Raw genomic sequence first — 1,153,433 nt, forward strand, 5'->3', positions numbered from 1 at the left:
CTACATCTGTTGCTCTATTTATGCCTTGCAAAATGGTTAACCTGTACAGTTTTTCTAGGTTCCACATATATGCATGAATATACAAGATTTGTTTTTCTCTTTCTGACTTACTTCACTCTGTATGACAGTCTCTAGATCCATCGACGTCTCTACAAATGACCCAATTTCATTCCTTTTCATGGCTTAGTAATATTCCATTTTATATATGTACCACAGCTTTATGCATTCGTCTGTCTGTGGGCATTTAGGTTGCTTCCATTACCTCGATATTGTAAATAGTGATGCAATGAACATTGCGGTGAATGACACTTTTTGATTTATGGTTTTGTCTGGGTATATGTCCAGTACTGGGATTGCTGTATCATATGGTAATTCTATTGTTAGTTTCTTAAGAAATTCGATATTGTTCTCCATAATGACTGTATCAATTTAATTTCCCAACAATAGTGGAAGAGGGTTCCTTTTCTCCACACACTTTCCAGCATTTTTTGTTTGTAGATTTTCAATGATGTCTATTCTACCAGGTGTGAGGTGATACCTCATTGTTGAATCCATTTCGTTGAGCAAGGGGTAGCTCTTGTCTATTACATATTTGGCTTATGGAACGGTATCTGTGCTAATTTCAAACTCTGCTTTTATGCAGCACCCCAACTCACCTTCCCCCTTAAGCAGGCATAAGTTGGTTTTCTAAACTTGAGACCCTGTTCTGTTTTGTAATTCAGTTCATGTGTAGCCAAGTTCACATTCCGTGTATTAGTGATACCTTATGATGTTTCTTTTTCTGTGTGACTTATTTCACTTAGAATCATCGTGCCTCAATCCACTCATTATGCTGGTATAGGCCTGGTGACATAGATTTCATTGCTGAGTGGTATTCTGTTGTACATAAGTACCGCAACTTCTTTATCCATTATTTGCTCTCTGGGATATTTAACTTGTGCCGTAGAAGAGATTTCTGTAAAAAGAGCCGTCCCAAATTTTGGGGTTGCTGTGTCTTTTTGATATTAATTTCCCTAAGCTATAGGACCATAAGTGGAAGTGCCCTAGGCTCTGTTGCTTTGTTTTTTAGATGTTTCAGGAAACACCATACACTTCTCCCGAGTGTCTGTTGGCAATTTACATCCCGCCCATCAGCATAACAAGGCTCCCAGTTCTCCATGGCCTGTCCTGCCTTTCTGGGTTTTACACTTTTTTCAGATGGCCCTTTTGACCGGGGGGAAGTGAGACTTCATTGTAGTGCAGATTTCCTTTGCAAGCTTGCTTGGTTGGCCAAAAAGGGCGTATGCGTTTTTTCCTGAATATATTCAGGAAAAAACGCATACGCCCTTTTGGCAAAGTGCATCATTGTGGACGTTCTGCCTCTTTTCCTATGCTTTCAATGCAATTCCAGTCTACCTCCTGAAATCGGTATCCTGCAATTCTGCCCCGCTTTCAAGTCCTCTTGGCAGCCTTACTTCAGTATATTTTTGGACGATAGCTGTCATTTATAACTCTGCAGGTTTGTGAATTACAGAGCCCCTGAGCTCCTTTCTTCAACTCACTTTCTTGTGAGCTGGTCGCAACACCGCAGGATGGCTTCAGGCCCTAATCTGTTTCCGGAACGGCACGCTGAGCCTTTGGTTAATTCCTCTTCCTAGTGGGAAATGAGAGTTAAATTTTCCCGTTCAGACACCTCCAGCTAGTCTCTCATTGGTTCTCCCTATTCCTGTTCATCTTCCGCAGAAATTGCAAACTGGGCCAAACAGGAGGTTAAGGGGCTGACTGTCCAAGTCGGGAGAGTGTTAGTAAAGCGTCTGGAATGTTGCACCCGAGTACCAGGGTATGAAAACTGAGACATATTTGAACACGTCTCCCGATCACACGGTTGATCATACTCTGGGTTCCACATGCATGTTTTAGCTGAAGGAAGAATACCTTAAACCTGGAGAGTTGAGACCCGTGGAATGGGTACCATGCAATATGACTTCAAAGGGTCTTCATTTGCTCACCGAACCTCTCCAATCCTATCACTGCTGCATTTATGCCCCAGTACGCACGGTTGATTCACTTTCGGAGAAATAGCAATCCCAAGGTTTTAAGATACTTACTAGTCAGGTACATTCTTAGGCGTTTAATATGCGGTGTTGAGTCCATTTCGTTGAGCAAGGAGTAGCTCTTGTCTGTTCCATATTTGGCTTAAGGAACTTTATCTGTGCTCATTTCAATCTCTGGTTTTATGCAGCACCCCAACTCACCTTTTCCCTTAAGCAAGCATAAGTTGGTTTTCTAAATTTGAGACCCTGTTCTGTTTTGGAATTCAGTTCCTGTGTAGCCAAGTTTACATTCCGTGTATTAGTGATATCTTTTGATGTTTCTTTTTCTGTGTGACTTATTTCAGTTAGAATCATCGTACCTGAATCCACTCATTATGCTGTCACGGGCATGATGACATAGATTTCATTGCTGAGTGATACTGCATTGTACGTAAGTACCACAAGTTCTTTATCCATTTTTCACTTTCTGTGATATTGAACTTGTACAGTAAACAAGGTTCTTGTAAATAGAGGTGTCCCAAACCTTGGGGTGGCTGTGTCTTTTTGATTTTAATTTCCCTAAGCTATAGGACCATAAGTGGAAGTGCCCTAGGCTCTGTTGCTTTGTTTTTTAGATGTTTCAGGAAACACCATACACTTCTCCCGAGTGTCTGTTGGCAATTTACATCCCGCCCATCAGCATAACAAGGCTCCCAGTTCTCCATGGCCTGTCCTGCCTTTCTGGATTTTACACTTTTTTCAGATGGCCCTTTTGACCGGGGGGAAGTGAGACTTCATTGTAGTGCAGATTTCCTTTGCAAGCTTGCTTGGTTGGCCAAAAAGGGCGTATGCGTTTTTTCCTGAATATATTCAGGAAAAAACGCATACGCCCTTTTTGGCCAAGTGCATCATTGTGGACGTTCTGCCTCTTTTCCTATGCTTTCAATGCAATTCCAGTCTACCTCCTGAAATCGGTTTCCTGCAATTCTGCCCCGCTTTCAAGTCCTCTTGGCAGCCTTACTTCAGTATATTTTTGGACGATAGCTGCCATTTATAACTCTGCAGGTTTGTGAATTACAGTGCCCCTGAGCTCCTTTCTTCAACTCGCTTTCTTTTGAGCTGGCCGCAACACCGCAGGATGGCTTCAGGCCCTAATCTGGTTCCGGTACGGCACGCTGAGCCTTTGGTTATTTCCTCTTCCTGGTGGGAAATGAGAGTTAAATTTGCCCGTCCAGACACCTCCAGCTAGTCTCTCATTGGTTCTCGCTATTCCTGTTCATCTTCCGCAGAAATTGCAAACTGGGCCAAACAGGAGGTTAAAGGGGCTGACTCTCCAAGTGGGAAGAGTGTTAGTAAAGCGTCTGGAATGTTGCACCCGAGTACCAGGGTACGAAAACTGAGACATATTTGAACACGTCTCCCGATCACATGGTTGATCATAATCTGGGTTCCACATGCATGTTTTAGCTGAAGGAAGAATACCTTAAACCTGGGTAGTTGAAACCCGTGGAATGGGTACCATGCAATATGACTTCAAAGGGTCTTCATTTGCTCACCGAACCTCTCCAATCCTATCACTGCTGTGTTTATGCCCCTGTACACATGCTTGATTCTCTTTCGGAGACATAGCAATCCATAGGTTTTAAGATACTTACTAGTCAGGTACATTCTTAGGCGTTTAATATGGGGTGTTGAGTCCATTTCGTTGAGCAAGGAGTAGCTCTTGTCTATTCCATATTTGGCTTAAGGAACTTTATCTGTGCTCATTTCAATCTCTGGTTTTATGCAGCACCCCAACTCACCTTTACCCTTAAGCAAGCATAAGTTGGTTTTCTAAATTTGAGACCCTGTTCTGTTCTGAAATTCAGTTCCTGTGTAGCCAAGTTTACATTCCGTGTATTAGTGATATCTTATGATGTTTCTTTTTCTGTGTGACTTATTTCAGGTAGAATCATCATACCTGAATCCACTCATTGTGCTGCTAAGGGCCTGATGACACAGATTTCATTGCTGAGTGATATTGCTTTGTAAGTGAATACCACAACTTCTTTATCCATTTTTCACTTTCTGCGATGTTGAACTTGTACTGTAAACGAGGTTCTTGTAAACAGAGCCGTTCCAAACTTTGGGGTGGATGTGTCTTTTTGATTTTAATTTCCCTAAGCTATAGGACCATAAGTGGAAGTGCCCTAGGCTCTGTTGCTTTGTTTTTTAGATGTTTCAGGAAACACCATACACTTCTCCTGAGTGTCTGTTGGCAATTTACATCCCGCCCATCAGCATAACAAGGCTCCCAGTTCTCCATGGCCTCTCCTGCCTTTCTGGATTTTACACTTTTTTCAGATGGCCCTTTTGACCGGGGGGAAGTGAGACTTCATTGTAGTGCAGATTTCCTTTGCAAGTTTGCTTGGTTGGCCAAAAAGGGCGTATGCGTTTTTTCCTGAATATATTCAGGAAAAAACGCATACGCCCTTTTTGGCCAAGTGCATCATTGTGGACGTTCTGCCTCTTTTCCTATGCTTTCAATGCAATTCCAGTCTACCTCCTGAAATCGGTTTCCTGCAATTCTGCCCCGCATTCAAGTCCTCTTGGCAGCCTTACTTCAGTCTATTTTTGGACGATAGCTGTCATTTATAACTCTGCAGGTTTGTGAATTACAGTGTCCCTGAGCTCCTTTCCTCAACTCGCTTTCTTTTGAGCTGGCCGCAACACCGCAGGATGGCTTCAGGCCCTAATCTGGTTCCGGCACGGCACGTTGAGCCTTTGGTTATTTCCTCTTCCTGGTGGGAAATGAGAGTTAAATTTGCCCGTCCAGACACCTCCAGCTAGTCTCTCATTGGTTCTCGCTATTCCTGTTCATCTTCCGCAGAAATTGCAAACTGGGCCAAACAGGAGGTTAAAGGCGCTGACTCTCCAAGTGGGGAGAGTGTTAGTGAAGCATCTGGAATGTTGCACCCGAGTACCAGGGGAGGAAAACTGAGACATATTTGAACACGTCTCCCGTTCACATGGTTGATCATACTCTGGGTTCCACATGCATGTTTTAGCTGAAGGAAGAATACCTTAAACCTGGAGAGTTGAGACCTGTGTAATGGGTACCATGCAATATGACTTCAAAGGGTCTTCATTTGCTCACCGAACCTCTCCAATCCTATCACTGCTGCGTTTCTGCCCCTGTACACATGCTTGATTCTCTTTTGGAGACATAGCAATCCATAGGTTTTAAGATACTTACTAGTCAGGTACATTCTTAGGCGTTTAATATGGGATGTTGAGTCCATTTCGTTGAGCAAGGAGTAGCTCTTGTCTATTCCATATTTGGCTTAAGGAACTTTATCTGTGCTCATTTCGATCTCTGGTTTTATGCAGCACCCCAACTCACCTTTCTCCTTAAGCAAGCATAAGTTGGTTTTCTAAATTTGAGACCCTGTTCTGTTTTGGAATTCAGTTCCTGTGTAGCCAAGTTTACATTCCGTGTATTACTGATATCTTATGATGTTTCTTTTTCTGTGTGACTTATTTCAGTTAGAATCATCATACCTGAATCCACTCATTGTGCTGCTAAGGGCCTGATGACATAGATTTCAATGCTGAGTGATATTGCTTTGTAAGTAAATACCACAACTTCTTTATCCATTTTTCACATTCTGCGATGTTGAACTTGTACTGTAAACGAGGTTCTTGTAAACAGAGGCGTCCCAAACTTTGGGGTGGCTGTGTCTTTTTGATTTTAATTTCCCTAAGCTATAGGACCATAAGTGGAAGTACCCTAGGCTCTGTTGCTTTGTTTTTTAGATGTTTCAGGAAACACCATACACTTCTCCCGAGTGTCTGTTAGCAATTTACATCCTGCCCATCAGCATAACAAGGCTCCCAGTTCTCCATGGCCTGTCCTGCCTTTCTGGATTTTACACTTTTTTCAGATGGCCCTTTTGACCGGGGGGAAGTGAGACTTCATTGTAGTGCAGATTTCCTTTGCAAGCTTGCTTGGTTGGCCAAAAAGGGAGTATGCGTTTTTTCCTGAATATATTCAGGAAAAAACGCATACGCCCTTTTTGGCCAAGTGCATCATTGTGGACGTTCTGCCTCTTTTCCTATGCTTTCAATGCAATTCCAGTCTACCTCCTGAAATCGGTTTCCTGCAATTCTGCCCCGCTTTCAAGTCCTCTTGGCAGACTTACTTCAGTATATTTTTGGACGATAGCTGTCATTTATAACTCTGCAGGTTTGTGAATTACAGTGCCCCTGAGCTCCTTTCCTCAACTCACTTTCTTTTGATCTGGCCGCAACACCGCAGGATGGCTTCAGGCCCTAATCTGGTTCCGGCACGGCACGCTGAGCCTTTGGTTATTTCCTCTTCCTGGTGGGAAATGAGAGTTAAATTTGCCCGTCCAGACACCTCCAGCTAGTCTCTCATTGGTTCTCGCTATTCCTGTTCATCTTCCGCAGAAATTGCAAACTGGGCCAAACAGGAGGTTAAAGGCGCTGACTCTCCAAGTGGGGAGAGTGTTAGTAAAGCGTCTGGAATGTTGCACCCGAGTACCAGGGGAGGAAAACTGAGACATATTTGAACACGTCTCCCGTTCCCACGGTTGATCATACTCTAGGTTCCACATGCATGTTTTAGCTGAAGGAAGAACACCTTAAACCTGGAGAGTTGAGACCTGTGTAAAGGGTACCATGCAATATGACTTCAAAGGGTCTTCATTTGCTCACCGAACCTCTCCAATCCTATCTCTGCTGCGTTTATGCCCCTGTACACACGCTTGATTCTCTTTTGGAGACATAGCAATCCATAGGTTTTAAGATACTTACTAGTCAGGTACATTCTTAGGCGTTTAATATGGGGTGTTGTGTCCATTTCGTTGAGCAAGGAGTAGCTCTTGTCTATTCCATATTTGGCTTAAGGAACTTTATCTGTGCTCATTTCAATCTCTGGTTTTATACAGCACCCCAACTCACCTTTCCCCTTAAGCAAGCATAAGTTGGTTTTCTGAATTTGAGACCCTGTTCTGTTTTGGAATTCAGTTCCTGTGTAGCCAAGTTTACATTCCGTGTATTACTGATATCTTATGATGTTTCTTTTTCTGTGTGACTTATTTCAGTTAGAATCATCGTACCGGAATCCACTCATTATGCTGCTACGGGCCTGATGACATAGATTTCATTGCTGAGTGATACTGCATTGTACGTAAGTACCACATGTTCTTTATCTATTTTGCACTTTCTGTGATATTGAACTTGTACGGTAAATGAGGTGCTTGTAAACAGAGGTGTCCCAAACTTTGGGGTGGCTGTGTCTTTTTGATTTTAATTTCCCTAAGCTATAGGACCATAAGTGGAAGTGCCCTAGGCTCTGTTGATTTTTTTTTAGATGTTTCAGGAAACACCATACACTTCTCCCAAGTGTCTGTTGGCAATTTACATCCCGCCCATCAGCATAACAAGGCTCACAGTTCTCCATGGCCTGTCCTGCCTTTCTGGATTTTACACTTTTTTCAGATGGCCCTTTTGACCGGGGGGAAGTGAGACTTCATTGTAGTGCAGATTTCCTTTGCAAGCTTGCTTGGTTGGCCAAAAAGGGCGTATGCGTTTTTTCCTGAATATATTCAGGAAAAAACGCATACGCCCTTTTTGGCCAAGTGCATCATTGTGGACGTTCTGCCTCTTTTCCTATGCTTTCAATGCAATTCCAGTCTACCTCCTGAAATCGGTTTCCTGCAATTCTGCCCCGCTTTCAAGTCCTCTTGGCAGCCTTACTTCAGTCTATTTTTGGACGATAGCTGTCATTTATAACTCTGCAGGTTTGTGAATTACAGTGTCCCTGAGCTCCTTTCCTCAACTCGCTTTCTTTTGAGCTGGCCGCAACACCGCAGGATGGCTTCAGGCCCTAATCTGGTTCCGGCACGGCACGCTGAGCCTTTGGTTATTTCCTCTTCCTGGTGGAAATGAGAGTTAAATTTGCCCGTCCAGACACCTCCAGCTAGTCTCTCATTGGTTCTCGCTATTCCTGTTCATCTTCCGCAGAAATTGCAAACTGGGCCAAACAGGAGGTTAAAGGCGCTGACTCTCCAAGTGGGGAGAGTGTTAGTAAAGCATCTGGAATGTTGCACCCGAGTACCAGGGGAGGAAAACTGAGACATATTTGAACACGTCTCCCGTTCACATGGTTGATCATACTCTGGGTTCCACATGCATGTTTTAGCTGAAGGAAGAATACCTTAAACCTGGAGAGTTGAGACCTGTGTAATGGGTACCATGCAATATGACTTCAAAGGGTCTTCATTTGCTCACCGAACCTCTCCAATCCTATCACTGCTGCGTTTCTGCCCCTGTACACATGCTTGATTCTCTTTTGGAGACATAGCAATCCATAGGTTTTAAGATACTTACTAGTCAGGTACATTCTTAGGCGTTTAATATGGGATGTTGAGTCCATTTCGTTGAGCAAGGAGTAGCTCTTGTCTATTCCATATTTGGCTTAAGGAACTTTATCTGTGCTCATTTCGATCTCTGGTTTTATGCAGCACCCCAACTCACCTTTCCCCTTAAGCAAGCATAAGTTGGTTTTCTAAATTTGAGACCCTGTTCTGTTCTGTAATTCAGTTCCTGTGTAGCCAAGTTTACATTCCGTGTATTACTGATATCTTATGATGTTTCTATTTCTGTGTGACTTATTTCAGTTAGAATCATCGTACCTGAATCCACTCATTATGCTGCTACGGGCCTGATGACATAGATTTCATTGCTGAGTGATACTGCATTGTACGTAAGTACCACAAGTTCTTTATCCATTTTTCACTTTCTGTGATATTGAACTTGTACGGTAAATGAGGTTCTTGTAAACAGAGGCGTCCCAAACTTTGGGGTGGCTGTGTCTTTTTGATTTTAATTTCCCTAAGCTATAGGACCATAAGTGGAAGTGCCCTAGGTTCTGTTGCTTTGTTTTTTAGATGTTTCAGGAAACACCATACACTTCTCCCGAGTGTCTGTTGGCAATTTACATCCCGCCCATCAGCATAACAATGCTCCCAGTTCTCCATGGCCTGTCCTGCCTTTCTGGATTTTACACTTTTTTCAGATGGCCCCTTTGACCGGGGGGAAGTGAGACTTCATTGTAGTGCAGATTTCCTTTGCAAGCTTGCTTGGTTGGCCAAAAAGGGCGTATGCGTTTTTTCCTGAATATATTCAGGAAAAAACGCATACGCCCTTTTTGGCCAAGTGCATCATTGTGGACGTTCTGCCTCTTTTCCTATGCTTTCAATGCAATTCCAGTCTACCTCCTGAAATCGGTTTCCTGCAATTCTGCCCCGCTTTCAAGTCCTCTTGGCAGCCTTACGTCAGTATATTTTTGGACGATAGCTGTCATTTATAACTCTGCAGGTTTGTGAATTACAGTGCCCCTGAGCTCCTTTCTTCAACTCGCTTTCTTGTGAGCTGGCCGCAACACCGCAGGATGGCTTCAGGCCCTAATCTGGTTCCGGCACGGCACGCTGAGCCTTTGGTTATTTCCTCTTCCTGGTGGGAAATGAGAGTTAAATTTGCCCGTCCAGACACCTCCAGCTAGCCTCTCATTGGTTCTCGCTATTCCTGTTCATCTTCCGCAGAAATTGCAAACTGGGCCAAACAGGAGGTTAAAGGCGCTGACTCTCCAAGTGGGGAGAGTGTTAGTAAAGCATCTGGAATGTTGCACCCGAGTACCAGGGGAGGAAAACTGAGACATATTTGAACACGTCTCCCGTTCACACGGTTGATCATACTCTGTGTTCCACATGCATGTTCTAGCTGAAGGAAGAATACCTTAAACCTGGAGAGTTGAGACCCGTGGAATGGGTACCATGCAATATGTCTTCAAAGGGTCTTCATTTGCTCACCGAACCTCTCCAATCCTATCACTGCTGCGTTTATGTCCCTGTACACACGCTTGATTCTCTTTTGGAGACATAGCAATCCATAGGTTTTAAGATACTTACTAGTCAGGTACATTCTTAGGTGTTTAATATGGGGTGTTGAGTCCATTTCATTGAGCAAGGAGTAGCTCTTGTCTATTCCATATTTGGCTTAAGGAACTTTATCTGTGCTCATTTCAATCTCTGGTTTTATGCAGCACCCCAACTCACCTTTCCCCTTAAGCAAGCATAAGTTGGTTTTCTAAATTTGAGACCCTGTTCTGTTTCGGAATTCAGTTCCTCTGTAGCCAAGTTTACATTCCGTGTATTAGTGATATCTTATGATGTTTCTTTTTCTGTGTGACTTATTTCAGTTAGAATCATCGTACCTGAATCCACTCATTATGCTGCTACGGACCTGATGACATAGATTTTATTGCTGAGTGATACTGCATTGTACGTAAGTACCACAAGTTCTTTATCCATTTTTCACTTTCTGTGATATTGAACTTGTACGGTAAACGAGGTTCTTGTAAACAGAGGCGTCCCAAACTTTGGGGTGGCTGTGTCTTTTTGATTGTAATTTCCCTAAGCTATAGGACCATAAGTGGAAGTGCCCTAGGCTCTGTTGCTTTGTTTTTTAGATGTTTCAGGAAACACCATACACTTCTCCCGAGTGTCTGTTGGCAATTTAAATCCCGCCCATCAGCATAACAAGGCTCCCAGTTCTCCATGGCCTGTCCTGCCTTTCTGGATTTTACACTTTTTTCAGATGGCCCTTTTGACCGGGGGGAAGTGAGACTTCATTGTAGTGCAGATTTCCTTTGCAAGCTTGCTTGGTTGGCCAAAAAGGGCGTATGCGTGTTTTCCTGAATATATTCAGGAAAAAACGCATACGCCCTTTTTGGCCAAGTGCATCATTGTGGACGTTCTGCCTCTTTTCCTATGCTTTCAATGCAATTCCAGTCTACCTCCTGAAATCGGTTTCCTGCAATTCTGCCCCGCTTTCAAGTCCTCTTGGCAGCCTTACTTCAGTATATTTTTGGACGATAGCTGTGATTTATAACTCTGCAGGTTTGTGAATTACAGGGCCCCTGAGCTCATTTCCTCAACTCGCTTTCTTTTGAGCTGGCCGCAACACCGCAGGATGGCTTCAGACCCTAATCTGGTTCCGGCACGGCACGCTGAGCCTTTGGTTATTTCCTCTTCCTGGTGGGAAATGAGAGTTAAATTTGCCCGTCCAGACACCTCCAGCTAGCCTCTCATTGGTTCTCGCTATTCCTGTTCATCTTCCGCAGAAATTGCAAACTGGGCCAAACAGGAGGTTAAAGGCGCTGACTCTCCAAGTGGGGAGAGTGTTAGTAAAGCATCTGGAATGTTGCACCCGAGTACCAGGGGAGGAAAACTGAGACATATTTGAACACGTCTCCCGTTCACACGGTTGATCATACTCTGTGTTCCACATGCATGTTTTAGCTGAAGGAAGAATACCTTAAACCTGGAGAGTTGAGACCCGTGGAATGGGTACCATGCAATATGTCTTCAAAGGGTCTTCATTTGCTCACCGAACCTCTCCAATCCTATCACTGCTGCGTTTATGTCCCTGTACACACGCTTGATTCTGTTTTGGAGACATAGCAATCCATAGGTTTTAAGATACTTACTAGTCAGGTACATTCTTAGGTGTTTAATATGGGATGTTGAGTCCATTTCATTGAGCAAGGAGTAGCTCTTGTCTATTCCATATTTGGCTTAAGGAACTTTATCTGTGCTCATTTCAATCTCTGGTTTTATGCAGCACCCCAACTCACCTTTCCCCTTAAGCAAGCATAAGTTGGTTTTCTAAATTTGAGACCCTGTTCTGTTTCTGAATTCAGTTCCTCTGTAGCCAAGTTTACATTCCGTGTATTAGTGATATCTTATGATGTTTCTTTTTCTGTGTGACTTATTTCTGTTAGAATCATCGTACCTGAATCCACTCATTATGCTGCTACGGGCCTGATGACATAGATTTTATTGCTGAGTGATACTGCATTGTACGTAAGTACCACAAGTTCTTTATCCATTTTTCACTTTCTGTGATATTGAACTTGTACGGTAAACGAGGTTCTTGTAAACAGAGGCGTCCCAAACTTTGGGGTGGCTGTGTCTTTTTGATTGTAATTTCCCTAAGCTATAGGACCATAAGTGGAAGTGCCCTAGGCTCTGTTGCTTTGTTTTTTAGATGTTTCAGGAAACACCATACACTTCTCCCGAGTGTCTGTTGGCAATTTAAATCCCGCCCATCAGCATAACAAGGCTCCCAGTTCTCCATGGCCTGTCCTGCCTTTCTGGATTTTACACTTTTTTCAGATGGCCCTTTTGACCGGGGGGAAGTGAGACTTCATTGTAGTGCAGATTTCCTTTGCAAGCTTGCTTGGTTGGCCAAAAAGGGCGTATGCGTGTTTTCCTGAATATATTCAGGAAAAAACGCATACGCCCTTTTTGGCCAAGTGCATCATTGTGGACGTTCTGCCTCTTTTCCTATGCTTTCAATGCAATTCCAGTCTACCTCCTGAAATCGGTTTCCTGCAATTCTGCCCCGCTTTCAAGTCCTCTTGGCAGCCTTACTTCAGTATATTTTTGGACGATAGCTGTGATTTATAACTCTGCAGGTTTGTGAATTACAGGGCCCCTGAGCTCCTTTCCTCAACTCGCTTTCTTTTGAGCTGGCCGCAACACCGCAGGATGGCTTCAGACCCTAATCTGGTTCCGGCACGGCACGCTGAGCCTTTGGTTATTTCCTCTTCCTGGTGGGAAATGAGAGTTAAATTTGCCCGTCCAGACACCTCCAGCTAGCCTCTCATTGGTTCTCGCTATTCCTGTTCATCTTCTGCAGAAATTGCAAACTGGGCCAAACAGGAGGTTAAAGGCGCTGACTCTCCAAGTTGGGAGAGTGTTAGTAAAGCGTCTGGAATGTTGCACCCGAGTACCAGGGGAGGAAAACTGAGACATATTTGAACACGTCTCCCGTTCACACGGTTGATCATACTCTGGGTTCCACATGCATGTTTTAGCTGAAGGAAGAATGCCTTAAACCTGGAGAGTTGAAACCCGTGGAATGGGTACCATGCAATATGTCTTCAAAGGGTCTTCATTTGCTCACCGAACCTCTCCAATCCTATCACTGCTGCGTTTATGCCCCTGTACACACGCTTGATTCTCTTTTGGAGACATAACAATCCATAGGTTTTAAGATACTTACTAGTCAGGTACATTCTTAGGCGTTTAATATGGGGTGTTGAGTCCATTTCGTTGAGCAAGGAGTAGCTCTTGTCTATTCCATATTTGGCTTAAGGAACTTTATCTGTGCTCATTTCAATCTCTGGTTTTATGCAGCACCACAACTCACCTTTCCCCTTAAGCAAGCATAAGTTGGTTTTCTAAATTTGAGACCCTATTCTGTTTTGGAATTCAGTTCCTCTGTAGCCAAGTTTACATTCCGTGTATTAGTGATATCTTATGATGTTTCTTTTTCTGTGTGACTTATTTCAGTTAGAATCATCGTACCTGAATCCACTCATTATGCTGCTACGGGCCTGATGACATAGATTTCATTGCTGAGTGATACTGCATTGTACGTAAGTACCACAAGTTCTTTATCCATTTTTCACTTTCTGTGATATTGAACTTGTACGGTAAACGAGGTTCTTGTAAACAGAGGCGTCCCAAACTTTGGGGTGGCTGTGTCTTTTTGATTTTAATTTCCCTAACCTATAGGACCATAAGTGGAAGTGCCCTAGGCTCTGTTGCTTTGTTTTTTAGATGTTTCAGGAAACACCATACACTTCTCCCGAGTGTCTGTTGGCAATTTACATCCCGCCCATCAGCATAACAAGGCTCCCAGTTCTCCATGGCCTGTCCTGCCTTTCTGGATTTTACACTTTTTTCAGATGGCCCTTTTGACCGGGGGGAAGTGAGACTTCATTGTAGTGCAGATTTCCTTTGCAAGCTTGCTTGGTTGGCCAAAAAGGGCGTATGCGTTTTTTCCTGAATATATTCAGGAAAAAACGCATACGCCCTTTTTGGCCAAGTGCATCATTGTGGACGTTCTGCCTCTTTTCCTATGCTTTCAATGCAATTCCAGTCTACCTCCTGAAATCGGTTTCCTGCAATTCTGCCCCGCTTTCAAGTCCTCTTGGCAGCCTTACTTCAGTATATTTTTGGACGATAGCTGTGATTTATAACTCTGCAGGTTTGTGAATTACAGGGCCCCTGAGCTCCTTTCCTCAACTCGCTTTCTTTTGAGCTGGCCGCAACACCGCAGAATGGCTTCAGACCCTAATCTGGTTCCGGCACGGCACGCTGAGCCTTTGGTTATTTCCTCTTCCTGGTGGGAAATGAGAGTTAAATTTGCCCGTCCAGACACCTCCAGCTAGCCTCTCATTGGTTCTCGCTATTCCTGTTCATCTTCTGCAGAAATTGCAAACTGGGCCAAACAGGAGGTTAAAGGCGCTGACTCTCCAAGTTGGGAGAGTGTTAGTAAAGCGTCTGGAATGTTGCACCCGAGTACCAGGGGAGGAAAACTGAGACATATTTGAACACGTCTCCCGTTCACACGGTTGATCATACTCTGGGTTCCACATGCATGTTTTAGCTGAAGGAAGAATGCCTTAAACCTGGAGAGTTGAAACCCGTGGAATGGGTACCATGCAATATGTCTTCAAAGGGTCTTCATTTGCTCACCGAACCTCTCCAATCCTATCACTGCTGCGTTTATGCCCCTGTACACACGCTTGATTCTCTTTTGGAGACATAACAATCCATAGGTTTTAAGATACTTACTAGTCAGGTACATTCTTAGGCGTTTAATATGGGGTGTTGAGTCCATTTCGTTGAGCAAGGAGTAGCTCTTGTCTATTCCATATTTGGCTTAAGGAACTTTATCTGTGCTCATTTCAATCTCTGGTTTTATGCAGCACCACAACTCACCTTTCCCCTTAAGCAAGCATAAGTTGGTTTTCTAAATTTGAGACCCTATTCTGTTTTGGAATTCAGTTCCTCTGTAGCCAAGTTTACATTCCGTGTATTAGTGATATCTTATGATGTTTCTTTTTCTGTGTGACTTATTTCAGTTAGAATCATCGTACCTGAATCCACTCATTATGCTGCTACGGGCCTGATGACATAGATTTCATTGCTGAGTGATACTGCATTGTACGTAAGTACCACAAGTTCTTTATCCATTTTTCACTTTCTGTGATATTGAACTTGTACGGTAAACGAGGTTCTTGTAAACAGAGGCGTCCCAAACTTTGGGGTGGCTGTGTCTTTTTGATTTTAATTTCCCTAACCTATAGGACCATAAGTGGAAGTGCCCTAGGCTCTGTTGCTTTGTTTTTTAGATGTTTCAGGAAACACCATACACTTCTCCCGAGTGTCTGTTGGCAATTTACATCCCGCCCATCAGCATAACAAGGCTCCCAGTTCTCCATGGCCTGTCCTGCCTTTCTGGATTTTACACTTTTTTCAGATGGCCCTTTTGACCGGGGGGAAGTGAGACTTCATTGTAGTGCAGATTTCCTTTGCAAGCTTGCTTGGTTGGCCAAAAAGGGCGTATGCGTTTTTTCCTGAATATATTCAGGAAAAAACGCATACGCCCTTTTTGGCCAAGTGCATCATTGTGGACGTTCTGCCTCTTTTCCTATGCTTTCAATGCAATTCCAGTCTACCTCCTGAAATCGGTTTCCTGCAATTCTGCCCCGCTTTCAAGTCCTCTTGGCAGCCTTACTTCAGTCTATTTTTGGACGATAGCTGTCATTTATAACTCTGCAGGTTTGTGAATTACAGGGCCCCTGAGCTCCTTTCCTCAACTCGCTTTCTTCTGAGCTGGCCGCAACACCGCAGGATGGCTTCAGGCCCTAATCTGGTTCCGGCACGGCACGCTGAGCTTTTGGTTATTTCCTCTTCCTGGTGGGAAATGAGAGTTAAATTTGCCCGTCCAGACACCTCCAGCTAGCCTCTCATTGGTTCTCGCTATTCCTGTTCATCTTCCGCAGAAATTGCAAACTGGGCCAAACAGGAGGTTAAAAGCGCTGACTCTCCAAGTGGGGAGAGTGTTAGTAAAGCGTCTGGAATGTTGCACCCGAGTACCAGGGGAGGAAAACTGAGACATATTTGAACACGTCTCCCGTTCACACGGTTGATCATACTCTGGGTTCCACATGCATGTTTTAGCTGAAGGAAGAATACCTTAAACCTGGAGAGTTGAGACCCGTGGAATGGGTACCATGCAATATGTCTTCAAAGGGTCTTCATTTGCTCACCGAACCTCTCCAATCCTATCACTGCTGCGTTTATGCCCCTGTACACACGCTTGATTCTCTTTTGGAGACATAGCAATCCATAGGTTTTAAGATACTTACTAGTCAGGTACATTCTTAGGTGTTTAATATGGGGTGTTGAGTCCATTTCATTGAGCAAGGAGTAGCTCTTGTCTATTCCATATTTGGCTTAAGGAACTTTATCTGTGCTCATTTCAATCTCTGGTTTTATGCAGCACCCCAACTCACCTTTCCCCTTAAGCAAGCATAAGTTGGTTTTCTAAATTTGAGACCCTGTTCTGTTTTGGAATTCAGTTCCTCTGTAGCCAAGTTTACATTCCGTGTATTAGTGATATCTTATGATGTTTCTTTTTCTGTGTGACTTATTTCAGTTAGAATCATCATACCTGAATCCACTCATTGTGCTGCTAAGGGCCTGATGACATAGATTTCATTGCTGAGTGATACTGCATTGTACGTAAGTACCACAAGTTCTTTATCCATTTTTCACTTTCTGTGATATTGAACTTGTACGGTAAATGAGATGCTTGTAAATAGAGGCGTCCCAAACTTTGGGGTGGCTGTGTCTTTTTGATTTTAATTTCCCTAAGTTATAGGACCATAAGTGGAAGTGCCCTAGGCTCTGTTGATTTGTTTTTTAGATGTTTCAGGAAACACCATACACTTCTCCCAAGTGTCTGTTGCCAATTTACATCCCGCCCATCAGCATAACAAGGCTCCCAGTTCTCCATGGCCTGTCCTGCCTTTCTGGATTTTACACTTTTTTCAGATGGCCCTTTTGATCGGGGGGAAGTGAGACTTCATTGTAGTGCAGATTTCCTTTGCAAGCTTGCTTGGTTGGCCAAAAAGTGCGTATGCGTGTTTTCCTGAATATATTCAGGAAAACACGCATACGCCCTTTTTGGCCAAGTGCATCATTGTGGACGTTCTGCCTCTTTTCCTATGCTTTCAATGCAATTCCAGTCTACCTCCTGAAATCGGTTTCCTGCAATTCTGCCCCGCTTTCAAGTCCTCTTGGCAGCCTTACTTCAGTATATTTTTGGACGATAGCTGTGATTTATAACTCTGCAGGTTTGTGAATTACAGGGCCCCTGAGCTCCTTTCCTCAACTCGCTTTCTTTTGAGCTGGCCGCAACACCGCAGGATGGCTTCAGACCCTAATCTGGTTCCGGCACGGCACGCTGAGCCTTTGGTTATTTCCTCTTCCTGGTGGGAAATGAGAGTAAAATTTGCCCGTCCAGACACCTCCAGCTAGCCTCTCATTGGTTCTCGCTATTCCTGTTCATCTTCCGCAGAAATTGCAAACTGGGCCAAACAGGAGGTTAAAGGCGCTGACTCTCCATGTGGGGAGAGTGTTAGTAAAGCGTCTGGAATGTTGCACCCGAGTACCAGTGGAGGAAAAGTGAGACATATTTGAACACGTCTCCTGTTCACACGGTTGAAAATACTCTGGGTTCCACATGCATGTTTTAGCTGAAGGAAGAATGCCTTAAACCTGGAGAGTTGAGACCCGTGGAATGGGTACCATGCAATATGTCTTCAAAGGGTCTTCATTTGCTCACCGAACCTCTCCAATCCTATCACTGCTGCGTTTATGCCCCTGTACACACGCTTGATTCTCTTTTGGAGACATAGCAATCCATAGGTTTTAAGATACTTACTAGTCAGGTACATTCTTAGGCGTTTAATATGGGGTGTTGAGTCCATTTCGTTGAGCAAGGAGTAGCTCTTGTCTATTCCATATTTGGCTTAAGGAACTTTATCTGTGCTCATTTCAATCTCTGGTTTTATGCAGCACCACAACTCACCTTTCCCCTTAAGCAAGCATAAGTTGGTTTTCTAAATTTGAGACCCTGTTCTGTTTTGGAATTCAGTTCCTCTGTAGCCAAGTTTACATTCCGTGTATTAGTGATATCTTATGATGTTTCTTTTTCTGTGTGACTTATTTCAGTTAGAATCATCGTACCTGAATCCACTCATTATGCTGCTACGGGCCTGATGACATAGATTTCATTGCTGAGTGATACTGCATTGTACGTAAGTACCACAAGTTCTTTATCCATTTTTCACTTTCTGTGATATTGAACTTGTACGGTAAACGAGGTTCTTGTAAACAGAGGCGTCCCAAACTTTGGGGTGGCTGTGTCTTTTTGATTGTAATTTCCCTAAGCTATAGGACCATAAGTGGAAGTGCCCTAGGCTCTGTTGCTTTGTTTTTTAGATGTTTCAGGAAACACCATACACTTCTCCCGAGTGTCTGTTGGCAATTTACATCCCGCCCATCAGCATAACAAGGCTCCCAGTTCTCCATGGCCTGTCCTGCCTTTCTGGATTTTACACTTTTTTCAGATGGCCCTTTTGACCGGGGGGAAGTGAGACTTCATTGTAGTGCAGATTTCCTTTGCAAGCTTGCTTGGTTGGCCAAAAAGGGCGTATGCGTGTTTTCCTGAATATATTCAGGAAAAAACGCATACGCCCTTTTTGGCCAAGTGCATCATTGTGGACGTTCTGCCTCTTTTCCTATGCTTTCAATGCAATTCCAGTCTACCTCCTGAAATCGGTTTCCTACAATTCTGCCCCGCTTTCAAGTCCTCTTGGCAGCCTTACTTCAGTCTATTTTTGGACGATAGCTGTGATTTATAACTCTGCAGGTTTGTGAATTACAGGGCCCCTGAGCTCCTTTCCTCAACTCGCTTTCTTTTGAGCTTGCCGCAACACCGAAGGATGGCTTCAGACCCTAATCTGGTTCCAGCACGGCACGCTGAGCCTTTGGTTATTTCCTCTTCCTGGTGGGAAATGAGAGTTAAATTTGCCCGTCCAGACACCTCCAGCTAGCCTCTCATTGGTTCTCGCTATTCCTGTTCATCTTCTGCAGAAATTGCAAACTGGGCCAAACAGGAGGTTAAAGGCGCTGACTCTCCAAGTTGGGAGAGTGTTAGTAAAGCGTCTGGAATGTTGCACCCGAGTACCAGGGGAGGAAAACTGAGACATATTTGAACACGTCTCCCGTTCACACGGTTGATCATACTCTGGGTTCCACATGCATGTTTTAGCTGAAGGAAGAATGCCTTAAACCTGGAGAGTTGAGACCCGTGGAATGGGTACCATGCAATATGTCTTCAAAGGGTCTTCATTTGCTCACCAAACCTCTCCAATCCTATCACTGCTGCGTTTATGCCCCTGTACACACGCTTGATTCTCTTTTGGAGACATAACAATCCATAGGTTTTAAGATACTTACTAGTCAGGTACATTCTTAGGCGTTTAATATGGGGTGTTGAGTCCATTTCGTTGAGCAAGGAGTAGCTCTTGTCTATTCCATATTTGGCTTAAGGAACTTTATCTGTGCTCATTTCAATCTCTGGTTTTATGCAGCACCACAACTCACCTTTCCCCTTAAGCAAGCATAAGTTGGTTTTCTAAATTTGAGACCCTATTCTGTTTTGGAATTCAGTTCCTCTGTAGCCAAGTTTACATTCCGTGTATTAGTGATATCTTATGATGTTTCTTTTTCTGTGTGACTTATTTCAGTTAGAATCATCGTACCTGAATCCGCTCATTATGCTGCTACGGGCCTGATGACATAGATTTCATTGCTGAGTGATACTGCATTGTACGTAAGTACCACAAGTTCTTTATCCATTTTTCACTTTCTGTGATATTGAACTTGTACGGTAAACGAGGTTCTTGTAAACAGAGGCGTCCCAAACTTTGGGGTGGCTGTGTCTTTTTGATTTTAATTTCCCTAAGCTATAGGACCATAAGTGGAAGTGCCCTAGGCTCTGTTGCTTTGTTTTTTAGATGTTTCAGGAAACACCATACACTTCTCCCGAGTGTCTGTTGGCAATTTACATCCCGCCCATCAGCATAACAAGGCTCCCAGTTCTCCATGGCCTGTCCTGCCTTTCTGGATTTTACACTTTTTTCAGATGGCCCTTTTGACCGGGGGGAAGTGAGACTTCATTGTAGTGCAGATTTCCTTTGCAAGCTTGCTTGGTTGGCCAAAAAGGGCGTATGCGTTTTTTCCTGAATATATTCAGGAAAAAACGCATACGCCCTTTTTGGCCAAGTGCATCATTGTGGACGTTCTGCCTCTTTTCCTATGCTTTCAATGCAATTCCAGTCTACCTCCTGAAATCGGTTTCCTGCAATTCTGCCCCGCTTTCAAGTCCTCTTGGCAGCCTTACTTCAGTCTATTTTTGGACGATAGCTGTCATTTATAACTCTGCAGGTTTGTGAATTACAGGGCCCCTGAGCTCCTTTCCTCAACTCGCTTTCTTTTGAGCTGGCCGCAACACCGCAGGATGGCTTCAGGCCCTAATCTGGTTCCGGCACGGCACGCTGAGCCTTTGGTTATTTCCTCTTCCTGGTGGGAAATGAGAGTGAAATTTGCCCGTTCAGACACCTCCAGCTAGCCTCTCATTGGTTCTCGCTATTCCTGTTCATCTTCCGCAGAAATTGCAAACTGGGCCAAACAGGAGGTTAAAGGCGCTGACTCTCCAAGTGGGGAGAGTGTTAGTAAAGCGTCTGGAATGTTGCACCCGAGTACCAGGGGAGGAAAACTGAGACATATTTGAACACGTCTCCCGTTCACACGGTTGATCATACTCTGGGTTCCACATGCATGTTTTAGCTGAAGGAAGAATACCTTAAACCTGGAGAGTTGAGACCCGTGGAATGGGTACCATGCAATATGTCTTCAAAGGGTCTTCATTTGCTCACCGAACCTCTCCAATCCTATCACTGCTGCGTTTATGCCCCTGTACACACGCTTGATTCTCTTTTGGAGACATAGCAATCCATAGGTTTTAAGATACTTACTAGTCAGGTACATTCTTAGGCGTTTAATATGGGGTGTTGAGTCCATTTCATTGAGCAAGGAGTAGCTCTTGTCTATTCCATATTTGGCTTAAGGAACTTTATCTGTGCTCATTTCAATCTCTGGTTTTATGCAGCACCACAACTCACCTTTCCCCTTAAGCAAGCATAAGTTGGTTTTCTAAATTTGAGACCCTGTTCTGTTTTGGAATTCAGTTCCTCTGTAGCCAAGTTTACATTCCGTGTATTAGTGATATCTTATGATGTTTCTTTTTCTGTGTGACTTATTTCAGTTAGAATCATCGTACCTGAATCCACTCATTATGCTGCTACGGGCCTGATGACATAGATTTCATTGCTGAGTGATACTGCATTGTACGTAAGTACCACAAGTTCTTTATCCATTTTTCACTTTCTGTGATATTGAACTTGTACGGTAAACGAGGTTCTTGTAAACAGAGGCGTCCCAAACTTTGGGGTGGCTGTGTCTTTTTGATTTTAATTTCCCTAAGCTATAGGACCATAAGTGGAAGTGCCCTAGGCTCTGTTGCTTTGTTTTTTAGATGTTTCAGGAAACACCATACACTTCTCCCGAGTGTCTGTTGGCAATTTACATCCCGCCCATCAGCATAACAAGGCTCCCAGTTCTCCATGGCCTGTCCTGCCTTTCTGGATTTTACACTTTTTTCAGATGGCCCTTTTGACCAGGGGGAAGTGAGACTTCATTGTAGTGCAGATTTCCTTTGCAAGCTTGCTTGGTTGGCCAAAAAGGGCGTATGCGTGTTTTCCTGAATATATTCAGGAAAACACGCATACGCCCTTTTTGGCCAAGTGCATCATTGTGGACGTTCTGCCTCTTTTCCTATGCTTTCAATGCAATTCCAGTCTACCTCCTGAAATCGGTTTCCTGCAATTCTGCCCCGCTTTCAAGTCCTCTTGGCAGCCTTACTTCAGTATATTTTTGGACGATAGCTGTGATTTATAACTCTGCAGGTTTGTGAGTTACAGGGCCCCTGAGCTCCTTTCCTCAACTCGCTTTCTTTTGAGCTGGCCGCAACACCGCAGGATGGCTTCAGACCCTAATCTGGTTCCGGCACGGCACGCTGAGCCTTTGGTTATTTCCTCTTCCTGGTGGGAAATGAGAGTTAAATTTGCCCGTCCAGACACCTCCAGCTAGCCTCTCATTGGTTCTCGCTATTCCTGTTCATCTTCTGCAGAAATTGCAAACTGGGCCAAACAGGAGGTTAAAGGCGCTGACTCTCCAAGTTGGGAGAGTGTTAGTAAAGCGTCTGGAATGTTGCACCCGAGTACCAGGGGAGGAAAACTGAGACATATTTGAACACGTCTCCCGTTCACACGGTTGATCATACTCTGGGTTCCACATGCATGTTTTAGCTGAAGGAAGAATGCCTTAAACCTGGAGAGTTGAGACCCGTGGAATGGGTACCATGCAATATGTCTTCAAAGGGTCTTCATTTGCTCACCGAACCTCTCCAATCCTATCACTGCTGCGTTTATGCCCCTGTACACACGCTTGATTCTCTTTTGGAGACATAACAATCCATAGGTTTTAAGATACTTACTAGTCAGGTACATTCTTAGGCGTTTAATATGGGGTGTTGAGTCCATTTCGTTGAGCAAGGAGTAGCTCTTGTCTATTCCATATTTGGCTTAAGGAACTTTATCTGTGCTCATTTCAATCTCTGGTTTTATGCAGCACCACAACTCACCTTTCCCCTTAAGCAAGCATAAGTTGGTTTTCTAAATTTGAGACCCTATTCTGTTTTGGAATTCAGTTCCTCTGTAGCCAAGTTTACATTCCGTGTATTAGTGATATCTTATGATGTTTCTTTTTCTGTGTGACTTATTTCAGTTAGAATCATCGTACCTGAATCCGCTCATTATGCTGCTACGGGCCTGATGACATAGATTTCATTGCTGAGTGATACTGCATTGTACGTAAGTACCACAAGTTCTTTATCCATTTTTCACTTTCTGTGATATTGAACTTGTACGGTAAACGAGGTTCTTGTAAACAGAGGCGTCCCAAACTTTGGGGTGGCTGTGTCTTTTTGATTTTAATTTCCCTAAGCTATAGGACCATAAGTGGAAGTGCCCTAGGCTCTGTTGCTTTGTTTTTTAGATGTTTCAGGAAACACCATACACTTCTCCCGAGTGTCTGTTGGCAATTTACATCCCGCCCATCAGCATAACAAGGCTCCCAGTTCTCCATGGCCTGTCCTGCCTTTCTGGATTTTACACTTTTTTCAGATGGCCCTTTTGACCGGGGGGAAGTGAGACTTCATTGTAGTGCAGATTTCCTTTGCAAGCTTGCTTGGTTGGCCAAAAAGGGCGTATGCGTTTTTTCCTGAATATATTCAGGAAAAAACGCATACGCCCTTTTTGGCCAAGTGCATCATTGTGGACGTTCTGCCTCTTTTCCTATGCTTTCAATGCAATTCCAGTCTACCTCCTGAAATCGGTTTCCTGCAATTCTGCCCCGCTTTCAAGTCCTCTTGGCAGCCTTACTTCAGTCTATTTTTGGACGATAGCTGTCATTTATAACTCTGCAGGTTTGTGAATTACAGGGCCCCTGAGCTCCTTTCCTCAACTCGCTTTCTTTTGAGCTGGCCGCAACACCGCAGGATGGCTTCAGGCCCTAATCTGGTTCCGGCACGGCACGCTGAGCCTTTGGTTATTTCCTCTTCCTGGTGGGAAATGAGAGTGAAATTTGCCCGTTCAGACACCTCCAGCTAGCCTCTCATTGGTTCTCGCTATTCCTGTTCATCTTCCGCAGAAATTGCAAACTGGGCCAAACAGGAGGTTAAAGGCGCTGACTCTCCAAGTGGGGAGAGTGTTAGTAAAGCGTCTGGAATGTTGCACCCGAGTACCAGGGGAGGAAAACTGAGACATATTTGAACACGTCTCCCGTTCACACGGTTGATCATACTCTGGGTTCCACATGCATGTTTTAGCTGAAGGAAGAATACCTTAAACCTGGAGAGTTGAGACCCGTGGAATGGGTACCATGCAATATGTCTTCAAAGGGTCTTCATTTGCTCACCGAACCTCTCCAATCCTATCACTGCTGCGTTTATGCCCCTGTACACACGCTTGATTCTCTTTTGGAGACATAGCAATCCATAGGTTTTAAGATACTTACTAGTCAGGTACATTCTTAGGCGTTTAATATGGGGTGTTGAGTCCATTTCATTGAGCAAGGAGTAGCTCTTGTCTATTCCATATTTGGCTTAAGGAACTTTATCTGTGCTCATTTCAATCTCTGGTTTTATGCAGCACCACAACTCACCTTTCCCCTTAAGCAAGCATAAGTTGGTTTTCTAAATTTGAGACCCTGTTCTGTTTTGGAATTCAGTTCCTCTGTAGCCAAGTTTACATTCCGTGTATTAGTGATATCTTATGATGTTTCTTTTTCTGTGTGACTTATTTCAGTTAGAATCATCGTACCTGAATCCACTCATTATGCTGCTACGGGCCTGATGACATAGATTTCATTGCTGAGTGATACTGCATTGTACGTAAGTACCACAAGTTCTTTATCCATTTTTCACTTTCTGTGATATTGAACTTGTACGGTAAACGAGGTTCTTGTAAACAGAGGCGTCCCAAACTTTGGGGTGGCTGTGTCTTTTTGATTGTAATTTCCCTAAGCTATAGGACCATAAGTGGAAGTGCCCTAGGCTCTGTTGCTTTGTTTTTTAGATGTTTCAGGAAACACCATACACTTCTCCCGAGTGTCTGTTGGCAATTTACATCCCGCCCATCAGCATAACAAGGCTCCCAGTTCTCCATGGCCTGTCCTGCCTTTCTGGATTTTACACTTTTTTCAGATGGCCCTTTTGACCAGGGGGAAGTGAGACTTCATTGTAGTGCAGATTTCCTTTGCAAGCTTGCTTGGTTGGCCAAAAAGGGCGTATGCGTGTTTTCCTGAATATATTCAGGAAAACACGCATACGCCCTTTTTGGCCAAGTGCATCATTGTGGACGTTCTGCCTCTTTTCCTATGCTTTCAATGCAATTCCAGTCTACCTCCTGAAATCGGTTTCCTGCAATTCTGCCCCGCTTTCAAGTCCTCTTGGCAGCCTTACTTCAGTATATTTTTGGACGATAGCTGTGATTTATAACTCTGCAGGTTTGTGAGTTACAGGGCCCCTGAGCTCCTTTCCTCAACTCGCTTTCTTTTGAGCTGGCCGCAACACCGCAGGATGGCTTCAGACCCTAATCTGGTTCCGGCACGGCACGCTGAGCCTTTGGTTATTTCCTCTTCCTGGTGGGAAATGAGAGTTAAATTTGCCCGTCCAGACACCTCCAGCTAGCCTCTCATTGGTTCTCGCTATTCCTGTTCATCTTCTGCAGAAATTGCAAACTGGGCCAAACAGGAGGTTAAAGGCGCTGACTCTCCAAGTTGGGAGAGTGTTAGTAAAGCGTCTGGAATGTTGCACCCGAGTACCAGGGGAGGAAAACTGAGACATATTTGAACACGTCTCCCGTTCACACGGTTGATCATACTCTGGGTTCCACATGCATGTTTTAGCTGAAGGAAGAATGCCTTAAACCTGGAGAGTTGAGACCCGTGGAATGGGTACCATGCAATATGTCTTCAAAGGGTCTTCATTTGCTCACCGAACCTCTCCAATCCTATCACTGCTGCGTTTATGCCCCTGTACACACGCTTGATTCTCTTTTGGAGACATAACAATCCATAGGTTTTAAGATACTTACTAGTCAGGTACATTCTTAGGCGTTTAATATGGGGTGTTGAGTCCATTTCGTTGAGCAAGGAGTAGCTCTTGTCTATTCCATATTTGGCTTAAGGAACTTTATCTGTGCTCATTTCAATCTCTGGTTTTATGCAGCACCACAACTCACCTTTCCCCTTAAGCAAGCATAAGTTGGTTTTCTAAATTTGAGACCCTATTCTGTTTTGGAATTCAGTTCCTCTGTAGCCAAGTTTACATTCCGTGTATTAGTGATATCTTATGATGTTTCTTTTTCTGTGTGACTTATTTCAGTTAGAATCATCGTACCTGAATCCGCTCATTATGCTGCTACGGGCCTGATGACATAGATTTCATTGCTGAGTGATACTGCATTGTACGTAAGTACCACAAGTTCTTTATACATTTTTCACTTTCTGTGATATTGAACTTGTACGGTAAACGAGGTTCTTGTAAACAGAGGCGTCCCAAACTTTGGGGTGGCTGTGTCTTTTTGATTTTAATTTCCCTAAGCTATAGGACCATAAGTGGAAGTGCCCTAGGCTCTGTTGCTTTGTTTTTTAGATGTTTCAGGAAACACCATACACTTCTCCCGAGTGTCTGTTGGCAATTTACATCCCGCCCATCAGCATAACAAGGCTCCCAGTTCTCCATGGCCTGTCCTGCCTTTCTGCATTTTACACTTTTTTCAGATGGCCCTTTTGACCGGGGGGAAGTGAGACTTCATTGTAGTGCAGATTTCCTTTGCAAGTTTGCTTGGTTGGCCAAAAAGGGCGTATGCGTTTTTTCCTGAATATATACAGGAAATAACGCATACGCCCTTTTTGGCCAAGTGCATCATTGTGGACGTTCTGCCTCTTTTCCTATGCTTTCAATGCAATTCCAGTCTACCTCCTGAAATCGGTTTCCTGCAATTCTGCCCCGCTTTCAAGTCCTCTTGGCAGCCTTACTTCAGTCTATTTTTGGACGATAGCTGTCATTTATAACTCTACAGGTTTGTGAATTACAGTGCCCCTGAGCTCCTTTCTTCAACTCGCTTTCTTGTGACCTGGCCGCAACACCGCAGGATGGCTTCAGGCCCTAATCTGGTTCTGGCACGGCACGCTGAGCCTTTGGTTAATTCCTCTTCCTGGTGGGAAATGAGAGTTAAATTTGCCCATCCAGACACCTCCAGCTAGCCTCTCATTGGTTCTCGCTATTCCTGTTCATCTTCCGCAGAAATTGCAAACTGGGCCAAACAGGAGGTTAAAGGGACTGACTCTCCAAGTCGGGAGAGTGTTAGTAAGCGTCTGGAATGTTGCACCCGAGTACCAGGGTACGAAAACTGAGACATATTTGAACACGTCTCCCGATCACATGGTTGATCATACTCTAGGTTCCACATGCATGTTTTAGCTGAAGGAAGAATACCTTAAACCTGGGTAGTTGAAACCCGTGGAATGGGTACCATGCAATATGACTTCAAAGGGTCTTCATTTGCTCACCGAACCTCTCCAATCCTATCACTGCTGCGTTTATGCCCCTGTACACATGCTTGATTCTCTTTCGGAGACATAGCAATCCATAGGTTTTAAGATACTTACTAGTCAGGTACATTCTTAGGCGTTTAATATGCGGTGTTGAGTCCATTTCGTTGAGCAAGGAGTAGCTCTTGTCTATTCCATATTTGGCTTAAGGAACTTTATCTGTGCTCATTTCAATCTCTGGTTTTATGCAGCACCCCAACTCACCTTTACCCTTAAGCAAGCATAAGTTGGTTTTCTAAGTTTGTGACCCTGTTCTGTTCTGTAATTCAGTTCCTGTGTAGCCAAGTTTCCATTCCGTGTATTACTGATATCTCATGATGTTTCTTTTTCTGTGTGACTTATTTCAGTTAGAATCATCGTACCCTAATCCACTCATTATGCTGTTACGGGCCTGATGACATAGATTTCATTGCAGAGTGATATTGCTTTGTAAGTAAATACCACAACTTCTTTATCCATTTTTCACTTTCTGCGATGTTGAACTTGTACAGTAAACGGGGTTCTTGTAAACAGAGGCGTCCCAAACTTTGGGGTGGCTGTGTCTTTTTGATTTTAATTTCCCTAAGCTATAGGACCATAAGTGGAAGTGCCCTAGGCTCTGTTGCTTTGTTTTTTAGATGTTTCAGGAAACACCATACACTTCTCCGGAGTGGTTGTTGGCAATTTACATCCCGCCCATCAGCATAACAAGGCTCCCAGTTCTCCATGGCCTGTCCTGCCTTTCTGCATTTTACACTTTTTTCAGATGGCCCTTTTGACCGGGGGGAAGTGAGACTTCATTGTAGTGCAGATTTCCTTTGCAAGTTTGCTTGGTTGGCCAAAAAGGGCGTATGCGTTTTTTCCTGAATATATTCAGGAAAAAACGCATACGCCCTTTTTGGCCAAGTGCATCATTGTGGACGTTCTGCCTCTTTTCCTATGCTTTCAATGCAATTCCAGTCTACCTCCTGAAATCGGTTTCCTGCAATTCTGCCCCGCTTTCAAGTCCTCTTGGCAGCCTTACTTCAGTCTATTTTTGGACGATAGCTGTCATTTATAACTCTACAGGTTTGTGAATTACAGTGCCCCTGAGCTCCTTTCTTCAACTCGCTTTCTTGTGACCTGGCCGCAACACCGCAGGATGGCTTCAGGCCCTAATCTGGTTCTGGCACGGCACGCTGAGCCTTTGGTTAATTCCTCTTCCTGGTGGGAAATGAGAGTTAAATTTGCCCATCCAGACACCTCAGCTAGTCTCTCATTGGATCTCGCTATTCCTGTTCATCTTCCACAGAAATTGCAAACTGGGCCAAACAGGAGGTTAAAGGGACTGACTCTCCAAGTGGGGAGAGTGTTAGTAAAGCGTCTGGAATGTTGCACCCGAGTACCAGGGTACGAAAACTGAGACATATTTGAACACGTCTCCCGATCACATGGTTGATCATACTCTAGGTTCCACATGCATGTTTTAGCTGAAGGAAGAATACCTTAAACCTGGGTAGTTGAAACCCGTGGAATGGGTACCATGCAATATGACTTCAAAGGGTCTTCATTTGCTCACGAACCTCTCCAATCCTATCACTGCTGCGTTTATGCCCCTGTACACATGCTTGATTCTCTTTCGGAGACATAGCAATCTATAGGTTTTAAGATACTTACTACTCAGGTACATTCTTAGGCGTTTAATATGCGGTGTTGAGTCCATTTCGTTGAGCAAGGAGTAGCTCTTGTCTATTCCATATTTGGCTTAAGGAACTTTATCTGTGCTCATTTCAATCTCTGGTTTTATGCAGCACCCCAACTCACCTTTACCCTTAAGCAAGCATAAGTTGGTTTTCTAAGTTTGTGACCCTGTTCTGTTCTGTAATTCAGTTCCTGTGTAGCCAAGTTTCCATTCCATGTATTACTGATATCTTATGATGTTTCTTTTTCTGTGTGACTTATTTCAGTTAGAATCATCGTACCTGAATCCACTCATTATGCTGTTACGGGCCTGATGACATAGATTTCATTGCAGAGTGATATTGCTTTGTAAGTAAATACCACAACATCTTTATCCATTTTTCACTTTCTGCGATGTTGAACTTGTACTGTAAACGAGGTTCTTGTAAACAGAGGCGTCCCAAACTTTGGGATGGCTGTGTCTTTTTGATTTTAATTTCCCTAAGCTATAGGACCATAAGTGGCAGTGCCCTAGGCTCTGTTGCTTTGTTTTTTAGATGTTTCAGGAAACACCATACACTTCTCCCGAGTGTCTGTTGGCAATTTACATCCCGCCCATCAGCATAACAAGGCTCCCAGTTCTCCATGGCCTGTCCTGCCTTTCTGGATTTTACACTTTTTTCAGATGGCCCTTTTGACCGGGGGGAAGTGAGACTTCATTGTAGTGCAGATTTCCTTTGCAAGCTTGCTTGGTTGGCCAAAAAGGGCGTATGCGTTTTTTCCTGAATATATTCAGGAAAAAACGCATACGCCCTTTTTGGCCAAGTGCATCATTGTGGACGTTCTGCCTCTTTTCCTATGCTTTCAATGCAATTCCAGTCTACCTCCTGAAATCGGTTTCCTGCAATTCTGCCCCGCTTTCAAGTCCTCTTGGCAGCCTTACTTCAGTCTATTTTTGGACGATAGCTGTCATTTATAACTCTGCAGGTTTGTGAATTACAGTGCCCCTGAGCTCCTTTCTTCAACTCGCTTTCTTTTGAGCTGGCCGCAACACCGCAGGATGACTTCAGGCCCTAATCTGGTTCCGGCACGGCACGCTGAGCCTTTGGTTAATTCCTCTTCCTGGTGGGAAATGAGAGTTAAATTTGCCCGTCCAGACACCTCCAGCTAGCCTCTCATTGGTTCTCGCTAATCCTGTTCATCTTCCGCAGAAATTGCAAACTGGGCCAAACAGGAGGTTAAAGGGACTGACTCTCCAAGTCGGGAGAGTGTTAGTAAAGCGTCTGGAATGTTGCACCCGAGTACCAGGGTACGAAAACTGAGACATATTTGAACACGTCTCCCGATCACATGGTTGATCATACTCTAGGTTCCACATGCATGTTTTAGCTGAAGGAAGAATACCTTAAACCTGGGTAGTTGAAACCCGTGGAATGGGTACCATGCAATATGACTTCAAAGGGTCTTCATTTGCTCACCGAACCTCTCCAATCCTATCACTGCTGCGTTTATGCCCCTGTACACATGCTTGATTCTCTTTCGGAGACATAGCAATCCATAGGTTTGAAGATACTTACTAGTCAGGTACATTCTTAGGCGTTTAATATGCGGTGTTGAGTCCATTTCGTTGAGCAAGGAGTAGATCTTGTCTATTCCATATTTGGCTTAAGAAACTTTATCTGTGCTCATTTCAATCTCTGGTTTTATGCAGCACCCCAACTCACCTTTCCCCTTAAGCAAGCATAAGTTGGTTTTCTAAATTTGAGAACCTGTTCTGTTTTGGAATTCAGTTCCTGTGTAGCCAAGTTTCCATTCCGTGTATTACTGATATCTTATGATGTTTCTTTTTCTGTGTGACTTATTTCAGTTAGAATCATCATACCTGAATCCACTCATTGTGCTGCTAAGGGCCTGATGACACAGATTTCATTGCTGAGTGATATTGCTTTGTAAGTAAATACCACAACTTCTTTATCCATTTTTCACTTTCTGCGATGTTGAACTTGTACTGTAAACGAGGTTCTTGTAAACAGAGCCGTTCGAAACTTTGGGGTGGCTGTGTCTTTTTGATTTTAATTTCCCTAAGCTATAGGACCATAAGTGGAAGTGCCCTAGGTTCTGTTGCTTTGTTTTTTAGATGTTTCAGGAAACACCATACACTTCTCCCGAGTGGTTGTTGGCAATTTACATCCCGCTCATCAGCATAACAAGGCTCCCAGTTCTCCATGGCCTGTCCTGCCTTTCTGGATTTTACACTTTTTTCAGATGGCCCTCTTGACCGGGGGGAAGTGAGACTTCATTGTAGTGCAGATTTCCTTTGCAAGCTTGCTTGGTTGGCCAAAAAGGGCGTATGCGTTTTTTCCTGAATATATTCAGGAAAAAACGCATACGCCCTTTTTGGCCAAGTGCATCATTGTGGACGTTCTGCCTCTTTTCCTATGCTTTCAATGCAATTCCAGTCTACCTCCTGAAATCGGTTTCCTGCAATTCTGCCCCGCTTTCAAGTCCTCTTGGCAGCCTTACTTCAGTCTATTTTTGGACAATAGCTGTCATTTATAACTCTGCAGGTTTGTGAATTACAGTGCCCCTGAGCTCCTTTCTTCAACTCGCTTTCTTGACCTGGCCGCAACACCGCAGGATGGCTTCAGGCCGTAATCTGGTTCTGGCACGGCACGCTGAGCCTTTGGTTAATTCCTCTTCCTGGTGGGAAATGAGAGTTAAATTTGCCCATCCAGACACCTCCAGCTAGTCTCTTTGGTTCTCGCTATTCCTGTTCATCTTCCACAGAAATTGCAAACTGGGCCAAACAGGAGGTTGAAGGGGCTGACTCTCCAAGTGGGGAGAGTGTTAGTAAAGCGTCTGGAATGTTGCACCCGAGTACCAGGGTACGAAAACTGAGACATATTTGAACACGTCTCCCGATCACATGGTTGATCATACTCTAGGTTCCACATGCATGTTTTAGCTGAAGGAAGAATACCTTAAACCTGGGTAGTTGAAACCCGTGGAATGGGTACCATGCAATATGACTTCAAAGGGTCTTCATTTGCTCACGAACCTCTCCAATCCTATCACTGCTGCGTTTATGCCCCTGTACACATGCTTGATTCTCTTTCGGAGACATAGCAATCCATAGGTTTTAAGATACTTACTAGTCAGGTACATTCTTAGGCGTTTAAAATGCGGTGTTGAGTCCATTTCATTGAGCAAGGAGTAGATCTTGTCTATTCCATATTTGGCTTAAGGAACTTTATCTGTGCTCATTTCAATCTCTGGTTTTATGCAGCACCCCAACTCACCTTTCCCCTTAAGCAAGCATAAGTTGGTTTTCTAAATTTGAGAACCTGTTCTGTTTTGGAATTCAGTTCCTGTGTAGCCAAGTTTACATTCCGTGTATTAGTGATATCTTATGATGTTTCTTTTTCTGTGTGACTTATTTCAGTTAGAATCATCATACCTGAATCCACTCATTGTGCTGCTAAGGGCCTGATGACACAGATTTCATTGCTGACTGATATTGCTTTGTAAGTAAATACCACAACTTCTTTATCCATTTTTCACTTTCTGCGATGTTGAACTTGTACGGTAAACGAGGTTCTTGTAAACAGAGGCGTCCCAAACTTTGGGGTGGCTGTGTCTTTTTGATTTTAATTTCCCTAAGCTATAGGACCATAAGTGGCAGTGCCCTAGGCTCTGTTGCTTTGTTTTTTAGATGTTTCAGGAAACACCATACACTTCTCCCGAGTGGTTGTTGGCAATTTACATCCCGCCCATCAGCATAACAAGGCTCCCAGTTCTCCATGGCCTGTCCTGCCTTTCTGGATTTTACACTTTTTTCAGATGGCCCTTTTGACCAGGTGGAAGTGAGACTTCATTGTAGTGCACATTTCTTTGCAAGTTTGCTTGGTTGGCCAAAAAGGGCGTATACGTTTTTTCCTGAATATATTCAGGAAAAAACGCATACGCCCTTTTTGGCCAAGTGCATCATTGTGGACGTTCTGCCTCTTTTCCTATGCTTTCAATGCAATTCCAGTCTACCTCCTGAAATTGGTTTCCTGCAATTCTGCCCCACTTTCAAGTCCTCTTGGCAGCCTTACTTCAGTCTATTTTTGGACGATAGCTGTCATTTATAACTCTGCAGGTTTGTGAATTACAGTGCCCCTGAGCTCCTTTCTTCAACTCGCTTTCTTTTGAGCTGGCCGCAACACCGCAGGATGGCTTCAGGCCCTAATGTGCTTCCGGCACGGCACGCTGAACCTTTGGTTAATTCCTCTTCCTGGTGGGAAATGAGAGTTAAATTTGCCCGTTTAGACATCTCCAGCTAGTCTCTCATTGGTTCTCGCTATTCCTGTTCATCTTCCACAGAAATTGCAAACTGGGCCAAGCAGGACGTTAAAGGGACTGACTCTCCAAGTGGGGAGAGTGTTAGTAAAGCGTCTGGCATGTTGCACCCGAGTACCAAGGTACGAAAACTGAGACATATTTGAACACGTCTTCCGATCACATAGTTGATCATACTCTAGGTTCCACATGAATGTTTTAGCTGAAGGAAGAATACCGTAAACCTGGGTAGTTGAAACCCGTGGAATGGGTACCATGCAATATGAATTCAAAGGGTCTTCATTTGCTCACTGAACCTCTCCAATCCTATCACTGCTGCGTTTATGCCCCTGTACACATGCTTGATTCTCTTTCGGAGACATAGCAATCCATAGGTTTTAAGATACTTACTAGTCAGGTACATTCTTAGGCGTTTAATATGCGGTGTTGAGTCCATTTTGTTGAGCAAGGAGTAGCTCTTGTCTATTCCATATTTGGCTTAAGGAACTTTATCTGTGCTCATTTCAATCTCTGGTTTTATGCAGCACCCCAACTCACCTTTACCCTTAAGAAAGCATAAGTTGGTTTTCTAAATTTGAGACCCTGTTCTGTTCTGTAATTCAGTTCCTGTGTAGCCAAGTTTCCATTCCGTGTATTAGTGATATCTTATGATGTTTCTTTTTCTGTGTGACTTATTTCAGTTAGAATCATCATACCTGAATCCACTCATTGTGCTGCTAACGGCCTGATGACATAGATTTCATTGCTGAGTGATATTGCTTTGTAAGTGAATACCACAACTTCTTTATCCATTTTTCACTTTCTGCGATGTTGAACTTGTACTGTAAACGAGGTTCTTGTAAACAGAGCCGTTCCAAACTTTGGGGTGGCTGTGTCTTTTTGATTTTAAATTCCCTAAGCTATAGGACCATAAGTGGCAGTGCCCTAGGCTCTGTTGATTTGTTTTTTAGATGTTTCAGGAAACACCATACACTTCTCCCGAGTGTCTGTTGGCAATTTACATCCCGCCCATCAGCATAACAAGGCTCCCAGTTCTCCATGGCCTGTCCTGCCTTTCTGGATTTTACACTTTTTTCAGATGGCCCTTTTGACCGGGGGGAAGTGAGACTTCATTGTAGTGCAGATTTCCTTTGCAAGCTTGCTTGGTTGGCCAAAAAGTGCGTATGCGTTTTTTCCTGAATATATTCAGGAAAAAACACATACGCCCTTTTTGGCCAAGCGCATCATTGTGGACGTTCTGCCTCTTTTCCTATGCTTTCAATGCAATTCCAGTCTACCTCCTGAAATCGGTTTCCTGCAATTCTGCCCCGCTTTCAAGTCCTCTTGGCAGCCTTACTTCAGTATATTTCTGGACGATAGCTGTCATTTATAACTCTGCAGGTTTGTGAATTACAGTGCCCCTGAGCTCCTTTCTTCAACTCGCTTTCTTTTGAGTTGGCCGCAACACCGCAGGATGGCTTCAGGCCCTAATCTGGTTCTGGCACGGCACGCTGAGCCTTTGGTTATTTCCTCTTCCTGGTGGGAAATGAGAGTTAAATTTGCCCGTCCAGACACTTCCAGCTAGTCTCTCATTGGTTCTCGCTATTCCTGTTCATCTTCCGCAGAAATTGCAAACTGGGCCAAAAAGGAGGTTAAAGGCGCTGACTCTCCTAGTGGGGAGAGTGTTAGTAAAGCATCTGGAATGTTGCACCCGAGTACCAGGGTATGAAAACTGAGACATATTTGAACACGTCTCCCGTTCACATGGTTGATCATACTTGGGTTCCACATGCATGTTTTAGCTGAAGGAAGAATACCTTAAACGTGGGTATTTGAAACCCGTGGAATGGGTACCATGCAATATGACTTCAAAGGGTCTTCATTTGCTCACCGAACCTCTCCAATCCTATCACTGCTGCGTTTATGCCCCTGTACACATGCTTGATTCTCTTTCGGAGACATAGCAATCCATAGGTTTTAAGATACTTACTAGTCAGGTACATTCTTAGGCGTTTAATATGGGGTGTTGAGTCCATTTAGTTGAGCAAGGAGTAGCTCTTGTGTATTCCATATTTGGCTTAAGGAACTTTATCTGTGCTCATTTCAATCTCTGGTTTTATGCAGCACCCCAACTCACCTTTCCCCTTAAGCAAGCATAAGTTGGGTTTCTAAATTTGAGACCCTGTTCTGTTTTGGAATGCAGTTCCTCTGTAGCCAAGTTTACATTCCGTGTATTAGTGATATCTTATGATGTTTCTTTTTCTGTGTCACTTATTTCAGTTAGAATCATCGTACCTGAATCGACTCATTATGCTGCTACGGGCCTGATGACATAGATTTCATTGCTGAGTGATACTGCATTGTACGTGAGTACCACAAGTTCTTTATCCATTTTTCACTTTCTGTGATATTGAACTTGTATGGTAAACGAGGTTCTTGTAAACAGAGGCATCCCAAACTTTGGTGTGGCTGTGTCTTTTTGATTTTAATTTCCCTAAGCTATAGGACCATAAGTGGCAGTGCCCTAGGCTCTGTTGCTTTGTTTTTTAGATGTTTCAGGAAACACCATACACTTCTCCCCAGTGGTTGTCGGCAATTTACATCCCGCCCATCAGCATAACAAGGCTCCCAGTTCTCCATGGCCTGTCCTGCCTTTCTGGATTTTACACTTTTTTCAGATGGCCCTTTTGACCGGGGGGAAGTGAGACTTCATTGTAGTGCAGATTTCCTTTGCAAGCTTGCTTGGTTGGCCAAAAAGGGCGTATGCGTTTTTTCCTGAATATATTCAGGAAAAAACGCATACGCCCTTTTTGGCCAAGTGCATCATTGTGGACGTTCTGCCTCTTTTCCTATGCTTTCAATGCAATTCCAGTCTACCTCCTGAAATCGGTTTCCTGCAATTCTGCCCCGCTTTCAAGTCCTCTTGGCAGCCTTACTTCAGTCTATTTTTGGACGATAGCTGTGATTTATAACTCTGCAGGTTTGTGAATTACAGTGCCCCTGAGCTCCTTTCTTCAACTCGCTTTCTTTTGAGCTGGCCGCAACACTGCAGGATGGCTTCAGGCCTTAATCTGGTTCCAGTACGGCACGCTGAGCCTTTGGTTATTTCCTCTTCCTGGTGGGAAATGAGAGTTAAATTTGCCCGTCCAGACACCTCCAGCTAGCCTCTCATTGGTTCTCGCTATTCCTGTTCATCTTCCGCAGAAATTGCAAACTGGGCCAAACAGGAGGTTAAAGGCGCTGACTCTCCAAGTCGGGAGAGTGTGAGTAAAGCGTCTGGAATGTTGCACCCGAGTACCAGGGGAGGAAAACTGAGTCATATTTGAACACGTCTCCCGATCAGATGGTTGATCATACTCTGGGTTGCACATGCATGTTTTAGCTGAAGGAAGAATACCTTAAACCTGGGTATTTGAAACCCGTGGAATGGGTACCATGCAATATGAGTTCAAAGGGTCTTCATTTGCTCACCGAACCTCTCCAATCCTATCACTGCTGCGTTTATGACCCTGTACACATGCTTGATTCTCTTTCAGAGACATAGCAATCCATAGGTTTTAAGATACTTACTAGTCAGGTACATTCTTAGGCGTTTAATATGGGGTGTTGAGTCCATTTCGTTGAGCAAGGAGTAGCTGTTGTCTATTCCATATTTGGCTTAAGGAACTTTATCTGTGCTCATTTCAATCTCTGGTTTTATGCAGCACCCCAACTCACCTTTACCCTTAAGCAAGCATAAGTTGGTTTTCTAAATTTGAGACCCTCTTCTGTTCTGTAATTCAGTTCCTGTGTAGCCAAGTTTCCATTCCGTGTATTACTGATATCTTATGATGTTTCTTTTTCTGTGTGACTTATTTCAGTTAGAATCATCATACCTGAATCCACTCATTGTGCTGCTAAGGGCCTGATGACATAGATTTCATTGCTGGGTGATATTGCTTTGTAAGTGAATACCACAACTTCTTTATCCATTTTTCACTTTCTGCGATGTTGAACTTGTACTGTAAACGAGGTTCTTGTATACAGAGCCGTTCCAAACTTTGGGGTGGCTGTGTCTTTTTGATTTTAATTTCCCTAAGCTATAGGACCATAAGTGGAAGTGCCCAAGGTTCTGTTGCTTTGGTTTTTAGATGTTTCAGGAAACACCATACACTTCTCCCGAGTGGTTGTTGGCAATTTACATCCCGCCCATCAGCATAACAAGGCTCCTAGTTCTCCATGGCCTGTCCTGCCTTTCTGGATTTTACACTTTTTTCAGATGGCCGTTCTGACCGGGGGGAAGTGAGACTTCATTGTAGTGCAGATTTCCTTTGCAAGCTTGCTTGGTTGGCCAAAAAGGGCGTATGCGTTTTTTCCTGAATATATTCAGGAAAAAACGCATACGCCCTTTTTGGCCAAGTGCATCATTGTGGACGTTCTGCCTCTTTTCCTATGCTTTCAATGCAATTCCAGTCTACCTCCTGAAATCGGTTTCCTGCAATTCTGCCCCGCTTTCAAGTCCTCTTGGCAGCCTTACTTCAGTCTATTTTTGGACGATAGCTGTCATTTATAACTCTGCAGGTTTGTGAATTACAGTGCCCCTGAGCTCCTTTCTTCAACTCACTTTATTTTGAGCTGGCCGCAACACCGCAGGATGGCTTCAGGCCCTAATCTGGTTCTGGTACGGCATGCTGAGCCTTTGGTTATTTCCTCTTCCTGGTGGGAAATGAGAGTTAAATTTGACCGTCCAGACACCTCCAGCTAGCCTCTCATTGGTTCTCGCTATTCCTGTTCATCTTCCGCAGAAATTGCAAACTGGGCCAAACAGGAGGTTAAAGGCGCTGACTCTCCAAGTGGGGAGAGTGTTAGTAAAGCGTCTGGAATGTTGCACCTGAGTACCAGGGGAGGAAAATTGAGACATATTTGAACACGTCTCCCGATCACATGGTTGATCATACTCTGGGTTCCACATGCATGTTTTAGCTGAAGGAAGAATACCTAAAACCTGGGTATTTGAAACCCGTGGAATGGGTACCATGCAATATGACTTCAAAGGGTCTTCATTTGCTCACCGAACCTCTCCAATCCTATCACTGCTGCGTTTATGCCCCTGTACACATGCTTGATTCTCTTTCGGAGACATAGCAATCCATAGGTTTTAAGATACTTACTAGTCAGGTACATTCTTAGGCGTTTAATATGCGGTGTTGAGTCCATTTCGTTGAGCAAGGAGTATCTCTTGTCTATTCCATATTTGGCTTAAGGAACTTTATCTGTGCTCATTTCAATCTCTGGTTTTATGCAGCACCCCAACTCACCTTTCCCCTTAAGCAAGCATAAGTTGGTTTTCTAAATTTGAGACCCTGTTCTGTTCTGTAATTCAGTTCCTGTGTAGCCAAGTTTACATTCCGTGTATTACTGATATCTTATGATGTTTCTTTTTCTGTGTGACTTATTTCAGTTAGAATCATCATAACTGAATCCACTCATTGTGCTGCTAAGGGCCTGATGACACAGATTTCATTGCTGAGTGATATTGCTTTGTAAGTAAATACCACAACTTCTTTATCCATTTTTCACTTTCTGCGATGTTGAACTTGTACTGTAAACGAGGTTCTTGTAAACAGAGCCGTTCCAAACTTTGGGGTGGCTGTGTCTTTTTGATTTTAATTTCCCTAAGCTATAGGACCATAAGTGGAAGTGCCCTAGGTTCTGTTGCTTTGTTTTTTAGATGTTTCAGGAAACACCATACACTTCTCCCGAGTGGTTGTTGGCAATTTACATCCCGCCCATCAGCATAACAAGGCTCCCAGTTCTCCATGGCCTGTCCTGCCTTTCTGGATTTTACACTTTTTTCAGATGGCCCTTTTGACCGGGGAGAAGTGAGACTTCATTGTAGTGCAGATTTCCTTTTCAAGCTTGCTTGTTTGGCCAAAAAGGGCGTATGCGTTTTTTCCTGAATATATTCAGGAAAAAACGCATACGCCCTTTTTGGCCAAGTGCATCATTGTGGACGTTCTGCCTCTTTTCCTATGCTTTCAATGCAATTCCAGTCTACCTCATAAAATCAGTTTCCTGCAATTCTGCCCCGCTTTCAAGTCCTCTTGGCAGCCTTACTTCAGTCTATTTTTGGACGATAGCTGTCATTTATAACTCTGCAGGTTTGTGAATTACAGTGCCCCTGAGCTCCTTTCTTCAACTCGCTTTCTTGTGACCTGGCCGCAACACCGCAGGATGGCTTCAGGCCCTAATCTCGTTCCGGCCCGGCATGCTGAGCCTTTGGTTAATTCCTCTTCCTGGTGGGAAATGAGAGTTAAATTTGCCCGTTCACACACCTCCAGGTAGTCTCTCATTGGTTCTCGCTATTCCTGTTCATCTTCCGCAGAAATTGCAAACTGGGCCAAACAGGAGGTTAAAGGCGCTGACTCTCCAAGTGGGGAGAGTGTTAGTAAAGCGTCTGAAATGTTGCACCCGAGTACCAGGGGAGGAAAACTGAGACATATTTGAACACGTCTCCCGTTCACATGGTTGATCATACTCTAGGATCCACATGCATGTTTTAGCTGAAGGAAGAATACCTTAAAACTGGGTAGTTGAAACCCGTGGAATGGGTACCATGCAATATGACTTCAAAGGGTCTTCATTTGCTCACGAACCTCTCCAATCCTATCACTGCTGCGTTTATGCCCCTGTACACATGCTTGATTCTCTTTCGGAGACATAGCAATCCATAGGTTTTAAGATACTTACTAGTCAGGTACATTCTTAGGCGTTTAATATGCGGTGTTGAGTCCATTTCGTTGAGCAAGGAGTAGCTCTTGTCTATTCCATATTTGGCTTAAGGAACTTTATCTGTGCTCATTTCAATCTCTGGTTTTATGCAGCACCCCAACTCACCTTTCCCCTTAAGCAAGCATAAGTTAGTTTTCTAAATTTGAGACCCTGTTCTGTTCTGTAATTCAGTTCCTGTGTAGCCAAGTTTACATTCCGTGTATTACTGATATCTTATGATGTTTCTTTTTCTGTGTGACTTAGTTCAGTTAGAATCATCATACCTGAATCCACTCATTGTGCTGCTAAGGGCCTGATGACACAGATTTCATTGCTGAGTGATACTGCTTTGTAAGTAAATACCACAACTTCTTTATCCATTTTTCACTTTCTGCGATGTTGAACTTGTACTGTAAACGAGGTTCTTGTAAACAGAGCCGTTCCAAACTTTGGGGTGGCTGTGTCTTTTTGATTTTAATTTCCCTAAGCTATAGGACCATAAGTGGAAGTGCCCTAGGTTCTGTTGCTTTGTTTTTTAGATGTTTCAGGAAACACCATACACTTCTCCCGAGTGGTTGTTGGCAATTTACATCCCGCCCATCAGCATAACAAGGCTCCCAGTTCTCCATGGCCTGTCCTGCCTTTCTGGATTTTACACTTTTTTCAGATGGCCCTTTTGACCGGGGGGAAGTGAGACTTCATTGTAGTGCAGATTTCCTTTGCAAGCTTGCTTGGTTGGCCAAAAAGGGCGTATGCGTTTTTTCCTGAATATATTCAGGAAAAAACGCATACGCCCTTTTTGGCCAAGTGCATCATTGTGGACGTTCTGCCTCTTTTCCTATGCTTTCAATGCAATTCCAGTCTACCTCCTGAAATCGGTTTCCTGCAATTCTGCCCCACTTTCAAGTCCTCTTGGCAGCCTTACTTCAGTCTATTTTTGGACGATAGCTGTCATTTATAACTCTGCAGGTTTGTGAATTACAGTGCCCCTGAGCTCCTTTCTTCAACTCGCTTTCTTTTGAGCTGGCCGCAACACCGCAGGATGGCTTCAGGCCCTAATCTGGTTCCGGTACGGCACGCTGAGCCTTTGGTTATTTCCTCTTCCTGGTGGGAAATGAGAGTTAAATTTGCCCGTCCAGACACCTCCAGCTAGCCTCTCATTGGTTCTCGCTATTCCTGTTCATCTTCCGCAGAAATTGCAAACTGGGCCAAACAGGAGGTTAAAGGCGCTGACTCTCCAAGTGGGGAGAGTGTTAGTAAAGCGTCTGGAATGTTGCACCCGAGTACCAGGGTACGAAAACTGAGACATATTTGAACACGTCTCCCGTTCACATGGTTGATCATACTTGGGTTCCACATGCATGTTTTAGCTGAAGGAAGAATACCGTAAACCTGGAGAGTTGAGACCCGTGTAATGGGTACCATGCAATATGACTTCAAAGGGTCTTCATTTGCTCACCGAACCTCTCCAATCCTATCACTGCTGCGTTTATGCTCCTGTACACATGCTTGATTCTCTTTTGGAGACATAGCAATCCATAGGTTTTACGATACTTACTAGTCAGGTACATTCTTAGGCGTTTAATATGCGGTGTTGAGTCCATTTCGTTGAGCAAGGAGTAGCTCTTGTCTATTCCATATTTGACTTAAGGAACTTTATCTGTGCTCATTTCAATCTCTGGTTTTATGCAGCACCCCAACTCACCTTTACCCTTAAGCAAGCATAAGTTGGTTTTCTAAATTTGAGACCCTGTTCTGTTCTGTAATTCAGTTCCTGTGTAGCCAAGTTTACATTCCGTGTATTACTGATATCTTATGATGTTTCTTTTTCTGTGTGACTTACTTCAGTTAGGATCATCATACCTGAATCCACTCATTGTGCTGCTGAGGGCCTGATGACACTGATTTCATTGCTGAGTGATATTGCTTTGTAAGTAAATACCACAACTTCTTTATCCATTTTTCACTTTCTGCGATGTTGAACTTGTACTGTAAACGAGGTTCTTGTAAACAGAGCCGTTCCAAACTTTGGGGTGGCTGTGTCTTTTTGATTTTAATTTCCCTAAGCTATAGGACCATAAGTGGAAGTGCCCTAGGTTCTGTTGCTTTGTTTTTTAGATGTTTCAGGAAACACCATACACTTCTCCCGAGTGGTTGTTGGCAATTTACATCCCGCCCATCAGCATAACAAGGCTCCCAGTTCTCCATGGCCTGTCCTGCCTTTCTGGATTTTACACTTTTTTCAGATGGCCCTTTTGACCGGGGGGAAGTGAGACTTCATTGTAGTGCAGATTTCCTTTGCAAGCTTGCTTGGTTGGCCAAAAAGGGCGTATGCGTTTTTTCCTGAATATATTCAGGAAAAAACGCATACGCCCTTTTTGGCCAAGTGCATCATTGTGGACGTTCTGCCTCTTTTCCTATGCTTTCAATGCAATTCCAGTCTACCTCCTGAAATCGGTTTCCTGCAATTCTGCCCCACTTTCAAGTCCTCTTGGCAGCCTTACTTCAGTCTATTTTTGGACGATAGCTGTCATTTATAACTCTGCAGGTTTGTGAATTACAGTGCCCCTGAGCTCCTTTCTTCAACTCGCTTTCTTTTGAGCTGGCCGCAACACCGCAGGATGGCTTCAGGCCCTAATCTGGTTCCGGTACGGCACGCTGAGCCTTTGGTTATTTCCTCTTCCTGGTGGGAAATGAGAGTTAAATTTGCCCGTCCAGACACCTCCAGCTAGCCTCTCATTGGTTCTCGCTATTCCTGTTCATCTTCCGCAGAAATTGCAAACTGGGCCAAACAGGAGGTTAAAGGCGCTGACTCTCCAAGTGGGGAGAGTGTTAGTAAAGCGTCTGGAATGTTGCACCCGAGTACCAGGGTACGAAAACTGAGACATATTTGAACACGTCTCCCGTTCACATGGTTGATCATACTTGGGTTCCACATGCATGTTTTAGCTGAAGGAAGAATACCTTAAACCTGGAGAGTTGAGACCCGTGTAATGGGTACCATGCAATATGACTTCAAAGGGTCTTCATTTGCTCACCGAACCTCTCCAATCCTATCACTGCTGCGTTTATGCTCCTGTACACATGCTTGATTCTCTTTTGGAGACATAGCAATCCATAGGTTTTACGATACTTACTAGTCAGGTACATTCTTAGGCGTTTAATATGCGGTGTTGAGTCCATTTCGTTGAGCAAGGAGTAGCTCTTGTCTATTCCATATTTGACTTAAGGAACTTTATCTGTGCTCATTTCAATCTCTGGTTTTATGCAGCACCCCAACTCACCTTTACCCTTAAGCAAGCATAAGTTGGTTTTCTAAATTTGAGACCCTGTTCTGTTCTGTAATTCAGTTCCTGTGTAGCCAAGTTTACATTCCGTGTATTACTGATATCTTATGATGTTTCTTTTTCTGTGTGACTTACTTCAGTTAGGATCATCATACCTGAATCCACTCATTGTGCTGCTGAGGGCCTGATGACACTGATTTCATTGCTGAGTGATATTGCTTTGTAAGTAAATACCACAACTTCTTTATCCATTTTTCACTTTCTGCGATGTTGAACTTGTACTGTAAACGAGGTTCTTGTAAACAGAGCCGTTCCAAACTTTGGGGTGGCTGTGTCTTTTTGATTTTAATTTCCCTAAGCTATAGGACCATAAGTGGAAGTGCCCTAGGTTCTGTTGCTTTGTTTTTTAGATGTTTCAGGAAACACCATACACTTCTCCCGAGTGGTTGTTGGCAATTTACATCCCGCCCATCAGCATAACAAGGCTCCCAGTTCTCCATGGCCTGTCCTGCCTTTCTGGATTTTACACTTTTTTCAGATGGCCCTTTTGACCGGGGGGAAGTGAGACTTCATTGTAGTGCAGATTTCCTTTGCAAGCTTGCTTGGTTGGCCAAAAAGGGCGTATGCGTTTTTTCCTGAATATATTCAGGAAAAAACGCATACGCCCTTTTTGGCCAAGTGCATCATTGTGGACGTTCTGCCTCTTTTCCTATGCTTTCAATGCAATTCCAGTCTACCTCCTGAAATCGGTTTCCTGCAATTCTGCCCCGCTTTCAAGTCCTCTTGGCAGCCTTACTTCAGTCTATTTTTGGACGATAGCTGTCATTTATAACTCTGCAGTTTTGTGAATTACAGTGCCCCTGATCTCCTTTCTTCAACTCGCTTTCTTTTGAGCTGGCCGCAACACCGCAGGATGGCTTCAGGCCTTAATCTGGTTCCGGTACGGCACGCTGAGCCTTTGGTTATTTCCTCTTCCTGGTGGGAAATGAGAGTTAAATTTGCCCGTCCAGACACCTCCAGCGAGCCTCTCATTGGTTCTCGCTATTCCTGTTCATCTTCCGCAGAAATTGCAAACTGGGCCAAACAGGAGGTTAAAGGCGCTGACTCTCCAAGTCGGGAGAGTGTTAGTAAAGCGTCTGGAATGTTGCACCCGAGTACCAGGGGAGGAAAACTGAGACATATTTGAACACGTCTCCCGTTCACATGGTTGATCATACTTGGGTTCCACATGCATGTTTTAGCTGAAGGAAGAATACCTTAAACCTGGAGAGTTGAGACCCGTGTAATGGGTACCATGAAATATGACTTCAAAGGGTCTTCATTTGCTCACCGAACCTCTCCAATCCTATCACTGCTGCGTTTATGCCCCTGTACACATGCTTGATTCTCTTTTGCAGACATAGCAATCCATAGGTTTTACGATACTTACTAGTCAGGTACATTCTTAGGCGTTTAATATGCGGTGTTGAGTCCATTTCGTTGAGCAAGGAGTAGCTCTTGTCTATTCCATATTTGACTTAAGGAACTTTATCTGTGCTCATTTCAATCTCTGGTTTTATGCAGCACCCCAACTCAGCTTTCCCCTTAAGCAAGCATAAGTTGGTTTTCTAAATTTGAGACCCTGTTCTGTTCTGTAATTCAGTTCCTGTGTAGCCAAGTTTACATTCCGTGTATTACTGATATCTTATGATGTTTCTTTTTCTGTGTGACTTATTTCAGTTAGAATCATCATACCTGAATCCACTCATTGTGATGCTAAGGGCCTGATGACATAGATTTCATTGGTGAGTGATATTGCTTTGTAAGTAAATACCACAACTTCTTTATCCATTTTTCACTTTCTGCGATGTTGAACTTGTACTGTAAACGAGGTTCTTGTAAACAGAGGCGTCCCAAACTTTGGGGTGGCTGTGTCTTTTTGATTTTAATTTCCCTAACCTATAGGAACATAAGTGGCAGTGCCCTAGGCTCTGTTGCTTTGTTTTTTAGATGTTTCAGGAAACACCATACACTTCTCCCGAGTGTCTGTTGGCAATTTACATCCCGCCCATCAGCATAACAAGGCTCCCAGTTCTCCATGGCCAGTCCTGCCTTTCTGGATTTTACACTTTTTTCAGATGGCCCTTTTGACCAGGGGGAAGTGAGACTTCATTGTAGTGCAGATTTCCTTTGCAAGCTTGCTTGGTTGGCCAAAAAGGGCGTATGCGTTTTTTCCTGAATATATTCAGGAAAAAACGCATACACACTTTTTGGCCAAGTGCATCATTGTGGACGTTCTGCCTCTTTTCCTATGCTTTCAATGCAATTCCAGTCTACCTCCTGAAATCGGTTTCCTGCAATTCTGCCCCGCTTTCAAGTCCTCTTGGCAGACTTACTTCAGTCTATTTTTGGACGATAGCTGTCATTTATAACTCTGCAGGTTTGTGAATTACAGTGCCCCTGAGCTCCTTTCTTCAACTCGCTTTCTTGTGTCCTGGCCGCAACACCGCAGGATGGCTTCAGGCCCTAATCTGGTTCCGACCCGGCATGCTGAGCATTTGGTTAATTCCTCTTCCTGGTGGGAAATGAGAGTTAAATTTGCCCGTCCAGACACCTCCAGCTAGCCTCTCATTGGTTCTCGCTATTCCTGTTCATCTTCCGCAGAAATTGCAAACTGGGCCAAACAGGAGGTTAAAGGGACTGACTCTCCAAGTGGGGAGAGTGTTAGTAAAGCGTCTGGAATGTTGCACCCGAGTACCAGGGGAGGAAAACTGAGACATATTTGAACATTTCTCCCGTTCACATGGTTGATCATACTCTGGGTTCCACATGCATGTTTTAGCTGAAGGAAGAATACCTAAAACCTGGGTAGTTGAAACCCGTGGAATGGGTACCATGCAATATGACTTCAAAGGGTCTTCATTTGCTCACCGAACCTCTCCAATCCTATCACTGCTGCGTTTATGCCCCTGTACACATGCTTGATTCTCTTTCGGAGACATAGCCATCTATAGGTTTTAAGATACTTACTAGTCAGGTACATTCTTAGGCGTTTAATATGCGGTGTTGAGTCCATTTCGTTGAGCAAGGAGTAGCTCTTGTCTATTCCATATTTGGCTTAAGGAACTTTATCTGTGCTCATTTCAATCTCTGGTTTTATGCAGCACCCCAACTCACCTTTACCCTTAAGCAAGCATAAGTTGGTTTTCTAAATTTGAGACCCTGTTCTGTTCTGTAATTCAGTTCCTGTGTAGCCAAGTTTCCATTCCGTGTATTACTGATATCTTATGATGTTTCTTTTTCTGTGTGACTTATTTCAGTTAGAATCATCATACCTGAATCCACTCATTGTGATGCTAAGGGCCTGATGACACAGATTTCATTGCTGAGTGATATTGCTTTGTAAGTAAATACCACAACTTCTTTATCCATTTTTCACTTTCTGCGATGTTGAACTTGTACTGTAAACGAGGTTCTTGTAAACAGAGCCGTTCCAAACTTTGGGGTGACTGTGTCTTTTTGATTTTAATTTCCCTAAGCTATAGGACCATAAGTGGCAGTGCCCTAGGCTCTGTTGCTTTGATATTTAGATGTTTCAGGAAACACCATACACTTCTCCCGAGTGTCTGTTGGCAATTTACATCCCGCCCATCAGCATAACAAGGCTCCCAGTTCTCCATGGCCTGTCCTGCCTTTCTGGATTTTACACTTTTTTCAGATGGCCCTTTTGACCGGGGGGAAGTGAGACTTCATTGTAGTGCAGATTTCCTTTGCAAGCTTGCTTGGTTGGTCAAAAAGGGCGTATGCGTTTTTTCCTGAATATATTCAGGAAAAAACGCATACGCCCTTTTTGGCCAAGTGCATCATTGTGGACGTTCTGCCTCTTTTCCTATGCTTTCAATGCAATTCCAGTCTACCTCCTGAAATCGGTTTCCTGCAATTCTGCCCCGCTTTCAAGTCCTCTTGGCAGCCTTACTTCAGTCTATTTTTGGACGATAGCTGTCATTTATAACTCTGCAGGTTTGTGAATTACAGTGCCCCTGAGCTCCTTTCTTCAACTCGCTTTCTTTTGAGCTGGCCGCAACACCGCAGGATGGCTTCAAGCCCTAATCTGATTCCGGCACGGCACGCTGAGCCTTTGGTTATTTCCTCTTCCTGTTGGGAAATGAGAGTTAAATTTGCCCGTCCAGACACCTCCAGCTAGCCTCTCATTGGTTCTCGCTATTCCTGTTCATCTTCCGCAGAAATTGCAAACTGTGCCAAACAGGAGGTTAAAGGCGCTGACTCTCCAAGTGGGGAGAGTGTTAGTAAAGCGTCTGGAATGTTGCACCCGAGTACCAGGGGAGGAAAACTGAGACATATTTGAACACGTCTCCCGATCACATGGTTGATCATACTCTGGGTTCCACATGCATGTTTTAGCTGAAGGAAGAATACCTAAAACCTGGGTAGTTGAAACCCGTGGAATGGGTACCATGCAATATGACTTCAAAGGGTCTTCATTTGCTCACCGAACCTCTCCAATCCTATCACTGCTGCGTTTATGCCCCTGTACACATGCTTGATTCTCTTTCGGAGACATAGCAATCCATAGGTTTTAAGATACTTACTAGTCAGGTACATTCTTAGGCGTTTAATATGGGGTTTTGAGTCCATTTCGTTGAGCAAGGAGTAGCTCTTGTCTATTCCATATTTGGCTTAAGGAACTTTATCTGTGCTCATTTCAATCTCTGGTTTTATGCAGCACCCCAACTCACCTTTCCCCTTAAGCAAGCATAAGTTGGTTTTCTAAATTTGAGACCCTGTTCTGTTTTAGAATGCAGTTCCTGTGTAGCCAAGTTTACATTCCGTGTATTAGTGATATCTTATGATGTTTCTTATTCTGTGTGACTTATTTCAGTTAGAATCATCGTACCTGAATCCACTCATTATGCTGCTACGGGCCTGATGACATAGATTTCATTGCTGAGTGATACTGCATTGTACGTAAGTACCACAAGTTCTTTATCCATTTTTCACTTTCTCTGATATTGAACTTGTACGGTAAACGAGGTTCTTGTAAACAGAGGCGTCCCAAACATTTGGGTGGCTGTGTCTTTTTGATTTTAATTTCCCTAAGCTATAGGACCATAAGTGGCAGTGCCCTAGGCTCTGTTGCTTTGATTTTTAGATGTTTCAGGAAACACCATACACTTCTCCCGAGTGTCTGTTGGCAATTTACATCCCGCCCATCAGCATAACAAGGCTCCCAGTTCTCCATGGCCTGTCCTGCCTTTCTGGATTTTACACTTTTTTCAGATGGCCCTTTTGACCGGGGGGAAGTGAGACTTCATTGTAGTGCAGATTTCCTTTGCAAGCATGCTTGGTTGGCCAAAAAGGGCGTATGCGTTTTTTCCTGAATATATTCAGGAAAAAACGCATACGCCCTTTTTGGCCAAGTGCATCATTGTGGACGTTCTGCCTCTTTTCCTATGCTTTCAATGCAATTCCAGTCTACCTCCTGAAATCGGTTTCCTGCAATTCTGCCCCGCTTTCAAGTCCTCTTGGCAGCCTTACTTCAGTCTATTTTTGGACGATAGCTGTCATTTATAACTCTGCAGGTTTGTGAATTACAGTGCCCCTGAGCTCCTTTCTTCAACTCGCTTTCTTTTGAGCTGGCCGCAACACCGCAGGATGGCTTCAGGCCCTAATCTGGTTCCGGTACGGCACGCTGAGCCTTTGGTTATTTCATCTTCCTGGTGGGAAATGAGAGTTAAATTTGCCCGTCCAGACACCTCCAGCTAGCCTCTCATTGGTTCTCACTATTCCTGTTCATCTTCCGCAGAAATTGCAAACTGGGCCAAACAGGAGGTTAAAGGCGCTGACTCTCCAAGTGGGGAGAGTGTTAGTAAAGCGTCTGGAATGTTGCACCCGAGTACCAGGGGAGGAAAACTGAGACATATTTGAACACGTCTCCCGTTCACATGGTTGATCATACTTGGGTTCCACATGCATGTTTTAGCTGAAGGAAGAATACCTTAAACCTGGAGAGTTGAGACCCGTGTAATGGGTACCATGCAATATGACTTCAAAAGGTCTTCATTTGCTCACCAAACCTCTCCAATCCTATCACTGCTGCGTTTATGCCCCTGTACACATGCTTGATTCTCTTTTGGAGACATAGCAATCCATTGGTTTTAAGATACTTACTAGTCAGGTACATTCTTAGGCGTTTAATATGCGGTGTTGAGTCCATTTCGTTGAGCAAGGAGTAGCTCTTGTCTATTCCATATTTGACTTAAGGAACTTTATCTGTGCTCATTTCAATCTCTGGTTTTATGAAGCACCCCAACTCACCTTTACCCTTAAGCAAGCATAAGTTGGTTTTCTAAATTTGACACCCTGTTCTGTTCTGTAATTCAGTTCCTGTGTAGCCAAGTTTACATTCCGCGTATTACTGATATCTTATGATGTTTCTTTTTCTGTGTGACTTATTTCAGTTAGAATCATCATACCTGAATCCACTCATTGTGATGCTAAGGGCCTGATGACATAGATTTCATTGCTGAGTGATATTGCTTTGTAAGTAAATACCACAACTTCTTTATCCATTTTTCACTTTCTGCGATGTTGAACTTGTACTGTAAACGAGGTTCTTGTAAACAGAGGCGTCCCAAACTTTGGGGTGGCTGTGTCTTTTTGATTTTAATTTCCCTAAGCTATAGGACCATAAGTGGCAGTGCCCTAGGCTCTGTTGCTTTGTTTTTTAGATGTTTCAGGAAACACCATACACTTCTCCCGAGTGTCTGTTGGCAATTTACATCCCGCCCATCAGCATAACAAGGCTCCCAGTTCTCCATGGCCTGTCCTGCCTTTCTGGATTTTACACTTTTTTCAGATGGCCCTTTTGACCGGGGGGAAGTGAGACTTCATTGTAGTGCAGATTTCCTTTGCAAGCTTGCTTGGTTGGCCAAAAAGGGCGTATGCGTTTTTTCCTGAATATATTCAGGAAAAAACGCATACGCCCTTTTTGGCCAAGTGCATCATTGTGGACGTTCTGCCTCTTTTCCTATGCTTTCAATGCAATTCCAGTCTACCTCCTGAAATCGGTTTCCTGCAATTCTGCCCCGCTTTCAAGTCCTCTTGGCAGCCTTACTTCAGTCTATTTTTGGACGATAGCTGTCATTTATAACTCTGCAGGTTTGTGAATTACAGTGCCCCTGAGCTCCTTTCTTCAACTTGCTTTCTTTTGACCTGGCCACAACACCGCAGGATGGCTTCAGGCCCTAATCTGGTTCCGGCACGGCACGCTGAGCCTTTGGTTATTTCCTCTTCCTGGTGGGAAATGAGAGTTAAATTTGCCCGTCCAGACACCTCCAGCTAGTCTCTCATTGGTTCTCGCTATTCCTGTTCATCTTCCGCAGAAATTGCAAACTGGGCCAAACAGGAGGTTAAAGGCGCTGACTCTCCAAGAGGGGAGAGTGTTAGTAAAGCGTCTGGAATGTTGCACCCGAGTACCAGGGGAGGAAAACTGAGACATATTTGAACACGTCTCCCGTTCACATGGTTGATCATACTTGGGTTCCACATGCATGTTTTAGCTGAAGGAAGAATACCTAAAACCTGGGTAGTTGAAACCCGTGGAATGGGTACCATGCAATATGACTTCAAAGGGTCTTCATTTGCTCACCGAACCTCTCCAATCCTATCACTGCTGCATTTATGCCCCTGTACACATGCTTGATTCTCTTTCGGAGACATAGCAATCCATAGGTTTTAAGATACTTACTAGTCAGGTACATTCTTAGGCGTTTAATATGGGGTGTTGAGTCCATTTCGTTGAGCTAGGAGTAGCTCTTGTCTATTCCATATTTAGCTTAAGGAACTTTATCTGTGCTCATTTCAATCTCTGGTTTTATGCAGCACCCCAACTCACCTTTCCCCTTAAGCAAGAATAAGTTGGTTTTCTAAATTTGAGACCCTGTTCTGTTCTGTAATTCAGTTCCTGTGTAGCCAAGTTTACATTCCGCGTATTACTGATATCTTATGATGTTTCTTTTTCTGTGTGACTTATTTCAGTTAGAATCATCATACCTGAATCCACTCATTGTGATGCTAAGGGCCTGATGACATAGATTTCATTGCTGAGTGATATTGCTTTGTAAGTAAATACCACAACTTCTTTATCCATTTTTCACTTTCTGCGATGTTGAAATTGTACTGTAAACGAGGTTCTTGTAAACAGAGGCGTCCCAAACTTTGGGGTGGCTGTGTCTTTTTGATTTTAATTTCCCTAAGCTATAGGACCATAAGTGGCAGTGCCCTAGGCTCTGTTGCTTTGTTTTTTAGATGTTTCAGGAAACACCATACACTTCTCCCGAGTGTCTGTTGGCAATTTACATCCCGCCCATCAGCATAACAAGGCTCCCAGTTCTCCATGGCCTGTCCTGCCTTTCTGGATTTTACACTTTTTTCAGATGGCCCTTTTGACCGGGGGGAAGTGAGACTTCATTGTAGTGCAGATTTCCTTTGCAAGCTTGCTTGGTTGGCCAAAAAGGGCGTATGCGTTTTTTCCTGAATATATTCAGGAAAAAACGCATACGCCCTTTTTGGCCAAGTGCATCATTGTGGACGTTCTGCCTCTTTTCCTATGCTTTCAATGCAATTCCAGTCTACCTCCTGAAATCGGTTTCCTGCAATTCTGCCCTGCTTTCAAGTCCTCTTGGCGGCCTTACTTCAGTCTATTTTTGGAGGATAGCTGTCATTTATAACTCTGCAGGTTTGTGAATTACAGTGCCCCTGAGCTCCTTTCTTCAACTCGCTTTCTTGTGACCTAGCCGCAACACCGCAGGATGGCTTCAGGCCCTAATCTGGTTCCGGCCCGGCATGCTGAGCCTTTGGTTAATTCCTCTTCCTGGTGGGAAATGAGAGTTAAATTTGCCCGTCCAGACACCTCCAGCTAGCCTCTCATTGGTTCTCGCTATTCCTGTTCATCTTCCGCATAAATTGCAAACTGGGCCAAACAGGAGGTTAAAGGGACTGACTCTCCAAGTGGGGAGAGTGTTAGTAAAGCGTCTGGAATGTTGCACCCGAGTACCAGGGGAGGAAAACTGAGACATATTTGAACATGTCTCCCGATCACATGGTTGATCATACTCTAGGTTCCACATGCATGTTTTAGCTGAAGGAAGAATACCTTAAACCTGGGTAGTTGAAACCCGTGGAATGGGTACCATGCAATATGACTTCAAAGGGTCTTCATTTGCTCACCGAACCTCTCCAATCCTATCACTGCTGCGTTTATGCCCCTGTACACATGCTTGATTCTCTTTCGGAGACATAGCAATCCATAGGTTTTAAGTTACTTACTAGTCAGGTACATTCTTAGGCGTTTAATATGGGGTGTTGAGTCCATTTCGTTGAGCAAGGAGTAGCTCTTGTCTATTCCGTATTTGGCTTAAGGAACTTTATCTGTGCTCATTTCAATCTCTGGTTTTATGCAGCACCCCAACTCACCTTTACCCTTAAGCAAGAATAAGTTGGTTTTCTAAATTTGAGACCCTGTTCTGTTCTGTAATTCAGTTCCTGTGTAGCCAAGTTTACATTCCGTGTATTACTGATATCTTATGATGTTTCTTTTTCTGTGTGACTTATTTCAGTTAGAATCATCATACCTGAATCCACTCATTGTGCTGCTAAGGGCCTGATGACACAGATTTCATTGCTGAGTGATATTGCTTTGTAAGTAAATACCACAACTTCTTTATCCATTTTTCACTTTCTGCGATGTTGAACTTGTACTGTAAACGAGGTTCTTGTAAACAGAGCAGTTCCAAACTTTAGGGTGGCTGTGTCTTTTTGATTTTAATTTCCCTAAGCTATAGGACCATAAGTGGAAGTGCCCTAGGTTCTGTTGCTTTGTTTTTTAGATGTTTCAGGAAACACCATACACTTCTCCCGAGTGATTGTTGGCAATTTACATCCCGCCCATCAGCATAACAAGGCTCCCAGTTCTCCATGGCCTGTCCTGCCTTTCTGGATTTTACACTTTTTTCAGATGGCCCTTTTGACCGGGGGGAAGTGAGACTTCATTGTAGTGCAGATTTCCTTTGCAAGCTTGCTTGGTTGGCCAAAAAGGGCGTATGCGTTTTTTCCTGAATATATTCAGGAAAAAACGCATACGCCCTTTTTGGCCAAGTGCATCATTGTGGACGTTCTGCCTCTTTTCCTATGCTTTCAATGCAATTCCAGTCTACCTCCTGAAATCGGTTTCCTGCAATTCTGCCCTGCTTTCAAGTCCTCTTGGCAGCCTTACTTCAGTCTATTTTTGGACGATAGCTGTCATTTATAACTCTGCAGGTTTGTGAATTACAGTGCCCCTGAGCTCCTTTCTTCAACTCGCTTTCTTTTGAGCTGGCCGCAACACCGCAGGATGGCTTCAGGCCCTAAACTGGTTCCGGCCCGGCATGCTGAGCCTTTGGTTAATTCCTCTTCCTGGTGGGAAATGAGAGTTAAATTTGCCCGTCCAGACACCTCCAGCTAGCCTCTCATTGGTTCTCGCTATTCCTGTTCATCTTCCGCAGAAATTGCAAACTGGGCCAAACAGGAGGTTAAAGGGACTGACTCTCCAAGTGGGGAGAGTGTTAGTAAAGCGTCTGGAATGTTGCACCCGAGTACCAGGGGAGGAAAACTGAGACATATTTGAACACGTCTCCCATTCACATGGTTGATCATACTCTGGGTTCCACATGCATGTTTTAGCTGAAGGAAGAATACCTTAAACATGGAGAGTTGAGACCCGTGGAATGGGTACCATGCAATATGACTTCAAAGGGTCTTCATTTGCTCACCGAACCTCTCCAATCCTATCACTGCTGCGTTTATTCCCCTGTACACACGCTTGATTCTCTTTTGGAGACATAGCAATCCATAGGTTTTTAGATACTTACTAGTCAGGTACATACTTAGGCGTTTAATATGGGGTGTTGAGTCCATTTCGTTGAGCAAGGAGTAGCTCTTGTCTATTCCATATTTGGCTTAAGGAACTTTATCTGTGCTCATTTCAATCTCTGGTTTTATGCAGCACCCCAACTCACCTTTCCCCTTAAGCAAGCATAAGTTGGTTTTCTAAATTTGAGACCCTGTTCTGTTTTGGAATGCAGTTCCTGTGTAGCCAAGTTTACATTCCGTGTATTAGTGATATCTTATGATGTTTCTTTTTCTGTGTGACTTATTTCAGTTAGAATCATCGTACCTGAATCCACTCATTATGCTGCTACGGGCCTGATGACATAGATTTCATTGCTGAGTGATACTGCATTGTACGTAAGTACCACAAGTTCTTTGTCCATTTTTCACTTTCTCTGATATTGAACTTGTTCGGTAAACGAGGTTCTTGTAAACAGAGGCGTCCCAAACTTTGGGGTGGCTGTGTCTTTTTGATTTTAATTTCCCTAAGCTATAGGACCATAAGTGGAAGTGCCCTAGGCTCTGTTGCTTTGTTTTTTAGATGTTTCAGGAAACACCATACACTTCTCCCGAGTGGTTGTTGGCAATTTACATCCCGCCCATCAGCATAACAAGGCTCCCAGTTCTCCATGGCCTGTCCTGCCTTTCTGGATTTTACACTTTTTTCAGATGGCCCTTTTGACCGGGGGGAAGTGAGACTTCATTGTAGTGCAGATTTCCTTTGCAAGCTTGCTTGGTTGGCCAAAAAGGGCGTATGCGTTTTTTCCTGAATATATTCAGGAAAAAACGCATACGCCCTTTTTGGCCAAGTGCATCATTGTGGACGTTCTGCCTCTTTTCCTATGCTTTCAATGCAATTCCAGTCTACCTCCTGAAATCGGTTTCCTGCAATTCTGCCCTGCTTTCAAGTCCTCTTGGCGGCCTTACTTCAGTCTATTTTTGGACGATAGCTGTCATTTATAACTCTGCAGGTTTGTGAATTACAGTGCCCCTGAGCTCCTTTCTTCAACTCGCTTTCTTGTGACCTAGTCGCAACACCGCAGGATGGCTTCAGGCCCTAATCTGGTTCCGGCCCGGCATGCTGAGCCTTTGGTTAATTCCTCTTCCTGGTGGGAAATGAGAGTTAAATTTGCCCGTCCAGACACCTCCAGGTAGCCTCTCATTGGTTCTCGCTATTCCTGTTCATCTTCCACAGAAATTGCAAACTGGGCCAAACAGGAGGTTAAAGGGACTGACTCTCCAAGTGGGGAGAGTGTTAGTAAAGCGTCTGGAATGTTGCACCCGAGTACCAGGGGAGGAAAACTGAGACATATTTGAACACGTCTCCCGATCACATGGTTGATCATACTCTAGGTTCCACATGCATGTTTTAGCTGAAGGAAGAATACCTTAAACCTGGGTAGTTGAAACCCGTGGAATGGGTACCATGCAATATGACTTCAAAGGTTCTTCATTTGCTCACCGAACCTCTCCAATCCTATCACTGCTGCGTTTATGCCCCTGTACACATGCTTGATTCTCTTTCGGAGACATAGCAATCCATAGGTTTTAAGATACTTACTAGTTAGGTACATTCTTAGGCGTTTAATATGGGGTGTTGTGTCCATTTCGTTGAGCAAGGAGTAGCTCTTGTCTATTCCATATTTGGCTTAAGGAACTTTATCTGTGCTCATTTCAATCTCTGGTTTTATGCAGCACCCCAACTCACCTTTACCCTTAAGCAAGCATAAGTTGGTTTTCTAAATTTGAGACCCTGTTCTGTTCTGTAATTCAGTTCCTGTGTAGCCAAGTTTACATTCCGTGTATTACTGATATCTTATGATGTTTCTTTTTCTGTGTGACTTATTTCAGTTAGAATCATCATACCTGAATCCACTCATTGTGCTGCTAAGGGCCTGATGACACAGATTTCATTGCTGAGTGATATTGCTTTGTAAGTAAATACCACAACTTCTTTATCCATTTTTCACTTTCTGCGATGTTGAACTTGTACTGTAAACGAGGTTCTTGTAAACAGAGCAGTTCCAAACTTTGGGGTGGCTGTGTCTTTTTGATTTTAATTTCCCTAAGCTATAGGACCATAAGTGGAAGTGCCCTAGGTTCTGTTGCTTTGTTTTTTAGATGTTTCAGGAAACACCATACACTTCTCCCGAGTGATTGTTGGCAATTTACATCCCGCCCATCAGCATAACAAGGCTCCCAGTTCTCCATGGCCTGTCCTGCCTTTCTGGATTTTACACTTTTTTCAGATGGCCCTTTTGACCGGGGGGAAGTGAGACTTCATTGTAGTGCAGATTTCCTTTGCAAGCTTGCTTGGTTGGCCAAAAAGGGCGTATGCGTTTTTTCCTGAATATATTCAGGAAAAAACGCATACGCCCTTTTTGGCCAAGTGCATCATTGTGGACGTTCTGCCTCTTTTCCTATGCTTTCAATGCAATTCCAGTCTACCTCCTGAAATCGGTTTCCTGCAATTCTGCCCCGCTTTCAAGTCCTCTTGGCAGCCTTACTTCAGTCTATTTTTGGACGATAGCTGTCATTTATAACTCTGCAGGTTTGTGAATTACAGTGCCCCTGAGCTCCTTTCTTCAACTCGCTTTCTTTTGAGCTGGCCGCAACACCGCAGGATGGCTTCAGGCCCTAATCTGGTTCCGGCCCGGCATGCTGAGCCTTTGGTTAATTCCTCTTCCTGGTGGGAAATGAGAGTTAAATTTGCCCGTCCAGACACCTCCAGCTAGACTCTCATTGGTTCTCGCTATTCCTGTTCATCTTCCGCAGAAATTGCAAACTGGGCCAAACAGGAGGTTAAAGGGACTGACTCTCCAAGTCGGGAGAGTGTTAGTAAAGCGTCTGGAATGTTGCACCCGAGTACCAGGGTACGAAAACTGAGACATATTTGAACACGTCTCCCGATCACATGGTTGATCATACTCTGGGTTCCACATGCATGTTTTAGCTGAAGGAAGAATACCTAAAAACTGGTTAGTTGAAACCCGTGGAATGGGTACCATGCAATATGACTTCAAAGGGTCTTCATTTGCTCACCGAACATCTCCAATCCTATCACTGCTGTGTTTATGCCCCTGTACACATGCTTGATTCTCTTTCGGAGACATAGCAATCCATAGGTTTTAAGATACTTACTAGTCAGGTACATTCTTAGGCGTTTAATATGCGGTGTTGAGTCCATTTCGTTGAGCAAGGAGTAGCTCTTGTCTATTCCATATTTGGCTTAAGGAACTTTATCTGTGCTCATTTCAATCTCTGGTTTTATGCAGCACCCCAACTCACCTTTACCCTTAAGCAAGCATAAGTTGGTTTTCTAAATTTGAGAACCTGTTCTGTTCTGTAATTCAGTTCCTGTGTAGCCAAGTTTACATTCCGTGTATTAGTGATATCTTATGATGTTTCTTTTTCTGTGTGACTTATTTCAGTTAGAATCATCGTACCTGAATCCACTCATTATGCTGCTACGGGCCTGATGACATAGATTTCATTGCTGAGTGATACTGCATTGTACGTAAGTACCACAAGTTCTTTATCCATTTTTCACTTTCTGTGATATTGAACTTGTACGGTAAACGAGGTTCTTGTAAACAGAGGCGTCCCAAACTTTGGGGTGGCTGTGTCTTTTTGATTTTAATTTCCCTAAGCTATAGGACCATAAGTGGAAGTGCCCTAGGCTCTGTTGCTTTGTTTTTTAGATGTTTCAGGAAACACCATACACTTCTCCCAAGTGTCTGTTGGCAATTTACTTCCCGCCCATCAGCATAACAAGGCTCCCAGTTCTCCATGGCCTGTCCTGCCTTTCTGGATTTTACACTTTTTTCAGATGGCCCTTTTGACCAGGGGGAAGTGAGACTTCATTGTAGTGCAGATTTCCTTTGCAAGCTTGCTTGGTTGGCCAAAAAGGGCGTATGCGTTTTTTCCTGAATATATTCAGGAAAAAACGCATACGCCCTTTTTGGCCAAGTGCATCATTGTGGACGTTCTGCCTCTTTGCCTATGCTTTCAATGCAATTCCAGTCTACCTCCTGAAATTGGTTTCCTGCAATTCTGCCCCGCTTTCAAGTCCTCTTGGCAGCCTTACTTCAGTATATTTTTGGACGATAGCTGTCATTTATAACTCTGCAGGTTTGTGAATTACAGTGCCCCTGAGCTCCATTCTTCAACTCGCTTTCTTTTGAGCTGGCCGCAACACCGCAGGATGGCTTCAGGCCCTAATCTTGTTCCGGCCCGGCACGCTGAGCCTTTGGTTAATTCCTCTTCCTGGTGGGAAATGAGAGTTAAATTTGCCCGTTCCGACACCTCCAGCTAGTCTCTCATTGGTTCTCGCTATTCCTGTTCATCTTCCGCAGAAATTGCAAACTGGGCCAAACAGGAGGTTAAAGGGACTGACTCTCCAAGTCGGGAGAGTGTTAGTAAAGTGTCTGGAATGTTGCACCCGAGTACCAGGGTAGGAAAACTGAGACATATTTGAACACGTCTCCCGATCACATGGTTGATCATACTCTAGGTTCCACATGCATGTTTTAGCTGAAGGCAGAATACCTTAAACCTGGGTAGTTGAAACCCGTGGAATGGGTACCATGCAATATGACTTCAAAGGGTCTTCATTTGCTCACCGAACCTCTCCAATCCTATCACTGCTGCGTTTATGCCCCTGTACACATGCTTGATTCTCTTTCGGAGACATAGCAATCCATAGGTTTTAAGATACTTACTAGTCAGGTACATTCTTAGGCGTTTAATATGCAGTGTTGAGTCCATTTCGTTGAGCAAGGAGTAGCTCTTGTCTATTCCATATTTGGCTTAAGGAACTTTATCTGTGCTCATTTCAATCTCTGGTTTTATGCAGCACCCCAACTAACCTTTACCCTTAAGCAAGCATAAGTTGGTTTTCTAAATTTGAGACCCTGTTCTGTTCTGTAATTCAGTTCCTGTGTAGCCAAGTTTCCATTCCGTGTATTACTGATATCTTATGATGTTTCTTTTTCTGTGTGACTTATTTCAGTTAGAATCATTATACCTGAATCCACTCATTGTGCTGCTAAGGGCCTGATGACACAGATTTCATTGCTGAGTGATATTGCTTTGTAAGTAAATACCACAACTTCTTTATCCATTTTTCACTTTCTGCGATGTTGAACTTGTACTGTAAACGAGGTTCTTGTAACCAGAGCTGTTCCAAACTTTGGGGTGGCTGTGTCTTTTTGATTTTAATTTCCCTAAGCTATAGGACCATAAGTGGAAGAGCCCTAGGTTCTGTTGCTTTGTTTTTTAGATGTTTCAGGAAACACCATATACTTCTCCCAAGTGGTTGTTGGCAATTTACATCCCGACCATCAGCATAACAAGGCTCCCAGTTCTCCATGGCCTGTCCTGCCTTTCTGGATTTTACACTTTTTTCAGATGGCCCTTTTGACCGGGGGGAAGTGAGACTTCATTGTAGTGCAGATTTCCTTTGCAAGCTTGCTTGGTTGGCCAAAAAGAGCGTATGCGTTTTTTCCTGAATATATTCAGGAAAAAACGCATACGCCCTTTTTGGCCAAGTGCATCATTGTGGACGTTCTGCCTCTTTTCCTATGCTTTCAATGCAATTCCAGTCTACCTCCTGAAATCGGTTTCCTGCAATTCTGCCCCGCTTTCAAGTCCTCTTGGCAGCCTTACTTCAGTCTATTTTTGGACGACAGCTGTCATTTATAACTCTGCAGGTTTGTGAATTACAGTGCCCCTGAGCTCCTTTCTTCAACTCGCTTTCTTGTGACCTGGCCGCAACACCGCAGGATGGCTTCAGGCCCTAATCTGGTTCCGGCATGGCACGCTGAGCCTTTGGTTAATTCCTCTTCCTGGTGGGAAATGAGAGTTAAATTTGCCCGTCCAGACACCTCCAGCTAGCCTCTCATTGGTTCTCGCTATTCCTGTTCATCTTCCGCAGAAATTGCAAACTGGGCCAAACAGGAGGTTAAAGGGACTGACTCTCCAAGTCGGGAGAGTGTTAGTAAAGCGTCTGGAATGTTGCACCCGAGTACCAGGGTACGAAAACTGAGACATATTTGAACACGTCTCCCGATCACATGGTTGATCATACTTGGGTTCCACATGCATGTTTTAGCTGAAGGAAGAATACCTTAAACCTGGAGAGTTGAGACCCGTGTAAAGGGTACCATGCAATATGACTTCAAAGGGTCTTCATTTGCTCACCGAACCTCTCCAATCCTATCACTGCTGCATTTATGCCCCTGTACACATGCTTGATTCTCTTTTGGAGACATAGCAATCCATAGGTTTTACGATACTTACTAGTCAGGTACATTCTTAGGCGTTTAATATGCGGTGTTGAGTCCATTTCGTTGAGCAAGGAGTAGCTCTTGTCTATTCCATATTTGACTTAAGGAACTTTATCTGTGCTCATTTCAATCTCTGGTTTTATGCAGCACCCCAACTCACCTTTACCCTTAAGCAAGCATAAGTTGGTTTTCTAAATTTGAGACCCTGTTCTGCTCTGTAATTCAGTTCCTGTGTAGCCAAGTTTACATTCCGTGTATTACTGATATCTTATGATGTTTCTTTTTCTGTGTGACTTATTTCAGTTAGAATCATCATACCTGAATCCACTGATTGTGATGCTAAGGGCCTGATGACATAGATTTCATTGCTGAGTGATATTGCTTTGTAAGTAAATACCACAACTTCTTTATCCATTTTTCACTTTCTGCAATGTTGAACTTGTACTGTAAACGAGGTTCTTGTAAACAGAGGCTTCCCAAACTTTGGGGTGGCTGTGTCTTTTTGATTTTAATTTCCCTAAGCTATATGACCATAAGTGGAAGGGCCCTAGGCTCTGTTGCTTTGTTTTTTAGATGTTTCAGGAAACACCATACACTTCTCCCGAGTGTCTGTTGGCAATTTACATCCCGCCCATCAGCATAACAAGGCTCCCAGTTCTCCATGGCCTGTCCTGCCTTTCTGGATTTTACACTTTTTTCAGATGGCCCTTTTGACCGGGGGGAAGTGAGACTTCATTGTAGTGCAGATTTCCTTTGCAAGCTTGCTTGGTTGGCCAAAAAGGGCGTATGCGTTTTTTCCTGAATATATTCAGGAAAAAACGCATACGCCCTTTTTGGCCAAGTGCATCATTGTGGACGTTCTGCCTCTTTTCCTATGCTTTCAATGCAATTCCAGTCTACCTCGTGAAATCGGTTTCCTGCAATTCTGCCCCGCTTTCAAGTCCTCTTGGCAGCCTTACTTCAGTCTATTTTTGGACGATAGCTGTCATTTATAACTCTGCAGGTTTGTGAATTACAGTGCCCCTGAGCTCCTTTCTTCAACTCGCTTTCTTGTGACCTGGCCGCAACACCGCAGGATGGCTTCAGGCCCAAATCTGGTTTCGGCACGGCACACTGAGCCTTTGGTTATTTACTCTTCCTGGTGGGAAATGAGAGTTAAATTTGCCCGTCCAGACACCTCCAGCTAGCCTCTCATTGGTTCTCACTATTCCTGTTCATCTTCCGCAGAAATTGCAAACTGGGCCAAACAGGAGGTTAAAGGCGCTGACTCTCCAAGTGGGGAGAGTGTTAGTAAAGCGTCTGGAATGTTGCACCCGAATACCAGGGTACGAAAACTGAGACATATTTGAACACGTCTCCTGATCACATGGTTGATCATACTCTAGGTTCCACATGCATGATTTAGCTGAAGGAAGAATACCTTAAACCTGGGTAGTTGAAACCCGTGGAATGGGTACCATGCAATATGACTTCAAAGGGTCTTCATTTGCTCACCGAACCTCTCCAATCCTATCACTGCTGCGTTTATGCCCCTGTACACATGCTTGATTCTCTTTCGGAGACATAGCAATCCATAGGTTTTAAGATACTTACTAGTCAGGTACATTCTTAGGCGTTTAATATGCGGTGTTGAGTGCATTTCGTTGAGCAAGGAGTAGCTCTTGCCTATTCCATATTTGGCTTAAGGAACTTTATCTGTGCTCATTTCAATCTCTGGTTTTATGCAGCACCCCAACTCACCTTTACCCTTAAGCAAGCATAAGTTGTTTTTCTAAATTTGAAACCCTGTTCTGTTTTGTAATTCAGTTCCTGTGTAGCCAAGTTTACATTCCGTGTATTACTGATATCTTATGATGTTTCTTTTTCTGTGTGACTTATTTCAGTTAGAATCATCATACCTGAATCCACTCATTGTGCTGCTAAGGGCCTGATGACACAGATTTCATTGCTGAGTGATATTGCTTTGTAAGTAAATACCACAACTTTTTTATCCATTTTTCAGTTTCTGCGATGTTGAACTTGTACTGTAAACGAGGTTCTTGTAAACAGAGGCGTCCCAAACTTTCGGGTGGCTGTGTCTTTTTGATTTTAATTTCCCTAAGCTATAGGACCATAAGTGGAAGTGCCCTAGGCTCTGTTGCTTTGTTTTTTAGATGTTTCAGGAAACACCATACACTTCTCCTGAGTGTCTGTTGGCAATTTACATCCCGCCCATCATCATAACAAGGCTCCCAGTTCTCCATGGCCTGTCCTGCCTTTCTGGATTTTACACTTTTTACAGATGGCCCTTTTGACCGGGGGGGAAGTGAGACTTCATTGTAGTGCAGATTTCCTTTGCAAGCTTGCTTGGTTGGCCAAAAAGGGCGTATGCGTTTTTTCCTGAATATATTCATGTAAAAACTCATACGCCCTTTTTGGCCAAGTGCATCATTGTGGACGTTCTGCCTCTTTTCCTATGCTTTCAATGCAATTTCAGTCTACCTCCTGAAATCGGTTTCCTGCAATTCTGCCCCGCTTTCAAGTCCTCTTGGCAGCCTTACTTCAGTCTATTTTTGGACGATAGCTGTCATTTATAACTCTGCAGGTTTGTGAATTACAGTGCCCCTGAGCTCCTTTCTTCAACTCGCTTTCTTGTGAGCTGGCCGCAACACCGCAGGATGGCTTCAGGCCCTAATCTGGTTCCGGCACGGCACGCTGAGCCTTTGGTTAATTCCTCTTCCTGGTGGGAAATGAGAGTTAAATTTGCCCGTCCAGACACCTCCAGCTAGTCTCTCATTGGTTCTCGCTATTCCTGTTCATCTTCCGCAGAAATTACAAACTGGGCCAAACAGGAGGTTAAAGGGACTGACTCTCCAAGTCGGGAGAGTGTCAGTAAAGCGTCTGGAATGTTACACCCGAGTACCAGGGTACGAAAACTGAGACATATTTGAACACGTCTCCCGATCACATGGTTGATCATACTCTGGGGTCCACATGCATGTTTTAGCTGAAGGAAGAATACCTTAAACCTGGGTAGTTGAAACCCGTGGCATGGGTACCATGCAATATGACTTCAAAGGGTCTTCATTTGCTCACCGAACCTCTCCAATCCTATCACTGCTGCGTTTATGCCCCTGTACACATGCTTGATTCTCTTTCGGAGACATAGCAATCCATAGGTTTTAAGATACTTACAAGTCAGGTACATTCTTAGGCGTTTAATATGCGGTGTTGAGTCCATTTCGTTGAGCAAGGTGTAGCTCTTGTCTATTCCATATTTGGCTTAAGGAACTTTATCTGTGCTCATTTCAATCTCTGGTTTTATGCAGCACCCCAACTCACCTTTACCCTTAAGCAAGCATAAGTTGGTTTTCTAAATTTGAGACCCTGTTCTGTTCTGTAATTCAGTTCCTGTGTAGCCAAGTTTCCATTCCGTGTATTACTGATATCTTATGATGTTTCTTTTTCTGTGTGACTTATTTCAGTTAGAATCATCATACCTGAATCCACTCATTGTGCTGCTAAGGGCCTGATGACACAGATTTCATTGCTGAGTGATATTGCTTTGTAAGTAAATACCACAACTTCTTTATCCATTTTTCACTTTCTGCGATGTTGAACTTGTACTGTAAACGAGGTTCTTGTAAACAGAGCCTTTGCAAACTTTGGGGTGGCTGTGTCTTTTTGATTTTAATTTCCCTAAGCTATAGGACCATAAGTGGAATTGCCCTAGGCTCTGTTGCTTTGTTTTTTAGATGTTTCAGGAAACACCATACACTTCTCCTGAGTGTCTGTTGGCAATTTACATCCCGCCCATCAGCATAACAAGGCTCCCAGTTCTCCATGGCCTGTCCTGCCTTTCTGGATTTTACACTTTTTTCAGATGGCCCTTTTGACTGGGGGGAAGTGAGACTTCATTGTAGTGCAGATTTCCTTTGCAAGCTTGCTTGGTTGGCCAAAAAGGGCGTATGCGTTTTTTACTGAATATATTCAGGAAAAAACGCATACGCCCTTTTTGGCCAAGTGCATCATTGTGGACGTTCTGCCTCTTTTCCTATGCTTTCAGTGCAATTCCAGTCTACCTCCTGAAATCGGTTTCCTGCAATTCTGCCCCGCTTTCAAGTCCTCTTGGCAGCCTTACTTCAGTATATTTTTGGACGATAGCTGTCATTTATAACTCTGCAGGTTTGTGAATTACAGTGCCCCTGAGCTCCTTTCTTCAACTCGCTTTCTTGTGAGCTGGCCGCAACACCGCAGGATGGCTACAGGCCCTAATCTGGTTCCGGCCCGGCATACTGAGCCTTTGGTTAATTCCTCTTCCTGGTGGGAAATGAGAGTTAAATTTGCCCGTCCAGACACCTCCAGCTAGCCTCTCATTGGTTCTCGCTATTCCTGTTCATCTTCCGCAGAAATTGCAAACTGGGCCAAACAGGAGGTTAAAGGGACTGACTCTCCAAGTCGGGAGAGTGTTAGTAAAGCGTCTGGAATGTTGCACCCGAGTACCAGGGTACGAAAACTGAGACATATTTGAACACGTCTCCCGTTCACATGGTTGATCATACTCTGAGTTCCACATGCATGTTTTAGCTGAAGGAAGAATACCTTAAACCTGGAGAGTTGAGACCCGTGTAATGGGTACCATGCAATATGACTTCAAAGGGTCTTCATTTGCTCACCGAACCTCTCCAATCCTATCACTGCTGCGTTTATGCCCCTGTACACACGCTTGATTCTCTTTTGGAGACATAGCAATCCATAGGTTTTAAGATACTTACTAGTCAGGTACATTCTTAGGGGTTTAATATGGGGTTTTGAGTCCATTTCGTTGAGCAAGGAGTAGCTCTTGTCTATTCCATATTTGGCTTAAAGAACTTTATCTGTGCTCATTTCAATATCTGGTTTTATGCAGCACCCCAACTCACCTTTCCCCTTAAGCAAGCATAAGTTGGTTTTCTAAATTTGAGACCCTGTTCTGTTTTGGAATGCAGTTCCTGTGTAGCCAAGTTTTCATTCCGTGTATTAGTGATATCTTATGATGTTTCTTTTTCTGTGTGACTTATTTCAGTTAGATTCATCGTACCTGAATCCACTCATTATGCTGCTACGGGCCTGATGACATAGATTTCATTGCTGAGTGATACTGCATTGTACGTAAGTACCACAAGTTCTTTATCCATTTTTCAATTTCTGTGATATTGAACTTGTACGGTAAACGAGGTTCTTGTAAACGGAGGCGTCCCAAACTTTTGGGTGGCTGTGTCTTTTTGATTTTAATTTCCCTAATCTATAGGACCATAAGTGGAAGTGCCCTAGGCTCTGTTGCTATGTTTTTTAGATGTTTCAGGAAACACCATACACTTCTCCTGAGTGTCTGTTGGCAATTTACATCCCGCCCATCAGCATAACAATGCTCCCAGTTCTCCATGGCCTGTCCTGCCTTTCTGGATTTTACCCTTTTTTCAGATGGCCCTTTTGACCGGGGGGGAAGTGAGACTTCATTGTAGTGCAGATTTCCTTTGCAAGCTTGCTTGGTTGGCCAAAAAGGGCGTATGCGTTTTTTCCTGAATATATTCAGATAAAAACTCATACGCCCTTTTTGGCCAAGTGCATCATTGTGGACGTTCTGCCTCTTTTCCTATGCTTTCAATGCAATTTCAGTCTACCTCCTGAAATCGGTTTCCTGCAATTCTGCCCCGCTTTCAAGTCCTCTTGGCAGCCTTACTTCAGTCTATTTTTGGACGATAGCTGTCATTTATAACTCTGCAGGTTTGTGAATTACAGTGCCCCTGAGCTCCTTTCTTCAACTCGCTTTCTTTTGAGCTGGCCGCAACACCGCAGGATGGCTTCAGGCCCTAATCTGGTTCCGGGACGGCACGCTGAGCCTTTGGTTAATTCCTCTTCCTGGTGGGAAATGAGAGTTAAATTTGCCCGTCCAGACACCTCCAGCTAGTCTCTCATTGGTTCTCGCTATTCCTGTTCATCTTCCGCAGAAATTGCAAACTGGGCCAAACAGGAGGTTAAAGGGACTGACTCTCCAAGTCGGGAGAGTGTTAGTAAAGCGTCTGGAATGTTGCACCCGAGTACCAGGGTACGAAAACTGAGACATATTTGAACACGTCTCCCGATCACATGGTTGATCATACTCTGGGTTCCACATGCATGTTTTAGCTGAAGGAAGAATACCTAAAACCTGGGTAGTTGAAACCCGTGGAATGGGTACCATGCAATATGACTTCAAAGGGTCTTCATTTGCTCACCGAACCTCTCCAATCCTATCACTGCTGCGTTTATGCCCCTGTACACATGCTTGATTCTCTTTCGGAGACATAGCAATCCATAGGTGTTAAGATACTTACTAGTCTGGTACATTCTTAGGCGTTTAATATGCGGTGTTGAGTCCATTTCGTTGAGCAAGGAGTAGCTCTTGTCTATTCCATATTTGGCTTAAGGAACTTTATCTCTGCTCATTTCAATCTCTGGTTTTATGCAGCACCCCAACTCACCTTTCCCCTTAAGCAAGCATAAGTTGGTTTTCTAAATTTGAGACCCTGTTCTGTTCTGTAATTCAGTTCCTGTGTAGCCAAGTTTACATTCCGTGTATTACTGATATCTTATGATGTTTCTTTTTCTGTGTGACTTATTTCAGTTAGAATCATCATACCTGAATCCACTCATTGTGCTGCTAAGGGCCTGATGACACAGATTTCATTGCTGAGTGATATTGCTTTGTAAGTAAATACCACAACTTCTTTCTCCATTTTTCACTTTCTGTGATATTGAACTTGTACTGTAAACGAGGTTCTTGTAAACAGAGCCGTTCCAAACTTTGGGGTGGCTGTGTCTTTTTGATTTTAATTTCCCTAAGCTATAGGACCATAAGTGGAAGTGCCCTAGATTCTGTTGCTTTGTTTTTTAGATGTTTCAGGAAACACCATACACTTCTCCCGAGTGGTTGTTGGCAATTTACATCCAGCCCATCAGCATAACAAGGCTCCCAGTTCTCCATGGCCTGTCCTGCCTTTCTGGATTTTACACTTTTTTCAGATGGCCCTTTTGACCGGGGGGAAGTGAGACTTCATTGTAGTGCAGATTTCCTTTGCAAGCTTGCTTGGTTGGCCAAAAAGGGCGTATGCGTTTTTTCCTGAATATATTCAGGAAAAAACGCATACGCCCTTTTTGGCCAAGTGCATCATTGTGGACGTTCTGCCTCTTTTCCTGTGCTTTCAATGCAATTCCAATCTACCTCCTGAAATCGGTTTCCTGCAATTCTGCCCCGCTTTCAAGTCCTCTTGGCAGCCTTACTTCAGTATATTTTTGGACGATAGCTGTCATTTATAACTCTGCAGGTTTGTGAATTACAGTGCCCCTGAGCTCCTTTCTTCAACTCGCTTTCTTGTGACCTGGCCACAACACCGCAGGATGGCTTCAGGCCCTAATCTGGTTCCGGCACGGCACGCTGAGCCTTTGGTTAATTCCTCTTCCTGGTGGGAAATGAGAGTTAAATTTGCCCGTCCAGACACCTCCAGCTAGCCTCTCATTGGTTCTCGCTATTCCTGTTCATCTTCCGCAGAAATTGCAAACTGGGCCAAACAGGAGGTTAAAGGGACTGACTCTCCAAGTGGGGAGAGTGTTAGTAAAGCGTCTGGAATGTTGCACCCGAGTACCAGGGTAGGAAAACTGAGACATATTTGAACACGTCTCCCGTTCACATGGTTGATCATACTCTGGGTTCCACATGCATGTTTTAGCTGAAGGAAGAATACCTTAAACCTGGAGAGTTGAGACCCGTGTAATGGGTACCATGCAATATGACTTCAAAGGGTATTCATTTGCTCACCGAACCTCTCCAATCCTATCACTGCTGCGTTTATGCCCCTGTACACACGCTTGATTCTCTTTTGGAGACATAGCAATCCATAGGTTTTAAGATACTTACTAGTCAGGTACATTCCTAGGCGTTTAATATGGGGTTTTGAGTCCATTTCGTTGAGCAAGGAGTAGCTCTTGTCTATTCCATATTTGGCTTAAGGAACTTTATCTGTGCTCATTTCAATCTCTGGTTTTATGCAGCACCCCAACTCACCTTTACCCTTAAGCAAGCATAAGTTGGTTTTCTAAATTTGAGACCCTGTTCTGTTTTGGAATGCAGTTCCTGTGTAGCCAAGTTTACATTCCGTGTATTAGTGATATCTTATGATGTTTCTTTTTCTGTGTGACTTATTTCAGTTAGATTCATCGTACCTGAATCCACTCATTATGCTGCTACGGGCCTGATGACATAGATTTCATTGCTGAGTGATACTGCATTGTACGTAAGTACCACAAGTTCTTTATCCATTTTTCAATTTCTGTGATATTGAACTTGTACGGTAAACGAGGTTCTTGTAAACGGAGGCGTCCCAAACTTTGGGGTGGCTGTGTCTTTTTGATTTTAATTTCCCTAAGCTATAGGACCATAAGTGGAAGTGCCCTAGGCTCTGTTGCTTTGTTTTTTAGATGTTTCAGGAAACACCATACACTTCTCCCGAGTGGTTGTTGGCAATTTACATCCCGCCCTTCAGCATAACAAGGCTCCCAGTTCTCCATGGCCTGTCCTGCCTTTCTGGATTTTACACTTTTTTCAGATGGCCCTTTTGACCGGGGGGAAGTGAGACTTCATTGTAGTGCAGATTTCCTTTGCAAGCTTGCTTGGTTGGCCAAAAAGGGCATATGCGTTTTTTCCTGAATATATTCAGGAAAAAACGCATACGCCCTTTTTGGCCAAGTGCATCATTGTGGACGTTCTGCCTCTTTTCCTATGCTTTCAATGCAATTCCAGTCTACCTCCTGAAATCGGTTTCCTGCAATTCTGCTCCGCTTTCAAGTCGTCTTGGCAGCCTTACTTCAGTCTATTTTTGGACGATAGCTGTCATTTATAACTCTGCAGGTTTGTGAATTACAGTGCCCCTGAGCTCCTTTCTTCAACTCGCTTTCTTGTGACCTGGCCGCAACACCGCAGTATGTCTTCAGGCCCTAATCTTGTTCTGGCACGGCACGCTGAGCCTTTCGTTAATTCCTCTTCCTGGTGGGAAATGAGAGTTAAATTTGCCCATCCAGACACCTCCAGCTAGTCTCTCATTGGTTCTCGCTATTCCTGTTCATCTTCCACAGAAATTGCAAACTGGGCCAAACAGGAGGTTAAAGGGACTGACTCTCCAAGTGGGGAGAGTGTTAGTAAAGCGTCTGGAATGTTGCACCCGAGTACCAGGGTACGAAAACTGAGACATATTTGAACACGTCTCCCGATCACATGGTTGATCATACTCTAGGTTCCACATGCATGTTTTAGCTGAAGGAAGAATACCTTAAACCTGGGTAGTTGAAACCCGTGGAATGGGTACCATGCAATATGACTTCAAAGGGTCTTCATTTGCTCACCGAACCTTTCCAATCCTATCACTGCTGCGTTTATGCCCCTGTACTCATGCTTGATTCTCTTTCGGAGACATAGCAATCCATAGGTTTTAAGATACTTACTAGTCAGGTACATTCTTAGGCGTTTAATATGCGGTGTTGAGTCCATTTCGTTGAGCAAGGAGTAGCTCTTGTCTATTCCATATTTGGCTTAAGGAACTTTATCTGTGCTCATTTCAATCTCTGGTTTTATGCAGCACCCCAACTCACCTTTCCCCTTAAGCAAGCATAAGTTGGTTTTCTAAATTTGAGACCCTGTTCTGTTCTGTAATTCAGTTCCTGTGTAGCCAAGTTTACATTCCGTGTATTACTGATATCTTATGATGTTTCTTTTTCTGTGTGACTTATTTCAGTTAGAATCATCATACCTGAATCCACTCATTGTGCTGCTAAGGGCCTGATGACATAGATTTCATTGTTGAGTGATATTGCTTTGTAAGTGAATACCACAACTTCTTTATCTATTTTTCACTTTCTGCGATGTTGAACTTGTACTGTAAACGAGGTTCTTGTAAACAGAGGCGTCCCAAACTTTGGGGTGGCTGTGTCTATTTGATTTTCATTTTCCTAAGCTATAGGACCATAAGTGGAAGTGCCCTAGGCTCTGTTGCTTTGTTTTTTCGATGTTTCAGGAAACACCATACACTTCTCCCAAGTGTCTGTTGGCAATTTACATCCCGCCCATCAGCATAACAAGGCTCCCAGTTCTCCATGGCCTGTCCTGCCTTTATGGATTTTACACTTTTTTCAGATGGCCCTTTTGACCAGGGGGCAGTGAGACTTCATTGTACTGCAGATTTCCTTTGCAAGTTTGCTTGGTTGGCCAAAAAGGGCATATGCGTTTTTTCCTGAATATATTCAGGAAAAAACGCATATGCCCTTTTTGGCCAAGTGCATGATTGTGGACGTTCTGCCTCTTTTCCTATGCTTTCAATGCAATTCCAGTCTACCTCCTGAAATCGGTTTCCTGCAATTCTGCCTTGCTTTCAATGCCTCTTCATAGCCTTACCTCAATATATTTTTTAAAAATAGTTGGCCTTTATAACTCTGCAGGTTTTTGAATTGCAGTGGCCCTTAGCTCCATTTTTTAGCTCTTATTTTCGTGGTCTTGCCCCGTAACCACAGGATTCCTTGAAGCCCTATTTTTCTTCTGGGGCACCTTGCTGTGCCTTTGGTTAATTCTTCTTACTGATGTGATATTAGAGTGACATGTGCCCATTGAAACCGCTACAGCTAGTTTCTCACTGGTTCCCCCTATTCCCATTCATCCTCTGCACTAACTGCAGACTGTGCGATACCAGAACTTAAAGGCATTGACTCCATGTGGGGATGTTGTTAGTAAAGCGGCTGGAATGTCGATCCGGAGCCCCAGGAGAGGAAAAATGAGGTGCGTTTTAGAAACCTTTCCCGATCATATGGTATACCAGTCGCTGGGTTTCCCAAGCATGGTTTAGCTGTAGGAAGATTCCCTTCAACCTGGAGTGTTGGGACCCTTGGACTGAGTAGCATGAAGTATTGCATTAAACTTTCGGCAGTTGCTCACCAAAGCTCACCAATCCTGTCAGCCTCAAGTGTCCAGCCTTATGTCTTATCCAGCTGTGGGTTTATATGTGGTCAATCCAGGTTGCATCACAGCCCCTGAGCGAATTTTGTAAGAATTTTTCTCTCTTTCATTGTTTCAGCGTTTTGTTTTTAAAATTTATTTCTATAATGGGGTTTAGCTCCTTTTCACTGCTGTGTTTGTGCCGCTCTGCACACACTTGATTCCCTTATGGAGATATATCAATACATGGGTTTTAAGATTCTTATTCCTCAGATATATTTCTCTGCGGTGTATAGGGTGTGTTGAGGCCTGTTCATTGAGCAAGGTGTAGATCTTGTCGAATACCTATTTGGTTTATTGAACGGTATCTGTGCTAATTTCAAACTCTGGTTTTATGCATCACCCCACCTCTCCTTTCCCCTTAAGCTGACATAAGTGTGTTTTCTAAATGTGAGACACTGTTCTGTTCTGTAATTCATTTCTTGTGCAGCCATATTTACCCTCCCTCTATGAGTGATATCTTATGATATGTTTCTTTTTCTGTTTGACTTATTTCAAGTAGTATTATCGGACCTAAATCCACTCTTTATCCTTCTACTAGCCTTATTACATTGATTTCATGGTGAAGAGATATTCCATTGTACATAAGTACCACATCTTCTTTATCCATTGTTCTCTTTCCTGGGATATTTAAGGTGTACTGAAGTTGAGGTTCTTGTAAACAGAGTAGCCCTAAACTGTGGTGTGCTTGTGTCTTGTTGATTTTTAGACTTCCCTAGATATACTCCCATGATTGGAAGGGTCCTATGCTCTGTAGCTCTGTTTTTTAGATGATTTAGGAACCACCATACACTTCTCCAGAGTGGCTCTCGGCAGTTCACACACTGCCCATCAGCGTATAAAGGCTCCCTGTTCTCCATGGCCTGTCCTGCATTTCTGGTTTTTACAATTTTTTAGGATGGCCCTTTTGACTGGTGGGAAGTGAGACTTCTTTGTTGTGCACATTTGCATTGCTTGCTTGCTTCGTTGCCCATAAAGTGCGTATGCGTTTTTTCCTGGATATAATCAGGAAAAAACGCATACGCCCTTTTGGGCCAACTGCATCATTGTCGAAATTCTGCCGCTTTTCATGTGCGTTAAAGACGAGTCCAATCTATCTCTTGAAATCTGTTTCTTGCAATTCTGTCTTGCATTCAGATCCTCTTCTTTGCCTTACCTCAACATATTTTTGGACGTTAGTTTTCATTTATAACTCTGCAGGTTTGTGAATTGCAGTGACCCTGAGCTCCATTTTTTAAGTTGCTCTTTTGTGAGCTGGCCTCAAACCCGCAGGATTGCTTCAGGCCCTATTTTGGCTCCGGCGAGGCAGGCTGAGCCTTTCTTTAATTCTTATTCTTAATGGGAAATTAGAGTGATATGTGCCCGTCCAAACCCCTACAACTCTTCTCTCATTGGTTCCCCCTCTTCCCGTTCATCCTCCTCACAATTTGCAAAATGTGTGAAACAGAAGTTTAAATGTGCTGATTCTCCAAGTGGGGAGATTCTAAGTAGCGTGGCTGGAATGGTGAACAGGAGCACCAGGAGAGGATAAATGAGGTGCATTTTAGACACATCTCCCGATCACATGGTGTACAGCCCTCTGGGCTTTCCATGCATGTTTTAGCTGTAGGAAGATCCCTTGAACCTGCAGATTTGGGACCCATTGAATGGGTACCAGGTAGTATTACTTTAAAGGGTGTGCATTTCCTCACCCAACCTCACATTTCTCTTAGCGCAAACAGTTTCCAGCCTTATGTCTCATCCTGCTGTGGGTCTAGATGTGTTCAATCCATGTTGCATCACCGTCCCTGAGGAAAAGTTGTAAGAGGTTTTCTCTGTCTCTCTGTCGTTTATTTTTTTCAATTTATTACTATATTGGTTACAGCTGATTTTCAAAGCTCTGTTTCTTGCTGCTGTACATCCACTTGATTCACGTACAGAGAGACATCAATAAATTCTTTTTCAGATTCTTACCAGTCATATATATTCTTTTCCGGTGACTTGAGTGTGCTGAGTGCAGTTCTTTTAGCTACCGTGTAGGCCTTGTTGATTATCAGTTTGGTATTTGGAATGGTATCTTTGCTAATTTCAACCTCCTGGATGATGCCTCACCCCTCCCCACCTTTCCCGTTTAGCAGCCTTATGCGTGTTTTCTACATATTTGACTATGTTTTTGTTTTGTAATTTATTTCATGTGTAGCCATTTTGGATTCCACCTTTAAGTGATATCTTATGATATGTGTCTTTTTCTTTTTGAATTCTGTCACTTAGAATGATCATACGTAACTCCTCCGGAGTTGTTACAACTGGCCATATTTCATTGATTTCCAGGCTGAATAATATTCCACTCTACCTAAGTACCACATCTCTATCCATTTTTTCCCTCCAGAGACATTTAAGTTATATCCTAGTCGAGGATCTTTTAAACAGAGAGGGGGTAAACATTGGGGTGCCTGTGTCCTCTCGATTTTTGTTTTTCCCAAGATATACGCCCATGAGTGCAAGTGCCCTATGCTCTGTAGCTCATTTTGTAGATGCTTTAGTAAACACAATACACTTCTCCAGAATGGCCGTTGGCAATATACATTTCCACTATAAGTCTCACAGGGCTCCCTCTTCTCGTTGCCCTGTCCTGCATTTCTGTTGTTTACGCTTTATGAGGATGGCTCTTCTGACTGATGCGAAGTGATATCTTTTGTGGTATTGACTTCCAGTGCCCACCTGTTTGGTTGGCTAAAAAAGTGTATGCCCTTTTCTTGAATATATACAGAAAAGAACGCATACACCCTTTTTGGCCAACTGCAATGTTGGCAATGTTCAGCTCCTTTTCTTGTGCTTAATGGCGAGTCCTTTCTACCTCCTCAAATCCCTTTCCTGCCATTCTCCCTTGCTTACAAGTCCTTTTCTCTGACTTTCCTCAAGACATTTTTCAGTGATGGATATTTTCAACTCTGCAGTTTTGTGAATTTTACTGCCCCTGAGTTCCATTGTTCAACTCGTGTTTATGGGAACTGGCCACAAAGCAGCGGGATTTCCTCAAGCCCTATACTGTTTCCATGGGCAACCCTAGCCTTTGGTCAATTCGTCTTCCTGATTGGAAATTAGAGTGACATGTGCCTGTCTGAACACCTAGGACTTGTCTCTCATTGTTCCTCATCCTTCCGCTTCATCCTCTGGACAAATTCCAAACTGTACGCAACAGGATGTTGACAGTGCTGACATCTCCAAGTGGGGAGACTGTTAGTAAAGATGCTGGAGGGGTGAACCCGAGCACCAGGAGATGAGGAGATGAGATGCCTTTTCCAAACTCTTCCCGATCAGACGGTATACCATCCTCTGGGTGTGACAGACATGTTTTAGCAGTAGGAAGAGTCCCATTCATGTAAGGAGAACACCAGGGCTTTTTCAAAATCAGTGTCTCCCCGAAACCCAAACTGGGGAATTTTTTAAGCTACGGCTACACATATGTTCATTAAGGGCCTTGGGAAGTAGGCAGAGTCCAAACTTTAGATGATTGAAGTCTTCAGGGTCAGAAGCACTCACCACCAGCTTCCCTTAGGCTACACTTTAACTGTCATTGATAGATGATGTCAATAAAAATATCTATTCTTTTTCAGATTATTTCCCCTTATAGGTTATTGCAAAATGTTGAGTGTAGTTCCCTGTGCTATACAGTAGTTCCTTGTTGATGATCTATTTTATACATAGCAGTGTGTATGTGTTAATTCCAAACTGTTAATTTATCCCTCCTCCCACCTTTCCCCTTTGGTAATAATAAATTATAAGATTTTATACTTCTCAGAAATGGGGGAGCTGAAAGAGAGGTATCATTTTCAATGGAAAAGCATTTAAAACAAGATTGAAGGTTTAACCAAGATTATTAGATGTACATCCTTGGAAAGAAATCACTTCGTTTCTCCAATATTGACCTGACAAATAAGACAAACCTTTTCACTGAACTTGCTTATAAAAAGTGATGGAAATATCAAATGGAAGTGTTAAAAACATCTTATTTTACCCGAGCCTTATACACTGTTCTATGTTAACTACAATTTGGCTCACACATCTGTTCATTGAGGTTACAATAGTCTCAATTTCTGTTACTGATCCTCCAGAGTGGACCCCAACAAGTGTCCCCCTGCCCAGTGTCATTGGGGCCAACAGATCGAGACTGAGTTTGGTTCACAAGCAAAGCAAACTTTATATTTTGATCAGAGAATGGAGAGGTGAGAGCATGCACTACCCCGTGGGCTGTGGGCTGGGCTGCTGTGTAGAGATCCTGTCAGAGTCAGTGGGAGGGAGGGAGGCGGCGGAGCTCTCGAGGGCCGGGTTGGCTGTAGCTCAGGCTCTATATTGTGGAGTCTGCACTGGGCCCCAGGAGCTGAGGTGTCGACCCAGCCATTCTGCACTAGGAAATCTGGTCTGAAGTGCCGGGTGTGGAACCTCTGCATGCGGGACCCTAGGAGCACGTGAAATTAGACAAAGCACAAAGGATAAAAAAGGTTAGACTTGACTTTATTGCCCAGATTCTATTTTTATCTCCCAGGGATTTTTAATGGGCTTTGCTGGGGACAAACCCCTCCTCTGCCTTTTGTCCCGTTCCTCATTCTTGGAGTGCTGAGGGTGCAGACCCTTCTTCTGTAACTGCTGAGTGCTGAGTTGGGAGCCCTCATACCCTGGGGCGAGGGTCAGAGCTTCTCCCCAGCAGCCTCCCGGTGACGTTGATTGTCCCCAGGACCCCTGCCTCCCTGCTCGTCCACCTGAGCACCAGCATTGGAAGTGTTATAGATTCTAATGACCTTTAAGGGTCCAGGAAAGAGATGTGCAGAGACGCTGTGGGGGCCGGTTTCACCCCGCCTCACATTTGTTCGGCCACCTTAGGCTGACCGTCTCTGCCAGCCTAGATGCTCTGACCAGTAGTCTGCGCTTTCTTCAATTAGGCCCCTGAATTAACGTACAAACAGCACCAGGTGTCAGAGCCCTGCCCGCTCAACTCCCAGACAGTCCAGGGTCAGTGGTGACCAAGGACCATGATGGCTACTGAGTCAACAGCCTTTTGAAGTAAACAGGAGTCCAGCCGGTCTTATTGGCCACCATCATCATGGTGTCTGTAGGCTTTTCTATGGTGACAGTGTGGTATACTGTTCCCCCGCCAAGATTATTAGCTCCCCTCTGGGTGCAGTAAGTCCTGCAAGCAGTAGTCTACTCTTTTGGGACACACTCTTGTTGTTTTATGAGAGAAACTCCAGGTCAAGTGATGTTCACACGAGTCGTCATGGTGCCCTGTTGCCCCCGGTTATCTCTCTGGATGTTGGAGTTGGAGGGCCTCCTCACTCGAGGTCGGTGTGCCCACGGAGCGAACCCTGCAACTTCAGGGCATGGTTGGTGGTTAGGATCACCACGTGGGGTCCTTTTCCCTTAGGAGGGAGGTGGCCTTTTGGGCTGCTGATTTCCAGGTTTTTAGATACCGCCAGTATCTTGGCCAGATGTGGCAGTGGGCCAAGCCCCTTAGTGACCGTAGTTTATCCTACCTGGATGGCATTCTTGCATTGTTCCATTTCAAGTGGTCCCAGTTTTTGCACTAATTCTCCAATGGCGATTCACCTTTCACCGGGAATGTAAAGGTCAAAGGGTTTAGCTAAATTAGGGAGTTCCAGGGCAAGGGTCTGAATTGACTGCTCTTTCCATTCTTGAAAGGCCACTTCTGGATTCTATTCAAAAGGATCATCATCTTTTCCTTTCAGTGTTTCATATAGAGGCCCAGCTAGTAGACTGTAGCTAGGGATCCAGAAGCAGCAAACCCTGGCCTCCCCAGGAACCCCTAAGCTGTCTTCTAGTTTTAGAAAGGGGTAAGGCTGAAAATGGTTTCTTCCCTTTCCTGGGATGGGCTTCTCTGACCTTCTGTGAGAATGAAGCCCAGGCAGGTCACCGCAGTCTGTGATATTTGAGCTTTTTCTTGGACAACTTCTATCCTTTATTGGCTTGGTAGTTCAGAGGCCTCCTTAGTAGGGCTGGTGATCAGAATGTCGTCTGCATATTGAAGGAGGGTTTCCTTTTCCAGAGGTAGAACTTTTAGGTCTTTAGCTAAGCTTTCCCCAAAGATGGTGTGGGAATTTTTGCACCCTTGGGGCCAGACGGCCCGGAAGTATTGTTTTAGTTGTATGTTGAGTCCTGCCACTCACAAGCCAAAATTTCTTGTGACTCTGGGACTAATGGAATACAAAAGAAGGCATCATTGAAGACTAATACAGAATACCATGTCCTGGTGGTTGGTAGAATGACCAGCAGGGTGTAGGAATTAGGAGCAACTGGAGGTATATCCTCGGTGGCTTCACTGACTGTCCTGACATCCTTTACCAGGTCCCCAGCAGCCCATGGGGCTCTCGTGGTCAGACCAATCCCAGAATATGGAGCTCACCTGGGCAGGTACCCCACCCCCACCCCAGCCCACGGGGCTCTCGTGGTCAGGCCCCTCCCAGGATACAGAGCTACCCTTGCAGGTACCGTGGCAGGGCTGGGCACACAGGAACCGTGCACATAGCCCTCATTGCAGAGCACCCCCAGCTCACCTGTCGCTCAGACCTGACACAGAGCACCTCAGAGCAGGACTTGAACTAACAAACAGCAGCTGCGACAGGTCTGTGACCCTGGGCATCACTCCGTGAGGCCTCCCTCCACCTGGTCTTCCAGAGACTTCCACTGCACCCGGGGCACCAGGCCTCTGTCTCCAACCACCACCCACCCCTCCTCTCCCTGACTCCTGGGTTCCTCTCATTAGGAGAGGGTTTTCTTGAAGTTGTCTCCCACTCATGGGTCAGATAAAATGATTAGAAAACAAGCCAAAGCTGCAGCCCCTTGTCTATCCTGACTCTCAGGAGCCCACACCTGTTCCTTGGACCTGGCCGGTTCAGCAAGTTCCATTTTCTGCAACTGTGAGCCCCTGAGGGGTGATGATTGGCTGACCTGGGCAGCCTTACCGTGCCGGCCAGCCCTCCCCAGGTGTGCCTGGGTTGAGATCAATATAAATACCACTCCAGGCAGCAAGAGCCCCTGCAGCCGTGCCTGACGCCATTTTCTCTGCCCTGTCAGCAGTCTCGGGGCTGGGCTGGTGGGAGGGAGTGAGAGGCCACGGCTTTGTGGGTGGCCCAGTGTGAGTGGGGCTCTGCTGGACTTTCTGCAGCAGTTGCCAGGCTGCCACCTGCTAAAGAAGAGGATGTGTCACCCATACCTGCTGCTGGAATTTCTCCCTGGGCAGAGGTGAGGAAGGAAAAAAGCAGTGGGGGCAGGGACAGGACGGGTATCTCAGGCAGGGAAATGGAAATCTTCCAGAAGAGCACCCAGGGCCAGGACCATCCTGGCTGGCCTGCAGGCACCAAGTCGGCCGGCATGCTGTCACTCGTGTGGCTCTATGGCCCTTCCTCTAGGCTTTCAAGTCCTTGTATATATTCAGGTGTTTTACCTGGGACGGGTGGGAATAGTTCAGCAGCAACTGGCCTGGGGCTCAGCTCACGTTTACTCACAGATGCCTCGGCACGGTGCCCCAGCTTTGCAATGAGGACGCTTGTTGCGTGGGGGCTGCTGGCTGAATGGGAGACGATTCCCCACCACTGACCAACTTCAGAATTGTTTACAACTGGAGCAAGTGCCCTGATACGGTTTTCCTCTGTGTAACTGGTGGGTTCTGTGTTTTTTTTCTCTTTTTCGTTTTTGGTTCAAGGTAGATTTTATTCCTCTTTTTTGTATTTACAGATATAAGCATGGAAATAATTTATTCATATAAATACATGTATGTGCAGGGAATAATTGTTTTTTCTGTTTTATTTTTTAAATTTTACTTCTTTTTAATTTTGAATTTTATTTTATATTTTTATACAGCAGGTTCTTATTGGTTATCTATTTTATACATATAAATGTATACATGCCAATCCCAGTCTCTCAACTCCTCCCACTACCACCCCCCCAACAGCTTTCCCCCCTTGTTGTCCATACGTTTGTTGTCTACATCTGTTGCTCTATTTATGTCTTGCAAAATGGTTAATCTGTACAGTTTTTCTAGGTTCCACATATATGCATGAATATACAAGATTTGTTTTTCTCTTTCTGACTTACTTCACTCTGTATGACAGTCTCTAGATCCATCGACGTCTCTACAAATGACCCAATTTCATTCCTTTTCATGGCTTAGTAATATTCCATTTTATATATGTACCACAGCTTTATGCATTCGTCTGTCTGTGGGCATTTAGGTTGCTTCCATTACCTCGATATTGTAAATAGTGATGCAATGAACATTGCGGTGAATGACTCTTCTTGATTTATGGTTTTGTCTGGGTATATGTCCAGTACTGGGATTCCTGTATCATATGGTAATTCTATTGTTAGTTTCTTAAGAAATTCCATATTGTTCTCCATAATGACTGTATCAATTTATATTCCCAACAATAGTGGAAGAGGGTTCCTTTTCTCTACACCCTTTCCAGCATTTTTTGTTTGTAGATTTTCAATGATGCCTATTCTACCAGGTGTGAGGTGATACCTCATTGTTGAATCCATTTCCTTGAGCAAGGGGTAGCTCTTGTCTATTACATATTTGGCTTATGGAACGGTATCTGTGCTAATTTCAAACTCTGCTTTTATGCAGCACCCCAACTCACCTTCCCCCTTAAGCAGGCATAAGTTGGTTTTCTAAACTTGAGACCCTGTTCTGTTTTGTAATTCAGTTCATGTGTAGCCAAGTTCACATTCCGTGTATTAGTGATACCTTATGATGTTTCATTTTCTGTGTGACTTATTTCACTTAGAATCATCGTGCCTCAATCCACTCATTATGCTGGTACGGGCCTGGTGACATAGATTTCATTGCTGAGTGGTATTCTGTTGTACAGAAGTACCGCAACTTCTTTATCCATTATTTGCTCTCTGGGATATTTAACTTGTGCCGTAGAAGAGATTCCTGTAAAAAGAGCCGTCCCAAATTTTGGGGTTGCTGTGTCTTTTTGATATTAATTTCCCTAAGCTATAGGACCATAAGTGGAAGTGCCCTAGGCTCTGTTGCTTTGTTTTTTAGATGTTTCAGGAAACACCATACACTTCTCCCGAGTGTCTGTTGGCAATTTACATCCCGCCCATCAGCATAACAAGGCTCCCAGTTCTCCATGGCCTGTCCTGCCTTTATGGATTTTACACTTTATTCTGATGGCCCTGTTGACCGGGGGGAAGTGAGACTTCATTGTAGTGCAGATTTCCTTTGCAAGCTTGCTTGGTTGGCCAAAAAGGGCGTATGCGTTTTTTCCTGAATATATTCAGGAAAAAACGCATATGCCCTTTTGGCCAAGTGCATCATTGTGGACGTTCTGCCTCTTTTCCTACGCTTTCAATGCAATTCCAGTCTACCTCCTGAAATCGGTATCCTGCAATTCTGCCCCGTTTTCAAGTCCTCTTGGAAGCCTTACTTCAGTATATTTTTGGACGATAGCTGTCATTTATAACTCTGCAGGTTTGTGAATTACAGAGACCCTGAGCTCCTTTCTTCAACTCGCTTCCTTTTGAGCTGGCCGCAACACCGCAGGATGGCTTCAGGCCCTAATCTGGTTCCGGCACGGCACGCTGAGCCTTTGGTTAATTCCTCTTCCTGGTGGGAAATGAGAGTTAAATTTGCCCGTCCAGACACCTCCAGCTAGTCTCTCATTGGTTCTCCCTATTCCTGTTCATCTTCCGCAGAAATTGCAAACTGGGCCAAACAGGAGGTTAAAGGCGCTGACTCTCCAAGTTGGGAGAGTGTTAGTAAAGGGTCTGGAATGTTGCACCAGAGTACCAGGGGAGGAAAACTGAGACATATTTGAAAACGTCTCCCGTTCACACGGTTGATCAACTCGGGGTTCCACATGCATGTTTTAGCTGAAGGAAGAATACCTTAAACCTGGAGAGTTGAGACCCGTGGAATGGGTACCATGCAATATGACTTCAAAGGGTCTTCATTTGCTCACCGAACCTCTCCAATCCTATCACTGCTGCGTTTATGCCCCTGTACACACGCTTGATTCTCTTTCAGAGACATAGCAATTCATAGGTTTTAAGATACTTACTAGTCAGGTACATTCTTAGGCGTTTAATATGTGGTGTTGAGTCCATATCGTTGAGCAAGGAGTAGCTCTTGTCTATTCCATATTTGGCTTAAGGAACTTTATCTGTGCTCATTTCAATCTCTGGTTTTATGCAGCACCCCAACTCACCTTTCCCCTTAAGCAAGCATAAGTTGGTTTTCTAAATTTGAGACCCTGTTCTGTTCTGTAATTCAGTTCCTGTGTAGCCAAGATTCCATTCCGTGTATTACTGATATCTTATGATGTTTGTTTTTCTGTGTGACTTATTTCAGTTAGAATCATCATACCTGAATCCACTCATTGTGCTGCTAAGGGCCTGATGACACAGATTTCATTGCTGAGTGATATTGCTTTGTAAGTAAATACCACAACTTCTTTACCCATTTTTCACTTTCTGCGATGTTGAACTTGTACTATAAACGAGGTTCTTGTAAACAGAGCCGTTCCAAACTTTGGGGTGGCTGTGTCTTTTTGATTTTAATTTCCCTAAGCTATAGGACCATAAGTGGAAGTGCCCTAGGTTCTGTTGCTTTGTTTTTTAGATGTTTCAGGAAACACCATACACTTCTCCCAAGTGGTTGTTGGCAATTTACATCCCGCCCATCAGCATAACAAGGCTCCCAGTTCTCCATGGCCTGTCCTGCCTTTCTGGATTTTACACTTTTTTCAGATGGCCCTTTTGACCGGGGGGAAGTGAGACTTCATTGTAGTGCAGATTTCCTTTGCAAGCTTGCTTGGTTGGCCAAAAAGGGCGTATGCGTTTTTTCCTGAATATATTCAGGAAAAAACGCATATGCCCTTTTTGGCCAAGTGCATCATTGTGGACGTTCTGCCTCTTTTCCTATGCTTTCAATGCAATTCCAGTCTACCTCCTGAATTCGTTTTCCTGCAATTCTGCCCCGCTTTCAAGTCCTCTTGGCAGCCTTACTTCAGTCTATTTTTGGACGATAGCTGTCATTTATAACTCTGCAGGTTTGTGAATTACAGTGCCCCTGAGCTCCTTTCTTCAACTAGCTTTCTTGTGACCTGGCCGCAACACCGCAGGATGGCTTCAGGCCCTATTCTGGTTCCGGTACGGCACGCTGACCCTTTGGTTATTTCCTCTTCCTGGTGGGAAATGAGAGTTAAATTTGCCCGTCCAGACACCTCCAGCTAGTCTCTCATTGGTTCTCGCTATTCCTGTTCATCTTCCGCAGAAATTGCAAACTGGGCCAAACAGGAGGTTAAAGGCGCTGACTCTCCAAGTGGGGAGAGTGTTAGTAAAGCGTCTGGAATGTTGCACCCGAGTACCAGGGGAGGAAAACTGAGACATATTTGAACACGTCTCCCGTTCACATGGTTGATCATACTTGGGTTCCACATGCATGTTTTAGCTGAAGGAAGAATACCTTAAACCTGGAGAGTTAAGACCCGTGTAATGGGTACCATGCAATATGACTTCAAAGGGTCTTCATTTGCTCACCGAACCTCTCCAATCCTATCACTGCTGCGTTTATGCCCCTGTACACATGCTTGATTCTCTTTCGGAGACATAGCAATCCATAGGTTTTAAGATACTTACTAGTCAGGTACATTCTTAGGCGTTTAATATGCGGTGTTGAGTCCATTTCGTTGAGCAAGGAGTAGCTCTTGTCTATTCCATATTTGACTTAAGGAACTTTATCTGTGCTCATTTCAATCTCTGGTTTTATGCAGCACCCCAACTCACCTTTACCCTTAAGCAAGCATAAGTTGGTTTTCTAAATTTGAGACCCTGTTCTGTTCTGTAATTCAGTTCCTGTGTAGCCAAGTTTACATTCCGTGTATTACTGATATCTTATGATGTTTCTTTTTCTGTGTGACTTACTTCAGTTAGAATCATCATACCTGAATCCACTCATTGTGCTGCTAAGGGCCTGATGACACAGATTTCATTGCTGAGTGATATTGCTTTGTAAGTAAATACCACAACTTCTTTATGCATTTTTCACTTTCTGCGATGTTGAACTTGTACTGTAAACGAGGATCTTGTAAACAGAGCCGTTCCAAACTTTGGGGTGGCTGTGTCTTTTTGATTTTAATTTCCCTAAGCTATAGGACCATAAGTGGAAGTGCCCTAGGTTCTGTTGCTTTGTTTTTTAGATGTTTCAGGAAACACCATACACTTCTCCCGAGTGGTTGTTGGCAATTTACATCCCGCCCATCAGCATAACAAGGCTCCCAGTTCTCCATGGCCTGTCCTGCCTTTCTGGATTTTACACTTTTTTCAGATGGCCCTTTTGACCGGGGGGAAGTGAGACTTCATTGTAGTGCAGATTTCCTTTGCAAGCTTGCTTGGTTGGCCAAAAAGGGCGTATGCGTTTTTTCCTGAATATATTCAGGAAAAAACGCATACGCCCTTTTTGGCCAAGTGCATCATTGTGGACGTTCTGCCTCTTTTCCTATGCTTTCAATGCAATTCCAGTCTACCTCCTGAAATCGGTTTCCTGCAATTCTGCTCCGCTTTCAAGTCGTCTTGGCAGCCTTACTTCAGTCTATTTTTGGACGATAGCTGTCATTTATAACTCTGCAGGTTTGTGAATTACAGTGCCCCTGAGCTCCTTTCTTCAACTCGCTTTCTTGTGACCTGGCCGCAACACCGCAGGATGTCTTCAGGCCCTAATCTTGTTCTGGCACGGCACGCTGAGCCTTTCGTTAATTCCTCTTCCTGGTGGGAAATGAGAGTTAAATTTGCCCATCCAGACACCTCCAGCTAGTCTCTCATTGGTTCTCGCTATTCCTGTTCATCTTCCACAGAAATTGCAAACTGGGCCAAACAGGAGGTTAAAGGGACTGACTCTCCAAGTGGGGAGAGTGTTAGTAAAGCGTCTGGAATGTTGCACCCGAGTACCAGGGTACGAAAACTGAGACATATTTGAACACGTCTCCCGATCACATGGTTGATCATACTCTAGGTTCCACATGCATGTTTTAGCTGAAGGAAGAATACCTTAAACCTGGGTAGTTGAAACCCGTGGAATGGGTACCATGCAATATGACTTCAAAGGGTCTTCATTTGCTCACCGAACCTTTCCAATCCTATCACTGCTGCGTTTATGCCCCTGTACTCATGCTTGATTCTCTTTCGGAGACATAGCAATCCATAGGTTTTAAGATACTTACTAGTCAGGTACATTCTTAGGCGTTTAATATGCGGTGTTGAGTCCATTTCGTTGAGCAAGGAGTAGCTCTTGTCTATTCCATATTTGGCTTAAGGAACTTTATCTGTGCTCATTTCAATCTCTGGTTTTATGCAGCACCCCAACTCACCTTTCCCCTTAAGCAAGCATAAGTTGGTTTTCTAAATTTGAGACCCTGTTCTGTTCTGTAATTCAGTTCCTGTGTAGCCAAGTTTACATTCCGTGTATTACTGATATCTTATGATGTTTCTTTTTCTGTGTGACTTATTTCAGTTAGAATCATCATACCTGAATCCACTCATTGTGCTGCTAAGGGCCTGATGACATAGATTTCATTGTTGAGTGATATTGCTTTGTAAGTGAATACCACAACTTCTTTATCTATTTTTCACTTTCTGCGATGTTGAACTTGTACTGTAAACGAGGTTCTTGTAAACAGAGGCGTCCCAAACTTTGGGGTGGCTGCGTCTATTTGATTTTCATTTTCCTAAGCTATAGGACCATAAGTGGAAGTGCCCTAGGCTCTGTTGCTTTGTTTTTTCGATGTTTCAGGAAACACCATACACTTCTCCCAAGTGTCTGTTGGCAATTTACATCCCGCCCATCAGCATAACAAGGCTCCCAGTTCTCCATGGCCTGTCCTGCCTTTATGGATTTTACACTTTTTTCAGATGGCCCTTTAGACCAGGGGGCAGTGAGACTTCATTGTACTGCAGATTTCCTTTGCAAGTTTGCTTGGTTGGCCAAAAAGGGCATATGCGTTTTTTCCTGAATATATTCAGGAAAAAACGCATACGCCCTTTTTGGCCAAGTGCATGATTGTGGACGTTCTGCCTCTTTTCCTATGCTTTCAATGCAATTCCAGTCTACCTCCTGAAATCGGTTTCCTGCAATTCTGCCTTGCTTTCAATGCCTCTTCATAGCCTTACCTCAATATATTTTTTAAAAATAGTTGGCCTTTATAACTCTGCAGGTTTTTGAATTGCAGTGGCCCTTAGCTCCATTTTTTAGCTCTTATTTTCGTGGTCTTGCCCCGTAACCACAGGATTCCTTGAAGCCCTATTTTTCTTCTGGGGCACCTTGCTGTGCCTTTGGTTAATTCTTCTTACTGATGTGATATTAGAGTGACATGTGCCCATTGAAACCGCTACAGCTAGTTTCTCACTGGTTCCCCCTATTCCCATTCATCCTCTGCACTAACTGCAGACTGTGCGATACCAGAACTTAAAGGCATTGACTCCATGTGGGGATGTTGTTAGTAAAGCGGCTGGAATGTCGATCCGGAGCCCCAGGAGAGGAAAAATGAGGTGCGTTTTAGAAACCTTTCCCGATCATATGGTATACCAGTCGCTGGGTTTCCCAAGCATGGTTTAGCTGTAGGAAGATTCCCTTCAACCTGGAGTGTTGGGACCCTTGGACTGAGTAGCATGAAGTATTGCATTAAACTTTCGGCAGTTGCTCACCAAAGCTCACCAATCCTGTCAGCCCCAAGTGTCCAGCCTTATGTCTTATCCAGCTGTGGGTTTATATGTGGTCAATCCAGGTTGCATCACAGCCCCTGAGCGAATTTTGTAAGAATTTTTCTCTCTTTCATTGTTTCAGCGTTTTGTTTTTAAAATTTATTTCTATAATGGGGTTTAGCTCCTTTTCACTGCTGTGTTTGTGCCGCTCTGCACACACTTGATTCCCTTATGGAGATATATCAATACATGGGTTTTAAGATTCTTATTCCTCAGATATATTTCTCTGCGGTGTATAGGGTGTGTTGAGGCCTGTTCATTGAGCAAGGTGTAGATCTTGTCGAATACCTATTTGGTTTATTGAACGGTATCTGTGCTAATTTCAAACTCTGGTTTTATGCATCACCCCACCTCTCCTTTCCCCTTAAGCTGACATAAGTGTGTTTTCTAAATGTGAGACACTGTTCTGTTCTGTAATTCATTTCTTGTGCAGCCATATTTACCCTCCCTCTATAAGTGATATCTTATGATATGTTTCTTTTTCTGTTTGACTTATTTCAAGTAGTATTATCGGACCTAAATCCACTCTTTATCCTTCTACTAGCCTTATTACATTGATTTCATGGTGAAGAGATATTCCATTGTACATAAGTACCACATCTTCTTTATCCATTGTTCTCTTTCCTGGGATATTTAAGGTGTACTGAAGTTGAGGTTCTTGTAAACAGAGTAGCCCTAAACTGTGGTGTGCTTGTGTCTTGTTGATTTTTAGACTTCCCTAGATATACTCCCATGATTGGAAGGGTCCTATGCTCTGTAGCTCTGTTTTTTAGATGATTTAGGAACCACCATACACTTCTCCAGAGTGGCTCTCGGCAGTTCACACACTGCCCATCAGCGTATAAAGGCTCCCTGTTCTCCATGGCCTGTCCTGCATTTCTGGTTTTTACAATTTTTTAGGATGGCCCTTTTGACCGGTGGGAAGTGAGACTTCTTTGTTGTGCACATTTGCATTGCTTGCTTGCTTCGTTGCCCATAAAGTGCGTATGCGTTTTTTCCTGGATATAATCAGGAAAAAACGCATACGCCCTTTTGGGCCAACTGCATCATTGTCGAAATTCTGCCGCTTTTCATGTGCGTTAAAGACGAGTCCAATCTATCTCTTGAAATCTGTTTCTTGCAATTCTGTCTTGCATTCAGATCCTCTTCTTTGCCTTACCTCAACATATTTTTGGACGTTAGTTTTCATTTATAACTCTGCAGGTTTGTGAATTGCAGTGACCCTGAGCTCCATTTTTTAAGTTGCTCTTTTGTGAGCTGGCCTCAAACCCGCAGGATTGCTTCAGGCCCTATTTTGGCTCCGGCGAGGCAGGCTGAGCCTTTCTTTAATTCTTATTCTTAATGGGAAATTAGAGTGATATGTGCCCGTCCAAACCCCTACAACTCTTCTCTCATTGGTTCCCCCTCTTCCCGTTCATCCTCCTCACAATTTGCAAAATGTGTGAAACAGAAGTTTAAATGTGCTGATTCTCCAAGTGGGGAGATTCTAAGTAGCGTGGCTGGAATGGTGAACAGGAGCACCAGGAGAGGATAAATGAGGTGCATTTTAGACACATCTCCCGATCACATGGTGTACAGCCCTCTGGGCTTTCCATGCATGTTTTAGCTGTAGGAAGATCCCTTGAACCTGCAGATTTGGGACCCATTGAATGGGTACCAGGTAGTATTACTTTAAAGGGTGTGCATTTCCTCACCCAACCTCACATTTCTCTTAGCGCAAACAGTTTCCAGCCTTATGTCTCATCCTGCTGTGGGTCTAGATGTGTTCAATCCATGTTGCATCACCGTCCCTGAGGAAAAGTTGTAAGAGGTTTTCTCTGTCTCTCTGTCGTTTATTTTTTTCAATTTATTACTATATTGGTTACAGCTGATTTTCAAAGCTCTGTTTCTTGCTGCTGTACATCCACTTGATTCACGTACAGAGAGACATCAATAAATTCTTTTTCAGATTCTTACCAGTCATATATATTCTTTTCCGGTGACTTGAGTGTGCTGAGTGCAGTTCTTTTAGCTACCGTGTAGGCCTTGTTGATTATCAGTTTGGTATTTGGAATGGTATCTTTGCTAATTTCAACCTCCTGGATGATGCCTCACCCCTCCCCACCTTTCCCGTTTAGCAGCCTTATGCGTGTTTTCTACATATTTGACTATGTTTTTGTTTTGTAATTTATTTCATGTGTAGCCATTTTGGATTCCACCTTTAAGTGATATCTTATGATATGTGTCTTTTTCTTTTTGAATTCTGTCACTTAGAATGATCATACGTAACTCCTCCGGAGTTGTTACAACTGGCCATATTTCATTGATTTCCAGGCTGAATAATATTCCACTCTACCTAAGTACCACATCTCTATCCATTTTTTCCCTCCAGAGACATTTAAGTTATATCCTAGTCGAGGATCTTTTAAACAGAGAGGGGGTAAACATTGGGGTGCCTGTGTCCTCTCGATTTTTGTTTTTCCCAAGATATACGCCCATGAGTGCAAGTGCCCTATGCTCTGTAGCTCATTTTGTAGATGCTTTAGTAAACACAATACACTTCTCCAGAATGGCCGTTGGCAATATACATTTCCACTATAAGTCTCACAGGGCTCCCTCTTCTCGTTGCCCTGTCCTGCATTTCTGTTGTTTACGCTTTATGAGGATGGCTCTTCTGACTGATGCGAAGTGATATCTTTTGTGGTATTGACTTCCAGTGCCCACCTGTTTGGTTGGCTAAAAAAGTGTATGCCCTTTTCTTGAATATATACAGAAAAGAACGCATACACCCTTTTTGGCCAACTGCAATGTTGGCAATGTTCAGCTCCTTTTCTTGTGCTTAATGGCGAGTCCTTTCTACCTCCTCAAATCCCTTTCCTGCCATTCTCCCTTGCTTACAAGTCCTTTTCTCTGACTTTCCTCAAGACATTTTTCAGTGATGGATATTTTCAACTCTGCAGTTTTGTGAATTTTACTGCCCCTGAGTTCCATTGTTCAACTCGTGTTTATGGGAACTGGCCACAAAGCAGCGGGATTTCCTCAAGCCCTATACTGTTTCCATGGGCAACCCTAGCCTTTGGTCAATTCGTCTTCCTGATTGGAAATTAGAGTGACATGTGCCTGTCTGAACACCTAGGACTTGTCTCTCATTGTTCCTCATCCTTCCGCTTCATCCTCTGGACAAATTCCAAACTGTACGCAACAGGATGTTGACAGTGCTGACATCTCCAAGTGGGGAGACTGTTAGTAAAGATGCTGGAGGGGTGAACCCGAGCACCAGGAGATGAGGAGATGAGATGCCTTTTCCAAACTCTTCCCGATCAGACGGTATACCATCCTCTGGGTGTGACAGACATGTTTTAGCAGTAGGAAGAGTCCCATTCATGTAAGGAGAACACCAGGGCTTTTTCAAAATCAGTGTCTCCCCGAAACCCAAACTGGGGAATTTTTTAAGCTACGGCTACACATATGTTCATTAAGGGCCTTGGGAAGTAGGCAGAGTCCAAACTTTAGATGATTGAAGTCTTCAGGGTCAGAAGCACTCACCACCAGCTTCCCTTAGGCTACACTTTAACTGTCATTGATAGATGATGTCAATAAAAATATCTATTCTTTTTCAGATTATTTCCCCTTATAGGTTATTGCAAAATGTTGAGTGTAGTTCCCTGTGCTATACAGTAGTTCCTTGTTGATGATCTATTTTATACATAGCAGTGTGTATGTGTTAATTCCAAACTGTTAATTTATCCCTCCTCCCACCTTTCCCCTTTGGTAATAATAAATTATAAGATTTTATACTTCTCAGAAATGGGGGAGCTGAAAGAGAGGTATCATTTTCAATGGAAAAGCATTTAAAACAAGATTGAAGGTTTAACCAAGATTATTAGATGTACATCCTTGGAAAGAAATCACTTCGTTTCTCCAATATTGACCTGACAAATAAGACAAACCTTTTCACTGAACTTGCTTATAAAAAGTGATGGAAATATCAAATGGAAGTGTTAAAAACATCTTATTTTACCCGAGCCTTATACACTGTTCTATGTTAACTACAATTTGGCTCACACATCTGTTCATTGAGGTTACAATAGTCTCAATTTCTGTTACTGATCCTCCAGAGTGGACCCCAACAAGTGTCCCCCTGCCCAGTGTCATTGGGGCCAACAGATCGAGACTGAGTTTGGTTCACAAGCAAAGGAAACTTTATATTTTGATCAGAGAATGGAGAGGTGAGAGCATGCACTACCCCGTGGGCTGTGGGCTGGGCTGCTGTGTAGAGATCCTGTCAGAGTCAGTGGGAGGGAGGGAGGCGGCGGAGCTCTCGAGGGCCGGGTTGGCTGTAGCTCAGGCTCTATATTGTGGAGTCTGCACTGGGCCCCAGGAGCTGAGGTGTCGACCCAGCCATTCTGCACTAGGAAATCTGGTCTGAAGTGCCGGGTGTGGAACCTCTGCATGCGGGACCCTAGGAGCACGTGAAATTAGACAAAGCACAAAGGATAAAAAAGGTTAGACTTGACTTTATTGCCCAGATTCTATTTTTATCTCCCAGGGATTTTTAATGGGCTTTGCTGGGGACAAACCCCTCCTCTGCCTTTTGTCCCGTTCCTCATTCTTGGAGTGCTGAGGGTGCAGACCCTTCTTCTGTAACTGCTGAGTGCTGAGTTGGGAGCCCTCATACCCTGGGGCGAGGGTCAGAGCTTCTCCCCAGCAGCCTCCCGGTGACGTTGATTGTCCCCAGGACCCCTGCCTCCCTGCTCGTCCACCTGAGCACCAGCATTGGAAGTGTTATAGATTCTAATGACCTTTAAGGGTCCAGGAAAGAGATGTGCAGAGACGCTGTGGGGGCCGGTTTCACCCCGCCTCACATTTGTTCGGCCACCTTAGGCTGACCGTCTCTGCCAGCCTAGATGCTCTGACCAGTAGTCTGCGCTTTCTTCAATTAGGCCCCTGAATTAACGTACAAACAGCACCAGGTGTCAGAGCCCTGCCCGCTCAACTCCCAGACAGTCCAGGGTCAGTGGTGACCAAGGACCATGATGGCTACTGAGTCAACAGCCTTTTGAAGTAAACAGGAGTCCAGCCGGTCTTATTGGCCACCATCATCATGGTGTCTGTAGGCTTTTCTATGGTGACAGTGTGGTATACTGTTCCCCCGCCAAGATTATTAGCTCCCCTCTGGGTGCAGTAAGTCCTGCAAGCAGTAGTCTACTCTTTTGGGACACACTCTTGTTGTTTTATGAGAGAAACTCCAGGTCAAGTGATGTTCACACGAGTCGTCATGGTGCCCTGTTGCCCCCGGTTATCTCTCTGGATGTTGGAGTTGGAGGGCCTCCTCACTCGAGGTCGGTGTGCCCACGGAGCGAACCCTGCAACTTCAGGGCATGGTTGGTGGTTAGGATCACCACGTGGGGTCCTTTTCCCTTAGGAGGGAGGTGGCCTTTTGGGCTGCTGATTTCCAGGTTTTTAGATACCGCCAGTATCTTGGCCAGATGTGGCAGTGGGCCAAGCCCCTTAGTGACCGTAGTTTATCCTACCTGGATGGCATTCTTGCATTGTTCCATTTCAAGTGGTCCCAGTTTTTGCACTAATTCTCCAATGGCGATTCACCTTTCACCGGGAATGTAAAGGTCAAAGGGTTTAGCTAAATTAGGGAGTTCCAGGGCAAGGGTCTGAATTGACTGCTCTTTCCATTCTTGAAAGGCCACTTCTGGATTCTATTCAAAAGGATCATCATCTTTTCCTTTCAGTGTTTCATATAGAGGCCCAGCTAGTAGACTGTAGCTAGGGATCCAGAAGCAGCAAACCCTGGCCTCCCCAGGAACCCCTAAGCTGTCTTCTAGTTTTAGAAAGGGGTAAGGCTGAAAATGGTTTCTTCCCTTTCCTGGGATGGGCTTCTCTGACCTTCTGTGAGAATGAAGCCCAGGCAGGTCACCGCAGTCTGTGATATTTGAGCTTTTTCTTGGACAACTTCTATCCTTTATTGGCTTGGTAGTTCAGAGGCCTCCTTAGTAGGGCTGGTGATCAGAATGTCGTCTGCATATTGAAGGAGGGTTTCCTTTTCCAGAGGTAGAACTTTTAGGTCTTTAGCTAAGCTTTCCCCAAAGATGGTGTGGGAATTTTTGCACCCTTGGGGCCAGACGGCCCGGAAGTATTGTTTTAGTTGTATGTTGAGTCCTGCCACTCACAAGCCAAAATTTCTTGTGACTCTGGGACTAATGGAATACAAAAGAAGGCATCATTGAAGACTAATACAGAATACCATGTCCTGGTGGTTGGTAGAATGACCAGCAGGGTGTAGGAATTAGGAGCAACTGGAGGTATATCCTCGGTGGCTTCACTGACTGTCCTGACATCCTTTACCAGGTCCCCAGCAGCCCATGGGGCTCTCGTGGTCAGACCAATCCCAGAATATGGAGCTCACCTGGGCAGGTACCCCACCCCCACCCCAGCCCACGGGGCTCTCGTGGTCAGGCCCCTCCCAGGATACAGAGCTACCCTTGCAGGTACCGTGGCAGGGCTGGGCACACAGGAACCGTGCACATAGCCCTCATTGCAGAGCACCCCCAGCTCACCTGTCGCTCAGACCTGACACAGAGCACCTCAGAGCAGGACTTGAACTAACAAACAGCAGCTGCGACAGGTCTGTGACCCTGGGCATCACTCCGTGAGGCCTCCCTCCACCTGGTCTTCCAGAGACTTCCACTGCACCCGGGGCACCAGGCCTCTGTCTCCAACCACCACCCACCCCTCCTCTCCCTGACTCCTGGGTTCCTCTCATTAGGAGAGGGTTTTCTTGAAGTTGTCTCCCACTCATGGGTCAGATAAAATGATTAGAAAACAAGCCAAAGCTGCAGCCCCTTGTCTATCCTGACTCTCAGGAGCCCACACCTGTTCCTTGGACCTGGCCGGTTCAGCAAGTTCCATTTTCTGCAACTGTGAGCCCCTGAGGGGTGATGATTGGCTGACCTGGGCAGCCTTACCGTGCCGGCCAGCCCTCCCCAGGTGTGCCTGGGTTGAGATCAATATAAATACCACTCCAGGCAGCAAGAGCCCCTGCAGCCGTGCCTGACGCCATTTTCTCTGCCCTGTCAGCAGTCTCGGGGCTGGGCTGGTGGGAGGGAGTGAGAGGCCACGGCTTTGTGGGTGGCCCAGTGTGAGTGGGGCTCTGCTGGACTTTCTGCAGCAGTTGCCAGGCTGCCACCTGCTAAAGAAGAGGATGTGTCACCCATACCTGCTGCTGGAATTTCTCCCTGGGTAGAGGTGAGGAAGGAAAAAAGCAGTGGGGGCAGGGACAGGACGGGTATCTCAGGCAGGGAAATGGAAATCTTCCAGAAGAGCACCCAGGGCCAGGACCATCCTGGCTGGCCTGCAGGCACCAAGTCGGCCGGCATGCTGTCACTCGTGTGGCTCTATGGCCCTTCCTCTAGGCTTTCAAGTCCTTGTATATATTCAGGTGTTTTACCTGGGACGGGTGGGAATAGTTCAGCAGCAACTGGCCTGGGGCTCAGCTCACGTTTACTCACAGATGCCTCGGCACGGTGCCCCAGCTTTGCAATGAGGACGCTTGTTGCGTGGGGGCTGCTGGCTGAATGGGAGACGATTCCCCACCACTGACCAACTTCAGAATTGTTTACAACTGGAGCAAGTGCCCTGATACGGTTTTCCTCTGTGTAACTGGTGGGTTCTGTGTTTTTTTTCTCTTTTTCGTTTTTGGTTCAAGGTAGATTTTATTCCTCTTTTTTGTATTTACAGATATAAGCATGGAAATAATTTATTCATATAAATACATGTATGTGCAGGGAATAATTGTTTTTTCTGTTTTATTTTTTAAATTTTACTTCTTTTTAATTTTGAATTTTATTTTATATTTTTATACAGCAGGTTCTTATTGGTTATCTATTTTATACATATAAATGTATACATGCCAATCCCAGTCTCTCAACTCCTCCCACTACCACCCCCCCAACAGCTTTCCCCCCTTGTTGTCCATACGTTTGTTGTCTACATCTGTTGCTCTATTTATGTCTTGCAAAATGGTTAATCTGTACAGTTTTTCTAGGTTCCACATATATGCATGAATATACAAGATTTGTTTTTCTCTTTCTGACTTACTTCACTCTGTATGACAGTCTCTAGATCCATCGACGTCTCTACAAATGACCCAATTTCATTCCTTTTCATGGCTTAGTAATATTCCATTTTATATATGTACCACAGCTTTATGCATTCGTCTGTCTGTGGGCATTTAGGTTGCTTCCATTACCTCGATATTGTAAATAGTGATGCAATGAACATTGCGGTGAATGACTCTTCTTGATTTATGGTTTTGTCTGGGTATATGTCCAGTACTGGGATTCCTGTATCATATGGTAATTCTATTGTTAGTTTCTTAAGAAATTCCATATTGTTCTCCATAATGACTGTATCAATTTAATTTCCCAACAATAGTGGAAGAGGGTTCCTTTTCTCCACACCCTTTCCAGCATTTTTTGTTTGTAGATTTTCAATGATGCCTATTCTACCAGGTGTGAGGTGATACCTCATTGTTGAATCCATTTCCTTGAGCAAGGGGTAGCTCTTGTCTATTACATATTTGGCTTATGGAACGGTATCTGTGCTAATTTCAAACTCTGCTTTTATGCAGCACCCCAACTCACCTTCCCCCTTAAGCAGGCATAAGTTGGTTTTCTAAACTTGAGACCCTGTTCTGTTTTGTAATTCAGTTCATGTGTAGCCAAGTTCACATTCCGTGTATTAGTGATACCTTATGATGTTTCATTTTCTGTGTGACTTATTTCACTTAGAATCATCGTGCCTCAATCCACTCATTATGCTGGTACGGGCCTGGTGACATAGATTTCATTGCTGAGTGGTATTCTGTTGTACAGAAGTACCGCAACTTCTTTATCCATTATTTGCTCTCTGGGATATTTAACTTGTGCCGTAGAAGAGATTCCTGTAAAAAGAGCCGTCCCAAATTTTGGGGTTGCTGTGTCTTTTTGATATTAATTTCCCTAAGCTATAGGACCATAAGTGGAAGTGCCCTAGGCTCTGTTGCTTTGTTTTTTAGATGTTTCAGGAAACACCATACACTTCTCCCGAGTGTCTGTTGGCAATTTACATCCCGCCCATCAGCATAACAAGGCTCCCAGTTCTCCATGGCCTGTCCTGCCTTTATGGATTTTACACTTTATTCTGATGGCCCTTTTGACCGGGGGGAAGTGAGACTTCATTGTAGTGCAGATTTCCTTTGCAAGCTTGCTTGGTTGGCCAAAAAGGGCGTATGCGTTTTTTCCTGAATATATTCAGGAAAAAACGCATATGCCCTTTTGGCCAAGTGCATCATTGTGGACGTTCTGCCTCTTTTCCTACGCTTTCAATGCAATTCCAGTCTACCTCCTGAAATCGGTATCCTGCAATTCTGCCCCGCTTTCAAGTCCTCTTGGAAGCCTTACTTCAGTATATTTTTGGACGATAGCTGTCATTTATAACTCTGCAGGTTTGTGAATTACAGAGACCCTGAGCTCCTTTCTTCAACTCGCTTCCTTTTGAGCTGGCTGCAACACCGCAGGATGGCTTCAGGCCCTAATCTGGTTCCGGCACGGCACGCTGAGCCTTTGGTTATTTCCTCTTCCTGGTGGGAAATGAGAGTTAAATTTGCCCGTCCAGACACCTCCAGCTAGTCTCTCATTGGTTCTCCCTATTCCTGTTCATCTTCCGCAGAAATTGCAAACTGGGCCAAACAGGAGGTTAAAGGCGCTGACTCTCCAAGTTGGGAGAGTGTTAGTAAAGGGTCTGGAATGTTGCACCAGAGTACCAGGGGAGGAAAACTGAGACATATTTGAAAACGTCTCCCGTTCACACGGTTGATCAACTCGGGGTTCCACATGCATGTTTTAGCTGAAGGAAGAATACCTTAAACCTGGAGAGTTGAGACCCGTGGAATGGGTACCATGCAATATGACTTCAAAGGGTCTTCATTTGCTCACCGAACCTCTCCAATCCTATCACTGCTGCGTTTATGCCCCTGTACACACGCTTGATTCTCTTTCAGAGACATAGCAATTCATAGGTTTTAAGATACTTACTAGTCAGGTACATTCTTAGGCGTTTAATATGTGGTGTTGAGTCCATATCGTTGAGCAAGGAGTAGCTCTTGTCTATTCCATATTTGGCTTAAGGAACTTTATCTGTGCTCATTTCAATCTCTGGTTTTATGCAGCACCCCAACTCACCTTTCCCCTTAAGCAAGCATAAGTTGGTTTTCTAAATTTGAGACCCTGTTCTGTTCTGTAATTCAGTTCCTGTGTAGCCAAGATTCCATTCCGTGTATTACTGATATCTTATGATGTTTGTTTTTCTGTGTGACTTATTTCAGTTAGAATCATCATACCTGAATCCACTCATTGTGCTGCTAAGGGCCTGATGACACAGATTTCATTGCTGAGTGATATTGCTTTGTAAGTAAATACCACAACTTCTTTACCCATTTTTCACTTTCTGCGATGTTGAACTTGTACTATAAACGAGGTTCTTGTAAACAGAGCCGTTCCAAACTTTGGGGTGGCTGTGTCTTTTTGATTTTAATTTCCCTAAGCTATAGGACCATAAGTGGAAGTGCCCTAGGTTCTGTTGCTTTGTTTTTTAGATGTTTCAGGAAACACCATACACTTCTCCCAAGTGGTTGTTGGCAATTTACATCCCGCCCATCAGCATAACAAGGCTCCCAGTTCTCCATGGCCTGTCCTGCCTTTCTGGATTTTACACTTTTTTCAGATGGCCCTTTTGACCGGGGGGAAGTGAGACTTCATTGTAGTGCAGATTTCCTTTGCAAGCTTGCTTGGTTGGCCAAAAAGGGCGTATGCGTTTTTTCCTGAATATATTCAGGAAAAAACGCATATGCCCTTTTTGGCCAAGTGCATCATTGTGGACGTTCTGCCTCTTTTCCTATGCTTTCAATGCAATTCCAGTCTACCTCCTGAATTCGTTTTCCTGCAATTCTGCCCCGCTTTCAAGTCCTCTTGGCAGCCTTACTTCAGTCTATTTTTGGACGATAGCTGTCATTTATAACTCTGCAGGTTTGTGAATTACAGTGCCCCTGAGCTCCTTTCTTCAACTAGCTTTCTTGTGACCTGGCCGCAACACCGCAGGATGGCTTCAGGCCCTATTCTGGTTCCGGTACGGCACGCTGAGCCTTTGGTTATTTCCTCTTCCTGGTGGGAAATGAGAGTTAAATTTGCCCGTCCAGACACCTCCAGCTAGTCTCTCATTGGTTCTCGCTATTCCTGTTCATCTTCCGCAGAAATTGCAAACTGGGCCAAACAGGAGGTTAAAGGCGCTGACTCTCCAAGTGGGGAGAGTGTTAGTAAAGCGTCTGGAATGTTGCACCCGAGTACCAGGGGAGGAAAACTGAGACATATTTGAACACGTCTCCCGTTCACATGGTTGATCATACTTGGGTTCCACATGCATGTTTTAGCTGAAGGAAGAATACCTTAAACCTGGAGAGTTAAGACCCGTGTAATGGGTACCATGCAATATGACTTCAAAGGGTCTTCATTTGCTCACCGAACCTCTCCAATCCTATCACTGCTGCGTTTATGCCCCTGTACACATGCTTGATTCTCTTTCGGAGACATAGCAATCCATAGGTTTTAAGATACTTACTAGTCAGGTACATTCTTAGGCGTTTAATATGCGGTGTTGAGTCCATTTCGTTGAGCAAGGAGTAGCTCTTGTCTATTCCATATTTGACTTAAGGAACTTTATCTGTGCTCATTTCAATCTCTGGTTTTATGCAGCACCCCAACTCACCTTTACCCTTAAGCAAGCATAAGTTGGTTTTCTAAATTTGAGACCCTGTTCTGTTCTGTAATTCAGTTCCTGTGTAGCCAAGTTTACATTCCGTGTATTACTGATATCTTATGATGTTTCTTTTTCTGTGTGACTTACTTCAGTTAGAATCATCATACCTGAATCCACTCATTGTGCTGCTAAGGGCCTGATGACACAGATTTCATTGCTGAGTGATATTGCTTTGTAAGTAAATACCACAACTTCTTTATCCATTTTTCACTTTCTGCGATGTTGAACTTGTACTGTAAACGAGGATCTTGTAAACAGAGCCGTTCCAAACTTTGGGGTGGCTGTGTCTTTTTGATTTTAATTTCCCTAAGCTATAGGACCATAAGTGGAAGTGCCCTAGGTTCTGTTGCTTTGTTTTTTAGATGTTTCAGGAAACACCATACACTTCTCCCGAGTGGTTGTTGGCAATTTACATCCCGCCCATCAGCATAACAAGGCTCCCAGTTCTCCATGGCCTGTCCTGCCTTTCTGGATTTTACACTTTTTTCAGATGGCCCTTTTGACCGGGGGGAAGTGAGACTTCATTGTAGTGCAGATTTCCTTTGCAAGCTTGCTTGGTTGGCCAAAAAGGGCGTATGCGTTTTTTCCTGAATATATTCAGGAAAAAACGCATACGCCCTTTTTGGCCAAGTGCATCATTGTGGACGTTCTGCCTCTTTTCCTATGCTTTCAATGCAATTCCAGTCTACCTCCTGAAATCGGTTTCCTGCAATTCTGCCCCGCTTTCAAGTCCTCTTGGCAGCCTTACTTCAGTCTATTTTTGGACGATAGCTGTCATTTATAACTCTGCAGGTTTGTGAATTACAGTGCCCCTGAGCTCCTTTCTTCAACTCGCTTTCTTTTGAGCTGGCCGCAACACCGCAGGATGGCTTCAGGCCCTAATCTGGTTCCGGCACGGCACGCTGAGCCTTTGGTTATTTCCTCTTCCTGGTGGGAAATGAGAGTTAAATTTGCCCGTCCAGACACCTCCAGCTAGCCTCTCATTGGTTCTCGCTATTCCTGTTCATCTTCCGCAGAAATTGCAAACTGGGCCAAACAGGAGGTTAAAGGGACTGACTCTCCAAGTGGGGAGAGTGTTAGTAAAGCGTCTGGAATGTTGCACCCGAGTACCAGGGGAGGAAAACTGAGACATATTTGAACACGTCTCCCGATCACATGGTTGATCATACTCTAGGTTCCACATGCATGTTTTAGCTGAAGGAAGAATACCTTAAACCTGGGTAGTTGAAACCCGTGGAATGGGTACCATGCAATATGACTTCAAAGGGTCTTCATTTGCTCACCGAACCTCTCCAATCCTATCACTGCTGCATTTATGCCCCTGTACACATGCTTGATTCTCTTTCGGAGACATAGCAATCCATATGTTTTAAGATACTTACTAGTCAGGTACATTCTTAGGCGTTTAATATGCGGTGTTGAGTCCATTTCGTTGAGCAAGGAGTAGCTCTTGTCTATTCCATATTTGGCTTAAGGAACTTTATCTGTGCTCATTTCAATCTCTGGTTTTATGCAGCACCCCAACTCACCTTTACCCTTAAGCAAGAATAAGTTGGTTTTCTAAATTTGAGACCCTGTTCTGTTCTGTAATTCAGTTCCTGTGTAGCCAAGTTTACATTCCGTGTATTACTGATATCTTATGATGTTTCTTTTTCTGTGTGACTTACTTCAGTTAGAATCATCATACCTGAATCCACTCATTGTGCTGCTAAGGGCCTGATGACACAGATTTCATTGCTGAGTGATATTGCTTTGTAAGTAAATACCACAACTTCTTTATGCATTTTTCACTTTCTGCGATGTTGAACTTGTACTGTAAACGAGGTTCTTGTAAACAGAGGCGTCCCAAACTTTGGGGTGGCTGTGTCTTTTTGATTTTAATTTCACTAAGCTATAGGACCATAAGTGGAAGTGCCCTAGGTTCTGTTGCTTTGTTTTTTAGATGTTTCAGGAAACACCATACACTTCTCCCCAGTTGTTGTTGGCAATTTACATCCCGCCCATCAGCATAACAAGGCTCCCAGTTCTCTATGGCCTGTCCTGCCTTTCTGGATTTTACACTTTTTTCAGATGGCCCTTTTGACCGGGGGGAAGTGAGACTTCATTGTAGTGCAGATTTCCTTTGCAAGCTTGCTTGGTTGGCCAAAAAGGGCGTATGCGTTTTTTCCTGAATATATTCAGGAAAAAACGCATACGCCCTTTTTGGCCAAGTGCATCATTGTGGACGTTCTGCCTCTTTTCCTATGCTTTCAATGCAATTCCAGTCTACCTCCTGAAATCGGTTTCCTGCAATTCTGCCCCGCTTTCAAGTCCTCTTGGCAGCCTTACTTCAGTCTATTTTTGGACGATAGCTGTCATTTATAACTCTGCAGGTTTGTGAATTACAGTGCCCCTGAGCTCCTTTCTTCAACTCGCTTTCTTTTGAGCTGGCCGCAACACCGCAGGATGGCTTCAGGCCCTAATCTGGTTCCGGTACGGCACGCTGAGCCTTTGGTTATTTCCTCTTCCTGGTGGGAAATGAGAGTTAAATTTGCCCGTCCAGACACCTCCAGCTAGCCTCTCATTGGTTCTCGCTATTCCTGTTCATCTTCCGCAGAAATTGCAAACTGGGCCAAACAGGAGGTTAAAGGCGCTGACTCTCCAAGTCGGGAGAGTGTTAGTAAAGCATCTGGAATATTGCACCCGTGTACCAGGGGAGGAAAACTGAGACATATTTGAACACGTCTCCCGTTCACATGGTTGATCATACTTGGGTTCCACATGCATGTTTTAGCTGAAGGAAGAATACCTTAAACCTGGAGAGTTGAGACCCGTGTAATGGGTACCATGCAATATGACTTCAAAGGGTCTTCATTTGCTCACCGAACCTCTCCAATCCTATCACTGCTGCGTTTATGCCCCTGTACACATGCTTGATTCTCTTTTGGAGACATAGCAATCCATAGGTTTTACGATACTTACTAGTCAGGTACATTCTTAGGCGTTTAATATGCGGTGTTGAGTCCATTTCGTTGAGCAAGGAGTAGCTCTTGTCTATTCCATATTTGACTTAAGGAACTTTATCTGTGCTCATTTCAATCTCTGGTTTTATGCAGCACCCCAACTCACCTTTACCCTTAAGCAAGCATAAGTTGGTTTTCTAAATTTGAGACCCTGTTCTGTTCTGTAATTCAGTTCCTGTGTAGCCAAGTTTACATTCCGTGTATTACTGATATCTTATGATGTTTCTTTTTCTGTGTGACTTATTTCAGTTAGAATCATCATACCTGAATCCACTCATTGTGATGCTAAGGGCCTGATGACATAGATTTCATTGCTGAGTGATATTGCTTTGTAAGTAAATACCACAACTTCTTTATCCATTTTTCACTTTCTGCGATGTTGAACTTGTACTGTAAACGAGGTTCTTGTAAACAGAGGCGTCCCAAACTTTGGGGTGGCTGTGTCTTTTTGATTTTAATTTCCCTAAGCTATAGGACCATAAGTGGCAGTGCCCTAGGCTCTGTTGCTTTGTTTTTTAGATGTTTCAGGAAACACCATACACTTCTCCCGAGTGTCTGTTGGCAATTTACATCCCGCCCATCAGCATAACAAGGCTCCCTGTTCTCCATGGCCTGTCCTGCCTTTCTGGATTTTACACATTTTTCAGATGGCCCTTTTGACCGGGGGGAAGTGAGACTTCATTGTAGTGCAGATTTCCTTTGCAAGCTTGCTTGGTTGGCCAAAAAGGGCGTATGCGTTTTTTCCTGAATATATTCAGGAAAAAACGCATACGCCCTTTTTGGCCAAGTGCATCATTGTGGACGTTCTGCCTCTTTTCCTATGCTTTCAATGCAATTCCAGTCTACCTCCTGAAATCGGTTTCCTGCAATTCTGCCCCGATTTCAAGTCCTCTTGGAAGCCTTACTTCAGTCTATTTTTGGACGATAGCTGTCATTTATAACTCTGCAGGTTTGTGAATTACAGTGCCCCTGAGCTCCTTTCTTCAACTCGCTTTCTTGTGACCTGGCCGCAACACCGCAGGATGGCTTCAGGCCCTAATCTGGTTCCGGTACGGCACACTGAGCCTTTGGTTATTTCCTCTTCCTGGTGGGAAATGAGAGTTAAATTTGCCCGTCCAGACACCTCCAGCTAGTCTCTCATTGGTTCTCGCTATTCCTGTTCATCTTCCGCAGAAATTGCAAACTGGGCCAAACAGGACGTTAAAGGCGCTGACTCTCCAAGTGGGGAGAGTGTTAGTAAAGCGTCTGGAATGTTGCACCCGAGTACCAGGGGAGGAAAACTGAGACATATTTGAACACGTCTCCCGTTCACATGGTTGATCATACTTGGGTTCCACATGCATGTTTTAGCTGAAGGAAGAATACCTTAAACCTGGAGAGTTGAGACCCGTGTAATGGGTACCATGCAATATGACTTCAAAGGGTCTTCATTTGCTCACCGAACCTCTCCAATCCTATCACTGCTGCGTTTATGCCCCTGTACACATGCTTGATTCTCTTTTGGAGACATAGCAATCCATAGGTTTTACGATACTTACTAGTCAGGTACATTCTTAGGCGTTTAATATGCGGTGTTGAGTCCATTTCGTTGAGCAAGGAGTAGCTCTTGTCTATTCCATATTTGACTTAAGGAACTTTATCTGTGCTCATTTCAATCTCTGGTTTTATGCAGCACCCCAACTCACCTTTACCCTTAAGCAAGCATAAGTTGGTTTTCTAAATTTGAGACCCTGTTCTGTTCTGTAATTCAGTTCCTGTGTAGCCAAGTTTACATTCCGTGTATTACTGATATCTTATGATGTTTCTTTTTCTGTGTGACTTATTTCAGTTAGAATCATCATACCTGAATCCACTCATTGTGATGCTAAGGGCCTGATGACATAGATTTCATTGCTGAGTGATATTGCTTTGTAAGTAAATACCACAACTTCTTTATCCATTTTTCACTTTCTGCGATGTTGAACTTGTACTGTAAACGAGGTTCTTGTAAACAGAGCCGTTCCAAACTTTGGGGTGGCTGTGTCTTTTTGATTTTAATTTCCCTAAGCTATAGGACCATAAGTGGAAGTGCCCTAGGTTCTGTTGCTTTGTTTTTTAGATGTTTCAGGAAACACCATACACTTCTCCCGAGTGGTTGTTGGCAATTTACATCCCGCCCATCAGCATAACAAGGCTCCCAGTTCTCCATGGCCTGTCCTGCCTTTCTGGATTTTACACTTTTTTCAGATGGCCCTTTTGACCGGGGGGAAGTGAGACTTCATTGTAGTGCAGATTTCCTTTGCAAGCTTGCTTGGTTGGCCAAAAAGGGCGTATGCGTTTTTTCCTGAATATATTCAGGAAAAAACGCATACGCCCTTTTTGGCCAAGTGCATCATTGTGGACGTTCTGCCTCTTTTCCTATGCTTTCAATGCAATTCCAGTCTACCTCCTGAAATCGGTTTCCTGCAATTCTGCCCCGCTTTCAAGTCCTCTTGGCAGCCTTACTTCAGTCTATTTTTGGACGATAGCTGTCATTTATAACTCTGCAGGTTTGTGAATTACAGTGCCCCTGAGCTCCTTTCTTCAACTTGCTTTCTTGTGACCTGGCCGCAAAACTGCAGGATGGCTTCAGGCCCTAATCTGGTTCCGGCACGGCACGCTGAGCCTTTGGTTATTTCCTCTTCCTGGTGGGAAATGAGAGTTAAATTTGCCCGTCCAGACACCTCCAGCTAGTCTCTCATTCGTTCTCGCTATTCCTGTTCATCTTCCGCAGAAATTGCAAACTGGGCCAAACAGGAGGTTAAAGGCGCTGACTCTCCAAGTGGGGAGAGTGTTAGTAAAGCGTCTGGAATGTTGCACCCGAGTACCAGGGGAGAAAAACTGAGACATATTTGAACACATCTCCCATTCACATGGTTGATCATACTTGCGTTCCACATGCATGTTTTAGCTGAAGGAAGAATACCTTAAACCTGGAGAGTTAAGACCCGTGTAATGGGTACCATGCAATATGACTTCAAAGGGTCTTCATTTGCTCACCGAACCTCTCCAATCCTATCACTGCTGCGTTTATGCCCCTGTACACATGCTTGATTCTCTTTCGGAGACATAGCAATCCATAGGTTTTAAGATACTTACTAGTCAGGTACATTCTTAGGCGTTTAATATGCGGTGTTGAGTCCATTTCGTTGAGCAAGGAGTAGCTCTTGTCTATTCCATATTTGGCTTAAGGAACTTTATCTGTGCTCATTTCAATCTCTGGTTTTATGCAGCACCCCAACTCACCTTTACCCTTAAGCAAGAATAAGTTGGTTTTCTAAATTTGAGACCCTGTTCTGTTCTGTAATTCAGTTCCTGTGTAGCCAAGTTTACATTCCGTGTATTACTGATATCTTATGATGTTTCTTTTTCTGTGTGACTTATTTCAGTTAGAATCATCATACCTGAATCCACGCATTGTGCTGCTAAGGGCCTGATGACACAGATTTCATTGCTGAGTGATATTGCTTTGTAAGTAAATACCACAACTTCTTTATCCATTTTTCACTTTCTGCGATGTTGAACTTGTACTGTAAACGAGGTTCTTGTAAACAGAGCCGTTCCAAACTTTGGGGTGGCTGTGTCTTTTTCATTTTAACTTCCCTAAGCTATAGGACCATAAGTGGAAGTGCCCTAGGTTCTGTTGCTTTGTTTTTTAGATGTTTCAGGAAACACCATACACTTCTCCCGAGTGGTTGTTGGCAATTTACATCCCGCCCATCAGCATAACAAGGCTCCCAGTTCTCCATGGCCTGTCCTGCCTTTCTGGATTTTACACTTTTTTCAGATGGCCCTTTTGACCGGGGGGAAGTGAGACTTCATTGTAGTGCAGATTTCCTTTGCAAGCTTGCTTGGTTGGCCAAAAAGGGCGTATGCGTTTTTTCCTGAATATATTCAGGAAAAAACGCATACGCCCTTTTTGGCCAAGTGCATCATTGTGGACGTTCTGCCTCTTTTCCTATGCTTTCAATGCAATTCCAGTCTACCTCCTGAAATCGGTTTCCTGCAATTCTGCCCCGCTTTCAAGTCCTCTTGGCAGCCTTACTTCAGTCTATTTTTGGACGATAGCTGTCATTTATAACTCTGCAGGTTTGTGAATTACAGTGCCCCTGAGCTCCTTTCTTCAACTTGCTTTCTTGTGACCTGGCCGCAACACCGCAGGATGGCTTCAGGCCCTAATCTGGTTCCGGCCCGGCATGCTGAGCCTTTGGTTAATTCCTCTTCCTGGTGGGAAATGAGAGTTAAATTTGCCCGTCCAGACACCTCCAGCTAGCCTCTCATTGGTTCTCGCTATTCCTGTTCATCTTCCGCAGAAATTGCAAACTGGGCCAAACAGGAGGTTAAAGGGACTGACTCTCCAAGTGGGGAGAGTGTTAGTAAAGCGTCTGGAATGTTGCACCCGAGTACCAGGGTACGAAAACTGAGACATATTTGAACACGTCTCCCGATCACATGGTTGATCATACTCTAGGTTCCACATGCATGTTTTAGCTGAAGGAAGAATACCTTAAACCTGGGTAGTTGAAACCCGTGGAATGGGTACCATGCAATATGACTTCAAAGGGTCTTCATTTGCTCACCGAACCTCTCCAATCCTATCACTGCTGCGTTTATTCCCCTGTACACACGCTTGCTTCTCTTTTGGAGACATAGCAATCCATAAGTTTTAAGATACTTACTAGTCAGGTACATTCTTAGGGGTTTAATATGGGGTTTTGAGTCCATTTCGTTGAGCAAGGAGTAGCTCTTGTCTATTCCATATTTGGCTTAAGGAACTTTATCTGTGCTCATTTCAATCTCTGGTTTTATGCAGCACCCCAACTCACCTTTCCCCTTAAGCAAGCATAAGTTGGTTTTCTAAATTTGAGACCCTGTTCTGTTTTGGAATGCAGTTCCTGTGTAGCCAAGTTTACATTCCGTGTATTAGTGATATCTTATGATGTTTCTTTTTCTGTGTGACTTATTTCAGTTAGAATCATCGTACCTGAATCCACTCATTATGCTGCTACGGGCCTGATGACATAGATTTCATTGCTGAGTGATACTGCATTGTACGTAAGTACCACAAGTTCTTTATCCATTTTTCACTTTCTGCGATGTTGAACTTGTACTGTAAACGAGGTTCTTGTAAACAGAGGCGTCCCAAACTTTGGGGTGGCTGTGTCTTTTTGATTTTAATTTCCCTAAGTAATAGGACCATAAGTGGCAGTGCCCTAGGCTCTGTTGCTTTGTTTTTTAGATGTTTCAGGAAACACCATACACTTCTCCCGAGTGTCTGTTGGCAATTTACATCCCGCCCATCAGCATAACAAGGCTCCCAGTTCTCAATGGCCTGTTACCTTTCTGGATTTTACACTTTTTTCAGATGGCCCTTTTGACCGGGGGGAAGTGAGACTTCATTGTAGTGCAGATTTCCTTTGCAAGCTTGCTTGGTTGGCCAAAAAGGGCGTATGCGTTTTTTCCTGAATATATTCAGGAAAAAACGCATACGCCCTTTTTGGCCAAGTGCATCATTGTGGACGTTCTGCCTCTTTTCCTATGCTTTCAATGCAATTCCTGTCTACCTCCTGAAATCGGTTTCCTGCAATTCTGCCCCGCTTTCAAGTCCTCTTGGCAGCCTTACTTCAGTCTATTTTTGGACGATAGCTGTCATTTATAACTCTGCAGGTTTGTGAATTACAGTGCCCCTGAGCTCCTTTCTTCAACTCGCTTTCTTGTGACCTGGCCGCAACACCGCAGGATGGCTTCAGGCCCTAATCTGGTTCCGGCACGGCACGCTGAGCCTTTAGTTAATTCCTCTTCCTGGTGGGAAATGAGAGTTAAATTTGCCCGTCCAGACACCTCCAGCTAGCCTCTCATTGGTTCTCGCTATTCCTGTTCATCTTCCGCAGAAATTGCAAACTGGGCCAAACAGGAGGTTAAAGGGACTGACGCTCCAAGTGGGGAGAGTGTTAGTAAAGCGTCTGGAATGTTGCACCCGAGTACCAGGGGAGGAAAACTGAGACATATTTGAACACATCTCCCGATCACATGGTTGATCATACTCTAGGTTCCACATGCATGTTTTAGCTGAAGGAAGAATACCTTAAACCTGGGAAGTTGAAACCCGTGGAATGGGTACCATGCAATATGACTTCAAAGGGTCTTCATTTGCTCACCGAACCTCTCCAATCCTATCACTGCTGCGTTTATGCCCCTGTACACATGCTTGATTCTCTTTCGGAGACATAGCAATCCATAGGTTTTAAAATACTTACTAGTCAGGTACATTCTTAGGCGTTTAATATGCGGTGTTGAGTCCATTTCGTTGAGCAAGGAGTAGCTCTTGTCTATTCCATATTTGACTTAAGGAACTTTATCTGTGCTCATTTCAATCTCTGGTTTTATGCAGCACCCCAACTCACCTTTACCCTTAAGCAAGCATAAGTTGGTTTTCTAAATTTGAGACCCTGTTCTGTTCTGTAATTCAGTTCCTGTGTAGCCAAGTTTACATTCCGTGTATTACTGATATCTTATGATGTTTCTTTTTCTGTGTGACTTATTTCAGTTAGAATCATCATACCTGAATCCACTCATTGTGCTGCTAAGGGCCTGATGACACAGATTTCATTGCTGAGTGATATTGCTTTGTAAGTAAATACCACAACTTCTTTATGCATTTTTCACTTTCTTCGATGTTGAACTTGTACTGTAAACGAGGTTCTTGTAAACAGAGGCGTCCCAAATTTGGGGTGGCTGTGTCTTTTTGATTTTAATTTCCCTAAGCTATAGGACCATAAGTGGAAGTGCCCTAGGCTCTGTTGCTTTGTTTTTTAGATGTTTCAGGAAACACCATACACTTCTCCTGAGTGGTTGTTGGCAATTTACATCCCGCCCATCAGCATAACAAGGCTCCCAGTTCTCCATGGCCTGTCCTGCCTTTCTGGATTTTACACTTTTTTCAGATGGCCCTTTTGACCCGGGGGAAGTGAGACTTCATTGTAGTGCAGATTTCCTTTGCAAGCTTGCTTGGTTGGCCAAAAAGGGCGTATGCGTTTTTTCCTGAAGATATTCAGGAAAAAACGCATACGCCCTTTTTGGCCAAGTGCATCATTGTGGACGTTCTGCCTCTTTTCCTATGCTTGCAATGCAATTCCAGTCTACCTCCTGAAATCGGTTTCCTGCAATTCTGCCCCGCTTTCAAGTCCTCTTGGCAGCCTTACTTCAGTCTATTTTTGGACGATAGCTGTCATTTATAACTCTGCAGGTTTGTGAATTACAGTGCCCCTGAGCTCCTTTCTTCAACTTGCTTTCTTGTGACCTGGCCGCAACACCGCAGGATGGCTTCAGGCCCTAATCTGGTTCCGGCACGGCACGCTGAGCCTTTGGTTATTTCCTCTTCCTGGTGGGAAATGAGAGTTAAATTTGCCCGTCCAGACACCTCCAGCTAGTCTCTCATTGGTTCTCGCTATTCCTGTTCATCTTCCGCAGAAATTGCAAACTGGGCCAAACAGGAGGTTAAAGGCGCTGACTCTCCAAGTGGGGAGAGTGTTAGTAAAGCGTCTGGAATGTTGCACCCGAGTACCAGGGGAGAAAAACTGAGACATATTTGAACACATCTCCCATTCACATGGTTGATCATACTTGCGTTCCACATGCATGTTTTAGCTGAAGAAAGAATACCTTAAACCTGGAGAGTTAAGACCCGTGTAATGGGTACCATGCAATATGACTTCAAAGGGTCTTCATTTGCTCACCGAACCTCTCCAATCCTATCACTGCTGCGTTTATGCCCCTGTACACATGCTTGATTCTCTTTCGGAAACAGCAATCCATAGGTTTTAAGATACTTACTAGTCAGGTACATTCTTAGGCGTTTAATATGGGGTGTTGAGTCCATTTCGTTGAGCAAGGAGTAGCTCTTGTCTATTCCATATTTGGCTTAAGGAACTTTATCTGTGCTCATTTCAATCTCTGGTTTTATGCAGCACCCCAACTCACCTTTACCCTTAAGCAAGAATAAGTTGGTTTTCTAAATTTGAGACCCTGTTCTGTTCTGTAATTCAGTTCCTGTGTAGCCAAGTTTACATTCCGTGTATTACTGATATCTTATGATGTTTCTTTTTCTGTGTGACTTATTTCAGTTAGAATCATCATACCTGAATCCACGCATTGTGCTGCTAAAGGCCTGATGACACAGATTTCATTGCTGAGTGATATTGCTTTGTAAGTAAATACCACAACTTCTTTATCCATTTTTCACTTTCTGCGATGTTGAACTTGTACTGTAAACGAGGTTCTTGTAAACAGAGCCGTTCCAAACTTTGGGGTGGCTTTGTCTTTTTGATTTTAATTTCCCTAAGCTATAGGACCATAAGTGGAAGTGCCCTAGGCTCTGTTGCTTTGTTTTTTAGATGTTTCAGGAAACACCATACACTTCTCCTGAGTGGTTGTTGGCAATTTACATCCCGCCCATCAGCATAACAAGGCTCCCAGTTCTCCATGGCCTGTCCTGCCTTTCTGGATTTTACACTTTTTTCAGATGGCCCTTTTGACTGGGGGGAAGTGAGACTTCATTGTAGTGCAGATTTCCTTTGCAAGCTTGCTTGGTTGGCCAAAAAGGGCGTATGCGTTTTTTCCTGAATATATTCAGGAAAAAACGCATACGCCCTTTTTGGCCAAGTGCATCATTGTGGACGTTCTGCCTCTTTTCCTATGCTTTCAGTGCAATTCCAGTCTACCTCCTGAAATCGGTTTCCTGCAATTCTGCCCCGCTTTCAAGTCCTCTTGGCAGCCTTACTTCAGTCTATTTTTGGACGATAGCTGTCATTTATAACTCTGCAGGTTTGTGAATTACAGTGCCCCTGAGCTCCTTTCTTCAACTTGCTTTCTTGTGACCTGGCCGCAACACCGCAGGATGGCTTCAGGCCCTAATCTGGTTCCGGCACGGCACGCTGAGCCTTTGGTTATTTCCTCTTCCTGGTGGGAAATGAGAGTTAAATTTGCCCGTCCAGACACCTCCAGCTAGTCTCTCATTGGTTCTCGCTATTCCTGTTCATCTTCCGCAGAAATTGCAAACTGGGCCAAACAGGAGGTTAAAGGCGCTGACTCTCCAAGTGGGGAGAGTGTTAGTAAAGCGTCTGGAATGTTGCACCCGAGTACCAGGGGAGGAAAACTGAGACATATTTGAAACGTCTCCCGTTCACATGGTTGATCATACTTGGGTTCCACATGCATGTTTTAGCTGAAGGAAGAATACCTTAAAACTGGAGAGTTAAGACCCGTGTAATGGGTACCATGCAATATGACTTCAAAGGGTCTTCATTTGCTCACCGAACCTCTCCAATCCTATCACTGCTGCGTTTATGCCCCTGTACACATGCTTGATTCTCTTTCGGAGACATAGCAATCCATAGGTTTTAAGATACTTACTAGTCAGGTACATTCTTAGGCGTTTAATATGGGGTGTTGAGTCCATTTCGTTGAGCAAGGAGTAGCTCTTGTCTATTCCATATTTGGCTTAAGGAACTTTATCTGTGCTCATTTCAATCTCTGGTTTTATGCAGCACCCCAACTCACCTTTACCCTTAAGCAAGAATAAGTTGGTTTTCTAAATTTGAGACCCTGTTCTGTTCTGTAATTCAGTTCCTGTGTAGCCAAGTTTACATTCCGTGTATTACTGATATCTTATGATGTTTCTTTTTCTGTGTGACTTATTTCAGTTAGAATCATCATACCTGAATCCACGCATTGTGCTGCTAAGGGCCTGATGACACAGATTTCATTGCTGAGTGATATTGCTTTGTAAGTAAATACCACAACTTCTTTATCCATTTTTCACGTTCTGTGATGTTGAACTTGTACTGTAAACGAGGTTCTTGTAAACAGAGCCGTTCCAAACTTTGGGGTGGCTGTGTCTTTTTGATTTTAATTTCTCTAAGCTATAGGACCATAAGTGGAAGTGCCCTAGGCTCTGTTGCTTTGTTTTTTAGATGTTTCAGGAAACACCATACACTTCTCCCGAGTGGTTGTTGGCAATTTACATCCCGCCCATCAGCATAACAAGGCTCCCAGTTCTCCATGGCCTGTCCTGCCTTTCTGGATTTTACACTTTTTTCAGATGGCCCTTTTGACTGGGGGGAAGTGAGACTTCATTGTAGTGCAGATTTCCTTTGCAAGCTTGCTTGGTTGGCCAAAAAGGGCGTATGCGTTTTTTCCTGAATATATTCAGGAAAAAACGCATACGCCCTTCTTGGCCAAGTGCATCATTGTGGACGTTCTGCCTCTTTTCCTATGCTTTCAGTGCAATTCCAGTCTACCTCCTGAAATCGGTTTGCTGCAATTCTGCCCCGCTTTCAAGTCCTCTTGGCAGCCTTACTTCAGTCTATTTTTGGACGATAGCTGTCATTTATAACTCTGCAGGTTTGTGAATTACAGTGCCCCTGAGCTCCTTTCTTCAACTTGCTTTCTTGTGACCTGGCCGCAACACCGCAGGATGGCTTCAGGCCCTAATCTGGTTCCGGCACGGCACGCTGAGCCTTTGGTTATTTCCTCTTCCTGGTGGGAAATGAGAGTTAAATTTGCCCGTCCAGACACCTCCAGCTAGTCTCTCATTGGTTCTCGCTATTCCTGTTCATCTTCCGCAGAAATTGCAAACTGGGCCAAACAGGAGGTTAAAGGCGCTGACTCTCCAAGTGGGGAGAGTGTTAGTAAAGCGTCTGGAATGTTGCACCCGAGTACCAGGGGAGGAAAACTGAGACATATTTGAAACGTCTCCCGTTCACATGGTTGATCATACTTGGGTTCCACATGCATGTTTTAGCTGAAGGAAGAATACCTTAAACCTGGAGAGTTAAGACCCGTGTAATGGGTACCATGCAATATGACTTCAAAGGGTCTTCATTTGCTCACCGAACCTCTCCAATCCTATCACTGCTGCGTTTATGCCCCTGTACACATGCTTTATTCTCTTTCGGAGACATAGCAATCCATAGGTTTTAAGATACTTACTAGTCAGGTACATTCTTAGGCGTTTAATATGCGGTGTTGAGTCCATTTCGTTGAGCAAGGAGTAGCTCTTGTCTATTCCATATTTGACTTAAGGAACTTTATCTGTGCTCATTTCAATCTCTGGTTTTATGCAGCACCCCAACTCACCTTTACCCTTAAGCAAGCATAAGTTGGTTTTCTAAATTTGAGACCCTGTTCTGTTCTGTAATTCAGTTCCTGTGTAGCCAAGTTTACATTCCGTGTATTACTGATATCTTATGATGTTTCTTTTTCTGTGTGACTTACTTCAGTTAGAATCATCATACCTGAATCCACTCATTGTGCTGCTAAGGGCCTGATGACACAGATTTCATTGCTGAGTGATATTGCTTTGTAAGTAAATACCACAACTTCTTTATCCATTTTTCACTTTCTGCGATGTTGAACTTGTACTGTAAACGAGGTTCTTGTAAACAGAGCCGTTCCAAACTTTGGGGTGGCTGTGTCTCTTTGATTTTAATTTCCCTAAGCTATAGGACCATAAGTGGAAGTGCCCTAGGTTCTGTTGCTTTGTTTTTTAGATGTTTCAGGAAACACCATACACTTCTCCCGAGTGGTTGTTGGCAATTTACATCCCGCCCATCAGCATAACAAGGCTCCCAGTTCTCCATGGCCTGTCCTGCCTTTCTGGATTTTACACTTTTTTCAGATGGCCCTTTTGACCGGGGGGAAGTGAGACTTCATTGTAGTGCAGATTTCCTTTGCAAGCTTGCTTGGTTGGCCAAAAAGGGCGTATGTGTTTTTTCCTGAAGATATTCAGGAAAAAACGCATACGCCCTTTTTGGCCAAGTGCATCATTGTGGACGTTCTGCCTCTTTTCCTATGCTTTCAATGCAATTCCAGTCTACCTCCTGAAATCGGTTTCCTGCAATTCTGCCCCGCTTTCAAGTCCTCTTGGCAGCCTTACTTCAGTCTATTTTTGGACGATAGCTGTCATTTATAACTCTGCAGGTTTGTGAATTACAGTGCCCCTGAGCTCCTTTCTTCAACTCGCTTTCTTTTGAGCTGGCCGCAACACCGCAGGATGGCTTCAGGCCCTAATCTGGTTCCGGTACGGCACGCTGAGCCTTTGGTTATTTCCTCTTCCTGGTGGGAAATGAGAGTTAAATTTGCCCGTCCAGACACCTCCAGCTAGCCTCTCATTGGTTCTCGCTATTCCTGTTCATCTTCCGCAGAAATTGCAAACTGGGCCAAACAGGAGGTTAAAGGCGCTGACTCTCCAAGTGGGGAGAGTGTTAGTAAAGCGTCTGGAATGTTGCACCCGAGTACCAGGGGAGGAAAACTGAGACATATTTGAACACGTCTCCCGATCACATGGTTGATCATACTCTAGGTTCCACATGCATGTTTTAGCTGAAGGAAGAATACCTTAAACCTGGAGAGTTGAGACCCGTGTAATGGGTACCATGCAATATGACTTCAAAGGGTCTTCATTTGCTCACCGAACCTCTCCAATCCTATCACTGCTGCGTTTATGCCCCTGTACACATGCTTGATTCTCTTTTGGAGACATAGCAATCCATAGGTTTTACGATACTTACTAGTCAGGTACATTCTTAGGCGTTTAATATGCGGTGTTGAGTCCATTTCGTTGAGCAAGGAGTAGCTCTTGTCTATTCCATATTTGACTTAAGGAACTTTATCTGTGCTCATTTCAATCTCTGGTTTTATGCAGCACCCCAACTCACCTTTACCCTTAAGCAAGCATAAGTTGGTTTTCTAAATTTGAGACCCTGTTCTGTTCTGTAATTCAGTTCCTGTGTAGCCAAGTTTACATTCCGTGTATTACTGATATCTTATGATGTTTCTTTTTCTGTGTGACTTATTTCAGTTAGAATCATCATACCTGAATCCACTCATTGTGATGCTAAGGGCCTGATGACATAGATTTCATTGCTGAGTGATATTGCTTTGTAAGTAAATACCACAACTTCTTTATCCATTTTTCACTTTCTGCGATGTTGAACTTGTACTGTAAACGAGGTTCTTGTAAACAGAGGCGTCCCAAACTTTGGGGTGGCTGTGTCTTTTTGATTTTAATTTCCCTAAGCTATAGGACCATAAGTGGCAGAGCCCTAGGCTCTGTTGCTTTGTTTTTTAGATGTTTCAGGAAACACCATACACTTCTCCCGAGTGGTTGTTGGCAATTTACATCCCGCCCATCAGCATAACAAGGCTTCCAGTTCTCCATGGCCTGTCCTGCCTTTCTGGATTTTACACTTTTTTCAGATGGCCCTTTTGACCAGGGGGAAGTGAGACTTCATTGTAGTGCAGATTTCCTTTGCAAGCTTCCTTGGTTGGCCAAAAAGGGCGTATGCGTTTTTTCCTGAATATATTCAGGAAAAAACGCATACGCCCTTTTTGGCCAAGTGCATCATTGTGGACGTTCTGCCTCTTTTCCTATGCTTTCAATGCAATTCCAGTCTACCTCCTGAAATCGGTTTCCTGCAATTCTGCCCCGCTTTCAAGTCCTCTTGGCAGCCTTACTTCAGTCTATTTTTGGACGATAGCTGTCATTTATAACTCTGCAGGTTTGTGAATTACAGTGCCCCTGAGCTCCTTTCTTCAACTCGCTTTCTTTTGAGCTGGCCGCAACACCGCAGGATGGCTTCAGGCCCTAATCTGGTTCCGGTACGGCATGCTGAGCCTTTGGTTAATTCCTCTTCCTGGTGGGAAATGAGAGTTAAATTTGCCCGTCCAGACACCTCCAGCTAGCCTCTCATTGGTTCTCGCTATTCCTGTTCATCTTCCGCAGAAATTGCAAACTGGGCCAAACAGGAGGTTAAAGGCGCTGACTCTCCAAGTGGGGAGAGTGTTAGTAAAGCGTCTGGAATGTTGCACCTGAGTACCAGGGGAGGAAAACTGAGACATATTTGAACACGTCTCCCGTTCACATGGTTGATCATACTTGGGTTCCACATGCATGTTTTAGCTGAAGGAAGAATACCTTAAACCTGGAGAGTTAAGACCCGTGTAATGGGTACCATGCAATATGACTTCCAAGGGTCTTCATTTGCTCACCGAACCTCTCCAATCCTATCACTGCTGCGTTTATGCCCCTGTACACATGCTTGATTCTCTTTCGGAGACATAGCAATCCATAGGTTTTAAGATAATTACTAGTCAGGTACATTCTTAGGCGTTTAATATGCGGTGTTGAGTCCATTTCGTTGAGCAAGGAGTAGCTCTTGTCTATTCCATATTTGACTTAAGGAACTTTATCTGTGCTCATTTCAATCTCTGGTTTTATGCAGCACCCCAACTCACCTTTACCCTTAAGCAAGAATAAGTTGGTTTTCTAAATTTGAGACACTGTTCTGTTCTGTAATTCAGTTCCTGTGTAGCCAAGTTTACATTCCGTGTATTACTGATATCTTATGATGTTTCTTTTTCTGTGTGACTTACTTCAGTTAGAATCATCATACCTGAATCCACTCATTGTGCTGCTAAGGGCCTGATGACACAGATTTCATTGCTGAGTGATATTGCTTTGTAAGTAAATACCACAACTTCTTTATCCATTTTTCACTTTCTGCGATGTTGAACTTGTACTGTAAACGAGGTTCTTGTAAACAGAGCCGTTCCAAACTTTGGGGTGGCTGTGTCTTTTTGATTTTAATTTCCCTAATCTATAGGACCATAAGTGGAAGTGCCCTAGGTTCTGTTGCTTTGTTTTTTAGATGTTTCAGGAAACACCATACACTTCTCCCGAGTGGTTGTTGGCAATTTACATCCCGCCCATCAGCATAACAAGGCTCCCAGTTCTCCATGGCCTGTCCTGCCTTTCTGGATTTTACACTTTTTTCAGATGGCCCTTTTGACCGGGGGGAAGTGAGACTTCATTGTAGTGCAGATTTCCTTTGCAAGCTTGCTTGGTTGGCCAAAAAGGGCGTATGCGTTTTTTCCTGAATATATTCAGGAAAAAACGCATACGCCCTTTTTGGCCAAGTGCATCATTGTGGACGTTCTGCCTCTTTTCCTATGCTTTCAATGCAATTCCAGTCTACCTCCTGAAATCGGTTTCCTGCAATTCTGCCCCGCTTTCAAGTCCTCTTGGCAGCCTTACTTCAGTCTATTTTTGGACGATAGCTGTCATTTATAACTCTGCAGGTTTGTGAATTACAGTGCCCCTGAGCTCCTTTCTTCAACTCGCTTTCTTTTGAGCTGGCCGCAACACCGCAGGATGGCTTCAAGCCCTAATCTGGTTCCGGTACGGCACGCTGAGCCTTTGGTTATTTCCTCTTCCTGGTGGGAAATGAGAGTTAAATTTGCCCGTCCAGACACCTCCAGCTAGCCTCTCATTGGTTCTCGCTATTCCTCTTCATCTTCCGCAGAAATTGCAAACTGGGCCAAACAGGAGGTTAAAGGCGCTGACTCTCCAAGTCGGGAGAGTGTTAGTAAAGCGTCTGGAATATTGCACCCATGTACCAGGGGAGGAAAACTGAGACATATTTGAACACGTCTCCCGTTCACATGGTTGATCATACTTGGGTTCCACATGCATGTTTTAGCTGAAGGAAGAATACCTTAAACCTGGAGAGTTGAGACCCGTGTAATGGGTACCATGCAATATGACTTCAAAGGGTCTTCATTTGCTCACCGAACCTCTCCAATCCTATCACTGCTGTGTTTATGCCCCTGTACACATGCTTGATTCTCTTTTGGAGACATAGCAATCCATAGGTTTTACGATACTTACTAGTCAGGTACATTCTTAGGCGTTTAATATGCGGTGTTGAGTCCATTTCGTTGAGCAAGGAGTAGCTCTTGTCTATTCCATATTTGACTTAAGGAACTTTATCTGTGCTCATTTCAATCTCTGGTTTTATGCAGCACCCCAACTCACCTTTACCCTTAAGCAAGCATAAGTTGGTTTTCTAAATTTGAGACCCTGTTCTGTTCTGTAATTCAGTTCCTGTGTAGCCAAGTTTACATTCCGTGTATTACTGATATCTTATGATGTTTCTTTTTCTGTGTGACTTATTTCAGTTAGAATCATCATACCTGAATCCACTCATTGTGATGCTAAGGGCCTGATGACATAGATTTCATTGCTGAGTGATATTGCTTTGTAAGTAAATACCACAACTTCTTTATCCATTTTTCACTTTCTGCGATGTTGAACTTGTACTGTAAACGAGGTTCTTGTAAACAGAGGCGTCCCAAACTTTGGGGTGGCTGTGTCTTTTTGATTTTAATTTCCCTAAGCTATAGGACCATAAGTGGCAGTGCCCTAGGCTCTGTTGCTTTGTTTTTTAGATGTTTCAGGAAACACCATACACTTCTCCCGAGTGTCTGTTGGCAATTTACATCCCGCCCATCAGCATAACAAGGCTCCCAGTTCTCCATGGCCTGTCCTGCCTTTCTGGATTTTACACTTTTTTCAGATGGCCCTTTTGACCGGGGGGAAGTGAGACTTCATTGTAGTGCAGATTTCCTTTGCAAGCTTGCTTTGTTGGCCAAAAAGGGCGTATGCGTTTTTTCCTGAATATATTCAGGAAAAAACGCATACGCCCTTTTTGGCCAAGTGCATCATTGTGGACGTTCTGCCTCTTTTCCTATGCTTTCAATGCAATTCCAGTCTACCTCCTGAAATCGGTTTCCTGCAATTCTGCCCCGCTTTCAAGTCCTCTTGGCAGCCTTACTTCAGTCTATTTTTGGACGATAGCTGTCATTTATAACTCTGCAGGTTTGTGAATTACAGTGCCCCTGAGCTCCTTTCTTCAACTCGCTTTCTTTTGAGCTGGCCGCAACACCGCAGGATGGCTTCAGGCCCTAATCTGGTTCCGGTACGGCATGCTGAGCCTTTGGTTAATTCCTCTTCCTGGTGGGAAATGAGAGTTAAATTTGCCCGTCCAGACACCTCCAGCTAGCCTCTCATTGGTTCTCGCTATTCCTGTTCATCTTCCGCAGAAATTGCAAACTGGGCCAAACAGGAGGTTAAAGGCGCTGACTCTCCAAGTGGGGAGAGTGTTAGTAAAGCGTCTGGAATGTTGCACCTGAGTACCAGGGGAGGAAAACTGAGACATATTTGAACACGTCTCCCGTTCACATGGTTGATCATACTTGGGTTCCACATGCATGTTTTAGCTGAAGGAAGAATACCTTAAACCTGGAGAGTTAAGACCCGTGTAATGGGTACCATGCAATATGACTTCCAAGGGTCTTCATTTGCTCACCGAACCTCTCCAATCCTATCACTGCTGCGTTTATGCCCCTGTACACATGCTTGATTCTCTTTCGGAGACATAGCAATCCATAGGTTTTAAGATAATTACTAGTCAGGTACATTCTTAGGCGTTTAATATGCGGTGTTGAGTCCATTTCGTTGAGCAAGGAGTAGCTCTTGTCTATTCCATATTTGACTTAAGGAACTTTATCTGTGCTCATTTCAATCTCTGGTTTTATGCAGCACCCCAACTCACCTTTACCCTTAAGCAAGAATAAGTTGGTTTTCTAAATTTGAGACACTGTTCTGTTCTGTAATTCAGTTCCTGTGTAGCCAAGTTTACATTCCGTGTATTACTGATATCTTATGATGTTTCTTTTTCTGTGTGACTTACTTCAGTTAGAATCATCATACCTGAATCCACTCATTGTGCTGCTAAGGGCCTGATGACACAGATTTCATTGCTGAGTGATATTGCTTTGTAAGTAAATACCACAACTTCTTTATCCATTTTTCACTTTCTGCGATGTTGAACTTGTACTGTAAACGAGGTTCTTGTAAACAGAGCCGTTCCAAACTTTGGGGTGGCTGTGTCTTTTTGATTTTAATTTCCCTAATCTATAGGACCATAAGTGGAAGTGCCCTAGGTTCTGTTGCTTTGTTTTTTAGATGTTTCAGGAAACACCATACACTTCTCCCGAGTGGTTGTTGGCAATTTACATCCCGCCCATCAGCATAACAAGGCTCCCAGTTCTCCATGGCCTGTCCTGCCTTTCTGGATTTTACACTTTTTTCAGATGGCCCTTTTGACCGGGGGGAAGTGAGACTTCATTGTAGTGCAGATTTCCTTTGCAAGCTTGCTTGGTTGGCCAAAAAGGGCGTATGCGTTTTTTCCTGAATATATTCAGGAAAAAACGCATACGCCCTTTTTGGCCAAGTGCATCATTGTGGACGTTCTGCCTCTTTTCCTATGCTTTCAATGCAATTCCAGTCTACCTCCTGAAATCGGTTTCCTGCAATTCTGCCCCGCTTTCAAGTCCTCTTGGCAGCCTTACTTCAGTCTATTTTTGGACGATAGCTGTCATTTATAACTCTGCAGGTTTGTGAATTACAGTGCCCCTGAGCTCCTTTCTTCAACTCGCTTTCTTTTGAGCTGGCCGCAACACCGCAGGATGGCTTCAAGCCCTAATCTGGTTCCGGTACGGCACGCTGAGCCTTTGGTTATTTCCTCTTCCTGGTGGGAAATGAGAGTTAAATTTGCCCGTCCAGACACCTCCAGCTAGCCTCTCATTGGTTCTCGCTATTCCTCTTCATCTTCCGCAGAAATTGCAAACTGGGCCAAACAGGAGGTTAAAGGCGCTGACTCTCCAAGTCGGGAGAGTGTTAGTAAAGCGTCTGGAATATTGCACCCATGTACCAGGGGAGGAAAACTGAGACATATTTGAACACGTCTCCCGTTCACATGGTTGATCATACTTGGGTTCCACATGCATGTTTTAGCTGAAGGAAGAATACCTTAAACCTGGAGAGTTGAGACCCGTGTAATGGGTACCATGCAATATGACTTCAAAGGGTCTTCATTTGCTCACCGAACCTCTCCAATCCTATCACTGCTGTGTTTATGCCCCTGTACACATGCTTGATTCTCTTTTGGAGACATAGCAATCCATAGGTTTTACGATACTTACTAGTCAGGTACATTCTTAGGCGTTTAATATGCGGTGTTGAGTCCATTTCGTTGAGCAAGGAGTAGCTCTTGTCTATTCCATATTTGACTTAAGGAACTTTATCTGTGCTCATTTCAATCTCTGGTTTTATGCAGCACCCCAACTCACCTTTACCCTTAAGCAAGCATAAGTTGGTTTTCTAAATTTGAGACCCTGTTCTGTTCTGTAATTCAGTTCCTGTGTAGCCAAGTTTACATTCCGTGTATTACTGATATCTTATGATGTTTCTTTTTCTGTGTGACTTATTTCAGTTAGAATCATCATACCTGAATCCACTCATTGTGATGCTAAGGGCCTGATGACATAGATTTCATTGCTGAGTGATATTGCTTTGTAAGTAAATACCACAACTTCTTTATCCATTTTTCACTTTCTGCGATGTTGAACTTGTACTGTAAACGAGGTTCTTGTAAACAGAGGCGTCCCAAACTTTGGGGTGGCTGTGTCTTTTTGATTTTAATTTCCCTAAGCTATAGGACCATAAGTGGCAGTGCCCTAGGCTCTGTTGCTTTGTTTTTTAGATGTTTCAGGAAACACCATACACTTCTCCCGAGTGTCTGTTGGCAATTTACATCCTGCCCATCAGCATAACAAGGCTCCCAGTTCTCCATGGCCTGTCCTGCCTTTCTGGATTTTACACTTTTTTCAGATGGCCCTTTTGACCGGGGGGAAGTGAGACTTCATTGTAGTGCAGATTTCCTTTGCAAGCTTGCTTTGTTGGCCAAAAAGGGCGTATGCGTTTTTTCCTGAATATATTCAGGAAAAAACGCATACGCCCTTTTTGGCCAAGTGCATCATTGTGGACGTTCTGCCTCTTTTCCTATGCTTTCAATGCAATTCCAGTCTACCTCCTGAAATCGGTTTCCTGCAATTCTGCCCCGATTTCAAGTCCTCTTGGCAGCCTTTCTTCAGTCTATTTTTGGACGATAGCTGTCATTTATAACTCTGCAGGTTTGTGAATTACAGTGCCCCTGAGCTCCTTTCTTCAACTCGCTTTCTTTTGACCTGGCCGCAACACTGCAGGATGGCTTCAGGCCCTAATCTGGTTCCGGTACGGCACGCTGAGCCTTTGGTTATTTCCTCTTCCTGGTGGGAAATGAGAGTTAAATTTGCCCGTCCAGACACCTCCAGCTAGTCTCTCATTGGTTCTCGCTATTCCTGTTCATCTTCCGCAGAAATTGCAAACTGGGCCAAACAGGAGGTTAAAGGCGCTGACTCTCCAAGTGGGGAGAGTGTTAGTAAAGCGTCTGGAATGTTGCACCCGAGTACCAGGGGAGGAAAACTGAGACATATTTGAACACGTCTCCCGTTCACATGGTTGATCATACTCTGGGTTCCACATGCATGTTTTAGCTGAAGGAAGAATACCTTAAACCTGGAGAGTTGAGACCCGTGGAATGGGTGCCATGCAATATGACTTCAAAGGGTCTTCATTTGCTCACCGAACCTCTCCAATCCTATCACTGCTGCGTTTATGCCCCTGTACACATGCTTGATTCTCTTTTGGAGACATAGCAATCCATAGGTTTTAAGATACTTACTAGTCAGGTACATTCTTAGGCGTTTAATATGGGGTGTTGAGTCCATTTCGTTGAGCAAGGAGTAGCTCTTGTCTATTCCATATTTGGCTTAAGGAACTTTATCTGTGCTCATTTCAATCTCTGGTTTTATGCAGCACCCCAACTCACCTTTCCCCTTAAGCAAGCATAAGTTGGTTTTCTAAATTTGAGACCCTGTTCTGTTCTGTAATTCAGTTCCTGTGTAGCCAAGTTTACATTCCATGTATTACTGATATCTTATGATGTTTCTTTTTCTGTGTGACTTACTTCAGTTAGAATCATCATACCTGAATCCACTCATTGTGATGCTAAGGGCCTGATGACATAGATTTCATTGCTGAGTGATATTGCTTTGTAAGTAAATACCACAACTTCTTTATCCATTTTTCACTTTCGGCGATGTTGAACTTGTACTGTAAACGAGGTTCTTGTAAACAGAGGCGTCCCAAACTTTTGGGTGGCTGTGTCTTTTTGATTTTAATTTCCCTAAGCTATAGGACCATAAGTGGCAGTGCCCTAGGCTCTGTTGCTTTGTTTTTTAGATGTTTCAGGAAACACCATATACTTCTCCTGAGTGTCTGTTGGCAATTTACATCCCGCCCATCAGCATAACAAGGCTCCCAGTTCTCCATGGCCTGTCCTGCCTTTCTGGATTTTACACTTTTTTCAGATGGCCCTTTTGACCGGGGGGAAGTGAGACTTCATTGTAGTGCAGATTTCCTTTGCAAGCTTGCTTGGTTGGCCAAAAAGGGCGTATGCGTTTTTTCCTGAATATATTCAGGAAAAAACGCATACGCCCTTTTTGGCCAAGTGCATCATTGTGGACGTTCTGCCTCTTTTCCTATGCTTTCAATGCAATTCCAGTCTACCTCCTGAAATCGGTTTCCTGCAATTCTGGCCCGCTTTCAAGTCCTCTTGGCAGCCTTACTTCAGTCTATTTTTGGACGATAGCTGTCATTTATAACTCTGCAGGTTTGTGAATTACAGTGCCCCTGAGCTCCTTTCTTCAACTCGCTTTCTTGTGACCTGGCCGCAACACCGCACGATGGCTTCAGGCCCTAATCTGGTTCCGGTACGGCACGCTGAGCCTTTGGTTATTTCCTCTTCCTGGTGGGAAATGAGAGTTAAATTTGCCCGTCCAGACACCTCCAGCTAGTCTCTCATTGGTTCTCGCTATTCCTGTTCATCTTCCGCAGAAATTGCAAACTGGGCCAAACAGGAGGTTAAAGGCGCTGACTCTCCAAGTCGGGAGAGTGTTAGTAAAGCGTCTGGAATATTGCACCCGAGTACCAGGGGAGGAAAACTGAGACATATTTGAACACGTCTCCCGTTCACATGGTTGATCATACTTGGGTTCCACATGCATGTTTTAGCTGAAGGAAGAATACCTTAAACCTGGAGAGTTGAGACCCGTGTAATGGGTACCATGCAATATGACTTCAAAGGGTCTTCATTTGCTCACCGAACCTCTCCAATCCTATCACTGCTGCGTTTATGCCCCTGTACACATGCTTGATTCTCTTTTGGAGACATAGCAATCCATAGGTTTTACGATACTTACTAGTCAGGTACATTCTTAGACGTTTAATATGCGGTGTGGAGTCCATTTCGTTGAGCAAGGAGTAGCTCTTGTCTATTCCATATTTGACTTAAGGAACTTTATCTGTGCTCATTTCAATCTCTGGTTTTATGCAGCACCCCAACTCACCTTTACCCTTAAGCAAGCATAAGTTGGTTTTCTAAATTTGAGACCCTGTTCTGTTCTGTAATTCAGTTCCTGTGTAGCCAAGTTTACATTCCGTGTATTACTGATACCTTATGATGTTTGTTTTTCTGTGTGACTTATTTCAGTTAGAATCATCATTCCTGAATCCACTCATTGTGCTGCTAAGGGCCTGATGACACAGATTTCATTGCTGAGTGATATTGCTTTGTAAGTAAATACCACAACTTCTTTATGCATTTTTCACTTTCTGCGATGTTGAACTTGTACTGTAAACGAGGTTCTTGTAAACAGAGCCGTTCCAAACTTTGGGGTGGCTGTGTCTTTTTGATTTTAATTTCCCTAAGCTATAGGACCATAAGTGGAAGTGCCCTAGGCTCTGTTGCTTTGTTTTTTAGATGTTTCAGGAAACACCATACACTTCTCCCGAGTGGTTGTTGGCAATTTACATCCCGCCCATCAGCATAACAAGGCTCCCAGTTCTCCATGGCCTGTCCTGCCTTTCTGGATTTTACACTTTTTTCAGATGGCCCTTTTGACCCGGGGGAATTGAGACTTCATTGTAGTGCAGATTTCCTTTGCAAGCTTGCTTGGTTGGCCAAAAAGGGCGTATGCGTTTTTTCCTGAATATATTCAGGAAAAAACGTATACGCCCTTTTTGGCCAAGTGCATCATTGTGGACGTTCTGCCTCTTTTCCTATGCTTTCAATGCAATTCCAGTCTACCTCCTGAAATCGGTTTCCTGCAATTCTGCCCCGCTTTCAAGTCCTCTTGGCAGCCTTACTTCAGTCTATTTTTGGACGATAGCTGTCATTTATAACTCTGCAGGTTTGTGAATTACAGTGCCCCTGAGCTCCTTTCTTCAACTTGCTTTCTTGTGACCTGGCCGCAACACCGCAGGATGGCTTCAGGCCCTAATCTGGTTCCGGCACGGCACGCTGAGCCTTTGGTTATTTCCTCTTCCTGGTGGGAAATGAGAGTTAAATTTGCCCGTCCAGACACCTCCAGCTAGTCTCTCATTGGTTCTCGCTATTCCTGTTCATCTTCCGCAGAAATTGCAAACTGGGCCAAACAGGAGGTTAAAGGCGCTGACTCTCCAAGTGGGGTGAGTGTTAGTAAAGCGTGTGGAATGTTGCACCCGAGTACCAGGGGAGGAAAACTGAGACATATTTGAACACATCTCCCATTCACATGGTTGATCATACTTGCATTCCACATGCATGTTTTAGCTGAAGGAAGAATACCTTAAACCTGGAGAGTTAAGACCCGTGTAATGGGTACCATGCAATATGACTTCAAAGGGTCTTCATTTGCTCACCGAACCTCTCCAATCCTATCACTGCTGCGTTTATGCCCCTGTACACATGCTTGATTCTCTTTCGGAGACATAGCAATCCATAGGTTTTAAGATACTTACTAGTCAGGTACATTCTTAGGCGTTTAATATGCGGTGTTGAGTCCATTTCGTTGAGCAAGGAGTAGCTCTTGTCTATTCCATATTTGACTTAAGGAACTTTATCTGTGCTCATTTCAATCTCTGGTTTTATGCAGCACCCCAACTCACCTTTACCCTTAAGCAAGCATAAGTTGGTTTTCTAAATTTGAGACCCTGTTCTGTTCTGTAATTCAGTTCCTGTGTAGCCAAGTTTACATTCCGTGTATTACTGATATCTTATGATGTTTCTTTTTCTGTGTGACTTATTTCAGTTAGAATCATCATACCTGAATCCACTCATTGTGATGCTAAGGGCCTGATGACATAGATTTCATTGCTGAGTGATATTGCTTTGTAAGTAAATACCACAACTTCTTTATCCATTTTTCACTTTCTGCGATGTTGAACTTGTACTGTAAACGAGGTTCTTGTAAACAGAGGCGTCCCAAACTTTGGGGTGGCTGTGTCTTTTTGATTTTAATTTCCCTAAGCTATAGGACCATAAGTGGCAGTGCCCTAGGCTCTGTTGCTTTGTTTTTTAGATGTTTCAGGAAACACCATACACTTCTCCCGAGTGTCTGTTGGCAATTTACATCCCGCCCATCAGCATAACAAGGCTCCCAGTTCTCCATGGCCTGTCCTGCCTTTCTGGATTTTACACTTTTTTCAGATGGCCCTTTTGACCGGGGGGAAGTGAGACTTCATTGTAGTGCAGATTTCCTTTGCAAGCTTGCTTTGTTGGCCAAAAAGGGCGTATGCGTTTTTTCCTGAATATATTCAGGAAAAAACGCATACGCCCTTTTTGGCCAAGTGCATCATTGTGGACGTTCTGCCTCTTTTCCTATGCTTTCAATGCAATTCCAGTCTACCTCCTGAAATCGGTTTCCTGCAATTCTGCCCCGATTTCAAGTCCTCTTGGCAGCCTTTCTTCAGTCTATTTTTGGACGATAGCTGTCATTTATAACTCTGCAGGTTTGTGAATTACAGTGCCCCTGAGCTCCTTTCTTCAACTCGCTTTCTTTTGACCTGGCCGCAACACTGCAGGATGGCTTCAGGCCCTAATCTGGTTCCGGTACGGCACGCTGAGCCTTTGGTTATTTCCTCTTCCTGGTGGGAAATGAGAGTTAAATTTGCCCGTCCAGACACCTCCAGCTAGTCTCTCATTGGTTCTCGCTATTCCTGTTCATCTTCCGCAGAAATTGCAAACTGGGCCAAACAGGAGGTTAAAGGCGCTGACTCTCCAAGTGGGGAGAGTGTTAGTAAAGCGTCTGGAATGTTGCACCCGAGTACCAGGGGAGGAAAACTGAGACATATTTGAACACGTCTCCCGTTCACATGGTTGATCATACTCTGGGTTCCACATGCATGTTTTAGCTGAAGGAAGAATACCTTAAACCTGGAGAGTTGAGACCCGTGGAATGGGTGCCATGCAATATGACTTCAAAGGGTCTTCATTTGCTCACCGAACCTCTCCAATCCTATCACTGCTGCGTTTATGCCCCTGTACACATGCTTGATTCTCTTTTGGAGACATAGCAATCCATAGGTTTTAAGATACTTACTAGTCAGGTACATTCTTAGGCGTTTAATATGGGGTGTTGAGTCCATTTCGTTGAGCAAGGAGTAGCTCTTGTCTATTCCATATTTGGCTTAAGGAACTTTATCTGTGCTCATTTCAATCTCTGGTTTTATGCAGCACCCCAACTCACCTTTCCCCTTAAGCAAGCATAAGTTGGTTTTCTAAATTTGAGACCCTGTTCTGTTCTGTAATTCAGTTCCTGTGTAGCCAAGTTTACATTCCATGTATTACTGATATCTTATGATGTTTCTTTTTCTGTGTGACTTACTTCAGTTAGAATCATCATACCTGAATCCACTCATTGTGATGCTAAGGGCCTGATGACATAGATTTCATTGCTGAGTGATATTGCTTTGTAAGTAAATACCACAACTTCTTTATCCATTTTTCACTTTCGGCGATGTTGAACTTGTACTGTAAACGAGGTTCTTGTAAACAGAGGCGTCCCAAACTTTTGGGTGGCTGTGTCTTTTTGATTTTAATTTCCCTAAGCTATAGGACCATAAGTGGCAGTGCCCTAGGCTCTGTTGCTTTGTTTTTTAGATGTTTCAGGAAACACCATATACTTCTCCTGAGTGTCTGTTGGCAATTTACATCCCGCCCATCAGCATAACAAGGCTCCCAGTTCTCCATGGCCTGTCCTGCCTTTCTGGATTTTACACTTTTTTCAGATGGCCCTTTTGACCGGGGGGAAGTGAGACTTCATTGTAGTGCAGATTTCCTTTGCAAGCTTGCTTGGTTGGCCAAAAAGGGCGTATGCGTTTTTTCCTGAATATATTCAGGAAAAAACGCATACGCCCTTTTTGGCCAAGTGCATCATTGTGGACGTTCTGCCTCTTTTCCTATGCTTTCAATGCAATTCCAGTCTACCTCCTGAAATCGGTTTCCTGCAATTCTGGCCCGCTTTCAAGTCCTCTTGGCAGCCTTACTTCAGTCTATTTTTGGACGATAGCTGTCATTTATAACTCTGCAGGTTTGTGAATTACAGTGCCCCTGAGCTCCTTTCTTCAACTCGCTTTCTTGTGACCTGGCCGCAACACCGCACGATGGCTTCAGGCCCTAATCTGGTTCCGGTACGGCACGCTGAGCCTTTGGTTATTTCCTCTTCCTGGTGGGAAATGAGAGTTAAATTTGCCCGTCCAGACACCTCCAGCTAGTCTCTCATTGGTTCTCGCTATTCCTGTTCATCTTCCGCAGAAATTGCAAACTGGGCCAAACAGGAGGTTAAAGGCGCTGACTCTCCAAGTCGGGAGAGTGTTAGTAAAGCGTCTGGAATATTGCACCCGAGTACCAGGGGAGGAAAACTGAGACATATTTGAACACGTCTCCCGTTCACATGGTTGATCATACTTGGGTTCCACATGCATGTTTTAGCTGAAGGAAGAATACCTTAAACCTGGAGAGTTGAGACCCGTGTAATGGGTACCATGCAATATGACTTCAAAGGGTCTTCATTTGCTCACCGAACCTCTCCAATCCTATCACTGCTGCGTTTATGCCCCTGTACACATGCTTGATTCTCTTTTGGAGACATAGCAATCCATAGGTTTTACGATACTTACTAGTCAGGTACATTCTTAGACGTTTAATATGCGGTGTGGAGTCCATTTCGTTGAGCAAGGAGTAGCTCTTGTCTATTCCATATTTGACTTAAGGAACTTTATCTGTGCTCATTTCAATCTCTGGTTTTATGCAGCACCCCAACTCACCTTTACCCTTAAGCAAGCATAAGTTGGTTTTCTAAATTTGAGACCCTGTTCTGTTCTGTAATTCAGTTCCTGTGTAGCCAAGTTTACATTCCGTGTATTACTGATACCTTATGATGTTTGTTTTTCTGTGTGACTTATTTCAGTTAGAATCATCATTCCTGAATCCACTCATTGTGCTGCTAAGGGCCTGATGACACAGATTTCATTGCTGAGTGATATTGCTTTGTAAGTAAATACCACAACTTCTTTATCCATTTTTCACTTTCTGCGATGTTGAACTTGTACTGTAAACGAGGTTCTTGTAAACAGAGGCGTCCCAAACTTTGGGGTGGCTGTGTCTTTTTGATTTTAATTTCCCTAAGCTATAGGACCATAAGTGGAAGTGCCCTAGGCTCTGTTGCTTTGTTTTTTAGATGTTTCAGGAAACACCATACACTTCTCCCGAGTGGTTGTTGGCAATTTACATCCCGCCCATCAGCATAACAAGGCTCCCAGTTCTCCATGGCCTGTCCTGCCTTTCTGGATTTTACACTTTTTTCAGATGGCCCTTTTGACCCGGGGGAAGTGAGACTTCATTGTAGTGCAGATTTCCTTTGCAAGCTTGCTTGGTTGGCCAAAAAGGGCGTATGCGTTTTTTCCTGAATATATTCAGGAAAAAACGTATACGCCATTTTTGGCCAAGTGCATCATTGTGGACGTTCTGCCTCTTTTCCTATGCTTTCAATGCAATTCCAGTCTACCTCCTGAAATCGGTTTCCTGCAATTCTGCCCCGCTTTCAAGTCCTCTTGGCAGCCTTACTTCAGTCTATTTTTGGACGATAGCTGTCATTTATAACTCTGCAGGTTTGTGAATTACAGTGCCCCTGAGCTCCTTTCTTCAACTTGCTTTCTTGTGACCTGGCCGCAACACCGCAGGATGGCTTCAGGCCCTAATCTGGTTCCGGCACGGCACGCTCAGCCTTTGGTTATTTCCTCTTCCTGGTGGGAAATGAGAGTTAAATTTGCCCGTCCAGACACCTCCAGCTAGTCTCTCATTGGTTCTCGCTATTCCTGTTCATCTTCCGCAGAAATTGCAAACTGGGCCAAACAGGAGGTTAAAGGCGCTGACTCTCCAAGTGGGGTGAGTGTTAGTAAAGCGTCTGGAATGTTGCACCCGAGTACCAGGGGAGGAAAACTGAGACATATTTGAACACATCTCCCATTCACATGGTTGATCATACTTGCATTCCACATGCATGTTTTAGCTGAAGGAAGAATACCTTAAACCTGGAGAGTTAAGACCCGTGTAATGGGTACCATGCAATATGACTTCAAAGGGTCTTCATTTGCTCACCGAACCTCTCCAATCCTATCACTGCTGCGTTTATGCCCCTGTACACATGCTTGATTCTCTTTCGGAGACATAGCAATCCATTGGTTTTAAGATACTTACTAGTCAGGTACATTCTTAGGCGTTTAATATGCGGTGTTGAGTCCATTTCGTTGAGCAAGGAGTAGCTCTTGTCTATTCCATATTTGGCTTAAGGAATTTTATCTGTGCTCATTTCAATCTCTGGTTTTATGCAGCACCCCAACTCACCTTTACCCTTAAGCAAGAATAAGTTGGTTTTCTAAATTTGAGACCCTGTTCTGTTCTGTAATTCAGTTCCTGTGTAGCCAAGTTTACATTCCGTGTATTACTGATATCTTATGATGTTTCTTTTTCTGTGTGACTTATTTCAGTTAGAATCATCATACCTGAATCCACGCATTGTGCTGCTAAGGGCCTGATGACATAGATTTCATTGCTGAGTGATATTGCTTTGTAAGTAAATACCACAACTTCTTTATCCATTTTTCACTTTCTGCGATGTTGAACTTGTACTGTAAACGAGGTTCTTGTAAACAGAGCCGTTCCAAACTTTGGGGTGGCTGTGTCTTTTTCATTTTAACTTCCCTAAGCTATAGGACCATAAGTGGAAGTGCCCTAGGTTCTGTTGCTTTGTTTTTTAGATGTTTCAGGAAACACCATACACTTCTCCCGAGTGGTTGTTGGCAATTTACATCCCGCCCATCAGCATAACAAGGCTCCCAGTTCTCCATGGCCTGTCCTGCCTTTCTGGATTTTACACTTTTTTCAGATGGCCCTTTTGACCGGGGGGAAGTGAGACTTCATTGTAGTGCAGATTTCCTTTGCAAGCTTGCTTGGTTGGCCAAAAAGGGCGTATGCGTTTTTTCCTGAATATATTCAGGAAAAAACGCATACGCCCTTTTTGGCCAAGTGCATCATTGTGGACGTTCTGCCTCTTTTCCTATGCTTTCAATGCAATTCCAGTCTACCTCCTGAAATCGGTTTCCTGCAATTCTGCCCCGCTTTCAAGTCCTCTTGGCAGCCTTACTTCAGTCTATTTTTGGACGATAGCTGTCATTTATAACTCTGCAGGTTTGTGAATTACAGTGCCCCTGAGCTCCTTTCTTCAACTCGCTTTCTTGTGACCTGGCCGCAACACCGCAGGATGGCTTCAGGCCCTAATCTGGTTCCGGCACGGCACGCTGAGCCTTTGGTTATTTCCTCTTCCTGGTGGGAAATGAGAGTTAAATTTGCCCGTCCAGACACCTCCAGCTAGTCTCTCATTGGTTCTCGCTATTCCTGTTCATCTTCCGCAGAAATTGCAAACTGGGCCAAACAGGAGGTTAAAGGCGCTGACTCTCCAAGTCGGGAGAGTGTTAGTAAAGCGTCTGGAATGTTGCACCCGAGTACCAGGGGAGGAAAACTGAGACATATTTGAACACGTCTCCCGTTCACATGGTTGATCATACTTGGGTTCCACATGCATGTTTTAGCTGAAGGAAGAATACCTTAAACCTGGAGAGTTAAGACCCGTGTAATGGGTACCATGCAATATGACTTCCAAGGGTCTTCATTTGCTCACCGAACCTCTCCAATCCTATCACTGCTGCGTTTATGCCCCTGTACACATGCTTGATTCTCTTTCGGAGACATAGCAATCCATAGGTTTTAAGATACTTACTAGTCAGGTACATTCTTAGGCGTTTAATATGCGGTGTTGAGTCCATTTCGTTGAGCAAGGAGTAGCTCTTGTCTATTCCATATTTGACTTAAGGAACTTTATCTGTGCTCATTTCAATCTCTGGTTTTATGCAGCACCCCAACTCACCTTTACCCTTAAGCAAGCATAAGTTGGTTTTCTAAATTTGAGACCCTGTTCTGTTCTGTAATTCAGTTCCTGTGTAGCCAAGTTTACATTCCGTGTATTACTGATATCTTATGATGTTTCTTTTTCTGTGTGACTTACTTCAGTTAGAATCATCATACCTGAATCCACTCATTGTGCTGCTAAGGGCCTGATGACACAGATTTCATTGCTGAGTGATATTGCTTTGTAAGTAAATACCACAACTTCTTTATCCATTTTTCACTTTCTATGATGTTGAACTTGTACTGTAAACGAGGTTCTTGTAAACAGAGGCGTCCCAAACTTTGGGGTGGCTGTGTCTTTTTGATTTTAATTTCCCTAAGCTATAGGACCATAAGTGGCAGTGCCCTAGGCTCTGTTGCTTTGTTTTTTAGATGTTTCAGGAAACACCATACACTTCTCCCGAGTGGTTGTTGGCAATTTACATCCCGCCCATCAGCATAACAAGGCTCCCAGTTCTCCATGGCCTGTCCTGCCTTTCTGGATTTTACACTTTTTTCAGATGGCCCTTTTGACCAGGGGGAAGTGAGACTTCATTGTAGTGCAGATTTCCTTTGCAAGCTTGCTTGGTTGGCCAAAAAGGGCGTATGCGTTTTTTCCTGAATATATTCAGGAAAAAACGCATACGCCCTTTTTGGCCAAGTGCATCATTGTGGACGTTCTGCCTCTTTTCCTATGCTTTCAATGCAATTCCAGTCTACCTCCTGAAATCGGTTTCCTGCAATTCTGCCCCGCTTTCAAGTCCTCTTGGCAGCCTTACTTCAGTCTATTTTTGGACGATAGCTGTCATTTATAACTCTGCAGGTTTGTGAATTACAGTTCCCCTGAGCTCCTTTCTTCAACTCGCTTTCTTGTGACCTGGCCGCAACACCGCAGGATGGCTTCAGGCCCTAATCTGGTTCCGGTACGGCACGCTGAGCCTTTGGTTATTTCCTCTTCCTGGTGGGAAATGAGAGTTAAATTTGCCCGTCCAGACACCTCCAGCTAGCCTCTCATTGGTTCTCGCTATTCCTGTTCATCTTCCGCAGAAATTGCAAACTGGGCCAAACAGGAGGTTAAAGGCGCTGACTCTCCAAGTCGGGAGAGTGTTAGTAAAGCGTCTGGAATGTTGCACCCGAGTACCAGGGGAGGAAAACTGAGACATATTTGAACACGTCTCCCGTTCACATGGTTGATCATACTTGGGTTCCACATGCATGTTTTAGCTGAAGGAAGAATACCTAAAACCTGGGTAGTTGAAACCCGTGGAATGGGTACCATGCAATATGACTTCAAAGGGTCTTCATTTGCTCACCGAACCTCTCCAATCCTATCACTGCTGCGTTTATGCCCCTGTACACATGCTTGATTCTCTTTTGGAGACATAGCAATCCATAGGTTTTAGGATACTTACTAGTCAGGTACATTCTTAGGCGTTTAATATGCGGTGTTGAGTCCATTTCGTTGAGCAAGGAGTAGCTCTTGTCTATTCCATATTTGACTTAAGGAACTTTATCTGTGCTCATTTCAATCTCTGGTTTTATGCAGCACCCCAACTCACCTTTACCCTTAAGCAAGCATAAGTTGGTTTTCTAAATTTGAGACCCTGTTCTGTTCTGTAATTCAGTTCCTGTGTAGCCAAGTTTACATTCCGTGTATTACTGATATCTTATGATGTTTCTTTTTCTGTGTGACTTACTTCAGTTAGAATCATCATACCTGAATCCACTCATTGTGCTGCTAAGGGCCTGATGACACAGATTTCATTGCTGAGTGATATTGCTTTGTAAGTAAATACCACAACTTCTTTATCCATTTTTCACTTTCTACGATGTTGAACTTATACTGTAAACGAGGTTCTTGTAAACAGAGGCGTCCCAAACTTTGGGGTGGCTGTGTCTTTTTGATTTTAATTTCCCTAAGCTATAGGACCATAAGTGGCAGTGCCCTAGGCTCTGTTGCTTTGTTTTTTAGATGTTTCAGGAAACACCATACACTTCTCCCGAGTGGTTGTTGGCAATTTACATCCCGCCCATCAGCATAACAAGGCTCCCAGTTCTCCATGGCCTGTCCTGCCTTTCTGGATTTTACACTTTTTTCAGATGGCCCTTTTGACCGGGGGGAAGTGAGACTTCATTGTAGTGCAGATTTCCTTTGCAAGCTTGCTTGGTTGGCCAAAAAGGGCGTATGCGTTTTTTCCTGAATATATTCAGGAAAAAACGCATACGCCCTTTTTGGCCAAGTGCATCATTGTGGACGTTCTGCCTCTTTTCCTATGCTTTCAATGCAATTCCAGTCTACCTCCTGAAATCGGTTTCCTGCAATTCTGCCCCGATTTCAAGTCCTGTTGGCAGCCTTACTTCAGTCTATTTTTGGACGATAGCTGTCATTTATAACTCTGCAGGTTTGTGAATTACAGTGCCCCTGAGCTCCTTTCTTCAACTCGCTTTCTTGTGACCTGGCCGCAACACCGCAGGATGGCTTCAGGCCCTAATCTGGTTCCGGCACGGCACGCTGAGCCTTTGGTTATTTCCTCTTCCTGGTGGGAAATGAGAGTTAAATTTGCCCGTCCAGACACCTCCAGCTAGTCTCTCATTGGTTCTCGCTATTCCTGTTCATCTTCCGCAGAAATTGCAAACTGGGCCAAACAGGAGGTTAAAGGCGCTGACTCTCCAAGTGGGGAGAGTGTTAGTAAAGCGTCTGGAATGTTGCACCCGAGTACCAGGGGAGGAAAACTGAGACATATTTGAACACGTCTCCCGTTCACATGGTTGATCATACTTGGGTTCCACATGCATGTTTTAGCTGAAGGAAGAATACCTTAAACCTGGAGAGTTAAGATCCGTGTAATGGGTACCATGCAATATGACTTCAAAGGGTCTTCATTTGCTCACCGAACCTCTCCAATCCTATCACTGCTGCGTTTATGCCCCTGTACACATGCTTGATTCTCTTTTGGAGACATAGCAATCCATAGGTTTTAAGATACTTACTAGTCAGGTACATTCTTAGGTGTTTAATATGTGGTGTTGAGTCCATTTCGTTGAGCAAGGAGTAGCTCTTGTCTATTCCATATTTGACTTAAGGAACTTTATCTGTGCTCATTTCAATCTCTGGTTTTATGCAGCACCCCAACTCACCTTTACCCTTAAGCAAGCATAAGTTGGTTTTCTAAATTTGAGACCCTGTTCTGTTCTGTAATTCAGTTCCTGTGTAGCCAAGTTTACATTCCATGTATTACTGATATCTTATGATGTTTCTTTTTCTGTGTGACTTATTTCAGTTAGAATCATCATACCTAAATCCACTCATTGTGCTGCTAAGGGCCTGATGACATAGATTTCATTGGTGAGTGATATTGCTTTGTAAGTAAATACCACAACTTCTTTATCCATTTTTCACTTTCTGCGATGTTGAACTTGTACTGTAAACGAGGTTCTTGTAAACAGAGGCGTCCCAAACTTTGGGGTGGCTGTGTCTTTTTGATTTTAATTTCCCTACTCTATGGGACCATAAGTGGCAGTGCCCTAGGCTCTGTTGCTTTGTTTTTTAGATGTTTCAGGAAACACCATACACTTCTCCCAAGTGGTTGTTGGCAATTTACATCCCGCCCATCAGCATAAGAAGGCTCCCAGTTCTCCATGGCCTGTCCTGCCTTTCTGGATTTTACACTTTTTTCAGATGGCCCTTTTGACCAGGGGGAAGTGAGACTTCATTGTAGTGCAGATTTCCTTTGCAAGCTTGCTTGGTTGGCCAAAAAGGGCGTATGCGTTTTTTCCTGAATATATTCAGGAAAAAACGCATACGCCCTTTTTGGCCAAGTGCATCATTGTGGACGTTCTGCCTCTTTTCCTATGCTTTCAATGCAATTCCAGTCTACCTCCTGAAATCGGTTTCCTGCAATTCTGCCCCGCTTTCAAGTCCTCTTGGCAGCCTTACTTCAGTCTATTTTTGGACGATAGCTGTCATTTATAACTCTGCAGGTTTGTGAATTACAGTGCCCCTGAGCTCCTTTCTTCAACTCGCTTTCTTGTGACCTGGCCGCAACACCGCAGGATGGCTTCAGGCCCTAATCTGGTTCCGGTACGGCACGCTGAGCCTTCGGTTATTTCCTCTTCCTGGTGGGAAATGAGAGTTAAATTTGCCCGTCCAGACACCTCCAGCTAGCCTCTCATTGGTTCTCGCTATTCCTGTTCATCTTCTGCAGAAATTGCAAACTGGGCCAAACAGGAGGTTAAAGGCGCTGACTCTCCAAGTCGGGAGAGTGTTAGTAAAGCGTCTGGAATATTGCACCCGAGTACCAGGGGAGGAAAACTGAGACATATTTGAACACGTCTCCCGTTCACATGGTTGATCATACTTGGGTTCCACATGCATGTTTTAGCTGAAGGAAGAATACCTTAAACCTGGAGAGTTGAGACCCGTGTAATGGGTACCATGCAATATGACTTCAAAGGGTCTTCATTTGCTCACCGAACCTCTCCAATCCTATCACTGCTGCGTTTATGCCCCTGTACACATGCTTGATTCTCTTTTGGAGACATAGCAATCCATAGGTTTTACGATACTTACTAGTCAGGTACATTCTTAGGCGTTTAATATGCGGTGTTGAGTCCATTTCGTTGAGCAAGGAGTAGCTCTTGTCTATTCCATATTTGACTTAAGGAACTTTATCTGTGCTCATTTCAATCTCTGGTTTTATGCAGCACCCCAACTCACCTTTACCCTTAAGCAAGCATAAGTTGGTTTTCTAAATTTGAGACCCTGTTCTGTTCTGTAATTCAGTTCCTGTGTAGCCAAGTTTACATTCCGTGTATTACTGATATCTTATGATGTTTCTTTTTCTGTGTGACTTACTTCAGTTAGAATCATCATACCTGAATCCACTCATTGTGCTGCTAAGGGCCTGATGACACAGATTTCATTGCTGAGTGATATTGCTTTGTAAGTAAATACCACAACTTCTTTATCCATTTTTCACTTTCTGCGATGTTGAACTTGTACTGTAAATGAGGTTCTTGTAAACAGAGCCGTTCCAAACTTTGGGGTGGCTGTGTCTTTTTGATTTTAATTTCCCTAAGCTATAGGACCATAAGTGGAAGTGCCCTAGGCTCTGTTGATTTGTTTTTTAGATGTTTCAGGAAACACCATACACTTCTCCCGAGTGGTTGTTGGCAATTTACATCCCGCCCATCAGCATAACAAGGCTCCCAGTTCTCCATGGCTTGTCCTGCCTTTCTGAATTTTACACTTTTTTCAGATGGCCCTTTTGACCGGGGGGAAGTGAGACTTCATTGTAGTGCAGATTTCCTTTGCAAGCTTGCTTGGTTGGCCAAAAAGGGCGTATGCGTTTTTTCCTGAATATATTCAGGAATAAACGCATACGCCCTTTTTGGCCAAGTGCATCATTGTGGACGTTCTGCCTCTTTTCCTATGCTTTCAATGCAATTCCAGTCTACCTCCTGAAATCGGTTTCCTGCAATTCTGCCCCGCTTTCAAGTCCTCTTGGCAGCCTTACTTCAGTCTATTTTTGGACGATAGCTGTCATTTATAACTCTGCAGGTTTGTGAATTACAGTGCCCCTGAGCTCCTTTCTTCAACTCGCTTTCTTGTGAGCTGGCCGCAACACCGCAGGATGGATTCAGGCCCTAATCTGGTTCCGGCACGGCACGCTGAGCCTTTGGTTAATTCCTCTTCCTGGTGGGAAATGAGAGTTAAATTTGCCCGTCCAGACACCTCCAGCTAGTCTCTCATTGGTTCTCGCTATTCCTGTTCATCTTCCGCAGAAATTGCAAACTGGGCCAAACAGGAGGTTAAAGGCGCTGACTCTCCAAGTGGGGAGAGTGTTAGTAAAGCGTCTGGAATGTTGCACCCGAGTACCAGGGGAGGAAAACTGAGACATATTTGAACACGTCTCCCGTTCACATGGTTGATCATACTCTGGGTTCCACATGCATGTTTTAGCTGAAGGAAGAATACCTTAAACCTGGAGAGTTGAGACCCGTGTAATGGGTACCATGCAATATGACTTCAAAGGGTCTTCATTTGCTCACCGAACCTCTCCAATCCTATCACTGCTGCGTTTATGCCCCTGTACACACGCTTGATTCTCTTTTGGAGACATAGCAATTCATAGGTTTTAAGATACTTAATAGTCAGGTACATTCTTAGGCGTTTAATATGGGGTGTTGAGTCCATTTCGTTGAGCAAGGAGTAGCTCTTGTCTATTCCATATTTGGCTTAAGGAACTTTATCTGTGCTCATTTCAATCTCTGGTTTTATGCAGCACCCCAACTCACCTTTCCCCTTAAGCAAGCATAAGTTGGTTTTCTAAATTTGAGACCCTATTCTGTTTTGGAATTCAGTTCCTGTGTAGCCAAGTTTACATTCCGTGTATTAGTGATATCTTATGATGTTGCTTTTTCTGTGTGACTTATTTCAGTTAGAATCATCGTACCTGAATCCACTCATTATGCTGCTACGGGCCTGATGACATAGATTTCATTGCTGAGTGATACTGCATTGTACGTAAGTACCACAAGTTCTTTATCCATTTTTCACTTTCTGTGATATTGAACTTGTACGGTAAACGAGGTTCTTGTAAACAGAGGCGTCCCAAACTTTGGGGTGGCTGTGTCTTTTTGATTTTAATTTCCCTAAGCTATAGGACCATAAGTGGAAGTGCCCTAGGCTCTGCTGCTTTGTTTTTTAGATGTTTCAGGAAACACCATACACTTCTCCCGAGTGTCTGTTGGCAATTTACATCCCGCCCATCAGCATAACAAGGCTCCCAGTTCTCCGTGGCCTGTCCTGCCTTTCTGGATTTTACACTTTTTTCAGATGGCCCTTTTGACCGGGGGGAAGTGAGACTTCATTGTAGTGCAGATTTCCTTTGCAAGCTTGCTTGGTTGGCCAAAAAGGGCGTATGCGTTTTTTCCTGAATATATTCAGGAAAAAACGCATACGCCCTTTTTGGCCAAGTGCATCATTGTGGACGTTCTACCTCTTTTCCTATGCTTTCAATGCAATTCCAGTCTACCTCCTGAAATCGGTTTCCTGCAATTCTGCCCCGCTTTCAAGTCCTCTTGGCAGCCTTACTTCAGTCTATTTTTGGACGATAGCTGTCATTTATAACTCTGCAGGTTTGTGAATTACAGTGCCCCTGAGCTCCTTTCTTCAACTCACTTTCTTGTGACCTGGCCGCAACACTGCAGGATGGCTTCAGGCCCTAATCTGGTTCTGGCACGGCACGCTGAGCCTTTGGTTAATTCCTCTTCCTGGTGGGAAATGAGAGTTAAATTTGCCCGTCCAGACACCTCCAGCTAGCCTCTCATTGGTTCTCCCTATTCCTGTTCATCTTCCGCAGAAATTGCAAACTGGGCCAAACAGGAGGTTAAAGGGACTGACTCTCCAAGTCGGGAGAGTGTTAGTAAAGCGTCTGTATGTTGCACCCGAGTACCAGGGGAGGAAAACTGAGACATATTTGAACACGTCTCCCGATCACATGGTTGATCATACTCTAGGTTCCACATGCATGTTTTAGCTGAAGGAAGAATACCTTAAACCTGGGTAGTTGAAACCCGTGGAATGGGTACCATGCAATATGACTTCAAAGGGTCTTCATTTGCTCACCGAACCTCTCCAATCCTATCACTGCTGCGTTTATGCCCCTGTACACATGCTTGATTCTCTTTCGGAGACATAGCAATCCATAGGTTTTAAGATACTTACTAGTCAGGTACATTCTTAGGCGTTTAATATGCGGTGTTGAGTCCATTTCGTTGAGCAAGGAGTAGCTCTTGTCTATTCCATATTTGGCTTAAGGAACTTTATCTGTGCTCATTTCGATCTCTGGTTATGCAGCACCCCAATTCACCTTTACCCTTAAGCAAGCATAAGTTGGTTTTCTAAATTTGAGACCCTGTTCTGTTCTGTAATTCAGTTCCTGTGTAGCCAAGTTTACATTCCGTGTATTACGGATATATTATGATGTTTCTTTTTCTGTGTGACTTATTTCAGTTAGAATCATCATACCTGAATCCACTCATTGTGCTGCTAAGGGCCTGATGACATAGATTTCATTGCTGAGTGATATTGCTTTGTAAGTAAATACCACAACTTCTTTATCCATTTTTCACTTTCTGCGATGTTGAACTTGTACTGTAAACGAGGTTCTTGTAAACAGAGCCGTTCCAAACTTTGGGGTGGCTGTTTCTTTTTTATTTTAATTTTCCTAAGCTATAGGACCATAAGTGGAAGTGCCCTAGGCTCTGTTGATTTGTTTTTTAGATGTTTCAGGAAACACCATACACTTCTCCCGAGTGGTTGTTGGCAATTTACATCCCGCCCATCAGCATAACAAGGCTTCCAGTTCTCCATGGCCTGTCCTGCCTTTCTGGATTTTACACTATTTTCAGATGGCCCTTTTGACCGGGGGGAAGTGAGACTTCATTGTAGTGCAGATTTCCTTTGCAAGCTTGCTTGGTTGGCCAAAAAGGGCGTATGCGTTTTTTCCTGAATATATTCAGGAAAAAACGCATACGCCCTTTTTGGCCAAGTGCATCATTGTGGACGTTCTGCCTCTTTTCCTATGCTTTCAATGCAATTCCAGTCTACCTCCTGAAATCGGTTTCCTGCAATTCTGCCCCGCTTTCAAGTCCTCTTGGCAGTCTTACTTCAGTCTATTTTTGGACGATAGCTGTCATTTATAACTCTGCAGGTTTGTGAATTACAGTGCCCCTGAGCTCCTTTCTTCAACTCGCTTTCTTGTGAGTTGGCCGCAACACCGCAGGATGGCTTCGGGCCCTAATCTGGTTCCGGCACGGCACGCTGAGCCTTTGGTTAATTCCTCTTCCTGGTGGGAAATGAGAGTTAAATTTGCCCGTCCAGACACCTCCAGCTAGTCTCTCATTGGTTCTCGCTATTCCTGTTCATCTTCCGCAGAAATTGCAAACTGGGCCAAACAGGAGGTTAAAGGGACTGACTCTCCAAGTCGGGAGAGTGTTAGTAAAGCGTCTGGAATGTTGCACCCGAGTACCAGGGGAGGAAAACTGAGACATATTTGAACACGTCTCCCGTTCACACGGTTGATCATACTCTGGGTTCCACATGCATGTTTTAGCTGAAGGAAGAATACCTTAAACCTGGAGAGTTGAGACCCGTGGAATGGGTACCATGCAATATGTCTTCAAAGGGTCTTCATTTGCTCACCGAACCTCTCCAATCCTATCACTGCTGCGTTTATGCCCCTGTACACACGCTTGATTCTCTTTTGGAGACACAGCAATTCATAGGTTTTAAGATACTTACTAGTCAGGTACATTCTTAGGCGTTTAATATGCGGTGTTGAGTCCATTTCGTTGAGCAAGGAGTAGCTCTTGTCTATTCCATATTTGGCTTAAGGAACTTTATCTGTGCTCATTTCAATCTCTGGTTTTATGCAGCACCCCAACTCACCTTTCCCCTTAAGCAAGCATAAGTTGGTTTTCTAAATTTGAGACCCTGTTCTGTTCTGTAATTCAGTTCCTGTGTAGCCAAGTTTGCATTCCGTGTATTACTGATATCTTATGATGTTTCTTTTTCTGTGTGACTTATTTCAGTTAGAATCATCATACCTGAATCCACTCATTGTGATGCTAAGGGCCTGATGACATAGATTTCATTGATGAGTGATATTGCTTTGTAAGTAAATACCACAACTTCTTTATCCATTTTTCACTTTCTGCGATGTTGAACTTGTACTGTAAACGAGGTTCTTGTAAACAGAGGCGTCCCAAACTTTGGGGTGGCTGTGTCTTTTTGATTTTAATTTCCCTAAGCTATAGGACCATAAGTGGCAGTGCCCTAGGCTCTGTTGCTTTGTTTTTTAGATGTTTCAGGAAACACCATACACTTCTCCCGAGTGGTTGTTGGCAATTTACATCCCGCCCATCAGCATAACAAGGCTCCCAGTTCTCCATGGCCTGTCCTGCCTTTCTGGATTTTACACTTTTTTCAGATGGCCCTTTTGACCGGGGGGAAGTGAGACTTCATTGTAGTGCAGATTTCCTTTGCAAGCTTGCTTGCTTGGCCAAAAAGGGCGTATGCGTATTTTCCTGAATATATTCAGGAAAAAACGCATACGCCCTTTTTGGCCAACTGCATCATTGTGGACGTTCTGCCTCTTTTCCTATGCTTTCAATGCAATTTCAGTCTACCTCCTGAAATCGGTTTCCTGCCATTCTGCCCCGCTTTCAAGTCCTCATGGCAGCCTTACTTCAGTCTATTTTTGGACGATAGCTGTCATTTATAACTCTGCAGGTTTGTGAATTACAGTGCCCCTGAGCTCCTTTCTTCAACTCGCTTTCTTTTGAGCTGGCCGCAACACCGCAGGATGGCTTCAGGCCCTAATCTGGTTCCGGTACGGCATGCTGAGCCTTTGGTTATTTCCTCTTCCTGGTGGGAAATGAGAGTTAAATTTGCCCGTCCAGACACCTCCAGCTAGCCTCTCATTGGTTCTCGCTATTCCTGTTCATCTTCCGCAGAAATTGCAAACTGGGCCAAACAGGAGGTTAAAGGCGCTGACTCTCCAAGTGGGGAGAGTGTTAGTAAAGCGTCTGGAATGTTGCACCCGAGTACCAGGGGAGGAAAACTGAGACATATTTGAACACGTCTCCCGATCACATGGTTGATCATACTCTGGGGTCCACATGCATGTTTTAGCTGAAGGAAGAATACCTAAAACCTGGGTAGTTGAAACCCGTGGAATGGGTACCATGCAATATGACTTCAAAGGGTCTTCATTTGCTCACCGAACCTCTCCAATCCTATCACTGCTGCGTTTATGCCCCTGTACACATGCTTGATTCTCTTTCGGAGACATAGCAATCCATAGGTTTTACGATACTTACTAGTCAGGTACATTCTTAGGCGTTTAATATGCGGTGTTGAGTCCATTTCGTTGAGCAAGGAGTAGCTCTTGTCTATTCCATATTTGGCTTAAGGAACTTTATCTGTGCTCATTTCAATCTCTGGTTTATGCAGCAACCCAACTCACCTTTCCCCTTAAGCAAGCATAAGTTGTTTTTCTAAATTTGAGAACCTGTTCTGTTTTGGAATTCAGTTCCTGTGTAGCCAAGTTTACATTCCGTGTATTAGTGATATCTTATGATGTTTCTTTTTCTGTGTGACTTATTTCAGTTAGAATCATCGTACCTGAATCTACTCATTATGCTGCTACGGGCCTGATGACATAGATTTCATTGCTGAGTGATACTGCATTGTACGTAAGTACCACAAGTTCTTTATCCATTTTTCACTTTGTGCGATGTTGAACTTGTACTGTAAACGAGGTTCTTGTAAACAGAGGCGTCCCAAACTTTGGGGTGGCTGTGTCTTTTTGATTTCAAATTCCCTAAGCTATAGGACCATAAGTGGAAGTGCCCTAGGCTCTGTTGCTTTGTTTTTTAGATGTTTCAGGAAACACCATACACTTCTCCCGAGTGGTTGTTGGCAATTTACATCCCGCCCATCAGCATAACAAGGCTCCCAGTTCTCCATGGCCTGTCCTGCCTTTCTGGATTTTACACTTTTTTCAGATGGCCCTTTTGACCGGGGGGAAGTGAGACTTCATTGTAGTGCAGATTTCCTTTGCAAGCTTGCTTGGTTGGCCAAAAAGGGCGTATGCGTTTTTTCCTGAATATATTCAGGAAAAAACGCATACGCCCTTTTTGGCCAAGTGCATCACTGTGGACGTTCTGCCTCTTTTCCTATGCTTGCAATGCAATTCCAGTCTACCTCCTGAAATCGGTTTCCTGCAATTCTGCCCCGCTTTCAAGTCCTCTTGGCAGCCTTACTTCAGTCTATTTTTGGACGATAGCTGTCATTTATAACTCTGCAGGTTTGTGAATTACAGTGCCCCTGAGCTCCTTTCTTCAACTCGTTTTCTTGTGACCTGGCCGCAACACCGCAGGATGGCTTCAGGCTCTAATCTGGTTCCGGCCCGGCATGCTGAGCCTTTGGTTAATTCCTCTTCCTGGTGGGAAATGAGAGTTAAATTTGCCCGTCCAGACACCTCCAGCTAGCCTCTCATTGGTTCTCGCTATTCCTGTTCATCTTCCGCAGAAATTGCAAACTGGGCCTAACAGGAGGTTAAAGGGACTCACTCTCCAAGTCGGGAGAGTGTTAGTAAAGCGTCTGTATGTTGCACCCGAGTACCAGGGGAGGAAAACTGAGACATATTTGAACACGTCTCCCGATCACATGGTTGATCATACTCTAGGTTCCACATGCATGTTTTAGCTGAAGGAAGAATACCTTAAACCTGGGTAGTTGAAACCCGTGGAATGGGTACCATGCAATATGACTTCAAAGGGTCTTCATTTGCTCACCGAACCTCTCCAATCCTATCACTGCTGCGTTTATGCCCCTGTACACATGCTTGATTCTCTTTCGGAGACATAGCAATCCATAGGTTTTAAGATACTTACTAGTCAGGTACATTCTTAGGCGTTTAATATGCGGTGTTGAGTCCATTTCATTGAGCAAGGAGTAGCTCTTGTCTATTGCATATTTGGCTTAAGGAACTTTATCTGTGCTCATTTCAATCTCTGGTTTTATGCAGCACCCCAACTCACCTTTACCCTTAAGCAAGAATAAGTTGGTTTTCTAAATTTGAGACCCTGTTCTGTTCTGTAATTCTGTTCCTGTGTAGCCAAGTTTACATTCCGTGTATTACTGATATCTTATGATGTTTCTTTTTCTGTGTGACTTATTTCAGTTAGAATCATCATACCTGAATCCACTCATTGTGCTGCTAAGGGCCTGATGACACAGATTTCATTGCTGAGTGATATTGCTTTGTAAGTAAATACCACAACTTCTTTATCCATTTTTCACTTTCTGCGATGTTGAACTTGTACTGTAAACGAGGTTCTTGTAAACAGAGGCGTCCCAAACTTTGGGGTGGCTGTGTCTTTTTGATTTTAATTTCCCTAAGCTATAGGACCATAAGTGGCAGTGCCCTAGGCTCTGTTGCTTTGTTTTTTAGATGTTTCAGGAAACACCATACACTTCTCCCAAGTGTCTGTTGGCAATTTACATCCCGCCCATCAGCATAACAAGGCTCCCAGTTCTCCATGGCCTGTCCTGCCTTTCTGGATTTTACACTTTTTTCAGATGGCCCTTTTGACCGGGGGGAAGTGAGACTTCATTGTAGTGCAGATTTCCTTTGCAAGCTTGCTTGGTTGGCCAAAAAGGGCGTATGCGTTTTTTCCTGAATATATTCAGGAAAAAACGCATACGCCCTTTTTGGCCAAGTGCATCATTGTGGACGTTCTGCCTCTTTTCCTATGCTTTCAATGCAATTCCAGTCTACCTCCTGAAATCGGTTTCCTGCAATTCTGCCCCGCTTTCAAGTCCTCTTGGCAGCCTTACTTCAGTCTATTTTTGGACGATAGCTGTCATTTATAACTCTGCAGGTTTGTGAATTACAGTGCCCCTGAGCTCCTTTCTTCAACTCGCTTTCTTTTGAGCTGGCCGCAACACCGCAGGATGGCTTCAGGCCCTAATCTGGTTCCGGCACAGCACGCTGAGCCTTTGGTTAATTCCTCTTCCTGGTGGGAAATGAGAGTTAAATTTGCCCGTCCAGACACCTCCAGCTAACCTCTCATTGGTTCTCGCTATTCCTGTTCATCTTCCGCAGAAATTGCAAACCGGGCCGAACAGGAGGTTAAAGGCGCTCACTCTCCAAGTGCGGAGAGTGTTAGTAAAGCGTCTGGAATGTTGCACCCGAGTACCAGGGTACGAAAACTGAGACATATTTGAACACGTCTCCCGTTCACATGGTTGATCATACTTGGGTTCCACATGCATGTTTTAGCTGAAGGAAGAATACCTTAAACCTGGAGAGTTGAGACCCGTGTAATGGGTACCATGCAATATGACTTCAAAGGGTCTTCATTTGCTCACCGAACGTCTCCAATCCTATCACTGCTGCGTTTATGCCCCTGTACACATGCTTGATTCTCTTTCGGAGACATAGCAATCCATAGGTTTTAAGATACTTCCTAGTCAGGTACATTCTTAGGCGTTTAATATGGGGTGTTGAATCCATTTCGTTGAGCAAGGAGTAGCTCTTGTCTATTCCATATTTGGCTTAAGGAACTTTATCTGTGCTCATTTCAATCTCTGGTTTTATGCAGCACCCCAACTCACCTTTACCCTTAAGCAAGCATAAGTTGGTTTTCTAAATTTGAGACCCTGTTGTGTTCTGTAATTCAGTTCCTGTGTAGCCAAGTTTAAATTCCGTGTATTACTGATATCTTATGATGTTTCTTTTTCTGTGTGACTTATTTCAGTTAGAATCATCATACCTGAATCCACTCATTGTGCTGCTAAGGGCCTGATGACACAGATTTCATTGCTGAGTGATATTGCTTTGTTAGTAAATACCACAAGATCTTTATCCATTTTTCACTTTCTGCGATGTTGAACTTGTACTGTAAACGAGGTTCTTGTAAACAGAGCCGTTCCAAACTTTGGGGTGGCTGTGTCTTTTTGATTTTAATTTCCCTAAGCTATAGGACCATAAGTGGAAGTGCCCTAGGTTCTGTTGCTTTGTTTTTTAGATGATTCAGGAAACACCATACACTTCTCCGGAGTGGTTGTTGTTAATTTACATCCCGCCCATCAGCATAACAAGGCTCCCAGTTCTCCATGGCCTGTCCTGCCTTTCTGGATTTTACACTTTTTTCAGATGGCCCTTTTGACCGGGGGGAAGTGAGACTTCATTGTAGTGCAGATTTCCTTTGCAAGCTTGCTTGGTTGGCCAAAAAGGGCATATGCGTTTTTTCCTGAATATATTGAGGAAAAAACGCATACGCCCTTTTTGGCCAAGTGCATCATTGTGGACGTTCTGCCTCTTTTCCTATGCTTTCAATGCAATTCCAGTCTACCTCCTGAAATCGGTTTCCTGCAATTCTGCCCCGCTTTCAAGTCCTCTTGGCAGCCTTACTTCAGTCTATTTTTGAACGATAGCTGTCATTTATAACTCTGCAGGTTTGTGAATTACAGTGCCCCTGAGCTCCTTTCTTCAACTCGCTTTCTTTTGAGCTGGCCGCAACCCCGCAGGATGGCTTCAGGCCCTAATCTGGTTCCGGCACGGCACGCTGAGCCTTTGGTTATTTCCTCTTAATGTTGGGAAATGAGAGTTAAATTTGCCCGTCCAGACACCTCCAGCTTGTCTCTCATTGGTTCTCGCTATTCCTGTTCATCTTCCGCAGAAATTGCAAACTGGGCCAAACAGGAGGTTAAAGGCGCTGACTCTCCAAGTCGGGAGAGTGTTAGTAAAGCGTCTGGAATGTTGCACCCGAGTACCAGGGGAGGAAAACTGAGACATAGTTGAACACGGCTCCCGTTCACACGGATGATCATACTCTAGGTTCCACATGCATGTTTTAGCTGAAGGAAGAATACCTTAAACCTGGGTAGTTGAAACCCATGGAATGGGTACCATGCAATAAGACTTCAAAGGGTCTTCATTTGCTCACCGAACCTCTCCAATCCTATCACTGCTGCGTTTATGCCCCTGTACACATGCTTGATTCTCTTTCGGAGACATAGCAATCCATAGGTTTTAAGATACTTACTAGTCAGGTACATTCTTAGGCGTTTAATATGCGGTGTTGAGTCCATTTCGTTGAGCAAGGAGTAGCTCTTGTCTATTCCATATTTGACTTAAGGAACTTTATCTGTGCTCATTTCAATCTCTGGTTTTATGCAGCACCCCAACTCACCTTTACCCTTAAGCAAGCATAAGTTGGTTTTCTAAATTTGAGACCCTGTTCTGTTCTGTAATTCAGTTCCTGTGTAGCCAAGTTTACATTCCGTGTATTACTGATATCTTATGATGTTTCTTTTTCTGTGTGACTTATTTCAGTTAGAATCATCATACCTGAATCCACTCATTGTGCTGCTAAGGGCCTGATGACATAGATTTCATTGCTGAGTGATATTGCTTTGTAAGTGAATACCACAACTTCTTTATCCATTTTTCACTTTCTGCGATGTTGAACTTGTACTGTAAACGAGGTTCTTGTAAACAGAGCCTTTGCAAACTTTGGGGTGGCTGTGTCTTTTTGATTTTAATTTCCCTAAGCTATAGGACCATAAGTGGAACTGCCCTAGGCTCTGTTGCTTTGTTTTTTAGATGTTTCAGGAAACACCATACACTTCTCCCGAGTGTCTGTTGGCAATTTACATCCCGCCCATCAGCATAACAAGGCTCCCAGTTCTCCATGGCCTGTCCTGTCTTTCTGGATTTTACACTTTTTTCAGATGGCCCTTTTGACCGGGGGGAAGTGAGACTTCATTGTAGTGCAGATTTCCTTTGCAAGCTTGCTGGGTTGGCCAAAAAGGGCGTATGCGTTTTTTCCTGAATATATTCAGGAAAAAACGCATACGCCCTTTTTGGCCAAGTGCATCATTGTGGACGTTCTGCCTCTTTTCCTATGCTTTCAATGCAATTCCAGTCTAGCTCCTGAAATCGGTTTCCTGCAATTCTGCCCCGCTTTCAAGTCCTCTTGGCAGCCTTACTTCAGTCTATTTTTGGACGATAGCTGTCATTTATAACTCTGCAGGTTTGTGAATTACAGTGCCCCTGAGCTCCTTTCTTCAACTTGCTTTCTTCTGACCTGGCCGCAACACCACAGGATGGCTTCAGGCCCTAATCTGGTTCCGGCAGGGCACGCTGAGCCTTTGGTTAATTCCTCTTCATGGTGGAAAATGAGAGTTAAATTTGCCCGTCCAGACACCTCCAGCTAGCCTCTCATTGGTTCTCGCTATTCCTGTTCATCTTCCGCAGAAATTGCAAACTGGGCCAAACAGGAGGTTAAAGGGACTGACTCTCCAAGTCGGGAGAGTGTTAGTAAAGTGTCTGGAATGTTGCACCCGAGTACCAGGGTACGAAAACTGAGACATATTTGAACACGGCTCCCGTTCACACGGATGATCATACTCTAGGTTCCACATGCATGTTTTAGCTGAAGGAAGAATACCTTAAACCTGGGTAGTTGAAGCCCGTGGAATGGGTACCATGCAATATGACTTCAAAGGGTCTTCATTTGCTCACCGAACCTCTCCAATCCTATCACTGCTGCGTTTATGCCCCTGTACACATGCTTGATTCTCTTTCGGAGACATAGCAATCCATAGGTTTTAAGATACTTACTAGTCAGGTACATTCTTAGACGTTTAATATGGGGTGTTGAGTCCATTTCATTGAGCAAGGAGTAGCTCTTGTCTATTCCATATTTGGCTTAAGGAACTTTATCTGTGCTCATTTCAATCTCTGGTTTTATGCAGCACCCCAACTCACCTTTACCCTTAAGCAAGAATAAGTTGGTTTTCTAAATTTGAGACCCTGTTCTGTTCTGTAATTCAGTTCCTGTGTAGCCAAGTTTACATTCCGTGTATTACTGATATCTTATGATGTTTCTTTTTCTGTGTGACTTATTTCAGTTAGAATCATCATACCTGAATCCACTCATTGTGCTGCTAAGGGCCTGATGACACAGATTTCATTGCTGAGTGATATTGCTTTGTAAGTAAATACCACAAGTTCTTTATCCATTTTTCACTTTCTGCGATGTTGAACTTGTACTGTAAACGAGGTTCTTGTAAACAGAGCCTTTCCAAACTTTGGGGTGGCTGTGTCTTTTTGATTTTAATTTCCCTAAGCTATAGGACCATAAGTGGAATTGCCCTAGGCTCTGTTGCTTTGTTTTTTAGATGTTTCAGGAAACACCATACACTTCTCCCCAGTGTCTGTTGGCAATTTACATCCCGCCCATCAGCATAACAAGGCTCCCAGTTCTCCATGGCCTGTCCTGCCTTTCTGGATTTTACACTTTTTTCAGATGGCCCTTTTGACCGGGGGGAAGTGAGACTTCATTGTAGTGCAGATTTCCTTTGCAAGCTTGCTTGGTTGGCCAAAAAGGGCGTATGCGTTTTTTCCTGAATATATTCAGGAAAAAACGCATACGCCCTTTTTGGCCAAGTGCATCATTGTGGACGTTCTGCCTCTTTTCCTATGCTTTCAATGCAATTCCAGTCTAGCTCCTGAAATCGGTTTCCTGCAATTCTGCCCCGCTTTCAAGTCCTCTTGGCAGCCTTACTTCAGTCTATTTTTGGACGATAGCTGTCATTTATAACTCTGCAGGTTTGTGAATTACAGTGCCCCTGAGCTCCTTTCTTCAACTCGCTTTCTTTTGAGCTGGCCGCAACACCGCAGGATGGCTTCAGGCCCTAATCTGGTTCTGGCACGGCACGCTGAGCCTTTGGTTAATTCCTCTTCCTGGTGGGAAATGAGAGTTAAAATTGCCCGTCCAGACACCTCCAGCTAGCCTCTCATTGGTTCTCGCTATTCCTGTTCATCTTCCGCAGAAATTGCAAACTGGGCCAAACAGGAGGTTAAAGGGACTGACTCTCCAAGTCGGGAGAGTGTTAGTAAAGCGTCTGGAATGTTGCACCCGAGTACCAGGGTACGAAAACTGAGACATATTTGAACACGTCTCCCGATCACATGGTTGATCATACTCTAGGTTCCACATGCATGTTTTAGCTGAAGGAAGAATACCTTAAACCTGGAGAGTTAAGACCCGTGGAATGGGTACCATGCAATATGACTTCAAAGGGTCTTCATTTGCTCACCGAACCTCTCCAATCCTATCACTGCTGCGTTGATGCCCCTGTACACATGCTTGATTCTCTTTCGGAGACATAGCGATCCATAGGTTTTAAGATACTTACTAGTCAGGTACATTCTTAGGCGTTTAATATGCGGTGTTGAGTCCATTTCGTTGAGCAAGGAGTAGCTCTTGTCTATTCCATATTTGACTTAAGGAACTTTATCTGTGCTCATTTCAATCTCTGGTTTTATGCAGCACCCCAACTCACCTTTACCCTTAAGCAAGCATAAGTTGGTTTTCTAAATTTGAGACCCTGTTCTGTTCTGTAATTCAGTTCCTGTGTAGCCAAGTTTACATTCCGTGTATTACTGATATCTTATGATGTTTCTTTTTCTGTGTGACTTATTTCAGTTAGAATCATCATACCTGAATCCACTCATTGTGCTTCTAAGGGCCTGATGACATAGATTTCATTGCTGAGTGATATTGCTTTGTAAGTGAATACCACAACTTCTTTATCCATTTTTCACTTTCTGCGATGTTGAACTTGTACTGTAAACGAGGTTCTTGTAAACAGAGCCTTTGCAAACTTTGGGGTGGCTGTGTCTTTTTGATTTTAATTTCCCTAAGCTATAGGACCATAAGTGGAATTGCCCTAGGCTCTGTTGCTTTGTTTTTTAGATGTTTCAGGAAACACCATACACTTCTCCCGAGTGTCTGTTGGCAATTTACATCCCGCCCATCAGCATAACAAGGCTCCCAGTTCTCCATGGCCTGTCCTGTCTTTCTGGATTTTACACTTTTTTCAGATGGCCCTTTTGACCGGGGGGAAGTGAGACTTCATTGTAGTGCAGATTTCCTTTGCAAGCTTGCTGGGTTGGCCAAAAAGGGCGTATGCGTTTTTTCCTGAATATATTCAGGAAAAAACGCATACGCCCTTTTTGGCCAAGTGCATCATTGTGGATGTTCTGCCTCTTTTCCTATGCTTTCAATGCAATTCCAGTCTAGCTCCTGAAATCGGTTTCCTGCAATTCTGCCCCGCTTTCAAGTCCTCTTGGCAGCCTTACTTCAGTCTATTTTTGGACGATAGCTGTCATTTATAACTCTGCAGGTTTGTGAATTACAGTGCCCCTGAGCTCCTTTCTTCAACTTGCTTTCTTGTGACCTGGCCGCAACACCACAGGATGGCTTCAGGCCCTAATCTGGTTCCGGCAGGGCACGCTGAGCCTTTGGTTAATTCCTCTTCCTGGTGGAAAATGAGAGTTAAATTTGCCCGTAGAGACACCTCCAGCTAGCCTCTCATTGGTTCTCGCTATTCCTGTTCATCTTCCGCAGAAATTGCAAACTGGGCCAAACAGGAGGTTAAAGGGACTGACTCTCCAAGTCGGGAGAGTGTTAGTAAAGCGTCTGGAATGTTGCACCCGAGTACCAGGGTACGAAAACTGAGACATATTTGAACACGTCTCCCGATCACATGTTTGATCATACTCTAGGTTCCACATGCATGTTTTAGCTGAAGGAAGAATACCTTAAACCTGGAGAGTTAAGAGCCGTGGAATGGGTACCATGCAATATGACTTCAAAGGGTCTTCATTTGCTCACCGAACCTCTCCAATCCTATCACTGCTGCGTTGATGCCCCTGTACACATGCTTGATTCTCTTTCGGTGACATAGCGATCCATAGGTTTTAAGATACTTACTAGTCAGGTACATTCTTAGGCGTTTAATATGCGGTGTTGAGTCCATTTCGTTGAGCAAGGAGTAGCTCTTGTCTATTCCATATTTGACTTAAGGAACTTTATCTGTGCTCATTTCTATCTCTGGTTTTATGCAGCACCCCAACTCACCTTTACCCTTAAGCAAGCATAAGTTGGTTTTCTAAATTTGAAACCCTGTTCTGTTCTGTAATTAAGTTCCTGTGTAGCCAAGTTTACATTCCGTGTATTACTGATATCTTATGATGTTTCTTTTTCTGTGTGACTTATTTCAGTTAGAATCATCATACCTGAATCCACTCATTGTGCTGCTAAGGGCCTGATGACATAGATTTCATTGCTGAGTGATATTGCTTTGTAAGTGAATACCACAACTTCTTTATCCATTTTTCACTTTCTGCGATGTTGAACTTGTACTGTAAACGAGGTTCTTGTAAACAGAGCCTTTCCAAACTTTGGGGTGGCTGTGTCTTTTTGATTTTAATTTCCCTAAGCTATAGGACCATAAGTGGAATTGCCCTAGGCTCTGTTGCTTTGTTTTTTAGATGTTTCAGGAAACACCATACACTTCTCCCGAGTGTCTGTTGGCAATTTACATCCCGCCCATCAGCATAACAAGGCTCCCAGTTCTCCATGGCCTGTCCTGCCTTTCTGGATTTTACACTTTTTTCAGATGGCCCTTTTGACCGGGGGGAAGTGAGACTTCATTGTAGTGCAGATTTCCTTTGCAAGCTTGCTTGGTTGGCCAAAAAGGGCGTATGCGTTTTTTCCTGAATATATTCAGGAAAAAACGCATACGCCCTTTTTGGCCAAGTGCATCATTGTGGACGTTCTGCCTCTTTTCCTATGCTTTCAATGCAATTCCAGTCTACCTCCTGAAATCGGTTTCCTGCAATTCTGCCCCACTTTCAAGTCCTCTTGGCAGCCTTACTTCAGTCTATTTTTGGACGATAGCTGTCATTTATAACTCTGCAGGTTTGTGAATTACAGTGCCCCTGAGCTCCTTTCTTCAACTCGCTTTCTTTTGAGCTGGCCGCAACACCGCAGGATGGCTTCAGGCCCTAATCTGGTTCTGGCACGGCATGCTGAGCCTTTGGTTAATTCCTCTTCCTGGTGGGAAATGAGAGTTAAAATTGCCCGTCCAGACACCTCCAGCTAGCCTCTCATTGGTTCTCGCTATTCCTGTTCATCTTCTGCAGAAATTGCAAACTGGGCCAAACAGGAGGTTAAAGGGACTGACTCTCCAAGTCGGGAGAGTGTTAGTAAAGCGTCTGGAATGTTGCACCCGAGTACCAGGGTACGAAAACTGAGACATATTTGAACACGTCTCCCGATCACATGTTTGATCATACTCTAGGTTCCACATGCATGTTTTAGCTGAAGGAAGAATACCTTAAACCTGGAGAGTTAAGAGCCGTGGAATGGGTACCATGCAATATGACTTCAAAGGGTCTTCATTTGCTCACCGAACCTCTCCAATCCTATCACTGCTGTGTTGATGCCCCTGTACACATGCTTGATTCTCTTTCGGTGACATAGCGATCCATAGGTTTTAAGATACTTACTAGTCAGGTACATTCTTAGGCGTTTAATATGCGGTGTTGAGTCCATTTCGTTGAGCAAGGAGTAGCTCTTGTCTATTCCATATTTGACTTAAGGAACTTTATCTGTGCTCATTTCTATCTCTGGTTTTATGCAGCACCCCAACTCACCTTTACCCTTAAGCAAGCATAAGTTGGTTTTCTAAATTTGAAACCCTGTTCTGTTCTGTAATTAAGTTCCTGTGTAGCCAAGTTTACATTCCGTGTATTACTGATATCTTATGATGTTTCTTTTTCTGTGTGACTTATTTCAGTTAGAATCATCATACCTGAATCCACTCATTGTGCTGCTAAGGGCCTGATGACATAGATTTCATTGCTGAGTGATATTGCTTTGTAAGTGAATACCACAACTTCTTTATCCATTTTTCACTTTCTGCGATGTTGAACTTGTACTGTAAACGAGGTTCTTGTAAACAGAGCCTTTGCAAACTTTGGGGTGGCTGTGTCTTTTTGATTTTAATTTCCCTAAGCTATAGGACCATAAGTGGAATTGCCCTAGGCTCTGTTGCTTTGTTTTTTAGATGTTTCAGGAAACACCATACACTTCTCCCGAGTGTCTGTTGGCAATTTACATCCCGCCCATCAGCATAACAAGGCTCCCAGTTCTCCATGGCCTGTCCTGCCTTTCTGGATTTTACACTTTTTTCAGATGGCCCTTTTGACCGGGGGGAAGTGAGACTTCATTGTAGTGCAGATTTCCTTTGCAAGCTTGCTTGGTTGGCCAAAAAGGGCGTATGCGTTTTTTCCTGAATATATTCAGGAAAAAACGCATACGCCCTTTTTGGCCAAGTGCATCATTGTGGACGTTCTGCCTCTTTTCCTATGCTTTCAATGCAATTCCAGTCTACCTCCTGAAATCGGTTTCCTGCAATTCTGCCCCACTTTCAAGTCCTCTTGGCAGCCTTACTTCAGTCTATTTTTGGACGATAGCTGTCATTTATAACTCTGCAGGTTTGTGAATTACAGTGCCCCTGAGCTCCTTTCTTCAACTCGCTTTCTTTTGAGCTGGCCGCAACACCGCAGGATGGCTTCAGGCCCTAATCTGGTTCTGGCACGGCATGCTGAGCCTTTGGTTAATTCCTCTTCCTGGTGGGAAATGAGAGTTAAAATTGCCCGTCCAGACACCTCCAGCTAGCCTCTCATTGGTTCTCGCTATTCCTGTTCATCTTCCGCAGAAATTGCAAACTGGGCCAAACAGGAGGTTAAAGGGACTGACTCTCCAAGTCGGGAGAGTGTTAGTAAAGTGTCTGGAATGTTGCACCCGAGTACCAGGGTACGAAAACTGAGACATATTTGAACACGGCTCCCGTTCACACGGATGATCATACTCTAGGTTCCACATGCATGTTTTAGCTGAAGGAAGAATACCTTAAACCTGGGTAGTTGAAACCCGTGGAATGGGTACCATGCAATATGACTTCAAAGGGTCTTCATTTGCTCACCGAACCTCTCCAATCCTATCACTGCTGCGTTTATGCCCCTGTACACATGCTTGATTCTCTTTCGGAGACATAGCAATCCATAGGTTTTAAGATACTTACTAGTCAGGTACATTCTTAGACGTTTAATATGGGGTGTTGAGTCCATTTCATTGAGCAAGGAGTAGCTCTTTTCTATTCCATATTTGGCTTAAGGAACTTTATCTGTGCTCATTTCAATCTCTGGTTTTATGCAGCACCCCAACTCACCTTTACCCTTAAGCAAGAATAAGTTGGTTTTCTAAATTTGAGACCCTGTTCTGTTCTGTAATTCAGTTCCTGTGTAGCCAAGTTTACATTCCGTGTATTACTGATATCTTATGATGTTTCTTTTTCTGTGTGACTTATTTCAGTTAGAATCATCATACCTGAATCCACTCATTGTGCTGCTAAGGGCCTGATGACACAGATTTCATTGCTGAGTGATATTGCTTTGTAAGTAAATACCACAAGTTCTTTATCCATTTTTCACTTTCTGCGATGTTGAACTTGTACTGTAAACGAGGTTCTTGTAAACAGAGCCTTTCCAAACTTTGGGGTGGCTGTGTCTTTTTGATTTTAATTTCCCTAAGCTATAGGACCATAAGTGGAATTGCCCTAGGCTCTGTTGCTTTGTTTTTTAGATGTTTCAGGAAACACCATACACTTCTCCCGAGTGTCTGTTGGCAATTTACATCCCGCCCATCAGCATAACAAGGCTCCCAGTTCTCCATGGCCTGTCCTGCCTTTCTGGATTTTACACTTTTTTCAGATGGCCCTTTTGACCGGGGGGAAGTGAGACTTCATTGTAGTGCAGATTTCCTTTGCAAGCTTGCTTGGTTGGCCAAAAAGGGCGTATGCGTTTTTTCCTGAATATATTCAGGAAAAAACGCATACGCCCTTTTTGGCCAAGTGCATCATTGTGGACGTTCTGCCTCTTTTCCTATGCTTTCAATGCAATTCCAGTCTACCTCCTGAAATCGGTTTCCTGCAATTCTGCCCCACTTTCAAGTCCTCTTGGCAGCCTTACTTCAGTCTATTTTTGGACGATAGCTGTCATTTATAACTCTGCAGGTTTGTGAATTACAGTGCCCCTGAGCTCCTTTCTTCAACTCGCTTTCTTTTGAGCTGGCCGCAACACCGCAGGATGGCTTCAGGCCCTAATCTGGTTCTGGCACGGCATGCTGAGCCTTTGGTTAATTCCTCTTCCTGGTGGGAAATGAGAGTTAAAATTGCCCGTCCAGACACCTCCAGCTAGCCTCTCATTGGTTCTCGCTATTCCTGTTCATCTTCCGCAGAAATTGCAAACTGGGCCAAACAGGAGGTTAAAGGGACTGACTCTCCAAGTCGGGAGAGTGTTAGTAAAGTGTCTGGAATGTTGCACCCGAGTACCAGGGTACGAAAACTGAGACATATTTGAACACGGCTCCCGTTCACACGGATGATCATACTCTAGGTTCCACATGCATGTTTTAGCTGAAGGAAGAATACCTTAAACCTGGGTAGTTGAAACCCGTGGAATGGGTACCATGCAATATGACTTCAAAGGGTCTTCATTTGCTCACCGAACCTCTCCAATCCTATCACTGCTGCGTTTATGCCCCTGTACACATGCTTGATTCTCTTTCGGAGACATAGCAATCCATAGGTTTTAAGATACTTACTAGTCAGGTACATTCTTAGACGTTTAATATGGGGTGTTGAGTCCATTTCATTGAGCAAGGAGTAGCTCTTTTCTATTCCATATTTGGCTTAAGGAACTTTATCTGTGCTCATTTCAATCTCTGGTTTTATGCAGCACCCCAACTCACCTTTACCCTTAAGCAAGAATAAGTTGGTTTTCTAAATTTGAGACCCTGTTCTGTTCTGTAATTCAGTTCCTGTGTAGCCAAGTTTACATTCCGTGTATTACTGATATCTTATGATGTTTCTTTTTCTGTGTGACTTATTTCAGTTAGAATCATTATACCTGAATCCACTCATTGTGCTGCTAAGGGCCTGATGACACAGATTTCATTGCTGAGTGATATTGCTTTGTAAGTAAATACCACAAGTTCTTTATCCATTTTTCACTTTCTGCGATGTTGAACTTGTACTGTAAACGAGGTTCTTGTAAACAGAGCCTTTCCAAACTTTGGGGTGGCTGTGTCTTTTTGATTTTAATTTCCCTAAGCTATAGGACCATAAGTGGAATTGCCCTAGGCTCTGTTGCTTTGTTTTTTAGATGTTTCAGGAAACACCATACACTTCTCCCGAGTGTCTGTTGGCAATTTACATCCCGCCCATCAGCATAACAAGGCTCCCAGTTCTCCATGGCCTGTCCTGCCTTTCTGGATTTTACACTTTTTTCAGATGGCCCTTTTGACCGGGGGGAAGTGAGACTTCATTGTAGTGCAGATTTCCTTTGCAAGCTTGCTTGGTTGGCCAAAAAGGGCGTATGCGTTTTTTCCTGAATATATTCAGGAAAAAACGCATACGCCCTTTTTGGCCAAGTGCATCATTGTGGACGTTCTGCCTCTTTTCCTATGCTTTCAATGCAATTCCAGTCTACCTCCTGAAATCGGTTTCCTGCAATTCTGCCCCACTTTCAAGTCCTCTTGGCAGCCTTACTTCAGTCTATTTTTGGACGATAGCTGTCATTTATAACTCTGCAGGTTTGTGAATTACAGTGCCCCTGAGCTCCTTTCTTCAACTCGCTTTCTTTTGAGCTGGCCGCAACACCGCAGGATGGCTTCAGGCCCTAATCTGGTTCTGGCACGGCATGCTGAGCCTTTGGTTAATTCCTCTTCCTGGTGGGAAATGAGAGTTAAAATTGCCCGTCCAGACACCTCCAGCTAGCCTCTCATTGGTTCTCGCTATTCCTGTTCATCTTCCGCAGAAATTGCAAACTGGGCCAAACAGGAGGTTAAAGGGACTGACTCTCCAAGTCGGGAGAGTGTTAGTAAAGCGTCTGGAATGTTGCACCCGAGTACCAGGGTACGAAAACTGAGACATATTTGAACACGTCTCCCGATCACATGTTTGATCATACTCTAGGTTCCACATGCATGTTTTAGCTGAAGGAAGAATACCTTAAACCTGGAGAGTTAAGAGCCGTGGAATGGGTACCATGCAATATGACTTCAAAGGGTCTTCATTTGCTCACCGAACCTCTCCAATCCTATCACTGCTGCGTTGATGCCCCTGTACACATGCTTGATTCTCTTTCGGTGACATAGCGATCCATAGGTTTTAAGATACTTACTAGTCAGGTACATTCTTAGGCGTTTAATATGCGGTGTTGAGTCCATTTCGTTGAGCAAGGAGTAGCTCTTGTCTATTCCATATTTGACTTAAGGAACTTTATCTGTGCTCATTTCTATCTCTGGTTTTATGCAGCACCCCAACTCACCTTTACCCTTAAGCAAGCATAAGTTGGTTTTCTAAATTTGAAACCCTGTTCTGTTCTGTAATTAAGTTCCTGTGTAGCCAAGTTTACATTCCGTGTATTACTGATATCTTATGATGTTTCTTTTTCTGTGTGACTTATTTCAGTTAGAATCATCATACCTGAATCCACTCATTGTGCTGCTAAGGGCCTGATGACATAGATTTCATTGCTGAGTGATATTGCTTTGTAAGTGAATACCACAACTTCTTTATCCATTTTTCACTTTCTGCGATGTTGAACTTGTACTGTAAACGAGGTTCTTGTAAACAGAGCCTTTGCAAACTTTGGGGTGGCTGTGTCTTTTTGATTTTAATTTCCCTAAGCTATAGGACCATAAGTGGAATTGCCCTAGGCTCTGTTGCTTTGTTTTTTAGATGTTTCAGGAAACACCATACACTTCTCCCGAGTGTCTGTTGGCAATTTACATCCCGCCCATCAGCATAACAAGGCTCCCAGTTCTCCATGGCCTGTCCTGCCTTTCTGGATTTTACACTTTTTTCAGATGGCCCTTTTGACCGGGGGGAAGTGAGACATCATTGTAGTGCAGATTTCCTTTGCAAGCTTGCTTGGTTGGCCAAAAAGGGCGTATGCGTTTTTTCCTGAATATATTCAGGAAAAAACGCATATGCCCTTTTGGCCAAGTGCATCATTGTGGACGTTCTGCCTCTTTTCCTATGCTTTCAATGCAATTCCAGTCTACCTCCTGAAATCGGTTTCCTGCAATTCTGCCCCGCTTTCAAGTCCTCTTGGCAGCCTTACTTCAGTCTATTTTTGGACGATAGCTGTCATTTATAACTCTGCAGGTTTGTGAATTACAGTGCCCCTGAGCTCCTTTCTTCAACTTGCTTTCTTGTGACCTGGCCGCAACACCACAGGATGGCTTCAGGCCCTAATCTGGTTCCGGCAGGGCACGCTGAGCCTTTGGTTAATTCCTCTTCCTGGTGGAAAATGAGAGTTAAATTTGCCCGTCCAGACACCTCCAGCTAGCCTCTCATTGGTTCTCGCTATTCCTGTTCATCTTCCGCAGAAATTGCAAACTGGGCCAAACAGGAGGTTAAAGGGACTGACTCTCCAAGTCGGGAGAGTGTTAGTAAAGTGTCTGGAATGTTGCACCCGAGTACCAGGGTACGAAAACTGAGACATATTTGAACACGGCTCCCGTTCACACGGATGATCATACTCTAGGTTCCACATGCATGTTTTAGCTGAAGGAAGAATACCTTAAACCTGGGTAGTTGAAACCCGTGGAATGGGTACCATGCAATATGACTTCAAAGGGTCTTCATTTGCTCACCGAACCTCTCCAATCCTATCACTGCTGCGTTTATGCCCCTGTACACATGCTTGATTCTCTTTCGGAGACATAGCAATCCATAGGTTTTAAGATACTTACTAGTCAGGTACATTCTTAGACGTTTAATATGGGGTGTTGAGTCCATTTCATTGAGCAAGGAGTAGCTCTTTTCTATTCCATATTTGGCTTAAGGAACTTTATCTGTGCTCATTTCAATCTCTGGTTTTATGCAGCACCCCAACTCACCTTTACCCTTAAGCAAGAATAAGTTGGTTTTCTAAATTTGAGACCCTGTTCTGTTCTGTAATTCAGTTCCTGTGTAGCCAAGTTTACATTCCGTGTATTACTGATATCTTATGATGTTTCTTTTTCTGTGTGACTTATTTCAGTTAGAATCATCATACCTGAATCCACTCATTGTGCTGCTAAGGGCCTGATGACACAGATTTCATTGCTGAGTGATATTGCTTTGTAAGTAAATACCACAAGTTCTTTATCCATTTTTCACTTTCTGCGATGTTGAACTTGTACTGTAAACGAGGTTCTTGTAAACAGAGCCTTTCCAAACTTTGGGGTGGCTGTGTCTTTTTGATTTTAATTTCCCTAAGCTATAGGACCATAAGTGGAATTGCCCTAGGCTCTGTTGCTTTGTTTTTTAGATGTTTCAGGAAACACCATACACTTCTCCCGAGTGTCTGTTGGCAATTTACATCCCGCCCATCAGCATAACAAGGCTCCCAGTTCTCCATGGCCTGTCCTGCCTTTCTGGATTTTACACTTTTTTCAGATGGCCCTTTTGACCGGGGGGAAGTGAGACTTCATTGTAGTGCAGATTTCCTTTGCAAGCTTGCTTGGTTGGCCAAAAAGGGCGTATGCGTTTTTTCCTGAATATATTCAGGAAAAAACGCATACGCCCTTTTTGGCCAAGTGCATCATTGTGGACGTTCTGCCTCTTTTCCTATGCTTTCAATGCAATTCCAGTCTACCTCCTGAAATCGGTTTCCTGCAATTCTGCCCCACTTTCAAGTCCTCTTGGCAGCCTTACTTCAGTCTATTTTTGGACGATAGCTGTCATTTATAACTCTGCAGGTTTGTGAATTACAGTGCCCCTGAGCTCCTTTCTTCAACTCGCTTTCTTTTGAGCTGGCCGCAACACCGCAGGATGGCTTCAGGCCCTAATCTGGTTCTGGCACGGCATGCTGAGCCTTTGGTTAATTCCTCTTCCTGGTGGGAAATGAGAGTTAAAATTGCCCGTCCAGACACCTCCAGCTAGCCTCTCATTGGTTCTCGCTATTCCTGTTCATCTTCCGCAGAAATTGCAAACTGGGCCAAACAGGAGGTTAAAGGGACTGACTCTCCAAGTCGGGAGAGTGTTAGTAAAGTGTCTGGAATGTTGCACCCGAGTACCAGGGTACGAAAACTGAGACATATTTGAACACGGCTCCCGTTCACACGGATGATCATACTCTAGGTTCCACATGCATGTTTTAGCTGAAGGAAGAATACCTTAAACCTGGGTAGTTGAAACCCGTGGAATGGGTACCATGCAATATGACTTCAAAGGGTCTTCATTTGCTCACCGAACCTCTCCAATCCTATCACTGCTGCGTTTATGCCCCTGTACACATGCTTGATTCTCTTTCGGAGACATAGCAATCCATAGGTTTTAAGATACTTACTAGTCAGGTACATTCTTAGACGTTTAATATGGGGTGTTGAGTCCATTTCATTGAGCAAGGAGTAGCTCTTTTCTATTCCATATTTGGCTTAAGGAACTTTATCTGTGCTCATTTCAATCTCTGGTTTTATGCAGCACCCCAACTCACCTTTACCCTTAAGCAAGAATAAGTTGGTTTTCTAAATTTGAGACCCTGTTCTGTTCTGTAATTCAGTTCCTGTGTAGCCAAGTTTACATTCCGTGTATTACTGATATCTTATGATGTTTCTTTTTCTGTGTGACTTATTTCAGTTAGAATCATTATACCTGAATCCACTCATTGTGCTGCTAAGGGCCTGATGACACAGATTTCATTGCTGAGTGATATTGCTTTGTAAGTAAATACCACAAGTTCTTTATCCATTTTTCACTTTCTGCGATGTTGAACTTGTACTGTAAACGAGGTTCTTGTAAACAGAGCCTTTCCAAACTTTGGGGTGGCTGTGTCTTTTTGATTTTAATTTCCCTAAGCTATAGGACCATAAGTGGAATTGCCCTAGGTTCTGTTGCTTTGTTTTTTAGATGTTTCAGGAAACACCATACACTTCTCCCGAGTGTCTGTTGGCAATTTACATCCCGCCCATCAGCATAACAAGGCTCCCAGTTCTCCATGGCCTGTCCTGCCTTTCTGGATTTTACACTTTTTTCAGATGGCCCTTTTGACCGGGGGGAAGTGAGACATCATTGTAGTGCAGATTTCCTTTGCAAGCTTGCTTGGTTGGCCAAAAAGGGCGTATGCGTTTTTTCCTGAATATATTCAGGAAAAAACGCATACGCCCTTTTTGGCCAAGTGCATCATTGTGGACGTTCTGCCTCTTTTCCTATGCTTTCAATGCAATTCCAGTCTACCTCCTGAAATCGGTTTCCTGCAATTCTGCCCCGCTTTCAAGTCCTCTTGGCAGCCTTACTTCAGTCTATTTTTGGACGATAGCTGTCATTTATAACTCTGCAGGTTTGTGAATTACAGTGCCCCTGAGCTCCTTTCTTCAACTCGCTTTCTTTTGAGCTGGCCGCAACACCGCAGGATGGCTTCAGGCCCTAATCTGGTTCCGGCACGGCACACTGAGCCTTTGGTTAATTCCTCTTCCTGGTGGGAAATGAGAGTTAATTTTGCCCGTCCAGACACCTCCAGCTAGCCTCTCATTGTTTCTCGCTATTCCTGTTCATCTTCCGCAGAAATTGCAAACTGTGCGAAACAGGAGGTTAAAGGCGCTGACTCTCCACGTGGGGAGAGTGTTAGTAAAGCGTCTGGAATGTTGCACCCGAGTACCAGGGGAGGAAAACTGAGACATATTTGAACACGTCTCCCGTTCACATTGTTGATCATAATTGGGTTCCACATGCATGTTTTAGCTGAAGGAAGAATACCTTAAACCTGGAGAGTTGAGACCCGTGTAATGGGTACCATGCAATATGACTTCAAAGGGTCTTCATTTGCTCACCGAACCTCTCCAATCCTATCACTGCTGCGTTTATGCCCCTGTAGACATGCTTGATTCTCTTTCAGAGACATGGCATTCCATAGGTTTTACGATACTTACTAGTCAGGTACATTCTTAGGCGTTTAATATGCGGTGTTGAGTCCATTTCGTTGAGCAAGGAGTAGCTCTTGTCTATTCCATATTTGACTTAAGGAACTTTATCTGTGTTCATTTCAGTCTCTGGTTTTATGCAGCACCCCAAGGCACCTTTACCCTTAAGCAAGAATAAGTTGGTTTTCTAAATTTGAGACCCTGTTCTGTTCTGTAATTCAGTTCCTGTGTAGCCAAGTTTACATTCCGTGTATTACTGATATCTTATGATGTTTCTTTTTCTGTGTGACTTATTTCAGTTAGAATCATCATACCTGAATCCACTCATTGTGATGCTAAGGGCCTGATGACATAGATTTCATTGCTGAGTGATATTGCTTTGTAAGTAAATACCACAACTTCTTTATCCATTTTTCACTTTCTGCGATGTTGAACTTGTACTGTAAACGAGGTTCTTGTAAACAGAGGCTTCCCAAATTTTGGGGTGGCTGTGTCTTTTTGATTTTAATTTCCCTAAGCTATAGGACCATAAGTGGAAGTGCCCTAGGCACTGTTGCTTTGTTTTTTAGATGTTTCAGGAAACACCATATACTTCTCCTGAGTGGTTGTTGGCAATTTACATCCCGCCCATCAGCATAACAAGGCTCCCAGTTCTCCATGGCCTGTACTGCCTTTCTGGATTTTACACTTTTTTTAGATGGCCCTTTTGACCGGGGGGAAGTGAGACTTCATTGTAGTGCAGATTTCCTTTGCAAGCTTGCTTGGTTGGCCAAAAAGGGCGTATGCGTTTTTTCCTGAATATATTCAGGAAAAAACGCATACGCCCTTTTTGGCCAAGTGCATCATTGTGGACGTTCTGCCTCTTTTCCTATGCTTTCAATGCAATTCCAGTCTACCTCCTGAAATCGGTTTCCTGCAATTCTGCCCCGCTTTCAAGTCCTCTTGGCAGCCTTACTTCAGTGTATTTTTGGACGATAGCTGTCATTTATAACTCTGCAGGTTTGTGAATTACAGTGCCCCTGAGCTCCTTTCTTCAACTCGCTTTCTTGTGAGCTGGCCGCAACACCGCAGGATGGCTTCAGGCCCTAATCTGGTTCCGGCACGGCACGCTGAGCCTTTGGTTAATTCCTTTTCCTGGTGGGAAATGAGAGTTAAATTTGCCCGTCCAGACACCTCCAGCTAGTCTCTCATTGGTTCTCGCTATTCCTGTTCATCTTCCGCAGAAATTGCAAACTGGGCCAAACAGGAGGTTAAAGGCACTGACTCTCCAAGTCGGGAGAGTGTTAGTAAAGCGTCTGGAATGTTGCACCCGAGTACCAGGGTACGAAAACTGAGACATATTTGAACACGTCTCCCGATCACATGGTTCATCATACTCTGGGTTCCACATGCATGTTTTAGCTGAAGGAAGAATACCTAAAACCTGGGTAGTTGAAACCCGTGGAATGGGTACCATGCAATATGACTTCAAAGGGTCTTCATTTGCTCACCGAACCTCTCCAATCCTATCACTGCTGCGTTTATGCCCCTGTACACATGCTTGATTCTCTTTCGGAGACATAGCAATCCATAGGTTTGAAGATACTTACTAGTCAGGTACATTCTTAGGCGTTTAATATGCGGTGTTGAGTCCATTTCGTTGAGCAAGGAGTAGCTCTTGTCTATTCCATATTTGGCTTAAGGAACTTTATCTGTGCTCATTTCAATCTCTGGTTTTATGCAGCACCCCAACTCACCTTTACCCTTAAGCAAGCATAAGTTGGTTTTCTAAATTTGAGACCCTGTTCTGTTCTGTAATTCAGTTCCTGTGTAGCCAAGTTTACATTCCATGTATTACTGATATCTTATGATGTTTCTTTTTCTGTGTGACTTATTTCAGTTAGAATCATCATACCTGAATCCACTCATTGTGCTGCTAAGGGCCTGATGACACAGATTTCATTGCTGAGTGATATTGCTTTGTAAGTAAATACCACAACTTCTTTATCCATTTTTCACTTTCTGCGATGTTGAACTTGTACTGTAAACGAGGTTCCTGTAAACAGAGCCGTTCCAAACTTTGGGGTGGCTGTGTCTTTTTGATTTTAATTTCCCTAAGCTATAGGACCATAAGTGGAAGTGCCCTAGGTTCTGTTGCTTTGTTTTTAGATGTTTCAGGAAACACCATACACTTCTCCGGAGTGGTTGTTGGCAATTTACATCCCGCCCATCAGCATAACAAGGCTCCCAGTTCTCCATGGCCTGTCCTGCCTTTCTGGATTTTACACTTTTTTCAGATGGCCCTTTTGACCGGGGAGAAGTGAGACTTCATTGTAGTGCAGATTTCCTTTGCAAGTTTGCTTGGTTGGCCAAAAAGGGCGTATGCGTTTTTTCCTGAATATATTCAGGAAAAAACGCATACGCCCTTTTTGGCCAAGTGCATGATTGTGGACGTTCTGCCTCTTTTCCTATGCTTTCAATGCAATTCCAGTCTACCTCCTGAAATCGGTTTCCTGCAATTCTGCCTTGCTTTCAATGCCTCTTCATAGCCTTACCTCAATATATTTTTTAAAAATAGTTGGCCTTTATAACTCTGCAGGTTTTTGAATTGCAGTGGCCCTTAGCTCCATTTTTTAGCTCTTATTTTCGTGGTCTTGCCCCGTAACCACAGGATTCCTTGAAGCCCTATTTTTCTTCTGGGGCACCTTGCTGTGCCTTTGGTTAATTCTTCTTACTGATGTGATATTAGAGTGACATGTGCCCATTGAAACCGCTACAGCTAGTTTCTCACTGGTTCCCCCTATTCCCATTCATCCTCTGCACTAACTGCAGACTGTGCGATACCAGAACTTAAAGGCATTGACTCCATGTGGGGATGTTGTTAGTAAAGCGGCTGGAATGTCGATCCGGAGCCCCAGGAGAGGAAAAATGAGGTGCGTTTTAGAAACCTTTCCCGATCATATGGTATACCAGTCGCTGGGTTTCCCAAGCATGGTTTAGCTGTAGGAAGATTCCCTTCAACCTGGAGTGTTGGGACCCTTGGAATGAGTAGCATGAAGTATTGCATTAAACTTTCGGCAGTTGCTCACCAAAGCTCACCAATCCTGTCAGCCCCAAGTGTCCAGCCTTATGTCTTATCCAGCTGTGGGTTTATATGTGGTCAATCCAGGTTGCATCACAGCCCCTGAGCGAATTTTGTAAGAATTTTTCTCTCTTTCATTGTTTCAGCGTTTTGTTTTTAAAATTTATTTCTATAATGGGGTTTAGCTCATTTTCACTGCTGTGTTTGTGCCGCTCTGCACACACTTGATTCCCTTATGGAGATATATCAATACATGGGTTTTAAGATTCTTATTCCTCAGATATATTTCTCTGCGGTGTATAGGGTGTGTTGAGGCCTGTTCATTGAGCAAGGTGTAGATCTTGTCTAATACCTATTTGGTTTATTGAACGGTATCTGTGCTAATTTCAAACTCTGGTTTTATGCATCACCCCACCTCTCCTTTCCCCTTAAGCTGACATAAGTGTGTTTTCTAAATGTGAGACACTGTTCTGTTCTGTAATTCATTTCTTGTGCAGCCATATTTACCCTCCCTCTATAAGTGATATCTTATGATATGTTTCTTTTTCTGTTTGACTTATTTCAAGTAGTATTATCGGACCTAAATCCACTCTTTATCCTTCTACTAGCCTTATTACATTGATTTCATGGTGAAGAGATATTCCATTGTACATAAGTACCACATCTTCTTTATCCATTGTTCTCTTTCCTGGGATATTTAAGGTGTACTGAAGTTGAGGTTCTTGTAAACAGAGTAGCCCTAAACTGTGGTGTGCTTGTGTCTTGTTGATTTTTAGACTTCCCTAGATATACTCCCATGATTGGAAGTGTCCTATGCTCTGTAGCTCTGTTTTTTAGATGATTTAGGAACCACCATACACTTCTCCAGAGTGGCTCTCGGCAGTTCACACACTGCCCATCAGCGTATAAAGGCTCCCTGTTCTCCATGGCCTGTCCTGCATTTCTGGTTTTTACAATTTTTTAGGATGGCCCTTTTGACCGGTGGGAAGTGAGACTTCTTTGTTGTGCACATTTGCATTGCTTGCTTGCTTCGTTGCCCATAAAGTGCGTATGCGTTTTTTCCTGGATATAATCAGGAAAAAACGCATACGCCCTTTTGGGCCAACTGCATCATTGTCGAAATTCTGCCGCTTTTCATGTGCGTTAAAGACGAGTCCAATCTATCTCTTGAAATCTGTTTCTTGCAATTCTGTCTTGCATTCAGATCCTCTTATTTGCCTTACCTCAACATATTTTTGGACGTTAGTTTTCATTTATAACTCTGCAGGTTTGTGAATTGCAGTGACCCTGAGCTCCATTTTTTAAGTTGCTCTTTTGTGAGCTGGCCTCAAACCCGCAGGATTGCTTCAGGCCCTATTTTGGCTCCGGCGAGGCAGGCTGAGCCTTTCTTTAATTCTTATTCTTAATGGGAAATTAGAGTGATATGTGCCCGTCCAAACCCCTACAACTCTTCTCTCATTGGTTCCCCCTCTTCCCGTTCATCCTCCTCACAATTTGCAAAATGTGTGAAACAGAAGTTTAAATGTGCTGATTCTCCAAGTGGGGAGATTCTAAGTAGCATGGCTGGAATGGTGAACAGGAGCACCAGGAGAGGATAAATGAGGTGCATTTTAGACACATCTCCCGATCACATGGTGTACAGCCCTCTGGGCTTTCCATGCATGTTTTAGCTGTAGGAAGATCCCTTGAACCTGCAGATTTGGGACCCATTGAATGGGTATCAGGTAGTATTACTTTAAAGGGTGTGCATTTCCTCACCCAACCTCACATTTCTCTTAGCGCAAACAGTTTCCAGCCTTATGTCTCATCCTGCTGTGGGTCTAGATGTGTTCAATCCATGTTGCATCACCGTCCCTGAGGAAAAGTTGTAAGAGGTTTTCTCTGTCTCTCTGTCGTTTATTTTTTTCAATTTATTACTATATTGGTTACAGCTGATTTTCAAAGCTCTGTTTCTTGCTGCTGTACATCCACTTGATTCACGTACAGAGAGACATCAATAAATTCTTTTTCAGATTCTTACCAGTCATATATATTCTTTTCCGGTGACTTGAGTGTGCTGAGTGCAGTTCTTTTAGCTACCGTGTAGGCCTTGTTGATTATCAGTTTGGTATTTGGAATGGTATCTTTGCTAATTTCAACCTCCTGGATGATGCCTCACCCCTCCCCACCTTTCCCGTTTAGCAGCCTTATGCGTGTTTTCTACATATTTGACTATGTTTTTGTTTTGTAATTTATTTCATGTGTAGCCATTTTGGATTCCACCTTTAAGTGATATCTTATGATATGTGTCTTTTTCTTTTTGAATTCTGTCACTTAGAATGATCATACGTAACTCCTCCGGAGTTGTTACAACTGGCCATATTTCATTGATTTCCAGGCTGAATAATATTCCACTCTACCTAAGTACCACATCTCTATCCATTTTTTCCCTCCAGAGACATTTAAGTTATATCCTAGTCGAGGATCTTTTAAACAGAGAGGGGGTAAACATTGGGGTGCCTGTGTCCTCTCGATTTTTGTTTTTCCCAAGATATACGCCCGTGAGTGCAAGTGCCCTATGCTCTGTAGCTCATTTTGTAGATGCTTTAGTAAACACAATACACTTCTCCAGAATGGCCGTTGGCAATATACATTTCCACTATAAGTCTCACAGGGCTCCCTCTTCTCGTTGCCCTGTCCTGCATTTCTGTTGTTTACGCTTTATGAGGATGGCTCTTCTGACTGATGCGAAGTGATATCTTTTGTGGTATTGACTTCCAGTGCCCACCTGTTTGGTTGGCTAAAAAAGTGTATGCCCTTTTCTTGAATATATACAGAAAAGAACGCATACACCCTTTTTGGCCAACTGCAATGTTGGCAATGTTCAGCTCCTTTTCTTGTGCTTAATGGCGAGTCCTTTCTACCTCCTCAAATCCCTTTCCTGCCATTCTCCCTTGCTTACAAGTCCTTTTCTCTGACTTTCCTCAAGACATTTTTCAGTGATGGATATTTTCAACTCTGCAGTTTTGTGAATTTTACTGCCCCTGAGTTCCATTGTTCAACTCGTGTTTATGGGAACTGGCCACAAAGCAGCGGGATTTCCTCAAGCCCTATACTGTTTCCATGGGCAACCCTAGCCTTTGGTCAATTCGTCTTCCTGATTGGAAATTAGAGTGACATGTGCCTGTCTGAACACCTAGGACTTGTCTCTCATTGTTCCTCATCCTTCCGCTTCATCCTCTGGACAAATTCCAAACTGTACGCAACAGGATGTTGACAGTGCTGACATCTCCAAGTGGGGAGACTGTTAGTAAAGATGCTGGAGGGGTGAACCCGAGCACCAGGAGATGAGGAGATGAGATGCCTTTTCCAAACTCTTCCCGATCAGACGGTATACCATCCTCTGGGTGTGACAGACATGTTTTAGCAGTAGGAAGAGTCCCATTCATGTAAGGAGAACACCAGGGCTTTTTCAAAATCAGTGTCTCCCCGAAACCCAAACTGGGGAATTTTTTAAGCTACGGCTACACATATGTTCATTAAGGGCCTTGGGAAGTAGGCAGAGTCCAAACTTTAGATGATTGAAGTCTTCAGGGTCAGAAGCACTCACCACCAGCTTCCCTTAGGCTACACTTTAACTGTCATTGATAGATGATGTCAATAAAAATATCTATTCTTTTTCAGATTATTTCCCCTTATAGGTTATTGCAAAATGTTGAGTGTAGTTCCCTGTGCTATACAGTAGTTCCTTGTTGATGATCTATTTTATACATAGCAGTGTGTATGTGTTAATTCCAAACTGTTAATTTATCCCTCCTCCCACCTTTCCCCTTTGGTAATAATAAATTATAAGATTTTATACTTCTCAGAAATGGGGGAGCTGAAAGAGAGGTATCATTTTCAATGGAAAAGCATTTAAAACAAGATTGAAGGTTTAACCAAGATTATTAGATGTACATCCTTGGAAAGAAATCACTTCGTTTCTCCAATATTGACCTGACAAATAAGACAAACCTTTTCACTGAACTTGCTTATAAAAAGTGATGGAAATATCAAATGGAAGTGTTAAAAACATCTTATTTTACCCGAGCCTTATACACTGTTCTATGTTAACTACAATTTGGCTCACACATCTGTTCATTGAGGTTACAATAGTCTCAATTTCTGTTACTGATCCTCCAGAGTGGACCCCAACAAGTGTCCCCCTGCCCAGTGTCATTGGGGCCAACAGATCGAGACTGAGTTTGGTTCACAAGCAAAGGAAACTTTATATTTTGATCAGAGAATGGAGAGGTGAGAGCATGCACTACCCCGTGGGCTGTGGGCTGGGCTGCTGTGTAGAGATCCTGTCAGAGTCAGTGGGAGGGAGGGAGGCGGCGGAGCTCTCGAGGGCCGGGTTGGCTGTAGCTCAGGCTCTATATTGTGGAGTCTGCACTGGGCCCCAGGAGCTGAGGTGTCGACCCAGCCATTCTGCACTAGGAAATCTGGTCTGAAGTGCCGGGTGTGGAACCTCTGCATGCGGGACCCTAGGAGCACGTGAAATTAGACAAAGCACAAAGGATAAAAAAGGTTAGACTTGACTTTATTGCCCAGATTCTATTTTTATCTCCCAGGGATTTTTAATGGGCTTTGCTGGGGACAAACCCCTCCTCTGCCTTTTGTCCCGTTCCTCATTCTTGGAGTGCTGAGGGTGCAGACCCTTCTTCTGTAACTGCTGAGTGCTGAGTTGGGAGCCCTCATACCCTGGGGCGAGGGTCAGAGCTTCTCCCCAGCAGCCTCCCGGTGACGTTGATTGTCCCCAGGACCCCTGCCTCCCTGCTCGTCCACCTGAGCACCAGCATTGGAAGTGTTATAGATTCTAATGACCTTTAAGGGTCCAGGAAAGAGATGTGCAGAGACGCTGTGGGGGCCGGTTTCACCCCGCCTCACATTTGTTCGGCCACCTTAGGCTGACCGTCTCTGCCAGCCTAGATGCTCTGACCAGTAGTCTGCGCTTTCTTCAATTAGGCCCCTGAATTAACGTACAAACAGCACCAGGTGTCAGAGCCCTGCCCGCTCAACTCCCAGACAGTCCAGGGTCAATGGTGACCAAGGACCATGATGGCTACTGAGTCAACAGCCTTTTGAAGTAAACAGGAGTCCAGCCGGTCTTATTGGCCACCATCATCATGGTGTCTGTAGGCTTTTCTATGGTGACAGTGTGGTATACTGTTCCCCCGCCAAGATTATTAGCTCCCCTCTGGGTGCAGTAAGTCCTGCAAGCAGTAGTCTACTCTTTTGGGACACACTCTTGTTGTTTTATGAGAGAAACTCCAGGTCAAGTGATGTTCACACAAGTCGTCATGGTGCCCTGTTGCCCCCGGTTATCTCTCTGGATGTTGGAGTTGGAGGGCCTCCTCACTCGAGGTCGGTGTGCCCACGGAGCGAACCCTGCAACTTCAGGGCATGGTTGGTGGTTAGGATCACCACGTGGGGTCCTTTTCCCTTAGGAGGGAGGTGGCCTTTTGGGCTGCTGATTTCCAGGTTTTTAGATACCGCCAGTATCTTGGCCAGATGTGGCAGTGGGCCAAGCCCCTTAGTGACCGTAGTTTATCCTACCTGGATGGCATTCTTGCATTGTTCCATTTCAAGTGGTCCCAGTTTTTGCACTAATTCTCCAATGGCGATTCACCTTTCACCGGGAATGTAAAGGTCAAAGGGTTTAGCTAAATTAGGGAGTTCCAGGGCAAGGGTCTGAATTGACTGCTCTTTCCATTCTTGAAAGGCCACTTCTGGATTCTATTCAAAAGGATCATCATCTTTTCCTTTCAGTGTTTCATATAGAGGCCCAGCTAGTAGACTGTAGCTAGGGATCCAGAAGCAGCAAACCCTGGCCTCCCCAGGAACCCCTAAGCTGTCTTCTAGTTTTAGAAAGGGGTAAGGCTGAAAATGGTTTCTTCCCTTTCCTGGGATGGGCTTCTCTGACCTTCTGTGAGAATGAAGCCCAGGCAGGTCACCGCAGTCTGTGATATTTGAGCTTTTTCTTGGACAACTTCTATCCTTTATTGGCTTGGTAGTTCAGAGGCCTCCTTAGTAGGGCTGGTGATCAGAATGTCGTCTGCATATTGAAGGAGGGTTTCCTTTTCCAGAGGTAGAACTTTTAGGTCTTTAGCTAAGCTTTCCCCAAAGATGGTGTGGGAATTTTTGCACCCTTGGGGCCAGACGGCCCGGAAGTATTGTTTTAGTTGTATGTTGAGTCCTGCCACTCACAAGCCAAAATTTCTTGTGACTCTGGGACTAATGGAATACAAAAGAAGGCATCATTGAAGACTAATACAGAATACCATGTCCTGGTGGTTGGTAGAATGACCAGCAGGGTGTAGGAATTAGGAGCAACTGGAGGTATATCCTCGGTGGCTTCACTGACTGTCCTGACATCCTTTACCAGGTCCCCAGCAGCCCATGGGGCTCTCGTGGTCAGACCAATCCCAGAATATGGAGCTCACCTGGGCAGGTACCCCACCCCCACCCCAGCCCACGGGGCTCTCGTGGTCAGGCCCCTCCCAGGATACAGAGCTACCCTTGCAGGTACCGTGGCAGGGCTGGGCACACAGGAACCGTGCACATAGCCCTCATTGCAGAGCACCCCCAGCTCACCTGTCGCTCAGACCTGACACAGAGCACCTCAGAGCAGGACTTGAACTAACAAACAGCAGCTGCGACAGGTCTGTGACCCTGGGCATCACTCCGTGAGGCCTCCCTCCACCTGGTCTTCCAGAGACTTCCACTGCACCCGGGGCACCAGGCCTCTGTCTCCAACCACCACCCACCCCTCCTCTCCCTGACTCCTGGGTTCCTCTCATTAGGAGAGGGTTTTCTTGAAGTTGTCTCCCACTCATGGGTCAGATAAAATGATTAGAAAACAAGCCAAAGCTGCAGCCCCTTGTCTATCCTGACTCTCAGGAGCCCACACCTGTTCCTTGGACCTGGCCGGTTCAGCAAGTTCCATTTTCTGCAACTGTGAGCCCCTGAGGGGTGATGATTGGCTGACCTGGGCAGCCTTACCGTGCCGGCCAGCCCTCCCCAGGTGTGCCTGGGTTGAGATCAATATAAATACCACTCCAGGCAGCAAGAGCCCCTGCAGCCGTGCCTGACGCCATTTTCTCTGCCCTGTCAGCAGTCTCGGGGCTGGGCTGGTGGGAGGGAGTGAGAGGCCACGGCTTTGTGGGTGGCCCAGTGTGAGTGGGGCTCTGCTGGACTTTCTGCAGCAGTTGCCAGGCTGCCACCTGCTAAAGAAGAGGATGTGTCACCCATACCTGCTGCTGGAATTTCTCCCTGGGCAGAGGTGAGGAAGGAAAAAAGCAGTGGGGGCAGGGACAGGACGGGTATCTCAGGCAGGGAAATGGAAATCTTCCAGAAGAGCACCCAGGGCCAGGACCATCCTGGCTGGCCTGCAGGCACCAAGTCGGCCGGCATGCTGTCACTCGTGTGGCTCTATGGCCCTTCCTCTAGGCTTTCAAGTCCTTGTATATATTCAGGTGTTTTACCTGGGACGGGTGGGAATAGTTCAGCAGCAACTGGCCTGGGGCTCAGCTCACGTTTACTCACAGATGCCTCGGCACGGTGCCCCAGCTTTGCAATGAGGACGCTTGTTGCGTGGGGGCTGCTGGCTGAATGGGAGACGATTCCCCACCACTGACCAACTTCAGAATTGTTTACAACTGGAGCAAGTGCCCTGATACGGTTTTCCTCTGTGTAACTGGTGGGTTCTGTGTTTTTTTTCTCTTTTTCGTTTTTGGTTCAAGGTAGATTTTATTCCTCTTTTTTGTATTTACAGATATAAGCATGGAAATAATTTATTCATATAAATACATGTATGTGCAGGGAATAATTGTTTTTTCTGTTTTATTTTTTAAATTTTACTTCTTTTTAATTTTGAATTTTATTTTATATTTTTATACAGCAGGTTCTTATTGGTTATCTATTTTATACATATAAATGTATACATGCCAATCCCAGTCTCTCAACTCCTCCCACTACCACCCCCCCAACAGCTTTCCCCCCTTGTTGTCCATACGTTTGTTGTCTACATCTGTTGCTCTATTTATGTCTTGCAAAATGGTTAATCTGTACAGTTTTTCTAGGTTCCACATATATGCATGAATATACAAGATTTGTTTTTCTCTTTCTGACTTACTTCACTCTGTATGACAGTCTCTAGATCCATCGACGTCTCTACAAATGACCCAATTTCATTCCTTTTCATGGCTTAGTAATATTCCATTTTATATATGTACCACAGCTTTATGCATTCGTCTGTCTGTGGGCATTTAGGTTGCTTCCATTACCTCGATATTGTAAATAGTGATGCAATGAACATTGCGGTGAATGACTCTTCTTGATTTATGGTTTTGTCTGGGTATATGTCCAGTACTGGGATTCCTGTATCATATGGTAATTCTATTGTTAGTTTCTTAAGAAATTCCATATTGTTCTCCATAATGACTGTATCAATTTATATTCCCAACAATAGTGGAAGAGGGTTCCTTTTCTCTACACCCTTTCCAGCATTTTTTGTTTGTAGATTTTCAATGATGCCTATTCTACCAGGTGTGAGGTGATACCTCATTGTTGAATCCATTTCCTTGAGCAAGGGGTAGCTCTTGTCTATTACATATTTGGCTTATGGAACGGTATCTGTGCTAATTTCAAACTCTGCTTTTATGCAGCACCCCAACTCACCTTCCCCCTTAAGCAGGCATAAGTTGGTTTTCTAAACTTGAGACCCTGTTCTGTTTTGTAATTCAGTTCATGTGTAGCCAAGTTCACATTCCGTGTATTAGTGATACCTTATGATGTTTCATTTTCTGTGTGACTTATTTCACTTAGAATCATCGTGCCTCAATCCACTCATTATGCTGGTACGGGCCTGGTGACATAGATTTCATTGCTGAGTGGTATTCTGTTGTACAGAAGTACCGCAACTTCTTTATCCATTATTTGCTCTCTGGGATATTTAACTTGTGCCGTAGAAGAGATTCCTGTAAAAAGAGCCGTCCCAAATTTTGGGGTTGCTGTGTCTTTTTGATATTAATTTCCCTAAGCTATAGGACCATAAGTGGAAGTGCCCTAGGCTCTGTTGCTTTGTTTTTTAGATGTTTCAGGAAACACCATACACTTCTCCCGAGTGTCTGTTGGCAATTTACATCCCGCCCATCAGCATAACAAGGCTCCCAGTTCTCCATGGCCTGTCCTGCCTTTATGGATTTTACACTTTATTCTGATGGCCCTGTTGACCGGGGGGAAGTGAGACTTCATTGTAGTGCAGATTTCCTTTGCAAGCTTGCTTGGTTGGCCAAAAAGGGCGTATGCGTTTTTTCCTGAATATATTCAGGAAAAAACGCATATGCCCTTTTGGCCAAGTGCATCATTGTGGACGTTCTGCCTCTTTTCCTACGCTTTCAATGCAATTCCAGTCTACCTCCTGAAATCGGTATCCTGCAATTCTGCCCCGTTTTCAAGTCCTCTTGGAAGCCTTACTTCAGTATATTTTTGGACGATAGCTGTCATTTATAACTCTGCAGGTTTGTGAATTACAGAGACCCTGAGCTCCTTTCTTCAACTCGCTTCCTTTTGAGCTGGCCGCAACACCGCAGGATGGCTTCAGGCCCTAATCTGGTTCCGGCACGGCACGCTGAGCCTTTGGTTAATTCCTCTTCCTGGTGGGAAATGAGAGTTAAATTTGCCCGTCCAGACACCTCCAGCTAGTCTCTCATTGGTTCTCCCTATTCCTGTTCATCTTCCGCAGAAATTGCAAACTGGGCCAAACAGGAGGTTAAAGGCGCTGACTCTCCAAGTTGGGAGAGTGTTAGTAAAGGGTCTGGAATGTTGCACCAGAGTACCAGGGGAGGAAAACTGAGACATATTTGAAAACGTCTCCCGTTCACACGGTTGATCAACTCGGGGTTCCACATGCATGTTTTAGCTGAAGGAAGAATACCTTAAACCTGGAGAGTTGAGACCCGTGGAATGGGTACCATGCAATATGACTTCAAAGGGTCTTCATTTGCTCACCGAACCTCTCCAATCCTATCACTGCTGCGTTTATGCCCCTGTACACACGCTTGATTCTCTTTCAGAGACATAGCAATTCATAGGTTTTAAGATACTTACTAGTCAGGTACATTCTTAGGCGTTTAATATGTGGTGTTGAGTCCATATCGTTGAGCAAGGAGTAGCTCTTGTCTATTCCATATTTGGCTTAAGGAACTTTATCTGTGCTCATTTCAATCTCTGGTTTTATGCAGCACCCCAACTCACCTTTCCCCTTAAGCAAGCATAAGTTGGTTTTCTAAATTTGAGACCCTGTTCTGTTCTGTAATTCAGTTCCTGTGTAGCCAAGATTCCATTCCGTGTATTACTGATATCTTATGATGTTTGTTTTTCTGTGTGACTTATTTCAGTTAGAATCATCATACCTGAATCCACTCATTGTGCTGCTAAGGGCCTGATGACACAGATTTCATTGCTGAGTGATATTGCTTTGTAAGTAAATACCACAACTTCTTTACCCATTTTTCACTTTCTGCGATGTTGAACTTGTACTATAAACGAGGTTCTTGTAAACAGAGCCGTTCCAAACTTTGGGGTGGCTGTGTCTTTTTGATTTTAATTTCCCTAAGCTATAGGACCATAAGTGGAAGTGCCCTAGGTTCTGTTGCTTTGTTTTTTAGATGTTTCAGGAAACACCATACACTTCTCCCAAGTGGTTGTTGGCAATTTACATCCCGCCCATCAGCATAACAAGGCTCCCAGTTCTCCATGGCCTGTCCTGCCTTTCTGGATTTTACACTTTTTTCAGATGGCCCTTTTGACCGGGGGGAAGTGAGACTTCATTGTAGTGCAGATTTCCTTTGCAAGCTTGCTTGGTTGGCCAAAAAGGGCGTATGCGTTTTTTCCTGAATATATTCAGGAAAAAACGCATATGCCCTTTTTGGCCAAGTGCATCATTGTGGACGTTCTGCCTCTTTTCCTATGCTTTCAATGCAATTCCAGTCTACCTCCTGAAATCGGTTTCCTGCAATTCTGCCCCGCTTTCAAGTCCTCTTGGCAGCCTTACTTCAGTCTATTTTTGGACGATAGCTGTCATTTATAACTCTGCAGGTTTGTGAATTACAGTGCCCCTGAGCTCCTTTCTTCAACTAGCTTTCTTGTGACCTGGCCGCAACACCGCAGGATGGCTTCAGGCCCTATTCTGGTTCCGGTACGGCACGCTGACCCTTTGGTTATTTCCTCTTCCTGGTGGGAAATGAGAGTTAAATTTGCCCGTCCAGACACCTCCAGCTAGTCTCTCATTGGTTCTCGCTATTCCTGTTCATCTTCCGCAGAAATTGCAAACTGGGCCAAACAGGAGGTTAAAGGCGCTGACTCTCCAAGTGGGGAGAGTGTTAGTAAAGCGTCTGGAATGTTGCACCCGAGTACCAGGGGAGGAAAACTGAGACATATTTGAACACGTCTCCCGTTCACATGGTTGATCATACTTGGGTTCCACATGCATGTTTTAGCTGAAGGAAGAATACCTTAAACCTGGAGAGTTAAGACCCGTGTAATGGGTACCATGCAATATGACTTCAAAGGGTCTTCATTTGCTCACCGAACCTCTCCAATCCTATCACTGCTGCGTTTATGCCCCTGTACACATGCTTGATTCTCTTTCGGAGACATAGCAATCCATAGGTTTTAAGATACTTACTAGTCAGGTACATTCTTAGGCGTTTAATATGCGGTGTTGAGTCCATTTCGTTGAGCAAGGAGTAGCTCTTGTCTATTCCATATTTGACTTAAGGAACTTTATCTGTGCTCATTTCAATCTCTGGTTTTATGCAGCACCCCAACTCACCTTTACCCTTAAGCAAGCATAAGTTGGTTTTCTAAATTTGAGACCCTGTTCTGTTCTGTAATTCAGTTCCTGTGTAGCCAAGTTTACATTCCGTGTATTACTGATATCTTATGATGTTTCTTTTTCTGTGTGACTTACTTCAGTTAGAATCATCATACCTGAATCCACTCATTGTGCTGCTAAGGGCCTGATGACACAGATTTCATTGCTGAGTGATATTGCTTTGTAAGTAAATACCACAACTTCTTTATGCATTTTTCACTTTCTGCGATGTTGAACTTGTACTGTAAACGAGGATCTTGTAAACAGAGCCGTTCCAAACTTTGGGGTGGCTGTGTCTTTTTGATTTTAATTTCCCTAAGCTATAGGACCATAAGTGGAAGTGCCCTAGGTTCTGTTGCTTTGTTTTTTAGATGTTTCAGGAAACACCATACACTTCTCCCGAGTGGTTGTTGGCAATTTACATCCCGCCCATCAGCATAACAAGGCTCCCAGTTCTCCATGGCCTGTCCTGCCTTTCTGGATTTTACACTTTTTTCAGATGGCCCTTTTGACCGGGGGGAAGTGAGACTTCATTGTAGTGCAGATTTCCTTTGCAAGCTTGCTTGGTTGGCCAAAAAGGGCGTATGCGTTTTTTCCTGAATATATTCAGGAAAAAACGCATACGCCCTTTTTGGCCAAGTGCATCATTGTGGACGTTCTGCCTCTTTTCCTATGCTTTCAATGCAATTCCAGTCTACCTCCTGAAATCGGTTTCCTGCAATTCTGCTCCGCTTTCAAGTCGTCTTGGCAGCCTTACTTCAGTCTATTTTTGGACGATAGCTGTCATTTATAACTCTGCAGGTTTGTGAATTACAGTGCCCCTGAGCTCCTTTCTTCAACTCGCTTTCTTGTGACCTGGCCGCAACACCGCAGGATGTCTTCAGGCCCTAATCTTGTTCTGGCACGGCACGCTGAGCCTTTCGTTAATTCCTCTTCCTGGTGGGAAATGAGAGTTAAATTTGCCCATCCAGACACCTCCAGCTAGTCTCTCATTGGTTCTCGCTATTCCTGTTCATCTTCCACAGAAATTGCAAACTGGGCCAAACAGGAGGTTAAAGGGACTGACTCTCCAAGTGGGGAGAGTGTTAGTAAAGCGTCTGGAATGTTGCACCCGAGTACCAGGGTACGAAAACTGAGACATATTTGAACACGTCTCCCGATCACATGGTTGATCATACTCTAGGTTCCACATGCATGTTTTAGCTGAAGGAAGAATACCTTAAACCTGGGTAGTTGAAACCCGTGGAATGGGTACCATGCAATATGACTTCAAAGGGTCTTCATTTGCTCACCGAACCTTTCCAATCCTATCACTGCTGCGTTTATGCCCCTGTACTCATGCTTGATTCTCTTTCGGAGACATAGCAATCCATAGGTTTTAAGATACTTACTAGTCAGGTACATTCTTAGGCGTTTAATATGCGGTGTTGAGTCCATTTCGTTGAGCAAGGAGTAGCTCTTGTCTATTCCATATTTGGCTTAAGGAACTTTATCTGTGCTCATTTCAATCTCTGGTTTTATGCAGCACCCCAACTCACCTTTCCCCTTAAGCAAGCATAAGTTGGTTTTCTAAATTTGAGACCCTGTTCTGTTCTGTAATTCAGTTCCTGTGTAGCCAAGTTTACATTCCGTGTATTACTGATATCTTATGATGTTTCTTTTTCTGTGTGACTTATTTCAGTTAGAATCATCATACCTGAATCCACTCATTGTGCTGCTAAGGGCCTGATGACATAGATTTCATTGTTGAGTGATATTGCTTTGTAAGTGAATACCACAACTTCTTTATCTATTTTTCACTTTCTGCGATGTTGAACTTGTACTGTAAACGAGGTTCTTGTAAACAGAGGCGTCCCAAACTTTGGGGTGGCTGCGTCTATTTGATTTTCATTTTCCTAAGCTATAGGACCATAAGTGGAAGTGCCCTAGGCTCTGTTGCTTTGTTTTTTCGATGTTTCAGGAAACACCATACACTTCTCCCAAGTGTCTGTTGGCAATTTACATCCCGCCCATCAGCATAACAAGGCTCCCAGTTCTCCATGGCCTGTCCTGCCTTTATGGATTTTACACTTTTTTCAGATGGCCCTTTTGACCAGGGGGCAGTGAGACTTCATTGTACTGCAGATTTCCTTTGCAAGTTTGCTTGGTTGGCCAAAAAGGGCATATGCGTTTTTTCCTGAATATATTCAGGAAAAAACGCATACGCCCTTTTTGGCCAAGTGCATGATTGTGGACGTTCTGCCTCTTTTCCTATGCTTTCAATGCAATTCCAGTCTACCTCCTGAAATCGGTTTCCTGCAATTCTGCCTTGCTTTCAATGCCTCTTCATAGCCTTACCTCAATATATTTTTTAAAAATAGTTGGCCTTTATAACTCTGCAGGTTTTTGAATTGCAGTGGCCCTTAGCTCCATTTTTTAGCTCTTATTTTCGTGGTCTTGCCCCGTAACCACAGGATTCCTTGAAGCCCTATTTTTCTTCTGGGGCACCTTGCTGTGCCTTTGGTTAATTCTTCTTACTGATGTGATATTAGAGTGACATGTGCCCATTGAAACCGCTACAGCTAGTTTCTCACTGGTTCCCCCTATTCCCATTCATCCTCTGCACTAACTGCAGACTGTGCGATACCAGAACTTAAAGGCATTGACTCCATGTGGGGATGTTGTTAGTAAAGCGGCTGGAATGTCGATCCGGAGCCCCAGGAGAGGAAAAATGAGGTGCGTTTTAGAAACCTTTCCCGATCATATGGTATACCAGTCGCTGGGTTTCCCAAGCATGGTTTAGCTGTAGGAAGATTCCCTTCAACCTGGAGTGTTGGGACCCTTGGACTGAGTAGCATGAAGTATTGCATTAAACTTTCGGCAGTTGCTCACCAAAGCTCACCAATCCTGTCAGCCCCAAGTGTCCAGCCTTATGTCTTATCCAGCTGTGGGTTTATATGTGGTCAATCCAGGTTGCATCACAGCCCCTGAGCGAATTTTGTAAGAATTTTTCTCTCTTTCATTGTTTCAGCGTTTTGTTTTTAAAATTTATTTCTATAATGGGGTTTAGCTCCTTTTCACTGCTGTGTTTGTGCCGCTCTGCACACACTTGATTCCCTTATGGAGATATATCAATACATGGGTTTTAAGATTCTTATTCCTCAGATATATTTCTCTGCGGTGTATAGGGTGTGTTGAGGCCTGTTCATTGAGCAAGGTGTAGATCTTGTCTAATACCTATTTGGTTTATTGAACGGTATCTGTGCTAATTTCAAACTCTGGTTTTATGCATCACCCCACCTCTCCTTTCCCCTTAAGCTGACATAAGTGTGTTTTCTAAATGTGAGACACTGTTCTGTTCTGTAATTCATTTCTTGTGCAGCCATATTTACCCTCCCTCTATAAGTGATATCTTATGATATGTTTCTTTTTCTGTTTGACTTATTTCAAGTAGTATTATCGGACCTAAATCCACTCTTTATCCTTCTACTAGCCTTATTACATTGATTTCATGGTGAAGAGATATTCCATTGTACATAAGTACCACATCTTCTTTATCCATTGTTCTCTTTCCTGGGATATTTAAGGTGTACTGAAGTTGAGGTTCTTGTAAACAGAGTAGCCCTAAACTGTGGTGTGCTTGTGTCTTGTTGATTTTTAGACTTCCCTAGATATACTCCCATGATTGGAAGGGTCCTATGCTCTGTAGCTCTGTTTTTTAGATGATTTAGGAACCACCATACACTTCTCCAGAGTGGCTCTCGGCAGTTCACACACTGCCCATCAGCGTATAAAGGCTCCCTGTTCTCCATGGCCTGTCCTGCATTTCTGGTTTTTACAATTTTTTAGGATGGCCCTTTTGACTGGTGGGAAGTGAGACTTCTTTGTTGTGCACATTTGCATTGCTTGCTTGCTTCGTTGCCCATAAAGTGCGTATGCGTTTTTTCCTGGATATAATCAGGAAAAAACGCATACGCCCTTTTGGGCCAACTGCATCATTGTCGAAATTCTGCCGCTTTTCATGTGCGTTAAAGACGAGTCCAATCTATCTCTTGAAATCTGTTTCTTGCAATTCTGTCTTGCATTCAGATCCTCTTCTTTGCCTTACCTCAACATATTTTTGGACGTTAGTTTTCATTTATAACTCTGCAGGTTTGTGAATTGCAGTGACCCTGAGCTCCATTTTTTAAGTTGCTCTTTTGTGAGCTGGCCTCAAACCCGCAGGATTGCTTCAGGCCCTATTTTGGCTCCGGCGAGGCAGGCTGAGCCTTTCTTTAATTCTTATTCTTAATGGGAAATTAGAGTGATATGTGCCCGTCCAAACCCCTACAACTCTTCTCTCATTGGTTCCCCCTCTTCCCGTTCATCCTCCTCACAATTTGCAAAATGTGTGAAACAGAAGTTTAAATGTGCTGATTCTCCAAGTGGGGAGATTCTAAGTAGCGTGGCTGGAATGGTGAACAGGAGCACCAGGAGAGGATAAATGAGGTGCATTTTAGACACATCTCCCGATCACATGGTGTACAGCCCTCTGGGCTTTCCATGCATGTTTTAGCTGTAGGAAGATCCCTTGAACCTGCAGATTTGGGACCCATTGAATGGGTACCAGGTAGTATTACTTTAAAGGGTGTGCATTTCCTCACCCAACCTCACATTTCTCTTAGCGCAAACAGTTTCCAGCCTTATGTCTCATCCTGCTGTGGGTCTAGATGTGTTCAATCCATGTTGCATCACCGTCCCTGAGGAAAAGTTGTAAGAGGTTTTCTCTGTCTCTCTGTCGTTTATTTTTTTCAATTTATTACTATATTGGTTACAGCTGATTTTCAAAGCTCTGTTTCTTGCTGCTGTACATCCACTTGATTCACGTACAGAGAGACATCAATAAATTCTTTTTCAGATTCTTACCAGTCATATATATTCTTTTCCGGTGACTTGAGTGTGCTGAGTGCAGTTCTTTTAGCTACCGTGTAGGCCTTGTTGATTATCAGTTTGGTATTTGGAATGGTATCTTTGCTAATTTCAACCTCCTGGATGATGCCTCACCCCTCCCCACCTTTCCCGTTTAGCAGCCTTATGCGTGTTTTCTACATATTTGACTATGTTTTTGTTTTGTAATTTATTTCATGTGTAGCCATTTTGGATTCCACCTTTAAGTGATATCTTATGATATGTGTCTTTTTCTTTTTGAATTCTGTCACTTAGAATGATCATACGTAACTCCTCCGGAGTTGTTACAACTGGCCATATTTCATTGATTTCCAGGCTGAATAATATTCCACTCTACCTAAGTACCACATCTCTATCCATTTTTTCCCTCCAGAGACATTTAAGTTATATCCTAGTCGAGGATCTTTTAAACAGAGAGGGGGTAAACATTGGGGTGCCTGTGTCCTCTCGATTTTTGTTTTTCCCAAGATATACGCCCATGAGTGCAAGTGCCCTATGCTCTGTAGCTCATTTTGTAGATGCTTTAGTAAACACAATACACTTCTCCAGAATGGCCGTTGGCAATATACATTTCCACTATAAGTCTCACAGGGCTCCCTCTTCTCGTTGCCCTGTCCTGCATTTCTGTTGTTTACGCTTTATGAGGATGGCTCTTCTGACTGATGCGAAGTGATATCTTTTGTGGTATTGACTTCCAGTGCCCACCTGTTTGGTTGGCTAAAAAAGTGTATGCCCTTTTCTTGAATATATACAGAAAAGAACGCATACACCCTTTTTGGCCAACTGCAATGTTGGCAATGTTCAGCTCCTTTTCTTGTGCTTAATGGCGAGTCCTTTCTACCTCCTCAAATCCCTTTCCTGCCATTCTCCCTTGCTTACAAGTCCTTTTCTCTGACTTTCCTCAAGACATTTTTCAGTGATGGATATTTTCAACTCTGCAGTTTTGTGAATTTTACTGCCCCTGAGTTCCATTGTTCAACTCGTGTTTATGGGAACTGGCCACAAAGCAGCGGGATTTCCTCAAGCCCTATACTGTTTCCATGGGCAACCCTAGCCTTTGGTCAATTCGTCTTCCTGATTGGAAATTAGAGTGACATGTGCCTGTCTGAACACCTAGGACTTGTCTCTCATTGTTCCTCATCCTTCCGCTTCATCCTCTGGACAAATTCCAAACTGTACGCAACAGGATGTTGACAGTGCTGACATCTCCAAGTGGGGAGACTGTTAGTAAAGATGCTGGAGGGGTGAACCCGAGCACCAGGAGATGAGGAGATGAGATGCCTTTTCCAAACTCTTCCCGATCAGACGGTATACCATCCTCTGGGTGTGACAGACATGTTTTAGCAGTAGGAAGAGTCCCATTCATGTAAGGAGAACACCAGGGCTTTTTCAAAATCAGTGTCTCCCCGAAACCCAAACTGGGGAATTTTTTAAGCTACGGCTACACATATGTTCATTAAGGGCCTTGGGAAGTAGGCAGAGTCCAAACTTTAGATGATTGAAGTCTTCAGGGTCAGAAGCACTCACCACCAGCTTCCCTTAGGCTACACTTTAACTGTCATTGATAGATGATGTCAATAAAAATATCTATTCTTTTTCAGATTATTTCCCCTTATAGGTTATTGCAAAATGTTGAGTGTAGTTCCCTGTGCTATACAGTAGTTCCTTGTTGATGATCTATTTTATACATAGCAGTGTGTATGTGTTAATTCCAAACTGTTAATTTATCCCTCCTCCCACCTTTCCCCTTTGGTAATAATAAATTATAAGATTTTATACTTCTCAGAAATGGGGGAGCTGAAAGAGAGGTATCATTTTCAATGGAAAAGCATTTAAAACAAGATTGAAGGTTTAACCAAGATTATTAGATGTACATCCTTGGAAAGAAATCACTTCGTTTCTCCAATATTGACCTGACAAATAAGACAAACCTTTTCACTGAACTTGCTTATAAAAAGTGATGGAAATATCAAATGGAAGTGTTAAAAACATCTTATTTTACCCGAGCCTTATACACTGTTCTATGTTAACTACAATTTGGCTCACACATCTGTTCATTGAGGTTACAATAGTCTCAATTTCTGTTACTGATCCTCCAGAGTGGACCCCAACAAGTGTCCCCCTGCCCAGTGTCATTGGGGCCAACAGATCGAGACTGAGTTTGGTTCACAAGCAAAGGAAACTTTATATTTTGATCAGAGAATGGAGAGGTGAGAGCATGCACTACCCCGTGGGCTGTGGGCTGGGCTGCTGTGTAGAGATCCTGTCAGAGTCAGTGGGAGGGAGGGAGGCGGCGGAGCTCTCGAGGGCCGGGTTGGCTGTAGCTCAGGCTCTATATTGTGGAGTCTGCACTGGGCCCCAGGAGCTGAGGTGTCGACCCAGCCATTCTGCACTAGGAAATCTGGTCTGAAGTGCCGGGTGTGGAACCTCTGCATGCGGGACCCTAGGAGCACGTGAAATTAGACAAAGCACAAAGGATAAAAAAGGTTAGACTTGACTTTATTGCCCAGATTCTATTTTTATCTCCCAGGGATTTTTAATGGGCTTTGCTGGGGACAAACCCCTCCTCTGCCTTTTGTCCCGTTCCTCATTCTTGGAGTGCTGAGGGTGCAGACCCTTCTTCTGTAACTGCTGAGTGCTGAGTTGGGAGCCCTCATACCCTGGGGCGAGGGTCAGAGCTTCTCCCCAGCAGCCTCCCGGTGACGTTGATTGTCCCCAGGACCCCTGCCTCCCTGCTCGTCCACCTGAGCACCAGCATTGGAAGTGTTATAGATTCTAATGACCTTTAAGGGTCCAGGAAAGAGATGTGCAGAGACGCTGTGGGGGCCGGTTTCACCCCGCCTCACATTTGTTCGGCCACCTTAGGCTGACCGTCTCTGCCAGCCTAGATGCTCTGACCAGTAGTCTGCGCTTTCTTCAATTAGGCCCCTGAATTAACGTACAAACAGCACCAGGTGTCAGAGCCCTGCCCGCTCAACTCCCAGACAGTCCAGGGTCAGTGGTGACCAAGGACCATGATGGCTACTGAGTCAACAGCCTTTTGAAGTAAACAGGAGTCCAGCCGGTCTTATTGGCCACCATCATCATGGTGTCTGTAGGCTTTTCTATGGTGACAGTGTGGTATACTGTTCCCCCGCCAAGATTATTAGCTCCCCTCTGGGTGCAGTAAGTCCTGCAAGCAGTAGTCTACTCTTTTGGGACACACTCTTGTTGTTTTATGAGAGAAACTCCAGGTCAAGTGATGTTCACACGAGTCGTCATGGTGCCCTGTTGCCCCCGGTTATCTCTCTGGATGTTGGAGTTGGAGGGCCTCCTCACTCGAGGTCGGTGTGCCCACGGAGCGAACCCTGCAACTTCAGGGCATGGTTGGTGGTTAGGATCACCACGTGGGGTCCTTTTCCCTTAGGAGGGAGGTGGCCTTTTGGGCTGCTGATTTCCAGGTTTTTAGATACCGCCAGTATCTTGGCCAGATGTGGCAGTGGGCCAAGCCCCTTAGTGACCGTAGTTTATCCTACCTGGATGGCATTCTTGCATTGTTCCATTTCAAGTGGTCCCAGTTTTTGCACTAATTCTCCAATGGCGATTCACCTTTCACCGGGAATGTAAAGGTCAAAGGGTTTAGCTAAATTAGGGAGTTCCAGGGCAAGGGTCTGAATTGACTGCTCTTTCCATTCTTGAAAGGCCACTTCTGGATTCTATTCAAAAGGATCATCATCTTTTCCTTTCAGTGTTTCATATAGAGGCCCAGCTAGTAGACTGTAGCTAGGGATCCAGAAGCAGCAAACCCTGGCCTCCCCAGGAACCCCTAAGCTGTCTTCTAGTTTTAGAAAGGGGTAAGGCTGAAAATGGTTTCTTCCCTTTCCTGGGATGGGCTTCTCTGACCTTCTGTGAGAATGAAGCCCAGGCAGGTCACCGCAGTCTGTGATATTTGAGCTTTTTCTTGGACAACTTCTATCCTTTATTGGCTTGGTAGTTCAGAGGCCTCCTTAGTAGGGCTGGTGATCAGAATGTCGTCTGCATATTGAAGGAGGGTTTCCTTTTCCAGAGGTAGAACTTTTAGGTCTTTAGCTAAGCTTTCCCCAAAGATGGTGTGGGAATTTTTGCACCCTTGGGGCCAGACGGCCCGGAAGTATTGTTTTAGTTGTATGTTGAGTCCTGCCACTCACAAGCCAAAATTTCTTGTGACTCTGGGACTAATGGAATACAAAAGAAGGCATCATTGAAGACTAATACAGAATACCATGTCCTGGTGGTTGGTAGAATGACCAGCAGGGTGTAGGAATTAGGAGCAACTGGAGGTATATCCTCGGTGGCTTCACTGACTGTCCTGACATCCTTTACCAGGTCCCCAGCAGCCCATGGGGCTCTCGTGGTCAGACCAATCCCAGAATATGGAGCTCACCTGGGCAGGTACCCCACCCCCACCCCAGCCCACGGGGCTCTCGTGGTCAGGCCCCTCCCAGGATACAGAGCTACCCTTGCAGGTACCGTGGCAGGGCTGGGCACACAGGAACCGTGCACATAGCCCTCATTGCAGAGCACCCCCAGCTCACCTGTCGCTCAGACCTGACACAGAGCACCTCAGAGCAGGACTTGAACTAACAAACAGCAGCTGCGACAGGTCTGTGACCCTGGGCATCACTCCGTGAGGCCTCCCTCCACCTGGTCTTCCAGAGACTTCCACTGCACCCGGGGCACCAGGCCTCTGTCTCCAACCACCACCCACCCCTCCTCTCCCTGACTCCTGGGTTCCTCTCATTAGGAGAGGGTTTTCTTGAAGTTGTCTCCCACTCATGGGTCAGATAAAATGATTAGAAAACAAGCCAAAGCTGCAGCCCCTTGTCTATCCTGACTCTCAGGAGCCCACACCTGTTCCTTGGACCTGGCCGGTTCAGCAAGTTCCATTTTCTGCAACTGTGAGCCCCTGAGGGGTGATGATTGGCTGACCTGGGCAGCCTTACCGTGCCGGCCAGCCCTCCCCAGGTGTGCCTGGGTTGAGATCAATATAAATACCACTCCAGGCAGCAAGAGCCCCTGCAGCCGTGCCTGACGCCATTTTCTCTGCCCTGTCAGCAGTCTCGGGGCTGGGCTGGTGGGAGGGAGTGAGAGGCCACGGCTTTGTGGGTGGCCCAGTGTGAGTGGGGCTCTGCTGGACTTTCTGCAGCAGTTGCCAGGCTGCCACCTGCTAAAGAAGAGGATGTGTCACCCATACCTGCTGCTGGAATTTCTCCCTGGGCAGAGGTGAGGAAGGAAAAAAGCAGTGGGGGCAGGGACAGGACGGGTATCTCAGGCAGGGAAATGGAAATCTTCCAGAAGAGCACCCAGGGCCAGGACCATCCTGGCTGGCCTGCAGGCACCAAGTCGGCCGGCATGCTGTCACTCGTGTGGCTCTATGGCCCTTCCTCTAGGCTTTCAAGTCCTTGTATATATTCAGGTGTTTTACCTGGGACGGGTGGGAATAGTTCAGCAGCAACTGGCCTGGGGCTCAGCTCACGTTTACTCACAGATGCCTCGGCACGGTGCCCCAGCTTTGCAATGAGGACGCTTGTTGCGTGGGGGCTGCTGGCTGAATGGGAGACGATTCCCCACCACTGACCAACTTCAGAATTGTTTACAACTGGAGCAAGTGCCCTGATACGGTTTTCCTCTGTGTAACTGGTGGGTTCTGTGTTTTTTTTCTCTTTTTCGTTTTTGGTTCAAGGTAGATTTTATTCCTCTTTTTTGTATTTACAGATATAAGCATGGAAATAATTTATTCATATAAATACATGTATGTGCAGGGAATAATTGTTTTTTCTGTTTTATTTTTTAAATTTTACTTCTTTTTAATTTTGAATTTTATTTTATATTTTTATACAGCAGGTTCTTATTGGTTATCTATTTTATACATATAAATGTATACATGCCAATCCCAGTCTCTCAACTCCTCCCACTACCACCCCCCCAACAGCTTTCCCCCCTTGTTGTCCATACGTTTGTTGTCTACATCTGTTGCTCTATTTATGTCTTGCAAAATGGTTAATCTGTACAGTTTTTCTAGGTTCCACATATATGCATGAATATACAAGATTTGTTTTTCTCTTTCTGACTTACTTCACTCTGTATGACAGTCTCTAGATCCATCGACGTCTCTACAAATGACCCAATTTCATTCCTTTTCATGGCTTAGTAATATTCCATTTTATATATGTACCACAGCTTTATGCATTCGTCTGTCTGTGGGCATTTAGGTTGCTTCCATTACCTCGATATTGTAAATAGTGATGCAATGAACATTGCGGTGAATGACTCTTCTTGATTTATGGTTTTGTCTGGGTATATGTCCAGTACTGGGATTCCTGTATCATATGGTAATTCTATTGTTAGTTTCTTAAGAAATTCCATATTGTTCTCCATAATGACTGTATCAATTTATATTCCCAACAATAGTGGAAGAGGGTTCCTTTTCTCTACACCCTTTCCAGCATTTTTTGTTTGTAGATTTTCAATGATGCCTATTCTACCAGGTGTGAGGTGATACCTCATTGTTGAATCCATTTCCTTGAGCAAGGGGTAGCTCTTGTCTATTACATATTTGGCTTATGGAACGGTATCTGTGCTAATTTCAAACTCTGCTTTTATGCAGCACCCCAACTCACCTTCCCCCTTAAGCAGGCATAAGTTGGTTTTCTAAACTTGAGACCCTGTTCTGTTTTGTAATTCAGTTCATGTGTAGCCAAGTTCACATTCCGTGTATTAGTGATACCTTATGATGTTTCATTTTCTGTGTGACTTATTTCACTTAGAATCATCGTGCCTCAATCCACTCATTATGCTGGTACGGGCCTGGTGACATAGATTTCATTGCTGAGTGGTATTCTGTTGTACATAAGTACCGCAACTTCTTTATCCATTATTTGCTCTCTGGGATATTTAACTTGTGCCGTAGAAGAGATTCCTGTAAAAAGAGCCGTCCCAAATTTTGGGGTTGCTGTGTCTTTTTGATATTAATTTCCCTAAGCTATAGGACCATAAGTGGAAGTGCCCTAGGCTCTGTTGCTTTGTTTTTTAGATGTTTCAGGAAACACCATACACTTCTCCCGAGTGTCTGTTGGCAATTTACATCCCGCCCATCAGCATAACAAGGCTCCCAGTTCTCCATGGCCTGTCCTGCCTTTATGGATTTTACACTTTATTCTGATGGCCCTGTTGACCGGGGGGAAGTGAGACTTCATTGTAGTGCAGATTTCCTTTGCAAGCTTGCTTGGTTGGCCAAAAAGGGCGTATGCGTTTTTTCCTGAATATATTCAGGAAAAAACGCATATGCCCTTTTGGCCAAGTGCATCATTGTGGACGTTCTGCCTCTTTTCCTACGCTTTCAATGCAATTCCAGTCTACCTCCTGAAATCGGTATCCTGCAATTCTGCCCCGTTTTCAAGTCCTCTTGGAAGCCTTACTTCAGTATATTTTTGGACGATAGCTGTCATTTATAACTCTGCAGGTTTGTGAATTACAGAGACCCTGAGCTCCTTTCTTCAACTCGCTTCCTTTTGAGCTGGCCGCAACACCGCAGGATGGCTTCAGGCCCTAATCTGGTTCCGGCACGGCACGCTGAGCCTTTGGTTAATTCCTCTTCCTGGTGGGAAATGAGAGTTAAATTTGCCCGTCCAGACACCTCCAGCTAGTCTCTCATTGGTTCTCCCTATTCCTGTTCATCTTCCGCAGAAATTGCAAACTGGGCCAAACAGGAGGTTAAAGGCGCTGACTCTCCAAGTTGGGAGAGTGTTAGTAAAGGGTCTGGAATGTTGCACCAGAGTACCAGGGGAGGAAAACTGAGACATATTTGAAAACGTCTCCCGTTCACACGGTTGATCAACTCGGGGTTCCACATGCATGTTTTAGCTGAAGGAAGAATACCTTAAACCTGGAGAGTTGAGACCCGTGGAATGGATACCATGCAATATGACTTCAAAGGGTCTTCATTTGCTCACCGAACCTCTCCAATCCTATCACTGCTGCGTTTATGCCCCTGTACACACGCTTGATTCTCTTTCAGAGACATAGCAATTCATAGGTTTTAAGATACTTACTAGTCAGGTACATTCTTAGGCGTTTAATATGTGGTGTTGAGTCCATATCGTTGAGCAAGGAGTAGCTCTTGTCTATTCCATATTTGGCTTAAGGAACTTTATCTGTGCTCATTTCAATCTCTGGTTTTATGCAGCACCCCAACTCACCTTTCCCCTTAAGCAAGCATAAGTTGGTTTTCTAAATTTGAGACCCTGTTCTGTTCTGTAATTCAGTTCCTGTGTAGCCAAGATTCCATTCCGTGTATTACTGATATCTTATGATGTTTGTTTTTCTGTGTGACTTATTTCAGTTAGAATCATCATACCTGAATCCACTCATTGTGCTGCTAAGGGCCTGATGACACAGATTTCATTGCTGAGTGATATTGCTTTGTAAGTAAATACCACAACTTCTTTACCCATTTTTCACTTTCTGCGATGTTGAACTTGTACTATAAACGAGGTTCTTGTAAACAGAGCCGTTCCAAACTTTGGGGTGGCTGTGTCTTTTTGATTTTAATTTCCCTAAGCTATAGGACCATAAGTGGAAGTGCCCTAGGTTCTGTTGCTTTGTTTTTTAGATGTTTCAGGAAACACCATACACTTCTCCCAAGTGGTTGTTGGCAATTTACATCCCGCCCATCAGCATAACAAGGCTCCCAGTTCTCCATGGCCTGTCCTGCCTTTCTGGATTTTACACTTTTTTCAGATGGCCCTTTTGACCGGGGGGAAGTGAGACTTCATTGTAGTGCAGATTTCCTTTGCAAGCTTGCTTGGTTGGCCAAAAAGGGCGTATGCGTTTTTTCCTGAATATATTCAGGAAAAAACGCATATGCCCTTTTTGGCCAAGTGCATCATTGTGGACGTTCTGCCTCTTTTCCTATGCTTTCAATGCAATTCCAGTCTACCTCCTGAAATCGGTTTCCTGCAATTCTGCCCCGCTTTCAAGTCCTCTTGGCAGCCTTACTTCAGTCTATTTTTGGACGATAGCTGTCATTTATAACTCTGCAGGTTTGTGAATTACAGTGCCCCTGAGCTCCTTTCTTCAACTAGCTTTCTTGTGACCTGGCCGCAACACCGCAGGATGGCTTCAGGCCCTATTCTGGTTCCGGTACGGCACGCTGACCCTTTGGTTATTTCCTCTTCCTGGTGGGAAATGAGAGTTAAATTTGCCCGTCCAGACACCTCCAGCTAGTCTCTCATTGGTTCTCGCTATTCCTGTTCATCTTCCGCAGAAATTGCAAACTGGGCCAAACAGGAGGTTAAAGGCGCTGACTCTCCAAGTGGGGAGAGTGTTAGTAAAGCGTCTGGAATGTTGCACCCGAGTACCAGGGGAGGAAAACTGAGACATATTTGAACACGTCTCCCGTTCACATGGTTGATCATACTTGGGTTCCACATGCATGTTTTAGCTGAAGGAAGAATACCTTAAACCTGGAGAGTTAAGACCCGTGTAATGGGTACCATGCAATATGACTTCAAAGGGTCTTCATTTGCTCACCGAACCTCTCCAATCCTATCACTGCTGCGTTTATGCCCCTGTACACATGCTTGATTCTCTTTCGGAGACATAGCAATCCATAGGTTTTAAGATACTTACTAGTCAGGTACATTCTTAGGCGTTTAATATGCGGTGTTGAGTCCATTTCGTTGAGCAAGGAGTAGCTCTTGTCTATTCCATATTTGACTTAAGGAACTTTATCTGTGCTCATTTCAATCTCTGGTTTTATGCAGCACCCCAACTCACCTTTACCCTTAAGCAAGCATAAGTTGGTTTTCTAAATTTGAGACCCTGTTCTGTTCTGTAATTCAGTTCCTGTGTAGCCAAGTTTACATTCCGTGTATTACTGATATCTTATGATGTTTCTTTTTCTGTGTGACTTACTTCAGTTAGAATCATCATACCTGAATCCACTCATTGTGCTGCTAAGGGCCTGATGACACAGATTTCATTGCTGAGTGATATTGCTTTGTAAGTAAATACCACAACTTCTTTATGCATTTTTCACTTTCTGCGATGTTGAACTTGTACTGTAAACGAGGATCTTGTAAACAGAGCCGTTCCAAACTTTGGGGTGGCTGTGTCTTTTTGATTTTAATTTCCCTAAGCTATAGGACCATAAGTGGAAGTGCCCTAGGTTCTGTTGCTTTGTTTTTTAGATGTTTCAGGAAACACCATACACTTCTCCCGAGTGGTTGTTGGCAATTTACATCCCGCCCATCAGCATAACAAGGCTCCCAGTTCTCCATGGCCTGTCCTGCCTTTCTGGATTTTACACTTTTTTCAGATGGCCCTTTTGACCGGGGGGAAGTGAGACTTCATTGTAGTGCAGATTTCCTTTGCAAGCTTGCTTGGTTGGCCAAAAAGGGCGTATGCGTTTTTTCCTGAATATATTCAGGAAAAAACGCATACGCCCTTTTTGGCCAAGTGCATCATTGTGGACGTTCTGCCTCTTTTCCTATGCTTTCAATGCAATTCCAGTCTACCTCCTGAAATCGGTTTCCTGCAATTCTGCTCCGCTTTCAAGTCGTCTTGGCAGCCTTACTTCAGTCTATTTTTGGACGATAGCTGTCATTTATAACTCTGCAGGTTTGTGAATTACAGTGCCCCTGAGCTCCTTTCTTCAACTCGCTTTCTTGTGACCTGGCCGCAACACCGCAGGATGTCTTCAGGCCCTAATCTTGTTCTGGCACGGCACGCTGAGCCTTTCGTTAATTCCTCTTCCTGGTGGGAAATGAGAGTTAAATTTGCCCATCCAGACACCTCCAGCTAGTCTCTCATTGGTTCTCGCTATTCCTGTTCATCTTCCACAGAAATTGCAAACTGGGTCAAACAGGAGGTTAAAGGGACTGACTCTCCAAGTGGGGAGAGTGTTAGTAAAGCGTCTGGAATGTTGCACCCGAGTACCAGGGTACGAAAACTGAGACATATTTGAACACGTCTCCCGATCACATGGTTGATCATACTCTAGGTTCCACATGCATGTTTTAGCTGAAGGAAGAATACCTTAAACCTGGGTAGTTGAAACCCGTGGAATGGGTACCATGCAATATGACTTCAAAGGGTCTTCATTTGCTCACCGAACCTTTCCAATCCTATCACTGCTGCGTTTATGCCCCTGTACTCATGCTTGATTCTCTTTCGGAGACATAGCAATCCATAGGTTTTAAGATACTTACTAGTCAGGTACATTCTTAGGCGTTTAATATGCGGTGTTGAGTCCATTTCGTTGAGCAAGGAGTAGCTCTTGTCTATTCCATATTTGGCTTAAGGAACTTTATCTGTGCTCATTTCAATCTCTGGTTTTATGCAGCACCCCAACTCACCTTTCCCCTTAAGCAAGCATAAGTTGGTTTTCTAAATTTGAGACCCTGTTCTGTTCTGTAATTCAGTTCCTGTGTAGCCAAGTTTACATTCCGTGTATTACTGATATCTTATGATGTTTCTTTTTCTGTGTGACTTATTTCAGTTAGAATCATCATACCTGAATCCACTCATTGTGCTGCTAAGGGCCTGATGACATAGATTTCATTGTTGAGTGATATTGCTTTGTAAGTGAATACCACAACTTCTTTATCTATTTTTCACTTTCTGCGATGTTGAACTTGTACTGTAAACGAGGTTCTTGTAAACAGAGGCGTCCCAAACTTTGGGGTGGCTGCGTCTATTTGATTTTCATTTTCCTAAGCTATAGGACCATAAGTGGAAGTGCCCTAGGCTCTGTTGCTTTGTTTTTTCGATGTTTCAGGAAACACCATACACTTCTCCCAAGTGTCTGTTGGCAATTTACATCCCGCCCATCAGCATAACAAGGCTCCCAGTTCTCCATGGCCTGTCCTGCCTTTATGGATTTTACACTTTTTTCAGATGGCCCTTTTGACCAGGGGGCAGTGAGACTTCATTGTACTGCAGATTTCCTTTGCAAGTTTGCTTGGTTGGCCAAAAAGGGCATATGCGTTTTTTCCTGAATATATTCAGGAAAAAACGCATACGCCCTTTTTGGCCAAGTGCATGATTGTGGACGTTCTGCCTCTTTTCCTATGCTTTCAATGCAATTCCAGTCTACCTCCTGAAATCGGTTTCCTGCAATTCTGCCTTGCTTTCAATGCCTCTTCATAGCCTTACCTCAATATATTTTTTAAAAATAGTTGGCCTTTATAACTCTGCAGGTTTTTGAATTGCAGTGGCCCTTAGCTCCATTTTTTAGCTCTTATTTTCGTGGTCTTGCCCCGTAACCACAGGATTCCTTGAAGCCCTATTTTTCTTCTGGGGCACCTTGCTGTGCCTTTGGTTAATTCTTCTTACTGATGTGATATTAGAGTGACATGTGCCCATTGAAACCGCTACAGCTAGTTTCTCACTGGTTCCCCCTATTCCCATTCATCCTCTGCACTAACTGCAGACTGTGCGATACCAGAACTTAAAGGCATTGACTCCATGTGGGGATGTTGTTAGTAAAGCGGCTGGAATGTCGATCCGGAGCCCCAGGAGAGGAAAAATGAGGTGCGTTTTAGAAACCTTTCCCGATCATATGGTATACCAGTCGCTGGGTTTCCCAAGCATGGTTTAGCTGTAGGAAGATTCCCTTCAACCTGGAGTGTTGGGACCCTTGGACTGAGTAGCATGAAGTATTGCATTAAACTTTCGGCAGTTGCTCACCAAAGCTCACCAATCCTGTCAGCCCCAAGTGTCCAGCCTTATGTCTTATCCAGCTGTGGGTTTATATGTGGTCAATCCAGGTTGCATCACAGCCCCTGAGCGAATTTTGTAAGAATTTTTCTCTCTTTCATTGTTTCAGCGTTTTGTTTTTAAAATTTATTTCTATAATGGGGTTTAGCTCCTTTTCACTGCTGTGTTTGTGCCGCTCTGCACACACTTGATTCCCTTATGGAGATATATCAATACATGGGTTTTAAGATTCTTATTCCTCAGATATATTTCTCTGCGGTGTATAGGGTGTGTTGAGGCCTGTTCATTGAGCAAGGTGTAGATCTTGTCTAATACCTATTTGGTTTATTGAACGGTATCTGTGCTAATTTCAAACTCTGGTTTTATGCATCACCCCACCTCTCCTTTCCCCTTAAGCTGACATAAGTGTGTTTTCTAAATGTGAGACACTGTTCTGTTCTGTAATTCATTTCTTGTGCAGCCATATTTACCCTCCCTCTATAAGTGATATCTTATGATATGTTTCTTTTTCTGTTTGACTTATTTCAAGTAGTATTATCGGACCTAAATCCACTCTTTATCCTTCTACTAGCCTTATTACATTGATTTCATGGTGAAGAGATATTCCATTGTACATAAGTACCACATCTTCTTTATCCATTGTTCTCTTTCCTGGGATATTTAAGGTGTACTGAAGTTGAGGTTCTTGTAAACAGAGTAGCCCTAAACTGTGGTGTGCTTGTGTCTTGTTGATTTTTAGACTTCCCTAGATATACTCCCATGATTGGAAGGGTCCTATGCTCTGTAGCTCTGTTTTTTAGATGATTTAGGAACCACCATACACTTCTCCAGAGTGGCTCTCGGCAGTTCACACACTGCCCATCAGCGTATAAAGGCTCCCTGTTCTCCATGGCCTGTCCTGCATTTCTGGTTTTTACAATTTTTTAGGATGGCCCTTTTGACTGGTGGGAAGTGAGACTTCTTTGTTGTGCACATTTGCATTGCTTGCTTGCTTCGTTGCCCATAAAGTGCGTATGCGTTTTTTCCTGGATATAATCAGGAAAAAACGCATACGCCCTTTTGGGCCAACTGCATCATTGTCGAAATTCTGCCGCTTTTCATGTGCGTTAAAGACGAGTCCAATCTATCTCTTGAAATCTGTTTCTTGCAATTCTGTCTTGCATTCAGATCCTCTTCTTTGCCTTACCTCAACATATTTTTGGACGTTAGTTTTCATTTATAACTCTGCAGGTTTGTGAATTGCAGTGACCCTGAGCTCCATTTTTTAAGTTGCTCTTTTGTGAGCTGGCCTCAAACCCGCAGGATTGCTTCAGGCCCTATTTTGGCTCCGGCGAGGCAGGCTGAGCCTTTCTTTAATTCTTATTCTTAATGGGAAATTAGAGTGATATGTGCCCGTCCAAACCCCTACAACTCTTCTCTCATTGGTTCCCCCTCTTCCCGTTCATCCTCCTCACAATTTGCAAAATGTGTGAAACAGAAGTTTAAATGTGCTGATTCTCCAAGTGGGGAGATTCTAAGTAGCGTGGCTGGAATGGTGAACAGGAGCACCAGGAGAGGATAAATGAGGTGCATTTTAGACACATCTCCCGATCACATGGTGTACAGCCCTCTGGGCTTTCCATGCATGTTTTAGCTGTAGGAAGATCCCTTGAACCTGCAGATTTGGGACCCATTGAATGGGTACCAGGTAGTATTACTTTAAAGGGTGTGCATTTCCTCACCCAACCTCACATTTCTCTTAGCGCAAACAGTTTCCAGCCTTATGTCTCATCCTGCTGTGGGTCTAGATGTGTTCAATCCATGTTGCATCACCGTCCCTGAGGAAAAGTTGTAAGAGGTTTTCTCTGTCTCTCTGTCGTTTATTTTTTTCAATTTATTACTATATTGGTTACAGCTGATTTTCAAAGCTCTGTTTCTTGCTGCTGTACATCCACTTGATTCACGTACAGAGAGACATCAATAAATTCTTTTTCAGATTCTTACCAGTCATATATATTCTTTTCCGGTGACTTGAGTGTGCTGAGTGCAGTTCTTTTAGCTACCGTGTAGGCCTTGTTGATTATCAGTTTGGTATTTGGAATGGTATCTTTGCTAATTTCAACCTCCTGGATGATGCCTCACCCCTCCCCACCTTTCCCGTTTAGCAGCCTTATGCGTGTTTTCTACATATTTGACTATGTTTTTGTTTTGTAATTTATTTCATGTGTAGCCATTTTGGATTCCACCTTTAAGTGATATCTTATGATATGTGTCTTTTTCTTTTTGAATTCTGTCACTTAGAATGATCATACGTAACTCCTCCGGAGTTGTTACAACTGGCCATATTTCATTGATTTCCAGGCTGAATAATATTCCACTCTACCTAAGTACCACATCTCTATCCATTTTTTCCCTCCAGAGACATTTAAGTTATATCCTAGTCGAGGATCTTTTAAACAGAGAGGGGGTAAACATTGGGGTGCCTGTGTCCTCTCGATTTTTGTTTTTCCCAAGATATACGCCCATGAGTGCAAGTGCCCTATGCTCTGTAGCTCATTTTGTAGATGCTTTAGTAAACACAATACACTTCTCCAGAATGGCCGTTGGCAATATACATTTCCACTATAAGTCTCACAGGGCTCCCTCTTCTCGTTGCCCTGTCCTGCATTTCTGTTGTTTACGCTTTATGAGGATGGCTCTTCTGACTGATGCGAAGTGATATCTTTTGTGGTATTGACTTCCAGTGCCCACCTGTTTGGTTGGCTAAAAAAGTGTATGCCCTTTTCTTGAATATATACAGAAAAGAACGCATACACCCTTTTTGGCCAACTGCAATGTTGGCAATGTTCAGCTCCTTTTCTTGTGCTTAATGGCGAGTCCTTTCTACCTCCTCAAATCCCTTTCCTGCCATTCTCCCTTGCTTACAAGTCCTTTTCTCTGACTTTCCTCAAGACATTTTTCAGTGATGGATATTTTCAACTCTGCAGTTTTGTGAATTTTACTGCCCCTGAGTTCCATTGTTCAACTCGTGTTTATGGGAACTGGCCACAAAGCAGCGGGATTTCCTCAAGCCCTATACTGTTTCCATGGGCAACCCTAGCCTTTGGTCAATTCGTCTTCCTGATTGGAAATTAGAGTGACATGTGCCTGTCTGAACACCTAGGACTTGTCTCTCATTGTTCCTCATCCTTCCGCTTCATCCTCTGGACAAATTCCAAACTGTACGCAACAGGATGTTGACAGTGCTGACATCTCCAAGTGGGGAGACTGTTAGTAAAGATGCTGGAGGGGTGAACCCGAGCACCAGGAGATGAGGAGATGAGATGCCTTTTCCAAACTCTTCCCGATCAGACGGTATACCATCCTCTGGGTGTGACAGACATGTTTTAGCAGTAGGAAGAGTCCCATTCATGTAAGGAGAACACCAGGGCTTTTTCAAAATCAGTGTCTCCCCGAAACCCAAACTGGGGAATTTTTTAAGCTACGGCTACACATATGTTCATTAAGGGCCTTGGGAAGTAGGCAGAGTCCAAACTTTAGATGATTGAAGTCTTCAGGGTCAGAAGCACTCACCACCAGCTTCCCTTAGGCTACACTTTAACTGTCATTGATAGATGATGTCAATAAAAATATCTATTCTTTTTCAGATTATTTCCCCTTATAGGTTATTGCAAAATGTTGAGTGTAGTTCCCTGTGCTATACAGTAGTTCCTTGTTGATGATCTATTTTATACATAGCAGTGTGTATGTGTTAATTCCAAACTGTTAATTTATCCCTCCTCCCACCTTTCCCCTTTGGTAATAATAAATTATAAGATTTTATACTTCTCAGAAATGGGGGAGCTGAAAGAGAGGTATCATTTTCAATGGAAAAGCATTTAAAACAAGATTGAAGGTTTAACCAAGATTATTAGATGTACATCCTTGGAAAGAAATCACTTCGTTTCTCCAATATTGACCTGACAAATAAGACAAACCTTTTCACTGAACTTGCTTATAAAAAGTGATGGAAATATCAAATGGAAGTGTTAAAAACATCTTATTTTACCCGAGCCTTATACACTGTTCTATGTTAACTACAATTTGGCTCACACATCTGTTCATTGAGGTTACAATAGTCTCAATTTCTGTTACTGATCCTCCAGAGTGGACCCCAACAAGTGTCCCCCTGCCCAGTGTCATTGGGGCCAACAGATCGAGACTGAGTTTGGTTCACAAGCAAAGGAAACTTTATATTTTGATCAGAGAATGGAGAGGTGAGAGCATGCACTACCCCGTGGGCTGTGGGCTGGGCTGCTGTGTAGAGATCCTGTCAGAGTCAGTGGGAGGGAGGGAGGCGGCGGAGCTCTCGAGGGCCGGGTTGGCTGTAGCTCAGGCTCTATATTGTGGAGTCTGCACTGGGCCCCAGGAGCTGAGGTGTCGACCCAGCCATTCTGCACTAGGAAATCTGGTCTGAAGTGCCGGGTGTGGAACCTCTGCATGCGGGACCCTAGGAGCACGTGAAATTAGACAAAGCACAAAGGATAAAAAAGGTTAGACTTGACTTTATTGCCCAGATTCTATTTTTATCTCCCAGGGATTTTTAATGGGCTTTGCTGGGGACAAACCCCTCCTCTGCCTTTTGTCCCGTTCCTCATTCTTGGAGTGCTGAGGGTGCAGACCCTTCTTCTGTAACTGCTGAGTGCTGAGTTGGGAGCCCTCATACCCTGGGGCGAGGGTCAGAGCTTCTCCCCAGCAGCCTCCCGGTGACGTTGATTGTCCCCAGGACCCCTGCCTCCCTGCTCGTCCACCTGAGCACCAGCATTGGAAGTGTTATAGATTCTAATGACCTTTAAGGGTCCAGGAAAGAGATGTGCAGAGACGCTGTGGGGGCCGGTTTCACCCCGCCTCACATTTGTTCGGCCACCTTAGGCTGACCGTCTCTGCCAGCCTAGATGCTCTGACCAGTAGTCTGCGCTTTCTTCAATTAGGCCCCTGAATTAACGTACAAACAGCACCAGGTGTCAGAGCCCTGCCCGCTCAACTCCCAGACAGTCCAGGGTCAGTGGTGACCAAGGACCATGATGGCTACTGAGTCAACAGCCTTTTGAAGTAAACAGGAGTCCAGCCGGTCTTATTGGCCACCATCATCATGGTGTCTGTAGGCTTTTCTATGGTGACAGTGTGGTATACTGTTCCCCCGCCAAGATTATTAGCTCCCCTCTGGGTGCAGTAAGTCCTGCAAGCAGTAGTCTACTCTTTTGGGACACACTCTTGTTGTTTTATGAGAGAAACTCCAGGTCAAGTGATGTTCACACGAGTCGTCATGGTGCCCTGTTGCCCCCGGTTATCTCTCTGGATGTTGGAGTTGGAGGGCCTCCTCACTCGAGGTCGGTGTGCCCACGGAGCGAACCCTGCAACTTCAGGGCATGGTTGGTGGTTAGGATCACCACGTGGGGTCCTTTTCCCTTAGGAGGGAGGTGGCCTTTTGGGCTGCTGATTTCCAGGTTTTTAGATACCGCCAGTATCTTGGCCAGATGTGGCAGTGGGCCAAGCCCCTTAGTGACCGTAGTTTATCCTACCTGGATGGCATTCTTGCATTGTTCCATTTCAAGTGGTCCCAGTTTTTGCACTAATTCTCCAATGGCGATTCACCTTTCACCGGGAATGTAAAGGTCAAAGGGTTTAGCTAAATTAGGGAGTTCCAGGGCAAGGGTCTGAATTGACTGCTCTTTCCATTCTTGAAAGGCCACTTCTGGATTCTATTCAAAAGGATCATCATCTTTTCCTTTCAGTGTTTCATATAGAGGCCCAGCTAGTAGACTGTAGCTAGGGATCCAGAAGCAGCAAACCCTGGCCTCCCCAGGAACCCCTAAGCTGTCTTCTAGTTTTAGAAAGGGGTAAGGCTGAAAATGGTTTCTTCCCTTTCCTGGGATGGGCTTCTCTGACCTTCTGTCAGAATGAAGCCCAGGCAGGTCACCGCAGTCTGTGATATTTGAGCTTTTTCTTGGACAACTTCTATCCTTTATTGGCTTGGTAGTTCAGAGGCCTCCTTAGTAGGGCTGGTGATCAGAATGTCGTCTGCATATTGAAGGAGGGTTTCCTTTTCCAGAGGTAGAACTTTTAGGTCTTTAGCTAAGCTTTCCCCAAAGATGGTGTGGGAATTTTTGCACCCTTGGGGCCAGACGGCCCGGAAGTATTGTTTTAGTTGTATGTTGAGTCCTGCCACTCACAAGCCAAAATTTCTTGTGACTCTGGGACTAATGGAATACAAAAGAAGGCATCATTGAAGACTAATACAGAATACCATGTCCTGGTGGTTGGTAGAATGACCAGCAGGGTGTAGGAATTAGGAGCAACTGGAGGTATATCCTCGGTGGCTTCACTGACTGTCCTGACATCCTTTACCAGGTCCCCAGCAGCCCATGGGGCTCTCGTGGTCAGACCAATCCCAGAATATGGAGCTCACCTGGGCAGGTACCCCACCCCCACCCCAGCCCACGGGGCTCTCGTGGTCAGGCCCCTCCCAGGATACAGAGCTACCCTTGCAGGTACCGTGGCAGGGCTGGGCACACAGGAACCGTGCACATAGCCCTCATTGCAGAGCACCCCCAGCTCACCTGTCGCTCAGACCTGACACAGAGCACCTCAGAGCAGGACTTGAACTAACAAACAGCAGCTGCGACAGGTCTGTGACCCTGGGCATCACTCCGTGAGGCCTCCCTCCACCTGGTCTTCCAGAGACTTCCACTGCACCCGGGGCACCAGGCCTCTGTCTCCAACCACCACCCACCCCTCCTCTCCCTGACTCCTGGGTTCCTCTCATTAGGAGAGGGTTTTCTTGAAGTTGTCTCCCACTCATGGGTCAGATAAAATGATTAGAAAACAAGCCAAAGCTGCAGCCCCTTGTCTATCCTGACTCTCAGGAGCCCACACCTGTTCCTTGGACCTGGCCGGTTCAGCAAGTTCCATTTTCTGCAACTGTGAGCCCCTGAGGGGTGATGATTGGCTGACCTGGGCAGCCTTACCGTGCCGGCCAGCCCTCCCCAGGTGTGCCTGGGTTGAGATCAATATAAATACCACTCCAGGCAGCAAGAGCCCCTGCAGCCGTGCCTGACGCCATTTTCTCTGCCCTGTCAGCAGTCTCGGGGCTGGGCTGGTGGGAGGGAGTGAGAGGCCACGGCTTTGTGGGTGGCCCAGTGTGAGTGGGGCTCTGCTGGACTTTCTGCAGCAGTTGCCAGGCTGCCACCTGCTAAAGAAGAGGATGTGTCACCCATACCTGCTGCTGGAATTTCTCCCTGGGCAGAGGTGAGGAAGGAAAAAAGCAGTGGGGGCAGGGACAGGACGGGTATCTCAGGCAGGGAAATGGAAATCTTCCAGAAGAGCACCCAGGGCCAGGACCATCCTGGCTGGCCTGCAGGCACCAAGTCGGCCGGCATGCTGTCACTCGTGTGGCTCTATGGCCCTTCCTCTAGGCTTTCAAGTCCTTGTATATATTCAGGTGTTTTACCTGGGACGGGTGGGAATAGTTCAGCAGCAACTGGCCTGGGGCTCAGCTCACGTTTACTCACAGATGCCTCGGCACGGTGCCCCAGCTTTGCAATGAGGACGCTTGTTGCGTGGGGGCTGCTGGCTGAATGGGAGACGATTCCCCACCACTGACCAACTTCAGAATTGTTTACAACTGGAGCAAGTGCCCTGATACGGTTTTCCTCTGTGTAACTGGTGGGTTCTGTGTTTTTTTTCTCTTTTTCGTTTTTGGTTCAAGGTAGATTTTATTCCTCTTTTTTGTATTTACAGATATAAGCATGGAAATAATTTATTCATATAAATACATGTATGTGCAGGGAATAATTGTTTTTTCTGTTTTATTTTTTAAATTTTACTTCTTTTTAATTTTGAATTTTATTTTATATTTTTATACAGCAGGTTCTTATTGGTTATCTATTTTATACATATAAATGTATACATGCCAATCCCAGTCTCTCAACTCCTCCCACTACCACCCCCCCAACAGCTTTCCCCCCTTGTTGTCCATACGTTTGTTGTCTACATCTGTTGCTCTATTTATGTCTTGCAAAATGGTTAATCTGTACAGTTTTTCTAGGTTCCACATATATGCATGAATATACAAGATTTGTTTTTCTCTTTCTGACTTACTTCACTCTGTATGACAGTCTCTAGATCCATCGACGTCTCTACAAATGACCCAATTTCATTCCTTTTCATGGCTTAGTAATATTCCATTTTATATATGTACCACAGCTTTATGCATTCGTCTGTCTGTGGGCATTTAGGTTGCTTCCATTACCTCGATATTGTAAATAGTGATGCAATGAACATTGCGGTGAATGACTCTTCTTGATTTATGGTTTTGTCTGGGTATATGTCCAGTACTGGGATTCCTGTATCATATGGTAATTCTATTGTTAGTTTCTTAAGAAATTCCATATTGTTCTCCATAATGACTGTATCAATTTATATTCCCAACAATAGTGGAAGAGGGTTCCTTTTCTCCACACCCTTTCCAGCATTTTTTGTTTGTAGATTTTCAATGATGCCTATTCTACCAGGTGTGAGGTGATACCTCATTGTTGAATCCATTTCCTTGAGCAAGGGGTAGCTCTTGTCTATTACATATTTGGCTTATGGAACGGTATCTGTGCTAATTTCAAACTCTGCTTTTATGCAGCACCCCAACTCACCTTCCCCCTTAAGCAGGCATAAGTTGGTTTTCTAAACTTGAGACCCTGTTCTGTTTTGTAATTCAGTTCATGTGTAGCCAAGTTCACATTCCGTGTATTAGTGATACCTTATGATGTTTCATTTTCTGTGTGACTTATTTCACTTAGAATCATCGTGCCTCAATCCACTCATTATGCTGGTACGGGCCTGGTGACATAGATTTCATTGCTGAGTGGTATTCTGTTGTACAGAAGTACCGCAACTTCTTTATCCATTATTTGCTCTCTGGGATATTTAACTTGTGCCGTAGAAGAGATTCCTGTAAAAAGAGCCGTCCCAAATTTTGGGGTTGCTGTGTCTTTTTGATATTAATTTCCCTAAGCTATAGGACCATAAGTGGAAGTGCCCTAGGCTCTGTTGCTTTGTTTTTTAGATGTTTCAGGAAACACCATACACTTCTCCCGAGTGTCTGTTGGCAATTTACATCCCGCCCATCAGCATAACAAGGCTCCCAGTTCTCCATGGCCTGTCCTGCCTTTATGGATTTTACACTTTATTCTGATGGCCCTTTTGACCGGGGGGAAGTGAGACTTCATTGTAGTGCAGATTTCCTTTGCAAGCTTGCTTGGTTGGCCAAAAAGGGCGTATGCGTTTTTTCCTGAATATATTCAGGAAAAAACGCATATGCCCTTTTGGCCAAGTGCATCATTGTGGACGTTCTGCCTCTTTTCCTACGCTTTCAATGCAATTCCAGTCTACCTCCTGAAATCGGTATCCTGCAATTCTGCCCCGCTTTCAAGTCCTCTTGGAAGCCTTACTTCAGTATATTTTTGGACGATAGCTGTCATTTATAACTCTGCAGGTTTGTGAATTACAGAGACCCTGAGCTCCTTTCTTCAACTCGCTTCCTTTTGAGCTGGCCGCAACACCGCAGGATGGCTTCAGGCCCTAATCTGGTTCCGGCACGGCACGCTGAGCCTTTGGTTATTTCCTCTTCCTGGTGGGAAATGAGAGTTAAATTTGCCCGTCCAGACACCTCCAGCTAGTCTCTCATTGGTTCTCCCTATTCCTGTTCATCTTCCGCAGAAATTGCAAACTGGGCCAAACAGGAGGTTAAAGGCGCTGACTCTCCAAGTTGGGAGAGTGTTAGTAAAGGGTCTGGAATGTTGCACCAGAGTACCAGGGGAGGAAAACTGAGACATATTTGAAAACGTCTCCCGTTCACACGGTTGATCAACTCGGGGTTCCACATGCATGTTTTAGCTGAAGGAAGAATACCTTAAACCTGGAGAGTTGAGACCCGTGGAATGGGTACCATGCAATATGACTTCAAAGGGTCTTCATTTGCTCACCGAACCTCTCCAATCCTATCACTGCTGCGTTTATGCCCCTGTACACACGCTTGATTCTCTTTCAGAGACATAGCAATTCATAGGTTTTAAGATACTTACTAGTCAGGTACATTCTTAGGCGTTTAATATGTGGTGTTGAGTCCATATCGTTGAGCAAGGAGTAGCTCTTGTCTATTCCATATTTGGCTTAAGGAACTTTATCTGTGCTCATTTCAATCTCTGGTTTTATGCAGCACCCCAACTCACCTTTCCCCTTAAGCAAGCATAAGTTGGTTTTCTAAATTTGAGACCCTGTTCTGTTCTGTAATTCAGTTCCTGTGTAGCCAAGATTCCATTCCGTGTATTACTGATATCTTATGATGTTTGTTTTTCTGTGTGACTTATTTCAGTTAGAATCATCATACCTGAATCCACTCATTGTGCTGCTAAGGGCCTGATGACACAGATTTCATTGCTGAGTGATATTGCTTTGTAAGTAAATACCACAACTTCTTTACCCATTTTTCACTTTCTGCGATGTTGAACTTGTACTATAAACGAGGTTCTTGTAAACAGAGCCGTTCCAAACTTTGGGGTGGCTGTGTCTTTTTGATTTTAATTTCCCTAAGCTATAGGACCATAAGTGGAAGTGCCCTAGGTTCTGTTGCTTTGTTTTTTAGATGTTTCAGGAAACACCATACACTTCTCCCAAGTGGTTGTTGGCAATTTACATCCCGCCCATCAGCATAACAAGGCTCCCAGTTCTCCATGGCCTGTCCTGCCTTTCTGGATTTTACACTTTTTTCAGATGGCCCTTTTGACCGGGGGGAAGTGAGACTTCATTGTAGTGCAGATTTCCTTTGCAAGCTTGCTTGGTTGGCCAAAAAGGGCGTATGCGTTTTTTCCTGAATATATTCAGGAAAAAACGCATATGCCCTTTTTGGCCAAGTGCATCATTGTGGACGTTCTGCCTCTTTTCCTATGCTTTCAATGCAATTCCAGTCTACCTCCTGAATTCGTTTTCCTGCAATTCTGCCCCGCTTTCAAGTCCTCTTGGCAGCCTTACTTCAGTCTATTTTTGGACGATAGCTGTCATTTATAACTCTGCAGGTTTGTGAATTACAGTGCCCCTGAGCTCCTTTCTTCAACTAGCTTTCTTGTGACCTGGCCGCAACACCGCAGGATGGCTTCAGGCCCTATTCTGGTTCCGGTACGGCACGCTGAGCCTTTGGTTATTTCCTCTTCCTGGTGGGAAATGAGAGTTAAATTTGCCCGTCCAGACACCTCCAGCTAGTCTCTCATTGGTTCTCGCTATTCCTGTTCATCTTCCGCAGAAATTGCAAACTGGGCCAAACAGGAGGTTAAAGGCGCTGACTCTCCAAGTGGGGAGAGTGTTAGTAAAGCGTCTGGAATGTTGCACCCGAGTACCAGGGGAGGAAAACTGAGACATATTTGAACACGTCTCCCGTTCACATGGTTGATCATACTTGGGTTCCACATGCATGTTTTAGCTGAAGGAAGAATACCTTAAACCTGGAGAGTTAAGACCCGTGTAATGGGTACCATGCAATATGACTTCAAAGGGTCTTCATTTGCTCACCGAACCTCTCCAATCCTATCACTGCTGCGTTTATGCCCCTGTACACATGCTTGATTCTCTTTCGGAGACATAGCAATCCATAGGTTTTAAGATACTTACTAGTCAGGTACATTCTTAGGCGTTTAATATGCGGTGTTGAGTCCATTTCGTTGAGCAAGGAGTAGCTCTTGTCTATTCCATATTTGACTTAAGGAACTTTATCTGTGCTCATTTCAATCTCTGGTTTTATGCAGCACCCCAACTCACCTTTACCCTTAAGCAAGCATAAGTTGGTTTTCTAAATTTGAGACCCTGTTCTGTTCTGTAATTCAGTTCCTGTGTAGCCAAGTTTACATTCCGTGTATTACTGATATCTTATGATGTTTCTTTTTCTGTGTGACTTACTTCAGTTAGAATCATCATACCTGAATCCACTCATTGTGCTGCTAAGGGCCTGATGACACAGATTTCATTGCTGAGTGATATTGCTTTGTAAGTAAATACCACAACTTCTTTATCCATTTTTCACTTTCTGCGATGTTGAACTTGTACTGTAAACGAGGATCTTGTAAACAGAGCCGTTCCAAACTTTGGGGTGGCTGTGTCTTTTTGATTTTAATTTCCCTAAGCTATAGGACCATAAGTGGAAGTGCCCTAGGTTCTGTTGCTTTGTTTTTTAGATGTTTCAGGAAACACCATACACTTCTCCCGAGTGGTTGTTGGCAATTTACATCCCGCCCATCAGCATAACAAGGCTCCCAGTTCTCCATGGCCTGTCCTGCCTTTCTGGATTTTACACTTTTTTCAGATGGCCCTTTTGACCGGGGGGAAGTGAGACTTCATTGTAGTGCAGATTTCCTTTGCAAGCTTGCTTGGTTGGCCAAAAAGGGCGTATGCGTTTTTTCCTGAATATATTCAGGAAAAAACGCATACGCCCTTTTTGGCCAAGTGCATCATTGTGGACGTTCTGCCTCTTTTCCTATGCTTTCAATGCAATTCCAGTCTACCTGCTGAATTCGTTTTCCTGCAATTCTGCCCCGCTTTCAAGTCCTCTTGGCAGCCTTACTTCAGTCTATTTTTGGACGATAGCTGTCATTTATAACTCTGCAGGTTTGTGAATTACAGTGCCCCTGAGCTCCTTTCTTCAACTAGCTTTCTTGTGACCTGGCCGCAACACCGCAGGATGGCTTCAGGCCCTAATCTGGTTCCGGCACGGCATGCTGAGCCTTTGGTTAATTCCTCTTCCTAGTGGGAAATGAGAGTTAAATTTGCCCGTTCAGACACCTCCAGCTAGTCTCTCATTGGTTCTCGCTATTCCTGTTCATCTTCCGCAGAAATTGCAAACTGGGCCAAACAGGAGGTTAAAGGGACTGACTCTCCAAGTCGGGAGAGTGTTAGTAAAGCGTCTGGAATGTTGCACCCGAGTACCAGGGTACGAAAACTGAGACATATTTGAACACGTCTCCCGATCACATGGTTGATCATACTCTGGGGTCCACATGCATGTTTTAGCTGAAGGAAGAATACCTAAAACCTGGTTAGTTGAAACCCGTGGAATGGGTACCATGCAATATGACTTCAAAGGGTCTTCATTTGCTCACCGAACATCTCCAATCCTATCACTGCTGTGTTTATGCCCCTGTACACATGCTTGATTCTCTTTCGGAGACATAGCAATCCATAGGTTTTAAGATACTTACTAGTCAGGTACATTCGTAGGCGTTTAATATGCGGTGTTGAGTCCATTTCGTTGAGCAAGGAGTAGCTCTTGTCTATTCCATATTTGGCTTAAGGAACTTTATCTGTGCTCATTTCAATCTCTGGTTTTATGCAGCACCCCAACTCACCTTTACCCTTAAGCAAGCATAAGTTGGTTTTCTAAATTTGAGAACCTGTTCTGTTCTGTAATTCAGTTCCTGTGTAGCCAAGTTTACATTCCGTGTATTAGTGATATCTTATGATGTTTCTTTTTCTGTGTGACTTATTTCAGTTAGAATCATCGTACCTGAATCCACTCATTATGCTGCTACGGGCCTGATGACATAGATTTCATTGCTGAGTGATACTGCATTGTACGTAAGTACCACAAGTTCTTTATCCATTTTTCACTTTCTGTGATATTGAACTTGTACGGTAAACGAGGTTCTTGTAAACAGAGGCGTCCCAAACTTTGGGGTGGCTGTGTCTTTTTTATTTTAATTTCCCTAAGCTATAGGACCATAAGTGGAAGTGCCCTAGGCTCTGTTGCTTTGTTTTTTAGATGTTTCAGGAAACACCATACACTTCTCCCAAGTGTCTGTTGGCAATTTACTTCCCGCCCATCAGCATAACAAGGCTCCCAGTTCTCCATGGCCTGTCCTGCCTTTCTGGATTTTACACTTTTTTCAGATGGCCCTTTTGACCAGGGGGAAGTGAGACTTCATTGTAGTGCAGATTTCCTTTGCAAGCTTGCTTGGTTGGCCAAAAAGGGCGTATGCGTTTTTTCCTGAATATATTCAGGAAAAAACGCATACGCCCTTTTTGGCCAAGTGCATCATTGTGGACGTTCTGCCTCTTTGCCTATGCTTTCAATGCAATTCCAGTCTACCTCCTGAAATCGGTTTCCTGCAATTCTGCCCCGCTTTCAAGTCCTCTTGGCAGCCTTACTTCAGTATATTTTTGGACGATAGCTGTCATTTATAACTCTGCAGGTTTGTGAATTACAGTGCCCCTGAGCTCCATTCTTCAACTCGCTTTCTTTTGAGCTGGCCGCAACACCGCAGGATGGCTTCAGGCCCTAATCTGGTTCCGGCCCGGCACGCTGAGCCTTTGGTTAATTCCTCTTCCTGGTGGGAAATGAGAGTTAAATTTGCCCGTTCCGACACCTCCAGCTAGTCTCTCATTGGTTCTCGCTATTCCTGTTCATCTTCCGCAGAAATTGCAAACTGGGCCAAACAGGAGGTTAAAGGGACTGACTCTCCAAGTCGGGAGAGTGTTAGTAAAGCGTCTGGAATGTTGCACCCGAGTACCAGGGTAGGAAAACTGAGACATATTTGAACACGTCTCCCGATCACATGGTTGATCATACTCTAGGTTCCACATGCATGTTTTAGCTGAAGGCAGAATACCTTAAACCTGGGTAGTTGAAACCCGTGGAATGGGTACCATGCAATATGACTTCAAAGGGTCTTCATTTGCTCACCGAACCTCTCCAATCCTATCACTGCTGCGTTTATGCCCCTGTACACATGCTTGATTCTCTTTCGGAGACATAGCAATCCATAGGTTTTAAGATACTTACTAGTCAGGTACATTCTTAGGCTTTAATATGCAGTGTAGAGTCCATTTCGTTGAGCAAGGAGTAGCTCTTGTCTATTCCATATTTGGCTTAAGGAACTTTATCTGTGCTCATTTCAATCTCTGGTTTTATGCAGCACCCCAACTAACCTTTACCCTTAAGCAAGCATAAGTTGGTTTTCTAAATTTGAGACCCTGTTCTGTTCTGTAATTCAGTTCCTGTGTAGCCAAGTTTCCATTCCGTGTATTACTGATATCTTATGATGTTTCTTTTTCTGTGTGACTTATTTCAGTTAGAATCATCATACCTGAATCCACTCATTGTGCTGCTAAGGGCCTGATGACACAGATTTCATTGCTGAGTGATATTGCTTTGTAAGTAAATACCACAACTTCTTTATCCATTTTTCACTTTCTGCGATGTTGAACTTGTACTGTAAACGAGGTTCTTGTAACCAGAGCTGTTCCAAACTTTGGGGTGGCTGTGTCTTTTTGATTTTAATTTCCCTAAGCTATAGGACCATAAGTGGAAGTGCCCTAGGTTCTGTTGCTTTGTTTTCTAGATGTTTCAGGAAACACCATATACTTCTCCCAAGTGGTTGTTGGCAATTTACATCCCGCCCATCAGCATAACAAGGCTCCCAGTTCTCCATGGCCTGTCCTGCCTTTCTGGATTTTACACTTTTTTCAGATGGCCCTTTTGACCGGGGGGAAGTGAGACTTCATTGTAGTGCAGATTTCCTTTGCAAGCTTGCTTGGTTGGCCAAAAAGGGCGTATGCGTTTTTTCCTGAATATATTCAGGAAAAAACGCATAGGCCCTTTTTGGCCAAGTGCATCATTGTGGACGTTCTGCCTCTTTTCCTATGCTTTCAATGCAATTCCAGTCTACCTCCTGAAATCGGTTTCCTGCAATTCTGCCCCGCTTTCAAGTCCTCTTGGCAGCCTTACTTCAGTCTATTTTTGGACGATAGCTGTCATTTATAACTCTGCAGGTTTGTGAATTACAGTGCCCCTGAGCTCCTTTCTTCAACTCGCTTTCTTGTGACCTGGCCGCAACACCGCAGGATGGCTTCAGGCCCTAATCTGGTTCCGGCATGGCACGCTGAGCCTTTGGTTAATTCCTCTTCCTGGTGGGAAATGAGAGTTAAATTTGCCCGTCCAGACACCTCCAGCTAGCCTCTCATTGGTTCTCGCTATTCCTGTTCATCTTCCGCAGAAATTGCAAACTGGGCCAAACAGGAGGTTAAAGGGACTGACTCTCCAAGTCGGGAGAGTGTTAGTAAAGCGTCTGGAATGTTGCACCCGAGTACCAGGGTACGAAAACTGAGACATATTTGAACACGTCTCCCGATCACATGGTTGATCATACTTGGGTTCCACATGCATGTTTTAGCTGAAGGAAGAATACCTTAAACCTGGAGAGTTGAGACCCGTGTAAAGGGTACCATGCAATATGACTTCAAAGGGTCTTCATTTGCTCACCGAACCTCTCCAATCCTATCACTGCTGCATTTATGCCCCTGTACACATGCTTGATTCTCTTTTGGAGACATAGCAATCCATAGGTTTTACGATACTTACTAGTCAGGTACATTCTTAGGCGTTTAATATGCGGTGTTGAGTCCATTTCGTTGAGCAAGGAGTAGCTCTTGTCTATTCCATATTTGACTTAAGGAACTTTATCTGTGCTCATTTCAATCTCTGGTTTTATGCAGCACCCCAACTCACCTTTACCCTTAAGCAAGCATAAGTTGGTTTTCTAAATTTGAGACCCTGTTCTGCTCTGTAATTCAGTTCCTGTGTAGCCAAGTTTACATTCCGTGTATTACTGATATCTTATGATGTTTCTTTTTCTGTGTGACTTATTTCAGTTAGAATCATCATACCTGAATCCACTCATTGTGATGCTAAGGGCCTGATGACATAGATTTCATTGCTGAGTGATATTGCTTTGTAAGTAAATACCACAACTTCTTTATCCATTTTTCACTTTCTGCAATGTTGAACTTGTACTGTAATCGAGGTTCTTGTAAACAGAGGCTTCCCAAACTTTGGGGTGGCTGTGTCTTTTTGATTTTAATTTCCCTAAGCTATATGACCATAAGTGGAAGTGCCCTAGGCTCTGTTGCTTTGTTTTTTAGATGTTTCAGGAAACACCATACACTTCTCCCAAGTGTCTGTTGGCAATTTACATCCCGCCCATCAGCATAACAAGGCTCCCAGTTCTCCATGGCCTGTCCTGCCTTTCTGGATTTTACACTTTTTTCAGATGGCCCTTTTGACCGGGGGGAAGTGAGACTTCATTGTAGTGCAGATTTCCTTTGCAAGCTTGCTTGGTTGGCCAAAAAGGGCGTATGCGTTTTTTCCTGAATATATTCAGGAAAAAACGCATACGCCCTTTTTGGCCAAGTGCATCATTGTGGACGTTCTGCCTCTTTTCCTATGCTTTCAATGCAATTCCAGTCTACCTCCTGAAATCGGTTTCCTGCAATTCTGCCCCGCTTTCAAGTCCTCTTGGCAGCCTTACTTCAGTCTATTTTTGGACGATAGCTGTCATTTATAACTCTGCAGGTTTGTGAATTACAGTGCCCCTGAGCTCCTTTCTTCAACTCGCTTTCTTGTGACCTGGCCGCAACACCGCAGGATGGCTTCAGGCCCAAATCTGGTTTCGGCACGGCACACTGAGCCTTTGGTTATTTACTCTTCCTGGTGGGAAATGAGAGTTAAATTTGCCCGTCCAGACACCTCCAGCTAGCCTCTCATTGGTTCTCACTATTCCTGTTCATCTTCCGCAGAAATTGCAAACTGGGCCAAACAGGAGGTTAAAGGCGCTGACTCTCCAAGTGGGGAGAGTGTTAGTAAAGCGTCTGGAATGTTGCACCCGAATACCAGGGTACGAAAACTGAGACATATTTGAACACGTCTCCCGATCACATGGTTGATCATACTCTAGGTTCCACATGCATGATTTAGCTGAAGGAAGAATACCTTAAACCTGGGTAGTTGAAACCCGTGGAATGGGTACCATGCAATATGACTTCAAAGGGTCTTCATTTGCTCACCGAACCTCTCCAATCCTATCACTGCTGCGTTTATGCCCCTGTACACATGCTTGATTCTCTTTCGGAGACATAGCAATCCATAGGTTTTAAGATACTTACTAGTCAGGTACATTCTTAGGCGTTTAATATGCGGTGTTGAGTGCATTTCGTTGAGCAAGGAGTAGCTCTTGCCTATTCCATATTTGGCTTAAGGAACTTTATCTGTGCTCATTTCAATCTCTGGTTTTATGCAGCACCCCAACTCACCTTTACCCTTAAGCAAGCATAAGTTGTTTTTCTAAATTTGAAACCCTGTTCTGTTTTGTAATTCAGTTCCTGTGTAGCCAAGTTTACATTCCGTGTATTACTGATATCTTATGATGTTTCTTTTTCTGTGTGACTTATTTCAGTTAGAATCATCATACCTGAATCCACTCATTGTGCTGCTAAGGGCCTGATGACACAGATTTCATTGCTGAGTGATATTGCTTTGTAAGTAAATACCACAACTTTTTTATCCATTTTTCAGTTTCTGCGATGTTGAACTTGTACTGTAAACGAGGTTCTTGTAAACAGAGGCGTCCCAAACTTTCGGGTGGCTGTGTCTTTTTGATTTTAATTTCCCTAAGCTATAGGACCATAAGTGGAAGTGCCCTAGGCTCTGTTGCTTTGTTTTTTAGATGTTTCAGGAAACACCATACACTTCTCCTGAGTGTCTGTTGGCAATTTACATCCCGCCCATCATCATAACAAGGCTCCCAGTTCTCCATGGCCTATCCTGCCTTTCTGGATTTTACACTTTTTACAGATGGCCCTTTTGACCGGGGGGGAAGTGAGACTTCATTGTAGTGCAGATTTCCTTTGCAAGCTTGCTTGGTTGGCCAAAAAGGGCGTATGCGTTTTTTCCTGAATATATTCATGTAAAAACTCATACGCCCTTTTTGGCCAAGTGCATCATTGTGGACGTTCTGCCTCTTTTCCTATGCTTTCAATGCAATTTCAGTCTACCTCCTGAAATCGGTTTCCTGCAATTCTGCCCCGCTTTCAAGTCCTCTTGGCAGCCTTACTTCAGTCTATTTTTGGACGATAGCTGTCATTTATAACTCTGCAGGTTTGTGAATTACAGTGCCCCTGAGCTCCTTTCTTCAACTCGCTTTCTTGTGAGCTGGCCGCAACACCGCAGGATGGCTTCAGGCCCTAATCTGGTTCCGGCACGGCACGCTGAGCCTTTGGTTAATTCCTCTTCCTGGTGGGAAATGAGAGTTAAATTTGCCCGTCCAGACACCTCCAGCTAGTCTCTCATTGGTTCTCGCTATTCCTGTTCATCTTCCGCAGAAATTACAAACTGGGCCAAACAGGAGGTTAAAGGGACTGACTCTCCAAGTCGGGAGAGTGTTACTAAAGCGTCTGGAATGTTGCACCCGAGTACCAGGGTACGAAAACTGAGACATATTTGAACACGTCTCCCGATCACATGGTTGATCATACTCTGGGGTCCACATGCATGTTTTAGCTGAAGGCAGAATACCTTAAACCTGGGTAGTTGAAACCCGTGGCATGGGTACCATGCAATATGACTTCAAAGGGTCTTCATTTGCTCACCGAACCTCTCCAATCCTATCACTGCTGCGTTTATGCCCCTGTACACATGCTTGATTCTCTTTCGGAGACATAGCAATCCATAGGTTTTAAGATACTTACAAGTGAGGTACATTCTTAGGCGTTTAATATGCGGTGTTGAGTCCATTTCGTTGAGCAAGGAGTAGCTCTTGTCTATTCCATATTTGGCTTAAGGAACTTTATCTGTGCTCATTTCAATCTCTGGTTTTATGCAGCACCCCAACTCACCTTTACCCTTAAGCAAGCATAAGTTGTTTTTCTAACTTTGAGACCCTGTTCTGTTCTGTAATTCAGTTCCTGTGTAGCCAAGTTTACATTCCGTGTATTACTGATATCTTATGATGTTTCTTTTTCTGTGTGACTTATTTCAGTTAGAATCATCATACCTGAATCCACTCATTGTGCTGCTAAGGGCCTGATGACACAGATTTCATTGCTGAGTGATATTGCTTTGTAAGTAAATACCACAACTTCTTTATCCATTTTTCACTTTCTGCGATGTTGAACTTGTACTGTAAACGAGGTTCTTGTAAACAGAGGCGTCCCAAACTTTCGGGTGGCTGTGTCTTTTTGATTTTAATTTCCCTAAGCTATAGGACCATAAGTGGAAGTGCCCTAGGCTCTGTTGCTTTGTTTTTTAGATGTTTCAGGAAACACCATACACTTCTCCTGAGTGTCTGTTGGCAATTTACATCCCGCCCATCAGCATAACAAGGCTCCCAGTTCTCCATGGCCTGTCCTGCCTTTCTGGATTTTACACTTTTTACAGATGGCCCTTTTGACCGGGGGGGAAGTGAGACTTCATTGTAGTGCAGATTTCCTTTGCAAGCTTGCTTGGTTGGCCAAAAAGGGCGTATGCGTTTTTTCCTGAATATATTCATGTAAAAACTCATACGCCCTTTTTGGCCAAGTGCATCATTGTGGACGTTCTGCCTCTTTTCCTATGCTTTCAATGCAATTTCAGTCTACCTCCTGAAATCGGTTTCCTGCAATTCTGCCCCGCTTTCAAGTCCTCTTGGCAGCCTTACTTCAGTCTATTTTTGGACGATAGCTGTCATTTATAACTCTGCAGGTTTGTGAATTACAGTGCCCCTGAGCTCCTTTCTTCAACTCGCTTTCTTGTGAGCTGGCCGCAACACCGCAGGATGGCTTCAGGCCCTAATCTGGTTCCGGCACGGCACGCTGAGCCTTTGGTTAATTCCTCTTCCTGGTGGGAAATGAGAGTTAAATTTGCCCGTCCAGACACCTCCAGCTAGTCTCTCATTGGTTCTCGCTATTCCTGTTCATCTTCCGCAGAAATTACAAACTGGGCCAAACAGGAGGTTAAAGGGACTGACTCTCCAAGTCGGGAGAGTGTTACTAAAGCGTCTGGAATGTTGCACCCGAGTACCAGGGTACGAAAACTGAGACATATTTGAACACGTCTCCCGATCACATGGTTGATCATACTCTGGGGTCCACATGCATGTTTTAGCTGAAGGCAGAATACCTTAAACCTGGGTAGTTGAAACCCGTGGCATGGGTACCATGCAATATGACTTCAAAGGGTCTTCATTTGCTCACCGAACCTCTCCAATCCTATCACTGCTGCGTTTATGCCCCTGTACACATGCTTGATTCTCTTTCGGAGACATAGTAATCCATAGGTTTTAAGATACTTACAAGTGAGGTACATTCTTAGGCGTTTAATATGCGGTGTTGAGTCCATTTCGTTGAGCAAGGAGTAGCTCTTGTCTATTCCATATTTGGCTTAAGGAACTTTATCTGTGCTCATTTCAATCTCTGGTTTTATGCAGCACCCCAACTCACCTTTACCCTTAAGCAAGCATAAGTTGTTTTTCTAACTTTGAGACCCTGTTCTGTTCTGTAATTCAGTTCCTGTGTAGCCAAGTTTACATTCCGTGTATTACTGATATCTTATGATGTTTCTTTTTCTGTGTGACTTATTTCAGTTAGAATCATCATACCTGAATCCACTCATTGTGCTGCTAAGGGCCTGATGACACAGATTTCATTGCTGAGTGATATTGCTTTGTAAGTAAATACCACAACTTCTTTATCCATTTTTCACTTTCTGCGATGTTGAACTTGTACTGTAAACGAGGTTCTTGTAAACAGAGGCGTCCCAAACTTTCGGGTGGCTGTGTCTTTTTGATTTTAATTTCCCTAAGCTATAGGACCATAAGTGGAAGTGCCCTAGGCTCTGTTGCTTTGTTTTTTAGATGTTTCAGGAAACACCATACACTTCTCCTGAGTGTCTGTTGGCAATTTACATCCCGCCCATCAGCATAACAAGGCTCCCAGTTCTCCATGGCCTGTCCTGCCTTTCTGGATTTTACACTTTTTTCAGATGGCCCTTTTGACCGGGGGGAAGTGAGACTTCATTGTAGTGCAGATTTCCTTTGCAAGCTTGCTTGGTTGGCCAAAAAGGGCGTATGCGTTTTTTACTGAATATATTCAGGAAAAAACGCATACGCCCTTTTTGGCCAAGTGCATCATTGTGGACGTTCTGCCTCTTTTCCTATGCTTTCAGTGCAATTCCAGTCTACCTCCTGAAATCGGTTTCCTGCAATTCTGCCCCGCTTTCAAGTCCTCTTGGCAGCCTTACTTCAGTATATTTTTGGACGATAGCTGTCATTTATAACTCTGCAGGTTTGTGAATTACAGTGCCCCTGAGCTCCTTTCTTCAACTCGCTTTCTTTTGAGCTGGCCGCAACACCGCAGGATGGCTTCAGGCCCTAATCTGGTTCCGGCCCGGCATACTGAGCCTTTGGTTAATTCCTCTTCCTGGTGGGAAATGAGAGTTAAATTTGCCCGTCCAGACACCTCCAGCTAGCCTCTCATTGGTTCTCGCTATTCCTGTTCATCTTCCGCAGAAATTGCAAACTGGGCCAAACAGGAGGTTAAAGGGACTGACTCTCCAAGTCGGGAGAGTGTTAGTAAAGCGTCTGGAATGTTGCACCCGAGTACCAGGGTACGAAAACTGAGACATATTTGAACACGTCTCCCGTTCACATGGTTGATCATACTCTGAGTTCCACATGCATGTTTTAGCTGAAGGAAGAATACCTTAAACCTGGAGAGTTGAGACCCGTGGAATGGGTACCATGCAATATGACTTCAAAGGGTCTTCATTTGCTCACTGAACCTCTCCAATCCTATCACTGCTGCGTTTATGCCCCTGTACACACGCTTGATTCTCTTTTGGAGACATAGCAATCCATAGGTTTTAAGATACTTACTAGTCAGGTACATTCTTAGGGGTTTAATATGGGGTTTTGAGTCCATTTCGTTGAGCAAGGAGTAGCTCTTGTCTATTCCATATTTGGCTTAAGGAACTTTATCTGTGCTCATTTCAATATCTGGTTTTATGCAGCACCCCAACTCACCTTTCCCCTTAAGCAAGCATAAGTTGGTTTTCTAAATTTGAGACCCTGTTCTGTTTTGGAATGCAGTTCCTGTGTAGCCAAGTTTACATTCCGTGTATTAGTGATATCTTATGATGTTTCTTTTTCTGTGTGACTTATTTCAGTTAGATTCATCGTACCTGAATCCACTCATTATGCTGCTACGGGCCTGATGACATAGATTTCATTGCTGAGTGATACTGCATTGTACGTAAGTACCACAAGTTCTTTATCCATTTTTCAATTTCTGTGATATTGAACTTGTACGGTAAACGAGGTTCTTGTAAACGGAGGCGTCCCAAACTTTTGGGTGGCTGTGTCTTTTTGATTTTAATTTCCCTAAGCTATAGGACCATAAGTGGAAGTGCCCTAGGCTCTGTTGCTATGTTTTTTAGATGTTTCAGGAAACACCATACACTTCTCCTGAGTGTCTGTTGGCAATTTACATCCCGCCCATCAGCATAACAATGCTGCCAGTTCTCCATGGCCTGTCCTGCCTTTCTGGATTTTACACTTTTTTCAGATGGCCCTTTTGACCGGGGGGGAAGTGAGACTTCATTGTAGTGCAGATTTCCTTTGCAAGCTTGCTTGGTTGGCCAAAAAGGGCGTATGCGTTTTTTCCTGAATATATTCAGATAAAAACTCATACGCCCTTTTTGGCCAAGTGCATCATTGTGTACGTTCTGCCTCTTTTCCTATGCTTTCAATGCAATTTCAGTCTACCTCCTGAAATCGGTTTCCTGCAATTCTGCCCCGCTTTCAAGTCCTCTTGGCAGCCTTACTTCAGTCTATTTTTGGACGATAGCTGTCATTTATAACTCTGCAGGTTTGTGAATTACAGTGCCCCTGAGCTCCTTTCTTCAACTCGCTTTCTTTTGAGCTGGCCGCAACACCGCAGGATGGCTTCAGGCCCTAATCTGGTTCCGGGACGGCACGCTGAGCCTTTGGTTAATTCCTCTTCCTGGTGGGAAATGAGAGTTAAATTTGCCCGTCCAGACACCTCCAGCTAGTCTCTCATTGGTTCTCGCTATTCCTGTTCATCTTCCGCAGAAATTGCAAACTGGGCCAAACAGGAGGTTAAAGGGACTGACTCTCCAAGTCGGGAGAGTGTTAGTAAAGCGTCTGGAATGTTGCACCCGAGTACCAGGGTACGAAAACTGAGACATATTTGAACACGTCTCCCGATCACATGGTTGATCATACTCTGGGTTCCACATGCATGTTTTAGCTGAAGGAAGAATACCTAAAACCTGGGTAGTTGAAACCCGTGGAATGGGTACCATGCAATATGACTTCAAAGGGTCTTCATTTGCTCACCGAACCTCTCCAATCCTATCACTGCTGCGTTTATGCCCCTGTTCACATGCTTGATTCTCTTTCGGAGACATAGCAATCCATAGGTTTTAAGATACTTACTAGTCAGGTACATTCTTAGGCGTTTAATATGCGGTGTTGAGTCCATTTCGTTGAGCAAGGAGTAGCTCTTGTCTATTCCATATTTGGCTTAAGGAACTTTATCTGTGCTCATTTCAATCTCTGGTTTTATGCAGCACCCCAACTCACCTTTCCCCTTAAGCAAGCATAAGTTGGTTTTCTAAATTTGAGACCCTGTTCTGTTCTGTAATTCAGTTCCTGTGTAGCCAAGTTTACATTCCGTGTATTACTGATATCTTATGATGTTTCTTTTTCTGTGTGACTTATTTCAGTTAGAATCATCATACCTGAATCCACTCATTGTGCTGCTAAGGGCCTGATGACACAGATTTCATTGCTGAGTGATATTGCTTTGTAAGTAAATACCACAACTTCTTTCTCCATTTTTCACTTTCTGTGATATTGAACTTGTACTGTAAACGAGGTTCTTGTAAACAGAGCCGTTCCAAACTTTGGGGTGGCTGTGTCTTTTTGATTTTAATTTCCCTAAGCTATAGAACCATAAGTGGAAGTGCCCTAGGTTTTGTTGCTTTGTTTTTTAGATGTTTCAGGAAACACCATACACTTCTCCCGAGTGGTTGTTGGCAATTTACATCCAGCCCATCAGCATAACAAGGCTCCCAGTTCTCCATGGCCTGTCCTGCCTTTCTGGATTTTACACTTTTTTCAGATGGCCCTTTTGACCGGGGGGAAGTGAGACTTCATTGTAGTGCAGATTTCCTTTGCAAGCTTGCTTGGTTGGCCAAAAAGGGCGTATGCGTTTTTTCCTGAATATATTCAGGAAAAAACGCATACGCCCTTTTTGGCCAAGTGCATCATTGTGGACGTTCTGCCTCTTTTCGTATGCTTTCAATGCAATTCCAGTCTACCTCCTGAAATCGGTTTCCTGCAATTCTGCCCCGCTTTCAAGTCCTCTTGGCAGCCTTACTTCAGTCTATTTTTGGACGATAGCTGTCATTTATAACTCTGCAGGTTTGTGAATTACAGTGCCCCTGAGCTCCATTCTTCAACTCGCTTTCTTTTGAGCTGGCCGCAACACCGCAGGATGGCTTCAGGCCCTAATCTGGTTCCGGCCCGGCACGCTGAGCCTTTGGTTAATTCCTCTTCTTGGTGGGAAATGAGAGTTAAATTTGCCCGTCCAGACACCTCCAGCTAGTCTCTCATTGGTTCTCGCTATTCCTGTTCATCTTCCGCAGAAATTGCAAACTGGGCCAAACAGGAGGTTAAAGGGACTGACTCTCCAAGTCGGGAGAGTGTTAGTAAAGCGTCTGGAATGTTGCACCCGAGTACCAGGGTACGAAAACTGAGACATATTTGAACACGTCTCCCGATCACATGGTTGATCATACTCTAGGTTCCACATGCATGTTTTAGCTGAAGGCAGAATACCTTAAACCTGGGTAGTTGAAACCCGTGGAATGGGTACCATGCAATATGACTTCAAAGGGTCTTCATTTGCTCACCGAACCTCTCCAATCCTATCACTGCTGCGTTTATGCCCCTGTACACATGCTTGATTCTCTTTCGGAGACATAGCAATCCATAGGTTTTAAGATACTTACTAGTCAGGTACATTCTTAGGCTTTAATATGCAGTGTTGAGTCCATTTCGTTGAGCAAGGAGTAGCTCTTGTCTATTCCATATTTGGCTTAAGGAACTTTATCTGTGCTCATTTCAATCTCTGGTTTTATGCAGCACCCCAACTAACCTTTACCCTTAAGCAAGCATAAGTTGGTTTTCTAAATTTGAGACCCTGTTCTGTTCTGTAATTCAGTTCCTGTGTAGCCAAGTTTCCATTCCGTGTATTACTGATATCTTATGATGTTTCTTTTTCTGTGTGACTTATTTCAGTTAGAATCATCATACCTGAATCCACTCATTGTGCTGCTAAGGGCCTGATGACACAGATTTCATTGCTGAGTGATATTGCTTTGTAAGTAAATACCACAACTTCTTTATCCATTTTTCACTTTCTGCGATGTTGAACTTGTACTGTAAACGAGGTTCTTGTAACCAGAGCTGTTCCAAACTTTGGGGTGGCTGTGTCTTTTTGATTTTAATTTCCCTAAGCTATAGGACCATAAGTGGAAGTGCCCTAGGTTCTGTTGCTTTGTTTTTTAGATGTTTCAGGAAACACCATATACTTCTCCCAAGTGGTTGTTGGCAATTTACATCCCGACCATCAGCATAACAAGGCTCCCAGTTCTCCATGGCCTGTCCTGCCTTTCTGGATTTTACACTTTTTTCAGATGGCCCTTTTGACCGGGGGGAAGTTAGACTTCATTGTAGTGCAGATTTCCTTTGCAAGCTTGCTTGGTTGGCCAAAAAGGGCGTATGCGTTTTTTCCTGAATATATTCAGGAAAAAACGCATACGCCCTTTTTGGCCAAGTGCATCATTGTGGACGTTCTGCCTCTTTTCCTATGCTTTCAATGCAATTCCAGTCTACCTCCTGAAATCGGTTTCCTGCAATTCTGCCCCGCTTTCAAGTCCTCTTGGCAGCCTTACTTCAGTCTATTTTTGGACGATAGCTGTCATTCATAACTCTGCAGGTTTGTGAATTACAGTGCCCCTGAGCTCCTTTCTTCAACTCGCTTTCTTTTGAGCTGCCCGCAACACCGCAGGATGGCTTCAGGCCCTAATCTGGTTCCGGCATGGCACACTGAGCCTTTGGTTATTTCCTTTTCCTGGTGGGAAATGAGAGTTAAATTTGCCCGTCCAGAAACCTCCAGCTAGCCTCTCATTGGTTCTCGCTATTCCTGTTCATCTTCCGCAGAAATTGCAAACTGGGCCAAACAGGAGGTTAAAGGCTCTGACTCTCCAAGTGGGGAGAGTGTTAGTAAGGCGTCTGGAATGTTGCACCCGAGTACCAGGGGAAGAAAACTGAGACATATTTGAACACATCTCCCGATCACATGGTTGATCATACTCTGGGTTCCACATGCATGTTTTAGCTGAAGGAAGAATACCTTAAACCTGGGTAGTTGAAACCCGTGGAATGGGTACCATGCAATATGACTTCAAAGGGTCTTCATTTGCTCACCGAACCTCTCCAATCCTATCACTGCTGCGTTTATGCCCCTGTACACACGCTTGATTCTCTTTTGGAGACATAGCAATCCATAGGTTTTAAGATACTTACTAGTCAGGTACATTCTTAGGCGTTTAATATGGGGTTTTGAGTCCATTTCGTTGAGCAAGGAGTAGCTCTTGTCTATTGCATATTTGGCTTAAGGAACTTTATCTGTGCTCATTTCAATCTCTGGTTTTATGCAGCACCCCAACTCACCTTTCCCCTTAAGCAAGCATAAGTTGGTTTTCTAAATTTGAGACCCTGTTCTGTTTTGGAATGCAGTTCCTGTGTAGCCAAGTTTACATTCCGTGTATTAGTGATATCTTATGATGTTTCTTTTTCTGTGTGACTTATTTCAGTTAGAATCATCGTACCTGAATCCACTCATTATGCTGCTACGGGCCTGATGACATAGATTTCATTGCTGAGTGATACTGCATTGTACGTAAGTACCACAAGTTCTTTATCCATTTTTCACTTTCTGTGATTTTGAACTTGTACGGTAAACGAGGTTCTTGTAATCGGAGGAGTCCCAAACTTTGGGGTGGCTGTGTCTTTTTGATTTTAATTTCCCTAAGCTATAGGACCATAAGTGGAAGTGCCCTAGGCTCTGTTGCTTTGTTTTTTAGATGTTTCAGGAAACACCATACACTTCTCCTGAGTGTCTGTTGTCAATTTACATCCCGCCCATCAGCATAACAAGGCTCCCAGTTCTCCATGGCCTGTCCTGCCTTTCTGGATTTTACACTTTTTTCAGATGGCCCTTTTGACCGGGGAGAAGTGAGACTACATTGTAGTGCAGATTTCCTTTGCAAGTTTGCTTGGTTGGCCAAAAAGTGCGTATGCGTTTTTTCTTGAATATATTCAGGAAAAAACGCATATGCCCTTTTTGGCCAAGTTCATCATTGTGGACGTTCTGCCTCTTTTCCTATGCTTTCAATGCAATTCCAGTCTACCTCCTGAAATCGGTTTCCTGCAATTCTGCCCCGCTTTCAAGTCCTCTTGGCAGCCTAACTTCAGTATATTTTTGGACGATAGCTGTCATTTATAACTCTGCAGGTTTGTGAATTACAGTGCCCCTGAGCTCCTTTCTTCAACTCGCTTTCTTGTGACCTGGCCGCAACACCGCAGGATGTCTTCAGGCCCTAATCTTGTTCTGGCACGGCATGCTGAGCCTTTGGTTAATTCCTCTTCCTGGTGGGAAATGAGAGTTAAATTTGCCCATCCAGACACCTCCAGCTAGTCTCTCATTGGTTCTCGCTATTCCTGTTCATCTTCCACAGAAATTGCAAACTGGGCCAAACAGGAGGTTAAAGGGACTGACTCTCAAAGCGGGGAGAGTGTTAGTAAAGCGTCTGGAATGTTGCACCCGAGTACCAGGGTACGAAAACTGAGACATATTTGAACACGTCTCCCGATCACATGGTTGATCATACTCTAGGTTCCACATGCATGTTTTAGCTGAAGGAAGAATACCTTAAACCTTGGTAGTTGAAACCTGTGGAATGGGTACCATGCAATATGACTTCAAAGGGTCTTCATTTGCTCACGAACCTCTCCAATCCTATCACTGCTGCATTTATGCCCCTGTACACATGCTTGATTCTCTTTCGGAGACATAGCAATCCATAGGTTTTAAGATACTTACTAGTCAGGTACATTCTTAGGCGTTTAATATGCGGTGTTGAGTCCATTTCGTTGAGCAAGGAGTAGCTCTTGTCTATTCCATATTTGGCTTAAGGAACTTTATCTGTGCTCATTTCAATCTCTGGTTTTATGCAGCACCCCAACTCACCTTTTCCCTTAAGCAAGCATAAGTTGGTTTTCTAAATTTGAGACCCTGTTCTGTTCTGTAATTCAGTTCCTGTGTAGCCAAGTTTCCATTCCGTGTATTACTGATATCTTATGATGTTTCTTTTTCTGTGTGACTTATTTCAGTTAGAATCATCATACCTGAATCCACTCATTGTGCTGCTAAGGGCCTGATGACACAGATTTCATTGCTGAGTGATATTGCTTTGTAAGTAAATACCACAACTTCTTTACCCATTTTTCACTTTCTGCGATGTTGAACTTGTACTATAAACGAGGTTCTTGTAAACAGAGCCGTTCCAAACTTTGGGGTGGCTGTGTCTTTTTGATTTTAATTTCCCTAAGATATAGGAGCATAAGTGGAAGTGCCCTAGGTTCTGTTGCTTTGTTTTTTAGATGTTTCAGGAAACACCATACACTTCTCCCAAGTGGTTGTTGGCAATTTACATCCCGACCATCAGCATAACAAGGCTCCCAGTTCTCCATGGCCTGTCCTGACTTTCTGGATTTTACACTTTTTTCAGATGGCCCTTTTGACCGGGGGGAAGTGAGACTTCATTGTAGTGCAGATTTCCTTTGCAAGCTTGCTTGGTTGGCCAAAAAGGGCGTATGCGTTTTTTCCTGAATATATTCAGGAAAAAATGCATACGCCATTTTTGGCCAAGTGCATCATTGTGGACGTTCTGCCTCTTTTCCTATGATTTCAATGCAATTCCAGTCTACCTCCTGAATTCGGTTTCCTGCAATTCTGCCCCGCTTTCAAGTCCTCTTGGCAGCCTTACTTCAGTCTATTTTTGGACGATAGCTGTCATTTATAACTCTGCAGGTTTGTGAATTACAGTGCCCCTGAGCTCCTTTCTTCAACTCGCTTTCTTGTGACCTGGCCGCAACATCGCAGGATGGTTTCAGGCCCTAATCTTGTTCCGGCACGGCATGCTGAGCCTTTGGTTAATTCCTCTTCCTGGTGAGAAATGAGAGTTAAATTTGTCCGTTCAGACACCTCCAGCTAGTCTCTCATTGGTTCTCGCTATTCCTGTTCATCTTCCGCAGAAATTGCAAACTGGGCCAAACAGGAGGTTAAAGGGACTGACTCTCCAAGTCGGGAGAGTGTTAGTAAAGCCTCTGGAATGTGGCACCCGAGTACCAGGGTACGAAAACTGAGACATATTTGAACACGTCTCCCGATCAAATTGTTGATCATACTCGAGGTTCCACATGCATGTTTTAGCTGAAGGAAGAATACCTTAAACCTGGGTAGTTGAAAACCGTGGAATGGGTACCATGCAATATGACTTCAAAGGGTCTTCATTTGCTCACCGAACCTCTCCAATCCTATCACTGCTGCATTTATGCCCCTGTACACATGCTTGATTCTCTTTCGGAGACATAGCAATCCATAGGTTTTAAGATACTTACTAGTCAGGTACATTCTTAGGCGTTTAATATGCGGTGTTGAGTCCATTTCGTTGAGCAAGGAGTAGCTCTTGTCTATTCCATATTTGGCTTAAGGAACTTTATCTGTGCTCATTTCAATCTCTGGTTTTATGCAGCACCCCAACTCACCTTTACCCTTAAGCAAGCATAAGTTGGTTTTCTAAATTTGAGACCCTGTTCTGTTCTGTAATTCAGTTCCTGTGTAGCCAAGTTTCCATTCCGTGTATTACTGATATCTTATGATGTTTCTTTTTCTGTGTGACTTATTTCAGTTAGAATCATCATACCTGAATCCAGTCATTGTGCTGCTAAGGGCCTGATGACATAGATTTCATTGCTGAGTGATATTGCTTTGTAAGTGAATACCACAACTTCTTTATCCATTTTTCACTTTCTGCGATGTTGAACTTGTACTGTAAACGAGGTTCTTGTAAACAGAACCGTTCCAAACTTTGAGGTGGCTGTGTCTTTTTGATTTTAATTTCCCTAATCTATGGGACCATAAGTGGCAGTGCCCTAGGCTCTGTTGCTTTGTTTTTTAGATGTTTCAGGAAACACCATACACTTCTCCCAAGTGTCTGTTGGCAATTTACCTCCCGCCCATCAACATAACAAGGCTCCCAGTTCTCCATGGCCTGTCCTGCCTTTCTGGATTTTACACTTTTTTCAGATGGCCCTTTTGACCGGGGAGAAGTGAGACTTCATTGTAGTTCAGATTTCCTTTGCAAGTTTGCTTGGTTGGCCAAAAAGGGCGTATGCGTTTTTTCCTGAATATATTCAGGAAAAAACGCATACGCCCTTTTTGGCCAAGTGCATCATTGTGGACGTTCTGCCTCTTTTCCTATGCTTTCAATGCAATTCCAGTCTACCTCCTGAAATCGGTTTCCTGCAATTCTGCCCCGCTTTCAAGTCCTCTTGGCAGCCTTACTTCAGTCTATTTTTGGACGATAGCTGTCATTTATAACTCTGCAGGTTTGTGAATTACAGTGCCCCTGAGCTCCTTTCTTCAACTCGCTTTCTTGTGACCTGGCCGCAACACCGCAGGATGGCTTCAGGCCCTAATCTGGTTCTGGCATGGCAAGCTGAGCCTTTGGTTAATTCCTCTTCCTGGTAGGAAATGAGAGTTAAATTTGCCCGTACAGACACCTCCAGCTAGTCTCCATTGGTTCTCGCTATTCCTGTTCATCTTCCGCAGAAATTGCAAACTCGGCCAAACAGGAGGTTAAAAGCGCTGACTCTCCAAGTGGGGAGAGTGTTAGTAAAGCGTCTGGAATGTTGCACCCGAGTACCAGGGGAGGAAACCTGAGACATATTTGAACACGTCTCCCGTTCACATGGTTGATCATACTCCGGGTTCCACATGCATGTTTTAGCTGAAGGAAGAATACCTTAAACCTGGAGAGTTGAGACCCGTGGAATGGGTACCATGCAATATGACTTCAAAGGGTCTTCATTTGCTCACTGAACCTCTCCAATCCTATCACTGCTGCGTTTATGCCCCTGTACACACGCTTGATTCTCTTTCGGAGACATAGCAATCCATAGGTTTTAAGATAATTACTAGTCAGGTACATTCTTAGGCGTTTAATATGGGGTTTTGAGTCCATTTCGTTGAGCAAGGAGTAGCGCTTGTCTATTCCATATTTGGCTTAAGGAACTTTATTTGTGCTCATTTCAATCTCTGGTTTTATGCAGCACCCCAACTCACCTTTCCCCTTAAGCAAGCATAAGGTGGTTTTCTAAATTTGAGACCCTGTTCTGTTTTGGAATGCAGTTCCTGTGTAGCCAAGTTTACATTCCGTGTATTAGTGATATCTTATGATGTTTCTTTTTCTGTGTGACTTATTTCAGTTAGAATCATCGTACCTGAATCCACTCATTGTGCTGCTAAGGGCCTGATGACATAGATTTCATTGCTGAGTGATACTGCATTGTACGTAAGTACCACAAGTTCTTTATCCATTTTTCACTTTCTGTGATATTGAACTTGTACGGTAAACGAGGTTCTTGTAAACGGAGGCGTCCCAAACTTTGGGGTGGCTGTGTCTTTTTGATTTTAATTTCCCTAAGCTATAGGACCATAAGTGGCAGTGCCCTAGGCTCTGTTGCTTTGTTTTTTAGATGTTTCAGGAAACACCATACACTTCTCCCGAGTGTCTGTTGGCAATTTACATCCCGCCCATCAGCATAACAAGGCTCCCAGTTCTCCATGGCCTGTCCTGCCTTTCTGGATTTTACACTTTTTTCAGATGGCCCTTTTGACCGGGGGGAAGTGAGACTTCATTGTAGTGCAGATTTCCTTTGCAAGCTTGCTTGGTTGGCCAAAAAGGGCGTATGCGTTTTTTCCTGAATATATTCAGGAAAAAACGCATACGCCCTTTTTGGCCAAGTGCATCATTGTGGACGTTCTGCCTCTTTTCCTATGCTTTCAATGCAATTCCAGTCTACCTCCTGAAATCGGTTTCCTGCAATTCTGCCCCGATTTCAAGTCCTCTTGGCAGCCTTACTTCAGTCTATTTTTGGACGATAGCTGTCATTTATAACTCTGCAGGTTTGTGAATTACAGTGCCCCTGAGCTCCTTTCTTCAACTCGCTTTCTTGTGACCTGGCCGCAACACCGCAGGATGGCTTCAGGCCCTAATCTGGTTCCGGCACGGCACGCTGAGCCTTTGGTTAATTCCTCTTCCTGGTGGGAAATGAGAGTTAAATTTGCCCGTCCAGACACCTCCAGCTAGGCTCTCATTGGTTCTCGCTATTCCTGTTCATCTTCCGCAGAAATTGCAAACGGGGCCAAACAGGAGGTTAAAGGGACTGACTCTCCAAGTCGGGAGAGTGTTAGTAAAGCGTCTGGAATGTTGCACCCGAGTTCCAGGGGAGGAAAACTGAGACATATTTGAACACGTCTCCCGATCACATGGTTGATCATACTCTAGGTTCCACATGCATGTTTTAGCTGAAGGAAGAATACCTTAAACCTGGGTAGTTGAAACCCGTGGAATGGGTACCATGCAATATGACTTCAAAGGGTCTTCATTTGCTCACGAACCTCTCCAATCCTATCACTGCTGCGTTTATGCCCCTGTACACATGCTTGATTCTCTTTCGGAGACATAGCAATCCATAGGTTTTAAGATACTTACTAGTCAGGTACATTCTTAGACGTTTAATATGCGGTGTTGAGTCCATTTCGTTGAGCAAGGAGTAGCTCTTGTCTATTCCATATTTGGCTTAAGGAACTTTATCTGTGCTCATTTCAATCTCTGGTTTTATGCAGCACCCCAACTCACCTTTACCCTTAAGCAAGCATAAGTTGGTTTTCTAAATTTGAGACCCTGTTCTGTTCTGTAATTCAGTTCCTGTGTAGCCAAGTTTACATTCCGTTTATTACTGATATCTTATGATGTTTCTTTTTCTGTGTGACTTATTTCAGTTAGAATCATCATACCTGAATCCACTCATTGTGCTGCTAAGGGCCTGATGACACAGATTTCATTGCTGAGTGATATTGCTTTGTAAGTAAATACCACAACTTCTTTATCCATTTTTCACTTTCTGCAATGTTGAACTTGTACTGTAAACGAGGTTCTTGTAAACAGAGGCGTCCCAAACATTGGGGTGGCTGTGTCTTTTTGATTTTAATTTCCCTAAGCTATAGGACCATAAGTGGAAGTGCCCTGGGCTCTGTTGCTTTGTTTTTTAGATGTTTCAGGAAACACCATACACTTCTCCCGAGTGGTTGTTGGCAATTTACATCCCGCCCATCAGCATAACAAGGCTCCCAGTTCTCCATGGCCTGTCCTGCCTTTCTGGATTTTACACTTTTTTCAGATGGCCCTTTTGACCGGGGGGAAGTGAGACTTCATTGTAGTGCAGATTTCCTTTAAAGCTTGCTTGGTTGGCCAAAAAGGGCGTATGCGTTTTTTCCTGAATATGTTCAGGAAAAATCGCATACGCCCTTTTTGGCCAAGTGCATCATTGTGTACGTTCTGCCTCTTTTCCTATGCTTTCAATGCAATTCCAGTCTACCTCCTGAAATCGGTTTCCTGCAATTCTGCCCCACTTTCAAGTCCTCTTGGCAGCCTTACTTCAGTCTATTTTTGGACGATAGCTGTCATTTATAACTCTGCAGGTTTGTGAATTACAGTGCCCCTGAGCTCCTTTCTTCAACTCGCTTTCTTGTGACCTGGCCCCAACACCACAGGATGGCTTCAGGCCCTAATCTGGTTCCGGCACGGCACGCTGAGCCTTTGGTTAATTCCTCTTCCTGGTGGGAAATGAGAGTTAAATTTGCCTGTCCAGACACCTCCAGCTAGTCTCTCATTGGTTCTCGCTATTCCTGTTCATCTTCCGCAGAAATTGCAAACTGGGCCAAATAGGAGGTTAAAGGGACTGACTCTCCAAGTCGGGAGAGTGTTAGTAAAGCGTCTGGAATGTTGCACCCGAGTACCAGGGTACGAAAACTGAGACATATTTGAACACGTCTCCCGATCACATGGTTGATCATACTCTGGGGTCCACATGCATGTTTTAGCTGAAGGAAGAATACCTTAAACCTGGGTAGTTGAAACCCGTGGAATGGGTACCATGCAATATGACTTCAAAGGGTCTTCATTTGCTCACCGAACCTCTCCAATCCTATCACTGCTGCGTTTATGCCCCTGTACACATGCTTGATTCTCTTTCGGAGACATAGCAATCCATAGGTTTTAAGATACTTACTAGTCAGGTACATTCTTAGGCGTTTAATATGCGGTGTTGAGTCCATTTCGTTGAGCAAGGAGTAGCTCTTGTCTATTCCATATTTGACTTAAGGAACTTTATCTGTGCTCATTTCAATCTCTGGTTTTATGCAGCACCCCAACTCACCTTTACCCTTAAGCAAGCATAAGTTGGTTTTCTAAATTTGAGACACTGTTCTGTTCTGTGATTCAGTTCCTGTGTAGCCAAGTTTACATTCCGTGTATTACTGATATCTTATGATGTTTCTTTTTCTGGGTGAGTTATTTCAGTTAGAATCATCATACCTGAATCCACTCATTGTGCTGCTAAGGGCCTGATGACACAGATTTCATTGCTGAGTGATATTGCTTTGTAAGTAAATACCACAACTTCTTTCTCCATTTTCACTTTCTGCGATGTTGAACTTGTACTGTAAACGAGGTTCTTGTAAACAAAGCCGTTCGAAACTTTGGGGTGGCTGTGTCTTTTTGATTTTAAATTCCCTAAGCTATAGGACCATAAGTGGAAGTGCCCTAGGCTCTGTTGCTTTGTTTTTTAGATGTTTCAGGAAACACCATACACTTCTCCCGAGTGGTTGTTGGCAATTTACATCCCGCCCTTCAGCATAACAAGGCTCCCAGTTCTCCATGGCCTGTCCTGCCTTTCTGGATTTTACACTTTTTTCAGATGGCCCTTTTGACCGGGGGGAAGTGAGACTTCATTGTAGTGCAGATTTCCTTTGCAAGCTTGCTTGGTTGGCCAAAAAGGGCGTATGCGTTTTTTCCTGAATATATTCAGGAAAAAACGCATACGCCCTTTTTGGCCAAGTGCATCATTGTGGACGTTCTGCCTCTTTTCCTATGCTTTCAATGCAATTCCAGTCTACCTCCTGAAATCGGTTTCCTGCAATTCTGCCCCGCTTTCAAGTCCTCTTGGCAGCCTTACTTCAGTCTATTTTTGGACGATAGCTGTCATTTATAACTCTGCAGGTTTGTGAATTACAGTGCCCCTGAGCTCCTTTCTTCAACTCGCTTTCTTGTGAGCTGGTCGCAACACCGCAGGATGGCTTCAGGCCCTAATCTGGTTTCGGCACGGCACACTGAGCCTTTGGTTAATTCCTCTTCCTGGTGGGAAATGAGAGTTAAATTTGCCCGTCCAGACACCTCCAGCTAGTCTCTCATTGGTTCTCGCTATTCCTGTTCATCTTCCGCAGAAATTGCAAACTGGGCCAAACAGGAAGTTAAAGGGACTGACTCTCCAAGTCGGGAGAGTGTTAGTAAAGCGTCTGGAATGTTGCACCCGAGTACCAGGGTACGAAAACTGAGACATATTTGAACACGTATCCCGATCACATGGTTGATCATACTCTAGGTACCACATGCATGTTTTAGCTGAAGGAAGAATACCTTAAACCTGGGTAGTTGAAACCCGTGGAATGGGTACCATGCAATATGACTTCAAAGGGTCTTCATTTGCTCACCGAACCTCTCCAATCCTATCACTGCTGCGTTTATGCCCCTGTACACATGCTTGATTCTCTTTTGGAGACATAGCAATCCATAGGTTTTAAGATACTTACAAGTCAGGTACATTCTTAGGCGTTTAATATGCGGTGTTGAGTCCATTTCGTTGAGCAAGGAGTAGCTCTTGTCTATTCCATATTTGGCTTAAGGAACTTTATCTGTGCTCATTTCAATCTCTGGTTTTATGCAGCACCCCAACTCACCTTTCCCCTTAAGCAAGCATAAGTTGTTTTTCTAAATTTGAGACCCTGTTCTGTTCTGTAATTCAGTTCCTGTGTAGCCAAGTTTACATTCCGTGTATTACTGATATCTTATGATGTTTCTTTTTCTGGGTGACTTATTTCAGTTAGAATCATCATACCTGAATCCACTCATTGTGCTGCTAAGGGCCTGATGACACAGATTTCATTGCTGAGTGATATTGCTTTGTAAGTAAATACCACAAGTTCTTTATCCATTTTTCACTTTCTGCGATGTTGAACTTGTACTGTAAACGAGGTTCTTGTAAACAGAACCGTTCTAAACTTTGAGGTGGCTGTGTTTTTGATTTTAATTTCCCTAATCTATGGGACCATAAGTGGCAGTGCCCTAGGCTCTGTTGCTTTGTTTTTTAGATGTTTCAGGAAACACCATACACTTCTCCCAAGTGTCTGTTGGCAATTTACCTCCCGCCCATCAGCATAACAAGGCTCCCAGTTCTCCATGGCCTGTCCTGCCTTTCTGGATTTTACACTTTTTTCAGATGGCCCTTTTGACCGGGGGGAAGTGAGACTTCATTGTAGTGCAGATTTCCTTTGCAAGCTTGCTTGGTTGGCCAAAAAGGGCGTATGCGTTTTTTCCTGAATATATTCAGGGAAAAACGCATACGCCCTTTTTGGCCAAGTGCATCATTGTGGACGTTCTGCCTCTTTTCCTATGCTTTCAATGCAATTCCAGTCTACCTCCTGAAATCGGTTTCCTGCAATTCTGCCCCACTTTCAAGTCCTCTTGGCAGCCTTACTTCAGTCTATTTTTGGACGATAGCTGTCATTTATAACTCTGCAGGTTTGTGAATTACAGTGCCCCTGAGCTCCTTTCTTCAACTCGCTTTCTTGTGACCTGGCCCCAACACCACAGGATGGCTTCAGGCCCTAATCTGGTTCCGGCACGGCACGCTGAGCCTTTGGTTAATTCCTCTTCCTGGTGGGAAATGAGAGTTAAATTTGCCTGTCCAGACACCTCCAGCTAGTCTCTCATTGGTTCTCGCTATTCCTGTTCATCTTCCGCAGAAATTGCAAACTGGGCCAAATAGGAGGTTAAAGGGACTGACTCTCCAAGTCGGGAGAGTGTTAGTAAAGCGTCTGGAATGTTGCACCCGAGTACCAGGGTACGAAAACTGAGACATATTTGAACACGTCTCCCGATCACATGGTTGATCATACTCTGGGGTCCACATGCATGTTTTAGCTGAAGGAAGAATACCTTAAACCTGGGTAGTTGAAACCCGTGGAATGGGTACCATGCAATATGACTTCAAAGGGTCTTCATTTGCTCACCGAACCTCTCCAATCCTATCACTGCTGCGTTTATGCCCCTGTACACATGCTTGATTCTCTTTCGGAGACATAGCAATCCATAGGTTTTAAGATACTTACTAGTCAGGTACATTCTTAGGCGTTTAATATGCGGTGTTGAGTCCATTTCGTTGAGCAAGGAGTAGCTCTTGTCTATTCCATATTTGACTTAAGGAACTTTATCTGTGCTCATTTCAATCTCTGGTTTTATGCAGCACCCCAACTCACCTTTACCCTTAAGCAAGCATAAGTTGGTTTTCTAAATTTGAGACCCTGTTCTGTTCTGTGATTCAGTTCCTGTGTAGCCAAGTTTACATTCCGTGTATTACTGATATCTTATGATGTTTCTTTTTCTGGGTGAGTTATTTCAGTTAGAATCATCATACCTGAATCCACTCATTGTGCTGCTAAGGGCCTGATGACACAGATTTCATTGCTGAGTGATATTGCTTTGTAAGTAAATACCACAACTTCTTTCTCCATTTTCACTTTCTGCGATGTTGAACTTGTACTGTAAACGAGGTTCTTGTAAACAAAGCCGTTCGAAACTTTGGGGTGGCTGTGTCTTTTTGATTTTAAATTCCCTAAGCTATAGGACCATAAGTGGAAGTGCCCTAGGCTCTGTTGCTTTGTTTTTTAGATGTTTCAGGAAACACCATACACTTCTCCCGAGTGGTTGTTGGCAATTTACATCCCGCCCTTCAGCATAACAAGGCTCCCAGTTCTCCATGGCCTGTCCTGCCTTTCTGGATTTTACACTTTTTTCAGATGGCCCTTTTGACCGGGGGGAAGTGAGACTTCATTGTAGTGCAGATTTCCTTTGCAAGCTTGCTTGGTTGGCCAAAAAGGGCGTATGCGTTTTTTCCTGAATATATTCAGGAAAAAACGCATACGCCCTTTTTGGCCAAGTGCATCATTGTGGACGTTCTGCCTCTTTTCCTATGCTTTCAATGCAATTCCAGTCTACCTCCTGAAATCGGTTTCCTGCAATTCTGCCCCGCTTTCAAGTCCTCTTGGCAGCCTTACTTCAGTCTATTTTTGGACGATAGCTGTCATTTATAACTCTGCAGGTTTGTGAATTACAGTGCCCCTGAGCTCCTTTCTTCAACTCGCTTTCTTGTGAGCTGGTCGCAACACCGCAGGATGGCTTCAGGCCCTAATCTGGTTTCGGCACGGCACACTGAGCCTTTGGTTAATTCCTCTTCCTGGTGGGAAATGAGAGTTAAATTTGCCCGTCCAGACACCTCCAGCTAGTCTCTCATTGGTTCTCGCTATTCCTGTTCATCTTCCGCAGAAATTGCAAACTGGGCCAAACAGGAAGTTAAAGGGACTGACTCTCCAAGTCGGGAGAGTGTTAGTAAAGCGTCTGGAATGTTGCACCCGAGTACCAGGGTACGAAAACTGAGACATATTTGAACACGTATCCCGATCACATGGTTGATCATACTCTAGGTACCACATGCATGTTTTAGCTGAAGGAAGAATACCTTAAACCTGGGTAGTTGAAACCCGTGGAATGGGTACCATGCAATATGACTTCAAAGGGTCTTCATTTGCTCACCGAACCTCTCCAATCCTATCACTGCTGCGTTTATGCCCCTGTACACATGCTTGATTCTCTTTTGGAGACATAGCAATCCATAGGTTTTAAGATACTTACAAGTCAGGTACATTCTTAGGCGTTTAATATGCGGTGTTGAGTCCATTTCGTTGAGCAAGGAGTAGCTCTTGTCTATTCCATATTTGGCTTAAGGAACTTTATCTGTGCTCATTTCAATCTCTGGTTTTATGCAGCACCCCAACTCACCTTTCCCCTTAAGCAAGCATAAGTTGTTTTTCTAAATTTGAGACCCTGTTCTGTTCTGTAATTCAGTTCCTGTGTAGCCAAGTTTACATTCCGTGTATTACTGATATCTTATGATGTTTCTTTTTCTGGGTGACTTATTTCAGTTAGAATCATCATACCTGAATCCACTCATTGTGCTGCTAAGGGCCTGATGACACAGATTTCATTGCTGAGTGATATTGCTTTGTAAGTAAATACCACAAGTTCTTTATCCATTTTTCACTTTCTGCGATGTTGAACTTGTACTGTAAACGAGGTTCTTGTAAACAGAACCGTTCTAAACTTTGAGGTGGCTGTGTTTTTGATTTTAATTTCCCTAATCTATGGGACCATAAGTGGCAGTGCCCTAGGCTCTGTTGCTTTGTTTTTTAGATGTTTCAGGAAACACCATACACTTCTCCCAAGTGTCTGTTGGCAATTTACCTCCCGCCCATCAGCATAACAAGGCTCCCAGTTCTCCATGGCCTGTCCTGCCTTTCTGGATTTTACACTTTTTTCAGATGGCCCTTTTGACCGGGGGGAAGTGAGACTTCATTGTAGTGCAGATTTCCTTTGCAAGCTTGCTTGGTTGGCCAAAAAGGGCGTATGCGTTTTTTCCTGAATATATTCAGGGAAAAACGCATACGCCCTTTTTGGCCAAGTGCATCATTGTGGACGTTCTGCCTCTTTTCCTATGCTTTCAATGCAATTCCAGTCTACCTCCTGAAATCGGTTTCCTGCAATTCTGCCCCGCTTTCAAGTCCTCTTGGCAGCCTTACTTCAGTATATTTTTGGACGATAGCTGTCACTTATAACTCTGCAGGTTTGTGAATTACAGTGCCCCTGAGCTCCTTTCTTCAACACGCTTTCTTTTGAGCTGGCCGCAACACCGCAGGATGGCTTCAGGCCCTAATCTCGTTCCGTTACGGCATGCTGAGCCTTTGGTTAATTCCTCTTCCTGGTGGGAAATGAGAGTTAAATTTGCCCGTCCAGACACCTCCAGCTAGCCTCTAATTGGTTCTCGCTATTCCTGTTCATCTTCCGCAGAAATTGCAAACTGGGCCAAACAGGAGGTTAAAGGGACTGACTCTCCAAGTCGGGAGAGTGTTAGTAAAGCGTCTGGAATGTTGCACCCGAGTTCCAGGGGAGGAAAACTGAGACATATTTGAACACGTCTCCCGATCACATGGTTGATCATACTCTAGGTTCCACATGCATGTTTTAGCTGAAGGAAGAATACCTTAAACCTGGGTAGTTGAAACCCTTGGAATGCGTACCATGCAATATGACTTCAAAGGGTCTTCATTTGCTCACGAACCTCTCCAATCCTATCACTGCTGCGTTTATGCCCCTGTACACATGCTTGATTCTCTTTCGGAGACATAGCAATCCATAGGTTTTAAGATACTTACTAGTCAGGTACATTCTTAGACGTTTAATATGCGGTGTTGAGTCCATTTCGTTGAGCGAGGAGTAGCTCTTGTCTATTCCATATTTGGCTTAAGGAACTTTATCTGTGCTCATTTCAATCTCTGGTTTTATGCAGCACCCCAACTCACCTTTACCCTTAAGCAAGCATAAGTTGGTTTTCTGAATTTGAGACCCTGTTCTGTTCTGTAATTCAGTTCCTGTGTAGCCAAGTTTACATTCCGTGTATTACTGATATCTTATGATGTTTCTTTTTCTGTGTGACTTATTTCAGTTAGAATCATCATACCTGAATCCACTCATTGTGCTGCCAAAGGCCTGATGACACAGATTTCATTGCTGAGTGATATTGCTTTGTAAGTAAATACCACAACTTTTTTATCCATTTTTCACTTTCTGCGATGTTGAACTTGTACTGTAATCGAGGTTCTTGTAAACAGAGCCGTTCCAAACTTTGGGGTGGCTGTGTCTTTTTGATTTTAAATTCCCTAAGCTATAGGACCATAAGTGGAAGTGCCCTAGGCTCTGTTGCTTTGTTTTTTAGATGTTTCAGGAAACACCATACACTTCTCCCGAGTGGTTGTTGGCAATTTACATCCCGCCCTTCAGCATAACAAGGCTCCCAGTTCTCCATGGCCTGTCCTGCCTTTCTGGATTTTACACTTTTTTCAGATGGCCCTTTTGACCGGGGGGAAGTGAGACTTCTTTGTAGTGCAGATTTCCTTTGCAAGCTTGCTTGGTTGGCCAAAAAGGGCGTATGCGTTTTTTCCTGAATATATTCAGGAAAAAACGCATATGCCCTTTTTGGCCAAGTGCATCATTGTGGACGTTCTGCCTCTTTTCGTATGCTTTCAATGCAATTCCAGTCTACCTCCTGAAATCGGTTTCCTGCAATTCTGCCCCGCTTTCAAGTCCTCTTGGCAGCCTTACTTCAGTCTATTTTTGGACGATAGCTGTCATTTATAACTCTGCAGGTTTGTGAATTACAGTGCCCCTGAGCTCCTTTCTTCAACTCGCTTTCTTGTGACCTGGCCGCAACACCGCAGGATGGCTTCAGGCCCTAATCTAGTTCCGGCACGGCATGCTGAGCCTTTGGTTAATTCCTCTTCCTGGTGGGAAATGAGAGTTAAATTTGCCCGTCCAGACACCTCCAGCTAGCGTCTCATTGGTTCTCGCTATTCCTGTTCATCTTCCGCAGAAATTGCAAACTGGGCCAAACAGGAGGTTAAAGGGACTGACTTTCCAAGTGGGGAGAGTGTTAGTAAAGCGTCTGGAATGTTGCACCCGAGTACCAGGGGAGGAAAACTGAGACATATTTGAACACGTCTCCCGTTCACATGGTTGATCATACTCTGGGTTCCACATGCATGTTTTAGCTGAAGGAAGAATACCTTAAACCTGGAGAGTTGAGACCCGTGGAATGGGTACCATGCAATATGATTTCAAAGGGTCTTCATTTGCTCACCGAACCTCTCCAATCCTATCACTGCTGCGTTTATGCCCCTGTACACATGCTTGATTCTCTTTCGGAGACATAGCAATCCATAGGTTTTAAGATACTTACTAGTCAGGTACATTCTTAGGCATTTAATATGCGGTGTTGAGTCCATTTCATTGAGCAAGGAGTAGCTCTTGTCTATTCCATATTTGGCTTAAGGAACTTTATCTGTGCTCATTTCAATCTCTGGTTTTATGCAGCTCCCCAACTCACCTTTACACTTAAACAAGCATAAGTTGGTTTTCTAAATTTGAGACCCTGTTCTGTTCTGTAATTCAGTTCCTGTGTAGCCAAGTTTCCATTCCGTGTATTACTGATATCTTATGATGTTTCTTTTTCTGTGTGACTTATTTCAGTTAGAATCATCATACCTGAATCCACTCATTGTGCTGCTAAGGGCCTGATGACACAGATTTCATTGCTGAGTGATATTGCTTTGTAAGTAAATACCACAACTTCTTTATCCATTTTTCACTTTCTGCGATGTTTAACTTGTACTGTAAATGAGGTTCTTGTAAACAGAGCCGTTCCAAACTTTGGGGTGGCTGTATCTTTTTGATTTTAATTTCCCTAAGCTATAGGACCATAAGTGGAAGTGCCCTAGGTTCTGTTGCTTTGTTTTTTAGATGTTTCAGGAAACACCATACACTTCTCCCGAGTGGTTGTTGGCAATTTACATCCCACCCATCAGCATAACAAGGCTCCCAGTTCTCCATGGCCTGTCCTGCCTTTCTGGATTTTACACTTTTTTCAGATGGCCCTTTTGACCGGGGGGAAGTGAGACTTCATTGTAGTGCAGATTTCCTTTGCAAGCTTGCTTGGTTGGCCAAAAAGGGCGTATGCGTTTTTTCCTGAATATATTCAGGAAAAAACGCATACGCCCTTTTTGGCCAAGTGCATCATTGTGGACGTTCTGCCTCTTTTCCTATGCTTTCAATGCAATTCCAGTCTACCTCCTGAAATCGGGTTCCTGCAATTCTGCCCCGCTTTCAAGTCCTCTTGGCAGCCTTACTTCAGTCTATTTTTGGACGATAGCTGTCATTTATAACTCTGCAGGTTTGTGAATTACAGTGCCCCTGAGCTCCTTTCTTCAACTCGCTTTCTTTTGAGCTGGCCGCAACACCGCAGGATGGCTTCAGGCCCTAATCTGGTTCCGGTACGGCACGCTGAGCCTTTGGTTATTTCCTCTTCCTGGTGGGAAATGAGAGTTAAATTTGCCCGTCCAGACACCTCCAGCTAGCCTCTCATTGGTTCTCGCTATTCCTGTTCATCTTCCGCAGAAATTGCAAACTGTGCCAAAAAGGAGGTTAAAGACGCTGACTCTCCAAGTGGGGAGAGTGTTAGTAAGGCGTCTGGAATGTTGCACCCGAGTACCAGGGGAGGAAAACTGAGACATATTTGAACACGTCTCCCTATCACATGGTTGATCATACTCTGGGTTCCACATGCATGTTTTAGCTGAAGGAAGAATACCTAAAACCTGGGTAGTTGAACCCCGTGGAATGGGTACCATGCAATATGACTTCAAAGGGTCTTCATTTGCTCACCGAACCTCTCCAATCCTATCACTGCTGCGTTTATGCCCCTGTACACATGCTTGATTCTCTTTCGGAGACATAGCAATCCATAGGTTTTAAGATACTTACTAGTCAGGTACATTCTTAGGCGTTTAATATGGGGTTTTGAGTCCATTTCGTTGAGCAAGGAGTAGCTCTTCTCTATTCCATATTTGGCTTAAGGAACTTTATCTGTGCTCATTTCAATCTCTGGTTTTATGCAGCACCCCAACTCACCTTTCCCCTTAAGCAAGCATAAGTTGGTTTTCTAAATTTGAGACCCTGTTCTGTTTTGGAATGCAGTTCCTGTGTAGCCAAGTTTACATTCCGTGTATTAGTGATATCTTATGACATTTCTTTTTCTGTGTGACTTATTTCAGTTAGAATCATCGTACCTAAATCCACTCATTATGCTGCTCCGGGCCTGATGACATACATTTCATTGCTGAGTGATACTGCATTGTACGTAAGTACCACAAGTTCTTTATCCATTTTTCACTTTCTGTGATATTGAACTTGTACGGTAAACGAGGTTCTTGTAAACGGAGGCGTCCCAAACTTTGGGGTGGCTGTGTCTTTTTGATTTTAATTTCCCTAAGCTATAGGACCATAAGTGGAAGTGCCCTAGGCTCTGTTGCTTTGTTTTTTAGATGTTTCAGGAAACACCATACACTTCTCCTGAGTGTCTGTTGGCAACTTACATCCCGCCCATCAGCATAACAAGGCTCCCAGTTCTCCATGGCCTGTCCTGCCTTTCTGGATTTTACACTTTTTTCAGATGGCCCTTTTGACCGGGGAGAAGTGAGACTTCATTGTAGTGCAGATTTCCTTTGCAAGTTTGCTTGGTTGGCCAAAAAGGGCGTATGCGTTTTTTCCTGAATATATTCAGGAAAAAACGCATACGCCCTTTTTGGCCAAGTGCATCATTGTGGACGTTCTGCCTCTTTTCCTATGCTTTCAATGCAATTCCAGTCTACCTCCTGAAATCGGTTTCCTGCAATTCTGCCCCGCTTTCAAGTCCTCTTGGCAGCCTTACTTCAGTCTATTTTTGGACGATAGCTGTCATTTATAACTCTGCAGGTTTGTGAATTACAGTGCCCCTGAGCTCCTTTCTTCAACTCGCTTTCTTGTGACCTGGCCGCAACACCGCAGGATGTCTTCAGGCCCTAATCTGGTTCTGGCACGGCACGCTGAGCCTTTGGTTAATTCCTCTTCCTGGTCAGAAATGAGAGTTAAATTTGCCCATCCAGACACCTCCAGCTAGTCTCTCATTGGTTCTCGCTATTCCTGTTCATCTTCCGCAGAAATTGCAAATTGGGCCAAACAGGAGGTTAAAGGGACTGACTCTCCAAGTGGGGAGAGTGTTAGTAAAGCGTCTGGAATGTTGCACCCGAGTACCAGGGTACGAAAACTGAGACATATTTGAACACGTCTCCCGATCACATGGTTGATCATACTCTAGGTTCCACATGCATGTTTTAGCTGAAGGAAGAATACCTTAAACCTGGGTAGTTGAAACCTGTGGAATGGGTACCATGCAATATGACTTCAAAGGGTCTTCATTTGCTCACGAACCTCTCCAATCCTATCACTGCTGCGTTTATGCCCCAGTACACATGCTTGATTCTCTTTCGGAGACATAGCAATCCATAGGTTTTAAGATACTTACTAGTCAGGTACATTCTTAGGCGTTTAATATGCGGTGTTGAGTCCATTTCGTTGAGCAAGGAGTAGCTCTTGTCTATTCCATATTTGGCTTAAGGAACTTTATCTGTGCTCATTTCAATCTCTGGTTTTATGCAGCACCCCAACTCACCTTTACCCTTAAGCAAGCATAAGTTGGTTTTCTAAATTTGAGACCCTGTTCTGTTCTGTAATTCAGTTCCTGTGTAGCCAAGTTTACATTCCGTGTATTACTGATATCTTATGATGTTTCTTTTTCTGTGTGACTTATTTCAGTTAGAATCATCATACCTGAATCCACTCATTGTGCTGCTAAGGGCCTGATGACATAGATTTCATTGCTGAGTGATATTGCTTTGTAAGTAAATACCACAACTTCTTTATCCATTTTTCACTTTCTGCTATGTTGAACTTGTATTGTAAAAGAGGTTTTTGTAAACAGAGCCGTTCCAAACTTTCGGGTGGCTGTGTCTTTTTGATTTTAATTTCCCTACTCTATGGGACCATAAGTGGAAGTGCCCTAGGCTCTGTTGCTTTGTTTTTTAGATGTTTCAGGAAACACCATACACTTCTCCCAAGTGTCTGTTGGCAATTTACCTCCCGCCCATCAGCATAACAAGGCTCCCAGTTCTCCATGGCCTGTCCTGCCTTTCTGGATTTTACACTTTTTTCAGATGGCCCTTTTGACCGGGGAGAAGTGAGACTTCATTGTAGTGCAGATTTCCTTTGCAAGTTTGCTTGGTTGGCCAAAAAGGGCGTATGCGTTTTTTCCTGAATATATTCAGGAAAAAACGCATACGCCCTTTTTGTCCAAGTGCATCATTGTGGACGTTCTGCCTCTTTTCCTATGCTTTCAATGCAATTCCAGTCTACCTCCTGAAATCGGTTTCCTGCAATTCTGCCTCGCTTTCAAGTCCTCTTGGCAGCCTTACTTCAGTCTATTTTTGGACGATAGCTGTCATTTATAACTCTGCAGGTTTGTGAATTACAGTGCCCCTGAGCTCCTTTCTTCAACTCGCTTTCTTGTGACCTGGCCGCAACACCGCAGGATGTCTTCAGGCCCTAATCTGGTTCCGGTACGGCATGCTGAGCCTTTGGTTAATTCCTCTTCCTGGTGGGAAATGAGAGTTAAATTTGCCCGTCCAGACACCTCCAGCTAGCCTCTCATTGGTTCTCGCTATTCCTGTTCATCTTCCGCAGAAATTGCAAACTGGGCCAAACAGGAGGTTAAAGGGACTGACTCTCCAAGTCGGGAGAGTGTTAGTAAAGCGTCTGGAATGTTGCACCCGAGTACCAGGGGAAGAAAACTGAGACATATTTGAACACGTCTCCCGTTCACATGGTTGATCATACTCTGGGTTCCACATGCATGTTTTAGCTGAAGGAAGAATACCTTAAAGCTGGAGAGTTGAGACCCGTGGAATGGGTACCATGCAATATGACTTCAAAGGGTCTTCATTTGCTCACCGAACCTCTCCAATCCTATCACTGCTGCGTTTATGCCCCTGTACACATGCTTGATTCTCTTTCGGAGACATAGCAATCCATAGGTTTTAAGATACTTACTAGTCAGGTACATTCTTAGGCATTTAATATGCGGTGTTGAGTCCATTTCGTTGAGCAAAGAGTAGCTCTTGTCTATTCCATATTTGGCTTATGGAACTTTATCTGTGCTCATTTCAATCTCTGGTTTTATGCAGCACCCCAAATCACCTTTCCCCTTAAGCAAGCATAAGTTGGTTTTCTAAATTTGAGACCCTGTTCTGTTCTGTAATTCAGTTCCTGTGTAGCCAAGTTTACATTCCGTGTATTACTGATATCTTATGATGTTTCTTTTTCTGTGTGACTTATTTCAGTTAGAATCATCATACCTGAATCCACTCATTGTGCTGCTAAGGGCCTGATGACACAGATTTCATTGCTGAGTGATATTGCTTTGTAAGTAAATACCAAAACTTTTTTATCCATTTTTCACTTTCTGCGATGTTGAACTTGTACTGTAATCGAGGTTCTTGTAAACAGAGCCGTTCCAAACTTTGGGGTGGCTGTGTCTTTTTGATTTTAAATTCCCTAAGCTATAGGACCATAAGTGGAAGTGCCCTAGGCTCTGTTGCTTTGTTTTTTAGATGTTTCAGGAAACACCATACACTTCTCCCGAGTGGTTGTTGGCAATTTACATCCCGCCCTTCAGCATAACAAGGCTCCCAGTTCTCCATGGCCTGTCCTGCCTTTCTGGATTTTACACTTTTTTCAGATGGCCCTTTTGACCGGGGGGAAGTGAGACTTCATTGTAGTGCAGATTTCCTTTGCAAGCTTGCTTGGTTGGCCAAAAAGGGCATATGCGTTTTTTCCTGAATATATTCAGGAAAAAACGCATACGCCCTTTTTGGCCAAGTGCATCATTGTGGACGTTCTGCCTCTTTTCCTATGCTTTCAATGCAATTCCAGTCTACCTCCTGAAATCGGTTTCCTGCAATTCTGCCCCGCTTTCAAGTCCTCTTGGCAGCCTTACTTCAGTCTATCTTTGGACGATAGCTGTCATTTATAACTCTGCAGGTTTGTGAATTACAGTGCCCCTGAGCTCCTTTCTTCAACTCGCTTTCTTGTGACCTGGCCGCAACACCGCAGGATGGCTTCAGGCCCTAATCTGGTTCCGGCCCGGCATGCTGAGCCTTTGGTTAATTCCTCTTCCTGGTGGGAAATGAGAGTTAAATTTGCCCGTCCAGACACCTCCAGCTAGCCTCTCATTGGTTCTCGCTATTCCTGTTCATCTTCCGCAGAAAATGCAAACTGGGCCAAACAGGAGGTTAAAGGGACTGACTCTCCAAGTCGGGAGAGTGTTAGTAAAGCGTCTGGTATGTTGCACCCGAGTACCAGGGGAGGAAAACTGAGACATATTTGAACACGACTCCCGTTCACATGGTTGATCATACTCTGGGTTCCACATGCATGTTTTAGCTGAAGGAAGAATACCTTAAACCTGGAAAGTTGAGACCCGTGTAATGGGTACCATGCAATATGACTTCAAAGGGTCTTCATTTGCTCACCGAACCTCTCCAATCCTATCACTGCTGCGTTTATGCCCCTGTACACAGGCTTGATTGTCTTTTGGAGACATAGCAATCCATAGGTTTTAAGATACTTACTAGTCAGGTACATTCTTAGGCGTTTAATATGGGGTTTTGAGTCCATTTCGTTGAGCAAGGAGTAACTCTTGTCTATTCCATATTTGGCTTAAGGAACTTTATCTGTGCTCATTTCAATCTCTGGTTTTATGCAGCACCCCAACTCACCTTTCCCCTTAAGCAAGCATAAGTTGGTTTTCTAAATTTGAGACCCTGTTCTGTTTTGGAATGCAGTTCCTGTGTAGCCAAGTTTACATTCCGTGTATTAGTGATATCTTATGATGTTTCTTTTTCTGTGTGACTTATTTCAGTTAGAATCATCGTACCTGAATCCACTCATTATTCTGCTACGGGCCTGATTACATAGATTTCATTGCTGAGTGATACTGCATTGTACGTAAGTACCACAAGTTCTTTATCCATTTTTCACTTTCTGTGATATTGAACTTGTACGGTAAACGATGTTCTTGTAAACGGAGGCGTCCCAAACTTTGGGGTGGCTGTGTCTTTTTGATTTTAATTTCCCTAAGCTATAGGACCATAAGTGGAAGTGCCCTAGGCTCTGTTGCTTTGTTTTTTAGATGTTTCAGGAAACACCATACACTTCTCCCGAGTGGTTGTTGGCAATTTACATCCCGCCCATCAGCATAACAAGGCTCCCAGTTCTCCATGGCCTGTCCTGACTTTCTGGATTTTACACTTTTTTCAGATGGCCCTTTTGACCGGGGGGAAGTGAGACTTCATTGTAGTGCAGATTTCCTTTGCAAGCTTGCTTGGTTGGCCAAAAAGGGCGTATGCGTTTTTTCCTGAATATATTCAGGAAAAAACACATACGCCCTTTTTGGCCAAGTGCATCATTGTGGACGTTCTGCCTCTTTTCCTATGCTTTCAATGCAATTCCAGTCTACCTCCTGAAATCGGTTTCCTGCAATTCTGCCCCGCTTTCAAGTCCTCTTGGCAGCCTTACTTCAGTATATTTTTGGACGATAGCTGTCATTTATAACTCTGCAGGTTTGTGAATTACAGTGCCCCTGAGCTCCTTTCTTCAACTCGCTTTGTTTTGAGCTGGCCGCAACACCGCAGGATGGCTTCAGGCCCTAATCTGGTTCCCGTACGGCACGCTGAGCCTTTGGTTATTTCCTCTTCCTGGTGGGAAATGAGAGTTAAATTTGCCCGTCCAGACACCTCCAGCTAGCCTCTCATTGGTTCTCGCTATTCCTGTTCATCTTCCGCAGAAATTGCAAACTGGGCCAAACAGGAGGTTAAAGGCGCTGACTCTCCAAGTGGGGAGAGTGTTAGTAAAGCGTCTGGAATGTTGCACCCGAGTTCCAGGGGAGGAAAACTGAGACATATTTGAACACGTCTCCCGATGACATGGTTGATCATACTCTGGGTTCCTCATGCATGTTTTAGCTGAAGGAAGAATACCTAAAACCTGGGTAGTTGAAACCCGTGGAATGGGTACCATGCAATATGACTTCAAAGGGTCTTCATTTGCTCACCGAACCTCTCCAATCCTATCACTGCTGCGTTTATGCCCCTGTACACATGCTTGATTCTCTTTCGGAGACATAGCAATCCATAGGTTTTAAGATACTTACTAGTCAGGTACATTCTTAGGCATTTAATATGCGGTGTTGAGTCCATTTTGTTGAGCAAAGAGTAGCTCTTGTCTATTCCATATTTGGCTTATGGAACTTTATCTGTGCTCATTTCAATCTCTGGTTTTATGCAGCACCCCAAATCACCTTTCCCCTTAAGCAAGCATAAGTTGGTTTTCTAAATTTGAGACCCTGTTCTGTTCTGTAATTCAGTTCCTGTGTAGCCAAGTTTACATTCCGTGTATTACTGATATCTTATGATGTTTCTTTTTCTGTGTGACTTATTTCAGTTAGAATCATCATACCTGAATCCACTCATTGTGCTGCTAAGGGCCTGATGACATAGATTTCATTGCTGAGTGATATTGCTTTGTAAGTGAATACCACAACTTCTTTTTCCATTTTTCACTTTCTGCGATGTTGAACTTGTACTGTAAACGAGGTTCTTGTAAACAGAGCCGTTCCAAACTTTGGGGTGGCTGTGTCTTTTTGATTTTAATTTCCCTAAGCTATAGGACCATAAGTGGAAGTGCCCTAGGTTCTGTTGCTTTGTTTTTTAGATGTTCCAGGAAACACCATACACTTCTCCGGAGTGGTTGTTGGCAATTTACATCCCGCCCATCAGCATAACAAGGCTCCCAGTTCTCCATGGCCTGTCCTGCCTTTCTGGATTTTACACTTTTTTCAGATGGCCCTTGTGACAGGGGGGATGTGAGACTTCATTGTAGTGCAGATTTCCTTTGCAAGCTTGCTTGGTTGGCCAAAAAGGGCGTATACGTTTTTTCCTGAATATATTCAGGAAAAAACGCATACGCCCTTTTTGGCCAAGTGCATCATTGTGGACGTTCTGCCTCTTTTCCTATGCTTTCAATGCAATTCCAGTCTACCTCCTGAAATCGGTTTCCTGCAATTCTGCCCCGCGTTCAAGTCCTCTTGGCAGCCTTACTTCAGTATATTTTTGGACGATAGCTGTCATTTATAACTCTGCAGGTTTGTGAATTACAGTGCCCCTGAGCTCCTTTCTTCAACTCGCTTTCTTTTGAGCTGGCCGCAACACCGCAGGATGGCTTCAGGCCCTAATCTGGTTCCGGTACGGCACGCTGAGCCTTTCGTTATTTTCTCTTCCTGGTGGGAAATGAGAGTTAAATTTGCCCGTCCAGACACCTCCAGCTAGCCTCTCATTGGTTCTCGCTATTCCTGTTCATCTTCCGCAGAATTTGCAAACTGGGCCAAACAGGAGGTTAAAGGCGCTGACTCTCCAAGTGGGGAGAGTGTTAGTAAAGCGTCTGGAATGTTGCACCCGAGTACCAGGGGAGGAAAACTGAGACATATTTGAACACGTCTCCCGTTCACATGGTTGATCATACTTGGGTTCCACATGCATGTTTTAGCTGAAGGAAGAATACCTTAAACCTGGAGAGTTGAGACCCGTGTAATGGGTACCATGCAATATGACTTCAAAGGGTCTTCATTTGCTCACCGAACCTCTCCAATCCTATCACTGCTGCGTTTATGCCCCTGTACACATGCTTGATTCTCTTTTGGAGACATAGCAATCCATAGGTTTTACGATACTTACTAGTCAGGTACATTGTTAGGCGTTTAATATGCGGTGTTGAGTCCATTTCGTTGAGCAAGGAGTAGCTCTTGTCTATTCCATATTTGGCTTAAGGAACTTTATCTGTGCTCATTTCAATCTCTGGTTTTATGAAGCACCCCAACTCACCTTTCACCTTAAGCAAGCATAAGTTGGTTTTCTAAATTTGAGACCCTGTTCTGTTCTGTAATTCAGTTCCTGTGTAGCCAAGTTTACATTCCGTGTATTACTGATATCTTATGATGTTTCTTTTTCTGTGTGACTTATTTCAGTTAGAATCATCATACCTGAATCCACTCATTGTGCTGCTAAGGGCCTGATGACACAGATTTCATTGCTGAGTGATATTGCTTTGTAAGTAAATACCACAACTTTTTTATCCATTTTTCACTTTCTGCGATGTTGAACATGTACTGTAATCGAGGTTCTTGTAAACAGAGCCGTTCCAAACTTTGGGGTGGCTGTGTCTTTTTGATTTTAAATTCCCTAATCTATAGGACCATAAGTGGAAGTGCCCTAGGTTCTGTTGCTTTGTTTTTTAGATGTTTCAGGAAACACCATACACTTCTCCTGAGTGGTTGTTGGCAATTTACATCCCGCCCATCAGCATAACAAGGCTCCCAGTTCTCAATGGCCTGTCCTGCCTTTCTGGATTTTACACTTTTTTCAGATGGCCCTTTTGACAGGGGGGATGTGAGACTTCATTGTAGTGCAGATTTCCTTTGCAAGCTTGCTTGGTTGGCCAAAAAGGGCGTATGCGTTTTTTCCTGAATATATTCAGGAAAAAACGCATACGCCCTTTTTGGCCAAGTGCATCATTGTGGACGTTCTGCCTCTTTTCCTATGCTTTCAATGCAATTCCAGTCTACCTCCTGAAATCGGTTTCCTGCAATTCTGCCCCGCGTTCAAGTCCTCTTGGCAGCCTTACTTCAGTCTATTTTTGGACGATAGCTGTCATTTATAACTCTGCAGGTTTGTGAATTACAGTGCCCCTGAGCTCCTTTCTTCAACTCGCTTTCTTTTGAGCTGGCCGCAACACCGCAGGATGGCTTCAGGCCCTAATCTGGTTCCTGTACGGCACGCTGAGCCTTTGGTTATTTCCTCTTCCTGGTGGGAAATGAGAGTTAAATTTGCCCGTCCAGACACCTCCAGCTAGCCTCTCATTGGTTCTCGCTATTCCTGTTCATCTTCCGCAGAAATTGCAAACTGGGCCAAACAGGAGTTTAAAGGCGCTGACTCTCCAAGTGGGGAGAGTGTTAGTAAAGCGTCTGGAATGTTGCACCCGAGTACCAGGGGAGGAAAACTGAGACATATTTGAACACGTCTCCCGATGACATGGTTGATCATACTCTGGGTTCCTCATGCATGTTTTAGCTGAAGGAAGAATACCTAAAACCTGGGTAGTTGAAACCCGTGGAATGGGTACCATGCAATATGACTTCAAAGGGTCTTCATTTGCTCACCGAACCTCTCCAATCCTATCACTGCTGCGTTTATGCCCCTGTACACATGCTTGATTCTCTTTCGGAGACATAGCAATCTATAGGTTTTAAGATACTTACTAGTCAGGTACATTCTTAGGCGTTTAATATGCGGTGTTGAGTCCATTTCGTTGAGCAAGGAGTAGCTCTTGTCTATTCCATATTTGGCTTAAGGAACATTATCTGTGCTCATTTCAATCTCTGGTTTTATGCAGCACCCCAACTCACCTTTCCCCTTAAGCAAGCATAAGTTGGTTTTCTAAATTTGAGACCCTGTTCTGTTCTGTAATTCAGTTCCTGTGTAGCCAAGTTTCCATTCCGTGTATTACTGATATCTTATGATGTTTCTTTTTCTGTGTGACTTATTTCAGTTAGAATCATCATACCTGAATCCACTCATTGTGCTGCTAAGGGCCTGATGACACAGATTTCATTGCTGAGTGATATTGCTTTGTAAGTAAATACCACAACTTTTTTATCCATTTTTCACTTTCTGCGATGTTGAACTTGTACTGTAATCGAGGTTCTTGTAAACAGAGCCGTTCCAAACTTTGGGGTGGCTGTGTCTTTTTGATTTTAAATTCCCTAAGCTATAGGACCATAAGTGGAAGTGCCCTAGGCTCTGTTGCTTTGTTTTTTAGATGTTTCAGGAAACACCATACACTTCTCCCGAGTGGTTGTTGGCAATTTACATCCCGCCCTTCAGCATAACAAGGCTCCCAGTTCTCCATGGCCTGTCCTGCCTTTCTGGATTTTACACTTTTTTCAGATGGCCCTTTTGACTGGGGAGAAGTGAGACTTCATTGTAGTGCAGATTTCATTTGCAAGCTTGCTTGGTTGGCCAAAAAGTGCGTATGCGTTTTTTCCTGAATATATTCAGGAAAAAACGCATACGCCCTTTTTGGCCAAATGCATCATTGTGGACGTTCTGCCTCTTTTCCTATGCTTGAAATGCATTTCCAGTCTACCTCCTGACATCGGTTTCCTGCAATTCTGCCCCACTTTCAAGTCCTCTTGGCAGCCTTACTTCAGTCTATTTTTGGACGATAGCTGTCATTTATAACTCTGCAGGTTTGTGAATTACAGGGTCCCTGAGCTCCTTTCTTCAACTGGCTTTCTTGTGACCTGGCTGTAACACCGCAGGATGGCTTCAGGCCCTAATCTGGTTCCGGCCCGGCATGCTGAGCCTTTGGTTAATTCCTCTTCCTGGTGGGAAATGAGAGTTAAATTTGCCCGTCCAGACACCTCCAGCTAGTCTCTCATTGGTTCTCGCTATTCCTGTTCATCTTCCGCAGAAATTGGAAACTGGGCCAAACAGGAGGTTAAAGGGACTGACTCTCCAAGTCGGGAGAGTGTTAGTAAAGCGTCTGGAATGTTGCACCCGAGTACCAGGGGAGGAAAACTGAGACATATTTGAACACGACTCCCGTTCACATGGTTGATCATACTCTGGGTTCCACATGCATGTTTTAGCTGAAGGAAGAATACCTTAAACCTGGAGAGTTGAGACCCGTGTAATGGGTACCATGCAATATGACTTCAAAGGGTCTTCATTTGCTCACCGAACCTCTCCAATCCTATCACTGCTGCGTTTATGCCCCTGTACACACGCTTGATTCTCTTTTGGAGACATAGCAATCCATAGGTTTTAAGATACTTACTAGTCAGGTACATTCTTAGGCGTTTAATATGGGGTTTTGAGTCCATTTCGTTGAGCAAGGAGTAGCTCTTGTCTATTCCATATTTGGCTTAAGGAACTTTATCTGTGCTCATTTCAATCTCTGGTTTTATGCAGCACCCCAACTCACCTTTCCCCTTAAGCAAGCATAAGTTGGTTTTCTAAATTTGAGACCCTGTTCTGTTTTGGAATGCAGTTCCTGTGTAGCCAAGTTTACATTCCGTGTATTAGAGATATCTTATGATGTTTCTTTTTCTGTGTGACTTATTTCAGTTAGAATCATCGTACCTGAATCCACTCATTATGCTGCTACGGGCCTGATGACATAGATTTCATTGCTGAGTGATACTGCATTGTACGTAAGTACCACAAGTTCTTTATCCATTTTTCACTTTCTGTGATATTGAACTTGTACGGTAAACGAGGTTCTTGTAAACGGAGGCGTCCCAAACTTTGGGGTGGCTGTGTCTTTTAGATTTTAATTTCCCTAAGCTATAGGACCATAAGTGGAAGTGCCCTAGGCTCTGTTGCTTTGTTTTTTAGATGTTTCAGGAAACACCATACACTTCTCCTGAGTGTCTGTTGGCAATTTACATCCCGCCCATCAGCATAACAAGGCTCCCAGTTCTCCATGGCCTGTCCTGCCTTTCTGGATTTTACACTTTTTTCAGATGGCCCTTTTGACCGGGGAGAAGTGAGACTTCATTGTAGTGCAGATTTCCTTGCAAGTTTGCTTGGTTGGCCAAAAAGGGCGTATGCGTTTTTTCCTGAATATATTCAGGAAAAAACGCATACGCCCTTTTTGGCCAAGTGCATCATTGTGGACGTTCTGCCTCTTTTCCTATGCTTTCAATGCAATTCCAGTCTACCTCCTGAAATCGGTTTCCTGCAATTCTGCCCCGCTTTCAAGTCCTCTTGGCAGCCTTACTTCAGTCTATTTTTGGACGATAGCTGTCATTTATAACTCTGCAGGTTTGTGAATTACAGTGCCCCTGAGCTCCTTTCTTCAACTCGCTTTCTTTTGAGCTGGCCGCAACACTGCAGGATGGCTTCAGGCCCTAATCTGCTTCTGGCACGGCACGCTGAGCCTTTGGTTAATTCCTCTTCCTGGTGGGAAATGAGAGTGAAATTTGCCCGTCCTAACACCTCCAGCTAGTCTCTCATTGGTTCTCGCTATTCCTGTTCATCTTCCGCAGAAATTGCAAACTGGGCCAAACAGGAGGTTAAAGGGAGTGACTCTCCAAGTCGGGAGAGTGTTAGTAAAGCGTCTGGAATGTTGCACCCGAGTACCAGGGTACGAAAACTGAGACGTATTTGAACACGTCTCCCGATCACATGGCTGATCATACTCTGGGTTCCACATGCATGTTTTAGCTGAAGGAAGAATACCTAAAACCTGGGTAGTTGAAACCCGTGGAATGGGTACCATGCAATATGACTTCAAAGGGTCTTCATTTGCTCACCGAACCTCTCCAATCCTATCACTGCTGCGTTTATGCCCCTGTACACATGCTTGATTCTCTTTCAGAGACATAGCAATCCATAGGTTTTAAGATACTTACTAGTCAGGTACATTCTTAGGCGTTTAATATGCGGTGTTGAGTCCATTTCGTTGAGCAAGGAGTAGCTCTTGTCTATTCCATATTTGGCTTAAGGAACTTTATCTGTGCTCATTTCAATCTCTGGTTTTATGCAGCACCCCAACTCACCTTTACCCTTAAGCAAGCATAAGTTGGTTTTCTAAATTTGAGACCCTGTTCTGTTCTGTAATTCAGTTCCTGGGTAGCCAAGTTTACATTCCGTGTATTACTGATATCTTATGATGTTTCTTTTTCTGTGTGACTTATTTCAGTTAGAATCATCATACCTGAATCCACTCATTGTGCTGCTAAGGGCCTGATGACATAGATTTCATTGCTGAGTGATATTGCTTTGTAAGTAAATATCACAACTTCTTTATCCATTTTTCACTTTCTGCGATGTTGAACTTGTACTGTAAACGAGGTTCTTGTAAACAGAGGCGTCCCAAACTTTGGGGTGGCTGTGTCTTTTTGATTTTAATTTCCCTAAGCTATAGGACCATAAGTGGCAGTGCCCTAAGCTCTGTTGCTTTGTTTTTTAGATGTTTCAGGAAACACCATACACTTCTCCAGAGTGTCTGTTGGCAATTTACATCCCGCCCATCAGCATAACAAGGCTCCCAGTTCTCCATGGCCTGTCCTGCCTTTCTGGATTTTACACTTTTTTCAGATGGCCCTTTTGACCGGGGGGAAGTGAGACTTCATTGTAGTGCAGATTTCCTTTGCAAGCTTGCTTGGTTGGCCAAAAAGGGCGTATGCGTTTTTTCCTGAATATATTCAGGAAAAAACGCATACGCCCTTTTTGGCCAAGTGCATCATTGTGGACGTTCTGCCTCTTTTCCTATGCTTTCAATGCAATTCCAGTCTACCTCCTGAAATCGGTTTCCTGCAATTCTGCCCCGCTTTCAAGTCCTCTTGGCAGCCTTACTTCAGTCTATTTTTGGACGATAGCTGTCATTTATAACTCTGCAGGTTTGTGAATTACAGTGCCCCTGAGCTCCTTTCTTCAACTCGCTTTATTTTGAGCTGGCCGCAACACCGCAGGATGGCTTCAGGCCATAATCTGGTTCCGGCACGGCACGCTGAGCCTTTGGTTAATTCCTCTTCCTGGTGGGAAATGAGAGTTAAATTTGCCCGTCCAGACACCTCCAGCTAGCCTCTAATTGGTTCTCGCTATTCCTGTTCATCTTCCGCAGAAATTGCAAACTGGGCTAAACAGGAGGTTAAAGGGACTGACTCTCCAAGTCGGGAGAGTGTTAGTAAAGCGTCTGGAATGTTGCACCCGAGTACCAGGGGAGGAAAACTGAGACATATTTGAACACGTCTCCCGATCACATGGTTGATCATACTCTAGGTTCCACATGCATGTTTTAGCTGAAGGAAGAATACCTAAAACCTGGGTAGTTGAAACCCGTGGAATGGGTACCATGCAATATGACTTCAAAGGGTCTTCATTTGCTCACGAACCTCTCCAATCCTATCACTGCTGCGTTTATGCCCCTGTACACATGCTTGATTCTCTTTCGGAGACATAGCAATCCATAGGTTTTAAGATACTTACTAGTCAGGTACATTCTTAGGCGTTTAATATGCGGTGTTGAGTCCATTTCGTTGAGCAAGGAGTAGCTCTTGTCTATTCCATATTTGGCTTAAGGAACTTTATCTGTGCTCATTTCAATCTCTGGTTTTATGCAGCACCCCAACTCACCTTTACACTTAAGCAAGCATAAGTTGGTTTTCTAAATTTGAGACCCTGTTCTGTTCTGTAATTCAGTTCCTGTGTAGCCAAGTTTCCATTCCGTGTATTAGTGATATCTTATGATGTTTCTTTTTCTGTGTGACTTCTTTCAGTTAGAATCATCGTACCTGAATCCACTCATTATGCTGCTACGGCCCTGATGACATAGATTTCATTGCTGAGTGATACTGCATTGTACGTAAGTACCACAAGTTCTTTATCCATTTTTCACTTTCTGTGATATTGAACTTGTACGGTAAACGAGGTTCTTGTAAACGGAGGCGTCCCAAATTTTGGGGTGGCTGTGTCTTTTTGATTTTAATTTCCCTAAGCTATAGGACCATAAGTGGAAGTGCCCTAGGCTCTGTTATTTTGTTTTTTAGATGTTTCAGGAAACACCATACACTTCTCCTGAGTGTCTCTTGGCAATTTACATCCCGCCCATCAGCATAACAAGGCTCCCAGTTCTCCATGGCCTGTCCTGCCTTTCTGGATTTTACACTTTTTTCAGATGGCCCTTTTGACCCGGGAGAAGTGAGACTTCATTGTAGTGCAGATTTCCTTTGCAAGCTTGCTTGATTGGCCAAAAAGTGCGTATGCGTTTTTTCCTGAATATATTCAGGAAAATATGCATACGCCCTTTTTGGCCAAGTGCATCATTGTGGACGTTCTGCCTCTTTTCCTATGCTTTCAATGCAATTCCAGTCTACCTCCTGAAATCGGTTTCCTGCAATTCTGCCCCACATTCAAGTCCTCTTGGCAGCCTTACTTCAGTATATTTTTGGACGATAGCTTTCATTTATAACTCTGCAGGTTTGTGAATTACAGTGCCCCTGAGCTCCTTTCTTCAACTCGCTTTCTTGTGACCTGGCCGCAACACCGCAGGATGTCTTCAGGCCCTAATCTGGTTCTGGAACGGCACGCTGAGCCTTTGGTTAATTCCTCTTCCTGGTGGGAAATGAGAGTTAAATTTACCCAGCCAGACACCTCCAGCTAGTCTCTCATTGGTTCTCGCTATTTCTGTTCATCTTCCACAGCAATTGCAAACTGAGCCAATCAGGAGGTTAAAGGGACTGACTCTCCAAGTGGGGAGAGTGTTAGTAAAGCGTCTGGAATGTTGCACCCGAATACCAGGGTATGAAAACTGAGACATATTTGAACACGTCTCCCGATCACATGGTTGATCATACTCTAGGTTCCACATGCATGTTTTAGCTGAAGGAAGAATACCTTAAACCTGGGTAGTTGAAACCCGTGGAATGGGTACCATGCAATATGACTTCAAAGGGTCTTCATTTGCTCACCGAACCTCTCCAATCTTATCACTGCTGCGTTTATGCCCCTGTACACATGCTTGATTCTCTTTCGGAGACATAGCAATCCATAGGTTTTAAGATACTTACAAGTCAGGTACATTCTTAGGCGTTTAATATGGGTTGTTTAGTCCATTTCGTTGAGCAAGGAGTAGCTCTTGTCTATTCCATATTTGGCTTAAGGAACTTTATCTGTGCTCATTTCAATCTCTGGTTTTATGCAGCACCCCAACTCACCTTTACCCTTAAGCAAGCATAAGTTGTTTTTCTAAATTTGAAACCCTGTTCTGTTCTGTAAGTCAGTTCCTGTGTAGCCAAGTTTCCATTCCGTGTATTACTGATACCTTATGATGTTTCTTTTTCTGTGTGACTTATTTCAGTTAGAATCATCATACCTGAATCCACTCATTGTGCTGCTAAGGGCCTGATGACACAGATTTCATTGCTGAGTGATATTGCTTTGTAAGTAAATACCACAACTTCTTTATCCATTTTTCACTTTCTGCGATGTTGAACTTGTACTGTAAACGAGGTTCTTGTAAACAAAGCCGTTCGAAACTTTGGGGTGGCTGTGTCTTTATGATTTTAATTTCCCTAAGCTATAGGACCATAAGTGGAAGTGCCCTAGGCTCTGTTGCTTTGTTTTTTAGATGTTTCAGGAAACACCATACACTTCTCCCGAGTGTCTGTTGGCAATTTACATCCCGCCCATCAGCATAACAAGGCTCCCAGTTCTCCATGGCCTGTCCTGCCTTTCTGGATTTTACACTTTTTTCAGATGGCCCTTTTGACCGGGGGGAAGTGAGACTTCATTGTAGTGCAGATTTCCTTTGCAAGCTTGCTTGGTTGGCCAAAAAGGGCGTATGCGTTTTTTCCTGAATATATTCAGGAAAAAACGCATACGCCCTTTTTGGCCAAGTGCATCATTGTGGACGTTCTGCCTCTTTTCGTATGCTTTCAATGTAATTCCAGTCTACCTCCTGAAATCGGTTTCCTGCAATTCTGCCCCGCTTTCAAGTCCTCTTGGCAGCCTTACTTCAGTTTATTTTTGGACGATAGCTGTCATTTATAACTCTGCAGGTTTGTGAATTACAGTGACCCTGAGCTCCTTTCTTCAACTTGCTTTCTTGTGAGCTGGCCGCAACACCGCAGGATGACTTCAGGCCCTAATCTGGTTCAGGCACGGCACGCTGAGCCTTTGGTTAATTCCTCTTCCTGGTGGGAAATGAGAGTTTAATTTGCCCGTCCAGACACCTCCAGCTAGCTTCTCATTGGTTCTCGCTATTCCTGTTCATCTTCCGCAGAAATTGGAAACTGGGCCAAACAGGACGTTAAAGGGACTGACTCTCCAAGTCGGGAGAGTGTTAGTAAAGCGTCTGGAATGTTGCACCCGAGTACCAGGGTACGAAAACTGAGACATATTTGAACACGTCTCCCGATCACATGGTTGATCATACTCTAGGTTCCACATGCATGTTTTAGCTGAAGGAAGAATACCTTAAACCTCGGTAGTTGAAACCCGTGGAATGGGTACCATGCAATATGACTTCAAAGGGTCTTCATTTGCTCACCGAACCTCTCCAATCCTATCACTGCTGCGTTTATGCCCCTGTACACATGCTTGATTCTCTTTCGGAGACATAGCAATCCATAGGTTTTAAGATACTTACTAGTCAGGTACATTCTTAGGCGTTTAATATGCGGTGTTGAGTCCATTTCGTTGAGCAAGGAGTAGCTCTTGTCTATTCCATATTTGGCTTAAGGAACTTTATCTGTGCTCATTTCAATCTCTGGTTTTATGCAGCACCCCAACTCACCTTTACCCTTAAGCAAGCATAAGTTGGTTTTCTAAATTTGAGACCCTGTTCTGTTCTGTAATTCAGTTCCTGTGTAGCCAAGTTTCCATTCCGTGTATTACTGATATCTTATGATGTTTCTTTTTCTGTGTGACTTATTTCAGTTAGAATCATCGTACCTGAATCCACTCATTATGCTGCTACGGGCCTGATTACATAGATTTCATTGCTGAGTGATACTGTATTGTACGTAAATTCCACAAGTTCTTTATCCATTTTTCACTCTCTGTGATATTGAACTTGTATGGTAAACGAGGTTCTTGTAAACAGAGGCGTCCCAAACTTTGGGGTGGCTGTGTCTTGTTGATTTTAATTTCCCTAAGCTATAGGACCATAAGTGGAAGTGCCCTAGGCTCTGTTGCTTTGTTTTTTAGATGTTTCAGGAAACACCATACACTTCTCCTGAGTGTCTGTTGGCAATTTACATCCCGCCCATCAGCATAACAAGGCTCCCAGTTCTCCATGGCCTGTCCTGCCTTTCTGGATTTTACACTTTTTTCAGATGGCCCTTTTGACCGGGGAGAAGTGAGACTTCATTGTAGTGCAGATTTCCTTTGCAAGTTTGCTTGGTTGGCCAAAAAGGGCGTATGCGTTTTTTCCTGAATATATTCAGGAAAAACGCATACGCCCTTGTTGGCCAAGTGCATCATTGTGGACGTTCTGCCTCTTTTCCTATGCTTTCAATGCAATTCCAGTCTACCTCCTGAAATCGGTTTCCTGCAATTCTGCCCCGCTTTCAAGTCCTCTTGGCAGCCTTACTTCAGTCTATTTTTGGGCGATAGCTGTCATTTATAACTCTGCAGGTTTGTGAATTACAGTGCCCCTGAGCTCCTTTCTTCAACTCGCTTTCTTTTGAGCTGGCCGCAACACCGCAGGATGGCTTCAGGCCCTAATCTGGTTCCGGCACGGCACAATGAGCCTTTGGTTATTTCCTCTTCCTGGTGGGAAATGAGAGTTAAATTTGCCTGTCCAGACACCTCCAGCTAGTCTCTCATTGGTTCTCGCTATTCCTGTTCATCTTCCGCAGAAATTGCAAACTGGGCCAAACAGGAGGTTAAAGGTGCTGACTCTCCAAGTGGGGAGAGTGTTAGTAAAGCGTCTGGAATGTTGCACCCGAGTACCAGGGTACGAAAACTGAGACATATTTGAACACGTCTCCCGATCACATGGTCGATCATACTCTGGGTTCCACATGCATGTTTTAGCTGAAGGAAGAATACCTAAAACCTGGGTAGTTGAAACCCGTGGAATGGGTACCATGCAATATGACTTCAAAGGGTCTTCATTTGCTCACCGAACCTCTCCAATCCTATCACTGCTGCGTTTATGCCCCTGTACACATGCTTGATCCTCTTTCGGAGACATAGCAATCCATAGGTTTTAAGATACTTACTAGTCAGGTACATTCTTAGGCGTTTAATATGCGGTGTTGAGTCCATTTCGTTGAGCAAGGAGTAGCTCTTGTCTATTCCATATTTGGCTTAAGGAACTTAATCAGTGCTCATTTCAATCTCTGGTTTTATGCAGCACCCCAACTCACCTTTCCCCTTAAGCAAGCATAAGTTGGTTTTCTAAATTTGAGACCCTGTTCTGTTCTGTAATTCAGTTCCTGTGTAGCCAAGTTTCCATTCCGTGTATTACTGATATCTTATGATGTTTCCTTTTCTGTGTGCCTTATTTCAGTTAGAATCATCATACCTGAATCCACTCATTGTGCTGCTAAGGGCCTGATGACACAGTTTTCATTGCTGAGTGATATTGCTTTGTAAGTAAATACCACAACTTCTTTATCCATTTTTCACTTTCTGCGATGTTGAACTTGTACTGTAAACGAGGTTCTTGTAAACAGAGCCGTTCCAAACTTGGGGTGGCTGTGTCTTTTTGATTTTAATTTCCCTAAGCTATAGGACCATAAGTGGAAGTGCCCTAGGTTCTGTTGTTTTGTTTTTTAGATGTTTCAGGAAACACCATACACTTCTCCCGAGTGGTTGTTGGCAATTTACATCCCGCCCGTCAGCATAACAAGGCTCCCAGTTCTCCATGGCCTGTCCTGCCTTTCTGGATTTTACACTTTTTTCAGATGGCCCTTTTGACCGGGGGGAAGTGAGACTTCATTGTAGTGCAGATTTCCTTTGCAAGCTTGCTTGGTTGGCCAAAAAGGGCGTATGCGTTTTTTCCTGAATATATTCAGGAAAAAACGCATACGCCCTTTTTGGCCAAGTGCATCATTGTGGACGTTCTGCCTCTTTTCCTATGCTTTCAATGCAATTCCAGTCTACCTCCTGAAATCGGTTTCCTGCAATTCTGCCCCGCTTTCAAGTCCTCTTGGCAGCCTTACTTCAGTATATTTTTGGACGATAGCTGTCATTTATAACTCTGCAGGTTTGTGAATTACACTGCCCCTGAGCTCCTTTCTTCAACTCGCTTTCTTGTGAGCTGGCCGCAACACCGCAGGATGTCTTAAGGCCCTAATCTCGTTCCGGCACGGCACGCTGAGCCTTTGGTTAATTCCTCTTCCTGGTGGGAAATGAGGGTTAAATTTGCCCGTCCAGACACCTCCAGCTAGTCTCTCATTGGTTCTCGATATTCCTGTTCATCTTCCGCAGAAATTGCAAACTGGGCCAAACAGGAGGTTAAAGGGACTGACTCTCCAAGTCGGGAGAGTGTTAGTAAAGCATCTGGAATGTTGCAATCGAATACCAGGGTACGAAAACTGAGACATATTTGAACACGTCTCCCGATCACATGGTTGATCATACTCTAGGTTCCACATGCATGTTTTAGCTGAAGGAAGAATACCTTAAACCTGGGTAGTTGAAACCCGTGGAATGGATACCATGCAATATGACTTCAAAGGGTCTTCATTTGCTCACCGAACCTCTCCAATCCTATCACTGCTGCGTTTATGCCCCTGTACACATGCTTGATTCTCTTTCGGAGACATAGCAATCCATAGGTTTTAAGATACTTACAAGTCAGGTACATTCTTAGGCGTTTAATATGCGGTGTTGAGTCCATTTCGTTGAGCAAGGAGTAGCTCTTGTCTATTCCATATTCGGCTTAAGGAACTTTATCTGTGCTCATTTCAATCTCTGGTTTTATGCAGCACCCCAACTCACTTTTCCCCTTAAGCAAGCATAAGTTGTTTTTATAATTTGAAACCCTGTTCTGTTCTGTAATTCAGTTCCTGTGTAGCCAAGTTTCCATTCCGTGTATTACTGATATCTTATGATGTTTCTTTTTCTGTGTGACTTATTTCAGTTAGAATCATCATACCTGAATCCACTCATTGGGCTGCTAAGGGCCTGATGACACAGATTTCATTGCTGAGTGATATTGCTTTGTAAGTAAATACCACAACTTCTTTATCCATTTTTCACTTTCTGCGATGTTGAACTTGTACGGTAAACGAGGTTCTTGTAAACGGAGCCTTTCGAAACTTTGGGGTGGCTGTGTCTTTTTGATTTTAAATTCCCTAAGCTATAGGACCATAAGTGGAAGTGCCCTAGGCTCTGTTGCTTTGTTTTTTGGATGTTTCTTGAAACACCATACACTTCTCCCGGGTGGTTGTTGGCAATTTACATCCCGCCCTTCAGCATAACAAGGCTCCCAGTTCTCCATGGCCTGTCCTGCCTTTCTGGATTTTACACTTTTTTCAGATGGCCCTTTTGACCGGGGGGAAGTGAGACTTCATTGTAGTGCAGATTTCCTTTGCAGGTTTGCTTGGTTGGCCAAAAAGGGCGTATGCGTTTTTTCCTGAATATATTCAGGAAAAAACGCATACGCCCTTTTTGGCCAAGTGCATCATTGTGGACGTTCTGCCTCTTTTCCTATGCTTTCAATGCAATTCCAGTCTACCTCCTGAAATCGGTTTCCTGCAATTCTGCCCCGCTTTCAAGTCCTCTTGGCAGCCTTACTTCAGTCTATTTTTGGACGATAGCTGTCATTTATAACTCTGCAGGTTTGGGAATTACAGTGCCCCTGAGCTCCTTTCTTCAACTCGCTTACTTTTGAGCTGGCCCCAACACCGCAGGATGTCTTCAGGCCCTAATCTGGTTCTGGCACGGCACAGTGAGCCTTTGGTTAATTCCTCTTCCTGGTGGGAAATGAGAGTTAAATTTGCCCATCCAGACACCTCCAGCTAGTCTCTCATTGGTTCTCGCTATTCCTGTTCATCTTCCGCAGAAATTGCAAAGTGGGCCAAACAGGAGGTTAAAGGGACTGACTCTCCAAGTGGGGAGAGTGTTAGTAAAGCGTCTGGAATGTTGCACCCGAGTACCAGGGTACGAAAACTGAGACATATTTGAACACGTCTCCCGATCACATGGTTGATCATACTCTAGGTTCCACATGCATGTTTTAGCTGAAGGAAGAATACCTAAAACCTGGGTATTGAAACCCGTGGAATGGGTACCATGCAATATGACTTCAAAGGGTCTTCATTTGCTCACGAACCTCTCCAATCCTATCACTGCTGCGTTTATGCCCCTGTACACATGCTTGATTCTCTTTCGGAGACATAGCAATCCATAGGTTTTAAGATACTTACTAGTCAGGTACATTCTTAGGCGTTTAATATGCGGTGTTGAGTCCATTTCGTTGAGCAAGGAGTAGCTCTTGTCTATTCCATATTTGGCTTAAGGAACTTTATCTGTGCTCATTTCAATCTCTGGTTTTATGCAGCACCCCAACTCACCTTTACACTTAAGCAAGCATAAGTTGGTTTTCTAAATTTGAGACCCTGTTCTGTTCTGTAATTCAGTTCCTGTGTAGCCAAGTTTCCATTCCGTGTATTAGTGATATCTTATGATGTTTCTTTTTCTGTGTGACTTCTTTCAGTTAGAATCATCGTACCTGAATCCACTCATTATGCTGCTACGGCCCTGATGACATAGATTTCATTGCTGAGTGATACTGCATTGTACGTAAGTACCACAAGTTCTTTATCCATTTTTCACTTTCTGTGATATTGAACTTGTACGGTAAACGAGGTTCTTGTAAACGGAGGCGTCCCAAATTTTGGGGTGGCTGTGTCTTTTTGATTTTAATTTCCCTAAGCTATAGGACCATAAGTGGAAGTGCCCTAGGCTCTGTTATTTTGTTTTTTAGATGTTTCAGGAAACACCATACACTTCTCCTGAGTGTCTCTTGGCAATTTACATCCCGCCCATCAGCATAACAAGGCTCCCAGTTCTCCATGGCCTGTCCTGCCTTTCTGGATTTTACACTTTTTTCAGATGGCCCTTTTGACCCGGGAGAAGTGAGACTTCATTGTAGTGCAGATTTCCTTTGCAAGCTTGCTTGATTGGCCAAAAAGTGCGTATGCGTTTTTTCCTGAATATATTCAGGAAAATATGCATACGCCCTTTTTGGCCAAGTGCATCATTGTGGACGTTCTGCCTCTTTTCCTATGCTTTCAATGCAATTCCAGTCTACCTCCTGAAATCGGTTTCCTGCAATTCTGCCCCACATTCAAGTCCTCTTGGCAGCCTTACTTCAGTATATTTTTGGACGATAGCTTTCATTTATAACTCTGCAGGTTTGTGAATTACAGTGCCCCTGAGCTCCTTTCTTCAACTCGCTTTCTTGTGACCTGGCCGCAACACCGCAGGATGTCTTCAGGCCCTAATCTGGTTCTGGAACGGCACGCTGAGCCTTTGGTTAATTCCTCTTCCTGGTGGGAAATGAGAGTTAAATTTGCCCATCCAGACACCTCCAGCTAGTCTCTCATTGGTTCTCGCTATTTCTGTTCATCTTCCACAGCAATTGCAAACTGAGCCAATCAGGAGGTTAAAGGCGCTGACTCTCCAAGTGGGGAGAGTGTTAGTAAAGTGTCTGGAATGTTGCACCCGAATACCAGGGTATGAAAACTGAGACATATTTGAACACGTCTCCCGATCACATGGTTGATCATACTCTAGGTTCCACATGCATGTTTTAGCTGAAGGAAGAATACCTTAAACCTGGGTAGTTGAAACCCGTGGAATGGGTACCATGCAATATGACTTCAAAGGGTCTTCATTTGCTCACCGAACCTCTCCAATCCTATCACTGCTGCGTTTATGCCCCTGTACACATGCTTGATTCTCTTTCGGAGACATAGCAATCCATAGGTTTTAAGATACTTACAAGTCAGGTACATTCTTAGGCGTTTAATATGGGTTGTTTAGTCCATTTCGTTGAGCAAGGAGTAGCTCTTGTCTATTCCATATTTGGCTTAAGGAACTTTATCTGTGCTCATTTCAATCTCTGGTTTTATGCAGCACCCCAACTCACCTTTACCCTTAAGCAAGCATAAGTTGTTTTTCTAAATTTGAAACCCTGTTCTGTTCTGTAAGTCAGTTACTGTGTAGCCAAGTTTACATTCCGTGTATTACTGATATCTTATGATGTTTCTTTTTCTGTGTGACTTATTTCAGTTAGAATCATCATACCTGAATCCACTCATTGTGCTGCTAAGGGCCTGATGACACAGATTTCATTGCTGAGTGATATTGCTTTGTAAGTAAATACCACAACTTTTTTATCCATTTTTCACTTTCTGCGATGTTGAACTTGTACGGTAATCGAGGTTCTTGTAAACAGAGCCTTTCGAAACTTTGGGGTGGCTGTGTCTTTTTGATTTCAAATTCCCTAAGCTATAGGACCATAAGTGGAAGTGCCCTAGGCTCTGTTGCTTTGTTTTTCAGATGTTTCAGGAAACACCATACACTGCTCCAGAGTGTCTGTTGGCAATTTACATCCCGCCCATCAGCATAACAAGGCTCCCAGTTCTCCATGGCCTGTCCTGCCTTTCTGGATTTTACACTTTTTTCAGATGGCCCTTTTGACCGGGGGGAAGTGAGACTTCATTGTAGTGCAGATTTCCTTTGCAAGCTTGCTTGGTTGGCCAAAAAGGGCGTATGCGTTTTTTCCTGAATATATTCAGGAAAAAACGCATACGCCCTTTTTGGCCAAGTACATCATTGTGGACGTTCTGCCTCTTTTCGTATGCTTTCAATGCAATTCCAGTCTACCTCCTGAAATCGGTTTCCTGCAATTCTGCCCCGCTTTCAAGTCCTCTTGGCAGCCTTACTTCAGTCTATTTTTGGACGATAGCTGTCATTTATAACTCTGCAGGTTTGTGAATTACAGTGCCCCTGAGCTCCTTTCTTCAACTTGTTTCTTGTGACCTGGCCGCAACACCGCAGGATGGCTTCAGGCCCTAATCTGGTTCCGGCACGGCACGCTGAGCCTTTGGTTATTTCTTCTTCCTGGTGGGAAATGAGAGTTAAATTTGCCCGTCCAGACACCTCCAGCTAGCCTCTCATTGTTTCTCGCTATTCCTGTTCATCTTCCGCAGAAACTGCAAACTGGGCCAAACAAGCGGTTAAAGGGACTGACTCTCCAAGTCGGGAGAGGGTTAGTAAAGCATCTGGAATGTTGCACCCGAGTACCAGGGTACGAAAACTGAGACATATTTGAACACGTCTCCCGATTACATTGTTGATCATACTCTAGGTTCCACATGCATGTTTTAGCTGAAGGAAGAATACCTTAAACCTGGGTAGTTGAAACCCGTGGAATGGGTACCATGCAATATGACTTCAAAGGGTTTTCATTTGCTCACCGAACCTCTCCAATCCTATCACTGCTGCGTTTATGCCCCTGTACACATGCTTGATTCTCTTTCGGAGACATAGCAATCCATAGGTTTTAAGATACTTACTAGTCAGGTACATTCTTAGGCGTTTAATATGGGGTTTTGAGTCCATTTCGTTGAGCAAGGAGTAGCTCTTGTCTATTCCATATTTGGCTTAAGGAACTTTATCTGTGCTCATTTCAATCTCTGGTTTTATGCAGCACCCCAACTCACCTTTCCCCTTAAGCAAGCATAAGTTGGTTTTCTAAATTTGAGACCCTGTTCTGTTTTGGAATGCAGTTCCTGTGTAGCCAAGTTTACATTCCGTGTATTAGTGATATCTTATGATGTTTCATTTTCTGTGTGACTTATTTCAGTTAGAATCATCGTACCTGAATCTACTCATTATGCTGCTACGGGCCTGATGACATAGATTTCATTGCTGAGTGATACTGCATTGTACGTAAGTACCACAAGTTCTTTATCCATTTTTCACTTTTTGTGATATTGCACTTGTACGGTAAATGAGGTTCTTGTAAATGGAGGCGTCCCAAACTTTGAGGTGGCTGTGTCTTTTTGATTTTAATTTCCCTAAGCTATAGGACCATAAGTGGAAGTGCCGTAGGCTCTGTTGCTTTTTTTTTTAAATGTTTCAGGAAACACCATACACTTCTCCCGAGTGGTTGTTGGCAATTTACATCCCGCCCGTCAGCATAACAAGGCTCCCAGTTCTCCATGGCGAGTCCTGCCTTTCTGGATTTTACACTTTTTTCAGATGGCCCTTTTGACCGGCGGGAAGTGAGACTTCATTGTAGTGCAGATTTCCTTTGCAAGCTTGCTTGGTTGGCCAAAAAGGGCGTATGCGTTTTTTCCTGAATATATTCAGGAAAAAACGCATACGCCCTTTTTGGCCAATTGCATCATTGTGGACGTTCTGTCTCTTTTCCTATGCTTTCAATGCAATTCCAGTCTACCTCCTGAAATCGGTTTCCTGCAATTCTGCCCCGCTTTCAAGTCCTCTTGGCAGCCTTACTTCAGTCTATTTTTGGACGATAGCTGTCATTTATAACTCTGCAGGTTTGTGAATTACAGTGCCCCTGAGCTCCTTTCTTCAACTCGCTTTCTTGTGACCTGGCCGCAACACCGCAGGATGGCTTCAGGCCCTAATCTGGTTCCGGCACGACACACTGAGCCTTTGGTTATTTCCTCTTCCTGGTGGGAAATGAGAGTTAAATTTGCCCGTCCAGACACCTCCAGCTAGTCTCTCATTCATTCTCGCTATTCCTGTTCATCTTCCGCAGAAATTGCAAACTGGGCCAAACAGGACGTTAAAGGCGCTGACTCTCCAAGTGGGGAGAGTGTTAGTAAAGCGTCTGGAATGTTGCACCCGAGTACCAGGGTACGAAAACTGAGACATATTTGAACACGTCTCCCGATCACATGGTTGATCATACTCTAGGTTCCACATACATGTTTTAGCTGAAGGAAGAATACCTTAAACCTGGGTAGTTGAAACCCGTGGAATGGGTACCATGCAATATGACTTCAAAGGGTCTTCATTTGCTCACCGAACCTCTCCAATCCTATCCCTGCTGCGTTTATGCCCCTGTACACATGCTTGATTCTCTTTCGGAGACATAGCAATCCATAGGTTTTAAGATACTTATTAGTCAGGTACATTCTTAGGCGTTTAATATGCGGTGTTGAGTCCATTTCATTGAGCAAGGAGTAGCTCTTGTCTATTCCATATTTGGCTTAAGGAACTTTATCTGTTCTCATTTCAATCTCTGATTTTATGCAGCACCCCAACTCACCTTTACCCTTAAGCAAGCATAAGTTGGTTTTCTAAATTTGAGACCCTGTTCTGTTCTGTAATTCAGTTCCTGTGTAGCCAAGTTTACATTCCGTGTATTACTGATATCTTATGATGTTTCTTTTTCTGTGTGACTTATTTCAGTTAGAATCATCATACCTGAATCCACTCATTGTGATGCTAAGGGCCTGATGACATAGATTTCATTGCTGAGTGATATTGCTTTGTAAGTAAATACCACAACTTCTTTCTCCATTTTTCACTTTCTGCGATGTTGAACTTGTACTGTAATCGAGGTTCTTGTAAACAGAGCCTTTCGAAACTTTGGGGTGGCTGTGTCTTTTTGATTTTAAATTCCCTAAGCTATAGGACCATAAGTGGAAGTGCCCTAGGCTCTGTTGCTTTGTTTTTTAGATGTTTCAGGAAACACCATACACTTCTCCCGAGTGGTTGTTGGCAATTTACATCCCGCCCTTCAGCATAACAAGGCTCCCAGTTCTCCATGGCCTGTCCTGCCTTTCTGGATTTTACACTTTTTTCAGATGGCCCTTTTGACCGGGGGGAAGTGAGACTTCATTGTAGTGCAGATTTCCTTTGCAAGCTTGCTTGGTTGGCCAAAAAGGGCGTATGCGTCTTTTCCTGAATATATTCAGGAAAAAACGCATACGCCCTTTTTGGCCAAGTGCATCATTGTGGACGTTCTGCCTCTTTTCCTATGCTTTCAATGCAATTCCAGTCTACCTCCTGAAATCGGTTTCCTGCAATTCTGCCCCGCTTTCAAGTCCTCTTGGCAGCCTCACTTCAGTCTATTTTTGGACGATAGCTGTCATTTATAACTCTGCAGGTTTGTGAATTACAGTGCCCCTGAGCTCCTTTCTTCAACTCGCTTTCTTGTGACCTGGCCGCAACACCGCAAGATGGCTTCAGGCCCTAATGTGGTTCCGGCACTGCACACTGAGCCTTTGGTTATTTCCTCTTCCTGGTGGGAAATGAGAGTTAAATTTGCCCGTCCAGACACCTCCAGCTAGCCTCTCATTGGTTCTCGCTATTCCTGTTCATCTTTCGCAGAAATTGCAAACTGGGCCAAACAGGAGTTTAAAGGCGCTGACTCTCCAAGTCGGGAGAGTGTTAGTAAAGCGTCTGGAATGTTGCACCCGAGTACCAGGGGAGGAAAACTGAGACATATTTGAACACGTCTCCCGTTCACATGGTTGATCATACTCTGGGTTCCACATGCATGTTTTAGCTGAAGGAAGAATACCTTAAACCTGGGTAGTTGAAACCCGTGGAATGGGTACCATGCAATATGACTTCAAAGGGTCTTCATTTGCTCACCGAACCTCTCCAATCCTATCACTGCTGCGTTTATGCCCCTGTACACATGCTTGATTCTCTTTTGGAGACATAGAAATCCATAGGTTTTACGATACTTACTAGTCAGGTACATTCTTAGGCGTTTAATATGCGGTGTTGAGTCCATTTCGTTGAGCAAGGAGTAGCTCTTATCTATTCCATATTTGACTTAAGGAACTTTATCTGTGCTCATTTCAATCTCTGGTTTTATGCAGCACCACAACTGACCTTTACCCTTAAGCAAGCATAAGTTGGTTTTCTAAATTTGAGACGCTGTTCTGTTCTGTAATTCAGTTCCTGTGTAGCCAAGTTTACATTCCGTGTATTACTGATATCTTATGATGTTTCTTTTTCTGTGTGACTTATTTCAGTTAGAATCATCATACCTGAACCCACTCATTGTGATGCTAAGGGCCTGATGACACAGATTTCATTGCTGAGTGATATTGCTTTGTAAGTAAATACCACAACTTCTTTATCCATTTTTCACTTTCTGCGATGTTGAACTTGTACTGTAAACGAGGTTCTTGTAAACAGAGGCGTCCCAAACTTTAGGGTGGCTGTGTCTTTTTGATTTTAATTTCCCTAAGCTATAGGACCATAAGTGGAAGTGCCCTAGGCTCTGTTGCTTTGTTTTTTAGATGTTTCAGGAAACACCATACACTTCTCCCGAGTGGTTGTTGGCAATTTACATCCCGCCCATCAGCATAACAAGGCTCCCAGTTCTCCATGGCCTGTCCTGCCTTTCTGGATTTTACACTTTTTTCAGATGGCCCTTTTGACCGGGGGGAAGTGAGACTTCATTGTAGTGCAGATTTCCTTTGCAAGCTTGCTTGGTTGGCCAAAAAGGGCGTATGCGTTTTTTCCTGAATATATTCAGGAAAAAACGCATACGCCCTTTTTGGCCAAGTGCATCATTGTGGACGTTCTGCCTCTTTTCCTATGCTTTCAATGCAATTCCAGTCTACCTCCTGAAATCGGATTCCTGGAATTCTGCCCCGCTTTCAAGTCCTCTTGGCAGCCTTACTTCAGTCTATTTTTGGACGATAGCTGTCATTTATAACTCTGCAGGTTTGTGAATTACAGTGCCCCTGAGCTCCTTTCTTCAACTCGCTTTCTTGTGAGCTGGCCGCAACACCGCAGGAGGTCTTCAGGCCCTAATCTGGTTCTGGCATGGCACGATGAGCCTTTGGTTAATTCCTCTTCCTGGTGGGAAATGAGAGTTAAATTTGCCCATCCAGACACCTCCAGCTAGTCTCTCATTGGTTCTCGCTATTCCTGTTCATCTTCCGCAGAAATTGCAAACTGGGCCAAACAGGAGGTTAAAGGGACTGACTCTCCAAGTCGGGAGGGTGTTAGTAAAGCGTCTGGAATGTTGCACCCGAGTACCAGGGGAGGAAAACTGAGACATATTTGAACACGTCTCCCGATCACATGGTTGATCATACTCTAGGTTCCACATGCATGTTTTAGCTGAAGGAAGAATACCTTAAACCTGGGTAGTTGAAACCCGTGGAATGGGTACCATGCAATATGACTTCAAAGGGTCTTCATTTGCTCACCGAACCTCTCCAATCCTATCACTGCTGCGTTTATGCCCCTGTACACATGCTTGATTCTCTTTCGGAGACATAGCAATCCATAGGTTTTAAGATACTTACTAGTCAGGTACATTCTTAGGCGTTTAATATGCGGTGTTGAGTCCATTTCGTTGAGCAAGGAGTAGCTCTTGTCTATTCCATATTTGGCTTAAGGAACTTTATCTGTGCTCATTTCAATCTCTGGTTTTATGCAGCACCCCAACTCACCTTTCCCCTTAAGCAAGCATAAGTTGGTTTTCTAAATTTGAGACCCTGTTCTGTTTTGGAATGCAGTTCCTGTGTAGCCAAGTTTACATTCCGTGTATTAGTGATATCTTATGATGTTTCTTTTTCTGTGTGACTTATTTCAGTTAGAATCATCGTACCTGAATCCACTCATTATGCTGCTACAGGCCTGATGACATAGATTTCATTGCTGAGTGATACTGCATTGTACGTAAGTACCACAAGTTCTTTATCCATTTTTCACTTTCTGCGATGTTGAACTTGTACGGTAAACGAGGTTCTTGTAAACGGAGGCGTCCCAAACTTTGGGGTGGCTGTGTCTTTTTGATTTTAATTTCCCTAAGCTATAGGACCATAAGTGGAAGTGCCCTAGGCTCTGTTGCTTTGTTTTTTAGATGTTTCAGGAAACACCATACACTTCTCCCGAGTGGTTGTTGGCAATTTACATCCCGCCCTTCAGCATAACAAGGCTCCCAGTTCTCCATGGCCTGTCCTGCCTTTCTGGATTTTACACTTTTTTCAGATGGCCCTTTTGACCGGCGGGAAGTGAGACTTCATTGTAGTGCAGATTTCCTTTGCAAGCTTGCTTGGTTGGCCAAAAAGGGCGTATGCGTTTTTTCCTGAATATATTCAGGAAAAAACGCATACGCCCTTTTTGGCCAAGTGCATCATTGTGGACGTTCTGTCTCTTTTCCTATGCTTTCAATGCAATTCCAGTCTACCTCCTGAAATCGGTTTCCTGCAATTCTGCCCCGCTTTCAAGTCCTCTTGGCAGCCTTACTTCAGTCTATTTTTGGACGATAGCTGTCATTTATAACTCTGCAGGTTTGTGAATTACAGTGCCCCTGAGCTCCTTTCTTCAACTCGCTTTCTTGTGACCTGGCCGCAACACCGCAGGATGGCTTCAGGCCCTAATCTGGTTCCGGCACGACACACTGAGCCTTTGGTTATTTCCTCTTCCTGGTGGGAAATGAGAGTTAAATTTGCCCGTCCAGACACCTCCAGCTAGTCTCTCATTCATTCTCGCTATTCCTGTTCATCTTCCGCAGAAATTGCAAACTGGGCCAAACAGGAGGTTAAAGGCGCTGACTCTCCAAGTGGGGAGAGTGTTAGTAAAGCGTCTGGAATGTTGCACCCGAGTACCAGGGTACGAAAACTGAGACATATTTGAACACGTCTCCCGATCACATGGTTGATCATACTCTAGGTTCCACATACATGTTTTAGCTGAAGGAAGAATACCTTAAACCTGGGTAGTTGAAACCCGTGGAATGGGTACCATGCAATATGACTTCAAAGGGTCTTCATTTGCTCACCGAACCTCTCCAATCCTATCACTGCTGCGTTTATGCCCCTGTACACATGCTTGATTCTCTTTCGGAGACATAGCAATCCATAGGTTTTAAGATACTTATTAGTCAGGTACATTCTTAGGCGTTTAATATGCGGTGTTGAGTCCATTTCATTGAGCAAGGAGTAGCTCTTGTCTATTCCATATTTGGCTTAAGGAACTTTATCTGTTCTCATTTCAATCTCTGATTTTATGCAGCACCCCAACTCACCTTTACCCTTAAGCAAGCATAAGTTGGTTTTCTAAATTTGAGACCCTGTTCTGTTCTGTAATTCAGTTCCTGGGTAGCCAAGTTTACATTCCGTGTATTACTGATATCTTATGATGTTTCTTTTTCTGTGTGACTTATTTCAGTTAGAATCATCATACCTGAATCCACTCATTGTGATGCTAAGGGCCTGATGACATAGATTTCATTGCTGAGTGATATTGCTTTGTAAGTAAATACCACAACTTCTTTCTCCATTTTTCACTTTCTGCGATGTTGAACTTGTACTGTAATCGAGGTTCTTGTAAACAGAGCCTTTCGAAACTTTGGGGTGGCTGTGTCTTTTTGATTTTAAATTCCCTAAGCTATAGGACCATAAGTGGAAGTGCCCTAGGCTCTGTTGCTTTGTTTTTTAGATGTTTCAGGAAACACCATACACTTCTCCCGAGTGGTTGTTGGCAATTTACATCCCGCCCTTCAGCATAACAAGGCTCCCAGTTCTCCATGGCCTGTCCTGCCTTTCTGGATTTTACACTTTTTTCAGATGGCCCTTTTGACCGGGGGGAAGTGAGACTTCATTGTAGTGCAGATTTCCTTTGCAAGCTTGCTTGGTTGGCCAAAAAGGGCGTATGCGTCTTTTCCTGAATATATTCAGGAAAAAACGCATACGCCCTTTTTGGCCAAGTGCATCATTGTGGACGTTCTGCCTCTTTTCCTATGCTTTCAATGCAATTCCAGTCTACCTCCTGAAATCGGTTTCCTGCAATTCTGCCCCGCTTTCAAGTCCTCTTGGCAGCCTCACTTCAGTCTATTTTTGGACGATAGCTGTCATTTATAACTCTGCAGGTTTGTGAATTACAGTGCCCCTGAGCTCCTTTCTTCAACTCGCTTTCTTGTGAGCTGGCCGCAACACCGCAGGATGGCTTCAGGCCCTAATGTGGTTCCGGCACGGCACACTGAGCCTTTGGTTATTTCCACTTCCTGGTGGGAAATGAGAGTTAAATTTGCCCGTCCAGACACCTCCAGCTAGCCTCTCATTGGTTCTCGCTATTCCTGTTCATCTTTCGCAGAAATTGCAAACTGGGCCAAACAGGAGTTTAAAGGCGCTGACTCTCCAAGTCGGGAGAGTGTTAGTAAAGCGTCTGGAATGTTGCACCCGAGTACCAGGGGAGGAAAACTGAGACATATTTGAACACGTCTCCCGTTCACATGGTTGATCATACTCTGGGTTCCACATGCATGTTTTAGCTGAAGGAAGAATACCTTAAACCTGGGTAGTTGAAACCCGTGGAATGGGTACCATGCAATATGACTTCAAAGGGTCTTCATTTGCTCACCGAACCTCTCCAATCCTATCACTGCTGCGTTTATGCCCCTGTACACATGCTTGATTCTCTTTTGGAGACATAGAAATCCATAGGTTTTACGATACTTACTAGTCAGGTACATTCTTAGGCGTTTAATATGCGGTGTTGAGTCCATTTCGTTGAGCAAGGAGTAGCTCTTATCTATTCCATATTTGACTTAAGGAACTTTATCTGTGCTCATTTCAATCTCTGGTTTTATGCAGCACCCCAACTGACCTTTACCCTTAAGCAAGCATAAGTTGGTTTTCTAAATTTGAGACGCTGTTCTGTTCTGTAATTCAGTTCCTGTGTAGCCAAGTTTACATTCCGTGTATTACTGATATCTTATGATGTTTCTTTTTCTGTGTGACTTATTTCAGTTAGAATCATCATACCTGAACCCACTCATTGTGATGCTAAGGGCCTGATGACACAGATTTCATTGCTGAGTGATATTGCTTTGTAAGTAAATACCACAACTTCTTTATCCATTTTTCACTTTCTGCGATGTTGAACTTGTACTGTAAACGAGGTTCTTGTAAACAGAGGCGTCCCAAACTTTGGGGTGGCTGTGTCTTTTTGATTTTAATTTCCCTAAGCTATAGGACCATAAGTGGAAGTGCCCTAGGCTCTGTTGCTTTGTTTTTTAGATGTTTCAGGAAACACCATACACTTCTCCCGAGTGTCTGTTGGCAATTTACATCCCGCCCATCAGCATAACAAGGCTCCCAGTTCTCCATGGCCTGTCCTGCCTTTCTGGATTTTACACTTTTTTCAGATGGCCCTTTTGACCGGGGGGAAGTGAGACTTCATTGTAGTGCAGATTTCCTTTGCAAGCTTGCTTGGTTGGCCAAAAAGGGCGTATGCGTTTTTTCCTGAATATATTCAGGAAAAAACGCATACGCCCTTTTTGGCCAAGTGCATCATTGTGGACGTTCTGCCTCTTTTCCTATGCTTTCAATGCAATTCCAGTCTACCTCCTGAAATCGGATTCCTGCAATTCTGCCCCGCTTTCAAGTCCTCTTGGCAGCCTTACTTCAGTCTATTTTTGGACGATAGCTGTCATTTATAACTCTGCAGGTTTGTGAATTACAGTGCCCCTGAGCTCCTTTCTTCAACTCGCTTTCTTGTGAGCTGGCCGCAACACCGCAGGAGGTCTTCAGTCCCTAATCTGGTTCTGGCATGGCACGATGAGCCTTTGGTTAATTCCTCTTCCTGGTGGGAAATGAGAGTTAAATTTGCCCATCCAGACACCTCCAGCTAGTCTCTCATTGGTTCTCGCTATTCCTGTTCATCTTCCGCAGAAATTGCAAACTGGGCCAAACAGGAGGTTAAAGGGACTGACTCTCCAAGTCGGGAGAGTGTTAGTAAAGCGTCTGGAATGTTGCACCCGAGTACCAGGGGAGGAAAACTGAGACATATTTGAACACGTCTCCCGATCACATGGTTGATCATACTCTAGGTTCCACATGCATGTTTTAGCTGAAGGAAGAATACCTTAAACCTGGGTAGTTGAAACCCGTGGAATGGGTACCATGCAATATGACTTCAAAGGGTCTTCATTTGCTCACCGAACCTCTCCAATCCTATCACTGCTGCGTTTATGCCCCTGTACACATGCTTGATTCTCTTTCGGAGACATAGCAATCCATAGGTTTTAAGATACTTACTAGTCAGGTACATTCTTAGGCGTTTAATATGCGGTGTTGAGTCCATTTCGTTGAGCAAGGAGTAGCTCTTGTCTATTCCATATTTGGCTTAAGGAACTTTATCTGTGCTCATTTCAATCTCTGGTTTTATGCAGCACCCCAACTCACCTTTCCCCTTAAGCAAGCATAAGTTGGTTTTCTAAATTTGAGACCCTGTTCTGTTTTGGAATGCAGTTCCTGTGTAGCCAAGTTTACATTCCGTGTATTAGTGATATCTTATGATGTTTCTTTTTCTGTGTGACTTATTTCAGTTAGAATCATCGTACCTGAATCCACTCATTATGCTGCTACAGGCCTGATGACATAGATTTCATTGCTGAGTGATACTGCATTGTACGTAAGTACCACAAGTTCTTTACCCATTTTTCACTTTCTGCAATATTGAACTTGTACGGTAAACGAGGTTCTTGTAAACAGAGGCGTCCCAAACTTTGGGGTGGCTGTGTCTTTTTGATTTTAATTTCCCTAAGCTATAGGACCATAAGTGGAAGTGCCCTAGGCTCTGTTGCTTTGTTTTTTAGATGTTTCAGGAAACACCATACACTTCTCCAGAGTGGCTGTTGGCAATTTACATCCCGCCCATCAGCATAAGAAGGCTCCCAGTTCTCCATGGCCTGTCGTGCCTTTATGGATTTTACACTTTTTTCAGATGGCCCTTTTGACCAGGTGGAAGTGAGACTTTATTGTAGTGCAGATTTCCTTTGCAAGCTTGCTTGGTTGGCCAAAAAGGGCGTATGCGTTTTTTCCTGAATATATTCAGGAAAAAACGCATACGCCCTTTTTGGCCAAGTGCATCATTGTCGAGTTTCTGACTCTCTTCATATGCTTTCAATGCAATTCCAGTCTACCTCCTGAAATCGGTTTCCTGCAATTCTGCCTTGCTTTCAATGCCTCTTCATAGCCTTACCTCAATATATTTTTTAAAAATAGTTGGCCTTTATAACTCTGCAGGTTTTTGAATTGCAGTGGCCCTTAGCTCCATTTTTTAGCTCTTATTTTTGTGGTCTTGCCCCGTAACCACAGGATTCCTTGAAGCCCTATTTTTCTTCTGGGGCACCTTGCTGTGCCTTTGGTTAATTCTTCTTACTGATGTGATATTAGAGTGACATGTGCCCATTGAAACCGCTACAGCTAGTTTCTCACTGGTTCCCCCTATTCCCATTCATCCTCTGCACTAACTGCAGACTGTGCGATACCAGAACTTAAAGGCATTGACTCCATGTGGGGATGTTGTTAGTAAAGCGGCTGGAATGTCGATCCGGAGCCCCAGGAGAGGAAAAATGAGGTGCGTTTTAGAAACCTTTCCCGATCATATGGTATACCAGTCGCTGGGTTTCCCAAGCATGGTTTAGCTGTAGGAAGATTCCCTTCAACCTGGAGTGTTGGGACCCTTGGACTGAGTAGCATGAAGTATTGCATTAAACTTTCGGCAGTTGCTCACCAAAGCTCACCAATCCTGTCAGCCCCAAGTGTCCAGCCTTATGTCTTATCCAGCTTTGGGTTTATATGTGGTCAATCCAGGTTGCATCACAGCCCCTGAGCGAATTTTGTAAGAATTTTTCTCTCTTTCATTGTTTCAGCGTTTTGTTTTTAAAATTTATTTCTATAATGGGGTTTAGCTCCTTTTCACTGCTGTGTTTGTGCCGCTCTGCACACACTTGATTCCCTTATGGAGATATATCAATACATGGGTTTTAAGATTCTTATTCCTCAGATATATTTCTCTGCGGTGTATAGGGTGTGTTGAGGCCTGTTCATTGAGCAAGGTGTAGATCTTGTCTAATACCTATTTGGTTTATTGAACGGTATCTGTGCTAATTTCAAACTCTGGTTTTATGCATCACCCCACCTCTCCTTTCCCCTTAAGCTGACATAAGTGTGTTTTCTAAATGTGAGACACTGTTCTGTTCTGTAATTCATTTCTTGTGCAGCCATATTTACCCTCCCTCTATAAGTGATATCTTATGATATGTTTCTTTTTCTGTTTGACTTATTTCAAGTAGTATTATCGGACCTAAATCCACTCTTTATCCTTCTACTAGCCTTATTACATTGATTTCATGGTGAAGAGATATTCCATTGTACATAAGTACCACATCTTCTTTATCCATTGTTCTCTTTCCTGGGATATTTAAGGTGTACTGAAGTTGAGGTTCTTGTAAACAGAGTAGCCCTAAACTGTGGTGTGCTTGTGTCTTGTTGATTTTTAGACTTCCCTAGATATACTCCCATGATTGGAAGTGTCCTATGCTCTGTAGCTCTGTTTTTTAGATGATTTAGGAACCACCATACACTTCTCCAGAGTGGCTCTCGGCAGTTCACACACTGCCCATCAGCGTATAAAGGCTCCCTGTTCTCCATGGCCTGTCCTGCATTTCTGGTTTTTACAATTTTTTAGGATGGCCCTTTTGACCGGTGGGAAGTGAGACTTCTTTGTTGTGCACATTTGCATTGCTTGCTTGCTTCGTTGCCCATAAAGTGCGTATGCGTTTTTTCCTGGATATAATCAGGAAAAAACGCATACGCCCTTTTGGGCCAACTGCATCATTGTCGAAATTCTGCCGCTTTTCATGTGCGTTAAAGACGAGTCCAATCTATCTCTTGAAATCTGTTTCTTGCAATTCTGTCTTGCATTCAGATCCTCTTCTTTGCCTTACCTCAACATATTTTTGGACGTTAGTTTTCATTTATAACTCTGCAGGTTTGTGAATTGCAGTGACCCTGAGCTCCATTTTTTAAGTTGCTCTTTTGTGAGCTGGCCTCAAACCCGCAGGATTGCTTCAGGCCCTATTTTGGCTCCGGCGAGGCAGGCTGAGCCTTTCTTTAATTCTTATTCTTAATGGGAAATTAGAGTGATATGTGCCCGTCCAAACCCCTACAACTCTTCTCTCATTGGTTCCCCCTCTTCCCGTTTATCCTCCTCACAATTTGCAAAATGTGTGAAACAGAAGTTTAAATGTGCTGATTCTCCAAGTGGGGAGATTCTAAGTAGCATGGCTGGAATGGTGAACAGGAGCACCAGGAGAGGATAAATGAGGTGCATTTTAGACACATCTCCCGATCACATGGTGTACAGTCCTCTGGGTTTTCCATGCATGTTTTAGCTGTAGGAAGATCCCTTGAACCTGCAGATTTGGGACCCATTGAATGGGTACCAGGTAGTATTACTTTAAAGGGTGTGCATTTCCTCACCCAACCTCACATTTCTCTTAGCGCAAACAGTTTCCAGCCTTATGTCTCATCCTGCTGTGGGTCTAGATGTGTTCAATCCATGTTGCATCACCGTCCCTGAGGAAAAGTTGTAAGAGGTTTTCTCTGTCTCTCTGTCGTTTATTTTTTTCAATTTATTACTATATTGGTTACAGCTGATTTTCAAAGCTCTGTTTCTTGCTGCTGTACATCCACTTGATTCACGTACAGAGAGACATCAATAAATTCTTTTTCAGATTCTTACCAGTCGTATATATTCTTTTCCGGTGACTTGAGTGTGCTGAGTGCAGTTCTTTTAGCTACCGTGTAGGCCTTGTTGATTATCAGTTTGGTATTTGGAATGGTATCTTTGCTAATTTCAACCTCCTGGATGATGCCTCACCCCTCCCCACCTTTCCCGTTTAGCAGCCTTATGCGTGTTTTCTACATATTTGACTATGTTTTTGTTTTGTAATTTATTTCATGTGTAGCCATTTTGGATTCCACCTTTAAGTGATATCTTATGATATGTGTCTTTTTCTTTTTGAATTCTGTCACTTAGAATGATCATACGTAACTCCTCCGGAGTTGTTACAACTGGCCATATTTCATTGATTTCCAGGCTGAATAATATTCCACTCTACCTAAGTACCACATCTCTATCCATTTTTTCCCTCCAGAGACATTTAAGTTATATCCTAGTCGAGGATCTTTTAAACAGAGAGGGGGTAAACATTGGGGTGCCTGTGTCCTCTCGATTTTTGTTTTTCCCAAGATATACGCCCATGAGTGCAAGTGCCCTATGCTCTGTAGCTCATTTTGTAGATGCTTTAGTAAACACAATACACTTCTCCAGAATGGCCGTTGGCAATATACATTTCCACTATAAGTCTCACAGGGCTCCCTCTTCTCGTTGCCCTGTCCTGCATTTCTGTTGTTTACGCTTTATGAGGATGGCTCTTCTGACTGATGCGAAGTGATATCTTTTGTGGTATTGACTTCCAGTGCCCACCTGTTTGGTTGGCTAAAAAAGTGTATGCCCTTTTCTTGAATATATACAGAAAAGAACGCATACACCCTTTTTGGCCAACTGCAATGTTGGCAATGTTCAGCTCCTTTTCTTGTGCTTAATGGCGAGTCCTTTCTACCTCCTCAAATCCCTTTCCTGCCATTCTCCCTTGCTTACAAGTCCTTTTCTCTGACTTTCCTCAAGACATTTTTCAGTGATGGATATTTTCAACTCTGCAGTTTTGTGAATTTTACTGCCCGAGTTCCATTGTTCAACTCGTGTTTATGGGAACTGGCCACAAAGCAGCGGGATTTCCTCAAGCCCTATACTGTTTCCATGGGCAACCCTAGCCTTTGGTCAATTCGTCTTCCTGATTGGAAATTAGAGTGACATGTGCCTGTCTGAACACCTAGGACTTGTCTCTCATTGTTCCTCATCCTTCCGCTTCATCCTCTGGACAAATTCCAAACTGTACGCAACAGGATGTTGACAGTGCTGACATCTCCAAGTGGGGAGACTGTTAGTAAAGATGCTGGAGGGGTGAACCCGAGCACCAGGAGATGAGGAGATGAGATGCCTTTTCCAAACTCTTCCCGATCAGACGGTATACCATCCTCTGGGTGTGACAGACATGTTTTAGCAGTAGGAAGAGTCCCATTCATGTAAGGAGAACACCAGGGCTTTTTCAAAATCAGTGTCTCCCCGAAACCCAAACTGGGGAATTTTTTAAGCTACGGCTACACATATGTTCATTAAGGGCCTTGGGAAGTAGGCAGAGTCCAAACTTTAGATGATTGAAGTCTTCAGGGTCAGAAGCACTCACCACCAGCTTCCCTTAGGCTACACTTTAACTGTCATTGATAGATGATGTCAATAAAAATATCTATTCTTTTTCAGATTATTTCCCCTTATAGGTTATTGCAAAATGTTGAGTGTAGTTCCCTGTGCTATACAGTAGTTCCTTGTTGATGATCTATTTTATACATAGCAGTGTGTATGTGTTCATTCCAAACTGTTAATTTATCCCTCCTCCCACCTTTCCCCTTTGGTAATAATAAATTATAAGATTTTATACTTCTCAGAAATGGGGGAGCTGAAAGAGAGGTATCATTTTCAATGGAAAAGCATTTAAAACAAGATTGAAGGTTTAACCAAGATTATTAGATGTACATCCTTGGAAAGAAATCACTTCGTTTCTCTAATATTGACCTGACAAATAAGACAAACCTTTTCACTGAACTTGCTTATAAAAAGTGATGGAAATATCAAATGGAAGTGTTAAAAACATCTTATTTTACCCGAGCCTTATACACTGTTCTATGTTAACTACAGTTTGGCTCACACATCTGTTCATTGAGGTTACAATAGTCTCAATTTCTGTTACTGATCCTCCAGAGTGGACCCCAACAAGTGTCCCCCTGCCCAGTGTCATTGGGGCCAACAGATCGAGACTGAGTTTGGTTCACAAGCAAAGGAAACTTTATATTTTGATCAGAGAATGGAGAGGTGAGAGCATGCACTACCCCGTGGGCTGTGGGCTGGGCTGCTGTGTAGAGATCCTGTCAGAGTCAGTGGGAGGGAGGGAGGCGGCGGAGCTCTCGAGGGCCGGGTTGGCTGTAGCTCAGGCTCTATATCGTGGAGTCTGCACTGGGCCCCAGGAGCTGAGGTGTCGACCCAGCCATTCTGCACTAGGAAATCTGGTCTGAAGTGCCGGGTGTGGAACCTCTGCATGCGGGACCCTAGGAGCACGTGAAATTAGACAAAGCACAAAGGATAAAAAAGGTTAGACTTGCCTTTATTGCCCAGATTCTACTTTTATCTCCCAGGGATTTTTAATGGGCTTTGCTGGGGACAAACCCCTCCTCTGCCTTTTGTCCCGTTCCTCATTCTTGGAGTGCTGAGGGTGCAGACCCTTCTTCTGTAACTGCTGAGTGCTGAGTTGGGAGCCCTCATACCCTGGGGCGAGGGTCAGAGCTTCTCCCCAGCAGCCTCCCGGTGACGTTGATTGTCCCCAGGACCCCTGCCTCCCTGCTCGTCCACCTGAGCACCAGCATTGGAAGTGTTATAGATTCTAATGACCTTTAAGGGTCCAGGAAAGAGATGTGCAGAGACGCTGTGGGGGCCGGTTTCACCCCACCCCACATTTGTTCGGCCACCTTAGGCTGACCGTCTCTGCCAGCCTAGATGCTCTGACCAGTAGTCTGCGCTTTCTTCAATTAGGCCCCTGAATTAACGTACAAACAGCACCAGGTGTCAGAGCCCTGCCCGCTCAACTCCCAGACAGTCCAGGGTCAGTGGTGATCAAGGACCATGATGGCTACTGAGTCAACAGCCTTTTGAAGTAAACAGGAGTCCAGCCGGTCTTATTGGCCACCATCATCACGGTGTCTGTAGGCTTTTCTATGGTGACAGTGTGGTATACTGTTCCCCCGCCAAGATTATTAGCTCCCCTCTGGGTGCAGTAAGTCCTGCAAGCAGTAGTCTACTCTTTTGGGACACACTCTTGTTGTTTTATGAGAGAAACTCCAGGTCAAGTGATGTTCACACGAGTCGTCATGGTGCCCTGTTGCCCCCGGTTATCTCTCTGGATGTTGGAGTTGGAGGGCCTCCTCACTCGAGGTCGGTGTGCCCACGGAGCGAACCCTGCAACTTCAGGGCATGGTTGGTGGTTAGGATCACCACGTGGGGTCCTTTTCCCTTAGGAGGGAGGTGGCCTTTTGGGCTGCTGATTTCCAGGTTTTTAGATACCGCCAGTATCTTGGCCAGATGTGGCAGTGGGCCAAGCCCCTTAGTGACCGTAGTTTATCCTACCTGGATGGCATTCTTGCATTGTTCCATTTCAAGTGGTCCCAGTTTTTGCACTAATTCTCCAATGGCGATTCACCTTTCACCGGGAATGTAAAGGTCAAAGGGTTTAGCTAAATTAGGGAGTTCCAGGGCAAGGGTCTGAATTGACTGCTCTTTCCATTCTTGAAAGGCCACTTCTGGATTCTATTCAAAAGGATCATCATCTTTTCCTTTCAGTGTTTCATATAGAGGCCCAGCTAGTAGACTGTAGTTAGGGATCCAGAAGCAGCAAACCCTGGCCTCCCCAGGAACCCCTAAGCTGTCTTCTAGTTTTAGAAAGGGGTAAGGCTGAAAATGGTTTCTTCCCTTTCCTGGGATGGGCTTCTCTGACCTTCTGTGAGAATGAAGCCCAGGCAGGTCACCGCAGTCTGTGATATTTGAGCTTTTTCTTGGACAACTTCTATCCTTTATTGGCTTGGTAGTTCAGAGGCCTCCTTAGTAGGGCTGGTGATCAGAATGTCGTCTGCATATTGAAGGAGGGTTTCCTTTTCCAGAGGTAGAACTTTTAGGTCTTTAGCTAAGCTTTCCCCAAAGATGGTGTGGGAATTTTTGCACCCTTGGGGCCAGACGGCCCGGAAGTATTGTTTTAGTTGTATGTTGAGTCCTGCCACTCACAAGCCAAAATTTCTTGTGACTCTGGGACTAATGGAATACAAAAGAAGGCATCATTGAAGACTAATACAGAATACCATGTCCTGGTGGTTGGTAGAATGACCAGCAGGGTGTAGGAATTAGGAGCAACTGGAGGTATATCCTCGGTGGCTTCACTGACTGTCCTGACATCCTTTACCAGGTCCCCAGCGGCCCATGGGGCTCTCGTGGTCAGACCAATCCCAGAATATGGAGCTCACCTGGGCAGGTACCCCACCCCCACCCCAGCCCACGGGGCTCTCGTGGTCAGGCCCCTCCCAGGATACAGAGCTACCCTTGCAGGTACCGTGGCAGGGCTGGGCACACAGGAACCGTGCACATAGCCCTCATTGCAGAGCACCCCCAGCTCACCTGTCGCTCAGAGCTGACACAGAGCACCTCAGAGCAGGACTTGAACTAACAAACAGCAGCTGCGACAGGTCTGTGACCCTGGGCATCACTCCGTGAGGCCTCCCTCCACCTGGTCTTCCAGAGACTTCCACTGCACCCGGGGCACCAGGCCTCTGTCTCCAACCACCACCCACCCCTCCTCTCCCTGACTCCTGGGTTCCTCTCATTAGGAGAGGGTTTTCTTGAAGTTGTCTCCCACTCATGGGCCAGACAAAATGATTAGAAAACAAGCCAAAGCTGCAGCCCCTTGTCTATCCTGACTCTCAGGAGCCCACACCTGTTCCTTGGACCTGGCCGGTTCAGCAAGTTCCATTTTCTGCAACTGTGAGCCCCTGAGGGGTGATGATTGGCTGACCTGGGCAGCCTTACCGTGCCGGCCAGCCCTCCCCAGGTGTGCCTGGGTTGAGATCAATATAAATACCACTCCAGGCAGCAAGAGCCCCTGCAGCCGTGCCTGACGCCATTTTCTCTGCCCTGTCAGCAGTCTCCGGGCTGGGCTGGTGGGAGGGAGTGAGAGGCCACGGCTTTGTGGGTGGCCCAGTGTGAGTGGGGCTCTGCTGGACTTTCTGCAGCAGTTGCCAGGCTGCCACCTGCTAAAGAAGAGGGTGTGTCACCCATACCTGCTGCTGGAATTTCTCCCTGGGCAGAGGTGAGGAAGGAAAAAAGCAGTGGGGGCAGGGACAGGACGGGTATCTCAGGCAGGGAAATGGAAATCTTCCAGAAGAGCACCCAGGGCCAGGACCATCCTGGCTGGCCTGCAGGCACCAAGTCGGCCGGCATGCTGTCACTCGTGTGGCTCTATGGCCCTTCCTCTAGGCTTTCAAGTCCTTGTATATATTCAGGTGTTTTACCTGGGACGGGTGGGAATAGTTCAGCAGCAACTGGCCTGGGGCTCAGCTCACGTTTACTCACAGATGCCTCGGCACGGTGCCCCAGCTTTGCAATGAGGACGCTTGTTGCGTGGGGGCTGCTGGCTGAATGGGAGACGATTCCCCACCACTGACCCACTTCAGAATTGTTTACAACTGGAGCAAGTGCCCTGATACGGTTTTCCTCTGTGTAACTGGTGGGTTCTGTGTTTTTTTTCTCTTTTTCGTTTTTGGTTCAAGGTAGATTTTATTCCTCTTTTTTGTATTTACAGATATAAGCATGGAAATAATTTATTCATATAAATACATGTATGTGCAGGGAATAATTGTTTTTTCTGTTTTATTTTTTAAATTTTATTTCTTTTTAATTTTGAATTTTATTTTATATTTTTATACAGCAGGTTCTTATTGGTTATCTATTTTATACATATAAATGTATACATGCCAATCCCAGTCTCTCAACTCCTCCCACCACCACCCCCCCAACAGCTTTCCCCCCTTGTTGTCCATACGTTTGTTGTCTACATCTGTTGCTCTATTTATGCCTTGCAAAATGGTTAACCTGTACAGTTTTTCTAGGTTCCACATATATGCATGAATATACAAGATTTGTTTTTCTCTTTCTGACTTACTTCACTCTGTATGACAGTCTCTAGATCCATCGACGTCTCTACAAATGACCCAATTTCATTCCTTTTCATGGCTTAGTAATATTCCATTTTATATATGTACCACAGCTTTATGCATTCGTCTGTCTGTGGGCATTTAGGTTGCTTCCATTACCTCGATATTGTAAATAGTGATGCAATGAACATTGCGGTGAATGACTCTTTTTGATTTATGGTTTTGTCTGGGTATATGTCCAGTACTGGGATTGCTGTATCATATGGTAATTCTATTGTTAGTTTCTTAAGAAATTCCATATTGTTCTCCATAATGACTGTATCAATTTATATTCCCAAAAATAGTGGAAGAGGGTTCCTTTTCTCCACACCCTTTCCAGCATTTTTTGTTTGTAGATTTTCAATGATGCCTATTCTACCAGGTGTGAGGTGATACCTCATTGTTGAATCCATTTCGTTGAGCAAGGGGTAGCTCTTGTCTATTACATATTTGGCTTATGGAACGGTATCTGTGCTAATTTCAAACTCTGCTTTTATGCAGCAACCCAACTCACCTTCCCCCTTAAGCAGGCATAAGTTGGTTTTCTAAACTTGAGACCCTGTTCTGTTTTGTAATTCAGTTCATGTTTAGCCAAGTTCACATTCCGTGTATTAGTGATACCTTATGATGTTTCTTTTTCTGTGTGACTTATTTCACTTAGAATCATCGTGCCTCAATCCACTCATTATGCTGGTACAGGCCTGGTGACATAGATTTCATTGCTGAGTGGTATTCTGTTGTACATAAGTACCGCAACTTCTTTATCATTATTTGCTCTCTGGGATATTTAACTTGTGCCGTAGAAGAGATTTCTGTAAAAAGAGCCGTCCCAAATTTTGGGGTTGCTGTGTCTTTTTGATATTAATTTCCCTAAGCTATAGGACCATAAGTGGAAGTGCCCTAGGCTCTGTTGCTTTGTTTTTTAGATGTTTCAGGAAACACCATACACTTCTCCTGAGTGGTTGTTGGCAATTTACATCCCGCCCATCAGCATAACAAGGCTCCCAGTTCTCCATGGCCTGTCCTGCCTTTCTGGATTTTACACTTTTTTCAGATGGCCCTTTTGACCGGGGGGAAGTGAGACTTCATTGTAGTGCAGATTTCCTTTGCAAGCTTGCTTGGTTGGCCAAAAAGGGCGTATGCGTTTTTTCCTGAATATATTCAGGAAAAAACGCATACGCCCTTTTGGCAAAGTGCATCATTGTGGACGTTCTGCCTCTTTTCCTACGCTTTCAATGCAATTCCAGTCTACCTCCTGAAATCGGTATCCTGCAATTCAGCCCCGCTTTCAAGTCCTCTTGGCAGCCTTACTTCAGTCTATTTTTGGCCGATAGCTGTCATTTATAACTCTGCAGGTTTGTGAATTACAGAGCCCCGGAGCTCCTTTCTTCAACTCGCTTTCTTGTGACCTGGCCGCAACACCGCAGGATGTCTTCAGGCCCTAATGTGGTTCCGGCATGGCATGCTGAGCCTTTGGTTAATTCCTCTTCCTGGTGGGAAATGAGAGTTAAATTTGCCCGTCCAGACACCTCCAGCTAGCCTCTCATTGGTTCTCGCTATTCCTGTTCATCTTCCGCAGAAATTGCAAACTGGGCCAAACAGGAGGTTAAAGGGACTGACTCTCCAAGTCGGGAGAGTGTTAGTAAAGCGTCTGGAATGTTGCACCCGAGTACCAGGGGACGAAAACTGAGACATATTTGAACACGTCTCCCGTTCACATGGTTGATCATACTCTGGGTTCCACATGCATGTTTTAGCTGAAGGAAGAATACCTAAAACCTTGGTAGTTGAAACCCGTGGAATGGGTACCATGCAATATGACTTCAAACGGTCTTCATTTGTTTACCGAACCTCTCCAATCCTATCACTGCTGCGTTTATGCCCCTGTACATATGCTTGATTCTCTTTCGGAGACATAGCAATCCATAGGTTTGAAGATACTTACTAGTCAGGTACATTCTTAGGCGTTTAATATGCGGTGTTGAGTCCATTTCGTTGAGCAAGGAGTAGCTCTTGTCTATTCCATATTTGGCTTAAGGAATTTTATCTGTGCTCATTTCAATCTCTGGTTTTATGCAGCACCCCAACTCACCTTTCCCCTTAAGCAAGCATAAGTTGGTTTTCTAAATTTGAGACCCTGTTCTGTTCTGTAATTCAGTTCCTGTGTAGCCAAGTTTCCATTCCGTGTATTAGTGATATCTTATGATGTTTCTTTTTCTGTGTGACTTATTTCTGTTAGAATCATCATACCTGAATCCACTCATTGTGCTGCTAAGGGCCTGATGACATAGATTTCATTGCTGAGTGATATTGCTTTGTAAGTAAATACCACAGCTTCTTTATCCATTTTTCATTTTCTGCGATGTTGAACTTGTACTGTAAACGAGGTTCTTGTAAACAGAGGCGTCCCAAACTTTGGGGTGGCTGTGTCTTTTTGATTTTAATTTTCCTAAGCTATAGGACCATAAGTGGAAGTGCCCTAGGCTCTGTTGCTTTGTTTTTTAGATGTTTCAGGAAACACCATACACTTCTCCCGAGTGTCTGTTGGCAATTTACATCCCGCCCATCAGCATAACAAGGCTCCCAGTTCTCCATGGCCTGTCCTGCCTTTCTGGATTTTACACTTTTTTCAGATGGCCCTTTTGACCGGGGGGAAGTGAGACTTCATTGTAGTGCAGATTTCCTTTGCAAGCTTGCTTGGTTGGCCAAAAAGTGCGTATGCGTTTTTTCCTGAATATATTCAGGAAAAAACGCATACGCCCCTTTTGGCCAAGTGCATCATTGTCGAGTTTCTGACTCTCTTCATATGCTTTCAATGCAATTCCAGTCTACCTCCTGAAATCGGTTTCCTGCAATTCTGCCTTGCTTTCAATGCCTCTTCATAGCCTTCCCTCAATATATTTTTTAAAATAGTTGGCCTTTATAACTCTGCAGGTTTTTGAATTGCAGTGGCCCTTAGCTCCATTTTTTAGCTCCTATATTTTTGGTCTTGCCCCATAACCACAGGATTCCTTGAGCCCTATTTTTCTTCTGGGACACCTTGCTGTGCCTTTGGTTAATTCTTCTTACTGATGTGATATTAGAGTGACATGTGCCCATTGAAACCGCTACAGCTAGTTTCTCACTGGTTCCCCCTATTCCCATTCATCCTCTGCACTAACTGCAGACTGTGCGATACCAGAACTTAAAGGCATTGACTCCATGTGGGGATGTTGTTAGTAAAGCGGCTGGAATGTCGATCCGGAGCCCCAGGAGAGGAAAAATGAGGTGCGTTTTAGAAACCTTTCCCGATCATATGGTATACCAGTCGCTGGGTTTCCCAAGCATGGTTTAGCTGTAGGAAGATTCCCTTCAACCTGGAGTGTTGGGACCCTTGGAATGAGTAGCATGAAGTATTGCATTAAACTTTCGGCAGTTGCTCACCAAAGCTCACCAATCCTGTCAGCCCCAAGTGTCCAGCCTTATGTCTTATCCAGCTGTGGGTTTATATGTGGTCAATCCAGGTTGCATCACAGCCCCTGAGCGAATTTTGTAAGAATTTTTCTCTCTTTCATTGTTTCAGCGTTTTGTTTTTAAAATTTATTTCTATAATGGGGTTTAGCTCCTTTTCACTGCTGTGTTTGTGCCGCTCTGCACACACTTGATTCCCTTATGGAGATATATCAATACATGGGTTTTAAGATTCTTATTCCTCAGATATATTTCTCTGCGGTGTATAGGGTGTGTTGAGGCCTGTTCATTGAGCAAGGTGTAGATCTTGTCTAATACCTATTTGGTTTATTGAACGGTATCTGTGCTAATTTCAAACTCTGGTTTTATGCATCACCCCACCTCTCCTTTCCCCTTAAGCTGACATAAGTGTGTTTTCTAAATGTGAGACACTGTTCTGTTCTGTAATTCATTTCTTGTGCAGCCATATTTACCCTCCCTCTATAAGTGATATCTTATGATATGTTTCTTTTTCTGTTTGACTTATTTCAAGTAGTATTATCGGACCTAAATCCACTCTTTATCCTTCTACTAGCCTTATTACATTGATTTCATGGTGAAGAGATATTCCATTGTACATAAGTACCACATCTTCTTTATCCATTGTTCTCTTTCCTGGGATATTTAAGGTGTACTGAAGTTGAGGTTCTTGTAAACAGAGTAGCCCTAAACTGTGGTGTGCTTGTGTCTTGTTGATTTTTAGACTTCCCTAGATATACTCCCATGATTGGAAGTGTCCTATGCTCTGTAGCTCTGTTTTTTAGATGATTTAGGAACCACCATACACTTCTCCAGAGTGGCTCTCGGCAGTTCACACACTGCCCATCAGCGTATAAAGGCTCCCTGTTCTCCATGGCCTGTCCTGCATTTCTGGTTTTTACAATTTTTTAGGATGGCCCTTTTGACCGGTGGGAAGTGAGACTTCTTTGTTGTGCACATTTGCATTGCTTGCTTGCTTCGTTGCCCATAAAGTGCGTATGCGTTTTTTCCAGGATATAGTCAGGAAAAAACGCATACGCCCTTTTGGGCCAACTGCATCATTGTCGAAATTCTGCCGCTTTTCATGTGCGTTAAAGACGAGTCCAATCTATCTCTTGAAATCTGTTTCTTGCAATTCTGTCTTGCATTCAGATCCTCTTCTTTGCCTTACCTCAACATATTTTTGGACGTTAGTTTTCATTTATAACTCTGCAGGTTTGTGAATTGCAGTGACCCTGAGCTCCATTTTTTAAGTTGCTCTTTTGTGAGCTGGCCTCAAACCCGCAGGATTGCTTCAGGCCCTATTTTGGCTCCGGCGAGGCAGGCTGAGCCTTTCTTTAATTCTTATTCTTAATGGGAAATTAGAGTGATATGTGCCCGTCCAAACCCCTACAACTCTTCTCTCATTGGTTCCCCCTCTTCCCGTTCATCCTCCTCACAATTTGCAAAATGTGTGAAACAGAAGTTTAAATGTGCTGATTCTCCAAGTGGGGAGATTCTAAGTAGCATGGCTGGAATGGTGAACAGGAGCACCAGGAGAGGATAAATGAGGTGCATTTTAGACACATCTCCCGATCACATGGTGTACAGTCCTCTGGGTTTTCCATGCATGTTTTAGCTGTAGGAAGATCCCTTGAACCTGCAGATTTGGGACCCATTGAATGGGTACCAGGTAGTATTACTTTAAAGGGTGTGCATTTCCTCACCCAACCTCACATTTCTCTTAGCGCAAACAGTTTCCAGCCTTATGTCTCATCCTGCTGTGGGTCTAGATGTGTTCAATCCATGTTGCATCACCGTCCCTGAGGAAAAGTTGTAAGAGGTTTTCTCTGTCTCTCTGTCGTTTATTTTTTTCAATTTATTACTATATTGGTTACAGCTGATTTTCAAAGCTCTGTTTCTTGCTGCTGTACATCCACTTGATTCACGTACAGAGAGACATCAATAAATTCTTTTTCAGATTCTTACCAGTCGTATATATTCTTTTCCGGTGACTTGAGTGTGCTGAGTGCAGTTCTTTTAGCTACCGTGTAGGCCTTGTTGATTATCAGTTTGGTATTTGGAATGGTATCTTTGCTAATTTCAACCTCCTGGATGATGCCTCACCCCTCCCCACCTTTCCCGTTTAGCAGCCTTATGCGTGTTTTCTACATATTTGACTATGTTTTTGTTTTGTAATTTATTTCATGTGTAGCCATTTTGGATTCCACCTTTAAGTGATATCTTATGATATGTGTCTTTTTCTTTTTGAATTCTGTCACTTAGAATGATCATACGTAACTCCTCCGGAGTTGTTACAACTGGCCATATTTCATTGATTTCCAGGCTGAATAATATTCCACTCTACCTAAGTACCACATCTCTATCCATTTTTTCCCTCCAGAGACATTTAAGTTATATCCTAGTCGAGGATCTTTTAAACAGAGAGGGGGTAAACATTGGGGTGCCTGTGTCCTCTCGATTTTTGTTTTTCCCAAGATATACGCCCGTGAGTGCAAGTGCCCTATGCTCTGTAGCTCATTTTGTAGATGCTTTAGTAAACACAATACACTTCTCCAGAATGGCCGTTGGCAATATACATTTCCACTATAAGTCTCACAGGGCTCCCTCTTCTCGTTGCCCTGTCCTGCATTTCTGTTGTTTACGCTTTATGAGGATGGCTCTTCTGACTGATGCGAAGTGATATCTTTTGTGGTATTGACTTCCAGTGCCCACCTGTTTGGTTGGCTAAAAAAGTGTATGCCCTTTTCTTGAATATATACAGAAAAGAACGCATACACCCTTTTTGGCCAACTGCAATGTTGGCAATGTTCAGCTCCTTTTCTTGTGCTTAATGGCGAGTCCTTTCTACCTCCTCAAATCCCTTTCCTGCCATTCTCCCTTGCTTACAAGTCCTTTTCTCTGACTTTCCTCAAGACATTTTTCAGTGATGGATATTTTCAACTCTGCAGTTTTGTGAATTTTACTGCCCCTGAGTTCCATTGTTCAACTCGTGTTTATGGGAACTGGCCACAAAGCAGCGGGATTTCCTCAAGCCCTATACTGTTTCCATGGGCAACCCTAGCCTTTGGTCAATTCGTCTTCCTGATTGGAAATTAGAGTGACATGTGCCTGTCTGAACACCTAGGACTTGTCTCTCATTGTTCCTCATCCTTCCGCTTCATCCTCTGGACAAATTCCAAACTGTACGCAACAGGATGTTGACAGTGCTGACATCTCCAAGTGGGGAGACTGTTAGTAAAGATGCTGGAGGGGTGAACCCGAGCACCAGGAGATGAGGAGATGAGATGCCTTTTCCAAACTCTTCCCGATCAGACGGTATACCATCCTCTGGGTGTGACAGACATGTTTTAGCAGTAGGAAGAGTCCCATTCATGTAAGGAGAACACCAGGGCTTTTTCAAAATCAGTGTCTCCCCGAAACCCAAACTGGGGAATTTTTTAAGCTACGGCTACACATATGTTCATTAAGGGCCTTGGGAAGTAGGCAGAGTCCAAACTTTAGATGATTGAAGTCTTCAGGGTCAGAAGCACTCACCACCAGCTTCCCTTAGGCTACACTTTAACTGTCATTGATAGATGATGTCAATAAAAATATCTATTCTTTTTCAGATTATTTCCCCTTATAGGTTATTGCAAAATGTTGAGTGTAGTTCCCTGTGCTATACAGTAGTTCCTTGTTGATGATCTATTTTATACATAGCAGTGTGTATGTGTTAATTCCAAACTTAATTTATCCCTCCTCCCACCTTTCCCCTTTGGTAATAATAAATTATAAGATTTTATACTTCTCAGAAATGGGGGAGCTGAAAGAGAGGTATCATTTTCAATGGAAAAGCATTTAAAACAAGATTGAAGGTTTAACCAAGATTATTAGATGTACATCCTTGGAAAGAAATCACTTCGTTTCTCCAATATTGACCTGACAAATAAGACAAACCTTTTCACTGAACTTGCTTATAAAAAGTGATGGAAATATCAAATGGAAGTGTTAAAAACATCTTATTTTACCCGAGCCTTATACACTGTTCTATGTTAACTACAATTTGGCTCACACATCTGTTCATTGAGGTTACAATAGTCTCAATTTCTGTTACTGATCCTCCAGAGTGGACCCCAACAAGTGTCCCCCTGCCCAGTGTCATTGGGGCCAACAGATCGAGACTGAGTTTGGTTCACAAGCAAAGGAAACTTTATATTTTGATCAGAGAATGGAGAGGTGAGAGCATGCACTACCCCGTGGGCTGTGGGCTGGGCTGCTGTGTAGAGATCCTGTCAGAGTCAGTGGGAGGGAGGGAGGCGGCGGAGCTCTCGAGGGCTGGGTTGGCTGTAGCTCAGGCTCTATATCGTGGAGTCTGCACTGGGCCCCAGGAGCTGAGGTGTCGACCCAGCCATTCTGCACTAGGAAATCTGGTCTGAAGTGCCGGGTGTGGAACCTCCGCATGCGGGACCCTAGGAGCACGTGAAATTAGACAAAGCACAAAGGATAAAAAAGGTTAGACTTGACTTTATTGCCCAGATTCTATTTTTATCTCCCAGGGATTTTTAATGGGCTTTGCTGGGGACAAACCCCTCCTCTGCCTTTTGTCCCGTTCCTCATTCTTGGAGTGCTGAGGGTGCAGACCCTTCTTCTGTAACTGCTGAGTGCTGAGTTGGGAGCCCTCATACCCTGGGGCGAGGGTCAGAGCTTCTCCCCAGCAGCCTCCCGGTGACGTTGATTGTCCCCAGGACCCCTGCCTCCCTGCTCGTCCACCTGAGCACCAGCATTGGAAGTGTTATAGATTCTAATGACCTTTAAGGGTCCAGGAAAGAGATGTGCAGAGACGCTGTGGGGGCCGGTTTCACCCCACCCCACATTTGTTCGGCCACCTTAGGCTGACCGTCTCTGCCAGCCTAGATGCTCTGACCAGTAGTCTGCGCTTTCTTCAATTAGGCCCCTGAATTAACGTACAAACAGCACCAGGTGTCAGAGCCCTGCCCGCTCAACTCCCAGACAGTCCAGGGTCAGTGGTGATCAAGGACCATGATGGCTACTGAGTCAACAGCCTTTTGAAGTAAACAGGAGTCCAGCCGGTCTTATTGGCCACCATCATCACGGTGTCTGTAGGCTTTTCTATGGTGACAGTGTGGTATACTGTTCCCCCGCCAAGATTATTAGCTCCCCTCTGGGTGCAGTAAGTCCTGCAAGCAGTAGTCTACTCTTTTGGGACACACTCTTGTTGTTTTATGAGAGAAACTCCAGGTCAAGTGATGTTCACACGAGTCGTCATGGTGCCCTGTTGCCCCCGGTTATCTCTCTGGATGTTGGAGTTGGAGGGCCTCCTCACTCGAGGTCGGTGTGCCCACGGAGCGAACCCTGCAACTTCAGGGCATGGTTGGTGGTTAGGATCACCACGTGGGGTCCTTTTCCCTTAGGAGGGAGGTGGCCTTTTGGGCTGCTGATTTCCAGGTTTTTAGATACCGCCAGTATCTTGGCCAGATGTGGCAGTGGGCCAAGCCCCTTAGTGACCGTAGTTTATCCTACCTGGATGGCATTCTTGCATTGTTCCATTTCAAGTGGTCCCAGTTTTTGCACTAATTCTCCAATGGCGATTCACCTTTCACCAGGAATGTAAAGGTCAAAGGGTTTAGCTAAATTAGGGAGTTCCAGGGCAAGGGTCTGAATTGACTGCTCTTTCCATTCTTGAAAGGCCACTTCTGGATTCTATTCAAAAGGATCATCATCTTTTCCTTTCAGTGTTTCATATAGAGGCCCAGCTAGTAGACTGTAGCTAGGGATCCAGAAGCAGCAAACCCTGGCCTCCCCAGGAACCCCTAAGCTGTCTTCTAGTTTTAGAAAGGGGTAAGGCTGAAAATGGTTTCTTCCCTTTCCTGGGATGGGCTTCTCTGACCTTCTGTGAGAATGAAGCCCAGGCAGGTCACCACAGTCTGTGATATTTGAGCTTTTTCTTGGACAACTTCTATCCTTTATTGGCTTGGTAGTTCAGAGGCCTCCTTAGTAGGGCTGGTGATCAGAATGTCGTCTGCATATTGAAGGAGGGTTTCCTTTTCCAGAGGTAGAACTTTTAGGTCTTTAGCTAAGCTTTCCCCAAAGATGGTGTGGGAATTTTTGCACCCTTGGGGCCAGACGGCCCGGAAGTATTGTTTTAGTTGTATGTTGAGTCCTGCCACTCACAAGCCAAAATTTCTTGTGACTCTGGGACTAATGGAATACAAAAGAAGGCATCATTGAAGACTAATACAGAATACCATGTCCTGGTGGTTGGTAGAATGACCAGCAGGGTGTAGGAATTAGGAGCAACTGGAGGTATATCCTCGGTGGCTTCACTGACTGTCCTGACATCCTTTACCAGGTCCCCAGCGGCCCATGGGGCTCTCGTGGTCAGACCAATCCCAGAATATGGAGCTCACCTGGGCAGGTACCCCACCCCCACCCCAGCCCACGGGGCTCTCGTGGTCAGGCCCCTCCCAGGATACAGAGCTACCCTTGCAGGTACCGTGGCAGGGCTGGGCACACAGGAACCGTGCACATAGCCCTCATTGCAGAGCACCCCCAGCTCACCTGTCGCTCAGAGCTGACACAGAGCACCTCAGAGCAGGACTTGAACTAACAAACAGCAGCTGCGACAGGTCTGTGACCCTGGGCATCACTCCGTGAGGCCTCCCTCCACCTGGTCTTCCAGAGACTTCCACTGCACCCGGGGCACCAGGCCTCTGTCTCCAACCACCACCCACCCCTCCTCTCCCTGACTCCTGGGTTCCTCTCATTAGGAGAGGGTTTTCTTGAAGTTGTCTCCCACTCATGGGCCAGACAAAATGATTAGAAAACAAGCCAAAGCTGCAGCCCCTTGTCTATCCTGACTCTCAGGAGCCCACACCTGTTCCTTGGACCTGGCCGGTTCAGCAAGTTCCATTTTCTGCAACTGTGAGCCCCTGAGGGGTGATGATTGGCTGACCTGGGCAGCCTTACCGTGCCGGCCAGCCCTCCCCAGGTGTGCCTGGGTTGAGATCAATATAAATACCACTCCAGGCAGCAAGAGCCCCTGCAGCCGTGCCTGACGCCATTTTCTCTGCCCTGTCAGCAGTCTCCGGGCTGGGCTGGTGGGAGGGAGTGAGAGGCCACGGCTTTGTGGGTGGCCCAGTGTGAGTGGGGCTCTGCTGGACTTTCTGCAGCAGTTGCCAGGCTGCCACCTGCTAAAGAAGAGGGTGTGTCACCCATACCTGCTGCTGGAATTTCTCCCTGGGCAGAGGTGAGGAAGGAAAAAAGCAGTGGGGGCAGGGACAGGACGGGTATCTCAGGCAGGGAAATGGAAATCTTCCAGAAGAGCACCCAGGGCCAGGACCATCCTGGCTGGCCTGCAGGCACCAAGTCGGCCGGCATGCTGTCACTCGTGTGGCTCTATGGCCCTTCCTCTAGGCTTTCAAGTCCTTGTATATATTCAGGTGTTTTACCTGGGACGGGTGGGAATAGTTCAGCAGCAACTGGCCTGGGGCTCAGCTCACGTTTACTCACAGATGCCTCGGCACGGTGCCCCAGCTTTGCAATGAGGACGCTTGTTGCGTGGGGGCTGCTGGCTGAATGGGAGACGATTCCCCACCACTGACCAACTTCAGAATTGTTTACAACTGGAGCAAGTGCCCTGATACGGTTTTCCTCTGTGTAACTGGTGGGTTCTGTGTTTTTTTTCTCTTTTTCGTTTTTGGTTCAAGGTAGATTTTATTCCTCTTTTTTGTATTTACAGATATAAGCATGGAAATAATTTATTCATATAAATACATGTATGTGCAGGGAATAATTGTTTTTTCTGTTTTATTTTTTAAATTTTATTTCTTTTTAATTTTGAATTTTATTTTATATTTTTATACAGCAGGTTCTTATTGGTTATCTATTTTATACATATAAATGTATACATGCCAATCCCAGTCTCTCAACTCCTCCCACCACCACCCCCCCAACAGCTTTCCCCCCTTGTTGTCCATACGTTTGTTGTCTACATCTGTTGCTCTATTTATGCCTTGCAAAATGGTTAACCTGTACAGTTTTTCTAGGTTCCACATATATGCATGAATATACAAGATTTGTTTTTCTCTTTCTGACTTACTTCACTCTGTATGACAGTCTCTAGATCCATCGACGTCTCTACAAATGACCCAATTTCATTCCTTTTCATGGCTTAGTAATATTCCATTTTATATATGTACCACAGCTTTATGCATTCGTCTGTCTGTGGGCATTTAGGTTGCTTCCATTACCTCGATATTGTAAATAGTGATGCAATGAACATTGCGGTGAATGACTCTTTTTGATTTATGGTTTTGTCTGGGTATATGTCCAGTACTGGGATTGCTGTATCATATGGTAATTCTATTGTTAGTTTCTTAAGAAATTCCATATTGTTCTCCATAATGACTGTATCAATTTATATTCCCAACAATAGTGGAAGAGGGTTCCTTTTCTCCACACCCTTTCCAGCATTTTTTGTTTGTAGATTTTCAATGATGCCTATTCTACCAGGTGTGAGGTGATACCTCATTGTTGAATCCATTTCGTTGAGCAAGGGGTAGCTCTTGTCTATTACATATTTGGCTTATGGAACGGTATCTGTGCTAATTTCAAACTCTGCTTTTATGCAGCAACCCAACTCACCTTCCCCCTTAAGCAGGCATAAGTTGGTTTTCTAAACTTGAGACCCTGTTCTGTTTTGTAATTCAGTTCATGTGTAGCCAAGTTCACATTCCGTGTATTAGTGATACCTTATGATGTTTCTTTTTCTGTGTGACTTATTTCACTTAGAATCATCGTGCCTCAATCCACTCATTATGCTGGTACAGGCCTGGTGACATAGATTTCATTGCTGAGTGGTATTCTGTTGTACATAAGTACCGCAACTTCTTTATCATTATTTGCTCTCTGGGATATTTAACTTGTGCCGTAGAAGAGATTTCTGTAAAAAGAGCCGTCCCAAATTTTGGGGTTGCTGTGTCTTTTTGATATTAATTTCCCTAAGCTATAGGACCATAAGTGGAAGTGCCCTAGGCTCTGTTGCTTTGTTTTTTAGATGTTTCAGGAAACACCATACACTTCTCCTGAGTGGTTGTTGGCAATTTACATCCCGCCCATCAGCATAACAAGGCTCCCAGTTCTCCATGGCCTGTCCTGCCTTTCTGGATTTTACACTTTTTTCAGATGGCCCTTTTGACTGGGGGGAAGTGAGACTTCACTGTAGTGCAGATTTCCTTTGCAAGCTTGCTTGGTTGGCCAAAAAGGGCGTATGCGTTTTTTCCTGAATATATTCAGGAAAAAACGCATACGCCCTTTTGGCAAAGTGCATCATTGTGGACGTTCTGCCTCTTTTCCTACGCTTTCAATGCAATTCCAGTCTACCTCCTGAAATCGGTATCCTGCAATTCAGCCCCGCTTTCAAGTCCTCTTGGCAGCCTTACTTCAGTGTATTTTTGGCCGATAGCTGTCATTTATAACTCTGCAGGTTTGTGAATTACAGAGCCCCGGAGCTCCTTTCTTCAACTCGCTTTCTTGTGACCTGGCCGCAACACCGCAGGATGTCTTCAGGCCCTAATGTGGTTCCGGCATGGCATGCTGAGCCTTTGGTTAATTCCTCTTCCTGGTGGGAAATGAGAGTTAAATTTGCCCGTCCAGACACCTCCAGCTAGCCTCTCATTGGTTCTCGCTATTCCTGTTCATCTTCCGCAGAAATTGCAAACTGGGCCAAACAGGAGGTTAAAGGGACTGACTCTCCAAGTCGGGAGAGTGTTAGTAAAGCGTCTGGAATGTTGCACCCGAGTACCAGGGGACGAAAACTGAGACATATTTGAACACGTCTCCCGTTCACATGGTTGATCATACTCTGGGTTCCACATGCATGTTTTAGCTGAAGGAAGAATACCTTAAACCTGGGTAGTTGAAACCCGTGGAATGGGTACCATGCAATATGACTTCAAAGGGTCTTCATTTGCTCACCGAACCTCTCCAATCCTATCACTGCTGCGTTTATGCCCCTGTACACATGCTTGATTCTCTTTCGGAGACATAGCAATCCATAGGTTTTAAGATACTTACTAGTCAGGTACATTCTTAGGCGTTTAATATACAGTGTTGAGTCCATTTCGTTGAGCAAGGAGTAGCTCTTGTCTATTCCATATTTGGCTTAAGGAACTTTATCTGTGCTCATTTCAATCTCTGGTTTTATGCAGCACTCCAACTCACCTTTACCCTTAAGCAAGAATAAGTTGGTTTTCTAAATTTGAGACCCTGTTCTGTTCTGTAATTCAGTTCCTGTGTAGCCAAGTTTACATTCTGTGTATTACTGATACCTTATGAAGTTTCTTTTTCTGTGTGACTTATTTCAGTTAGAATCATCATACCTGAATCCACTCATTGTGCTGCTAAGGGCCTGATGACACAGATTTCATTGCTGAGTTATATTGCTTTGTAAGTAAATACCACAACTTTTTTATCCATTTTTCACTTTCTGCGATGTTGAACTTGTACTGTAAACGAGGTTCTTGTAAACAGAGCCGTTCCAAACTTTGGGGTGGCTGTGTCTATTTGATTTTAAATTCCCTAAGCTATAGGACCATAAGTGGAAGTGCCCTAGGCTCTGTTGCTTTGTTTTTTAGATGTTTCAGGAAACACCATACACTTCTCCTGAGTGGTTGTTGGCAATTTACATCCCGCCCTTCAGCATAACAAGGCTCCCAGTTCTCCATGGCCTGTCCTGCCTTTCTGGATTTTACACTGTTTTCAGATGGCCCTTTTGACCGGGGGGAAGTGAGACTTCATTGTAGTGCAGATTTCCTTTGCAAGCTTGCTTGGTTGGCCAAAAAGGGCGTATGCGTTTTTTCCTGAATATATTCAGGAAAAAACGCATACGCCCTTTTTGGCCAAGTGCATCATTGTGGACGTTCTGCCTCTTTTCCTATGCTTTCAATGCAATTCCAGTCTACCTCCTGAAATCGGTTTCCTGCAATTCTGCCCCGCTTTCAAGTCCTCTTGGCAGCCTTACTTCAGTCTATTTTTGGACGATAGCTGTCATTTATAACTCTGCAGGTTTGTGAATTACAGTGCCCCTGAGCTCCTTTCTTCAACTCGCTTTCTTGTGAGCTGGCCGCAACACCGCATGATGGCTTCAGGCCCTAATCTGGTTCCGGCACGGCATGCTGAGTCTTTGGTTAATTCCTCTTCCTGGTGGGAAATGAGAGATAAATTTGCCCATCCAGACACCTCCAGCTAGCCTCTCATTGGTTCTCGCTATTCCTGTTCATCTTCCGCAGAAATTGCAAACTGAGCCATACAGGAGGTTAAAGGCGCTGACTCTCCAAGTGGGGAGAGTGTTAGTAAAGCGTCTGGAATGTTGCACCCGAGTACCAGGGGAGGAAAACTGAGACATATTTGAAAACGTCTCCCGTTCACATGGTTGATCATACTTGGGTTCCACATGCATGTTTTAGCTGAAGGAAGAATACCTTAAACCTGGAGAGTTGAGACCCGTGTAATGGGTACCATGCAATATGACTTCAAAGGGTCTTCATTTGCTCACCGAACCTCTCCAATCCTATCACTGCTGCGTTTATGCCCCTGTACACACGCTTGATTCTCTTTTGGAGACATAGCAATCCATAGGTTTTACGATACTTACTAGTCAGGTACATTCTTAGGCGTTTAATATGCGGTGTTGAGTCCATTTCGTTGAGCAAGGAGTAGCTCTTGTCTATTCCATATTTGACTTAAGGAACTTTATCTGTGCTCATTTCAATCTCTGGTTTTATGCAGCACCCCAACTCACCTTTACCCTTAAGCAAGCATAAGTTGGTTTTCTAAATTTGAGACCCTGTTCTGTTTTGGAATGCAGTTCCTGTGTAGCCAAGTTTACATTCCGTGTATTAGTGATATCTTATGATGTTTCTTTTTCTGTGTGACTTATTTCAGTTAGAATCATCGTACCTGAATCCACTCATTATGCTGCTACGGGCCTGATGACATAGATTTCATTGCTGAGTGATACTACATTGTAAGTAAATACCACAAGTTCTTTATCCATTTTTCACTTTCTGCGATGTTGAACTTGTACTGTAAACGAGGTTCTTGTAAACAGAGGCGTCCCAAACTTTAGGGTGGCTGTGTCTTTTTGATTTTAATTTCCCTAAGCTATAGGACCATAAGTGGAAGTGCCCTAGGCTCTGTTGCTTTGTTTTTTAGATGTTTCAGGAAACACCATACACTTCTCCCGAGTGTCTGTTGGCAATTTACATCCCGCCCATCAGCATAACAAGGCTCCCAATTCTCCATGGCCTGTCCTCCCTTTCTGGATTTTACACTTTTTTCAGGTGGCCCTTTTGACCGGGGGGAAGTGAGACTTCATTGTAGTGCAGATTTCCTTTGCAAGTTTGCTTGGTTGGCCAAAAAGGGCGTATGCGTTTTTTCCTGAATATATTCAGGAAAAAACGCATACGCCCTTTTTGGCCAAGTGCATCATTGTGGACGTTCTGCCTCTTTTCCTATGCTTTCAATGCAATTTCAGTCTACCTCCTGAAATCGGTTTCCTGCAATTCTGCCCCGCTTTCAAGTCCTCTTGGCAGCCTTACTTCAGTCTATTTTTGGACGATAGCTGTCATTTATAACTCTGCAGGTTTGTGAATTACAGTGCCCCTGAGCTCCTTTCTTCAACTCGCTTTCTTGTGAGCTGGCCACAACACCGCAGGGTGGCTTCAGGCCCTAATCTGGTTCTGGCACGGCACGCTGAGCCTTTGGTTAATTCCTCTTCCTGGTGGGAAATGAGAGTTAAATTTGCCCGTCCAGACACCTCCAGCTAGTGTCTCAGTTGTTCTCGCTATTCCTGTTCATCTTCCGCAGAAATTGCAAACTGGGCCAAACAGGAGGTTAAAGGACTGACTCTCCAAGTCGGGAGAGTGTTAGTAAAGCGTCTGGCATGTTGCACCCGAGTACCAGGGTACGAAAACTGAGACATATTTTAACACGTCTCCCGATCACATGGTTGATCATACTCTAGGTTCCACATGAATGTTTTAGCTGAAGGAAGAATACCTTAAACCTGGGTAGTTGAAACCCGTGGAATGGGTACCATGCAATATGACTTCAAAGGGTCTTCATTTGCTCACCGAACCTCTCCAATCCTATCACTGCTGCGTTTATGCCCCTGTACACATGCTTGATTCTCTTTCGGAGACATAACAATCCATAAGTTTTAAGATACTTACTAGTCAGGTACATTCTTAGGCGTTTAATATGGGGTGTTGAGTCCATTTCGTTGAGCAAGGAGTAGCTCTTGTCTATTCCATATTTGGCTTAAGGAACTTTATCTGTGCTCATTTCAATCTCTGGTTTTATGCAGCACCCCAACTCACCTTTACCCTTAAGCAAGCATAAGTTGGTTTTCTAAATTTGAGACCGTGTTCTGTTCTGTAATTCAGTTCCTGTGTAGCCAAGTTTCCATTCCGTGTATTACTGATATCTTATGATGTTTCTTTGTCTGTGTGACTTATTTCAGTTAGAATCATCATACCTGAATCCACTCATTGTGCTGCTAACGGCCCGATGACATAGATTTCATTGCTTAGTGATATTGCTTTGTAAGTGAATACCACAACTTCTTTATCCATTTTTCACTTTCTGCGATGTTGAACTTGTACTGTAAACGAGGTTCTTGTAAACAGAGCCGTTCCAACCTTTGGGGTGGCTGTGTCTTTTTGATTTTAAATTCCCTAAGCTATAGGACCATAAGGGGAAGTGCCCTAGGCTCTGTTGCTTTGTTTTTTAGATGTTTCAGGAAACACCATACACTTCTCCCAAGTGTCTGTTGGCAATTTACATCCCGCCCATCATCATAACAAGGCTCCCAGTTCTCAATGGCCTGTTGCCTTTCTGGATTTTACACTGTTTTCAGATGGCCCTTTTGACCAGGGGGAAGTGAGACTTCATTGTAGTGCAGATTTCCTTTGCAAGCTTGCTTTGTTGGCCAAAAAGTGCGTATGCATTTTTTCCTGAATATATTCAGGAAAAAACGCATACGCCCTTTTTGGCCAAGTGCATCATTGTGGACGTTCTGCCTCTTTTCCTATGCTTTCAATGCAATTCCAGTCTACCTCCTGAAATCGGTTTCCTGCAATTCTGCCCCGCTTTCAAGTCCTCTTGGCAGCCTTACTTCAGTCTATTTTTGGACGATAGCTGTCTTTTATAACTCTGCAGGTTTGTGAATTACAGTGCCCCTGAGCTCCTTTCTTCAACTCGCTTTCTTGTGACCTGGCCGCAACACCGCAGGATGTCTTCAGGCCCTAATTTGGTTCTGGCATGGCATGCTGAGCCTTTGGTTATTTCCTCTTCCTGGTGGGAAATGAGAGTTAAATTTGCCCGTCCAGACACCTCCAGCTAGTCTCTCATTGGTTCTCGCTATTCCTGTTCATCTTCCGCAGAAATTGCAAACTGTGCCAAGCAGGAGGTTAAAGGCGCTGACTCTCCAAGTGGAGAGAGTGTTAGTAAAGTGTCTGGAATGTTGCAGCCGAGTACCAGGGGAGGAAAACTGAGACATATTTGAACACGTCTCCCGTTCACATGGTTGATCATACTTGGGTTCCACATGCATGTTTTAGCTGAAGGAAGAATACCTTAAACCTGGGTAGTTGAGACCCGTGTAATGGGTACCATGCAATATGACTTCAAAGGGTCTTCATTTGCTCACCGAACCTCTCCAATCCTATCACTGCTGCGTTTATGCCCCTGTACACATGCTTGATTCTCTTTTGGAGACATAGCAATCCATAGGTTTTACGATACTTACTAGTTAGGTACATTCTTAGGCGTTTAATATGCGGTGTTGAGTCCATTTCGTTGAGCAAGGAGTAGCTCTTGTCTATTCCATATTTGACTTAAGGAACTTTATCTGTGCTCATTTCAATCTCTGGTTTTATGCAGCACTCCAACTCACCTTTACCCTTAAGCAAGCATAAGTTGGTTTTCTAAATTTGAGACCCTGTTCTTTTCTGTAAATCAGTTCCTGTGTAGCCCAGTTTACATTCCGTATATTAGTGATATCTTATGATGTTTCTTTTTCTGTGTGACTTATTTCAGTTAGAATCATCGTACCTGAATCCACTCATTATGCTGCTACGGGCCTGATGACATAGATTTCATTGCTGAGTGATACTGCATTGTACATAAATACCACAAGTTCTTTATCCATTTTTCACTTTCTGTGATATTGAACTTGTACGGTAAACGAGGTTGTTGTAAATGGAGGCGTCCCAAACTTTGGGGTGGCTGTGTCTTTTTGATTTTAATTTCCCTAAGCTATAGGACCATAAGTGGAAGTGCCCTAGGTTCTGTTGCTTTGTTTTTTAGATGTTTCAGGAAACACCATACACTTCTCCTGAGTGTCTGTTGGCAATTTACATCCCGCCCATCAGCATAACAAGGCCCCCAGTTCTCCATGGCCTCTCCTGCCTTTCTGGATTTTACACTTTTTTCAGATGGCCCTTTTGACCGGGGAGAAGTGAGACTTCATTGTAGTGCAGATTTCCTTTGCAAGCTTGCTTGGTTGGCCAAAAAGGGCGTATGCGTTTTTTCCTGAATATATTCAGGAAAAAACGCATACGCACTTTTTGGCCAAGTGCATCATTGTGGACGTTCTGCCTCTTTTCCTATGCTTTCAATGCAATTCCAGTCTACCTCCTGAAATCGGTTTCCTGCAATTCTGCCCCACTTTCAAGTCCTCTTGGCAGCCTTTCTTCAGTATATTTTTGGACGATAGCTGTCATTTATAACGCTGCAGGTTTGTGAATTACAGTGCCCCTGAGCTCCTTTCTTCAACTCGCTTTCTTGTGAGCTGGCCGCAACACCGCAGGATGGCTTCAGGCCCTAATCTGGTTCCGGCCCGGCACGCTGAGCCTTTGGTTAATTCCTCTTCCTGGTGGGAAATGAGAGTTAAATTTGCCCGTCCAGACACCTCCAGCTAGTCTCTCATTGGTTATCGCTATTCCTGTTCATCTTCCGCAGAAATTGCAAACTGGGCCAAACAGGAGGTTAAAGGCGCTTACTCTCCAAGTCGGGAGAGCGTTAGTAAAGCGTCTGGAATGTTGCACCCGAGTACCAGGGTACGAAAACTGAGACATATTTTAACACGTCTCCCGTTCACACGGTTGATCATACTCTGTGTTCCACATGCATGTTTTAGCTGAAGGAAGAATACCTTAAACCTGGAGAGTTGAGACCCGTGTAATGGGTACCATGCAATATGACTTCAAAGGGTCTTCATTTGCTCACCGAACCTCTCCAATCCTATCACTGCTGCGTTTATGCCCCTGTACACATGCTTGATTCTCTTTCGGAGACATAGCAATCCATAGGTTTTAAAATACTTACTAGTCAGGTACATTCTTAGGCGTTTAATATGCGGTGTTGAGTCCATTTCGTTGAGCAAGGAGTAGCTCTTGTCTATTCCATATTTGGTTTAAGGAACTTTATCTGTGCTCATTTCAATCTCTGGTTTTATGCAGCACCCCAACTCACCTTTACCCTTAAGCAAGCATAAGTTGGTTTTCTAAATTTTAGACCCTGTTCAGTTCTGTAATTCAGTTCCTGTGTAGCCAAGTTTACATTCCGTGTATTACTGATATCTTATGATGTTTCTTTTTCTGTGTGACTTATTTCAGTTAGAATCATCATACCTGAATCCACTCATTGTGCTGCTACGGGCCTGATGACACAGATTTCATTGCTGAGTGATATTGCTTTGTAAGTAAATACCACAACTTCTTTATCCATTTTTCACTTTCTGCGATGTTGAACTTGTACTGTAAACAAGGTTCTTGTAAACAGAGCCATTCTGAACTTTGGGGTGGCTGTGTCTTTTTGATTTTAAATTCCCTAAGCTATAGGACCATAAGTGGAAGTGCCCTAGGTTCTGTTGCTTTTTTTATTAGATGTTTCAGGAAACACCATACACTTCTCCCGACTGTCTGTTGGCAATTTACATCCCGCCCATCAGCATAACAAGGCTCCCAGTTCTCCATGGCCTGTCCTGCCTTTCTGGATTTTACACTTTTTTCAGATGGCCCTTTTGACCGGGGGGAAGTGAGACTTCATTGTAGTGCAGATTTCCTTTGCAAGTTTGCTTGGTTGGCCAAAAAGGGCGTATGCATTTTTTCCTGAATATATTCAGGAAAAAACGCATACGCCCTTTTTGGCCAAGCGCATCATTGTGGACGTTCTGCCTCTTTTCCTATGCTTTCAATGCAATTCCAGTCTACCTCCTGAAATCGGTTTCCTGCAATTCTGCCCCGCTTTCAAGTCCTCTTGGCAGCCTTACTTCAGTCTATTTTTGGACGATAGCTGTCATTTATAACTCTGCAGGTTTGTGAATTACAGTGCCCCTGAGCTCCTTTCTTCAACTCGCTTTCTTGTGAGCTGGCCACAACACCGCAGGGTGGCTTCAGGCCCTAATCTGGTTCTGGCACGGCACGCTGAGCCTTTGGTTATTTCCTCTTCCTGGTGGGAAATGAGAGTAAAATTTGCCCGTCCAGACACCTCCAGCTAGCCTCTCATTGGTTCTCGCTATTCCTGTTCATCTTTCGCAGAAATTGCAAACTGGGCCAAACAGGAGGTAAAAGGGACTGACTCTCCAAGTCGGGAGAGTGTTAGTAAAGCGTCTGGAATGCTGCACCCGAGTACCAGGGTACGAAAACTGAGACATATTTGAACACGTCTCCCGATCACATGGTTGATCATACTCTGGGTTCCACATGCATGTTTTAGCAGAAGGAAGAATACCTTAAACCTGGAGAGTTGAGACCCGTGTAATGGGTACCATGCAATATGACTTCAAAGGGTCTTCATTTGCTCACCGAACCTCTCCAATCCTATCACTGCTGCGTTTATGCCCCTGTACACATGCTTGATTCTCTTTCGGAGACATAGCAATCCATAGGTTTTAAGATACTTACAAGTCAGGTACATTCTTAGGCGTTTAATATGCGGTGTTGAGTCCATTTCGTTGAGCAAGGAGTAGCTCTTGTCTATTCCATATTTGGCTTAAGGAACTTTATCTGTGCTCATTTCAATCTCTGGTTTTATGCAGCACCCCAACTCACCTTTCCCCTTAAGCAAGCATAAGTTGGTTTTCTAAATTTGAGACCCTGTTCTGTTCTCTAATTCAGTTCCTGTGTAGCCAAGTTTCCATTCCGTGTATTACTGATATCTTATGATGTTTCTTTTTCTGTGTGACTTATTTCAGTTAGAATCATCATACCTCAATCCACTCATTGTGCTGCTAAGGGCCTGATGACACAGATTTCATTGCTGAGTGATATTGCTTTGTAAGTAAATACCACAACTTCTTTATCCATTTTTCACTTTCTGTGATATTGAACTTGTACGGTAAACGAGGTTCTTGTAAACAGAGGCGTCCCAAACTTTGGGGTGGCTGTGTGTTTTTGATTATAATTTCCCTAAGCTATAGGACCATAAGTGGAAGTGCCCTAGGCTCTGTTGCTTTGTTTTTTAGATGTTTCAGGAAACACCATACACTTCTCCCCAGTGGTTGTTGGCAATTTACATCCTGCCCATCAACATAACAAGGCTCCCAGTTCTCCATGGCCTGTCCTCCCTTTCTGGATTTTACACTTTTTTCAGATGGCCCTTTTGACCGGGGGAAGTGAGACTTCATTGTAGTGCAGAATTCCTTTGCAAGTTTGCTTGGTTGGCCAAAAAGGGCGTATGCGTTTTTTCCTGAATATATTCAGGAAAAAACGCATACGCCCTTTTTGGCCAAGTGCATCATTGTGGACGTTCTGCCTCTTTTCCTATGCTTTCAATGCAATTTCAGTCTACCTCCTGAAATCGGTTTCCTGCAATTCTGCCCCGATTTCAAGTCCTCTTGGCAGCCTTACTTCAGTATATTTTTGGACGATAGCTGTCATTTATAACTCTGCAGGTTTGTGAATTACAGTGCCCCTGAGCTCCTTTCTTCAACTCGCTTTCTTGTGACCTGGCCGCAACACAGCAGGATGGCTTCAGGCCCTAATCTGGTTCTGGCACGGCACGCTGAGCCTTTGGTTAATTCCTCTTCCTGGTGGGAAATGAGAGTTAAATTTGCCCGTCCAGACACCTCCAGCTAGTGTCTCATTGGTTCTCGCTATTCCTGTTCATCTTCCACAGAAATTGCAAACTGGGCCAAACAGGAGGTAAAAGGGACTCACTGTCCAAGTCGGAAGAGTGTTAGTAAAGCGTCTGGAATGTTGCACCCGAGTACCAGGGTACGAAAACTGAGACATATTTGAACACGTCTCCCGATCACATGGTTGATCATACTCCAGGTTCCACATGCATGTTTTAGCTGAAGGAAGAATACCTTAAACCTGGAGAGTTGAGACCCATGTAATGGGTACCATGCAATATGACTTCAAAGGGTCTTCATTTGCTCACCGAACCTCTCCAATCCTATCACTGCTGCGTTTATGACCCTGCACACAGGCTTGATTCTCTTTCGGAGACATAGCAATCCATAGGTTTTAAGATACTTACTAGTCAGGTACATTCTTAGGCGTTTAATATGGGGTGTTGAGTCCATTTCGTTGAGCAAGGAGTAGCTCTTGTCTATTCCATATTTGGCTTAAGGAACTTTATCTGTGCTCATTTCAATCTCTGGTTTTATGCAGCACCCCAACTCACCTTTCCCCTTAAGCAAGCATAAGTTGGTTTTCTAAATTTGAGACCCTGTTCTGTTCTGTAATTCAGTTCCTGTGTAGCCAAGTTTACATTCCGTGTATTACTGATATCTTATGATGTTTCTTTTTCTTTGTGACTTATTTCAGTTAGAATCATCATACCTCAATCCACTCATTGTGCTGCTAAGGGCCTGATGACATAGATTTCATTGCTGAGTGATATTGCTTTGTAAGTAAATACCACAACTTCTTTATCCATTTTTCACTTTCTGCGAAGTTGAACTTGTACTGTAAACGAGGTTCTTGTAAACAGAGCCATTCCAAACTTTGGGGTGGCTGTGTCTTTTTGATTTTAATTTCCCTAAGCTATAGGACCATAAGTGGCAGTGCCCTAGACTCTGTTGCTTTGTTTTTTAGATGTTTCAGGAAACACCATACACTTCTCCCGAGTGGTTGTTGGCAATTTACATCCCGCCCACCAGCATAACAAGGCTCCCAGTTCTCCATGGCCTGTCCTGCCTTTCTGGATTTTACACTTTTTTCAGATGGCCCTTTTGACCAGGGGGAAGTGAGACTTCATTGTAGTGCAGATTTCCTTTGCAAGCTTGCTTGGTTGGCCAAAAAGGGCGTATGCGTTTTTTCCTGAATATATTCAGGAAAAAACGCATACGCCCTTTTTGGCCAAGTGCATCATTGTGGACGTTCTGCCTCTTTTCCTATGCTTTCAATGCAATTCCAGTCTACCTCCTGAAATCGGTTTCCTGCAATTCTGCCCCGCTTTCAAGTCCTCTTGGCAGCCTTACTTCAGTCTATTTTTGGACGATAGCTGTCATTTATAACTCTGCAGGTTTGTGAATTACAGTGCCCCTGAGCTCCTTTCTTCAACTCGCTTTCTTTTGAGCAGGCCGCAACACCGCAGGATGGCTTCAGGCCCTAATCTGGTTCCGGCACGGCACGCTGAGCCTTTGGTTATTTCCTCTTCCTGGTGGGAAATGAGAGTTAAATTTGCCCATCCAGACACCTCCAGCTAGTCTCTCATTGGTTCTCGCTATTCCTGTTCATCTTCCACGCAAATTGCAAACTGGGCCAAACAGGAGGTTAAAGGGACTGACTCTCCAAGTGGGGAGAGTGTTAGTAAAGCATCTGGAATGTTGCACCCGAGTACCAGGGTACGAAAACTGAGACATATTTGAACACGTCTCCCGATCACATGGTTGATCATACTCTAGGTTCCACATGCATGTTTTAGCTGAAGGAAGAATACCTTAAACCTGGGTAGTTGAAACCCGTGGAATGGGTACCATGCAATATGACTTCAAAGGGTCTTCATTTGCTCACCGAACCTCTCCAATCCTATCACTGCTGCGTTTATGCCCCTGTACACATCCTTGATTCTCTTTCGGAGACATAGCAATCCATAGGTTTTAAGATACTTACAAGTCAGGTACATTCTTAGGCGTTTAATATGCGGTGTTGAGTCCATTTCGTTGAGCAAGGAGTAGCTCTTGTCTATTCCATATTTGGCTTAAGGAACTTTATCTGTGCTCATTTCAATCTCTGGTTTTATGCAGCACCCCAACTCTCCTTTACCCTTAAGCAAGCATAAGTTGGTTTTCTAAATTTGAGACCCTGTTCTGTTCTGTAATTCAGTTCCTGTGTAGCCAAGTTTATATTCCGTGTATTACTGATATCTTATGATGTTTCTTTTTCTGTGTGACTTATTTCAGTTAGAATCATCATACCTGAATCCACTCATTGTGCTGCTAAGGGCCTGATGACATAGATTTCATTGCTGAGTGATATTGCTTTGTAAGTGAATACCACAACTTCTTTATCCATTTTTCACTTTCTGCGATGTTGAACTTGTACTGTAAACGAGGTTCTTGTAAACAGAGGCGTCCCAAACTTTGGGGTTTCTGTGTCTTTTTGATTTTAATTTCCCTAAGCTATAGGACCATAAGTGGCAGTGCCCTAGGCTCTGTTGCTTTGTTTTTTAGATGTTTCAGGAAACACCATACAGTTCTCCCGAGTGTCTGTTGGCAATTTACATCCCGCCAATCAGCATAACAAGGCTCCCAGTTCTCCATGGCCTGTCCTGCCTTTCTGGATTTTACACTTTTTTCAGATGGCCCTTTTGACTGGGGGGAAGTGAGACTTCATTGTAGTGCAGATTTCCTTTGCAAGCTTGCTTGGTTGGCCAAAAAGGGCGTATGCGTTTTTTCCTGAATATATTCAGGAAAAAACGCATACGCCCTTTTTGGCCAAGTGCATCATTGTGGACGTTCTGCCTCTTTTCCTATGCTTTCAATGCAATTCCAGTCTACCTCCTGAAATCGGTTTCCTGCAATTCTGCCCCGCTTTCAAGTCCTCTTGGCAGCCTTACTTCAGTATATTTTTGGACGATAGCTGTCATTTATAACTCTGCAGGTTTGTGAATTACAGTGCCCCTGAGCTCCTTTCTTCAACTCGCTATCTTGTGACCTGGCCGCAACACCGCAGCATGGCTTCAGGCCCTAATCTGGTTCCGGCACGGCACGCTGAGCCTTTGGTTATTTCCTCTTCCTGGTGGGAAATGAGAGTTAAATTTGCCCGTCCAGACACCTCAGCTAGTCTCTCATTGGTTCTCCCTATTCCTGTTCATCTTCCGCAGAAATTGCAAACTGGTCCAAACAGGAGGTTAAAGGCGCTGACTCTCCAAGTGGGGAGAGTGTTAGTAAAGCGTCTGGAATGTTGCAGCCGAGTACCAGGGGAGGAAAACTGAGACATATTTGAACACGTCTCCCGTTCACACGGTTCATCATACTCTGGGTTCCACATGCATGTTTTATCTGAAGGAAGAATACCTTAAACCTGGAGAGTTGAGACCCGTGGAATGGGTACCATGCAATATGTCTTCAAAGGGTCTTCATTTGCTCACCGAACCTCTCCAATCCTATCACTGCTGCGTTTATGCCCCTGTACACATGCTTGATTCTCTTTTGGAGACATAGCAATCCATAGGTTTTAAGATACTTACTAGTCAGGTACATTCTTAGGCGTTTAATATGGGGTGTTGAGTCCATTTCGTTGAGCAAGGAGTAGCTCTTGTCTATTCCATATTTGGCTTAAGGAACTTTATCTGTGCTCATTTCAATCTCTGGTTTTATGCAGCACCCCAACTCACCTTTCCCCTTAAGCAAGCATAAGTTGGTTTTCTAAATTTGAGACCCTGTTCTGTTCTGTAATTCAGTTCCTGTGTAGCCAAGTTTCCATTCCGTGTATTACTGATATCTTATGATGTTTCTTTTTCTGTGTGACTTATTTCAGTTAGAATCATCATACCTGAATCCACTCATTGTGCTGCTAAGGGCCTGATGACACAGATTTCATTGCTGAGTGATATTGCTTTGTAAGTAAATACCACAACTTCTTTATCCATTTTTCACTTTCTGCGATGTTGAACTTGTACTGTAAACGAGGTTCTTGTAAACAGAGGCGTCCCAAACTTTTGGGTGGCTGTGTCTTTTTGACTTTAATTTCCCTAAGCTATAGGACCATAAGTGGCAGTGCCCTAGGCTCTGTTGCTTTGTTTTTTAGATGTTTCAGGAAACACCATACACTTCTCCCGAGTGGTTGTTGGCAATTTACATCCCGCCCATCAGCATAACAAGGCTCCCAGTTCTCCATGGCGAGTCCTGCCTTTCTGGATTTTACACTTTTTTCAGATGGCCCTTTTGACCGGGGGGAAGTGAGACTTCATTGTAGTGCAGATTTCCTTTGCAAGCTTGCTTGGTTGGCCAAAAAGGGCGTATGCGTTTTTTCCTGAATATATTCAGGAAAAAACGCATACGCCCTTTTTGGCCAAGTGCATCATTGTGGACATTCTGCCTCTTTTTCTATGCTTTCAATGCAATTCCAGTCTACCTCCTGAAATTGGTTTCCTGCAATTCTGCTCCGCTTTCAAGTCCTCTTGGCAGCCTTACTTCAGTATATTTTTGGACGATAGCTGTCATTTATAACTCTGCAGGTTTGTGAATTACAGTGCCCCTGAGCTCCTTTCTTCAACTCGCTTTCTTGTGACCTGGCCGCAACACCGCAGGATGGCTTCAGGCCCTAATCTGGTTCCGGCACGGCACGCTGAGCCTTTGGTTATTTCCTCTTCCTGGTGGGAAATGAGAGTTAAATTTGCCCGTCCAGACACCTCCAGCTAGTCTCTCATTGGTTCTCGCTATTCCTGTTCACCTTCCGCAGAAATTGCAACCTGGGCCAAATAGGAGGTTAAAGGCGCTGACTCTCCAAGTCGGGAGAGTGTTAGTAAAGCGTCTGGAATGTTGCACCCGAGTACCAGGGGAGGAAAACTGAGACATATTTGAACATGTCTCCCGTTCACATGGTTGATCATATTCTGGGTTCCACATGCAGGTTTTAGCTGAAGGAAGAATACCTTAAACCTGGAGAGTTAAGACCCGTGTAATGGGTACCATGCAATATGACTTCAAAGGGTCTTCATTTGCTCACCGAACCTCTCCAATCCTATCACTGCTGCGTTTATGCCCCGGTACACATGCTTGATTCTCTTTCGGAGACATAACAATCCATAGGTTTTAAGATACTTACTAGTCAGGTACATTCTTAGGCGTTTAATATGGGGTGTTGAGTCCATTTCGTTGAGCAAGGAGTAGCTCTTGTCTATTCCATATTTGGCTTAAGGAACTTTATCTGTGCTCATTTCAATCTCTGGTTTTATGCAGCACCCCAACTCACCTTTCCCCTTAAGCAAGCATAAGTTGGTTTTCTAAATTTGAGAACCTGTTCTGTTTTGGAATTCAGTTCCTGTGTAGCCAAGTTTACATTCCGTGTATTAGTGATATGTTATGATGTTTCTTTTTCTGTGTGACTTATTTCAGTTAGAATCATCGTACCTGAATCCACTCATTATGCTGCTACAGGCCTGATGACATAGATTTCATTGCTGAGTGATACTGCATTGTACGTAAGTACCACATGTTCTTTATCCATTTTTCACTTTCTGTGATATTGAATTTGTAAGGTAAACGAGGTTCTTGTAAACAGAGGCGTCCCAAACTTTAGGGTGGCTGTGTCTTTTTGATTTTAATTTCCCTAAGCTATAGGACCATAAGTGGCAGTTCCCTAGGCTCTGTTGCTTTGTTTTTTAGATGTTTCAGGAAACACCATACACTTCTCCCAAGTGTCTGTTGGCAATTTACATCCCGCCCATCAGCATAACAAGGCTCCCAGTTCTCCATGGCCTGTCCTGCCTTTCTGGATTTTACACTTTTTTCAGATGGCCCTTTTGACCGGGGAAAGTGAGACTTCATTGTAGTGCACATTTCTTTGCAAGTTTGCTTTGTTGGTCAAAAAGGGCGTATGCGTTTTTTCCTGAATATATTCAGGAAAAAACGCATACGCCCTTTTTGGCCAAGTGCATCATTGTGGACATTCTGCCTCTTTTCCTATGCTTTCAATGCAATTCCAGTCTACCTCCTGAAATTGGTTTCCTGCAACTCTGCCCCGCTTTCAAGTCCTCTTGGCAGCCTTACTTCAGTCTATTTTTGGACGATAGCTGTCATTTATAACTCTGCAGGTTTGTGAATTACAGTGCCCCTGAGCTCCTTTCTTCAACTCGCTTTCTTGTGACCTGGCCGCAACACCGCAGGATGGCTTCAGGCCCTAATGTGGTTCCGGCACGGCACGCTAAGCCTTTGGTTAATTCCTCTTCCTGGTGGGAAATGAGAGTTAAATTTGCCCCTTTAGACACCTCCAGCTAGTCTCTCATTGGTTCTCGCTATTCCTGTTCATCTTCCGCAGAAATTGCAAACTGGGCCAAACAGGAGGTTAAAGGACTGACTCTCCAAGTCGGGAGAGTGTTAGTAAAGCGTCTGGCATGTTGCACCCGAGTACCAGGGTACGAAAACTGAGACATATTTTAACACATCTCCCGATCACATGGTTGATCATACTCTAGGTTCCACATGAATGTTTTAGCTGAAGGAAGAATACCTTAAACCTGGGTAGTTGAAACCCGTGGAATGGGTACCATGCAATATGACTTCAAAGGGTCTTCATTTGCTCACCGAACCTCTCCAATCCTATCACTGCTGCGTTTATGCCCCTGTACACATGCTTGATTCTCTTTCGGAGACATAACAATCCATAAGTTTTAAGATACTTACTAGTCAGGTACATTCTTAGGCGTTTAATATGGGGTGTTGAGTCCATTTCGTTGAGCAAGGAGTAGCTCTTGTCTATTCCATATTTGGCTTAAGGAACTTTATCTGTGCTCATTTCAATCTCTGGTTTTATGCAGCACCCCAACTCACCTTTACCCTTAAGCAAGCATAAGTTGGTTTTCTAAATTTGAGACCGTGTTCTGTTCTGTAATTCAGTTCCTGTGTAGCCAAGTTTCCATTCCGTGTATTACTGATATCTTATGATGTTTCTTTGTCTGTGTGACTTATTTCAGTTAGAATCATCATACCTGAATCCACTCATTGTGCTGCTAACGGCCCGATGACATAGATTTCATTGCTTAGTGATATTGCTTTGTAAGTGAATACCACAACTTCTTTATCCATTTTTCACTTTCTGCGATGTTGAACTTGTACTGTAAACGAGGTTCTTGTAAACAGAGCCGTTCCAAACTTTGGGGTGGCTGTGTCTTTTTGATTTTAAATTCCCTAAGCTATAGGACCATAAGGGGAAGTGCCCTAGGCTCTGTTGCTTTGTTTTTTAGATGTTTCAGGAAACACCATACACTTCTCGCAAGTGTCTGTTGGCAATTTACATCCCGCCCATCATCATAACAAGGCTCCCAGTTCTCAATGGCCTGTTGCCTTTCTGGATTTTACACTGTTTTCAGATGGCCCTTTTGACCAGGGGGAAGTGAGACTTCATTGTAGTGCAGATTTCCTTTGCAAGCTTGCCTTGTTGGCCAAAAAGTGCGTATGCATTTTTTCCTGAATATATTCAGGAAAAAACGCATACGCCCTTTTTGGCCAAGTGCATCATTGTGGACGTTCTGCCTCTTTTCCTATGCTTTCAATGCAATTCCAGTCTACCTCCTGAAATCGGTTTCCTGCAATTCTGCCCCGCTTTCAAGTCCTCTTGGCAGCCTTACTTCAGTCTATTTTTGGACGATAGCTGTCTTTTATAACTCTGCAGGTTTGTGAATTACAGTGCCCCTGAGCTCCTTTCTTCAACTCGCTTTCTTGTGACCTGGCCGCAACACCGCAGGATGTCTTCAGGCCCTAATTTGGTTCTGGCATGGCATGCTGAGCCTTTGGTTATTTCCTCTTCCTGGTGGGAAATGAGAGTTAAATTTGCCCGTCCAGACACCTCCAGCTAGTCTCTCATTGGTTCTCGCTATTCCTGTTCATCTTCCGCAGAAATTGCAAACTGTGGCAAACAGGAGGTTAAAGGCGCTGACTCTCCAAGTGGGGAGAGTGTTAGTAAAGTGTCTGGAATGTTGCACCCGAGTACCAGGGGAGGAAAACTGAGACATATTTGAACACGTCTCCCGTTCACATGGTTGATCATACTTGGGTTCCACATGCATGTTTTAGCTGAAGGAAGAATACCTTAAACCTGGGTAGTTGAGACCCGTGTAATGGGTACCATGCAATATGACTTCAAAGGGTCTTCATTTGCTCACCGAACCACTCCAATCCTATCACTGCTGCGTTTATGCCCCTGTACACATGCTTGATTCTCTTTTGGAGACATAGCAATCCATAGGTTTTACGATACTTACTAGTTAGGTACATTCTTAGGCGTTTAATATGCGGTGTTGAGTCCATTTCGTTGAGCAAGGAGTAGCTCTTGTCTATTCCATATTTGACTTAAGGAACTTTATCTGTGCTCATTTCAATCTCTGGTTTTATGCAGCACTCCAACTCACCTTTACCCTTAAGCAAGCATAAGTGGGTTTTCTAAATTTGAGACCCTGTTCTTTTCTGTAAATCAGTTCCTGTGTAGCCCAGTTTACATTCCGTATATTAGTGATATCTTATGATGTTTCTTTTTCTGTGTGACTTATTTCAGTTAGAATCATCGTACCTGAATCCACTCATTATGCTGCTACGGGCCTGATGACATAGATTTCATTGCTGAGTGATACTGCATTGTACATAAGTACCACAAGTTCTTTATCCATTTTTCACTTTCTGTGATATTGAACTTGTACGGTAAACGAGGTTGTTGTAAATGGAGGCGTCCCAAACTTTGGGGTGGCTGTGTCTTTTTGATTTTAATTTCCCTAAGCTATAGGACCATAAGTGGAAGTGCCCTAGGTTCTGTTGCTTTGTTTTTTAGATGTTTCAGGAAACACCATACACTTCTCCTGAGTGTCTGTTGGCAATTTACATCCCGCCCATCAGCATAACAAGGCCCCCAGTTCTCCATGGCCTCTCCTGCCTTTCTGGATTTTACACTTTTTTCAGATGGCCCTTTTGACCGGGGAGAAGTGAGACTTCATTGTAGTGCAGATTTCCTTTGCAAGCTTGCTTGGTTGGCCAAAAAGGGCGTATGCGTTTTTTCCTGAATATATTCAGGAAAAAACGCATACGCCCTTTTTGGCCAAGTGCATCATTGTGGACGTTCTGCCTCTTTTCCTATGCTTTCAATGCAATTCCAGTCTACCTCCTGAAATCGGTTTCCTGCAATTCTGCCCCACTTTCAAGTCCTCTTGGCAGCCTTTCTTCAGTATATTTTTGGACGATAGCTGTCATTTATAACGCTGCAGGTTTGTGAATTACAGTGCCCCTGAGCTCCTTTCTTCAACTCGCTTTCTTGTGAGCTGGCCGCAACACCGCAGGATGGCTTCAGGCCCTAATCTGGTTCCGGCCCGGCACGCTGAGCCTTTGGTTAATTCCTCTTCCTGGTGGGAAATGAGAGTTAAATTTGCCCATCCAGACACCTCCAGCTAGTCTCTCATTGGTTATCGCTATTCCTGTTCATCTTCCGCAGAAATTGCAAACTGGGCCAAACAGGAGGTTAAAGGCGCTTACTCTCCAAGTCGGGAGAGCGTTAGTAAAGCGTCTGGAATGTTGCACCCGAGTACCAGGGTACGAAAACTGAGACATATTTTAACACGTCTCCCGTTCACACGGTTGATCATACTCTGTGTTCCACATGCATGTTTTAGCTGAAGGAAGAATACCTTAAACCTGGAGAGTTGAGACCCGTGTAATGGGTACCATGCAATATGACTTCAAAGGGTCTTCATTTGCTCACCGAACCTCTCCAATCCTATCACTGCTGCGTTTATGCCCCTGTACACATGCTTGATTCTCTTTCGGAGACATAGCAATCCATAGGTTTTAAAATACTTACTAGTCAGGTACATTCTTAGGCGTTTAATATGCGGTGTTGAGTCCATTTCGTTGAGCAAGGAGTAGCTCTTGTCTATTCCATATTTGGTTTAAGGAACTTTATCTGTGCTCATTTCAATCTCTGGTTTTATGCAGCACCCCAACTCACCTTTACCCTTAAGCAAGCATAAGTTGGTTTTCTAAATTTTAGACCCTGTTCAGTTCTGTAATTCAGTTCCTGTGTAGCCAAGTTTACATTCCGTGTATTAGTGATATCTTATGATGTTTCTTTTTCTGTGTGACTTATTTCAGTTAGAATCATCATACCTGAATCCACTCATTGTGCTGCTACGGGCCTGATGACACAGATTTCATTGCTGAGTGATATTGCTTTGTAAGTAAATACCACAACTTCTTTATCCATTTTTCACTTTCTGCGATGTTGAACTTGTACTGTAAACAAGGTTCTTGTAAACAGAGCCATTCCGAACTTTGGGGTGGCTGTGTCTTTTTGATTTTAAATTCCCTAAGCTATAGGACCATAAGTGGAAGTGCCCTAGGTTCTGTTGCTTTTTTTATTAGATGTTTCAGGAAACACCATACACTTCTCCCGAATGTCTGTTGGCAATTTACATCCCGCCCATCAGCATAACAAGGCTCCCAGTTCTCCATGGCCTGTCCTGCCTTTCTGGATTTTACACTTTTTTCAGATGGCCCTTTTGACCGGGGGGAAGTGAGACTTCATTGTAGTGCAGATTTCCTTTGCAAGTTTGCTTGGTTGGCCAAAAAGGGCGTATGCATTTTTTCCTGAATATATTCAGGAAAAAACGCATACGCCCTTTTTGGCCAAGTGCATCATTGTGGACGTTCTGCCTCTTTTCCTATGCTTTCAATGCAATTCCAGTCTACCTCCTGAAATCGGTTTCCTGCAATTCTGCCCCGCTTTCAAGTCCTCTTGGCAGCCTTACTTCAGTCTATTTTTGGACGATAGCTGTCATTTATAACTCTGCAGGTTTGTGAATTACAGTGCCCCTGAGCTCCTTTCTTCAACTCGCTTTCTTGTGACCTGGCCGCAACACCACAGGATGGCTTCAGGCCCTAATCTGCTTCCGGCATGGCACGCTGAGCCTTTGGTTATTTCCTCTTCCTGGTGGGAAATGAGAGTTAAATTTGCCCGTCCAGACACCTCCAGCTAGTCTCTCATTGGTTCTCGCTATTCCTGTTCACCTTCCGCAGAAATTGCAAACAGGGCCAAATAGGAGGTTAAAGGCGCTGACTCTCCCAGTCGGGAGAGTGTTAGTAAAGCGTCTGGAATGTTGCACCCGAGTACCAGGGGAGGAAAACTGAGACATATTTGAACACGTCTCCCGATCACATGGTTGATCATACTCTAGGTTCCACATGCATGTTTTAGCTGAAGGAAGAATACCTTAAACCTGGGTAGTTGAAACCCGTGGAATGGGTACCATGCAATATGACTTCAAAGGGTCTTCATTTGCTCACGAACCTCTCCAATCCTATCACTGCTGCGTTTATGCCCCTGTACACATGCTTGATTCTCTTTCGGAGACACAGCAATCCATAGGTTTTAAGATACTTACTAGTCAGGTACATTCTTAGGCGTTTAATATGCGGTGTTGAGTCCATTTCGTTGAGCAAGGAGTAGCTCTTGTCTATTCCATATTTGGCTTAAGGAACTTTATCTGTGCTCATTTCAATCTCTGGTTTTATGCAGCACCCCAACTCACCTTTACCCTTAAGCAAGCATAAGTTGGTTTCCTAAATTTGAGACCCTGTTCTGTTCTGTAATTCAGTTCCTGTGTAGCCAAGTTTATATTCCGTGTATTACTGATATCTTATGATGTTTCTTTTTCTGTGTGACTTATTTCAGTTAGAATCATCATACCTGAATCCACTCATTGTGCTGCTAAGGGCCTGATGACATAGATTTCATTGCTGAGTGATATTGCTTTGTAAGTAAATACCACAACTTCTTTATCCATTTTTCACTTTCTGCGATGTTGAACTTGTACTGTAAACGAGGTTCTTGTAAACAGAGGCGTCCCAAACTTTGGGGTGGCTGTGTCTTTTTGATTTTAATTTCCCTAAGCTATAGGACCATAAGTGGCAGTGCCCTAGGCTCTGTTGCTTTGTTTTTTAGATGTTTCAGGAAACACCCTACACTTCTCCAGAGTGTCTGTTGGCAATTTACATCCCGCCCATCAGCATAACAAGGCTCCCAGTTCTCCATGGCCTGTCCTGCCTTTCTGGATTTTACACTTTTTTCAGATGGCCCTTTTGACTGGGGGGAAGTGAGACTTCATTGTAGTGCAGATTTCCTTTGCAAGCTTGCTTGGTTGACCAAAAAGGGCGTATGCGTTTTTTCCTGAATATATTCAGGAAAAAACGCATACGCCCTTTTTGGCCAAGTGCATCATTGTGGACGTTCTGCCTCTTTTCCTATGCTTTCAATGCAATTCCAGTCTACCTCCTGAAATCGGTTTCCTGCAATTCTGCCCCACTTTCAAGTCCTCTTGGCAGCCTTACTTCAGTGTATTTTTGGACGATAGCTGTCATTTATAACTCTGCAGGTTTGTGAATTACAGTGCCCCTGAGCTCCTTTCTTCAACTCGCTTTCTTTTGAGCTGGCCGCAACACCGCAGGATGGCTTCAGGCCCTAATCTGGTTCTGGCACGGCACGCTGAGCCTTTGGTTAATTCCTCTTCCTGGTAGGAAATGAGAGTTAAATTTGCCGTCCAGACACCTCCAGCTAGCCTCTCATTGGTTCTCGCTATTCCTGTTCATCTTCCGCAGAAATTGCAAAGTGGGCCAAACAGGAGGTTAAAGGGACTGACTCTCCAAGTGGGGAGAGTGTTAGTAAAGCGTCTGGAATGTTGCACCCGAGTACCAGGGTACGAAAACTGAGACATATTTGAACACGTCTCCCGATCACATGGTTGATCATACTCTAGGTTCCACATGCATGTTTTAGCTGAAGGAAGAATACCTTAAACCTGGGTAGTTGAAACCCGTGGAATGGGTACCATGCAATATGACTTCAAAGGGTCTTCATTTGCTCACCGAACCTCTCCAATCCTATCACTGCTGTGTTTATGCCCCTGTACACATGCTTGATTCTCTTTCGGAGACATAGCAATCCATAGGTTTTAAGATACTTACTAGTCAGGTACATTCTTAGGCGTTTAATATGCGGTGTTGAGTCCATTTCGTTGAGCAAGGAGTAGCTCTTGTCTATTCCATATTTGGCTTAAGGAACTTTATCTGTGCTCATTTCAATCTCTGGTTTTATGCAGCACCCCAACTCACCTTTCCCTTTAAGCAAGCATAAGTTGGGTTTCTAAATTTGAGACCCTGTTCTGTTCTGTAATTCAGTTCCTGTGTAGCCAAGTTTCCATTCCGTGTATTAGTGATATCTTATGATGTTTCTTTTTCTGTGTGATTTATTTCAGTTAGAATCATCATACCTGAATCCACTCATTGTGCTGCTAAGGGCCTGATGACATAGATTTCATTGCTGAGTGATATTGCTTTGTAAGTGAATACCACAACTTCTTTATCCATTTTTCACTTTCTGCGATGTTGAACTTGTACTGTAAACGAGGTTCTTGTAAACAGAGCGGTTCCAAACTTTGGTGTGGCTGTGTCTTTTTGATTTTAATTTCCCTAAGCTATAGGACCATAAGTGGAAGTGCCCTAGGCTCTGTTGCTTTGTTTTTTAGATGTTTCAGGAAACACCATACACTTCTCCTGAGTGTCTGTTGGCAATTTACATCCCGCCCATCAGCATAACAAGGCTCCCAGTTCTCCATGGCCTGTCCTGACTTTCTGGATTTTACACTTTTTTCAGATGGCCCTTTTGACCGGGGGGAAGTGAGACTTCATTGTAGTGCAGATTTCCTTTGCAAGCTTGCTTGGTTGGCCAAAAAGTGCGTATGCGTTTTTTCCTGAATATATTCAGGAAAAAACGCATACGCCCTTTTTGGCCAAGTGCATCATTGTGGACGTTCTGCCTCTTTTCCTATGCTTTCAATGCAATTCCAGTCTACCTCCTGAAATCGGTTTCCTGCAATTCTGCCCCGCTTTCAAGTCCTCTTGGCAGCCTTACTTCACTATATTTTTGGACGATAGCTGTCATTTATAACTCTGCAGGTTTGTGAATTACAGTGCCCCTGAGCTCCTTTCTTCAACTCGCTTTCTTTTGAGCTGCCCGCAACACCGCAGGATGGCTTCAGGCCCTAATCTTGTTCCGGCACGGCACGCTGAGCCTTTGGTTATTTCCTCTTCCTGGTGGGAAATGAGAGTTTAATTTGCCCGTTCAGTCATCTCCAGCTAGTCTCTCATTGGTTCTCGCTATTCCTGTTCATCTTCCGCAGAAATTGCAAACTGGGCCAAACAGGAGGTTAAAGGGACTGACTCTCCAAGTTGGGAGAGTGTTAGTAAAGCGTCTGGCATGTTGTACCCGAGTACCAGGGTACGAAAACTGAGACATATTTGAACAAGTCTCCCGTTCACATGGTTGATCATACTCTGGGTTCCACATGCATGTTTTAGCTGAAGGAAGAATACCTTAAACCTGGAGAGTTGAGACCCGTGGAATGGGTACCATGCAATATGACTTCAAAGGGTCTTCATTTGCTCACCGAACCTCTCCAATCCTATCACTGCTGCGTTTATGCCCCTGTACACATGCTTGATTCTCTTTCGGAGACATAGCAATCTATAGGTTTTAAGGTACTTACTAGTCAGGTACATTCTTAGGCGTTTAATATGCGGTGTTGAGTCCATTTCGTTGAGCAAGGAGTAGCTCTTGTCTATTCCATATTTGGTTTAAGGAACTTTATCTGTGCTCATTTCAATCTCTGGTTTTATGCAGCACCCCAACTCACCTTTCCCCTTAAGCAAGCATAAGTTGGTTTTCTAAATTTGAGACCCTGTTCTGTTCTGTAATTCAGTTCCTGTGTAGCCAAGTTTTCATTCCGTGTATTACTGATATCTTATGATGTTTCTTTTTCTGTGTGACTTATTTCAGTTATAATCATCATACCTGAATCCACTCACTGTGCTGCTAAGGGCCTGATGACACAGATTTCATTGCTGAGTGATACTGCATTGTTCGTAAGTACCACAAGTTCTTTATCCATTTTTCACTTTCTGTGATATTTAACTTGTACGGTAAATGAGGTTCTTTAAAACAGAGGCGTCGCAGATTTTGGGGTGGCTGTGTCTTTTTGATTTTAATTTCCCTAAGCTATAGGACCATAAGTGGCAGTGCCCTAGGCTCTGTTGCTTTGTTTTTTAGATGTTTCAGGAAACACCATACACTTCTCCTGAGTGTCTGTTGGCAATTTACATCCCGCCCATCAGCATAACAAGGCTCCCAGTTCTCCATGGCCTGTCCTGCCTTTCTGGATTTTACACTTTTTTCAGATGGCCCTTTTGACTGGGGGGAAGTGAGACTTCATTGTAGTGCAGATTTCCTTTGCAAGCTTGCTTGGTTGGCCAATAAGGGCGTATGCGTTTTTACTTGAATATATTCAGGAAAAAATGCATACACCCTTTTTGGCCAAGTACATCATTGTGGACGTTCTGCCTCTTTTCCTATGCTTTCAATGCAATTCCAGTCTACCTCCTGAAATCGGTTTCCTGCAATTCTGCCCCGCTTTCAAGTCCTCTTGGCAGCCTTACTTCAGTCTATTTTTGGACGATAGCTGTCATTTATAACTCTGCAGGTTTGTGAATTACAGTGCCCCTGAGCTCCTTTCTTCAACTCGCTTTCTTGTGACCTGGCCGCAACACCGCAGGATGTCTTCAGGCCCTAATCTGGTTCTGGCACGGCACACTGAGCCTTTGGTTAATTCCTCTTCCTGGTGGGAAATGAGAGTTAAATTTGCCCATCCAGACACCTCCAGCTAGTCTCTCATTGGTTCTCGCTATTCCTGTTCATCTTCCACAGAAATTGCAAACTGGGCCAAACAGGAGGTTAAAGGGACTGACTCTCCAAGTGGGGAGAGTGTTAGTAAAGCGTCTGGAATGTTGCACCCGAGTACCAGGGGAGGAAAACTGAGACATATTTGAACACGTCTCCCGATCACATGGTTGATCATACTCTGGGTTCCACATGCATGTTTTAGCTGAAGGAAGAATACCTTAAACCTGGGTAGTTGAAACCCGTGGAATGGGTACCGTGCAGAATGACTTCAAAGGGTCTTCATTTGCTCACGAACCTCTCGAATCCTATCACTGCTGCGTTTATGCCCCTGTACACATGCTTGATTCTCTTTCGGAGACATAGCAATCCATAGGTTTTAAGATACTTACTAGTCAGGTACATTCTTAGGCGTTTAATATGCGGTGTTGAGTCCATTTCGTTGAGCAAGGAGTAGCTCTTGTCTATTCCATATTTGGCTTAAGGAACTTTATCTGTGCTCATTTCAATCTCTGGTTTTATGCAGCACCCCAACTCACCTTTCCCCTTAAGCAAGCATAAGTTGGTTTTCTAAATTTGAGACCCTGTTCTGTTCTGTAATTCAGTTCCTGTGTAGCCAAGTTTACATTCCGTGTATTACTGATATCTTATGATGTTTCTTTTTCTGTGTGACTTACTTCAGTTAGAATCATCATACCTGAATCCACTCATTGTGCTGCTAAGGGCCTGATGACACAGATTTCATTACTGAGTGATATTGCTTTGTAAGTAAATACCACAACTTCTTTATCCATTTTTCACTTTCTGTGATGTTGAACTTGTACTGTAAACGAGGTTCTTGTAAACAGAGGCGTCCCAAACTTTGGGGTGGCTGTGTCTTTTTGATTTTAATTTCCCTAAGCTATAGGACCATAAGTGGAAGTGCCCTAGGCTCTGTTGCTTTGTTTTTTAGATGTTTCAGGAAACACCATACACTTCTCCTGAGTGTCTGTTGGCAATTTACATCCCGCCCATCAGCATAACAAGGCTCCCAGTTCTCCATGGCCTGTCCTGCCTTTCTGGATTTTACACTTTTTTCAGATGGCCCTTTTGACCGGGGGGAAGTGAGACTTCATTGTAGTGCAGATTTCCTTTGCAAGCTTGCTTGGTTGGCCAAAAAGGGCGTATGCGTTTTTTCCTGAATATATTCAGGAAAAAACGCATACGCCCTTTTTGGCCAAGTGCATCATTGTGGACATTCTGCCTCTTTTCCTATGCTTTCAATGCAATTCCAGTCTACCTCCTGAAATCGGTTTCCTGCAATTCTGCCCCGCTTTCAAGTCCTCTTGGCAACCTTACTTCAGTATATTTTTGGACGATAGCTGTCATTTATAACTCTGCAGGTTTGTGAATTACAGTGCCTCTGAGCTCCTTTCTTCAACTCGCTTTCTTTTGAGCTGGCCGCAACACCGCAGGATGGCTTCAGGCCCTAATCTGGTTCTGGCACGGCACGCTGAGCCTTTGGTTAATTCCTCTTCCTGGTGGGAAATGAGAGTTAAATTTGCCCGTCCAGACACCTCCAGCTAGTCTCTCATTGGTTTTCGCTATTCCTGTTCATCTTCCGCAGAAATTGCAAACTGGGCCAAACAGGAGGTTAAAGGCGCTGACTCTCCAAGTGGGGAGAGTGTTAGTAAAGCGTCTGGAATGTTGCACCCGAGTGCCAGGGTACGAAAACTGAGACATATTTGAACACGTCTCCCGATCACATGGTTGATCATACTCTAGGTTCCACATGCATGTTTTAGCTGAAGGAAGAATACCTTAAACCTGGGTAGTTGAAACCCGTTTAATGGGTACCATGCAATATGACTTCAAAGGGTCTTCATTTGCTCACCGAACCTCTCCAATCCTATCACTGCTGCGTTTATGCCCCTGTACACACGCTTGATTCTCTTTTGGAGACATAGCAATCCATAGGTTTTAAGATACTTACTAGTCAGGTACATTCTTAGGCGTTTAATATGGGGTTTTGAGTCCATTTCGTTGAGCAAGGAGTAGCTCTTGTCTATTCCATATTTGGCTTAAGGAACTTTATCTGTGCTCATTTCAATCTTTGGTTTTATGAAGCACCCCATCTCACCTTTGCCTTAAGCAAGCATAAGTTGGTTTTCTAAATTTAAGACACTGTTCTGTTTTGGAGTGCAGTTCCTGTGTAGCCAAGTTTACATTCCGTGTATTAGTGATATCTTATGATGTTTCTTTTTCTGTGTGACTTATTTCAGTTAGAATCATCGTACCTGAATCCACTCATTATGCTGCTACGGGACTGATGACATAGATTTCATTGCTGAGTGATACTGCATTGTACGTAAGTACCACAAGTTCTTTATCCATTTTTCACTTTCTGTGATATTGAACTTGTACGGTAAACGAGGTTCTTGTAAACGGAGGCGTCCCAAACTTTGGGGTGGCTGTGTCTTTTTGATTTTAATTTCCCTAAGCTATAGGACCATAAGTGGAAGTGACCTAGGCTCTGTTGCTTTGTTTTTTAGATGTTTCAGGAAACACCATACACTTCTCCCGAGTGGTTGTTGGCAATTTACATCCCGCCCATCAGCATAACAAGGCTCCCAGTTCTCCATGGCCTGTCCTGCCTTTCTGGATTTTACACTTTTTTCAGATGGCCCTTTTGACCGGGGGGAAGTGAGACTTCATTGTAGTGCAGATTTCCTTTGCAAGCTTGCTTGGTTGGCCAAAAAGGGCGTATGCGTTTTTTCCTGAATATATTCAGGAAAAAACGCATACGCCCTTTTTGGCCAAGTGCATCATTGTGGACGTTCTGCCTCTTTTCCTATGCTTGAAATGCAATTCCAGTCTACCTCCTGAAATCGGTTTCCTGCAATTCTGCCCCGCTTTCAAGTCCTCTTGGCAGCCTTACTTCAGTCTATTTTTGGACGATAGCTGTCATTTATAACTCTGCAGGTTTGTGAATTACAGTGCCCCTGAGCTCCTTTCTTCAACTCGCTTTCTTTTGAGCTGGCCGCAACACCGCAGGATGGCTTCAGGCCCTAATCTGGTTCCGGTACGGCACGCTGAGCCTTTGGTTATTTCCTCTTCCTGGTGAGAAATGAGAGTTAAATTTGCCCGTCCAGACACCTCCAGCTAGCCTCTCATTGGTTCTCGCTATTCCTGTTCATCTTCCGCAGAAATTGCAAACTGGGCCAAACAGGAGGTTAAAGGCACTGACTCTCCAAGTCGGGAGAGTGTTAGTAAAGCGTCTGGAATGTTGCACCCGAGTACCAGGGGAGGAAAACTGAGACATATTTGAACACGTCTCCCGTTCACATGGTTGATCATACTTGGGTTCCACATGCATGTTTTAGCTGAAGGAAGAATACCTTAAACCTGGAGAGATAAGACCCGTGTAATGGGTACCATGCAATATGACTTCAAAGGGTCTTCATTTGCTCACCGAACCTCTCCAATCCTATCACTGCTGCTTTTATGCCCCTGTACACATGCTTGATTTTCTTTCGGAGACATAGGAATCCATAGGCTTTAAGATACTTACTAGTCAGGTACATTCTTAGGCGTTTAATATGCGGTGTTGAGTCCATTTCGTTGAGCAAGGAGTAGCTCTTGTCTATTCCATATTTGGCTTAAGGATCTTTATCTGTGCTCATTTCAATCTCTGGTTTTATGCAGCACCCCAACTCACCTTTCCCCTTAAGCAAGCATAAGTTGGTTTTCTAAATTTGAGACCCTGTTCTGTTCTGTAATTCAGTTCCTGTGTAACCAAGTTTACATTCCGTGTATTACTGATATCTTATGATGTTTCTTTTTCTGTGTGACTTATTTCAGTTAGAATCATCATACCTGAATCCACTCATTGTGCTGCTAAGGGCCTGATGACACAGATTTCATTGCTGAGTGATATTGCTTTGTAAGTAAATACCACAACTTTTTTATACATTTTTCACTTTCTGCGATGTTGAACTTGTACTGTAAACGAGGTTCTTGTAACAGAGGCGTCCCAAACTTTGGGGTGGCTGTGTCTTTTTGATTTCAAATTCCCTAAGCTATAGGACCATAAGTGGAAGTGCCCTAGGCTCTGTTGCTTTGTTTTTTAGATGTTTCAGGAAACACCATACACTTCTGCCCAGTGGTTGTTGGCAATTTACATCCCGCCCTTCAGCATAACAAGGCTCCCAGTTCTCCATGGCCTGTCCTGCCTTTCTGGATTTTACACTTTTTTCAGATGGCCCTTTTGACCGGGGGGAAGTGAGACTTCATTGTAGTGCAGATTTCCTTTGCAAGCTTGCTTGGTTGGCCAAAAAGGGCGTATGCGTTTTTTCCTGAATATATTCAGGAAAAAACGCATACGCCCTTTTTGGCCAAGTGCATCATTGTGGACGTTCTGCCTCTTTTCCTATGCTTTCAATGCAATTCCAGTCTACCTCCTGAAATCGGTTTCGTGCAATTCTGCCCCGCTTTCAAGTCCTCTTGGCAGCCTTACTTCAGTCTATTTTTGGACGATAGCTGTCATTTATAACTCTGCAGGTTTGTGAATTACAGTGCCCCTGAGCTCCTTTCTTCAACTCGCTTTCTTTTGAGCTGGCCGCAACACCGCAGGATGGCTTCAGGCCCTAATCTGGTTCCGGTACGGCACGCTGAGCCTTTGGTTATTTCCTCTTCCTGGTGGGAAATGAGAGTTAAATTTGCCCGTCCAGACACCTCCAGCTAGCCTCTCATTGGTTCTCGCTATTCCTGTTCATCTTCCGCAGAAATTGCAAACTGGGCCAAACAGGAGGTTAAAGGGACTGACTCTCCAAGTCGGGAGAGTGTTAGTAAAGCGTCTGGAATGTTGCACCCGAGTACCAGGGGAGGAAAACTGAGACATATTTGAACACGTCTCCCGTTCACATGGTTGATCATACTTGGGTTCCACATGCATGTTTTAGCTGAAGGAAGAATACCTTAAACCTGGAGAGATAAGACCCGTGTAATGGGTACCATGCAATATGACTTCAAAGGGTCTTCATTTGCTCACCGAACCTCTCCAATCCTATCACTGCTGCTTTTATGCCCCTGTACACATGCTTGATTCTCTTTTGGAGACATAGGAATCCATAGGCTTTAAGATACTTACTAGTCAGGTACATTCTTAGGCGTTTAATATGCGGTGTTGAGTCCATTTCGTTGAGCAAGGAGTAGCTCTTGTCTATTCCATATTTGACTTAAGGAACTTTATCTGTGCTCATTTCAATCTCTGGTTTTATGCAGCACCCCAACTCACCTTTCCCCTTAAGCAAGCATAAGTTGGTTTTCTAAATTTGAGACCCTGTTCTGTTCTGTAATTCAGTTCCTGTGTAGCCAAGTTTACATTCCGTGTATTACTGATATCTTATGATGTTTCTTTTTCTGTGTGACTTATTTCAGTTAGAATCATCATACCTGAATCCACTCATTGTGCTGCTAAGGGCCTGATGACACAGATATCATTGCTGAGTGATATTGCTTTGTAAGTAAATACCACAACTTCTTTCTCCATTTTTCACTTTCTGCGATGTTGAACTTGTACTGTAAACGAGGTTCTTGTAAACAGAGCCGTTCGAAACTTTGGGGTGGCTGTGTCTTTTTGATTTTAATTTCCCTAAGCTATAGGACCATAAGTGGAAGTGCCCTAGGTTCTGTTGCTTTGTTTTTTAGATGTTTCAGGAAACACCATACACTTCTCCCGAGTGGTTGTTGGCAATTTACATCCCGCCCATCAGCATAACAAGGCTCCCAGTTCTCCATGGCCTGTCCTGCCTTTCTGGATTTTACACTTTTTTCAGATGGCCCTTTTGACCGGGGGGAAGTGAGACTTCATTGTAGTGCAGATTTCCTTTGCAAGCTTGCTTGGTTGGCCAAAAAGGGCGTATGCGTTTTTTCCTGAATATATTCAGGAAAAAACGCATACGCCCTTTTTGGCCAAGTGCATCATTGTGGACGTTCTGCCTCTTTTCCTATGCTTTCAATGCAATTCCAGTCTACCTCCTGAAATCGGTTTCCTGCAATTCTGCCCCGCTTTCAAGTCCTCTTGGCAGCCTTACTTCAGTCTATTTTTGGACGATAGCTGTCATTTATAACTCTGCAGGTTTGTGAATTACAGTGCCCCTGAGCTCCTTTCTTCAACTCGCTTTCTTTTGAGCTGGCCGCAACACCGCAGGATGGCTTCAGGCCCTAATCTGGTTCCGGTACGGCACGCTGAGCCTTTGGTTATTTCCTCTTCCTGGTGGGAAATGAGAGTTAAATTTGCCCGTCCAGACACCTCCAGCTAGCCTCTCATTGGTTCTCGCTATTCCTGTTCATCTTCCGCAGAAATTGGAAACTGGGCCAAACAGGAGGTTAAAGGCACTGACTCTCCAAGTGGGGAGAGTGTTAGTAAAGCGTCTGGAATGTTGCACCCGAGTACCAGGGGAGGAAAACTTAGACATATTTGAACACGTCTACCGATCACATGGTTGATCATACTCTGGGTTCCACATGCATGTTTTAGCTGAAGGAAGAATACCTAAAACCTGGGTAGTTGAAACCCGTGGAATGGGTACAATGCAATATGACTTCAAAGGGTCTTCATTTGCTCACCGAACCTCTCCAATCCTATCACTGCTGCGTTTATGGCCCTGTACACATGCTTGATTCTCTTTCGGAGACATAGCAATCTATAGGTTTTAAGATACTTACAAGTCAGGTACATTCTTAGGCGTTTAATATGCGGTGTTGAGTCCATTTCGTTGAGCAAGGAGTAGCTCTTGTCTATTCCATATTTGGCTTAAGGAACTTTATCTGTGCTCATTTCAATCTCTGGTTTTATGCAGCACCCCAACTCACATTTCCCCTTAAGCAAGCATAAGTTGGTTTTCTAAATTTGAGACCCTGTTCTGTTCTGTAATTCAGTTCCTGTGTAGCCAAGTTTACATTCCGTGTATTACTGATATCTTATGATGTTTCTTTTTCTGTGTGACTTATTTCAGTTAGAATCATCATACCTGAATCCACTCATTGTGCTGCTAAGGGCCTGATGACACAGATTTCATTACTGAGTGATATTGCTTTGTAAGTAAATACCACAACTTCTTTATCCATTTTTCACTTTCTGCGATGTTGAACTTGTACTGTAAACGAGGTTCTTGTAAAGAGAGCCGTTCCAAACTTTGGGGTGGCTGTGTCTTTTTGATTTTAATTTCCCTAAGCTATAGGACCATAAGTGGAAGTGCCCTAGGTTCTGTTGCTTTGTTTTTTAGATGTTTCAGGAAACACCATACACTTCTCCAGAGTGGCTGTTGGCAATTTACATACCGCCCATCAGCATAACAAGGCTCCCAGTTCTCCGTGGACTGTCCTGCCTTTCTGGATTTTACACTTTTTTCAGATGGCCCTTTTGACCGGGGGGAAGTGAGACTTCATTGTAGTGCAGATTTCCTTTGCAAGCTTGCTTGGTTGGCCAAAAAGGGCGTATGCGTTTTTTCCTGAATATATTCAGGAAAAAACGCATACGCCCTTTTTGGTCAAGTGCATCATTGTGGACGTTCTGCCTCTTTTCCTATGCTTTCAATGCAATTCCAGTCTACCTCCTGAAATCGGTTTCCTGCAATTCTGCCCCGCTTTCAAGTCCTCTTGGCAGCCTTACTTCAGTCTATTTTTGGACGATAGCTGTCATTTATAACTCTGCAGGTTTGTGAATTACAGTGCCCCTGAGCTCCTTTCTTCAACTCGCTTTTTTGTGACCTGGCCGTAACACCGCAGGATGGCTTCAGGCCCTAATCTGGTTCCGGCCTGGCATGCTGAGCCTTTGGTTAATTCCTCTTCCTGGTGGGAAATGAGAGTTAAATTTGCCCGTCCAGACACCTCCAGCTAGCCTCTCATTGGTTCTCGCTATTCCTGTTCATCTTCCGCAGAAATTGCAAACTGGGCCAAACAGGAGGTTAAAGGGACTGACTCTCCAAGTCGGGAGAGTGTTAGTAAAGCGTCTGGAATGTTGCACCCGAGTACCAGGGGAGGAAAACTGAGACATATTTGAACACGTCTCCCGTTCACATGGTTGATCATACTTGGGTTCCACATGCATGTTTTAGCTGAAGGAAGAATACCTTAAACCTGGAGAGATAAGACCCGTGTAATGGGTACCATGCAATATGACTTCAAAGGGTCTTCATTTGCTCACCGAACCTCTGCAATCCTATCACTGCTGCTTTTATGCCCCTGTACACATGCTTGATTCTCTTTTGGAGACATAGGAATCCATAGGCTTTAAGATACTTACTAGTCAGGTACATTCTTAGGCGTTTAATATGGGGTTTTGATTTTCCTGAATATATTCAGGAAAATCTGGAGAGTTAAGACCCGTGTAAAGGGTACCATGCAATATGACTTCAAAGGGTCTTCATTTGCTCACCGAACCTCTCCAATCCTATCACTGCTGCGTTTATGCCCCTGTACACATGCTTGATTCTCTTTCGGAGACATAGCAATCCATAGGTTTTAAGATACTTACTAGTCAGGTACATTCTTAGGCGTTTAATATGGGGTGTTGAGTCCATTTCGTTGAGCAAGGAGTAGCTCTTGTCTATTCCATATTTGGCTTAAGGAACTTTATCTGTGCTCATTTCAATCTCTGGTTTTATGCAGCACCCCAACTCACCTTTCCCCTTAAGCAAGCATAAGTTGGTTTTCTAAATTTGAGACCCTGTTCTGTTCTGTAATTCAGTTCCTGTGTAGCCAAGTTTACATTCCGTGTATTACTGATATCTTATGATGTTTCTTTTTCTGTGTGACTTACTTCAGTTAGAATCATCATACCTGAATCCACTCATTGTGCTGCTAAGGGCCTGATGACACAGATTTCATTGCTGAGTGATATTGCTTTGTAAGTAAATACCACAACTTCTTTATGCATTTTTCACTTTCTGCGATGTTGAACTTGTACTGTAAACGAGGTTCTTGTAAACAGAGCCATTCCAAACTTTGGGGTGGCTGTGTCTTTTTGATTTTAATTTCCCTAAGCTATAGGACCATAAGTGGAAGTGCCCTAGGTTCTGTTGCTTTGTTTTTTAGATGTTTCAGGAAACACCATACACTTCTCCCGAGTGGTTGTTGGCAATTTACATCCCGCCCATCAGCATAACAAGGCTCCCAGTTCTCCATGGCCTGTCCTGCCTTTCTGGATTTTACACTTTTTTCAGATGGCCCTTTTGACCGGGGGGAAGTGAGACTTCATTGTAGTGCAGATTTCCTTTGCAAGCTTGCTTGGTTGGCCAAAAAGGGCGTATGCGTTTTTTCCTGAATATATTCAGGAAAAAACGCATACGCCCTTTTTGGCCAAGTGCATCATTGTGGACGTTCTGCCTCTTTTCCTATGCTTTCAATGCAATTCCAGTCTACCTCCTGAAATCGGTTTCCTGCAATTCTGCCCCGCTTTCAAGTCCTCTTGGCAGCCTTACTTCAGTCTATTTTTGGACGATAGCTGTCATTTATAACTCTGCAGGTTTGTGAATTACAGTGCCCCTGAGCTCCTTTCTTCAACTCGCTTTCTTGTGAGCTGGCTGAAACACCGCAGGATGGCTTCAGGCCCTAATATGGTTCTGGCACGGCACGCTGAGCCTTTGGTTAATTCCTCTTCCTGGTAGGAAATGAGAGTTAAATTTGCCCGTCCAGACACCTCCAGCTAGTCTCCATTGGTTCTCGCTATTCCTGTTCATCTTCCGCAGAAATTGCAAACTGGGCCAAACAGGAGGTTAAAGGCGCTGACTCTCCAAGTGGGGAGAGTGTTATTAAAGCGTCTGGAATGTTGCACCCGAGTACCAGGGTACGAAAACTGAGACATATTTGAACACGTCTCCCGATCACACCGTTGATCATACTCTGGGTTCCACATGCATGTTTTAGCTGAAGGAAGAATACCTTAAACCTGGGTAGTTGAAACCCGTGGAATGGGTACCATGCAATATGACTTCAAAGGGTCTTCATTTGCTCACCGAACCTCTCCAATCCTATCACTGCTGCGTTTATGCCCCTGTACACACGCTTGATTCTCTTTTGGAGACATAGCAATCCATAGGTTTTAAGATACTTACTAGTCAGGTACATTCTTAGGCGTTTAATATGCGGTGTTGAGTCCATTTCGTTGAGCAAGGAGTAGCTCTTGTCTATTCCATATTTGGCTTAAGGAACTTTATCTGTGCTCATTTCAATCTCTGGTTTTATGCAGCACCCCAACTCACCTTTCCCCTTAAGCAAGCATAAGTTGGTTTTCTAAATTTGAGACCCTGTTCTGTTTTGGAATTCAGTTCCTGTGTAGCCAAGTTTACATTCCGTGTATTAGTGATATCTTATGATGTTTCTTTTTCTGTGTGACTTATTTCAGTTAGAATCATCGTACCTGAATCCACTCATTATGCTGCTACGGTCCTGATGACATAGATTTCATTGCTGAGAGATACTGCGTTGTACGTAAGTACCACAAGTTCTTTATCCATTTTTCACTTTCTGTGATATTGAACTTGTACGGTAAATGAGGTTCTTGTAAACAGAGGCATCCCAAACTTTGGGGTGGCTGTGTCTTTTTGATTTTAATTTCCCTAAGCTATAGGACCATAAGTGGCAGTGTCCTAGGCTCTGTTGCTTTGTTTTTTAGATGTTTCAGGAAACACCATACACTTCTCCCGAGTGTCTGTTGGCAATTTACATCCCGTCCATCAGCATAACAAGGCTCCCAGTTCTCCATGGCCTGTCCTGCCTTTCTGGATTTTACACTTTTTTCAGATGGCCCTTTTGACCGGGGGGAAGTGAGACTTCATTGTAGTGCAGATTTCCTTTGCAAGCTTGCTTGGTTGGCCAAAAAGGGCGTATGCGTTTTTTCCTGAATATATTCAGGAAAAAACGCATACGCCCTTTTTGGCCAAGTGCATCATTGTGGACGTTCTGCCTCTTTTCCTATGCTTTCAATGCAATTCCAGTCTACCTCCTGAAATCGGTTTCCTGCAATTCTGCCCCACTTTCAAGTCCTCTTGGCAGCCATACTTCAGTCTATTTTTGGACGATAGCTGTCATTTATAACTCTGCAGGTTTGTGAATTACAGTGCCCCTGAGCTCCTTTCTTCAACTCGCTTTCTTGTGAGCTGGCCGCAACACCGCAGGATGGCTTCAGGCCCTTATCTGGTTCCGGCACGGCACGCTGAGCCTTTGGTTATTTCCTCTTCCTGGTGGGAAATGAGAGTTAAATTTGCCCGTCCAGACACCTCCAGCTAGTCTCTCATTGGTTCTCCCTATTCCTGTTTATCTTCCGCAGAAATTGCAAACTGGGCCAAACAGGAGATTAAAGGCGCTGACTCTCCAAGTAGGGAGAGTGTTAGTAAAGCGTCTGGAATGTTGCACCCGAGTACCAGGGGAGGAAAACTGAGACATATTTGAACACGTCTCCCGATCACACGGTTTATCATACTCTGGGTTCCACATGCATGTTTTACCTGAAGGAAGAATACCTTAAACCTGGGTAGTTGAAACCCGTGGAATGGGTACCATGCAATATGACTTCAAAGGGTCTTCATTTGCTCACCGAACCTCTCCAATCCTATCACTGCTGCGTTTATGCCCCTGTACACACGCTTGATTCTCTTTTGGAGACATAGCAATCCATAGGTTTTAAGATACTTACTAGTCAGGTACATTCTTAGGCGTTTAATATGCGGTGTTGAGTCCATTTCGTTGAGCAAGGAGTAGCTCTTGTCTATTCCATATTTGGCTTAAGGAACTTTATCTGTGCTCATTTCAATCTCTGGTTTTATGCAGCACCCCAACTCACCTTTCCCCTTAAGCAAGCATAAGTTGGTTTTCTAAATTTGAGACCCTGTTCTGTTTTGGAATTCAGTTCCTGTGTAGCCAAGTTTACATTCCGTGTATTAGTGATACCTTATGATGTTTCTTTTTCTGTGTGACTTATTTCAGTTAGAATCATCGTACCTGAATCCACTCATTATGCTGCTACGGTCCTGATGACATAGATTTCATTGCTGAGAGATACTGCGTTGTACGTAAGTACCACAAGTTCTTTATCCATTTTTCACTTTCTGTGATATTGAACTTGTACGGTAAATGAGGTTCTTGTAAACAGAGGCATCCCAAACTTTGGGGTGGCTGTGTCTTTTTGATTTTAATTTCCCTAAGCTATAGGACCATAAGTGGCAGTGTCCTAGGCTCTGTTGCTTTGTTTTTTAGATGTTTCAGGAAACACCATACACTTCTCCCGAGTGTCTGTTGGCAATTTACATCCCGTCCATCAGCATAACAAGGCTCCCAGTTCTCCATGGCCTGTCCTGCCTTTCTGGATTTTACACTTTTTTCAGATGGCCCTTTTGACCGGGGGGAAGTGAGACTTCATTGTAGTGCAGATTTCCTTTGCAAGCTTGCTTGGTTGGCCAAAAAGGGCGTATGCGTTTTTTCCTGAATATATTTTTCCTGAATATATTCAGGAAAAAACGCATACGCCCTTTTTGGCCAAGTGCATCATTGTGGACGTTCTGCCTCTTTTCCTATGCTTTCAATGCAATTCCAGTCTACCTCCTGAAATCGGTTTCCTGCAATTCTGCCCCGCTTTCAAGTCCTCTTGGCAGCCTTACTTCAGTCTATTTTTGGACGATAGCTGTCATTTATAACTCTACAGGTTTGTGAATTACAGTGCCCCTGAGCTCCTTTCTTCAACTCGCTTTCTTGTGACCTGGCCGAAACACCGCAGGATGGCTTCAGGCCCTAATCTGGTTCTGGCACGGCACGCTGAGCCTTTGGTTATTTCCTCCTCCTGGTGGGAAATGAGAGTTAAATTTGCCCATCCAGACACCTCCAGCTAGCCTCTCATTGGTTCTCACTATTCCTGTTCATCTTCCGCAGAAATTGCAAACTGGGCCAAACAGGAGGTTAAAGGGACTGACTCTCCAAGTCGGGAGAGTGTTAGTAAAGCGTCTGGAATGTTGCACCCGAGTACCAGGGGAGGAAAACTGAGACATATTTGAACACGTCTCCCGTTCACATGGTTGATCATACTCTGGGTTCCACATGCATGTTTTAGCTGAAGGGAGAATTCGTTAAACCTGGAGAGTTGAGACCCGTGTAATGGGTACCATGCAATATGACTTCAAAGGGTCTTCATTGCTCACCGAACCTCTCCAATCCTATCACTGCTGTGTTTATGCCCCTGTACACATGCTTGATTCTCTTTCGGAGACATAGCAATCCATAGGTTTTAAGATACTTACTAGTCAGGTACATTCTTAGACGTTTAATATGCGGTGTTGAGTCCATTTCGTTGAGCAAGGAGTAGCTCTTGTCTATTCCATATTTGGCTTAAGGAACTTTATCTGTGCTCATTTCAATCTCTGGTTTTATGCAGCACCCCAACTCACCTTTCCCCTTAAGCAAGCATAAGTTGGTTTTCTAAATTTGAGACCCTGTTCTGTTCTGTAATTCAGTTCCTGTGTAGCCAAGTTTACATTCCGTGCATTAGTGATATCTTATGATGTTTCTTTTTCTGTGTGACTTATTTCAGTTAGAATCATCTTACCTGAATCCACTCATTGTGCTGCTAAGGGCCTGAGGACATAGATTTCATTGCTGAGTGATATTGCTTTGTAAGTAAATACCACAACTTCTTTATCCATTTTTCAGTTTCTGCGATGTTGAACTTGTACTGTAAACGAGGTTCTTGTAAACAGAGGCGTCCCAAACTTTGGGATGGCTGTGTCTTTTTGATTTTAATTTCCCTAAGCTATAGGACCATAAGTGGCAGTGCCCTAGGCTCTGTTGCTTTGTTTTTTAGATGTTTCAGGAAACACCATACACTTCTCCCGAGTGTCTGTTGGCAATTTACATCCCGCCCATCAGCATAACAAGGCTCCCAGTTCTCCATGGCCTGTTCTGCCTTTCTGGATTTTACACTTTTTTCAGATGGCCCTTTTGACCGGGGGGGGAGTGAGACTTCATTGTAGTGCAGATTTCCTTTGCAAGCTTGCTTGGTTGGCCAAAAAGGGCGTATGCGTTTTTGCCTGAATATATTCAGGAAAAAACGCATACGCCCTTTTTGGCCAAGTGCATCATTGTGGACGTTCTGCCTCTTTTCCTATGCTTTCAATGCAATTCCAGTCTACCTCCTGAAATCGGTTTCCTGCAATTCTGCCCCGCTTTCAAGTCCTCTTGGCAGCCTTACTTCAGTCTATTTTTGGACGATAGCTGTCATTTATAACTCTGCAGGTTTGTGAATTACAGTGCCCCTGAGCTCCTTTCTTCAACTCGCTTTCTTTTGAGCTGGCCGCCACACCGTAGGATGACTTCAGGCCCTAATCTGGTTCTGGCACGGCATGCTGAGCCTTTGGTTAATTCCTCTTCCTGGTGGGAAATGAGAGTTAAATTTGCCCGTCCAGACACCTCCAGCTAGCCTCTCCTTGGTTCTCGCTATTCCTGTTCATCTTCTGCAGAAATTGCAAACTGGGCCAAACAGGAGGTTAAAGGGGCTGACTCTCCAAGTGGGGAGAGTGTTAGTAAAGCGTCTGGAATGTTGAACCCGAGTACCAGGGGAGGAAAACTGAGACATATTTGAACACGTCTCCCGATCACATGGTTGATCATACTCTGGGTTCCACATGCATGTTTTAGCTGAAGGAAGAACCTAAAACCTGGGTAGTTGAAACCCGTGGAATGGGTACCATGCAATATGACTTCAAAGGGTCTTCATTTGCTCACCGAACCTCTCCAATCCTATCACTGCTGCGTTTATGCCCCTGTACACATGCTTGATTCTCTTTCGGAGACATAGCAATCCATAGGTTTTAAGATACTTACTAGTCAGGTACATTCTTAGGCGTTTAATATGTGGTGTTGAGTCCATTTCGTTGAGCAAGGAGTAGCTCTTGTCTATTCCATATTTGGCTTAAGGAACTTTATCTGTGCTCATTTCAATCTCTGGTTTTATGCAGCACCCCAACTCACCTTTACCCTTATGCAAGCATAAGTGGGTTTTCTAAATTTGAGACCCTGTTCTGTTCTGTAATTCAGTTCCTGTGTAGCCAAGTTTCCATTCCGTGTATTACTGATATCTTATGATGTTTCTTTTTCTGTGTGACTTATTTCAGTTAGAATCATCATACCTGAATCCACTCATTGTGCTGCTAAGGGCCTGATGACACAGATTTCATTGCTGAGTGATATTGCTTTTTAAGTAAATACCACAACTTCTTTATCCATTTTTCACTTTCTGTGATGTTGAACTTGTACTGTAAACAAGGTTCTTGTAAACAGAGCCGTTCCAAACTTTGTGGTGGCTGTGTCTTTTTGATTTTAATTTCCCTAAGCTATAGGACCATAAGTGGAAGTGCCCTAGGTTCTGTTGCTTTGTTTTTTAGATGTTTCAGGAAACTCCATACACTTCTCCCGAGTGGTTGTTGGCAATTTACATCCCGCCCATCAGCATAACAAGTCTCCCAGTTCTCCATGGCCTGTCCTGCCTTTCTGGATTTTACACTTTTTTCAGATAGCCCTTTGGACCGGGGGGAAGTGAGACTTCATTGTAGTGCACATTTCCTTTGCAAGCTTGCTTGGTTGGCCAAAAAGGGCGTATGCGTTTTTTCCTGAATATATTCAGGAAAAAACGCATACGCCCTTTTTGGCCAAGTGCGTCATTGTGGACGTTCTGCCTCTTTTCCTATGCTTTCAATGCAATTCCAGTCTACCTCCTGAAATCGGTTTCCTGCAATTCTGCCCCGCTTTCAAGTCCTCTTGGCAGCCTTACTTCAGTCTATTTTTGGACGATAGCTGTCATTTATAACTCTGCAGGTTTGTGAATTACAGTGCCCCTGAGCTCTTTTCTTCAACTCACTTTCTTGTGAGCTGGCCGCAACACCGCAGGATGGCTTCAGGCCCTAATCTGGTTCGGGCACGGCACACTGAGCCTTTGGTTAATTCCTCTTCCTGGTGGGAAATGAGAGTTAAATTTGCCCGTCCAGACACCTCCAGCTAGTCTCTCATTGGTTCTCGCTATTCCTGTTCATCTTCCGCAGAAATTGCAAACTGGGCCAAACAGGAGGTTAAAGGGACTGACTCTCTAGGTCGGGAGAGTGTTAGTAAAGCGTCTGGCATGTTGCACCCGAGTACCAGGGTACGAAAACTGAGACATATTTGAACACGTCTCCCGATCACATGGTTGATCATACTCTGGGTTCCACATGCATGTTTTAGCTGAAGGAATAATACGTTAAACCTGGAGAGTTGAGACCCGTGTAATGGGTACCATGCAATATGACTTCAAAGGGTCTTAATTGCTCACCGAACCTCTCCAATCCTATCACTGCTGCGTTTATGCTCCTGTACACACGCTTGATTCTCGTTTGGAGACATAGCAATCCATAGGTTTTAAGATACTTACTAGTCAGGTACATTCTTAGGCGTTTAATATGGGGTGTTGAGTCCATTTCGTTGAGCAAGGAGTAGCTCTTGTCTATTCCATATTTGGCTTAAGGAACTTTATCTGTGCTCATTTCAATCTCTGGTTTTATGCAGCACCCCAACTCACCTTTCCCCTTAAGCAAGCATAAGTTGGTTTTGTAAATTTGAGACCCTGTTCTGTTCTGTAATTCAGTTCCTGTGTAGCCAAGTTTACATTCCGTGTATTACTGATATCTTATGATGTTTCTTTTTCTGTGTGACTTATTTCAGTTAGAATCATCTTACCTGAATCCACTCATTGTGCTGCTAAGGGCCTGATGACATAGATTTCATTGCAGAGTGATATTGCTTTGTAAGTAAATACCACAACTTCTTTATCCATTTTTCACTTTCTGCGATGTTGAACTTGTACTGTAAACGAGGTTCTTGTAAACAGAGGCGTCCCAAACTTTGGGGTGGCTGTGTCTTTTTGATTTTAATTTCCCTAAGCTATAGGACCATAAGTGGAAGTGCCCTAGGCTCTGTTGCTTTGTTTTTTAGATGTTTCAGGAAACTCCATACACTTCTCCCGAGTGGTTGTTGGCAATTTACATCCCGCCCATCAGCATAACAAGGCTCCCAGTTCTCCATGGCCTGTCCTGCCTTTCTGGATTTTACACTTTTTTCAGATGGCCCTTTTGACCGGGGGGAAGTGAGACTTCATTGTAGTGCAGATTTCCTTTGCAAGCTTGCTTGGTTGGCCAAAAAGTGCGTATGCGTTTTTTCCTGAATATATTCAGGAAAAAACGCATACGCCCTTTTTGGCCAAGTGCATCATTGTGGACGTTCTGCCTCTTTTCCTATGCTTTCAATGCAATTCCAGTCTACCTCCTGAAATCGGTTTCCTGCAATTCTGCCCCGCTTTCAAGTCCTCTTGGCAGCCTTACTTCAGTCTATTTTTGGACGATAGCTGTCATTTATAACTCTGCAGGTTTGTGAATTACAGTGCCCCTGAGCTCCTTTCTTCAACTCGCTTTCTTTTGAGCTGGCCGCAACACCGCAGGATGACTTCAGGCCCTAATCTGGTTCCGGCACGGCACGCTGAGCCTTTGGTTAATTCCTCTTCCTGGTGGGAAATGAGAGTTAAATTTGCCCATCCAGACACCTCCAGCTAGCCTCTCATTGGTTCTCGCTATTCCTGTTCATCTTCCGCAGAAATTGCAAACTGGGCCAAACAGGAGGTTAAAGGGACTGACTCTCCAAGTCGGGAGAGTGTTAGTAAAGCGTCTGGAATGTTGCACCCGAGTACCAGGGTACGAAAACTGAGACATATTTGAACACGTCTCCCGATCACATGGTTGATCATACTCTAGGTTCCACATGCATGTTTTAGCTGAAGGAAGAATACCTTAAACCTGGGTAGTTGAAACCCGTGGAATGGGTACCATGCAATATGACTTCAAAGGGTCTTCATTTGCTCACCGAACCTCTCCAATCCTATCACTGCTGCGTTTATGCCCCTGTACACATGCTTGATTCTCTTTCGGAGACATAGCAATCCATAGGTTTTAAGATACTTACTAGTCAGGTACATTCTTAGGCGTTTAATATGCGGTGTTGAGTCCATTTCGTTGAGCAAGGAGTAGCTCTTGTCTATTCCATATTTGGCTTAAGGAACTTTATCTGTGCTCATTTCAATCTCTGGTTTTATGCAGCACCCTAACTCACCTTTCCCCTTATGCAAGCATAAGTTGGTTTTCTAAATTTGAGACCCTGTTCTGTTCTGTAATTCAGTTCCTGTGTAGCCAAGTTTCCATTCCGTGTATTACTGATATCTTATGATGTTTCTTTTTCTGTGTGACTTATTTCAGTTAGAATCATCATACCTGAATCCACTCATTGTGCTGCTAAGGGCCTGATGACACAGATTTCATTGCTGAGTGATATTGCTTTGTAAGTAAATACCACAACTTCTTTATCCATTTTTCACTTTCTGCGATGTTGAACTTGTACTGTAAACGAGGTTCTTGTAAACAGAGCCGTTCCAAACTTTGGGGTGGCTGTGTCTTTTTGATTTTAATTTCCCTAAGCTATAGGACCATAAGTGGAAGTGCCCTAGGTTCTGTTGCTTTGTTTTTTAGATGTTTCAGGAAACACCATACACTTCTCCCGAGTGGTTGTTGGCAATTTAAATCCCGCCCATCAGCATAACAAGGCTCCCAGTTCTCCATGGCCTGTCCTGCCTTTCTGGATTTTACACTTTTTTCAGATAGCCCTTTGGACCGGGGGGAAGTGAGACTTCATTGTAGTGCAGATTTCCTTTGCAAGCTTGCTTGTTTGGCCAAAAAGGGCGTATGCGTTTTTTCCTGAATATATTCAGGAAAAAACGCATACGCCCTTTTTGGCCAAGTGCATCATTGTGGACGTTCTGCCTCTTTTCCTATGCTTTCAATGCAATTCCAGTCTACCTCCTAAAATCGGTTTCCTGCAATTCTGCCCCGCTTTCAAGTCCTCTTGGCAGCCTTACTTCAGTCTATTTTTGGACGATAGCTGTCATTTATAACTCTGCAGGTTTGTGAATTACAGTGCCCCTGAGCTCCTTTCTTCAACTCGCTCTCTTGTGACCTGGCCGCAACACCGCAGGATGGCTTCAGGCCCTAATCCGGTTCCGGCCCGGCATGCTGAGCCTTTGGTTAATTCCTCTTCCTGGTGGGAAATGAGAGTTAAATTTGCCCGTTCAGACACCTCCAGGTAGTCTCTCATTGGTTCTCGCTATTCCTGTTCATCTTCCGCAGAAATTGCAAACTGGGCCAAACAGGAGTTTAAAGGCGCTGACTCTCCAAGTCGGGAGAGTGTTAGTAAAGCGTCTGGAATGTTGCACCCGAGTACCAGGGGAGGAAAACTGAGACATATTTGAACACGTCTCCCGTTCACATGGTTGATCATACTCTGGGTTCCACATGCATGTTTTAGCTGAGGGAAGAATACCTTCAACCTTGGTAGTTGAAACCCGTGTAATGGGTACCATGCAATATGACTTCAAAGGGTCTTCATTTGCTCACCGAACCTCTCCAATCCTATCACTGCTGCGTTTATGCCCCTGTACACATGCTTGATTCTCTTTCGGAGACATAGCAATCCATAGGTTTTAAGATACTTACTAGTCAGGTACATTCTTAGGCGTTTAATATGCGGTGTTGAGTCCATTTCGTTCAGCAAGGAGTAGCTCTTGTCTATTCCATATTTGGCTTAAGGAACTTTATCTGTGCTCATTTCAATCTCTGGTTTTATGCAGCACCCCAACTCACCTTTACACTTAAGAAAGCATAAGTTGGTTTTCTAAATTTGAGACCCTGTTCTGTTCTGTAATTCAGTTCCTGTGTAGCCAAGTTTACATTCCGTGTATTAGTGATATCTTATGATGTTTCTTTTTCTGTGTGACTTATTTCAGTTAGAATCATCATACCTGAATCCACTCATTGTGATGCTAACGGCCTGATGACATAGATTTCATTGCTGAGTGATATTGCTTTGTAAGTAAATACCACAACTTCTTTATCCATTTTTCACTTTCTGCGATGTTGAACTTGTACTGTAAACGAGGTTCTTGTAAACAGAGCCGTTCCAAACTTTGGGGTGGCTGTGTCTTTTTGATTTTAAATTCCCTAAGCTATAGGAACATAAGTGGAAGTGCCCTAGGCTCTGTTGATTTGTTTTTTAGATGTTTCAGGAAACACCATACACTTCTCCCGAGTGTCTGTTGGCAATTTACATCCCGCCCATCAGCATAACAAGGCTCCCAGTTCTCCATGGCCTGTCCTGCCTTTCTGGATTTTACACTTTTTTCAGATGGCCCTTTTGACCGGGGGGAAGTGAGACTTCATTGTAGTGCAGATTTCCTTTGCAAGCTTGCTTGGTTGGCCAAAAAGTGCGTATGCGTTTTTTCCTGAATATATTCAGGAAAAAACACATACGCCCTTTTTGGCCAAGCGCATCATTGTGGACCTTCTGCCTCTTTTCCTATGCTTTCAATGCAATTCCAGTCTACCTCCTGAAATCGGTTTCCTGCAATTCTGCCCCGCTTTCAAGTCCTCTTGGCAGCCTTTCGTCAGTATATTTTTGGACGATAGCTGTCATTTATAACTCTGCAGGTTTGTGAATTACAGTGCCCCTGAGCTCCTTTCTTCAACTCGCTTTCTTGTGACCTGGCCGCAACACCGCAGGATGGCTTCAGGCCCTAATCTGGTTCCGGCACGGCACGCTGAGCCTTTGGTTATTTCCTCTTCCTGGTGGGAAATGAGAGTTAAATTTGCCCGTCCAGACACCTCCAGCTAGTCTCTCATTGGTTCTCGCTATTCCTGTTCACCTTCCGCAGAAATTGCAAACTGGGCCAAATAGGAGGTTAAAGGCGCTGACTCTCCATGTCGGGAGAGTGTTAGTAAAGCGTCTGGAATGTTGCACCCGAGTACCAAGGGAGGAAAACTGAGACATATTTGAACACGTCTCCCGTTCACATGGTTGATCATACTCTGGGTTCCACATGCAGGTTTTAGCTGAAGGAAGAATACCTTAAACCTGGAGATTTAAGACCCGTGTAATGGGTACCATGCAATATGACTTCAAAGGGTCTTCATTTGCTCACCGAACCTCTCCAATCCTATCACTGCTGCGTTTATGCCCCGGTACACATGCTTGATTCTCTTTCGGAGACATAGCAATCCATAGGTTTTAAGATACTTACTAGTCAGTTACATTCTTAGGCGTTTAATATGCGGTGTTGAGTCCATTTCGTTGAGCAAGGAGTAGCTCTTGTCTATTCCATATTTGGCTTAAGGAACATTATCTCTGCTCATTTCAATCTCTGGTTTTATGCAGCAACCCAACTCACCTTTACCCTTAAGCAAGCATAAGTTGGTTTTCTAAATTTGAGAACCTGTTCTGTTTTGGAATTCAGTTCCTGTGTAGCCAAGTTTACATTCCGTGTATTAGTGATATCTTATGATGTTTCTTTTTCTGTGTGACTTATTTCAGTTAGAATCATCGTGCCTGAATCCACTCATTATGCTGCTATGGGCCTGATGACATAGATTTCATTGGTGAGTGATACTGCATTGTACGTAAGTACCACAAGTTCTTTATCCATTTTTCACTTTCTGTGATATTGAACTTGTACGGTAAACGAGGTTCTTGTAAACAGAGGCGTCCCAAACTTTGGGGTGGCTGTGTCTTTTTGATTTTATTTTCCCTAAGCTATAGGACCATAAGTGGCAGTGCCCTAGGCTCTGTTGCTTTGTTTTTTAGATGTTTCAGGAAACACCATACACTTCTCCCGAGTGTCTGTTGGCAATTTACATCCCGCCCATCAGCATAACAAGGCTCCCAGTTCTCCATGGCCTCTCCTGCCTTTCTGGATTTTACACTTTTTTCAGATGGCCCTTTTGACCGGGGAGAAGTGAGACTTCATTGTAGTGCAGATTTCCTTTGCAAGCTTGCTTGATTGGCCAAAAAGGGCGTATGCGTTTCTTCCTGAATATATTCAGGAAAAAACGCATACGCCCTTTTTGGCCAAGTGCATCATTGTGGACGTTCTGCCTCTTTTCCTATGCTTTCAATGCAATTCCAGTCTACCTCCTGAAATCGGTTTCCTGCAATTCTGCCCCGCTTTCAAGTCCTCTTGGCAGCCTTACTTCAGTTTATTTTTGGACGATAGCTGTCATTTATAACTCTGCAGGTTTGTGAATTACAGTGCCCCTGAGCTCCTTTCTTCAACTCGCTTTCTTGTGAGCTGGCTGCAACACCGCAGGATGGCTTCAGGCCCTAATCTGGTTCCGGCACGGCACGCTGAGCCTTTGGTTATTTCCTCTTCCTGGTGGGAAATGAGAGTTAAATTTGCCCGTCCAGACACCTCCAGCTAGTCTCTCATTGCTTCTCGCTATTCCTGTTCACCTTCCGCAGAAATTGCAAACTGGGCCAAATAGGAGGTTAAAGGCGCTGATTCTCCATGTCGGGAGAGTGTTAGTAAAGCGTCTGGAATGTTGCAGCCGAGTACCAGGGGAGGAAAACTGAGACATATTTGAACACGTCTCCCATTCACATGGTTGATCATACTCTGGGTTCCACATGCATGTTTTAGCTGAAGGAAGAATACCTTAAACCTGGAGAGTTAAGACCCGTGTAATGGTTACCATGCAATATGACTTCAAAGGGTCTTCATTTGCTCACCGAACCTCTCCAATCCTATCACTGCTGCGTTTATGCCCCGGTACACATGCTTGATTCTCTTTCGGAGACATAGCAATCCATAGGTTTTAAGATACTTACTAGTCAGGTACATTCTTAGGCGTTTAATATGCGGTGTTGAGTCCATTTCGTTGAGCAAGGAGTAGCTCTTGTCTATTCCATATTTGGCTTAAGGAACTTTATCTCTGCTCATTTCAATCTCTGGTTTTATGCAGGAACCCAACTCACCTTTCCCCTTAAGCAAGCGTAAGTTGGTTTTCTAAATTTGAGAACCTGTTCTGTTTTGGAATTCAGTTCCTGTGTAGCCAAGTTTACATTCCGTGTATTAGTGATATCTTATGATGTTTCTTTTTCTGTGTGACTTATTTCAGTTAGAATCATCGTACCTGAATCCACTCATTATGCGGCTACGGGCCTGATGACATAGATTTCATTGCTGAGTGATACTGCATTGTACGTAAGTACCACAAGTTCTTTATCCATTTTTCACTTTCTGTGATATTGAACTTGTACGGGAAACGAGGTTCTTGTAAACAGAGGCGTCCCAAACTTTGGGGTGGCTGTGTCTTTTTGATTTTAATTTCCCTAAGCTATAGGACCATAAGTGGAAGTGCCCTAGGCTCTGTTGCTGTGTTTTTTAGATGTTTCAGGAAACACCATACACTTCTCCCGAGTGTCTGTTGGCAATTTACATCCCGCCCATCAGCATAACAAGGCTCCCAGTTCTCCATGGCCTGTCCTGCCTTTCTGGATTTTACACTTTTTTCAGATGGCCCTTTTGACCGGGGGGAAGTGAGACTTCATTGTAGTGCAGATTTCCTTTGCAAGTTTGCTTGCTTGGCCAAAAAGGGCGTATGCGTTTTTTCCTGAATATATTCAGGAAAAAACGCATACGCCCTTTTTGGCCAAGTGCATCATTGTGGACATTCTGCCTCTTTTCCTATGCTTTCAATGCAATTCCAGTCTACCTCCTGAAATTGGTTTCCTGCAATTCTGCCCCGCTTTCAAGTCCTCTTGGCAGCCTTACTTCAGTCTATTTTTGGACGATAGCTGTCATTTATAACTCTGCAGGTTTGTGAATTACAGTGCCCCTGAGCTCCTTTCTTCAACTCGCTTTCTTGTGACCTGGCCGCAACACCGCAGGATGGCTTCAGGCCCTAATGTGGTTCCGGCACGGCACGCTGAGCCTTTGGTTAATTCCTCTTCCTGGTGGGAAATGAGAGTTAAATTTGCCCGTTCAGACATCTCCAGGTAGTCTCTCATTGGTTCTCGCTATTCCTGTTCATCTTCCGCAGAAATTGCAAACTGGGCCAAGCAGGAGGTTAAAGGGACTGACTCTCCAAGTCGGGAGAGTGTTAGTAAAGCGTCTGGCATGTTGCACCCGAGTACCAGGGTACAAAACCTGAGACATATTTGAACACGTCTCCCGATCACATGGTTGATCATACTCTAGGTTCCACATGCATGTTTTAGCTGAAGGAAGAATACCTTAAACCTGGGTAGTTGAAACCCGTGGAATGGGTACCATGCAATATGACTTCAAAGGGTCTTCATTTGCTCACCAAACCTCTCCAATCCTATCACTGCTGCGTTTATGCCCCTGTACAGATGCTTGATTCTCTTTCGGAGACATAGCAATCCATAGGTTTTAAGATACTTACTAGTCAGGTACATTCTTAGGCGTTTAATATGCGGTGTTGAGTCCATTTCGTTGAGCAAGGAGTAGCTCTTGTCTATTCCATATTTGGCTTAAGGAACTTTATCTGTGCTCATTTCAATCTCTGGTTTTATGCAGCACCCCAACTCACCTTTCCCCTTAAGCAAGCATAAGTTGGTTTTCTAAATTTGAGACCCTGTTCTGTTCTGTAATTCAGTTCCTGTGTAGCCAAGTTTCCATTCCGTGTATTAGTGATATCTTATGATGTTTCTTTTTCTGTGTGACTTATTTCAGTTAGAATCATCATACCTGAATCCACTCATTGTGCTGCTAAGGGCCTGATGACATAGATTTCATTGCTGAGTGATATTGCTTTGTAAGTGAATACCACAACTTCTTTATCCATTTTTCACTTTCTGCGATGTTGAACTTGTACTGTAAACGAGGTTCTTGTAAACAGAGGCGTCCCAAACTTTGGGGTGGCTGTGTCTTTTTGATATTAAATTCCCTAAGCTATAGGACCATAAGTGGAAGTGCCCTAGGCTCTGTTGCTTTGTTTTTTAGATGTTTCAGGAAACACCATACACTTCTCCCAAGTGTCTGTTGGCAATTTACATCCCGCCCATCAGCATAACAAGGCTCCCAGTTCTCAATGGCCTGTTGCCTTTCTGAATTTTACACTTTTTTCAGATGGCCCTTTTGACCAGGGGGAAGTGAGACTTCATTGTAGTGCAGATTTCCTTTGCAAGCTTGCTTGGTTGGCCAAAAAGGGCGTATGCGTTTTTTCCTGAATATATTCAGGAAAAAACGCATACGCCCTTTTTGGCCAAGTGCATCATTGTGGACGTTCTGCCTCTTTTCCTATGCTTTCAATGCAATTCCAGTCTACCTCCTGAAATCGGTTTCCTGCAATTCTGCCCCGCTTTCAAGTCCTCTTGGCAGCCTTACTTCAGTCTATTTTTGGACGATAGCTGTCATTTATAACTCTGCAGGTTTGTGAATTACAGTGCCCCTGAGCTCCTTTCTTCAACTCGCTTTCTTGTGACCAGGCCGCAACACCGAAGGATGTCTTCAGGCCCTAATCTGGTTCTGGCATGGCATGCTGAGCCTTTGGTTAATTCCTCTTCCTGGTGGGAAATGAGAGTTAAATTTGCCCGTCCAGACACCTCCAGCTAGTCTCTCATTGGTTCTCGCTATTCCTGTTCATCTTCCGCAGAAATTGCAAACTGGGCCAAACAGGAGGTTAAAGGGACTGACTCTCCAAGTGGGGAGAGTGTTAGTAAAGCGTCTGGAATGTTGCACCCGAGTACCAGGGGAGGAAAACTGAGACATATTTGAACACGTCTCCCGATCACATGGTTGATCATACTCTAGGTTCCACATGCATGTTTTAGCTGAAGGAAGAATACCTTAAACCTGGGTAGTTGAAACCTGTGGAATGGGTACCATGCAATATGACTTCAAAGGGTCTTCATTTGCTCACCGAACCTCTCCAATCCTATCACTGCTGCGTTTATACCCCTGTACACATGCTTGATTCTCTTTCGGAGACATAGCAATCCATAGGTTTTAAGATACTTACTAGTCAGGTACATTCTTAGGCGTTTAATATTGGGTGTTGAGTCCATTTCGTTGAGCAAGGAGTAGCTCTTGTCTATTCCATATTTGGCTTAAGGAACTTTATCTGTGCTCATTTCAATCTCTGGTTTTATGCAGCACCCCAACTCACCTTTACCCTTAAGCAAGAATAAGTTGGTTTTCTAAATTTGAGACCCTGTTCTGTTCTGTAATTCAGTTCCTGTGTAGCCAAGTTTACATTCCGTGTATTACTGATATCTTATGATGTTTCTTTTTCTGTGTGACTTATTTCAGTTAGAATCATCATACCTGAATCCACTCATTGTGCTGCTAAGGGCCTGATGACGCAGATTTCATTGCTGAGTGATATTGCTTTGTAAGTAAATACCACAACTTCTTTATCCATTTTTCACTTTCTGCGATGTTGAACTTGTACTGTAAACGAGGTTCTTGTAAACAGAGCCGTTCCAAACTTTGGGGTGGCTGTGTCTTTTTGATTTTAATTTCCCTAAGCTATAGGACCATAAGTGGAAGTGCCCTAGGTTCTGTTGCTTTGTTTTTTAGATGTTTCAGGAAACACCATACACTTCTCCCGAGTGGTTGTTGGCAATTTACATCCCGCCCATCAGCATAACAAGGCTCCCAGTTCTCCATGGCCTGTCCTGCCTTTCTGGATTTTACACTTTTTTCAGATGGCCCTTTTGACCGGGGGGAAGTGAGACTTCATTGTAGTGCAGATTTCCTTTGCAAGCTTGCTTGGTTGGCCAAAAAGGGCGTATGCGTTTTTTCCTGAATATATTCAGGAAAAAACGCATACGCCCTTTTTGGCCAAGTGCATCATTGTGGACGTTCTGCCTCTTTTCCTATGCTTTCAATGCAATTCCAGTCTACCTCCTGAAATCGGTTTCCTGCAATTCTGCCCCGCTTTCAAGTCCTCTTGGCAGCCTTACTTCAGTCTATTTTTGGACGATAGCTGTCATTTATAACTCTGCAGGTTTGTGAATTACAGTGCCCCTCAGCTCCTTTCTGCAACTTGCTTTCTTGTGACCTGGCCGCAACACCGCAGGATGGCTTCAGGCCCTAATCTGGTTCCGGCACGGCACGCTGAGCCTTTGGTTATTTCCTCTTCCTGGTGGGAAATGAGAGTTAAATTTGCCCGTCCAGACACCTCCAGCTAGTCTCTCATTGGTTCTCGCTATTCCTGTTCATCTTCCGCAGAAATTGCAAACTGGGCCAAACAGGAGGTTAAAGGCGCGGACTCTCCAAGTGGGGAGAGTGTTAGTAAAGCGTCTGGAATGTTGCACCCGAGTACCAGGGGAGGAAAACTGAGACATATTTGAACACGTCTCCCGTTCACATGGTTGATCATACTTGGGTTCCACATGCATGTTTTAGCTGAAGGAAGAATACCTTAAACCTGGAGAGTTAAGACCCGTGTAATGAGTACCATGCAATATGACTTCAAAGGGTCTTCATTTGCTCACCGAACCTCTCCAATCCTATCACTGCTGCGTTTATGCCCCTGTACACATGCTTCATTCTCTTTCGGAGACATAGCAATCCATAGGTTTTAAGATACTTACTAGTCAGGTACATTCTTAGGCGTTTAATATGCGGTGTTGAGTCCATTTCGTTGAGCAAGGAGTAGCTCTTGTCTATTCCATATTTGACTTAAGGAACTTTATCTGTGCTCATTTCAATCTCTGGTTTTATGCAGCACCCCAACTCACGTTTACCCTTAAGCAAGCATAAGTTGGTTTTCTAAATTTGAGACCCTGTTCTGTTCTGTAATTCAGTTCCTGTGTAGCCAAGTTTACATTCCATGTATTACTGATATCTTATGATGTTTCTTTTTCTGTGTGACTTATTTCAGTTAGAATCATCATACCTGAATCCACTCATCGTGCTGCTAAGGGCCTGATGACACAGATTTCATTGCTGAATGATATTGCTTTGTAAGTAAATACCACAACTTCTGTCTCCATTTTTCACTTTGTGCGATGTTGAACTTGTACTGTAAACGAGGTTCTTGTAAACAGAGCCGTTCCAAACTTTGGGGTGGCTGTGTCTTTTTGATTTTAATTTCCCTAAGCTATAGGACCATAAGTGGAAGTGCCCTAGGCTCTGTTGCTTTGTTTTTTAGATGTTTTAGGAAACACCATACACTTCTCCCGAGTGTCTGTTGGCAATTTACATCCCGCCCATCAGCATAACAAGGCTCCCAGTTCTCCATGGCCTGTCCTGCCTTTCTGGATTTTACACTTTTTTCAGATGGCCCTTTTGACCGGGGGGAAGTGAGACTTCATTGTAGTGCAGATTTCCTTTGCAAGCTTGCTTGGTTGGCCAAAAAGGGCGTATGCGTTTTTTCCTGAATATATTCAGGAAAAAACACATACGCCCTTTTTGGCCAAGTGCATCATTGTGGACGTTCTGCCTCTTTTCCTATGCTTTCAATGCAATTCCAGTCTACCTCCTGAAATCGGTTTCCTGCAATTCTGCCCCGCTTTCAAGTCCTCTTGGCAGCCTTACTTCAGTCTATTTTTGGACGATAGCTGTCATTTATAACTCTGCAGGTTTGTGAATTACAGTGCCCCTGAGCTCCTTTCTTCAACTCGCTTTCTTGTGACCTGGCCGCAACACCGCAGGATGGCTTCAGGCCCTAATCTGTTTCCGGCCCGGCATGCTGAGCCTTTGGTTAATTCCTCTTCCTGGTGGGAAATGAGAGTTAAATTTGCCCGTCCAGACACCTCCAGCTAGCCTCTCATTGGTTCTCGCTATTCCTGTTCATCTTCCGCAGAAATTGCAAACTGGGCCAAACAGGAGGTTAAAGGCGCTGACTCTCCAAGTGGGGAGAGTGTTAGTAAAGCGTCTGGAATGTTGCACCCGAGTACCAGGGGAGTAAAACTGAGACATATTTGAACATGTCTCCCGATCACATGGTTGATCATACTCTGGGTTCCACATGCATGTTTTAGCTGAAGGAAGAATACCTAAAACCTGGGTAGTTGAAACCCGTGGAATGGGTACCATGCAATATGACTTCAAAGGGTCTTCATTTGCTCACCGAACCTCTCCAATCCTATCACTGCTGCGTTTATGCCCCTGTACACATGCTTGATTCTCTTTCGGAGACATAGCAATCCATAGGTTTTAAGATACTTACAAGTCAGGTACATTCTTAGGCGTTTAATATTGGGTGTTGTGTCCATTTCGTTGAGCAAGGAGTAGCTCTTATCTATTCCATATCTGGCTTAAGGAACTTTATCTGTGCTCATTTCAATCTCTGGTTTCATGCAGCAACCCAACTCACCTTTCCCCTTAAGCAAGCATAAGTTGGTTTTCTAAATTTGAGAACCTGTTCTGTTTTGGAATTCAGTTCCTGTGTAGCCAAGTTTCCATTCCGTGTATTACTGATATCTTACGATGTTTCTTTTTCTGTGTGACTTACTTCAGTTAGAATCATCATACCTGAATCCACTCATTGTGCTGCTAAGGGCCTGATGACACAGATTTCATTGCTGAGTGATATTGCTTTGTAAGTAAATACCACAACTTCTTTATCCATTTTTCACTTTCTGCGATGTTGAACTTGTACTGTAAACGAGGTTCTTGTAAACAGAGCCGTTCCAAACTTTGGGGTGGCTGTGTCTTTTTGATTTTAATTTCCCTAAGCTATAGGACCATAAGTGGAAGTGCCCTAGGTTCTGTTGCTTTGTTTTTTAGATGTTTCAGGAAACACCATACACTTCTCCCGAGTGGTTGTTGGCAATTTACATCCCGCCCATCAGCATAACAAGGCTCCCAGTTCTCCATGGCCTGTCCTGCCTTTCTGGATTTTACACTTTTTTCAGATGGCCCTTTTGACCGGGGGGAAGTGAGACTTCATTGTAGTGCAGATTTCCTTTGCAAGCTTGCTTGGTTGGCCAAAAAGGGCGTATGCGTTTTTTCCTGAATATATTCAGGAAAAAACGCATACGCCCTTTTTGGCCAAGTGCATCATTGTGGACGTTCTGCCTCTTTTCCTATGCTTTCAATGCAATTCCAGTCTACCTCCTGAAATCGGTTTCCTGCAATTCTGCCCCGCTTTCAAGTCCTCTTGGCAGCCTTACTTCAGTCTATTTTTGGACGATAGCTGTCATTTATAACTCTGCAGGTTTGTGAATTACAGTGCCCCTGAGCTCCTTTCTGCAACTTGCTTTCTTGTGACCTGGCCGCAACACCGCAGGATGGCTTCAGGCCCTAATCTGGTTCCGGCACGGCACGCTGAGCCTTTGGTTATTTCCTCTTCCTGGTGTGAAATGAGAGTTAAATTTGCCCGTCCAGACACCTCCAGCTAGTCTCTCATTGGTTCTCGCTATTCCTGTTCATCTTCCGCAGAAATTGCAAACTGGGCCAAACAGGAGGTTAAAGGCGCTGACTCTCCAAGTGGGGAGAGTGTTAGTAAAGCGTCTGGAATGTTGCACCCGAGTACCAGGGGAGGAAAACTGAGACATATTTGAACACGTCTCCCGTTCACATGGTTGATCATACTTGGGTTCCACATGCATGTTTTAGCTGAAGGAAGAATACCTTAAACCTGGAGAGTTAAGACCCGTGTAATGGGTACCATGCAATATGACTTCAAAGGGTCTTCATTTGCTCACCGAACCTCTCCAATCCTATCACTGCTGCGTTTATGCCCCTGTACACATGCTTGATTCTCTTTCGGAGACATAGCAATCCATAGGTTTTAAGATACTTACTAGTCAGGTACATTCTTAGGCGTTTAATATTGGGTGTTGAGTCCATTTCGTTGAGCAAGGAGTAGCTCTTGTCTATTCCATATTTGACTTAAGGAACTTTATCTGTGCTCATTTCAATCTCTGGTTTTATGCAGCACCCCAACTCACCTTTACCCTTAAGCAAGAATAAGTTGGTTTTCTAAATTTGAGACCCTGTTCTGTTCTGTAATTCAGTTCCTGTGTAGCCAAGTTTACATTCCATGTATTACTGATATCTTATGATGTTTCTTTTTCTGTGTGACTTATTTCAGTCAGAATCATCATACCTGAATCCACTCATCGTGCTGCTAAGGGCCTGATGACACAGATTTCATTGCTGAATGATATTGCTTTGTAAGTAAATACCACAACTTCTGTCTCCATTTTTCACTTTCTGCGATGTTGAACTTGTACTGTAAACGAGGTTCTTGTAAACAGAGCCGTTCCAAACTTTGGGGTGGCTGTGTCTTTTTGATTTTAATTTCCCTAAGCTATAGGACCATAAGTGGAAGTGCCCTAGGCTCTGTTGCTTTGTTTTTTAGATGTTTTAGGAAACACCATACACTTCTCCCGAGTGTCTGTTGGCAATTTACATCCCGCCCATCAGCATAACAAGGCTCCCAGTTCTCCATGGCCTGTCCTGCCTTTCTGGATTTTACACTTTTTTCAGATGGCCCTTTTGACCGGGGGGAAGTGAGACTTCATTGTAGTGCAGATTTCCTTTGCAAGCTTGCTTGGTTGGCCAAAAAGCGCGTATGCGTTTTTTCCTGAATATATTCAGGAAAAAACACATACGCCCTTTTTGGCCAAGTGCATCATTGTGGACGTTCTGCCTCTTTTCCTATGCTTTCAATGCAATTCCAGTCTACCTCCTGAAATCGGTTTCCTGCAATTCTGCCCCGCTTTCAAGTCCTCTTGGCAGCCTTACTTCAGTCTATTTTTGGACGATAGCTGTCATTTATAACTCTGCAGGTTTGTGAATTACAGTGCCCCTGAGCTCCTTTCTTCAACTCGCTTTCTTGTGACCTGGCCGCAACACCGCAGGATGGCTTCAGGCCCTAATCTGTTTCCGGCCCGGCATGCTGAGCCTTTGGTTAATTCCTCTTCCTGGTGGGAAATGAGAGTTAAATTTGTCCGTCCAGACACCTCCAGCTAGCCTCTCATTGGTTCTCGCTATTCCTGTTCATCTTCCGCAGAAATTGCAAACTGGGCCAAACAGGAGGTTAAAGGCGCTGACTCTCCAAGTGGGGAGAGTGTTAGTAAAGCGTCTGGAATGTTGCACCCGAGTACCAGGGGAGGAAAACTGAGACATATTTGAACATGTCTCCCGATCACATGGTTGATCATACTCTGGGTTCCACATGCATGTTTTAGCTGAAGGAAGAATACCTAAAACCTGGGTAGTTGAAACCCGTGGAATGGGTACCATGCAATATGACTTCAAAGGGTCTTCATTTGCTCACCGAACCTCTCCAATCCTATCACTGCTGCGTTTATGCCCCTGTACACATGCTTGATTCTCTTTCGGAGACATAGCAATCCATAGGTTTTAAGATACTTACAAGTCAGGTACATTCTTAGGCGTTTAATATTGGGTGTTGTGTCCATTTCGTTGAGCAAGGAGTAGCTCTTATCTATTCCATATCTGGCTTAAGGAACTTTATCTGTGCTCATTTCAATCTCTGGTTTCATGCAGCAACCCAACTCACCTTTCCCCTTAAGCAAGCATAAGTTGGTTTTCTAAATTTGAGAACCTGTTCTGTTTTGGAATTCAGTTCCTGTGTAGCCAAGTTTCCATTCCGTGTATTACTGATATCTTATGATGTTTCTTTTTCTGTGTGACTTACTTCAGTTAGAATCATCATACCTGAATCCACTCATTGTGCTGCTAAGGGCCTGATGACACAGATTTCATTGCTGAGTGATATTGCTTTGTAAGTAAATACCACAACTTCTTTATCCATTTTTCACTTTCTGCGATGTTGAACTTGTACTGTAAACGAGGTTCTTGTAAACAGAGCCGTTCCAAACTTTGGGGTGGCTGTGTCTTTTTGATTTTAATTTCCCTAAGCTATAGGACCATAAGTGGAAGTGCCCTAGGTTCTGTTGCTTTGTTTTTTAGATGTTTCAGGAAACACCATACACTTCTCCCGAGTGGTTGTTGGCAATTTACATCCCGCCCATCAGCATAACAAGGCTCCCAGTTCTCCATGGCCTGTCCTGCCTTTCTGGATTTTACACTTTTTTCAGATGGCCCTTTTGACCGGGGGGAAGTGAGACTTCATTGTAGTGCAGATTTCCTTTGCAAGCTTGCTTGGTTGCCCAAAAAGAGCGTATGCGTTTTTTCCTGAATATATTCAGGAAAAAACGCATACGCCCTTTTTGGCCAAGTGCATCATTGTGGACGTTCTGCCTCTTTTCCTATGCTTTCAATGCAATTCCAGTCTACCTCCTGAAATCGGTTTCCTACAATTCTGCCCCGCTTTCAAGTCCTCTTGGCAGCCTTACTTCAGTCTATTTTTGGACGATAGCTGTCATTTATAACTCTGCAGGTTTGTGAATTACAGTGCCCCTGAGCTCCTTTCTTCAACTCGCTTTCTTTTGAGCTGGCCGCAACGCCGAATGATGGCTTCAGGCCCTAATCTGGTTCCGGCACGGCACGCTGAGCCTTTGGTTATTTCCTCTTCCTGGTGGGAAATGAGAGTTAAATTTGCCCGTCCAGACACCTCCAGCTAGTCTCTCATTGGTTCTCGCTATTCCTGTTCATCTTCCGCAGAAATTGCAAACTGGGCCAAACAGGAGGTTAAAGGCGCTGACTCTTCAAGTGGGGAGAGTGTTAGTAAAGCGTCTGGAATGTTGCACCCGAGTACCAGGGGAGGAAAACTGAGACATATTTGAACACGTCTCCCGATCACATGGTTGATCATACTCTAGGTTCCACATGCATGTTTTAGCTGAAGGAAGAATACCTTAAACCTGGGTAGTTGAAACCCGTGGAATGGGTACCATGCAATATGACTTCAAAGGGTCTTCATTTGCTCACCGAACCTCTCCAATCCTATCACTGCTGCGTTTATGCCCCTGTACACATGCTTGATTCTCTTTCGGAGACATAGCAATCCATAGGTTTTAAGATACTTACTAGTCAGGAACATTCTTAGGCGTTTAATATTGGGTGTTGAGTCATTTCGTTGAGCAAGGAGTAGCTCTTGTCTATTCCATATTTGGCTTAAGGAACTTTATCTGTGCTCATTTCAATCTCTGGTTTTACGCAGCACCCCAACTCACCTTTACCCTTAAGGAAGAATAAGTTGGTTTTCTAAATTTGAGACCCTGTTCTGTTCTGTAATTCAGTTCCTGTGTAGCCAAGTTTACATTCCATGTATTACTGATATCTTATGATGTTTCTTTTTCTGTGTGACTTATTTCAGTTAGAATCATCATACCTGAATCCACTCATTGTGCTGCTAAGGGCCTGATGGCACAGATTTCATTGCTGAGTGATATTGTTTTGTAAGTAAATACCACAACTTCTTTATCCATTTTTCACTTTCTGCGATGTTGAACTTGTACTGTAAACGAGGTTCTTGTAAACAGAGCCGTCCCAAACTTTGGGGTGGCTGTGTCTTTTTGATTTTAATTTCCCTAAGCTATAGGACCATAAGTGGCAGTGCCCTAGGCTCTGTTGCTTTGTTTTTTAGATGTTTCAGGAAACACCATACACTTCTCCCGAGTGTCTGTTGGCAATTTACATCCCGCCCATCAGCATAACAAGGCTCCCAGTTCTCCATGGCCTGTCCTGCCTTTCTGGATTTTACACTTTTTTCAGATGGCCCTTTTGACCGGGGGGAAGTGAGACTTCATTGTAGTGCAGATTTCCTTTGCAAGCTTGCTTGGTTGGCCAAAAAGGGCGTATGCGTTTTTTCCTGAATATATTCAGGAAAAAACGCATACGCCCTTTTTGGCCAAGTGCATCATTGTGGACGTTCTCCCTCTTTTCCTATGCTTTCAATGCAATTCCAGTCTACCTCCTGAAATCGGTTTCCTGCAATTCTGCCCCGCTTTCAAGTCCTCTTGGCAGCCTTACTTCAGTCTATTTTTGGACGATAGCTGTCATTTATAACTCTGCAGGTTTGTGAATTACAGTGCCCCTGAGCTCCTTTCTTCAACTCGCTTTCTTTTGAGCTGGCCGCAACGCCGAAGGATGGCTTCAGGCCCTAATCTGGTTCCGGCACGGCACGCTGAGCCTTTGGTTATTTCCTCTTCCTGGTGGGAAATGAGAGTTAAATTTGCCCGTCCAGACACCTCCAGCTAGTCTCTCATTGGTTCTCCCTATTCCTGTTCATCTTCCGCAGAAATTGCAAACTGGGCCAAACAGGAGGTTAAAGGCGCTGGCTCTTCAAGTGGGGAGAGTGTTAGTAAAGCGTCTGGAATGTTGCACCCGAGTACCAGGGGAGGAAAACTGAGACATATTTGAACACGTCTCCCGATCACATGGTTGATCATACTCTAGGTTCCACATGCATGTTTTAGCTGAAGGAAGAATACCTTAAACCTGGGTAGTTGAAACCCGTGGAATGGGTACCATGCAATATGACTTCAAAGGGTCTTCATTTGCTCACCGAACCTCTCCAATCCTATCACTGCTGCGTTTATGCCCCTGTACACATGCTTGATTCTCTTTCGGAGACATAGCAATCCATAGGTTTTAAGATACTTACTAGTCAGGAACATTCTTAGGCGTTTAATATGGGGTGTTGAGTCATTTCGTTGAGCAAGGAGTAGCTCTTGTCTATTCCATATTTGGCTTAAGGAACTTTATCTGTGCTCATTTCAATCTCTGGTTTTACGCAGCACCCCAACTCACCTTTACCCTTAAGCAAGAATAAGTTGGTTTTCTAAATTTGAGACCCTGTTCTGTTCTGTAATTCAGTTCCTGTGTAGCCAAGTTTACATTCCATGTATTACTGATATCTTATGATGTTTCTTTTTCTGTGTGACTTATTTCAGTTAGAATCATCATACCTGAATCCACTCATTGTGCTGCCAAGGGCCTGATCGCACAGATTTCATTGCTGAGTGATATTGCTTTGTAAGTAAATACCACAACTTCTTTATCCATTTTTCACTTTCTGCGATGTTGAACTTGTACTGTAAACGAGGTTCTTTTAAACAGAGCCTTTCCAAACTTTGGGGTGGCTGTGTCTTTTTGATTTTAATTTCCCTAAGCTGTAGGACCATAAGAGGAAGTGCCTTAGGCTCTGTTGCTTTGTTTTTTAGATGTTTCAGGAAACACCATACACTTCTCCGGAGTGTCTGTTGGCAATTTACATCCCGCCCATCAGCATAACAAGGCTCCCAGTTCTCCATGGCCTGTCCTGCCTTTCTGGATTTTACACTTTTTTCAGATGGCCCTTTTGACCGGGGGGAAGTGAGACTTCATTGTAGTGCAGATTTCCTTTGCAAGCTTGCTTGGTTGGCCAAAAAGGGCGTATGCGTTTTTTCCTGAATATATTCAGGAAAAAACGCATACGCCCTTTTTGGCCAAGTGCATCATTGTGGACGTTCTCCCTCTTTTCCTATGCTTTCAATGCAATTCCAGTCTACCTCCTGAAATCGGTTTCCTGCAATTCTGCCCCGCTTTCAAGTCCTCTTGGCAGCCTTACTTCAGTCTATTTTTGGACGATAGCTGTCATTTATAACTCTGCAGGTTTGTGAATTACAGTGCCCCTGAGCTCCTTTCTTCAACTCGCTTTCTTTTGAGGTGGCCGCAACGCCGAAGGATGGCTTCAGGCCCTAATCTGGTTCCGGCACGGCACACTGAGCCTTTGATTATTTCCTCTTCCTGGTGGGAAATGAGAGTTAAATTTGCCCGTCCAGACACCTCCAGCTAGTCTCTCATTGGTTCTCGCTATTCCTGTTCATCTTCCGCAGAAATTGCAAACTGGGCCAAACAGGAGGTTAAAGGCGCTGACTCTCCAAGTGGGGAGAGTGTTAGTAAAGCGTCTGGAATGTTGCACCCGAGTACCAGGGGAGGAAAACTGAGACATATTTGAACACGTCTCCCGATCACATGGTTGATCATACTCTAGGTTCCACATGCATGTTTTAGCTGAAGGAAGAATACCTTAAACCTGGGTAGTTGAAACCCGTGGAATGGGTACCATGCAATATGACTTCAAAGGGTCTTCATTTGCTCACCGAACCTCTCCAATCCTATCACTGCTGCGTTTATGCCCCTGTACACATGCTTGATTCTCTTTCGGAGACATAGCAATCCATAGGTTTTAAGATACTTACTAGTCAGGAACATTCTTAGGCGTTTAATATGGGGTGTTGAGTCATTTCGTTGAGCAAGGAGTAGCTCTTGTCTATTCCATATTTGACTTAAGGAACTTTATCTGTGCTCATTTCAATCTCTGGTTTTACGCAGCACCCCAACTCACCTTTACCCTTAAGCAAGAATAAGTTGATTTTCTAAATTTGAGACCCTGTTCTGTTCTGTAATTCAGTTCCTGTGTAGCCAAGTTTACATTCCATGTATTACTGATATCTTATGATGTTTCTTTTTCTGTGTGACTTATTTCAGTTAGAATCATCATACCTGAATCCACTCATTGTGCTGCCAAGGGCCTGATGGCACAGATTTCATTGCTGAGTGATATTGCTTTGTAAGTAAATACCACAACTTCTTTATCCATTTTTCACTTTCTGCGATGTTGAACTTGTACTGTAAACGAGGTTCTTGTAAACAGAGCCGTCCCAAACTTTGGGGTGGCTGTGTCTTTTTGATTTTAATTTCCCTAAGCTATAGGACCATAAGTGGCAGTGCCCTAGGCTCTGTTGCTTTGTTTTTTAGATGTTTCAGGAAACACCATACACTTCTCCCGAGTGTCTGTTGGCAATTTACATCCCGCCCATCAGCATAACAAGGCTCCCAGTTCTCCATGGCCTGTCCTGCCTTTCTGGATTTTACACTTTTTTCAGATGGCCCTTTTGACCGGGGGGAAGTGAGACTTCATTGTAGTGCAGATTTCCTTTGCAAGCTTGCTTGGTTGGCCAAAAAGGGCGTATGCGTTTTTTCCTGAATATATTCAGGAAAAAACGCATACGCCCTTTTTGGCCAAGTGCATCATTGTGGACGTTCTGCCTCTTTTCCTATGCTTTCAATGCAATTCCAGTCTACCTCCTGAAATCGGTTTCCTGCAATTCTGCCCCGCTTTCAAGTCCTCTTGGCAGCCTTACTTCAGTCTATTTTTGGACGATAGCTGTCATTTATAACTCTGCAGGTTTGTGAATTACAGTGCCCCTGAGCTCCTTTCTTCAACTCGCTTTCTTGTGACCTGGCCGCAACACCGCAGGATGGCTTCAGGCCCTAATCTGGTTCCGGCCCGGCATGCTGAGCCTTTGGTTAATTCCTCTTCCTGGTGGGAAATGAGAGTTAAATTTGCCCGTCCAGACACCTCCAGCTAGCCTCTCATTGGTTCTCGCTATTCCTGTTCATCTTCCGCAGAAATTGCAAACTGGGCCAAACAGGAGGTTAAAGGCGCTGACTCTCCAAGTGGGGAGAGTGTTAGTAAAGCGTCTGGAATGTTGCACCCGAGTACCAGGGGAACAAACTGAGACATATTTGAACACGTCTCCCGATCACATGGTTGACCATACTCTGGGTTCCACATGCATGTTTTAGCTGAAGGAAGAATACCTAAAACCTGGGTAGTTGAAACCCGTGGAATGGGTACCATGCAATATGACTTCAAAGGGTCTTCATTTGCTCACCGAACCTCTCCAATCCTATCACTGCTGCGTTTATGCCCCTGTACACATGCTTGATTCTCTTTCAGAGACATAGCAATCCATAGGTTTTAAGATACTTACTAGTCAGGTACATTCTTAGGCGTTTAATATTGGGTGTTGTGTCCATTTCGTTGAGCAAGGTGTAGCTCTTGTCGATTCCGTATCTGGCTTAAGGAACTTTATCTGTGCTCATTTCAATCTCTGGTTTCATGCAGCAACCCAACTCAACTTTCCCCTTAAGCAAGCATAAGTTGGTTTTCTAAATTTGAGACCCTGTTCTGTTTTGGAATTCAGTTCCTGTGTAGCCAAGTTTCCATTCCGTGTATTACTGATATCTTATGATGTTTCTTTTTCTGTGTGACTTACTTCAGTTAGAATCATCATACCTGAATCCACTCATTGTGCTGATAAGGGCCTGATGACACAGATTTCATTGCTGAGTGATATTGCTTTGTAAGTAAATACCACAACTTCTTTATCCATTTTTCACTTTCTGCGATGTTGAACTTGTACTGTAAACGAGGTTCTTGTAAACAGAGCCGTTCCAAACTTTGGGGTGGCTGTGTCTTTTTGATTTTAATTTCCCTAAGCTATAGGACCATAAGTGGAAGTGCCCTAGGTTCTGTTGCTTTGTTTTTTAGATGTTTCAGGAAACACCATACACTTCTCCCGAGTGGTTGTTGGCAATTTACATCCCGCCCATCAGCATAACAAGGCTCCCAGTTCTCCATGGCCTGTCCTGCCTTTCTGGATTTTACACTTTTTTCAGATGGCCCTTTTGACCGGGGGGAAGTGAGACTTCATTGTAGTGCAGATTTCTTTTGCAAGCTTGCTTGGTTGGCCAAAAAGGGCGTATGCGTTTTTTCCTGAATATATTCAGGAAAAAACGCATACGCCCTTTTTGGCCAAGTGCATCATTGTGGACGTTCTGCCTCTTTTCCTATGCTTTCAATGCAATTCCAGTCTACCTCCTGAAATCGGTTTCCTGCAATTCTGCCCTGCTTTCAAGTCCTCTTGGCGGCCTTACTTCAGTCTATTTTTGGACGATAGCTGTCATTTATAACTCTGCAGGTTTGTGAATTACAGTGCCCCTGAGCTCCTTTCTTCAACTCGCTTTCTTTTGAGCTGGCCGCAACGCCGAAGGATGGGTTCAGGCCCTAATCTGGTTCCGGCACGGCACGCTGAGCCTTTGGTTATTTCCTCTTCCTGGTGGGAAATGAGAGTTAAATTTGCCCGTCCAGACACCTCCAGCTAGTCTCTCATTGGTTCTCCCTATTCCTGTTCATCTTCCGCAGAAATTGCAAACTGGGCCAAACAGGAGGTTAAAGGCGCTGACTCTTCAAGTGGGGAGAGTGTTAGTAAAGCGTCTGGAATGTTGCACCCGAGTACCAGGGGAGGAAAACTGAGACATATTTGAACACGTCTCCCGATCACATGGTTGATCATACTCTAGGTTCCACATGCATGTTTTAGCTGAAGGAAGAATACCTTAAACCTGGGTAGTTGAAACCCGTGGAATGGGTACCATGCAATATGACTTCAAAGGGTCTTCATTTGCTCACCGAACCTCTCCAATCCTATCACTGCTGCGTTTATGCCCCTGTACACATGCTTGATTCTCTTTCGGAGACATAGCAATCCATAGGTTTTAAGATACTTACTAGTCAGGTACATTCTTAGGCGTTTAATATGGGGTTTTGAGTCCATTTCGTTGAGCAAGGAGTAGCTCTTGTCTATTCCATATTTGGCTTAAGGAACTTTATCTGTGCTCATTTCAATCTCTGGTTTTATGCAGCACCCCAACTCACCTTTACCCTTAAGCAAGCATAAGTTGGTTTTCTAAATTTGAGACCCTGTTCTGTTTTGGAATGCAGTTCCTGTGTAGCCAAGTTTACATTCCGTGTGTTAGTGATATCTTATGATGTTTCTTTTTCTGTGTGACTTATTTCAGTTAGAATCATCGTACCTGAATCCACTCATTATGCTGCTACGGGCCTGATGACATAGATTTCATTGCTGAGTGATACTGCATTGTACGTAAGTACCACAAGTTCTTTATCCATTTTTCACTTTCTGCCATGTTGAACTTGTACTGTAAACGAGGTTCTTGTAAACAGAGCCGTTCCAAACTTTGGGGTGGCTGTGTCTTTTTGATTTTAATTTCCCTAAGCTATAGGACCATAAGTGGCAGTGCCCTAGGCTCTGTTGCTTTGGTTTTTAGATGTTTCAGGAAACACCATACACTTCTCCCGAGTGTCTGTTGGCAATTTACATCCCACCCATCAGCATAACAAGGCTCCCAGTTCTCCATGGCCTGTCCTGCCTTTCTGGATTTTACACTTTTTTCAGATGGCCCTTTTGACCGGGGGGAAGTGAGACTTCATTGTAGTGCAGATTTCCTTTGCAAGCTTGCTTGGTTGGTCAAAAAGGGCGTATGTGTTTTTTCCTGAATATATTCAGGAAAAAACGCATACGCCCTTTTTGGCCAAGTGCATCATTGTGGACGTTCTGCCTCTTTTCCTATGCTTTCAATGCAATTCCAGTCTACCTCCTGAAATCGGTTTCCTGCAATTCTGCCCCGCTTTCAAGTCCTCTTGGCAGCCTTACTTCAGTCTATTTTTGGACGATAGCTGTCATTTATAACTCTGCAGGTTTGTGAATTACAGTGCCCCTGAGCTCCTTTCTTCAACTCGCTTTCTTGTGACCTGGCCGCAACACCGCAGGATGGCTTCAGGCCCTAATCTGGTTCCGGCCCGGCATGCTGAGCCTTTGGTTAATTCCTCTTCCTGGTGGGAAATGAGAGTTAAATTTGCCCGTCCAGACACCTCCAGCTAGTCTCTCATTGGTTCTCGCTATTCCTGTTCATCTTCCGCAGAAATTGCAAACTGGGCCAAACAGGAGGTTAAAGGGACTGACTCTCCAAGTGGGGAGAGTGTTAGTAAAGCGTCTGGAATGTTGCACCCGAGTACCAGGGGAGGAAAACTGAGACATATTTGAACACGTCTCCTGATCACATGGTTGATCATACTCTAGGTTCCACATGCATGTTTTAGCTGAAGGAAGAATACCTTAAACCTGGGTAGTTGAAACCCGTGGAATGGGTACCATGCAATATGACTTCAAAGGGTCTTCATTTGCTCACCGAACCTCTCCAATCCTATCACTGCTGCGTTTATGCCCCTGTACACATGCTTGATTCTCTTTCGGAGACATAGCAATCCATAGGTTTTAAGATACTTACTAGTCAGGTACATTCTTAGGCGTTTAATATGGGGTTTTGAGTCCATTTCGTTGAGCAAGGAGTAGCTCTTGTCTATTCCATATTTGGCTTAAGGAACTTTATCTGTGCTCATTTCAATCTCTGGTTTTATGCAGCACCCCAACTCACATTTACCCTTAAGCAAGCATAAGTTGGTTTTCTAAATTTGAGACCCTGTTCTGTTTTGGAATGCAGTTCCTGTGTAGCCAAGTTTACATTCCGTGTGTTAGTGATATCTTATGATGTTTCTTTTTCTGTGTGACTTATTTCAGTTAGAATCATCGTACCTGAATCCACTCATTATGCTGCTACCGGCCTGATGACATAGATTTCATTGCTGAGTGATACTGCATTGTACGTAAGTACCACAAGTTCTTTATCCATTTTTCACTTTCTGCCATGTTGAACTTGTACTGTAAACGAGGTTCTTGTAAACAGAGCCGTTCCAAACTTTGGGGTGGCTGTGTCTTTTTGATTTTAATTTCCCTAAGCTATAGGACCATAAGTGGAAGTGCCCTAGGCTCTGTTGCTTTGGTTTTTAGATGTTTCAGGAAACACCATACACTTCTCCCGAGTGTCTGTTGGCAATTTACATCCCACCCATCAGCATAACAAGGCTCCCAGTTCTCCATGGCCTGTCCTGCCTTTCTGGATTTTACACTTTTTTCAGATGGCCCTTTTGACCGGGGGGAAGTGAGACTTCATTGTAGTGCAGATTTCCTTTGCAAGCTTGCTTGGTTGGTCAAAAAGGGCGTATGTGTTTTTTCCTGAATATATTCAGGAAAAAACGCATACGCCCTTTTTGGCCAAGTGCATCATTGTGGACGTTCTGCCTCTTTTCCTATGCTTTCAATGCAATTCCAGTCTACCTCCTGAAATCGGTTTCCTGCAATTCTGCCCCGCTTTCAAGTCCTCTTGGCAGCCTTACTTCAGTCTATTTTTGGACGATAGCTGTCATTTATAACTCTGCAGGTTTGTGAATTACAGTGCCCCTGAGCTCCTTTCTTCAACTCGCTTTCTTGTGACCTGGCCGCAACACCGCAGGATGGCTTCAGGCCCTAATCTGGTTCCGGCCCGGCATGCTGAGCCTTTGGTTAATTCCTCTTCCTGGTGGGAAATGAGAGTTAAATTTGCCCGTCCAGACACCTCCAGCTAGTCTCTCATTGGTTCTCGCTATTCCTGTTCATCTTCCGCAGAAATTGCAAACTGGGCCAAACAGGAGGTTAAAGGGACTGACTCTCCAAGTGGGGAGAGTGTTAGTAAAGCGTCTGGAATGTTGCACCCGAGTACCAGGGGAGGAAAACTGAGACATATTTGAACACGTCTCCCGATCACATGGTTGATCATACTCTAGGTTCCACATGCATGTTTTAGCTGAAGGAAGAATACCTTAAACCTGGGTAGTTGAAACCCGTGGAATGGGTACCATGCAATATGACTTCAAAGGGTCTTCATTTGCTCACCGAACCTCTCCAATCCTATCAATGCTGCGTTTATGCCCCTGTACACATGCTTGATTCTCTTTCGGAGACATAGCAATCCATAGGTTTTAAGATACTTACTAGTCAGGTACATTCTTAGGCGTTTAATATGGGGTGTTGAGTCCATTTCGTTGAGCAAGGAGTAGCTCTTGTCTATTCCATATTTGGCTTAAGGAACTTTATCTGTGCTCATTTCAATCTCTGGTTTTATGCAGCACCCCAACTCACCTTTACCCTTAAGCAAGCATAAGTTGGTTTTCTAAATTTGAGACCCTGTTCTGTTTTGGAATGCAGTTCCTGTGTAGCCAAGTTTACATTCCGTGTATTAGTGATATCTTATGATGTTTCTTTTTGTGTGTGACTTATTTCAGTTAGAATCATCGTACCTGAATCCACTCATTATGCTGCTAAGGGCCTGATGACATAGATTTCATTGCTGAGTGATACTGAATTGTACGTAAGTACCACAAGTTCTTTATCCATTTTTCACTTTCTGTGATGTTGAACTTGTACTGTAAACGAGGTTCTTGTAAACAGAGGCGTCCCAAAATTTGGGGTGGCTGTGTCTTTTTGATTTTAATTTCCCTAAGCTATAGGACCATAAGTGGAAGTGCCCTAGGTTCTGTTGCTTTGTTTTTTAGATGTTTCAGGAAACACCATACACTTCTCCCGAGTGGTTGTTGGCAATTTACATCCCGCCCATCAGCATAACAAGGCTCCCAGTTCTCCATGGCCTGTCCTGCCTTTCTGGATTTTACACTTTTTTCAGATGGCCCTTTTGACCGGGGGGAAGTGAGACTTCATTGTAGTGCAGATTTCCTTTGCAAGCTTGCTTGGTTGGCCAAAAAGGGCGTATGCGTTTTTTCCTGAATATATTCAGGAAAAAACGCATACGCCCTTTTTGGCCAAGTGCATCATTGTGGACGTTCTGCCTCTTTTCCTATGCTTTCAATGCAATTCCAGTCTACCTCCTGAAATCGGTTTCCTGCAATTCTGCCCCGCTTTCAAGTCCTCTTGGCAGCCTTACTTCAGTCTATTTTTGGACGATAGCTGTCATTTATAACTCTGCAGGTTTGTGAATTACAGTGCCCCTGAGCTCCTTTCTTCAACTCGCTTTCTTTTGAGCTGGCCGCAACACCGCAGGATGGCTTCAGGCCCTAATCTGGTTCCGGTGCGGCACGCTGAGCCTTTGGTTATTTCATCTTCCTGGTGGGAAATGAGAGTTAAATTTGCCCGTCCAGACACCTCCAGCTAGCCTCTCATTGGTTCTCACTATTCCTGTTCATCTTCCGCAGAAATTGCAAACTGGGCCAAACAGGAGGTTAAAGGCGCTGACTCTCCAAGTGGGGAGAGTGTTAGTAAAGCGTCTGGAATGTTGCACCCGAGTACCAGGGGAGGAAAACTGAGACATATTTGAACACGTCTCCCGTTCACATGGTTGATCATACTTGGGTTCCACATGCATGTTTTAGCTGAAGGAAGAATACCTTAAACCTGGAGAGTTGAGACCCGTGTAATGGGTACCATGCAATATGACTTCAAAGGGTCTTCATTTGCTCACCAAACCTCTCCAATCCTATCACTGCTGCGTTTATGCCCCTGTACACATGCTTGATTCTCTTTCGGAGACATAGCAATCCATAGGTTTTAAGATACTTACTAGTCAGGTACATTCTTAGGCGTTTAATATGGGCTGTTGAGTCCATTTCGTTGAGCAAGGAGTAGCTCTTGTCTATTCCATATTTGACTTAAGGAACTTTATCTGTGCTCATTTCAATCTCTGGTTTTATGCAGCACCCCAACTCACCTTTCCCCTTAAGCAAGCATAAGTTGGTTTTCTAAATTTGAGACCCTGTTCTGTTTTGGAATGCAGTTCCTGTGTAGCCAAGTTTACATTCCGTGTATTAGTGATATCTTATGATGTTTCTTTTTCTGTGTGACTTATTTCAGTTAGAATCATCGTACCTGAATCCACTCATTATGCTGCTACGGGCCTGATGACATAGATTTCATTGCTGAGTGATACTGCATTGTACGTAAGTACCACAAGTTCTTTATCCATTTTTCACTTTCTCTGATATTGAACTTGTACGGTAAACGAGGTTCTTGTAAACGGAGGCGTCCCAAACTTTGGGGTGGCTGTGTCTTTTTGATTTTAATTTCCCTAAGCTATAGGACCATAAGTGGAAGTGCCCTAGGCTCTGTTTCTTTGTTTTTTAGATGTTTCAGGAAACACCATACACTTCTCCCGAGTGGTTGTTGGCAATTTACATCCCGCCCATCAGCATAACAAGGCTCCCAGTTCTCCATGGCCTGTCCTGCCTTTCTGGATTTTACACTTTTTTCAGATGGCCCTTTTGACCGGGGGGAAGTGAGACTTCATTGTAGTGCAGATTTCCTTTGCAAGCTTGCTTGGTTGGCCAAAAAGGGCGTATGCGTTTTTTCCTGAATATATTCAGGAAAAAACGCATACGCCCTTTTTGGCCAAGTGCATCATTGTGGACGTTCTGCCTCTTTTCCTATGCTTTCAATGCAATTCCAGTCTACCTCCTGAAATCGGTTTCCTGCAATTCTGCCCTGCTTTGAAGTCCTCTTGGCGGCCTTACTTCAGTCTATTTTTGGACGATAGCTGTCATTTATAACTCTGCAGGTTTGTGAATTACAGTGCCCCTGAGCTCCTTTCTTCAACTCGCTTTCTTGTGACCTAGCCGCAACACCGCATGATGGCTTCAGGCCATAATCTGGTTCCGGCCCGGCATGCTGAGCCTTTGGTTAATTCCTCTTCCTGGTGGGAAATGAGAGTTAAATTTGCCCGTCCAGACACCTCCAGCTAGCCTCTCATTGGTCCTCGCTATTCCTGTTCATCTTCCGCAGAAATTGCAAACTGGGCCAAACAAGAGGTTAAAGGGACTGACTCTCCAAGTGGGGAGAGTGTTAGTAAAGCGTCTGGAATGTTGCACCCAAGTACCAGGGGAGGAAAACTGAGACATATTTGAACACGTCTCCCGTTCACATGGTTGATCATACTTGTGTTCCACATGCATGTTTTAGCTGAAGGTAGAATACCTTAAACCTGGGTAGTTGAAACCCGTGGAATGGGTACCATGCAATATGACTTCAAAGGGTCTTCATTTGCTCACCGAACCTCTCCAATCCTATCACTGCTGCGTTTATGCCCCTGTACACATGCTTGATTCTCTTTCAGAGACATAGCAATACATAGGTTTTAAGATACTTACTAGTCAGGTACATTCTTAGGCGTTTAATATGGGGTGTTGAGTCCATTTCGTTGAGCAAGGAGTAGCTCTTGTGTATTCCATATTTGGCTTAAGGAACTTTATCTGTGCTCATTTCAATCTCTGGTTTTATGCAGCACCCCAACTCACCTTTACCCTTAAGCAAGAATAAGTTGGTTTTCTAAATTTGAGACCCTGTTCTGTTCTGTAATTCAGTTCCTGTGTAGCCAAGTTTACATTCCGTGTATTACTGATATCTTATGATGTTTCTTTTTCTGTGTGACTTATTTCAGTTAGAATCATCATACCTGAATCCACTCATTATGCTGCTACGGGCCTGATGACACAGATTTCATTGCTGAGTGATACTGCATTGTACGTAAGTACCACAACTTCTTTATCCATTTTTCACTTTCTGCGATGTTGAACTTGTACTATAAACGAGGTTCTTGTAAACAGAGCCGTTCCAAACATTGGGGTGGCTGTGTCTTTTTGATTTTAATTTCCCTAAGCTATAGGACCATAAGTGGAAGTGCCCTAGGTTCTGTTGCTTTGTTTTTTAGATGTTTCAGGAAACACCATACACTTCTCCCGAGTGGTTGTTGGCAATTTACATCCCGCCCATCAGCATAACAAGGCTCCCAGTTCTCCATGGCCTGTCCTGCCTTTCTGGATTTTACACTTTTTTCAGATGGCCCTTTTGACCGGGGGGAAGTGAGACTTCATTTTAGTGCAGATTTCCTTTGCAAGCTTGCTTGGTTGGCCAAAAAGGGCGTATGCGTTTTTTCCTGAATATATTCAGGAAAAAACGCATACGCCCTTTTTGGCCAAGTGCATCATTGTGGACGTTCTGCCTCTTTTCCTATGCTTTCAATGCAATTCCAGTCTACCTCCTGAAATCGGTTTCCTGCAATTGTGCCCCGCTTTCAAGTCCTCTTGGCAGCCTTACTTCAGTCTATTTTTGGACGATAGCTGTCATTTATAACTCTGCAGGTTTGTGAATTACAGTGCCCCTGAGCTCCTTTCTTCAACTTGCTTTCTTTTGACCTGGCCGCAACACCGCAGGATGGCTTCAGGCCCTAATCTGGTTCCGGCACGGCACGCTGAGCCTTTGGTTATTTCCTCTTCCTGCTGGGAAATGAGAGTTAAATTTGCCCGTCCAGACACCTCCAGCTAGTCTCTCATTGGTTCTCGCTATTCCTGTTCATCTTCCGCAGAAATTGCAAACTGGGCCAAACAGGAGGTTAAAGTCGCTGACTCTCCAAGTGGGGAGAGTGTTAGTAAAGCGTCTGGAATGTTGCACCCGAGTACCAGGGGAGGAAAACTGAGACATATTTGAACACGTCTCCCGTTCACATGGTTGATCATACTTGTGTTCCACATGCATGTTTTAGCTGAAGGTAGAATACCTTAAACCTGGGTAGTTGAAACCCGTGGAATGGGTACCATGCAATATGACTTCAAAGGGTCTTCATTTGCTCACCGAACCTCTCCAATCCTATCACTGCTGCGTTTATGCCCCTGTACACATGCTTGATTCTCTTTCAGAGACATAGCAATACATAGGTTTTAAGATACTTACTAGTCAGGTACATTCTTAGGCGTTTAATATGGGGTGTTGAGTCCATTTCGTTGAGCAAGGAGTAGCTCTTGTGTATTCCATATTTGGCTTAAGGAACTTTATCTGTGCTCATTTCAATCTCTGGTTTTATGCAGCACCCCAACTCACCTTTACCCTTAAGCAAGAATAAGTTGGTTTTCTAAATTTGAGACCCTGTTCTGTTCTGTAATTCAGTTCCTGTGTAGCCAAGTTTACATTCCGTGTATTACTGATATCTTATGATGTTTCTTTTTCTGTGTGACTTATTTCAGTTAGAATCATCATACCTGAATCCACTCATTGTGCTGCTAAGGGCCTGATGACACAGATTTCATTGCTGAGTGATACTGCATTGTACGTAAGTACCACAACTTCTTTATCCATTTTTCACTTTCTGCGATGTTGAACTTGTACTGTAAACGAGGTTCTTGTAAACAGAGCCGTTCCAAACATTGGGGTGGCTGTGTCTTTTTGATTTTAATTTCCCTAAGCTATAGGACCATAAGTGGAAGTGCCCTAGGTTCTGTTGCTTTGTTTTTTAGATGTTTCAGGAAACACCATACACTTCTCCCGAGTGGTTGTTGGCAATTTACATCCCGCCCATCAGCATAACAAGGCTCCCAGTTCTCCATGGCCTGTCCTGCCTTTCTGGATTTTACACTTTTTTCAGATGGCCCTTTTGACCGGGGGGAAGTGAGACTTCATTTTAGTGCAGATTTCCTTTGCAAGCTTGCTTGGTTGGCCAAAAAGGGCATATGCGTTTTTTCCTGAATATATTCAGGAAAAAACGCATACGCCCTTTTTGGCCAAGTGCATCATTGTGGACGTTCTGCCTCTTTTCCTATGCTTTCAATGCAATTCCAGTCTACCTCCTGAAATCGGTTTCCTGCAATTCTGCCCCGCTTTCAAGTCCTCTTGGCAGCCTTACTTCAGTCTATTTTTGGACGATAGCTGTCATTTATAACTCTGCAGGTTTGTGAATTACAGTGCCCCTGAGCTCCTTTCTTCAACTCGCTTTCTTGTGAGCTTGCCGCAACACCGCAGGATGGCTTGAGGCCCTAATCTGGTTCCGGTACGGCACGCTGAGCCTTTGGTTATTTCCTCTTCCTGGTGGGAAATGAGAGTTAAATTTGCCCGTCCAGACACCTCCAGCTAGCCTCTCATTGGTTCTCGCTATTCCTGTTCATCTTCTGCAGAAATTGCAAACTGGGCCAAACAGGAGGTTAAAGGCGCTGACTCTCCAAGTGGGGAGAGTGTTAGTAAAGCGTCTGGAATGTTGCACCCGAGTACCAGGGGAGGAAAACTGAGACATATTTGAACACGTCTCCCATTCACATGGTTGATCATACTTGGGTTCCACATGCATGTTTTAGCTGAAGGAAGAATACCTTAAACCTGGGTAGTTGAGACCCGTGTAATGGGTAACATGCAATATGACTTCAAAGGGTCTTCATTTGCTCACCGAACCTCTCCAATCCTATCACTGCTGCGTTTATGCCCCTGTACACATGCTTGATTCTCTTTCGGAGACATAGCAATCCATAGGTTTTAAGATACTTACTAGTCAGGTACATTCTTAGGCGTTTAATATGCGGTGTTGAGTCCATTTCGTTGAGCAAGGAGTAGCTCTTGTCTATTCCATATTTGACTTAAGGAACTTTATCTGTGCTCATTTCAATCTCTGGTTTTATGCAGCACCCCAACTCACCTTTCCCCTTAAGCAAGCATAAGTTGGTTTTCTAAATTTGAGACCCTGTTCTGTTCTGTAATTCAGTTCCTGTGTAGCCAAGTTTACATTCCGTGTATTACTGATATCTTATGATGTTTCTTTTTCTGTGTGACTTATTTCAGTTAGAATCATCATACCTGAATCCACTCATTGTGATGCTAAGGGCCTGATGACATAGATTTCATTGCTGAGTGATATTGCTTTGTAAGTAAATACCACAACTTCTTTATCCATTTTTCACTTTCTGCGATGTTGAACTTGTACTGTAAACGAGGTTCTTGTAAACAGAGGCGTCCCAAATTTTGGGGTGGCTGTGTCTTTTTGATTTTAATTTCCCTAAGCTATAGGACCATAAGTGGCAGTGCCCTAGGCTCTGTTGCTTTGTTTTTTAGATGTTTCAGGAAACACCATACACTTCTCCCGAGTGGTTGTTGGCAATTTACATCCCGCCCATCAGCATAACAAGGCTCCCAGTTCTCCATGGCCTGTCCTGCCTTTCTGGATTTTACACTTTTTTCAGATGGCCCTTTTGACCAGGGGGAAGTGAGACTTCATTGTAGTGCAGATTTCCTTTGCAAGCTTGCTTGGTTGGCCAAAAAGGGCGTATGCGTTTTTTCCTGAATATATTCAGGAAAAAACGCATACGCCCTTTTTGGCCAAGTGCATCATTGTGGACGTTCTGCCTCTTTTCCTATGCTTTCAATGCAATTCCAGTCTACCTCCTGAAATCGGTTTCCTGCAATTCTGCCCCGCTTTCAAGTCCTCTTGGCAGCCTTACTTCAGTCTATTTTTGGACGATAGCTGTCATTTATAACTCTGCAGGTTTGTGAATTACAGTGCCCCTGAGCTCCTTTCTTCAACTCGCTTTCTTGTGACCTGGCCGCAACACCGCAGGATGGCTTCAGGCCCTAATCTGGTTCCGGCCCGGCATGCTGAGCCTTTGGTTAATTCCTCTTCCTGGTGGGAAATGAGAGTTAAATTTGCCCGTCCAGACACCTCCAGCTAGCCTCTCATTGGTTCTCGCTATTCCTGTTCATCTTCCGCAGAAATTGCAAACTGGGCCAAACAGGAGGTTAAAGGCGCTGACTCTCCAAGTGGGGAGAGTGTTAGTAAAGCGTCTGGAATGTTGCACCCGAGTACCAGGGGAGGAAAACTGAGACATATTTGAACACGTCACCCGTTCACATGGTTGATCATACTTGGGTTCCACATGCATGTTTTAGCTGAAGGAAGAATACCTTAAACCTGGAGAGTTGAGACCCGTGTAATGGGTACCATGCAATATGATTTCAAAGGGTCTTCATTTGCTCACCGAACCTCTCCAATCCTATCACTGCTGCGTTTATGCCCCTGTACACATGCTTGATTCTCTTTCGGAGACATAGCAATCCATAGGTTTTAAGATACTTACTAGTCAGGTACATTCTTAGGCGTTTAATATGCGGTGTTGAGTCCATTTCGTTGAGCAAGGAGTAGCTCTTGTCTATTCCATATTTGACTTAAGGAACTTTATCTGTGCTCATTTCAATCTCTGGTTTTATGCAGCACCCCAACTCACCTTTACCCTTAAGCAAGCATAAGTTGGTTTTCTAAATTTGAGACCCTGTTCTGTTCTGTAATTCAGTTCCTATGTAGCCAAGTTTACATTCCGTGTATTACTGATATCTTATGATGTTTCTTTTTCTGTGTGACTTATTTCAGTTAGAATCATCATACCTGAATCCACTCATTGTGATGCTAAGGGCCTGATGACATAGATTTCATTGCTGAGTGATATTGCTTTGTAAGTAAATACCACAACTTCTTTATCCATTTTTCACTTTCTGCGATGTTGAACTTGTACTGTAAACGAGGTTCTTGTAAACAGAGGCGTCCCAAACTTTGGGGTGGCTGTGTCTTTATGATTTTAATTTCCCTAAGCTATAGGACCATAAGTGGAAGTGCCCTAGGTTCTGTTGTTTTGTTTTTTAGATGTTTCAGGAAACACCATACACTTCTCCCGAGTGGTTGTTGGCAATTTACATCCCGCCCATCAGCATAACAAGGCTCCCAGTTCTCCATGGCCTGTCCTGCCTTTCTGGATTTTACACTTTTTTCAGATGGCCCTTTTGACCGGGGGGAAGTGAGACTTCATTGTAGTGCAGATTTCCTTTGCAAGCTTGCTTGGTTTGCCAAAAAGGGCGTATGCGTTTTTTCCTGAATATATTCAGGAAAAAACGCATACGCCCTTTTTGGCCAAGTGCATCATTGTGGACGTTCTGCCTCTTTTCCTATGCTTTCAATGCAATTCCAGTCTACCTCCTGAAATCGGTTTCCTGCAATTCTGCCCCGCTTTCAAGTCCTCTTGGCAGCCTTACTTCAGTCTATTTTTGGACGATAGCTGTCATTTATAACTCTGCAGGTTTGTGAATTACAGTGCCCCTGAGCTCCTTTCTTCAACTCGCTTTCTTGTGACCTGGCCGCAACACCGCAGGATGGCTTCAGGCCCTAATCTGGTTCCGGCCCGGCATGCTGAGCCTTTGGTTAATTCCTCTTCCTGGTGGGAAATGAGAGTTAAATTTGCCCGTCCAGACACCTCCAGCTAGCCTCTCATTGGTTCTCGCTATTCCTGTTCATCTTCCGCAGAAATTGCAAACTGGGCCAAACAGGAGGTTAAAGGGACTGACTCTCCAAGTGGGGAGAGTGTTAGTAAAGCGTCTGGAATGTTGCACCCGAGTACCAGGGGAGGAAAACTGAGACATATTTGAACACGTCTCCCGATCACATGGTTGATCATACTCTAGGTTCCACATGCATGTTTTAGCTGAAGGAAGAATACCTTAAACCTGGGTAGTTGAAACCCGTGGAATGGGTACCATGCAATATGACTTCAAAGGGTCTTCATTTGCTCACCGAACCTCTCCAATCCTATCACTGCTGCGTTTATGCCCCTGTACACATGCTTGATTCTCTTTTGGAGACATAGCAATCCATAGGTTTTAAGATACTTACAAGTCAGGTACATTCTTAGGCGTTTAATATGCGGTGTTGAGTCCATTTCGTTGAGCAAGGAGTAGCTCTTGTCTATTCCATATTTGGCTTAAGGAACTTTATCTGTGCTCATTTCAATCTCTGGTTTTATGCAGCACCCCAACTCACCTTTACCCTTAAGCAAGCATACGTTGTCTTTCTAAATTTGAGACCCTGTTCTGTTCTGTAATTCAGTTCCTGTGTAGCCAAGTTTCCATTCCGTGTATTACTGATATCTGATGATGTTTCTTTTTCTGTGTGACTTATTTCAGTTAGAATCATCATACCTGAATCCACTCATTGTGCTGCTAAGGGCCTGATGACATAGATTTCATTGCTGAGTGATATTGCTTTGTAAGTGAATACCACAACTTCTTTATCCATTTTTCACTTTCTGCGATGTTGAACTTGTACTGTAAACGAGGTTCTTGTAAACAGAGCCGTTCCAAACTTTGGGGAGCTGTGTCTTTTTGATTTTAATTTCCCTAAGCTATAGGACCATAAGTGGAAGTGCCCTAGGCTCTGTTGCTTTGTTTTTTAGATGTTTCAGGATACACCATACACTTCTCCCAAGTGTCTGTTGGCAATTTACATCCCGCCCTTCAGCATAACAAGGCTCCCAGTTCTCAATGGCCTGTTGCCTTTCTGGATTTTACACTTTTTTCAGATGGCCCTTTTGACCGGGGGGAAGTGAGACTTCATTGTAGTGCAGATTTCCTTTGCAAGCTTGCTTGGTTGGCCAAAAAGGGCGTATGCGTTTTTTCCTGAATATATTCAGGAAAAAACGCATACGCCCTTTTTGGCCAAGTGCATCATTGTGGACGTTCTGCCTCTTTTCCTATGCTTTCAATGCAATTCCAGTCTACCTCCTGAAATCGGTTTCCTGCAATTCTGCCCCGCTTTCAAGTCCTCTTGGCAGCCTTACTTCAGTCTATTTTTGGACGATAGCTGTCATTTATAACTCTGCAGGTTTGTGAATTACAGTGCCCCTGAGCTCCTTTCTTCAACTCGCTTTCTTGTGACCTGGCCGCAACACCGCAGGATGGCTTCAGGCCCTAATCTGGTTCCGGCCCGGCATGCGGAGCCTTTGGTTAATTCCTCTTCCTGGTGGGAAATGAGAGTTAAATTTGCCCGTCCAGACACCTCCAGCTAGCCTCTCATTGGTTCTCGCTATTCCTGTTCATCTTCCGCAGAAATTGCAAACTGGGCCAAACAGGAGGTTAAAGGGACTGACTCTCCAAGTGGGGAGAGTGTTAGTAAAGCATCTGGAATGTTGCACCCGTGTACCAGGGGAGGAAAACTGAGACATATTTGAACACGTCTCCCGATCACATGGTTGATCATACTCTAGGTTCCACATGCATGTTTTAGCTGAAGGAAGAATACCTTAAACCTGGGTAGTTGAAACCCGTGGAATGGGTACCATGCAATATGACTTCAAAGGGTCTTCATTTGCTCACCGAACCTCTCCAATCCTATCACTGCTGCGTTTATGCCCCTGTACACATGCTTGATTCTCTTTCAGAGACATAACAATCCATAGGTTTTAAGATACTTACTAGTCAGGTACATTCTTAGGCGTTTAATATGGGGTGTTGAGTCCATTTCGTTGAGCAAGGAGTAGCTCTTGTCTATTCCATATTTGGCTTAAGGAACTTTATCTGTGCTCATTTCAATCTCTGGTTTTATGCAGCACCCCAACTCACCTTTACCCTTAAGCAAGAATAAGTTGGTTTTCTAAATTTGAGACCCTGTTCTGTTCTGTAATTCAGTTCCTGTGTAGCCAAGTTTACATTCCGTGTATTACTGATATCTCATGATGTTTCTTTTTCTGTGTGACTTATTTCAGTTAGAATCATCATACCTGAATCCACTCATTGTGCTGCTAAGGGCCTGATGACACAGATTTCATTGCTGAGTGATATTGCTTTGTAAGTAAATACCACAACTTCTTTATCCATTTTTCACTTTCTGCGATGTTGAACTTGTACTGTAAACGAGGTTCTTGTCAACAGAGCCGTTCCAAACTTTGGGGTGGCTGTGTCTTTTTGATTTTAATTTCCCTAAGCTATAGGACCATAAGTGGAAGTGCCCTAGGTTCTGTTGCTTTGTTTTTTAGATGTTTCAGGAAACACCATACACTTCTCCCGAGTGGTTGTTGGCAATTTACATCCCGCCCATCAGCATAACAAGGCTCCCAGTTCTCCATGGCCTGTCCTGCCTTTCTGGATTTTACACTTTTTTCAGATGGCCCTTTTGACCGGGGGGAAGTGAGACTTCATTGTAGTGCAGATTTCCTTTGCAAGCTTGCTTGGTTGGCCAAAAAGGGCATATGCGTTTTTTCCTGAATATATTCAGGAAAAAACGCATACGCCCTTTTTGGCCAAGTGCATCATTGTGGACGTTCTGCCTCTTTTCCTATGCTTTCAATGCAATTCCAGTCTACCTCCTGAAATCGGTTTCCTGCAATTCTGCCCCGCTTTCAAGTCCTCTTGGCAGCCTTACTTCAGTCTATTTTTGGACGATAGCTGTCATTTATAACTCTGCAGGTTTGTGAATTACAGTGCCCCTGAGCTCCTTTCTTCAACTCGGTTTCTTTTGAGCTGGCCGCAACACCGCAGGATGGCTTCAGGCCCTAATCTGGTTCCGGTACGGCACGCTGAGCCTTTGGTTAATTCCTCTTCCTGTTGGGAAATGAGAGTTAAATTTGCCCGTCCAGACACCTCCAGCTAGTCTCTCATTGGTTCTCGCTATTCCTGTTCATATTCCGCAGGAATTGCAAACTGGGCCAAACAGGAGGTTAAAGGGACTGACTCTCCAAGTCGGGAGAGTGTTAGTAAAGCGTCTGGAATGTTGCACCTGAGTACCAGGGGAGGAAAACTGAGACATAATTGAACACGTCTGCCGTTCACATGGTTGATCATACTCTGGGTTCCACATGCATGTTTTAGCTGAAGGAAGAATACCTTAAACCTGGAGAGTTGAGACCCGTGGAATGGGTACCATGCAATATGACTTCAAAGGGTCTTCATTTGCTCACCGAACCTCTCCAATCCTATCACTGCTGCGTTTATGCCCCTGTACACACGCTTGATTCTCTTTTGGAGACATAGCAATCCATAGGTTTTAAGATACTTACTAGTCAGGTACATTCTTAGGCGTTTAATATGCGGTGTTGAGTCCATTTCGTTGAGCAAGGAGTAGCTCTTGTCTATTCCATATTTGGCTTAAGGAACTTTATCTGTGCTCATTTCAATCTCTGGTTTTATGCAGCACCCCAACTCACCTTTCCCCTTAAGCAAGCATAAGTTGGTTTTCTAAATTTGAGACCCTGTTCTGTTTTGGAATGCAGTTCCTGTGTAGCCAAGTTTACATTCCGTGTATTAGTGATATCTTATGATGTTTCTTTTTCTGTGTGACTTATTTCAGTTAGAATCATCGTACCTGAATCCACTCATTATGCTGCTACGGGCCTGATGACATAGATTTCATTGCTGAGTGATACTGCATTGTACGTAAGTACCACAAGTTGTTTATCCATTTTTCACTTTCTGTGATATTGAACTTGTACGGTAAACGAGGTTCTTGTAAACGGAGGCGTCCCAAACTTTGGGGTGGCTGTGTCTTTTTGATTTTAATTTCCCTAAGCTATAGGACCATAAGTGGAAGTGCCCTAGGCTCTGTTGCTTTGTTTTTTAGATGTTTCAGGAAACACCATACACTTCTCCCGAGTGGTTGTTGGCAGTTTACATCCCGCCCATCAGCATAACAAGGCTCCCAGTTCTCCATGGCCTGTCCTGCCTTTCTGGATTTTACACTTTTTTCAGATGGCCCTTTTGACCGGGGGGAAGTGAGACTTCATTGTAGTGCAGATTTCCTTTACAAGCTTGCTTGGTTGGCCAAAAGGGGCGTATGCGTTTTTTCCTGAATATATTCAGGAAAAAATGCATACGCCCTTTTTGGCCAAGTGCATCATTGTGGACGTTCTGCCTCTTTTCCTATGCTTTCAATGCAATTCCAGTCTACCTCCTGAAATCGGTTTCCTGCAATTCTGCCCCGCTTTCAAGTCCTCTTGGCAGCCTTACTTCAGTCTATTTTTGGACGATAGCTGTCATTTATAACTCTGCAGGTTTGTGAATTACAGTGCCCCTGAGCTCCTTTCTTCAACTCGCTTTCTTTTGAGCTGGCCGCAACACCGCAGGATGGCTTCAGGCCCTAATCTGGTTCCGGCCCGGCATGCTGAGCCTTTGGTTAATTCCTCTTCCTGGTGGGAAATGAGAGTTAAATTTGCCCGTCCAGACACCTCCAGCTAGCCTCTCATTGGTTCTCGCTATTCCTGTTCATCTTCCGCAGAAATTGCAAACTGGGCCAAACAGGAGGTTAAAGGGACTGACTCTCCAAGTGGGGAGAGTGTTAGTAAAGCGTCTGGAATGTTGCACCCGAGTACCAGGGGAGGAAAACTGAGACATATTTGAACACGTCTCCCGATCACATGGTTGATCATACTCTAGGTTCCACATGCATGTTTTAGCTGAAGGAAGAATACCTTAAACCTGGGTAGTTGAAACCCGTGGAATGGGTACCATGCAATATGACTTCAAAGGGTCTTCATTTGCTCACCGAACCTCTCCAATCCTATCACTGCTGCGTTTATGCCCCTGTACACATGCTTGATTCTCTTTTGGAGACATAGCAATCCATAGGTTTTAAGATACTTACTAGTCAGGTACATTCTTAGGCGTTTAATATGGGGTGTTGAGTCCATTTCGTTGAGCAAGGAGTAGCTCTTGTCTATTCCATATTTGGCTTAAGGAACTTTATCTGTGCTCATTTCAATCTCTGGTTTTATGCAGCACCCCAACTCACCTTTACCCTTAAGCAAGCATAAGTTGGTTTTCTAAATTTGAGACCCTGTTCTGTTCTGTAATTCAGTTCCTGTGTAGCCAAGTTTACATTCCGTGTATTACTGATATCTTATGATGTTTCTTTTTCTGTGTGACTTACTTCAGTTAGAATCATCATACCTGAATCCACTCATTGTGCTGCTAAGGGCCTGATGACACAGATTTCATTGCTGAGTGATATTGCTTTGTAAGTAAATACCACAACTTCTTTATCCATTTTTCACTTTCTGCGATGTTGAACTTGTACTGTAAACGAGGTTCTTGTAAACAGAGCCGTTCCAAACTTTGGGGTGGCTGTGTCTTTTTGATTTTAATTTCCCTAAGCTATAGGACCATAAGTGGAAGTGCCCTAGGTTCTGTTGCTTTGTTTTTTAGATGTTTCAGGAAACACCATACACTTCTCCCGAGTGGTTGTTGGCAATTTACATCCCGCCCATCACCATAACAAGGCTCCCAGTTCTCCATGGCCTGTCCTGCCTTTCTGGATTTTACACTTTTTTCAGATGGCCCTTTTGACCGGGGGGAAGTGAGACTTCATTGTAGTGTAGATTTCCTTTGCAAGCTTGCTTGGTTGGCCAAAAAGGGCGTATGCGTTTTTTCCTGAATATATTCAGGAAAAAACGCATACGCCCTTTTTGGCCAAGTGCATCATTGTGGACGTTCTGCCTCTTTTCCTATGCTTTCAATGCAATTCCAGTCTACCTCCTGAAATCGGTTTCCTGCAATTCTGCCCCGCTTTCAAGTCCTCTTGGCAGCCTTACTTCAGTCTATTTTTGGACGATAGCTGTCATTTATAACTCTGCAGGTTTGTGAATTACAGTGCCCCTGAGCTCCTTTCTTCAACTCGCTTTCTTGTGACCTGGCCGCAACACCGCAGGATGGCTTCAGGCCCTAATCTGGTTCCAGCCCGGCATGCTGAGCCTTTGGATAATTCCTCTTCCTGGTGGGAAATGAGAGTTAAATTTGCCCGTCCAGACACCTCCAGCTAGTCTCTCATTGGTTCTCGCTATTCCTGTTCATATTCCGCAGGAATTGCAAACTGGGCCAAACAGGAGGTTAAAGGGACTGACTCTCCAAGTGGGGAGAGTGTTAGTAAAGCGTCTGGAATGTTGCACCTGAGTACCAGGGGAGGAAAACTGAGACATAATTGAACACGTCTGCCGTTCACATGGTTGATCATACTCTGGGTTCCACATGCATGTTTTAGCTGAAGGAAGAATACCTTAAACCTGGAGAGTTGAGACCCGTGGAATGGGTACCATGCAATATGACTTCAAATGGTCTTCATTTGCTCACCGAACCTCTCCAATCCTATCACTGCTGCGTTTATGCCCCTGTACACACGCTTGATTCTCTTTTGGAGACATAGCAATCCATAGGTTTTAAGATACTTACTAGTCAGGTACATTCTTAGGCGTTTAATATGCGGTGTTGAGTCCATTTCGTTGAGCAAGGAGTAGCTCTTGTCTATTCCATATTTGGCTTAAGGAACTTTATCTGTGCTCATTTCAATCTCTGGTTTTATGCAGCACCCCAACTCACCTTTCCCCTTAAGCAAGCATAAGTTGGTTTTCTAAATTTGAGACCCTGTTCTGTTTTGGAATGCAGTTCCTGTGTAGCCAAGTTTACATTCCGTGTATTAGTGATATCTTATGATGTTTCTTTTTCTGTGTGACTTATTTCAGTTAGAATCATCGTACCTGAATCCACTCATTATGCTGCTACGGGCCTGATGACATAGATTTCATTGCTGAGTGATACTGCATTGTACGTAAGTACCACAAGTTGTTTATCCATTTTTCACTTTCTGTGATATTGAACTTGTACGGTAAACGAGGTTCTTGTAAACGGAGGCTTCCCAAACTTTGGGGTGGCTGTGTCTTTTTGATTTTAATTTCCCTAAGCTATAGGACCATAAGTGGCAGTGCCCTAGGCTGTGTTGCTTTGTTTTTTAGATGTTTCAGGAAACACCATACACTTCTCCCGAGTGGTTGTTGGCAGTTTACATCCCGCCCATCAGCATAACAAGGCTCCCAGTTCTCCATGGCCTGTCCTGCCTTTCTGGATTTTACACTTTTTTCAGATGGCCCTTTTGACCGGGGGGAAGTGAGACTTCATTGTAGTTCAGATTTCCTTTAAAGCTTGCTTGGTTGGCCAAAAAGGGCGTATGCGTTTTTTCCTGAATATATTCAGGAAAAAACGCATACGCCCTTTTTGGCCAAGTGCATCATTGTGGACGTTCTGCCTCTTTTCCTATGCTTTCAATGCAATTCCAGTCTACCTCCTGAAATCGGTTTCCTGCAATTCTGCCCCGCTTTCAAGTCCTCTTGGCAGCCTTACTTCAGTCTATTTTTGGACGATAGCTGTCATTTATAACTCTGCAGGTTTGTGAATTACAGTGCCCCTGAGCTCCTTTCTTCAACTCGCTTTCTTTTGAGCTGGCCGCAACACCGCAGGATGGCTTCAGGCCCTAATCTGGTTCCGGCCCGGCATGCTGAGCCTTTGGTTAATTCCTCTTCCTGGTGGGAAATGAGAGTTAAATTTGCCCGTCCAGACACCTCCAGCTAGCCTCTCATTGGTTCTCGCTATTCCTGTTCATCTTCCGCAGAAATTGCAAACTGGGCCAAACAGGAGGTTAAAGGGACTGACTCTCCAAGTGGGGAGAGTGTTAGTAAAGCGTCTGGAATGTTGCACCCGAGTACCAGGGGAGGAAAACTGAGACATATTTGAACACGTCTCCCGATCACATGGTTGATCATACTCTAGGTTCCACATGCATGTTTTAGCTGAAGGAAGAATACCTTAAACCTGGGTAGTTGAAACCCGTGGAATGGGTACCATGCAATATGACTTCAAAGGGTCTTCATTTGCTCACCGAACCTCTCCAATCCTATCACTGCTGCGTTTATGCCCCTGTACACATGCTTGATTCTCTTTCGGAGACATAGCAATCCATAGGTTTTAAGATACTTACTAGTCAGGTACATTCTTAGGCATTTAATATGGGGTGTTGAGTCCATTTCGTTGAGCAAGGAGTAGCTCTTGTCTATTCCATATTTGGCTTAAGGAACTTTATCTGTGCTCATTTCAATCTCTGGTTTTATGCAGCACCCCAACTCACCTTAACCCTTAAGCAAGCATAAGTTGGTTTTCTAAATTTGAGACCCTGTTCTGTTCTGTAATTCAGTTCCTGTGTAGCCAAGTTTACATTCCGTGTATTACTGATATCTTATGATGTTTCTTTTTCTGTGTGACTTACTTCAGTTAGAATCATCATACCTGAATCCACTCATTGTGCTGCTAAGGGCCTGATGACACAGATTTCATTGCTGAGTGATATTGCTTTGTAAGTAAATACCACAACTTCTTTATGCATTTTTCACTTTCTGCGATGTTGAACTTGTACTGTAAACGAGGTTCTTGTAAACAGAGCCGTTCCAAACTTTGGGGTGGCTGTGTCTTTTTGATTTTAATTTCCCTAAGCTATAGGACCATAAGTGGAAGTGCCCTAGGTTCTGTTGCTTTGTTTTTTAGATGTTTCAGGAAACACCATACACTTCTCCCGAGTGGTTGTTGGCAATTTACATCCCGCCCATCACCATAACAAGGCTCCCAGTTCTCCATGGCCTGTCCTGCCTTTCTGGATTTTACACTGTTTTCAGATGGCCCTTTTGACCGGGGGGAAGTGAGACTTCATTGTAGTGCAGATTTCCTTTGCAAGCTTGCTTGGTTGGCCAAAAAGGGCGTATGCGTTTTTTCCTGAATATATTCAGGAAAAAACGCATACGCCCTTTTTGTCCAAGTGCATCATTGTGGACGTTCTGCCTCTTTTCCTATGCTTTCAATGCAATTCCAGTCTACCTCCTGAAATCGGTTTCCTGCAATTCTGCCCCGCTTTCAAGTCCTCTTGGCAGCCTTACTTCAGTCTATTTTTGGACGATAGCTGTCATTTATAACTCTGCAGGTTTGTGAATTACAGTGCCCCTGAGCTCCTTTCTTCAACTCGCTTTCTTTTGAGCTGGCCGCAACACCGCAGGATGGCTTCAGGCCCTAATCTGGTTCCGGCCCGGCATGCTGAGCCTTTGGTTAATTCCTCTTCCTGGTGGGAAATGAGAGTTAAATTTGCCCGTCCAGACACCTCCAGCTAGCCTCTCATTGGTTCTCGCTATTCCTGTTCATCTTCCGCAGAAATTGCAAACTGGGCCAAACAGGAGGTTAAAGGGACTGACTCTCCAAGTGGGGAGAGTGTTAGTAAAGCGTCTGGAATGTTGCACCCGAGTACCAGGGGAGGAAAACTGAGACATATTTGAACACGTCTCCCGATCACATGGTTGATCATACTCTAGGTTCCACATGCATGTTTTAGCTGAAGGAAGAATACCTTAAACCTGGGTAGTTGAAACCCGTGGAATGGGTACCATGCAATATGACTTCAAAGGGTCTTCATTTGCTCACCGAACCTCTCCAATCCTATCACTGCTGCGTTTATGCCCCTGTACACATGCTTGATTCTCTTTCGGAGACATAGCAATCCATAGGTTTTAAGATACTTACTAGTCAGGTACATTCTTAGGCGTTTAATATGGGGTGTTGAGTCCATTTCGTTGAGCAAGGAGTAGCTCTTGTCTATTCCATATTTGGCTTAAGGAACTTTATCTGTGCTCATTTCAATCTCTGGTTTTATGCAGCACCCCAACTCACCTTTCCCCTTAAGCAAGCATAAGTTGGGTTTCTAAATTTGAGACCCTGTTCTGTTTTGGAATGCAGTTCCTGTGTAGCCAAGTTTACATTCCGTGTATTAGTGATATCTTATGATGTTTCTTTTTCTGTGTGACTTATTTCAGTTAGAATCATCGTACCTGAATCCACTCATTATGCTGCTATGGGCCTGATGACATAGATTTCATTGCTGAGTGATACTGCATTGTACGTAAGTACCACAAGTTCTTTATCCATTTTTCACTTTCTGTGATATTGAACTTGTACGGTAAACGAGGTTCTTGTAAACGGAGGCGTCCCAAACTTTGGGGTGGCTGTGTCTTTTTGATTTTAATTTCCCTAAGCTATAGGACCATAAGTGGAAGTGCCCTAGGCTCTGTTGCTTTGTTTTTTAGATGTTTCAGGAAACACCATACACTTCTCCCGAGTGGTTGTTGGCAATTTACATCCCGCCCATCAGCATAACAAGGCTCCCAGTTCTCCATGGCCTGTCCTGCCTTTCTGGATTTTACACATTTTTCAGATGGCCCTTTTGACCGGGGGGAAGTGAGACTTCATTGTAGTGCAGATTTCCTTTGCAAGCTTGCTTGGTTGGCCAAAAAGGGCGTATGCGTTTTTTCCTGAATATATTCAGGAAAAAACGCATACGCCCTTTTTGGCCAAGCGCATCATTGTGGACGTTCTGCCTCTTTTCCTATGCTTTCAATGCAATTCCAGTCTACCTCCTGAAATCGGTTTCCTGCAATTCTGCCCCGCTTTCAAGTCCTCTTGGCAGCCTTACTTCAGTCTATTTTTGGACGGTAGCTGTCATTTATAACTCTGCAGGTTTGTGAATTACAGTGCCCCTGAGCTCCTTTCTTCAAATCGCTTTCTTGTGACCTGGCCGCAACACCGCAGGATGGCTTCAGGCCCTAATCTGGTTCCGGCCCGGCATGCTGAGCCTTTGGTTAATTCCTCTTCCTGGTGGGAAATGAGAGTTAAATTTGCCCGTCCAGACACCTCCAGCTAGCCTCTCATTGGTTCTCGCTATTCCTGTTCATCTTCCGCAGAAATTGCAAACTGGGCCAAACAGGAGGTTAAAGGGACTGACTCTCCAAGTGGGGAGAGTGTTAGTAAAGCGTCTGGAATGTTGCACCCGAGTACCAGGGGAGGAAAACTGAGACATATTTGAACACGTCTCCCCATCACATGGTTGATCATACTCTAGGTTCCACATGCATGTTTTAGCTGAAGGAAGAATACCTTAAACCAGGGTAGTTGAAACCCGTGTAATGGGTACCATGCAATATGACTTCAAAGGGTCTTCATTTGCTCACCGAACCTCTCCAATCTTATCACTGCTGCGTTTATGCCCCTGTACACATGCTTGATTCTCTTTCGGAGACATAGCAATCCATAGGTTTTAAGATACTTACTAGTCAGGTACATTCTTAGGCGTTTAATATGGGGTGTTGAGTCCATTTCGTTGAGCAAGGAGTAGCTCTTGTCTATTCCATATTTGGCTTAAGGAACTTTATCTGTGCTCATTTCAATCTCTGGTTTTATGCAGCACCCCAACTCACCTTTACCCTTAAGCAAGAATAAGTTGGTTTTCTAAATTTGAGACGCTGTTCTGTTCTGTAATTCAGTTCCTGTGTAGTCAAGTTTACATTCCGTGTATTACTGATATCTTATGATGTTTCTTTTTCTGTGTGACTTATTTCAGTTAGAATCATCATACCTGAATCCACTCATTGTGCTGCTGAGGGCCTGATGACACAGATTTCATTGCTGAGTGATATTGCTTTGTAAGTAAATACCACAACTTCTTTATCCATTTTTCACTTTCTGCGATGTTGAACTTGTACTGTAAACGAGGTTCTTGTAAACAGAGCCGTTCCAAACTTTGGGGTGGCTGTGTCTTTTTGATTTTAATTTCCCTAAGCTATAGAACCATAAGTGGCAGTGCCCTAGGCTCTGTTGCTTTGGTTTTTAGATGTTTCAGGAAACACCATACACTTCTCCCGAGTGTCTGTTGGCAATTTACATCCCACCCATCAGCATAACAAGGCTCCCAGTTCTCCATGGCCTGTCCTGCCTTTCTGGATTTTACACTTTTTTCAGATGGCCCTTTTGACCGGGGGGAAGTGAGACTTCATTGTAGTGCAGATTTCCTTTGCAAGCTTGCTTGGTTGGTCAAAAAGGCCGTATGTGTTTTTTCCTGAATATATTCAGGAAAAAACGCATACGCCCTTTTTGGCCAAGTGCATCATTGTGGACGTTCTGCCTCTTTTCCTATGCTTTCAATGCAATTCCAGTCTACCTCCTGAAATCGGTTTCCTGCAATTCTGCCCCGCTTTCAAGTCCTCTTGGCAGCCTTACTTCAGTCTATTTTTGGACGATAGCTGTCATTTATAACTCTGCAGGTTTGTGAATTACAGTGCCCCTGAGCTCCTTTCTTCAACTCGCTTTCTTTTGAGCTGGCCGCAACACCGCAGGATGGCTTCAGGCCCTAATCTGGTTCCGGCACGGCACGCTGAGCCTTTGGTTATTTCCTCTTCCTGTTGGGAAATGAGAGTTAAATTTGCCCGTCCAGACACCTCCAGCTAGCCTCTCATTGGTTCTCGCTATTCCTGTTCATCTTCCGCAGAAATTGCAAACTGTGCCAAACAGGAGGTTAAAGGCGCTGACTCTCCAAGTGGGGAGAGTGTTAGTAAAGCGTCTGGAATGTTGCACCCGAGTACCAGGGGAGGAAAACTGAGACATATTTGAACACGTCTCCCGATCACATGGTTGATCATACTCTAGGTTCCACATGCATGTTTTAGCTGAAGGAAGAATACCTTAAACCTGGGTAGTTGAAACCCGTGGAATGGGTACCATGCAATATGACTTCAAAGGGTCTTCATTTGCTCACCGAACCTCTCCAATCCTATCACTGCTGCGTTTATGCCCCTGTACACATGCTTGATTCTCTTTCGGAGACATAGCAATCCATAGGTTTTAAGATACTTACTAGTCAGGTACATTCTTAGGCGTTTAATATGGGGTGTTGAGTCCATTTCGTTGAGCAAGGAGTAGCTCTTGTCTATTCCATATTTGGCTTAAGGAACTTTATCTGTGCTCATTTCAATCTCTGGTTTTATGCAGCACCCCAACTCACCTTTACCCTTAAGCAAGCATAAGTTGGTTTTCTAAATTTGAGACCCTGTTCTGTTTTGGAATGCAGTTCCTGTGTAGCCAAGTTTACATTCCGTGTATTAGTGATATCTTATGATGTTTCTTTTTCTGTGTGACTTATTTCAGTTAGAATCATCGTACCTGAATCCACTCATTATGCTGCTACGGGCCTGATGACATAGATTTCATTGCTGAGTGATACTGCATTGTACGTAAGTACCACAAGTTCTTTATCCATTTTTCACTTTCTGTGATGTTGAACTTGTACTGTAAACGAGGTTCTTGTAAACAGAGGCGTCCCAAACTTTGGGGTGGCTGTGTCTTTTTGATTTTAATTTCCCTAAGCTATAGGACCATAAGTGGAAGTGCCCTAGGTTCTGTTGCTTTGTTTTTTAGATGTTTCAGGAAACACCATACACTTCTCCCGAGTGGTTGTTGGCAATTTACATCCCGCCTATCAGCATAACAAGGCTCCCAGTTCTCCATGGCCTGTCCTGCCTTTCTGGATTTTACACTTTTTTCAGATGGCCCTTTTGACCGGGGGGAAGTGAGACTTCATTGTAGTGCAGATTTCCTTTGCAAGCTTGCTTGGTTGGCCAAAAAGGGCGTATGCGTTTTTTCCTGAATATATTCAGGAAAAAACGCATACGCCCTTTTTGGCCAAGTGCATCATTGTGGACGTTCTGCCTCTTTTCCTATGCTTTCAATGCAATTCCAGTCTACCTCCTGAAATCGGTTTCCTGCAATTCTGCCCTGCTTTCAAGTCCTCTTGGCGGCCTTACTTCAGTCTATTTTTGGACGATAGCTGTCATTTATAACTCTGCAGGTTTGTGAATTACAGTGCCCCTGAGCTCCTTTCTTCAACTCGCTTTCTTGTGACCTGGCCGCAACACCGCAGGATGGCTTCAGGCCCTAATCTGGTTCCGGCCCGGCATGCTGAGCCTTTGGTTAATTCCTCTTCCTGGTGGGAAATGAGAGTTAAATTTGCCCGTCCAGACACCTCCAGCTAGTCTCTCATTGGTTCTCGCTATTCCTGTTCATCTTCCGCAGAAATTGCAAACTGGGCCAAACAGGAGGTTAAAGGGACTGACTCTCCAAGTGGGGAGAGTGTTAGTAAAGCGTCTGGAATGTTGCACCCGAGTACCAGGGGAGGAAAACTGAGACATATTTGAACACGTCTCCCGATCACATGGTTGATCATACTCTAGGTTCCACATGCATGTTTTAGCTGAAGGAAGAATACCTTAAACCTGGGTAGTTGAAACCCGTGGAATGGGTACCATGCAATATGACTTCAAAGGGTCTTCATTTGCTCACCGAACCTCTCCAATCCTATCACTGCTGCGTTTATGCCCCTGTACACATGCTTGATTCTCTTTCGGAGACATAGCAATCCATAGGTTTTAAGATACTTACTAGTCAGGTACATTCTTAGGCGTTTAATATGGGGTGTTGAGTCCATTTCGTTGAGCAAGGAGTAGCTCTTGTCTATTCCATATTTGGCTTAAGGAACTTTATCTGTGCTCATTTCAATCTCTGGTTTTATGCAGCACCCCAACTCACCTTTCCCCTTAAGCAAGCATAAGTTGGTTTTCTAAATTTGAGACCCTGTTCTGTTCTGTAATTCAGTTCCTGTGTAGCCAAGTTTACATTCCGTGTATTACTGATATCTTATGATGTTTCTTTTTCTGTGTGACTTACTTCAGTTAGAATCATCATACCTGAATCCACTCATTGTGCTGCTAAGGGCCTGATGACACAGATTTCATTGCTGAGTGATATTGCTTTGTAAGTAAATACCACAACTTCTTTATCCATTTTTCACTTTCTGCGATGTTGAACTTGTACTGTAAACGAGGTTCTTGTAAACAGAGCCGTTCCAAACTTTGGGGTGGCTGTGTCTTTTTGATTTTAATTTCCCTAAGCTATAGGACCATAAGTGGAAGTGCCCTAGGTTCTGTTGCTTTGTTTTTTAGATGTTTCAGGAAACACCATACACTTCTCCCGAGTGGTTGTTGGCAATTTACATCCCGCCCATCAGCATAACAAGGCTCCCAGTTCTCCATGGCCTGTCCTGCCTTTCTGGATTTTACACTTTTTTCAGATGGCCCTTTTGACCGGGGGGAAGTGAGACTTCATTGTAGTGCAGATTTCCTTTGCAAGCTTGCTTGGTTGGCCAAAAAGGGCGTATGCGTTTTTTCCTGAATATATTCAGGAAAAAACGCATACGCCCTTTTTGGCCAAGTGCATCATTGTGGACGTTCTGCCTCTTTTCCTATGCTTTCAATGCAATTCCAGTCTACCTCCTGAAATCGGTTTCCTGCAATTCTGCCCCGCTTTCAAGTCCTCTTGGCAGCCTTACTTCAGTCTATTTTTGGACGATAGCTGTCATTTATAACTCTGCAGGTTTGTGAATTACAGTGCCCCTGAGCTCCTTTCTTCAACTCGCTTTCTTTTGACCTGGCCGCAACACCGCAGGATGGCTTCAGGCCCTAATCTGGTTCCGGCACGGCACGCTGAGCCTTTGGTTATTTCCTCTTCCTGCTGGGAAATGAGAGTTAAATTTGCCCGTCCAGACACCTCCAGCTAGTCTCTCATTGGTTCTCGCTATTCCTGTTCATCTTCCGCAGAAATTGCAAACTGGGCCAAACAGGAGGTTAAAGGCGCTGACTCTCCAAGTGGGGAGAGTGTTAGTAAAGCGTCTGGAATGTTGCACCCGAGTACCAGGGGAGGAAAACTGAGACATATTTGAACACGTCTCCCGTTCACATGGTTGATCATACTTGGGTTCCACATGCATGTTTTAGCTGAAGGAAGAATACCTAAAACCTGGGTAGTTGAAACCCGTGGAATGGGTACCATTCAATATGACTTCAAAGGGTCTTCATTTGCTCACCGAACCTCTCCAATCCTATCACTGCTGCGTTTATGGCCCTGTACACATGCTTGATTCTCTTTCGGAGACATAGCAATCCATAGGTTTTAAGATACTTACTAGTCAGGTACATTCTTAGGCGTTTAATATGGGGTGTTGAGTCCATTTCGTTGAGCAAGGAGTAGCTCTTGTCTATTCCATATTTGGCTTAAGGAACTTTATCTGTGCTCATTTCAATCTCTGGTTTTATGCAGCACCCCAACTCACCTTTCCCCTTAAGCAAGCATAAGTTGGTTTTCTAAATTTGAGACCCTGTTCTGTTTTGGAATGCAGTTCCTGTGTAGCCAAGTTTACATTCCGTGTATTAGTGATATCTTATGATGTTTCTTTTTCTGTGTGACTTATTTCAGTTAGAATCATCTTACCTGAATCCACTCATTATGTTGCTACGGGCCTGATGACATAGATTTCATTGCTGAGTGATACTGCATTGTACGTAAGTACCACAAGTTCTTTATCCATTTTTCACTTTCTCTGATATTGAACTTGTACGGTAAACGAGGTTCTTGTAAACGGAGGCGTCCCAAACTTTGGGGTGGCTGTGTCTTTTTGATTTTAATTTCCCTAAGCTATAGGACCATAAGTGGAAGTGCCCTAGGCTCTGTTGCTTTGTTTTTTAGATGTTTCAGGAAACACCATACACTTCTCCCGAGTGGTTGTTGGCAATTTACATCCCGCCCATCAGCATAACAAGGCTCCCAGTTCTCCATGGCCTCTCCTGCCTTTCTGGATTTTACACTTTTTTCAGATGGCCCTTTTGACCAGGGGGAAGTGAGACTTCATTGTAGTGCAGATTTCCTTTGCAAGCTTGCTTGGTTGGCCAAAAAGGGCGTATGCGTTTTTTCCTGAATATATTCAGGAAAAAACGCATACGCCCTTTTTGGCCAAGTGCATCATTGTGGACGTTCTGCCTCTTTTCCTATGCTTTCAATGCAATTCCAGTCTACCTCCTGAAATCGGTTTCCTGCAATTCTGCCCCGCTTTCAAGTCCTCTTGGCAGCCTTACTTCAGTCTATTTTTGGACGATAGCTGTCATTTATAACTCTGCAGGTTTGTGAATTACAGTGCCCCTGGGCTCCTTTCTTCAACTCGCTTTCTTGTGACCTGGCCGCAACACCGCAGGATGGCTTCAGGCCCTAATCTGGTTCCGGCCCGGCATGCTGAGCCTTTGGTTAATTCCTCTTCCTGGTGGGAAATGAGAGTTAAATTTGCCCGTCCAGACACCTCCAGCTAGCCTCTCATTGGTTCTCGCTATTCCTGTTCATCTTCCGCAGAAATTGCAAACTGGGCCAAACAGGAGGTTAAAGGGACTGACTCTCCAAGTGGGGAGAGTGTTAGTAAAGCGTCTGGAATGTTGCACCCGAGTACCAGGGGAGGAAAACTGAGACATATTTGAACACGTCTCCCATTCACATGGTTGATCATACTTGGGTTCCACATGCATGTTTTAGCTGAAGGAAGAATACCTTAAACATGGAGAGTTGAGACCCGTGGAATGGGTACCATGCAATATGACTTCAAAGGGTCTTCATTTGCTCACTGAACCTCTCCAATCCTATCACTGCTGCGCTTATGCCCCTGTACACATGCTTGATTCTCTTTCGGAGACATAGCAATCCATAGGTTTTAAGATACTTACTAGTCAGGTACATTCTTAGGCGTTTAATATGGGGTGTTGAGTCCATTTCGTTGAGCAAGGAGTAGCTCTTGTCTATTCCATATTTGGCTTAAGGAACTTTATCTGTGCTCATTTCAATCTCTGGTTTTATGCAGCACCCCAACTCACCTTTACCCTTAAGCAAGCATAAGTTGGTTTTCTAAATTTGAGACCCTGTTCTGTTTTGGAATGCAGTTCCTGTGTAGCCAAGTTTACATTCCGTGTATTACTGATATCTTATGATGTTTCTTTTTCTGTGTGACTTACTTCAGTTAGAATCATCATACCTGAATCCACTCATTGTGCTGCTAAGGGCCTGATGACACAGATTTCATTGCTGAGTGATATTGCTTTGTAAGTAAATACCACAACTTCTTTATCCATTTTTCACTTTCTGCGATGTTGAACTTGTACTGTAAACGAGGTTCTTGTAAACAGAGCCATTCCAAACTTTGGGGTGGCTGTGTCTTTTTGATTTTAATTTCCCTAAGCTATAGGACCATAAGTGGAAGTGCCCTAGGTTCTGTTGCTTTGTTTTTTAGATGTTTCAGGAAACACCATACACTTCTCCCGAGTGGTTGTTGGCAATTTACATCCCGCCCATCAGCATAACAAGGCTCCCAGTTCTCCATGGCCTGTCCTGCCTTTCTGGATTTTACACTTTTTTCAGATGGCCCTTTTGACCGGGGGGAAGTGAGACTTCATTGTAGTGCAGATTTCCTTTGCAAGCTTGCTTGGTTGGCCAAAAAGGGCGTATGCGTTTTTTCCTGAATATATTCAGGAAAAAACGCATACGCACTTTTTGGCCAAGTGCATCATTGTGGACGTTCTGCCTCTTTTCCTATGCTTTCAATGCAATTCCAGTCTACCTCCTGAAATCGGTTTCCTGCAATTCTGCCCCGCTTTCAAGTCCTCTTGGCAGCCTTACTTCAGTCTATTTTTGGACGATAGCTGTCATTTATAACTCTGCAGGTTTGTGAATTACAGTGCCCCTGAGCTCCTTTCTTCAACTCGCTTTCTTGTGACCTGGCCGCAACACCACAGGATGGCTTCAGGCCCTAATCTGGTTCCGGCCCGGCATGCTGAGCCTTTGGTTAATTCCTCTTCCTGGTGGGAAATGAGAGTTAAATTTGCCCGTCCAGACACCTCCAGCTAGCCTCTCATTGGTTCTCGCTATTCCTGTTCATCTTCCGCAGAAATTGCAAACTGGGCCAAACAGGAGGTTAAAGGGACTGACTCTCCAAGTGGGGAGAGTGTTAGTAAAGCGTCTGGAATGTTGCACCCGAGTACCAGGGGAGGCAAACTGAGACATATTTGAACACATCTCCCATTCACATGGTTGATCATACTCTGGGTTCCACATGCATGTTTTAGCTGAAGGAAGAATACCTTAAACATGGAGAGTTGGGACCCGTGTAATGGGTACCATGCAATATGATTTCAAAGGGTCTTCATTTGCTCACCAAACCTCTCCAATCCTATCACTGCTGCGTTTATGCCCCTGTACACATGCTTGATTCTCTTTCGGAGACATAGCAATCCATAGGTTTTAAGATACTTACTAGTCAGGTACATTCTTAGGCGTTTAATATGCGGTGTTGAGTCCATTTCGTTGAGCAAGGAGTAGCTCTTGTCTATTCCATATTTGACTTAAGGAACTTTATCTGTGCTCATTTCAATCTCTGGTTTTATGCAGCACCCCAACTCACCTTTACCCTTAAGCAAGCATAAGTTGGTTTTCTAAATTTGAGACCCTGTTCTGTTCTGTAATTCAGTTCCTATGTAGCCAAGTTTACATTCCGTGTATTACTGATATCTTATGATGTTTCTTTTTCTGTGTGACTTATTTCAGTTAGAATCATCATACATGAATCCACTCATTGTGATGCTAAGGGCCTGATGACATAGATTTCATTGCTGAGTGATATTGCTTTGTAAGTAAATACCACAACTTCTTTATCCATTTTTCACTTTCTGCGATGTTGAACTTGTACTGTAAACGAGGTTCTTGTAAACAGAGGCGTCCCAAACTTTGGGGTGGCTGTGTCTTTTTGATTTTAATTTCCCTAAGCTATAGGACCATAAGTGGCAGTGCCCTAGGCTCTGTTGCTTTGTTTTTTAGATGTTTCAGGAAACACCATACACTTCTCCCGAGTGTCTGTTGGCAATTTACATCCCGCCCATCAGCATAACAAGGCTCCCACTTCTCCATGGCCTGTCCTGCCTTTCTGGATTTTACACTTTTTTCAGATGGCCCTTTTGACCGGGGGGAAGTGAGACTTCATTGTAGTGCAGATTTCCTTTGCAAGCTTGCTTGGTTGGCCAAAAAGGGCGTATGCATTTTTTCCTGAATATATTCAGGAAAAAACGCATACGCACTTTTTGGCCAAGTGCATCATTGTGGACGTTCTGCCTCTTTTCCTATGCTTTCAATGCAATTCCAGTCTACCTCCTGAAATCGGTTTCCTGCAATTCTGCCCCGCTTTCAAGTCCTCTTGGCAGCCTTACTTCAGTCTATTTTTGGACGATAGCTGTCATTTATAACTCTGCAGGTTTGTGAATTACAGTGTCCCTGAGCTCCTTTCTTCAACTCGCTTTCTTGTGACCTGGCCGCAACACCGCAGGATGGCTTCAGGCCCTAATCTGGTTCCGGCCCGGCATGTTGAGCCTTTGGTTAATTCCTCTTCCTGGTGGGAAATGAGAGTTAAATTTGCCCGTCCAGACACCTCCAGCTAGCCTCTCATTGGTTCTCGCTATTCCTGTTCATCTTCCGCAGAAATTGCAAACTGGGCCAAACAGGAGGTTAAAGGGACTGACTCTCCAAGTCAGGAGAGTGTTAGTAAAGCGTCTGGAATGTTGCACCCGAGTACCAGGGGAGGAAAACTGAGACATATTTGAACACGTCTCCCGTTCACATGGTTGATCATACTTGGGTTCCACATGCATGTTTTAGCTGAAGGAAGAATACCTTAAACCTGGAGAGTTGAGACCCGTGTAATAGGTACCATGCAATATGACTTCAAAGGGTCTTCATTTGCTCACCGAACCTCTCCAATCCTATCACTGCTGCGTTTATGCCCCTGTACACATGCTTGATTCTCTTTCGGAGACATAGCAATCTATAGGTTTTAAGATACTTACTTGTCAGGTACATTCTTAGGCGTTTAATATGCGGTGTTGAGTCCATTTCGTTGAGCAAGGAGTAGCTCTTGTCTATTCCATATTTGGCTTAAGGAACTTTATCTGTGCTCATTTCAATCTCTGGTTTTATGCAGCACCCCAACTCACCTTTACCCTTAAGCAAGCATAAGTTGGTTTTCTAAATTTGAGACCCTGTTCTGTTCTGTAATTCAGTTCCTGTGTAGCCAAGTTTACATTCCGTGTATTGCTGATATCTTATGATGTTTCTTTTTCTGTGTGACTTATTTCAGTTAGAATCATCATACCTGAATCCACTCATTGTGCTGCTAAGGGCCTGATGACACAGATTTCATTGCTGAGTGATATTGCTTTGTAAGTAAATACCACAACTTCTTTATCCATTTTTCACTTTCTGCGATGTTGAACTTGTACTGTAAACGAGGTTCTTGTAAACAGAGCCGTTCCAAACTTTGGGGTGACTGTGTCTTTTTGATTTTAATTTCCCTAAGCTATAGCGCCATAAGTGGAAGTGCCCTAGGTTCTGTTGCTTTGTTTTTTAGATGTTTCAGGAAACACCATACACTTCTCCCGAGTGGTTGTTGGCAATTTACATCCCGCCCATCAGCATAACAAGGCTCCCAGTTCTCCATGGCCTGTCCTGCCTTTCTGGATTTTACACTTTTTTCAGATGGCCCTTTTGACCGGGGGGAAGTGAGACTTCATTGTAGTGCAGATTTCCTTTGCAAGCTTGCTTGGTTGGTCAAAAAGGGCGTATGCGTTTTTTCCTGAATATATTCAGGAAAAAACGCATATGCCCTTTTTGGCCAAGTGCATCATTGTGGACGTTCTGCCTCTTTTCCTATGCTTTCAATGCAATTCCAGTCTACCTCCTGAAATCGGTTTCCTGCAATTCTGCCCCGCTTTCAAGTCCTCTTGGCAGCCTTACTTCAGTCTATTTTTGGACGATAGCTGTCATTTACAACTCTGCAGGTTTGTGAATTACAGTGCCCCTGAGCTCCTTTCTTCAACTCGCTTTCTTGTGACCTGGCCGCAACACCGCAGGATGGCTTCAGGCCCTAATCTGGTTCCGGCCCGGCATGCTGAGCCTTTGGTTAATTCCTCTTCCTGGTGGGAAATGAGAGTTAAATTTGCCCGTCCAGACACCTCCAGCTAGCCTCTCATTGGTTCTCGCTATTCCTGTTCATCTTCCGCAGAAATTGCAAACTGGGCCAAACAGGAGGTTAAAGGGACTGACTCTCCAAGTGGGGAGAGTGTTAGTAAAGCGTCTGGAATGTTGCACCCGAGTACCAGGGGAGGAAAACTGAGACATATTTGAACACGTCTCCCGATCACATGGTTGATCATACTCTAGGTTCCACATGCATGTTTTAGCTGAAGGAAGAATACCTTAAACCTGGGTAGTTGAAACCCGTGGAATGGGTACCATGCAATATGACTTCAAAGGGTCTTCATTTGCTCACCGAACCTCTCCAATCCTATCACTGCTGCGTTTATGCCCCTGTACACATGCTTGATTCTCTTTTGGAGACATAGCAATCCATAGGTTTTAAGATACTTACAAGTCAGGTACATTCTTAGGCGTTTAATATGCGGTGTTGAGTCCATTTCGTTGAGCAAGGAGTAGCTCTTGTCTATTCCATATTTGGCTTAAGGAACTTTATCTGTGCTCATTTCAATCTCTGGTTTTATGCAGCACCCCAACTCACCTTTACCCTTAAGCAAGCATAAGTTGTCTTTCTGAATTTGAGACCCTGTTCTGTTCTGTAATTCAGTTCCTGTGTAGCCAAGTTTCCATTCCGTGTATTACTGATATCTGATGATGTTTCTTTTTCTGTGTGACTTATTTCAGTTAGAATCATCATACCTGAATCCACTCATTGTGCTGCTAAGGGCCTGATGACATAGATTTCATTGCTGAGTGATATTGCTTTGTAAGTGAATACCACAACTTCTTTATCCATTTTTCACTTTCTGCGATGTTGAACTTGTACTGTAAACGAGGTTCTTGTAAACAGAGCCATTCCAAACTTTGGGGAGCTGTGTCTTTTTGATTTTAATTTCCCTAAGCTATAGGACCATAAGTGGAAGTGCCCTAGGCTCTGTTGCTTTGTTTTTTAGATGTTTCAGGAAACACCATACACTTCTCCCAAGTGTCTGTTGGCAATTTACATCCCGCCCTTCAGCATAACAAGGCTCCCAGTTCTCAATGGCCTGTTGCCTTTCTGGATTTTACACTTTTTTCAGATGGCCCTTTTGACCGGGGGGAAGTGAGACTTCATTGTAGTGCAGATTTCCTTTGCAAGCTTGCTTGGTTGGCCAAAAAGGGCGTATGCGTTTTTTCCTGAATATATTCAGGAAAAAACGCATACGCCCTTTTTGGCCAAGTGCATCATTGTGGACGTTCTGCCTCTTTTCCTATGCTTTCAATGCAATTCCAGTCTACCTCCTGAAATCGGTTTCCTGCAATTCTGCCCCGCTTTCAAGTCCTCTTGGCAGCCTTACTTCAGTCTATTTTTGGACGATAGCTGTCATTTATAACTCTGCAGGTTTGTGAATTACAGTGCCCCTGAGCTCCTTTCTTCAACTCGCTTTCTTGTGACCTGGCCGCAACACCGCAGGATGGCTTCAGGCCCTAATCTGGTTCCGGGCCGGCATGCTGAGCCTTTGGTTAATTCCTCTTCCTGGTGGGAAATGAGAGTTAAATTTGCCCGTCCAGACACCTCCAGCTAGCCTCTCATTGGTTCTCGCTATTCCTGTTCATCTTCCGCAGAAATTGCAAACTGGGCCAAACAGGAGGTTAAAGGGACTGACTCTCCAAGTGGGGAGAGTGTTAGTAAAGCGTCTGGAATGTTGCACCCGAGTACCAGGGGAGGAAAACTGAGACATATTTGAACACGTCTCCCGATCACATGGTTGATCATACTCTAGGTTCCACATGCATGTTTTAGCTGAAGGAAGAATACCTTAAACCTGGGTAGTTGAAACCCGTGGAATGGGTACCATGCAATATGACTTCAAAGGGTCTTCATCTGCTCACCGAACCTCTCCAATCCTATCACTGCTGCGTTTATGCCCCTGTACACATGCTTGATTCTCTTTCGGAGACATAGCAATCCATAGGTTTTAAGATACTTACTAGTCAGGTACATTCTTAGGCGTTTAATATGGGGTGTTGAGTCCATTTCGTTGAGCAAGGAGTAGCTCTTGTCTATTCCATATTTGGCTTAAGGAACTTTATCTGTGCTCATTTCAATCTCTGGTTTTATGCAGCACCCCAACTCACCTTTACCCTTAAGCAAGAATACGTTGGTTTTCTAAATTTGAGACCCTGTTCTGTTCTGTAATTCAGTTCCTGTGTAGCCAAGTTTACATTCCGTGTATTACTGATATCTTATGATGTTTCTTTTTCTGTGTGACTTATTTCAGTTAGAATCATCATACCTGAATCCACTCATTGTGATGCTAAGGGCCTGATGACATAGATTTCATTGCTGAGTGATACTGCATTGTACGTAAGTACCACAAGTTCTTTATCCATTTTTCACTTTCTGTGATGTTAAACTTGTACTGTAAACGAGGTTCTTGTAAACAGAGGCGTCCCAAACTTTGGGGTGGCTGTGTCTTTTTGATTTTAATTTCCCTAAGCTATAGGACCATAAGTGGAAGTGCCCTAGGTTCTGTTGCTTTGTTTTTTAGATGTTTCAGGAAACACCATACACTTCTCCCGAGTGGTTGTTGGCAATTTACATCCCGCCCATCAGCATAACAAGGCTCCCAGTTCTCCATGGCCTGTTCTGCCTTTCTGGATTTTACACTTTTTTCAGATGGCCCTTTTGACCGGGGGGAAGTGAGACTTCATTGTAGTGCAGATTTCCTTTGCAAGCTTGCTTGGTTGGCCAAAAAGGGCGTATGCGTTTTTTCCTGAATATATTCAGGAAAAAACGCATACGCCCTTTTTGGCCAAGTGCATCATTGTGGACGTTCTGCCTCTTTTCCTATGCTTTCAATGCAATTCCAGTCTACCTCCTGAAATCGGTTTCCTGCAATTCTGCCCTGCTTTCAAGTCCTCTTGGCAGCCTTACTTCAGTCTATTTTTGGACGATAGCTGTCATTTATAACTCTGCAGGTTTGTGAATTACAGTGCCCCTGAGCTCCTTTCTTCAACTCGCTTTCTTGTGACCTGGCCGCAACACCGCAGGATGGCTTCAGGCCCTAATCTGGTTCCGGCCCGGCATGCTGAGCCTTTGGTTAATTCCTCTTCCTGGTGGGAAATGAGAGTTAAATTTGCCCGTCCAGACACCTCCAGCTAGCCTCTCATTGGTTCTCCCTATTCCTGTTCATCTTCCGCAGAAATTGCAAACTGGGCCAAACAGGAGGTTAAAGGGACTGACTCTCCAAGTGGGGAGAGTGTTAGTAAAGCATCTGGAATGTTGCATCCGAGTACCAGGGGAGGAAAACTGAGACATATTTGAACACGTCTCCCGATCACATGGTTGATCATACTCTAGGTTCCACATGCATGTTTTAGCTGAAGGAAGAATACCTTAAACCTGGGTAGTTGAAACCCGTGGAATGGGTACCATGCAATATGACTTCAAAGGGTCTTCATTTGCTCACCGAACCTCTCCAATCCTATCACTGCTGCGTTTATGCCCCTGTACACATGCTTGATTCTCTTTCGGAGACATAGCAATCCATAGGTTTTAAGATACTTATTAGTCAGGTACATTCTTAGGCGTTTAATATGGGGTGTTGAGTCCATTTCGTTGAGCAAGGAGTAGCTCTTGTCTATTCCATATTTGGCTTAAGGAACTTTATCTGTGCTCATTTCAATCTCTGGTTTTATGCAGCACCCCAACTCACCTTTCCCCTTAAGCAAGCATAAGTTGGTTTTCTAAATTTGAGACCCTGTTCTGTTTTGGAATGCAGTTCCTGTGTAGCCAAGTTTACATTCCGTGTATTAGTGATATCTTATGATGTTTCTTTTTCTGTGTGACTTATTTCAGTTAGAATCATCGTACCTGAATCCACTCATTATGCTGCTACGGGCCTGATGACATAGATTTCATTGCTGAGTGATACTGCATTGTACGTAAGTACCACAAGTTCTTTATCCATTTTTCACTTTCTGTGATGTTGAACTTGTACTGTAAACGAGGTTCTTGTAAACAGAGGCGTCCCAAACTTTGGGGTGGCTGTGTCTTTTTGATTTTAATTTCCCTAAGCTATAGGACCATAAGTGGAAGTGCCCTAGGTTCTGTTGCTTTGTTTTTTAGATGTTTCAGGAAACACCATACACTTCTCCCGAGTGGTTGTTGGCAATTTACATCCCGCCCATCAGCATAACAAGGCTCCCAGTTCTCCATGGCCTGTCCTGCCTTTCTGGATTTTACACTTTTTTCAGATGGCCCTTTTGACCGGGGGGAAGTGAGACTTCATTGTAGTGCAGATTTCCTTTGCAAGCTTGCTTGGTTGGCCAAAAAGGGCGTATGCGTTTTTTCCTGAATATATTCAGGAAAAAACGCATACGCCCTTTTTGGCCAAGTGCATCATTGTGGACGTTCTGCCTCTTTTCCTATGCTTTCAATGCAATTCCAGTCTACCTCCTGAAATCGGTTTCCTGCAATTCTGCCCCGCTTTCAAGTCCTCTTGGCAGCCTTACTTCAGTCTATTTTTGGACGATAGCTGTCATTTATAACTCTGCAGGTTTGTGAATTACAGTGCCCCTGAGCTCCTTTCTTCAACTCGCTTTCTTGTGACCTGGCCGCAACACCGCAGGATGGCTTCAGGCCCTAATCTGGTTCCGGTACGGCACGCTGAGCCTTTGGTTATTTCCTCTTCCTGGTGGGAAATGAGAGTTAAATTTGCCCGTCCAGACACCTCCAGCTAGCCTCTCATTGGTTCTCGCTATTCCTGTTCATCTTCCGCAGAAATTGCAAACTGGGCCAAACAGGAGGTTAAAGGCGCTGACTCTCCAAGTGGGGAGAGTGTTAGTAAAGCGTCTGGAATGTTGCACCCGAGTACCAGGGGAGGAAAACTGAGACATATTTGAACACGTCTCCCGTTCACATGGTTGATCATACTTGGGTTCCACATGCATGTTTTAGCTGAAGGAAGAATACCTTAAACCTGGAGAGTTAAGACCCGTGTAATGGGTACCATGCAATATGACTTCAAAGGGTCTTCATTTGCTCACCGAACCTCTCCAATCCTATCACTGCTGCGTTTATGCCCCTGTACACATGCTTGATTCTCTTTCAGAGACATAGCAATCCATAGGTTTTAAGATACTTACTAGTCAGGTACATTCTTAGGCGTTTAATATGCGGTGTTGAGTCCATTTCGTTGAGCAAGGAGTAGCTCTTGTCTATTCCATATTTGACTTAAGGAACTTTATCTGTGCTCATTTCAATCTCCGGTTTTATGCAGCACCCCAACTCACCTTTACCCTTAAGCAAGCATAAGTTGGTTTTCTAAATTTGAGACCCTGTTCTGTTCTGTAATTCAGTTCCTGTGTAGCCAAGTTTACATTCTGTGTATTACTGATATCTTATGATGTTACTTTTTCTGTGTGACTTACTTCAGTTAGAATCATCATACCTGAATCCACTCATTGTGCTGCTAAGGGCCTGATGACACAGATTTCATTGCTGAGTGATATTGCTTTGTAAGTAAATACCACAACTTCTTTATCCATTTTTCACTTTCTGCGATGTTGAACATGTACTGTAAACGAGGTTCTTGTAAACAGAGCCATTCCAAACTTTGGGGTGGCTGTGTCTTTTTGATTTTAATTTCCCTAAGCTATAGGACCATAAGTGGAAGTGCCCTAGGTTCTGTTGCTTTGTTTTTTAGATGTTTCAGGAAACACCATACACTTCTCCCGAGTGGTTGTTGGCAATTTACATCCCGCCCATCAGCATAACAAGGCTCCCAGTTCTCCATGGCCTGTCCTGCCTTTCTGGATTTTACACTTTTTTCAGATGGCCCTTTTGACCGGGGGGAAGTGAGACTTCATTGTAGTGCAGATTTCCTTTGCAAGCTTGCTTGGTTGGCCAAAAAGGGCGTATGCGTTTTTTCCTGAATATATTCAGGAAAAAACGCATACGCCCTTTTTGGCCAAGTGCATCATTGTGGACGTTCTGCCTCTTTTCCTATGCTTTCAATGCAATTCCAGTCTACCTCCTGAAATCGGTTTCCTGCAATTCTGCCCCGCTTTCAAGTCCTCTTGGCAGCCTTACTTCAGTCTATTTTTGGACGATAGCTGTCATTTATAACTCTGCAGGTTTGTGAATTACAGTGCCCCTGAGCTCCTTTCTTCAACTCGCTTTCTTTTGAGCTGGCCGCAACACCGCAGGATGGCTTCAGGCCCTAATCTGGTTCCGGTACGGCACGCTGAGCCTTTGGTTATTTCCTCTTCCTGGTGGGAAATGAGAGTTAAATTTGCCCGTCCAGACACCTCCAGCTAGCCTCTCATTGGTTCTCGCTATTCCTGTTCATCTTCCGCAGAAATTGCAAACTGGGCCAAACAGGAGGTTAAAGGCACTGACTCTCCATGTGGGGAGAGTGTTAGTAAAGCGTCTGGAATGTTGCACCCGAGTACCAGGGGAGGAAAACTGAGACATATTTGAACACATCTCCCGTTCACATGGTTGATCATACTTGGATTCCACATGCATGTTTTAGCTGAAGGAAGAATACCTTAAACCTGGAGAGTTGAGACCCGTGGAATGGGTACCATGCAATATGACTTCAAAGGGTCTTCATTTGCTCACCGAACCTCTCCAATCCTATCACTGCTGTGTTTATGCCCCTGTACACATGCTTGATTCTCTTTCGGAGACATAACAATCCATAGGTTTTAAGATACTTACAAGTCAGGTACATTCTTAGGCGTTTAATATGGGGTGTTGAGTCCATTTCGTTGAGCAAGGAGTAGCTCTTGTCTATTCCATATTTGGCTTAAGGAACTTTATCTGTGCTCATTTCAATCTCTGGTTTTATGCAGCACCCCAACTCACCTTTACCCTTAAGCAAGCATAAGTTGGTTTTCTAAATTTGAGACCCTGTTCTGTTCTGTAATTCAGTTCCTGTGTAGCCAAGTTTCCATTCCGTGTATTACTGATATCTTATGATGTTTCTTTTTCTGTGTGACTTATTTCAGTTAGAATCATCATACCTGAATCCACTCATTGTGCTGCTAAGGGCCTGATGACACAGATTTCATTGCTGAGTGATATTGCTTTGTAAGTAAATACCACAACTTCTTTATCCATTTTTCACTTTCTGCGATGTTGAACTTGTACTGTAAACGAGGTTCTTGTAAACAGAGCCGTTCCAAACTTTGGGGTGGCTGTGTCTTTTTGATTTTAATTTCCCTAAGCTATAGGACCATAAGTGGAAGTGCCCTAGGTTCTGTTGCTTTGTTTTTTAGATGTTTCAGGAAACACCATACACTTCTCCCGAGTGGTTGTTGGCAATTTACATCCCGCCCATCAGCATAACAAGGCTCCCAGTTCTCCATGGCCTGTCCTGCCTTTCTGGATTTTACACTTTTTTCAGATGGCCCTTTTGACCGGGGGGAAGTGAGACTTCATTGTAGTGCAGATTTCCTTTGCAAGCTTGCTTGGTTGGCCAAAAAGGGCGTATGCGTTTTTTCCTGAATATATTCAGGAAAAAACGCATACGCCCTTTTTGGCCAAGTGCATCATTGTGGACGTTCTGCCTCTTTTCCTATGCTTTCAATGCAATTCCAGTCTACCTCCTGAAATCGGTTTCCTGCAATTCTGCCCCGCTTTCAAGTCCTCTTGGCAGCCTTACTTCAGTCTATTTTTGGACGATAGCTGTCATTTATAACTCTGCAGGTTTGTGAATTACAGTGCCCCTGAGCTCCTTTCTTCAACTCGCTTTCTTTTGAGCTGGCCGCAACACCGCAGGATGGCTTCAGGCCCTAATCTGGTTCCGGTACGGCACGCTGAGCCTTTGGTTATTTCCTCTTCCTGGTGGGAAATGAGAGTTAAATTTGCCCGTCCAGACACCTCCAGCTAGCCTCTCATTGGTTCTCGCTATTCCTGTTCATCTTCCGCAGAAATTGCAAACTGGGCCAAACAGGAGGTTAAAGGCACTGACTCTCCAAGTGGGGAGAGTGTTAGTAAAGCGTCTGGAATGTTGCACCCGAGTACCAGGGGAGGAAAACTGAGACATATTTGAACACATCTCCCGTTCACATGGTTGATCATACTTGGGTTCCACATGCATGTTTTAGCTGAAGGAAGAATACCTTAAACCTGGAGAGTTGAGACCCGTGTAATGGGTACCATGCAATATGACTTCAAAGGGTCTTCATTTGCTCACCAAACCTCTCCAATCCTATCACTGCTGTGTTTATTCCCCTGTACACATGCTTGATTCTCTTTCGGAGACATAGCAATCCATAGGTTTTAAGATACTTACTAGTCAGGTACATTCTTAGGCGTTTAATATGCGGAGTTGAGTCCATTTCGTTGAGCAAGGAGTAGCTCTTGTCTATTCCATATTTGACTTAAGGAACTTTATCTGTGCTCATTTCAATCTCTGGTTTTATGCAGCACCCCAACTCACCTTTACCCTTAAGCAAGCATAAGTTAGTTTTCTAAATTTGAGACCCTGTTCTGTTCTGTAATTCAGTTCCTGTGTAGCCAAGTTTACATTCCGTGTATTACTGATATCTTATGATGTTTCTTTTTCTGTGTGACTTATTTCAGTTAGAATCATCATACCTGAATCCACTCATTGTGATGCTAAGGGCCTGATGACATAGATTTCATTGCTGAGTGATATTGCTTTGTAAGTAAATACCACAACTTCTTTATCCATTTTTCACTTTCTGCGATGTTGAACTTGTACTGTAAACGAGGTTCTTGTAAACAGAGGCGTCCCAAACTTTGGGGTGGCTGTGTCTTTTTGATTTTAATTTCCCTAAGCTATAGGACCATAAGTGGCAGTGCCCTAGGCTCTGTTGCTTTGTTTTTTAGATGTTTCAGGAAACACCATACACTTCTCCCGAGTGTCTGTTGGCAATTTACATCCCGCCCATCAGCATAACAAGGCTCCCAGTTCTCCATGGCCTGTCCTGCCTTTCTGGATTTTACACTTTTTTCAGATGGCCCTTTTGACCGGGGGGAAGTGAGACTTCATTGTAGTGCAGATTTCCTTTGCAAGCTTGCTTGGTTGGCCAAAAAGGGCGTATGCGTTTTTTCCTGAATATATTCAGGAAAAAACGCATACGCCCTTTTTGGCCAAGTGCATCATTGTGGAGGTTCTGCCTCTTTTCCTATGCTTTCAATGCAATTCTAGTCTACCTCCTGAAATCGGTTTCCTGCAATTCTGCCCCGCTTTCAAGTCCTCTTGGCAGCCTTACTTCAGTCTATTTTTGGACGATAGCTGTCATTTATAACTCTGCAGGTTTGTGAATTACAGTGCCCCTGAGCTCCTTTCTTCAACTCGCTTTCTTGTGACCTGGCCGCAACACCGCAGGATGGCTTCAGGCCCTAATCTGGTTCCGGCCCGGCATGCTGAGCCTTTGGTGGTTAATTCCTCTTCCTGGTGGGAAATGAGAGTTAAATTTGCCCGTCCAGACACCTCCAGATAGCCTCTCATTGGTTCTCGCTATTCCTGTTCATCTTCCGCAGAAATTGCAAACTGGGCCAAACAGGAGGTTAAAGGGACTGACTCTCCAAGTGGGGAGAGTGTTAGTAAAGCATCTGGAATGTTGCACCCGAGTACCAGGGGAGGAAAACTGAGACATATTTGAACACGTCTCCCGATCACATGGTTGATCATACTCTAGGTTCCACATGCATGTTTTAGCTGAAGGAAGAATACCTTAAACCTGGGTAGTTGAAACCCGTGGAATGGGTACCATGCAATATGACTTCAAAGGGTCTTCATTTGCTCACCGAACCTCTCCAATCCTATCACTGCTGCGTTTATGCCCCTGTACACATGCTTGATTCTCTTTCGGAGACATAACAATCCATAGGTTTTAAGATACTTACTAGTCAGGTACATTCTTAGGCGTTTAATATGGGGTGTTGAGTCCATTTCGTTGAGCAAGGAGTAGCTCTTGTCTATTCCATATTTGGCTTAAGGAACTTCATCTGTGCTCGTTTCAATCTCTGGTTTTATGCAGCACCCCAACTCACCTTTACCCTTAAGCAAGCATAAGTTGGTTTTCTAAGTTTGAGACCCTGTTCTGTTCTGTAATTCAGTTCCTGTGTAGCCAAGTTTCCATTCCGTGTATTACTGATATCTTATGATGTTTCTTTTTCTGTGTGACTTATTTCAGTTAGAATCATCATACCTGAATCCACTCATTGTGCTGCTAAGGGCCTGATGACACAGATTTCATTGCTGAGTGATATTGCTTTGTAAGTAAATACCACAACTTCTTTATCCATTTTTCACTTTCTGCGATGTTGAACTTGTACTGTAAACGAGGTTCTTGTAAACAGAGCCGTTCCAAACTTTGGGGTGGCTGTGTCTTTTTCATTTTAATTTCCCTAAGCTATAGGACCATAAGTGGAAGTGCCCTAGGTTCTGTTGCTTTGTTTTTTAGATGTTTCAGGAAACACCATACACTTCTCCGGAGTGGTTGTTGGCAATTTACATCCCGCCCATCAGCATAACAAGGCTCCCAGTTCTCCATGGCCTGTCCTGCCTTTCTGGATTTTACACTTTTTTCAGATGGCCCTTTTGACCGGGGGGAAGTGAGACTTCATTGTAGTGTAGATTTCCTTTGCAAGCTTGCTTGGTTGGCCAAAAAGGGCGTATGCGTTTTTTCCTGAATATATTCAGGAAAAAACGCATACGCCCTTTTTGGCCAAGTGCATCATTGTGGACGTTCTGCCTCTTTTCCTATGCTTTCAATGCAATTCCAGTCTACCTCCTGAAATCGGTTTCCTGCAATTCTGCCCCGCTTTCAAGTCCTCTTGGCAGCCTTACTTCAGTCTATTTTTGGACGATAGCTGTCATTTATAACTCTGCAGGTTTGTGAATTACAGTGCCCCTGAGCTCCTTTCTTCAACTCGCTTTCTTTTGAGCTGGCCGCAACACCGCAGGATGGCTTCAGGCCCTAATCTGGTTCCAGTACGGCACGCTGAGCCTTTGGTTATTTCCTCTTCCTGGTGGGAAATGAGAGTTAAATTTGCCCGTCCAGACACCTCCAGCTAGTCTCTCATTGGTTCTCGCTATTCCTGTTCATATTCCGCAGGAATTGCAAACTGGGCCAAACAGGAGTTTAAAGGGACTGACTCTCCAAGTCGGGAGACTTTTAGTAAAGCGTCTGGAATGTTGCACCTGAGTACCAGGGGAGGAAAACTGAGACATAATTGAACACGTCTCCCGTTCACATGGTTGATCATACTCTGGGTTCCACATGCATGTTTTAGCTGAAGGAAGAATACCTTAAACCTGGAGAGTTGAGACCCGTGGAATGGGTACCATGCAATATGACTTCAAAGGGTCTTCATTTGCTCACCGAATCTCTCCAATCCTATCACTGCTGCGTTTATGCCCCTGTACACACGCTTGATTCTCTTTTGGAGACATAGCAATCCATAGGTTTTAAGATACTTACTAGTCAGGTACATTCTTAGGCGTTTAATATGCGGTGTTGAGTCCATTTCGTTGAGCAAGGAGTAGCTCTTGTCTATTCCATATTTGGCTTAAGGAACTTTATCTGTGCTCATTTCAATCTCTGGTTTTATGCAGCACCCCAACTCACCTTTCCCCTTAAGCAAGCATAAGTTGGTTTTCTAAATTTGAGACCCTGTTCTGTTTTGGAATGCAGTTCCTGTGTAGCCAAGTTTACATTCCGTGTATTAGTGATATCTTATGATGTTTCTTTTTCTGTGTGACTTATTTCAGTTAGAATCATCGTACCTGAATCCACTCATTATGCTGCTACAGGCCTGATGACATAGATTTCATTGCTGAGTGATACTGCATTGTACGTAAGTACCACAAGTTCTTTATCCATTTTTCACTTTCTGTGATATTGAACTTGTACGGTAAACGAGGTTCTTGTAAACGGAGGCGTCCCAAACTTTGGGGTGGCTGTGTCTTTTTGATTTTAATTTCCCTAAGCTATAGGACCATAAGTGGAAGTGCCCTAGGCTCTGTTGCTTTGTTTTTTAGATGTTTCAGGAAACACCATACACTTCTCCCGAGTGGTTGTTGGCAATTTACATCCCGCCCATCAGCATAACAAGGCTCCCAGTTCTCCATGGCCTGTCCTGCCTTTCTGGATTTTACACTGTTTTCAGATGGCCCTTTTGACCGGGGGGAAGTGAGACTTCATTGTAGTGCAGATTTCCTTTGCAAGCTTGCTTGGTTGGCCAAAAAGGGCGTATGCGTTTTTTCCTGAATATATTCAGGAAAAAACGCATACGCCCTTTTTGGCCAAGTGCATCATTGTGGACGTTCTGCCTCTTTTCCTATGCTTTCAATGCAATTCCAGTCTACCTCCTGAAATCGGTTTCCTGCAATTCTGCCCCGCTTTCAAGTCCTCTTGGCAGCCTTACTTCAGTCTATTTTTGGACGATAGCTGTCATTTATAACTCTGCAGGTTTGTGAATTACAGTGCCCCTGAGCTCCTTTCTTCAACTCGCTTTCTTGTGACCTGGCCGCAACACCGCAGGATGGCTTCAGGCCCTAATCTGGTTCCGACCCGGCATGCTGAGCCTTCGGTAATTTCCTCTTCCTGGTGGGAAATGAGAGTTAAATTTGCCCGTCCAGACACCTCCAGCTAGCCTCTCATTGGTTCTCGCTATTCCTGTTCATCTTGCGCAGAAATTGCAAACTGGGCCAAACAGGAGGTTAAAGGCGCTGACTCTCCAAGTGGGGAGAGTGTTAGTAAAGCGTCTGGAATGTTGCACCCGAGTACCAGGGGAGGAAAACTGAGACATATTTGAACACGTCTCCCGTTCACATGGTTGATCATACTTGGGTTCCACATGCATGTTTTAGCTGAAGGAAGAATACCTTAAACCTGGAGAGTTAAGACCCGTGTAATGGGTACCATGCAATATGATTTCAAAGGGTCTTCATTGGCTCACCGAACCTCTCCAATCCTATCACTGCTGCGTTTATGCCCCTGTACACATGCTTGATTCTCTTTCGGAGACATAGCAATCCATAGGTTTTACGATACTTACTAGTCAGGTACATTCTTAGGCGTTTAATATGGGGTGTTGAGTCCATTTCGTTGAGCAAGGAGTAGCTCTTGTCTATTCCATATTTGACTTAAGGAACTTTATCTGTGCTCATTTCAATCTCTGGTTTTATGCAGCACCCCAACTCACCTTTCCCCTTAAGCAAGCATAAGTTGGTTTTCTAAATTTGAGACCCTGTTCTGTTTTGGAATGCAGTTCCTGTGTAGCCAAGTTTACATTCCGTGTATTAGTGATATCTTATGATGTTTCTTTTTCTGTGTGACTTATTTCAGTTAGAATCATCGTACCTGAATCCACTCATTATGCTGCTACAGGCCTGATGACATAGATTTCATTGCTGATTGATACTGCATTGTACGTAAGTACCACAAGTTCTTTATCCATTTTTCACTTTCTGTGATATTGAACTTGTACGGTAAACGAGGTTCTTGTAAACGGAGGCGTCCCAAACTTTGGGGTGGCTGTGTCTTTTTGATTTTAATTTCCCTAAGCTATAGGACCATAAGTGGAAGTGCCCTAGGCTCTGTTGCTTTGTTTTTTAGATGTTTCAGGAAACACCATACACTTCTCCCGAGTGGTTGTTGGCAATTTACATCTCGCCCATCAGCATAACAAGGCTCCCAGTTCTCCATGGCCTGTCCTGCCTTTCTGGATTTTACACTGTTTTCAGATGGCCCTTTTGACCGGGGGGAAGTGAGACTTCATTGTAGTGCAGATTTCCTTTGCAAGCTTGCTTGGTTGGCCAAAAAGGGCGTATGCGTTTTTTCCTGAATATATTCAGGAAAAAACGCATACGCCCTTTTTGGCCAAGTGCATCATTGTGGACGTTCTGCCTCTTTTCCTATGCTTTCAATGCAATTCCAGTCTACCTCCTGAAATCGGTTTCCTGCAATTCTGCCCCGCTTTCAAGTCCTCTTGGCAGCCTTACTTCAGTCTATTTTTGGACGATAGCTGTCATTTATAACTCTGCAGGTTTGTGAATTACAGTGCCCCTGAGCTCCTTTCTTCAACTCGCTTTCTTGTGACCTGGCCGCAACACCGCAGGATGGCTTCAGGCCCTAATCTGGTTCCGGTACGGCACGCTGAGCCTTTGGTTATTTCCTCTTCCTGGTGGGAAATGAGAGTTAAATTTGCCCGTCCAGACACCTCCAGCTAGCCTCTCATTGGTTCTCGCTATTCCTGTTCATCTTCCGCAGAAATTGCAAACTGGGCCAAACTGGAGGTTAAAGGGACTGACTCTCCAAGTCGGGAGAGTGTTAGTAAAGCGTCTGGAATGTTGCACCCGAGTACCAGGGGAGGAAAACTGAGACATATTTGAACACGTCTCCCGTTCACATGGTTGATCATACTTGGGTTCCACATGCATGTTTTAGCTGAAGGAAGAATACCTTAAACCTGGAGAGTTAAGACCCGTGTAATGGGTACCATGCAATATGACTTCAAAGGGTCTTCATTTGCTCACCTAACCTCTCCAATCCTATCACTGCTGCGTTTATGCCCCTGTACACATGCTTGATTCTCTTTCGGAGACATAGCAATCCATAGGTTTTACGATACTTACTAGTCAGGTACATTCTTAGGCGTTTAATATGGGGTGTTGAGTCCATTTCGTTGAGCAAGGAGTAGCTCTTGTCTATTCCATATTTGACTTAAGGAACTTTATCTGTGCTCATTTCAATCTCTGGTTTTATGCAGCACCCCAACTCACCTTTACCCTTAAGCAAGCATAAGTTGGTTTTCTAAATTTGAGACCCTGTTCTGTTCTGTAATTCAGTTCCTGTGTAGCCAAGTTTACATTCCGTGTATTACTGATATCTTATGATGTTTCTTTTTCTGTGTGACTTACTTCAGTTAGAATCATCATACCTGAATCCACTCATTGTGCTGCTAAGGGCCTGATGACACAGATTTCATTGCTGAGTGATATTGCTTTGTAAGTAAATACCACAACTTCTTTATCCATTTTTCACTTTCTGCGATGTTGAACTTGTACTGTAAACGAGGTTCTTGTAAACAGAGCCGTTCCAAACATTGGGGTGGCTGTGTCTTTTTGATTTTAATTTCCCTAAGCTATAGGACCATAAGTGGAAGTGCCCTAGGTTCTGTTGCTTTGTTTTTTAGATGTTTCAGGAAACACCATACACTTCTCCCGAGTGGTTGTTGGCAATTTACATCCCGCCCATCAGCATAACAAGGCTCCCAGTTCTCCATGGCCTGTCCTGCCTTTCTGGATTTTACACTTTTTTCAGATGGCCCTTTTGACCGGGGGGAAGTGAGACTTCATTGTAGTGCAGATTTCCTTTGCAAGCTTGCTTGGTTGGCCAAAAAGGGCGTATGCGTTTTTTCCTGAATATATTCAGGAAAAAACGCATACGCCCTTTTTGGCCAAGTGCATCATTGTGGACGTTCTGCCTCTTTTCCTATGCTTGCAATGCAATTCCAGTCTAGCTCCTGAAATCGGTTTCCTGCAATTCTGCCCCGCTTTCAAGTCCTCTTGGCAGCCTTACTTCAGTCTATTTTTGGACGATAGCTGTCATTTATAACTTTGCAGGTTTGTGAATTACAGTGCCCCTGAGCTCCTTTCTTCAACTCGCTTTCTTGTGACCTGGCCGCAACACCGCAGGATGGCTTCAGGCCCTAATCTGGTTCCGGCCCGGCATGCTGAGCCTTTGGTTAATTCCTCTTCCTGGTGGGAAATGAGAGTTAAATTTGCCCGTCCAGACACCTCCAGCTAGCCTCTCATTGGTTCTCGCTATTCCTGTTCATCTTCCGCAGAAATTGCAAACTGGGCCAAACAGGAGGTTAAAGGGACTGACTCTCCAAGTCGGGAGAGTGTTAGTAAAGCGTCTGGAATGTTGCACCCGAGTACCAGGGGAGGAAAACTGAGACATATTTGAACACGTCTCCCGTTCACACGGTTGATCATACTCTGGGTTCCACATGCATGTTTTAGCTGAAGGAAGAATAACTAAATCCTGGGTAGTTGAAACCCGTGGAATGGGTACCATGCAATATGACTTCAAAGGGTCTTCATTTGCTCACCGAACCTCTCCAATCCTATCACTGCTGCGTTTATTCCCCTGTACACACCCTTGATTCTCTTTTGGAGACATAGCAATCCATAGGTTTTAAGATACTTACTAGTCAGGTACATTCTTAGGGGTTTAATATGGGGTTTTGAGTCCATTTCGTTGAGCAAGGAGTAGCTCTTGTCTATTCCATATTTGGCTTAAGGAAATTTATCTGTGCTCATTTCAATCTCTGGTTTTATGCAGCACCCCAACTCACCTTTCCCCTTAAGCAAGCATAAGTTGGTTTTCTAAATTTGAGACCCTGTTCTGTTTTGGAATGCAGTTCCTGTGTAGCCAAGTTTACATTCCGTGTATTAGTGATATCTTATGATGTTTCTTTTTCTGTGTGACTTATTTCAGTTAGAATCATCGTACCTGAATCTACTCATTATGCTGCTAAGGGCCTGATGACATAGATTTCATTGCTGAGTGATACTGCATTGTACGTAAGTACCACAAGTTCTTTATCCATTTTTCACTTTCTGCGATGTTGAACTTGTACTGTAAACGAGGTTCTTGTAAACAGAGCCATTCCAAACTTTGGGGTGGCTGTGTCTTTTTGATTTTAATTTCCCTAAGCTATAGGACCATAAGTGGAAGTGCCCTAGGTTCTGTTGCTTTGTTTTTTAGATGTTTCAGGAAACACCATACACTTCTCCCAAGTGGTTGTTGGCAATTTACATCCCACCCATCAGCATAACAAGGCTCCCAGTTCTCCATGGCCTGTCCTGCCTTTCTGGATTTTACACTTTTTTCAGATGGCCCTTTTGACTGGGGGGAAGTGAGACTTCATTGTAGTGCAGATTTCCTTTGCAAGCTTGCTTGGTTGGCCAAAAAGTGCGTATGCGTTTTTTCCTGAATATATTCAGGAAAAAACTCATACGCCCTTTTCGGCCAAGTGCATCATTGTGGACGTTCTGCCTCTTTTCCTATGCTTTCAATGCAATTCCAGTCTACCTCCTGAAATCGGTTTCCTGCAATTCTGCCCCGCTTTCAAGTCCTCTTGGCAACCTTACTTCAGTCGATTTTTGGACGATAGCTGTCATTTATAACTCTGCAGGTTTGTGAATTACAGTGCCCCTGAGCTCCTTTCTTCAACTCGGTTTCTTTTGAGCTGGCCGCAACACCGCAGGATGGCTTCAGGCCCTAATCTGGTTCCAGTACGGCACGCTGAGCCTTTGGTTATTTCCTCTTCCTGGTGGGAAATGAGAGTTAAATTTGCCCGTCCAGACACCTCCAGCTAGCCTCTCATTGGTTCTCGCTATTCCTGTTCATCTTGCGCAGAAATTGCAAACTGGGCCAAACAGGAGGTTAAAGGCGCTGACTCTCCAAGTGGGGAGAGTGTTAGTAAAGCGTCTGGAATGTTGCACCCGAGTACCAGGGGAGGAAAACTGAGATATATTTGAACACGTCTCCCGTTCACATGGTTGATCATACTTGGGTTCCACATGCATGTTTTAGCTGAAGGAAGAATACCTTAAACCTGGAGAGTTGAGACCCGTGTAATGGGTACCATGCAATATGATTTCAAAGGGTCTTCATTTGCTCACCGAACCTCTCCAATCCTATCACTGCTGCGTTTATGCCCCTGTACACATGCTTGATTCTCTTTCGGAGACATAGCAATCCATAGGTTTTAAGATACTTACTAGTCAGGTACATTCTTAGGCGTTTAATATGCGGTGTTGAGTCCATTTCGTTGAGCAAGGAGTAGCTCTTGTCTATTCCATATTTGACTTAAGGAACTTTATCTGTGCTCATTTCAATCTCTGGTTTTATGCAGCACCCCAACTCACCTTTACCCTTAAGCAAGCATAAGTTGGTTTTCTAAATTTGAGACCCTGTTCTGTTCTGTAATTCAGTTCCTATGTAGCCAAGTTTATATTCCGTGTATTACTGATATCTTATGATGTTTCTTTTTCTGTGTGACTTATTTCAGTTAGAATCATCATACCTGAATCCACTCATTGTGATGCTAAGGGCCTGATGACATAGATTTCATTGCTGAGTGATATTGCTTTGTAAGTAAATACCACAACTTCTTTATCCATTTTTCACTTTCTGCGATGTTGAACTGGTACTGTAAACGAGGTTCTTGTAAACAGAGGCGTCCCAAACTTTGGGGTGGCTGTGTCTTTTTGATTTTAATTTCCCTAAGCTATAGGACCATAAGTGACAGTGCCCTAGGCTCTGTTGCTTTGTTTTTTAGATGTTTCAGGAAACACCATACACTTCTCCCGAGTGTCTGTTGGCAATTTACATCCCGCCCATCAGCATAACAAGGCTCCCAGTTCTCCATGGCCTGTCCTGCCTTTCTGGATTTTACACTTTTTTCAGATGGCCCTTTTGACCGGGGGGAAGTGAGACTTCATTGTAGTGCAGATTTCCTTTGCAAGCTTGCTTGGTTGGCCAAAAAGGGCGTATGCGTTTTTTCCTGAATATATTCAGGAAAAAACGCATACGCACTTTTTGGCCAAGTGCATCATTGTGGACGTTCTGCCTCTTTTCCTATGCTTTCAATGCAATTCCAGTCTACCTCCTGAAATCGGTTTCCTGCAATTCTGCCCCGCTTTCAAGTCCTCTTGGCAGCCTTACTTCAGTCTATTTTTGGACGATAGCTGTCATTTATAACTCTGCAGGTTTGTGAATTACAGTGCCCCTGAGCTCCTTTCTTCAACTCGCTTTCTTTTGAGCTGGCCGCAACACCGCAGGATGGCTTCAGGCCCTAATCTGGTTCCGGTACGGCACGCTGAGCCTTTGGTTATTTCCTCTTCCTGGTGGGAAATGAGAGTTAAATTTGCCAGTCCAGACACCTCCAGCTAGCCTCTCATTGGTTCTCGCTATTCCTGTTCATCTTCCGCAGAAATTGCAAACTGGGCCAAACAGGAGTTTAAAGGCGCTGACTCTCCAAGTGGGGAGAGTGTTAGTAAAGCGTCTGGAATGTTGCACCCGAGTACCAGGGGAGGAAAACTGAGACATATTTGAACACGTCTCCCGTTCACATGGTTGATCATACTTGGGTTCCACATGCATGTTTTAGCTGAAGGAAGAATACCTTAAACCTGGAGAGTTGAGACCCGTGTAATGGGTACCATGCAATATGACTTCAAAGGGTCTTCATTTGCTCACCGAACCTCTCCAATCCTATCACTGCTGCGTTTATGCCCCTGTACACATGCTTGATTCTCTTTCGGAGACATAGCAATCCATAGGTTTTAAGATACTTACTAGTCAGGTACATTCTTAGGCGTTTAATATGCGTTGTTGAGTCCATTTCGTTGAGCAAGGAGTAGCTCTTCTCTATTCCATATTTGGCTTAAGGAACTTTATCTGTGCTCATTTCAATCTCTGGTTTTATGCAGCACCCCAACTCACCTTTCCCCTTAAGCAAGCATAAGTTGGTTTTCTAAATTTGAGACCCTGTTCTGTTTTGGAATGCAGTTCCTGTGTAGCCAAGTTTACATTCCGTGTATTAGTGATATCTTATGATGTTTCTTTTTCTGTGTGACTTATTTCAGTTAGAATCATCGTACCTGAATCCACTCATTATGCTGCTACAGGCCTGATGACATAGATTTCATTGCTGAGTGATACTGCATTGTACGTAAGTACCACAAGTTCTTTATCCATTTTTCACTTTCTGTGATATTGAACTTGTACAGTAAACGAGGTTCTTGTAAACGGAGGCGTCCCAAACTTTGGGGTGGCTGTGTCTTTTTGATTTTAATTTCCCTAAGCTATAGGACCATAAGTGGAAGTGCCCTAGGCTCTGTTGCTTTGTTTTTTAGATGTTTCAGGAAACACCATACACTTCTCCCGAGTGGTTGTTGGCAATTTACATCCCGCCCATCAGCATAACAAGGCTCCCAGTTCTCCATGGCCTGTCCTGCCTTTCTGGATTTTACACTGTTTTCAGATGGCCCTTTTGACCGGGGGGAAGTGAGACTTCATTGTAGTGCAGATTTCCTTTGCAAGCTTGCTTGGTTGGCCAAAAAGGGCGTATGCGTTTTTTCCTGAATATATTCAGGAAAAAACGCATACGCCCTTTTTGGCCAAGTGCATCATTGTGGACGTTCTGCCTCTTTTCCTATGCTTTCAATGCAATTCCAGTCTACCTCCTGAAATCGGTTTCCTGCAATTCTGCCCCGCTTTCAAGTCCTCTTGGCAGCCTTACTTCAGTCTATTTTTGGACGATAGCTGTCATTTATAACTCTGCAGGTTTGTGAATTACAGTGCCCCTGAGCTCCTTTCTTCAACTCGCTTTCTTGTGACCTGGCCGCAACACCGCAGGATGGCTTCAGGCCCTAATCTGGTTCCGGCCCGGCATGCTGAGCCTTTGGTTAATTCCTCTTCCTGGTGGGAAATGAGAGTTAAATTTGCCCGTCCAGACACCTCCAGCTAGCCTCTCATTGGTTCTCGCTATTCCTGTTCATCTTCCGCAGAAATTGCAAACTGGGCCAAACAGGAGGTTAAAGGGACTGACTCTCCAAGTGGGGAGAGTGTTAGTAAAGCGTCTGGAATGTTGCACCCGAGTACTAGGGGAGGAAAACTGAGACATATTTGAACACGTCTCCCGATCACATGGTTGATCATACTCTAGGTTCCACATGCATGTTTTAGCTGAAGGAAGAATACCTTAAACCTGGGTAGTTGAAACCCGTGGAATGGGTACCATGCAATATGACTTCAAAGGGTCTTCATTTGCTCACCGAACCTCTCCAATCCTATCACTGCTGCGTTTATGCCCCTGTACACATGCTTGATTCTCTTTCGGAGACATAGCAATCCATAGGTTTTAAGATACTTACTAGTCAGGTACATTCTTAGGTGTTTAATATGCGGTGTTGAGTCCATTTCGTTGAGCAAGGAGTAGCTCTTGTCTATTCCATATTTGACTTAAGGAACTTTATCTGTGCTCATTTCAATCTCTGGTTTTATGCAGCACCCCAACTCACCTTTACCCTTAAGCAAGCATAAGTTGGTTTTCTAAATTTGAGACCCTGTTCTGTTCTGTAATTCAGTTCCTGTGTAGCCAAGTTTACATTCCGTGTATTACTGATATCTTATGATGTTTCTTTTTCTGTGTGACTTACTTCAGTTAGAATCATCATACCTGAATCCACTCATTGTGCTGCTAAGGGCCTGATGACACAGATTTCATTGCTGAGTGATATTGCTTTGTAAGTAAATACCACAACTTCTTTATCCATTTTTCACTTTCTGCGATGTTGAACTTGTACTGTAAACGAGGTTCTTGTAAACAGAGCCATTCCAAACTTTGGGGTGGCTGTGTCTTTTTTATTTTAATTTCCCTAAGCTATAGGACCATAAGTGGAAGTGCCCTAGGTTCTGTTGCTTTGTTTTTTAGATGTTTCAGGAAACACCATACACTTCTCCCGAGTGGTTGTTGGCAATTTACATCCCACCCATCAGCATAACAAGGCTCCCAGTTCTCCATGGCCTGTCCTGCCTTTCTGGATTTTACACTTTTTTCAGATGGCCCTTTTGACCGGGGGGAAGTGAGACTTCATTGTAGTGCAGATTTCCTTTGCAAGCTTGCTTGGTTGGCCAAAAAGGGCGTATGCGTTTTTTCCTGAATATATTCAGGAAAAAACTCATACGCCCTTTTCGGCCAAGTGCATCATTGTGGACGTTCTGCCTCTTTTCCTATGCTTTCAATGCAATTCCAGTCTAACTCCTGAAATCGGTTTCCTGCAATTCTGCCCCGCTTTCAAGTCCTCTTGGCAACCTTACTTCAGTCGATTTTTGGACGATAGCTGTCATTTATAACTCTGCAGGTTTGTGAATTACAGTGCCCCTGAGCTCCTTTCTTGAACTCGGTTTCTTTTGAGCTGGCCGCAACACCGCAGGATGGCTTCAGGCCCTAATCTGGTTCCGGTACGGCACGCTGAGCCTTTGGTTATTTCCTCTTCCTGGTGGGAAATGAGAGTTAAATTTGCCCGTCCAGACACCTCCAGCTAGCCTCTCATTGGTTCTCGCTATTCCTGTTCATCTTCCGCAGAAATTGCAAACTGGGCCAAACTGGAGGTTAAAGGCGCTGACTCTCCAAGTGGGGAGAGTGTTAGTAAAGCGTCTGGAATGTTGCACCCGAGTACCAGGGGAGGAAAACTGAGACATATTTGAACACGTCTCCCGTTCACATGGTTGATCATACTTGGGTTCCACATGCATGTTTTAGCTGAAGGAAGAATACCTTAAACCTGGAGAGTTGAGACCCGTGTAATGGGTACCATGCAATATGATTTCAAAGGGTCTTCATTTGCTCACCGAACCTCTCCAATCCTATCACTGCTGCATTTATGCCCCTGTACACATGCTTGATTCTCTTTCGGAGACATAGCAATCCATAGGTTTTAAGATACTTACTAGTCAGGTACATTCTTAGGCCTTTAATATGGGGTGTTGAGTCCATTTCGTTGAGCAAGGAGTAGCTCTTGTCTATTCCATATTTGACTTAAGGAACTTTATCTGTGCTCATTTCAATCTCTGGTTTTATGCAGCACCCCAACTCACCTTTACCCTTAAGCAAGCATAAGTTGGTTTTCTAAATTTGAGACCCTGTTCTGTTCTGTAATTCAGTTCCTATGTAGCCAAGTTTACATTCCGTGTATTACTGATATCTTATGATGTTTCTTTTTCTGTGTGACTTATTTCAGTTAGAATCATCATACCTGAATCCACTCATTGTGATGCTAAGGGCCTGATGACATAGATTTCATTGCTGAGTGATATTGCTTTGTAAGTAAATACCACAACTTCTTTATCCATTTTTCACTTTCTGCGATGTTGAACTGGTACTGTAAACGAGGTTCTTGTAAACAGAGGCGTCCCAAACTTTGGGGTGGCTGTGTCTTTTTGATTTTAATTTCCCTAAGCTATAGGACCATAAGTGACAGTGCCCTAGGCTCTGTTGCTTTGTTTTTTAGATGTTTCAGGAAACACCATACACTTCTCCTGAGTGTCTGTTGGCAATTTACATCCCGCCCATCAGCATAACAAGGCTCCCAGTTCTCCATGGCCTGTCCTGCCTTTCTGGATTTTACACTTTTTTCAGATGGCCCTTTTGACCGGGGGGGAGTGAGACTTCATTGTAGTGCAGATTTCCTTTGCAAGCTTGCTTGGTTGGCCAAAAAGGGCGTATGCGTTTTTTCCTGAATATATTCAGGAAAAAACGCATACGCCCTTTTTGGCCAAGTGCATCATTGTGGACGTTCTGCCTCTTTTCCTATGCTTTCAATGCAATTCCAGTCTACCTCCTGAAATCGGTTTCCTGCAATTCTGCCCCACTTTAAAGTCCTCTTGGCAGCCTTACTTCAGTCTATTTTTGGACGATAGCTGTCATTTATAACTCTGCAGGTTTGTGAATTACAGTGCCCCTGAGCTCCTTTCTTCAACTCGCTTTCTTGTGACCTGGCCGCAACACCGCAGGATGGCTTCAGGCCCTAATCTGGTTCCGGCCCGGCATGCGGAGCCTTTGGTTAATTCCTCTTCCTGGTGGGAAATGAGAGTTAAATTTGCCCGTCCAGACACCTCCAGCTAGCCTCTCATTGGTTCTCGCTATTCCTGTTCATCTTCCGCAGAAATTGCAAACTGGGCCAAACAGGAGGTTAAAGGGACTGACTCTCCAAGTGGGGAGAGTGTTAGTAAAGCATCTGGAATGTTGCACCCGAGTACCAGGGGAGGAAAACTGAGACATATTTGAACACGTCTCCCGATCACATGGTTGATCATACTCTAGGTTCCACATGCATGTTTTAGTTGAAGGAAGAATACCTTAAACCTGGGTAGTTGAAACCCGTGGAATGGGTACCATGCAATATGACTTCAAAGGGTCTTCATTTGCTCACCGAACCTCTCCAATCCTATCACTGCTGCGTTTATGCCCCTGTACACACGCTTGATTCTCTTTTGGAGACATAGCAATCCATAGGTTTTAAGATACTTACTAGTCAGGTACATTCTTAGGCGTTTAATATGGGGTGTTGAGTCCATTTCGTTGAGCAAGGAGTAGCTCTTGTCTATTCCATATTTGACTTAAGGAACTTTATCTGTGCTCATTTCAATCTCTGGTTTTATGCAGCACCCCAACTCACCTTTACCCTTAAGCAAGCATAAGTTGGTTTTCTAAATTTGAGACCCTGTTCTGTTCTGTAATTCAGTTCCTGTGTAGCCAAGTTTACATTCCGTGTATTACTGATATCTTATGATGTTTCTTTTTCTGTGTGACTTACTTCAGTTAGAATCATCATACCTGAATCCACTCATTGTGCTGCTAAGGGCCTGATGACACAGATTTCATTGCTGAGTGATATTGCTTTGTAAGTAAATACCACAACTTCTTTATCCATTTTTCACTTTCTGCGATGTTGAACTTGTACTGTAAACGAGGTTCTTGTAAACAGAGCCATTCCAAACTTTGGGGTGGCTGTGTCTTTTTTATTTTAATTTCCCTAAGCTATAGGACCATAAGTGGAAGTGCCCTAGGTTCTGTTGCTTTGTTTTTTAGATGTTTCAGGAAACACCATACACTTCTCCCGAGTGGTTGTTGGCAATTTACATCCCACCCATCAGCATAACAAGGCTCCCAGTTCTCCATGGCCTGTCCTGCCTTTCTGGATTTTACACTTTTTTCAGATGGCCCTTTTGACCGGGGGGAAGTGAGACTTCATTGTAGTGCAGATTTCCTTTGCAAGCTTGCTTGGTTGGCCAAAAAGGGCGTATGCGTTTTTTCCTGAATATATTCAGGAAAAAACTCATACGCCCTTTTCGGCCAAGTGCATCATTGTGGACGTTCTGCCTCTTTTCCTATGCTTTCAATGCAATTCCAGTCTAACTCCTGAAATCGGTTTCCTGCAATTCTGCCCCGCTTTCAAGTCCTCTTGGCAACCTTACTTCAGTCGATTTTTGGACGATAGCTGTCATTTATAACTCTGCAGGTTTGTGAATTACAGTGCCCCTGAGCTCCTTTCTTGAACTCGGTTTCTTTTGAGCTGGCCGCAACACCGCAGGATGGCTTCAGGCCCTAATCTGGTTCCGGTACGGCACGCTGAGCCTTTGGTTATTTCCTCTTCCTGGTGGGAAATGAGAGTTAAATTTGCCCGTCCAGACACCTCCAGCTAGCCTCTCATTGGTTCTCGCTATTCCTGTTCATCTTCCGCAGAAATTGCAAACTGGGCCAAACTGGAGGTTAAAGGCGCTGACTCTCCAAGTGGGGAGAGTGTTAGTAAAGCGTCTGGAATGTTGCACCCGAGTACCAGGGGAGGAAAACTGAGACATATTTGAACACGTCTCCCGTTCACATGGTTGATCATACTTGGGTTCCACATGCATGTTTTAGCTGAAGGAAGAATACCTTAAACCTGGAGAGTTGAGACCCGTGGAATGGGTACCATGCAATATGATTTCAAAGGGTTTTCATTTGCTCACCGAACCTCTCCAATCCTATCACTGCTGCGTTTATGCCCCTGTACACATGCTTGATTCTCTTTCGGAGACATAGCAATCCATAGGTTTTAAGATACTTACTAGTCAGGTACATTCTTAGGCGTTTAATATGGGGTGTTGAGTCCATTTCGTTGAGCAAGGAGTAGCTCTTGTCTATTCCATATTTGACTTAAGGAACTTTATCTGTGCTCATTTCAATCTCTGGTTTTATGCAGCACCCCAACTCACCTTTACCCTTAAGCAAGCATAAGTTGGTTTTCTAAATTTGAGACCCTGTTCTGTTCTGTAATTCAGTTCCTATGTAGCCAAGTTTACATTCCGTGTATTACTGATATCTTATGATGTTTCTTTTTCTGTGTGACTTATTTCAGTTAGAATCATCATACCTGAATCCACTCATTGTGATGCTAAGGGCCTGATGACATAGATTTCATTGCTGAGTGATATTGCTTTGTAAGTAAATACCACAACTTCTTTATCCATTTTTCACTTTCTGCGATGTTGAACTGGTACTGTAAACGAGGTTCTTGTAAACAGAGGTGTCCCAAACTTTGGGGTGGCTGTGTCTTTTTGATTTTAATTTCCCTAAGCTATAGGACCATAAGTGACAGTGCCCTAGGCTCTGTTGCTTTGTTTTTTAGATGTTTCAGGAAACACCATACACTTCTCCTGAGTGTCTGTTGGCAATTTACATCCCGCCCATCAGCATAACAAGGCTCCCAGTTCTCCATGGCCTGTCCTGCCTTTCTGGATTTTACACTTTTTTCAGATGGCCCTTTTGACCGGGGGGAAGTGAGACTTCATTGTAGTGCAGATTTCCTTTGCAAGCTTGCTTGGTTGGCCAAAAAGGGCGTATGCGTTTTTTCCTGAATATATTCAGGAAAAAACGCATACGCCCTTTTTGGCCAAGTGCATCATTGTGGACGTTCTGCCTCTTTTCCTATGCTTTCAATGCAATTCCAGTCTACCTCCTGAAATCGGTTTCCTGCAATTCTGCCCCGCTTTAAAGTCCTCTTGGCAGCCTTACTTCAGTCTATTTTTGGACGATAGCTGTCATTTATAACTCTGCAGGTTTGTGAATTACAGTGCCCCTGAGCTCCTTTCTTCAACTCGCTTTCTTGTGACCTGGCCGCAACACCGCAGGATGGCTTCAGGCCCTAATCTGGTTCCGGCCCGGCATGCGGAGCCTTTGGTTAATTCCTCTTCCTGGTGGGAAATGAGAGTTAAATTTGCCCGTCCAGACACCTCCAGCTAGCCTCTCATTGGTTCTCGCTATTCCTGTTCATCTTCCGCAGAAATTGCAAACTGGGCCAAACAGGAGGTTAAAGGGACTGAGTCTCCAAGTGGGGAGAGTGTTAGTAAAGCATCTGGAATGTTGCACCCGAGTACCAGGGGAGGAAAACTGAGACATATTTGAACACGTCTCCCGATCACATGGTTGATCATACTCTAGGTTCCACATGCATGTTTTAGTTGAAGGAAGAATACCTTAAACCTGGGTAGTTGAAACCCGTGGAATGGGTACCATGCAATATGACTTCAAAGGGTCTTCATTTGCTCACCGAACCTCTCCAATCCTATCACTGCTGCGTTTATGCCCCTGTACACACGCTTGATTCTCTTTTGGAGACATAGCAATCCATAGGTTTTAAGATACTTACTAGTCAGGTACATTCTTAGGCGTTTAATATGGGGTGTTGAGTCCATTTCGTTGAGCAAGGAGTAGCTCTTGTCTATTCCATATTTGGCTTAAGGAACTTTATCTGTGCTCATTTCAATCTCTGGTTTTATGCAGCACCCCAACTCACCTTTCCCCTAAGCAAGCATAAGTTGGGTTTCTAAATTTGAGACCCTGTTCTGTTTTGGAATGCAGTTCCTGTGTAGCCAAGTTTACATTCCGTGTATTAGTGATATCTTATGATGTTTCTTTTTCTGTGTGACTTATTTCAGTTAGAATCATCGTACCTGAATCCACTCATTATGCTGCTATGGGCCTGATGACATAGATTTCATTGCTGAGTGATACTGCATTGTACGTAAGTACCACAAGTTCTTTATCCATTTTTCACTTTCTGTGATATTGAACTTGTACGGTAAACGAGGTTCTTGTAAACGGAGGCGTCCCAAACTTTGGGGTGGCTGTGTCTTTTTGATTTTAATTTCCCTAAGCTATAGGACCATAAGTGGAAGTGCCCTAGGCTCTGTTGCTTTGTTTTTTAGATGTTTCAGGAAACACCATACACTTCTCCCGAGTGGTTGTTGGCAATTTACATCCCGCCCATCAGCATAACAAGGTTCCCAGTTCTCCATGGCCTGTCCTGCCTTTCTGGATTTTACACTTTTTTCAGATGGCCCTTTTGACCGGGGGGAAGTGATACTTCATTGTAGTGCAGATTTCCTTTGCAAGCTTGCTTGGTTGGCCAAAAAGGGCCTATGCGTTTTTTCCTGAATATATTCAGGAAAAAACGCATAGGCCCTTTTTGGCCAAGCGCATCATTGTGGACGTTCTGCCTCTTTTCCTATGCTTTCAATGCAATTCCAGTCTACCTCCTGAAATCGGTTTCCTGCAATTCTGCCCCGCTTTCAAGTCCTCTTGGCAGCCTTACTTCAGTCTATTTTTGGACGATAGCTGTCATTTATAACTCTGCAGGTTTGTGAATTACAGTGCCCCTGAGCTCCTTTCTTCAACTCGCTTTCTTGTGACCTGGCCGCAACACCGCAGGATGGCTTCAGGCCCTAATCTGGTTCCGGCCCGGAATGCTGAGCCTTTGGTTAATTCCTCTTCCTGGTGGGAAATGAGAGTTAAATTTGCCCGTCCAGACACCTCCAGCTAGCCTCTCATTGGTTCTCGCTATTCCTGTTCATCTTCCGCAGAAATTGCAAACTGGGCCAAACAGGAGGTTAAAGGGACTGACTCTCCAAGTGGGGAGAGTGTTAGTAAAGCGTCTGGAATGTTGCACCCGAGTACCAGGGGAGGAAAACTGAGACATATTTGAACACGTCTCCCCATCACATGGTTGATCATACTCTAGGTTCCACATGCATGTTTTAGCTGAAGGAAGAATACCTTAAACCTGGAGAGTTAAGACCCGTGTAATGGGTACCATGCAATATGACTTCAAAGGGTTTTCATTTGCTCACCGAACCTCTCTAATCTTATCACTGCTGCGTTTATGCCCCTGTACACATGCTTGATTCTCTTTCGGAGACATAGCAATCCATAGGTTTTAAGATACTTACTAGTCAGGTACATTCTTAGGCGTTTAATATGGGGTGTTGAGTCCATTTCGTTGAGCAAGGAGTAGCTCTTGTCTATTCCATATTTGGCTTAAGGAACTTTATCTGTGCTCATTTCAATCTCTGGTTTTATGCAGCACCCCAACTCACCTTTCCCCTTAAGCAAGCATAAGTTGGTTTTCTAAATTTGAGACCCTGTTCTGTTCTGTAATTTAGTTCCTGTGTAGTCAAGTTTACATTCCGTGTATTACTGTTATCTTATGATGTTTCTTTTTCTGTGTGACTTATTTCAGTTAGAATCATCATACCTGAATCCACTCATTGTGCTGCTAAGGGCCTGATGACACAGATTTCATTGCTGAGTGATATTGCTTTGTAAGTAAATACCACAACTTCTTTATCCATTTTTCACTTTCTGCGATGTTGAACTTGTACTGTAAACGAGGTTCTTGTAAACAGAGCCGTTCCAAACTTTGGGGTGGCTGTGTCTTTTTGATTTTAATTTCCCTAAGGTATAGGACCATAAGTGGAAGTGCCCTAGGTTCTGTTGCTTTGTTTTTTAGATGTTTCAGGAAACACCATACACTTCTCCCGAGTGGTTGTTGGCAATTTACATCCCGCCCATCACCATAACAAGGCTCCCAGTTCTCCATGGCCTGTCCTGCCTTTCTGGATTTTACACTTTTTTCAGATGGCCCTTTTGACCGGGGGGAAGTGAGACTTCATTGTAGTGCAGATTTCCTTTGCAAGCTTGCTTGGTTGGCCAAAAAGGGCGTATGCGTTTTTTCCTGAATATATTCAGGAAAAAACGCATACGCCCTTTTTGGCCAAGTGCATCATTGTGGACGTTCTGCCTCTTTTCCTATGCTTTCAATGCAATTCCAGTCTACCTCCTGAAATCGGTTTCCTGTAATTCTGCCCCGCTTTCAAGTCCTCTTGGCAGCCTTACTTCAGTATATTTTTGGACGATAGCTGTCATTTATAACTCTGCAGGTTTGTGAATTGCAGTGCCCCTGAGCTCCTTTCTTCAACTCGCTTTCTTTTAAGCTGGCCGCAACACCGCAGGATGGCTTCAGGCCCTAATCTGGTTCCGGTACGGCACGCTGAGCCTTTGGTTAATTCCTCTTCCTGGTGGGAAATGAGAGTTAAATTTGCCCGTCCAGACACCTCCAGCTAGCCTCTCATTGGCTCTCGCTATTCCTGTTCATCTTCCGCAGAAATTGCAAACTGGGCCAAACAGGAGGTTAAAGGCGCTGACTCTCCAAGTGGGGAGAGTGTAAATAAAGCGTCTGGAATGTTGCACCCGAGTACCAGGGGAGGAAAACTGAGACATATTTGAACACGTCTCCCAATCACATGGTTGATCATACTCTGGGTTCCACATACATGTTTTAGCTGAAGGAAGAATACCTAAAACCTGGGTAGTTGAAACCCGTGGAATGGGTACCATGCAATATGACTTCAAAGGGTCTTCATTTGCTCACCGAACCTCTCCAATCCTATCACTGCTGCGTTTATGCCCCTGTACACATGCTTGATTCTCTTTCGGAGACATAGCAATCCCTAGGTTTTAAGATACTTACTAGTCAGGTACATTCTTAGGAGTTTAATATGCGGTGTTGAGTCCATTTCGTTGAGCAAGGAGTAGCTCTTGTCTATTCCATATTTGGCTTAAGGAACTTTATCTGTGCTCATTTCAATCTCTGGTTTTATGCAGCACCCCAACTCACCTTTCCCCTTAAGCAAGCATAAGTTGGTTTTCTAAATTTGAGACCCTGTTCTGTTCTGTAATTCAGTTCCTGTGTAGCCAAGTTTCCATTCCGTGTATTACTGATATCTTATGATGTTTCTTTTTCTGTGTGACTTATTTCAGTTAGAATCATCATACCTGAATCCACTCATTGTGCTGCTAAGGGCCTGATGACACAGATTTCATTGCTGAGTGATATTGCTTTGTAAGTAAATACCACAACTTCTTTATCCATTTTTCACTTTCTGCGATGTTGAACTTGTACTGTAAACGAGGTTCTTGTAAACAGAGCCGTTCCAAACTTTGGGGTGGCTGTGTCTTTTTGATTTTAATTTCCCTAAGCTATAGGACCATAAGTGGAAGTGCCCTAGGTTCTGTTGCTTTGTTTTTTAGATGTTTCAGGAAACACCATACACTTCTCCCGAGTGGTTGTTGGCAATTTACACCCCGCCCATCAGCATAACAAGGCTCCCAGTTCTCCATGGCCTGTCCTGCCTTTCTGGATTTTACACTTTTTTCAGATGGCCCTTTTGACCGGGGGGAAGTGAGACTTCATTGTAGTGCAGATTTCCTTTGCAAGCTTGCTTGGTTGGCCAAAAAGGGCGTATGCGTTTTTTCCTGAATATATTCAGGAAAAAACGCATACGCCCTTTTTGGCCAAGTGCATCATTGTGGACGTTCTGCCTCTTTTCCTATGCTTTCAATGCAATTCCAGTCTACCTCCTGAAATCGGTTTCCTGCAATTCTGCCCCGCTTTCAAGTCCTCTTGGCAGCCTTACTTCAGTCTATTTTTGGACGATAGCTGTCATTTATAACTCTGCAGGTTTGTGAATTACAGTGCCCCTGAGCTCCTTTCTTCAACTCGCTTTCTTGTGACCTGGCCGCAACACCGCAGGATGGCTTCAGGCCCTAATCTGGTTCCGTCACGGCATGCTGAGCCTTTGGTTAATTCCTCTTCCTGGTGGGAAATGAGAGTTAAATTTGCCCGTCCAGACACCTCCAGCTAGCCTCTCATTGGTTCTCGCTATTCCTGTTCATCTTCCGCAGAAATTGCAAACTGGGCCAAACAGGAGGTTAAAGGGACTGACTCTCCAAGTGGGGAGAGTGTTAGTAAAGCGTCTGGAATGTTGCACCCGAGTACCAGGGGAGGAAAACTGAGACATATTTGAACACGTCTCCCGTTCACATGGTTGATCATACTCTGGGTTCCACATGCATGTTTTAGCTGAAGGAAGAATACCTTAAACCTGGAGAGTTGAGACCCGTGGAATGGGTACCATGCAATATGACTTCAAAGGGTCTTCATTTGCTCCCCGAACCTCTCCAATCCTATCACTGCTGCGTTTATGCCCCTGTACACATGCTTGATTCTCTTTCGGAGACATAGCAATCCATAGGTTTTAAGATACTTACTAGTCAGGTACATTCTTAGGCGTTTAATATGCGGTGTTGAGTCCATTTCGTTGAGCAAGGAGTAGCTCTTGTCTATTCCATATTTGACTTAAGGAACTTTATCTGTGCTCATTTCAATCTCTGGTTTTATGCAGCACCCCAACTCACCTTTACCCTTAAGCAAGCATAAGTTGGTTTTCTAAATTTGAGACCCTGTTCTGTTCTGTAATTCAGTTCCTGTGTAGCCAAGTTTACATTCCGTGTATTACTGATATCTTATGATGTTTCTTTTTCTGTGTGACTTACTTCAGTTAGAATCATCATACCTGAATCCACTCATTGTGCTGCTAAGGGCCTGATGAAACAGATTTCATTGCTGAGTGATATTGCTTTGTAAGTAAATACCACAACTTCTTTATCCATTTTTCACTTTCTGCGATGTTGAACTTGTACTGTAAACGAGGTTCTTGTAAACAGAGCCATTCCAAACTTTGGGGTGGCTGTGTCTTTTTGATTTTAATTTCCCTAAGCTATAGGACCATAAGTGGAAGTGCCCTAGGTTCTGTTGCTTTGTTTTTTAGATGTTTCAGGAAACACCATACACTTCTCCCGAGTGGTTGTTGGCAATTTACATCCCACCCATCAGCATAACAAGGCTCCCAGTTCTCCATGGCCTGTCCTGCCTTTCTGGATTTTACACTTTTTTCAGATGGCCCTTTTGACCGGGGGGAAGTGAGACTTCATTGTAGTGCAGATTTCCTTTGCAAGCTTGCTTGGTTGGCCAAAAAGGGCGTATGCGTTTTTTCCTGAATATATTCAGGAAAAAACTCATACGCCCTTTTCGGCCAAGTGCATCATTGTGGACGTTCTGCCTCTTTTCCTATGCTTTCAATGCAATTCCAGTCTACCTCCTGAAATCGGTTTCCTGCAATTCTGCCCCGCTTTCAAGTCCTCTTGGCAACCTTACTTCAGTCGATTTTTGGACGATAGCTGTCATTTATAACTCTGCAGGTTTGTGAATTACAGTGCCCCTGAGCTCCTTTCTTGAACTCGGTTTCTTTTGAGCTGGCCGCAACACCGCAGGATGGCTTCAGGCCCTAATCTGGTTCCGGTACGGCACGCTGAGCCTTTGGTTATTTCCTCTTCCTGGTGGGAAATGAGAGTTAAATTTGCCCGTCCAGACACCTCCAGCTGGCCTCTCATTGGTTCTCGCTATTCCTGTTCATCTTCCGCAGAAATTGCAAACTGGGCCAAACTGGAGGTTAAAGGCGCTGACTCTCCAAGTGGGGAGAGTGTTAGTAAAGCGTCTGGAATGTTGCACCCGAGTACCAGGGGAGGAAAACTGAGACATATTTGAACACGTCTCCCGTTCACATGGTTGATCATACTTGGGTTCCACATGCATGTTTTAGCTGAAGGAAGAATACCTTAAACCTGGAGAGTTGAGACCCGTGTAATGGGTACCATGCAATATGATTTCAAAGGGTCTTCATTTGCTCACCGAACCTCTCCAATCCTATCACTGCTGCGTTTATGCCCCTGTACACATGCTTGATTCTCTTTCGGAGACATAGCAATCCATAGGTTTTAAGATACTTACTAGTCAGGTACATTCTTAGGCGTTTAATATGGGGTGTTGAGTCCATTTCGTTGAGCAAGGAGTAGCTCTTGTCTATTCCATATTTGACTTAAGGAACTTTATCTGTGCTCATTTCAATCTCTGGTTTTATGCAGCACCCCAACTCACCTTTACCCTTAAGCAAGCATAAGTTGGTTTTCTAAATTTGAGACCCTGTTCTGTTCTGTAATTCAGTTCCTATGTAGCCAAGTTTACATTCCGTGTATTACTGATATCTTATGAAGTTTCTTTTTCTGTGTGACTTATTTCAGTTAGAATCATCATACCTGAATCCACTCATTGTGATGCTAAGGGCCTGATGACATAGATTTCATTGCTGAGTGATATTGCTTTGTAAGTAAATACCACAACTTCTTTATCCATTTTTCACTTTCTGCGATGTTGAACTGGTACTGTAAACGAGGTTCTTGTAAACAGAGCCGTTCCAAACTTTGGGGTGGCTGTGTCTTTTTGATTTTAATTTCCCTAAGCTATAGGACCATAAGTGACAGTGCCCTAGGCTCTGTTGGTTTGTTTTTTAGATGTTTCAGGAAACACCATACACTTCTCCTGAGTGTCTGTTGGCAATTTACATCCCGCCCATCAGCATAACAAGGCTCCCAGTTCTCCATGGCCTGTCCTGCCTTTCTGGATTTTACACTTTTTTCAGATGGCCCTTTTGACCGGGGGGAAGTGAGACTTCATTGTAGTGCAGATTTCCTTTGCAAGCTTGCTTGGTTGGCCAAAAAGGGCGTATGCGTTTTTTCCTGAATATATTCAGGAAAAAACGCATACGCCCTTTTTGGCCAAGTGCATCATTGTGGACGTTCTGCCTCTTTTCCTATGCTTTCAATGCAATTCCAGTCTACCTCCTGAAATCGGTTTCCTGCAATTCTGCCCCGCTTTCAAGTCCTCTTGGCAGCCTTACTTCAGTCTATTTTTGGACGATAGCTGTCATTTATAACTCTGCAGGTTTGTGAATTACAGTGCCCCTGAGCTCCTTTCTTCAACTCGCTTTCTTGTGACCTGGCCGCAACACCGCAGGATGGCTTCAGGCCCTAATCTGGTTCCGGCCCGGCATGCGGAGCCTTTGGTTAATTCCTCTTCCTGGTGGGAAATGAGAGTTAAATTTGCCCGTCCAGACACCTCCAGCTAGCCTCTCATTGGTTCTCGCTATTCCTGTTCATCTTCCGCAGAAATTGCAAACTGGGCCAAACAGGAGGTTAAAGGGACTGACTCTCCAAGTGGGGAGAGTGTTAGTAAAGCATCTGGAATGTTGCACCCGAGTACCAGGGGAGGAAAACTGAGACATATTTGAACACGTCTCCCGATCACATGGTTGATCATACTCTAGGTTCCACATGCATGTTTTAGTTGAAGGAAGAATACCTTAAACCTGGGTAGTTGAAACCCGTGGAATGGGTACCATGCAATATGACTTCAAAGGGTCTTCATTTGCTCACCGAACCTCTCCAATCCTATCACTGCTGCGTTTATGCCCCTGTACACACGCTTGATTCTCTTTTGGAGACATAGCAATCCATAGGTTTTAAGATACTTACTAGTCAGGTACATTCTTAGGCGTTTAATATGGGGTGTTGAGTCCATTTCGTTGAGCAAGGAGTAGCTCTTGTCTATTCCATATTTGGCTTAAGGAACTTTATCTGTGCTCATTTCAATCTCTGGTTTTATGCAGCACCCCAACTCACCTTTCCCCTTAAGCAAGCATAAGTTGGGTTTCTAAATTTGAGACCCTGTTCTGTTTTGGAATGCAGTTCCTGTGTAGCCAAGTTTACATTCCGTGTATTAGTGATATCTTATGATGTTTCTTTTTCTGTGTGACTTATTTCAGTTAGAATCATCGTACCTGAATCCACTCATTATGCTGCTATGGGCCTGATGACATAGATTTCATTGCTGAGTGATACTGCATTGTACGTAAGTACCACAAGTTCTTTATCCATTTTTCACTTTCTGTGATATTGAACTTGTACGGTAAACGAGGTTCTTGTAAACGGAGGCGTCCCAAACTTTGGGGTGGCTGTGTCTTTTTGATTTTAATTTCCCTAAGCTATAGGACCATAAGTGGAAGTGCCCTAGGCTCTGTTGCTTTGTTTTTTAGATGTTTCAGGAAACACCATACACTTCTCCCGAGTGGTTGTTGGCAATTTACATCCCGCCCATCAGCATAACAAGGCTCCCAGTTCTCCATGGCCTGTCCTGCCTTTCTGGATTTTACACTTTTTTCAGATGGCCCTTTTGACCGGGGGGAAGTGATACTTCATTGTAGTGCAGATTTCCTTTGCAAGCTTGCTTGGTTGGCCAAAAAGGGCCTATGCGTTTTTTCCTGAATATATTCAGGAAAAAACGCATAGGCCCTTTTTGGCCAAGCGCATCATTGTGGACGTTCTGCCTCTTTTCCTATGCTTTCAATGCAATTCCAGTCTACCTCCTGAAATCGGTTTCCTGCAATTCTGCCCCGCTTTCAAGTCCTCTTGGCAGCCTTACTTCAGTCTATTTTTGGACGATAGCTGTCATTTATAACTCTGCAGGTTTGTGAATTACAGTGCCCCTGAGCTCCTTTCTTCAACTCGCTTTCTTGTGACCTGGCCGCAACACCGCAGGATGGCTTCAGGCCCTAATCTGGTTCCGGCCCGGCATGCTGAGCCTTTGGTTAATTCCTCCTCCTGGTGGGAAATGAGAGTTAAATTTGCCCGTCCAGACACCTCCAGCTAGCCTCTCATTGGTTCTCGCTGTTCCTGTTCATCTTCCGCAGAAATTGCAAACTGGGCCAAACAGGAGGTTAAAGGGACTGACTCTCCAAGTGGGGAGAGTGTTAGTAAAGCGTCTGGAATGTTGCACCCGAGTACCAGGGGAGGAAAACTGAGACATATTTGAACACGTCTCCCCATCACATGGTTGATCATACTCTAGGTTCCACATGCATGTTTTAGCTGAAGGAAGAATATCTTAAACCTGGGTAGTTGAAACCCGTGGAATGGGTACCATGCAATATGACTTCAAAGGGTCTTCATTTGCTCACCGAACCTCTCCAATCTTATCACTGCTGCGTTTATGCCCCTGTACACATGCTTGATTCTCTTTCGGAGACATAGCAATCCATAGGTTTTAAGATACTTACTAGTCAGGTACATTCTTAGGCGTTTAATATGGGGTGTTGAGTCCATTTCGTTGAGCAAGGAGTAGCTCTTGTCTATTCCATATTTGGCTTAAGGAACTTTATCTGTGCTCATTTCAATCTCTGGTTTTATGCAGCACCCCAACTCACCTTTCCCCTTAAGCAAGCATAAGTTGGTTTTCTAAATTTGAGACCCTGTTCTGTTCTGTAATTCAGTTCCTGTGTAGTCAAGTTTACATTCCGTGTATTACTGATATCTTATGATGTTTCTTTTTCTGTGTGACTTATTTCAGTTAGAATCATCATACCTGAATCCACTCATTGTGCTGCTGAGGGCCTGATGACACAGATTTCATTGCTGAGTGATATTGCTTTGTAAGTAAATACCACAACTTCTTTATCCATTTTTCACTTTCTGCGATGTTGAACTTGTACTGTAAACGAGGTTCTTGTAAACAGAGCCGTTCCAAACTTTGGGGTGGCTGTGTCTTTTTGATTTTAATTTCCCTAAGGTATAGGACCATAAGTGGAAGTGCCCTAGGTTCTGTTGCTTTGTTTTTTAGATGTTTCAGGAAACACCATACACTTTTCCCGAGTGGTTGTTGGCAATTTACATCCCGCCCATCACCATAACAAGGCTCCCAGTTCTCCATGGCCTGTCCTGCCTTTCTGGATTTTACACTTTTTTCAGATGGCCCTTTTGACCGGGGGGAAGTGAGACTTCATTGTAGTGCAGATTTCTTTGCAAGCTTGCTTGGTTGGCCAAAAAGGGCGTATGCGTTTTTTCCTGAATATATTCAGGAAAAAACGCATACGCCCTTTTTGGCCAAGTGCATCATTGTGGACGTTCTGCCTCTTTTCCTATGCTTTCAATGCAATTCCAGTCTACCTCCTGAAATCGGTTTCCTGTAATTCTGCCCCGCTTTCAAGTCCTCTTGGCAGCCTTACTTCAGTATATTTTTGGACGATAGCTGTCATTTATAACTCTGCAGGTTTGTGAATTGCAGTGCCCCTGAGCTCCTTTCTTCAACTCGCTTTCTTTTAAGCTGGCCGCAACACCGCAGGATGGCTTCAGGCCCTAATCTGGTTCCGGTACGGCACGCTGAGCCTTTGGTTATTTCCTCTTCCTGGTGGGAAATGAGAGTTAAATTTGCCCGTCCAGACACCTCCAGCTAGCCTCTCATTGGCTCTCGCTATTCCTGTTCATCTTCCGCAGAAATTGCAAACTGGGCCAAACAGGAGGTTAAAGGCGCTGACTCTCCAAGTGGGGAGAGTGTTAATAAAGCATCTGGAATGTTGCACCCGAGTACCAGGGGAGGAAAACTGAGACATATTTGAACACGTCTCCCGATCACATGGTTGATCATACTCTAGGTTCCACATGCATGTTTTAGCTGAAGGAAGAATACCTTAAACCTGGGTAGTTGAAACCCGTGGAATGGGTACCATGCAATATGACTTCAAAGGGTTTTCATTTGCTCACCGAACCTCTCCAATCCTATCACTGCTGCGTTTATGCCCCTGTACACATGCTTGATTCTCTTTCGGAGACATAGCAATCCATAGGTTTTAAGATACTTACTAGTCAGGTACATTCTTAGGCGTTTAATATGGGGTGTTGAGTCCATTTCGTTGAGCAAGGAGTAGCTCTTGTCTATTCCATATTTGGCTTAAGGAACTTTATCTGTGCTCATTTCAATCTCTGGTTTTATGCAGCACCCCAACTCACCTTTCCCCTTAAGCAAGCATAAGTTGGGTTTCTAAATTTGAGACCCTGTTCTGTTTTGGAATGCAGTTCCTGTGTAGCCAAGTTTACATTCCGTGTGTTAGTGATATCTTATGATGTTTCTTTTTCTGTGTGACTTATTTCAGTTAGAATCATCGTACCTGAATCCACTCATTATGCTGCTATGGGCCTGATGACATAGATTTCATTGCTGAGTGATACTGCATTGTACGTAAGTACCACAAGTTCTTTATCCATTTTTCACTTTCTGTGATATTGAACTTGTATGGTAAACGAGGTTCTTGTAAACGGAGGCGTCCCAAACTTTGGGGTGGCTGTGTCTTTTTGATTTTAATTTCCCTAAGCTATAGGACCATAAGTGGAAGTGCCCTAGGCTCTGTTGCTTTGTTTTTTAGATGTTTCAGGAAACACCATACACTTCTCCCGAGTGGTTGTTGGCAATTTACATCCCGCCCATCAGCATAACAAGGCTCCCAGTTCTCCATGGCCTGTCCTGCCTTTCTGGATTTTACACTTTTTTCAGATGGCCCTTTTGACCGGGGGGAAGTGATACTTCATTGTAGTGCAGATTTCCTTTGCAAGCTTGCTTGGTTGGCCAAAAAGGGCCTATGCGTTTTTTCCTGAATATATTCAGGAAAAAACGCATAGGCCCTTTTTGGCCAAGCGCATCATTGTGGACGTTCTGCCTCTTTTCCTATGCTTTCAATGCAATTCCAGTCTACCTCCTGAAATCGGTTTCCTGCAATTCTGCCCCGCTTTCAAGTCCTCTTGGCAGCCTTACTTCAGTCTATTTTTGGACGATAGCTGTCATTTATAACTCTGCAGGTTTGTGAATTACAGTGCCCCTGAGCTCCTTTCTTCAACTCGCTTTCTTGTGACCTGGCCGCAACACCGCAGGATGGCTTCAGGCCCTAATCTGGTTCCGGCCCGGCATGCTGAGCCTTTGGTTAATTCCTCCTCCTGGTGGGAAATGAGAGTTAAATTTGCCCGTCCAGACACCTCCAGCTAGCCTCTCATTGGTTCTCGCTATTCCTGTTCATCTTCCGCAGAAATTGCAAACTGGGCCAAACAGGAGGTTAAAGGGACTGACTCTCCAAGTGGGGAGAGTGTTAGTAAAGCGTCTGGAATGTTGCACCCGAGTACCAGGGGAGGAAAACTGAGACATATTTGAACACGTCTCCCCATCACATGGTTGATCATACTCTAGGTTCCACATGCATGTTTTAGCTGAAGGAAGAATATCTTAAACCTGGGTAGTTGAAACCCGTGGAATGGGTACCATGCAATATGACTTCAAAGGGTCTTCATTTGCTCACCGAACCTCTCCAATCTTATCACTGCTGCGTTTATGCCCCTGTACACATGCTTGATTCTCTTTCGGAGACATAGCAATCCATAGGTTTTAAGATACTTACTAGTCAGGTACATTCTTAGGCGTTTAATATGGGGTGTTGAGTCCATTTCGTTGAGCAAGGAGTAGCTCTTGTCTATTCCATATTTGGCTTAAGGAACTTTATCTGTGCTCATTTCAATCTCTGGTTTTATGCAGCACCCCAACTCACCTTTCCCCTTAAGCAAGCATAAGTTGGTTTTCTAAATTTGAGACCCTGTTCTGTTCTGTAATTCAGTTCCTGTGTAGTCAAGTTTACATTCCGTGTATTACTGATATCTTATGATGTTTCTTTTTCTGTGTGACTTATTTCAGTTAGAATCATCATACCTGAATCCACTCATTGTGCTGCTGAGGGCCTGATGACACAGATTTCATTGCTGAGTGATATTGCTTTGTAAGTAAATACCACAACTTCTTTATCCATTTTTCACTTTCTGCGATGTTGAACTTGTACTGTAAACGAGGTTCTTGTAAACAGAGCCGTTCCAAACTTTGGGGTGGCTGTGTCTTTTTGATTTTAATTTCCCTAAGGTATAGGACCATAAGTGGAAGTGCCCTAGGTTCTGTTGCTTTGTTTTTTAGATGTTTCAGGAAACACCATACACTTTTCCCGAGTGGTTGTTGGCAATTTACATCCCGCCCATCACCATAACAAGGCTCCCAGTTCTCCATGGCCTGTCCTGCCTTTCTGGATTTTACACTTTTTTCAGATGGCCCTTTTGACCGGGGGGAAGTGAGACTTCATTGTAGTGCAGATTTCTTTGCAAGCTTGCTTGGTTGGCCAAAAAGGGCGTATGCGTTTTTTCCTGAATATATTCAGGAAAAAACGCATACGCCCTTTTTGGCCAAGTGCATCATTGTGGACGTTCTGCCTCTTTTCCTATGCTTTCAATGCAATTCCAGTCTACCTCCTGAAATCGGTTTCCTGTAATTCTGCCCCGCTTTCAAGTCCTCTTGGCAGCCTTACTTCAGTATATTTTTGGACGATAGCTGTCATTTATAACTCTGCAGGTTTGTGAATTGCAGTGCCCCTGAGCTCCTTTCTTCAACTCGCTTTCTTTTAAGCTGGCCGCAACACCGCAGGATGGCTTCAGGCCCTAATCTGGTTCCGGTACGGCACGCTGAGCCTTTGGTTATTTCCTCTTCCTGGTGGGAAATGAGAGTTAAATTTGCCCGTCCAGACACCTCCAGCTAGCCTCTCATTGGCTCTCGCTATTCCTGTTCATCTTCCGCAGAAATTGCAAACTGGGCCAAACAGGAGGTTAAAGGCGCTGACTCTCCAAGTGGGGAGAGTGTTAATAAAGCATCTGGAATGTTGCACCCGAGTACCAGGGGAGGAAAACTGAGACATATTTGAACACGTCTCCCGATCACATGGTTGATCATACTCTAGGTTCCACATGCATGTTTTAGCTGAAGGAAGAATACCTTAAACCTGGGTAGTTGAAACCCGTGGAATGGGTACCATGCAATATGACTTCAAAGGGTTTTCATTTGCTCACCGAACCTCTCCAATCCTATCACTGCTGCGTTTATGCCCCTGTACACATGCTTGATTCTCTTTCGGAGACATAGCAATCCATAGGTTTTAAGATACTTACTAGTCAGGTACATTCTTAGGCGTTTAATATGCGGTGTTGAGTCCATTTCATTGAGCAAGGAGTAGCTCTTGTCTATTCCATATTTGGCTTAAGGAACTTTATCTGTGCTCATTTCAATCTCTGGTTTTATGCAGCTCCCCAACTCACCTTTACCCATAAGCAAGCATAAGTTGGTTTTCTAAATTTGAGACCCTGTTCTGTTCTGTAATTCAGTTCCTGTGTAGCCAAGTTTCCATTCCGTGTATTACTGATATCTTATGATGTTTCTTTTTCTGTGTGACTTATTTCAGTTAGAATCATCATACCTGAATCCACTCATTGTGCTGCTAAGGGCCTGATGACATAGATTTCATTGTTGAGTGATATTGCTTTGTAAGTGAATACCACAACTTCTTTATCCATTTTTCACTTTCTGCGATGTTGAACTTGTACTGTAAACGAGGTTCTTGTAAACAGAGCCGTTCCAAACTTTGGGGTGGCTGTGTCTTTTTGATTTTAATTTCCCTAAGCTATAGGACCATAAGTGGAAGTGCCCTAGGCTCTGTTGCTTTGTTTTTTAGATGTTTCAGGAAACACCATACACTTCCCCCAAGTGTCTGTTGGCAATTTACATCCCGCCCATCAGCATAACAAGGCTCCCAGTTCTCCATGGCCTGTCCTGCCTTTCTGGATTTTACACTTTTTTCAGATGGCCCTTTTGACCGGGGGGAAGTGAGACTTCATTGTAGTGCAGATTTTCTTTGCAAGCTTGCTTGGTTGGCCAAAAAGGGCGTATGCATTTTTTCCTGAATATATTCAGGAAAAAACGCATACGCCCTTTTTGGCCAAGTGCATCATTGTGGACGTTCTGCCTCTTTTCCTATGCTTTCAATGCAATTCCAGTCTACCTCCTGAAATCGGTTTCCTGCAATTCTGCCCCGCTTTAAAGTCCTCTTGGCAGCCTTACTTCAGTCTATTTTTGGACGATAGCTGTCATTTATAACTCTGCAGGTTTGTGAATTACAGTGCCCCTGAGCTCCTTTCTTCAACTCGCTTTCTTGTGACCTGGCCGCAACACCGCAGGATGGCTTCAGGCCCTAATCTGGTTCCGTCACGGCATGCTGAGCCTTTGGTTAATTCCTCTTCCTGGTGGGAAATGAGAGTTAAATTTGCCCGTCCAGACACCTCCAGCTAGCCTCTCATTGGTTCTCGCTATTCCTGTTCATCTTCCGCAGAAATTGCAAACTGGGCCAAACAGGAGGTTAAAGGGACTGACTCTCCAAGTCGGGAGAGTGTTAGTAAAGCGTCTGGAATGTTGCACCCGAGTACCAGGGGAGGAAAACTGAGACATATTTGAACACGTCTCCCGTTCACATGGTTGATCATACTCTGGGTTCCACATGCATGTTTTAGCTGAAGGAAGAATACCTTAAACCTGGAGAGTTGAGACCCGTGGAATGGGTACCATGCAATATGACTTCAAAGGGTCTTCATTTGCTCACCGAACCTCTCCAATCCTATCACTGCTGCGTTTATGCCCCTGTACACATGCTTGATTCTCTTTCGGAGACATAGCAATCCATAGGTTTTAAGATACTTACTAGTCAGGTACATTCTTAGGCATTTAATATGCGGTGTTGCGTCCATTTCGTTGAGCAAAGAGTAGCTCTTGTCTATTCCATATTTGGCTTAAGGAACTTTATCTGTGCTCATTTCAATCTCTGGTTTTATGCAGCACCCCAACTCACCTTTACCCTTAAGCAAGCATAAGTTGGTTTTCTATATTTGAGACCCTGTTCTGTTCTGTAATTCAGTTCCTGTGTAGCCAAGTTTCCATTCCGTGTATTACAGATATCTTATGATGTTTCTTTTTCTGTGTGACTTATTTCAGTTAGAACCATCATACCTGAATCCACTCATTGTGCTGCTAAGGGCCTGATGACATAGATTTCATTGCTGAGTGATATTGCTTTGTAAGTGAATACCACAACTTCTTTATCCATTTTTCACTTTCTGCGATGTTGAACTTGTACTGTAAACGAGGTTCTTGTAAACAGAGCCGTTCGAAACTTTGGGGTGGCTGTGTCTTTTTGATTTTAATTTCCCTAAGCTATAGGACCATAAGTGGAAGTGCCCTAGGCTCTGTTGCTTTGTTTTTTAGATGTTTCAGGAAACACCATACACTTCTCCCGAGTGGTTGTTGGCAATTTACATCCCGCCCATCAGCATAACAAGGCTCCCAGTTCTCCATGGCCTGTCCTGCCTTTCTGGATTTTACACTTTTTTCAGATGGCCCTTTTGACCGGGGGGAAGTGAGACTTCATTGTAGTGCAGATTTCCTTTGCAAGCTTGCTTGGTTGGCCAAAAAGGGCGTATGCGTTTTTTCCTGAATATATTCAGGAAAAAACGCTTACGCCCTTTTTGGCCAAGTGCATCATTGTGGACGTTCTGCCTCTTTTCCTATGCTTTCAATGCAATTCCAGTCTACCTCCTGAAATCAGTTTCCTGCAATTCTGCCCCGCTTTCAAGTCCTCTTGGCAGCCTTACTTCAGTCTATTTTTGGACAATAGCTGTCATTTATAACTCTGCAGGTTTGTGAATTACAGTGCCCCTGAGCTCCTTTCTTCAACTCGCTTTCTTGTGACCTGGCCGTAACACCGCAGGATGGCTTCAGGCCCTAATCTGGTTCCGGCACGGCACGCTGAGCCTTTGGTTAATTCCTCTTCCTGGTGGGAAATGAGAGTTAAATTTGCCCGTCCAGACACCTCCAGCTAGCCTCTCATTGGTTCTCGCTATTCCTCTTCATCTTCCGCAGAAATTGCAAACTGGGCCAAACAGGAGGTTAAAGGGACTGACTCTCCAAGTCGGGAGAGTGTTAGTAAAGCGTCTGGAATGTTGCACCCGAGTACCAGGGGGGGAAAACTGAGACATATTTCAACACGTCTCCCGATCACATGGTTGATCATACTCTAGGTTCCACATGCATGTTTTAGCTGAAGGAAGAATACCTTAAACCTGGGTAGTTGAAACCCGTGGAATGGGTACCATGCAATATGACTTCAAAGGGTCTTCATTTGCTCACCGAACCTCTCCAATCCTATCACTGCTGCGTTTATGCCCCTGTACACATGCATGATTCTCTTTCGGAGACATAGCAATCCACAGGTTTTAAGATACTTACTAGTCAGGTACATTCTTAGGCGTTTAATATGGGGTGTTGAGTCCATTTCATTGAGCAAGGAGTAGCTCTTGTCTATTCCATATTTGGCTTAAGGAACTTTATCTGTGCTCATTTCAATCTCTGGTTTTATGCAGCTCCCCAACTCACCTTTACCTTTAAGCAAGCATAAGTTGGTTTTCTAAATTTGAGACCCTGTTCTGTTCTGTAATTCAGTTCCTGTGTAGCCAAGTTTCCATTCCGTGTATTACTGATATCTTATGATGTTTCTTTTTCTGTGTGACTTATTTCAGTTAGAATCATCATAGCTGAATCCACTCATTGTGTTGCTAAGGGCCTGATGACACAGATTTCATTGCTGAGTGATATTGCTTTGTAAGTAAATACCACAACTTCTTTATCCATTTTTCACTTTCTGCGATGTTGAACTTGTACTGTAAACGAGGTTCTTGTAAACAGAGCCGTTCCAAACTTTGGGGTGGCTGTGTCTTTTTTATTTTCATTTCCCTAAGCTATAGGACCATAAGTGGAAGTGCCCTAGGCTCTGTTGCTTTGTTTTTTAGATGTTTCAGGAAACACCATACACTTCTCCCGAGTGGTTGTTGGCAATTTACATCCCGCCCATCAGCATAACAAGGCTCCCAGTTCTCCATGGCCTGTCCTGCCTTTCTGGATTTTACACTTTTTTCAGATGGCCCTTTTGACCGGGGGGAAGTGAGACTTCATTGTAGTGCAGATTTCCTTTGCAAGCTTGCTTGGTTGGCCAAAAAGGGCATATGCGTTTTTTCCTGAATATATTCAGGAAAAAACGCATACACCCTTTTTGGCCAAGTGCATCATTGTGGACGTTCTGCCTCTTTTCCTATGCTTTCAATGCAATTCCAGTCTACCTCCTGAAATCGGTTTCCTGCAATTCTGCCCCACTTTCAAGTCCTCTTGGCAGCCTTACTTCAGTCTATTTTTGGACGATAGCTGGCATTTATAACTCTGCAGGTTTGTGAATTACAGTGCCCCTGAGCTCCTTTCTTCAACTCGCTTTCTTGTGACCTGGCCGCAACACCGCAGGATGGCTTCAGGCCCTAATCTGGTTCCGGCACGGCACGCTGAGCCTTTGGTTAATTCCTCTTCCTGGTGGGAAATGAGAGTTAAATTTGCCCGTCCAGACACCTCCAGCTAGCCTCTCATTGGTTCTCGCTATTCCTGTTCATCTTCCGCAGAAATTGCAAACTGGGCCAAACAGGAGGTTAAAGGGACTGACTCTCCAGGTCGGGAGAGTGTTAGTAAAGCGTCTGGAATGTTGCACCCGAGTACCAGGGGGGGAAAACTGAGACATTTGAACACGTCTCCCGTTCACATGGTTGATCATACTCTGGGTTCCAAATGCATGTTTTAGCTGAAGGAAGAATACCTTAAACCTGGGTAGTTGAAACCCGTTTAATGGGTACCATGCAATATGACTTCAAAGGGTTTTCATTTGCTCACCGAACCTCTCCAATCCTATCACTGCTGCGTTTATGCCCCTGTACACATGCTTGATTCTCTTTCGGAGACATAGCAATCCATAGGTTTTAAGATACTTACTAGTCAGGTACATTCTTAGGCATTTAATATGCGGTGTTGCGTCCATTTCGTTGAGCAAAGAGTAGCTCTTGTCTATTCCATATTTGGCTTAAGGAACTTTATCTGTGCTCATTTCAATCTCTGGTTTTATGCAGCACCCCAACTCACCTTTACCCTTAAGCAAGCATAAGTTGGTTTTCTATATTTGAGACCCTGTTCTGTTCTGTAATTCAGTTCCTGTGTAGCCAAGTTTCCATTCCGTGTATTACAGATATCTTATGATGTTTCTTTTTCTGTGTGACTTATTTCAGTTAGAACCATCATACCTGAATCCACTCATTGTGCTGCTAAGGGCCTGATGACATAGATTTCATTGCTGAGTGATATTGCTTTGTAAGTGAATACCACAACTTCTTTATCCATTTTTCACTTTCTGCGATGTTGAACTTGTACTGTAAACGAGGTTCTTGTAAACAGAGCCGTTCGAAACTTTGGGGTGGCTGTGTCTTTTTGATTTTAATTTCCCTAAGCTATAGGACCATAAGTGGAAGTGCCCTAGGCTCTGTTGCTTTGTTTTTTAGATGTTTCAGGAAACACCATACACTTCTCCCGAGTGGTTGTTGGCAATTTACATCCCGCCCATCAGCATAACAAGGCTCCCAGTTCTCCATGGCCTGTCCTGCCTTTCTGGATTTTACACTTTTTTCAGATGGCCCTTTTGACCGGGGGGAAGTGAGACTTCATTGTAGTGCAGATTTCCTTTGCAAGCTTGCTTGGTTGGCCAAAAAGGGCGTATGCGTTTTTTCCTGAATATATTCAGGAAAAAACGCATACGCCCTTTTTGGCCAAGTGCATCATTGTGGACGTTCTGCCTCTTTTCCTATGCTTTCAATGCAATTCCAGTCTACCTCCTGAAATCGGTTTCCTGCAATTCTGCCCCGCTTTCAAGTCCTCTTGGCAGCCTTACTTCAGTCTATTTTTGGACGATAGCTGTCATTTATAACTCTGCAGGTTTGTGAATTACAGTGCCCCTGAGCTCCTTTCTTCAACTCGCTTTCTTGTGACCTGGCCGTAACACCGCAGGATGGCTTCAGGCCCTAATCTGGTTCCGGCACGGCACGCTGAGCCTTTGGTTAATTCCTCTTCCTGGTGGGAAATGAGAGTTAAATTTGCCCGTCCAGACACCTCCAGCTAGCCTCTCATTGGTTCTCGCTATTCCTCTTCATCTTCCGCAGAAATTGCAAACTGGGCCAAACAGGAGGTTAAAGGGACTGACTCTCCAAGTCGGGAGAGTGTTAGTAAAGCGTCTGGAATGTTGCACCCGAGTACCAGGGGGGGAAAACTGAGACATATTTCAACACGTCTCCCGATCACATGGTTGATCATACTCTAGGTTCCACATGCATGTTTTAGCTGAAGGAAGAATACCTTAAACCTGGGTAGTTGAAACCCGTGGAATGGGTACCATGCAATATGACTTCAAAGGGTCTTCATTTGCTCACCGAACCTCTCCAATCCTATCACTGCTGCGTTTATGCCCCTGTACACATGCATGATTCTCTTTCGGAGACATAGCAATCCACAGGTTTTAAGATACTTACTAGTCAGGTACATTCTTAGGCGTTTAATATGGGGTGTTGAGTCCATTTCGTTGAGCAAGGAGTAGCTCTTGTCTATTCCATATTTGGCTTAAGGAACTTTATCTGTGCTCATTTCAATCTCTGGTTTTATGCAGCTCCCCAACTCACCTTTACCTTTAAGCAAGCATAAGTTGGTTTTCTAAATTTGAGACCCTGTTCTGTTCTGTAATTCAGTTCCTGTGTAGCCAAGTTTCCATTCCGTGTATTACTGATATCTTATGATGTTTCTTTTTCTGTGTGACTTATTTCAGTTAGAATCATCATAGCTGAATCCACTCATTGTGTTGCTAAGGGCCTGATGACACAGATTTCATTGCTGAGTGATATTGCTTTGTAAGTAAATACCACAACTTCTTTATCCATTTTTCACTTTCTGCGATGTTGAACTTGTACTGTAAACGAGGTTCTTGTAAACAGAGCCGTTCCAAACTTTGGGGTGGCTGTGTCTTTTTGATTTTCATTTCCCTAAGCTATAGGACCATAAGTGGAAGTGCCCTAGGCTCTGTTGCTTTGTTTTTTAGATGTTTCAGGAAACACCATACACTTCTCCCGAGTGGTTGTTGGCAATTTACATCCCGCCCATCAGCATAACAAGGCTCCCAGTTCTCCATGGCCTGTCCTGCCTTTCTGGATTTTACACTTTTTTCAGATGGCCCTTTTGACCGGGGGGAAGTGAGACTTCATTGTAGTGCAGATTTCCTTTGCAAGCTTGCTTGGTTGGCCAAAAAGGGCGTATGCGTTTTTTCCTGAATATATTCAGGAAAAAACGCATACACCCTTTTTGGCCAAGTGCATCATTGTGGACGTTCTGCCTCTTTTCCTATGCTTTCAATGCAATTCCAGTCTACCTCCTGAAATCGGTTTCCTGCAATTCTGCCCCACTTTCAAGTCCTCTTGGCAGCCTTACTTCAGTCTATTTTTGGACGATAGCTGGCATTTATAACTCTGCAGGTTTGTGAATTACAGTGCCCCTGAGCTCCTTTCTTCAACTCGCTTTCTTGTGACCTGGCCGCAACACCGCAGGATGTCTTCAGGCCCTAATCTGGTTCCGGCACGGCACGCTGAGCCTTTGGTTAATTCCTCTTCCTGGTGGGAAATGAGAGTTAAATTTGCCCGTCCAGACACCTCCAGCTAGCCTCTCATTGGTTCTCGCTATTCCTGTTCATCTTCCGCAGAAATTGCAAACTGGGCCAAACAGGAGGTTAAAGGGACTGACTCTCCAGGTCGGGAGAGTGTTAGTAAAGCGTCTGGAATGTTGCACCCGAGTACCAGGGGGGGAAAACTGAGACATTTGAACACGTCTCCCGTTCACATGGTTGATCATACTCTGGGTTCCAAATGCATGTTTTAGCTGAAGGAAGAATACCTTAAACCTGGGTAGTTGAAACCCGTTTAATGGGTACCATGCAATATGACTTCAAAGGGTTTTCATTTGCTCACCGAACCTCTCCAATCCTATCACTGCTGCGTTTATGCCCCTGTACACATGCTTGATTCTCTTTCGGAGACATAGCAATCCACAGGTTTTAAGATACTTACTAGTCAGGTACATTCTTAGGCGTTTAATATGCGGTGTTGAGTCCATTTCATTGAGCAAGGAGTAGCTCTTGTCTATTCCATATTTGGCTTAAGGAACTTTATCTGTGCTCATTTCAATCTCTGGTTTTATGCAGCTCCCCAACTCACCTTTACCCATAAGCAAGCATAAGTTGGTTTTCTAAATTTGAGACCCTGTTCTGTTCTGTAATTCAGTTCCTGTGTAGCCAAGTTTCCATTCCGTGTATTACTGATATCTTATGATGTTTCTTTTTCTGTGTGACTTATTTCAGTTAGAATCATCATACCTGAATCCACTCATTGTGCTGCTAAGGGCCTGATGACATAGATTTCATTGTTGAGTGATATTGCTTTGTAAGTGAATACCACAACTTCTTTATCCATTTTTCACTTTCTGCGATGTTGAACTTGTACTGTAAACGAGGTTCTTGTAAACAGAGCCGTTCCAAACTTTGGGGTGGCTGTGTCTTTTTGATTTTAATTTCCCTAAGCTATAGGACCATAAGTGGAAGTGCCCTAGGCTCTGTTGCTTTGTTTTTTAGATGTTTCAGGAAACACCATACACTTCCCCCAAGTGTCTGTTGGCAATTTACATCCCGCCCATCAGCATAACAAGGCTCCCAGTTCTCCATGGCCTGTCCTGCCTTTCTGGATTTTACACTTTTTTCAGATGGCCCTTTTGACCGGGGGGAAGTGAGACTTCATTGTAGTGCAGATTTTCTTTGCAAGCTTGCTTGGTTGGCCAAAAAGGGCGTATGCATTTTTTCCTGAATATATTCAGGAAAAAACGCATACGCCCTTTTTGGCCAAGTGCATCATTGTGGACGTTCTGCCTCTTTTCCTATGCTTTCAATGCAATTCCAGTCTACCTCCTGAAATCGGTTTCCTGCAATTCTGCCCCGCTTTAAAGTCCTCTTGGCAGCCTTACTTCAGTCTATTTTTGGACGATAGCTGTCATTTATAACTCTGCAGGTTTGTGAATTACAGTGCCCCTGAGCTCCTTTCTTCAACTCGCTTTCTTGTGACCTGGCCGCAACACCGCAGGATGGCTTCAGGCCCTAATCTGGTTCCGTCACGGCATGCTGAGCCTTTGGTTAATTCCTCTTCCTGGTGGGAAATGAGAGTTAAATTTGCCCGTCCAGACACCTCCAGCTAGCCTCTCATTGGTTCTCGCTATTCCTGTTCATCTTCCGCAGAAATTGCAAACTGGGCCAAACAGGAGGTTAAAGGGACTGACTCTCCAAGTCGGGAGAGTGTTAGTAAAGCGTCTGGAATGTTGCACCCGAGTACCAGGGGAGGAAAACTGAGACATATTTGAACACGTCTCCCGTTCACATGGTTGATCATACTCTGGGTTCCACATGCATGTTTTAGCTGAAGGAAGAATACCTTAAACCTGGAGAGTTGAGACCCGTGGAATGGGTACCATGCAATATGACTTCAAAGGGTCTTCATTTGCTCACCGAACCTCTCCAATCCTATCACTGCTGCGTTTATGCCCCTGTACACATGCTTGATTCTCTTTCGGAGACATAGCAATCCATAGGTTTTAAGATACTTACTAGTCAGGTACATTCTTAGGCATTTAATATGCGGTGTTGCGTCCATTTCGTTGAGCAAAGAGTAGCTCTTGTCTATTCCATATTTGGCTTAAGGAACTTTATCTGTGCTCATTTCAATCTCTGGTTTTATGCAGCACCCCAACTCACCTTTACCCTTAAGCAAGCATAAGTTGGTTTTCTATATTTGAGACCCTGTTCTGTTCTGTAATTCAGTTCCTGTGTAGCCAAGTTTCCATTCCGTGTATTACAGATATCTTATGATGTTTCTTTTTCTGTGTGACTTATTTCAGTTAGAACCATCATACCTGAATCCACTCATTGTGCTGCTAAGGGCCTGATGACATAGATTTCATTGCTGAGTGATATTGCTTTGTAAGTGAATACCACAACTTCTTTATCCATTTTTCACTTTCTGCGATGTTGAACTTGTACTGTAAACGAGGTTCTTGTAAACAGAGCCGTTCGAAACTTTGGGGTGGCTGTGTCTTTTTGATTTTAATTTCCCTAAGCTATAGGACCATAAGTGGAAGTGCCCTAGGTTCTGTTGCTTTGTTTTTTAGATGTTTCAGGAAACACCATACACTTCTCCCGAGTGGTTGTTGGCAATTTACATCCCGCCCATCAGCATAACAAGGCTCCCAGTTCTCCATGGCCTGTCCTGCCTTTCTGGATTTTACACTTTTTTCAGATGGCCCTTTTGACCGGGGGGAAGTGAGACTTCATTGTAGTGCAGATTTCCTTTGCAAGCTTGCTTGGTTGGCCAAAAAGGGCGTATGCGTTTTTTCCTGAATATATTCAGGAAAAAACGCTTACGCACTTTTTGGCCAAGTGCATCATTGTGGACGTTCTGCCTCTTTTCCTATGCTTTCAATGCAATTCCAGTCTACCTCCTGAAATCGGTTTCCTGCAATTCTGCCCCGCTTTCAAGTCCTCTTGGCAGCCTTACTTCAGTCTATTTTTGGACGATAGCTGTCATTTATAACTCTGCAGGTTTGTGAATTACAGTGCCCCTGAGCTCCTTTCTTCAACTCGCTTTCTTGTGACCTGGCCGTAACACCGCAGGATGGCTTCAGGCCCTAATCTGGTTCCGGCACGGCACGCTGAGCCTTTGGTTAATTCCTCTTCCTGGTGGGAAATGATAGTTAAATTTGCCCGTCCAGACACCTCCAGCTAGCCTCTCATTGGTTCTCGCTATTCCTCTTCATCTTCCGCAGAAATTGCAAACTGGGCCAAACAGGAGGTTAAAGGGACTGACTCTCCAAGTCGGGAGAGTGTTAGTAAAGCGTCTGGAATGTTGCACCCGAGTACCAGGGGGGGAAAACTGAGACATATTTCAACACGTCTCCCGATCACATGGTTGATCATACTCTAGGTTCCACATGCATGTTTTAGCTGAAGGAAGAATACCTTAAACCTGGGTAGTTGAAACCCGTGGAATGGGTACCATGCAATATGACTTCAAAGGGTCTTCATTTGCTCACCGAACCTCTCCAATCCTATCACTGCTGCGTTTATGCCCCTGTACACATGCATGATTCTCTTTCGGAGACATAGCAATCCACAGGTTTTAAGATACTTACTAGTCAGGTACATTCTTAGGCGTTTAATATGGGGTGTTGAGTCCATTTCATTGAGCAAGGAGTAGCTCTTGTCTATTCCATATTTGGCTTAAGGAACTTTATCTGTGCTCATTTCAATCTCTGGTTTTATGCAGCTCCCCAACTCACCTTTACCTTTAAGCAAGCATAAGTTGGTTTTCTAAATTTGAGACCCTGTTCTGTTCTGTAATTCAGTTCCTGTGTAGCCAAGTTTCCATTCCGTGTATTACTGATATCTTATGATGTTTCTTTTTCTGTGTGACTTATTTCAGTTAGAATCATCATAGCTGAATCCACTCATTGTGTTGCTAAGGGCCTGATGACACAGATTTCATTGCTGAGTGATATTGCTTTGTAAGTAAATACCACAACTTCTTTATCCATTTTTCACTTTCTGCGATGTTGAACTTGTACTGTAAACGAGGTTCTTGTAAACAGAGCCGTTCCAAACTTTGGGGTGGCTGTGTCTTTTTGATTTTCATTTCCCTAAGCTATAGGACCATAAGTGGAAGTGCCCTAGGCTCTGTTGCTTTGTTTTTTAGATGTTTCAGGAAACACCATACACTTCTCCCGAGTGGTTGTTGGCAATTTACATCCCGCCCATCAGCATAACAAGGCTCCCAGTTCTCCATGGCCTGTCCTGCCTTTCTGGATTTTACACTTTTTTCAGATGGCCCTTTTGACCGGGGGGAAGTGAGACTTCATTGTAGTGCAGATTTCCTTTGCAAGCTTGCTTGGTTGGCCAAAAAGGGCATATGCGTTTTTTCCTGAATATATTCAGGAAAAAACGCATACACCCTTTTTGGCCAAGTGCATCATTGTGGACGTTCTGCCTCTTTTCCTATGCTTTCAATGCAATTCCAGTCTACCTCCTGAAATCGGTTTCCTGCAATTCTGCCCCACTTTCAAGTCCTCTTGGCAGCCTTACTTCAGTCTATTTTTGGACGATAGCTGGCATTTATAACTCTGCAGGTTTGTGAATTACAGTGCCCCTGAGCTCCTTTCTTCAACTCGCTTTCTTGTTACCTGGCCGCAACACCGCAGGATGGCTTCAGGCCCTAATCTGGTTCCGGCACGGCACGCTGAGCCTTTGGTTAATTCCTCTTCCTGGTGGGAAATGAGAGTTAAATTTGCCCGTCCAGACACCTCCAGCTAGCCTCTCATTGGTTCTCGCTATTCCTGTTCATCTTCCGCAGAAATTGCAAACTGGGCCAAACAGGAGGTTAAAGGGACTGACTCTCCAGGTCGGGAGAGTTTTAGTAAAGCGTCTGGAATGTTGCACCCGAGTACCAGGGGGGGAAAACTGAGACATTTGAACACGTCTCCCGTTCACATGGTTGATCATACTCTGGGTTCCAAATGCATGTTTTAGCTGAAGGAAGAATACCTTAAACCTGGGTAGTTGAAACCCGTTTAATGGGTACCATGCAATATGACTTCAAAGGGTTTTCATTTGCTCACCGAACCTCTCCAATCCTATCACTGCTGCGTTTATGCCCCTGTACACATGCTTGATTCTCTTTCGGAGACATAGCAATCCACAGGTTTTAAGATACTTACTAGTCAGGTACATTCTTAGGCGTTTAATATGCGGTGTTGAGTCCATTTCATTGAGCAAGGAGTAGCTCTTGTCTATTCCATATTTGGCTTAAGGAACTTTATCTGTGCTCATTTCAATCTCTGGTTTTATGCAGCTCCCCAACTCACCTTTACCCATAAGCAAGCATAAGTTGGTTTTCTAAATTTGAGACCCTGTTCTGTTCTGTAATTCAGTTCCTGTGTAGCCAAGTTTCCATTCCGTGTATTACTGATATCTTATGATGTTTCTTTTTCTGTGTGACTTATTTCAGTTAGAATCATCATACCTGAATCCACTCATTGTGCTGCTAAGGGCCTGATGACATAGATTTCATTGTTGAGTGATATTGCTTTGTAAGTGAATACCACAACTTCTTTATCCATTTTTCACTTTCTGCGATGTTGAACTTGTACTGTAAACGAGGTTCTTGTAAACAGAGCCGTTCCAAACTTTGGGGTGGCTGTGTCTTTTTGATTTTAATTTCCCTAAGCTATAGGACCATAAGTGGAAGTGCCCTAGGCTCTGTTGCTTTGTTTTTTAGATGTTTCAGGAAACACCATACACTTCTCCCGAGTGGTTGTTGGCAATTTACATCCCGCCCATCAGCATAACAAGGCTCGCAGTTCTCCATGGCCTGTCCTGCCTTTCTGGATTTTACACTTTTTTCAGATGGCCCTTTTGACCGGGGGGAAGTGAGACTTCATTGTAGTGCAGATTTCCTTTGCAAGCTTGCTTGGTTGGCCAAAAAGGGCGTATGCGTTTTTTCCTGAATATATTCAGGAAAAAACGCATACGCCCTTTTTGGCCAAGTGCATCATTGTGGACGTTCTGCCTCTTTTCCTATGCTTTCAATGCAATTCCAGTCTACCTCCTGAAATCGGTTTCCTGCAATTCTGCCCCACTTTCAAGTCCTCTTGGCAGCCTTACTTCAGTCTATTTTTGGACGATAGCTGTCATTTATAACTCTGCAGGTTTGTGAATTACAGTGCCCCTGAGCTCCTTTCTTCAACTCGCTTTCTTGTGACCTGGCCGCAACACCGCAGGATGGCTTCAGGCCCTAATCTGGTTCCGGCACGGCACGCTGAGCCTTTGGTTAATTCCTCTTCCTGGTGGGAAATGAGAGTTAAATTTGCCCGTCCAGACACCTCCAGCTAGCCTCTCATTGGTTCTCGCTATTCCTGTTCATCTTCCGCAGAAATTGCAAACTGGGCCAAACAGGAGGTTAAAGGGACTGACTCTCCAGGTCGGGAGAGTGTTAGTAAAGCGTCTGGAATGTTGCACCCGAGTACCAGGGTACGAAAACTGAGACATTTGAACACGTCTCCCGTTCACATGGTTGATCATACTCTGGGTTCCAAATGCATGTTTTAGCTGAAGGAAGAATACCTTAAACCTGGGTAGTTGAAACCCGTGGAATGGGTACCATGCAATATGACTTCAAAGGGTTTTCATTTGCTCACCGAACCTCTCCAATCCTATCACTGCTGCGTTTATGCCCCTGTACACATGCTTGATTCTCTTTCGGAGACATAGCAATCCACAGGTTTTAAGATACTTACTAGTCAGGTACATTCTTAGGCGTTTAATATGCGGTGTTGAGTCCATTTCATTGAGCAAGGAGTAGCTCTTGTCTATTCCATATTTGGCTTAAGGAACTTTATCTGTGCTCATTTCAATCTCTGGTTTTATGCAGCTCCCCAACTCACCTTTACCCATAAGCAAGCATAAGTTGGTTTTCTAAATTTGAGACCCTGTTCTGTTCTGTAATTCAGTTCCTGTGTAGCCAAGTTTCCATTCCGTGTATTACTGATATCTTATGATGTTTCTTTTTCTGTGTGACTTATTTCAGTTAGAATCATCATACCTGAATCCACTCATTGTGCTGCTAAGGGCCTGATGACATAGATTTCATTGTTGAGTGATATTGCTTTGTAAGTGAATACCACAACTTCTTTATCCATTTTTCACTTTCTGCGATGTTGAACTTGTACTGTAAACGAGGTTCTTGTAAACAGAGCCGTTCCAAACTTTGGGGTGGCTGTGTCTTTTTGATTTTAATTTCCCTAAGCTATAGGACCATAAGTGGAAGTGCCCTAGGCTCTGTTGCTTTGTTTTTTAGATGTTTCAGGAAACACCATACACTTCTCCCAAGTGTCTGTTGGCAATTTACATCCCGCCCATCAGCATAACAAGGCTCCCAGTTCTCCATGGCCTGTCCTGCCTTTCTGGATTTTACACTTTTTTCAGATGGCCCTTTTGACCGGGGGGAAGTGAGACTTCATTGTAGTGCAGATTTCCTTTGCAAGCTTGCTTGGTTGGCCAAAAAGGGCGTATGCATTTTTTCCTGAATATATTCAGGAAAAAACGCATACGCCCTTTTTGTCCAAGTGCATCATTGTGGACGTTCTGCCTCTTTTCCTATGCTTTCAATGCAATTCCAGTCTACCTCCTGAAATCGGTTTCCTGCAATTCTGCCCCGCTTTCAAGTCCTCTTGGCAGCCTTACTTCAGTCTATTTTTGGACGATAGCTGTCATTTATAACTCTGCAGGTTTGTGAATTACAGTGCCCCTGAGCTCCTTTCTTCAACTCGCTTTCTTGTGACCTGGCCGCAACACCGCAGGATGGCTTCAGGCCCTAATCTGGTTCCGGCACGGCATGCTGAGCCTTTGGTTAATTCCTCTTCCTGGTGGGAAATGAGAGTTAAATTTGCCCGTCCAGACACCTCCAGCTAGCCTCTCATTGGTTCTCGCTATTCCTGTTCATCTTCCGCAGAAATTGCAAACTGGGCCAAACAGGAGGTTAAAGGGACTGACTCTCCAAGTCGGGAGAGTGTTAGTAAAGCGTCTGGAATGTTGCACCCGAGTACCAGGGGAGGAAAACTGAGACATATTTGAACACGTCTCCCGTTCACATGGTTGATCATACTCTGGGTTCCACATGCATGTTTTAGCTGAAGGAAGAATACCTTAAACCTGGAGAGTTGAGACCCGTGGAATGGGTACCATGCAATATGACTTCAAAGGGTCTTCATTTGCTCACCGAACCTCTCCAATCTTATCACTGCTGCGTTTATGCCCCTGTACACATGCTTGATTCTCTTTCGGAGACATAGCAATCCATAGGTTTTAAGATACTTACTAGTCAGGTACATTCTTAGGCATTTAATATGCGGTGTTGCGTCCATTTCGTTGAGCAAAGAGTAGCTCTTGTCTATTACATATTTGGCTTAAGGAACTTTATCTGTGCTCATTTCAATCTCTGGTTTTATGCAGCACCCCAACTCACCTTTACCCTTAAGCAAGCATAAGTTGGTTTTCTAAATTTGAGACCCTGTTCTGTTCTGTAATTCAGTTCCTGTGTAGCCAAGTTTCCATTCCGTGTATTACAGATATCTTATGATGTTTCTTTTTCTGTGTGACTTATTTCAGTTAGAACCATCATACCTGAATCCACTCATTGTGCTGCTAAGGGCCTGATGACATAGATTTCATTGCTGAGTGATATTGCTTTGTAAGTGAATACCACAACTTCTTTATCCATTTTTCACTTTCTGCGATGTTGAACTTGTACTGTAAACGAGGTTCTTTTCAACAGAGCCGTTCCAAACTTTGGGGTGGCTGTGTCTTTTTGATTTTAATTTCCCTAAGCTATAGGACCATAAGTGGAAGTGCCCTAGGCTCTGTTGCTTTGTTTTTTAGATGTTTCAGGAAACACCATACACTTCTCCCGAGTGGTTGTTGGCAATTTACATCCCGCCCATCAGCATAACAAGGCTCCCAGTTCTCCATGGCCTGTCCTGCCTTTCTGGATTTTACACTTTTTTCAGATGGCCCTTTTGACCGGGGGGAAGTGAGACTTCATTGTAGTGCAGATTTCCTTTGCAAGCTTGCTTGGTTGGCCAAAAAGGGCGTATGCGTTTTTTCCTGAATATATTCAGGAAAAAACGCATACGCCCTTTTTGGCCAAGTGCATCATTGTGGACGTTCTGCCTCTTTTCCTATGCTTTCAATGCAATTCCAGTCTACCTCCTGAAATCGGTTTCCTGCAATTCTGCCCCGCTTTCAAGTGCTCTTGGCAGCCTTACTTCAGTCTATTTTTGGACGATAGCTGTCATTTATAACTCTGCAGGTTTGTGAATTACAGTGCCCCTGAGCTCCTTTCTTCAACTCGCTTTCTTGTGACCTGGCCGTAACACCGCAGGATGGCTTCAGGCCCTAATCTGGTTCCGGCACGGCACGCTGAGCCTTTGGTTATTTACTCTTCCTGGTGGGAAATGAGAGTTAAATTTGCCCGTCCAGACACCTCCAGCTAGCCTCTCATTGGTTCTCGCTATTCCTGTTCATCTTCCGCAGAAATTGCAAACTGGGCCAAACAGGAGGTTAAAGGGACTGACTCTCCAGGTCGGGAGAGTGTTAGTAAAGCGTCTGGAATGTTGCACCCGAGTACCAGGGGGGGGAAACTGAGACATATTTGAACACGTCTCCCGTTCACATGGTTGATCATACTCTGGGTTCCACATGCATGTTTTAGCTGAAGGAAGAATACCTTAAACCTGGGTAGTTGAAACCCGTTTAATGGGTACCATGCAATATGACTTCAAAGGGTCTTCATTTGCTCACCGAACCTCTCCAATCTTATCACTGCTGCGTTTATGCCCCTGTACACATGCTTGATTCTCTTTCGGAGACATAGCAATCCATAGGTTTTAAGATACTTACTAGTCAGGTACATTCTTAGGCATTTAATATGCGGTGTTGCGTCCATTTCGTTGAGCAAAGAGTAGCTCTTGTCTATTACATATTTGGCTTAAGGAACTTTATCTGTGCTCATTTCAATCTCTGGTTTTATGCAGCACCCCAACTCACCTTTACCTTTAAGCAAGCATAAGTTGGTTTTCTAAATTTGAGACCCTGTTCTGTTCTGTAATTCAGTTCCTGTGTAGCCAAGTTTCCATTCCGTGTATTACTGATATCTTATGATGTTTCTTTTTCTGTGTGACTTATTTCAGTTAGAATCATCATACCTGAATCCACTCATTGTGCTGCTAAGGGCCTGATGACATAGATTTCATTGTTGAGTGATATTGCTTTGTAAGTGAATACCACAACTTCTTTATCCATTTTTCACTTTCTGCGATGTTGAACTTGTACTGTAAACGAGGTTCTTTTCAACAGAGCCGTTCCAAACTTTGGGGTGGCTGTGTCTTTTTGATTTTAATTTCCCTAAGCTATAGGACCATAAGTGGAAGTGCCCTAGGCTCTGTTGCTTTGTTTTTTAGATGTTTCAGGAAACACCATACACTTCTCCCGAGTGGTTGTTGGCAATTTACATCCCGCCCATCAGCATAACAAGGCTCCCAGTTCTCCATGGCCTGTCCTGCCTTTCTGGATTTTACACTTTTTTCAGATGGCCCTTTTGACCGGGGGGAAGTGAGACTTCATTGTAGTGCAGATTTCCTTTGCAAGCTTGCTTGGTTGGCCAAAAAGGGCATATGCGTTTTTTCCTGAATATATTCAGGAAAAAACGCATACACCCTTTTTGGCCAAGTGCATCATTGTGGACGTTCTGCCTCTTTTCCTATGCTTTCAATGCAATTCCAGTCTACCTCCTGAAATCGGTTTCCTGCAATTCTGCCCCACTTTCAAGTCCTCTTGGCAGCCTTACTTCAGTCTATTTTTGGACGATAGCTGGCATTTATAACTCTGCAGGTTTGTGAATTACAGTGCCCCTGAGCTCCTTTCTTCAACTCGCTTTCTTGTTACCTGGCCGCAACACCGCAGGATGGCTTCAGGCCCTAATCTGGTTCCGGCACGGCACGCTGAGCCTTTGGTTAATTCCTCTTCCTGGTGGGAAATGAGAGTTAAATTTGCCCGTCCAGACACCTCCAGCTAGCCTCTCATTGGTTCTCGCTATTCCTGTTCATCTTCCGCAGAAATTGCAAACTGGGCCAAACAGGAGGTTAAAGGGACTGACTCTCCAGGTCGGGAGAGTTTTAGTAAAGCGTCTGGAATGTTGCACCCGAGTACCAGGGGGGGAAAACTGAGACATTTGAACACGTCTCCCGTTCACATGGTTGATCATACTCTGGGTTCCAAATGCATGTTTTAGCTGAAGGAAGAATACCTTAAACCTGGGTAGTTGAAACCCGTTTAATGGGTACCATGCAATATGACTTCAAAGGGTTTTCATTTGCTCACCGAACCTCTCCAATCCTATCACTGCTGCGTTTATGCCCCTGTACACATGCTTGATTCTCTTTCGGAGACATAGCAATCCACAGGTTTTAAGATACTTACTAGTCAGGTACATTCTTAGGCGTTTAATATGCGGTGTTGAGTCCATTTCATTGAGCAAGGAGTAGCTCTTGTCTATTCCATATTTGGCTTAAGGAACTTTATCTGTGCTCATTTCAATCTCTGGTTTTATGCAGCTCCCCAACTCACCTTTACCCATAAGCAAGCATAAGTTGGTTTTCTAAATTTGAGACCCTGTTCTGTTCTGTAATTCAGTTCCTGTGTAGCCAAGTTTCCATTCCGTGTATTACTGATATCTTATGATGTTTCTTTTTCTGTGTGACTTATTTCAGTTAGAATCATCATACCTGAATCCACTCATTGTGCTGCTAAGGGCCTGATGACATAGATTTCATTGTTGAGTGATATTGCTTTGTAAGTGAATACCACAACTTCTTTATCCATTTTTCACTTTCTGCGATGTTGAACTTGTACTGTAAACGAGGTTCTTTTTAACAGAGCCGTTCCAAACTTTGGGGTGGCTGTGTCTTTTTGATTTTAATTTCCCTAAGCTATAGGACCATAAGTGGAAGTGCCCTAGGCTCTGTTGCTTTGTTTTTTAGATGTTTCAGGAAACACCATACACTTCTCCCGAGTGGTTGTTGGCAATTTACATCCCGCCCATCAGCATAACAAGGCTCCCAGTTCTCCATGGCCTGTCCTGCCTTTCTGGATTTTACACTTTTTTCAGATGGCCCTTTTGACCGGGGGGAAGTGAGACTTCATTGTAGTGCAGATTTCCTTTGCAAGCTTGCTTGGTTGGCCAAAAAGGGCATATGCGTTTTTTCCTGAATATATTCAGGAAAAAACGCATACACCCTTTTTGGCCAAGTGCATCATTGTGGACGTTCTGCCTCTTTTCCTATGCTTTCAATGCAATTCCAGTCTACCTCCTGAAATCGGTTTCCTGCAATTCTGCCCCACTTTCAAGTCCTCTTGGCAGCCTTACTTCAGTCTATTTTTGGACGATAGCTGGCATTTATAACTCTGCAGGTTTGTGAATTACAGTGCCCCTGAGCTCCTTTCTTCAACTCGCTTTCTTGTTACCTGGCCGCAACACCGCAGGATGGCTTCAGGCCCTAATCTGGTTCCGGCACGGCACGCTGAGCCTTTGGTTAATTCCTCTTCCTGGTGGGAAATGAGAGTTAAATTTGCCCGTCCAGACACCTCCAGCTAGCCTCTCATTGGTTCTCGCTATTCCTGTTCATCTTCCGCAGAAATTGCAAACTGGGCCAAACAGGAGGTTAAAGGGACTGACTCTCCAGGTCGGGAGAGTTTTAGTAAAGCGTCTGGAATGTTGCACCCGAGTACCAGGGGGGGAAAACTGAGACATTTGAACACGTCTCCCGTTCACATGGTTGATCATACTCTGGGTTCCAAATGCATGTTTTAGCTGAAGGAAGAATACCTTAAACCTGGGTAGTTGAAACCCGTTTAATGGGTACCATGCAATATGACTTCAAAGGGTTTTCATTTGCTCACCGAACCTCTCCAATCCTATCACTGCTGCGTTTATGCCCCTGTACACATGCTTGATTCTCTTTCGGAGACATAGCAATCCACAGGTTTTAAGATACTTACTAGTCAGGTACATTCTTAGGCGTTTAATATGCGGTGTTGAGTCCATTTCATTGAGCAAGGAGTAGCTCTTGTCTATTCCATATTTGGCTTAAGGAACTTTATCTGTGCTCATTTCAATCTCTGGTTTTATGCAGCTCCCCAACTCACCTTTACCCATAAGCAAGCATAAGTTGGTTTTCTAAATTTGAGACCCTGTTCTGTTCTGTAATTCAGTTCCTGTGTAGCCAAGTTTCCATTCCGTGTATTACTGATATCTTATGATGTTTCTTTTTCTGTGTGACTTATTTCAGTTAGAATCATCATACCTGAATCCACTCATTGTGCTGCTAAGGGCCTGATGACATAGATTTCATTGTTGAGTGATATTGCTTTGTAAGTGAATACCACAACTTCTTTATCCATTTTTCACTTTCTGCGATGTTGAACTTGTACTGTAAACGAGGTTCTTGTAAACAGAGCCGTTCCAAACTTTGGGGTGGCTGTGTCTTTTTGATTTTAATTTCCCTAAGCTATAGGACCATAAGTGGAAGTGCCCTAGGCTCTGTTGCTTTGTTTTTTAGATGTTTCAGGAAACACCATACACTTCTCCCGAGTGGTTGTTGGCAATTTACATCCCGCCCATCAGCATAACAAGGCTCGCAGTTCTCCATGGCCTGTCCTGCCTTTCTGGATTTTACACTTTTTTCAGATGGCCCTTTTGACCGGGGGGAAGTGAGACTTCATTGTAGTGCAGATTTCCTTTGCAAGCTTGCTTGGTTGGCCAAAAAGGGCGTATGCGTTTTTTCCTGAATATATTCAGGAAAAAACGCATACGCCCTTTTTGGCCAAGTGCATCATTGTGGACGTTCTGCCTCTTTTCCTATGCTTTCAATGCAATTCCAGTCTACCTCCTGAAATCGGTTTCCTGCAATTCTGCCCCACTTTCAAGTCCTCTTGGCAGCCTTACTTCAGTCTATTTTTGGACGATAGCTGTCATTTATAACTCTGCAGGTTTGTGAATTACAGTGCCCCTGAGCTCCTTTCTTCAACTCGCTTTCTTGTGACCTGGCCGCAACACCGCAGGATGGCTTCAGGCCCTAATCTGGTTCCGGCACGGCACGCTGAGCCTTTGGTTAATTCCTCTTCCTGGTGGGAAATGAGAGTTAAATTTGCCCGTCCAGACACCTCCAGCTAGCCTCTCATTGGTTCTCGCTATTCCTGTTCATCTTCCGCAGAAATTGCAAACTGGGCCAAACAGGAGGTTAAAGGGACTGACTCTCCAGGTCGGGAGAGTGTTAGTAAAGCGTCTGGAATGTTGCACCCGAGTACCAGGGTACGAAAACTGAGACATTTGAACACGTCTCCCGTTCACATGGTTGATCATACTCTGGGTTCCAAATGCATGTTTTAGCTGAAGGAAGAATACCTTAAACCTGGGTAGTTGAAACCCGTGGAATGGGTACCATGCAATATGACTTCAAAGGGTTTTCATTTGCTCACCGAACCTCTCCAATCCTATCACTGCTGCGTTTATGCCCCTGTACACATGCTTGATTCTCTTTCGGAGACATAGCAATCCACAGGTTTTAAGATACTTACTAGTCAGGTACATTCTTAGGCGTTTAATATGCGGTGTTGAGTCCATTTCATTGAGCAAGGAGTAGCTCTTGTCTATTCCATATTTGGCTTAAGGAACTTTATCTGTGCTCATTTCAATCTCTGGTTTTATGCAGCTCCCCAACTCACCTTTACCCATAAGCAAGCATAAGTTGGTTTTCTAAATTTGAGACCCTGTTCTGTTCTGTAATTCAGTTCCTGTGTAGCCAAGTTTCCATTCCGTGTATTACTGATATCTTATGATGTTTCTTTTTCTGTGTGACTTATTTCAGTTAGAATCATCATACCTGAATCCACTCATTGTGCTGCTAAGGGCCTGATGACATAGATTTCATTGTTGAGTGATATTGCTTTGTAAGTGAATACCACAACTTCTTTATCCATTTTTCACTTTCTGCGATGTTGAACTTGTACTGTAAACGAGGTTCTTGTAAACAGAGCCGTTCCAAACTTTGGGGTGGCTGTGTCTTTTTGATTTTAATTTCCCTAAGCTATAGGACCATAAGTGGAAGTGCCCTAGGCTCTGTTGCTTTGTTTTTTAGATGTTTCAGGAAACACCATACACTTCTCCCAAGTGTCTGTTGGCAATTTACATCCCGCCCATCAGCATAACAAGGCTCCCAGTTCTCCATGGCCTGTCCTGCCTTTCTGGATTTTACACTTTTTTCAGATGGCCCTTTTGACCGGGGGGAAGTGAGACTTCATTGTAGTGCAGATTTCCTTTGCAAGCTTGCTTGGTTGGCCAAAAAGGGCGTATGCATTTTTTCCTGAATATATTCAGGAAAAAACGCATACGCCCTTTTTGTCCAAGTGCATCATTGTGGACGTTCTGCCTCTTTTCCTATGCTTTCAATGCAATTCCAGTCTACCTCCTGAAATCGGTTTCCTGCAATTCTGCCCCGCTTTCAAGTCCTCTTGGCAGCCTTACTTCAGTCTATTTTTGGACGATAGCTGTCATTTATAACTCTGCAGGTTTGTGAATTACAGTGCCCCTGAGCTCCTTTCTTCAACTCGCTTTCTTGTGACCTGGCCGCAACACCGCAGGATGGCTTCAGGCCCTAATCTGGTTCCGGCACGGCATGCTGAGCCTTTGGTTAATTCCTCTTCCTGGTGGGAAATGAGAGTTAAATTTGCCCGTCCAGACACCTCCAGCTAGCCTCTCATTGGTTCTCGCTATTCCTGTTCATCTTCCGCAGAAATTGCAAACTGGGCCAAACAGGAGGTTAAAGGGACTGACTCTCCAAGTCGGGAGAGTGTTAGTAAAGCGTCTGGAATGTTGCACCCGAGTACCAGGGGAGGAAAACTGAGACATATTTGAACACGTCTCCCGTTCACATGGTTGATCATACTCTGGGTTCCACATGCATGTTTTAGCTGAAGGAAGAATACCTTAAACCTGGAGAGTTGAGACCCGTGGAATGGGTACCATGCAATATGACTTCAAAGGGTCTTCATTTGCTCACCGAACCTCTCCAATCTTATCACTGCTGCGTTTATGCCCCTGTACACATGCTTGATTCTCTTTCGGAGACATAGCAATCCATAGGTTTTAAGATACTTACTAGTCAGGTACATTCTTAGGCATTTAATATGCGGTGTTGCGTCCATTTCGTTGAGCAAAGAGTAGCTCTTGTCTATTACATATTTGGCTTAAGGAACTTTATCTGTGCTCATTTCAATCTCTGGTTTTATGCAGCACCCCAACTCACCTTTACCCTTAAGCAAGCATAAGTTGGTTTTCTAAATTTGAGACCCTGTTCTGTTCTGTAATTCAGTTCCTGTGTAGCCAAGTTTCCATTCCGTGTATTACAGATATCTTATGATGTTTCTTTTTCTGTGTGACTTATTTCAGTTAGAACCATCATACCTGAATCCACTCATTGTGCTGCTAAGGGCCTGATGACATAGATTTCATTGCTGAGTGATATTGCTTTGTAAGTGAATACCACAACTTCTTTATCCATTTTTCACTTTCTGCGATGTTGAACTTGTACTGTAAACGAGGTTCTTTTCAACAGAGCCGTTCCAAACTTTGGGGTGGCTGTGTCTTTTTGATTTTAATTTCCCTAAGCTATAGGACCATAAGTGGAAGTGCCCTAGGCTCTGTTGCTTTGTTTTTTAGATGTTTCAGGAAACACCATACACTTCTCCCGAGTGGTTGTTGGCAATTTACATCCCGCCCATCAGCATAACAAGGCTCCCAGTTCTCCATGGCCTGTCCTGCCTTTCTGGATTTTACACTTTTTTCAGATGGCCCTTTTGACCGGGGGGAAGTGAGACTTCATTGTAGTGCAGATTTCCTTTGCAAGCTTGCTTGGTTGGCCAAAAAGGGCGTATGCGTTTTTTCCTGAATATATTCAGGAAAAAACGCATACGCCCTTTTTGGCCAAGTGCATCATTGTGGACGTTCTGCCTCTTTTCCTATGCTTTCAATGCAATTCCAGTCTACCTCCTGAAATCGGTTTCCTGCAATTCTGCCCCGCTTTCAAGTCCTCTTGGCAGCCTTACTTCAGTCTATTTTTGGACGATAGCTGTCATTTATAACTCTGCAGGTTTGTGAATTACAGTGCCCCTGAGCTCCTTTCTTCAACTCGCTTTCTTGTGACCTGGCCGTAACACCGCAGGATGGCTTCAGGCCCTAATCTGGTTCCGGCACGGCACGCTGAGCCTTTGGTTATTTACTCTTCCTGGTGGGAAATGAGAGTTAAATTTGCCCGTCCAGACACCTCCAGCTAGCCTCTCATTGGTTCTCGCTATTCCTGTTCATCTTCCGCAGAAATTGCAAACTGGGCCAAACAGGAGGTTAAAGGGACTGACTCTCCAAGTCGGGAGAGTGTTAGTAAAGCGTCTGGAATGTTGCACCCGAGTACCAGGGGGGGGAAACTGAGACATATTTGAACACGTCTTCCGTTCACATGGTTGATCATACTCTGGGTTCCACATGCATGTTTTAGCTGAAGGAAGAATACCTTAAACCTGGGTAGTTGAAACCCGTTTAATGGGTACCATGCAATATGACTTCAAAGGGTCTTCATTTGCTCACCGAACCTCTCCAATCTTATCACTGCTGCGTTTATGCCCCTGTACACATGCTTGATTCTCTTTCGGAGACATAGCAATCCATAGGTTTTAAGATACTTACTAGTCAGGTACATTCTTAGGCATTTAATATGCGGTGTTGCGTCCATTTCGTTGAGCAAAGAGTAGCTCTTGTCTATTACATATTTGGCTTAAGGAACTTTATCTGTGCTCATTTCAATCTCTGGTTTTATGCAGCACCCCAACTCACCTTTACCTTTAAGCAAGCATAAGTTGGTTTTCTAAATTTGAGACCCTGTTCTGTTCTGTAATTCAGTTCCTGTGTAGCCAAGTTTCCATTCCGTGTGTTACTGATATCTTATGATGTTTCTTTTTCTGTGTGACTTATTTCAGTTAGAATCATCATAGCTGAATCCACTCATTGTGTTGCTAAGGGCCTGATGACACAGATTTCATTGCTGAGTGATATTGCTTTGTAAGTGAATACCACAACTTCTTTATCCATTTTTCACTTTCTGCGATGTTGAACTTGTACTGTAAACGAGGTTCTTGTAAACAGAGCCGTTCCAAACTTTGGGGTGGCTGTGTCTTTTTGATTTTCTTTTCCCTAAGCTATAGGACCATAAGTGGAAGTGCCCTAGGTTCTGTTGCTTTGTTTTTTAGATGTTTCAGGAAACACCATACACTTCTCCCGAGTGGTTGTTGGCAATTTACATCCCGCCCATCAGCATAACAAGGCTCCCAGTTCTCCATGGCCAGTCCTGCCTTTCTGGATTTTACACTTTTTTCAGATGGCCCTTTTGACCAGGGGGAAGTGAGACTTCATTGTAGTGCAGATTTCCTTTGCAAGCTTGCTTGGTTGGCCAAAAGGGGCGTATGCGTTTTTTCCTGAATATATTCAGGAAAAAACGCATACGCCCTTTTTGGCCAAGTGCATCATTGTGGACGTTCTGCCTCTTTTCCTATGCTTTCAATGCAATTCCAGTCTACCTCCTGAAATCGGTTTCCTGCAATTCTGCCCCACTTTCAAGTCCTCTTGGCAGCCTTACTTCAGTCTATTTTTGGACGATAGCTGTCATTTATAACTCTGCAGGTTTGTGAATTACAGTGCCCCTGAGCTCCTTTCTTCAACTCGCTTTCTTGTGACCTGGCCGCAACACCGCAGGATGGCTTCAGGCCCTAATCTGGTTCCGGCACGGCACGCTGAGCCTTTGGTTAATTCCTCTTCCTGGTGGGAAATGAGAGTTAAATTTGCCCGTCCAGACACCTCCAGCTAGCCTCTCATTGGTTCTCGCTATTCCTGTTCATCTTCCGCAGAAATTGCAAACTGGGCCAAACAGGAGGTTAAAGGGACTGACTCTCCAGGTCGGGAGAGTGTTAGTAAAGCGTCTGGAATGTTGCACCCGAGTACCAGGGTACGAAAACTGAGACATTTGAACACGTCTCCCGTTCACATGGTTGATCATACTCTGGGTTCCAAATGCATGTTTTAGCTGAAGGAAGAATACCTTAAACCTGGGTAGTTGAAACCCGTGGAATGGGTACCATGCAATATGACTTCAAAGGGTTTTCATTTGCTCACCGAACCTCTCCAATCCTATCACTGCTGCGTTTATGCCCCTGTACACATGCTTGATTCTCTTTCGGAGACATAGCAATCCACAGGTTTTAAGATACTTACTAGTCAGGTACATTCTTAGGCGTTTAATATGCGGTGTTGAGTCCATTTCATTGAGCAAGGAGTAGCTCTTGTCTATTCCATATTTGGCTTAAGGAACTTTATCTGTGCTCATTTCAATCTCTGGTTTTATGCAGCTCCCCAACTCACCTTTACCCATAAGCAAGCATAAGTTGGTTTTCTAAATTTGAGACCCTGTTCTGTTCTGTAATTCAGTTCCTGTGTAGCCAAGTTTCCATTCCGTGTATTACTGATATCTTATGATGTTTCTTTTTCTGTGTGACTTATTTCAGTTAGAATCATCATACCTGAATCCACTCATTGTGCTGCTAAGGGCCTGATGACATAGATTTCATTGTTGAGTGATATTGCTTTGTAAGTGAATACCACAACTTCTTTATCCATTTTTCACTTTCTGCGATGTTGAACTTGTACTGTAAACGAGGTTCTTGTAAACAGAGCCGTTCCAAACTTTGGGGTGGCTGTGTCTTTTTGATTTTAATTTCCCTAAGCTATAGGACCATAAGTGGAAGTGCCCTAGGCTCTGTTGCTTTGTTTTTTAGATGTTTCAGGAAACACCATACACTTCTCCCAAGTGTCTGTTGGCAATTTACATCCCGCCCATCAGCATAACAAGGCTCCCAGTTCTCCATGGCCTGTCCTGCCTTTCTGGATTTTACACTTTTTTCAGATGGCCCTTTTGACCAGGGGGAAGTGAGACTTCATTGTAGTGCAGATTTCCTTTGCAAGCTTGCTTGGTTGGCCAAAAAGGGCGTATGCGTTTTTTCCTGAATATATTCAGGAAAAAACGCATACGCCCTTTTTGGCCAAGTGCATCATTGTGGACGTTCTGCCTCTTTTCCTATGCTTTCAATGCAATTCCAGTCTACCTCCTGAAATCGGTTTCCTGCAATTCTGCCCCGCTTTAAAGTCCTCTTGGCAGCCTTACTTCAGTCTATTTTTGGACAATAGCTGTCATTTATAACTTTGCAGGTTTGTGAATTACAGTGCCCCTGAGCTCCTTTCTTCAACTCGCTTTCTTGTGACCTGGCCGCAACACCGCAGGATGGCTTCAGGCCCTAATCTGGTTCCGGCACGGCATGCTGAGCCTTTGGTTAATTCCTCTTCCTGGTGGGAAATGAGAGTTAAATTTGCCCGTCCAGACACCTCCAGCTAGCCTCTCATTGGTTCTCGCTATTCCTGTTCATCTTCCGCAGAAATTGCAAACTGGGCCAAACAGGAGGTTAAAGGGACTGACTCTCCAAGTCGGGAGAGTGTTAGTAAAGCGTCTGGAATGTTGCACCCGAGTACCAGGGGAGGAAAACTGAGACATATTTGAACACGTCTCCCGTTCACATGGTTGATCATACTCTGGGTTCCACATGCATGTTTTAGCTGAAGGAAGAATACCTTAAACCTGGAGAGTTGAGACCCGTGGAATGGGTACCATGCAATATGACTTCAAAGGGTCTTCATTTGCTCACCGAACCTCTCCAATCTTATCACTGCTGCGTTTATGCCCCTGTACACATGCTTGATTCTCTTTCGGAGACATAGCAATCCATAGGTTTTAAGATACTTACTAGTCAGGTACATTCTTAGGCATTTAATATGCGGTGTTGCGTCCATTTCGTTGAGCAAAGAGTAGCTCTTGTCTATTACATATTTGGCTTAAGGAACTTTATCTGTGCTCATTTCAATCTCTGGTTTTATGCAGCACCCCAACTCACCTTTACCCTTAAGCAAGCATAAGTTGGTTTTCTAAATTTGAGACCCTGTTCTGTTCTGTAATTCAGTTCCTGTGTAGCCAAGTTTCCATTCCGTGTATTACAGATATCTTATGATGTTTCTTTTTCTGTGTGACTTATTTCAGTTAGAACCATCATACCTGAATCCACTCATTGTGCTGCTAAGGGCCTGATGACATAGATTTCATTGCTGAGTGATATTGCTTTGTAAGTGAATACCACAACTTCTTTATCCATTTTTCACTTTCTGCGATGTTGAACTTGTACTGTAAACGAGGTTCTTTTCAACAGAGCCGTTCCAAACTTTGGGGTGGCTGTGTCTTTTTGATTTTAATTTCCCTAAGCTATAGGACCATAAGTGGAAGTGCCCTAGGCTCTGTTGCTTTGTTTTTTAGATGTTTCAGGAAACACCATACACTTCTCCCGAGTGGTTGTTGGCAATTTACATCCCGCCCATCAGCATAACAAGGCTCCCAGTTCTCCATGGCCTGTCCTGCCTTTCTGGATTTTACACTTTTTTCAGATGGCCCTTTTGACCGGGGGGAAGTGAGACTTCATTGTAGTGCAGATTTCCTTTGCAAGCTTGCTTGGTTGGCCAAAAAGGGCGTATGCGTTTTTTCCTGAATATATTCAGGAAAAAACGCATACGCCCTTTTTGGCCAAGTGCATCATTGTGGACGTTCTGCCTCTTTTCCTATGCTTTCAATGCAATTCCAGTCTACCTCCTGAAATCGGTTTCCTGCAATTCTGCCCCGCTTTCAAGTCCTCTTGGCAGCCTTACTTCAGTCTATTTTTGGACGATAGCTGTCATTTATAACTCTGCAGGTTTGTGAATTACAGTGCCCCTGAGCTCCTTTCTTCAACTCGCTTTCTTGTGACCTGGCCGTAACACCGCAGGATGGCTTCAGGCCCTAATCTGGTTCCGGCACGGCACGCTGAGCCTTTGGTTATTTACTCTTCCTGGTGGGAAATGAGAGTTAAATTTGCCCGTCCAGACACCTCCAGCTAGCCTCTCATTGGTTCTCGCTATTCCTGTTCATCTTCCGCAGAAATTGCAAACTGGGCCAAACAAGAGGTTAAAGGGACTGACTCTCCAAGTCGGGAGAGTGTTAGTAAAGCGTCTGGAATGTTGCACCCGAGTACCAGGGGGGGAAAACTGAGACATATTTGAACACGTCTCCCGTTCACATGGTTGATCATACTCTGGGTTCCACATGCATGTTTTAGCTGAAGGAAGAATACCTTAAACCTGGGTAGTTGAAACCCGTTTAATGGGTACCATGCAATATGACTTCAAAGGGTCTTCATTTGCTCACCGAACCTCTCCAATCCTATCACTGCTGCGTTTATGCCCCTGTACACATGCTTGATTCTCTTTTGGAGACATAGCAATCCACAGGTTTTAAGATACTTACTAGTCAGGTACATTCTTAGGCGTTTAATATGCGGTGTTGAGTCCATTTCATTGAGCAAGGAGTAGCTCTTGTCTATTCCATATTTGGCTTAAGGAACTTTATCTGTGCTCATTTCAATCTCTGGTTTTATGCAGCACCCCAACTCACCTTTACCTTTAAGCAAGCATAAGTTGGTTTTCTAAATTTGAGACCCTGTTCTGTTCTGTAATTCAGTTCCTGTGTAGCCAAGTTTCCATTCCGTGTGTTACTGATATCTTATGATGTTTCTTTTTCTGTGTGACTTATTTCAGTTAGAATCATCATAGCTGAATCCACTCATTGTGTTGCTAAGGGCCTGATGACACAGATTTCATTGCTGAGTGATATTGCTTTGTAAGTGAATACCACAACTTCTTTATCCATTTTTCACTTTCTGCGATGTTGAACTTGTACTGTAAACGAGGTTCTTGTAAACAGAGCCGTTCCAAACTTTGGGGTGGCTGTGTCTTTTTGATTTTCATTTCCCTAAGCTATAGGACCATAAGTGGAAGTGCCCTAGGTTCTGTTGCTTTGTTTTTTAGATGTTTCAGGAAACACCATACACTTCTCCCGAGTGGTTGTTGGCAATTTACATCCCGCCCATCAGCATAACAAGGCTCCCAGTTCTCCATGGCCAGTCCTGCCTTTCTGGATTTTACACTTTTTTCAGATGGCCCTTTTGACCAGGGGGAAGTGAGACTTCATTGTAGTGCAGATTTCCTTTGCAAGCTTGCTTGGTTGGCCAAAAAGGGCGTATGCGTTTTTTCCTGAATATATTCAGGAAAAAACGCATACGCCCTTTTTGGCCAAGTGCATCATTGTGGACGTTCTGCCTCTTTTCCTCTGCTTTCAATGCAATTCCAGTCTACCTCCTGAAATCGGTTTCCTGCAATTCTGCCCCACTTTCAAGTCCTCTTGGCAGCCTTACTTCAGTCTATTTTTGGACGATAGCTGTCATTTATAACTCTGCAGGTTTGTGAATTACAGTGCCCCTGAGCTCCTTTCTTCAACTCGCTTTCTTGTGACCTGGCCGCAACACCGCAGGATGGCTTCAGGCCCTAATCTTGTTCCGGCACGGCACGCTGAGCCTTTGGTTAATTCCTCTTCCTGGTGGGAAATGAGAGTTAAATTTGCCCGTCCAAACACCTCCAGCTAGCCTCTCATTGGTTCTCGCTATTCCTGTTCATCTTCCGCAGAAATTGCAAACTGGGCCAAACAGGAGGTTAAAGGGACTGACTCTCCAGGTCGGGAGAGTGTTAGTAAAGCGTCTGGAATGTTGCACCCGAGTACCAGGGGGGGAAAACTGAGACATTTGAACATGTCTCCCGTTCACATGGTTGATCATACTCTGGGTTCCACATGCATGTTTTAGCTGAAGGAAGAATACCTTAAACCTGGGTAGTTGAAACCCGTTTAATGGGTACCATGCAATATGACTTCAAAGGGTCTTCATTTGCTCACCGAACCTCTCCAATCCTATCACTGCTGCGTTTATGCCCCTGTACACATGCTTGATTCTCTTTCGGAGACATAGCAATCCACAGGTTTTAAGATACTTACTAGTCAGGTACATTCTTAGGCGTTTAATATGCGGTGTTGAGTCCATTTCATTGAGCAAGGAGTAGCTCTTGTCTATTCCATATTTGGCTTAAGGAACTTTATCTGTGCTCATTTCAATCTCTGGTTTTATGCAGCTCCCCAACTCACCTTTACCCATAAGCAAGCATAAGTTGGTTTTCTAAATTTGAGACCCTGTTCTGTTCTGTAATTCAGTTCCTGTGTAGCCAAGTTTCCATTCCGTGTATTACTGATATCTTATGATGTTTCTTTTTCTGTGTGACTTATTTCAGTTAGAATCATCATACCTGAATCCACTCATTGTGCTGCTAAGGGCCTGATGACATAGATTTCATTGCTGAGTGATATTGCTTTGTAAGTGAATACCACAACTTCTTTATCCATTTTTCACTTTCTGCGATGTTGAACTTGTACTGTAAACGAGGTTCTTGTAAACAGAGCCGTTCGAAACTTTGGGGTGGCTGTGTCTTTTTGATTTTAATTTCCCTAAGCTATAGGACCATAAGTGGAAGTGCCCTAGGCTCTGTTGCTTTGTTTTTTAGATGTTTCAGGAAACACCATACACTTCTCCCGAGTGGTTGTTGGCAATTTACATCCCGCCCATCAGCATAACAAGGCTCCCAGTTCTCCATGGCCTGTCCTGCCTTTCTGGATTTTACACTTTTTTCAGATGGCCCTTTTGACCGGGGGGAAGTGAGACTTCATTGTAGTGCAGATTTCCTTTGCAAGCTTGCTTGGTTGGCCAAAAAGGGCGTATGCGTTTTTTCCTGAATATATTCAGGAAAAAACGCATACGCCCTTTTTGGCCAAGTGCATCATTGTGGACGTTCTGCCTCTTTTCCTATGCTTTCAATGCAATTCCAGTCTACCTCCTGAAATCGGTTTCCTGCAATTCTGCCCCGCTTTAAAGTCCTCTTGGCAGCCTTACTTCAGTCTATTTTTGGACAATAGCTGTCATTTATAACTCTGCAGGTTTGTGAATTACAGTGCCCCTGAGCTCCTTTCTTCAACTCGCTTTCTTGTGACCTGGACGCAACACCGCAGGATGGCTTCAGGCCCTAATCTGGTTCCGGCACGGCATGCTGAGCCTTTGGTTAATTCCTCTTCCTGGTGGGAAATGAGAGTTAAATTTGCCCGTCCAGACACCTCCAGCTAGCCTCTCATTGGTTCTCGCTATTCCTGTTCATCTTCCGCAGAAATTGCAAACTGGGCAAAACAGGAGGTTAAAGGCGCTGACTCTCTAAGTGGGGAGAGTGTTAGTAAAGCGTCTGGAATGTTGCACCCGAGTACCAGGGGAGGAAAACTGAGACATATTTGAACACGTCTCCCGTTCACATGGTTGATCATACTTGGGTTCCACATGCATGTTTTAGCTGAAGGAAGAATACCTTAAACCTGGAGAGTTGAGACCCGTGTAATGGGTACCATGCAATATGACTTCAAAGGGTCTTCATTTGCTCACCGAACCTCTCCAATCCTATCACTGCTGCGTTTATGCCCCTGTACACATGCTTGATTCTCTTTTGGAGACATAGCAATCCATAGGTTTTACGATACTTACTAGTCAGGTACATTGTTAGGCGTTTAATATGCGGTGTTGAGTCCATTTCGTTGAGCAAGGAGTAGCTCTTGTCTATTCCATATTTGGCTTAAGGAACTTTATCTGTGCTCATTTCAATCTCTGGTTTTATGCAGCACCTTAACTCACCTTTCCCCTTAAGCAAGCATAAGTTGGTTTTCTAAATTTGAGACCCTGTTCTGTTCTGTAATTCAGTTCCTGTGTAGCCAAGTTTACATTCCGTGTATTACTGATATCTTATGATGTTTCTTTTTCTGTGTGACTTATTTCAGTTAGAATCATCATACCTGAATCCACTCATTGTGCTGCTAAGGGCCTGATGACACAGATTTCATTGCTGAGTGATATTGCTTTGTAAGTAAATACCACAACTTTTTTATCCATTTTTCACTTTCTGCGATGTTGAACATGTACTGTAATCGAGGTTCTTGTAAACAGATCCGTTCCAAACTTTGGGGTGGCTGTGTCTTTTTGATTTTAAATTCCCTAATCTATAGGACCATAAGTGGAAGTGCCCTAGGTTCTGTTGCTTTGTTTTTTAGATGTTTCAGGAAACACCATACACTTCTCCCCAGTGGTTGTTTGCAATTTACATCCCGCCCATCAGTATAACAAGGCTCCCAGTTCTCCATGGCCTGTCCTGCCTTTCTGGATTTTACACTTTTTTCAGATGGCCCTTTTGACCGGGGGGAAGTGAGACTTCATTGTAGTGCAGATTTCCTTTGCAAGCTTGCTTGGTTGGCCAAAAAGGGCGTATGCGTTTTTTCCTGAATATATTCAGGAAAAAACGCATACGCACTTTTTGGCCAAGTGCATCATTGTGGACGTTCTGCCTCTTTTCCTATGCTTTCAATGCAATTCCAGTCTAACTCCTGAAATCGGTTTCCTGCAATTCTGCCCCACTTTCAAGTCCTCTTGGCAGCCTTACTTCAGTCTATTTTTGGACGATAGCTGGCATTTATAACTCTGCAGGTTTGTGAATTACAGTGCCCCTGAGCTCCTTTCTTCAACTCGCTTTCTTGTGACCTGGCCGCAACACCGCAGGATGGCTTCAGGCCCTAATCTGGTTCCGGCACGGCACGCTGAGCCTTTGGTTAATTCCTCTTCCTGGTGGGAAATGAGAGTTAAATTTGCCCGTCCAGACACCTCCAGCTAGCCTCTCATTGGTTCTCGCTATTCCTGTTCATCTTCCGCAGAAATTGCAAACTGGGCCAAACAGGAGGTTAAAGGGACTGACTCTCCAGGTCGGGAGAGTGTTAGTAAAGCGTCTGGAATGTTGCACCCGAGTACCAGGGTACGAAAACTGAGACATTTGAACACGTCTCCCGTTCACATGGTTGATCATACTCTGGGTTCCAAATGCATGTTTTAGCTGAAGGAAGAATACCTTAAACCTGGGTAGTTGAAACCCGTGGAATGGGTACCATGCAATATGACTTCAAAGGGTTTTCATTTGCTCACCGAACCTCTCCAATCCTATCACTGCTGCGTTTATGCCCCTGTACACATGCTTGATTCTCTTTCGGAGACATAGCAATCCACAGGTTTTAAGATACTTACTAGTCAGGTACATTCTTAGGCGTTTAATATGCGGTGTTGAGTCCATTTCATTGAGCAAGGAGTAGCTCTTGTCTATTCCATATTTGGCTTAAGGAACTTTATCTGTGCTCATTTCAATCTCTGGTTTTATGCAGCTCCCCAACTCACCTTTACCCATAAGCAAGCATAAGTTGGTTTTCTAAATTTGAGACCCTGTTCTGTTCTGTAATTCAGTTCCTGTGTAGCCAAGTTTCCATTCCGTGTATTACTGATATCTTATGATGTTTCTTTTTCTGTGTGACTTATTTCAGTTAGAATCATCATACCTGAATCCACTCATTGTGCTGCTAAGGGCCTGATGACATAGATTTCATTGTTGAGTGATATTGCTTTGTAAGTGAATACCACAACTTCTTTATCCATTTTTCACTTTCTGCGATGTTGAACTTGTACTGTAAACGAGGTTCTTGTAAACAGAGCCGTTCCAAACTTTGGGGTGGCTGTGTCTTTTTGATTTTAATTTCCCTAAGCTATAGGACCATAAGTGGAAGTGCCCTAGGCTCTGTTGCTTTGTTTTTTAGATGTTTCAGGAAACACCATACACTTCTCCCAAGTGTCTGTTGGCAATTTACATCCCGCCCATCAGCATAACAAGGCTCCCAGTTCTCCATGGCCTGTCCTGCCTTTCTGGATTTTACACTTTTTTCAGATGGCCCTTTTGACCGGGGGGAAGTGAGACTTCATTGTAGTGCAGATTTCCTTTGCAAGCTTGCTTGGTTGGCCAAAAAGGGCGTATGCATTTTTTCCTGAATATATTCAGGAAAAAACGCATACGCCCTTTTTGTCCAAGTGCATCATTGTGGACGTTCTGCCTCTTTTCCTATGCTTTCAATGCAATTCCAGTCTACCTCCTGAAATCGGTTTCCTGCAATTCTGCCCCGCTTTAAAGTCCTCTTGGCAGCCTTACTTCAGTCTATTTTTGGACAATAGCTGTCATTTATAACTTTGCAGGTTTGTGAATTACAGTGCCCCTGAGCTCCTTTCTTCAACTCGCTTTCTTGTGACCTGGCCGCAACACCGCAGGATGGCTTCAGGCCCTAATCTGGTTCCGGCACGGCATGCTGAGCCTTTGGTTAATTCCTCTTCCTGGTGGGAAATGAGAGTTAAATTTGCCCGTCCAGACACCTCCAGCTAGCCTCTCATTGGTTCTCGCTATTCCTGTTCATCTTCCGCAGAAATTGCAAACTGGGCCAAACAGGAGGTTAAAGGGACTGACTCTCCAAGTCGGGAGAGTGTTAGTAAAGCGTCTGGAATGTTGCACCCGAGTACCAGGGGAGGAAAACTGAGACATATTTGAACACGTCTCCCGTTCACATGGTTGATCATACTCTGGGTTCCACATGCATGTTTTAGCTGAAGGAAGAATACGTTAAACCTGGAGAGTTGAGACCCGTGGAATGGGTACCATGCAATATGACTTCAAAGGGTCTTCATTTGCTCACCAAACCTCTCCAATCTTATCACTGCTGCGTTTATGCCCCTGTACACATGCTTGATTCTCTTTCGGAGACATAGCAATCCATAGGTTTTAAGATACTTACTAGTCAGGTACATTCTTAGGCATTTAATATGCGGTGTTGCGTCCATTTCGTTGAGCAAAGAGTAGCTCTTGTCTATTACATATTTGGCTTAAGGAACTTTATCTGTGCTCATTTCAATCTCTGGTTTTATGCAGCACCCCAACTCACCTTTACCCTTAAGCAAGCATAAGTTGGTTTTCTAAATTTGAGACCCTGTTCTGTTCTGTAATTCAGTTCCTGTGTAGCCAAGTTTCCATTCCGTGTATTACAGATATCTTATGATGTTTCTTTTTCTGTGTGACTTATTTCAGTTAGAACCATCATACCTGAATCCACTCATTGTGCTGCTAAGGGCCTGATGACATAGATTTCATTGCTGAGTGATATTGCTTTGTAAGTGAATACCACAACTTCTTTATCCATTTTTCACTTTCTGCGATGTTGAACTTGTACTGTAAACGAGGTTCTTTTCAACAGAGCCGTTCCAAACTTTGGGGTGGCTGTGTCTTTTTGATTTTAATTTCCCTAAGCTATAGGACCATAAGTGGAAGTACCCTAGGCTCTGTTGCTTTGTTTTTTAGATGTTTCAGGAAACACCATACACTTCTCCCGAGTGGTTGTTGGCAATTTACATCCCGCCCATCAGCATAACAAGGCTCCCAGTTCTCCATGGCCTGTCCTGCCTTTCTGGATTTTACACTTTTTTCAGATGGCCCTTTTGACCGGGGGGAAGTGAGACTTCATTGTAGTGCAGATTTCCTTTGCAAGCTTGCTTGGTTGGCCAAAAAGGGCGTATGCGTTTTTTCCTGAATATATTCAGGAAAAAACGCATACGCCCTTTTTGGCCAAGTGCATCATTGTGGACGTTCTGCCTCTTTTCCTATGCTTTCAATGCAATTCCAGTCTACCTCCTGAAATCGGTTTCCTGCAATTCTGCCCCGCTTTCAAGTCCTCTTGGCAGCCTTACTTCAGTCTATTTTTGGACGATAGCTGTCATTTATAACTCTGCAGGTTTGTGAATTACAGTGCCCCTGAGCTCCTTTCTTCAACTCGCTTTCTTGTGACCTGGCCGTAACACCGCAGGATGGCTTCAGGCCCTAATCTGGTTCCGGCACGGCACGCTGAGCCTTTGGTTATTTACTCTTCCTGGTGGGAAATGAGAGTTAAATTTGCCCGTCCAGACACCTCCAGCTAGCCTCTCATTGGTTCTCGCTATTCCTGTTCATCTTCCGCAGAAATTGCAAACTGGGCCAAACAGGAGGTTAAAGGGACTGACTCTCCAAGTCGGGAGAGTGTTAGTAAAGCGTCTGGAATGTTGCACCCGAGTACCAGGGGGGGAAAACTGAGACATATTTGAACACGTCTCCCGTTCACATGGTTGATCATACTCTGGGTTCCACATGCATGTTTTAGCTGAAGGAAGAATACCTTAAACCTGGGTAGTTGAAACCCGTTTAATGGGTACCATGCAATATGACTTCAAAGGGTCTTCATTTGCTCACCGAACCTCTCCAATCCTATCACTGCTGCGTTTATGCCCCTGTACACATGCTTGATTCTCTTTCGGAGACATAGCAATCCACAGGTTTTAAGATACTTACTAGTCAGGTACATTCTTAGGCGTTTAATATGCGGTGTTGAGTCCATTTCATTGAGCAAGGAGTAGCTCTTGTCTATTCCATATTTGGCTTAAGGAACTTTATCTGTGCTCATTTCAATCTCTGGTTTTATGCAGCACCCCAACTCACCTTTACCTTTAAGCAAGCATAAGTTGGTTTTCTAAATTTGAGACCCTGTTCTGTTCTGTAATTCAGTTCCTGTGTAGCCAAGTTTCCATTCCGTGTGTTACTGATATCTTATGATGTTTCTTTTTCTGTGTGACTTATTTCAGTTAGAATCATCATAGCTGAATCCACTCATTGTGTTGCTAAGGGCCTGATGACACAGATTTCATTGCTGAGTGATATTGCTTTGTAAGTGAATACCACAACTTCTTTATCCATTTTTCACTTTCTGCGATGTTGAACTTGTACTGTAAACGAGGTTCTTGTAAACAGAGCCGTTCCAAACTTTGGGGTGGCTGTGTCTTTTTGATTTTCATTTCCCTAAGCTATAGGACCATAAGTGGAAGTGCCCTAGGTTCTGTTGCTTTGTTTTTTAGATGTTTCAGGAAACACCATACACTTCTCCCGAGTGGTTGTTGGCAATTTACATCCCGCCCATCAGCATAACAAGGCTCCCAGTTCTCCATGGCCAGTCCTGCCTTTCTGGATTTTACACTTTTTTCAGATGGCCCTTTTGACCAGGGGGAAGTGAGACTTCATTGTAGTGCAGATTTCCTTTGCAAGCTTGCTTGGTTGGCCAAAAAGGGCGTATGCGTTTTTTCCTGAATATATTCAGGAAAAAACGCATACGCCCTTTTTGGCCAAGTGCATCATTGTGGACGTTCTGCCTCTTTTCCTATGCTTTCAATGCAATTCCAGTCTACCTCCTGAAATCGGTTTCCTGCAATTCTGCCCCACTTTCAAGTCCTCTTGGCAGCCTTACTTCAGTCTATTTTTGGACGATAGCTGTCATTTATAACTCTGCAGGTTTGTGAATTACAGTGCCCCTGAGCTCCTTTCTTCAACTCGCTTTCTTGTGACCTGGCCGCAACACCGCAGGATGGCTTCAGGCCCTAATCTGGTTCCGGCACGGCACGCTGAGCCTTTGGTTAATTCCTCTTCCTGGTGGGAAATGAGAGTTAAATTTGCCCGTCCAAACACCTCCAGCTAGCCTCTCATTGGTTCTCGCTATTCCTGTTCATCTTCCGCAGAAATTGCAAACTGGGCCAAACAGGAGGTTAAAGGGACTGACTCTCCAGGTCGGGAGAGTGTTAGTAAAGCGTCTGGAATGTTGCACCCGAGTACCAGGGGGGGAAAACTGAGACATTTGAACATGTCTCCCGTTCACATGGTTGATCATACTCTGGGTTCCACATGCATGTTTTAGCTGAAGGAAGAATACCTTAAACCTGGGTAGTTGAAACCCGTTTAATGGGTACCATGCAATATGACTTCAAAGGGTCTTCATTTGCTCACCGAACCTCTCCAATCCTATCACTGCTGCGTTTATGCCCCTGTACACATGCTTGATTCTCTTTCGGAGACATAGCAATCCACAGGTTTTAAGATACTTACTAGTCAGGTACATTCTTAGGCGTTTAATATGCGGTGTTGAGTCCATTTCATTGAGCAAGGAGTAGCTCTTGTCTATTCCATATTTGGCTTAAGGAACTTTATCTGTGCTCATTTCAATCTCTGGTTTTATGCAGCTCCCCAACTCACCTTTACCCATAAGCAAGCATAAGTTGGTTTTCTAAATTTGAGACCCTGTTCTGTTCTGTAATTCAGTTCCTGTGTAGCCAAGTTTCCATTCCGTGTATTACTGATATCTTATGATGTTTCTTTTTCTGTGTGACTTATTTCAGTTAGAATCATCATACCTGAATCCACTCATTGTGCTGCTAAGGGCCTGATGACATAGATTTCATTGCTGAGTGATATTGCTTTGTAAGTGAATACCACAACTTCTTTATCCATTTTTCACTTTCTGCGATGTTGAACTTGTACTGTAAACGAGGTTCTTGTAAACAGAGCCGTTCGAAACTTTGGGGTGGCTGTGTCTTTTTGATTTTAATTTCCCTAAGCTATAGGACCATAAGTGGAAGTGCCCTAGGCTCTGTTGCTTTGTTTTTTAGATGTTTCAGGAAACACCATACACTTCTCCCGAGTGGTTGTTGGCAATTTACATCCCGCCCATCAGCATAACAAGGCTCCCAGTTCTCCATGGCCTGTCCTGCCTTTCTGGATTTTACACTTTTTTCAGATGGCCCTTTTGACCGGGGGGAAGTGAGACTTCATTGTAGTGCAGATTTCCTTTGCAAGCTTGCTTGGTTGGCCAAAAAGGGCGTATGCGTTTTTTCCTGAATATATTCAGGAAAAAACGCATACGCCCTTTTTGGCCAAGTGCATCATTGTGGACGTTCTGCCTCTTTTCCTATGCTTTCAATGCAATTCCAGTCTACCTCCTGAAATCGGTTTCCTGCAATTCTGCCCCGCTTTAAAGTCCTCTTGGCAGCCTTACTTCAGTCTATTTTTGGACAATAGCTGTCATTTATAACTCTGCAGGTTTGTGAATTACAGTGCCCCTGAGCTCCTTTCTTCAACTCGCTTTCTTGTGACCTGGACGCAACACCGCAGGATGGCTTCAGGCCCTAATCTGGTTCCGGCACGGCATGCTGAGCCTTTGGTTAATTCCTCTTCCTGGTGGGAAATGAGAGTTAAATTTGCCCGTCCAGACACCTCCAGCTAGTCTCTCATTGGTTCTCGCTATTCCTGTTCATCTTCCGCAGAAATTGCAAACTGGGCCAAACAGGAGGTTAAAGGGACTGACTCTCCAAGTCGGGAGAGTGTTAGTAAAGCGTCTGGAATGTTGCACCCGAGTACCAGGGGAGGAAAACTGAGACATATTTGAACACGTCTCCCGTTCACATGGTTGATCATACTCTGGGTTCCACATGCATGTTTTAGCTGAAGGAAGAATACCTTAAACCTGGAGAGTTGAGACCCATGGAATGGGTACCATGCAATATGACTTCAAAGGGTCTTCATTTGCTCACCGAACCTCTCCAATCCTATCACTGCTGCGTTTATGCCCCTGTACACATGCTTGATTCTCTTTCGGAGACATAGCAATCCATAGGTTTTACGATACTTACTAGTCAGGTACATTCTTAGGCGTTTAATATGCGGTGTTGAGTCCATTTCGTTGAGCAAGGAGTAGCTCTTGTCTATTCCATATTTGGCTTAAGGAACTTTATCTGTGCTCATTTCAATCTCTGGTTTTATGCAGCACCTTAACTCACCTTTCCCCTTAAGCAAGCATAAGTTGGTTTTCTAAATTTGAGACCCTGTTCTGTTCTGTAATTCAGTTCCTGTGTAGCCAAGTTTACATTCCGTGTATTACTGATATCTTATGATGTTTCTTTTTCTGTGTGACTTATTTCAGTTAGAATCATCATACCTGAATCCACTCATTGTGCTGCTAAGGGCCTGATGACACAGATTTCATTGCTGAGTGATATTGCTTTGTAAGTAAATACCACAACTTTTTTATCCATTTTTCACTTTCTGCGATGTTGAACATGTACTGTAATCGAGGTTCTTGTAAACAGATCCGTTCCAAACTTTGGGGTGGCTGTGTCTTTTTGATTTTAAATTCCCTAATCTATAGGACCATAAGTGGAAGTGCCCTAGGTTCTGTTGCTTTGTTTTTTAGATGTTTCAGGAAACACCATACACTTCTCCCCAGTGGTTGTTTGCAATTTACATCCCGCCCATCAGTATAACAAGGCTCCCAGTTCTCCATGGCCTGTCCTGCCTTTCTGGATTTTACACTTTTTTCAGATGGCCCTTTTGACCGGGGGGAAGTGAGACTTCATTGTAGTGCAGATTTCCTTTGCAAGCTTGCTTGGTTGGCCAAAAAGGGCGTATGCGTTTTTTCCTGAATATATTCAGGAAAAAACGTATACGCCCTTTTTGGCCAAGTGCATCATTGTGGACGTTCTGCCTCTTTTCCTATGCTTTCAATGCAATTCCAGTCTACCTCCTGAAATCGGTTTCCTGCAATTCTGCCCCGCTTTCAAGTCCTCTTGGCAGCCTTACTTCAGTCTATTTTTGGACGATAGCTGGCATTTATAACTCTGCAGGTTTGTGAATTACAGTGCCCCTGAGCTCCTTTCTTCAACTCGCTTTCTTGTGACCTGGCCGCAACACCGCAGGATGGCTTCAGGCCCTAATCTGGTTCCGGCACGGCACACTGAGCCTTTGGTTATTTCCTCTTCCTGGTGGGAAATGAGAGTTAAATTTGCCCGTCCAGACACCTCCAGCTAGTCTCTCATTGGTTCTCGCTATTCCTGTTCATCTTCCGCAGAAATTGCAAACTGGGCCAAACAGGAGGTTAAAGGGACTGACTCTCCAAGTGGGGAGAGTGTTAGTAAAGCGTCTGGAATGTTGCACCCGAGTACCAGGGGAGGAAAACTGAGACATATTTGAACTCGTCTCCCGATCACATGGTTGATCATACTCTGGGTTCCACATGCATGTTTTAGCTGAAGGAAGAATACCTAAAATCTGGGTAGTTGAAACCCGTGGAATGGGTACCATGCAATATGACTTCAAAGGGTCTTCATTTGCTCGCCGAACCTCTCCAATCCTATCACTGCTGCGTTTATGCCCCTGTACACATGCTTGATCCTCTTTCGGAGACATAGCAATCTATAGGTTTTAAGATACTTACTAGTCAGGTACATTCTTAGGCGTTTAATATGCGGTGTTGAGTCCATTTCGTTGAGCAAGGAGTAGCTCTTGTCTATTCCATATTTGGCTTAAGGAACTTTATCTGTGCTCATTTCAATCTCTGGTTTTATGCAGCACCCCAACTCACCTTTCCCCTTAAGCAAGCATAAGTTGGTTTTCTAAATTTGAGACCCTGTTCTGTTCTGTAATTCAGTTCCTGTGTAGCCAAGTTTACATTCCGTGTATTACTGATATCTTATGATGTTTCCTTTTCTGTGTGCCTTATTTCAGTTAGAATCATCATACCTGAATCCACTCATTGTGCTGCTAAGGGCCTGATGACACAGATTTCATTGCTGAGTGATATTGCTTTGTAAGTAAATACCACAACTTCTTTATCCATTTTTCACTTTCTGCGATGTTGAACTTGTACTGTAAACGAGGTTCTTGTAAACAGAGGCGTCCCAAACTTTGGGGTGGCAGTGTCTTTTTGATTTTAATTTCCCTAAGCTATAGAACCATAAGTGGAAGTGCCCTAGGTTCTGTTGCTTTGTTTTTTAGATGTTTCAGGAAACACCATACACTTCTCCCGAGTGGTTGTTGGCAACTTACATCCCGCCCATCAGCATAACAAGGCTCCCAGTTCTCCATGGCCTGTCCTGCATTTCTGGATTTTACACTTTTTTCAGATGGCCCATTTGACCGGGGGGAAGTGAGACTTCATTGTAGTGCAGATTTCCTTTGCAAGCTTGCTTGGTTGGCCAAAAAGGGCGTATGCGTTTTTTCCTGAATATATTCAGGAAAAAACGCATACGCCCTTTTTGGCCAACTGCATCATTGTGGACGTTCTGCCTCTTTTCCTATGCTTTCAATGCAATTCCAGTCTACCTCCTGAAATTGGTTTCCTGCAATTCTGCCCCGCTTTCAAGTCCTCTTGGCAGCCTTACTTCAGTAAATTTTTGGACGATAGCTGTCATTTATAACTCTGCAGGTTTGTGAATTACAGTGCCCCTGAGCTCCTTTCTTCAACTCGCTTTCTTGTGAGCTGGCTGAAACACCGCAGGATGGCTTCTGGCCCTAATCTGGTTCCAGCACGGCACGCTGAGCCTTTGGTTAATTCCTCTTCCTGGTGGGAAATGAGAGTTAAATTTGCCCATCCAGACACCTCCAGCTAGTCTCTCATTGGTTCTCGCTATTCCTGTTCATCTTCCACAGAAATTGCAAACTGGGCCAAACAGGAGGTTAAAGGGACTGACTCTCCAAGTCGGGAGAGTGTTAGTAAAGCGTCTGGAATGTTGCACCCGAGTACCAGGGTACGAAAACTGAGACATATTTGAACACGTCTCCCGATCACATGGTTGATCATACTCTAGGTTCCACATGCATGTTTTAGCTGAAGGAAGAATACCTTAAACCTGGGTATTTGAAACCCGTGGAATGGGTACCATGCAATATGACTTCAAAGGGTCTTCATTTGCTCACCGAACATCTCCAATCCTATCAGTGCTGCGTTTATGCCCCTGAACACATGCTTGATTCTCTTTCGGAGACATAGCAATCCATAGGTTTTAAGATACTTACTAGTCAGGTACATTCTTAGGCGTTTAATATGCGGTGTTGAGTCCATTTCGTTGAGCAAGGAGTAGCTCTTGTCTATTCCATATTCGGCTTAAGGAACTTTATCTGTGCTCATTTCAATCTCTGGTTTTATGCAGCACCCCAACTCACCTTTCCCGTTAAGCAAGCATAAGTTGGTTTTCTAAATTTGAGACCCTGTTCTGTTTTGGAATGCAGTTCCTGTGTAGCCAAGTTTACATTCCGTGTATTAGTGATATCTTATGATGTTTCTTTTTCTGTGTGACTTACTTCAGTTAGAATCATCGTACCTGAATCCACTCATTATGCTGCTACGGGCCTGATGAAATAGATTTCATTGCTGAGTGATACTGCATTGTACGTAAGTACCACAAGTTCTTTATCCATTTTTCACTTTCTGTGATATTGAACTTGTACGGTAAACGAGGTTTTTGTAAATGGAGGCGTCCCAAACTTTGGGGTGGCTGTGTCTTTTTGATTTTAATTTCCCTAAGCTATAGGACCATAAGTGGAAGTGCCCTAGGCTCTGTTGCTTTGTTTTTTAGATGTTTCAGGAAACGCCATACACTTCTCCTGAGTGTCTGTTGGCAATTTACATCCTGCCCATCAGCATAACAAGGCTCCCAGTTCTCCATGGCCTGTCCTGCCTTTCTGGATTTTACACTTTTTTCAGATGGCCCTTTGACCGGGGAGAAGTGAGACTTCATTGTAGTGCAGATTTCCTTTGCAAGTTTGCTTGGTTGGCCAAAAAGGGCGTATGCGTTTTTTCCTGAATATATTCAGGAAAAAACGCATACGCACTTTTTGGCCAAGTGCATCATTGTGGACGTTCTGCCTCTTTTCCTATGCTTTCAATGCAATTCCAGTCTACCTCCTGAAATCGGTTTCCTGCAATTCTGCCCCGCTTTCAAGTCCTCTTGGCAGCCTTACTTCAGTCTATTTTTGGACGATAGCTGTCATTTATAACTCTGCAGGTTTGTGAATTACAGTGCCCCTGAGCTCCTTTCTTCAACTCGCTTTCTTGTGACCTGGCCGCAACACCGCAGAATGGCTTCAGGCCCTAATCTGGTTCTGGCACGGCACTCTGAGCCTTTGGTTATTTCCTCTTCCTGGTGGGAAATGAGAGTTAAATTTGCCCATCCAGACACCTCCAGCTAGTCTCTCATTGGTTCTCGCTATTCCTGTTCATCTTCCACAGAAATTGCAAAGTGGGCCAAACAGGAGGTTAAAGGGACTGACTCTCCAAGTGGGGAGAGTGTTAGTAAAGCGTCTGGAATGTTGCACCCGAGTACCAGGGTACGAAAACTGAGACATATTTGAACACGTCTCCCGATCACATGGTTGATCATGCTCTAGGTTCCACATGCATGTTTTAGCTGAAGGAAGAATACCTTAAACCTGGATAGTTGAAACCCGTGTAATGGGTACCATGCAATATGACTTCAAAGGGTCTTCATTTGCTTACCGAACCTCTCCAATCCTATCACTGCTGCGTTTATGACCCTGTACACATGCTTGATTCTCTTTCGGAGACATAGCAATCCATAGGTTTTAAGATACTTACAAGTCAGGTACATTCATAGGCGTTTAATATGGGTTGTTGAGTCCATTTCGTTGAGCAAGGAGTAGCTCTTGTCTATTCCATATTTGGCTTAAGGAACTTTATCTGTGCTCATTTCAATCTCTGGTTTTATGCAGCACCCCAACTCACCTTTACCCTTAAGCAAGCATAAGTTGTTTTTCTAAATTTGAAACCCTGTTCTGTTCTGTAATTCAGTTACTGTGTAGCCAAGTTTACATTCCGTGTATTACTGATATCTTATGATGTTTCTTTTTCTGTGTGACTTATTTCAGTTAGAATCATCATACCTGAATCCACTCATTGTGCTGCTAAGGGCCTGATGACACAGATTTCATTGCTGAGTGATATTGCTTTGTAAGTAAATACCACAACTTTTTTATCCATTTTTCACTTTCTGCGATGTTGAACTTGTACGGTAATCGAGGTTCTTGTAAACAGAGCCTTTCGAAACTTTGGGGTGGCTGTGTCTTTTTGATTTTAAATTCCCTAAGCTATAGGACCATAAGTGGAAGTGCCCTAGGCTCTGTTGCTTTGTTTTTTAGATGTTTCAGGAAACACCATACACTTCTCCTGAGTGTCTGTTGGCAATTTTTATCCCGCCCATCAGCATAACAAGGCTCCCAGTTCTCCATGGCCTGTCCTGCCTTTCTGGATTTTACACTTTTTTCAGATGGCCCTTTTGACCGGGGGGAAGTGAGACTTCATTGTAGTGCAGATTTCCTTTGCAAGCTTGCTTGGTTGGCCAAAAAGGGCGTATGCATTTTTTCCTGAATATATTCAGGAGAAAACGCATACGCCCTTTTTGGCCAAGTGCATCATTGTGGACGTTCTGCCTCTTTTCCTATGCTTTCAATGCAATTCCAGTCTACCTCCTGAAATCGGTTTCCTGCAATTCTGCCCCGCTTTCAAGTCCTCTTGGCAGCCTTACTTCAGTCTATTTTTGGACGATAGCTGTCATTTATAACTCTGCAGGTTTGGGAATTACAGTGCCCCTGAGCTCCTTTCTTCAACTCGCTTACTTTTGAGCTGGCCGCAACACCGCAGGATGGTTTCAGGCCCTAATCTGGTTCCGGCACGGCACACTGAGCCTTTGGTTATTTCCTCTTCCTGGTGGGAAATGAGAGTTAAATTTGCCCGTCCAGATACCTCCAGCTAGTCTCTCATTGGTTCTCGCTATTCCTGTTCATCTTCCGCAGAAATTGCAAACGGGGCCAAACAGGAAGTTAAAGGGACTGACTCTCCAAGTCGGGAGAGAGTTAGTAAAGCGTCTGGAATGTTGCACCCGAGTAACAGGGTACGAAAACTGAGATATTTGAACACGTCTCCCGATCACATGGTTGATCATACTCTAGGTTCCACATGCATGTTTTAGCTGAAGGAAGTATACCTTAAACCTGGGTAGTTGAAACCCGTGGAATGGGTACCATGCAATATGACTTCAAAGGGTCTTCATTTGCTCACCGAACCTCTCCAATCCTATCACTGCTGAGTTTATGCCCCTGTACACATGCTTGATTCTCTTTCGGAGACATAGCAATCCATAGGTTTTAAGATACTTACTAGTCAGGTACATTCTTAGGCGTTTAATATGCGGTGTTGAGTCCATTTCGTTGAGCAAGGAGTAGCTCTTGTCTATTCCATATTTGGCTTAAGGAACTTTATCTGTGCTCATTTCAATCTCTGGTTTTATGCAGCACCCCAACTCACCTTTCCCCTTAAGCAAGCATAAGTTGGTTTTCTAAATTTGAGACCCTGTTCTGTTCTGTAATTCAGTTCCTGTGTAGCCAAGTTTACATTCCGTGTATTACTGATATCTTATGATGTTTCGTTTTCTGTGTGACTTATTTCAGTTAGAATCATCATACCTGAATCCACTCATTGTGCTGCTAAGGGCCTGATGACATAGATTTCATTGCTGAGTGATATTGCTTTGTAAGTAAATACCACAACTTCTTTATCCATTTTTCACTTTCTGCGATGTTGAACTTGTACTGTAAACGAGGTTCTTGTAAACAGAGCCGTTCCAAACTTTTGGGTGGCTGTGTCTTTTTGATTTTAATTTCCCTAAGCTATAGGACCATAAGTGGAAGTGCCCTAGGCTCTGTTGCTTTGTTTTTTAGATGTTTCAGGAAACACCATACACTTCTCCCAAGTGTCTGTTGGCAATTTACATCCCGCCCATCAGCATAACAAGGCTCCCAGTTCTCAATTGCCTGTTGCCTTTCTGGATTTTACACTTTTTTCAGATGGCCCTTTTGACCGGGGGGAAGTGAGACTTCTTTGTAGTGCAGATTTCCTTTGCAAGCTTGCTTGGTTGGCCAAAAAGTGCGTATGGGTTTTTTCCTGAATATATTCAGGAAAAAACGCATACGCCCTTTTTGGCCAAGTGCATCATTGTGGACGTTCTGCCTCTTTTCCTATGCTTTCAATGCAATTCCAGTCTACCTCCTGAAATCGGTTTCCTGCAATTCTGCCCCGCTTTCAAGTCCTCTTGGCAGCCTTACTTCAGTCTATTTTTGGACGATAGCTGTCATTTATAACTCTGCAGGTTTGTGAATTACAGTGCCCCTGAGCTCCTTTCTTCAACTCGCTTTCTTTTTAGCTGGCCCCAACACCGCAGGATGTCTTCAGGCCCTAATCTGGTTCTGGCACGGCACAGTGAGCCTTTGGTTAATTCCTCTTCCTGGTGGGAAATGAGAGTTAAATTTGCCCATCCAGACACCTCCAGCTAGTCTCTCATTGGTTCTCGCTATTCCTGTTCATCTTCCGCAGAAATTGCAAACTGGGCCAAACAGGAGGTTAAAGGGACTGACTCTCCAAGTGGGGAGAGTGTTAGTAAAGCGTCTGGAATGTTGCACCCGAGTACCAGGGAAGGAAATCTGAGACATATTTGAACACGTCCCCCGTTCACATGGTTGATCATACTTGGGTTCCACATGCATGTTTTAGCTGAAGGAAGAATACCTTAAACTTGGAGAGTTAAGACCCGTGGAATGGGTACCATGCAATATGACTTCAAAGGGTCTTCATTTGCTCACCGAACCTCTCCAATCCTATCACTGCTGCGTATATGCCCCTGTACACATGCTTGATTCTCTTTCGGAGACATAGCAATCCATAGGTTTTAAGATACTTACTAGTCAGGTACATTCTTAGGCGTTTAATATACGGTGTTGAGTCCATTTCGTTGAGCAAGGAGTAGCTCTTGTCTATTCCATATTTGGCTTAAGGAACTTTATCTGTGCTCATTTCAATCTCTGGTTTTATGCAGCACCCCAACTCACCTTTCCCCTTAAGCAAGCATAAGTTGGTTTTCTAAATTTGAGACCCTGTTCTGTTCTGTAATTCAGTTCCTGTGTAGCCAAGTTTACATTCCGTGTATTACTGATATCTTATGATGTTTCTTTTTCTGTGTGACTTATTTCAGTTAGAATCATCATACCTGAATCCACTCATTGTGCTGCTAAGGGCCTGATGACACAGATTTCATTGCTGAGTGATATTGCTTTGTAAGTAAATACCACAACTTCTTTATCCATTTTTCACTTTCTGCGATGTTGAACTTGTACTGTAAACGAGGTTCTTGTAAACGGAACCTTTCGAAACTTTGGGGTGGCTGTGTCTTTTTGATTTTAAATTCCCTAATCTATAGGACCATAAGTGGAAGTGCCCTAGGCTCTGTTGCTTTGTTTTTTAGATGTTTCAGGAAACACCATACACTTCTCCGGAGTGGTTGCTGGCAATTTACATCCCGCCCTTCAGTATAACAAGGCTCCCAGTTCTCCATGGCCTGTCCTGCCTTTCTGGATTTTACACTTTTTTCAGATGGCCCTTTTGACCGGGGGGAAGTGAGACTTCATTGTAGTGCAGATTTCCTTTGCAAGCTTGCTTGGTTGGCCAAAAAGGGCGTATGCGTTTTTTCCTGAATATATTCAGGAAAAAACGTATACGCCCTTTTTGGCCAAGTGCATCATTGTGGACGTTCTGCCTCTTTTCCTATGCTTTCAATGCAATTCCAGTCTACCTCCTGAAATCGGTTTCCTGCAATTCTGCCCCGCTTTCAAGTCCTCTTGGCAGCCTTACTTCAGTCTATTTTTGGACGATAGCTGTCATTTATAACTCTGCAGGTTTGTGAATTACAGTGCCCCTGAGCTCCTTTCTTCAACTTGTATCTTGTGACCTGGCCGCAACACCGCAGGATGGCTTCAGGCCCTAATCTGGTTCAGGCACGGCACGCTGAGCCTTTGGTTATTTCTTCTTCCTGGTGGGAAATGAGAGTTAAATTTGCCCGTCCAGACACCTCCAGCTAGCCTCTCATTGTTTCTCGCTATTCCTGTTCATCTTCCGCAGAAACTGCAAACTGGGCCAAACAAGCGGTTAAAGGGACTGACTCTCCAAGTCGGGAGAGGGTTAGTAAAGCGTCTGGAATGTTGCACCCGAGTACCAGGGTATGAAAACTGAGACATATTTGAACACGTCTCCCGATCACATGGTTGATCATACTCTAGGTTCCACATGCATGTTTTAGCTGAAGGAAGAATACCTTAAACCTGGGTAGTTGAAACCCGTGGAATGGGTACCATGCAATATGACTTCAAAGGGTCTTCATTTGCTCACCGAACCTCTCCAATCCTATCACTGCTGCGTTTATGCCCCTGTACACATGCTTGATTCTCTTTCGGAGACATAGCAATCCATAGGTTTTAAGATACTTACTAGTCAGGTACATTCTTAGGCGTTTAATATGCGGTGTTGAGTCCATTTCGTTGAGCAAGGAGTAGCTCTTGTCTATTCCATATTTGGCTTAAGGAACTTTATCTGTGCTCATTTCAATCTCTGGTTTTATGCAGCACCCCAACTCACCTTTCCCCTTAAGCAAGCATAAGTTGGTTTTCTAAATTTGAGACCCTGTTCTGTTCTGTAATTCAGTTCCTGTGTAGCCAAGTTTACATTCCGTGTATTACTGATATCTTATGATGTTTCCTTTTCTGTGTGCCTTATTTCAGTTAGAATCATCATACCTGAATCCACTCATTGTGCTGCTAAGGGCCTGATGACACAGTTTTCATTGCTGAGTGATATTGCTTTGTAAGTAAATACCACAACTTCTTTATCCATTTTTCACTTTCTGCGATGTTGAACTTGTACTGTAAACGAGGTTCTTGTAAACAGAGCCGTTCCAAACTTTTGGGTGGCTGTGTCTTTTTGATTTTAATTTCCCTAAGCTATAGGACCATAAGTGGAAGTGCCCTAGGTTCTGTTGTTTTGTTTTTTAGATGTTTCAGGAAACACCATACACTTCTCCCGGGTGGTTGTTGGCAATTTACATCCCGCCCATCAGCATAACAAGGCTCCCAGTTCTCCATGGCCTGTCCTGCCTTTCTGGATTTTACACTTTTTTCAGATGGCCCTTTTGACCGGGGGGAAGTGAGACTTCATTGTAGTGCAGATTTCCTTTGCAAGCTTGCTTGGTTGGCCAAAAAGTGCGTATGCATTTTTTCCTGAATATATTCAGGAAAAAACGCATACGCCCTTTTTGGCCAAGTGCATCATTGTGGACGTTCTGCCTCTTTTCCTATGCTTTCAATGCAATTCCAGTCTACCTCCTGAAATCGGTTTCCTGCAATTCTGCCCCGCTTTCAAGTCCTCTTGGCAGCCTTACTTCAGTCTATTTTTGGACGATAGCTGTCATTTATAACTCTGCAGGTTTGGGAATTACAGTGCCCCTGAGCTCCTTTCTTCAACTCGCTTACTTTTGAGCTGGCCGCAACACCACAGGATGGCTTCAGGCCCTAATCTGGTTCCGGCACGGCACACTGAGCCTTTGGTTATTTCCTCTTCCTGGTGGGAAATGAGAGTTAAATTTGCCCGTCCAGATACCTCCAGCTAGTCTCTCATTGGTTCTCGCTATTCCTGTTCATCTTCCGCAGAAATTGCAAACTGGGCCAAACAGGAAGTTAAAGGGACTGACTCTCCAAGTCGGGAGAGAGTTAGTAAAGCGTCTGGAATGTTGCACCCGAGTAACAGGGTACGAAAACTGAGATATTTGAACACGTCTCCCGATCACATGGTTGATCATACTCTAGGTTCCACATGCATGTTTTAGCTGAAGGAAGTATACCTTAAACCTGGGTAGTTGAAACCCGTGGAATGGGTACCATGCAATATGACTTCAAAGGGTCTTCATTTGCTCACCGAACCTCTCCAATCCTATCACTGCTGAGTTTATGCCCCTGTACACATGCTTGATTCTCTTTCGGAGACATAGCAATCCATAGGTTTTAAGATACTTACTAGTCAGGTACATTCTTAGGCGTTTAATATGCGGTGTTGAGTCCATTTCGTTGAGCAAGGAGTAGCTCTTGTCTATTCCATATTTGGCTTAAGGAACTTTATCTGTGCTCATTTCAATCTCTGGTTTTATGCAGCACCCCAACTCACCTTTACCCTTAAGCAAGCATAAGTTGGTTTTCTAAATTTGAGACCCTGTTCTGTTCTGTAATTCAGTTCCTGTGTAGCCAAGTTTACATTCCGTGTATTACTGATATCTTATGATGTTTCGTTTTCTGTGTGACTTATTTCAGTTAGAATCATCATACCTGAATCCACTCATTGTGCTGCTAAGGGCCTGATGACATAGATTTCATTGCTGAGTGATATTGCTTTGTAAGTAAATACCACAACTTCTTTATCCATTTTTCACTTTCTGCGATGTTGAACTTGTACTGTAAACGAGGTTCTTGTAAACAGAGCCGTTCCAAACTTTTGGGTGGCTGTGTCTTTTTGATTTTAATTTCCCTAAGCTATAGGACCATAAGTGGAAGTGCCCTAGGCTCTGTTGCTTTGTTTTTTAGATGTTTCAGGAAACACCATACACTTCTCCCAAGTGTCTGTTGGCAATTTACATCCCGCCCATCAGCATAACAAGGCTCCCAGTTCTCAATTGCCTGTTGCCTTTCTGGATTTTACACTTTTTTCAGATGGCCCTTTTGACCGGGGGGAAGTGAGACTTCTTTGTAGTGCAGATTTCCTTTGCAAGCTTGCTTGGTTGGCCAAAAAGTGCGTATGGGTTTTTTCCTGAATATATTCAGGAAAAAACGCATACGCCCTTTTTGGCCAAGTGCATCATTGTGGACGTTCTGCCTCTTTTCCTATGCTTTCAATGCAATTCCAGTCTACCTCCTGAAATCGGTTTCCTGCAATTCTGCCCCGCTTTCAAGTCCTCTTGGCAGCCTTACTTCAGTCTATTTTTGGACGATAGCTGTCATTTATAACTCTGCAGGTTTGTGAATTACAGTGCCCCTGAGCTCCTTTCTTCAACTCGCTTTCTTTTTAGCTGGCCCCAACACCGCAGGATGTCTTCAGGCCCTAATCTGGTTCTGGCACGGCACAGTGAGCCTTTGGTTAATTCCTCTTCCTGGTGGGAAATGAGAGTTAAATTTGCCCATCCAGACACCTCCAGCTAGTCTCTCATTGGTTCTCGCTATTCCTGTTCATCTTCCGCAGAAATTGCAAACTGGGCCAAACAGGAGGTTAAAGGGACTGACTCTCCAAGTGGGGAGAGTGTTAGTAAAGCGTCTGGAATGTTGCACCCGAGTACCAGGGAAGGAAATCTGAGACATATTTGAACACGTCCCCCGTTCACATGGTTGATCATACTTGGGTTCCACATGCATGTTTTAGCTGAAGGAAGAATACCTTAAACCTGGAGAGTTAAGACCCGTGGAATGGGTACCATGCAATATGACTTCAAAGGGTCTTCATTTGCTCACCGAACCTCTCCAATCCTATCACTGCTGCGTATATGCCCCTGTACACATGCTTGATTCTCTTTCGGAGACATAGCAATCCATAGGTTTTAAGATACTTACTAGTCAGGTACATTCTTAGGCGTTTAATATACGGTGTTGAGTCCATTTCGTTGAGCAAGGAGTAGCTCTTGTCTATTCCATATTTGGCTTAAGGAACTTTATCTGTGCTCATTTCAATCTCTGGTTTTATGCAGCACCCCAACTCACCTTTCCCCTTAAGCAAGCATAAGTTGGTTTTCTAAATTTGAGACCCTGTTCTGTTCTGTAATTCAGTTCCTGTGTAGCCAAGTTTACATTCCGTGTATTACTGATATCTTATGATGTTTCTTTTTCTGTGTGACTTATTTCAGTTAGAATCATCATACCTGAATCCACTCATTGTGCTGCTAAGGGCCTGATGACACAGATTTCATTGCTGAGTGATATTGCTTTGTAAGTAAATACCACAACTTCTTTATCCATTTTTCACTTTCTGCGATGTTGAACTAGTACTGTAAACGAGGTTCTTGTAAACGGAACCTTTCGAAACTTTGGGGTGGCTGTGTCTTTTTGATTTTAAATTCCCTAAGCTATAGGACCATAAGTGGAAGTGCCCTAGGCTCTGTTGCTTTGTTTTTTAGATGTTTCAGGAAACACCATACACTTCTCCGGAGTGGTTGCTGGCAATTTACATCCCGCCCTTCAGTATAACAAGGCTCCCAGTTCTCCATGGACTGTCCTGCCTTTCTGGATTTTACACTTTTTTCAGATGGCCCTTTTGACCGGGGGGAAGTGAGACTTCATTGTAGTGCAGATTTCCTTTGCAAGCTTGCTTGGTTGGCCAAAAAGGGCGTATGCGTTTTTTCCTGAATATATTCAGGAAAAAACGTATACGCCCTTTTTGGCCAAGTGCATCATTGTGGACGTTCTGCCTCTTTTCCTATGCTTTCAATGCAATTCCAGTCTACCTCCTGAAATCGGTTTCCTGCAATTCTGCCCCGCTTTCAAGTCCTCTTGGCAGCCTTACTTCAGTCTATTTTTGGACGATAGCTGTCATTTATAACTCTGCAGGTTTGTGAATTACAGTGCCCCTGAGCTCCTTTCTTCAACTTGTATCTTGTGACCTGGCCGCAACACCGCAGGATGGCTTCAGGCCCTAATCTGGTTCTGGCACGGCACGCTGAGCCTTTGGTTATTTCTTCTTCCTGGTGGGAAATGAGAGTTAAATTTGCCCGTCCAGACACCTCCAGCTAGCCTCTCATTGTTTCTCGCTATTCCTGTTCATCTTCCGCAGAAACTGCAAACTGGGCCAAACAAGCGGTTAAAGGGACTGACTCTCCAAGTCAGGAGAGGGTTAGTAAAGCGTCTGGAATGTTGCACCCGAGTACCAGGGTATGAAAACTGAGACATATTTGAACACGTCTCCCGATCACATGGTTGATCATACTCTAGGTTCCACATGCATGTTTTAGCTGAAGGAAGAATACCTTAAACCTGGGTAGTTGAAACCCGTGGAATGGGTACCATGCAATATGACTTCAAAGGGTCTTCATTTGCTCACCGAACCTCTCCAATCCTATCACTGCTGCGTTTATGCCCCTGTACACATGCTTGATTCTCTTTCGGAGACATAGCAATCCATAGGTTTTAAGATACTTACTAGTCAGGTACATTCTTAGGCGTTTAATATGCGGTGTTGAGTCCATTTCGTTGAGCAAGGAGTAGCTCTTGTCTATTCCATATTTGGCTTAAGGAACTTTATCTGTGCTCATTTCAATCTCTGGTTTTATGCAGCACCCCAACTCACCTTTCCCCTTAAGCAAGCATAAGTTGGTTTTCTAAATTTGAGACCCTGTTCTGTTCTGTAATTCAGTTCCTGTGTAGCCAAGTTTACATTCCGTGTATTACTGATATCTTATGATGTTTCCTTTTCTGTGTGCCTTATTTCAGTTAGAATCATCATACCTGAATCCACTCATTGTGCTGCTAAGGGCCTGATGACACAGTTTTCATTGCTGAGTGATATTGCTTTGTAAGTAAATACCACAACTTCTTTATCCATTTTTCACTTTCTGCAATGTTGAACTTGTACTGTAAACGAGGTTCTTGTAAACAGAGCCGTTCCAAACTTTGGGGTGGCTGTGTCTTTTTCATTTTAATTTCCCTAAGCTATAGGACCATAAGTGGAAGTGCCCTAGGTTCTGTTGTTTTGTTTTTTAGATGTTTCAGGAAACACCATACACTTCTCCCCGGTGGTTGTTGGCAATTTACATCCCGCCCATCAGCATAACAAGGCTCCCAGTTCTCCATGGCCTGTCCTGCCTTTCTGGATTTTACACTTTTTTCAGATGGCCCTTTTGACCGGGGGGAAGTGAGACTTCATTGTAGTGCAGATTTCCTTTGCAAGCTTGCTTGGTTGGCCAAAAAGTGCGTATGCATTTTTTCCTGAATATATTCAGGAAAAAACGCATACGCCCTTTTTGGCCAAGTGCATCATTGTGGACGTTCTGCCTCTTTTCCTATGCTTTCAATGCAATTCCAGTCTACCTCCTGAAATCGGTTTCCTGCAATTCTGCCCCGCTTTCAAGTCCTCTTGGCAGCCTTACTTCAGTCTATTTTTGGACGATAGCTGTCATTTATAACTCTGCAGGTTTGGGAATTACAGTGCCCCTGAGCTCCTTTCTTCAACTCGCTTACTTTTGAGCTGGCCGCAACACCGCAGGATGGCTTCAGGCCCTAATCTGGTTCCGGCACGGCACACTGAGCCTTTGGTTATTTCCTCTTCCTGGTGGGAAATGAGAGTTAAATTTGCCCGTCCAGATACCTCCAGCTAGTCTCTCATTGGTTCTCGCTATTCCTGTTCATCTTCCGCAGAAATTGCAAACTGGGCCAAACAGGAAGTTAAAGGGACTGACTCTCCAAGTCGGGAGAGAGTTAGTAAAGCGTCTGGAATGTTGCACCCGAGTAACAGGGTACGAAAACTGAGATATTTGAACACGTCTCCCGATCACATGGTTGATCATACTCTAGGTTCCACATGCATGTTTTAGCTGAAGGAAGAATACCTTAAACCTGGGTAGTTGAAACCCGTGGAATGGGTACCATGCAATATGACTTCAAAGGGTCTTCATTTGCTCACCGAACCTCTCCAATCCTATCACTGCTGAGTTTATGCCCCTGTACACATGCTTGATTCTCTTTCGGAGACATAGCAATCCATAGGTTTTAAGATACTTACTAGTCAGGTACATTCTTAGGCGTTTAATATGCGGTGTTGAGTCCATTTCGTTGAGCAAGGAGTAGCTCTTGTCTATTCCATATTTGGCTTAAGGAACTTTATCTGTGCTCATTTCAATCTCTGGTTTTATGCAGCACCCCAACTCACCTTTACCCTTAAGCAAGCATAAGTTGGTTTTCTAAATTTGAGACCCTGTTCTGTTCTGTAATTCAGTTCCTGTGTAGCCAAGTTTACATTCCGTGTATTACTGATATCTTATGATGTTTCGTTTTCTGTGTGACTTATTTCAGTTAGAATCATCATACCTGAATCCACTCATTGTGCTGCTAAGGGCCTGATGACATAGATTTCATTGCTGAGTGATATTGCTTTGTAAGTAAATACCACAACTTCTTTATCCATTTTTCACTTTCTGCGATGTTGAACTTGTACTGTAAACGAGGTTCTTGTAAACAGAGCCGTTCCAAACTTTTGGGTGGCTGTGTCTTTTTGATTTTAATTTCCCTAAGCTATAGGACCATAAGTGGAAGTGCCCTAGGCTCTGTTGCTTTGTTTTTTAGATGTTTCAGGAAACACCATACACTTCTCCCAAGTGTCTGTTGGCAATTTACATCCCGCCCATCAGCATAACAAGGCTCCCAGTTCTCAATTGCCTGTTGCCTTTCTGGATTTTACACTTTTTTCAGATGGCCCTTTTGACCGGGGAGAAGTGAGACTTCATTGTAGTGCAGATTTCCTTTGCAAGCTTGCTTGGTTGGCCAAAAAGGGCGTATGCGTTTTTTCCTGAATATATTCAGGAAAAAACGCATACGCCCTTTTTGGCCAAGTGCATCATTGTGGACGTTCTGCCTCTTTTCCTATGCTTTCAATGCAATTCCAGTCTACCTCCTGAAATCGGTTTCCTGCAATTCTGCCCCGCTTTCAAGTCCTCTTGGCAGTCTTACTTCAGTCTATTTTTGGACGATAGCTGTCATTTATAACTCTGCAGGTTTGTGAATTACAGTGCCCCTGAGCTCCTTTCTTCAACTCGCTTTCTTGTGACCTGGCCGCAACACCGCAGAATGGATTCAGGCCCTAATCTGGTTCCGGCACGGCACGCTGAGCCTTTGGTTATTTCCTCTTCCTGGTGGGAAATGAGAGTTACATTTGCCCGTCCAGACACCTCCAGCTAGTCTCTCATTGCTTCTCACTATTCCTGTTCATCTTCCGCAGAAATTGCAAACTGGGCCAAACAGGAGGTTAAAGGGACTGACTCTCCAAGTCGGGAGAGTGTTAGTAAAGCGTCTGGAATGTTGCACCCGAGTACCAGGGTACGAAAACTGAGACATATTTGAACACGACTCCCGTTCACATGGTTGATCATACTCTGAGTTCCACATGCATGTTTTAGCTGAAGGAAGAATACCTTAAACCTGGAGAGTTGAGACCCGTGTAATGGGTACCATGCAATATGACTTCAAAGGGTCTTCATTTGCTCACCGATCGTCTCCAATCCTATCACTGCTGCGTTTATGCCCCTCTACACACACTTGATTCTCTTTTGGAGACATAGCAATCCATAGGTTTTAAGATACTTACTAGTCAGGTACATTCTTAGACGTTTAATATGCGGTGTTGAGTCCATTTCGTTGAGCAAGGAGTAGCTCTTGTCTATTCCATATTTGGCTTAAGGAACTTTATCTGTGCTCATTTCAATCTCTGGTTTTATGCAGCACCCCAACTCACCTTTACCCTTAAGCAAGCATAAGTTGGTTTTCTAAATTTGAGACCCTGTTCTGTTTTGGAATGCAGTTCCTGTGTAGCCAAGTTTACATTCCGTGTATTAGTGATATCTTATGATATTTCTTTTTCTGTGTGACTTATTTCAGTTAGAATCATCGTACCTGAATCCACTCATTATGCTGCTACGGGCCTGATGACATAGATTTCATTGCTGAGTGATACTGCATTGTACGTAAGTACCACAAGTTCTTTATCCATTTTTCACTTTCTGTGATATTGAACTTGTACGGTAAACGAGGTTCTTGTAAACGGAGGCGTCCCAAACTTTGGGGTGGCTGTGTCTTTTTGATTTTAATTTCCCTAAGCTATAGGACCATAAGTGGAAGTGCCCTAGGCTCTGTTGCTTTGTTTTTTAGATGTTTCAGGAAACACCATACACTTCTCCTGAGTGTGTGTTGGCAATTTACATCCTGCCCATCAGCATAACAAGGCTCCCAGTTCTCCATGGCCTGTCCTGCCTTTCTGGATTTTACACTTTTATCAGATGGCCCTTTTGACCGGGGGGAAGTGAGACTTCATTGTAGTGCAGATTTCCTTTGCAAGCTTGCTTGGTTGGCCAAAAAGGGCGTATGCGTTTTTTCCTGAATATATTCAGGAAAAAACGCATACGCCCTTTTCGGCCAAGTGCATCATTGTGGACGTTCTGCCTCTTTTCCTATGCTTTCAATGCAATTCCAGTCTACCTCCTGAAATCGGTTTCCTGCAATTCTGCCCCGCTTTCAAGTCCTCTTGGCAGCCTTACTTCAGTCTATTTTTGGACGATAGCTGTCATTTATAACTCTGCAGGTTTGTGAATTACAGTGCCCCTGAGCTCCTTTCTTCAACTCGCTTTCTTTTGAGCTGGCCGCAACACTGCAGGATGGCTTCAGGCCCTAATCTGGTTCCGGCACGGCACGCTGAGCCTTTGGTTAATTCCTCTTCCTGGTGGGAAATGAGAGTTAAATTTGCCCGTCCAGACACCTCCAGCTAGCCTCTAATTGGTTCTCGCTATTCCTGTTCATCTTCCGCAGAATTTGCAAACTGGGCCAAACAGGAGGTTAAAGGGACTGACTCTCCAGGTCGGGAGAGTGTTAGTAAAGCGTCTGGAATGTTGCACCCGAGTACCAGGGGGGGAAAACTGAGACATTTGAACATGTCTCCCGTTCACATGGTTGATCATACTCTGGGTTCCACATGCATGTTTTAGCTGAAGGAAGAATACCTTAAACCTGGAGAGTTGAGACCCGTGTAAAGGGTACCATGCAACATGACTTCAAAGGGTCTTCATTTGCTCACCGAACATCTCCAATCCTATCACTGCTGCGTTTATGCCCCTGTACACATGCTTGATTCTCTTTCGGAGACATAGCAATCCATAGGTTTTAAGATACTTACAAGTCAGGTACATTCTTAGGCGTTTAATATGCGGTGTTGAGTCCATTTCATTGAGCAAGGAGTAGCTCTTGTCTATTCCATATTTGGCTTAAGGAACTTTATCTGTGCTCATTTCAATCTCTGATTTTATGCAGCACCCCAACTCACCTTTACCCTTAAGCAAGCATAAGTTGTTTTTCTAAATTAGAGACCCTGTTCTGTTCTGTAATTCAGTTCCTGTGTAGCCAAGTTTACATTCCGTGTATTACTGATATCTTATGATGTTTCTTTTTCTGTGTGACTTATTTCAGTTAGAATCATCATACCTGAATCTACTCATTGTGCTGCTAAGGGCCTGATGACACAGATTTCATTGCTGAGTGATATTGCTTTGTAAGTAAATACCACAAGTTCTTTATCCATTTTTCACTTTCTGCGATGTTGAAATTGTACTGTAATCGAGGTTCTTGTAAACAGAGCCTTTCGAAACTTTGGGGTGGCTGTGTCTTTTTGATTTTAAATTCCCTAAGCTATAGGACCATAAGTGGAAGTGCCCTAGGCTCTGTTGCTTTGTTTTTTAGATGTTTCAGGAAACACCATACACTTCTCCCGAGTGGTTGTTGGCAATTTACATCCCGCCCTTCAGCATAACAAGGCTCCCAGTTCTCCATGGCCTGTCCTGCCTTTCTGGATTTTACACTTTTTTCAGATGGTCCTTTTGACCGGGGGGAAGTGAGACTTCATTGTAGTGCAGATTTCCTTTGCAAGCTTGCTTGGTTGGCCAAAAAGGGCGTATGCGTTTTTTCCTGAATATATTCAGGAAAAAACGCATACGCCCTTTTTGGCCAAGTGCATCATTGTGGACGTTCTGCCTCTTTTCCTATGCTTTCAATGCAATTCCAGTCTACCTCCTGAAATCGGTTTCCTGCAATTCTGCCCCGCTTTCAAGTCCTCTTGGCAGCCTTACTTCAGTCTATTTTTGGACGATAGCTGTCATTTATAACTCTGCAGGTTTGTGAATTACAGTGCCCCTGAGCTCCTTTCTTCAACTCGCTTTCTTTTGAGCTGGCCGCAACACCGCAGGATGGCTTCAGGCCCTAATCTGGTTCCGGCACGACACACAGAGCCTTTGGTTATTTCCTCTTCCTGGTGGGAAATGAGAGTTAAATTTGCCCGTCCAGACACCTCCAGCTAGTCTCTCATTCGTTCTCGCTATTCCTGTTCATCTTCCGCAGAAATTGCAAACTGGGCCAAACAGGACGTTAAAGGCGCTGACTCTCCAAGTGTGGAGAGTGTTAGTAAAGCGTCTGGAATGTTGCACCCGAGTGCCAGGGGAGGAAAACTGAGACATATTTGAACACGTCTCCTGTTCACATGGTTGATCATACTTGGGTTCCACATGCATGTTTCAGCTGAAGGAAGAATACCTTAAACCTGGAGAGTTGAGACCCGTGTAATGGGTACCATGCAATATGACTTCAAAGGGTCTTCATTTGCTCACCGTACCTCTCCAATCCTATCACTGCTGCGTTTATGCCCCTGTACACATTCTTGATTCTCTTTTGGAGACATAGCAATCCATAGGTTTTAAGATACTTACTAGTCAGGTACATTCTTAGGCGTTTAATATGCGGTGTTGAGTCCATTTCGTTGAGCAAGGAGTAGCTCTTGTCTATTCCATATTTGACTTAAGGAACTTTATCTGTGCTCATTTCAATCTCTGGTTTTATGCAGCACCCCAACTCACCTTTACCCTTAAGCAAGCATAAGTTGGTTTTCTAAATTTGAGACCCTGTTCTGCTCTGTAATTCAGTTCCTGTGTAGCCAAGTTTTCATTCAGTGTATTACTGATATCTTATGATGTTTCTTTTTCTGTGTGACTTATTTCAGTTAGAATCATCATACCTGAATCCACTCATTATGCTGCTAAGGGCCTGATGACATAGATTTCATTGCTGAGTGATATTGCTTTGTAAGTAAATACCACAACTTCTTTATCCATTTTTCACTTTCTGCGATGTTGAACTTGTACTGTAAACGAGGTTCTTGTAAACAGAGCCGTTCCAAACTTTTGGGTGGCTGTGTCTTTTTGATTTTAATTTCCCTAAGCTATAGGACCATAAGTGGAAGTGCCCTAGGCTCTGTTGCTTTGTTTTTTAGATGTTTCAGGAAACACCATACACTTCTCCCAAGTGTCTGTTGGCAATTTACATCCCGCCCATCAGCATAACAAGGCTCCCAGTTCTCAATTGCCTGTTGCCTTTCTGGATTTTACACTTTTTTCAGATGGTCCTTTTGACCGGGGGGAAGTGAGACTTCATTGTAGTGCAGATTTCCTTTGCAAGCTTGCTTGGTTGGCCAAAAAGTGCGTATGGGTTTTTTCCTGAATATATTCAGGAAAAAACGCATACGCCCTTTTTGGCCAAGTGCATCATTGTGGACGTTCTGCCTCTTTTCCTATGCTTTCAATGCAATTCCAGTCTACTTCCTGAAATTGGTTTCCTGCAATTCTGCCCCGCTTTCAAGTCCTCTTGGCAGTCTTACTTCAGTCTATTTTTGGACGATAGCTGTCATTTATAACTCTGCAGGTTTGTGAATTACAGTGCCCCTGAGCTCCTTTCTTCAACTCGCTTTCTTTTTAGCTGGCCCCAACACCGCAGGATGTCTTCAGGCCCTAATCTGGTTCTGGCACGGCACAGTGAGCCTTTGGTTAATTCCTCTTCCTGGTGGGAAATGAGAGTTAAATTTGCCCATCCAGACACCTCCAGCTAGTCTCTCATTGGTTCTCGCTATTCCTGTTCATCTTCCGCAGAAATTGCAAACTGGGCCAAACAGGAGGTTAAAGGGACTGACTCTCCAAGTGGGGAGAGTGTTAGTAAAGCGTCTGGAATGTTGCACCCGAGTACCAGGGAAGGAAATCTGAGACATATTTGAACACGTCTCCCGTTCACATGGTTGATCATACTTGGGTTCCACATGCATGTTTTAGCTGAAGGAAGAATACCTTAAACCTGGAGAGTTAAGACCCGTGGAATGGGTACCATGCAATATGACTTCAAAGGGTCTTCATTTGCTCACCGAACCTCTCCAATCCTATCACTGCTGCGTATATGCCCCTGTACACATGCTTGATTCTCTTTCGGAGACATAGCAATCCATAGGTTTTAAGATACTTACTAGTCAGGTACATTCTTAGGCGTTTAATATACGGTGTTGAGTCCATTTCGTTGAGCAAGGAGTAGCTCTTGTCTATTCCATATTTGGCTTAAGGAACTTTATCTGTGCTCATTTCAATCTCTGGTTTTATGCAGCACCCCAACTCACCTTTCCCCTTAAGCAAGCATAAGTTGGTTTTCTAAATTTGAGACCCTGTTCTGTTCTGTAATTCAGTTCCTGTGTAGCCAAGTTTACATTCCGTGTATTACTGATATCTTATGATGTTTCTTTTTCTGTGTGACTTATTTCAGTTAGAATCATCATACCTGAATCCACTCATTGTGCTGCTAAGGGCCTGATGACACAGATTTCATTGCTGAGTGATATTACTTTGTAAGTAAATACCACAACTTCTTTATCCATTTTTCACTTTCTGCGATGTTGAACTTGTACTGTAAACGAGGTTCTTGTAAAGGAACCTTTCGAAACTTTGGGGTGGCTGTGTCTTTTTGATTTTAAATTCCCTAAGCTATAGGACCATAAGTGGAAGTGCCCTAGGCTCTGTTGCTTTGTTTTTTAGATGTTTCAGGAAACACCATACACTTCTCCGGAGTGGTTGCTGGCAATTTTCATCCCGCCCTTCAGTATAACAAGGCTCCCAGTTCTCCATGGCCTGTCCTGCCTTTCTGGATTTTACACTTTTTTCAGATGGCCCTTTTGACCGGGGGGAAGTGAGACTTCATTGTAGTGCAGATTTCCTTTGCAAGCTTGCTTGGTTGGCCAAAAAGGGCGTATGCGTTTTTTCCTGAATATATTCAGGAAAAAACGTATACGCCCTTTTTGGCCAAGTGCATCATTGTGGACGTTCTGCCTCTTTTCCTATGCTTTCAATGCAATTCCAGTCTACCTCCTGAAATCGGTTTCCTGCAATTCTGCCCCGCTTTCAAGTCCTCTTGGCAGCCTTACTTCAGTCTATTTTTGGACGATAGCTGTCATTTATAACTCTGCAGGTTTGTGAATTACAGTGCCCCTGAGCTCCTTTCTTCAACTTGTATCTTGTGACCTGGCCGCAACACCGCAGGATGGCTTCAGGCCCTAATCTGGTTCTGGCACGGCACGCTGAGCCTTTGGTTATTTCTTCTTCCTGGTGGGAAATGAGAGTTAAATTTGCCCGTCCAGACACCTCCAGCTAGCCTCTCATTGTTTCTCGCTATTCCTGTTCATCTTCCGCAGAAACTGCAAACTGGGCCAAACAAGCGGTTAAAGGGACTGACTCTCCAAGTCGGGAGAGGGTTAGTAAAGCGTCTGGAATGTTGCACCCGAGTACCAGGGTACGAAAACTGAGACATATTTGAACACGTCTCCCGATCACATGGTTGATCATACTCTAGGTTCCACATGCATGTTTTAGCTGAAGGAAGAATACCTTAAACCTGGGTAGTTGAAACCCGTGGAATGGGTACCATGCAATATGACTTCAAAGGGTCTTCATTTGCTCAACGAACCTCTCCAATCCTATCACTGCTGCGTTTATGCCCCTGTACACATGCTTGATTCTCTTTCGGAGACATAGCAATCCATAGGTTTTAAGATACTTACTAGTCAGGTACATTCTTAGGCGTTTAATATGCGGTGTTGAGTCCATTTTGTTGAGCAAGGAGTAGCTCTTGTCTATTCCATATTTGGCTTAAGGAACTTTATCTGTGCTCATTTCAATCTCTGGTTTTATGCAGAACCCCAACTCACCTTTCCCCTTAAGCAAGCATAAGTTGGTGTTCTAAATTTGAGACCCTGTTCTGTTCTGTAATTCAGTTCCTGTGTAGCCAAGTTTCCATTCCGTGTATTACTGATATCTTATGATGTTTCTTTTTCTGTGTGACTTATTTCAGTTAGAATCATCATACCTGAATCCACTCATTGTGCTGCTAAGGGCCTGATGACACAGATTTCATTGCTGAGTGATATTGCTTTGTAAGTAAATACCACAACTTCTTTATCCATTTTTCACTTTCTGCGATGTTGAACTTGTACTGTAAACGAGGTTCTTGTAAACAAAGCCGTTCCAAACTTTGGGGTGGCTGTGTCTTTTTGATTTTAATTTCCCTAAGCTATAGGACCATAAGTGGAAGTGCCCTAGGCTCTGTTGCTTTGTTTTTTAGATGTTTCAGGAAACACCATACACTTCTCCCGAGTGTCTGTTGGCAATTTACATCCCGCCCATCAGCATAACAAGGCTCCCAGTTCTCCATGGCCTGTCCTGCCTTTCTGGATTTTACACTTTTTTCAGATGGTCCTTTTGACCGGGGGGAAGTGAGACTTCATTGTAGTGCAGATTTCCTTTGCAAGCTTGCTTGGTTGGCCAAAAAGGGCGTATGCGTTTTTTCCTGAATATATTCAGGAAAAAACGCATACGCCCTTTTTGGCCAAGTGCATCATTGTGGACGTTCTGCCTCTTTTCCTATGCTTTCAATGCAATTCCAGTCTACCTCCTGAAATCGGTTTCCTGCAATTCTGCCCCGCTTTCAAGTCCTCTTGGCAGCCTTACTTCAGTCTATTTTTGGACGATAGCTGTCATTTATAACTCTGCAGGTTTGTGAATTACAGTGCCCCTGAGCTCCTTTCTTCAACTCGCTTTCTTTTGAGCTGGCCGCAACACCGCAGGATGGCTTCAGGCCCTAATCTGGTTCCGGCACGACACACAGAGCCTTTGGTTATTTCCTCTTCCTGGTGGGAAATGAGAGTTAAATTTGCCCGTCCAGACACCTCCAGCTAGTCTCTCATTCGTTCTCGCTATTCCTGTTCATCTTCCGCAGAAATTGCAAACTGGGCCAAACAGGACGTTAAAGGCGCTGACTCTCCAAGTGTGGAGAGTGTTAGTAAAGCGTCTGGAATGTTGCACCCGAGTACCAGGGGAGGAAAACTGAGACATATTTGAACACGTCTCCTGTTCACATGGTTGATCATACTTGGGTTCCACATGCATGTTTCAGCTGAAGGAAGAATACCTTAAACCTGGAGAGTTGAGACCCGTGTAATGGGTACCATGCAATATGACTTCAAAGGGTCTTCATTTGCTCACCGTACCTCTCCAATCCTATCACTGCTGCGTTTATGCCCCTGTACACATTCTTGATTCTCTTTTGGAGACATAGCAATCCATAGGTTTTAAGATACTTACTAGTCAGGTACATTCTTAGGCGTTTAATATGCGGTGTTGAGTCCATTTCGTTGAGCAAGGAGTAGCTCTTGTCTATTCCATATTTGACTTAAGGAACTTTATCTGTGCTCATTTCAATCTCTGGTTTTATGCAGCACCCCAACTCACCTTTACCCTTAAGCAAGCATAAGTTGGTTTTCTAAATTTGAGACCCTGTTCTGCTCTGTAATTCAGTTCCTGTGTAGCCAAGTTTTCATTCAGTGTATTACTGATATCTTATGATGTTTCTTTTTCTGTGTGACTTATTTCAGTTAGAATCATCATACCTGAATCCACTCATTATGCTGCTAAGGGCCTGATGACATAGATTTCATTGCTGAGTGATATTGTTTGTAAGTAAATACCACAACTTCTTTATCCATTTTTCAATTTCTGCGATGTTGAACTTGTACTGTAAACGAGGTTCTTGTAAACAGAGCCATTCCAAACTTTGGGGTGGCTGTGTCTTTTTGATTTTAATTTCCCTAAGCTATAGGACCATAAGTGGAAGTGCCCTAGGTTCTGTTGCTTTGTCTTTTAGATGTTTCAGGAAACACCATACACTTCTCCCGAGTATCTGTTGGCAATTTACATCCCGCCCATCAGCATAACAAGGCTCCCAGTTCTCCATGGCCTGTCCTGCCTTTCTGGATTTTACACTTTTTTCAGATGGCCCTTTTGACCAGGGGGAAGTGAGACTTCATTGTAGTGCAGATTTCCTTTGCAAGTTTGCTTGGTTGGCCAAAAAGGGCGTATGCGTTTTTTCCTGAATATATTCAGGAAAAAACGCATACGCCCTTTTTGGCCAAGTGCATCATTGTGGACGTTCTGCCTCTTTTCCTATGCTTTCAATGCAATTCCAGTCTACCTCCTGAAATCGGTTTCCTGCAATTCTGCCCCGCTTTCAAGTCCTCTTGGCAGCCTTACTTCAGTCTATTTTTGGACGATAGCTGTCATTTATAACTCTGCAGGTTTGTGAATTACAGTGCCCCTGAGCTCCTTTCTTCAACTTGCTTTCTTGTGACCTGGCCGCAACACCGCAGGATGGCTTCAGGCCCTAATCTGGTTCCGGCACGGCACGCTGAGCCTTTGGTTAATTCCTCTTCCTGGTGGGAAATGAGAGTTAAATTTGCCCGTCCAGACACCTCCAGCTAGCCTCTAATTGGTTCTCGCTATTCCTGTTCATCTTCCGCAGAAATTGCAAACTGGGCCAAACAGGAGGTTAAAGGGACTGACTCTCCAGGTCGGGAGAGTGTTAGTAAAGCGTCTGGAATGTTGCACCCGAGTACCAGGGGGGGAAAACTGAGACATTTGAACATGTCTCCCGTTCACATGGTTGATCATACTCTGGGTTCCACATGCATGTTTTAGCTGAAGGAAGAATACCTTAAACCTGGAGAGTTGAGACCCGTGTAAAGGGTACCATGCAACATGACTTCAAAGGGTCTTCATTTGCTCACCGAACATCTCCAATCCTATCACTGCTGCGTTTATGCCCCTGTACACATGCTTGATTCTCTTTCGGAGACATAGCAATCCATAGGTTTTAAGATACTTACAAGTCAGGTACATTCTTAGGCGTTTAATATGCGGTGTTGAGTCCATTTCATTGAGCAAGGAGTAGCTCTTGTCTATTCCATATTTGGCTTAAGGAACTTTATCTGTGCTCATTTCAATCTCTGATTTTATGCAGCACCCCAACTCACCTTTACCCTTAAGCAAGCATAAGTTGTTTTTCTAAATTAGAGACCCTGTTCTGTTCTGTAATTCAGTTCCTGTGTAGCCAAGTTTACATTCCGTGTATTACTGATATCTTATGATGTTTCTTTTTCTGTGTGACTTATTTCAGTTAGAATCATCATACCTGAATCCACTCATTGTGCTGCTAAGGGCCTGATGACACAGATTTCATTGCTGAGTGATATTGCTTTGTAAGTAAATACCACAAGTTCTTTATCCATTTTTCACTTTCTGCGATGTTGAAATTGTACTGTAATCGAGGTTCTTGTAAACAGAGCCTTTCGAAACTTTGGGGTGGCTGTGTCTTTTTGATTTTAAATTCCCTAAGCTATAGGACCATAAGTGGAAGTGCCCTAGGCTCTGTTGCTTTGTTTTTTAGATGTTTCAGGAAACACCATACACTTCTCCCGAGTGGTTGTTGGCAATTTACATCCCGCCCTTCAGCATAACAAGGCTCCCAGTTCTCCATGGCCTGTCCTGCCTTTCTGGATTTTACACTTTTTTCAGATGGTCCTTTTGACCGGGGGGAAGTGAGACTTCATTGTAGTGCAGATTTCCTTTGCAAGCTTGCTTGGTTGGCCAAAAAGGGCGTATGCGTTTTTTCCTGAATATATTCAGGAAAAAACGCATACGCCCTTTTTGGCCAAGTGCATCATTGTGGACGTTCTGCCTCTTTTCCTATGCTTTCAATGCAATTCCAGTCTACCTCCTGAAATCGGTTTCCTGCAATTCTGCCCCGCTTTCAAGTCCTCTTGGCAGCCTTACTTCAGTCTATTTTTGGACGATAGCTGTCATTTATAACTCTGCAGGTTTGTGAATTACAGTGCCCCTGAGCTCCTTTCTTCAACTCGCTTTCTTTTGAGCTGGCCGCAACACCGCAGGATGGCTTCAGGCCCTAATCTTGTTCCGGCACGACACACAGAGCCTTTGGTTATTTCCTCTTCCTGGTGGGAAATGAGAGTTAAATTTGCCCGTCCAGACACCTCCAGCTAGTCTCTCATTCGTTTTCGCTATTCCTGTTCATCTTCCGCAGAAATTGCAAACTGGGCCAAACAGGACGTTAAAGGCGCTGACTCTCCAAGTGTGGAGAGTGTTAGTAAAGCGTCTGGAATGTTGCACCCGAGTACCAGGGGAGGAAAACTGAGACATATTTGAACACGTCTCCTGTTCACATGGTTGATCATACTTGGGTTCCACATGCATGTTTCAGCTGAAGGAAGAATACCTTAAACCTGGAGAGTTGAGACCCGTGTAATGGGTACCATGCAATATGACTTCAAAGGGTCTTCATTTGCTCACCGTACCTCTCCAATCCTATCACTGCTGCGTTTATGCCCCTGTACACATTCTTGATTCTCTTTTGGAGACATAGCAATCCATAGGTTTTAAGATACTTACTAGTCAGGTACATTCTTAGGCGTTTAATATGCGGTGTTGAGTCCATTTCGTTGAGCAAGGAGTAGCTCTTGTCTATTCCATATTTGACTTAAGGAACTTTATCTGTGCTCATTTCAATCTCTGGTTTTATGCAGCACCCCAACTCACCTTTACCCTTAAGCAAGCATAAGTTGGTTTTCTAAATTTGAGACCCTGTTCTGCTCTGTAATTCAGTTCCTGTGTAGCCAAGTTTTCATTCAGTGTATTACTGATATCTTATGATGTTTCTTTTTCTGTGTGACTTATTTCAGTTAGAATCATCATACCTGAATCCACTCATTATGCTGCTAAGGGCCTGATGACATAGATTTCATTGCTGAGTGATATTGTTTGTAAGTAAATACCACAACTTCTTTATCCATTTTTCAATTTCTGCGATGTTGAACTTGTACTGTAAACGAGGTTCTTGTAAACAGAGCCATTCCAAACTTTGGGGTGGCTGTGTCTTTTTGATTTTAATTTCCCTAAGCTATAGGACCATAAGTGGAAGTGCCCTAGGTTCTGTTGCTTTGTCTTTTAGATGTTTCAGGAAACACCATACACTTCTCCCGAGTGGTTGTTGGCAATTTACATCCCACCCATCAGCATAACAAGGCTCCCAGTTCTCCATGGCCTGTCCTGCCTTTCTGGATTTTACACTTTTTTCAGATGGCCCTTTTGACCGTGGGGAAGTGAGACTTCATTGTAGTGCAGATTTCCTTTGCAAGCTTGCTTGGTTGGCCAAAAAGGGCGTATGCGTTTTTTCCTGAATATATTCAGGAAAAAACGCATACGCCCTTTTTGGCCAGGTTCATCATTGTGGACGTTCTGCCTCTTTTCCTATGCTTTCAATGCAATTCCAGTCTACCTCCTGAAATCGGTTTCCTGCAATTCTGCCCCGCTTTCAAGTCCTCTTGGCAGCCTTACTTCAGTCTATTTTTGGACGATAGCTGTCATTTATAACTCTGCAGGTTTGTGAATTACAGTGCCCCTGAGCTCCTTTCTTCAACTCGCTTTCTTGTGACCTGGCCGCAACACCGCAGGATGGCTTCAGGCCCTAATCTTGTTCTGGCCCGGCATGCTGAGCCTTTGGTTAATTCCTCTTCCTGGTGGGAAATGAGAGTTAAATTTGCCCGTCCAGACACCTCCAGCTAGCCTCTCATTGGTTCTCGCTATTCCTGTTCATCTACCGGAGAAATTGCAAACTGGGCCAAACAGGAAGTTAAAGGGACTGACTCTCCAAGTCGGGAGAGTGTTAGTAAAGCGTCTGGAATGTTGCACCCGAGTACCAGGGGAGGAAAATGAGACATATTTGAACATGTCTCCCGTTCACCTGGTTGATCATACTCTGGGTTCCACATGCATGTTTTAGCTGAAGGAAGAATACCTTAAACCTGGAGAGTTGAGACCCGTGTAATGGGTACCATGCAATATGACTTCAAAGGGTCTTCATTTGCTCACCGAACCTCTCCAATCCTATCACTGCTGCGTTTATGCCCCTGTACACACGCTTGATTCTCTTTTGGAGAGATAGCAATCCATAGGTTTTAAGATACTTACTAGTCAGGTACATTCTTAGGCGTTTAATATGGGGTTTTGAGTCCATTTCGTTGAGCAAGGAGTAGCTCTTGTCTATTCCATATTTGGCTTAAGGAACTTTATCTGTGCTCATTTCAATCTCTGATTTTATGCAGCACCCCAACTCACCTTTCCCCTTAAGCAAGCATAAGTTGGTTTTCTAAATTTGAGACCCTGTTCTGTTCTGTAATTCAGTTCCTGTGTAGCTAAGTTTACATTCCGTGTATTACTGATATCTTATGATGTTTCTTTTTCTGTGTGACTTATTTCAGTTAGAATCATCATACCTGAATCCACTCATTGTGCTGCTAAGGGCCTGATGACACAGATTTCATTGCTGAGTGATATTGCTTTGTAAGTAAATACCACAACTTCTTTATCCATTTTTCACTTTCTGCGATGTTGAACTTGTACTGTAAACGAGGTTCTTGTAAACAGAGCCGTTCCAAACTTTGGGGTGGCTGTGTCTTTTTGATTTTAATTTCCCTAAGCTATAGGACCATAAGTGGAAGTGCCCTAGGTTCTGTTGCTTTGTTTTTTAGATGTTTCAGGAAACACCATACACTTCTCCCGAGTGTCTGTTGGCAATTTACATCCCGCCCATCAGCATAACAAGGCTCCCAGTTCTCCATGGCCTGTCCTGCCTTTCTGGATTTTACACTTTTTTCAGATGGCCCTTTTGACCGGGGGGAAGTGAGACTTCATTGTAGTGCAGATTTCCTTTGCAAGCTTGCTTGGTTGGCCAAAAAGGGCGTATGCGTTTTTTCCTGAATATATTCAGGAAAAAACGCATACGCCCTTTTTGGCCAAGTGCATCATTGTGGACGTTCTGCCTCTTTTCCTATGCTTTCAATGCAATTCCAGTCTACCTCCTGAAATCGGTTTCCTGCAATTCTGCCCCGCTTTCAAGTCCTCTTGGCAGCCTTACTTCAGTATATTTTTGGACGATAGCTGTCATTTATAACTCTGCAGGTTTGTGAATTACAGTGCCCCTGAGACTCCTTTCTTCAACTCGCCTTCTTGTGACCTGGCCGCAACACCGCAGAATGGCTTCAGGCCCTAATCTGGTTCTGGCACGGCACGCTGAGCCTTTGGTTAATTCCTCTTCCTGGTGGGAAATGAGAGTTAAATTTGCCCGTCCAGACACCTCCAGCTAGCCTCTCATTGGTTCTCGCTATTCCTGTTCATCTTCCGCAGAAATTGCAAACTGGGCCAAACAGGAGGTTAAAGGCACTGACTCTCCAAGTTGGGAGAGTGTTAGTAAAGCGTCTGGAATGTTGCACCCGAGTACCAGGGTACGAAAACTGAGACATATTTGAACACGTCTCCCGATCACATGGTTGATCATACTCTAGGTTCCACATGCATGTTTTAGCTGAAGGAAGAATACCTTAAACCTGGGTAGTTGAAACCCGTGGAATGGGTACCATGCAATATGACTTCAAAGGGTCTTCATTTACTCACCAAACCTCTCCAATCCTATCACTGCTGCGTTTATGCCCCTGTACACATGCTTGATTCTCTTTCGGAGACATAGCAATCCATAGGTTTTAAGATACTTACTACTCAGGTACATTCTTAGGCGTTTAATATGCGGTGTTGAGTCCATTTCGTTGAGCAAGGAGTAGCTCTTGTCTATTCCATATTTGGCTTAAGGAACTTGATCTGTGCTCATTTCAATCTCTGGTTTTATGCAGCACCCCAACTCACCTTTCCCCTTAAGCAAGCATAAGTTGGTTTTCTACATTTGAGACCCTGTTCTGTTTTGTAATTCAGTTCCTCTGTAGCCAAGTTTACATACCGTGTAGAAGTGATATCTTATGATGTTTCTTTTTCTCTGTGACTTATTTCACTTAGAATCATCGTACCTGAATCCACTCATTATGCTGCTACGGGCCTGATGACATAGATTTCATTGCTGAGTGATATTGCATTGTACGTAAGTAGCACAACTTCTTTATCCATTTTTCGCTTTCTGTGATATTGAACTTGTACCGTAAACGAGGTTCTTGTAAACAGAGCCGTCCCAAACTTTGGGGTGGCTGTGTCTTTTTGATTTTAATTTCCTTAAGCTATAGGACCATAAGTGGAAGTGCCCTAGGCTCTGTTGCTTTGTTTTTTAGATGTTTCAGGAAACACCATACTCTTCTCCAGAGTGGCTGTTGGCAATTTACATGCCGCCCATCAGCATAACAAGGCTCCCAGTTCTCCATGGCCTGTCCTGCCTTTCTGGATTTTACACTTTTTTCAGATGGCCCTTTTGACCGCGGGGCAGTGAGACTTCATTGTAGTGCAGATTTCCTTTGCAAGCTTGCTTGGTTGGCCAAATAGGGCATATGCGCTTTTTCCTGAATAAATTTAGAAAAAACGCATACGTCCTTTTTGGCCAAGTGCCTCCTTGTGGACGTTCTGCCTCTTTTCCTATGCTTTAAATGCAATTCCAGTCTACCTCCTGAAATCAGTTTCCTGCAATTCTGCCCCGCTTTCAAGTCCTCTTGGGAGGCTTACTTCAACATATTTTTGGACGATAGCTTTCATTTATAACTCTGCAGGTTTGTGAATAACAGTGCCCCTGAGCTCCTTTCTTCAACTCGCTTTCTTGTGAGATGGCCGCAAAACCGCAGGATTGCTTCAGGCCCTAGTGTGGTTCCAGCACGGCACACTGAGCCTTTGGTTAATTCCTCTTCCTGTTGGGAAATGAGAGTTAAATTTGCCCGTCCAGACACCTCCAGCTAGTCTCTCATTGGTTCTCCTTATTCCTGTTCATCTTACGCAGAAATTGCAAACTGGGCCAAACAGGAGGTTAAAGGCACTGACTCTCCAAGTGGGTAGAGTGTTAGTAAAGCATCTGGAATGTTGCACCCGAGTACCAGGGGACAAAAACTGAGGCACATTTGAACACGTTTCCCGATCACACGGTGGATCATACTCTGGGTTCCACATGCATGTTTTAGCTGAAGGAAGAATCCCTTAAACCTGGAGAGTTGAGACCCATGGAATGGGTACCATGCAAAATGACTTCAAAGGGTCTGCATTTGCTCACCCAACCTCACCAATCCTATCACTGCTGCGTTTATGCCACTGTACACACACTTGATTCTCTTTTGGAGACATATAAATCCATAGGTTTTAAGATTCTTACTAGTCAGGTATATTCTTAGGCGTTTAATATGGGGTGTTGAGTCCACTTTGTTGAGCAAGGAGTAGCTCTTGTCTATTACATATTTGGCTTATGGAACGATATCTGTGCTAATTTCAATCTCTGGTTTTATGGAGCACCCCAACTCACCTTTCCCCTTAAGCAAGCATAAGTTGGTTTTCTGAACTTGAGACCCTGTTCCGTTTTGTAATTCAGTTCATGTATAGCCAAGTTTACATTCCATGCATTAGTGATATCTTATGATGTTTCTTTTTCTGTGTGACTTATTTCACTTAGAATCATCGTGCCTCAATCCACTGATTATGCTGCTACAGGCTTGGTGCCACAGATTTCATTGCTGAGTGGTATTCCGTTGTACGTAAGTACCGCAACTTCTTTATCAATTTTTTGTTCTCTGGAATTTTTAACTTGTACTGTAGAAGAGGTTCCTATAAACAGAGCCGTCCCAAATTTTGGGGTGTCTGTGTCTTTTTTATTTTAATTTCCCTAAGCTATAGTACCATAAATGGAAATGCCCTAGACTCTGTTGCTTTGTTTTTCAGATGTATCAGGAAACACCATACACTTCTCCAGAGTGGCTGTTGGCAATTTACATCCCGCCCATCAGCATAACAATGTTCCTTTTTCCCCATGGCCTGTCTTGTCTTTCTGGATTTTACACTTTTCTCAGATGGCCCTTTAGACCGGGGGGAAGTGACACTTCATAGTAGTTCGGATTTCCATTGCAAGCTTGCTTGGTTTGCCAAAAAGGGCGTATGTGTTTTTTCCTGAATATATTCAGGAAAAAACTCATACGCCCTTTTTTGCCAAGTGCATCATTGTCGATGTTCTGCCTCTTTTCCTATGCTTTAAATGCAAATCCAGTCTACCTCCTGAAATCGGTTTCCTGAAATTCTGCCCCGCTTTCAAGTCCTCTTCGCAGCCTTACTTCAATATATTTTCGTACGATAGCTGTCATTTATAACTCTGCAGGATTGTGAATTACAGTGCCCCTGAGCTCCTTTCTTCAACTTTCTTTCTTTCTTTCTTTCTCGCTTTCTTGTGAGCTGGCCGCAAACCCGCAAGACTGCTTCAGGCCCTAATCTGCTTCTGGCAGGGCACGCTGAGCCTTTGGTTAATTCCTCTTCCTTGTGGGAAATGAGTGTTAAAAATGCCCGTCCAGACACCTACCTCACTCTCAACCCCTTGGTGATGTGGGTCCTCTGGTTTGTGGCCACCTTTGCTGGGTACCTCACCTTTCGATGATGTGGCCCCACTAGTGTGAGGACACTCCTGCCTGGTTCTCATCCACGTGGTTATGTGGACCCCCTGGTGAGAGTCTGTTCCTGGCTGTGTTCCTCACCCTTCTGTGAGGGAGACCCTCTGCTGATAGGTCACTCCTGCATGGCTGGCACACATTGCCTTGGTGAAGTCAGCCGTGTGGTGGCAGTTGGAGCGTGCTGGGAATCTCCTCCCCCCGGTGATGAGGGCCCTCTTGCGTCAGGCCCTAACTGCTGGGCTCACCAACTTTTCTTAGTGAGCCCAGTGATGCTTTGGCACTCCTCTTAGGATCCCATCTCCATGGGGATGTGGGCCTTCTGCTCTGAGGTCCCAACGGCTGGGTTGTTCACATTTTCATGATGTGGGCTCTCTGGTGTTAGTTCACAGAGGCCTGGATCCCATAGCCTCTGTGCTCTTGGCTGCCTGCTGGGAGGTTCCAACTGCTCGATTCCTCAACTTTTGTATTCTATGGGTCCTGTGTTGTGATGCTCCTCCTGCCTGCCTCACTCGCAACCCCTTCGTGATGTGGGTCTTCTGGTTTGAGGCCACATGTGCTGGGTTCCGCAACTTTCAATGATGTGGCCCCACTGGTGTGAGGACACTCCTGCCTGGTTCCCATCCCCTTGGTGATGTGGGCCTTCTGGTGACAGTCTTATCCTGGCTAGGTTCCTCACTCTTCTGTGAGGTAGGCCCTCTGCTGTGAGGTCAATCCTGCCTGACTTGCACACATCACCTTGGCGACGTGGACCCTCTGTTGGCACATGGAACCTGCTAGGAGCCTCCTGCCCTCGGTGATGATGGCCCTCTAGCATCAGGCCCTAACTGATGGGCTCCCCACGTTTTCTGATGTGAGCCCAGTGATGCCAGGACACTCCTGTCAGGTTCCCATCCCCATGGGGATGTGGGCTTTCTGCTCTGAGGTCCCAACGCCTGGGTTGCTCACAGTTTCATGATGTGGGCTCTCTGGTGTTAGTTCACTCCTGCCTGCATCCCATAGCTTCTGTGCTCTCGGCCACCTGCTGGGAAGTTCCAAATGCTGGATTCCTCACCTTTTTTATTCTTTGGGCCCTCTGTTTTTAGGCTACTCCTACCTGCCTCACTCCCATCCCCTTTGTGATGTATGTCCTCTGATATGAGGTCACATGTGCTGGGTTCCTCACCTTTCGATGATGTCGCCCCACTGGTGGGAGGACAGTCCCAACTGGTTCCCATCCCCTTGGTGTTGTGGGCCCTCTGGCGAGAGTCTCATCCTGCCTCGGTTCCTCACCCTTCTGTGAGATAGGCCCTCTGCTGTGAGGTCACTGCTGTCTGGCTGGCGCATGCTACCTTGTAGACGTGGGCCCTCTGTTGGCAGTTGGAACCTGCTGGGAGTCTCCTCCCCTCAGTTATGAGGGCCCCCTGGCGTCAGGCCCTAACTGCTGGGCTCCTAACATTTTCTGATATGTGCTAAGTGGTGCGAAGCCACTCCTGCCTGGATCCCATCCCAATGGGGATGTGGGCCTTCTGTTCTGAGGTCCCAATGGCTGGGCTGCTCACAGGTTCATGATGTGGGCCCTCTGCTGTGAGTTCACTGTGGCCTGGATCCCATAGCCTCGGTGCTCTGGGCCACTTGCTGGGAGGTTCCAACTGCTGGATTCCTCAACTTTTATATTCTATGGACCCTGTGTTTTGAGGCCGGTCCTGCCAGCCTCATTCCGAGCCCCTTGGTGATGTGGTTCCTCTGGTTTGAGGCTACATGTGCTGGGATCCTCACCTTTCGATGATGTTGTCCCACTGGTGTGGGGACACTCCTGTCTGGTTCCCATCCCCTTGGTGATGTGGGCCCTCTGGTGAGAGTCTGATCCTGGCTGTGTTCCTCACCCTTCTGTGAGGTGGGCCCTCTGCTGTGAGGTCACTCCTGCCGGGCTGGCACACATCGCTTTGGCGACGTTGGCCCTCTGGTGGCAGCTGGAGCCTGCTGGGAGCCTCCTCCTCTCGGTGATGAGTGCCCTCTAGCGTCAGGCCCTAACTTCTGAGCACCCCACGTTTTCTGGTGTGAGCCCAGTGATGCCAAGACACTCCTGTCATGTTCCCATCACCATGGGGATGTGGGCCTTCTGCTCTGAGGTCCCAATGTCTGGGTTGCTCACAGTTTCATGATGTGGGCTGCCTGGTGTTAGTTCACTCTGGCCTGGATCCCCTAGCCTCTGTGCTCTGGGCCGCCTGCTGGGAGGTTCCAACTGCTGGATTCCTCACCTTTCTTATTTTTGGGTCCTCTGTTATGAGGCTCCTCCTGCCTGCCTCACTCCCAGCCCCTTGGTGATGGGTGTCCTATGGTTTGAAGGCACATGTTCTGGGTTCCTCACCTTTAGATGATGTGGCCCTACTCATGTGAGGACACTCCTGCCTGGTTCCAAGCCATTTGGTGATGTGGGCCCTCTGGTGCGAGTCTGATCCTGACTGGGTTCGTCACACTTCTCTGAGGTGGGCCCTCTGCTGTGAGGTCATTCGTGCCTGGTTGGCACACATCACCTTGGCGACGTCAGCCCTCTGGTGGCAGTTGGAGCCTGCTGGGAGCCTCCTTCCCTTAGTGATGAGAGTCGTCTGGCCTCAGGCCCTAACTGCTGGTCGTCCAGAATTTTCTGATACGTTCTCAGTGGTGCGAGGACACTCCTACCAGATTTCCATCCCCATGGGGATGTGGGCCTCCTGCTCTGAGGTCCCAATGGCTGGGTTGCTCAGTTTCATGACATGGGCCCTCTTCTGTGAGTTCACTGTGGCCTGGATCCCATAGCCTCGGTGCTCTGAGCCGCCTGCTGGGAGGTTCCAACTGCTGGATTCCCCACTTTTTTATTCTATGGGCCCAGTGTTGTGAGGCTACTACTGCCTGCCTCACTCTGAGGCCCTTGGTGATGTGGGTCCTCTGGTTTGAGGACACATGTGCTGAGTACCTCACCTTTCGATGATGTGGCCCCACTGGTGTGAAGACACTCCTGCCTGGTTCCCATCCCCTTGGTGATGTGGGCCCTCTGGTGAGAGTCTGATGTTGGCTGGGTTTCTCACCCTTCTGTGAGGTGGGACCTCTGCTGTGAGGTAACTGCTGCCTGGCTTGCTCACGTTGCCTTGGCAATGTGAGCCCTCAGGTGGCAGTTGGAGCCTGCTGGGAATCTCCTCCCCTCAGTTATGAGAGCTCTGGATAAAACACATATGCCCTTTTTTGCCAAGTGCATTATTTTCCAAGTTCTGTCTCTTTTCCTATGCTTTAAGAGCAACTCCCGTGTACCTTCTGAAATTGGTTTCCAGCAATTCTGCTCCGCATTCAAGTCATCTTCGCAGCCTTACTTCAGTATAATTTTGGATGATAGCTGTCATTTATAACTCCGCAGGTTTGTGAACTACAGTGCACATCAGCTCCTTTCTTCAACTCGCTTTCTTGTGAGCTGGCCGCAACACCGCAGGATGGCTTCAGGCCCTAATCTACTTCCAGCACGGCACGCTGAGCCTTTGGTTATTTCCTCTTCCTGGTGGGAAATGAGAGTTAAATTTGCCCGTCCAGACACCTCCAGCTAGTCTCTCATTGGTTCTCCCTATTCCTGTTCATCTTCCGCAGAAATTGCAAACTGGGCCAAACAGGAGGTTAAAGGCGCTGACCCCCCAAGTGGGGAGAGTGTTAGTAAAGCGACTGGAATGTTGCACCCGAGTACCAGGGGACGAAAACTGAGAGATATTTGAACACGTCTCCCGTTCACACAGTTGATCATACTCTAGGTTCCACATGCATGTTTTAGCTGAAGGAAGAATACCTTAAACCTGGAGAGTTGAGACCCCTGTAATGGGTACCATGAAATATGACTTCAAAGGGTCTTCATTTGCTCACCGAACCTCTCCAATCCTATCACTGCTGCGTTTATGCCCCTGTACACACGCTTGATTCTCTTTTGGAGAGAGAGCAATCCATAGGTTTTAAGATACTTACTAGTCAGGTACATTCTTAGGCATTTAATATGGGGTGTTGAGTCCATTTCGTTGAGCAAGGAGTAGCTCTTGTATATTCCATATTTGGCTTAAGGAACTTTATCTGTGCTCATTTCAATCTCTGGTTTTATGCAGCACCCCAACTCACCTTTCCCCTTAAGCAAGCATAAGTTGGTTTTCTAAATTTGAGTCCCTGTTCTGTTTTGGAATTCATTTCCTCTGTAACCAAATTTATATTCCGTGTATTAGTGATATCTTATGATGTTTCTTTTTCTGTGTGACTTATTTCAGTTAGAATCATCGTACCTGCATCCACTCACTATGCTGCTACGGGCCTGATGACATAGATTTCATTGCTGAGTGATACTGCATTGTACATAAGTACCACAAGTTCTTTATCCATTTTTCACTTTCTGTGATATTGAACTTGTACGGTAAACGAGGTTCTTGTAAACAGAGGCGTCCCAAACTTTGGGGTGGCTGTGTCTTTTTTATTTTAATTTCCCTAAGCTATAGGACCATAAGTGGAAGTGCCCTAGGCTCTGTTGCTTTGTTTTTTAGATGTTTCAGGAAACAACATACACTTATCCCGAGTGTCTGTTGGCAATTTACATCCCGCCCATCAGCATAACAAGGCTCCCAGTTCTCCATGGCCTGTCCTTCCTTTCTGGATATTACACTTTTTTCAGATGGCCCTTTTGACCAGGGGGAAGTGAGACTTCATTGTAGTGCAGATTTCCTTTGCAAGCTTGCTTGGTTGGCCAAAAAGGGCGTATGCGTTTTTTCCTGAATATATTCAGGAAAAAACGCTTACGCCCTTTTTGGCCAAGTGCATCATTGTGGACGTTCTGCCTCTTTTCCTATGCTTTCAATGCAATTCCAGTCTACCTCCTGAAATCGGTTTCCTGCAATTCTGCCCCGCTTTCAAGTCCTCTTGGCAGCCTTACTTCAGTCTATTTTTGGACGATAGCTGTCATTTATAACTCTGCAGGTTTGTGAATTACAGTGCCCCTGAGCTCCTTTCTTCAACTCGCTTTCTTTTGAGCTGGCTGCAACACCGCAGGATGGCTTCAGGCCCTAATCTGGTTCCGGCATGGCACGCTGAGCCTTTGGTTATTTCCTCTTCCTGGTGGGAAATGAGAGTTAAATTTGCCCGTCCAGACACCTCCAGCTAGTCTCTCATTGGTTCTCCCTATTCCTGTTCATCTTCCGCAAAAATTGCAAACTGGGCCAAACAGGAGGTTAAAGGGACTGACTCTCCAAGTCGGGAGAGTGTTAGTAAAGAGTCTGGAATGTTGCACCCGAGTACCAGGGTATGAAAACTGAGACATATTTGAACACGTCTCCCGATCACATGGTTGATCATACTCTAGTTTCCACATGCATGTTTTAGCTGAAGGAAGAATACCTTAAACCTGGGTAGTTGAAACCCGTGGAATGGGTACCATGCAATATGACTTCAAAGGGTCTTCATTTGCTCACCGAACCACTCCAATCCTATCACTGCTGCGTTTATGCCCCTGTACACACGCTTGATTCTCTTTCGGAGACATAGCAATCCATAGGTTTTAAGATACTTACTAGTCAGGTACATTCTTAGGCGTTTAATATGCGGTGTTGAGTCCATTTCGTTGAGCAAGGAGTAGCTCTTCTCTATTCCATATTTGGCTTAAGGAACTTTATCTGTGCTCATTTCGATCTCTGGTTTTATGCAGCACCCCAACTCACCTTTACCCTTAAGCAAGCATAAGTTGGTTTTCTAAATTTGAGACCCTGTTCTGTTCTGTAATTCAGTTCCTGTGTAGACAAGTTTACATTCTGTGTATTACTGATATCTTATGATGTTTCTTTTTCTGTGTGACTTATTTCAGTTAGAATCATCGTACCTGAATCCACTCATTATGCTGCTACGGGCCTGATGACATAGATTTCATTGCTGAGTGATACTGCATTGTACGTAAGTACCACAAGTTCTTTATCCATTTTTCACTTTCTGTTATATGGAACTTGTACGGTAAACGAGGTTCTTGTAAACAGAGGCGTCCCAGACTTTGGGGTGGCTGTGTCTTATTGATTTTAATTTCCCTAAGTTATAGGACCATAAGTGGAAGTGCCCTAGGCTCTGTTGCTTTGTTTTTTAGATGTTTCAGGAAACACCATACACTTCTCCCGAGTGTCTGTTGGCAATTTACATCCCGCCCATCAGCATAACAAGGCTCCCAGTTCTCCATGGCCTCTCCTGCCTTTCTGGATTTTACACTTTTTTCAGATGGCCCTTTTGACCGGGGGGAAGTGGGACTTCATTGTAGTGAAGATTTCCTTTGCAAGCTTGTATGGTTGGCCAAAAAGGGCGTATGCATTTTTTCCTGAATATATTCAGGAAAAAACGCATACGCCCTTTTTGGCCAAGTGCATCATTGTGGACGTTCTGCCTCTTTTCCTATGCTTTCAATGCAATTACAGTCTACCTCCTGAAATCGGTTTCCTGCAATTCTGCCCCGCTTTCAAGTCCTGTTGGCAGCCTTACTTCAGTATATTTTTGGACGATAGCTGTCATTTATAACTCTGCAGGTTTGTGAATTACAGTGCCCCTGAGCTCCTTTCTTCAACTCGCTTTCTTTTGAGCTGGCCGCAACACCGCAGGATGGCTTCATGCCCTAATCTGGTTCCGGCACAGCACGCTGAGCCTTTGCTTATTTCCTCTTCCTGGCGGGAAATGAGAGTTAAATTTGCCCGTCCAGACACCTCCAGCTAGTCTCTCATTGGTTCTCCCTATTCCTGTTCATCTTCCGCAGAAATTGCAAACTGGGCCAAACAGGAGATTAAAGGCGCTGACTCTCCATGTGGGGAGAGTGTTAGTAAAGCATCTGGAATGTTGCACCCGAGTACCAGGGGAGGAAACCTGAGACATATTTGAACACGTCTCCCGTTCACACGGTTGATCATACTCTAGGTTCCACATGCATGTTTTAGCTGAAGGAAGAATATCTTAAACCTGGAGAGTTGAGACCCGTGGAATGGGTACTATGCAATGGGACTTCAAAGGGTCTTCATTTGCTCACCGAACCTCTCCAATCCTATCACTGCTGTGTTTATGCCCCTGTACACACGCTTGATTCTCTTTTGGAGACATAGCAATCCATAGGTTTTAAGATACTTACTAGTGAGGTACATTCTTAGGCGTTTAATATGGGGTGTTGAGTCCATTTCGTTGAGCAAGGAGTAGCTCTTGTCTATTCCATATTTGGCTTAAGGAAATTTATCTGTGTTCATTTCAATCTCTGGTTTTATGCTGCACCCCAACTCACCTTTCCCCTTAAGCAAGCATAAGTTGGTTTTCTAAATTTGAGACCCTGTTCTGTTTTGGAATTCAGTTCCTGTGTAGCCAAGTTTACATTCCGTGTATTAGTGATATCTTATGATGTTTCTTTTTCTGTGTGACTTATTTCAGTTAGAATCATCGTACCTGAATCCACTCATTATGCTGCTACGGGCCTGATGACATAGATTTCATTGCTGAGTGATACTGCATTGTACCTAAGTACCACAAGTTCTTTATCCATTTTTCACTTTCTGTGATATTGAACTTGTACCATAAGCGAGGTTCTTGTAAACAGAGGCGTCCCAAACTTTGGGGTGGCTGTGTCTTTTTGATTTTAATTTCCCTAATCTATAGGACCATAAGTGGAAGTGCCCTAGGCTCTGTTGCTTTGTTTTTTAGATGTTTCAGGAAACACCATACACTTCTCCCGAGTGTCTGTTGGCAATTTACATCCCGCCCATCAGCATAACAAGGCTCCCAGTTCTCCATGGCCTGTCCTGCCTTTCTGGATTTTACACTTTTCTCAGATGGCCCTTTTGACCGGGGGGAAGTGAGACTTCATTGTAGTGCAGATTTCCTTTGCAAGCTTGCTTGGTTGGCCAAAAAGGGCGTATGCGTTTTTTCCTGAATATATTCAGGAAAAAACGCATACGCCCTTTTTGGCCAAGTGCATCATTGTGGACGTTCTGCCTCTTTTCCTCTGCTTTCAATGCAATTCCAGTCTACCTCCTGAAATCGGTTTCCTGAAATTCTGCCCCGTTTTTAAGTCCTCTTGGCAGCCTTACTTCAGTATATTTTTGGACGATAGCTGTCATTTATAACTCTGCAGGTTTGTGAATTACAGTGCCCCTGAGCTCCTTTCTTCAACTCGCTTTCTCTTGAGCTGGCCGCAACACCGCAGGATGGCTTCAGGCCCTAATCTGGTTCTGGCACGGAATGCTGAGCCTTTGGTTATTTCCTCTTCGTGGTGGGAAATGAGAGTTAAATTTGCCCGTCCAGACACCTCCAGCTAGTCTCTCATTGGTTCTCCCTATTCCTGTTCATCTTCAACAGAAATTGCAAACTGGGCCAAACAGGAGGTTAAAGGCGCTGACTCTCCAAGTGAGGAGAGTGTTAGTAAAGCGTCTGGAATGTTGCACCCGAGTACCGGGGGAGGAAAACTGAGATATATTTGAACACGTCTCCCGTTCACACGGTTGATCATACTCTGGGTTCCACATGCATGTTTTAGCTGAAGGAAGAATACCTTAAACCTGGGTAGTTGAGACCCGTGGAATGCGTACCATGCAATATGACTTCAAAGGGTCTTCATTTGCTCACCGAACCTCTCCAATCCTATCACTGCTGCGTTTATGCCCCTGTACACATTCTTGATTCTCTTTCGGAGACATAGCAATCCATAGGTTTTAAGATACTTACTAGTCAGGTACATACTTAGGCGTTTAATATGGGGTGTTGAGTCCATTTCGTTGAGCAAGGAGTAGCTCTTGTCTATTCCATATTTGGCTTAAGGAATTTATCTGTGCTCATTTCAATCTCTGGTTTTATGCAGCACCCCAACTCACCTTTCCCCTTAAGCAAGCATAAGTTGGTTTTCTAAATTTGAGACCCTGTTCTGTTCTGTAATTCAGTTCCTGTGTAGCCAAGTTTACATTCCGTGTATTAGTGATATCTTATGATGTTTCTTTTTCTGTGTGACTTATTTCAGTTAGAATCATCGTACCTGAATCCACTCATTGTGCTGCTAAGGGCCTGATGACATAGATTTCATTGCTGAGTGATACTGCATTGTACGTAAGTACCACAAGTTCTTTATGCATTTTTCACTTTCTGTGATATTGAACTTGTTCGGTAAACGAGGTTCTTGTAAACAGAGCCGTTCCAAACTTTGGGGTGGCTGTGTCTTTTTGATTTTAATTTCCGTATGCTATAGGACCATAAGTGGAAGTGCCCTAGGCTCTGTTGCTTTGTTTTTTAGATGTTTCAGGAAACACCATACACTTCTCCCGAGTGTCTGTTGGCAATTTACATCCCGCCCATCAGCATAACAAGGCTCCCAGTTCTCCATGGCCTGTCCTGCCTTTCTGGATTTTACACTTTTTTCAGATGGCCCTTTTGACCGGGGGGAAGTGAGACTTCATTGTAGTGCAGATTTCCTTTGCAAGCTTGCTTGGTTGGCCAAAAAGGGCGTATGCGTTTTTTCCTGAATATATTCAGGAAAAAACGCATACGCCCTTTTTGGCCAAGTGCATCATTGTGGACGTTCTGCCTCTTTTCCTATGCTTTCAATGCAATTCCAGTCTACCTCCTGAAATCGGTTTCCTGCAATTCTGCCCCACTTTCAAGTCCTCTTGGCAGCCTTACTTCAGTATATTTTTGGACGATAGCTGTCATTTATAACTCTGCAGGTTGGTGAATTACAGTGCCCCTGAGCTCCTTTCTTCAACTCGCTTTCTTGTGAGCTGGCCGCAACACCGCAGGATGGCTTCAGGCCCTAATCTGGTTCCGGCACGGCACGCTGAGCCTTTGGTTAATTCCTCTTCCTGGTGGGAAATGAGAGTTAAATTTGCCCGTCCAGACACCTCCAGCTAGTCTCTCATTGGTTCTCCCTATTCCTGTTAATCTTCCGCAGAAATTGCAAACTGGGCCAAACAGGAGGTTAAAGGCACTGACTCTCCAAGTGGGTAGAGTTTTAGTAAAGCGACTGGAATGTTGCACCCGAATACCAGGAGAGGAAATCTGAGACATATTTGAACACGTCTCCCGTTCACACGGTTGATCATACTCTGGGTTCCACATGCATGTTTTAGCTGAAGGAAGAATACCTTAAACCTGAAGAGTTGAGACCCGTGGAATGGGTACCATGCAATATGACTTCAAAGGGTCTTCATTTGCTCACCGAACCTCTCCAATCCTATCACTGCTGCGTTTATGCCCCTGTACACACGCTTGATTCTCTTTTGGAGACATAGCAATCCATAGGTTTTAAGATACTTACTAGTCAGATACATTCTTAGACGTTTAATATGCGGTGTTGAGTCCATTTCGTTGAGCAAGGAGTAGCTCTTGTCTATTCCATATTTGGCTTAAGGAACTTTATCTGTGCTCATTTCAATCTCTGGTTTTATGCAGCACCCCAACTCACCTTTCCCCTTAAGCAAGCATAAGTTGGTTTTCTAAATTTGAGACCCTGTTCTGTTTTGGAATTCAGTTCCTGTGTAGCCAAGTTTACATTCCGTGTATTAGTGATATCTTATGATGTTTCTTTTTCTGTGTGACTTATTTCACTTAGAATCATCGTACCTGAATCCATTCATTATGCTGCTACGGGCCTGATGACATAGATTTCATTGCTGAGTGATACTGCATTGTACGTAAGTACCACAAGTTCTTTATCCATTTTTCACTTTCTGTGATATTGAACTTGTACGGTAAATGAGGTTCTTGTAAACAGAGGCGTCCCAAACTTTGGGGTGGCTGTGTCTTTTTGATTTTAATTTCCCTAAGCTATAGGACCATAAGTGGAAGTGCCCTAGGCTCTGTTGCTTTGTTTTTTAGATGTTTCAGGAAACACCATACACTTCTCCCGAGTGTCTGTTGGCAATTTACATCCCGCCCATCAGCATAACAAGGCTCCCAGTTCTCCATGGCCTGTCCTGCCTTTCTGGATTTTACACTTTTTTCAGATGGCCCTTTTGACCGGGGGGAAGTGAGACTTCATTGTAGAGCAGATTTCCTTTGCAAGCTTGCTTGGTTGGCCAAAAAGGGCGTATGCGTTTTTTCCTGAATATATTCAGGAAAAAACGCATACACCCTTTTTGGCCAAGTGCATCATTGTGGACGTTCTGCCTCTTTTCCTATGCTTTCAATGCAATTCCATTCTACTTCCTGAAATCGGTTTCCTGCAATTCTGCCCCACTTTCAAGTCCTCTTGGCAGCCTTACTTCAGTATATTTTTGGACGATAGCTGTCATTTATAACTCTGCAGGTTTGTGAATTACAGTGCCCCTGAGCTCCTTTCTTCAACTCGCTTTCTTGTGACCTGGCCGCAACACCGCAGGATGGCTTCAGGCCCTAATCTGGTTCCGGCACGGCACGCTGAACCTTTGGTTAATTCCTCTTCCTGGTGGGACATGAGAGTTAAATTTGCCCGTCCCGACACCTCCAGCTAGTCTCTCATTGGTTCTCGCTATTCCTGTTCATCTTCCGCAGAAATTGCAAACTGGGCCAAACAGGAGCTGAAATGCGCTGACTCTCCAAGTGTGGAGAGTGTTAGTAAAGCGTCTGGAATGTTGCACCCGAATACCAGAGTACGAAAACTGAGACATGTTTGAAAACGTCTCCCGATCACATGGTTGATCATACTCTAGGTTCCACATGCATGTTTTAGCTGAAGGAAGAATACCTTAAACCTGGGTAGTTGTAACCCGTGGAATGAGTACCATGAAATATGACTTCAAAGGGTCTTCATTTGCTCACTGAACCTCTCCAATCCTGTCACAGCTGGGTTTATGCCCCTGTACACACGCTTGATTCTCTTTCAGACATAGCCATCCATACGCTTTAAGATTCTTACTAGTCAGATATATTCTTAGGCGTTTAATATGGGGTGTTGAGTCCATTTCGTTGAGCAAGGAGTAGCTCTTGTCTATTACATATTTGGCTTAAGGAACTTTATCTGTGCTAATTTCAATCTCTGGTTTTATGCAGCACCCCAACTCACCTTCCCCCTTAAGCAAGCAGAAGTTGGTTTTCTAAACTTGAGACCCTGTTCTGTTTTGTAATTCAGTTCATGTGTAGCCAAGTTCACATTCTGTGTATTAGTGATACCTTATGATGTTTCTTTTCTGTGTGACTTATTTCAGTTCGAATCATCATACCAGAATCCACTCATTATGGTGCTACGGGCCTGATGACATAGATTTCATTGCTGAGTGATATTGCTTTGTAAGTAAATACCACAACTTCTTCATCCATTTTTCACTTTCTGCGATATTGAACTTGTACCATAAGCGAGGTTCTTGTAAACAGAGCCGTCCCAAACTTTGGGGTGGCTGTGTCTTTTTGATTTTAATTTCCCTAAGCTATAGGACCATAAGTGGAAGTGCCCTAGGCTCTGTTGCTTTGTTTTTTAGATGTTTCAGGAAACACCATACACTTCTCCCGAGTGTCTGTTGGCAATTTACATCCCGCCCATCAGCATAACAAGGCTCCCAGTTCTCCATGGCCTGTCCTGCCTTTCTGGATTTTACACTTTTTTCAGATGGCCCTTTTGACCGGGGGGAAGTGAGACTTCATTGTAGAGCAGATTTCCTTTGCAAGCTTGCTTGGTTGGCCAAAAAGGGCGTATGCGTTTTTTCCTGAATATATTCAGGAAAAAACGCATACGCCCTTTTTGGCCAAGTGCATCATTGTGGACGTTCTGCCTCTTTTCCTATGCTTTCAATGCAATTCCAGTCTACCTCCTGAAATCGGTTTCCTGCAATTCTGCCCCGCTTTCAAGTCCTCTTGGCAGCCTTACTTCAGTATATTTTTGGACGATAGCTGTCATTTATAACTCTGCAGGTTTGTGAATTACAGTGTCCCTGAGCTCCTTTCTTCAACTCGCTTTCTTTTGAGCTGGCCGCAACACCGCAGGATGGCTTCAGGCCCTAATCTTGTTCCGGCACGGCACGCTGAGCCTTTGGTTATTTTCTCTTCCTGGTGGGAAATGAGAGTTAAATTTGCCCGTCCAGACACCTCCAGCTAGTCTCTCATTGGTTCTCGCTATTCCTGTTCATCTTCCGCAAAAATTGCAAACTGGGCCAAACAGGAGGTTAAAGGGACTGACTCTCCAAGTCGGGAGAGTGTTAGTAAAGCGTCTGGAATGTTGCACCCGAGTACCAGGGTACGAAAACTGAGACATATTTGAACACGTCTCCCGATCACACGGTTGATCATACTCTAGGTTCCACATGCATGTTTTAGCTGAAGGAAGAATACCTTAAACCTGGGTAGTTGAGACCCGTGGAATGCGTACCATGCAATATGACTTCAAAGGGTCTTCATTTGCTCACCGAACCTCTCCAATCCTATCACTGCTGCGTTTATGCCCCTGTACACATTCTTGATTCTCTTTCGGAGACATAGCAATCCATAGGTTTTAAGATACTTATTAGTCAGGTACATACTTAGGCGTTTAATATGGGGTGTTGAGTCCATTTCGTTGAGCAAGGAGTAGCTCTTGTCTATTCCATATTTGGCTTAAGGAATTTATCTGTGCTCATTTCAATCTCTGGTTTTATGCAGCACCCCAACTCACCTTTCCCCTTAAGCAAGCATAAGTTGGTTTTCTAAATTTGAGACCCTGTTCTGTTCTGTAATTCAGTTCCTGTGTAGCCAAGTTTACATTCCGTGTATTACTGATATCTTATGATGTTTCTTTTTCTGTGTGACTTATTTCAGTTAGAATCATCGTACCTGAATCCACTCATTGTGCTGCTAAGGGCCTGATGACATAGATTTCATTGCTGAGTGATACTGCATTGTACGTAAGTACCACAAGTTCTTTATCCATTTTTCACTTTCTGTGATATTGAACTTGTTCGGTAAACGAGGTTCTTGTAAACAGAGCCGTTCCAAACTTTGGGGTGGCTGTGTCTTTTTGATTTTAATTTCCGTATGCTATAGGACCATAAGTGGAAGTGCCCTAGGCTCTGTTGCTTTGTTTTTTAGATGTTTCAGGAAACACCATAAACTTCTCCCGAGTGTCTGTTGGCAGTTTACATCCCGCCCATCAGCATAACAAGGCTCCCAGTTCTCCATGGCCTGTCCTGCCTTTCTGGATTTTACACTTTTTTCAGATGGCCCTTTTGACCGGGGGGAAGTGAGACTTCATTGTAGTGCAGATTTCCTTTGCAAGCTTGCTTGGTTGGCCAAAAAGGGCGTATGCGTTTTTTCCTGAATATATTCAGGAAAAAACGCATACGCCCTTTTTGGCCAAGTGCATCATTGTGGACGTTCTGCCTCTTTTCCTATGCTTTCAATGCAATTCCAGTCTACCTCCTGAAATCGGTTTCCTGCAATTCTGCCCCACTTTCAAGTCCTCTTGGCAGCCTTACTTCAGTATATTTTTGGACGATAGCTGTCATTTATAACTCTGCAGGTTTGTGAATTACAGTGCCCCTGAGCTCCTTTCTTCAAATCGCTTTCTTGTGAGCTGGCCGCAAAACCGCAGGATGTCTTCAGGCCCTAATCTGGTTCCGGCACGGCACGCTGAGCCTTTGGTTAATTCCTCTTCCTGGTGGGAAATGAGAGTTAAATTTGCCCGTCCAGACACCTCCAGCTAGTCTCTCATTGGTTCTCCCTATTCCTGTTAATGTTCCGCAGAAATTGCAAACTGGGCCAAACAGGAGGTTAAAGGCACTGACTCTACAAGTGGGGAGAGTTTTAGTAAAGCGACTGGAATGTTGCACCCGAGTACCAGGAGAGGAAATCTGAGACATATTTGAACACGTCTCCCGTTCACACGGTTGATCATACTCTGGGTTCCACATGCATGTTTTAGCTGAAGGAAGAATACCTTAAACCTGAAGAGTTGAGACCCGTGGAATGGGTACCATGCAATATGACTTCAAAGGGTCTTCATTTGCTCACCGAACCTCTCCAATCCTATCACTGCTGCGTTTATGCCCCTGTACACACGCTTGATTCTCTTTTGGAGACATAGCAATCCATAGGTTTTAAGATACTTACTAGTCAGATACATTCTTAGACGTTTAATATGCGGTGTTGAGTCCATTTCGTTGAGCAAGGAGTAGCTCTTGTCTATTCCATATTTGGCTTAAGGAACTTTATCTGTGCTCATTTCAATCTCTGGTTTTATGCGGCACCCCAACTCACCTTTCCCCTTAAGCAAGCATAAGTTGGTTTTCTAAATTTGAGACCCTGTTCTGTTTTGGAATTCAGTTCCTGTGTAGCCAAGTTTACATTCCGTGTATTAGTGATATCTTATGATGTTTCTTTTTCTGTGTGACTTATTTCAGTTAGAATCATCGTACCTGAATCCACTCACTATGCTGCTACGGGCCTGATGACATAGATTTCATTGCTGAGTGATACTGCATTGTACGTAAGTACCACAATTTCTTTATCCATTTTTCACTTTCTGTTATATTGAACTTGTACGGTAAATGAGGTTCTTGTAAACAGAGGCGTCCCAAACTTTGGGGTGGCCTTGTCTTTTTGATTTTAATTTCCCTAAGCTATAGGACCATAAGTGGAAGTGCCCTAGGCTCTGTTGCTTTGTTTTTTAGATGTTTCAGGAAACACCATACACTTCTCCCGAGTGTCTGTTGGCAATTTACATCCCGCCCATCAGCATAACAAGGCTCCCAGTTCTCCATGGCCTGTCCTGCCTTTCTGGATTTTACACTTTTTTCAGATGGCCCTTTTGACCGGGGGGAAGTGAGACTTCATTGTAGTGCAGATTTCCTTTGCAAGCTTGCTTGGTTGGCCAAAAAGGGCGTATGCGTTTTTTCCTGAATATATTCAGGAAAAAATGCATACGCCCTTTTTGGCCAAGTGCATCATTGTGGACGTTCTGCCTCTTTTCCTATGCTTTCAATGAAATTCCAGTCTACCTCCTGAAATCGGTTTCTTGCAATTCTGCCCCGCTTTCAAGTCCTCTTGGCAGCCTTACTTCAGTATATTTTTGGACGATAGCTGTCATTTATAACTCTGCAGGTTTGTGAATTACAGTGCCCCTGAGCTCCTTTCTTCAACTCGCTTTCTTGTGACCTGGCCGCAACACCGCAGGATGGCTTCAGGCCCTAATCTGGTTCCGGCACGGCACGCTGAACCTTTGGTTAATTCCTCTTCCTGGTGGGACATGAGAGTTAAATTTGCCCGTCCCGACACCTCCAGCTAGTCTCTCATTGGTTCTCGCTATTCCTGTTCATCTTCCGCAGAAATTGCAAACTGGGCCAAACAGGAGCTGAAATGCGCTGACTCTCCAAGTGGGGAGAGTGTTAGTAAAGCATCTGGAATGTTGCACCCGAATACCAGAGTACGAAAACTGAGACATGTTTGAAAACGTCTCCCGATCACATGGTTGATCATACTCTAGGTTCCACATGCATGTTTTAGCTGAAGGAAGAATACCTTAAACCTGGGTAGTTGTAACCCGTGGAATGAGTACCATGAAATATGACTTCAAAGGGTCTTCATTTGCTCACTGAACCTCTCCAATCCTGTCACAGCTGGGTTTATGCCCCTGTACACACGCTTGATTCTCTTTCAGACATAGCCATCCATACGCTTTAAGATTCTTACTAGTCAGATATATTCTTAGGCGTTTAATATGGGGTGTTGAGTCCATTTCGTTGAGCAAGGAGTAGCTCTTGTCTATTACATATTTGGCTTAAGGAACTTTATCTGTGCTAATTTCAATCTCTGGTTTTATGCAGCACCCCAACTCACCTTCCCCCTTAAGCAAGCAGAAGTTGGTTTTCTAAACTTGAGACCCTGTTCTGTTTTGTAATTCAGTTCATGTGTAGCCAAGTTCACATTCTGTGTATTAGTGATACCTTATGATGTTTCTTTTCTGTGTGACTTATTTCAGTTCGAATCATCATACGAGAATCCACTCATTATGGTGCTACGGGCCTGATGACATAGATTTCATTGCTGAGTGATATTGCTTTGTAAGTAAATACCACAACTTCTTCATCCATTTTTCACTTTCTGCGATATTGAACTTGTACCATAAGCGAGGTTCTTGTAAACAGAGCCGTCCCAAACTTTGGGGTGGCTGTGTCTTTTTGATTTTAATTTCCCTAAGCTATAGGACCATAAGTGGAAGTGCCCTAGGCTCTGTTGCTTTGTTTTTTAGATGTTTCAGGAAACACCATACACTTCTCCCGAGTGTCTGTTGGCAATTTACATCCCGCCCATCAGCATAACAAGGCTCCCAGTTCTCCATGGCCTGTCCTGCCTTTCTGGATTTTACACTTTTTTCAGATGGCCCTTTTGACCGAGGTGAAGTGAGACTTCATTGTAGAGCAGATTTCCTTTGCAAGCTTGCTTGGTTGGCCAAAAAGGGCGTATGCGTTTTTTCCTGAATATATTCAGGAAAAAACGCATACGCACTTTTTGGCCAAGTGCATCATTGTGGACGTTCTGCCTCTTTTCCTATGCTTGAAATGCAATTCCAATCTACCTCCTGAAATCGGTTTCCTGCAATTCTGCCCCGCTTTCAAGTCCTCTTGGCAGCCTTACTTCAGTATATTTTTGGATGATAGCTGTCATTTATAACTCTGCAGGCTTGTGAATTACAGTGCCCCTGAGCTCCTTTCTTCAACTCGCTTTCTTGTGAGCTGGCCGCAACACCACAGGATGGCTTCAGGCCCTAATCTGGTTTCGGCACGGCACGCTGAGCCTTTGGTTAATTCCTCTTCCTGGTGGGAAATGAGAGTTAAATTTGCCCGTCCCGACACCTCCAGCTAGTTTCTCATTGGTTCTCGCTATTCCTGTTCATCTTCCGCAGAAATTGCAAACTGGGCCAAACAGGAGGTTAAAGGGACTGACTCTCCAAGTCGGGAGAGTGTTAGTAAAGCGTCTGGAATGTTGCACCCGAGTACCAGGGTGCGAAAACAGAGACATATTTGAACACGTCTCCCGTTCACACGGTTGATCATACTCTGGGTTCCACATGCATGTTTTAGCTGAAGGAAGAATACCTTAAACCTGGGTAGTTGAAACCCGTGGAATGGGTACCATGCAATATGACTTCAAAGGGTCTTCATTTGCTCACCGAACCTCTCCAATCCTATCACTGCTGCGTTTATGCCCCTGTACACACGCTTGATTCTCTTTTGGAGACATAGCAATCCATAGGTTTTAAGATACTTACTAGTCAGGTACAATCTTAGGCGTTTAATATGGGGTGTTGAGTCCATTTCGTTGAGCAAGGAGTAGCTGTTGTCTATTCCATATTTGGCTTAAGGAACTTTATCTGTGCTCATTTCAATCTCTGGTTTTATGCAGCACCCCAACTCACCTTTCCCCTTAAGCAAGCAGAAGTTGGTTTTCTAAATTTGAGACCCTGTTCTGTTTTGGAATTCATTTCCTCTGTAACCAAGTTTATATTCCGTGTATTAGTGATATCTTATGATGTTTCTTTTTCTGTGTGACTTATTTCAGTTAGAATCATCGTACCTGAATCCACTCACTATGCTGCTACGGGCCTGATGACATAGATTTCATTGCTGAGTGATACTGCATTGTACGTAAGTACCACAAGTTCTTTATCCATTTTTCACTTTCTGTTATATTGAACTTGTACGGTAAATGAGGTTCTTGTAAACAGAGGCGTCCCAAACTTTGGGGTGGCCTTGTCTTTTTGATTTTAATTTCCCTAAGCTATAGGACCATAAGTGGAAGTGCCCTAGGCTCTGTTGCTTTGTTTTTTAGATGTTTCAGGAAACACCATACACTTCTCCCGAGTGTCTGTTGGCAATTTACATCCGCCCATCAGCATAACAAGGCTCCCAGTTCTCCATGGCCTGTCCTGCCTTTCTGGATTTTACACTTTTTTCAGATGGCCCTTTTGACCGGGGGGAAGTGAGACTTCATTGTAGTGCAGATTTCCTTTGCAAGCTTGCTTGGTTGACCAAAAAGCACGTATGCGTTTTTTCCTGAATATATTCAGGAAAAAACGCATACACCCTTTTTGGCCAAGTGCATCATTGTGGACGTTCTGCCTCTTTTCCTATGCTTTCAATGAAATTCCAGTCTACCTCCTGAAATCGGTTTCCTGCAATTCTGCCCCGCTTTCAAGTCCTCTTGGCAGCCTTACTTCAGTATATTTTTGGACGATAGCTGTCATTTATAACTCTGCAGGTTTGTGAATTACAGTGCCCCTGAGCTCCTTTCTTCAACTCGCTTTCTTGTGACCTGGCCGCAACACCGCAGGATGGCTTCAGGCCCTAATCTGTTTCCGGCACGGCACGCTGAACCTTTGGTTAATTCCTCTTCCTGGTGGGACATGAGAGTTAAATTTGCCCGTCCCGACACCTCCAGCTAGTCTCTCATTGGTTCTCGCTATTCCTGTTCATCTTCCGCAGAAATTGCAAACTGGACCAAACAGGAGCTGAAATGAGCTGACTCTCCAAGTGGGGAGAGTGTTAGTAAAGCGTCTGGAATGTTGCACCCGAATACCAGAGTATGAAAACTGAGACATGTTTGAAAACGTCTCCCGATCACATGGTTGATCATACTCTAGGTTCCACATGCATGTTTTAGCTGAAGGAAGAATACCTTAAACCTGGGTAGTTGTAACCCGTGGAATGAGTACCATGAAATATGACTTCAAAGGGTCTTCATTTGCTCACTGAACCTCTCCAATCCTGTCACAGCTGGGTTTATGCCCCTGTACACACGCTTGATTCTCTTTCAGACATAGCCATCCATACGCTTTAAGATTCTTACTAGTCAGATATATTCTTAGGCGTTTAATATGGGGTGTTGAGTCCATTTCGTTGAGCAAGGAGTAGCTCTTGTCTATTACATATTTGGCTTAAGGAACTTTATCTGTGCTCATTTCAATCTCTGGTTTTATGCAGCACCCCAACTCACCTTCCCCCTTAAGCAAGCAGAAGTTGGTTTTCTAAATTTGAGACCCTGTTCTGTTTTGGAATTCGTTTCCTCTGTAACCAAGTTTATATTCCGTATATTAGTGACATCTTATGATGTTTCTTTTTCTGTGTGACTTATTTCAGTTAGAATCATCGTACCTGAATCCACTCACTATGCTGCTACGGGCCTGCTGACATACATTTCATTGCTGAGTGATACTGCATTGTACGTAAGTACCACAAGTTCTTTATCCATTTTTCACTTTCTGTTATATTGAACTTGTACGGTAAATGAGGTTCTTGTAAACAGAGGCGTCCCAAACTTTGGGGTGGCCTTGTCTTTTTGATTTTAATTTCCCTAAGCTATAGGACCATAAGTGGAAGTGCCCTAGGCTCTGTTGCTTTGTTTTTTAGATGTTTCAGGAAACACCATACACTTCTCCCGAGTGTCTGTTGGCAATTTACATCCCGCCCATCAGCATAACAAGGCTCCCAGTACTCCATGGCCTGTCCTGCCTTTCTGGATTTTACACTTTTTTCAGATGGCCCTTTTGACCGGGGGGAAGTGAGACTTCATTGTAGTGCAGATTTCCTTTGCAAGTTTGCTTGGTTGGCCAAAAACGGCGTATGCGTTTTTTCCTGAATATATTCAGGAAAAAACGCATACGCCCTTTTTGGCCAAGTGCATCATTGTGGACGTTCTGCCTCTTTTCCTATGCTTGAAATGCAATTCCAGTCTACCTCCTGAAATCGGTTTCCTGCAATTCTGCCCCGCTTTCAAGTCGTCTTAGCAGCCTTACTTCAGTATATTTTTGGACGATAGCTGTCATTTATAACTCTGCAGGTTTGTGAATTACAGTGCCCCTGAGCTCCTTTCTTCAACTCGCTTTCTTGTGACCTGGCCGCAACACCGCAGGATGGCTTCAGGCCCTAATCTGGTTCCGGCACGGCACGCTGAGCCTTTGGTTAATTCCTCTTCCTGGTGGGAAATGAGAGTTAAATTTGCCCGTCCAGACACCTCCAGCTAGTCTCTCATTGGTTCTCCCTATTCCTGTTCATCTTCCGCAGAAATTGCAAACTGGGCCAAGCAGGAGGTTAAAGGCGCTGACTCTCCAAGTGGGGAGAGTGTTAGTAAAGCGTCTGGAATGTTACACCCGAGTACCAGGGGAGGAAACCTGAGACATATTTGAACACGTCTCCCATTCACACGGTTGATCATACTCTGGGTTCCACATGCATGTTTTAGCTGAAGGAAGAATACCTTAAACCTGGGTAGTTGTAACCCGTGGAATGAGTACCATGAAATATGACTTCAAAGGGTCTTCATTTGCTCACTGAACCTCTCCAATCCTGTCACAGCTGGGTTTATGCCCCTGTACACACGCTTGATTCTCTTTCAGACATAGCCATCCATACGCTTTAAGATTCTTACTAGTCAGATATATTCTTAGGCGTTTAATATGGGGTGTTGAGTCCATTTCGTTGAGCAAGGAGTAGCTCTTGTCTATTACATATTTGGCTTAAGGAACTTTATCTGTGCTAATTTCAATCTCTGGTTTTATGCAGCACCCCAACTCACCTTCCCCCTTAAGCAAGCAGAAGTTGGTTTTCTAAACTTGAGACCCTGTTCTGTTTTGTAATTCAGTTCATGTGTAGCCAAGTTCACATTCTGTGTATTAGTGATACCTTATGATGTTTCTTTTCTGTGTGACTTATTTCAGTTCGAATCATCATACCAGAATCCACTCATTATGGTGCTACGGGCCTGATGACATAGATTTCATTGCTGAGTGATATTGCTTTGTAAGTAAATACCACAACTTCTTCATCCATTTTTCACTTTCTGCGATATTGAACTTGTACCATAAGCGAGGTTCTTGTAAACAGAGCCGTCCCAAACTTTGGGGTGGCTGTGTCTTTTTGATTTTAATTTCCCTAAGCTATAGGACCATAAGTGGAAGTGCCCTAGGCTCTGTTGCTTTGTTTTTTAGATGTTTCAGGAAACACCATACACTTCTCCCGAGTGTCTGTTGGCAATTTACATCCCGCCCATCAGCATAACAAGGCTCCCAGTTCTCCATGGCCTGTCCTGCCTTTCTGGATTTTACACTTTTTTCAGATGGCCCTTTTGACCGAGGGGAAGTGAGACTTCATTGTAGAGCAGATTTCCTTTGCAAGCTTGCTTGGTTGGCCAAAAAGGGCGTATGCGTTTTTTCCTGAATATATTCAGGAAAAAACGCATACGCACTTTTTGGCCAAGTGCATCATTGTGGACGTTCTGCCTCTTTTCCTATGCTTGAAATGCAATTCCAGTCTACCTCCTGAAATCGGTTTCCTGAAATTCTGCCCCGCTTTCAAGTCCTCTTGGCAGCCTTACTTCAGTATATTTTTGGATGATAGCTGTCATTTATAACTCTGCAGGCTTGTGAATTACAGTGCCCCTGAGCTCCTTTCTTCAACTCGCTTTCTTGTGAGCTGGCCGCAACACCACAGGATGGCTTCAGGCCCTAATCTGGTTTCGGCACGGCACGCTGAGCCTTTGGTTAATTCCTCTTCCTGGTGGGAAATGAGAGTTAAATTTGCCCGTCCCGACACCTCCAGCTAGTTTCTCATTGGTTCTCGCTATTCCTGTTCATCTTCCGCAGAAATTGCAAACTGGGCCAAACAGGAGGTTAAAGGGACTGACTCTCCAAGTCGGGAGAGTGTTAGTAAAGCGTCTGGAATGTTGCACCCGAGTACCAGGGTGCGAAAACAGAGACATATTTGAACACGTCTCCCGTTCACACGGTTGATCATACTCTGGGTTCCACATGCATGTTTTAGCTGAAGGAAGAATACCTTAAACCTGGGTAGTTGAAACCCGTGGAATGGGTACCATGCAATATGACTTCAAAGGGTCTTCATTTGCTCACCGAACCTCTCCAATCCTATCACTGCTGCGTTTATGCCCCTGTACACACGCTTGATTCTCTTTTGGAGACATAGCAATCCATAGGTTTTAAGATACTTACTAGTCAGGTACAATCTTAGGCGTTTAATATGGGGTGTTGAGTCCATTTCGTTGAGCAAGGAGTAGCTGTTGTCTATTCCATATTTGGCTTAAGGAACTTTATCTGTGCTCATTTCAATCTCTGGTTTTATGCAGCACCCCAACTCACCTTTCCCCTTAAGCAAGCAGAAGTTGGTTTTCTAAATTTGAGACCCTGTTCTGTTTTGGAATTCATTTCCTCTGTAACCAAGTTTATATTCCGTGTATTAGTGATATCTTATGATGTTTCTTTTTCTGTGTGACTTATTTCAGTTAGAATCATCGTACCTGAATCCACTCACTATGCTGCTACGGGCCTGATGACATAGATTTCATTGCTGAGTGATACTGCATTGTACGTAAGTACCACAAGTTCTTTATCCATTTTTCACTTTCTGTTATATTGAACTTGTACGGTAAATGAGATTCTTGTAAACAGAGGCGTCCCAAACTTTGGGGTGGCCTTGTCTTTTTGATTTTAATTTCCCTAAGCTATAGGACCATAAGTGGAAGTGCCCTAGGCTCTGTTGCTTTGTTTTTTAGATGTTTCAGGAAACACCATACACTTCTCCCGAGTGTCTGTTGGCAATTTACATCCGCCCATCAGCATAACAAGGCTCCCAGTTCTCCATGGCCTGTCCTGCCTTTCTGGATTTTACACTTTTTTCAGATGGCCCTTTTGACCGGGGGGAAGTGAGACTTCATTGTAGTGCAGATTTCCTTTGCAAGCTTGCTTGGTTGACCAAAAAGCACGTATGCGTTTTTTCCTGAATATATTCAGGAAAAAACGCATACGCCCTTTTTGGCCAAGTGCATCATTGTGGACGTTCTGCCTCTTTTCCTATGCTTTCAATGAAATTCCAGTCTACCTCCTGAAATCGGTTTCCTGCAATTCTGCCCCGCTTTCAAGTCCTCTTGGCAGCCTTACTTCAGTATATTTTTGGACGATAGCTGTCATTTATAACTCTGCAGGTTTGTGAATTACAGTGCCCCTGAGCTCCTTTCTTCAACTCGCTTTCTTGTGACCTGGCCGCAACACCGCAGGATGGCTTCAGGCCCTAATCTGGTTCCGGCACGGCACGCTGAACCTTTGGTTAATTCCTCTTCCTGGTGGGACATGAGAGTTAAATTTGCCCGTCCCGACACCTCCAGCTAGTCTCTCATTGGTTCTCGCTATTCCTGTTCATCTTCCGCAGAAATTGCAAACTGGACCAAACAGGAGCTGAAATGAGCTGACTCTCCAAGTGGGGAGAGTGTTAGTAAAGCGTCTGGAATGTTGCACCCGAATACCAGAGTACGAAAACTGAGACATGTTTGAAAACGTCTCCCGATCACATGGTTGATCATACTCTAGGTTCCACATGCATGTTTTAGCTGAAGGAAGAATACCTTAAACCTGGGTAGTTGTAACCCGTGGAATGAGTACCATGAAATATGACTTCAAAGGGTCTTCATTTGCTCACTGAACCTCTCCAATCCTGTCACAGCTGGGTTTATGCCCCTGTACACACGCTTGATTCTCTTTCAGACATAGCCATCCATACGCTTTAAGATTCTTACTAGTCAGATATATTCTTAGGCGTTTAATATGGGGTGTTGAGTCCATTTCGTTGAGCAAGGAGTAGCTCTTGTCTATTACATATTTGGCTTAAGGAACTTTATCTGTGCTAATTTCAATCTCTGGTTTTATGCAGCACCCCAACTCACCTTCCCCCTTAAGCAAGCAGAAGTTGGTTTTCTAAACTTGAGACCCTGTTCTGTTTTGTAATTCAGTTCATGTGTAGCCAAGTTCACATTCTGTGTATTAGTGATACCTTATGATGTTTCTTTTCTGTGTGACTTATTTCAGTTCGAATCATCATACCAGAATCCACTCATTATGGTGCTACGGGCCTGATGACATAGATTTCATTGCTGAGTGATATTGCTTTGTAAGTAAATACCACAACTTCTTCATCCATTTTTCACTTTCTGCGATATTGAACTTGTACCATAAGCGAGGTTCTTGTAAACAGAGCCGTCCCAAACTTTGGGGTGGCTCTGTCTTTTTGATTTAAATTTCCCTAAGCTATAGGACCATAAGTGGAAGTGCCCTAGGCTCTGTTGCTTTGTTTTTTAGATGTTTCAGGAAACACCATACACTTCTCCCGAGTGTCTGTTGGCAATTTACATCCGCCCATCAGCATAACAAGGCTCCCAGTTCTCCATGGCCTGTCCTGCCTTTCTGGATTTTACACTTTTTTCAGATGGCCCTTTTGACCGGGGGGAAGTGAGACTTCATTGTAGAGCAGATTTCCTTTGCAAGCTTGCTTGGTTGGCCAAAAAGGGCGTATGCGTTTTTTCCTGAATATATTCAGGAAAAAACGCATACGCCCTTTTTGGCCAAGTGCATCATTGTGGACGTTCTGCCTCTTTTCCTATGCTTTCAATGCAATTCCAGTCTACCTCCTGAAATCGGTTTCCTGCAATTCTGCCCCGCTTTCAAGTCCTCTTGGCAGCCTTACTTCAGTATATTTTTGGACGATAGCTGTCATTTATAACTCTGCAGGTTTGTGAATTACAGTGTCCCTGAGCTCCTTTCTTCAACTCGCTTTCTTTTGAGCTGGCCGCAACACCGCAGGATGGCTTCAGGCCCTAATCTTGTTCCGGCACGGCATGCTGAGCCTTTGGTTATTTCCTCTTCCTGGTGGGAAATGAGAGTTAAATTTGCCCGTCCAGACACCTCCAGCTAGTCTCTCATTGGTTCTCGCTATTCCTGTTCATCTTCCGCAAAAATTGCAAACTGGGCCAAACAGGAGGTTAAAGGGACTGACTCTCCAAGTCGGGAGAGTGTTAGTAAAGCGTCTGGAATGTTGCACCCGAGTACCAGGGGAGGAAAACTGAGACATATTTGAACACGTCTCCCGTTCACACGGTTGATCATACTCTGGGTTCCACATGCATGTTTTAGCTGAAGGAAGAATACCTTAAACCTGGGTAGTTGAAACCCGTGTAATGGGTACCATGCAATATGACTTCAAAGGGTCTTCATTTGCTCACCGAACCTCTCCAATCCTATCACTGCTTCGTTTATGCCCCTGTACACACGCTTGATTCGCTTTCGGAGACATAGCAATCCATAGGTTTTAAGATACTTACTAGTCAGGTACATTCTTAGGCATTTAATATGGGGTGTTGAGTCCATTTCGTTGAGCAAGGAGTAGCTCTTGTCTATTCCATATTTGGCTTAAGGAACTTTATCTGTGCTCATTTCAATCTCTGGTTTTATGCAGCACCCCAACTCACCTTTCCCCTTAAGCAAGCAGAAGTTGGTTTTCTAAATTTGAGACCCTGTTCTGTTTTGGAATTCGTTTCCTCTGTAACCAAGTTTATATTCCGTATATTAGTGACATCTTATGATGTTTCTTTTTCTGTGTGACTTATTTCAGTTAGAATCATCGTACCTGAATCCACTCACTATGCTGCTACGGGCCTGCTGACATACATTTCATTGCTGAGTGATACTGCATTGTACGTAAGTACCACAAGTTCTTTATCCATTTTTCACTTTCTGTTATATTGAACTTGTACGGTAAATGAGGTTCTTGTAAACAGAGGCGTCCCAAACTTTGGGGTGGCCTTGTCTTTTTGATTTTAATTTCCCTAAGCTATAGGACCATAAGTGGAAGTGCCCTAGGCTCTGTTGCTTTGTTTTTTAGATGTTTCAGGAAACACCATACACTTCTCCCGAGTGTCTGTTGGCAATTTACATCCCGCCCATCAGCATAACAAGGCTCCCAGTACTCCATGGCCTGTCCTGCCTTTCTGGATTTTACACTTTTTTCAGATGGCCCTTTTGACCGGGGGGAAGTGAGACTTCATTGTAGTGCAGATTTCCTTTGCAAGTTTGCTTGGTTGGCCAAAAACGGCGTATGCGTTTTTTCCTGAATATATTCAGGAAAAAACGCATACGCCCTTTTTGGCCAAGTGCATCATTGTGGACGTTCTGCCTCTTTTCCTATGCTTGAAATGCAATTCCAGTCTACCTCCTGAAATCGGTTTCCTGCAATTCTGCCCCGCTTTCAAGTCGTCTTAGCAGCCTTACTTCAGTATATTTTTGGACGATAGCTGTCATTTATAACTCTGCAGGTTTGTGAATTACAGTGCCCCTGAGCTCCTTTCTTCAACTCACTTTCTTTTGAGCTGGCCGCAACACCGCAGGATGGCTTCAGGCCCTAATCTGGTTCCGGCACGGCACGCTGAGCCTTTGGTTAATTCCTCTTCCTGGTGGGAAATGAGAGTTAAATTTGCCCGTCCAGACACCTCCAGCTAGTCTCTCATTGGTTCTCCCTATTCCTGTTCATCTTCCGCAGAAATTGCAAACTGGGCCAAGCAGGAGGTTAAAGGCGCTGACTCTCCAAGTGGGGAGAGTGTTAGTAAAGCGTCTGGAATGTTACACCCGAGTACCAGGGGAGGAAACCTGAGACATATTTGAACACGTCTCCCATTCACACGGTTGATCATACTCTGGGTTCCACATGCATGTTTTAGCTGAAGGAAGAATACCTTAAACCTGGAGAGTTGAGACCCGTGGAATGGGTACCATGCAATATGACTTCAAAGGGTCTTCATTTGCTCACCGAACCTCTCCAATCCTATCACTGCTGCGTTTATGGCCCTGTACACACGTTTGATTCTCTTTTGGAGACATAGCAATCCATAGGTTTTAAGATACTTACTAGTCAGGTACATTCTTAGGCGTTTAATATGGGGTGTTGAGTCCATTTCGTTGAGCAAGGAGTAGCTCTTGTCTATTCCATATTTGGCTTAAGGAACTTTATCTGTGCTCATTTCAATCTCTGGTTTTATGCAGCACCCCAACTCACCTTTCCCCTTAAGCAAGCATAAGTTGGTTTTCTAAATTTGAGACCCTGTTCTGGTTTGGAATTCAGTTCCTGTGTAGCCAAGTTTACATTCCGTGTATTAGTGATATCTTATGATGTTTCTGTTTCTGTGTGACTTATTTCAGTTAGAATCATCGTACCTGAATCCACTCATTGTGCTGCTAAGGGCCTGATGACATAGATTTTATTGCTGAGTGATACTGCATTGTACGTAAGTACCACAAGTTCTTTATCCATTTTTCACTTTCTGTGATATTGAACTTGTACGGTAAACGAGGTTCTTGTAAACAGAGGCGTCCCAAACTTTGGGGTGGCTGTGTCTTTTTGATTTTAATTTCCCTAAGCTATAGGACCATAACTGGAAGTGCCCTAGGCTCTGTTGCTTTGTTTTTTAGATGTTTCAGGAAACACCATACACTTCTCCCGAGTGTCTGTTGGCAATTTACATCCCGCCCATCAGCATAACAAGGCTCCCAGTTCTCCATGGCCTGTCCTGCCTTTCTGGATTTTACACTTTTTTCAGATGGCCCTTTTGACCGGGGGGAAGTGAGACTTCATTGTAGTGCAGATTTCCTTTTCAAGTTTGCTTGGTTGGCCAAAAAGGGCATATGCGTTTTTTCCTGAATATATTCAGGAAAAAACGCATACGCCCTTTTTGGCCAAGTGCATCATTGTGGACGTTCTGCCTCTTTTCATATGCTTTCAATGCAATTCCAGTCTACCTCCTGAAATCGGTTTCCTGCAATTCTGCCCCGCGTTCAAGTCCTCTTGGCAGCCTTACTTCAGTATATTTTTGGACGGTAGCTGTCATTTATAACTCTGCAGGTTTGTGAATTACAGTGCCCCTGAGCTCCTTTCTTCAACTCGTTTTCTTGTGACCTGGCCGCAACATCACAGGATGGCTTCAGGCCCTAATCTGGTTCCGGCACGGCACACTGAGCCTTTGGTTATTTCCTCTTCCTGGTGGGAAATGAGAGTTAAATTTGCCCGTCCAGACACCTCCAGTTAGTCTCTCATTGGTTTTCCCTATTCCTGTTCATCTTCCGCAGAAATTGCAAACTGGGCCAAACAGGAGGTTAAAGGCGCTGACTCTCCAAGTGGGGAGAGTGTTAGTAAAGCGTCTGGAATGTTGCACCCGAGTACCAGGGGAGGAAAACTGAGACATATTTGAACCCGTCTCCCATTCACACGGTTGATCATACTCTGGGTTCCACATGCATGTTTTAGCTGAAGGAATAATACCTTAAACCTGGAGAGTTGAGACCCGTGGAATGGGTACCATGCAATATGACTTCACAGGGTCTTCATTTGCTCACCGAACCTATCCAATCCTATCACTGCTGCGTTTATGCCCCTGTACACACGCTTGATTCTCTTTTGGAGACATAGCAATCCATAGGTTTTAAGATACTCACTAGTCAGGTACATTCTAAGGCGTTTAATATGCAGTGTTGAGTCGATTTCGTTGAGCCAGGAGTAGCTCTTGTCTATTCCATATTTGGCTTAAGGAATTTTATCTGTGCTCATTTCAATCTCTGGTTTTATGCAGCACCCCAACTCACCTTTCCCCTTAAGCAAGCATAAGATGGTTTTCTAAATTTGAGACCCTGTTCTGTTTTGGAATTCGTTTCCTCTGTAACCAAGTTTATATTCCGTATATTAGTGACATCTTATGATGTTTCTTTTTCTGTGTGACTTATTTCAGTTAGAATCATCGTACCTGAATCCACTCACTATGCTGCTACGGGCCTGCTGACATACATTTCATTGCTGAGTGATACTGCATTGTACGTAAGTACCACAAGTTCTTTATCCATTTTTCACTTTCTGTGATATTGAACTTGTACGGTAAACGAGGTTCTTGTAAACAGAGGCGTCCCAAACTTTGGGGTGGCCTTGACTTTTTGATTTTAATTTCCCTAAGCTATAGGACCATAAGTGGAAGTGCCCTAGGCTCTGTTGCTTTGTTTTTTAGATGTTTCAGGAAACACCATACACTTCTCCCGAGTGTCTGTTGGCAATTTACATCCCGCCCATCAGCATAACAAGGCTCCCAGTACTCCATGGCCTGTCCTGCCTTTCTGGATTTTACACTTTTTTCAGATGGCCCTTTTGACCGGGGGGAAGTGAGACTTCATTGTAGTGCAGATTTCCTTTGCAAGTTTGCTTGGTTGGCCAAAAACGGCGTATGCGTTTTTTCCTGAATATATTCAGGAAAAAACGCATACGCCCTTTTTGGCCAAGTGCATCATTGTGGACGTTCTGCCTCTTTTCCTATGCTAGAAATGCAATTCCAGTCTACCTCCTGAAATCGGTTTCCTGCAATTCTGCCCCGCTTTCAAGTCGTCTTAGCAGCCTTACTTCAGTATATTTTTGGACGATAGCTGTCATTTATAACTCTGCAGGTTTGTGAATTACAGTGCCCCTGAGCTCCTTTCTTCTACTCGCTTTCTTTTGAGCTGGCCACAACACCGCAGGATGGCTTCAGGCCCTAATCTGGTTCCGGCACGGCACGCTGAGCCTTTGGTTAATTCCTCTTCCTGGTGGGAAATGAGAGTTAAATTTGCCCGTCCAGACACCTCCAGCTAGTCTCTCATTGGTTCTCCCTATTCCTGTTCATCTTCCGCAGAAATTGCAAACTGGGCCAAGCAGGAGGTTAAAGGCGCTGACTCTCCAAGTGGGGAGAGTGTTAGTAAAGCGTCTGGAATGTTACACCCGAGTACCAGGGGAGGAAACCTGAGACATATTTGAACACGTCTCCCATTCACACGGTTGATCATACTCTGGGTTCCACATGCATGTTTTAGCTGAAGGAAGAATACCTTAAACCTGGAGAGTTGAGACCCGTGGAATGGGTACCATGCAATATGACTTCAAAGGGTCTTCATTTGCTCACCGAACCTCTCCAATCCTATCACTGCTGCGTTTATGCCCCTGTACACACGTTTGATTCTCTTTTGGAGACATAGCAATCCATAGGTTTTAAGATACTTACTAGTCAGGTACATTCTTAGGCGTTTAATATGGGGTGTTGAGTCCATTTCGTTGAGCAAGGAGTAGCTCTTGTCTATTCCATATTTGGCTTAAGGAACTTTATCTGTGCTCATTTCAATCTCTGGTTTTATGCAGCACCCCAACTCACCTTTCCCCTTAAGCAAGCATAAGTTGGTTTTCTAAATTTGAGACCCTGTTCTGTTTTGGAATTCAGTTCCTGTGTAGCCAAGTTTACATTCCGTGTATTAGTGATATCTTATGATGTTTCTGTTTCTGTGTGACTTATTTCAGTTAGAATCATCGTACCTGAATCCACTCATTGTGCTGCTAAGGGCCTGATGACATAGATTTTATTGCTGAGTGATACTGCATTGTACGTAAGTACCACAAGTTCTTTATCCATTTTTCACTTTCTGTGATATTGAACTTGTACGGTAAACGAGGTTCTTGTAAACAGAGGCGTCCCAAACTTTGGGGTGGCTGTGTCTTTTTGATTTTAATTTCCCTAAGCTATAGGACCATAACTGGAAGTGCCCTAGGCTCTGTTGCTTTGTTTTTTAGATGTTTCAGGAAACACCATACACTTCTCCTGAGTGTCTGTTGGCAATTTACATCCCGCCCATCAGCATAACAAGGCTCCCAGTTCTCCATGGCCTGTCCTGCCTTTCTGGATTTTACACTTTTTTCAGATGGCCCTTTTGACCGGGGGGAAGTGAGACTTCATTGTAGTGCAGATTTCCTTTTCAAGTTTGCTTGGTTGGCCAAAAAGGGCGTATGCGTTTTTTCCTGAATATATTCAGGAAAAAACACATACGCCCTTTTTGGCCAAGTGCATCATTGTGGACGTTCTGCCTCTTTTCATATGCTTTCAATGCAATTCCAGTCTACCTCCTGAAATCGGTTTCCTGCAATTCTGCCCCGCGTTCAAGTCCTCTTGGCAGCCTTACTTCAGTATATTTTTGGACGGTAGCTGTCATTTATAACTCTGCAGGTTTGTGAATTACAGTGCCCCTGAGCTCCTTTCTTCAACTCGTTTTCTTGTGACCTGGCCGCAACATCACAGGATGGCTTCAGGCCCTAATCTGGTTCCGGCACGGCACGCTGAGCCTTTGGTTATTTCCTCTTCCTGGTGGGAGATGAGAGTTAAATTTGCCCGTCCAGACACCTCCAGTTAGTCTCTCATTGGTTTTCCCTATTCCTGTTCATCTTCCGCAGAAATTGCAAACTGGGCCAAACAGGAGGTTAAAGGCGCTGACTCTCCAAGTGGGGAGAGTGTTAGTAAAGCGTCTGGAATGTTGCACCCGAGTACCAGGGGAGGAAAACTGAGACATATTTGAACACGTCTCCCATTCACACGGTTGATCATACTCTGGGTTCCACATGCATGTTTTAGCTGAAGGAATAATACCTTAAACCTGGAGAGTTGAGACCCGTGGAATGGGTACCATGCAATATGACTTCACAGGGTCTTCATTTGCTCACCGAACCTATCCAATCCTATCACTGCTGCGTTTATGCCCCTGTACACACGCTTGATTCTCTTTTGGAGACATAGCAATCCATAGGTTTTAAGATACTCACTAGTCAGGTACATTCTAAGGCGTTTAATATGCAGTGTTGAGTCCATTTCGTTGAGCCAGGAGTAGCTCTTGTCTATTCCATATTTGGCTTAAGGAATTTTATCTGTGCTCATTTCAATCTCTGGTTTTATGCAGCACCCCAACTCACCTTTACCCTTAAGCAAGTATAAGTTGGTTTTCTAAATTTAAGACCCTGTTCTGTTTTGGAATTCAGTTCCTGTGTAGCCAAGTTTACATTCCGTGTACTAGTGATATCTTATGAAGTTTCTTTTTCTGTGTGACTTATTTCAGTTAGAATCATCGTACCTGAATCCACTCATTATGCTGCTACGGGCCTGATGACATAGATTTCATTGCTGAGTGATACTGCATTGTACGTAAGTACCACAAGTTCTTTATCCATTTTTCACTTTCTGTGATATTGAAGTTGTACGGTAAACGAGGTTCTTGTAAACAGAGGCATCCCAAACTTTGGGGTGGCTGTGTCTTTTTGATTTTAATTTCCCTAAGCTATAGGACCATAAGCGGAAGTGCCCTAGGCTCTGTTGCTTTGTTTTCTAGATGTTTCAGGAAACACCATACACTTCTCCCGAGTGTCTGTTGGCAATTTACATCCCGCCCATCAGCATAACAAGGCTCCCAGTTCTCCATGGCCTGTCCTGCCTTTCTGGATTTTACACTTTTTTCAGATGGCCCTTTTGACCGGGGGGAAGTGAGACTTCAATGTAGTGCAGATTTCCTTTGAAAGTTTGCTTGGTTGGCCAAAAAGGGCGTATGCGTTTTTTCCTGAATATATTCAGGAAAAAACGCATACGCCCTTTTTGGCCAAGTGCATCATTGTGGACGTTCTGCCTCTTTTCATATGCTTTCAATGCAATTCCAGTCTACCTCCTGAAATCGGTTTCCTGCAAATCTGCCCCGCGTTCAAGTCCTCTTGGCAGCCTTACTTCAGTATATTTTTGGACGATAGCTGTCATTTATAACTCTGCAGTTTTGTGAATTACAGTGCCCCTGAGCTCCTTTCTTCAACTTGCTTTCTTTTGAGCTGGCCGCAACACCGCAGGATGGCTTCAGGCCCTAATCTGGTTCTGGCACGGCACGCTGAGCCTTTGGTTATTTCCTCTTCCTGGTGGGAAATGAGAGTTAAATTTGCCCGTCCAGACACCTCCAGCTAGTCTCTCATTGGTTCTCGCTATTCCTGTACATCTTCCGCAGAAATTGCAAACTGGGCCAAACAGGACGTTAAAGGGCCTGACTCTGAAGTCGGGAGAGTGTTAGTAAAGCGTCTGGAATGTTGCACCCGAGTACCAGGGTACGAAAACTGAGACATATTTGAACACGTCTCCCGATCACATGGTTGATCATACTCTAGGTTCCACATGCATGTTTTAGCTGAAGGAAGAATACCTTAAACCTGGGTAGTTGAAACCCGTGGAATGGGTACCATGCAATATGACTTCAAAGGGTCTTCATTTGCTCACCGAGCCTCTCCAATCGTATCACTGCTGCGTTTATGCCCCTGTACACATGCTTGATTCTCTTTCGGAGAAATAGGAATCCATAGCTTTTAAGATACTTACTAGTCAGGTACATTCTTAGGCGTTTAATATGCGGTGTTGAGTCCATTTCGTTGAGCAAGGAGTACCTCTTGTCTATTCCATATTTGGCTTAAGGAACTTTATCTGTGCTCATTTCAATCTCTGCTTTTATGCAGCACCCCAACTCACCTTTACCCTTAAGCAAGCATAAGTTGGTTTTCTAAATTTGAGACCCTGTTCTGTTCTGTAATTCAGTTCCTGTGTAGCCAAGTTTACATTCCGTGTATTACTGATATCTTATGATGTTTCTTTTTCTGTGTGACTTATTTCAGTTAGAATCATCACACCTGAATCCACTCATAGTGCTGCTAAGGGCCTGATGACATAGATTTCATTGCTGAGTGATATTGCTTTGTAAGTAAATACCACAACTTCTTTATCCATTTTTCACTTTCTGCGATGTTGAACTTGTACTGTAAACGAGGTTCTTGTAAACAGAGTCGTCCCAAACTTTGGGGTGGCTGTGTCTTTTTGATTTTAATTTCCCTAAGCTATAGGACCATAAGTGACAGTGCCCTAGGCTCTGTTGCTTTGTTTTTTAGATGTTTCAGGAAACACCATACACTTCTCCCGAGTGTCTGTTAGCAATTTACATCCCGCCCATCAGCATAACAAGGCTCCCAGTTCTCCATGGCCTGTCCTGCCTTTCTGGATTTTACACTTTTTTCAGATGGCCCTTTTGACCGGGGGGAAGTGAGACTTCATTGTAGTGCAGATTTCCTTTGCAAGCTTGCTTGGTTGGCCAAAAAGGGCGTATGCGTTTTTTCCTGAATATATTCAGGAAAAAACGCATATGCCCTTTTTGGCCAATTGCATCATTGTGGACGTTTTGCCTCTTTTCCTGTGCTTTCAATGCAATTCCAGTCTACCTCCTGAAATCGGTTTCCTGCAATTCTGCCCCGCTTTCAAGTCCTCTTGGCAGCCTTACTTCAGTATATTTTTGGACGGTAGCTGTCATTTATACCTCTGCAGGTTTGTGAATTACAGTGCCCCTGAGCTCCTTTCTTCAACTCGCTTTCTTTTGAGCTGACCGCAACACCGCAGGATGGCTTCAGGCCCTAATCTGGTTCCGGCACGGCACGCTGAGCCTTTGGTTATTTCCTCTTTCTGGTGGGAAATGAGAGTTAAATTTGCCCGTCCAGACACCTCCAGCTAGTCTCTCATTGGTTCTCCCTATTCCTGTTCAGCTTCCGCAGAAATTGCAAACTGGGCCAAACAGGAGGTTAAAGGCGCTGACTCTCCAAGTGGGGAGAGTGTTAGTAAAGCGTCTGGAATGTTGCACCCGAGTACCAGGGGAGGAAAACTGAGACATATTTGAACACGTCTCCCATTCACACGGTTGATCATACTCTGGGTACCACATGCATGTTTTAGCTGAAGGAAGAATACCTTAAACCTTGAGAGTTGAGACCCGTGTAATGGGTACCATGCAATATGACTTCATAGGGTCTTCATTTGCTCACCGAACCTCTCCAATCCTATCACTGCTGCGTTTATGCCCCTGTACACACGCTTGATTCTCTTTTGGAGACATAGCAATCCATAGGTTTTAAGATACTTACTAGTCAGGTACATTCTTAGGCGTTTAATATGGGGTGTTGAGTCCATTTCGTTGAGCAAGGAGTAGCTCTTGTCTATCCCATATTTGGCTTAAGGAAATTTATCTGTGCTCATTTCAATCTCTGGTTTTATGCAGCACCCCAACTCACCTTTCCCCTTAAGCAAGCATAAGTTGGTTTTCTAAATTTGAGACCCTGTTCTGTTCTGTAATTCAGTTCCTGTGTAGCCAAGTTTACATTCCGTGTATTAGTGATATCTTATGATGTTTCTTTTTCTGTGTGACTTATTTCAGTTAGAATCATCGTACCTGAATCCACTCATTATGCTGCTACGGTCCTGTTGACATAGATTTCATTGCTGAGTGATACTGCATTGTACGTAAGTACCACAAGTTCTTTATCCATTTTTCACTTTCTGTGATATTGAACTTGTACGGTAAACGAGGTTCTTGTAAACAGAGGCATCCCAAACTTTGGGGTGGCTGTGTTTTTGATTTTAATTTCCCTAAGCTATAGGACCATAAGTGGAAGTGCCCTAGGCTCTGTTGCTTTGTTTTTTAGATGTTTCAGGAAACACCATACACTTCTCCCGAGTGTCTGTTGGCAATTTACATCCCGCCCATCAGCATAACAAGGCTCCCAGTTCTCCATGGCCTGTCCTGCCTTTCTGGATTTTACACTTTTTTCAGATGGCCCTTTTGACCGGGGGGAAGGGAGACTTCATTGTAGTGCAGATTTCCTTTTCAAGTTTGCTTGGTTGGCCAAAAAGGGCGTATGCGTTTTTTCCTGAATATATTCAGGAAAAAACGCATACGCCCTTTTTGGCCAAGTGCAGCATTGTGGACGTTCTGCCTCTTTTCCTATGCTTTCAATGCAATTCCAGTCTACCTCCTGAAATCGGTTTCCTGCAATTCTGCCCCACGTTCATGTCCTCTTGGCAGCCTTACTTCAGTATATTTTTGGACGATAGCTGTCATTTATAACTCTGCAGGTTTGTGAATTACAGTGCCCCTGAGCTCCTTTCTTCAACTCGCTTTCTTGTGACCTGGCCGCAACACCGCAGGATGGCTTCAGGCCCTAATCTGGTTCTGGCACGGTACGCTGAGCCTTTGGTTATTTCCTCTTCCTGGTGGGAAATGAGAGTTAAATTTGCCCGTCCAGACACCTCCAGCTAGTCTCTCATTGGTTCTCCCTATTCCTGTTCATCTTCCGCAGAAATTGCAAACTGGGCCAAACAGGAGGTTAAAGGCGCTGACTCTCCAAGTGGGGAGAGTGTTAGTAAAGCGTCTGGAATGTTTCTTCCGAGTACCAAGGGAGGAAAACTGAGACATATTTGAACACGTCTCCCGTTCACACGGTTGATCATACTCTGGGTTCCACATGCATGTTTTAGCTGAAGGAAGAATACCTTAAACCTGGAGAGTTGAAACCCGTGGAATGGGTACCATGCAGTATGACTTCAATGAGTCTTCATTTGCTCACTGAACCTCTCCAATCCTGTCACTGCTGCGTTTATGCCCCTGTACACACGCTTGATTCTCTTTCGGAGACATAGCAATCCATAGGTTTTAAGATACTTATTAGTCAGGTACATTCTTAGGCGTTTAATATGGGGTGTTGAGTCCATATCGTTGAGCAAGGAGTAGCTCTTGTCTATTCCATATTTGGCTTAAGGAACTTTATCTGTGCTCATTTCAATCTCTGGTTTTATGCAGCACCCCAACTCACCTTTCCCCTTAAGCAAGCATAAGTTGGTTTTCTAAATTTGAGACCCTGTTCTGTTTTGGAATTCAGTTCCTGTGTAGCCAAGTTTACATTCCGTGTATTACTGATATCTTATGATGTTTCTTTTTCTGTGTGACTTATTTCAGTTAGAATCATCGTACTTGAATCCACTCATTATGCTGCTACGGGCCTGATGACATTAGATTTCATTGCTGAGTGATACTGCATTGTACGTAAGTACCACAAGTTCTTTATCCATTTTTCACTTTCTGTTATATTGAACTTGTACGGTAAATGAGGTTCTTGTAAACAGAGGCGTCCCAAACTTTGGGGTGGCCTTGTCTTTTTGATTTTAATTTCCCTAAGCTATAGGACCATAAGTGGAAGTGCCCTAGGCTCTGTTGCTTTGTTTTTTAGATGTTTCAGGAAACACCATACACTTCTCCCGAGTGTCTGTTGGCAATTTACATCCCGCTCATCAGCATAACAAGGCTCCCAGTTCTCCATGGCCTGTCCTGCCTTTCTGGATTTTACACATTTTCAGATGGCCCTTTTGACCGGGGGGAAGTGAGACTTCATTGTAGTGCAGATTTCCTTTGCAAGCTTGCTTGGTTGGCCAAAAAGGGCGTATGCGTTTTTTCCTGAATATATTCAGGAAAAAACGCATACGCCCTTTTTGGCCAAGTGCATCATTGTGGACGTTCTGCCTCTTTTCCTATGCTTGAAATGCAATTCCAGTGTACCTCCTGAAATTGGTTTCCTGCAATTCTGCCCCACTTTCAAGTCCTCTTGGCAGCCTTACTTCAGTATATTTTTGGACGATAGCTGTCATTTATAACTCTGCAGGTTTGTGAATTACAGTGCCCCTGAGCTCCTTTCTTCAACTCGCTTTCTTTTGAGCTGGCCGCAACACCGCAGGATGGCTTCAGGCCCTAATCTGGTTCTGGCACGGCACGCTGAGCCTTTGGTTATTTCCTCTTCCTGGTGGGAAATGAGAGTTAAATTTGCCCGTCCAGACACCTCCAGCTAGTCTCTCATTGGTTCTCGCTATTCCTGTTCATCTTCCGCAGAAATTGCAAACTGGGCCAAACAGGACGTTAAAGGGCCTGACTCTGAAGTCGGGAGAGTGTTAGTAAAGCGTCTGGAATGTTGCACCCGAGTACCAGGGTACGAAAACTGAGACATATTTGAACACGTCTCCCGATCACATGGTTGATCATACTCTAGGTTCCACATGCATGTTTTAGCTGAAGGAAGAATACCTTAAACCTGGGTAGTTGAAACCCGTGGAATGGGTACCATGCAATATGACTTCAAAGGGTCTTCATTTGCTCACCGAGCCTCTCCAATCGTATCACTGCTGCGTTTATGCCCCTGTACACATGCTTGATTCTCTTTCGGAGAAATAGGAATCCATAGCTTTTAAGATACTTACTAGTCAGGTACATTCTTAGGCGTTTAATATGCGGTGTTGAGTCCATTTCGTTGAGCAAGGAGTACCTCTTGTCTATTCCATATTTGGCTTAAGGAACTTTATCTGTGCTCATTTCAATCTCTGCTTTTATGCAGCACCCCAACTCACCTTTACCCTTAAGCAAGCATAAGTTGGTTTTCTAAATTTGAGACCCTGTTCTGTTCTGTAATTCAGTTCCTGTGTAGCCAAGTTTACATTCCGTGTATTACTGATATCTTATGATGTTTCTTTTTCTGTGTGACTTATTTCAGTTAGAATCATCACACCTGAATCCACTCATAGTGCTGCTAAGGGCCTGATGACATAGATTTCATTGCTGAGTGATATTGCTTTGTAAGTAAATACCACAACTTCTTTATCCATTTTTCACTTTCTGCGATGTTGAACTTGTACTGTAAACGAGGTTCTTGTAAACAGAGTCGTCCCAAACTTTGGGGTGGCTGTGTCTTTTTGATTTTAATTTCCCTAAGCTATAGGACCATAAGTGGCAGTGCCCTAGGCTCTGTTGCTTTGTTTTTTAGATGTTTCAGGAAACACCATACACTTCTCCCGAGTGTCTGTTAGCAATTTACATCCCGCCCATCAGCATAACAAGGCTCCCAGTTCTCCATGGCCTGTCCTGCCTTTCTGGATTTTACACTTTTTTCAGATGGCCCTTTTGACCGGGGGGAAGTGAGACTTCATTGTAGTGCAGATTTCCTTTGCAAGCTTGCTTGGTTGGCCAAAAAGGGCGTATGCGTTTTTTCCTGAATATATTCAGGAAAAAACGCATATGCCCTTTTTGGCCAATTGCATCATTGTGGACGTTTTGCCTCTTTTCCTGTGCTTTCAATGCAATTCCAGTCTACCTCCTGAAATCGGTTTCCTGCAATTCTGCCCCGCTTTCAAGTCCTCTTGGCAGCCTTACTTCAGTATATTTTTGGACGGTAGCTGTCATTTATACCTCTGCAGGTTTGTGAATTACAGTGCCCCTGAGCTCCTTTCTTCAACTCGCTTTCTTTTGAGCTGACCGCAACACCGCAGGATGGCTTCAGGCCCTAATCTGGTTCCGGCACGGCACGCTGAGCCTTTGGTTATTTCCTCTTTCTGGTGGGAAATGAGAGTTAAATTTGCCTGTCCAGACACCTCCAGCTAGTCTCTCATTGGTTCTCCCTATTCCTGTTCAGCTTCCGCAGAAATTGCAAACTGGGCCAAACAGGAGGTTAAAGGCGCTGACTCTCCAAGTGGGGAGAGTGTTAGTAAAGCGTCTGGAATGTTGCACCCGAGTACCAGGGGAGGAAAACTGAGACATATTTGAACACGTCTCCCATTCACACGGTTGATCATACTCTGGGTACCACATGCATGTTTTAGCTGAAGGAAGAATACCTTAAACCTTGAGAGTTGAGACCCGTGTAATGGGTACCATGCAATATGACTTCATAGGGTCTTCATTTGCTCACCGAACCTCTCCAATCCTATCACTGCTGCGTTTATGCCCCTGTACACACGCTTGATTCTCTTTTGGAGACATAGCAATCCATAGGTTTTAAGATACTTACTAGTCAGGTACATTCTTAGGCGTTTAATATGGGGTGTTGAGTCCATTTCGTTGAGCAAGGAGTAGCTCTTGTCTATCCCATATTTGGCTTAAGGAAATTTATCTGTGCTCATTTCAATCTCTGGTTTTATGCAGCACCCCAACTCACCTTTCCCCTTAAGCAAGCATAAGTTGGTTTTCTAAATTTGAGACCCTGTTCTGTTCTGTAATTCAGTTCCTGTGTAGCCAAGTTTACATTCCGTGTATTAGTGATATCTTATGATGTTTCTTTTTCTGTGTGACTTATTTCAGTTAGAATCATCGTACCTGAATCCACTCATTATGCTGCTACGGTCCTGTTGACATAGATTTCATTGCTGAGTGATACTGCATTGTACGTAAGTACCACAAGTTCTTTATCCATTTTTCACTTTCTGTGATATTGAACTTGTACGGTAAACGAGGTTCTTGTAAACAGAGGCATCCCAAATTTGGGGTGGCTGTGTTTTTGATTTTAATTTCCCTAAGCTATAGGACCATAAGTGGAAGTGCCCTAGGCTCTGTTGCTTTGTTTTTTAGATGTTTCAGGAAACACCATACACTTCTCCCGAGTGTCTGTTGGCAATTTACATCCCGCCCATCAGCATAACAAGGCTCCCAGTTCTCCATGGCCTGTCCTGCCTTTCTGGATTTTACACTTTTTTCAGATGGCCCTTTTGACCGGGGGGAAGGGAGACTTCATTGTAGTGCAGATTTCCTTTGCAAGTTTGCTTGGTTGGCCAAAAAGGGCGTATGCGTTTTTTCCTGAATATATTCAGGAAAAAACGCATACGCCCTTTTTGGCCAAGTGCAGCATTGTGGACGTTCTGCCTCTTTTCCTATGCTTTCAATGCAATTCCAGTCTACCTCCTGAAATCGGTTTCCTGCAATTCTGCCCCACGTTCATGTCCTCTTGGCAGCCTTACTTCAGTATATTTTTGGACGATAGCTGTCATTTATAACTCTGCAGGTTTGTGAATTACAGTGCCCCTGAGCTCCTTTCTTCAACTCGCTTTCTTGTGACCTGGCCGCAACACCGCAGGATGGCTTCAGGCCCTAATCTGGTTCTGGCACGGTACGCTGAGCCTTTGGTTATTTCCTCTTCCTGGTGGGAAATGAGAGTTAAATTTGCCCGTCCAGACACCTCCAGCTAGTCTCTCATTGGTTCTCCCTATTCCTGTTCATCTTCCGCAGAAATTGCAAACTGGGCCAAACAGGAGGTTAAAGGCGCTGACTCTCCAAGTGGGGAGAGTGTTAGTAAAGCGTCTGGAATGTTTCTTCCGAGTACCAAGGGAGGAAAACTGAGACATATTTGAACACGTCTCCCGTTCACACGGTTGATCATACTCTGGGTTCCACATGCATGTTTTAGCTGAAGGAAGAATACCTTAAACCTGGAGAGTTGAAACCCGTGGAATGGGTACCATGCAGTATGACTTCAATGAGTCTTCATTTGCTCACTGAACCTCTCCAATCCTGTCACTGCTGCGTTTATGCCCCTGTACACACGCTTGATTCTCTTTCGGAGGCATAGCAATCCATAGGTTTTAAGATACTTATTAGTCAGGTACATTCTTAGGCGTTTAATATGGGGTGTTGAGTCCATATCGTTGAGCAAGGAGTAGCTCTTGTCTATTCCATATTTGGCTTAAGGAACTTTATCTGTGCTCATTTCAATCTCTGGTTTTATGCAGCACCCCAACTCACCTTTCCCCTTAAGCAAGCATAAGTTGGTTTTCTAAATTTGAGACCCTGTTCTGTTTTGGAATTCAGTTCCTGTGTAGCCAAGTTTACATTCCGTGTATTACTGATATCTTATGATGTTTCTTTTTCTGTGTGACTTATTTCAGTTAGAATCATCGTACTTGAATCCACTCATTATGCTGCTACGGGCCTGATGACATTAGATTTCATTGCTGAGTGATACTGCATTGTACGTAAGTACCACAAGTTCTTTATCCATTTTTCACTTTCTGTTATATTGAACTTGTACGGTAAACGATGTTCTTGTAAACAGAGGCGTCCCAAACTTTGGGGTGGCTGTGTCTTTTTGATTTTAATTTCCCTAAGCTATAGGACCATAACTGGAAGTGCCCTAGGCTCTGTTGCTTTGTTTTTTAGATGTTTCAGGAAACACCATACACTTCTCCCGAGTGTCTGTTGGCAATTTACATCCCGCCCATCAGCATAACAAGGCTCCCAGTTCTCCATGGCCTGTCCTGCCTTTCTGGATTTTACACTTTTTTCAGATGGCCCTTTTGACCTGGGGGAAGTGAGACTTCATTGTAGTGCAGATTTCCTTTGCAAGTTTGCTTGGTTGGCCAAAAAGGGCGTATGCGGTTTTTCCTGAATATATTCAGGAAAAAAACGCATACGCCCTTTTTGGCCAAGTGCATCATTGTGGACGTTCTGCCTCTTTTCCTATGCTTTCAATGCAATTCCAGTCTACCTCCTGAAATCGGTTTCCTGCAATTCTGCCCCGCTTTCAAGTCCTCTTGGCAGCCTTACTTCAGTCTATTTTTGGACGATAGCTGTCATTTATAACTCTGCAGGTTTGTGAATTACAGTGCCCCTGAGCTCCTTTCTTCAACTCTCTTTCTTGTGAGCTGGCCGCAACACCGCAGGATGGCTTCAGGCCCTAATCTGGTTCCGGCACGGCACGCTGAGCCTTTGGTTAATTCCTCTTCCTGGTGGGAAATGAGAGTTAAATTTGCCCGTCCAGACACCTCCAGCTAGTCTCTCATTGGTTCTCACTATTCCTGTTCATCTTCCGCAAAATATGCAATCTGGGCCAAACAGGAGGTTAAAGGGACTGACTCTCTAAGTCGGGAGAGTGTTAGTAAAGCGTTTGGAATGTTGCACCCGAGTACCAGGGTACGAAAACTGAGACATATTTGAACACGTCTCCTGATCACATGGTTGATCATACTATAGGTTCCACATGCATGTTTTAGCTGAAGGAAGAATACCTTAAACCTGGGTAGTTGAAACCGTGGAATGGGTACCATGCAATATGACTTCAAAGGGTCTTCATTTGCTCACCGAACCTCTCCAATCCTATCACTGCCGCGTTTATGCCCCTGTACACATGCTTGATTCTCTGTCGGAGACATAGCAATCCATAGGTTTTAAGATACTTACTAGTCAGGTACATTCTTAGGCGTTTAATATGCGGTGTTGAGTCCATTTCGTTGAGCAAGGAGTAGCTCTTGTCTATTCCATATTTGGCTTAAGGAACTTTATCTGTGCTCATTTCAATCTCTGGTTTTATGCAGCACCCCAACTCACCTTTACCCTTAAGCAAGCATAAGTTGGTTTTCTAAATTTGAGACCCTGTTCTGTTTTGGAATTCAGTTCCTGTGTAGCCAAGTTTACATTCCGTGTATTACTGATATCTTATGATGTTTCTTTTTCTGTGTGACTTATTTCAGTTAGGATCATCATACCTGAATCCACTCATTGTGCTGCTAAGGGCCTGATGACATAGATTTCATTGCTGAGTGATATTGCTTTGTAAGTAAATACCACAACTTCTTTATCCATTTTTCACTTTCTGCGATGTTGAACTTGTACTGTAAACGAGGTTCTTGTAAACAGAGCCGTTCCAAATTTTGGGGTGGCTGTGTCTTTTTGATTTTAATTTCCCTAAGCTATAGGACCATAAGTGGAAGTGCCCTAGGCTCTGTTGCTTTGTTTTTTAGATGTTTCAGGAAACACCATACACTTCTCCCGAGTGTCTGTTGGCAATTTACATCCCGCCCATCAGCATAACAAGGCTCCCAGTTCTCCATGGCCTGTCCTGCCTTTCTGGATTTTACACTTTTTTCAGATAACCCTTTTGACCAGGGGGAAGTGAGACTTCATTGTAGTGCAGATTTCCTTTGCAAGCTTGCTTGGTTGGCCAAAAAGGGCATATGCGTTTTTTCGTGAATATATTCAGGAAAAAACGCATACGCCCTTTTTGGCCAAGTTCATCATTGTGGACGTTCTGCCTCTTTTCCTATGCTTTCAATGCAATTCCAGTCTACCTCCTGAAATCGGTTTCCTGCAATTCTGCCCCGCTTTCAAGTCCTCTTGGCAGCCTTACTTCAGTCTATTTTTGGACGATAGCTGTCATTTATAACTCTGCAGGTTTGTGAATTACAGTGCCCCTGAGCTCCTTTCTTCAACTCTCTTTCTTGTGAGCTGGCCGCAACACCGCAGGATGGCTTCAGGCCCTAATCTGGTTCCGGCACGGCACGCTGAGCCTTTGGTTAATTCCTCTTCCTGGTGGGAAATGAGAGTTAAATTTGCCCGTCCAGACACCTCCAGCTAGTCTCTCATTGGTTCTCCCTATTCCTGTTCATCTTCCGCAGAAATTGCAAACTGGGCCAAACAGGAGGTTAAAGGGACTGACTCTCCAAGTGGGGAGATTGTTAGTAAAGCGTCTGGAATGTTGCACCCGAGTACCAGGGGATGAAAACTGAGACGTATTTGAATACGTCTCCCATTCACATGGTTGATCATACTCTGGGTTCCACATGCATGTTTTAGCTGAAGGAAGAATACCTTAAACCTGGGTAATTGAGACCCGTGTAATGGGTACCATGCAATATGACTTCAAAGGGTCTTCATTTGCTCACCGAACCTCTCCTATCCTATCACTGCTGCGTTTATGCCCCTGTACACACGTTTGATTCTCTTTCGGAGACATAGCAATCCATAGGTTTTAAGATACTTACTAGTCAGGTACATTCTTAGGCGTTTAATATGCGGTGTTGAGTCCATTTCGTTGAGCAAGGAGTAGCTCTTGTCTATTCCATATTTGGCTTAAGGAACTTTATCTGTGCTCATTTCAATCTCTGGTTTTATGCAGCACCCCAACTCACCTTTCCTCTTAAGCAAGCATAAGTTGGTTTTCTAAATTTGAGACCCTGTTCTGTGTTGGAATTCAGTTCCTGTGTAGCCAAGTTTACATTCCGTGTATTAGTGATATCTTATGATGTTTCTTTTTCTGTGTGACTTATTTCATTTAGAATCATCGTACCTGAATCCACTCATTATGCTGCTACGGGCCTGATGACATAGATTTCATTGCTGATTGATACTGCATTGTACGCAAGTACCACAACTTCTTTATCCATTTTTCACTTTCTGCGATGCTGATCTTGTACTGTAAACGAGGTTCTTGTAAACAGAGGCGTCCCAAACTTTGTGGTGGCTGTGTCTTTTTGATTTTAATTTCCCTAAGCTATAGGACCATAAGTGGAAGTGCCCTAGGCTCTGTTGCTTTGTGTTTTAGATGTTTCAGGAAACACCATACACTTCTCCCGAGTATCTGTTGGCAATTTACATCCCGCCCATCAGCATAACAAGGCTCCCAGTTCTCCATGGCCTGTCCTGCCTTTCTGGATTTTACACTTTTTTCAGATGGCCCTTTTGACCAGGGGGAAGTGAGACTTCATTGTAGTGCAGATTTCCTTTCCAAGTTTGCTTGGTTGGCCAAAAAGGGCGTATGCGTTTTTTCCTGAATATATTCAGGAAAAAACGCATACGCCCTTTTTGGCCAAGTGCATCATTGTGGACGTTCTGCCTCTTTTCCTATGCTTTCAATGCAATTCCAGTCTACCTCCTGAAATCGGTTTCCTGCAATTCTGCCCCGCTTTCAAGTCCTCTTGGCAGCCTTACTTCAGTATATTTTTGGACGATAGCTGTCATTTATAACTCTGCAGGTTTGTGAATTACAGTGCCCCTGAGCTCCTTCCTTCAACTCGCTTTCTTTTGAGCTGGCCGCAACACCGCAGGATGGCTTCAGGCCCTAATCTTGTTCCACCACGGCATGCTGAGCCTTTGGTGAATTCCTCTTCCTGGTGGGAAATGAGAGTTAAATTTGCCCGTCCAGACACCTCCAGCTAGTCTCTCATTGGTTCTCGCTATTCCTGTTCATCTTCCGCAGAAATTGCAAACTGGGCCAAACAGGAGGTTAAAGAGACTGACTCTCCAAGTCGGGAGAGTGTTAGTAAAGCGTCTGGAATGTTGCACCCGAGTACCAGGGTACGAAAACTGAGACATATTTGAACACATCTCCCGATCACATGGTTGATCATACTTTAGGTTCCACATGCATGTTTTAGCTGAAGGTAGAATACCTTAAACCTGGGTAGTTGAAACTCGTGGAATGGGTACCATGCAATATGACTTCAAAGGATCTTCATTTGCTCACTGAACCTCTCCAATCCTATCACTGCTGCGTTTATGCCCCTGTACACACGCTTGATTCTCTTTCGGAGACATAGCAATCCATAGGTTTTAAGATACTTACTAGTCAGGTACATTCTTAGGCGTTTAATATGGGGTGTTGAGTCCATTTCGTTGAGCAAGGAGTAGCTCTTGTCTATTCCATATTTGGCTTAAGGAACTTGATCTGTGCTCATTTCAATCTCTGGTTTTATACAGCACCCCAACTCACCTTTCCCCTTAAGCAAGCATAAGTTGGTTTTCTAAATTTGAGACCCTGTTCTGTTTTGGAATTCAGTTCCTGTGTAGCCAAGTTTACATTCCGTGTATTAGTGATATCTTATGATGTTTCTTTTTCTGTGTGACTTATTTCAGTTAGAATCATCGTACCTGAATCCACTCATTATGCTGCTATGGGCCTGATGACAGATTTCATTGCTGAGTGATACTGCATTGTACGTAAGTACCACAAGTTCTTTATCCATTTTGTACTTTCTGCAATATTGAAGTTGTACGGTAAACGAGGTTCTTGTAAACAGAGGCGTCCCAAACTTTGGGGTGGCTGTGTCTTTTTGATTTTAATTTCCCTAAGCTATAGGACCATAAGTGGCAGTGCCCTATGCTCTGTTGCTTTGTTTTTTAGATGTTTCAGGAAACACCATACACTTCTTCCGAGTGTCTGTAGGCAATTTACATCCTGCCCATCAGCATAACAAGGCTCCCAGTTCTCCATGGCCTGTCCTGCGTTTCTGGATTTTACACTTTTTTCAGATGGCCCTTTTGACCGGGGGGAAGTGAGACTTCATTGTAGTGCAGATTTCCTTTGCAAGTTTGCTTGATTGGCCAAAAAGGGCGTATGCGTTTTTTCCTGAATATATTCAGGAAAAAACCCATACGCCCTTTTTGGCCAAGTGCATCATTGTGGACGTTCTGCCTCTTTTCCTATGCTTTCAATGCAATTCCAGTCTACCTCCTGAAATCGGTTTCCTGCAATTCTGCCCCGCTTTCAAGTCCTCTTGGCAGCCTTACTTCAGTATATTTTTGGACGATAGCTGTCATTTATAACTCTGCAGGTTTGTGAATTACAGTGCCCCTGAGCTCCTTTCTTCAACTCACATTCTTGTGACCCGGCCGCAACACCGCAGGATGGCTTCAGGCCCTAATCTGGTTCCGGCACGGCACGCTGAGCCTTTGGTTAATTCCTCTTCCTGGTGGGAATTGAGAGTTAAATTTGCCCGTCCAGACACCTCCAGCTAGTCTCTCATTGGTTCTCCCTATTCCTGTTCATCTTCCGCAGAAATTGCAAACTGGGCCAAACAGGAGGTTAAAGGCGCTGACTCTCCAAGTGGGGAGAGTGTTAGTAAAGCATCTGGAATGTTGCACCCGAGTACCACGGGAGGAAAACTGAGACATATTTGAACACGTCTCCCGTTCACATGGTTGATCATACTCTGGGTTCCACATGCATGTTTTAGCTGAAGGAAGAATACCTTAAACCTGGAGAGTTGAGACCCGTGTAATGGGTACCATGCAATATGACTTCTAAGGGTCTTCATTTGCTCACCGAACCTCTCCAATCCTATCACTGCTGCGTTTATGCCCCTGTACACACGCTTGATTCTCTTTCGGAGACATAGCAATCCATAGGTTTTAAGATACTTACTAGTCAGGTACATTCTTAGGCGTTTAATATGGGGTGTTGAGTCCATTTCGTTGAGCAAGGAGTAGCTCTTGTCTATTCCATATTTGGATTAAGGAACTTTATCTGTACTCATTTCAATCTCTGGTTTTATGCAGCACCCCAACTCACCTTTACCCTTAAACAAGCATAAGTTTGTTTTCTAAATATGAGACCCTGTTCTGTTCTGTAATTCAGTTCCTTTGTAGCCAAGTTTACATTCCGTGTATTACTGATATAATATGATGTTTCTTTTTCTGTGTGACTTATTTCAGTTAGAATCATCATACCTGAATCCACTCAAGCGCTGCTAAGGGCCTGACGACATAGATTTCATTGCTGAGTGATATTGCTTTGTAAGTAAATACCACAACTTCTGTATCCATTTTTCACGTTCTGCGATGTTGAACTTGTACTGTAAACGAGGTTCTTGTAAACAGAGCCGTTCCAAACTTTGGGGTGGCTGTGTCTTTTTGATTTTAATTTCCCTAAGCTATAGGACCATAAGTGGAAGTGCCCTAGGCTGTGTTTCTTTGTTTTTTAGATGTTTCAGGGAACACCATACACTTCTCCCGAGTATCTGTTGGCAATTTACATCCCGCCCATCAGCATAACAAGGCTCCCAGTTCTCCATGGCCTGTCCTGCCTTTCTGGATTTTACACTTTTTTCAGATGGCCCTTTTGACCGGGGGGAAGTGAGACTTCATTGTAGTGCAGATTTCCTTTGCAAGCTTGCTTGGTTGGCCAAAAAGGGCGTATGCGTTTTATCCTGAATATATTCAGGAAAAAACGCATACGCCCTTTTTGGCCAAGTTCATCATTGTGGACGTTCTGCCTCTTTTCCTATGCTTTCAATGCAATTCCAGTCTACCTCCTGAAATCGGTTTCCTGCAATTCTGCCCCGCTTTCAAGTCCTCTTGGCAGCCTTACTTCAGTATATTTTTGGACGATAGCTGTCATTTATAACTCTGCAGGTTTGTGAATTACAGTGCCCCTGAGCTCCTTTCTTCAACTCGCTTTCTTGTGAGCTGGCCGCAACACCGCAGGATGGCTTCAGGCCCTAATCTGGTTCCGGCACGGCACGCTGAGCCTTTGGTTAATTCCTCTTCCTGGTGGGAAATGAGAGTTAAATTTGCCCGTCCAGACACCTCCAGCTAGTCCCTCATTGGTTCTCCCTATTCCTGTTCATCTTCCGCAGAAATTGCAAACTGGGCCAAACAGGAGGTTAAAGGGACTGACTCTCCAAGTGGGGAGAGTGTTAGTAAAGCGTCTGGAATGTTGCACCCGAGTACCAGGGGATGAAAACTGAGACGTATTTGAATACGTCTCCCATTCACATGGTTGATCATACTCTGGGTTCCACATGCATGTTTTAGCTGAAGGAAGAATACCTTAAACCTGGGTAGTTGACACCCGTGTAATGGGTACCATGCAATATGACTTCAAAGGGTCTTCATTTGCTCACCGAACCTCTCCTATCCTATCACTGCTGCGTTTATGCCCCTGTACACACGCTTGATTCTCTTTCGGAGACATAGCAATCCATAGGTTTTAAGATACTTACTAGTCAGGTACAGTCTTAGGCGTTTAATATGCGGTGTTGAGTCCATTTCGTTGAGCAAGGAGTAGCTCTTGTCTATTCCATATTTGGCTTAAGGAACTTTATCTGTGCTCATTTCAATCTCTGGTTTTATGCAGCACCCCAACTCACCTTTCCTCTTAAGCAAGCATAAGTTGGTTTTCTAAATTTGAGACCCTGTTCTGTGTTGGAATTCAGTTCCTGTGTAGCCAAGTTTACATTCCGTGTATTAGTGATATCTTATGATGTTTCTTTTTCTGTGTGACTTATTTCATTTAGAATCATCGTACCTGAATCCACTCATTATGCTGCTACGGGCCTGATGACATAGATTTCATTGCTGATTGATACTGCATTGTACGCAAGTACCACAACTTCTTTATCCATTTTTCACTTTCTGCGATGCTGATCTTGTACTGTAAACGAGGTTCTTGTAAACAGAGGCGTCCCAAACTTTGTGGTGGCTGTGTCTTTTTGATTTTAATTTCCCTAAGCTATAGGACCATAAGTGGAAGTGCCCTAGGCTCTGTTGCTTTGTGTTTTAGATGTTTCAGGAAACACCATACACTTCTCCCGAGTATCTGTTGGCAATTTACATCCCGCCCATCAGCATAACAAGGCTCCCAGTTCTCCATGGCCTGTCCTGCCTTTCTGGATTTTACACTTTTTTCAGATGGCCCTTTTGACCAGGGGGAAGTGAGACTTCATTGTAGTGCAGATTTCCTTTGCAAGTTTGCTTGGTTGGCCAAAAAGGGCGTATGCGTTTTTTCCTGAATATATTCAGGAAAAAACGCATACGCCCTTTTTGGCCAAGTGCATCATTGTGGACGTTCTGCCTCTTTTCCTATGCTTTCAATGCAATTCCAGTCTACCTCCTGAAATCGGTTTCCTGCAATTCTGCCCCGCTTTCAAGTCCTCTTGGCAGCCTTACTTCAGTCTATTTTTGGACGATAGCTGTCATTTATAACTCTGCAGGTTTGTGAATTACAGTGCCCCTGAGCTCCTTTCTTCAACTTGCTTTCTTGTGACCTGGCCGCAACACCGCAGGATGGCTTCAGGCCCTAATCTGGTTCCGGCACGGCACGCTGAGCCTTTGGTTAATTCCTCTTCCTGGTGGGAAATGAGAGTTAAATTTGCCCGTCCAGACACCTCCAGCTAGCCTCTAATTGGTTCTCGCTATTCCTGTTCATCTTCCGCAGAAATTGCAAACTGGGCCAAACAGGAGGTTAAAGGGACTGACTCTCCAGGTCGGGAGAGTGTTAGTAAAGCGTCTGGAATGTTGCACCCGAGTACCAGGGGGGGAAAACTGAGACATTTGAACATGTCTCCCGTTCACATGGTTGATCATACTCTGGGTTCCACATGCATGTTTTAGCTGAAGGAAGAATACCTTAAACCTGGAGAGTTGAGACCCGTGTAAAGGGTACCATGCAACATGACTTCAAAGGGTCTTCATTTGCTCACCGAACATCTCCAATCCTATCACTGCTGCGTTTATGCCCCTGTACACATGCTTGATTCTCTTTCGGAGACATAGCAATCCATAGGTTTTAAGATACTTACAAGTCAGGTACATTCTTAGGCGTTTAATATGCGGTGTTGAGTCCATTTCATTGAGCAAGGAGTAGCTCTTGTCTATTCCATATTTGGCTTAAGGAACTTTATCTGTGCTCATTTCAATCTCTGATTTTATGCAGCACCCCAACTCACCTTTACCCTTAAGCAAGCATAAGTTGTTTTTCTAAATTAGAGACCCTGTTCTGTTCTGTAATTCAGTTCCTGTGTAGCCAAGTTTACATTCCGTGTATTACTGATATCTTATGATGTTTCTTTTTCTGTGTGACTTATTTCAGTTAGAATCATCATACCTGAATCCACTCATTGTGCTGCTAAGGGCCTGATGACACAGATTTCATTGCTGAGTGATATTGCTTTGTAAGTAAATACCACAAGTTCTTTATCCATTTTTCACTTTCTGCGATGTTGAAATTGTACTGTAATCGAGGTTCTTGTAAACAGAGCCTTTCGAAACTTTGGGGTGGCTGTGTCTTTTTGATTTTAAATTCCCTAAGCTATAGGACCATAAGTGGAAGTGCCCTAGGCTCTGTTGCTTTGTTTTTTAGATGTTTCAGGAAACACCATACACTTCTCCCGAGTGGTTGTTGGCAATTTACATCCCGCCCTTCAGCATAACAAGGCTCCCAGTTCTCCATGGCCTGTCCTGCCTTTCTGGATTTTACACTTTTTTCAGATGGTCCTTTTGACCGGGGGGAAGTGAGACTTCATTGTAGTGCAGATTTCCTTTGCAAGCTTGCTTGGTTGGCCAAAAAGGGCGTATGCGTTTTTTCCTGAATATATTCAGGAAAAAACGCATACGCCCTTTTTGGCCAAGTGCATCATTGTGGACGTTCTGCCTCTTTTCCTATGCTTTCAATGCAATTCCAGTCTACCTCCTGAAATCGGTTTCCTGCAATTCTGCCCCGCTTTCAAGTCCTCTTGGCAGCCTTACTTCAGTCTATTTTTGGACGATAGCTGTCATTTATAACTCTGCAGGTTTGTGAATTACAGTGCCCCTGAGCTCCTTTCTTCAACTCGCTTTCTTTTGAGCTGGCCGCAACACCGCAGGATGGCTTCAGGCCCTAATCTTGTTCCGGCACGACACACAGAGCCTTTGGTTATTTCCTCTTCCTGGTGGGAAATGAGAGTTAAATTTGCCCGTCCAGACACCTCCAGCTAGTCTCTCATTCGTTTTCGCTATTCCTGTTCATCTTCCGCAGAAATTGCAAACTGGGCCAAACAGGACGTTAAAGGCGCTGACTCTCCAAGTGTGGAGAGTGTTAGTAAAGCGTCTGGAATGTTGCACCCGAGTACCAGGGGAGGAAAACTGAGACATATTTGAACACGTCTCCTGTTCACATGGTTGATCATACTTGGGTTCCACATGCATGTTTCAGCTGAAGGAAGAATACCTTAAACCTGGAGAGTTGAGACCCGTGTAATGGGTACCATGCAATATGACTTCAAAGGGTCTTCATTTGCTCACCGTACCTCTCCAATCCTATCACTGCTGCGTTTATGCCCCTGTACACATTCTTGATTCTCTTTTGGAGACATAGCAATCCATAGGTTTTAAGATACTTACTAGTCAGGTACATTCTTAGGCGTTTAATATGCGGTGTTGAGTCCATTTCGTTGAGCAAGGAGTAGCTCTTGTCTATTCCATATTTGACTTAAGGAACTTTATCTGTGCTCATTTCAATCTCTGGTTTTATGCAGCACCCCAACTCACCTTTACCCTTAAGCAAGCATAAGTTGGTTTTCTAAATTTGAGACCCTGTTCTGCTCTGTAATTCAGTTCCTGTGTAGCCAAGTTTTCATTCAGTGTATTACTGATATCTTATGATGTTTCTTTTTCTGTGTGACTTATTTCAGTTAGAATCATCATACCTGAATCCACTCATTATGCTGCTAAGGGCCTGATGACATAGATTTCATTGCTGAGTGATATTGTTTGTAAGTAAATACCACAACTTCTTTATCCATTTTTCAATTTCTGCGATGTTGAACTTGTACTGTAAACGAGGTTCTTGTAAACAGAGCCATTCCAAACTTTGGGGTGGCTGTGTCTTTTTGATTTTAATTTCCCTAAGCTATAGGACCATAAGTGGAAGTGCCCTAGGTTCTGTTGCTTTGTCTTTTAGATGTTTCAGGAAACACCATACACTTCTCCCGAGTGGTTGTTGGCAATTTACATCCCACCCATCAGCATAACAAGGCTCCCAGTTCTCCATGGCCTGTCCTGCCTTTCTGGATTTTACACTTTTTTCAGATGGCCCTTTTGACCGTGGGGAAGTGAGACTTCATTGTAGTGCAGATTTCCTTTGCAAGCTTGCTTGGTTGGCCAAAAAGGGCGTATGCGTTTTTTCCTGAATATATTCAGGAAAAAACGCATACGCCCTTTTTGGCCAGGTTCATCATTGTGGACGTTCTGCCTCTTTTCCTATGCTTTCAATGCAATTCCAGTCTACCTCCTGAAATCGGTTTCCTGCAATTCTGCCCCGCTTTCAAGTCCTCTTGGCAGCCTTACTTCAGTCTATTTTTGGACGATAGCTGTCATTTATAACTCTGCAGGTTTGTGAATTACAGTGCCCCTGAGCTCCTTTCTTCAACTCGCTTTCTTGTGACCTGGCCGCAACACCGCAGGATGGCTTCAGGCCCTAATCTTGTTCTGGCCCGGCATGCTGAGCCTTTGGTTAATTCCTCTTCCTGGTGGGAAATGAGAGTTAAATTTGCCCGTCCAGACACCTCCAGCTAGCCTCTCATTGGTTCTCGCTATTCCTGTTCATCTACCGGAGAAATTGCAAACTGGGCCAAACAGGAAGTTAAAGGGACTGACTCTCCAAGTCGGGAGAGTGTTAGTAAAGCGTCTGGAATGTTGCACCCGAGTACCAGGGGAGGAAAATGAGACATATTTGAACATGTCTCCCGTTCACCTGGTTGATCATACTCTGGGTTCCACATGCATGTTTTAGCTGAAGGAAGAATACCTTAAACCTGGAGAGTTGAGACCCGTGTAATGGGTACCATGCAATATGACTTCAAAGGGTCTTCATTTGCTCACCGAACCTCTCCAATCCTATCACTGCTGCGTTTATGCCCCTGTACACACGCTTGATTCTCTTTTGGAGAGATAGCAATCCATAGGTTTTAAGATACTTACTAGTCAGGTACATTCTTAGGCGTTTAATATGGGGTTTTGAGTCCATTTCGTTGAGCAAGGAGTAGCTCTTGTCTATTCCATATTTGGCTTAAGGAACTTTATCTGTGCTCATTTCAATCTCTGATTTTATGCAGCACCCCAACTCACCTTTCCCCTTAAGCAAGCATAAGTTGGTTTTCTAAATTTGAGACCCTGTTCTGTTCTGTAATTCAGTTCCTGTGTAGCTAAGTTTACATTCCGTGTATTACTGATATCTTATGATGTTTCTTTTTCTGTGTGACTTATTTCAGTTAGAATCATCATACCTGAATCCACTCATTGTGCTGCTAAGGGCCTGATGACACAGATTTCATTGCTGAGTGATATTGCTTTGTAAGTAAATACCACAACTTCTTTATCCATTTTTCACTTTCTGCGATGTTGAACTTGTACTGTAAACGAGGTTCTTGTAAACAGAGCCGTTCCAAACTTTGGGGTGGCTGTGTCTTTTTGATTTTAATTTCCCTAAGCTATAGGACCATAAGTGGAAGTGCCCTAGGTTCTGTTGCTTTGTTTTTTAGATGTTTCAGGAAACACCATACACTTCTCCCGAGTGTCTGTTGGCAATTTACATCCCGCCCATCAGCATAACAAGGCTCCCAGTTCTCCATGGCCTGTCCTGCCTTTCTGGATTTTACACTTTTTTCAGATGGCCCTTTTGACCGGGGGGAAGTGAGACTTCATTGTAGTGCAGATTTCCTTTGCAAGCTTGCTTGGTTGGCCAAAAAGGGCGTATGCGTTTTTTCCTGAATATATTCAGGAAAAAACGCATACGCCCTTTTTGGCCAAGTGCATCATTGTGGACGTTCTGCCTCTTTTCCTATGCTTTCAATGCAATTCCAGTCTACCTCCTGAAATCGGTTTCCTGCAATTCTGCCCCGCTTTCAAGTCCTCTTGGCAGCCTTACTTCAGTATATTTTTGGACGATAGCTGTCATTTATAACTCTGCAGGTTTGTGAATTACAGTGCCCCTGAGACTCCTTTCTTCAACTCGCCTTCTTGTGACCTGGCCGCAACACCGCAGAATGGCTTCAGGCCCTAATCTGGTTCTGGCACGGCACGCTGAGCCTTTGGTTAATTCCTCTTCCTGGTGGGAAATGAGAGTTAAATTTGCCCGTCCAGACACCTCCAGCTAGCCTCTCATTGGTTCTCGCTATTCCTGTTCATCTTCCGCAGAAATTGCAAACTGGGCCAAACAGGAGGTTAAAGGCACTGACTCTCCAAGTTGGGAGAGTGTTAGTAAAGCGTCTGGAATGTTGCACCCGAGTACCAGGGTACGAAAACTGAGACATATTTGAACACGTCTCCCGATCACATGGTTGATCATACTCTAGGTTCCACATGCATGTTTTAGCTGAAGGAAGAATACCTTAAACCTGGGTAGTTGAAACCCGTGGAATGGGTACCATGCAATATGACTTCAAAGGGTCTTCATTTACTCACCAAACCTCTCCAATCCTATCACTGCTGCGTTTATGCCCCTGTACACATGCTTGATTCTCTTTCGGAGACATAGCAATCCATAGGTTTTAAGATACTTACTACTCAGGTACATTCTTAGGCGTTTAATATGCGGTGTTGAGTCCATTTCGTTGAGCAAGGAGTAGCTCTTGTCTATTCCATATTTGGCTTAAGGAACTTGATCTGTGCTCATTTCAATCTCTGGTTTTATGCAGCACCCCAACTCACCTTTCCCCTTAAGCAAGCATAAGTTGGTTTTCTACATTTGAGACCCTGTTCTGTTTTGTAATTCAGTTCCTCTGTAGCCAAGTTTACATACCGTGTAGAAGTGATATCTTATGATGTTTCTTTTTCTCTGTGACTTATTTCACTTAGAATCATCGTACCTGAATCCACTCATTATGCTGCTACGGGCCTGATGACATAGATTTCATTGCTGAGTGATATTGCATTGTACGTAAGTAGCACAACTTCTTTATCCATTTTTCGCTTTCTGTGATATTGAACTTGTACCGTAAACGAGGTTCTTGTAAACAGAGCCGTCCCAAACTTTGGGGTGGCTGTGTCTTTTTGATTTTAATTTCCTTAAGCTATAGGACCATAAGTGGAAGTGCCCTAGGCTCTGTTGCTTTGTTTTTTAGATGTTTCAGGAAACACCATACTCTTCTCCAGAGTGGCTGTTGGCAATTTACATGCCGCCCATCAGCATAACAAGGCTCCCAGTTCTCCATGGCCTGTCCTGCCTTTCTGGATTTTACACTTTTTTCAGATGGCCCTTTTGACCGCGGGGCAGTGAGACTTCATTGTAGTGCAGATTTCCTTTGCAAGCTTGCTTGGTTGGCCAAATAGGGCATATGCGCTTTTTCCTGAATAAATTTAGAAAAAACGCATACGTCCTTTTTGGCCAAGTGCCTCCTTGTGGACGTTCTGCCTCTTTTCCTATGCTTTAAATGCAATTCCAGTCTACCTCCTGAAATCAGTTTCCTGCAATTCTGCCCCGCTTTCAAGTCCTCTTGGGAGGCTTACTTCAACATATTTTTGGACGATAGCTTTCATTTATAACTCTGCAGGTTTGTGAATAACAGTGCCCCTGAGCTCCTTTCTTCAACTCGCTTTCTTGTGAGATGGCCGCAAAACCGCAGGATTGCTTCAGGCCCTAGTGTGGTTCCAGCACGGCACACTGAGCCTTTGGTTAATTCCTCTTCCTGTTGGGAAATGAGAGTTAAATTTGCCCGTCCAGACACCTCCAGCTAGTCTCTCATTGGTTCTCCTTATTCCTGTTCATCTTACGCAGAAATTGCAAACTGGGCCAAACAGGAGGTTAAAGGCACTGACTCTCCAAGTGGGTAGAGTGTTAGTAAAGCATCTGGAATGTTGCACCCGAGTACCAGGGGACAAAAACTGAGGCACATTTGAACACGTTTCCCGATCACACGGTGGATCATACTCTGGGTTCCACATGCATGTTTTAGCTGAAGGAAGAATCCCTTAAACCTGGAGAGTTGAGACCCATGGAATGGGTACCATGCAAAATGACTTCAAAGGGTCTGCATTTGCTCACCCAACCTCACCAATCCTATCACTGCTGCGTTTATGCCACTGTACACACACTTGATTCTCTTTTGGAGACATATAAATCCATAGGTTTTAAGATTCTTACTAGTCAGGTATATTCTTAGGCGTTTAATATGGGGTGTTGAGTCCACTTTGTTGAGCAAGGAGTAGCTCTTGTCTATTACATATTTGGCTTATGGAACGATATCTGTGCTAATTTCAATCTCTGGTTTTATGGAGCACCCCAACTCACCTTTCCCCTTAAGCAAGCATAAGTTGGTTTTCTGAACTTGAGACCCTGTTCCGTTTTGTAATTCAGTTCATGTATAGCCAAGTTTACATTCCATGCATTAGTGATATCTTATGATGTTTCTTTTTCTGTGTGACTTATTTCACTTAGAATCATCGTGCCTCAATCCACTGATTATGCTGCTACAGGCTTGGTGCCACAGATTTCATTGCTGAGTGGTATTCCGTTGTACGTAAGTACCGCAACTTCTTTATCAATTTTTTGTTCTCTGGAATTTTTAACTTGTACTGTAGAAGAGGTTCCTATAAACAGAGCCGTCCCAAATTTTGGGGTGTCTGTGTCTTTTTTATTTTAATTTCCCTAAGCTATAGTACCATAAATGGAAATGCCCTAGACTCTGTTGCTTTGTTTTTCAGATGTATCAGGAAACACCATACACTTCTCCAGAGTGGCTGTTGGCAATTTACATCCCGCCCATCAGCATAACAATGTTCCTTTTTCCCCATGGCCTGTCTTGTCTTTCTGGATTTTACACTTTTCTCAGATGGCCCTTTAGACCGGGGGGAAGTGACACTTCATAGTAGTTCGGATTTCCATTGCAAGCTTGCTTGGTTTGCCAAAAAGGGCGTATGTGTTTTTTCCTGAATATATTCAGGAAAAAACTCATACGCCCTTTTTTGCCAAGTGCATCATTGTCGATGTTCTGCCTCTTTTCCTATGCTTTAAATGCAAATCCAGTCTACCTCCTGAAATCGGTTTCCTGAAATTCTGCCCCGCTTTCAAGTCCTCTTCGCAGCCTTACTTCAATATATTTTCGTACGATAGCTGTCATTTATAACTCTGCAGGATTGTGAATTACAGTGCCCCTGAGCTCCTTTCTTCAACTTTCTTTCTTTCTTTCTTTCTCGCTTTCTTGTGAGCTGGCCGCAAACCCGCAAGACTGCTTCAGGCCCTAATCTGCTTCTGGCAGGGCACGCTGAGCCTTTGGTTAATTCCTCTTCCTTGTGGGAAATGAGTGTTAAAAATGCCCGTCCAGACACCTACCTCACTCTCAACCCCTTGGTGATGTGGGTCCTCTGGTTTGTGGCCACCTTTGCTGGGTACCTCACCTTTCGATGATGTGGCCCCACTAGTGTGAGGACACTCCTGCCTGGTTCTCATCCACGTGGTTATGTGGACCCCCTGGTGAGAGTCTGTTCCTGGCTGTGTTCCTCACCCTTCTGTGAGGGAGACCCTCTGCTGATAGGTCACTCCTGCATGGCTGGCACACATTGCCTTGGTGAAGTCAGCCGTGTGGTGGCAGTTGGAGCGTGCTGGGAATCTCCTCCCCCCGGTGATGAGGGCCCTCTTGCGTCAGGCCCTAACTGCTGGGCTCACCAACTTTTCTTAGTGAGCCCAGTGATGCTTTGGCACTCCTCTTAGGATCCCATCTCCATGGGGATGTGGGCCTTCTGCTCTGAGGTCCCAACGGCTGGGTTGTTCACATTTTCATGATGTGGGCTCTCTGGTGTTAGTTCACAGAGGCCTGGATCCCATAGCCTCTGTGCTCTTGGCTGCCTGCTGGGAGGTTCCAACTGCTCGATTCCTCAACTTTTGTATTCTATGGGTCCTGTGTTGTGATGCTCCTCCTGCCTGCCTCACTCGCAACCCCTTCGTGATGTGGGTCTTCTGGTTTGAGGCCACATGTGCTGGGTTCCGCAACTTTCAATGATGTGGCCCCACTGGTGTGAGGACACTCCTGCCTGGTTCCCATCCCCTTGGTGATGTGGGCCTTCTGGTGACAGTCTTATCCTGGCTAGGTTCCTCACTCTTCTGTGAGGTAGGCCCTCTGCTGTGAGGTCAATCCTGCCTGACTTGCACACATCACCTTGGCGACGTGGACCCTCTGTTGGCACATGGAACCTGCTAGGAGCCTCCTGCCCTCGGTGATGATGGCCCTCTAGCATCAGGCCCTAACTGATGGGCTCCCCACGTTTTCTGATGTGAGCCCAGTGATGCCAGGACACTCCTGTCAGGTTCCCATCCCCATGGGGATGTGGGCTTTCTGCTCTGAGGTCCCAACGCCTGGGTTGCTCACAGTTTCATGATGTGGGCTCTCTGGTGTTAGTTCACTCCTGCCTGCATCCCATAGCTTCTGTGCTCTCGGCCACCTGCTGGGAAGTTCCAAATGCTGGATTCCTCACCTTTTTTATTCTTTGGGCCCTCTGTTTTTAGGCTACTCCTACCTGCCTCACTCCCATCCCCTTTGTGATGTATGTCCTCTGATATGAGGTCACATGTGCTGGGTTCCTCACCTTTCGATGATGTCGCCCCACTGGTGGGAGGACAGTCCCAACTGGTTCCCATCCCCTTGGTGTTGTGGGCCCTCTGGCGAGAGTCTCATCCTGCCTCGGTTCCTCACCCTTCTGTGAGATAGGCCCTCTGCTGTGAGGTCACTGCTGTCTGGCTGGCGCATGCTACCTTGTAGACGTGGGCCCTCTGTTGGCAGTTGGAACCTGCTGGGAGTCTCCTCCCCTCAGTTATGAGGGCCCCCTGGCGTCAGGCCCTAACTGCTGGGCTCCTAACATTTTCTGATATGTGCTAAGTGGTGCGAAGCCACTCCTGCCTGGATCCCATCCCAATGGGGATGTGGGCCTTCTGTTCTGAGGTCCCAATGGCTGGGCTGCTCACAGGTTCATGATGTGGGCCCTCTGCTGTGAGTTCACTGTGGCCTGGATCCCATAGCCTCGGTGCTCTGGGCCACTTGCTGGGAGGTTCCAACTGCTGGATTCCTCAACTTTTATATTCTATGGACCCTGTGTTTTGAGGCCGGTCCTGCCAGCCTCATTCCGAGCCCCTTGGTGATGTGGTTCCTCTGGTTTGAGGCTACATGTGCTGGGATCCTCACCTTTCGATGATGTTGTCCCACTGGTGTGGGGACACTCCTGTCTGGTTCCCATCCCCTTGGTGATGTGGGCCCTCTGGTGAGAGTCTGATCCTGGCTGTGTTCCTCACCCTTCTGTGAGGTGGGCCCTCTGCTGTGAGGTCACTCCTGCCGGGCTGGCACACATCGCTTTGGCGACGTTGGCCCTCTGGTGGCAGCTGGAGCCTGCTGGGAGCCTCCTCCTCTCGGTGATGAGTGCCCTCTAGCGTCAGGCCCTAACTTCTGAGCACCCCACGTTTTCTGATGTGAGCCCAGTGATGCCAAGACACTCCTGTCATGTTCCCATCACCATGGGGATGTGGGCCTTCTGCTCTGAGGTCCCAATGTCTGGGTTGCTCACAGTTTCATGATGTGGGCTGCCTGGTGTTAGTTCACTCTGGCCTGGATCCCCTAGCCTCTGTGCTCTGGGCCGCCTGCTGGGAGGTTCCAACTGCTGGATTCCTCACCTTTCTTATTTTTGGGTCCTCTGTTATGAGGCTCCTCCTGCCTGCCTCACTCCCAGCCCCTTGGTGATGGGTGTCCTATGGTTTGAAGGCACATGTTCTGGGTTCCTCACCTTTAGATGATGTGGCCCTACTCATGTGAGGACACTCCTGCCTGGTTCCAAGCCATTTGGTGATGTGGGCCCTCTGGTGCGAGTCTGATCCTGACTGGGTTCGTCACACTTCTCTGAGGTGGGCCCTCTGCTGTGAGGTCATTCGTGCCTGGTTGGCACACATCACCTTGGCGACGTCAGCCCTCTGGTGGCAGTTGGAGCCTGCTGGGAGCCTCCTTCCCTTAGTGATGAGAGTCGTCTGGCCTCAGGCCCTAACTGCTGGTCGTCCAGAATTTTCTGATACGTTCTCAGTGGTGCGAGGACACTCCTACCAGATTTCCATCCCCATGGGGATGTGGGCCTCCTGCTCTGAGGTCCCAATGGCTGGGTTGCTCAGTTTCATGACATGGGCCCTCTTCTGTGAGTTCACTGTGGCCTGGATCCCATAGCCTCGGTGCTCTGAGCCGCCTGCTGGGAGGTTCCAACTGCTGGATTCCCCACTTTTTTATTCTATGGGCCCAGTGTTGTGAGGCTACTACTGCCTGCCTCACTCTGAGGCCCTTGGTGATGTGGGTCCTCTGGTTTGAGGACACATGTGCTGAGTACCTCACCTTTCGATGATGTGGCCCCACTGGTGTGAAGACACTCCTGCCTGGTTCCCATCCCCTTGGTGATGTGGGCCCTCTGGTGAGAGTCTGATGTTGGCTGGGTTTCTCACCCTTCTGTGAGGTGGGACCTCTGCTGTGAGGTAACTGCTGCCTGGCTTGCTCACGTTGCCTTGGCAATGTGAGCCCTCAGGTGGCAGTTGGAGCCTGCTGGGAATCTCCTCCCCTCAGTTATGAGAGCTCTGGATAAAACACATATGCCCTTTTTTGCCAAGTGCATTATTTTCCAAGTTCTGTCTCTTTTCCTATGCTTTAAGAGCAACTCCCGTGTACCTTCTGAAATTGGTTTCCAGCAATTCTGCTCCGCATTCAAGTCATCTTCGCAGCCTTACTTCAGTATAATTTTGGATGATAGCTGTCATTTATAACTCCGCAGGTTTGTGAACTACAGTGCACATCAGCTCCTTTCTTCAACTCGCTTTCTTGTGAGCTGGCCGCAACACCGCAGGATGGCTTCAGGCCCTAATCTACTTCCAGCACGGCACGCTGAGCCTTTGGTTATTTCCTCTTCCTGGTGGGAAATGAGAGTTAAATTTGCCCGTCCAGACACCTCCAGCTAGTCTCTCATTGGTTCTCCCTATTCCTGTTCATCTTCCGCAGAAATTGCAAACTGGGCCAAACAGGAGGTTAAAGGCGCTGACCCCCCAAGTGGGGAGAGTGTTAGTAAAGCGACTGGAATGTTGCACCCGAGTACCAGGGGACGAAAACTGAGAGATATTTGAACACGTCTCCCGTTCACACAGTTGATCATACTCTAGGTTCCACATGCATGTTTTAGCTGAAGGAAGAATACCTTAAACCTGGAGAGTTGAGACCCCTGTAATGGGTACCATGAAATATGACTTCAAAGGGTCTTCATTTGCTCACCGAACCTCTCCAATCCTATCACTGCTGCGTTTATGCCCCTGTACACACGCTTGATTCTCTTTTGGAGAGAGAGCAATCCATAGGTTTTAAGATACTTACTAGTCAGGTACATTCTTAGGCATTTAATATGGGGTGTTGAGTCCATTTCGTTGAGCAAGGAGTAGCTCTTGTATATTCCATATTTGGCTTAAGGAACTTTATCTGTGCTCATTTCAATCTCTGGTTTTATGCAGCACCCCAACTCACCTTTCCCCTTAAGCAAGCATAAGTTGGTTTTCTAAATTTGAGTCCCTGTTCTGTTTTGGAATTCATTTCCTCTGTAACCAAATTTATATTCCGTGTATTAGTGATATCTTATGATGTTTCTTTTTCTGTGTGACTTATTTCAGTTAGAATCATCGTACCTGCATCCACTCACTATGCTGCTACGGGCCTGATGACATAGATTTCATTGCTGAGTGATACTGCATTGTACGTAAGTACCACAAGTTCTTTATCCATTTTTCACTTTCTGTGATATTGAACTTGTACGGTAAACGAGGTTCTTGTAAACAGAGGCGTCCCAAACTTTGGGGTGGCTGTGTCTTTTTTATTTTAATTTCCCTAAGCTATAGGACCATAAGTGGAAGTGCCCTAGGCTCTGTTGCTTTGTTTTTTAGATGTTTCAGGAAACAACATACACTTATCCCGAGTGTCTGTTGGCAATTTACATCCCGCCCATCAGCATAACAAGGCTCCCAGTTCTCCATGGCCTGTCCTTCCTTTCTGGATATTACACTTTTTTCAGATGGCCCTTTTGACCAGGGGGAAGTGAGACTTCATTGTAGTGCAGATTTCCTTTGCAAGCTTGCTTGGTTGGCCAAAAAGGGCGTATGCGTTTTTTCCTGAATATATTCAGGAAAAAACGCTTACGCCCTTTTTGGCCAAGTGCATCATTGTGGACGTTCTGCCTCTTTTCCTATGCTTTCAATGCAATTCCAGTCTACCTCCTGAAATCGGTTTCCTGCAATTCTGCCCCGCTTTCAAGTCCTCTTGGCAGCCTTACTTCAGTCTATTTTTGGACGATAGCTGTCATTTATAACTCTGCAGGTTTGTGAATTACAGTGCCCCTGAGCTCCTTTCTTCAACTCGCTTTCTTTTGAGCTGGCTGCAACACCGCAGGATGGCTTCAGGCCCTAATCTGGTTCCGGCATGGCACGCTGAGCCTTTGGTTATTTCCTCTTCCTGGTGGGAAATGAGAGTTAAATTTGCCCGTCCAGACACCTCCAGCTAGTCTCTCATTGGTTCTCCCTATTCCTGTTCATCTTCCGCAAAAATTGCAAACTGGGCCAAACAGGAGGTTAAAGGGACTGACTCTCCAAGTCGGGAGAGTGTTAGTAAAGCGTCTGGAATGTTGCACCCGAGTACCAGGGTATGAAAACTGAGACATATTTGAACACGTCTCCCGATCACATGGTTGATCATACTCTAGTTTCCACATGCATGTTTTAGCTGAAGGAAGAATACCTTAAACCTGGGTAGTTGAAACCCGTGGAATGGGTACCATGCAATATGACTTCAAAGGGTCTTCATTTGCTCACCGAACCACTCCAATCCTATCACTGCTGCGTTTATGCCCCTGTACACACGCTTGATTCTCTTTCGGAGACATAGCAATCCATAGGTTTTAAGATACTTACTAGTCAGGTACATTCTTAGGCGTTTAATATGCGGTGTTGAGTCCATTTCGTTGAGCAAGGAGTAGCTCTTCTCTATTCCATATTTGGCTTAAGGAACTTTATCTGTGCTCATTTCGATCTCTGGTTTTATGCAGCACCCCAACTCACCTTTACCCTTAAGCAAGCATAAGTTGGTTTTCTAAATTTGAGACCCTGTTCTGTTCTGTAATTCAGTTCCTGTGTAGACAAGTTTACATTCTGTGTATTACTGATATCTTATGATGTTTCTTTTTCTGTGTGACTTATTTCAGTTAGAATCATCGTACCTGAATCCACTCATTATGCTGCTACGGGCCTGATGACATAGATTTCATTGCTGAGTGATACTGCATTGTACGTAAGTACCACAAGTTCTTTATCCATTTTTCACTTTCTGTTATATGGAACTTGTACGGTAAACGAGGTTCTTGTAAACAGAGGCGTCCCAGACTTTGGGGTGGCTGTGTCTTATTGATTTTAATTTCCCTAAGTTATAGGACCATAAGTGGAAGTGCCCTAGGCTCTGTTGCTTTGTTTTTTAGATGTTTCAGGAAACACCATACACTTCTCCCGAGTGTCTGTTGGCAATTTACATCCCGCCCATCAGCATAACAAGGCTCCCAGTTCTCCATGGCCTCTCCTGCCTTTCTGGATTTTACACTTTTTTCAGATGGCCCTTTTGACCGGGGGGAAGTGGGACTTCATTGTAGTGAAGATTTCCTTTGCAAGCTTGTATGGTTGGCCAAAAAGGGCGTATGCATTTTTTCCTGAATATATTCAGGAAAAAACGCATACGCCCTTTTTGGCCAAGTGCATCATTGTGGACGTTCTGCCTCTTTTCCTATGCTTTCAATGCAATTACAGTCTACCTCCTGAAATCGGTTTCCTGCAATTCTGCCCCGCTTTCAAGTCCTGTTGGCAGCCTTACTTCAGTATATTTTTGGACGATAGCTGTCATTTATAACTCTGCAGGTTTGTGAATTACAGTGCCCCTGAGCTCCTTTCTTCAACTCGCTTTCTTTTGAGCTGGCCGCAACACCGCAGGATGGCTTCATGCCCTAATCTGGTTCCGGCACAGCACGCTGAGCCTTTGCTTATTTCCTCTTCCTGGCGGGAAATGAGAGTTAAATTTGCCCGTCCAGACACCTCCAGCTAGTCTCTCATTGGTTCTCCCTATTCCTGTTCATCTTCCGCAGAAATTGCAAACTGGGCCAAACAGGAGATTAAAGGCGCTGACTCTCCATGTGGGGAGAGTGTTAGTAAAGCATCTGGAATGTTGCACCCGAGTACCAGGGGAGGAAACCTGAGACATATTTGAACACGTCTCCCGTTCACACGGTTGATCATACTCTAGGTTCCACATGCATGTTTTAGCTGAAGGAAGAATATCTTAAACCTGGAGAGTTGAGACCCGTGGAATGGGTACTATGCAATAGGACTTCAAAGGGTCTTCATTTGCTCACCGAACCTCTCCAATCCTATCACTGCTGTGTTTATGCCCCTGTACACACGCTTGATTCTCTTTTGGAGACATAGCAATCCATAGGTTTTAAGATACTTACTAGTGAGGTACATTCTTAGGCGTTTAATATGGGGTGTTGAGTCCATTTCGTTGAGCAAGGAGTAGCTCTTGTCTATTCCATATTTGGCTTAAGGAAATTTATCTGTGTTCATTTCAATCTCTGGTTTTATGCTGCACCCCAACTCACCTTTCCCCTTAAGCAAGCATAAGTTGGTTTTCTAAATTTGAGACCCTGTTCTGTTTTGGAATTCAGTTCCTGTGTAGCCAAGTTTACATTCCGTGTATTAGTGATATCTTATGATGTTTCTTTTTCTGTGTGACTTATTTCAGTTAGAATCATCGTACCTGAATCCACTCATTATGCTGCTACGGGCCTGATGACATAGATTTCATTGCTGAGTGATACTGCATTGTACCTAAGTACCACAAGTTCTTTATCCATTTTTCACTTTCTGTGATATTGAACTTGTACCATAAGCGAGGTTCTTGTAAACAGAGGCGTCCCAAACTTTGGGGTGGCTGTGTCTTTTTGATTTTAATTTCCCTAATCTATAGGACCATAAGTGGAAGTGCCCTAGGCTCTGTTGCTTTGTTTTTTAGATGTTTCAGGAAACACCATACACTTCTCCCGAGTGTCTGTTGGCAATTTACATCCCGCCCATCAGCATAACAAGGCTCCCAGTTCTCCATGGCCTGTCCTGCCTTTCTGGATTTTACACTTTTCTCAGATGGCCCTTTTGACCGGGGGGAAGTGAGACTTCATTGTAGTGCAGATTTCCTTTGCAAGCTTGCTTGGTTGGCCAAAAAGGGCGTATGCGTTTTTTCCTGAATATATTCAGGAAAAAACGCATACGCCCTTTTTGGCCAAGTGCATCATTGTGGACGTTCTGCCTCTTTTCCTCTGCTTTCAATGCAATTCCAGTCTACCTCCTGAAATCGGTTTCCTGAAATTCTGCCCCGTTTTTAAGTCCTCTTGGCAGCCTTACTTCAGTATATTTTTGGACGATAGCTGTCATTTATAACTCTGCAGGTTTGTGAATTACAGTGCCCCTGAGCTCCTTTCTTCAACTCGCTTTCTCTTGAGCTGGCCGCAACACCGCAGGATGGCTTCAGGCCCTAATCTGGTTCTGGCACGGAATGCTGAGCCTTTGGTTATTTCCTCTTCGTGGTGGGAAATGAGAGTTAAATTTGCCCGTCCAGACACCTCCAGCTAGTCTCTCATTGGTTCTCCCTATTCCTGTTCATCTTCAACAGAAATTGCAAACTGGGCCAAACAGGAGGTTAAAGGCGCTGACTCTCCAAGTGAGGAGAGTGTTAGTAAAGCGTCTGGAATGTTGCACCCGAGTACCGGGGGAGGAAAACTGAGATATATTTGAACACGTCTCCCGTTCACACGGTTGATCATACTCTGGGTTCCACATGCATGTTTTAGCTGAAGGAAGAATACCTTAAACCTGGGTAGTTGAGACCCGTGGAATGCGTACCATGCAATATGACTTCAAAGGGTCTTCATTTGCTCACCGAACCTCTCCAATCCTATCACTGCTGCGTTTATGCCCCTGTACACATTCTTGATTCTCTTTCGGAGACATAGCAATCCATAGGTTTTAAGATACTTACTAGTCAGGTACATACTTAGGCGTTTAATATGGGGTGTTGAGTCCATTTCGTTGAGCAAGGAGTAGCTCTTGTCTATTCCATATTTGGCTTAAGGAATTTATCTGTGCTCATTTCAATCTCTGGTTTTATGCAGCACCCCAACTCACCTTTCCCCTTAAGCAAGCATAAGTTGGTTTTCTAAATTTGAGACCCTGTTCTGTTCTGTAATTCAGTTCCTGTGTAGCCAAGTTTACATTCCGTGTATTAGTGATATCTTATGATGTTTCTTTTTCTGTGTGACTTATTTCAGTTAGAATCATCGTACCTGAATCCACTCATTGTGCTGCTAAGGGCCTGATGACATAGATTTCATTGCTGAGTGATACTGCATTGTACGTAAGTACCACAAGTTCTTTATGCATTTTTCACTTTCTGTGATATTGAACTTGTTCGGTAAACGAGGTTCTTGTAAACAGAGCCGTTCCAAACTTTGGGGTGGCTGTGTCTTTTTGATTTTAATTTCCGTATGCTATAGGACCATAAGTGGAAGTGCCCTAGGCTCTGTTGCTTTGTTTTTTAGATGTTTCAGGAAACACCATACACTTCTCCCGAGTGTCTGTTGGCAATTTACATCCCGCCCATCAGCATAACAAGGCTCCCAGTTCTCCATGGCCTGTCCTGCCTTTCTGGATTTTACACTTTTTTCAGATGGCCCTTTTGACCGGGGGGAAGTGAGACTTCATTGTAGTGCAGATTTCCTTTGCAAGCTTGCTTGGTTGGCCAAAAAGGGCGTATGCGTTTTTTCCTGAATATATTCAGGAAAAAACGCATACGCCCTTTTTGGCCAAGTGCATCATTGTGGACGTTCTGCCTCTTTTCCTATGCTTTCAATGCAATTCCAGTCTACCTCCTGAAATCGGTTTCCTGCAATTCTGCCCCACTTTCAAGTCCTCTTGGCAGCCTTACTTCAGTATATTTTTGGACGATAGCTGTCATTTATAACTCTGCAGGTTGGTGAATTACAGTGCCCCTGAGCTCCTTTCTTCAACTCGCTTTCTTGTGAGCTGGCCGCAACACCGCAGGATGGCTTCAGGCCCTAATCTGGTTCCGGCACGGCACGCTGAGCCTTTGGTTAATTCCTCTTCCTGGTGGGAAATGAGAGTTAAATTTGCCCGTCCAGACACCTCCAGCTAGTCTCTCATTGGTTCTCCCTATTCCTGTTAATCTTCCGCAGAAATTGCAAACTGGGCCAAACAGGAGGTTAAAGGCACTGACTCTCCAAGTGGGTAGAGTTTTAGTAAAGCGACTGGAATGTTGCACCCGAATACCAGGAGAGGAAATCTGAGACATATTTGAACACGTCTCCCGTTCACACGGTTGATCATACTCTGGGTTCCACATGCATGTTTTAGCTGAAGGAAGAATACCTTAAACCTGAAGAGTTGAGACCCGTGGAATGGGTACCATGCAATATGACTTCAAAGGGTCTTCATTTGCTCACCGAACCTCTCCAATCCTATCACTGCTGCGTTTATGCCCCTGTACACACGCTTGATTCTCTTTTGGAGACATAGCAATCCATAGGTTTTAAGATACTTACTAGTCAGATACATTCTTAGACGTTTAATATGCGGTGTTGAGTCCATTTCGTTGAGCAAGGAGTAGCTCTTGTCTATTCCATATTTGGCTTAAGGAACTTTATCTGTGCTCATTTCAATCTCTGGTTTTATGCAGCACCCCAACTCACCTTTCCCCTTAAGCAAGCATAAGTTGGTTTTCTAAATTTGAGACCCTGTTCTGTTTTGGAATTCAGTTCCTGTGTAGCCAAGTTTACATTCCGTGTATTAGTGATATCTTATGATGTTTCTTTTTCTGTGTGACTTATTTCACTTAGAATCATCGTACCTGAATCCATTCATTATGCTGCTACGGGCCTGATGACATAGATTTCATTGCTGAGTGATACTGCATTGTACGTAAGTACCACAAGTTCTTTATCCATTTTTCACTTTCTGTGATATTGAACTTGTACGGTAAATGAGGTTCTTGTAAACAGAGGCGTCCCAAACTTTGGGGTGGCTGTGTCTTTTTGATTTTAATTTCCCTAAGCTATAGGACCATAAGTGGAAGTGCCCTAGGCTCTGTTGCTTTGTTTTTTAGATGTTTCAGGAAACACCATACACTTCTCCCGAGTGTCTGTTGGCAATTTACATCCCGCCCATCAGCATAACAAGGCTCCCAGTTCTCCATGGCCTGTCCTGCCTTTCTGGATTTTACACTTTTTTCAGATGGCCCTTTTGACCGGGGGGAAGTGAGACTTCATTGTAGAGCAGATTTCCTTTGCAAGCTTGCTTGGTTGGCCAAAAAGGGCGTATGCGTTTTTTCCTGAATATATTCAGGAAAAAACGCATACGCCCTTTTTGGCCAAGTGCATCATTGTGGACGTTCTCCCTCTTTTCCTATGCTTTCAATGCAATTCCATTCTACCTCCTGAAATCGGTTTCCTGCAATTCTGCCCCGCTTTCAAGTCCTCTTGGCAGCCTTACTTCAGTATATTTTTGGACGATAGCTGTCATTTATAACTCTGCAGGTTTGTGAATTACAGTGCCCCTGAGCTCCTTTCTTCAACTCGCTTTCTTGTGACCTGGCCGCAACACCGCAGGATGGCTTCAGGCCCTAATCTGGTTCCGGCACGGCACGCTGAACCTTTGGTTAATTCCTCTTCCTGGTGGGACATGAGAGTTAAATTTGCCCGTCCCGACACCTCCAGCTAGTCTCTCATTGGTTCTCGCTATTCCTGTTCATCTTCCGCAGAAATTGCAAACTGGGCCAAACAGGAGCTGAAATGCGCTGACTCTCCAAGTGTGGAGAGTGTTAGTAAAGCGTCTGGAATGTTGCACCCGAATACCAGAGTACGAAAACTGAGACATGTTTGAAAACGTCTCCCGATCACATGGTTGATCATACTCTAGGTTCCACATGCATGTTTTAGCTGAAGGAAGAATACCTTAAACCTGGGTAGTTGTAACCCGTGGAATGAGTACCATGAAATATGACTTCAAAGGGTCTTCATTTGCTCACTGAACCTCTCCAATCCTGTCACAGCTGGGTTTATGCCCCTGTACACACGCTTGATTCTCTTTCAGACATAGCCATCCATACGCTTTAAGATTCTTACTAGTCAGATATATTCTTAGGCGTTTAATATGGGGTGTTGAGTCCATTTCGTTGAGCAAGGAGTAGCTCTTGTCTATTCCATATTTGGCTTAAGGAATTTATCTGTGCTCATTTCAATCTCTGGTTTTATGCAGCACCCCAACTCACCTTTCCCCTTAAGCAAGCATAAGTTGGTTTTCTAAATTTGAGACCCTGTTCTGTTCTGTAATTCAGTTCCTGTGTAGCCAAGTTTACATTCCGTGTATTACTGATATCTTATGATGTTTCTTTTTCTGTGTGACTTATTTCAGTTAGAATCATCGTACCTGAATCCACTCATTGTGCTGCTAAGGGCCTGATGACATAGATTTCATTGCTGAGTGATACTGCATTGTACGTAAGTACCACAAGTTCTTTATCCATTTTTCACTTTCTGTGATATTGAACTTGTTCGGTAAACGAGGTTCTTGTAAACAGAGCCGTTCCAAACTTTGGGGTGGCTGTGTCTTTTTGATTTTAATTTCCGTATGCTATAGGACCATAAGTGGAAGTGCCCTAGGCTCTGTTGCTTTGTTTTTTAGATGTTTCAGGAAACACCATACACTTCTCCCGAGTGTCTGTTGGCAGTTTACATCCCGCCCATCAGCATAACAAGGCTCCCAGTTCTCCATGGCCTGTCCTGCCTTTCTGGATTTTACACTTTTTTCAGATGGCCCTTTTGACCGGGGGGAAGTGAGACTTCATTGTAGTGCAGATTTTCTTTGCAAGCTTGCTTGGTTGGCCAAAAAGGGCGTATGCGTTTTTTCCTGAATATATTCAGGAAAAAACGCATACGCCCTTTTTGGCCAAGTGCATCATTGTGGACGTTCTGCCTCTTTTCCTATGCTTTCAATGCAATTCCAGTCTACCTCCTGAAATCGGTTTCCTGCAATTCTGCCCCACTTTCAAGTCCTCTTGGCAGCCTTACTTCAGTATATTTTTGGACGATAGCTGTCATTTATAACTCTGCAGGTTTGTGAATTACAGTGCCCCTGAGCTCCTTTCTTCAAATCGCTTTCTTGTGAGCTGGCCGCAAAACCGCAGGATGTCTTCAGGCCCTAATCTGGTTCCGGCACGGCACGCTGAGCCTTTGGTTAATTCCTCTTCCTGGTGGGAAATGAGAGTTAAATTTGCCCGTCCAGACACCTCCAGCTAGTCTCTCATTGGTTCTCCCTATTCCTGTTAATGTTCCGCAGAAATTGCAAACTGGGCCAAACAGGAGGTTAAAGGCACTGACTCTACAAGTGGGGAGAGTTTTAGTAAAGCGACTGGAATGTTGCACCCGAGTACCAGGAGAGGAAATCTGAGACATATTTGAACACGTCTCCCGTTCACACGGTTGATCATACTCTGGGTTCCACATGCATGTTTTAGCTGAAGGAAGAATACCTTAAACCTGAAGAGTTGAGACCCGTGGAATGGGTACCATGCAATATGACTTCAAAGGGTCTTCATTTGCTCACCGAACCTCTCCAATCCTATCACTGCTGCGTTTATGCCCCTGTACACACGCTTGATTCTCTTTTGGAGACATAGCAATCCATAGGTTTTAAGATACTTACTAGTCAGATACATTCTTAGACGTTTAATATGCGGTGTTGAGTCCATTTCGTTGAGCAAGGAGTAGCTCTTGTCTATTCCATATTTGGCTTAAGGAACTTTATCTGTGCTCATTTCAATCTCTGGTTTTATGCAGCACCCCAACTCACCTTTCCCCTTAAGCAAGCATAAGTTGGTTTTCTAAATTTGAGACCCTGTTCTGTTTTGGAATTCAGTTCCTGTGTAGCCAAGTTTACATTCCGTGTATTAGTGATATCTTATGATGTTTCTTTTTCTGTGTGACTTATTTCAGTTAGAATCATCGTACCTGAATCCACTCACTATGCTGCTACGGGCCTGATGACATAGATTTCATTGCTGAGTGATACTGCATTGTACGTAAGTACCACAATTTCTTTATCCATTTTTCACTTTCTGTTATATTGAACTTGTACGGTAAATGAGGTTCTTGTAAACAGAGGCGTCCCAAACTTTGGGGTGGCCTTGTCTTTTTGATTTTAATTTCCCTAAGCTATAGGACCATAAGTGGAAGTGCCCTAGGCTCTGTTGCTTTGTTTTTTAGATGTTTCAGGAAACACCATACACTTCTCCCGAGTGTCTGTTGGCAATTTACATCCCGCCCATCAGCATAACAAGGCTCCCAGTTCTCCATGGCCTGTCCTGCCTTTCTGGATTTTACACTTTTTTCAGATGGCCCTTTTGACCGGGGGGAAGTGAGACTTCATTGTAGTGCAGATTTCCTTTGCAAGCTTGCTTGGTTGGCCAAAAAGGGCGTATGCGTTTTTTCCTGAATATATTCAGGAAAAAATGCATACGCCCTTTTTGGCCAAGTGCATCATTGTGGACGTTCTGCCTCTTTTCCTATGCTTTCAATGAAATTCCAGTCTACCTCCTGAAATCGGTTTCTTGCAATTCTGCCCCGCTTTCAAGTCCTCTTGGCAGCCTTACTTCAGTATATTTTTGGACGATAGCTGTCATTTATAACTCTGCAGGTTTGTGAATTACAGTGCCCCTGAGCTCCTTTCTTCAACTCGCTTTCTTGTGACCTGGCCGCAACACCGCAGGATGGCTTCAGGCCCTAATCTGGTTCCGGCACGGCACGCTGAACCTTTGGTTAATTCCTCTTCCTGGTGGGACATGAGAGTTAAATTTGCCCGTCCCGACACCTCCAGCTAGTCTCTCATTGGTTCTCGCTATTCCTGTTCATCTTCCGCAGAAATTGCAAACTGGGCCAAACAGGAGCTGAAATGCGCTGACTCTCCAAGTGGGGAGAGTGTTAGTAAAGCATCTGGAATGTTGCACCCGAATACCAGAGTACGAAAACTGAGACATGTTTGAAAACGTCTCCCGATCACATGGTTGATCATACTCTAGGTTCCACATGCATGTTTTAGCTGAAGGAAGAATACCTTAAACCTGGGTAGTTGTAACCCGTGGAATGAGTACCATGAAATATGACTTCAAAGGGTCTTCATTTGCTCACTGAACCTCTCCAATCCTGTCACAGCTGGGTTTATGCCCCTGTACACACGCTTGATTCTCTTTCAGACATAGCCATCCATACGCTTTAAGATTCTTACTAGTCAGATATATTCTTAGGCGTTTAATATGGGGTGTTGAGTCCATTTCGTTGAGCAAGGAGTAGCTCTTGTCTATTATATATTTGGCTTAAGGAACTTTATCTGTGCTAATTTCAATCTCTGGTTTTATGCAGCACCCCAACTCACCTTCCCCCTTAAGCAAGCAGAAGTTGGTTTTCTAAACTTGAGACCCTGTTCTGTTTTGTAATTCAGTTCATGTGTAGCCAAGTTCACATTCTGTGTATTAGTGATACCTTATGATGTTTCTTTTCTGTGTGACTTATTTCAGTTCGAATCATCATACCAGAATCCACTCATTATGGTGCTACGGGCCTGATGACATAGATTTCATTGCTGAGTGATATTGCTTTGTAAGTAAATACCACAACTTCTTCATCCATTTTTCACTTTCTGCGATATTGAACTTGTACCATAAGCGAGGTTCTTGTAAACAGAGCCGTCCCAAACTTTGGGGTGGCTGTGTCTTTTTGATTTTAATTTCCCTAAGCTATAGGACCATAAGTGGAAGTGCCCTAGGCTCTGTTGCTTTGTTTTTTAGATGTTTCAGGAAACACCATACACTTCTCCCGAGTGTCTGTTGGCAATTTACATCCCGCCCATCAGCATAACAAGGCTCCCAGTTCTCCATGGCCTGTCCTGCCTTTCTGGATTTTACACTTTTTTCAGATGGCCCTTTTGACCGAGGTGAAGTGAGACTTCATTGTAGAGCAGATTTCCTTTGCAAGCTTGCTTGGTTGGCCAAAAAGGGCGTATGCGTTTTTTCCTGAATATATTCAGGAAAAAACGCATACGCACTTTTTGGCCAAGTGCATCATTGTGGACGTTCTGCCTCTTTTCCTATGCTTGAAATGCAATTCCAGTCTACCTCCTGAAATCGGTTTCCTGCAATTCTGCCCCGCTTTCAAGTCCTCTTGGCAGCCTTACTTCAGTATATTTTTGGATGATAGCTGTCATTTATAACTCTGCAGGCTTGTGAATTACAGTGCCCCTGAGCTCCTTTCTTCAACTCGCTTTCTTGTGAGCTGGCCGCAACACCACAGGATGGCTTCAGGCCCTAATCTGGTTTCGGCACGGCACGCTGAGCCTTTGGTTAATTCCTCTTCCTGGTGGGAAATGAGAGTTAAATTTGCCCGTCCCGACACCTCCAGCTAGTTTCTCATTGGTTCTCGCTATTCCTGTTCATCTTCCGCAGAAATTGCAAACTGGGCCAAACAGGAGGTTAAAGGGACTGACTCTCCAAGTCGGGAGAGTGTTAGTAAAGCGTCTGGAATGTTGCACCCGAGTACCAGGGTGCGAAAACAGAGACATATTTGAACACGTCTCCCGTTCACACGGTTGATCATACTCTGGGTTCCACATGCATGTTTTAGCTGAAGGAAGAATACCTTAAACCTGGGTAGTTGAAACCCGTGGAATGGGTACCATGCAATATGACTTCAAAGGGTCTTCATTTGCTCACCGAACCTCTCCAATCCTATCACTGCTGCGTTTATGCCCCTGTACACACGCTTGATTCTCTTTTGGAGACATAGCAATCCATAGGTTTTAAGATACTTACTAGTCAGGTACAATCTTAGGCGTTTAATATGGGGTGTTGAGTCCATTTCGTTGAGCAAGGAGTAGCTGTTGTCTATTCCATATTTGGCTTAAGGAACTTTATCTGTGCTCATTTCAATCTCTGGTTTTATGCAGCACCCCAACTCACCTTTCCCCTTAAGCAAGCAGAAGTTGGTTTTCTAAATTTGAGACCCTGTTCTGTTTTGGAATTCATTTCCTCTGTAACCAAGTTTATATTCCGTGTATTAGTGATATCTTATGATGTTTCTTTTTCTGTGTGACTTATTTCAGTTAGAATCATCGTACCTGAATCCACTCACTATGCTGCTACGGGCCTGATGACATAGATTTCATTGCTGAGTGATACTGCATTGTACGTAAGTACCACAAGTTCTTTATCCATTTTTCACTTTCTGTTATATTGAACTTGTACGGTAAATGAGGTTCTTGTAAACAGAGGCGTCCCAAACTTTGGGGTGGCCTTGTCTTTTTGATTTTAATTTCCCTAAGCTATAGGACCATAAGTGGAAGTGCCCTAGGCTCTGTTGCTTTGTTTTTTAGATGTTTCAGGAAACACCATACACTTCTCCCGAGTGTCTGTTGGCAATTTACATCCGCCCATCAGCATAACAAGGCTCCCAGTTCTCCATGGCCTGTCCTGCCTTTCTGGATTTTACACTTTTTTCAGATGGCCCTTTTGACCGGGGGGAAGTGAGACTTCATTGTAGTGCAGATTTCCTTTGCAAGCTTGCTTGGTTGACCAAAAAGCACGTATGCGTTTTTTCCTGAATATATTCAGGAAAAAACGCATACACCCTTTTTGGCCAAGTGCATCATTGTGGACGTTCTGCCTCTTTTCCTATGCTTTCAATGAAATTCCAGTCTACCTCCTGAAATCGGTTTCCTGCAATTCTGCCCCGCTTTCAAGTCCTCTTGGCAGCCTTACTTCAGTATATTTTTGGACGATAGCTGTCATTTATAACTCTGCAGGTTTGTGAATTACAGTGCCCCTGAGCTCCTTTCTTCAACTCGCTTTCTTGTGACCTGGCCGCAACACCGCAGGATGGCTTCAGGCCCTAATCTGGTTCCGGCACGGCACGCTGAACCTTTGGTTAATTCCTCTTCCTGGTGGGACATGAGAGTTAAATTTGCCCGTCCCGACACCTCCAGCTAGTCTCTCATTGGTTCTCGCTATTCCTGTTCATCTTCCGCAGAAATTGCAAACTGGACCAAACAGGAGCTGAAATGAGCTGACTCTCCAAGTGGGGAGAGTGTTAGTAAAGCGTCTGGAATGTTGCACCCGAATACCAGAGTATGAAAACTGAGACATGTTTGAAAACGTCTCCCGATCACATGGTTGATCATACTCTAGGTTCCACATGCATGTTTTAGCTGAAGGAAGAATACCTTAAACCTGGGTAGTTGTAACCCGTGGAATGAGTACCATGAAATATGACTTCAAAGGGTCTTCATTTGCTCACTGAACCTCTCCAATCCTGTCACAGCTGGGTTTATGCCCCTGTACACACGCTTGATTCTCTTTCAGACATAGCCATCCATACGCTTTAAGATTCTTACTAGTCAGATATATTCTTAGGCGTTTAATATGGGGTGTTGAGTCCATTTCGTTGAGCAAGGAGTAGCTCTTGTCTATTACATATTTGGCTTAAGGAACTTTATCTGTGCTCATTTCAATCTCTGGTTTTATGCAGCACCCCAACTCACCTTCCCCCTTAAGCAAGCAGAAGTTGGTTTTCTAAATTTGAGACCCTGTTCTGTTTTGGAATTCGTTTCCTCTGTAACCAAGTTTATATTCCGTATATTAGTGACATCTTATGATGTTTCTTTTTCTGTGTGACTTATTTCAGTTAGAATCATCGTACCTGAATCCACTCACTATGCTGCTACGGGCCTGCTGACATACATTTCATTGCTGAGTGATACTGCATTGTACGTAAGTACCACAAGTTCTTTATCCATTTTTCACTTTCTGTTATATTGAACTTGTACGGTAAATGAGGTTCTTGTAAACAGAGGCGTCCCAAACTTTGGGGTGGCCTTGTCTTTTTGATTTTAATTTCCCTAAGCTATAGGACCATAAGTGGAAGTGCCCTAGGCTCTGTTGCTTTGTTTTTTAGATGTTTCAGGAAACACCATACACTTCTCCCGAGTGTCTGTTGGCAATTTACATCCCGCCCATCAGCATAACAAGGCTCCCAGTACTCCATGGCCTGTCCTGCCTTTCTGGATTTTACACTTTTTTCAGATGGCCCTTTTGACCGGGGGGAAGTGAGACTTCATTGTAGTGCAGATTTCCTTTGCAAGTTTGCTTGGTTGGCCAAAAACGGCGTATGCGTTTTTTCCTGAATATATTCAGGAAAAAACGCATACGCCCTTTTTGGCCAAGTGCATCATTGTGGACGTTCTGCCTCTTTTCCTATGCTTGAAATGCAATTCCAGTCTACCTCCTGAAATCGGTTTCCTGCAATTCTGCCCCGCTTTCAAGTCGTCTTAGCAGCCTTACTTCAGTATATTTTTGGACGATAGCTGTCATTTATAACTCTGCAGGTTTGTGAATTACAGTGCCCCTGAGCTCCTTTCTTCAACTCGCTTTCTTGTGACCTGGCCGCAACACCGCAGGATGGCTTCAGGCCCTAATCTGGTTCCGGCACGGCACGCTGAGCCTTTGGTTAATTCCTCTTCCTGGTGGGAAATGAGAGTTAAATTTGCCCGTCCAGACACCTCCAGCTAGTCTCTCATTGGTTCTCCCTATTCCTGTTCATCTTCCGCAGAAATTGCAAACTGGGCCAAGCAGGAGGTTAAAGGCGCTGACTCTCCAAGTGGGGAGAGTGTTAGTAAAGCGTCTGGAATGTTACACCCGAGTACCAGGGGAGGAAACCTGAGACATATTTGAACACGTCTCCCATTCACACGGTTGATCATACTCTGGGTTCCACATGCATGTTTTAGCTGAAGGAAGAATACCTTAAACCTGGGTAGTTGTAACCCGTGGAATGAGTACCATGAAATATGACTTCAAAGGGTCTTCATTTGCTCACTGAACCTCTCCAATCCTGTCACAGCTGGGTTTATGCCCCTGTACACACGCTTGATTCTCTTTCAGACATAGCCATCCATACGCTTTAAGATTCTTACTAGTCAGATATATTCTTAGGCGTTTAATATGGGGTGTTGAGTCCATTTCGTTGAGCAAGGAGTAGCTCTTGTCTATTACATATTTGGCTTAAGGAACTTTATCTGTGCTAATTTCAATCTCTGGTTTTATGCAGCACCCCAACTCACCTTCCCCCTTAAGCAAGCAGAAGTTGGTTTTCTAAACTTGAGACCCTGTTCTGTTTTGTAATTCAGTTCATGTGTAGCCAAGTTCACATTCTGTGTATTAGTGATACCTTATGATGTTTCTTTTCTGTGTGACTTATTTCAGTTCGAATCATCATACCAGAATCCACTCATTATGGTGCTACGGGCCTGATGACATAGATTTCATTGCTGAGTGATATTGCTTTGTAAGTAAATACCACAACTTCTTCATCCATTTTTCACTTTCTGCGATATTGAACTTGTACCATAAGCGAGGTTCTTGTAAACAGAGCCGTCCCAAACTTTGGGGTGGCTGTGTCTTTTTGATTTTAATTTCCCTAAGCTATAGGACCATAAGTGGAAGTGCCCTAGGCTCTGTTGCTTTGTTTTTTAGATGTTTCAGGAAACACCATACACTTCTCCCGAGTGTCTGTTGGCAATTTACATCCCGCCCATCAGCATAACAAGGCTCCCAGTTCTCCATGGCCTGTCCTGCCTTTCTGGATTTTACACTTTTTTCAGATGGCCCTTTTGACCGAGGGGAAGTGAGACTTCATTGTAGAGCAGATTTCCTTTGCAAGCTTGCTTGGTTGGCCAAAAAGGGCGTATGCGTTTTTTCCTGAATATATTCAGGAAAAAACGCATACGCACTTTTTGGCCAAGTGCATCATTGTGGACGTTCTGCCTCTTTTCCTATGCTTGAAATGCAATTCCAGTCTACCTCCTGAAATCGGTTTCCTGAAATTCTGCCCCGCTTTCAAGTCCTCTTGGCAGCCTTACTTCAGTATATTTTTGGATGATAGCTGTCATTTATAACTCTGCAGGCTTGTGAATTACAGTGCCCCTGAGCTCCTTTCTTCAACTCGCTTTCTTGTGAGCTGGCCGCAACACCACAGGATGGCTTCAGGCCCTAATCTGGTTTCGGCACGGCACGCTGAGCCTTTGGTTAATTCCTCTTCCTGGTGGGAAATGAGAGTTAAATTTGCCCGTCCCGACACCTCCAGCTAGTTTCTCATTGGTTCTCGCTATTCCTGTTCATCTTCCGCAGAAATTGCAAACTGGGCCAAACAGGAGGTTAAAGGGACTGACTCTCCAAGTCGGGAGAGTGTTAGTAAAGCGTCTGGAATGTTGCACCCGAGTACCAGGGTGCGAAAACAGAGACATATTTGAACACGTCTCCCGTTCACACGGTTGATCATACTCTGGGTTCCACATGCATGTTTTAGCTGAAGGAAGAATACCTTAAACCTGGGTAGTTGAAACCCGTGGAATGGGTACCATGCAATATGACTTCAAAGGGTCTTCATTTGCTCACCGAACCTCTCCAATCCTATCACTGCTGCGTTTATGCCCCTGTACACACGCTTGATTCTCTTTTGGAGACATAGCAATCCATAGGTTTTAAGATACTTACTAGTCAGGTACAATCTTAGGCGTTTAATATGGGGTGTTGAGTCCATTTCGTTGAGCAAGGAGTAGCTGTTGTCTATTCCATATTTGGCTTAAGGAACTTTATCTGTGCTCATTTCAATCTCTGGTTTTATGCAGCACCCCAACTCACCTTTCCCCTTAAGCAAGCAGAAGTTGGTTTTCTAAATTTGAGACCCTGTTCTGTTTTGGAATTCATTTCCTCTGTAACCAAGTTTATATTCCGTGTATTAGTGATATCTTATGATGTTTCTTTTTCTGTGTGACTTATTTCAGTTAGAATCATCGTACCTGAATCCACTCACTATGCTGCTACGGGCCTGATGACATAGATTTCATTGCTGAGTGATACTGCATTGTACGTAAGTACCACAAGTTCTTTATCCATTTTTCACTTTCTGTTATATTGAACTTGTACGGTAAATGAGATTCTTGTAAACAGAGGCGTCCCAAACTTTGGGGTGGCCTTGTCTTTTTGATTTTAATTTCCCTAAGCTATAGGACCATAAGTGGAAGTGCCCTAGGCTCTGTTGCTTTGTTTTTTAGATGTTTCAGGAAACACCATACACTTCTCCCGAGTGTCTGTTGGCAATTTACATCCGCCCATCAGCATAACAAGGCTCCCAGTTCTCCATGGCCTGTCCTGCCTTTCTGGATTTTACACTTTTTTCAGATGGCCCTTTTGACCGGGGGGAAGTGAGACTTCATTGTAGTGCAGATTTCCTTTGCAAGCTTGCTTGGTTGACCAAAAAGCACGTATGCGTTTTTTCCTGAATATATTCAGGAAAAAACGCATACGCCCTTTTTGGCCAAGTGCATCATTGTGGACGTTCTGCCTCTTTTCCTATGCTTTCAATGAAATTCCAGTCTACCTCCTGAAATCGGTTTCCTGCAATTCTGCCCCGCTTTCAAGTCCTCTTGGCAGCCTTACTTCAGTATATTTTTGGACGATAGCTGTCATTTATAACTCTGCAGGTTTGTGAATTACAGTGCCCCTGAGCTCCTTTCTTCAACTCGCTTTCTTGTGACCTGGCCGCAACACCGCAGGATGGCTTCAGGCCCTAATCTGGTTCCGGCACGGCACGCTGAACCTTTGGTTAATTCCTCTTCCTGGTGGGACATGAGAGTTAAATTTGCCCGTCCCGACACCTCCAGCTAGTCTCTCATTGGTTCTCGCTATTCCTGTTCATCTTCCGCAGAAATTGCAAACTGGACCAAACAGGAGCTGAAATGAGCTGACTCTCCAAGTGGGGAGAGTGTTAGTAAAGCGTCTGGAATGTTGCACCCGAATACCAGAGTACGAAAACTGAGACATGTTTGAAAACGTCTCCCGATCACATGGTTGATCATACTCTAGGTTCCACATGCATGTTTTAGCTGAAGGAAGAATACCTTAAACCTGGGTAGTTGTAACCCGTGGAATGAGTACCATGAAATATGACTTCAAAGGGTCTTCATTTGCTCACTGAACCTCTCCAATCCTGTCACAGCTGGGTTTATGCCCCTGTACACACGCTTGATTCTCTTTCAGACATAGCCATCCATACGCTTTAAGATTCTTACTAGTCAGATATATTCTTAGGCGTTTAATATGGGGTGTTGAGTCCATTTCGTTGAGCAAGGAGTAGCTCTTGTCTATTACATATTTGGCTTAAGGAACTTTATCTGTGCTAATTTCAATCTCTGGTTTTATGCAGCACCCCAACTCACCTTCCCCCTTAAGCAAGCAGAAGTTGGTTTTCTAAACTTGAGACCCTGTTCTGTTTTGTAATTCAGTTCATGTGTAGCCAAGTTCACATTCTGTGTATTAGTGATACCTTATGATGTTTCTTTTCTGTGTGACTTATTTCAGTTCGAATCATCATACCAGAATCCACTCATTATGGTGCTACGGGCCTGATGACATAGATTTCATTGCTGAGTGATATTGCTTTGTAAGTAAATACCACAACTTCTTCATCCATTTTTCACTTTCTGCGATATTGAACTTGTACCATAAGCGAGGTTCTTGTAAACAGAGCCGTCCCAAACTTTGGGGTGGCTCTGTCTTTTTGATTTTAATTTCCCTAAGCTATAGGACCATAAGTGGAAGTGCCCTAGGCTCTGTTGCTTTGTTTTTTAGATGTTTCAGGAAACACCATACACTTCTCCCGAGTGTCTGTTGGCAATTTACATCCGCCCATCAGCATAACAAGGCTCCCAGTTCTCCATGGCCTGTCCTGCCTTTCTGGATTTTACACTTTTTTCAGATGGCCCTTTTGACCGGGGGGAAGTGAGACTTCATTGTAGAGCAGATTTCCTTTGCAAGCTTGCTTGGTTGGCCAAAAAGGGCGTATGCGTTTTTTCCTGAATATATTCAGGAAAAAACGCATACGCCCTTTTTGGCCAAGTGCATCATTGTGGACGTTCTGCCTCTTTTCCTATGCTTTCAATGCAATTCCAGTCTACCTCCTGAAATCGGTTTCCTGCAATTCTGCCCCGCTTTCAAGTCCTCTTGGCAGCCTTACTTCAGTATATTTTTGGACGATAGCTGTCATTTATAACTCTGCAGGTTTGTGAATTACAGTGTCCCTGAGCTCCTTTCTTCAACTCGCTTTCTTTTGAGCTGGCCGCAACACCGCAGGATGGCTTCAGGCCCTAATCTTGTTCCGGCACGGCATGCTGAGCCTTTGGTTATTTCCTCTTCCTGGTGGGAAATGAGAGTTAAATTTGCCCGTCCAGACACCTCCAGCTAGTCTCTCATTGGTTCTCGCTATTCCTGTTCATCTTCCGCAAAAATTGCAAACTGGGCCAAACAGGAGGTTAAAGGGACTGACTCTCCAAGTCGTGAGAGTGTTAGTAAAGCGTCTGGAATGTTGCACCCGAGTACCAGGGGAGGAAAACTGAGACATATTTGAACACGTCTCCCGTTCACACGGTTGATCATACTCTGGGTTCCACATGCATGTTTTAGCTGAAGGAAGAATACCTTAAACCTGGGTAGTTGAAACCCGTGTAATGGGTACCATGCAATATGACTTCAAAGGGTCTTCATTTGCTCACCGAACCTCTCCAATCCTATCACTGCTTCGTTTATGCCCCTGTACACACGCTTGATTCGCTTTCGGAGACATAGCAATCCATAGGTTTTAAGATACTTACTAGTCAGGTACATTCTTAGGCATTTAATATGGGGTGTTGAGTCCATTTCGTTGAGCAAGGAGTAGCTCTTGTCTATTCCATATTTGGCTTAAGGAACTTTATCTGTGCTCATTTCAATCTCTGGTTTTATGCAGCACCCCAACTCACCTTTCCCCTTAAGCAAGCAGAAGTTGGTTTTCTAAATTTGAGACCCTGTTCTGTTTTGGAATTCGTTTCCTCTGTAACCAAGTTTATATTCCGTATATTAGTGACATCTTATGATGTTTCTTTTTCTGTGTGACTTATTTCAGTTAGAATCATCGTACCTGAATCCACTCACTATGCTGCTACGGGCCTGCTGACATACATTTCATTGCTGAGTGATACTGCATTGTACGTAAGTACCACAAGTTCTTTATCCATTTTTCACTTTCTGTTATATTGAACTTGTACGGTAAATGAGGTTCTTGTAAACAGAGGCGTCCCAAACTTTGGGGTGGCCTTGTCTTTTTGATTTTAATTTCCCTAAGCTATAGGACCATAAGTGGAAGTGCCCTAGGCTCTGTTGCTTTGTTTTTTAGATGTTTCAGGAAACACCATACACTTCTCCCGAGTGTCTGTTGGCAATTTACATCCCGCCCATCAGCATAACAAGGCTCCCAGTACTCCATGGCCTGTCCTGCCTTTCTGGATTTTACACTTTTTTCAGATGGCCCTTTTGACCGGGGGGAAGTGAGACTTCATTGTAGTGCAGATTTCCTTTGCAAGTTTGCTTGGTTGGCCAAAAACGGCGTATGCGTTTTTTCCTGAATATATTCAGGAAAAAACGCATACGCCCTTTTTGGCCAAGTGCATCATTGTGGACGTTCTGCCTCTTTTCCTATGCTTGAAATGCAATTCCAGTCTACCTCCTGAAATCGGTTTCCTGCAATTCTGTCCCGCTTTCAAGTCGTCTTAGCAGCCTTACTTCAGTATATTTTTGGACGATAGCTGTCATTTATAACTCTGCAGGTTTGTGAATTACAGTGCCCCTGAGCTCCTTTCTTCAACTCGCTTTCTTTTGAGCTGGCCGCAACACCGCAGGATGGCTTCAGGCCCTAATCTGGTTCCGGCACGGCACGCTGAGCCTTTGGTTAATTCCTCTTCCTGGTGGGAAATGAGAGTTAAATTTGCCCGTCCAGACACCTCCAGCTAGTCTCTCATTGGTTCTCCCTATTCCTGTTCATCTTCCGCAGAAATTGCAAACTGGGCCAAGCAGGAGGTTAAAGGCGCTGACTCTCCAAGTGGGGAGAGTGTTAGTAAAGCGTCTGGAATGTTACACCCGAGTACCAGGGGAGGAAACCTGAGACATATTTGAACACGTCTCCCATTCACACGGTTGATCATACTCTGGGTTCCACATGCATGTTTTAGCTGAAGGAAGAATACCTTAAACCTGGAGAGTTGAGACCCGTGGAATGGGTACCATGCAATATGACTTCAAAGGGTCTTCATTTGCTCACCGAACCTCTCCAATCCTATCACTGCTGCGTTTATGGCCCTGTACACACGTTTGATTCTCTTTTGGAGACATAGCAATCCATAGGTTTTAAGATACTTACTAGTCAGGTACATTCTTAGGCGTTTAATATGGGGTGTTGAGTCCATTTCGTTGAGCAAGGAGTAGCTCTTGTCTATTCCATATTTGGCTTAAGGAACTTTATCTGTGCTCATTTCAATCTCTGGTTTTATGCAGCACCCCAACTCACCTTTCCCCTTAAGCAAGCATAAGTTGGTTTTCTAAATTTGAGACCCTGTTCTGGTTTGGAATTCAGTTCCTGTGTAGCCAAGTTTACATTCCGTGTATTAGTGATATCTTATGATGTTTCTGTTTCTGTGTGACTTATTTCAGTTAGAATCATCGTACCTGAATCCACTCATTGTGCTGCTAAGGGCCTGATGACATAGATTTTATTGCTGAGTGATACTGCATTGTACGTAAGTACCACAAGTTCTTTATCCATTTTTCACTTTCTGTGATATTGAACTTGTACGGTAAACGAGGTTCTTGTAAACAGAGGCGTCCCAAACTTTGGGGTGGCTGTGTCTTTTTGATTTTAATTTCCCTAAGCTATAGGACCATAACTGGAAGTGCCCTAGGCTCTGTTGCTTTGTTTTTTAGATGTTTCAGGAAACACCATACACTTCTCCCGAGTGTCTGTTGGCAATTTACATCCCGCCCATCAGCATAACAAGGCTCCCAGTTCTCCATGGCCTGTCCTGCCTTTCTGGATTTTACACTTTTTTCAGATGGCCCTTTTGACCGGGGGGAAGTGAGACTTCATTGTAGTGCAGATTTCCTTTTCAAGTTTGCTTGGTTGGCCAAAAAGGGCATATGCGTTTTTTCCTGAATATATTCAGGAAAAAACGCATACGCCCTTTTTGGCCAAGTGCATCATTGTGGACGTTCTGCCTCTTTTCATATGCTTTCAATGCAATTCCAGTCTACCTCCTGAAATCGGTTTCCTGCAATTCTGCCCCGCGTTCAAGTCCTCTTGGCAGCCTTACTTCAGTATATTTTTGGACGGTAGCTGTCATTTATAACTCTGCAGGTTTGTGAATTACAGTGCCCCTGAGCTCCTTTCTTCAACTCGTTTTCTTGTGACCTGGCCGCAACATCACAGGATGGCTTCAGGCCCTAATCTGGTTCCGGCACGGCACACTGAGCCTTTGGTTATTTCCTCTTCCTGGTGGGAAATGAGAGTTAAATTTGCCCGTCCAGACACCTCCAGTTAGTCTCTCATTGGTTTTCCCTATTCCTGTTCATCTTCCGCAGAAATTGCAAACTGGGCCAAACAGGAGGTTAAAGGCGCTGACTCTCCAAGTGGGGAGAGTGTTAGTAAAGCGTCTGGAATGTTGCACCCGAGTACCAGGGGAGGAAAACTGAGACATATTTGAACCCGTCTCCCATTCACACGGTTGATCATACTCTGGGTTCCACATGCATGTTTTAGCTGAAGGAATAATACCTTAAACCTGGAGAGTTGAGACCCGTGGAATGGGTACCATGCAATATGACTTCACAGGGTCTTCATTTGCTCACCGAACCTATCCAATCCTATCACTGCTGCGTTTATGCCCCTGTACACACGCTTGATTCTCTTTTGGAGACATAGCAATCCATAGGTTTTAAGATACTCACTAGTCAGGTACATTCTAAGGCGTTTAATATGCAGTGTTGAGTCGATTTCGTTGAGCCAGGAGTAGCTCTTGTCTATTCCATATTTGGCTTAAGGAATTTTATCTGTGTTCATTTCAATCTCTGGTTTTATGCAGCACCCCAACTCACCTTTCCCCTTAAGCAAGCATAAGATGGTTTTCTAAATTTGAGACCCTGTTCTGTTTTGGAATTCGTTTCCTCTGTAACCAAGTTTATATTCCGTATATTAGTGACATCTTATGATGTTTCTTTTTCTGTGTGACTTATTTCAGTTAGAATCATCGTACCTGAATCCACTCACTATGCTGCTACGGGCCTGCTGACATACATTTCATTGCTGAGTGATACTGCATTGTACGTAAGTACCACAAGTTCTTTATCCATTTTTCACTTTCTGTGATATTGAACTTGTACGGTAAACGAGGTTCTTGTAAACAGAGGCGTCCCAAACTTTGGGGTGGCCTTGACTTTTTGATTTTAATTTCCCTAAGCTATAGGACCATAAGTGGAAGTGCCCTAGGCTCTGTTGCTTTGTTTTTTAGATGTTTCAGGAAACACCATACACTTCTCCCGAGTGTCTGTTGGCAATTTACATCCCGCCCATCAGCATAACAAGGCTCCCAGTACTCCATGGCCTGTCCTGCCTTTCTGGATTTTACACTTTTTTCAGATGGCCCTTTTGACCGGGGGGAAGTGAGACTTCATTGTAGTGCAGATTTCCTTTGCAAGTTTGCTTGGTTGGCCAAAAACGGCGTATGCGTTTTTTCCTGAATATATTCAGGAAAAAACGCATACGCCCTTTTTGGCCAAGTGCATCATTGTGGACGTTCTGCCTCTTTTCCTATGCTTGAAATGCAATTCCAGTCTACCTCCTGAAATCGGTTTCCTGCAATTCTGCCCCGCTTTCAAGTCGTCTTAGCAGCCTTACTTCAGTATATTTTTGGACGATAGCTGTCATTTATAACTCTGCAGGTTTGTGAATTACAGTGCCCCTGAGCTCCTCTCTTCTACTCGCTTTCTTTTGAGCTGGCCACAACACCGCAGGATGGCTTCAGGCCCTAATCTGGTTCCGGCACGGCACGCTGAGCCTTTGGTTAATTCCTCTTCCTGGTGGGAAATGAGAGTTAAATTTGCCCGTCCAGACACCTCCAGCTAGTCTCTCATTGGTTCTCCCTATTCCTGTTCATCTTCTGCAGAAATTGCAAACTGGGCCAAGCAGGAGGTTAAAGGCGCTGACTCTCCAAGTGGGGAGAGTGTTAGTAAAGCGTCTGGAATGTTACACCCGAGTACCAGGGGAGGAAACCTGAGACATATTTGAACACGTCTCCCATTCACACGGTTGATCATACTCTGGGTTCCACATGCATGTTTTAGCTGAAGGAAGAATACCTTAAACCTGGAGAGTTGAGACCCGTGGAATGGGTACCATGCAATATGACTTCAAAGGGTCTTCATTTGCTCACCGAACCTCTCCAATCCTATCACTGCTGCGTTTATGCCCCTGTACACACGTTTGATTCTCTTTTGGAGACATAGCAATCCATAGGTTTTAAGATACTTACTAGTCAGGTACATTCTTAGGCGTTTAATATGGGGTGTTGAGTCCATTTCGTTGAGCAAGGAGTAGCTCTTGTCTATTCCATATTTGGCTTAAGGAACTTTATCTGTGCTCATTTCAATCTCTGGTTTTATGCAGCACCCCAACTCACCTTTCCCCTTAAGCAAGCATAAGTTGGTTTTCTAAATTTGAGACCCTGTTCTGTTTTGGAATTCAGTTCCTGTGTAGCCAAGTTTACATTCCGTGTATTAGTGATATCTTATGATGTTTCTGTTTCTGTGTGACTTATTTCAGTTAGAATCATCGTACCTGAATCCACTCATTGTGCTGCTAAGGGCCTGATGACATAGATTTTATTGCTGAGTGATACTGCATTGTACGTAAGTACCACAAGTTCTTTATCCATTTTTCACTTTCTGTGATATTGAACTTGTACGGTAAACGAGGTTCTTGTAAACAGAGGCGTCCCAAACTTTGGGGTGGCTGTGTCTTTTTGATTTTAATTTCCCTAAGCTATAGGACCATAACTGGAAGTGCCCTAGGCTCTGTTGCTTTGTTTTTTAGATGTTTCAGGAAACACCATACACTTCTCCTGAGTGTCTGTTGGCAATTTACATCCCGCCCATCAGCATAACAAGGCTCCCAGTTCTCCATGGCCTGTCCTGCCTTTCTGGATTTTACACTTTTTTCAGATGGCCCTTTTGACCGGGGGGAAGTGAGACTTCATTGTAGTGCAGATTTCCTTTTCAAGTTTGCTTGGTTGGCCAAAAAGGGCGTATGCGTTTTTTCCTGAATATATTCAGGAAAAAACACATACGCCCTTTTTGGCCAAGTGCATCATTGTGGACGTTCTGCCTCTTTTCATATGCTTTCAATGCAATTCCAGTCTACCTCCTGAAATCGGTTTCCTGCAATTCTGCCCCGCGTTCAAGTCCTCTTGGCAGCCTTACTTCAGTATATTTTTGGACGGTAGCTGTCATTTATAACTCTGCAGGTTTGTGAATTACAGTGCCCCTGAGCTCCTTTCTTCAACTCGTTTTCTTGTGACCTGGCCGCAACATCACAGGATGGCTTCAGGCCCTAATCTGGTTCCGGCACGGCACGCTGAGCCTTTGGTTATTTCCTCTTCCTGGTGGGAAATGAGAGTTAAATTTGCCCGTCCAGACACCTCCAGTTAGTCTCTCATTGGTTTTCCCTATTCCTGTTCATCTTCCGCAGAAATTGCAAACTGGGCCAAACAGGAGGTTAAAGGCGCTGACTCTCCAAGTGGGGAGAGTGTTAGTAAAGCGTCTGGAATGTTGCACCCGAGTACCAGGGGAGGAAAACTGAGACATATTTGAACACGTCTCCCATTCACACGGTTGATCATACTCTGGGTTCCACATGCATGTTTTAGCTGAAGGAATAATACCTTAAACCTGGAGAGTTGAGACCCGTGGAATGGGTACCATGCAATATGACTTCACAGGGTCTTCATTTGCTCACCGAACCTATCCAATCCTATCACTGCTGCGTTTATGCCCCTGTACACACGCTTGATTCTCTTTTGGAGACATAGCAATCCATAGGTTTTAAGATACTCACTAGTCAGGTACATTCTAAGGCGTTTAATATGCAGTGTTGAGTCCATTTCGTTGAGCCAGGAGTAGCTCTTGTCTATTCCATATTTGGCTTAAGGAATTTTATCTGTGCTCATTTCAATCTCTGGTTTTATGCAGCACCCCAACTCACCTTTACCCTTAAGCAAGTATAAGTTGGTTTTCTAAATTTAAGACCGTGTTCTGTTTTGGAATTCAGTTCCTGTGTAGCCAAGTTTACATTCCGTGTACTAGTGATATCTTATGAAGTTTCTTTTTCTGTGTGACTTATTTCAGTTAGAATCATCGTACCTGAATCCACTCATTATGCTGCTACGGGCCTGATGACATAGATTTCATTGCTGAGTGATACTGCATTGTACGTAAGTACCACAAGTTCTTTATCCATTTTTCACTTTCTGTGATATTGAACTTGTACGGTAAACGAGGTTCTTGTAAACAGAGGCATCCCAAACTTTGGGGTGGCTGTGTCTTTTTGATTTTAATTTCCCTAAGCTATAGGACCATAAGCGGAAGTGCCCTAGGCTCTGTTGCTTTGTTTTCTAGATGTTTCAGGAAACACCATACACTTCTCCCGAGTGTCTGTTGGCAATTTACATCCCGCCCATCAGCATAACAAGGCTCCCAGTTCTCCATGGCCTGTCCTGCCTTTCTGGATTTTACACTTTTTTCAGATGGCCCTTTTGACCGGGGGGAAGTGAGACTTCAATGTAGTGCAGATTTCCTTTGAAAGTTTGCTTGGTTGGCCAAAAAGGGCGTATGCGTTTTTTCCTGAATATATTCAGGAAAAAACGCATACGCCCTTTTTGGCCAAGTGCATCATTGTGGACGTTCTGCCTCTTTTCATATGCTTTCAATGCAATTCCAGTCTACCTCCTGAAATCGGTTTCCTGGAAATCTGCCCCGCGTTCAAGTCCTCTTGGCAGCCTTACTTCAGTATATTTTTGGACGATAGCTGTCATTTATAACTCTGCAGTTTTGTGAATTACAGTGCCCCTGAGCTCCTTTCTTCAACTTGCTTTCTTTTGAGCTGGCCGCAACACCGCAGGATGGCTTCAGGCCCTAATCTGGTTCTGGCACGGCACGCTGAGCCTTTGGTTAATTCCTCTTCCTGGTGGGAAATGAGAGTTAAATTTGCCCGTCCAGACACCTCCAGCTAGTCTCTCATTGGTTCTCGCTATTCCTGTTCATCTTCCGCAGAAATTGCAAACTGGGCCAAACAGGACGTTAAAGGGCCTGACTCTGAAGTCGGGAGAGTGTTAGTAAAGCGTCTGGAATGTTGCACCCGAGTACCAGGGTACGAAAACTGAGACATATTTGAACACGTCTCCCGATCACATGGTTGATCATACTCTAGGTTCCACATGCATGTTTTAGCTGAAGGAAGAATACCTTAAACCTGGGTAGTTGAAACCCGTGGAATGGGTACCATGCAATATGACTTCAAAGGGTCTTCATTTGCTCACCGAGCCTCTCCAATCGTATCACTGCTGCGTTTATGCCCCTGTACACATGCTTGATTCTCTTTCGGAGAAATAGGAATCCATAGCTTTTAAGATACTTACTAGTCAGGTACATTCTTAGGCGTTTAATATGCGGTGTTGAGTCCATTTCGTTGAGCAAGGAGTACCTCTTGTCTATTCCATATTTGGCTTAAGGAACTTTATCTGTGCTCATTTCAATCTCTGCTTTTATGCAGCACCCCAACTCACCTTTACCCTTAAGCAAGCATAAGTTGGTTTTCTAAATTTGAGACCCTGTTCTGTTCTGTAATTCAGTTCCTGTGTAGCCAAGTTTACATTCCGTGTATTAGTGATATCTTATGATGTTTCTTTTTCTGTGTGACTTATTTCAGTTAGAATCATCGTACCTGAATCCACTCATTATGCTGCTACGGTCCTGTTGACATAGATTTCATTGCTGAGTGATACTGCATTGTACGTAAGTACCACAAGTTCTTTATCCATTTTTCACTTTCTGTGATATTGAACTTGTACGGTAAACGAGGTTCTTGTAAACAGAGGCATCCCAAACTTTGGGGTGGCTGTGTTTTTGATTTTAATTTCCCTAAGCTATAGGACCATAAGTGGAAGTGCCCTAGGCTCTGTTGCTTTGTTTTTTAGATGTTTCAGGAAACACCATACACTTCTCCCGAGTGTCTGTTGGCAATTTACATCCCGCCCATCAGCATAACAAGGCTCCCAGTTCTCCATGGCCTGTCCTGCCTTTATGGATTTTACACTTTTTTCAGATGGCCCTTTTGACCGGGGGGAAGGGAGACTTCATTGTAGTGCAGATTTCCTTTGCAAGTTTGCTTGGTTGGCCAAAAAGGGCGTATGCGTTTTTTCCTGAATATATTCAGGAAAAAACGCATACGCCCTTTTTGGCCAAGTGCAGCATTGTGGACGTTCTGCCTCTTTTCCTATGCTTTCAATGCAATTCCAGTCTACCTCCTGAAATCGGTTTCCTGCAATTCTGCCCCACGTTCATGTCCTCTTGGCAGCCTTACTTCAGTATATTTTTGGACGATAGCTGTCATTTATAACTCTGCAGGTTTGTGAATTACAGTGCCCCTGAGCTCCTTTCTTCAACTCGCTTTCTTGTGACCTGGCCGCAACACCGCAGGATGGCTTCAGGCCCTAATCTGGTTCTGGCACGGTACGCTGAGCCTTTGGTTATTTCCTCTTCCTGGTGGGAAATGAGAGTTAAATTTGCCCGTCCAGACACCTCCAGCTAGTCTCTCATTGGTTCTCCCTATTCCTGTTCATCTTCCGCAGAAATTGCAAACTGGGCCAAACAGGAGGTTAAAGGCGCTGACTCTCCAAGTGGGGAGAGTGTTAGTAAAGCGTCTGGAATGTTTCTTCCGAGTACCAAGGGAGGAAAACTGAGACATATTTGAACACGTCTCCCGTTCACACGGTTGATCATACTCTGGGTTCCACATGCATGTTTTAGCTGAAGGAAGAATACCTTAAACCTGGAGAGTTGAAACCCGTGGAATGGGTACCATGCAGTATGACTTCAATGAGTCTTCATTTGCTCACTGAACCTCTCCAATCCTGTCACTGCTGCGTTTATGCCCCTGTACACACGCTTGATTCTCTTTCGGAGACATAGCAATCCATAGGTTTTAAGATACTTATTAGTCAGGTACATTCTTAGGCGTTTAATATGGGGTGTTGAGTCCATATCGTTGAGCAAGGAGTAGCTCTTGTCTATTCCATATTTGGCTTAAGGAACTTTATCTGTGCTCATTTCAATCTCTGGTTTTATGCAGCACCCCAACTCACCTTTCCCCTTAAGCAAGCATAAGTTGGTTTTCTAAATTTGAGACCCTGTTCTGTTTTGGAATTCAGTTCCTGTGTAGCCAAGTTTACATTCCGTGTATTACTGATATCTTATGATGTTTCTTTTTCTGTGTGACTTATTTCAGTTAGAATCATCGTACTTGAATCCACTCATTATGCTGCTACGGGCCTGATGACATTAGATTTCATTGCTGAGTGATACTGCATTGTACGTAAGTACCACAAGTTCTTTATCCATTTTTCACTTTCTGTTATATTGAACTTGTACGGTAAATGAGGTTCTTGTAAACAGAGGCGTCCCAAACTTTGGGGTGGCCTTGTCTTTTTGATTTTAATTTCCCTAAGCTATAGGACCATAAGTGGAAGTGCCCTAGGCTCTGTTGCTTTGTTTTTTAGATGTTTCAGGAAACACCATACACTTCTCCCGAGTGTCTGTTGGCAATTTACATCCCGCTCATCAGCATAACAAGGCTCCCAGTTCTCCATGGCCTGTCCTGCCTTTCTGGATTTTACACATTTTCAGATGGCCCTTTTGACCGGGGGGAAGTGAGACTTCATTGTAGTGCAGATTTCCTTTGCAAGCTTGCTTGGTTGGCCAAAAAGGGCGTATGCGTTTTTTCCTGAATATATTCAGGAAAAAACGCATACGCCCTTTTTGGCCAAGTGTATCATTGTGGACGTTCTGCCTCTTTTCCTATGCTTTCAATGCAATTCCAGTCTACCTCCTGAAATCGGTTTCCTGCAATTCTGCCCCGCTTTCAAGTCCTCTTGGCAGCCTTACTTCAGTATATTTTTGGACGATAGCTGTCATTTATAACTCTGCAGGTTTGTGAATTACAGTGCCCCTGAGCTCCTTTCTTCAACTCGCTTTCTTGTGAGCTGGCCGCAACACCGCAGGATGGCTTCAGGCCCTAATCTGGTTCTGGCACGGCACGCTGAGCCTTTGGTTATTTCCTCTTCCTGGTGGGAAATGAGAGTTAAATTTGCCCGTCCAGACACCTCCAGCTAGTCTCTCATTGGTTCTCGCTATTCCTGTTCATCTTCCGCAGAAATTGCAAACTGGGCCAAACAGGACGTTAAAGGGCCTGACTCTGAAGTCGGGAGAGTGTTAGTAAAGCGTCTGGAATGTTGCACCCGAGTACCAGGGTACGAAAACTGAGACATATTTGAACACGTCTCCCGATCACATGGTTGATCATACTCTAGGTTCCACATGCATGTTTTAGCTGAAGGAAGAATACCTTAAACCTGGGTAGTTGAAACCCGTGGAATGGGTACCATGCAATATGACTTCAAAGGGTCTTCATTTGCTCACCGAGCCTCTCCAATCGTATCACTGCTGCGTTTATGCCCCTGTACACATGCTTGATTCTCTTTCGGAGAAATAGGAATCCATAGCTTTTAAGATACTTACTAGTCAGGTACATTCTTAGGCGTTTAATATGCGGTGTTGAGTCCATTTCGTTGAGCAAGGAGTACCTCTTGTCTATTCCATATTTGGCTTAAGGAACTTTATCTGTGCTCATTTCAATCTCTGCTTTTATGCAGCACCCCAACTCACCTTTACCCTTAAGCAAGCATAAGTTGGTTTTCTAAATTTGAGACCCTGTTCTGTTCTGTAATTCAGTTCCTGTGTAGCCAAGTTTACATTCCGTGTATTACTGATATCTTATGATGTTTCTTTTTCTGTGTGACTTATTTCAGTTAGAATCATCACACCTGAATCCACTCATAGTGCTGCTAAGGGCCTGATGACATAGATTTCATTGCTGAGTGATATTGCTTTGTAAGTAAATACCACAACTTCTTTATCCATTTTTCACTTTCTGCGATGTTGAACTTGTACTGTAAACGAGGTTCTTGTAAACAGAGTCGTCCCAAACTTTGGGGTGGCTGTGTCTTTTTGATTTTAATTTCCCTAAGCTATAGGACCATAAGTGGCAGTGCCCTAGGCTCTGTTGCTTTGTTTTTTAGATGTTTCAGGAAACACCATACACTTCTCCCGAGTGTCTGTTAGCAATTTACATCCCGCCCATCAGCATAACAAGGCTCCCAGTTCTCCATGGCCTGTCCTGCCTTTCTGGATTTTACACTTTTTTCAGATGGCCCTTTTGACCGGGGGGAAGTGAGACTTCATTGTAGTGCAGATTTCCTTTGCAAGCTTGCTTGGTTGGCCAAAAAGGGCGTATGCGTTTTTTCCTGATTATATTCAGGAAAAAACGCATATGCCCTTTTTGGCCAATTGCATCATTGTGGACGTTTTGCCTCTTTTCCTGTGCTTTCAATGCAATTCCAGTCTACCTCCTGAAATCGGTTTCCTGCAATTCTGCCCCGCTTTCAAGTCCTCTTGGCAGCCTTACTTCAGTATATTTTTGGACGGTAGCTGTCATTTATACCTCTGCAGGTTTGTGAATTACAGTGCCCCTGAGCTCCTTTCTTCAACTCGCTTTCTTTTGAGCTGACCGCAACACCGCAGGATGGCTTCAGGCCCTAATCTGGTTCCGGCACGGCACGCTGAGCCTTTGGTTATTTCCTCTTTCTGGTGGGAAATGAGAGTTAAATTTGCCCGTCCAGACACCTCCAGCTAGTCTCTCATTGGTTCTCCCTATTCCTGTTCAGCTTCCGCAGAAATTGCAAACTGGGCCAAACAGGAGGTTAAAGGCGCTGACTCTCCAAGTGGGGAGAGTGTTAGTAAAGCGTCTGGAATGTTGCACCCGAGTACCAGGGGAGGAAAACTGAGACATATTTGAACACGTCTCCCATTCACACGGTTGATCATACTCTGGGTACCACATGCATGTTTTAGCTGAAGGAAGAATACCTTAAACCTTGAGAGTTGAGACCCGTGTAATGGGTACCATGCAATATGACTTCATAGGGTCTTCATTTGCTCACCGAACCTCTCCAATCCTATCACTGCTGCGTTTATGCCCCTGTACACACGCTTGATTCTCTTTTGGAGACATAGCAATCCATAGGTTTTAAGATACTTACTAGTCAGGTACATTCTTAGGCGTTTAATATGGGGTGTTGAGTCCATTTCGTTGAGCAAGGAGTAGCTCTTGTCTATCCCATATTTGGCTTAAGGAAATTTATCTGTGCTCATTTCAATCTCTGGTTTTATGCAGCACCCCAACTCACCTTTCCCCTTAAGCAAGCATAAGTTGGTTTTCTAAATTTGAGACCCTGTTCTGTTCTGTAATTCAGTTCCTGTGTAGCCAAGTTTACATTCCGTGTATTAGTGATATCTTATGATGTTTCTTTTTCTGTGTGACTTATTTCAGTTAGAATCATCGTACCTGAATCCACTCATTATGCTGCTACGGTCCTGTTGACATAGATTTCATTGCTGAGTGATACTGCATTGTACGTAAGTACCACAAGTTCTTTATCCATTTTTCACTTTCTGTGATATTGAACTTGTACGGTAAACGAGGTTCTTGTAAACAGAGGCATCCCAAACTTTGGGGTGGCTGTGTTTTTGATTTTAATTTCCCTAAGCTATAGGACCATAAGTGGAAGTGCCCTAGGCTCTGTTGCTTTGTTTTTTAGATGTTTCAGGAAACACCATACACTTCTCCCGAGTGTCTGTTGGCAATTTACATCCCGCCCATCAGCATAACAAGGCTCCAAGTTCTCCATGGCCTGTCCTGCCTTTCTGGATTTTACACTTTTTTCAGATGGCCCTTTTGACCGGGGGGAAGGGAGACTTCATTGTAGTGCAGATTTCCTTTGCAAGTTTGCTTGGTTGGCCAAAAAGGGCGTATGCGTTTTTTCCTGAATATATTCAGGAAAAAACGCATACGCCCTTTTTGGCCAAGTGCAGCATTGTGGACGTTCTGCCTCTTTTCCTATGCTTTCAATGCAATTCCAGTCTACCTCCTGAAATCGGTTTCCTGCAATTCTGCCCCACGTTCATGTCCTCTTGGCAGCCTTACTTCAGTATATTTTTGGACGATAGCTGTCATTTATAACTCTGCAGGTTTGTGAATTACAGTGCCCCTGAGCTCCTTTCTTCAACTCGCTTTCTTGTGACCTGGCCGCAACACCGCAGGATGGCTTCAGGCCCTAATCTGGTTCTGGCACGGTACGCTGAGCCTTTGGTTATTTCCTCTTCCTGGTGGGAAATGAGAGTTAAATTTGCCCGTCCAGACACCTCCAGCTAGTCTCTCATTGGTTCTCCCTATTCCTGTTCATCTTCCGCAGAAATTGCAAACTGGGCCAAACAGGAGGTTAAAGGCGCTGACTCTCCAAGTGGGGAGAGTGTTAGTAAAGCGTCTGGAATGTTTCTTCCGAGTACCAAGGGAGGAAAACTGAGACATATTTGAACACGTCTCCCGTTCACACGGTTGATCATACTCTGGGTTCCACATGCATGTTTTAGCTGAAGGAAGAATACCTTAAACCTGGAGAGTTGAAACCCGTGGAATGGGTACCATGCAGTATGACTTCAATGAGTCTTCATTTGCTCACTGAACCTCTCCAATCCTGTCACTGCTGCGTTTATGCCCCTGTACACACGCTTGATTCTCTTTCGGAGACATAGCAATCCATAGGTTTTAAGATACTTATTAGTCAGGTACATTCTTAGGCGTTTAATATGGGGTGTTGAGTCCATATCGTTGAGCAAGGAGTAGCTCTTGTCTATTCCATATTTGGCTTAAGGAACTTTATCTGTGCTCATTTCAATCTCTGGTTTTATGCAGCACCCCAACTCACCTTTCCCCTTAAGCAAGCATAAGTTGGTTTTCTAAATTTGAGACCCTGTTCTGTTTTGGAATTCAGTTCCTGTGTAGCCAAGTTTACATTCCGTGTATTACTGATATCTTATGATGTTTCTTTTTCTGTGTGACTTATTTCAGTTAGAATCATCGTACTTGAATCCACTCATTATGCTGCTACGGGCCTGATGACATTAGATTTCATTGCTGAGTGATACTGCATTGTACGTAAGTACCACAAGTTCTTTATCCATTTTTCACTTTCTGTTATATTGAACTTGTACGGTAAATGAGGTTCTTGTAAACAGAGGCGTCCCAAACTTTGGGGTGGCCTTGTCTTTTTGATTTTAATTTCCCTAAGCTATAGGACCATAAGTGGAAGTGCCCTAGGCTCTGTTGCTTTGTTTTTTAGATGTTTCAGGAAACACCATACACTTCTCCCGAGTGTCTGTTGGCAATTTACATCCCGCTCATCAGCATAACAAGGCTCCCAGTTCTCCATGGCCTGTCCTGCCTTTCTGGATTTTACACATTTTCAGATGGCCCTTTTGACCGGGGGGAAGTGAGACTTCATTGTAGTGCAGATTTCCTTTGCAAGCTTGCTTGGTTGGCCAAAAAGGGCGTATGCGTTTTTTCCTGAATATATTCAGGAAAAAACGCATACGCCCTTTTTGGCCAAGTGCATCATTGTGGACGTTCTGCCTCTTTTCCTATGCTTGAAATGCAATTCCAGTGTACCTCCTGAAATTGGTTTCCTGCAATTCTGCCCCACTTTCAAGTCCTCTTGGCAGCCTTACTTCAGTATATTTTTGGACGATAGCTGTCATTTATAACTCTGCAGGTTTGTGAATTACAGTGCCCCTGAGCTCCTTTCTTCAACTCGCTTTCTTGTGACCTGGATGCAACACCGCAGGATGGCTTCAGGCCCTAATCTGGTTCTGGCACGGCACGCTGAGCCTTTGGTTAATTCCTCTTCCTGGTGGGAAATGAGAGTTAAATTTGCCCGTCCAGACACCTCCAGCTAGTCTCTCATTGGTTCTCGCTATTCCTGTTCATCTTCCGCAGAATATGCAAACTGGGCCAAACAGGAGGTTAAAGGGACTGACTCTCCAAGTCGGGAGAGTGCTAGTAAAGCGTCTGGAATGTTGCACCCGAGTACCAGGGTATGAAAACTGAGACATATTTGAACACGTCTCCCGATCACATGGTTGATCATACTCTAGGTTCCACATGCATGTTTTAGCTGAAGGAAAAATACCTTAAACCTGGGTAGTTGAAACCCGTGGAATGGGTACCATGCAATATGACGTCAAAGGGTCTTCATTTGTTCACCGAACCTCTCCAATCCTATCACTGCCGCGTTTATTCCCCTGTACACATGCTTGATTCTCTTTCGGAGACATAGCAATCCATAGGTTTTAAGATACTTACTAGTCAGGTACATTCTTAGGCGTTTAATATGCGGTGTTGAGTCCATTTCGTTGAGCAAGGAGTAGCTCTTGTCTATTCCATATTTGGCTTAAGGAACTTTATGTGTGCTCATTTCAATCTCTGGTTTTATGCAGCACCCCAACTCACCTTTCCCCTTAAGCAAGCATAAGTTGGTTTTCTTAATTTGAGAACCTGTACTGTTCTGTAATTCAGTTCCTGTGTAGCCAAGTTTACATTCCGTGTATTAGTGATATCTTATGATGTTTCTTTTTCTGTGTGACTTATTTCAGTTAAGATCATCATACCTGAATCCACTCATTGTGCTGCTAAGAGCCTGATGACATAGATTTCATTGCTGAGTGATATTGCTTTGTAAGTAAATACCACAACTTCTTTATCCATTTTTCACTTTCTGTGATGTTGAACTTGTACTGTAAACGATGTTCTTGTAAACAGAGGCGTCCCAAACTTTGGGGTGGCTGTGTCTTTTTGATTTTAATTTCCCTAAGCTATAGGACCATAACTGGAAGTGCCCTAGGCTCTGTTGCTTTGTTTTTTAGATGTTTCAGGAAACACCATACACTTCTCCCGAGTGTCTGTTGGCAATTTACATCCCGCCCATCAGCATAACAAGGCTCCCAGTTCTCCATGGCCTGTCCTGCCTTTCTGGATTTTACACTTTTTTCAGATGGCCCTTTTGACCTGGGGGAAGTGAGACTTCATTGTAGTGCAGATTTCCTTTGCAAGTTTGCTTGGTTGGCCAAAAAGGGCGTATGCGGTTTTTCCTGAATATATTCAGGAAAAAAACGCATACGCCCTTTTTGGCCAAGTGCATCATTGTGGACGTTCTGCCTCTTTTCCTATGCTTTCAATGCAATTCCAGTCTACCTCCTGAAATCGGTTTCCTGCAATTCTGCCCCGCTTTCAAGTCCTCTTGGCAGCCTTACTTCAGTATATTTTTGGACGATAGCTGTCATTTATAACTCTGCAGGTTTGTGAATTACAGTGCCCCTGAGCTCCTTTCTTCAACTCGCTTTCTTGTGAGCTGGCCGCAACACCGCAGGATGGCTTCAGGCCCTAATCTGGTTCCGGCACGGCACGCTGAGCCTTTGGTTAATTCCTCTTCCTGGTGGGAAATGAGAGTTAAATTTGCCCGTCCAGACACCTCCAGCTAGTCTCTCATTGGTTCTCACTATTCCTGTTCATCTTCCGCAAAATATGCAATCTGGGCCAAACAGGAGGTTAAAGGGACTGACTCTCTAAGTCGGGAGAGTGTTAGTAAAGCGTTTGGAATGTTGCACCCGAGTACCAGGGTACGAAAACTGAGACATATTTGAACACGTCTCCTGATCACATGGTTGATCATACTATAGGTTCCACATGCATGTTTTAGCTGAAGGAAGAATACCTTAAACCTGGGTAGTTGAAACCCGTGGAATGGGTACCATGCAATATGACTTCAAAGGGTCTTCATTTGCTCACCGAACTTCTCCAATCCTATCACTGCCTCGTTTATACCCTTGTACACATGCTTGATTCTCTTTCGGAGACATAGCAATCCATAGGTTTTAAGATACTTACTAGTCAGGTACATTCTTAGGCGTTTAATATGCGGTGTTGAGTCCATTTCATTGAGCAAGGAGTAGCTCTTGTCTATTCCATATTTGGCTTAAGGAACTTTATGTGTGCTCATTTCAATCTCTGGTTTTATGCAGCACCCCAACTCACCTTTCCCCTTAAGCAAGCATAAGTTGGTTTTCTAAATTTGAGACCCTGTTCTGTTCTGTAATTCAGTTCCTGTGTAGCCAAGTTTACATTCCGTGTATTACTGATATCTTATGATGTTTCTTTTTCTGTGTGACTTATTTCAGTTAGGATCATCATACCTGAATCCACTCATTGTGCTGCTAAGGGCCTGATCACATAGATTTCATTGCTGAGTGATATTGCTTTGTAAGTAAATACCACAACTTCTTTATCCATTTTTCACTTTCTGCGATGTTGAACTTGTACTGTAAACGAGGATCTTGTAAACAGAGGTGTCCCAAACTTTGGGGTGGCTTTGTCTTTTTGATTTTCATTTCCCTAAGCTATAGGACCATAAGTGGAAGTGCCCTAGGCTCTGTTGCTTTGTTTTTTAGATGTTTCAGGAAACACCATACACTTCTCCCGAGTGTCTGTTGGCAATTTACATCCCGCCCATCAGCATAACAAGTCTCCCAGTTCTCCATGGCCTGTCCTGCCTTTCTGGATGTTACACATTTTTCAGATCGCCCTTTTGACTGGGGGGAAGTGAGACTTCATTGTAGTGCAGATTTCCTTTGCAAGCTTGCTTGGTTGGCCAAAAAGGGCGTATGCGTTTTTTCCTGAATATATTCAGGAAAAAACGCATACGCCCTTTTTGGACAAGTGCATCATTGTGGACGTTCTGCCTCTTTTCCTATGCTTTCAATGCAATTCCAGTCTACCTCCTGAAATCGGTTTCCTGCAATTCTGCCCCGCTTTCAAGTCCTCTTGGCAGCCTTACTTCAGTATATTTTTGGACGATAGCTGTCATTTATAACTCTGCAGGTTTGTGAATTACAGTGCCCCTGAGCTCCTTTCTTCAACTCGCTTTCTTGTGACCTGGCCGCAACACCGCAGGATGGCTTCAGGCCCTAATTGGTTCCGGCACGGCACGCTGAGCCTTTGGTTAATTCCTCTTCCTGGTGGGAAATGAGAGTTAAATTTGCCCGTCCAGACAACTCCAGCTAGTCTCTCATTGGTTCTCGCTATTCCTATTCATCTTCCGCAGAAATTGCAAACTGGGCCAAACAGGAGGTTAAAGGCGCTGACTCTCCAAGTCGGGAGAGTGCTAGTATAGCGTCTGGAATGTTGCACCCGAATACCAGGGTACGAAACCTGAGACATATTTGAACACGTCTCCCGATCACATGGTTGATCATACTCTAGGTTCCACATGCATGTTTTAGCTGAAGGAAGAATACCTTAAACCTGGGTAGTTGAAACCGTGGAATGGGTACCATGCAATATGACTTCAAAGGGTCTTCATTTGCTCACCGAACCTCTCCAATCCTATCACTGCCGCGTTTATGCCCCTGTACACATGCTTGATTCTCTTTCGGAGACATAGCAATCCATAGGTTTTAAGATACTTACTAGTCAGGTACATTCTTAGGCGTTTAATATGCGGTGTTGAGTCCATTTCGTTGAGCAAGGAGTAGCTCTTGTCTATTCCATATTTGGCTTAAGGAACTTTATCTGTGCTCATTTCAATCTCTGGTTTTATGCAGCACCCCAACTCACCTTTACCCTTAAGCAAGCATAAGTTGGTTTTCTAAATTTGAGACCCTGTTCTGTTTTGGAATTCAGTTCCTGTGTAGCCAAGTTTACATTCCGTGTATTACTGATATCTTATGATGTTTCTTTTTCTGTGTGACTTATTTCAGTTAGGATCATCATACCTGAATCCACTCATTGTGCTGCTAAGGGCCTGATGACATAGATTTCATTGCTGAGTGATATTGCTTTGTAAGTAAATACCACAACTTCTTTATCCATTTTTCACTTTCTGCGATGTTGAACTTGTACTGTAAACGAGGTTCTTGTAAACAGAGCCGTTCCAAATTTTGGGGTGGCTGTGTCTTTTTGATTTTAATTTCCCTAAGCTATAGGACCATAAGTGGAAGTGCCCTAGGCTCTGTTGCTTTGTTTTTTAGATGTTTCAGGAAACACCATACACTTCTCCCGAGTGTCTGTTGGCAATTTACATCCCGCCCATCAGCATAACAAGGCTCCCAGTTCTCCATGGCCTGTCCTGCCTTTCTGGATTTTACACTTTTTTCAGATAACCCTTTTGACCAGGGGGAAGTGAGACTTCATTGTAGTGCAGATTTCCTTTGCAAGCTTGCTTGGTTGGCCAAAAAGGGCATATGCGTTTTTTCGTGAATATATTCAGGAAAAAACGCATACGCCCTTTTTGGCCAAGTTCATCATTGTGGACGTTCTGCCTCTTTTCCTATGCTTTCAATGCAATTCCAGTCTACCTCCTGAAATCGGTTTCCTGCAATTCTGCCCCGCTTTCAAGTCCTCTTGGCAGCCTTACTTCAGTCTATTTTTGGACGATAGCTGTCATTTATAACTCTGCAGGTTTGTGAATTACAGTGCCCCTGAGCTCCTTTCTTCAACTCTCTTTCTTGTGAGCTGGCCGCAACACCGCAGGATGGCTTCAGGCCCTAATCTGGTTCCGGCACGGCACGCTGAGCCTTTGGTTAATTCCTCTTCCTGGTGGGAAATGAGAGTTAAATTTGCCCGTCCAGACACCTCCAGCTAGTCTCTCATTGGTTCTCCCTATTCCTGTTCATCTTCCGCAGAAATTGCAAACTGGGCCAAACAGGAGGTTAAAGGGACTGACTCTCCAAGTGGGGAGATTGTTAGTAAAGCGTCTGGAATGTTGCACCCGAGTACCAGGGGATGAAAACTGAGACGTATTTGAATACGTCTCCCATTCACATGGTTGATCATACTCTGGGTTCCACATGCATGTTTTAGCTGAAGGAAGAATACCTTAAACCTGGGTAATTGAGACCCGTGTAATGGGTACCATGCAATATGACTTCAAAGGGTCTTCATTTGCTCACCGAACCTCTCCTATCCTATCACTGCTGCGTTTATGCCCCTGTACACACGTTTGATTCTCTTTCGGAGACATAGCAATCCATAGGTTTTAAGATACTTACTAGTCAGGTACATTCTTAGGCGTTTAATATGCGGTGTTGAGTCCATTTCGTTGAGCAAGGAGTAGCTCTTGTCTATTCCATATTTGGCTTAAGGAACTTTATCTGTGCTCATTTCAATCTCTGGTTTTATGCAGCACCCCAACTCACCTTTCCTCTTAAGCAAGCATAAGTTGGTTTTCTAAATTTGAGACCCTGTTCTGTGTTGGAATTCAGTTCCTGTGTAGCCAAGTTTACATTCCGTGTATTAGTGATATCTTATGATGTTTCTTTTTCTGTGTGACTTATTTCATTTAGAATCATCGTACCTGAATCCACTCATTATGCTGCTACGGGCCTGATGACATAGATTTCATTGCTGATTGATACTGCATTGTACGCAAGTACCACAACTTCTTTATCCATTTTTCACTTTCTGCGATGCTGATCTTGTACTGTAAACGAGGTTCTTGTAAACAGAGGCGTCCCAAACTTTGTGGTGGCTGTGTCTTTTTGATTTTAATTTCCCTAAGCTATAGGACCATAAGTGGAAGTGCCCTAGGCTCTGTTGCTTTGTGTTTTAGATGTTTCAGGAAACACCATACACTTCTCCCGAGTATCTGTTGGCAATTTACATCCCGCCCATCAGCATAACAAGGCTCCCAGTTCTCCATGGCCTGTCCTGCCTTTCTGGATTTTACACTTTTTTCAGATGGCCCTTTTGACCAGGGGGAAGTGAGACTTCATTGTAGTGCAGATTTCCTTTCCAAGTTTGCTTGGTTGGCCAAAAAGGGCGTATGCGTTTTTTCCTGAATATATTCAGGAAAAAACGCATACGCCCTTTTTGGCCAAGTGCATCATTGTGGACGTTCTGCCTCTTTTCCTATGCTTTCAATGCAATTCCAGTCTACCTCCTGAAATCGGTTTCCTGCAATTCTGCCCCGCTTTCAAGTCCTCTTGGCAGCCTTACTTCAGTATATTTTTGGACGATAGCTGTCATTTATAACTCTGCAGGTTTGTGAATTACAGTGCCCCTGAGCTCCTTCCTTCAACTCGCTTTCTTTTGAGCTGGCCGCAACACCGCAGGATGGCTTCAGGCCCTAATCTTGTTCCACCACGGCATGCTGAGCCTTTGGTGAATTCCTCTTCCTGGTGGGAAATGAGAGTTAAATTTGCCCGTCCAGACACCTCCAGCTAGTCTCTCATTGGTTCTCGCTATTCCTGTTCATCTTCCGCAGAAATTGCAAACTGGGCCAAACAGGAGGTTAAAGAGACTGACTCTCCAAGTCGGGAGAGTGTTAGTAAAGCGTCTGGAATGTTGCACCCGAGTACCAGGGTACGAAAACTGAGACATATTTGAACACATCTCCCGATCACATGGTTGATCATACTTTAGGTTCCACATGCATGTTTTAGCTGAAGGTAGAATACCTTAAACCTGGGTAGTTGAAACTCGTGGAATGGGTACCATGCAATATGACTTCAAAGGATCTTCATTTGCTCACTGAACCTCTCCAATCCTATCACTGCTGCGTTTATGCCCCTGTACACACGCTTGATTCTCTTTCGGAGACATAGCAATCCATAGGTTTTAAGATACTTACTAGTCAGGTACATTCTTAGGCGTTTAATATGGGGTGTTGAGTCCATTTCGTTGAGCAAGGAGTAGCTCTTGTCTATTCCATATTTGGCTTAAGGAACTTGATCTGTGCTCATTTCAATCTCTGGTTTTATACAGCACCCCAACTCACCTTTCCCCTTAAGCAAGCATAAGTTGGTTTTCTAAATTTGAGACCCTGTTCTGTTTTGGAATTCAGTTCCTGTGTAGCCAAGTTTACATTCCGTGTATTAGTGATATCTTATGATGTTTCTTTTTCTGTGTGACTTATTTCAGTTAGAATCATCGTACCTGAATCCACTCATTATGCTGCTATGGGCCTGATGACAGATTTCATTGCTGAGTGATACTGCATTGTACGTAAGTACCACAAGTTCTTTATCCATTTTGTACTTTCTGCAATATTGAAGTTGTACGGTAAACGAGGTTCTTGTAAACAGAGGCGTCCCAAACTTTGGGGTGGCTGTGTCTTTTTGATTTTAATTTCCCTAAGCTATAGGACCATAAGTGGCAGTGCCCTATGCTCTGTTGCTTTGTTTTTTAGATGTTTCAGGAAACACCATACACTTCTTCCGAGTGTCTGTAGGCAATTTACATCCTGCCCATCAGCATAACAAGGCTCCCAGTTCTCCATGGCCTGTCCTGCGTTTCTGGATTTTACACTTTTTTCAGATGGCCCTTTTGACCGGGGGGAAGTGAGACTTCATTGTAGTGCAGATTTCCTTTGCAAGTTTGCTTGATTGGCCAAAAAGGGCGTATGCGTTTTTTCCTGAATATATTCAGGAAAAAACGCATACGCCCTTTTTGGCCAAGTGCATCATTGTGGACGTTCTGCCTCTTTTCCTATGCTTTCAATGCAATTCCAGTCTACCTCCTGAAATCGATTTCCTGCAATTCTGCCCCGCTTTCAAGTCCTCTTGGCAGCCTTACTTCAGTATATTTTTGGACGATAGCTGTCATTTATAACTCTGCAGGTTTGTGAATTACAGTGCCCCTGAGCTCCTTTCTTCAACTCACATTCTTGTGACCCGGCCGCAACACCGCAGGATGGCTTCAGGCCCTAATCTGGTTCCGGCACGGCACGCTGAGCCTTTGGTTAATTCCTCTTCCTGGTGGGAATTGAGAGTTAAATTTGCCCGTCCAGACACCTCCAGCTAGTCTCTCATTGGTTCTCCCTATTCCTGTTCATCTTCCGCAGAAATTGCAAACTGGGCCAAACAGGAGGTTAAAGGCGCTGACTCTCCAAGTGGGGAGAGTGTTAGTAAAGCATCTGGAATGTTGCACCCGAGTACCACGGGAGGAAAACTGAGACATATTTGAACACGTCTCCCGTTCACATGGTTGATCATACTCTGGGTTCCACATGCATGTTTTAGCTGAAGGAAGAATACCTTAAACCTGGAGAGTTGAGACCCGTGTAATGGGTACCATGCAATATGACTTCTAAGGGTCTTCATTTGCTCACCGAACCTCTCCAATCCTATCACTGCTGCGTTTATGCCCCTGTACACACGCTTGATTCTCTTTCGGAGACATAGCAATCCATAGGTTTTAAGATACTTACTAGTCAGGTACATTCTTAGGCGTTTAATATGGGGTGTTGAGTCCATTTCGTTGAGCAAGGAGTAGCTCTTGTCTATTCCATATTTGGATTAAGGAACTTTATCTGTACTCATTTCAATCTCTGGTTTTATGCAGCACCCCAACTCACCTTTACCCTTAAACAAGCATAAGTTTGTTTTCTAAATATGAGACCCTGTTCTGTTCTGTAATTCAGTTCCTTTGTAGCCAAGTTTACATTCCGTGTATTACTGATATAATATGATGTTTCTTTTTCTGTGTGACTTATTTCAGTTAGAATCATCATACCTGAATCCACTCAAGCGCTGCTAAGGGCCTGACGACATAGATTTCATTGCTGAGTGATATTGCTTTGTAAGTAAATACCACAACTTCTGTATCCATTTTTCACGTTCTGCGATGTTGAACTTGTACTGTAAACGAGGTTCTTGTAAACAGAGCCGTTCCAAACTTTGGGGTGGCTGTGTCTTTTTGATTTTAATTTCCCTAAGCTATAGGACCATAAGTGGAAGTGCCCTAGGCTGTGTTTCTTTGTTTTTTAGATGTTTCAGGGAACACCATACACTTCTCCCGAGTATCTGTTGGCAATTTACATCCCGCCCATCAGCATAACAAGGCTCCCAGTTCTCCATGGCCTGTCCTGCCTTTCTGGATTTTACACTTTTTTCAGATGGCCCTTTTGACCGGGGGGAAGTGAGACTTCATTGTAGTGCAGATTTCCTTTGCAAGCTTGCTTGGTTGGCCAAAAAGGGCGTATGCGTTTTATCCTGAATATATTCAGGAAAAAACGCATACGCCCTTTTTGGCCAAGTTCATCATTGTGGACGTTCTGCCTCTTTTCCTATGCTTTCAATGCAATTCCAGTCTACCTCCTGAAATCGGTTTCCTGCAATTCTGCCCCGCTTTCAAGTCCTCTTGGCAGCCTTACTTCAGTATATTTTTGGACGATAGCTGTCATTTATAACTCTGCAGGTTTGTGAATTACAGTGCCCCTGAGCTCCTTTCTTCAACTCGCTTTCTTGTGAGCTGGCCGCAACACCGCAGGATGGCTTCAGGCCCTAATCTGGTTCCGGCACGGCACGCTGAGCCTTTGGTTAATTCCTCTTCCTGGTGGGAAATGAGAGTTAAATTTGCCCGTCCAGACACCTCCAGCTAGTCCCTCATTGGTTCTCCCTATTCCTGTTCATCTTCCGCAGAAATTGCAAACTGGGCCAAACAGGAGGTTAAAGGGACTGACTCTCCAAGTGGGGAGAGTGTTAGTAAAGCGTCTGGAATGTTGCACCCGAGTACCAGGGGATGAAAACTGAGACGTATTTGAATACGTCTCCCATTCACATGGTTGATCATACTCTGGGTTCCACATGCATGTTTTAGCTGAAGGAAGAATACCTTAAACCTGGGTAGTTGACACCCGTGTAATGGGTACCATGCAATATGACTTCAAAGGGTCTTCATTTGCTCACCGAACCTCTCCTATCCTATCACTGCTGCGTTTATGCCCCTGTACACACGCTTGATTCTCTTTCGGAGACATAGCAATCCATAGGTTTTAAGATACTTACTAGTCAGGTACATTCTTAGGCGTTTAATATGGGGTGTTGAGTCCATTTCGTTGAGCAAGGAGTAGCTCTTGTCTATTCCATATTTGGCTTAAGGAACTTGATCTGTGCTCATTTCAATCTCTGGTTATATGCAGCACCCCAACTCACCTTTCCCCTTAAGCAAGCATAAGTTGGTTTTCTAAATTTGAGACCCTGTTCTGTTTTGGAATTCAGTTCCTGTGTAGCCAAGTTTACATTCCGTGTATTAGTGATATCTTATGATGTTTCTTTTTCTGTGTGACTTATTTCAGTTAGAATCATCGTACCTGAATCCACTCATTATGCTGCTATGGGCCTGATGACATAGATTTCATTGCTGAGTGATACTGCATTGTACGTAAGTACCACAAGTTCTTTATCCATTTTGTACTTTCTGCAATATTGAAGTTGTACGGTAAACGAGGTTCTTGTAAACAGAGGCGTCCCAAACTTTGGGGTGGCTGTGTCTTTTTGATTTTAATTTCCCTAAGCTATAGGACCATAAGTGGCAGTGCCCTATGCTCTGTTGCTTTGTTTTTTAGATGTTTCAGGAAACACCATACACTTCTTCCGAGTGTCTGTAGGCAATTTACATCCTGCCCATCAGCATAACAAGGCTCCCAGTTCTCCATGGCCTGTCCTGCGTTTCTGGATTTTACACTTTTTTCAGATGGCCCTTTTGACCGGGGGGAAGTGAGACTTCATTGTAGTGCAGATTTCCTTTGCAAGTTTGCTTGATTGGCCAAAAAGGGCGTATGCGTTTTTTCCTGAATATATTCAGGAAAAAACCCATACGCCCTTTTTGGCCAAGTGCATCATTGTGGACGTTCTGCCTCTTTTCCTATGCTTTCAATGCAATTCCAGTCTACCTCCTGAAATCGGTTTCCTGCAATTCTGCCCCGCTTTCAAGTCCTCTTGGCAGCCTTACTTCAGTATATTTTTGGACGATAGCTGTCATTTATAACTCTGCAGGTTTGTGAATTACAGTGCCCCTGAGCTCCTTTCTTCAACTCACATTCTTGTGACCCGGCCGCAACACCGCAGGATGGCTTCAGGCCCTAATCTGGTTCCGGCACGGCACGCTGAGCCTTTGGTTAATTCCTCTTCCTGGTGGGAATTGAGAGTTAAATTTGCCCGTCCAGACACCTCCAGCTAGTCTCTCATTGGTTCTCCCTATTCCTGTTCATCTTCCGCAGAAATTGCAAACTGGGCCAAACAGGAGGTTAAAGGCGCTGACTCTCCAAGTGGGGAGAGTGTTAGTAAAGCATCTGGAATGTTGCACCCGAGTACCACGGGAGGAAAACTGAGACATATTTGAACACGTCTCCCGTTCACATGGTTGATCATACTCTGGGTTCCACATGCATGTTTTAGCTGAAGGAAGAATACCTTAAACCTGGAGAGTTGAGACCCGTGTAATGGGTACCATGCAATATGACTTCTAAGGGTCTTCATTTGCTCACCGAACCTCTCCAATCCTATCACTGCTGCGTTTATGCCCCTGTACACACGCTTGATTCTCTTTCGGAGACATAGCAATCCATAGGTTTTAAGATACTTACTAGTCAGGTACATTCTTAGGCGTTTAATATGGGGTGTTGAGTCCATTTCGTTGAGCAAGGAGTAGCTCTTGTCTATTCCATATTTGGATTAAGGAACTTTATCTGTACTCATTTCAATCTCTGGTTTTATGCAGCACCCCAACTCACCTTTACCCTTAAACAAGCATAAGTTTGTTTTCTAAATATGAGACCCTGTTCTGTTCTGTAATTCAGTTCCTTTGTAGCCAAGTTTACATTCCGTGTATTACTGATATAATATGATGTTTCTTTTTCTGTGTGACTTATTTCAGTTAGAATCATCATACCTGAATCCACTCAAGCGCTGCTAAGGGCCTGACGACATAGATTTCATTGCTGAGTGATATTGCTTTGTAAGTAAATACCACAACTTCTGTATCCATTTTTCACGTTCTGCGATGTTGAACTTGTACTGTAAACGAGGTTCTTGTAAACAGAGCCGTTCCAAACTTTGGGGTGGCTGTGTCTTTTTGATTTTAATTTCCCTAAGCTATAGGACCATAAGTGGAAGTGCCCTAGGCTGTGTTTCTTTGTTTTTTAGATGTTTCAGGGAACACCATACACTTCTCCCGAGTATCTGTTGGCAATTTACATCCCGCCCATCAGCATAACAAGGCTCCCAGTTCTCCATGGCCTGTCCTGCCTTTCTGGATTTTACACTTTTTTCAGATGGCCCTTTTGACCGGGGGGAAGTGAGACTTCATTGTAGTGCAGATTTCCTTTGCAAGCTTGCTTGGTTGGCCAAAAAGGGCGTATGCGTTTTATCCTGAATATATTCAGGAAAAAACGCATACGCCCTTTTTGGCCAAGTTCATCATTGTGGACGTTCTGCCTCTTTTCCTATGCTTTCAATGCAATTCCAGTCTACCTCCTGAAATCGGTTTCCTGCAATTCTGCCCCGCTTTCAAGTCCTCTTGGCAGCCTTACTTCAGTATATTTTTGGACGATAGCTGTCATTTATAACTCTGCAGGTTTGTGAATTACAGTGCCCCTGAGCTCCTTTCTTCAACTCGCTTTCTTGTGAGCTGGCCGCAACACCGCAGGATGGCTTCAGGCCCTAATCTGGTTCCGGCACGGCACGCTGAGCCTTTGGTTAATTCCTCTTCCTGGTGGGAAATGAGAGTTAAATTTGCCCGTCCAGACACCTCCAGCTAGTCCCTCATTGGTTCTCCCTATTCCTGTTCATCTTCCGCAGAAATTGCAAACTGGGCCAAACAGGAGGTTAAAGGGACTGACTCTCCAAGTGGGGAGAGTGTTAGTAAAGCGTCTGGAATGTTGCACCCGAGTACCAGGGGATGAAAACTGAGACGTATTTGAATACGTCTCCCATTCACATGGTTGATCATACTCTGGGTTCCACATGCATGTTTTAGCTGAAGGAAGAATACCTTAAACCTGGGTAGTTGAGACCCGTGTAATGGGTACCATGCAATATGACTTCAAAGGGTCTTCATTTGCTCACCGAACCTCTCCTATCCTATCACTGCTGCGTTTATGCCCCTGTACACACGCTTGATTCTCTTTCGGAGACATAGCAATCCATAGGTTTTAAGATACTTACTAGTCAGGTACATTCTTAGGCGTTTAATATGCGGTGTTGAGTCCATTTCGTTGAGCAAGGAGTAGCTCTTGTCTATTCCATATTTGGCTTAAGGAACTTTATCTGTGCTCATTTCAATCTCTGGTTTTATGCAGCACCCGAACTCACCTTTCCTCTTAAGCAAGCATAAGTTGGTTTTCTAAATTTGAGACCCTGTTCTGTGTTGGAATTCAGTTCCTGTGTAGCCAAGTTTACATTCCGTGTATTAGTGATATCTTATGATGTTTCTTTTTCTGTGTGACTTATTTCATTTAGAATCATCGTACCTGAATCCACTCATTATGCTGCTACGGGCCTGATGACATAGATTTCATTGCTGATTGATACTGCATTGTACGCAAGTACCACAACTTCTTTATCCATTTTTCACTTTCTGCGATGCTGATCTTGTACTGTAAACGAGGTTCTTGTAAACAGAGGCGTCCCAAACTTTGTGGTGGCTGTGTCTTTTTGATTTTAATTTCCCTAAGCTATAGGACCATAAGTGGAAGTGCCCTAGGCTCTGTTGCTTTGTGTTTTAGATGTTTCAGGAAACACCATACACTTCTCCCGAGTATCTGTTGGCAATTTACATCCCGCCCATCAGCATAACAAGGCTCCCAGTTCTCCATGGCCTGTCCTGCCTTTCTGGATTTTACACTTTTTTCAGATGGCCCTTTTGACCAGGGGGAAGTGAGACTTCATTGTAGTGCAGATTTCCTTTGCAAGTTTGCTTGGTTGGCCAAAAAGGGCGTATGCGTTTTTTCCTGAATATATTCAGGAAAAAACGCATACGCCCTTTTTGGCCAAGTGCATCATTGTGGACGTTCTGCCTCTTTTCCTATGCTTTCAATGCAATTCCAGTCTACCTCCTGAAATCGGTTTCCTGCAATTCTGCCCCGCTTTCAAGTCCTCTTGGCAGCCTTACTTCAGTATATTTTTGGACGATAGCTGTCATTTATAACTCTGCAGGTTTGTGAATTACAGTGCCCCTGAGCTCCTTCCTTCAACTCGCTTTCTTGTGACCTGGCCGCAACACCGCAGGATGGCTTCAGGCCCTAATCTTGTTCCACCACGGCATGCTGAGCCTTTGGTGAATTCCTCTTCCTGGTGGGAAATGAGAGTTAAATTTGCCCGTCCAGACACCTCCAGCTAGTCTCTCATTGGTTCTCGCTATTCCTGTTCATCTTCCGCAGAAATTGCAAACTGGGCCAAACAGGAGGTTAAAGAGACTGACTCTCCAAGTGGGGAGAGTGTTAGTAAAGCGTCTGGAATGTTGCACCCGAGTACCAGGGTACGAAAACTGAGACATATTTGAACACATCTCCCGATCACATGGTTGATCATACTTTAGGTTCCACATGCATGTTTTAGCTGAAGGTAGAATACCTTAAACCTGGGTAGTTGAAACTCGTGGAATGGGTACCATGCAATATGACTTTAAAGGATCTTCATTTGCTCACTGAACCTCTCCAATCCTATCACTGCTGCGTTTATGCCCCTGTACACACGCTTGATTCTCTTTCGGAGACATAGCAATCCATAGGTTTTAAGATACTTACTAGTCAGGTACATTCTTAGGCGTTTAATATGGGGTGTTGAGTCCATTTCGTTGAGCAAGGAGTAGCTCTTGTCTATTCCATATTTGGCTTAAGGAACTTGATCTGTGCTCATTTCAATCTCTGGTTATATGCAGCACCCCAACTCACCTTTCCCCTTAAGCAAGCATAAGTTGGTTTTCTAAATTTGAGACCCTGTTCTGTTTTGGAATTCAGTTCCTGTGTAGCCAAGTTTACATTCCGTGTATTAGTGATATCTTATGATGTTTCTTTTTCTGTGTGACTTATTTCAGTTAGAATCATCGTACCTGAATCCACTCATTATGCTGCTATGGGCCTGATGACAGATTTCATTGCTGAGTGATACTGCATTGTACGTAAGTACCACAAGTTCTTTATCCATTTTGTACTTTCTGCAATATTGAAGTTGTACGGTAAACGAGGTTCTTGTAAACAGAGGCGTCCCAAACTTTGGGGTGGCTGTGTCTTTTTGATTTTAATTTCCCTAAGCTATAGGACCATAAGTGGCAGTGCCCTATGCTCTGTTGCTTTGTTTTTTAGATGTTTCAGGAAACACCATACACTTCTTCCGAGTGTCTGTAGGCAATTTACATCCTGCCCATCAGCATAACAAGGCTCCCAGTTCTCCATGGCCTGTCCTGCCTTTCTGGATTTTACACTTTTTTCAGATGGCCCTTTTGACCAGGGGGAAGTGAGACTTCATTGTAGTGCAGATTTCCTTTGCAAGTTTGCTTGATTGGCCAAAAAGGGCGTATGCGTTTTTTCCTGAATATATTCAGGAAAAAACCCATACGCCCTTTTTGGCCAAGTGCATCATTGTGGACGTTCTGCCTCTTTTCCTATGCTTTCAATGCAATTCCAGTCTACCTCCTGAAATCGGTTTCCTGCAATTCTGCCCCGCTTTCAAGTCCTCTTGGCAGCCTTACTTCAGTATATTTTTGGACGATAGCTGTCATTTATAACTCTGCAGGTTTGTGAATTACAGTGCCCCTGAGCTCCTTTCTTCAACTCACATTCTTGTGACCCGGCCGCAACACCGCAGGATGGCTTCAGGCCCTAATCTGGTTCCGGCACGGCACGCTGAGCCTTTGGTTAATTCCTCTTCCTGGTGGGAATTGAGAGTTAAATTTGCCCGTCCAGACACCTCCAGCTAGTCTCTCATTGGTTCTCCCTATTCCTGTTCATCTTCCGCAGAAATTGCAAACTGGGCCAAACAGGAGGTTAAAGGCGCTGACTCTCCAAGTGGGGAGAGTGTTAGTAAAGCATCTGGAATGTTGCACCCGAGTACCACGGGAGGAAAACTGAGACATATTTGAACACGTCTCCCGTTCACATGGTTGATCATACTCTGGGTTCCACATGCATGTTTTAGCTGAAGGAAGAATACCTTAAACCTGGAGAGTTGAGACCCGTGTAATGGGTACCATGCAATATGACTTCTAAGGGTCTTCATTTGCTCACCGAACCTCTCCAATCCTATCACTGCTGCGTTTATGCCCCTGTACACACGCTTGATTCTCTTTCGGAGACATAGCAATCCATAGGTTTTAAGATACTTACTAGTCAGGTACATTCTTAGGCGTTTAATATGGGGTGTTGAGTCCATTTCGTTGAGCAAGGAGTAGCTCTTGTCTATTCCATATTTGGCTTAAGGAACTTTATCTGTGCTCATTTCAATCTCTGGTTTTATGCAGCACCCCAACTCACCTTTACCCTTAAACAAGCATAAGTTTGTTTTCTAAATATGAGACCCTGTTCTGTTCTGTAATTCAGTTCCTGTGTAGCCAAGTTTACATTCCGTGTATTACTGATATAATATGATGTTTCTTTTTCTGTGTGACTTATTTCAGTTAGAATCATCATACCTGAATCCACTCAAGCGCTGCTAAGGGCCTGACGACATAGATTTCATTGCTGAGTGATATTGCTTTGTAAGTAAATACCACAACTTCTGTATCCATTTTTCACTTTCTGCAATGTTGAACTTGTACTGTAAACGAGGTTCTTGTAAACAGAGCCGTTCCAAACTTTGGGGTGGCTGTGTCTTTTTGATTTTAATTTCCCTAAGCTATAGGACCATAAGTGGAAGTGCCCTAGGCTCTGTTTCTTTGTTTTTTAGATGTTTCAGGAAACACCATACACTTCTCCCGAGTGTCTGTTGGCAATTTACATCCCGCCCATCAGCATAACAAGGCTCCCAGTTCTCCATGGCCTGTCCTGCCTTTCTGGATTTTACACTTTTTTCAGATGGCCCTTTTGACCGGGGGGAAGTGAGACTTCATTGTAGTGCAGATTTCCTTTGCAAGTTTGCTTGGTTGGCCAAAAAGGGCGTATGCGTTTTATCCTGAATATATTCAGGAAAAAACGCATACGCCCTTTTTGGCCAAGTGCATCATTGTGGACGTTCTGCCTCTTTTCCTATGCTTTCAATGCAATTCCAGTCTACCTCCTGAAATCGGTTTCCTGCAATTCTGCCCCGCTTTCAAGTCCTCTTGGCAGCCTTACTTCAGTATATTTTTGGACGATAGCTGTCATTTATAACTCTGCAGGTTTGTGAATTACAGTGCCCCTGAGCTCCTTCCTTCAACTCGCTTTCTTGTGACCTGGCCGCAACACCGCAGGATGGCTTCAGGCCCTAATCTTGTTCCACCACGGCATGCTGAGCCTTTGGTGAATTCCTCTTCCTGGTGGGAAATGAGAGTTAAATTTGCCCGTCCAGACACCTCCAGCTAGTCTCTCATTGGTTCTCGCTATTCCTGTTCATCTTCCGCAGAAATTGCAAACTGGGCCAAACAGGAGGTTAAAGAGACTGACTCTCCAAGTGGGGAGAGTGTTAGTAAAGCGTCTGGAATGTTGCACCCGAGTACCAGGGTACGAAAACTGAGACATATTTGAACACATCTCCCGATCACATGGTTGATCATACTTTAGGTTCCACATGCATGTTTTAGCTGAAGGTAGAATACCTTAAACCTGGGTAGTTGAAACTCGTGGAATGGGTACCATGCAATATGACTTCAAAGGATCTTCATTTGCTCACTGAACCTCTCCAATCCTATCACTGCTGCGTTTATGCCCCTGTACACACGCTTGATTCTCTTTCGGAGAGATAGCAATCCATAGGTTTTAAGATACTTACTAGTCAGGTACATTCTTAGGCGTTTAATATGGGGTGTTGAGTCCATTTCGTTGAGCAAGGAGTAGCTCTTGTCTATTCCATATTTGGCTTAAGGAACTTGATCTGTGCTCATTTCAATCTCTGGTTATATGCAGCACCCCAACTCACCTTTCCCCTTAAGCAAGCATAAGTTGGTTTTCTAAATTTGAGACCCTGTTCTGTTTTGGAATTCAGTTCCTGTGTAGCCAAGTTTACATTCCGTGTATTAGTGATATCTTATGATGTTTCTTTTTCTGTGTGACTTATTTCAGTTAGAATCATCGTACCTGAATCCACTCATTATGCTGCTATGGGCCTGATGACATAGATTTCATTGCTGAGTGATACTGCATTGTACGTAAGTACCACAAGTTCTTTATCCATTTTGTACTTTCTGCAATATTGAAGTTGTACGGTAAACGAGGTTCTTGTAAACAGAGGCGTCCCAAACTTTGGGGTGGCTGTGTCTTTTTGATTTTAATTTCCCTAAGCTATAGGACCATAAGTGGCAGTGCCCTATGCTCTGTTGCTTTGTTTTTTAGATGTTTCAGGAAACACCATACACTTCTTCCGAGTGTCTGTTGGCAATTTAAATCCTGCCCATCAGCATAACAAGGCTCCCAGTTCTCCATTGCCTGTCCTGCCTTTCTGGATTTTACACTTTTTTCAGATGGCCCTTTTGACCGGGGGGAAGTGAGACTTCATTGTAGTGCAGATTTCCTTTGCAAGTTTGCTTGGTTGGCCAAAAAGGGCGTATGCGTTTTTTCCTGAATATATTCAGGAAAAAACCCATACGCCCTTTTTGGCCAAGTGCATCATTGTGGACGTTCTGCCTCTTTTCCTATGCTTTCAATGCAATTCCAGTCTACCTCCTGAAATCGGTTTCCTGCAATTCTGCCCCGCTTTCAAGTCCTCTTGGCAGCCTTACTTCAGTATATTTTTGGACGATAGCTGTCATTTATAACTCTGCAGGTTTGTGAATTACAGTGCCCCTGAGCTCCTTTCTTCAACTCACATTCTTGTGACCCGGCCGCAACACCGCAGGATGGCTTCAGGCCCTAATCTGGTTCCGGCACGGCACGCTGAGCCTTTGGTTAATTCCTCTTCCTGGTGGGAATTGAGAGTTAAATTTGCCCGTCCAGACACCTCCAGCTAGTCTCTCATTGGTTCTCCCTATTCCTGTTCATCTTCCGCAGAAATTGCAAACTGGGCCAAACAGGAGGTTAAAGGCGCTGACTCTCCAAGTGGGGAGAGTGTTAGTAAAGCATCTGGAATGTTGCACCCGAGTACCACGGGAGGAAAACTGAGACATATTTGAACACGTCTCCCGTTCACATGGTTGATCATACTCTGGGTTCCACATGCATGTTTTAGCTGAAGGAAGAATACCTTAAACCTGGAGAGTTGAGACCCGTGTAATGGGTACCATGCAATATGACTTCTAAGGGTCTTCATTTGCTCACCGAACCTCTCCAATCCTATCACTGCTGCGTTTATGCCCCTGTACACACGCTTGATTCTCTTTCGGAGACATAGCAATCCATAGGTTTTAAGATACTTACTAGTCAGGTACATTCTTAGGCGTTTAATATGGGGTGTTGAGTCCATTTCGTTGAGCAAGGAGTAGCTCTTGTCTATTCCATATTTGGCTTAAGGAACTTTATCTGTGCTCATTTCAATCTCTGGTTTTATGCAGCACCCCAACTCACCTTTACCCTTAAACAAGCATAAGTTTGTTTTCTAAATATGAGACCCTGTTCTGTTCTGTAATTCAGTTCCTGTGTAGCCAAGTTTACATTCCGTGTATTACTGATATAATATGATGTTTCTTTTTCTGTGTGACTTATTTCAGTTAGAATCATCATACCTGAATCCACTCAAGCGCTGCTAAGGGCCTGACGACATAGATTTCATTGCTGAGTGATATTGCTTTGTAAGTAAATACCACAACTTCTGTATCCATTTTTCACTTTCTGCAATGTTGAACTTGTACTGTAAACGAGGTTCTTGTAAACAGAGCCGTTCCAAACTTTGGGGTGGCTGTGTCTTTTTGATTTTAATTTCCCTAAGCTATAGGACCATAAGTGGAAGTGCCCTAGGCTCTGTTTCTTTGTTTTTTAGATGTTTCAGGAAACACCATACACTTCTCCCGAGTGTCTGTTGGCAATTTACATCCCGCCCATCAGCATAACAAGGCTCCCAGTTCTCCATGGCCTGTCCTGCCTTTCTGGATTTTACACTTTTTTCAGATGGCCCTTTTGACCGGGGGGAAGTGAGACTTCATTGTAGTGCAGATTTCCTTTGCAAGCTTGCTTGGTTGGCCAAAAAGGGCGTATGCGTTTTATCCTGAATATATTCAGGAAAAAACGCATACGCCCTTTTTGGCCAAGTGCATCATTGTGGACGTTCTGCCTCTTTTCCTATGCTTTCAATGCAATTCCAGTCTACCTCCTGAAATCGGTTTCCTGCAATTCTGCCCCGCTTTCAAGTCCTCTTGGCAGCCTTACTTCAGTATATTTTTGGACGATAGCTGTCATTTATAACTCTGCAGGTTTGTGAATTACAGTGCCCCTGAGCTCCTTCCTTCAACTCGCTTTCTTGTGACCTGGCCGCAACACCGCAGGATGGCTTCAGGCCCTAATCTTGTTCCACCACGGCATGCTGAGCCTTTGGTGAATTCCTCTTCCTGGTGGGAAATGAGAGTTAAATTTGCCCGTCCAGACACCTCCAGCTAGTCTCTCATTGGTTCTCGCTATTCCTGTTCATCTTCCGCAGAAATTGCAAACTGGGCCAAACAGGAGGTTAAAGAGACTGACTCTCCAAGTGGGGAGAGTGTTAGTAAAGCGTCTGGAATGTTGCACCCGAGTACCAGGGTACGAAAACTGAGACATATTTGAACACATCTCCCGATCACATGGTTGATCATACTTTAGGTTCCACATGCATGTTTTAGCTGAAGGTAGAATACCTTAAACCTGGGTAGTTGAAACTCGTGGAATGGGTACCATGCAATATGACTTCAAAGGATCTTCATTTGCTCACTGAACCTCTCCAATCCTATCACTGCTGCGTTTATGCCCCTGTACACACGCTTGATTCTCTTTCGGAGACATAGCAATCCATAGGTTTTAAGATACTTACTAGTCAGGTACATTCTTAGGCGTTTAATATGGGGTGTTGAGTCCATTTCGTTGAGCAAGGAGTAGCTCTTGTCTATTCCATATTTGGCTTAAGGAACTTTATCTGTGCTCATTTCAATCTCTGGTTTTATGCAGCACCCCAACTCACCTTTACCCTTAAACAAGCATAAGTTTGTTTTCTAAATATGAGACCCTGTTCTGTTCTGTAATTCAGTTCCTGTGTAGCCAAGTTTACATTCCGTGTATTACTGATATAATATGATGTTTCTTTTTCTGTGTGACTTATTTCAGTTAGAATCATCATACCTGAATCCACTCAAGCGCTGCTAAGGGCCTGACGACATAGATTTCATTGCTGAGTGATATTGCTTTGTAAGTAAATACCACAACTTCTGTATCCATTTTTCACTTTCTGCAATGTTGAACTTGTACTGTAAACGAGGTTCTTGTAAACAGAGCCGTTCCAAACTTTGGGGTGGCTGTGTCTTTTTGATTTTAATTTCCCTAAGCTATAGGACCATAAGTGGAAGTGCCCTAGGCTCTGTTTCTTTGTTTTTTAGATGTTTCAGGAAACACCATACACTTCTCCCGAGTGTCTGTTGGCAATTTACATCCCGCCCATCAGCATAACAAGGCTCCCAGTTCTCCATGGCCTGTCCTGCCTTTCTGGATTTTACACTTTTTTCAGATGGCCCTTTTGACCGGGGGGAAGTGAGACTTCATTGTAGTGCAGATTTCCTTTGCAAGTTTGCTTGGTTGGCCAAAAAGGGCGTATGCGTTTTATCCTGAATATATTCAGGAAAAAACGCATACGCCCTTTTTGGCCAAGTGCATCATTGTGGACGTTCTGCCTCTTTTCCTATGCTTTCAATGCAATTCCAGTCTACCTCCTGAAATCGGTTTCCTGCAATTCTGCCCCGCTTTCAAGTCCTCTTGGCAGCCTTACTTCAGTATATTTTTGGACGATAGCTGTCATTTATAACTCTGCAGGTTTGTGAATTACAGTGCCCCTGAGCTCCTTCCTTCAACTCGCTTTCTTGTGACCTGGCCGCAACACCGCAGGATGGCTTCAGGCCCTAATCTTGTTCCACCACGGCATGCTGAGCCTTTGGTGAATTCCTCTTCCTGGTGGGAAATGAGAGTTAAATTTGCCCGTCCAGACACCTCCAGCTAGTCTCTCATTGGTTCTCGCTATTCCTGTTCATCTTCCGCAGAAATTGCAAACTGGGCCAAACAGGAGGTTAAAGAGACTGACTCTCCAAGTGGGGAGAGTGTTAGTAAAGCGTCTGGAATGTTGCACCCGAGTACCAGGGTACGAAAACTGAGACATATTTGAACACATCTCCCGATCACATGGTTGATCATACTTTAGGTTCCACATGCATGTTTTAGCTGAAGGTAGAATACCTTAAACCTGGGTAGTTGAAACTCGTGGAATGGGTACCATGCAATATGACTTCAAAGGATCTTCATTTGCTCACTGAACCTCTCCAATCCTATCACTGCTGCGTTTATGCCCCTGTACACACGCTTGATTCTCTTTCGGAGACATAGCAATCCATAGGTTTTAAGATACTTACTAGTCAGGTACATTCTTAGGCGTTTAATATGGGGTGTTGAGTCCATTTCGTTGAGCAAGGAGTAGCTCTTGTCTATTCCATATTTGGCTTAAGGAACTTGATCTGTGCTCATTTCAATCTCTGGTTATATGCAGCACCCCAACTCACCTTTCCCCTTAAGCAAGCATAAGTTGGTTTTCTAAATTTGAGACCCTGTTCTGTTTTGGAATTCAGTTCCTGTGTAGCCAAGTTTACATTCCGTGTATTAGTGATATCTTATGATGTTTCTTTTTCTGTGTGACTTATTTCAGTTAGAATCATCGTACCTGAATCCACTCATTATGCTGCTATGGGCCTGATGACATAGATTTCATTGCTGAGTGATACTGCATTGTACGTAAGTACCACAAGTTCTTTATCCATTTTGTACTTTCTGCAATATTGAAGTTGTACGGTAAACGAGGTTCTTGTAAACAGAGGCGTCCCAAACTTTGGGGTGGCTGTGTCTTTTTGATTTTAATTTCCCTAAGCTATAGGACCATAAGTGGCAGTGCCCTATGCTCTGTTGCTTTGTTTTTTAGATGTTTCAGGAAACACCATACACTTCTTCCGAGTGTCTGTTGGCAATTTAAATCCTGCCCATCAGCATAACAAGGCTCCCAGTTCTCCATTGCCTGTCCTGCCTTTCTGGATTTTACACTTTTTTCAGATGGCCCTTTTGACCGGGGGGAAGTGAGACTTCATTGTAGTGCAGATTTCCTTTGCAAGTTTGCTTGGTTGGCCAAAAAGGGCGTATGCGTTTTTTCCTGAATATATTCAGGAAAAAACCCATACGCCCTTTTTGGCCAAGTGCATCATTGTGGACGTTCTGCCTCTTTTCCTATGCTTTCAATGCAATTCCAGTCTACCTCCTGAAATCGGTTTCCTGCAATTCTGCCCCGCTTTCAAGTCCTCTTGGCAGCCTTACTTCAGTATATTTTTGGACGATAGCTGTCATTTATAACTCTGCAGGTTTGTGAATTACAGTGCCCCTGAGCTCCTTTCTTCAACTCACATTCTTGTGACCCGGCCGCAACACCGCAGGATGGCTTCAGGCCCTAATCTGGTTCCGGCACGGCACGCTGAGCCTTTGGTTAATTCCTCTTCCTGGTGGGAATTGAGAGTTAAATTTGCCCGTCCAGACACCTCCAGCTAGTCTCTCATTGGTTCTCGCTATTCCTGTTCATCTTCCGCAGAAATTGCAAACTGGGCCAAACAGGAGGTTAAAGGCGCTGACTCTCCAAGTGGGGAGAGTGTTAGTAAAGCATCTGGAATGTTGCACCCGAGTACCATGGGAGGAAAACTGAGACATATTTGAACACGTCTCCCGTTCACATGGTTGATCATACTCTGGGTTCCACATGCATGTTTTAGCTGAAGGAAGAATACCTTAAACCTGGAGAGTTGAGACCCGTGTAATGGGTACCATGCAATATGACTTCTAAGGGTCTTCATTTGCTCACCGAACCTCTCCAATCCTATCACTGCTGCGTTTATGCCCCTGTACACACGCTTGATTCTCTTTCGGAGACATAGCAATCCATAGGTTTTAAGATACTTACTAGTCAGGTACATTCTTAGGCGTTTAATATGGGGTGTTGAGTCCATTTCGTTGAGCAAGGAGTAGCTCTTGTCTATTCCATATTTGGCTTAAGGAACTTTATCTGTGCTCATTTCAATCTCTGGTTTTATGCAGCACCCCAACTCACCTTTACCCTTAAACAAGCATAAGTTTGTTTTCTAAATATGAGACCCTGTTCTGTTCTGTAATTCAGTTCCTGTGTAGCCAAGTTTACATTCCGTGTATTACTGATATAATATGATGTTTCTTTTTCTGTGTGACTTATTTCAGTTAGAATCATCATACCTGAATCCACTCAAGCGCTGCTAAGGGCCTGACGACATAGATTTCATTGCTGAGTGATATTGCTTTGTAAGTAAATACCACAACTTCTGTATCCATTTTTCACTTTCTGCAATGTTGAACTTGTACTGTAAACGAGGTTCTTGTAAACAGAGCCGTTCCAAACTTTGGGGTGGCTGTGTCTTTTTGATTTTAATTTCCCTAAGCTATAGGACCATAAGTGGAAGTGCCCTAGGCTCTGTTTCTTTGTTTTTTAGATGTTTCAGGAAACACCATACACTTCTCCCGAGTGTCTGTTGGCAATTTACATCCCGCCCATCAGCATAACAAGGCTCCCAGTTCTCCATGGCCTGTCCTGCCTTTCTGGATTTTACACTTTTTTCAGATGGCCCTTTTGACCGGGGGGAAGTGAGACTTCATTGTAGTGCAGATTTCCTTTGCAAGCTTGCTTGGTTGGCCAAAAAGGGCGTATGCGTTTTATCCTGAATATATTCAGGAAAAAACGCATACGCCCTTTTTGGCCAAGTGCATCATTGTGGACGTTCTGCCTCTTTTCCTATGCTTTCAATGCAATTCCAGTCTACCTCCTGAAATCGGTTTCCTGCAATTCTGCCCCGCTTTCAAGTCCTCTTGGCAGCCTTACTTCAGTATATTTTTGGACGATAGCTGTCATTTATAACTCTGCAGGTTTGTGAATTACAGTGCCCCTGAGCTCCTTCCTTCAACTCGCTTTCTTGTGACCTGGCCGCAACACCGCAGGATGGCTTCAGGCCCTAATCTTGTTCCACCACGGCATGCTGAGCCTTTGGTGAATTCCTCTTCCTGGTGGGAAATGAGAGTTAAATTTGCCCGTCCAGACACCTCCAGCTAGTCTCTCATTGGTTCTCGCTATTCCTGTTCATCTTCCGCAGAAATTGCAAACTGGGCCAAACAGGAGGTTAAAGAGACTGACTCTCCAAGTGGGGAGAGTGTTAGTAAAGCGTCTGGAATGTTGCACCCGAGTACCAGGGTACGAAAACTGAGACATATTTGAACACATCTCCCGATCACATGGTTGATCATACTTTAGGTTCCACATGCATGTTTTAGCTGAAGGTAGAATACCTTAAACCTGGGTAGTTGAAACTCGTGGAATGGGTACCATGCAATATGACTTCAAAGGATCTTCATTTGCTCACTGAACCTCTCCAATCCTATCACTGCTGCGTTTATGCCCCTGTACACACGCTTGATTCTCTTTCGGAGACATAGCAATCCATAGGTTTTAAGATACTTACTAGTCAGGTACATTCTTAGGCGTTTAATATGGGGTGTTGAGTCCATTTCGTTGAGCAAGGAGTAGCTCTTGTCTATTCCATATTTGGCTTAAGGAACTTGATCTGTGCTCATTTCAATCTCTGGTTATATGCAGCACCCCAACTCACCTTTCCCCTTAAGCAAGCATAAGTTGGTTTTCTAAATTTGAGACCCTGTTCTGTTTTGGAATTCAGTTCCTGTGTAGCCAAGTTTACATTCCGTGTATTAGTGATATCTTATGATGTTTCTTTTTCTGTGTGACTTATTTCAGTTAGAATCATCGTACCTGAATCCACTCATTATGCTGCTATGGGCCTGATGACATAGATTTCATTGCTGAGTGATACTGCATTGTACGTAAGTACCACAAGTTCTTTATCCATTTTGTACTTTCTGCAATATTGAAGTTGTACGGTAAACGAGGTTCTTGTAAACAGAGGCGTCCCAAACTTTGGGGTGGCTGTGTCTTTTTGATTTTAATTTCCCTAAGCTATAGGACCATAAGTGGCAGTGCCCTATGCTCTGTTGCTTTGTTTTTTAGATGTTTCAGGAAACACCATACACTTCTTCCGAGTGTCTGTTGGCAATTTAAATCCTGCCCATCAGCATAACAAGGCTCCCAGTTCTCCATTGCCTGTCCTGCCTTTCTGGATTTTACACTTTTTTCAGATGGCCCTTTTGACCGGGGGGAAGTGAGACTTCATTGTAGTGCAGATTTCCTTTGCAAGTTTGCTTGGTTGGCCAAAAAGGGCGTATGCGTTTTTTCCTGAATATATTCAGGAAAAAACCCATACGCCCTTTTTGGCCAAGTGCATCATTGTGGACGTTCTGCCTCTTTTCCTATGCTTTCAATGCAATTCCAGTCTACCTCCTGAAATCGGTTTCCTGCAATTCTGCCCCGCTTTCAAGTCCTCTTGGCAGCCTTACTTCAGTATATTTTTGGACGATAGCTGTCATTTATAACTCTGCAGGTTTGTGAATTACAGTGCCCCTGAGCTCCTTTCTTCAACTCACATTCTTGTGACCCGGCCGCAACACCGCAGGATGGCTTCAGGCCCTAATCTGGTTCCGGCACGGCACGCTGAGCCTTTGGTTAATTCCTCTTCCTGGTGGGAATTGAGAGTTAAATTTGCCCGTCCAGACACCTCCAGCTAGTCTCTCATTGGTTCTCCCTATTCCTGTTCATCTTCCGCAGAAATTGCAAACTGGGCCAAACAGGAGGTTAAAGGCGCTGACTCTCCAAGTGGGGAGAGTGTTAGTAAAGCATCTGGAATGTTGCACCCGAGTACCACGGGAGGAAAACTGAGACATATTTGAACACGTCTCCCGTTCACATGGTTGATCATACTCTGGGTTCCACATGCATGTTTTAGCTGAAGGAAGAATACCTTAAACCTGGAGAGTTGAGACCCGTGTAATGGGTACCATGCAATATGACTTCTAAGGGTCTTCATTTGCTCACCGAACCTCTCCAATCCTATCACTGCTGCGTTTATGCCCCTGTACACACGCTTGATTCTCTTTCGGAGACATAGCAATCCATAGGTTTTAAGATACTTACTAGTCAGGTACATTCTTAGGCGTTTAATATGGGGTGTTGAGTCCATTTCGTTGAGCAAGGAGTAGCTCTTGTCTATTCCATATTTGGCTTAAGGAACTTTATCTGTGCTCATTTCAATCTCTGGTTTTATGCAGCACCCCAACTCACCTTTACCCTTAAACAAGCATAAGTTTGTTTTCTAAATATGAGACCCTGTTCTGTTCTGTAATTCAGTTCCTGTGTAGCCAAGTTTACATTCCGTGTATTACTGATATAATATGATGTTTCTTTTTCTGTGTGACTTATTTCAGTTAGAATCATCATACCTGAATCCACTCAAGCGCTGCTAAGGGCCTGACGACATAGATTTCATTGCTGAGTGATATTGCTTTGTAAGTAAATACCACAACTTCTGTATCCATTTTTCACTTTCTGCAATGTTGAACTTGTACTGTAAACGAGGTTCTTGTAAACAGAGCCGTTCCAAACTTTGGGGTGGCTGTGTCTTTTTGATTTTAATTTCCCTAAGCTATAGGACCATAAGTGGAAGTGCCCTAGGCTCTGTTTCTTTGTTTTTTAGATGTTTCAGGAAACACCATACACTTCTCCCCAGTGTCTGTTGGCAATTTACATCCCGCCCATCAGCATAACAAGGCTCCCAGTTCTCCATGGCCTGTCCTGCCTTTCTGGATTTTACACTTTTTTCAGATGGTCCTTTTGACCAGGGGGAAGTGAGACTTCATTGTAGTGCAGATTTCCTTTGCAAGTTTGCTTGGTTGGCCAAAAAGGGCGTATGCGTTTTTTCCTGAATATATTCAGGAAAAAACCCATACGCCCTTTTTGGCCAAGTGCATCATTGTGGACGTTCTGCCTCTTTTCCTATGCTTTCAATGCAATTCTGTTCTACCTCCTGAAATCGGTTTCCTGCAATTCTGCCCCGCTTTCAAGTCCTCTTGGCAGCCTTACTTCAGTATATTTTTGGACGATAGCTGTCATTTATAACTCTGCAGGTTTGTGAATTACAGTGCCCCTGAGCTCCTTTCTTCAACTCACATTCTTGTGACCCGGCCGCAACACCGCAGGATGGCTTCAGGCCCTAATCTGGTTCCGGCACGGCACGCTGAGCCTTTGGTTAATTCCTCTTCCTGGTGGGAATTGAGAGTTAAATTTGCCCGTCCAGACACCTCCAGCTAGTCTCTCATTGGTTCTCGCTATTCCTGTTCATCTTCCGCAGAAATTGCAAACTGGGCCAAACAGGAGGTTAAAGGCGCTGACTCTCCAAGTGGGGAGAGTGTTAGTAAAGCATCTGGAATGTTGCACCCGAGTACCACGGGAGGAAAACTGAGACATATTTGAACACGTCTCCCGTTCACATGGTTGATCATACTCTGGGTTCCACATGCATGTTTTAGCTGAAGGAAGAATACCTTAAACCTGGAGAGTTGAGACCCGTGTAATGGGTACCATGCAATATGACTTCTAAGGGTCTTCATTTGCTCACCGAACCTCTCCAATCCTATCACTGCTGCGTTTATGCCCCTGTACACACGCTTGATTCTCTTTCGGAGACATAGCAATCCATAGGTTTTAAGATACTTACTAGTCAGGTACATTCTTAGGCGTTTAATATGGGGTGTTGAGTCCATTTCGTTGAGCAAGGAGTAGCTCTTGTCTATTCCATATTTGGCTTAAGGAACTTTATCTGTGCTCATTTCAATCTCTGGTTTTATGCAGCACCCCAACTCACCTTTACCCTTAAACAAGCATAAGTTTGTTTTCTAAATATGAGACCCTGTTCTGTTCTGTAATTCAGTTCCTGTGTAGCCAAGTTTACATTCCGTGTATTACTGATATAATATGATGTTTCTTTTTCTGTGTGACTTATTTCAGTTAGAATCATCATACCTGAATCCACTCAAGCGCTGCTAAGGGCCTGACGACATAGATTTCATTGCTGAGTGATATTGCTTTGTAAGTAAATACCACAACTTCTGTATCCATTTTTCACTTTCTGCAATGTTGAACTTGTACTGTAAACGAGGTTCTTGTAAACAGAGCCGTTCCAAACTTTGGGGTGGCTGTGTCTTTTTGATTTTAATTTCCCTAAGCTATAGGACCATAAGTGGAAGTGCCCTAGGCTCTGTTTCTTTGTTTTTTAGATGTTTCAGGAAACACCATACACTTCTCCCGAGTGTCTGTTGGCAATTTACATCCCGCCCATCAGCATAACAAGGCTCCCAGTTCTCCATGGCCTGTCCTGCCTTTCTGGATTTTACACTTTTTTCAGATGGCCCTTTTGACCGGGGGGAAGTGAGACTTCATTGTAGTGCAGATTTCCTTTGCAAGCTTGCTTGGTTGGCCAAAAAGGGCGTATGCGTTTTATCCTGAATATATTCAGGAAAAAACGCATACGCCCTTTTTGGCCAAGTGCATCATTGTGGACGTTCTGCCTCTTTTCCTATGCTTTCAATGCAATTCCAGTCTACCTCCTGAAATCGGTTTCCTGCAATTCTGCCCCGCTTTCAAGTCCTCTTGGCAGCCTTACTTCAGTATATTTTTGGACGATAGCTGTCATTTATAACTCTGCAGGTTTGTGAATTACAGTGCCCCTGAGCTCCTTTCTTCAACTCGCTTTCTTGTGAGCTGGCCGCAACACCGCAGGATGGCTTCAGGCCCTAATCTGGTTCCGGCACGGCACGCTGAGCCTTTGGTTAATTCCTCTTCCTGGTGGGAAATGAGAGTTAAATTTGCCCGTCCAGACACCTCCAGCTAGTCCCTCATTGGTTCTCCCTATTCCTGTTCATCTTCCGCAGAAATTGCAAACTGGGCCAAAAGGAGGTTAAAGGGACTGACTCTCCAAGTGGGGAGAGTGTTAGTAAAGCGTCTGGAATGTTGCACCCGAGTACCAGGGGATGAAAACTGAGACGTATTTGAATACGTCTCCCATTCACATGGTTGATCATACTCTGGGTTCCACATGCATGTTTTAGCTGAAGGAAGAATACCTTAAACCTGGGTAGTTGACACCCGTGTAATGGGTACCATGCAATATGACTTCAAAGGGTCTTCATTTGCTCACCGAACCTCTCCTATCCTATCACTGCTGCGTTTATGCCCCTGTACACACGCTTGATTCTCTTTCGGAGACATAGCAATCCATAGGTTTTAAGATACTTACTAGTCAGGTACATTCTTAGGCATTTAATATGCGGTGTTGAGTCCATTTCGTTGAGCAAGGAGTAGCTCTTGTCTATTCCATATTTGGCTTAAGGAACTTTATCTGTGCTCATTTCAATCTCTGGTTTTATGCAGCACCCCAACTCACCTTTCCTCTTAAGCAAGCATAAGTTGGTTTTCTAAATTTGAGACCCTGTTCTGTTTTGGAATTCAGTTCCTGTGTAGCCAAGTTTACATTCCGTGTATTAGTGATATCTTATGATGTTTCTTTTTCTGTGTGACTTATTTCATTTAGAATCATCGTACCTGAATCCACTCATTATGCTGCTACGGGCCTGATCACATAGATTTCATTGCTGATTGATACTGCATTGTACGCAAGTACCACAACTTCTTTATCCATTTTTCACTTTCTGCGATGCTGATCTTGTACTGTAAACGAGGTTCTTCTAAACAGAGGCGTCCCAAACTTTGTGGTGGCTGTGTCTTTTTGATTTTAATTTCCCTAAGCTATAGGACCATAAGTGGAAGTGCCCTAGGCTCTGTTGCTTTGTGTTTTAGATGTTTCAGGAAACACCATACACTTCTCCCGAGTATCTGTTGGCAATTTACATCCCGCCCATCAGCATAACAAGGCTCCCAGTTCTCCATGGCCTGTCCTGCCTTTCTGGATTTTACACTTTTTTCAGATGGCCCTTTTGACCAGGGGGAAGTGAGACTTCATTGTAGTGCAGATTTCCTTTGCAAGTTTGCTTGGTTGGCCAAAAAGGGCGTATGCGTTTTTTCCTGAATATATTCAGGAAAAAACGCATACGCCCTTTTTGTCCAAGTGCATCATTGTGGACGTTCTGCCTCTTTTCCTATGGTTTCAATGCAATTCCAGTCTACCTCCTGAAATCGGTTTCCTGCAATTCTGCCCCACTTTCAAGTCCTCTTGGCAGCCTTACTTCAGTATATTTTTGGACGATAGCTGTCATTTATAACTCTGCAGGTTTGTGAATTACAGTGCCCCTGAGCTCCTTTCTTCAACTCGCTTTCTTGTGAGCTGACCGCAACACCGCAGGATGGCTTCAGGCCCTAATCTGTTTCCGGCATGGCACGCTGAGCATTCGGTTAATTCCTCTTCCTGGTGGGAAATGAGAGTTAAATTTGCCCGTCCAGACACCTCCAGCTAGTCTCTCTTTGGTTCTCTTTATTCCTGTTCATCTTCCGCAGAAATTGCAAACTGGGCCAAACAGGAGGTTAAAGGCGCTGACTGTCCAAGTGGGGAGAGTGTTAGTAAAGCGTCTGGAATGTTGCACCCGAGTACCAGGGGAGGAAAACTGAGACATATTTGAACACGTCTCCCGTTCACACGGTTGATCATACTCTGGGTTCCACATGCATGTTTTAGCTGAAGGAAGAATACCTTAAACCTGGAGAGTTGAGAACCGTGGAATGGGTACCATGCAATATGACTTCAAAGGGTCTTCATTTGCTCACCGAACCTCTCCAATCCTATCACTGCTGCGTTTATGCCCCTGTACACATGCTTGATTCTCTTTTGGAGACATAGCACTCCATAGGTTTTAAGATACTTACTAGTCAGGTACATTCCTAGGCGTGTAATATGGGGTGTTGAGTCCATTTCGTTGAGCAAGGAGTAGCTCTTGTCTATTCCATATTTGGCTTAAGGAACTTTATCTGTGCTCATTTCAATCTCTGGTTTTATGCAGCACCCCAACTCTCCTTTCCCCTTAAGCAAGCATAAGTTGGTTTTCTAAATTTGAGGCCCTGTTCTGTTTTGGAATTCAGTTCCTGTGTAGCCAAGTTTACATTCCGTGTATTAGTGATAACTTATGATGTTTCTTTTTCTGTGTGACTTATTTCAGTTAGAATCATCGTACCTGAATCCACTCATTATGCTGCTACGGGCCTGATGACATAGATTTCATTGCTGAGTGATACTGCATTGTACGTAAGTACCACAAGTTCTTTATCCATTTTTCACTTTCTGTGATATTGAACTTGTACGGTAAATGAGGTTCTTGTAAACAGAGGCGTCCCAAACTTTGGGGTGGCTGTGTCTTTTTGATTTTAATTTCCCTAAGCTTTAGGACCATAAGTGGAAGTGCCCTAGGCTCTGTTGCTTTGTTTTTTAGATGTTTCAGGAAACACCATACACTTCTCCGGAGTGTCTGTTGGCAATTTACATCCCGCCCATCAGCATAACAAGGCTCCCAGTTCTCCATGGCCTGTCCTGCCTTTCTGGATTTTACACTTTTTTCAGATGGCCCTTTTGACCGGGGGGAAGTGAGACTTCATTGTAGTGCAGATTTCCTTTGCAAGCTTGCTTGGTTGGCCAAAAAGGGCGTATGCGTTTTTTCCTGAATATATTCAGGAAAAAACGCATACGCCCTTTTTGGCCAAGTGCATCATAGTGGACGTTCTGCCTCTTTTCCTGTGCTTTCAATGCAATTCCAGTCTACCTCCTGAAATCAGTTTCCTGCAATTCTACCCCACTTTCAAGTCCTCTTGGCAGCCTTACTTCAGTATATTTTTGGACGATAGCTGTCATTTATAACTCTGCAGGTTTGTGAATTACAGTGCCCCTGAGCTCCTTTCTTCAACTCGCTTTCTTTTCAGCTGGCCGCAACACCGCAGGATGGCTTCAGGCCCTAATCTGGTTCCGGCACAGCACGCTGAGCCTTTGGTTAATTCCTCTTCCTGGTGGGAAATGAGAGTTAAATTTGCCCGTCCAGACACCTCCAGCTAGTCTCTCATTGCTTCTCCCTATTCCTGTTCATCTTCCGCAGAAATTGCAAACTGGGCCAAACAGGAGGTTAAAGGGACTGACTATCCAAGTGGGGAGAGTGTTAGTAAAGCGTCTGGAAGGTTGCAACCGAGTACCAGGGTACGAAAACTGAGACATATTTGAACACGTCTCCCGATCACATGGTTGATCATACTCTGGGTTCCACATGCATGTTTTATCTGAAGGAAGAATAGCTTAAACCTGGGTAGTTGAAACCCGTGGAATGGGTACCATGCAATATGACTTCAAAGGGTCTTCATTTGCTCACCAAACCTCTGCAATCCTATCACTGCTGCGTTTATGCCCCTGTACACACGCTTGATTCTCTTTTGCAGACATAGCAATCCATAGGTTTTAAGATACTTACTAGTCAGGTACATTCTTAGGCGTTTAATATGGGATGTTGAGTCCATTTCGTTGAGCAAGGAGTAGCTCTTGTCTATTCCATATTTGGCTTAAGGAAATTTATCTGTGCTCATTTCAATCTCTGGTTTTATGCAGCACCCCAACTCACCTTTCCCCTTAAGCAAGCATAAGTTGGTTTTCTAAATTTGAGACCCTGTTCTGTTTTGGAATTCAGTTCTTGTGTAGCCAAGTTTACATTCCGTGTATTAGTGATATCTTATGATGTTTCTTTTTCTGTGACTTATTTCAGTTAGAATCATCATACCTGAATCCACTCATTATGCTGCTACGGGCCTGATGACATAGATTTCATTGCTGAGTGATACTGCATTGTACGTAAGTACCACAAGTTCTTTATCCATTTTTCACTTTCTGTGATATTGAACTTGTACGGTAAATGAGGTTCTTGTAAACAGAGGCGTCCCAAACTTTGGGGTGGCTGTGTCTTTTTGATTTTAATTTCCCTAAGCTATAGGACCATAAGTGGAAGTGCCCTAGGCTCTGTTGCTTTGTTTTTTAGATGTTTCAGGAAACACCATACACTTCTCCCGAGTGTCTGTTGGCAATTTACATCCCGCCCATCAGCATAACAAGGCTCCCAGTTCTCCATGGCCTGTCCTGCCTTTCTGGATTTTACACTTTTTTCAGATGGCCCTTTTGACCGGGGGGAAGTGAGACTTCATTGTAGTGCAGATTTCCTTTGCAAGCTTGCTTGGTTGGCCAAAAAGGGCGTATGCGTTTTATCCTGAATATATTCAGGAAAAAACGCATACGCCCTTTTTGGCCAAGTGCATCATTGTGGACGTTCTGCCTCTTTTCCTATGCTTTCAATGCAATTCCAGTCTACCTCCTGAAATCGGTTTCCTGCAATTCTGCCCCGCTTTCAAGTCCTCTTGGCAGCCTTACTTCAGTATATTTTTGGACGATAGCTGTCATTTATAACTCTGCAGGTTTGTGAATTACAGTGCCCCTGAGCTCCTTTCTTCAACTCGCTTTCTTGTGAGCTGGCCGCAACACCGCAGGATGGCTTCAGGCCCTAATCTGGTTCCGGCACGGCACGCTGAGCCTTTGGTTAATTCCTCTTCCTGGTGGGAAATGAGAGTTAAATTTGCCCGTCCAGACACCTCCAGCTAGTCCCTCATTGGTTCTCCCTATTCCTGTTCATCTTCCGCAGAAATTGCAAACTGGGCCAAACAGGAGGTTAAAGGGACTGACTCTCCAAGTGGGGAGAGTGTTAGTAAAGCGTCTGGAATGTTGCACCCGAGTACCAGGGGATGAAAACTGAGACGTATTTGAATACGTCTCCCATTCACATGGTTGATCATACTCTGGGTTCCACATGCATGTTTTAGCTGAAGGAAGAATACCTTAAACCTGGGTAGTTGACACCCGTGTAATGGGTACCATGCAATATGACTTCAAAGGGTCTTCATTTGCTCACCGAACCTCTCCTATCCTATCACTGCTGCGTTTATGCCCCTGTACACACGCTTGATTCTCTTTCGGAGACATAGCAATCCATAGGTTTTAAGATACTTACTAGTCAGGTACATTCTTAGGCATTTAATATGCGGTGTTGAGTCCATTTCGTTGAGCAAGGAGTAGCTCTTGTCTATTCCATATTTGGCTTAAGGAACTTTATCTGTGCTCATTTCAATCTCTGGTTTTATGCAGCACCCCAACTCACCTTTCCTCTTAAGCAAGCATAAGTTGGTTTTCTAAATTTGAGACCCTGTTCTGTTTTGGAATTCAGTTCCTGTGTAGCCAAGTTTACATTCCGTGTATTAGTGATATCTTATGATGTTTCTTTTTCTGTGTGACTTATTTCATTTAGAATCATCGTACCTGAATCCACTCATTATGCTGCTACGGGCCTGATCACATAGATTTCATTGCTGATTGATACTGCATTGTACGCAAGTACCACAACTTCTTTATCCATTTTTCACTTTCTGCGATGCTGATCTTGTACTGTAAACGAGGTTCTTCTAAACAGAGGCGTCCCAAACTTTGTGGTGGCTGTGTCTTTTTGATTTTAATTTCCCTAAGCTATAGGACCATAAGTGGAAGTGCCCTAGGCTCTGTTGCTTTGTGTTTTAGATGTTTCAGGAAACACCATACACTTCTCCCGAGTATCTGTTGGCAATTTACATCCCGCCCATCAGCATAACAAGGCTCCCAGTTCTCCATGGCCTGTCCTGCCTTTCTGGATTTTACACTTTTTTCAGATGGCCCTTTTGACCAGGGGGAAGTGAGACTTCATTGTAGTGCAGATTTCCTTTGCAAGTTTGCTTGGTTGGCCAAAAAGGGCGTATGCGTTTTTTCCTGAATATATTCAGGAAAAAACGCATACGCCCTTTTTGGCCAAGTGCATCATTGTGGACGTTCTGCCTCTTTTCCTATGCTTTCAATGCAATTCCAGTCTACCTCCTGAAATCGGTTTCCTGCAATTCTGCCCCGCTTTCAAGTCCTCTTGGCAGCCTTACTTCAGTATATTTTTGGACGATAGCTGTCATTTATAACTCTGCAGGTTTGTGAATTACAGTGCCCCTGAGCTCCTTTCTTCAACTCGCTTTCTTGTGAGCTGACCGCAACACCGCAGGATGGCTTCAGGCCCTAATCTGTTTCCGGCATGGCACGCTGAGCATTCGGTTAATTCCTCTTCCTGGTGGGAAATGAGAGTTAAATTTGCCCGTCCAGACACCTCCAGCTAGTCTCTCTTTGGTTCTCTTTATTCCTGTTCATCTTCCGCAGAAATTGCAAACTGGGCCAAACAGGAGGTTAAAGGCGCTGACTGTCCAAGTGGGGAGAGTGTTAGTAAAGCGTCTGGAATGTTGCACCCGAGTACCAGGGGAGGAAAACTGAGACATATTTGAACACGTCTCCCGTTCACACGGTTGATCATACTCTGGGTTCCACATGCATGTTTTAGCTGAAGGAAGAATACCTTAAACCTGGAGAGTTGAGAACCGTGGAATGGGTACCATGCAATATGACTTCAAAGGGTCTTCATTTGCTCACCGAACCTCTCCAATCCTATCACTGCTGCGTTTATGCCCCTGTACACATGCTTGATTCTCTTTTGGAGACATAGCACTCCATAGGTTTTAAGATACTTACTAGTCAGGTACATTCCTAGGCGTGTAATATGGGGTGTTGAGTCCATTTCGTTGAGCAAGGAGTAGCTCTTGTCTATTCCATATTTGGCTTAAGGAACTTTATCTGTGCTCATTTCAATCTCTGGTTTTATGCAGCACCCCAACTCTCCTTTCCCCTTAAGCAAGCATAAGTTGGTTTTCTAAATTTGAGGCCCTGTTCTGTTTTGGAATTCAGTTCCTGTGTAGCCAAGTTTACATTCCGTGTATTAGTGATAACTTATGATGTTTCTTTTTCTGTGTGACTTATTTCAGTTAGAATCATCGTACCTGAATCCACTCATTATGCTGCTACGGGCCTGATGACATAGATTTCATTGCTGAGTGATACTGCATTGTACGTAAGTACCACAAGTTCTTTATCCATTTTTCACTTTCTGTGATATTGAACTTGTACGGTAAATGAGGTTCTTGTAAACAGAGGCGTCCCAAACTTTGGGGTGGCTGTGTCTTTTTGATTTTAATTTCCCTAAGCTATAGGACCATAAGTGGAAGTGCCCTAGGCTCTGTTGCTTTGTTTTTTAGATGTTTCAGGAAACACCATACACTTCTCCGGAGTGTCTGTTGGCAATTTACATCCCGCCCATCAGCATAACAAGGCTCCCAGTTCTCCATGGCCTGTCCTGCCTTTCTGGATTTTACACTTTTTTCAGATGGCCCTTTTGACCGGGGGGAAGTGAGACTTCATTGTAGTGCAGATTTCCTTTGCAAGCTTGCTTGGTTGGCCAAAAAGGGCGTATGCGTTTTTTCCTGAATATATTCAGGAAAAAACGCATACGCCCTTTTTGGCCAAGTGCATCATAGTGGACGTTCTGCCTCTTTTCCTGTGCTTTCAATGCAATTCCAGTCTACCTCCTGAAATCAGTTTCCTGCAATTCTACCCCACTTTCAAGTCCTCTTGGCAGCCTTACTTCAGTATATTTTTGGACGATAGCTGTCATTTATAACTCTGCAGGTTTGTGAATTACAGTGCCCCTGAGCTCCTTTCTTCAACTCGCTTTCTTTTCAGCTGGCCGCAACACCGCAGGATGGCTTCAGGCCCTAATCTGGTTCCGGCACAGCACGCTGAGCCTTTGGTTAATTCCTCTTCCTGGTGGGAAATGAGAGTTAAATTTGCCCGTCCAGACACCTCCAGCTAGTCTCTCATTGCTTCTCCCTATTCCTGTTCATCTTCCGCAGAAATTGCAAACTGGGCCAAACAGGAGGTTAAAGGGACTGACTATCCAAGTGGGGAGAGTGTTAGTAAAGCGTCTGGAAGGTTGCAACCGAGTACCAGGGTACGAAAACTGAGACATATTTGAACACGTCTCCCGATCACATGGTTGATCATACTCTGGGTTCCACATGCATGTTTTATCTGAAGGAAGAATAGCTTAAACCTGGGTAGTTGAAACCCGTGGAATGGGTACCATGCAATATGACTTCAAAGGGTCTTCATTTGCTCACCAAACCTCTGCAATCCTATCACTGCTGCGTTTATGCCCCTGTACACACGCTTGATTCTCTTTTGGAGACATAGCAATCCATAGGTTTTAAGATACTTACTAGTCAGGTACATTCTTAGGCGTTTAATATGGGGTGTTGAGTCCATTTCGTTGAGCAAGGAGTAGCTCTTGTCTATTCCATATTTGGCTTAAGGAAATTTATCTGTGCTCATTTCAATCTCTGGTTTTATGCAGCACCCCAACTCACCTTTCCCCTTAAGCAAGCATAAGTTGGTTTTCTAAATTTGAGACCCTGTTCTGTTTTGGAATTCAGTTCTTGTGTAGCCAAGTTTACATTCCGTGTATTAGTGATATCTTATGATGTTTCTTTTTCTGTGACTTATTTCAGTTAGAATCATCGTACCTGAATCCACTCATTATGCTGCTACGGGCCTGATGACATAGATTTCATTGCTGAGTGATACTGCATTGTACGTAAGTACCACAAGTTCTTTATCCATTTTTCACTTTCTGTGATATTGAACTTGTACGGTAAACGAGGTTCTTGTAAACAGAGGCGTCCCAAACTTTGGGGTGGCTGTGTCTTTTTGATTTTAATTTCCCTAAGCTATAGGACCATAAGTGGAAGTGCCCTAGACTCTGTTGCTTTGTGTTTTAGATGTTTCTGGAAACACCATACACTTCTCCGGAGTGTCTGTTGGCAATTTACATCCCGCCCATCAGCATAACAAGGCTCCCAGTTCTCCATGGCCTGTCCTGCCTTTCTGGATTTTACACTTTTTTCAGATGGCCCTTTTGACCGGGGGGAAGTGAGACTTCATTGTAGTGCAGATTTCCTTTGCAAGCTTGCTTGGTTGGCCAAAAAGGGCGTATGCGTTTTTTCCTGAATATATTCAGGAAAAAACGCATACGCCCTTTTTGGCCAAGTGCATCATAGTGGACGTTCTGCCTCTTTTCCTGTGCTTTCAATGCAATTCCAGTCTACCTCCTGAAATCAGTTTCCTGCAATTCTACCCCACTTTCAAGTCCTCTTGGCAGCCTTACTTCAGTATATTTTTGGACGATAGCTGTCATTTATAACTCTGCAGGTTTGTGAATTACAGTGCCCCTGAGCTCCTTTCTTCAACTCGCTTTCTTTTCAGCTGGCCGCAACACCGCAGGATGGCTTCAGGCCCTAATCTGGTTCCGGCACAGCACGCTGAGCCTTTGGTTAATTCCTCTTCCTGGTGGGAAATGAGAGTTAAATTTGCCCGTCCAGACACCTCCAGCTAGTCTCTCATTGCTTCTCCCTATTCCTGTTCATCTTCCGCAGAAATTGCAAACTGGGCCAAACAGGAGGTTAAAGGGACTGACTATCCAAGTGGGGAGAGTGTTAGTAAAGCGTCTGGAAGGTTGCAACCGAGTACCAGGGTACGAAAACTGAGACATATTTGAACACGTCTCCCGATCACATGGTTGATCATACTCTGTGTTCCACATGCATGTTTTATCTGAAGGAAGAATAGCTTAAACCTGGGTAGTTGAAACCCGTGGAATGGGTACCATGCAATATGACTTCAAAGGTTCTTCATTTGCTCACCGAACCTCTGCAATCCTATCACTGCTGCGTTTATGCCCCTGTACACACGCTTGATTCTCTTTTGGAGACATAGCAATCCATAGGTTTTAAGATACTTACTAGTCAGGTACATTCTTAGGCGTTTAATATGGGGTGTTGAGTCCATTTCGTTGAGCAAGGAGTAGCTCTTGTCTATTCCATATTTGGCTTAAGGAAATTTATCTGTGCTCATTTCAATCTCTGGTTTTATGCAGCACCCCAACTCACCTTTCCCCTTAAGCAAGCATAAGTTGGTTTTCTAAATTTGAGACCCTGTTCTGTTTTGGAATTCAGTTCTTGTGTAGCCAAGTTTACATTCCGTGTATTAGTGATATCTTATGATGTTTCTTTTTCTGTGTGACTTATTTCATTTAGAATCATCGTACCTGAATCCACTCATTATGCTGCTACGGGCCTGATCACATAGATTTCATTGCTGATTGATACTGCATTGTACGCAAGTACCACAACTTCTTTATCCATTTTTCACTTTCTGCGATGCTGATCTTGTACTGTAAACGAGGTTCTTCTAAACAGAGGCGTCCCAAACTTTGTGGTGGCTGTGTCTTTTTGATTTTAATTTCCCTAAGCTATAGGACCATAAGTGGAAGTGCCCTAGGCTCTGTTGCTTTGTGTTTTAGATGTTTCAGGAAACACCATACACTTCTCCCGAGTATCTGTTGGCAATTTACATCCCGCCCATCAGCATAACAAGGCTCCCAGTTCTCCATGGCCTGTCCTGCCTTTCTGGATTTTACACTTTTTTCAGATGGCCCTTTTGACCAGGGGGAAGTGAGACTTCATTGTAGTGCAGATTTCCTTTGCAAGTTTGCTTGGTTGGCCAAAAAGGGCGTATGCGTTTTTTCCTGAATATATTCAGGAAAAAACGCATACGCCCTTTTTGGCCAAGTGCATCATTGTGGACGTTCTGCCTCTTTTCCTATGCTTTCAATGCAATTCCAGTCTACCTCCTGAAATCGGTTTCCTGCAATTCTGCCCCGCTTTCAAGTCCTCTTGGCAGCCTTACTTCAGTATATTTTTGGACGATAGCTGTCATTTATAACTCTGCAGGTTTGTGAATTACAGTGCCCCTGAGCTCCTTTCTTCAACTCGCTTTCTTGTGAGCTGACCGCAACACCGCAGGATGGCTTCAGGCCCTAATCTGTTTCCGGCATGGCACGCTGAGCATTCGGTTAATTCCTCTTCCTGGTGGGAAATGAGAGTTAAATTTGCCCGTCCAGACACCTCCAGCTAGTCTCTCTTTGGTTCTCTTTATTCCTGTTCATCTTCCGCAGAAATTGCAAACTGGGCCAAACAGGAGGTTAAAGGCGCTGACTGTCCAAGTGGGGAGAGTGTTAGTAAAGCGTCTGGAATGTTGCACCCGAGTACCAGGGGAGGAAAACTGAGACATATTTGAACACGTCTCCCGTTCACACGGTTGATCATACTCTGGGTTCCACATGCATGTTTTAGCTGAAGGAAGAATACCTTAAACCTGGAGAGTTGAGAACCGTGGAATGGGTACCATGCAATATGACTTCAAAGGGTCTTCATTTGCTCACCGAACCTCTCCAATCCTATCACTGCTGCGTTTATGCCCCTGTACACATGCTTGATTCTCTTTTGGAGACATAGCACTCCATAGGTTTTAAGATACTTACTAGTCAGGTACATTCCTAGGCGTGTAATATGGGGTGTTGAGTCCATTTCGTTGAGCAAGGAGTAGCTCTTGTCTATTCCATATTTGGCTTAAGGAACTTTATCTGTGCTCATTTCAATCTCTGGTTTTATGCAGCACCCCAACTCTCCTTTCCCCTTAAGCAAGCATAAGTTGGTTTTCTAAATTTGAGGCCCTGTTCTGTTTTGGAATTCAGTTCCTGTGTAGCCAAGTTTACATTCCGTGTATTAGTGATAACTTATGATGTTTCTTTTTCTGTGTGACTTATTTCAGTTAGAATCATCGTACCTGAATCCACTCATTATGCTGCTACGGGCCTGATGACATAGATTTCATTGCTGAGTGATACTGCATTGTACGTAAGTACCACAAGTTCTTTATCCATTTTTCACTTTCTGTGATATTGAACTTGTACGGTAAATGAGGTTCTTGTAAACAGAGGCGTCCCAAACTTTGGGGTGGCTGTGTCTTTTTGATTTTAATTTCCCTAAGCTATAGGACCATAAGTGGAAGTGCCCTAGGCTCTGTTGCTTTGTTTTTTAGATGTTTCAGGAAACACCATACACTTCTCCGGAGTGTCTGTTGGCAATTTACATCCCGCCCATCAGCATAACAAGGCTCCCAGTTCTCCATGGCCTGTCCTGCCTTTCTGGATTTTACACTTTTTTCAGATGGCCCTTTTGACCGGGGGGAAGTGAGACTTCATTGTAGTGCAGATTTCCTTTGCAAGCTTGCTTGGTTGGCCAAAAAGGGCGTATGCGTTTTTTCCTGAATATATTCAGGAAAAAACGCATACGCCCTTTTTGGCCAAGTGCATCATAGTGGACGTTCTGCCTCTTTTCCTGTGCTTTCAATGCAATTCCAGTCTACCTCCTGAAATCAGTTTCCTGCAATTCTACCCCACTTTCAAGTCCTCTTGGCAGCCTTACTTCAGTATATTTTTGGACGATAGCTGTCATTTATAACTCTGCAGGTTTGTGAATTACAGTGCCCCTGAGCTCCTTTCTTCAACTCGCTTTCTTTTCAGCTGGCCGCAACACCGCAGGATGGCTTCAGGCCCTAATCTGGTTCCGGCACAGCACGCTGAGCCTTTGGTTAATTCCTCTTCCTGGTGGGAAATGAGAGTTAAATTTGCCCGTCCAGACACCTCCAGCTAGTCTCTCATTGCTTCTCCCTATTCCTGTTCATCTTCCGCAGAAATTGCAAACTGGGCCAAACAGGAGGTTAAAGGGACTGACTATCCAAGTGGGGAGAGTGTTAGTAAAGCGTCTGGAAGGTTGCAACCGAGTACCAGGGTACGAAAACTGAGACATATTTGAACACGTCTCCCGATCACATGGTTGATCATACTCTGGGTTCCACATGCATGTTTTATCTGAAGGAAGAATAGCTTAAACCTGGGTAGTTGAAACCCGTGGAATGGGTACCATGCAATATGACTTCAAAGGGTCTTCATTTGCTCACCAAACCTCTGCAATCCTATCACTGCTGCGTTTATGCCCCTGTACACACGCTTGATTCTCTTTTGGAGACATAGCAATCCATAGGTTTTAAGATACTTACTAGTCAGGTACATTCTTAGGCGTTTAATATGGGGTGTTGAGTCCATTTCGTTGAGCAAGGAGTAGCTCTTGTCTATTCCATATTTGGCTTAAGGAAATTTATCTGTGCTCATTTCAATCTCTGGTTTTATGCAGCACCCCAACTCACCTTTCCCCTTAAGCAAGCATAAGTTGGTTTTCTAAATTTGAGACCCTGTTCTGTTTTGGAATTCAGTTCTTGTGTAGCCAAGTTTACATTCCGTGTATTAGTGATATCTTATGATGTTTCTTTTTCTGTGACTTATTTCAGTTAGAATCATCGTACCTGAATCCACTCATTATGCTGCTACGGGCCTGATGACATAGATTTCATTGCTGAGTGATACTGCATTGTACGTAAGTACCACAAGTTCTTTATCCATTTTTCACTTTCTGTGATATTGAACTTGTACGGTAAACGAGGTTCTTGTAAACAGAGGCGTCCCAAACTTTGGGGTGGCTGTGTCTTTTTGATTTTAATTTCCCTAAGCTATAGGACCATAAGTGGAAGTGCCCTAGACTCTGTTGCTTTGTGTTTTAGATGTTTCTGGAAACACCATACACTTCTCCGGAGTGTCTGTTGGCAATTTACATCCCGCCCATCAGCATAACAAGGCTCCCAGTTCTCCATGGCCTGTCCTGCCTTTCTGGATTTTACACTTTTTTCAGATGGCCCTTTTGACCGGGGGGAAGTGAGACTTCATTGTAGTGCAGATTTCCTTTGCAAGCTTGCTTGGTTGGCCAAAAAGGGCGTATGCGTTTTTTCCTGAATATATTCAGGAAAAAACGCATACGCCCTTTTTGGCCAAGTGCATCATAGTGGACGTTCTGCCTCTTTTCCTGTGCTTTCAATGCAATTCCAGTCTACCTCCTGAAATCAGTTTCCTGCAATTCTACCCCACTTTCAAGTCCTCTTGGCAGCCTTACTTCAGTATATTTTTGGACGATAGCTGTCATTTATAACTCTGCAGGTTTGTGAATTACAGTGCCCCTGAGCTCCTTTCTTCAACTCGCTTTCTTTTCAGCTGGCCGCAACACCGCAGGATGGCTTCAGGCCCTAATCTGGTTCCGGCACAGCACGCTGAGCCTTTGGTTAATTCCTCTTCCTGGTGGGAAATGAGAGTTAAATTTGCCCGTCCAGACACCTCCAGCTAGTCTCTCATTGCTTCTCCCTATTCCTGTTCATCTTCCGCAGAAATTGCAAACTGGGCCAAACAGGAGGTTAAAGGGACTGACTATCCAAGTGGGGAGAGTGTTAGTAAAGCGTCTGGAAGGTTGCAACCGAGTACCAGGGTACGAAAACTGAGACATATTTGAACACGTCTCCCGATCACATGGTTGATCATACTCTGTGTTCCACATGCATGTTTTATCTGAAGGAAGAATAGCTTAAACCTGGGTAGTTGAAACCCGTGGAATGGGTACCATGCAATATGACTTCAAAGGTTCTTCATTTGCTCACCGAACCTCTGCAATCCTATCACTGCTGCGTTTATGCCCCTGTACACACGCTTGATTCTCTTTTGGAGACATAGCAATCCATAGGTTTTAAGATACTTACTAGTCAGGTACATTCTTAGGCGTTTAATATGGGGTGTTGAGTCCATTTCGTTGAGCAAGGAGTAGCTCTTGTCTATTCCATATTTGGCTTAAGGAAATTTATCTGTGCTCATTTCAATCTCTGGTTTTATGCAGCACCCCAACTCACCTTTCCCCTTAAGCAAGCATAAGTTGGTTTTCTAAATTTGAGACCCTGTTCTGTTTTGGAATTCAGTTCTTGTGTAGCCAAGTTTACATTCCGTGTATTAGTGATATCTTATGATGTTTCTTTTTCTGTGACTTATTTCAGTTAGAATCATCGTACCTGAATCCACTCATTATGCTGCTACGGGCCTGATGACATAGATTTCATTGCTGAGTGATACTGCATTGTACGTAAGTACCACAAGTTCTTTATCCATTTTTCACTTTCTGTGATATTGAACTTGTACGGTAAACGAGGTTCTTGTAAACAGAGGCGTCCCAAACTTTGGGGTGGCTGTGTCTTTTTGATTTTAATTTCCCTAAGCTATAGGACCATAAGTGGAAGTGCCCTAGGCTCTGTTGCTTTGTGTTTTAGATGTTTCAGGAAACACCATACACTTCTCCCGAGTGTCTGTTGGCAATTTACATCCCGCCCATCAGCATAACAAGGTTCCCAGTTCTCCATGGCCTGTCCTGCCTTTCTGGATTTTACACTTTTTTCAGATGACCCTTTTGACCGGGGTAAGTGAGACTTCATTGTAGTGCAGATTTCCTTTGCAAGCTTGCTTGGTTGGCCAAAAAGGGCGTATGCGTTTTTTCCTGAATATATTCAGGAAAAAACGCATACGCCCTTTTTGGCCAAGTGCATCATTGTGGACGTTCTGCCTCTTTTCCTATGCTTTCAATGCAAATCCAGTCTACCTCCTGAAATCGGTTTCCTGCAATTCTGCCCCGCTTTCAAGTCCTCTTGGCATCCTTACTTCAGTATATTTTTGGACGATAGCTGTCATTTATAACTCTGCAGCTTTGTGAATTACAGTGCCCCTGAGCTCCTTTCTTCAACTCGCTTTCTTTTGAGCTGGCCGCAACACCGCAGGATGGCTTCAGGCCCTAATCTGGTTCCGGCACGGCACGCTGAGCCTTTGGTTATTTCCTCTTCCTGGTGGGAAATGAGAGTTTAATTTGCCCGTCCAGACACCTCCAGCTAGTCTCTCATTGGTTCTCCCTATTCCTGTTCATCTTCCGCAGAAATTGCAAACTGGGCCAAACAGGAGGTTAAAGGCGCTGACCCTCCAAATGGGGAGAGTGTTAGTAAAGCGTCTGGAATGTTGCACCCAAGTACCAGGGGAGGAAAACTGAGACATATTTGAACACGTCTCCCGTTCACATGGTTGATCATAGTCTGGGTTCCACATGCATGTTTTAGCTGAAGGAAGAACACCTTAAACCTGGAGAGTTGAGACCCGTGTAATGGGTACCATGCAATATGACTTCAAAGGGTCTTCATTTGCTCACCGAACCTCTCCAATCCTATCACTGCTGCGTTTATGCCCCTGTACACACGCTTGATTCTCTTTTGGAGACATAGCAATCCATAGGTTTTAAGATACTTACTAGTCAGGTACATTCTTAGGCGTTTAATATGCGGTGTTGAGTCCATTTTGTTGAGCAAGGAGTAGCTCTTGTCTATTCCATATTTGGCTTAAGGAACTTTATCTGTGCTCATTTCAATCTCTGGTTTTATGCAGCACCCCAACTCACATTTACTCTTAAGCAAGCATATGTTGGTTTTCTAAATTTGAGACCCTGTTCTGTTCTGGAATTCAGTTCCTGTGTAGCCAAGTTTACATTCCGTGTATTACTGATATCTTATGATGTTTCTTTTTCTGTGTGACTTATTTCAGTTAGAATCATCATACCTGAATCCACTCATTGTGCTGCTAAGGGCCTGATGACATAGATTTCATTGCTGAGTAAATTTGCTTTGTAAGTAAATACCACAAGTTCTTTATCCATTTTTCACTTTCTGTGATGTTGAACTTGTATTGTAAACGAGGTTCTTGTAAACAGAGCCCTTCCAAACTTTGGGGTGGCTGTGTCTTTTTGATTTTAATTTCCCTAAGCTATAGGACCATAAGTGGAAGTGCCCTAGGCTCTGTTGCTTTGTTTTTTAGATGTTTCAGGAAACACCATACACTTCTCCCAAGTGGTTGTTGGCAATTTACATCCCGCCCATCAGCATAACAAGGCTCCCAGTTCTCCATGGCCTGTCCTGCCTTTCTGGATTTTACACTTTTTTCAGATGGCCCTTTTGACCGGGGGGAAGTGAGACTTCATTGTAGTGCAGATTTCCTTTGCAAGCTTGCTTGGTTGGCCAAAAAGGGCGTTTTCGTTTTTTCCTGAATATATTCAAGAAAAAATGCATACGCCCTTTTTGTCCAAGTGCATCATTGTGGACGTTCTGCCTCTTTTCCTATGCTTTCAATGCAATTCCAGTCTACCTCCTGAAATCGGTTTCCTGCAATTCTGCCCCGCTTTCAAGTCCTCTTGGCAGCCTTACTTCAGTATATTTTTGGACGATAGCTGTCATTTATAACTCTGCAGGTTTGTGAATTACAGTGCCCCTGAGCTCCTTTCTTCAACTCGCTTTCTTGTGAGCTGGCCGCAACACCGCAGGATGGCTTCAGGCCCTAATCTGTTTCCGGCATGGCACGCTGAGCATTCGGTTAATTCCTCTTCCTGGTGGGAAATGAGAGTTAAATTTGCCCGTCCAGACACCTCCAGCTAGTCTCTCTTTGGTTCTCTTTATTCCTGTTCATCTTCCGCAGAAATTGCAAACTGGGCCAAACAGGAGGTTAAAGGCGCTGACTGTCCAAGTGGGGAGAGTGTTAGTAAAGCGTCTGGAATGTTGCACCCGAGTACCAGGGGAGGAAAACTGAGACATATTTGAACACGTCTCCCGTTCACACGGTTGATCATACTCTGGGTTCCACATGCATGTTTTAGCTGAAGGAAGAATACCTTAAACCTGGAGAGTTGAGAACCGTGGAATGGGTACCATGCAATATGACTTCAAAGGGTCTTCATTTGCTCACCGAACCTCTCCAATCCTATCACTGCTGCGTTTATGCCCCTGTACACATGCTTGATTCTCTTTTGGAGACATAGCACTCCATAGGTTTTAAGATACTTACTAGTCAGGTACATTCCTAGGCGTGTAATATGGGGTGTTGAGTCCATTTCGTTGAGCAAGGAGTAGCTCTTGTCTATTCCATATTTGGCTTAAGGAACTTTATCTGTGCTCATTTCAATCTCTGGTTTTATGCAGCACCCCAACTCTCCTTTCCCCTTAAGCAAGCATAAGTTGGTTTTCTAAATTTGAGGCCCTGTTCTGTTTTGGAATTCAGTTCCTGTGTAGCCAAGTTTACATTCCGTGTATTAGTGATAACTTATGATGTTTCTTTTTCTGTGTGACTTATTTCAGTTAGAATCATCGTACCTGAATCCACTCATTATGCTGCTACGGGCCTGATGACATAGATTTCATTGCTGAGTGATACTGCATTGTACGTAAGTACCACAAGTTCTTTATCCATTTTTCACTTTCTGTGATATTGAACTTGTACGGTAAATGAGGTTCTTGTAAACAGAGGCGTCCCAAACTTTGGGGTGGCTGTGTCTTTTTGATTTTAATTTCCCTAAGCTATAGGACCATAAGTGGAAGTGCCCTAGGCTCTGTTGCTTTGTTTTTTAGATGTTTCAGGAAACACCATACACTTCTCCGGAGTGTCTGTTGGCAATTTACATCCCGCCCATCAGCATAACAAGGCTCCCAGTTCTCCATGGCCTGTCCTGCCTTTCTGGATTTTACACTTTTTTCAGATGGCCCTTTCGACCGGGGGGAAGTGAGACTTCATTGTAGTGCAGATTTCCTTTGCAAGCTTGCTTGGTTGGCCAAAAAGGGCGTATGCGTTTTTTCCTGAATATATTCAGGAAAAAACGCATACGCCCTTTTTGGCCAAGTGCATCATAGTGGACGTTCTGCCTCTTTTCCTGTGCTTTCAATGCAATTCCAGTCTACCTCCTGAAATCAGTTTCCTGCAATTCTACCCCACTTTCAAGTCCTCTTGGCAGCCTTACTTCAGTATATTTTTGGACGATAGCTGTCATTTATAACTCTGCAGGTTTGTGAATTACAGTGCCCCTGAGCTCCTTTCTTCAACTCGCTTTCTTTTCAGCTGGCCGCAACACCGCAGGATGGCTTCAGGCCCTAATCTGGTTCCGGCACAGCACGCTGAGCCTTTGGTTAATTCCTCTTCCTGGTGGGAAATGAGAGTTAAATTTGCCCGTCCAGACACCTCCAGCTAGTCTCTCATTGCTTCTCCCTATTCCTGTTCATCTTCCGCAGAAATTGCAAACTGGGCCAAACAGGAGGTTAAAGGGACTGACTATCCAAGTGGGGAGAGTGTTAGTAAAGCGTCTGGAAGGTTGCAACCGAGTACCAGGGTACGAAAACTGAGACATATTTGAACACGTCTCCCGATCACATGGTTGATCATACTCTGGGTTCCACATGCATGTTTTATCTGAAGGAAGAATAGCTTAAACCTGGGTAGTTGAAACCCGTGGAATGGGTACCATGCAATATGACTTCAAAGGGTCTTCATTTGCTCACCAAACCTCTGCAATCCTATCACTGCTGCGTTTATGCCCCTGTACACACGCTTGATTCTCTTTTGGAGACATAGCAATCCATAGGTTTTAAGATACTTACTAGTCAGGTACATTCTTAGGCGTTTAATATGGGGTGTTGAGTCCATTTCGTTGAGCAAGGAGTAGCTCTTGTCTATTCCATATTTGGCTTAAGGAAATTTATCTGTGCTCATTTCAATCTCTGGTTTTATGCAGCACCCCAACTCACCTTTCCCCTTAAGCAAGCATAAGTTGGTTTTCTAAATTTGAGACCCTGTTCTGTTTTGGAATTCAGTTCTTGTGTAGCCAAGTTTACATTCCGTGTATTAGTGATATCTTATGATGTTTCTTTTTCTGTGACTTATTTCAGTTAGAATCATCGTACCTGAATCCACTCATTATGCTGCTACGGGCCTGATGACATAGATTTCATTGCTGAGTGATACTGCATTGTACGTAAGTACCACAAGTTCTTTATCCATTTTTCACTTTCTGTGATATTGAACTTGTACGGTAAACGAGGTTCTTGTAAACAGAGGCGTCCCAAACTTTGGGGTGGCTGTGTCTTTTTGATTTTAATTTCCCTAAGCTATAGGACCATAAGTGGAAGTGCCCTAGGCTCTGTTGCTTTGTGTTTTAGATGTTTCAGGAAACACCATACACTTCTCCCGAGTGTCTGTTGGCAATTTACATCCCGCCCATCAGCATAACAAGGCTCCCAGTTCTCCATGGCCTGTCCTGCCTTTCTGGATTTTACACTTTTTTCAGATGACCCTTTTGACCGGGGTAAGTGAGACTTCATTGTAGTGCAGATTTCCTTTGCAAGCTTGCTTGGTTGGCCAAAAAGGGCGTATGCGTTTTTTCCTGAATATATTCAGGAAAAAACGCATACGCCCTTTTTGGCCAAGTGCATCATTGTGGACGTTCTGCCTCTTTTCCTATGCTTTCAATGCAAATCCAGTCTACCTCCTGAAATCGGTTTCCTGCAATTCTGCCCCGCTTTCAAGTCCTCTTGGCATCCTTACTTCAGTATATTTTTGGACGATAGCTGTCATTTATAACTCTGCAGCTTTGTGAATTACAGTGCCCCTGAGCTCCTTTCTTCAACTCGCTTTCTTTTGAGCTGGCCGCAACACCGCAGGATGGCTTCAGGCCCTAATCTGGTTCCGGCACGGCACGCTGAGCCTTTGGTTATTTCCTCTTCCTGGTGGGAAATGAGAGTTTAATTTGCCCGTCCAGACACCTCCAGCTAGTCTCTCATTGGTTCTCCCTATTCCTGTTCATCTTCCGCAGAAATTGCAAACTGGGCCAAACAGGAGGTTAAAGGCGCTGACCCTCCAAATGGGGAGAGTGTTAGTAAAGCGTCTGGAATGTTGCACCCAAGTACCAGGGGAGGAAAACTGAGACATATTTGAACACGTCTCCCGTTCACATGGTTGATCATAGTCTGGGTTCCACATGCATGTTTTAGCTGAAGGAAGAACACCTTAAACCTGGAGAGTTGAGACCCGTGTAATGGGTACCATGCAATATGACTTCAAAGGGTCTTCATTTGCTCACCGAACCTCTCCAATCCTATCACTGCTGCGTTTATGCCCCTGTACACACGCTTGATTCTCTTTTGGAGACATAGCAATCCATAGGTTTTAAGATACTTACTAGTCAGGTACATTCTTAGGCGTTTAATATGCGGTGTTGAGTCCATTTTGTTGAGCAAGGAGTAGCTCTTGTCTATTCCATATTTGGCTTAAGGAACTTTATCTGTGCTCATTTCAATCTCTGGTTTTATGCAGCACCCCAACTCACATTTACTCTTAAGCAAGCATATGTTGGTTTTCTAAATTTGAGACCCTGTTCTGTTCTGGAATTCAGTTCCTGTGTAGCCAAGTTTACATTCCGTGTATTACTGATATCTTATGATGTTTCTTTTTCTGTGTGACTTATTTCAGTTAGAATCATCATACCTGAATCCACTCATTGTGCTGCTAAGGGCCTGATGACATAGATTTCATTGCTGAGTAAATTTGCTTTGTAAGTAAATACCACAAGTTCTTTATCCATTTTTCACTTTCTGTGATGTTGAACTTGTATTGTAAACGAGGTTCTTGTAAACAGAGCCCTTCCAAACTTTGGGGTTGCTGTGTCTTTTTGATTTTAATTTCCCTAAGCTATAGGACCATAAGTGGAAGTGCCCTAGGCTCTGTTGCTTTGTTTTTTAGATGTTTCAGGAAACACCATACACTTCTCCCAAGTGGTTGTTGGCAATTTACATCCCGCCCATCAGCATAACAAGGCTCCCAGTTCTCCATGGCCTGTCCTGCCTTTCTGGATTTTACACTTTTTTCAGATGACCCTTTTGACCGGGGTAAGTGAGACTTCATTGTAGTGCAGATTTCCTTTGCAAGCTTGCTTGGTTGGCCAAAAAGGGCGTATGCGTTTTTTCCTGAATATATTCAGGAAAAAACGCATACGCCCTTTTTGGCCAAGTGCATCATTGTGGACGTTCTGCCTCTTTTCCTATGCTTTCAATGCAAATCCAGTCTACCTCCTGAAATCGGTTTCCTGCAATTCTGCCCCGCTTTCAAGTCCTCTTGGCATCCTTACTTCAGTATATTTTTGGACGATAGCTGTCATTTATAACTCTGCAGCTTTGTGAATTACAGTGCCCCTGAGCTCCTTTCTTCAACTCGCTTTCTTTTGAGCTGGCCGCAACACCGCAGGATGGCTTCAGGCCCTAATCTGGTTCCGGCACGGCACGCTGAGCCTTTGGTTATTTCCTCTTCCTGGTGGGAAATGAGAGTTTAATTTGCCCGTCCAGACACCTCCAGCTAGTCTCTCATTGGTTCTCCCTATTCCTGTTCATCTTCCGCAGAAATTGCAAACTGGGCCAAACAGGAGGTTAAAGGCGCTGACCCTCCAAATGGGGAGAGTGTTAGTAAAGCGTCTGGAATGTTGCACCCAAGTACCAGGGGAGGAAAACTGAGACATATTTGAACACGTCTCCCGTTCACATGGTTGATCATAGTCTGGGTTCCACATGCATGTTTTAGCTGAAGGAAGAACACCTTAAACCTGGAGAGTTGAGACCCGTGTAATGGGTACCATGCAATATGACTTCAAAGGGTCTTCATTTGCTCACCGAACCTCTCCAATCCTATCACTGCTGCGTTTATGCCCCTGTACACACGCTTGATTCTCTTTTGGAGACATAGCAATCCATAGGTTTTAAGATACTTACTAGTCAGGTACATTCTTAGGCGTTTAATATGCGGTGTTGAGTCCATTTTGTTGAGCAAGGAGTAGCTCTTGTCTATTCCATATTTGGCTTAAGGAACTTTATCTGTGCTCATTTCAATCTCTGGTTTTATGCAGCACCCCAACTCACATTTACTCTTAAGCAAGCATATGTTGGTTTTCTAAATTTGAGACCCTGTTCTGTTCTGGAATTCAGTTCCTGTGTAGCCAAGTTTACATTCCGTGTATTACTGATATCTTATGATGTTTCTTTTTCTGTGTGACTTATTTCAGTTAGAATCATCATACCTGAATCCACTCATTGTGCTGCTAAGGGCCTGATGACATAGATTTCATTGCTGAGTAAATTTGCTTTGTAAGTAAATACCACAAGTTCTTTATCCATTTTTCACTTTCTGTGATGTTGAACTTGTATTGTAAACGAGGTTCTTGTAAACAGAGCCCTTCCAAACTTTGGGGTGGCTGTGTCTTTTTGATTTTAATTTCCCTAAGCTATAGGACCATAAGTGGAAGTGCCCTAGGCTCTGTTGCTTTGTTTTTTAGATGTTTCAGGAAACACCATACACTTCTCCCAAGTGGTTGTTGGCAATTTACATCCCGCCCATCAGCATAACAAGGCTCCCAGTTCTCCATGGCCTGTCCTGCCTTTCTGGATTTTACACTTTTTTCAGATGGCCCTTTTGACCGGGGGGAAGTGAGACTTCATTGTAGTGCAGATTTCCTTTGCAAGCTTGCTTGGTTGGCCAAAAAGGGCGTTTTCGTTTTTTCCTGAATATATTCAAGAAAAAATGCATACGCCCTTTTTGGCCAAGTGCATCATTGTGGACGTTCTGCCTCTTTTCCTATGCTTTCAATGCATTTCCAGTCTACCTCCTGAAATGGGTTTCCTGCAATTCTGCCCCGCTTTCAAGTCCTCTTGGCAGCCTTACTTCAGTATATTTTTGGACGATAGCTGTCATTTATAACTCTGCAGGTTTGTGAATTACAGTGCCCCTGAGCTCCTTTCTTCAACTCGCTTTCTTGTGAGCTGGCCGCAACACCGCAGGATGGCTTCAGGCCCTAATCTGTTTCCGGCATGGCACGCTGAGCATTCGGTTAATTCCTCTTCCTGGTGGGAAATGAGAGTTAAATTTGCCCGTCCAGACACCTCCAGCTAGTCTCTCTTTGGTTCTCTTTATTCCTGTTCATCTTCCGCAGAAATTGCAAACTGGGCCAAACAGGAGGTTAAAGGCGCTGACTGTCCAAGTGGGGAGAGTGTTAGTAAAGCGTCTGGAATGTTGCACCCGAGTACCAGGGGAGGAAAACTGAGACATATTTGAACACGTCTCCCGTTCACACGGTTGATCATACTCTGGGTTCCACATGCATGTTTTAGCTGAAGGAAGAATACCTTAAACCTGGAGAGTTGAGAACCGTGGAATGGGTACCATGCAATATGACTTCAAAGGGTCTTCATTTGCTCACCGAACCTCTCCAATCCTATCACTGCTGCGTTTATGCCCCTGTACACATGCTTGATTCTCTTTTGGAGACATAGCACTCCATAGGTTTTAAGATACTTACTAGTCAGGTACATTCCTAGGTGTGTAATATGGGGTGTTGAGTCCATTTCGTTGAGCAAGGAGTAGCTCTTGTCTATTCCATATTTGGCTTAAGGAACTTTATCTGTGCTCATTTCAATCTCTGGTTTTATGCAGCACCCCAACTCTCCTTTCCCCTTAAGCAAGCATAAGTTGGTTTTCTAAATTTGAGGCCCTGTTCTGTTTTGGAATTCAGTTCCTGTGTAGCCAAGTTTACATTCCGTGTATTAGTGATAACTTATGATGTTTCTTTTTCTGTGTGACTTATTTCAGTTAGAATCATCGTACCTGAATCCACTCATTATGCTGCTACGGGCCTGATGACATAGATTTCATTGCTGAGTGATACTGCATTGTACGTAAGTACCACAAGTTCTTTATCCATTTTTCACTTTCTGTGATATTGAACTTGTACGGTAAATGAGGTTCTTGTAAACAGAGGCGTCCCAAACTTTGGGGTGGCTGTGTCTTTTTGATTTTAATTTCCCTAAGCTATAGGACCATAAGTGGAAGTGCCCTAGGCTCTGTTGCTTTGTTTTTTAGATGTTTCAGGAAACACCATACACTTCTCCGGAGTGTCTGTTGGCAATTTACATCCCGCCCATCAGCATAACAAGGCTCCCAGTTCTCCATGGCCTGTCCTGCCTTTCTGGATTTTACACTTTTTTCAGATGGCCCTTTCGACCGGGGGGAAGTGAGACTTCATTGTAGTGCAGATTTCCTTTGCAAGCTTGCTTGGTTGGCCAAAAAGGGCGTATGCGTTTTTTCCTGAATATATTCAGGAAAAAACGCATACGCCCTTTTTGGCCAAGTGCATCATAGTGGACGTTCTGCCTCTTTTCCTGTGCTTTCAATGCAATTCCAGTCTACCTCCTGAAATCAGTTTCCTGCAATTCTACCCCACTTTCAAGTCCTCTTGGCAGCCTTACTTCAGTATATTTTTGGACGATAGCTGTCATTTATAACTCTGCAGGTTTGTGAATTACAGTGCCCCTGAGCTCCTTTCTTCAACTCGCTTTCTTTTGAGCTGGCCGCAACACCGCAGGATGGCTTCAGGCCCTAATCTGGTTCCGGCACAGCACGCTGAGCCTTTGGTTAATTCCTCTTCCTGGTGGGAAATGAGAGTTAAATTTGCCCGTCCAGACACCTCCAGCTAGTCTCTCATTGCTTCTCCCTATTCCTGTTCATCTTCCGCAGAAATTGCAAACTGGGCCAAACAGGAGGTTAAAGGGACTGACTATCCAAGTGGGGAGAGTGTTAGTAAAGCGTCTGGAAGGTTGCAACCGAGTACCAGGGTACGAAAACTGAGACATATTTGAACACGTCTCCCGATCACATGGTTGATCATACTCTGGGTTCCACATGCATGTTTTATCTGAAGGAAGAATAGCTTAAACCTGGGTAGTTGAAACCCGTGGAATGGGTACCATGCAATATGACTTCAAAGGGTCTTCATTTGCTCACCGAACCTCTGCAATCCTATCACTGCTGCGTTTATGCCCCTGTACACACGCTTGATTCTCTTTTGGAGACATAGCAATCCATAGGTTTTAAGATACTTACTAGTCAGGTACATTCTTAGGCGTTTAATATGGGGTGTTGAGTCCATTTCGTTGAGCAAGGAGTAGCTCTTGTCTATTCCATATTTGGCTTAAGGAAATTTATCTGTGCTCATTTCAATCTCTGGTTTTATGCAGCACCCCAACTCACCTTTCCCCTTAAGCAAGCATAAGTTGGTTTTCTAAATTTGAGACCCTGTTCTGTTTTGGAATTCAGTTCTTGTGTAGCCAAGTTTACATTCCGTGTATTAGTGATATCTTATGATGTTTCTTTTTCTGTGACTTATTTCAGTTAGAATCATCGTACCTGAATCCACTCATTATGCTGCTACGGGCCTGATGACATAGATTTCATTGCTGAGTGATACTGCATTGTACGTAAGTACCACAAGTTCTTTATCCATTTTTCACTTTCTGTGATATTGAACTTGTACGGTAAACGAGGTTCTTGTAAACAGAGGCGTCCCAAACTTTGGGGTGGCTGTGTCTTTTTGATTTTAATTTCCCTAAGCTATAGGACCATAAGTGGAAGTGCCCTAGGCTCTGTTGCTTTGTGTTTTAGATGTTTCAGGAAACACCATACACTTCTCCCGAGTGTCTGTTGGCAATTTACATCCCGCCCATCAGCATAACAAGGCTCCCAGTTCTCCATGGCCTGTCCTGCCTTTCTGGATTTTACACTTTTTTCAGATGACCCTTTTGACCGGGGTAAGTGAGACTTCATTGTAGTGCAGATTTCCTTTGCAAGCTTGCTTGGTTGGCCAAAAAGGGCGTATGCGTTTTTTCCTGAATATATTCAGGAAAAAACGCATACGCCCTTTTTGGCCAAGTGCATCATTGTGGACGTTCTGCCTCTTTTCCTATGCTTTCAATGCAAATCCAGTCTACCTCCTGAAATCGGTTTCCTGCAATTCTGCCCCGCTTTCAAGTCCTCTTGGCATCCTTACTTCAGTATATTTTTGGACGATAGCTGTCATTTATAACTCTGCAGCTTTGTGAATTACAGTGCCCCTGAGCTCCTTTCTTCAACTCGCTTTCTTTTGAGCTGGCCGCAACACCGCAGGATGGCTTCAGGCCCTAATCTGGTTCCGGCACGGCACGCTGAGCCTTTGGTTATTTCCTCTTCCTGGTGGGAAATGAGAGTTTAATTTGCCCGTCCAGACACCTCCAGCTAGTCTCTCATTGGTTCTCCCTATTCCTGTTCATCTTCCGCAGAAATTGCAAACTGGGCCAAACAGGAGGTTAAAGGCGCTGACCCTCCAAATGGGGAGAGTGTTAGTAAAGCGTCTGGAATGTTGCACCCAAGTACCAGGGGAGGAAAACTGAGACATATTTGAACACGTCTCCCGTTCACATGGTTGATCATAGTCTGGGTTCCACATGCATGTTTTAGCTGAAGGAAGAACACCTTAAACCTGGAGAGTTGAGACCCGTGTAATGGGTACCATGCAATATGACTTCAAAGGGTCTTCATTTGCTCACCGAACCTCTCCAATCCTATCACTGCTGCGTTTATGCCCCTGTACACACGCTTGATTCTCTTTTGGAGACATAGCAATCCATAGGTTTTAAGATACTTACTAGTCAGGTACATTCTTAGGCGTTTAATATGCGGTGTTGAGTCCATTTTGTTGAGCAAGGAGTAGCTCTTGTCTATTCCATATTTGGCTTAAGGAACTTTATCTGTGCTCATTTCAATCTCTGGTTTTATGCAGCACCCCAACTCACATTTACTCTTAAGCAAGCATATGTTGGTTTTCTAAATTTGAGACCCTGTTCTGTTCTGGAATTCAGTTCCTGTGTAGCCAAGTTTACATTCCGTGTATTACTGATATCTTATGATGTTTCTTTTTCTGTGTGACTTATTTCAGTTAGAATCATCATACCTGAATCCACTCATTGTGCTGCTAAGGGCCTGATGACATAGATTTCATTGCTGAGTAAATTTGCTTTGTAAGTAAATACCACAAGTTCTTTATCCATTTTTCACTTTCTGTGATGTTGAACTTGTATTGTAAACGAGGTTCTTGTAAACAGAGCCCTTCCAAACTTTGGGGTGGCTGTGTCTTTTTGATTTTAATTTCCCTAAGCTATAGGACCATAAGTGGAAGTGCCCTAGGCTCTGTTGCTTTGTTTTTTAGATGTTTCAGGAAACACCATACACTTCTCCCAAGTGGTTGTTGGCAATTTACATCCCGCCCATCAGCATAACAAGGCTCCCAGTTCTCCATGGCCTGTCCTGCCTTTCTGGATTTTACACTTTTTTCAGATGACCCTTTTGACCGGGGTAAGTGAGACTTCATTGTAGTGCAGATTTCCTTTGCAAGCTTGCTTGGTTGGCCAAAAAGGGCGTATGCGTTTTTTCCTGAATATATTCAGGAAAAAACGCATACGCCCTTTTTGGCCAAGTGCATCATTGTGGACGTTCTGCCTCTTTTCCTATGCTTTCAATGCAAATCCAGTCTACCTCCTGAAATCGGTTTCCTGCAATTCTGCCCCGCTTTCAAGTCCTCTTGGCATCCTTACTTCAGTATATTTTTGGACGATAGCTGTCATTTATAACTCTGCAGCTTTGTGAATTACAGTGCCCCTGAGCTCCTTTCTTCAACTCGCTTTCTTTTGAGCTGGCCGCAACACCGCAGGATGGCTTCAGGCCCTAATCTGGTTCCGGCACGGCACGCTGAGCCTTTGGTTATTTCCTCTTCCTGGTGGGAAATGAGAGTTTAATTTGCCCGTCCAGACACCTCCAGCTAGTCTCTCATTGGTTCTCCCTATTCCTGTTCATCTTCCGCAGAAATTGCAAACTGGGCCAAACAGGAGGTTAAAGGCGCTGACCCTCCAAATGGGGAGAGTGTTAGTAAAGCGTCTGGAATGTTGCACCCAAGTACCAGGGGAGGAAAACTGAGACATATTTGAACACGTCTCCCGTTCACATGGTTGATCATAGTCTGGGTTCCACATGCATGTTTTAGCTGAAGGAAGAACACCTTAAACCTGGAGAGTTGAGACCCGTGTAATGGGTACCATGCAATATGACTTCAAAGGGTCTTCATTTGCTCACCGAACCTCTCCAATCCTATCACTGCTGCGTTTATGCCCCTGTACACACGCTTGATTCTCTTTTGGAGACATAGCAATCCATAGGTTTTAAGATACTTACTAGTCAGGTACATTCTTAGGCGTTTAATATGCGGTGTTGAGTCCATTTTGTTGAGCAAGGAGTAGCTCTTGTCTATTCCATATTTGGCTTAAGGAACTTTATCTGTGCTCATTTCAATCTCTGGTTTTATGCAGCACCCCAACTCACATTTACTCTTAAGCAAGCATATGTTGGTTTTCTAAATTTGAGACCCTGTTCTGTTCTGGAATTCAGTTCCTGTGTAGCCAAGTTTACATTCCGTGTATTACTGATATCTTATGATGTTTCTTTTTCTGTGTGACTTATTTCAGTTAGAATCATCATACCTGAATCCACTCATTGTGCTGCTAAGGGCCTGATGACATAGATTTCATTGCTGAGTAAATTTGCTTTGTAAGTAAATACCACAAGTTCTTTATCCATTTTTCACTTTCTGTGATGTTGAACTTGTATTGTAAACGAGGTTCTTGTAAACAGAGCCCTTCCAAACTTTGGGGTGGCTGTGTCTTTTTGATTTTAATTTCCCTAAGCTATAGGACCATAAGTGGAAGTGCCCTAGGCTCTGTTGCTTTGTTTTTTAGATGTTTCAGGAAACACCATACACTTCTCCCAAGTGGTTGTTGGCAATTTACATCCCGCCCATCAGCATAACAAGGCTCCCAGTTCTCCATGGCCTGTCCTGCCTTTCTGGATTTTACACTTTTTTCAGATGGCCCTTTTGACCGGGGGGAAGTGAGACTTCATTGTAGTGCAGATTTCCTTTGCAAGCTTGCTTGGTTGGCCAAAAAGGGCGTTTTCGTTTTTTCCTGAATATATTCAAGAAAAAATGCATACGCCCTTTTTGGCCAAGTGCATCATTGTGGACGTTCTGCCTCTTTTCCTATGCTTTCAATGCATTTCCAGTCTACCTCCTGAAATGGGTTTCCTGCAATTCTGCCCCGCTTTCAAGTCCTCTTGGCAGCCTTACTTCAGTATATTTTTGGACGATAGCTGTCATTTATAACTCTGCAGGTTTGTGAATTACAGTGCCCCTGAGCTCCTTTCTTCAACTCGATTTCTTTTGAGCTGGCCGCAACACCGCAGGATGGCTTCAGGCCCTAATCTGGTTCCGGCACGGCACGCTGAGCCTTTGGTTATTTCCTCTTCCTGGTGGGAAATGAGAGTTAAATTTGCCTGTCCAGACACCTCCAGCTAGTCTCTCATTGGTTCTCCCTATTCCTGTTCATCTTCCGCAGAAATTGCAAACTGGGCCAAACAGGAGGTTAAAGGGACTGACTCTCCAAGTCAGGAGAGTGTTAGTAAAGCGTCTGGAAGGTTGCACCCGAGTACCAGGGTACGAAAACTGAGACATATTTGAACACGTCTCCCGATCACATGGTTGATCATACTCTAGGTTCCACATGCATGTTTTATCTGAAGGAAGAATAGCTTAAACCTGGAGAGTTGAGACCCGTGGAATGGGTACCATGCAATATGACTTCAAAGGGTCTTCATTTGCTCACCGAACCTCTGCAATCCTATCACTGCTGCGTTTATGCCCCTGTACACACGCTTGATTCTCTTTTGGAGACATAGCAATCCATAGGTTTTAAGATACTTACTAGTCAGGTACATTCTTAGGCGTTTAATATGGGGTGTTGAGTCCATTTCGTTGAGCAAGGAGTAGCTCTTGTCTATTCCATATTTGGCTTAAGGAACTTTATCTGTGCTCATTTCAATCTCTGGTTATATGCAGCACCCCAACTCACCTTTCCCCTTAAGCAGGCATAAGTTAGTTTTCTAAATTTGAGACCCTGTTCTGTTTTGGAATTCAGTTCCTGTGTAGCCAAGTTTACATTCCATGTATCAGTGATATCTTATGATGTTTCTTTTTCTGTGTGACTTATTTCAGTTAGAATCATCGTACCTGAATCCACTCATTTTGCTGCTACGGGCCTGATGACATAGATTTCATTGCTGAGTGATACTGCATTGTACGTAAGTACCACAAGTTCTTTATCCATTTTTCACTTTCTGTGATATTGAACTTGTACGGTAAACGAGGTTCTTGTAAACAGAGGCGTCCCAAACTTTGGGGTGGCTGTGTCTTTTTGATTTTAATTTCCCTAAGCTATAGGACCATAAGTGGAAGTGCCCTAGGCTCTGTTGCTTTGTGTTTTAGATGTTTCAGGAAACACCATACACTTCTCCCGAGTGTCTGTTGGCAATTTACATCCCGCCCATCAGCATAACAAGGCTCCCAGTTCTCCATGGCCTGTCCTGCCTTTCTGGATTTTACACTTTTTTCAGATGGCCCTTTTGACCGGGGGGAAGTGAGACTTCATTGTAGTGCAGATTTCCTTTGCAAGTTTGCTTGGTTGGCCAAAAAGGGCGTATGCGTGTTTTCCTGAATATATTCAGGAAAAAACGCATACGCCCTTTTTGGCCAAGTGCATCATTGTGGACGTTCTGCCTCTTTTCCTATGCTTTCAATGCAATTCCAGTCTACCTCCTGAAATCGGTTTCCTGCAATTCTGCCCCGCTTTCAAGTCCTCTTGGCAGCCTTACTTCAGTATATTTTTGGACGATAGCTGTCTTTTATAACTCTGCAGGTTTGTGAATTACAGTGCCCCTGAGCTACTTTCTTCAACTCGCTTTCTTGTGACCTGGCTGCAACACTGCAGGATGGCTTCAGGCCCTAATCTGGTTCCGGCACGGCACGTTTAGCCTTTGGTTAATTCCTCTTCCTGGTGGGAAATGAGAGTTAAATTTGCCCGTCCAGACACCTCCAGCTAGTCTCTCATTGGTTCTCGCAATTCCTGTTCATCTTCTGCAGAAATTGCAAACTGGGCCAAACAGGAGGTTAAAGGGACTGACTATCCAAGTGGGGAGAGTGTTAGTAAAGCGTCTGGAAGGTTGCAACCGAGTACCAGGGTACGAAAACTGAGACATATTTGAACACGTCTCCTGATCACATGGTTGATCGTACTCTGGGTTCCACATGCATGTTTTATCTGAAGGAAGAATAGCTTAAACCTGGGTAGTTGAAACCCGTGGAATGGGTACCATGCAATATGACTTCAAAGGGTCTTCATTTGCTCACCGAACCTCTGCAATCCTATCACTGCTGCGTTTATGCCCCTGTACACACGCTTGATTCTCTTTTGGAGACATAGCAATCCATAGGTTTTAAGATACTTACTAGTCAGGTACATTCTTAGGCGTTTAATATGGGGTGTTGAGTCCATTTCGTTGAGCAAGGAGTAGCTCTTGTCTATTCCATATTTGGCTTAAGGAAATTTATCTGTGCTCATTTCAATCTCTGGTTTTATGCAGCACCCCAACTCACCTTTCCCCTTAAGCAAGCATAAGTTGGTTTTCTAAATTTGAGACCCTGTTCTGTTTTGGAATTCAGTTCTTGTGTAGCCAAGTTTACATTCCGTGTATTAGTGATATCTTATGATGTTTCTTTTTCTGTGACTTATTTCAGTTAGAATCATCGTACCTGAATCCACTCATTATGCTGCTACGGGCCTGATGACATAGATTTCATTGCTGAGTGATACTGCATTGTACGTAAGTACCACAAGTTCTTTATCCATTTTTCACTTTCTGTGATATTGAACTTGTACGGTAAACGAGGTTCTTGTAAACAGAGGCGTCCCAAACTTTGGGGTGGCTGTGTCTTTTTGATTTTAATTTCCCTAAGCTATAGGACCATAAGTGGAAGTGCCCTAGGCTCTGTTGCTTTGTGTTTTAGATGTTTCAGGAAACACCATACACTTCTCCCGAGTGTCTGTTGGCAATTTACATCCCGCCCATCAGCATAACAAGGCTCCCAGTTCTCCATGGCCTGTCCTGCCTTTCTGGATTTTACACTTTTTTCAGATGGCCCTTTCGACCGGGGCGAAGTGAGACTTCATTGTCGTGCAGATTTCCTTTGCAAGTTTGCTTGGTTGGCCAAAAAGGGCGTATGCGTTTTTTCCTGAATATATTCAGGAAAAAACGTATACGCCCTTTTTGGCCAAGTGCATCTTTGTGGACGTTCTGCCTCTTTTCCTATGGTTTCAATACAATTCCTGTCTACCTCCTGAAATCGGTTTCCTGCAATTCTGCCCCGCTTTCAAGTCCTCTTGGCAGCCTTACTTCAGTATATTTTTGGACGATAGCTGTCATTTATAACTCTGCAGGTTTGTGAATTACAGTGCCCCTGAGCTCCTTTCTTCAAATCGCTTTCTTTTGAGCTGGCCGCAACACCGCAGGATGGCTTCAGGCCCTAATCTGGTTCCAGCACGGCACGCTGAGCCTTTGGTTATTTCCTCTTCCTGGTGGGAAATGAGAGTTAAATTTGCCCGTCCAGACACCTCCAGCTAGTCTCTCTTTGGTTCTCCCTATTCCTGTTAATCTTCCGCAGAAATTGCAAACTGGGCCAAAAAGGAGGTTAAAGGGGCTCTCTATCCAAGTGGGGAGAGTGTTAGTAAAGCGTCTGGAATGTTGCACCCGAGTACCAGGGGAGGAAAACTGAGACATATTTGAACACGTCTCTAATTCACACGGTTGATCATAGTCTGGGTTCCACATGCATGTTTTAGCTGAAGGAAGAATACCTTAAACCTGGAGAGTTGAGACCCGTGTAATGGGTACCATGCAATATGACTTCAAAGGGTCTTCATTTGCTCACCGAACCTGTCCAATCCTATCACTGCTGCGTTTATGCCCCTGTACACACGCTTGATTCTGTTTTGGAGACTTAGCAATCCATAGGTTTAAAGATACTTACTAGTCAGGTACATTCTTAGGTGTTTAATATGGGGTGTTGAGTCCATTTCGTTGAGCAAGGAGTAGCTCTTGTCTATTCCATATTTGGCTTAAGGAAATTTATCTGTGCTCATTTCAGTCTCTGGTTTTATGCAGCACCCCAACTCACCTTTACCCTTAAGCAAGCATAAGTTGGTTTTCTAAATTTGAGACCCTGTTCTGTTTTGGAATTCAGTTCTTGTGTAGCCAAGTTTACATTCCGTGTACTAGTGATATCTTATGATGTTTCTCTTTCTGTGTGACTTATTTCAGTTAGAATCATCGTACCTGAATCCACTCATTATGCTGCTAAGGGCCTGATGACATAGATTTCATTGCTGAGTGATACTGCATTGTACGTAAGTACCACAAGTTCTTTATCCATTTTTCACTTTCTGTGATATTGAACTTGTACGGTAAACGAGGTTCTTGTAAACAGTGGCGTCCCAAATTTTGGGGTGGCTGTGTCTTTTGGATTTTAATTTCCCTAAGCTATAGGACCATAAGTGGAAGTGCCCTAGGATCTGTTGCTTTGTTTTTTAGATGTTTCAGGAAACACCATACACTTCTCCCAAGTGTCTGTTGGAAATTTACATCCCGCCCATCAGCATAACAAGGCTCCCAGTTCTCCATAGCCTGTCCTGCCTTTCTGGATTTTACACTTTTTTCAGATGGCCCTTTAGACTGGGGGGAAGTGAGACTTCATTGTAGTGCAGATTTCCTTTGCAAGCTTGCTTGGTTGGCCAAAAAGGGCGTATGCGTTTTTTCTTGAATATATTCAGGAAAAAACGCATACGCTCTTTTTGGCCAAGTGCATCATTGTGGACGTTCTGCCTCTTTTCCTATGCTTTCAATGTAATTCGAGCCTACCTCCTGAAATCGGTTTCCTGCAATTCTGCCCCGCTTTCAAGTCCTCTTGGCAGCCTTACTTCAGTATATTTTTGGACGATAGCTGTCATTTATAACTCTGCAGGTTTGTGAATTATAGTGCCCCTGAGCTCCTTTCTTCAACTCGCTTTCTTCTGACCTGGCCGCAACACCGCAGGATGGCTTCAGGCCCTAATCTGGTTCCGGCACGGCACGCTGAGCCTTTGGTTAATTCCTCTTCCTGGTGGGAAATGAGAGTTAAATTTGCCCGTCCAGACACCTCCAGCTAGTCTCTCTTTGGTTTTCGCTATTCCTGTTCATCTTCCACAGAAATTGCAAACTGGGCCAAATAGGAGGTTAAAGGTACTGACTATCCAAGTCGGGAGAGTGTTAGTAAAGCGTCTGGAATGTTGCACCCGAGTACCAGGGGAGGAAAACTGAGACATATTTGAACACGTCTCCCGTTCACACGGTTGATCATACTCTGGCTTCCACATGCATATTTTAGCTGAAGGAAGAATACCTTAAACCTGGAGAGTTGAGACCCGTGGAATGGGTACCATGCAATATGACTTCAAAGGGTCTTCATTTGCTCACCGAACCTCTCCAATCCTATCACTACTGCATTTATGCCCCTGTACACATGCTTGATTCTCTTTTGGAGACATAGCAATACATAGGTTTTAAGATACTTACTAGTCAGGTACATTGTTAGGCGTTTAATATGGGGTGTTGAGTCCATTTCGTTGAGCAAGGAGTAGCTCTTGTCTATTCCATATTTGGCTTAAGGAACTTTATCTGTGCTCATTTCAATCTCTGGTTTTATGCAGCACCCCAACTCACCTTTACCCTTAAGCAAGCATAAAATGGTTTTCTAAATTTGAGACCCTGTTCTGTTTTAGAATTCAGTTTCTGGGTAGCCAAGTTTACATTCCGTGTATTAGTGATATCTTATGATGTTTCTTTTTCTGTGTGACTTATTTCAGTTAGAATATTCATACCTGAATCCACTCATTATTCTGCTACGGGCCTGATGACATAGATTTCATTGCTGAGTGATACTGCATTGTACGTAAGTACCACAAGTTCTTTATCCATTTTTCACTTTCTGTGATATTGAACTTGTACGGTAAACGAGGTTCTTGTAAACAGAGGCGTCCCAAATTTTGGGGTGGCTGTGTCTTTTTGATTTTAATTTCCCTAAGCTATAGGACCATAAGTGGAAGTGCCCTAGGCTCTGTTGCTTTGTTTTTTAGATGTTTCAGGAAACACCATACACTTCTCCCGAGTGTCTGTTGGCAATTTACATCCCGCCCATCAGCATAACAAGGTTCCCAGTTCTCCATTGCCTGTCCTGCCTTTCTGGATTTTACACTTTTTTCAGATGTCCCTTTTGACCGGGGGGAAGTGAGACTTCATTGTAGTGCAGATTTCCTTTGCAAGTTTGCTTGGTTGGCCAAAAAGGGCGTATGCGTTTTTTCCTGAATATATTCAGGAAAAAACGCATACGCCCTTTTTGGCCAAGTGCATCATTGTGGACGTTCTGCCTCTTTTCCTATGCTTTCAATGCAATTCCAGTCTACCTCCTGAAATCGGTTTCCTGCAATTCTGCCCCGCTTTCAAGTCCTCTTGGCAGCCTTACTTCAGTCTATTTTTGGACGATAGCTGTCATTTATAACTCTGCAGGTTTGTGAATTACAGTGCCCCTGAGCTCCTTTCTGCAACTCGCTTTCTTTTGAGCTGGGCGCAACACCGCAGGATGGCTTCAGGCCCTAATCTGGTTCCGGCACGGCACGCTGAGGCTTTGGTCATTTCCTCTTCCTGGTGGGAAATGAGAGTTAAATTTGCCCGTCCAGACACCTCCAGCTAGTCTCTCATTGGTTCTCCCTATTCCTGTTCATCTTCCGCAGAATTTGCAAACTGGGCCAAACAGGAGGTTAAAGGCGCTGACTCTGCAAGTGGGGAGAGTGTTAGTAAAGCGTCTGGAATGTTGCACCCGAGTACCAGTGGAGGAAAACTGAGACATATTTGAACACATCTCCCGTTCACACGGTTGATCATACTCTGGGTTCCACATGCATGTTTTAGCTGAAGGAAGAATACCTTAAACCTGGAGAGTTGAGACCCGTGTAATGGGTACCATGCAATATGACTTCAAAGGGTCTTCATTTGCTCACCGAACCTCTCCAATCCTATCACTGCTGCGTTTATGCCCCTGTACACACGCTTGATTCTCTTTTGGAGACATAGCAATCCATAGGTTTTAAGATACTTACTAGTCTGGTACATTCTTAGGCGTTTAATATGGGGTGTTGAGTCCATTTCGTTGAGCAAGGAGTAGCTCTTGTCTATTCCATATTTGGCTTAAGGAACTTTATCTGTGCTCATTTCAATCTCTGGTTTTATGCAGCACCCCAACTCACCTTTCCCCTTAAGCAAGCATAAGTTGGTTTTCTAAATTTGAGACCCAGTTCTGTTTTGGAATTCAGTTCCTGTGTAGCCAAGTTTACATTCCGTGTATTAGTGATATCTTATGATGTTTCTTTTTCTGTGTGACTTATTTCAGTTAGAATCATCGTGCCTGAATCCACTCATTATGCTGCTACGGGCCTGAGGACATAGATTTCATTGCTGAGTGATACTGCATTGTACATAAGTACCACAAGTTCTTTATCCATTTTTCACTTTCTGTGATATTGAACTTGTACGGTAAACGAGGTTCTTGTAAACAGAGGCGTCCCAAACTTTGGGTGGGCTGTGTCTTTTTGATTTTAATTTCCCTAAGCTATAGGACCATAAGTGGAAGTGCCCTAGGCTCTGTTGCTTTGTTTTTTAGATGTTTCAGGAAACACCATACACTTCTCCCGAGTGTCTGTTGGCAGTTTACATCCTGCCCGTCAGCATAACAAGGCTCCCAGTTCTCCATGGCCTGTCCTGCCTTTCTGGATTTTACACTTTTTTCAGATGGCCCTTTTGACCGGGGGGAAGTGAGACTTCATTGTAGTGCAGATTTCCTTTGCAAGTTTGCTTGGTTGGCCAAAAAGGGCGTATGCGTTTTATCCTGAATATATTCAGGAAAAAACACATATGCCTTTTTTGGCCAAGTGCATCATTGTGGACGTTCTGCCTCTTTTCCTATGCTTTCAATGCAATTCCAGTCTACCTCCTGAAATCGGTTTCCTGCTATTCTGCCCCGCTTTTAAGTCCTCTTGGCAGCCTTACTTCAGTATATTTTTGGACGATAGCTGTCATTTATAACTCTGCAGGTTTGTGAATTACAGTGTCCCTGAGCTCCTTTCTTCAACTCGCTTTCTTTTGAGCTGGCCGCAACACCGCAGGATGGCTTCAGGCCCTAATCTGGTTCCAGCACGGCATGCTGAGCCTTTGTTTATTTCCTCTTCCTGGTGGGAAATGAGAGTTAAATTTGCCCGTCCAGACACCTCCAGCTAGTCTCTCATTGGTTCTCCCTATCCTGTTCATCTTCTGGGCAAACTGGGCCAAACAGGAGCTTAAAGGCGCTGACTCTCCAAGTGGGGAGAGTGTTAGTAAAGCATCTGGAATGTTGCACCCGAGTACCAGGGGAGGAAAACTGAGACATATTTGAACACGTCTCCCGTTCACACGGTTGATCATACTCTGGGTTCCACATGCATGTTTTAGCTGAAGGAAGAATACCTTAAACCTGGAGAGTTGAGACCCGTGGAATGGGTACCACGCAATATGACTACAAAGGGTCTTCATTTGCTCACCGAACCTCTCCAATCCTATCACTGCTGCGTTTATGCCCCTGTACACACGCTTGATTGTCTTTTGAGACATAGCAATCCATAGGTTTTAAGATAGTTACTAGTCAGGTACATTCTTAGGCGTTTAATATGGAGTGTTGAGTCCATTTCGTTGAGCAAGGAGTAGCTCTTGTCTATTCCATATTTGGCTTAAGGAACTTTATCTGTGCTCATTTCAATCTCTGGTTTTATGCAGCACCCCAACTCACCTTTCCCCTTAAGCAAGCATAAGTTGGTTTTCTAAATTTGAGACCCTGTTCTGTTTTGGAATTCAGTTCCTGTGTAGCCAAGTTTACATTCCGTGTATTAGTGATATCTTATGATGTTTCTTTTTCTGTGTGACTTATTTCAGTTAGAATCATCGTACCTGAATCCACTCATTATGCTGCTACGGGCCTGATGACATAGATTTCATTGCTGAGTGATACTGCATTGTACGTAAGTACCACAAGTTCTTTATCCATTTTTCACTTTCTGGTATATTGAACTTGTACTGTAAACGAGGTTCTTGTAAACAGAGGCGTCCCAACCTTTGGGGTGGCTGTGTCTTTTTGATTTTAATTTCCCTAAGCTATAGGACCATAAGTGGAAGTGCCCTAGGCTCTGTTGCTTTGTGTTTTAGATGTTTCAGGAAACACCATACACTTCTCCCGAGTGTCTGTTTTCAATTTACATCCCGCCCATCAGCATAACAAGGCTCCCAGTTCTCCATGGCCTGTACTGCCTTTCTGGATTTTACACTTTTTTCAGATGGCCCTTTTGACCGGGGGGAAGTGAGACTTCATTGTAGTGCAGATTTCCTTTGCAAGCTTACTTGGTTGGCCAAAATGTGCGTATGCGTTTTTTCCTGAATATATTCAGGAAAAAACGCATACGCCCTTTTTGGCCAAGTGCATCATTGTGGACGTTCTGCCTCTTTTCCTATGCTTTCAATGCAATTCCAGTCTACCTCCTGAAATCGATTTCCTGCAATTCTGCCCCGCTTTCAAGTCCTCTTGGCAGCCTTACTTCAGTATATTTTTGGACGATAGCTGTCATTTATAACTGTGCAGGTTTGTGAATTACAGTGCCCCTGAGCTCCTTTCTTCAACTCGCTTTCTTTTGAGCTGGCCGCAACACCGCAGGATGGCTTCAGGCCCTAATCTGGTTCCGGCACGGCACGCTGAGCCTTTGGTTAATTCCTCTTCCTGGTGGGAAATGAGAGTTAAATTTGCCCGTCCAGACACCTCTAGCTAGTCTCTCATTGGTTCTCCCTATTCCTGTTCATCTTCCGCAGAAATTGCAAACTGGGCCAAACAGGAGGTTAAAGGCGCTGACTCTCCAAGTGGGGAGAGTGTTAGTAAAGCATCTGGAATGTTGCAACCGAGTACCAGGGGAGGAAAACTGAGACATATTTGAACACGTCTCCCGTTCACACAGTTGATCATACTCTGGGTTCCACATGCATGTTTTAGCTGAAGGAAGAATACCTTAAACCTGGAGAGTTGAGACCCGTGTAATGGGTGCCATGAAATATGACTTCAAAGGGTCTTCATTTGCTCACCGAACCTCTCCAATCCTATCACTGCTGTGTTTATGCCCCTGTACACACGCTTGATTCTCTTTTGGAGACATAGCAATCCATAGGTTTTAAGATACTTACTAGTCAGTTACATTCTTAGGCATTTAATATGGGGTGTTGAGTCCATTTCGTTGAGCAAGGAGTAGCTCTTGTCTATTCCATATTTGGCTTAAGGAAATTGATCTGTGCTCATTTCAATCTCTGGTTTTATGCAGCACCCCAACTCACCTTTCCCCTTAAGCAAGCATAAGTTGGTTTTCTAAATTTGAGACCCTGTTCTGTTTTGGAATTCAGTTCCTGTGTAGCCAAGTTTACATTCCGTGTATTAGTGATATCTTATGATGTTTCTTTTTCTGTGTGACTTATTTCAGTTAGAATCATCGTACCTGATTCCACTCATTATGCTGCTACGGGCCTGATGACATAGATTTCATTGCTGATTGATACTGCATTGTACGTAAGTACCACAAGTTCTTTATCCATTTTTCACTTTCTGTGATATTGCACTTGTACCGTAAACGAGGTTCTTGTAAACAGAGGCATCCCAAACTTTGGGGTGGCTGTGTCTTTTTGATTTTAATTTCCCTAAGCTATAGGACCATAAGTGGAAGTGCCCTAGGCTCTGTTGCTTTGTTTTTTAGATGTTTCAGGAAACACCATACACTTCTCCCGAGTGTCTGTTGGCAATTTACATCCCACCCATCAGCATAACAAGGCTCCCAGTTCTCCATGGCCTGTCCTGCCTTTCTGGATTTTACACTTTTTTCAGATGGCCCTTTTGACCGGTGGGAAGTGAGACTTCATTGTAGTGCAGATTTCCTTTGCAAGCTTGCTTGGTTGGCCAAAAAGGGCGTATGCCTTTTTTCCTGAATATATTCAGGAAAAAACGCATACGCCCTATTTGTCAAAGTGCATCATTGTGGACGTTCTGCCTCTTTTCCTATGCTTTCAATGCAATTCCAGTCTACCTCCTGAAATCGGTTTCCTGCAATTCGGCCCCGCTTTCATATCCTCTTGGCAGCCTTACTTCAGTCTATTTTTGGACGATAGCTGTCATTTATAACTCTGCAGGTTTGTGAATTACAGTGCCCCTGAGCTGCTTTCTTCAACTCGCTTTCTTTTGAGCTGGCCGCAACACCGCAGGATGGCTTCAGGCCCTAATCTGGTTCCGGCACGGCACGCTGAGCCTTTGGTTAATTCCTCTTCCTGGTGGGAAATGAGAGTTAAATTTGCCCATCCAGACACCTCCAGTTAGTCTCTCATTGGTTCTCGCTATTCCTGTTCATCTTCCGCAGAAATTGCAAACTGGGCCAAACAGGAGGTTAAAGGCGCTGACTCTCCAAGTGGGGAGAGTGTTAGTAAAGCGTCTGGAGTGTGGCACCCGAGTACCAGGAGAGGAAAACTGAGACATATTTGAACACATCTCCCATTCACACGGTTGATCATACTCTGGGTTCCACATGCATGTTTTAGCTGAAGGAAGAATACCTTAAACCTGGAGAGTTGAGACCCGTGTATTGGGTACCATGCAATATGACTTCAAAGGGTCTTCATTTGCTCACCGAACCTCTCCAATCCTGTCACTGCTGCGTTTATGCCCCTGTACACACGCTTGATTCTCTTTTGGAGACATAGCAATCCATAGGTTTTAAGATACTTACTAGTCAGGTACATTCTTAGGCGTTTAATATGCGGTGTTGAGTCCATTTCATTGAGCAAGGAGTAGCTCTTGTCTCTTCCATATTTGGCTTAAGGAACTTTATCTGTGCTCATTTCAATCTCTGGTTTTATGCAGCACCCCAACTCACCTTTCCCCTTAAGCAAGCGTAAGTTGGTTTTCTAAATTTGAGACCCTGTTCTGTTTTGGAATTCAGTTCCTGTGTAGCCAAGTTTACATTCCGTGTATTAGTGATATCTTATGATGTTTCTTTTTCTGTGTGACTTATTTCAGTTAGAATAATCGTACCTGAATCCACTCATTATGTTGCTGTGGGCCTGATGACATAGATTTCATTGCTGAGTTATACTGCATTGTACGTAAGTACCACAAGTTCTTTATCCATTTTTCACTTTCTGTGATATTGAACTTGTACAGTAAACGAGGTTCTTGTAAACAGAGGGGTCCCAAACTTTGGGGTGGCTGTGTCTTTTTGATTTTAATTTCCCTAAGCTATAGGACCATAAGTGGAAGTGCCCTAGGCTCTGTGGCTTTGTGTTTTAGATGTTTCAGGAAACACCATACACTTCTCCCGAGTGTCTGTTTTCAATTTACATCCCGCCCATCAGCATAACAAGGCTCCCAGTTCTCCATGGCCTATCCTGCCTTTCTGGATTTTACACTTTTTTCAGATGGCCCTTTTGACCGGGGGGGAGTGAGACTTCATTGTAGTGCAGATTTCCTTTGCAAGCTTGCTTGGTTGGCCAAAAAGAGCGTATGCGTTTTTTCCTGAATATATTCAGGAAAAAACGCATACGCCCTTTTTGGCCAAGTGCATCATTGTGGACGTTCTGCCTCTTTTCCTATGCTTTCAATGCAATTCCAGTCTACCTCCTGAAATCGGTTTCCTGCAATTCTGCCCCGCATTCAAGTCCTCTTGGCAGCCTTACTTCAGTATATTTTTGGACGATAGCTGTCATTTATAACTCTGCAGGTTTGTGAATTACAGTGTCCCTGAGCTACTTTCTTCAACTCGCTTTCTTGTGACCTGGCCGCAACACCGCAGTATGGCTTCAGGCCCTAATCTGGTTCCGGCATGGCACGCTGAGCCTTTGGTTAATTCCTCTTCATGGTGGGAAATGAGAGTTAAATTTGCCCGTCCAGACACCTCCAGCTAGTCTCTCATTGGTTCTCGCTATTCCTGTTCATCTTCCACAGAAATTGCAAACTGGGCCAAACAGGTGGTTAAAGGGACTGACTCTCCAAGTCAGGAGAGTGTTAGTAAAGCGTCTGGAATGTTGCACCCGGGTACCAGGGTACGAAAACTGAGACATATTTGAACACGTCTCCCGATCACATGGTTGATCATACTCTAGGTTCCACATGCATGTTTTAGCTGAAGGAAGAATACCTTAAACCTGGGTAGATGAAACCCGTGGAATAGGTACCATGCAATATGACTTCAAAGCGTCTTCATTTGCTCACCGAACCTCTCCAATCCTATCACTGCTGCGTTTATGCCCCTGTACACACGCTTGATTCTCTTTTGGAGACATAGCAATCCTTAGGTTTTAAGATACTTACTAGTCAGGTACATTCTTAGGCGTTTAATATGCGGTGTTGAGTCCATTTCTTTGAGCAAGGAGTAGCTCTTGTGTATTCCATATTTGGCTTAAGGAACTTTATCTGTGCTCATTTCAATCTCTGGTTTTATGCAGCACCCCAACTCACCTTTACCCTTAAACAAGCATAAGTTCGTTTTCTAAATTTGAGATCCTGTTCTGTTCTGTAATTCAGTTCCTGTGTAGCCAAGTTTACATTCCGTGTATTACTGATATCTTATGATGTTTCTTTTTCTGTGTGACTTATTTCAGTTAGAATCATCATACCTGAATCCACTCATTGTGCTGCTAAGGGCCTGATGACATAGATTTCATTGCTGAGTGATATTGCTTTGTAAGTAAATACCACAACTTCTTTATCCATTTTTCACTTTCTGCGATGTTGAACTTGTACTGTAAACGAGGTTCTTGTAAACAGAGCCCTTCCAAACTTTGGGGTGGCTGTGTCTTTTTGATTTTAATTTCCCTAAGCTATAGGACCATAAGTGGAAGTGCCCTAGGCTCTGTTGCTTTGTTTTTTAGATGTTTCAGGAAACACCATACACTTCTCCCGAGTGTCTGTTGGCAATTTACATCCCGCCCATCAGCATAACAAGGCTCCCAGTTCTCCATGGCCTGTCCTGCCTTTCTGGATTTTACACATTTTTCAGATGGCCCTTTTGACCGGGGGGAAGTGAGACTTCATTGTAGTGATGATTTCCTTTGCAAGTTTGCTTGGTTGGCCAAAAAGGGCGTATGCGTTTTTTCCTGAATATATTCAGGAAAAAACGCATACGCCCTTTTTGGCCAAGTGCATCATTGTGGACGTTCTGCCTCTTTTCCTATGCTTTCAATGCAATTCCAGTCTACCTCCTGAAATCGGTTTCCTGCAATTCTGCCCCGCTTTCAAGTCCTCTTGGCAGCCTTACTTCAGTCTATTTTTGGACGATAGCTGTCATTTATAACTCTGCAGGTTTGTGAATTACAGTGCCCCTGAGCTCCTTTCTTCAACTCGCTTTATTGTGACCTGGCCGCAACACCGCAGGATGGCTTCAGGCCCTATTCTGGTTCCGGCACGGCATGCTGAGCCTTTGGTTAATTCCTCTTCCTGGTGGGAATTGAGAGTTAAATTTGCCCGTCCAGAAACCTCCAGCTAGTCTCTCATTGGTTCTCGCTATTCCTGTTCATCTTCCGCAGAAATTGCAAACTGGGCCAAACAGGAGGTTAAATGGACTGACTCTCCAAGTCGGGAGAGTGTTAGTAAAGCGTCTGGAATGTTGCACCCGAGTACCAGGGTACGAAAACTGAGACATATTTGAACACGTCTCCCGATCACACGTTTGATCATACTCTGGGTTCCACATGCATGTATTAGCTGAAGGAAGAATACCTTAAACCTGGAGAGTTGAGACCCGTGGAATGGGTACCATGCAATATGACATCAAAGGGTCTTCATTTTCTCTCCGAACCTCTCCAATCCTATCACTACTGCGTTTATGCCCCTGTACACATGCTTGATTCTCTTTCGGAGACATAGCAATCCATAGGTTTTAAGATATTTAGTAGTCAGGTACATTCTTAGGCGTTTAATATGCGGTGTTGAGTCCATTTCATTGAGCAAGGAGTAGCTCTTGTCTATTCCATATTTGGCTTAAGGAACTTTATCTGTGCTCATTTCAATCTCTGGTTTTATGCAGCACCCCAACTCACCTTTACCCTTAAGCAAGCATAAGTTGGTTTTCTAAATTTGAGACCCAGTTCTGTTCTGTAATTCACTTCCTGTGTAGCCCAGTTTACATTCCGTGTATTACTGATATCTTATGATGTTTCTTTTTCTGTGTGACTTATTTCAGTTAGAATCATCATACCTGAATCCACTCATTGTGCTGCTAAGGGCCTGATGACATAGATTTCATTGCTGAGTGATATTGCTTTGTAAGTAAATACCACAACTTCTTTATCCATTTTTCACTTTCTGCGATGTTGAACTTGTACGGTAAACGAGGTTCTTGTAAACAGAGGCGTCCCAAACTTTGGGGTGGCTGTGTCTTTTTTATTTTAATTTCCCTAAGCTATAGGACCATAAGTGGAAGTGCCCTAGGCTCTGTTGCTTTGTTTTTTAGATCTTTAAGCAAACACCATACACTTATCCCCAGTGTCTGTTGGCAATTTACATCCTGCCCATCAGTATAACAAGGCTCCCAGTTCTCCATGGCCTGTCCTGCCTTTCTGCATTTTACACTTTTTTCAGATGGCTCTTTTGACCGGGGGGAAGTGAGACTTCATTGTAGTGCAGATTTCCTTTGCAAGCTTGCTTGGTTGGCCAAAAAGAGCGTATGCGTTTTTTCCTGAATATATTCAGGAAAAAACGCATACGCCCTTTTTGGCCAAGTGCATCATTGTGGACGTTCTGCCTCTTTTCCTATGCTTTCAATGCAATTCCAGTCTACCTCCTGAAATCGGTTTCCTGCAATTCTGCCCCGCTTTCAAGTCCTCTTGGCAGCCTTACTTCAGTATATTTTTGGACGATAGCTGTCATTTATAACTCTGCAGGTTTGTGAATTACAGTGCCCCTGAGCTCCTTTCTTCAACTCGCTTTCTTTTGAGCTGGCCGCAACACCGCAGGATGGCTCCAGGCCCTAATCTGGTTCCGGCACGGCACGCTGAGCCTTTGGTTATTTCCTCTTCCTGGTGGGAAATGAGAGTTAAATTTGCCCGTCCAGACACCTCCAGCTAGTCTCTCATTGGTTCTCCCTATTCCTGTTCATTTTCCGGAGAAATTGCAAACTGGGCCAAACAGGAGGTTAAAGGCGCTGACTCTCCAAGTGGGGAGAGTGTTAGTAAAGCGTCTGGAATGTTGCACCCGAGTACCAGGGGAGGAAAACTGAGACATATTTGAACACGTCTTCCGTTCACACGATTGATCATACTCTGGGTTCCACATGCATCTTTTAGCTTAAGGAAGAATACCTTAAACCTGGGTAGTTGAAACCCGTGCAATGGGTACCATGAAATATGACTTCAAAGGGTCTTCATTTGCTCACCGAACTTCTCCAATCCTATCACTGCTGCGTTTATGCCCCTGTACACACGCTTGATTCTCTTTTGGAGACATAGCAATCCATAGGTTTTAAGATACTTACTAGTCAGGTACATTCTTAGGCGTTTAATATGTGGAGTTGAGTCCATTTCGTTGAGCAAGGAGTAGCTCTTGTCTATTCCATATTTGGCTTAAGGAACTTTATCTGTGCTCATTTCAATCTCTGGTTTTATGCAGCACCCCAACTCACCTTTACCCTTAAGCAAGCAGAAGTTGGTTTTCTAAATTTGAGACCCTGTTCTGTTTTGGAATTCAGTTCCTGTGTAGCCAAGTTTACATTCCGTGTATTAGTGATATCTTATGATGTTTCCTTTTCTGTGTGACTTATTTCAGTTAGAAACATCATACCTGAATCCACTAATTGTGCTGCTAAGGGCCTGATGACATAGATTTCTTTGCTGAGTGATATTGCTTTGTAAGTAAATACCACAACTTCTTTATCCATTTTTCACGTTCTGCGATGTTGAACTTGTACTGTAAACGAGGTTCTTGTAAACAGAGCCGATCCAAACTTTGGGGTGGCTGTGTCTTTTTGATTTTAATTTCCCTAAGCTATAGTACCATAAGTGGAAATGCCCTAGGCTCTGTTGCTTTGTTTTTTAGATGTTTCAGGAAACACCATACACTTCTCCCGAGTGTCTGTTGGCAATTTACATCCCGCCCATCAGCATAACAAGGCTCCCAGTTCTCCATGGCCTGTCCTGCCTTTCTGGATTTTACACTTTTTTCAGATGGCCCTTTTGACCGGGGGGAAGTGAGACTTCATTGTAGTGCAGATTTCCTTTGCAAGCTTGCTTGGTTGGCCAAAAAGTGCGTATGCGTTTTTTCCTGAATATATTCAGGAAAAAACGCATACGCCCTTTTTGGCCAACTGCATCATTGTGGACGTTCTGCCTCTTTTCCTATGCTTGAAATGCAATTCCAGTCTACCTCCTGAAATCGGTTTCCTGCAATTCTGCCCCGCTTTCGAGTCCTCTTGGCAGCCTTACTTCAGTATATTTTTGGACGATAGCTGTCATTTATAACTCTGCAGGTTTGTGAATTACAGTGCCCCTGAGCTCCTTTCTTCAACTCGCTTTCTTTTGAGCTGGCCGCAACATCGCAGGATGGCTTCAGGCCCTAATCTAGTTCCGGCACGGCACGCTGAGCCTTTGGTTAATTCCTCTTCCTGCTGGGAAATGAGAGTTAAATTTGCCCGTCCAGACACCTCCAGCCTGTCTCTCATTGGTTCTCCCTATTTCTGTTCATCTTCCGCAGAAATTGCAAACTGGGCCAAACAGGAGGTTAAAGGGACTGACTCTCCAATTCGGGAGAGTGTTAGTAAAGCGTCTGGAATGTTTCACCCGAGTACCAGGGGAGGAAAACTGAGACATATTTGAACACGTCTCCCGTTCACACGGTTGATCATACTCTGGGTTCCACATGCATGTTTTAGCTGAAGGAAGAATACCTTAAACCTGGAGAGTTGAGACCCGTGTAATGGGTACCATGCAATATGACTTCAAAGGGTCTTCATTTGCTCACTGAACATCTCCAATCCTATCACTGCTGCGTTTATGCCCCTGTACACACACTTGATTCTCTTTTGGAGACATAGCGATCCATAGGTTTTAAGATACTTACTAGTCAGGTACATTCTTAGGCGTTTAATATGGGGTGTTGTGTCCATTTCCTTGAGCAAGGAGTAGCTCTTGTCTATTCCATATTTGGCTTAAGGAACTTTATGTGTGCTCATTTCAATCTCTGGTTTTATGCAGCACCCCAACTCACCTTTCCCCATAAGCAAGCATAAGTTGGTTTTCTAAATTTGTGACCTTGTTCTGTTTTGGAATTCAGTTCCTGTGTAGCCAAGATTACATTCCATGTAATAGTGATATCTTATGATGTTTCTTTTTCTGTGTGCCTTATTTCAGTTAGAATCATCGTAGCTGTATTCACTCATTGTACTGCTAAGGGCCTGATGACATAGATTTCATTGCTGAGTGATACTGCATTGTACATAAGTACCACAAGTTCTTTATCCGTTTTTCGCTTTCTGTGATATTGAACTTGTACGGTAAACGAGGTTCTTGTAAACAGAGGCGTCCCAAACTTTGGGGTGGCTGTGTCTTTTTGATTTTAATTTCCCTAAACTATAGGACCATAAGTGGAAGTGCCCTAGGCTCTGTTGCTTTGTTTTTTAGATGTTTCAGGAAACACCATACACTTCTCCCGAGTGTGTGTTGGCAATTTACATCCCGCCCATCAGCATAACAAGGCTCCCAGTTCTCCATGGCCTGTCCTGCCTTTCTGGATTTTACACTTTTTTCAGATGGCCCTTTTGACCGGGGGGAAGTGAGACTTCATTGTAGTGCAGATTTCCTTTGCAAGCTTGCTTGGTTGGCCAAAAAGGGCGTAGGCGTTTTTTCCTGAATATATTCAGGAAAAAACGCCTACGCACTTTTTGGCCAAGTGCATCATTGTGGACGTTCTGCCTCTTTTCCTATGCTTTCAATGCAATTCCAGTCTACCTCTTGAAATCGGTTTCCTGCAATTCTGCCCCGCTTTCAAGTCCTCTTGGCAGCCTTACTTCAGTATATTTTTGGACGATAGCTGTCATTTATAACTCTGCAGGTTTGTGAATTGCAGTGCCCCTGAGCTCCTTTCTTCAACTCGCTTTCTTTTGAGCTGGCCGCAACACCGCAGGATGGCTTCAGGCCCTAATCTGGTTCCGGCACGGCACGCTGAGCCTTTGGTTAATTCCTCTTCCTGGTGGGAAATGACAGTTAAATTTGCCCGGCCAGACACCTCCAGCTAGTCTCTCATTGGTTCTTGCTATTCCTGTTCATCTTCCGTAGAAATTGCAAACTGGGCCAAACAGGAGGTTAAAGGGACTGACTCTCCAAGTCGGGAGAGTGTTAGTAAAGGGTCTGGAATGTTGCACCCGAGTACCAGGGTACGAAAACTGAGACATATTTGAACACGTCTCCCGATCACATGGTTGATCATACTCTAGGTTCCACATGCATGTTTTAGCTGAAGGAAGAATACCTTAAAGCTGGGTAGTTGAGACCCGTGGAATGGGCACCATGCAATATGATTTCAAAGGGTCTTCATTTGCTCACCGAACCTCTCCAATCCTATCACTGCTGCGTTTATGCCCCTGTACACATGCTTGATTCTCTTCCGGAGACATAGCAATCCATAGGTTTTAAGATACTAGTCAGATACATTCTTAGGCGTTTAATATGGGGTGTTGAGTCCATTTCGTTGAGCAAGGAGTAGCTCTTGTGTATTCCATATTTGGCTTAAGGAACTTTATCTGTGCTCATTTCAATCTCTGGTTTTATGCAGCACCCCAACTCACCTTTCCCCTTAAGCAAGCATAAGTTGGTTTTCTAAATTTGAGACCCTGTTCTGTTTTGGAATTCAGTTCCTGTGTAGCCAAGTTTACATTCCGTTTATTAGTGATATCTTATGATGTTTCTTTTTCTGTGTGACTTATTTCAGTTAGAATCATCGTACCTGAATCCACTCATTATGTTGCTACGGGCCTGATGACATAGATTTCATTGCTGAGTGATACTGCATTGTACGTAAGTACCACAAGTTCTTTATCCATTTTTCACTTTCTGTGATATTGAACTTGTACGGTAAACGAGGTTCTTGTAAACAGAAGCATCCCAAACTTTGGGGTGGCTGTGTCTTTTTGATTTTAATTTCCCTAAGCTATAGGACCATAAGTGGAAGTGCCCTAGGCTCTGTTGCTTTGTTTTTTAGATGTTTCAGGAAACACCATACACTTCTCCCAAGTGTCTGTTGGCAATTTACATCCCGCCCATCAGCATAACAAGGCTCCCAGTTCTCCATGGCTTGTCCTGCCTTTCTGGATTTTACACTTTTTTCAGATGGCCCTTTTGACCGGGGGGAAGTGAGACTTCATTGTAGTGCAGATTTCCTTTGCAAGCTTGCTTGGTTGGCCAAAAAGGGCGTATGCGTTTTTTCCTGAATATATTCAGGAAAAAACGCATACGCCCTTTTTGGCCAAGTGCATCATTGTGGACGTTCTGCCTCTTTTCCTATGCTTTCAATGCAATTCCAGTCTACTTCCTGAAATCGGTTTCCTGCAATTTTGCCCCGCATTCAAGTCCTCCTGGCAGCCTTACTTCAGTATATTTTTGGACGATAGCTGTCATTTATAACTCTGCAGGTTTGTGAATTACAGTGCCCCTGAGCTCCTTTCTTCAACTCGCTTTCTTTTGAGCTGGCTGCAACACCACAGGATGGCTTCAGGCCCTAATCTGGTTCCGGCAAGGCACGTTGTGCCTTTGGGTAATTCCTCTTCTTGGTGGGAAATGAGAGTTAAATTTGCCCGTCCAGACACCTCCCGCTAGTCTCTCATTGATTCTCGCTATTCCTGTTCATCTTCCGCAGAAATTGCAAACTGGGCCAAACAGGAGGTTAAAGAGACTGACTACCCAAGTCGGGAGAGTGTTAGTAAAGCGTCTGGAATGTAGCACCCGAGTACCAGGGTACGAAAACTGAGACATATTTGAACACGTCTCCCGATCACACGGTTGATCATACTCTAGGTTCCACATGCATGTTTTAGCTGAAGGAAGAATACCTTAAACCTGGAGAGTTGAGACCCGTGTAATGGGTACCATGCAATATGACTTCAAAGGGTCTTCATTTGCTCACCGAACCTCTCCAATCCTATCACTGCTGCGTTTATGCCCCTGTACACATGCTTGATTCTCTTTCGGAGACATAGCAATCCATAGGTTTTAAGATACTTACTAGTCAGGTACATTCTTAGGCGTTTAATATGCGGTGTTGAGTCCATTTCGTTGAGCAAGGAGTAGCTCTTGTCTATTCCATATTTGGCTTAAGGAACTTTATCTGTGCTCATTTCAATCTCTGGTTTTATGCAGCACCCCAACTCACCTTTACCCTTAAGCAAGCATAAGTTGGTTTTCTAAATTTGAGACCCTGTTCTGTTCTTAATTCAGTTCCTGTGTAGCCAAGTTTACATTCCGTGTATTACTGATATCTTATGATGTTTCTTTTTCTGTGTGACTTATTCAGTTAGAATCATCATACCTGAATCCACTCATTGTGCTGCTAAGGGCTTGATGACATAGATTTCATTGTTGAGTGATGTTGCTTTGTAAGTAAATACCACAACTTCTTATTCATTTTTCACTTTCTGCGATGTTGAACTTGTACTGTAAACGAGGTTCTTGTAAAGAGAGGCGTCCCAAACTTTGGGGTGGCTGTATCTTTTTGATTTTAATTTCCCTAAGCTATAGGACCATAAGTGGAAGTGCCCTAGGCTCTGTTGCTTTGTTTTTTAGATGTTTCAGGAAACACCATACACTTCTCCCGAGTGTCTGTTGGCAATTTACATCCCGCCCATCAGCATAACAAGGCTCCCAGTTCTCCATGGCCTGTCCTGCCTTTCTGGATTTTACACTTTTTTCAGATGGCCCTTTTGACCGGGGGGAAGTGAGACTTCATTGTAGTGCAGATTTCCTTTGCAAGCTTGCTTGGTTGGCCAAAAAGGGCGTATGCGTTTTTTCCTGAATATATTCAGGAAAAAACGCATACGCCCTTTTTGGCCAAGTGCATCATTGTGGACGTTCTGCCTCTTTTCCTATGCTTTCAATGCAATTCCAGTCTACCTCCTGAAATCGGTTTCCTGCAATTCTGCCCCGCTTTCAAGTCCTCTTGGCAGCCTTACTTCAGTATATTTTTGGACGATAGCTGTCATTTATAACTCTGCAGGTTTGTGAATTACAGTGCCCCTGAGCTCCTTTCTTCAACTCGCTTTCTTGTGACCTGGCCGCAACACCGCAGGATGGCTTCAGGCCCTAATCTGGTTCCGGCACGGCACGCTGAGCCTTTGGTTAATTCCTCTTCCTGGTGGGAAATGAGAGTTAAATTTGCCCGTCCAGAAACCTCCAGCTAGTCTCTCATTGGTTCTCGCTATTCCTGTTCATCTTCCGTAGAAATTGCAAACTGGGCCAAACAGGAGGTTAAAGGGACTGACTCTCCAAGTCGGGAGAGTGTTAGTAAAGGGTCTGGAATGTTGCACCCGAGTACCAGGGTACGAAAACTGAGACATATTTGAACACGTCTCCCGATCACATGGTTGATCATACTCTAGGTTCCACATGCATGTTTTAGCTGAAGGAAGAATACCTTAAAGCTGGGTAGTTGAGACCCGTGGAATGGGCACCATGCAATATGATTTCAAAGGGTCTTCATTTGCTCACCGAACCTCTCCAATCCTATCACTGCTGCGTTTATGCCCCTGTACACATGCTTGATTCTCTTCCGGAGACATAGCAATCCATAGGTTTTAAGATACTAGTCAGATACATTCTTAGGCGTTTAATATGGGGTGTTGAGTCCATTTCGTTGAGCAAGGAGTAGCTCTTGTGTATTCCATATTTGGCTTAAGGAACTTTATCTGTGCTCATTTCAATCTCTGGTTTTATGCAGCACCCCAACTCACCTTTCCCCTTAAGCAAGCCTAAGTTGGTTTTCTAAATTTGAGACCCTGTTCTGTTTTGGAATTCAGTTCCTGTGTAGCCAAGTTTACATTCCGTTTATTAGTGATATCTTATGATGTTTCTTTTTCTGTGTGACTTATTTCAGTTAGAATCATCGTACCTGAATCCACTCATTATGTTGCTACGGGCCTGATGACATAGATTTCATTGCTGAGTGATACTGCATTGTACGTAAGTACCACAAGTTCTTTATCCATTTTTCACTTTCTGTGATATTGAACTTGTACGGTAAACGAGGTTCTTGTAAACAGAGGCATCCCAAACTTTGGGGTGGCTGTGTCTTTTTGATTTTAATTTCCCTAAGCTATAGGACCATAAGTGGAAGTGCCCTAGGCTCTGTTGCTTTGTTTTTTAGATGTTTCAGGAAACACCATACACTTCTCCCAAGTGTCTGTTGGCAATTTACATCCCGCCCATCAGCATAACAAGGCTCCCAGTTCTCCATGGCCTGTCCTGCCTTTCTGGATTTTACACTTTTTTCAGATGGCCCTTTTGACCGGGGGGAAGTGAGACTTCATTGTAGTGCAGATTTCCTTTGCAAGCTTGCTTGGTTGGCCAAAAAGGGCGTATGCGTTTTTTCCTGAATATATTCAGGAAAAAACGCATACGCCCTTTTTGGCCAAGTGCATCATTGTGGACGTTCTGCCTCTTTTCCTATGCTTTCAATGCAATTCCAGTCTACTTCCTGAAATCGGTTTCCTGCAATTTTGCCCCGCATTCAAGTCCTCCTGGCAGCCTTACTTCAGTATATTTTTGGACGATAGCTGTCATTTATAACTCTGCAGGTTTGTGAATTACAGTGCCCCTGAGCTCCTTTCTTCAACTCGCTTTCTTTTGAGCTGGCTGCAACACCACAGGATGGCTTCAGGCCCTAATCTGGTTCCGGCAAGGCACGTTGTGCCTTTGGGTAATACCTCTTCTTGGTGGGAAATGAGAGTTAAATTTGCCCGTCCAGACACCTCCCGCTAGTCTCTCATTGATTCTCGCTATTCCTGTTCATCTTCCGCAGAAATTGCAAACTGGGCCAAACAGGAGGTTAAAGAGACTGACTACCCAAGTCGGGAGAGTGTAAGTAAAGCGTCTGGAATGTAGCACCCGAGTACCAGGGTACGAAAACTGAGACATATTTGAACACGTCTCCCGATCACACGGTTGATCATACTCTAGGTTCCACATGCATGTTTTAGCTGAAGGAAGAATACCTTAAACCTGGAGAGTTGAGACCCGTGTAATGGGTACCATGCAATATGACTTCAAAGGGTCTTCATTTGCTCACCGAACCTCTCCAATCCTATCACTGCTGCGTTTATGCCCCTGTACACATGCTTGATTCTCTTTCGGAGACATAGCAATCCATAGGTTTTAAGATACTTACTAGTCAGGTACATTCTTAGGCGTTTAATATGCGGTGTTGAGTCCATTTCGTTGAGCAAGGAGTAGCTCTTGTCTATTCCATATTTGGCTTAAGGAACTTTATCTGTGCTCATTTCAATCTCTGGTTTTATGCAGCACCCCAACTCACCTTTACCCTTAAGCAAGCATAAGTTGGTTTTCTAAATTTGAGACCCTGTTCTGTTCTTAATTCAGTTCCTGTGTAGCCAAGTTTACATTCCGTGTATTACTGATATCTTATGATGTTTCTTTTTCTGTGTGACTTATTCAGTTAGAATCATCATACCTGAATCCACTCATTGTGCTGCTAAGGGCTTGATGACATAGATTTCATTGTTGAGTGATGTTGCTTTGTAAGTAAATACCACAACTTCTTATTCATTTTTCACTTTCTGCGATGTTGAACTTGTACTGTAAACGAGGTTCTTGTAAAGAGAGCCGTCCCAAACTTTGGGGTGGCTGTATCTTTTTGATTTTAATTTCCCTAAGCTATAGGACCATAAGTGGAAGTGCCCTAGGCTCTGTTGCTTTGTTTTTTAGATGTTTCAGGAAACACCATACACTTCTCCCGAGTGTCTGTTGGCAATTTACATCCCGCCCATCAGCATAACAAGGCTCCCAGTTCTCCATGGCCTGTCCTGCCTTTCTGGATTTTACACTTTTTTCAGATGGCCCTTTTGACCGGGGGGAAGTGAGACTTCATTGTAGTGCAGATTTCCTTTGCAAGCTTGCTTGGTTGGCCAAAAAGGGCGTATGCGTTTTTTCCTGAATATATTCAGGAAAAAACGCATACGCCCTTTTTGGCCAAGTGCATCATTGTGGACGTTCTGCCTCTTTTCCTATGCTTTCAATGCAATTCCAGTCTACCTCCTGAAATCGGTTTCCTGCAATTCTGCCCCGCTTTCAAGTCCTCTTGGCAGCCTTACTTCAGTATATTTTTGGACGATAGCTGTCATTTATAACTCTGCAGGTTTGTGAATTACAGTGCCCCTGAGCTCCTTTCTTCAACTCGCTTTCTTGTGACCTGGCCGCAACACCGCAGGATGGCTTCAGGCCCTAATCTGGTTCCGGCACGGCACGCTGAGCCTTTGGTTAATTCCTCTTCCTGGTGGGAAATGAGAGTTAAATTTGCCCGTCCAGAAACCTCCAGCTAGTCTCTCATTGGTTCTCGCTATTCCTGTTCATCTTCCGTAGAAATTGCAAACTGGGCCAAACAGGAGGTTAAAGGGACTGACTCTCCAAGTCGGGAGAGTGTTAGTAAAGGGTCTGGAATGTTGCACCCGAGTACCAGGGTACGAAAACTGAGACATATTTGAACACGTCTCCCGATCACATGGTTGATCATACTCTAGGTTCCACATGCATGTTTTAGCTGAAGGAAGAATACCTTAAAGCTGGGTAGTTGAGACCCGTGGAATGGGCACCATGCAATATGATTTCAAAGGGTCTTCATTTGCTCACCGAACCTCTCCAATCCTATCACTGCTACGTTTATGCCCCTGTACACATGCTTGATTCTCTTTCAGAGACATAGCAATCCATAGGTTTTAAGATACTTACTAGTCAGGTACATTCTTAGGCGTTTAATATGCGGTGTTGAGTCCATTTCGTTGAGCAAGGAGTAGCTCTTGTGTATTCCATATTTGGCTTAAGGAACTTTATCTGTGCTCATTTCAATCTCTGGTTTTATGCAGCACCCCAACTCACCTTTACCCTTAAGCAAGCATAAGTTGGTTTTCTAAATTTGAGACCCTGTTCTGTTCTTAATTCAGTTCCTGTGTAGCCAAGTTTACATTCCGTGTATTACTGATATCTTATGATGTTTCTTTTTCTGTGTGACTTATTCAGTTAGAATCATCATACCTGAATCCACTCATTGTGCTGCTAAGGGCTTGATGACATAGATTTCATTGCTGAGTGATGTTGCTTTGTAAGTAAATACCACAACTTCTTATTCATTTTTCACTTTCTGCGATGTTGAACTTGTACTGTAAACGAGGTTCTTGTAAAGAGAGGCATCCCAAACTTTGGGGTGGCTGTATCTTTTTGATTTTAATTTCCCTAAGCTGTAGGACCATAAGTGGAAGTGCCCTAGGCTCTGTTGCTTTGTTTTTTAGATGTTTCAGGAAACACCATACACTTCTCCCGAGTGTCTGTTGGCAATTTACATCCCGCCCATCAGCATAACAAGGCTCCCAGTTCTCCATGGCCTGTCCTGCCTTTCTGGATTTTACACTTTTTTCAGATGGCCCTTTTGACCGGGGGGAAGTGAGACTTCATTGTAGTGCAGATTTCCTTTGCAAGCTTGCTTGGTTGGCCAAAAAGGGCGTATGCGTTTTTTCCTGAATATATTCAGGAAAAAACGCATACGCCCTTTTTGGCCAAGTGCATCATTGTGGACGTTCTGCCTCTTTTCCTATGCTTTCAATGCAATTCCAGTCTACCTCCTGAAATCGGTTTCCTGCAATTCTGCCCCGCTTTCAAGTCCTCTTGGCAGCCTTACTTCAGTATATTTTTGGACGATAGCTGTCATTTATAACTCTGCAGGTTTGTGAATTACAGTGCCCCTGAGCTCCTTTCTTCAACTCGCTTTCTTGTGACCTGGCCGCAACACCGCAGGATGGCTTCAGGCCCTAATCTGGTTCCGGCACGGCACGCTGAGCCTTTGGTTAATTCCTCTTCCTGGTGGGAAATGAGAGTTAAATTTGCCCGTCCAGAAACCTCCAGCTAGTCTCTCATTGGTTCTCGCTATTTCTGTTCATCTTCCGTAGAAATTGCAAACTGGGCCAAACAGGAGGTTAAAGGGACTGACTCTCCAAGTCGGGAGAGTGTTAGTAAAGGGTCTGGAATGTTGCACCCGAGTACCAGGGTACGAAAACTGAGACATATTTGAACACGTCTCCCGATCACATGGTTGATCATACTGTAGGTTCCACATGCATGTTTTAGCTGAAGGAAGAATACCTTAAAGCTGGGTAGTTGAGACCCGTGGAATGGGCACCATGCAATATGATTTCAAAGGGTCTTCATTTGCTCACCGAACCTCTCCAATCCTATCACTGCTACGTTTATGCCCCTGTACACATGCTTGATTCTCTTTCGGAGAGATAGCAATCCATAGGTTTTAAGATACTTACTAGTCAGGTACATTCTTAGGCGTTTAATATGCGGTGTTGAGTCCATTTCGTTGAGCAAGGAGTAGCTCTTGTGTATTCCATATTTGGCTTAAGGAACTTTATCTGTGCTCATTTCAATCTCTGGTTTTATGCAGCACCCCAACTCACCTTTACCCTTAAGCAAGCATAAGTTGGTTTTCTAAATTTGAGACCCTGTTCTGTTCTTAATTCAGTTCCTGTGTAGCCAAGTTTACATTCCGTGTATTACTGATATCTTATGATGTTTCTTTTTCTGTGTGACTTATTCAGTTAGAATCATCATACCTGAATCCACTCATTGTGCTGCTAAGGGCTTGATGACATAGATTTCATTGCTGAGTGATGTTGCTTTGTAAGTAAATACCACAACTTCTTATTCATTTTTCACTTTCTGCGATGTTGAACTTGTACTGTAAACGAGGTTCTTGTAAAGAGAGGCGTCCCAAACTTTGGGGTGGCTGTATCTTTTTGATTTTAATTTCCCTAAGCTGTAGGACCATAAGTGGAAGTGCCCTAGGCTCTGTTGCTTTGTTTTTTAGATGTTTCAGGAAACACCATACACTTCTCCCGAGTGTCTGTTGGCAATTTACATCCCGCCCATCAGCATAACAAGGCTCCCAGTTCTCCATGGCCTGTCCTGCCTTTCTGGATTTTACACTTTTTTCAGATGGCCCTTTTGACCGGGGGGAAGTGAGACTTCATTGTAGTGCAGATTTCCTTTGCAAGCTTGCTTGGTTGGCCAAAAAGGGCGTATGCGTTTTTTCCTGAATATATTCAGGAAAAATCGCATATGCCCTTTTTGGCCAAGTGCATCATTGTGGACGTTCTGCCTCTTTTCCTATGCTTTCAATGCAATTCCAGTCTACCTCCTGAAATCGGTTTCCTGCAATTCTGCCCCGCTTTCAAGTCCTCTTGGCAGCCTTACTTCAGTATATTTTTGGACGATAGCTGTCATTTATAACTCTGCAGGTTTGTGAATTACAGTGCCCCTGAGCTCCTTTCTTCAACTCGCTTTCTTGTGACCTGGCCGCAACACCGCAGGATGGCTTCAGGCCCTAATCTGGTTCCGGCACGGCACGCTGAGCCTTTGGTTAATTCCTCTTCCTGGTGGGAAATGAGAGTTAAATTTGCCCGTCCAGAAACCTCCAGCTAGTCTCTCATTGGTTCTCGCTATTCCTGTTCATCTTCCGTAGAAATTGCAAACTGGGCCAAACAGGAGGTTAAAGGGACTGACTCTCCAAGTCGGGAGAGTGTTAGTAAAGGGTCTGGAATGTTGCACCCGAGTACCAGGGTACGAAAACTGAGACATATTTGAACACGTCTCCCGATCACATGGTTGATCATACTCTAGGTTCCACATGCATGTTTTAGCTGAAGGAAGAATACCTTAAAGCTGGGTAGTTGAGACCCGTGGAATGGGCACCATGCAATATGATTTCAAAGGGTCTTCATTTGCTCACCGAACCTCTCCAATCCTATCACTGCTACGTTTATGCCCCTGTACACATGCTTGATTCTCTTTCGGAGACATAGCAATCCATAGGTTTTAAGATACTTACTAGTCAGGTACATTCTTAGGCGTTTAATATGCGGTGTTGAGTCCATTTCGTTGAGCAAGGAGTAGCTCTTGTGTATTCCATATTTGGCTTAAGGAACTTTATCTGTGCTCATTTCAATCTCTGGTTTTATGCAGCACCCCAACTCACCTTTACCCTTAAGCAAGCATAAGTTGGTTTTCTAAATTTGAGACCCTGTTCTGTTCTTAATTCAGTTCCTGTGTAGCCAAGTTTACATTCCGTGTATTACTGATATCTTATGATGTTTCTTTTTCTGTGTGACTTATTCAGTTAGAATCATCATACCTGAATCCACTCATTGTGCTGCTAAGGGCTTGATGACATAGATTTCATTGCTGAGTGATGTTGCTTTGTAAGTAAATACCACAACTTCTTATTCATTTTTCACTTTCTGCGATGTTGAACTTGTACTGTAAACGAGGTTCTTGTAAAGAGAGGCATCCCAAACTTTGGGGTGGCTGTATCTTTTTGATTTTAATTTCCCTAAGCTGTAGGACCATAAGTGGAAGTGCCCTAGGCTCTGTTGCTTTGTTTTTTAGATGTTTCAGGAAACACCATACACTTCTCCCGAGTGTCTGTTGGCAATTTACATCCCGCCCATCAGCATAACAAGGCTCCCAGTTCTCCATGGCCTGTCCTGCCTTTCTGGATTTTACACTTTTTTCAGATGGCCCTTTTGACCGGGGGGAAGTGAGACTTCATTGTAGTGCAGATTTCCTTTGCAAGCTTGCTTGGTTGGCCAAAAAGGGCGTATGCGTTTTTTCCTGAATATATTCAGGAAAAAACGCATACGCCCTTTTTGGCCAAGTGCATCATTGTGGACGTTCTGCCTCTTTTCCTATGCTTTCAATGCAATTCCAGTCTACCTCCTGAAATCGGTTTCCTGCAATTCTGCCCCGCTTTCAAGTCCTCTTGGCAGCCTTACTTCAGTATATTTTTGGACGATAGCTGTCATTTATAACTCTGCAGGTTTGTGAATTACAGTGCCCCTGAGCTCCTTTCTTCAACTCGCTTTCTTGTGACCTGGCCGCAACACCGCAGGATGGCTTCAGGCCCTAATCTGGTTCCGGCACGGCACGCTGAGCCTTTGGTTAATTCCTCTTCCTGGTGGGAAATGAGAGTTAAATTTGCCCGTCCAGAAACCTCCAGCTAGTCTCTCATTGGTTCTGCCTATTCCTGTTCATCTTCCGCAGAAATTGCCAACTGGGCCAAATAGGAGGTTAAAGGCGCTGACTCTCCAAGTGGGGAGAGTTTTAGTAAAGCGTCTGGAATGTTGCACCCGAGTACCAGGGTACGAAAACTGAGATATATTTGAACACGTCTCCCGATCACATGGTTGATCATACTCTAGGTTCCACATGCATGTTTTAGCTGAAGGAAGAATACCTTAAACCTGGGTAGTTGAAACCCGTGTAATGGGTACCATGCAATATGACTTCAAAGGGTCTTCATGTGCTCACCGAACCTCTCCAATCCTATCACTGCTGCATTTATGCCCCTGTACACATGCTTGATTCTCTTTCGGAGACATAGCAATCCATAGGTTTTAAGATACTTACTACTCAGGTACATTCTTAGGCGTTTAATATGCGGTGTTGAGTCCATTTCGTTGAGCAAGGAGTAGCTCTTGTCTATTCCATATTTGGCTTAAGGAACTTTATCTGTGCTCATTTCAATCTCTGGTTTTATGCAGCACCCCAACTCACCTTTCCCCTTAAGCAAGCAGAAGTTGGTTTTCTAAATTTGAGACCCTGTTCTGTTCTGTAATTCAGTTCCTGTGTAGCCAAGTTTACATTCCGTGTATTACTGATATCTTATGATGTTTCTTTTTCTGTGTGACTTATTTCAGTTAGAATCATCATACCTGAATCCACTCATTGTGCTGCTAAGGGCCTGATGACATAGATTTCATTGCTGAGTGATATTGCTTTGTAAGTAAATACCAAAACCTCTTTATCCATTTTTCACTTTCTGCGATGTTGAACTTGTACTGTAAACGAGGTTCTTGTAAACAGAGCCGTCCCAAATTTTGGGGTGGCTGTGTCTTTTTGATTTTAATTTCCCTAAGTTATAGGACCATAAACGGAAGTGCCCTAGGCTTGTTGCTTTGTTTTTTAGATGTTTCAGGAAACACCATACACTTCTCCGGAGTGTCTGTTGGCAATTTACATCCCGCCCATCAGCATAACAAGGCTCCCAGTTCTCCATGGCCTGTCCTGCCTTTCTGGATTTTACACTTTTTTTAGATGGCCCTTTTGACTGGGGGGAAGTGAGACTTCATTGTAGTGTAGATTTCCTTTGCAAGGTTGCTTGGTTGGCCAAAAAGGGCGTATGCGTTTTTTCCTGAATATATTCAGGAATAAACGCATACGCCCTTTTTGGCCAAGTGCATCATTGTGGACGTTCTGCCTCTTTTCCTATGCTTTCAATGCAATTCCAGTCTACCTCCTGAAATTGGTTTCCTGCAATTCTGCCCTGCTTTCAAGTTCTCTTGGAAGCCTTACTTCAGTATATTTCTGGACGATAGCTGTCATTTATAACTCTGCAGGTTTGTGAATTACAGTGCCCCTGAGCTCCTTTCTCCAACTCGCTTTCTTGTGACCTGGCCGCAACACCGCAGGATGCCTTCAGGCCCTAATCTGGTTCCGGCACGGCCCGCTAAGCCTTTGGTTATTTCCTATTCCTGGTGGGAAATGAGAGTTAAATTTGCCCATCCAGACACCTCCAACTAGTCTCTCATTGGTTCTCCCTATTCCTGTTCATCTTCCGCAGAAATTGCAAACTGGGCCAAACAGGAGGTTAAAGGCGCTGACTCTCCAAGTGGGGAGAGTGTTAGTAAAGCGTCTGGAATGTTGCACCCGAGTACCAGGGGACGAAAACTGAGACATATTTGAACACGTCTCCCGTTCACACGGTTGATCATACTCTGGGTTCCACATGCATGTTTTAGCTGAAGGAAGAATACCTTAAACCTGGAGAGTTGAGACCCATGTAATGGGTACCATGCAATATGACTTCAAAGGGTCTTCATTTGCTCACTGAACCTCTCCAATCCTATCACTGCTGCGTTTATGCCCCTGTACACATGCTTGATTCTCTTTGGAGACATAGCAATAAATAGGTTTTAAGATACTTACTAGTCAGGTACATTCTTAGGCGTTTAATATGGGGTGTTGAGTGCATTTCGTTGAGCAAGGAGTAGCTCTTGTCTATTCCATATTTGGCTTAAGGAACTTTATCTGTGCTCATTTCAATCTCTGGTTTTATGCAGCACCCCAACTCACCTTTCCCCTTAAGCAAGCATAAGTTGGTTTTCTAAATTTGAGACCCTGTTCTGTTCTGTAATTCAGTTCCTGTGTAGCCAAGTTTACATTCCGTGTATTAGTGATATCTTATGATGTTTCTTTTTCTGTGTGACTTATTTCATTTAGAATCATCGTACCTGAATCCACTCATTATGCTGCTACGGGGCTGATGACATAGATTTCATTGCTGAGTGATACTGCATTGTACGTAAGTACTACAAGTTCTTTATCCATTTTTCACTTTCTGTGATATTGAACTTGTACGGTAAACGAGGTTCTTGTAAATAGAGGCGCCCAAACTTTGGGTTGGCTGTGTCTTTTTGATTTTAATTTCCCTAAGCTATAGGACCATAAGTGGAAGTGCCCTAGGCTCTGTTGCTTTGTTTTTTAGATGTTTCAGGAAACACCATACACTTCTCCCGAGTGTCTGTTGGCAATTTACATCCCGCCCATCAGCAAAACAAGGCTCCAAGTTCTCCATGGCCTGTCCTGCCTTTCTGGATTTTACACTTTTTTCAGATGGCCCTTTTGACCGAGGGGAAGTGAGACTTCATTGTAGTGCAGATTTCCTTTGCAAGTTTGCTTGGTTGGCCAAAAAGGGCGTATGCGTTTTTTCCTCAGGAAAAAACACATACGCCCTTTTTGGCCAAGTGCATCATTGTGGACGTTCTGCCTCTTTTCCTATGCTTTCAATGCAATTCCAGTCTACCTCCTGAAATCGGTTTCCTGCAATTCTGCCCCGCTTTCAAGTCCTCTTGGCAGCCTTACTTCAGTATATTTTTGGACGATAGCTGTCATTTATAACTCTGCAGGTTTGTGAATTACAGTGCCCCTGAGCTCCTTTCTTCAACTCGCTTTCTTGTGAGCTGGCCGCAACACCGCAGGATGGCTTCAGGCCCTAATCTGGTTCCGGCACGGCACGCTGAGCCTTTGGTTACTTCCTCTTCCTGGTGGGAAATGAGAGTTAAATTTGCCCGTCCAGACACCTCCAGCTAGTCTCTCATTGGTTCTCGCTATTCCTGTTCATCTTCCGCAGAAATTGCAAACTGGGGCAAACAGGACGTTAAAGGGACTGACTCTCCAAGTCGGGAGAGTGTTAAGAAAGCGTCTGGAATGTTGCACCCGAGTACCAGGGTACGAAAACTGAGACATATTTGAACACGTCTCCCAATCACATGGTTGATCATACTCTAGGTTCCACATGCATGTTTTAGCTGAAGGAAGAATACCTTAAACTTGGGTAGTTGAAACCCGTGGAATGGGTACCATGCAATATGCCTTCAAAGGGTCTTCATTTGCTCACCGAACCTCTCCAATCCTATGACTGCTGCGTTTATGCCCCTGTACTCATGCTTGATTCTCTTTCGGAGACATAGCAATCCATAGGTTTTAAGATACTTACTAATCAGGTACATTCTTGGGCGTTTAATATGGGGTGTTGAGTCCAATTCGTTCAGCAAGGAGTAGCTCTTGTCTATTCCATATTTGGCTTAAGGAACTTTATCTGTGCTCATTTCAATCTCTGGTCTTATGAGCACCCCAACTCACCTTTCCCCTTAAGCAAGCATAAGTTGGTTTTCTAAATTTGAGACCCTGTTCTGTTCTGTAATTCAGTTCCTGTGTAGCCAAGTTTACATTCCGTGTATTACTGATATCTTATGATGTTTCTTTTCCTGTGTGACTTATTTCAGTTAGAATCATCATACCTGAATCCACTCACTGTGCTGCTAAGGGCCTGATGACATAGATTCATTGCTGAGTGATATTGCTTTGTAAGTAAATACCACAACTTCTTTATCCATTTTTCACTTTCTGCAATGTTGAACTTGTACTGTAAACGAGGTTCTTGTAAATAGAGGCGTCCCAAACTTTGGGGTGGCTGTGTCTTTTTGATTTTAATTTCCCTAAGCTATAGGACCAAAAGTGGAAGTGCCCTAGGCTCTGTTGCTTTGTTTTTTAGATGTTTCAGGAAACACCATACACTTCTCCCGAGTGTCTGTTGGCAATTTACATCCCGCCCATCAGCATAACAAGGCTCCCATTTCTCCATGGCCTGTCCTGGGTTTCTGGATTTTACACTTTTTTCAGATGGCCCTTTTGACCAGGGGGAAGTGAGACTTCATTGTAGTGCAGATTTCCTTTGCAAGCTTGCTTGGTTGGCCAAAAAGGGCGTATGCGTTTTTTCCTGAATATATTCAGGAAAAAACGCATACGTCCTTTTTGGCCAAGTGCATCATTGTGGACGTTCTGCCTCTTTTCCTCTGCTTTCAATGCAATTCCAGTCTACCTCCTGAAATCGGTTTCCTGCAATTCTGGCCCGCTTTCAAGTCCTCTTGGCAGCCTTACTTCAGTATATTTTTGGACGATAGCTGTCATTTATAACTCTGCAGGTTTGTGAATTACAGTGCCCCTGAGCTCCTTTCTTCAACTCGCTTTCTTGTGAGCTGGCCGCAACACCGCAGGATGGCTTCAGGCCCTAATCTGGTTCCGGCACGGCACGCTGAGCCTTTGTTTATTTCCTCTTCCTGGTGGGAAATGAGAGTTAAATTTGCCCGTCCAGACACCTCCAGCTAGTCTCTCATTGGTTCTCGCTATTCCTGTTCATCTTCCGCAGAAATTGCAAACTGGGCCAAACAGGAGGTTAAAGGCGCTGACTCTCCAAGTGGGGAGAGTGTTAGTAAAGCGTCTGGAATGTTGCACATGAGTACCAGGGGAGGAAAACTGAGACATATTTGAACACGTCTCCCGTTCACATGGTTGATCATACTCTGGTTTCCACATGCATGTTTTAGCTGAAGGAAGAATACCTTAAACCTGGAGAGTTGAGACCCGTGTAATGGGTACCATGCAATATGACTTCAAAGGGTCTTCATTTGCTCACCGAAACTCTCCAATCCTATCACTGCTGCGTTTATGCCCCTGTACACACGCTTGATTCTCTTTTGGAGACATAGCAATCCATAGGTTTTAAGATACTTACTAGTCAGGTACATTCTTAGGCGTTTAATATGGGGTGTTGAGTCCATTTCGTTGAGCAAGGAGTAGCTGTGGTCTATTCCATATTTGGCTTAAGGAACTTTATCTGTGCTCATTTCAATCTCTGGTTTTATGCAGCACCCCAACTCACCTTTCCCCTTAAGCAAGCATAAGTTGGTTTTCTAAATTTGACACCCTGTTCTGTTTTGGAATTCAGTTCCTGTGTAGCCAAGTTTACATTCCGTGTATTAGTGATATCTTATGATGTTTCTTTTTCTGTGTGACTTATTTCAGTTAGAATCATCGTACCTGAATCCACTCATTATGCTGCTACGGGCCTGATGACATAGATTTCATTGCTGAGTGATACTGCATTGTACGTAAGTACCACAAGTTCTTTATCCATTTTTCACTTTCTGTGATATTGAACTTGTACGGTAAACGAGGTTCTTGTAAACAGAGGCCTCCCAAAATTTGGGGTGGCTGTGTGTTTTTGATTTGAATTTCCCTAAGCTATAGGACCATAAGTGGAAGTGCCCTAAGCTCTGTTGCTTTGTTTTTTAGATGTTTCAGGAAACACCATACACTTCTCTCGAGTGTCTGTTGGCAATTTACATCCCGCCCATCAGCATAACAAGGCTCCCAGTTCTCCATGGCCTGTCCTGCCTTTCTGGAGTTTACACTTTTTTCAGATGGCCCTTTTGACCGGGGGGAAGTGAGACTTCATTGTAGTGCAGATTTCCTTTGCAAGTTTGCTTGGTTGGCCAAAAAGGACGTATGCGTTTTTTCCTGAATATATTCAGGAAAAAACGCATACGCCCTTTTTGGCCAAGTGCATCATTGTGGACGTTCTGCCTCTTTTCCTCTGCTTTCAATGCAATTCCAGTCTACCTCCTGAAATCGGTTTCCTGCAATTCTGCCCCGCTTTCAAGTCCTCTTGGCAGCCTTACTTCAGTATATTTTTGGACGATAGCTGTCATTTATAACTCTGCAGGTTTGTGAATTACAGTGCCCCTGAGCTCCTTTCTTCAACTCACTTTCTTTTGAGCTGGCCGCAACACCGCTGGATGGCTTCAGGTCGTAATCTGGTTCCGGCATGGCACGCTGAGCCTTTGTTTAATTCCTCTTCCTGGTGGGAAATGAGAGTTAAATTTGCCCGTCCAGACACCTCCAGCTGGTGTCTCATTGGTTCTCGCTATTCCTGTTCATCTTCCGCAGAAATTGCAAACTGGGCCAAACAGGAGGTTAAAGGCGCTGACTCTCCAAGTCGGGAGAGTGTTAGTAAAGCGTCTGGAATGTTGCACCCGAGTACCAGGGGAGGAAAACTGAGACATATTTGAACACGTCTCCCGTTCACACGGTTGATCATACTCTGGGTTCCACATGCATATTTTAGCTGAAGGAAGAATACCTTAAACCTGGAGAGTTGAGACCCGTGTAATGGGTACGATGCAATATGACTTCAAAGGGTCTTCATTTGCTTACCAAACCTCTCCAATCCTATCACTAATGAGTTTATGCCCCTGTACACACGCTTGATTCTCTTTTGGAGACATAACAATCCATAGGTTTTAAGATACTTACTAGTCAGGTACATTCTTAGGCGTTTAATATGGGGTGTTGAGTCCATTTCGTTGAGCAAGGAGTAGCTCATGTCTATTCCATATTTGGCTTAAGGAACTTTATCTGTGCTCATTTCAATCTCTGGTTTTATGCAGCACCCCAACTCACCTTTCCCCTTAAGCAAGCATAAGTTGGTTTTCTAAATTTGAGACCCTGTTCTGTTTTGGAATTCAGTTCCTGTGTAGCCAGGTTTACATTCCGTGTATTAGTGATATCTTATGATGTTTCTTTTTCTGTGTGACTTATTTCAGTTAGAATCATCGTACCTGAATCCACTCATTATGCTGCTACGGGGCTGATGACATAGATTTCATTGCTGAGTGATACTGCATTGTACGTAATTACCAAAGATCTTTATCCATTTTTCACTTTCTGTGATATTGAACTTGTATGGTAAACGAGATTCTTGTAAACAGAGGCGTCCCAAACTTTGGGGTGGCTGTGTCTTTTTGATTTGAATTTCCCTAAGCTATAGGACCATAAGTGGAAGTGCCCTAGGCTCTGTTGCTTTGTTTCTTAGATGTTTCAGGAAACACCATACACTTCTTCTGAGTGTCTGTTGGCAATTTACATCCCGTCCATCAGCATAACAAGGCTCCCAGTTCTCCATGGCCTGTCCTGGCTTTCTGGATTTTACACTTTTTCAAGATGGCCCTTTTGACTGGGGGGAAGCGAGACTTCATTGTAGTGCAGATTTCCTTTGCAAGTTTGCTTGGTTGGCCAAAAAGGGTGTATGCGTTTTTTCCTGAATATATTCAGGAAAAAACGCATACGCCCTTTTTGGCCAAGTGCATCATTGTGGACGTTCTGCCTCTTTTCCTGTGTTTTAAATGCAATCCAATTCCGATTCCTCCTGAAATCGGTTTCCTGCAATTCTGCCCCGCTTTCAAGTCCTCTTGGCAGCCTTACTTCAGTATATTTTTGGACGATAGCTGTCATTTATAGCTCTGCAGGTTTGTGAATTACAGTGCCCCTGAGCTCCTTTCTTCAACTCGATTTCTTGTGACCTGGCCGCAACACCGCAGGATGGCTTCAGGCCCTAATCTGGTTCTGGCATGGCCCGCTGAGCCTTTGGTTATTTCCTCTTCCTGGTGGAAAATGAGAGTTAAATTTGCCCGTCCAGACACCTCCAGCTAGTCTCTCATTGGTTCTCGCTCTTCCTGTTCATCTTCCGCAGAAATTGCAAACTGGGCCAAACAAGAGGTTAAAGGGACTGACTCTCCAACTCGGGAGAGTGTTAGTAAAGCGTCTGGAATGTTGCACCCGAGTACCAGGGTACGAAAACTGAGATATATTTGAACACGTCTCCCGATCACATGGTTGATCATACTCTAGGTTCCACATGCATGTTTTAGCTGAAGGAAGAATACCTTAAACCTGGGTAGTTGAAACCCGTGTAATGGGTACCATGCAATATGACTTCAAAGGGTCTTCATGTGCTCACCGAACCTCTCCAATCCTATCACTGCTGCATTTATGCCCCTGTACACATGCTTGATTCTCTTTCGGAGACATAGCAATCCATAGGTTTTAAGATACTTACTAGTCAGGTACATTCTTAGGCGTTTAATATGCGGTGTTGAGTCCATTTCGTTGAGCAAGGAGTAGCTCTTGTCTATTCCATATTTGGCTTAAGGAACTTTATCTGTGCTCATTTCAATCTCTGGTTTTATGCAGCACCCCAACTCACCTTTCCCCTTAAGCAAGCAGAAGTTGGTTTTCTAAATTTGAGAACCTGTTCTGTTCTGTAATTCAGTTCCTGTGTAGCCAAGTTTACATTCCGTGTATTACTGATATCTTATGATGTTTCTTTTTCTGTGTGACTTATTTCAGTTAGAATCATCATACCTGAATCCACTCATTGTGCTGCTAAGGGCCTGATGACATAGATTTCATTGCTGAGTGATATTGCTTTGTAAGTAAATACCAAAACCTCTTTATCCATTTTTCACTTTCTGCGATGTTGAACTTGTACTGTAAACGAGGTTCTTGTAAACAGAGCCGTCCCAAATTTTGGGGTGGCTGTGTCTTTTTGATTTTAATTTCCCTAAGTTATAGGACCATAAGCGGAAGTGCCCTAGGCTTGTTGCTTTGTTTTTTAGATGTTTCAGGAAACACCATACACTTCTCCCGAGTGTCTGTTGGCAATTTACATCCCGCCCATCAGCATAACAAAGCTCCCAGTTCTCCATGGCCTGTCCTGCCTTTCTGGATTTTACACTTTTTTTAGATGGCCCTTTTGACCGGGGGGAAGTGTGACTTCATTGTAGTGTAGATTTCCTTTGCAAGGTTGCTTGGTTGGCCAAAAAGGGCGTATGCGTTTTTTCCTGAATATATTCAGGAATAAACGCATACGCCCTTTTTGGCCAAGTGCATCATTGTGGACGTTCTGCCTCTTTTCCTATGCTTTCAATGCAATTCCAGTCTACCTCCTGAAATTGGTTTCCTGCAATTCTGCCCTGCTTTCAAGTTCTCTTGGAAGCCTTACTTCAGTATATTTCTGGACGATAGCTGTCATTTATAACTCTGCAGGTTTGTGAATTACAGTGCCCCTGAGCTCCTTTCTCCAACTCGCTTTCCTGTGACCTGGCCGCAACACCGCAGGATGCCTTCAGGCCCTAATCTGGTTCCGGCACGGCCCGCTAAGCCTTTGGTTATTTCCTATTCCTGGTGGGAAATGAGAGTTAAATTTGCCCATCCAGACACCTCCAACTAGTCTCTCATTGGTTCTCCCTATTCCTGTTCATCTTCCGCAGAAATTGCAAACTGGGCCAAACAGGAGGTTAAAGGCGCTGACTCTCCAAGTGGGGAGAGTGTTAGTAAAGCGTCTGGAATGTTGCACCCGAGTACCAGGGGACGAAAACTGAGACATATTTGAACACGTCTCCCGATCACATGGTTGATCATACTCTAGGTTCCACATGCATGTTTTAGCTGAAGGAAGAATACCTTAAACCTGGAGAGTTGAGACCCATGTAATGGGTACCATGCAATATGACTTCAAAGGGTCTTCATTTGCTCACTGAACCTCTCCAATCCTATCACTGCTGCGTTTATGCCCTGTACACATGCTTGATTCTCTTTGGAGACATAGCAATAAATAGGTTTTAAGATACTTACTAGTCAGGTACATTCTTAGGCGTTTAATATGGGGTGTTGAGTGCATTTCGTTGAGCAAGGAGTAGCTCTTGTCTATTCCATATTTGGCTTAAGGAACTTTATCTGTGTTCATTTCAATCTCTGGTTTTATGCAGCACCCCAACTCACCTTTCCCCTTAAGCAAGCATAAGTTGGTTTTCTAAATTTGAGACCCAGTTCTGTTCTGTAATTCAGTTCCTGTGTAGCCAAGTTTACATTCCGTGTATTACTGATATCTTATGATGTTTCTTTTTCTGTGTGACTTATTTCAGTTAGAATCATCGTACCTGAATCCACTCATTATGCTGCTAAGGGCCTGATGACAGATTTCATTGCTGAGTGATACTGCATTGTACGTAAGTACTACAAGTTCTTTATCCATTTTTCACTTTCTGTGATATTGAACTTGTACGGTAAACGAGGTTCTTGTAAATAGAGGCGCCCAAACTTTGGGGTGGCTGTGTCTTTTTGATTTTAATTTCCCTAAGCTATAGGACCATAAGTGGAAGTGCCCTAGGCTCTGTTGCTTTGTTTTTTAGATGTTTCAGGAAACACCATACACTTCTCCCGAGTGTCTGTTGGCAATTTACATCCCGCCCATCAGCAAAACAAGGCTCCCAGTTCTCCATGGCCTGTCCTGCCTTTCTGGATTTTACACTTTTTTCAGATGGCCCTTTTGACCGAGGGGAAGTGAGACTTCATTGTAGTGCAGATTTCCTTTGCAAGTTTGCTTGGTTGGCCAAAAAGGACATATGCGTTTTTTCCTGAATATATTCAGGAAAAAACGCATACGCCCTTTTTGGCCAAGTGCATCATTGTGGACGTTCTGCCTCTTTTCCTCTGCTTTCAATGCAATTCCAGTCTACCTCCTGAAATCGGTTTCCTGCAATTCTGCCCCGCTTTCAAGTCCTCTTGGCAGCCTTACTTCAGTATATTTTTGGACGATAGCTGTCATTTATAACTCTGCAGGTTTGTGAATTACAGTGCCCCTGAGCTCCTTTCTTCAACTCACTTTCTTTTGAGCTGGCCGCAACACCGCTGGATGGCTTCAGGTCGTAATCTGGTTCCGGCATGGCACGCTGAGCCTTTGTTTAATTCCTCTTCCTGGTGGGAAATGAGAGTTAAATTTGCCCGTCCAGACACCTCCAGCTGGTGTCTCATTGGTTCTCGCTATTCCTGTTCATCTTCCGCAGAAATTGCAAACTGGGCCAAACAGGAGGTTAAAGGCGCTGACTCTCCAAGTCAGGAGAGTGTTAGTAAAGCGTCTGGAATGTTGCACCCGAGTACCAGGGGAGGAAAACTGAGACATATTTGAACACGTCTCCCGTTCACACGGTTGATCATACTCTGGGTTCCACATGCATGTTTTAGCTGAAGGAAGAATACCTTAAACCTTGAGAGTTGAGACCCGTGTAATGGGTACGATGCAATATGACTTCAAAGGGTCTTCATTTGCTTACCAAACCTCTCCAATCCTATCACTAATGAGTTTATGCCCCTGTACACACGCTTGATTCTCTTTTGGAGACATAACAATCCATAGGTTTTAAGATACTTACTAGTCAGGTACATACTTAGGCGTTTAATATGGGGTGTTGAGTCCATTTCGTTGAGCAAGGAGTAGCTCATGTCTATTCCATATTTGGCTTAAGGAACTTTATCTGTGCTCATTTCAATCTCTGGTTTTATGCAGCACCCCAACTCACCTTTCCCCTTAAGCAAGCATAAGTTGGTTTTCTAAATTTGAGACCCTGTTCTGTTTTGGAATTCAGTTCCTGTGTAGCCAGGTTTACATTCCGTGTATTAGTGATATCTTATGATGTTTCTTTTTCTGTGTGACTTATTTCAGTTAGAATCATCGTACCTGAATCCACTCATTATGCTGCTACGGGGCTGATGACATAGATTTCATTGCTGAGTGATACTGCATTGTACGTAATTACCAAAGATCTTTATCCATTTTTCACTTTCTGTGATATTGAACTTGTATGGTAAACGAGATTCTTGTAAACAGAGGCGTCCCAAACTTTGGGGTGGCTGTGTCTTTTTGATTTTAATTTCCCTAAGCTATAGGACCATAAGTGGAAGTGCCCTAGGCTCTGTTGCTTTGTTTCTTAGATGTTTCAGGAAACACCATACACTTCTTCTGAGTGTCTGTTGGCAATTTACATCCCGTCCATCAGCATAACAAGGCTGCCAGTTCTCCATGGCCTGTCCTGGCTTTCTGGATTTTACACTTTTTCAAGATGGCCCTTTTGACTGGGGGGAAGCGAGACTTCATTGTAGTGCAGATTTCCTTTGCAAGTTTGCTTGGTTGGCCAAAAAGGGTGTATGCGTTTTTTCCTGAATATATTCAGGAAAAAACGCATACGCCCTTTTTGGCCAAGTGCATCATTGTGGACGTTCTGCCTCTTTTCCTGTGTTTTAAATGCAATCCAATTCCGATTCCTCCTGAAATCGGTTTCCTGCAATTCTGCCCCGCTTTCAAGTCCTCTTGGCAGCCTTACTTCAGTATATTTTTGGACGATAGCTGTCATTTATAGCTCTGCAGGTTTGTGAATTACAGTGCCCCTGAGCTCCTTTCTTCAACTCGATTTCTTGTGACCTGGCCGCAACACCGCAGGATGGCTTCAGGCCCTAATCTGGTTCTGGCATGGCCCGCTGAGCCTTTGGTTATTTCCTCTTCCTGGTGGAAAATGAGAGTTAAATTTGCCCGTCCAGACACCTCCAGCTAGTCTCTCATTGGTTGTCGCTATTCCTGTTCATCTTCCGCAGAAATTGCAAACTGGGCCAAACAAGAGGTTAAAGGGACTGACTCTCCAACTCGGGAGAGTGTTAGTAAAGCGTCTGGAATGTTGCACCCGAGTACTAGGGTACGAAAACTGAGATATATTTGAACACGTCTCCCGATCACATGGTTGATCATACTCTAGGTTCCACATGCATGTTTTAGCTGAAGGAAGAATACCTTAAACCTGGGTAGTTGAAACCCGTGAAATGGGTACCATGCAATATGACTTCAAAGGGTCTTCATGTGCTCACCGAACCTCTCTAATCCTATCACTGCTGCATTTATGCCCCTGTACACATGCTTGATTCTCTTTCGGAGACATAGCAATCCATAGGTTTTAAGATACTTACTAGTCAGGTACATTCTTAGGCGTTTAATATGCGGTGTTGAGTCCATTTCGTTGAGCAAGGAGTAGCTCTTGTCTATTCCATATTTGGCTTAAGGAACTTTATCTGTGCTCATTTCAATCTCTGGTTTTATGCAGCACCCCAACTCACCTTTCCCCTTAAGCAAGCAGAAGTTGGTTTTCTAAATTTGAGACCCTGTTCTGTTCTGTAATTCAGTTCCTGTGTAGCCAAGTTTACATTCCGTGTATTACTGATATCTTATGATGTTTCTTTTTCTGTGTGACTTATTTCAGTTAGAATCATCGTACCTGAATCCACTCATTATGCTGCTACGGGCCTGATGACATAGATTTCATTGCTGAGTGATACTGCATTGTACGTAAGTACTACAAGTTCTTTATCCATTTTTCACTTTCTGTGATATTGAACTTGTACGGTAAACGAGGTTCTTGTAAATAGAGGCGCCCAAACTTTGGGGTGGCTGTGTCTTTTTGATTTTAATTTCCCTAAGCTATAGGACCATAAGTGGAAGTGCCCTAGGCTCTGTTGCTTTGTTTTTTAGATGTTTCAGGAAACACCATACACTTCTCCCGAGTGTCTGTTGGCAATTTACATCCCGCCCATCAGCAAAACAAGGCTCCCAGTTCTCCATGGCCTGTCCTGCCTTTCTGGATTTTACACTTTTTTCAGATGGCCCTTTTGACCGAGGGGAAGTGAGACTTCATTGTAGTGCAGATTTCCTTTGCAAGTTTGCTTGGTTGGCCAAAAAGGGCGTATGCGTTTTTTCCTCAGGAAAAAACACATACGCCCTTTTTGGCCAAGTGCATCATTGTGGACGTTCTGCCTCTTTTCCTATGCTTTCAATGCAATTCCAGTCTACCTCCTGAAATCGGTTTCCTGCAATTCTGCCCCGCTTTCAAGTCCTCTTGGCAGCCTTACTTCAGTATATTTTTGGACGATAGCTGTCATATATAACTCTGCAGGTTTGTGAATTACAGTGCCCCTGAGCTCCTTTCTTCAACTCGCTTTCTTGTGAGCTGGCCGCAACACCGCAAGATGGCTTCAGGCCCTAATCTGGTTCCGGCACGGCACGCTGAGCCTTTGGTTACTTCCTCTTCCTGGTGGGAAATGAGAGTTAAATTTGCCCGTCCAGACACCTCCAGCTAGTCTCTCATTGGTTCTCGCTATTCCTGTTCATCTTCCGCAGAAATTGCAAACTGGGGCAAACAGGAGGTTAAAGGGACTGACTCTCCAAGTCGGGAGAGTGTTAAGAAAGCGTCTGGAATGTTGCACCCGAGTACCAGGGTACGAAAACTGAGACATATTTGAACACGTCTCCCAATCACATGGTTGATCATACTCTAGGTTCCACATGCATGTTTTAGCTGAAGGAAGAATACCTTAAACTTGGGTAGTTGAAACCCGTGGAATGGGTACCATGCAATATGCCTTCAAAGGGTCTTCATTTGCTCACCGAACCTCTCCAATCCTATCACTGCTGCGTTTATGCCCCTGTACACATGCTTGATTCTCTTTCGGAGACATAGCAATCCATAGGTTTTAAGATACTTACTAATCAGGTACATTCTTGGGCGTTTAATATGGGGTGTTGAGTCCAATTCGTTCAGCAAGGAGTAGTTCTTGTCTATTCCATATTTGGCTTAAGGAACTTTATCTGTGCTCATTTCAATCTCTGGTCTTATGAGCACCCCAACTCACCTTTCCCCTTAAGCAAGCATAAGTTGGTTTTCTAAATTTGAGACCCTGTTCTGTTCTGTAATTCAGTTCCTGTGTAGCCAAGTTTACATTCCGTGTATTACTGATATCTTATGATGTTTCTTTTTCTGTGTGACTTATTTCAGTTAGAATCATCATACCTGAATCCACTCACTGTGCTGCTAAGGGCCTGATGACATAGATTCATTGCTGAGTGATATTGCTTTGTAAGTAAATACCACAACTTCTTTATCCATTTTTCACTTTCTGCAATGTTGAACTTGTACTGTAAACGAGGTTCTTGTAAATAGAGGCGTCCCAAACTTTGGGGTGGCTGTGTCTTTTTGATTTTAATTTCCCTAAGCTATAGGACCAAAAGTGGAAGTGCCCTAGGCTCTGTTGCTTTGTTTTTTAGATGTTTCAGGAAACACCATACACTTCTCCCGAGTGTCTGTTGGCAATTTACATCCCGCCCATCAGCATAACAAGGCTCCCAGTTCTCCATGGCCTGTCCTGCCTTTCTGGATTTTACACTTTTTTCAGATGGCCCTTTTGACCGGGGGGAAGTGAGACTTCATTGTAGTTCAGATTTCCTTTGCAAGTTTGCTTGGTTGGCCAAAAAGGGCGTATGCGTTTTTTCCTGAATATATTCAGGAAAAAACGCATACGCCCTTTTTGGCCAAGTGCGTCATTGTGGACGTTCTGCCTCTTTTCCTATGCTTTCAATGCAATTCCAGTCTACCTCCTGAAATCAGTTTCCTGCAATTCTGCCCCGCTTTCAAGTCCTCTTGGCAGCCTTACTTCAGTATATTTTTGGACGATAGCTGTCATTTATAACTCTGCAGGTTTGTGAATTACAGTGCCCCTGAGCTCCTTTCTTCAACTCGCTTTCTTGTGAGCTGGCCGCAACACCGCAGGATGGCTTCAGGCCCTAATCTGGTTCCGGCACGGCACGCTGAGCCTTTGGTTAATTCCCCTTCCTGGTGGGAAATGAGAGTTAAATTTGCCCGTCCAGACACCTCCAGCTAGTCTCTGATTGGTTCTCGCTATTCCTGTTCATCTTCCGCAGAAATTGAAAACTGGGCCAAACAGGAGGTTAAAGGGACTGACTCTCCAAGTGGGGAGAGTGTTAGTAAAGCGTCTGGAATGTTGCACCCGAGTACCAGGGGAGGATAACTGAGACATATTTGGACACGTCTCCCGTTCACACGGTTGATCATACTCTGGGTTCCACATGCATGTTTTAGCTGAAGGAAGAATACCTTAAACCTGGAGAGTTGAGACCCGTGGAATGGGTACCATGCAATATGACTTCAAAGGGTCTTCATTTGCTCACCGAACCTCTCCAATCCTATCACTGCTGCGTTTATGCCCCTGTACACACGCTTGATTCTCTTTTGGAGACATAGCAATCCATAGGTTTTAAGATACTTACTAGTCAGGTACATTCTTAGGCGTTTAATATGGGGTGTTGAGTCCATTTCGTTGAGCAAGGAGTAGCTCTTGTCTATTCCATATTTGGCTTAAGGAACTTTATCTGTGCTCATTTAAATCTCTGGTTTTATGCAGCACCCCAACTCACCTTTCCCCTTAAGCAAGCATAAGTTGGTTTTCTAAATTTGAGACCTTGTTCTGTTCTGTAATTCAGTTCCTGTGTAGCCAAGTTTACATTCCGTGTATTAGTGATATCTTATGATGTTTCTTTTTCTGTGTGACTTATTTCAGTTAGAATCATCATACCTGAATCCACTCATTGTGCTGCTAAGGGCCTGATGACATAGATTTCATTGCTGAGTGATACTGCATTGTCCGTAAGTACCACAAGTTCTTTATCCATTTTTCACTTTCTGTGATATTGAACTTGTACGGTAAACGAGGTTCTTGTAAACAGAGGCTTCCCAAACTTTGGGGTGGCTGCGTCTTTTTGATTTGAATTTCCCTAAGCTATAGGACCATAAGTGGAAGTGCCCTAGGCTCTGTTGCTTTGTTTTTTAGATGTTTCAGGAAACACCATACACTTATTCCGAGTGCCTGTTGGCAATTTACATCCCGCCCGTCAGCATAACAAGGCTCGCAGTTCTCCATGGCCTGTCCTGCCTTTCTGGATTTTACATTTTTTTCAGATGGCCCTTTTGACCGGGGGGAAGTGAGACTTCATTGTAGTGCAGATTTCCTTTCCAAGCTTGCTTGGTTGGCCAAAAAGGACGTATCCGTTTTTTCCTGAATATATTCAGGAAAAAACGCATACGCCCTTTTTGGCCAAGTGCATCATTGTGGACGTTCTGCCTGTTTTCCTATGCTTTCAGTGCAATTCCAGTCTACCTCCTGAAATCGGTTTCCTGCAATTCTGCCCCGCTTTCAAGTCCTCTTGGCAGCCTTACTTCAGTATATTTTTGGACGATAGCTGTCATTTATAACTCTGCAGGTTTGTGAATTACAGTGCCCCTTAGCTCCTTTCTTCAACTCGCTTTCTTGTGACCTGGCCGCAACACCGCAGGATGGCTTCAGGCCCTAATCTGGTTCCGGCACGGCACGCTGATCCTTTGGTTATTTCCTCTTCCTGGTGGGAAATGAGAGTTAAATTTGCCCGTTCAGACACCTCCAGCTAGTCTCTCATTGTTTCTCCCTATTCCTGTTCATCTTCCGCAGAAATTGCAAACTGGGCCAAACAGGAGGTTAAAGGCGCTGACTCTCCAAGTGGGGATAGTGTTAGTAAAGCGTCTGGAATGTTGCACCCGTGTACCAGGGGAGGAAAACTGAGACATATTTGAACACGTCTCCCGATCACATGGTTGATCATGCTCTAGGTTCCACATGCATGTTTTAGCTGAAGGAAGAATACCTTAAACCTGGAGATTTGAGACGTGTGTAATGGGTACCATGCAATATGACTTTAAAGGGTCTTCATTTGCTCACAGAACCTCTCCCATCCTATCACTGCTGCGTTTATGCCCCTGTACACACGCTTGATTCTCTTTTGGAGACATAGCAATCCATAGGTTTTAAGATACTTACTAGTCAGGTACATTCTTAGGCGTTTAATATGCGGTGTTGAGTCCATTTCGTTGAGCAAGGAGTAGCTCTTGTCTATTCCATATTTGGCTTAAGGAACTTTATCTGTGCTCATTTCAATCTCTGGTTTTATGCAGCAACCCAACTCACCTTTCCCCTTAAGCAAGCATACGTTGGTTTTCTAAATTTGAGACCCTGTTCTGTTTTGGAATTCAGTTCCTGTGTAGCCAAGTTTACATTCCGTGTATTTGTGATATCTTATGATGTTTATTTTTCTGTGTGACTTATTTCAGTTAGAATCATCGTGCCTGAATCCACTCATTATGCTGCTACGGGCCTCATGACATAGATTTCATTGCTGAATGATACTGCATTGTCCGTAAGTACCACAAGGTCTTTATCCATTTTTCACTCTCTGTGATATTGAACTTGTACGGTAAACGAGGTTCTTGTAAACAGAGGCGTCCCAAACTTTGGGGTGGCTGTGTCTTTTTGATTTTAATTTCCCTAAGCTATGGGACCATAAGTGGAAGTGCCCTAGGCTCTGTTGCTTTGTTTTTTAGATGTTTCAGGAAACACCATACACTTCTCCCGAGTGTCTGTTAGCAATTTACATCCCGCCCATCAGCATAACAAGGCTCCCAGTTCTCCATGGCCTGTCCTGCCTTCCTGGATTTTACACTTTTTTCAGATGGCCCTTTTGACCGGGGGGAAGTGAGACTTCATTGTAGTGCAGATTTCCTTTGCAAGCTTGCTTGGTTGGCCAAAAAGGGCGTATGCGTTTTTTCCTGAATATATTCAGGAAAAAACGCATATGCACTTTTTGGCCAAGTGCATCATTGTGGACGTTCTGCCTCTTTTCCTATGCTTTCAATGCAATTCCAGTCTACCTCCTGAAATCGGTTTCCTGCAATTCTGCCCCGCTTTCAAGTCCTCTTGGCAGCCTTACTTCAGTATATTTTTGGACGATAGCTGTCATTTATAACTCTGTAGGTTTGTGAATTACAGTGCCCCTGAGCTCCTTTCTTCAACTCGCTTTCTTGTGACCTGGCCGCAACACCGCAGGATGGCTTCAGGCCCTAATCTGGTTCCGGCACGGCACGCTGAGCCTTTGGTTATTTCCTCTTCCAGGTGGGAAATGAGAGTTAAATTTGCCCGTCCAGACACCTCCAGCTAGTCTCTCATTGGTTCTCCCTATTCCTGTTCATCTTCCGCAGAAATTGCAAACTGGGCCAAACAGGAGGTTAAAGGAACTGACTCTCCAAGTGGGGAGAGTGTTAGTAAAGCGTCTGGAATGTTGCACCCGAGTACCAGGGGAGGAAAACTGAGACATATTTGAACACGTCTCCCATTCACACGGTTGATCATACTCTGGGCTACACATGCATGTTTTAGCTGAAGGAAGAATACCTTAAACCTGGGTAGTTGAGACCCCTGTAATGGGTACCATGCAATATGACTTCAAAGGGTCTTCATTTGCTCACCGAACCTCTCCAATCCTATCACTGCTGCGTTTATGCCCCTGTACACACGCTTGATTTTCTTTTGGAGACATAGCAATCCATAGGTTTTAAGATACTTACTAGTCAGGTACATTCTTATGCGTTTAATATGGGGTGTTGAGTCCATTTCGTTGAGCAAGGAGTAGCTCTTGTCTATTCCATATTTGGCTTAAGGAACTTTATGTGTGCTCATTTCAATCTCTGGTTTTATGCAGCACCCCAACTCACCTTTCCCCTTAAGCAAGCATAAGTTGGTTTTCTAAATTTGAGACCCTGTTCTGTTTTGGAATTCAGTTCCTGTGTAGCCAAGTTTACATTCCATGTATTAGTGATATCTTATGAGGTTTCTTTTTCTGTGTGACTTATTTCAGTTAGAATCATCGTACCTGAATCCACTCATTGTGCTGCTAAGGGCCTTATGACATAGATTTCATTGCTGAGTGATATTGCTTTGTAAGTAAATACCACAACTTCTTTATCCATTTTTCACTTTCTGCGATGTTGAACTTGTACTGTAAACGAGGTTCTTGTAAACAGAGCCGTTCCAAACTTCGGGGTTGATGTGTCTGTTTGATTTTAATTTCCCTAAGCTATGGGACCATAAGTGGAAGTGCCCTAGGCTCTGTTGCTTTGTTTTTTAGATGTTTCAGGAAACACCATACACTTCTCCCGAGTGTCTGTTGGCAATTTACATCCCGCCCATCAGCATAACAAGGCTCCCAGTTCTCCATGGCCTGTCCTGCCTTCCTGGATTTTACACTTTTTTCAGATGGCCCTTTTGACCGGGGGGAAGTGAGACTTCATTGTAGTGCAGAATTCGTTTACAAGCTTGCTTGGTTGGCCAAAAAGGGCGTATGCGTTTTTTCCTGGGAAAAAACGCATACGCCCTTTTTGGCCAAGTGCATCATTGTGGACGTTCTGCCTCTTTTCCTATGCTTTCAATGCAATTCCAGTCTACCTCCTGAAATCGGTTTCCTGCAATTCTGCCCCGCTTTCAAGTCCTCTTGGCAGCCTTACTTCAGTATATTTTTGGACGATAGCTGTCATTTATAACTCTGCAGGTTTGTGAATTACAGTGCCCCTGAGCTCCTTTCTTCCACTCGCTTTCTTTGAGCTGGCCGCAACACCGCAGGATGGCTTCAGGCCCTAATCTGGTTCCGGCATGGCACGCTGAGCCTTTGGTTATTTCCTCTTCCTGGTGGGAAATGAGAGTTAAATTTGCCCGTCAAGACACCTCCAGCTAGTCTCTCATTGGTTCTCCCTATTCCTGTTCATCTTCCGCAGAAATTGCAAACTGGGCCAAACAGGAGGTTAAAGGCGCTGACTCTCCAAGTGGGGATAGTGTTAGTAAAGCGTCTGGAAAGTTGCACCCGAGTACCAGGGGAGGAAAACTGAGACACATTTGAACACGTCTCCCGTTCACATGGTTGATCATACTCTGGGTTCCACATGCATGTTTTAGCTGAAGGAAGAATACCTTAAACCTGGAGAGTTGAGACCTGTGTAGTGGGTACCATGCAATATGACTCAAAGGGTCTTCTTTTGCTCACCGAACCTCTACAATCCTATCACTGCTGTGTTTATGCCCCTGTACACACGCTTGATTCTCTTCTGGAGACATAGCAATCCATAGGTTTTAAGATACTTACTAGTCAGGTACATTCTTAGGCGTTTAATATGGGGTGTTGAGTCCATTTCGTTGAGCAAGGAGTAGCTCTTGTCTATTCCATATTTGGCTTAAGGAACTTTATCTGTGCTCATTTCAATCTCTGGTTTTATGCAGCACCCCATCTCACCTTTCCCCTTAAGCAAGCATAAGTTGGTTTTCTAAATTTGAGACCCTGTTCTGTTTTCGAATTCAGTTCCTGTGTAGCCAAGTTTACATTCCGTGTATTTGTGATATCTTATGATGTTTATTTTTCTGTGTGACTTATTTCAGTTAGAATCATCGTGCCTGAATCCACTCATTATGCTGCTATGGGCCTGATGACATAGATTTCATTGCTGAGTGATACTGCATTGTCCGTAAGTACCACAAGTTCTTTATCCATTTTTCACTTTCTGTGATATTGATCTTGTACGGTAAACGAGGTTCTTGTAAACAGAGGCTTCCCAAACTTTGGGGTGGCTGCGTCTTTTTGATTTGAATTTCCCTAAGCTATAGGACCATAAGTGGAAGTGCCTTAGGCTCTGTTGCTTTGTTTTTTAAATGTTTCAGGAAACACCATACACTTCTTCCGAGTGCCTGTTGGCAATTTACATCCCGCCCGTCAGCATAACAAGGCTCCCAGTTCTCCATGGCCTGTCCTGCCTTTCTGGATTTTACACTGTTTTCAGATGGCCCTTTTGACCGGGGGGAAGTGAGACTTCATTGTAGTGCAGATTTCCTTTGCAAGCTTTCTTGGTTGGCCAAAAAGGGCGTATGCGTTTTTTCCTGAATATATTCAGGAAAAAACGCATACGCCCCTTTTGGCCAAGTGCATCATTGTGGACGTTCTGCCTCTTTTCCTATGCTTTCAATGCAATTCCAGTCTACCTCCTGAAATCGGTTTCCTGCAATTCTGCCCCGCTTTCAAGTCCTCTTGGCAGCCTTACTTCAGTATATTTTTGGACGATAGCTGTCATTTATAACTCTGCAGTTTTGTGAATTACAGTGCCCCTGAGCTCCTTTCTTCAACTCGCTTTCTTGTGACCTGGCCGCAACACCGCAGGATGGCTTCAGGCCCTAATCTGGTTCCGGCACGGCACGCTGAGCCTTTGGTTATTTCCTCTTCCTGGTGGGAAATGAGAGTTAAATTTGCCCGTCCAGACACCTCCAGCTAGTCTCTCATTGGTTCTCCCTATTCCTGTTCATCTTCCGCAGAAATTGCAAACTGGGCCAAACAGGAGGTTAAAGGGACTGACTCTCCAAGTCGGGAGAGTGTTAGTAAAGCGTCTGGAATGTTGCACCCGAGTACAAGGGTACGAAAACTGAGACATATTTGAACACGTCTCCCGATCACATGGTTGATCATACTCTGGGTTCCACATGCATGTTTTAGCTGAAGGAAGAATACCTTAAACCTGGGTAGTTGAAACCCGTGGAATGGGTACCATGCAATATTACTTCAAAGGGTCTTCATTTGCTCACTGAACCTCTCCAATCCTATCACTGCTGCGTTTATGCCCCTGTACACATGCTTGATTCTCTTTCGGAGACATAGCAATCCATAGGTTTTAAGATACTTACTAGTCAGGTACATTCTTAGGCGTTTAATATGCGGTGTTGAGTCCATTTTGTTGAGCAAGGAGTAGCTCTTGTCTATTCCATATTTGGCTTAAGGAACTTTATCTGTGCTCATTTCAATCTCTGGTTTTATGCAGCACCCCAACTCACCTTTACCCTTAAGCAATCAAAAGTTGGTTTTCTAAATTTGAGACCCTGTTCTGTTTTGGAATTCAGTTCCTGTGTAGCCAAGTTTACATTCCGTGTATTACTGATATCTTATGATGTTTCTTTTTCTGTGTGACTTATTTCAGTTAGAATCATCATACCTGAATCCACTCATTGTGCTGCTAAGGGCCTGATGACATAGATTTCATTGCTGAGTGATATTGCTTTGTAAGTAAATACCACAACTTCTTTATCCATTTTTCACTTTCTGCGATGTTGAACTTGTACTGTAAACGAGATTCTTGTAAATAGAGGCGTCCCAAACTTTGGGGTGGCTGTGTCTTTTTGATTTTAATTTCCCTAAGCTATAGGACCATAAGTGGAAGTGCCCTAGGCTCTGTTGCTTTGTTTTTTAGATGTTTCAGGAAACACCATACACTTCTCCCAAGTGTCTGTTGGCAATTTACATCACGCCCATCAGCATAACAAGGCTCCCAGTTCTCCATGGCCTGTCCTGCCTTTCAGGATTTTACACTTTTTTCAGATGGCCCTTTTGACCGGGGGGAAGTGAGACTTCATTGTAGTGCAGATTTCCTTTGCAAGTTTGCTTGGTTGGCCAAAAAGTGCGTATGTGTTTTTTCCTCAGGAAAAAACGCATACGCCCTTTTTGGCCAAGTGCATCATTGTGGACGTTCTGCCTCTTTTCCTATGCTTTCAATGCAATTCCAGTCTACCTCCTGAAATCGGTTTCCTGCAATTCTGCCCCGCTTTCAATCCTCTTGGCAGCCTTACTTCAGTATATTTTTGGACGATAGCTATCATTTATAACTCTGCAGGTTTGTGAATTACAGTGTCCCTGAGCTCCTTTCTTCAACTCAATTTCTTTTGAGCTGGCCGCAACACGACAGGATGGCTTCAGGCCCTAATCTGGTTCCGGCACGGCCCGCTGAGCCTTTGGTTATTTCCTCTTCCTGGTGGGAAATGAGAGTTAAATTTGCCCGTCCAGACACCTCCAGCTAGTCTCTCATTGGTTCTCCCTATTCCTGTTCATCTTCCGCAGAAATTGCAAACTGGGCCAAACAGGAGGTTAAAGGCGCTGACTCTCCAAGTGGACAGAGTGTTAGTAAAGTGTCTGGAATGTTGCACCCGAGTACCAGGGGAGGAAAACTGAGACATATTTGAACACGTCTCCCGTTCACACGGTTGATCATTCTCTGGGTTCCACATGCATGTTTTAGCTGAAGGAAGAATACCTTAAACCTGGAGAGTTGAGACCCGTGGAATGGGTACCATGCAATATGACTTCAAAGGGTCTTCATTTGCTCACCGAACCTCTCCAGTCCTATCACTGCTGTGTTTATGCCGCTGTACACACGCTTGATTCTCTTTTGGAGACATAGCAATCCATAGGTTTTAAGATACTTACTAGTCAGGTACATTCTTAGGCGTTTAATATGGGGTGTTGAGTCCATTTCATTGAGCAAGGAGTAGCTCATGTCTATTCCATATTTGGCTTAAGGAAATTTATCTGTGCTCATTTCAATCTCTGGTTTTATGCAGCACCCCAACTCACCTTTCCCCTTAAGCAAGCATAAGTTGGTTTTCTAAATTTGAGACCCTGTTCTGTTTTGGAATTCAGTTCCTGTGTAGCCAAGTTTACATTCCGTGTATTAGTGATATCTTATGATGTTTCTGTTTCTGTGTGACTTATTTCAGTTAGAATCATCGTACCTGAATCCACTCATTGTGCTGCTAAGGGCCTGATGACATAGGTTTCATTGCTGAGTGATACTGCATTGTACGTAAGTACCACAAGTTCTTTATCCATTTTTCACTTTCTGTGATATTGAACTTGTACGGTAAACGAGGTTCTTGTAAACAGAGGCGTCCCAAACTTTGGGGTGGCTGTGTCTTTTTGATTTTAATTTCCCTAAGCTATGGGACCATAAGTGGAAGTGCCCTAGGCTCTGTTGCTTTGTTTTTTAGATGTTTCAGGAAACACCATACACTTCTCCCGAGTGTCTGTTAGCAATTTACATCCCGCCCATCAGCATAACAAGGCTCCCAGTTCTCCATGGCCTGTCCTGCCTTCCTGGATTTTACACTTTTTTCAGATGGCCCTTTTGACCGGGGGGAAGTGAGACTTCATTGTAGTGCAGATTTCCTTTGCAAGCTTGCTTGGTTGGCCAAAAAGGGCGTATGCGTTTTTTCCTGAATATATTCAGGAAAAAACGCATATGCACTTTTTGGCCAAGTGCATCATTGTGGACGTTCTGCCTCTTTTCCTATGCTTTCAATGCAATTCCAGTCTACCTCCTGAAATCGGTTTCCTGCAATTCTGCCCCGCTTTCAAGTCCTCTTGGCAGCCTTACTTCAGTATATTTTTGGACGATAGCTGTCATTTATAACTCTGTAGGTTTGTGAATTACAGTGCCCCTGAGCTCCTTTCTTCAACTCGCTTTCTTGTGACCTGGCCGCAACACCGCAGGATGGCTTCAGGCCCTAATCTGGTTCCGGCACGGCACGCTGAGCCTTTGGTTATTTCCTCTTCCAGGTGGGAAATGAGAGTTAAATTTGCCCGTCCAGACACCTCCAGCTAGTCTCTCATTGGTTCTCCCTATTCCTGTTCATCTTCCGCAGAAATTGCAAACTGGGCCAAACAGGAGGTTAAAGGAACTGACTCTCCAAGTGGGGAGAGTGTTAGTAAAGCGTCTGGAATGTTGCACCCGAGTACCAGGGGAGGAAAACTGAGACATATTTGAACACGTCTCCCATTCACACGGTTGATCATACTCTGGGCTACACATGCATGTTTTAGCTGAAGGAAGAATACCTTAAACCTGGGTAGTTGAGACCCCTGTAATGGGTACCATGCAATATGACTTCAAAGGGTCTTCATTTGCTCACCGAACCTCTCCAATCCTATCACTGCTGCGTTTATGCCCCTGTACACACGCTTGATTTTCTTTTGGAGACATAGCAATCCATAGGTTTTAAGATACTTACTAGTCAGGTACATTCTTATGCGTTTAATATGGGGTGTTGAGTCCATTTCGTTGAGCAAGGAGTAGCTCTTGTCTATTCCATATTTGGCTTAAGGAACTTTATGTGTGCTCATTTCAATCTCTGGTTTTATGCAGCACCCCAACTCACCTTTCCCCTTAAGCAAGCATAAGTTGGTTTTCTAAATTTGAGACCCTGTTCTGTTTTGGAATTCAGTTCCTGTGTAGCCAAGTTTACATTCCATGTATTAGTGATATCTTATGAGGTTTCTTTTTCTGTGTGACTTATTTCAGTTAGAATCATCGTACCTGAATCCACTCATTGTGCTGCTAAGGGCCTTATGACATAGATTTCATTGCTGAGTGATATTGCTTTGTAAGTAAATACCACAACTTCTTTATCCATTTTTCACTTTCTGCGATGTTGAACTTGTACTGTAAACGAGGTTCTTGTAAACAGAGCCGTTCCAAACTTCGGGGTTGATGTGTCTGTTTGATTTTAATTTCCCTAAGCTATGGGACCATAAGTGGAAGTGCCCTAGGCTCTGTTGCTTTGTTTTTTAGATGTTTCAGGAAACACCATACACTTCTCCCGAGTGTCTGTTGGCAATTTACATCCCGCCCATCAGCATAACAAGGCTCCCAGTTCTCCATGGCCTGTCCTGCCTTCCTGGATTTTACACTTTTTTCAGATGGCCCTTTTGACCGGGGGGAAGTGAGACTTCATTGTAGTGCAGAATTCGTTTACAAGCTTGCTTGGTTGGCCAAAAAGGGCGTATGCGTTTTTTCCTGGGAAAAAACGCATACGCCCTTTTTGGCCAAGTGCATCATTGTGGACGTTCTGCCTCTTTTCCTATGCTTTCAATGCAATTCCAGTCTACCTCCTGAAATCGGTTTCCTGCAATTCTGCCCCGCTTTCAAGTCCTCTTGGCAGCCTTACTTCAGTATATTTTTGGACGATAGCTGTCATTTATAACTCTGCAGGTTTGTGAATTACAGTGCCCCTGAGCTCCTTTCTTCCACTCGCTTTCTTTGAGCTGGCCGCAACACCGCAGGATGGCTTCAGGCCCTAATCTGGTTCCGGCATGGCACGCTGAGCCTTTGGTTATTTCCTCTTCCTGGTGGGAAATGAGAGTTAAATTTGCCCGTCAAGACACCTCCAGCTAGTCTCTCATTGGTTCTCCCTATTCCTGTTCATCTTCCGCAGAAATTGCAAACTGGGCCAAACAGGAGGTTAAAGGCGCTGACTCTCCAAGTGGGGATAGTGTTAGTAAAGCGTCTGGAAAGTTGCACCCGAGTACCAGGGGAGGAAAACTGAGACACATTTGAACACGTCTCCCGTTCACATGGTTGATCATACTCTGGGTTCCACATGCATGTTTTAGCTGAAGGAAGAATACCTTAAACCTGGAGAGTTGAGACCTGTGTAGTGGGTACCATGCAATATGACTCAAAGGGTCTTCTTTTGCTCACCGAACCTCTACAATCCTATCACTGCTGTGTTTATGCCCCTGTACACACGCTTGATTCTCTTCTGGAGACATAGCAATCCATAGGTTTTAAGATACTTACTAGTCAGGTACATTCTTAGGCGTTTAATATGGGGTGTTGAGTCCATTTCGTTGAGCAAGGAGTAGCTCTTGTCTATTCCATATTTGGCTTAAGGAACTTTATCTGTGCTCATTTCAATCTCTGGTTTTATGCAGCACCCCATCTCACCTTTCCCCTTAAGCAAGCATAAGTTGGTTTTCTAAATTTGAGACCCTGTTCTGTTTTCGAATTCAGTTCCTGTGTAGCCAAGTTTACATTCCGTGTATTTGTGATATCTTATGATGTTTATTTTTCTGTGTGACTTATTTCAGTTAGAATCATCGTGCCTGAATCCACTCATTATGCTGCTATGGGCCTGATGACATAGATTTCATTGCTGAGTGATACTGCATTGTCCGTAAGTACCACAAGTTCTTTATCCATTTTTCACTTTCTGTGATATTGATCTTGTACGGTAAACGAGGTTCTTGTAAACAGAGGCTTCCCAAACTTTGGGGTGGCTGCGTCTTTTTGATTTGAATTTCCCTAAGCTATAGGACCATAAGTGGAAGTGCCTTAGGCTCTGTTGCTTTGTTTTTTAAATGTTTCAGGAAACACCATACACTTCTTCCGAGTGCCTGTTGGCAATTTACATCCCGCCCGTCAGCATAACAAGGCTCCCAGTTCTCCATGGCCTGTCCTGCCTTTCTGGATTTTACACTGTTTTCAGATGGCCCTTTTGACCGGGGGGAAGTGAGACTTCATTGTAGTGCAGATTTCCTTTGCAAGCTTTCTTGGTTGGCCAAAAAGGGCGTATGCGTTTTTTCCTGAATATATTCAGGAAAAAACGCATACGCCCCTTTTGGCCAAGTGCATCATTGTGGACGTTCTGCCTCTTTTCCTATGCTTTCAATGCAATTCCAGTCTACCTCCTGAAATCGGTTTCCTGCAATTCTGCCCCGCTTTCAAGTCCTCTTGGCAGCCTTACTTCAGTATATTTTTGGACGATAGCTGTCATTTATAACTCTGCAGTTTTGTGAATTACAGTGCCCCTGAGCTCCTTTCTTCAACTCGCTTTCTTGTGACCTGGCCGCAACACCGCAGGATGGCTTCAGGCCCTAATCTGGTTCCGGCACGGCACGCTGAGCCTTTGGTTATTTCCTCTTCCTGGTGGGAAATGAGAGTTAAATTTGCCCGTCCAGACACCTCCAGCTAGTCTCTCATTGGTTCTCCCTATTCCTGTTCATCTTCCGCAGAAATTGCAAACTGGGCCAAACAGGAGGTTAAAGGGACTGACTCTCCAAGTCGGGAGAGTGTTAGTAAAGCGTCTGGAATGTTGCACCCGAGTACAAGGGTACGAAAACTGAGACATATTTGAACACGTCTCCCGATCACATGGTTGATCATACTCTGGGTTCCACATGCATGTTTTAGCTGAAGGAAGAATACCTTAAACCTGGGTAGTTGAAACCCGTGGAATGGGTACCATGCAATATTACTTCAAAGGGTCTTCATTTGCTCACTGAACCTCTCCAATCCTATCACTGCTGCGTTTATGCCCCTGTACACATGCTTGATTCTCTTTCGGAGACATAGCAATCCATAGGTTTTAAGATACTTACTAGTCAGGTACATTCTTAGGCGTTTAATATGCGGTGTTGAGTCCATTTTGTTGAGCAAGGAGTAGCTCTTGTCTATTCCATATTTGGCTTAAGGAACTTTATCTGTGCTCATTTCAATCTCTGGTTTTATGCAGCACCCCAACTCACCTTTACCCTTAAGCAATCAAAAGTTGGTTTTCTAAATTTGAGACCCTGTTCTGTTTTGGAATTCAGTTCCTGTGTAGCCAAGTTTACATTCCGTGTATTACTGATATCTTATGATGTTTCTTTTTCTGTGTGACTTATTTCAGTTAGAATCATCATACCTGAATCCACTCATTGTGCTGCTAAGGGCCTGATGACATAGATTTCATTGCTGAGTGATATTGCTTTGTAAGTAAATACCACAACTTCTTTATCCATTTTTCACTTTCTGCGATGTTGAACTTGTACTGTAAACGAGATTCTTGTAAATAGAGGCGTCCCAAACTTTGGGGTGGCTGTGTCTTTTTGATTTTAATTTCCCTAAGCTATAGGACCATAAGTGGAAGTGCCCTAGGCTCTGTTGCTTTGTTTTTTAGATGTTTCAGGAAACACCATACACTTCTCCCAAGTGTCTGTTGGCAATTTACATCACGCCCATCAGCATAACAAGGCTCCCAGTTCTCCATGGCCTGTCCTGCCTTTCAGGATTTTACACTTTTTTCAGATGGCCCTTTTGACCGGGGGGAAGTGAGACTTCATTGTAGTGCAGATTTCCTTTGCAAGTTTGCTTGGTTGGCCAAAAAGTGCGTATGTGTTTTTTCCTCAGGAAAAAACGCATACGCCCTTTTTGGCCAAGTGCATCATTGTGGACGTTCTGCCTCTTTTCCTATGCTTTCAATGCAATTCCAGTCTACCTCCTGAAATCGGTTTCCTGCAATTCTGCCCCGCTTTCAAGTCCTCTTGGCAGCCTTACTTCAGTATATTTTTGGACGATAGCTATCATTTATAACTCTGCAGGTTTGTGAATTACAGTGTCCCTGAGCTCCTTTCTTCAACTCAATTTCTTTTGAGCTGGCCGCAACACGACAGGATGGCTTCAGGCCCTAATCTGGTTCCGGCACGGCCCGCTGAGCCTTTGGTTATTTCCTCTTCCTGGTGGGAAATGAGAGTTAAATTTGCCCGTCCAGACACCTCCAGCTAGTCTCTCATTGGTTCTCCCTATTCCTGTTCATCTTCCGCAGAAATTGCAAACTGGGCCAAACAGGAGGTTAAAGGCGCTGACTCTCCAAGTGGGCAGAGTGTTAGTAAAGTGTCTGGAATGTTGCACCCGAGTACCAGGGGAGGAAAACTGAGACATATTTGAACACGTCTCCCGTTCACACGGTTGATCATTCTCTGGGTTCCACATGCATGTTTTAGCTGAAGGAAGAATACCTTAAACATGGAGAGTTGAGACCCGTGGAATGGGTACCATGCAATATGACTTCAAAGGGTCTTCATTTGCTCACCGAACCTCTCCAGTCCTATCACTGCTGTGTTTATGCCGCTGTACACACGCTTGATTCTCTTTTGGAGACATAGCAATCCATAGGTTTTAAGATACTTACTAGTCAGGTACATTCTTAGGCGTTTAATATGGGGTGTTGAGTCCATTTCATTGAGCAAGGAGTAGCTCATGTCTATTCCATATTTGGCTTAAGGAAATTTATCTGTGCTCATTTCAATCTCTGGTTTTATGCAGCACCCCAACTCACCTTTCCCCTTAAGCAAGCATAAGTTGGTTTTCTAAATTTGAGACCCTGTTCTGTTTTGGAATTCAGTTCCTGTGTAGCCAAGTTTACATTCCGTGTATTAGTGATATCTTATGATGTTTCTGTTTCTGTGTGACTTATTTCAGTTAGAATCATCGTACCTGAATCCACTCATTGTGCTGCTAAGGGCCTGATGACATAGGTTTCATTGCTGAGTGATACTGCATTGTACGTAAGTACCACAAGTTCTTTATCCATTTTTCACTTTCTGTGATATTGAACTTGTACGGTAAACGAGGTTCTTGTAAACAGAGGCGTCCCAAACTTTGGGGTGGCTGTGTCTTTTTGATTTTAATTTCCCTAAGCTATAGGACCATAAGTGGAAGTGCTCTAGGCTCTGTTGCTTTGTTTTTTAGATGTTTCAGGAAACACCATACACTTCTTCCGAGTGTCTGTTGGCAATTTACATCCCGCCCATCAGCATAACAAGGCTCCCAGTTCTCCATGGCCTGTCCTGCCTTTCTGGATTTTACACTTTTTTCAGATGGCCCTTTTGACCAGGGGGAAGCGAGACTTCATTGTAGTGCAGATTTCCTTTACAAGTTTTCTTGGTTGGCCAAAAAGGGCGTATGCGTTTTTTCCTGAATATATTCAGGAAAAAACGCATACGCCCTTTTTGGCCAAGTGCATCATTGTGGACGTTCTGCCTCTTTTCCTATGCTTTCAATGCAATTCCAGTCTACCTCCTGAAATCGGCTTCCTGCAATTCTGCCCCGCTTTCAAGTCCTCTTGGCAGCCTTACTTCAGTATATTTTTGGACGATAGCTGTCATTTATAACTCTGCAGTTTTGTGAATTACAGTGCCCCTGAGCTCCTTTCTTCAACTCGCTTTCTTGTGACCTGGCCGCAACACTGCAGGATGGCTTCAGGCCCTAATCTGCTTCCGGCACGGCACGCTGAGCCTTTGGTTAATTCTTCTTCCTGGTGGGAAATGAGAGTTAAATATGCCCGTCCAGACACCTCCAGCTAGTCTCTCATTGGTTCTCCCTATTCCTGTTCATCTTCCGCAGAAATTGCAAACTGGGCCAAACAGGAGGTTAAAGGGACTGACTCTCCAAGTCGGGAGAGTGTTAGTAAAGTGTCTGGAATGTTGCACCCGAGTACAAGGGTACGAAAACTGAGACATATTTGAACACGTCTCCATCACATGGTTGATCATACTCTGGGTTCCACATGCATGTTTTCGCTGAAGGAAGAATACCTTAAACCTGGGTAGTTGAAACCCGTGGAATGGGTACCATGCAATATTACTTCAAAGGGTCTTCATTTGCTCACTGAACTTCTCCAATCCTATCACTGCTGTGTTTATGCCCCTGTACACACGCTTGATTCTCTTTTGGAGACATAGCAATCCATAGGTTTTAAGATACTTACTAGTCAGGTACATTCTTAGGCGTTTAATATGGGGTGTTGAGTCCATTTCGTTGAGCAAGGAGTAGCTCATGTCTATTCCATATTTGGCTTAAGGAACTTTATCTGTGCTCATTTCAATCTCTGGTTTTATGCAGCACCCCAACTCACCTTTCCCCTTAAGCAAGCATAAGTTGGTTTTCTAAATTTCAGACCCTGTTCCGTTTTGGAATTCAGTTCCTGTGTAGCCAAGTTTACACTCCGTGTATTAGTGATATCTTATGATGTTTCTTTTTCTGTGTGACTTATTTCAGTTAGAATCATCGTACCTGAATCCACTCATTATGCTGCTACGTGCCTGATGACATAGATTTCATTGCTGAGTGATACTGCATTGTACGTAAGTACCACAAGTTCTTTATCCATTTTTCACTTTCTGTGATATTGAACTTGTAAGGTAAACGAGGTTCTTGTAAACAGAGGCGTCCCAAACTTTGGGGTGGCTGTGTCTTTTTGATTTTAATTTCCCTAAGCTATAGGACCATAAGTGGAAGTGCTCTAGGCTCTGTTGCTTTGTTTTTTAGATGTTTCAGGAAACACCATACACTTCTTCCGAGTGTCTGTTGGCAATTTACATCCCGCCCATCAGCATAACAAGGCTCCCAGTTCTCCATGGCCTGTCCTGGCTTTCTGGATTTTACACTTTTTTCAGATGGCCCTTTTGACCGGGGGGAAGCGAGACTTCATTGTAGTGCAGATTTCCTTTACAAGTTTGCTTGGTTGGCCAAAAAGGGCGTATGCGTTTTTTCCTGAATATATTCAGGAAAAAACGCATACGCCCTTTTTGGCCAAGTGCATCATTGTGGACGTTCTGCCTCTTTTCCTATGCTTTCAATGCAATTCCAGTCTACCTCCTGAAATGGGTTTCCTGCAATTCTGCCCCGCTTTCAAGTCCTCTTGGCAGCCTTACTTCAGTATATTTTTGGACGATAGCTGTCATTTATAACTCTGCAGGTTTGTGAATTACAGTGCCCCTGAGCTCCTTTCTTCAACTCGCTTTCTTGTGACCTGGCCGCAGCACCGCAGGATGGCTTCAGGCTCTAATCTGGTTCCCGCACGGCACGCTGAGTCTTTGGTTATTTCCTCTTCCTGGTGGGAAATGAGAGTTAAATTTGCCCGTCCAGACACCTCCAGCTAGTCTCTCATTGGTTCTCGCTATTCCTGTTCATCTTCCGCAGAAATTGCAAACTGGGCCAAACAGGAGGTTAAAGGCGCTGACTCTCCAAGTGGGGAGAGTGTTAGTAAAGCGTCTGGAATGTTGCACCCGAGTACCAGGGGAGGGAAACTGAGAAATGTTTGAACACGTCTCCCGATCACATGGTTGATCATACTCTGGGTTCCACATGCATGTTTTAGCTGAAGGAAGAATACCTTAAACCTGGAGAGTTGAGACCCGTGGAATGGGTACCATGCAATATGACTTCAAAGGGTCTTCATTTGCTCACCGAACCTCTCCTATCCTATCACTGCTGCGTTTATGCCCCTGTACACACGCTTGATTCTCTTTTGGAGACATAGCAATCCATAGGTTTTAAGATACTTACTAGTCAGGTACATTCTTAGGCGTTTAATATGGGGTGTTGAGTCCATTTCGTTGAGCAAGGAGTAGCTCTTGTCTATTCCATATTTGGCTTAAGGAACTTTATCTGTGCTCATTTCAATCTCTGGTTTTATGCAGCACCCCAACTCACCTTTCCCCTTAAGCAAGCATAAGTTGGTTTTCTAAATTTGAGACCCTGTTCTGTTCTGTAATTCAGTTCCTGTGTAGCCAAGTTTATATTCCGTGTATTAGTGATATCTTATGATGTTTCTTTTTCTGTGTGACTTATTTCAGTTAGAATCATCATACCTGAATCCACTCATTGTGCTGCTAAGGGCTTGATGACATAGATTTCATTGCTGAGTGATATTGCTTTGTAAGTAAATACCACAACTTCTTTATCCATTTTTCACTTTCTTTGATGTTGAACTTGTACTGTAAACTAGGTTCTTGTAAACAGAGGCGTCCCAAACTTTGGGGTGGCTGTGTCTTTTTGATTTTAATTTCCCTAAGCTATAGGACCATAAGTGGAAGTGCCCTAGGCTCTGTTGCTTTTTTTTTTAGATGTTTCAGGAAACACCATACACTTCTCCCGAGTGTCTGTTGGCAATTTACATCCTGCCCATCAGCATAACAAGGCTCCCAGTTCTCCATGGCCTGTCCTGCCTTTCTGGATTTTACACTTTTTTCAGATGGCCCTTTTGACCGGGGGGAAGTGAGACTTCATTGTAGTGCAGATTTCCTTTGCAAGCTTGCTTTGTTGACCAAAAAGGGCATATGCGTTTTTTCCTGAATATATTCAGGAAAAAACGCATATGCCCTTTTTGGCCAAGTGCATCATTGTGGACGTTCTGCCTCTTTTCCTATGCTTTCAATGCAATTCCAGTCTACCTCCTGAAATCGGTTTCCTGCAATTCTGCCCCGCTTTCAAGTCCTCTTGGCAGCCTTACTTCAGTATATTTTTGGACAATAGCTGTCCTTTATAACTCTGCAGTTTTGTGAATTACAGTTCCCCTGAGCTCCTTTCTTCAACTCGCTTTCTTTTGAGCTGGCCGCAACACCGCAGGATGGCTTCAGGCCCTAATCTGGTTCTGGCACGGCACGCTGAGCCTTTGGTTAATTCCTCTTCCTGGTGGGAAATGAGAGTTAAATTTGCCCGTCCAGACACCTCCAGCTAGTCTCTCATTAGTTCTCGCTATTCCTGTTCATCTTCCGCAGAAATTGCAAACTGCGCCAAACAGGAGGTTAAAGGGACTGACTCTCCAAGTCGGGAGAGTGTTAGTAAAGCGTCTGGAATGTTGCACCCGAGTACCAGCGGACGAAAACTGAGACGTAGTTGAACACGTCTCCCGATCACATGGTTGATCATACTCTAGGTTCCACATGCATGTTTTAGCTGAAGGAAGAATACCTTAAACCTGGAGAGTTGAGACCCGTGGAATGGGTACCATGCAATATGACTTCAAAGGGTCTTCATTTGCCCACCGAACCTCTCCAATCCTATCACTGCTGCATTTATGCCCCTGTACACATGCTTGATTCTCTTTCGGAGACATAGCAATCCATAGGTTTTAAGATACTTACTAGACAGGTACATTCTTAGGCGTTTAATATGGGGTGTTGAGTCCATTTCATTGAGCAATGAGTAGCTCTTGTCTATTCCATATTTGGCTTAAGGAACTTTATCTGTGCTCATTTCAATCTCTGGTTTTATGCAGCACCCCAACTCACCTTTAACCTTAAGCAAGCATAAGTTGGTTTTCTAAATTTGAGACCCTGTTCTGTTCTGTAATTCAGTTCCTGTGTAGCCAAGTTTACATTCCGTGTATTACTGATATCTTATGATGTTTCTTTTTCTGTGTGACTTATTTCAGTTAGAATCATCATACCTGAATCCACTCATTGTGCTGCTAAGGGCCTGATGACATAGATTTCATTGCTGAGTGATATTGCTTTGTAAGTAAATACCACAACTTCTTTATCCATTTTTCACTTTCTGTGATGTTTAGCTTCTACTGTAAACGAGGTTCTTGTAAACAGAGGCGTCCCAAACTTTGGGGTGGCTGTGTCTTTTTGATTTTAATTTCCCTAAGCTATAGGACCATAAGTGGAAGTGCCCTAGGCTCTGTTGCTTTTTTTTTTAGATGTTTCAGGAAACACCATACACTTCTCCCGAGTGTCTGTTGGCAATTTACATCCTGCCCATCAGCATAACAAGGCTCCCAGTTCTCCATGGCCTGTCCTGCCTTTCTGGATTTTACACTTTTTTCAGATGGCCCTTTTGACCGGGGGGAAGTGAGACTTCATTGTAGTGCAGATTTCCTTTGCAAGCTTGCTTTGTTGACCAAAAAGGGCATATGCGTTTTTTCCTGAATATATTCAGGAAAAAACGCATATGCCCTTTTTGGCCAAGTGCATCATTGTGGACGTTCTGCCTCTTTTCCTATGCTTTCAATGCAATTCCAGTCTACCTCCTGAAATCGGTTTCCTGCAATTCTGCCCCGCTTTCAAGTCCTCTTGGCAGCCTTACTTCAGTATATTTTTGGACAATAGCTGTCCTTTATAACTCTGCAGTTTTGTGAATTACAGTTCCCCTGAGCTCCTTTCTTCAACTCGCTTTCTTTTGAGCTGGCCGCAACACCGCAGGATGGCTTCAGGCCCTAATCTGGTTCTGGCACGGCACGCTGAGCCTTTGGTTAATTCCTCTTCCTGGTGGGAAATGAGAGTTAAATTTGCCCGTCCAGACACCTCCAGCTAGTCTCTCATTAGTTCTCGCTATTCCTGTTCATCTTCCGCAGAAATTGCAAACTGCGCCAAACAGGAGGTTAAAGGGACTGACTCTCCAAGTCGGGAGAGTGTTAGTAAAGCGTCTGGAATGTTGCACCCGAGTACCAGCGGACGAAAACTGAGACGTAGTTGAACACGTCTCCCGATCACATGGTTGATCATACTCTAGGTTCCACATGCATGTTTTAGCTGAAGGAAGAATACCTTAAACCTGGAGAGTTGAGACCCGTGGAATGGGTACCATGCAATATGACTTCAAAGGGTCTTCATTTGCTCACCGAACCTCTCCAATCCTATCACTGCTGCATTTATGCCCCTGTACACATGCTTGATTCTCTTTCGGAGACATAGCAATCCATAGGTTTTAAGATACTTACTAGACAGGTACATTCTTAGGCGTTTAATATGGGGTGTTGAGTCCATTTCATTGAGCAATGAGTAGCTCTTGTCTATTCCATATTTGGCTTAAGGAACTTTATCTGTGCTCATTTCAATCTCTGGTTTTATGCAGCACCCCAACTCACCTTTAACCTTAAGCAAGCATAAGTTGGTTTTCTAAATTTGAGACCCTGTTCTGTTCTGTAATTCAGTTCCTGTGTAGCCAAGTTTACATTCCGTGTATTACTGATATCTTATGATGTTTCTTTTTCTGTGTGACTTATTTCAGTTAGAATCATCATACCTGAATCCACTCATTGTGCTGCTAAGGGCCTGATGACATAGATTTCATTGCTGAGTGATATTGCTTTGTATGTAAATACCACAACTTCTTTATCCATTTTTCACTTTCTGTGATGTTTAGCTTCTACTGTAAACGAGGTTCTTGTAAACAGAGGCGTCCCAAACTTTGGGGTGGCTGTGTCTTTTTGATTTTAATTTCCCTAAGCTATAGGACCATAAGTGGAAGTGCCCTAGGCTCTGTTGCTTTGTTTTTTAGATGTTTCAGGAAACACCATACACTTCTCCGGAGTGTCTGTTAGCAATTTACATCCCGCCCATCAGCATAACAAGGCTCCCAGTTCTCCATGGCCTGTCCTGCCTTTCTGGATTTTACAGTTTTTTCAGATGGCCCTTTTCACCGGGCGGAAGTGAGACTTCATTGTAGTGCAGATTTCCTTTGCAAGTTTGCTTGGTTGGCCAAAAAGGGCTTATGCGTTTTTTCCTGAATATATTCAGGAAAAAACGCATAGGCCCTTTTTGGCCAAGTGCATCATTGTGGACGTTCTGCCTCTTTTCCTATGCTTTCAATGCAATTCCAGTCTACCTCCTGAAATCGGTTTCCTGCAATTCTGCCCCGCTTTCAAGTCCTCTTGGCAGCCTTACTTCAGTATATTTTTGGACGATAGCTGTCATTTATAACTCTGCAGGTTTGTGAATTACAGTGCCCCTGAGCTCCTTTCTTCAACTCGCTTTCTTGTGACCTGGCCGCAACACCGCAGGATGGCTTCAGGCCCTAATCTAGTTCCGGCACGGCACGCTGAGCCTTTGGTTATTTCCTCTTCCTGGTGGGAAATTAGAGTTAAATTTGCCCATCCAGACACCTCCAGCTAGTCTCTCATTGGTTCTCCCTATTCCTGTTCATCTTCCGCAGAAATTGCAAACTGGGGCAAACAGGAGGTTAAAGGCGCTGACTCTCCAATTGGGGAGAGTGTTAGTAAAGCGTCTGGAATGTTGCACCCGAGTACCAGGGGAGGAAAACTGAGACATATTTGAACACGTCTCCCGTTCACATGGTTGATCATACTCTGGGTTCCACATGCATGTTTTAGCTGAAGGAAGAATACCTTAAACCTGGAGAGTTGAGACACGTGGAATGGGTACCATGCAATATGAATTCAAAGGGTCTTCATTTGCTCACCGAACCTCTCCAATCCTATCACTGCTGCGTTTATGCCCCTGTACACATGCTTGCTTCTCTTTCGGAGACATAGCAATCCATAGGTTTTAAGATACTTACTAGTTAGGTACCTTCTTAGGCGTTTAATATGCGGTGTTGAGTCCATTTCGTTGAGCAAGGAGTAGCTCTTGTCTATTCCATATGTGGCTTAAGGAACTTTATCTGTGCTCATTTCAATCTCTGGTTTTATGCAGCACCCCAACTCACCTTTCCCCTTAAGCAAGCATAAGTTGGTTTTCTAAATTTGAGACTCTGTTCTGTTTTGGAATTCAGTTCCTGTGTAGCCAAGTTTACATTCCGTCTATTACTGATATCTTATGATGTTTCTTTTTCTGTGCGACTTATTTCAGTTAGAATCATCGTACCTGAATCCACTCATTATGCTGCTACGGGCCTGATGACATAGATTTCATTGCTGAGTGATACTGCATTGTACGTAAGTACCACAAGTTCTGTATCCATTTTTCACTTTCTGTGATATTGAACTTGTACGGTAAATGAGGTTCTTGTAAACAGAGGCGTCCCAAACTTTGGGGTGGCTGTGTGTTTTTGATTTTAATTTCCCTAAGCTATAGGACCATAAGTGGAAGTGCCCTAGGCTCTGTTGCTTTGTTTTTTAGATGTTTCAGGAAACACCATACACTTCTCCAGAGTGTCTGTTGGCAATTTACATCCCGCCCATCAGCATAACAAGGCTCCCAGTTCTCCATGGCCTGTCCTGCCTTTCTGGATTTTACACTTTTTTCATATGGCCCTTTTGACCCGGTGGAAGTGAGACTTCATTGTAGTGCAGATTTCCTTTGCAAGTTTGCTTGGTTGGCCAAAAAGGGCGTATGCGTTTTTTCCTGAATATATTCAGGAAAAATGAATATATTCAGGAAGAAACGCATACGCCCTTTTTGGCCAAGTGCATCATTGTGGACGTTCTGCCTCTTTTCCTATGCTTTCAATGCAATTCCAGTCTACCTCCTGAAATCGGTTTCCTGCAATTCTGCCCCGATTTCAAGTCCTCTTGGCAGCCTTACTTCAGTATATTTTTGGACGGAAGCTGTCATTTATAACTCTGCAGGTTTGTGAATTACAGTGCCCCTGAGCTCCTTTCTTCAACTCGCTTTCTTTTGAGCTGGCCGCAACACCGCAGGATGGCTTCAGGCCCTAATCTGGTTGTGGCACGGCACGCTGAGGTTTTGGTTATTTCCTCTTCCTGGTGGGAAATGAGAGTTAAATTTGCCGTCCAGACACCTCCAGCTAGTCTCTCATTGGATCTCCCTATTCCTGTTCATCTTCCACAGAAATTGCAAACTGGGCCAAACAGGAGGTTAAAGGCGCTGACTCTCCAAGTGGGGAGAGTGTTAGTAAAGCGTCTGGAATGTTGCACCCGAGTACCAGGGGAGGAAACCTGAGACATATTTGAACACGTCTCCCGTTCACACGGTTGATCATACTCTGGGTTCCACATGCATGTTTTAGCTGAAGGAAGAATACCTTAAACCTGGAGAGTTGAGACCCGGGGAATGGGTACCATGCAATATGACTTCAAAGGGTCTTCATTTGCTCACCAAACCTCTTCAATCCTATCACTGCTGCGTTTATGCCCCTGTACACACGCTTGATTCTCTTTTGGAGACATAGCAATCCATAGGTTTTAAGATACTTACTAATCAGGTACATTCTTAGGCGTTTAATATGGGGTGTTGAGTCCATTTCGTTGAGCAAGGAGTAGCTCTTTTCTATTCCATATTTGGCTTAAGGAACTTTATCTGTGTTCATTTCAATCTCTGGTTTTATGCAGCACCCTAACTCACCTTTCCCCTTAGGCAAGCATAAGTTGGTTTTCTAAATTTGAGACCCTGTTCTGTTTTGGAATTCAGCTCCTGTGTAGCCAAGATTACATTCCGTGTATTAGTGATATCTTATGATGTTTCTTTTTCTGTGTGACTTATTTCAGTTAGAATCATCATACCTGAATCCACTCATTGTGCTGCTCCGGGCCTGATGACATAGATTTCATTGCTGAGTGATATTGCTTTGTAAGTAAATAGCACAAGTTCTTTATCCATTTTTCACTTTCTGCGATGTTGAACTTGTACTGTAAACGAGGTTCTTGTAAACAGAGCCGTTCCAAACTTTGGGGTGGCTGTGTCTTTTTGATTTTAATTTCCCTAAGCTATAGGACCATAAGTGGAAGTGCCCTAGGCTCTGTTGCTTTGTTTTTTAGATGTTTCAGGAAACACCATACACTTCTCCCGAGTGTCTGTTGGCAATTTACATCCCGCCCATCAGCATAACAAGGCTCCCAGTTCTCCATGGCCTGTCCTGCCTTTCTGGATTTCACACTTTTTTCAGATGGCCCTTTTGACCGGGGGGAAGTGAGACTTCATTGTAGTGCAGATTTCCTTTGCAAGCTTGCTTGCTTGGCCAAAAAGGGCGTATGCGTTTTTTCCTGAATATATTCAGGAAAAAACGCATACGCCCTTTTTGGCCAAGTGCATCATTGTGGACGTAATGCCTCTTTTCCTATGCTTTCAATGCAATTCCAGTCTACCTCCTGAAATCGGTTTCCTGCAATTCTGCCCCGCTTTCAAGTCCTCTTGGCAGCCTTACTTCAGTATATTTTTGGACGATAGCTCTCATTTATAACTCTGTAGCTTTGTGAATTACAGTGCCCCTGAGCTCCTTTCTTCAACTCGCTTTCTTTTGAGCTGGCCGCAACACCGCAGGATGGCTTCAGGCCCTAAACTGGTTCCGGCACGGCACGCTGAGCCTTTGGTTAATTCCTCTTCCTGGTGGGATATGAGAGTTAAATTTGCCCGTCCAGACACATCCAGCTAGTCTCTCATTGCTTCTCGCTATTCCTGTTCATCTTCCGCAGAAATTGCAAACTGGGCCAAACAGGAGGTTAAAGGCGCTGACTCTCCAAGTGGGGAGAGTGTTAGTAAAGCGTCTGGAATGTTGCACCCGTGTACCAGGGGAGGACAACTGAGACATATTTGAACACGTCTCCCGTTCATATGGTTGATCATACTCTGGGTTCCACATGCATGTTTTAGCTGAAGGAAGAATACCTTAAACCTGGAGAGTTGAGACCCGTGGAATGGGTACCATGCAATATGACTTCAAAGGGTCTTCATTTGCTCACCGAACCTCTCCAATCCTATCACTGTTGCGTTTATGCCCCTGTACACACGCTTGATTCTCTTTTGGAGACATAGCAATCCATAGGTTTTAAGATACTTACTAGTCAGGTACATTCTTAGGCATTTAATATGGGGTGTTGAGTCCATTTCGTTGAGCAAGGAGTAGCTCTTGTCTATTCCATATTTGGCTTAAGGAACTTTATCTGTGCTCATTTCAATCTCTGGTTTTATGCAGCACCCCAACTCACCTTTCCCCTTAAGCAAGCATAAGTTGGTTTTCTAAATTTGAGACCCTGTTCTGTTCTGTAATTCAGTTCCTGTGTAGCCAAGTTTATATTCCGTGTATTAGTGATATCTTATGATGTTTCTTTTTCTGTGTGACTTATTTCAGTTAGAATCATCATACCTGAATCCACTCATTGTGCTGCTAAGGGCTTGATGACATAGATTTCATTGCTGAGTGATATTGCTTTGTAAGTAAATACCACAACTTCTTTATCCATTTTTCACTTTCTTTGATGTTGAACTTGTACTGTAAACTAGGTTCTTGTAAACAGAGGCGTCCCAAACATTGGGGTGGCTGTGTCTTTTTGATTTTAATTTCCCTAAGCTATAGGACCATAAGTGGAAGTGCCCTAGGCTCTGTTGCTTTTTTTTTTAGATGTTTCAGGAAACACCATACACTTCTCCCGAGTGTCTGTTGGCAATTTACATCCTGCCCATCAGCATAACAAGGCTCCCAGTTCTCCATGGCCTGTCCTGCCTTTCTGGATTTTACACTTTTTTCAGATGGCCCTTTTGACCGGGGGGAAGTGAGACTTCATTGTAGTGCAGATTTCCTTTGCAAGCTTGCTTTGTTGACCAAAAAGGGCATATGCGTTTTTTCCTGAATATATTCAGGAAAAAACGCATATGCCCTTTTTGGCCAAGTGCATCATTGTGGACGTTCTGCCTCTTTTCCTATGCTTTCAATGCAATTCCAGTCTACCTCCTGAAATCGGTTTCCTGCAATTCTGCCCCGCTTTCAAGTCCTCTTGGCAGCCTTACTTCAGTATATTTTTGGACAATAGCTGTCCTTTATAACTCTGCAGTTTTGTGAATTACAGTTCCCCTGAGCTCCTTTCTTCAACTCGCTTTCTTTTGAGCTGGCCGCAACACCGCAGGATGGCTTCAGGCCCTAATCTGGTTCTGGCACGGCACGCTGAGCCTTTGGTTAATTCCTCTTCCTGGTGGGAAATGAGAGTTAAATTTGCCCATCCAGACACCTCCAGCTAGTCTCTCATTAGTTCTCGCTATTCCTGTTCATCTTCCGCAGAAATTGCAAACTGCGCCAAACAGGAGGTTAAAGGGACTGACTCTCCAAGTCGGGAGAGTGTTAGTAAAGCGTCTGGAATGTTGCACCCGAGTACCAGCGGACGAAAACTGAGACGTAGTTGAACACGTCTCCCGATCACATGGTTGATCATACTCTAGGTTCCACATGCATGTTTTAGCTGAAGGAAGAATACCTTAAACCTGGAGAGTTGAGACCCGTGGAATGGGTACCATGCAATATGACTTCAAAGGGTCTTCATTTGCCCACCGAACCTCTCCAATCCTATCACTGCTGCATTTATGCCCCTGTACACATGCTTGATTCTCTTTCGGAGACATAGCAATCCATAGGTTTTAAGATACTTACTAGACAGGTACATTCTTAGGCGTTTAATATGGGGTGTTGAGTCCATTTCATTGAGCAATGAGTAGCTCTTGTCTATTCCATATTTGGCTTAAGGAACTTTATCTGTGCTCATTTCAATCTCTGGTTTTATGCAGCACCCCAACTCACCTTTAACCTTAAGCAAGCATAAGTTGGTTTTCTAAATTTGAGACCCTGTTCTGTTCTGTAATTCAGTTCCTGTGTAGCCAAGTTTACATTCCGTGTATTACTGATATCTTATGATGTTTCTTTTTCTGTGTGACTTATTTCAGTTAGAATCATCATACCTGAATCCACTCATTGTGCTGCTAAGGGCCTGATGACATAGATTTCATTGCTGAGTGATATTGCTTTGTAAGTAAATACCACAACTTCTTTATCCATTTTTCACTTTCTGTGATGTTTAGCTTCTACTGTAAATGAGGTTCTTGTAAACAGAGGCGTCCCAAACTTTGGGGTGGCTGTGTCTTTTTGATTTTAATTTCCCTAAGGTATAGGACCATAAGTGGAAGTGCCCTAGGCTCTGTTGCTTTGTTTTTTAGATGTTTCAGGAAACACCATACACTTCTCCGGAGTGTCTGTTGGCAATTTACATCCCGCCCATCAGCATAACAAGGCTCCCAGTTCTCCATGGCCTGTCCTGCCTTTCTGGATTTTACAGTTTTTTCAGATGGCCCTTTTCACCGGGCGGAAGTGAGACTTCATTGTAGTGCAGATTTCCTTTGCAAGTTTGCTTGGTTGGCCAAAAAGGGCTTATGCGTTTTTTCCTGAATATATTCAGGAAAAAACGCATACGCCCTTTTTGGCCAAGTGCATCATTGTGGACGTTCTGCCTCTTTTCCTATGCTTTCAATGCAATTCCAGTCTACCTCCTGAAATCGGTTTCCTGCAATTCTGCCCCGCTTTCAAGTCCTCTTGGCAGCCTTACTTCAGTATATTTTTGGACGATAGCTGTCATTTATAACTCTGCAGGTTTGTGAATTACAGTGCCCCTGAGCTCCTTTCTTCAACTCGCTTTCTTGTGACCTGGCCGCAACACCGCAGGATGGCTTCAGGCCCTAATCTAGTTCCGGCACGGCACGCTGAGCCTTTGGTTATTTCCTCTTCCTGGTGGGAAATTAGAGTTAAATTTGCCCATCCAGACACCTCCAGCTAGTCTCTCATTGGTTCTCCCTATTCCTGTTCATCTTCCGCAGAAATTGCAAACTGGGCCAAACAGGAGGTTAAAGGCGCTGACTCTCCAATTGGGGAGAGTGTTAGTAAAGCGTCTGGAATGTTGCACCCGAGTACCAGGGGAGGAAAACTGAGACATATTTGAACACGTCTCCCGTTCACATGGTTGATCATACTCTGGGTTCCACATGCATGTTTTAGCTGAAGGAAGAATACCTTAAACCTGGAGAGTTGAGACACGTGGAATGGGTACCATGCAATATGAATTCAAAGGGTCTTCATTTGCTCACCGAACCTCTCCAATCCTATCACTGCTGCGTTTATGCCCCTGTACACATGCTTGCTTCTCTTTCGGAGACATAGCAATCCATAGGTTTTAAGATACTTACTAGTTAGGTACCTTCTTAGGCGTTTAATATGCGGTGTTGAGTCCATTTCGTTGAGCAAGGAGTAGCTCTTGTCTATTCCATATGTGGCTTAAGGAACTTTATCTGTGCTCATTTCAATCTCTGGTTTTATGCAGCACCCCAACTCACCTTTCCCCTTAAGCAAGCATAAGTTGGTTTTCTAAATTTGAGACTCTGTTCTGTTTTGGAATTCAGTTCCTGTGTAGCCAAGTTTACATTCCGTCTATTACTGATATCTTATGATGTTTCTTTTTCTGTGCGACTTATTTCAGTTAGAATCATCGTACCTGAATCCACTCATTATGCTGCTACGGGCCTGATGACATAGATTTCATTGCTGAGTGATACTGCATTGTACGTAAGTACCACAAGTTCTGTATCCATTTTTCACTTTCTGTGATATTGAACTTGTACGGTAAATGAGGTTCTTGTAAACAGAGGCGTCCCAAACTTTGGGGTGGCTGTGTGTTTTTGATTTTAATTTCCCTAAGCTATAGGACCATAAGTGGAAGTGCCCTAGGCTCTGTTGCTTTGTTTTTTAGATGTTTCAGGAAACACCATACACTTCTCCAGAGTGTCTGTTGGCAATTTACATCCCGCCCATCAGCATAACAAGGCTCCCAGTTCTCCATGGCCTGTCCTGCCTTTCTGGATTTTACACTTTTTTCATATGGCCCTTTTGACCCGGTGGAAGTGAGACTTCATTGTAGTGCAGATTTCCTTTGCAAGTTTGCTTGGTTGGCCAAAAAGGGCGTATGCGTTTTTTCCTGAATATATTCAGGAAAAATGAATATATTCAGGAAGAAACGCATACGCCCTTTTTGGCCAAGTGCATCATTGTGGACGTTCTGCCTCTTTACCTATGCTTTCAATGCAATTCCAGTCTACCTCCTGAAATCGGTTTCCTGCAATTCTGCCCCGATTTCAAGTCCTCTTGGCAGCCTTACTTCAGTATATTTTTGGACGGAAGCTGTCATTTATAACTCTGCAGGTTTGTGAATTACAGTGCCCCTGAGCTCCTTTCTTCAACTCGCTTTCTTTTGAGCTGGCCGCAACACCGCAGGATGGCTTCAGGCCCTAATCTGGTTCTGGCACGGCACGCTGAGGTTTTGGTTATTTCCTCTTCCTGGTGGGAAATGAGAGTTAAATTTGCCGTCCAGACACCTCCAGCTAGTCTCTCATTGGATCTCCCTATTCCTGTTCATCTTCCACAGAAATTGCAAACTGGGCCAAACAGGAGGTTAAAGGCGCTGACTCTCCAAGTGGGGAGAGTGTTAGTAAAGCGTCTGGAATGTTGCACCCGAGTACCAGGGGAGGAAACCTGAGACATATTTGAACACGTCTCCCGTTCACACGGTTGATCATACTCTGGGTTCCACATGCATGTTTTAGCTGAAGGAAGAATACCTTAAACCTGGAGAGTTGAGACCCGGGGAATGGGTACCATGCAATATGACTTCAAAGGGTCTTCATTTGCTCACCAAACCTCTTCAATCCTATCACTGCTGCGTTTATGCCCCTGTACACACGCTTGATTCTCTTTTGGAGACATAGCAATCCATAGGTTTTAAGATACTTACTAATCAGGTACATTCTTAGGCGTTTAATATGGGGTGTTGAGTCCATTTCGTTGAGCAAGGAGTAGCTCTTTTCTATTCCATATTTGGCTTAAGGAACTTTATCTGTGTTCATTTCAATCTCTGGTTTTATGCAGCACCCTAACTCACCTTTCCCCTTAGGCAAGCATAAGTTGGTTTTCTAAATTTGAGACCCTGTTCTGTTTTGGAATTCAGCTCCTGTGTAGCCAAGATTACATTCCGTGTATTAGTGATATCTTATGATGTTTCTTTTTCTGTGTGACTTATTTCAGTTAGAATCATCATACCTGAATCCACTCATTGTGCTGCTCCGGGCCTGATGACATAGATTTCATTGCTGAGTGATATTGCTTTGTAAGTAAATAGCACAAGTTCTTTATCCATTTTTCACTTTCTGCGATGTTGAACTTGTACTGTAAACGAGGTTCTTGTAAACAGAGCCGTTCCAAACTTTGGGGTGGCTGTGTCTTTTTGATTTTAATTTCCCTAAGCTATAGGACCATAAGTGGAAGTGCCCTAGGCTCTGTTGCTTTGTTTTTTAGATGTTTCAGGAAACACCATACACTTCTCCCGAGTGTCTGTTGGCAATTTACATCCCGCCCATCAGCATAACAAGGCTCCCAGTTCTCCATGGCCTGTCCTGCCTTTCTGGATTTCACACTTTTTTCAGATGGCCCTTTTGACCGGGGGGAAGTGAGACTTCATTGTAGTGCAGATTTCCTTTGCAAGCTTGCTTGCTTGGCCAAAAAGGGCGTATGCGTTTTTTCCTGAATATATTCAGGAAAAAACGCATACGCCCTTTTTGGCCAAGTGCATCATTGTGGACGTAATGCCTCTTTTCCTATGCTTTCAATGCAATTCCAGTCTACCTCCTGAAATCGGTTTCCTGCAATTCTGCCCCGCTTTCAAGTCCTCTTGGCAGCCTTACTTCAGTATATTTTTGGACGATAGCTCTCATTTATAACTCTGTAGCTTTGTGAATTACAGTGCCCCTGAGCTCCTTTCTTCAACTCGCTTTCTTTTGAGCTGGCCGCAACACCGCAGGATGGCTTCAGGCCCTAAACTGGTTCCGGCACGGCACGCTGAGCCTTTGGTTAATTCCTCTTCCTGGTGGGATATGAGAGTTAAATTTGCCCGTCCAGACACATCCAGCTAGTCTCTCATTGCTTCTCGCTATTCCTGTTCATCTTCCGCAGAAATTGCAAACTGGGCCAAACAGGAGGTTAAAGGCGCTGACTCTCCAAGTGGGGAGAGTGTTAGTAAAGCGTCTGGAATGTTGCACCCGTGTACCAGGGGAGGACAACTGAGACATATTTGAACACGTCTCCCGTTCATATGGTTGATCATACTCTGGGTTCCACATGCATGTTTTAGCTGAAGGAAGAATACCTTAAACCTGGAGAGTTGAGACCCGTGGAATGGGTACCATGCAATATGACTTCAAAGGGTCTTCATTTGCTCACCGAACCTCTCCAATTCTATCACTGTTGCGTTTATGCCCCTGTACACACGCTTGATTCTCTTTTGGAGACATAGCAATCCATAGGTTTTAAGATACTTACTAGTCAGGTACATTCTTAGGTGTTTAATATGGGGTGTTGTGTCCATTTCGTTGAGCAAGGAGTAGCTCTTGTCTATTCCATATTTGGCTTAAGGAACTTTATCTGTGCTCATTTCCATCTCTGGTTTTATGCAGCACCCCAACTCACCTTTACCCTTAAGCAAGCATAAGTTGGTTTTCTAACTTTGAGACCCTGTTCTGTTCTGTAATTCAGTTCCTGTGTAGCCAAGTTTACATTCCGTGTATTACTGATATCTTATGATGTTTGTTTTTCTGTGTGACTTATTTCAGTTAGAATCATCATACCTGAATCCACTCATTGTGCTGCTAAGGGCCTGATGACATAGATTTCATGGTGAGTGATATTTCTTTGTAAGTAAATAACACAACTTCTTTATCCATTTTTCACTTTCTGCGATGTTGAACTTGTACTGTAAACGAGGTTCTTGTAAACAGAGGCATCCCAAACCTTGGGGTGGCTGTGTCTTTTTGATTTTAATTTCCCTAAGCTATAGGACCATAAGTGGAAGTGCCCTAGGCTCTGTTGCTTTGTTTTTTAGATGTTTCAGGAAACACCATACACTTCTCCCGCGTGTCTGTTGGCAATTTACATCCCGCCCATCAGCATAACAAGGCTCCCAGTTCTCCATGGCCTGTCCTGCCTTTCTGGATTTTACACTTTTTTCAGATGGCCCTTTTGACCGGGGGGAAGTGAGACTTCATTGTAGTGCAGATTTCCTTTGCAAGCTTGCTTGGTTGGCCAAAAAGGGCGTATGCGTTTTTTCCTGAATATATTCAGGAAAAAACGCATACGCACTTTTTGGCCAAGTGCATCATTGTGGACGTTCTGCCTCTTTTCCTATGCTTTCAATGCAATTCCAGTCTACCTCCTGAAATCGGTTTCCTGCAATTCTGCCCCGCTTTCAAGTCCTCTTGGCAGCCTTACTTCAGTATATTTTTGGACGATAGCTGTCATTTATAACTCTGCAGGTTTGTGAATTACAGTGCCCCTGAGCTCCTTTCTTCAACTCGCTTTCTTTTGAGCTGGCCGCAACACCGCAGGATGGCTTAGGCCCTAAACTGGTTCCGGCACGGCACGCTGAGCCTTTGGTTAATTCCTCTTCCTGGTGGGAAATGAGAGTTAAATTTGCCCGTCCAGACACCTCCAGCTAGTCTCTCATTGGTTCTCGCTATTCCTGTTCATCTTCCGCAGAAATTGCAAACTGGGCCAAACAGGAGGTTAAAGGGACTGACTCTCCAAGTGGGGAGAGTGTTAGTAAAGCGTCTGGAATGTTGCACCCGAGTACCAGGGGACGAAAACTGAGACATATTTGAACACGTCTCCTGTTCACACGGTTGATCATACTCTGGGTTCCACATGCATGTTTTAGCTGAAGGAAGAATACCTTAAACCTGGAGAGTTGAGACCCGTGGAATGGGTACCATGCAATATGACTTCAAAGGGTCTTCATTTGCTCACCGAACCTCTCCAATCCTATCACTGCTGCGTTTATGCCCCTGTACACACGCTTGATTCTCTTTTGGAGACATAGCAATCCATAGGTTTTAAGATACTTACTAGTCAGGTACATTCTTAGGCGTTTAATATGGGGTGTTGAGTCCATTTCATTGTGCAAGGTGTAGCTCTTGTCCATTGCATATTTGGCTTAAGGAACTTTATCTGTGCTCATTCCAATCTCTGGGTTTATGCAGCACCCCAACTCACCTTTCCCCATAAGCAAGCAGAAGTTGGTTTTCTAAATTTGAGACCCTGTTCTGTTTTGGAATTCAGTTCCTGTGTAGCCAAGTTTACATTCCGTGTATTAGTGATATCTTATGATGTTTCTTTTTCTGTGTGACTTATTTCAGTTAGAATCATCGTACCTGAATCCACTCATTATGCTGCTATGGGCCTGATGACATAGATTTCATTGCTGAGTGATACTGCATTGTACGTAAGTACCACAAGTTCTTTATCCATTTTTCACTTTCTGTGATATTGAACTTGTACGGTAAACGAGGTTCTTGTAAACAGAGGCGTCCCAAACTTTGGGGTGGCTGTGTCTTTTTGATTTTAATTTCCCTAAACTATAGGACCATAAGTGGAAGTGCCCTAGGCTCTGTTGCTTTGTTTCTTAGATGTCTCAGGAAACACCATACACTTCTCCCGAGTGTCTGTTGGCAATTTACATCCCGCCCATCAGCATAACAAGGCTCCCAGTTCTCCATGGCCTGTCCTGCCTTTCTGGATTTTACACTTTCTTCAGATGGCCCTTTTGACCGGGGGGAAGTGAGACTTCATTGTAGTGCAGATTTCCTTTGCAAGCTTGCTTGGTTGGCCAAAAAGGGCGTATGTGTTTTTTCTTGAATGTATTCAGGAAAAAACGCATACGCACTTTTTGGTCAAGTGCATCATTGTGGATGTAATGCCTCTTTTCCTATGCTTTCAATGCAATTCCAGTCTACCTCCTGAAATCGGTTTCCTGCAATTCTGCCCCGCTTTCAAGTCCTCTTGGCAGCCTTACTTCAGTATATTTTTGGACGATAGCTGTCATTTATAACTCTGCAGGTTTGTGAATTACAGTGTCCCTGAGCTCCTTTCTTCAACTCGCTTTCTTTTGAGCTGGCCGCAACACCGCAGGATGGCTTCAGGCCCTAATCTGGATCCGGCACGGCACGCTGAGCCTTTGGTTATTTCCTCTTCCTGGTGGGAAATGAGAGTTAAATTTGCCCGTCCAGACACCTCCAGCTAGTCTCTCATTGGTTCTGCCTATTCCTGTTCATCTTCCGCAGAAATTGCAAACTGGGCCAAATAGGAGGTTAAAGGCGCTGACTCTCCAAGTGGGGAGAGATTTAGTAAAGCGTCTGGAATGTTGCACCCGAGTACCAGGGTACGAAAACTGAGACATATTTGAACAAGTCTCCCATTCACACGGTTGATCATACTCTGGGTTCCACATGCATGTTTTAGCTGAAAGAAGAATACCTTAAACCTGCAGAGTTGAGACCCGTGGAATGGGTACCATGCAATATGACTTCAAAGGGTCTTCATTTGCTCACCGAACCTCTCCAATCCTATCACTGCTGCGTTTATGCCCCTGTACACACGCTTGATTCTCTTTTGGAGACATAGCAATCCATAGGTTTTAAGATACTTACTAGTCAGGTACATTCTTAGGCCTTTATTATGGGGTGTTGAGTCCATTTCGTTGAGCAAGGAGTAGCTCTTGTGTATTCCATATTTGGCTTAAGGAACTTTATCTGTGCTCATTTCAATCTCTGGTTTTATGCAGCACCCCAACTCACCTTTCCCCTTAAGCAAGCAGAAGTTGGTTTTCTAAATTTGAGACCCTGTTCTGTTTTGGAATTCAGTTCCTGTGTAGCCAAGTTTACATTCCGTGTATTAGTGATATCTTATGATGTTTCTTTTTCTGTGTGACTTATTTCAGTTAGAATCATCGTACCTGAATCCACTCATTATGCTGCTACGGGTCTGATGACATAGATTTCATTGCTGAGTGATACTGCATTGTACGTAAGTACCACAAGTTCTTTATCCATTTTTCACTTTCTGTGATATTGAACTTGTACGGTAAACGAGGTTCTTGTAAACAGAGGCGTCCCAAACTTTGGGGTGGCTGTGTCTTTTTGATTTTAATTTCCCTAAGCTATAGGACCATAAGTGGAAGTGCCCTAGGCTCTGTTGCTTTGTTTTTTAGATGTTTCAGGAAACACCATACACTTCTCCGGAGTGTCTGTTGGCAATTTACATCCTGCCCATCAGCATAACAAGGCTCCCAGTTCTCCATGGCCTGTCCTGCCTTTCTGGATTTTACACTTTTTTCAGATGGCCCTTTTGACCGGGGGGAAGTGAGACTTCATTGTAGTGCAGATTTCCTTTGCAAGCTTGCTTGGTTGGCCAAAAAGGGCGTATGCGTTTTTTCCTGAATATATTCAGGAAAAAACGCATACGCCGTTTTTGGCCAAGTGCATCATTGTGGACGTTCTGCCTCTTTTCCTATGCTTTCAATGCAATTCAAGTCTACCTCCTGAAATCGGTTTCCTGCAATTCTGCCCCGCTTTCAAGTCCTCTTGGCAGCCTTACTTCAGTATATTTTTGGACGATAGCTGTCATTTATAACTCTGCAGGTTTGTGAATTACACTGCCCCTGAGCTCCATTCTTCAACTCGCTTTCTTTTGAGCTGGCCGCAACACCGCAGGATGGCTTAGGCCCCAAAACTGGTTCCGGCACGGCACCCTGAGCCTTTGGTTAATTCCTCTTCCTGTTGGGAAATGAGAGTTAAATTTGCCCGTCCAGACACCTCCAGCTAGTCTCTCATTGGTTCTCGCTATTCCTGTTCATCTTCCGCAGAAATTGCAAACTGGGCCAAACAGGAGGTTAAAGGCGCTGACTCTCCAAGTGGGGAGAGTGTTAGTAAAGCGTCTGGAATGTTGCACCCGAGTACCAGGGTACGAAAACTGAGACATATTTGAACACGTCTCCTGTTCACACGGTTGATCATACTCTGGGTTCCACATGCATGTTTTAGCTGAAGGAAGAATACCTTAAACCTGGAGAGTTGAGACCCGTGGAATGGGTACCATGCAATATGACTTCAAAGGGTCTTCATTTGCTCACCGAACCTCTCCAATCCTATCACTGCTGCGTTTATGCCCCTGGACACACGCTTGATTCTCTTTTGGAGACATAGCAATCCATAGGTTTTAAGATACTTACTAGTCAGGTACATTCTTAGGCGTTTAATATGGGGTGTTGAGTCCATTTCATTGAGCAAGGAGTAGCTCTTGTCCATTGCATATTTGGCTTAAGGAACTTTATCTGTGCTCATTCCAATCTCTGGGTTTATGCAGCACCCCAACTCACCTTTCCCCATAAGCAAGCAGAAGTTGGTTTTCTAAATTTGAGACCCTGTTCTGTTTTGGAATTCAGTTCCTGTGTAGCCAAGTTTACATTCCGTGTATTAGTGATATCTTATGATGTTTCTTTTTCTGTGTGACTTATTTCAGTTAGAATCATCGTACCTGAATCCACTCATTATGCTGCTATGGGCCTGATGACATAGATTTCATTGCTGAGTGATACTGCATTGTACGTAAGTACCACAAGTTCTTTATCCATTTTTCACTTTCTGTGATATTGAACTTGTACGGTAAACGAGGTTCTTGTAAACAGAGGCGTCCCAAACTTTGGGGTGGCTGTGTCTTTTTGATTTTAATTTCCCTAAACTATAGAACCATAAGTGGAAGTGCCCTAGGCTCTGTTGCTTTGTTTCTTAGATGTCTCAGGAAACACCATACACTTCTCCGGAGTGTCTGTTGGCAATTTACATCCCGCCCATCAGCATAACAAGGCTCCCAGTTCTCCATGGCCTGTCCTGCCTTTCTGGATTTTACACTTTCTTCAGATGGCCCTTTTGACCGGGGGGAAGTGAGACTTCATTGTAGTGCAGATTTCCTTTGCAAGCTTGCTTGGTTGGCCAAAAAGGGCGTATGCGTTTTTTCTTGAATGTATTCAGGAAAAAACGCATACGCCCTTTTTGGTCAAGTGCATCATTGTGGTTGTAATGCCTCTTTTCCTATGCTTTCAATGCAATTCCAGTCTACCTCCTGAAATCGGTTTCCTGCAATTCTGCCCCGCTTTCAAGTCCTCTTGGCAGCCTTACTTCAGTATATTTTTGGACGATAGCTGTCATTTATAACTCTGCAGGTTTGTGAGTTACAGTGCCCCTGAGCTCCTTTCTTCAACTCGCTTTCTTGTGACCTGGCCGCAACACTGCAGGATGGCTTCAGGCCCTAATCTGGTTGCGGCACGGCACGCTGAGCCTTTGGTTAATTCCTCTTCCTGGTGGGAAATGAGAGTTAAATTTGCCCGTCCAGAAACCTCCAGCTAGTCTCTCATTATTTCTCGCTATTCCTGTTCATCTTCCGCAGAAATTGCAAACTGGGCCAAACAGGAGGTTAAAGGCACTGACTCTCCAAGTGGGGAGAGTGTTAGTAAAGCGTGTGGAATGTTGCACCCGAGTACCAGGGGAGGAAAACTGAGACATATTTGAACACGTCTCCCGTTCACACGGTTGATCATACTCTGGGTTCCACATGCAAGTTTTAGCTGAAGGAAGAATACCTTAAAGCTGGAGAGTTGAGACCCGTGTAATGGGTACCATGCAATATGACTTCAAAGGGTCTTCATTTGCTCACCGAACCTCTCCAATCCTATCACTGCTGCGTTTATGCCCCTGTACACATGCTTGATTCTCTTTCGGAGACATAGCAATCCATAGGTTTTAAGATACTTACTAGTCAGGTACATTCTTAGGCGTTTAATATGGGGTGTTGAGTCCATTTCGTTGAGCAAGGAGTAGCTCTTGTGTATTCCATATTTGGCTTAAGGAACTTTATATGTGCTCATTTCAATCTCTGGTTTTATGCAGCACCCCAACTCACCTTTCCCCTTAAGCAAGCATATGTTGGTTTTCTAAATTTGAGACCCTGTTCTGTTTTGGAATTCAGTTCCTGTGTAGCCAAGTTTACATTTTGTGTATTAGTGATATCTTATGATGTTTCTTTTTCTGTGTGACTTATTTCAGTTAGAATCATCGTACCTGAATCCACTCATTATGCTGCTACGTGCCTAATGACATAGATTTCATTGCTGAGTGATACTGCATTGTACGTAAGTACCACAAGTTCTTTATCCATTTTTCACTTTCTGTGATATTGCACTTGTACGGTAAACGAGGTTCTTGTAAACAGAGGCGTCCCAAACATTGGGGTGGCTGTGTCTTTTTGATTTTAATTTCCCTAAGCTATAGGACCATAAGTGGAAGTGCCCTAGGCTCTGTTGCTTTGTTTTTTATATGTTTCAGGAAACACCATACACTTCTCCCGAGTGTCTGTTGGCAGTTTACATCCCGCCCATCAGCATAACAAGGCTCCCAGTTCTCCATGGCCTGTCCTGCCTTTCTGGATTTTACACATTTTTCAGATGGCCCTTTTGACCGGGGGGAAGTGAGACTTCATTGTAGTGCAGATTTCCTTTGCAAGCTTGCTTGGTTGGCCAAAAAGGGCGTATGCGTTTTTTCCTGAATATATTCAGGAAAAAACGCATATGCCCTTTTTGGCCAAGTACATCATTGTGGACGTTCTGCCTCTTTTCCTATGCTTTCAATGCAATTCCAGTCTACCTCCTGAAATCGGTTTCCTGCAATTCTGCCCCGCTTTCAAGTCCTCTTGGCAGCCTTACTTCAGTATATTTTTGGACGATAGCTGTCATTTATAACTCTGCAGGTTTGTGAATTACAGTGCCCCTGAGCTCCTTTCTTCAACTCGCTTTCTTTTGAGCTGGCCGCAACACCGCAGGATGGCTTCAGGCCCTAATCTGGATCCGGCACGGCACGCTGAGCCTTTGGTTATTTCCTCTTCCTGGTGGGAAATGAGAGTTAAATTTGCTCGTCCAGACACCTCCAGCTAGTCTCTCATTGGTTCTGCCTATTCCTGTTCATCTTCCGCAGAAATTGCCAACTGGGCCAAATAGGAGGTTAAAGGCGCTGACTCTTCAAGTGGGGAGAGTTTTAGTAAAGCGTCTGGAATGTTGCACCCGAGTACCAGGGTACGAAAACTGAGACATATTTGAACAAGTCTCCCATTCACACGGTTGATCATACTCTGGGTTCCACATGCATGTTTTAGCTGAAAGAAGAATACCTTAAACCTGCAGAGTTGAGACCCGTGGAATGGGTACCATGCAATATGACTTCAAAGGGTCTTCATTTGCTCACCGAACCTCTCCAATCCTATCACTGCTGCGTTTATGCCCCTGTACACACGCTTGATTCTCTTTTGGAGACATAGCAATCCATAGGTTTTAAGATACTTACTAGTCAGGTACATTCTTAGGCGTTTAATATGGGGTGTTGAGTCCATTTCGTTGAGCAAGGAGTAGCTCTTGTCTATTCCATATTTGGCTTAAGGAACTTTATCTGTGCTCATTTCAATCTCTGGTTTTATGCAGCACCCCAACTCACCTTTCCCCTTAAGCAAGCACAAGTTGGTTTTCTAAATTTGAGACCCTGTTCTGTTCTGTAATTCAGTTCCTGTGTAGCCAAGTTTACATTCCGTGTATTAGTGATATCTTATGATGTTTCTTTTTCTGTGTGACTTATTTCAGTTAGAATCATCGTACCTGAATCCACTCATTATGCTGCTACGGGCCTGATGATATAGATTTCATTGCTGAGTGATACTGCATTGTACGTAAGTACCACAAGTTCTTTATCCATTTTTCACTTTCTGTGATATTGCACTTGTACGGTAAACGAGGTTCTTGTAAACAGAGGCGTCCCAAACTTTGGGGTTGCTGTGTATTTTTGATTTTAATTTCCCTAAGCTATAGGACCATAAGTGGAAGTGCCCTAGGCTCTGTTGCTTTGTTTTTTAGATGTTTCAGGAAACACCATACACTTCTCCCGAGTGTCTGTTGGCAATTTACATCCCGCCCATCAGCATAACAAGGCTCCCAGTTCTCCATGGCCTGTCCTGCCTTTCTGGATTTTACACTTTTTTCAGATGGCCCTTTTGACCGGGGGGAAGTGAGACTTCATTGTAGTGCAGATTTCCTTTGCAAGCTTGCTTGGTTGGCGAATAAGTGTGTATGCGTTTTTTCCTGAATATATTCAGGAAAAAACGCATACGCCCTTTTTGGCCAAGTGCATCATTGTGGACGTTCTGCCTCTTTTCCTATGCTTTCAATGCAATTCCAGTCTACCTCCTGAAATCGGTTTCCTGCATTTCTGCCCCGCCTTCAAGTCCTCTTGGCAGCCTTACTTCAGTATATTTTTGGACGATAGCTGTCATTTATAACTGTGCAGGTTTGTGAATTACAGTGCCCCTGAGCTCCTTTCTTCAACTCGCTTTCTTGTGACCTGGCCGCAACACCGCAGTATGGTTTCAGGCCCTAATCTGGTTCCGGCACGGCACGCTGAGCCTTTGGTTAATTCCTCTTCCTGGTGGGAAATGAGAGTTAAATTTGCCCGTCCAGAAACCTCCAGCTAGTCTCTCATTGGTTCTCCCTATTCCTGTTCATCTTCCGCAGAAATTGCAAACTGGGCCAAACAGGAGGTTAAAGGCGCTGACTCTCGAGGTGGGGAGAGTGTTAGTAAAGCGTCTGGAATGTTGCACCCGAGTACCAGGGGACGAAAACTGAGACATATTTGAACACGTCTCCCGTTCACACGGTTGATCATACTCTGGGTTCCACATGCATGTTTTAGCTGACGGAAGAATACCTTAAACCTGGAGAGTTGAGACCCGTGGAATGGGTACCATGCAATATGACTTCAAAGGGTCTTCATTTGCTCACCGAACCTCTCCAATCCTATCACTGCTGCGTTTATGCCCCTGTACACACGCTTGATTCTCTTTTGGAGACATAGCAATCCATAGGTTTTAAGATACTTACTAGTCAGGTACATTCTTAGGCGTTTAATATGGGGTGTTGAGTCCATTTCGTTGAGCAAGGAGTAGCTCTTGTCTATTCCATATTTGGCTTAAGGAACTTTATCTGTGCTCATTTCAATCTCTGGTTTTATGCAGCACCCCAACTCACCTTTCCCCTTAAGCAAGCATAAGTTGGTTTTCTAAATTTGAGACCCTGTTCTGTTTTGGAATTCAGTTCTTGTGTAGCCAAGTTTACATTCCGTGTATTAGTGATATCTTCTGATGTTTCTTTTTCTGTGTGACTTATTTCAGTGAGAATCATCGTACCTCAATCCACTCATTATGCTGCTACGGGCCTGATGACATAGATTTCATTGCTGAGTGATACTGCATTGTACGTAAGTACCACAAGTTCTTTATCCATTTTTCGCTTTCTGTGATATTGAACTTGTACGCTAAACGAGGTTCTTGTAAACAGAGGCGTCCCAAACTTTGGGGTGGCTGTGTCTTTTTGATTTTAATTTCCCTAAGCTATAGGACCATAAGTGGAAGTGCCCTAGGCTCTGTTGCTTTGTTTTTTAGATGTTTCAGGAAACACCATACACTTCTCCCGAGTGTCTGTTGGCAATTTACATCCCGCCCATCAGCATAACAAGGCTCCCAGTTCTCCATGGCCTGTCCTGCCTTTCTGGATTTTACACTTTTTTCAGATGGCCCTTTTGACTGGGGGGAAGTGAGACTTCATTGTAGTGCAGATTTCCTTTGCAAGCTTGCTTGGTTGGCCAAAAAGGGCGTATGCGTTTTTTCCTGAATATATTCAGGAAAAAACGCATAGGCCCTTTTTGGCCAAGTGCATCATTGTGGACGTTCTGCCTCTTTTCCTATGCTTTCAATGCAATTCCAGTCTACCTCCTGAAAACGGTTTCCTGCAATTCTGCCCCGCTTTCAAGTCCTCTTGGCAGCCTTACTTCAGTATATTTTTGGACGATAGCTGTCATTTATAACTCTGCAGGTTTGTGAATTACAGTGCCCCTGAGCTCCTTTCTTCAACTCGCTTTCTTGTGACCTGGCCGCAACACCGCAGGATGGCTTCAGGCCCTAATCTGGTTCCGGCACGGCACGCTGAGCCTTTGGTTAATTCCTCTTCCTGGTGGGAAATGAGAGTTAAATTTGCCCGTCCAGACACCTCCAGCTAGTCTCTCATTGGTTCTCGCTATTCCTGTTCATCTTCCGCAGAAATTGCAAACTGGGCCAAACAGGAGGTTAAAGGGACTGACTCTCCAAGTGGGGAGAGTGTTAGTAAAGCGTCTGGAATGTTGCACCCGAGTACCAGGGGACGAAAACTGAGACATATTTGAACACGTCTCCTGTTCACACGGTTGATCATACTCTGGGTTCCACATGCATGTTTTAGCTGAAGGAAGAATACCTTAAACCTGGAGAGTTGAGACCCGTGGAATGGGTACCATGCAATATGACTTCAAAGGGTCTTCATTTGCTCACCGAACCTCTCCAATCCTATCACTGCTGCGTTTATGCCCCTGTACACACGCTTGATTCTCTTTTGGAGACATAGCAATCCATAGGTTTTAAGATACTTACTAGTCAGGTACATTCTTAGGCGTTTAATATGGGGTGTTGAGTCCATTTCATTGAGCAAGGAGTAGCTCTTGTCCATTCCATATTTGGCTTAAGGAACTTTATCTGTGCTCATTCCAATCTCTGGTTTTATGCAGCACCCCAACTCACCTTTCCCCTTAAGCAAGCAGAAGTTGGTTTTCTAAATTTGAGACCCTGTTCTGTTTTGGAATTCAGTTCCTGTGTAGCCAAGTTTACATTCCGTGTATTAGTGATATCTTATGATGTTTCTTTTTCTGTGTGACTTATTTCAGTTAGAATCATCGTATCTGAATCCACTCATTATGCTGCTATGGGCCTGATGACATAGATTTCATTGCTGAGTGATACTGCATTGTACGTAAGTACCACAAGTTCTTTATCCATTTTTCGCTTTCTGTGATATTGAACTTGTACGGTAAACGAGGTTCTTGTAAACAGAGGCGTCCCAAATTTTGGGGTGGCTGTGTCTTTTTGATTTTAATTTCCCTAAGCTATAGGACCATAAGTGGAAGTGCCCTAGGCTCTGTTGCTTTGTTTTTTAGATGTTTCAGGAAACACCATACACTTCTCCCGAGTGTCTGTTGGCAATTTACATCCCGCCCATCAGCATAACAAGGCTCCCAGTTCTCCATGGCCTGTCCTGCCTTTCTGGATTTTACACTTTTTTCAGATGGCCCTTTTGACCGGGGGGAAGTGAGACTTCATTGTAGTGCAGATTTCCTTTGCAAGCTTGCTTGGTTGGCCAAAAAGGGCGTATGCGTTTTTTCCTGAATATATTCAGGAAAAAACGCATACGCCCTTTTTGGCCAACTGCATCATTGTGGACGTTCTGCCTCTTTTCCTATGCTTTCAATGCAATTCCAGTCTACCTCCTGAAATCGGTTTCGTGCAATTCTGCCCCGCTTTCAAGTCCTCTTGGCAGCCTTACTTCAGTATATTTTTGGACGATAGCTGTCATTTATAACTCTGCAGGTTTGTGAATTACAGTGCCCCTGAGCTCCTTTCTTCAACTCGCTTTCTTGTGACCTGGCCGCAACACCGCAGTATGGCTTCAGGCCCTAATCTGGTTCCGACACGGCACGCTGAGCCTTTGGTTAATTCCTCTTCCTGGTGGAAAATGAGAGTTAAATTTGCCCGTCCAGAAACCTCCAGCTAGTCTCTCATTGGTTCTCCCTATTCCTGTTCATCTTCCGCAGAAATTGCAAACTGGGCCAAACAGGAGGTTAAAGGCGCTGACTCTCCAAGTGGGGAGAGTGTTAGTAAAGCGTCTGGAATGTTGCACCCGAGTACCAGGGGACGAAAACTGAGACATATTTGAACACGTCTCCCGTTCACACGGTTGATGATACTCTGGGTTCCACATGCATGTTTTAGCTGAAGGAAGAATACCTTAAACCTGGAGAGTTGAGACCCGTGGAATGGGTACCATGCAATATGACTTCAAAGGGTCTTCATTTGCTCACCGAACCTCTCCAATCCTATCACTGCTGCGTTTATGCCCCTGTACACACGCTTGATTCTCTTTTGGAGACATAGCAATCCATAGGTTTTAAGATACTTACTAGTCAGGTACATTCTTAGGCGTTTAATATGGGGTGTTGAGTCCATTTCGTTGAGCAAGGAGTAGCTCTTGTCTATTCCATATTTGGCTTAAGGAACTTTATCTGTGCTCATTTCAATCTCTGGTTTTATGCAGCACCCCAACTCACCTTTCCCCTTAAGCAAGCATAAGTTGGTTTTCTAAATTTGAGACCCTGTTCTGTTTTGGAATTCAGTTCTTGTGTAGCCAAGTTTACATTCCGTGTATTAGTGATATCTTCTGATGTTTCTTTTTCTGGGTGACTTATTTCAGTGAGAATCATCGTACCTCAATCCACTCATTATGCTGCTACGGGCCTGATGACATAGATTTCATTGCTGAGTGATACTGCATTGTACGTAAGTACCACAAGTTCTTTATCCATTTTTCGCTTTCTGTGATATTGAACTTGTACGCTAAACGAGGTTCTTGTAAACAGAGGCGTCCCAAACTTTAGGGTGGCTGTGTCTTTTTGATTTTAATTTCCCTAAGCTATAGGACCATAAGTGGAAGTGCCCTAGGCTCTGTTGCTTTGTTTTTTAGATGTTTCAGGAAACACCATACACTTCTCCCGAGTGTCTGTTGGCAATTTACATCCCGCCCATCAGCATAACAAGGCTCCCAGTTCTCCATGGCCTGTCCTGCCTTTCTGGATTTTACACTTTTTTCAGATGGCGCTTTTGACTGGGGGGAAGTGAGACTTCATTGTAGTGCAGATTTCCTTTGCAAGCTTGCTTGGTTCGCCAAAAAGGGCGTATGCGTTTTTTCCTGAATATATTCAGGAAAAAACGCATACGCCCTTTTTGGCCAAGTGCATCATTGTGGACGTTCTGCCTCTTTTCCTATGCTTTCAATGCAATTCCAGTCTACCTCCTGAAATCGGTTTCCTGCAATTCTGCCCCGCTTTCAAGTCCTCTTTGCAGCCTTACTTCAGTATATTTTTGGACGATAGCTGTCATTTATAACTCTGCAGGTTTGTGAATTACAGTGCCCCTGAGCTCCTTTCTTCAACTCGCTTTCTTGTGACCTGGCCGCAACACCGCAGGATGGCTTCAGACCCTAATCTGGTTCCGGCACGGCACGCTGAGCCTTTGGTTAATTCCTCTTCCTGGTGGGAAATGAGAGTTAAATTTGCCCGTCCAGACACCTCCAGCTAGTCTCTCATTGGTTCTCGCTATTCCTGTTCATCTTCCGCAGAAATTGCAAACTGGGCCAAACAGGAGGTTAAAGGCGCTGACTCTCCAAGTGGGGAGAGTGTTAGTAAAGCGTCTGGAATGTTGCACCCGAGTACCAGGGGAGGAAAACTGAGACATATTTGAACACGTCTCCCGTTCACACGGTTGATCATACTCTGGGTTCCACATGCAAGTTTTAGCTGAAGGAAGAATACCTTAAACCTGGAGAGTTGAGACCCGTGTAATGGGTACCATGCAATATGACTTCAAAGGGTCTTCATTTGCTCACCGAACCTCTCCAATCCTATCACTGCTGCGTTTATGCCCCTGTACACATGCTTGATTCTCTTTTGGAGACATAGCAATCCATAGGTTTTAAGATACTTACTAGTCAGGTACATTCTTAGGCGTTTAATATGGGGTGTTGAGTCCATTTCGTTGAGCAAGGAGTAGCTCTTGTCTATTCCATATTTGGCTTAAGGAACTTTATCTGTGCTCATTTCAATCTCTGGTTTTATGCAGCACCCCAACTCACCTTTACCCTTAAGCAAGCATAAGTTGGTTTTCTAAATTTGAGACCCTGTTCTATTTTGGAATTCAGTTCCTGTGTAGCCAAGTTTACATTCCGTGTATTAGTGATATCTTATGATGTTTCTTTTTCTGTGTGACTTATTTCAGTTAGAATCATCGTACCTGAATCCACTCATTATGCTGCTACGGGCCTGATGACATAGATTTCATTGCTGAGTGATACTGCATTGTACGTAAGTACTACAAGTTCTTTATCCATTTTTCACTTTCTGTGATATTGAACTTGTACGGTAAACGAGGTTCTTGTAAACAGAGGCGTCCCAAACTTTGAGGTGGCTGTGTCTTTTTGATATTAATTTCCCTAAGCTATAGGACCATAAGTGGAAGTGCCCTAGGCTCTGTTGCTTTGTTTTTTAGATGTTTCAGGAAACACCATACACTTCTCCCGAGTGTCTGTTGGCAATTTACATCCCGCCCATCAGCATAACAAGGCTCCCAGTTCTCCATGGCCTGTCCTGCCTTTCTGGATTTTACACTTTTTTCAGATGGCCCTTTTGACCGGGGGGAAGTGAGACTTCATTGTAGTGCAGATTTCCTTTGCAAGTTTGCTTGGTTGGCCAAAAAGGGCGTATGCGTTTTTTCCTGAATATATTCAGGAAAAATGAATATATTCAGGAAAAAACGCATACGCCCTTTTTGGCCAAGTGCATCATTGTGGACGTTCTGCCTCTTTTCCTATGCTTTCAATGCAATTCCAGTCTACCTCCTGAAATCTGTTTCCTGCAATTCTGCCCCACTTTCAAGTCCTCTTGGCAGCCTTACTTCAGTATATTTTTGGACGATAGCTGTCATTTATAACTCTGCAGGTTTGTGAATTACAGTGCCCCTGAGCTCCTTTCTTCAACTCGCTTTCTTGTGAGCTGGCCGCAACACCGCAGGATGGCTTCAGGCCCTAATCTGGTTCTGGCACGGCACGCTGAGCCTTTGGTTAATTCCTCTTCCTGGTGGGAAATGAGAGTTAAATTTGCCCGTCCAGACACCTCCAGCTAGTCTCTCATTGGTTCTCGCTATTCCTGTTCATCTTCCGCAGAAATTGCAAACTGGGCCAAACAGGAGGTTAAAGGGACTGACTCTCCAAGTGGGGAGAGTGTTAGTAAAGCGTCTGGAATGTTGCACCCGAGTACCAGGGGACGAAAACTGAGACATATTTGAACACGTCTCCTGTTCACACGGTTGATCATACTCTGGGTTCCACATGCATGTTTTAGCTGAAGGAAGAATACCTTAAACCTGGAGAGTTGAGACCCGTGGAATGGGTACCATGCAATATGACTTCAAAGGGTCTTCATTTGCTCACCGAACCTCTCCAATCCTATCACTGCTGCATTTATGCCCCTGTACACATGCTTGATTCTCTTTCGGAGACATAGCAATCCATAGGTTTTAAGATACTTACTAGTCAGGTACATTCTTAGGCGTTTAATATGCGGTGTTGAGTCCATTTCGTTGAGCAAGGAGTAGCTCTTGTCTATTCCATATTTGGCTTAAGGAACTTTATCTGTGCTCATTTCAATCTCTGGTTTTATGCAGCACCCCATCTCAACATTCCCCTTAAGGAAGCATAAGTTGGTTTTCTAAATTTGAGACCCTGTTCTGTTCTGTAATTCAGTTCCTGTGTAGCCAAGTTTACATTCCGTGTATTACTGATATCTTATGATGTTTCTTTTTCTGTGTGACTTATTTCAGTTAGAATCATCATACCTGAATCCACTCATTGTGCTGCTAAGGGCCTGATGACATAGATTTCATTGCTGAGTGATATTGCTTTGTAAGTAAATACCACAACTTCTTTATCCATTTTTCACTTTCTGCGATGTTGAACTTGTACTGTAAACGAGGTTCTTGTAAACAGAGCCGTCCCAAACTTTGGGGTGGCTGTGTCTTTTGGATTTTAATTTCCCTAAGCTATAGGACCATAAGTGGAAGTGCCCTAGGCTCTGTTGCTTTGTTTTTTAGATGTTTCAGGAAACACCATACACTTCTCCTGAGTGTCTGTTGGCAATTTACATCCCGCCCATCAGCATAACTAGGCTCCCAGTTCTCCATGGCCTGTCCTGCCTTTCTGGATTTTACACTTTTTTCAGATGGCCCTTTTGACCGGGGGGAAGTGAGACTTCATTGTAGTGCAGATTTCCTTTGCAAGCTTGCTTGGTTGGCCAAAAAGGACGTATGCGTTTTTTCCTGAATATATTCAGGAAAAAACGCATACGCCCTTTTTGGCCAAGTGCATCATTGTGGACGTTCTGCCTCTTTTCCTATGCTTTCAATGCAATTCCAGTCTACCTCCTGAAATCGGTTTCCTGCAATTCTGCCCCGCTTTCAAGTCCTCTTGGCAGCCTTACTTCAGTATATTTTTGGACGATAGCCGTTATTTATAACTCTGCAGGTTTGTGAATTACAGTGCCCCTGAGCTCCTTTCTTCAACTCGCTTTCTTGTGACCTGGCCGCAACACCGCAGGATGGCTTCAGGCCCTAATCTGGTTCTGGCACGGCACGCTGAGCCTTTGGTTATTTCCTCTTTTTGGTGGGAAATGAGAGTTAAATTTACCCGTCCAGACACCTCCAGCTAGTCTCTCATTGGTTCTCCCTATTCCTGTTCATCTTCCGCAGAAATTGCAAACTGGGCCAAACAGGAGGTTAAAGGCGCTGACTCTCCAAGTGGGGAGAGTGTTAGTAAAGCGTCTGGAATGTTGCACCCGAGTACCAGGGTACGAAAACTGAGACATATTTGAAAACATCTCCCGTTCACACAGTTGATCATACTCTGGGTTCCACATGCATGTTTTAGCTGAAGGAAGAATACCTTAAACCTGGAGAGGTGAGACCCGTGGAATGGGTACCATGCAATATGACTTCAAAGGGTCTTCATTTGCTCACCGAACCTCTCCAATCCTATCACTGCTGCATTTATGCCCCTGTACACACGCTTGATTCTCTTTTGGAGACATAGCAATCCATAGGTTTTAAGATACTTACTAGTCAGGTACATTCTTAGGCGTTTAATATGCGGTGTTGAGTCCATTTCGTTGAGCAACGAGTAGCTCTTGTCTATTCCATATTTGGCTTAAGGAACGTTATCTGTGCTCATTTCAATCTCTGGTTTTATGCAGCACCCCAACTCACCTTTACCCTTAAGCAAGCATAAGTTGGTTTTCTAAATTTGAGACCCTGTTCTGTTTTGGAATTCAGTTCCTGTGTAGCCAAGTTTACATTCCGTGTATTAGTGATATCTTATGATGTTTCTTTTCTGTGTGACTTATTTCAGTTAGAATCATCGTACCTGAATCCACTCATTATGCTGCTACGGGCCTGATGACATAGATTTCATTGCTGAGTGATACTGCATTGTACGTTAGTACCACAAGTTCTTTATCCATTTTTCACTTTCTGTGATATTGAACTTGTACGGTAAACGAGGTTCTTGTAAACAGAGGCGTCCCAAACTTTGGGGTGGCTGTGTCTTTTTTATTTTAATTTCCCTAAGCTATAGGACCATAAGTGGAAGTGCCCTAGGCTCTGTTGCTTTGTTTTTTAGATGTTTCAGGAAACACCATACACTTCTCCCGAGTGTCTGTTGGCAATTTACATCCCGCCCATCAGCATAACAAGGCTCCCAGTTCTCCATGGCCTGTCCTGCCTTTCTGGATTTTACACTTTTTTCAGAATGCTCTTTAGACCTGGGGGAAGTGAGACTTCATTGTAGTGCAGATTTCCTTTGCAAGCTTGCTTGGTTGGCCAAAAAGGGCGTATGCGTTTTTTCCTGAATATATTCAGGAAAAAACGCATACGCCCTTTTTGGCCAAGTGCATCATTGTGGACGTTCTGCCTCTTTTCCTATGCTTTCAATGCAATTCCAGTCTACCTCCTGAAATCGGTTTCCTGCAATTCTGCCCCGCTTTCAAGTCCTCTTGACAGCCTTACTTCAGTATATTTTTGGACGATAGCTGTCATTTATAACTCTGCAGGTTTGTGAATTACAGTGCCCCTGAGCTCCTTTCTTCAACTCGCTTTCTTGTGACCTGGCCGCAACACCGCAGGATGGCTTCAGGCCCTAATCTGGTTCCGGCACGGCACGCTGAGCCTTTGGTTATTTCCTCTTCCTGGTGGGAAATGAGAGTTAAATTTGCCCGTCCAGACACCTCCAGCTAGTCTCTCATTGGTTCTCCCTATTCCTGTTCATCTTCTGCAGAAATTGCAAACTGGGCCACACAGGAGGTTAAAGGCGCTGACTCTCCAAGTGGGGAGAGTGTTAGTAAAGCGTCTGGAATGTTGCACCCGAGAACCAGGGGAGGAAAACTGAGACATATTTGAACACGTCTCCCGATCACATGGTTGATCTTGTTCTAGATTCCACATGCATGTTTTAGCTGAAGGAAGAATAACTTAAACCTGGAGAGTTGAGACCTGTGTAATGGGTACCATGCAATATGACTTCAAAGGGTCTTCATTTGCTCACCGAACTTCTCCAATCCTATCACTGCTGCATTTATGTCCCTGTACACACGCTTGATTCTCTTTTGGAGACATAGCAATCCATAAGTTTTAAGATACTTACTAGTCAGGTACATTCTTAGGCGTTTAATATGCGGTGTTGAGTTCATTTCGTTGAGCAAGGAGTAGCTCTTATCTATTCCATATTTGGCTTAAGGAACTTTACCTGTGCTCATTTCAATCTCTGGTTTTATGCAGCACCCCAATTCACCTTTACCATTAAGCAAGCATAAGTTGGTTTTCTAAATTTGAGACCCTGTTCTGTTCTGTAATTCAGTTCCTGTGTAGCCAAGTTTACATTCCGTGTATTAGTGATATCTTATGATGTTTCTTTTTCTGTGTGACTTATTTCAGTTAGAATCATCGTACCTGAATCCACTCATTAGGCTGCTACGGGCCTGATGACATAGATTTCATTGCTGAGTGATACTGCATTGTCCCTCAGTACCACAAGTTCTTTATCCATTTTTCACTTTCTGTGATATTGAACTTCTACGGTAAACGAGGTTCTTGTAAACAGAGGCGTCCCAAACATTGGGGTGGCTGTGTCTTTTTGATTTTAATTTCCCTAAGCTATGGGACCATAACAGGAACTGCCCTAGGCTCTGTTGCTTTGTTTTTTAGATGTTTCAGGAAACACCAAAACTTCTCCCGAGTGTCTGTTGGCAATTTACATCCCGCCCATCAGCATAACAAGGCTCCCAGTTCTCCATGGCCTGTCCTGCCTTTCTGGATTTTACACTTTTTTCAGATGGCCCTTTTGACTGGGGGGAAGTGAGACTTCATTGTAGTGCAGATTTCCTTTGCAAGCTTGCTTGGTTGGCCAAAAAGGACGTATGCGTTTTTTCCTGAATATATTCAGGAAAAAACGCATACGCCCTTTTTGGCCAAGTGCATCATTGTGGACGTTCTGCCTCTTTTCCTATGCTTTCAATGCAATTCCAGTCTACCTCCTGAAATCGGTTTCCTGCAATTCTGCCCCGCTTTCAAGTCCTCTTTGCAGCCTTACTTCAGTATATTTTTGGACGATAGCTGTCATTTATAACTCTGCAGGTTTGTGAATTACAGTGCCCCTGAGCTCCTTTCTTCAACTCGCTTTCTTGTGAGCTGGCCGCAACACCGCAGGATGGCTTCAGGCCCTAATCTGGTTCCGGCACGGCACGCTGAGCCTTTGGTTAATTCCTCTTCCTGGTGGGAAATGAGAGTTAAATTTGCCCGTCCAGACACCTCCAGCTAGTCTCTCATTGGTTCTCGCTATTCCTGTTCATCTTCCGCAGAAATTGCAAACTGGGCCAAACAGGAGGTTAAAGGCGCTGACTCTCCAAGTGGGGAGAGTGTTAGTAAAGCGTCTGGAATGTTGCACCCGAGTACCAGGGGAGGAAAACTGAGACATATTTGAACACGTCTCCCGTTCACACGGTTGATCATACTCTGGGTTCCACATGCAAGTTTTAGCTGAAGGAAGAATACCTTAAACCTGGAGAGTTGAGACCCGTGTAATGGGTACCATGCAATATGACTTCAAAGGGTCTTCATTTGCTCACCAAACCTCTCCAATCCTATCACTGCTGCGTTTATGCCCCTGTACACATGCTTGATTCTCTTTTGGAGACATAGCAATCCATAGGTTTTAAGATACTTACTAGTCAGGTACATTCTTAGGCGTTTAATATGGGGTGTTGAGTCCATTTCGTTGAGCAAGGAGTAGCTCTTGTCTATTCCATATTTGGCTTAAGGAACTTTATCTGTGCTCATTTCAATCTCTGGTTTTATGCAGCACCCCAACTCACCTTTACCCTTAAGCAAGCATAAGTTGGTTTTCTAAATTTGAGACCCTGTTCTATTTTGGAATTCAGTTCCTGTGTAGCCAAGTTTACATTCCGTGTATTAGTGATATCTTATGATGTTTCTTTTTCTGTGTGACTTATTTCAGTTAGAATCATCGTACCTGAATCCACTCATTATGCTGCTACGGGCCTGATGACATAGATTTCATTGCTGAGTGATACTGCATTGTACGTAAGTACTACAAGTTCTTTATCCATTTTTCACTTTCTGTGATATTGAACTTGTACGGTAAACGAGGTTCTTGTAAACAGAGGCGTCCCAAACTTTGAGGTGGCTGTGTCTTTTTGATATTAATTTCCCTAAGCTATAGGACCATAAGAGGAAGTGCCCTAGGCTCTGTTGCTTTGTTTTTTAGATGTTTCAGGAAACACCATACACTTCTCCCGAGTGTCTGTTGGCAATTTACATCCCGCCCATCAGCATAACAAGGCTCCCAGTTCTCCATGGCCTGTCCTGCCTTTCTGGATTTTACACTTTTTTCAGATGGCCCTTTTGACCGGGGGGAAGTGAGACTTCATTGTAGTGCAGATTTCCTTTGCAAGTTTGCTTGGTTGGCCAAAAAGGGCGTATGCGTTTTTTCCTGAATATATTCAGGAAAAATGAATATATTCAGGAAAAAACGCATACGCCCTTTTTGGCCAAGTGCATCATTGTGGACGTTCTGCCTCTTTTCCTATGCTTTCAATGCAATTCCAGTCTACCTCCTGAAATCGGTTTCCTGCAATTCTGCCCCACTTTCAAGTCCTCTTGGCAGCCTTACTTCAGTATATTTTTGGACGATAGCTGTCATTTATAACTCTGCAGGTTTGTGAATTACAGTGCCCCTGAGCTCCTTTCTTCAACTCGCTTTCTTGTGAGCTGGCCGCAACACCGCAGGATGGCTTCAGGCCCTAATCTGGTTCTGGCACAGCACGCTGAGCCTTTGGTTAATTCCTCTTCCTGGTGGGAAATGAGAGTTAAATTTGCCCGTCCAGACACCTCCAGCTAGTCTCTCATTGGTTCTCGCTATTCCTGTTCATCTTCCGCAGAAATTGCAAACTGGGCCAAACAGGAGGTTAAAGGGACTGACTCTCCAAGTGGGGAGAGTGTTAGTAAAGCGTCTGGAATGTTGCACCCGAGTACCAGGGGACGAAAACTGAGACATATTTGAACACGTCTCCTGTTCACACGGTTGATCATACTCTGGGTTCCACATGCATGTTTTAGCTGAAGGAAGAATACCTTAAACCTGGAGAGTTGAGACCCGTGGAATGGGTACCATGCAATATGACTTCAAAGGGTCTTCATTTGCTCACCGAACCTCTCCAATCCTATCACTGCTGCATTTATGCCCCTGTACACATGCTTGATTCTCTTTCGGAGACATAGCAATCCATAGGTTTTAAGATACTTACTAGTCAGGTACATTCTTAGGCGTTTAATATGCGGTGTTGAGTCCATTTCGTTGAGCAAGGAGTAGCTCTTGTCTATTCCATATTTGGCTTAAGGAACTTTATCTGTGCTCATTTCAATCTCTGGTTTTATGCAGCACCCCATCTCAACATTCCCCTTAAGGAAGCATAAGTTGGTTTTCTAAATTTGAGACCCTGTTCTGTTCTGTAATTCAGTTCCTGTGTAGCCAAGTTTACATTCCGTGTATTACTGATATCTTATGATGTTTCTTTTTCTGTGTGACTTATTTCAGTTAGAATCATCATACCTGAATCCACTCATTGTGCTGCTAAGGGCCTGATGACATAGATTTCATTGCTGAGTGATATTGCTTTGTAAGTAAATACCACAACTTCTTTATCCATTTTTCACTTTCTGCGATGTTGAACTTGTACTGTAAACGAGGTTCTTGTAAACAGAGGCGTCCCAAACTTTGGGGTGGCTGTGTCTTTTGGATTTTAATTTCCCTAAGCTATAGGACCATAAGTGGAAGTGCCCTAGGCTCTGTTGCTTTGTTTTTTAGATGTTTCAGGAAACACCATACACTTCTCCTGAGTGTCTGTTGGCAATTTACATCCCGCCCATCAGCATAACTAGGCTCCCAGTTCTCCATGGCCTGTCCTGCCTTTCTGGATTTTACACTTTTTTCAGATGGCCCTTTTGACCGGGGGGAAGTGAGACTTCATTGTAGTGCAGATTTCCTTTGCAAGCTTGCTTGGTTGGCCAAAAAGGACGTATGCGTTTTTTCCTGAATATATTCAGGAAAAAACGCATACGCCCTTTTTGGCCAAGTGCATCATTGTGGACGTTCTGCCTCTTTTCCTATGCTTTCAATGCAATTCCAGTCTACCTCCTGAAATCGGTTTCCTGCAATTCTGCCCCGCTTTCAAGTCCTCTTGGCAGCCTTACTTCAGTATATTTTTGGACGATAGCCGTCATTTATAACTCTGCAGGTTTGTGAATTACAGTGCCCCTGAGCTCCTTTCTTCAACTCGCTTTCTTGTGAGCTGGCCGCAACACCGCAGGATGGCTTCAGGCCCTAATCTGGTTCTGGCACGGCACGCTGAGCCTTTGGTTATTTCCTCTTTTTGGTGGGAAATGAGAGTTAAATTTACCCGTCCAGACACCTCCAGCTAGTCTCTCATTGGTTCTCCCTATTCCTGTTCATCTTCCGCAGAAATTGCAAACTGGGCCAAACAGGAGGTTAAAGGCGCTGACTCTCCAAGTGGGGAGAGTGTTAGTAAAGCGTCTGGAATGTTGCACCCGAGTACCAGGGTACGAAAACTGAGACATATTTGAAAACATCTCCCGTTCACACAGTTGATCATACTCTGGGTTCCACATGCATGTTTTAGCTGAAGGAAGAATACCTTAAACCTGGAGAGGTGAGACCCGTGGAATGGGTACCATGCAATATGACTTCAAAGGGTCTTCATTTGCTCACCGAACCTCTCCAATCCTATCACTGCTGCGTTTATGCCCCTGTACACACGCTTGATTCTCTTTTGGAGACATAGCAATCCATAGGTTTTAAGATACTTACTAGTCAGGTACATTCTTAGGCGTTTAATATGCGGTGTTGAGTCCATTTCGTTGAGCAACGAGTAGCTCTTGTCTATTCCATATTTGGCTTAAGGAACTTTATCTGTGCTCATTTCAATCTCTGGTTTTATGCAGCACCCCAACTCACCTTTCCCCTTAAGCAAGCATAAGTTGGTTTTCTAAATTTGAGACCCTGTTCTGTTTTGGAATTCAGTTCCTGTGTAGCCAAGTTTACATTTCGTGTATTACTGATATCTTATGACGTTTCTTTTTCTGTGTGACTTATTTCAGTTAGAATCATCGTACCTGAATCCACTCATTATGCTGCTACGGGCCTGATTATATAGATTTCATTGCTGAGTGATACTGCATTGTACGTAAGTACTACAAGTTCTTTATCCATTTTTCACTTTCTGTGATATTGAACTTGTACGGTAAACGAGGTTCTTGTAAACAGAGGCGCCCAAACTTTGGGGTGGCTGTGTCTTTTTGATTTTAATTTCCCTAAGCTATAGGACCATTAGTGGAAGTGCCCTAGGCTCTGTTGCTTTGTTTTTTATATGTTTCAGGAAACACCATACACTTCTCCCGAGTGTCTGTTTGCAATTTACATCCCGCCCATCAGCATAACAAGGCTCCCAGTTCTCCATGGCCTGTCCTGCCTTGCTGGATTTTACACTTTTTTCAGATGGCACTTTTGACCGGGGGGATGTGAGACTTCATTGTAGTGCAGATTTCCTTTGCAAGTTTGCTTGTTTGGCCAAAAAGGGCGTATGTGTTTTTTCCTGAATATATTCAGGAAAAAGCGCATACGCCCTTTTTGGCCAAGTGCATCATTGTGGACGTTCTGCCTCTTTTCCTATGCTTTCAATGCAATTCCAGTCTACCTCCTGAAATCGGTTTCCTGCAATTCTGCCCCGCTTTCAAGTCCTCTTGGCAGCCTTACTTCAGTATATTTTTGGACGATAGCTGTCATTTATAACTCTGCAGGTTTGTGAATTACAGTGCCCCTGATCTCCTTTCTTCAACTCGCTTTCTTTTGAGCTGGCCGCAACACCGCAGGATGGCTTCAGGCCCTAATCTGGTTCCGGCACGGCCCGATGAGCCTTTGGTTATTTCCTCTTCCTGGTGGGAAATGAGAGTTAAATTTGCCCGTCCAGACACCTCCAGCTAGTCTCTCATTGGTTCTCCCTATTCCTGTTCATCTTCCGCAGAAATTGCAAACTGGGCCAAACAGGAGTTTAAAGGCGCTGACTCTCCAAGTGGGGAGAGTGTTAGTAAAGCGTCTGGAATGTTGCACACGAGTACCAGGGGAGGAAAACTGAGACATATTTGAACACGTCTCCCGTTCACACGGTTGATCATACTCTGGGTTCCACATGCATGTTTTAGCTGAAGGAAGAATACCTTAAAAATGGAGAGTTGAGACCCGTGTAATGGGTACCATGCAATATGAATTCAAAGGGTCTTCATTTACTCACCGAACCTCTCCAATCCTATCACTGCTGCGTTTATGCCCCTGTACACATGCTTGATTGTCTTTCGGAGACATAGCAATCCATAGGTTTTAAGATACTTACTAGTCAGGTACATTCTTAGGCGTTTAATATGGGGTATTGAGTCCATTTCATTGAGCAAGGAATAGCTCATGTCTATTCCATATTTGGCTTAAGGAACTTTATCTGTGCTCATTTCAATCTCTGGTTTTATGCAGCACCCCAACTCACCTTTCCCCTTAAGCAAGCATAAGTTGGTTTTCTAAATTTGAGACCCTGTTCTGTTTTGGAATTCAGTTCCTGTGTAGCCAAGTTTACATTCCGTGTATTAGTGATATCTTATGATGTTTCTTTTTCTGTGTGACTTATTTCAGTTAGAATCATCGTACCTGAGTCCACTCATTATGCTGCTAAGGGCCTGATGACATAGATTTCATTGCTGAGTGATACTGCATTGTACGTAAGTACCACAGGTTCTTTATCCATTTTTCACTTTCTGTGATATTGAACTTGTACGGTAAACGAGGTTCTTGTAAACAGAGGCGTCCCAAACTTTGGGGTGGCTGTGTCTTTTTGATATTAATTTCCCTAAGCTATAGGACCATAAGTGGAAGTGCCCTAGGCTCTGTTGCTTTGTTTTTTAGATGTTTCAGGAAACACCATACACTTCTCCCGAGTGTCTGTTGGCAATTTACATCCCGTCCATCAGCATAACAAGGCTCCCAGTTCTCCATGGCCTGTCCTGCCTTTCTGGATTTTACACTTTTTTCAGATGGCCCTTTTGACCGGAGGGAAGTGAGACTTCATTGTAGTGCAGATTTCCTTTGCAAGCTTGCTTGGTTGGCCAAAAAGGGCGTATGCGTTTTTTCCTGAATATATTCAGGAAAAAACGCATACGCCCTTTTTGGCCATGTGCATCATTGTGGACGTTCTGCCTCTTTTCCTATGCTTTCAATGCAATTCCAGTCTACCTCCTGAAATCGGTTTCCTGCAATTCTGCCCCGCTTTCAAGTCCTCTTGGCAGCCTTACTTCAGTATATTTTTGGACGATAGCTGTCATTTATAACTCTGCAGGTTTGTGAATTACAGTGCCCCTGAGCTCCTTTCTTCAACTCGCTTTCTTTTGAGCTGGCCGCAACACCGCAGGATGGCTTCAGGCCCTAATCTGGTTCCGGCACGGCACGCTGAGCCTTTGGTTATTTCCTCTTCCTGGTGGGAAATGAGAGTTAAATTTGCCCGTCCAGACACCTCCAGCTAGTCTCTCATTGGTTCTCCCTATTCCTGTTCATCTTCCGCAGAAATTGCAAACTGGGCCACACAGGAGGTTAAAGGCGCTGACTCTCCAAGTGGGGAGAGTGTTAGTAAAGCGTCTGGAATGTTGCACCCGAGAACCAGGGGAGGAAAACTGAGACATATTTGAACACGTCTCCCGATCACATGGTTGATCATACTCTAGGTTCCACATGCATGTTTTAGCTGAAGGAAGAATACCTTAAACCTGGAGAGTTGAGACCCGTGTAATGGGTACCATGCAATATGACTTCAAAGGGTCTTCATTTGCTCACCGAACCTCTCCAATCCTATCACTGCTGCGTTTATGCCCCTGTACACACGCTTGATTCTCTTTTGGAGACATAGCAATCCATAGGTTTTAAGATACTTACTAGTCAGGTACATACTTAGGCGTTTAATATGCGGTGTTGAGTCCATTTCGTTGAGCAAGGAGTAGCTCTTGTCTATTCCATATTTGGCTTAAGGAACTTTATCTGTGCTCATTTCAATCTCTGGTTTTATGCAGCACCCCAACTCACCTTTCCCCTTAAGCAAGCATAAGTTGGTTTTCTAAATTTGAGACCCTGTTCTGTTTTGGAATTCAGTTCCTGTGTAGCCAAGTTTACATTCCGTGTATTACTGATATCTTATGATGTTTCTTTTTCTGTGTGACTTATTTCAGTTAGAATCATCGTACCTGAATCCACTCATTAGGCTGCTACGGGCCTGATGACATAGATTTCATTGCTGAGTGATACTGCATTGTCCCTCAGTACCACAAGTTCTTTATCCATTTTTCACTTTCTGTGATATTGAACTTCTACGGTAAACGAGGTTCTTGTAAACAGAGGCGTCCCAAACATTGGGGTGGCTGTGTCTTTTTGATTTTAATTTCCCTAAGCTATGGGACCATAACAGGAACTGCCCTAGGCTCTGTTGCTTTGTTTTTTAGATGTTTCAGGAAACACCAAAACTTCTCCCGAGTGTCTGTTGGCAATTTACATCCCGCCCGTCAGCATAACAAGGCTCCCAGTTCTCCATGGCCTGTCCTGCCTTTCTGGATTTTACACTTTTTTCAGATGGCCCTTTTGACCAGGGGGAAGTGAGACTTCATTGTAGTGCAGATTTCCTTTGCAAGCTTGCTTGGTTGGCCAAAAAGGGCGTATGCGTTTTTTCCTGAATATATTCAGGAAAAAACGCATACGCCCTTTTTGGCCAAGTGCATCATTGTGGACGTTCTGCCTCTTTTCCTATGCTTTCAATGCAATTCCAGTCTACCTCCTGAAATCGGTTTCCTGCAATTCTGCCCCGCTTTCAAGTCCTCTTGGCAGCCTTACTTCAGTATATTTTCGGACGATAGCTGTCATTTATAACTCTGCAGGTTTGTGAATTACAGTGCCCCTGAGCTCCTTTCTTCAACTCGCTTTCTTTTGAGCTGGCCACAACACCGCAGGATGGCTTCAGGCCCTAATCTGGTTCTGGCACGGCACGCTGAGCCTTTGGTTATTTCCTCTTCCTGGTGGGAAATGAGAGTTAAATTTGCCCGTCCAGACACCTCCAGCTAGTCTCTCATTGTTTCTCCCTATTCCTGTTCATCTTCCGCAGAAATTGCAAACTGGGCCAAACAGGAGTTTAAACGCGCTGACTCTCCAAGTGGGGAGAGTGTTAGTAAAGCGTCTGGAATGTTGCACCCGAGTACCAGGGTACGAAAACTGAGACATATTTGAACACGTCTCCTGATCACATGGTTGATCATACTCTAGGTTCCACATGCATGTTTTAGCTGAAGGAAGAATACCTTAAACCTGGAGAGTTGAGACCCGTGTAATGGGTACCATGCAATATGACTTCAAAGGGTCTTCATTTGCTCACCGAACCTCTCCAATCCTATCACTGCTGCGTTTAGGCCCCTGTAGACACGCTTGATTCTCTTTTGGAGACATAGCAATCCATAGGTTTTAAGATACTTACTAGTCAGGTACATTCTTAGGCGTTTAATATGCGGTGTTGAGTCCAGTTCGTTGAGCAAGGAGTAGCTCTTGTCTATTCCATATTTGGCTTAAGGAACTTTATCTGTGCTCATTTCAATCTCTGGTTTTATGCAGCACCCCAACTCACCTTTCCCCTTAAGCAAGCATAAGTTGGTTTTCTAAATTTGAGACCCTGTTCTGTTTTGGAATTCAGTTCCTGTGTAGCCAAGTTTACATTCCGTGTATTACTGATATCTTATGATGTTTCTTTTTCTGTGTGACTTACTTCAGTTAGAATCATCGTACCTGAATCCACTCATTATGCTGCTACGGGCCTGATGACATAGATTTCATTGCTGAATGATACTGCATTGTCCGTAAGTACCACAAGTTCTTTATCCATTTTTCACTCTCTGTGATATTGAACTTGTATGGTAAACGAGGTTCTTGTAAACAGAGGCGTCCCAAACTTTGGGGTGGCTGTGTCTTTTTGATTTTAATTTCCCTAAGCTATGGGACCATAAGTGGAAGTGCCCTAGGCTCTGTTGCTTTGTTTTTTAGATGTTTCAGGAAACACCATACACTTCTCCCGAGTGTCTGTTGGCAATTTACATCCCGCCCATCAGCATAACAAGGCTCCCAGTTCTCCATGGCCTGTCCTGCCTTTCTGGATTTTACACTTTTTTCAGATGGCCCTTTTGACCGGGGGGAAGTGAGACTTCTTTGTAGTGCAGATTTCCTTTGCAAGCTTGCTTGGTTGGCCAAAAAGGGCGTATGCGTTTTTTCCTGAATATATTCAGGAAAAAACGCATATGCCCTTTTTGGCCAAGTGCATCATTGTGGACGTTCTGCCTCTTTTCCTATGCTTTCAATGCGATTCCAGTCTACCTCCTGAAATCGGTTTCCTGCAATTCTGCCCCGCTTTCAAGTCCTCTTGGCAGCCTTACTTCAGTATATTTTTGGACGATAGCTGTCATTTATAGCTCTGCAGGTTTGTGAATTACAGTGCCCCTGAGCTCCTTTCTTCAACTCGCTTTCTTTTGAGCTGGCCGCAACACCGCAGGATGGCTTCAGGCCCTAATCTGGTTCCGGCACGGCACGCTGAGCCTTTGGTTATTTCCTCTTCCTGGTGGGAAATGAGAGTTAAATTTGCCCGTCCAGACACCTCCAGCTAGTCTCTCATTGGTTCTCCCTATTCCTGTTCATCTTCCGCAGAAATTGCAAACTGGGCCAAACAGGAGTTTAAACGCGCTGACTCTCCAAGTGGGGAGAGTGTTAGTAAAGCGTCTGGAATGTTGCACCCGAGTACCAGGGTACGAAAACTGAGACATATGTAAACACGTCTCCCGATCACATGGTTGATCTTGTTCTAGGTTCCACATGCATGTTTTAGCTGAAGGAAGAATACCTTAAACCTGGAGAGTTGAGACCTGTGTAATGGGTACCATGCAATATGACTTCAAAGGGTCTTCATTTGCTCACCGAACCTCTCCAATCCTATCACTGCTGCATTTATGTCCCTGTACACACGCTTGATTCTCTTTTGGAGACATAGCAATCCATAGGTTTTAAGATACTTACTAGTCAGGTACATTCTTAGGCGTTTAATATGCGGTGTTGAGTCCATTTCGTTGAGCAAGGAGTAGCTCTTGTCTATTCCATATTTGGCTTAAGGAACTTTATCTGTGCTCATTTCAATCTCTGGTTTTATGCAGCACCCCAATTTACCTTTACCCTTAAGCAAGCATAAGTTGGTTTTCTAAATTTGAGACCCTGTTCTGTTCTGTAATTCAGTTCCTGTGTAGCCAAGTTTACATTCCGTGTATTAGTGATATCTTATGATGTTTCTTTTTCTGTGTGACTTATTTCAGTTAGAATCATCGTACCTGAATCCACTCATTAGGCTGCTACGGGCCTGATGACATAGATTTCATTGCTGAGTGATACTGCATTGTCCCTCAGTACCACAAGTTCTTTATCCATTTTTCACTTTCTGTGATATTGAACTTCTACGGTAAACGAGGTTCTTGTAAACAGAGGCGTCCCAAACATTGGGGTGGCTGTGTCTTTTTGATTTTAATTTCCCTAAGCTATAGGACCATAATTGGAAGTGCCCTAGGCTCTGTTGCTTTGTTTTTTAGATGTTTCAGGAAACACCATACACTTCTCCCGAGTGTCTGTTGGCAATTTACATCCCGCCCATCAGCATAACAAGGCTCCCAGTTCTCCATGGCCTGTCCTGCCTTTCTGGATTTTACACTTTTTTCAGATGGCCCTTTAGACCTGGGGGAAGTGAGACTTCATTGTAGTGCAGATTTCCTTTGCAAGCTTGTTTGGTTGGCCAAAAAGGGCGTATGCGTTTTTTCCTGAATATATCCAGGAAAAAACGCATACGCCCTTTTTGGCCAAGTGCATCATTGTGGACGTTCTGCCTCTTTTCCTATGCTTTCAATGCAATTCCAGTCTACCTCCTGAAATCGGTTTCCTGCAATTCTGCCCCGCTTTCAAGTCCTCTTGGCAGCCTTACTTCAGTATATTTTTGGACGATAGCTGTCATTTATAGCTCTGCAGGTTGTGAATTACAGTGACCCTGAGCTCCTTTCTTCAACTCGCTTTCTTTTGAGCTGGCCGCAACACCGCAGGATGGCTTCAGGCCCTAATCTGGTTCCGGCACGGCACGCTGAGCCTTTGGTTATTTCCTCTTCCTGGTGGGAAATGAGAGTTAAATTTGCCCGTCCAGACACCTCCAGCTAGTCTCTCATTGGTTCTCCCTATTCCTGTTCATCTTCCGCAGAAATTGCAAACTGGGCCAAACAGGAGGTTAAAGGCGCTGACTCTCCAAGTGGGGAGAGTGTTAGTAAAGCGTCTGGAATGTAGCACCCGAGTACCAGGGTACGAAAACTGAGACATATTTGAACACGTCTCCCGATCACATGGTTGATCATGCTCTAGGTTCCACATGCATGTTTTAGCTGAAGGAAGAATACCTTAAACCTGGAGAGTTGAGACCTGTGTAACGGGTACCATGCAATATGACTTCAAAGGGTCTTCATTTGCTCACCGAACCTCTCCAATCCTATCACTGCTGCGTTTATGCCCCTGTACACATGCTTGATTCTCTTTTGGAGACATAGCAATCCATCGGTTTTAAGATACTTACTAGTCAGGTACATTCTTAGGCGTTTAATATGCGGTGTTGAGTCCATTTCGTTGAGCAAGGAGTAGCTCTTGTCTATTCCATATTTGGCTTAAGGAACTTTATCTGTGCTCATTTCAATCTCTGGTTTTATGCAGCACCCCAACTCACCTTTACCCTTAAGCAAGCATAAGTTGCTTTTCTAAATTTGAGACCCTGTTCTGTTCTGTAATTCAGTTCCTGTGTAGCCAAGTATACATTCCGTGTATTACTGATATCTTATGATGTTTCTTTATCTGTGTGACTTATTTCAGTTAGAATCATCATACCTGAATCCACTCATTATGCTGCTACGGGCCTGATGACATAGATTTCATTGCTGAGTGATATTGCTTTGTAAGTAAATACCACAACTTCTTTATCCATTTTTCACTTTCTATGATGTTGAACTTGTACTGTAAACGAGGTTCTTGTAAACAGATGTGTCCCAAAATTTGGGGTGGCTGTGTCTTTTTGATTTTAATTTCCCTAAGCTATAGGACCATAAGTGGAAGTGCCCTAGGCTCTGTTGCTTTGTTTTTTAGATGTTTCAGGAAACACCATACACTTGTCCCGAGTGTCTGTTGGCAATTTACATCCCGCCCATCAGCATAACAAGGCTCCCAGTTCTCCATGGCCTGTCCCGCCTTTCTGGATTTTACACTTTTTTCAGATGGCCCTTTTTACCGGGGGGAAGTGAGACTTCATTGTAGTGCAGATTTCCTTTGCAAGCTTGCTTGGTTGGCCAAAAAGGGCGTATGCGTTTTTTCCTGAATATATTCAGGAAAAAACGCATACGCCCTTTTTGGCCAAGTGCATCATTGTGGACGTTCTGCCTCTTTTCCTATGCTTTCAATGCAATTCCAGTCTACCTCCTGAAATCGGTTTCCTGCAATTCTGCCCCACTTTCAAGTCCTCTTGGCAGCCTTACTTCAGTATATTTTTGGACGATAGCTGTCATTTATAACTCTGCAGGTTTGTGAATTACAGTGCCCCTGAGCTCCTTTCTTCAACTCGATTTCTTGTGAGCTGGCCGCAACACCGCAGGATGGCTTCAGGCCCTAATCTGGTTCCGGCACGGCACGCTGAGCCTTTGGTTAATTCCTCTTCCTGGTGGGAAATGAGAGTTAAATTTGCCCGTCCAGACACCTCCAGCTAGTCTCTCATTGGTTCTCGCTATTCCTGTTCATCTTCCGCAGAAATTGCAAACTGGGCCAAACAGGAGGTTAAAGGGACTGACTCTCCAAGTTGGGAGAGTGTTAGTAAAGCGTCTGGAATGTTGCACCCGAGTACCAGGGTACGAAACCTGAGAGATTTGAACACGTCTTCCGTTCACACGGTTGATCATACTCTGGGTTCCACATGCATGTTTTAGCTGAAGGAAGAATACCTTAAACCTGGAGAGTTGAGACCCGTGTAATGGGTACCATGCAATATGACTTCAAAGGGTCTTCATTTGCTCACCGAACCTCTCCAATCCTATCACTGCTGCGTTTATGCCCCTGTACACACGCTTGATTCTCTTTTGGAGACATAGCAATCCATAGGTTTTAAGATACTTACTAGTCAGGTACATTCTTAGGCGTTTAATATGCGGTGCTGAGTCCATTTCATTGAGCAAGGAGTAGCTCTTGTCTATTCCATATTTGGCTTAAGGAACTTTATCTGTGCTCATTACAATCTCTGGTTTTATGCAGCACCCCAACTCACCTTTCCCCTTAAGCAAGCATAAGTTGCTTTTCTAAATTTGAGACCCTGTTCTGTTTTGGAATTCACTTCCTGTGTAGCCAAGTTTACATTCCGTGTATTACTGATATCTTATGATGTTTCTTTTTCTGTGTGACTTACTTCAGTTACAATCATCGTACCTGAATCCACTCATTGTGCTGCTCAGGGCCTGATGACATAGATTTCATTGCTTAGTGATACTGCATTGTACGTAAGTACCACAAGTTCTTTATCCATTTTTCACTTTCTGTGATATTGAACTTGTACGGTAAACGAGGTTCTTGTAAACAGAGGCGTCCCAAACTTTAGGGTGGCTGTGTCTTTTTGATTTTAATTTCCCTAAGCTATAGGACCATAAGTGGAAGTGCCCTAGGCTCTGTTGCTTTGTTTTTTAGATGTTTCAGGAAACACCATACACTTCTACAGAGCGGCTGTTGGCAATTTACATCCCGCCCATCAGCATAACAAGGCTCCCAGTTCTCCATGGCCTGTCCCGCCGTTCTGGATTTTACACTTTTTTCAGATGGCCCTTTTGACCGGGGGGAAGTGAGACTTCATTGTAGTGCAGATTTCCTTTGCAAGCTTGCTTGTTTGGCCAAAAAGGGCGTATGCGTTTTTTCCTGAATATATTCAGGAAAAAACGCATACGCCCTTTTTGGCCAAGTGCATCATTGTGGACGTTCTGCCTCTTTTCCTATGCTTTCAATGCAATTCCAGTCTACCTCCTGAAATCGGTTTCCTGCAATTCTGCCCCGCTTTCAAGTCCTCTTGGCAACCTTACTTCAGTATATTTTTGGACGATAGCTGTCATTTATAACTCTGCAGGTTTGTGAATTACAGTGCCCCTGAGCTCCTTTCTTCAACTCGCTTTCTTGTGACCTGGCCGCAGCACCGCAGGATGGCTTCAGGCCCAAATCTGGTTCCGGCACGGCACGCTGAGCCTTTGGTTAATTCCTCTTCCTGGTGGGAAATGAGAGTTAAATTTGCCCGTCCAGACACCTCCAGCTAGTCTCTCATTGGTTCTCCCTATTCCTGTTCATCTTCCGCAGAAATTGCAAACTGGGCCAAACAGGAGGTTAAAGGGACTGACTCTCAAAGTCGGGAGAGTGTTAGTAAAGCCTCTGGAATGTTGCACCGGAGTACCAGGGTACGAAAACTGAGATATATTTGAACACGTCTCCCGTTCACACGGTTGATCATACTCTGGGTTCCACATGCATGTTTTAGCTGAAGGAAGAATACCTTAAACCTGGAGAGTTGAGACCCGTGGAATGGGTACCATGCAATATGACTTCAAAGGGTCTTCATTTGCTCACCGAACCTCTCCAATCCTATCACTGCTGCGTTTATGCCCCTGTACACATGCTTGATTCTCTTTTGGAGACATAGCAATCCATCGGTTTTAAGATACTTACTAGTCAGGTACATTCTTAGGCGTTTAATATGCGGTGTTGAGTCCATTTCGTTGAGCAAGGAGTAGCTCTTGTCTATTCCATATTTGGCTTAAGGAACTTTATCTGTGCTCATTTCAATCTCTGGTTTTATGCAGCACCCCAACTCACCTTTACCCTTAAGCAAGCATAAGTTGCTTTTCTAAATTTGAGACCCTGTTCTGTTCTGTAATTCAGTTCCTGTGTAGCCAAGTATACATTCCGTGTATTACTGATATCTTATGATGTTTCTTTATCTGTGTGACTTATTTCAGTTAGAATCATCGTACCTGAATCCACTCATTATGCTGCTACGGGCCTGATGACATAGATTTCATTGCTGAGTGATATTGCTTTGTAAGTAAATACCACAACTTCTTTATCCATTTTTCACTTTCTATGATGTTGAACTTGTACTGTAAACGAGGTTCTTGTAAACAGAGGTGTCCCAAAATTTGGGGTGGCTGTGTCTTTTTGATTTTAATTTCCCTAAGCTATAGGACCATAAGTGGAAGTGCCCTAGGCTCTGTTGCTTTGTTTTTTAGATGTTTCAGGAAACACCATACACTTGTCCCGAGTGTCTGTTGGCAATTTACATCCCGCCCATCAGCATAACAAGGCTCCCAGTTCTCCATGGCCTGTCCCGCCTTTCTGGATTTTACACTTTTTTCAGATGGCCCTTTTTACCGGGGGGAAGTGAGACTTCATTGTAGTGCAGATTTCCTTTGCAAGCTTGCTTGGTTGGCCAAAAAGGGCGTATGCGTTTTTTCCTGAATATATTCAGGAAAAAACGCATACGCCCTTTTTGGCCAACTGCATCATTGTGGACGTTCTGCCTCTTTTCCTATGCTTTCAATGCAATTCCAGTCTACCTCCTGAAATCGGTTTCGTGCAATTCTGCCCCGCTTTCAAGTCCTCTTGGCAGCCTTACTTCAGTATATTTTTGGACGATAGCTGTCATTTATAACTCTGCAGGTTTGTGAATTACAGTACCCCTGAGCTCCTTTCTTCAACTCGCTTTCTTGTGAGCTGGCTGCAACACTGTAGGATGGCTTCAGGCCCAAATCTGGATCCGGCACGGCACGCTGAGCCTTTGGTTAATTCCTCTTCCTGGTGGGAAATGAGAGTTAAATTTGCCTGTCCAGACACCTCCAGCTAGTCTCTCATTGGTTCTCGCTATTCCTGTTCATCTTCTGCAGAAATTGCAAACTGGGCCAAACAGGAGGTTAAAGGGACTGACTCTCCAAGTCGGGAGAGTGTTAGTAAAGCGTCTGGAATGTTGCACCCGAGTACTAGGGGAGGAAAACTGAGACATATTTGAACACGTCTCCCGTTCAGACGGTTGATCATACTCTGGGTTCCACATGCATGTTTTAGCTGAAGGAAGAATACCTTAAACCTGGGTAGTTGAAACCCGTGGAATGGGTACCATGCAATATGACTTCAAAGGGTCTTCATTTGCTCACCGAACCTCTCCAATCCTATCACTGCTGCGTTTATGCCCCTGTACACACACTTGATTCTCTTTCAGAGACATAGCAATCCATAGGTTTTAAGATACTTACTAGTCAGGTACATTCTTAGGCGTTTAATATGGGGTGTTGAGTCCATTTCGTTGAGCAAGGAGTAGCTCTTGTCTATTCCATATTTGGCTTAAGGAACTTTATCTGTGCTCATTTCAATCTCTGGTTTTATGCAGCACCCCAACTCACCTTTCCCCTTAAGCAAACATAAGTTGGTTTTCTAAATTTGAGAGCCTGTTCTGTTCTGTAATTCAGTTCCTGTGTAGCCAAGTTTACATTCCTTTTATTAGTGATATCTTATGATGTTTCTTTTCCTCTGTGACTTATTTCAGTTAGAATGATCGTACCTGAATCCACTCATTATGCTGCTATGCGGATGATGACATAGATTTCATTGCTGAGTGATACTGCATTGTACCTAAGTACCACAAGTTCTTTATCCATTTTTCACTTTCTGTGATATTGAACTTGTACGGTAAACGAGGTTCTTGTAAACAGAGGCGTCCCAAACTTTGGGGTGGCTGTGTCTTTTGGATTTTAATTTCCCTAAGCTATAGGACCATAAGTGGAAGTGCCCTAGGCTCTGTTGTTTTGTTTTTTAGCTGTTTCAGGAAACACCATACACTTCTCTCGAGTGTCTGTTGGCAATTTACATCCCGCCCATCAGCATAACAAGGCTCCCAGTTCTCCATGGCCTGTCCTGCCTTTCTGGATTTTACAGTTTTTTCAGATGGCCCTTTTGACCGGGGGGAAGTGAGACTTCATTGTAGTGCAGATTTCCTTTGCAAGCTTTCTTGGTTGGCCAAAAAGGGCGTATAAGTTTTTTCCTGGATATATTCAGGAAAACACGCATACGCCCTTTTTGGCCAAGTGCATCATTGTGGACGTTTTGCCTCTTTTCCTATGCTTTCAATGCAATTCCAGTCTACCTCCTGAAATCGGTTTCCTGCAATTCTGCCCCGCTTTCAAGTCCTCTTGGCAGCCTTACTTCAGTATATTTTTGGACGTTAGCTGTCATTTATAACTCTGCAGGTTTGTGAATTACAGTGCCCCTGAGCTCCTTTCTTCAACTCGCTTTCTTTTGAGCTGGCCGCAACACCGCAGGATGGCTTCAGGCCCTAATCTGGTTCCGGCACGGCACGCTGAGCCTTTGGTTAATTCCTCTTCCTGGTGGGAAATGAGAGTTAAATTTGCCCGTCCAGACACCTCCAGCTAGTCTCTCATTGGTTCTCGCTATTCCTGTTCATCTTCCGCAGAAATTGCAAACTGGGCCAAACAGGAGGTTAAAGGGACTGACTCTCCAAGTCGGGAGAGTGTTAGTAAAGCGTCTGGAATGTTGCACCCGAGTACCAGGGTACGAAAACTGAGACATATTTGAACACGTCTCCCGATCACATGGTTGATCATACTCTAGGTTCCACATGCATGTTTTAGCTGAAGGAAGAATACCTTAAACCTGGAGAGTTGAGACCCGTGTAATGGGTACCATGCAATATGACTTCAAAGAGTCTTCATTTGCTCACCGAACCTCTCCAATCCTATCACTGCTGCATTTATGCCCCTGTACACATGCTTGAATCTCTTTCGGAGACATAGCAATCCATAGGTTTTAAGATACTTACTAGTCAGGTACATTCTTAGGCGTTTAATATGCGGTGTTGAGTCCATTTCGTTGAGCAAGGAGTAGCTCTTGTCTATTCCATATTTGGCTTAAGGAACTTTATCTGTGCTCATTTCAATCTCTGGTTTTATGCAGCACCCCAACTCACCTTTGCCCTTAAGCAAGCATAAGTTGGTTTTCTAAATTTGAGACCCTGTTCTGTTCTGTAATTCAGTTCCTGTGTAGCCAAGTTTACATTCCGTGTATTACTGATATCTTATGATGTTTCTTTTTCTGTGTGACTTATTTCAGTTAGAATCATCATACCTGAATCCACTCATTCTGCTGCTAAGGGCCTGATGACATAGATTTCATTGCTGAGTGATATTGCTTTGTAAGTAAATACCACAATTTCTTTATCCATTTTTCACTTTCTGCGATGTTGAACTTGTACTGTAAACGAGGTTCTTGTAAACAGGGGCGTCCCAAACATTGGGGTGGCTGTGTCTTTTTCATTTTAATTTCCCAAATCTATAGGAGCATAGGTGGAAGTGCCCTAGGCTCTGTTGCTTTGTTTTTTAGATGTTTCAGGAAACACCATACACTTCTCCCGAGTGTCTGTTGGCAATTTACATCCCGCCCATCAGCATAACAAGGCTCCCAGTTCTCCATGGCCTGTCCTGCCTTTCTGGATTTTACACTTTTTTCAGATGGACCTTTTGACCGTGGGAAGTGAGACTTTATTGTAGTGCAGATTTCCTTTGCAAGTTTGCTCGGTTGGCCACAAAGGGCGTATGCGTTTTTTCCTGAATATATTCAGGAAAAAACGCATATGCCCTTTTTGGCCAAGTGCATCATTGTGGACGTTCTGCCTCTTTTCCTATGCTTTCAATGCAATTCCAGTCTACCTCCTGAAATCGGTTTCCTGCAATTCTGCCCCCATTTCAAGTCCTCTTGGCAGCCTTACTTCAGTATATTTTTGGACGATAGCTGTCATTTATTACTCTGCAGGTTTGTGAATTACAGTGCCCCTGAGCTCCTTTCTTCAACTCGCTTTATTGTGAGCTAGCCGCAACACCGCAGGATGGCTTCAGGCCCTAATCTGGTTCCGGCACGGCACGCTGAGCCTTTGGTTAATTCCTCTTCCTGGTGGGAAATGAGCGTTAAATTTGCCCGTTCAGACACCTCCAGCTAGTCTCTCATTGGTTCTCCCTATTCCTGTTCATCTTCCGCAGAAATTGCAAACTGGGCCAAACAGGAGGTTAAAGGGACTGACTCTCCAAGTCGGGAGAGTGTTAGTAAAGCGTCTGGAATGTTGCACCCGAGTACCAGGGGACGAAAACTGAGACATATTTGAACACGTCTCCCGTTCACATGGTGGATCATACTCTGGTTTCCACATGCATGTTTTAGCTGAAGGAAGAATACCTTAAACCTGGGTAGTTGAAATCCGTGGAATGGGTACCGTGCAATATGACTTCAAAGGGTCTTCATTTGCTCACCGAACCTCTCCAATCCTATCACTGCTGCATTTATGCCGCTGTACACATGCTTGATTCTCTTTCGGAGACATAGCAATCCATAGGTTTTAAGATACTTACTAGTCAGGTACATTCTTAGGCGTTTAATATGCGGTGTTGAGTCCATTTCGTTGAGCAAGGAGTAGCTCTTGTCTATTCCATATTTGGCTTAAGAAACTTTATCTGTGCTCATTTCAATCTCTGGTTTTATGCAGCACCCCAACTCACCTTTCCCCTTAAGCAAGCATAAGTTGGTTTTCTATGTTTGAGACCCTGTTCTGTTCTGTAATTCAGTTCCTGTGTAGCCAAGTTTACATTCCGTGTATTACTGATAACTTATGATGTTTCTTTTTCTGTGTGACTTATTTCAGTTAGAATCATCATACCTGAATCCACTCATTGTGCTGCTAAGGGCCTGATGACATAGATTTCATTGCTGAGTGATATTGCTTTGTAAGTAAATACCACAACTTCTTTATCCATTTTTCACTTTCTGCGATATTGAACTTGTACCGTAAAAGAGGTCCTTGTAAACAGAGCCGTCCCAAACTTTGGGGTGGCTGTGTCTTTTTGATTTTAATTTCCTTAAGATATAGTACCATAAGTGGAAGTGCCCTTGGCTCTGTTGTTTTGTTTTCTAGGTGTTTCAGGAAACACCATACACTTCTCCCGAGTGTCTGTTGGCAATTTACATCCCGCCCATCAGCATAACAAGGCTCCCAGTTCTCCATGGCCTGTCCTGCCTTTCTGGATTTTACACGTTTTTCAGATGGCCCTTTTGACCGGGGGAAAGTGAGACTTCATTGTAGTGCAGATTTCCTTTGCAAGCTTGCTTGATTGGCCAAAAAGGGCATTGCGTTTTTTCCTGAATATATTCAGGAAAAAACGCATATGCCCTTTTTGGCCAAGTGCATCATTGTGGACGTTCTGCCTCTTTTCCTATGCTTTCAATGCAATTCCAGTCTACCTCCTGAAATCGGTTTCCTGCAATTCTGCCCCGCTTTCAAGTCCTCTTGGCAGCCTTACTTCAGTATATTTTTGGACCATAGCTGTCGTTTATAACTCTGCAGGTTTGTGAATTACAGTGCCCCTGAGCTCCTTTCTTCAACTCGCTTTCTTGTGAGCTGGCCGCAACACCGCAGGATGGCTTCAGGCCCTAATCTGGTTCCGAAACGGCACGCTGAGCCTTTGGTTAATTCCTCTTCCTGGTGGGAAATGAGAGTTAAATTTGCCGGTCCAGACACCTCCAGCTAGTCTCTCATTGGTTCTCCCTATTCCTGTTCATCTTCCACAGAAATTGCAAACTGGGCCAAACAGGAGGTTAAAGGCGCTGACCCTCCAAGTGGGGAGAGTGTTAGAAAAGCATCTGGAATGTTGCACCCGAGTACCAGGGGAGGAAAACTGAGACATATTTGAGCACGTCTCCCGTTCACACGGTTGACCATACTCTGGGTTCCACATGCATGTTTTAGCTGAAGGAAGAATACCTTAAACCTGGGTAGTTGAAACCCGTGGAATGGGTACCATGCAATATGACTTCAAAGGGTCTTCATTTGCTCACCGAACCTCTCCAATCCTATCACTGCTGCGTTTATGCCCCTGTACACATGCTTGATTCTCTTTCGGAGACATAGCAATCCATAGGTTTTAAGATACTTACTAGTCAGGTACATTCTTAGGCATTTAATATGTGGTGTTGAGTCCATTTCGTTGAGCAAGGAGTAGCTCTTGTGTATTCCATATTTGGCTTAAGGAAATTTATCTGTGCTCATTTCAATCTCTGGTTTTATGCAGCACCCCAACTCACCTTTCCCCTTAAGCAAGCATAAGTTGGTTTTCGAAATTTGAGACCCTGTTCTGTTCTGTAACTCAGTTCCTGTGTAGCCAAGTTTACATTCCGTGTATTACTGATATCTTATGATGTTTCTTTTTCTGTGTGACTTATTTCAGTTAGAATCATCATACCTGAATCCACTCATTGTGCTGCTAAGGGCCTGATGACATAGATTTCATTGCTGAGTTATATTGCTTTGAAAGTAAATACCACAACTTCTTTATCCATTTTTCACTTTCTGCTATGTTGAACTTGTACGGTAAACGAGGCTCTTGTAAACAGAGCCATTCCAAACTTTGGGGTGGCTGTGTGTTTTTGATTTTAATTTCCCTAAGCTATAGGACCATAAGTGGAAGTGCCCTAGGCTCTGTTGCTTTGTTTTTTAGATGTTTCAGGAAACACCATACACTTCTCCGGAGTGTCTGTTGGCAATTCACATCCCGCCCATCAGCATAACAAGGCTCCCAGTTCTCCATGGCCTGTCCTGCCTTTCTGGATTTTACACTTTTTTCAGATGGCCCTTTTGACCGGGGGGAAGTGAGACTTCATTGTAGTGCAGATTTCCTTTGCAAGCTTGCTTGGTTGGCCAAAAAGGGCGTATGCGTTTTTTCCTGAATATATTCAGGAAAAAACGCATACGCCCTTTTTGGCCAAGTGCATCATTGTGGACGTTCTGCCTCTTCCCTATGCTTTCAATGCAATTCCAGTCTACCTCCTGAAATCGGTTTCCTGCAATTCTGCCCCGCTTTGAAGTCCTCTTGGCAGCCTTACTTCAGTATACTTTTGGAAGTTAGCTGTCATTTATAACTCTGCAGGTTTGTGAATTACAGTGCCCCTGAGCTCCTTTCTTCATCTCGCTTTCTTGTGACCTGGCCGCAACACCGCAGGATGGCTTCAGGCCCTAATCTGGTTCCGTCACGGCACGCTGAACCTTTGGTTATTTCCTCTTCCTGGTGGAAAATGAGAGTTAAATTTGCCCGTCCAGACACCTCGAGCTAGTCTCTCATTGGTTCTCCTTATTCCTGTTCATCTTCCGCAGAAATTGCAAACTGGGCCAAACAGGAGGTTAAAGGCGCTGACTCTCCATGTGGGGAGAGTGTTAGTAAAGCGTCTGGAATGTTGCACCCGAGTACCAGGGTACGAAAACTGAGATATATTTGAACACGTCTCCCGTTCACACGGTTGATCATACTCTGGGTTCCACCTGCATGTTTTAGCTGAAGGAAGAATACCTTAAACCTGGAGAGTTGAGACCCGTGGAATGGGTACCATACAATATGACTTCAAAGGGTCTTCATTTGCTCACCGAACCTCTCCAATCCTATCACTGCTGCGTTTATGCCCCTGTACACATGCTTGATTCTCTTTCGGAGACATAGCAATCCATAGGTTTTAAGATACTTACTAGTCAGGTACATTCTTAGGCGTATAGTATGCGGTGTTGAGTCCATTTCGTTGAGCAAGGAGTAGCTCTTGTCTATTCCATATTTGGCTTAAGGAACTTTATCTGTGCTCATTTCAATCTCTGGTTTTATGCAGCACCCCAACTCACCTTTACCCTTAAGCAAGCATAAGTTGGTTTTCTAAATTTGAGACCCTGTTCTGTTCTGTAATTCAGTTCCTGTGTAGCCAAGTTTACATTCCGTGTATTACTGATATCTTATGATGTTTCTTTTTCTGTGTGACTTATTTCAGTTAGAATCATCATACCTGAATCCACTCATTGTGCTGCTAAGGGCCTGATGACATAGATTTCATTGCTGAGTGATATTGCTTTGTAAGTAAATACCACAATTTCTTTATCCATTTTTCACTTTCTGCGATGTTGAACTTGTACGGTAAACGAGGCTCTTGTAAACAGAGCCATTCCAAACTTTGGGGTGGCTGTGTGTTTTTGATTTTAATTTCCCTAAGCTATAGGACCATAAGTGGAAGTGCCCTAGGCTCTGTTGCTTTGTTTTTTAGATGTTTCAGGAAACACCATACAATTCTCCCGAGTGTCTGTTGGCAATTCACATCCCGCCCATCAGCATAACAAGGCTCCCAGTTCTCCATGGCCTGTCCTGCCTTTCTGGATTTTACACTTTTTTCAGATGGCCCTTTTGACCGGGGGGAAGTGAGACTTCATTGTAGTGCAGATTTCCTTTGCAAGCTTGCTTGGTTGGCCAAAAAGGGCGTATGCGTTTTTTCCTGAATATATTCAGGAAAAAACGCATACGCCCTTTTTGGCCAAGTGCATCATTGTGGACGTTCTGCCTCTTCCCTATGCTTTCAATGCAATTCCAGTCTACCTCCTGAAATCGGTTTCCTGCAATTCTGCCCCGCTTTGAAGTCCTCTTGGCAGCCTTACTTCAGTATACTTTTGGAAGTTAGCTGTCATTTATAACTCTGCAGGTTTGTGAATTACAGTGCCCCTGAGCTCCTTTCTTCATCTCGCTTTCTTGTGACCTGGCCGCAACACCGCAGGATGGTTTCAGGCCCTAATCTGGTTCCGGCACGGCACGCTGAACCTTTGGTTATTTCCTCTTCCTGGTGGGAAATGAGAGTTAAATTTGCCCGTCCAGACACCTCGAGCTAGTCTCTCATTGGTTCTCCTTATTCCTGTTCATCTTCCGCAGAAATTGCAAACTGGGCCAAACAGGAGGTTAAAGGCGCTGAACCTCCAAGTGCGGAGAGTGTTAGTAAAGCGTCTGGAATGTTGCACCCGAGTACCAGGGTACGAAAACTGAGACATATTTGAACACGTCTCCCGATCACATGATTGATCATACTCTAGGTTCCACATGCATGTTTTAGCTGAAGGAAGAATACCTTAAACCTGGGTAGTTGAAACCCGTGGAATGGGTACCATGCAATATGACTTCAAAGGGTCTTCATTTGCTCACCGAACCTCTCCATTCCTATCACTGCTGCGTTTATGCCCCTGTACACATGCTTGATTCTCTTTCGGAGACATAGCAATCCATAGGTTTTAAGATACTTACTAGTCAGGTACATTCTTAGGAGTTTAATATGCGGTGTTGAGTCCATTTCGTTGAGCAAGGAGTAGCTCTTGTCTATTCCATATTTGGCTTAAGGAACTTTATCTGTGCTCATTTCAATCTCTGGTTTTATGCAGCACTCCAACTCACCTTTCCCCTTAAGCAAGCATAAGTTGGTTTTCTAAATTTGAGACCCTGTTCTGTTCTGTTATTCAGTTCCTGTGTAGCCAAGTTTACATTCCGTGTATTACTGATATCTTATGATGTTTCTTTTTCTGTGTGACTTATTTCAGTTACAATCATCATACCTGAATCCACTCATTGTGCTGCTAAGGTGCTGATGACATAGATTTCATTGCTGAGTGATATTGCTTTGTAAGTAAATACCACAACATCTTTAACCATTTTTCACTTTCTGCGATGTTGATCTTGTAGTGTAAACGAGGTTCTGGTAAACAGAGGCGTCCCAAACTTTGGGGTGGCTGTGTCTTTTTGATTTTAATTTCCCTAAGCTATAGGATCATAAGTGGAAGTGCCCTAGGCTCTGTTGCTTTGTTTTTTAGATGTTTCAGGAAACACCATACACTTCTCCAGAGTGTCTGTTGGCAATTTACATCCCGCCCATCAGCATAACAAGGCTCCCAGTTCTCCATGGCCTGTCCTGCCTTTCTGGATTTTACACTTTTTTCAGATGGCCCTTTTGACCGGGGGGAAGTGAGACTTCATTGTAGTGCAGATTTCCTTTGCAAGCTTGCTTGGTTGGCCAAAAAGGGCGTATGCGTTTTTTCCTGAATATATTCAGGAAAAAACGCATATGCCCTTTTTGGCCAAGTGCATCATTGTGGACGTTCTGCCTCTTTTCCTATGCTTTCAATGCAATTCCAGTCTACCTCCTGAAATCGGTTTCCTGCAATTCTGTCCCGCTTTCAAGTCCTCTTGGCAGCCTTACTTCAGTATATTTTTGGACGATAGCTGTCATTTATAACTCTGCAGGTTTGTGAATTACAGTGCCCCTGAGCTCCTTTCTTCAACTCTCTTTCTTGTGAGCTGGCCGCAACACCGCAGGATGGCTTCAGGCCCTAATCTGGTTCCGGCACGGCACGCTGAGCCTTTGGTTAATTCCTCTTCCTGGTGGGAAATGAGAGTTAAATTTGCCCGTCCAGACACCTCCAGCTAGTCTCTCATTGGTTCTCGCTATTCCTGTTCATCTTCCGCAGAAATTGCAAACTGTGCCAAACAGGAGGCTAAAGGGACTGACTCTCCAAGTCGGGAGAGTGTTAGTAAAGCGTCTGGAATGTTGCACCCGAGTACCAGGGTATGAAAACTGAGACATATTTGAACACGTCTCCCGATCACATGGTTGATCATACTCTGGGTTCCACATGCATGTTTTAGCTGAAGGAAGAATACCTTAAACCTGGGTAGTTGAAACCCGTGGAATGGGTACCATGCAATATGACTTCAAAGGGTCTTCATTTGCTCACCGAACCTCTCCAATCCTATCACTGCTGCGTTTATGCCCCTGTACACATGCTTGATTCTCTTTCGGAGACATAGCAATCCATAGGTTTTAAGATACTTACTAGTCAGGTACATTCTTAGGCGTTTAATATGCGGTGTTGAGTCCATTTCGTTGAGCAAGGAGTAGCTCTTGTCTATTCCATATTTGGCTTAAGGAACTTTATCTGTGCTCATTTCAATCTCTGGTTTTATGCAGCACCCCAACTCACCTTTCCCCTTAAGCCAGCAGAAGTTGGTTTTCTAAATTTGAGACCCTGTTCTGTTCTGTAATTCAGTTCCTGTGTAGCCAAGTTTACATTCGTGTATTAGTGATATCTTATGATGTTTCTTTTTCTGTGTGACTTATTTCAGTTAGAATCATCATACCTGAATCCACTCATTGTGCTGCTAAGGGCCTGATGACATAGATTTCATTGCTGAGTGATATTGCTTGGTAAGTAAATACCACAACTTCTTTATCCATTTTTCACTTTCTGTGATGTTGAACTTGTAGTGTAAACGAGGTTCTTGTAAACAGAGGTGTCCCAAACTTTGGGGTGGCTGTGTCTTTTTGATTTTAATTTCCCTAAGCTATAGGACCATAAGTGGAAGTGCCCTAGGCTCCGTTGCTTTGTTTTTTAGATGTTTCAGGAAACACCATACACTTCTCCCCAGTGTCTGTTGGCAATTTACATCCCGCCCATCAGCATAACAAGGCTCCCAGTTCTCCATGGCCTGTCCTGCCTTTCTGGAGTTTACACTTTTTTCAGATGGCCCTTTTGACCGGGGGGAAGTGAGACTTCATTGTAGTGCAGATTTCCTTTGCAAGCTTGCTTGGTTGGCCAAAAAGAGCGTATGCGTTTTTTCCTGAATATATTCAAGAAAAAACGCATACGCCCTTTTTGGCCAAGTGCATCATTGTGGACGTTCTGCCTCTTCCCTATGCTTTCAATGCAATTCCAGTCTACCTCCTGAAATCGGTTTCCTGCAATTCTGCCCCGCTTTGAAGTCCTCTTGGCAGCCTTACTTCAGTATACTTTTGGAAGTTAGCTGTCATTTATAACTCTGCAGGTTTGTGAATTACAGTGCCCCTGAGCTCCTTTCTTCATCTCGCTTTCTTGTGACCTGGCCGCAACACCGCAGGATGGCTTCAGGCCCTAATCTGGTTCCGTCACGGCACGCTGAACCTTTGGTTATTTCCTCTTCCTGGTGGGAAATGAGAGTTAAATTTGCCCGTCCAGACACCTCGAGCTAGTCTCTCATTGGTTCTCCTTATTCCTGTTCATCTTCCGCAGAAATTGCAAACTGGGCCAAACAGGAGGTTAAAGGCGCTGACTCTCCATGTGGGGAGAGTGTTAGTAAAGCGTCTGGAATGTTGCACCCGAGTACCAGGGTACGAAAACTGAGATATATTTGAACACGTCTCCCGTTCACACGGTTGATCATACTCTGGGTTCCACCTGCATGTTTTAGCTGAAGGAAGAATACCTTAAACCTGGAGAGTTGAGACCCGTGGAATGGGTACCATGCAATATGACTTCAAAGGGTCTTCATTTGCTCACCGAACCTCTCCAATCCTATCACTGCTGCGTTTATGCCCCTGTACACATGCTTGATTCTCTTTCGGAGACATAGCAATCCATAGGTTTTAAGATACTTACTAGTCAGGTACATTCTTAGGCGTTTAGTATGCGGTGTTGAGTCCATTTCGTTGAGCAAGGAGTAGCTCTTGTCTATTCCATATTTGGCTTAAGGAACTTTATCTGTGCTCATTTCAATCTCTGGTTTTATGCAGCACCCCAACTCACCTTTACCCTTAAGCAAGCATAAGTTGGTTTTCTAAATTTGAGACCCTGTTCTGTTCTGTAATTCAGTTCCTGTGTAGCCAAGTTTACATTCCGTGTATTACTGATATCTTATGATGTTTCTTTTTCTGTGTGACTTATTTCAGTTAGAATCATCATACCTGAATCCACTCATTGTGCTGCTAAGGGCCTGATGACATAGATTTCATTGCTGAGTGATATTGCTTTGTAAGTAAATACCACAATTTCTTTATCCATTTTTCACTTTCTGCGATGTTGAACTTGTACGGTAAACGAGGCTCTTGTAAACAGAGCCATTCCAAACTTTGGGGTGGCTGTGTGTTTTTGATTTTAATTTCCCTAAGCTATAGGACCATAAGTGGAAGTGCCCTAGGCTCTGTTGCTTTGTTTTTTAGATGTTTCAGGAAACACCATACAATTCTCCCGAGTGTCTGTTGGCAATTCACATCCCGCCCATCAGCATAACAAGGCTCCCAGTTCTCCATGGCCTGTCCTGCCTTTCTGGATTTTACACTTTTTTCAGATGGCCCTTTTGACCGGGGGGAAGTGAGACTTCATTGTAGTGCAGATTTCCTTTGCAAGCTTGCTTGGTTGGCCAAAAAGGGCGTATGCGTTTTTTCCTGAATATATTCAGGAAAAAACGCATACGCCCTTTTTGGCCAAGTGCATCATTGTGGACGTTCTGCCTCTTCCCTATGCTTTCAATGCAATTCCAGTCTACCTCCTGAAATCGGTTTCCTGCAATTCTGCCCCGCTTTGAAGTCCTCTTGGCAGCCTTACTTCAGTATACTTTTGGAAGTTAGCTGTCATTTATAACTCTGCAGGTTTGTGAATTACAGTGCCCCTGAGCTCCTTTCTTCATCTCGCTTTCTTGTGACCTGGCCGCAACACCGCAGGATGGCTTCAGGCCCTAATCTGGTTCCGGCACGGCACGCTGAACCTTTGGTTATTTCCTCTTCCTGGTGGGAAATGAGAGTTAAATTTGCCCGTCCAGACACCTCGAGCTAGTCTCTCATTGGTTCTCCTTATTCCTGTTCATCTTCCGCAGAAATTGCAAACTGGGCCAAACAGGAGGTTAAAGGCGCTGAACCTCCAAGTGCGGAGAGTGTTAGTAAAGCGTCTGGAATGTTGCACCCGAGTACCAGGGTACGAAAACTGAGACATATTTGAACACGTCTCCCGATCACATGATTGATCATACTCTAGGTTCCACATGCATGTTTTAGCTGAAGGAAGAATACCTTAAACCTGGGTAGTTGAAACCCGTGGAATGGGTACCATGCAATATGACTTCAAAGGGTCTTCATTTGCTCACCGAACCTCTCCATTCCTATCACTGCTGCGTTTATGCCCCTGTACACATGCTTGATTCTCTTTCGGAGACATAGCAATCCATAGGTTTTAAGATACTTACTAGTCAGGTACATTCTTAGGAGTTTAATATGCGGTGTTGAGTCCATTTCGTTGAGCAAGGAGTAGCTCTTGTCTATTCCATATTTGGCTTAAGGAACTTTATCTGTGCTCATTTCAATCTCTGGTTTTATGCAGCACTCCAACTCACCTTTCCCCTTAAGCAAGCATAAGTTGGTTTTCTAAATTTGAGACCCTGTTCTGTTCTGTTATTCAGTTCCTGTGTAGCCAAGTTTACATTCCGTGTATTACTGATATCTTATGATGTTTCTTTTTCTGTGTGACTTATTTCAGTTACAATCATCATACCTGAATCCACTCATTGTGCTGCTAAGGTGCTGATGACATAGATTTCATTGCTGAGTGATATTGCTTTGTAAGTAAATACCACAACATCTTTAACCATTTTTCACTTTCTGCGATGTTGATCTTGTAGTGTAAACGAGGTTCTGGTAAACAGAGGCGTCCCAAACTTTGGGGTGGCTGTGTCTTTTTGATTTTAATTTCCCTAAGCTATAGGATCATAAGTGGAAGTGCCCTAGGCTCTGTTGCTTTGTTTTTTAGATGTTTCAGGAAACACCATACACTTCTCCAGAGTGTCTGTTGGCAATTTACATCCCGCCCATCAGCATAACAAGGCTCCCAGTTCTCCATGGCCTGTCCTGCCTTTCTGGATTTTACACTTTTTTCAGATGGCCCTTTTGACCGGGGGGAAGTGAGACTTCATTGTAGTGCAGATTTCCTTTGCAAGCTTGCTTGGTTGGCCAAAAAGGGCGTATGCGTTTTTTCCTGAATATATTCAGGAAAAAACGCATACGCCCTTTTTGGCCAAGTGCATCATTGTGGACGTTCTGCCTCTTTTCCTATGCTTTCAATGCAATTCCAGTCTACCTCCTGAAATCGGTTTCCTGCAATTCTGCCCCGCTTTCAAGTCCTCTTGGCAGCCTTACTTCAGTATATTTTTGGACGATAGCTGTCATTTATAACTCTGCAGGTTTGTGAATTACAGTGCCCCTGAGCTCCTTTCTTCAACTCTCTTTCTTGTGAGCTGGCCGCAACACCGCAGGATGGCTTCAGGCCCTAATCTGGTTCCGGCACGGCACGCTGAGCCTTTGGTTAATTCCTCTTCCTGGTGGGAAATGAGAGTTAAATTTGCCCGTCCAGACACCTCCAGCTAGTCTCTCATTGGTTCTCGCTATTCCTGTTCATCTTCCGCAGAAATTGCAAACTGTGCCAAACAGGAGGCTAAAGGGACTGACTCTCCAAGTCGGGAGAGTGTTAGTAAAGCGTCTGGAATGTTGCACCCGAGTACCAGGGTATGAAAACTGAGACATATTTGAACACGTCTCCCGATCACATGGTTGATCATACTCTGGGTTCCACATGCATGTTTTAGCTGAAGGAAGAATACCTTAAACCTGGGTAGTTGAAACCCGTGGAATGGGTACCATGCAATATGACTTCAAAGGGTCTTCATTTGCTCACCGAACCTCTCCAATCCTATCACTGCTGCGTTTATGCCCCTGTACACATGCTTGATTCTCTTTCGGAGACATAGCAATCCATAGGTTTTAAGATACTTACTAGTCAGGTACATTCTTAGGCGTTTAATATGCGGTGTTGAGTCCATTTCGTTGAGCAAGGAGTAGCTCTTGTCTATTCCATATTTGGCTTAAGGAACTTTATCTGTGCTCATTTCAATCTCTGGTTTTATGCAGCACCCCAACTCACCTTTCCCCTTAAGCCAGCAGAAGTTGGTTTTCTAAATTTGAGACCCTGTTCTGTTCTGTAATTCAGTTCCTGTGTAGCCAAGTTTACATTCGTGTATTAGTGATATCTTATGATGTTTCTTTTTCTGTGTGACTTATTTCAGTTAGAATCATCATACCTGAATCCACTCATTGTGCTGCTAAGGGCCTGATGACATAGATTTCATTGCTGAGTGATATTGCTTGGTAAGTAAATACCACAACTTCTTTATCCATTTTTCACTTTCTGTGATGTTGAACTTGTAGTGTAAACGAGGTTCTTGTAAACAGAGGTGTCCCAAACTTTGGGGTGGCTGTGTCTTTTTGATTTTAATTTCCCTAAGCTATAGGACCATAAGTGGAAGTGCCCTAGGCTCCGTTGCTTTGTTTTTTAGATGTTTCAGGAAACACCATACACTTCTCCCCAGTGTCTGTTGGCAATTTACATCCCGCCCATCAGCATAACAAGGCTCCCAGTTCTCCATGGCCTGTCCTGCCTTTCTGGATTTTACACTTTTTTCAGATGGCCCTTTTGACCGGGGGGAAGTGAGACTTCATTGTAGTGCAGATTTCCTTTGCAAGCTTGCTTGGTTGGCCAAAAAGAGCGTATGCGTTTTTTCCTGAATATATTCAAGAAAAAACGCATACGCCCTTTTTGGCCAAGTGCATCATTGTGGACGTTCTGCCTCTTCCCTATGCTTTCAATGCAATTCCAGTCTACCTCCTGAAATCGGTTTCCTGCAATTCTGCCCCGCTTTGAAGTCCTCTTGGCAGCCTTACTTCAGTATACTTTTGGAAGTTAGCTGTCATTTATAACTCTGCAGGTTTGTGAATTACAGTGCCCCTGAGCTCCTTTCTTCATCTCGCTTTCTTGTGACCTGGCCGCAACACCGCAGGATGGCTTCAGGCCCTAATCTGGTTCCGTCACGGCACGCTGAACCTTTGGTTATTTCCTCTTCCTGGTGGGAAATGAGAGTTAAATTTGCCCGTCCAGACACCTCGAGCTAGTCTCTCATTGGTTCTCCTTATTCCTGTTCATCTTCCGCAGAAATTGCAAACTGGGCCAAACAGGAGGTTAAAGGCGCTGACTCTCCATGTGGGGAGAGTGTTAGTAAAGCGTCTGGAATGTTGCACCCGAGTACCAGGGTACGAAAACTGAGATATATTTGAACACGTCTCCCGTTCACACGGTTGATCATACTCTGGGTTCCACCTGCATGTTTTAGCTGAAGGAAGAATACCTTAAACCTGGAGAGTTGAGACCCGTGGAATGGGTACCATGCAATATGACTTCAAAGGGTCTTCATTTGCTCACCGAACCTCTCCAATCCTATCACTGCTGCGTTTATGCCCCTGTACACATGCTTGATTCTCTTTCGGAGACATAGCAATCCATAGGTTTTAAGATACTTACTAGTCAGGTACATTCTTAGGCGTTTAGTATGCGGTGTTGAGTCCATTTCGTTGAGCAAGGAGTAGCTCTTGTCTATTCCATATTTGGCTTAAGGAACTTTATCTGTGCTCATTTCAATCTCTGGTTTTATGCAGCACCCCAACTCACCTTTACCCTTAAGCAAGCATAAGTTGGTTTTCTAAATTTGAGACCCTGTTCTGTTCTGTAATTCAGTTCCTGTGTAGCCAAGTTTACATTCCGTGTATTACTGATATCTTATGATGTTTCTTTTTCTGTGTGACTTATTTCAGTTAGAATCATCATACCTGAATCCACTCATTGTGCTGCTAAGGGCCTGATGACATAGATTTCATTGCTGAGTGATATTGCTTTGTAAGTAAATACCACAATTTCTTTATCCATTTTTCACTTTCTGCGATGTTGAACTTGTACGGTAAACGAGGCTCTTGTAAACAGAGCCATTCCAAACTTTGGGGTGGCTGTGTGTTTTTGATTTTAATTTCCCTAAGCTATAGGACCATAAGTGGAAGTGCCCTAGGCTCTGTTGCTTTGTTTTTTAGATGTTTCAGGAAACACCATACAATTCTCCCGAGTGTCTGTTGGCAATTCACATCCCGCCCATCAGCATAACAAGGCTCCCAGTTCTCCATGGCCTGTCCTGCCTTTCTGGATTTTACACTTTTTTCAGATGGCCCTTTTGACCGGGGGGAAGTGAGACTTCATTGTAGTGCAGATTTCCTTTGCAAGCTTGCTTGGTTGGCCAAAAAGGGCGTATGCGTTTTTTCCTGAATATATTCAGGAAAAAACGCATACGCCCTTTTTGGCCAAGTGCATCATTGTGGACGTTCTGCCTCTTCCCTATGCTTTCAATGCAATTCCAGTCTACCTCCTGAAATCGGTTTCCTGCAATTCTGCCCCGCTTTGAAGTCCTCTTGGCAGCCTTACTTCAGTATACTTTTGGAAGTTAGCTGTCATTTATAACTCTGCAGGTTTGTGAATTACAGTGCCCCTGAGCTCCTTTCTTCATCTCGCTTTCTTGTGACCTGGCCGCAACACCGCAGGATGGCTTCAGGCCCTAATCTGGTTCCGGCACGGCACGCTGAACCTTTGGTTATTTCCTCTTCCTGGTGGGAAATGAGAGTTAAATTTGCCCGTCCAGACACCTCGAGCTAGTCTCTCATTGGTTCTCCTTATTCCTGTTCATCTTCCGCAGAAATTGCAAACTGGGCCAAACAGGAGGTTAAAGGCGCTGAACCTCCAAGTGCGGAGAGTGTTAGTAAAGCGTCTGGAATGTTGCACCCGAGTACCAGGGTACGAAAACTGAGACATATTTGAACACGTCTCCCGATCACATGATTGATCATACTCTAGGTTCCACATGCATGTTTTAGCTGAAGGAAGAATACCTTAAACCTGGGTAGTTGAAACCCGTGGAATGGGTACCATGCAATATGACTTCAAAGGGTCTTCATTTGCTCACCGAACCTCTCCATTCCTATCACTGCTGCGTTTATGCCCCTGTACACATGCTTGATTCTCTTTCGGAGACATAGCAATCCATAGGTTTTAAGATACTTACTAGTCAGGTACATTCTTAGGAGTTTAATATGCGGTGTTGAGTCCATTTCGTTGAGCAAGGAGTAGCTCTTGTCTATTCCATATTTGGCTTAAGGAACTTTATCTGTGCTCATTTCAATCTCTGGTTTTATGCAGCACTCCAACTCACCTTTCCCCTTAAGCAAGCATAAGTTGGTTTTCTAAATTTGAGACCCTGTTCTGTTCTGTTATTCAGTTCCTGTGTAGCCAAGTTTACATTCCGTGTATTACTGATATCTTATGATGTTTCTTTTTCTGTGTGACTTATTTCAGTTACAATCATCATACCTGAATCCACTCATTGTGCTGCTAAGGTGCTGATGACATAGATTTCATTGCTGAGTGATATTGCTTTGTAAGTAAATACCACAACATCTTTAACCATTTTTCACTTTCTGCGATGTTGATCTTGTAGTGTAAACGAGGTTCTGGTAAACAGAGGCGTCCCAAACTTTGGGGTGGCTGTGTCTTTTTGATTTTAATTTCCCTAAGCTATAGGATCATAAGTGGAAGTGCCCTAGGCTCTGTTGCTTTGTTTTTTAGATGTTTCAGGAAACACCATACACTTCTCCAGAGTGTCTGTTGGCAATTTACATCCCGCCCATCAGCATAACAAGGCTCCCAGTTCTCCATGGCCTGTCCTGCCTTTCTGGATTTTACACTTTTTTCAGATGGCCCTTTTGACCGGGGGGAAGTGAGACTTCATTGTAGTGCAGATTTCCTTTGCAAGCTTGCTTGGTTGGCCAAAAAGGGCGTATGCGTTTTTTCCTGAATATATTCAGGAAAAAACGCATACGCCCTTTTTGGCCAAGTGCATCATTGTGGACGTTCTGCCTCTTTTCCTATGCTTTCAATGCAATTCCAGTCTACCTCCTGAAATCGGTTTCCTGCAATTCTGCCCCGCTTTCAAGTCCTCTTGGCAGCCTTACTTCAGTATATTTTTGGACGATAGCTGTCATTTATAACTCTGCAGGTTTGTGAATTACAGTGCCCCTGAGCTCCTTTCTTCAACTCTCTTTCTTGTGAGCTGGCCGCAACACCGCAGGATGGCTTCAGGCCCTAATCTGGTTCCGGCACGGCACGCTGAGCCTTTGGTTAATTCCTCTTCCTGGTGGGAAATGAGAGTTAAATTTGCCCGTCCAGACACCTCCAGCTAGTCTCTCATTGGTTCTCGCTATTCCTGTTCATCTTCCGCAGAAATTGCAAACTGTGCCAAACAGGAGGCTAAAGGGACTGACTCTCCAAGTCGGGAGAGTGTTAGTAAAGCGTCTGGAATGTTGCACCCGAGTACCAGGGTATGAAAACTGAGACATATTTGAACACGTCTCCCGATCACATGGTTGATCATACTCTGGGTTCCACATGCATGTTTTAGCTGAAGGAAGAATACCTTAAACCTGGGTAGTTGAAACCCGTGGAATGGGTACCATGCAATATGACTTCAAAGGGTCTTCATTTGCTCACCGAACCTCTCCAATCCTATCACTGCTGCGTTTATGCCCCTGTACACATGCTTGATTCTCTTTCAGAGACATAGCAATCCATAGGTTTTAAGATACTTACTAGTCAGGTACATTCTTAGGCGTTTAATATGCGGTGTTGAGTCCATTTCGTTGAGCAAGGAGTAGCTCTTGTCTATTCCATATTTGGCTTAAGGAACTTTATCTGTGCTCATTTCAATCTCTGGTTTTATGCAGCACCCCAACTCACCTTTCCCCTTAAGCCAGCAGAAGTTGGTTTTCTAAATTTGAGACCCTGTTCTGTTCTGTAATTCAGTTCCTGTGTAGCCAAGTTTACATTCGTGTATTAGTGATATCTTATGATGTTTCTTTTTCTGTGTGACTTATTTCAGTTAGAATCATCATACCTGAATCCACTCATTGTGCTGCTAAGGGCCTGATGACATAGATTTCATTGCTGAGTGATATTGCTTGGTAAGTAAATACCACAACTTCTTTATCCATTTTTCACTTTCTGTGATGTTGAACTTGTAGTGTAAACGAGGTTCTTGTAAACAGAGGTGTCCCAAACTTTGGGGTGGCTGTGTCTTTTTGATTTTAATTTCCCTAAGCTATAGGACCATAAGTGGAAGTGCCCTAGGCTCCGTTGCTTTGTTTTTTAGATGTTTCAGGAAACACCATACACTTCTCCCCAGTGTCTGTTGGCAATTTACATCCCGCCCATCAGCATAACAAGGCTCCCAGTTCTCCATGGCCTGTCCTGCCTTTCTGGAGTTTACACTTTTTTCAGATGGCCCTTTTGACCGGGGGGAAGTGAGACTTCATTGTAGTGCAGATTTCCTTTGCAAGCTTGCTTGGTTGGCCAAAAAGAGCGTATGCGTTTTTTCCTGAATATATTCAAGAAAAAACGCATACGCCCTTTTTGGCCAAGTGCATCATTGTGGACGTTCTGCCTCTTTTCCTATGCTTTCAATGCAATTCCAGTCTACCTCCTGAAATCAGTTTCCTGCAATTCTGCCCCGCTTTCAAGTCATCTTGGCAGCCTTACTTCAGTATATTTTTGGACGATAGCTGTCATTTATAACTCTGCAGGTTTGTGAATTACAGTGCCCCTGAGCTCCTTTCTTCAACTCGCTTTCTTTTGAGCTGGCCGCAACACGCAGGATGGCTTCAGGCCCTAATCTGGTTCCGGCACGGCTCGCTGAGCCTTTGGTTAATTCCTCTTCCTGGTGGGAAATGAGAGTTAAATTTGCCCGTCCAGACACCTCCAGCTAGTCTCTCATTGGTTCTCCCTATTCCTGTTCATCTTCCGCAGAAATTGCAAACTGGGCCAAACAGGAGGTTAAAGGCGCTGACTCTCCATGTGGGGAGAGTGTTAGTAAAGCGTCTGGAATGTTGCACCCGAGTACCAGGGTACGAAAACTGAGATATATTTGAACACGTCTCCCGTTCACACGGTTGATCATACTCTGGGTTCCACCTGCATGTTTTAGCTGAAGGAAGAATACCTTAAACCTGGAGAGTTGAGACCCGTGGAATGGGTGCCATGCAATATGACTTCAAAGGGTCTTCATTTGCTCACCGAACCTCTCCAATCCTATCACTGCTGCGTTTATGCCCCTGTACACATGCTTGATTCTCTTTCGGAGACATAGCAATCCATAGGTTTTAAGATACTTACTAGTCAGGTACATTCTTAGGCGTTTAGTATGCGGTGTTGAGTCCATTTCGTTGAGCAAGGAGTAGCTCTTGTCTATTCCATATTTGGCTTAAGGAACTTTATCTGTGCTCATTTCAATCTCTGGTTTTATGCAGCACCCCAACTCACCTTTACCCTTAAGCAAGCATAAGTTGGTTTTCTAAATTTGAGACCCTGTTCTGTTCTGTAATTCAGTTCCTGTGTAGCCAAGTTTACATTCCGTGTATTACTGATATCTTATGATGTTTCTTTTTCTGTGTGACTTATTTCAGTTAGAATCATCATACCTGAATCCACTCATTGTGCTGCTAAGGGCCTGATGACATAGATTTCATTGCTGAGTGGTATTGCTTTGTAAGTAAATACCACAATTTCTTTATCCATTTTTCACTTTCTGCGATGTTGAACTTGTACTGTAAACGAGGTTCTTGTAAACAGAGGCGTCCCAAACTTTGGGGTGGCTGTGTCTTTTTCATTTTAATTTCCCTAAGCTATAGGAGCATAGGTGGAAGTGCCCTAGGCTCTGTTGCTTTGTTTTTTAGATGTTTCAGGAAACACCATACACTTCTCCCGAGTGTCTGTTGGCAATTTACATCCCGCCCATCAGCATAACAAGGCTCCCAGTTCTCCATGGCCTGTCCTGCCTTTCTGGATTTTACACTTTTTTCAGATGGCCGTTTTGACCGGGGGGAAGTGAGACTTCATTGTAGTGCAGATTTCCTTTGCAAGCTTGCTTGGTTGGCCAAAAAGGGCGTATGCGTTTTTTACTGAATATATTCAGGAAAAAACGCATACGCCCTTTTTGGCCAAGTGCATCATTGTGGACGTTCTGCCTCTTTTCCTATGCTTTCAATGCAATTCCAGTCTACCTCCTGAAATCGGTTTCCTGCAATTCTGCCCCGCTTTCAAGTCCTCTTGGCAGCCTTACTTCAGTATATTTTTGGACGATAGCTGTCATTTATAACTCTGCAGGTTTGTGAATTACAGTGCCCCTGAGCTCCTTTCTTCAACTCGCTTTCTTTGAGCTGGCCACAACACCGCAGGATGGCTTCAGGCCCTAATCTGGTTCCGGCACGGCACGCTGAGCCTTTGGTTAATTCCTCTTCCTGGTGGGAAATGAGAGTTAAATTTGCCCGTCCAGACACCTCCAGCTAGTCTCTCATTGGCTCTCGCTATTCCTGTTCATCTTCCGCAGAAATTGCAAACTGGGCCAAACAGGAGGTTAAAGGGACTGACTCTCCAAGTCGGGAGAGTGTTAGTAAAGCGTCTGGAATGTTGCACCCGAGTACCAGGGTACGAAAACTGAGACATATTTGAACACGTCTCCCGATCACATGGTTGATCATACTCTAGGTTCCACATGCATGTTTTAGCTGAAGGAAGAATACCTTAAACCTGGGTAGTTGAAACCCGTGGAATGGGTACCATGCAATATGACTTCAAAGGGTCTTCATTTGCTCACCGAACCTCTCCAATCCTATCACTGCTGCGTTTATGCCCCTGTACACATGCTTGATTCTCTTTCGGAGACATAGCAATCCATAGGTTTTAAGATACTTACTAGTCAGGTACATTCTTACGCATTTAATATGCGGTGTTGAGTCCATTTCGTTGAGCAAGGAGTAGCTCTTGTCTATTCCATATTTGGCTTAAGGAACTTTATCTGTGCTCATTTCAATCTCTGGTTTTATGCAGCACCCCAACTCACCTTTACCCTTAAGCAAGCATAAGTTGGTTTTCTAAATTTGAGACCCTGTTCTGTTCTGTAACTCAGTTCCTGTGTAGCCAAGTTTACATTCCGTGTATTACTGATATCTTATGATGTTTCTTTTTCTGTGTGACTTATTTCAGTTAGAATCATCATACCTGAATCCACTCATTGTGCTGCTAAGGGCCTGATGACATAGATTTCATTGCTGAGTGATATTGCTTTGTAAGTAAATACCACAACTTCTTTATCCATTTTTCACTTTCTGCGATGTTGAACTTGTACTGTAAACGAGGTTCTTGTAAACAGAGGCGTCCCAAACTTTGGGGTGGCTGTGTCTTTTTGATTTTAATTTCCCTAATCTGTAGGACCATAAGTGGAAGTGCCCTAGGCTCTGCTGCTTTGTTTTTTAGATGTTTCAGGAAACACCATACACTTCTCCCGAGTGTCTGTTGGCAATTTACATCCCGCCCATCAGCCTAACAAGGCTCCCAGTTCTCCATGGCCTGTCCTGCCTTTCTGGATTTTACACTTTTTTCAGATGGCCCTTTTGACCGGGGGGAAGTGAGACTTCATTGTAGTGCAAATTTCCTTTGCAAGCTTGCTTGGTTGGCCAAAAAGGGCGTATGCGTTTTTTCTTGAATATATTCAGGAAAAAACGCATATGCCCTTTTCGGCGAAGTGCATCATTGTGGACGTTCTGCCTCTTTTCCTATGCTTTCAATGCAATTCCAGTCTACCTCCTGAAATCGGTTTCCTGCAATTCTGCCCCGCTTTCAAGTCCTCTTGGCAGCCTTACTTCAGTATATTTTTGGACGATAGCTGTCATTTATAACTCTGCAGGTTTGTGAATTACAGTGCCCCTGAGCTCCTTTCTTCAACTCGCTTTCTTTTGAGCTGGCCGCAACACCGCAGGATGGCTTCAGGCCGTAATCTGGTTCCGGCACGGAACGCTGAGCCTTTGGTTAATTCCACTTCCTGGTGGGAAATGAGAGTTAAATTTGCGCGTCCAGACACCTCCAGCTAGTCTCTCATTTGTTCTCGCTATTCCTGTTCATCTTCCGCAGAAATTGCAAACTGGGCCAAACAGGAGGTTAAAGGCGCTGACTCTCCAAGTGGGGAGAGTGTTAGTAAAGCGTCTGGAATGTTGCACCCGAGTACCAGGGGAGGAAAACTGAGACATATTTGAACACGTCTCCCGTTCACATGGTTGATCATACTCTGGGTTCCACATGCATGTTTTAGCTGAAGGAAGAATAACTTAAACCTGGAGAGTTGAGACCCATGTAATGGGTACCATGCAATATGTTTTCAAAGGGTCTTCATTTGCTCACTGAACCTCTCCAATCCTATCACTGCTGTGTTTATGCCCCTGTACACATGCTTGATTCTCTTTTGGAGACATAGCAATCCATAGGTTTTAAGATACTTACTAGTCAGGTACATCATTAGGCGTTTAATATGCAGTGTTGAGTCCATTTCGTTGAGCAAGGAGTAGCTCTTGTCTATTCCATATTTGGCTTAAGGAACTTTACCTGTGCTCATTTCAATCTCTGGTGTTATGCAGCACCCCAACTCACATTTACCCTTAAGCAAGCATAAGTTGGTTTTCTAAATTTGAGACCCTGTTCTGTTTTGGAATTCAGTTCCTGTGTAGCCAAGTTTACATTCCGTGTATTAGTGATATCTTATGATGTTTCCTTTTCTTTGTAACTTATTTCAGTTAGAATCATCGTACCTGAATCCACTCATTGTGCTGCTACGGGCCTGATGACATAGATTTCATTGCTGAGTGATACTGCATTGTACGTAAGTACCACAAGTTCTTTATCCATTTTTCACTTTCTGTGATATTGAACTTGTACGGTAAACGAGGTTCTTGTAAACAGAGGCGTCCCAAACTTTGGGGTGGCTGTGTCTTTTTCATTTTAATTTCCCTAATCTATAGGACCATAAGTGGAAGTGCCCTAGGCTCTGTTGCTTTGTTTTTTAGATGTTTCAGGAAACACCATACACTTCTCCTGAGTGTCTGTTGGCAATTTACATCCCGCCCATCAGCATAACAAGGCTCCCAGTTCTCCATGGCCTGTCCTGCCTTTCTGGATTTTACACTTTTTTGAGATGGACCTTTTGACCTGGGGGAAGTGAGACTTCATTGCAGTGCAGATTTCCTTTGCAAGTTTGCTTGGTTGGCCAAAAAGGGCGTATGCGTTTTTTCCTGAATATATTCAGGAAAAAACGCATACGCCCTTTTTGGCCAAGTGCATCATTGTGGACGTTCTGCCTCTTTTCCTATGCTTTCAATGCAATTCCAGTCTACCTCCTGAAATCGGTTTCCTGCAATTCTGCCCCGCTTTCAAGTCCTCTTGGCAGCCTTACTTCAGTATATTTTTGGACGATAGCTGTCATTTATAACTCTGCAGGTTTGTGAATTACAGTGACCCTGAGCTCCTTTCTTCAACTCGCTTTCTTGTGACCTGGCCGCAACACCACAGGATGGCTTCAGGCCCTAATCTGGTTCGGGCACGGCACACTGAGCCTTTGGTTAATTCCTCTTCCTGGTGGGAAATGAGAGTTAAAGTTGCCCGTCCAGACACCTCCAGCTAGTCTCTCATTGGTTCTCCCTATTCCTGTTCATCTTCCGCAGAAATTGCAAACTGGGCCAAACAGTAGGTTAAAGGGACTGACTCTCCAAGACGGGAGAGTGTTAGTAAAGTGTCTGGAATGTTGCACCCGAGTACCAGGGTACGAAAACTGAGACATATTTGAACACGTCTCCCGATCACATGGTTGATCATACTCTAGGTTCCACATGCATGTTTTAGCTGAAGGAAGAATACCTTAAACCTGGGTAGTTGAAACCCGTGGAATGGGTACCATGCAATATGACTTCAAAGGGTCTTCATTTGCTCACCGAACCTCTCCAATCCTATCACTGCTGCGTTTATGCCCCTGTACACATGCTTGATTCTCTTTCAGAGACATAGCAATCCATAGGTTTTAAGATACTTACTAGTCAGGTACATTCTTAGGCGTTTAATATGCGGTGTTGAGTCCGTTTCGTTGAGCAAGGAGTAGCTCTTGTCTATTCCATATTTGGCTTAAGGAACTTTATCTGTGCTCATTTCAATCTCTCGTTTTATGCAGCACCCCAACTCACCTTTCCCCTTAAGCAAGCATAAGTTGGTTTTCTAAATTTGAGACCCTGTTCTGTTCTGTAATTCAGTTCCTGTGTAGCCAAGTTTACATTCCGTGTATTACTGATATCTTATGATGTTTCTTTTTCTGTGTGACTTATTTCAGTTAGAATCATCATACCTGAATCCACTCATTGTGCTGCTAAGTGCCTGATGACATAGATTTCATTGCTGAGTGATACTGCCTTGTACGTAAGTACCACAAGTTCTTTATCCATTTTTCACTTTCTGTGATGTTGAACTTGTACTGTAAACGAGGTTCTTGTAAACAGAGGCGTCCCAAACTTTGGGGTGGCTGTGTCTTTTTGATTTTAATTTCCCTAAGCTATAGGACCATAAGTGGAAGTGCCCTAGGCTCTGTTGCTTTGTTTTTTAGATGTTTCAGGAAACACCATACACTTCTCTGGAGTGCCTGTTGGCAATTTACATCCCGCCCATCAGCATAACAAGGCTCCCAGTTCTCCATGGCCTGTCCTGCCTTTCTGGATTTTACACTGTTTTCAGATGTCCCTTTTGACCGGGGGGAAGTGAGACTTCATTGTAGTGCAGATTTCCTTTGCAAGCTTGCTTGATTGGCCAAAAAGGGCGTATGCGTTTTTTCCTGAATATATTCAGGAAAAAACGCATACGCCCTTTTTGGCCAAGTGCATCATTGTGGACGTTCTGCCTCTTTTCCTATGCTTTCAATGCAATTCCAGTCTACCTCCTGAAATCGGTTTCCTGCAATTCTACCCCACTTTCAAGTCCTCCTGGTAGCCTTACTTCAGTATATTTTTGGACGATAGCTGTTATTTATAACTCTGCAGGTTTGTGAATTACAGGGCCCCTGAGCTCCTTTCTTCAACTCGCTTTCTTGTGAGCTGGCCGCAACACCGCAGGATGGCTTCAGGCCCTAATCTGGTTCCGAAATGGCACGCTGAGCTTTTGGTTAATTCCCCTTCCCGGTGGAAAATGAGAGTTAAATTTGCCCGTCCAGACACCTCCAGCTAGTCTCTCATTGGTTCTCGCTATTCCTGTTCATCTTCCGCAGAAATTGCAAACTGGGCCAAACAGGAGGTTAAAGGGACTGACTCTCCAAGTCGGGAGAGTGTTAGTAAAGCGTCTGGAATGTTGCACCCGAGAACCAGGGTACGAAAACTGAGACATATTTGAACACGTCTCCCGATCACATGGTTGATCATACTCTAGGTTCCACATGCATGTTTTAGCTGAAGGAAGAATACCTTAAACCTGGGTAGTTGAAACCCGTGGAATGGGTACCATGCAATATGACTTCAAAGGGTCTTCATTTGCTCACCGAACCTCTCCAATCCTATCACTGCTGCGTTTATGCCCCTGTACACATGCTTGATTCTCTTTCGGAGACATAGCAATCCATAGGTTTTAAGATACTTACTAGTCAGGTACATTCTTAGGCGTTTAATATGCGGTGTTGAGTCCATTTCGTTGAGCAAGGAGTAGCTCTTGTCTATTCCATATTTGGCTTAAGGAACTTTATCTGTGCTCATTTCAATCTCTGGTTTTATGCAGCACGCCAACTCACCTTTCCCCTTAAGCAAGCATAAGTTGGTTTTCTAAATTTGAGACCCTGTTCTGTTTTGGAATTCAGTTCCTGTGTAGCCAAGTTTACATTCCGTGTATTAGTGATATCTTATGATGTTTCTTTTTCTGTGTGACTTTTTTCACTTAGAATCATCGTACCTGAATCCACTCATTATGCTGCTCCGGGCCTGATGACATAGATTTCATTGCTGAGTGGTACCGCGTTGTACCTAAGTACCACAAGTTCTTTATCCATTTTTCACTTTCTGCGATGTTGAACTTGTACAGTAAACGAGGTTCTTTTAAACAGAGCCGTTCCAAAGTTTGGGGTGGCTGTGTCTTTTTGATTTTAATTTCCCTAAGCTATAGGACCATAAGTGGAAGTGCCCTAGGCTCTGTTGCTTTGTTTTTTAGATGTTTCAGGAAACACCATACACTTCTCCCGAGTGTCTGTTGGCAATTTACATCCCGCCCATCAGCATAACAAGGCTCCCAGTTCTCCATGGCCTGTCCTGCCTTTCTGGAGTTTACACTATTTTTCAGATGGCCCTTTTGCCAGGGGGAAGTGAGACTTCTTTGTAGTGCAGATTTCCCTTGCAAGTTTGCTTGGTTGGCCAAAAAGGGCGTATGCGTTTTTTCCTGAATATATTCAGGAAAAAACGCATACACCCTTTTTGGCCAAGTGCATCATTGTGGACGTTCTGCCTCTTTTCCTATGCTTTCAATGCAATTCCAGTCTACCTCCTGAAATCGGTTTCCTGCAATTCTGCCCCACTTTCAAGTCCTCTTGTAGCCTTACTTCAGTATATTTATGGACGATAGCTGTCATTTATAACTCTGCAGGTTTGTGAATTACAGTGCCCCTGAGCTCCTTTCTTCAACTCGCTTTCTTGTGAGCTGGCCGCATCACCGCAGGATGGCTTCAGGCCCTAATCTGATTCCGGCACGGCACGCTGAGCCTTTGGTTATTTCCTCTTCCTGGTGGGAAATGAGAGTTAAATTTGCCCGTCCAGACACCTCCAGCTAGTCTCCCATTGGTTCTCCCTATTCCTGTTCATCTTCTGCAGTAATTGCAAACTGGGCCAAACAGGAGGTTAAAGGCGCTGACTCTCCAAGTGGGGTGAATGTTAGTAAAGCGTCTGGAATGTTGCACCCGAGTACCAGGGGAGGAAAACTGAGACATATTTGAACACGTCTCCCGTTCACACGGTTGAACATATTCTGGGTTCCACATGCATGTTTTAGCTGAAGGAAGAATACCTTAAACCTGGGTAGTTGAAACCCGTGGAATGGGTACCATGCAATATGACTTCAAAGGGTCTTCATTTGCTCACCGAACCTCTCCAATCCTATCACTGCTGCGTTTATGCCCCTGTACACATGCTTGATTCTCTTTCAGAGACATAGCAATCCATAGGTTTTAAGATACTTACTAGTCAGGTACATTCTTAGGCGTTTAATATGCGGTGTTGAGTCCGTTTCGTTGAGCAAGGAGTAGCTCTTGTCTATTCCATATTTGGCTTAAGGAACTTTATCTGTGCTCATTTCAATCTCTCGTTTTATGCAGCACCCCAACTCACCTTTCCCCTTAAGCAAGCATAAGTTGGTTTTCTAAATTTGAGACCCTGTTCTGTTCTGTAATTCAGTTCCTGTGTAGCCAAGTTTACATTCCGTGTATTACTGATATCTTATGATGTTTCTTTTTCTGTGTGACTTATTTCAGTTAGAATCATCATACCTGAATCCACTCATTGTGCTGCTAAGTGCCTGATGACATAGATTTCATTGCTGAGTGATACTGCCTTGTACGTAAGTACCACAAGTTCTTTATCCATTTTTCACTTTCTGCGATGTTGAACTTGTACTGTAAACGAGGTTCTTGTAAACAGAGGCGTCCCAAACTTTGGGGTGGCTGTGTCTTTTTGATTTTAATTTCCCTAAGCTATAGGACCATAAGTGGAAGTGCCCTAGGCTCTGTTGCTTTGTTTTTTAGATGTTTCAGGAAACACCATACACTTCTCTGGAGTGCCTGTTGGCAATTTACATCCCGCCCATCAGCATAACAAGGCTCCCAGTTCTCCATGGCCTGTCCTGCCTTTCTGGATTTTACACTGTTTTCAGATGTCCCTTTTGACCGGGGGGAAGTGAGACTTCATTGTAGTGCAGATTTCCTTTGCAAGCTTGCTTGATTGGCCAAAAAGGGCGTATGCGTTTTTTCCTGAATATATTCAGGAAAAAACGCATACGCCCTTTTTGGCCAAGTGCATCATTGTGGACGTTCTGCCTCTTTTCCTATGCTTTCAATGCAATTCCAGTCTACCTCCTGAAATCGGTTTCCTGCAATTCTACCCCACTTTCAAGTCCTCCTGGTAGCCTTACTTCAGTATATTTTTGGACGATAGCTGTTATTTATAACTCTGCAGGTTTGTGAATTACAGGGCCCCTGAGCTCCTTTCTTCAACTCGCTTTCTTGTGAGCTGGCCGCAACACCGCAGGATGGCTTCAGGCCCTAATCTGGTTCCGAAATGGCACGCTGAGCTTTTGGTTAATTCCCCTTCCCGGTAGAAAATGAGAGTTAAATTTGCCCGTCCAGACACCTCCAGCTAGTCTCTCATTGGTTCTCGCTATTCCTGTTCATCTTCCGCAGAAATTGCAAACTGGGCCAAACAGGAGGTTAAAGGGACTGACTCTCCAAGTCGGGAGAGTGTTAGTAAAGCGTCTGGAATGTTGCACCCGAGTACCAGGGTATGAAAACTGAGACATATTTGAACACGTCTCCCGATCACATGGTTGATCATACTCTGGGTTCCACATGCATGTTTTAGCTGAAGGAAGAATACCTTAAACCTGGGTAGTTGAAACCCGTGGAATGGGTACCATGCAATATGACTTCAAAGGGTCTTCATTTGCTCACCGAACCTCTCCAATCCTATCACTGCTGCGTTTATGCCCCTGTACACATGCTTGATTCTCTTTCAGAGACATAGCAATCCATAGGTTTTAAGATACTTACTAGTCAGGTACATTCTTAGGCGTTTAATATGCGGTGTTGAGTCCATTTCGTTGAGCAAGGAGTAGCTCTTGTCTATTCCATATTTGGCTTAAGGAACTTTATCTGTGCTCATTTCAATCTCTGGTTTTATGCAGCACCCCAACTCACCTTTCCCCTTAAGCCAGCAGAAGTTGGTTTTCTAAATTTGAGACCCTGTTCTGTTCTGTAATTCAGTTCCTGTGTAGCCAAGTTTACATTCGTGTATTAGTGATATCTTATGATGTTTCTTTTTCTGTGTGACTTATTTCAGTTAGAATCATCATACCTGAATCCACTCATTGTGCTGCTAAGGGCCTGATGACATAGATTTCATTGCTGAGTGATATTGCTTGGTAAGTAAATACCACAACTTCTTTATCCATTTTTCACTTTCTGTGATGTTGAACTTGTAGTGTAAACGAGGTTCTTGTAAACAGAGGTGTCCCAAACTTTGGGGTGGCTGTGTCTTTTTGATTTTAATTTCCCTAAGCTATAGGACCATAAGTGGAAGTGCCCTAGGCTCCGTTGCTTTGTTTTTTAGATGTTTCAGGAAACACCATACACTTCTCCCCAGTGTCTGTTGGCAATTTACATCCCGCCCATCAGCATAACAAGGCTCCCAGTTCTCCATGGCCTGTCCTGCCTTTCTGGAGTTTACACTTTTTTCAGATGGCCCTTTTGACCGGGGGGAAGTGAGACTTCATTGTAGTGCAGATTTCCTTTGCAAGCTTGCTTGGTTGGCCAAAAAGAGCGTATGCGTTTTTTCCTGAATATATTCAAGAAAAAACGCATACGCCCTTTTTGGCCAAGTGCATCATTGTGGACGTTCTGCCTCTTTTCCTATGCTTTCAATGCAATTCCAGTCTACCTCCTGAAATCAGTTTCCTGCAATTCTGCCCCGCTTTCAAGTCATCTTGGCAGCCTTACTTCAGTATATTTTTGGACGATAGCTGTCATTTATAACTCTGCAGGTTTGTGAATTACAGTGCCCCTGAGCTCCTTTCTTCAACTCGCTTTCTTTTGAGCTGGCCGCAACACGCAGGATGGCTTCAGGCCCTAATCTGGTTCCGGCACGGCTCGCTGAGCCTTTGGTTAATTCCTCTTCCTGGTGGGAAATGAGAGTTAAATTTGCCCGTCCAGACACCTCCAGCTAGTCTCTCATTGGTTCTCCCTATTCCTGTTCATCTTCCGCAGAAATTGCAAACTGGGCCAAACAGGAGGTTAAAGGCGCTGACTCTCCATGTGGGGAGAGTGTTAGTAAAGCGTCTGGAATGTTGCACCCGAGTACCAGGGTACGAAAACTGAGATATATTTGAACACGTCTCCCGTTCACACGGTTGATCATACTCTGGGTTCCACCTGCATGTTTTAGCTGAAGGAAGAATACCTTAAACCTGGAGAGTTGAGACCCGTGGAATGGGTGCCATGCAATATGACTTCAAAGGGTCTTCATTTGCTCACCGAACCTCTCCAATCCTATCACTGCTGCGTTTATGCCCCTGTACACATGCTTGATTCTCTTTCGGAGACATAGCAATCCATAGGTTTTAAGATACTTACTAGTCAGGTACATTCTTAGGCGTTTAGTATGCGGTGTTGAGTCCATTTCGTTGAGCAAGGAGTAGCTCTTGTCTATTCCATATTTGGCTTAAGGAACTTTATCTGTGCTCATTTCAATCTCTGGTTTTATGCAGCACCCCAACTCACCTTTCCCCTTACGCAAGCATAAGTTGGTTTTCTAAATTTGAGACCCTGTTCTGTTCTGTAATTCAGTTCCTGTGTAGCCAAGTTTACATTCCGTGTATTACTGATATCTTATGATGTTTCTTTTTCTGTGTGACTTATTTCAGTTAGAATCATCATACCTGAATCCACTCATTGTGCTGCTAAGGGCCTGATGACATAGATTTCATTGCTGAGTGGTATTGCTTTGTAAGTAAATACCACAATTTCTTTATCCATTTTTCACTTTCTGCGATGTTGAACTTGTACTGTAAACGAGGTTCTTGTAAACAGAGGCGTCCCAAACTTTGGGGTGGCTGTGTCTTTTTCATTTTAATTTCCCTAAGCTATAGGAGCATAGGTGGAAGTGCCCTAGGCTCTGTTGCTTTGTTTTTTAGATGTTTCAGGAAACACCATACACTTCTCCCGAGTGTCTGTTGGCAATTTACATCCCGCCCATCAGCATAACAAGGCTCCCAGTTCTCCATGGCCTGTCCTGCCTTTCTGGATTTTACACTTTTTTCAGATGGCCGTTTTGACCGGGGGGAAGTGAGACTTCATTGTAGTGCAGATTTCCTTTGCAAGCTTGCTTGGTTGGCCAAAAAGGGCGTATGCGTTTTTTACTGAATATATTCAGGAAAAAACGCATACGCCCTTTTTGGCCAAGTGCATCATTGTGGACGTTCTGCCTCTTTTCCTATGCTTTCAATGCAATTCCAGTCTACCTCCTGAAATCGGTTTCCTGCAATTCTGCCCCGCTTTCAAGTCCTCTTGGCAGCCTTACTTCAGTATATTTTTGGACGATAGCTGTCATTTATAACTCTGCAGGTTTGTGAATTACAGTGCCCCTGAGCTCCTTTCTTCAACTCGCTTTCTTTGAGCTGGCCACAACACCGCAGGATGGCTTCAGGCCCTAATCTGGTTCCGGCACGGCACGCTGAGCCTTTGGTTAATTCCTCTTCCTGGTGGGAAATGAGAGTTAAATTTGCCCGTCCAGACACCTCCAGCTAGTCTCTCATTGGCTCTCGCTATTCCTGTTCATCTTCCGCAGAAATTGCAAACTGGGCCAAACAGGAGGTTAAAGGGACTGACTCTCCAAGTCGGGAGAGTGTTAGTAAAGCGTCTGGAATGTTGCACCCGAGTACCAGGGTACGAAAACTGAGACATATTTGAACACGTCTCCCGATCACATGGTTGATCATACTCTAGGTTCCACATGCATGTTTTAGCTGAAGGAAGAATACCTTAAACCTGGGTAGTTGAAACCCGTGGAATGGGTACCATGCAATATGACTTCAAAGGGTCTTCATTTGCTCACCGAACCTCTCCAATCCTATCACTGCTGCGTTTATGCCCCTGTACACATGCTTGATTCTCTTTCGGAGACATAGCAATCCATAGGTTTTAAGATACTTACTAGTCAGGTACATTCTTACGCATTTAATATGCGGTGTTGAGTCCATTTCGTTGAGCAAGGAGTAGCTCTTGTCTATTCCATATTTGGCTTAAGGAACTTTATCTGTGCTCATTTCAATCTCTGGTTTTATGCAGCACCCCAACTCACCTTTACCCTTAAGCAAGCATAAGTTGGTTTTCTAAATTTGAGACCCTGTTCTGTTCTGTAACTCAGTTCCTGTGTAGCCAAGTTTACATTCCGTGTATTACTGATATCTTATGATGTTTCTTTTTCTGTGTGACTTATTTCAGTTAGAATCATCATACCTGAATCCACTCATTGTGCTGCTAAGGGCCTGATGACATAGATTTCATTGCTGAGTGATATTGCTTTGTAAGTAAATACCACAACTTCTTTATCCATTTTTCACTTTCTGCGATGTTGAACTTGTACTGTAAACGAGGTTCTTGTAAACAGAGGCGTCCCAAACTTTGGGGTGGCTGTGTCTTTTTGATTTTAATTTCCCTAATCTGTAGGACCATAAGTGGAAGTGCCCTAGGCTCTGCTGCTTTGTTTTTTAGATGTTTCAGGAAACACCATACACTTCTCCCGAGTGTCTGTTGGCAATTTACATCCCGCCCATCAGCCTAACAAGGCTCCCAGTTCTCCATGGCCTGTCCTGCCTTTCTGGATTTTACACTTTTTTCAGATGGCCCTTTTGACCGGGGGGAAGTGAGACTTCATTGTAGTGCAAATTTCCTTTGCAAGCTTGCTTGGTTGGCCAAAAAGGGCGTATGCGTTTTTTCTTGAATATATTCAGGAAAAAACGCATATGCCCTTTTCGGCGAAGTGCATCATTGTGGACGTTCTGCCTCTTTTCCTATGCTTTCAATGCAATTCCAGTCTACCTCCTGAAATCGGTTTCCTGCAATTCTGCCCCGCTTTCAAGTCCTCTTGGCAGCCTTACTTCAGTATATTTTTGGACGATAGCTGTCATTTATAACTCTGCAGGTTTGTGAATTACAGTGCCCCTGAGCTCCTTTCTTCAACTCGCTTTCTTTTGAGCTGGCCGCAACACCGCAGGATGGCTTCAGGCCGTAATCTGGTTCCGGCACGGAACGCTGAGCCTTTGGTTAATTCCACTTCCTGGTGGGAAATGAGAGTTAAATTTGCGCGTCCAGACACCTCCAGCTAGTCTCTCATTTGTTCTCGCTATTCCTGTTCATCTTCCGCAGAAATTGCAAACTGGGCCAAACAGGAGGTTAAAGGCGCTGACTCTCCAAGTGGGGAGAGTGTTAGTAAAGCGTCTGGAATGTTGCACCCAAGTACCAGGGGAGGAAAACTGAGACATATTTGAACACGTCTCCCGTTCACATGGTTGATCATACTCTGGGTTCCACATGCATGTTTTAGCTGAAGGAAGAATAACTTAAACCTGGAGAGTTGAGACCCATGTAATGGGTACCATGCAATATGTTTTCAAAGGGTCTTCATTTGCTCACTGAACCTCTCCAATCCTATCACTGCTGTGTTTATGCCCCTGTACACATGCTTGATTCTCTTTTGGAGACATAGCAATCCATAGGTTTTAAGATACTTACTAGTCAGGTACATCATTAGGCGTTTAATATGCAGTGTTGAGTCCATTTCGTTGAGCAAGGAGTAGCTCTTGTCTATTCCATATTTGGCTTAAGGAACTTTACCTGTGCTCATTTCAATCTCTGGTGTTATGCAGCACCCCAACTCACATTTACCCTTAAGCAAGCATAAGTTGGTTTTCTAAATTTGAGACCCTGTTCTGTTTTGGAATTCAGTTCCTGTGTAGCCAAGTTTACATTCCGTGTATTAGTGATATCTTATGATGTTTCCTTTTCTTTGTAACTTATTTCAGTTAGAATCATCGTACCTGAATCCACTCATTGTGCTGCTACGGGCCTGATGACATAGATTTCATTGCTGAGTGATACTGCATTGTACGTAAGTACCACAAGTTCTTTATCCATTTTTCACTTTCTGTGATATTGAACTTGTACGGTAAACGAGGTTCTTGTAAACAGAGGCGTCCCAAACTTTGGGGTGGCTGTGTCTTTTTCATTTTAATTTCCCTAATCTATAGGACCATAAGTGGAAGTGCCCTAGGCTCTGTTGCTTTGTTTTTTAGATGTTTCAGGAAACACCATACACTTCTCCTGAGTGTCTGTTGGCAATTTACATCCCGCCCATCAGCATAACAAGGCTCCCAGTTCTCCATGGCCTGTCCTGCCTTTCTGGATTTTACACTTTTTTGAGATGGACCTTTTGACCTGGGGGAAGTGAGACTTCATTGCAGTGCAGATTTCCTTTGCAAGTTTGCTTGGTTGGCCAAAAAGGGCGTATGCGTTTTTTCCTGAATATATTCAGGAAAAAACGCATACGCCCTTTTTGGCCAAGTGCATCATTGTGGACGTTCTGCCTCTTTTCCTATGCTTTCAATGCAATTCCAGTCTACCTCCTGAAATCGGTTTCCTGCAATTCTGCCCCGCTTTCAAGTCCTCTTGGCAGCCTTACTTCAGTATATTTTTGGACGATAGCTGTCATTTATAACTCTGCAGGTTTGTGAATTACAGTGACCCTGAGCTCCTTTCTTCAACTCGCTTTCTTGTGACCTGGCCGCAACACCACAGGATGGCTTCAGGCCCTAATCTGGTTCGGGCACGGCACACTGAGCCTTTGGTTAATTCCTCTTCCTGGTGGGAAATGAGAGTTAAAGTTGCCCGTCCAGACACCTCCAGCTAGTCTCTCATTGGTTCTCCCTATTCCTGTTCATCTTCCGCAGAAATTGCAAACTGGGCCAAACAGTAGGTTAAAGGGACTGACTCTCCAAGACGGGAGAGTGTTAGTAAAGTGTCTGGAATGTTGCACCCGAGTACCAGGGTACGAAAACTGAGACATATTTGAACACGTCTCCCGATCACATGGTTGATCATACTCTAGGTTCCACATGCATGTTTTAGCTGAAGGAAGAATACCTTAAACCTGGGTAGTTGAAACCCGTGGAATGGGTACCATGCAATATGACTTCAAAGGGTCTTCATTTGCTCACCGAACCTCTCCAATCCTATCACTGCTGCGTTTATGCCCCTGTACACATGCTTGATTCTCTTTCAGAGACATAGCAATCCATAGGTTTTAAGATACTTACTAGTCAGGTACATTCTTAGGCGTTTAATATGCGGTGTTGAGTCCGTTTCGTTGAGCAAGGAGTAGCTCTTGTCTATTCCATATTTGGCTTAAGGAACTTTATCTGTGCTCATTTCAATCTCTCGTTTTATGCAGCACCCCAACTCACCTTTCCCCTTAAGCAAGCATAAGTTGGTTTTCTAAATTTGAGACCCTGTTCTGTTCTGTAATTCAGTTCCTGTGTAGCCAAGTTTACATTCCGTGTATTACTGATATCTTATGATGTTTCTTTTTCTGTGTGACTTATTTCAGTTAGAATCATCATACCTGAATCCACTCATTGTGCTGCTAAGTGCCTGATGACATAGATTTCATTGCTGAGTGATACTGCCTTGTACGTAAGTACCACAAGTTCTTTATCCATTTTTCACTTTCTGTGATGTTGAACTTGTACTGTAAACGAGGTTCTTGTAAACAGAGGCGTCCCAAACTTTGGGGTGGCTGTGTCTTTTTGATTTTAATTTCCCTAAGCTATAGGACCATAAGTGGAAGTGCCCTAGGCTCTGTTGCTTTGTTTTTTAGATGTTTCAGGAAACACCATACACTTCTCTGGAGTGCCTGTTGGCAATTTACATCCCGCCCATCAGCATAACAAGGCTCCCAGTTCTCCATGGCCTGTCCTGCCTTTCTGGATTTTACACTGTTTTCAGATGTCCCTTTTGACCGGGGGGAAGTGAGACTTCATTGTAGTGCAGATTTCCTTTGCAAGCTTGCTTGATTGGCCAAAAAGGGCGTATGCGTTTTTTCCTGAATATATTCAGGAAAAAACGCATACGCCCTTTTTGGCCAAGTGCATCATTGTGGACGTTCTGCCTCTTTTCCTATGCTTTCAATGCAATTCCAGTCTACCTCCTGAAATCGGTTTCCTGCAATTCTACCCCACTTTCAAGTCCTCCTGGTAGCCTTACTTCAGTATATTTTTGGACGATAGCTGTTATTTATAACTCTGCAGGTTTGTGAATTACAGGGCCCCTGAGCTCCTTTCTTCAACTCGCTTTCTTGTGAGCTGGCCGCAACACCGCAGGATGGCTTCAGGCCCTAATCTGGTTCCGAAATGGCACGCTGAGCTTTTGGTTAATTCCCCTTCCCGGTGGAAAATGAGAGTTAAATTTGCCCGTCCAGACACCTCCAGCTAGTCTCTCATTGGTTCTCGCTATTCCTGTTCATCTTCCGCAGAAATTGCAAACTGGGCCAAACAGGAGGTTAAAGGGACTGACTCTCCAAGTCGGGAGAGTGTTAGTAAAGCGTCTGGAATGTTGCACCCGAGAACCAGGGTACGAAAACTGAGACATATTTGAACACGTCTCCCGATCACATGGTTGATCATACTCTAGGTTCCACATGCATGTTTTAGCTGAAGGAAGAATACCTTAAACCTGGGTAGTTGAAACCCGTGGAATGGGTACCATGCAATATGACTTCAAAGGGTCTTCATTTGCTCACCGAACCTCTCCAATCCTATCACTGCTGCGTTTATGCCCCTGTACACATGCTTGATTCTCTTTCGGAGACATAGCAATCCATAGGTTTTAAGATACTTACTAGTCAGGTACATTCTTAGGCGTTTAATATGCGGTGTTGAGTCCATTTCGTTGAGCAAGGAGTAGCTCTTGTCTATTCCATATTTGGCTTAAGGAACTTTATCTGTGCTCATTTCAATCTCTGGTTTTATGCAGCACGCCAACTCACCTTTCCCCTTAAGCAAGCATAAGTTGGTTTTCTAAATTTGAGACCCTGTTCTGTTTTGGAATTCAGTTCCTGTGTAGCCAAGTTTACATTCCGTGTATTAGTGATATCTTATGATGTTTCTTTTTCTGTGTGACTTTTTTCACTTAGAATCATCGTACCTGAATCCACTCATTATGCTGCTCCGGGCCTGATGACATAGATTTCATTGCTGAGTGGTACCGCGTTGTACCTAAGTACCACAAGTTCTTTATCCATTTTTCACTTTCTGCGATGTTGAACTTGTACAGTAAACGAGGTTCTTTTAAACAGAGCCGTTCCAAAGTTTGGGGTGGCTGTGTCTTTTTGATTTTAATTTCCCTAAGCTATAGGACCATAAGTGGAAGTGCCCTAGGCTCTGTTGCTTTGTTTTTTAGATGTTTCAGGAAACACCATACACTTCTCCCGAGTGTCTGTTGGCAATTTACATCCCGCCCATCAGCATAACAAGGCTCCCAGTTCTCCATGGCCTGTCCTGCCTTTCTGGAGTTTACACTATTTTTCAGATGGCCCTTTTGCCAGGGGGAAGTGAGACTTCTTTGTAGTGCAGATTTCCCTTGCAAGTTTGCTTGGTTGGCCAAAAAGGGCGTATGCGTTTTTTCCTGAATATATTCAGGAAAAAACGCATACGCCCTTTTTGGCCAAGTGCATCATTGTGGACGTTCTGCCTCTTTTCCTATGCTTTCAATGCAATTCCAGTCTACCTCCTGAAATCGGTTTCCTGCAATTCTGCCCCGCTTTCAAGTCCTCTTGTAGCCTTACTTCAGTATATTTATGGACGATAGCTGTCATTTATAACTCTGCAGGTTTGTGAATTACAGTGCCCCTGAGCTCCTTTCTTCAACTCGCTTTCTTGTGAGCTGGCCGCATCACCGCAGGATGGCTTCAGGCCCTAATCTGATTCCGGCACGGCACGCTGAGCCTTTGGTTATTTCCTCTTCCTGGTGGGAAATGAGAGTTAAATTTGCCCGTCCAGACACCTCCAGCTAGTCTCCCATTGGTTCTCCCTATTCCTGTTCATCTTCTGCAGTAATTGCAAACTGGGCCAAACAGGAGGTTAAAGGCGCTGACTCTCCAAGTGGGGTGAATGTTAGTAAAGCGTCTGGAATGTTGCACCCGAGTACCAGGGGAGGAAAACTGAGACATATTTGAACACGTCTCCCGTTCACACGGTTGAACATATTCTGGGTTCCACATGCATGTTTTAGCTGAAGGAAGAATACCTTAAACCTGGGTAGTTGAAACCCGTGGAATGGGTACCATGCAATATGACTTCAAAGGGTCTTCATTTGCTCACCGAACCTCTCCAATCCTATCACTGCTGCGTTTATGCCCCTGTACACATGCTTGATTCTCTTTCAGAGACATAGCAATCCATAGGTTTTAAGATACTTACTAGTCAGGTACATTCTTAGGCGTTTAATATGCGGTGTTGAGTCCGTTTCGTTGAGCAAGGAGTAGCTCTTGTCTATTCCATATTTGGCTTAAGGAACTTTATCTGTGCTCATTTCAATCTCTCGTTTTATGCAGCACCCCAACTCACCTTTCCCCTTAAGCAAGCATAAGTTGGTTTTCTAAATTTGAGACCCTGTTCTGTTCTGTAATTCAGTTCCTGTGTAGCCAAGTTTACATTCCGTGTATTACTGATATCTTATGATGTTTCTTTTTCTGTGTGACTTATTTCAGTTAGAATCATCATACCTGAATCCACTCATTGTGCTGCTAAGTGCCTGATGACATAGATTTCATTGCTGAGTGATACTGCCTTGTACGTAAGTACCACAAGTTCTTTATCCATTTTTCACTTTCTGCGATGTTGAACTTGTACTGTAAACGAGGTTCTTGTAAACAGAGGCGTCCCAAACTTTGGGGTGGCTGTGTCTTTTTGATTTTAATTTCCCTAAGCTATAGGACCATAAGTGGAAGTGCCCTAGGCTCTGTTGCTTTGTTTTTTAGATGTTTCAGGAAACACCATACACTTCTCTGGAGTGCCTGTTGGCAATTTACATCCCGCCCATCAGCATAACAAGGCTCCCAGTTCTCCATGGCCTGTCCTGCCTTTCTGGATTTTACACTGTTTTCAGATGTCCCTTTTGACCGGGGGGAAGTGAGACTTCATTGTAGTGCAGATTTCCTTTGCAAGCTTGCTTGATTGGCCAAAAAGGGCGTATGCGTTTTTTCCTGAATATATTCAGGAAAAAACGCATACGCCCTTTTTGGCCAAGTGCATCATTGTGGACGTTCTGCCTCTTTTCCTATGCTTTCAATGCAATTCCAGTCTACCTCCTGAAATCGGTTTCCTGCAATTCTACCCCACTTTCAAGTCCTCCTGGTAGCCTTACTTCAGTATATTTTTGGACGATAGCTGTTATTTATAACTCTGCAGGTTTGTGAATTACAGGGCCCCTGAGCTCCTTTCTTCAACTCGCTTTCTTGTGAGCTGGCCGCAACACCGCAGGATGGCTTCAGGCCCTAATCTGGTTCCGAAATGGCACGCTGAGCTTTTGGTTAATTCCCCTTCCCGGTAGAAAATGAGAGTTAAATTTGCCCGTCCAGACACCTCCAGCTAGTCTCTCATTGGTTCTCGCTATTCCTGTTCATCTTCCGCAGAAATTGCAAACTGGGCCAAACAGGAGGTTAAAGGGACTGACTCTCCAAGTCGGGAGAGTGTTAGTAAAGCGTCTGGAATGTTGCACCCGAGTACCAGGGGAGGAAAACTGAGACATATTTGAACATGTCTCCCGTTCACACGGTTGAACATATTCTGGGTTCCACATGCATGTTTTAGCTGAAGGAAGAATACCTTAAACCTGGAGAGTTGAGACCCGTGTAATGGGTACCATGCAATATGATTTCAAAGGGTCTTCATTTGCTCACCGAACCTCTCCAATCCTATCACTGCTGCGTTTATGCCCCTGTACACACGCTTGATTCCCTTTTGGAGACACAGCAATCCATAGGTTTTAAGATACTTACTAGTCAGGTACATTCTTAGGAGTTTAGTATGCGGTGTTGAGTCCATTTCGTTGAGCAAGGATTAGCTCTTGTCTATTCCATATTTGGCTTAAGGAACTTTATCTGTGCTCATTTCAATCTCTGGTTTTATGCAGCACCCCAACTCACCTTTCCCCTTAAGCAAGCATAAGTTGGTTTTCTAAATTTGAGACCCTGTTCTGTTTTGGAATTCAGTTCCTGTGTAGCCAAGTTTACATTCCGTGTATTAGTGATATCTTATGATGTTTCTTTTCCTGTGTGACTTATTTCAGTTAGAATCATCGTACCTGAATCCACTCATTATGCTGCTATGGGGCTGATGACATAGATTTCATTGCTGAGTGATACTGCATTGTACCTAAGTACCACAAGTTCTTTATCCATTTTTCACTTTCTGTGATATTGAACTTGTACGGTAAACGAGGTTCTTGTAAACAGAGGCGTCCCAAACTTTGGGGTGGCTGTGTCTTTTTGATTTTAATTTCCCTAAGCTATAGGACCATAAGTGGAAGTGCCCTAGGCTCTGTTGCTTTGTTTTTTAGATGTTTCAGGAAACACCATACACTTCTCCCGAGTGTCTGTTGGCAATTTACATCCCGCCCATCAGCATAACAAGGCTCCCAGTTCTCCATGGCCTGTCCTGCCTTTCTGGATTTTACACTTTTTTCAGATGGCCCTTTTGACCGGGGGGAAGTGAGACTTCATTGTAGTGCAGATTTCCTTTGCAAGCTTGCTTGGTTGGCCAAAAAGGGCGTATGCGTTTTTTCCTGAATATATTCAGGAAAAAACGCATACGCCCTTTTTGGCCAAGTGCATCATTGTGGACGTTCTGCCTCTTTTCCTATGCTTTCAATGCAATTCCAGTCTACCTCCTGAAATCGGTTTCCTGCAATTCTGCCCTGCTTTCAAGTCCTCTGGGCAGCCTTACTTCAGTATATTTTTGGACGATAGCTGTCATTTATTACTCTGCAGGTTTGTGAATTACAGTGCCCCTGAGCACTGTAATCGGTTTACCTCCTGAAATCGGTTTCCTGCAATTCTGCCCTGCTTTCAAGTCCTCTGGGCAGCCTTACTTCAGTATATTTTTGGAAGTTAGCTGTCATTTATTACTCTGCAGGTTTGTGAATTACAGTGCCCCTGAGCTCCTTTCTTCAACTCGCTTTCTTTTGAGCTGGCCGCAACACCGCAGGATGGCTTCAGGCTCTAATCTGTTTCTGGCACGGCACGCTGAGCCTTTGGTTAATTCCTCTTCCTGGTGGGAAATGAGAGTTAAATTTGCCCGTCCAGACACCTCCAGCTAGTCTCTCATTGGTTCTCGCTATTCCTGTTCATCTTCCGCAGAAATTGCAAACTGGGCCAAACAGGAGGTTAAAGGGACTGACTCTCCAAGTCGGGAGAGTGTTAGTAAAGCGTCTGGAATGTTGCACCCGAGTACCAGGGGAGGAAAACTGAGACATATTCGAACACGTCTCCCGATCACATGGTTGATCATACTCAAGGTTCCACATGCATGTTTTAGCTGAAGGAAGAATACCTTAAACCTGGGTAGTTGAAACCCGTGGAATGGGTACCATGCAATATGACTTCAAAGGGTCTTCATTTGCTCACCGAACCTCTCCAATCCTATCACTGCTGCGTTTATGCCCCTGTACACATGCTTGATTCTCTTTCGGAGACATAGCAATCCATAGGTTTTAAGATACTTACAAGTCAGGTACATTCTTAGGCGTTTAATATGCGGTGTTGAGTTCATTTCGTTGAGCAAGGAGTAGCTCTTGTCTATTCCATATTTGGCTTAAGGAACTTTATCTGTGCTCATTTCAATCTCTGGTTTTATGTAGCACCCCAACTCACCTTTACCCTTAAGCAAGCATAAGTTGGTTTTCTAAATTTGAGACACTGTTCTGTTCTGTAATTCAGTTCCTGTGTAGCCAAGTTTACATTCCGTGTATTAGTGATATCTTATGATGTTCCTTTTTCTTTGTGCCTTATTTCAGTTAGAATCATCATACCTGAATCCACTCATTGTGCTTCTATGGGCCTGATGACATGGATTTCATTGCTGAGTGATACTGCATTGTACGTAAGTACCACAAGTTTTTTATCCATTTTTCAGTTTCTTTGATATTGAACTTGTACGGTAAACGAGGTTCTTGTAAACAAAGGCATCCCAAACTTTGGGGTGGCTGTGTCTTTTTGATTTTAATTTCCCTAAGCTATAGGACCATAAGTGGAAGTGCCCTAGGCTCTGTTGCTTTGTTTTTTAGATGTTTCAGGAAACACCATACACTTCTCCCGAGTGTCTGTTGGCAATTTACATCCGGCCCATCAGCATAACAAGGCTCCCAGTTCTCCATGGCCTGTCCTGCCTTTCTGGATTTTACACTTTTTTCAGATGGCCCTTTTGACCGGGGGGAAGTGAGACTTCATTGTAGTGCAGATTTCCTTTGCAAGCTTGCTTGGTTGGCCAAAAAGGGCGTATGCGTTTTTTCCTGAATATATTCAGGAAAAAACGCATACGCCCTTTTTAGCCAAGTGCATCATTGTGGACATTCTGCCTCTTTTCCTATGCTTTCAATGCAATTCCAGTCTACCTCCTGAAATCGGTTTCCTGCAATTCTGCCCCGCTTTCAAGTCCTCTTGGCAGCCTTACTTCAGTATATTTTTGGACGATAGCTGTCATTTATAACTCTGCAGGTTTGTGAATTACAGTGACCCTGAGCTCCTTTCTTCAACTCGCTTTCTTGTGACCTGGCCGCAACACCGCAGGATGGCTTCAGGCCCTAATCTGGTTCCGGCACGGCACGCTGAGCCTTTGGTTAATTCCTCTTCCTGGTGGGAAATGAGAGTTAAATTTGCCCGTCCAGAGACCTCCAGCTAGTCTCTCATTGGTTCTCCCTATTCCTATTCATCTTCCACAGAAATTGCAAACTGGGCCAAACAGGAGCTTAAGGCAATGACTCTCCAAGTCGGGAGAGTGTTAGTAAAGCGTCTGGAATGTTGCACCCGAGTACCAGGGTACGAAAACTGAGACATATTTGAACACGTCTCCCGATCACATGGTTGATCATACTCTAGGTTCCACATGCATGTTTTAGCTGAAGGAAGAATACCTTAAACCTGGGTAGTTGAAACCCGTGGAATGGGTACCATGCAATATGACTTCAAAGGGTCTTCATTTGCTCACCGAACCTCTCCAATCCTATCACTGCTGCATTTATGCCCCTGTACACATGCTTGATTCTCTTTTGGAGACATAGCAATCCATAGGTTTTAAGATACTTACTAGTCAGGTACATTCTTAGGCGTTTAATATGCGGTGTTGAGTCCATTTCGTTGAGCAAGGAGTAGCTCTTGTCTATTCCATATTTGGCTTAAGGAACTTTATCTGTGCTCATTTCAATCTCTGGTTTTATGCAGCACCCCAACTCACCTTTCCCCTTAAGCAAGCATAAGTTGGTTTTCTAAATTTGAGACCCTGTTCTGTTTTGGAATTCAGTTCCTGTGTAGCCAAGTTTACATTCCATGTATTAGTGATATCTTATGATGTTTCTTTTTCTATGTGACTTATTTCAGTTAGAATCATCGTACCTGAATCCACTCATTATGCTGCTACGGGCCTGATGACATAGATTTCATTGCTGAGTGATACTGCATTGTACGTAAGTACCACAAGTTCTTTATCCATTTTTCACTTTCTGTGATATTGAACTTGTACCGTAAACGAAGTTCTTGTAAACAGAGGCGTCCCAAACTTTGGGGTGGCTGTGTCTTTTTGATTTTAATTTCCCTAAGCTATAGGACCATAAGTGGAAGTGCCCTAGGCTCTGTTGCTTTGTTTTTTAGATGTTTCAGGAAACACCATACACTTCTCCCGAGTGTCTGTTGACAATTTCCATCCCGCCCATCAGCATAACAAGGCTCCCAGTTCTCCATGGCCTGTCCTGCCTTTCTGGATTTTACACTTTTTGCAGATGGCCCTTTTGACCGGGGGGAAGTGAGACTTCATTGTAGTGCAGATTTCCTTTGCAAGTTTGCTTGGTTGGCCAAAAAGGGCGTATGCGTTTTTCCTGAATATATTCAGGAAAAAACGCATACGCCCTTTTTGGCCAAGTGCATCATTGTGGACGTTCTGCCTCTTTTCCTATGCTTTCAATGCAATTCCAGTCTACCTCCTGAAATCGGTTTCCTGCAATTCTGCCCCGCTTTCAAGTCCTCTTGGCAGCCTTACTTCAGTATATTTTTGGACGATAGCTGTCATTTATAACTCTGCAGGTTTGTGAATTACAGTGCCCCTGAGCTCCTTTCTTCAACTCGCTTTCTTGTGAGCTGGCCGCAACACCGCAGGATGGCTTCAGGCCCTAATCTGGTTCCGGCACGGCACACTGAGCCTTTGGTTAATTCCTCTTCCTGGTGGGAAATGAGAGTTAAATTTGCCCGTCCAGACACCTCCAGCTAGTCTCTCATTGGTTCTCGCTATTCCTGTTCATCTTCCGCAGCAATTGCAAACTGGGCCAAACAGGAGGTTAAAGGGACTGACTCTCCAAGTCGGGAGAGTGTTAGTAAAGCGTCTGGAATGTTGCACCCGAGTACCAGGGTACGAAAACTGAGACATATTTGAACACGTCTCCCGATCACATGGTTGATCATACTGTAGGTTCCACATGCATGTTTTAGCTGAAGGAAGAATACCTTAAACCTGGGTAGTTGAAACCCGTGGAATGGGTACCATGCAATATGACTTCAAAGGGTCTTATTTGCTCACCGCACCTCTCCAATCCTATCACTGCTGCGTTTATGCCCCTGTACACATGCTTGATTCTCTTTTGGAGACATAGCAATCCATAGGTTTTAAGATACTTACTAGTCAGGTACATTCTTAGGCGTTTAATATGGGGTGTTGAGTCCATTTCGTTGAGCAAGGAGTAGCTCTTGTCTATTCCATATTTGGTTTAAGGAACTTTATCTGTGCTCATTTCAATCTCTGGTTTTATGCAGCACCCCAACTCACCTTTCCCCTTAAGCAAGCATAAGTTGGTTTTCTAAATTTGAGACCCTGTTCTGTTCTGTAATTCAGTTTCTGTGTAGCCAAGTTTACATTCCGTGTATTACTGATATCTTATGATGTTTCTTTTTCTGTGTGACTTATTTCAGTTAGAATCATCATACCTGAATCCACTCATTGTGCTGCTAAGGGCCTGATGACATAGATTTCATTGCTGAGTGATATTGCTTTGTAAGTAAATACCACAACTTCTTTATCCATTTTTCACTTTCTGCGATGTTGAAATTGTACTGTAAACGAGGTTCTTGTAAACAGAGGCATCCCAAACTTTGGGGTGGCTGTGTCTTTTTGATTTTAATTTCCCTAAGCTATAGGACCATAAGTGGAAGTGCCCTAGGCTCTGTTGCTTTGTTTTTTAGATGTTTCAGGAAACACCATACACTTCTCCCGAGTGTCTGTTGGCAATGTACATCCTGCCCATCAGCATAACAAGGCTCCCAGTTCTCCATGGCCTGTCCTGCCTTTCTGGATTTTACACTTTTTTCAGATGGCCCTTTTGACCGGGGGGAAGTGAGACTTCATTGTAGTGCAGATTTCCATTGCAAGCTTGCTTGGTTGGCCAAAAAGGGCGTATGCGTTTTTTCCTGAATATATTCAGGAAAAAACGCATACGCCCTTTTTGGCCAAGTGCATCATTGTGGACGTTCTGCCTCTTTTCCTATGCTTTCAATGCAATTCCAGTCTACCTCCTGAAATCGGTTTCCTGCAATTCTGCCCCGCTTTCAAGTCCTCTTGGCAGCCTTACTTCAGAATATTTTTGGACGGTAGCTGTCATTTATAACTCTGCAGGTTTGTGAATTACAGTGCCCCTGAGCTCCTTTCTTCAACTCGCTTTCTTGTGAGCTGGCCGCAACACCGCAGGATGGCTTCAGGCCCTAATCTTGTTCCGGCACGGCACACTGAGCCTTTGGTTAATTCCTCTTCCTGGTGGGAAATGAGAGTTAAATTTGCCCGTCCAGACACCTCCAGCTTGTCTCTCATTGGTTCTCGCTATTCCTGTTCATCTTCACGCAGCAATTGCAAACTGGGCCAAACAGGAGGTTAAAGGGACTGACTCTCCAAGTCGGGAGAGTGTTAGTAAAGCGTCTGGAATGTTGCACCCGAGTACCAGGGTACGAAAACTGAGACATATTTGAACACGTCTCCCGATCACATGGTTGATCATACTGTAGGTTCCACATGCATGTTTTAGCTGAAGGAAGAATACCTTAAACCTGGGTAGTTGAAACCCGTGGAATGGGTACCATGCAATATGACTTCGAAGGGTCTTCATTTGCTCACCGAACCTCTCCAATCCTATCACTGCTGCGTTTATGCCCCTGTACACACGCTTGATTCTCTTGCAGAGACATAGCAATCCATAGGTTTTAAGATACTTACTAGTCAGGTACATTCTTAGGCGTTTAATATGGGGTGTTGAGTCCATTTCGTTGAGCAAGGAGTAGCTCTTGTCTATTCCATATTTGGCTTAAGGAACTTTATCTGTGCTCATTTCAATCTCTGGTTTTATGCAGCACCCCAACTCACCTTTCCCCTTAAGCAAGCATAAGTTGGTTTTCTGAATTTGAGACCCTGTTCTGGTTTGGAATTCAGTTCCTGTGTAGCCAAGTTTACATTCCATGTATTAGTGATATCTTATGATGTTTCTTTTTCTATGTGCCTTATTTCAGTTAGAATCATCGTACCTGAATCCACTCATTATACTGCTACGGGCCTGATGACATAGATTTCATTGCTGAGTGATACTGCATTGTACGTAAGTACCACAAGTTCTTTATCCATTTTTCACTTTCTGTGATATTGAACTTGTACCGTAAACGAAGTTCTTGTAAACAGAGGCCTCCCAAACTTTGGGGTGGCTGTGTCTTTTTGATTTTAATTTCCCTAAGCTATAGGACCATAAGTGGAAGTGCCCTAGGCTCTGTTGCTTTGTTTTTTAGATGTTTCAGGAAACACCATACACTCCTCCGGAGTGTCTGTTGGCAATTTACATCCCGCCCATCAGCATAACAAGGCTCCCAGTTCTCCATGGCCTGTCCTGCCTTTCTGGATTTTACACTTTTTTCAGATGGCCCTTTTGACCGGGGGGAAGTGAGACTTCATTGTAGTGTAGATTTCCTTTGCAAGTTTGCTTGGTTGGCCAAAAAGGGCGTATGCGTTTTTTCCTGAATATATTCAGGAAAAAACGCATACGCCCTTTTTGGCCAAGTGCATCATTGTGGACGTTCTGCCTCTTTTCCTATGCTTTCAATGCAATTCCAGTCTACCTCCTGAAATCGGTTTCCTGCAATTCTGCCCCACATTCAAGTCCTCTTGGCAGCCTTACTTCAGTATATTTTTGGACGATAGCTGTCATTTATAACTCTGCAGGTTTGTGAATTACAGTGCCCCTGAGCTCCTTTCTTCAACTCGCTTTCTTGTGACCTGGCCGCAACATCGCAGGATGGCTTCAGGCCCTAATCTGGTTCCGGCACGGCACACTGAGCCTTTGGTTAATTCCTCTTCCTGGTGGGAAATGAGAGTTAAATTTGCCCGTCCAGACACCTCCAGCTAGTCTCTCATTGGTTCTCCCTATTCCTGTTCATCTTCCGCAGAAATTGCAAACTGGGCCAAACAGGAGGTTAAAGCGACTGACTCTCCAAGTCGGGAGAGTGTTAGTAAAGCGTCTGGAATGTTGCACCCGAGTACCAGGGTACGAAAACTGAGACATATTTGAACACGTCTCCCAATCACATGGTTGATCATACTGTAGGTTCCACATGCATGTTGTAGCTGAAGGAAGAATACCTTAAACATGGGTAGTTGAAACCCGTGGAATGGGTACCATGCAATATGACTTCAAAGGGTCTTCATTTGCTCACCGAACCTCTCCAATCCTATCACTGCTGCGTTTATGCCCCTGTACACATGCTTGATTCTCTTTTGGAGACATAGCAATCCATAGGTTTTAAGATACTTACTAGTCAGGTACATTCTTAGGCGTTTAATATGCGGTGTTGAGTCCATTTCGTTGAGCAAGGAGTAGCTCTTGTCTATTCCATATTTGGCTTAAGGAACTTTATCTGTGCTCATTTCAATCTCTGGTTTTATGCAGCACCCCAACTCACCTTTCCCCTTAAGCAAGCATAAGTTGGTTTTCTAAATTTGAGACCCTGTTCAGTTTTGGAATTCAGTTCCTGTGCAGCCAAGTTTACATTCCATGTATTACTGATATCTTATGATGTTTCTTTTTCTCTGTGCCTTATTTCAGTTAGAATCATCGTACCTGAATCCACTCATTATGCTGCTACGGACCTGATGACATAGATTTCATTGCTGAGTGATACTGCATTGTACGTAAGTACCACAAGTTCTTTATCCATTTCTCACTTTCTGTGATATTGAACTTGTACCGTAAACGAAGTTCTTGTAAACAGAGGCGTCCCAAACTTTGGGGTGGCTGTGTCTTTTTGATTTTAATTTCCCTAAGCTATAGGACCATAAGTGGAAGTGCCCTAGGCTCTGTTGCTTTGTTTTCTAGATGTTTCAGGAAACACCATACACTCCACCGGAGTGTCTGTTGGCAATTTACATCCCGCCCATTAGCATAACAAGGCTCCCAGTTCTCCATGGCCTGTCCTGCCTTTCTGGATTTTACACTTTTTTCAGATGGCCCTTTTTACCGGGGGAAATGAGACTTCATTGTATTGCAGATTTCCTTTGCAAGCTTGCTTGGTTGGCCAAAAAGGGCGTATGCGTTTTTTCCTGAATATATTCAGGAAAAAACGCATACGCCCTTTTTGGCCAAGTGCATCATTGTGGACGTTCTGCCTCTTTTCCTATGCTTTCAATGCAATTCCAGTCTACCTCCTGAAATCGGTTTCCTGCAATTCTGCCCCGCTTTCAAGTCCTCTTGGCAGCCTTACTTCAGTATATTTTTGGACGATAGCTGTCATTTATAACTCTGCAGGTTTGTGAATTACAGTGACCCTGAGCTCCTTTCTTCAACTCGTTTTCTTGTGACCTGGCCGCAACACCGCAGGATGGCTTCAGGCCCTAATCTGGTTCCGGCACGGCACGCTGAGCCTTTGGTTAATTCCTCTTCCTGGTGGGAAATGAGAGTTAAATTTGCCCGTCCAGAGACCTCCAGCTAGTCTCTCATTGGTTCTCCCTATTCCTATTCATCTTCCACAGAAATTGCAAACTGGGCTAAACAGGAGCTTAAGGCACTGACTCTCGAAGTCGGGAGAGTGTTAGTAAAGCGTCTGGAATGTTGCACCCGAGTACCAGGGTACGAAAACTGAGACATATTTGAACACGTCTCCCGATCACATGGTTGATCATACTGTAGGTTCCACATGCATGTTGTAGCTGAAGGAAGAATACCTTAAACATGGGTAGTTGAAACCCGTGGAATGGGTACCATGCAATATGACTTCAAAGGGTCTTCATGTGCTCACCGAACCTCTCCAATCCTATCACTGCTGCGTTTATGCCCCTGTACACATGCTTGATTCTCTTTTGGAGACATAGCAATCCATAGGTTTTAAGATACTTACTAGTCAGGTACATTCTTAGGCGTTTAATATGCGCTGTTGAGTCCATTTCATTGAGCAAGGAGTAGCTCTTGTCTATTCCATATTTGGCTTAAGGAACTTTATCTGTGCTCATTTCAATCTCTGGTTTTATGCAGCACCCCAACTCACCTTTCCCCTTAAGCAAGCATAAGTTGGTTTTCTAAATTTGAGACCCTGTTCTGTTTTGGAATTCAGTTCCTGTGTAGCCAAGTTTACATTCCATGTATTAGTGATATCTTATGATGTTTCTTTTTCTCTGTGCCTTATTTCAGTTAGAATCATCGTACCTGAATCCACTCATTATGCTGCTACGGACCTGATGACATAGATTTCATTGCTGAGTGATACTGCATTGTACGTAAGTACCACAAGTTCTTTATCCATTTCTCACTTTCTGTGATATTGTACTTGTACCGTAAACGAAGTTCTTGTAAACAGAGGCATCCCAAACTTCGGGGTGGCTGTGTCTTTTTGATTTTAATTTCCCTAAGCTATAGGACCATAAGTGGAAGTGCCCTAGGCTCTGTTGCTTTGTTTTTTAGATGTTTCAGGAAACACCATACACTCCACCGGAGTGTCTGTTGGTAATTTCCATCCCGCCCATCAGCATAACAAGGCTCCCAGTTCTCCATGGCCTGTCCTGCCTTTCTGGATTTTACACTTTTTTCAGATGGCCCTTTTGACCGGGGGGAAGTGAGACTTCTTTGTAGTACAGATTTCCTTTGCAAGTTTGCTTGGTTGGCCAAAAAGGGCATATGCCTTTTTTGCTGAATATATTCAGGAAAAAACGCATACGCGCTTTTTGGCCAAGTGCATCATTGTGGACGTTCTGCCTCTTTTCCTATGCTTTCAATGCAATTCCAGTCTACCTCCTGAAATCGGTTTCCTGCAATTCTGCCCCGCTTTCAAGTCCTCTTGGCAGCCTTACTTCAGTATATTTTTGGATGATAGCTGTCATTTATAACTCTGCAGGTTTGTGAATTACAGTGCCCCTGAGCTCCTTTCTTCAACTGGCTTTCTTGTGACCTGGCGGCAACAATGCAGGATGGCTTCAGGCCCTAATCTGGTTCCGGCACGGCATGCTGAGCCTTAGGTTAATTCCTCTTCCTGGTGGGAAATGAGAGTTAAATTTGTCCGTCCAGACACCTCCAGCTAGTCTCTCATTGGTTCTCGCTATTCCTGTTCATCGTCCGCAGAAATTGCAAACTGGGCCAAACAGGAGGTTAATGGCGCTGACTCTCCAAGTGGGGAGAGTGTTAGTAAAGCGTCTGGAATGTTGCACCCGAGTACCAGGGGAGGAAATCTGAGACATATTTGAACACGTCTCCCGTTCACACGGTTGATCATACTCTGGGTTCCACATGCATGTTTTAGCTGAAGGAAGAATACCTTAAACCTGGAGAGTTGAGACCCGTGGAATGGGTACCATGCAATATGACTTCAAAGGGTCTTCATTTGCTCACCGAACCTCTCCATTCCTATCACTGCTGCGTTTATGCCCCTGTACACACGCTTGATTCTCTTTTGGAGACATAGCAATCCATAGGTTTTAAGATACTTACTAGTCAGGTACATTCTTAGGCGTTTAATATGCGGTGTTGAGTCCATTTAGTTGAGCAAGGAGTAGCTCTTGTCTATACCATATTTGGCTTAAGGAACTTTATCTGTGCTCATTTCAATCTCTGGTTTTATGCAGCACCCCAACTAACCTTTACCCTTAAGCAAGCATAAGTTGGTTTTCTACATTTGAGACCCTGTTCTGTTTTGGAATTCAGTTCCTGTGTAGCCAAGTTTACATTCCGTGTATTAGTGAGATCTTATGATGTTTCTTTTTCTGTGTGACTTATTTCAGTTAGAATCATCGTACCTGAATCCACTCATTATGCTGCTACGGGCCTGATGACATAGATTTCATTGCTGAGTGATACTGCATTGTACGTAAGTACCACAAGTTCTTTATCCTTTTTCACTTTCTGTGATATTGAACTTGTACTGTAAACGAGGTTCTTGTAAACAGAGGCGTCCCAAACTTTGGGGTGGCTGTGTCTTTTTGATTTTAATTTCCCTAAGCTATAGGACCATAAGTGGAAGTGCCCTAGGCTCTGTTGCTTTGTTTTTTAGATGTTTCAGGAAACACCATACACTTCTCCAGAGTGGCTGTTGGCAATTTACATCCCGCTCAGCAGCATAATAAGGCCCTCAGTTCTCCATGGCCTGTCCTGCCTTTCTGGATTTTACACTTTTTTCAGATAGCCCTTTTGACCGGGGGGCAGTGAGACTTCATTGTAGTGCAGATTTCCTTTGCAAGCTTGCTTGGTTGGCCAGAAACGGCGTATGCGTTTTTTCCTGAATATATTCAGGAAAAAACGCATACGCCCTTTTTGGCCAAGTGCATCATTGTGGACGTTCTGCCTCTTTTCCTATGCTTTACATGCAATTCCTGTCTACCTCCTGTAATCAGTTTCCTGCAATTCTGCCCCGCTTTCAAGTCCTCTTGGCAGCCTTACTTCAATATAATTTTGGACGATAGCTGTCATTTATAACACTGCAGGTTTGTGAATTACGTGCCCCTGAGCTCCTTTCTTCAACTCGCTTTCTTGTGAGCTGGCCGCAACACCGCAGGATTGTTTCAGGCCCCAGTGTGATTCCGGCACGGCACGCTGATCCTTTGGTTAATTCCTCTTCCTGGTGGGAAATGAGAGTTAAATTTGCCCGTCCAGACACCTCCAGCTAGTCTCTCATTGGTTCTCCCTATTCCTGTTCATCTTCCACAGAAATTGCAAAGTGAGCCAAATAGGAGGTTAAAGACACTGACTCTCCAAGTGGGGAGAGTGTTAGTAAAGCATCTGGAATGTTGCACCCGAGTACCAGTGGACGAAAACTGAGACACATTTGAACACGTTTCCCGATCACACGGTGGATCATACTCTGGGTTCCACATGCATGTTTTAGCTGAAGGAAGAATCCCTTAAACCTGGAGAGTTGAGACCCATGGAATGGGTAGCATGCAATATGACTTCAAAGGGTCTGCATTTGCTCACCGAACCTCACCAATCCTATCACGGCTGCGTTTATGCCGCTGTACACACGCTTGATTCTCTTTCGGAGACATATCAATCCATAGGTTTTAAGATTCTTACTAGTCAGGTATATTCTTAGGCGTTTAATATGGGGTGTTGAGTCCACTTCGTTGAGCAAGGAGTAGCTCTTGTCTATTACATATTTGGCTTATGGAACGGTATCTGTGCTCATTTCAATCTCTGGTTTTATGCAGCACCCCAACTCACCTTTCCCCTTAAGCAAGCATAAGTTGGTTTTCTACCTTGAGACCGTGTTCTGTTTTGTAATTCAGTTCCTGTGTAGCCAAGTTTACATTCCGTGTATTAGTGATATCTTATGATGTTTCTTTTTCTATGTGACTTATTTCACTTGGAATCATCGTACCTGAATCCACTCATTATGCTGCTACAGGCCTGATGACATAGATTTCATTGCTGAGTGATATTGCATTGTACCTAAGTACCACAACTTCTTTATCCATTTTTCGCTTTCTGTGATATTGAACTGGTACCGTAAACGAGGTTCCTATAAACAGAGCCGTCCCAAACTTTGGGGTGGCTGTGTCTTTTTGATTTTAATTTCCCTAAGCTATAGGACCATAAGTGGAAGTGCCCTAGGCTCTGTTGCTTTGTTTTTTAGATGTTTCAGGAAACACCATACACTTCTCCAGAGTAGCTGTTGGCAATTTACATCCCGCCCAGCAGCATAACAAGTCTCCCAGTTCTCCATGGCCTGTCCTGCCTTTCTGGATTTTACACATTTTTCAGATGTCCCTTTTGACCGGGGGTCAGTGAGACTTCATTGTAGTGCAGATTTCCTTTGCAAGCTTGCTTGGTTGGCCAAAAAGGGCGTATGCGTTTTTTCCTGAATATATTCAGGAAAAAACGCATACGCCCTTTTTGGCCAAGTGCATCATTGTGGATGTTCTGCCTCTTTTCCTATGCTTTACATGCAATTCCAGTCTACCTCCTGAAATCGGTTTCCTGCAATTCTGCCCCGCTTTCAAGTCCTCTTGGCAGCCTTACTTCAATATATTTTTGAACGATAGCTGTCATTTATAACTCTGCAGGTTTGTGAATTACAGTGCCCCTGAGCTCCTTTCTTCAACTCGCTTTCTTGTGAGCTGGACGCAATACCGCAGGATGGCTTCAGGCCCTAGTGTGGTTCTGGCACGGCACGCTGAGCCTTTGGTTAATTCCTCTTCCTGGTGGGAAATGAGGGTTAAATTTGCCCGTCCAGACACCTCCAGCTAGTCTCTCATTGGTTCTCCCTATTCCTGTTCATCTTCCGCAGAAATTGCAAACTGGGCCAAACAGCAGGTTAAAGGCACTGACTGTCCAAGTGGGGAGAGTGTTAGTAAAGCGTCTGGAATGTTGCACCCGGGTACCAGGGGACGAAAACTGAGACATATTTGAACACGTTTCCCGATCACATGGTGGATCATACTATGGGTTCCACATGCATGTTTTAGCTGAAGGAAGAATCCCTTAAACCTGGAGAGTTGAGACCCATGGAATGGATAGCATGCAATATGACTTCAAAGGGTCTGCATTTGCTCACCGAACCTCACCAATCCTATCACTGCTGCGTTTATGCCGCTGTACACACGCTTGATTCTCTTTCGGAGACATATCAATCCATAGGTTTTAAGATTCTTACGAGTCAGGTATATTCTTTTTCGTTTAATATGGGGTGTTGAGTCCACTTCTTTGAGCAAGGAGTAGCTCTTGTGTATTACATATTTGGCATATGGAACGGTATCTGTGCTAATTTCAATCTCTGGTTTTATGCAGCACCCCAACTCACCTTTCCCCTTAGGCAAGCATAAGTTGGTTTTCTACATTTGAGACCCTGTTCTGTTTTGTAATTCAGTTCCTGTGTAGCCAAGTTTACATTCCGTGTAGTAGTGATATCTTATGATGTTTCTTTTTCTGTGTGACTTATTTCACTTAGAATCATCGTACCTGAATCCACTCATTATGCTGCTACGGGCCTGATGACATAGATTTCATTGCTGAGTGATATTGCATTGTACGTAAGTACCAAAACTTCTTTATCCATTTTTCATTTTCTGTGATATTGAACTTGTACTGTAAACGAGGTTCTTGTAAACAGAGGCGTCCCAAACTTTGGGGTGGCTGTGTCTTTTTGATTTTAATTTCCCTAAGCTATAGGACCATAAGTGGAAGTGCCCTAGGCTCTGTTGCTTTGTTTTTTAGATGTTTCAGGAAACACCATACACTTCTCCAGAGTAGCTGTTGGCAATTTACATCCCGCCCAGCAGCATAACAAGGCTCCCAGTTCTCCATGGCCTGTCCTGCCTTTCTGGATTTTACACTTTTTTCAGATGGCCCTTTTGACCGGGGGGGAATGACACTTCATTGTAGTGCAGATTTCCTTTGCAAGCTTGCTTGGTTGGCCAAAAAGGGCGTATGCGTTTTTTCCTGAATATATTCAGGAAAAAACGCATACGCCCTTTTTGGCCAAGTGCATCATTGTGGATGTTCTGCCTCTTTTCCTATGCTTTACATGGAATTCCAGTATACCTCCTGAAATCGGTTTTCTGCAATTCTGCGGCGCTTTCAAGTCCTCTTGGCAGCCTTACTTCAATATAATTTTGAACGAGAGCTGTCATTTATAACTCTGCAGGTTTGTGAATTACAGTGCCCCTGAGCTCCTTTCTTCAATTCGCTTTCTTTTGAGCTGGCCGCAACACTGCAGGATGGCTTCAGGCCCTAATCTGGTTCCGGCCCGGCACGTTGAGCCTTTGGTTAATTCCTCTTCCTTGGGGAAAATGAGAGTTAAATTTGCCCGTCCAGACACCTCCAGCTAGTCTCTCATTGGTTCTCCCTATTCCTGTTCATCTTACAGAGAAATTGCAAACTGGGCCAAACAGGAGGTTAAAGGGACTGACTCTCCAAGTAGGGAGAGTGTTAGTAAAGCATCTGGAATGTTGCACCCGAGTACCAGGGGACAAAAACTGAGACACATTTGAACACGTTTCCCGATCACACGGTGGATCATACTCTGGGTTCCACATGCATGTTTTAGCTGAAGGAAGAATCCCTTAAACCTGGAGAGTTGAGACCCATGGAATGGGTAGCATGCAATATGACTTCAAAGGGTCTGCATTTGCTCACCGAACCTCACCAGAACTATCACTGCTGCGTTTATGCCACTGTACACACGCTTGATTCTCTTTCGGAGACATATCAATCCATAGGTTTTAAGATTCTTACTAGTCAGGTATATTCTTAGGCGTTTAATATGGGGTGTTGAGTCCACTTCGTTGAGCAAGGAGTAGCTCCTGTCTATTACATATTTGGCTTATGGAACGGTATCTGTGCTAATTTCAATCTCTGGTTTTATGCAGCACCCCAACTCACCTTTACCCTTAAGCAAGCATAAGTTGGTTTTCTACATTTGAGACCCTGTTCTGTTTTGTAATTCAGTTCCTGTGTAGCCAAGTTTACATTCCGTGTATTAGTGATATCTTATGATGTTTCTTTTCTGTGTGACTTATTTCACTTAGAATCATCGTACCTGAATCCACTCATTATGCTGCTACGGGCCTGATGACATAGATTTCATTGCTGAGTGATATTGCATTGTACGTAAGTACCACAACTTCTTTATCCATTTTTCGTTTTCTGTGATATTGAACTAGTACCGTAAACGAGGTTCTTGTAAACAGAGGCGTCCCAAACTTTGGGGTGGCTGTGTCTTTTGGATTTTAATTTCCCTAAGCTATAGGACCATAAGTGGAAGTGCCCTAGGCTCTGTTGCTTTGTTTTTTAGATGTTTCAGGAAACACCATACACTTCTCCAGAGTGGCTGTTGGCAATTTACATCCCGCTCAGCAGCATAATAAGGCCCTCAGTTCTCCATGGCCTGTCCTGCCTTTCTGGAATTTACACTTTTATCAGATAGCCCTTTTGACCGGGGGGCAGTGAGACTTCATTGTAGTGCAGATTTCCTTTGCAAGCTTCCTTGGTTGGCCAGAAACGGCGTATGCGTTTTTTCCTGAATATATTCAGGAAAAAACGCATACGCCCTTTTTGGCCAAGTGCATCATTGTGGACGTTCTGCCTCTTTTCCTATGCTTTACATGCAATTCCTGTCTACCTCCTGTAATCAGTTTCCTGCAATTCTGCCCCGCTTTCAAGTCCTCTTGGCAGCCTTACTTCAATATAATTTTGGACGATAGCTGTCATTTATAACACTGCAGGTTTGTGAATTACGTGCCCCTGAGCTCCTTTCTTCAACTCGCTTTCTTGTGAGCTGGCCGCAACACCGCAGGATTGCTTGAGGCCCTAGTGTGGTTCCGGCACGGCACGCTGAGCCTTTGGTTAATTCCTCTTCCTGGTGGGAAATGAGAGTTAAATTTGCCCGTCCAGACACCTCCAGCTAGTCTCTCATTGGTTCTCCCTATTCCTGTTCATCTTCCACAGAAATTGCAAAGTGAGCCAAATAGGATGTTAAAGACAGTGACTCTCCAAGTGGGGAGAGTGTAGTAAAGCATCTGGAATGTTGCACCCGAGTACCAGTGGACGAAAACTAGGACACATTTGAACACGTTTCCCGATCACACGGTGGATCATACTCTGGGTTCCACATGCATGTTTTAGCTGAAGGAAAAATCCCTTAAACCTGGAGAGTTGAGACCCATGGAATGGGTAGCATGCAATATGACTTCAAAGGGTCTGCATTTGCTCACCGAACCTCACCAATCCTATCACGGCTGCGTTTATGCCGCTGTACACACGCTTGATTCTCTTTCGGAGACATATCAATCCATAGGTTTTAAGGTTCTTACTAGTCAGGTATATTCTTAGGCGTTTAATATGGGGTGTTGAGTCCACTTCGTTGAGCAAGGAGTAGCTCCTGTCTATTACATATTTGGCTTATGGAACGGTATCTGTGCTAATTTCAATCTCTGGTTTTATGCAGCACCCCAACTCACCTTTACCCTTAAGCAAGCATAAGTTGGTTTTCTACATTTGAGACCCTGTTCTGTTTTGTAATTCAGTTCCTGTGTAGCCAAGTTTACATTCCGTGTATTAGTGATATCTTATGATGTTTCTTTTCTGTGTGACTTATTTCACTTAGAATCATCGTACCTGAATCCACTCATTATGCTGCTACGGGCCTGATGACATAGATTTCATTGCTGAGTGATATTGCATTGTACGTAAGTACCACAACTTCTTTATCCATTTTTCGTTTTCTGTGATATTGAACTAGTACCGTAAACGAGGTTCTTGTAAACAGAGGCGTCCCAAACTTTGGGGTGGCTGTGTCTTTTGGATTTTAATTTCCCTAAGCTATAGGACCATAAGTGGAAGTGCCCTAGGCTCTGTTGCTTTGTTTTTTAGATGTTTCAGGAAACACCATACACTTCTCCAGAGTGGCTGTTGGCAATTTACATCCCGCTCAGCAGCATAATAAGGCCCTCAGTTCTCCATGGCCTGTCCTGCCTTTCTGGAATTTACACTTTTATCAGATAGCCCTTTTGACCGGGGGGCAGTGAGACTTCATTGTAGTGCAGATTTCCTTTGCAAGCTTCCTTGGTTGGCCAGAAACGGCGTATGCGTTTTTTCCTGAATATATTCAGGAAAAAACGCATACGCCCTTTTTGGCCAAGTGCATCATTGTGGACGTTCTGCCTCTTTTCCTATGCTTTACATGCAATTCCTGTCTACCTCCTGTAATCAGTTTCCTGCAATTCTGCCCCGCTTTCAAGTCCTCTTGGCAGCCTTACTTCAATATAATTTTGGACGATAGCTGTCATTTATAACACTGCAGGTTTGTGAATTACGTGCCCCTGAGCTCCTTTCTTCAACTCGCTTTCTTGTGAGCTGGCCGCAACACCGCAGGATTGCTTGAGGCCCTAGTGTGGTTCCGGCACGGCACGCTGAGCCTTTGGTTAATTCCTCTTCCTGGTGGGAAATGAGAGTTAAATTTGCCCGTCCAGACACCTCCAGCTAGTCTCTCATTGGTTCTCCCTATTCCTGTTCATCTTCCACAGAAATTGCAAAGTGAGCCAAATAGGAGGTTAAAGACAGTGACTCTCCAAGTGGGGAGAGTGTAGTAAAGCATCTGGAATGTTGCACCCGAGTACCAGTGGACGAAAACTAGGACACATTTGAACACGTTTCCCGATCACACGGTGGATCATACTCTGGGTTCCACATGCATGTTTTAGCTGAAGGAAAAATCCCTTAAACCTGGAGAGTTGAGACCCATGGAATGGGTAGCATGCAATATGACTTCAAAGGGTCTGCATTTGCTCACCGAACCTCACCAATCCTATCACGGCTGCGTTTATGCCGCTGTACACACGCTTGATTCTCTTTCGGAGACATATCAATCCATAGGTTTTAAGGTTCTTACTAGTCAGGTATATTCTTAGGCGTTTAATATGGGGTGTTGAGTCCACTTCGTTGAGCAAGGAGTAGCTCTTGTCTATTACATATTTGGCTTATGGAACGGTATCTGTGCTAATTTCAATCTCTGGTTTTATGCAGCACCCCAACTCACCTTTCCCCTTAAGCAAGCATAAGTTGGTTTTCTACCTTGAGACCGTGTTCTGTTTTGTAATTCAGTTCCTGTGTAGCCAAGTTTACATTCCGTGTATTAGTGATATCTTATGATGTTTCTTTTTCTATGTGACTTATTTCACTTGGAATCATCGTACCTGAATCCACTCATTATGCTGTTACAGGCCTGATGACATAGATTTCATTGCTGAGTGATATTGCATTGTACCTAAGTACCACAACTTCTTTATCCATTTTTCGCTTTCTGTGATATTGAACTGGTACCGTAAACGAGGTTCCTATAAACAGAGCCGTCCCAAACTTTGGGGTGGCTGTGTCTTTTTGATTTTAATTTCCCTAAGCTATAGGACCATAAGTGGAAGTGCCCTAGGCTCTGTTGCTTTGTTTTTTAGATGTTTCAGGAAACACCATACACTTCTCCAGAGTAGCTGTTGGCAATTTACATCCCGCCCAGCAGCATAACAAGTCTCCCAGTTCTCCATGGCCTGTCCTGCCTTTCTGGATTTTACACATTTTTCAGATGTCCCTTTTGACCGGGGGTCAGTGAGACTTCATTGTAGTGCAGATTTCCTTTGCAAGCTTGCTTGGTTGGCCAAAAAGGGCGTATGCGTTTTTTCCTGAATATATTCAGGAAAAAACGCATACGCCCTTTTTGGCCAAGTGCATCATTGTGGATGTTCTGCCTCTTTTCCTATGCTTTACATGCAATTCCAGTCTACCTCCTGAAATCGGTTTCCGCAATTCTGCCCCGCTTTCAAGTCCTCTTGGCAGCCTTACTTCAATATATTTTTGAACGATAGCTGTCATTTATAACTCTGCAGGTTTGTGAATTACAGTGCCCCTGAGCTCCTTTCTTCAACTCGCTTTCTTGTGAGCTGGCCGCAACACCGCAGGATGGCTTCAGGCCCTAGTGTGGTTCTGGCACGGCACGCTGAGCCTTTGGTTAATTCCTCTTCCTGGTGGGAAATGAGGGTTAAATTTGCCCGTCCAGACACCTCCAGCTAGTCTCTCATTGGTTCTCCCTATTCCTGTTCATCTTCCGCAGAAATTGCAAACTGGGCCAAACAGGAGGTTAAAGGCACTGACTCTCCAAGTGGGGAGAGTGTTAGTAAAGCATCTGGAATGTTGCACCCGGGTACCAGGGGACGAAAACTGAGACATATTTGAACACGTTTCCCGATCACATGGTGGATCATACTATGGGTTCCACATGCATGTTTTAGCTGAAGGAAGAATCCCTTAAACCTGGAGAGTTGAGACCCAGGGAATGGATAGCATGCAATATGACTTCAAAGGGTCTGCATTTGCTCACCGAACCTCACCAATCCTATCACTGCTGCGTTTATGCCGCTGTACACACGCTTGATTCTCTTTCGGAGACATATCAATCCATAGGTTTTAAGATTCTTACGAGTCAGGTATATTCTTTTTCGTTTAATATGGGGTGTTGAGTCCACTTCTTTGAGCAAGGAGTAGCTCTTGTGTATTACATATTTGGCATATGGAACGGTATCTGTGCTAATTTCAATCTCTGGTTTTATGCAGCACCCCAACTCACCTTTCCCCTTAGGCAAGCATAAGTTGGTTTTCTACATTTGAGACCCTGTTCTGTTTTGTAATTCAGTTCCTGTGTAGCCAATTTTACATTCCGTGTATTAGTGATATCTTATGATGTTTCTTTTTCTGTGTGACTTATTTCAGTTAGAATCATCGTATCTGAATCCACTCATTATGCTGCTATGGGCCTGATGACATAGATTTCATTGCTGAGTGATACTGCATTGTACGTAAGTACCACAAGTTCTTTATCCATTTTTCGCTTTCTGTGATATTGAACTAGTACCGTAAACGAGGTTCTTGTAAACAGAGGCGTCACAAACTTTGGGGTGGCTGTGTCTTTTGGATTTTAATTTCCCTAAGCTATAGGACCATAAGTGGAAGTGCCCTAGGCTCTGTTGCTTTGTTTTTTAGATGTTTCAGGAAACACCATACACTTCTCCAGAGTGGCTGTTGGCAATTTACATCCCGCTCAGCAGCATAATAAGGCCCTCAGTTCTCCATGGCCTGTCCTGCCTTTCTGGATTTTACACTTTTATCAGATAGCCCTTTTGACCGGGGGGCAGTGAGACTTCATTGTAGTGCAGATTTCCTTTGCAAGCTTGCTTGGTTGGCCAAAAAGGGCGTATGCGTTTTTTCCTGAATATATTCAGGAAAAAACGCATACGCCCTTTTTGGCCAAGTGCATCATTGTGGATGTTCTTCCTCTTTTCCTATGCTTTACATGCAATTCCAGTCTACCTCCTGAAATCGGTTTCCTGCAATTCTGCCCCGCTTTCAAGTCCTCTTGGCAGCCTTACTTCAATATATTTTTGAACGATAGCTGTCATTTATAACACTGCAGGTTTGTGAATTACAGTGCCCCTGAGCTCCTTTCTTCAACTCGCTTTCTTGTGAGCTGGCCGCAACACCGCAGGATGGCTTCAGGCCCTAGTGTGGTTCCGGCACGGCACGCTGAACCTTTGGTTAATTCCTCTTCCTGGTGGGAAATGAGAGTTAAATTTGCCCATCCAGACACCTCCAGCTAGTCTCTCATTGGTTCTCACTATTCCTGTTCATCTTCCACAGAAATTGCAAAGTGAGCCAAATAGGAGGTTAAAGACACTGACTCTCCAAGTGGGGAGAGTGTTAGTAAAGCATCTGGAATGTTGCACCCGAGTACCAGTGGACGAAAACTAGGACACATTTGAACACGTTTCCCGATCACACGGTGGATCATACTCTGGGTTCCACATGCATGTTTTAGCTGAAGGAAGAATCCCTTAAACCTGGAGAGTTGAGACCCATGGAATGGATAGCATGCAATACGACTTCAAAGGGTCTGCATTTGCTCACCGAACCTCACCAGAGCTATCACTGCTGCGTTTATGCCACTGTACACACGCTTGATTCTCTTTCGGAGACATATCAATCCATAGGTTTTAAGATTCTTACTAGTCAGGTATATTCTTAGGCGTTTAATATGGGGTGTTGTGTCCACTTCGTTGAGCAAGGAGTAGCTCCTGTCTATTACATATTTGGCTTATGGAACGGTATCTGTGCTAATTTCAATCTCTGGTTTTATGCAGCACCCCAACTCACCTTTCCCCTTAAGCAAGCATAAGTTGGTTTTCTACATTTGAGACCCTGTTCTGTTTTGTAATTCAGTTCCTGTGTAGCCAAGTTTACATTCCGTGTATTAGTGATATCTTATGATGTTTCTTTTCTGTGTGACTTATTTCACTTAGAATCATCGTACCTGAATCCACTCATTATGCTGCTACGGGCCTGATGACATAGATTTCATTGCTGAGTGATATTGCATTGTACGTAAGTACCACAACTTCTTTATCCATTTTTCGTTTTCTGTGATATTGAACTAGTACCGTAAACGAGGTTCTTGTAAACAGAGGCGTCCCAAACTTTGGGGTGGCTGTGTCTTTTGGATTTTAATTTCCCTAAGCTATAGGACCATAAGTGGAAGTGCCCTAGGCTCTGTTGCTTTGTTTTTTAGATGTTTCAGGAAACACCATACACTTCTCCAGAGTGGCTGTTGGCAATTTACATCCCGCTCAGCAGCATAATAAGGCCCTCAGTTCTCCATGGCCTGTCCTGCCTTTCTGGATTTTACACTTTTATCAGATAGCCCTTTTGACCGGGGGGCAGTGAGACTTCATTGTAGTGCAGATTTCCTTTGCAAGCTTGCTTGGTTGGCCAAAAAGGGCGTATGCGTTTTTTCCTGAATATATTCAGGAAAAAACGCATACGCCCTTTTTGGCCAAGTGCATCATTGTGGATGTTCTTCCTCTTTTCCTATGCTTTACATGCAATTCCAGTCTACCTCCTGAAATCGGTTTCCTGCAATTCTGCCCCGCTTTCAAGTCCTCTTGGCAGCCTTACTTCAATATATTTTTGAACGATAGCTGTCATTTATAACACTGCAGGTTTGTGAATTACAGTGCCCCTGAGCTCCTTTCTTCAACTCGCTTTCTTGTGAGCTGGCCGCAACACCGCAGGATGGCTTCAGGCCCTAGTGTGGTTCCGGCACGGCACGCTGAACCTTTGGTTAATTCCTCTTCCTGGTGGGAAATGAGAGTTAAATTTGCCCATCCAGACACCTCCAGCTAGTCTCTCATTGGTTCTCACAATTCCTGTTCATCTTCCACAGAAATTGCAAAGTGAGCCAAATAGGAGGTTAAAGACACTGACTCTCCAAGTGGGGAGAGTGTTAGTAAAGCATCTGGAATGTTGCACCCGAGTACCAGTGGACGAAAACTAGGACACATTTGAACACGTTTCCCGATCACACGGTGGATCATACTCTGGGTTCCACATGCATGTTTTAGCTGAAGGAAGAATCCCTTAAACCTGGAGAGTTGAGACCCATGGAATGGGTAGCATGCAATATGACTTCAAAGGGTCTGCATTTGCTCACCGAACCTCACCAATCCTATCACGGCTGCGTTTATGCCGCTGTACACACGCTTGATTCTCTTTCGGAGACATATCAATCCATAGGTTTTAAGATTCTTACTAGTCAGGTATATTCTTAGGCGTTTAATATGGGATGTTGAGTCCACTTCGTTGAGCAAGGAGTAGCTCTTGTCTATTACATATTTGGCTTATGGAACGGTATCTGTGCTAATTTCAATCTCTGGTTTTATGCAGCACCCCAACTCACCTTTCCCCTTAAGCAAGCATAAGTTGGTTTTCTACCTTGAGACCGTGTTCTGTTTTGTAATTCAGTTCCTGTGTAGCCAAGTTTACATTCCATGTATTAGTGATATCTTATGATGTTTCTTTTTCTATGTGACTTATTTCACTTGGAATCATCGTACCTGAATCCACTCATTATGCTGCTACAGGCCTGATGACATAGATTTCATTGCTGAGTGATATTGCATTGTACCTAAGTACCACAACTTCTTTATCCATTTTTCGCTTTCTGTGATATTGAACTGGTACCGTAAACGAGGTTCCTATAAACAGAGCCGTCCCAAACTTTCGGGTGGCTGTGTCTTTTTGATTTTAATTTCCCTAAGCTATAGGACCATAAGTGGAAGTGCCCTAGGCTCTGTTGCTTTGTTTTTTAGATGTTTCAGGAAACACCATACACTTCTCCAGAGTAGCTGTTGGCAATTTACATCCCGCCCAGCAGCATAACAAGTCTCCCAGTTCTCCATGGCCTGTCCTGCCTTTCTGGATTTTACACATTTTTCAGATGTCCCTTTTGACCGGGGGTCAGTGAGACTTCATTGTAGTGCAGATTTCCTTTGCAAGCTTGCTTGGTTGGCCAAAAAGGGCGTATGCGTTTTTTCCTGAATATATTCAGGAAAAAACGCATACGCCCTTTTTGGCCAAGTGCATCATTGTGGATGTTCTGCCTCTTTTCCTATGCTTTACATGCAATTCCAGTCTACCTCCTGAAATCGGTTTTCTGCAATTCTGCCCCGCTTTCAAGTCCTCTTGGCAGCCTTACTTCAATATATTTTTGAACGATAGCTGTCATTTATAACTCTGCAGGTTTGTGAATTACAGTGCCCCTGAGCTCCTTTCTTCAACTCGCTTTCTTGTGAGCTGGCCGCAACACCGCAGGATGGCTTCAGGCCCTAGTGTGGTTCTGGCACGGCACGCTGAGCCTTTGGTTAATTCCTCTTCCTGGTGGGAAATGAGGGTTAAATTTGCCCGTCCAGACACCTCCAGCTAGTCTCTCATTGGTTCTCCCTATTCCTGTTCATCTTCCGCAGAAATTGCAAACTGGGCCAAACAGGAGGTTAAAGGCACTGACTGTCCAAGTGGGGAGAGTGTTAGTAAAGCGTCTGGAATGTTGCACCCGGGTACCAGGGGACGAAAACTGAGACATATTTGAACACGTTTCCCAATCACATGGTGGATCATACTATGGGTTCCACATGCATGTTTTAGCTGAAGGAAGAATCCCTTAAACCTGGAGAGTTGAGACCCATGGAATGGATAGCATGCAATATGACTTCAAAGGGTCTGCATTTGCTCACCGAACCTCACCAATCCTATCACTGCTGCGTTTATGCCGCTGTACACACGCTTGATTCTCTTTCGGAGACATATCAATCCATAGGTTTTAAGATTCTTACGAGTCAGGTATATTCTTTTTCGTTTAATATGGGGTGTTGAGTCCACTTCTTTGAGCAAGGAGTAGCTCTTGTGTATTACATATTTGGCATATGGAACTGTATCTGTGCTAATTTCAATCTCTGGTTTTATGCAGCACCCCAACTCACCTTTCCCCTTAGGCAAGCATAAGTTGGTTTTCTACATTTGAGACCCTGTTCTGTTTTGTAATTCAGTTCCTGTGTAGCCAAGTTTACATTCCGTGTAGTAGTGATATCTTATGATGTTTCTTTTTCTGTGTGACTTATTTCACTTAGAATCATCGTACCTGAATCCACTCATTATGCTGCTACGGGCCTGATGACATAGATTTCATTGCTGATTCATATTGCATTGTACGTAAGTACCAAAACTTCTTTATCCATTTTTCATTTTCTGTGATATTGAACTTGTACTGTAAATGAGGTTCTTGTAAACAGAGCCGTCCCAAACTTTCGGGTGGCTGTGTCTTTTTGATTTTAATTTCCCTAAGCTATAGGACCATAAGTGGAAGTGCCCTAGGCTCTGTTGCTTTGTTTTTTAGATGTTTCAGGAAACACCATACACTTCTCCAGAGTAGCTGTTGGCAATTTACATCCCGCCCAGCAGCATAACAAGGCTCCCTGTTCTCCATGGCCTGTCCTGCCTTTCTGGATTGTACACTTTCTTCAGATGGCCCTTTTGACTGGGGGGCAGTGAGACTTCATTGTAGTGCAGATTTCCTTTGCAAGCTTGCTTGGTTGGCCAAAAAGGGCGTATGCGTTTTTTCCTGAATATATACAGGAAAAAACGCATACGCCCTTTTTGGCCAAGTGCATCATTGTGGACGTTCTGCCTCTTCTCCTATGCTTTACATGCAATTCCAGTCTACCTCCTCAAATCAGTTTCCTGCAATTCTGCCCCGCTTTCAAGTCCTCTTGGCAGCCTTACTTCAATATATTTTTGGATGATAGCTGTCATTTATAACTCTGCAGGTTTGTGAATTACAGTGCCCCTGAGCTCCTTTCTTCAACTCGCTTTCTTGTGAGCTGGCCGCAACACCGCAGGATGGCTTCAGGCCCTAGTGTGGTTCTGGCACGGCACGCTGAGCCTTTGGTTAATTCCTCTTCCTGGTGGGAAATGAGAGTTAAATTTGCCCGTCCAGACACCTCCAGCTAGTCTCTCATTGGTTCTCCCTATTCCTGTTCATCTTCCGCAGAAATTGCAAACTGGGCCAAACAGGAGGTTAAAGGCACTGACTCTCCAAGTGGGGAGAGTGTTAGTAAAGCGTCTGGAATGTTGCACCCGAGTACCAGGGGACGAAAACTGAGACATATTTGAACACGTTTCCCGATCACATGGTGGATCATACTATGGGTTCCACATGCATGTTTTAGCTGAAGGAAGAATCCCTTAAACCTGGAGAGTTGAGACCCATGGAATGGATAGTATGCAATATGACTTCAAAGGGTCTGCATTTGCTCACTGAACCTCACCAATCCTATCACTGCTGCGTTTATGCCGCTGTACACACGCTTGATTCTCTTTTGGAGACATATCAATCCATAGGTTTTAAGATTCTTACGAGTCAGGTATATTCTTAGGCGTTTAATATGGGGTGTTGAGTCCACTTCTTTGAGCAAGGAGTAGCTCTTGTGTATTACATATTTGGCATATGGAACGGTATCTGTGCTAATTTCAATCTCTGGTTTTATGCAGCACCCCAACTCACCTTTCCCCTTAGGCAAGCATAAGTTGGTTTTCTACATTTGAGACCCTGTTCTGTTTTGTAATTCAGTTCCTGTGTAGCCAAGTTTACATTCCGTGTAGTAGTGATATCTTATGATGTTTCTTTTTCTGTGTGACTTATTTCACTTAGAATCATCGTACCTGAATCCACTCATTATGCTGCTACGGGCCTGATGACATAGATTTCATTGCTGATTCATATTGCATTGTACGTGAGTACCAAAACTTCTTTATCCATTTTTCATTTTCTGTGATATTGAACTTGTACTGTAAACGAGGTTCTTGTAAACAGAGCCGTCCCAAACTTTGGGGTGGCTGTGTCTTTTTGATTTTAATTTCCCTAAGCTATAGGACCATAAGTGGAAGTGCCCTAGGCTCTGTTGCTTTGTTTTTTAGATGTTTCAGAAAACACCATACACTTCTCCAGAGTAGCTGTTGGCAATTTACATCCCGCCCAGCAGCATAACAAGGCTCCCAGTTCTCCATGGCCTGTCCTGCCTTTCTGGATTTTACACTTTTTTCAGATGGCCCTTTTGACCAGGGGGCAGTGACACTTCATTGTAGTGCAGATTTCCTTTGCAAGCTTGCTTGGTTGGCCAAAAAGGGCGTATGCGTTTTTTCCTGAATATATTCAGGAAAAAACGCATACGCCCTTTTTGGCCAAGTGCATCATTGTGTATGTTCTGCCTCTTTTCCTATGCTTTACATGCAATTCCAGTATACCTCCTGAAATCGGTTTTCTGCAATTCTGCGGCGCTTTCAAGTCCTCTTGGCAGCCTTACTTCAATATAATTTTGAACGAGAGCTGTCATTTATAACTCTGCAGGTTTGTGAATTACAGTGCCCCTGAGCTCCTTTCTTCAACTCGCTTTCTTTTGAGCTGGCCGCAACACTGCAGGATGGCTTCAGGCCCTAATCTGGTTCCGGCCCGGCACGTTGAGCCTTTGGTTAATTCCTCTTCCTTGGGGAAAATGAGAGTTAAATTTGCCCGTCCAGACACCTCCAGCTAGTCTCTCATTGGTTCTCCCTATTCCTGTTCATCTTACAGAGAAATTGCAAACTGGGCCAAACAGGAGGTTAAAGGCACTGACTCTCCAAGTAGGGAGAGTGTTAGTAAAGCATCTGGAATGTTGCACCCGAGTACCAGGGGACGAAAACTGAGACTCATTTGAACACGTTTCCCGATCACACGGTGGATCATACTCTGGGTTCCACATGCATGTTTTAGCTGAAGGAAGAATCCCTTAAACCTGGAGAGTTGAGACCCATGGAATGGGTAGCATGCAATATGACTTCAAAGGGTCTGCATTTGCTCACCGAACCTCAAAAGAACTATCACTGCTGCGTTTATGCCACTGTACACACGCTTGATTCTCTTTCGGAGACATATCAATCCATAGGTTTTAAGATTCTTACTAGTCAGGTATATTCTTAGGTGTTTAATATGGGGTGTTGAGTCCACTTCGTTGAGCAAGGAGTAGCTCCTGTCTATTACATATTTGGCTTATGGAACGGTATCTGTGCTAATTTCAATCTCTGGTTTTATGCAGCACCCCAACTCACCTTTACCCTTAAGCAAGCATAAGTTGGTTTTCTACATTTGAGACCCTGTTCTGTTTTGTAATTCAGTTCCTGTGTAGCCAAGTTTACATTCCGTGTATTAGTGATATCTTATGATGTTTCTTTTCTGTGTGACTTATTTCACTTAGAATCATCGTACCTGAATCCACTCATTATGCTGCTACGGGCCTGATGACATAGATTTCATTGCTGAGTGATATTGCATTGTACGTAAGTACCACAACTTCTTTATCCATTTTTCGTTTTCTGTGATATTGAACTAGTACCGTAAACGAGGTTCTTGTAAACAGAGGCGTCCCAAACTTTGGGGTGGCTGTGTCTTTTTGATTTTAATTTCCCTAAGCTATAGGACCATAAGTGGAAGTGCCCTAGGCTCTGTTGCTTTGTTTTTTAGATGTTTCAGGAAACACCATACATTTCTCCAGAGTGGCTGTTGGCAATTTACATCCTGCTCAGCAGCATAATAAGGCCCTCAGTTCTCCATGGCCTGTCCTGCCTTTCTGGATTTTACACTTTTTTCAGATAGCCCTTTTGACCGGGGGGCAGTGAGACTTCATTGTAGTGCAGATTTCCTTTGCAAGCTTGCTTGGTTGGCCAGAAACGGCGTATGCGTTTTTTCCTGAATATATTCAGGAAAAAACGCATACGCCCTTTTTGGCCAAGTGCATCATTGTGGACGTTCTGCCTCTTTTCCTATGCTTTACATGCAATTCCTGTCTACCTCCTGTAATCAGTTTCCTGCAATTCTGCCCCGCTTTCAAGTCCTCTTGGCAGCCTTACTTCAATATAATTTTGGACGATAGCTGTCATTTATAACACTGCAGGTTTGTGAATTACGTGCCCCTGAGCTCCTTTCTTCAACTCGCTTTCTTGTGAGCTGGCCGCAACACCGCAGGATTGCTTGAGGCCCTAGTGTGGTTCCGGCACGGCACGCTGAACCTTTGGTTAATACCTCTTCCTGGTGGGAAATGAGAGTTAAATTTGCCCGTCCAGACACCTCCAGCTAGTCTCTCATTGGTTCTCCCTATTCCTGTTCATCTTCCACAGAAATTGCAAAGTGAGCCAAATAGGAGGTTAAAGACACTGACTCTCCAAGTGGGGAGAGTGTTAGTAAAGCATCTGGAATGTTGCACCCGAGTACCAGGGGACGAAAACTGAGACATATTTGAACAAGTTTCCCGATCACATGGTGGATCATACTATGGCTTCCACATGCATGTTTTAGCTGAAGGAAGAATCCCTTAAACCTGGAGAGTTGAGACCCAGGGAATGGATAGCATGCGATATGACTTCAAAGGGTCTGCATTTGCTCACCGAACCTCACCAATCCTATCACTGCTGCGTTTATGCCGCTGTACACACGTTTGATTCTCTTTCGGAGACATATCAATCCATAGGTTCTAAGATTCTTACGAGTCAGGTATATTCTTAGGCGTTTAATATGGGGTGTTGAGTCCACTTCTTTGAGCAAGGAGTAGCTCTTGTGTATTACATATTTGGCATATGGAACGGTATCTGTGCTAATTTCAATCTCGGTTTTATGCAGCACCCCAACTCACCTTTCCCCTTAGGCAAGCATAAGTTGGTTTTCTACATTTGAGACCCTGTTCTGTTTTGTAATTCAGTTCCTGTGTAGCCAAGTTTACATTCCATGTAGTAGTGATATCTTATGATGTTTCTTTTTCTGTGTGACTTATTTCACTTAGAATCATCGTACCTGAATCCACTCATTATGCTGCTACGGGCCTGATGACATAGATTTCATTGCTGATTCATATTGCATTGTACGTAAGTACCAAAACTTCTTTATCCATTTTTCATTTTCTGTGATATTGACCTTGTACTGTAAACGAGGTTCTTGTAAACAGAGCCGTCCCAAATTTTGGGGTGGCTGTGTCTTTTTGATTTTAATTTCCCTAAGCTATAGGACCATAAGTGGAAGTGCCCTAGGCTCTGTTGCTTTGTTTTTTAGATGTTTCAGGAAACACCATACACTTCTCCAGAGTAGCTGTTGGCAATTTACATCCCGCCCAGCAGCATAACAAGGCTCCCAGTTCTCCATGGCCTGTCCTGCCTTTCTGGATTTTACACTTTTTTCAGATGGCCCTTTTGACCGGGGGGCAGTGAGACTTCATTGTAGTGCAGATTTCCTTTGCAAGCTTGCTTGGTTGGCCAAAAAGGGCGTATGCGTTTTTTCCTGAATATATTCAGGAAAAAACGCATACGCCCTTTTTGGCCAAGTGCATCATTGTGGATGTTCTGCCTCTTTTCCTATGCTTTACATGCAATTCCAGTCTACCTCCTGAAATCGGTTTCCTGCAATTCTGCCCCGCTTTCAAGTCCTCTTGGCAGCCTTACTTCAGTATATTTCTGGACGATAGCTGTCATTTATAACTCTGCAGGTTTGTGAATGACAGTGCCCCTGAGCTCCTTTCTTCAACTCGCTTTCTTGTGAGCTGACCGCAACACCGCAGGATTCCTTGAGGCCCTAGTGTGGTTCCGGCACGGCACGCTGAGCCTTTGGTTAATTCCTCTTCCTGGTGGAAAATGAGAGTTAAATTTGCCCGTCCTGACACCTGCAGCTAGTCTCTCATTGGTTCTCCGTATTCCTGTTCATCTTACGCAGAAATTGCAAACTGGGCCAAACAGGAGGTTAAAGGCACTGACTCTCCATGTGGGGAGAGTGTTAGTAAAGCGTCTGGAATGTTGCACCTGAGTACCAGGGGACGAAAACTGAGACACATTTGAACACGTCTCCCGATCACATGGTTGATCATAATCTAGGTTCCACATGCATGTTTTAGCTGAAGGAAGAATACCTTAAACCTGGGTAGTTGAAACCCGTGGAATGGGTACCATGCAATATGACTTCAAAGGGTCTTCATTTGCTCACCGAACCTCTCCAATCCTACCACTGCTGCGTTTATGCCCCTGTACACACGCTTCATTCTCTTTTGGAGACATAGCAATCCATAGGTTTTAAGATACTTACTAGTCAGGTACATTCTTAGGCGTTTAATATGGGGTGTTGTGTCCATTTCGTTGAGCAAGGAGTAGCTCTTGTCTATTCCATATTTGGCTTAAGGAACTTTATCTGTGCTCATTTCAATCTCTGGTTTTATGCAGCACCCCAACTCACCTTTACCCTTAAGCAAGCATAAGTTGGTTTTCTAAATTTGAGACCCTGTTCTGTTTTGGAATTCAGTTCCTGTGTAGCCAAGTTTACATTCCGTGTATTACTGATATCTTATGATGTTTCTTTTTCTGTGTGACTTATTTCAGTTAGAATCATCGTACCTGAATCCACTCATTATGCTGCTACGGGCCTGATGACATAGATTTCATTGTTGAGTGATACTGCATTGTACGTAAGTACCACAAGTTCTTTATCCATTTTTCACTTTCTGCTATGTTGAACTTGTACTGTAAACGAGGTTCTTGTAAACAGAGGCGTCCCAAACTTTGGGGTGGCTGTGTCTTTTTGATTTTAATTTCCCGAAGCTATAGGACCATAAGTGGAAGTGCCCTAGGCTCTGTTGCTTTGTTTTTTAGATGTTTCAGGAAACACCATACACTTCTCCGGAGTGTCTGTTGGCAATTTACATCTCGCCCATCAGCATAACAAGGCGCCCAGTTCTCCATGGCCTGTCCTGCCTTTCTGGATTTTACATTTTTTTCAGATGGCCCTTTTGACCAGGGGGAAGTGAGACTTCATTGTAGTGCAGATTTCCTTTGCAAGTTTGCTTGGTTGGCCAAAAAGGGCGTATGCGTTTTTTCCTGAATATATTCAGGAAAAAACGCATATGCCGTTTTTGGCCAAGTGCATCATTGTGGACGTTCTGCCTCTTTTCCTATGCTTTCAATGCATTTCCAGTCTACCTCCTGAAATCGGTTTCCTGCAATTCTGCCCCGCTTTCAAGTCCTCTTGGCAGCCTTACTTCAGTATATTTTTGGATGATAGCTGTCATTTATCACTCTGCAGGTTTGTGAATTACAGTGCCCCTGAGCTCCTTTCTTCAACTCGCTTTCTTATGACCTGGCCGCAACACCGCAGGATGGCTTCAGGCCCTAAACTGGTTCCGGCCCGTCACGCTGAGCCTTTGTTTAATTCCTCTTCCTGGTGGGAAATGAGAGTTAAATTTGCCCGTCCAGACACCTCCAGCTAGTGTCTCATTGGTTCTCGCTATTCCTGTTCATCGTCCGCAGAAATTGCAAACTGGGCCAAACAGACGGTTAAAGGGACTGACTCTCGATGTCGGGAGAGTGTTAGTAAAGCGTCTGGAATGTTGCACCCGAGTACCAGGGTACGAAAACTGAGACATATTTGAACACGTCTCCCGATCACATGGTTGATCATACTCTAGGTTCCACATGCATGTTTTAGCTGAAGGAAGAATACCTTAAACCTGGGTAGTTGAAACCCGTGGAATGGGTACCATGAAATATGACTTCAAAGGGTCTTCATTTGCTCACCGAACCTCTCCAATCCTATCACTGCTGCATTTATACCCCTGTACACATGCTTGATTCTCTTTCGGAGACATAGCAATCCATAGGTTTTAAGATACTTACTAGTCAGGTACATTCTTAGGCGTTTAATATGCGGTGTTGAGTCCATTTCGTTGAGCAAGGAGTAGCTCTTGTCTATTCCATATTTGGCTTAAGGAACTTTATGTGTGCTCATTTCGATCTCTGGTTTTATGCAGCACGCCAACTCACCTTTACCCTTAAGCAAGCATAAGTTGGTTGTCTAAATTTGAGACCCTGTTCTGTTCTGTAATTCAGTTCCTGTGTAGCCAAGTTTACATTCCGTGTATTACTGATATCTTATGAAGTTTCTTTTTCTGTGTGACTTATTTCAGTTAGAATCATCATACCTGAATCCACTCATTTTGTTGCTAAGGGCCTGATGACATAGATTTCATTGCTGAGTGATATTGCTTTGTAAGTAAATACCACAACTTCTTTATCCATTTTTCACTTTCTGCGATGTTGAACTTGTACTGTATACGAGGTTCTTGTAAACAGGGGCATCCCAAACTTTGGGGTGGCTGTGTCTTTTTGATTTTAATTTCCCGAAGCTATAGGACCATAAGTGGAAGTGCCCTAGGCTCTGTTGCTTTGTTTTTTAGATGTTTCAGGAAACACCATACACTTCTCCCGAGTGTCTGTTGGCAATTTACACCCCGCGCATCAGCATAACAAGGCTCCCAGTTCTCCATGGCCTGTCCTGCCTTTCTGGATTTTACACTTTTTTCAGATGGCCCTTTTGACCGGGGGGAAGTGAGACTTCATTGTACTGCAGATTTCCTTTGCAAGTTTGCTTGGTTGGCCAAAAAGTGTGTATGCGTTTTTTCCCTGAATATATTCAGGAAAAACGCATACGCCCTTTTTGGCCAACTGCATCATTGTGGACGTTCTGCCTCTTTTCCTATGCTTTCAATGCAATTCCAGTCTACCTCCTGAAATCGGTTTCCTGCAATTCTGCCCCGCTTTCAAGTCCTCTTGGCAGCCTTACTTCAGTATATTTTTGGACGATAGCTGTCATTTATAACTCTGCAGGTTTGTGAATTACAGTGCCCCTGAGCTCCTTTCTTCAACTTGCTTTCTTGTGAGCTGGCCGCAACACCGCAGGATGGCTTCAGGCCCTAATCTGGTTCCGGCACGGCATGCTGAGCCTTTGGTTATTTCCTCTTCCTGGTGGGAAATGAGAGTTAAATTTGCCCGTCCAGACACCTCCAGCTAGTCTCTCATTGGTTCTCCCTATTCCTGTTCATCTTCCGCAGAAATTGCAAACTGGCCCAAACAGGAGGTTAAAGGCGCTGACTCTCCAAGTGGGGAGAGTGTTAGTAAAGCGTCAGGAATGTTGCACCCGAGTACCAGGGGAGGAAAACTGAGACATATTTGAACACGTCTCCCGTTCACACGGTTGATCATACTCTGGGTTCCACATGCATGATTTAGCTGAAGGAAGAATACCTTAAACCTGGAGAGTTGAGACCCGTGTAATGGGTACCATGCAATATGACTTCAAAGGGTCTTCATTTGCTCACCGAACCTTTCCAATCCTATCACTGCTGCGTTTATGCCCCTGTACACATGCTTGATTCTCTTTTGCAGATATAGCAATCCATAGGTTTTAAGATACTTACTAGTCAGGTACATTCTTAGGCGTTTAATATGGGGTGTGGATTCCATTTCGTTGAGCAAGGAGGAGCTCTTGTCTATTCCTTATTTGGCTTAAGGAACTTTATCTGTGCTCATTTCAATCTCTGGTGTTATGCAGCACCCCAATTCACCTTTCCCCTTAAGCAAGCATAAGTTGGTTTTCTATATTTGAGACCCTGTTCTGTTTTGGAATTCAGTTCCTGTGTAGCCAAGTTTACATTCCGTGTATTACTGATATATTATGATGTTTCTTTTTCTGTGTGACTTATTTCAGTTAGAATCATCGTACCTGAATCCACTCATTATGCTGCTACGGGCCTGATGACATAGATTTCATTGCTGAGTGATACTGCATTGTACGTAAGTACCACAAGTTCTTTATCCATTTTTCACTTTCTGTGATATTGAACTTGTACGGTAAAGGAGGTTCTTGTAACCAGAAGTGTCCCAAACTTTGGGGTGGCTGTGTCTTTTTGATTTTAATTTCCCTCAGCTATAGGACCATAAGTGGAAGTGCCCTAGGCTCTGTTGCTTTGTTTTTTAGATGTTTCAGGAAACACCATACACTTCTCCGGAGTGTCTTTTGGCAATTTACATCCCGCCCATCAGCATAACAAGGCTCCCAGTTCTCCATGGCCTGTCCTGCCTTTCTGGATTTTACACTTTTTTCAGATGGCCCTTTTGACCGGGGGGAAGTGAGACTTCATTGTAGTGCAGATTTCCTTTGCAATTTGCTTCGTTGGCCAAAAAGGGCGTATGCGTTTTTTCCTGAATATATTCAGGAAAAAACGCATACGCCCTTTTTGGCCAAGTGCATCATTGTGGACGTTCTGCCTCTTTTCCTATGCTTTCAATGCAATTCCAGTCTACCTCCTGAAATCGGCTTCCTGCAATTCTGCCCCGCTTTCAAGTCCTCTTGGCAGCCTTACTTCAGTATATTTCTGGACGATAGCTGTCATTTTTAACTCTGCAGGTTTGTGAATTACAGTGCCCCTGAGCTCCTTTCTTCAACTCGCTTTCTTGTGACCTGGCCGCAACACCGCAGGATGGCTTCAGGCCCTAATCTTGATCCGGCACGGCATGCTGAGCCTTTGGTTAATTCCTCTTCCTGGTGGGAAATGAGAGTTAAATTTGCCCGTCCAGACACCTCCAGCTAGTCTCTCATTGGTTCTCGCTATTCCTGTTCATCTTCCTCAGTAATTGCAAACTGGGCCAAACAGGAGGTTTAAGGGACTGACTCTCCAAGTCGGGAGAGTGTTAGTAAAGCGTCTGGAATGTTGCACCTGAGTACCTGGGTACGTAAACTGAGACATATTTGAACACGTCTCCCGATCACATGGTTGATCATACTCTAGGTTCCACATGCATGTTTTATCTGAAGGAAGAATACCTTAAACCTGGGTAGTTGAAACCCGTGGAATGGGTACCATGCAATATGACTTCAAAGGGTCTTCATTTGCTCACCGAACCTCTCCAATCCTATCACTGCTGCGTTTATGCCCCTGTACACATGCTTGATTCTCTTTCGGAGACATAGCAATCCATAGGTTTTAAGATACTTACTAGTCAGGTACATTCTTAGGCGTTTAATATGCGGTGTTGAGTCCATTTCGTTGAGCAAGGAGTAGCTCTTGTCTCTTCCATATTTGGCTTAAGGAAGTTTATCTGTGCTCATTTCGATCTCTGGTTTTATGCAGCACCCCAACTCACCTTCCCCCTTAAGCAAGCATAAGTTGGTTTTCTAAACTTGAGACCCTGTTCTATTTTGTAATTCAGTTCCTGTGTAGCCAAGTTCACATTCTGTGTATTAGTGATACCTTATGATGTTTCTTTTCTGTGTGACTTATTTCAGTTCGAATCATCGTATCTGAATCCACTCATTATGATGCTACGGGCCTGATGACATAGATTTCATTGCTGAGTGATATTGCATTGTACGTAAGTACCACAAGTTCTTTATCCATTTTTCACTTTCTGCGATATTGAACTTGTACCGTAAACGAGGTTCTTGTAAACAGAGCCGTCCCAAACTTTGGGGTGGCTGTGTCTTTTTGATTTTAATTTCCCTAAGCTATAGGACCATAAGTGGAAGTGCCCTAGGCTGTGTTGCTTTGTTTTTTAGATGTTTCAGGAAACACCATACACTTCTCCAGAGTAGCTGTTGGCAATTTACATCCCGCCCATCAGCATAACAAGGCTCCCAGTTCTCCATGGCCTGTCGTGCCTTTATGGATTTTACACTTTTTTCAGATGGCCCTTTTGACCAGGTGGAAGTGAGACTTCATTGTAGTGCAGATTTCCTTTGCAAGCTTGCTTGGTTGGCCAAAAAGTGTGTATGCGTTTTTTCCTGAATATATTCAGGGAAAAACACATACGCCCTTTTTGGCCAAGTGCATCATTGTCGAGGTTCTGACTCTCTTCATATGTTTTCAATGCAATTCCAGTTTACCTCCTGAAATTGGTTTCCTGCAATTCTGCCTTGCTTTCAATGCCTCTTCATAGCCTTACCTCAATATATTTTTTGAAAATAGTTGGCCTTTATAACTCTGCAGGTTTTTGAATTGCAGTGGCCCTTATCTCCATTTTTCAGCTCTTATTTTTGTGGTCTTGCCCCATAACCACAGGATTCCTTGAAGCCCTATTTTTCTTCTGGGGCACCTTGCTGTGCCTTTGGTTAATTCTTCTTACTGATGTGACATTAGAGTGACATGTGCCCATTGAAACCGCTACAGCTAGTTTCTCACTGGTTCCCCCTATTCCCATTCATCCTCCGCACTAACTGCAGACTGTGCGATACCAGAACTTAAAGGCATTGACTCTCCATGTGGGGATGTTGTTAGTAAAGCGGCTGGAATGTCGATCCGGAGCCCCAGGAGAGGAAAAATGAGGTGCGTTTTAGAAACCTTTCCCGATCCTATGGTATACCAGTCGCTGGGTTTCCCAAGCATGGTTTAGCTGTAGGAAGATTCCCTTCAACCTGGAGTGTTGGGACCCTTGGACTGAGTAGCATGAAGTATTGCATTAAACTTTCGGCAGTTGCTCACCAAAGCTCACCAATCCTCTCAGCCCCAAGTGTCCAGCCTTATGTCTTATCCAGCTGTGGGTTTATATGTGGTCAATCCAGGTTGCATCACAGCCCCTGAGTGAATTTTGTAAGAATTTTTCTCTCTTTCATTGTTTCAGCGTTTTGTTTTTAAAATTTATTTCTATAATGGGGTTTAGCTCATTTTCACTGCTGTGTTTGTGCCGCTCTGCACACACTTGATTCCCTTATGGAGATATATCAATACATGGGTTTTAAGATTCTTATTACTCAGATATATTTCTCTGCGGTGTATAGGGTGTGTTGAGGCCAGTTCATTGAGCAAGGTGTAGATCTTGTCTAATACCTATTTGGTTTATTGAACGGTATCTGTGCTAATTTCAAACTCTGGTTTTATGCATCACCCCACCTCTCCTTTCCCCTTAAGCTGACATAAGTGTGTTTTCTAAATGTGAGACACTGTTCTGTTCTGTAATTCATTTCTTGTGCAGCCATATTTACCCTCCCTCTATAAGTGATATCTTATGATATGTTTCTTTTTCTGTTTGACTTATTTCAAGTAGTATTATCGGACCTAAATCCACTCTTTATCCTTCTACTAGCCATATTACATTGATTTCATGGTGAAGAGATATTCCATTGTACATAAGTACCACATCTTCTTTATCCATTGTTCTCTTTCCTGGGATATTTAAGGTGTACTGAAGTTGAGGTTCTTGTAAACAGAGTAGCCCTAAACTGTGGTGTGCTTGTGTCTTGTTGATTTTTAGACTTCCCTAGATATACTCCCATGATTGGAAGTGTCCTATGCTCTGTAGCTCTGTTTTTTAGATGATTTAGGAACCACCATACACTTCTCCAGAGTGGCTCTCGGCAGTTCACACACTGCCCATGAGCGTATAAAGGCTCCCTGTTCTCCATGGCCTGTCCTGCATTTCTGGTTTTTACAATTTTTTAGGATGGCCCTTTTGACCGGTGGGAAATGAGACTTCTTTGTTGTGCACATTTGCATTGCTTGCTTGCTTCGTTGCCCATAAAGTGCGTATGCGTTTTTTCCTGGATATAATCAGGAAAAAACGCATACGCCCTTTTGGGCCAACTGCATCATTGTCGAAATTCTGCCGCTTTTCATGTGCGTTAAAGACGAGTCCAGTCTATCTCTTGAAATCTGTTTCTTGCAATTCTGTCTTGCATTCAGATCCTCTTCTTTGCCTTACCTCAACATATTTTTGGACGTTAGTTTTCATTTATAACTCTGCAGGTTTGTGAATTGCAGTGACCCTGAGCTCCATTTTTTAAGTTGCTCTTTTGTGAGCTGGCCTCAAACCCGCAGGATTGCTTCAGACCCTATTTTGGCTCCGGCGAGGCAGGCTGAGCCTTTCTTTAATTCTTATTCTTAATGGGAAATTAGAGTGATATGTGCCCGTCCAAACCCCTACAACTCTTCTCTCATTGGTTCCCCCTCTTCCCTTTCATCCTCCTCACAATTTGCAAAATGTGTGAAACAGAAGTTTAAATGTGCTGATTCTCCAAGTGGGGAGATTCTAAGTAGCGTGGCTGGAATGGTGAACAGGAGCACCAGGAGAGGATAAATGAGGTGCATTTTAGACACATCTCCCGATCACATGGTGTACAGTCCTCTGGGTTTTCCATGCATGTTTTAGCTGTAGGAAGATCCCTTGAACCTGCAGATTTGGGACCCATTGAATGGGTACCAGGTAGTATTACTTTAAAGGGTGTGCATTTCCTCACCCAACCTCACATTTCTCTTAGCGCAAACAGTTTCCAGCCTTATGTCTCATCCTGCTGTGGTTCTAGATGTGTTCAATCCATGTTGCATCACCGTCCCTGAGGAAAAGTTGTAAGAGGTTTTCTCTGTCTCTCTGTCGTTTATTTTTTTCAATTTATTACTATATTGGTTACAGCTGATTTTCAAAGCTCTGTTTCTTGCTGCTGTACATCCACTTGATTCACGTACAGAGAGACATCAATAAATTCTTTTTCAGATTCTTACCAGTCGTATATATTCTTTTCCGGTGACTTGAGTGTGCTGAGTGCAGTTCTTTTAGCTACCGTGTAGGCCTTGTTGATTATCAGTTTGGTATTTGGAATGGTATCTTTGCTAATTTCAACCTCCTGGATGATGCCTCACCCCTCCCCACCTTTCCCGTTTAGCAGCCTTATGCGTGTTTTCTACATATTTGACTATGTTTTTGTTTTGTAATTTATTTCATGTGTAGCCATTTTGGATTCCACCTTTAAGTGATATCTTATGATATGTGTCTTTTTCTTTTTGAATTCTGTCACTTAGAATGATCATACGTAACTCCTCCGGAGTTGTTACAACTGGCCATATTTCATTGATTTCCAGGCTGAATAATATTCCACTCTACCTAAGTACCACATCTCTATCCATTTTTTCCCTCCAGAGACATTTAAGTTATATCCTAGTCGAGGATCTTTTAAACAGAGAGGGGGTAAACATTGGGGTGCCTGTGTCCTCTCGATTTTTGTTTTTCCCAAGATATACGCCCATGAGTGCAAGTGCCCTATGCTCTGTAGCTCATTTTTTAGATGCTTTAGTAAACACAATACACTTCTCCAGAATGGCCGTTGGCAATATACATTTCCACTATAAGTCTCACAGGGCTCCCTCTTCTCCTTGCCCTGTCCTGCATTTCTGTTGTTTACGCTTTATGAGGATGGCTCTTCTGACTGATGCGAAGTGATATCTTTTGTAGTATTGACTTCCAGTGCCCACCTGTTTGGTTGGCTAAAAAAGTGTATGCCCTTTTCTTGAATATATACAGAAAAAAACGCATACACCCTTTTTGGCCAACTGCAATGTTGGCAATGTTCAGCTCCTTTTCTTGTGCTTAATGGCGAGTCCTTTCTACCTCCTCAAATCCCTTTCCTGCCATCCTCCCTTGCTTACAAGTCCTTTTCTCTGACTTTCCTCAAGACATTTTTCAGTGATGGATATTTTCAACTCTGCAGTTTTGTGAATTTTACTGCCCCTGAGTTCCATTGTTCAACTTGTGTTTATGGGAACTGGCCACAAAGCAGCGGGATTTCCTCAAGCCCTATACTGTTTCCATGGGCAACCCTAGCCTTTGGTCAATTCGTCTTCCTGATTGGAAATTAGAGTGACATGTGCCTGTCTGAACACCTAGGACTTGTCTCTCATTGTTCCTCATCCTTCCGCTTCATCCTCTGGACAAATTCCAAACTGTACGCAACAGGATGTTGACAGTGCTGACATCTCCAAGTGGGGAGACTGTTAGTAAAGACGCTGGAGGGGTGAACCCGAGCACCAGGAGATGAGGAGATGAGATGCCTTTTCCAAACTCTTCCCGATCAGACGGTATACCATCCTCTGGGTGTGACAGACATGTTTTAGCAGTAGGAAGAGTCCCATTCATGTAAGGAGAACACCAGGGCTTTTTCAAAATCAGTGTCTCCCCGAAACCCAAACTGGGGAAGTTTTTAAGCTACGGCTACACATATGTTCATTAAGGGCCTTGGGAAGTAGGCAGAGTCCAAACTTTAGATGATTGAAGTCTTCAGGGTCAGAAGCACTCACCACCAGCTTCCCTTAGGCTACACTTTAACTGTCATTGATAGATGATGTCAATAAAAATATCTATTCTTTTTCAGATTATTTCCCCTTATAGGTTATTGCAAAATGTTGAGTGTAGTTCCCTGTGCTATACAGTAGTTCCTTGTTGATGATCTATTTTATACATAGCAGTGTGTATGTGTTAATTCCAAACTGTTAATTTATCCCTCCTCCCACCTTTCCCCTTTGGTAATAATAAATTATAAGATTTTATACTTCTTAGAAATGGGGGAGCTGAAAGAGAGGTATCATTTTCAATGGAAAAGCATTTAAAACAAGATTGAAGGTTTAACCAAGATTATTAGATGTACATCCTTGGAAAGAAATCACTTCGTTTCTCTAATATTGACCTGAAAAATAAGACAAACCTTTTCACTGAACTTGCTTATAAAAAGTGATGGAAATATCAAATGGAAGTGTTAAAAACATCTTATTTTACCCGAGCCTTATACACTGTTCTATGTTAACTACAGTTTGGCTCACACATCTGTTCATTGAGGTTACAATAGTCTCATATTCTGTTACTGGTCCTCCAGAGTGGACCCCAACAAGTGTCCCCCTGCCCAGTGTCATTGGGGCCAACAGATCGGGACTGAGTTTGGTTCACAAGCAAAGGAAACTTTATATTTTGATCAGAGAATGGAGAGGTGAGAGCATGCACTACCCCGTGGGCTGTGGGCTGGGCTGCTGTGTAGAGATCCTGTCAGAGTCAGTGGGAGGGAGGGAGGCGGCGGAGCTCTCGAGGGCCGGGTTGGCTGTAGCTCAGGCTCTATATCATGGAGTCTGCACTGGGCCCCAGGAGCTGAGGTGTCGACCCAGCCATTCTGCACTAGGAAATCTGGTCTGAAGTGCCGGGTGTGGAACCTCTGCATGCGGGACCCTAGGAGCACGTGAAATTAGACAAAGCACAAAGGATAAAAAAGGTTAGACTTGACTTTATTGCCCAGATTCTATTTTTATCTCCCAGGGATTTTTAATGGGCTTTGCTGGGGACAAACCCCTCCTCTGCCTTTTGTCCCGTTCCTCATTCTTGGAGTGCTGAGGGTGCAGACCCTTCTTCTGTAACTGCTGAGTGCTGAGTTGGGAGCCCTCATACCCTGGGACGAGGGTCAGAGCTTCTCCCCAGCAGCCTCCCGGTGACGTTGATTGTCCCCAGGACCCCTGCCTCCCTGCTCGTCCACCTGAGCACCAGCATTGGAAGTGTTATAGATTCTAATGACCTTTAAGGGTCCAGGAAAGAGATGTGCAGAGACGCTGTGGGGGCCGGTTTCACCCCGCCCCACATTTGTTCGGCCACCTTAGGCTGACCGTTTCTGCCAGCCTAGATGCTCTGACCAGTAGTCTGCGCTTTCTTCAATTAGGCCCCTGAATTAACGTACAAACAGCACCAGGTGTCAGAGCCCTGCCCGCTCAACTCCCAGACAGTCCAGGGTCAGTGGTGATCAAGGACCATGATGGCCACTGAGTCAACAGCCTTTTGAAGTAAACAGGAGTCCAGCCGGTCTTATTGGCCACCATCATCACGGTGTCTGTAGGCTTTTCTATGGTGACAGTGTGATATACGGTTCCCCCGCCAAGATTATTAGCTCCCCTCTGGGTGCAGTAAGTCCTGCAAGCAGTAGTCTACTCTTTTGGGACACACTCTTGTTGTTTTATGAGAGAAACTCCAGGTCAAGTGATGTTCACATGAGTCGTCATGGTGCCCTGTTGCCTCCGGTTATCCCTCTTGATGTTGGAGTTGGAGGGCCTCCTCACTCGAGGTCGGTGTGCCCACGGAGCGAACCCTGCAACTTCAGGGCATGGTTGGTGGTTAGGATCACCACGTGGGGTCCTTTTCCCTTAGGAGGGAGGTGGCCTTTTGGGCTGCTGATTTCCAGGTTTTTAGATACCGCCAGTATCTTGGCCAGATGTGGCAGTGGGCCAAGCCCCTTGGTGACCGTAGTTTATCCTACCTGGCTGGCATTCTTGCATTGTTCCATTTCAAGTGGTCCCAGTTTTTGCACTAATTCTCCAATGGCGATTCACCTTTCACCAGGAATGTAAAGGTCAAAGGGTTTAGCTAAATTAGGGAGTTCCAGGGCAAGGGTCTGAATTGACTGCTCTTTCCATTCTTGAAAGGCCACTTCTGGATTCTATTCAAAAGGATCATCATCTTTTCCTTTCAGTGTTTCATATAGAGGCCCAGCTAGTAGACTGTAGTTAGGGATCCAGAAGCAGCAAACCCTGGCCTCCCCAGGAACCCCTAAGCTGTCTTCTAGTTTTAGAAAGGGGTAAGGCTGAAAATGGTTTCTTCCCTTTCCTGGGATGGGCTTCTCCGACCTTCTGTGAGAATGAAGCCCAGGCAGGTCACCGCAGTCTGTGATATTTGAGCTTTTTCTTGGACAACTTCTATCCTTTATTGGCTTGGTAGTTCAGAGGCCTCCTTAGTAGGGCTGGCGATCAGAATGTCGTCTGCATATTGAAGGAGGGTTTCCTTTTCCAGAGGTAGAACTTTTAGGTCTTTAGCTAAGCTTTCCCCAAAGATGGTGTGGGAATTTTTGCACCCTTGGGGCCAGACGGCCCGGAAGTATTGTTTTAGTTGTATGTTGAGTCCTGCCACTCACAAGCCAAAATTTCTTGTGACTCTGGGACTAATGGAATACAAAAGAAGGCATCATTGAAGACTAGTACAGAATACCATGTCCTGGTGGTTGGTAGAATGACCAGCAGGGTGTAAGAATTAGGAGCAACTGGAGGTATATCCTCGGTGGCTTCACTGACTGTCCTGACATCCTTTACCAGGTCCCCAGCAGCCCATGGGGCTCTCGTGGTCAGACCAATCCCAGAATATGGAGCTCACCTGGGCAGGTACCCCACCCCCACCCCAGCCCACGGGGCTCTCGTGGTCAGGCCCCTCCCAGGATACAGAGCTACCCTTGCAGGTACCGTGGCAGGGCTGGGCACACAGGAACCGTGCACATAGCCCTCATTGCAGAGCACCCCCAGCTCACCTGTCGCTCAGAGCTGACACAGAGCACCTCAGAGCAGGACTTGAATGAACAAACAGCAGCTGCGACAGGTCTGTGACCCTGGGCATCACTCCGTGAGGCCTCCCTCCACCTGGTCTTCCAGAGACTTCCACTGCACCCGGGGCACCAGGCCTCTGTCTCCAACCACCACCCACCCCTCCTCTCCCTGACTCCTGGGTTCCTCTCATTAGGAGAGGGTTTTCTTGAAGTTGTCTCCCACTCATGGGCCAGATAAAATGATTAGAAAACAAGCCAAAGCTGCAGCCCCTTGTCTATCCTTACTCTCAGGAGCCCACACCTGTTCCTTGGACCTGGCCGGTTCAGCAAGTTCCATTTTCTGCAACTGTGAGCCCCTGAGGGGTGATGATTGGCTGACCTGGGCAGCCTTACCGTGCCGGCCAGCCCTCCCCAGGTGTGCCTGGGTTGAGATCAATATAAATACCACTCCAGGCAGCAAGAGCCCCCGCAGCCGTACCTGACACCATTTTCTCTGCCCTGTCAGCAGTCTCGGGGCTGGGCTGGTGGGAGGGAGTGAGAGGCCACGGCTTTGTGGGTGGCCCAGTGTGAGTGGGGCTCTGCTGGACTTTCTGCAGCAGTTGCCAGGCTGCCACCTGCTAAAGAAGAGGATGTGTCACCCATACCTGCTGCTGGAATTTCTCCCTGGGCAGAGGTGAGGAAGGAAAAAAGCAGTGGGGGCAGGGACAGGACGGGTATCTCAGGCAGGGAAATGGAAATCTTCCAGAAGAGCACCCAGGGCCAGGACCATCCTGGATGGCCTGCAGGCACCAAGTCGGCTGGCATGCTGTCACTCGTGTGGCTCTATGGCCCTTCCTCTAGGCTTTCAAGTCCTTGTATATATTCAGGTGTTTTACCTGGGACGGGTGGGAATAGTTCAGCAGCAACTGGCCTGGGGCTCAGCTCACGTTTACTCACAGATGCCTCGGCACGGTGCCCCAGCTTTGCAAGGAGGACGCTTGTTGCGTGGGGGCTGCTGGCTGAATGGGAGACGATTCCCCACCACTGACCAACTTCAGAATTGTTTACAACTGGAGCAAGTGCCCTGATACTGTTTTCCTCTGTGTAACTGGTGGGTTCTGTGTTTTTTTCTCTTTTTCGTTTTTGGTTCAAAGTAGATTTTATTCCTCTTTTTTTGTATTTACAGATATAAGCATGGACATAATTTATTCATATAAATACATGTATGTGCAGGGAATAATTGTTTTTTCTGTTTTATTTTTTAAATTTTATTTCTTTTTAATTTTGAATTTTATTTTATATTTTTATACAGCAGGTTCTTATTGGTTATCTATTTTATACATATAAATGTATACATGCCAATCCCAGTCTCTCAACTCGTCCCACCACCACCCCCCCAACAGCTTTCCCCCCTTGTTGTCCATACGTTTGTTGTCTACATCTGTTGCTCTATTTATGCCTTGCAAAATGGTTAATCTGTACAGTTTTTCTAGGTTCCACATATATGCATGAATATACAAGATTTGTTTTTCTCTTTCTGACTTACTTCACTCTGTATGACAGTCTCTAGATCCATCGACGTCTCTACAAATGACCCAATTTCATTCCTTTTCATGGCTTAGTAATATTCCATTTTATATATGTACCACAGCTTTATGCATTCGTCTGTCTGTGGGCATTTAGGTTGGTGCCATTACCTCGATATTGTAAATAGTGATGCAATGAACATTGCGGTGAATGACTCTTTTTGATTTATGGTTTTGTCTGGGTATATGTCCAGTACTGGGATTGCTGTATCATATGGTAATTCTATTGTTAGTTTCTTAAGAAATTCCATATTGTTCTCCATAATGACTGTATCAATTTATATTCCCAACAATAGTGGAAGAGGGTTCCTTTTCTCCACACCCTTTCCAGCATTTTTTGTTTGTAGATTTTCTATGATGCCTATTCTACCAGGTGTGAGGTGATACCTCATTGTTGAATCCATTTCGTTGAGCAAGGGGTAGGTCTTGTCTATTACATATTTGGCTATGGAACGGTATCTGTACTAATTTCAAACTCTGCTTTATGCAGCACCCCAACTCACCTTCCCCCTTAAGCAGGCATAAGTTGGTTTTCTAAATGTGAGACCCTGTTCTGTTTTGTAATTCAGTTCATGTGTAGCCAAGTTCACATTCCATGTATTAGTGATATCTTATGATGTTTCTTTTTCTGTGTGACTTATTTCACTTAGAATCATCGTGCCTCAATCCACTCATTATGCTGGTACGGGCCTGGTGACATAGATTTCATTGCTGAGTGGTATTCCGTTGTACATAAGTACCGCAACTTCTTATCCATTATTTGCTCTCTGGGATATTTAACTTGTGCCGCAGAAGAGATTCCTGTAAAAAGAGCCGTCCCAAATTTTGGGGTGGCTGTGTCTTTTTTATTTTAATTTCCCTAAGCTATAGGACCATAAGTGGAAGTGCCCTAGGCTCTGTTGCTTTGTTTTTTAGATGTTTCAGGAAACATCATACACTTCTACAGAGCGGCTGTTGGCAATTTACATCCCGCTCATCAGCATAACAAGGCTCCCAGTCCTCCATGGCCTGTTCTGCCTTTCTGGATTTTACACTTTTTTCAGATGGACCTTTTGACCGGGGGGAAGTGAGACTTCATTGTAGTGCAGATTTCTTTTGCAAGCTTGCTTGGTTGGCCAAAAAGGGCGTATGCGTTTTTTCCTGAATATATTCAGGAAAAAACGCATACGCCCTTTTTGGCCAAGTGCATCCTTGTGGACGTTCTGCCTCTTTTCCTATGCTTTCAATGCAATTCCAGTCTACCTCCTGAAATCGGTTTCCTGCAATTCTGCCCCGCTTTCAAGTCCTCTTGGCAGCCTTACTTCAGTATATTTTTGGACGATAGCTGTCATTTATAACTCTGCAGGTTTGTGAATTACAGTGCCCCTGAGCTCCTTTCTTCAACTCGCTTTCTTGTGACCTGCCCTCAACACCGCAGGATGGCTTCAGGTCCTAATCTGGATCCGGCACGGCACGCTGAGCCTTTGGTTAATTCCTCTTCCTGGTGGGAAATGAGAGTTAAATTTGCCCGTCCAGACACCTCCAGCTAGTCTCTCATTGGTTCTTGCTATTCCTGTTCATCTTCCGCAGAAATTGCAAACTGGGCCAAACAGGAGGTTAAAGGGACTGACTCTCCAAGTCGGGAGAGTGTTAGTAAAGCGTCTGGAATGTTGCACCCGAGTACCATGGAACCAAAAATGAGACACATTTGAACACGTTTCTCGATCACACGGTGGATCATACTCTGGGTTCCACATGCATGTTTTAGCTGAAGGAAGAATCCCTTAAACCTGGAGAGTTGAGACCCATGGAATGGGTACCATGCAATATGACTTCAAAGGGTCTGCATTTGCTCACCGAACCTCACCAATCTTATGAGCCCCAAGTGTCCAGCCTTATGTGTCACCCAGCTCTGGGTGTAGATATGGTAAATGCAGGTTGCATCAGAAGCCTTGAATGAATTACTTAAGTATTGCTCTGTATTTCACTGTCATTGTGTTTTGTTTAAGAAATTTATTTTTAATATGGGATTTAGCTGATTTTCACTGCTTTAATGCCGCTGTACACACTCTTGATTCTCTTACAGAGATATATAAATCCATAGCTTTTATGTTCTTACTAGTTAGGTATATTTCTAGGCGTTGAATATGGGGTGTTGAGTCCATTTCGTTGAGCAAGGAGTAGCTCTTGTCTATTCCATATTTGGCTTATAGAACTTTATCTGTGCTCATTTCAATCTCTGGTTTTATGCAGCACCCCAACTCACCTTTCCCCTTAAGCAAGCATAAGTTGGTTTTCTAAATTTGAGACCCTGTTCTGTTTTGGAATTCAGTTCCTGTGTAGCCAAGTTTACATTCCGTGTATTACTGATATCTTATGATGTTTCTTTCTCTGTGTTACTTATTTCAGTTAGATTCATCGTACTTAATCCACTCATTATGCTGCTACGGGCTTGATGACATAGATTTCATTGCTGAGTGATATTGCATTGTACGTAAGTACCACAACTTCTTTATCCATTTTTCACTTTCTGCGATATTGAACTTGTACCGTAAACATGGTTCTTGTAAACAGAGCCGTCCCAAACTTTGGGGTGGCTGTGTCTTTTTGATTTTAATTTCCCTAAGCTATAGGACCATAAGTGGAAGTGCCCTAGGCTGTGTTGCTTTGTTTTTTAGATGTTTCAGGAAACACCATACACTTCTCCAGAGCGGCTGTTGGCAATTTACATCCTGCCCATCAGCATAAGAAGGCTCCCAGTTCTCCATGGCCTGTCGTGCCTTTATGGATTTTACACTTTTTTCAGATGGCCCTTTTGACCAGGGGAAAGTGAGACTTCATTGTAGTGCAGATTTCCTTTGCAAGCTTGCTTGGTTGGCCAAAAAGTGTGTATGCGTTTTTTCCTGACTATATTCAGGAAAAAACACATACGCCCTTTTTGGCCAAGTGCATCATTGTCGAGTTTCTGACTCTCTTCATATGTTTTCAATGCAATTCCAGTGTACCTCCTGAAATCGGTTTACTGCAATTCTGCCTTGCTTTCAATGCTTCTTCATAGCCTTACCTCAATATATTTTTTGAAAATAGTTGGCCTTTATAACTCTGCAGGTTTTTGAATTGCAGTGGCCCTTAGCTGCATTTTTCAGCTCTTATTTTTGTGATCTTGCCCCATAACCACAGGGTTCCTTGAAGCTCTATTCTTCTTCTGGGGCACCTTGCTGTGCCTTTGGTTAATTCTTCTTACTGATGTGAAATTAGTGTGACATGTGCCCATTGAAACCGCTACAGCTAGTTTCTCACTGGTTCCCCCTATTCCCATTCATCCTCCGCACTAACTGCAGACTGTGCGATACCAGAACTTAAAGGCATTGACTCTCCATGTGGGGATGTTGTTATTAAAGCGGCTGGAATGTCGATCCAGAGCCCCAGGAGAGGAAAAATGAGGTGTGTTTTAGAAACCTTTCCCGATCATATGGTATACCAGTCGCTGGGTTTCCCAAGCATGGTTTAGCTGTAGGAAGATTCCCTTCAACCTGGAGTGTTGGGACCCTTGGAATGAGTAGCATGAAGTATTGCATTAAACTTTCGGCAGTTGCTCACCAAAGCTCACCAATCCTCTCAGCCCCAAGTGTCCAGCCATATATCTTATCCAGCTGTGGGTTTATATGTGGTCAATCCAGGTTGCATCACAGCCCCTGAGCGAATTTTGTAAGAATTTTTCTCTCTTTCATTGTTTCAGCGTTTTGTTTTTAAAATTTATTTCTATAATGGGGTTTAGCTCATTTTCACTGCTGTGTTTGTGCCGCTCTGCACACACTTGATTCCCTTATGGAGATATATCAATACATGGGTTTTAAGATTCTTATTACTCAGATATATTTCTCTGCGGTGTATAGGGTGTGTTGAGGCCCGTTCATTGAGCAAGGTGTAGATCTTGTCTAATACTTATTTAGTTTATTGAACGGTATCTGTGCTAATTTCAAACTCTGGTTTTATGCATCACCCCACCTCTCCTTTCCCCTTAAGCTGACATAAGTGTGTTTTTTAAATGTGAGACACTGTTCTGTTCTGTAATTCATTTCTTGTGCAGCCATATTTACCCTCCCTCTATAAGTGATATCTTATGATATGTTTCTTTTTCTGTTTGACTTATTTCAAGTAGTATTATCGGACCTAAATCCACTCTTTATCCTTCTACTAGCCTTATTACATTGATTTCATGGTGAAGAGATATTCCATTGTACATAAGTACCACATCTTCTTTATCCATTGTTCTCTTTCCTGGGATATTTAAGGTGTACTGAAGTTGAGGTTCTTGTAAACAGAGTAGCCTTAAACTGTGGTGTGCTTGTGTCTTGTTGATTTTTAGACTTCCCTAGATATACTCCCATGATTGGAAGTGTCCTATGCTCTGTAGCTCTGTTTTTCAGATGATTTAGGAACCACCATACACTTCTCCAGAGTGGCTCTCGGCAGTTCACACACTGCCCATCAGCGTATAAAGGCTCCCTGTTCTCCATGGCCTGTCCTGCATTTCTGGTTTTTACAATTTTTTAGGATGGCCCTTTTGACCGGTGGGAAGTGAGACTTCTTTGTTGTGCACATTTGCATTGCTTGCTTGCTTCGTTGCCCATAAAGTGCGTATGCGTTTTTTCCTGGATATAATCAGGAAAAACGCATACGCCCTTTTGGGCCAACTGCATCATTGTCGAAATTCTGCCGCTTTTCATGTGCGTTAAAGACGAGTCCAATCTATCTCTTGAAATCTGTTTCTTGCAATTCTGTCTTGCATTCAGATCCTCTTCTTTGCCTTACCTCAACATATTTTTGGACGTTAGTTTTCATTTATAACTCTGCAGGTTTGTGAATTGCAGTGACCCTGAGCTCCATTTTTTAAGTTGCTCTTTTGTGAGCTGGCCTCAAACCCGCAGGATTGCTTCAGGCCCTATTTTGGCTCCGGCGAGGCAGGCTGAGCCTTTCTTTAATTCTTATTCTTAATGGGAAATTAGAGTGATATGTGCCCGTCCAAACCCCTACAACTCTTCTCTCATTGGTTCCCCCTCTTCCCTTTCATCCTCCTCACAATTTGCAAAATGTGTGAAACAGAAGTTTAAATGTGCTGATTCTCCAAGTGGGGAGATTCTAAGTAGCGTGGCTGGAATGGTGAACAGGAGCACCAGGAGAGGATAAATGAGGTGCATTTTAGACACATCTCCCGATCACATGGTGTACAGTCCTCTGGGTTTTCCATGCATGTTTTAGCTGTAGGAAGATCCCTTGAACCTGCAGATTTGGGACCCATTGAATGGGTACCAGGTAGTATTACTTTAAAGGGTGTGCATTTCCTCACCCAACCTCACATTTCTCTTAGCGCAAACAGTTTCCAGCCTTATGTCTCATCCTGCTGTGGTTCTAGATGTGTTCAATCCATGTTGCATCACCGTCCCTGAGGAAAAGTTGTAAGAGGTTTTCTCTGTCTCTCTGTCGTTTATTTTTTTCAATTTATTACTATATTGGTTACAGCTGATTTTCAAAGCTCTGTTTCTTGCTGCTGTACATCCACTTGATTCACGTACAGAGAGACATCAATAAATTCTTTTTCAGATTCTTACCAGTCGTATATATTCTTTTCCGGTGACTTGAGTGTGCTGAGTGCAGTTCTTTTAGCTACCGTGTAGGCCTTGTTGATTATCAGTTTGGTATTTGGAATGGTATCTTTGCTAATTTCAACCTCCTGGATGATGCCTCACCCCTCCCCACCTTTCCCGTTTAGCAGCCTTATGCGTGTTTTCTACATATTTGACTATGTTTTTGTTTTGTAATTTATTTCATGTGTAGCCATTTTGGATTCCACCTTTAAGTGATATCTTATGATATGTGTCTTTTTCTTTTTGAATTCTGTCACTTAGAATGATCATACGTAACTCCTCCGGAGTTGTTACAACTGGCCATATTTCATTGATTTCCAGGCTGAATAATATTCCACTCTACCTAAGTACCACATCTCTATCCATTTTTTCCCTCCAGAGACATTTAAGTTATATCCTAGTCGAGGATCTTTTAAACAGAGAGGGGGTAAACATTGGGGTGCCTGTGTCCTCTCGATTTTTGTTTTTCCCAAGATATACGCCCATGAGTGCAAGTGCCCTATGCTCTGTAGCTCATTTTTTAGATGCTTTAGTAAACACAATACACTTCTCCAGAATGGCCGTTGGCAATATACATTTCCACTATAAGTCTCACAGGGCTCCCTCTTCTCCTTGCCCTGTCCTGCATTTCTGTTGTTTACGCTTTATGAGGATGGCTCTTCTGACTGATGCGAAGTGATATCTTTTGTAGTATTGACTTCCAGTGCCCACCTGTTTGGTTGGCTAAAAAAGTGTATGCCCTTTTCTTGAATATATACAGAAAAAAACGCATACACCCTTTTTGGCCAACTGCAATGTTGGCAATGTTCAGCTCCTTTTCTTGTGCTTAATGGCGAGTCCTTTCTACCTCCTCAAATCCCTTTCCTGCCATCCTCCCTTGCTTACAAGTCCTTTTCTCTGACTTTCCTCAAGACATTTTTCAGTGATGGATATTTTCAACTCTGCAGTTTTGTGAATTTTACTGCCCCTGAGTTCCATTGTTCAACTTGTGTTTATGGGAACTGGCCACAAAGCAGCGGGATTTCCTCAAGCCCTATACTGTTTCCATGGGCAACCCTAGCCTTTGGTCAATTCGTCTTCCTGATTGGAAATTAGAGTGACATGTGCCTGTCTGAACACCTAGGACTTGTCTCTCATTGTTCCTCATCCTTCCGCTTCATCCTCTGGACAAATTCCAAACTGTACGCAACAGGATGTTGACAGTGCTGACATCTCCAAGTGGGGAGACTGTTAGTAAAGACGCTGGAGGGGTGAACCCGAGCACCAGGAGATGAGGAGATGAGATGCCTTTTCCAAACTCTTCCCGATCAGACGGTATACCATCCTCTGGGTGTGACAGACATGTTTTAGCAGTAGGAAGAGTCCCATTCATGTAAGGAGAACACCAGGGCTTTTTCAAAATCAGTGTCTCCCCGAAACCCAAACTGGGGAAGTTTTTAAGCTACGGCTACACATATGTTCATTAAGGGCCTTGGAAAGTAGGCAGAGTCCAAACTTTAGATGATTGAAGTCTTCAGGGTCAGAAGCACTCACCACCAGCTTCCCTTAGGCTACACTTTAACTGTCATTGATAGATGATGTCAATAAAAATATCTATTCTTTTTCAGATTATTTCCCCTTATAGGTTATTGCAAAATGTTGAGTGTAGTTCCCTGTGCTATACAGTAGTTCCTTGTTGATGATCTATTTTATACATAGCAGTGTGTATGTGTTAATCCCAAACTGTTAATTTATCCCTCCTCCCACCTTGCCCCTTTGGTAATAATAAATTATAAGATTTTATACTTCTCAGAAATGGGGGAGCTGAAAGAGAGGTATCATTTTCAATGGAAAAGCATTTAAAACAAGATTGAAGGTTTAACCAAGATTATTAGATGTACATCCTTGGAAAGAAATCACTTCGTTTCTCTAATATTGACCTGACAAATAAGACAAACCTTTTCACTGAACTTGCTTATAAAAAGTGATGGAAATATCAAATGGAAGTGTTAAAAACATCTTATTTTACCCGAGCCTTATACACTGTTCTATGTTAACTACAGTTTGGCTCACAAATGTGTTCATTGATGTTACAATAGTCTCAATTTCTGTTACTGATCCTCCAGAGTGGACCCCAACAAGTGTCCCCCTGCCCAGTGTCATTGGGGCCAACAGATCGAGACTGAGTTTGGTTCACAAGCAAAGGAAACTTTATATTTTGATCAGAGAATGGAGAGGTGAGAGCATGCACTACCCCGTGGGCTGTGGGCTGGGCTGCTGTGTAGAGATCCTGTCAGAGTCAGTGGGAGGGAGGGAGGTGGCGGAGCTCTCGAGGGCCAGGTTGGCTGTAGCTCAGGCTCTATATCGTGGAGTCTGCACTGGGCCCCAGGACCTGAGGTGTCGACCCAGCCATTCTGCACTAGGAAATCTGGTCTGAAGTGCTGGGTCTGGAACCTCTGCATGCGGGACCCTAGGAGCACGTGAAATTAGACAAAGCACAAAGGATAGAAAAGGTTAGACTTGACTTTATTGCCCATATTCTATTTTTATCTCCCAGGGATTTTTAATGGGCTTTGCTGGGGACAAACCCATCCTCTGCCTTTTGTCCCACTCCTCATTCTTGGAGTGCTGAGGGTGCAGACCCTTCTTCTGTAACTGCTGAGTGCTGAGTTGGGAGCCCTCATACCCTGGGGCGAGGGTCAGAGCTTCTCCCCAGCAGCCTCCCGGTGACGTTGATTGTCCCCAGGACCCCTGTCTCCCTGCTCGTCCACCTGAGCACCAGCATTGGAAGTGTTATAGATTCTAATGACCTTTAAGGGTCCAGGAAAGAGATGTGCAGAGACGCTGTGGGGGCCGGTTTCACCCCGCCCCACATTTGTTTGTCCACCTTAGGCTGACCGTTTCTGCCAGCCTAGATGCTCTGACCAGTAGTCTGCGCTTTCTTCAATTAGGTCCCTGAATTAACGTACAAACAGCACCAGGTGTCAGAGCCCTGCCCGCTCAACTCCCAGACAGTCCAGGGTCAGTGGTGATCAAGGACCATGATGGCTACTGAGTCAACAGCCTTTTGAAGTAAACAGGAGTCCAGCCGGTCTTATTGGCCACCATCATCACGGTGTCTGTAGGCTTTTCTATGGTGACAGTGTGGTATGCTGTTCCCCCGCCAAGATTATTAGCTCCCCTCTGGGTGCAGTAAGTCCTGCAAGCAGTAGTCTACTCTTTTGGGACACACTCTTGTTGTTTTATGAGAGAAACTCCAGGTCAAGTGATGTTCACTCGAGTCGTCATGGTGCCCTGTTGCCCCCGGTTATCTCTCTGGATGTTGGAGTTGGAGGGCCTCCTCACTCGAGGTCGGTGTGCCCACGGAGCGAACCCTGCAACTTCAGGGCATGGTTGGTGGTTAGGATCACCACGTGGCGCCCTTTTCCCTTAGGAGGGAGGTGGCCTTTTGGGCTGCTGATTTCCAGGTTTTTAGATACCGCCAGTATCTTGGCCAGATGTGGCAGTGGGCCAAGCCCCTTAGTGACCGTAGTTTATCCTACCTGGATGGCATTCTTGCATTGTTCCATTTCAAGTGGTCCCAGTTTTTGCACTAATTCTCCAATGGTGATTCACCTTTCACCGGGAATGTAAAGGTCAAAGGGTTTAGCTAAATTAGGGAGTTCCAGGGCAAGGGTCTGAATTGACTGCTCTTTCCATTCTTGAAAGGCCACTTCTGGATTCTATTCAAAAGGATCATCATCTTTTCCTTTCAGTGTTTCATATAGAGGCCCAGCTAGTAGACTGTAGTTAGGGATCCAGAAGCAGCAAACCCTGGCCTCCCCAGGAACCCCTAAGCTGTCTTCTAGTTTTAGAAAGGGGTAAGGCTGAAAATGGTTTCTTCCCTTTCCTGGGATGGGCTTCTCCGACCTTCTGTGAGAATGAAGCCCAGGCAGGTCACCGCAGTCTGTGATATTTGAGCTTTTTCTTGGACAACTTCTATCCTTTATTGGCTTGGTAGTTCAGAGGCCTCCTTAGTAGGGCTGGCGATCAGAATGTCGTCTGCATATTGAAGGAGGGTTTCCTTTTCCAGAGGTAGAACTTTTAGGTCTTTAGCTAAGCTTTCCCCAAAGATGGTGTGGGAATTTTTGCACCCTTGGGGCCAGACGGCCCGGAAGTATTGTTTTAGTTGTATGTTGAGTCCTGCCACTCACAAGCCAAAATTTCTTGTGACTCTGGGACTAATGGAATACAAAAGAAGGCATCATTGAAGACTAGTACAGAATACCATGTCCTGGTGGTTGGTAGAATGACCAGCAGGGTGTAGGAATTAGGAGCAACTGGAGGTATATCCTCGGTGGCTTCACTGACTGTCCTGACATCCTTTACCAGGTCCCCAGCAGCCCATGGGGCTCTCGTGGTCAGACCAAACCCAGAATATGGAGCTCACCTGGGCAGGTACCCCACCCCCACCCCAGCCCACGGGGCTCTCGTGGTCAGGTCCCTCCCAGGATACAGAGCTACCCTTGCAGGTACCGTGGCAGGGCTGGGCACACAGGAACCGTGCACATAGCCCTCATTGCAGAGCACCCCCAGCTCACCTGTCGCTCAGAGCTGATGCAGAGCACCTCAGAGCAGGACTTGAACTAACAAACAGCAGCTGTGACAGGTCTGTGACCCTGGGCATCACTCCGTGAGGCCTCCCTCCACCTGGTCTTCCAGAGAGTTCCACTGCACCCGGGGCACCAGGCCTCTGTCTCCAACCACCACCCACCCCTCCTCTCCCTGACTCCTGGGTTCCTCTCATTAGGAGAGGGTTTTCTTGAAGTTGTCTCCCACTCATGGGCCAGATAAAATTATTAGAAAACAAGCCAAAGCTGCAGCCCCTTGTCTATCCTGACTCTCAGGAGCCCACACCTGTTCCTTGGACCTGGCCGGTTCAGCAAGTTCCATTTTCTGCAACTGTGAGCCCCTGAGGGGTGATGATTGGCTGACCTGGGCAGCCTTACCGTGCCAGCCAGCCCTCCCCAGGTGTGCCTGGGTTGAGATCAATATAAATACCACTCCAGGCAGCAAGAGCCCCTGCAGCCGTGCCTGACGCCATTTTCTCTGCCCTGTCAGCAGTCTCGGGGCTGGGCTGGTGGGAGGGAGTGAGAGGCCACGGCTTTGTGGGTGGCCCAGTGTGAGTGGGGCTCTGCTGGACTTTCTGCAGCAGTTGCCAGGCTGCCACCTGCTAAAGAAGAGGATGTGTCACCCATACCTACTGCTGGAATTTCTCCCTGGGCAGAGGTGAGGAAGGAAAAAAGCAGTGGGGCAGGGACAGGACGGGTATCTCAGGCAGGGCAATGGAAATCTTCCAGAAGAGCACCCAGGGCCAGGACCATCCTGGCTGGCCTGCAGGCACCAAGTCGGCCGGCATGCTGTCACTCGTGTGGCTCTATGGCCCTTCCTCTAGGCTTTCAAGTCCTTGTATATATTCAGGTGTTTTACCTGGGACGGGTGGGAATAGTTCAGCAGCAACTGGCCTGGGGCTCAGCTCACGTTTACTCACAGATGCCTCGGCACGGTGCCCCAGCTTTGCAATGAGGATGCTTGTTGCATTGGGGCTGCTGGCTGAATGGGAGATGATTCCCCACCACTGACCAACTTCAGAATTGTTTACAACTGGAGCAATTGCCCTGATACGGTTTTCCTCTGTGTAACTGGTGGGTTCTGTGTTTTTTTTCTCTTTTTCGTTTTTGGTTCAAGGTAGATTTTATTCCTCTTTTTTGTATTTACAGATATAAGCATGGAAATAATTTATTCATATAAATACATGTATGTGCAGGGAATAATTGTTTTTTCTGTTTTATTTATTAAATTTTATTTCTTTTTAATTTTGAATTTTATTTTATATTTTTATACAGCAGGTTCTTATTGGTTATCTATTTTATACATATAAATGTATACATGCCAATCCCAGTCTCTCAACTCCTCCCACCACCACCCCCCCAACAGCTTTCCCCCCTTGTTGTCCATACATTTGTTGTCTACATCTGTTGCTCTATTTATGCCTTGCAAAATGGTTAATCTGTACAGTTTTTCTAGGTTCCACATATATGCATGAATATACAAGATTTGTTTTTCTCTTTCTGACTTACTTCACTCTGTATGACAGTCTCTAGATCCATCGACGTCTCTACAAATGACCCAATTTCATTCCTTTTCATGGCTTAGTAATATTCCATTTTATATATGTACCACAGCTTTATGCATTCGTCTGTCTGTGGGCATTTAGGTTGCTTCCATTACCTCGATATTGTAAATAGTGACGCAATGAACATTGCGGTGAATGACTCTTTTTGATTTATGGTTTTGTCTGGGTATATGTCCAGTACTGGGATTGCTGTATCATATGGTAATTCTATTGTTAGTTTCTTAAGAAATTCCATATTGTTCTCCATAATCACTGTATCAATTTATATTCCCAACAGTAGTGGAAGAGGGTTCCTTTTCTCCACACCCTTTCCAGCATTTTTTGTTTGTAGATTTTCAATGATGCCTATTCTACCAGGTGTGAGGTGATACCTCATTGTTGAATCCATTTCGTTGAGCAAGGGGTAGGTCTTGTCTATTACATATTTGGCTTATGGAACAGTATCTGTAATAATTCCAAACTCTGCTTTTATGCAGCACCCCAACTCACCTTCCCCCTTAAGCAAGCATAAGTTGGTTTTCTAAATGTGAGACCCTGTTCTGTTTTGTAATTCAGTTCATGTGTAGCCAAGTTCACATTCCGTGTATTAGTGATACCTTATGATGTTTCTTTTTCTGTGTGACTTATTTCACTTAGAATCATCGTGCCTCAATCCACTCATTATGCTGGTACGGGCCTGGTGACATAGATTTCATTGCTGAGTGATATTGCACTGTACGTAAATACCACAACTTCTTTATCCATGTTTCACTTTCTACTATATTGAATTTGCACTGTAAACGAGGTTCTTGTAAACAGAGGCGTCCCAAACTTTGGCGTGGCTGTGTCTTTTTGATTTTAATTTTCCTAAGCTATAAGACCATAAGTGGAAGTGCCCTAGGCTCTGATGCTTTGTTTTTTAGATGTTTCAGGAAACACCATACACTTCTCCCGAGTGTCTGTTGGCAATTTACATCCCGCCCATCAGCATAACAAGGCTCCCAATTCTCCATGACCTGTCCTGCCTTTCTGGATTTTACAGGTTTTTCAGATGGCCCTTTTGAGCAGGGGGAAGTGAGAATTCATTGTAGTGCAGATTTCCTTTGCAAGCTTGCTTGGTTGGCCAAAAAGGGCGTATGCGTTTTTTCCTGAATATATTCAGGAAAAAATGAATACGGCCTTTTTGGCCAAGTGCCTCACTGTGGACGTTTTGCCTCTTTTTCTAAACTTTAAATGCAAATCCAGTCTACCTCTCGAAATCGGTTTCCTGCAATTCTGCCCCACTTTGAAGTCCTCTTGGCAGCCTTACTTCAATATATTTTCGGACGATAGCTGTCATTTATAACTCTGCAGGTTTGTGAATTACAGTGCCCCTGAGCTCCTTTCTTCAACTCGCTTTCTTGTGAGCTGGCCACAACACCGCAGGATGGCTTCAGGCCCTAATCTGTTTCCGGCACGGCATGCTGAGCCTTTGGTTAATTCCTCTTCCTGGTGGGAAATTAGAGTTAAATTTGCCCGTCCAGACACCTCCAGCTAGTCTCTCATTGGTTCTCCCTATTCCTGTGCATCTTCCGCAGAAATTGCAAACTGGGCCAAACAGGTTAAAGGCACTGACTCTCCAAGTGGGGAGAGTGTTAGTAAAGCGTCTGGAATGTTGCACCCGAGTAACAGGGGGCAAAAACTGAGACATATTTGAACACGTCTCTGATCACACAGTTGATCATACTCTGGGTTCCACATGCTTTTTTTAGCTGAAGGAAGAATACCTTAAACTTGGAGAGTTGAGACCCGTGGAATGGGTACCATGCAATATGACTTCAAAGGGTCTTCATTTGCTCACCGAACCTCTCCAATCCTATCACTGCTGCGTTTATGCCCCTGTACACATGCTTGATTCTCTTTCGGAGATATAACAATCCCTAGGTTTTAAGATACTTACTAGTCAGGTACATTCTTAGGTGTTTAATATGGGGTGTTGAGTCCATTTCGTTGAGCAAGGAGGAGCTCTTGTCTATTCCATATTTGGCTTAAGGAACTTTATCTGTGCTCATTTCAATCTCTGGTTTTATGCAGCACCCCAACTCACCTTTCCCCTTAAGCAAGCATAAGTTGGTTTTCTAAATTTGAGACCCTGTTCTGTTCTGGAATTCAGTTCCTGTGTAGCCAAGTTTACATTCCGTGTATTACTGATATCTTATGATGTTTCTTTTTCTGTGTGACTTATTTCAGTTAGAATCATCATACCTCAATCCACTCATTGTGCTCCTAAGGGCCTGATGACATAGATTTCATTGCTGAGTGATATTGCTTTGTAAGTAAATACCACAACTTCTTTATCCATTTTTCACTTTCTGTGATGTTGAACTTGTACGGTAAACGAGGTTCTTGTAAACAGAGGTGTTCCAAACTTTGGGGTGGCTGTGTCTTTTTGATTTTAATTTCCCTAAGCTATAGGACCATAAGTGGAAGTGCCCTAGGCTCTGTTGCTTTGTTTTTTCGATGTTTCAGGAAACACCATACACTTCTCCAGAGTGTCTGTTGGCAATTTACATCCCGCCCATCAGCATAACAAGGCTCCCAGTTCTCCATGGCCTGTCCTGCCTTTCTGGATTTTACACTTTTTTCAGATGGCCCTTTTGACCGGGGGGAAGTGAGACTTCATTGTAGTGCAGATTTCCTTTGCAAGCTTGCTTGGTTGGCCAAAAAGGGCGTATGCGTTTTTTCCTGAATATATTCAGGAAAAAACGCATACGCCCTTTTTGGCCAAGTGCATCATTGTGGACGTTCTGCCTCTTTTCCTATGCTTTCAATGCAATTCCAGTCTACCTCCTGAAATCGGTTTCCTGCAATTCTGCCCCGCTTTCAAGTCCTCTTGGTAGCCTTACTTCACTATCTTTTTGGACGATAGCTGTCATTTATAACTCTGCAGGTTTGTGAATTACAGTGCCCCTGAGCTCCTTTCTTCAACTCGCTTTCTTTTGAGCTGGCCGCAACACCGCAGGATGGCTTCAGGCCCTAATCTGGTTCCGGCACGGCACGCTGAGCCTTTGGTTAATTCCTCTTCCTGGTGGGAAATGAGAGTTAAATTTGCCCGTCCAGACACCTCCAGCTAGTCTCTCATTGGTTCTCGCTATTCCTGTTCATCTTCCGCAGAAATTGCAAAATGGGCCAAACAGGACGTTAAAGGGACTGTCTCTCCAAGTGGGGAGAGTGTTAGTAAAGTGTCTGGAATGTTGCACCCGAGTACCAGGGTATGAAAACTGAGACATATTTGAACACATCTCCCGATCACATGGTTGATCATACTCTAGGTTACACATGCATGTTTTAGCTGAAGGAAGAATACCTTAAACCTGGGTAGTTGAAACCCGTGGAATGGGTACCACGCAATAAGACTTCAAAGGGTCTTCATTAGCTCACTGAACCTCTCCAATCCTATCACTGCTGCATTTATGCCCCTGTACACATGCTTGATTCTATTTCGGAGACATAGCAATCCATAGGTTTTAAGATACTTACAAGTCAGGTACATTCTTAGGCGTTTAATATGCGGTGTTGAGTCCATTTCGTTGAGCAAGGAGGAGCTCTTGTCTATTCCATATTTGGCTTAAGGAACTTTATCTGTGCTCATTTCAATCTCTGGTTTTATGCAGCACCCCAACTCACCTTTCCCTTAAGCAAGCATAAGTTGGTTTTCTAAATTTGAGACCCTGTTCTGTTCTGTAATTCAGTTCCTGTGTAGCCAAGTTTACATTCCGTGTATTACTGATATCATATGATGATTCTTTTTCTGTGTGACTTATTTCAGTTAGAATCATCATACCTGAATCCACTCATTGTGCTGCTAAGGGCCTGATGACATAGATTTCATTGCTGAGTGATATTGCTTTGTAAGTAAATACCACAACTTCTTTATCCATTTTTCACTTTCTGTGATATTGAACTTGTACGGTAAACGAGGTTCTTGTAAACAGAGGCGTCCCAAACATTGGGGTGGCTGTGTCTTTTTGATTTTAATTTCCCTAAGCTATAGGACCATAAGTGGAAGTTCCCTAGGCTCTGTTGCTTTGTTTTTCAGATGTTTCAGGAAACACCATACACTTCTCCCCAGTGTCTGGTGGCAATTTACATCCCGACCATTAGCATAACAAGGCTCCCAGTTCTCCATGGCCTGTCCTGCCTTTCTGGATTTTACACTTTTTTCAGATTGCCCTTTTGACCGGGGGGAAGTGAGACTTCATTGTAGTGCAGATTTCCTTTGCAAGCTTGCTTGGTTGGCCAAAAAGGGCGTATGCGTTTTTTCCTGAATATATTCAGGAAAAAACGCATACGCCCTTTTTGGCCAAGTGCATCATTGTGGACGTTCTGCCTCTTTTCCTATGCTTTCAATTCAATTCCAGTCTACCTCCTGAAATCGGTTTCCTGCAATTCTGCCCTGCTTTCAAGTCCTCTTGGCAGCCTTACTTCAGTATATTTTTGGACGATAGCTGTCATTTATAACTCTGCAGGTTTGTGAATTACAGTGCCCCTGAGCTCCTTTCTTCAACTCGCTTTCTTGTGACGTGGCCGCAACACCGCAGGATTGCTTCAGGCACTAATCTGGTTCCGGCACGGCACGCTGAGCCTTTGGTTAATTCCTTTTCCTGGTGGGAAATGAGAGTTAAATTTGCCCGTCCAGACACCTCCAGCTAGTCTCTCATTGGTTCTCCCTATTCCTGTTCATCTTCCTCAGAAATTGCAAACTGGGCCAAAGAGAGGTTAAAGGGACTGACTCTCCAAATCGAGAGAGTGTTAGTAAAGCGTCTGGAATGTTGCACCCGAGTACTAGGGTACGAAAACTGAGACATATTTGAACACGTCTCCCAATCACATGGTTGATCATACTCTAGGTTCCACATGCATGTTTTAGCTGAAGGAAGAATACCTTAAACCTGGAGAGTTGAGGCCCGTGGAATGGGTACCATGCAATATGACTTCAAGCGGTCTTCATTTGCTCACCGAACCTCTCCAATCCTATCACTGCTGCGTTTATGCCCCTGTACACACGCTTGATTCTCTTTCGGAGACATAGCAATCCATAGGTTTTAAGATACTTACTAGTCAGGTACATTCTTAGGCGTTTAATATGGGGTGTTGAGTCCATTTCGTTGAGCAAGGAGTAGCTCTTGTCTATTCCATATTTGGCTTAAGGAACTTTATCTGTGCTCATTTCAATCTCTGGTTTTATGCAGCACCCCAACTCACCTTTCCCCTTAAAAAGCATAGGTTGGTTTTCTAAATTTGAGACCCTGTTCTGTTCTGTACTTCATTTCCTGTGTAGCCAAGTTTACATTCCGTGTATTACTGATATCTTATGATGTTTCCTTTTCTGTGTGACTTATTTCAGTTAGAATCATCATACCTGAATCCACTCATTATGCTGCTAAGGGCCTGATGACATAGATTTCATTGCTGAGTAATACTGCATTGTACGTAAGTACCACAAGTTCTTTATCCATTTTTCACTTTCTGTGATATTGAACTTGTATGGTAAACGAGATTCTTGTAAACAGAGCCGTTCCAAACTTTGGGGTGGCTGTGTCTTTTAGATTTTAATTTCCCTAAGCTATAGGACCATAAGTGGAAGTGCCCTAGGCACTGTTGCTTTGTTTTTTAGATGTTTCAGGAAACACCATACACTTCTCCAGAGTGGCTGTTGGCAATTTACATCCCACCCATCAGCATAACAAGGCTCCCAGTTCTCCATGGCCTGTCCTGCCTTTCTGGATTTTACACTTTTTTCAGGTGGCCCTTTTGACCAGGGGGAAGTGAGACTTCATTGTAGTGCAGATTTCCTTTGCAAGCTTGCTTGGTTGGCCAAAAAGGGCGTATGCGTTTTTTCCTGAATATATTCAGGAAAAAACGCATACGCCCTTTTTGGCCAAGTGCATCATTGTGGACGTTCTGCCTCTTTTCCTATGCTTTCAATGCAATTCCAGTCTACCTCCTGAAATCGGTTTCCTGCAATTCTGCCCTGCTTTTAAGTCCTCTTGGCAGCCTTACTTCAGTATATTTTTGGACGATAGCTGTCATTTATAACTCTGCAGGTTTGTGAATTACAGTGCCCCTGAGCTCCTTTCTTCAACTCGCATTCTTGTGACCTGGCCGCAACACCGCAGGATGGCTTCAGGCCCTAATCTGGTTCCGGCACGGCACGCTGAACCTTTGGTTATTTCCTCTTCATGGTGGGAAATGAGAGTTAAATTTGCCGGTCCAGACACCTCCAGCTAGTCTCTCATTGGTTCTCGCTATTCCTGTTCATCTTCCACAGAAATTGCAAACTGGGCCAAACAGGAGGTTAATGGCGCTGACGCTCCAAATGGGGAGAGTGTTAGTAAAGCGTCTGGAATGTTGCACCCGAGTACCAGGGGAGGAAAACTGAGACATATTTGAACACGTCTCCCGTTCACACGGTTGATCATACTCTGGGTTCCACATGCATGTTTTAGCTGAAGGAAGAATACCTTAAACCTGGAGAGTTGAGACCCGTGTAATGGGTACCATGCAATATGACTTCAAAGGGTCTTCATTTGCTCACCGAACCTCTCCAATCCTATCACTGCTGCGTTTATGCCCCTGTACACATGTTTGATTCTCTTTCAGAGACATAGCAATCCATAGGTTTTAAGATACTTACTAGTCAGGTACATTCTTAGGCGTTTAATATGGGGTGTTGAGTCCATTTCGTTGAGCAAGGAGTAGCTCTTGTCTATTCCATACATGGCTTAAGGAACTTTATCTGTGCTCATTTCAATCTCTGGTTTTATGCAGCACCCCAACTCACCTTTACCCTTAAGCAAGCATAAGTTGGTTTTCTAAATTTGAGACCCTGTTCTGTTATGGAATTCAGTTCCTGTGTAGCCAAGTTTACATTCCGTGTATTACTGATATCTTATGATGTTTCTTTTTCTGTGTGACTTATTTCAGTTAGAATCATCGTAGCTGAATCCACTCATTATGCTGCTACGGGCCTGATGACATAGATTTCATTGCTGAGTGATACTGCATTGTACGTAAGTACCACAAGTTCTTTATCCATTTTTCACTTTCTGCGATATTGAACTTGTACGGTAAACGAGGCTCTTGTAAAGAGAGGCGTCCCAAACTTTGGGGTGGCTGTGTCTTTTTGATTTTAATTTCCCTAAGCTATAGGACCATAAGTGGAAGTGCCCTAGGCTCTGTTGCTTTGTTTTTTAGATGTTTCAGGAAACACCATACACTTCTCCCAAGTGTCTGTTGGCAATTTACATCCCGCCCATCAGCATAACAAGGCTCCCAGTTCTCCATGGCCTGTCCTGCCTTTCTGGATTTTACACTTTTTTCAGATGGCCCTTTTGACCGGGGGGAAGTGAGACTTCATTGTAGTGCAGATTTCCTTTGCAAGCTTGCTTGGTTGGCCAAAAAGGGCGTATGCGTTTTTTCCTGAATATATTCAGGAAAAAACGCATACGCCCTTTTTGGCCAAGTGCATCATTGTGGACGTTCTGCCTCTTTTCCTATGCTTTCAATGCAATTCCAGTCTACCTCCTGAAATCGGTTTCCTGCAATTCTGCCCTGCTTTCAAGTCCTCTTGGCAGCCTTACTTCAGTATATTTTTGGACGATAGCTGTCATTTATAACTCTGCAGGTTTGTGAATTACAGTGCCCATGAGCTCCTTTCTTCAACTCGCATTCTTGTGACCTGGCCGCAACACCGCAGGATGGCTTCAGGCCCTAATCTGGTTCCGGCACGGCACGCTGAACCTTTGGTTATTTCCTCTTCATGGTGGGAAATGAGAGTTAAATTTGCCGGTCCAGACACCTCCAGCTAGTCTCTCATTGGTTCTCGCTATTCCTGTTCATCTTACACAGAAATTGCAAACTGGGCCAAACAGGAGGTTAAAGGAGCTGACTCTCCAAATGGGGAGAGTGTTAGTAAAGCGTCTGGAATGTTGCACCCGAGTACCAGGGGAGGAAAACTGAGACATATTTGAACACGTCTCCCGTTCACACGGTTGATCATACTCTGGGTTCCACATGCATGTTTTAGCTGAAGGAAGAATACCTTAAACCTGGAGAGTTGAGACCCGTGAAATGGGTACCATGCAATATGACTTCAAAGGGTCTTCATTTGCTCACCGAACCTCTCCAATCCTATCACTGCTGCGTTTATGCCCCTGTACACACGCTTGATTCTCTTTCGGAGACATAGCAATCCATAGGTTTTAAGATACTTACTAGTCAGGTACATTCTTAGGCGTTTAATATGGGATGTTGAGTCCATTTCGTTGAGCAAGGAGTAGCTCTTGTCTATTCCATATTTGGCTTAAGGAACTTTATCTGTGCTCATTTCAATCTCTGGTTTTAAGCAGCACCCCAACTCACCTTTCCCCTTAAACAAGCATAAGTAGGTTTTCTATATTTGAGACACTGTTCTGTTTTGGAATTCAGTTCCTGTGTAGCCAAGTTTACATTCCGTGTATTAGTGATATCTTATGATGTTTCTTTTTCTGTGTGACTTATTTCAGTTAGAATCATCGTACCTGAATCCACTCATTATACTGCTACGGGCCTGATGACATAGATTTCATTGCTGAGTGATACTGCATTGTACGTAAGTACCACAAGTTCTTTATCCATTTTTCACTTTCTGCGATATTGAACTTGTACGGTAAACGAGGTTCTTGTAAACAGAGGCGTCCCAAACTTTGGGGTGGCTGTGTCTTTTTGATTTTAATTTCCCTAAGCTATAGGACCATAAGTGGATGTGCCCTAGGCTCTGTTGCTTTGTTTTTTAGATATTTCAGGAAACACCATACATTTCTCCCCAGTGTCTGTTGGCAATTTACATCCCGCCCATCAGCACAACAAGGCTCCTAGTTCTCCATGGCCTGTCCTGCCTTTCTGGATTTTACACTTTTTTCAGTTGGCCCTTTTGACCAGGGGGAAGTGAGACTTCATTGTAGTGCAGATTTCCTTTGCAAGCTTGCTTGGTTGGCCAAAAAGTGCATATGCGTTTTTTCCTGAATATATTCAGGAAAAAACGCATACGCCCTTTTTGGCCAAGTGCATCATTGTGGACGTTCTGCCTCTTTTCCTATGCTTTCAATGCAATTCCAGTCTACCTCCTGAAATCGGATTCCTGCAATTCTGCGCTGCTTTCAAGTCCTCTTGGCAGCCTTACTTCAGTATATTTTTGGACGATAGCTGTCATTTATAACTCTGCAGGTTTGTGAATTACAGTGCCCCTGAGCTCCTTTCTTCAACTCGCTTTCTTGTGAGCTGGCCGCAACACCACAGGATGGCTTCAGGCCCTAATCTGGTTCCGGCACGTCACGCTGAGCCTTTGGTTATTTCCTCTTCCTGGTGGGAAATGAGAGTTAAATTTGCCCGTCCAGACACCTCCAGCTAGTCTCTCATTGGTTCTCGCTATTCCTGTTCATCTTCCGCAGAAATTGCAAACTGGGCCAAACAGGAGGTTAAAGGGACTGACTCTCCAAATGGGGAGAGTGTTAGTAAAGCGTCTGTAATGTTGCACCCGAGTACCAGGGTACGAAAACTGAGATATATTTGAACACGTCTCCCGATCACACGGTTGATCATACTCTGGGTTCCACATGCATGTTTTAGCTGAAGGAAGAATACCTTAAACCTGGAGAGTTGAGGCCCGTGGAATGAGTACCATGCAATAGGACTTCAAAGGGTCTTCATTTGCTCACCGAACCTCTCCAATCCTATCACTGCTGCGTTTATGCCCCTGTACACATGCTTGATTCTCTTTCGGAGACATAGCAATCCATAGGTTTTAAGATACTTACTAGTCAGGTACATTCTTAGGCGTTTAATATGGGGTGTTGAGTCCATTTCGTTGAGCAAGGAGTAGCTCTTGTCTATTCCATACATGGCTTAAGGAACTTTATCTGTGCTCATTTCAATCTCTGGTTTTATGCAGCACCCCAACTCACCTTTACCCTTAAGCAAGCATAAGTTGGTTTTCTAAATTTGAGACCCTGTTCTGTTTTGGAATTCAGTTCCTGTGTAGCCAAGTTTACATTCCGTGTATTAGTGATATCTTATGATGTTTCTTTTTCTGTGTGACTTATTTCAGTTAGAATCATCGTAGCTGAATCCACTCATTATGCTGCTACGGGCCTGATGACATAGATTTCATTGCTGAGTGATACTGCATTGTACGTAAGTACCACAAGTTCTTTATCCATTTTTCACTTTCTGCGATATTGAACTTGTACGGTAAATGAGGCTCTTGTAAACAGAGGCGTCCCAAACTTTGGGGTGGCTGTGTCTTTTTGATTTTAATTTCCCTAAGCTATAGGACCATAAGTGGAAGTGCCCTAGGCTCTGTTGCTTTGTTTTTTAGATGTTTCAGGAAACACCATACACTTCTCCCAAGTGTCTGTTGGCAATTTACATCCCGCCCATCAGCATAACAAGGCTCCCAGTTCTCCATGGCCTGTCCTGCCTTTCTGGATTTTACACTTTTTTCAGATGGCCCTTTTGACCGGGGGGAAGTGAGACTTCATTGTAGTGCAGATTTCCTTTGCAAGCTTGCTTGGTTGGCCAAAAAGGGCGTATGCGTTTTTTCCTGAATATATTCAGGAAAAAACGCATACGCCCTTTTTGGCCAAGTGCATCATTGTGGACGTTCTGCCTCTTTTCCTATGCTTTTAATGCAATTCCAGTCTACCTCCTGAAATCGGTTTTCTGCAATTCTGCCGTGCTTTCAAGTCCTCTTGGCAGCCTTACTTCAGTATATTTTTGGACGATAGCTGTCATTTATAACTCTGCAGGTTTGTGAATTACAGTGCCCCTGAGCTCCTTTCTTCAACTCGCTTTCTTGTGACCTGGCCGCAACACCGCAGGATGGCTTCAGGCCCTAATCTGGTTCCGGCACAGCACGCGGAGCCTTTGGTTAATTCCTCTTCCTGGTGGGAAATGAGAGTTAAATTTGCCCGTCCAGACACCTCCAGCTAGTCTCTCTTTGGTTCTCGCTATTCCTGTTCATCTTCCGCAGAAATTGCAAACTGGGCCAAACAGGAGGTTAAAGGGACTGACTCTCCAAGTCGGGAGAGGGTTAGTAAAGCATCTGGAATGTTGCACCCGAATACCAGGGTACGAAAACTGAGACATATTTGAACACGTCTCCCGATCACATGGTTGATCATACTCTAGGTTCCACATGCATGTTTTAGCTGAAGGAAGACTACCTAAAACCTGGGTAGTTGAAACCCGTGGAATGGGTACCATGCAATATGACTTCAAAGGGTCTTCATTTGCTCACCGAACCTCTCCAATCCTATCACTGCTGCGTTTATGCCCCTGTACACACGCTTGATTCTCTTTCGGAGACATAGCAATCCATAGGTTTTAAGATTGTTACTAGTCAGGTATATTCTTAGGCGTTTAATATGGGGTGTTGAGTCCATTTCGTTGAGCAAGGAGTAGCTCTTGTCTATTCCATATTTGGCTTAAGGAACTTTATCTGTGCTCATTTCAATCTCTGGTTTTAAGCAGCACCCCAACTCACCTTTCCCCTTAAACAAGCATAAGTTGGTTTTCTAAATTTGAGACCCTGTTCTGTTTTGGAATTCAGTTCCTGTGTAGCCAAGTTTACATTCCGTGTATTAGTGATATCTTATGATGTTTCTTTTTCTGTGTGACTTATTTCAGTTAGAATCATCGTACCTGAATCCACTCATTATACTGCTACGGGCCTGATGACATAGATTTCATTGCTGAGTGATACTGCATTGTACGTAAGTACCACAAGTTCTTTATCCATTTTTCACTTTCTGCGATATTGAACTTGTACGGTAAACGAGGTTCTTGTAAACAGAGGCGTCCCAAACTTTGGGGTGGCTGTGTCTTTTAGATTTCAATTTCCCTAAGCTATAGGACCATAAGTGGAAGTGCCCTAGGCTCTGTTGCTTTTTTTTTTAGATGTTTCAGGAAACACCATACACTTCTCCCGAGTGTCTGTTGGCAATTTACATCCCGCCCATCAGCATAACAAGGCTCCTAGTTCTCCATGGCCTGTCCTGCCTTTCTGGATTTTACACTTTTTTCAGATGGCCCTTTTGACCGTGGGGAAGTGAGACTTCATTGTAGTGCAGATTTCCTTTGCAAGCTTGCTTGGTTGGCCAAAAAGTGCATATGCGTTTTTTCCTGAATATATTCAGGAAAAAACGCATACGCCCTTTTTGGCCAAGTGCATCATTGTGGACGTTCTGCCTCTTTTCCTATGCTTTCAATGCAATTCCAGTCTACCTCCTGAAATCGGTTTCCTGCAATTCTGCGCTGCTTTCAAGTCCTCTTGGCAGCCTTACTTCAGTATATTTTTGGACGATAGCTGTCATTTATAACTCTGCAGGTTTGTGAATTACAGTGCCCCTGAGCTCCTTTCTTCAACTCGCTTTCTTGTGAGCTGGCCGCAACACCGCAGGATGGCTACAGGCCCTAATCTGGTTCCGGCACGTCACGCTGAGCCTTTGGTTAATTCCTCTTCCTGGTGGGAAATGAGAGTTAAATTTGCCCGTCCAGACACCTCCAGCTAGTCTCTCATTGGTTCTCGCTATTCCTGTTCATCTTCCGCAGAAATTGCAAACTGGGCCAAACAGGAGGTTAAAGGGACTGACTCTCCAAATCGGGAGAGTGTTAGTAAAGCGTCTGTAATGTTGCACCCGAGTACCAGGGTACGAAAACTGAGACATATTTGAACACGTCTCCCGATCACAAGGTGGATCATACTCTAGGTTCCACATGCATGTTTTAGCTGAAGGAAGAATACCTTAAACCTGGAGAGTTGAGGCCCGTGGAATGGGTACCATGCAATAGGACTTCAAAGGGTCTTCATTTGCTCACCGAACCTCTCCAATCCTATCACTGCTGCGTTTATGCCCCTGTACACATGCTTGATTCTCTTTCGGAGACATAGCAATCCATAGGTTTTAAGATACTTACTAGTCAGGTACATTCTTAGGCGTTTAATATGCGGTTTTGAGTCCATTTCGTTGAGCAAGGAGTAGCTCTTGTCTATTCCATATTTGGCTTAAGGAACTTTATCTGTGCTCATTTCAATCTCTGGTTTTATGCAGCACCCCAACTCACCTTTCCCCTTAAGCAAGCATAGGTTGGTTTTCTAAATTTGAGACCCTGTTCTGTTCTGTACTTCAGTTCCTGTGTAGCCAAGTTTACATTCCGTGTATTACTGATATCTTATGATGTTTCTTTTTCTGTGTGACTTATTTCAGTTAGAATCATCATACCTGAATCCACTCATTATGCTGCTAAGGGCCTGATGACATAGATTTCATTCCTGAGTGATACTGCATTGTACGTAAGTACCACAAGTTCTTTATCCATTTTTCACTTTCTGTGATATTGAACTTGTACGGTAAACGAGATTCTTGTAAACAGAGCCGTTCCAAACTTTGGGGTGGCTGTGTCTTTTAGATTTTAATTTCCCTAAGCTATAGGACCATAAGTGGAAGTGCCCTAGGCTCTGTTGCTTTGTTTTTTAGATGTTTCAGGAAACACCATACACTTCTCCAGAGTGGCTGTTGGCAATTTACATCCCGCCCATCAGCATAACAAGGCTCCCAGTTCTCCATGGCCTGTCCTGCCTTTCTGGATTTTACACTTTTTTCAGGTGGCCCTTTTGACCAGGGGGAAGTGAGACTTCATTGTAGTGCAGATTTCCTTTGCAAGCTTGCTTGGTTGGCCAAAAAGGGCGTATGCGTTTTTTCCTGAATATATTCAGGAAAAAACGCATACGCCCTTTTTGGCCAAGTGCATCATTGTGGACGTTCTGCCTCTTTTCCTATGCTTTCAATGCAATTCCAGTCTACCTCCTGAAATCGGTTTCCTGCAATTCTGCCCCGCTTTCAAGTCCTCTTGGCAGCCTTACTTCAGTATATTTTTGGACGATAGCTGTCATTTATAACTCTGCAGGTTTGTGAATTACAGTGCCCCTGAGCTCCTTTCTTCAACTCGCATTCTTGTGACCTGGCCGCACCACTGCAGGATGGCTTCAGGCCCTAATCTGGTTCCGGCACAGCACGCTGAACCTTTGGTTATTTCCTCTTCATGGTGGGAAATGAGAGTTAAATTTGCCGGTCCAGACACCTCCAGCTAGTCTCTCATTGGTTCTCGCTATTCCTGTTCATCTTCCACAGAAATTGCAAACTGGGCCAAACAGGAGGTTAAAGGCGCTCACTCTCCAAATGGGGAGAGTGTTAGTAAAGCGTCTGGAATGTTGCACCCGAATACCAGGGTACGAAAACTGAGACATATTTGAACACGTCTCCCGATCACATGGTTGATCATACTCTAGGTTCCACATGCATGTTTTAGCTGAAGGAAGAATACCTTAAACCTGGGTAGTTGAAACCCGTGGAATGGGTACCATGCAATATGACTTCAAAGGGTCTTCATTTGCTCACCGAACCTCTCCAATCCTATCACTGCTGCGTTTATGCCCCTGTACACATGCTTGATTCTCTTTCGGAGACATAGCAATCCATAGGTTTTAAGTTACTTACTAGTCAGGTACATTCTTAGGCGTTTAATATGGGGTGTTGAGTCCATTTCGTTGAGCAAGGAGTAGCTCTTGTCTGTTCCATATTTGGCTTAAGGAACTTTATCTGTGCTCATTTCAATCTCTGGTTTTAAGCAGCACCCCAACTCACCTTTCCCCTTAAACAAGCATAAGTTGCTTTTCTAAATTTGAGACCCTGTTCTGTTTTGGAATTCAGTTCCTGTGTAGCCAAGTTTACATTCCGTGTATTACTGATATCTTATGATGTTTCTTTTTCTGTGTGACTTATTTCAGTTAGAATCATCATACCTGAATCCACTCATTGTGCTGCTAAGGGCCTGATGACATAGATTTCATTGCTGAGTGATATTGCTTTGTAAGTAAATACCACAACTTCTTTATCCATTTTTCACTTTCTGCGATGTTGAACTTGTACTGTAAACGAGGTTCTTGTAAACAGAGACGTTCCAAACTTTGGGGTGGCTGTGTGTTTTTGATTTTAATTTCCCTAAGCTATAGGACCATAAGTGGAAGTGCCCTAGGCTCTGTTGCTTTGTTTTTTAGATGTTTCAGGAAACACCATACACTTCTCCTGAGTGTCTGTTGGCAATTTACATCCCGCCCATCAGCATAACAAGGCTCCCAGTTCTCCATGGCCTGTCCTGCCTTTCTGGATTTTACACTTTTTTCAGATGGCCCTTTTGACCGGGGGGAAGTGAGACTTCATTGTAGTGCAGATTTCCTTTGCAAGCTTGCTTGGTTGGCCAAAAAGGGCGTATACGTTTTTTCCTGAATATATTCAGGAAAAAACGCATACGTCCTTTTTGGCCAAGTGCCTCATTTTGGACGTTCTGCCTCTTTTCCTATGCTTTCAATGCAATTCCAGTCTACCTCCTGAAATCGGTTTCCTGCAATTCTGCCCCGCTTTCAAGTCCTCTTGGCAGCCTTACTTCAGTCTATTTTTGGACGATAGCTGTCATTTATAACTCTGCAGGTTTGTGAATTACAGTGCCCCTGAGCTCCTTTCTTCAACTCGCTTTCTTGTGACCTGGCCGCAACACCGCAGGATGGCTTCAGGCCCTAATCTGGTTCCGGCACGGCACGCTGAGCCTTTGGTTATTTCCTCTTCCTGGTGGGAAATGAGAGTTAAATTTGCCTGTCCAGACACCTCCAGCTAGTCTCTCATTGGTTCTCCCTATTCCTGTTCATCTTCCGCAGAAATTGCAAACTGGGCCAAACAGGAGGTTAAAGGCGCTGACTCTCCAAGTGGGGAGAGTGTTAGTAAAGTGTCTGGAATGTTGCACCCGAGTACCAGGGTACGAAAACTGAGACATATTTGAACACGTCTCCCGTTCACACAGTTGATCATACTCTGGGTTCCACATGCATGTTTTAGCTGAAGGAAGAATACCTTAAACCTGGAGAGTTGAGACCCTTGGAATGGGTACCATGCAATATGACTTCAAAGGGTCTTCATTTGCTCACCGAACCTCTCCAATCCTATCACTGCTGCGTTTATGCCCCTGTACACACGCTTGATTTTCTTTTGGAGACATAGCAATCCATAGGTTTTAAGATACTTACTAGTCAGGTACATTTTTAGGTGTTTAATATGGGGTGTTGAGTCCATTTCGTTGAGCAAGGAGTAGCTCTTGTCTATTCCATATTTGGCTTAAGGAACTTTATCTGTGCTCATTTCAATCTCTGGTTTTATGCAGCACCCCAGCTCACCTTTACCCTTAAGCAAGCATAAGTTGGTTTTCTAAATTTGAGACCCTGTTCTGTTTTGGAATTCAGTTCCTGTGTAGCCAAGTTTACATTCCGTGTATTAGTGATGTCTTATGATGTTTCTTTTTCTGTGTGACTTATTTCAGTTAGAATCATCGTACCTGAATCCACTCATTATGCTGCTATGGGCCTGATGACATAGATTTCATTGCTGAGTGATACTGAATTGTACGTAAGTACCACAAGTTCTTTATCCATTTTTCACTTTCTGCGATATTGAACTTGTACGGTAAACGTGGTTCTTGTAAACAGAGGCGTCCCAAACTTTGGGGTCGCTGTGTCTTTTTGATTTTAATTTCCCTAAGCTATAGGACCATAACTGGAAGTGCCCTAGGCTCTGTTGCTTTGTTTTTTAGATGTTTCAGGAAACACCATACACTTCTCCCGAGTGTCTGTTGGCAATTTACATCCCGCCCATCAGCATAACAAGGCTCCCAGTTCTCCATGGCCTGTCCTGCCTTTCTGGATTTTACACTTTTTTCAGATGGCCCTTTTGACCGGGGGGAAGTGAGACTTCATTGTAGTGCAGATTTCCTTTGCAAGCTTGCTTGGTTCGCCAAAAAGGGCGTATGCGTTTTTTCCTGAATATATTCAGGAAAAAACGCATACGCCCTTTTTGGCCAAGTGCATCATTGTGGACGTTCTGCCTCTTTTCCTATGCTTTCAATGCAATTCCTGTCTACCTCCTGAAATCGGTTTCCTGCAATTCTGTCCCGCTTTCAAGTCCTCTTGGCAGCCTTACTTCAGTATATTTTTGGATGATAGCTGTCATTTATAACTCTGTAGGTTTGTGAATTACAGTGCCCCTGAGCTCCTTTCTTCAACTCGCTTTCTTGTGACCTGGCCACAACACCGCAGGATGGCTTCAGGCCCTAATCTGGTTCCGGCACGGCATGTTGAACCTTTGGTTAATTCCTCTTCCTGGTGGGAAATGAGAGTTAAATTTGCCCGTCCAGACACCTCCAGCTAGTCTCTCATTGGTTCTCGCTATTCCTGTTCATCTTCCGCAGAAATTGCAAAGTGGGCCAAACAGCAGGTTAAAGGGACTGACTCTCCAAGTCGGGAGAGGGTTAGTAAAGCGTCTGGAATGTTGCACCCGAGTACCAGGGTACGAAAACTGAGACATATTTGAACACGTCTCCCCATCACATGGTTGATCATACTCTAGGTTCCACATGCATGTTTTAGCTGAAGGAAGAATACCTTAAACCTGGGTAGTTGAAACCCGTGGAATGGGTACCATGCAATATGACTTCAAAGGGTCTTCATTTGCTCACCAAACCTCTCCAATCCTATCACTGCTGCGTTTATGCCCCTGTACACATGCTTGATTCTCTTTCAGAGACATAGCAATCCATAGGTTTTAAGATACTTACTAGTCAGGTACATTCTTAGGTGTTTAATATGTGGTATTGAGTCCATTTCGTTGAGCAAGGAGTAGCTCTTCTCCATTCCATATTTGGCTTAAGGAACTTTATCTGTGCTCATTTCAATCTCTGCTTTTATGCAGCACCTCAACTCACCTTTACCCTTAAGCAAGCATAAGTTGGTTTTCTAAATTTGAGACCCTGTTCTCTTCTGTAATTCAGTTCCTGTGTAGCCAAGTTTACATTCCGTGTATTACTGATATCTTATGATGTTTCTTTTTCTGTGTGACTTATTTCAGTTAGAATCATCATACCTGAATCCACTCATTGTGCTGCTAAGGGCCTGATGACATAGATTTCATTGCTGAGTGATATTGCTTTGTAAGTAAATACCACAACTTCTTTATCCATTTTTCACTTTCTGCGATGTTGAACTTGTACTGTAAACGAGGGTCTTGTAAACAGAGACATTCCAAACTTTGGGGTGGCTGTGTCTTTTTGATTTTAATTTCCCTAAGCTATAGGAGCATATGTGGAAGTGCCCTAGGCTCTGTTGCTTTGTTTTTTAGATGTTTCAGGAAACACCATACCCTTCTCCCGAGTGTCTGTTGGCAATTTACATCCCGCCCATCAGCATAACAAGGCTCCCAGTTCTCCATGGCCTGTCCTGCCTTTCTGGATTTTACACTTTTTTCAGATGGCCCTTTTGACCGGGGGGAAGTGAGACTTCATTGTAGTTCAGATTTCCTTTGCAAGTTTGCTTGGTTGGCCAAAAAGGGCGTATGCGTTTTTTCCTGAATATATTCAGGAAAAAACGCATACGCCCTTTTTGGCCAAGTGCATCATTGTGGACGTTCTGCCTCTTTTCCTATGCTTTCAATGCAATTCCAGTCTACCTCCTGAAATCGGTTTCCTGCAATTCTGCCCCGCTTTCAAGTCCTCTTGGCAGCCTTACTTCAGTATATTTTTGGATGATAGCTGTCATTTATAACTCTGCAGGTTTGTGAATTACAGTGCCCCTGAGCTCCTTTCTTCAACTCGCTTTCTTTTGAGCTGGCCGCAACACCGCAGGCTGGCTTCAGGCCCTAATCTGGTTCCAGCACGGCACGCTGAGCCTTTGGTTATTTCCTCTTCCTGGTGGGAAATGAGAGTTAAATATGCCCGTCCAGACACCTCCAGCTAGTCTCTCATTAGTTCGCGCTATTCCTGTTCATCTTCCGCAGAAATTGCAAACTGGGCCAAACAGGAGGTTAAAGGGACTGACTTTCCAAGTCGGGAGAGTGTTAGTAAAGCGTCTGGAATGTTGCACCCGAGTACCAGGGTACGAAAACTGAGACATATTTGAACACGTCTCCCCATCACATGGTTGATCATACTCTAGGTCCCACATGCATGTTTTAGCTGAAGGAAGAATACCTTAAACCTGGGTAGTTGAAACCCGTGGAATGGGTACCATGCAATGTGACTTCAAAGGGTCTTCATTTGCTCACCAAACCTCTCCAATCCTATCACTGCTGCGTTTATGCCCCTGTACACATGCTTGATTCTCTTTCAGAGACATAGCAATCCATAGGTTTTAAGATACTTACTAGTCAGGTACATTCTTAGGTGTTTAATATGTGGTATTGAGTCCATTTCGTTGAGCAAGGAGTAGCTCTTGTCTATTCCATATTTGGCTTAAGGAACTTTATCTGTGCTCATTTCAATCTCTGCTTTTATGCAGCACCTCAACTCACCTTTACCCTTAAGCAAGCATAAGTTGGTTTTCTAAATTTGAGACCCTGTTCTCTTCTGTAATTCAGTTCCTGTGTAGCCAAGTTTACATTCCGTGTATTACTGATATCTTATGATGTTTCTTTTTCTGTGTGACTTATTTCAGTTAGAATCATCATACCTGAATCCACTCATTGTGCTGCTAAGGGCCTGATGACATAGATTTCATTGCTGAGTGATATTGCTTTGTAAGTAAATACCACAACTTCTTTATCCATTTTTCACTTTCTGCGATGTTGAACTTGTACTGTAAACGAGGGTCTTGTAAACAGAGCCATTCCAAACTTTGGGGTGGCTGTGTCTTTTTGATTTTAATTTCCCTAAGCTATAGGACCATAAGTGGAAGTGCCCTAGGCTCTGTTGCTTTGTTTTTTAGATGTTTCAGGAAACACCATACACTTCTCCCAAGTGTCTGTTGGCAATTTACATCTCGCCCATCAGCATAACAAGGCTCCCAGTTCTCCATGGCCTGTCCTGTCTTTCTGGATTTTACACTTTTTTCAGATGGCCCTCTTGACCGGGGGGAAGTGAGACTTCATTGTAGTGCAGATTTCATTTGCAAGCTTGCTTGGTTGGCCAAAAAGTGCGTATACGTTTTTTCCTGAATATATTCAGGAAAAAACGCATACGCCCTTTTTGGCCAAGTGCATCATTGTGGACGTTCTGCCTCTTTTCCTATGCTTTCAATGCAATTCCAGTCTACCTCCTGAAATCGGTTTCCTGCAATTCTGCCCCACTTTCAAGTCCTCTTGGCAGCCTTACTTCAGTATATTTTTGGACGATAGCTGTCATTTATAACTCTGCAGGTTTGTGAATTACAGTGCCCCTGAGCTCCTTTCTTCAACTCGCTTTCTTGTGACCTGGCCTCAACACCGCAGGATGGCTTCAGGCCCTAATCTTGTTCCGGCACGGCACGCTGAGCCTTTGGTTATTTCCTCTTCCTGGTGGGAAATGAGAGTTAAATATGCCTGTCCAGACACCTCCAGCTAGTCTCTCATTGGTTCTCCCTATTCCTGTTCATCTTCCGCAGAAATTGCAAACTGGGCCAAACAGGAGGTTAAAGGCGCTGACTCTCCAAGTGGGGAGAGTGTTAGTAAAGTGTCTGGAATGTTGCACCCGAGTACCAGGGTACGAAAACTGAGACATATTTGAACACGTCTCCCGTTCACACAGTTGATCATACTCTGGGTTCCACATGCATGTTTTAGCTGAAGGAAGAATACCTTAAACCTGGAGAGTTGAGACCCATGGAATGGGTACCATGCAATATGACTTCAAAGGGTCTTCATTTGCTCACCGAACCTCTCCAATCCTATCACTGTTGCGTTTATGCCCCTGTACACACGCTTGATTTTCTTTTGGAGACATAGCAATCCATAGGTTTTAAGATACTTACTAGTCAGGTACATTTTTAGGTGTTTAATATGGGGTGTTGAGTCCATTTCGTTGAGCAAGGAGTAGCTCTTGTCTATTCCATATTTGGCTTAAGGAACTTTATCTGTGCTCATTTCAATCTCTGGTTTTATGCAGCACCCCAGCTCACCTTTACCCTTAAGCAAGCATAAGTTGGTTTTCTAAATTTGAGACACTGTTCTGTTTTGGAATTCAGTTCCTGTGTAGCCAAGTTTACATTCCGTGTATTAGTGATGTCTTATGATGTTTCTTTTTCTGTGTGACTTATTTCAGTTAGAATCATCATACCTGAATCCACTCATTATGCTGCTATGGGCCTGATGACATAGATTTCATTGCTGAGTGATACTGAATTGTACGTAAGTACCAAAAGTTCTTTATCCATTTTTCACTTTCTGTGATATTGAACTTGTACGGTAAACGTGGTTCTTGTAAACAGAGCGTCCCAAACTTTGGGGTCGCTGTGTCTTTTTGATTTTAATTTCCCTAAGCTATAGGACCATAAGTGGAAGTGCCCTAGGCTCTGTTGCTTTGTTTTTTAGATGTTTCAGGAAACACCATACACTTCTCCCGAGTGTCTGTTGGCAATTTACATCCCGCCCATCAGCATAACAAGGCTCCCAGTTCTCCATGGCCTGTCCTGCCTTTCTGGATTTTACACTTTTTTCAGATGGCCCTTTTGACCGGGGGGAAGTGAGACTTCATTGTAGTGCAGATTTCCTTTGCAAGCTTGCTTGGTTCGCCAAAAAGGGCCTATGCGTTTTTTCCTGAATATATTCAGGAAAAAACGCATACGCCCTTTTTGGCCAAGTGCATCATTGTGGACGTTCTGCCTCTTTTCCTATGCTTTCAATGCAATTCCTGTCTACCTCCTGAAATCGGTTTCCTGCAATTCTGCCCCGCTTTCAAGTCCTCTTGGCAGCCTTACTTCAGTATATTTTTGGATGATAGCTGTCATTTATAACTCTGTAGGTTTGTGAATTACAGTGCCCCTGAGCTCCTTTCTTCAACTCGCTTTCTTGTGACCTGGCCACAACACCGCAGGATGGCTTCAGGCCCTAATCTTGTTCCGGCACGGCATGTTGAGCCTTTGGTTAATTCCTCTTCCTGGTGGGAAATGAGAGTTAAATTTGCCCGTCCAGACACCTCCAGCTAGTCTCTCATTGGTTCTCGCTATTCCTGTTCATCTTCCGCAGAAATTGCAAACTGGGCCAAACAGCAGGTTAAAGGGACTGACTCTCCAAGTCGGGAGAGTGTTAGTAAAGCGTCTGGAATGTTGCACCCGAGTACCAGGGTACGAAAACTGAGACATATTTGAACACGTCTCCCCATCACATGGTTGATCATACTCTAGGTTCCACATGCATGTTTTAGCTGAAGGAAGAATACCTTAAACCTGGGTAGTTGAAACCCGTGGAATGGGTACCATGCAATATGACTTCAAAGGGTCTTCATTTGCTCACCAAACCTCTCCAATCCTATCACTGCTGCGTTTATGCCCCTGTACACATGCTTGATTCTCTTTCAGAGACATAGCAATCCATAGGTTTTAAGATACTTACTAGTCAGGTACATTCTTAGGTGTTTAATATGTGGTATTGAGTCCATTTCGTTGAGCAAGGAGTAGCTCTTCTCCATTCCATATTTGGCTTAAGGAACTTTATCTGTGCTCATTTCAATCTCTGCTTTTATGCAGCACCTCAACTCACCTTTACCCTTAAGCAAGCATAAGTTGGTTTTCTAAATTTTAGACCCTGTTCTCTTCTGTAATTCAGTTCCTGTGTAGCCAAGTTTACATTCCGTGTATTACTGATATCTTATGATGTTTCTTTTTCTGTGTGACTTATTTCAGTTAGAATCATCATACCTGAATCCACTCATTGTGCTGCTAAGGGCCTGATGACATAGATTTCATTGCTGAGTGATATTGCTTTGTAAGTAAATACCACAACTTCTTTATCCATTTTTCACTTTCTGCGATGTTGAACTTGTACTGTAAACGAGGTTCTTGTAAACAGAGCCATACCAAACTTTGGGGTGGCTGTGTCTTTTTGATTTTAATTTCCCTAAACTATAGGACCATAAGTGGAAGTGCCCTAGGCTCTGTTGCTTTGTTTTTTAGATGTTTCAGGAAACACCATACACTTCTCCCGAGTGTCTGTTGGCAATTTACATCCCGCCCATCAGCATAACAAGGCTCCCAGTTCTCCATGGCCTGTCCTGCCTTTCTGGATTTTACACTTTTTTCAGATGGCCCTTTTGACCGGGGGGAAGTGAGACTTCATTGTAGTGCAGATTTCCTTTGCAAGCTTGCTTGGTTGGCCAAAAAGGGCGTATGCGTTTTTTCCTGAATATATTCAGGAAAAAACGCATACGCCCTTTTTGGCCAAGTGCATCATTGTGGACGTTCTGCCTCTTTTCCTATGCTTTCAATGCAATTCCAGTCTACCTCCTGAAATCGGTTTCCTGCAATTCTGCCCCGCTTTCAAGTCCTCTTGGCAGCCTTACTTCAGTATATTTTTGGACGATAGCTGTCATTTATAACTCTGCAGGTTTGTGAATTACAGTGCCCCTGAGCTCCTTTCTTCAACTCGCTTTCTTTTGAGCTGGCCGCAACACCGCAGGATGGCTTCAGGCCCTAATCTGCTTCCAGCACGGCACGCTGAGCCTTTGGTTATTTCCTCTTCCTGGTGGGAAATGAGAGTTAAATATGCCCGTCCAGACACCTCCAGCTAGTCTCTCATTGGTTCTCGCTATTCCTGTTCATCTTCCGCAGAAATTGCAAACTGGGCCAAACAGGAGGTTAAAGGGACTGACTCTCCAAGTCGGGAGAGTGTTAGTAAAGCGTCTGGAATGTTGCACCCGAGTACCAGGGGAGGAAAACTGAGACATATTTGAACACGTCTCCTGTTCACACGGTTGATCATACTCTGGGTATCACATGCATGTTTTAGCTGATGGAAGAATACCTTAAACCTGGAGAGTTGAGACCCGTGTAATGGGTACCATGCAATATGACTTCAAAGGGTCTTCATTTGCTCACCAAACCTCTCCAATCCTATCACTGCTGCGTTTATGCGCCTGCACACACGCTTGATTCTCTTTTGGAGACATAGCAATCCATAGGTTTTAAGATACTTACTAGTCAGGTACATTCTTAGGCGTTTAATATGGGGTGTTGAGTCCATTTCGTTGAGCAAGGAGTAGCTCTTGTCTATTCCATATTTGGCTTAAGGAACTTTATCTGTGCTCATTTCAATCTCTGGTTTTATGCAGCACGCCAACTCACCTTTCCCCTTAAGCAAGCAGAAGTTGGTTTTCTAAATTTGAGACCCTGTTCTGTTTTGGAATTCAGTTCCTGTGTAGCCAAGTTTACATTCCGTGTATTAGTGATATCTTATGATGTTTCTTTTTCTGTGTGACTTATTTCAGTTAGAATCATCGTACCTGAATCCACTCATTATGCTACTATGGGCCTGATGACATAGATTTCATTGCTGAGTGATACTGCATTTTACGTAAGTACCACAAGTGTTTTATCCATTTTTCACTTTCTGTGATATTGAACTTGTACTGTAAACGAGGTTCTTGTAAACAGAGGCGTCCCAAACTTTGGGGTGGCTGTGTCTTTTTGATTTTAATTTCCCTAAGCTATAGGACCATAAGTGGAAGTGCCCTAGGCTCTGTTGCTTTGTTTTTTAGATGTTTCAGGAAACACCATACACTTCTCCCGAGTGTCTGTTGGCAATTTACATCCCGCCCATCAGCAAAACAAGGCTCCCAGTTCTCCATGGCCTGTCCTGTCTTTCTGGATTTTACACTTTTTTCAGATGGCCCTCTTGACCAGGGGGAAGTGAGACTTCATTGTAGTGCAGATTTCCTTTGCAAGCTTGCTTGGTTGGCCAAAAAGGGCGTATACGTTTTTTCCTGAATATATTCAGGAAAAAACGCATACGCACTTTTTGGCCAAGTGCATCATTGTGGACGTTCTGCCTCTTTTCCTATGCTTTCAATGCAATTCCTGTCTACCTCCTGAAATCGGTTTCCTGCAATTCTGCCCCACTTTCAAGTCCTCTTGGCAGCCTTACTTCAGTATATTTCTGGACGATAGCTGTCATTTATAACTCTGCAGGTTTGTGAATTACAGTGCCCCTGAGCTCCTTTCTTCAACTCGCTTTCTTGTGAGCTGGCCGCAACACCGCAGGACGGCTTCAGGCCCTTATCTGGTTCCGACACGGCACGCTGAGCCTTTGGTTAATTCCTCTTCCTGGTGGGAAATGAGAGTTAAATTTGCCCGTCCAGACACCTCCAGCTAGTCTCTCATTGGTTCTCGCTATTCCTGTTCATCTTCCGCAGAAATTGCAAACTGGGTCAAACAGGAGGTTAAAGGAACTGACTCTCCAAGTCGAGAGAGTGTTAGTAAAGCATCTGGAATGTTGAACCCGAGTACCAGGGTACAAAAACTGAGACATATTTGAACACGTCTCCCGATCACATGGTTGATCATATTCTAGGTTCCACATGCATGTTTTGGCTGAAGGAAGAATACCTTAAACCTGGGTAGTGGAAACCCGTGGAATGGGTACCATGCAATATGACTTCAAAGGGTCTTCATTTGCTCACCAAACCTCTCCAATCCTATCACTGCTGCGTTTATGCCCCTGTACACACGCTTGATTCTCTTTCGGAGACATAGCAATCCATAGGTTTTAAGATACTTACTAGTCAGGTACATTCTTAGGCGTTTAATATGCGGTGTTGAGTCCATTTCGTTGAGCAAGGAGTAGCTCTTGTCTATTCCATATTTGGCTTAAGGAACTTTATCTGTGCTCATTTCAATCTCTGGTTTTATGCAGTACCCCAACTAACCTTTACTCTTAAGCAAGCTTAAGTTGGTTTTCTAAATTTGAGACCCTGTTTTGTTCTGTAATTCAGTTCCTGTGTAGCCAAGTTTACATTTCGTGTATTACTGATATCTTATGATGTTTCTTTTTCTGTGTGACTTATTTCAGTTAGAATCATCATACCTGAATCCACTCATTGTGCTGCTAAGGGCCTGATGACATAGATTTCATTGCTGAGTGATATTGCTTTGTAAGTAAATACAACAACTTCTTTATCCATTTTTCACTTTCTGCGATGTTGAACTTGTACTGTAAATGAGGTTCTTGTTAACAGAGCCGTTCCAAACTTTGGGGTGGCTGTGTCTTTTTGATTTTAATTTCACTAAGCTATAGGAGCATAAGTGGAAGTGCCCTAGGCTCTGTTGCTTTGTTTTTTAGATGTTTCAGGAAACACCATACACTTCTCCCGAGTGTCTGTTGGCAATTTACATCCCGCCCATCAGCATACAAGGCTCCCAGTTCTCCATGGCCTGTCCTGCCTTTCTGGATTTTACACTTTTTTCAGATGGCCCTTTTGACCGGGGGGAAGTGAGACTTCATTGTAGTTCAGATTTCCTTTGCAAGATTGCTTGGTTGGCCAAAAAGGGCGTATGCGTTTTTTCCTGAATATATTCAGGAAAAAACGCATACGCCCTTTTTGGCCAAGTGCATCATTGTGGACGTTCTGCCTCTTTTCCTATGCTTTCAATGCAATTCCAGTCTACCTCCTGAAATCAGTTTCCTGCAATTCTGCCCCGCTTTCAAGTCCTCTTGGCAGCCTTATTTCAGTCTATTTTTGGACGATAGCTGTCATTTATAACTCTGCAGGTTTGTGAATTACAGTGCCCCTGAGCTCCTTTCTTCAACTCCCTTTCTTGTGAGCTGGCCGCAACACCGCACGATGGCTTCAGGCCCTAATCTGGTTCCGGCACGGAACGCTGAGCCTTTGGTTATTTCCTCTTCCTGGTGGGAAATGAGAGTTAAATTTGCCCGTCCAGACACCTCCAGCTAGTCTCTCATTGGTTCTCCCTATTCCTGTTCATCTTCCGCAGAAATTGCAAACTGGGCCAAACAGGAGGTTAAAGGCGCTGACTCTCCAAGTGGCGAGAGTGTTAGTAAAGCATCTGGAATGTTGCACCCGAGTACCAGGGGAGGAAAACTGAGACATATTTGAACACGTCTCCCGTTCACACGGTTGATCAAACTCTGGGTTCCACATGCATGTTTCAGCTGATGGAAGAATACCTTAAAACTGGAGAGTTGAGACCCGTGGAATGGGTACCATGCAATATGACTTCAAAGGGTCTTAATTTGCTCACCGAACCTCTCCAATCCTATCACTGCTGCGTTTATGCCCCTGTACACACGCTTGATTCTCTTTTGGAGACATAGCAATCCATAGGTTTTAAGATACTTACTAGTCAGGTACATTCTTAAGCGTTTAATATGCGGTGTTGAGTCCATTTCGTTGAGCAAGGAGTAGCTCTTGTCTATTCCATATTTGGCTTAAGGAACTTTATCTGTGCTCATTTCAATCTCTGGTTTTATGCAGCACCCCAACTCACCTTTCCCCTTAAGCAAGCATAAGTTGGTTTTCTAAATTTGAGACCCTGTTCTGTTTTCGAATTCAGTTCCTGTGTAGCCAAGTTTACATTCCGTGTATTACTGATATCTTATGATGTTTCTTTTTCTGTGTGACTTATTTCAGTTAGAATCATCGTACCTGAATCCACTCATTATGCTGCTACGGGCCTGATGACGTAGATTTCATTGCTGAGTGATACTGCATTGTACGTAAGTACCACAAGTTCTTTATCCATTTTTCACTTTCTGTGATATTGAACTTGTACGGTAAACGAGGTTCTTGTAAACAGAGGCGTCCCAAACTTTGGGGTGGCTGTGTCTTTTTGATTTTAATTTCCCTAAGCTATAGGACCATAAGTGGAAGTGCCCTAGGCTCTGTTGCTTTGTTTTTCAGATGTTTCAGGAAACACCATACACTTCTCCCCAGTGTCTGTTGGCAATTTACATCCCGACCATTAGCATAACAAGGCTCCCAGTTCTCCATGGCCTGTCCTGTCTTTCTGGATTTTACACTTTTTTCAGATGGCCCTCTTGACCGGGGGGAAGTGAGACTTCATTGTAGTGCAGATTTCCTTTGCAAGCTTGCTTGGTTGGCAAAAAAGGGCGTATACGTTTTTTCCTGAATATATTCAGGAAAAAACGCATACGCCCTTTTTGGCGAAGTGCATCATTGTGGACGTTCTGCCTCTTTTCCTATGCTTTCAATGCAACTCCAGTCTACCTCCTGAAATCGGTTTCCTGCAATTCTGCCGCACTTTCAAGTCCTCTTGGCAGCCTTACTTCAGTATATTTTTGGACGATAGCTGTCATTTATAACTCTGCAGGTTTGTGAATTACAGTGCCCCTGAGCTCCTTTCTTCAACTCGCTTTCTTGTGACCTGGCCACAACACCGCAGGATGGCTTCAGGCCCTAATCTGGTTCCGGCACGGCACGCTGAGCCTTTGGTTATTTCCTCTTTCTGGTGGGAAATGAGAGTTAAATATGCCTGTCCAGACACCTCCAGCTAGTCTCTCATTGGTTCTCCCTATTCCTGTTCATCTTCCGCAGAAATTGCAAACTGGGCCAAACAGGAGGTTAAAGGCGCTGACTCTCAAAGTGGGGAGAGTGTTAGTAAAGTGTCTGGAATGTTGCACCCGAGTACCAGGGTACGAAAACTGAGACATATTTGAACACGTCTCCCGTTCACACAGTTGATCATACTCTGGGTTCCACATGCATGTTTTAGCTGAAGGAAGAATACCTTAAACCTGGGTAGTTGAAACCCGTGGAATGGGTACCATGCAATATGACTTCATTGTGCTGCTAAGGGCCTGATGACATAGATTTCATTGCTGAGTGATATTGCTTTGTAAGTAAATACCACAACTTCTTTATCCATTTTTCACTTTCTGCGATGTTGAACTTGTACTGTAAACGAGGTTCTTGTAAACAGAGCCATTCCAAACTTTGGGGTGGCTGTGTCTTTTTGATTTTAATTTCCCTAAGCTATAGGACCATAAGTGGAAGTGCCCTAGGCTCTGTTGCTTTGTTTTTTAGATGTTTCAGGAAACACCATACACTTCTCCCGAGTGTCTGTTGGCAATTTACATCCCGCCCATCAGCATAACAAGGCTCCCAGTTCTCCATGGCCTGTCCTGCCTTTCTGGATTTTACACTTTTTTCAGATGGCCCTTTTGACCGGGGGGAAGTGAGACTTCATTGTAGTGCAGATTTCCTTTGCAAGCTTGCTTGGTTCGCCAAAAAGGGCGTATGCGTTTTTTCCTGAATATATTCAGGAAAAAACGCATACGCCCTTTTTGGCCAAGTGCATCATTGTGGACGTTCTGCCTCTTTTCCTATGCTTTCAATGCAATTCCAGTCTACCTCCTGAAATCGGTTTCCTGCAATTCTGCCCCGCTTTCAAGTCCTCTTGGCAGCCTTACTTCAGTATATTTTTGGACGATAGCTGTCATTTATAACTCTGCAGGTTTGTGAATTACAGTGCCCCTGAGCTCCTTTCTTCAACTCGCTTTCTTTTGAGCTGGCCGCAACACCGCAGGATGGCTTCAGGCCCTAATCTGGTTCCAGCACGGCACGCTGAGCCTTTGGTTATTTCCTCTTCCTGGTGGGAAATGAGAGTTAAATATGTCCGTCCAGACACCTCCAGCTAGTCTCTCATTGGTTCTCGCTATTCCTGTTCATCTTCCGCAGAAATTGCAAACTGGGCCAAACAGGAGGTTAAAGGGACTGACTCTCCAAGTCGGGAGAGTGTTAGTAAAGCGTCTGGAATGTTGCACCCGAGTACCAGGGGAGGAAAACTGAGACATATTTGAACACGTCTCCTGTTCACACGGTTGATCATACTCTGGGTATCACATGCATGTTTTAGCTGATGGAAGAATACCTTAAACCTGGAGAGTTGAGACCCGTGTAATGGGTACCATGCAATATGACTTCAAAGGGTCTTCATTTGCTCACCGAACCTCTCCAATCCTATTACTGCTGCGTTTATGCGCCTGCGCACACGCTTGATTCTCTTTTGGAGACATAGCAATCCATAGGTTTTAAGATACTTACTAGTCAGGTACATTCTTAGGCGTTTAATATGGGGTGTTGAGTCCATTTCGTTGAGCAAGGAGTAGCTCTTGTCTATTCCATATTTGGCTTAAGGAACTTTATCTGTGCTCATTTCAATCTCTGGTTTTATGCAGCACGCCAACTCACCTTTCCCCTTAAGCAAGCAGAAGTTGGTTTTCTAAATTTGAGACCCTGTTCTGTTTTGGAATTCAGTTCCTGTGTAGCCAAGTTTACATTCCGTGTATTAGTGATATCTTATGATGTTTCTTTTTCTGTGTGACTTATTTCAGTTAGAATCATCGTACCTGAATCCACTCATTATGCTACTATGGGCCTGATGACATAGATTTCATTGCTGAGTGATACTGCATTTTACGTAAGTACCACAAGTTTTTTATACATTTTTCACTTTCTGTGATATTGAACTTGTACGGTAAACGAGGTTCTTGTAAACAGAGGCGTCCCAAACTTTGGGGTGGCTGTGTCTTTTTGATTTTAATTTCCCTAAGCTATAGGACCATAAGTGGAAGTGCCCTAGGCTCTGTTGCTTTGTTTTTTAGATGTTCCAGGAAACAACATACACTTCTCCCGAGTGTCTGTTGGCAATTTACATCCCGCCCATCAGCATAACAAGGCTCCCAGTTCTCCATGGCCTGTCCTGTCTTTCTGGATTTTACACTTTTTTCAGATGTCCCTTTTGACCGGGGGGAAGTGAGACTTCATTGTAGTGCAGATTTCCTTTGCAAGCTTGCTTGGTTGACCAAAAAGGGCGTATACGTTTTTTCCTGAATATATTCAGGAAAAAACGCATACGCCCTTTTTGGCCAAGTGCATCATTGTGGACGTTCTGCCTCTTTTCCTATGCTTTCAATGCAATTCCAGTCTACCTCCTGAAATCGGTTTCCTGCAATTCTGCCCCACTTTCAAGTCCTCTTGGCAGCCTTACTTCAGTATATTTCTGGACGATAGCTGTCATTTATAACTCTGCAGGTTTGTGAATTACAGTGCCCCTGAGCTCCTTTCTTCAACTCGCTTTCTTGTGAGCTGGCCGCAACACCGCAGGACGGCTTCAGGCCCTTATCTGGTTCCGACACGGCACGCTGAGCCTTTGGTTAATTCCTCTTCCTGGTGGGAAATGAGAGTTAAATTTGCCCGTCCAGACACCTCCAGCTAGTCTCTCATTGGTTCTCGCTATTCCTGTTCATCTTCCGCAGAAATTGCAAACTGGGCCAAACAGGAGGTTAAAGGAACTGACTCTCCAAGTCGAGAGAGTGTTAGTAAAGCATCTGGAATGTTGAACCCGAGTACCAGGGTACGAAAACTGAGACATATTTGAACACGTCTCCCGATCACATGGTTGATCATATTCTAGGTTCCACATGCATGTTTTGGCTGAAGGAAGAATACCTTAAACCTGGGTAGTTGAAACCCGTGGAATGGGTACCATGCAATATGACTTCAAAGGGTCTTCATTTGTTCACCAAACCTCTCCAATCCTATCACTGCTGCGTTTATGCCGCTGTACACACGCTTGATTCTCTTTCGGAGACATAGCAATCCATAGGTTTTAAGATACTTATTAGTCAGGTACATTCTTAGGCGTTTAATATGCGGTGTTGAGTCCATTTCGTTGAGCAAGGAGTAGCTCTTGTCTATTCCATATTTGGCTTAAGGAACTTTATCTGTGCTCATTTCAATCTCTGGTTTTATGCAGTACCCCAACTAACCTTTACCCTTAAGCAAGCTTAAGTTGGTTTTCTAAATTTGAGACCCTGTTTTGTTCTGTAATTCAGTTCCTGTGTAGCCAAGTTTACATTTCGTGTATTACTGATATCTTATGATGTTTCTTTTTCTGTGTGACTTATTTCAGTTAGAATCATCATACCTGAATCCACTCATTGTGCTGCTAAGGGCCTGATGACATAGATTTCATTGCTGAGTGATATTGCTTTGTAAGTAAATACCACAACTTCTTTATCCATTTTTCACTTTCTGCGATGTTGAACTTGTACTGTAAATGAGGTTCTTGTTAACAGAGCCGTTCCAAACTTTGGGGTGGCTGTGTCTTTTTGATTTTAATTTCACTAAGCTATAGGAGCATAAGTGGAAGTGCCCTAGGCTCTGTTGCTTTGTTTTTTAGATGTTTCAGGAAACACCATACACTTCTCCCGAGTGTCTGTTGGCAATTTACATCCCGCCCATCAGCATACAAGGCTCCCAGTTCTCCATGGCCTGTCCTGCCTTTCTGGATTTTACACTTTTTTCAGATGGCCCTTTTGACTGGGGGGAAGTGAGACTTCATTGTAGTGCAGATTTCCTTTGCAAGATTGCTTGGTTGGCCAAAAAGGGCGTATGCGTTTTTTCCTGAATATATTCAGGAAAAAACGCATACGCCCTTTTTGGCCTAGTGCATCATTGTGGACGTTCTGCCTCTTTTCCTGTGCTTTCAATGCAATTCCAGTCTAACTCCTGAAATCGGTTTCCTGCAATTCTGCCCCGCTTTCAAGTCCTCTTGGCAGCCTTACTTCAGTATATTTTTGGACGATAGCTGTCATTTATAACTCTGCAGGTTTGTGAATTACAGTGCCCCTGAGCTCCTTTCTTCAACTCGGTTTCTTGTGAGCTGGCCGCAACACCGCAGGATGGATTCAGGCCCTAATCTGGTTCCGGCACGGCATGCTGAGCCTTTGGTTAATTCCTCTTCCTGGTGGGAAATGAGAGTTAAATTTGCCCGTCCAGACACCTCCAGCTAGTCTCTCATTGGTTCTCCCTATTCTTGTTCATCTTATGCAGAAATTCCAAACTGGGCCAAACAGGAGGTTAAAGGCGCTGACTCTCCAAGTGGCGAGAGTGTTAGTAAAGCGTCTGGAATGTTACACCCGAGTACCAGAGGAGGAAAACTGAGACATATTTGAACACGTCTCCCGTTCACACGGTTGATCAAACTCTGGGTTCCACATGCATGTTTCAGCTGATGGAAGAATACCTTAAACCTGGAGAGTTGAGACCCGTGGAATGGGTACCATGCAATATGACTTCAAAGGGTCTTCATTTGCTCACCGAACCTCTCCAATCCTATCACTGCTGCGTTTATGCCCCTGTACACACGCTTGATTCTCTTTTGGAGACATAGCATTCCATAGGTGTTAAGATACTTACTAGTCAGGTACATTCTTAGGCGTTTAATATGCGGTGTTGAGTCCATTTCATTGAGCAAGGAGTAGCTCTTGTGTATTCCATATTTGGCTTAAGGAAGTTTATCTGTGCTCATTTTAATCTCTGGTTTTATGCAGCACCCCAACTCACCTTTCCCCTTAAGCAAGCATAAGTTGGTTTTCTAAATTTGAGACCCTGTTCTGTTTTGGAATTCAGTTCCTGTGTAGCCAAGTTTACATTCCGTGTATTAGTGATATCTTATGATGTTTCTTTTTCTGTGTGACTTATTTCAGTTAGAATCATCGTACCTGAATCCACTCATTGTGCTGCTATGGGCCTGATGACATAGATTTCATTGCTGAGTGATACTGAATTGTACGTAAGTACCACAAGTTCTTTATCCATTTTTCACTTTCTGCGATGTTGAACTTGTACGGTAAACGTGGTTCTTGTAAACAGAGCGTCCCAAACGTTGGGGTCGCTGTGTCTTTTTGATTTTAATTTCCCTAAGCTATAGGACCATAAGTGGAAGTGCCCTAGGCTCTGTTGCTTTGTTTTTTAGATGTTTCAGGAAACACCATACACTTCTCCCGCGTGTCTGTTGGCAATTTACATCGCGCCCATCAGCATAACAAGGCTCCCAGTTCTCCATGGCCTGTCCTGCCTTTCTGGATTTTACACTTTTTTCAGATGGCCCTTTTGACCGGGGTGAAGTGAGACTTCATTGTAGTGCAGATTTCCTTTGCAAGATTGCTTGGTTGGCCAAAAAGTGCGTATGCGTTTTTTCTTGAATATATTCAGGAAAAAAAGCATACGCCCTTTTTGGCCAAGTGCATCATTGTGGACGTTCTGCCTCTTTTCCTATGCTTTCAATGCAATTCCAGTCTACCTCCTGAAATCGGTTTCCTGCAATTCTGCCCCCCTTTCAAGTCCTCTTGGCAGCCTTACTTCAGTATATTTTTGGACGATAACTGTCATTTATAACTCTGCAGGTTTGTGAATTAAAGTGCCCCTGAGCTCCTTTCTTCAACTCGGTTTCTTGTGAGCTGGCCGCAACACCGCAGGATGGATTCAGGCCCTAATCTGGTTCCGGCACGGCATGCTGAGCCTTTGGTTAATTCCTCTTCCTGGTGGGAAATGAGAGTTAAATTTGCCCGTCCAGACACCTCCAGCTAGTCTCTCATTGGTTCTCCCTATTCTTGTTCATCTTATGCAGAAATTCCAAACTGGGCCAAACAGGAGGTTAAAGGCGCTGACTCTCCAATTGGCGAGAGTGTTAGTAAAGCGTCTGGAATGTTGCAAACGAGTACCAGAGGAGGAAAACTGAGACATATTTGAACACGTCTCCCGTTCACACGGTTGATCAAACTCTGGGTTCCACATGCATGTTTCAGCTGATGGAAGAATACCTTAAACCTGGAGAGTTGAGACCCGTGGAATGGGTACCATGCAATATGACTTCAAAGGGTCTTCATTTGCTCACCGAACCTCTCCAATCCTATCACTGCTGCGTTTATGCCCCTGTACACACGCTTGATTCTCTTTTGGAGACATAGCATTCCATAGGTGTTAAGATACTTACTAGTCAGGTACATTCTTAGGCGTTTAATATGCGGTGTTGAGTCCATTTCGTTGAGCAAGGAGTAGCTCTTGTGTATTCCATATTTGGCTTAAGGAAGTTTATCTGTGCTCATTTCAATCTCTGGTTTTATGCAGCACCCCAACTCACCTTTCCCCTTAAGCAAGCAGAAGTTGGTTTTCTAAATTTGAGACCCTGTTCTGTTTTGGAATTCAGTTCCTGTGTAGCCAAGTTTACATTCCGTGTATTACTGATATCTTATGATGTTTCTTTTTCTGTGTGACTTATTTCAGTTAGAATCATCATACCTGAATCCACTCATTATGCTGCTACGGGCCTGATGACATAGATTTCATTGCTGAGTGATACTGCATTGTACGTAAGTACCACAAGTTCTTTATCCATTTTCACTTTCTGTGATATTGAACTTGTACAGTAAACGAGGTTCTTGTAAACAGAGGCGTCCCAAACTTTGGGGTGGCTGTGTCTTTTTTATTTTAATTTCCCTAAGCTATAGGACCATAAGTGGAAGTGCCCTAGGCTCTGTTGCTTTGTTTTTTAGATGTTTCAGGAAACACCATACACTTCTCCCGAGTGTCTGTTGGCAATTTACATCCCGCCCATTAGCATAACAAGGCTCCCAGTTCTCCATGGCCTGTCCTGCCTTTCTGGATTTTACACTTTTTTCAGATGGCCCTTTTGACTGGGGGGAAGTGAGACTTCATTGTAGTGCAGATTTCCTTTGCAAGTTTGCTTGGTTGGCCAAAAAGGGCGTATGCGTTTTTTCCTGTATATATTCAGGAAAAAAGGCATACGCCCTTTTTGGCCAAGTGCATCATTGTGGACGTTCTGCCTCTTTTCCTATGCTTTCAATGCAATTCCAGTCTACCTCCTGAAATCGGTTTCCTGCAATGCTGCCCCCCTTTCAAGTCCTCTTGGCAGCCTTACTTCAGTATATTTTTGGATGATAGCTGTCATTTATAACTCTGCAGGTTTGTGAATTACAGTGCCCCTGAGCTCCTTTCTTCAACTCGGTTTCTTGTGAGCTGGCCGCAACACGGCAGGATGGATTCAGGCCTTAATCTGGTTCCGGCACGGCATGCTGAGCCTTTGGTTAATTCCTCTTCCTGGTGGGAAATGAGAGTTAAATTTGCCCGTCCAGACACCTCCACCTAGTCTCTCATTGGTTCTCCCTATTTCTGTTCATCTTCCACAGAAATTGCAAACTGGGTCAAACAGGAGGTTAAAGGGACTGACTCTCCAAGTCGAGAGAGTGTTAGTAAAGCGTCTGGAATGTTGCACCTGAGTACCAGGGTACGAAAACTGAGACATATTTGAACACTTCTCCCGATCACATGGTTGATCATAGTCTAGGTTCTACATGCATGTTTTAGCTGAAGCAAGAATACCATAAACCTGGAGAGTTGAGACCCGTGTAATGGGTACCATGCAATATGACTTCAAAGGGTCTTCATTTGTTCACCGAACCTCTCCAATCCTATCACTGCTGCGTTCACGCCCCTGTACACACGCTTGATTCTCTTTTGGAGACATAGCAATCCATAGGTTTTAAGATACTTCCTATCAGGTACATTCTTAGGCGTTTAATATGGGGTGTTGAGTCCATTTCGTTGCACAAGGAGTAACTCTTGTCTATTCCATATTTGGCTTAAGGGACTTTATCTGTGCTCATTGCAATCTCTGGTTTTATGCAGCACCCCAACTCACCTTTCCCCTTAAGCAAGCATAAGTTGGTTTTATAAATTTGAGACCCTGTTCTGTTTTGGAATTCATTTCCTCTGTAGCCAAGTTTACATTCCGTGTATTACTGATATCTTATGATGTTTCTTTTTCTGTGTGACTTATTTCAGTTAGAATCATCATACCTGAATCCACTCATTGTGCTGCTAAGGGCCTGATGACATAGATTTCATTGCTGAGTGATATTGCTTTGGAAGTAAATACCACAACTTCTTTATCCATTTTTCACTTTCTGCGATGTTGAACTTATACTGTAAACGAGGTTCTTGTAAACAGAGGCGTCCCAAACTTTGGGGTGGCTGTGTCTTTTTTATTTTAATTTCCCTAAGCTATAGGACCATAAGTGGAAGTGCCCTAGGCTCTGTTGCTTTGTTTCTTAGATGTTTCAGGAACCACCATACACTTCTCCCGAGTGTCTGTTGGCAATTTACATCCCGCCCATCAGCATAACAAGGCTCCCAGTTCTCCATGGCCTGTCCTGCCTTTCTGGATTTTACACTTTTTTCAGATGGCCCTTTTGACCGTGGGGAAGTGAGACTTCATTGTAGTGCAGATTTCCTTTGCAAGCTTGCTTGGTTGGCCAAAAAGGTCCTATGCGTTTTTTCCTGAATATATTCAGGAAAAAACGCATACGCCCTTTTTGGCCAAGTGAATCATTGTGGACGTTCTGCCTCTTTTCCTATGCTTTCAATGCAATTCCAGTCTACCTCCTGAAATCGGTTTCCTGCAATTCTGCCCCGCTTTCAAGTCCTCTTGGCAGCCTTACTTCAGTATATTTTTGCACGATAGCTGTCATTTATAACTCTGCAGGTTTGTGAATTACAGTGCCCCTGAGCTCCTTTCTTCAGCTCGCTTTCTTTTGAGCGGGCCGCAACACCGCAGGATGGCTTCAGGCCCTAATCTTGTTCCGGCACGGCACGCTGAGCCTTTGGTTAATTCCTCTTCCTGGTGGGAAATGAGAGTTAAATTTGCCCGTCCAGACACCTCCAGCTAATCTCTCATTGGTTCTCGCTATTCCTGTTCATCTTCTGTAGAAATTGCAAACTGGGCCAAACAGGAGGTTAAAGGGACTGACTCTCCAAGTCGGGAGAGTGTTAGTAAAGCATCAGGAATGTTGCACCCGAGTACCAGGGTATGAAAACTGAGACACATTTGAACACGTCTCCCGATCACATGGTTGATCATACTCTAGGTTCCACATGTATGTTTTAGCTGAAGGAAGAATACCTTAAACCTGGGTAGTTGAAACCCGTGGAATGGGTACCATGCAATATGACTTCAAAGGGTCTTCATTTGCTCACCGAACCTCTCCAATCCTATCACTGCTGCGTTTATGCCCCTGTACACATGCTTGATTCTCTTTTGGAGACATAGCAATCCATAGGTTTTAAGATACTTACTAGTCAGGTACATTCTTAGGCGTTTAATATGCGGTGTTGAGTCCATTTCGTTGAGCAAGGAGTAGCTCTTGTCTATTCCATATTTGGCTTAAGGAACTTTATCTGTGCTCATTTCAATCTCTGGTTTTATGCAGCACCCCAACTCACCTTTACCCTTAAGCAAGTAGTAGTTGGTTTTCTAAATTTGACACCCTGTTCTGTTCTGTAATTCAGTTCCTGTGTAGCCAAGTTTACATTCCGTGTATTACTGATATCTTATGATGTTTCTTTTTCTCTGTGACTTATTTCAGTTAGAATCATCATACCTGAATCCACTCATTGTGCTGCTAAGGGCCTGATGACATAGATTTCATTGCTGAGTGATATTGCTTTGTAAGTAAATACCACAACTTCTTTATCCATTTTTCACTTTCGGCGATGTTGAACTTGTACTGTAAACGAGGTTCTTGTAAACAGAGGCGTCCCAAACTTTGGGGTGGCAGTGTCTTTTTGATTTTAATTTCCCTAAGTTATAGGACCATAAGTGGAAGTGCCCTAGGCTCTGTTGCTTTGTTTTTTAGATGTTTCAGGAAACACCATACACTTCTCCCGAGTGTCTGTTGGCAATTTACATCCCGCCCATGAGCATAACAAGGCTCCCAGATCTCCATGGCCTGTCCTGCCTTTCTGGATTTTACACTTTTATCAGATGGCCCTTTTGACCGGGGGGAAGTGAGACTTCATTGTAGTGCAGATTTCCTTTGCAAGCTTGCTTGGTTGGCCAAAAAGGGCATATGCCTTTTTTCCTGAATATATTCAGGAAAAAAGGCATACGCCCTTTTTGGCCAAGTGCATCATTGTGGACGTTCTGCCTCTTTTCCTATGCTTTCATTGCAATTCCAGTCTACCTCCTGAAATCAGTTTCCTGCAATTCTGCCTTGCTTTCAATGCCTCTTCATAGCCTTACCTCAATATATTTTTTGAAAGTAGTTGGCCGTTATAACTCTGCAGGGTTTTGCATTGCAGTGGCCCTTAGCTGCATTTTTCAGCTCTTATTTTTGTGGTCTTGCCCCATAACCACAGGATTCCTTGAAGCCCTATTTTTCTTCTGGGGCACCTTGCTGTGCCTTTGGTTAATTCTTCTTACTGATGTGACATTAGAGTGACATGTGCCCATTGAAACCGCTACAGCTAGTTTCTCACTGGTTCCCCCATTCCCATTCATCCTCTGCACTAACTGCAGACTGTGCGATACCAGAACTTAAAGGCATTGACTCCATGTGGGGATGTTGTTAGTAAAGCGGCTGGAATGTCGTTCTGGAGCCCCAGGAGTGGAAAAATGAGGTGCGTTTTAGAAACCTTTCCCGATCATATGGTACACCAGTCGCTGGGTTTCCCAAGCATGGTTTAGCTGTAGGAAGATTCCCTTCAACCTGGAGTGTTGGGACCCTTGGAATGAGTAGCATGAAGTATTGCATTAAACTTTCATCAGTTGCTCACCAAAGCTCACCAATCCTCTCAGCCCCAAGTGTCCAGCCTTATGTCTTATCCAGCTGTGGGTTTATATGTGGTCAATCCAGGTTGCATCACAGCCCCTGAGCGAATTTTGTAAGAATTTTTCTCTCTTTCATTGTTTCAGCGTTTTGTTTTTAAAATTTATTTCTATAATGGGGTTTAGCTCATTTTCACTGCTGTGTTTGTGCCGCTCTGCACACACTTGATTCCCTTATGGAGATACATCAATACATGGGTTTTAAGATTCTTATTACTCAGATATATTTCTCTGCGGTGTATAGGGTGTGTTGAGGCCAGTTCATTGAGCAAGGTGTAGATCTTGTCTAATACCTATTTGGTTTATTGAACGGTATCTGTGCTAATTTCAAACTCTGGTTTTATGCATCACCCCACCTCTCCTTTCCCCTTAAGCTGACATAAGTGTGTTTTCTAAATGTGAGACACTGTTCTGTTCTGTAATTCATTTCTTGTGCAGCCATATTTACCCTCCCTCTATAAGTGATATCTTATGATATGTTTCTTTTTCTGTTTGACTTATTTCAAGTAGTATTATCGGACCTAAATCCACTCTTTATCCTTCTACTAGCTTTATTACATTGATTTCATGGTGAAGAGATATTCCATTGTACATAAGTACCACATCTTCTTTATCCATTGTTCTCTTTCCTGGGATATTTAAGGTGTACTGAAGTTGAGGTTCTTGTAAACAGAGTAGCCTTAAACTGTGGTGTGCTTGTGTCTTGTTGATTTTTAGACTTCCCTAGATATACTCCCATGATTGGAAGTGTCCTATGCTCTGTAGCTCTGTTTTTTAGATGATTTAGGAACCACCATACACTTCTCCAGAGTGGCTCTTGGCAGTTCACACACTGCCCATCAGCGTATAAAGGCTCCCTGTTCTCCATGGCCTGTCCTGCATTTCTGGTTTTTACAGTTTTTTAGGATGGCCCTTTTGACTGGTGGGAAGTGAGACTTCTTTGTTGTGCACATTTGCATTGCTTGCTTGCTTCGTTGCCCATAAAGTGCGTATGCGTTTTTTCCTGGATATAATCAGGAAAAAACGCATACGCCCTTTTGGGCCAACTGCATCATTGTCGAAATTCTGCCGCTTTTCATGTGCGTTAAAGACGAGTCCGATCTATCTCTTGAAATCTGTTTCTTGCAATTCTGTCTTGCATTCAGATCCTCTTCTTTGCCTTACCTCAACATATTTTTGGACGTTAGTTTTCATTTATAACTCTGCAGGTTTGTGAATTGCAGTGACCCTGAGCTCCATTTTTTAAGTTGCTCTTTTGTGAGCTGGCCTCAAACCCGCAGGATTGCTTCAGGCCCTATTTTGGCTCCGGCGAGGCAGGCTGAGCCTTTTTTTAATTCTTATTCTTAATGGGAAATTAGAGTGATATGTGCCCGTCCAAACCCCTACAACTATTCTCTCATTGGTTCCCCCTCTTCCCGTTCATCCTCCTCACAATTTGCAAAATGTGTGAAACAGAAGTTTAAATGTGCTGATTCTCCAAGTGGGGAGATTCTAAGTAGCGTGGCTGGAATGGTGAACAGGAGCACCAGGAGAGGATAAATGAGGTGCATTTTAGACACATCTCCCGATCACATGGTGTACAGTCCTCTGGGTTTTCCATGCATGTTTTAGCTGTAGGAAGATCCCTTGAACCTGCAGATTTGGGACCCATTGAATGGGTACCAGGTAGTATTACTTTAAAGGGTGTGCATTTCCTCACCCAACCTCACATTTCTCTTAGCGCAAACAGTTTCCAGCCTTATGTCTCATCCTGCTGTGGGTCTAGATGTGTTCAATCCATGTTGCATCACCGTCCCTGAGGAAAAGTTGTAAGAGGTTTTCTCTGTCTCTCTGTCGTTTATTTTTTTCAATTTATTACTATATTGGTTACAGCTGATTTTCAAAGCTCTGTTTCTTGCTGCTGTACATCCACTTGATTCACGTACAGAGAGACATCAATAAATTCTTTTTCAGATTCTTACCAGTTGTATATATTCTTTTCCGGTGACTTGAGTGTGCTGAGTGCAGTTCTTTTAGCTACGGTGTAGGCCTTGTTGATTATCAGTTTGGTATTTGGAATGGTATCTTTGCTAATTTCAACCTCCTGGATGATGCCTCACCACTCCCCACCTTTCCCGTTTAGCAGCCTTATGCGTGTTTTCTACATATTTGACTATGTTTTTGTTTTGTAATTTATTTCATGTGTAGCCATTTTGGATTCCACCTTTAAGTGATATCTTATGATATGTGTCTTTTTCTTTTTGAATTCTGTCACTTAGAATGATCATACGTAACTCCTCCGGAGTTGTTACAACTGGCCATATTTCATTGATTTCCAGGCTGAATAATATTCCACTCTACCTAAGTACCACATCTCTATCCATTTTTTCCCTCCAGAGACATTTAAGTTATGAGGATCTTTTAAACAGAGAGGGGGTAAACATTGGGGTGCCTGTGTCCTCTCGATTTTTGTTTTTCCCAAGATATACGCCCATGAGTGTAAGTGCCCTATGCTCTGTAGCTCATTTTTTAGATGCTTTAGTAAACACAATACACTTCTCCAGAATGGCCGTTGGCAATATACATTTCCACTATAAGTCTCACAGGGCTCCCTCTTCTCGTTGCCCTGTCCTGCATTTCTGTTGTTTACGCTTTATGAGGATGGCTCTTCTGACTGATGCGAAGTGATATCTTTTGTAGTATTGACTTCCAGTGCCCACCTGTTTGGTTGGCTAAAAAAGTGTATGCCCTTTTCTTGAATATATACAGAAAAAAACGCATACACCCTTTTTGGCCAACTGCAATGTTGGCAATGTTCAGCTCCTTTTCTTGTGCTTAATGGCGAGTCCTTTCTACCTCCTCAAATCCCTTTCCTGCCATTCTCCCTTGCTTACAAGTCCTTTTCTCTGACTTTCCTCAAGACATTTTTCAGTGATGGATATTTTCAACTCTGCAGTTTTGTGAATTTTACTGCCCCTGAGTTCCATTGTTCAACTTGTGTTTATGGGAACTGGCCACAAAGCAGCGGGATTTCCTCAAGCCCTATACTGTTTCCATGGGCAACCCTAGCCTTTGGTCAATTCGTCTTCCTGATTGGAAATTAGAGTGACATGTGCCTGTCTGAACACCTAGGACTTGTCTCTCATTGTTCCTCATCCTTCCGCTTCATCCTCTGGACAAATTCCAAACTGTACGCAACAGGATGTTGACAGTGCTGACATCTCCAAGTGGGGAGACTGTTAGTAAAGACGCTGGAGGGGTGAACCCGAGCACCAGGAGATGAGGAGATGAGATGCCTTTTCCAAACTCTTCCCGATCAGACGGTATACCATCCTCTGGGTGTGACAGACATGTTTTAGCAGTAGGAAGAGTCCCATTCATGTAAGGAGAACACCAGGGCTTTTTCAAAATCAGTGTCTCCCCGAAACCCAAACTGGGGAATTTTTTAAGCTACGGCTACACATGTGTTCATTAAGGGCCTTGGGAAGTAGGCAGAGTCCAAACTTTAGATGATTGAAGTCTTCAGGGTCAGAAGCACTCACCACCAGCTTCCCTTAGGCTACACTTTAACTGTCATTGATAGATGATGTCAATAAAAATATCTATTCTTTTTCAGATTATTTCCCCTTATAGGTTATTGCAAAATGTTGAGTGTAGTTCCCTGTGCTATACAGTAGTTCCTTGTTGATGATCTATTTTATACATAGCAGTGTGTATGTGTTAATCCCAAACTGTTAATTTATCCCTCCTCCCACCTTGCCCCTTTGGTAATAATAAATTATAAGATTTTATACTTCTCAGAAATGGGGGAGCTGAAAGAGAGGTATCATTTTCAATGGAAAAGCATTTAAAACAAGATTGAAGGTTTAACCAAGATTATTAGATGTACATCCTTGGAAAGAAATCACTTCGTTTCTCTAATATTGACCTGACAAATAAGACAAACCTTTTCACTGAACTTGCTTATAAAAAGTGATGGAAATATCAAATGGAAGTGTTAAAAACATCTTATTTTACCCGAGCCTTATACACTGTTCTATGTTAACTACAGTTTGGCTCACACATCTGTTCATTGAGGTTACAATAGTCTCAATTTCTGTTACTGATCCTCCAGAGTGGACCCCAACAAGTGTCCCCCTGCCCAGTGTCATTGGGCCAACAGATCGAGACTGAGTTTGGTTCACAAGCAAAGGAAACTTTATATTTTGATCAGAGAATGGAGAGGTGAGAGCATGCACTACCCCGTGGGCTGTGGGCTGGGCTGCTGTGTAGAGATCCTGTCAGAGTCAGTGGGAGGGAGGGAGGCGGCAGAGCTCTCGAGGGCCGGGTTGGCTGTAGCTCAGGCTCTATATCGTGGAGTCTGCACTGGGCCCCAGGAGCTGAGGTGTCGACCCAGCCATTCTGCACTAGGAAATCTGGTCTGAAGTGCCGGGTGTGGAACCTCTGCATGCGGGACCCTAGGAGCACGTGAAATTAGACAAAGCACAAAGGATAAAAAAGGTTAGACTTGACTTTATTGCCCAGATTCTATTTTTATCTCCCAGGGATTTTTAATGGGCTTTGCTGGGGACAAACCCCTCCTCTGCCTTTTGTCCCGTTCCTCATTCTTGGAGTGCTGAGGGTGCAGACCCTTCTTCTGTAACTGCTGAGTGCTGAGTTGGGAGCCCTCATACCCTGGGGCGAGGGTCAGAGCTTCTCCCCAGCAGCCTCCCGGTGACGTTGATTGTCCCCAGGACCCCTGCCTCCCTGCTCGTCCACCTGAGCACCAGCATTGGAAGTGTTATAGATTCTAATGACCTTTAAGGGTCCAGGAAAGAGATGTGCAGAGACGCTGTGGGGGCCGGTTTCACCCCGCCCCACATTTGTTCGGCCACCTTAGGCTGACCGTTTCTGCCAGCCTAGATGCTCTGACCAGTAGTCTGCACTTTCTTCAATTAGGCCCCTGAATTAACGTACAAACAGCACCAGGTGTCAGAGCCCTGCCCGCTCAACTCCCAGACAGTCCAGGGTCAGTGGTGATCAAGGACCATGATGGCTACTGAGTCAACAGCCTTTTGAAGTAAACAGGAGTCCAGCCGGTCTTATTGGCCACCATCATCACGGTGTCTGTAGGCTTTTCTATGGTGACAGTGTGGTATACTGTTCCCCCGCCAAGATTATTCGTTCCCCTCTGGGTGCAGTAAGTCCTGCAAGCAGTAGTCTACTCTTTTGGGACACACTCTTGTTGTTTTATGAGAGAAACTCCAGGTCAAGTGATGTTCACACGAGTCGTCATGGTGCCCTGTTGCCCCCGGTTATCTCTCTGGATGTTGGAGTTGGAGGGCCTCCTCACTCGAGGTCGGTGTGCCCACGGAGCGAACCCTGCAACTTCAGGGCATGGTTGGTGGTTAGGATCACCACGTGGGGTCCTTTTCCCTTAGGAGGGAGGTGGCCTTTTGGGCTGCTGATTTCCAGGTTTTTAGATACCGCCAGTATCTTGGCCAGATGTGGCAGTGGGCCAAGCCCCTTGGTGACCGTAGTTTATCCTACCTGGATGGCATTCTTGCATTGTTCCATTTCAAGTGGTCCCAGTTTTTGCACTAATTCTCCAATGGCGATTCACCTTTCACCAGGAATGTAAAGGTCAAAGGGTTTAGCTAAATTAGGGAGTTCCAGGGCAAGGGTCTGAATTGACTGCTCTTTCCATTCTTGAAAGGCCACTTCTGGATTCTATTCAAAAGGATCATCATCTTTTCCTTTCAGTGTTTCATATAGAGGCCCAGCTAGTAGACTGTAGTTAGGGATCCAGAAGCAGCAAACCCTGGCCTCCCCAGGAACCCCTAAGCTGTCTTCTAGTTTTAGAAAGGGGTAAGGCTGAAAATGGTTTCTTCCCTTTCCTGGGATGGTCTTCTCCGACCTTCTGTGAGAATGAAGCCCAGGCAGGTCACCGCAGTCTGTGATATTTGAGCTTTTTCTTGGACAACTTCTATCCTTTATTGGCTTGGTAGTTCAGAGGCCTCCTTAGTAGGGCTGGTGATCAGAATGTCGTCTGCATATTGAAGGAGGGTTTCCTTTACCAGAGGTAGAACTTTTAGGTCTTTAGCTAAGCTTTCCCCAAAGATGGTGTGGGAATTTTTGCACCCTTGGGGCCAGACAGCCCGGAAGTATTGTTTTAGTTGTATGTTGAGTCCTGCCACTCACAAGCCAAAATTTCTTGTGACTCTGGGACTAATGGAATACAAAAGAAGGCATCATTGAAGACTAATACAGAATACCATGTCCTGGTGGTTGGTAGAATGACCAGCAGGGTGTAGGAATTAGGAGCAACTGGAGGTATATCCTCGGTGGCTTCACTGACTGTCCTGACATCCTTTACCAGGTCCCCAGCAGCCCATGGGGCTCTCGTGGTCAGACCAATCCCAGAATATGGAGCTCACCTGGGCAGGTACCCCACCCCCACCCCAGCCCACGGGGCTCTCGTGGTCAGGCCCCTCCCAGGATACAGAGCTACCCTTGCAGGTACCGTGGCAGGGCTGGGCACACAGGAACCGTGCACATAGCCCTCATTGCAGAGCACCCCCAGCTCACCTGTCACTCAGAGCTGACACAGAGCACCTCAGAGCAGGACTTGAACTAACAAAGAGCAGCTGCGACAGGTCTGTGACCCTGGGCATCACTCTGTGAGGCCTCCCTCCACCTGGTCTTCCAGAGAGTTCCACTGCACCCGGGGCACCAGGCCTCTGTCTCCAACCACCACCCACCCCTCCTCTCCCTGACTCCTGGGTTCCTCTCATTAGGAGAGGGTTTTCTTGAAGTTGTCTCCCACTCATGGGCCAGATAAAATGATTAGAAAACAAGCCAAAACTGCAGCCCCTTGTCTATCCTGACTCTCAGGAGCCCACACCTGTTCCTTGGACCTGGCCGGTTCAGCAAGTTCCATTTTCTGCAACTGTGAGCCCCTGAGGGGTGATGATTGGCTGACCTGGGCAGCCTTACCGTGCCGGCCAGCCCTCCCCAGGTGTGCCTGGGTTGAGATCAATATAAATACCACTCCAGGCAGCAAGAGCCCCTGCAGCCGTGCCTGACGCCATTTTCTCTGCCCTGTCAGCAGTCTCGGGGCTGGGCTGGTGGGAGGGAGTGAGAGGCCACGGCTTTGTGGGTGGCCCAGTGTGAGTGGGGCTCTGCTGGACTTTCTGCAGCAGTTGCCAGGCTGCCACCTGCTAAAGAAGAGGATGTGTCACCCATACCTGCTGCTGGAATTTCTCCCTGGGCAGAGGTGAGGAAGGAAAAAAGCAGTGGGGGCAGGGACAGGACGGGTATCTCAGGCAGGGAAATGGAAATCTTCCAGAAGAGCACCCAGGGCCAGGACCATCCTGGCTGACCTGCAGGCACCAAGTCGGCCGGCATGCTGTCACTCGTGTGGCTCTATGGCCCTTCCTCTAGGCTTTCAAGTCCTTGTATATATTCAGGTGTTTTACCTGGGACGGGTGGGAATAGTTCAGCAGCAACTGGCCTGGGGCTCAGCTCACGTTTACTCACAGATGCCTCGGCACGGTGCCCCAGCTTTGCAATGAGGACGCTTGTTGCGTGGGGTCTGCTGGCTGAATGGGAGACGATTCCCCACCACTGACCAACTTCAGAATTGTTTACAACTGGAGCAAGTGCCCTGATACAGTTTTCCTCTGTGTAACTGGTGGGTTCTGTGTTTTTTTCTCTTTTTCGTTTTTGGTTCAAGGTAGATTTTATTCCTCTTTTTTGTATTTACAGATATAAGCATGGAAATAATTTATTCATATAAATACATGTATGTGCAGGGAATAATTGTTTTTTCTGTTTTATTTTTTAAATTTTATTTCTTTCTAATTTTGAATTTTATTTTATATTTTTATACAGCAGGTTCTTATTGGTTATCTATTTTATACATATAAATGTATACATGCCAATCCCAGTCTCTCAACTCCTCCCACCACCACCCCCCCAACAGCTTTCCCCCCTTGTTGTCCATACGTTTGTTGTCTACATCTGTTGCTCTATTTATGCCTTGCAAAATGGTTAATCTGTACAGTTTTTCTAGGTTCCACATATATGCATGAATATACAGGATTTGTTTTTCTCTTTCTGACTTACTTCACTCTGTATGACAGTCTCTAGATCCATCGACGTCTCTACAAATGACCCAATTTCATTCCTTTTCATGGCTTAGTAATATTCCATTTTATATATGTACCACAGCTTTATGCATTCGTCTGTCTGTGGGCATTTAGGTTGCTTCCATTACCTCGATATTGTAAATAGTGATGCAATGAACATTGCGGTGAATGACTCTTTTTGATTTATGGTTTTGTCTGGGTATATGTCCAGTACTGGGATTGCTGTATCATATGGTAATTCTATTGTTAGTTTCTTAAGAAATTCCATATTGTTCTCCATAATGACTGTATCAATTTATATTCCCAACAATAGTGGAAGAGGGTTCCTTTTCTCCACACCCTTTCCAGCATTTTTTGTTTGTAGATTTTCTATGATGCCTATTCTACCAGGTGTGAGGTGATACCTCATTGTTGAATCCATTTCGTTGAGCAAGGGGTAGGTCTTGTCTATTACATATTTGGCTTATGGAACGGTATCTGTGCTAATTTCAAACTCTGCTTTTATGCAGCACCCCAACTCACCTTCCCCCTTAAGCAGGCATAAGTTGGTTTTCTAAACTTGAGACACTGTTCTGTTTTGTAATTCAGTTCATGTGTAGCCAAGTTCACATTCCGTGTATTAGTGATACCTTATGATGTTTCTTTTTCTGTGTGACTTATTTCACTTAGAATCATCGTGCCTCAATCCACTCATTATGCTGGTACGGGCCTGGTGACATAGATTTCATTGCTGAGTGGTATTCTGTTGTACATAAGTACCGCAACTTCTTTATCCATTATTTGCTCTCTGGGATATTTAACTTGTGCAGCAGAAGAGATTCCTGTAAAAAGAGCCGTCCCAAATTTTGGGGTGGCTGTGTCTTTTTGATTTTAATTTCCCTAAACTATAGGACCATAAGTGGAAGTGCCCTAGGCTCTGTTGCTTTGTTTTTTAGATGTTTCAGGAAACACCATACACTTCTCCAGAGTGGCTGTTGGCAATTTACATCCCGCCCATCAGCATAAGAAGGCTCCCAGTTCTCCATGGCCTGTCGTGCCTTTATGGATTTTACACTTTTTTCAGATGGCCCTTTTGACCAGGGGAAAGTGAGACTTCATTGTAGTGCAGATTTCCTTTGCAAGCTTGCTTGGTTGGCCAAAAAGTGTGTATGCGTTTTTTCCTGACTATATTCAGGAAAAAACACATACGCCCTTTTTGGCCAAGTGCATCATTGTCGAGGTTCTGACTCTCTTCATATGTTTTCAATGCAATTCCAGTGTACCTCCTGAAATCGGTTTCCTGCAATTCTGCCTTGCTTTCAATGCTTCTTCATAGCCTTACTCAATATATTTTTTGAAAATAGTTGGCCTTTATAACTCTGCAGGTTTTTGAATTGCAGTGGCCCTTAGCTGCATTTTTCAGCTCTTATTTTTGTGGTCTTGCCCCATAACCACAGGATTCCTTGAAGCCCTATTTTTCTTCTAGGGCACCTTGCTGTGCCTTTGGTTAATTCTTCTTACTGATGTGACATTAGAGTGACATGTGCCCATTGAAACCACTACAGCTAGTTTCTCACTGGTTCCCCCTATTCCCATTCATCCTCTGCACTAACTGCAGACTGTGCGATACCAGAACTTAAAGGCATTGACTCCATGTGGGGATGTTGTTAGTAAAGCGGCTGGAATGTCGATCCGGAGCCCCAGGAGAGGAAAAATGAGGTGCGTTTTAGAAACCTTTCCCGATCATATGGTACACCAGTCGCTGGGTTTCCCAAGCATGGTTTAGCTGTAGGAAGATTCCCTTCAACCTGGAGTGTTGGGACCCTTGGAATGAGTAGCATGAAGTATTGCATTAAACTTTCGGCAGTTGCTCACCAAAGCTCACCAATCCTCTCAGCCCCAAGTGTCCAGCCTTATGTCTTATCCAGCTGTGGGTTTATATGTGGTCAATCCAGGTTGCATCACAGCCCCTGAGCGAATTTTGTAAGAATTTTTCTCTCTTTCATTGTTTCAGCGTTTTGTTTTTAAAATTTATTTCTATAATGGGGTTTAGCTCATTTTCACTGCTGTGTTTGTGCCGCTCTGCACACACTTGATTCCCTTATGGAGATATATCAATACATGGGTTTTAAGATTCTTATTACTCAGATATATTTCTCTGCGGTGTATAGGGTGTGTTGAGGCCAGTTCATTGAGCAAGGTGTAGATCTTGTCTAATACCTATTTGGTTTATTGAACGGTATCTGTGCTAATTTCAAACTCTGGTTTTATGCATCACCCCACCTCTCCTTTCCCCTTAAGCTGACATAAGTGTGTTTTCTAAATGTGAGACACTGTTCTGTTCTGTAATTCATTTCTTGTGCAGCCATATTTACCCTCCCTCTATAAGTGATATCTTATGATATGTTTCTTTTTCTGTTTGACTTATTTCAAGTAGTATTATCGGACCTAAATCCACTCTTTATCCTTCTACTAGCCTTATTACATTGATTTCATGGTGAAGAGATATTCCATTGTACATAAGTACCACATCTTCTTTATCCATTGTTCTCTTTCCTGGGATATTTAAGGTGTACCGAAGTTGAGGTTCTTGTAAACAGAGTAGCCCTAAACTGTGGTGTGCTTGTGTCTTGTTGATTTTTAGACTTCCTTAGATATACTCCCATGATTGGAAGTGTCCTATGCTCTGTAGCTCTGTTTTTCAGATGATTTAGGAACCACCATACACTTCTCCAGAGTGGCTCTCGGCAGTTCACACACTGCCCATCACCGTATAAAGGCTCCCTGTTCTCCATGGCCTGTCCTGCATTTCTGGTTTTTACAATTTTTTAGGATGGCCCTTTTGACCGGTGGGAAGTGAGACTTCTTTGTTGTGCACATTTGCATTGCTTGCTTGCTTCGTTGCCCATAAAGTGCGTATGCGTTTTTTCCTGGATATAATCAGGAAAAAACGCATACGCCCTTTTGGGCCAACTGCATCATTGTCGAAATTCTGCCGCTTTTCATGTGCGTTAAAGACGAGTCCAATCTATCTCTTGAAATCTGTTTCTTGCAATTCTGTCTTGCATTCAGATCCTCTTCTTTGCCTTACCTCAACATATTTTTGGACGTTAGTTTTCATTTATAACTCTGCAGGTTTGTGAATTGCAGTGACCCTGAGCTCCATTTTTTAAGTTGCTCTTTTGTGAGCTGGCCTCAAACCCGCAGGATTGCTTCAGGCCCTATTTTGGCTCCGGCGAGGCAGGCTGAGCCTTTTTTTAATTCTTATTCTTAATGGGAAATTAGAGTGACATGTGCCCATCCAAACCCCTACAACTATTCTCTCATTGGTTCCCCCTCTTCCCGTTCATCCTCCTCACAATTTGCAAAATGTGTGAAACAGAAGTTTAAATGTGCTGATTCTCTAAGTGGGGAGATTCTAAGTAGCGTGGCTGGAATGGTGAACAGGAGCACCAGGAGAGGATAAATGAGGTGCATTTTAGACACATCTCCCCGATCACATGGTGTACAGTCCTCTGGGTTTTCCATGCATGTTTTAGCTGTAGGAAGATCCCTTGAACCTGCAGATTTGGGACCCATTGAATGGGTACCAGGTAGTATTACTTTAAAGGGTGTGCATTTCCTCACCCAACCTCACATTTCTCTTAGCGCAAACAGTTTCCAGCCTTATGTCTCATCCTGCTGTGGGTCTAGATGTGTTCAATCCATGTTGCATCACCGTCCCTGAGGAAAAGTTGTAAGAGGTTTTCTCTGTCTCTCTGTCGTTTATTTTTTTCAATTTATTACTATATTGGTTACAGCTGATTTTCAAAGCTCTGTTTCTTGCTGCTGTACATCCACTTGATTCACGTACAGAGAGACATCAATAAATTCTTTTTCAGATTCTTACCAGTCGTATATATTCTTTTCCGGTGACTTGAGTGTGCTGAGTGCAGTTCTTTTAGCTACCGTGTAGGCCTTGTTGATTATCAGTTTGGTATTTGGAATGGTATCTTTGCTAATTTCAACCTCCTGGATGATGCCTCACCCCTCCCCACCTTTCCCGTTTAGCAGCCTTATGCGTGTTTTCTACATATTTGACTATGTTTTTGTTTTGTAATTTATTTCATGTGTAGCCATTTTGGATTCCACCTTTAAGTGATATCTTATGATATGTGTCTTTTTCTTTTTGAATTCTGTCACTTAGAATGATCATACGTAACTCCTCCGGAGTTGTTACAACTGGCCATATTTCATTGATTTCCAGGCTGAATAATATTCCACTCTACCTAAGTACCACATCTCTATCCATTTTTTCCCTCCAGAGACATTTAAGTTATGAGGATCTTTTAAACAGAGAGGGGGTAAACATTGGGGTGCCTGTGTCCTCTCGATTTTTGTTTTTCCCAAGATATACGCCCATGAGTGCAAGTGCCCTATGCTCTGTAGCTCATTTTTTAGATGCTTTAGTAAACACAATACACTTCTCCAGAATGGCCGTTGGCAATATACATTTCCACTATAAGTCTCACAGGGCTCCCTCTTCTCGTTGCCCTGTCCTGCATTTCTGTTGTTTACGCTTTATGAGGATGGCTCTTCTGACTGATGCGAAGTGATATCTTTTGTAGTATTGACTTCCAGTGCCCACCTGTTTGGTTGGCTAAAAAAGTGTATGCCCTTTTCTTGAATATATACAGAAAAAAACGCATACACCCTTTTTGGCCAACTGCAATGTTGGCAATGTTCAGCTCCTTTTCTTGTGCTTAATGGCGAGTCCTTTCTACCTCCTCAAATCCCTTTCCTGCCATTCTCCCTTGCTTACAAGTCCTTTTCTCTGACTTTCCTCAAGACATTTTTCAGTGATGGATATTTTCAACTCTGCAGTTTTGTGAATTTTACTGCCCCTGAGTTCCATTGTTCAACTTGTGTTTATGGGAACTGGCCACAAAGCAGCGGGATTTCCTCAAGCCCTATACTGTTTCCATGGGCAACCCTAGCCTTTGGTCAATTCGTCTTCCTGATTGGAAATTAGAGTGACATGTGCCTGTCTGAACACCTAGGACTTGTCTCTCATTGTTCCTCATCCTTCCGCTTCATCCTCTGGACAAATTCCAAACTGTACGCAACAGGATGTTGACAGTGCTGACATCTCCAAGTGGGGAGACTGTTAGTAAAGACGCTGGAGGGGTGAACCCGAGCACCAGGAGATGAGGAGATGAGATGCCTTTTCCAAACTCTTCCCGATCAGACGGTATACCATCCTCTGGGTGTGACAGACATGTTTTAGCAGTAGGAAGAGTCCCATTCATGTAAGGAGAACACCAGGGCTTTTTCAAAATCAGTGTCTCCCCGAAACCCAAACTGGGGAATTTTTTAAGCTACGGCTACACATGTGTTCATTAAGGGCCTTGGGAAGTAGGCAGAGTCCAAACTTTAGATGATTGAAGTCTTCAGGGTCAGAAGCACTCACCACCAGCTTCCCTTAGGCTACACTTTAACTGTCATTGATAGATGATGTCAATAAAAATATCTATTCTTTTTCAGATTATTTCCCCTTATAGGTTATTGCAAAATGTTGAGTGTAGTTCCCTGTGCTATACAGTAGTTCCTTGTTGATGATCTATTTTATACATAGCAGTGTGTATGTGTTAATCCCAAACTGTTAATTTATCCCTCCTCCCACCTTGCCCCTTTGGTAATAATAAATTATAAGATTTTATACTTCTCAGAAATGGGGGAGCTGAAAGAGAGGTATCATTTTCAATGGAAAAGCATTTAAAACAAGATTGAAGGTTTAACCAAGATTATTAGATGTACATCCTTGGAAAGAAATCACTTCGTTTCTCTAATATTGACCTGACAAATAAGACAAACCTTTTCACTGAACTTGCTTATAAAAAGTGATGGAAATATCAAATGGAAGTGTTAAAAACATCTTATTTTACCCGAGCCTTATACACTGTTCTATGTTAACTACAGTTTGGCTCACACATCTGTTCATTGAGGTTACAATAGTCTCAATTTCTGTTACTGATCCTCCAGAGTGGACCCCAACAAGTGTCCCCCTGCCCAGTGTCATTGGGCCAACAGATCGAGACTGAGTTTGGTTCACAAGCAAAGGAAACTTTATATTTTGATCAGAGAATGGAGAGGTGAGAGCATGCACTACCCCGTGGGCTGTGGGCTGGGCTGCTGTGTAGAGATCCTGTCAGAGTCAGTGGGAGGGAGGGAGGCGGCAGAGCTCTCGAGGGCCGGGTTGGCTGTAGCTCAGGCTCTATATCGTGGAGTCTGCACTGGGCCCCAGGAGCTGAGGTGTCGACCCAGCCATTCTGCACTAGGAAATCTGGTCTGAAGTGCCGGGTGTGGAACCTCTGCATGCGGGACCCTAGGAGCACGTGAAATTAGACAAAGCACAAAGGATAAAAAAGGTTAGACTTGACTTTATTGCCCAGATTCTATTTTTATCTCCCAGGGATTTTTAATGGGCTTTGCTGGGGACAAACCCCTCCTCTGCCTTTTGTCCCGTTCCTCATTCTTGGAGTGCTGAGGGTGCAGACCCTTCTTCTGTAACTGCTGAGTGCTGAGTTGGGAGCCCTCATACCCTGGGGCGAGGGTCAGAGCTTCTCCCCAGCAGCCTCCCGGTGACGTTGATTGTCCCCAGGACCCCTGCCTCCCTGCTCGTCCACCTGAGCACCAGCATTGGAAGTGTTATAGATTCTAATGACCTTTAAGGGTCCAGGAAAGAGATGTGCAGAGACGCTGTGGGGGCCGGTTTCACCCCGCCCCACATTTGTTCGGCCACCTTAGGCTGACCGTTTCTGCCAGCCTAGATGCTCTGACCAGTAGTCTGCACTTTCTTCAATTAGGCCCCTGAATTAACGTACAAACAGCACCAGGTGTCAGAGCCCTGCCCGCTCAACTCCCAGACAGTCCAGGGTCAGTGGTGATCAAGGACCATGATGGCTACTGAGTCAACAGCCTTTTGAAGTAAACAGGAGTCCAGCCTGTCTTATTGGCCACCATCATCACGGTGTCTGTAGGCTTTTCTATGGTGACAGTGTGGTATACTGTTCCCCCGCCAAGATTATTCGTTCCCCTCTGGGTGCAGTAAGTCCTGCAAGCAGTAGTCTACTCTTTTGGGACACACTCTTGTTGTTTTATGAGAGAAACTCCAGGTCAAGTGATGTTCACACGAGTCGTCATGGTGCCCTGTTGCCCCCGGTTATCTCTCTGGATGTTGGAGTTGGAGGGCCTCCTCACTCGAGGTCGGTGTGCCCACGGAGCGAACCCTGCAACTTCAGGGCATGGTTGGTGGTTAGGATCACCACGTGGGGTCCTTTTCCCTTAGGAGGGAGGTGACCTTTTGGGCTGCTGATTTCCAGGTTTTTAGATACCGCCAGTATCTTGGCCAGATGTGGCAGTGGGCCAACCCCTTAGTGACCGTAGTTTATCCTACCTGGATGGCATTCTTGCATTGTTCCATTTCAAGTGGTCCCAGTTTTTGCACTAATTCTCCAATGGCGATTCACCTTTCACCAGGAATGTAAAGGTCAAAGGGTTTAGCTAAATTAGGGAGTTCCAGGGCAAGGGTCTGAATTGACTGCTCTTTCCATTCTTGAAAGGCCACTTCTGGATTCTATTCAAAAGGATCATCATCTTTTCCTTTCAGTGTTTCATATAGAGGCCCAGCTAGTAGACTGTAGTTAGGGATCCAGAAGCAGCAAACCCTGGCCTCCCCAGGAACCCCTAAGCTGTCTTCTAGTTTTAGAAAGGGGTAAGGCTGAAAATGGTTTCTTCCCTTTCCTGGGATGGTCTTCTCCGACCTTCTGTGAGAATGAAGCCCAGGCAGGTCACCGCAGTCTGTGATATTTGAGCTTTTTCTTGGACAACTTCTATCCTTTATTGGCTTGGTAGTTCAGAGGCCTCCTTAGTAGGGCTGGCGATCAGAATGTCGTCTGCATATTGAAGGAGGGTTTCCTTTTCCAGAGGTAGAACTTTTAGGTCTTTAGCTAAGCTTTCCCCAAAGATGGTGTGGGAATTTTTGCACCCTTGGGGCCAGACGGCCCGGAAGTATTGTTTTAGTTGTATGTTGAGTCCTGCCACTCACAAGCCAAAATTTCTTGTGACTCTGGGACTAATGGAATACAAAAGAAGGCATCATTGAAGACTAATACAGAATACCATGTCCTGGTGGTTGGTAGAATGACCAGCAGGGTGTAGGAATTAGGAGCAACTGGAGGTATATCCTCGGTGGCTTCACTGACTGTCCTGACATCCTTTACCAGGTCCCCAGCAGCCCATGGGGCTCTCGTGGTCAGACCAATCCCAGAATATGGAGCTCACCTGGGCAGGTACCCCACCCCCACCCCAGCCCACGGGGCTCTCGTGGTCAGGCCCCTCCCAGGATACAGAGCTACCCTTGCAGGTACCGTGGCAGGGCTGGGCACACAGGAACCGTGCACATAGCCCTCATTGCAGAGCACCCCCAGCTCACCTGTCACTCAGAGCTGACACAGAGCACCTCAGAGCAGGACTTGAACTAACAAAGAGCAGCTGCGACAGGTCTGTGACCCTGGGCATCACTCCGTGAGGCCTCCCTCCACCTGGTCTTCCAGAGAGTTCCACTGCACCCGGGGCACCAGGCCTCTGTCTCCAACCACCACCCACCCCTCCTCTCCCTGACTCCTGGGTTCCTCTCATTAGGAGAGGGTTTTCTTGAAGTTGTCTCCCACTCATGGGCCAGATAAAATGATTAGAAAACAAGCCAAAACTGCAGCCCCTTGTCTATCCTGACTCTCAGGAGCCCACACCTGTTCCTTGGACCTGGCCGGTTCAGCAAGTTCCATTTTCTGCAACTGTGAGCCCCTGAGGGGTGATGATTGGCTGACCTGGGCAGCCTTACCGTGCCGGCCAGCCCTCCCCAGGTGTGCCTGGGTTGAGATCAATATAAATACCACTCCAGGCAGCAAGAGCCCCTGCAGCCGTGCCTGACGCCATTTTCTCTGCCCTGTCAGCAGTCTCGGGGCTGGGCTGGTGGGAGGGAGTGAGAGGCCACGGCTTTGTGGGTGGCCCAGTGTGAGTGGGGCTCTGCTGGACTTTCTGCAGCAGTTGCCAGGCTGCCACCTGCTAAAGAAGAGGATGTGTCACCCATACCTGCTGCTGGAATTTCTCCCTGGGCAGAGGTGAGGAAGGAAAAAAGCAGTGGGGGCAGGGACAGGACGGGTATCTCAGGCAGGGAAATGGAAATCTTCCAGAAGAGCACCCAGGGCCAGGACCATCCTGGCTGACCTGCAGGCACCAAGTCGGCCGGCATGCTGTCACTCGTGTGGCTCTATGGCCCTTCCTCTAGGCTTTCAAGTCCTTGTATATATTCAGGTGTTTTACCTGGGACGGGTGGGAATAGTTCAGCAGCAACTGGCCTGGGGCTCAGCTCACGTTTACTCACAGATGCCTCGGCACGGTGCCCCAGCTTTGCAATGAGGACGCTTGTTGCGTGGGGTCTGCTGGCTGAATGGGAGACGATTCCCCACCACTGACCAACTTCAGAATTGTTTACAACTGGAGCAAGTGCCCTGATACAGTTTTCCTCTGTGTAACTGGTGGGTTCTGTGTTTTTTTCTCTTTTTCGTTTTTGGTTCAAGGTAGATTTTATTCCTCTTTTTTGTATTTACAGATATAAGCATGGAAATAATTTATTCATATAAATACATGTATGTGCAGGGAATAATTGTTTTTTCTCTTTTATTTTTTAAATTTTATTTCTTTCTAATTTTGAATTTTATTTTATATTTTTATACAGCAGGTTCTTATTGGTTATCTATTTTATACATATAAATGTATACATGCCAATCCCAGTCTCTCAACTCCTCCCACCACCACCCCCCCAACAGCTTTCCCCCCTTGTTGTCCATACGTTTGTTGTCTACATCTGTTGCTCTATTTATGCCTTGCAAAATGGTTAATCTGTACAGTTTTTCTAGGTTCCACATATATGCATGAATACACAAGATTTGTTTTTCTCTTTCTGACTTACTTCACTCTGTATGACAGTCTCTAGATCCATCGACGTCTCTACAAATGACCCAATTTCATTCCTTTTCATGGCTTAGTAATATTCCATTTTATATATGTACCACAGCTTTATGCATTCGTCTGTCTGTGGGCATTTAGGTTGCTTCCATTACCTCGATATTGTAAATAGTGATGCAATGAACATTGCGGTGAATGACTCTTTTTGATTTATGGTTTTGTCTGGGTATATGTCCAGTACTGGGATTGCTGTATCATATGGTAATTCTATTGTTAGTTTCTTAAGAAATTCCATATTGTTCTCCATAATGACTGTATCAATTTATATTCCCAACAATAGTGGAAGAGGGTTCCTTTTCTCCACACCCTATCCAGCATTTTTTGTTTGTAGATTTTCTATGATGCCTATTCTACCAGGTGTGAGGTGATACCTCATTGTTGAATCCATTTCGTTGAGCAAGGGGTAGGTCTTGTCTATTACATATTTGGCTTATGGAATGGTATCTGTGCTAATTTCAAACTCTGCTTTTATGCAGCACCCCAACTCACCTTCCCCCTTAAGCAGGCATAAGTTGGTTTTCTAAACTTGAGACCCTGTTCTGTTTTGTAATTCAGTTCATGTGTAGCCAAGTTCACATTCCGTGTATTAGTGATACCTTATGATGTTTCTTTTTCTGTGTGACTTATTTCACTTAGAATCATCGTGCCTCAATCCACTCATTATGCTGGTACGGGCCTGGTGACATAGATTTCATTGCTGAGTGGTATTCTGTTGTACATAAGTACCGCAACTTCTTTATCCATTATTTGCTCTCTGGGATATTTAACTTGTGCGGCAGAAGAGATTCCTGTAAAAAGAGCCGTCCCAAATTTTGGGGTGGCTGTGTCTTTTTGATTTTAATTTCCCTAAACTATAGGACCATAAGTGGAAGTGCCCTAGGCTCTGTTGCTTTGTGTTTTAGATGTTTCAGGAAACACCATACACTTCTCCGGAGTGTCTGTTGGCAATTTACATCCCGCCCATCAGCATAATGAGGCTCCCAGTTCTCCATGGCCTGTCCTGCCTTTCTGGATTTTACACTTTTTTCAGATGGCCCTTTTGACCGGGGGGAAGTGAGAGTTCATTGTAGTGCAGATTTCCTTTGCAAGCTTGCTTGGTTGGCCAAAAAGGGCGTATGCGTTTTTTCCTGAATATATTCAGGAAAAAACGCATACGCCCTTTTTGGCCAAGTGCATCATTGTGGACGTTCTGCCTCTTTTCCTATGCTTTCAATGCAATTCCAGTCTACCTCCTGAAATCGGTTTCCTGCAATTCTGCCCCGCTTTCAAGTCGTCTTAGCAGCCTTACTTCAGTATATTTTTGGACGATAGCTGTCATTTATAACTCTGCAGGTTTGTGAATTACAGTGCCCCTGAGCTCCTTTCTTCTACTCGCTTTCTTTTGAGCTGGCCGCAACACCGCAGGATGGCTTCAGGCCCTAATCTGGTTCCGGCACGGCACGCTGAGCCTTTGGTTAATTCCTCTTCCTGGTGGGAAATGAGAGTTAAATTTGCCCGTCCAGACACCTCCAGCTATTCCTTAATTGATTCTCCCTATTCCTGTTCATCTTCCGCAGAAATTGCAAACTGGGCCAAACAGGAGGTTAAAGGGACTGACTCTCCAAGTGGGGAGAGTGTTAGTAAAGCGTCTGGAATGTTGCACCCGAGTACCAGGGTACGAAAACTGAGACATATTTGAACACGTCTACCGATCACATGGTTGATCATACTCTAGGTTCTACATGCATGTTTTGGCTGAAGGAAGAATACCTTAAACCTTGGTAGATGAAACCCGTGGAATGGGTACCATGCAATATGACTTCAAAGGGTCTTCATTTGCTCACCGAACCTCTCCAATCCTATCACTGCTGCGTTTATGCCCCTGTACACATGCTTGATTCTCTTTCGGAGACATAGCAATCCATAGGTTTTAAGATACTTACTAGTCAGGTACATTCTTAGGCGTTTAATATGGGGTGTTGAGTCCATTTTGTTGAGCAAGGAGTAGCTCTTGTCTATTCCATATTTGGCTTAAGGAACTTTATCTGTGCTCATTTCAATCTCTGGTTTTATGCAGCACCCCAACTCACCGTTTCCCTTAAGCAAGCATAAGTTGGTTTTCTAAATTTGAGACCCTGTTCTGTTTTGGAATTCAGTTCCTGTGTAGCCAAGTTTACATTCCGTGTATTAGTGATATCTTATGATGTTTCTTTTTCTGTGTGACTTATTTCAGTTAGAATCATCGTACCTGAATCCACTCATTATGCTGCTACGGGCCTGATGACATAGATTTCATTGCTGAGTGATACTGCATTGTACATAAGTACCACAAGTTCTTTATCCATTTTTCACTTTCTGTGATATTGAATTTGTATGGTAAACGAGGTTCTTGTAAACAGAGGCGTCCCAAACTTTGGGGTGGCTGTGTCTTTTTGATTTTAATTTCCCTAAGCTATAGGACCATAAGTGGAAGTGCCCTAGGCTCTGTTGCTTTGTTTTTTAGATGTTTCAGGAAACACCATACACTTCTCCCAAGTGTCTGTTGGCAATTTACATCCCGCCCATCAGCATAACAAGGCTCCCAGTTCTCCATGGCCTCTCCTGCCTTTCTGGATTTTACACTTTTTTCAGATGGCCCTTTTGACCGGGGGGAAGTGAGACTTCATTGTAGTGCAGATTTCCTTTGCAAGTTTGCTTGGTTGGCCAAAAAGGGCGTATGCGTTTTTTCCTGAATATATTCAGGAAAAAACGCATACGCCCTTTTTGGCCAAGTGAATCATTGTGGACGTTCTGCCTCTTTTCCTATGCTTTCAATGCAATTCCAGTCTACCTCCTGAAATCGGTTTCCTGCAATTCTGCCCCGCTTTCAAGTCCTCTTGGCAGCCTTACTTCAGTATATTTTTGGACGATAGCTGTCATTTATAACTCTGCAGGTTTGTGAATTACAGTGCCCCTGAGCTCCTTTCTTCAACTCGCTTTCTTGTGACCTGGCCGCAACACCGCAGGATGGCTTCAGGCCCTAATCTGGTTCCGGCACGGCACACTGAGCCTTTGGTTAATTCCTCTTCCTGGTGGGAAATGAGAGTTAAATTTGCCCGTCCAGACACCTCCAGCTAGTCTCTCATTGGTTCTCCCTATTCCTGTTCATCTTCCGCAGAAATTGCAAACTGGGCCAAACAGGAGGTTAAAGGGACTAACTCTCCAAGTCGGGAGAGTGTTAGTAAAGCGTCTGGAACGTTGCACCCGAGTACCAGGGTACGAAAACTGAGACATATTTGAACACGTCTCCCTTTCACACGGTTGATCATACTCTGGGTTCCACATGCATGTTTTAGCTGAAGGAAGAATACCTTAAACCTGGAGAGTTGAGACCCGTGTAATGGGTACCATGCAATATGACTTCAAAGGGTCTTCATTTGCTCACCGAACCTCTCCAATCCTACCACTGCTGCGTTTATGCCTCTGTACACACGCTTGATTCTCTTTTGGAGACATAGCAATCCATAGGCTTTAAGATACTTACTAGTCAGGTACATTCTTAGGCGTTTAATATGGGGTGTTGAGTCCATTTCGTTGAGCAAGGAGTAGCTCTTGTCTATTCCATATTTGGCTTAAGGAACTTTATCTGTGCTCATTTCAATCTCTGGTTTTATGCAGCACCCCAACTCACCTTTCCCCTTAAGCAAGCATAAGTTGGTTTTCTAAATTTGAGACCCTGTTCTGTTTTGGAATTCACCTCCTGTGTAGCCAAGTTTACATTCTGTGTATTAGTGATATCTTATGATGTTTCTTTTTCTGTGTGACTTATTTCAGTTAGAATCATCATACCTGAATCCACTCATTGTGCTGCTAAGGGCCTGATGACATAGATTTCATTGCTGAGTGATATTGCTTTGTAAGTAAATACCACAACTTCTTTATCCATTTTTCACTTTCTGCGATGTTGAACTTGTACTGTAAACGAGGTTCTTGTAAACAGTGGCGTCCCAAATTTTGGGGTGGCTGTGTCTTTTTGATTTTAATTTCCCTAAGCTATAGGACCATAAGTGGAAGTGCCCTAGGCTCTGTTGCTTTGTTTTTTAGATGTTTCAGGAAACACCATATACTTCTCCCGAGTGTCTGTTGGCAATTTACATCCAGCCCATCAGCATAACAAGGCTCCCAGTTCTCCATGGCCTGTCCTGCCTTTCTGGTTTTACACTTTTTTCAGATGGCCCTTTTGACCGGGGGGAAGTGAGACTTCATTGTAGTGTAGATTTCCTTTGCAAGTTTGCTTGGTTGGGCAAAAAGGGCGTATGCGTTTTTTCCTGAATATATTCAGGAAAAAACGCATACGCCCTTTTTGGCCAAGTGCATCATTGTGGACGTTCTGCCTCTTTTCCTATGCTTTCAATGCAATTCCAGTCTACCTCCTGAAATCGGTTTCCTGCAATTCTGCCCCGCTTTCAAGTCCTCTTGGCAGCCTTACTTCAGTATATTTTTGGACGATAGCTGTCATTTATAACTCTGCAGGTTTGTGAATTACAGTGCCCCTGAGCTCCTTTCTTCAACTCGCTTTCTTGTGACCTGGCCGCAACACCGCAGGATGGCTTCAGGCCCTAATCTGGTTCCGGCACGGCACATGGGCCTTTGGTTAATTCCTCTTCCTGGTGGGAAATGAGAGTTAAATTTGCCCGTCCAGACACCTCCAGCTAGTCTCTCATTGGTTCTCCCTATTCCTGTTCATCTTCCGCAGAAATTGCAAACTGGGCCAAACAGGAGGTTAAAGGGACTGACTCTCCAAGTCGGGAGAGTGTTAGTAAAGCGTCTGGAACGTTGCACCCGAGTACCAGGGTACGAAAACTGAGACATATTTGAACACGTCTCCCTTTCACACGGTTGATCATACTCTGGGTTCCACATGCATGTTTTAGCTGAAGGAAGAATACCTTAAACCTGGAGAGTTGAGACCCGTGTAATGGGTACCATGCAATATGACTTTAAAGGGTCTTCATTTGCTCACCGAACCTCTCCAATCCTATCACTGCTGCGTTTATGCCCCTGTACACACGCTTGATTCTCTTTTGGAGACATAGCAATCCATAGGCTTTAAGATACTTACTAGTCAGGTACATTCTTAGGCGTTTAATATGGGGTGTTGAGTCCATTTCGTTGAGCAAGGAGTAGCTCTTGTCTATTCCATATTTGGCTTAAGGAACTTTATCTGTGCTCATTTCAATCTCTGGTTTTATGAAGCACCCCAACTCACCTTTCCCCTTAAGCAAGCATAAGTTGGTTTTCTAAATTTGAGACCCTGTTCTGTTTTGGAATTCAGCTCCTGTGTAGCCAAGTTTACATTCTGTGTATTAGTGATATCTTATGATGTTTCTTTCTGTGTGACTTATTTCAGTTAGAATCATCATACCTGAATCCACTCATTGTGCTGCTAAGGGCCTGATGACATAGATTTCATTGCTGAGTGATATTGCTTTGTAAGTAAATACCACAACTTCTTTATCCATTTTTCACTTTCTGCGATGTTGAACTTGTACTGTAAACGAGGTTCTTGTAAACAGTGGCGTCCCAAATTTTGGGGTGGCTGTGTCTTTTTGATTTTAATTTCCCTAAGCTATAGGACCATAAGTGGAAGTGCCCTAGGCTCTGTTGCTTTGTTTTTTAGATGTTTCAGGAAACACCATACACTTCTCCCGAGTGTCTGTTGGCAATTTACATCCAGCCCATCAGCATAACAAGGCTCCCAGTTCTCCATGGCCTGTCCTGCCTTTCTGGTTTTACCCTTTTTTCAGATGGCCCTTTTGACCGGGGGGAAGTGAGACTTCATTGTAGTGCAGATTTCCTTTGCAAGCTTGCTTGGTTGGCCAAAAAGGGCGTATGCGTTTTTTCCTGAATATATTCAGGAAAAAACGCATACGCCCTTTTTGGCCAAGTGCATCATTGTGGACGTTCTGCCTCTTTTCCTATGCTTTCAATGCAATTCCAGTCTACCTCCTGATATCGGTTTCCTGCAATTCTGCCCCGCTTTCAAGTCCTCTTGGCAGCCTTACTTCAGTATATTTTTGGACGATAGCTGTCATTTATAACTCTGCAGGTTTGTGAATTACAGTGCCCCTGAGCTCCTTTCTTCAACTCGCTTTCTTGTGACCTGGCCGCAACACCGCAGGATGGCTTCAGGCCCTAATCTGGTTCCGGCACGGCACATGGGCCTTTGGTTAATTCCTCTTCCTGGTGGGAAATGAGAGTTAAATTTGCCCGTCCAGACACCTCCAGCTAGTCTCTCATTGGTTCTCGCTATTCCTGTTCATCTTCCGCAGAAATTGCAAAATGGGCCAAACAGGACGTTAAAGGGACTGACTCTCCAAGTCGGGAGAGTGTTAGTTAAGCATCTGGAATGTTGCACCCGAGTACCAGGGTACGAAAACTGAGACATATTTGAACACGTCTCCCAATCACATGGTTGATCATACTCTGGGTTCCACATGCATGTTTTAGCTGAAGGAAGGATACCTTAAACCTGGGTAGTTGAAACCCGTGGAATGGGTACCATGCAATATGACTTCAAAGGGTCTTCATTTGCTCACCGAACCTCTCCAATCCTATCACTGCTGCGTTTATGCCCCTGTGCACACGCTTGATTCTCTTTCGGAGACATATCTATCCATAGGTTTTAAGATACTTACTAGTCAGGTACATTCTTAGGCGTTTAATATGGGGTGTTGAGTCCATTTCGTTGAGCAAGGAGTAGCTCTTGTCTATTCCATATTTGGCTTAAGGAACTTTATCTGTGCTCATTTCAATCTCTGGTTTTATGCAGCACCCCAACTCACCTTTCCCCTTAAGCAAGCATAAGTTGGTTTTCTAAATTTGAGACCCTGTTCTGTTTTGGAATTCAGTTCCTGTGTAGCCAAGTTTACATTCCATGTATTAGTGATATCTTATGATGTTTCTTTTTCTGTGTGACTTATTTCAGTTAGAATCATCGTACCTGAATCCACTCATTATGCTGCTCCGGGCCTGATGACATAGATTTCATTGCTGAGTGATACTGCGTTGTACCTATGTACCACAAGTTCTTTATCCATTTTTCACTTTCTGTGATATTGAACTTGTACGGTAAACGAGGTTCTTGTAAACAGAGCCATTCCAAAGTTTGGGGTGGCTGTGTGTTTTTGATTTTAATTTCCCTAAGCCATAGGACCATAAGTGGAAGTGCCCTAGGCTCTGTTGCTTTGTTTTTTAGATGTTTCCGGAAACACCATACACTTCTCCCGAGTGTCTGTTGGCAATTTACATCCCGCCCATCAGCATAAAAAGGCTCCCAGTTCTCCATGGCCTGTCCTGCCTTTCTGGATTTTACACTTTTTTCAGATGGCCCTTTTGACCGGGGGGAAGTGAGACTTCATTGTAGTGCAGATTTCCTTTGCAAGCTTGCTTGGTTGGCCAAAAAGGGCGTATGCGTTTTTTCCTGAATATATTCAGGAAAAAACGCATACGCCCTTTTTGGCCAAGTGCATCATTTTGGACGTTCTGCCTCTTTTCCTATGCTTTCAATGCAACTCCAGTCTACCTCCTGAAATCGGTTTCCTGCAATTCTGCCCCGCTTTCAAGTCCTCTTGGCAGCCTTACTTCAGTATATTTCTGGATGATAGCTGTCATTTATAACTCTGCAGCTTTGTGAATTACAGTGCCCCTGAGCTCCTTTCTTCAACTCGCTTTCTTGTGAGCTGGCCGCAACACCGCAGGATGGCTTCAGGCCCTAATCTGGTTCCGGCACGGCACGCTGAGCCTTTAGTTACTTCCTCTTCCTGGTGGGAAATGAGAGTTAAATTTGCCCGTCCAGACACCTCCAGCTAGTCTCTCATTGGTTCTCCCTACTCCTGTTCATCTTCTGCAGAAATTGCAAACTGTGCCAAACAGGAGGTTAAAGGCGCTGACTCTCCAAGTGGGGAGAGTGTTAGTAAAGCGTCTGGAATGTTGCACTCGAGTACTAGGGGAGGAAAACTGAGACATATTTGAACACGTCTCCCATTCACACGGTTGATCATACTCTGGGTTCCACATGCATGTTTTAGCTGAAGGAAGAATACCTTAAACCTGGAGAGTTGAGACCCGTGGAATAGGTACCATGCAATATGACTTCAAAGGGTCTTCATTTGCTCACCGAACCTCTCCAATCATATCACTGCTGCGTTTATGCCCCTGTACACACGCTTGATTCTCTTTTGGAGACACAGCAATCCATAGGTTTTAAGATACTTACTAGTCAGGTACATTCTTAGGCGTTTAATATGCGGTGTTGAGTCCATTTCGTTGAGCAAAGAGTAGCTCTTGTCTATTCCATATTTGGCTTAAGGAACTTTATCTGTGCTCATTTCAATCTCTGGTTTTATGCAGCACCCCAACTCACCTTTCCCCTTAAGCAAGCATAAGTTGGTTTTCTAAATTTGAGACCCTGTTCTGTTTTGGAATTCAGTTCCTGTGTAGCCAAGTTTACATTCCGTGTATTAGTGATAACTTATGATGTTTCCTTTTCTTTGTAACTTATTTCACTTAGAATCATCATACCTGAATCCACCGATTATGCTGCTACGGGCCTGATGACATAGATTTCATTGCTGAGTGATACTGCATTGTACGTAAGTACCACAACTTCTTTATCCATTTTTCAATTTCTGCTATATTGAACTTGTACGGTAAACGAGGTTCTTGTAAACAGAGCTATTCCAAAGATTGGGGTGGCTGTGTCTTTTTGATTTTAATTTCCCTAAGCTATAGGACCATAAGTGGAAGTGCCCTAGGCTCCGTTGCTTTGTTTTTTAGATGTTTCAGGAAACACCATACACTTCTCCCGAGTGTCTGTTGTCAATTTACAACCCGCCCATCAGCATAACAAGGCTCCCTGTTCTCCATGGCCTGTCCAGCCTTTCTGGATTTTACACTTTTGTCAGATGGCCCTTTTGACCTGGGGGAAGTGAGACTTCATTGTAGTGCAGATTTCCTTTGCAAGTTTGCTTGGTTGGCCAAAAAGGGCGTATGCGTTTTTTCCTGAATATATTCAGGAAAAAACGCATACGCCCTTTTTGGCCAAGTGCATCATTGTGGACGTTCTGCCTCTTTTCCTATGCTTTCAATGCAATTCCAGTCTACCTCCTGAAATCGGTTTCCTGCAATTCTGCCCCGCTTTCAAGTCCTCTTGGCAGCCTTACTTCAGTATATTTTTGGACGATAGCTGTCATTTATAACTCTGCAGGTTTGTGAATTACAGTGTCCCTGAGCTCCTTTCTTCAACTCGCTTTCTTTTAAGCTGGCCGCAACACCGCAGGATGGCTTCAGGCCCTAATCTGGTTCCGGCACGGCTCGCTGACCCTTTGGTTATTTCCTCTTCCTGGTGGGAAATGAGAGTTAAATTTGCCCGTCCAGACACCTCCAGCTAGTCTCTCATTGGTTCTCGCTATTCCTGTTCATCTTCCGCAGAAATTGCAAACTGGGCCAAACAGGAGGTTAAAGGCGCTGACTCTCCAAGTCGGGAGAGTGTTAGTAAAGCGTCTGGAATGTTGCACCCGAGTACCAGGGTACGAAAACTGAGACATATTTGAACACGTCTCCCGATCACATGGTTGATCATACTCCAGGTTCCACATGCTTGTTTTAGCTGAAGGAAGAATACCTTAAACCTGGGTAGTTGAAACCCGTGGAATGGGTACCATGCAATATGACTTCAAAGGGTCTTCATTTGCTCACCGAACCTCTCCAATCCTATCACTGCTGCATTTATGCCCCTGTACACATGCTTGATTCTCTTTTGGAGACATAGCAATCCATAGGTTTTAAGATACTTACTAGTCAGGTACATTCTTAGGCGTTTAATATGGGGTGTTGAGTCCATTTCGTTGAGCAAGGAGTAGCTCTTGTCTATTCCATATTTGGCTTAAGGAACTTTATCTGTGCTCATTTCAATCTCTGGTTTTATGCAGCACTCCAACTCACCTTTCCCCTTAAGCAAGCATAAGTTGGTTTTCTAAATTTGAGACCCTGTTCTGTTCTGTAATTCAGTTCCTGTGTAGCCAAGTTTACATTCCGTGTATTACTGATATCTTATGATGTTTCTTTTTCTGTGTGACTTATTTCAGTTAGAATCATCATACCTGAATCCACTCATTGTGCTGCTAAGGGCCTGATGACATAGATTTCATTGCTGAGTGATACTGCATTGTACGTAAGTACCACAACTTCTTTATCCATTTTTCAATTTCTGCTATATTGAACTTGTACGGTAAACGAGGTTCTTGTAAACAGAGCTATTCCAAACTTTGGGGTGGCTGTGTCTTTTTGATTTTAATTTCCCTAAGCTATAGGACCATAAGTGGAAGTGCCCTAGGCTCTGTTGCTTTGTTTTTTAGATGTTTCAGGAAACACCATACACTTCTCCCGAGTGTCTGTTGTCAATTTACAACCCGCCCATCAGCATAACAAGGCTCCCTGTTCTCCATGGCCTGTCCTGCCTTTCTGGATTTTACACTTTTGTCAGATGGCCCTTTTGACCTGGGGGAAGTGAGACTTCATTGTAGTGCAGATTTCCTTTGCAAGTTTGCTTGGTTGGCCAAAAAGGGCGTATGCGTTTTTTCCTGAATATATTCAGGAAAAAACGCATACGCCCTTTTTGGCCAAGTGCATCATTGTGGACGTTCTGCCTCTTTTCCTATGCTTTCAATGCAATTCCAGTCTACCTCCTGAAATCGGTTTCCTGCAATTCTGCCCCGCTTTCAAGTCCTCTTGGCAGCCTTACTTCAGTATATTTTTGGACGATAGCTGTCATTTATAACTCTGCAGGTTTGTGAATTACAGTGTCCCTGAGCTCCTTTCTTCAACTCGCTTTCTTTTAAGCTGGCCGCAACACCGCAGGATGGCTTCAGGCCCTAATCTGGTTCCGGCACGGCTCGCTGAGCCTTTGGTTATTTAATCTTCCTGGTGGGAAATGAAAGTTAAATTTGCCCGTCCAGACACCTCCAGCTAGTCTCTCATTGGTTCTCCCTATTCCTGTTCATCTTCCGCAGAAATTGCAAACTGGGCCAAACAGGAGCTTAAAGGCGCTGACTCTCCAAGTGGGGAGAGTGTTAGTAAAGCGTCTGGAATGTTGCACTCGAGTCCTAGGGGAGGAAAACTGAGACATATTGGAACACGTCTCCCGTTCACACGGTTGATCATACTCTGGGATGCACATGCATGTTTTAGCTGAAGGAAGAATACCTTAAACCTGGAGAGTTGAGACCCGTGGAATGGGTACCATGCAATATGAAGTCAAAGGGTCTTCATTTGCTCACCGAACCTCTCCAATCCTATCACTGCTGTGTTTATGCCCCAGTACACACGCTTGATTCTCTTTTGGAGACATAGCAATCCATAGGTGTTAAGATACTTACTAGTCAGGTACATTCTTAGGCGTTTAATATGGGGTGTTGAGTCCATTTCGTTGAGCAAGGAGTAGCTCTTGTCTATTCCATATTTGGCTTAAGGAACTTTATCTGTGCTCATTTCAATCTCTGGTTTTATGCAGCACCCCAACTCACATTTACCCATAAGCAGGCATAAGTTGGTTTTCTAAATTTGAGACCCTGTTCTGTTTTGGAATTCAGTTCCTGTGTAGCCAAGTTTACATTCCGTGTATTAGTGATATCTTATGATGTTTCTTTTTCTGTGTGACTTATTTCAGTTAGAATCATCGTACCTGAATCCACTCATTATGCTGCTATGGGCCTGATGACATAGATTTCATTGCTGAGTGATACTGCATTGTACATAAGTACCACAAGTTCTTTATCCATTTTTCACTTTCTGTGATATTGAACTTGTATGGTAAACGAGGTTCTTGTAAACAGAGGCGTCCCAAACTTTGGGGTGGCTGTGTCTTTTTGATTTTAATTTCCCTAAGCTATAGGACCATAAGTGGAAGTGCACTAGGCTCTGTTGCTTTTTTTTTCGATGTTTCAGGAAACACCATACACTTCTCCCCAGTGTCTGTTGGCAATTTACATCCCGCCCATCAGCATAACAAGGCTCCCAGTTCTCCATGGCCTGTCCTGCCTTTCTGGATTTTACACTTTTTTCAGATGGCCCTTTTGACCGGGGGGAAGTGAGACTTCATTGTAGTGCAGATTTCCTTTGCAAGTTTGCTTGGTTGGCCAAAAAGGGCGTATGCGTTTTTTCCTGAATATATTCAGGAAAAAACGCATACGCCCTTTTTGGCCAAGTGCATCATTGTGGATGTTCTGCCTCTTTTCCTATGTTTGAAATGCAATTCCAGTCTACCTCCTGAAATCGGTTTCCTGCAATTCTGCCCCGCTTTCAAGTCCTCTTGGCAGCCTTACTTCAGTATATTTTTGGACGACAGCTGTCATTTATAACTCTGCAGGTTTGTGAATTACAGTGCCCCTGAGCTCCTTTCTTCAACTCACTTTCTTGTGAGCTGGCCGCAACACCACAGGATGGCTTCAGGCCCTAATCTGGTTCCGGCACGGAACCCTGAGCCTTTGGTTAATTCCTCTTCCTGGTGGGAAATGAGAGTTAAATTTGAACGTCCAGACACCTCCAGCTAGTCTCTCATTGGTTCTTCCTATTCCTGTTCATCTTCCGCAGAAATTGCAAACTGGGCCAAACAGGAGGTTAAAGGCGCTGACTCTCCAAGTGGGGAGAGTGTTAGTAAAGCGTCTGGAATGTTGCACTCGAGTCCTAGGGGAGGAAAACTGAGACATATTTGAACACGTCTCCCGTTCACACGGTTGATCATACTCTGGGTTCCACATGCATGTTTTAGCTGAAGGAAGAATACCTTAAACCTGGAGAGTTGAGACCCGTGGAATGGGTACCATGCAATATGACTTCAAGGGGTCTTCATTTGCTCACCGAACCTCTCCAATCATATCACTGCTGCGTTTATGCCCCTGTTCACACGCTTGATTCTCTTTTGGAGACACAGCAATCCATAGGTTTTAAGATACTTACTAGTCAGGTACATTCTTAGGCATTTAATATGCGATGTTGAGTCCATTTTGTTGAGCAAGGAGTAGCTCTTGTCTATTCCATATTTGGCTTAAGGAACTTTATCTGTGCTCATTTCAATCTCTGGTTTTATGCAGCACCCCAACTCACCTTACCCCTTAAGCAAGCATAAGTTGGTTTTCTAAATTTGAGACCCTGTTCTGTTTTGGAATTCAGTTCCTGTGTAGCCAAGTTTACATTCCGTGTATTACTGATATCTTATGATGTTTCTTTTTCTCTGTGACTTATTTCAGTTAGAATCATCATACCTGAATCCACTCATTGTGCTGCTAAGGGCCTGATGACATAGATTTCATTGCTGAGTGATATTGCTTTGTAAGTAAATACCACAACTTCTTTATCCATTTTTCACTTTCTGCGATGTTGAACTTGTACTGTAAACGAGGTTCTTGTAAACAGAGGCGTCCCAAACTTTGGAGTGGCTGTGTCTTTTTGATTTTAATTTCCCTAAGCTATAGGACCATAAGTGGAAGTGCCCTAGGCTCTGTTGCTTTGTTTTTTAGATGTTTCAGGAAACACCATACACTTCTCCAGAGTGGCTGTTGGCAATTTACATCCCGCCCATCAGCATAACAAGGCTCCCAGTTCTCCATGGCCTGTCCTGCCTTTCTGGATTTTACACTTTTTTCAGATGGCCCTTTTGACCGGGGGGAAGTGAGACTTCATTGTAGTGCAGATTTCCTTTGCAAGCTTGCTTGGTTGGCCAACAAGGGCGTATGCGTTTTTTCCTGAATATATTCAGGAAAAAATGCATACGCCCTTTTTGACCAAGTGCATCGTTGTGGACGTTCTGCCTCTTTTCCTATGCTTTCAATGCAATTCCATTCTACCTCCTGAAATTGGTTTTCTGCAATTCTGCCCCGCTTTCAAGTCCTCTTGGCAGCCTTACTTCAGTATATTTTTGGACGATAGCTGTCATTTATAACTCTGCAGGTTTGTGAATTACAGTGCCCCTGAGCTCCTTTCTTCAACTCGCTTTCTTTTGAGCTGGCCGCAACACCGCAGGATGGCTTCAGGCCCTAATCTGGTTCCGGCACGGCACGCTGAGCCTTTGGTTATTTCCTCTTCCTGGTGGGAAATGAGAGTTAAATTTGCCCGTCCAGACACCTCCAGCTAGTCTCTCATTGGTTCTCGCTATTCCTGTTCATCTTCCGCAGAAATAGCAAACTGGGCCAAACAGGAGGTTAAAGGCGCTGACTCTCCAAGTCGGGAGAGTGTTAGTAAAGCGTCTGGAATGTTGCACCCGAGTACCAGGGTACGAAAACTGAGACATATTTGAACACGTCTCCCGATCACATGGTTGATCATACTCCAGGTTCCACATGCTTGTTTTAGCTGAAGGAAGAATACCTTAAACCTGGGTAGTTGAAACCCGTGGAATGGGTACCATGCAATATGACTTCAAAGGGTCTTCATTTGCTCACCGAACCTCTCCAATCCTATCACTGCTGCATTTATGCCCCTGTACACATGCTTGATTCTCTTTTGGAGACATAGCAATCCATAGGTTTTAAGATACTTACTAGTCAGGTACATTCTTAGGCGTTTAATATGGGGTGTTGAGTCCATTTCGTTGAGCAAGGAGTAGCTCTTGTCTATTCCATATTTGGCTTAAGGAACTTTATCTGTGCTCATTTCAATCTCTGGTTTTATGCAGCACTCCAACTCACCTTTCCCCTTAAGCAAGCATAAGTTGGTTTTCTAAATTTGAGACCCTGTTCTGTTCTGTAATTCAGTTCCTGTGTAGCCAAGTTTACATTCCGTGTATTACTGATATCTTATGATGTTTCTTTTTCTGTGTGACTTATTTCAGTTAGAATCATCATACCTGAATCCACTCATTGTGCTGCTAAGGGCCTGATGACATAGATTTCATTGCTGAGTGATACTGCATTGTACGTAAGTACCACAACTTCTTTATCCATTTTTCAATTTCTGCTATATTGAACTTGTACGATAAACTAGGTTCTTGTAAACAGAGCTATTCCAAAGATTGGGGTGGCTGTGTCTTTTTGATTTTAATTTCCCTAAGCTATAGGACCATAAGTGGAAGTGCCCTAGGCTCTGTTGCTTTGTTTTTTAGATGTTTCAGGAAACACCATACACTTCTCCCGAGTGTCTGTTGTCAATTTACAACCCGCCCATCAGCATAACAAGGCTCCCTGTTCTCCATGGCCTGTCCTGCCTTTCTGGATTTTACACTTTTGTCAGATGGCCCTTTTGACCTGGGGGAAGTGAGACTTCATTGTAGTGCAGATTTCCTTTGCAAGTTTGCTTGGTTGGCCAAAAAGGGCGTATGCGTTTTTTCCTGAATATATTCAGGAAAAAACGCATATGCCCTTTTTGGCCAAGGGCATCATTGTGGACGTTCTGCCTCTTTTCCTATGCTTTCAATGCAATTCCAGTCTACCTCCTGAAATCGGTTTCCTGCAATTCTGCCCCGCTTTCAAGTCCTCTTGGCAGCCTTACTTCAGTATATTTTTGGACGATAGCTGTCATTTATAACTCTGCAGGTTTGTGAATTACAGTGTCCCTGAGCTCCTTTCTTCAACTCGCTTTCTTTTAAGCTGGCCGCAACACCGCAGGATGGCTTCAGGCCCTAATCTGGTTCCGGCACGGCTCGCTGAGCCTTTGGTTATTTCCTCTTCCTGGTGGGAAATGAGAGTTAAATTTGCCCGTCCAGACACCTCCAGCTAGTCTCTCATTGGTTCTCCCTATTCCTGTTCATCTTCCGCAGAAATTGCAAACTGGGCCAAACAGGAGGTTAAAGGCGCTGACTCTCCAAGTGTGGAGAGTGTTAGTAAAGCGTCTGGAATGTTGCACCCGAGTACCAGGGGAGGAAAACTGAGACATATTGGAACACGTCTCCCGTTCACACGGTTGATCATACTCTGGGTTCCACATGCATGTTTTAGCTGAAGGAAGAATACCTTAAACCTGGAGAGTTGAGACCCGTGGAATGGGTACCATGCAATATGATTTCAAAGGGTCTTCATTTGCTCACCGAACCTCTCCAATCCTATCACTGCTGTGTTTATGCCCCTGTACACACGCTTGATTCTCTTTTGGAGACATAGCAATCCATAGGTTTTAAGATACTTACTAGTCAGGTACATTCTTAGGCGTTTAATATGGGGTGTTGAGTCCATTTCGTTGAGCAAGGAGTAGCTCTTGTCTATTCCATATTTGGCTTAAGGAACTTTATCTGTGCTCATTTCAATCTCTGGTTTTATGCAGCACCCCAACTCACCTTTACCCTTAAGCAAACATAAGTTGGTTTTCTCAATTTGAGACCCTGTTATGTTCTTTAATTCAGTTCCTATGTAGCCAAGTTTAGATTCCGTGTATTACTGATATCTTATGATGTTTCTTTTTCTGTGTGACTTATTTCAGTTAGAATCATCATACCTGAATCCACTCATTGTGCTGCTAAGGGCCTGATGACATAGATTTCATTGCTGAGTGATATTGCTTTGTAAGTAAATACCACAACTTCTTTATCCATTTTTCCCTTTTGCGATGTTGAACTTGTACTGTAAACGAGGTTCTTGTAAACAGAGGCGTCCCAACTTTGGGGTGGCTGAGTCTTTTTGATTTTAATTTCCCTAAGCTATAGGACCATAAGTGGAAGTGCCCTAGGCTCTGTTGCTTTGTTTTTTCGAAGTTTCAGGAAACACCATACACTTCTCCCGAGTGGCTGTTGGCAGTGTACATCCCGCCCATCAGCATAACAAGGCTCCCAGTTCTCCATGGCCTGTCCTGCCTTTCTGGATTTTACACTTTTTTCAGATGGCCCTTTTGACCGGGGGGAAGTGAGACTTCATTGTGGTGCAGATTTCCTTTGCAAGTTTGCTTGGTTGGGTAAAAAGGGCGTATGCGTTATTTCCTGAATATATTCAGGAAAAAACGCATACGCCCTTTTTGGCCAAGTGCATCATTGTGGACGTTCTGCCTCTTTTCCTATGCTTTCAATGCAATTCCAGCCTACCTCCTGAAATCGGTTTCCTGCAATTCTGCCCCGCTTTCAAGTCCTCTTGGCAGCCTTACTTCAGTATATTTTTGGACGATAGCTGTCATTTATAACTCTGCAGGTTTGTGAATTACAGTGCCCCTGAGCTCCTTTCTTCAACTCGCTTTCTGTTGAGCTGGCCGCAACACCGCAGGATGGCTTCAGGCCCTAATCTGTTTCCGGCATGGGACGCTGAGCCTTTGGTTAATTCCTCTTCCTGGTGGGAAATGAGAGTTAAATTTGCCCGTCCAGACACCTCCAGCTAGTCTCTCATTGGTTCTCGCTATTCCTGTTCATCTTCCGCAGAAATTGCAAACTGGGCCAAACAGGAGGTTAAAGGCGCTGACTCTCCAAGTGGGGAGAGTGTTAGTAAAGCGTCTGGAATGTTGCACCCGAGTACCATGGTACAAAAACTGAGACATATTTGAACACGTCTCCCGATCACACAGTTGATCATACTCTAGGTTCCACATGCAAGTTTTAGCTGAAGGAAGAATACCTTAAACCTGGGTAGTTGAAACCCGTGGAATGGGTACCATGCAATATGACTTCAAAGGGTCTTCATTTGCTCACCGTACCTCTCCAATCCTATCACTGCTGCGTTTATGCCCCTGTACACACGCTTGATTCTCTTTCGGAGACATAGCAATCCATAGGTTTTAAGATACTTACTAGTCAGGTACATTCTTAGGCGTTTAATATGCGGTGTTGAGTCCATTTCGTTGAGCAAGGAGTAGCTCTTGTCTATTCCATATTTGGCTTAAGGAACTTTATCTGTGCTCATTTCAATCTCTGGTTTTATGCAGCACCCCAACTCATATTTACCCATAAGCAAGCATAAGTTGGTTTTCTAAATTTGAGACCCTGTTCTGTTTTGGAATTCAGTTCCTGTGTAGCCAAGTTTACATTCCGTGTATTAGTGATATCTTATGATGTTTCTTTCTCTGTGTGACTATTTTCAGTTAGAATCATCGTACCTGAATCCACCCATTATGCTGCTAAGGGCCTGATGACATAGATTTCATTGCTGAGTGATACTGCATTGTACGTAAGTACCACAAGTTCTTTATCCATTTTTCACTTTCTGTGATATTGATCTTGTACGGTAAACGAGGTTCTTGTAAACAGAGGCGTCCCAAACATTGGGGTGGCTGTGTCTTTTTGATTTTAATTTCCCTAAGCTATAGGACCATAAGTGGAAGTGCCCTAGGCTCTGTTGCTTTGTTTTTTAGATGTTTCAGGAAACACCATACACTTCTCCCGAGTGTCTGTTGGCAATTTACATCCCGCCCATCAGCATAACAAGGCTTCCAGTTCTCCATGGCCTGTCCTGCCTTTCTGGATTTTACACTTTATTCAGATGGCCCTTTTGACCGGGGGGAAGTGAGACTTCATTGTAGTGCAGATTTCCTTTGCAAGTTTGCTTGGTTGGGCAAAAAGGGCGTATGCGTTTTTTCCTGAATATATTCAGGAAAAAACGCATATGCCCTTTTTGGCCAAGTGCATCATTGTGGACGTTCTGCCTCTTTTCCTATGCTTTCAATGCAATTCCAGTCTACCTCCTGAAATCGGTTTCCTGCAATTCTGCCCCGCTTTCAAGTCCTCTTGGCAGCCTTACTTCAGTATATTTTTGGACGATAGCTGTCATTTATAACTCTGCAGGTTTGTGAATTACAGTGCCCCTGAGCTCCTTTCTTCAACTCGCTTTCTTGTGAGCTGGCCGCAACACCGCAGGATGGCTTCAGGCCCTAATCTGGTTCCGGCACGGCACGCTGAGCCTTTGGTTAATTCCTCTTCCTGGTGGGAAATGAGAGTTACATTTGCCCGTCCAGACAACTCCAGCTAGTCTCTCATTGGTTCTCGCTATTCCTGTTCATCTTCCGCAGAAATTGCAAACTGGGCCAAACAGGAGGTTAAAGGGACTGACTCTCCAAGTCGAGAGAGTGTTAGTAAAGCGTCTGAAATGTTGCACGCGAGTACCAGGGTATGAAAACTGAGACATATTTGAACACGTCTCCCGATCACATGGTTGATCATACTCTAGGTTCCACATGCATGTTTTAGCTGAAGGAAGAATACCTTAAACCTGGGTAGTTGAAACCCGTGGAATGGGTACCATGCAATATGACTTCAAAGGGTCTTCATTTGCTCACCGAACCTCTCCAATCCTATCACTGCTGCGTTTATGCCCCTGTACACATGCTTGATTCTCTTTCGGAGACATAGCAATCCATAGGTTTTAAGATACTTACTAGTCAGGTACATACTTAGGCGTTTAATATGCGGTGTTGAGTCCATTTCGTTGAGCAAGGAGTAGCTCTTGTCTATTCCATATTTGGCTTAAGGAACTTTACCTGTGCTCATTTCAATCTCTGGTTTTATGCAGCACTCCAACTCACCTTTCCCCTTAAGCAAGCATAAGTTGGTTTTCTAAATTTGAGACCCTGTTCTGTTCTGTAATTCAGTTCCTGTGTAGCCAAGTTTACATTCCGTATTACTGATATCTTATGATGTTTCTTTTTCTGTGTGACTTATTACAGTTAGAATCATAATACCTGAATCCACTCATTGTGCTCCTAAGGGCCTGATGACATAGATTTCATTGATGAGTGATACTGCATTGTACGTAAGTACCACAAGTTCTTTATACATTTTTCACTTTCTGTGATGTTGAAATTGTACCGTAAAAGAGGTTCTTGTAAACAGAGGCATCCCAAACTTTTGGTGGCTGTGTCTTTTTGATTTTAATTTCCCTAAGCTATAGGACCATAAGTGGAAGTGCCCTAGGCTCTGTTGCTTTGTTTTTTAGATGTTTCAGGAAACACCATACACTTCTCCCGAGTGGCTGTTGGCAATGTACATCCCGCCCATCAGCATAACAAGGCTCCCAGTTCTCCATGGCTTGTCCTGCCTCTCTGGATTTTACACTTTTTTCAGATGGCCCTTTTGACCGGGGGGAAGTGAGACTTCATTGTAGTGCAGATTTCCTTTGCAAGTTTGCTTGGTTGGGCAAAAAGGGCGTATGCGTTATTTCCTGAATATATTCAGGAAAAAATGCATACGCCCTTTTTGGCCAAGTGCATCATTGTGGACGTTCTGCCTCTTTTCCTATGCTTTCAATGCAATTCCAGCCTACCTCCTGAAATCGGTTTCCTGCAATTCTGCCCCGCTTTCAAGTCCTCTTGGCAGCCATACTTCAGTATATTTTTGGACGATAGCTGTCATTTATAACTCTGCAGGTTTGTGAATTACAGTGCCACGAGCTCGTTTCTTCAACTCGCTTTCTTTTGAGCTGGCCGCAACATCGCAGGATGGCTTCAGGCCCTAATCTGTTTCCGGCATGGCACGCTGAGCCTTTGGTTAATTCCTCTTCCTGGTGGGAAATGAGAGTTAAATTTGCCCGTCCAGACACCTCCAGCTAGTCTCTCATTGGTTCTCGCTATTCCTGTTCATCTTCCGCAGAAATTGCAAACTGGGTCAAACAGGAGGTTAAAGGGACTGACTCTCCAAGTCTGGAGAGTGTTAGTAAAGCGTCTGGAATGTTGCACCCGAGTACCAGGGGAGGAAAACTGAGACATATTTGAACACGTCTCCCATTCACACGGTTGATCATACTCTGGGTTCCACATGCATGTTTTAGCTGAAGGAAGAATACCTGAAACCTGGAGAGTTGAGACCCGTGGAATGGGTACCATGCAATATGACTTCAAAGGGTCTTCATTTGCTCACCGAACCTTTCCAATCATATCACTGCTGCGTTTATGCCCCTGTACACGCGCTTGATTCTCTTTTGGAGACACAGCAATCCATAGGTTTTAAGATACTTACTAGTCAGTTACATTCTTAGGCGTTTAATATGCGGTGTTGAGTCCATTTCGTTGAGCAAGGAGTAGCTCTTGTCTATTCCATATTTGGCTTAAGGAACTTTATCTGTGCTCATTTCAATCTCTGGTTTTATGCAGCACCTCAACTCACCTTTCCCCTTAAGCAAGCATAAGTTGGTTTTCTAAATTTGAGACCCTGTTCTGTTTTGGAATTCAGTTCCTGTGTAGCCAAGTTTACCTTCCGTGTATTAGTGATAACTTATGATGTTTCCTTTTCTTTGTAACTTATTTCACTTAGAATCATCGTACCTGAATCCACTGATTATGCTGCTACGGGCCTGATGACATAGATTTCATTGCTGAGTGATACTGCATTGTACGTAAGTACCACAAGTTCTTTATCCATTTTTCACTTTCTGTGATATTGAACTTGTACGGTAAACGAGGTTCTTGTAAACAGAGGCGTCCCAAACTTTGGGGTGGCTGTGTCTTTTTCATTTTAATTTCCCTAAGCTATAGGACCATAAGTGGAAGTTCCCTAGGCTCTGTTGCTTTGTTTTTTAGATGTTTCAGGAAACACCATACACTTCTCCCGAGTGGCTGTTGGCAATTTACATCCCGCCCATCAGCATAACAAGGCTCCCAGTTCTCCATGGCCTGTCCTGCCTTTCTGGATTTTACACTTTTTTCAGATGGCCCTTTTGACCGGGGGGAAGTGAGACTTCATTGTAGTGCAGATTTCCTTTGCAAGCTTGCTTGGTTGGCCAAAAAGGGCGTATGCGTTTTTTCCTGAATATATTCAGGAAAAAACGCATACGCCCTTTTTGACCAAGTGCATCGTTGTGGACGTTCTGCCTCTTTTCCTATGTTTTCAATGCAATTCCAGTCTACCTCCTGAAATCGGTTTCCTGCAATTCTGCCCCGCTTTCAAGTCCTCTTGGCAGCCTTACTTCAGTATATTTTTGGACGATAGCTGTCATTTATAACTCTGCAGGTTTGTGAATTACAGTGCCCCTGAGCTCCTTTCTTCAACTCGCTTTCTTTTGAGCTGGCCGCAACACCGCAGGATGGCTTCAGGCCCTAATCTGGTTCCGGCACGGCACGCTGAGCCTTTGGTTATTTCCTCTTCCTGGTGGGAAATGAGAGTTAAATTTGCCCGTCCAGACACCTCCAGCTAGTCTCTCATTGGTTCTCGCTATTCCTGTTCATCTTCCGCAGAAATTGCAAACTGGGCCAAACAGGAGGTTAAAGGGACTGACTCTCCAAGTCGGGAGAGTGTTAGTAAAGCGTCTGGAATGTTGCACCCGAGTACCAGGGTACGAAAACTGAGACATATTTGAACACGTCTCCCGATCACATGGTTGATCATACTCCAGGTTCCACATGCTTGTTTTAGCTGAAGGAAGAATACCTTAAACCTGGGTAGTTGAAACCCGTGGAATGGGTACCATGCAATATGACTTCAAAGGGTCTTCATTTGCTCACCGAACCTCTCCAATCCTATCACTGCTGCATTTATGCCCCTGTACACATGCTTGATTCTCTTTTGGAGACATAGCAATCCATAGGTTTTAAGATACTTACTAGTCAGGTACATTCTTAGGCGTTTAATATGGGGTGTTGAGTCCATTTCGTTGAGCAAGGAGTAGCTCTTGTCTATTCCATATTTGGCTTAAGGAACTTTATCTGTGCTCATTTCAATCTCTGGTTTTATGCAACACCCCAACTCACCTTTCCCCTTAAGCAAGCATAAGTTGGTTTTCTAAATTTGAGACCCTGTTCTGTTCTGTAATTCAGTTCCTGTGTAGCCAAGTTTACATTCCGTGTATTACTGATATCTTATGATGTTTCTTTTTCTGTGTGACTTATTTCAGTTAGAATCATCATACCTGAATCCACTCATTGTGCTGCTAAGGGCCTGATGACATAGATTTCATTGCTGCGTGATACTGCATTGTACGTAAGTACCACAACTTCTTTATCCATTTTTCAATTTCTGCTATATTGAACTTGTACGGTAAACGAGGTTCTTGTAAACAGAGCTATTCCAAAGATTGGGGTGGCTGTGTCTTTTTGATTTTAATTTCCCTAAGCTATAGGACCATAAGTGGAAGTGCCCTAGGCTCTGTTGCTTTGTTTTTTAGATGTTTCCGGAAACACCATACACTTCTCCCGAGTGTCTGTTGTCAATTTACAACCCGCCCATCAGCATAACAAGGCTCCCTGTTCTCCATGGCCTGTCCTGCCTTTCTGGATTTTACACTTTTGTCAGATGGCCCTTTTGACCTGGGGGAAGTGAGACTTCATTGTAGTGCAGATTTCCTTTGCAAGCTTGCTTGGTTGGCCAAAAAGTGCGTATGCGTTTTTTCCTGAATATATTCAGGAAAAAACGCATACGCCCTTTTTGGCCAAGTGCATCATTTTGGACGTTCTGCCTCTTTTCCTATGCTTTCAATGCAACTCCAGTCTACCTCCTGAAATCGGTTTCCTGCAATTCTGCCCCGCTTTCAAGTCCTCTTGGCAGCCTTACTTCAGTATATTTCTGGATGATAGCTGTCATTTATAACTCTGCAGCTTTGTGAATGACAGTGCCCCTGAGCTCCTTTCTTCAACTCGCTTTCTTGTGAGCTGGCCGCAACACCGCAGGATGGCTTCAGGCCCTAATCTGGTTCCGGCACGGCACGCTGAGCCTTTAGTTATTTCCTCTTCCTGGTGGGAAATGAGAGTTAAATTTGCCCGTCCAGACACCTCCAGCTAGTCTCTCATTGGTTCTCCCTACTCCTGTTCATCTTCTGCAGAAATTGCAAACTGGGCCAAACAGGAGGTTAAAGGCGCTGACTCTCCAAGTGGGGAGAGTGTTAGTAAAGCGTCTGGAATGTTGCACCCGAGTACCAGGGGAGGAAAACTGAGATATATTTGAACACATCTCCCGTTCACACGGTTGATCATACTCTGGGTTCCACATGCATGTTTTAGCTGAAGGAAGAATACCTTAAACCTGGAGAGTTGAGACCCGTGTAATGGGTACCATGCAATATGACTTTAAAGGGTCTTCATTTGCTCACCGAACCTCTCCAATCCTATCACTGCTGCGTTTATGCCCCTGTACACACGCTTGATTCTCTTTTGGAGACATAGCAATCCATAGGTTTTAAGATACTTACTAGTCAGGTACATACTTAGGCGTTTAATATGGGGTGTTGAGTCCATTTCGTTGAGCAAGGAGTAGCTCTTGTCTATTCCATATTCGGCTTAAGGAACTTTATCTGTGCTCATTTCAATCTCTGGTTTTATGCAGCACCCCAACTCACCTTTCCCCTTAAGCAAGCATAAGTTGGTTTTCTAAATTTGAGACCCTGTTCTGTTCTGGAATTCAGTTCCTGTGTAGCCAAGTTTACATTCCGTGTATTACTGATATCTTATGATGTTTCTTTTTCTGTGTGACTTATTTCAGTTAGAATCATCATACCTGAATCCACTCATTGTGCTGCTAAGGGCCTGATGACATAGATTTCATTGCTGAGTGATATTGCTTTTTAAGTAAATACCACATCTTCTTTATCCATTTTTCACTTTCTTCGATGTTGAACTTGTACGGTAAACGAGGTTTTTGTAAACAGAGGCGTCCCAAACTTTGGGGTGGCTGTGTGTTTTTGATTGTAATTTCCCTAAGCTATAGGACCATAAGTGGAAGTGCACTAGGCTCTGTTGCTTTGTTTTTTAGATGTTTCAGGAAACACCATACACTTCTCCCGAGTGTCTGTTGGCAATTTACATCCCGCCCATCAGCATAACAAGGCTCCCAGTTCTCCATGGCCTGTCTTGCCTTTCTGGATTTTACACTTTTTCAGACGGCCCTTTTGACCGGGGGGACGTGAGACTTCATTGTAGTGCAGATTTCCTTTGCAAGATTCCTTGGTTGGCCAAAAAGTGCATATGCGTTTTTTCCTGAATATATTCAGGAAAAAACGCATACGCCCTTTTTGGCCAAGTGCATGATTGTAGACGTTCTGCCTGTTTTCCTATGCTTTCAATGCAATTCCAGTCTACCTCCTGAAATCGGTTTCCTGCAATTCTGCCCCGCTTTCAAGTCCTCTTGGCAGCCTTACTTCAGTATATTTTTGGACGATAGCTGTCATTTATAACTCTGCAGGTTTGTGAATTACAGTGCCCCTGAGCTCCTTTCTTCAACTCGCTTTCTTGTGACCTGGCCGCAACTCCGCACGATGGCTTCAGGCCCTAATCTGGTTCCGGCACGGCACGCTGAGCCTTTGGTTAATTCCTCTTCCTGGTGGGAAATGAGAGTTAAATTTGCCCGTCCAGACACCTCCAGCTAGTCTCTCATTGGTTCTCGCTATTCCTGTTCATCTTCCGCAGAAATTGCAAAATGGGCCAAACAGGACGTTAAAGGGACTGACTCTCCAAGACGGGAGAGTGTTAGTTAAGCATCTGGAATGTTGCACCCGAGTACCAGGGTACGAAAACTGAGACATATTTGAACACGTCTCCCAATCACATGGTTGATCATACTCTGGGTTCCACATGCATGTTTTAGCTGAAGGAAGAATACCTTAAACCTGGGTAGTTGAAACCCGTGGAATGGGTACCATGCAATATGACTTCAAAGGGTCTTCATTTGCTCACCGAACCTCTCCAATCCTATCACTGCTGCGTTTATGCCCCTGTGCACACTCTTGATTCTCTTTCGGAGACATAGCTATCCATAGGTTTTAAGATACTTACTAGTCAGGTACATTCTTAGGCGTTTAATATGGGGTGTTGAGTCCATTTCGTTGAGCAAGGAGTAGCTCTTTTCTATTCCATATTTGGCTTAAGGAACTTTACCTGTGCTCATTTCAATCTCTGGTTTTATGCAGCACCCCAACTCACCTTTCCCCTTAAGCAAGCATAAGTTGGTTTTCTAAATTTGAGACCCTGTTCTGTTTTGGAATTCAGTTCCTGTGTAGCCAAGTTTACATTCCATGTATTAGTGATATCTTATGATGTTTCTTTTTCTGTGTGACTTATTTCAGTTAGAATCATCGTACCTGAATCCACTCATTATGCTGCTCCGGGCCTGATGACATAGATTTCATTGCTGAGTGATACTGCGTTGTACCTATGTACCACAAGTTCTTTATCCATTTTTCACTTTCTGTGATATTGAACTTGTACGGTAAACGAGGTTCTTGTAAACAGAGCCGTTCCAAAGTTTGGGGTGGCTGTGTCTTTTTGATTTTAATTTCCCTAAGCCATAGGACCATAAGTGGAAGTGCCCTAGGCTCTGTTGCTTTGTTTTTTAGATGTTTCCGGAAACACCATACACTTCTCCCGAGTGTCTGTTGGCAATTTACATCCCGCCCATCAGCATAAAAAGGCTCCCAGTTCTCCATGGCCTGTCCTGCCTTTCTGGATTTTACACTTTTTTCAGATGGCCCTTTTGACCGGGGGGAAGTGAGACTTCATTGTAGTGCAGATTTCCTTTGCAAGCTTGCTTGGTTGGCCAAAAAGGGCGTATGCGTTTTTTCCTGAATATATTCAGGAAAAAACGCATACGCCCTTTTTGGCCAAGTGCATCATTTTGGACGTTCTGCCTCTTTTCCTATGCTTTCAATGCAACTCCTGTCTACCTCCTGAAATCGGTTTCCTGCAATTCTGCCCCGCTTTCAAGTCCTCTTGGCAGCCTTACTTCAGTATATTTCTGGATGATAGCTGTCATTTATAACTCTGCAGGTTTGTGAATTACAGTGCCCCTGAGCTCCTTTCTTCAACTCGCTTTCTTTTGAGCTGGCCGCAACACCGCAGGATGGCTTCAGGCCCTAATCTGGTTCCGGCACGGCACGCTGAGCCTTTAGTTATTTCCTCTTCCTGGTGGGAAATGAGAGTTAAATTTGCCCGTCCAGACACCTCCAGCTAGTCTCTCATTGGTTCTCCCTACTCCTGTTCATCTTCCGCAGAAATTGCAAACTGGGCCAAACAGGAGGTTAAAGGGACTGACTCTCCAAGTCGGGAGAGTGTTAGTAAAGCGTCTGGAATGTTGCACCCGAGTACCAGGGTACGAAAACTGAGACATATTTGAACACGTCTCCCGATCACATGGTTGATCATACTCCAGGTTCCACATGCTTGTTTTAGCTGAAGGAAGAATACCTTAAACCTGGGTAGTTGAAACCCGTGGAATGGGTACCATGCAATATGACTTCAAAGGGTCTTCATTTGCTCACCGAACCTCTCCAATCCTATCACTGCTGCATTTATGCCCCTGTACACATGCTTGATTCTCTTTTGGAGACATAGCAATCCATAGGTTTTAAGATACTTACTAGTCAGGTACATTCTTAGGCGTTTAATATGGGGTGTTGAGTCCATTTCATTGAGCAAGGAGTAGCTCTTGTCTATTCCATATTTGGCTTAAGGAACTTTATCTGTGCTCATTTCAATCTCTGGTTTTATGCAGCACCCCAACTCACCTTTCCCCTTAAGCAAGCATAAGTTGGTTTTCTAAATTTGAGACCCTGTTCTGTTTTGGAATTCAGTTCCTGTGTAGCCAAGTTTACATTCCGTGTATTACTGATATCTTATGATGTTTCTTTTTCTCTGTGACTTACTTCGGTTAGAATCATCATACCTGAATCCACTCATTGTGCTGCTAAGGGCCTGATGACATAGATTTCATTGCTGAGTGATATTGCTTTGTAAGTAAATACCACAACTTCTTTATCCATTTTTCATTTTCTGCAATGTTGAACTTGTACTGTAAACGAGGTTCTTGTAAACAGAGGCGTCCCAAACTTTGGAGTGGCTGTGTCTTTTTGATTTTAATTTCCCTAAGCTATAGGACCATAAGTGGAAGTGCCCTAGGCTCTGTTGCTTTGTTTTTTAGATGTTTCAGGAAACACCATACACTTCTCCCGAGTGGCTGTTGGCAATTTACATCCCGCCCATCAGCATAACAAGGCTCCCAGTTCTCCATGGCCTGTCATGCCTTTCTGGATTTTACACTTTTTTCAGATGGCCCTTTTGACCAGGGGGAAGTGAGACTTCATTGTAGTGCAGATTTCCTTTGCAAGCTTGCTTGGTTGGCCAAAAAGTGCGTATGCGTTTTTTCCTGAATATATTCAGGAAAAAACGCATACGCCCTTTTTGAACAAGTGCATCGTTGTGGACGTTCTGCCTCTTTTCCTATGCTTTCAATGCAATTCCAGTCTACCTCCTGAAATCGGTTTCCTGCAATTCTGCCCCGCTTTCAAGTCCTCTTGGCAGCCTTACTTCAGTATATTTTTGGACGATAGCTGTCATTTATAACTCTGCAGGTTTGTGAATTACAGTGTCCCTGAGCTCCTTTCTTCAACTCGCTTTCTTTTGAGCTGGCCGCAACACCGCAGGATGGCTTCAGGCCCTAATCTGGTTCCGGCACGGCATGCTGAGCCTTTGGTTATTTCCTCTTCCTGGTGGGAAATGAGAGTTAAATTTGCCCGTCCAGACACCTCCAGCTAGTCTCTCATTGGTTCTCGCTATTCCTGTTCATCTTCCGCAGAAATTGCAAACTGGGCCAAACAGGAGGTTAAAGGGACTGACTCTCCAAGTCGGGAGAGTGTTAGTAAAGCGTCTGGAATGTTGCACCCGAGTACCAGGGTACAAAAACTGAGACATATTTGAACACGTCTCCCGATCACATGGTTGATCATACTCCAGGTTCCACATGCTTGTTTTAGCTGAAGGAAGAATACCTTAAACCTGGGTAGTTGAAACCCGTGGAATGGGTACCATGCAATATGACTTCAAAGGGTCTTCATTTGCTCACCGAACCTCTCCAATCCTATCACTGCTGCATTTATGCCCCTGTACACATGCTTGATTCTCTTTTGGAGACATAGCAATCCATAGGTTTTAAGATACTTACTAGTCAGGTACATTCTTAGGCGTTTAATATGGGGTGTTGAGTCCATTTCGTTGAGCAAGGAGTAGCTCTTGTCTATTCCATATTTGGCTTAAGGAACTTTATCTGTGCTCATTTCAATCTCTGGTTTTATGCAGCACTCCAACTCACCTTTCCCCTTAAGCAAGCATAAGTTGGTTTTCTGAATTTGAGACCCTGTTCTGTTCTGTAATTCAGTTCCTGTGTAGCCAAGTTTACATTCCGTGTATTACTGATATCTTATGATGTTTCTTTTTCTGTGTGACTTATTTCAGTTAGAATCATCATACCTGAATCCACTCATTGTGCTGCTAAGGGCCTGATGACATAGATTTCATTGATGAGTGATACTGCATTGTACGTAAGTACCACAACTTCTTTATCCATTTTTCAATTTCTGCCATATTGAACTTGTACGGTAAACGAGGTTCTTGTAAACAGAGCTATTCCAAAGATTGGGGTGGCTGTGTCTTTTTGATTTTAATTTCCCTAAGCTATAGGACCATAAGTGGAAGTGCCCTAGGCTCTGTTGCTTTGTTTTTTAGATGTTTCAGGAAACACCATACACTTCTCCCGAGTGTCTGTTGTCAATTTACAACCCGCCCATCAGCATAACAAGGCTCCCTGTTCTCCATGGCCTGTCCTGCCTTTCTGGATTTTACACTTTTGTCAGATGGCCCTTTTGACCTGGGGGAAGTGAGACTTCATTGTAGTGCAGATTTCCTTTGCAAGTTTGCTTGGTTGGCCAAAAAGGGCGTATGCGTTTTTTCCTGAATATATTCAGGAAAAAACGCATATGCCCTTTTTGGCCAAGGGCATCATTGTGGACGTTCTGCCTCTTTTCCTATGCTTTCAATGCAATTCCAGTCTACCTCCTGAAATCGGTTTCCTGCAATTCTGCCCCGCTTTCAAGTCCTCTTGGCAGCCTTACTTCAGTATATTTTTGGACGATAGCTGTCATTTATAACTCTGCAGGTTTGTGAATTACAGTGTCCCTGAGCTCCTTTCTTCAACTCGCTTTCTTTTAAGCTGGCCGCAACACCGCAGGATGGCTTCAGGCCCTAATCTGGTTCCGGCACGGCTCGCTGAGCCTTTGGTTATTTCCTCTTCCTGGTGGGAAATGAGAGTTAAATTTGCCCGTCCAGACACCTCCAGCTAGTCTCTCATTGGTTCTCCCTATTCCTGTTCATCTTCCGCAGAAATTGCAAACTGGGCCAAACAGGAGCTTAAAGGCGCTGACTCTCCAAGTGTGGAGAGTGTTAGTAAAGCGTCTGGAATGTTGCACCCGAGTACCAGGGGAGGAAAACTGAGACATATTGGAACACGTCTCCCGTTCACACGGTTGATCATACTCTGGGTTCCACATGCATGTTTTAGCTGAAGGAAGAATACCTTAAACCTGGAGAGTTGAGACCCGTGGAATGGGTACCATGCAATATGATTTCAAAGGGTCTTCATTTGCTCACCGAACCTCTCCAATCCTATCACTGCTGTGTTTATGCCCCTGTACACACGCTTGATTCTCTTTTGGAGACATAGCAATCCATAGGTTTTAAGATACTTACTAGTCAGGTACATTCTTAGGCGTTTAATATGGGGTGTTGAGTCCATTTCGTTGAGCAAGGAGTAGCTCTTGTCTATTCCATATTTGGCTTAAGGAACTTTATCTGTGCTCATTTCAATCTCTGGTTTTATGCAGCACCCCAACTCACCTTTACCCTTAAGCAAACATAAGTTGGTTTTCTCAATTTGAGACCCTGTTATGTTCTTTAATTCAGTTCCTATGTAGCCAAGTTTAGATTCCGTGTATTACTGATATCTTATGATGTTTCTTTTTCTGTGTGACTTATTTCAGTTAGAATCATCATACCTGAATCCACTCATTGTGCTGCTAAGGGCCTGATGACATAGATTTCATTGCTGAGTGATATTGCTTTGTAAGTAAATACCACAACTTCTTTATCCATTTTTCCCTTTTGCGATGTTGAACTTGTACTGTAAACGAGGTTCTTGTAAACAGAGGCGTCCCAACTTTGGGGTGGCTGAGTCTTTTTGATTTTAATTTCCCTAAGCTATAGGACCATAAGTGGAAGTGCCCTAGGCTCTGTTGCTTTGTTTTTTCGAAGTTTCAGGAAACACCATACACTTCTCCCGAGTGGCTGTTGGCAGTGTACATCCCGCCCATCAGCATAACAAGGCTCCCAGTTCTCCATGGCCTGTCCTGCCTTTCTGGATTTTACACTTTTTTCAGATGGCCCTTTTGACCGGGGGGAAGTGGGACTTCATTGTGGTGCAGATTTCCTTTGCAAGTTTGCTTGGTTGGGTAAAAAGGGCGTATGCGTTATTTCCTGAATATATTCAGGAAAAAACGCATACGCCCTTTTTGGCCAAGTGCATCATTGTGGACGTTCTGCCTCTTTTCCTATGCTTTCAATGCAATTCCAGCCTACCTCCTGAAATCGGTTTCCTGCAATTCTGCCCCGCTTTCAAGTCCTCTTGGAAGCCTTACTTCAGTATATTTTTGGACGATAGCTGTCATTTATAACTCTGCAGGTTTGTGAATTACAGTGCCCCTGAGCTCCTTTCTTCAACTCGCTTTCTGTTGAGCTGGCCGCAACACCGCAGGATGGCTTCAGGCCCTAATCTGTTTCCGGCATGGGACGCTGAGCCTTTGGTTAATTCCTCTTCCTGGTGGGAAATGAGAGTTAAATTTGCCCGTCCAGACACCTCCAGCTAGTCTCTCATTGGTTCTCGCTATTCCTGTTCATCTTCCGCAGAAATTGCAAACTGGGCCAAACAGGAGGTTAAAGGCGCTGACTCTCCAAGTGGGGAGAGTGTTAGTAAAGCGTCTGGAATGTTGCACCCGAGTACCATGGTACAAAAACTGAGACATATTTGAACACGTCTCCCGATCACACAGTTGATCATACTCTAGGTTCCACATGCAAGTTTTAGCTGAAGGAAGAATACCTTAAACCTGGGTAGTTGAAACCCGTGGAATGGGTACCATGCAATATGACTTCAAAGGGTCTTCATTTGCTCACCGTACCTCTCCAATCCTATCACTGCTGCGTTTATGCCCCTGTACACACGCTTGATTCTCTTTCGGAGACATAGCAATCCATAGGTTTTAAGATACTTACTAGTCAGGTACATTCTTAGGCGTTTAATATGCGGTGTTGAGTCCATTTCGTTGAGCAAGGAGTAGCTCTTGTCTATTCCATATTTGGCTTAAGGAACTTTATCTGTGCTCATTTCAATCTCTGGTTTTATGCAGCACCCCAACTCATATTTACCCATAAGCAAGCATAAGTTGGTTTTCTAAATTTGAGACCCTGTTCTGTTTTGGAATTCAGTTCCTGTGTAGCCAAGTTTACATTCCGTGTATTAGTGATATCTTATGATGTTTCTTTCTCTGTGTGACTATTTTCAGTTAGAATCATCGTACCTGAATCCACCCATTATGCTGCTAAGGGCCTGATGACATAGATTTCATTGCTGAGTGATACTGCATTGTACGTAAGTACCACAAGTTCTTTATCCATTTTTCACTTTCTGTGATATTGATCTTGTACGGTAAACGAGGTTCTTGTAAACAGAGGCGTCCCAAACATTGGGGTGGCTGTGTCTTTTTGATTTTAATTTCCCTAAGCTATAGGACCATAAGTGGAAGTGCCCTAGGCTCTGTTGCTTTGTTTTTTAGATGTTTCAGGAAACACCATACACTTCTCCCGAGTGTCTGTTGGCAATTTACATCCCGCCCATCAGCATAACAAGGCTCCCAGTTCTCCATGGCCTGTCCTGCCTTTCTGGATTTTACACTTTATTCAGATGGCCCTTTTGACCGGGGGGAAGTGAGACTTCATTGTAGTGCAGATTTCCTTTGCAAGTTTGCTTGGTTGGGCAAAAAGGGCGTATGCGTTTTTTCCTGAATATATTCAGGAAAAAACGCATATGCCCTTTTTGGCCAAGTGCATCATTGTGGACGTTCTGCCTCTTTTCCTATGCTTTCAATGCAATTCCAGTCTACCTCCTGAAATCGGTTTCCTGCAATTCTGCCCCGCTTTCAAGTCCTCTTGGCAGCCTTACTTCAGTATATTTTTGGACGATAGCTGTCATTTATAACTCTGCAGGTTTGTGAATTACAGTGCCCCTGAGCTCCTTTCTTCAACTCGCTTTCTTGTGAGCTGGCCGCAACACCGCAGGATGGCTTCAGGCCCTAATCTGGTTCCGGCACGGCACGCTGAGCCTTTGGTTAATTCCTCTTCCTGGTGGGAAATGAGAGTTACATTTGCCCGTCCAGACAACTCCAGCTAGTCTCTCATTGGTTCTCGCTATTCCTGTTCATCTTCCGCAGAAATTGCAAACTGGGCCAAACAGGAGGTTAAAGGGACTGACTCTCCAAGTCGAGAGAGTGTTAGTAAAGCGTCTGAAATGTTGCACGCGAGTACCAGGGTATGAAAACTGAGACATATTTGAACACGTCTCCCGATCACATGGTTGATCATACTCTAGGTTCCACATGCATGTTTTAGCTGAAGGAAGAATACCTTAAACCTGGGTAGTTGAAACCCGTGGAATGGGTACCATGCAATATGACTTCAAAGGGTCTTCATTTGCTCACCGAACCTCTCCAATCCTATCACTGCTGCGTTTATGCCCCTGTACACATGCTTGATTCTCTTTCGGAGACATAGCAATCCATAGGTTTTAAGATACTTACTAGTCAGGTACATACTTAGGCGTTTAATATGCGGTGTTGAGTCCATTTCGTTGAGCAAGGAGTAGCTCTTGTCTATTCCATATTTGGCTTAAGGAACTTTACCTGTGCTCATTTCAATCTCTGGTTTTATGCAGCACTCCAACTCACCTTTCCCCTTAAGCAAGCATAAGTTGGTTTTCTAAATTTGAGACCCTGTTCTGTTCTGTAATTCAGTTCCTGTGTAGCCAAGTTTACATTCCGTATTACTGATATCTTATGATGTTTCTTTTTCTGTGTGACTTATTACAGTTAGAATCATAATACCTGAATCCACTCATTGTGCTCCTAAGGGCCTGATGACATAGATTTCATTGATGAGTGATACTGCATTGTACGTAAGTACCACAAGTTCTTTATACATTTTTCACTTTCTGTGATGTTGAAATTGTACCGTAAAAGAGGTTCTTGTAAACAGAGGCATCCCAAACTTTTGGTGGCTGTGTCTTTTTGATTTTAATTTCCCTAAGCTATAGGACCATAAGTGGAAGTGCCCTAGGCTCTGTTGCTTTGTTTTTTAGATGTTTCAGGAAACACCATACACTTCTCCCGAGTGGCTGTTGGCAATGTACATCCCGCCCATCAGCATAACAAGGCTCCCAGTTCTCCATGGCTTGTCCTGCCTCTCTGGATTTTACACTTTTTTCAGATGGCCCTTTTGACCGGGGGGAAGTGAGACTTCATTGTAGTGCAGATTTCCTTTGCAAGTTTGCTTGGTTGGGCAAAAAGGGCGTATGCGTTATTTCCTGAATATATTCAGGAAAAAATGCATACGCCCTTTTTGGCCAAGTGCATCATTGTGGACGTTCTGCCTCTTTTCCTATGCTTTCAATGCAATTCCAGCCTACCTCCTGAAATCGGTTTCCTGCAATTCTGCCCCGCTTTCAAGTCCTCTTGGCAGCCATACTTCAGTATATTTTTGGACGATAGCTGTCATTTATAACTCTGCAGGTTTGTGAATTACAGTGCCACGAGCTCGTTTCTTCAACTCGCTTTCTTTTGAGCTGGCCGCAACATCGCAGGATGGCTTCAGGCCCTAATCTGTTTCCGGCATGGCACGCTGAGCCTTTGGTTAATTCCTCTTCCTGGTGGGAAATGAGAGTTAAATTTGCCCGTCCAGACACCTCCAGCTAGTCTCTCATTGGTTCTCGCTATTCCTGTTCATCTTCCGCAGAAATTGCAAACTGGGTCAAACAGGAGGTTAAAGGGACTGACTCTCCAAGTCTGGAGAGTGTTAGTAAAGCGTCTGGAATGTTGCACCCGAGTACCAGGGGAGGAAAACTGAGACATATTTGAACACGTCTCCCATTCACACGGTTGATCATACTCTGGGTTCCACATGCATGTTTTAGCTGAAGGAAGAATACCTGAAACCTGGAGAGTTGAGACCCGTGGAATGGGTACCATGCAATATGACTTCAAAGGGTCTTCATTTGCTCACCGAACCTTTCCAATCATATCACTGCTGCGTTTATGCCCCTGTACACGCGCTTGATTCTCTTTTGGAGACACAGCAATCCATAGGTTTTAAGATACTTACTAGTCAGTTACATTCTTAGGCGTTTAATATGCGGTGTTGAGTCCATTTCGTTGAGCAAGGAGTAGCTCTTGTCTATTCCATATTTGGCTTAAGGAACTTTATCTGTGCTCATTTCAATCTCTGGTTTTATGCAGCACCTCAACTCACCTTTCCCCTTAAGCAAGCATAAGTTGGTTTTCTAAATTTGAGACCCTGTTCTGTTTTGGAATTCAGTTCCTGTGTAGCCAAGTTTACCTTCCGTGTATTAGTGATAACTTATGATGTTTCCTTTTCTTTGTAACTTATTTCACTTAGAATCATCGTACCTGAATCCACTGATGATGCTGCTACGGGCCTGATGACATAGATTTCATTGCTGAGTGATACTGCATTGTACGTAAGTACCACAAGTTCTTTATCCATTTTTCACTTTCTGTGATATTGAACTTGTACGGTAAACGAGGTTCTTGTAAACAGAGGCGTCCCAAACTTTGGGGTGGCTGTGTCTTTTTCATTTTAATTTCCCTAAGCTATAGGACCATAAGTGGAAGTTCCCTAGGCTCTGTTGCTTTGTTTTTTAGATGTTTCAGGAAACACCATACACTTCTCCCGAGTGGCTGTTGGCAATTTACATCCCGCCCATCAGCATAACAAGGCTCCCAGTTCTCCATGGCCTGTCCTGCCTTTCTGGATTTTACACTTTTTTCAGATGGCCCTTTTGACCGGGGGGAAGTGAGACTTCATTGTAGTGCAGATTTCCTTTGCAAGCTTGCTTGGTTGGCCAAAAAGGGCGTATGCGTTTTTTCCTGAATATATTCAGGAAAAAACGCATACGCCCTTTTTGACCAAGTGCATCGTTGTGGACGTTCTGCCTCTTTTCCTATGTTTTCAATGCAATTCCAGTCTACCTCCTGAAATCGGTTTCCTGCAATTCTGCCCCGCTTTCAAGTCCTCTTGGCAGCCTTACTTCAGTATATTTTTGGACGATAGCTGTCATTTATAACTCTGCAGGTTTGTGAATTACAGTGCCCCTGAGCTCCTTTCTTCAACTCGCTTTCTTTTGAGCTGGCCGCAACACCGCAGGATGGCTTCAGGCCCTAATCTGGTTCCGGCACGGCACGCTGAGCCTTTGGTTATTTCCTCTTCCTGGTGGGAAATGAGAGTTAAATTTGCCCGTCCAGACACCTCCAGCTAGTCTCTCATTGGTTCTCGCTATTCCTGTTCATCTTCCGCAGAAATTGCAAACTGGGCCAAACAGGAGGTTAAAGGGACTGACTCTCCAAGTCGGGAGAGTGTTAGTAAAGCGTCTGGAATGTTGCACCCGAGTACCAGGGTACGAAAACTGAGACATATTTGAACACGTCTCCCGATCACATGGTTGATCATACTCCAGGTTCCACATGCTTGTTTTAGCTGAAGGAAGAATACCTTAAACCTGGGTAGTTGAAACCCGTGGAATGGGTACCATGCAATATGACTTCAAAGGGTCTTCATTTGCTCACCGAACCTCTCCAATCCTATCACTGCTGCATTTATGCCCCTGTACACATGCTTGATTCTCTTTTGGAGACATAGCAATCCATAGGTTTTAAGATACTTACTAGTCAGGTACATTCTTAGGCGTTTAATATGGGGTGTTGAGTCCATTTCGTTGAGCAAGGAGTAGCTCTTGTCTATTCCATATTTGGCTTAAGGAACTTTATCTGTGCTCATTTCAATCTCTGGTTTTATGCAGCACCCCAACTCACCTTTCCCCTTAAGCAAGCATAAGTTGGTTTTCTAAATTTGAGACCCTGTTCTGTTCTGTAATTCAGTTCCTGTGTAGCCAAGTTTACATTCCGTGTATTACTGATATCTTATGATGTTTCTTTTTCTGTGTGACTTATTTCAGTTAGAATCATCATACCTGAATCCACTCATTGTGCTGCTAAGGGCCTGATGACATAGATTTCATTGCTGCGTGATACTGCATTGTACGTAAGTACCACAACTTCTTTATCCATTTTTCAATTTCTGCTATATTGAACTTGTACGGTAAACGAGGTTCTTGTAAACAGAGCTATTCCAAAGATTGGGGTGGCTGTGTCTTTTTGATTTTAATTTCCCTAAGCTATAGGACCATAAGTGGAAGTGCCCTAGGCTCTGTTGCTTTGTTTTTTAGATGTTTCCGGAAACACCATACACTTCTCCCGAGTGTCTGTTGTCAATTTACAACCCGCCCATCAGCATAACAAGGCTCCCTGTTCTCCATGGCCTGTCCTGCCTTTCTGGATTTTACACTTTTGTCAGATGGCCCTTTTGACCTGGGGGAAGTGAGACTTCATTGTAGTGCAGATTTCCTTTGCAAGCTTGCTTGGTTGGCCAAAAAGTGCGTATGCGTTTTTTCCTGAATATATTCAGGAAAGAACGCATACGCCCTTTTTGGCCAAGTGCATCATTTTGGACGTTCTGCCTCTTTTCCTATGCTTTCAATGCAACTCCAGTCTACCTCCTGAAATCGGTTTCCTGCAATTCTGCCCCGCTTTCAAGTCCTCTTGGCAGCCTTACTTCAGTATATTTCTGGATGATAGCTGTCATTTATAACTCTGCAGCTTTGTGAATGACAGTGCCCCTGAGCTCCTTTCTTCAACTCGCTTTCTTGTGAGCTGGCCGCAACACCGCAGGATGGCTTCAGGCCCTAATCTGGTTCCGGCACGGCACGCTGAGCCTTTAGTTATTTCCTCTTCCTGGTGGGAAATGAGAGTTAAATTTGCCCGTCCAGACACCTCCAGCTAGTCTCTCATTGGTTCTCCCTACTCCTGTTCATCTTCTGCAGAAATTGCAAACTGGGCCAAACAGGAGGTTAAAGGCGCTGACTCTCCAAGTGGGGAGAGTGTTAGTAAAGCGTCTGGAATGTTGCACCCGAGTACCAGGGGAGGAAAACTGAGATATATTTGAACACATCTCCCGTTCACACGGTTGATCATACTCTGGGTTCCACATGCATGTTTTAGCTGAAGGAAGAATACCTTAAACCTGGAGAGTTGAGACCCGTGTAATGGGTACCATGCAATATGACTTTAAAGGGTCTTCATTTGCTCACCGAACCTCTCCAATCCTATCACTGCTGCGTTTATGCCCCTGTACACACGCTTGATTCTCTTTTGGAGACATAGCAATCCATAGGTTTTAAGATACTTACTAGTCAGGTACATACTTAGGCGTTTAATATGGGGTGTTGAGTCCATTTCGTTGAGCAAGGAGTAGCTCTTGTCTATTCCATATTCGGCTTAAGGAACTTTATCTGTGCTCATTTCAATCTCTGGTTTTATGCAGCACCCCAACTCACCTTTCCCCTTAAGCAAGCATAAGTTGGTTTTCTAAATTTGAGACCCTGTTCTGTTCTGGAATTCAGTTCCTGTGTAGCCAAGTTTACATTCCGTGTATTACTGATATCTTATGATGTTTCTTTTTCTGTGTGACTTATTTCAGTTAGAATCATCATACCTGAATCCACTCATTGTGCTGCTAAGGGCCTGATGACATAGATTTCATTGCTGAGTGATATTGCTTTTTAAGTAAATACCACATCTTCTTTATCCATTTTTCACTTTCTTCGATGTTGAACTTGTACGGTAAACGAGGTTTTTGTAAACAGAGGCGTCCCAAACTTTGGGGTGGCTGTGTGTTTTTGATTGTAATTTCCCTAAGCTATAGGACCATAAGTGGAAGTGCACTAGGCTCTGTTGCTTTGTTTTTTAGATGTTTCAGGAAACACCATACACTTCTCCCGAGTGTCTGTTGGCAATTTACATCCCGCCCATCAGCATAACAAGGCTCCCAGTTCTCCATGGCCTGTCTTGCCTTTCTGGATTTTACACTTTTTCAGACGGCCCTTTTGACCGGGGGGACATGAGACTTCATTGTAGTGCAGATTTCCTTTGCAAGATTCCTTGGTTGGCCAAAAAGTGCATATGCGTTTTTTCCTGAATATATTCAGGAAAAAACGCATACGCCCTTTTTGGCCAAGTGCATGATTGTAGACGTTCTGCCTGTTTTCCTATGCTTTCAATGCAATTCCAGTCTACCTCCTGAAATCGGTTTCCTGCAATTCTGCCCCGCTTTCAAGTCCTCTTGGCAGCCTTACTTCAGTATATTTTTGGACGATAGCTGTCATTTATAACTCTGCAGGTTTGTGAATTACAGTGCCCCTGAGCTCCTTTCTTCAACTCGCTTTCTTGTGACCTGGCCGCAACTCCGCACGATGGCTTCAGGCCCTAATCTGGTTCCGGCACGGCACGCTGAGGCTTTGGTTAATTCCTCTTCCTGGTGGGAAATGAGAGTTAAATTTGCCCGTCCAGACACCTCCAGCTAGTCTCTCATTGGTTCTCGCTATTCCTGTTCATCTTCCGCAGAAATTGCAAAATGGGCCAAACAGGACGTTAAAGGGACTGACTCTCCAAGACGGGAGAGTGTTAGTTAAGCATCTGGAATGTTGCACCCGAGTACCAGGGTACGAAAACTGAGACATATTTGAACACGTCTCCCAATCACATGGTTGATCATACTCTGGGTTCCACATGCATGTTTTAGCTGAAGGAAGAATACCTTAAACCTGGGTAGTTGAAACCCGTGGAATGGGTACCATGCAATATGACTTCAAAGGGTCTTCATTTGCTCACCGAACCTCTCCAATCCTATCACTGCTGCGTTTATGCCCCTGTGCACACTCTTGATTCTCTTTCGGAGACATAGCTATCCATAGGTTTTAAGATACTTACTAGTCAGGTACATTCTTAGGCGTTTAATATGGGGTGTTGAGTCCATTTCGTTGAGCAAGGAGTAGCTCTTGTCTATTCCATATTTGGCTTAAGGAACTTTACCTGTGCTCATTTCAATCTCTGGTTTTATGCAGCACCCCAACTCACCTTTCCCCTTAAGCAAGCATAAGTTGGTTTTCTAAATTTGAGACCCTGTTCTGTTTTGGAATTCAGTTCCTGTGTAGCCAAGTTTACATTCCATGTATTAGTGATATCTTATGATGTTTCTTTTTCTGTGTGACTTATTTCAGTTAGAATCATCGTACCTGAATCCACTCATTATGCTGCTCCGGGCCTGATGACATAGATTTCATTGCTGAGTGATACTGCGTTGTACCTATGTACCACAAGTTCTTTATCCATTTTTCACTTTCTGTGATATTGAACTTGTACGGTAAACGAGGTTCTTGTAAACAGAGCCGTTCCAAAGTTTGGGGTGGCTGTGTCTTTTTGATTTTAATTTCCCTAAGCCATAGGACCATAAGTGGAAGTGCCCTAGGCTCTGTTGCTTTGTTTTTTAGATGTTTCCGGAAACACCATACACTTCTCCCGAGTGTCTGTTGGCAATTTACATCCCGCCCATCAGCATAAAAAGGCTCCCAGTTCTCCATGGCCTTTCCTGCCTTTCTGGATTTTACACTTTTTTCAGATGGCCCTTTTGACCGGGGGGAAGTGAGACTTCATTGTAGTGCAGATTTCCTTTGCAAGCTTGCTTGGTTGGCCAAAAAGGGCGTATGCGTTTTTTCCTGAATATATTCAGGAAAAAACGCATACGCCCTTTTTGGCCAAGTGCATCATTTTGGACGTTCTGCCTCTTTTCCTATGCTTTCAATGCAACTCCTGTCTACCTCCTGAAATCGGTTTCCTGCAATTCTGCCCCGCTTTCAAGTCCTCTTGGCAGCCTTACTTCAGTATATTTCTGGATGATAGCTGTCATTTATAACTCTGCAGGTTTGTGAATTACAGTGCCCCTGAGCTCCTTTCTTCAACTCGCTTTCTTTTGAGCTGGCCGCAACACCGCAGGATGGCTTCAGGCCCTAATCTGGTTCCGGCACGGCACGCTGAGCCTTTAGTTATTTCCTCTTCCTGGTGGGAAATGAGAGTTAAATTTGCCCGTCCAGACACCTCCAGCTAGTCTCTCATTGGTTCTCCCTACTCCTGTTCATCTTCCGCAGAAATTGCAAACTGGGCCAAACAGGAGGTTAAAGGGACTGACTCTCCAAGTCGGGAGAGTGTTAGTAAAGCGTCTGGAATGTTGCACCCGAGTACCAGGGTACGAAAACTGAGACATATTTGAACACGTCTCCCGATCACATGGTTGATCATACTCCAGGTTCCACATGCTTGTTTTAGCTGAAGGAAGAATACCTTAAACCTGGGTAGTTGAAACCCGTGGAATGGGTACCATGCAATATGACTTCAAAGGGTCTTCATTTGCTCACCGAACCTCTCCAATCCTATCACTGCTGCATTTATGCCCCTGTACACATGCTTGATTCTCTTTTGGAGACATAGCAATCCATAGGTTTTAAGATACTTACTAGTCAGGTACATTCTTAGGCGTTTAATATGGGGTGTTGAGTCCATTTCATTGAGCAAGGAGTAGCTCTTGTCTATTCCATATTTGGCTTAAGGAACTTTATCTGTGCTCATTTCAATCTCTGGTTTTATGCAGCACCCCAACTCACCTTTCCCCTTAAGCAAGCATAAGTTGGTTTTCTAAATTTGAGACCCTGTTCTGTTTTGGAATTCAGTTCCTGTGTAGCCAAGTTTACATTCCGTGTATTACTGATATCTTATGATGTTTCTTTTTCTCTGTGACTTACTTCGGTTAGAATCATCATACCTGAATCCACTCATTGTGCTGCTAAGGGCCTGATGACATAGATTTCATTGCTGAGTGATATTGCTTTGTAAGTAAATACCACAACTTCTTTATCCATTTTTCATTTTCTGCAATGTTGAACTTGTACTGTAAACGAGGTTCTTGTAAACAGAGGCGTCCCAAACTTTGGAGTGGCTGTGTCTTTTTGATTTTAATTTCCCTAAGCTATAGGACCATAAGTGGAAGTGCCCTAGGCTCTGTTGCTTTGTTTTTTAGATGTTTCAGGAAACACCATACACTTCTCCTGAGTGGCTGTTGGCAATTTACATCCCGCCCATCAGCATAACAAGGCTCCCAGTTCTCCATGGCCTGTCATGCCTTTCTGGATTTTACACTTTTTTCAGATGGCCCTTTTGACCAGGGGGAAGTGAGACTTCATTGTAGTGCAGATTTCCTTTGCAAGCTTGCTTGGTTGGCCAAAAAGTGCGTATGCGTTTTTTCCTGAATATATTCAGGAAAAAACGCATACGCCCTTTTTGAACAAGTGCATCGTTGTGGACGTTCTGCCTCTTTTCCTATGCTTTCAATGCAATTCCAGTCTACCTCCTGAAATCGGTTTCCTGCAATTCTGCCCCGCTTTCAAGTCCTCTTGGCAGCCTTACTTCAGTATATTTTTGGACGATAGCTGTCATTTATAACTCTGCAGGTTTGTGAATTACAGTGCCCCTGAGCTCCTTTCTTCAACTCGCTTTCTTTTGAGCTGGCCGCAACACCGCAGGATGGCTTCAGGCCCTAATCTGGTTCCGGCACGGCATGCTGAGCCTTTGGTTATTTCCTCTTCCTGGTGGGAAATGAGATTTAAATTTGCCCGTCCAGACACCTCCAGCTAGTCTCTCATTGGTTCTCGCTATTCCTGTTCATCTTCCGCAGAAATTGCAAACTGGGCCAAACAGGAGGTTAAAGGGACTGACTCTCCAAGTCGGGAGAGTGTTAGTAAAGCGTCTGGAATGTTGCACCCGAGTACCAGGGTACAAAAACTGAGACATATTTGAACACGTCTCCCGATCACATGGTTGATCATACTCCAGGTTCCACATGCTTGTTTTAGCTGAAGGAAGAATACCTTAAACCTGGGTAGTTGAAACCCGTGGAATGGGTACCATGCAATATGACTTCAAAGGGTCTTCATTTGCTCACCGAACCTCTCCAATCCTATCACTGCTGCATTTATGCCCCTGTACACATGCTTGATTCTCTTTTGGAGACATAGCAATCCATAGGTTTTAAGATACTTACTAGTCAGGTACATTCTTAGGCGTTTAATATGGGGTGTTGAGTCCATTTCGTTGAGCAAGGAGTAGCTCTTGTCTATTCCATATTTGGCTTAAGGAACTTTATCTGTGCTCATTTCAATCTCTGGTTTTATGCAGCACTCCAACTCACCTTTCCCCTTAAGCAAGCATAAGTTGGTTTTCTGAATTTGAGACCCTGTTCTGTTCTGTAATTCAGTTCCTGTGTAGCCAAGTTTACATTCCGTGTATTACTGATATCTTATGATGTTTCTTTTTCTGTGTGACTTATTTCAGTTAGAATCATCATACCTGAATCCACTCATTGTGCTGCTAAGGGCCTGATGACATAGATTTCATTGCTGAGTGATACTGCATTGTACGTAAGTACCACAACTTCTTTATCCATTTTTCAATTTCTGCCATATTGAACTTGTACGGTAAACGAGGTTCTTGTAAACAGAGCTATTCCAAAGATTGGGGTGGCTGTGTCTTTTTGATTTTAATTTCCCTAAGCTATAGGACCATAAGTGGAAGTGCCCTAGGCTCTGTTGCTTTGTTTTTCAGATGTTTCAGGAAACACCATACACTTCTCCCGAGTGTCTGTTGTCAATTTACAACCCGCCCATCAGCATAACAAGGCTCCCTGTTCTCCATGGCCTGTCCTGCCTTTCTGGATTTTACACTTTTGTCAGATGGCCCTTTTGACCGGGGGGAAGTGAGACTTCATTGTAGTGCAGATTTCCTTTGCAAGCTTGCTTGGTTCGCCAAAAAGGGCGTATGCGTTTTTTCCTGAATATATTCAGGAAAAAACGCATACGCCCTTTTTGGCCAAGTGCATCATTGTGGACGTTCTGCCTCTTTTCCTATGCTTTCAATGCAATTCCAGTCTACCTCCTGAAATCGGTTTCCTGCAATTCTGCCCCGCTTTCAAGTCCTCTTGGCAGCCTTACTTCAGTATATTTTTGGACGATAGCTGTCATTTATAACTCTGCAGGTTTGTGAATTACAGTGTCCCTGAGCTCCTTTCTTCAACTCGCTTTCTTGTGACCTGGCCGCAACACCGCAGGATGGCTTCAGGCCCTAATCTGGTTCCGGCACGGCTCGCTGAGCCTTTGGTTATTTCCTCTTCCTGGTGGGAAATGAGAGTTAAATTTGCCCGTCCAGACACCTCCAGCTAGTCTCTCATTGGTTCTCCCTATTCCTGTTCATCTTCCGCAGAAATTGCAAACTGGGCCAAACAGGAGCTTAAAGGCGCTGACTCTCCAAGTGGGGAGAGTGTTAGTAAAGCGTCTGGAATGTTGCACTCGAGTCCTAGGGGAGGAAAACTGAGACATATTTGAACACGTCTCCCGTTCACACGGTTGATCATACTCTGGGATGCACATGCATGTTTTAGCTGAAGGAAGAATACCTTAAACCTGGGTAGTTGAAACCCGTGGAATGGGTACCATGCAATATGACTTCAAAGGGTCTTCATTTGCTCACCGAACCTCTCCAGTCCTATCACTGCTGCGTTTATGCCCCTGTACACACGCTTGATTCTCTTTCGGAGACATAGCAATCCATAGGTTTTAAGATACTTACTAGTCAGGTACATTCTTAGGCGTTTAATATGGGGTGTTGAGTCCATTTCGTTGAGCAAGGAGTAGCTCTTGTCTGTTCCATATTTGGCTTAAGGAACTTTATCTGTGCTCATTTCAATCTCTGGTTTTATGCAGCACCCCAACTCATATTTACCCATAAGCAAGCATAAGTTGGTTTTCTAAATTTGAGACCCTGTTCTGTTTTGGAATTCAGTTCCTGTGTAGCCAAGTTTACATTCCGTGTATTAGTGATATCTTATGATGTTTCTTTCTCTGTGTGACTATTTTCAGTTAGAATCATCGTACCTGAATCCACCCATTATGCTGCTACGGGCCTGATGACATAGATTTCATTGCTGAGTGATACTGCATTGTACGTAAGTATCACAAGTTCTTTATCCATTTTTCACTTTCTGTGATATTGAACTTGTACGGTAAACGAGGTTCTGGTAAACAGAGGCGTCCCAAACTTTGGGGTGGCTGTGTCTTTTTGATTTTAATTTCCCTAAGCTATAGGACCATAAGTGGAAGTGCCCTAGGCTCTGTTGCTTTGTTTTTTAGATGTTTCAGGAAACACCATACACTTCTCCAGAGTGGCTGTTGGCAATTTACATCACGCCCATCAGCATAACAAGGCTCCCAGTTCTCCATGGCCTGTCCTGCCTTTCTGGATTTTACACTTTATTCAGATGGCCCTTTTGACCGGGGGGAAGTGAGACTTCATTGTAGTGCAGATTTCCTTTGCAAGTTTGCTTGGTTGGGCAAAAAGGGCGTATGCGTTTTTTCCTGAATATATTCAGGAAAAAACGCATACGCCCTTTTTGGCCAAGTGCATCATTGTGGACGTTCTGCCTCTTTTCCTATGCTTTCAGTGCAATTCCAGTCTACCTCCTGAAATCGGTTTCCTGCAATTCTGCCCCGCTTTCAAGTCCTCTTGGCAGCCTTACTTCAGTATATTTTTGGACGAAAGCTGTCATTTATAACTCTGCAGGTTTGTGAATTACAGTGCCCCTGAGCTCCTTTCTTCAACTCGCTTTCTTGTGAGCTGGCCGCAACACCGCAGGATGGCTTCAGGCCCTAATCTGGTTCCGGCACGGCACGCTGAGCCTTTGGTTAATTCCTCTTCCTGGTGCGAAATGAGAGTTAAATTTGCCCGTCCAGACACCTCCAGCTAGTCTCTCATTGGTTCTCGCTATTCTTGTTCATCTTCCGCAGAAATTGCAAACTGGGCCAAACAGGAGGTTAAAGGGACTGACTCTCCAAGTCGAGAGAGTGTTAGTAAAGCGTCTGAAATGTTGCACGCGAGTACCAGGGTATGAAAACTGAGACATATTTGAACACGTCTCCCAATCACATGGTTGATCATACTCTAGGTTCCACATGCATGTTTTAGCTGAAGGAAGAATACCTTAAACCTGTGTAGTTGAAACCCGTGGAATGGGTACCATGCAATATGACTTCAAAGGGTCTTCATTTGCTCACCGAACCTCTCCAATCCTATCACTGCTGCGTTTATGCCCCTGTACACATGCTTGATTCTCTTTCGGAGACATAGCAATCCATAGGTTTTAAGATACTTACTAGTCAGGTACATACTTAGGCGTTTAATATGCGGTGTTGAGTCCATTTCGTTGAGCAAGGAGTAGCTCTTGTCTATTCCATATTTGGCTTAAGGAACTTTACCTGTGCTCATTTCAATCTCTGGTTTTATGCAGCACCCCAACTCACCTTTCCCCTTAAGCAAGCATAAGTTGGTTTTCTAAATTTGAGACCCTGTTCTGTTCTGTAATTCAGTTCCTGTGTAGCCAAGTTTACATTCCGTATTACTGATATCTTATGATGTTTCTTTTTCTGTGTGACTTATTTCAGTTAGAATCATCATACCTGAATCCACTCATTGTGCTCCTAAGGGCCTGATGACATAGATTTCATTGATGAGTGATACTGCATTGTACGTAAGTACCACAAGTTCTTTATCCATTTTTCACTTTCTGTTATATTGAAATTGTACCGTAAAAGAGGTTCTTGTAAACAGAGGTATCCCAAACTTTTGGTGGCTGTGTCTTTTTGATTTTAATTTCCCTAAGCTATAGGACCATAAGTGGATGTGCCCTAGGCTCTGTTGCTTTGTTTTTTAGATGTTTCAGGAAACACCATACACTTCTCCCGAGTGTCTGTTCGCAATGTACATCCCACCCATCAGCACAACAAGGCTCCCAGTTCTCCATGGCCTGTCCTGCCTTTCTGGATTTTACACTTTTTTCAGATGGCCCTTTTGACCGGGGGGAAGTGAGACTTCATTGTAGTGCAGATTTCCTTTGCAAGTTTGCTTGGTTTGCCAAAAAGGGCGTATGCGTTTTTTCCTGAATATATTCAGGAAAAAACGCATACGCCCTTTTTGGCCAAGTGCATCATTGTGGACGTTCTGCCTCTTTTCCTATGCTTTCAATGCAATTCCAGTCTACCTCCTGAAATCGGTTTCCTGCAATTCTGCCCCGCTTTCAAGTCCTCTTGGCAGCCTTACTTCAGTATATTTTTGGACGATAGCTGTCATTTATAACTCTGCAGGTTTGTGAATTACAGTGCCCCTGAGCTCCTTTCTTCAACTCGCTTTCTTGTGACCTGGCCGCAACACCGCAGGATGGCTTCAGGCCCTAATCGGGTTCCGGAACGGCACGCTGAGCCTTTGGTTAATTCCTCTTCCTGGTGGGAAATGAGAGTTAAATATGCCCGTCCAGACACCTCCAGCTAGTCTCTCATTGGTTCTCACTATTCCTGTTCATTTTCCGCAGAAATTGCAAACTGGGCCAAACAGGACGTTAAAGGCGCTGACCCTCAATGTGGGGAGAGTGTTAGTAAAGCGTCTGGAATGTTGCACTCGAGTACCAGGGGAGGAAAACTGAGATATATTTGAACACGTCTCCCGTTCACACGGTTGATCATAGTTTGGCTTCCACATGCATGTTTAGCTGAAGGAAGAATACCTTAAACCTGGAGAGTTGAGACCCGTGGAATGGGTACCACGCAATATGACTTAAAAGGGTCTTCATTTGCTCACCGAACCTCTCCAATCCTATCACTGCTGCGTTTATGCCCCTGTACACACGCTTGATTCTCTTTTGGAGACATAGCAATCCATAGGTTTTAAGATACTTACTAGTCAGGTACATTCTTAGGCGTTTAATATGGGGTGTTGAGTCCATTTCGTTGAGCAAGGAGTAGCTCTTGTCTATTCCATATTTGGCTTAAGGAACGTTACCTGTGCTCATTTCAATCTCTGGTTTTATGCAGCACCCCAACTCACCTTTCCCCTTAAGCAAGCATAAGTTGGTTTTCTAAATTTGAGACCCTGTTCTGTTTTGGAATTCAGTTCCTGTGTAGCCAAGTTTACATTCCATGTATTAGTGATATCTTATGATGTTTCTTTTTCTGTGTGACTTATTTCAGTTAGAATCATCGTACCTGAATCCACTCATTATGCTGCTACCGGCCTGATGACATAGATTTCATTGCTGAGTGATACTGCATTGTACGTAAGTACCACAAGTTCTTTACCCATTTTTCACTTTCTGTTATATTGAACATGTATGGTAAACAAGGTTCTTGTAAACAGAGGTGTCCCAAACTTTGGGGTGGCTGTGTCTTTTTGATTTTAATTTCCCTAAGCTATAGGACAATAAGTGGAAGTGCCCTAGGCTCTGTTGCTTTGTTTTTTAGATGTTTCAGGAAACACCATACACTTCTCCCGAGTGTGTGTTGGCAATTTACATCCCGCCCATCAGCGTAACAACGCTCCCAGTTCTCCATGGCCTGTCCTGCCTTTCTGAATTTTACACTTTTTTCAGATGGCCCTTTTGACCGGGGGGAAGTGAGACTTCATTGTAGTGCAGATTTCCTTTGCAAGTTTGCTTGGTTGGGCAGAAAGGGCGTATGCGTTATTTCCTGAATATATTTAGGAAAAAATGCATACGCCCTTTTTGGCCAAGTGCATCATTGTGGACGTTCTGCCTCTTTTCCTATGCTTTCAATGCAATTCCAGCCTACCTCCTGAAATTGGTTTCCTGCAATTCTGCCCCGCTTTCAAGTCCTCTTGGCAGCCTTACTTCAGTATATTTTTGGACGATAGCTGTCATTTATAACTCTGCAGGTTTGTGAATTACAGTGCCCCGAGCTCGTTTCTTCAACTCGCTTTCTTTTGAGCTGGCCGCAACACCGCAGGATGGCTTCAGGCCTTAATCTGTTTCCGGCATGGCACGCTGAGCCTTTGGTTAATTCCTCTTCCTGGTGGGAAATGAGAGTTAAATTTGCCCGTCCAGACACCTCCAGCTAGTCTCTCATTGGTTCTCGCTATTCCTGTTCATCTTCCGCAGAAATTGCAAACTGGGCCAAACAGGAGGTTAAAGGGACTGACTCTCCAAGTCTGGAGAGTGTTAGTAAAGCGTCTGGAATGCTGCACCCGAGTACCAGGGTACGAAAACTGAGACATATTTGAACACATCTCCCGTTCACACGGTTGATCATACTCTGGGTTCCACATGCATGTTTTAGCTGAAGGAAGAATACCTGAAACCTGGAGAGTTGAGACCCGTGGAATGGGTACCATGCAATATGACTTCAAAGGGTCTTCATTTGCTCACCGAACCTCTCCAATCCTATCACTGCTGCGTTTATGCCCCTGTACACACGCTTGATTCTCTTTTGGAAACATAGCAATCCATAGGTTTTAAGATACTTACTAGTCAGGTACATTCTTAGGCGTTTAATATGGGGTGTTGAGTCCATTTCGTTGAGCAAGGAGTAGCTCTTGTCTATTCCATATTTGGCTTAAGGAACTTTATCTGTGCTCATTTCAATCTCTGGTTTTATGCAGCACCCCAACTCACATTTACCCATAAGCAAGCATAAGTTGGTTTTCTAAATTTGAGACCCTGTTCTGTTTTGGAATTCAGTTCCTGTGTAGCCAAGTTTACATTCCGTGTATTAATGATATCTTATGATGTTTCTTTCTCTGTGTGACTAGTTTCAGTTCGAATCATCGTACCTGAATCCACTCATTATGCTGCTATGTGCCTGATGACATAGATTTCATTGCTGAGTGATATTGCTTTGTACGTAAGTACCACAAGTTCTTTATCCATTTTTCACTTTCTGCGATGTTGAAATTGTACTGTAAACGAGGTTCTTGTAAACAGAGGTGTCCCAAATTTTGGGGTGGCTGTGTCTTTTTGATTTTAATTTCCCTAAGCTATAGGAGCATAAGTGGAAGTGCCCTAGGCTCTGTTGCTTTGTTTTTTAGATGTTTCAGGAAACACCATACACTTCTCCCGAGTGTGTGTTGGCAATTTACATCCCGCCCATCAGCGTAACAAGGCTCCCAGTTCTCCATGGCCTGTCCTGCCTTTCTGGATTTTACACTTTTTTCAGATGGCCCTTTTGACCGGGGGGAAGTGAGACTTCATTGTAGTGCAGATTTCCTTTGCAAGTTTGCTTGGTTGGGCAAAAAGGGCGTATGCGTTTTTTCCTGAATATATTCAGGAAAAAACGCATACGCCCTTTTTGGCCAAGTGCATCATTGTGGACGTTCTGCCTCTTTTCCTATGCTTTCAATGCAATTCCAGTCTACCTCCTGAAATCGGTTTCCTGCAATTCTGCCCCGCTTTCAAGTCCTCTTGGCAGCCTTACTTCAGTATATTTTTGCACGATAGCTGTCATTTATAACTCTGCAGGTTTGTGAATTACAGTGCCCCTGAGCTCCTTTCTTCAACTCGCTTTCTTTTGTGCTGGCCGCAACACCACAGGATGGCTTCAGGCCCTAATCTGGTTCCGGCACGGCACGCTGAGCCTTTGGTTAATTCCTCTTCCTGGTGGGAAATGAGAGTTAAATTTGCCCGTCCAGACACCTCCAGCTAGTCTCTCATTGGTTCTCGCTATTCCTGTTCATCTTCCGCAGAAATTGCAAACTGGGCCAAACAGGAGGTTAAAGGGACTGACTCTCCAAGTGGGGAGAGTGTTAGTAAAGCGTCTGCAATGTTGCACCCGAGTACCAGGGTACGAAAACTGAGACATATTTGAACACGTCTCCCGATCACATGGTTCATCATACTCTAGGTTCCACATGCATGTTTTGGCTAAAGGAAGAATACCTTAAACCTGGGTAGTTGAAACCCGTGGAATGGGTACCATGCAATATGACTTCAAAGGGTCTTCATTTGCTCACCGAACCTCTCCAATACTATCACTGCTGCGTTTATGCCCCTGTACACATGCGTGATTCTCTTTCAGAGAGATAGCAATCCATAAGTTTTAAGATACTTACTAGTCAGGTACATTCTTAGGCGTTTAATATGCGGTGTTGAGTCCATTTCATTGAGCAAGGAGTAGCTCTTGTCTATTCCATATTTGGCTTAAGGAAATTTATCTGTGCTCATTTCAATCTCTGGTTTTATGCAGCACCCCAACTCACCTTTACCCTTAAGCAAACATAAGTTGGTTTTCTAAATTTGAGACCCTGTTCTGTTCTTTAATTCAGTTCCTATGTAGCCAAGTTTAGATTCCGTGTATTACTGATATCTTATGATGTTTCTTTTTCTGTGTGACTTATTTCAGTTAGAATCATCATACCTGAATCCACTCATTGTGCTGCTAAGGGCCTGATGACATAGATTTCATTGCTGAGTGATATTGCTTTGTAAGTAAATACCACAACTTCTTTATCCATTTTTCACTTTCTGCGATGTTGAACTTGTACTGTAAACGAGGTTCTTGTAAACAGAGGCATCACAACGTTGGGGTGGCTGTGTCTTTTTGATTTTAATTTCCCTAAGCTATAGGACCATAAGTGGAAGTGCCCTAGGCTCTGTTGCTTTGTTTTTTAGATGTTTCAGGAAACACCATACACTTCTCCCGAGTGTCTGTTGGCAATGTACATCCCGCCCATCAGCATAACAAGGCTCCCAGTTCTCCATAGCCTGTCCTGCCTTTCTGGATTTTACACTTTTTTCAGATGGCCCTTTTGTCCGATGGGAAGTGAGACTTCATTCTAGTGCAGATTTCCTTTGCAAGTTTAATTGGTTGGGCAAAAAGGGCGTATGCGTTATTTCCTGAATATATTCAGGAAAAAACGCATACGCCCTTTTTGGCCAAGTGCATCATTGTGGACGTTCTGCCTCTTTTCCTATGCTTTCAATGCAATTCCAGTCTACCTCCTGAAATCGGTTTCCTGCAATTCTGCCCCGCTTTCAAGTCCTCTTGGCAGCCTTACTTCAGTATATTTTTGGACGATAGCTGTCATTTATAACTCTGCAGGTTTGTGAATTACAGTGCCCCGAGCTCCTTTCTTCAACTCGCTTTCTTTTGAGCTGGCCGCAACACCGCAGGATGGCTTCAGGCCCTAATCTGTTTCCGGCATGGCACGCTGAGCCTTTGGTTAATTCCTCCTCCTGGTGGGAAATGAGAGTTAAATTTGCCCGTCCAGACACCTCCAGCTAGTCTTTCATTGGTTCTCGCTATTCCTGTTCATCTTCCGCAGAAATTGCAAACTGGGCCAAACAGGAGGTTAAAGGGACTGACTCTCCAAGTCTGGAGAGTGTTAGTAAAGCGTCTGGAATGTTGCACCCGAGTACCAGGGTACGAAAACTGAGACATATTTGAACACGTCTCCCGTTCACACGGTTGATCATACTCTGGGTTCCACATGCATGTTTTTCCTGAAGGAAGAATACCTGAAACCTGGAGAGTTGAGACCCGTAGAATGGGTACCATGCAATATGACTTCAAAGGGTGTTCATTTGCTCACCGAACCTCTCCAATCCTATCACTGCTGCATTTATGCCCCTGTACACACGCTTGATTCTCTTTTGGAAACATAGCAATCCATAGGTTTTAAGATACTTACTAGTCAGGTACATTCTTAGGCGTTTAATATGGGGTGTTGAGTCCATTTCGTTGAGCAAGGAGTAGCTCTTGTCTATTCCATATTTGGCTTAAGGAACTTTATCTGTGCTCATTTCAATCTCTGGTTTTATGCAGCACCCCAACTCACATTTACCCATAAGCAAGCATAAGTTGGTTTTCTAAATTTGAGACCCTGTTCTGTTTTGGAATTCAGTTCCTGTGTAGCCAAGTTTACATTCCGTGTATTAGTGATATCTTATGATGTTTCTTTCTCTGTGTGACTAGTTTCAGTTCGAATCATCGTACCTGAATCCACTCATTATGCTGCTATGTGCCTGATGACATAGATTTCATTGCTGAGTGATATTGCTTTGTACGTAAGTACCACAAGTTCTTTATCCATTTTTCACTTTCTGCGATGTTGAACTTGTACTGTAAACGAGGTTCTTGTAAATAGAGGTGTCCCAAACTTTGGGGTGGCTGTGTCTTTTTGATTTTAATTTCCCTAAGCTATAGAACCATAAGTGGAAGTGCCCTAGGCTCTGTTGCTTTGTTTTTTAGATGTTTCAGGAAACACCATACACTTCTCCCGAGTGTCTGTTGGCAATTTACATCCCGCCCATCAGCATAACAAGGCTCCCAGTTCTCCATGGCCTGTCCTGCCTTTCTGGATTTTACACTTTTTTCAGATGGCCCTTTTGACCGGGGGGAAGTGAGACTTCATTGTAGTGCAGATTTCCTTTGCAAGTTTGCTTGGTTGGCCAAAAAGGGCGTATGCGTTATTTCCTGAATATATTCAGGAAAAAACGCATATGCCCTTTTTGGCCAAGTGCATCATTGTGGACTTTCTGCCTCTTTTCCTATGCTTTCAGTGCAATTCCAGCCTACCTCCTGAAAACGGTTTCCTGCAATTCTGCCCCGCTTTCAAGTCCTCTTGGCAGCCTTACTTCAGTATATTTTTGGACGATAGCTGTCATTTATAACTCTGCAGGTTTGTGAATTACAGTGCCCCGAGCTCCTTTCTTCAACTCGCTTTCTTTTGAGCTGGCCGCAACACCGCAGAATGGCTTCAGGCCCTAATCTGTTTCCGGCATGGCACGCTGAGCCTTTGGTTAATTCCTCTTCCTGGTGGGAAATGAGAGTTAAATCTGCAGGTCTAGACACCTCCAGCTAGTCTCTCATTGGTTCTCCCTATTCCTGTTCATCTTTCGCAGAAATTGCAAACTGGGCCAAATAGGAGGTTAAAGGCGCTGACTCTCCAAGTGGGGAGAGTCTTAGTAAAGCGTCTGGAATGTTGTACCCGAGTACCAGGGTACGAAAACTCAGACATATTTGAACACGTCTCCCGTTCACACGGTTGATCATACTCTGGGTTCCACATGCATGTTTTAGCTGAAGGAAGAATACCTTAAACCTGGAGAGTTGAGACCCGTGGAATGGGTACCATGCAAAATGACTTCACATGGTCTTCATTTGCTCACCGAACCTCTCCAATCCTATCACTGCTGCGTTTATGCCCCTGTACACATGCGTGATTCTCTTTCGGAGACATAGCAATCCATAGGTTTTAAGATACTTACTAGTCAGGTACATTCTTAGGCGTTTAATATGGGGTGTTGAGTCCATTTCTTTGAGCAAGGAGTAGCTCTTGTCTATTCCATATTTGGCTTAAGGAACTTTATCTGTGCTCATTTCAATCTCTGGTTTTATGCAGCACCCCAACTCACCTTTCCCCTTAAGCAAGCATAAGATGGTTTTCTAAATTTGAGGCCCTGTTCTGTTCTGTAATTCAGTTCCTGTGTAGCCAAGTTTACATTCCGTGTATTAGTGATATCTTATGATGTTTCTTTTTCTGTGTGACTTATTTCAGTTAGAATCATCGTACCTGAATCCACTCATTCTGCTGCTAAGGGCCTGATGACATAGATTTCATTGCTGAGTGATATTGCTTTGTAAGTAAATACCGCAACTTCTTTATCCATTTTTCACTTTCTGCGATGTTGAACTTGTACAGTAAACGAGGTTCTTGTAAACAGAGGCATCCCAAACTTTGGGGTGGCTGTGTCTTTTTGATTTTAATTTCCCTAAGCTATAGGACCATAAGTGGAAGTGCCCTAGGCTCTGTTGCTTTGTTTTTTCGATGTTTCAGGAAACACCATACACTTCTCCCGGGTGTCTGTTGGCAATTTACATCCCGCCCATCAGCATAACAAGGCTCCAAGTTCTCCATGGCCTGTCCTGCCTTTCTGGATTTTACACTTTTTCAGATGGCCCTTTTGACCGGGGGGAAGTGAGACTTCATTGTAGTGCAGATTTCCTTTGCAAGTTTGCTTGGTGGGCCAAAAAGGGCGTATGCGTTTTTTCCTGAATATATTCAGGAAAAAACGCATACGCCCTTTTTGGCCAAGTGCATCATTGTGGACGTTCTGCCTCTTTTTCTATGCTTTCAATGCAATTCCAGTCTACCTCCTGAAATCGGTTTCCTGCAATTCTGCCCTGCTTTCAAGTACTCTTGGCAGCCTTACTTCAGTATATTTTTGGACGATAGCTGTCATTTGTAACTCTGCAGTTGTGTTAATTACAGTGTCCCTGAGCTCCTTTCTTCAGCTCGCTTTCTTGTGACTCGGCCACAACACCGCAGGATGGCTTCAGGCCCTAATCTGGTTCCGGCACGGTACGCTGAGCCTTTCGTTAATTCCTCTTCCTGGTGGGAAATGAGAGTTAAATTTGCCCGTCCAGACACCTCTAGCTAGTCTCTCATTGGTTCTCGCTATTCCTGTTCATCTTCCGCAGAAATTGCAAACTAGGCCAAACAGGAGGTAAAAGGCGCTGACCCTCCAAGTCGGGAGAGTGTTAGTAAAGCGTCTGGAATGTTGCACCCGAGTACCAGGGGAGGAAAACTGAGACATATTTGAACACGTCTCCTGTTCACACGGTTGATCATACTTTGGGTTCCACATGCATGTTTTAGCTGAAGGAAGAATACCTGAAACCTGGAGAGTTGAGACCCGTGGAATGGGTACCATGCAATATGACTTCAAAGGGTCTTCATTTGCTCACCGAACCTCTCCAATCCTATCACTGCTGCGTTTATGCCCCTGTACACATGCTTGATTCTCTTTCGGAGACATAGCAATCCATAGGTTTTAAGATACTTACTAGTCAGGTACATTCTTAGGCGTTTAATATGCGGTGTTGAGTCCATTTCGTTGAGCAAGGAGTAGCACTTGTCTATTCCATATTTGGCTTAAGGAACTTTATCTGTGCTCATTTCAATCTCTGGTTTTATGCAGCACTCCAACTCACCTTTACCCTTAAGCAAACATAAGTTGGTTTTCTAAATTTGAGACCCTGTTCTGTTCTGTAATTCAGTTCCTGTGTAGCCAAGTTTACATTCCGTGTATTACTGATATCTTATCATGTTTCTTTTTCTGTGTGACTTATTTCAGTTAGAATCATCATACCTGAATCCACTCATTGTGCTGCTAAGGGCCTGATGACATAGATTTCATTGCTGAGTGATATTGCTTTGTAAGTAAATACCACAACTTCTTTATCCATTTTTCACTTTCTGCGATGTTGAACTTGTACTGTAAACGAGGTTCTTGTAAACAGAGGCGGCCCAAACTTTGGGGTGGCTGTGTCTTTTTGATTTTAATTTCCCTAAGCTATAGGACCATAAGTGGAAGTGCCGTAGGCTCTGTTGCTTTGTTTTTTAGATGTTTCAGGAAACACCATACACTTCTCCCGAGTGTCTGTTGGCAATTTACATCCCGCCCATCAACATAACAAGGCTCCCAGTTCTCCATGGCCTGTCCTGCCTTTCTGCATTTTACACTTTTTTCAGATGGCCCTTTTGACCAGGGAGAAGTGAGACTTCATTGTAGTGCAGATTTCCTTTGCAAGCTTGCTTGGTTGGCCAAAAAGGGCGTATGCGTTTTTTCCTGAATATATTCAGGAAAAAACGCATACGCCCTTTTTGGCCAAGTGCATCATTGTGGACGTTCTGCCTCTTTTCCTATGCTTTCAATGCAATTCCAGTCTACCTCCTGAAATCGGTTTCCTGCAATTCTGCCCCACTTTCAAGTCCTCCTGGCAGCCTTACTTCAGTATATTTTTGGACGATGTCTGTCATTTATAACTCTGCAGGTTTGTGAATTACAGTGCCCCTGAGCTCCTTTCTTCAACTCGCTTTCTTTTGAGCTGGCCGCAACACCGCAGGATGGCTTCAGGCCCTAATCTGGTTCCGGCACGGCACGCTGAGCCTTTGGTTAATTCCTCTTCCTGGTGGGAAATGAGAGTTAAATTTGCCCGTCCAGACACCTCCAGCTAGTCTCTCATTGGTTCTCCCTATTCCTGTTCATCTTCCGCAGAAATTGCAAACTGGGCCAAACAGGAGGTTAAAGGGACTGACTCTCCAAGTCGGGAGAGTGTTAGTAAAGAGTCTGGAATGTTGCACCCGAGTACCAGGGGAGGAAAACTGAGACATATTTGAACACGTCTCCTGATCACATGGTTGATCATACTCTAGGTTCCACATGCATGTTTTAGCTGAAGGAAGAATACCTTAAACCTGGGTAGTTGAAACCCGTGGAATGGGTACCATGCAATATGACTTCAAAGGGTCTTCATTTGCTCACCGAACCTCTCCAATCCTATCACTGCTGCGTTTATGCCCCTGTACACATGTTTGATTCTCTTTCGGAGACATAGCAATCCATAGGTTTTAAGATACTTACTAGTCAGGTACATTCTTAGGCGTTTAATATGGGGTGTTGAGTCCATTTCGTTGAGCAAGGAGTAGCTCTTGTCTATTCCATATTTGGCTTAAGGAACTTTATCTGTGCTCATTTCAGTCTCTGGTTTTATGCAGCACCCGAACTCACCTTTACCCTTAAGCAAGCATAAGTTGGTTTTCTAAATTTGAGACCCTGTTCTGTTCTGGAATTCAGTTCCTGTGTAGCCAAGTTTACATTCCGTGTATTAGTGATATCTTATGATGTTTCTTTTTCTGTGTGACTTATTTCAGTTAGAATCATCATACCTGAATCCACTCATTGTGCTGCTAAGGGACTGATGACATAGATTTCATTGCTGAGTGATATTGCTTTGTAAGTAAATACCACAACTTCTTTATCCATTTTTCACTTTCTGCGATGTTGAACTTGTACTGTAAATGAGGCTCTTGTAAACAGAGCCGTTCCAAACTTTGGGGTGGCTGTGTCTTTTTGATTTTAATTTCCCTAAGCTATAGGACCATAAGTGGAAGTGCCCTAGGCTCTGTTGCTTTGTTTTTTAGATGTTTAAGGAAACACCATACACTTCTCCCGAGTGTCTGTTGGCAATGTACATCCCGCCCATCAGCATAACAAGGCTCCAAGTTCTCCATGGCCTGTCCTGCCTTTCTGGATTTTACACTTTTTTCAGATGGCCCTTTTGACCGTGGGGAAGTGAGACTTCATTGTAGTGCAGATTTCCTTTGGAAGCTTGCTTGGTTGGCCAAAAAGGGCGTATGCGTTTTTTCCTGAATATATTCAGGAAAAAACGCATACGCCCTTTTTGGCCAAGTGCATCATTGTGGACGTTCTGCCTCTTTTCCTATGCTTTCAATGCAATTCCAGTCTACCCCCTGAAATCGGTTTCCTGCAATTCTGCCCCACTTTCACGTCCTCTTGGCAGCCTTACTTCAGTATATTTTTGGACGATAGCTGTCATTTATAACTCTGCAGGTTTGTGAATTACAGTGCCCCTGAGCTCCTTTCTTCAACTCGCTTTCTTGTGAGCTGGCCGCAACACCGCAGGATGGCCTCAGGCCATAATCTGGTTCCGGCATGGCATGCTGAGCCTTTGGTTATTTCCCCTTCCTGGTGGGAAATGAGAGTTAAATTTGCCCGTCCAGACACCTCCAGCTAATCTCTCATTGGTTCTCCCTATTCCTGTTTATCTTCCGCAGATATTGCAAACTGGGCCAAACAGGAGGTTAAAGGCGCTGTCTCTCCAAGTGGGGAGAGTGTTAGTAAAGCGTCTGGAATGTTGCACCCGAGTACCAGGGGACGAAAATTGAGACATATTTGAACACGTCTCCCGATCACATGGTTGATCAAACACTAGGTTCCACATGCATGTTTTAGCTGAAAGAAGAATACCTTAAACCTGGAGAGTTGAGACCCGTGTAATGGGTACCATGCAATATGACTTCAAAGGGTCTTCATTTGCTCACCGAACCTCTCCAATCCTATCACAGTTGCATTTATGCCCCTGTACACATGCTTGATTCTCTTTTGGAGACACAGCAATCCATAGGTTTTAAGATAATTACTAGTCAGGTACATTCTTAGGCGTTTAATATGCGGTGTTGAGTCCATTTCGTTGAGCAAGGAGTAGCTCTTGTCTATTCCATATTTGGCTTAAGGAACTTTACCTGTGCTCATTTCAATCTCTGGTTTTATGCAGCACCCCAACTCACCTTTCCCCTTAAGCAAGCATAAGTTGGTTTTCTAAATTTGAGACCCTGTTCTGTTCTGGAATTCAGTTCCTGTGTAGCCAAGTTTACATTCCGTATATTACTGATATCTTATGATGTTTCTTTTTCTGTGTGACTTATTTCAGTTAGAATCATCATACCTGAATCCACTCATTGTGCTGCTAAGGGCCTGATGACATAGATTTCATTGCTGACTGATATTGCTTTGTAAGTAAATACCACAACTTCTTTATCCATTTTTCACTTTCTGCGATGTTGAACTTGTACTGTAAATGAGGCTCTTGTAAAGAGAGCCGTTCCAAACTTTGGGGTGGCTGTGTCTTTTTGATTTTAATTTCCCTAAGCTATAGGACCATAAGTGGAAGTGCCCTAGGCTCTGTTGCTTTGTTTTTTAGATGTTTCAGGAAACACCATACACTTCTCCCGAGTGTCTGTTGGCAATGTACATCCCGCCCATCAGCATAACAAGGCTCCAAGTTCTCCATGGCCTGTCCTGCCTTTCTGGATTTTACACTTTTTTCAGATGGCCCTTTTGACCGGGGGGAAGTGAGACTTCATTGTAGTGCAGATTTCCTTTGCAAGCTTGCTTGGTTGGCCAAAAAGGGCGTATGCGTTTTTTCCTGAATATATTCAGGAAAAAACGCATACGCCCTTTTTGGCCAAGTGCATCATTGTGGACGTTCTGCCTCTTTTCCTATGCTTTCAATGCAATTCCAGTCTACCCCCTGAAATCGGTTTCCTGCAATTCTGCCCCAATTTCACGTCCTCTTGGCAGCCTTACTTCAGTATATTTTTGGACGATAGCTGTCATTTATAACTCTGCAGGTTTGTGAATTACAGTGCCCCTGAGCTCCTTTCTTCAACTCGCTTTCTTGTGAGCTGGCCGCAACACCGCAGGATGGCCTCAGGCCATAATCTGGTTCCGGCATGGCATGCTGAGCCTTTGGTTATTTCCTCTTCCTGGTGGGAACTGAGAGTTAAATTTGCCCGTCCAGACACCTCCAGCTAATCTCTCATTGGTTCTCCCTATTCCTGTTCATCTTCCGCAGATATTGCAAACTGGGCCAAACAGGAGGTTAAAGGCGCTGTCTCTCTAAGTGAGGAGAGTGTTAGTAAAGCGTCTGGAATGTTGCACCCGAGTACCAGGGGATGAAAACTGAGACATATTTGAACACGTCTCCCGATCACATGGTTGATCAAACACTAGGTTCCACATGCATGTTTTAGCTGAAAGAAGAATACCTTAAACCTGGAGAGTTGAGACCCGTGTAATGGGTACCATGCAATATGACTTCAAAGGGTCTTCATTTGCTCACCGAACCTCTCCAATCCTATCACAGTTGCATTTATGCCCCTGTACACATGCTTGATTCTCTTTTGGAGACACAGCAATCCATAGGTTTTAAGATAATTACTAGTCAGGTACATTCTTAGGCGTTTAATATGCGGTGTTGAGTCCATTTCGTTGAGCAAGGAGTAGCTCTTGTCTATTCCATATTTGGCTTAAGGAACTTTACCTGTGCTCATTTCAATCTCTGGTTTTATGCAGCACCCCAACTCACCTTTCCCCTTAAGCAAGCATAGGTTGGTTTTCTAAATTTGAGACCCTGTTCTGTTCTGGAATTCAGTTCCTGTGTAGCCAAGTTTACATTCCGTATATTACTGATATCTTATGATGTTTCTTTTTCTGTGTGACTTATTTCAGTTAGAATCATCATACCTGAATCCACTCATTGTGCTGCTAAGGGCCTGATGACATAGATTTCATTGCTGACTGATATTGCTTTGTAAGTAAATACCACAACTTCTTTATCCATTTTTCAATTTCTGCGATATTGAACTTGTACGGTAAACGAGGTTCTTGTAAACAGAGCCATCCCAAGCTTTGGGGTGGCTGTGTCTTTTTGATTTTAATTTCCCTAAGCTATAGGACCATAAGTGGAAGTGCCCTAGGCTCTGTTGCTTTGTTTTTTAGATGTTTCAGGAAACACCATACACTTCTCTGGAGTGTCTGTTGGCAATGTACATCACGCCCATCAGCATAACAAGGCTCCCAGTTCTCCATAGTCTGTCCTGCCTTTCTGGATTTTACACTTTTTTCAGATGGCCCCTTTGACCAGGGGGAAGTGAGACTTCATTGTAGTGCAGATTTCCTTTGCAGGCTTGCTTGGTTGGCCAAAAAGGGCGTATGCGTTTTTTCCTGAATATATTCAGGAAAAAACGCATACGCCCTTTTTGGCCAAGTGCATCATTGTGGACGTTCTGCCTCTTTTCCTATGCTTTCAATGCAATTCCAGTCTACCTCCTGAAATCGGTTTCCTGCAATTCTGCCCCGCTTTCAAGTCCTCTTGGCATCCTTACTTCAGTATATTTTTGGACGATAGCTGTCATTTATAACTCTTCAGGTTTGTGAATTACAGTGCCCCTGAGCTCCTTTCTTCAACTCGCTTTCTTTGCAGCTGGCCGCAACACCGCAGGATGGCTTCAGGCCCTAATCTGGTTCCGGCACGGCACGCTGAGCCTTTGGTTATTTCCTCTTCCTGGTGGGAAATGAGAGTTAAATTTGCCCGTCCAGACACCTCCAGCTAGTCTCTCATTGGTTCTCGCTATTCCTGTTCATCTTCTGCAGAAATTGCAAACTGGGCCAAACAGGAGGTTAAAGGGACTGACTCTCCAAGTCGAGAGAGTGTTAGTAAAGCGTCTGGAATGTTGCACCCGAGTACCAGGGTACGAAAACTGAGACATATTTGAACACGTCTCCCGATCACATGGTTGATCATACTCTAGGTTCCACATGCATGTTTTAGCTGAAGGAAGAATACCTTAAACCTGGGTAGTTGAAACCCTTGGAATGGGTACCATGAAATATGACTTCAAAGGGTCTTCATTTGCTCACAGAAACTCTCCAATCCTATCACTGCTGCGTTTATGCCCCTGTACACATGCTTGATTCTCTTTCGGAGACATAGCAATCCATAGGTTTTAAGATACTTACTAGTCAGGTACATTCTTAGGCGTTTAATATGCGGTGTTGAGTCCATTTCGTTGAGCAAGGAGTAGCTCTTGTCTATTCCATATTTGGCTTAAGGAACTTTATCTGTGCTCATTTCAATCTCTGGTTTTATGCAGCACCCCAACTCACCTTTCCCCTTAAGCAAGCATAAGTTGGTTTTCTAAATTTGAGACCCTGTTCTGTTCTGTAATTCAGTTCCTGTGTAGCCAAGTTTACATTCCATGTATTAGTGATATCTTATGATGTTTCTTTTTCTGTGTGACTTATTTCAGTTAGAATCATCGTACCTGAATCCACTCATTATGCTGCTACGGGCCTGATGACATAGATTTCATTGCTGAGTGATACTGCATTGTACGTAAGTACCACAAGTACTTTATCCATTTTTCACTTTCTGTGATATTGAAATTGTATCGTAAATGAGGTTCTTGTAAACAGAGGCATCCCAAACTTTCGGTGGCTGTGTCTTTTTGATTTTAATTTCCCTAAGCTATAGGACCATAAGTGGAAGTGCCCTAGGCTCTGTTGCTTTGTTTTTTAGATGTTTCAGGAAACACCATACACTTCTCCCTAGTGTCTGTTGGCAATTTACATCCTGCCCATCAGCATAACAAGGCTCCCAGTTCTCCATGGCCTGTCCTGCCTTTCTGGATTTTACACTTTTTTCAGATGGCCCTTTTGACCGGGGGGAAGTGAGACTTCATTGTAGTGCAGATTTCCTTTGCAAGCTTGCTTGGTTGGCCAAAAAGGGCGTATGCGCTTTTTCCTGAATATATTCAGGAAAAAACGCATACGCCCTCTTTGGCCAAGTGCATCATTGTGGACGTTCTGTCTCTTTTCCTATGCTTTCAATGCAATTCCAGTCTACCCCCTGAAATCGGTTTCCTGCAATTCTGCCCCGCTTTCAAGTCCTCTTAGCAGCCTTACTTCAGTATAGTTTTGGACGATAGCTGTCATTTATAACTCTGCAGGTTTGTGAATTACAGTGCCCCTGAGCTCCTTTCTTCAACTCGCTTTCTTTTGAGCTGGCCGCAACACCGCAGGATGGCTTCAGGCCCTAATCTGGTTCCGGCACGGCATGCTGAGCCTTTGGTTATTTCCTCTTCCTGGTGGGAAATGAGAGTTAAATTTGCCCGTCCAGACACCTCCAGCTAGTCTCTCATTGGTTCTCGCTATTCCTGTTCATCTTCCGCAGAAATTGCAAACTGGGCCAAACAGGAGGTTAAAGGCGCTGACTTTCCAAGTGGGGAGAGTGTTAGTAAAGCGTCTGGAATGTTGCACCCGAGTACCAGGGGAGGAAAACTCAGACATATTTGAACACGTCTCCCGTTCACACGGTTGATCATACTCTGGGTTCCACATGCATGTTTTAGCTGAAGGAAGAATACCTTTAACCTGGAGAGTTGAGACCCGTGTAATGGGTACCATAAATATGACTTCAAAGGGTCTTCATTTGCTCACCGAACCTCTCCAATCCTATCACTGCTGCGTTTATGCCCCTGTACACACGCTTGATTTTCTTTTGGAGACATAGCAATCCATAGGTTTTAACATACTTACTAGTCAGGTACATTCTTAGGCGTTTAATATGGGGTGTTCAGTCCATTTCATTGAGCAAGGAGTAGCTCTTGTCTATTCCATGTTTGGCTTAAGGAACTTTATCAGTGCTCATTTCAATCTCTGGTTTTATGCAGCACCCCAACTCACCTTTACCCTTAAGCAAGCATAAGTTGGTTTTCTAAATTTGAGACCCTGTTCTCTTTTGGAATTCAGTTCCTGTGTAGCCAAGTTTACATTCCGTGTATTAGTGATATCTTATGATGTTTCTTTTTCTGTGTGACTTATTTCAGTTGGAATCATCATACCTGAATCCACTCTTTATGCTGCTAAGGGCCTGATGACATAGATTTCATTGCTGAGTGATACTGCATTGTACGTAATTACCACAAGTTCTTTATCCATTTTTCACTTTCTGTGATATTGAACTTGTACGGTAAACGAGGTTCTTGTAAACAGAGGCGTCCCAAACATTGGGGTGGCTGTGTCTTTTGGATTTTAATTTCCCTAAGCTATAGGACCATAAGTGGAAGTGCCCTAGGCTCTGTTGCTTTGTTTTTTAGATGTTTCAGGAAACACCATACACTTCTCCCGAGTGTCTGTTGGCAATTTACATCCCGCCCATCAGCATAACAAGGCTCCCAGTTCTCCATGGCCTGTCCTGCCTTTCTGGATTTTACACTTTTTTCAGATGGCCCTTTTGACCGGGGGGAAGTGAGACTTCATGGTAGTGCAGATGTCCTTTGCAAGCTTGCTTGGTTGGCCAAAAAGGGCGTATGCGTTTTTTCGTGAATATATTCAGGAATAAACGCATAGGCACTTTTTGGCCAAGTGCATCATTGTGGACGTTCTGCCTCTTTTCCTATGCTTTCAATGCAATTCCAGTCTACCTCCTGAAATCGGTTTCCTGCAATTCTGCCCCGCTTTCAAGTCCTCTTGGCATCCTTACTTCAGTATATTTTTGGACGATAGCTGTCATTTATAACTCTTCAGGTTTGTGAATTACAGTGCCCCTGAGCTCCTTTCTTCAACTCGCTTTCTTTGCAGCTGGCCGCAACACCGCAGGATGGCTTCAGGCCCTAATCTGGTTCCGGCACGGCACGCTGAGCCTTTGGTTATTTCCTCTTCCTGGTGGGAAATGAGAGTTAAATTTGCCCGTCCAGACACCTCCAGCTAGTCTCTCATTGGTTCTCGCTATTCCTGTTCATCTTCCGCAGAAATTGCAAACTGGGCCAAACAGGAGGTTAAAGGGACTGACTCTCCAAGTCGAGAGAGTGTTAGTAAAGCGTCTGGAATGTTGCACCCGAGTACCAGGGTACGAAAACTGAGACATATTTGAACACGTCTCCCGATCACATGGTTGATCATACTCTAGGTTCCACATGCATGTTTTAGCTGAAGGAAGAATACCTTAAACCTGGGTAGTTGAAACCCTTGGAATGGGTACCATGAAATATGACTTCAAAGGGTCTTCATTTGCTCACAGAAACTCTCCAATCCTATCACTGCTGCGTTTATGCCCCTGTACACATGCTTGATTCTCTTTCGGAGACATAGCAATCCATAGGTTTTAAGATACTTACTAGTCAGGTACATTCTTAGGCGTTTAATATGCGGTGTTGAGTCCATTTCGTTGAGCAAGGAGTAGCTCTTGTCTATTCCATATTTGGCTTAAGGAACTTTATCTGTGCTCATTTCAATCTCTGGTTTTATGCAGCACCCCAACTCACCTTTCCCCTTAAGCAAGCATAAGTTGGTTTTCTAAATTTGAGACCCTGTTCTGTTCTGTAATTCAGTTCCTGTGTAGCCAAGTTTACATTCCGTGTATTAGTGATATCTTATGATGTTTCTTTTTCTGTGTGACTTATTTCAGTTAGAATCATCGTACCTGAATCCACTCATTATGCTGCTACGGGCCTGATGACATAGATTTCATTGCTGAGTGATACTGCATTGTACGTAAGTACCACAAGTACTTTATCCATTTTTCACTTTCTGTGATATTGAAATTGTATCGTAAATGAGGTTCTTGTAAACAGAGGCATCCCAAACTTTCGGTGGCTGTGTCTTTTTGATTTTAATTTCCCTAAGCTATAGGACCATAAGTGGAAGTGCCCTAGGCTCTGTTGCTTTGTTTTTTAGATGTTTCAGGAAACACCATACACTTCTCCCTAGTGTCTGTTGGCAATTTACATCCTGCCCATCAGCATAACAAGGCTCCCAGTTCTCCATGGCCTGTCCTGCCTTTCTGGATTTTACACTTTTTTCAGATGGCCCTTTTGACCGGGGGGAAGTGAGACTTCATTGTAGTGCAGATTTCCTTTGCAAGCTTGCTTGGTTGACCAAAAAGGGCGTATGCGCTTTTTCCTGAATATATTCAGGAAAAAACGCATACGCCCTCTTTGGCCAAGTGCATCATTGTGGACGTTCTGTCTCTTTTCCTATGCTTTCAATGCAATTCCAGTCTACCCCCTGAAATCGGTTTCCTGCAATTCTGCCCCGCTTTCAAGTCCTCTTGGCAGCCTTACTTCAGTATAGTTTTGGACGATAGCTGTCATTTATAACTCTGCAGGTTTGTGAATTACAGTGCCCCTGAGCTCCTTTCTTCAACTCGATTTCTTTTGAGCTGGCCGCAACACCGCAGGATGGCTTCAGGCCCTAATCTGGTTCCGGCACGGCACGCTGAGCCTTTGGTTATTTCCTCTTCCTGGTGGGAAATGAGAGTTAAATTTGCCCGTCCAGACACCTCCAGCTAGTCTCTCATTGGTTCTCGCTATTCCTGTTCATCTTCCGCAGAAATTGCAAACTGGGCCAAACAGGAGGTTAAAGGCGCTGACTTTCCAAGTGGGGAGAGTGTTAGTAAAGCGTCTGGAATGTTGCACCCGAGTACCAGGGGAGGAAAACTCAGACATATTTGAACACGTCTCCCGTTCACACGGTTGATCATACTCTGGGTTCCACATGCATGTTTTAGCTGAAGGAAGAATACCTTAAACCTGGAGAGTTGAGACCCGTGTAATGGGTACCATAAATATGACTTCAAAGGGTCTTCATTTGCTCACCGAACCTCTCCAATCCTATCACTGCTGCGTTTATGCCCCTGTACACACGCTTGATTCTCTTTTGGAGACATAGCAATCCATAGGTTTTAACATACTTACTAGTCAGGTACATTCTTAGGCGTTTAATATGGGGTGTTCAGTCCATTTCATTGAGCAAGGAGTAGCTCTTGTCTATTCCATGTTTGGCTTAAGGAACTTTATCAGTGCTCATTTCAATCTCTGGTTTTATGCAGCACCCCAACTCACCTTTACCCTTAAGCAAGCATAAGTTGGTTTTCTAAATTTGAGACCCTGTTCTCTTTTGGAATTCAGTTCCTGTGTAGCCAAGTTTACATTCCGTGTATTAGTGATATCTTATGATGTTTCTTTTTCTGTGTGACTTATTTCAGTTGGAATCATCATACCTGAATCCACTCTTTATGCTGCTAAGGGCCTGATGACATAGATTTCATTGCTGAGTGATACTGCATTGTACGTAATTACCACAAGTTCTTTATCCATTTTTCACTTTCTGTGATATTGAACTTGTACGGTAAACGAGGTTCTTGTAAACAGAGGCGTCCCAAACTTTGGGGTGGCTGTGTCTTTTGGATTTTAATTTCCCTAAGCTATAGGACCATAAGTGGAAGTGCCCTAGGCTCTGTTGCTTTGTTTTTTAGATGTTTCAGGAAACACCATACACTTCTCCCGAGTGTCTGTTGGCAATGTACATCCCACCCATCAGCATAACAAGGCTCCCAGTTCTCCATGGCCTGTCCTGCCTTTCTGGATTTTACACTTTTTTCAGATGGCCCTTTTGACCGGGGGGAAGTGAGACTTCATTGTAGTGCAGATTTCCTTTGGAAGCTTGCTTGGTTGGCCAAAAAGGGCGTATGCGTTTTTTCGTGAATATATTCAGGAATAAACGCATAGGCACTTTTTGGCCAAGTGCATCATTGTGGACGTTCTGCCTCTTTTCCTATGCTTTCAATGCAATTCCAGTCTACCTCCTGAAATCGGTTTCCTGCAATTCTGACCCGCTTTCAAGTCCTCTTGGCAGCCTTACTTCAGTATATTTTTGGACGATAGCTGTCATTTATAACTCTGCAGGTTTGTGAATTACAGTGCCCCTGAGCTCCTTTCTTCAACTCGCTTTCTTTTGAGCTGGCCGCAACACCGCAGGATGGCTTCAGGCCCTAATCTGGTTCCGGCACGGCACGCTGAGCCTTTGGTTATTTCTTCTTCCTGGTGGGAAATGAGAGTTAAATTTGCCCGTCCAGACACCTCCAGCTAGTCTCTCATTGGTTCTCACTATTCCTGTTCATCTTCCTCAGAAATTGCAAACTGGGCCAAACAGGAGGTTAAAGGGAGTGACTCTCCAAGTCGGGAGAGTGTTAGTAAAGTGTCTGGAATGTTGCATCCGAGTACCAGGGTACGAAAACTGAGACATATTTGAACACGTCTCCCGATCACATGGTTGATCATACTCTAGGTTCCACATGCATGTTTTAGCTGAAGGAAGAATACCTTAAACCTGGGTAGTTGAAACCCGTGGATTGGGTAGCATGCAATATGACTTCAAAGGGTCTTCATTTGCTCACCGAACCTCTCCAATCCTATCACTGCTGCGTTTATGCCCCTTTAGACATGCTTGATTCTCCTTCGGAGACATAGCAATCCATAGGTTTTAAGATACTTACTAGTCAGGTACATTCTTAGGCGTTTAATATGCGGTGTTGAGTCCATTTCATTGAGCAAGGAGTAGCTCTTGTCTATTCCATATTTGGCTTAAGGAACTTTATTTGTGCTCATTTCAATCTCTGGTTTTATGCAGCACCCCAACTCACCTTTCCCCTTAAGCAAGCATAAGTTGGTTTTCTAAATTTGAGACCCTGTTCTGTTCTGTAATTCAGTTCCTGTGTAGCCAAGTTTACATTCCATGTATTAGTGATATCTTATGATGTTTCTTTTTCTGTGTGACTTATTTCAGTTAGAATCATCATACCTGAATCCACTCATTGTGCTGCTAAGGGCCTGATGACATAGATTTCATTGCTGAGTGATATTGCTTTGTAAGTAAATACCACAACTTCTTTATCCATTTTTCACTTTCTGCAATGTTGAACTTGTACTGTTAATGAGGTTCTTGTAAACAGAGGCGTCCCAAACTTTGTGGTGGCTGTGTCTTTTTGATTTTAAATTCCCTAAGCTATAGGACCATAAGTGGAAGTGCCCTAGGCTCTGTTGCTTTGTTTTTTAGATGTTTCAGGAAACACCATACACTTCTCCCGAGTGTCTGTTGGCAATTTACATCCCGCCCATCAGCATAACAAGGCTCCCAGTTCTCCATGGCCTGTCCTGCCTTTCTGGATTTTACACTTTTTTCAGATGGCCCTTTTGACCGGGGGGAAGTGAGACTTCATGGTAGTGCAGATGTCCTTTGCAAGCTTGCTTGGTTGGCCAAAAAGGGCGTATGCGTTTTTTCGTGAATATATTCAGGAATAAACGCATAGGCACTTTTTGGCCAAGTGCATCATTGTGGACGTTCTGCCTCTTTTCCTATGCTTTCAATGCAATTCCAGTCTACCTCCTGAAATCGGTTTCCTGCAATTCTGACCCGCTTTCAAGTCCTCTTGGCAGCCTTACTTCAGTATATTTTTGGACGATAGCTGTCATTTATAACTCTGCAGGTTTGTGAATTACAGTGCCCCTGAGCTCCTTTCTTCAACTCGCTTTCTTTTGAGCTGGCCGCAACACCGCAGGATGGCTTCAGGCCCTAATCTGGTTCCGGCACGGCACGCTGAGCCTTTGGTTATTTCTTCTTCCTGGTGGGAAATGAGAGTTAAATTTGCCCGTCCAGACACCTCCAGCTAGTCTCTCATTGGTTCTCACTATTCCTGTTCATCTTCCTCAGAAATTGCAAACTGGGCCAAACAGGAGGTTAAAGGGAGTGACTCTCCAAGTCGGGAGAGTGTTAGTAAAGTGTCTGGAATGTTGCATCCGAGTACCAGGGTACGAAAACTGAGACATATTTGAACACGTCTCCCGATCACATGGTTGATCATACTCTAGGTTCCACATGCATGTTTTAGCTGAAGGAAGAATACCTTAAACCTGGGTAGTTGAAACCCGTGGATTGGGTAGCATGCAATATGACTTCAAAGGGTCTTCATTTGCTCACCGAACCTCTCCAATCCTATCACTGCTGCGTTTATGCCCCTGTAGACATGCTTGATTCTCCTTCGGAGACATAGCAATCCATAGGTTTTAAGATACTTACTAGTCAGGTACATTCTTAGGCGTTTAATATGCGGTGTTGAGTCCATTTCATTGAGCAAGGAGTAGCTCTTGTCTATTCCATATTTGGCTTAAGGAACTTTATTTGTGCTCATTTCAATCTCTGGTTTTATGCAGCACCCCAACTCACCTTTCCCCTTAAGCAAGCATAAGTTGGTTTTCTAAATTTGAGACCCTGTTCTGTTCTGTAATTCAGTTCCTGTGTAGCCAAGTTTACATTCCGTGTATTAGTGATATCTTATGATGTTTCTTTTTCTGTGTGACTTATTTCAGTTAGAATCATCATACCTGAATCCACTCATTGTGCTGCTAAGGGCCTGATGACATAGATTTCATTGCTGAGTGATATTGCTTTGTAAGTAAATACCACAACTTCTTTATCCATTTTTCACTTTCGGCAATGTTGAACTTGTACTGTTAATGAGGTTCTTGTAAACAGAGGCGTCCCAAACTTTGTGGTGGCTGTGTCTTTTTGATTTTAATTTCCCTAAGCTATAGGACCATAAGTGGAAGTGCCCTAGGCTCTGTTGCTTTGTTTTTTAGATGTTTCAGGAAACACCATACACTTCTCCCGAGTGTGTGTTGGCAATTTACATCCCACCCATCAGCATAACAAGGCTCCCAGTTCTCCATGGCCTGTCCTGCCTTTCTGGATTTTACACTTTTTTCAGATGGCCCTTTTGACCGGGGGGAAGTGAGACTTCATTGTAGTGCAGATTTCCTTTGCAAGCTTGCTTGGTTGGCCAAAAAGTGCGTATGCGTTTTTTCCTGACTATATTCAGGAAAAAAAGCATACGCCCTTTTTGGCCAAGTGCATCATTGTGGATGTTCTGCCTCTTTTCCTATGCTTTCAATGCAATTCCAGTCTACCTCCTGAAATCGGTTTCCTGCAATTCTGCCCCACTTTCAAGTCCTCTTGGCAGCCTTACTTCAGTATATTTTTGGACGATAGCTTTCATTTATAACTCTGCAGGTTTGTGAATTACAGTGCCCCTGAGCTCCTTTCTTCAACTCGCTTTCTTTTGAGCTGGCCGCAACACCGCAGGATGGCTTCAGGCCCTAATCTGGTTCCGGCACGGCACGCTGAGCCTTTGGTTATTTCCTCTTTTTGGTGGGAAATGAGAGTTAAATTTACCCGTCCAGACACCTCCAGCTAGTCTCTCATTGGTTCTCGCTATTCCTGTTCATCTTCCACAGAAATTGCAAACTGGGCCAAACAGGAGGTTAAAGGCGCTGACTCTCCAAGTGGGGAGAGTGTTAGTAAAGCGTCTGGAATGTTGCACCCGAGTACCAGGGGAGGAAAACTGAGACATATTTGAACACGTCTCCCGATCACATGGTTGATCATACTCTGGGTTCCACATGCATGTTTTAGCTGAAGGAAGAATACCTTAAACCTGGAGAGTTGAGACCCGTGGAATGGGTACCATGCAATATGACTTCAAAGGGTCTTCATTTGCTCACCAAACCTCTCCAATCCTATCACTGCTGCGTGTATGCCCCTGTACACACGCTTGATTCTCTTTTGGAGACATAGCAATCCATAGGTTTTAAGTTACTTACTAGTCAGGTACATTCTTAGGCGTTTAATATGGGGTGTTGAGTCCATTTCGTTGAGCAAGGAGTAGCTCTTGTCTGTTCCATATTTGGCTTAAGGAACTTTATCTGTGCTCATTTCAATCTCTGGTTTTATGCAGCACCCCAACTCACCTTTCCCCTTAAGCAAGCATAAGTTGGTTTTCTAAATTTGAGACCCTGTTCTGTTTTGGAATTCAGTTCCTGTGTAGCCAAGTTTACATTCCGTGTATTAGTGATATCTTATGATGTTTCTTTTTCTGTGTGACTTATTTCAGTTAGAATCATCGTACCTGAATCCACTCATTATGCTGCTACGGACCTGATGACATAGATTTCATTGCTGAATGATACTGCATTGTACGTAAGTACCACAATTTCTTTATCCATTTTTCACTTTCTGTGATATTGAAATTGTATCGTAAATGAGGTTCTTGTAAACAGAGGCATCCCAAACTTTCGGTGGCTGTGTCTTTTTGATTTTAATTTCCCTAAGCTATAGGACCATAAGTGGAAGTGCCCTAGGCTCTGTTGCTTTGTTTTTTAGATGTTTCAGGAAACACCATACACTTCTCCCTAGTGTCTGTTGGCAATTTACATCCTGCCCATCAGCATAACAAGGCTCCCAGTTCTCCATGGCCTGTCCTGCCTTTCTGGATTTTACACTTTTTTCAGATGGCCCTTTTGACCGGGGGGAAGTGAGACTTCATTGTAGTGCAGATTTCCTTTGCAAGCTTGCTTGGTTGGCCAAAAAGGGCGTATGCGCTTTTTCCTGAATATATTCAGGAAAAAACGCATACGCCCTCTTTGGCCAAGTGCATCATTGTGGACGTTCTGTCTCTTTTCCTATGCTTTCAATGCAATTCCAGTCTACCCCCTGAAATCGGTTTCCTGCAATTCTGCCCCGCTTTCAAGTCCTCTTGGCAGCCTTACTTCAGTATAGTTTTGGACGATAGCTGTCATTTATAACTCTGCAGGTTTGTGAATTACAGTGCCCCTGAGCTCCTTTCTTCAACTCGATTTCTTTTGAGCTGGCCGCAACACCGCAGGATGGCTTCAGGCCCTAATCTGGTTCCGGCACGGCACGCTGAGCCTTTGGTTATTTCCTCTTCCTGGTGGGAAATGAGAGTTAAATTTGCCCGTCCAGACACCTCCAGCTAGTCTCTCATTGGTTCTCGCTATTCCTGTTCATCTTCCGCAGAAATTGCAAACTGGGCCAAACAGGAGGTTAAAGGCGCTGACTTTCCAAGTGGGGAGAGTGTTAGTAAAGCGTCTGGAATGTTGCACCCGAGTACCAGGGGAGGAAAACTCAGACATATTTGAACACGTCTCCCGTTCACACGGTTGATCATACTCTGGGTTCCACATGCATGTTTTAGCTGAAGGAAGAATACCTTAAACCTGGAGAGTTGAGACCCGTGTAATGGGTACCATAAATATGACTTCAAAGGGTCTTCATTTGCTCACCGAACCTCTCCAATCCTATCACTGCTGCGTTTATGCCCCTGTACACACGCTTGATTCTCTTTTCGAGACATAGCAATCCATAGGTTTTAACATACTTACTAGTCAGGTACATTCTTAGGCGTTTAATATGGGGTGTTCAGTCCATTTCATTGAGCAAGGAGTAGCTCTTGTCTATTCCATGTTTGGCTTAAGGAACTTTATCAGTGCTCATTTCAATCTCTGGTTTTATGCAGCACCCCAACTCACCTTTACCCTTAAGCAAGCATAAGTTGGTTTTCTAAATTTGAGACCCTGTTCTCTTTTGGAATTCAGTTCCTGTGTAGCCAAGTTTACATTCCGTGTATTAGTGATATCTTATGATGTTTCTTTTTCTGTGTGACTTATTTCAGTTGGAATCATCATACCTGAATCCACTCTTTATGCTGCTAAGGGCCTGATGACATAGATTTCATTGCTGAGTGATACTGCATTGTACGTAATTACCACAAGTTCTTTATCCATTTTTCACTTTCTGTGATATTGAACTTGTACGGTAAACGAGGTTCTTGTAAACAGAGGCGTCCCAAACTTTGGGGTGGCTGTGTCTTTTGGATTTTAATTTCCCTAAGCTATAGGACCATAAGTGGAAGTGCCCTAGGCTCTGTTGCTTTGTTTTTTAGATGTTTCAGGAAACACCATACACTTCTCCCGAGTGTCTGTTGGCAATTTACATCCCGCCCATCAGCATAACAAGGCTCCCAGTTCTCCATGGCCTGTCCTGCCTTTCTGGATTTTACACTTTTTTCAGATGGCCCTTTTGACCGGGGGGAAGTGAGACTTCATTGTAGTGCAGATGTCCTTTGCAAGCTTGCTTGGTTGGCCAAAAAGGGCATATGCGTTTTTTCGTGAATATATTCAGGAATAAACGCATAGGCACTTTTTGGCCAAGTGCATCATTGTGGACGTTCTGCCTCTTTTCCTATGCTTTCAATGCAATTCCAGTCTACCTCCTGAAATCGGTTTCCTGCAATTCTGACCCGCTTTCAAGTCCTCTTGGCAGCCTTACTTCAGTATATTTTTGGACGATAGCTGTCATTTATAACTCTGCAGGTTTGTGAATTACAGTGCCCCTGAGCTCCTTTCTTCAACTCGCTTTCTTTTGAGCTGGCCGCAACACCGCAGGATGGCTTCAGGCCCTAATCTGGTTCCGGCACGGCACGCTGAGCCTTTGGTTATTTCTTCTTCCTGGTGGGAAATGAGAGTTAAATTTGCCCGTCCAGACACCTCCAGCTAGTCTCTCATTGGTTCTCACTATTCCTGTTCATCTTCCTCAGAAATTGCAAACTGGGCCAAACAGGAGGTTAAAGGGAGTGACTCTCCAAGTCGGGAGAGTGTTAGTAAAGTGTCTGGAATGTTGCATCCGAGTACCAGGGTACGAAAACTGAGACATATTTGAACACGTCTCCCGATCACATGGTTGATCATACTCTAGGTTCCACATGCATGTTTTAGCTGAAGGAAGAATACCTTAAACCTGGGTAGTTGAAACCCGTGGATTGGGTAGCATGCAATATGACTTCAAAGGGTCTTCATTTGCTCACCGAACCTCTCCAATCCTATCACTGCTGCGTTTATGCCCCTGTAGACATGCTTGATTCTCCTTCGGAGACATAGCAATCCATAGGTTTTAAGATACTTACTAGTCAGGTACATTCTTAGGCGTTTAATATGCGGTGTTGAGTCCATTTCATTGAGCAAGGAGTAGCTCTTGTCTATTCCATATTTGGCTTAAGGAACTTTATTTGTGCTCATTTCAATCTCTGGTTTTATGCAGCACCCCAACTCACCTTTCCCCTTAAGCAAGCATAAGTTGGTTTTCTAAATTTGAGACCCTGTTCTGTTCTGTAATTCAGTTCCTGTGTAGCCAAGTTTACATTCCGTGTATTAGTGATATCTTATGATGTTTCTTTTTCTGTGTGACTTATTTCAGTTAGAATCATCATACCTGAATCCACTCATTGTGCTGCTAAGGGCCTGATGACATAGATTTCATTGCTGAGTGATATTGCTTTGTAAGTAAATACCACAACTTCTTTATCCATTTTTCACTTTCGGCAATGTTGAACTTGTACTGTTAATGAGGTTCTTGTAAACAGAGGCGTCCCAAACTTTGTGGTGGCTGTGTCTTTTTGATTTTAATTTCCCTAAGCTATAGGACCATAAGTGGAAGTGCCCTAGGCTCTGTTGCTTTGTTTTTTAGATGTTTCAGGAAACACCATACACTTCTCCCGAGTGTGTGTTGGCAATTTACATCCCACCCATCAGCATAACAAGGCTCCCAGTTCTCCATGGCCTGTCCTGCCTTTCTGGATTTTACACTTTTTTCAGATGGCCCTTTTGACCGGGGGGAAGTGAGACTTCATTGTAGTGCAGATTTCCTTTGCAAGCTTGCTTGGTTGGCCAAAAAGTGCGTATGCGTTTTTTCCTGACTATATTCAGGAAAAAAAGCATACGCCCTTTTTGGCCAAGTGCATCATTGTGGATGTTCTGCCTCTTTTCCTATGCTTTCAATGCAATTCCAGTCTACCTCCTGAAATCGGTTTCCTGCAATTCTGCCCCACTTTCAAGTCCTCTTGGCAGCCTTACTTCAGTATATTTTTGGACGATAGCTTTCATTTATAACTCTGCAGGTTTGTGAATTACAGTGCCCCTGAGCTCCTTTCTTCAACTCGCTTTCTTTTGAGCTGGCCGCAACACCGCAGGATGGCTTCAGGCCCTAATCTGGTTCCGGCACGGCACGCTGAGCCTTTGGTTATTTCCTCTTTTTGGTGGGAAATGAGAGTTAAATTTACCCGTCCAGACACCTCCAGCTAGTCTCTCATTGGTTCTCGCTATTCCTGTTCATCTTCCACAGAAATTGCAAACTGGGCCAAACAGGAGGTTAAAGGCGCTGACTCTCCAAGTGGGGAGAGTGTTAGTAAAGCGTCTGGAATGTTGCACCCGAGTACCAGGGGAGGAAAACTGAGACATATTTGAACACGTCTCCCGATCACATGGTTGATCATACTCTGGGTTCCACATGCATGTTTTAGCTGAAGGAAGAATACCTTAAACCTGGAGAGTTGAGACCCGTGGAATGGGTACCATGCAATATGACTTCAAAGGGTCTTCATTTGCTCACCAAACCTCTCCAATCCTATCACTGCTGCGTGTATGCCCCTGTACACACGCTTGATTCTCTTTTGGAGACATAGCAATCCATAGGTTTTAAGTTACTTACTAGTCAGGTACATTCTTAGGCGTTTAATATGGGGTGTTGAGTCCATTTCGTTGAGCAAGGAGTAGCTCTTGTCTGTTCCATATTTGGCTTAAGGAACTTTATCTGTGCTCATTTCAATCTCTGGTTTTATGCAGCACCCCAACTCACCTTTCCCCTTAAGCAAGCATAAGTTGGTTTTCTAAATTTGAGACCCTGTTCTGTTTTGGAATTCAGTTCCTGTGTAGCCAAGTTTACATTCCGTGTATTAGTGATATCTTATGATGTTTCTTTTTCTGTGTGACTTATTTCAGTTAGAATCATCGTACCTGAATCCACTCATTATGCTGCTACGGACCTGATGACATAGATTTCATTGCTGAATGATACTGCATTGTACGTAAGTACCACAATTTCTTTATCCATTTTTCACTTTCTGTGATATTGAAATTGTATCGTAAATGAGGTTCTTGTAAACAGAGGCATCCCAAACTTTCGGTGGCTGTGTCTTTTTGATTTTAATTTCCCTAAGCTATAGGACCATAAGTGGAAGTGCCCTAGGCTCTGTTGCTTTGTTTTTTAGATGTTTCAGGAAACACCATACACTTCTCCCTAGTGTCTGTTGGCAATTTACATCCTGCCCATCAGCATAACAAGGCTCCCAGTTCTCCATGGCCTGTCCTGCCTTTCTGGATTTTACACTTTTTTCAGATGGCCCTTTTGACCGGGGGGAAGTGAGACTTCATTGTAGTGCAGATTTCCTTTGCAAGCTTGCTTGGTTGGCCAAAAAGGGCGTATGCGCTTTTTCCTGAATATATTCAGGAAAAAACGCATACGCCCTCTTTGGCCAAGTGCATCATTGTGGACGTTCTGTCTCTTTTCCTATGCTTTCAATGCAATTCCAGTCTACCCCCTGAAATCGGTTTCCTGCAATTCTGCCCCGCTTTCAAGTCCTCTTGGCAGCCTTACTTCAGTATAGTTTTGGACGATAGCTGTCATTTATAACTCTGCAGGTTTGTGAATTACAGTGCCCCTGAGCTCCTTTCTTCAACTCGATTTCTTTTGAGCTGGCCGCAACACCGCAGGATGGCTTCAGGCCCTAATCTGGTTCCGGCACGGCACGCTGAGCCTTTGGTTATTTCCTCTTCCTGGTGGGAAATGAGAGTTAAATTTGCCCGTCCAGACACCTCCAGCTAGTCTCTCATTGGTTCTCGCTATTCCTGTTCATCTTCCGCAGAAATTGCAAACTGGGCCAAACAGGAGGTTAAAGGCGCTGACTTTCCAAGTGGGGAGAGTGTTAGTAAAGCGTCTGGAATGTTGCACCCGAGTACCAGGGGAGGAAAACTCAGACATATTTGAACACGTCTCCCGTTCACACGGTTGATCATACTCTGGGTTCCACATGCATGTTTTAGCTGAAGGAAGAATACCTTAAACCTGGAGAGTTGAGACCCGTGTAATGGGTACCATAAATATGACTTCAAAGGGTCTTCATTTGCTCACCGAACCTCTCCAATCCTATCACTGCTGCGTTTATGCCCCTGTACACACGCTTGATTCTCTTTTCGAGACATAGCAATCCATAGGTTTTAACATACTTACTAGTCAGGTACATTCTTAGGCGTTTAATATGGGGTGTTCAGTCCATTTCATTGAGCAAGGAGTAGCTCTTGTCTATTCCATGTTTGGCTTAAGGAACTTTATCAGTGCTCATTTCAATCTCTGGTTTTATGCAGCACCCCAACTCACCTTTACCCTTAAGCAAGCATAAGTTGGTTTTCTAAATTTGAGACCCTGTTCTCTTTTGGAATTCAGTTCCTGTGTAGCCAAGTTTACATTCCGTGTATTAGTGATATCTTATGATGTTTCTTTTTCTGTGTGACTTATTTCAGTTGGAATCATCATACCTGAATCCACTCTTTATGCTGCTAAGGGCCTGATGACATAGATTTCATTGCTGAGTGATACTGCATTGTACGTAATTACCACAAGTTCTTTATCCATTTTTCACTTTCTGTGATATTGAACTTGTACGGTAAACGAGGTTCTTGTAAACAGAGGCGTCCCAAACTTTGGGGTGGCTGTGTCTTTTGGATTTTAATTTCCCTAAGCTATAGGACCATAAGTGGAAGTGCCCTAGGCTCTGTTGCTTTGTTTTTTAGATGTTTCAGGAAACACCATACACTTCTCCCGAGTGTCTGTTGGCAATTTACATCCCGCCCATCAGCATAACAAGGCTCCCAGTTCTCCATGGCCTGTCCTGCCTTTCTGGATTTTACACTTTTTTCAGATGGCCCTTTTGACCGGGGGGAAGTGAGACTTCATTGTAGTGCAGATTTCCTTTGCAAGCTTGCTTGGTTGGCCAAAAAGGGCGTATGCGTTTTTTCGTGAATATATTCAGGAATAAACGCATAGGCACTTTTTGGCCAAGTGCATCATTGTGGACGTTCTGCCTCTTTTCCTATGCTTTCAATGCAATTCCAGTCTACCTCCTGAAATCGGTTTCCTGCAATTCTGACCCGCTTTCAAGTCCTCTTGGCAGCCTTACTTCAGTATATTTTTGGACGATAGCTGTCATTTATAACTCTGCAGGTTTGAGAATTACAGTGCCCCTGAGCTCCTTTCTTCAACTCGCTTTCTTTTGAGCTGGCCGCAACACCGCAGGATGGCTTCAGGCCGTAATCTGGTTCCGGCACGGCACGCTGAGCCTTTGGTTATTTCTTCTTCCTGGTGGGAAATGAGAGTTAAATTTGCCCGTCCAGACACCTCCAGCTAGTCTCTCATTGGTTCTCACTATTCCTGTTCATCTTCCTCAGAAATTGCAAACTGGGCCAAACAGGAGGTTAAAGGGAGTGACTCTCCAAGTCGGGAGAGTGTTAGTAAAGTGTCTGGAATGTTGCATCCGAGTACCAGTGTACGAAAACTGAGACATATTTGAACACGTCTCCCGATCACATGGTTGATCATACTCTAGGTTCCACATGCATGTTTTAGCTGAAGGAAGAATACCTTAAACCTGGGTAGTTGAAACCCGTGGATTGGGTAGCATGCAATATGACTTCAAAGGGTCTTCATTTGCTCACCGAACCTCTCCAATCCTATCACTGCTGCGTTTATGCCCCTGTAGACATGCTTGATTCTCCTTCGGAGACATAGCAATCCATAGGTTTTAAGATACTTACTAGTCAGGTACATTCTTAGGCGTTTAATATGCGGTGTTGAGTCCATTTCATTGAGCAAGGAGTAGCTCTTGTCTATTCCATATTTGGCTTAAGGAACTTTATTTGTGCTCATTTCAATCTCTGGTTTTATGCAGCACCCCAACTCACCTTTCCCCTTAATCAAGCATAAGTTGGTTTTCTAAATTTGAGACCCTGTTCTGTTCTGTAATTCAGTTCCTGTGTAGCCAAGTTTACATTCCGTGTATTAGTGATATCTTATGATGTTTCTTTTTCTGTGTGACTTATTTCAGTTAGAATCATCATACCTGAATCCACTCATTGTGCTGCTAAGGGCCTGATGACATAGATTTCATTGCTGAGTGATATTGCTTTGTAAGTAAATACCACAACTTCTTTATCCATTTTTCACTTTCTGCAATGTTGAACTTGTACTGTTAATGAGGTTCTTGTAAACAGAGGCGTCCCAAACTTTGTGGTGGCTGTGTCTTTTTGATTTTAATTTCCCTAAGCTATAGGACCATAAGTGGAAGTGCCCTAGGCTCTGTTGCTTTGTTTTTTAGATGTTTCAGGAAACACCATACACTTCTCCCGAGTGTGTGTTGGCAATTTACATCCCACCCATCAGCATAACAAGGCTCCCAGTTCTCCATGGCCTGTCCTGCCTTTCTGGATTTTACACTTTTTTCAGATGGCCCTTTTGACCGGGGGGAAGTGAGACTTCATTGTAGTGCAGATTTCCTTTGCAAGCTTGCTTGGTTGGCCAAAAAGTGCGTATGCGTTTTTTCCTGACTATATTCAGGAAAAAAAGCATACGCCCTTTTTGGCCAAGTGCATCATTGTGGATGTTCTGCCTCTTTTCCTATGCTTTCAGTGCAATTCCAGTCTACCTCCTGAAATCGGTTTCCTGCAATTCTGCCCCACTTTCAAGTCCTCTTGGCAGCCTTACTTCAGTATATTTTTGGACGATAGCTTTCATTTATAACTCTGCAGGTTTGTGAATTACAGTGCCCCTGAGCTCCTTTCTTCAACTCGCTTTCTTTTGAGCTGGCCGCAACACCGCAGGATGGCTTCAGGCCCTAATCTGGTTCCGGCACGGCACGCTGAGCCTTTGGTTATTTCCTCTTTTTGGTGGGAAATGAGAGTTAAATTTACCCGTCCAGACACCTCCAGCTAGTCTCTCATTGGTTCTCGCTATTCCTGTTCATCTTCCACAGAAATTGCAAACTGGGCCAAACAGGAGGTTAAAGGCGCTGACTCTCCAAGTGGGGAGAGTGTTAGTAAAGCGTCTGGAATGTTGCACCCGAGTACCAGGGGAGGAAAACTGAGACATATTTGAACACGTCTCCCGATCACATGGTTGATCATACTCTGGGTTCCACATGCATGTTTTAGCTGAAGGAAGAATACCTTAAACCTGGAGAGTTGAGACCCGTGGAATGGGTACCATGCAATATGACTTCAAAGGGTCTTCATTTGCTCACCAAACCTCTCCAATCCTATCACTGCTGCGTGTATGCCCCTGTACACACGCTTGATTCTCTTTTGGAGACATAGCAATCCATAGGTTTTAAGTTACTTACTAGTCAGGTACATTCTTAGGCGTTTAATATGGGGTGTTGAGTCCATTTCGTTGAGCAAGGAGTAGCTCTTGTCTGTTCCATATTTGGCTTAAGGAACTTTATCTGTGCTCATTTCAATCTCTGGTTTTATGCAGCACCCCAACTCACCTTTCCCCTTAAGCAAGCATAAGTTGGTTTTCTAAATTTGAGACCCTGTTCTGTTTTGGAATTCAGTTCCTGTGTAGCCAAGTTTACATTCCGTGTATTAGTGATATCTTATGATGTTTCTTTTTCTGTGTGACTTATTTCAGTTAGAATCATCGTACCTGAATCCACTCATTATGCTGCTACGGACCTGATGACATAGATTTCATTGCTGAATGATACTGCATTGTACGTAAGTACCACAATTTCTTTATCCATTTTTCACTTTCTGTGATATTGAACTTGTACGGTAAATGAGGTTCTTGTAAACAGAGGCGTCCCAAACTTTGGGGTGGCTGTGTCTTTTGGATTTTAATTTCCCTAAGCTATAGGACCATAAGTTGAAGTGCCCTAGGCTCTGTTGTTTTGTTTTTTAGATGTTTCAGGAAACACCATACACTTCTCTCGAGTGTCTGTTGGCAATTTACATCCCGCCCATCAGCATAGCAAGGCTCCCAGTTCTCCATGGCCTGTCCTGCCTTTCTAGATTTTACACTTTTTTCAGATGGCCCTTTTGACCGGGGGGAAGTGAGACTTCATTGTAGTGCAGATTTCCTTTGCAAGCTTGCTTGGTTGGCCAAAAACGGCGTATGCGTTTTTTCCTGAATATATTCAGGAAAAAACGCATACGCACTTTTTGGCCAAGTGCATCATTGTGGACGTTCTGCCTCTTTTCCTATGCTTTCAATGCAATTCCAGTCTACCTCCTGAAATCGGTTTCCTGCAATTCTGCCCCGCTTTCAAGTCCTCTTGGCAGCCTTACTTCAGTATATTTTTGGACGATAGCTGTCATTTATAACTCTGCAGGTTTGTGAATTACAGTGCCCCTGAGCTCCTTTCTTCAACTCGCTTTCTTTTGAGCTGGCCGCAACACCGCAGGATGGCTTCAGGCTCTAATCTGGTTCCGGCACGGCACGCTGAGCCTTTGGTTATTTCCTCTTCCTGGTGGGAAATGAGAGTTAAATTTGCCCGTCCAGACACCTCCAGCTAGTCTCTCATTGGTTCTCGCTATTCCTGTTCATCTTCCGCAGAAATTGCAAACTGGGCCAAACAGGAGGTTAAAGGGACTGACTCTCCAAGTCGGGGGAATGTTAGTAAAGCGTCTGGAATGTTGCCCCCGAGTACCAGGGGAGGAAAACTGAGACATATTTGAACACGTCTCCCGATCACATGGTTGATCATACTCTGGGTTCCACATGCATGTTTTAGCTGAAGGAAGAATACCTTAAACCTGGGTAGTTGAAACCCGTGGAATGGGTACCATGCAATGTGACTTCAAAGGGTATTCATTTGCTCACCGAACCTCTCCAATCCTATCACTGCTGCGTTTATGCCCCTGTACACACGCTTGATTCTCTTTTGGAGACATAGCAATCCATAGGTTTTAAGATACTTATTAGTCAGGTACATTCTTAGGCGTTTAATATGGGGTGTTGAGTCCATTTCGTTGAGCAAGGAGTAGCTCTTGTCTATTCCACATTTGGCTTAAGGAACTTTATCTGTGCTCATTTCAATCTCTGGTTTTATGCAGCACCCCAACTCACCTTTCCCCTTAAGCAAGCATAAGTTGGTTTTCTAAATTTGAGACCCTGTTCTGTTTTGGAATTCAGTTCCTGTGTAGCCAAGTTTACATTCCGTGTATTAGTGATATCTTATGATGTTTCTTTTTCTGTGTGACTTATTTCAGTTAGAATCATCATACCTGCATCCACTCATTGTCCTCCTAAGGGCCTGATGACATAGATTTCATTGCTGAGTGATATTGCTTTGTAAGTAAATACCACAACTTCTTTACCCATTTTTCACTTTCTGCGATGTTGAACTTGTACTGTAAATGAGGTTCTTGTAAACAGAGCCGTCCCAAACTTTGGGGTGGCTGTGTCTTTTTGATTTTAATTTCCCTAAGCTATAGGACCATAAGTGGAAGTGCCCTAGGCTCTGTTGCTTTGTTTTTTAGATGTTTCAGGAAACACCATACACTTCTCCCGAGTGTCTGTTGGCAATGTACATCCCGCCCATCAGCATAACAAGGCTCCAAGTTCTCCATGGCCTGTCCTGCCTTTCTGGATTTTACACTTTTTTCAGATGGCCCTTTTGACCGGGGGGAAGTGAGACTTCATTGTAGTGCAGATTTCCTTTGCAAGTTTGCTTGGTTGGCCAAAAAGGGCGTATGCGTTTTTTCCTGAATATATTCAGGAATAAACGCATAGGCACTTTTTGGCCAAGTGCATCATTGTGGACGTTCTGCCTCTTTTCCTATGCTTGAAATGCAATTCCAGTCTACCTCCTGAAATCGGTTTCCTGCAATTCTGCCCCGCTTTCAAGTCCTCTTGGCAGCCTTACTTCAGTATATTTTTGGACGATAGCTGTCATTTAAACTCTGCAGGTTTGTGAATTACAGTGCCCCTGAGCTCCTTTCTTCAACTCGCTTTCTTGTGACCTGGCCGCAACACCACAGGATGGCTTCAGGCCCTAATCTTGTTCCGGCACAGCACGCTGAGCCTTTGGTTAATTCCTCTTCCTCGTGGGAAATGAGGGTTAAATTTGCCCATCCAGACACCTCCAGCTAGTCTCTCATTGGTTCTCGCTATTCCTGTTCATCTTCCGCAGAAATTGCAAACTGGGCCAAACAGGAGGTTAAAGGGACTGACTCTCCAAGTCGGGAGAGTGTTAGTAAAGCATCTGGAATGTTGCACCCGAGTACCAGGGTACGAAAACTGAGATATATTTGAACACGTCTCCCAATCACATGGTTGATCATACTCTGGGTTCCACATGCATGTTTTAGCTGAAGGAAGAATACCTTAAACCTGTGTAGTTGAAACCCGTGGAATGGGTACCATGCAATATGACTTCAAAGGGTCTTCATTTGCTCACCGAACCTCTCCAATCCTATCATTGCTGCGTTTATGCCCCTGTACACATGCTTGATTCTCTTTCGGAGACATAGCAATCCTTAGGTTTTAAGATACTTACTAGTCAGGTACATTCTTGGGCGTTTAATATGGGGTGTTGAGTCCAATTCATTGAGCAAGGAGTAGCTCTTGTCTATTCCATATTTGGCTTAAGGAACTTTATCTGTGCTCATTTCAATCTCTGGTCTTATGAGCACCCCAACTCACCTTTCCCCTTAAGCAAGCATATGTTGGTTTTCTAAATTTGAGACCCTGTTCTGTTCTGTAATTCAGTTCCTGTGTAGCCAAGTTTACATTCCGTGTATTAGTGATATCTTATGATGTTTCTTTTTCTGTGTGACTTATTTCAGTTAGAATCATCATACCTGAATCCACTCATTGTGCTGCTAAGGGCCTGATGACATAGATTTCATTGCTGAGTGATATTGCTTTGTAAGTAAATACCACAACTTCTTTATCCATTTTTCACTTTCTGCAATGTTGAACTTGTACTGTGAACGAGGTTCTTGTAAATAGAGGCGTCCCAAGCTTTGGGGTGGCTGTGTCTTTTTGATTTTAATTTCCCTAAGCTATAGGACCAAAAGTGGAAGTGCCCTAGGCTCTGTTGCTTTGTTTTTTAGATGTTTCAGGAAACACCATACACTTCTCCCGAATGTCTGTTGGCAATTTACATCCCGCCCATCAGCATAACAAGGCTCCCAGTTCTCCATGGCCTGTCCTGCCTTTCTGGATTTTACACTTTTTTCAGATGGCCCTTTTGACCGGGGGGAAGTGAGACTTCATTGTAGTGCAGATTTCCTTTGCAAGCTTGCTTGGTTGGCCAAAAAGGGCGTATGCGTTTTTTCGTGAATATATTCAGGAATAAACGCATAGGCACTTTTTGGCCAAGTGCATCATTGTGGACGTTCTGCCTCTTTTCCTATGCTTTCAATGCAATTCCAGTCTACCTCCTGAAATCGGTTTCCTGCAATTCTGACCCGCTTTCAAGTCCTCTTGGCAGCCTTACTTCAGTATATTTTTGGACGATAGCTGTCATTTATAACTCTGCAGGTTTGTGAATTACAGTGCCCCTGAGCTCCTTTCTTCAACTCGCTTTCTTTTGAGCTGGCCGCAACACCGCAGGATGGCTTCAGGCCGTAATCTGGTTCCGGCACGGCACGCTGAGCCTTTGGTTATTTCTTCTTCCTGGTGGGAAATGAGAGTTAAATTTGCCCGTCCAGACACCTCCAGCTAGTCTCTCATTGGTTCTCACTATTCCTGTTCATCTTCCTCAGAAATTGCAAACTGGGCCAAACAGGAGGTTAAAGGGAGTGACTCTCCAAGTCGGGAGAGTGTTAGTAAAGTGTCTGGAATGTTGCATCCGAGTACCAGTGTACGAAAACTGAGACATATTTGAACACGTCTCCCGATCACATGGTTGATCATACTCTAGGTTCCACATGCATGTTTTAGCTGAAGGAAGAATACCTTAAACCTGGGTAGTTGAAACCCGTGGATTGGGTAGCATGCAATATGACTTCAAAGGGTCTTCATTTGCTCACCGAACCTCTCCAATCCTATCACTGCTGCGTTTATGCCCCTGTAGACATGCTTGATTCTCCTTCGGAGACATAGCAATCCATAGGTTTTAAGATACTTACTAGTCAGGTACATTCTTAGGCGTTTAATATGCGGTGTTGAGTCCATTTCATTGAGCAAGGAGTAGCTCTTGTCTATTCCATATTTGGCTTAAGGAACTTTATTTGTGCTCATTTCAATCTCTGGTTTTATGCAGCACCCCAACTCACCTTTCCCCTTAAGCAAGCATAAGTTGGTTTTCTAAATTTGAGACCCTGTTCTGTTCTGTAATTCAGTTCCTGTGTAGCCAAGTTTACATTCCGTGTATTAGTGATATCTTATGATGTTTCTTTTTCTGTGTGACTTATTTCAGTTAGAATCATCATACCTGAATCCACTCATTGTGCTGCTAAGGGCCTGATGACATAGATTTCATTGCTGAGTGATATTGCTTTGTAAGTAAATACCACAACTTCTTTATCCATTTTTCACTTTCTGCAATGTTGAACTTGTACTGTTAATGAGGTTCTTGTAAACAGAGGCGTCCCAAACTTTGTGGTGGCTGTGTCTTTTTGATTTTAATTTCCCTAAGCTATAGGACCATAAGTGGAAGTGCCCTAGGCTCTGTTGCTTTGTTTTTTAGATGTTTCAGGAAACACCATACACTTCTCCCGAGTGTGTGTTGGCAATTTACATCCCACCCATCAGCATAACAAGGCTCCCAGTTCTCCATGGCCTGTCCTGCCTTTCTGGATTTTACACTTTTTTCAGATGGCCCTTTTGACCGGGGGGAAGTGAGACTTCATTGTAGTGCAGATTTCCTTTGCAAGCTTGCTTGGTTGGCCAAAAAGTGCGTATGCGTTTTTTCCTGACTATATTCAGGAAAAAAAGCATACGCCCTTTTTGGCCAAGTGCATCATTGTGGATGTTCTGCCTCTTTTCCTATGCTTTCAGTGCAATTCCAGTCTACCTCCTGAAATCGGTTTCCTGCAATTCTGCCCCACTTTCAAGTCCTCTTGGCAGCCTTACTTCAGTATATTTTTGGACGATAGCTTTCATTTATAACTCTGCAGGTTTGTGAATTACAGTGCCCCTGAGCTCCTTTCTTCAACTCGCTTTCTTTTGAGCTGGCCGCAACACCGCAGGATGGCTTCAGGCCCTAATCTGGTTCCGGCACGGCACGCTGAGCCTTTGGTTATTTCCTCTTTTTGGTGGGAAATGAGAGTTAAATTTACCCGTCCAGACACCTCCAGCTAGTCTCTCATTGGTTCTCGCTATTCCTGTTCATCTTCCACAGAAATTGCAAACTGGGCCAAACAGGAGGTTAAAGGCGCTGACTCTCCAAGTGGGGAGAGTGTTAGTAAAGCGTCTGGAATGTTGCACCCGAGTACCAGGGGAGGAAAACTGAGACATATTTGAACACGTCTCCCGATCACATGGTTGATCATACTCTGGGTTCCACATGCATGTTTTAGCTGAAGGAAGAATACCTTAAACCTGGAGAGTTGAGACCCGTGGAATGGGTACCATGCAATATGACTTCAAAGGGTCTTCATTTGCTCACCAAACCTCTCCAATCCTATCACTGCTGCGTGTATGCCCCTGTACACACGCTTGATTCTCTTTTGGAGACATAGCAATCCATAGGTTTTAAGTTACTTACTAGTCAGGTACATTCTTAGGCGTTTAATATGGGGTGTTGAGTCCATTTCGTTGAGCAAGGAGTAGCTCTTGTCTGTTCCATATTTGGCTTAAGGAACTTTATCTGTGCTCATTTCAATCTCTGGTTTTATGCAGCACCCCAACTCACCTTTCCCCTTAAGCAAGCATAAGTTGGTTTTCTAAATTTGAGACCCTGTTCTGTTTTGGAATTCAGTTCCTGTGTAGCCAAGTTTACATTCCGTGTATTAGTGATATCTTATGATGTTTCTTTTTCTGTGTGACTTATTTCAGTTAGAATCATCGTACCTGAATCCACTCATTATGCTGCTACGGACCTGATGACATAGATTTCATTGCTGAATGATACTGCATTGTACGTAAGTACCACAATTTCTTTATCCATTTTTCACTTTCTGTGATATTGAACTTGTACGGTAAATGAGGTTCTTGTAAACAGAGGCGTCCCAAACTTTGGGGTGGCTGTGTCTTTTGGATTTTAATTTCCCTAAGCTATAGGACCATAAGTTGAAGTGCCCTAGGCTCTGTTGTTTTGTTTTTTAGATGTTTCAGGAAACACCATACACTTCTCTCGAGTGTCTGTTGGCAATTTACATCCCGCCCATCAGCATAGCAAGGCTCCCAGTTCTCCATGGCCTGTCCTGCCTTTCTAGATTTTACACTTTTTTCAGATGGCCCTTTTGACCGGGGGGAAGTGAGACTTCATTGTAGTGCAGATTTCCTTTGCAAGCTTGCTTGGTTGGCCAAAAACGGCGTATGCGTTTTTTCCTGAATATATTCAGGAAAAAACGCATACGCACTTTTTGGCCAAGTGCATCATTGTGGACGTTCTGCCTCTTTTCCTATGCTTTCAATGCAATTCCAGTCTACCTCCTGAAATCGGTTTCCTGCAATTCTGCCCCGCTTTCAAGTCCTCTTGGCAGCCTTACTTCAGTATATTTTTGGACGATAGCTGTCATTTATAACTCTGCAGGTTTGTGAATTACAGTGCCCCTGAGCTCCTTTCTTCAACTCGCTTTCTTTTGAGCTGGCCGCAACACCGCAGGATGGCTTCAGGCTCTAATCTGGTTCCGGCACGGCACGCTGAGCCTTTGGTTATTTCCTCTTCCTGGTGGGAAATGAGAGTTAAATTTGCCCGTCCAGACACCTCCAGCTAGTCTCTCATTGGTTCTCGCTATTCCTGTTCATCTTCCGCAGAAATTGCAAACTGGGCCAAACAGGAGGTTAAAGGGACTGACTCTCCAAGTCGGGGGAATGTTAGTAAAGCGTCTGGAATGTTGCCCCCGAGTACCAGGGGAGGAAAACTGAGACATATTTGAACACGTCTCCCGATCACATGGTTGATCATACTCTGGGTTCCACATGCATGTTTTAGCTGAAGGAAGAATACCTTAAACCTGGGTAGTTGAAACCCGTGGAATGGGTACCATGCAATGTGACTTCAAAGGGTATTCATTTGCTCACCGAACCTCTCCAATCCTATCACTGCTGCGTTTATGCCCCTGTACACACGCTTGATTCTCTTTTGGAGACATAGCAATCCATAGGTTTTAAGATACTTATTAGTCAGGTACATTCTTAGGCGTTTAATATGGGGTGTTGAGTCCATTTCGTTGAGCAAGGAGTAGCTCTTGTCTATTCCACATTTGGCTTAAGGAACTTTATCTGTGCTCATTTCAATCTCTGGTTTTATGCAGCACCCCAACTCACCTTTCCCCTTAAGCAAGCATAAGTTGGTTTTCTAAATTTGAGACCCTGTTCTGTTTTGGAATTCAGTTCCTGTGTAGCCAAGTTTACATTCCGTGTATTAGTGATATCTTATGATGTTTCTTTTTCTGTGTGACTTATTTCAGTTAGAATCATCATACCTGCATCCACTCATTGTCCTCCTAAGGGCCTGATGACATAGATTTCATTGCTGAGTGATATTGCTTTGTAAGTAAATACCACAACTTCTTTACCCATTTTTCACTTTCTGCGATGTTGAACTTGTACTGTAAATGAGGTTCTTGTAAACAGAGCCGTCCCAAACTTTGGGGTGGCTGTGTCTTTTTGATTTTAATTTCCCTAAGCTATAGGACCATAAGTGGAAGTGCCCTAGGCTCTGTTGCTTTGTTTTTTAGATGTTTCAGGAAACACCATACACTTCTCCCGAGTGTCTGTTGGCAATGTACATCCCGCCCATCAGCATAACAAGGCTCCAAGTTCTCCATGGCCTGTCCTGCCTTTCTGGATTTTACACTTTTTTCAGATGGCCCTTTTGACCGGGGGGAAGTGAGACTTCATTGTAGTGCAGATTTCCTTTGCAAGTTTGCTTGGTTGGCCAAAAAGGGCGTATGCGTTTTTTCCTGAATATATTCAGGAATAAACGCATAGGCACTTTTTGGCCAAGTGCATCATTGTGGACGTTCTGCCTCTTTTCCTATGCTTGAAATGCAATTCCAGTCTACCTCCTGAAATCGGTTTCCTGCAATTCTGCCCCGCTTTCAAGTCCTCTTGGCAGCCTTACTTCAGTATATTTTTGGACGATAGCTGTCATTTAAACTCTGCAGGTTTGTGAATTACAGTGCCCCTGAGCTCCTTTCTTCAACTCGCTTTCTTGTGACCTGGCCGCAACACCACAGGATGGCTTCAGGCCCTAATCTTGTTCCGGCACAGCACGCTGAGCCTTTGGTTAATTCCTCTTCCTCGTGGGAAATGAGGGTTAAATTTGCCCATCCAGACACCTCCAGCTAGTCTCTCATTGGTTCTCGCTATTCCTGTTCATCTTCCGCAGAAATTGCAAACTGGGCCAAACAGGAGGTTAAAGGGACTGACTCTCCAAGTCGGGAGAGTGTTAGTAAAGCATCTGGAATGTTGCACCCGAGTACCAGGGTACGAAAACTGAGATATATTTGAACACGTCTCCCAATCACATGGTTGATCATACTCTGGGTTCCACATGCATGTTTTAGCTGAAGGAAGAATACCTTAAACCTGTGTAGTTGAAACCCGTGGAATGGGTACCATGCAATATGACTTCAAAGGGTCTTCATTTGCTCACCGAACCTCTCCAATCCTATCATTGCTGCGTTTATGCCCCTGTACACATGCTTGATTCTCTTTCGGAGACATAGCAATCCATAGGTTTTAAGATACTTACTAGTCAGGTACATTCTTGGGCGTTTAATATGGGGTGTTGAGTCCAATTCATTGAGCAAGGAGTAGCTCTTGTCTATTCCATATTTGGCTTAAGGAACTTTATCTGTGCTCATTTCAATCTCTGGTCTTATGAGCACCCCAACTCACCTTTCCCCTTAAGCAAGCATATGTTGGTTTTCTAAATTTGAGACCCTGTTCTGTTCTGTAATTCAGTTCCTGTGTAGCCAAGTTTACATTCCGTGTATTAGTGATATCTTATGATGTTTCTTTTTCTGTGTGACTTATTTCAGTTAGAATCATCATACCTGAATCCACTCATTGTGCTGCTAAGGGCCTGATGACATAGATTTCATTGCTGAGTGATATTGCTTTGTAAGTAAATACCACAACTTCTTTATCCATTTTTCACTTTCTGCAATGTTGAACTTGTACTGTAAACGAGGTTCTTGTAAATAGAGGCGTCCCAAGCTTTGGGGTGGCTGTGTCTTTTTGATTTTAATTTCCCTAAGCTATAGGACCAAAAGTGGAAGTGCCCTAGGCTCTGTTGCTTTGTTTTTTAGATGTTTCAGGAAACACCATACACTTCTCCCAAATGTCTGTTGGCAATTTACATCCCGCCCATCAGCATAACAAGGCTCCCAGTTCTCCATGGCCTGTCCTGCCTTTCTGGATTTTACACTTTTTTCACATGGCCCTTTTGACCGGGGGGAAGTGAGACTTCATTGTAGTGCAGATTTCCTTTGCAAGTTTGCTTGGTTGGCCAAAAAGAGTGTATGGGTTTTTTCCTGAATATATTCAGGAAAAAACGCATACGCCCTTTTTGGCCAAGTGCATCATTGTGGACGTTCTGCCTCTTTTCCTATGCTTTCAATGCAATTCCAGTCTACCTCCTGAAATCGGTTTCCTGCAATTCTGCCCCGCTTTCAAGTCCTCTTGGCAGCCCTACTTCAGTATATTTTTGGACGATAGCTGTCATTTATAACTCTGCAGGTTTGTGAATTACAGTGCCCCTGAGCTCCTTTCTTCAACTCGCTTTCTGGTGACTTGGCCGCAACACTGCAGTATGGCTTCAGGCCCTAATCTGGTTCCGGCACGGCACGCTGAGCCTTTGGTTAATTCCTCTTCCTGGTGGGAAATGAGAGTTAAATTTGCCCGTCCAGACACCTCCAGCTAGTCTCTCATTGGTTCTCGCTATTCCTGTTCATCTTCTGCAAAAATTGCAAACTGGGCCAAACAGGAGGTTAAAGGGACTGACTCTCCAAGTCGGGGGAGTGTTAGTAAAGCGTCTGGAATGTTGCACCCGAGTACCAGGGTACGAAAACTGAGACATATTTGAACACGTCTCCCGATCACATGGTTGATCATACTCTGGGTTCCACATGCATGTTTTAGCTGAAGGAAGAATACCTTAAACCTGGAGAGTTGAGACCCGTGTAATGGGTACCATGCAATATGACTTCAAAGGGTCTTCATTTGCTCACCGAACCTCTCCAATCCTATCACTGCTGCGTTTATGCCCCTGTACACATGCTTGAATCTCTTTCGGAGACATAGCAATCCATAGGTTTTAAGATACTTACTAGTCAAGTACATTCTTAGGCGTTTAATATGGGGCGTTGAGTCCATTTCGTTGAGCAATGAGTAGCTCTTGTCTATTCCATATTTGGCTTAAGGAACTTTATCTGTGCTCATTTCAATCTCTGGTTTTATGCAGCACCCCAACTCACCTTTCCCCTTAAGCAAGCATAAGTTGGTTTTCTAAATTTGAGACACTGTTCTGTTTTGGAATTCAGTTCCTGTGTAGCCAAGTTTACATTCCGTGTATTAGTGATATCTTATGATGTTTCTTTTTCTGTGTGACTTATTTCAGTTAGAATCATAGTACCTGAATCCACTCATTATGCTGCTACGGGCCTGATGACATAGATTTCATTGCTGAGTGATACTGCATTGTACGTAAGTACCACGATTTCTTTATCCATTTTTCACTTTCTGTGATATTGAACTTGTACGGTAAACGAGGTTCTTGTAAACAGTGGCGTCCCAAACTTTGGGGTGGCTGTGTCTTTTGGATTTTAATTTCCCTAAGCTATAGGACCATAAGTGGAAGTGCCCTAGGCTCTGTTGTTTTGTTTTTTAGATGTTTCAGGAAACACCATACGCTTCTCTCGAGTGTCTGTTGGCAATTTACATCCCGCCCATCAGCATAACAAGGCTCCCAGTTCTCCATGGCCTGTCCTGCCTTTCTGGATTTTACACTTTTTTCAGATGGCCCTTTTGACCGGGGGAAGTGAGACTTCATTGTAGTGCAGATTTCCTTTGCAAGCTTGCTTGGTTGGCCAAAAAGGGCGTATGCGTTTTTTCCTGAATATATTCAGGAAAAAACGCATACGCCCTTTTTGGCCAAGTGCATCATTGTGGACGTTCTGCCTCTTTTCCTATGCTTTCAATGCAATTCCAGTCTACCTCCTGAAATCGGTTTCCTGCAATTCTGCCCCGCTTTCAAGTCCTCTTGGCAGCCTTACTTCAGTATAGTTTTGGACGATAGCTGTCATTTATAACTCTGCAGTTTTGTGAATTACAGTGCCCCTGAGCTCCTTTCTTCAACTCGCTTTCTTGTGACCTGACCGCAACACTGCAGGATGGCTTCAGGCCCTAATCTGGTTCTGGCACGGCATGCTGAGCCTTTGGTTAATTCCTCTTCCTGGTGGAAAATGAGAGTTAAATTTGCCCGTCCAGACACCTCCAGCTAGTCTCTCATTGGTTCTCACTATTCCTGTTCATCTTCCGCAGAAATTGCAAACTGGGCCAAACAGGAGGTTAAAGGGACTGACTCTCCAAGTCGGGAGAGTGTTAGTAAAGTGTCTGGAATGTTGCACCCGAGGACCAGGGGAGGAAAACTGAGACATATTTGAACACGTCTCCCGATCACATGGTTGATCATACTCTGGGTTCCACATGCATGATTTAGCTGAAGGAGGAATACCTTAAACCTGGGTAATTGAAACCCGTGGAATGGGTACCATGCAATATGACTTCGAAGGGTCTTCATTTGCTCACTGAACCTCTCCAATCCTATCACTGCTGCGTTTATGCCCCTGTACACATGCTTGATTCTCTTTCGGAGACATAGCAATCCATAGGTTTTAAGATACTTACTAGTCAGGTACATTCTTAGGCGTTTAATATGCGGTCTTGAGTCCATTTCGTTGAGCAAGGAGTAGCTCTTGTCTATTCCATATTTGGCTTAAGGAACTTTATCTGTGCTCATTTCAATCTCTGGTTTTATGCAGCACCCCAACTCACCTTTCCCCTTAAGCAAGCATATGTTGGTTTTCTAAATATGAGACGCTGTTCTGTTTTGGAATTCAGTTCCTGTGTAGCCAAGTTTACATTCCGTGTATTACTGATATCTTATGATGTTTCTTTTTCTCTGTGACTTATTTCAGTTAGAATCATCGTACCTGAATCCACTCATTATGCTGCTACGGGCCTGATGACATAGATTTCATTGCTGAGTGATACTGCATTGTACGTAAGTACCACAATTTCTTTATCCATTTTTCACTTTCTGTGATATTGAACTTGTACGGTAAACGAGGTTCTTGTAAACAGAGGCGTCCCAAACTTTGGGGTGGCTGTGTCTTTTGGATTTTAATTTCCCTAAGCTATAGGACCATAAGTGGAAGTGCCCTAGGCTCTGTTGTTTTTTTTTTAGCTGTTTCAGGAAACACCATACACTTCTCTCGAGTGTCTGTTGGCAATTTACATCCCGCCCATCAGCATAACAAGGCTCCCAGTTCTCCATGGCCTGTCCTGCCTTTCTGGATTTTACAGTTTTTTCAGATGGCCCTTTTGACCGGGGGGAAGTGAGACTTCATTGTAGTGCAGATTTCCTTTGCAAGCTTGCTTGGTTGGCCAAAAAGGGCGTATGCGTTTTTTCCTGAATATATTCAGGAAAAAACGCATACGCCCTTTTTGGCCAAGTGCATCATTGTGGACGTTCTGCCTCTTTTCCTATGCTTGAAATGCAATTCCAGTCTACCTCCTGAAATCGGTTTCCTGCAATTCTGCCCTGCTTTCAAGTCCTCTTGGCAGCCTTACTTCAGTATAATTTTGGACGATAGCTGTCATTTATAACTCTGCAGTTTTGTGAATTACAGTGCCCCTGAGCTCCTTTCTTCAACTCGCTTTCTTGTGACCTGACCGCAACACTGCAGGATGGCTTCAAGCCCTAATCTAGTTCTGGCACGGCATGCTGAGCCTTTCGTTAATTCCTCTTCCTGGTGGAAAATGAGAGTTAAATTTGCCCGTCCAGACACCTCCAGCTAGTCTCTCATTGGTTCTCGCTATTCCTGTTCATCTTCCGCAGAAATTGCAAACTGGGCCAAACAGGAGGTTAAAGGGACTGACTCTCCAAGTCGGGAGAGTGTTAGTAAAGTGTCCGAAATGTTGCACCCGAGTACCAGGGGAGGAAAACTGAGACATATTTCAACACGTCTCCCGATCACATGGTTGATCATACTCTAGGTTCCACATGCATGATTTAGCTGAAGGAGGAATACCTTAAACCTGGGTAATTGAAACCCGTGGAATGGGTACCATGCAATATGACTTCGAAGGGTCTTCATTTGCTCACTGAACCTCTCCAATCCTATCACTGCTGCGTTTATGCCCCTGTACACATGCTTGATTCTCTTTCGGAGGCATAGCAATCCATAGGTTTTAAGATACTAGTCATGTACATTCTTAGGCGTTTAATATGCGGTGTTGAGTCCATTTCGTTGAGCAAGGAGTAGCTCTTGTCTATTCCATATTTGGTTTAAGGAACTTTATCTGTGCTCATTTCAATCTCTGGTTTTATGCAGCACCCCAACTCACCTTTCCCCTTAAGAAAGCATAAGTTGGTTTTCTAAATTTGAGACCCTGTTCTGTTCTGTAATTCAGTTCCTGTGTAGCCAAGTTTACATTTCGTGTATTACTGATATCTTATGACGTTTCTTTTTCTGTGTGACTTATTTCAGTTAGAATCATCATACCTGAATCCACTCATTATGCTGCTACGGGCCTGATGATATAGATTTCATTGCTGAGTGATACTGCATTGTACGTAAGTACTACAAGTTCTTTATCCATTTTTCACTTCTGTGATATTGAACTTGTACGGTAAACGAGGTTCTTGTAAACAGAGGCGCCCAAACTTTGGGGTGGCTGTGTCTTTTTCATTTTAATTTCCCTAAGCTATAGGACCATAAGTGGAAGTGCCCTAGGCTCTGTTGCTTTGTTTTTCATATGTTTCAGGAAACACCATACACTTCTCCCGAGTGTCTGTTGGCAATTTACATCCCGCCCATCAGCATAACAAGGCTCCCAGTTCTCCATGGCCTGTCCTGCCTTTCTGGATTTTACACTTTTTTCAGATGGCCCTTTTGACCGGGGGGAAGTGAGACTTCATTGTAGTGCAGATTTCCTTTGCAAGCTTGCTTGGTTGGCCAAAAAGGGCGTATGCGTTTTTTCCTGAATATATTCAGGAAAAAACGCATACGCCCTTTTTGGCCAAGTGCATCATTGTGGACGTTCTGCCTCTTTTCCTATGCTTTCAATGCAATTCCAGTCTACCTCCTGAAATCGGTTTCCTGCAATTCTGCCCCGCTTTCAAGTCCTCTTGGCAGCCTTACTTCAGTATAGTTTTGGACGATAGCTGTCATTTATAACTCTGCAGTTTTGTGAATTACAGTGCCCCTGAGCTCCTTTCTTCAACTCGCTTTCTTTTAAGCTGGCCGCAACACCGCAGGATGGCTTCAGGCCCTAATCTGGTTCCGGCATGGCTCGCTGAGCCTTTGGTTATTTCCTCTTCCTGGTGGGAAATGAAAGTTAAATTTGCCCGTCCAGACACCTCCAGCTAGTCTCTCATTGGTTCTCCCTATTCCTGTTCATCTTCCGCAGAAATTGCAAACTGGGCCAAACAGGAGCTTAAAGGCGCTGACTCTCCAAGTGGGGAGAGTGTTAGTAAAGCGTCTGGAATGTTGCACTCGAGTCCTAGGGGAGGAAAACTGAGACATATTGGAACACGTCTCCCGTTCACACGGTTGATCATACTCTGGGATGCACATGCATGTTTTAGCTGAAGGAAGAATACCTTAAACCTGGAGAGTTGAGACCCGTGGAATGGGTACCATGCAATATGAAGTCAAAGGGTCTTCATTTGCTCACCGAACCTCTCCAATCCTATCACTGCTGTGTTTATGCCCCAGTACACACGCTTGATTCTCTTTTGGAGACATAGCAATCCATAGGTGTTAAGATACTTACTAGTCAGGTACATTCTTAGGCGTTTAATATGGGGTGTTGAGTCCATTTCGTTGAGCAAGGAGTAGCTCTTGTCTATTCCATATTTGGCTTAAGGAACTTTATCTGTGCTCATTTCAATCTCTGGTTTTATGCAGCACCCCAACTCACATTTACCCATAAGCAAGCATAAGTTGGTTTTCTAAATTTGATACCCTGTTCTGTTTTGGAATTCAGTTCCTGTGTAGCCAAGTTTACATTCCGTGTATTAGTGATATCTTATGATGTTTCTTTTTCTGTGTGACTTATTTCAGTTAGAATCATCGTACCTGAATCCACTCATTATGCTGCTATGGGCCTGATGACATAGATTTCATTGCTGAGTGATACTGCATTGTACATAAGTACCACAAGTTCTTTATCCATTTTTCACTTTCTGTGATATTGAACTTGTATGGTAAACGAGGTTCTTGTAAACAGAGGCGTCCCAAACTTTGGGGTGGCTGTGTCTTTTTGATTTTAATTTCCCTAAGCTATAGGACCATAAGTGGAAGTGCACTAGGCTCTGTTGCTTTTTTTTTCGATGTTTCAGGAAACACCATACACTTCTCCCCAGTGTCTGTTGGCAATTTACATCCCGCCCATCAGCATAACAAGGCTCCCAGTTCTCCATGGCCTGTCCTGCCTTTCTGGATTTTACACTTTTTTCAGATGGCCCTTTTGACCGGGGGGAAGTGAGACTTCATTGTAGTGCAGATTTCCTTTGTAAGTTTGCTTGGTTGGCCAAAAAGGGCGTATGCGTTTTTTCCTGAATATATTCAGGAAAAAACGCATACGCCCTTTTTGGCCAAGTGCATCATTGTGGATGTTCTGCCTCTTTTCCTATGTTTGAAATGCAATTCCAGTCTACCTCCTGAAATCGGTTTCCTGCAATTCTGCCCCGCTTTCAAGTCCTCTTGGCAGCCTTACTTCAGTATATTTTTGGACGACAGCTGTCATTTATAACTCTGCAGGTTTGTGAATTACAGTGCCCCTGAGCTCCTTTCTTCAACTCACTTTCTTGTGAGCTGGCCGCAACACCGCAGGATGGCTTCAGGCCCTAATCTGGTTCCGGCACGGCACCCTGAGCCTTTGGTTAATTCCTCTTCCTGGTGGGAAATGAGAGTTAAATTTGAACGTCCAGACACCTCCAGCTAGTCTCTCATTGGTTCTTCCTATTCCTGTTCATCTTCCGCAGAAATTGCAAACTGGGCCAAACAGGAGGTTAAAGGCGCTGACTCTCCAAGTGGGGAGAGTGTTAGTAAAGCGTCTGGAATGTTGCACTCGAGTCCTAGGGGAGGAAAACTGAGACATATTTGAACACGTCTCCCGTTCACACGGTTGATCATACTCTGGGATGCACATGCATGTTTTAGCTGAAGGAAGAATACCTTAAACCTGGAGAGTTGAGACCCGTGGAATGGGTACCATGCAATATGACTTCCAGGGGTTTTCATTTGCTCACCGAACCTCTCCAATCATATCACTGCTGCGTTTATGCCCCTGTTCACACGCTTGATTCTCTTTTGGAGACACAGCAATCCATAGGTTTTAAGATACTTACTAGTCAGGTACATTCTTAGGCATTTAATATGCGATGTTGAGTCCATTTTGTTGAGCAAGGAGTAGCTCTTGTCTATTCCATATTTGGCTTAAGGAACTTTATCTGTGCTCATTTCAATCTCTGGTTTTATGCAGCACCCCAACTCACCTTACCCCTTAAGCAAGCATAAGTTGGTTTTCTAAATTTGAGTCCCTGTTCTGTTTTGGAATTCAGTTCCTGTGTAGCCAAGTTTACATTCCGTGTATTACTGATATCTTATGATGTTTCTTTTTCTCTGTGACTTATTTCAGTTAGAATCATCATACCTGAATCCACTCATTGTGCTGCTAAGGGCCTGATGACATAGATTTCATTGCTGAGTGATATTGCTTTGTAAGTAAATACCACAACTTCTTTATCCATTTTTCACTTTCTGCGATGTTGAACTTGTACTGTAAACGAGGTTCTTGTAAACACAGGCGTCCCAAACTTTGGAGTGGCTGTGTCTTTTTGATTTTAATTTCCCTAAGCTATAGGACCATAAGTGGAAGTGCCCTAGGCTCTGTTGCTTTGTTTTTTAGATGTTTCAGGAAACACCATACACTTCTCCCGAGTGTCTGTTGGCAATTTACATCCCGCCCATCAGCATAACAAGGCTCCCAGTTCTCCATGGCCTGTCCTGCCTTTCTGGATTTTACACTTTTTTCAGATGGCCCTTTTGACCGGGGGGAAGTGAGACTTCATTGTAGTGCAGATTTCCTTTGCAAGCTTGCTTGGTTGGCCAAAAAGGGCGTATGCGTTTTTTCCTGAATATATTCAGGAAAAAACGCATACGCCCTTTTTGACCAAGTGCATCGTTGTGGACGTTCTGCCTCTTTTCCTATGCTTTCAATGCAATTCCATTCTACCTCCTGAAATCGGTTTCCTGCAATTCTGCCCCGCTTTCAAGTCCTCTTGGCAGCCTTACTTCAGTATATTTTTGGACGATAGCTGTCATTTATAACTCTGCAGGTTTGTGAATTACAGTGCCCCTGAGCTCCTTTCTTCAACTCGCTTTCTTTTGAGCTGGCCGCAACACCGCAGGATGGCTTCAGGCCCTAATCTGGTTCCGGCACGGCACGCTGAGCCTTTGGTTATTTCCTCTTCCTGGTGGGAAATGAGAGTTAAATTTGCCCGTCCAGACACTCCAGCTAGTCTCTCATTGGTTCTCGCTATTCCTGTTCATCTTCCGCAGAAATAGCAAACTGGGCCAAACAGGAGGTTAAACGCGCTGACTCTCCAAGTCGGGAGAGTGTTAGTAAAGCGTCTGGAATGTTGCACCCGAGTACCAGGGTACGAAAACTGAGACATATTTGAACACGTCTCCCGATCACATGGTTGATCATACACCAGGTTCCACATGCTTGTTTTAGCTGAAGGAAGAATACCTTAAACCTGGGTAGTTGAAACCCGTGGAATGGGTACCATGCAATATGACTTCAAAGGGTCTTCATTTGCTCACCGAACCTCTCCAATCCTATCACTGCTGCATTTATGCCCCTGTACACATGCTTGATTCTCTTTTGGAGACATAGCAATCCATAGGTTTTAAGATACTTACTAGTCAGGTACATTCTTAGGCGTTTAATATGGGGTGTTGAGTCCATTTCGTTGAGCAAGGAGTAGCTCTTGTCTATTCCATATTTGGCTTAAGGAACTTTATCTGTGCTCATTTCAATCTCTGGTTTTATGCAGCACTCCAACTCACCTTTCCCCTTAAGCAAGCATAAGTTGGTTTTCTAAATTTGAGACCCTGTTCTGTTCTGTAATTCAGTTCCTGTGTAGCCAAGTTTACATTCCGTGTATTACTGATATCTTATGATGTTTCTTTTTCTGTGTGACTTATTTCAGTTAGAATCATCGTACCTGAATCCACTCATTGTGCTGCTAAGGGCCTGATGACATAGATTTCATTGCTGAGTGATACTGCATTGTACGTAAGTACCACAACTTCTTTATCCATTTTTCAATTTCTGCTATATTGAACTTGTACGATAAACGAGGTTCTTGTAAACAGAGCTATTCCAAAGATTGGGGTGGCTGTGTCTTTTTGATTTTAATTTCCCTAAGCTATAGGACCATAAGTGGAAGTGCACTAGGCTCTGTTGCTTTGTTTTTTAGATGTTTCAGGAAACACCATACACTTCTCCCGAGTGTCTGTTGTCAATTTACAACCCGCCCATCAGCATAACAAGGCTCCCTGTTCTCCATGGCCTGTCCTGCCTTTCTGGATTTTACACTTTTGTCAGATGGCCCTTTTGACCTGGGGGAAGTGAGACTTCATTGTAGTGCAGATTTCCTTTGCAAGTTTGCTTGGTTGGCCAAAAAGGGCGTATGCGTTTTTTCCTGAATATATTCAGGAAAAAACACATACGCCCTTTTTGGCCAAGTGCATCATTGTGGACGTTCTGCCTCTTTTCCTATGCTTTCAATGCAATTCCAGTCTACCTCCTGAAATCGGTTTCCTGCAATTCTGCCCCGCTTTCAAGTCCTCTTGGCAGCCTTACTTCAGTATATTTTTGGACGATAGCTGTCATTTATAACTCTGCAGGTTTGTGAATTACAGTGTCCCTGAGCTCCTTTCTTCAACTCGCTTTCTTTTAAGCTGGCCGCAACACCGCAGGATGGCTTCAGGCCCTAATCTGGTTCCGGCACGGCTCGCTGAGCCTTTGGTTATTTCCTCTTCCTGGTGGGAAATGAGAGTTAAATTTGCCCGTCCAGACACCTCCAGCTAGTCTCTCATTGGTTCTCCCTATTCCTGTTCATCTTCCGCAGAAATTGCAAACTGGGCCAAACAGGAGGTTAAAGGCGCTGACTCTCCAAGTGTGGAGAGTGTTAGTAAAGCGTCTGGAATGTTGCACCCGAGTACCAGGGGAGGAAAACTGAGACATATTGGAACACGTCTCCCGTTCACACGGTTGATCATACTCTGGGTTCCACATGCATGTTTTAGCTGAAGGAAGAATACCTTAAACCTGGAGAGTTGAGACCCGTGGAATGGGTACCATGCAATATGACTTCAAAGGGTCTTCATTTGCTCACCGAACCTCTCCAATCCTATCACTGCTGTGTTTATGCCCCTGTACACACGCTTGATTCTCTTTTGGAGACATAGCAATCCATAGGTTTTAAGATACTTACTAGTCAGGTACATTCTTAGGCGTTTAATATGGGGTGTTGAGTCCATTTCGTTGAGCAAGGAGTAGCTCTTGTCTATTCCATATTTGGCTTAAGGAACTTTATCTGTGCTCATTTCAATCTCTGGTTTTATGCAGCACCCCAACTCACCTTTACCCTTAAGCAAACATAAGTTGGTTTTCTCAATTTGAGACCCTGTTATGTTCTTTAATTCAGTTCCTATGTAGCCAAGTTTAGATTCCGTGTATTACTGATATCTTATGATGTTTCTTTTTCTGTGTGACTTATTTCAGTTAGAATCATCATACCTGAATCCACTCATTGTGCTGCTAAGGGCCTGATGACATAGATTTCATTGCTGAGTGATATTGCTTTGTAAGTAAATACCACAACTTCTTTATCCATTTTTCCCTTTTGCGATGTTGAACTTGTACTGTAAACGAGGTTCTTGTAAACAGAGGCGTCCCAACTTTGGGGTGGCTGCGTCTTTTTGATTTTAATTTCCCTAAGCTATAGGACCATAAGTGGAAGTGCCCTAGGCTCTGTTGCTTTGTTTTTTCGAAGTTTCAGGAAACACCATACACTTCTCCCGAGTGGCTGTTGGCAGTGTACATCCCGCCCATCAGCATAACAAGGCTCCCAGTTCTCCATGGCCTGTCCTGCCTTTCTGGATTTTACACTTTTTTCAGATGGCCCTTTTGACCGGGGGGAAGTGGGACTTCATTGTGGTGCAGATTTCCTTTGCAAGTTTGCTTGGTTGGGTAAAAAGGGCGTATGCGTTATTTCCTGAATATATTCAGGAAAAAACGCATACGCCCTTTTTGGCCAAGTGCATCATTGTGGACGTTCTGCCTCTTTTCCTATGCTTTCAATGCAATTCCAGCCTACCTCCTGAAATCGGTTTCCTGCAATTCTGCCCCGCTTTCAAGTCCTCTTGGCAGCCTTACTTCAGTATATTTTTGGACGATAGCTGTCATTTATAACTCTGCAGGTTTGTGAATTACAGTGCCCCTGAGCTCCTTTCTTCAACTCGCTTTATTTTGAGCTGGCCGCAACACCGCAGGATGGCTTCAGGCCCTAATCTGTTTCCGGCATGGCACGCTGAGCCTTTGGTTAATTCCTCTTCCTGGTGGGAAATGAGAGTTAAATTTGCCCGTCCAGACACCTCCAGCTAGTCTCTCATTGGTTCTCGCTATTCCTGTTCATCTTCCGCAGAAATTGCAAACTGGGCCAAACAGGAGGTTAAAGGCGCTGACTCTCCAAGTGGGGAGAGTGTTAGTAAAGCGTCTGGAATGTTGCACCCGAGTACCATGGTACAAAAACTGAGACATATTTGAACACGTCTCCCGATCACACAGTTGATCATACTCTAGGTTCCACATGCAAGTTTTAGCTGAAGGAAGAATACCTTAAACCTGGGTAGTTGAAACCCGTGGAATGGGTACCATGCAATATGACTTCAAAGGGTCTTCATTTGCTCACCGAACCTCTCCAATCCTATCACTGCTGCGTTTATGCCCCTGTACACACGCTTGATTCTCTTTCGGAGACATAGAAATCCATAGGTTTTAAGATACTTACTAGTCAGGTACATTCTTAGGCGTTTAATATGCGGTGTTGAGTCCATTTCGTTGAGCAAGGAGTAGCTCTTGTCTATTCCATATTTGGCTTAAGGAACTTTATCTGTGCTCATTTCAATCTCTGGTTTTATGCAGCACCCCAACTCATATTTACCCATAAGCAAGCATAAGTTGGTTTTCTAAATTTGAGACCCTGTTTTGTTTTGGAATTCAGTTCCTGTGTAGCCAAGTTTACATTCCGTGTATTAGTGATATCTTATGATGTTTCTTTCTCTGTGTGACTATTTTCAGTTAGAATCATCGTACCTGAATCCACCCATTATGCTGCTAAGGGCCTGATGACATAGATTTCATTGCTGAGTGATACTGCATTGTACGTAAGTACCACAAGTTCTTTATCCATTTTTCACTTTCTGTGATATTGATCTTGTACGGTAAACGAGGTTCTTGTAAACAGAGGCGTCCCAAACATTGGGGTGGCTGTGTCTTTTTGATTTTAATTTCCCTAAGCTATAGGACCATAAGTGGAAGTGCCCTAGGCTCTGTTGCTTTGTTTTTTAGATGTTTCAGGAAACACCATACACTTCTCTCGAGTGTCTGTTGGCAATTTACATCCCGCCCATCAGCATAACAAGGCTCCCAGTTCTCCATGGCCTGTCCTGCCTTTCTGGATTTTACACTTTATTCAGATGGCCCTTTTGACCGGGGGGAAGTGAGACTTCATTGTAGTGCAGATTTCCTTTGCAAGTTTGCTTGGTTGGGCAAAAAGGGCGTATGCGTTTTTTCCTGAATATATTCAGGAAAAAACGCATACGCCCTTTTTGGCCAAGTGCATCATTGTGGACGTTCTGCCTCTTTTCCTATGCTTTCAATGCAATTCCAGTCTACCTCCTGAAATCGGTTTCCTGCAATTCTGCCCCGCTTTCAAGTCCTCTTGGCAGCCTTACTTCAGTATATTTTTGGACGATAGCTGTCATTTATAACTCTGCAGGTTTGTGAATTACAGTGCCCCTGAGCTCCTTTCTTCAACTCGCTTTCTTGTGAGCTGGCCGCAACACCGCAGGATGGCTTCAGGCCCTAATCTGGTTCCGGCACGTCACGCTGAGCCTTTGGTTAATTCCTCTTCCTGGTGGGAAATGAGAGTTAAATTTGCCCGTCCAGACACCTCCAGCTAGTCTCTCATTGGTTCTCGCTATTCCTGTTCATCTTCCGCAGAAATTGCAAACTGGGCCAAACAGGAGGTTAAAGGGACTGACTCTCCAAGTCGAGAGAGTGTTAGTAAAGCATCTGAAATGTTGCACGCGAGTACCAGGGTATGAAAACTGAGACATATTTGAACACGTCTCCCGATCACATGGTTGATCATACTCTAGGTTCCACATGCATGTTTTAGCTGAAGGAAGAATACCTTAAACCTGTGTAGTTGAAACCCGTGGAATGGGTACCATGCAATATGACTTCAAAGGGTCTTCATTTGCTCACCGAACCTCTCCAATCCTATCACTGCTGCGTTTATGCCCCTGTACACATGCTTGATTCTCTTTCGGAGACATAGCAATCCATAGGTTTTAAGATACTTACTAGTCAGGTACATACTTAGGCGTTTAATATGCGGTGTTGAGTCCATTTCGTTGAGCAAGGAGTAGCTCTTGTCTATTCCATATTTGGCTTAAGGAACTTTACCTGTGCTCATTTCAATCTCTGGTTTTATGCAGCACCCCAACTCACCTTTCCCCTTAAGCAAGCATAAGTTGGTTTTCTAAATTTGAGACCCTGTTCTGTTCTGTAATTCAGTTCCTGTGTAGCCAAGTTTACATTCCGTATTACTGATATCTTATGATGTTTCTTTTTCTGTGTGACTTATTACAGTTAGAATCATCATACCTGAATCCACTCATTGTGCTGCTAAGGGCCTGATGACATAGATTTCATTGATGAGTGATACTGCATTGTACGTAAGTACCACAAGTTCTTTATACATTTTTCACTTTCTGTGATATTGAAATTGTACCGTAAAAGAGGTTCTTGTAAATAGAGGCATCCCAAAATTTTGGTGGCTGTGTCTTTTTGATTTTAATTTCCCTAAGCTATAGGACCATAAGTGGAAGTGCCCTAGGCTCTGTTGCTTTGTTTTTTAGATGTTTCAGGAAACACCATACACTTCTCCCGAGTGGCTGTTGGCAATGTACATCCCGCCCATCAGCATAACAAGGCTCCCAGTTCTCCATGGCTTGTCCTGCCTTTCTGGATTTTACACTTTTTTCAGATGGCCCTTTTGACCGGGGGGAAGTGAGACTTCATTGTAGTGCAGATTTCCTTTGCAAGTTTGCTTGGTTGGGCAAAAAGGGCGTATGCGTTATTTCCTGAATATATTCAGGAAAAAATGCATACGCCCTTTTTGGCCAAGTGCATCATTGTGGACGTTCTGCCTCTTTTCCTATGCTTTCAATGCAATTCCAGCCTACCTCCTGAAATCGGTTTCCTGCAATTCTGCCCCGCTTTCAAGTCCTCTTGGCAGCCATACTTCAGTATATTTTTGGACGATAGCTGTCATTTATAACTCTGCAGGTTTGTGAATTACAGTGCCCTGAGCTCGTTTCTTCAACTCGCTTTCTTTTGAGCTGGCCGCAACACCGCAGGATGGCTTCAGGCCCTAATCTGTTTCCGGCATGGCACGCTGAGCCTTTGGTTAATTCCTCTTCCTGGTGGGAAATGAGAGTTAAATTTGCCCGTCCAGACACCTCCAGCTAGTCTCTCATTGGTTCTCGCTATTCCTGTTCATCTTCCGCAGAAATTGCAAACTGGGTCAAACAGGAGGTTAAAGGGACTGACTCTCCAAGTCTGGAGAGTGTTAGTAAAGCGTCTGGAATGTTGCACCCGAGTACCAGGGGAGGAAAACTGAGACATATTTGAACACGTCTCTCATTCACACGGTTGATCATACTCTGGGTTCCACATGCATGTTTTAGCTGAAGGAAGAATACCTGAAACCTGGAGAGTTGAGACCCGTGGAATGGGTACCATGCAATATGACTTCAAAGGGTCTTCATTTGCTCACCGAACCTTTCCAATCATATCACTGCTGCGTTTATGCCCCTGTACACGCGCTTGATTCTCTTTTGGAGACACAGCAATCCATAGGTTTTAAGATACTTACTAGTCAGGTACATTCTTAGGCGTTTAATATGCGGTGTTGAGTCCATTTCGTTGAGCAAGGAGTAGCTCTTGTCTATTCCATATTTGGCTTAAGGAACTTTATCTGTGCTCATTTCAATCTCTGGTTTTATGCAGCACCCCAACTCACCTTTCCCCTTAAGCAAGCATAAGTTGGTTTTCTAAATTTGAGACCCTGTTCTGTTTTGGAATTCAGTTCCTGTGTAGCCAAGTTTACATTCCGTGTATTAGTGATAACTTATGATGTTTCCTTTTCTTTGTAACTTATTTCACTTAGAATCATCGTACCTGAATCCACTGATTATGCTGCTACGGGCCTGATGACATAGATTTCATTGCTGAGTGATACTGCATTGTACGTAAGTACCACAAGTTCTTTATCCATTTTTCACTTTCTGTGATATTGAACTTGTACGGTAAACGAGGTTCTTGTAAACAGAGGCGTCCCAAACTTTGGGGTGGCTGTGTCTTTTTCATTTTAATTTCCCTAAGCTATAGGACCATAAGTGGAAGTGCCCTAGGCTCTGTTGCTTTGTTTTTTAGATGTTTCAGGAAACACCATACACTTCTCCCGAGTGGCTGTTGGCAATTTACATCCCGCCCATCAGCATAACAAGGCTCCCAGTTCTCCATGGCCTGTCCTGCCTTTCTGGATTTTACACTTTTTTCAGATGGCCCTTTTGACCGGGGGGAAGTGAGACTTCATTGTAGTGCAGATTTCCTTTGCAAGCTTGCTTGGTTGGCCAAAAAGGGCGTATGCGTTTTTTCCTGAATATATTCAGGAAAAAACGCATACGCCCTTTTTGACCAAGTGCATCGTTGTGGACGTTCTGCCTCTTTTCCTATGTTTTCAATGCAATTCCAGTCTACCTCCTGAAATCGGTATCCTGCAATTCTGCCCCGCTTTCAAGTCCTCTTGGCAGCCTTACTTCAGTATATTTTTGGACGATAGCTGTCATTTATAACTCTGCAGGTTTGTGAATTACAGTGCCCCTGAGCTCCTTTCTTCAACTCGCTTTCTTTTGAGCTGGCCGCAACACCGCAGGATGGCTTCAGGCCCTAATCTGGTTCCGGCACGGCACGCTGAGCCTTTGGTTATTTCCTCTTCCTGGTGGGAAATGAGAGTTAAATTTGCCCGTCCAGACACCTCCAGCTAGTCTCTCATTGGTTCTCCCTATTCCTGTTCATCTTCCGCAGAAATTGCAAACTGGGCCAAACAGGAGGTTAAAGGTACTGACTCTCCAAGTCGGGAGAGTGTTAGTAAAGCGTCTGGAATGTTGCACCCGAGTACCAGGGTACGAAAACTGAGACATATTTGAACACGTCTCCCGATCACATGGTTGATCATACTCCAGGTTCCACATGCTTGTTTTAGCTGAAGGAAGAATACCTTAAACCTGGGTAGTTGAAACCCGTGGAATGGGTACCATGCAATATGACTTCAAAGGGTCTTCATTTGCTCACCGAACCTCTCCAATCCTATCACTGCTGCATTTATGCCCCTGTACACATGCTTGATTCTCTTTTGGAGACATAGCAATCCATAGGTTTTAAGATACTTACTAGTCAGGTACATTCTTAGGCGTTTAATACGGGGTGTTGAGTCCATTTCGTTGAGCAAGGAGTAGCTCTTGTCTATTCCATATTTGGCTTAAGGAACTTTATCTGTGCTCATTTCAATCTCTGGTTTTATGCAGCACCCCAACTCACCTTTCCCCTTAAGCAAGCATAAGTTGGTTTTCTAAATTTGAGACCCTGTTCTGTTCTGTAATTCAGTTCCTGTGTAGCCAAGTTTACATTCCGTGTATTACTGATATCTTATGATGTTTCTTTTTCTGTGTGACTTATTTCAGTTAGAATCATCATACCTGAATCCACTCATTGTGCTGCTAAGGGCCTGATGACATAGATTTCATTGCTGACTGATACTGCATTGTACGTAAGTACCACAACTTCTTTATCCATTTTTCAATTTCTGCTATATTGAACTTGTACGGTAAACGAGGTTCTTGTAAACAGAGCTATTCCAAAGATTGGGGTGGCTGTGTCTTTTTGATTTTAATTTCCCTAAGCTATAGGACCATAAGTGGAAGTGCCCTAGGCTCTGTTGCTTTGTTTTTTAGATGTTTCCGGAAACACCATACACTTCTCCCGAGTGTCTGTTGTCAATTTACAACCCGCCCATCAGCATAACAAGGCTCCCTGTTCTCCATGGCCTGTCCTGCCTTTCTGGATTTTACACTTTTGTCAGATGGCCCTTTTGACCTGGGGGAAGTGAGACTTCATTGTAGTGCAGATTTCCTTTGCAAGCTTGCTTGGTTGGCCAAAAAGTGCGTATGCGTTTTTTCCTGAATATATTCAGGAAAAAACGCATACGCCCTTTTTGGCCAAGTGCATCATTTTGGACGTTCTGCCTCTTTTCCTATGCTTTCAATGCAAATCCAGTCTACCTCCTGAAATCGGTTTCCTGCAATTCTGCCCCGCTTTCAAGTCCTCTTGGCAGCCTTACTTCAGTATATTTCTGGATGATAGCTGTCATTTATAACTCTGCAGCTTTGTGAATGACAGTGCCCCTGAGCTCCTTTCTTCAACTCGCTTTCTTGTGAGCTGGCCGCAACACCGCAGGATGGCTTCAGGCCCTAATCTGGTTCCGGCACGGCACGCTGAGCCTTTAGTTATTTCCTCTTCCTGGTGGGAAATGAGAGTTAAATTTGCCCGTCCAGACACCTCCAGCTAGTCTCTCATTGGTTCTCCCTACTCCTGTTCATCTTCTGCAGAAATTGCAAACTGGGCCAAACAGGAGGTTAAAGGCGCTGACTCTCCAAGTGGGGAGAGTGTTAGTAAAGCGTCTGGAATGTTGCACCCGAGTACCAGGGCAGGAAAACTGAGATATATTTGAACACATCTCCCGTTCACACGGTTGATCATACTCTGGGTTCCACATGCATGTTTTAGCTGAAGGAAGAATACCTTAAACCTGGAGAGTTGAGACCCGTGTAATGGGTACCATGCAATATGACTTTAAAGGGTCTTCATTTGCTCACCGAACCTCTCCAATCCTATCACTGCTGCGTTTATGCCCCTGTACACACGCTTGATTCTCTTTTGGAGACATAGCAATCCATAGGTTTTAAGATACTTACTAGTCAGGTACATACTTAGGCGTTTAATATGGGGTGTTGAGTCCATTTCGTTGAGCAAGGAGTAGCTCTTGTCTATTCCATATTCGGCTTAAGGAACTTTATCTGTGCTCATTTCAATCTCTGGTTTTATGCAGCACCCCAACTCACCTTTCCCCTTAAGCAAGCATAAGTTGGTTTTCTAAATTTGAGACCCTGTTCTGTTCTGGAATTCAGTTCCTGTGTAGCCAAGTTTACATTCCGTGTATTACTGATATCTTATGATGTTTCTTTTTCTGTGTGACTTATTTCAGTTAGAATCATCATACCTGAATCCACTCATTGTGCTGCTAAGGGCCTGATGACATAGATTTCATTGCTGAGTGATATTGCTTTTTAAGTAAATACCACATCTTCTTTATCCATTTTTCACTTTCTTCGATGTTGAACTTGTACGGTAAACGAGGTTTTTGTAAACAGAGGCGTCCCAAACTTTGGGGTGGCTGTGTGTTTTTGATTGTAATTTCCCTAAGCTATAGGACCATAAGTGGAAGTGCACTAGGCTCTGTTGCTTTGTTTTTTAGATGTTTCAGGAAACACCATACACTTCTCCCGAGTGTCTGTTGGCAATTTACATCCCGCCCATCAGCATAACAAGGCTCCCAGTTCTCCATGGCCTGTCTTGCCTTTCTGGATTTTACACTTTTTCAGACGGCCCTTTTGACCGGGGGGACGTGAGACTTCATTGTAGTGCAGATTTCCTTTGCAAGATTCCTTGGTTGGCCAAAAAGTGCATATGCGTTTTTTCCTGAATATATTCAGGAAAAAACGCATACGCCCTTTTTGGCCAAGTGCATGATTGTAGACGTTCTGCCTGTTTTCCTATGCTTTCAATGCAATTCCAGTCTACCTCCTGAAATCGGTTTCCTGCAATTCTGCCCCGCTTTCAAGTCCTCTTGGCAGCCTTACTTCAGTATATTTTTGGACGATAGCTGTCATTTATAACTCTGCAGGTTTGTGAATTACAGTGCCCCTGAGCTCCTTTCTTCAACTCGCTTTCTTGTGACCTGGCCGCAACTCCGCACGATGGCTTCAGGCCCTAATCTGGTTCCGGCACGGCACGCTGAGCCTTTGGTTAATTCCTCTTCCTGGTGGGAAATGAGAGTTAAATTTGCCCGTCCAGACACCTCCAGCTAGTCTCTCATTGGTTCTCGCTATTCCTGTTCATCTTCCGCAGAAATTGCAAAATGGGCCAAACAGGACGTTAAAGGGACTGACTCTCCAAGTCGGGAGAGTGTTAGTTAAGCATCTGGAATGTTGCACCCGAGTACCAGGGTACGAAAACTGAGACATATTTGAACACGTCTCCCAATCACATGGTTGATCATACTCTGGGTTCCACATGCATGTTTTAGCTGAAGGAAGAATACCTTAAACCTGGAGAGTTGAGACCCGTGGAATGGGTACCATGCAATATGACTTCAAAGGGTCTTCATTTGCTCACCGAACCTCTCCAATCCTATCACTGCTGCGTTTATGCCCCTGTGCACACGCTTGATTCTCTTTCGGAGACATAGCTATCCATAGGTTTTAAGATACTTACTAGTCAGGTACATTCTTAGGCGTTTAATATGGGGTGTTGAGTCCATTTCGTTGAGCAAGGAGTAGCTCTTGTTTATTCCATATTTGGCTTAAGGAACTTTATCTGTGCTCATTTCAATCTCTGGTTTTATGCAGCACCCCAACTCACCTTTCCCCTTAAAAAGCATAGGTTGGTTTTCTAAATTTGAGACCCTGTTCTGTTTTGGAATTCAGTTCCTGTGTAGCCAAGTTTACATTCCATGTATTAGTGATATCTTATGATGTTTCTTTTTCTGTGTGACTTATTTCAGTTAGAATCATCGTACCTGAATCCACTCATTATGCTGCTCCGGGCCTGATGACATAGATTTCATTGCTGAGTGATACTGCGTTGTACCTATGTACCACAAGTTCTTTATCCACTTTTCACTTTCTGTGATATTGAACTTGTACGGTAAACGAGGTTCTTGTAAACAGAGCTATTCCAAAGATTTGGGTGGCTGTGTCTTTTTGATTTTAATTTCCCTAAGCTATAGGACCATAAGTGGAAGTGCCCTAGGCTCTGTTGCTTTGTTTTATAGATGTTTCAGGAAACACCATACACTTCTCCCGAGTGTCTGTTGTCAATTTACAACCCGCCAATCAGCATAACAAGGCTCCCTGTTCTCCATGGCCTGTCCTGCCTTTCTGGATTTTACACTTTTGTCAGATGGCCCTTTTGACCGGGGGGAAGTGAGACTTCATTGTAGTGCAGATTTCCTTTGCCAGTTTGCTTGGTTGGCCAAAAAGGGCGTATGCGTTTTTTCCTGAATATATTCAGGAAAAAACGCATACGCCCTTTTTGGCCAAGTGCATCATTGTGGACGTTCTGCCTCTTTTCCTATGCTTTCAATGCAATTCCAGTCTACCTCCTGAAATCGGTTTCCTGCAATTCTGCCCCGCTTTCAAGTCCTCTTGGCAGCCTTACTTCAGTATATTTTTGGACGATAGCTGTCATTTATAACTCTGCAGGTTTGTGAATTACAGTGTCCCTGAGCTCCTTTCTTCAACTCGCTTTCTTGTGACCTGGCCGCAACACCGCAGGATGGCTTCAGGCCCTAATCTGGTTCCGGCACGGCACGCTGAGCCTTTGGTTATTTCCTCTTCCTGGTGGGAAATGAGAGTTAAATTTGCCCGTCCAGACACCTCCAGCTAGTCTCTCATTGGTTCTCCCTATTCCTGTTCATCTTCCGCAGAAATTGCAAACTGGGCCAAACAGGAGCTTAAAGGCGCTGACTCTCCAAGTGGGGAGAGTGTTAGTAAAGCGTCTGGAATGTTGCACTCGAGTCCTAGGGGAGGAAAACTGAGACATATTTGAACACGTCTCCCGTTCACACGGTTGATCATACTCTGGGATGCACATGCATGTTTTAGCTGAAGGAAGAATACCTTAAACCTGGGTAGTTGAAACCCGTGGAATGGGTACCATGCAATATGACTTCAAAGGGTCTTCATTTGCTCACCGAACCTCTCCAGTCCTATCACTGCTGCGTTTATGCCCCTGTACACACGCTTGATTCTCTTTCGGAGACATAGCAATCCATAGGTTTTAAGATACTTACTAGTCAGGTACATTCTTAGGCGTTTAATATGGGGTGTTGAGTCCATTTCGTTGAGCAAGGAGTAGCTCTTGTCTGTTCCATATTTGGCTTAAGGAACTTTATCTGTGCTCATTTCAATCTCTGGTTTTATGCAGCACCCCAACTCATATTTACCCATAAGCAAGCATAAGTTGGTTTTCTAAATTTGAGACCCTGTTCTGTTTTGGAATTCAGTTCCTGTGTAGCCAAGTTTACATTCCGTGTATTAGTGATATCTTATGATGTTTCTTTCTCTGTGTGACTATTTTCAGTTAGAATCATCGTACCTGAATCCACCCATTATGCTGCTACGGGCCTGATGACATAGATTTCATTGCTGAGTGATACTGCATTGTACGTAAGTACCACAAGTTCTTTATCCATTTTTCACTTTCTGTGATATTGAACTTGTACGGTAAACGAGGTTCTTGTAAACAGAGGCGTCCCAAACTTTGGGGTGGCTGTGTCTTTTTGATTTTAATTTCCCTAAGCTATAGGACCATAAGTGGAAGTGCCCTAGGCTCTGTTGCTTTGTTTTTTAGATGTTTCAGGAAACACCATACACTTCTCCCGAGTGTCTGTTGGCAATTTACATCACGCCCATCAGCATAACAAGGCTCCCAGTTCTCCATGGCCTGTCCTGCCTTTCTGGATTTTACACTTTATTCAGATGGCCCTTTTGACCGGGGGGAAGTGAGACTTCATTGTAGTGCAGATTTCCTTTGCAAGTTTGCTTGGTTGGGCAAAAAGGGCGTATGCGTTTTTTCCTGAATATATTCAGGAAAAAACGCATACGCCCTTTTTGGCCAAGTGCATCATTGTGGACGTTCTGCCTCTTTTCCTATGCTTGAAATGCAATTCCAGTCTACCTCCTGAAATCGGTTTCCTGCAATTCTGCCCCGCTTTCAAGTCCTCTTGGCAGCCTTACTTCAGTATATTTTTGGACGATAGCTGTCATTTATAACTCTGCAGGTTTGTGAATTACAGTGCCCCTGAGCTCCTTTCTTCAACTCGCTTTCTTGTGAGCTGGCCGCAACACCGCAGGATGGCTTCAGGCCCTAATCTGGTTCCGGCACGGCACGCTGAGCCTTTGGTTAATTCCTCTTCCTGGTGCGAAATGAGAGTTAAATTTGCCCGTCCAGACACCTCCAGCTAGTCTCTCATTGGTTCTCGCTATTCTTGTTCATCTTCCGCAGAAATTGCAAACTGGGCCAAACAGGAGGTTAAAGGGACTGACTCTCCAAGTCGAGAGAGTGTTAGTAAAGCGTCTGAAATGTTGCACGCGAGTACCAGGGTATGAAAACTGAGACATATTTGAACACGTCTCCCAATCACATGGTTGATCATACTCTAGGTTCCACATGCATGTTTTAGCTGAAGGAAGAATACCTTAAACCTGTGTAGTTGAAACCCGTGGAATGGGTACCATGCAATATGACTTCAAAGGGTCTTCATTTGCTCACCGAACCTCTCCAATCCTATCACTGCTGCGTTTATGCCCCTGTACACATGCTTGATTCTCTTTCGGAGACATAGCAATCCATAGGTTTTAAGATACTTACTAGTCAGGTACATACTTAGGCGTTTAATATGCGGTGTTGAGTCCATTTCGTTGAGCAAGGAGTAGCTCTTGTCTATTCCATATTTGGCTTAAGGAACTTTACCTGTGCTCATTTCAATCTCTGGTTTTATGCAGCACCCCAACTCACCTTTCCCCTTAAGCAAGCATAAGTTGGTTTTCTAAATTTGAGACCCTGTTCTGTTCTGTAATTCAGTTCCTGTGTAGCCAAGTTTACATTCCGTATTACTGATATCTTATGATGTTTCTTTTTCTGTGTGACTTATTTCAGTTAGAATCATCATACCTGAATCCACTCATTGTGCTCCTAAGGGCCTGATGACATAGATTTCATTGATGAGTGATACTGCATTGTACGTAAGTACCACAAGTTCTTTATCCATTTTTCACTTTCTGTTATATTGAAATTGTACCGTAAAAGAGGTTCTTGTAAACAGAGGCATCCCAAACTTTTGGTGGCTGTGTCTTTTTGATTTTAATTTCCCTAAGCTATAGGACCATAAGTGGCTGTGCCCTAGGCTCTGTTGCTTTGTTTTTTAGATGTTTCAGGAAACACCATACACTTCTCCCGAGTGTCTGTTCGCAATGTACATCCCACCCATCAGCACAACAAGGCTCCCAGTTCTCCATGGCCTGTCCTGCCTTTCTGGATTTTACACTTTTTTCAGATGGCCCTTTTGACCGGGGGGAAGTGAGACTTCATTGTAGTGCAGATTTCCTTTGCAAGTTTGCTTGGTTTGCCAAAAAGGGCGTATGCGTTTTTTCCTGAATATATTCAGGAAAAAACGCATACGCCCTTTTTGGCCAAGTGCATCATTGTGGACGTTCTGCCTCTTTTCCTATGCTTTCAATGCAATTCCAGTCTACCTCCTGAAATCGGTTTCCTGCAATTCTGCCCCGCTTTCAAGTCCTCTTGGCAGCCTTACTTCAGTATATTTTTGGACGATAGCTGTCATTTATAACTCTGCAGGTTTGTGAATTACAGTGCCCCTGAGCTCCTTTCTTCAACTCGCTTTCTTGTGACCTGGCCGCAACACCGCAGGATGGCTTCAGGCCCTAATCGGGTTCCAGAACGGCACGCTGAGCCTTTGGTTAATTCCTCTTCCTGGTGGGAAATGAGAGTTAAATTTGCCCGTCCAGACACCTCCAGCTAGTCTCTCATTGGTTCTCCCTATTCCTGTTCATTTTCCGCAGAAATTGCAAACTGGGCCAAACAGGACGTTAAAGGCGCTGACCCTCAATGTGGGGAGAGTGTTAGTAAAGCGTCTGGAATGTTGCACTCGAGTACCAGGGGAGGAAAACTGAGATATATTTGAACACGTCTCCCGTTCACATGGTTGATCATAGTTTGGCTTCAACATGCATGTTTAGCTGAAGGAAGAATACCTTAAACCTGGAGAGTTGAGACCCGTGGAATGGGTACCACGCAATATGACTTAAAAGGGTCTTCATTTGCTCACCGAACCTCTCCAATCCTATCACTGCTGCGTTTATGCCCCTGTACACACGCTTGATTCTCTTTTGGAGACATAGCAATCCATAGGTTTTAAGATACTTACTAGTCAGGTACATTCTTAGGCGTTTAATATGGGGTGTTGAGTCCATTTCGTTGAGCAAGGAGTAGCTCTTGTCTATTCCATATTTGGCTTAAGGAACGTTACCTGTGCTCATTTCAATCTCTGGTTTTATGCAGCACCCCAACTCACCTTTCCCCTTAAGCAAGCATAAGTTGGTTTTCTAAATTTGAGACCCTGTTCTGTTTTGGAATTCAGTTCCTGTGTAGCCAAGTTTACATTCCATGTATTAGTGATATCTTATGATGTTTCTTTTTCTGTGTGACTTATTTCAGTTAGAATCATCGTACCTGATCCACTCATTATGCTGCTACCGGCCTGATGACATAGATTTCATTGCTGAGTGATACTGCATTGTACGTAAGTACCACAAGTTCTTTACCCATTTTTCACTTTCTGTTATATTGAACATGTATGGTAAACAAGGTTCTTGTAAACAGAGGTGTCCCAAAATTTGGGGTGGCTGTGTCTTTTTGATTTTAATTTCCCTAAGCTATAGGACAATAAGTGGAAGTGCCCTAGGCTCTGTTGCTTTGTTTTTTAGATGTTTCAGGAAACACCATACACTTCTCCCGAGTGTGTGTTGGCAATTTACATCCCGCCCATCAGCATAACAAGGCTCCCAGTTCTCCATGGCCTGTCCTGCCTTTCTGAATTTTACACTTTTTTCAGATGGCCCTTTTGACCGGGGGGAAGTGAGACTTCATTGTAGTGCAGATTTCCTTTGCAAGTTTGCTTGGTTGGCCAAAAAGGGCGTATGCGTTTTTTCCTGAATATATTCAGGAAAAAACGCATACGCCCTTCTTGGCCAAGTGCATCATTGTGGACGTTCTGCCTCTTTTCCTATGCTTTCAGTGCAATTCCAGTCTACCTCCTGAAATCGGTTTCCTGCAATTCTGCCCCGCTTTCAAGTCCTCTTGGCAGCCTTACTTCAGTATATTTTTGGACGATAGCTGTCATTTATAACTCTGCAGGTTTGTGAATTACAGTGCCCCTGAGCTCCTTTCTTCAACTCGCTTTCTTGTGAGCTGGCCGCAACACCGCAGGATGGCTTCAGGCCCTAATCTGGTTCCGGCACGGCACGCTGAGCCTTTGGTTAATTCCTCTTCCTGGTGCGAAATGAGAGTTAAATTTGCCCGTCCAGACACCTCCAGCTAGTCTCTCATTGGTTCTCGCTATTCTTGTTCATCTTCCGCAGAAATTGCAAACTGGGCCAAACAGGAGGTTAAAGGGACTGACTCTCCAAGTCGAGAGAGTGTTAGTAAAGCGTCTGAAATGTTGCACGCGAGTACCAGGGTATGAAAACTGAGACATATTTGAACACGTCTACCAATCACATGGTTGATCATACTCTAGGTTCCACATGCATGTTTTAGCTGAAGGAAGAATACCTTAAACCTGTGTAGTTGAAACCCGTGGAATGGGTACCATGCAATATGACTTCAAAGAGTCTTCATTTGCTCACCGAACCTCTCCAATCCTATCACTGCTGCGTTTATGCCCCTGTACACATGCTTGATTCTCTTTCGGAGACATAGCAATCCATAGGTTTTAAGATACTTACTAGTCAGGTACATACTTAGGCGTTTAATATGCGGTGTTGAGTCCATTTCGTTGAGCGAGGAGTAGCTCTTGTCTATTCCATATTTGGCTTAAGGAACTTTACCTGTGCTCATTTCAATCTCTGGTTTTATGCAGCACCCCAACTCACCTTTCCCCTTAAGCAAGCATAAGTTGGTTTTCTAAATTTGAGACCCTGTTCTGTTCTGTAATTCAGTTCCTGTGTAGCCAAGTTTACATTCCGTATTACTGATATCTTATGATGTTTCTTTTTCTGTGTGACTTATTTCAGTTAGAATCATCATACCTGAATCCACTCATTGTGCTCCTAAGGGCCTGATGACATAGATTTCATTGATGAGTGATACTGCATTGTACGTAAGTACCACAAGTTCTTTATCCATTTTTCACTTTCTGTTATATTGAAATTGTACCGTAAAAGAGGTTCTTGTAAACAGAGGCATCCCAAACTTTTGGTGGCTGTGTCTTTTTGATTTTAATTTCCCTAAGCTATAGGACCATAAGTGGATGTGCCCTAGGCTCTGTTGCTTTGTTTTTTAGATGTTTCAGGAAACACCATACACTTCTCCCGAGTGTCTGTTCGCAATGTACATCCCACCCATCAGCACAACAAGGCTCCCAGTTCTCCATGGCCTGTCCTGCCTTTCTGGATTTTACACTTTTTTCAGATGGCCCTTTTGACCGGGGGGAAGTGAGACTTCATTGTAGTGCAGATTTCCTTTGCAAGTTTGCTTGGTTTGCCAAAAAGGGCGTATGCGTTTTTTCCTGAATATATTCAGGAAAAAACGCATACGCCCTTTTTGGCCAAGTGCATCATTGTGGACGTTCTGCCTCTTTTCCTATGCTTTCAATGCAATTCCAGTCTACCTCCTGAAATCGGTTTCCTGCAATTCTGCCCCGCTTTCAAGTCCTCTTGGCAGCCTTACTTCAGTATATTTTTGGACGATAGCTGTCATTTATAACTCTGCAGGTTTGTGAATTACAGTGCCCCTGAGCTCCTTTCTTCAACTCGCTTTCTTGTGAGCTGGCCGCAACACCGCAGGATGGCTTCAGGCCCTAATCGGGTTCCGGAACGGCACGCTGAGCCTTTGGTTAATTCCTCTTCCTGGTGGGAAATGAGAGTTAAATTTGCCCGTCCAGACACCTCCAGCTAGTCTCTCATTGGTTCTCCCTATTCCTGTTCATTTTCCGCAGAAATTGCAAACTGGGCCAAACAGGACGTTAAAGGCGCTGACCCTCAATGTGTGGAGAGTGTTAGTAAAGCGTCTGGAATGTTGCACTCGAGTACCAGGGGAGGAAAACTGAGATATATTTGAACACGTCTCCCGTTCACACGGTTGATCATAGTTTGGCTTCCACATGCATGTTTAGCTGAAGGAAGAATACCTTAAACCTGGAGAGTTGAGACCCGTGGAATGGGTACCACGCAATATGACTTAAAAGGGTCTTCATTTGCTCACCGAACCTCTCCAATCCTATCACTGCTGCGTTTATGCCCCTGTACACACGCTTGATTCTCTTTTGGAGACATAGCAATCCATAGGTTTTAAGATACTTACTAGTCAGGTACATTCTTAGGCGTTTAATATGGGGTGTTGAGTCCATTTCGTTGAGCAAGGAGTAGCTCTTGTCTATTCCATATTTGGCTTAAGGAACGTTACCTGTGCTCATTTCAATCTCTGGTTTTATGCAGCACCCCAACTCACCTTTCCCCTTAAGCAAGCATAAGTTGGTTTTCTAAATTTGAGACCCTGTTCTGTTTTGGAATTCAGTTCCTGTGTAGCCAAGTTTACATTCCATGTATTAGTGATATCTTATGATGTTTCTTTTTCTGTGTGACTTATTTCAGTTAGAATCATCGTACCTGAATCCACTCATTATGCTGCTACCGGCCTGATGACATAGATTTCATTGCTGAGTGATACTGCATTGTACGTAAGTACCACAAGTTCTTTACCCATTTTTCACTTTCTGTTATATTGAGCATGTATGGTAAACAAGGTTCTTGTAAACAGAGGTGTCCCAAACTTTCGGGTGGCTGTGTCTTTTTGATTTTAATTTCCCTAAGCTATAGGACAATAAGTGGAAGTGCCCTAGGCTCTGTTGCTTTGTTTTTTCGATGTTTCAGGAAACACCATACACTTCTCCCGAGTGTGTGTTGGCAATTTACATCCCGCCCATCAGCGTAACAAGGCTCCCAGTTCTCCATGGCCTGTCCTGCCTTTATGAATTTTACACTTTTTTCAGATGGCCCTTTTGACCGGGGGGAAGTGAGACTTCATTGTAGTGCAGATTTCCTTTGCAAGTTTGCTTGGTTGGGCAGAAAGGGCGTATGCGTTATTTCCTGAATATATTTAGGAAAAAATGCATACGCCCTTTTTGGCCAAGTGCATCATTGTGGATGTTCTGCCTCTTTTCCTATGCTTTCAATGCAATTCCAGCCTACCTCCTGAAATTGGTTTCCTGCAATTCTGCCCCGCTTTCAAGTCCTCTTGGCAGCCTTACTTCAGTATATTTTTGGACGATAGCTGTCATTTATAACTCTGCAGGTTTGTGAATTACAGTGCCCTGAGCTCGTTTCTTCAACTCGCTTTCTTTTGAGCTGGCCGCAACACCGCAGGATGGCTTCAGGCCTTAATCTGTTTCCGGCATGGCACGCTGAGCCTTTGGTTAATTCCTCTTCCTGGTGGGAAATGAGAGTTAAATTTGCCCGTCCAGACACCTCCAGCTAGTCTCTCATTGGTTCTCGCTATTCCTGTTCATCTTCCGCAGAAATTGCAAACTGGGCCAAACAGGAGGTTAAAGGGACTGACTCTCCAAGTCTGGAGAGTGTTAGTAAAGCGTCTGGAATGTTGCACCCGAGTACCAGGGTACGAAAACTGAGACATATTTGAACACATCTCCCGTTCACACGGTTGATCATACTCTGGGTTCCACATGCATGTTTTAGCTGAAGGAAGAATACCTGAAACCTGGAGAGTTGAGACCCGTGGAATGGGTACCATGCAATATGACTTCAAAGGGTCTTCATTTGCTCACCGAACCTCTCCAATCCTATCACTGCTGCGTTTATGCCCCTGTACACACGCTTGATTCTCTTTTGGAAACATAGCAATCCATAGGTTTTAAGATACTTACTAGTCAGGTACATTCTTAGGCGTTTAATATGGGGTGTTGAGTCCATTTCGTTGAGCAAGGAGTAGCTCTTGTCTATTCCATATTTGGCTTAAGGAACTTTATCTGTGCTCATTTCAATCTCTGGTTTTATGCAGCACCCCAAATCACATTTACCCATAAGCAAGCATAAGTTGGTTTTCTAAATTTGAGACCCTGTTCTGTTTTGGAATTCAGTTCCTGTGTAGCCAAGTTTACATTCCGTGTATTAATGATATCTTATGATGTTTCTTTCTCTGTGTGACTAGTTTCAGTTCGAATCATCGTACCTGAATCCACTCATTATGCTGCTATGTGCCTGATGACATAGATTTCATTGCTGAGTGATATTGCTTTGTACGTAAGAACCACAAGTTCTTTATCCATTTTTCACTTTCTGCGATGTTGAACTTGTACTGTAAACGAGGTTCTTGTAAACAGAGGTGTCCCAAATTTTGGGGTGGCTGTGTCTTTTTGATTTTAATTTCCCTAAGCTATAGGTGCATAAGTGGAAGTGCCCTAGGCTCTGTTGCTTTGTTTTTTAGATGTTTCAGGAAACACCATACACTTCTCCCGAGTGTGTGTTGGCAATTTACATCCCGCCCATCAGCGTAACAAGGCTCCCAGTTCTCCATGGCCTGTCCTGCCTTTCTGGATTTTACACTTTTTTCAGATGGCCCTTTTGACCGGGGGGAAGTGAGACTTCATTGTAGTGCAGATTTCCTTTGCAAGTTTGCTTGGTTGGGCAAAAAGGGCATATGCGTTTTTTCCTGAATATATTCAGGAAAAAACGCATACGCCCTTTTTGGCCAAGTGCATCATTGTGGACGTTCTGCCTCTTTTCCTATGCTTTCAATGCAATTCCAGTCTACCTCCTGAAATCGGTTTCCTGCAATTCTGCCCCGCTTTCAAGTCCTCTTGGCAGCCTTACTTCAGTATATTTTTGCACGATAGCTGTCATTTATAACACTGCAGGTTTGTGAATTACAGTGCCCCTGAGCTCCTTTCTTCAACTCGCTTTCTTTTGTGTTGGCCGCAACACCACAGGATGGCTTCAGGCCCTAATCTGGTTCCGGCACGGCACGCTGAGCCTTTGGTTAATTCCTCTTCCTGGTTGGAAATGAGAGTTAAATTTGCCCGTCCAGACACCTCCAGCTAGTCTCTCATTGGTTCTCGCTATTCCTGTTCATCTTCCGCAGAAATTGCAAACTGGGCCAAACAGGAGGTTAAAGGGACTGACTCTCCAAGTGGGGAGAGTGTTAGTAAAGCGTCTGCAATGTTGCACCCGAGTACCAGGGTACGAAAACTGAGACATATTTGAACACGTCTCCCGATCACATGGTTCATCATACTCTAGGTTCCACATGCATGTTTTGGCTAAAGGAAGAATACCTTAAACCTGGGTAGTTGAAACCCGTGGAATGGGTACCATGCAATATGACTTCAAAGGGTCTTCATTTGCTCACCGAACCTCTCCAATCCTATCACTGCTGTGTTTATGCCCCTGTACACACGCTTGATTCTCTTTTGGAGACATAGCAATCCATAGGTTTTAAGATACTTACTAGTCAGGTACATTCTTAGGCGTTTAATATGGGGTGTTGAGTCCATTTCGTTGAGCAAGGAGTAGCTCTTGTCTATTCCATATTTGGCTTAAGGAAATTTATCTGTGCTCATTTCAATCTCTGGTTTTATGCAGCACCCCAACTCACCTTTACCCTTAAGCAAACATAAGTTGGTTTTCTAAATTTGAGACCCTGTTCTGTTCTTTAATTCAGTTCCTATGTAGCCAAGTTTAGATTCCGTGTATTACTGATATCTTATGATGTTTCTTTTTCTGTGTGACTTATTTCAGTTAGAATCATCATACCTGAATCCACTCATTGTGCTGCTAAGGGCCTGATGACATAGATTTCATTGCTGAGTGATATTGCTTTGTAAGTAAATACCACAACTTCTTTATCCATTTTTCACTTTCTGCGATGTTGAACTTGTACTGTAAACGAGGTTCTTGTAAACAGAGGCATCGCAACGTTGGGGTGGCTGTGTCTTTTTGATTTTAATTTCCCTAAGCTATAGGACCATAAGTGGAAGTGCCCTAGGCTCTGTTGCTTTGTTTTTTAGATGTTTCAGGAAACACCATATACTTCTCCCGAGTGTCTGTTGGCAATGTACATCCCGCCCATCAGCATAACAAGGCTCCCAGTTCTCCATAGCCTGTCCTGCCTTTCTGGATTTTACACTTTTTTCAGATGGCCCTTTTGTCCGATGGGAAGTGAGACTTCATTCTAGTGCAGATTTCCTTTGCAAGTTTAATTGGTTGGGCAAAAAGGGCGTATGCGTTATTTCCTGAATATATTCAGGAAAAAACGCATACGCCCTTTTTGGCCAAGTGCATCATTGTGGACGTTCTGCCTCTTTTCCTATGCTTTCAATGCAATTCCAGCCTACCTCCTGAAATCGGTTTCCTGCAATTCTGCCCCGCTTTCAAGTCCTCTTGGCAGCCTTACTTCAGTATATTTTTGGACGATAGCTGTCATTTATAACTCTGCAGGTTTGTGAATTACAGTGCCCCGAGCTCATTTCTTCAACTCGCTTTCTTTTGAGCTGGCCGCAACACCGCAGGATGGCTTCAGGCCCTAATCTGTTTCCGGCATGGCACGCTGAGCCTTTGGTTAATTCCTCCTCCTGGTGGGAAATGAGAGTTAAATTTGCCCGTCCAGACACCTCTAGCTAGTCTCTCATTGGTTCTCGCTATTCCTGTTCATCTTCCGCAGAAATTGCAAACTGGGCCAAACAGGAGGTTAAAGGGACTGATTCTCCAAGTCTGGAGAGTGTTAGTAAAGCGTCTGGAATGTTGCACCCGAGTACCAGGGTACGAAAACTGAGACATATTTGAACACGTCTCCCGTTCACACGGTTGATCATACTCTGGGTTCCACATGCATGTTTTTCCTGAAGGAAGAATACCTGAAACCTGGAGAGTTGAGACCCGTGGAATGGGTACCATGCAATATGACTTCAAAGGGTCTTCATTTGCTCACCGAACCTCTCCAATCCTATCACTGCTGCGTTTATGCCCCTGTACACACGCTTGATTCTCTTTTGGAAACATAGCAATCCATAGGTTTTAAGATACTTACTAGTCAGGTACATTCTTAGGCGTTTAATATGGGGTGTTGAGTCCATTTCGTTGAGCAAGGAGTAGCTCTTGTCTATTCCATATTTGGCTTAAGGAACTTTATCTGTGCTCATTTCAATCTCTGGTTTTATGCAGCACCCCAACTCACATTTACCCATAAGCAAGCATAAGTTGGTTTTCTAAATTTGAGACCCTGTTCTGTTTTGGAATTCAGTTCCTGTGTAGCCAAGTTTACATTCCGTGTATTAGTGATATCTTATGATGTTTCTTTCTCTGTGTGACTAGTTTCAGTTCGAATCATCGTACCTGAATCCACTCATTATGCTGCTATGTGCCTGATGACATAGATTTCATTGCTGAGTGATATTGCTTTGTACGTAAGTACCACAAGTTCTTTATCCATTTTTCACTTTCTGCGATGTTGAACTTGTACTGTAAACGAGGTTCTTGTAAATAGAGGTGTCCCAAACTTTGGGGTGGCTGTGTCTTTTTGATTTTAATTTCCCTAAGCTATAGGACCATAAGTGGAAGTGCCCTAGGCTCTGTTGCTTTGTTTTTTAGATGTTTCAGGAAACACCATACACTTCTCCCGAGTGTCTGTTGGCAATTTACATCCCGCCCATCAGCATAACAAGGCTCCCAGTTCTCCATGGCCTGTCCTGCCTTTCTGGATTTTACACTTTTTTCAGATGGCCCTTTTGACCGGGGGGAAGTGAGACTTCATTGTAGTGCAGATTTCCTTTGCAAGTTTGCTTGGTTGGCCAAAAAGGGCGTATGCGTTATTTCCTGAATATATTCAGGAAAAAACGCATATGCCCTTTTTGGCCAAGTGCATCATTGTGGACGTTCTGCCTCTTTTCCTATGCTTTCAGTGCAATTCCAGCCTACCTCCTGAAAACGGTTTCCTGCAAATCTGCCCCGCTTTCAAGTCCTCTTGGCAGCCTTACTTCAGTATATTTTTGGACGATAGCTGTCATTTATAACTCTGCAGGTTTGTGAATTACAGTGCCCCGAGCTCCTTTCTTCAACTCGCTTTCTTTTGAGCTGGCCGCAACACCGCAGAATGGCTTCAGGCCCTAATCTGTTTCCGGCATGGCACGCTGAGCCTTTGGTTAATTCCTCTTCCTGGTGGGAAATGAGAGTTAAATCTGCAGGTCCAGACACCTCCAGCTAGTCTCTCATTGGTTCTCCCTATTCCTGTTCATCTTTCGCAGAAATTGCAAACTGGGCCAAATAGGAGGTTAAAGGCGCTGACTCTCCAAGTGGGGAGAGTCTTAGTAAAGCGTCTGGAATGTTGTACCCGAGTACCAGGGTACGAAAACTCAGACATATTTGAACACGTCTCCCGTTCACACGGTTGATCATACTCTGGGTTCCACATGCATGTTTTAGCTGAAGGAAGAATACCTTAAACCTGGAGAGTTGAGACCCGTGTAATGGGTACCATAAATATGACTTCAAAGGGTCTTCATTTGCTCACCGAACCTCTCCAATCCTATCACTGCTGCGTTTATGCCCCTGTACACACGCTTGATTCTCTTTTGGAGACATAGCAATCCATAGGTTTTAACATACTTACTAGTCAGGTACATTCTTAGGCGTTTAATATGGGGTGTTCAGTCCATTTCATTGAGCAAGGAGTAGCTCTTGTCTATTCCATGTTTGGCTTAAGGAACTTTATCAGTGCTCATTTCAATCTCTGGTTTTATGCAGCACCCCAACTCACCTTTCCCCTTAAGCAAGCATAAGTTGGTTTTCTAAATTTGAGACCCTGTTCTCTTTTGGAATTCAGTTCCTGTGTAGCCAAATTTACATTCCGTGTATTAGTGATATCTTATGATGTTTCTTTTTCTGTGTGACTTATTTCAGTTGGAATCATCATACCTGAATCCACTCTTTATGCTGCTAAGGGCCTGATGACATAGATTTCATTGCTGAGTGATACTGCATTGTACGTAATTACCACAAGTTCTTTATCCATTTTTCACTTTCTGTGATATTGAACTTGTACGGTAAACGAGGTTCTTGTAAACAGAGGCGTCCCAAACTTTGGGGTGGCTGTGTCTTTTGGATTTTAATTTCCCTAAGCTATAGGACCATAAGTGGAAGTGCCCTAGGCTCTGTTGCTTTGTTTTTTAGATGTTTCAGGAAACACCATACACTTCTCCCGAGTGTCTGTTGGCAAATTAAATCCCGCCCATCAGCATAACAAGGCTCCCAGTTCTCCATGGCCTGTCCTGCCTTTCTGGATTTTACACTTTTTTCAGATGGCCCTTTTGACCGGGGGGAAGTGAGACTTCATGGTAGTGCAGATGTCCTTTGCAAGCTTGCTTGGTTGGCCAAAAAGGGCGTATGCGTTTTTTCGTGAATATATTCAGGAATAAACGCATAGGCACTTTTTGGCCAAGTGCATCATTGTGGACGTTCTGCCTCTTTTCCTATGCTTTCAATGCAATTCCAGTCTACCTCCTGAAATCGGTTTCCTGCAATTCTGACCCGCTTTCAAGTCCTCTTGGCAGCCTTACTTCAGTATATTTTTGGACGATAGCTGTCATTTATAACTCTGCAGGTTTGTGAATTACAGTGCCCCTGAGCTCCTTTCTTCAACTCGCTTTCTTTTGAGCTGGCCGCAACACCGCAGGATGGCTTCAGGCCCTAATCTGGTTCCGGCACGGCACGCTGAGCCTTTGGTTATTTCTTCTTCCTGGTGGGAAATGAGAGTTAAATTTGCCCGTCCAGACACCTCCAGCTAGTCTCTCATTGGTTCTCACTATTCCTGTTCATCTTCCTCAGAAATTGCAAACTGGGCCAAACAGGAGGTTAAAGGGAGTGACTCTCCAAGTCGGGAGAGTGTTAGTAAAGTGTCTGGAATGTTGCATCCGAGTACCAGGGTACGAAAACTGAGACATATTTGAACACGTCTCCCGATCACATGGTTGATCATACTCTAGGTTCCACATGCATGTTTTAGCTGAAGGAAGAATACCTTAAACCTGGGTAGTTGAAACCCGTGGATTGGGTAGCATGCAATATGACTTCAAAGGGTCTTCATTTGCTCACCGAACCTCTCCAATCCTATCACTGCTGCGTTTATGCCCCTGTAGACATGCTTGATTCTCCTTCGGAGACATAGCAATCCATAGGTTTTAAGATACTTACTAGTCAGGTACATTCTTAGGCGTTTAATATGCGGTGTTGAGTCCATTTCATTGAGCAAGGAGTAGCTCTTGTCTATTCCATATTTGGCTTAAGGAACTTTATTTGTGCTCATTTCAATCTCTGGTTTTATGCAGCACCCCAACTCACCTTTCCCCTTAAGCAAGCATAAGTTGGTTTTCTAAATTTGAGACCCTGTTCTGTTCTGTAATTCAGTTCCTGTGTAGCCAAGTTTACATTCCGTGTATTAGTGATATCTTATGATGTTTCTTTTTCTGTGTGACTTATTTCAGTTAGAATCATCATACCTGAATCCACTCATTGTGCTGCTAAGGGCCTGATGACATAGATTTCATTGCTGAGTGATATTGCTTTGTAAGTAAATACCACAACTTCTTTATCCATTTTTCACTTTCTGCAATGTTGAACTTGTACTGTTAATGAGGTTCTTGTAAACAGAGGCGTCCCAAACTTTGTGTTGGCTGTGTCTTTTTGATTTTAATTTCCCTAAGCTATAGGACCATAAGTGGAAGTGCCCTAGGCTCTGTTGCTTTGTTTTTTAGATGTTTCAGGAAACACCATACACTTCTCCCGAGTGTGTGTTGGCAATTTACATCCCACCCATCAGCATAACAAGGCTCCCAGTTCTCCATGGCCTGTCCTGCCTTTCTGGATTTTACACTTTTTTCAGATGGCCCTTTTGACCGGGGGGAAGTGAGACTTCATTGTAGTGCAGATTTCCTTTGCAAGCTTGCTTGGTTGACCAAAAAGTGCGTATGCGTTTTTTCCTGACTATATTCAGGAAAAAAAGCATACGCCCTTTTTGGCCAAGTGCATCATTGTGGATGTTCTGCCTCTTTTCCTATGCTTTCAATGCAATTCCAGTCTACCTCCTGAAATCGGTTTCCTGCAATTCTGCCCCACTTTCAAGTCCTCTTGGCAGCCTTACTTCAGTATATTTTTGGACGATAGCTTTCATTTATAACTCTGCAGGTTTGTGAATTACAGTGCCCCTGAGCTCCTTTCTTCAACTCGCTTTCCTTTGAGCTGGCCGCAACACCGCAGGATGGCTTCAGGCCCTAATCTGGTTCCGGCACGGCACGCTGAGCCTTTGGTTATTTCCTCTTTTTGGTGGGAAATGAGAGTTAAATTTACCCGTCCAGACACCTCCTGCTAGTCTCTCATTGGTTCTCGCTATTCCTGTTCATCTTCCACAGAAATTGCAAACTGGGCCAAACAGGAGGTTAAAGGCGCTGACTCTCCAAGTGGGGAGAGTGTTAGTAAAGCGTCTGGAATGTTGCACCCGAGTACCAGGGGAGGAAAACTGAGACATATTTGAACACGTCTCCCGATCACATGGTTGATCATACTCTGGGTTCCACATGCATGTTTTAGCTGAAGGAAGAATACTTTAAACCTGGAGAGTTGAGACCCGTGGAATGGGTACCATGCAATATGACTTCAAAGGGTCTTCATTTGCTCACCAAACCTCTCCAATCCTATCACTGCTGCGTGTATGCCCCTGTACACACGCTTGATTCTCTTTTGGAGACATAGCAATCCATAGGTTTTAAGTTACTTACTAGTCAGGTACATTCTTAGGCGTTTAATATGGGGTGTTGAGTCCATTTCGTTGAGCAAGGAGTAGCTCTTGTCTATTCCATATTTGGCTTAAGGAACTTTATCTGTGCTCATTTCAATCTCTGGTTTTATGCAGCACCCCAACTCACCTTTCCCCTTAAGCAAGCATAAGTTGGTTTTCTAAATTTGAGACCCTGTTCTGTTTTGGAATTCAGTTCCTGTGTAGCCAAGTTTACATTCCGTGTATTAGTGATATCTTATGATGTTTCTTTTTCTGTGTGACTTATTTCAGTTAGAATCATCGTACCTGAATCCACTCATTATGCTGCTACGGACCTGATGACATAGATTTCATTGCTGAATGATACTGCATTGTACGTAAGTACCACAATTTCTTTATCCATTTTTCACTTTCTGTGATATTGAACTTGTACGGTAAATGAGGTTCTTGTAAACAGAGGCGTCCCAAACTTTGGGGTGGCTGTGTCTTTTGGATTTTAATTTCCCTAAGCTATAGGACCATAAGTGGAAGTGCCCTAGGCTCTGTTGCTTTGGTTTTTAGATGTTTCAGGAAACACCATACACTTCTCTCGAGTGTCTGTTGGCAATTTACATCCCGCCCATCAGCATAACAAGGCTCCCAGTTCTCCATGGCCTGTCCTGCCTATCTGGATTTTACACTTTTTTCAGATGGCCCTTTTGACCGGGGGGAAGTGAGACTTCATTGTAGTGCAGATTTCCTTTGCAAGTTTGCTTGGTTGGCCAAAAAGGGCGTATGCGTTTTTTCCTGAATATATTCAGGAAAAAACGCATACGCCCTTTTTGGCCAAGTGCATCATTGTGGACGTTCTGCCTCTTTTCCTATGCTTTCAATGCAATTCCAGTCTACCTCCTGAAATCGGTTTCCTGCAATTCTGTCCCGCTTTCAAGTCCTCTTGGCAGCCTTACTTCAGTATATTTTTGCACGATAGCTGTCATTTATAACTCTGCAGGTTTGTGAATTACAGTGCCCCTGAGCTCCTTTCTTCAACTCGCTTTATTTTGAGCTGGCCGCAACACCGCAGGATGGCTTCAGGCCTTAATCTGGTTCCGGCACGGCACGCTGAGCCTTTGGTTATTTCCTCTTCCTGGTGGGAAATGAGAGTTAAATTTGCCCGTCCAGACACCTCCAGCTAGTCTCTCATTGGTTCTCGCTATTCCTGTTCATCTTCCGCAGAAATTGCAAACTGGGCCAAACAGGAGGTTAAAGGCACTGACTCTCCAAGTGGGGAGAGTGTTAGTAAAGCGTCTGGAATGTTGCACCCGATTACCAGGGGAGGAAAACTCAGACATATTTGAACACGTCTCCCGTTCACACGGTTGATCATACTCTGGGTTCCACATGCATGTTTTAGCTGAAGGAAGAATACCTTAAACCTGGAGAGTTGAGACCCGTGTAATGGGTACCATGCAATATGACTTCAAAGGGTCTTCATTTGCTCACCGAACCTCTCCAATCCTATCACTGCTGCGTTTATGCCCCTGTACACACGCTTGATTCTCTTTTGGAGACATAGCAATCCATAGGTTTTAAGATACTTACTAGTCAGGTACATTCTTAGGCGTTTAATATGGGGTGTTGAGTCCATTTCGTTGAGCAAGGAGTAGCTCTTGTCTATTCCACATTTGGCTTAAGGAACTTTATCTGTGCTCATTTCAATCTCTGGTTTTATGCAGCACCCCAACTCACCTTTCCCCTTAAGCAAGCATAAGTTGGTTTTCTAAATTTGAGACCCTGTTCTGTTTTGGAATTCAGTTCCTGTGTAGCCAAGTTTACATTCCGTGTATTAGTGATATCTTATGATGTTTCTTTTTCTGTGTGACTTATTTCAGTTAGAATCATCATACCTGCATCCACTCATTGTCCTCCTAAGGGCCTGATGACATAGATTTCATTGCTGAGTGATATTGCTTTGTAAGTAAATACCACAACTTCTTTACCCATTTTTCACTTTCTGCGATGTTGAACTTGTACTGTAAATGAGGTTCTTGTAAACAGAACCGTCCCAAACTTTGGGGTGGCTGTGTCTTTTTGATTTTAATTTCCCTAAGCTATAGGACCATAAGTGGAAGTGCCCTAGGCTCTGTTGCTTTGTTTTTTAGATGTTTCAGGAAACACCATACACTTCTCCTGAGTGTCTGTTGGCAATTTACATCCCGCCCATCAGCATAACAAGGCTCCCAGTTCTCCATGGCCTGTCCTGCCTTTCTGGATTTTACACTTTTTTCAGATGGCCCTTTTGACCGGGGGGAAGTGAGACTTCATTGTAGTGCAGATTTGCTTTGCAAGCTTGCTTGGTTGGCCAAAAAGGGAGTATGCGTTTTTTCGTGAATATATTCAGGAATAAACGCATAGGCACTTTTTGGCCAAGTGCATCATTGTGGACGTTCTGCCTCTTTTCCTATGCTTGAAATGCAATTCCAGTCTACCTCCTGAAATCGGTTTCCTGCAATTCTGCCCCGCTTTCAAGTCCTCTTGGCAGCCTTACTTCAGTATATTTTTGCACGATAGCTGTCATTTAAACTCTGCAGGTTTGTGAATTACAGTGCCCCTGAGCTCCTTTCTTCAACTCGCTTTCTTGTGACCTGGCCGCAACACCACAGGATGGCTTCAGGCCCTAATCTTGTTCCGGCACAGCACGCTGAGCCTTTGGTTAATTCCTCTTCCTCGTGGGAAATGAGGGTTAAATTTGCCCATCCAGACACCTCCAGCTAGTCTCTCATTGGTTCTCGCTATTCCTGTTCATCTTCCGCAGAAATTGCAAACTGGGCCAAACAGGAGGTTAAAGGGACTGACTCTCCAAGTCGGGAGAGTGTTAGTAAAGCATCTGGAATGTTGCACCCGAGTACCAGGGTACGAAAACTGAGATATATTTGAACACGTCTCCCAATCACATGGTTGATCATACTCTGGGTTCCACATGCATGTTTTAGCTGAAGGAAGAATACCTTAAACCTGTGTAGTTGAAACCCGTGGAATGGGTACCATGCAATATGACTTCAAAGGGTCTTCATTTGCTCACCGAACCTCTCCAATCCTATCATTGCTGCGTTTATGCCCCTGTACACATGCTTGATTCTCTTTCGGAGACATAGCAATCCATAGGTTTTAAGATACTTACTAGTCATGTACATTCTTGGGCGTTTAATATGGGGTGTTGAGTCCAATTCATTGAGCAAGGAGTAGCTCTTGTCTATTCCATATTTGGCTTAAGGAACTTTATCTGTGCTCATTTCAATCTCTGGTCTTATGAGCACCCCAACTCACCTTTCCCCTTAAGCAAGCATATGTTGGTTTTCTAAATTTGAGACCCTGTTCTGTTCTGTAATTCAGTTCCTGTGTAGCCAAGTTTACATTCCGTGTATTAGTGATATCTTATGATGTTTCTTTTTCTGTGTGACTTATTTCAGTTAGAATCATCATACCTGAATCCACTCATTGTGCTGCTAAGGGCCTGATGACATAGATTTCATTGCTGAGTGATATTGCTTTGTAAGTAAATACCACAACTTCTTTATCCATTTTTCACTTTCTGTAATGTTGAACTTGTACTGTAAACGAGGTTCTTGTAAATAGAGGCGTCCCAAGCTTTGGGGTGGCTGTGTCTTTTTGATTTTAATTTCCCTAAGCTATAGGACCAAAAGTGGAAGTGCCCTAGGCTCTGTTGCTTTGTTTTTTAGATGTTTCAGGAAACACCATACACTTCTCCCGAATGTCTGTTGGCAATTTACATCCCGCCCATCAGCATAACAAGGCTCCCAGTTCTCCATGGCCTGTCCTGCCTTTCTGGATTTTACACTTTTTTCAGATGGCCCTTTTGACCGGGGGGAAGTGAGACTTCATTGTAGTGCAGATTTCCTTTGCAAGTTTGCTTGGTTGGCCAAAAAGGGCGTTTGGGTTTTTTCCTGAATATATTCAGGAAAAAACGCATACGCCCTTTTTGGCCAAGTGCATCATTGTGGACGTTCTGCCTCTTTTCCTATGCTTTCAATGCAATTCCAGTCTACCTCCTGAAATCGGTTTCCTGCAATTCTGCCCCGCTTTCAAGTCCTCTTGGCAGCCCTACTTCAGTATATTTTTGGACGATAGCTGTCATTTATAACTCTGCAGGTTTGTGAATTACAGTGCCCCTGAGCTCCTTTCTTCAACTCGCTTTCTGGTGACTTGGCCGCAACACTGCAGTATGGCTTCAGGCCCTAATCTGGTTCCGGCACGGCACGCTGAGCCTTTGGTTAATTCCTCTTCCTGGTGGGAAATGAGAGTTAAATTTGCCCGTCCAGACACCTCCAGCTAGTCTCTCATTGTTTCTCGCTATTCCTGTTTATCTTCCGCAGAAATTGCAAACTGGGCCAAACAGGAGGTTAAAGGGACTGACTCTCCAAGTCGGGAGAGTGTTAGTAAAGCGTCTGGAATGTTGCACCCGAGTACCAGGGTACGAAAACTGAGACATATTTGAACACGTCTCCCGTTCACACGGTTGATCATACTCTGGGTTCCACATGCATGTTTTAGCTGAAGGAAGAATACCTTAAACCTGGAGAGTTGAGACCCGTGTAATGGGTACCATGCAATATGACTTCAAAGGGTCTTCATTTGCTCACCGAACCTCTCCAATCCTATCACTGCTGCGTTTATGCCCCTGTACACATGCTTGAATCTCTTTCGGAGACATAGCAATCCATAGGTTTTAAGATACTTACTAGTCAGGTACATTCTTAGGCGTTTAATATGCGGTGTTGAGTCCATTTCGTTGAGCAAGGAGTAGCTCTTGTCTATTCCATATTTGGCTTAAGGAACTTTATCTGTGCTCATTTCAATCTCTGGTTTTATGCAGCACCCCAACTCACCTTTCCCCTTAAGCAAGCATAAGTTGGTTTTCTAAATTAGAGACACTGTTCTGTTCTGTAATTCAGTTCCTGTGTAGCCAAGTTTACATTCCGTGTATTAGTGATATCTTATGATGTTTCTTTTTCTGTGTGACTTATTTCAGTTAGAATCATCGTACCTGAATCCACTCATTATGCTGCTACGGGCCTGATGACATAGATTTCATTGCTGAGTTATACTGCATTGTACGTAAGTACCACAAGTACTTTATCCATTTTTCACTTTCTGTGATATTGAAATTGTATCGTAAATGAGGTTCTTGTAAACAGAGGCATCCCAAACTTTCGGTGGCTGTGTCTTTTTGATTTTAATTTCCCTAAGCTATAGGACCATAAGTGGAAGTGCCCTAGGCTCTGTTGCTTTGTTTTTTAGATGTTTCAGGAAACACCATACACTTCTCCCTAGTGTCTGTTGGCAATTTACATCCTGCCCATCAGCATAACAAGGCTCCCAGTTCTCCATGGCCTGTCCTGCCTTTCTGGATTTTACACTTTTTTCAGATGGCCCTTTTGACCGGGGGGAAGTGAGACTTCATTGTAGTGCAGATTTCCTTTGCAAGCTTGCTTGGTTGGCCAAAAAGGGCGTATGCGCTTTTTCCTGAATATATTCAGGAAAAAACGCATACGCCCTCTTTGGCCAAGTGCATCATTGTGGACGTTCTGTCTCTTTTCCTATGCTTTCAATGCAATTCCAGTCTACCTCCTGAAATCGGTTTCCTGCAATTCTGCCCCGCTTTCAAGTCCTCTTGGCAGCCTTACTTCAGTATAGTTTTGGACGATAGCTGTCATTTATAACTCTGCAGGTTTGTGAATTACAGTGCCCCTGAGCTCCTTTCTTCAACTCGATTTCTTTTGAGCTGGCCGCAACACCGCAGGATGGCTTCAGGCCCTAATCTGGTTCCGGCACGGCACGCTGAGCCTTTGGTTATTTCCTCTTCCTGGTGGGAAATGAGAGTTAAATTTGCCCGTCCAGACACCTCCAGCTAGTCTCTCATTGGTTCTCGCTATTCCTGTTCATCTTCCGCAGAAATTGCAAACTGGGCCAAACAGGAGGTTAAAGGCGCTGACTTTCCAAGTGGGGAGAGTGTTAGTAAAGCGTCTGGAATGTTGCACCCGAGTACCAGGGGAGGAAAACTCAGACATATTTGAACACGTCTCCCGTTCACACGGTTGATCATACTCTGGGTTCCACATGCATGTTTTAGCTGAAGGAAGAATACCTTAAACCTGGAGAGTTGAGACCCGTGTAATGGGTACCATAAATATGACTTCAAAGGGTCTTCATTTGCTCACCGAACCTCTCCAATCCTATCACTGCTGCGTTTATGCCCCTGTACACACGCTTGATTCTCTTTTGGAGACATAGCAATCCATAGGTTTTAACATACTTACTAGTCAGGTACATTCTTAGGCGTTTAATATGGGGTGTTCAGTCCATTTCATTGAGCAAGGAGTAGCTCTTGTCTATTCCATGTTTGGCTTAAGGAACTTTATCAGTGCTCATTTCAATCTCTGGTTTTATGCAGCACCCCAACTCACCTTTCCCCTTAAGCAAGCATAAGTTGGTTTTCTAAATTTGAGACCCTGTTCTTTTTGGAATTCAGTTCCTGTGTAGCCAAGTTTACATTCCGTGTATTAGTGATATCTTATGATGTTTCTTTTTCTGTGTGACTTATTTCAGTTGGAATCATCATACCTGAATCCACTCTTTATGCTGCTAAGGGCCTGATGACATAGATTTCATTGCTGAGTGATACTGCATTGTACGTAATTACCACAAGTTCTTTATCCATTTTTCACTTTCTGTGATATTGAACTTGTACGGTAAACGAGGTTCTTGTAAACAGAGGCGTCCCAAACTTTGGGGTGGCTGTGTCTTTTGGATTTTAATTTCCCTAAGCTATAGGACCATAAGTGGAAGTGCCCTAGGCTCTGTTGCTTTGTTTTTTAGATGTTTCAGGAAACACCATACACTTCTCCCGAGTTTCTGTTGGCAATTTACATCCCGCCCATCAGCATAACAAGGCTCCCAGTTCTCCATGGCCTGTCCTGCCTTTCTGGATTTTACACTTTTTTCAGATGGCCCTTTTGACCGGGGGGAAGTGAGACTTCATGGTAGTGCAGATGTCCTTTGCAAGCTTGCTTGGTTGGCCAAAAAGGGCGTATGCGTTTTTTCGTGAATATATTCAGGAATAAACGCATAGGCACTTTTTGGCCAAGTGCATCATTGTGGACGTTCTGCCTCTTTTCCTATGCTTTCAATGCAATTCCAGTCTACCTCCTGAAATCGGTTTCCTGCAATTCTGCCCCGCTTTCAAGTCCTCTTGGCAGCCTTACTTCAGTATATTTTTGGACGATAGCTGTCATTTATAACTCTGCAGGTTTGTGAATTACAGTGCCCCTGAGCTCCTTTCTTCAACTCGCTTTCTTTTGAGCTGGCCGCAACACCGCAGGATGGCTTCAGGCCCTAATCTGGTTCTGGCACGGCACGCTGAGCCTTTGGTTATTTCTTCTTCCTGGTGGGAAATGAGAGTTAAATTTGCCCGTCCAGACACCTCCAGCTAGTCTCTCATTGGTTCTCACTATTCCTGTTCATCTTCCTCAGAAATTGCAAACTGGGCCAAACAGGAGGTTAAAGGGAGTGACTCTCCAAGTCGGGAGAGTGTTAGTAAAGTGTCTGGAATGCTGCATCCGAGTACCAGGGTACGAAAACTGAGACATATTTGAACACGTCTCCCGATCACATGGTTGATCATACTCTAGGTTCCACATGCATGTTTTAGCTGAAGGAAGAATACCTTAAACCTGGGTAGTTGAAACCCGTGGATTGGGTAGCATGCAATATGACTTCAAAGGGTCTTCATTTGCTCACCGAACCTCTCCAATCCTATCACTGCTGCGTTTATGCCCCTGTAGACATGCTTGATTCTCCTTCGGAGACATAGCAATCCATAGGTTTTAAGATACTTACTAGTCAGGTACATTCTTAGGCGTTTAATATGCGGTGTTGAGTCCATTTCATTGAGCAAGGAGTAGCTCTTGTCTATTCCATATTTGGCTTAAGGAACTTTATTTGTGCTCATTTCAATCTCTGGTTTTATGCAGCACCCCAACTCACCTTTCCCCTTAAGCAAGCATAAGTTGGTTTTCTAAATTTGAGACCCTGTTCTGTTCTGTAATTCAGTTCCTGTGTAGCCAAGTTTACATTCCGTGTATTAGTGATATCTTATGATGTTTCTTTTTCTGTGTGACTTATTTCAGTTAGAATCATCATACCTGAATCCACTCATTGTGCTGCTAAGGGCCTGATGACATAGATTTCATTGCTGAGTGATATTGCTTTGTAAGTAAATACCACAACTTCTTTATCCATTTTTCACTTTCTGCAATGTTGAACTTGTACTGTTAATGAGGTTCTTGTAAACAGAGGCGTCCCAAACTTTGTGTTGGCTGTGTCTTTTTGATTTTAATTTCCCTAAGCTATAGGACCATAAGTGGAAGTGCCCTAGGCTCTGTTGCTTTGTTTTTTAGATGTTTCAGGAAACACCATACACTTCTCCCGAGTGTGTGTTGGCAATTTACATCCCACCCATCAGCATAACAAGGCTCCCAGTTCTCCATGGCCTGTCCTGCCTTTCTGGATTTTACACTTTTTTCAGATGGCCCTTTTGACCGGGGGGAAGTGAGACTTCATTGTAGTGCAGATTTCCTTTGCAAGCTTGCTTGGTTGGCCAAAAAGTGCGTATGCGTTTTTTCCTGACTATATTCAGGAAAAAAAGCATACGCCCTTTTTGGCCAAGTGCATCATTGTGGATGTTCTGCCTCTTTTCCTATGCTTTCAATGCAATTCCAGTCTACCTCCTGAAATCGGTTTCCTGCAATTCTGCCCCACTTTCAAGTCCTCTTGGCAGCCTTACTTCAGTATATTTTTGGACGATAGCTTTCATTTATAACTCTGCAGGTTTGTGAATTACAGTGCCCCTGAGCTCCTTTCTTCAACTCGCTTTCTTTTGAGCTGGCCGCAACACCGCAGGATGGCTTCAGGCCCTAATCTGGTTCCGGCACGGCACGCTGAGCCTTTGGTTATTTCCTCTTTTTGGTGGGAAATGAGAGTTAAATTTACCCGTCCAGACACCTCCAGCTAGTCTCTCATTGGTTCTCGCTATTCCTGTTCATCTTCCACAGAAATTGCAAACTGGGCCAAACAGGAGGTTAAAGGCGCTGACTCTCCAAGTGGGGAGAGTGTTAGTAAAGCGTCTGGAATGTTGCACCCGAGTACCAGGGGAGGAAAACTGAGACATATTTGAACACGTCTCCCGATCACATGGTTGATCATACTCTGGGTTCCACATGCATGTTTTAGCTGAAGGAAGAATACCTTAAACCTGGAGAGTTGAGACCCGTAGAATGGGTACCATGCAATATGACTTCAAAGGGTCTTCATTTGCTCACCAAACCTCTCCAATCCTATCACTGCTGCGTGTATGCCCCTGTACACACGCTTGATTCTCTTTTGGAGACATAGCAATCCATAGGTTTTAAGTTACTTACTAGTCAGGTACATACTTAGGCGTTTAATATGGGGTGTTGAGTCCATTTCGTTGAGCAAGGAGTAGCTCTTGTCTGTTCCATATTTGGCTTAAGGAACTTTATCTGTGCTCATTTCAATCTCTGGTTTTATGCAGCACCCCAACTCACCTTTCCCCTTAAGCAAGCATAAGTTGGTTTTCTAAATTTGAGACCCTGTTCTGTTTTGGAATTCAGTTCCTGTGTAGCCAAGTTTACATTCCGTGTATTAGTGATATCTTATGATGTTTCTTTTTCTGTGTGACTTATTTCAGTTAGAATCATCGTACCTGAATCCACTCATTATGCTGCTACGGACCTGATGACATAGATTTCATTGCTGAATGATACTGCATTGTACGTAAGTACCACAATTTCTTTATCCATTTTTCACTTTCTGTGATATTGAACTTGTACGGTAAATGAGGTTCTTGTAAACAGAGGCGTCCCAAACTTTGGGGTGGCTGTGTCTTTTGGATTTTAATTTCCCTAAGCTATAGGACCATAAGTGGAAGTGCCCTAGGCTCTGTTGCTTTGGTTTTTAGATGTTTCAGGAAACACCATACACTTCTCTCGAGTGTCTGTTGGCAATTTACATCCCGCCCATCAGCATAACAAGGCTCCCAGTTCTCCATGGCCTGTCCTGCCTATCTGGATTTTACACTTTTTTCAGATGGCCCTTTTGACCGGGGGGAAGTGAGACTTCATTGTAGTGCAGATTTCCTTTGCAAGTTTGCTTGGTTGGCCAAAAAGGGCGTATGCGTTTTTTCCTGAATATATTCAGGAAAAAACGCATACGCCCTTTTTGGCCAAGTGCATCATTGTGGACGTTCTGCCTCTTTTCCTATGCTTTCAATGCAATTCCAGTCTACCTCCTGAAATCGGTTTCCTGCAATTCTGTCCCGCTTTCAAGTCCTCTTGGCAGCCTTACTTCAGTATATTTTTGCACGATAGCTGTCATTTATAACTCTGCAGGTTTGTGAATTACAGTGCCCCTGAGCTCCTTTCTTCAACTCGCTTTATTTTGAGCTGGCCGCAACACCGCAGGATGGCTTCAGGCCTTAATCTGGTTCCGGCACGGCACGCTGAGCCTTTGGTTATTTCCTCTTCCTGGTGGGAAATGAGAGTTAAATTTGCCCGTCCAGACACCTCCAGCTAGTCTCTCATTGGTTCTCGCTATTCCTGTTCATCTTCCGCAGAAATTGCAAACTGGGCCAAACAGGAGGTTAAAGGCACTGACTCTCCAAGTGGGGAGAGTGTTAGTAAAGCGTCTGGAATGTTGCACCCGATTACCAGGGGAGGAAAACTCAGACATATTTGAACACGTCTCCCGTTCACACGGTTGATCATACTCTGGGTTCCACATGCATGTTTTAGCTGAAGGAAGAATACCTTAAACCTGGAGAGTTGAGACCCGTGTAATGGGTACCATGCAATATGACTTCAAAGGGTCTTCATTTGCTCACCGAACCTCTCCAATCCTATCACTGCTGCGTTTATGCCCCTGTACACACGCTTGATTCTCTTTTGGAGACATAGCAATCCATAGGTTTTAAGATACTTACTAGTCAGGTACATTCTTAGGCGTTTAATATGGGGTGTTGAGTCCATTTCGTTGAGCAAGGAGTAGCTCTTGTCTATTCCACATTTGGCTTAAGGAACTTTATCTGTGCTCATTTCAATCTCTGGTTTTATGCAGCACCCCAACTCACCTTTCCCCTTAAGCAAGCATAAGTTGGTTTTCTAAATTTGAGACCCTGTTCTGTTTTGGAATTCAGTTCCTGTGTAGCCAAGTTTACATTCCGTGTATTAGTGATATCTTATGATGTTTCTTTTTCTGTGTGACTTATTTCAGTTAGAATCATCATACCTGCATCCACTCATTGTCCTCCTAAGGGCCTGATGACATAGATTTCATTGCTGAGTGATATTGCTTTGTAAGTAAATACCACAACTTCTTTACCCATTTTTCACTTTCTGCGATGTTGAACTTGTACTGTAAATGAGGTTCTTGTAAACAGAGCCGTCCCAAACTTTGGGGTGGCTGTGTCTTTTTGATTTTAATTTCCCTAAGCTATAGGACCATAAGTGGAAGTGCCCTAGGCTCTGTTGCTTTATTTTTTAGATGTTTCAGGAAACACCATACACTTCTCCCGAGTGTCTGTTGGCAATTTACATCCCGCCCATCAGCATAACAAGGCTCCCAGTTCTCCATGGCCTGTCCTGCCTTTCTGGATTTTACACTTTTTTCAGATGGCCCTTTTGACCGGGGGGAAGTGAGACTTCATTGTAGTGCAGATTTGCTTTGCAAGCTTGCTTGGTTGGCCAAAAAGGGAGTATGCGTTTTTTCGTGAATATATTCAGGAATAAACGCATAGGCACTTTTTGGCCAAGTGCATCATTGTGGACGTTCTGCCTCTTTTCCTATGCTTGAAATGCAATTCCAGTCTACCTCCTGAAATCGGTTTCCTGCAATTCTGCCCCGCTTTCAAGTCCTCTTGGCAGCCTTACTTCAGTATATTTTTGGACGATAGCTGTCATTTAAACTCTGCAGGTTTGTGAATTACAGTGCCCCTGAGCTCCTTTCTTCAACTCGCTTTCTTGTGACCTGGCCGCAACACCACAGGATGGCTTCAGGCCCTAATCTTGTTCCGGCACAGCACGCTGAGCCTTTGGTTAATTCCTCTTCCTCGTGGGAAATGAGGGTTAAATTTGCCCATCCAGACACCTCCAGCTAGTCTCTCATTGGTTCTCGCTATTCCTGTTCATCTTCCGCAGAAATTGCAAACTGGGCCAAACAGGAGGTTAAAGGGACTGACTCTCCAAGTCGGGAGAGTGTTAGTAAAGCATCTGGAATGTTGCACCCGAGTACCAGGGTACGAAAACTGAGATATATTTGAACACGTCTCCCAATCACATGGTTGATCATACTCTGGGTTCCACATGCATGTTTTAGCTGAAGGAAGAATACCTTAAACCTGTGTAGTTGAAACCCCTGGAATGGGTACCATGCAATATGACTTCAAAGGGTCTTCATTTGCTCACCGAACCTCTCCAATCCTATCATTGCTGCGTTTATGCCCCTGTACACATGCTTGATTCTCTTTCGGAGACATAGCAATCCATAGGTTTTAAGATACTTACTAGTCAGGTACATTCTTGGGCGTTTAATATGGGGTGTTGAGTCCAATTCATTGAGCAAGGAGTAGCTCTTGTCTATTCCATATTTGGCTTAAGGAACTTTATCTGTGCTCATTTCAATCTCTGGTCTTATGAGCACCCCAACTCACCTTTCCCCTTAAGGAAGCATATGTTGGTTTTCTAAATTTGAGACCCTGTTCTGTTCTGTAATTCAGTTCCTGTGTAGCCAAGTTTACATTCCGTGTATTAGTGATATCTTATGATGTTTCTTTTTCTGTGTGACTTATTTCAGTTAGAATCATCATACCTGAATCCACTCATTGTGCTGCTAAGGGCCTGATGACATAGATTTCATTGCTGAGTGATATTGCTTTGTAAGTAAATACCACAACTTCTTTATCCATTTTTCACTTTCTGCAATGTTGAACTTGTACTGTAAACGAGGTTCTTGTAAATAGAGGCGTCCCAAGCTTTGGGGTGGCTGTGTCTTTTTGATTTTAATTTCCCTAAGCTATAGGACCAAAAGTGGAAGTGCCCTAGGCTCTGTTGCTTTGTTTTTTAGATGTTTCAGGAAACACCATACACTTCTCCCGAATGTCTGTTGGCAATTTACATCCCGCCCATCAGCATAACAAGGCTCCCAGTTCTCCATGGCCTGTCCTGCCTTTCTGGATTTTACACTTTTTTCAGATGGCCCTTTTGACCGGGGGGAAGTGAGACTTCATTGTAGTGCAGATTTCCTTTGCAAGTTTGCTTGGTTGGCCAAAAAGGGCGTATGGGTTTTTTCCTGAATATATTCAGGAAAAAACGCATACGCCCTTTTTGGCCAAGTGCATCATTGTGGACGTTCTGCCTCTTTTCCTATGCTTTCAATGCAATTCCAGTCTACCTCCTGAAATCGGTTTCCTGCAATTCTGCCCCGCTTTCAAGTCCTCTTGGCAGCCCTACTTCAGTATATTTTTGGACGATAGCTGTCATTTATAACTCTGCAGGTTTGTGAATTACAGTGCCCCTGAGCTCCTTTCTTCAACTCGCTTTCTGGTGACTTGGCCGCAACACTGCAGTATGGCTTCAGGCCCTAATGTGGTTCCGGCACGGCACGCTGAGCCTTTGGTTAATTCCTCTTCCTGGTGGGAAATGAGAGTTAAATTTGCCCGTCCAGACACCTCCAGCTAGTCTCTCATTGTTTCTCGCTATTCCTGTTTATCTTCCGCAGAAATTGCAAACTGGGCCAAACAGGAGGTTAAAGGGACTGACTCTCCAAGTCGGGAGAGTGTTAGTAAAGCGTCTGGAATGTTGCACCCGAGTACCAGGGTACGAAAACTGAGACATATTTGAACACGTCTCCCGTTCACACGGTTGATCATACTCTGGGTTCCACATGCATGTTTTAGCTGAAGGAAGAATACCTTAAACCTGGAGAGTTGAGACCCGTGTAATGGGTACCATGCAATATGACTTCAAAGGGTCTTCATTTGCTCACCGAACCTCTCCAATCCTATCACTGCTGCGTTTATGCCCCTGTACACATGCTTGAATCTCTTTCGGAGACATAGCAATCCATAGGTTTTAAGATACTTACTAGTCAGGTACATTCTTAGGCGTTTAATATGGGGTGTTGAGTCCATTTCGTTGAGCAAGGAGTAGCTCATGTCTATTCCATATTTGGCTTAAGGAACTTTATCTGTGCTCATTTCAATCTCTGCTTTTATGCAGCTCCCCAACTCACCTTTCCCCTTAAGCAAGCATAAGTTGGTTTTCTAAATTTGAGACCCTGTTCTGTTTTGGAATTCAGTTCCTGTGTAGCCAAGTTTACATTCCGTGTATTAGTGATATCTTATGATGTTTCTTTTTCTGTGTGACTTATTTCAGTTAGAATCATCGTACCTGAATCCACTCATTATGCTGCTACGGGCCTGATGACATAGATTTCATTGCTGAGTGATACTGCATTGTACGTATGTACCACAAGTATTTTATCCATTTTTCACTTTCTGTGATATTGAACTTGTATGGTAAACGAGGTTCTTGTAAGCAGAGCCATCCCAAACATTGGGGTGGCTGTGTCTTTTTGATTTTAATTTCCCTAAGCTATAGGACCATAAGTGGAAGTGCCCTAGGCTCTGTTGCTTTGTTTTTTAGATGTTTCAGGAAACACCATACACTTCTCCAGAGTGGCTGTTGGCAATTTACATCCCGCTCAGCAGCATAATAAGGCCCTCAGTTCTCCATGGCCTGTCCTGCCTTTCTGGATTTTACACTTTTATCAGATAGCCCTTTTGACCGGGGGGCAGTGAGACTTCATTGTAGTGCAGATTTCCTTTGCAAGCTTCCTTGGTTGGCCAGAAACGGCGTATGCGTTTTTTCCTGAATATATTCAGGAAAAAACGCATACGCCCTTTTTGGCCAAGTGCATCATTGTGGACGTTCTGCCTCTTTTCCTATGCTTTACATGCAATTCCTGTCTACCTCCTGTAATCAGTTTCCTGCAATTCTGCCCCGCTTTCAAGTCCTCTTGGCAGCCCTACTTCAGTATATTTTTGGACGATAGCTGTCATTTATAACTCTGCAGGTTTGTGAATTACAGTGCCCCTGAGCTCCTTTCTTCAACTCGCTTTCTTGTGAGCTGGCCGTAACACCACAGGATGGCTTCAGGCCCTAATCTGGTTCTGGCACGGCACGCTGAGCCTTTGGTTAATTCCTCTTCCTGGTGGGAAATGAGAGTTAAATTTGCCCGTCCAGACACCTCCAGCTAGTCTCTCATTGGTTCTCGCTATTCCTGTTCATCTTCTGCAAAAATTGCAAACTGGGCCAAACAGGAGGTTAAAGGGACTGACTCTCCAAGTCGGGGGAGTGTTAGTAAAGCGTCTGGAATGTTGCACCCGAGTACCAGGGTACGAAAACTGAGACATATTTGAACACGTCTCCCGATCACATGGTTGATCATACTCTGGCTTCCACATGCATGTTTTAGCTGAAGGAAGAATACCTTAAACCTGGGTAGTTGAAACCCGTGTAATGGGTACCATGCAATATGACTTCAAAGGGTCTTCATTTGCTCACCGAACCTCTCCAATCCTATCACTGCTGCGTGTATGCCCCTGTACACATGCTTGATTCTCTTTTGGAGACATAGCAATCCATAGGTTTTAAGATACTTACTAGTCAAGTACATTCTTAGGCGTTTAATATGGGACGTTGAGTCCATTTCGTTGAGCAATGAGTAGCTCTTGTCTATTCCATATTTGGCTTAAGGAACTTTATCTGTGCTCATTTCAATCTCTGGTTTTATGCAGCACCCCAACTCACCTTTCCCCTTAAGCAAGCATAAGTTGGTTTTCTACATTTGAGACACTGTTCTGTTTTGGAATTCAGTTCCTGTGTAGCCAAGTTTACATTCCGTGTATTAGTGATATCTTATGATGTTTCTTTTTCTGTGTGACTTATTTCAGTTAGAATCATAGTACCTGAATCCACTCATTATGCTGCTACGGGCCTGATGACATAGATTTCATTGCTGAGTGATACTGCATTGTACGTAAGTACCACGATTTCTTTATCCATTTTTCACTTTCTGTGATATTGAACTTGTACGGTAAACGAGGTTCTTGTAAACAGTGGCGTCCCAAACTTTGGGGTGGCTGTGTCTTTTGGATTTTAATTTCCCTAAGCTATAGGACCATAAGTGGAAGTGCCCTAGGCTCTGTTGTTTTGTTTTTTAGATGTTTCAGGAAACACCATACGCTTCTCTCCAGTGTCTGTTGGCAATTTACATCCCGCCAATCAGCATAACAAGGCTCCCAGTTCTCCATGGCCTGTCCTGCCTTTCTGGATTTTACACTTTTTTCAGACGGCCCTTTTGACCGGGGGGAAGTGAGACTTCATTGTAGTGCAGATTTCCTTTGCAAGCTTGCTTGGTTGGCCAAAAAGAGCGTATGCGTTTTTTCCTGAATATATTCAGGAAAAAACGCATACGCCCTTTTTGGCCAAGTGCATCATTGTGGACGTTATGCCTCTTTTCCTATGCTTTCAATGCAATTCCAGTCTACCTCCTGAAATCGGTTTCCTGCAATTCTGCCCCGCTTTCAAGTCCTCTTGGCAGCCTTACTTCAGTATAGTTTTGGACGATAGCTGTCATTTATAACTCTGCAGTTTTGTGAATTACAGTGCCCCTGAGCTCCTTTCTTCAACTCGCTTTCTTGTGACCTGACCGCAACACTGCAGGATGGCTTCAGGCCCTAATCTGGTTCTGGCACGGCATGCTGAGCCTTTGGTTAATTCCTCTTCCTGGTGGAAAATGAGAGTTAAATTTGCCCGTCCAGACACCTCCAGCTAGTCTCTCATTGGTTCTCGCTATTCCTGTTCATCTTCCGCAGAAATTGCAAACTGGGCCAAACAGGAGGTTAAAGGGACTGACTCTCCAAGTCGGGAGAGTGTTAGTAAAGTGTCTGGAATGTTGCACCCGAGGACCAGGGGAGGAAAACTGAGACATATTTGAACACGTCTCCCGATCACATGGTTGATCATACTCTGGGTTCCACATGCATGATTTAGCTGAAGGAGGAATACCTTAAACCTGGGTAATTGAAACCCGTGGAAGGGGTACCATGCAATATGACTTCGAAGGGTCTTCATTTGCTCACTGAACCTCTCCAATCCTATCACTGCTGCGTTTATGCCCCTGTACACATGCTTGATTCTCTTTCGGAGGCATAGCAATCCATAGGTTTTAAGATACTTACTAGTCAGGTACATTCTTAGGCGTTTAATATGCGGTCTTGAGTCCATTTCGTTGAGCAAGGAGTAGCTCTTGTCTATTCCATATTTGGCTTAAGGAACTTTATCTGTGCTCATTTCAATCTCTGGTTTTATGCAGCACCCCAACTCACCTTTCCCCTTAAGCAAGCATAAGTTGGTTTTCTAAATATGAGACGCTGTTCTGTTTTGGAATTCAGTTCCTGTGTAGCCAAGTTTACATTCCGTGTATTACTGATATCTTATGATGTTTCTTTTTCTCTGTGACTTATTTCAGTTAGAATCATCGTACCTGAATCCACTCATTATGCTGCTACGGGCCTGATGACATAGATTTCATTGCTGAGTGATACTGCATTGTACGTAAGTACCACAATTTCTTTATCCATTTTTCACTTTCTGTGATATTGAACTTGTACGGTAAACGAGGTTCTTGTAAACAGAGGCGTCCCAAACTTTGGGGTGGCTGTGTCTTTTGGATTTTAATTTCCCTAAGCTATAGGACCATAAGTGGAAGTGCCCTAGGCTCTGTTGTTTTGTTTTTTAGCTGTTTCAGGAAACACCATACACTTCTCTCGAGTGTCTGTTGGCAATTTACATCCCGCCCATCAGCATAACAAGGCTCCCAGTTCTCCATGGCCTGTCCTGCCTTTCTGGATTTTACACTTTTTTCAGATGGCCCTTTTGACCGGGGGGAAGTGAGACTTCATTGTAGTGCAGATTTCCTTTGCAAGCTTGCTTGGTTGGCCAAAAAGGGCGTATGCGTTTTTTCCTGAATATATTCAGGAAAAAACGCATACGCCCTTTTTGGCCAAGTGCATCATTGTGGACGTTCTGCCTCTTTTCCTATGCTTTCAATGCAATTCCAGTCTACCTCCTGAAATCGGTTTCCTGCAATTCTGCCCTGCTTTCAAGTCCTCTTGGCAGCCTTACTTCAGTATAATTTTGGACGATAGCTGTCATTTATAACTCTGCAGTTTTGTGAATTACAGTGCCCCTGAGCTCCTTTCTTCAACTCGCTTTCTTGTGACCTGACCGCAACACTGCAGGATGGCTTCAAGCCCTAATCTGGTTCTGGCACGGCATGCTGAGCCTTTCGTTAATTCCTCTTCCTGGTGGAAAATGAGAGTTAAATTTGCCCGTCCAGACACCTCCAGCTAGTCTCTCATTGGTTCTCGCTATTCCTGTTCATCTTCCGCAGAAATTGCAAACTGGGCCAAACAGGAGGTTAAAGGGACTGACTCTCCAAGTCGGGAGAGTGTTAGTAAAGTGTCTGAAATGTTGCACCCGAGTACCAGGGGAGGAAAACTGAGACATATTTCAACACGTCTCCCGATCACATGGTTGATCATACTCTGGGTTCCACATGCATGATTTAGCTGAAGGAGGAATACCTTAAACCTGGGTAATTGAAACCCGTGGAATGGGTACCATGCAATATGACTTCGAAGGGTCTTCATTTGCTCACTGAACCTCTCCAATCCTATCACTGCTGCGTTTATGCCCCTGTACACATGCTTGATTCTCTTTCGGAGGCATAGCAATCCATAGGTTTTAAGATACTAGTCATGTACATTCTTAGGCGTTTAATATGCGGTGTTGAGTCCATTTCATTGAGCAAGGAGTAGCTCTTGTCTATTCCATATTTGGCTTAAGGAACTTTATCTGTGCTCATTTCAATCTCTGGTTTTATGCAGCACCCCAACTCACCTTTCCCCTTAAGAAAGCATAAGTTGGTTTTCTAAATTTGAGACCCTGTTCTGTTCTGTAATTCAGTTCCTGTGTAGCCAAGTTTACATTTCGTGTATTACTGATATCTTATGACGTTTCTTTTTCTGTGTGACTTATTTCAGTTAGAATCATCATACCTGAATCCACTCATTATGCTGCTACGGGCCTGATGATATAGATTTCATTGCTGAGTGATACTGCATTGTACGTAAGTACTACAAGTTCTTTATCCATTTTTCACTTCTGTGATATTGAACTTGTACGGTAAACGAGGTTCTTGTAAACAGAGGCGCCCAAACTTTGGGGTGGCTGTGTCTTTTTCATTTTAATTTCCCTAAGCTATAGGACCATAAGTGGAAGTGCCCTAGGCTCTGTTGCTTTGTTTTTCATATGTTTCAGGAAACACCATACACTTCTCCCGAGTGTCTGTTGGCAATTTACATCCCGCCCATCAGCATAACAAGGCTCCCAGTTCTCCATGGCCTGTCCTGCCTTTCTGGATTTTACAGTTTTTTCAGATGGCCCTTTTGACCGGGGGGAAGTGAGACTTCATTGTAGTGCAGATTTCCTTTGCAAGCTTGCTTGGTTGGCCAAAAAGGGCGTATGCGTTTTTTCCTGAATATATTCAGGAAAAAACGCATACGCCCTTTTTGGCCAAGTGCATCATTGTGGACGTTCTGCCTCTTTTCCTATGCTTTCAATGCAATTCCAGTCTACCTCCTGAAATCGGTTTCCTGCAATTCTGCCCCGCTTTCAAGTCCTCTTGGCAGCCTTACTTCAGTATAGTTTTGGACGATAGCTGTCATTTATAACTCTGCAGTTTTGTGAATTACAGTGCCCCTGAGCTCCTTTCTTCAACTCGCTTTCTTGTGACCTGACCGCAACACTGCAGGATGGCTTCAAGCCCTAATCTGGTTCTGGCACGGCATGCTGAGCCTTTCGTTAATTCCTCTTCCTGGTGGAAAATGAGAGTTAAATTTGCCCGTCCAGACACCTCCAGCTAGTCTCTCATTGGTTCTCGCTATTCCTGTTCATCTTCCGCAGAAATTGCAAACTGGGCCAAACAGGAGGTTAAAGGGACTGACTCTCCAAGTCGGGAGAGTGTTAGTAAAGTGTCTGAAATGTTGTACCCGAGTACCAGGGGAGGAAAACTGAGACATATTTCAACACGTCTCCCGATCACATGGTTGATCATACTCTGGGTTCCACATGCATGATTTAGCTGAAGGAGGAATACCTTAAACCTGGGTAATTGAAACCCGTGGAATGGGTACCATGCAATATGACTTCGAAGGGTCTTCATTTGCTCACTGAACCTCTCCAATCCTATCACTGCTGCGTTTATGCCCCTGTACACATGCTTGATTCTCTTTCGGAGGCATAGCAATCCATAGGTTTTAAGATACTTACTAGTCATGTACATACTTAGGCGTTTAATATGCGGTGTTGAGTCCATTTCGTTGAGCAAGGAGTAGCTCTTGTCTATTCCATATTTGGCTTAAGGAACTTTATCTGTGCTCATTTCAATCTCTGGTTTTATGCAGCACCCCAACTCACCTTTCCCCTTAAGAAAGCATAAGTTGGTTTTCTAAATTTGAGACCCTGTTCTGTTCTGTAATTCAGTTCCTGTGTAGCCAAGTTTACATTTTGTGTATTACTGATATCTTATGACGTTTCTTTTTCTGTGTGACTTATTTCAGTTAGAATCATCATACCTGAATCCACTCATTATGCTGCTACGGGCCTGATGATATAGATTTCATTGCTGAGTGATACTGCATTGTACGTAAGTACTACAAGTTCTTTATCCATTTTTCACTTCTGTGATATTGAACTTGTACGGTAAACGAGGTTCTTGTAAACAGAGGCGCCCAAACTTTGGGGTGGCTGTGTCTTTTTCATTTTAATTTCCCTAAGCTATAGGACCATAAGTGGAAGTGCCCTAGGCTCTGTTGCTTTGTTTTTCATATGTTTCAGGAAACACCATACACTTCTCCCGAGTGTCTGTTGGCAATTTACATCCCGCCCATCAGCATAACAAGGCTCCCAGTTCTCCATGGCCTGTCCTGCCTTTCTGGATTTTACAGTTTTTTCAGATGGCCCTTTTGACCGGGGGGAAGTGAGACTTCATTGTAGTGCAGATTTCCTTTGCAAGCTTGCTTGGTTGGCCAAAAAGGGCGTATGCGTTTTTTCCTGAATATATTCAGGAAAAAACGCATACGCCCTTTTTGGCCAAGTGCATCATTGTGGACGTTCTGCCTCTTTTCCTATGCTTTCAATGCAATTCCAGTCTACCTCCTGAAATCGGTTTCCTGCAATTCTGCCCCGCTTTCAAGTCCTCTTGGCAGCCTTACTTCAGTATAGTTTTGGACGATAGCTGTCATTTATAACTCTGCAGTTTTGTGAATTACAGTGCCCCTGAGCTCCTTTCTTCAACTCGCTTTCTTGTGACCTGACCGCAACACTGCAGGATGGCTTCAAGCCCTAATCTGGTTCTGGCACGGCATGCTGAGCCTTTCGTTAATTCCTCTTCCTGGTGGAAAATGAGAGTTAAATTTGCCCGTCCAGACACCTCCAGCTAGTCTCTCATTGGTTCTCGCTATTCCTGTTCATCTTCCGCAGAAATTGCAAACTGGGCCAAACAGGAGGTTAAAGGGACTGACTCTCCAAGTCGGGAGAGTGTTAGTAAAGTGTCTGAAATGTTGTACCCGAGTACCAGGGGAGGAAAACTGAGACATATTTCAACACGTCTCCCGATCACATGGTTGATCATACTCTGGGTTCCACATGCATGATTTAGCTGAAGGAGGAATACCTTAAACCTGGGTAATTGAAACCCGTGGAATGGGTACCATGCAATATGACTTCGAAGGTTCTTCATTTGCTCACTGAACCTCTCCAATCCTATCACTGCTGCGTTTATGCCCCTGTACACATGCTTGATTCTCTTTCGGAGGCATAGCAATCCATAGGTTTTAAGATACTTACTAGTCATGTACATACTTAGGCGTTTAATATGCGGTGTTGAGTCCATTTCGTTGAGCAAGGAGTAGCTCTTGTCTATTCCATATTTGGCTTAAGGAACTTTATCTGTGCTCATTTCAATCTCTGGTTTTATGCAGCACCCCAACTCACCTTTCCCCTTAAGAAAGCATAAGTTGGTTTTCTAAATTTGAGACCCTGTTCTGTTCTGTAATTCAGTTCCTGTGTAGCCAAGTTTACATTTTGTGTATTACTGATATCTTATGACGTTTCTTTTTCTGTGTGACTTATTTCAGTTAGAATCATCATACCTGAATCCACTCATTATGCTGCTACGGGCCTGATGATATAGATTTCATTGCTGAGTGATACTGCATTGTACGTAAGTACTACAAGTTCTTTATCCATTTTTCACTTCTGTGATATTGAACTTGTACGGTAAACGAGGTTCTTGTAAACAGAGGCGCCCAAACTTTGGGGTGGCTGTGTCTTTTTCATTTTAATTTCACTAAGCTATAGGACCATAAGTGGAAGTGCCCTAGGCTCTGTTGCTTTGTTTTTCATATGTTTCAGGAAACACCATACACTTCTCCCGAGTGTCTGTTGGCAATTTACATCCCGCCCATCAGCATAACAAGGCTCCCAGTTCTCCATGGCCTGTCCTGCCTTTCTGGATTTTACAGTTTTTTCAGATGGCCCTTTTGACCGGGGGGAAGTGAGACTTCATTGTAGTGCAGATTTCCTTTGCAAGCTTGCTTGGTTGGCCAAAAAGGGCGTATGCGTTTTTTCCTGAATATATTCAGGAAAAAACGCATACGCCCTTTTTGGCCAAGTGCATCATTGTGGACGTTCTGCCTCTTTTCCTATGCTTTCAATGCAATTCCAGTCTACCTCCTGAAATCGGTTTCCTGCAATTCTGCCCCGCTTTCAAGTCCTCTTGGCAGCCTTACTTCAGTATAGTTTTGGACGATAGCTGTCATTTATAACTCTGCAGTTTTGTGAATTACAGTGCCCCTGAGCTCCTTTCTTCAACTCGCTTTCTTGTGACCTGACCGCAACACTGCAGGATGGCTTCAAGCCCTAATCTGGTTCTGGCACGGCATGCTGAGCCTTTCGTTAATTCCTCTTCCTGGTGGAAAATGAGAGTTAAATTTGCCCGTCCAGACACCTCCAGCTAGTCTCTCATTGGTTCTCGCTATTCCTGTTCATCTTCCGCAGAAATTGCAAACTGGGCCAAACAGGAGGTTAAAGGGACTGACTCTCCAAGTCGGGAGAGTGTTAGTAAAGTGTCTGGAATGTTGCACCCGAGTACCAGGGGAGGAAAACTGAGACATATTTCAACACGTCTCCCGATCACATGGTTGATCATACTCTGGGTTCCACATGCATGTTTTAGCTGAAGGAAGAATACCTTAAACCTGGGTAGTTGAAACCCGTGGAATGGGTACCATGCAATATTACTTCAAAGGGTTTCATTTGCTCACTGAACCTCTCCAATCCTATCACTGCTGCGTTTATGCCCCTGTACACATGCTTGATTCTCTTTCGGAGACATAGCAATCCATAGGTTTTAAGATACTTACTAGTCAGGTACATTCTTAGGCGTTTAATATGCGGTGTTGAGTCCATTTCGTTGAGCAAGGAGTAGCTCTTGTCTATTCCATATTTGGCTTAACGAACTTTATTTGTGCTCATTTCAATCTCTGGTTTTATGCAGCACCCCAAGTCACCTTTCCCCTTAAGCAAGCATAAGTTGGTTTTCTAAATTTGAGACCCTGTTCTGTTCTGTAATTCAGTTCCTGTGTAGCCAAGTTTACATTCCGTGTATTAGTGATATCTTATGATGTTTCTTTTTCTGTGTGACTTATTTCAGTTATAATCATCATACCTGAATCCACTCATTGTGCTGCTAAGCGCCTGATGACATAGATTTCATTGCTGAGTGACATTGCTTTGTAAGTAAATACCACAACCTCTTTATCCATTTTTCACTTTCTGCGATGTTGAACTTGTACTGTAAACGAGGTTCTGGTAAAGAGAGGCGTCCCAAACTTTGGGGTGGCTGTGTCTTTTTTATTTTAATTTCCCTAAGCTATAGGACCATAAGTGGAAGTGCCCTAGGCTCTGTTGCTTTGTTTTTTAGATGTTTCAGGAAACACCATACACTTCTCCCGAGTGTCTGTTGGCAATTTACATCCCGCCCATCAGCATAATAAGGTTCCCAGTTCTCCATGGCCTGTCCTGCCTTACTGGATTTTACACTTTTTTCAGTTGGCCCTTTTGACCAGGGGGAAGTGAGATTTCTTTGTAGTGCAGATTTCCTTTGCAAGCTTGCTTGGTTGGCCAAAAAGGGCGTATGCATTTTTTCCTGAATATATTCAGGAAAATACGCATACGCCCTTTTTGGCCAAGTGCATCATTGTGGACGTTCTGCCTCTTTTCCTATGCTTTCAATGCAATTCCAGTCTATCTCCTGAAATCGGTTTCCTGCAATTCTGCCCCACTTTCAAGTCCTCTTGGCAGCCTTACTTCAGTATATTTTTGGACGATAGCTGTCATTTATAACTCTGCAGGTTTGTGAATTACAGTGCCCCTGAGCTCCTTTCTTCAACTCGCTTTCTTTTGAGCTGGCCGCAACACCGCAGGATGGTTTCAGGCCCTAATCTGGTTCCGGCACGGCACGCTGCTCCTTTGGTTATTTCCACTTCCTGGTGGGTAATGAGAGTTAAATTTACCCCTCCACACATCCAGCTAGTCTCTCATTGGTTCTCCCTATTCCTGTTCATCTTCCGCAGAAATTGCAAACTGGGCCAAACAGGAGGTTAAAGGCGCTGACTCTCCAAGTGGGGAGAGTGTTAGTAAAGCGTCTGGAATGTTGTACCCGAGTACCAGGGGAGGAAAACTGAGACATATTTGAACACGTCTCCCGTTCACACGGTTGATCATACTCTGGGTTCCACATGCATGTTTTAGCTGAAGGAAGAATACCTTAAAACTGGAGAGTTGAGACCCGTGTAAGGGGTACCATGCAATATGACTTCAAAGGGTCTTCATTTGCTCACCGAACCTCTCCAATCCTATCACTGCTGCGTTTATCCCCCTGTACACATGCTTGACTCTCTTTCGGAGACATAGCAATCCATAGGTTTTAAGATACTTACTAGTCAGGTACATTCTTAGGCGTTTAATATGCGGTGTTGAGTCCGTTTCGTTGAGCAAGGAGTAGCTCTTGTCTATTCCATATTTGGCTTAAGGAACTTTATCTGTGCTCATTTCAATCTCTCGTTTTATGCAGCACCCCAACTCACCTTTACCCTTAAGCAAGCATAAGTTGGTTTTCTAAATTTGAGACCCTGTTCTGTTCTGTAATTCAGTTCCTGTGTAGCCAAGTTTACATTCCGTATATTAGTGATATCTTATGATGTTTCTATTTCTGTGTGACTTATTTCAGTTAGAATCATCGTACCTGAATCCACTCATTATGCTGCTACGGGCCTGATGACATAGATTTCATTGCTGAGTGATACTGAATTGTACGTAAGTAGCACAAGTTCTTTATCCATTTTTCACTTTCTGTGATATTGAACTTGTACGGTAAACGAGGTTCTTGTAAACAGAGGCGTCCCAAACTTTGGGGTGGCTGTGTCTTTTTGATTTTAATTTCCCTAAGCTATAGGACCATAAGTGGAAGTGCCCTAGGCTCTGTTGCTTTGTTTTTTAGATGTTTCAGGAAACACCATACACTTCTCCCGAGTGTCTGTTGGCAATTTACATCCCGCCCATCAGCATAACAAGGCTCCCAGTTCTCCATGGCCTGTCCTGCCTTTCTGGATTTTACACTTTTTTCAGATGGCCGTTTTGACCGGGGGGAAGTGAGACTTCATTGTAGTGCAGATTTCCTTTGCAAGCTTGCTTGGTTGGCCAAAAAGGGCGTATGCGTTTTTTCCTGAATATATTCAGGAAAAAACGCATACACCCTTTTTGGCCAAGTGCATCATTGTGGACGTTCTGCCTCTTTTCCTATGCTTTCAATGCAATTCCAGTCTACCTCCTGAAATCGGTTTCCTGCAATTCTGCCCTGCTTTCAAGTCTTCTTGGCAGCCTTACTTCAGTATATTTTTGGACGATAGCTGTCATTTATAACTCTGCAGGTTTGTGAATTACAGTGTCCCTGAGCTCCTTTCTTCAACTCGCTTTCTTGTGAGCTGGCCGCAACACCGCACGGTGGCTTCAGGCCCTAATCTGGTTCTGGCACGGCACGCTGAGCCTTTGGTTAATTCCTCTTCCTGGTGGGAAATGAGAGTTAAATTTGCCCGTCCAGACACCTCCAGCTAGTCTCTCATTGGTTCTCGCTATTCCTGTTCATCTTCCGCAAAAATTGCAAACTGGGCCAAACAGGAGGTTAAAGGGACTGACTCTCCAAGTCGGGGGAGTGTTAGTAAAGCGTCTGGAATGTTGCACCCGAGTACCAGGATAGAAAAACTGAGACATATTTGAACACGTCTCCCGATCACATGGTTGATCATACTCTGGGTTCCACATGCATGTTTTAGCTGAAGGAAGAATACCTTAAACCTGGGTAGTTGAAACCCGTGGAATGGGTACCATGCAATATTACTTCAAAGGGTTTCATTTGCTCACTGAACCTCTCCAATCCTATCACTGCTGCGTTTATGCCCCTGTACACATGCTTGATTCTCTTTCGGAGACATAGCAATCCATAGGTTTTAAGATACTTACTAGTCAGGTACATTCTTAGGCGTTTAATATGCGGTGTTGAGTCCATTTCGTTGAGCAAGGAGTAGCTCTTGTCTATTCCATATTTGGCTTAACGAACTTTATTTGTGCTCATTTCAATCTCTGGTTTTATGCAGCACCCCAACTCACCTTTACCCTTAATCAAGCATAAGTTGGTTTTCTAAATTTGAGACCCTGTTCTGTTCTGTAATTCAGTTCCTGTGTAGCCAAGTTTCCATTCCGTGTATTAGTGATATCTTATGATGTTTCTTTTTCTGTGTGACTTATTTCAGTTAGAATCATCATACCTGAATCCACTCATTGTGCTGCTAAGGGCCTGATGACATAGATTTCATTGCTGAGTGACATTGCTTTGTAAGTAAATACCACAACTTCTTTATCCATTTTTCACTTTCTGCGATGTTGAACTTGTACTGTAAACGAGGTTCTGGTAAAGAGAGGCGTCCCAAACTTTGGGGTGGCTGTGTCTTTTTTATTTTAATTTCCCTAAGCTATAGGACCATAAGTGGAAGTGCCCTAGGCTCTGTTGCTTTGTTTTTTAGATGTTTCAGGAAACACCATACACTTCTCCCGAGTGTCTGTTGGCAATTTACATCCCGCCCATCAGCATAATAAGGTTCCCAGTATTCCATGGCCTGTCCTGCCTTACTGGATTTTACACTTTTTTCAGTTGGCCCTTTTGACCAGGGGGAAGTGAGATTTCTTTGTAGTGCAGATTTCCTTTGCAAGCTTGCTTGGTTGGCCAAAAAGTGCGTATGCATTTTTTCCTGAATATATTCAGGAAAATACGCATACGCCCTTTTTGGCCAAGTGCATCATTGTGGACGTTCTGCCTCTTTTCCTATGCTTTCAATGCAATTCCAGTCTACCTCCTGAAATCGGTTTCCTGCAATTCTGCCCCACTTTCAAGTCCTCTTGGCAGCCTTACTTCAGTATATTTTTGGACGATAGCTGTCATTTATAACTCTGCAGGTTTGTGAATTACAGTGCCGCTGAGCTCCTTTCTTCAACTCGCTTTCTTTTGAGCTGGCCGCAACACCGCAGGATGGTTTCAGGCCCTAATCTGGTTCCGGCACGGCACGCTGCTCCTTTGGTTATTTCCACTTCCTGGTGGGTAATGAGAGTTAAATTTACCCCTCCACACATCCAGCTAGTCTCTCATTGGTTCTCCCTATTCCTGTTCATCTTCCGCAGAAATTGCAAACTGGGCCAAACAGGAGGTTAAAGGCGCTGACTCTCCAAGTGGGGAGAGTGTTAGTAAAGCGTCTGGAATGTTGTACCCGAGTACCAGGGGAGGAAAACTGAGACATATTTGAACACGTCTCCCGTTCACACGGTTGATCATACTCTGGGTTCCACATGCATGTTTTAGCTGAAGGAAGAATACCTTAAAACTGGAGAGTTGAGACCCGTGTAAGGGGTACCATACAATATGACTTCAAAGGGTCTTCATTTGCTCACCGAACCTCTCCAATCCTATCACTGCTGCGTTTATGCCCCTGTACACATGCTTGACTCTCTTTCGGAGACATAGCAATCCATAGGTTTTAAGATACTTACTAGTCAGGTACATTCTTAGGCGTTTAATATGCGGTGTTGAGTCCGTTTCATTGAGCAAGGAGTAGCTCTTGTCTATTCCATATTTGGCTTAAGGAACTTTATCTGTGCTCATTTCAATCTCTCGTTTTATGCAGCACCCCAACTCACCTTTCCCCTTAAGCAAGCATAAGTTGGTTTTCTAAATTTGAGACCCTGTTCTGTTCTGTAATTCAGTTCCTGTGTAGCCAAGTTTACATTCCGTGTATTACTGATATCTTATGATGTTTCTTTTTCTGTGTGACTTATTTCAGTTAGAATCATCATACCTGAATCCACTCATTGTGCTGCTAAGGGCCTGATGACATAGATTTCATTGCTGAGTGATACTGCATTGTACGTAAGTACCACAAGTTCTTTATCCATTTTTCACTTTCTGCGATGTTGAACTTGTACTGTAAACGAGGTTCTTGTAAACAGAGGTGTCCCAAACTTTGGGGTGGCTGTGTCTTTTTGATTTTAATTTCCCTAAGCTATAGGACCATAAGTGGAAGTGCCCTAGGCTCTGTTGCTTTGTTTTTTAGATGTTTCAGGAAACACCATACACTTCTCCCGAGTGTCTGTTGACAATTTCCATCCCGCCCATCAGCATAACAAGGCTCCCACTTCTCCATGGCCTGTCCTGCCTTTCTGGATTTTACACTTTTTTCAGATGGCCCTTTTGACCGGGGGGAAGTGAGACTTCATTGTAGTGCAAATTTCCTTTGCAAGCTTGCTTGTTTGGCCAAAAAGTGCGTATGCGTTTTTTCCTGAATATATTCAGGGAAAAACGCATACGCCCTTTTTGGCCAAGTGCATCATTGTGGACGTTCTGCCTCTTTTTCTATGCTTTCAATGCAATTCCAGTCTACCTCCTGAAATCGGTTTCCTGCAATTCTGCCCCGCTTTCAAGTCCTCTTGGCAGCCTTACTTCAGTATATTTTTGGACGATAGCTGTCATTTATAACTCTGCAGGTTTGTGAATTACAGTGCCCCTTAGCTCCTTTCTTCAACTCGCTTTCTTTTGAGCTGGCCGCAACAACGCAGGATGGCTTCAGGCCCTAATCTGGTTGTGGCACGGCATGCTGAGCCTTTGGTTAATTCCTCTTCCTGGTGGGAAATGAGAGTTAAATTTGCCCGTCCAGACACCTCCAGCTAGTCTCTCATTGGTTCTCCCTATTCCTGTTCATCTTCCGCAGAAATTGCAAACTGGGCCAAACAGGAGGTTAAAGGCGCTGACTCTCCAAGTGGGGAGAGTGTTAGTAAAGCGTCTGGAATGTTGCACCCGAGTACCAGGGGACGAAAACTGAGACATATTTGAACACGTCTCCCGTTCACATGGTTGATCATACTCTGGGTTCCACATGCATGTTTTAGCTGAAGGAAGAATACCTTAAACCTGGAGAGTTGAGACCCGTGTAATGGTTACCATGCAATATGTTTTCAAAGGGTCTTCATTTGCTCACTGAACCTCTCCAATCCTATCACTGCTGCGTTTATGCACCTGTACACATGCTTGATTCTCTTTCGGAGACATAGCAATCCATAGGTTTTAAGATACTTACTAGTCAGGTACATTCTTAGGCGTTTAATATGCGGTGTTGAGTCCGTTTCGTTGAGCAAGGAGTAGCTCTTGTCTATTCCATATTTGGCTTAAGGAACTTTATCTGTGCTCATTTCAATCTCTCGTTTTATGCAGCACCCCAACTCACCTTTCCCCTTAAGCAAGCATAAGTTGGTTTTCTAAATTTGAGACCCTGTTCTGTTCTGTAATTCAGTTCCTGTGTAGCCAAGTTTACATTCCGTATATTAGTGATATCTTATGATGTTTCTATTTCTGTGTGACTTATTTCAGTTAGAATCATCGTACCTGAATCCACTCATTATGCTGCTACGGGCCTGATGACATAGATTTCATTGCTGAGTGATACTGAATTGTACGTAAGTAGCACAAGTTCTTTATCCATTTTTCACTTTCTGTGATATTGAACTTGTACGGTAAACGAGGTTCTTGTAAACAGAGGCGTCCCAAACTTTGGGGTGGCTGTGTCTTTTTGATTTTAATTTCCCTAAGCTATAGGACCATAAGTGGAAGTGCCCTAGGCTCTGTTGCTTTGTTTTTTAGATGTTTCAGGAAACACCATACACTTCTCCCGAGTGTCTGTTGGCAATTTACATCCCGCCCATCAGCATAACAAGGCTCCCAGTTCTCCATGGCCTGTCCTGCCTTTCTGGATTTTACACTTTTTTCAGATGGCCGTTTTGACCGGGGGGAAGTGAGACTTCATTGTAGTGCAGATTTCCTTTGCAAGCTTGCTTGGTTGGCCAAAAAGGGCGTATGCGTTTTTTCCTGAATATATTCAGGAAAAAACGCATACACCCTTTTTGGCCAAGTGCATCATTGTGGACGTTCTGCCTCTTTTCCTATGCTTTCAATGCAATTCCAGTCTACCTCCTGAAATCGGTTTCCTGCAATTCTGCCCTGCTTTCAAGTCTTCTTGGCAGCCTTACTTCAGTATATTTTTGGACGATAGCTGTCATTTATAACTCTGCAGGTTTGTGAATTACAGTGCCCCTGAGCTCCTTTCTTCAACTCGCTTTCTTGTGAGCTGGCCGCAACACCGCACGGTGGCTTCAGGCCCTAATCTGGTTCTGGCACGGCACGCTGAGCCTTTGGTTAATTCCTCTTCCTGGTGGGAAATGAGAGTTAAATTTGCCCGTCCAGACACCTCCAGCTAGTCTCTCATTGGTTCTCGCTATTCCTGTTCATCTTCCGCAAAAATTGCAAACTGGGCCAAACAGGAGGTTAAAGGGACTGACTCTCCAAGTCGGGGGAGTGTTAGTAAAGCGTCTGGAATGTTGCACCCGAGTACCAGGATAGAAAAACTGAGACATATTTGAACACGTCTCCCGATCACATGGTTGATCATACTCTGGGTTCCACATGCATGTTTTAGCTGAAGGAAGAATACCTTAAACCTGGGTAGTTGAAACCCGTGGAATGGGTACCATGCAATATTACTTCAAAGGGTTTCATTTGCTCACTGAACCTCTCCAATCCTATCACTGCTGCGTTTATGCCCCTGTACACATGCTTGATTCTCTTTCGGAGACATAGCAATCCATAGGTTTTAAGATACTTACTAGTCAGGTACATTCTTAGGCGTTTAATATGCGGTGTTGAGTCCATTTCGTTGAGCAAGGAGTAGCTCTTGTCTATTCCATATTTGGCTTAACGAACTTTATTTGTGCTCATTTCAATCTCTGGTTTTATGCAGCACCCCAACTCACCTTTACCCTTAATCAAGCATAAGTTGGTTTTCTAAATTTGAGACCCTGTTCTGTTCTGTAATTCAGTTCCTGTGTAGCCAAGTTTCCATTCCGTGTATTAGTGATATCTTATGATGTTTCTTTTTCTGTGTGACTTATTTCAGTTAGAATCATCATACCTGAATCCACTCATTGTGCTGCTAAGGGCCTGATGACATAGATTTCATTGCTGTGACATTGCTTTGTAAGTAAATACCACAACTTCTTTATCCATTTTTCACTTTCTGCGATGTTGAACTTGTACTGTAAACGAGGTTCTGGTAAAGAGAGGCGTCCCAAACTTTGGGGTGGCTGTGTCTTTTTTATTTTAATTTCCCTAAGCTATAGGACCATAAGTGGAAGTGCCCTAGGCTCTGTTGCTTTGTTTTTTAGATGTTTCAGGAAACACCATACACTTCTCCCGAGTGTCTGTTGGCAATTTACATCCCGCCCATCAGCATAATAAGGTTCCCAGTTCTCCATGGCCTGTCCTGCCTTACTGGATTTTACACTTTTTTCAGTTGGCCCTTTTGACCAGGGGGAAGTGAGATTTCTTTGTAGTGCAGATTTCCTTTGCAAGCTTGCTTGGTTGGCCAAAAAGGGCGTATGCATTTTTTCCTGAATATATTCAGGAAAATACGCATACGCCCTTTTTGGCCAAGTGCATCATTGTGGACGTTCTGCCTCTTTTCCTATGCTTTCAATGCAATTCCAGTCTACCTCCTGAAATCGGTTTCCTGCAATTCTGCCCCACTTTCAAGTCCTCTTGGCAGCCTTACTTCAGTATATTTTTGGACGATAGCTGTCATTTATAACTCTGCAGGTTTGTGAATTACAGTGCCGCTGAGCTCCTTTCTTCAACTCGCTTTCTTTTGAGCTGGCCGCAACACCGCAGGATGGTTTCAGGCCCTAATCTGGTTCCGGCACGGCACGCTGCTCCTTTGGTTATTTCCACTTCCTGGTGGGTAATGAGAGTTAAATTTACCCCTCCACACATCCAGCTAGTCTCTCATTGGTTCTCCCTATTCCTGTTCATCTTCCGCAGAAATTGGAAACTGGGCCAAACAGGAGGTTAAAGGCGCTGACTCTCCAAGTGGGGAGAGTGTTAGTAAAGCGTCTGGAATGTTGTACCCGAGTACCAGGGGAGGAAAACTGAGACATATTTGAACACGTCTCCCGTTCACACGGTTGATCATACTCTGGGTTCCACATGCATGTTTTAGCTGAAGGAAGAATACCTTAAAACTGGAGAGTTGAGACCCGTGTAAGGGGTACCATACAATATGACTTCAAAGGGTCTTCATTTGCTCACCGAACCTCTCCAATCCTATCACTGCTGCGTTTATGCCCCTGTACACATGCTTGACTCTCTTTCGGAGACATAGCAATCCATAGGTTTTAAGATACTTACTAGTCAGGTACATTCTTAGGCGTTTAATATGCGGTGTTGAGTCCGTTTCATTGAGCAAGGAGTAGCTCTTGTCTATTCCATATTTGGCTTAAGGAACTTTATCTGTGCTCATTTCAATCTCTCGTTTTATGCAGCACCCCAACTCACCTTTCCCCTTAAGCAAGCATAAGTTGGTTTTCTAAATTTGAGACCCTGTTCTGTTCTGTAATTCAGTTCCTGTGTAGCCAAGTTTACATTCCGTGTATTACTGATATCTTATGATGTTTCTTTTTCTGTGTGACTTATTTCAGTTAGAATCATCATACCTGAATCCACTCATTGTGCTGCTAAGGGCCTGATGACATAGATTTCATTGCTGAGTGATACTGCATTGTACGTAAGTACCACAAGTTCTTTATCCATTTTTCACTTTCTGCGATGTTGAACTTGTACTGTAAACGAGGTTCTTGTAAACAGAGGTGTCCCAAACTTTGGGGTGGCTGTGTCTTTTTGATTTTAATTTCCCTAAGCTATAGGACCATAAGTGGAAGTGCCCTAGGCTCTGTTGCTTTGTTTTTTAGATGTTTCAGGAAACACCATACACTTCTCCCGAGTGTCTGTTGACAATTTCCATCCCGCCCATCAGCATAACAAGGCTCCCAGTTCTCCATGGCCTGTCCTGCCTTTCTGGATTTTACACTTTTTTCAGATGGCCCTTTTGACCGGGGGGAAGTGAGACTTCATTGTAGTGCAAATTTCCTTTGCAAGCTTGCTTGTTTGGCCAAAAAGTGCGTATGCGTTTTTTCCTGAATATATTCAGGGAAAAACGCATACGCCCTTTTTGGCCAAGTGCATCATTGTGGACGTTCTGCCTCTTTTTCTATGCTTTCAATGCAATTCCAGTCTACCTCCTGAAATCGGTTTCCTGCAATTCTGCCCCGCTTTCAAGTCCTCTTGGCAGCCTTACTTCAGTATATTTTTGGACGATAGCTGTCATTTATAACTCTGCAGGTTTGTGAATTACAGTGCCCCTTAGCTCCTTTCTTCAACTCGCTTTCTTTTGAGCTGGCCGCAACAACGCAGGATGGCTTCAGGCCCTAATCTGGTTGTGGCACGGCATGCTGAGCCTTTGGTTAATTCCTCTTCCTGGTGGGAAATGAGAGTTAAATTTGCCCGTCCAGACACCTCCAGCTAGTCTCTCATTGGTTCTCCCTATTCCTGTTCATCTTCCGCAGAAATTGCAAACTGGGCCAAACAGGAGGTTAAAGGCGCTGACTCTCCAAGTGGGGAGAGTGTTAGTAAAGCGTCTGGAATGTTGCACCCGAGTACCAGGGGACGAAAACTGAGACATATTTGAACACGTCTCCCGTTCACACGGTTGATCATACTCTGGGTTCCACATGCATGTTTTAGCTGAAGGAAGAATACCTTAAACCTGGAGAGTTGAGACCCGTGTAATGGTTACCATGCAATATGTTTTCAAAGGGTCTTCATTTGCTCACTGAACCTCTCCAATCCTATCACTGCTGCGTTTATGCACCTGTACACATGCTTGATTCTCTTTCGGAGACATAGCAATCCATAGGTTTTAAGATACTTACTAGTCAGGTACATTCTTAGGCGTTTAATATGGGGTGTTGAGTCCATTTCGTTGAGCAAGGAGTAGCTCTTGTCTATTCCATATTTGGCTTAAGGAACTTTATCTGTGCTCATTTCAATCTCTGGTTTTATGCAGCACCCCAACTCACCTTTACTCTTAAGCAAGCAGAAGTTGGTTTTCTAAATTTGAGACCCTGTTCTGTTTTGGAATTCAGTTCCTGTGTAGCCAAGTTTACATTCCGTGTATTAGTGATATCTTATGATGTTTCTTTTTCTGTGTGACTTATTTCAGTTAGAATCATCGTACCTGAATCCACTCATTATGCTGCTACGGGCCTGATGACATAGATTTCATTGCTGAGTGATACTGCATTGTACGTAAGTACCACAAGTTCTTTATCCATTTTTCACTTTCTGTGATATTGAACTTGTACGGTAAACGAGGTTCTTGTAAACAGAGGCCTCCCAAACTTTGGGGTGGCTGTGTCTTTCTCATTTGAATTTCCCTAAGCTATAGGACCATAAGTGGAAGTGCCCTAGGCTCTGTTGCTTTGTTTTTTAGATGTTTCAGGAAACACCATACACTTCTCCTGAGTGTCTGTTGGCAATTTACATCCCGCCCATCAGCATAACAAGGCTCCCAGTTCTCCATGGCCTGTCCTGCCTTTCTGGATTTTACACTTTTTTGAGATGGCCCTTTTGACCTGGGGGAAGTGAGACTTCATTGCAGTGCAGATTTCCTTTGCAAGTTTGCTTGGTTGGCCAAAAAGGTCCTATCCGTTTTTTCCTGAATATATTCAGGAAAAAACGCATACGCACTTTTTGGCCAAGTGCATCATTGTGGACGTTCTGCCTCTTTTCCTATGCTTTCAATGCAATTCCAGTCTACTTCCTGAAATCGGTTTCCTGCAATTCTGCCCCGCTTTCAAGTCCTCTTGGCAGCCTTACTTCAGTATATTTTTGGACGATAGCTGTCATTTATAATTCTGCAGGTTTGTGAATTACAGTGCCCCTGAGCTCCTTTCTTCAACTCGCATTCTTGTGAGCTGGCCGCAACACCGCAGGATGGCTTCAGGCCCTAATCTGGTTCCGGCACGGCACGCTGAGCCTTTGGTTAATTCCTCTTCCTGGTGGGAAATGAGAGTTAAATTTGCCCGTCCAGACACCTCCAGCTTGTCTCTCATTGGTTCTCGCTACTCCTGTTCATCTTCCGCAGAAATTGCAACCTGGGCCAAACAGGAGGTTAAAGGGACTGACTCTCCAAGTGGGGAGAGTGTTAGTAAAGCGTCTGGAATGTTGCACCCGAGTACCAGGGTACGAAAACTGAGACATATTTGAACAAGTTTCCCGATCACATGGTTGATCATACTCTAGGTTCCACATGCATGTTTTAGCTGAAGGAAGAATACCTTAAACCTGGGTAGTTGAAACCCGTGGAATGGGTACCATGCAATATGACTTCAAAGGGTCTTCATTTGCTCACCGAACCTCTCTAATCCTATCACTGCTGCGTTTATGCCCCTGTACACATGCTTGATTCTCTTTCGGAGACATAGCAATCCATAGGTTTTAAGATACTTACTAGTCAGTTACATTCTTAGGCGTTTAATATGCGGTGTTGAGTTCATTTCGTTGAGCAAGGAGTAGCTCTTGTCTATTCCATATTTGGCTTAAGGAACTTTATCTGTGCTCATTTCAATCTCTGGTTTTATGCAGCACCCCAACTCACCTTTCCCCTTAAGCAAGCATAAGTTGGTTTTCTAAATTTGAGACCCTGTTCTGTTCTGTAATTCAGTTCCTGTGTAGCCAAGTTTACATTCCGTGTATTAGTGATATCTTATGATGTTCCTTTTTCTGTGTGACTTATTTCAGTTAGAATCATCATACCTGAATCCACTCATTGTGCTTCTAAGGCCCTGATGACATAGATTTCATTGCTGAGTGATACTGCATTGTACGTAAGTACCACAAGTTCTTTATCCATTTTTCACTTTCTGCGATGTTGAACTTGTACTGTAAACGAGGTTCTTGTAAACACAGGCGTCCCAAACTTTGGGGTGGCTGTGTCCTTTTGATTTTAATTTCCCTAAGCTATAGGACCATAAGTGGAAGTGCCCTAGGCTCTGTTGCTTTGTTTTTTAGATGTTTCAGGAAACACCATACACTTCTCCCGAGTGTCTGTTGGCAATGTACATCCCACCCATCAGCATAACAAGGCTCCCAGTTCTCCATGGCCTGTCCTGCCTTTCTGGATTTTACACTTTTTTCAGATGGCCCTTTTGACCGGGGGGAAGTGAGACTTCATTGTAGTGCAGATTTCCTTTGCAAGCTTGCTTGGTTGGCCAAAAAGGGCGTATGCGTTTTTTCCTGAATATATTCAGGAAAAAACGCATACGCCCTTTTTGGCCAAGTGCATCATTGTGGACGTTCTGCCTCTTTTCCTATGCTTTCAATGCAATTCCAGTCTACCTCCTGAAATCGGTTTCCTGCAATTCTGCCCCGCTTTCAAGTCCTCTTGGCAGCCTTACTTCAGTATATTTTTGGACGATAGCTGTCATTTATAACTCTGCAGGTTTGTGAATTACAGTGCTCCTGAGCTCCTTTCTTCAACTCGCTTTCTTGTGAGCTGGACGCAACACCGCAGGATGGCTTCAGGCCCTAATCTGGTTCCGGCACGGCACGCTGAACCTTTGGTTAATTCCTCTTCCTGGTGGGAAATGAGAGTTAAATTTGCCCGTCCAGACACCTCCAGCTAGTCTCTCATTGGTTCTCACTATTCCTGTTCATCTTCCGCAGAAATTGCAAACTGGGCCAAACAGGAGGTTAAAGGGACTGACTCTCCAAGTCGGGAGAGTGTTAGTAAAGCGTCTGGAATGTTGCACCCGAGTACCAGGGGACGAAAACTGAGACATATTTGAACACGTCTCCCGATCACATGGTTGATCATACTCTAGGTTCCACATGCATGTTTTAGCTGAAGGAAGAATACCTTAAACCTGGGTAGTTGAAACCCGTGGAATGGGTACCATGCAATATGACTTCAAAGGGTCTTCATTGGCTCACCAAACCTCTCCAATCCTATCACTGCTGCGTTTATGCCCCTGTACACACGCTTGATTCTCTTTCGGAGACATAGCAATCCATAGGTTTTAAGATACTTACTAGTCAGGTACATTCTTAGGCGTTTAATATTAGGTGTTGAGTCCATTTCGTTGAGCAAGGAGTAGCTCTTGTCTATTCCATATTTGGCTTAAGGAACTTTATCTGTGCTCATTTCAATCTCTGGTTTTATGCAGCACCCCAACTCACCTTTACCCTTAAGCAAGCATAAGTTGATTGTCTAAATTTGAGACCCTGTTCTGTTCTGTAATTCAGTTCCTTTGTAGCCAAGTTTACATTCCATGTATTACTGATATCTTATGATGTTTCTTTTTCTGTGTGACTTATTTCAGTTAGAATCATCATACCTGAATCCACTCATTGTGCTGCTACGGGCCTGATGACATAGATTTCATTGCTGAGTGATACTGCATTGTACGTAAGTACCACAAGTTCTTTATCCATTTTTCACTTTCTGTGATATTGAACTTGTACGGTAAACGAGGTTCTTGTAAACAGAGGTGTCCCAAACTTTGGGGTGGCTGTGTCCTTTTGATTTTAATTTCCCTAAGCTATAGGACCATAAGTGGAAGTGCCCTAGGCTCTGTTGCTTTGTTTTTTAGATGTTTCAGGAAACACCATACACTTCTCCCGAGTGTGTGTTGGCAATGTACATCCCGCCCATCAGCATAACAAGGCTCCCAGTTCTCCATGGCCTGTCCTGCCTTTCTGGAGTTTACACTTTTTTCAGATGGCCCTTTTGACCTGGGGGAAGTGAGACTTCATTGTAGTGCAGATTTCCTTTGCAAGCTTGCTTGGTTGGCCAAAAAGGGCGTATGCGTTTTTTCCTGAATATATTCAGGAAAAAACGCATACGCCCTTTTTGGCCAAGTGCATCATTGTGGACGTTCTGCCTCTTTTCCTATGCTTTCAATGCAATTCCAGTCTACCTCCTGAAATCGGTTTCCTGCAATTCTGCCCCGCTTTCAAGTCCTCTTGGCAGCCTTACTTCAGTATATTTTTGGACGATAGCTGTCATTTATAACTCTGCAGGTTTGTGAATTACAGTGCCCCTGAGCTCCTTTCTTCAACTCGCTTTCTTGTGAGCTGGACGCAACACCGCAGGATGGCTTCAGGCCCTAATCTGGTTCCGGCACGGCACGCTGAGCCTTTGGTTAATTCCTCTTCCTGGTGGGAAATGAGAGTTAAATTTGCCCGTCCAACACCTCCAGCTAGTCTCTCATTGGTTTTCGCTATTCCTGTTCATCTTCCGCAGTAATTGCAAACTGGGCCAAACAGGAGGTTAAAGGGACTGACTCTCCAAGTCGGGAGAGTGTTAGTAAAGCGTCTGGAATGTTGCACCCGAGTAAAAGGGTACGAAAACTGAGACATATTTGAACACGTCTCCCGATCACATGGTTGATCATACTCTAGGTTCCACATGCATGTTTTAGCTGAAGGAAGAATACCTTAAACCGGGGTAGTTGAAACCCGTGGAATGGGTACCATGCAATATGACTTCAAGGGGTCTTCATTGGCTCACCGAACCTCTCCAATCCTATCACTGCTGCGTTTATGCCCCTGTACACATGCTTGATTCTCTTTCGGAGACATAGCAATCCATAGGTTTTAAGATACTTACTAGTCAGGTACATTCTTAGGCGTTTAATATTGGGTGTTGAGTCCATTTCGTTGAGCAAGGAGTAGCTCTTGTCTATTCCATATTTGGCTTAAGGAACTTTATCTGTGCTCATTTCAATCTCTGGTTTTATGCAGCACCCCAACTCACCTTTCCCCTTAAGCAAGCATAAGTTGGTTTTCTAAATTTGAGACACTGTTCTGTTCTGTAATTCAGTTCCTGTGTAGCCAAGTTTACATTCCATGTATTACTGATATCTTATGATGTTTCTTTTTCTGTGTGACTTATTTCAGTTAGAATCATCATACCTGAATCCACTCATTGTGCTGCTAAGGGCCTGATGACATAGATTTCATTGCTGAGTGATATTGCTTTGTAAGTAAATACCACAACTTCTTTATCCATTTTTCACTTTCTGCGATGTTGAACTTGTACTGTAAACGAGGTTCTTGTAAACACAGGCGTCCCAAACTTTGGGGTGGCTGTGTCTTTTTGATTTTAATTTCCCTAAGCCATAGGACCATAAGTGGAAGTGCCCTAGGCTCTGTTGCTTTGTTTTTTAGATGTTTCAGGAAACACCATACACTTCTCCCGAGTGTCTGTTGGCAATGTACATCCCGCCCATCAGCATAACAAGGCTCCCAGTTCTCCATGGCCTGTCCTGCCTTTCTGGATTTTACACTTTTTTCAGATGGCCCTTTTGACCTGGGGGAAGTGAGACTTCATTGTAGTGCAGATTTCCTTTGCAAGCTTGCTTGGTTGGCCAAAAAGGGCGTATGCGTTTTTTCCTGAATATATTCAGGAAAAAACGCATACGCCCTTTTTGGCCAAGTGCATCATTGTGGACCTTCTGCCTCTTTTCCTATGCTTTCAATGCAATTCCAGTCTACCTCCTGAAATCGGTTTCCTGCAATTCTGCCCCGCTTTCAAGTCCTCTTGGCAGCCTTACTTCAGTATATTTTTGGACGATAGCTGTCATTTATAACTCTGCAGGTTTGTGAATTACAGTGCCGCTGAGCTCCTTTCTTCAACTCGCTTACTTGGGACCTGGCCGCAACACCGCAGGATGGCTTCAGGCCCTAATCTGGTTCCGGCACGGCACGCTGAGCCTTTGGTTATTTCCTCTTCCTGGTGGGAAATGAGAGTTAAATTTGCCCGTCCAGACACCTCCAGCTAGCCTCTCATTGTTTCTCCCTATTCCTGTTCATCTTCCGCAGAAATTGCAAACTGGGCCAAACAGGAAGTTAAAGGCGCTGACTCTCCAAGTGGGGAGAGTGTTAGTAAAGCGTCTGTAATGTTGCACCCGAGTACCAGGGGAGAAAAACTGAGACATATTTGAACACGTCTCCCGTTCACACGGTTGATCATACTCTGGGTTCCACATGCATGTTTTAGCTGAAGGAAGAATACCTTAAACCTTGAGAGTTGAGACCCGTGGAATGGGTACCATGCAATATGACTTCAAAGGGTCTTCATTTGCTCACCAAACCTCTCCAATCCTATCACTGCTGCGTTTATGCCCCTGTACACACGCTTGATTCTCTTCTGGAGACATAGCAATCCATAGGTTTTAAGATACTTACTAGTCAGGTACATTCTTAGGCGTTTAATATGGGGTGTTGAGTCCATTTCGTTGAGCAAGGAGTAGCTCTTGTCTATTCCATATTTGGCTTAAGGAACTTTATCTGTGCTCATTTCAATCTCTGGTTTTATGCAGCACCCCAACTCACCTTTCCCCTTAAGCAAGCATAAGTTGGTTTTCTAAATTTGAGACCCTGTTCTGTTTTGGAATTCAGTTCCTGTGTAGCCAAGTTTACATTCCGTGTATTACTGATATCTTATGATGTTTCTTTTTCTGTGTGACTTATTTCAGTTAGAATCATCATACCTGAATCCACTCATTATGCTTCTATGGGCTGATGACATAGATTTCATTGCTGAGTGATACTGCATTGTACGTAAGTACCACAAGTTCTTTATCCATTTTTCACTTTCTGTGATATTGACCTTGTACGGTAAACGAGGTTCTTGTAAACAGAGGTGTCCCAAACTTTGGGGTGGCTGTGTCCTTTTGATTGTAATTTCCCTAAGCTATAGGACCATAAGTGGATGTGCCCTAGGCTCTGTTGCTTTGTTTCTTAGATGTTTCAGGAAACACCATACACTTCTCCTGAGTGTCTGTTGGCAATGTACATCCCACCCATCAGCATAACAAGGCTCCCAGTTCTCCATGGCCTGTCCTGCCTTTCTGGATTTTACACTTTTTTCAGATGGCCCTTTTGACCTGGGGGAAGTGAGACTTCATTGTAGTGCAGATTTCCTTTGCAAGCTTGCTTGGTTGGCCAAAAAGGGCGTATGCGTTTTTTCCTGAATATATTCAGGAAAAAACGCATACGCCCTTTTTGGCCAAGTGCATCATTGTGGATGTTCTGCCTCTTTTCCTATGCTTTCAATGCAATTCCAGTCTACCTCCTGAAATCGGTTTCCTGCAATTCTGCCCCGCTTTCAAGTCCTCTTGGCAGCCTTACTTCAGTATATTTTTGGACGATAGCTGTCATTTATAACTCTGCAGGTTTGTGAATTACAGTGCCCCTGAGCTCCTTTCTTCAACTCGCTTTCTTGTGAGCTGGACGCAACACCGCAGGATGGCTTCAGGCCCTAATCTGGTTCCGGCACGGCACGCTGAACCTTTGGTTAATTCCTCTTCCTGGTGGGAAATGAGAGTTAAATTTGCCCGTCCAGACACCTCCAGCTAGTCTCTCATTGGTTCTCACTATTCCTGTTCATCTTCCGCAGAAATTGCAAACTGGGCCAAACAGGAGGTTAAAGGGACTGACTCTCCAAGTCGGGAGAGTGTTAGTAAAGCGTCTGGAATGTTGCACCCGAGTACCAGGGGACGAAAACTGAGACATATTTGAACACGTCTCCCGATCACATGGTTGATCATACTCTAGGTTCCACATGCATGTTTTAGCTGAAGGAAGAATACCTTAAACCTGGGTAGTTGAAACCCGTGGAATGGGTACCATGCAATATGACTTCAAAGGGTCTTCATTGGCTCACCAAACCTCTCCAATCCTATCACTGCTGCGTTTATGCCCCTGTACACACGCTTGATTCTCTTTCGGAGACATAGCAATCCATAGGTTTTAAGATACTTACTAGTCAGGTACATTCTTAGGCGTTTAATATTGGGTGTTGAGTCCATTTCGTTGAGCAAGGAGTAGCTCTTGTCTATTCCATATTTGGCTTAAGGAACTTTATCTGTGCTCATTTCAATCTCTGGTTTTATGCAGCACCCCAACTCACCTTTACCCTTAAGCAAGCATAAGTTGATTGTCTAAATTTGAGACCCTGTTCTGTTCTGTAATTCAGTTCCTTTGTAGCCAAGTTTACATTCCATGTATTACTGATATCTTATGATGTTTCTTTTTCTGTGTGACTTATTTCAGTTAGAATCATCATACCTGAATCCACTCATTGTGCTGCTACGGGCCTGATGACATAGATTTCATTGCTGAGTGATGCTGCATTGTACGTAAGTACCACAAGTTCTTTATCCATTTTTCACTTTCTGTGATATTGAACTTGTACGGTAAACGAGGTTCTTGTAAACAGAGGTGTCCCAAACTTTGGGGTGGCTGTGTCCTTTTGATTTTAATTTCCCTAAGCTATAGGACCATAAGTGGAAGTGCCCTAGGCTCTGTTGCTTTGTTTTTTAGATGTTTCAGGAAACACCATACACTTCTCCCGAGTGTGTGTTGGCAATGTACTTCCCGCCCATCAGCATAACAAGGCTCCCAGTTCTCCATGGCCTGTCCTGCCTTTCTGGAGTTTACACTTTTTTCAGATGGCCCTTTTGACCGGGGGAAAGTGAGACTTCATTGTAGTGCAGATTTCCTTTGCAAGTTTGCTTGGTTGGCCAAAAAGTGCGTATGCGTTTTTTCCTGAATATATTCAGGAAAAAACGCATACGCCCTTTTTGGCCAAGTGCATCATTGTGGACGTTCTGCCTCGTTTCCTATGCTTTCAATGCAATTCCAGTCTACCTCCTGAAATCGGTTTCCTGCAATTCTGCCCCGCTTTCAAGTCCTCTTGGCAGCCTTACTTCAGTATATTTTTGGACGAAAGATGTCATTTATAACTCTGCAGGTTTGTGTATTACAGTGCCCCTGAGCTCCTTTCTTCAACTCGCTTTCTTGTGAGGTGGACGCAACACCGCAGGATGGCTTCAGGCCCTAATCTGGTTCCGGCACGGCACGTTGAGCCTTTGGTTAATTCCTCTTCCTGGTGGGAAATGAGAGTTAAATTTGCCCGTCCAGACACCTCCAGCTAGTCTCTCATTGGTTCTCCCTATTCCTGTTCATCTTCCGCAGAAATTGCAAACTGGGCCAAACAGGAGGTTAAAGGGACTGACTCTCCAAGTCGGGAGACTGTTAGTAAAGCGTCTGGAATGTTGCACCCGAGTAGCAGGGGAGGAAAACTGAGACATATTTGAACACGTCTCCCGTTCACACGGTGATCATACTCTGGGTTCCACATGCATGTTTTAGCTGAAGGAAGAATACCTTAAACCTGGAGAGTTGAGACCCGTGGAATGGGTACCATGCAATATGACTTCAAAGGGTCTTCATTTGCTCACTGAACCTCTCCAATCCTATCACTGCTGCGTTTATGCCCCTGTACACACGCTTGATTCTCTTTTGGAGACATAGCAATATATACGTTTTAAGATACTTACTAGTCAGGTACATTCTTAGGCGTTTAATATGGGGTGTTGAGTCCATTTCGTTGAGCAAGGAGTAGCTCTTGTCTATTCCATATTTGGCTTAAGGAACTTTATCTGTGCTCATTTCAATCTCTGGTTTTATGCAGCACCCCAACTCACCTTTCCCCTTAAGCAAGCAGAAGTTGGTTTTCTAAATTTGAGACCCTGTTCTGTTTTGGAATTCAGTTCCTGTGTAGCCAAGTTTACATTCCGTGTATTAGTGATATCTTATGATGTTTCCTTTTCTTTGTAACTTATTTCAGTTAGAATCATCGTACCTGAATCCACTCATTATGCTGCTACGGGCCTGATGACATAGATTTCATTGCTGAGTGATACTGCATTGTACGTAAGTACCACAAGTTCTTTATCCATTTTTCACTTTCTGTGATATTGAACTTGTACGGTAAACGAGGTTCTTGTAAACAGAGCCGTCCCAAACTTTGGGGTGGCTGTGTCTTTTTCATTTTAATTTCCCTAAGCTATAGGACCATAAGTGGAAGTGCCCTAGGCTCTGTTGCTTTGTTTTTTAGATGTTTCAGGAAACACCATACACTTCTCCTGATTGTCTGTTGGCAATTTACATCCCGCCCATCAGCATAACAGGGCTCCCAGTTCTGCATGGCCTGTCCTGCCTTTCTGGATTTTACACTTTTTTCAGATGGCCCTTTTGACCTGGGGGAAGTGAGACTTCATTGCAGTGCAGATTTCCTTTGCAAGTTTGCTTGGTTGGCCAAAAAGGGCGTATGCGTTTTTTCCTGAATATATTCAGGAAAAAACGCATACGCCCTTTTTGGCCAAGTGCATCATTGTGGACGTTCTGCCTCTTTTCCTATGCTTTCAATGCAATTCCAGTCTACCTCCTGAAATTGGTTTCCTGCAATTCTGCCCCGCTTTCAAGTCCTCTTGGCAGCCTTACTTCAGTATATTTTTGGACGATAGCTGTCATTTATAACTCTTCAGGTTTGTGAATTACAGTGCCCCTGAGCTCCTTTCTTCAACTCGCTTTCTTGTGACCTGGCCGCAACACCGTAGGATGGCTTCAGGCCCTAATCTGGTTCGGGCACGCCACGCTGAGCCTTTGGTTAATTCCTCTTCCTGGTGGGAAAGGAGAGTTAAAGTTGCCCGTCCAGACACCTCCAGCTAGTCTCTCATTGGTTCTCCCTATTCCTGTTCATCTTCCGCAGAAATTGCAAACTGGGCCAAACAGTAGGTTCAAGGGACTGACTCTCCAAGACGGTAGAGTGTTTGTAAAGCGTCTGGAGTGTTGCACCCGAGTACCAGGGTACGAAAACTGAGACATATTTGAACACGTCTCCCGTTCACACGGTTGATCATACTCTGGGTTCCACATGCATGTTTTAGCTGAAGGAAGAATACCTTAAACCTGGAGAGTTGAGACCCGTGGAATGGGTACCATGCAATATGACTTCAAAGGGTCTTCATTTGCTCACCGAACCTCTCCAATCCTATCACTGCTGCGTTTATGCCCCTGTACACATGCTTGATTCTCTTTTGGAGACATAGCAATCCATAGGTTTTAAGTTACTTACTAGTCAGGTACATTCTTAGGCGTTTAATATGGGGTGTTGAATCCAGTTCGTTGAGCAAGGATTAGCTCTTGTCTATTCCATATTTGGCTTAAGGAACTTTATCTGTGCTCATTTCAATCTCTGGTTTTATGCAGCACCCCAACTCACCTTTCCCCTTAAGCAAGCATAAGTTGGTTTTCTAAATTTGAGACCCTGTTCTGTTTTGGAATTCAGTTCCTGTGTAGCCAAGTTTACATTCCGTGTATTACTGATATCTTATGATGTTTCTTTTTCTGTGTGACTTATTTCAGTTAGAATCATCGTACCTGAATCCACTCATTATGCTGCTACGGGCCTGATGACATAGATTTCATTGCTGAGTGATATTGCTTTGTAAGTAAATACCACAACTTCTTTATCCATTTTTCACTTTCTGCGATGTTGAACTTGTACTGTAAACGAGGTTCTTGTAAACAGAGGCGTCCCAAACATTGGGGTGGCTGTGTCTTTTTGATTTTAATTTCCCTAAGCTATAGGTCCATAAGTGGAAGTGCCCTAGACTCTGTTGCTTTGTTTTTTAGATGTTTCAGGAAACACCATACACTTCTCCCGAGTGTCTGTTGGCAATTTACATCCCGCCCATCAGCATAACAAGGTTCCCAGTTCTCCATGGCCTGTCCTGCCTTTCTGGATTTTACACTTTTTTCAGATGGCCCTGTTGACCGGGGGGAAGTGAGACTTCATTGTAGTGCAGATTTCCTTTGCAAGTTTGCTTGGTTGGCCAAAAAGGGCGTATGCGTTTTTTCCTGAATATATTCAGGAAAAAACGCATACGCCCTTTTTGGCCAAGTGCATCATTGTGGACGTTCTGCCTCTTTTCCTATGCTTTCAATGCAATTCCAGTCTACCTCCTGAAATCGGTTTCCTGCAATTCTGCCCCGCTTTCAAGTCCTCTTGGCAGCCTTACTTCAGTATATTTTTGGACGATAGCTGTCATTTATAATTCTGCAGGTTTGTGAATTACAGTGCCCCTGAGCTCCTTTCTTCAACTCGCATTCTTGTGAGCTGGCCGCAACACCGCAGGATGGCTTCAGGCCCTAATCTGGTTCCGGCACGGCACGCTGAGCCTTTGGTTAATTCCTCTTCCTGGTGGGAAATGAGAGTTAAATTTGCCCGTCCAGACACCTCCAGCTAGTCTCTCATTGGTTCTCGCTACTCCTGTTCATCTTCCGCAGAAATTGCAACCTGGGCCAAACAGGAGGTTAAAGGGACTGACTCTCCAAGTGGGGAGAGTGTTAGTAAAGCGTCTGGAATGTTGCACCCAAGTAGCAGGGGAGGAAAACTGAGACATATTTGAACACGTCTCCCGTTCACACGGTTGATCATACTCTGGGTTCCACATGCATGTTTTAGCTGAAGGAAGAATACCTTAAACCTTGAGAGTTGAGACCCGTTGAATGGGTACCATGCAATATGACTTCAAAGGGTCTTCATTTGCTCACCAAACCTCTCCAATCCTATCACTGCTGCGTTTATGCCCCTGTACACACGCTTGATTCTCTTCTGGAGACATAGCAATCCATAGGTTTTAAGATACTTACTAGTCAGGTACATTCTTAGGCGTTTAATATGGGGTGTTGAGTCCATTTCGTTGAGCAAGGAGTAGCTCTTGTCTATTCCATATTTGGCTTAAGGAACTTTATCTGTGCTCATTTCAATCTCTGGTTTTATGCAGCACCCCAACTCACCTTTCCCCTTAAGCAAGCAGAAGTTGGTTTTCTAAATTTGAGACCCTGTTCTGTTTTGGAATTCAGTTCCTGTGTAGCCAAGTTTACATTCCGTGTATTACTGATATCTTATGATGTTTCTTTTTCTGTGTGACTTATTTCAGTTAGAATCATCATACCTGAATCCACTCATTATGCTTCTATGGGCTGATGACATAGATTTCATTGCTGAGTGATACTGCATTGTACGTAAGTACCACAAGTTCTTTATCCATTTTTCACTTTCTGTGATATTGACCTTGTACGGTAAACGAGGTTCTTGTAAACAGAGGTGTCCCAAACTTTGGGGTGGCTGTGTCCTTTTGATTGTAATTTCCCTAAGCTATAGGACCATAAGTGGAAGTGCCCTAGGCTCTGTTGCTTTGTTTCTTAGATGTTTCAGGAAACACCATACACTTCTCCTGAGTGTCTGTTGGCAATGTACATCCCACCCATCAGCATAACAAGGCTCCCAGTTCTCCATGGCCTGTCCTGCCTTTCTGGATTTTACACTTTTTTCAGATGGCCCTTTTGACCTGGGGGAAGTGAGACTTCATTGTAGTGCAGATTTCCTTTGCAAGCTTGCTTGGTTGGCCAAAAAGGGCGTATGCGTTTTTTCCTGAATATATTCAGGAAAAAACGCATACGCCCTTTTTGGCCAAGTGCATCATTGTGGATGTTCTGCCTCTTTTCCTATGCTTTCAATGCAATTCCAGTCTACCTCCTGAAATCGGTTTCCTGCAATTCTGCCCCGCTTTCAAGTCCTCTTGGCAGCCTTACTTCAGTATATTTTTGGACGATAGCTGTCATTTATAACTCTGCAGGTTTGTGAATTACAGTGCCCCTGAGCTCCTTTCTTCAACTCGCTTTCTTGTGAGCTGGACGCAACACCGCAGGATGGCTTCAGGCCCTAATCTGGTTCCGGCACGGCACGCTGAACCTTTGGTTAATTCCTCTTCCTGGTGGGAAATGAGAGTTAAATTTGCCCGTCCAGACACCTCCAGCTAGTCTCTCATTGGTTCTCACTATTCCTGTTCATCTTCCACAGAAATTGCAAACTGGGCCAAACAGGAGGTTAAAGGGACTGACTCTCCAAGTCGGGAGAGTGTTAGTAAAGCGTCTGGAATGTTGCACCCGAGTACCAGGGTACGAAAACTGAGACATATTTGAACACGTCTCCCGATCACATGGTTGATCATACTCTAGGTTCCACATGCATGTTTTAGCTGAAGGAAGAATACCTTAAACCTGGGTAGTTGAAACCCGTGGAATGGGTACCATGCAATATGACTTCAAAGGGTCTTCATTGGCTCACCAAACCTCTCCAATCCTATCACTGCTGCGTTTATGCCCCTGTACACACGCTTGATTCTCTTTCGGAGACATAGCAATCCATAGGTTTTAAGATACTTACTAGTCAGGTACATTCTTAGGCGTTTAATATTGGGTGTTGAGTCCATTTCGTTGAGCAAGGAGTAGCTCTTGTCTATTCCATATTTGGCTTAAGGAACTTTATCTGTGCTCATTTCAATCTCTGGTTTTATGCAGCACCCCAACTCACCTTTACCCTTAAGCAAGCATAAGTTGATTGTCTAAATTTGAGACCCTGTTCTGTTCTGTAATTCAGTTCCTTTGTAGCCAAGTTTACATTCCATGTATTACTGATATCTTATGATGTTTCTTTTTCTGTGTGACTTATTTCAGTTAGAATCATCATACCTGAATCCACTCATTGTGCTGCTACGGGCCTGATGACATAGATTTCATTGCTGAGTGATGCTGCATTGTACGTAAGTACCACAAGTTCTTTATCCATTTTTCACTTTCTGTGATATTGAACTTGTACGGTAAACGAGGTTCTTGTAAACAGAGGTGTCCCAAACTTTGGGGTGGCTGTGTCCTTTTGATTTTAATTTCCCTAAGCTATAGGACCATAAGTGGAAGTGCCCTAGGCTCTGTTGCTTTGTTTTTTAGATGTTTCAGGAAACACCATACACTTCTCCCGAGTGTGTGTTGGCAATGTACTTCCCGCCCATCAGCATAACAAGGCTCCCAGTTCTCCATGGCCTGTCCTGCCTTTCTGGAGTTTACACTTTTTTCAGATGGCCCTTTTGACCGGGGGGAAGTGAGACTTCATTGTAGTGCAGATTTCCTTTGCAAGTTTGCTTGGTTGGCCAAAAAGGGCGTATGCGTTTTTTCCTGAATATATTCAGGAAAAAACGCATACGCCCTTTTTGGCCAAGTGCATCATTGTGGACGTTCTGCCTCGTTTCCTATGCTTTCAATGCAATTCCAGTCTACCTCCTGAAATCGGTTTCCTGCAATTCTGCCCCGCTTTCAAGTCCTCTTGGCAGCCTTACTTCAGTATATTTTTGGACGAAAGCTGTCATTTATAACTCTGCAGGTTTGTGTATTACAGTGCCCCTGAGCTCCTTTCTTCAACTCGCTTTCTTGTGAGGTGGACGCAACACCGCAGGATGGCTTCAGGCCCTAATCTGGTTCCGGCACGGCACGTTGAGCCTTTGGTTAATTCCTCTTCCTGGTGGGAAATGAGAGTTAAATTTGCCCGTCCAGACACCTCCAGCTAGTCTCTCATTGGTTCTCCCTATTCCTGTTCATCTTCCGCAGAAATTGCAAACTGGGCCAAACAGGAGGTTAAAGGGACTGACTCTCCAAGTCGGGAGACTGTTAGTAAAGCGTCTGGAATGTTGCACCCGAGTAGCAGGGGAGGAAAACTGAGACATATTTGAACACGTCTCCCGTTCACACGGTGATCATACTCTGGGTTCCACATGCATGTATTAGCTGAAGGAAGAATACCTTAAACCTGTAGAGTTGAGACCCGTGGAATGGGTACCATGCAATATGACTTCAAAGGGTCTTCATTTGCTCACTGAACCTCTCCAATCCTATCACTGCTGCGTTTATGCCCCTGTACACACGCTTGATTCTCTTTTGGAGACATAGCAATATATACGTTTTAAGATACTTACTAGTCAGGTACATTCTTAGGCGTTTAATATGGGGTGTTGAGTCCATTTCGTTGAGCAAGGAGTAGCTCTTGTCTATTCCATATTTGGCTTAAGGAACTTTATCTGTGCTCATTTCAATCTCTGGTTTTATGCAGCACCCCAACTCACCTTTCCCCTTAAGCAAGCAGAAGTTGGTTTTCTAAATTTGAGACCCTGTTCTGTTTTGGAATTCAGTTCCTGTGTAGCCAAGTTTACATTCCGTGTATTAGTGATATCTTATGATGTTTCCTTTTCTTTGTAACTTATTTCAGTTAGAATCATCGTACCTGAATCCACTCATTATGCTGCTACGGGCCTGATGACATAGATTTCATTGCTGAGTGATACTGCATTGTACGTAAGTACCACAAGTTCTTTATCCATTTTTCACTTTCTGTGATATTAAACTTGTACGGTAAACGAGGTTCTTGTAAACAGAGCCGTCCCAAACTTTGGGGTGGCTGTGTCTTTTTCATTTTAATTTCCCTAAGCTATAGGACCATAAGTGGAAGTGCCCTAGGCTCTGTTGCTTTGTTTTTTAGATGTTTCAGGAAACACCATACACTTCTCCTGATTGTCTGTTGGCAATTTACATCCCGCCCATCAGCATAACAGGGCTCCCAGTTCTGCATGGCCTGTCCTGCCTTTCTGGATTTTACACTTTTTTCGGATGGCCCTGTTGACCGGGGGGAAGTGAGACTTCATTGTAGTGCAGATTTCCTTTGCAAGTTTGCTTGGTTGGCCAAAAAGGGCGTATGCATTTTTTCCTGAATATATTCAGGAAAAAACGCATACGCCCTTTTTGGCCAAGTGCATCATTGTGGACGTTCTGCCTCTTTTCCTATGCTTTCAATGCAATTCCAGTCTACCTCCTGAAATCGGTTTCCTGCAATTCTGCCCCGCTTTCAAGTCCTCTTGGCAGCCTTACTTCAGTATATTTTTGGACGATAGCTGTCATTTATAATTCTGCAGGTTTGTGAATTACAGTGCCCCTGAGCTCCTTTCTTCAACTCGCATTCTTGTGAGCTGGCCGCAACACCGCAGGATGGCTTCAGGCCCTAATCTGGTTCCGGCACGGCACGCTGAGCCTTTGGTTAATTCCTCTTCCTGGTGGGAAATGAGAGTTAAATTTGCCCGTCCAGACACCTCCAGCTAGTCTCTCATTGGTTCTCGCTACTCCTGTTCATCTTCCGCAGAAATTGCAACCTGGGCCAAACAGGAGGTTAAAGGGACTGACTCTCCAAGTGGGGAGAGTGTTAGTAAAGCGTCTGGAATGTTGCACCCGAGTACCAGGGTACGAAAACTGAGACATATTTGAACACGTTTCCCGATCACATGGTTGATCATACTCTAGGTTCCACATGCATGTTTTAGCTGAAGGAAGAATACCTTAAACCTGGGTAGTTGAAACCCGTGGAATGGGTACCATGCAATATGACTTCAAAGGGTCTTCATTTGCTCACCGAACCTCTCCAATCCTATCACTGCTGCGTTTATGCCCCTGTACACATGCTTGATTCTCTTTCGGAGACATAGCAATCCATAGGTTTTAAGATACTTACAAGTCAGGTACATTCTTAGGCGTTTAATATGCGGTGTTGAGTTCATTTCGTTGAGCAAGGAGTAGCTCTTGTCTATTCCATATTTGGCTTAAGGAACTTTATCTGTGCTCATTTCAATCTCTGGTTTTATGTAGCACCCCAACTCACCTTTACCCTTAAGCAAGCATAAGTTGGTTTTCTAAATTTGAGACCCTGTTCTGTTCTGTAATTCAGTTCCTGTGTAGCCAAGTTTACATTCCGTGTATTAGTGATATCTTATGATGTTCCTTTTTCTGTGTGACTTATTTCAGTTAGAATCATCATACCTGAATCCACTCATTGTGCTTCTAAGGCCCTGATGACATAGATTTCATTGCTGAGTGATACTGCATTGTACGTAAGTACCACAAGTTCTTTATCCATTTTTCACTTTCTGCGATGTTGAACTTGTACTGTAAACGAGGTTCTTGTAAACACAGGCGTCCCAAACTTTGGGGTCGCTGTGTCCTTTTGATTTTAATTTCTCTAAGCTATAGGACCATAAGTGGAAGTGCCCTAGGCTCTGTTGCTTTGTTTTTTAGATGTTTCAGGAAACACCATACACTTCTCCCGAGTGTCTGTTGGCAATGTACATCCCACCCATCAGCATAACAAGGCTCCCAGTTCTCCATGGCCTGTCCTGCCTTTCTGGATTTTACACTTTTTTCAGATGGCCCTTTTGACCGGGGGGAAGTGAGACTTCATTGTAGTGCAGATTTCCTTTGGAAGCTTGCTTGGTTGGCCAAAAAGGGCGTATGCGTTTTTTCCTGAATATATTCAGGAAAAAACGCATACGCCCTTTTTGGCCAAGTGCATCATTGTGGACGTTCTGCCTCTTTTCCTATGCTTTCAATGCAATTCCAGTCTACCTCCTGAAATCGGTTTCCTGCAATTCTGCCCCGCTTTCAAGTCCTCTTGGCAGCCTTACTTCAGTATATTTTTGGACGATAGCTGTCATTTATAACTCTGCAGGTTTGTGAATTACAGTGCCCCTGAGCTCCTTTCTTCAACTCGCTTTCTTGTGAGCTGGACGCAACACCGCAGGATGGCTTCAGGCCCTAATCTGGTTCCGGCACGGCACGCTGAACCTTTGGTTAATTCCTCTTCCTGGTGGGAAATGAGAGTTAAATTTGCCCGTCCAGACACCTCCAGCTAGTCTCTCATTGGTTCTCACTATTCCTGTTCATCTTCCGCAGAAATTGCAAACTGGGCCAAACAGGAGGTTAAAGGGACTGACTCTCCAAGTCGGGAGAGTGTTAGTAAAGCGTCTGGAATGTTGCACCCGAGTACCAGGGGACGAAAACTGAGACATATTTGAACACGTCTCCCGATCACATGGTTGATCATACTCTAGGTTCCACATGCATGTTTTAGCTGAAGGAAGAATACCTTAAACCTGGGTAGTTGAAACCCGTGGAATGGGTACCATGCAATATGACTTCAAAGGGTCTTCATTGGCTCACCAAACCTCTCCAATCCTATCACTGCTGCGTTTATGCCCCTGTACACACGCTTGATTCTCTTTCGGAGACATAGCAATCCATAGGTTTTAAGATACTTACTAGTCAGGTACATTCTTAGGCGTTTAATATTGGGTGTTGAGTCCATTTCGTTGAGCAAGGAGTAGCTCTTGTCTATTCCATATTTGGCTTAAGGAACTTTATCTGTGCTCATTTCAATCTCTGGTTTTATGCAGCACCCCAACTCACCTTTACCCTTAAGCAAGCATAAGTTGATTGTCTAAATTTGAGACCCTGTTCTGTTCTGTAATTCAGTTCCTTTGTAGCCAAGTTTACATTCCATGTATTACTGATATCTTATGATGTTTCTTTTTCTGTGTGACTTATTTCAGTTAGAATCATCATACCTGAATCCACTCATTGTGCTGCTACGGGCCTGATGACATAGATTTCATTGCTGAGTGATACTGCATTGTACGTAAGTACCACAAGTTCTTTATCCATTTTTCACTTTCTGTGATATTGAACTTGTACGGTAAACGAGGTTCTTGTAAACAGAGGTGTCCCAAACTTTGGGGTGGCTGTGTCCTTTTGATTTTAATTTCCCTAAGCTATAGGACCATAAGTGGAAGTGCCCTAGGCTCTGTTGCTTTGTTTTTTAGATGTTTCAGGAAACACCATACACTTCTCCGGAGTGTGTGTTGGCAATGTACATCCCGCCCATCAGCATAACAAGGCTCCCAGTTCTCCATGGCCTGTCCTGCCTTTCTGGAGTTTACACTTTTTTCAGATGGCCCTTTTGACCTGGGGGAAGTGAGACTTCATTGTAGTGCAGATTTCCTTTGCAAGCTTGCTTGGTTGGCCAAAAAGGGCGTATGCGTTTTTTCCTGAATATATTCAGGAAAAAACGCATACGCCCTTTTTGGCCAAGTGCATCATTGTGGACGTTCTGCCTCTTTTCCTATGCTTTCAATGCAATTCCAGTCTACCTCCTGAAATCGGTTTCCTGCAATTCTGCCCCGCTTTCAAGTCCTCTTGGCAGCCTTACTTCAGTATATTTTTGGACGATAGCTGTCATTTATAACTCTGCAGGTTAGTGAATTACAGTGCCCCTGAGCTCCTTTCTTCAACTCGCTTTCTTGTGAGGTGGACGCAACACCGCAGGATGGCTTCAGGCCCTAATCTGGTTCCGGCACGGCACGCTGAGCCTTTGGTTAATTCCTCTTCCTGGTGGGAAATGAGAGTTAAATTTGCCCGTCCAGACACCTCCAGCTAGTCTCTCATTGGTTTTCGCTATTCCTGTTCATCTTCCGCAGTAATTGCAAACTGGGCCAAACAGGAGGTTAAAGGGACTGACTCTCCAAGTCGGGAGAGTGTTAGTAAAGCGTCTGAAATGTTGCACCCGAGTAAAAGGGTACGAAAACTGAGACATATTTGAACACGTCTCCCGATCACATGGTTGATCATACTCTAGGTTCCACATGCATGTTTTAGCTGAAGGAAGAATACCTTAAACCGGGGTAGTTGAAACCCGTGGAATGGGTACCATGCAATATGACTTCAAGGGGTCTTCATTGGCTCACCGAACCTCTCCAATCCTATCACTGCTGCGTTTATGCCCCTGTACACATGCTTGATTCTCTTTCGGAGACATAGCAATCCATAGGTTTTAAGATACTTACTAGTCAGGTACATTCTTAGGCGTTTAATATTGGGTGTTGAGTCCATTTCGTTGAGCAAGGAGTAGCTCTTGTCTATTCCATATTTGGCTTAAGGAACTTTATCTGTGCTCATTTCAATCTCTGGTTTTATGCAGCACCCCAACTCACCTTTCCCCTTAAGCAAGCATAAGTTGGTTTTCTAAATTTGAGACACTGTTCTGTTCTGTAATTCAGTTCCTGTGTAGCCAAGTTTACATTCCATGTATTACTGATATCTTATGATGTTTCTTTTTCTGTGTGACTTATTTCAGTTAGAATCATCATACCTGAATCCACTCATTGTGCTGCTAAGGGCCTGATGACATAGATTTCATTGCTGAGTGATATTGCTTTGTAAGTAAATACCACAACTTCTTTATCCATTTTTCACTTTCTGCGATGTTGAACTTGTACTGTAAACGAGGTTCTTGTAAACACAGGCGTCCCAAACTTTGGGGTGGCTGTGTCTTTTTGATTTTAATTTCCCTAAGCCATAGGACCATAAGTGGAAGTGCCCTAGGCTCTGTTGCTTTGTTTTTTAGATGTTTCAGGAAACACCATACACTTCTCCCGAGTGTCTGTTGGCAATGTACATCCCGCCCATCAGCATAACAAGGCTCCCAGTTCTCCATGGCCTGTCCTGCCTTTCTGGATTTTACACTTTTTTCAGATGGCCCTTTTGACCTGCCAGAAGTGAGACTTCATTGTAGTGCAGATTTCCTTTGCAAGCTTGCTTGGTTGGCCAAAAAGGGCGTATGCGTTTTTTCCTGAATATATTCAGGAAAAAACGCATACGCCCTTTTTGGCCAAGTGCATCATTGTGGACGTTCTGCCTCTTTTCCTATGCTTTCAATGCAATTCCAGTCTACCTCCTGAATTCGGTTTCCTGCAATTCTGCCCCGCTTTCAAGTCCTCTTGGCAGCCTTACTTCAGTATATTTTTGGACGATAGCTGTCATTTATAACTCTGCAGGTTTGTGAATTACAGTGCCCCTGAGCTCCTTTCTTCAACTCGCTTACTTGGGACCTGGCCGCAACACCGCAGGATGGCTTCAGGCCCTAATCTGGTTCCGGCACGGCACGCTGAGCCTTTGGTTATTTCCTCTTCCTGGTGGGAAATGAGAGTTAAATTTGCCCGTCCAGACACCTCCAGCTAGCCTCTCATTGGTTCTCCCTATTCCTGTTCATCTTCCGCAGAAATTGCAAACTGGGCCAAACAGGAAGGTAAAGGCGCTGACTCTCCAAGTGGGGAGAGTGTTAGTAAAGCGTCTGTAATGTTGCACCCGAGTACCAGGGGAGAAAAACTGAGACATATTTGAACACGTCTCCCGTTCACACGGTTGATTATACTCTGGGTTCCACATGCATGTTTTAGCTGAAGGAAGAATACCTTAAACCTGGAGAGTTGAGACCCGTGGAATGGGTACCATGCAATATGACTTCAAAGGGTCTTCATTTGCTCACCAAACCTCTCCAATCCTATCACTGCTGCGTTTATGCCCCTGTACACACGCTTGATTCTCTTCTGGAGACATAGCAATCCATAGGTTTTAAGATACTTACTAGTCAGGTACATTCTTAGGCGTTTAATATGGGGTGTTGAGTCCATTTCGTTGAGCAAGGAGTAGCTCATGTCTATTCCATATTTGGCTTAAGGAACTTTATCTGTGCTCATTTCAATCTCTGGTTTTATGCAGCACCCCAACTCACCTTTCCCCTTAAGCAAGCATAAGTTGGTTTTCTAATTTTGAGACCCTGTTCTGTTTTGGAATTCAGTTCCTGTGTAGCCAAGTTTACATTCCGTGTATTACTGATATCTTATGATGTTTCTTTTTCTGTGTGACTTATTTCAGTTAGAATCATCGTACCTGAATCCACTCATTATGCTTCTATGGGCTGATGACATAGATTTCATTGCTGAGTGATACTGCATTGTACGTAAGTACCACAAGTTCTTTATCCATTTTTCACTTTCTGTGATATTGACCTTGTACGGTAAACGAGGTTCTTGTAAACAGAGGTGTCCCAAACTTTGGGGTGGCTGTGTCCTTTTCATTTTAATTTCCCTAAGCTATAGGACCATAAGTGGAAGTGCCCTAGGCTCTGTTGCTTTGTTTCTTAGATGTTTCAGGAAACACCATACACTTCTCCTGAGTGTCTGTTGGCAATGTACATCCCACCCATCAGCATAACAAGGCTCCCAGTTCTCCATGGCCTGTCCTGCCTTTCTGGATTTTACACTTTTTTCAGATGGCCCTTTTGACCTGGGGGAAGTGAGACTTCATTGTAGTGCAGATTTCCTTTGCAAGCTTGCTTGGTTGGCCAAAAAGGGCGTATGCGTTTTTTCCTGAATATATTCAGGAAAAAACGCATACGCCCTTTTTGGCCAAGTGCATCATTGTGGATGTTCTGCCTCTTTTCCTATGCTTTCAATGCAATTCCAGTCTACCTCCTGAAATCAGTTTCCTGCAATTCTGCCCCGCTTTCAAGTCCTCTTGGCAGCCTTACTTCAGTATATTTTTGGACGATAGCTGTCATTTATAACTCTGCAGGTTTGTGAATTACAGTGCCCCTGAGCTCCTTTCTTCAACTCGCTTTCTTGTGAGCTGGACGCAACACCGCAGGATGGCTTCAGGCCCTAATCTGGTTCCGGCACGGCACGCTGAACCTTTGGTTAATTCCTCTTCCTGGTGGGAAATGAGAGTTAAATTTGCCCGTCCAGACACCTCCAGCTAGTCTCTCATTGGTTCTCACTATTCCTGTTCATCTTCCGCAGAAATTGCAAACTGGGCCAAACAGGAGGTTAAAGGGACTGACTCTCCAAGTCGGGAGAGTGTTAGTAAAGCGTCTGGAATGTTGCACCCGAGTACCAGGGTACGAAAACTGAGACATATTTGAACACGTCTCCCGATCACATGGTTGATCATACTCTAGGTTCCACATGCATGTTTTAGCTGAAGGAAGAATACCTTAAACCTGGGTAGTTGAAACCCGTGGAATGGGTACCATGCAATATGACTTCAAAGGGTCTTCATTGGCTCACCAAACCTCTCCAATCCTATCACTGCTGCGTTTATGCCCCTGTACACACGCTTGATTCTCTTTCGGAGACATAGCAATCATTAGGTTTTAAGATACTTACTAGTCAGGTACATTCTTAGGCGTTTAATATTGGGTGTTGAGTCCATTTCGTTGAGCAAGGAGTAGCTCTTGTCTATTCCATATTTGGCTTAAGGAACTTTATCTGTGCTCATTTCAATCTCTGGTTTTATGCAGCACCCCAACTCACCTTTACCCTTAAGCAAGCATAAGTTGATTGTCTAAATTTGAGACCCTGTTCTGTTCTGTAATTCAGTTCCTTTGTAGCCAAGTTTACATTCCATGTATTACTGATATCTTATGATGTTTCTTTTTCTGTGTGACTTATTTCAGTTAGAATCATCATACCTGAATCCACTCATTGTGCTGCTACGGGCCTGATGACATAGATTTCATTGCTGAGTGATACTGCATTGTACGTAAGTACCACAAGTTCTTTATCCATTTTTCACTTTCTGTGATATTGACCTTGTACGGTAAACGAGGTTCTTGTAAACAGAGGTGTCCCAAACTTTGGGGTGGCTGTGTCCTTTTGATTTTAATTTCCCTAAGCTATAGGACCATAAGTGGAAGTGCCCTAGGCTCTGTTGCTTTGTTTTTTAGGTGTTTCAGGAAACACCATACACTTCTCCCGAGTGTGTGTTGGCAATGTACTTCCCGCCCATCAGCATAACAAGGCTCCCAGTTCTCCATGGCCTGTCCTGCCTTTCTGGAGTTTACACTTTTTTCAGATGGCCCTTTTGACCGGGGGGAAGTGAGACTTCATTGTAGTGCAGATTTCCTTTGCAAGTTTGCTTGGTTGGCCAAAAAGTGCGTATGCGTTTTTTCCTGAATATATTCAGGAAAAAACGCATACGCCCTTTTTGGCCAAGTGCATCATTGTGGACGTTCTGCCTCGTTTCCTATGCTTTCAATGCAATTCCAGTCTACCTCCTGAAATCGGTTTCCTGCAATTCTGCCCCGCTTTCAAGTCCTCTTGGCAGCCTTACTTCAGTATATTTTTGGACGAAAGCTATCATTTATAACTCTGCAGGTTTGTGTATTACAGTGCCCCTGAGCTCCTCTCTTCAACTCGCTTTCTTGTGAGGTGGACGCAACACCGCAGGATGGCTTCAGGCCCTAATCTGGTTCCGGCACGGCACGCTGAGCCTTTGGTTAATTCCTCTTCCTGGTGGGAAATGAGAGTTAAATTTGCCCGTCCAGACACCTCCAGCTAGTCTCTCATTGGTTCTCCCTATTCCTGTTCATCTTCCGCAGAAATTGCAAACTGGGCCAAACAGGAGGTTAAAGGGACTGACTCTCCAAGTCGGGAGACTGTTAGTAAAGCGTCTGGAATGTTGCACCCGAGTAGCAGGGGAGGAAAACTGAGACATATTTGAACACGTCTCCCGTTCACACGGTGATCATACTCTGGGTTCCACATGCATGTTTTAGCTGAAGGAAGAATACCTTAAACCTGGAGAGTTGAGACCCGTGGAATGGGTACCATGCAATATGACTTCAAAGGGTCTTCATTTGCTCACTGAACCTCTCCAATCCTATCACTGCTGCGTTTATGCCCCTGTACACACGCTTGATTCTCTTTTGGAGACATAGCAATATATACGTTTTAAGATACTTACTAGTCAGGTACATTCTTAGGCGTTTAATATGGGGTGTTGAGTCCATTTCGTTGAGCAAGGAGTAGCTCTTGTCTATTCCATATTTGGCTTAAGGAACTTTATCTGTGCTCATTTCAATCTCTGGTTTTATGCAGCGCCCCAACTCACCTTTCCCCTTAAGCAAGCATAAGTTGGTTTTCTAAATTTGAGACCCTGTTCTGTTTTGGAATTCAGTTCCTGTGTAGCCAAGTTTACATTCCGTGTATTAGTGATATCTTATGATGTTTCCTTTTCTTTGTAACTTATTTCAGTTAGAATCATCGTACCTGAATCCACTCATTATGCTGCTACGGGCCTGATGACATAGATTTCATTGCTGAGTGATACTGCATTGTACGTAAGTACCACAAGTTCTTTATCCATTTTTCACTTTCTGTGATATTGAACTTGTACGGTAAACGAGGTTCTTGTAAACAGAGGCGTCCCAAACTTTGGGGTGGCTGTGTCTTTTTCATTTTAATTTCCCTAAGCTATAGGACCATAAGTGGAAGTGCCCTAGGCTCTGTTGCTTTGTTTTTTAGATGTTTCAGGAAACACCATACACTTCTCCTGATTGTCTGTTGGCAATTTACATCCCGCCCATCAGCATAACAGGGCTCCCAGTTCTGCATGGCCTGTCCTGCCTTTCTGGATTTTACACTTTTTTCAGATGGCCCTTTTGACCTGGGGGAAGTGAGACTTCATTGCAGTGCAGATTTCCTTTGCAAGTTTGCTTGGTTGGCCAAAAAGGGCGTATGCGTTTTTTCCTGAATATATTCAGGAAAAAACGCATACGCCCTTTTTGGCCAAGTGCATCATTGTGGACGTTCTGCCTCTTTTCCTATGCTTTCAATGCAATTCCAGTCTACCTCTTGAAATTGGTTTCCTGCAATTCTGCCCCGCTTTCAAGTCCTCTTGGCAGCCTTACTTCAGTATATTTTTGGACGATAGCTGTCATTTATAACTCTTCAGGTTTGTGAATTACAGTGCCCCTGAGCTCCTTTCTTCAACTCGCTTTCTTGTGACCTGGCCGCAACACCGTAGGATGGCTTCAGGCCCTAATCTTGTTCGGGCACGGCACGCTGAGCCTTTGTTTAATTCCTCTTCCTGGTGGGAAATGAGAGTTAAAGTTGCCCGTCCAGACACCTCCAGCTAGTCTCTCATTGGTTCTCCCTATTCCTGTTCATCTTCCGCAGAAATTGCAAACTGGGCCAAACAGTAGGTTCAAGGGACTGACTCTCCAAGACGGTAGAGTGTTTGTAAAGCGTCTGGAGTGTTGCACCCGAGTACCAGGGTACGAAAACTGAGACATATTTGAACACGTCTCCCGTTCACACGGTTGATCATACTCCGGGTTCCACATGCATGTTTTAGCTGAAGGAAGAATACCTTAAACCTGGAGAGTTGAGACCCGTGGAATGGGTACCATGCAATATGACTTCAAAGGGTCTTCATTTGCTCACCGAACCTCTCCAATCCTATCACTGCTGCGTTTATGCCCCTGTACACATGCTTGATTCTCTTTTGGAGACATAGCAATCCATAGGTTTTAAGATACTTACAAGTCAGGTACATTCTTAGGCGTTTAATATGCGGTGTTGAGTTCATTTCGTTGAGCAAGGAGTAGCTCTTGTCTATTCCATATTTGGCTTAAGGAACTTTATCTCTGCTCATTTCAATCTCTGGTTTTATGTAGCACCCCAACTCACCTTTACCCTTAAGCAAGCATAAGTTGGTTTTCTAAATTTCAGACCCTGTTCTGTTCTGTAATTCAGTTCCTGTGTAGCCAAGTTTACATTCCGTGTATTAGTGATATCTTATGATGTTCCTTTTTCTGTGTGACTTATTTCAGTTAGAATCATCATACCTGAATCCACTCATTGTGCTTCTAAGGCCCTGATGACATAGATTTCATTGCTGAGTGATACTGCATTGTACGTAAGTACCACAAGTTCTTTATCCATTTTTCACTTTCTGTGATATTGACCTTGTAAGGTAAACGAGGTTCTTGTAAACACAGGCGTCCCAAACTTTGGGGTGGCTGTGTCCTTTTGATTTTAATTTCTCTAAGCTATAGGACCATAAGTGGAAGTGCCCTAGGCTCTGTTGCTTTGTTTTTTAGATGTTTCAGGAAACACCATACACTTCTCCCGAGTGTCTGTTGGCAATGTACATCCCACCCATCAGCATAACAAGGCTCCCAGTTCTCCATGGCCTGTCCTGCCTTTCTGGATTTTACACTTTTTTCAGATGGCCCTTTTGACCGGGGGGAAGTGAGACTTCATTGTAGTGCAGACTTCCTTTGGAAGCTTGCTTGGTTGGCCAAAAAGGGCGTATGCGTTTTTTCCTGAATATATTCAGGAAAAAACGCATACGCCCTTTTAGGCCAAGTGCATCATTGTGGACGTTCTGCCTCGTTTCCTATGCTTTCAATGCAATTCCAGTCTACCTCCTGAAATCGGTTTCCTGCAATTCTGCCCCGCTTTCAAGTCCTCTTGGCAGCCTTACTTCAGTATATTTTTGGACGAAAGCTATCATTTATAACTCTGCAGGTTTGTGTATTACAGTGCCCCTGAGCTCCTCTCTTCAACTCGCTTTCTTGTGAGGTGGACGCAACACCGCAGGATGGCTTCAGGCCCTAATCTGGTTCCGGCACGGCACGCTGAGCCTTTGGTTAATTCCTCTTCCTGGTGGGAAATGAGAGTTAAATTTGCCCGTCCAGACACCTCCAGCTAGTCTCTCATTGGTTCTCCCTATTCCTGTTCATCTTCCGCAGAAATTGCAAACTGGGCCAAACAGGAGGTTAAAGGGACTGACTCTCCAAGTCGGGAGACTGTTAGTAAAGCGTCTGGAATGTTGCACCCGAGTAGCAGGGGAGGAAAACTGAGACATATTTGAACACGTCTCCCGTTCACACGGTGATCATACTCTGGGTTCCACATGCATGTTTTAGCTGAAGGAAGAATACCTTAAACCTGGAGAGTTGAGACCCGTGGAATGGGTACCATGCAATATGACTTCAAAGGGTCTTCATTTGCTCACTGAACCTCTCCAATCCTATCACTGCTGCGTTTATGCCCCTGTACACACGCTTGATTCTCTTTTGGAGACATAGCAATATATACGTTTTAAGATACTTACTAGTCAGGTACATTCTTAGGCGTTTAATATGGGGTGTTGAGTCCATTTCGTTGAGCAAGGAGTAGCTCTTGTCTATTCCATATTTGGCTTAAGGAACTTTATCTGTGCTCATTTCAATCTCTGGTTTTATGCAGCGCCCCAACTCACCTTTCCCCTTAAGCAAGCATAAGTTGGTTTTCTAAATTTGAGACCCTGTTCTGTTTTGGAATTCAGTTCCTGTGTAGCCAAGTTTACATTCCGTGTATTAGTGATATCTTATGATGTTTCCTTTTCTTTGTAACTTATTTCAGTTAGAATCATCGTACCTGAATCCACTCATTATGCTGCTACGGGCCTGATGACATAGATTTCATTGCTGAGTGATACTGCATTGTACGTAAGTACCACAAGTTCTTTATCCATTTTTCACTTTCTGTGATATTGAACTTGTACGGTAAACGAGGTTCTTGTAAACAGAGGCGTCCCAAACTTTGGGGTGGCTGTGTCTTTTTCATTTTAATTTCCCTAAGCTATAGGACCATAAGTGGAAGTGCCCTAGGCTCTGTTGCTTTGTTTTTTAGATGTTTCAGGAAACACCATACACTTCTCCTGATTGTCTGTTGGCAATTTACATCCCACCCATCAGCATAACAGGGCTCCCAGTTCTGCATGGCCTGTCCTGCCTTTCTGGATTTTACACTTTTTTCAGATGGCCCTTTTGACCTGGGGGAAGTGAGACTTCATTGCAGTGCAGATTTCCTTTGCAAGTTTGCTTGGTTGGCCAAAAAGGGCGTATGCGTTTTTTCCTGAATATATTCAGGAAAAAACGCATACGCCCTTTTTGGCCAAGTGCATCATTGTGGACGTTCTGCCTCTTTTCCTATGCTTTCAATGCAATTCCAGTCTACCTCTTGAAATTGGTTTCCTGCAATTCTGCCCCGCTTTCAAGTCCTCTTGGCAGCCTTACTTCAGTATATTTTTGGACGATAGCTGTCATTTATAACTCTTCAGGTTTGTGAATTACAGTGCCCCTGAGCTCCTTTCTTCAACTCGCTTTCTTGTGACCTGGCCGCAACACCGTAGGATGGCTTCAGGCCCTAATCTTGTTCGGGCACGGCACGCTGAGCCTTTGTTTAATTCCTCTTCCTGGTGGGAAATGAGAGTTAAAGTTGCCCGTCCAGACACCTCCAGCTAGTCTCTCATTGGTTCTCCCTATTCCTGTTCATCTTCCGCAGAAATTGCAAACTGGGCCAAACAGTAGGTTCAAGGGACTGACTCTCCAAGACGGTAGAGTGTTTGTAAAGCGTCTGGAGTGTTGCACCCGAGTACCAGGGTACGAAAACTGAGACATATTTGAACACGTCTCCCGTTCACACGGTTGATCATACTCCGGGTTCCACATGCATGTTTTAGCTGAAGGAAGAATACCTTAAACCTGGAGAGTTGAGACCCGTGGAATGGGTACCATGCAATATGACTTCAAAGGGTCTTCATTTGCTCACCGAACCTCTCCAATCCTATCACTGCTGCGTTTATGCACCTGTACACATGCTTGATTCTCTTTTGGAGACATAGCAATCCATAGGTTTTAAGATACTTACAAGTCAGGTACATTCTTAGGCGTTTAATATGCGGTGTTGAGTTCATTTCGTTGAGCAAGGAGTAGCTCTTGTCTATTCCATATTTGGCTTAAGGAACTTTATCTCTGCTCATTTCAATCTCTGGTTTTATGTAGCACCCCAACTCACCTTTACCCTTAAGCAAGCATAAGTTGGTTTTCTAAATTTCAGACCCTGTTCTGTTCTGTAATTCAGTTCCTGTGTAGCCAAGTTTACATTCCGTGTATTAGTGATATCTTATGATGTTCCTTTTTCTGTGTGACTTATTTCAGTTAGAATCATCATACCTGAATCCACTCATTGTGCTTCTAAGGCCCTGATGACATAGATTTCATTGCTGAGTGATACTGCATTGTACGTAAGTACCACAAGTTCTTTATCCATTTTTCACTTTCTGTGATATTGACCTTGTAAGGTAAACGAGGTTCTTGTAAACACAGGCGTCCCAAACTTTGGGGTGGCTGTGTCCTTTTGATTTTAATTTCTCTAAGCTATAGGACCATAAGTGGAAGTGCCCTAGGCTCTGTTGCTTTGTTTTTTAGATGTTTCAGGAAACACCATACACTTCTCCCGAGTGTCTGTTGGCAATGTACATCCCACCCATCAGCATAACAAGGCTCCCAGTTCTCCATGGCCTGTCCTGCCTTTCTGGATTTTACACTTTTTTCAGATGGCCCTTTTGACCGGGGGGAAGTGAGACTTCATTGTAGTGCAGATTTCCTTTGGAAGCTTGCTTGGTTGGCCAAAAAGGGCGTATGCGTTTTTTCCTGAATATATTCAGGAAAATACGCATACGCCCTTTTAGGCCAAGTGCATCATTGTGGACGTTCTGCCTCTTTTCCTATGCTTTCAATGCAATTCCAGTCTACCTCCTGAAATCGGTTTCCTGCAATTCTGCCCCGCTTTCAAGTCCTCTTGGCAGCCTTACTTCAGTATATTTTTGGACGATAGCTGTCATTTATAACTCTGCAGGTTTGTGAATTACAGTGCCCCTGAGCTCCTTTCTTCAACTCGCTTTCTTGTGAGCTGGACGCAACACCGCAGGATGGCTTCAGGCCCTAATCTGGTTCCGGCACGGCACGCTGAACCTTTGGTTAATTCCTCTTCCTGGTGGGAAATGAGAGTTAAATTTGCCCGTCCAGACACCTCCAGCTAGTCTCTCATTGGTTCTCACTATTCCTGTTCATCTTCCGCAGAAATTGCAAACTGGGCCAAACAGGAGGTTAAAGGGACTGACTCTCCAAGTCGGGAGAGTGTTAGTAAAGCGTCTGGAATGTTGCACCCGAGTACCAGGGGACGAAAACTGAGACATATTTGAACACGTCTCCCGATCACATGGTTGATCATACTCTAGGTTCCACATGCATGTTTTAGCTGAAGGAAGAATACCTTAAACCTGGGTAGTTGAAACCCGTGGAATGGGTACCATGCAATATGACTTCAAAGGGTCTTCATTGGCTCACCAAACCTCTCCAATCCTATCACTGCTGCGTTTATGCCCCTGTACACACGCTTGATTCTCTTTCGGAGACATAGCAATCCATAGGTTTTAAGATACTTACTAGTCAGGTACATTCTTAGGCGTTTAATATTGGGTGTTGAGTCCATTTCGTAGAGCAAGGAGTAGCTCTTGTCTATTCCATATTTGGCTTAAGGAACTTTATCTGTGCTCATTTCAATCTCTGGTTTTATGCAGCACCCCAACTCACCTTTACCCTTAAGCAAGCATAAGTTGATTGTCTAAATTTGAGACCCTGTTCTGTTCTGTAATTCAGTTCCTTTGTAGCCAAGTTTACATTCCATGTATTACTGATATCTTATGATGTTTCTTTTTCTGTGTGACTTATTTCAGTTAGAATCATCATACCTGAATCCACTCATTGTGCTGCTACGGGCCTGATGACATAGATTTCATTGCTGAGTGATACTGCATTGTACGTAAGTACCACAAGTTCTTTATCCATTTTTCACTTTCTGTGATATTGAACTTGTACGGTAAACGAGGTTCTTGTAAACAGAGGTGTCCCAAACTTTGGGGTGGCTGTGTCCTTTTGATTTTAATTTCCCTAAGCTATAGGACCATAAGTGGAAGTGCCCTAGGCTCTGTTGCTTTGTTTTTTAGATGTTTCAGGAAACACCATACACTTCTCCTGATTGTCTGTTGGCAATTTACATCCCGCCCATCAGCATAACAAGGCTCCCAGTTCTCCATGGCCTGTCCTGCCTTTCTGGATTTTACACTTTTTTCAGATGGCCCTGTTGACCGGGGGGAAGTGAGACTTCATTGTAGTGCAGATTTCCTTTGCAAGTTTGCTTGGTTGGCCAAAAAGGGCGTATGCGTTTTTTCCTGAATATATTCAGGAAAAAACGCATACGCCCTTTTTGGCCAAGTGCATCATTGTGGACGTTCTGCCTCTTTTCCTATGCTTTCAATGCAATTCCAGTCTACCTCCTGAAATCGGTTTCCTGCAATTCTGCCCCGCTTTCAAGTCCTCTTGGCAGCCTTACTTCAGTATATTTTTGGACGATAGCTGTCATTTATAACTCTGCAGGTTTGTGAATTACAGTGCCCCTGAGCTCCTTTCTTCAACTCGCTTTCTTGTGAGCTGGACGCAACACCGCAGGATGGCTTCAGGCCCTAATCTGGTTCCGGCACGGCACGCTGAACCTTTGGTTAATTCCTCTTCCTGGTGGGAAATGAGAGTTAAATTTGCCCGTCCAGACACCTCCAGCTAGTCTCTCATTGGTTCTCACTATTCCTGTTCATCTTCCGCAGAAATTGCAAACTGGGCCAAACAGGAGGTTAAAGGGACTGACTCTCCAAGTCGGGAGAGTGTTAGTAAAGCGTCTGGAATGTTGCACCCGAGTACCAGGGGACGAAAACTGAGACATATTTGAACACGTCTCCCGATCACATGGTTGATCATACTCTAGGTTCCACATGCATGTTTTAGCTGAAGGAAGAATACCTTAAACCTGGGTAGTTGAAACCCGTGGAATGGGTACCATGCAATATGACTTCAAAGGGTCTTCATTGGCTCACCAAACCTCTCCAATCCTATCACTGCTGCGTTTATGCCCCTGTACACACGCTTGATTCTCTTTCGGAGACATAGCAATCCATAGGTTTTAAGATACTTACTAGTCAGGTACATTCTTAGGCGTTTAATATTGGGTGTTGAGTCCATTTCGTAGAGCAAGGAGTAGCTCTTGTCTATTCCATATTTGGCTTAAGGAACTTTATCTGTGCTCATTTCAATCTCTGGTTTTATGCAGCACCCCAACTCACCTTTACCCTTAAGCAAGCATAAGTTGATTGTCTAAATTTGAGACCCTGTTCTGTTCTGTAATTCAGTTCCTTTGTAGCCAAGTTTACATTCCATGTATTACTGATATCTTATGATGTTTCTTTTTCTGTGTGACTTATTTCAGTTAGAATCATCATACCTGAATCCACTCATTGTGCTGCTACGGGCCTGATGACATAGATTTCATTGCTGAGTGATACTGCATTGTACGTAAGTACCACAAGTTCTTTATCCATTTTTCACTTTCTGTGATATTGAACTTGTACGGTAAACGAGGTTCTTGTAAACAGAGGTGTCCCAAACTTTGGGGTGGCTGTGTCCTTTTGATTTTAATTTCCCTAAGCTATAGGACCATAAGTGGAAGTGCCCTAGGCTCTGTTGCTTTGTTTTTTAGATGTTTCAGGAAACACCATACACTTCTCCTGATTGTCTGTTGGCAATTTACATCCCGCCCATCAGCATAACAAGGCTCCCAGTTCTCCATGGCCTGTCCTGCCTTTCTGGATTTTACACTTTTTTCAGATGGCCCTGTTGACCGGGGGGAAGTGAGACTTCATTGTAGTGCAGATTTCCTTTGCAAGTTTGCTTGGTTGGCCAAAAAGGGCGTATGCGTTTTTTCCTGAATATATTCAGGAAAAAACGCATACGCCCTTTTTGGCCAAGTGCATCATTGTGGACGTTCTGCCTCTTTTCCTATGCTTTCAATGCAATTCCAGTCTACCTCCTGAAATCTGTTTCCTGCAATTCTGCCCCGCTTTCAAGTCCTCTTGGCAGCCTTACTTCAGTATATTTTTGGACGATAGCTGTCATTTATAATTCTGCAGGTTTGTGAATTACAGTGCCCCTGAGCTCCTTTCTTCAACTCGCTTTCTTGTGAGCTGGACGCAACACTGCAGGATGGCTTCAGGCCCTAATCTGGTTCCGGCACGGCACGCTGAGCCTTTGGTTAATTCCTCTTCCTGGTGGGAAATGAGAGTTAAATTTGCCCGTCCAGACACCTCCAGCTAGTCTCTCATTGGTTTTCGCTATTCCTGTTCATCTTCCGCAGTAATTGCAAACTGGGCCAAACAGGAGGTTAAAGGGACTGACTCTCCAAGTCGGGAGAGTGTTAGTAAAGCGTCTGGAATGTTGCACCCGAGTAAAAGGGTACGAAAACTGAGACATATTTGAACACGTCTCCCGATCACATGGTTGATCATACTCTAGGTTCCACATGCATGTTTTAGCTGAAGGAAGAATACCTTAAACCGGGGTAGTTGAAACCCGTGGAATGGGTACCATGCAATATGACTTCAAAGGGTCTTCATTGGCTCACCAAACCTCTCCAATCCTATCACTGCTGCGTTTATGCCCCTGTACACACGCTTGATTCTCTTTCGGAGACATAGCAATCCATAGGTTTTAAGATACTTACTAGTCAGGTACATTCTTAGGCGTTTAATATTGGGTGTTGAGTCCATTTCGTAGAGCAAGGAGTAGCTCTTGTCTATTCCATATTTGGCTTAAGGAACTTTATCTGTGCTCATTTCAATCTCTGGTTTTATGCAGCACCCCAACTCACCTTTACCCTTAAGCAAGCATAAGTTGATTGTCTAAATTTGAGACCCTGTTCTGTTCTGTAATTCAGTTCCTTTGTAGCCAAGTTTACATTCCATGTATTACTGATATCTTATGATGTTTCTTTTTCTGTGTGACTTATTTCAGTTAGAATCATCATACCTGAATCCACTCATTGTGCTGCTACGGGCCTGATGACATAGATTTCATTGCTGAGTGATACTGCATTGTACGTAAGTACCACAAGTTCTTTATCCATTTTTCACTTTCTGTGATATTGAACTTGTACGGTAAACGAGGTTCTTGTAAACAGAGGTGTCCCAAACTTTGGGGTGGCTGTGTCCTTTTGATTTTAATTTCCCTAAGCTATAGGACCATAAGTGGAAGTGCCCTAGGCTCTGTTGCTTTGTTTTTTAGATGTTTCAGGAAACACCATACACTTCTCCTGATTGTCTGTTGGCAATTTACATCCCGCCCATCAGCATAACAAGGCTCCCAGTTCTCCATGGCCTGTCCTGCCTTTCTGGATTTTACACTTTTTTCAGATGGCCCTGTTGACCGGGGGGAAGTGAGACTTCATTGTAGTGCAGATTTCCTTTGCAAGTTTGCTTGGTTGGCCAAAAAGGGCGTATGCGTTTTTTCCTGAATATATTCAGGAAAAAACGCATACGCCCTTTTTGGCCAAGTGCATCATTGTGGACGTTCTGCCTCTTTTCCTATGCTTTCAATGCAATTCCAGTCTACCTCCTGAAATCTGTTTCCTGCAATTCTGCCCCGCTTTCAAGTCCTCTTGGCAGCCTTACTTCAGTATATTTTTGGACGATAGCTGTCATTTATAATTCTGCAGGTTTGTGAATTACAGTGCCCCTGAGCTCCTTTCTTCAACTCGCTTTCTTGTGAGCTGGACGCAACACCGCAGGATGGCTTCAGGCCCTAATCTGGTTCCGGCACGGCACGCTGAGCCTTTGGTTAATTCCTCTTCCTGGTGGGAAATGAGAGTTAAATTTGCCCGTCCAGACACCTCCAGCTAGTCTCTCATTGGTTTTCGCTATTCCTGTTCATCTTCCGCAGTAATTGCAAACTGGGCCAAACAGGAGGTTAAAGGGACTGACTCTCCAAGTCGGGAGAGTGTTAGTAAAGCGTCTGGAATGTTGCACCCGAGTAAAAGGGTACGAAAACTGAGACATATTTGAACACGTCTCCCGATCACATGGTTGATCATACTCTAGGTTCCACATGCATGTTTTAGCTGAAGGAAGAATACCTTAAACCGGGGTAGTTGAAACCCGTGGAATGGGTACCATGCAATATGACTTCAAGGGGTCTTCATTGGCTCACCGAACCTCTCCAATCCTATCACTGCTGCGTTTATGCCCCTGTACACACGCTTGATTCTCTTTCGGAGACATAGCAATCCATAGGTTTTAAGATACTTACTAGTCAGGTACATTCTTAGGCGTTTAATATTGGGTGTTGAGTCCATTTCGTTGAGCAAGGAGTAGCTCTTGTCTATTCCATATTTGGCTTAAGGAACTTTATCTGTGCTCATTTCAATCTCTGGTTTTATGCAGCACCCCAACTCACCTTTCCCCTTAAGCAAGCATAAGTTGGTTTTCTAAATTTGAGACACTGTTCTGTTCTGTAATTCAGTTCCTGTGTAGCCAAGTTTACATTCCATGTATTACTGATATCTTATGATGTTTCTTTTTCTGTGTGACTTATTTCAGTTAGAATCATCATACCTGAATCCACTCATTGTGCTGCTAAGGGCCTGATGACATAGATTTCATTGCTGAGTGATATTGCTTTGTAAGTAAATACCACAACTTCTTTATCCATTTTTCACTTTCTGCGATGTTGAACTTGTACTGTAAACGAGGTTCTTGTAAACACAGGCGTCCCAAACTTTGGGGTGGCTGTGTCTTTTTGATTTTAATTTCCCTAAGCCATAGGACCATAAGTGGAAGTGCCCTAGGCTCTGTTGCTTTGTTTTTTAGATGTTTCAGGAAACACCATACACTTCTCCCGAGTGTCTGTTGGCAATGTACATCCCGCCCATCAGCATAACAAGGCTCCCAGTTCTCCATGGCCTGTCCTGCCTTTCTGGATTTTACACTTTTTTCAGATGGCCCTTTTGACCTGGGGGAAGTGAGACTTCATTGTAGTGCAGATTTCCTTTGCAAGCTTGCTTGGTTGGCCAAAATGGGCGTATGCGTTTTTTCCTGAATATATTCAGGAAAAAACGCATACGCCCTTTTTGGCCAAGTGCATCATTGTGGACGTTCTGCCTCTTTTCCTATGCTTTCAATGCAATTCCAGTCTACCTCCTGAAATCGGTTTCCTGCAATTCTGCCCCGCTTTCAAGTCCTCTTGGCAGCCTTACTTCAGTATATTTTTGGACGATAGCTGTCATTTATAACTCTGCAGGTTTGTGAATTACAGTGCCCCTGAGCTCCTTTCTTCAACTCGCTTTCTTGTGAGCTGGACGCAACACCGCAGGATGGCTTCAGGCCCTAATCTGGTTCCGGCACGGCACGCTGAACCTTTGGTTAATTCCTCTTCCTGGTGGGAAATGAGAGTTAAATTTGCCCGTCCAGACACCTCCAGCTAGTCTCTCATTGGTTCTCACTATTCCTGTTCATCTTCCGCAGAAATTGCAAACTGGGCCAAACAGGAGGTTAAAGGGACTGACTCTCCAAGTCGGGAGAGTGTTAGTAAAGCGTCTGGAATCTTGCACCCGAGTACCAGGGAAGGAAAACTGAGACATATTTGAACACGTCTCCCGATCACATGGTTGATCATACTCTAGGTTACACATGCATGTTTTAGCTGAAGGAAGAATACCTTAAACCTGGGTAGTTGAAACCCGTGGAATGGGTACCATGCAATATGACTTCAAAGGGTCTTCATTGGCTCACCAAACCTCTCCAATCCTATCACTGCTGCGTTTATGCCCCTGTACACACGCTTGATTCTCTTTCGGAGACATAGCAATCCATAGGTTTTAAGATACTTACTAGTCAGGTACATTCTTAGGCGTTTAATATTGGGTGTTGAGTCCATTTCGTTGAGCAAGGAGTAGCTCTTGTCTATTCCATATTTGGCTTAAGGAACTTTATCTGTGCTCATTTCAATCTCTGGTTTTATGCAGCACCCCAACTCACCTTTACCCTTAAGCAAGCATAAGTTGATTGTCTAAATTTGAGACCCTGTTCTGTTCTGTAATTCAGTTCCTTTGTAGCCAAGTTTACATTCCATGTATTACTGATATCTTATGATGTTTCTTTTTCTGTGTGACTTATTTCAGTTAGAATCATCATACCTGAATCCACTCATTGTGCTGCTACGGGCCTGATGACATAGATTTCATTGCTGAGTGATACTGCATTGTACGTAAGTACCACAAGTTCTTTATCCATTTTTCACTTTCTGTGATATTGAACTTGTACGGTAAACGAGGTTCTTGTAAACAGAGGTGTCCCAAACTTTGGGGTGGCTGTGTCCTTTTGATTTTAATTTCCCTAAGCTATAGGACCATAAGTGGAAGTGCCCTAGGCTCTGTTGCTTTGTTTTTTAGATGTTTCAGGAAACACCATACACTTCTCCCGAGTGTGTGTTGGCAATGTACTTCCCGCCCATCAGCATAACAAGGCTCCCAGTTCTCCATGGCCTGTCCTGCCTTTCTGGAGTTTACACTTTTTTCAGATGGCCCTTTTGACCGGGTGGAAGTGAGACTTCATTGTAGTGCAGATTTCCTTTGCAAGTTTGCTTGGTTGGCCAAAAAGTGCGTATGCGTTTTTTCCTGAATATATTCAGGAAAAAACGCATACGCCCTTTTTGGCCAAGTGCATCATTGTGGACGTTCTGCCTCGTTTCCTATGCTTTCAATGCAATTCCAGTCTACCTCCTGAAATCGGTTTCCTGCAATTCTGCCCCGCTTTCAAGTCCTCTTGGCAGCCTTACTTCAGTATATTTTTGGACGAAAGCTGTCATTTATAACTCTGCAGGTTTGTGTATTACAGTGCCCCTGAGCTCCTTTCTTCAACTCGCTTTCTTGTGAGGTGGACGCAACACCGCAGGATGGCTTCAGGCCCTAATCTGGTTCCGGCACGGCATGCTGAGCCTTTGGTTAATTCCTCTTCCTGGTGGGAAATGAGAGTTAAATTTGCCCGTCCTGACACCTCCAGCTAGTCTCTCATTGGTTCTCCCTATTCCTGTTCATCTTCCGCAGAAATTGCAAACTGGGCCAAACCGGAGGTTAAAGGGACTGACTCTCCAAGTCGGGAGACTGTTAGTAAAGCGTCTGGAATGTTGCACCCGAGTAGCAGGGGAGGAAAACTGAGACATATTTGAACACGTCTCCCGTTCACACGGTGATCATACTCTGGGTTCCACATGCATGTTTTAGCTGAAGGAAGAATACCTTAAACCTGGAGAGTTGAGACCCGTGGAATGGGTACCATGCAATATGACTTCAAAGGGTCTTCATTTGCTCACTGAACCTCTCCAATCCTATCACTGCTGCGTTTATGCCCCTGTACACATGCTTGATTCTCTTTTGGAGACATAGCAATATATACGTTTTAAGATACTTACTAGTCAGGTACATTCTTAGGCGTTTAATATGGGGTGTTGAGTCCATTTCGTTGAGCAAGGAGTAGCTCTTGTCTATTCCATATTTGGCTTAAGGAACTTTATCTGTGCTCATTTCAATCTCTGGTTTTATGCAGCACCCCAACTCACCTTTCCCCTTAAGCAAGCATAAGTTGGTTTTCTAAATTTGAGACCCTGTTCTGTTTTGGAATTCAGTTCCTGTGTAGCCAAGTTTACATTCCGTGTATTACTGATATCTTATGATGTTTCTTTTTCTGTGTGACTTATTTCAGTTAGAATCATCGTACCTGAATCCACTCATTATGCTTCTATGGGCTGATGACATAGATTTCATTGCTGAGTGATACTGCATTGTACGTAAGTACCACAAGTTCTTTATCCATTTTTCACTTTCTGTGATATTGACCTTGTACGGTAAACGAGGTTCTTGTAAACAGAGGTGTCCCAAACTTTGGGGTGGCTGTGTCCTTTTGATTTTAATTTCCCTAAGCTATAGGACCATAAGTGGAAGTGCCCTAGGCTCTGTTGCTTTGTTTCTTAGATGTTTCAGGAAACACCATACACTTCTCCTGAGTGTCTGTTGGCAATGTACATCCCACCCATCAGCATAACAAGGCTCCCAGTTCTCCATGGCCTGTCCTGCCTTTCTGGATTTTACACTTTTTTCAGATGGCCCTTTTGACCGGGGGGAAGTGAGACTTCATTGTAGTGCAGATTTCCTTTGCAAGCTTGCTTGGTTGGCCAAAATGGGCGTATGCGTTTTTTCCTGAATATATTCAGGAAAAAACGCATACGCCCTTTTTGGCCAAGTGCATCATTGTGGACGTTCTGCCTCTTTTCCTATGCTTTCAATGCAATTCCAGTCTACCTCCTGAAATCGGTTTCCTGCAATTCTGCCCCGCTTTCAAGTCCTCTTGGCAGCCTTACTTCAGTATATTTTTGGACGATAGCTGTCATTTATAACTCTGCAGGTTTGTGAATTACAGTGCCCCTGAGCTCCTTTCTTCAACTCGCTTTCTTGTGAGCTGGACGCAACACCGCAGGATGGCTTCAGGCCCTAATCTGGTTCCGGCACGGCACGCTGAACCTTTGGTTAATTCCTCTTCCTGGTGGGAAATGAGAGTTAAATTTGCCCGTCCAGACACCTCCAGCTAGTCTCTCATTGGTTCTCACTATTCCTGTTCATCTTCCGCAGAAATTGCAAACTGGGCCAAACAGGAGGTTAAAGGGACTGACTCTCCAAGTCGGGAGAGTGTTACTAAAGCGTCTGGAATCTTGCACCCGAGTACCAGGGAACGAAAACTGAGACATATTTGAACACGTCTCCCGATCACATGGTTGATCATACTCTAGGTTCCACATGCATGTTTTAGCTGAAGGAAGAATACCTTAAACCTGGGTAGTTGAAACCCGTGGAATGGGTACCATGCAATATGACTTCAAAGGGTCTTCGTTGGCTCACCAAACCTCTCCAATCCTATCACTGCTGCGTTTATGCCCCTGTACACACGCTTGATTCTCTTTCGGAGACATAGCAATCCATAGGTTTTAAGATACTTACTAGTCAGGTACATTCTTAGGCGTTTAATATTGGGTGTTGAGTCCATTTCGTTGAGCAAGGAGTAGCTCTTGTCTATTCCATATTTGGCTTAAGGAACTTTATCTGTGCTCATTTCAATCTCTGGTTTTATGCAGCACCCCAACTCACCTTTACCCTTAAGCAAGCATAAGTTGATTGTCTAAATTTGAGACCCTGTTCTGTTCTGTAATTCAGTTCCTTTGTAGCCAAGTTTACATTCCATGTATTACTGATATCTTATGATGTTTCTTTTTCTGTGTGACTTATTTCAGTTAGAATCATCATACCTGAATCCACTCATTGTGCTGCTACGGGCCTGATGACATAGATTTCATTGCTGAGTGATACTGCATTGTACGTAAGTACCACAAGTTCTTTATCCATTTTTCACTTTCTGTGATATTGAACTTGTACGGTAAACGAGGTTCTTGTAAACAGAGGTGTCCCAAACTTTGGGGTGGCTGTGTCCTTTTGATTTTAATTTCCCTAAGCTATAGGACCATAAGTGGAAGTGCCCTAGGCTCTGTTGCTTTGTTTTTTAGATGTTTCAGGAAACACCATACACTTCTCCCGAGTGTGTGTTGGCAATGTACTTCCCGCCCATCAGCATAACAAGGCTCCCAGTTCTCCATGGCCTGTCCTGCCTTTCTGGAGTTTACACTTTTTTCAGATGGCCCTTTTGACCGGGTGGAAGTGAGACTTCATTGTAGTGCAGATTTCCTTTGCAAGTTTGCTTGGTTGGCCAAAAAGTGCGTATGCGTTTTTTCCTGAATATATTCAGGAAAAAACGCATACGCCCTTTTTGGCCAAGTGCATCATTGTGGACGTTCTGCCTCGTTTCCTATGCTTTCAATGCAATTCCAGTCTACCTCCTGAAATCGGTTTCCTGCAATTCTGCCCCGCTTTCAAGTCCTCTTGGCAGCCTTACTTCAGTATATTTTTGGACGAAAGCTGTCATTTATAACTCTGCAGGTTTGTGTATTACAGTGCCCCTGAGCTCCTTTCTTCAACTCGCTTTCTTGTGAGGTGGACGCAACACCGCAGGATGGCTTGAGGCCCTAATCTGGTTCCGGCACGGCATGCTGAGCCTTTGGTTAATTCCTCTTCCTGGTTGGAAATGAGAGTTAAATTTGCCCGTCCTGACACCTCCAGCTAGTCTCTCATTGGTTCTCCCTATTCCTGTTCATCTTCCGCAGAAATTGCAAACTGGGCCAAACCGGAGGTTAAAGGGACTGACTCTCCAAGTCGGGAGACTGTTAGTAAAGCGTCTGGAATGTTGCACCCGAGTAGCAGGGGAGGAAAACTGAGACATATTTGAACACGTCTCCCGTTCACACGGTGATCATACTCTGGGTTCCACATGCATGTTTTAGCTGAAGGAAGAATACCTTAAACCTGGAGAGTTGAGACCCGTGGAATGGGTACCATGCAATATGACTTCAAAGGGTCTTCATTTGCTCACTGAACCTCTCCAATCCTATCACTGCTGCGTTTATGCCCCTGTACACATGCTTGATTCTCTTTTGGAGACATAGCAATATATACGTTTTAAGATACTTACTAGTCAGGTACATTCTTAGGCGTTTAATATGGGGTGTTGAGTCCATTTCGTTGAGCAAGGAGTAGCTCTTGTCTATTCCATATTTGGCTTAAGGAACTTTATCTGTGCTCATTTCAATCTCTGGTTTTATGCAGCACCCCAACTCACCTTTCCCCTTAAGCAAGCATAAGTTGGTTTTCTAAATTTGAGACCCTGTTCTGTTTTGGAATTCAGTTCCTGTGTAGCCAAGTTTACATTCCGTGTATTACTGATATCTTATGATGTTTCTTTTTCTGTGTGACTTATTTCAGTTAGAATCATCGTACCTGAATCCACTCATTATGCTTCTATGGGCTGATGACATAGATTTCATTGCTGAGTGATACTGCATTGTACGTAAGTACCACAAGTTCTTTATCCATTTTTCACTTTCTGTGATATTGACCTTGTACGGTAAACGAGGTTCTTGTAAACAGAGGTGTCCCAAACTTTGGGGTGGCTGTGTCCTTTTGATTTTAATTTCCCTAAGCTATAGGACCATAAGTGGAAGTGCCCTAGGCTCTGTTGCTTTGTTTCTTAGATGTTTCAGGAAACACCATACACTTCTCCTGAGTGTCTGTTGGCAATGTACATCCCACCCATCAGCATAACAAGGCTCCCAGTTCTCCATGGCCTGTCCTGCCTTTCTGGATTTTACACTTTTTTCAGATGGCCCTTTTGACCGGGGGGAAGTGAGACTTCATTGTAGTGCAGATTTCCTTTGCAAGCTTGCTTGGTTGGCCAAAAAGGGCGTATGCGTTTTTTCCTGAATATATTCAGGAAAAAACGCATACGCCCTTTTTGGCCAAGTGCATCATTGTGGACGTTCTGCCTCTTTTCCTATGCTTTCAATGCAATTCCAGTCTACCTCCTGAAATCGGTTTCCTGCAATTCTGCCCCGCTTTCAAGTCCTCTTGGCAGCCTTACTTCAGTATATTTTTGGACGATAGCTGTCATTTATAACTCTGCAGGTTTGTGAATTACAGTGCCCCTGAGCTCCTTTCTTCAACTCGCTTTCTTGTGAGCTGGACGCAACACCGCAGGATGGCTTCAGGCCCTAATCTGGTTCCGGCACGGCACGCTGAACCTTTGGTTAATTCCTCTTCCTGGTGGGAAATGAGAGTTAAAGTTGCCCGTCCAGACACCTCCAGCTAGTCTCTCATTGGTTCTCACTATTCCTGTTCATCTTCCGCAGAAATTGCAAACTGGGCCAAACAGGAGGTTAAAGGGACTGACTCTCCAAGTCGGGAGAGTGTTAGTAAAGCGTCTGGAATCTTGCACCCGAGTACCAGGGAACGAAAACTGAGACATATTTGAACACGTCTCCCGATCACATGGTTGATCATACTCTAGGTTACACATGCATGTTTTAGCTGAAGGAAGAATACCTTAAACCTGGGTAGTTGAAACCCGTGGAATGGGTACCATGCAATATGACTTCAAAGGGTCTTCATTGGCTCACCAAACCTCTCCAATCCTATCACTGCTGCGTTTATGCCCCTGTACACATGCTTGATTCTCTTTCGGAGACATAGCAATCCATAGGTTTTAAGATACTTACTAGTCAGGTACATTCTTAGGCGTTTAATATTGGGTGTTGAGTCCATTTCGTTGAGCAAGGAGTAGCTCTTGTCTATTCCATATTTGGCTTAAGGAACTCTATCTGTGCTCATTTCAATCTCTGGTTTTATGCAGCACCCCAACTCACCTTTACCCTTAAGCAAGCATAAGTTGATTGTCTAAATTTGAGACCCTGTTCTGTTCTGTAATTCAGTTCCTTTGTAGCCAAGTTTACATTCCATGTATTACTGATATCTTATGATGTTTCTTTTTCTGTGTGACTTATTTCAGTTAGAATCATCATACCTGAATCCACTCATTGTGCTGCTACGGGCCTGATGACATAGATTTCATTGCTGAGTGATACTGCATTGTACGTAAGTACCACAAGTTCTTTATCCATTTTTCACTTTCTGTGATATTGAACTTGTACGGTAAACGAGGTTCTTGTAAACAGAGGTGTCCCAAACTTTGGGGTGGCTGTGTCCTTTTGATTTTAATTTCCCTAAGCTATAGGTCCATAAGTGGAAGTGCCCTAGGCTCTGTTGCTTTGTTTTTTAGATGTTTCAGGAAACACCATACACTTCTCCCGAGTGTGTGTTGGCAATGTACTTCCCGCCCATCAGCATAACAAGGCTCCCAGTTCTCCATGGCCTGTCCTGCCTTTCTGGAGTTTACACTTTTTTCAGATGGCCCTTTTGACCGGGTGGAAGTGAGACTTCATTGTAGTGCAGATTTCCTTTGCAAGTTTGCTTGGTTGGCCAAAAAGTGCGTATGCGTTTTTTCCTGAATATATTCAGGAAAAAACGCATACGCCCTTTTTGGCCAAGTGCATCATTGTGGACGTTCTGCCTCGTTTCCTATGCTTTCAATGCAATTCCAGTCTACCTCCTGAAATCGGTTTCCTGCAATTCTGCCCCGCTTTCAAGTCCTCTTGGCAGCCTTACTTCAGTATATTTTTGGACGATAGCTGTCATTTATAACTCTGCAGGTTTGTGAATTACAGTGCCCCTGAGCTCCTTTCTTCAACTCGCTTTCTTGTGAGCTGGACGCAACACCGCAGGATGGCTTCAGGCCCTAATCTGGTTCCGGCACGGCACGCTGAACCTTTGGTTAATTCCTCTTCCTGGTGGGAAATGAGAGTTAAATTTGCCCGTCCAGACACCTCCAGCTAGTCTCTCATTGGTTCTCACTATTCCTGTTCATCTTCCGCAGAAATTGCAAACTGGGCCAAACAGGAGGTTAAAGGGACTGACTCTCCAAGTCGGGAGAGTGTTAGTAAAGCGTCTGGAATCTTGCACCCGAGTACCAGGGAACGAAAACTGAGACATATTTGAACACGTCTCCCGATCACATGGTTGATCATACTCTAGGTTACACATGCATGTTTTAGCTGAAGGAAGAATACCTTAAACCTGGGTAGTTGAAACCCGTGGAATGGGTACCATGCAATATGACTTCAAAGGGTCTTCATTGGCTCACCAAACCTCTCCAATCCTATCACTGCTGCGTTTATGCCCCTGTACACACGCTTGATTCTCTTTCGGAGACATAGCAATCCATAGGTTTTAAGATACTTACTAGTCAGGTACATTCTTAGGCGTTTAATATTGGGTGTTGAGTCCATTTCGTTGAGCAAGGAGTAGCTCTTGTCTATTCCATATTTGGCTTAAGGAACTTTATCTGTGCTCATTTCAATCTCTGGTTTTATGCAGCACCCCAACTCACCTTTCCCCTTAAGCAAGCATAAGTTGGTTTTCTAAATTTGAGACCCTGTTCTGTTTTGGAATTCAGTTCCTGTGTAGCCAAGTTTACATTCCGTGTATTAGTGATATCTTATGATGTTTCCTTTTCTTTGTAACTTATTTCAGTTAGAATCATCGTACCTGAATCCACTCATTATGCTGCTACGGGCCTGATGACATAGATTTCATTGCTGAGTGATACTGCATTGTACGTAAGTACCACAAGTTCTTTATCCATTTTTCACTTTCTGTGATATTGACCTTGTACGGTAAACGAGGTTCTTGTAAAGAGAGCCGTCGCAAACTTTGGGGTGGCTGTGTCTTTTTGATTTTAATTTCCCTAAGCTATAGGACCATAAGTGGAAGTGCCCTAGGCTCTGTTGCTTTGTTTTTTAGATGTTTCAGGAAACACCATACACTTCTCCTGATTGTCTGTTGGCAATTTACATCCCGCCCATCAGCATAACAGGGCTCCCAGTTCTGCATGGCCTGTCCTGCCTTTCTGGATTTTACACTTTTTTCAGATGGCCCTTTTGACCTGGGGGAAGTGAGACTTCATTGCAGTGCAGATTTCCTTTGCAAGTTTGCTTGGTTGGCCAAAAAGGGCGTATGCGTTTTTTCCTGAATATATTCAGGAAAAAACACATACGCCCTTTTTGGCCAAGTGCATCATTTTGGACGTTCTG

General features: G+C 44.0%; 5 long non-coding RNA genes across 12 annotated transcripts; all 5 read left to right on the forward strand.

The window, feature by feature from the left end:
- The first annotated feature begins 29,266 nt into the window (after nucleotides 1-29,266).
- LOC307181149 lies at nucleotides 29,267-618,690 on the forward strand. Of its 8 annotated transcripts, none has more exons than XR_013826021.1 (5): nucleotides 29,267-29,318; nucleotides 338,125-338,210; nucleotides 559,708-559,793; nucleotides 570,761-570,842; nucleotides 618,628-618,683. It is a non-coding gene; the product is annotated as an uncharacterized lncRNA (long non-coding RNA). The 8 variants fall into 8 exon arrangements; XR_013826022.1 differs by lacking the exon at nucleotides 29,267-29,318 and adding an exon at nucleotides 257,877-257,912 and having other exon boundaries at nucleotides 618,628-618,682; XR_013826024.1 differs by lacking the exon at nucleotides 29,267-29,318 and adding an exon at nucleotides 272,056-272,122.
- On the forward strand, nucleotides 33,329-35,631 carry LOC307181148. Its single transcript, XR_013826020.1, has 3 exons — nucleotides 33,329-33,408; nucleotides 33,967-34,048; nucleotides 35,546-35,631. It is a non-coding gene; the product is annotated as an uncharacterized lncRNA (long non-coding RNA).
- Nucleotides 51,340-134,627, forward strand: LOC307181152. The gene is made up of 3 exons (XR_013826031.1): nucleotides 51,340-51,421; nucleotides 59,240-59,321; nucleotides 134,563-134,627. It is a non-coding gene; the product is annotated as an uncharacterized lncRNA (long non-coding RNA).
- Nucleotides 618,691-963,266: 344,576 nt separating the features above from the next.
- On the forward strand, nucleotides 963,267-983,995 carry LOC307181150. Its single transcript, XR_013826029.1, has 4 exons — nucleotides 963,267-963,462; nucleotides 972,854-972,939; nucleotides 982,328-982,413; nucleotides 983,911-983,995. It is a non-coding gene; the product is annotated as an uncharacterized lncRNA (long non-coding RNA).
- Nucleotides 983,996-1,048,683: 64,688 nt separating this feature from the next.
- On the forward strand, nucleotides 1,048,684-1,055,056 carry LOC307181151. Its single transcript, XR_013826030.1, has 3 exons — nucleotides 1,048,684-1,048,737; nucleotides 1,053,390-1,053,475; nucleotides 1,054,972-1,055,056. It is a non-coding gene; the product is annotated as an uncharacterized lncRNA (long non-coding RNA).
- The last annotated feature ends 98,377 nt before the right edge of the window (nucleotides 1,055,057-1,153,433 follow it).

This window comes from Stenella coeruleoalba (genome assembly GCF_951394435.1).
Source record: "Stenella coeruleoalba genome assembly, contig: scaffold_76, whole genome shotgun sequence".
Taxonomy (NCBI): Eukaryota; Metazoa; Chordata; class Mammalia; order Artiodactyla; family Delphinidae; genus Stenella; species Stenella coeruleoalba.